This window comes from Delphinus delphis, chromosome 13 (genome assembly GCF_949987515.2).
Source record: "Delphinus delphis chromosome 13, mDelDel1.2, whole genome shotgun sequence".
Classification (NCBI taxonomy): Eukaryota; Metazoa; Chordata; class Mammalia; order Artiodactyla; family Delphinidae; genus Delphinus; species Delphinus delphis.
The window spans coordinates 68,025,037-68,977,295 of NC_082695.1; the positions used below are offsets into that span (position 1 = coordinate 68,025,037).

The window sequence follows — 952,259 nt, forward strand, 5'->3', positions numbered from 1 at the left end:
CCTTCCAGTGGGGGGGACGTGGTTCGATCCCTGGTCAGGGAACTAAGATCCCACATGCCGCAGGGCGGCTGGGCCTGCGGGCTGCAGCTACTGAGCCTGCGAGCCACAGCCAGAGAGAGGCCCGTGCACTGCAACAAAGAGCCCATGCACTGCAGCTATGACCTGATGCAGCCAAAAATAATATGAATAAATAAATATTTTTTTAAAATTTAAAAGAAATGGAACAAAATGTTATGGCTTATGTTATTCAGATCACCTATATTTTAATACTATACGGAATGCAGTATTTCACCTAAACTAATTAAAGGGTTCCAGGAACTATTTCAGTACTGCTTATTGTGAATGTCTTCTGCAAATTTTATTTCTATCACTTGATTTTCAAGCACAGTAGTAGAAACCGCTAAGTGGTCAAATCAATGTAACAGTGTCATCAAGTTCTTTGGCACTCTGAAAATTCATCATATGTATATACATATATATGTATATGTGTGTGTATATGTTTATTTCTGTATATTTATATTTATAAATGGTTGGAAAGAAAGGTAACTATCAAGTCATCCTCTAGAAAATGAGTTAAATCTCTAGCACTTCAACTATTGTTTTACATATTTTGACATATATATCCATGGCTTAATACTACAAAACTTTATTTCTTACTCATGCAGTGTCTGCTTTGAGCCCATGCATCTCTCCACGGGATCTGTCCCTCAGAGCAACTGGAATGTCCAGTGCATTCCAGACTGCTTTGATCTTACAACATCCTGTTTTCAACGTGGGCTTCCATAATCTTTATGGCAGGGGAAGAGTAGCTCTAGAGGGTTGAGCATAGGAAATTTAATGTGTGAACCCAGATTTGACCCATGGCCAAACTAAGTCAAGGCTATTTCCAGCTTCAGGAGGGTAGGAAAGCACCATCATCTGAAGATAACTGGATGTTTGTGAAGTGTCGTAATGCCTATAATAGGAACATAAATGTCTGTCCTTAGTGATTGAGATATGTGACGTTATTTGATAAATCTCTCATCCACTGATGGCAGTTTTAAAAAATGTATCTATTACTTCTCACTTGGGATTCATTAGTTTGCCATGGAGTCCAGACGCATTCACATTGGATGTGGAACATGAATGTTATTTCCTCTTATATCACCACTTGAAATCTGACAGTCATTTCCAAGTGATGCATAAATTATCTGATCTTAGATGTGAATAACAATGGAATCTCTTCTATAGGAATTGATATAAACAGGTAAAACTAAACAGTAGTTGATAAGTGAACCATATTAAGGTATATTTTTTTACCATGTGAAGTTGTGTTTTTTTGTTTTTTTTAATTTTGTGAGGGGGTTGAGGAAGCTTTCAAACTTTGGAAACTTGGAATATATGAAATTAGCTAAATTATTTGAATTTCTAGATAGCTTGTTTCTAAGACGTTAAAGCATTTCTTTTCATCAGTAAATCAATGTATTTTTAATGATGCAACATTTAAAATATCTGGATGTATATGGTGGAAAGGCATGTAAGGGCTTACAGATCAAAGTTGTAATCCTAGCTTATATTACTGAGTATAGGCTAAATGTTATAGCAAAAAAAGACCCCAAATGTTAGTGACAACACAACAGAAGTACATGTCTTGACTGTGTAAACTCCACTTGGCAGTGGATAAGGTGGGAGTCTCTTCCGTGTAGTCACTGAGTGCATTTAGCAGTGTCTCCACACTCAGAAACACTGCCACTTCAACACAGAACTTTCAGGAAAACCAAACTTTTCAAGTTGTCACTATCCAGTGGAAAGACAGAGGAAAAAAAGAGTATTGTGTGGAAAGGTTTGATGACCTAAATCTGCAAGTAACCCATGATATATTTATCTAGAACTTGGAGAAATTGCCACTTATATCTTCAAGGAAGGCTGGAAAACGTAGTCCAGCCGTGTGCCCCAGAGGAAGAGCAAATGCATTTTGGTGAACACAAAGCAATTGCTACCACATAGTTCTACCATTTACTCCCCACGTAGCGTGGAATAAATTGTTTACACTCTCAGATCCAGTTGTCTAGTCCATAAAAAAATAAAGCATAATACTTGCCCTGTTGGATTATGTAAGGATGAAAGAATGATACATTTAAAGACCAAATACAGTGTCTGGCACAAAGTTGGCAATCTGAAACAATAGCTATTATTTAGTACTCTATGAGGAAAAAGAATACACATGTGTATTTATTATCTTCAGTGATTTGATGATCTAGTTAAGGAGAAGCACGTTATAAGATGGCAAGATACAGGTGGGTACATTTGATGGATGCCAAAATATTTCACAGCAGATAAAGATCACTGTTAACTAGGATTCAATTAAGGAGAGATTCATAGAAAAGTTAAGATTTGAGTTTGCCCTGATGGAAAGTAAGATTCATATGGAGAACTGAGATATTTTGTATCTGATACAGATTTTTAAGAGGGAATATATAGTTTGTCTCTTTGTATTGGAATCTGTTTGCCCTACCATGAGAGTTTTGGAACACATTATTGGTAGTAGGGTATGGGGAACAGCAAATTAAGTAAGCATACTGAATTAACTGAGGTCAGTGGAAATGTTTGAAAGCATTTCAAGTTGTGGCCAGGCTGTGATAAAACAATTGTTTGTGATTTCCTTCTTTTCCAACCCCTTTTGAAATTTCTGGGAATTGGGGTAATGAAGGAGGGACTAGACCTTTGAAGGAGTCTATAAATTTTCAAGCTTTTTGAAATACTAGAAAGCAATTTTTGCCAGAATGAGGTTATACCACAGCAACAAACACCAAAATCTTAGTAGATTAACACAACAAAGACAGTACGTCTGATCTGAATGAGCAGGAACATTGCTCCAAGTACTTACTCACAGATTCGTGCTGAAAGAGGCTCTAGGACCTCGTGATGCTGCCAGCTCAACACAGGAACTTCATGGCCTCTGTGCCAGGGAAAGAGATGACCACTTTGAATTGGAAGTGGCATCCATCATCTCTGCTCAGAGCCCACTGGTCAGAACTTGTAACTTGGCCCCTACCTGAAAAGGTGAGGATGCCCAGGATACCACAAGGGAGCCAGGTAAAATGAACACATCGAGTCTCTACAACAGCTGGGTACCACTTAAAGACTGGATCTCCAAGATCTAATTAGGCAAAGCAGGGAGGTAATGAGCAGTCTTTAAGTATACAGCTTTATTCTTTGGTAATAAAATCTTTACTGCCTTTTCAGCCAGTGGTTTGTTAGCTCAAATCTGAATCAGACAAATCTTTAGGGCAAGGAGATGTTCCCTTCAAAGTCTTCTCTGAAGCAAGTCACTCACATCTTATCTTCCTTAGGTTTCTTTTTTTTTTTACTTTTTACTTCTTTGATTTTAATGAAATCAGTTACACATATCCCGTGTTTTGCCTTGCATTACAGAAAATACAAAGAGAGTATGAAAATACCCTTCTTTTTCCTTAAGTTTATAATGTTAATAGCTGAGAGAGTACTTGCACACTCAAATAACTGGATATCAATTCAGTGTGAAATAATATGCAAAAATTATGCAAAAAGCATTGGAAACAAACAAAAAGATTAGATATCTGGGTATCAGAGAAATGAAGGAGGGTTTTCAGGAGGAGATATAACTTAAGTCGGGCCTTGAAATTGGATGAACAGTGGGAAAGACTGATGATATTTCAGAATGAGGCAAGCAATGTGTCTTGTGGAATAAATATAGGAATAATTGTGACATGCTCCATTAAGGAGCCTATTTGGAGCTTCCAGGCCCTATTTTCAAGGATATTTTTTCCTATATTTCAGGGAGAACCTCTTTATAGAAAAGTGACTTTTCTGATACAAAATCTCATGACCAGTCCCGTCTTCTATTCCTGCCTACCCCCTCATTGCCTCTAAACTTTTTGATCTGTATCATACTGCTTACCATTCTCTTCACTAAATCAGGAGTCCTGCTTTCTAATAGTCTGCTATAAGCAGTAGGAGCTCCATCTCACAAATATTAATGAGCATCTTTTATGTGCAAAGCACAGGGATTTGGGGATAAATGCAAAATAGACCTCTTTTTGCATTTCACAGTCAGATTGGAACCTATGTATATAAACAAAATATTTCTGTTGAGCGATCAAGGCAGAGAGGGAGATGAGATCACAGAGGACTTGGCCTTTCCAATGAGAACAGAGAGGCTTCCTGGAGAGAATGATCCCTAAATTGAGTACTAAAGGAAGAAGACTTAGGCAGAGGAAACTATGTGAGTGAAGACATAAGGTATGAAAGAGATCATTAGAGGTTAACCCATCAGCAGCTGGTATTGCTAGTGGGTAGAAGTATTCAGGAACCTGTCACTGGAAGTTATCGCAAGTGAAGGAATTTGGAATTTATAAGGATGAATGATGCAGTCCCTGATGTTTCTAGAAAGCAACTGCTTTTATCCTTAAACTCTACACTCATGAACCATCATAGGTAAGCATAAATTCTTGAATTTGCCTGAGGAAGAGGCAATTTCTAAAACCTGCAGTCAGATATGTGACTCTGCTTTGTGTCACCATCTGCCTTGAAATGCATCTACAACTCACGCTACCTTATTACATCAGATCCTATCACCACACAATTGTCCTTATATTCTCTGAACATGAATTCCTGAGAGTCTAGCAAAGCCCACGGATTCCAGCGAGTGTTTGAAGCACGCATCTCAGACCAGGAGTCAATGCAGCATATTTCAATAAAATATGAATCCAGGCGTGTACACATTGAGACATACTACTTGCAAATGTAAATAAATTTAAAGACGTGTTTTTCTATCTCTGGACAGAAAGGAATATTTGATTCATGTGTTTAATATGCTTCGCCTCTTTTGCTGGGGTACAAATTCAGGCAATGCAATTCATCATACGGGAGAATTTCAGAAACAAGTTTCTTAGAAATAGAAACTACAGATCAGAAGGTGAAAGGCAAAGAAACTGAATAGTATTTATCCGAGGGGGAAATGTAACTCTATTAATAATTCTATGTGTATTTATGGGTTTGGAGGAATGTCAGACTGAGACTGGATTAGAGGCCTTGACCTTATTTCAGTGTAGCCTCTGATTTTCTGGGTGGCTTTAGCAAACCATTCTCTCCATTTATAATTAACATTGGCTAAGCATCCCCAGGTTTGGATACAGCGTTGAATTGGGACTGGGCCAGGTGGCTCCATTCGATGAAGCCTGGTATTAACAGGACCACAGTTCTTTGCTTGGTGCTCACAAGGACCAACTTTCACTGATACTATATTCTAGTTTTTTGGGCATCTAAGTTATACACGTTCCTCTCTACTGTTCCCCCTGAACCAACTTTGCTCTAGAATTTCCAATATATTATTTGCCATAGAGTTCTGATTACTTCTAACATATGGAAGGGGACCTGAAAAAAACCTTTGTCAAATTGTATGTTCTGAATTTTGGTTTGGAAAAAAAGGATAAACATGCTAGAGGATGTGGGTGACTTAAATGAACTGATATCTGTTACAAGAATGAGATTCATAACACAAGAGTCATGTTCATGGTATGCTAGTAGTATCATCGTTGTATAAAGTAAAAGTAACAGTCTTGTTGTCCAGGTTTTACAGGAATTTTTACATTAAGAAAGCAAAATAGGTAAATGTACTGTTCCTTAAAAGAAGTATTCACAGTGTTTATTTTCTTTACTGTTAAATACTGTGTGTTTTCTGTGGGGAAACTCACTATGTATTGAGTAAGACTGGTCATAGAACTGTAGGTCTGAAAGGTATTGAGATATTGAGTTCAAATTCTTTATTTTACTCAAAAGAACTAGATACCAAGCCTACTGAATCCAAAGATAGAAGTGCTTCTTCCATGGAAAAATATGCAGTAGAACAATCACAGTAGCTCATGAAATTAGCAGGGACCTTTCTGCACTAGAAATTGACAACCTTTTGCTTAAAGGGCCAGATAGTAAATATTTCAGGCTTTGTGGGCCATGCAGTCTTGGTGACAGCTACTCAACAGTGTCACTGTAGCATGAAAGTAGCCAGAGACTACACAAAGGAATAGATGTGGCTGTGTTTCAATAAAATCTTTATTTTTGAGCCCTCAAATTTAGATTTCATATAGTTTTTTACATGTTATAGAACCTTCTTTTGAGATTGTTCCAACCTTTTAAAAATGCAAAGACCATTCTTAGCTCATGGGCTGCACAGAAACAGGCGGTGGGCTAGATTTTGCCTACAGGCTGTAATTTGCTGACCTAAATTTACACTGTCCAATAGTTGGCTTTCTTCCTTATGTTCATTTGGTCTGGTTTTAGAATTGTCCCCCTTTGACAGTGATTTTAGGAATGTTTATTGCTAAAGTGATTAGAATACATATCAGTAAAATGTTGTAGGTATGGGTTTTTTTGAAGTATTTTCATGTATTTATTAAATAAAGTTGCTTTTCATTAAACATTTAAAAACCTGTTAATATTTTTGTGTCCCTTGCTTGCCCCTTACAAACAATTACACCCTAGATTAAACATACCTATAACAGGTAGGTATATTTAATCTAGGGTGTAATTGTTTGTTTTAATCCCCACTTTTATTTATTTGACTCATAAATGTCCAATGACTCCCTCTGGACAGCCACATCTAGTATCAGCCACTGTAAACTTTTGCTGGTGTCAGCTCATAGCATGCTTCTCCTAGGCATGTGCCTTTCCCCTGGCAGCTGGAACATGGTTCCCTCCCTGCCATCTTTCCCTGAATAATTCCTAGAAGGTCTTCAAGACCATATTCAGTTCTCACACCTCTTTGATATCTTGATAGCCATTCCCTAGCATACTGATAGGTACAACATATAGTTAAAGGCCTAATTACTGGGGCTTCCCTGGTGGCGCAGTGGTTGAGAGTCCACCTGCCGATGCAGGAGACACGGGTTCGTGCCCCGGTCTGCGAAGATCCCACATGCTGCGGAGTGGCTGGGCCCGTGAGCCATGGCCGCTGAGCCTGCGCGTCCGGAGCCTGTGCTCCGCAATGGGAGAGACCCCAACAGTGAGAGGACCGCGGACAGCAACAACAAAAAAAAAAGACCTAATTACTTATAGACTGTCACATATACTTCTCAGTTCTCCAAGGCAGGTTGATCCCTTAAGTAATAAGTTGGTTAATTCTTCAGTCACCCCTTGATACAAAGCATGTGTCTGAGCATACACAGGTGAGTAATATATCCCAACTGGCTGAAATCTAGAGGTTGCCCTTTTCCAAAACTTTCAAATAAACCCTCTAATTTGGGTCTTAAATTGGATGTCTTCTGTTAGCTTTTTTGAATAATTATGGAGAATAGTAGCATGGTATAGTGAAAAGATGATAAATGTTTCAGTTATTCAAACCTAGATTAGAATTCTAGTTCTGACACTTACTATGTGACTTTAGGACAGTTAAGTAAAATCTTTAAACCTCAGTTTCTCATTTGTAAAATAGAGATAGTGATTCCTACCGTGGAAATCTATAGAATAATTAAAGCTAAATTATATGACATACTGTGTGGGATATAACAGTCACTCAAACATGGTAGCCAGTATTAGCTTCTTTTACTATGTTGTGTGACAGTGTGGATATATGAAGAGTATAAATGATCATATATCTGATTTGGAGGGAAAAAAACTTCAGAGTTAAGTAGCTAGTATGTTAGAGAGTAGAAGAGAAAACAGAAATAGGAGGCTTTGGAATGTTTTTAAATCACTATATGCTTTTTCCCTCTAAAATTTTATTCTTATTTGGGGCTTTCAGCCATACTTCTGCAGGCTGATGACTCTTGAATTTCTGTGATTACTCAGACTTTCATTCCAGACTGATACATCCACATACTTATTCAGTTCTCTTCTGATATCTCAGAATTAATCTGGTAAGCTTTGCACTTATCCTCACTCTAAACCCCTTCCTGTTCTAGTGTCTTTCCCCGGGTCAGATGGTGCCGGCATCTGTGAACATCAACAGGTGTTCAGCTGTACGGTCCCAAAACCTGGGGATTGTCCTGGCTTCCTCCATCTTTTTCATCTCCCCTCCTGGGAAATACCCAATTATTTGTGAATTTCCAATCATTTTATCTCCTATTTCTCACCGTCATTTGTTGTCAGCACCTATTTCAACTCTTGCCTACTCCACAATTCACTGTCCCCGCTGTGGACAGAGTGGCTTTAATATTTAAAAAAAAAAAAAAACTTAATAAATGTCTGGGCATGTCATTCTCTGCTTGAAACCCTTCACTAAAGTGTAATGGCTTTTAGGGTGAAGGCTGAGTTCTTCAACGTGGCTTCAGAGCATCTGCATGATTGGGCCCCCGCTCTCTCCCTTACCCTCCTCTTCTTGTGTTGTGCTTTCCCTTTTGCTCGTTGATTTTAGACACACTGGTCTCATTTTATTTCTTGCATGAACCACACTTACCCTGGTTCTAGAGCCATGGCAATTATATTACTTTTGTATTGCATGCCCAGCACTTCCTTAAGGGGGTTTGATCTTGGGAATATTTTTTTCCTTTAGAAAATACACCTCCTAAGTGTACGTCATCACCTTAAACATTTTGCCTCATGCAGTCTCTTGCAAAGCACCCAGCTGCGGTGGTTAATGAGCCAATGACTAACAACTTCTGTTGATGAGAAATTAAAAATCATTCTACATATAGAATAGTATATGGTTTTGGGTGTTTCCTATCAAATTCTTTATTTTTGTCCTTCATTCTGTTGGTATCCCTGTATATACAGAGAGTAGGAAGCAGGTGGGTTCATATCTGTCAGGCATGTTGAGTGGTAAGAAGCTGTTCTTTCCTCTCTACTTCCAGTCTTACACACAAGGTGGATTCAGTGTTGGCCATAAGATCTCTAGGGAGCCTCCTCTGGGAGATGTAGTAGGAGTGCTTCTTTCAATTTTTTTTTTTTTTTGAAATTATCTTTATACAATGTATCTCTTGGGATAATCCCCACTAAATTATGATATATATGAGGGAAATGGTTAGGAAATTATTTTATTTAAAAACATGATGGCATGTGTCAGGTATCCTCAGAGTTGGTGCCTAATAGGCACCAAACCAGGAACCAAGTAGCCTGCAAGTTGGTATTACACATTTCCGCTTAGATCACTTGAACCCCTCATTCCTTCTTCTCTATTCCCCCAAAGAACGACAGATTTCTTTAATTAAATCACTGAACTATATGGTAACATCTAGGTGGAGGATAGACTAGGTGGAGTATCAGCTAAGAGCAAACTGAAAGACACACATTGGCTCCTTCGCTGGTGACTTTATATCCAACCCCGGGAAGCCGGTTTCATCTTCACGTTGCTTCCAGAGCACATGGAATCATCATCCTAATTAGCACAGAAATGTTGGAAAGAGCGTTGGTGTCTGTGCCAGGAGGTTAAGCTCAGAGCAGATGGATTCCATACTGTTCCAGAATAGATTATCCAGTACCAACACTTTCCAAATTGGTTTCCCTGGCTTCTCTGCCAGCCTTTTGCAATCAGATTGTAAAGTTTTAGCAACCCTTGCTCTTATTACTGACTGCCAGAGTTCCTGTTTGTGAAATAAATTCACTATATGCTTAAGAAATATTACTTACTCTTACTATTAAAAATAAAATAATGACTCTCAATTGGTCAGGAGGACAAACTGCTAGAAGATTATAGATCTCTTTGGAAGGTGACCTAATCATTGCATGGCCTTCAATCAGGACTCTGGGTATACCTTCCAAAACAGAGGTGTGTCATTCTCCAGAGATCTCTGAAGAAGCAGCTTGCATGATATCTACCAGCATCCCGCTATGCTGAGAGTTCAGAAAGGGACACCTAGTAACCCAGTCTTTTCAGTTGCATGTAAAAATAGTGACAAGTGACTTCTGACAACATTGACAACTACACCAGCGATTTGTCTAAGGTATGCATTTTGACATTTCCCTTGAGGATATCTCTGCATTCCATACCTTGCCTTTCTTACAGAACCTGAAGTTGTGTCTCACTTTTTTTTTTTTCTTTAAATGTATCAGGATAAAAAATCGAAAAGGAAAATTGGCAAGCGTTTTACCTGTCAATGATGAAAACAAGACCAGAAATACAGTCCCATGGTAAATAAAACTCGTGAATATAAAGCATGTTATATCTGAAAAGTCTGAAATTTCAACAGCATGATGGCCTAAGTGTCTCTGTAACGTATCCTCAGCTGAGGGTATCAGGGGAACTTAAGAGTTTGAGAAAACAGTAGCATAAAAATGAACATCAGAGAATGTCATCCATAGTGACAACTAAGAGAATGCTATCTGTAGGCAAAAAGCTCCCCCTCCCTTCTTTTGCTCCATCTCTAACTCAGCACTGAATTAAAAAGAAAGAAAGGAAAATCTTTTTTTTTTTTTTTCCCTTTTCAGCAGAAAATGTCATGGAAATGTCAGAGTTCTTTCTATGTGATCACATCCCTGTTAAAAGTTAATAGCTGCAAATCATTGAAACACTAACTATATTGGAAAACATCAATTCGTAGTGAAAGTATCATTTCCAAGAGATGTGAGCTGGCTCTGAAGCTTTGAAAAGGTGCTTCTGAATGAAGTGTAAACTGGAACCACTGAAATTCTATGAAGACTCCTTAGGCTGCAATGGATTAATGTTACTTACTGACAGATTTATGTAACACTCTCTTTCTGTCCTGCCCTCAGGTCACATCCTTTGAGGCCTCCATTCATTCTTAAGCTTTTCTGCCATTTAAACACACTTGTAATTCTCTTTTCAGGATTCAAAGTGGTGGGAGTGTTCCCTTTTGAAAATGACATTCACAAATAACACATGGAAGGAATGGGGAACTTTGAGAAGATGTTTATCTGTTCCCTGGCTTCAGGCAGAAGTGATTTCAAACCAGTATCTATCAGGCTTTAAATATCCCTGTGGCAGTATCTTGTTTTGGGGGTTTTTTGTGTTTTTTTTTTTTTTTTTGTACAACCCAGCATCATAGTAAGTTTTTTTATCAGAAAGTCTCTCTTCACTAATGATCCCTAACTGTGGTACATGTCAATTTTCTATATGTAACAGGATAGTGAATGGGTTTTTTTTTTTTAATTATCAAGGAAGTTTGAGGACAGAGGTGAGTTCCTCTAAATTCTTAAAGAGACCCTGCCAGGAGCCTGTAAATATTACTAAAAGATAGCAAAAGTGGTCAGAGCAGGAGGTGGGAATGAGGCGGGGAAAACCTTAGATTAGAAGATCCCATTATTTTAACTTAAAAAAATTATATACATATATCTCTTATGTATTATATACATATCTGTTCTATGTATATAATATGTATATAAAATTATATATATGAAATATATATATCATATAATTTTCAAAACTAAGAAACTAACATTGATGCCTTACTAATAACAAAATTCCAGACTTTATTTAGATGTCACCAGTTTTTCCTCTGTGTTTAGAATTCAAGCCGTGGTAACACATTTCCATTAGTTATCCTATCTTCCAGTCTCTACTGGTCGATGACAGTTTCTCATTCTTTCCTTGTTTGTTATGACTTTGAGGGCTCAGGCTGGGTATAAGAACTCAGTTTAATTTAGACTGGACTGTCATATTTGAATACCTGGAAATGAATCAGAGTTGCTTACCTAAATGAGATTGTTTTTATAATTGAAAGTGACCAGGAAGCCATGGATGGTAGAGGTGTTATCAAGGAGAAATTGAGGGAGATGTGACAGAGGAGGTTAGAGGGCAGAGTTTGGAGAAAAATAAAGGCTCTCTTAGGTGTCACTTCATTGGGTTTGGCCCATTTGGTAAACCAATGACTTTTGCATCAGGGAGGGAAGAAGAAATGATAGCCATCCCAAGTACCCCCAAACAAGCATTCAGTATCTATTAGAGCCAGGTACTATGGAACATTCAGGAAGCAGCACATCTCTCAAGTTTATAATCTAGTAGAGGATATAAAACACATATTCATCTAATTCAAAATACAAACAGGTAAATGCTGGGGCGATGAGGAAAAAAAAGGTGTGATTTGCCTTTGAAAGGGAGGAAAGTATCAGGAAGTTAAAGATGATGGAAAAGTACTCTAGATGGCGCTTGCTTGGTGGTGGGGATGTTGGGAGGTGGGGTATGATTCCAAGCTTGGGAGCAAGGGAACACTCGGCTTACTTTTTGAGGTGGGAAGGGTGCTGCAGAATTAGATGCGTAAAGGTGATTTGTAAGAGAGACTAGAAAAGTAAATTGATTAGAGATTAAATTAAAGGCCCTAAATAACAAGCTGGACTAATGACTTTTTCTATAGGCAGTGGGTTGGGATGAACAGAATTAGACTAGTTGGGTGTCATGGTCTGAGTTATGCCTTTAGGAAGGTGAGTCTGGCAGGAGGGTGTAGTACGGCTTCGAGAAAAGCCAAGAGACAGAGGGGAGACATTAAGAGTTACCAAAAAACAAACAAAAAAAAATGGAGAAGGGTGAATTCAAGGACACTCATGCTTAATAATTCTCATTTTCTCATTAATTGAGGAGATGGCATCTATAGAAATTGGGAGTGGGCAAGACTGAATGTTTGAATAAGATGGTACATGCTTAGAACAATGGCTGTGAGGAATGGCTCAGGAGGCTTAGTGAATCAGAGGTTAAACATAAACACTTCCCAACCACATTGAGAATCCATTTGAGGGAAAGACAAATGACATTTTAAGAGACTCAATCAGAGTAGTTTTTGACTCTCAACTGTCTTTCGAGTTTCTGATTTCTGAGGTGAACTCACTTTCCCTTCTATATTTTGGAGACCACTTTTTATAACCTCCTCTTCCCCTGATCCAGTTTGGAAGTTGGGGGAGGGAGTAGGTTGCTCATTATTTTTTCTTGTCTTTGCTTTCTAAACATGTTCTGATTTTAAAAAGAAAAAAAAAAAATTACACTGAGAAATATGAGTCATCTTTTTTTCCTAAAAAGTAAAACTAAAAAAATAACAGACATCAGTAATGCTACAGTTTGTCAGTGAAGCATGAAGGGAAGCTTATTTTACTTACTATTTGAGGCAGTTTCCCATCCTAGGATTTAATGGGCTTGGTTTTGAAAAGCTGACTGCCAGATCAAGCAACTTCTCGTTCATTTCATCAGTTTATATGTAGCCTAGGGCCTGGCTCAGAGGTATGACAAAATACCTAGTATGAGCAATTTAATTTTATGACAGTATATCCACACAGATTATTGGGTAAGGAATTATAAGAACATCATTTTAATATCTATATTAAATATAAACTTGCACAAATATTTTACACTAGAGATCCCTGCTATTCATTAAAGTAGCAGGCTTACTATTACTAGGCCTTTGTAAGCAAATATCACTGACCTAATTCCTATTAGAAGAAAATTCCCCATCACTGCTACCATTCTTTAGAAGAGAAAAAAAAAATTATTCATAGAATCACAGAAACTGCAAAGGAAGGAACTTTACAAACCATCAAGTCCAGCCTCCTGGCAAATAAACCATTTTTTTAAAAAATCATGGTCACGGCCTTCATGATTATGCATGAAGTGATGCAGAATGAACTATTTGTTTTGTATGACCCCTTCCCTTGTTGACGGCTCTAATCTATAGCAACATCTTTGTTATATTTAACCAAAAATTACCCCTCTCTGAATTTAACTCATTGATCCCAAGCCCTTGTTTGGATATGTAAAAATAAATTTAATAATCATCTCCAAAGCTCCTTATCAAATGTTATAAAAGCTTTTATTCACTTACTGGGTCATCTTCGCAGATGAAACACCACCATTTCCTTCGGCCATTTCTCAAACAATATAGCTTTCTTGTTCTCACTATCCTGGTCATCTTTTTTGGAACAGTCTTTAATCTCTCAGGTTCCAAATGAGGCTCAGTGCTCAGTAATGGCATAATTCTCCAGCTGTGTTCTTACATCTTTTATTCTCTAGGTTTTATTCATACCAGCTATTGCTTTAGCTTCTTTTCAGAAGGCCCTTTAGACTTTTAATTCAGACAGAACCTTTGGTCAGCAAATTCCCTAGATAGCTTTTACCTCAACTACTATCAAGACAGGATTCTCTTGGTTATATTTATCCAATTGATTTATATATATATATATATAGATTTTTTTTTGTAAATTTATTTATTTTATTTTTGGCTGTGTTGGGTCTTCGTTGCTGCGTGTGGGCTTTCTCTAGTTGCGGCAAGCGGGGGCTACTCTTCGTTGTGGTGCGCGGGCTTCTCATTGTGGTGGCTTCTCTTGTTGCGGAGCACGGACTCTAGGCACGCAGGCTTCAGTAGTTGTGGTAAACGGGTTCAGTAGTTGTGGCTCGTGGGCTCTAGAGCTCAGGCTCAGTAGCTGTGGCGCATGGGCTTAGTTGCTCCGCGGCATGTGGGATCTTCCCGGACCAGGGCTCGAACCCATGTCAACTGCATTGGCAGGCAGATTCTTAACCACTGTGCCACCAGGGAAGCCCTATCCAATTGATTTTTTTTTTCACTCTTTAAGTTTTTACATTTACCTCTATTATATTTCACCCTTTTTGTCCATTGTTTTAATCTAATGACAGATATTCTTGACAGTTTTGTTTCGTATAAATATGTTTGACAATTTTGTTTGGAATGGATTCCCAAAACATCCCATGGTAGAAATGATAGAGATCATGAGATCATTTAAGGTTTTTTTTTTTTTTTTCTTTGCCATTTACTAATATGACCACGTTCTTTATAAAAATATTAAACTGGAAATAAATCAAGGATAGAGCTCTGTGCTACTCCACTAGACAACTGTTTCTGGATTTTTCTTTTGTTGTTGTTGTTCCTTTTCAGCTGTAACATTTGGAGCTCATGGTGTTTGAAACATTTCCCTTTGAGTATGGACAGTCCCATTAACCAGTATTCTTCAGATGCAGTGCAATTGTTCAATTTATTATAAATCCAACTAACAGTACTTTCATTTTACCAGTATTAAGCTATAAAATAAGACATTATGAGAGACCTTTCAAAAATCAAAATGAAAAGATTTTGTGTCACATTCAGATTTCCCTGATCTATTCTTCTATAAATTCCTACCCTTACTAAGAATCATGAAAGCCAGAATGGCACATGGATCAATTTTCCCCACACAGAGTCCAGACCTGCTGTCACACACCCCTCTCACTAATAACTTTTATCTTTGAAAAGGCAACTGCCCCTCAGTGAGAACCAGCATAGGCTCCGGTCATAAGTTAACACCTAGGACTTGATTATTAAAACTCCCACCGACTGTGCTAGAACGGAAAAAAATGCCCCAAAGTAGAATACTTGGGTTAAATGGCTGCATTTCACTAGAAATGGAAAAGTAACTGAAGGGGCCAAGGAGTGCCCCTCCCCCGCCTTAATATAGATGAAGAAACACAGATCCCCGTTGGTTTTCGGATTTGCCAATCAGTTAAATAGCTAAGGTAGATGGAGAATTGTCTCCCAATTCCTCAACTAGTGCTCTTTGGGGAAGGCCCTGGATTTGGAGACTGAGTTTACTCCCAGCTCTTGTCTAATTTTGGATGGATTTCTTCACCCCTCAAGCACGCACTCTCCTTATCTGTGAAGTGAGGATGTTGGCTAGTTATGAACAAAGCTTCCAAGTACTGCCCTTTATTACTTGGCAGAGGGGAGAGGGGAGCTACAGTAAGTGGAGAGTTTGACTCCTTGAAATTCTTGGTATTGCTGCAGATGACAGCTTATAATTCGGAGCTCTGAGACGCTGGCTCAGTAACTCTCCAGTGATGGTGATGTCTTGACTGTGTTTAACCAATCTTCAAAGGGTTCAGTAATAAAAATTGCTGTTTTGCTAAATCTCTGCATAAACCTATATAAAAAATATAGTCAGCACAGTTCTTTGGTGAAGAGAATTTCCTTCCCAAAGTTTTTATTCCTGAGGTGGTTTGGCTTTCATGTTCATTTTGTTTTTGTTTATTTGAACATTTTGAATTACGCTTTAGAGTAAACTTGAGTTAAATTAGAGTCCTATTAAATTTTTTTCTGACCTCATTTTTTAGTGTTTTCCCTCTATTCTAATTAGATGATATGGGGAAAAAATAAATAGCTATCTTATGCGGCCTTAGTATGTACAAAATGAAAGCGCCATCCCATCGTTTTCTGTACTGTTGTAAGGCACTAGATGGAAAATGTTCTCATCAAGAATTATACAGTCATGAATTTACATTGGCCTCTGCATTTATACTGAAGGCCAATTACTTCTTTTAAATTTCAAAGTAAAGTTTTCTAACCAGGGTGACTTTTCCCAGAAGTACAACTTCTCTCTCTTGGTTCTTTTCATCCACCTGGTGGTCAAAACAAGGCTGTGTGAAGGGGTAGAGGACTGATCACTCTGATCAAAACCGCATTACCAGCCTTCAGGATTGCTGTCTTTGTGCGTGTTCTCCATGGAGCACGGCTGGTGGCTGCAGGAACCGCTTTCTTGCTTACAGTGTCGATATTCCCTACTGCTGCTTTTTTTTGTTTAACTTTGGTTAATACATTTTGAGATGCTGCTGGGGTCCGAATGCTGAAAATCCAGCAAACGGAATTAATCAGTTTTCCTCCAACAGGACCGTCCTGTAGAAAGGGATATTACTGTACCATACTGTGAGATACTTAATACACAAAACTGGCATGACTGCACTGGTGAGGAACTTGAGTTTAAAAGGGGATTAGACCTCTATTTCTGAAGGCTGCTGAAAGACGTACGCTATGGCAGAGTTTGGGTCTCAGGAGGGCTCATTAGATGAAAATTAAGTGAGGAAGTCCTTCCTTTCTCCCCTCCCTTCATCCCCTTACTTCCTGTGCCTCCTTCCTTTCTGCTCAAAGCTTACAACCTCTCCGTGACATGTTTTCTGAGCTTCAGGGTTTGGCCACTGGCAGAGCAGTGGCATCATTGCAAAGAGGAATGCATTTTTGCATGGAAGAAATCATATCCATCTGATATGCCTGGAGAGAAAAAGGACCTCTGCAGTTGCGCACAAACTTCTGTTTACTAGGGCGCTAGGTACTACGGGGCAATTTATTCCCATCTGGACACCATTCCAAGTGTGAACTTGAGTGTTTACAGGTCCCTTTGCTTTTGACCAGGGTTGTCTTAGAGCTGATAATTAGGATACCTGAGGCTTTCTCACACCTTTCTTTGGAAGAGAAACCCATGCCTCACGCTATGTATCCAGAATTACTTTCATCACCATAAAAATCGCTCATCCAAAACAACACCCCATTCCAAACTTGCTGAGTTTTAATTTTTTTTAAGGTTTTTATTTACTTTTTAAAATTATTCTTATTTTTTGAATTTTATTTTACTTTTTTATACAGCAGGTTCTTATTTGTTATCTATTTTATACATATTAGTGTATACATGTCAATCCCAATCTCCCAATTCATCCCACCACTACCATCCCCCCAAACTTGCTGATTTCTGACTGAGCAAAATGTACTTTATTTCATATGGATTTACTTTTCAAAGTCTATTATTCTTGGTTAACAATTGCATCCTATGAGCACACACTCATAGAAGGAAGAGATTAAAAGTAGATTAGGCAGCAAAAAGAGGTCAGAAACGAGGCACATGTGGAATAAAAAATTTATCTTCCAATGTAGAGAATACATAATCACCCTTCTGAAGAATGTTTTCCAGTTTGCTTTCTACCACCTGCTTTGAGTTATTCTTCATTTTCTCCTACTAAAACCCAAAGATTCTCCACAGGAATGCATGAGCTCCTGATCACAGTTTCCTATGTGAATGTAGATAACTTGTCAGCTGGGAGGAATGGAAGGCTCTCTAGGATAGTCGCTTATTCTAAAACTGGAGCGTGAATCAGGAGCATCCAGTGGACCTGTTAAAACACAGACTTCTGGACGCCGCCCCTGAAATTGTTCAGTAGGACTGGGTGGGTCCTGAGAATCTGCATTTCTAATAAGATCTCAGGTGATTCTCAGGCTACTGATTTAGGATCCAACTATGAGAAAGACTATTCTCAGTGAATAGATCTACTTTTATGTCTGGCGCTGGGCTTGTGGTCCATTTAGAGGATTAGAAGCCTTCTCTTTCTTTCCATCCCTGCCCCTTATTATATGCACTTCCCCCACAACCACACCTTTGATTTTAGGTGACAAAAGGTGATCAAAGCAGGAATGCTTGTTCACGATTCCTCTCACGTCCATCATGTATCCCGTATCCTTAGTGACAGATCCATGTTTTAAATCCAGGAAGGACACATACAAAAATATAAATTCAGGAATCAAATGTAGGGCCCCCAATTTCATCCAAGGTGTCCCCAATCCTTGTTTCCACTTCTCTTATCATCTAACCCAGGAGTCTGCAAATGATGGCCGACACCCGCATGTATTTATGTATTGCCTGTGGCTGCAATAGAGGAGTGGAGTAGTTGCAAGTAAAGAAAATGAAAACTTTGTAGGGTGCTCTTAGAGTTGGGGGGAGGAGGAAATACCAAAAGGAAGTAGAATATTTTCACAGGTATCTTCTTAAGGTACTGAGAGAGGGAACTCCTGCAAAGAGGGAATACTCTGCAGAACTTGTCTTTCCCTTTAAAATCACATCATTCTTTCATCACATTAAAAAGAACATTAGGAAGTGAATAATGAAAGCAGATGCATTCTCTTCTCTTGTGAAGCTGGGAGAGACTGGGGTTTGGCGTTTGCATTATCAGGAGATCTTCCTTCCTAACTGTTTTGTTTCTGAAGGGAGTTGAGGGAGAAGCAAGGGATGGTAATTGTTCATTTATTGATTTCTTTGTTTTGGTCTTCCAACAAGCAGCAGACAACCATGTTTCCTATGTGGTTTAATCTTATTACACAGTTTCTCTGTGACTAAAGCCTTAAACTAACAGTTCATAACGGGATTACATAGATAGGCTTATTTTCCACAGTTTTCTAAGCAAGGTTATTCAAGGATACTTCCTGAGGTAGTATTCTTTCCCCTTATGTTCTATTTTCTTTTTCTATATTCAGGTCTGCTTCATTCAATTTTTGCCTCATCTTCCTTTCCTTTGCCTCAAACCTTCAGTTCAAGAGAGATTTTCTGTAAGAAAAGGCAGTGCTTGCTCTTTCTCTCTCTCTAAGGTAGGATTGCTTAAAGCTTATCACAATGTCAGTGAGGATTTACGCATTAATCAGCAATGCACATGTGTGTGTTGAATACACAGGGAAAGGGGGTTATATCAAGAAAGCCAAACAAGGTTTCTTTTGAATCTGCTGCTTCCCTCAGAAATAGTAGGTTATATGATAGGATTAACATCACCTCCTCACCCATGCAATGGACTCAACGTCAAGGGCAAATAATAATTTCTTATGTAATGAAGGGAACTTCACATATACTCAGACAGTAAATCACACAGATGAGATCCCTCAGTAAAGCCTTTTTTTTAAAAGGCACTCCATTAACCAAGTGCATCCTCGTAAATTGAAACAAAATTAAATTAATCGCAGGCTTGCATCCTGTAATTAAAATTCCATATATAAATTAATTCTAATAAAAATATTCAAATATAAATGAATTCTTCTTGTTTTTTCACTCCCTTTCAGTGACAATGTGAGTAAAATGGTATCTTGTAACATAGTTTAGTATAAGAAAACTCATTACCTTTTATTAGTGGTACTGAGAAATGACTAGGGCTTCAGCTTTATACTCAAGGTTGTGGAAGTTTAGTTATGGGAAAAAGTATCTTAGGATTTAGGTTGGGAGTTTATTTTTCTCACTGAAACTGCAGTGAGGTTTGTGATTCTGTATACTCTGGGGCCCTTCTTTTTTTGCTGTAACACTCCTGTAAGTAGATTCAACGATCCAAAGCTAGTGGTTTCAGTGGGATTACAGTCATATCTGGTGACCAAAGTACATATTTACGGTTGACTGAGAATCGTAGACTATTAGAGCTAGAAGCGACATTAATATCAATAGTAATGGAGACAGGACCTTGGAAAACTGACTCCAATTAATCAATAAACTTATCTGTTGAACTTCCGCTATGCAGTGATGACTGGGTGGGGAGGCACAGGAGTATAGGTGGCCTTTACTGCCTCATCAAGGAGCCAGGGCACCAAAGGCTTAAAGACGTAACTAGACAGAGAGATGCATGGGAAGTGACAATTGGTTTATGCAGAGATTAAATATTATGTGAGCTCAGAGAACGGAGAACTATGAGGTATGGCCTCTTTTGAATGATGTAAAACTTGAAAAACATTCTAAATTACTTAGGTGGTGGAAGAGAAGCAGATATAATCATTCATTCATTTATCCACTCAAGAACCATGGAGTACCCTCCTTGTGGTCTTTCCATATTCTCTTTCCTTCTGTGACAATGGAACCTGTTCCCTGCTACTAATCAAGGTCAATTTTCAGCTTGAAAGCCTCAATCCTAAACCATCTTTCCTTCTTCAGTAACTCGACTCCTGTTAAGTCCCACTCCCCTTTCCCATTTCATTAATTTCTCTCCCTGCTCCATCAGTATACGAACATGCTTTGGTGTCTTCCGTCTTAAACAAACAAGCAGGCAACCTCTTGCTTCTACACCCCGCTTCAGACATTGCCCCAATACAGGCTCCTATCCACAACAAAGCATCTTTTGAGATGCTGTCTTCACACTCTCTCCATTTCCTCATTTCCTGTTCACTCTCAGCTCCTCCCATGAGACTTTGACCACCACCCTCCATCAAAGCAGCTCTTCTTAGGTCATCAGTGACCTCCACGTGGGAAATCCCAACGTCAGTTCTCATTCCCCCCTACTGCCTCCCATCACAGCATCTTTCAGTACAGGTGATCACACTCTCCTTGGAGAAACCTTCCTTTACTGTTTCCCTTCTGTCTCTCGTTTCGTGGGCAGCTCCTCTTCTGTGTTCTTTGCTGGGTCTTTTCTCTACACCTGACACTGCAATATTTGCTGTAAACAGAGCTTGCTCTGAGCCCTCTTTTTTCCTCAGGATGCATACTGTCTCTCTTTGATCTTAATCAGCATCACTGTATTAAATGTCATTTAGAAGCTGAGGACAACCGAGCCGTTTCTCTCCAGCCTCACTCTTTTCCTCACAGACCTGAACTTACCCAACGGTCTGCTTGACACCTCCATGTGGATGCTTTACCAACACCCCAAGCTCTGTCTGGAACATGGTTCTTCATGGCTTACGACACTGTTCATCCTCCAGGTGTCACACAGTTGGAAACACACAGTTGGCAAAAGCCAAAAACTTTGCTTCCCCCTTGACTTCTGTCTACCCCACATTCAATTCACAAGCAAACCCTCCCAGCTCCGTTTCCAAAATAAAGCTCCAATCTCTCCACTTTCTCCATTTTCGTGCCTACCTTCCTGGTCTAAGCTTTTCAGCTTTCTCCTGCAATATTGCAATAGCCATGTCAGTTGGGCTCTCTGCTTCTCTTTTCACCCCAAGCCGTGCCAGTCCCAACCTTTTCTCCATACAACTAGGGTTATCTTTATAAAAGCAAATCAGGTCATCCCCCTCTTAAATCTTTTCAGTCTCTCTCCAATGTATCTGAAACCTGAACTCTTTACCAAGACCTACAAGACCTTATAACATCTGGCCCCCACCTTGTACCTCCAAACAAATAACCATGTGCTTCTTAGCCCATCCCTCTCACACTGGCCTCTTTTCTTTTCCTTAGACAAGCCAAGTTGTCTTACAGTTCAGGGTCTTTGTCATGTTGGGACAGCGTTTCGTGTGCTTTCCTACCTGTAAGTTCCCATTTTAAATCTCACCTCTTCAGTGAGGTCTTCTCTGACTTCGTTATCTTAAGTAGAGAAGTAGAGCCCCAATATTCTTTATTGCACAAAGTCCTTCTTAGAACTTGCACAATTTGCAGTTAATTTGTGATTTCATTTGACTATTGGCCATCTCCTTCCTCCAGAATTAAAGTCCACGAGGGTGTAAAGACATCTGTTTTGGTCACTGCTGTGTTCTGAGCACCCACAAGAGTTTCTGGAGTGATGCCAGTGGTGGGTTAATATCGGGGATAAATAAGATGCCTGTGCAGTGCCAGGGGCCTGGGGATACGCCAGACATCAACGCTGCCTCCAAGTCACTGACAATCAAGGATTTACTAATTCTCCTTAGGCCTCACCTTTCTTAACATGAGCACAGTGGGATTATAATGTGTTGCATACAAAGAGGGGGAGCGATCACAGTTATTTTGTTGTGTAAAGTCAGCACTAGTCACTTGAGCTTCCCAGTTTAGCCTGCAGAGAACAACCTCCTTCTTTCTGTAAAGAAAAAACAAATTGTTCCACTAACTAATTCTTGAGGGACGAGAAGGAAAAGCAGCTCTTGCCTTGCCTGGGGCAGAGGGTGGTCTTCATACGCATTTATACTTTCCTGGCCTCGGAGCTGGAGTGTGACCATGCACCTGGCACGTGTTCAGTGTCACTCCTCCACGTAATTCACTCACTGTCTTTGGTCTCACTTTGACCAGCAATACTCAACTGTCCCTGGGTCATTCAGTCCCTGCTTTTCTCTGCACTTCAGCAGCTGATGTGCTGTATAATCTGATCGCTCTGCCTCGTGAGGTATTTGGCATGCTTATATAACTTCCCAAGGAAAAAGTATTTGCCTTTAACCTTTCCAATTCTTGGTCTTTGTCTTCACATTCCAAGTTGTATTGACTGTGGGAAAGGTTCACATCTTTCCTTTTCCTGTGACTCCTTCCTAAATTAGAACATTGCAATTAGGGTGACCTTGGAGACTTTTTTTTTTTCCCCAAAGAACAGAATCTTCAAAGATCTTTGCTTTTGCTTATAAAACATTTAACATACTTGGAAACTTTTTTTTATTATGAAATTCCAAAAGCAATTATGATCATTCTTCGGAAAATATTATGCAAACCAGTCATGTACCAGGGAACCACTACCCAATGTCTCTTATACTGTAAGCGAAGCGTTCTTTTAAATATGCCATCGCCTTGCTGGCCATATTCTGATATATAGTGTTTATTTTTCAGTAGATGGGGCAGCTGGCTGCAAAGATGTGCCTGTTATAAACTTACCTTCGTCTGTAATGTCCCCTTCATGTAGTCATTGAGAACCACAGACTTTGTTAATAATGTGGGCTTGGAGGTCAGTTACAGCTGGTGAATGTGCCTGTCTTCCACATGATCACTACTCCCTCCCAACTTCCCCTGATTTACCAAAAGGAAGCTTCAGAATCCTGGAAGAACAGAGGCCTACAGAGGAAGAGGGTGTCCTGGCAGTTTTACAGGTAGCAAAATGAGGAGGGAGACAACCCTGTTCAATTCATGGAAACTGGTCTCTCTTTGGTAGAGCTGGTCTGAGCTATAGCCTCTTTTTTGCTGGTTCTGTGAAACGGCATCACATTGTGCCCCTGAAGCTGTAGGTGTTGTTAACATTGAGGAGGGCATCAGGTGGGCATCTGTGAGGACAGGTCGCAGATGCCTCTTGTGTGCCAGTGCCAGCACATGGGCAATATGGTACCTCCCAAATATTGGGTAAGGGTTCCTTTCACTCTCTGAAGCCATTTGTTTTTAGGTGTGTCACTGAACAAATATATTTAAATTGGCGCGACCATGATGATAGTACCACGAGAAAGAAAAGATCTAGGAGAAAGTTTGTCAGGCAGATTTCAAATAATTCTGTCTTTTCAAAAACTGGAAGAAATTTGAATTAATTAGACTTTGCAAGAATGTCGTAGGAGAGCAATACATAGTCTACGGATTAGTCCATCAGTATGTTACGCTCAGTGTTTTCTTCTAGCTTTGTCCGTAGCATGGTGTTCTTTCTGTTTGTTGTAGAGTTCTTCATTAAAAATGGAAAAAACTGCCGCCCACCCACTGTTGAATCTGTGGCTGTGCCGAATAGGCATTAGACATTGCTGTTGATCTTTTAGATTATTTTGTTTGTTTGTTTAGTTGAGAAAGCTATTACTAAATCCACATGGAAATGTGGCCATTACCAGGTCTTGGCCAGTAAGAGCCCAATACCCAGATACTGGTGGGGGAGACTCACAAATGGTGAAACCACATCACAAATGAAGAGACCACATATGAAATCTATCCAATTGAACAACTAAATTGCTGTTAAACAACTTGTAATTAAAACCTGTACAGGCATACAAAAAATATGTGCTTATCCAAAGAAATTCTTAGAAACCTATTCAGTTATAATTTAACAGAGACATAGGGCAGTCCAGGGGTTAATTCTTCAAGAGGTTTATACACTGAGATAAGGAAAGGCTATGAGATCTGGGGATCTGATTCCTTAGAGTTAGAATAACATAGGTGTGACGTGTTACGGGGCAAAATCTCAGTATTTCCCCTTCGATTCCAGACTGTGTCTATGCAGTCTTAGGCAAGTGACTTTATTTTACTGAGCCTCGACGTCTTCATTCGTAAATGGGAATAACGACAGTGTTGATATGAAGTTTAATTAAGGTTGATGGTTATACAATCATGCAGTATAGTGCCTGGCACATAGTAAGGTACATAGTGAATGCCATCATGCCAGAGAATGAATGAAATCTAGGGCTGCTTAGCTGAAACAAAATAAAGCTGATGTTTAATGGCCTCTGGGTAGACCTTTATGAGGGGCAAATTTTGATATAAATCTCTCAGGACAGTTGCTACTTTCCCTGCTTAGTTAATTATTACAGTATCTCTAGAAAGAAGCAACAAGAGGTTCAGACTTGGACCAGAAGATGATGGCATTGCAGGAAGTGATGCTCAAGCATTATCCTCTGATTCATGGGAGCTGCCTACTATGTACCTGGCAAGTCTCCCATCCAAGACTTTATTTTTTTTTTCAGATTTATCCTGTACTTTATTTTATACATATTCATTAGGACAGATGACATTTTAGCAAAGCTTCAGCTAGGGATTTCAAACTGGATTTTAATGAATACAAATTGAAACAAACATGGCATCTTACAGTTAATTTTCTTTAGTAAAAAAGTCAAACTATAGAGCATTAAAGTGAGATTTCTAAAAATTAGGTTTTGTGTGTGTGTGTGTGCAGCCCTCTTTTTTTTAACATCTTTATTGGAGTATAATTGCTTTACATTGTTGTGTTACTTGCTGCTGTATAACAAAATGAATCAGCTATAAGTATACATATATCCCCATATCCCCTCCCTCTTGCGTCTCCCTCCCACCCTCCCTATCCCACCCCTCTAGGTGGTCACAAAGCACCAAGCTGATCTCCCCGTGCTATGCGGCTGCTTCCCATTAGCTAGCTGTTTTACATTTGGTAGTGTATATATATCTCTCTCACTTCATCTCAGCTTAACCCTCCCCCTTCCATGTCTTCAAGTCCATTCTCTATGTTTGCGTCTTTATTCCTGTCCTGCTGCTAGGTTCTTCAGAACCTTTTTTTTTTTTTTAGGTTCCCTATATATGTGTTAGCATACGGTATTTGTTTTTCTCTTTCTGACTTACTTCACTCCGTATGACAGACTGTAGGTCCATCCATCTCACTACAAATAACTCAATTTCGTTTCTTTTTATGACTGAGTAATATTCCATTGTCTGTATGTGCCACATCTTCTTTATCCATTCATCTGTCGATGGACACTTCGGTTGCTTCCATGTCCTGGCTATTGTAAATAGTGCTGCAATGAACATTGTGGTACATGACTCTTTTTGAATTATGGTTTTGTCAGGGTATATGCCCAGTAATGGGATTGCTGGGTCATATGGTAGTTCTAATTTTATTTTTTTAAGGAACCCCTGTACTGTCCTCCATAGTGGCTGTATCAATTTACGTTCCCACCAACAGTGCAAAAGGGTTCCCTTTTCTCCATACCCTCTCCAGCATTTCTTGTTTGTCAATTTTTTGATGATGGCCATTCTGACTGGTGTGAGATGATATCTCACTGTGGTTTTGACTTGCCTTTCTCTAATGATTAGTGATGTTGAGCATCCTTTCATGTGTTTGTTGGCAATCTGTATATCTTCTTTGGAGAAATGTCTATTTAGGTCTTCTGCCCATTTTTGATTGGGTTGTTTGTTTTTTTGATATTGAGCTGCATGAGTTGCTTGTATGTTTTGGAGATTAATCCTTTGTCAGTTGCTTTGTATGCAAATATTTTCTCCCATTCTGAGAGTTGTCTTTTCGTCTTGTTTATGGTTTCCTTTGCTGTGCAAAAGCTTTGAAGTTTCATTAGGTCCCATTTGTTTATTTTTGTTTTTATTTCCATTTCTCTAAGAGGTGGGTCAAAAAGCATCTTGCTGTGATTTATGCCATACAATGTTCTACCTATGTTTTCCTCTAAGAATTTTATAATGTCTGGCCTTACATTTAGGTCTTTAATCCATTTTGAGTTTATTTTTGTGTATGGTGTTAGGGAGTGTTCTAATTTCATTCTTTTACATGCAGCTGTCCAGTTTTCCCAGCACCACTTATTGAAGAGGCTGTCTTTTCTCCATTGTATATTCTTGCCTCCTTTATCAAAGATAAGGTGACCATATGTGCATGAGTTTATCTCTGGGCTTTCTATCCTGTTCCATTGATCTATAGTTCTGTTTTTGTGCCAGTACCATACTGTCTTGATTACTGTAGCTTTGTAGTATAGTTTGAAGTCAGAGAGCCTGATTCCTCCAGTTCCATTTTTCTTCCTCAAGATTGCTTTGGCTGTTCGGGGTCTTTTGTGTTTCCATATATATTGTGAAATTTTTTGTTCTAGTTCTGTGGAAAATGCCATTGGTAGTTTGATAGGGATTGCACTGAATCTGTAGATTGCTTTGGGTAGTATAGTCATTTTCACAATGTTGATTCTTCCAATCCAAGAACATGGTATATCTCTCCATCTGTTTGTATCATCTTTAATTTGTTTCATCAGTGTCTTATAGTTTTCTGCATACAGGTCTTTTGTCTCCTTAGGTAGGTTTATTCCTAGGTATTTTATTCTTTTTGTTGCAATGGTAAATGGGAGTGTTTCCTTAATTTCTCTTTCAGATTTTTCATCATTAGTGTAGAGGAGTGCAAGAGATTTATGTGCATTAATTTTGTATCCTGCTACTTTACCAAATTCGTTGTTTAGCTCTAGTAGTTTTCTGGTAGCATCTTTAGGATTCTCTATGTATAGTATCATGTCATCTGCAAACAGTGACAGTTTTACTTCTTCTTTTCTGATTTGGATTCCGTTTATTTCTTTTTCGTCTCTGATTGCTGTGGTTACAACTTCCAAAACTATGTTGAATAATAGTGGTGACAGTGGGCAACCTTGTCTTGTTCCTGATCTTAGTGGAAATGGTTTCAGTTTTTCATCATTGAGAACGATGTTGGCCATGGGTTTCTCATGTATGGCCTTTATTATGTTGAGGTAAGTTCCCTCCATGCCTACTTTGTGAAGAGTTTTTATCATAAATGGGTGTTGAATTTTGTCAAAAGCTTTTTCTGCATCTATTGAGATGATCATATGGTTTTTATCCTTCTATTTGTTAATAGGATGTATCACATTGATTGATTTGCATATATTGAAGAATCCTTGCATTCCTGGGATAAACCCCACTTGATCATGGTGTATGATCCTTTTAATGTGCTGTTGGATTCTGTTTGCTAGTATTTTCTTGAGGATTTTTGTATCTGTGTTCATCAGTGATATTGGCCTATAGTTGTCTTTTTTGGTAACATCTTTGTCTGGTTTAGGTATCAGGGTGATGGTGGCCTCGTGGAATAAGTTTGGGAGTTTTCCCCCTTTTGCTATATTTTGGAAGAGTTTGAGAAGCCATCCAAGACTTTAGAAAAGCCATTTGCTTAGTGTTCCAAGTGACCTGTTAGGAGGTGCCCTTTTCCTGGTGTTATAGAAACACATATCTGAAAGAAGTGCCTGAACTCTAGAAACGTTTGCATGTTTGGGTGCTGTGCCCTTAGTATGCTGTTTCTTGCTCTTCATTTTCAATTGTTCCTTCTTCATGCTACACCCTGGGGAAGAGGCCCTCATCCCAAGGCCTCCCTCTCTCAACACCTATCAAGTATCTTAAGCCATTAACCTTCAGCACCTATTTGAAAGAGTATTTTTCTACACGAACTTTGGCTTAAGGAGAGAGACAGAGGGAGGGAGGGAGGGAGAGAGAATTATATTTGTTCTAATATAATGCTTTAAAAATAAATACATTTCGGATACTGTTTTCTAACTGTCATTTACTGTTGCTAATGAGTAGTTGTTGTTTAATTGTGTGTTTATATTAAACATTCCTCATGCCAACGTGATAGCCAAAGGCTTGACTAATAGAGAAAGAAAGTAAAAATAAAAAGCTTAGGTGGAGGACACATGAATAAATAGAAATAAAATTGGTTATTTGAACACGAGGTCTCCAAAATGGATTGTTTCCGGGAAAGGCATCACCTTGCACAGCCAGTGGTTCTTTCTCGGCTCCCAGCCAGTGTACACTTGAGTAAGATATTGTTCTTTTCTTCCCCAGCCTTACGAACTGAGCGAATCTTAAATGGGAAAGAAAGAATACCAGCCTTATTGTGGGCCTAGCCCTCTTCCTAATGCTGTCTGGCCAATTTTCCCAAAATAGGAAGAGTTCTCATGCTTGCCTGTGCTGTGGCTTCCAGTTTCAGGCTGCATTTTACTAATTTTGTCACCATTTGTCTGAAAGAGAGACATGTTGGGTGACTTGTTTTTCAACTCAATGCAAATTAGTTTATGCTTTGAGATTTGCTGATCTCACCTCAATTGGGAAAATGTCTGACTATATTGATTGATCAAATGAAGGACTCGATGAAGTCAAGTGCATTTTAGACGCTTCTTAAATTGTCCTCAGTCATTCCTTCTTAGAAAGCTGAGGTTTGTGAGGATGGCATTAAGATAGAAGAAGTAACCCCTCTCAGGTCCTCTCTACTTTAAGGTAGTCATCTGCTCCAAACTAAGGCCTTTGCATATGCAGTTTTCCTTAGAGGAATCTCCTATGCCAGCTCTGCAAAGTGACTCTCATCCTTCTTTCGCCTGTTAGCATCAGCATCATTGCTTCAGAGGAGTCTTCCCCAAGTTCCCAGGCTATACTGCTGGTCTTTATCATACCTTGTCAGAGACCTGTGTTCCTCTCCGAGAACAAATTACTCAATTTCTTAAGTATATATTCCTAAGGATGATATTGTCCTAATTCATTCTTGCTTCCCTAATGACAGTGTAAACTCCAAGAAAATAGAAACCTTATCCATTTTTGCTCATTGCTCTATCTCATCAGTTAGCGCGAGAGTTTGCACATAGTAAGCAATCGACAAATGTGCTGAACGAATGAACATAAAGTTTTACAAGTGCACAGCCTCCTGGATGTTTTATTGCAAATTGACTCGCACAGGGCAAAAGAGGGAGCCAGACTGAAGCTGGACCTCAGTGGCATGAGTTTCAATACGGCAGCTGCCAGCAACATTTTTCTGTTTTGCTGCTTAGAGAGCAGCTCAACATCCACCACTTCGAAGTTGAAATTCCTTTTCCACTCAGGTAGTTTTCAGTCAATTTAAAATAAACCAAAATTGAACTCATTAGGCATTTCATTATTGTCCGCTCCCTCCTTCTGTTATCCTTCTTAACGGATACATCGCATCCTGCCTTCTCAGAGCTTACATTTCTGCATTTTGATGGCGAGCATGCCTGTGGTTTCATGCTCCCGTTTGTTCTCTTCTGCTAATGATCCTTACAGCTGTTTTCTGCTTATTTTTATAGATTGGCCAGTCTTCTTTACTAGGTTGTTTATATTTCTAAAACTGTCTGATTGATGGCAATTCTGGCATTCTTGCTAAACTTAATGGTCTCTCTTGCCCTTTTCTCTAAATTTTAACAGAGATGAATTTCAATTTCACTTTCAGAAACCATTTCTGAACTATGGAGTTTTAAGTATTTCTGACCAGGATCTTCCTCAGGGACAGTTTAAAATTTTCAAATAATTGGGAACTGTATTTCTTCCAGTAAACGTAGATAGAGAGATAGAGAGATAGAGAGATAGAAAGATATGGATACAATCATCGACTTCAGCACTTAAAGTTTCATTCAAAATTCATTCGAATTTTGTGTATCTAGATATCTATCTAAACACGTATTTGAGAGCTTACCGCATTTGGGACTCATCGGTAGCATCCAGTCATTCTGTTTATCCTCCACCAGAGAAGCTTTTCCCCTCCAGTCCTTTGAAGAAGTAGCCAGCACCAGTGGGCAGGAGGAGGCGGGCTGGTACCTCAGACGTCAAGTCTTTTTCTTTTTCTTCTTCAGTAAAGCCAGTGCCATTGATGGAAGGACTTGGGCTGGGAATTAGGAATTGTCATCTTGACTTTGCTACTAATTAGCTGTGTACCCTCGGTCGGTCAAGTCAGCTTCTCTTTCTGCACCTTCATTTGCCCATCTGTAAAATGATGGGACTAAATTAAATGAATTCCAAGACCCCACAAGTGCTAACAATCTAAGAAAACTGACGGACTTGTGATCTTTTAGCAATCGCGTGAATCTTGATTCATTTGCAACAGTAGTCAGTGGCTTCACTGTCAAATTATATTTAGTTTCTAAAGGAGAAAGAAAATTCTCTGTCTGGAAAGCTCCACCCCAGAGCCCAATACTTTTCCCACATGACTCCAGCGAATGGAATAACCCCTGACTCACTTCTCACCACCCTGTAACTCACGGTGCTAGGAATTCCATGTATGTTGGAAGGTGCAGTCACGAAGCAATAAGGCATTAGGTGATATCAAACCGGGAACAGCATGGGGAGAAGACAGTGCTTTCATGCTAGCACAGCTTCCCGCTTTCCAAAGCAAGTATCTGTGAAAAGAGAGACAGAGCACAGAAAGCACGCAGATTAGCCCTGCCCGTGACTGCTGGGTGAAGCTTTGACCCTTTGCCAGGAACGACATCCACGGAGATGAAACTGCGGTATATCGGGGGGATTCCTTTGTTTGGACGAGTCACTCTCCCCAGCATTAAACATCTCATTAAGTGTCTTCCTTAATTTTTGTGATGTCCAGAAGCTTTCAGAGAAAATCTGAGCAGTCAGTGAACTGATGTGTCTGCCAAGGCATGAATAGCAAAGATCATTCCGTGTTTGCCCTGGGTCTATCAGCAGCAATAAATTTTAATCGGTTGGGCATTTTTCAAACATGCTACTGTTTGCCAAACACTATTTTTGGCAGGCATCTGTAACAAAGCCTAATGCATTATGCATATTATTTCCACAGTATTTCATTGTATTAGCACATGTAGTATTTGTATGGAATTTTTGTAAATTCATTACCAAAGTATTATCATATTAATGACTCTGGTTAAGAAAAGTATTAGAAAAAATATTAATATTCATAGAGAGTATACATCTTATGGTGGGGAAATGGGGATAATCTATTATCATTTGAATTTCAGAAAAATATTAGCATGGGTATGGGAAAAATAACTTAAAAAGTACATAGCAAAACTGAAAAAATATTTAAAAAACAGAATTACTTTGATGTTTCCTTGAAGACTGAAGGTTTATTTTCAGAACTGTAATGACAATCATTATTATAGATTAAATTACAGTGAAGGATTAGTTTTATTTAACAGCATAATTTAGTGGTGGAGACCTGGAAAATTTATTTCATTTCTTCGTGTCTTATTCCTTTGAAATCCTGATCTGCCAAAGGATGTTTTCTCACTTCCGTTTGCATCCTTCCCTATGGAGCCGAGGGCGTTAAGCCTTTGAACCTTGTTTAACTGTTTTTCTTGCTATACCCTTAGAATGGGAACACAATACAGCCTGGTAAAATTATCCGTCTCAACTGGAAGCTACTCCAATAATTCAATTCTCCAGTGAAGTGTAGGATTTAGCTCTATTAAATGTCTCTTGGCATCACTCTTACTATTCTTATAAAATTGGGGCCATAGAAATTAGTAATACATTATTTTCTCTACCCTTTTGCAGGTTGTATTATTTCCAGTGATTCCTTGCTCCTTGATTTGTCTTGTTCCTCTAAATTTAACAAATAATGTCTAGAGCACTCTTCCCTTTAGAAACTATTTTACAACACAGTAGTTTCTCACTGTTAGAAAATGTTATAGCTATTCTTCTTTTCACAGGTTCTGATTCAGATAACACCTCTGTCCAAGAAGCTCCAAAACCTCTGCAAGTAACGCTCTCCACAGCTTCACAACAGCCCTTCGATGGAGGGCAATTTGTTCTCACTGCTATTAAAAAAATGAACAATCATCTCCCAACACAGCACTGTGCTTGGCAGCAAGTGACTGAAAAGATGCTCCATTTACTCTCTGTAAATATAAACCCAAAGGCATCGTAGTTGAATAGACGGAAAGATTCAATGTGCCCACTCTATGACATAGTATAAAATTACTATGATATTTAAATTAGAAGAAAAATTAATTTCTTTAAGTAGAGACCATACATTTATAAGGATAATTACTCTTATTTTTAATATAAATTAAGTTATCCACATTTCTGTAGACCATGAGAATTGAATGGTCCCTCCACCCCATTCACAGCTGCGTAGCCAGTGCAATGTTTTCCTCCATATTTCTACATAGATCCTACTTCCTGACTCATGTTCCATTCTGACTGCAAAACAGTCAATGAGACCTGACCTTCATACGCTTATGTTTCATGTGCTAATTCTTAACTAGGATGAAACTCCTCTGGGCAAAGCCCATTGCTGTCTTGAGCTGTTTTCACCAAAACTCAAAGTAATAGACTAGGTATAAATATGGCACTGAGCAAATATTTCTTGCTCATTTTGTTCTCAATTTTTGTACTTGAAATGAAAAAATAATCCTGAATTTTAATAAAATTCTTGAGAGAGCACTTTCCTCAAACTATGTTTCTTTGAGGAGAAAGGAGTTTAGATTATTCAGTCAGAAATTGAAAATGGCTACCTATCCAAACCCCTCAAATTAATGTGTCCTATAACCATCTGACGGAAACTTCAGTGTAAAGAGAAGAGAGGAATGTTTTATAGATGGACAGAAAGCCTCTTAAAAGGGAGAAGAAAAATCAGTGTCTCTAGACCATTTGACAGAGGCTCACTATTGGGTTGTAGTTTGAGAAGAAATGCATGGGCTGAAAACTTTCAGACAGGAAGATTTTCTACCTGCCAAATTTTCAACCTGTTGACCCAGTTACGACAGGTGCCCTGGGATACTTAATAGCTGACCTTCTCAAGGACATTTTTGTGGTTTTGAGTCAGAAAATCCCCCACTTAACATTTTCCCTATGTTTTTATTCTCAAAGAGTAAGAAAAGAAGGGTATAAGAACTTATGAAATATTAAGAGTTTGGGGTAATTCATCATCCTTAGCAACACTCATTAAAACCAACCTACATGATTTTTGTTCTAAGATCTTCCTTTTCTTCCTGAAAGTACAATCTCTAAAGTTCTAATCAACAGTTAATTGTGGTCCCCAGCCCCTAATTGTTCTATGAAGGAATGTCTGCTCCTTAGAAGCTGATGAATTGTTCTATGAAGGAATGTCTGCTCCATAGAAGCTGTTCTATGAAGGAATGTCTGCTCCTTCATCAGCTCCTTAGAAGCTGATGAAGGAGATATAGGAAAACAGGAGTAGAAGGACCAGGCCACGGCCATGGCCCCAACCCCTTTTCTCTCCTTGCAAAGCTGAAAGTGGATCAGAGCCTTTGGTGATTGTTTACCTACCCTCTCTCCCACCAAGAGGGAGGTGAAAAAAACAAAAGCCACCATGAGTGCCAGGAGCATGGGGACAAGAGGAAAAGGAGCCCTCTCTGTCAGGGTGTATATTTTTCCCTTCCATCTCTGGAAATGGCCCATGTCTCTCTTATGTTGGTCCTGACAAGGATAAGGGATCTTCCAACTTGGGGCCTTTGCTGTGCTAAAACAAGGAAAATAATGCAAAGGAAATTTATATGATAAAACATGTTGTACTTGATTTTTTTTTCTAAGAGAATATGCTTTTTTGACCATATCAAAGGAGAGGGGAGAGGACAGGAAATAAGTGACATGGCACAGTATACTGTGTGTTTTCCAGAAAGGCATTTGCTCAAGGACGTATTAGGATCACAGTTTGTGTCCATTCAGGCTTCGCTAAGGGAAAATGTCTGATACGTGAGTATCTCTCGATACTCTGAGCACTGAGCACATGAGTATCTCTGGATCCCCTTGGGCTGCATCAATATCAGTTCTCTGGGCTTGTAAGTACAGCTAAAGGCAGTGAACTGGTTAAGTGGCCATGTCCATTGAAAATTCGTATAAATAATGGTAGAATTTGGTTGAGAGAGTTGCTTGACAGACTGGTCCGAAACCATAATTTTAGCATTGACCCAATGCATGTGGAAGTTTTGCGTAGGAGGCTACATCTCTTTTGAAAACCATTTTAGCCTCTATTTAGAAAAAAACAAAAAGAGGTGCTTTGTTGTTGCTCTTGTTTATTTTTATAAAAAGATGATTTATCCATTGGTTTTGCACTTACACTGAGTTTTCTTGAGGCGCTGTGTTTCAGTTTTGCTTTCAGGTGTGTACAAATAAGACCTGGGTTGGTCAGATTTTGACTTAGATTCAGGTGGACCCTAGTGTGATAAAAGAGTGCTTTAAACCTGAGTAGCTTGCAGCCAGTAAGACTGGATAATGCAAATGGCCTAGAATTCTGTGAAAGCAATCACCACTTTTAGCCTAGAAGGGCTATGGAATATTCTAGACTCAGTAAATTGTATTCTGCCACTCATATAAACTACCCAACTAGTTGTTCTGCTTTCACACCCAACTTCTGCTTGTGCAATATTTGTATTATGCCAGAAGAGTACTGTAAAGTTTTCTAATCATCTCTCAAAAATGGCATAAGATAACGAGTTCATTATTGGATTTGAAAGCTTAAAAGAAAACAAAACACAGCACACATAAAAGCAAAAAAAGTGGGAAAGTCATGGGGTAAAATAAAAGGTTGTCCATAAGGGTTAACATTTTTACCTGGTCCCACATTTCAAAGGTGAAAAGAAAATCCCAGGTGTATCACGGGCATCATAAAGAATTTAAAAAAAAAAAACCTTATTGACATGTTTTAATTCTTGATTTCTACCCTCAGTATCCATCTACCAGGTAGTCTGTACCAGATCAGTAGCAGACAGATCCGGTGTTCAGTGAGGTCCTGACGGAGAATAAGCTCTAACAAGGAAAAGTTACCTCAATTCACCATTTTTGGACCCTTAACTGAAATAGCAACACTATTTTAAATATATGAGGCTGGACTATAATAGACCTTCCTTTTTTATCTTAATTAGTCAAGAGCTTCTACTTCCACATGAATGTTATTCCTCAAAGTATTTACCTTTGGAAGCTAGGTCCTGACACTTTCGGAATTCCTTTCAGATTTAGGTAAGCCGCGTAAGACAAAGGTAAAGCATTATGTTAGCGCCTTGTTTTTGCTTTAGTTTGCACGATGACATAGCGGAAGGGAGCAAGGGGGTTGGATTCAGAGAGTCCTGGGTTTGATTTGCCAGGTACTAGCTTGTGTGGCCTTGGCCGAGGCACTAACATTTCAGAGCCTGTTTCCTCACTGGGCACATAGTAAACCAGCAGGCATTGTTTTATCCCTATAGTGCAATCATAAATGAGCTTTGCCATCATCCTGAGGTACCTTTTGAAGTTTTCAAGAAAGTATCAGTGTAATTTCTGCATTTTACATGTACTCTGTTTTAAAAAATGCTATTCCATATATAGTCAAAGTTAGCAACTCCCAATATTTACTTTCTCTCCTGAACATGACAGACAATTGAGACTTTGTCATCCATGATAAGGCCAGACACTGTGTTCCATCTTACCTCAGTGCCTCTTGGGAATGTCAGTCCCTGGTCCTAATTCTTCCGGGTTTATAGCCTTCAGCTCACCTTTTTGGCTTTTTGCCTCTAGGCTAACATTTCATGTGTGTGTTGGGTATTCCGCCTCTTCGGCTTGCAACCTAATTACTTCTGTTCACAGCTACGGTGCTGAGGAAGGATGCTGTCCCTCATCCCCTGTGTTTGGCTTCCCAGCTGGGAGACTGGGTGCATCTCATGGCTGTTTCGGTGGTCCTGTCTTGCCATCTAGTGATAACTAAGGCTCACTGGTGTTGTTGATCTGACGTTCTGTGGCAAGTCCGGGTTTCATAGGCAGATCTGAGGCAGGAGAAGCACAGGGCACTGAAATCCTGTAGGTAGGTTGGAACCCGATGCCAACTGGGCCCCTCCCATCCCACTTCTGTTGGTAACACCTGCATCAGCCACTTTGGAAATACAATTGCTCTGGCTCAGTTCCCTCTAGTTCTAAATTTTTATCTGGCACAAATGAAATACTAAGAATATAAACACGAATTAAACACTGTCCTGTCTTTGAAGAGTTCTCAGTCCTTGGGGGAAAAATACTTCTTGATAAGACTTTGTCATGTTTTTTTCAAAGTAGTTTTAGTTACTAATTTATTCGACGCTGATCAAACCCCTCCTGTGTTCAAGGGATGTTGCTCTGTACTGTCAGAGAGCATGGAGACTAGGACGTGAGCTGGGAAGGAGGGGAAAACAGGCTCTTGACACAACTCATAAATACAGGAAAAATAAAGTAAGAGTTAACTAGAGATGTGATAACCAGAGAATTGATTCTGATGTAAATGATCTTGGAAGAGTTATGGAAGAGTTGGCGGTAAGGCTGAGTCTTGAATTACGAGTAGGAGTGAGATGTGCAGAGAAGAGAAAAGCTTCAGCTTAAGTGAAATGTGTGAGTTGAAGCTCAAAGGCAAGGACATCTGTGGTGTTACCTATAGGTAGATGGAGTAATTGGTGTACTGGAACGTTCTCCGGTCAGCTCACAGTATCTTTTCTGGTGTGGTATTCAGTGACATGCTGTTTGTAGCTTGAACACAGATTTGGTGGCGTATTTACACCACAGAAATGGGCAGACACTGCAAATCAGGGCTTCCCCCCACTAACCCAGAGAACCAGCTGTTAAATGTTTACCAGCACACCCTTGACTTGAGCTTCCTTTTCTAAAAGAAGCTCTCAAATAAGACTGCTATTTCTGCCATTTATCAGGTGAGAACACTGAGGCTCAGTTTAGGTTGAGTTGCCCAGTATCATACAGCTAAGTGTAGAGACAGGTCTAGAACCCATGTAAGTAACATTGTTCTGTAGGAATTTGATGCCAATGAGCTTTGTGATTCTGGATGTGTACCACTGTGTACAGGTGCCAGAGAAGGGGGAACACCGGGTCTTAAAATTGTAAGCGGCTGTGCTGAAGTCTGGTTGTCCCAGGTGTCTCATCATACACCTACGCTTGAGACTGAATTGGGTGGCTATTCTCTTGCTGTGCATTTTTGGCTTTTACTAGAGTTGAAGGAAAGAGGATGAGAAAGGAGAGAGGGTACACTTGGAAATTAACAACCTTAAGGACAAAAATATGGAAACTTTAAGAGAAAAAAAAAATCTGTGAAGATTAACTCCGACTCCACAATAAAATAAACGCCTTGGGATTGGGTGACTTCTGACATGTAATTTCGCTAGTCTTTCTAGGTTTCAGTATCCTAAAAAGGAGGGGCCTTTAGGTAGTTGCTCTTGAAACATTATCCTTTTCCTGAAACTCTCTGATTCTGTAGGTTTCCCAAGTGTTTCATATGCTGGGTCTGCCCTTTTAATGAAAAAACAAAACAAAACAAACAAACAAAAAAACGACAGAGAGAACAAACTAATGGATTCGGTTTTTATTTGTTTCAAACCAAGTTTTCTTTCTTTCAACATCCTTCTGTACCAGATACGGAATGTTGCCACTTCATCCCACAAAGGGCTCTCATTGTAGTAATTCTGTGAGACGTGGAGGGATTCTTGAAGACCTTGCTTCTGTTTTTCTTTTTCTTCTTTTATTTTCCTTTCCTCCCCTCTTCTCCCTCCCCCCGCCCTTTCCCTCCCCTCCCCTATTTCCTTGCTTTGCCTTACCTTTCCTTTTCTTTCTTTTTTAAAAATTCCTTTTCTTTTCTTTGTTTTATAGGATATGATGAACAAGACATTGATGATAGAGCAGAGGCCCAGGGGAGGGAGGGATGGACCAACTTACTTTTACCAATGCTTGAAGTTGCCAAAATAGAAATTTTTTCAACTGATAGATCTAAATGGTCTGGGGAACTCCATTCCATCTCCTTTAAAAATTATACTTTTACCTCTGTATTGATTTTTTTCTAGCAATGTTGGAATTTGGATCATAGCTTAGGAAACAATGGGGTGGGGTGGGGGAAATAATTCTTAATAGCGTTTCCAAAGGAATAGCATCCCCAAGATCACCAGGTTGGGTTTTGAATCCATGGTAGGAAGTCCTTACCTGGTAGCGAGATAGCTCTCTTAGGCACTTAAAAAAAGTGCACTGCTCCCCTGGGAACTACGTGTTCCATGCTGCTTCTGGAAAATAGTAGCTGGTCTGGGGTGGACAGTTCAATGCAAATGAATACCTGGTCATACATCATAAGAGGAGGGTATTGATTAATAAGTCTCCACTGCCCCTGTAAGTCTTTAGCCCTATAAATTTGGCTGTGAGAATCCAATAAAGTTGATGGAGTAAGCCATCACTGAGATGTTCCTGATGGCTAGGGAGAAGAAAGAAAAGACAAATATAACAGTTATACAGTGGCTAAGAACTGGCACTCTGGAGCACAACAGACCATGGTTTGATGCTCTTTCTGTCACTATCGATCAATCAATCTTTAGTAAAAGAGCCCTCTGAGCTTTATGGACGTGTACAATATTGGGGTATTAAACTGAAAAAAAAAAAGTTACCATATGTAAAGAATCCATCACAGTTCTTGGCTCTTAGAAAATACCTAATACATGGCAGTAGGTAGGGGTCTAGAATTATTGTTACAGCAGTAATAAACATGGTCATCATCACCACAAGCTTCCTTGCCTCTCTCAGATGTCTGTCTAGACCTATCACTCTCTCTCTCTCTCTCTCTGTTCATTTGTTCTCTTCCCTGTCCCTTTGTTTTGTCCCTTTGTGCCAGCCACCACCACCATCCTTTGACACCTTTCACCATTCCCCTTCTTCCATACCCTTTTTACTGCTTTCACTTCTCTACACAGAAAAATGCACATTCCTATCTGCACAACAAATCTGCATGTAATTTCAGGAGTGAATTAATCTACTGTTTAAAATAAGTGGAGGATCTTTGACTAAAGACTAATTTAATTCCAAGGACTATATTGATGAAATAATATCTTTAAAAGGTTGATAGATACACAGAATGGTCAGTATACTGTTTCATTTATTCAACAAGTATTTATTTTAGAGCCTACGTTGTGGCCAATGATCTAAGAGCTAAGGATGCAGAGACAAACAGAATTTCATGTAACTTACAGTCTAATCAAAGACAAACAATAAACACATACACACATATGATGATGCCAGGCTTGAGAGTATACTGAACAACAAAATGTCATGATGATGTTTTTCCTTCGTGTCCAGTTAATGAAACAAAAAATATTCCTACACATTCAAGAGGTGAAATTTATGTTTTTTTATTTTAAATTTAAAAATACAGGAGGTATAAAGAATAATCTAACAAACACCTATGTTCCTGCCATCCTGAAGTAACAAGCAAGTTGCTTTCAGTATTCTTTATTTTTTAAGTGAAAATGAAAAGATAGAGACAAAGCAAAAATCCTTGGGAAGGTTAAACCCCCCTCTGGTCTCATTACTCCCCTGACCCCAAGCAACCACTACCATACATTTTGAATATATAACATAAGTTAAGTGTTTGAGGTCTATGTATTCCTTTTATCTATTGTGTAGTATTGCATCATGTCACATAATACACTTTTTTTCTTTCTTTTTTTTTTTTTAAGAAGATGTTGGGGGGTAGGAGTTTATTAATTAATTAATTAATTTTTGCTGTGTTGGGTCTTCGTTTCTGTGTGAGGGCTTTCTCTAGTTGTGGCAAGTGGGGGCCACTCTTCATCGTGGTGTGCGGGCCTCTCACTATCGTGGCCTCTCTTGTTGCAGAGCACAGGCTCCAGAGGCGCAGGCTCAGTACTTGTGGCTCACGGGCCTAGTTGCTCCGCGGCATGTGGGATCCTCCCAGACCAGGGCTCAAACCCGTGTCCCCTGCATTAGCAGGCAGATTCTCAACCACTGCGCCACCAGGGAAGACCACATAATACATTTTGACTTAACCGTTCCCTAAATGATGAAGCAAAGCCATCCATTTATTCATTTCAACAGCATTCAACTCGTGCTTATAGAGTGCCCTGTTCCAGCCCATCGGGTGGTAGGAAATGCAAAGAGGAGGCCAACTCAGTATTTGACTTGAAGGATCCGGAATGACAAGATATATGCACACTTGCTACCACTGTCATTCAAGGTAGAAAGATGGAAAAGAGAGGAATCAGTTTGCTTAGGATTGGGAGAGCTGAAGTGGGAGGATAAGAAAAGTCTTTGTAAAGAAGGAAGCCTGGAAAATGGCTCTCTAAGGAATTGGAAGGGGAGAGTGCTTTGCGACCACAGGAAACAGAAGCTGTTTCTATCAACTCAACTGGGGAGAGTTTTGAGAGTGCAGATGAGATAAGGAGTGGAGACTGAGGACTGGAGTTCTTTCAGTCACTTCGAGGAGCCAATAGTATACTCTCTTTTAGACACGGTCACAGTAAGTCAATCAAGATTTGAGTAACTGAGGACAATGGAACAGAGATATTTGTACAGCTCTGCATGGCTCTTCACATGAGCCCTTTGAGTGCATTGCCTCATTTTGTTTCAGCTTCACTGGGTGTCCTAGTTCCAGGTGCTATATAAAAAAATACCATAGACTGGGTGGCTTAAACACCAGAAATGTATTTATCACAGTTCTGGAGGCTGGAAAATCTAAGATCAAGGCACCGGCAGTTTCAGTATCTTATGAGAAACCATTTCCTGGTTCATAGACCACCGTCTTCTGTGTCCTCACATGGGAAGGAGTAAAAGCCTTCTCTGGAGTTCCATTCACAAAGGCACTAATCCCATTCATGAGGAGGGCTCCACCCTCATGACCTAATCACCTCCCAAAGACCCCACCTCTTAATACCATTCTTTTAGGGGTTAGAATTTCAACATATGAATTTGGGGGAGACACAAGCATTGAGTCATAACACTGGGTATGGCTGTGTTATTCCTTTTTTTTTTACCAACTCATCTTAGTGAGCCACAGGGAATCAGAATGTCTTACAACAGATCAATAAGTGGTGGGTATGTGCATCTGTGTGTGCCACTATGTAGCAGCAGCAACAGCAACAGTAGTAGTAATTTGGTTAGAAGGTGGCATGAAAATTTGTGGTAAGACAATCCTTTTAAATTTGTTTCACGTTCTCCTTTCAGAAAATGGTCATTAGGCACTAATTATGAGAGGATAGGTAGAGTTCCCATGGGGACTGGGATAAATGAGTATCCAGAACTTTCCCCCTACCAGGAACTAGCCTATGTTCTGAGGACACAGAATAATAAAATAGAAAGATAATGAAAAATCAAGGGAATATCAATTATTATATTTAATTCCTTCTAAGGTACACATTCTTTTTCTTATTTTACCATCTTTGAATGTTACAGTCATTTTGCAGTAATCTGATAAATGCTATATTTGAAGTCTGTGCAAAGGACTTCTGGGTGTTTGAGAAGGTTTGCCATAGGAGAGGACATAAGATCTAGGGAGTTGAAGGATGAGTAGGAGTTTTCCAGGTAATATTTGGAACATTCTAAACAGAGATTGACATTTTACCTTTCTGATCATATACTTGTTTAATTTCTTTCCCATCTGCCAGTTGCTCCAGGTTGCTCACTTCAATATTATTGGGATGTAGCTGCTAATTTTGATTTTATGCCTCTCAGCCTAAGACTGGCAATATTTAGCCAGGTACCTTTGCCCCTGTTTATTGCACAGGAGACCATGTGGAACACCTGTTTTTTCAATTTCTTGCATCCTAATCCATCTTTTAAGTTTTAGAGCTCCCAGCATTTGCATTCTTTCTTTTGTAGGTGATAATATCTAAACTGCATTTAAACATCCTTTAAGGGATACATTGAAGCCACCACTTTTCCTAGCTTACTTATCTAGGACTTCTCCTGTTGGATGAATAATCCCTTCATTTTATCTGAGACAAAAGGAATACTTTTATTTGGAAACTTTGAAATTAGTACCAGTTTGACCCACATATTATCAGTACAACAGTACATGTTAATTGTTGCTACTGAAGCCCACGATAGACATTGTGACCTGGAGTTGTAGACAGCCTGGTTAGGGAGAAAGCATCTAATCACAAGAGCAATAATGAAAATACAGGGTGGGGAAGGGGGATGACTAATATAACTGTTATACATAGTTTAGTGGTGATTGGAGCTGATACAAAACCATCACTATGAACTAGAATAATGGTAGTGCAAGATTGAGCAGTGAAGAATCACCTTATGTCCCATCTTGGTTTGCTAGGGCCGCCATAACAAAATACCACAGACTGGATGGCTCAAACAACAGAAATGTATTTTCTCACAGTTCTGGAGGCCAGATGTCTAAGATCAAGGTGCCGGCAGGCTTGGTTTCTTGCCTTTGCAGATGGTCACCTCTTGCAGTGCCTCACATGGGCATTCCTCTGGGTACACACATCCCTGGTGTCTCTCTCTGTGTCCAAATTTCATCTCCTTATACAAACACCAGTCAGATTGAATTAGAGACAGTTCCAGCCACCCATTTTAACTTAACGCCTGTTTAAAGACTTAATCTCTAAATACAGTTACATTTTGGGAGACAGGGAGTTAATTCAGCCTATACATTGGGAGGGGACACGTTTCAGCACTTCCACACCTCCTCTTCTAAGGTCAAATTTGGAAACCCAAATTGCAAGAGACCCCAAGCTTTATATTCCAGCCATAAAAGTTTTTGTAATAACTTGAAAATGCTTCATGTTGCTTCAAGACTAAGGACCACTCTTCCATCAAAGGAGAGTCTGTTCCACTTGCTTCACTCAACTGCTTTTATTGTTAATCTGCAGCTGCTATAAATATAAACCACCCATTCTTGAATTCTCCATGCATTACTACAAAAGTAAATTTGTCCCAGCTGAGTTGTGGAACTGAAGCGTCCCAGAAGGTGGATGTGCTGTATTGGATTGTTGAATCTGCACCTTTTCACATTAACCCTTTAATCACGTTCATCTTAAACAGCCACTCTGATATTATTTACATATTCTTCTTTATTTCTTTTTAAGGGGAGAGGGGAAGAACATAGATCCAGAACCGTAAATTAAAGTTCATTCAAGCACGGTTGTTGTTGCTGGAAACACAGTTTTGCTTGGTTGCAATGAAGGGCTTGTTAAGTCTCCTTGTGATGGGCAAACATTGAGTCAGGCCGTCTTAAGAGGAGGTGAAACCTATCTTAGTTAATGCTTTGACAAATTAATAATGGATCTGTAGCGCTTCTTACCTTTATTGGGGGGATCTGAGTGGAATCTTTGAAACAAAAAGATTAAGGCTCTTTTCCCCTGACCTTAGACAAATGGACAAATAGTTTCTGCTGCTTAATTCAGTGTTTTCTCTGAGCCATAGAAGGAAGGATATTGTTTTACTTTGCCTATTATTGAAAACCTTCAAAACAGGAAGAAGCCCATTTTTTAAGCCAGTGTTAAAAATAGCCTATAAAATTTATGTTTAATAAGTAGATTAATTAAGTCATGATTTTTCAAAAAACATAGGCACTTGTATTAGAAATAAAAGCCATACATTTTTTTCTCCAATGAGAACAGGATAAAATTATCTACCTTGGAGGAAAATGAAGTAATTCTTTGAAAACAAACAAACAAAACCCAAATTTCTTCAGGAAGTTTCAGTGATGTACTTATATTTAGTTCCTTAAATCCCACTATAAACAAACTGTATTCCCAAAATTTTTTTACATAAATAGACTTTTTTAAGGTGCTAAACAGACTTTCCCTTGCCTGTCCCTTCCATTAAATACATGTATATATAAATATATGTAATATATTGATACTATATTTATATGTACTATATATATTATGTATGTCAATGTATATTATGTATTTATATATACTATATATTATATATGTCAGTATTATGTGCTATTTGTTATGTATTATATATTATACATGGACATAGTAAAATGTAATGTCTGAATTTAAAACAGGTTATTACTAAAATGCTTACATAAGGTGATAAAGTGAGTATGAAGCCACACAGTTTTTCACTATAGTCATTTGAAGTGAGGTCCCTTTCTCATACACAGGTAGCAAGAACTGATTGCGAGTGGGTGACCTGGATTCTGATCTTCAGTTGTCTTGGCCTGATAACTGTGGGTGAATTTTTTTTGTATCTAAAATTTCCCACTTGGAAAAGAGAAGAAATATGTTCTGTCTCCACCCATGTGTACAGGGATGTTATTCAGGATGTCCGCATAGAACAGTACATCAGATACCCAAGAGGTTGCAGGAGGGGTGAGGGCATGCCCTTGTGAGCAACATTATATATTCTAATATATAATTCTGTTTTCTATTTATGTATTCTGTTATTCTAACAATGCAATTTCATCTCGCAGGAGTATCCAACACGCAGCCTCCGTCCTGATAGATAGTTCTGTGCATCTAATTCCCTTTCTTTCAGGCATATCTGTGCTTTTACTTACCCATTTTCTTTGCGGAGGTGGGACTGGAAATTTCTCATTCTTCTCTCCCGTTTACTTAAATTATATTCAGACTTAAGCTCTGACTCAAGAGCCATGAGACTTTTGCAGACTATCCTAAAACAAAGTCATCTCTGCATCTGAACGTTACAGGCAATGCTGTCCCTACTGTAGGTTTGGGCATTTTACATGTTTACTAATGGAATGCAGATGTCACATGGCCACATCTACTGGGTGGGTACAAATGATGTCAGGGCAAAATTCCTTTTATCTTATCTTGTTTCATTTTCTATATCTGAGATAGTTGTGTTTCTGGGAACGCACAGCTCCCACCTGCAAAACTGAAGGATTAAGATTGATTTCTGTGGTTCCCCAAGAAGCACCGCATAGACCTTCAGAAACAATGTCCCTCATGTTCCTGTGGCCCAGCTTCCTCTTGGACATACTTAGGCCAGTGGAGGATGGCATCTCACCATTTCTTGTCGTGATGCTCACTGTGCACTTTCCTCACCTTGTAAGACTAATAATCAGAGAAGATATTGTGGCTTTCTCACTGCTATCCCCTAGTCCCCCAAAGACCTGACTGTTGAAAGTCCCTCCCCTATTTGCTACCGCTTATGTCGTCCCCAAAGAAAGCACTGCCTCTGTCTTGAGTCTTCTGCCATCCTTTGTCAGACAAATAAAACACTTCCATGCCCATGAAGAAATATGCAGAGGTGGTTTCCAGGACTACACCCTCACTGGGGCCAACAGCGAGACTTACCACAACCCTGGGCTCCAGGCTCATGCTCAATAGAATCTTTTCGATAAGAACATCATATAAATAAAGCCAAGACTTTGACTTTGATACACATATGGTCTGTTATTTTTTCTTTGTCTTTTCCGTTCTTCCTGTTCTTGGTTATAAGCACCATCATTTACCCCAAGGGTTTCACCTTTCAAGAAGATGGACATTCTAAGTCCAAACCCATCCGTGATACTTGTGAGTGAATGCTTTCCTAGTAGAAAAAAGAAATCAAAATGCACATCTCCACACGTGATGCGTCAGAAATATCCCCTTCAAATCTCTTGTGTCATTTGTGACTTTCCTCCGGGGAAATATTTGGAAACCCTTTGTTCTATGCCCATCATATTTATAGAAGGGCGAATGTGGTCACATCAGAGTTTGTTTTTTTTCGCTTACGTACTGATAGGGAAACTACAATGCAAGGAAATAAAGTGGGGGGCCCAGTATTGTACAAGATTGATCCGTGCTGAGACAAAACCCAAGCTGTTCTCTGAGCCCAGTGCCTGATTCCCTGTACCGTTCTCGCTCTGATGTCCCCTGGGTGTGCCTGAAGCAAGTGCCGGGTGCAGTTTCCCAGGCTGCACGCATCCTCCAATTGGCTGCATCCCTTCTCCTCCTGACCTCTTTTGGTCCGAGGATTGCTCTTGGAAATTATGCTGCTGGGCTTCACCATATAACAGTGGCTACGTTTCACTGTTAGCTGGAAGCCTTTCCTGAGATTCTAAACTAGAAAGAAATTTCTGAAGGCCCCCAAGCAAAGGTCAAGGTTTCCTTGGTGCCGAGGAAACCTTGGCATTTTATGTTATTTTTATCAGCAGGGCTACATTGTTTCTCATGGATACCTGCAATGTGCCGGAAGTGATGTTAAGTTTTCTTTCACTGTAGTCTGCCCGTCTTACTTCGGATAGATCTGATTCACTGAGGGCCGAGTTTCAGAGTGTTCGAGACAGCTGGGTAGATGTAAGTGCCACTGATAAACCAAGAGATGCATGTTCTAATCCCATCTTGGCTGGAGACACCGCATTGTAATTCTGTGTTTATACATTTATTTCTGCATGAGATAGTGACCACCTTCCACTTGGAGACTGTGTTTTTCCTCTTTTTCCTAGTGCCAAACATTTTTCCAGGCTCATAAATATTATGTTCAGTAAACTGGATTGTACTAGCTATAATCACTTACGTATCATTTAATCACTCTGGGTCACAGCTTTTACCGTGTAAAATGATGAAAGAGCTGGCTCATCATCACACTTCCGGTGTTAACCATCCCGTAATTGGACACTTTCGATTCTCTTTGACTGGAGGTGGTTCTGGCTTTAGTTCTTACCCCATTAAGAGATGGACATATTCTTGTCTCTTAGTTGTATTATAAGAAGCACTTACTTAACACCTGGTATTGCTCATGCTTAGGATGTAATTAGTTTCATTTTGAGTTCTCCATTACCAAGGAAAGTACAGCTGAGTATTTTTAGTGTCACAAAACAAATGTATGGGTGATGTGGGAGTATTAATTCAGTGGAGGCACCAATTATTGTTTTTCCAGCCAGCTGCACTTCCTCTCTCAAAGGTAGGGAAGGTGGAGAGGTTCCTTCTCAGAGTTTTCAATCAAGTTGCGGTTCATTCTCAAAAGGGCTCCAGTTCATGAAAAGTCATGGGCTTCTGTTTTTGAATAGATGATCAAATAACCAAACTCTTGTACAAACACCTTCCATCTTTTTTTTTTTTTTTTGGGTACACGGGCCTCTCACTGTTGTGGCCTCTCCCATTGCGGAGCACAGGCTCTGGACGCACAGGCTCAGTGGCCATGGCTCATGGGTCCAGCCGCTCTGCAGCATGTGGGATCTTCCCGGACCGGGGCACGAACCCGTGTCCCCTGCATCGGCTGGCAAACTCTCAACCACTGCGCCACCAGGGAAGCCCCCATCTTTACATAAAACATTTTATCTAAATAACCCTGAGCAGATTCTGGACCCCACCATCCCTGATTCAAAGCATAAGTGATCACACCCATAGGCTAAATACTTTCAGTTTGTGTCAGTGACCCAGAACTTAAAAGCGATCCTCTCCTCACCTTCTAGTCCTCTACACTGTCATGATTACAACATCCTGAAACCTAATTAATCTGAGAAGCATGATGAGGTTAAAAGGTCATCGCTCATCACTTAAGTAAGTAGACTCCATTCAAAGGGATGTAGCTGTAGCAGAGTTTTTCTTTGTTTTCTTAAAAAATAAATTTATATATTTTATTTGTTTATTCCTGGCTGCACTGGGTCCCCGTCACTGCCCGCGGGCCCCCTCCAGCCGCAGCAAGCGGGGGCCACTCCCCGCCACGGAGCGCTGGCCCCAGGCACGCGGGCTCAGTAGCTGCAGCTCGCGGGCTCCAGAGCGCGGGCTCAGCAGCCATGGCTCACAGGCCCAGCGGCTCCGCGGCATGGGGGATCCCCACGGACCAGGGGCTGAACCCACGTCCCCTGCACTGGCAGGCCAGCCTCCAACCACTGTACCACCAGGCAAGCCCATGTAGCAGAGTTTTGTTTTATTTTTACAAGTGTTTTTCTGTATAGTGATTAGAAATGGAAAAGGTTAAAAAAAAAAAAGTTACCTAGATCATCCATTCTGGACAAGGCTGATTATTGCTTCAGAGTATATTTCTGTTGGCATCTGACCATCCAAGTGACGTTTATAGGCTTGAAAGTGACTATTCTACAAATTGTTTTACCAGACACCTTTGATCCCTACTGAGGTTAAATCAGTAAATATTGTTATTCAGTATAATTCATTACTCATCCTTCAGAATTAGGCAACTGTCTGCTTGCACGTTGGAAGAGTACTTGATAATCTAAAAACTAAAGGAAGGTCCTCTGAAATAATGTTTTTAGTCAGTGGCAATCATCCACTCTTGGTAAATGTCCCAGCATTTTACCATTTGCCAAGACAGATTTGCCTACCTTTTTTTACCACCAGGACAAAAGAAGGTTAAAACAGGAACAAATGAAATTGAGTACAATGTTTAGACCGTAGTGAGATGCTAGATTTGTCCATGAAGTAACTACAAATGAATGAATTGATATTCAAGGTTTAGAAACAACCCTCTCACATGTAGAGTGAATAGTAATCCAAAATACCATCATATTATCCTCCAGGACTCTACATAAAGTAAAGAAATGGGGCCGAGTAAAGTCAAAATGTTATTGCCTAGAGGAAGCTGCTGATTAACTTTCCTAGATCAGGCCTACACTGCATTCCGTCCAGGGACTCTGAGCTGAATCTCTTAGCCCAGTGATGACAAAGCTCACTTGCATTCTCTAATGCACCGCTTTTTATTTGTGCTTATGCGGTGCTTTGCTGACTTAAGCTATTTAAATTTTTAATCTAAAAAGTCATCCTGATAAGAACTCATGTAGTCAGGCAGCATACAAACCAGGCCAATCAAGTGCAACTGTTGAACATGTGCAGATGCCCCAAGCTTTGGAATGCATTTAATAATTTAGCTTCCCACTTACGTTTCGCTTCTGCTTTCACTAACGCCCCACAGATGCTTCTGAACCACTGAACACAATACATTTCTCATTTTAGAATAAATTTCTTTAAGTTACATGATAGTTAAAATAAATAAAAGAGGGGTTGAAGGGGATACTCCAAGCCTTGCAAGAATGCACCCCCATCCCGACCAGCATAAGCGTGGATTATAAACACATACTACATACTAAGGGATACGGATGTACAGGTTATAAAAATCACATGGACAATTTATTGGGTATTTTGTAGTCTGTCATTCCCATTTTATAGATTAGACCACTGAAATACACAGATTAAGTGATTTGCCATTTCAGGTTAGATTAGAACTTGAAAATGAACCAGAACTTCTCGCCTTTTAAATTTTGGCTAGGCAGTCAAGGGCAGAGAAAAACTGGGACCCAGTTCTCTAGAGTTTCACCTCTGTGTTCTTTCTACTACATCACACCACACCTTTTATTCGATTAGTAGACACATTAGGAAGCCTGTGTTTAACGTAGAATTGAAGGGAGGCCTCACCAATTATTTTGTCCCGTCTCTTCCCACTATTGCTGAGTTAGTCCATATTGGCCTGGCAACAAAGGGATTCCCATAAATATATCACTTTTGTGTACATTCTTCTCTCCCACTCCCTCTTTTCCTTTTTCTGAAACAGAATGTTGTGAAAGGGAGAATCCATGAAAAGACCAAATGGTTATCCATTAAAGTTCAAATCACCAGGATAGGAAGGTAAAGCAGAAACGCCACCTAATTGCTTGCTCCCAAACTCACACTGACTCTCAAATCACCCTTGTGACTGCATCGCTCTGGTTTAGGTTCACAGTACCTTGGAATCAAACTAAAAGAGACTGAAACAAATCTGAGGGTCCTCCTTGGGGTCCAGGTGGTACAGCCATGATGGCAATCTGATTGCATATTAAAGGAGAAAATTTTTGGTATTACCTATAGGTCTTTTGTCACCATCAAATTTCAGGTTTGTGTTTGTGTAGATTGGCCTTCACTCACGATAAGAGAACAGAACTCTCTCTTTTGACCATCAGGCAAACATTATTTTCACAGACCTGTGGACACACATGAGAATCAAGTTGCTCTGGGTTCCCCTTCCCCATCAAAATGAATGTGCCTCTAGCTGGATACCGATGCCCTTCCTCCCCAGCCTGTCTCCACCATACTAGCCCTTCTAGAATAGCAATGCCTCCTGGCCATGCTTTCAGGATTACCCTCCACTGATATTCCATAGTACGACAAGGGCTTCTGGGGATATCATGAACTAAACACCCAGGTGTAACTCTACTCCCTCAGTGCTAACATGACAGAATGGAGTACAGATGGGATAATCTTGAAGGGCAGGAAAAGGGGAATAAGGAGAACAGGAGATAGGAGAGGACAAGATTTTGGAAGCTGAAAAGTGGATGGCTGAATAGTAACTGAATTTGATCTCTGGTCGGGAGCAAATAACTACAACTTAATGCTAAACAAGCCAGAGTAGGCCTCAGAACCCCAGAAAGACTCAGGAATTGTGGCAACAAATGATTGTGATGGGGAGGGGTACAGAATATGGAAAACGAGTAGAATGAGGGTGATCGTGTATGAACCTACAAGCCTTCTCTGATCCCACAGAGCTGAGCAATTAGACGTCTCTGACTCCAGCAAAAGAGAGAATGCCCACTTTCTACAGGGACTAAATCGGAGAGGATCGGGTTTTAGGAATTCCAGAAACAGATGAGTGTGGGGAGAAGAAACTGTACTGAAAATAAGGAGATTAAGTGAGAGGTCTGCAATCTGAATGCTGAGATCCCACAACCCTCCATCTTTTAGGCCTTTCTCAAGCTGGCAGGCAGAATGTTTCCCCAATACCTCCACAAGGTTTGGAGAATTCCTTTCTGAGAAACTGGTCTACCCAAAGGAGAAAGATCCATGGGGGCTACCAAACAGCTAGAGGGAAGCCTGCAATTGACAAGCCCCACTTTGCACTTGGGATTTACAGAAGTTATTTTTTTTCTTCACTTTTGAATAGATACGGACATCTAAGGATCACCAAATACTTGTAAAATCTTCTTAAATTAAGTAGAGAAAGCAAAACCAGCAAATAAAAAGGAAACCAAGAGAAACATAAACCATACAAGGAATCTTAAAACAAGTGAAATATGATTTAAGTTAATACCCTGAGAGAGAGAATAAAATATAATGCCACCATGAAACAAGAATAGACAGCTATAAAATAAGAGAGAAAAACTTTCAAGTAATAAGAAAAAGTGCTCAGAAATGAATATTTGGTATTCCTAATAGAAGGAATGAAAAACACAGTTGAAGGATTGGAGAATAACATTGAGGACAAAGGAGGAAGGAGCAGGAAAAAAAAAAATAGAGGATCAGTCTAAAACAGTGATTCTGTAACTTTACTTGCATCAGAATTACCTGGAGGGCTTGTTAAATCACAAGCTACTTGTGCGACTTGAGAATGCACATTTCCAGCAAGTTCCCAGGTGAATGCAGATGTGCCTGATCTATGAGCTAGACTTTGAGAACCACTGTGCTAGGAGATTCGACATCTGAATTATAGCAGTTACTGACAGATAAATCCAAAAAAAACCCCCCCAAAAACAAAAAAAACAGAACAAAAACAGAGAGGAAAGAAATGATGATAGAAATAATCCCAGAGGGGCATGAGTTTCCAGATTGAAAGGGCACATTGAGTGCCCAGCACAATAAATGAGAAAATATTCACCCCAAGGGACATCATGATGGCATTTCAAAACTTTAGGGATAAATACTTCAGGGAGAAACATTCCCAGAAAGAAAAAAAAGTATGTTCACATACACACAATATAAGGAATCAGAGTGGACCAACACCTCTTCAATAGCAGCACTGCTAAAACTAAGACAAGGAAGGAAGGCATTCAGTGTATTATGAGAAATAATTGTCAACGTAGAATTCCATGTGTAGCCTATTTTCAAATAAGTGCGAGGTCTTTCCTAGCATTAAGGTCTAATAAAAGGGGGAAGAACCAATAAAGAGGAAGTCTCAGGATCTAGAAAAAAGGATCCTCTGAGGGAAAGAGGCAGTTCTCGGGATGATGCTAGGATGGGAGCTTCCAGGTGACAGCTGCGTGACAGCTGCTGAGGTTGAAGCAGGAAGGTAGCAGCACCCCTGAGTGGACCCTGTGTGTTCACCTTCGTTAGAAAAAAAGGTTTTAGTTCTGTTGGGGAGTTTGGGAAGTTAATTACTGATAATTTCCTAGAAAATTAAGCAAATTAAAAGGTACATTCACTTTAGCTCAAATAACATTTGTGTAAGAAAGGCTATTTGATCATGGTACACTATATGGTACTCTACAATAAACATAGTCACATTAATGTATTAATGAACATTGGGGTTTCTTTTATACATTTTCCATAGTGGTTTATTATAGATGGTGCTACATTTATATTGAGAGAAAGTAAGAGGAGACGTAAGAGAAGTGAGAAGTAAAAGTAAGACGTTTTGGATGGTTGGGGGCCTGGTATACAAAACAACTACAACTACCATCTTACTTTCCAGACTAGAAAGTCATTACATGATACTTAAATTGGAAAAATCAAGAAATAAGAATATTATTTAGAATAAGAGAAGGATCAATAAGAGTTGAGTGTGGCCATTCCTGAAAGCTATAACTTTTATATGAGTAGGGCTGTGTCAGGGGATTGTTGCTTTATCATTATGGCCTGGAAGATTAATATGACATTTACTGTGGACATGTGATGCTTTGCTGTTAATAAAAATTCTTAAAGGAAAGCAATAAAGGAAACTTAATCTTGGGTATGGACAAGCCAGATAATTATTTTGAGAGAAAGGAGTGCGTGGAAGAGAAATGTGGATTCATTCCAAAGGTGCAATGGCCCTCAGAAGACAGTCTGGAGAGCTAGTCTAGACAGCTACAGACTTGAGCCCTCCATGTAAGAGAAAAAGCCTCTTTGCTACAATTCTTTGAATTGAACAGATCTGGGGAGAGGATATATTTTTACATCATATATCTGCTCCATAAACCAGTGCAGTGGGCCAAATGTTTTAAAGCAAAAATCCTAGCAATAAGATCTCTTTGCTATTATTGCGGCTATATGATGTGACCATTAATTTTATTGAGCTGGGGCCATAGAATGACTTCATACAGGTACAGCCCTATCTGAATACTGGGCAAATGTCTTTCCTTCATCACTGAAGGTAGAACAGCTTCTCAGATGCTACTCCTTCACCCACCATCTCCTCATCAAATTCTTGACCTAAGGAAGTGAGGCAGGTCAGTAGACAGTTTTATTGGCCCTGTTGAGACATGTAGAATGTTGAGCCTTCTCTTCATAGGCCTCTTAGTAATTGACTATGCTTGTGAAGTTATAAGAAAGCCCATCTCATGGTTGAACCTTCTTGTCCTTTTCCAACTTCCAGCAAGCGGAAGGCAAAGCCATTAACGTATAGGTTGACGTGTGGTTTTGGTATGCGAAGGCCTCTTGTTTCTTATATAATCAGAAGCTGATGGGCTAGAGTGCTTGGTTTTGTTGCCTTACAATTTGTTTACTGTAACAGGGAGACTTCTGGGTATGGCTTGCTACTGTAGGAAGAGCTGTGTTGTGCCTTGGAAAAGCTATTTGTTGATGAAACACTAATTGTAAAAATAGTTACCTCAGAGAACCCAAATGTAATTACATTAAGTTTAATTACATATCATTAATTATATAAAATATTTAAATTGTTGTGTTGAATTGTGCAGCACTCGTCACTGTGCCTTTTGCTAGTGCGTAGAACAGATGTGCTTGAGGAGTTTGGATGTCATCCAGAAGTTAGTGAATTCTTACCGTTTAGATAATCGGAGCCTGATTTATGCCATCTATTGAAAAACAATAGCTGCATATTTTCAGTGATGCAGCAGTATCAAGTGTAGGGGTGTCGTGGCTTATGCCTAGGTGATGTTTTGGTAATTATTGCTGGCTGCAAACTTTTCAGTTTAATCAACCAAATATAAGGAAGTCAAAAGCCTAATTTCTCATGTAAATCAACATCAGGCAAACAAGCATCTCTTGTTTCTATTGGGCGAGAGCCATTCCTTTCTCTACTATGAAACTGACACTTTATTTAGGATGCCTGAATTATCAAAGGAATCCAGCATTAAATCATATGCCTTGTTCCTCAGATATTCACTTACTCAAAATAATTCACCATTAGTTTAAAAATATTTATATACTTCACTTATATCCACTTCTCTCACTTGATTGAAAGCACGGTGAAGTTTCCATATAAAGAGAAGAGCAATCAGTCATAGAGACTAACAATAGATTTTGCTTTTCCAATATGTGACTAGTACTTATCAGATCTGATACTAAATGCAATGATTGATCTTAGGTTTTGTTAAACAAACAGAAGTACTGAAGTTTATTCTTTTTTTTTTTAATTTATTGATTGATTGATTTTTGGCTGCGTAGGGTCTTCATCGCTGTGCACGGGCTTTCTCTAGTTGTGGCAAGTGGGGGACTACTCTTCGTTGCGGTGTGCAGGCTTCTCATTGCGGTGGCTTCTCTTGTTGCAGAGCACGGAGAAGTTTACTCTTTTATGGCTTTCATATTTACATCCATTTGGAGAACAGCAAAGCAGAGACACAGTCATTTAAATAGAAATGCTACAGAAAGGAAAAATATGTATGAGTTGTGTTTCTGCCAATCAAACATGTAGTACAATTTAAATTTTATTCTTGTCTATACAAATACTATACGCTTGTTCATAGTAGCTTTGCTCAGTTCAACTCATTTTATTTTAACAAAATTTCACAAAATTTGGAAAAAGAAAATAACTAGTTAGTGCCTAGCCAGCCGTAAGTCATGACATGTCACTTCCACCATCTTTGGAAAGGATCTGTTCTCCAGAAGTTCGTTTTAAGGATGATCTGTGCTTATAATTTGAAGAGTTAACATGTAAAAGAAAAAAAAAATTTTAAGATAATGCCCAATCATTTTGACGGAAAAATCTTTAAAATTGTATCTCAGATACCTGTGTATTTATGCATAAGTATGTGCCATGGGTCACCTAATAAGTAATTGAATTCTATATAAATGAAGTTGACCATGCCAAAAAGTGCAATCTATGTGTCCAGATGTGGGGAGGGGCCAAAGAGAGGGACCACAGTTAGGAGGTAGAGAATGAAATAGAGTGGTTATCTGTTTTCACTGAAGATAGACCTTCTGAAGGCTTTTGTCCAGGAAGATCCAGAGAAGCCCAGTTTTAGTCACTCCAGCCTAGCAGCCTTCCCAAGACTACAGGTAACTTTGGGGGATGTAGGGATTGGTTTGCCCCAACTCTCACCCCTTGGTAGAGTTCTTGCCCCTACCCAGGGGCAAGAGAACCATTCCTTTCTCTGCTATGAAACTGACACTTTATTTAGGATGCTGCAGCATCGTCCAAGCATCCTCAGCCTAAATACTCCACGTGATTCATGACACAGCTTTATTATCGATAGATGTCATCTCGCCTAGTTTGAATTGAAACTTGCCTTCCAACCACAGTGCCAGTTCTATCTTATTTCCTAACGCTGTGTTGTAAGTTGAGTCTGTTGTAAGCGTATTCCTGGCCCAGCCCTGGCAGGAGACTTTAGGGCTTCTTTGTCTTCAAGGAGAAACAGGGGTGTCAGAGCTCATCTTAGAACCATCCTTCTTTCCTATGACAGGTTCAGGAAATAAGGACAATTTATCCCTGACAGCTTTAGAAACAGTATCTCCTAATTTATGCACTACTTCTCCTCGGGTGATTGGGATACAGACATGTTTCGCATAACAGCTCTGACTTTGGGGGGGCCCAGGCTTACCAACTGCTAACCCAGGAGGAGGACGAGCCAGAGGGTGAGCAGATTGTGCCTTTTCAAAAAAAAAAGAAAGAAAGAAAGAAGAGAAAAAAAGAAATTAGGGGTGGTAAGGAGGTTGGAAGACAAAGGAGGAAGCATTTGATAGGTCATCTGTCAGGAGGCCTTGATGGAGGCTGGTAGGAGAACAATGAAAACCCACTTCAAAGTGAACAATGCCACGCTGAGTAGGTGCCAGTTTAATGGAACAAAAAGAAAGAAGACATGTCGGCTATTAAACACATTCATTAAGGGGTGTCTTTTTAACCCTTTGGTTTTTCCCACTGTTTTTCTTTCCTGAGTGGGTAGGAAAAAAATGAATGAGTCTATCAAAGCAAGAGGGAGGTGTAAGGTTGCCAACTTTCTGGACAGTCAAGCAGAAATATTTGCATTAATTAAATATTTATTGGAATAGAGGTTGTATAGAGCGTGGAAATCAGGTACAATTGTTGACGGTTTCAAGTAATCTCACATGTTTGAAATTTCCAGCGAGTAGCCACCACCCCCCAACCTTGTTTTTATTTCCAATTATTATTCAAAATAAAGCAGGATCAAATGTTTAATCTGAAGTTGGGGAGAATTAAAAAAATGAGAAGATTTCCAATTTTAAAGCTATGATTCGTGGACAGGAGACAGAATAAAAAAGGGGCATTTTCACGTCTAGGTTTTTGTAATAACTAGAAAAGGAAAAATAGCCAAGAGAAAAGCTTAATTAAGTGCGGTTAGTTCACAAATGATCTCTCATCCTGAAAGTGTCTGATGCGCTCGTCTATGCTATGAATTTAGAGATAAAAGAATAAACATCAAAATGTAATAAGGACATCAGACTCTGAGAAGTTCCCTGTGAGTTTAGAACAGTGAGCTACTCAGCCTCAAATTCTGTCTTTGGCAGTGGAACAGAGCTTTTCCTTTTGTGAACTTCTCAAATAACGGAAGATTCGATTAAAATGAATATTTCCAATACCTGATCAATTCGCCAGAGGTTCCTACTAAAGGCTTATGTTTCTATACGTGGAGAGCAGTTTATCTTTGTGCCATGGGTTGGTTTGGTTGGAATAAGGGCTATGAAAAATCATTCTGTGTTCAACTCTAGTCTCTTCAGTTAGATATGTGTCTTGTCATGATCTGTGTCTCATCTCTCTTTTGCCATCCTCCAAAGTGGGGAATACATGGGACATATATTGGTTTGTCTGTTCATTCATTTATTTTGAAATATTTATTGAGTTCTTACTGTACTAGGCAGGTTCTTGATGTTGGACATTCATCAGAAAACCAAACATATAAATCTCTCACCTCCATGGGCTTATTATTCTAGTGGGGGATGGCAGAAAACACATAGCAGATAAACCAAGAAGATAACCTAGGTGTTGAAAGTGCTTTGAAGAAAAACAAAGTATGCTAAGGGAATAAAGAATGATGTGGCTGCTCTTCAGGTCTGGAGGTCAGGGAGAACCTCTCTGAGGAAATAACAGCTGGGGAAACAACTAAATGAGGTGACAGGACCACCTCCCGAAGTGTCTGGGGGAAAAGTGTTCTCCAGAGAGGCTCCGAGGGAATTGTGCTTGGTGTGTTATCCCAACACTGAGGAGCCAGTGTTCTGGAGTGAGAAGATCAAGGTGAGGGATACAGGCCATGGTAAAGATCTTGGATTTGTAGCTGGCAAGATGACGGAACCCCATTTGTCCGTGACCATCTTTTAAATTTTAGGAACGGGTTTGGGGCTGATTTCAAGGAAATGAATTATACTTTTCAAGTAAAAGATCTCAGCTCTCCACTCTTGCTAGTATCATTACAACCCATTCAAAGCTCCAAACTATTCCAGGGCCAGGGAGTGTAGCAAGTATGAGGATGGAGTACCAGGACGAGGTGACTGAGGGCCTCTCTGCAAATGAAAGGTGACTTAAGTGACTGAGTCCTCAATGAAATCAGAATGTATATAAATGCTGCCTCTATTATGTTCAAATTATTTAAGTATAAAGTTTAAGCAAAATCATTGTTGGAAAATCATTAATTTTCCAATGTTCAGTCTCTTTCCTGTATATATTTATAATATGTGAATAGTACACCAAACCTACATGCATATAATTCTCAAAGCTAGCAGACTACAGACTCCTGCCCTCTCTGTAAACATTACAGTAAAGTGCAACTATTATATTTTGACTCTCTATGTAAAATACTGTCACTTTGCTGAGAAATATTTTGTATTTTCTTCCAAAGCTTACCCAGCAGGGTCTTTGATATCATATGTGTGTTTTTGTTTTTTTGTTTTCTTTTTCCCTCATGTTGTCAGTGGAAACAGTGATTACATAGTATACCAGAGTTTATATTTTTATCATTAGCTTACTGACCCCTGCTGGGAGGCTTAAGATAATCATCCTTGAATTCAAAGTTGGGGTTCCAGCTAAATAGATGCTTGGACCTCAGACACAAGTGCTTCGTAATCCAGGACAATTGATTTTGCAAATCAGTCACCATTTCTATCCCTGGAAGCTGATCATTCCTTAGAAGGGAATAGACCTTGTCATATGACTGAAAGTGCGACCAGTGCCAAAAGTGACATATGTGGAATTAGCACATCCTTCCTGGTTGTCTGCCTCTGCTCGCTGTTAGTTCTGTTTTATGTTATTTGCCAAGGGGCCCTTCTTGATCTCTTTCCAATATGCTTTAAAAAAAACTCAAAAGGCCCAGATGATGTTGTTCTCCATCAGAACCTTTTCCCCCGCATTACAATAGCATTATTCAGTATCATCTGCCAACCTTTTTACCGTCACATTTGCAGAACTAAACTCTTGAAAAGAGGGTAAACACCCCACAGAGCAGAGGCCTTATATTATTATTTTCATGAATATTTAAAGAGCCAGATGCACTTTTGTCAAAGTGTAAGCTTTTATTCATGTCGACCCCTGCAAATTTGTAGATTCTCCCCATCTCCATTCCAGACTATGTTGTCATCACAAATCGGTTTAGATAAACCAGTATGAATACTGTCCACCACCCTACATTAATCTCTGTGCAAAATAAGAAAACAGTAATAGGTTAATTATGTTTATGCTTTGGGATAACAAAAGATTAGTACAGAATATTGACATTAAAAAGGTCTGTGACTTGCTAGAACCGATCTAAACATTTAATAATAACATTTAAAAACAAATATTTATTTACAATAGTACTATTAAAAGTGATGTATGCGTGTATACATTTTAATTTATAGGCTAGTCTCTATAAGATGCCAATAGGAAAACTCTCAATTAACTAGAATCTGACTCTTTAAATCTTTAAATTAACTCTACAGTAACTGGTTTTTCTTCACGTACTCCACTTTTTACTGGAAATGGGTACAGGGAGAGATATGAAACAAGAGGATATAAGCACACAATCATTTTATTTCCCTTCTTTCCCTCCCTCCCTCCCTTCCTTTCCTTTTTACTTTTATACTTTTTGCCCTAGCTTTGAAGAAGACCTTAGATTCAGTCCCACTTCATTTAGTGTATTCTGTGTCTAGATACCTAATAAAATCTTGTTTAGCATTGTGAGCAGAACTACTCCTGTCCTCTGAGTGGATTATGTCTTTTATTTTTCAATTTCATTCGTGGGTTGGAAGGATGTAATGACATTTGTTATATGATAAATGTCCCTCCCATTTTTAAACCAAACTCCACACTTCATTTGGATTTCACCAGTTTTTTCATTAATGTTCCAGTTTTCTTTCTGTTTAAGAATTGAGGGCTTCCCTGGTGGTGCAGTGGTTGAGAGTCCGCCTGCCAATGCAGGGGACGCGGGTTCGTGCCCCGGTCCGGGGAAGATCCCACGTGCCGCGGAGCGGCTGGGCCCGTGAGCCATGGCCGCTGAGCCTGCGCGTCTGGAGCCTGTGCTCCGCAACGGGAGAGGCCACAACAGTAAGAGGCCCGCATACCGCAAAAAAAAAAAAAAAAAAAAAAAAGAATTGAGTCTAGAATGCCACATCACATTTAATTATCTAGTTGTCATGTCACCTTAGTCTCCTCTGGTCAGTAATAGTGTCTAAGTCTTTTCTTTTATTTTCAAGACCTTCATAGTCTAGAATGCCACATCACATTTAATTATCTAGTTGTCATGTCACCTTAGTCTCCTCTGGTCAGTAATAGTGTCTAAGTCTTTTCTTTTATTTTCAAGACCTTCATAGTCTTGAGGAGTACTAGTCAGGGATTTTGTAGATTGCCCTATAATTTGGGATTGTCTGACATTTATCTCATGTTTAGACTGATGTTCTCATGAGGCAGATGAACCGTCATTACCTGCACTGGTGATGTTGACCTTCATCACTTGAACAAGGTAGTATTTGCTGAGTTGCTCCACCGTTACATTTCTAGTTTTCTCTTGGCATCCTCTGTTTTTTGCAATTGAGTCACTAAGTCTAGCTCATGCTCAAAGGTTGGGGGAGATAGGGCCCTTTCTGAAACATGAGATATACAACTGGATGGGGTAGAAAGGAGTGGGTAGAAAAAGGTATGCCTAGGTTTGGATCTCACTGCTAATGTTTCACTGAAGACTTGAGACATGGAAAAGGAGACATTGTCTCTTGAAAGTGTTTAGCCCACGATGGGGCAAACTCTTTTACCTTAGGCTATTAATCTTCTTCATAGCTGGATGTGCCTCCATTAGGTTCTGGGTACCACAGCTGAGGACTGAGCTCAGCTGTAATAGCAATGGCTGGGCATTTCTCACCAATGGTCTTCTATGCTCAGTGAGGTTAGGATGGGCTCTTACACACTGCCACCACAGCTGTCCCCAGTGTGCAGGCCTTGCTGTGTCCTACCTGTTGGACATTGGCCAAAGCAAATCACATGACCAAGTCTAGAGCTGATACTGGAGGCGCCATTCAAGGGAGTGAATACCCAGAGGCGTGATTCATTGGGAAACCTTCATGCAACAGTCTACACATCTGCACAGCAAATAACTAGTTAAGTTGAAAGTAAAGCCCAAATTTATCCTATTTCAGTACCAACTCCACAGTAGCATGTTGAAGCCGAGAAATACATTTTGTTCTTCTATTATGTTTGCCAAAGCAGTAAATCCAACCCATACTTTAGATTTTCAGTAACCAAGATTGACATGGAAAGAGCTTTTTATTTAACTTTTTAGATAATTAGCAAATTCTGTGAATGCTATTCTTTCCTCAGCACTTTACTATTTTAAGGTATTGAAGAAGTAAAGGAGGGCTGGCATAGGAATCAATCAGCCTGGGTGCCATGTCTAGTTTTGACGATGTAGGTGGGTGATCCTCAGCAAATGATTGACCCTTTCTTGGCCTTCCTTTAATTATCTGTAAAGTGAGCATATTCAGTGGCCTTTACAGATTAGTCAGCTTTAGAAAGTACTGTGATATACTCTTTATTTTTAATTCACATCTTTTCCTTTATCAACTCTTATTGTTTAGCAGAACAAGCTGTATACATAAGTGTAACCAGATCCAAGAATGGAATGGTCAACAGCAGGGGGCCTTCGTAGTCAGAGGCAGAAATGGGTTCAAATCCTGACTCTATCACTGAGTCTCTGAGTTTGTCTGTAAGTGGTAGTAGTTTTAGATACCTCATAGAGTTTTGAGGATAAACTGAGTCAGATGAAGTACAGAAAGACATGCATCATGTAGTAGTAAGTGCTCAATAAATGGCATCTACCACTATTTTTAGGACAACTACTATTGTTGGTAATGGCAGCTCAGACAAATCAATGCTTTATCCGATAGTATGTAAAATCATATACTCTACTAAGCAATATATACATGTAAGTGATTTGTACCTAAAATGTCTGTCTTGTATCTGACAAAGTTTTACAAGCCAGACCTTGCTCCTAGGAGATGTGTTTGTGGGAATTTTCCAGTCCACTTTACAGATGACTAAACTGAGGATGAGTCTTTCTATGACAAGTCTTGGTTCCGTGTTAGGCGCCCAGAGACCGTCAAGTTAGGTCCAGCCATGGCTCTGTCCCAAGTCTAAAGTTAGATCCAGTGGTAGGTTTTCCCTTCCTTTCCTCCTTTCTTCCATTCTTCGTTCCTTTCTTTCTCTTTCTTCCTTCCCCCCCCCCCCATTGGTTTTCTTTTAGGAGTTGTTGGGCCTTCACATAGCTTAGCATGTAGAACCTGTTTTGCTCACTCAGTGATCTTTGCTAGAGGTTGATTTCCTTGTGCCTTGAGTTGAAGACATTTTTGGGTTTTAAATGTTATCCTCCTAACTAGATTGTAGATGCCTCGAGGATAGAGAAAGCATTTTTAATATCTTTGTTTTTTTCCAAGTACTTATTACAGAAACATGAATGTAATATATCCTGTAAATTTTTTAATGTAGCCCGAAGAGATCTGAGAATCAGTGAAATTCAACAGCAAATAAATTCAGCCAATGTTCTGTGCTAGACATGACACAATGCATTTAATTTATGGGATAGGCTTTAATTCTTCTCTCTTAACACTAGTGTTTCAAATTTCTGTCTTTGAATGAATTCTATAATCATAAATATTGCCCATCCTTAGTATTACTAGAGCTAATTCATTAATGTCAAAACTATCCTTGCCCTACAATTATGGGGAAGGAAGTATGCCTACATTAAATAAGATGGAAAAGTGAAGACTTGAATACTAAAATGCCTGTTTTTCAGCCTATGCTAAGGCTCAAAGCATATGGGAAAGTCTTCATTGGCCATACAACAATAACAATTATTGTAGCGGCTGCTACATTACGTCGTTCTGCCATCCCTGGTTCTGTAATTGTCCTGTTGTTTTTGTTGTCATTATCATCATCATCATTATTATTTTGGTTCAACTTAGAAAAACATTCACCCTGCCCATTTTTGACAAACCAAAGTAATCTCTCACTGGTAAAGAAGGAGGAAATGCCTTTCTTTGGAGATAAAATCATGGGAACTTCTCTTAAGAAGTTGAGGGCAGAATGAAACATCTCTGACAGATTCTCCCCTTCTCACATTTGCTTTCTGACAAAATGGAAAAGAAAAAAAAAATGCCTTTCTCAGGAAGCTGCTTCACTCTGTTTTTTGATTTTCCACATGAAAGGATTCTATTTAAGCACAGGAGGGTCTTGGAAGGCTGGCTTCTTGTTGAGCAGGTATATTCATACTTTTTCCCCTACAACTTGTAGCCTGATCCACTGCAATTATTTCAGTAGTCAGAATATGCCGGGATTCTGAAAACAAATAAATCACATGCTTTTTAAAGTCAAGGCTAAGGCTAAATATAGAACAAACAAAAGGAAGGTATTCACTGCACACAATACCTTCCCCCGTAAGGGTGTATAAACTACATGGATGGGCATAAAAGGGTAACAGTGATGGAGACAACATGTCACACCTTGGATGGACTGTGTGTTCTTGATGATACTGATCAACATTTGCCCTTTACACTGACATCAGAAACTCCACCCTCCCTCCCGGAGCCCCCAGCCTGCCCCAGGCTGCTGGAATCTGTGTGACAGCACTGCAAGATTAACGTTAAGAAACACACAAAAGGCAGAAAACAAATAGCGCTGCAGCCGTCTTATTGGTTGGCGTCCTCCTGGGATGATCTATAATCATTTCTTCAGCTTAGAAATCAGCATCATGGTCTTCAGAGTAGTACTGAAGTTCCCAAGCCTTATGGGTCCCTTTTTGTCCCCTCTATTGTTTGTAAGCATTCATTCATTATGCCATCTATTTTAATAGAGATATTGGATTTGCTTTTCTGTTGTTTGTTTTAAATTTTGGAGAAAATAAAGCAGAACAAGGAAAAGAGATAAAACTCTGGCTCCTAAGATTTATTTTCAGGTCAACAGTGTTAAATTTCTTTCTACTCAACATGTTAGAAGCCTTAAAATAATAAATTATTGTCCTTTTAAAATAAATGTGCTCAGGCATTAGTGGGAAAGGATGTTAGGAGAGAATCATTATCATCTCTGAGTGTTTACAAAGAACACACACGAATATATACACACATAGTCAGAAAAGTAGTTCTTTAAGAATTTCATGCCACGAAAGATTTAATTAACCTTTTCACTAGGAAACCAATTCTGCTCACTGCCTTCATTATCCCTTCTTTCTGTTTCCACCCCATGGCTCTCACATGTTATTCCTTTCCTCTTCTTTTATTGCCCCTATCCTTTTGGCCCATTCTTTCTTCAGTGATTCTACTGTTAAATCTGCAAGCTGCTGTTAAAGTTACTTATTCCTCTCCATTTCCGACACTAATAACCTTGCTTCCATACTTAGCTTTTGCTGTTACCTGCTTTATTGCATCCTCTATTCCTTCTCAATTTTTAATTGAAAAAGCCATTTTGACCCAGAGTATCAGGTCAGTTGAAAAGTTTGACAAACTACAAGGCATAAAGCTTTGAAATATTATTTTTCCCACAGGGCATAGCAATTTATCTTAAATGAATATTATTTGTGAACATAAAACCAAAGGAAATCCACTACAAAGAACATTTATTGAATGGTGATATGAAGGAATTTATAATTATAGTTATCATCCTAATTTTACTATTACTGTGTTTTAGTTTTCAGTTGTAGATATTAAAATAGACTCAGGAACACAGGAAGTATGCCCTCCAGCAAACATTGAGGAAGGTATTTAAATTACATGCAAATCAGAGTTACATTTTTGATAGTATGCTCATTCTCAAGCAAACTTTTAGAAGATAGTATTTTTGTTGTTGATCATGATTTACAGATGTTTCCCCACTGTATTTCTTCCTGTCTATTGTTAAAAAGAGTAAGGGTGTATATTCATGTAGCCCCCTTGCTTGTAATGCCTAGACATGTTGGTTGCTAGGAAACAGAATACTATGAGGGAAGGAGGGCCCATAGTGTGTATCTCTGATCTAGCAGAAATGCAGAAACCTCCACAGGAGAGAAGTTCTCTGCATTTCCTTGCATTTTTGCTGAACCAAACAATTATTATTGCATGGCCAAGTACCACTTAGCCCTATGGAACTTCCTGGCAGTTTCAGTTTAATCATTGCTGTAAAGAATCCATAAGTCTTGCTTGGTTATTTCTACAAGATTGTATGTTGGGTTTACTTCCCTGAATCAAAACTTGGTTATACAGGATCCTGATCCCTTTGGCTCTTCCTAGGTTATTAAAGTCCATCTTACCAGTTACTTGAACTCTGAGGTGTTAGTTTCTGATAGCTTGCATTCTAACAGACTTTTTAAAAAATGTTTATATTTTGTGTAAACAATACAGTAGCTAGAATAGAAATCAAATAATTAGGCAAAATTGCTCAGAATTCCACTACTGTAAAAAGAAAAAAAAAAAATCTTCTCCTCAAAAACGTAACTCTTAATTAAAATAAATTGGTTATGTGTAAGTGTTAAGCATCGTCACAGGGTCAGAGAGGTGTAGATTCATCCTTGAAACATTTCCTGGGTGACCACCATGTGCCTTGGTACGGAGCCTTGCTATTACAGAAAATGAGACAGCATCCTGGCCTCATGATACATGTGACGGGAAATATACACAGATAATTACATTGTGGGAAACCTTGAAGTAGAACAGAAGGAGTGTTTTGGGAAGACAGAGGAGGAAGCAACCAATTAGGCCTGTGGGAATCAAGAAGCTTCAAGATGCTCTGTCTTGAAGGATGAGGGGTTTCCCAGGGAGAGAAGGCGAGTGACCTCTCCTCGGTTTCCCAGTTAACTCACACTTATCCAGCAGTCCAAACCACTGTTATATAGGGAAGCCTTCCTGGATGTCTCTATGCAAATGGGATTCCTTCATCATATATTCTTTCAGCTCCTTTCCTTCAAAGGGCTTATCTCGGTTTTAATTATTTACTGAACAGTATTATGCAGTACTTTAATAGATACTACTACCTTTCTTCATCATTAGACTCTTTGTTTCGTCAAGGAAGGGACATAGCAGTTGTACTCATGTTATCGCTCTGGAGCAGCACAATGCCTTGCACACAGCAAGAACTTAATAAATGTTGAATGAATGAGTGAATGGACTTGCAAATCATGTCATTCAGCTAGCCGCCTTCCCTGCTTTCATAGTATGGGTGGCCAACCTCATAGTCCATGTTGTTGATATTCCTAAAAGAAAGAAACAAATGCATTTTAGTATACTGTCCTTCCTAAATCCACCACATATACTCTATCATAAATCTAAACCTACCAGAAATATCCTATAGCTTTAGGCTTTTGCCTAGTATATATAACATGAAGAGAAACAATTTTAGATGAATTCTGTGGATAGTTAAAATACAGGAGGAAAATCACTGGTTAGTTCTTACATTGACTAGATTTCAATGTGTCAAATCCTCCCTGAGTCTATTAATAAATTGCAATGGTGGGTAGGGGTGAGGATTAACATTTACTAGACTTTTTATGTAAGATGTCATATTATCCCTTCAACTTATGCTATCACATTTAATTTCTACCACAACAAAAGATTTAGATATTATATTAGCCCCATTTTAGAAAGAGGTATACTGAGGTCTAGACAATTAAATGGCATTTCCTCAGCTCACAATTAAATGATATTTCCTCAAATATACTGAGGTCTAGACAATTAAATGGTAAGCAGGTAGCAGAAATGAATGTCCATCCCAGGTCTATTTGATCCTAAAGCCATTTTCTTTCCATTTTTCCCACTCTTCTTCCCATCAGCCTTTACCGTCTGAATCCTGATAACTTATTTCTATACATCAACTATTTCCAAAATCCAGATTTGCCAGTTAATTCCCATGCCATCAGGGAAATGGTGTGCCGGTTGCAAACACAAAAATATTTTAATATCCATCTGTTTGATTGATACTAGCGAGATTCTTTATTCTCAGTAGGCATAGCATTAGGCAAAATGTTTCAGAAGTGGACAATTTTTTTCTTTGTTTATAAGGAGGGGGGAGAAAGTGTGCTTTGTTGCTTTTTTGAGGCAGGGAGCCTTTCTGATTGGTCATCTTTGTCAGCACATATGAACTGTTGAGGAGTAGCTGCTAATTCTGACTCCGTTTGGGGACTGTCACGGATGGGTCCACAGTAAATGCACTGGGTTGAAATAAAATCAAGGTTGAATTAGAATCTTTTTTTCAATCTGCTTGTTCAGCAAGGTGAGGACAATGTGAGAAGACTGTTTGATTCACAACAGAAAGTAGGGGTAAGTGCCCCTTTTTTTGTAGCTTCTAACATGAAAATGTAACTTTCATGGTTTGTAAATAAGTGTCCTTCCTCTTGGAAGAAAATGCCGTAATTATGACACTCTAAATATTTCAAGCCTAATTTTACCTCATTTAAATCCAGAGGGTTAATAAATGTTTTTAATATGGCTTATGATAGAAGCTTTGAGAATCTGGTAATTTAATTTGCACTAAAAGCATTTAACTCTGTGAAAGCCACCCCAAACTTGCCATTACTAACTGCACAAATAGGGCAATTTGCTAATGGGGTTCCATTTGTGGCAGTTTATGGACTGCCTAACTTTATCCAACTTACTCACCAAGGCACTTCCAAATATGAACCAGTCAATGGGAATGAAACATTGACGGATTTTAACTCAATAAAAGAACACATTACCTATTTAGACATAAATAAATAGGAACGTCATATCAAAGTGACATTCACTCTATAGACCAGTTACTGGTGACACAAAAGTCAGCAGGGCAACAACAACCAAAAATCGTGCTATACTGGGAGAAACAAGCATCAATTTAAAGGAGCTGGAGGCAGATGCTTTCCAGGCTTAGGATCAAGACAGTGGGATGGGAGGAATCCTGTCACATTCAGGGAACATGAAGAAAGGTGGTGGGCCTGGAGAACCAAGAGCAAGAGGAAATGATGTGAGGGTTGAGGCTGGAAAGGTAAGCAGGAGCTGGATCACGCAGGGCATTGCTATGGCCTGAATGTTTGTGTCCGCCAAATTCATATGTCAAAACTCTAATGCTCGATATGATGCCACTAGGAGGTAAGGCCTTTGGGAGGTTCTTACGTCATAAGGGTGGAGTCCTCATGAATGGTACTAGTGCCCTTATTAAAGAGACTCCTCCTACCCGCCCCCACCCCCAGAGCTCCCTAGTCCACTTTCACCATGTGAAGACACAGAAGTCCACAGTCTGCAACTGGAAGAGGGTCCTCACCAGAACCTGACTGTGTTGGAACTCTGATTTTGTATTTCCATCTTCCAGAACTGTAAGAAATAAATTTCTGTTGTTTATAAGCCAGTGGTATTTTGTAGTATTTTGTTATAACAGCCCAAATGGACTAAGACAGCATTTCTGCATTGAGTTTATCAATAAAAGACAAGCATAGGCTATGAGGTGCTATTCCGAGGATATAGACGTGAACAAACCCGATGAATGCCTGAGAAGACAAATAATTAGCAGCTAGACCCATAAATAGAGACTGTATCAGGTGGTAAGTGTTATGAAGAGAACTAAAGCAGGTGAGGAGGATGGAGACTGACTGGGGAGAAGAGTTCCTGGTTTACAGAGTGGTTAGGAGGATAAGGTGACCTTTGAATAGAGACCTAAAGAAAGTTGGCCGTGTAAAGTGTTTTAGGCTTTCTTCCTAAGAACAAGTGCTGAGTCATTGAAGGGTTTTAATCAGAGAGATGGCATGATCAGAACACCATCCTGGCTGTAGGGTCAAAGGATCAACCTGGCTGTAGGGTACAAAAAAGATGAGAACAGGAAAGAGTAGAAGCAGGGGACCAGTAAGGGAATTACGGCAGTTACCTAGAAGGAGATGATGATGGCTCATCAGACTGTGTTGGTGTGTAGGGGCTGTGGCTGAATATGGATGGGTTTCATCATTGGAGCTGTTTCTTCATCCCACGTGGTTCTAATGCTGTTTTTGAAAAGTGTTCTGAACTGGGAGTAAAAAGAAATTATTTTAAGTTTTTATCTGTTTTACCTGAGCCACTTTTATATTTTATAGTTTTGCCATCAAAGGAAGTCATGATTCCTGGGTTTTCTACCTCTTTAGCTTTTGTAAAGAACAGATACAAAATACATATTTAAAATATGTAAAGTGCTATATCATATAAGGGGTGAGCAGTTGTTATTCTTCAGTGGATACGTTGAATGCTATAAATAGTGTTTTTCCAGACTAGAGGATATGCAGCTTTTTATTCTTCTGAGTTTCCAGAGTGAACACAGAGTTGTTACAAAGAAATCCACTATATTAAATTATTTATATTGCAATTTAGACAGTATGTGCATATGACTTAATGTTAACTGACATATTGATTGAACTCGACTAAGAAAGGGTCTATATTGCAACAATTTCTAAACCATAGCCTATGTCCAAATCTACATTTAGATATGGGGCTAAGTGTTCTGATCCAGTTTGTAACCCCTCTAAGAGCTTCCTCTGAGAGTCTCTAAAAAGCCTTAGTGAGAGGTAGGGGAGGAAGGTGCATCCCTAGATGTCAAGGCCCCTCTAGTCAAGAATTCCACTACCATTCCTTTGCAGAACCTATGGTTCGGGAATCTTTCCCTACTCTGACTCAGGGACTAGCAAGAGTCTTTCTTATGTATATTTAAAGTTGGAAAATGCACACAACCCCTGGTGAAAAAAACAACCAATGGGACTCTGTTATGTAGATTATATGAATGCATTTGAATAAAATTGGACTGTTGGCTTCCCTGGTGGCGCAGTGGTTGAGAGTCCGCCTGCCGATGCAGGGGACACGGGTTCGCGCCCCGGTCCGGGAAGATCCCACATGCCGCGGAGTGGCTAGGCCTGTGAGCCATGGCCGCTGAGCCTGCGCGTCCAGAGCCTGTGCTCCGCAACGGGAGAGGCCACAACAGTGAGAGGCTCGCGTACCGCACACAAAAAAAAAAAAAAAAAAAAAAAAAATTGGACTGTTATCTTAGATGCTAAGAATTGCTAATCTCTGACTTAATATGAAACATACATAGTTCACCTCTGTACCATGTTATCTTGCTTCCAACAGGGGTTATGCCACTGATGTGAAGGCTTTAATGGCACATACAAAAAAACAAACCGAACACCCACTTCATTTATTTGCTCTGTCAATAGGTGCTGTAAATTCCTCTGCCCATTTATTAAAATAACATTTTGGACAGGTTGGTTTACTAGCTTTGAGGTGAGATCATCTTCCGTAGCTATCTGACCTTCGTTAGTCATTGTGTGGACAAATGGAATGTAGCACATGCGTTGAAGCAGTGAATAAGATACGGGGTTAGTGAGCTTGATGGAATCACAACCCGTAATTTCAAAATGTGACTGAATTCTTCCGACAATTAAAATCTTTCATTATGCTCCTTCAAAGCTAATTTCTTTCTTGTTTTTCTGAATAGTTGCTTCCATTAATCTCACTCTAGGTAATGATGGTAATGATACAATTGTATGTAATCATTGCCTGAATTCAATATGCAACACATCAGTCCCTTTGTGCGGTGATTGTACAGCTCTCTACAGTCTTTGGATTTGGAATGTTTCCATCATGCCATGCCAAAATCAAATTCAAAAGTCTCTGACATTTTACATAACATCAGTGGAGACAAGTGTGCCAACTGTCCCTTGTAGCAACTGGGCAAATTCATCCATCTGGCTGGTGCCAGTTGAAGCTGGGGTGAAGGCATGAGGCCAGCGAAGTGGAGTTTGCTGTTTTCATTGTTTCCAAAGCACTTAGAATATTCAGGAAAATACATTAAGAACAAGAACTTTGAAAAAGGCCTTCGAGTGTGCAGGTGGCAAATTTGCTTAAACTACTAATGACACAAATCATAATCTAAATTTGTTTGTTATTTTTTTAAATTGAAGTATAGTTGATTTACAGTGCTGTGTTAATTTCAGGTGTACAGCAAAGTGATTCAGTTGTGCATACATATATATCTATTTTTTCCATATCCTTGTCCCTTATAGGTTGTTACAAAATATTGAGTATAGTTCCCTGTGCTATATTGTAGTTCCTTTTTGTTTATCTATTTTATTTATAGTAGTGTGTATCTACTAATCCCAAATTCCTAATTTATCCACCCCCCCCCCTTTGGTAACCATAAGTTTATTTTCTATGTCTGTGGGTCTATTTCTGTTTTTTATATAATTTCATTTGTATCAACTTTTTTAGATTCTGCAGATAAGCAATATCATATGATATTATGCAGCAATTTATCATGTTTTTGTGGTAAGAGCATTATTTACTTCAAAAATTGCAAATCTACTTTTCTAACATTTGCCGCTACTGTTCTATCAGTTGTCATTCAGTATTTACCTATTCCTCGAAGTACTAATAGGTAGACATATGATTACAATTCTTTTTTTTTAATAAATTATATGGAGGTAATTGTACTTATGTTCTGAAGACATAATACCTGATATTCAATTTAATTCAATTAAGACAATGCTGTCTGTATGTTTTGATACAGGATTGAACATGTCCATATCTTCTAAGAATTAAATAATGAGGTGTAGGTGGCTGTGAGGTACTAGCGTTTCTGTTATCCCATGCTTAAGTTTCTTACTTTTCCTTTCTTTTTTAAAAAAATTTATTGAAATGTTGATTTACAATGCTGTGTTTAATTTCTGCTGCACAGCAAAGTGACTCAGTTATACATATATATAAACATTCTTTTCCATTATGGCTTATCACAGGATATTGAATATAGTTCCCTATGCTATACAGTAGGACCTTGTTGTTTATCCATCCTATATATAATAGTTTGCCTCTGCTAATCCCAAACTACCAATCCTTCCCTTGCCTTTCTTTTTCTTTTTTTTTTTAAATCTCTCTCTCTACCTCTCTACTTCTCCCTTCCTACCTCCCTCTCTCTCTCACAAGGTAAATGTCAGAACTTTTTCAGGCCTGCAGTAAATATTTAGAATTCATAATTTTACTCTGACCTATTAATTTGATTTACTGATAATTTTTTACAGGACAGTGTCTACATAAGCATGTGATAATGGGTTACAGTGTGTGGGATGACAGTCACGTAGATCTCCAAATCTGAAATGAACTTTCTTCATCCCCTTTAGCCACTTTAAATAGATCTCTCTAGTTCTGAAGCAATCTTTTTGACCTATTGATCTCAGCTATGTAATTAGCATCTACTAATTTGAAAGTTACATCAAATGTAACTTAACCAAAATGGAAAACACTTGATTTTCCCTTTCAAATCTAATCTTCCTATTCTTACTCATACCTGTTAACAGACACCACTATCTACTAGTGGCTCAAATCCAAAAAAGAAAAAGAAAAAAAATAGCTTTTCTTCTTTCTTTCTTTTCCTCAATTTCCGCATCCCAACCATGGGCAAGTTCTAGAAGTTCAACATCAAAAACTGTACGTGTTCTCACCTCTAATCTCTACCACCACCTTCTCCACACCACTGTCACCTCTCTACTGCATGACTGAAATAATCCTGTAACTGGTTTCTTTGACTCCATCTTTCCCCTTGAAATCTATTCACACTAATCTTTAAAACTTAATTTATATTATACCTTTTCCTTGGAATAAAGTCCAAATGTCTTTACTGTCTTTTAAAGCCCAATATGATCTATCCCATCTTATTCCTCTAATCCACCTTGTTCTTCTCTTTCCATCCTATACTACTCAACAGCCATGTACTTTTTTGGACACTTGGAAGTTCTCGCCTTAGGGCCTTTGCACTGTCTGTTCCCTCTGTTTGGAGTGTTATTCTCCGAGATCCTCAGGGAAAGGCCTTCCCTTATACTGAGTCACCTTCTATCATAAATAATATTATTTTCCACAGAGCCTTGATATTTTTCTGGTTGGTTGGTTGGTTGGTCGGTTGATTGATTGACTGATGTGTTTTTCTTTTTCCATTAGAATGTAAGTTCCAAGAGAACAGGGACCCGGCCTCTCATGTTTATTACTTACGACCAGTGTATAGTGATGTGCCTGGCACACAGAATGAGCCCAAGAAATATTTGATGAATAAATGAATGAACAAATGAAGTACTAGGCATATAGGGGAAAAGTTAATGTTACGTATATTAGATTATGTAAGTTGAAAAAACAGCAGACTCGAGTGAAATCTCCCCTCTAAGAGAACTGTTGGCCAGCCTGAAAGAGAAGTTAGGGAATTAGTGGAATAATAGTATTTGTCTTCTTCACTCTCCACCTCCCTCTCTTCCTTTCTCTGTCCTTCATTTCTTATATATTTATTGTTCAGGTACTGTTTTCAGAACATGAACTAGTAAGGTAGAAAGAATTCAAATGTAAGTTGAAAAAGGTCCCTGCACTTACCTTTATAAAGCCCTCCTCCTTCCGGGAAAAAAAGTAAGAGGTGTACTTGGATAGCTACTAAAAGTACAAAAAAAAACCCCCTATAATATAACTAGTTATATTAGAAAGATGCTGGTATGGGAGTAGACACAATCCAAGCCTTCTCCTCAAGGGCTAAGACTGCTTGTATCAGTATCAATACTGGAGAGAATTCTGTCTTAATCTGAAGGGATACAGACGAGTCCACTGTGACCCACACCCAGGATATCTGTGCTCTCAGCACTGCCACTGTCACTTGACTTAGCTACTCATCAAACCGTAGACATTTTACTCCTGAGGCTTCCTCTGACATTCTCTTTCATTTCCTTAAGAACAGAACCCCACCAGTACTTCTTTCCTAATGGTCAGGTTGCACTCACTCCTATTAGGTTGTTCAGTCAACTGGCTACATCTCATTGTGGTTCACTGGGCTGAAACATGAAAAATAAATATTCAAGTAATTTGCAAGGATCTGTTTTCACACTGGCCTCTGTTCCAACAGAGCTCTATACAACTCCTTATAACACATCGAGTCTGAGCTTTAAAAGGATTGTACTGTTTTGCTCAATTCTCTTTTCTTACCCAAGAATTGAAGTTAAGAGCTGGCAGTGTTTCAATAGTCCAAATGAGATGTTCGGCACGGAGTTCACGTTGCCTCTACTTCTTAAGCCCACACTTCCAGAAGTGCCGGATTAATTAAGATTTCAGAGGATAACTTAATCAGAGTTCATAAGATCTAGAGCCTTGTGAGATCAGAATATTCTCACCACAGGGCAACTTCTCCTATTTCCTGTCAACCATGCAAGATTTTCTTGAGTAGAACAAACAAGCTCAGCATAATCCATGAGCAGCTTCTCACATCACTCTAAGAACGGCATGAGTCCATCTGAGGTGGACTTAAGAGGCTGGAAGAGAAATCAGTCACCCTCCAGGGCTGCTCCTTACTGACAACTCTCCGTGATCAGATTTTTGCCAATCTTTCAGTTCTTCTCTACAATTTCTCACTGAGAACGTGAGCGTTTGGACTAATCTGTAGAATCTGACTCAATGCCATTCTTGTCATACCCAGAACATGGATCATCTAGCTTCTCTGTGTACTTTTCTCCCAAGATCCTTTCCTGTGGTGGTTCTACTCATCAGCTTAACCATCTTTTTCCATATTCCTAGTCACAGACTGTAGTTAATCTAGATTGGTATCCACATCTCCTAACCCCCAGCCCAGCAACTTTTACTCTTTAAATGAGTCCACTGCTCAAACCTGTGGTAAAAATTGATTCTAAAAAAGTTTTCAATCTAGTCTGATTTGCTCAAGTGATGTGGAGACAGCTTGAATTTCTGTTAGGATGTTAGCTAAATATTTTTAAAGTATGTGGATATTTTTGCAAATACGTGTAGGGAACATATACAACTAAGAAATGTATCCTAAGACTAGTTCTCAATACTTTGGACTGTTAATAAGCAGAATAGGGCTTCCCTGGTGGCGCAGTGGTTGAGAGTCCGCCTGACGATGCAGGGGACACGGGTTCGTGCCCCGGTCCGGGAAGATCCCACATGCCGCGGAGCGACTGGGCCCGTGAGCCATGGCCGCTGAGCCTGAGCGTCCGGAGCCTGTGCTCCGCAACGCGAGAGGCCGCAACAGTGAGAGGCCCGCGTACAGCAAAAAAAAAAAAAAAAGCAGAATAAAAAACAAACAAAAAGTATTTCCAAACTTCAAAGCCAAATATTGCTGCTAAGGTGTTTCATGGGAATTAGTAGTGACACCTAAAATCTAAGTGCCTTTAGACATCAAGAGTCTACAGGCATTGTGGATGGGAGACAGAGGTCCAGTGTTGAGACATGAGATTGTTTGAGGAAAGCCTGATAATTCAGAGTAACAGTGGATTATTGCAATCAAAGAAGGACGATAAACCAAACATTCAGAGAACAGTGGTTTGTTTTTGTTTTTCTGACATGATGAAAATTTTATTTTATTTTATTTTTTTTATTGGCATATAGTTTCTTTACAGTGTTGTGCTAGTTTCTGCTGTACAGCAAAGTAAATTAGTTATACATATATCCCCTCTTTTTTTGGATTTTCTTCCCATTTAGGTCACCACAGAGCACTGAGTAGAGTTCCCTGTGCTACACAGTAGGTTCTCATTAGTTATCTGTTTTATACACAGTAGTGTATATATGTCAATCCCAATCTCCCAATTCATCTCACCACCCCCCCCTTGGTATCCATAAGTTTGTTCTCTACATCTGTGTCTCTATTTCTGCTTTGCAAATAAGTTCATCTGTACCATTTTTCTAGATTCCACATATGAGCGATATTATATGATACGTGTTTTTCTTTTACTGACTTACTTCAATCTGTATGACAGTCTCTAGGTCCATCCACGTCTCTGCAAAAGGCACAATTTCATTCCCTTTTATGGCTGAACAATATTCCATTGTATATATGTGCCACATGTTCTTTATCCATTCATCTGTTGATGGACATTTAGGTTGCTTCCATGTCCTGGCTATTGTAAATAGTGCTGCAATGAACATTGGGGTTCATGTACCTTATTGAATTATGGTTTTCTCCAGGTATATGCCCAGGAATGGGATTGCTGTAGGAGGGTTCCCTTTCGGAGAGAAGTGCTTTAATTTTATGACTCTTTGGTTTCTTTTTGACCATCCATTCTTTTTCTCAGTTTTTCTGGTTTGTAAATGTCTTTGACTCAAGTCAGTTTCACAATCCACCGAAATCTGAGGACACCAGGGGTCTAAATTGCCCACCATTTCCTGAGTACATCATCACATGTGGCCAGCTATGGGATCTTTGTTTAATAACGATGTATTTGAAAATGATCAATGATTTTTTTGTTTGTTTGTTATATTGGGTGATTAACAAATTTTCCCCTTAGGTCAATATATTGATAGTTCCAATGTTTCTTAAAGAAATATTTACTGAAAGAGTAAGAAGTAGGGTACACACAGTTAGTGCTACTGAGGCCCTGGGCCAGGTGACTCAGGCATCACTGCCATCTTCCCAACAGTTCTGCAAAGCAAAAAGTAATAACCTCATTGTATGGAGGAGAAAACAGAAGCTTAGAGTGATTGTAATTTGCCAGACAGTAATGTTAGAGTTTGACTTACCCAGGTCTGTGTGACTCTAAAGCCAAAATTCTTTCCAAGAGCTTAGGCTGTTTCAAGTGTTCTATCTAAAGAATGCTGCAAATAATAGTAGCTCTTTTTGTATAGTTATTTAAAAAATATGGAATATTTAACATTCCATTTGCTAAGCTTTCACACTAAGCAACAGGAACTTATTAATCTCTCCAATAAATCCTAAATTCAGAAAAGATTAAGGCACTGTCCATTTATTTTTATTAAAATAATTTATGTAAATTTTAATTCAAATTAGGCTCAGCCTGAAGCACCTAGAATATTAATTCAGAAACTAGTCGTATTAGTCCAGGTTCAAACGTGGGGAGATTTGGCCAAGGACATTGAAGCAAGCACTTTATCTTTATTAGCCATCAGTCGGCAAGCCTTTATCGAGTACCTTCTAAGCATTTGGGGAGGAGCTTGAACCTCAAAGAAATTGCCGTCTGTTCGGGCAATACGACTAAATCATGTGAAACAATTTGGGAAAAATAGTAAGACAGTTCATAATTAAGTGTTCATTTGCTATAGAAATTCAAAGCAGAAGGTTTTTGAAAGCACAGCAGATTTATTGCATGGGAAGCATGGAAAATTTCGTGGAAGACACTCCACTTTGGGTAGCCTTCAAAAAAATGTAGAGGAGCTTTGAGTAAATTGAGAAGCATGTAGAAGTTCATAAGCATGATGAGTATAAAAATTTGTGTTGGGAAGTATTGAAAGAAGTTGGGTATATTGATGTATTCGATTCCAGAGAATTCTTGTAGTGTGTGTGTTTGTCCTCCTATAAACTGAGTAAGCCTAGGGCCCTTGTGCCTCTTCCTTACCTTCTGTCACAAGCACAGTACATAGCATGTTGTCGGGGCTTAATAAATGTAGTGTGCGCTTCACTGTGAGAAGAAGGCAGGGAGTCCAGTTTTGACTTAGTAGGAAATGGAAAATATAAATTAGAAAATATTCTTAAAAGTAGCTGATTTCAGTTAGCATGTACTTGCTGATTTTATTAGTATCACTTTGCTAAAAAGATTCCGTTAATTTTGAGTAAAAGTCCCATCACTTATGTACATATATGTAATAGGGGAGGTGAGTTTAGAATGAACGCTGACCAGTTAATACAAAAGTCACTTTCATTTAGCTTCAGGCTTCTTTGTTGTAAATCATCTTTTCTGAATCAAATAAAGGTTAATGATTCCTTTGCATTTGCACTCCTGAGCACACTTCAACGAAAGTGAAGTCGAGTCTATGTTGACTGGAAGAAAATACAAAGCCCTGAGTGGGAAGTAAATTAAAGATAAACATGACATATTAATTCATTCAGTCATTGTGGTAGCCAGCCTCCAAGGGGGCCCCTGGTGATCCCTGCCTCCCGGTATTCACACCCTTCTATAACTCCCCCCTGTTGTGAATGAGCCGGGTTTTATAACTCAGTCTAATGGACAGAAGGAAGCAGAATGGTAGTGTGTGACTTGGAGATTAGGTCATAAAAAGCACTATGGCTTCTCACTCTTTAAGTCTCTGAAATCACTCTCTCTGGGGGACTCCAGCTGACATGTTGTGAGCTGCCCTGTGGAGAGGCCCTCAATGGCAAGGAACTGAGGCTTCCTGCCAGCAGCCATGCGAGTGAGCTTAGAAATGGATCTTCTAGCCCAGTCAAGCCTTCAGTCGAGTGTAACCCTGACTGACACCTTGACTGCAGCCTCATAAGAGACCTTGAGCCAGAAACACTGGGTTAAGCCCTGCTCAGATTCCTGACTCTAATAAACTGTGAGATAATAAGCGTTTATTACTTTAAGTCAGCCAACATATCTGAGAACACCGTGTGAAAGGCATTGAGTTCCCTGGTGATATCTTGCCCTTAAGGACTTAACGGTTGAGTGTGGAAAATAACACATGTACAAGTACCTATTGTATGAGGCAGCAGGAAGATCGAGGGAGCAATACAAGCTTCATGGCAGGGGTAACATTCAGGTTGAGTTTTGAAGGATGAGCACACTGTACACACGTGAAGATGTTGAGGATGTCTTGCATAAAGGGTTCTACTTTGTGATGAGATTGACAAAATTGCAGAAATGGAGTGGTTGGAAAATCGAGTTAATAATTATAACAGTAATACTAAAGTACATTTTTTAAAACTTGAACAGTATTTCCACATGTACTAATTTATTTGACTTCCTCACAAACCAAGTGAGATGGGTAGAACAGTCATTATTGTGCCCTTTTTTTTTTTTTTTTTTTTTTTTTGCGGTACGTGGGCCTCTCACTGTTGTGGCCTCTCCCGTTGTGCGCAGGCTCAGCGGCCATGGCTCACGGGCCCAGCCGCTCCGCGGCATGCGGGATCTTCCCGGACCGGGGCACGAACCCGTGTCCCCTGCATCAGCAGGTGGACTCTCAACCACTGTGCCACCAGGGAAGCCCATTGTGCCCATTTTATCATTAAGGAAGGTACAGCTCTGAGGTACTCAGTGTTATGTCTAAGGTCAGTCAGGTAGTAAGTGGCCAAGATGAAGCTTAGGCTCTTTGAAAACAAGGAGAAAGTATAAATCAATATGTATAATGAAATAACCTCAATCAATTAGAAAATGGTGTAGAAGGGATCACAAGGCAGTGAAATTATTTCTATAGAAGTTTTGAGGAAGAGAGATGTATGGTGTGATCAGCACATTAGTCAGGAAGGCTGGCAGTATTCTCCCAAGAGACTTCTCAGGGAGGTGAATTTACCAGCGTCGGAAAGTAGGTGTTCAGCTTTATAAGCTCTCAAACCTGATTTAGCTAGCACACAAGCAGGTCCGTCTCTCGAGGGAATATTTGTATTAGCAAAGTGCACAGGCAGATTTATTACTGTAATGAGAAGTGTCACCGCCATGCACCTCAGAGTATTCTGTTGGCGCTAGTACATTCATTGCCTGTAGACAGGCCTTCAAGGGAAGTCCCATTACAGTACAAAACTTGATAGCGTCCATGCTCTCAGGATGAAGAGAGTTGACTAGATAAACCTATGAGATGCTCCTCGGGTTGGGGTGGGGAGACTGAGGCATTTTTTTCCTCTTTAGAGATCACCCTGCCAGGAACACCGGTCCTCTGGCCAAGATTCACTCATCCCCCAAAAGAAATCTGCTTCCCTAACTCTCCGTATTAGTTTCCTAGGGCTGATCCTAACAAAATATCAAAACTGAGTGGCTTAAAATTTCCTAACAATTCTCTAAGTTAAAGATATGAATGAAAGGTGTCGGCAAGGCATGCTCCCTCTGCAATCTCTAGGGAAGAGCGTTTCTGGATTCCTTTCCATTCTGGTGGCTCCCAGCAATCTTTGGCCTTCTTTGGTTAGTGGCTGCCTCACTCCAGTCTTTGAGTCCAGAGTCACAGAACCTCCTCTGTGTGTGTGCCCCCTTCTCTTTATATAAGGGAACCAGTCATTGGATTCTGGGCCCACCTTAATCCAGTATGACCTCAGCATAACTTGATTACATCTGCAAAGACCCCATTTCCAAGTAAGTTTGCGTTCACATGTCCACAGATTAGCATTTGAACACATCCTTTGGGGAGGACACAGTTTAATCCAGTTTACCCTCTTTTCTCATGTTTTACTGTTTGGCCCACCTCACTGCCGCCCTGTCCAGGATAGATTCTTTCTGCATTCAAGTGTTATTTTGGCCTGAGAGCCTTTCTCCCTTTTTAAGGTGTCTTGACTCATAACCGACCTCACCTTTTACATCAATTACTTCAGGGATAAGAGGAGTAGAAGTGATTGGAACATTCTCCCCTAAATAGCTTGGTTTTTATTTATTTTTTATTCTAAATGCCAAATGTTTCCTCTATGGCTAAACCCACCAGTTAAAAATCCCTGCAGTCACTACTGTATCAAGAATCCACTGTTAGTCATGAGAGCTTGTGGGGATAGTTAATAGTTTGGGAAGCAATGCCAGCACCAAGGGGGAGCTTGGAAGATCGGCTCCAGCCCCTCCTTCAAGCCATCCAAACCCAAAACAATAATAATATTCTTTTACTGTAATGCTGTTTTATTTTGCAGTCTCATGTCAAATGTGAACAAAATTACCTTTACCACGTATTTTGCGTTTTCTGTACAATGTAAGCTGCTGCAAATAAAACTTCAAGGGAAGCTCCCTAGCCTCCTATTCTAACCAGACTAATGTCTCCTAAACCCCTGCCATATGGACGTTCTAGAATACCCTCTGTTTAAATAGCCGCATTCTGAGCTGGTTTGTAGCCTAGCTTTTAGAGGCCATTTTTATTCACCCCGTTTCTGAATTCACAGTGGGAAGGTACTTGTAGTTATACCGTACGCATTTTCAGGTGAAGAAATCAGATATTAGCAAGTGTAAAATAAAATAATAGCATTATAAAATCAGAGGCCAGCAATGATAAGCGTGGTTGCAGAAAAAGCAATTGTTAGATAGAACTGTACCCTTTCAGAAAGAGCTTCTCTGGCCTAGAAGCCAGAAGACTTTGGCACTCCTGTTATTGAGAACAGATAGAGCAAGAAAATATAGTGTGTGATATTTAACTATAACCTCAATTGTGTATAGAGCCCAAAGTATAAAATAAATATATACAAGTTCACATTGACATTAAACAATTGAATAAATAAATAAATAGGGGAGGAGGCACAGATCTTTCTTATAAAATTATTTCAAGTAATATAAGTGAGGGCTGGACTTACCCTCATCCAAAATATAGAGCATGGAAAGAGGAAAGTTAGTAAGAGTAGAAAACATGGCAGCCACTAGTTTAACCAAGTTATCAGAGTTTCCATCACCAGTAATAAGTAATCTTCATAGCATACACCCCCAATACGATATGATGAAGAGGGAACTTCATCTCTCTGGTTTTCTTCCCCAAACCCATAGCCCCAGTCTCATCATGAGAAAAATATCAGATAAACCCAGACTAAGGGGCATTCTACAAAATACCAGTACTGCTCAAGTTGTCAAGTCCATGAAAAAGAAGGAGTGAGAAACTATCCCAGACCAGTGGAGACTTAAGGAGTGAGGATGACGAAATGCAGTGTGGGATCCTCAGTTGTGTCCTGAGGTAGGAAAATGACATTAGTATAAAAACTGGTGAAATCCAAATACAACCTGAAGTTTAGTTTGTAGTTTAAAAAAAGGGAAGGAAACAATTGGATCAGATGGCTTAGTCCCTCCTAGCTATAGACTTCCTAATGTTCTAGAAGTGAGGTTCACAGAAGAGATGTCTTAGAGGAGAGGTTGGACTTAAGGTGTCAGAGCTATTTTTTCTAATTAAAAAAATATATGTTTTTAGATGCTTCTTTCTGTATGTTTTCTTCCCATGCTTAAGAAAATAGAGAATTGCAGAAGGCATTGCTGCAGATAGAAAACCTTAGACATCAGTTAGAATCTAAGTAGGAAAAGACAGAGCTGAGTAAAGAATTGTCCTCAGCAGTGGATCTCAGGGGGCTCATCTAGTCCTGAGTGTCCACAGGCACGTGACCTTGGACAGGTCATATTTCCATGCCTCAATTTCTTTGTCTGTAAACTGGTGAGATTAGATTAGAAAATATCTACATTTCCAATTATAACATATAATTCTACTAGCTCTGTGTACCAGTGGTAGAAGTCTGAGGTATAGAGAATGCAATTTCTGGGGTGGGTAAGGGATGCTCTTCCGCAAACCACAGTGACACCTGCTGGGGAATCAAGGGTTATCTCCCTTGGTTGGGTAGCTTGGAAACTCACAACCCCGGGTGAGAGAAAATCCTGTAGACTCAGCTTGGCCGTTATCTACAAACTTGGATAAAGGAATGACTTTTGCAGGTCTCTTTCTTGCCTCTTCTTCTTTCAGACATTACCTAGCACAGTTCTGACACCACCAAAAATTAACTATGACATCTTAAGCAAATTACTTAACCTCTCTGGGCCTCGATTTCTTCAGTTATAAAATGGGGGTTAAAAATAACTACTTCGTGTTGCTTTACGAGAATGAATTGAGCAAATCCAATTCTGGGCTGCAGTGTGCTATTTACTTCTTATTTAGGTGGGTAATATTTGGACTTTTCTGGCCTCTGATCCTTACCAAGTATTAAATAACAGTAGTGTGTTCGTGTCTGTTGGTAGAGAGGCTCAAAGAGCAGAATCCAGCTATTCAAGACTTTGAAAAAACCCTAAATGATACCAAGAGGGTAGATTTAGTTTTTACTAACATTAACTTAAAAGATTTGGGGAAATGGTTTTGCAGCAGTAGTTAGTAGCACATGATTGATGGTTGTGTTCATAAATAATCAGTGTGCAAGTGACTGATGGCTCTTCTGTGGGGGACCCAAGTGGCAGGGGAGAAGCATGGTTGTGAGGACAGCCAGTGCTTGATGGGAGCCTCAATAGAAGATTGATAACTTGGGAATATTTTCAACATATGTGGATCGCTCTTAAATAGGTTTTTGAGAAAGGTTCTTCTGCAGCCGAGGCTTTATGTTGGCACATGTTCTTTTTGGATTGTAAATTAGATTTTCAGTGATAAGCTGCTCATTCTTCCCCCTGTGCATCTGCTCTCATCTTTGTGACCATGGGAGGGGAGGGATCAGCTGCAAGTCACCCCTGGGACCTGGGCTTCTCACAGAACAACTGGTCCCAGGAAGGCTCTGGCCACATTTACACGTTAAAAAAAAAAACAAAAAAATGAAAAGGGATTCAAAATGGGATTATCATCTCCCTAGAACTCAGGAGTCAGAAAGTATTCCCTGGAAATACTTAAGTGAACATTCCTCTCCATATAATATTGGGTTTTACAGGCTCTATTTTAATATTTTGAAGCCTTTTACTTACTTTTTCTTGTGATTCTTGCCATCTGTTTGATACTCACCAGGCTTTATTATTGTGTTCTCACGTAGGACGAAACTGAGGCACAGAGAAGTTTAATTTGCGCAAGTCAGTGATAGAGATAAGAGCCCCTTAGAGTCCTTCAACCTCTAGGTGGATAACTCATCCCATACCTCCTTCTAGAGTATCATTGTCATACAGGAAATCAGTGGAAACCACTATTATCGAAATAGTCATATAACTATTTTTGCTAACATTGTAAACTTCCTGGTTACGTGTCTGTGTGTATGGGTGTATGTGTGTGTGTGTGTGCGTGTGCACACGTGCACGCACGGGTATGCACATGTTTTTGCATCTATGACCTTTTACTCAGAAGTTTTTTATCCCTAAGTTCACAGATTGGCATTTAAAGGTTCTTGATAAGGATCTTTAGAGTAATCAAGAAACTGTATTCCATCCACAGAGTAAAACCCAAACTCCTTGCACTTCCAGCACTCTTTTTGAGCTGGTACAAACTGCCCCTTTAATGTTTCTTATCTTATCCCCTATCCCCTGGGATAACCCCTGCACCTGTCTGTGCAGCCAATTCCTGGCTCCACCTCATACTACAGAATTAGAAAAATATAGAATCTAAATGTTCAACCTGCTCCCCAGGTATTTCTGATGCAGTGAGCCTATGAGTCAACATTTGTGGACCCTGCCAGTCCCATGCAGTCTGCTCTACTCTAATGTGGCCTTTATTTGCAGGCCCTCGTAACGTGATACTATCAATATGCCTGACCTTATCTCCCAAACACTCCCTTTATTTCAAAATCCAGGTCAAACACCCTGGCATTCATGAAGCTTTGACTTATTCCTTCCACTACAGCGAACTCTTCGTACTTCACCCTCTTAGAAAGTATGTGTGTGCTTCCATTTAAGCTCCGTTGTTTATCTGTATTTTCTTCCCTCCAGAAGGAGATCTAGACTCCGTCCCTAATGCCCCACCAGGCACAGAGTTCTCAGTAAGGAATTGCAGAGTGCTGAATCGAAGTCTATGGGTAACTTCCGGACATCGAGGTTCTGATGATATTTTATTCTGGAGGCAGAACGAGACCGATCGGGTCTTTCTGTTTCACCTTTGGTCTCAGAGTTTGGGATTAGCTACTATGGACTCCACTGAGCTCTGTCCCTCTGCTTCAGATGTCTGTGAAGCTTGAGCTACCACCTGACAGCCTAGTTTTTGGTTGAAGAGGAGAAGTGAAGGAAGAAGAATAGACCATATTTATTAAGAAATTCTCTGGGCAGCTGACGTGTTTAGATTAACAGATGAATAGTGGAAAAGAAAGCCTTCTGAGCCTTGCATGATCTCACTTTTTGGTCCTTTATTAGATATATGTGTATAACTGTAAGGGTGCTTCACACTTTGAAGATATACTCATTAAATTCTGACAGTTATTTTAAATCATACATGGGAACATACTTAATGTGTGCATTTATCAAGAAATAGCATTTTAAAAATGTTTTGTTTGAAGTTTTCCTCCAAAAGTACCTTCGTGCTGCCACCGATACATTCATTCAGTGCTCAGAATCAGGATTTTGAGTACAGGGTTTGAAAGTATTTAGATACAAGTGCATTGTTAAATAGAGAATTTGCAAATGCCATACTACTAAACATAAAAATTGGATATGAAATATAATTGTTGATCCAAGAGGTTCCATTGGAGAACAGCTGGTTAAGCCTTCTGGAAGACGTTTTTGGAAGTATGATGGAAAATCTATTTTGGCTGTAACAGACATCTTCTTATATTTCCCTCTATTTCTATTCATTATCATTAAAGGGTATCATCTGCTCTTGGTTTTGTGTTTAATTTGAATTCACACTCTTACAATAAGGTCATCTACCTTAGTCAGCTCTGTGAAATTGAATCTAATTTTGGAATAAAAGTGAAAATTAAGATCTAGGTACCACTCATTAAGGTTTAGAAGGCATAGGTTGAATTGGGTGTCTTGTGTTCTGCCACTTCTACTACCAAGAAACGATTCCTTTAATCCAATGAAATCCTTTAAGAAGTAATAGAGCAATTAGAAATTAAGGGCAAGGGTCAGCTCCTGAGCAGCACCAAGCCATCAAGGACTTTACTTGTAGCCCTGCTGTGTGCATGTGTTCTTCATAAAGCACAAAACAAGACAGAATCTTTACAGTGTTTTCTTAAGATAGAATTTTAGTAAAGCTCCCTTCAAATCCCAAGGCCAAATACATATTGGAAAAACACCTATTTTAGAGAATGAGTGCCTTTCTTACTCTTTAAAACCAACCAAATAATGCCAATTCCTTTTGCCTAGTTACGACAGCCAGCTTTTTTTTTTTTTTTTTTTTTTGCGGTACGTGGGCCTCTCACTGTTGTGGCCTCTCCCGTTGCGGAGCAGAGGCTCCGGACGCGCAGGCCCAGCGGCCATGGCTCACGGGCCTAGCTGCTCTGCGGCATGTGGGATCTTCCCAGACCGGGGCACGAACCCGTGTCCCCTGCCTCGGCAGGCGGACTCTCAACTACTGCGCCACCAGGGGAGCCCCAGGACCTCACTTCTAAAACCTCACAGCAGTGAGAGGCCCACGTACCGCAAAAAAAAAAACAAAAGAAAGAAAGAAAAAAAAAACAAGTCAAAGTGTCTTTAATCATTAGTTAACTTTTTTTTTTATTTGCGGTACGTGGGCCTCTCACTGCTGTGGCCTCTCCCGTTGCGGAGCACAGGCTCCGGACGCGCAGGCTCAGCGGCCGTGGCTCACCGCTGCGCGGCATGTGGGATCTTCCCGGACCAGGGCACGAACCCATGTCCCCTGCATCGGCAGGCAGACTCTCAACCACTGCGCCATCTTTTTAACATCTTTATTAGAGTATAATTGCTTTACAATGGTGTGTCAGTTTCTGCTTTATAACAAAGTGAATCAGTTATACATATATGTATGTCCCCATATCTCTTCCCTCTTGCATCTCCCTCCCTCCCACCCTCCCTATCCCACCCCTCTAGGTGGTCACAAAGCACTGAGCTGATCTCCCTGTGCTATGCGGCTGCTTCCCACTAGCTACCTGTTTTACATTTGGTAGTGTATATATGTCCATGCCACTCTCTCACTTTGTCCCAGCTTACCCTTCCCCCTCCCCGTATCCTCAAGTCCACTCTCTAGTAGGTCTGCATCTTTATTCCCATCTTGCCCCTAGGTTCTTCTGACCATTTTCTCTTTTATATTTTATATATATTTGTTAGATTCCATATATATGTGTTAGCATATGGTATTTCTTTTTCCCTTTCTGACTTACTTCACTCTATATGACAGTCTAGGTCCATCCACCTCATCACAAATAACTCAATTTCATTCCTTTTTATGGCTGAGTAATATTCCATTGTATATATGTGCCACATCTTCTTTATCCATTCATCTGTTGATGGACATTTAGGTTGCTTCCATGTCCTGGCTATTGTAAGTAGAGCTGCAATGAACATTGTGGTACCTGACTCTTTTTGAATTATGGTTTTCTCAGGGTATATGCCCAGTAGTGGGATTGCTGGGTCATATGGTAGTTCTATTTTTAGTTTTTTAAGGAACCTCCATACTGTTCTCCATAGTGGCTGTATCTTTGCAAATGAAGCAACTGACAAAGGATTAATCTCCAAAACATACAAGCAACTCATGCAGCTCAATATCAAAAAAACAAACAACCCAATCCAAAAATGGGCAGAAGACCTAAACAGACATTTCTTCAAATAAGATATACAGATGGCCAACAAACACATGAAAGGATGCTCAACATCATTAATCATTAGAGAAATGACAGCCAGCTTTTGAACAACCTGAAACTCTCTGTGTTCGAAAAGGCCCAGCACTTGTACTTGATCCAGTAACGTTGAGCTTCTTGGAAGTTGTTTGCTGGGATTCATATCTTTCATCCTTTAACTTTGGAGAAAAATAGTAGCTTATTTCTGTCTCATTAAGGAATGTATCTGCATCACAGCTGACCTATTGCGAGAAATAGTACCTAATTACAATCAGGGAGGATGAATTGGTGAGCTTTTCCTCTCTTCTTTTTTCTGATTTAATGAGGCTGACAACATTCTCTCTGAGTGCCGTGATTATCAGATTAAGGTTTACAGAGTTCGTATTTTTTCCAATGTCTTTGGCAACTCTTACTCCCTCTTGTTCTTCCATGTAACCTGTGGTTCTTGAAAATATAGATTATCAACTGTATGAAAGATGAAGGTCTTAAAAAGGGACCCTTCCAGGTTATAGGAAATATGGTGACATAACCATCCTTAGGATGGGACCAAATCGTGTGCAGTTAGTTACATGTCCTTGGATAAATGAATAAATTAATATCTGAATGGATGTATGTTCTTCCCCAAGGAAAAACTTTAAAGGGAGAACAAATCCACAGAATTACAGCATAGTTGTCAGTAAAATTTTCGATGTTTGTTTGTTTTTGCTGTACGCGGGCCTCTCACTGTTGTGGCCTGTCCCGTTGCAGAGCACAGGCTCCGGATGCACAGGCTCAGCGGCCAAGGCTCACGGGCCCAGCCGCTCTGTGGCATGTGGGATCTTCCCAGACCAAGGCACGAACCCGTGTCTGCTGCATCGGCAGGCGGACTTTCAACCACTGCGCCACCAGGGAAGCCCTCGATGTTTATATAGAATCCAGAGATGTCAGTTCCAAAATTTGATGTTGAGGGTGAGGGTGTGAAATTTACAAGCTCACTGTTCAGCTGTGAGCCTTGCAGTTCTTAGAGCACAAGCTGACTGGAAGCATCCCCTGAGACCCTACCCCTCAACCAACTGTGAGCCCATCAGTCTAGGGGTGGTTTCATGCTGGGATCCTGTTTGGAAATCCATGTGGCCATGGACATTGCCATGGGACTGAGGGCGTCTGTTCAGTAATTTTCTCTGAGCCAGCCGAGGAGACTGTATCTGACCCTGTCTGCACCCCAGGTTTGACTGGGGTAGCAGCACTGGTGGCAGCCACGTGGTGTCACTATAATTATCCAAGAACGTTTGGGAGGAAGAACTATAAAATCATTGTTACTCATCTTAAGATATTTTTGATAATTCGTGAATTTGCTAATCAGAATGTCAGGGGTTCAAGGGAAATGACAAATAAAATATAGCTGTTTTATTGGTGAATTCCCCAAACCTTGTGAGCAGACTCGATATCCATGGCAAAGGCAGTTGCATTTGGTGGTGTCTGAGGGATGAGAAAGATGGGCATCCTGAAGTTTGAGGCAGTAGAAAACTTTATGTTTTGAACTTTTGCTACCTTGTATCCCAATTCTATTAGGGTGATTAGGGGGTTACATATTACTTTCTTATTCTCTGATTTGGAAGTCAGCAGACATGGACTGTAGTCCCGTATCCCCAATTCTGTCCCTGTTCTAAGCAGCTTTATTGAGCTATAATTCATATCCCCCCATACAATTCACCCACTTAACATGTACAGTTCAGTAGGGTTTAGTATCAGTATATTCACAGAGTGGTGTTAATTCTGTCCATTGAAGTGTCTATATCACTCCAGATAAATCTGTGAGTCTTGAGTTGCCTCATGTATAAATTGAGTGGAGCAATATGTTTTTAGTCTTCTTTTGGATGATGAGTCTATAATTTCAAGACTTGGGAGCAATCTGTTTATGTAAAAAAGAAACATCATGAAATATAGTGAATGTTTTATAAGTTACCGTTTGATAGATCTCTCTCTCTCCCTCTCCCTCTCTCTCTCTCTCTCTCTCTCTCTCTCTCTCTCTCTCACACACACACACACACACACACACACACACACACACACACACACACTATTCTTCCCTCCATGATCTCCAACTCAAATATCCCATCATCCCACATCCAGTTTAAGTCTCACCTTCTTTACTCCTACCTGCAGTCCCCCCACCCCCAGGCCCCTTCTCATGAATGTCTGCTACATTTTTTCTATCACATACAGATTGTCTCATAGATATGGGCTTTCTAATACAGTTTTATAGGTATAATTTTTTCCTGAGTAAGACTATAAACTTGATTCTTTCTATCCTACACATCACTTTCCACTCATAGTCAATGAATAGTTGTTGAGTCTCTTCTATACAATTACCCAGAAATATATTTGGTATCTTCAAATGTAGATGGGTTCTTCCTGTGCCGACTACCAGGGTCAGCTTCCAAAGGCTGAACTATTCTGAGAATGGATAGCACTTTAGGAATTGCCAGGGCAGAGCATCATTTCTGTGATTGCAGTTGTGTTCCTTAAAGTACAGGCGTTATTACCAAGAGTAGCACATGATATTGATTGACCAGCATTGCAAGTGCACAATTCCATATTGCTCCATTGGGAATTAATCATTAAACCTGAACAAAGCTCTGTATAACACACATATTGTCATGGTGAATTTCACTGGCCACAGTGAGTTGTATCTATGATAGCCTCTGATCAATGACTAATATTGTTTGTGAGATTTTCTAGTTAAGCAACACTGGGTGACTTCTGGTAAGGACTTATCTAATGTAATAGATGGCGGAAATCCATTTTTCAATACAATCAGGTACGTCTATATTGTATTAAAATATCCTTCCAAGTGTTTTCACCTTGACTTTGCTAATATAGTTAGAAAGCTCTTTTCTTTCTTTCTTTCTTTTTTTTTTTTTTGTTTAACAAGGTCTAGTGCTTCTTATTGATGTCCCAGCTACAGTAGCCTTGATACTTGAAATGTTACCTATCCTGAAAGAGTGTAGCAGTAGCAACTAGGAATATGATTGTGTTCTCGTTAACTGTGCTAAAAGACCATAGCCTGGAGCTTCTTTACCTGTGAGCCCAATGGGACAACTGTCAGCATACAAAATACACACTTAGGTTGTCAGAGTTTTCTTCATAACACTCCTAGCTCCCACATCTACCGTGAGGCACAGAATTACTGCACAATCCTTATTATTTTTGTATCCTACTTTTGTACCTCTACTATTTATGTACCTCTACTACTATCTAATCCTACCTATTTTTGTATCTCTACTTTTCCATCTCAATCCATCATCCTTTCTTTGATGTTTGTTCCTGTCATGCTGTCAAATATATTCCAACCCTACTTGTAGTTGTTTACCAACTACCTCATCCCTTTCCTAAATCCACTGAGCATTTGCAGTACAGCCCACACTCATCTTTATTATCCTGACTCTTACTTTCATCATGGTCCATCCAAAAACTAGCCTAAAGATTAAGTACCTCGACCTTTGCAAGTCCAATAACTATCTTCTGTACACCCTTGAGTATGGTTCCTGTATATTCCAATTTTTCTGGGTCAATCCTATTGTGCTTGTTATCATGACATGATTATTAATAATGCCTCCTTTAATTCTCAAACATGGTATTTTGTTATGTCATATTTCTGCTATTGATTTTATTATTATTTCTAAACACTGGAGTCCTCTATTTTTTCCAAAATTTGGTATATTTCCTTTCTATCCAGATTAGACCTGGTAGGGCCCACTTCAGCCACTTCTTGCTGCTATCCTAAAATTCTTGCTCCTTTGGCCTTGTGGGAGCATTCACACTGCAAACTGTCATCTTCCAGCTAAACCAACTATCTGCTTTCTAGGGTCTATATCCTGCCTTCCAGAGGCATCCAGCTATTTAAGCTGGATTTTTGCTTCTACAAATTCATGGTTTCCATCTTTCTTGGGCTTCCATGATGCTGGACCAAGCACTTACATAACATTGATCATTTTTCATTCCCGTTCCCATAACAGCTATTACACACTTTTAAAGGAAGTTTTCTGCCAATTTTGTAGTGAAAACTGAGGTTCATATCTACCTATCTCCATACATAGACACTTCTATTTATCATCACCCACCTTCACTACCTTTTCTTCAGCATTGTAGAAAGAGCTTTTCATTTTTCTAATTCAAGGCAAATTACTCTCGCTATGTATGCCCTTCTCCTTTTTTCTGCAATGTTCCATCAATTGTTCAATTTTTTTTAATTTTTGAATTTCTAATATCTCAACCTCTACAGGATTCTTCCCCACAGACTTTATATATGTCACTCCCACTTAAAAACAAAACAAAACAAAAACCTTTCTTGGCCCCAGCCTCTCCTTTATTTACTATCTCACCTCTAGTGTCTTCTTTCCTTCTTAGAAAAGTCTACCCTTCTTCATCCTCTATAATTGGGTGCCTCTATCACTCTGCTGATTCTATTGTAGGAGATATTAATGATCTTCCAGTTGTCAACTCTGATACTCTCTTCACAGATTTCATCTTACGGACTTTCCAATGACATTTGACAACATTGACAACATTGACCATTTTTATTTCCATATGGAAATAACCCCTTTTTAACCTCTTCGTTCTCCTTGGAATTCTATACAGTTTTACCAAGGCAAAGCCAGGTTTGAGCATCAGTGAGGATCGGTAAATGATAGGGGGCCACAGGGTAGCAGACAGAAATGGGTCTGGAAGTGTGGGTTGGATTTTATGGGTTTCATCGTCTTGTTTTCATACTGCTTCCTCTCATGTCTTTTTATCATGTCAGGTCAACATGTTACCTTAAAATTATTACAAAGATTTCTTTTTGGAAAATGTGCTCAGATGACATGATTTATCTTAAAACTAAAGGGAGATGAAATCAAATGGGAAAAGTCTGGACAGATAAAAGAATAAGACAACAAATGTTTCTCCGGCTTTCTCGTGCTTAGATTGTAGACAGAGATGGAAAGTTACTATACAGGGTCCAAGAATCTGACTGGATCCAAGGGGTCTGCTATTCTTTCCCGTTTCCCACTTTTCAGTATAAACTTAGACTCAAGGAGCTACATGGGAAATGGTTGGTCTGTATTCTTACGCTGGGTCTAAGACTAAGTAGTTGTATACCATTCGTTAAGTTTCTTACCTTTTAAGGGTCCCCTTATGATACTACACCCTATGATTCTATAAAAGTAGGTATAAAGTAGTTCACAGGTATAAAAGAGCTTTATAAACGTTATGTGGTACCATTTCGAGTCTCTGTCAATGTACCCATAAAACTCTCAACCCTTTTATGTGATGAAATTCAAATGCAATAATTTATCATCTAGCACTGAAGGAAAATATTTTAGTTTTACATTACATAGTTTATTGTCTGTTCCATGCTCTTATAATGGGGTAGCCCATTTGTTTAAAAACAGGATGACACCTGGTAATTCGTTTATTTACAAATTGGGATCCTGACTTAATAAATAAATATTTGAGGCTTTCAAAAGCAGTCACAGTCATTTTCTACACACAGTCATTTTTAAAGAAAATTATATAGAGACTGTTTCCAGTTGTATTTAACATTTATGAGAGATGTTATCCTCATCTCCCGAAAGTTCAGATTTTATTAAATGAAGATGGTGATTGAAGGCTTCTATTCAAGAGCCCGAGCTCGTCGCATTATGATGCCGAATCCCACACTGCAAATGAAATAAACGGCATATACCCTCTTAGTGTACAAACAGCACAGCAGTAGCAGCCATCCAGTCCGGTGGTATTAAACAGGCTGGCCTTCGTCTTTCCTTTCTCACACTTTTAAATTCTTTCTTATTCTGTGGATTCAGAATGCCCTCAGGAACATGGCTTCTTGGTTTTACTGATGCCTTTTCAACCATTGTATCTATTGGTGTAGGAGACTTTGGGGATTTGTTTTCAATCTTTTCCCCTTAGCCTCCCTCATGTCTTTTCTTTGAGCCGGAGGATATGTTGAAGCCTGGACGTTTATATGCTTGCCCTAATTTATGACTAATCATGCCTCTGCTCCCCTTCATGCATCTTAATATGAAGCTTTGGGGCACTTGGTTCCCAGGTGCTGAAATTATCCTGGGCCTTGTGTCCACAGCTGTGTCTCTGGCATCATCTCTTACTATCCCCTTAAGGAATTATGCTATGCAAAGTGTGCCTATAAGGTAACAAGGCTGGTTTTCCTACACTGTATGTAAATGCTTGTCTCCTTATTTTCTAAGTTCATTTTATATCTACTCCTCTCTTAGGGATAGGAGTGGACAATTATCAATTGATCAGATGAAGATGGATATCCTAATATAAATTTTGATCCCTGAAAATGCCTGGTTTTCAGATTGGTTCATTAAAGTGACAGCAACCCCAAAATGGATTTCTGGGAAATTGAAGGAAGAAGACTAGAGTGGCTAGAGGAGTGTTAGGAATTCTGATGCTTCTTAAATATGGTCTTTGGGGTTTCATATTTGAAAGAAAGCTGACAGCGGTAGAAGGAAATGTATACGTGAAAACCAGGCATTAACGATAATCTTCACACAGGACGAGTGAGGTTTCTGTCGAACATTTCTCTCTTAAATAGGTAATTAGTCTGAAGGAGAAAAAAAAGGGCCTGAAGGAAGCACAGGGTTTCTCTGGAAACCCAGTGGAAAGAGCACTAGACTGGCGATCTGAAAACACAGATGTTGGTCTGACATTTATCATACTGTTGATGCTTAGATCACTCAGCTGGGTGTCCTGTTTAGACCACGGCCAGGTATATAAAAGGTACTCAAAAAAGTTTTGTTGAATAATAAATGAGTTAATAATTGATTTATTACAAATCTGTCATAGGATTTGATGTCTAGGTTTCCAAGTTTAATCTTTCCTTTCATTCTAGACTGAAAGGACTTGATGTTCAAATGTAGCATGGTAACAAAAAGCCTAGGGCAACCGAGTAACCCGTGGATGGGAAAGATGCCCCCTTAGCTGACTACTAAATCTTAGGATGGTAAAACATTACAGAGACATCTTGATTAGGCCATGAAGGAAATCTAAACCTAGCACCTGGTGTACCCGTGTCACTCAGAAACGTGTAGGGATTATAAAATGAGGTTGACATCTAAACACCTTGATAAAGCCCCAGAGTGGAAATAATTCCATCTGTTTTAAAAAATTCATCGCAATATTTTTGTTTTGTTTTTATTTTGGCTGTGCTGGGTCTTAGTTGCTGCACGTGGGATCTTCCTTGTGGCATGTGGGATCTAGTTCCCTGACCAGGGATCGAACCTGGGCTCCCTGCATTGGGACTGTGGAGTCTTACCGACTGGACCACCAGGGAAGTCTCTTACTGCAATTCTGAACTCTAGGAACAAAAGTCTGGGTCAGATAATCCAGTGGGTGCAGAGAGGCTTCCAGATCATGACTAACAGTCCTTAGAAAACAGCCCTGGGTTCCTGATCGTCCTCTAGTTTTCCTCGTAAAGAGTCCCACATACCAAGGTTTGAGAATTTTATTTATTATGAATACCTATGGCCTGATGGTAATATTTTAGAATTTTGTGAAATAGTTTGCAAGTGTAATTAGGTTTCTGTTATTCCTTGGTAGCTCTTTGGGAACATTGTTTCCCTTGACATTGTAAGTTTCTGGAAGACTATTTCTGAATTCTGTTCATTTCTCTTACTTCAAAGCAGACCATTTATTATCAAGAGCAATTCAGAACGCTGCCAGCTTCTTTCAAGCATTGCCCCCAAATGCTTTATGCTTTTGCAGTTACATCTGTTTATTTGTTTACTCACCCATTCTCCACCCACCACCAATCCAGGTCCTGTGATGCATACTGAAGAGGCAGAGATAACAAATGATCGACATTGACCTTAAGGGGCCCAGAATAATACCTTACCCACAGTAAACAAACACAAAAATCTGGTGAGCAAAGTACTATAAGAAGAGCAAGGTATCTTGAGCACACACACCGTTCTGAGCTTGGGGTGAGGAGAGCTGATCAGGGAAGGTCTTAGGGACAGATAACATCTGAGCTGAGATATAAAAGAAGCGGGCGAGTTAAACAGGAGAGAAATGATGTGGTGGGAGGGAAGGGGAGACTTGGGAAGTGAAGGACTCTCTAGGCTGCAGGAACAGCATGTACAAAGACTTGGAAGGGAAAAAGCTGCACTCTTCAGTGAACTGGGTATGGGAGTGGTGGGAATTTCTTTTACTGTGACTCAGGAGAAGAAGAAGAGAACAACACAACAACAGTTCACACACACACACAAAGGAGAAAATGAATGATGTTACAATACTTACTAACTTTTCTGTGTTTCTGACACTTAATTTTAAACTTATTATCTATGTAATTTATCATTATTACAGCATATTTGCTTAGTAGCCATTGCTTGGATAGGGAAACAGGAGCCCTGAATTTTGGTGCTAGCTTTGACGATTTCCTGGTGAGTAATTCTAAGTAAATACTAAGTTATTACTGAGTAAATATTACTAAGTTATTATTAACTTTGTAATATCTGGGCCTCTTTTTCCTCTTCTTATCTCTCTAAGTGACTTTTAAATCGGCAAAAATCTTTCTCATACATTTTTACGTGTAAAATATTGGTAGTTTCAAGATATTTGACAAACCCTAACCCTCCCCTTGGTAGACAGGATCACATCCAATAGCAGAGGCCAATATCTAAAGATGTCAAAGCTCATTTGCATAGACAACCAGCAGGGCAGTTGAAGATGTCAACAAAAAGATACTGCAGTGGGCTCCCCTGAAATGTTTGAGTCTCGGCCATAAGGAGCCCCACCCATGGCCACTGCCAGGGTTGCTGCGTCTGAGTCTGTAGGTAGTTCAACTTCAGAAGGTTAAGAATTTGTTACCTGGCTCATATGAGACCCAATCAGCAATTTTCTAAAGATAAAAAGCTAACAGGAAAGAAGATATAAGTGAGAAAGCAAATGTGATTTGGAGTTTCCAGAAAAATAGTATGTTGCAACAAAGTTACAGAAAACCCACAAAGTAATCAAAGCTCCCATTTAAGCTGGAGGAAAAGTATCCTGGGTTAAATGGGCCAGGAACCACGGCCTGGGAGCCCTTTCTGGCAGAATCAAAATCTGTGTAGCTTAGTACCAAAAACTATCCCCTTGTCTACTGTTACTTATTATACTCTTAGACATTCAAGTGCTGAAGATGCACACAAAAGTGAGATTCATTTTGTGTCCAGTCTGTTTGTGGCAACCTGCTCTATCCTATCTCTGTCCAGCCCTACCTTCCAACATCAAGGCCCGCAAGACACTTTGTTGTTAAACTCGGAGGAGGCACCCGGATTGCAAAATACCTATAGTTTTACAGGCGAGAAAACTCATCCTCAGAGAGTTTAAATAACTAGTCCAAAGTCGTATACCCCGGGACTACTAAAATATAGTCAATTACAGAAACAGTATTTGAAATCCATTCAATTCCAAAGTCATGTTCTGATGTATTCTGTTCTTCATTGCCCAGAAAGACTGATTGTCTAATTCCCAAACCACCCTCTGGTTAAAAAGTTTTTAAAAAGTAATGTTAGAAATTAGACTGGATTAGGAACACAGAGTGGTGCTAAGAAGGGAAAACAAGGGCATGTCACAGGGGTTTGGCTTTGAATCTGGAGAGCACAGACAGGCCAAGAGGCTAATGCCAGTCAGTAGTGGGATATTCTGGTACAGGAAGGAAACTGACTTGCCTGTCCCTTCACTGTGTGCCAGGGACAGTTACCTCCATTTTCTCCTTCTGTTTAATTCCAGTGGTGAAGATGGCCTGCTTTCTTTGAATCTCCCAATGCCAGATGTTTTGCAGAATGCGTGCTAGAGTAATTTTGAAATCTCATATTACTTAGTCAAATCAAATATGTTCCAAAGATTAATGCAACCATTAAGTAACTGGAAGAATCCTTATCTAGCAATATTGTTGTAAAATGAATTTTTTAAAAAGATCCAAATCTATTAGGAAAATGGGCAGATGATGTGAAATTGACTATTCACAGGAATAAAACCATACGAATGAATAAATATATAGAGAGAAGCCTTTTCAATTCAGAGAATAAACAAATTAACAAAATTTTTAATAGCAGTGAGAGAGTTTTTTACTGTTAAAAATAACAGAATTAAAGAGGAATAATGCCATCATGCCCTTGAGAATGTGGTTAAACAGGCATTCTCAGAAGATGTTGGTAAGATTGGCCACTAGCCAGGTTTCTGGAAGTCAATTTTTCTGTTTTCTCAAAGGTCTCCAAAATGTTTGGTACCCTCTTTCTTGATCAGTATTTCTCCTTGGAATCTATTTTAAGGAAATAATTAGCGATGTGGACAAGAATATATATAAAAACACTGATTGCAGCTGCATTTTTAACAACAGTGAAAAATTGGAAAGAGTCTACATTGCCATCTACATAGAAATGACTGATTAAAATACAGTATAAACATAGGACAGAATATTGTGCAGCTATTAAAGTATCTTCAAAGAATTTTATTGTATGTAAGAATATATGCTCACGATGTAATGTTAAGGAAAGAAAATGTAAGATGAAAAACAGAATGTGCAGTGTGAACTTGTGTGTGTATGTGTGTGTGTGTGAGAGAGAGAGAGAGATAGTGAGAGATTGAGAGTCACCAAAACATGCAGGGAACATACTAGAATGTTAGTTGCCATTCTCCTGGTAGATGAGATTATGATTTTAATTTTCTTTTTTATACTTTACTGTGTTTTTCAAATTTTCTACAGTAAGCAATATTATTTTTAGCATAGGTAAAAGAGAAACTGCCTTGATTTAACTAACCCTTAGATGTACCTGCATTCTATTCCCAGACGTACCTTCCCTGTTCTACCCCTGACATACACATCTATGGTAAAAGGAGGAGTGAGAGAATGTTGGTTGGGAATAAAGGCTTACAGAGGAGAGATACCGGTCTCCAGGAGACTTTATATGATTGGTTAGGAAATCATCGTTGGTACCCAAAAGAATAACTTTATTCTGCCAGTGAGCACAAAGCCAAGGTCTTGACTATGTGCCTGATAGAAAACCATCCTATCTAAAATAGACACTCCCAACCCCTGTGCCCATCACTCTGTCCTGTGACCTTATATTTATGCAGCATAGCAGTTATTGTTATGTATTTATTTCTTGTTGGCTATTTCCCCTCTTTAGACTGTAAGGAACATGAGGCCAAACGTCTGCTCTCTCTTTCAGATTCTTTTCCATTATAGGTTATTACAAGATACTGAATATAGTACCCTGTGCCATACAGTAGGTCCTTGTTGTTTATTTATTTTATCTTCCATGGATGTTAGTTGAATGACAGATGAAATAATTAGTTCACTACCAACCTGTCATGGGATTTGACCTCAGCTTTAATCTTGCTGCAGCAAGCCTGTTGGTGTACTCTCAGACTTTAAGTTGACTGCAGATGCAGATGTTGGGGAAGGAAGGCCGTGGCTCGAAGGATCACAGAACCTTCAAGTTTTCTGCCTTTATTTAGGAGACGGTGGAGGTGCCACTGGCCGACCACACTCTCACTTTGTCCTTCTGACACAGAAGACAGGTGGGGAAGAGATGCTATGTTGGGGGCCCTTGTGGCAATGGCATGGCGTGTGCTCTGCTCACTGCTCTTTTGTTGATGCCTAGTTTGGGAAATCGCTGACTTTTCTATGTGTCTGACCAGTACAAGCATATTCTACATATTTAAATTGATTGTATCAGTAAGTCTTGCACACATCTAGGAGGATAATTAAAGCCAGAAAATCAAATAAATGCTTTCCCATCTACTTAACGGATAGCCTTGTTAGGTAACATGATAAGGATATTGTTATATATGTGTAATATCATTTTACTTTTATCTTTTTCTTCTCCTTACTATCCTTAGCAACCGATTTTAAAATACTCACTATGTTGTCGGCACTATCTATATTAAATCATTTACATGCCCTGCATTACCTCCTCAGCCTTTATCATAACCTGGGGAGGTATATGTTGTTATCCCATTTTACAGATGAGAAAAGTGAGTCGATTATAATACAGGTGTGACTGATCTCAAAGAACATATTACTCTACTGCGTTCCGTGTGAGAATCCTGAAATACTAGGTATCCTAGGTATCCTACGAATACTTAGAGCTGGAACTAAGGCCAACAGTCCATGGAAAAAGATCAAGCCATCCGGAGAAGTTTGGTTTGGTTTTCTAAAACATTCTCGCTGGCACTCTTAATTTTCATAAACCCCATTCATCATTACCAGTGCTGCCTTTCATCCACGTGTTACTTGATATCCCAATTGGTCTGCTGTCAGCCTGTAGGCAAATAGCTTTGCAAAGGCAGAGGGGAGATCTGTGAAGCCAGTTTGTGTGGAGGGCTCAGAGTGATGCCGAATGCAGCCTCTGTACCCGGGCGCCAAACCGAATCTTGGAGACAGAGTTTGGGGTGAAGTAAAAATGGATAGCTTTATTGTTTTGCCAGGCAAAGGGGGCCACGGTGGGCTCATGCCCTCAAAACTGTGTGTGCCAACCTGGGGAAGGGGGGTTGTGAGGAGTCTTATAGTCCAGGGGCAGGGCTGCTGATAAGGATCAGGGTGCAAGCAGGGCCCTCATTCCTTCAGTCTAGAGGTCATCTGGCATCAGGTGGCGATAAGCTGTGACCTTCTCTCTGGAATGAAGAACGCTTCATCAAGTAGTTAACATCTTCCGTTTGTTGGGGGTTTTAGTTCTGCAGAAGAGCTCAAAGATACTATTACATGTATCACTTGCGGGGGAACCAGGACCCCGCCACAAGGCTGCACTGCTGGTTTTTTTTGACTGTTCCTCTCTGTCTCCGCATCCCCTCCCTTCCCTGATTAGCAACTGTTTGAACCTGCCCTTTGGAACTCAGGGAAGGGGACACAGGAAGGCTTTTGTTCCCAGGAGTCCCACAGGGTCCTGCTTGGTTTCAAGAGTTGCAGAGTTTATGAGAGCTCACAAAGGTGTCACTGCTTTGCCTTGTCATCCACTGAAATGTATTTCCCTTGCTGTTCTTGAGTCTGCCTGACTCTCACTCCTTACACCTGTCCTCTGAGGGAAACAGAGCTCACTCCATTCCATCTTTTTGACTTTTGACTTAATTTTCCTAATTGGTAGAGAGAGGCCATTTGGGACCTAAAAGCACTTTAGTGCCTAGCCGGGCCATTTCTGAAAGCTCTGTTGATGGAATATGCCAAGGGACTTGGGGAAGTGGATGCCCAATTCTTTGAGCTTCTCTGGCTCAGGTCATTCCTTACACACTTTGTCTTTAATTGATCATATTCAGATACCATTACAAACTAGGCCAGGGAGAAAAGGACAGTGTTAACTTCCGCTTCCATGGGCTCACAACGCTGGTCGTACCAGTCTGTGGGCTCATACCAAAAGAGTCACTGAGTTCAAGAAAACCCTGGAAACCAGCGACCTGTTCAAAAGTGAACTTCCAGTTCTACAAGGAAGAGAGAACAGAAGAGAGAGAACAAAAAGCCTAGCAAGAAGGTCAAAGCTTTAAGACACCACTTTGGTCACCTGGGTACCCCCTCAGGATCTCAGGTGCTTAATGGCCTGCTAATATTTGGAAGCAGAGTCTGCAGCATGAAGAAGACGTGAAATACTCCCGAGGGCAGCCCCCGTGCACTTGACGGATCTTTTAGTTTAGCTTCCTGCAGAGAAGTGTTTAATTGCCTCTTGGATGGAGATGATCATTTTGATTGTGTTCAGCCAGAAGCTAGGGAAAGGCAGCCCCTCCTTGGGCAAGTTTTGCATTGCAGGTTATTTGTCATCTCTTAGCCGTTATCGGTGCTGCTGTTACTGTCATCATCATTATCATCAGAATGGAAGTGTTAAGCCTGTAATCACACATGGCGCTGTGTAAGTGCAGTACAAGGAGGCACTTGGTTCTTACTGGCCAGCTGTGTATAATCAAAACATACTCTGTGCTGGGGCAGACCGGTATTACAGGTTCATGCAGAAAGGAAGACGAACACATAGCGACTGAGCAGGTCTTACGAGGATTTAATTGACGGATGTCTGTTGTAAGACTACAAACTATCATCTGGGGACTTTTAGTCTCTTTAAGGACTACCTCTAAACCTCTGCTACGTTCCCGGCACAGTCCTAAGTACTTTGTATGGGTCATGTATAATCCTTGCAATGGATTTACATGATAAATGCCAGTATTATTCCCACCCCACTTACCAGATGGCAATACTGAGGACACACTTCTAGAAAGAGGAGAGCAAAGCAAAGCTTCTGAACCAATCTGTCTGACCTCGGGGTCCACAGGAAGGTGGCATCTTAGTAGCCACGTCAGTGTTTCCTAGAAAATACACCTTCGGGACAGACTTTGGAAAGCTTTTTGTTTTGGGCTGTGCAGCACAGCCTGCGGGATCCTAGTTCCCTGACCAGGGATCGAACCAGCACCCCCTGCATCGGAAGCTCAGAGTCTTAACTACTCGACCGCCAGGGAAGTCCCTTGGGACAGACTTTTATTGAATTGCCTTATTTTTTGAAAAGTTTCTTGAGCATTATGTTTATAATTATATAAAACCCGGCTAAACAGACAAAGCAAGAAAGGGAGCAAGCAAGAATGAGAGCAGTTGCTTGTGGGTAGTAAATTTTGGGAATTAGCTCTGTAACGTTTTTTGAAGTATTACAGTTTTGTTTTTAAGGTTTAGAAATGGAAAAGCATTGGGAACTGAACTGGGAGGGCTGTGCTCTGTTAGGGAATGAGGCTATCTGGAGGGTGAGCGAGCAAGTTGAGACTGATAATTTGGATAAGCATCCCATCCATTTGAATCCTGAATATTTGTAGGTACACTCATCTCTAATTCTAATACTGCATTACTGACTACTCAGTAGGTTCTAGTTATTCCATTAAAAGGATTCAGTGGTTACATGTTAATTAAGGACTCTTTCCAAGCTGATACTGTGTACACTGATAATTCCATTTCTCTCTTGTGATTGCTTTTCTGGGGGAGGTATGTGGATTGGAGGTGGAAGCATGACAATGAATCCTTTCTTCCTTAAGCTTCAATTTTCCTTTATTAAGAATAAGAGCTATTTTTAGGATAAAATTATCTGATTTTTCACTTTGTTGGGGCATTTGAACATGCGAATGAATGTTACAAATCGTCACCGTTATAGGAAATTCCTAGTATCATGGGATAATCCTGCAGGGAGGCTCACTTTAGAGAATCACTGAAAATCTCTGCAGTTCTCTACCCCTAATTCAAACAGCCCTCCTACACTTGAGGAGCCTTAGCCCAATCTGCTGGCTGTGCTTAGGGGTCTTGCCCGTTCATTACAAGGTCTAAATGTGTAATCCTCTACCCTCATCCCACCCAGTCACCCGGTGACCTTCTGTACTGATTTGTTCTTGAAAGAGCTGTTCCGGATTTGGAGGCCATAAATACAGTAGAAGGAGCTCCAGCTTAGGCGTCAGGCAATCTGGGTTCTCCTTTTAGCCCCGGCACTAACGGGGAATGTGACCTGCAGCATGTAAGTTACCCTTCAGTGTCTTTGTTTCCTCACCTGTAAAAAGAAGGGGGTGGCACAGAGGTCTCAAAGTCCTTTCCTGCTCTGTGACTCTGTGATCCCTGCTCAGAGCTAGGGAGCAGATGCAGGGCTGGGTTCTCCAGCTGCTCTCAGTTCACTGTTTACTGATTCACCCCCTGCGGGGGCCCTTGCTAGGCCCTGGTTTGCCTGCCCCATGCCCGCAGGCTGTGCCTGCCCGCTGCAGAGCACTGAGATCCCATGGGGCCCCTCTTTTCCTTCCTCTTTTGGATACGAAACAAGCAATCTGTCATGTTGGCAGTCAGTTGCACCTATGAACCCCAGGCTTCTCCACTCTGAGGCTGTCCTCTCACTCACCTGTCGTGCTGTGATGGACAGTGAGGGGCAGGGGGGTGCTTCTGACCTCACTGGTGGACAGCTAGGAAGCCCTTGAAGCCATAATGGGATACGACGGCGGCAGCTGCTCATGGAAACCTCTGTAGTCTCACATGTGGCTTATGATTGAAGGTCAGAGTGTTGTGCTTGGCGAGGCCCTTTGTGTGATAGATGGTGAAGATAAATAAGTATGATGCCCAATTAAGAACACCGTACAATTACCCTTGTCCATCCTGGCAACATGGCTGTCGGGAAAAAGCTTCACCTGCTGGGGGATGAAGACAGGATTTTGCGGTACGCGGGCCTCTCACTGTTGTGGCCTCTCCCGCTGCGGAGCACAGGCTCCGGAGGCGCAGGCTCAGCGGCCATGGCTCACGGGCCCACCCGCTCCGCGGCAAGTGGGATCCTCCCGGACCGGGGCACGAACCCGCATCCCCTGCATCGGCAGGCGGGCTCTCAACCGCTGCGCCACCAGGGAAGCCCTGAAGACAGGATTTTGAATTGGGCTGTCGTGGAAAGAATATCACCATCTTCCCTATGATTACATAATCCTTATAAAGACTGTGTCCCAGCTCCCTATTTCCCTCCTTTACAGGTACAGATGATTTTTCTTCCCGTCAGTTTCCTCTGAGCATTCTGCTCTTGCAATCATAGGTGACCATTTTTCCGTCTCGAAACCGTTCTTAACTTTGAAGTTTTCTAATCATTCTTTAAAGAGGGCTGTAAGGTTTCAGAACCAGGGCAGAGAACGGTTTCATAGATGGGAATCTAAATGTGCTAACAAGTCACCGAGAGCCAGGGTATTATACTTCTGTCCCCCTGCAGTGTGATCTGCCTGTTCATCTGTGTAAACAAACTCTTAAGAAGTAGCCGACCACATAGATTAAGCCTCTCCCTGGTGAGAACTGACCGCAAGAGGGCCCCCGGGAACAGAAATCCATGGAGCTTCTGCAGATTGGCCAAGAGTTGTCTGGATTTTGTAAACAGGATGAGCAAGGCTATGCCACAAACTTTGGTGCAGAAGCGAATGTGATATTTTGCGGAACACGGCCCATAAAGCTAAATAAAAATGTTTTCTATGAGGTCATTATAACTATATGTCATAGAGCCTTTAAAGCAGCATACATTATAAATCAGAAGCTTGGGTTTATAAGGTAGCTTGCCTTTAATCAACATTATTATGGCATTGGAAGCTTGGGCCACCCCTTACCTCTTTCTGGTTTAAATTAAGGTCCTTTCCACATTGTGTTTGTTCCAGAGAGGAAAGGTCCATCTACTCATGGGCTTCTGTAACCTCCAGTGCTTCCTGCGGTGGCCACAGATCCTAACATTCAAATACTCAGAAACCACAAGCAGTGAAACTTCGCCCGCAGATTCCAGATGGTCAGCAGGGGAGTAACTTGAGAGGCTCAAAACTACATTTAGGTGTAGTGGACACCAGTATAATACATGTCTCCAGGGGCCTTTTAACCCATAAAACCACCCATTTTAGAGTTTCACTGGTGCCGATTTTCAGTGGATAAAATACATAAAAGACATTTATTTACTGTCTTCCAAAACATGGCATGATTTAAACAGATGCTAAACGGAAGATGCCGTACACAAGACTCCATTTATATTACGTTCAACAACAGGCAGAACTTTTAATGCCCCTGAATTGTAATACATTGTAAAATGGTTAAATGATATCTTTTCTGTTACATATATTTCACCACCAAAAAAAGACAAAAAAGGAGTAACCAGCACAGCCTAATCTTATGAGTGGAAGGTCATGAGAACGGCTGCTGGTGGGAGTGTCAGTGACTGGAGGGGGCCAGGAGGGGATCGTAGGGGGTGGTGGTAAGTTTCTGTTGCTCATCTGAGTGCGAGCTACACAGGTGGTTCACTTCATGAAGATCCACTGAGCTGTATGCTGTGAGCAGCATACTTTCCAAATCTGTGTTTCACTCCCATAAAACATTTACCCAAAGAAAGATGCTCAATAAGTCTTAGTTGACTTGATTTAATTTGACTGGGGTTTTGGTCACAAGTATGAAAATTGACTCTGTTCTTCAGTTGCTGCAGGGATTTGGGCAGAGATAATTGAATAAAATGATGTCACTGAATAATATTTCTATTACTTCTTTCTTGCAAACACTGAATTATGTTTACGGAAGCCAGGGCAAGATTTTGGCAGCATTTAAACAACAAAGTTGCCACCCTTTGAAGCTGCTTCTTCGAAGCTCTGGAGGCGCATTGAAGCTTCCAACAGTCAATTCAGCGTTAGTCTAACAGTCAGCTGTGGGTTACAGGGCACATAGACTGTTTCCCTTAAAGGTTCTGCCTCTGTGTAGCATTGTGGGAGAGTGACTTTCTTGTCATCTCTGACAAGAGGTCAGTTCTCTGGCAGAGGCCAGGGAACTATCTGGAAGGGATGCTCTGCAGAGAGTGCTGGTATCATGGGGAGGTTGAACAGAATAACTTACAATGACCTCTTTAATTCCCAAGTCCTATTTCTAGAGTTCCTGTCTATGCAGTTGTAAGTGACTACTAAGTATGAGTTCTTGTCTCTGTGTCAGTTTCTTCTTCACTAATTTTGTGAAAGGAAGTCATAGAGGTCACAGAGTAAAACCATTGCTCTTAGAACACTGTATTAATTTTCTAACGCTGCGATAACAAATTATCATGAATTGGGTGACTTAAAACAACAAAAATGTATTCTTTCGCGGTTGTAGAGTTCAGAAGTCCGAAGTCAAGATCCATTGACTTGTCCATTCTCCCTCTGAAACCTGTAGGGGAGAAGCTTTCCTTGCTTCTGCCCATTTCTGGTGGTTCTTGCAACCCTGAACGTTCTTTGTCTTGTAGCTGCATCACTCCAATCTCTATTTTCGTCTTCACATGACCTTGTTTCGTGTGTGTGTGTCTGTGTCTCCCTGTATCCTCTCTCCTTTTTATAAGGATAACAGTCATTGGATTTAGGGCCCACCCCAAAGCCAGGATGATTTCATCTGGAGATCCTTAATTACATTTGCAAAGACCTTATTTCCAAATAAAATCACAGTCACCTCAGTTCCAAGAGGTTGTAAATTTTTTTTTGCCAGGGGAGCACTATTCAACCCTCTACAGACCCCTTGGCAAAAAGAAAAAGAAAAAAAAAATCAACTTTAAAAACATACTAAGGCCTGCAATAGATAGAGAGTGTCTAAGAGAAAGTTTTGTGTTAGTTCTCAGGAATCCTAGGGGCTCAGACGGAAGATGATCCACTCATGCATTTGTGCAGCAAATTATTATTGTACCCCTGAGATGTACAAGGCAGTCTACTAGGGCTGCGTGTAGAAAGGTGAATATAAAGAAACAGAAGCCATCCTCATGGCATTTCTGCTTCAGTGGGGGAGATCAGTATTAGCCTACCAAATGCAAAAACAAATCTATTACAGCTAATTGTTAAGGAAGCTATCTATACCTCTTACACTGAGAGGGAATCACATTGGTGGCGGTGGAGGGGTTCTTCTTTTCACTTGAGGGTCTGTCAGGAAATTTTTCTCTGAGGAAATGACATTTAAGCTGAAACCAAAAGATGAATAGGAGTTAGATCACTCCTATTCATGGGCAGATCTTGGACAGATCAGTGGCGAGTTCAGAGTGCAGAAAGGAAGCCGCTGTGGTGACATGATGATAAAGGTGGGAGATGAAGAGTAGGGTGCCGGGAGCCCAGCGGTGCACACACGGTGGTTCACATTCAGGATTTGGGAGTCCCTGCAACAGGACTCCCCAGAAAGTTTTAAGGAGAGGAATGGCAAGCTCTGAATTTCATTTTTTTTTTTTTTTTTTTTTTTTTTTTTTTGCGGTACGCGGGCCTCTCACTGTTGTGGCCTCTCCCGTTGCGGAGCACAGGCTCCAGACGCGCAGGCTCAGTGGCCATGGCTCACGGGCCCAGCCGCTCCGCGGCATGTGGGATCTTCCCGGACCGGGGCAGGAACCCGTGTCCCCTGCATCGGCAGGTGGACTCTCAACCACTGCGCCACCAGGGAAGCCCTGAATTTCATTTTATGTGATCCCACTGGTTGATATGTGGAGAAGAGATAGGCACAGAAAAGTATCACCTGTGGGCTGAATATGATAAGATGATAGAAGTGGCTAGAGTAGAGAACCTTGCTACCCAGGAAACATTCCATATATTCCTGCTGCTTGCAGGTGATGGGGAGGGTCCCCAGTGGATTATTTCCCAGGCTGAAAGACAATCCTGACTGAATAGAGTTTTTTTTTTTTTTTTTTCAATAGAGATTTGTATAACTCCATCCTCTAGATAGCACTGACTTTTTAAAAAGATGAAATGAAAATCACTTTCAAATGGATCTTATTTAAAATTAATGAAAGGGGATTTTATTATATATCTCTGCTCATTTTCTACTAAAAATGTGGGAATTATATTCTGGTTTGGAATATAGGTCCAGAATCTGATTTGTGCAGATGGGCACGGCCTGCCTTGTCTCTCGTGCTTACTCATTAGATTCTGGAAGTGCTATCACACAGGATGGGAAGGCCTTCCTAGAAAAGTGTGAGTCTCTCAGACCTAGAAATAGTGGCCTGTGGTGCCTCTGAACCAGCAGGACACGCCGTATCCTACCAGAAAGCTGCACGGGACAGAAGAGAAAATTAAGATGAGATGAGATGTAAGGAAAGACGTCTTCCAACCCTGAAAATGACATGACAGTCTCGCTTGTTATTAGAAACCACGTAGGTACAACACTGTTTGAGCTATGAACATGCATGGGTCTCTCCCACAGGATTCTCTAACATACTGCTTCTTCCAGCTCCCTATATAATGGGCTGAGAGAAGGCTAGTATCTCACTGTAGCAAATGAGTTCGTTCTTCTGGCAGGCAGTCACCTTCTAGATGAGCCACATGGTCCTCGTGGCAGAAATCCTCTCATCTGAAGGATAACTAATGTTATGTACACATCTTCCATTCCAACCTGGGCTCCTCCAGCCCCCTTAAAAAGGTATATAATCCTTACAGGGTATCTGGGCACCAGAATTGGGCCGGGACAGAGATGGCCTTGGCAGAGGGCTCCGGCACCACTGGTGCATCTGCATAGTATTGTCCACATGAGTAGCCTGCCCCATCGAAATCAACAGGACCATGAGGCAATGTTCAGATCTGAAATTATTCCAAATGGGTTCCTGTGTAGTTACGACTCTGTGCTTGCAGTCTTTGTGATTTCAATTTGGAAAGTCATTCAAGTGAATAATCTAATGTTGGGCTGTTCCTTCTGTTTTCCCGTCAAGCTCACAAAATTCTTAAAAGAGCTTTATTATGAGCAAACCGACTGTGTTTAACAGGACAGTGCGGGGCTACACTTGCGTTTGTTCGAAGTCTAAAGGGTCAGGTCGGATTTGACTTTATCAGCTTGACACTAGATTTTATGAAAACAGGTCCTAGGTGTGGGAAGCCAACTTTTAACTCTTAGATGGTGTCTTACCTGGAGAGAGAAAACCTAGATTATCTGTGAACAGACAATTGGCTATTGACCTCAGATGAGGTGGGAAGACTTTGACTTCACTAAGGAAAAATATCACCATTATTAAAGTCTCAGTGATCCTCTTCATTCATGCCTCTTGACCCCTGATTCTTGTACAAGTTTGATGGTCTCCTGGCCATGGAGGTACCTCAAATCACTTTTTAGAATTAGGTAAAATGCATTTTGCATTCACTTTTATCAAAGTTGTGTAGGCACATGATTTTAAGAGCGCTAGAGTTCTGCAAAGCTTGCTGTAAAAACATCACTCCTTTGCCACTACATCTCAACTCTTCTCCCCTTCCCAGAGGTAACTGCATTGAGGGACTTGTGGTGGCACAGTGGTTAAGAATCCACCTGCCAATGCAGGGGACACAGGTTCAAGCCGTGGTCTGGGAAGATCCCATGTCCCGCGGAGCAACTAAGCCCGCGTGCCTAGAGCCAGTGCTCTGAAACAAGAGAAGCCACAGCAATGAGAAGCCCGCGCACTGCAAGGAAGAGTAGCCCCTGCTCGCTGTAGCTAGAGAAAGGCCGCAGGCAGCCACGAAGACCCAAGGCAGCTAAACATAAATAAAGTAACTAATTAAAAAAGAATGAATCCCTCTAGCTGATTTTTATGGAATTTTTCTCCGTATCTCTAAGTAATATACATACATTACTCCTTTTTAATTTTTCCATTTTGAGCATTATCTACTGACTTCCAGCTGTGACAGATACAGAGTTGATTTCCTTTCATACCCATTCACCTTTACCCTATATGTGCCCTGTTCTCATCCTCACATTCCCAATAAAGTTTTATCTTAATTTTGTTTAGATCGATATTCAGTGTTTACAGTACTGAAGCAAATTATACTGTGCATACATTTGCTTTCCAGTATAATTTTTCCCTCTGGAGTTAATCATTGTCCTTTGTATGGTTTTTGTTTTTTCGTTTTCGGGTTTTTTTAGTTTTAATGTATTCTTCTCTTCATTACAAGCCTAAATCACCTCCCAATTATTCAGACAATATCTGTAGATTGTCTCTTCCTGAGGCACTCACTCCCGTAGACTCCTGACCTGCTCCAGTCCGAAAAGATTGACTGCTACTCAGTGGGCACTGCTATGACCCAAGGTCTTCTTTCATGACCATTCTGAGAACCCCCTCCTCTTCCCTTCTGTGTGCAGCACCAGTTTCCTGAAGCTCTTGTCTTCTTTATTCTCTCCTTTTGGTGGATTATATCTCTCAGTAACTTCCTGAGAAAGGATTCATGGGGGGTGGGGGAGGGTAGAATTAAAACTTTGCACATCAGAAAATGTTTTTATTCTATGCTCTCACTTTGTTAGTAGTTAAATTGGGTATAGGATTCCTATCACAATTTGAGGGTATGGCTCTGTTGTCTTACAGCTTCCACATTTGCTTTTGAAAAAATCTGATGCATTCTGATATTTGATTCTTTTAGGTTCTCTGTCTCTTGGTCTCTTTGTCTGTCTCTTTTTGGAAATGTACAGGATGTTCCCTTTGTCTGCAGTGACCTAAAGTCTTATGATAGACATGATCCTTATGATCCTTTGTTAGGGATATCTGTTATGGTGTGGATATAGACCTGTTTAATATGGATTTGTGTGTCCTTCAATTTTGGGGAATTTTCTTGAATTAGTTCATCAATAATGTCTTTTCTTCCATTAGCTTCATAAAATGTTCCAGAAATCTTTTTTCTTTCTTTTTTTTTCAGAGATTGGAACTCTAGAACTCATCCACTAATTTTGTTTTCTCTCTTATTTTACATAATTTTGCTCTCATTTCTAGACTACATTTTTAAAAGTCAAATGGAATATTTCTATTGTCAATAAGTAATTTTTTTAAAAAATTCAAAATGCAGTCATGATGAATTAGACACAGAATTCAATACAAATCAGAAGATCTACCAGTGATTGTGTCATTATGGGTAGCATAAAATCTGTCTGTTGTTACCATAAGTGGGATAATTACTGTGGGTCAGAGAGTAGGCCAAAACTGAGGAATTGTAGAACCTCAGGGGTAGGCGAGAACATAAAGGAGAAAAGCCTAAAAAAGGGTAGGCATTGCTTTAGCAGTCCTTCAGACCAAATTACCATCCCAGGAAGGACATGAAGACCATATTTAAAGCACTCTGTCTGAGTTCTGGAGGGTGAAACTGGGCCATGGGAAGTCCCTACAACTGAGATACTTGAGGTCAGACAAATCACTTGATACTCTAACCCCAGATCACAAAGACACACAAGACAAATTCTAGAAGTGAAAAGATGAGTGGTCCTAAACCTCACCCTCAGGCACCCTAATTCCCTGATTTACGTCAACATGGCTAATTGCAGACCCACCAGCTTGTAAGCCTGAGCCCTTTAAGCTGCCTGGTCAGCATTGTCTCAGGACTGGAAATGGTGGCTTCTATGAGCTGAAAATCTTCAACGTCACAGCTGTGAAGAGTGGGCTGGGAAGAGTCGGAGAGGGATGACTGTGAGTATTTCAGACCTCCAGTGACTACCCATCACCTTCTCCACCAAATACAACTTTATTTTTCCTTTAACTGCCCCTGTTCTCTTGTTTTAATAGGTTTTCCTTCTCATGCCCTATTTTTAATCTGATCTCAATGCCTGTTTTACTTCACCTGCACGTCTTTTTTTTTTTTTCCTCTTCACAAATTTTGCCAGGTGGCCTCAGAATTCCACAGCTCTGCTCACCTTGAAATAGTAGCTTAAGTTGATCCAGAAATCTTCCCAAGATTTACCAAGAGAATAATATGATCGATACATCTTATTTACTTCCTGTCCTTTAGCAGTCATTTGTATGCTTACTAAAGCTTGTGTTCCCTTTTTTCATAGTAGCCTAAAGCCTTCTTGAAGCAGAGACTATCATATGTTAATCATCATTCAAACCTCCTACACACACAATCAGCATAGATACAGTGAGCACACCCAACTCCATCTGGCCCTCTCTACAAACTTCTTCTCCCTGGGTGGCATCTCAGCTTTCCTTCAGTCTTACCTGCTATGAGAGACTAATCTCAGAAAGGAATAGCGAAGTAGAAACTAAGAGGAGTATTTTGGTTGCCAAGGATCCTCTCCATTCTCTTTCAAAGCGTTCCCTGTAGACAGCTGCCCAGCAGGCCACATCAACAGCAGTCCCTTGTGTAGTCTGAGATTGATTAGCCAAGAGTACCTGCCCGTAGGGGGCCACACTTCCCCTGAGGCTGAAGCACCTTTTGCAGGAGGAAATAAACACTAGACTCATGGACAGAGCCCCTGACGAAGGAGGGCTCAGAAAGGCAGCCCATGCCAGGATCTGAGCAAAGCTGGGAGCCTAGGTGATCAATACACACCTCACTCCCCACTGTGCATAGCACTGCCTCTTGAAGTCTCGGCTCTGTCTTTGGATGTAGCCATGATCCATCATTAACTCCATTTCGCGCCCCTCTGCTCCTTCTGGAGAATGGGAAGTAGGGCTGAAAATTCCAAGTTTCTAATCATGGCTTGGTCTTTTCTGGTGACCAGCCCCCATCCAGGAGCCCACCAAGAGTCACTTCATTAGGATAAAAGACACTGCTTTCACCCCAGAAATTAGAAGGGTTTTAGGGGCTCTGTGTCAGGAACCAAGATCAAAGATCAAATATTAGAACTAAAGATACTCCTGATGTTCTTATCAGTTAGGAAATTACAGGGATTTCAGGAGCCCTGTGCCAGGAACCAGGGCCAGAGACCAATATATACTTTTCCTATTATCTCACAATGGGAGAGGATAGTTTTACTTCACTAGGAATTTGGACTTCATGTGTTAAATGAAGTAGATGGTTTGGACTGAGATGACATTACAGAGAGAGAAACAAGAGACTGGGTAAGGCAATAGAGATAGAAAATATAAATTGGAAATGAAACGAATACCAGGTCCTCAGCATTAATCCTTCCTTTCCTCAGAAGAGATCCGTACACACATGGCTGCTCACTCTTGTTTGGATCAGATGTTCATGGTTGAGTTTCCACTTCTAAGCAATGTTGTAATAACACTTTTATACTTTTTGAAATTGTTTTACACATATTATCTCATTTAATCGGGTGGAACAGGTTGAGCTTCCAATAGCATTCCCATTTCAAAGATAAAGTCAATGGAATGACAGAAGTAAAGTGACTTGCTTGAGGTCACGCTGATTGTGAGTCATCACATTTTGACCAATGTTGATCATGATAAATGGTCAGCTGTTGAATGCTTACTACAGGCCTTATGCTAACACTTTATTTTAAAAATTCCAAACCACTCTAGAAGATGGGTAGCGACATTTAGTCTTGCTTTATGGAAGAGAAAAGAGGATAAGTGACTTGCTAATGTCATATAACTGATAAGTGGCAGAGATTGGGTTTAAATCTAGAAATGCTTGTCTCCAGAGTCTGTGATCTTAACCACTATTTATAAATAGTTTGTCTCTGTAACCTAGCAATTCTCCTTCTCCTGATACTTAGTGATTCTTGCATAGTATGGTCACTTTTCTATTGAATCCCATCTCTCTCCACTACAGGACCTTCATTTTAGTCAATTTCACTAGTTGTAGCATCATCTCACATCTTCTCTGCTGGCCCATATATATCGCTTCTTCCATATTTCATCTTCTGTATACCTCGCTTCTCTAGCCTCCCATCACACCAAATTCTTCAGCATTATTTGTATATATGTCTCTTCTTTCTCTAGTTATTTTGGAAATATTTTAAGCCATGAACAGTTTTCGTAAGTTTTATATTATATTTTAATTTTTTGCAGTGGAATTCAGGCCTGTGAACTCCAAATGTAATCCTTTGATCAAAAGCACAGTCTCTCGATTCAGCAAGACTCAAGTTCAAGTCCTGGCTCTGCCCCTTACTGATTGAATGACAATGGTCAAATTATGTGGCCTCTCTGAACCACCAAGATGAGTCTACTCATCTATAAAATGGAGATAATGGTCACGCCAAATTATAGGTCAGATGCAAGGAGTATTCTACGTAATCTATAATAGATATTTAACATAGTGTGTAGTAGCAGATTAAAAATGATGCAACGGTGGAAGCCACTATAAATGTTATCATCATTATTAATCATAATTATGAAAAGAAAGCTATGAGCTTTGGGAAACATCCCACACCTGACATTTCTCTTGCTTAGTAAATCCCTGGTATTTCTTACGAGTCTAATAAATAGGAGTCTCTCCCATATAACTCAAGATGAAAAGTATATTCATCTATTTTGATAGAAGCCGTCTCTTAGATATGATACCGGAAGTAATAGGTGTGTTGCTGCAGGAACACCATATTCCACAGTGAGGAAAAAAACACTCAGAAATGGAAATCCACAGTGATGAGTTCTGAAAATTAAAAATTACTTTACCTTGTGATATCTTCCAGCCCTTTACTGTCATTGGATCATGAAAACAGTACCATTCTTTTGAAAATAATTGTAGCTGACCAACACTTTTTTTTTTTACATCTTTATTGGAGTATAATTGCTTTACAATGGTGTGTTAGTTTCTGCTTTATAACAAAGTGAATCAGTTACACATATACATATGTTCCCATATGTCTTCCCTCTTGCGTCTCCCTCCCTCCCACCCTCCCTATCCCACGCCTCTAGGTGGTAACAAAGCGCCGAGCTGATCTCCCTGTGCTATGCGGCTGCTTCCCACTAGCTATCTATTTTACGTTTGGTAGTGTATATATGTCCATACCACTCTCTCACTTTGTCACAGCTTACCCTTCCCCCTCCCCATATCCTCAAGTCCATTCTCTAGTAGGTCTGTGTTTTTATTCCTGTCTTACCCCTAGGTTCTTCATGACATTTTTTTTTCTTAAATTCCGTATATATGTGTTAGCATACGGTATTTGTCTTTCTCTTTCTGACTTACTTCACTCTGTATGACAGACTCTAGGTCTATCCACCTCATTACAAATAGCTCAATTTCGTTTCTTTTTATGGCCGAGTAATATTCCATTATATATATGTGCCACATCTTCTTTATCCATTCATCCGATGATGGACACTTAGGTTGTTTCCATCTCCTGGCTATTGTAAATAGAGCTGCAGTGAACATTTTGGTACATGACTCTTTTTGAATTATGGTTTTCTCAGGGTATATGCCCAGTAGTGGGATTGCTGGGTCATACGGCAGTTCTATTTTTAGTTTTTTAAGGAACCTCCGTACTGTTCTCCATAGTGGCTGTATCAATTCACATTCCCACCAGCAGTGCAAGCGTGTTCCCTTTTCTCCACACTCTCTCCAGCATTTATTGTTTCTAGATTTTTTGATGATGGCCATTCTGACTGGTGTGAGATGATATCTCATTGTAGTTTTGATTTGCATTTCTCTAATGATTAATGATGTTGAGCATTCTTTCATGTGTTTGTTGGCAGTCTGTATATCTTCTTTGGAGAAATGTCTATTTAGGTCTTCTGCCCATTTTTGGATTGGGTTTTTTAAATATGGTCAACAGGAGCATCTCTTGTTTGTCTGAAGCTGCTACGGGCTAATAAATGATTGCGATAAGGACTTAGAAACATGGCAGCCAGTTCTGACATGAAGCCAACAGTGTAATGAATAACAGAGTTTCAGGATCCTGCAACTTTGATTGCCCTTCCTCCTCCTATTTGCTTTGTTCATCTCCAAGAAGAAAATGATCCACATTTGTAATATCACCTAATCCTGCTGTTGGACATTAAACATTGATTTTAAACATTAAAACTGCTGAGCTTGCAGGTTTATGACCCTCAGATACGTTTATTTATCTATTTTTAAATTTTAATTTCTTTATGTTGAAATGGCCAAATCCACTGAAATGAAAGGAAATGAGATCTGAAAGCTGTGACTTTTCATGAAATGTATCCAAATACAGCTGGTCGGGAGAGGATGACAGGGGGATTTTGCTGCTGGTGCTGGCTGGAAGGGCAGGGCTGAACTATACACATTTGTTATTGAATGCTTTACAATTTGGTTATGTTTGGATTATGGTTTTTAAAATATCTCTGGGTTTTGAAAACCTCAAACAATGTATCTATAACCCATGGCCCATCAGTTTTATTGTGGCTTTCATTTTAGAGAGCAAGAGTGGTTTTGCATTTGCAATGAATTAGCTGTTTATTTTCCCAACTCTCCCATTTCATTATAGTGATGCAATTCATTCACCTAATGGTAAACATTTTTTTCTGATGTCTGGTCAGTGCTTGGCTCAAACTAGAAGGGTTTCATTTTTAGAGTGTCAGTGTGTCGCCATAAAACAATTCAGCTTTTGTGTTGACAAGGATGAGGTTCCTGCGATTTATAAGTGCCTTTCCTAGGGAATTATGACTGTGTGCCCTGCTTCTCCCTTCTTCTTTGTTAATGAATAAAAGTGAGAAGTATTGTGAAGAGATCATAAGCTATTTTTGAAAAAATCAGTAGTTATTACTGATACCAATTATTTGGTGCCTGTAGGTAGCCTTAGAAATAAAGTTCTTTGTCTTACCAGAAACAGCTAAAGTGCAGTGACGCTTAGATGATATCTCACCAAGTGTGCAGACTAACAGTTTCTCTGTATCGTTTTATTGCATACGTGCTCCATTTCTCAGGGCTAGGTGGTTTGCCTTTCTTGCCTCCCAAGATTGTTATACATGAAATTATAAGGATCATTGTATTTTGATGCATCTTCTGGAATGTTGAGAGGCAATGGGAGGAGACAGGTACAACCTGTGTGAAAGATGATTTCCTCAGTTGTTTGTTGAGATAAGTGCATTGTAAATGGGAACGTACTGTGGTATATTGGCAGGCAGGTCACTCGAGCCTCTGGATATAGAGAATTACAGTGTTGTGTCTGTGTCCTGTCATTTTATTTTGTACTCACATGAACAGTTGCAGGAATGCACAAGCTAACATATCAGTTACGGAAGAGCCGAAATGAGGGCCTGCAGATGGACGAGTTTCAATAGCCAATAGTTGACAGGGTCGAGGGTCCTGAAGGATGATTTCATTGACTTGTTGCATCTCTGGTGCAAACAAGGATTCAACAGCTATCAAAAGTGCAGATTGGTCTCTAGAATCTCCAGGGATCTATGTGAATAGTGTGTATTTGGAGAAATGATCACAAATAGTCATGGGCTCTGGGAATCACAAATCAGAAAGCAGGTGCTCTGAGACCTTATAGCCCATAAGATCAAATTCAGGAAAACTGGATTTTTAACAATTGTATGTATGTATGTACGTATGTACGTACACATTTATCTTCTCTAAATCTAGTTTCTACCTTGAATAAAACTACTATAATAGGAAAGAAAAACTGTTAGCGAATAGGCAGTATCTAGGGCTGGATTTAGTGGTCTGTTCTGTTGTTGTTTGCCTATTCTTTGGCTTGGTGGTCATGCCCAAGTCTTTAAGGAAGCCCTAACTAATTATTACTCCCTTGATGTTTCTGTCTCTTTGAATACCCAGAAACAGGAACTACACCCACCTTTGCTGAATTATACATTCAGATTTTAATGCATGCAATTTTTCCTTCTTTGGGGATTACAGTTTTGTAGTATGCCGAGGTCAGTGAGAAACACTGACCGCTGTCAGAGTCCCACATTGGATGTGATGTTTGGGAGGACTACGGATGGTCCCGGTTCAAGAGCTAGTCCACATGAGTCAGTTCTTTTAATGATAGACCCACAGAATGTTAGACCTGGCAGGGACTAGGAAATCACTTAGTCCAAGCTCTTCACTTGGCAAAGGAAGAAAGTGATATTAAAAAAAAAAAAAAAAAAAGAGGATTCATTGTCCAAGGCCATGCTGTATGGATGGGATCATTAGGAATAAAATTTAGGTTTCTCGGCTTTAAATGTTTTACAAATGCCCTGAAATATTGACTTTAAAGCTGAGTAAAATCCACTTATTTCAAAGATTTAATAACACAGTTTTTGCATAAGCAAATAATTTTGTGTAATCTTTACTGAACTTTTTTTTTTTTTTTTTTTAAATGAGCATTACATATGATTCTTGTACAGAAGGGTCTGGGCCAGTGGTTTTTAAATGGAGATGGTTTTGCTCTTCCTCATGGCATTGGTAAAGCCTGGAGACATTTGTGATTGTCACAACTGGAAGGGGAGAGGGAAGGGTACCAGCATGTGAAGGGAGACCAGATAGGCTGCTAAACTTTCTACAATGCACAGGTCAGCTCCCCCCAACAAAGAATTATACAGTTATCCAGCCCCAAATGCCAATAGTTCCAACATTGAGAAACCATGGTCTAAGGGGTGCCCTTTGTTTTTCTTTTTTACTTATAAATCTTCCATGGTTCTAAGCAAAAATCCAACAAGAACAGGGCTTCTATGGACCCAAATACATCTATGTTACCATAATCTATATTTACAAAAAACTCTTGACAAGGTTGTAAAATACTGAAGATGTTTGTGAGTACTGGAAGGTTCTTACCCTTGTGTAAGAATTTTTACATAATTAAAAACTGGCACAGCTCAACAATAATCACTCAGAACACATGCTGGCCATAAGCACAAAGGATGGGCCTGGTGGAATTCAGACCTTCTTAAGCAGATCAACACGTATGTGTGGGGAGAGACCAGGAAGACCAACAAAAATCTAGAAGGGTTAGGAAATGGCTGTGTGAGAAGCTTTGGAAGACACCTTCTCTTGTTCAGATGAACTCTCACAGTTTCTTGAGAGAAATCAGATAATGTAAGGACTCTTTGCACCCCAGGAGTTAGGCATCTTCAGACCTCATTGGTTTTCTAGAGCAGCTGCTTAATCTTTATCCCCTGTTGCAAACAAACCACTAGACTGCAATACCGCCCAACAAAAGAATAAAATTTGTCCATCTATCATTAAGATAACTGTTATTGATTAGTCTCCTTGTAATTTTCTGCTTTTTGTTTTCAGATGTTGGTTATAAATCACACCCAAAACAGGCACCGAGACTGCATTTGTGTCTATTATGTGGTTCTGATAAGGCTGGGCAGCGTTTTTCACCTTCCTGATGCAAGTTATTGAGATTGATTGAAGTGCTTTGCTGGTCCTATCCTAGACACTGTGTAATTAGTGTTTCATTATGTTAATACATGCAAATGTGAAAGTGTGTGTTTGATTGGGAGGTGAGAGAACAAAAAAGGATTAAAGAGTTCACTCCAAAGTACAAATTAATTTATTGCATTGCTAACTGGCCTCTGAGGAATGAGGGAGTAGGCTTCAAAACAAAACAAAACAAAATGCACAAAAAGAAAGAGCTGTGCATGTCTGTGTCATTCAGAAGTGGTACAGTTGACAATTATAAAAAGGATATTCAGTCATATGACAGAGGGCTTGTCCATGCTGTGGTTTCAGCAGTCCACATCTCCCTCTCTAGTAAAAGGCTTTAGGTTGAGGAAGTTACAGATGATTTCCTCTTTACATACACAAGCGTTTATACCTATACAGAGTGCGTTAAGATCATACTGAAACATTCATGCAGTATAAAGATCTTTCATATTCAATCAGTGGTTGACTTCATGACATTACTTTAGTTGTAGAAGGGATTTTAATCCCAAATCAATCATCCACAGATCTACCCCAATGATTTGCTTATTGTTGCATGTTTCTTCCCGGTCTTCATGGTGATAATTTTGATTATTTCCTACTATATCATTATATTTGTGTTCTGTGATTTACTTATCTATTTCCCTAATATTAAACAGTTAATATGTTTCAGTATAGCTGGATTTGCTATGATATCAAACATTGCAATGAGCTTTTCATTTTTATATATACAGTGATTTTTGTCCCATTGAATTATTTTCTTGAGGTAGCTTCTTAGGAGTGAATTTACTAAATCCTAAATTTTTATGGCTTCAGATATACATTGCTTTCTTTAGAAACATTCCCACTCCCAATATCTAGCATAGAGACTTATGGTTACTGAATTTAACTCAGCCTAGACTTTACTAAATTGTGATAACTTTAAGGTTGTCATATTAAGTTGTTTTAGCCAATCATACCTAAAGGTAGGTAAAAATGATCGAAACTTCCTCTCCACTAGATGATGCTATTTTGAATAGATTTTTAAAATGGGAAGCTGAAGAAAGAAGAGTTTAGAAAGTAAGATTCAGCCAGGAAGGGAAGGGCTAGAGGGAATTTTGAGAAGAGAACACTAATGCCAGTAGGAGAGCACTGGATACCCAGGAGGTGGAGGGCAGAAAAGGGCTTTGGAAGAGAGGGTTAGAGAATGCTACATAAACACGATTGTTTCCTATCCAGATTTATTTACTGGAGGTATTACAGGGACATCATTGTAATATATTCTAGCCTATTAGTGTGTTGCACAATTTACTTATTTATTTTTGTTTAGGTTTTTCTTTGGGTTTAGTTGTTGTTGTTGTTTTGGGGTTTTATTTGCTTTCATTTCTAGTGATTACTCGGGATCACTGCTTCCCTGCTACAGTGGTAGAGTTGAATAGTTTGCTCCACATACCAAAAATATCTACTCTCTGGCCCTTGACCGAAAAAAAAAAAAAAAAAAATGTAGAGTCCCGATATAGAGAAGCAAATCTGACAGGCAGAAATGGAGTTTGGAGTCAAAGATAATATTTCAAATTCAAACTCATCCATTGGGAAAATTATAATTTGTTATAGTTTTTTCCTCCCTAAAATCAACATAGTAATAATTTCATCAGCTGGTTGAAAATGAAATCATATAATTGGTTTAAGTATTGATCCCCTTGTTCTTCCCTCCTATAAATGAAGAACTTCAAAACTATGATTAGTGTTTAAGGTATCTAGTAGTTATTTGCGCACTCTCCTGACGTGGTCAAATGAAGATCCATTAGTACTATGTAAATTTAAAAAAAAAAGTATTCTGTATGAATTAATAAATTAATGCAACCAAAAATACCAACTTAATTTTCCCCTGCTTTTAGCTGTGGCCATGATAAACTGTTAGTTGCTGATGTCAGCACTGACTAGAAAGGTTTCCTGAACGTATTTATTTGTGTCAAAGCATTGAACCCACCACTATTAAGCAAAAGGACATAGAGTTGTGAGTCATTTAATGTGATGGAACAGGTCTCTTGCCTATGATCCCAACTCTCATACTTCATTCTGCCGTTATTCTTCATGGTCAAAGCCAGTGGAGTTAATAGTGTCTGAGTGGCCGCGGTCCTTTGTACCATGATTCATGTGTCATTTTTCACAGTCACTTTGCAAACTGACAGGGAAGTGTGATAGTTTTTGGTTCACAGTCCCCTTCACTCAGACAAATCACATCTTTAATCACTTGGTTTCAATTTCTTTGTAGCTCCAGGCCAGTATGATGAACCCACAGCCATGTCTTTCCAGTTATTACCAGGAGGTGTTCCAATAAACACTGGCCTTTTACCCCTACCCAAAGACATTTCCATTAAGGAGTAAGCAACATTGAGTGAGAATAAGGCAGTCATTCTTTAAATACAAATTTAACGAAAACTCCAGAAGCATGACAGTATATCATACATTTCAGAAATAGAAATGTATATACTATATTTCAATATAGTTCATTCTGAATGCTTCTAGCTCCTGACAAGATTTCTCACTATCTGACAAAAATAAACAGATTTCAAAAGAGAGTGCAAGTTTGAACATCTGTGTCATCTTTAAAACAGTGATAGGTCGGAGACTATGCCTCCCAGGTTGCCTCAAACAATTCTAGTTTATACGTGTTGTCCTGGCATAATTATAAATTGAGTTCTCTTTCAGTCTCAAAAGTATCAGATTTATATAAAAAATATGTGACTATCCTAGTGATCACACCAGTGATTTAGCTTGAAACTAGCCAAGAGCAAAATGTACAGTGCTGGGCTTCCCTGGTGGCGCAGTGGTTGAGAGTCCGCCTGCCGATGCAGGGGACGCGGGTTCGTGCCCCGCTCCGGGAAGATCCCACATGCCGCGGAGCGGCTGGGCCCCTGAGCCATGGCCGCTGAGCCTGCGCGTCCAGAGGCTGTGCTCCGCAACGGAAGAGGCCACAACAGTGAGAGGCCCGCGTACTGCCAAAAAAAAAAAAAAAGTACAGTGCCATAGTTAGCCTGTCCTCCTATTATACATTTTTTGTTAAATTTTACTTTTTTTTTTAACATTGGTGGTGAAGAAAAATTGACATGCTGATGTTCAACAGCAATCCCACCTAAAAGCTACTTTTAAAACCTTCACAAACTGCGTTACTGACTTTCTATCTTGGAGATGCGCAAGTGGGCATCCATGAAAGCCTTTAATCTACAGTGTCTGGTTATGAGCTTCTTTGGGTCCTGCTTGCCCATAAATGGCAGACTCCAGGTGAATCCTGCAGTGGGTAAACCAAACTTTGGACCTACTGGAAAGTAAGTACTAAAGGAAGCTCAAAATGTTCACTGTCTTTCCTTTATTCATTTTTGGTTCATTGAACATGTTAAAGATGTTCTCTTGTCCTGAGACTAACGCCACCTAACACTTTTTAAAATTATTATCTATTATGCGTTCATCAGTGCTAAACATAAATAGGGAAGGAGATTTAAACAAAATGGTAGTCATAGTTCTTGATTTTGAAAGTAGTAGATCAGATATTAATATATTTGATAGATCAATACAGATTTTCTGGGCTAATCAAAATTTGGGAGTCCTGATACTTATAAATTCTGCTGATCAAATGCCTTGTTTCTTCTACATCCAGTTATGTGGAATAAATCTGGGTTTTGTGATTGAGGGTCAGTCTCAAGGAGAAAATAAGGTAGAAAAAGGTTTTCTGCTTTGGTGTTATTCCTCCAGCCTTTTCCCCCACCATTCTGTTTGTTGATGCATAGGCGCCCGGGTCTCCTGTTTGTTGATGGAAGTGCAGGGCAACTTTATTCCAGTGGGCTCTTCCCAGACCATCCCAGACCTTGACCCATGATTTAAGGTGGTAAATAACCCCCAACCCTAACCTCCAGACCACCCCCTACACAGGATAATAAACCTGACTGTATGTAAGTGACTTTGATCATTATCAGTCCTTTTCATGTCTGTATTATTCGTTCCTGTGGCTATGCAATAGCAAAGGCGTATTTTTCAAGCTGTTTTTTCACTGGAGAGAAAAAGAATTGAAAAGGGGAGAGGGAAGATTTTATTTATTTGATTACATTAAAAGGTAGTAAGTGCTTTGGCTAATACGATTTAACACTTATACTAATTATGGTTTTTAAATTACAGTTCTGGTATATATCATACAAATCAAAATGTTATACAACCAAAAGTAACCCCCTCTTTAACTTCTGGTGACACATATTAAGTCCCTGCCTGTTCTGATCGTTAGGTAATATGAGGCTAAAAGAGCTGAAGGCATTAGGTGAGAACCTGTAAGTGGGGCAGAACAAGATAAGAAGCAGATGCATTTGTCTGGGATCGTGGGCCGTGAGGGGAGGAAGTGTCTCCAGCTGATGAATTATAAGGGAGCCCACACTTGAGATGGGGGCCTGTGGACCACACTCAATGAACTCAGCACATTTTCTGCTCTCAATTTTGCGTTTCATCTGAGAATTGTGTATACATTTACTTCTGAGTGTGTTATGGTAACACTTGGACCTCTCAGTGGAATTACAGTTTCTATCATTCAAGGGAACCTGCTGTTTATTATTTAGATAAATTTAAGGCATTTACTCTTCCTCAGTTGAGACACAGAAGATCATTTCTTTGCTTTGACCCTTACTGATTTTTTTTTTCAATTAGAGACAATGTGAAAGGAATTTGTTAAAGGTCAAATAAGATAAATACATAAAAAGCAACTGGATAGAAGTTTGTCCAGGAATGGTAAAAAGTGGCGAAGCAACCTTAATTGCAACCCACAGCTCACCATTGGTGATACTATAAGTCCCTAGCTCTTCAGGACTGAGAGTTACCCAGATGTCTTTTTTAAAAATAACTTTATTGAAGTATAATCAATATACAAAGTCTGTACATATTTAATGTATACAACTTGATGAGTTTGGAGATAAGTGTAAACCTGTGAAACTATCACCAGGATCAATGCCGTAAACATATCCATTGTCTCCAAAAGTCTCTTCCCACCCTCTTTATTTTTTTTTGTTATTAAAAACACAGCGTAAGATCCACCTTCTTAGCAGATTTTTAAATATACAACATTGTTAACTATAGGCACCATGCTGTACAGTCAGTCTCTAGGATTTATTTATCATGTATAACTGAAATTTTATAGCCTCTTTAAAGCCAGTGAAAAACTCTACTGTGCTATAGCAGAGCAGGCTAGACTGTACTGGCTTAATTGCAACAAGAAAACAAAAGAAATAGCTTTTCCCTTCACCTTGAATATTTATTCGTGTAAGATGAAAAAAGCTAACAAGACTGTTTTCCTTTTCTCTGGGGCTTTTTAGTAAATGATGATATGATAATAGCATGGGTTGCATATATCATCAGTAATTAGAAGAATACATTTTCCACGGAATCCCCAACCGCTCTGTTTGCTGAGGTATAGGTACAGCAGGCAGCAGGGACATGAGAGAGGCCAGGGAGTGTCCAGAGGCAGCGAGGAGAAGGACAGGAAGAGAGAGGATGGATGAAGCATGTGGTCTGTGGTCCTGAACTAGAGGGCTATTAGAAGGAGCAAGGTAGTGGGGGAGCTACATAGCCATTTAATAGATATTTAATGAGATGCATGAATGAATGAACAACTATAATGAACTTCACTTGTGTGCCTATAGACCAAATATTCTTATTAAAGTTTTCGTAACTGGTAAATCCATTACCGAGAGGAATGCAGCTTTGAGGGTGGCGAGTTTAGCACAAGGTGGCAGCTCCAAGCTTGCATCCCCTTCGCTGTGAATTAGCAGATGATTAGCAGAATCATCTTCTTAGAACAGGGGTCAAGACTACAGCCTGGAGGGATGGCCAGATTTGGCCCTTACCCTCTTTTTAAAATAATGGTTTGTACATTTTTTAAATGGTTAACTTTTAAATCATCCTAGAAATAACTATATAATATCCTCAGTGTTGCCTCTTGGCCCACAAAGCTGAAAAATATTTACTATCTGGCCCTTAATAGAAAAGAAAGTTGGCCAACCCTTCTTCAGACTGCTCAAGGAAATATTATCAGTATGAATATTGATAATTTTTGTTTTTATTGACAGTAATATTGAGTAATCTTTATCATTCACAACCAATCTAAGAGAATGAGATCCATTTTTTTTTTAACCTCTGTTATGATTTTCTTTCACTGATATAGGCAATTCTCCTAAATTATTCATGTTTTTGTCAGTGTAACTTTATTCAATAGATATTTATTAAATGCATCTGAGATAGTTAAGGGCTGTGTGATACAGAGAGACAAACGTGATTCATTTCTGCTCCCCAGGAGTCTGTGGTATAATAAGGAAGAAATTCTCACAAATATGTGACAGAAAGAATAGAGCCAGAGGAGACATTGAATAAAGACCTATCACTTCTAAGAGCTGGGACTGTCACTGCTATGCAGGGAGACTTTCTATCTCTGTACAGGCCTGTGGTCTAACTTTTCCATTTTGTAAAATGAGAGCTGATGAGGATTAATGTTTATTATTTAATTGGCTTAAGATTTATAACTAGTTCTAAGATATTATTGGATGTCCTGCCATATTGGAAAGCAAGTGAACTGAGAGTGCCTTTTACTATAGTGATTACAGCTCCTAGAGAAATCTTTGCCCTCTGTTTTGTTTGGTGTCTGTAGTAGGACTTGACCAGCAAAGGATTTATGAATAATTCAGTCTAGAGAACTTTCCAGATTGCATCCAATAGTGGCATTCCAGACATTCAGATATTGACTCGATCTTATACATTTGAATAATGCATTTTAAAATATATATATATGGTCGGGTCACTCATTCCTTGGCCACTGTTTGGGCACAGGGTGCCTTCAACTCTGGTCCCCTCCTGCTAGTATGCTGGGTCCAAGGTAATAACCACCGGATTCTAGGAACGACTGTAATGCGAACATTTCTAGAAACTTCTAAAGCTAACTCATGCATGCAATTAACTCTTTTTAGATGAGAAATACACATGTGTGTCTTCATTTTCAGACTTCCCATTATGGTTTTGATCCTTTAAAGAGACTTCGTCCTTGCTCTCTAAGTCATCTCCTGTAGAATCTAAATCATCATTGAATAAAACAAGTTGTTTATATGGGTCCTTTAATAAAGGCTGACCTCCTGAGTGGTTCAAAGCTCACTGGCTCTCAGTTCCAATGTTGATGTTTCTCTTATCATTGTGGGTTTTCCTTCTTGATGTCCTTCATAGACTAAGCAGGAAAAGCTCACCTTTCTGCTGTGACAAGATACAGTAAATATCCTGACAAAGAGAACTAATAAGAACCTGCTGTATAAAAAAAATAAATAAAATAAAATTCAAAAATTCAAAAAAGAAAAAAACAGAATGACTACATTTTAATAAAAAACACTGTTGGGCCTCTGTGTCGGGAAAATTGGGATCATTGTAACACAAATGTTTTACCAGTATGGGTACCCCCATCAGACTTTATACCACAATATCAACCATGAGGTTTGCTGAATTTTCAAGGCTTTCCCAGGACCTGTCAGACCTTTATGGAATTAATCCTTCACATATTCAGCAGTTTCCACAAGATGAATGCTTCATTTCTCATGAATCATAATAAAACAGCCTGTGCTTTGTTGGCAGAGTGACCTCTGCAGTCTTTTATTTTCAAGAGAAAAGATTAGACTTTCTCTCTATTTCATGGATAACGAAGGTGGGTTGTTGGTCTCTTGGCACCTTCAGTACCTGCACGTCTTTGTGCTCTCATATAAGTCTGTGATAAACTGATCACAGCATGATTATGGCAGATCTCTTCATATAACAAATTTTCTCCTAAATTTGAGGGTGATTTTTGTAAGTAGCAAAGCTAATATGTGTGAACTCATAGACTTTTATAACAAGAGAGCTGAAGACACCTAGAAGTCATGCAGTCTGACTCCTTGTTTCATTGTTGAGGACATCGGCTCCCAGGGGTGTAGCCCATACTCAGAGGGGCTAGTGAGTGACAGAGATAGGCGAAGTACTCAGGTCTCCTGACCCCTTGTGCTGAGAGCTTTGTTTTGCAAGTGTGCCTTTTTTGCATATAAATTATGTAAATTGCTCTATTGATCTACTTGGACTCATCCTGGACTCTTTTCTTTTCTCAACAATCCATATCTAATCCCTCAGCAACCCCACTGACTCTACCTTTAAAAATAGATCCTGAATCTGACCATTTCTTATCAAGTCACATCATCTCTCACTAGCCTCCCAACTGGTTTCCCTTCTTCTTCCAATGACCCCTATTCTCAAAACAGCAACCGGGATGATTCTTTTAAAAGAAGATTTCTCAACCTCAGCACAATTGACATTTTGGACTGGATAATTCTGTCCTCTGAAGGGTTGTTCTGTGCATTGTAGGATGGGTAGCAGCAACCCTGGTCGCTTCCCACTACATGCAAGTAGCACCCTTCCCAGCTGTTACAACCAAAAGTGTCTCCAGTGTCCTGGCTGGGGGATGGGAGTGTCTTTCCCTATTCAAAACTACTGTTTTTATAACATAAGTTGGACCTTTGCACTGTCTTGAAAACTCTCCACTTGGTTTCCTTCTTTGTCAGTGTTAAAGCAAAGTTATTTTGCTTGTCTACCAGGTCTTACACGTCTCCCTGTGACCTCTTGGTCTTGTTTCCCGCAGATTTCTTCCCCTAGATACCTATTCTTCGCCTGTTATGGATTGGATATTTGTGCCCCTCCCACCGCCCTTGCCCTGGCAAGTTCTTATGTTGAAGCCCTAACTCCTGGTGTATATTTAGAGATGGAACCTTTGGGTTTAGTTGGGGGCCTCATGACGGGATTAGAGTCCTTGTAAGAAGAGGAAGAGAGATCAGGATATAACCCCTCTCTCTCTCTCTGTCTGTCTCTCTCTCATATTATTACAAACATGTGGATAAAATAGCAAATTACTATGAATCAAAAACTGAATCATTTCTTACAAGGAAATGCATATAAATTTCAACAGTGGCTGTCACCAGGTGAAGCAGGATTATGAGCGAGTATTATGACATTTGGTTTTATGTTTATATGTTCTTATCTGTGTATAGTAAATATGGGCAACTTGATTAATAATAAAGTTCTGAAAGTTGATTGGTCTCTTAACAATACCTGACATTCCAATGCTTGTCCACTTTTCACTGCCATCTGGATGGAGAGATTCCTATACACTAGATACCATTACCTGGTACTTTTTCTAAATACTCTGAAAAACCTTTCTCAGTGTTCCAGTTGACAGCTGTGTATTCATAAAAAGCAGTCCGTCCCCCTACTGATGAAAAACACAAGGGAGGAGAAAGCCAGCTTACATTTTACCAAAATGAGGCAGGGGATAAAGGTTCAAACCCAGGGCAGATTAAGCAGCACATCGAAGTTTCTCTTTTAAGTGTTAATTTTGCATGAGACCTAGGGAATGATAACCTAGAAGTCAGACTGTGTTACCTGTTGAGCTGAAAAATAATCCCATTACAATTTGCCCAGTATCACACAGCAAAATCAAGCTGTGGTTTAGAGATTCAGCTCTTGAAGCAGCAAAGAGATGAGAAAGCTACTCCCCCACTCTACCTTGGCCCTTATCATTTTTCTTTTCCATTGGATTTAGCCAGCGGACACTCAGACAGTTGCCTGGGGCACACACTTCTTGCCCTATAAAAACCTCAGATCTCTCTGCAAAGCCTCCACTGCTTTGTGGAAGATGCCACGTGCTCAGAATGTGTGATGGGGAGCCTCTGTGTGGGACCATGGCTTCTTGAACTTCACATCCTGTATTTATATTTCTGAATTTTGCTCCCTGTCTTGTAAAGGGAAGAGAAAAAGAAGGATTGCTGTGTTAAGAACAAAACAGATTCAGCAACCTTTCTACCTGTATATTTGGTGGTACTGGACTAGGTCAGCAAGTGTCCTGACACTAAAATCACTTTTCCTGATTCAGTCATGGTAATTTTCCAAGAGTTCACTCTTGGTAGATACGTCAGAACTGAGAAGGGTAGTATGAATTCATATACTATTTGCTTACTTTTGCGATGGCCTCAGGGAAATAATTTCATGGGGGATAAAATTGCCAGATAAAATACAGTATGGCCAGTTAAGTTTGAAATTTGAATAAATAACAAAAAATGTCTTAGCCTAAGTATGTCCTATGCAATATTTATTTCATATCAGCATTTATTAAGCACGTATATACTAAAATGTTATTTGTTGTTTATCTGAAATTCAAGTGTAACTGATATCTTTAATTTTTATTGGCTAAATCTAGAGATGCTAATGGGGGAGAAACTGGAACTATCCTTTAAAATTTTTCATTTCATCCATTGCTTCCCTACATTTTTCGGTACGCGGGCCTCTCACTGTTGTGGCCTCTCCCGTTGCGGAGCACAGGCTCCAGACGCGCAGGCTCAGCGGCCATGGCTCACGGGCCCAGCCGCTCCGCGGCATGTGGGATCTTCCCGGAGCGGGGCACGAACCCGTGTCCCCTGCATCGGCAGGCGGACTCTCAACCACTGCGCCACCAGGGAAGCCCTGTTTCCCTACATTTTAATGATACTTAATAAATTCCCATAGTAAAATGCACTCGTGTTTCTTCCTGTTAAGTCTTTGCCTTATTGAAATTCAGTAATAAATGCCATAAAACCTCATTCATTTCTGATTTCCGTTTGTTGTAATAAAAACTTGAAGTCGAATGGCTTGAACATAGTCTCTCTGAAGGGCTGGAATGCACACCATCCTTTAAAGATATGACCACATCTTCTGACAAGTATTTTTACCATGTCTCTTATGTAGTCGAAAAAAAGCACTGATACTTCACAGAAACCACTGTGGTCATTGGTTCTGGCTTTGGTTAGATACACTTTCTCACTCTGGGCTGGCTGAAGTTAATGTTTTGCATTAATATGAAGCATATAAAGTATACCTCCAAGGCTCTAGCAGAATGAGTGCTAATATGGTTTTGCCCATCTGGAGACTAAACTGGTCTGAGGGGCAGGTCACCCAGGCAAGTGTTTAGAGTTCCAGTATTTTTAAATGCTGTAATTATACTGTGGAGCTAAAAGGTAATGAAAGAAATGTAATCTGATAAAGAATAATATATTTTCCAAAACTTCTTTTGCAAGAGGATTATAGCTATTGCAGCTGATTAAAAGAAATCTTTTGACAGCTCCTTGTGTGAACAACCAAGAATGTTCCAAAGAACATTCTAAATGTTCAATTGACTATAGAATTTTTTTTTTCCTTAATCCAGTATGGCCATTTGGTGTCCAGAGGGCTGGTAACAAAGGAAAGATGAGGTGTCGTCACCAATAGCCCTCTTTCTTAGCCTTTTCCCTACTTTTTTTTCAGCCTCTCAAAGAGAACTATACAACAAATATTAATAAAATATGTGTTGGGCTTCCCTGGTGGTGCAGTGGTTGAGAGTCCGCCTGCCAATGCAGGGGACATGGGTTCGTGCCCCGGTCCGGGAAGATCCCACAAGCCGCTGAGCGGTTGGGCCTGTGAGCCATGGCCGCAGAGCCTGCGCGTCTGGAGCCTGCAGCGGTGAGAGGCCCGCGTACCGCAAAAAAAAAAAAAAAAAAAAAAAGTGTTGAAATGGTATTCAGTTATTCGCATTCCTGGATCATCCTGGTAACTTCATCTTTCTACTTAGAATTGACCATATTGCACAAATGCACCAAATATGGAACATTATAACAAGATAGTTCAAAAAACACAAGGATCCCCAAGCTGTAGGGATCCCCAAACTTCCCCAGCTGGAAGTTTTGGAGAAGCAGTTCTCAAGCTTTAGTGAATGTGAGAATTTCCTGGAAGGCTAATTAAAGCACACATTGTGGGACTCTGCCGCATTGTTGCTGACCAATTGCATGTGTCTGGGGTGTAGACTGAGATCGTGCATTTGTAACAGGTTCCCAGGTGGTGTTGCTTTTCCAAGTCTGGGGACCTTAGTTTAAGAACCACTGTGTCAGATTTATAATCTGATATCCTAAACCAAGTAATGTTCACATTAATTAGGGGACCTGTTAATTCATGGGTTTCTGTTTTGTTTTTTAAATCCCCTCCTCCATCACATAGCCTCACAGACATTATAAGCTTTTGCGAGGGCTGATTCCAGAGTGGCAGCTGCACATGTAAGTGATGTTTGATTAATTGAAAATGGATTATATTCCGTCACCCATAGAACAGTTTTAATTTCTTTCAATGGAGTTCTCTTTCTTTATCTTAACACAAGAGAAACAGATGCAGTAGAATATATTTCTAAGAAAAGATAATAATGGCAGAACTTTCTGGGTTGATTCCATGAATTTGGGGATCCACAGACTCTCCAGGGGTCCCAAAGTAAAAGTTTTCATCATTTGAAAGAGACAAAATTATGCAGAGTAAGTTCTATGGGGATTTGTATGACATTTTCTAATCTTAAAATCTTTTAGGAGCTTCTTTTTACATTCATGCTACTTTTCATAAATTTCCTTTTTAGCTTTTATTGCTTTAAGCAGAAGCTCTAAAACATTGGACTTGGAAAGGAGTTTCTGACTTCATAGGGAATTATTTTTCACACTTAGCAATGTTTAATATTGTAGATGAAATGTCATACCTTAAAAATCCATTCTAAGTCTGCCTCTGTGACTGGTCTTTGAAATTAACAAGAATATGATAAGGAGAGCAAGCACAAAGGGACTTAATCTTATAGAAACATTTTTACTATTTGCTTGATCATTTTGGTGAGTTTCTAAAACACACTGAGGATCTTCTCTATCTCTAGGTGCTCAATTAATATAAATCTGGAATATCCCTAGGAGTGTTTCTCCTATGCTTATTTATGTTTGACAAAACTAAAGCAAATAGATGTTAATATTTCTCCTTTGGGTCACCTCTTAAGAGTAGGTCTTCCTCTATATTTTCATTGGGAAAACATTAAAGGTTTTGCTGTGTTCGTATCTACTTATGAACTACCATCTTTCAGAAGAAGAAGAAGAAAAAGAATAATGTCTAAGGAAAATATGATACTCTATTTTTCTTGGACCAACACAGATAAGAAACAATACCAGTTAGTTAAATGCATATATGGCTCTTTGCCTAAATCCTAGACAAAGAAGATTTAGGAATCTTCCCAAGACAAAATTTGGAGAGAGAGAGGGCTGAGACTCACTTATTCTTATCATGAACTCTGGTATCAGACTCACTCATACAAATTTCTTACTGGATGGGATTTTGGTATTCTCAAGTACATTTCTCTAAATATAATTACCTTATGTAATTTTATAGCAGGCCAAAAGGATTGCTTCTATGAAGCAAGACTGAGAAATGTTACTATTTGAGGGTTCAACAGAATGACCATGGGCATCTTAAAAATAAAACCAAACCAAAACAAAGGGAAAACTTCTCCTGTTGGCTTTCTTCTGGATGAAATTCTCACCATTGTTATTCTAATGTAAAATCCTCTGTAAAATTGTAAAGTAGGTAGTTTCATTTTGACTCTTCCAAAGCATTCTTCTATTGCTTTCTGATTAAATCTTTCACCCATTTCCTAGGCGACCTGTATCCTCATGGAACTCTGCCCAAATTCCAGCCACTATTTTTTGAGCCACAAGTTCCAAATGTTATTTGTACTTCTTTGCTTTCTTTCGTTTTATCATCTTTCTTTCTCTGCTCCTACATTAAATCAGTGTAGTTGATTTCACATTGAATTTTAGATGAAACAATTTGATATAATTATTTTATAAGATATGATACACTGGTAGGCCCATCCCTCCAAGGGGAACTAGTACTCTAAGAGAAGAGGGAGGAGGATAGCCTAGATTGAAGTCAGTGTAATTATCATTGAGACATTTCTTAGGCCTGTGTATACTCTCCAAGGGGGTGGAGGCAGCTTGCCCCTACCATGAGCTAAAACTTTGAAACCAGGACCATTGGAGACACACCTCTTATTTCTCAACAGATTATATTTGCTTGGGTCCATGCCCATCTTTTCTAAAAATGAAATAACTAATGCAAGTTACTTCAAGCAGCGAGACACCTTTATTCCAGAGTCACATGTTCAAAATATAATTGTGAAAAGGAGCACAAAAGCTCACATTGCCAGCAAACTGCAAGGATAGTTGTACTGAAGAAATGTTAATCTTTATTTAACTTTCCCAAATTATGTATTCACAGTGCTGAAAACTGTCATAACCTTCTTCTTTCAGATTAAGTGGATTATTTATTTGTGATAATGGGCACATATGCTCATTAACATGGTGTCATAAACAGCTGTGTGAAATATACTGTGTGTTCTGTGACATAAATAAGGTGTTCAACATGAGGTGGTTGTTTAAAATATAGGCCCCGGGAAGAACAAAAAAGCAATCAGTGCTTTTTAATATAGTTGCCTGGTCTTAAATTCTAAATTTTTTTCTGCCTTATTAATGCTACTTGTATGGAAATTGCAGGTATTACTCTAGTGAAATATCTTGACATTTAAGGACATTAGAACTTCTTTCTACTTTCTCATCCTTGGTGTATCTCTAGCTAGCTGTTCACTGTTAGCAGCTCAGTAAGCTCAGAGCAGCATTCATTTGATGGATGTCTTCAACCCATCCTAATTCTGAAAGTTCCCAAACTGGATATTGAATTTAGAGATCATCAAGTTCAACACCCTCATTTCACAGAAGGAGCTGAGCTTCTGAAGATTTAAAAGGCTTGTTTGAGTCCCAGATCTTTAAATAGTAAAGCCAGGACCAAGGGCTAATTATCCAGACTTCTGATGTGATATACTTTCCACTAGAGGGATGGGCAGTAATAATTAGGCTGGCTACACCAAAACAATCTGACGGGAGGAGGACCTTATTGGACAATGAGAGGGTGAGGCCGTATCTTTTGGGATTTTTACCATTATAATTTACAGTAGACACGATGCTCACTGTTATTTTACAATTTATAATAATTTGAGCAAACTTCCAGCTGCTTTCTTTGGGTAAATGACCTAGTTGGATGAAATGAGTGTATGACAATGAATGATGGGCAAATTTCAACAGAAACAATAAAGTAACAGACTTATTTTGAATATAAGGTTTAGAAAAATTGGGTTTGTGGGAACATGGCAGATAACACCATGGAGAAACGGTGAGAAGCTGTTCTGCTTTATCTTGAAAGTGGAGTATACAAAGCTAGAAATGAGTCTGTCCATTGGTGCCAGTACGGGTCAATCCTTTATTATAAGAGTACTGATGATAAGCAATTTAGGTGCCTGCCTTTTAAATAACAGAAAACTGGAACATTTTCACCAAGTATGACAAAAATTGTTCCCGTCACAGAAAAATTAAGGAAGCTAATGAAGTTGAGATTGTTATCCTGGAAGATTGAAGCCAAACATAACTTAGGGGAGGGAGTATTTTTAAAGAAATTAAATGTGTTCCTCTCCTCCGCACTGTTACACAGGGTGATTCAGGAGAAAAATGGGATTAAATGGAAGCAAGAAAATTCAGTTAAGACTCTAAGAATGATTCAATATTGAAAGCAAGGGATATTGTAGAATCCCTAGGCCCAGAAATCATTGAAAATGAAATTTAAAGTAATTGAGCTTGAGTGATTTAGGTATACACCTGTCTGAGCAAAGGGTGAGCCCCATGACCTCCTGAGACCTCATCAAAGTCTTTGATTCAACAACCAAATATTCTGCCAAATGCTGTGATGCCAGCCCTGAAAAGAATGTACTTAAACTAATTGTAGGTGTTTTACCTCCTCCAGATTCTTAAACAACCTTCTATTCTTTCTGTTGATTTCTTATGTTCATAGATGTTTATGAGAAAAAATCCAACTATAATATTCACCTAGACTTCCTGGCTCGTGAGCAACATTTGGATGAAAATTGAGACATATCACGGGTCTGTGACTTTAGGTGGTAGCTTTATTGACTTGCTTCTGCAAGTGGCATCTCTTACCTATTTAAAACACACCTGAGCTTTGTTCTAAATAACTTGTCCCAGCCAGTTTGGAGCTGGTTTTTTGTTATTATTGTTAATGAAATACTGTCTCTGAGTGGATTTCTTTTTAAATTTATTGGATACTAAACTCAGAATGCAGAGATAGAAATAGCACCCTAAATCTTAGCTACCCCACTACTAACCGTGGCTACTTTATTTATTTATTTAAAATATATATTTATTTATTTTTGGCTGCGTTGGGTCTTTGTTGCTGTGTGCGGGCTTTCTCTAGTTGCGGCAATTGGGAGCTACTCTTCGTTGCGGTCCATAGCCTTCTCATTGTGGTGGTTCTTTTCTTGTAGAGCACAGGCTCTAGGCGCACGGGCTTCAGCAGTTGTGGCATGTGGGCTCAGTAGTTGTGTCTCATTGGCTCTAGAGCACAGGTTCAGTAGTTGTGGCGCACAGGTTTAGTTGCTCCGTGGCATGTGGGATCTTCCCGGACCAGAGCTTGAATCCGTGTCCCCTGCATTGGCGGGTGGATTCTTAACCACTGTGCCGCCAGGGAAGTCCCACCATGGCTACTTTGGAAAATATTAGTCTATTCTGTCTAAATTTTCAAGTGTTGATTGATATGTGATGGTGGCTATGCCTAGATTTCTATAAATTCTTAATTTTTTATATTATTACTTTTGAGACCGATAGTTTCATTAATTGTGGTTACTTCAATTGGACACTTTTTCACTTCTTTAACAAAACATCCTTGATTTTAAGTTTCATTTAGCCTTGGACATTATTCAAAGCCCCCAGGTGTTTTGAAAAAGTTTTGTGAAGAAAAGGCAGGGGATTGGCTCCTGAGATCTATTTGAATAAGTGAACATATTTCCCTGTACTTTCATGTTCCAGGTTTCCAGATTAAGTCTTTCACATCACTGCGCTTCCTGTCGGAACCTTCTGATGCCGTCACGATGCGGGGAGGAAATGTCCTCCTGAACTGCTCTGCAGAGTCTGACAGAGGAGCTCCAGTTATCAAGTGGAAGAAAGATGGCATCCACCTTGCCTTGGGGATGGACGAAAGGAAGCAGCAACTTCCAAATGGCTCTCTGTTGATACAAAACATACTTCACTCCAGGCACCATAAGCCAGATGAGGGACTCTACCAATGTGAGGCATCTTTAGGAGATTCTGGGTCAATTATTAGTCGGACAGCAAAAGTTGCAGTGGCAGGTAAGTGGATTTTTCCTTCTCCTCCTCTTCCTTCTCCATCTCTTCTTCTACTCCTTTCTTTTTCTTTTTGAGATTAAAAAAAAAACCCTAATATTTGTAAAAACAATGTATATTTTTTAAGAAAAAGGAAAAAATGTAAAAACATGTATGTTTATTTCCTCACGGTCTTGATTGACTTTTTGCCTAAATTAGCTTGGAAAACAATAGAAGAATCTCAACAATTAACATAACATGATGAGATTTTCCAAAACAAAATTTGGTTCAAGTTGACCCACTACTTATGTGTAAGGAAGGAGTTTTCATTAATAGAAAAATATTAGAAAAATAATTTCCTAATTAATTCCATTTTACAGCCTCACTAATGATGAAAATTTGCAGTGTGTGTGTGTGTGTGTGTGTGTGTGTGCTTGTTTATTTGTTTGGGTTGGTTTTTTTTGCCTTTAGAGCAGTGGATTTTATTTTAATTATAATGGCTATAACATATAAATCTCTAAATGAAAAATAAAAATTTGAATAGTGCTTCCAAATATCTTTATGCTGGTAATGTATTGACTCAATAACCGAATAATAAGATGAAAAGTTTTTCTTTTTATATATATTTTGAAGTGGTGCAGACGCTGAAAGAAACAGTACTGAATGTTCTGGAATCCATGGATATTGCTCTTTTTTGCCTCACTTATTTTGGTTAGAGGGTAGCTCATGATTATTTCTTTTCAGAGGTAGACCTGTAGGAAGAAGAATTAAATTTTCCTCATTTCTGTAATGATTCAGCTAAAAGTTGGGCTTTGACTTTGTTTTTTCATCTTTTTCTGTTGTTTAATTTTGATATTGGTCACAAAACAAGGCAAATGGATCCAACCTGAAAAAAATTTAGGCCTTCAGATAGGTAAACAGGTTTGAAGGGCTCCTTTCAAACTTAATCTTCAGTTCTATTCACTTGAATGAATAGGCCGTAATGTAGTCATTTGATATGGGTTTCCTTTCCCAGGGTCCATGTAGTCTGTATACAGGAAGACTGATGAGAATGAGGACTCATTTTCAGCCATGACATTTACTAGGACAATCAGGCAGGACCACCTCCCCCCTTGTACTCTTCTAGTAAAGATGCAATAAAGTTGAAATCTGAAAAAAGGGATTTTGTCAGATTATGATATAAAAAATTAGATCTCATAGATAAGCGATCAGTCCATAAATTCAACTTCCTGCCACTCTTTTATGGCTTCTTTTCCCCACCAAGGACTCTCTCTCATATTTCAGTTAAACAAGACTATTCTAGAGCAAAGATGTCCTGGTGATACAGTGGTCAGCCATCTTGGTTTAACCTGGACTGACCTGCTTTTAGCACTTGCAAGTACTGGTCCTGAGAACCCCTCAGTCCCATGTAAAACCAGAATAGTTGGTCAACCTACCTAGTGGAACCTTCCACCTTCTCTAGCAACGCTAGACTGAAGCATGGGTGCCGAGCGTCTCCTTCACACATGAGGTGGCACCTGATCAGGAAAACCAAGGCTATCAGCCACCTGGGATCTCTGAGTGATGGATGTCTGAAATGTGATTGACGAGCGTAAAGTGTGGAGAGAACTGAAATTCTATGTTAATGATGATTGATTAAAAAAGAAAAGTGGAGCAAGTGTTGGGGGTTAAGGTAAAAACTGCTTTCCTGGAATGCTCCAAATGAAGCAGAAAGGGTACAGTCTGATTTCCCGCATTTGAGAATTTCTGGACGCTCACATCCCATCCGTCAGTTGCCCACAATACAACGTAGCTCTGCTGATTTGAGTGAATCAGGCTGGTACTTTGATGCCTGTTCCAAAAGGCACACACATATGTGTGCTGTTAATGAAAATGTCCTGGTAAGTTGTGGTTTCTGTTTCCTGTGATCTAGATTCACTTTTACATGCTCTGTTTCAATGGTAAGATGAAGAATAATCCCTTCCCTGTGAGATATCAAAATAAAGTGGCTTCTTCTTTTGACTTTCGTATTCTGTACAAGGATAGGCTGGCAGATTCAGTCACTGAGTTACAATTTAATATTAGATTGTATCATTTCAAGGCAATGAGGCTTATTCACAGCCTTTTAAACACTTACCTTGCTGTTTGGCAACACAGCATATGTCAGTGTTATGTCTGCTGAGGTTAAGATGGCCAAACCACTGGAATGCACAAGGGGCATATATCTTCCCTGTAATAAAGACCACGGGCCTGATTTAATCTCATTTTTAAAACGTTAGCAGTCAGTAAACCAGCCACTCCTAAAAGGTAACAGGCAGCTTTTCTTTGGATGAGAAAAAAAAAAAAATCTGTTCTCTACCCTCAGGTGCTGTGTAGAGCCCATTTAATAGAATGCTTCTCTTCCATTTTTGCTTTCTCAAAGTGTCTTGATAAAAAGAAATGTGGCAAATGAAATTGGTCCTTAATCAGTCAGCTTATTTCATGCAATGATCTTGCCATACACCATTCATTCTATTTTCTAAGAACTTCTCAAGTGCTCTTTAAGCCCTGAGTACATGCTTAGCTGGAGAGGGAGAGAGAGTAGGAAAGGGAAATGAGGGGCTACCAGCCCATTCAACATCTTGTTAAAAATCTCAGTGTTACGGCCTACCGACTGTCAGTATTTCTGGGAATTGTGAGTTCTATCAATAAGGAACACCTGGGTTGTTAAATCTCTATTTGAAAGCAACTTGGCCAGTACTGGCTGAAACTTGGGAATTGTATTTGTATCCAATTAGCTCTAATCTAAAATGGTACAGTATTTATCTGCATCGTGTACCTCTATTTAGCATTTCTAGATGGAGAACAGCTTGAAGAGAGGAGTACAGCCAGTCTTTGTTTATATAACTTCTCCTACCACCCTCTCCACTCAGTACCTAGAAAATCATCAGACGTGTTTAGTAGTTTTTCAGTAGATACTTGTTTTACCAATGAAGATGTGGGGCTTTCTGCCGTCTATGGAGAGTTTCTGGCCAATGTTCTCTTCTTCCTTCTCTTCCTCATCCACTTCTTCATTATTGACCTTGATGTGATTAGTTAAATTTACCTATGTGTGTCCCTACTCCTTTTTTTTTTTTTTTTTTTTGCGGTACGCGGACCTCTCACCGTTGTGGCCTCTCCCGTTGCGGAGCACAGGCTCTGGACGCGCAGGCTCAGCGGCCATGGCTCACGGGCCCAGCCGCTCCGCGGCATGTGGGATCTTCCCAGACCGGGGCACGAACCCGCGTCCCCTGCATCGGCAGGCGGACTCTCAACCACTGCGCCACCAGGGAAGCCCTGTGTCCCTACTCTTGATGGGCAGAGTTGGAATAATTTGATTTATATCTCAATAGTCTACAAATTCATTAACTATTAGAAGATGGACTGTGCTGGAATATTCATGCTACGTGAAAAAAATAAAAGGCATGTGTCAGTTCCTTATTTCTTCCTATAACATCAAGATGACTTTGCATCTGGCCAAGCACGTCTTCCCTCTGCCAGATGTCACCAGCTATCTGAGCCTGTATTCTCTTCCATAAAACAGACATAATAATAATCTACCTCCTAAGGCTGTGCTGGCTTTCAAATAACATCTAGGATGTAAAGCCATAGTGCAGAGTAGATTCTTATTCAATAGCAGCAGTAGTATAAAGAGACTTAATAATGGTTATTGTGTTATTACAATTATTACTACTAGGAAATGACAACTTTCAATATTCCCATGTGGTGGTACAAAAAATTTGGGGGGGAAGGAGGTAAATATAGGCTGCAAATCCTGAGCCATAAATATTATCGTCCTAGATCAGATATCTGCCTTTGCAATCCATAATTACAAACTGGCAAGACTGAATTGAGTTTTCAAATGGTTGAATCTCTCTGCAGTTTGTTGGCCAGCAATGCCAAAATCAGTTTAACTACAAAATTCATTTTTCAAAAGTTGATCTATTTTGTCAGTGGAGCCAATATAATTTGTACTGGGTCTAGACCAAGCAATAACTGCTGTCATTTTGGAAAAAAGATGCTGGGCAATCTTCTCAACCAAGCCTCCTTGATGCCCTTCCAACTGAAAAAGAGTCACCTAGGCTGGGTCTACAGGAGTTATTTGGTCTAGATTGGGAGTTTAAATAATGCTGATGTGTAAGAAAACCAGATCACTACAGAGCTCCTCCAAATAATCATGAAAGAGTCATCTTATTCATTTTCCCTGATTACACCACCACCACACATCCACCATCCAACACACCCACCTACCCACATGACTGCTTGCCCATCTACTTCTCCTGCAGGGCTCTTAGAAGCCCAGTTGCAACCTAAGTGCTTCCTCTGCTTGTATTCACACTCTTGGGGCTGGAAGGCGGCCAGCCTCTCCTCCCTCATGTGAAGCAACACTGACTGCAGGATACATTACAGAGCATTTGTGTCCAGGTAGATTCTCTTTGTTGTTGTTAATTTTAAGCATTTATGTCTTGAATATTAAAACCATTGACTTGCTTTTTTTATAGGCCTTTGCTCTTTGCACAGTATGTTCATACACATTATCTCATAATGCTCAAAAAAGCCCAGTGATATAGATACCCAAAATGACAGAGAACAAACTGAAAAGAGGTAGGTGGCTTTCTACAGGCAGAGACTAGAACTCAGATTGTCTAACTCTGGCACACACTTATTCCCTTATCATTTTGCTTCTCAGTCTAAGGACTAGGTTTAAGGATACTGCGAATAGTTTCTCACTTAGTCATTTATTTTTAATCATTCAAACTCTCCAAAATAGAAACTAAGGGGAAAATAATAGTAGATTTCTTTTATCCATTTATTGCCTTGAAAATATCAACTTCTTATGGGTTTAGGGGTTCAGAAGAGGCCTCCCCAAGATGTGCTACTTTGGTATGTGGATTATTTTGCGCTGAAAGCAATGGAGATCCTATGGGCTCAAGAGAAACTACTGTCTGTCCCTTAATAACCTAGAAGAATTTAAATTGGGGATTTTTCCCAGAAAAAGAGTTATTGCCAGAGATACACTTTATCTAAGTGGCCCCATCTATATGGCAGGACAAATATCTAATTACTAAATGTCTGCTCTTCTTTATATTGTCCTGTGAGTGACCCTCCTGTCCTGGGAAGCCCCGGCCTGTATCCCACTCCTTAGCTCAGAACAGCATATATACCTCGTTTTGGTTTTCTGTCTTTGAACCTCTCACATATGTGGGTTCTCTTACACTCTCATATATGTGGGATTCCTGTACGTATGAAATTAAATGTGGTATTCTGTTAATCTGTCTTATGTCAATTTAATTCTTAGACCAGTCAGAAGAACCTAGAAGGGTAAAGGATAGATTTTTCCTTCCCAACATGGGCAAACACTATGATTTGGATGTTTTCTTCTAAGATAAGATTTTGCTAACACAGCTATGCATTAAACAATGACACAAGATCAATCTCTCCTGAAATGTGGAGAACATGTGATTTTTAAAATCAGCTTATAAATAGTCTTTCTAGGGGCAAGATTTTGGTTACCTTTTATCTTTGTAAGTGGTTTTATAATTCAGGTCGAATTTGCATTTTTTTTCTTGAAAATCAAGAAAATAAAAGGCCAACTAAATTGCATTTACTTGTGTTATTTCATTCAGGGGCGTATTTTTTTTTACTTCCTTATTACAATAGATGTTTCAAGATGCAAATTGTAGCACTCTGCTTTTAAATAACACAGGCATTATAATTAAAATTCCCCTGAGTTTAAAAAAAAAAATAATTAGTGACTTGAGGAGTAGTTTCAATGAATTCCCTTCCAGGATGCCTCCAATTTAAATGAGTTATGAAATAATTAGTGAAAGCATATTATGGTGAGAGAAGCTAGAATTGCTTCAGCAGAATGGAGCAGTTTGTGAAATGATAACTTGACCTTTACGTTTTTACTTAAAAGGAAACAGAAAAAGGAGCTTGTCTTAAGAGAAGGAAGAATAAACTACATTGCCTCGGGCCACTCAAATGTTATAGAAAGGAAATAGCAAGAAAAAGTGCTCATATTCCTTTCCTCTACAAGAACAAATATAAGAATCTTGCCTAGAAGGTCAAGTTCATCCAGTGAAGCAGTTTGGAAAATGCATCCCAGTGCTCTTGAATGCTCTCAGAATTCTATTTTGGGGAAGTTTCAGTTACAGAGCAAAGTTTTACATTTTATACTGAGAGGGATATTGTTTATTTTCAGACTGGTGAGCAGTAAAATCCATTGTTCTGACTCCATAATTCTTAATGGTCTTAATTATCTTCATTTAGCTAAGTGTTCTTTTGTTTTGTGGTTAAAGCACGAGAAAGAAAGAAAATTTAAGGAAGGATTGTGGTGTTATAAGTAATTGTTGTATGTGTGCTAATCTTATAATTTTCTTTTAGTTTTATTGCCAAATAAAACTGGGATAATCACCAAAATTGCCCAGTGCCTACTTACCCACACACTCCCACACCCTCAACTTAAATAATGGCATTTTAAAGAATAGGTTTTTAGTTGCCTCCTTCCTAAGTCAATTAACTCTGCAGTAAAATTAAAATAGAAATATATTCCTGAATAAAATATGCAGAGTAGAAAGACATCGTCTGCATTATAAAAATTACAAAAGAAAACTTGACAGGGCTTTTTATAGTAGAAACATCAACAAAATAACTTTAAAAAATCTTCCAACCTTTCACTGCCTTTTCTTTGTTATGAATTCTAATTCATATGACAGTGGAAAGAGTAATTATTCATTCTAAAATTCAGTATCTTAAGAGCACTGTTCTTTCATTCAACTGTTAAGCTAGCTACAGTTTGATTTTTGCTGGTGCTGTAATAAAAACGAAGGGGTAATATCTAAAATAGTAATACTATTTAGTAATACTAATAGTAAAACAGTACAGTGGTAGTGTTTTAACCAAAAACTCTTTTGAATTCTAGAAGACCCCCTTGGAATACAAGAGATTTTTTTTTGTTTTCTGGGTTTTTTTTTTTTTTTTTTTTTTTTATCAATGTCAGGCTAACAAAGACTTAAATCAGAGGAAGTAAAGTAGATAGATCAGGTGGTATAACTGTAAATCTCTGATTAAATTATGATTGATAATAAATTTAATAGAGCATTTTACTTTTATGAACCTATCACTGGTACTGATTTTTTTCTATTGTTTTTTATGTCCATGCTAAAATTTATCATTTAAACTTAGTAAAGATCTACAACTTAAGATATTTATACTAGATACAAGTCTTTCTACAAAGTAAGGAAATATTCAAGCTTAGGAATGTTCTAGAAACTAAGAAGAAATCATGGAAAATCTCAGTGTATATAGTCCCTAAATTATCTTAAACTTTTCTTGTCAGGATCCATATTTAGAAATGAGAGTACTGAATACATCAGTGAAAACATCTCCCTTTAAGAAGGTATTGCTTTTTTTTTTTTTTTTTTTTTTTTTTTTTTTTTGCGGTACGCGGGCCTCTCACTGTTGTGGCCTCTTCGGTTGCGGAGCACAGGCTCCGGACGCGCAGGCTCAGCGACCATGGCTCACGGGCCCAGCCGGTCCGCGGCATGTGGCATCTTCCCGGACCGGGGCACGACCCCGTGTCCCCTGCCGAGGCAGGCGGACTCTCAACCACTGTGCCACCAGGGAAGGCCCAGGTATTGCTTTTTAATAATCTACTTTTATATTTATAAGCTATATATTTTATAATAAGCAGTCTAGTCTCCTATAATTGTTAAATATGTCTATTATTTGGTAGAGATGAGAATTAGAATAAGTCAGTAAGTTGATTTCTAGTGACTAGGCAGCCATTGGAATATAAGGAGCCACATATTCTTTTTTTTTTAACATCTTTAGGGCCACATATTCTTAGTGTAGCAAATAACTTGTTTTGGACCTTGAATTATGAGTTTAGCATGTAACAACAACAATAAAACAATGATAAATATTTTTGATAGCAAATAAATAATCACAGTAAATCCCCAAACCCAAATATATCTACTCATTTCACAATATACTGGGAATACACACACACACACACACACACACACACACACACACACACATATACATATGCACACACATACTAAAATAGTACAATATGATATAGTACCTTCAAAGCTGCCACTCTCAGAGCTACAGCTGAAAGTTCTTTGGAGACTTTCTATTAAAAGACAAAACCTATTGCCTTAGTCCCAGAGGTCAGAGTGTTTTAAACCGAAAGGCAGTTTGGGAAAACTTCCCAAAGCATCTGAGAAGCAGCCCTTTTTTTGTGAGAAGCAACACATAATTCAGACAGGTCCTTAACTGGGACTTGTCTCTAAATGCCACTCAGGTACAGAGGCACCTGCTCTGACTGGGCCATATAGAGCTGTGGGGCTGTGATATTGTGATTCACAAGGAGAAATTTATATTTGGTCTTTATCCCACTAATGGCACAGAGTTTCTAAAGCCTTCTGAATTTCCTAAGTGACTAGAGTGATAAAGGTGTCTTTTGTTATGTGAATGAGGTGACTTCTGAACCCCATCTAAGGATAGGGGCTCGTTGCCAGGGGAACCAACCCTGCCAGTGATGAGAAGCCTGGAACTTTCAGTCTTACCCCCATGGGCTCTGGTAGGGGAGAGGGTCTGGAGGTTGAATCGATCACTGATGTCCATGATTTAATCAATCCTGCCTATGTAATGAAGCCTCCATAAAAATCCAAAAGGAGAAGGTTCCAGGAGAATCTAGGCTGGTGAACAGGTGGAGGTGCTGGGCTAATGGTGCCTTTGGTCTCATGGGTTCCACACCCTTTCCTCATACCTTGCCATGTGCATCTCTTCCATCTGGCTGTTTCTGAGTTATGTCCTTTTATAATAAGCTGGTGATCTAGTAAGTAAAATGTTTCTCTAAGTTCTGTGAACCACGCTAGCAAATTAATTGAGCCCAGGGAGGAGGTCATCAGGAACCTCTGGTTTATAGCCAGCTGGTCAGAAGCACAGGTAACAACCTGGGCTCGTGACTGGCATCTGAAGTGGATGGACAGGGAGACAGTCTTGTAGGAATGAACCCTTAACCTGTGGAATCTGATGCTGTCTCCAGGCAGATAGATAGGTGTCAGGATCGAGTTGAATTGTAAGGACACCCACTGATGTCCAGAGAAATGCTGGTGGTGTGGGAAATCACCTTCACACACACGCATTGGAATTAGGTGCAGGAACCCAAAAGAGCTGCTCTAACTTCTAGAGGATGATGAAGTCCGACGGTTATATGCCTAACTCGGAATCTAGTGAGCTCAGGTCAGTGTGATTGTGTGTAAATAAATCAGTAGATATTGGTACAGGTAGGGGATGTGTGTGTGTAAGAGAGTCTGTGTTCTATCATCTCCCATCAGGATCTTTAAACAATTCAATTCACACTGTCTACATTCTAACCTGGGTTACCCAGAGATATTTAGACATAAATACAGAGCATGCACATACACCCTTCCATTTAGATGAATCTTCTTAGCTAAGCCTCTATGTCCTGTTAGAAAACAAAATTCAGCTGAGTAAATTTAAAGATCTAATTGGTTTTACTAAATGATTCATGAATCAAGCAACATTCCATCTAGCAGATAGGAGCTCCAAGGAGCTGAACAAAATAAGAGGCTTTATAGGCAGAAGCAGAGGAAAAAGGAAATTTCTAGCAAAGAGTGGATTGTTTCAGACAAGGTTGTCTTCCTTTGGAGGAAGTTGGGGTCTTTTAGGCAGATTATCTTACTAGTGCTGACCAAGTAATTCAGACTGACTTGTTAAATGTGTGTGGCTTAGCACAAGAGACTCCATTTTGGGCCTGTTTCTTGTTTTTTGCTGTTGTCTTCTTTAAAAATAGTTTTAAATCTCTTCATGAACAGCACAGTCATAAAATCTGTTTGATTTATAATCCCTCTAATTTACTGTTCTGTTATACACATTGCTACAAATTTTATTTTATAAAAAATATATTTATCTTTTTTATTGTAACCCAAAGCTTTACTACCCTTAAAAGGACTGTTCATGAGGTTTCATTTGCTGAGATTTTTTTACCTGGAACATTTCACCAGCTAGGAATCTATTTAAGAAAATGTTTTAAAGATTAATAAAATCTATATAGCTTCAACATTAAGTTTCAGTGCTGGTTGATTTTATTGGATTGAATTTTTGTGGTTCCTCTCGCAAAGAGAAAATTTCTCCAAAGGCTGGAACATGATGTAAAAAATAATTAGTGTTTCTTTGATCTAATCATTGTTTCCAGGGACATCCTTTGGGTCCCACAGTGCATTGGGTACTTTATGAGCGAATGTGTGGCTATTTCTTTAAGGTTATTTCCAGTTGAGTGTCAGTTCAGGAGGTGCCTTGGTTTGGAAGATGTAGTTGCAAATAAAGTAAATGTCCCCTTTAATCCTCTTCATCCCAAATGCATACATATTGTATAGATGTGGGATTTTTTTGTTTTTATTAAGAAATAGTTAACATACATAAAATTAACCCTTTGAAAGTATGTAATTCACTCATTATTAGTACATTCATCACTACTTTCTAACCCTAGAATATTTTTATCATTTCCATTCCCCTCTCCCCTCAGACCCTGGCAACCACTAACCTACTGTCTGTCTGCATTGTTTATTTATTTATTTTTTTTGCGGTATGAGGGCCTCTCACTGTTGCGGCCTCTCCCGTTGCGGAGCACAGGCTCCGGATGCGCAGGCTCAGCTGCCATGCCTCACGGGCCCAGCCGCTCCGCGGCATGCGGGATCTTCCCGGACCGGGGCATGAACCCGTGTCCCCTGCATCGGCAGGTGGACTCTCAACCGCTGCGCCACCAGGGAAGCCCTGCATTGTTTATTTTTAACATAAACAAGATTATCTGATTATCCTTTAAATAGTCGCTTGTTTTTTCACTTAATTATATAGCTTAACGCTTTTCTATATTTGTTCTTACAGATCAGCCTCATATTTTTTAATTCTCCATAGTATTTTTTGGTTTACCATTTGTATATTGATGGATATTTGGTTTGTTTCTATTTTTTTCACTTTTGTTAATAGTGCCCTTATGTATAGTCTTGTATTTAGTGGATACTCTTCTGTGCGTATTTTTGACAAGTTCTCTAGGACGTGTACCTAGCAATATAGTCTCTGAGTCAAAGAGTATCAGCATTTTAGTAGATACTGTAGATTCAAGAATATAATGTTAGCCTGGACCTAAACATCAGAGGTCAGCATGTGTTTTACTGCCACTGACTGAGCAAATAGAACTGGCTTCTCCTTAGCTTGTAAATATCACTGAAATCTATTGCTTACTCCAATGAGTAGTGGTGACTTAACACTGTTAATTAACAGTTACAAGTGTTTGCCTCACTTAAAAAAAAAAAAAATAGAGACTCTTATATACAGCATTATAGAAGAATACATCTCATCTGAGTCCTAGGATTTCCCTGTGCTGATAGGTGTCTCTCCTGCTTTGTGTGAAAGGAGTCTTCTAGTGGGTGTCATTTCATGAAAATGACTTGGGGTTGGGGCCTCTTTTAGGTCCAAAATGGCATTTGGTCATATCAGTGCACCACAGAAAAACGGGAACTCTTTCCGGGGGCCTAAAGGCCCTTCAGAGTCTGGCCCCTGAGTATGCCTTTAGCCCAGTCTATAATCCTGTCCACACTCTTCCCTTCAGTTTTTATAGCAGTTTCCTACACATGCATATTCTGGTGCTCATGGCTTTGCATATTTTATTCTGTATGTCTTCCTTTTTCATCTGTTATGCTCACTCTTGCACTTTTTGTTTTTTTTGAATGAGACTGGATTCATGCAGTCCATCTTTAGGAATCTTGACCTGGTCCCTCAGGCTAGGAGAGTCTCCGTCCTCCTTGTACTCACAGTAAACTGGGCTTCCCCCATTATGGCATGGAACATGTCACACTATGTCCTTATAAAATACACACACACACAGACATACACACAACTCCTCCACTGGTCAATGACTTCATGAAGACAGATCATGTTATATCTTCTCAACTTCTCTAGGTGGGCAAACTCTTTAGAACCTGGTTAGTTATATGGCATAGCATGGTAGTCAGATGCATGAGCTTCAGAGCCAGACAGATTTGGATCCTATCTCTATCCATTCACTAGTTCTGTAAACTTGGGCTCTCTGTGGAAATATTCTGGGCCTGCTTTCCTGTTCTTAAAGTGGGCCTGCTTGGGCTTCCCTGGTGGCGCAGTGGTTGAGAGTCCGCCTGCCGATGCAGGGGCCACGGGTTCATGCCCCGGTCCGGGAAGATCCCACGTGCCACGGAGCGACTAGGCCCGTAAGCCATGGCCGCTGAGCCTGCGCGTCCGGAGCCTGTGCTCCGCAATGGGAGAGGCCACAACAGTGAGAGGCCCGCGTACCACAAAGAAAAAAAAAAAAATGGGCCTGCCTTATAAGGTTGCTGTGAATATAATCAAGAAGTGCTTAACTTACTAAGGGCTTAATGAATGAAGTTTTTTAGAGATAGAGAATGGCAGTACTCTTGAAGATTCCTTGAATACCCTGCAGCAAATGGGAAGAGAGAAACCCCATGAAGAAGGCCTCTTTTCCTGTGTGGGATGCATGTCTGCATGCTCCGTGACTATCTGACCTTTTTCTCATCCAGTGTCTTGCTTTCCCACATCCAGATGAGCTCTGTGCAAACATGTCAGGTTTTATGTGCCTGTTTAAAGCTCTTAGTACCAATACTTTGGGGTTGATATTCCTTCCTGGAGTAAAATAATGACTACACTGGAAAGTACTTGGATAATACTCATGGTTTTGATTTTGTTCTCTGATGATATCAAAGCACAACATCTCTTAATTGTCACTTAGCAAAAATCTGAAGTAAAGTTTGTCGTGGAACCTTGAAGAGCTTTCTCTGGACCAGCAAGCTTCGGGACCCTTCTTTCTCCTTCTGGGAGGACATATGAACTGCAGACTGACTGGTTACCCTCATTGGTCTTTAACCTTTCATAAAAGTAAATGATCATTAGAGATATAAAAATATTACTTAGGTTAAGAGATTCTTGTTAATGATATGACTTGGATTCACAGTTGTGTTTTCGTATAAATCTTGATTATTTGTAACTGACTTAGAAAACTATCCCCCATTTTATGTTTGTTGTCTACTTATATTCAGAAATGCAAGCAGTCATCTTATTTTGCTGGAGGATTGGAATTTGTTTCCTCCAAATACTGAGCTATCATTTCCAAGTCTTTTTCCCTCAGAATTTGTGTACTAGACAAATGTTTCTCTTTAAAAAAGGCTTTTTGAAATGCTCGTGGAAATTATTTAAGTGATTGGCATCATTTATGTTGCCTTTGTAGCTACTTCATTTCAGCCCTTTCCCCATCAGAACTCTCACAACTTAACATGCCTTCAGAAAGTGTGAATAAGATTACGCGATAATGCTGCCCCAATATGCATTTCAGTGCTTTGGAAAGGAAGTGTGAGCGCAAAGCTGAGAATATGTGTGTTCAGCCTGGGAACAATAAAAAGGATGTTTATCAATGAAAGAGAACCACAAATGGTGCCACACTTCGGAGGAGGAAAGCAATTTGGTGAAGTGAAGGATGTTAAATGTTTTAATTTTCTTCTATGCCAGTAAAATCTTGTAAAACAAGGTGACATATTAAATTTTCTATACTATAGCGGCTCCAAGAGCCTGTCAACATTTTCATTATAAACTCTATTTTCAGAGCTTTATAGCTTGGCTTTAAGAATTCACTCTGGCCTGACATTTGGAGTGCAAGGTCTTACCTGGGGAACATGTGTTTCACATGTTTTAAAAGTTATGAGTTTATCCACTTCTCAGCTTTTAATGAGTAACCTTTTCATACTTTTGCACTTGGCCTTCTGTACCTCATAAATCAGAGGCAGAAGGCTTACATGTGGTAGGTCACCGATGGGGGAAAAATATCTACAAATGTCGTCAACACAGGTCAGGGCTGCTGATTTCCATTACTAAGACTCACTGCCGTACTAGTCACTCAGTCCATCGTATACAAAGCAGAAAGAGCTCTGTCACGTTGCCCTCACCATCTTAGACTCTGCCAGATCTCTACAGAGAAGACTCTGATTGGAGAATTCTTAGTCCCCAGTCTGTTTATTTCAATATTTGTATTAGTTTGTGGATGATGTTAACACCTTTTCTTAAAGCTTCCCAACATTCATTCTAATCTTGTTGGTTTGCTATTAAGTCTTCTTTGTGGTTGTGTGTGTGTTTTCCCTTTCTATCATATTTAGCACTCAGTAGGGTTTCAGTTAATATATATAATACAGATACCATTTTTACACTTTCGAATATCTGCAGTTAAATCTCCTAAAAAATTGCTGTTTGGAAGGTAACTCGAAAAGAGGGACTAAGGACAAGGAAGCAGTGGAAGAGAAAAAGACATGTTGTCATTTGGTATCTGGCTTTGAAATGTCTTGAGGACTGACGACTTAGTATGGCTTCCCCAAAAGAACAAACACGGGCCATCTAGAAAAATGTGGAATGCCTTCCATATAAGGCATGGTACCAAGACTTCAGTTCTATGTTGTTTCAGGAGATTTCTAGGAAATCACACTTCCCGACATATGTTAGGATTATTCCACTCACCTAATTGCAGTATATTTTCATACAGCTGTCAAATTCAGGTTAAAATGTGACAAGCACCCGGGGTATAATCCCAACACTTGTTTCCATTGTATGAGGACCAACTTTTGTGCCAGTTTCCTGAAAATATTTATATTCCTCACAACCACTCATTATGAATGTCCCTCAGCAGGAGACTAAGAGACAGATGGTCTAAATAATTTGCGCCACAACTAATGAATGTCCAAGGCTGGTTTAGAACCCAGGTCTTGCAGACCCCAGAACCATATTCTTTTCTCTAACTCATCATGCCTTTCTTTATGTGTACAAAGACATCTGTTTCTATTTGCATTTTTCTATCAGAATCATGCTATGCCTAACCCTATAAATGACTTACATTTTCCAGTGAAAAATGTTAAGATATGAAGCCTGGACCTCCAAATCTAAAAGAAAAAAAAAAAAAAATGAAGGATCAAATGACTCTTCGGTGGTCAAAGTTTAAACCAGGAATCTGCTTTGCTCTGCAATTTCTCTCTTATCTCACAGTTAACTCTGTCCTGTTCTTCTCTTTAGTCCCATTGCACTGGATGGACCTGCCTCCATCGAGTCATCTAAGATGGAAATCTGGATGATGTAATTTCTCTCTCTCTCACCTACAACATCCTTGTCCAATAACTAGTCATGTGGAGTCTCAAAGAAACATATATTTTAATTTCTTTTGAATAGACTTACTTTTAAGGGCACTTTTAAGTTTGTAGCAAAACTGAGCAGAAGGTACAGAGAGTTCCCATTACCCCCATTTCTCCTCACACACATAGCCTCCCCCGCTATTAACATCCCACATCGGAGCAGCACGTTTGTTACAATTGATGAGGCTACACTGACACATCATTATTACCCCAGACCCATAGTTTACCTTGGAGTTCACTTTTGGTATTGTACATTCTGTTGGTTTTGACAAATGTATAGTGAAATGTATAACCCCTGACAACAACTAATCTCTTATAGTCTCCTTAGTTTTGCTTTTTCCAGAATAGTATAGTTGGAATTATATAGTATGTAGCCTTTTTGGATTGGCTTCTTTCACTTAATATGCATCTAAGTTTCCTCCATGTCTTTTCATGACTTAGTAGCTGTTCCTTTTTAGCACTGAATGATACTCCATTGTCTGGATGTACCACAGGTTATTTATCCATTCACCTACTAAAGGACATCTTGGTTGCTTCCAAGTCTTAGCAATTATGAATAAAGCTGCTATAAACATCCAAGTTTTTGGGTGTACATGAATTTTCATTTTATTTGGATAAATACCAAAGAATGTGATTGCTAGACTGTGTGGTAAATGTATGTTTAGTTTTGTAAGAACCTACCAGACTGTCTTCCCAAGTGATTGTACCATTTTGCATTCCCACCAGCAATGAATGAGTTTCCTTTTGCTCCACCTCCTTGTTGACATTTGGTGTGGTCAGTTTTCTCGATTTTGGCTAGTCTAATAGGTGTGTAGTGGCATCTCATTGTTGTTTTAATTTGCAATTACCTAATGGTATATGATGCTGAACATCTTTCATGTGGCTATTTGCCATCTGTTTATCATCTTTGGTGAGGTGTCTGTTCAGATTTTTTACTCATTTTTTAACTGGGTTGTTCTTTTCCTTTTTGTTGAGTTTCCAGAGTTCTTTATGCATTTTGGATACCAGTCCTTTATCAGATTAGTGTTTTGCAAACATTTTCTCCCAGCTTGTGGTCTTCTCATTCTCTTGACAATGGCCTTCACTGAGTAGTTTTTAACTTTAATGAAGCCCAGCTTATCAGTTATTCCTTTCACGGATCATTCCTTTAGGGTTGTATCTAAAAAGTCATCACCATATTCAAGATCATTTAGGTTTTCTCCTATGTTATTATCTAGGGGTTTTATAATTTCGTGTTTGACTTTTAGGTCTATGATCTATTTTGAGTGGATTTTTGTGAAGGGTGTAAGATAGGTGTAGATTCTTTTTTTTTTTTTTTTGTAATGTAGATATGCAGTGTGTTCCAGCACCATTTGTTAAAAAGACGATGATTTCTCCATAATTTTTTTTTTTTTTTTTTTTTTTGTGGGTACGCGGGCCTCTCACTGTTGTGGCCCCTCCCGTTGCGGAGCACAGGCTCCGGACGCACAGGCTCAGCAGCCATGGCTCACGAGCCCAGCCGCTCCGCGGCATGTGGGATCTTCCCGGGCCGGGGCACGAACCCGTGTCCCCTGCATCGGCAGGCGGACTCTCAACCACTGCGCCACCAGGGAAGCCCTCTCCATAATTTTGCCTTTACACCTTTCTCAAAGATCCACTGACTCAATCTACAACTGTTTATTTTTTGTTGGGTTTCTTTCTTTCCATGCCTACTGGAACCCTCCAAACAGAAGCTTCCGTCATCTCTTGACTGCATCTCCTACAAAAGTCTATTAATTAACTTTTAACCTATTTTATACACAGAGGCCAACGTTGTCTTTAAAAGGTATTTGAAGTTGTTCAGTGTATCCCACTGTTTTTAGGACCCAATCTAAAGTTCTCAATGACCTAAAAGTCCTGCCTAATCTGACTTCTTCCTTCCATCCCTTTATCCCCTTTCCCTCTCCTTCCCTCACAGCCAACTCCATTCCCATCAGTGTCCTTGGGATGCTCCCAGACACACTAGTCATCCTCACTTCCTTGAGCAAACCATTCCCCCTCCCACATCAAGACTTGAAACATGGCATAATCTCCTTCAAACCCTTATCCCAGTTCCTTCCAGTTAGCTCGTTTCTATTCATTCTTCAGAACCTTGTTTGGATGTCACTTTTTCTGGGATATCTGTTGATTTTTTAGGTCTTAGTGCTAGCTGCTATCCCAGCACCATGCCTTAAATCTCCTTCATAACAATTGCTGATTATACTTTTTTTTTTTTTTTTTTTGCGGAACGCGGGCCTCTCACTGCTGTGGCCTCTCGCGTTGCAGAGCACAGGCTCCGGACGCGCAGGCTCAGCGGCCATGGCTCACGGGCCCAGCCGCTCCGCGGCATGTGGGATCTTCCCGGACCGGGGCACGAACCCGTATCCTCTGCATCGGCAGGCGGACTCTCAACCACTGCGCCACCAGGGAAGCCCGCTGATTATACTTTTATTATTATTTTTTAGCTCCTGCCTGTCCCACTACGATGGAAGCTTCCTGACCGAAGTGGGCACCATGTCTGTCATCTTCCCTGATGTATTCACAGTGCGCACAGAGTTACAGTGCCTTAGTGTCCTACCTGGGCTGTGGGCCGTACTGAACTGAAATCGTCAGTAATGGGCGTGAACAGACCTGCAGGGGAGGGGAGCTAAGGGTTAAGCCTCTGATTACTGGAGCCTAGGACTTTTCTGTTTATCTGGGAGTCAAGTAATCAAATCACGAGTCAAAAGACTTTAGCTACCAGTGTATAGGAACAACCCCGAGAGCAGGAATTTGGAGTCACAGGATCTTGGATTTGGAAAAGATAAAAGTCTGCATGTAGTAGTCAAGCCTTTTTATAATGATCTTAGGCCCAGAGAATTCAAGGATTCAGATTCATCTTCCTTCCACATCCTTTAAGGCCCCATAGTCCAGAGATCATTTTGGTTCCTGACATGCCAAGACGACAGGACAGTTACTGTTCTTGGCCTCTCCTCCCATTGAGCCGACACAGAGAAAAATTGTGGCTTTTATCTTTTTTATTTTTAAGTAATAACTTGGTTTCCCTTTCAGAAAGCAGTTTTCAAATGCTTCCCAGTTCACTTTCACACCTCAGTAGGCCTGATTTATTCAGTGTCATTTGAGAGGAACTGAACCCTGGGTTGGGCCAGCATCAGAGCACAGACCTCACATGCAAACCTCGAAGCAGGCGTGAGGTGGAGACCATAGTTTTTTTTGTTTGTTTGTTTGTTTCGTTTTGTTTGCGGTACGCGGGCTTCTCACTGTTGTGGCCTCTCCCGTTTTGGAGCACAGGCTCCGGACGCGCAGGCTCAGCGGCCATGGCTCACGGGCCCAGCCGCTCTGCGGCATGTGGGATCTTCCCGGACCGGGCCACGAAACTGTGTCCCCTGCATCGGCAGGTGGACTCTCAACCACTGCGTCACCAGGGAAGCCCTGAGACCATAGGTTTTTTAAAATGCAGTAAAGGAAAATTCCCATTTACATAAAATGAATTCAATATTTAAAATATATGAAGAAACTGATCATTATTTTTCAGTTCTATTCAATTTTTGAATTGTTTTATTCAAATGAAATAGGAATATGCCCAAGCCCCTTATTAGCTGGTCTCTCGAAGCACTTTCTCGCTTAGAAAGCCACTAGGCTCCTAACAGAAAAAGTGAGCACAGTCTCACTTTTCTATCCTATACTCCAGGGCTGGACGCACAAGCTGGAAACTTTTTCTGCGTAGAAACCTAGTGAGTCAGTGTGCAGAACCCAAGGACATTTTGGGGCATTACCCTCTCACTTATATGGGGATATAAATGGAGACATTGTATCAGAGAGATCTCAACAAAGTTTTCTCTGTGCTCTTTTATCTGTTTGAGGGAGGTAGGAATTTCTTCAATATCAAAAGCCTTCTGTAGTGTTGAATTATTCTCTCTTGTTACCTCTCTCATATTTTAATTAACCCCTAAGTTCAGTGCTTCTCAAATTTGCTTTGTATCAGAATCTTCTGGAGGAAACTGGTAAAAAATATCAGGCCCAGGCCTTATTCTAGTTCAGTGAGGCTGTTTTCTTTATTAGTCCCCAGGTGATTCTGATATAGAGCTAAGTTTAGTATGTATATGGGTTCAAGTTTATGCAGAATGGCACCATGCTTTGTTACTCTATGAACCCCCCCTTTATTTTAGAGTGTAGTTACTTACTCTGTGATACCTTCTTTTTGCTTACTATAGTTGAATCCTTATTAATTGTTAGAAGCTATTAACTATCGTATCCTCTCTAGTAGATGATATTGTAATGACACACACTTAGGTAGATGGTAATTTTGTCAATTCATGCTGAACACATCTTGGTTCAGGAACTTTACGTTAACAGTTATCCTTTCAAGAATATTCCACTGTACCATGATTTTAAAAAGTCAGTAAACCATGAATATCAGAAGAATAATAGCAAGAGGTTTATAAGTGTGCATCGTAGGGCACCAGCAGTTTATTGTTGAGAGAATCTGATTAAACGCCTCTCTGTGGTTTACCATGGTTTATGGCATAAGCGATGTGATGATTTGTGTTAGAGGTTTAATAAGTTTAGAGTTGAAAGTGTTTTCTACTTTTATTTCCTTCCCTCTGGCTGATAGTTAATGTCTAAGGTACTTCATCAGAGAAACTACCATGGGATGTCCTAATAAGAATACTGTAATGCAAAAGGTAAAAACACATTTCTAGGGTCAATGTCAGAGCTGGCTGTGTTCTCTGTTTATAGAGATAAGGGCTCAGATTACACAAAACCCTTCCTTCAGGGAGGTGTTAGTCCAGTAGAACATATGATCCATAATGGTGGTTTTGTTTGGGGGGGTTTTTTTGGTTTTGCTTTTGCTTCTTTGTTTTTCCTTCATGGTAAAGACTCAGTGGATACTGAAACTCCCCAAGGAGTGATTCGACATCTTATCTCTAATTTCTTGCCTCTAAAGTTTAAATCATTATAATAGAGTATACATCTATCTCTGTCTTGCTTCTCCTGGAGGTTTCCTACTTCAGTAGACAACCAAGTGTATGCAAATATTCTCATTGCCAAGAAAATAAACTTTGCAAATTGGTCAGTTGTCTGATATTCGAGGTGCTATCGGCATAACACCTCAAAGGTGGATCGATTTATCGCTATGAAGGTCATGTCACGATACCTCAAACCTTTTATGCTCTCGGGATAGCATCCCCACCACATCCTCCGGGGGGTGCTGGAAAGAATAATAGCAACTGGGAAGATTTTGGCAAAAAGAAATTATAATTTCAGTAGTAAACCTTGGATTTAAGGGCATTAGATTCCAGAAAACTATAACTTCTGTATCAAAGTTTATGCTTTCAGTTAGACATTTGAAACTAGGATCCTGGCCTTTCAGCTTCTAATATTGAAGACTTTCACCTCACCTGATGAAGATATTATACCCATTTTGTGACCTGAGCATCAGTTAAATTGGTAGCCAAAGGGAAGGGATCTTCCTTGCATTTTATATCCTTAACTATGAGTTCCATTTCAAGATGATTTATTCACCAAATATGCTTATTTATCTCCCCCACATCACTTCAGGCAGGGATAGAAAAAGTTTATAAGAATCGAAAGCCACAACCCAAATATAATGAAGAAAAAAAGGTGGGGTATGTGTGGACAACAGATTGCAACAGTTTGTAGGAAACAGAAAATCAGATGCAGGGGGAAAGAGATGAAACAAGACTGAAAAGTCTGCAGCCACATAAGGTGCCCTGACGGTCATCTCCAGGGGCTAAATGTAATCATCTGTAATCATCAAGTTGGCCGTGGGGTCTGGGAGACTGTTCTGGAATAAAAGCCCCGGGTGCTTGTAACATTTAGTCAAGTTAGGTCAGCTGTGAGTACTGGTTTTCAAAGAGGGTGGGCCCTAACGAGCTGCATAAGCGTCACCTGGGAGCTTGTTAGAACTGCATTACTGAGCCTTACCCTAGGGCCCCTGACAGAGGCTCTGGGGGCGGGGCCCAGCTATCTGTGTTTTAACAAGCCCTCCATGTGATTCTGATGCTCACTGAAGTTTAGATCCACTGGCGTCACACACGTCTAGAGAGACTGCAGCTCAGGATGGCGCTGCTCTCCCAGGCAGAGTCTTGAAGAAGTTTGAACACCAACGAAAACCCCAAGGTAGGAAAGAGGGGACAAAAAGGGTGGTGGTGGTGGAGATATTAACAAATTATCCTACCTTTTTCTCTATTTTTGCGGAATACCTAATCAATAGTCATTTCCTAGCTCGAAAAAGGAAGGCTCTTTTTTTTTTTTTTTAAAGTCATGAGTGGACTGTTTGGGAAGCTCTAGAACAGCACAGGGCTCAGAAATTATATATCTCATACCTTTCCTAGGAAGTTACTTGTAGCCAAGGAGCAAAGAAAAAGGAAAGTCAGTGACCAGCAACACAGCAACAGGCGTGGAGCTCGGGGGAGCTGCGCCATGCAAGTTCAGGCTTGGATACTCCTTTAAAGAAAAAAAAAAATGATGTTTTGTTCATCATGGATTTTTTTTTGCCTTCATTGTGATTTTTAAAAAATATTGCATTATAAAATATTATCTTCAAATTGAGTTTCCTGGTGCCCCGTTGCGTTTGTGCCCAAGGCGCCTGCCCCATTAACCTCAGCAGCCCTGGCCTTGATTTGTGTAGCAGTTTCCTGTGTTTGCTGTAACCTGGTACCATAAACTGGGGGGCTTAAACCGACAGAAATGTATTCTCTTAAGGCTTTGGAGGCCTGAAGTCTGAAATCACGGTGTCGGCAGGGTTGCATTGTCCTCTGAAGGCTCTAGGGGAGAATCTGCTTTTTTGCCTCTTCCAGCTTGTGTCGGCTCCAGACATGGCTGTATCACTCCAATCTCTGCCTTTGTGGTCACATGGTCTCTTCATTCCGGCTGTCTGCTTCTCCGTATGATGTCTATCTCAAAACACTCTCTACCTTTGTGTTATAAGGACACTTGTCATTGCATTTAGGGCCTTCCTGGATAATCGGAGGACGATCTCAAGACACTTAATTATGTCTACAAAGACCTTATCCATATTTTAAAAAAAGGCAGCATTCACAGGTTCTGGAGATTAGGACATGGCCGTATCTTTTTTGAGGGTGGACTAGGGGAGAATTAAGCCCACTACATAGCAAAGAGTGAATGCAAAGTAAGAAAAAAAAAGAAATAACAGTGAAGGAACATCCCAGATGGAAACCTGTTGCAGCTGATCTAGAGATCAGCCAGGACAGACTACAGTAGAAGAGGGTCTAGGAGGCAGATCTCCAGAGAAAAGAGACTTGGTAGATTTGATGGAAGATTTGAAGGAGAAAATGAGATTATAAATACAATTTTTTTTAAAAAAGAAGGAAGGAATGTAAATGCCTAGAAAATTAAAAGGTAGAGCAAACTAGTTTGTAAAAGGAATTGTTATACACTACTTGTCCCATCAGCAAGCTGTATTTACATAATTTTGAAAATGTAAACAGTGTTGAATTACTTTTGGCCGTTTTGAATCTGCCTATAGACAATGCACAACACACTACTGAATCTGTCCTGAAAAGGTAAACATATCTATGGCAGAAGGTAGATGATAAAATGGAAAAGAGCGCTAAAAAGCAGTGGTAAAGATAGTAATAGTCTCTTCTTTACAAACTATGAAATCAAGAAGTATTGTCTATCACTGAAAGAAGAAATAAAGAGTCATGAGTATTATGTTACTTAAAAGTTTCAGTGGTAACCAATATAGATAGTCCCAATAACAATATATGGGAGGAAGAGGTGGTGGCGTAAGTGAGCTTAAGTACTCATCCATCATTGTGAGAAGTCAATAAATAATGTCTAATGCTGATGAATCCAGGACCAACCACACTATTTAGAGCTGTGAAAGAAGTTGCAAGTAGAGGTTTTAAAAGTTCCCAGTGGGGAATAAGACTATTGATTTTAATATTAAGCCTTTTCTTTGTTGTTTTAAATATGCATTTATTACATCAAAAAATGATAAAATAACCTGTAATGTTTTCATTTATTCTGTGGTTTCAAAGTGTCTTTAATCATTAGTTAACTTTTTTTTTTATTTGCGGTACGCGGGCCTCTCACTGTTGTGGCCTCTCCCGTTGCGGAGCACAGACTCCGGACGCGCAGGCTCAGCGGCCATGGCTCACGGGCCCAGCCGCTCCACGGCATGTGGGATCTTCGACCGGGGCACGAACCCGTGTCTCCTGCGTTGGCAGGCGGACTCTCAACCACTGCGCCACCAGGGAAGCCCCATTAGTTAACTTTTAATGAATAGAATTTTTAAAAAATTATTAATTTTAATCTTAGATTGCTTATTTTACTACTTCTCAAACTGTGGATTATCAAAATTTGATAGAAATTTCTAAAAGCTTCCTCTCAGTATGTCTACTTGACATGTTGCATACTGGTAACAAAAAGTTTGCAGACTAGGAAAATGTCAAGAGGCATAATTTGAGCAATGACCTAGTTGTATCTTTTTTTGTTGTTGTTCTTTTTTCCTTTCTTTAAAAATAAAAAAGAAAGAAAACTTAGTACTGTTGCTTGTTTGCTGTCTTGCATAAGAAATTCTTCCCTACCCGCAAGGTTGTCGAGATATTGTTTTATTATCTTCTAAATGTTTCATAACTTCCACACTTAGACATCCAATACACTGGACTTGTATATGGTGGAAGATAGAGATTTGATTTAATTTCTCCTTATCAATATCCCTTTCATTTTTTCCCTTATCAGTTGTCTTTGCCTATCAGTTGATTGGATTAAACTTTTCCTACTGTTTTGCAGTGCCATATAACATATGCCCTGTCAAGTATCAGGGGTCCACTGATGTAGGTTATGATTCTGGACTCTGTATTCTGTGTCAATGTTCTGTATGTCTATTCTTGCATCAGTAACATATCAGTTTGATTACTATAGCTTCCTGTTTTGTTCTTTGTTCAAGCGTGTCTTGGCTTTTATTGTGCCTTTACATTTCCTTAAAATTTTAGTTGACTTTGAAGGTTTCCCCAAGAAAGCTGTTGGCATTTTGATCATAATTGCATTAAATTATAAATGTTTTAGAAAGGAATCATCTTTACAGTTTATATTTTTACAATTCTGGCCTTTCCAATATTTTAATATTATGTATTTCTCTTTTCATTTTGGTCTTTAAAACTCTGTTTTGAAGTCTATTTAATTATAGAAGTCTTTTGAATCTTTCTGTAGAGTTATTCCTAGTATACCATGTATTATTGCTAATATTTTAAATAGTATATTTAATTTTATTTTTTATCTGTTTTTAAATAGGACTCCCTCCCTAGGTAGATAAAATAGATTAGATAGATTAGATAGGTAGGAACAATCCAAGAACCTAGCTCAATTCTTTGTAATTCTAATAACTTAGCTTGACATTCTTTTGAACTTTAGAATTAGAAAATTAATAAAATTCATGGTCATTTGTAAAAATATTATTAAATAGATTGTTAGATAATACCTTTCAAAATATATGCTCTATAGAGAGAAATATAAGGAAAGAAGACCCAGCTGATTGAAAGGCTGGGATACACCAGACTCTGCTATCTGATCTTGATAAATGTAAGTCATTATAGAGAATTGAATTTTATAGTCGATATTTATTGAATACCTGCTGTATGTAAGTACCATAGTAACCACTGTAAGGGGATGCCTTCCTTCAAGGAACTCGCATTGTAGCAGGAGGAATGGAGGGAGTGTCTCTAACATTGTATTTATGCAGAAGCCACGAATTTTATAGTCCACCATTCATTTGTCCTCCAAGCTCCAATATTTTTTCCTCCATTATTGCCCATTTTCTCAAAATGTTATGCAAATTTTATTTCATTGGCCTGTAGTGAAGTTCAATAAACATAGGTCTTTGAGAAGAAGGCTTTGTCTCTGCTTGAAATGCAGTCTGCTCTTTTAGCTTTCAGGGCATTGAATTTTATGGATATTCATTTTTTATAAAGCCCTCATCAATTTGAGACTGTTATATCCATCTATTTATATGTGAAAATAGTACAGAATGCTTGCATTACTTTGTTCTTTAAATACTACCAGGACATAATGAAAAAGCTGGTTAGTTGAAGAGAATGCCTTCTCTTATTATTGATTGAATACACAAGGAGAAACTTCAGCAATAAGAAACAATGGATGATTTTTTAAAGAAAATAATTTCTGAAGGATGAAAAGGACCATTTTCCTTTTGCATTTCCAGAAGTAGGAAAGTAAAAGGACCTCTTCAGTTAATACATTTCCAGAACTAAACACAGGGTGCTTCCTAAACAAAAGGACCTTTATAAATGAGGGTACACACGTTAGAATCTTTTCAAGGGATCCATATGTAGTTCAACAGCCTCCTTCAGATGCAGTGCATTTTAAAGACTTGGAAAGTAATTAGACTCTAGAGACCCGGAGAGGAGGCTGTTCAGTATTATTTTGGAAGTTTTGGTAACACAGGTTAGTTCGTAGCATCTGCTTTGAAGTAACCTTCCATGATTCTGATAGTATTTAGAAATCACGAGGAGAAATTTGAGCTTCTCATTTTTGCTTCCCCCTTTCCTTTGGTTTCAAAGAATTCTCATATCAGCGCTATCCCAAGACTGCTTCTGACCCTGGATGCTCTAGTGTTCCACATCTATTCTTAACACTCTGCTTTGATCCTAACTTGTGCAACTATACCCTCACCCTTTTTCGGCCAAGTACTTTCATTAAATCCCAAATACACAGACTAAACCTGGAGGACAGAGCCCTGAAGGCATAGGTCTTTCTCTCTGTGTGTTCTCCACTGCAGCTTCCTGGCTTGCTGACCTCTGGATCTGACCTCTCGTAAATGTGAATTCCTAGACCTGGACTACTAACTCTCCTCTGCCTGGCTTTATTTGAGCCTCCTGGCTCCCCTCTAAGTTACCGTATGAGAGAAATAAGCGTTGGAAAAATTTTGATTTTTATCCCCAATACTCTGTTAAGAGAGAAGTAAATTTCAGAGAGGAGTAAATTTCAGAACAGTTTAGGGGAATTTATGCCCCATTATGCTCTCCTATAAACATTTTGATTTTAAACCCTGACACTCTACCTAGAAGAATTGCGTGACGGGATTGCCTAGGAAGGTAAATCATCACTATTTTATTACATCACATGATACTGGTGAAAGGCTTAAATGTCTTTGGACAGATGGTACCCTGTGATTTTCAAGGAAGCTAGAAACAAGACCATACTGATTCGCAGTGTTCAGATGTTTCTAAAAATATGTTGCATGTCAGAATGAAAATAGACCTACACTACAGATACTTTCATCGAATAAGCATAGCTTTAGAGTCTATTTTACATTTAAGTGAAGAATGAAAATTATGCAGGAAATTCCATTTATATAGGTTGTCAATTGACATGAGTTGGACATCCCTACTTGTTCGTCTGACAACTGTCCTAGAAAGTAGTTTTACACCTCTTTAAACTCTTTGAGTACAATAAGCATGTGTTTATCCAGAGCCCCAAATAATTTTTCACTCTGCTTCTACTTTTACAACACAAAGTACATAAAAATGCTGTTACGTCTCACAGGGCAGCTTTGTTTTAGTCTCAGTATCCTCAGACATATATGATAAAAATTATTGTTAATAATGTGACTTGAGGCCCGGCAAGATCCTATAATCCTTTCTGAATCTTTATACAAAGTAAGTTGTGTGCAGTGTAATTTGAAAGTGTATTTTATTGTATTATCAGTAAAAGGCACACTCATGTTCAAAAGATGTTCTTGATACAAACCTGACGCTCGTCAGTTAGTAAACAGTCACTTAACTATACTCCTCTAAATACAGGACTTTACTGAAATTCATTATAGATTCTACTTTTTACCTTCTAGGGTAATGCAGTTTTTTTGTTCGTTTTTTAAGTAAATTAGTATCAGGCTATGGCAAAGACTTGGCTAATTTTCCTCTCCTGGCTGGAGGAAGTAGCAGGCTAGGGTTTGGCTGGTTCACAGAGCTCTCAGAAGAACTTTGTAAGTACAGTGAACAGTGCTGTCTTTTGAAGAAATTCCAAATCCCTTCTGAATTGGAAAGAAGCTACTCTAGTTGGTCAAGGGTGTGTGTGAGTCCTTGAGCCTTTTTATGCTGGGAGAAAAAAATGAAGCAGGTGAGGAATAGCGAGGGAAGATAAAGAAAAGAGGAGGCAGTGAGGAGAAAAGGCTTTTTTAAAGTCAAAAACCACGGATATGGAGTTTTTTGTTCATGTTTGAAATAAAACAGGAACGGCTATTACAAACGCATATGAAATGACCTTGTGTGTTGTGAAGCTTAATAAATACAAATTTCTAAAGCTCTTGAAATCAGAAACCCACTGCCCCGTGCCTACTTGGTACCTAAATTAATCTGTAAACATTCAGCAGAACACAGGTCCTCAATCTTAGAATCTATATGGTAGGTTATGCTTCCCTGCATTACACTGCAACAGATAGTAGTGGTTTGATATGTGGAAAACCTTGGAGCAGTAAACTCCTCACTTTATAGAAAAAGAAAATCTGAAACTTGATTAAAGGTAAAAATAGTACTTTTTGTTTTGTGGCATGGCGTGTTTTTGTTCCTGGACGTACATGTAACAAGAAAGCGTGAAGATGAGAAGGCAAAGGAAAGGGACTTGCTCAGTCTTGCACAGCTACTAATTGGGCAAAATTAGAATTTTAACCTAGGTCAGGCTCACGTCGAGACACGTGCTTATAACCACAGTAGGCTCTATCCAGTAATTTTAACAATTTTATTCGATACCTAAAGTTAACCCCACTTTCAAAATAGTCCTGTGGATCCCAAGTGGTACCCACTGATCAATATTTGAGAAGCCATTTCAAATACCCTGATGTCCAAGTACCAGGATGACTGTTACAAGGAGCGTAGCAATATATTCATTTTTTTTTTTAACAGTGGACACCAAAAAGCCCTCCAGGTTGTTGATACAACTTAATTCCTGGTACTTTGGGGTAGTGTTCTTCATTTTGAATCATTAATGGCTACAGATTTCCAAGACATAGTAATTGTCAGTTAACATTTGTTGAATTACCTTAAATAATATTCCTGGGTTATACTTTACTTACAATATGTGCTAATAATATTCATTTTCCATTAGTGTTCAGCGAGTTAATAAAATTAGTGTTGCAGAGCTCCTGATGAGAAAAGGCATTCATGGGTCCTACTCAATATGTACCTTTAGTAATATTTATTATGAAAGCCTAAGTGTTCCCTAGCTAATACTCTCATCCTAATGCCTTCAGGCTCCCATGCAATATGACACGTGACGTTTTAATGAGTCATTAAACAAAAGTGTATGCCAATATTTTGATTTTTTTTGTGCAGTCTTTAAGGGCAATGGTGGAGTAAAAGATAGTGTTCTATTTTTTTAAGTGAAAAATACTGGGAGATGCTCTACAAAAATGGCATTCCCAGTGGTGTTTGAGCAGCATCTTATCTTTTGAATGTATCCTTTATTTCTCGACTCAAAGTATCATTCTGAAGGCGTATAGATGGATATAAAAATGATACTGTGTTGATACATAGATTGCTGTCCTTGTCAGTTGAAAATGGTGCTGATGATACGATTAGATGCATACATAGGTAAGTTTGAAAAAAAATTTTGCTTGATAGCATTTTCAACCCCAGACAGAAATGTATTTTACAGACCAGTCACTGCTAATAAATAGCAAAACATACATTTTATTAATATATCACATTGTATTCAGAAGTAGGTTTTGTTTCTGAGAGACTGCAGAGCAGACTAGAGTAAAAGCACCAGAGCTGTTTTTTGAATTTATTTATTTTTGGTTGCAATGGGTCTTCGTTGCTGCGCGCAGGCTTTCTCTAGTTGTGGCTAGCGGGGGCTACTCTTCGTTGCAGTGCACAAGCTTCTCATTGCAGTGACTTGTTGCGGAGCATGGGCTCTAGGCGTGAGAGCTTCAGTAGTTGTGGCGCACAGTCTTAGTTGCCCCGCGGCCTGTGGGATCTTCCCAGACCAGGGCTTGAACCTGTGTCCCCTGCAGTGGCAGGCGGATTCTTAACCACTGTGTCACCAGGGAAGCCCCCAGAGTTGATTTTTTTTTTTTCCTAATGTATCAGTTAGCTTTTGCTGTATAGCAAACCACCTCAGAACTGAGTGGCTTAAAACAACGACTGTTTATTTCCTGATTCATTAGACTAGCTGGGCGGTTTTCCTGGTCTGAGCCAGCTGGATTGGTCTTACTCATGTACCTGCAATCAGCTATTGTATTGGTGGGGACGACTTGTTTGTGATGGCGTTGGTTGGAAAGGTGGGGACTTCTCTCTAGGTCTCATCCTCCAGCAGGCCAGCTTGGGTTGTTCCCCTGGAGATCTCAGAGCTCTAAGAGTAAGGGTCCAAGACTACAGGGTCTGTCTTCTGAGCCATAGCCTGGAACTTACAGTGCAGCTTCTGCCACATTCTGTTGGTCAAAACTCATCACAAAATCATCCAAGATTCAAGGAGTAGAGGAATATACTCCTCACTTTGAGAGGGGAAGAGACCATGACCATTTTTACAATTTACCACAGCTAAAATTGCCATTCTCACTCCAGCCTCCTCCAGAAGTAATGTCTTTTAATCATAATCATAACCGTAACTGCTAACACCTATGGAAGATTCACTGTGTGCTTTCTGTGGATTAACTCGATTAATTTTCACAGTAACAATATAGGGTGGCTATTATTTTTCCCCACTTTAGATAAGGAAACTTCGTCTTGGAGGGCTTAACTATTTTATAAGATAAAAGTTCTCCAAAATGAGATTTCCCTTGTTAAATAAATTTTGGAAATGCAAGGTTAAACCGTGATGAAGAGTCTGTCTCTCCATCCATTCATCCTGTGGGACTTCTTAAAGTTTTGAATGTAATAATGTGCTTGTGAATCTTACAGAAAGGAAGACAGTAAGCCTCATTTTCCAAACTTGGAACCTAGGAACCCTTCTTACGTAACATCTATTAATATCTTACAGGACAGTAGCATTCTATGAAATCCAGTTTGGAAAATGATGTAATATTTATTGTACTTAGGCTTCAAACTGGAAACCAGATCACCCCGATTTTACGGCAAATGTAGCTGTCATTGAGTATATTAAGATGTATGCAAAATACCTTATTTTTTCTTCTAAGTTTGCCTGTTTGTTCAAAAACCATGGACCCTATAGACATGTGAAAATTAAGCCAGTATTACCTCTGAATCCCTTCAAGTGTTTTGAACCAAGTTTATTTGCTTTGTAATGTTCTATCCCCTCGCCCTCCTCTTCCTTTTAAACCATCGCCTTCTTTTTGTATTGACATCCCCCTGAGCGGGAAGTCAGCGTTAACTGTTACTGACAGTTGGCAAATAGTACTATAGCGCGGCAATAAGATGCTGAATGAAATTATACCCTTTTTTTAAAAGAAGATGTTGGGGGTAGGAGTTTAATTAATTTATTTATTTTTGCTGTGTTGGGTCCTCGCCTCCGTGTGAGGGCTTTCTCCAGCTGTGGCAAGCGGGGGCCACTCGTCATCGCTGTGCGCGGGCCTCTCACCATCGCCGCCTCTCCCGTTGCGGAGCACAGGCTCCGGACGCGCAGGCTCAGCGGCCATGGCTCACGGGCCCAGGCGCTGTGCGGCATGTGGGATATTCCCGGACCGGGGCATGAACCCGTGTCCCCTGCATCGGCAGGCGGACTCTCAACCACTGCGCCACCAGGGAAGTCCCCTGAAATTACACCTTTGTCAAATTGCTTCTGAATCATTTACTTCAAGATAGTCAAATGAGAAAGAATCAGCACCTCCACACACACACCACTCCAGCCATACAGACGAGGCAGGAGCTTGGGGAAAGTTATCTCTAGCTCTTCAGTGTTTAGTATCTACTACTTAATACTGCTCTTGTCAGAGAAATAGCCTTGAGGAGGGAGTTCTGGAATCAAGATTAGGTTATATATGGGTTTATATACAGGTAGGGGAGGTAAGATCTTAGCATGGAAATTTCCATCTAAAAAAATGTGCCTGGTCCTTTGTAACTGGCTTTTTTCACTAACCGTAATGTTTTCAGGGTTCATCCATGTTGCATGTGTCCATGCTTCATTCCGTTTTATGACCAAATAATATTCTGTTGTGTGAACATTAGGAAGGCCAGATTTTTATCTCCTCTTCCTTTTGGGGAAATCCTAATCGCAGCCCCATCCCAAGTGTGGAAGACCTGCCCAGGAACCTGATGAGCTGATGAACCTAGGGAAGGAAGGCTGGGTTTGCCTCTCTAAGAGCCAGACTGATGTTCTCCCCAGCAACATACTTTCATACGTTTTCCTATATTAATGTTTCCAAAATGTTCATCTTTCATACGCAGATCCAGAGCTTTATACTGTGTACTGATATCTCTGTTCTTTTGAAGCACTGGAGAAACAAGAAAAGACCTGTTTTTTTCATTTAGGTTTATTCTGTATTTCTATAAACAGTGAACACTTTTGAAGACTTAGATCATTGATTAGGAGAATATCTGAGTGTGACCCAGTTAAAGATTGATAAATGATATTATAACATCTATCTGGGAGGTCATCCGGGTTCTTCAAGAAGTACTACAGACACAAGAAACTAAACTCGATCAACTAGGGAGAGACCAGATGATTGGGACTCAGGTGTACAAAGCAGCACACATTAGGAGATAGGAGATAAGCCTTTATGAAAATCATAAATGATGATAAGACTGAAATCACTTATATTTGAATATGTTTTAAAGCTAATTAAAGTGGGGATGACACTGCTTATCTTCCTGCATTATGGAAGGGACTAAGCTTCACCTCCTAGGAGAGTGAGATGTGGGAGAGAACTCCTCCCAACCAAAACAAAGTAGCTAATTGAATTGGTGAGAGCCCAAGTTCCACAGGGCCACATGTTTACCAGGTAATAGAACCATATCAACAAAAGGTCATGTAGATGCTTCCCTGAGTCTCCATTTTGCTGGTACCTGGGTTGTGGACCGGCTCTGTAAGTCTCCACATAAATGGCCTAGTACCCCAAATCTACTTTCCAAACCAAGTTTTCATGGGGGGCAAGGGAGAAGAGGGAGAGTTTCATGGTTTAGGCTTGGGATGGGAGTTAGCACAGCTACTGAGCTCGCCAGCACCTCTCTGCCATTCCCATTTGGTGTTTTCATTAACGATTTGAAAGGACCTTGGTGAAGGCAGTGTTACCATATTGCACAACTCCAAGCGTCACGTTTCATATCTGAGACCATGTGAATGGCATGAGGGTACACCCTGCGTGGTCATACATGGCAGTCTGGGTTGAAGAGAAGGGGTGAGCAGTTGGGACCCCCAATACTTCCAAAATGTTACAATTTAACAACAATAACCATTGTTAAATTTATTCATGTCTCACCATATGTCAGAGCCTGTTAAACACTTTATATTCTTTGTGATGTTTAGGGCATACAACTTTAGAAGTTTGTACTCATTATTTCTGTTTAACGTGAAGAAATTGAGGCTTAGAGAGATGTATCACTTGAACAGGGTCACACCGTTTGTAAGTGACAGATGCATCATGATTTAAACCCAGGCCACCTGTAGCCAAAACTTGAGCTCTTCTTTGAACAAAGCTGCCTCCCACTTACAAAATGCTTTCATACACATTAACTAATCCTTACAACAACTCAGCTGGATCAGAAGGGTCAGAGCTTTATTGACAAGAAAGATGAGAATCAGAGATGTTTGGTAATTTCCCCCAAGGTCATATAACTACAGTTTCTTAGCTAGAACTTGGAATCTTTTCTTTTTTAATTAAAGTCTGGTGTTTTTTCCAGTTGTCCATGTTTCTTTGACAGTAGATGCAATACACAGACTTTTTTAAAGTCAGCATAGGACTTTCCAAATCTAGCCTCTGCTACTAAACGAATGTGTAATTTTAAGCAAATGACTTAACCTCTCTGAGCCTCTGCTTCATTTCTAAAATGAGGATAGCAATACAGCTGCCTCATAGATCTATTGCAAGATTTACCCGAAACCATAAGCATGCTTGCTAGCCAAGGGCCTGACATATTTTAGATACTAAATGTATAATCTCTTGCTTTCCTTCTGTCCCTCTGTTTCAACTCATATGGGGTAGTTTCAGGACAAAGTGCAACTTACATAAGCAAGTAAAAGATGTATAATCTTTATAGCTGGCAGCAAAATTCATCTTTGGAAGTAAACTGTTGGTCAAAATCTTCAGTATTTGTGGAAGGTATGATTCCGAGGGCATAGGTGTCTGCAGGAAACCCAGCTGTGAAAAGAGATGTGGTTAGGTTTTTCTGGATAAGAAAATTATAGGAATGTATGTTTTGCTACCAAAAAGGGAGGAGAGAAGAGACGAATGGAGAAGGTGGGAAGGAGAGAGGAGCTGGAGAACTAGGGGCAGGTAAGGACCCAGGAGCGGGGCGGCCAAGGACTAGTGTCCCATGGAAAGTCGTAGAAGGACGTTTTAAAAATGGGAAGTGTATTGCTCAATTTAAAACTGTTGATATTAATTTGGTCTAAACTCTACCAAAAAAATCAAATTTCAGTAAAATTTTCCACGCTTGTAAAGATATTTTCTGTCCCATCTGGATTACCATGAGGAAGAACAGAAATACATGGTTGAAAGTAAAAGAGATCCTAAGAATGTAAGCCACCTTGGCAGCCTCAGAAATCTGGAACCTTGAGGGCCCAAGAAAATTTGGGAGAGATTTCAAGAGATAGTCCCCGGGGGCATATGGGTTACACAGTTGAAGTCCAGTTAAAGTCAGTGAACCAAGAGATGCTTCTGATTTCAGCATGATTTTAGATACATTATCAGGGGACAAACTGAAGACATTAAGATTCAGGTTATAAAGAAATTTTAGGTATATTTGAAACATACCTCTAAACTGTCGACATTGATATAGAATGAGATAAGAAGTTTCCTCCTTTAGGTGGTTTTGGCTTGAATAGACCAGGAGTTTGCTCTGGTGGCTCATGTCTGAATCTCCTTTATTTACATATTGACTTATTTGATAGACTTCATTTTTTTAAAGCAGTTTTAGTTTCACAGCAAAACTTAGCAGAGAGTTACCAAATGCCCCCAGTCTCCCCCTACACACACCCTCCCCTACTATCAGCATTTTCCACCAAAGTGGTACATTTGTTTTAATAGATGAACCTGCATTGACGCATCATCATCCAAAGTCCATAGTGTACCTTAGTTTCACTCTTGGTGAATCTCCTTTATTTCTAATCTACAAATTTCTATCACATTACTGGGTAGTATGGAGAGATCCCGTATCTCAGCCCATGTCTGGCTAGGTTGCTGATGACCAAGTATAAAATGCAGTCATTTCCCAGCAGGTGACCCGACTCAGCTGTGATATGCATACATTCATTCATATTACACAGTTTGTGAAAGAGAAAGTCGTGTATATAAATACAAGCATATGTACTTGATTATTGTAAAATAATGACAGCAGTATTCAGAGCACAGCTGTTAGTTTAGTAACGGATCACAGGAAGAGGCTGCTGGAGGCTCTAAAGGAAGGAGAAACATGATCACAGCATTGTCCTCAGGATCTGGCCTTTCATTAAATATCAGCCTGAAATAAATCCATTCCATCGTACTCTTCTTTTTTGCCCCGGGCTGGTTTTTACAAGATCCATAATAATCTCATAACACTTGATATATTTACTGACTCTACTGCAAACAGGTATTTATCCTCCTTGCAAAATGCTGCTTTAACAGAGGTGCAGATCTGGGAGTTTAATGTGATTTTGTGTTTTCCTATTATGAGTGAGGAATATCTGATTACACACCTCCTTTCTCAATCTTCCCTGTGAATGTATGGGAAATGTTTCATTCACTGGTGGTTTAGTCCAGGCCACGGAGACGCATCCCAATCCCCTTTCATGTGTTAACTCTGATGCCCCCCACATTAAATGGTTGTGGGAGGTTGGGGGTGTGTGGCTCTGCTGTTGCTATGACAACTCATGTTTGTGTTGCTGAAACCCGCACTTGCCTTCAGTTCTGAGGCTGTCATGCAGTTATTTCCTAGCAAACTTCCCTTTATATATGGGATTTCCGAAGCTTAGATGCCTAAATGAGACGTGGTAGAAACGCACACACGCACGCACACACACACACCAGTTAAGAAGGTCTGCTTTTAGGCACTCTCCACCCAAATGTGTCACTGTGCCTAAAACGTCTCAGTCTGGATTTTTAAATCAGAATATTAGTTTGATGTTGATCTTGTCTCTTCATGGTGGCCTTTTACCAAATGGTGTGGTTTGACATTTACCTAAACCATCAGGAGGCACTTTATAGGTAATATTCTAGTGGAAAGTCTGTATTTCTGAGTGACTGACTGAATCAGTCAAGAAAACTTGGCGTTTTTTGCACTCCCCCCAAGATGACTCAAAAGCCTAGATTGAGCTATTTGTCCAGAAAAACAAAATGCAAAACAGAAAACAAGTCCATAAATTATTTCATACCATACTTTAAAATGGTACTTCATATTATTATTTTAAAAAGGAAAAAGAAAACCAGCATGGTCAGAGAAAGGTATAAACAAGAATTCCCTTTTTGGAAAGGACAAGGAAGAACACTATTCCAAAATCTATAAATCCAAAGGAATATCACCAAAGGTATATCTACTGCCACCTACTGGTGGCAGCCAAAGAGGTCACGCTGTTGTGTGGATACTTTGCTTTAATTGTACTGTGAAAATTCTTAAGATTCTGCTGATTAAATGAGGTGTACTTAAATTTGAGGTTGTTTTTACTTACCCCCTCCTTTCTTTTGATTGCTAGTTTCCTCTCTTCTTGTTGGTTTCCTCTTATTCTCTGAATTATTTTCCCAGCTGGTTTGGACCCGTGAGATTTTAGAGCTTCTCAATTGACTCACTGACCAATTAAATCCCTTCTTTAAACTGTAGGCCTTTGGCAGGATGATCTTGACTTAAAATGTTTCCACTTCTTTCAGTTTTATGTTTGCGTCTACAAAAACTTACGCCTGGATAATCCTGGTTTCTAGTGGATGCCACAAGTAGAGCAATTGGTAATTGTACTTCTGTTGGTATCATTGACGAATTGCCTCATTTCTCACTGGTTTGAATACAGCAAGATCCAGAAGGAGCTGCCAAAAATGAGGGCTAAAAATTTGATGGCATCCTTGGAACATTCAAAACGTGGCATTTCAGTAAAAATAATAATAATTATTAATAAAAATGTATAATTATCATCTTTTAATTTTGCCAGATAAGAATGATAAAATACAGTTAAACAAAATCAGAACTACTGCATATTATCATATCTCTTCATGAGAAAAAGGGCTTTTTAATAATCAAAACAAAAGGAATATATTCTCAAGAATAATATATTCTCAAGAAGGGAAGTTCACTTTAATTAAAAATAACACAAATTGGACATTACAAACTGGATTATAAAAATCACCAAATTTTCTTAAATTTTGTACAATATTAGAACCTAGTGAAAGCACCACCACGGACCCACTTTTGAAGACTAAAGGAGACATAACAGGTGCATGAGATGAAGATAGAAAGGTCTAAAGTAGGAAGGGGATCAAAACCAGTGGGCAAAAGGGAAACCTGTAGGTGAATGGGTGCTGAATCAGACAGGTGGTGTGCAGAGGCAAGCTGATTTAACATCTGAAATGGAAGGTGGATGGGCAACTAGAAAGACAAACCAGCAGGAGGCTCTAATCCCAAGTGGCACCACAGTGAGTGGTATAGAGGAAGCGACATATAAATGACTGATCAGTTTTAAAATGTGGAAGTCTTAGAATTCAGAGTGAGGTCTTCATCTGGAGGGGGAAAAAACAAAACAAAACTGTTGACCTTCTCCCCTCAAGGGATCAGTTCATACCATACAGATACACGTGGAAACTGGCAAATCGTCATCATCTGTTAGTTTTTTTGCAGGTTTTATGAATAAAAATGTTAACCTATGAATAAAGTGACACAAGATTAATTTTGCATTTTTTCTATATTTACATAATAACTTTTTTCCTTATCACTTTTGATATGGTATTGAGTATGTGATGAAAAGACCAAATTAGGTTTTATGGGTGATGTTTATAAGTGTGTTGGGTTAACTACATGGATGAGCTAAATAATTTTAAAGAAAGCAGTCATGAAGTGATTCAAGAGAAAATGCTTGTACTCAACAGCATTGGTTTAGTTAAAAGTAATAAAAATGGGTAAACAACTTTTCCTACAGAAATTAATGTTGGAAAATGAAATCATTTTATATTGGGGAGGTGCTTAACTTACTAAAATCACTAAGGAAAACTAATGTTTTCATTTAGATTGCAGATAAGTTTATTTTCATACGTTAAATTGTATAACTAGTAGATTTCTTTTTTCTTTCTACATTAGAAAAGAAGTAAGCAATCTTAGCACTGCCAGCAAAATCAGTTATTAAACATAAAAGAAAAGGAATCAATATGGTAAATTACAAGAGAACATGTTTTATAGTTTTTCATTATTTTTATCTAAGATCTGAATAGACAGATTTTCTTTTTAAAAGATGTTTTTGCTGCAATCCTAGCTCAGCTCTCTTATGTAATTTACATCAATCACACTTTCATTTATTTTTATCTTATCAACAAGAGACATTTGGTGAATCTGAGGAAAGAAAAGAAAAAAGTGAATGCCAACCAAAATTCCAAATTAATCCATTGTGAGTATTCTTTTTGAAATCTTAATTTATGTTTTGTATTTTTATAAATAAGCAAACCCAAAATTCTTTCAAACAGCAACTTTTCAGAATCTACCATTAGTAAATTGGATTAGGACTTGGGACCAACAAGGTCTATGAAAGTGGTTTGAGAAGAAAAATAATCTGATTATCATAAATAGAAGGCTTATTGAGTTAGGAGGAGATCACTCTATTTTCCAGGTTGACTGAAAATGACTGAATTCGGTTTAGAGCATTTTTCTTTTCAATATGTAGTATTATAAAATTGAGTGTTTATAGCTCACCTCAGTTACCCTTCCTGATGTTATTTTTATTATATACGTTATGTGTATTTTACTTAATGTTTTCATAAGGTATCTTTTTAAAATATTTATCCTTCCTAATGATCAATGTGTGTGCGTATACTATATATATATGTATATAATACACACACATTTCTGTAAATTACAGTTGACAAGTTAATTGTTATTTCAGGTAAGAGGGAAGACAAGTACCTCTAGAACAACTAATAGTTCACTTTATATTAATGTTTGTCTTCAAGGAGAACATAAGAATACACCAGAAAGGCGGAAATTTACATATTGTGTTCACCTAAAATCTTAAATCCCAGAGAAGCGGGTGATTGGCAGGAAAGTATCATCCAAGTGCAGTTCTTTCATCTTAAAAAAAATAATGGTTTTTTTTTTTTTTTGGTTGGATGACCAAAACCTGTGTAGAATCGGAGATCACGTTTATGGTTTTTTTTTTTTTGGTTGGATGACCAAAACCTGTGTAGAATCGGAGATCACGTTTATTTTGAAAGCCTAAGGGCATGCATTTCTAGAAAACTGAGAGGCTTAAATAGTGTTTAAAAGTTTCCATTTAATTAAAGTGAATGCAGATAATCCGGGTCTCGGGCTGCCGTCCTGCACTGTGTACTTACTTGCTGGTCTTGTGCTCCAAGGCAAAGCTCTATTAAAATTCAACAGATATTAACAACTGCTGAACACCTTTGGGCTGAGAGTGGGATGGTGTGTCAGGTCAGGAACTTAAGCCTTTGGATAAAGACAGGCCAGAATTCTGTAGGTGTTAGCAGTAACCACCAGGAATGAGCAGGCAGAAAGTCTAGTCTCCTGAAATTACACAGCATGAAAGGTCTACACTGAGCTACTCCATTAGGTCTTTCCAGAGAACAGAACCATATAATTTATGAAACCCCAGTGAAGATAATAAATAGACCTAAGATACATATGGTTAAGAAAATATTATAAGCCTACCTTGGTTCTCTATGATGAAGAGAACCTCTAAATGGCCTCTAGAGATCTTTCCCTATAAAGTGACACATGATTCCGGGATAGCTTTCCTGCCTAGCCTTAAAGTTTTCTGTACAGTTAGGCACTGATGTCTAATTTTGATGGCTGTTGCCTTTCAGCAGAGATTGAGCTGTACAGGGGAGAAAGGTGTTTTCCTTGAACCACTTAGGGTTCCTGTCTGGGTCTGAAAATCAAATTGACAAAGACAGATGAACAGGAGAAAAGCATACACATTTTATTGCATTTGTACACGTATATGGGAGACTTCACAAGAGAATGAAGACCTGAAGGAGTGACCAGAGCAGGGAGCTTTTATACATTTTAGATAAAGAAACAATAAATTTGTGAAGAATCAACAAGACAAAGGGTTTGGGCTCTGGGTAGTAAATAATGAAGAAGTGTTACCAAGTGAATTTGCCTCTGCTCCCCCACTATGCAGCAAAGCCAATTTACTGACACCAGATAGTGGTGAAAGAAAGTACAGCATTTATTGCAGGTGCTAAGAAAGGAGAATGAACAGCTCATGCTCAAAAGACCCAAACTGAACTCTCCAAAGGGTTTCAGGGAAGGCTTTTGAAAGGCAACATTTGGGATGAGGGTTGCAGCCTGTGGATGGACTTTCCTCTGACTGGGTGGTGGGGAGGTAACAGAGTGATGTTTCAGGAATCACCAGCCTCCTGGGTCCAGCCAGTCTGGGGGCTTGTAGTCATTTTGCAGAACAGTTCAAAGATGTACGTCAGATTGTTATGTATATCCCTTGAGGAGGAACTGGGACACTGTTTTATTGCTGAATTATTGTTTAAGCTATCAGTACTTTTCTTGCTGGACTGCTTTTCCTGTTTCTGAATTCCCTCACTTCCCTAATTAGTAACTGCTTGGGTCTGCTCTTTGGAACTCAGGGAAGGCCTAGGAGACAAAGACCTTTTATACAAACAAGAAACAGGGAACACGGAGGGGCTTTTGTAACTGGGAGGACCCCACAAGGTTCTATAACAGGAAGATAAGGATTAGTTTAACAAGGTTTGTTTGTACAGAGTATTTGCCCAAATTCCCTGTTGCAGGTGATAAGAGTATCTTCCCTGGTACAGGGAACACACCTTTCAGATGGGAGTTTTAGGACCTGTTTCAGGGAAGAAGGGTGAAGGGGGAGATAATAGAGTGATCTTTTTGCTTCTGCCATTTTCTCAAACTTCTCCAACTTAAGATATTTAATATGTAAGGTACTATATTTTAGGGTAGTGTCCTGAACCCCATCAACTGCTTAATCTTGAAAAACATGTAAAGCCATGTGAATATGAATGCAAACTTCTGGAAGGAATTCGGTAGCATTTGCAGATGTTGTAGGTGTAGTTACTGTCTCCTCAACAGCACAAAGCATCTAGTCCAGAGAACTCTTTTGATGAAAGAATATCAAGAAAGAATCTGTTCACTCACAGTGAGATACAAAAGGCCTCTGGACAAAGGATGTGTTTGAGAGAAAATAGGGTAGAAGCTATTGTCTGAAAATCTACTACCTTACAGCTGTGCTAGCAAGAAAAACACTTTTTTAAAGGGGTTGAAATATGAAAGTACTCAGAGCCTCTAAGCACTTCCTTTATGTAATTAAACAAGAAATCATGCTATAAGTTAATGAATTGCTAAAGGGGAATGGTAAGTAATCTTAATCCAGTTGCATTTAATTGCAGGGACTATTACTATACATATCATTTGCATGTCAAAGTTGAGGAAGCTGAGCATGGAGAGTTTGGACAAAATTGAACTTTACAAGTTGAGTATCTATAGACAGTGTTAATGATGTTCAGTGAAGATTTTTCCAGAATCTATCATATAAAAGCAGTGATTTTCTGTGAACAGCGTATTCTGGTCGCTATTTAATATCTAACACCAAACCAAAGAAGCACCACGGAAAGCCTATTTGAGACCTGGACCCAAAAAGATTTATAGCAGAGCAAGAAGAAAGATTTAATATGGATACTGAGTTGAAGATAGGAAAAGGTAATTGGCCTAGATGCTGTAAAGAATCTTAGTAATTGTGTGATAATATTTGTTGTGTATTAAGAAATAAATTAATACTGCTTTCTTTTAAAGACATATAAATCATGGAGCAGTTATTTAAAAATTCCAAAAAGAAGCAGGTCAACAACTGCTGTGAAAACATCAGTTGAAGTAAGAATGCATTAGGGTAAATAAAGGGCAGGAAGATGATAGATAGCAGGAAAGAGAGGCAATATGATGACTATGACCTCTGTGCAAGGTGAGTCCGATCTGGGTCACCAACTGTCAGGAACCAGGGATCAGAATGGATTCCACAGCATCACACAGCAGGATTAGGGGATATACTTCGTAAGGATCAGTAAGAGGAAGAGAAGACACAGTGTGATGGTTAATTTTATGCGTCAACGTGACTGGGCCACAGAGTGCCCAGCTATCTGGCCAAACATTATTCTGCATGTGTCTGTGAGGATGTTTATGGATGACATCAACATTTGACTGGGTAGACATAGTAAAGCAGATGCCCTCCCTAATGCGGGTGGGCCTCATCCAATCAACTGAAGATCTGAATAGAACAAAAGGTTGAGTAAGAGGAAACTGTGTGCTTGACTGATTTAACTGGGACCTTGGCTTTTACGGGTCTTCCAACTCAGACTGAAATATTTGCTATCCTTGGGGCTCAAGGCAGCCAGATATTGGACTGCAACTACACATCAGCTTTCCTGGGTCTCCAGCTTGCCAACTGCAGACCTTTGTACTTCTCATTCCCCATAATTACAGGAGCTAATTCTTTATAATGAATATATCTGTCTCTATCTCCCTATCTATCTATCTATACTATTGGTTCTGTTTTCCTGGATAACCCTAATATACACATGATACATGTGTTCCCCATTCCTTCATTCTCCTAGAAGTATGCCACAGTAAGGACATCGTGGGTTTGTATTTTAAAGCAGGAATCCAGCCTGTCACACCTATCCTAGCCCCATGAGGCAAGTGTGAGGACACATTTATCAGTGGAGGGACAAACAAACTCCTTGGGTGCCAGCCAGTCTGGATTAGCATAGGACCTTTATATCAAATTTTTCTGGGATGCTAGTAACCCAGCTCGTAGAGACTTGGTGGCCCCTGGGAAGTTGCCATCCATTATACTATGGGGAGGAAGCCACAGGAAGCTGAGCTTGGGTATAGCCTTCCCCCTGAAAGGAGGAAACCTCTGGCCCCAGCCACCTTATTTTCCATGCAACACAAAGTGAGCATCAGGGCCCCCTGTATACTATCTTGATCCTTGAGTCATGCATTGCTGGATTAGACTTGATGATCTTCTATTAATGACATCATGAAAAATGCAGTCTTGCTGGGGAGTTGCCTCATGCAAGAAAAAGTCAGTATAGAAAATAAAGATTAGTACATAATAGTAGGTTAAAAACATACTCTTGAGTATTTCCTCTGGACTCCTAATACCATTCCCCCCAATTTTATAATTTATGGAAGATATGTGTTGAAAAGTAGTCGGAAACATGAACTAATTAGAATTCAAAGGCTTTGAAATACCAAGGAGACTTTTGTTAACTCAATATGATGAACATATCGGGAAATGCAGACTTTTTAGCAAGTAATAAAGATAAGATTCTATTAGAAAAAGTAATTGACTCTGCATTATCCTCTGGAGGGAGGATAACACAGGCAAGAAGACTGGTTGGGATGCTGGTACAGTGACCCATCAAGTGATTAGGGCCCTGGAATGGGGTGGTGACAGGTTAATAAAAATGAAGGAGGTCCACAGTAACTTCAAAATTGTAAGACTAGGCAACTAGAAAAAAATGTGGTTTCAGTTAGGGACAACACATCTCTTGTGGGTCAAGGAAGATTAGTGACTGTGGAAAGAGGCTGATATCCAAAGAAAACTAAAGACAGGCTTAAAAATTATAATGAAACATGGGACTGGTTAGCAATTGGCTAAGATGGAGTAGAAATTTGGTCATTGCTGAGGACTGAATTGTGCCCCGCCTCCTCCAGATTCATATGTTGAAGCCCTAACCTATAAGGAAGTGATAAACTTAAATGAAGTCATAAGGGTGGGTCCCTAATCCAGTAGTGCTAGTGTCTTTATAAAAAGAGGAAGAGACACCAGAATTCTGTCTCTCTCCATGATGTGAGGACACAGTGAAAAGGCAGTCATCTGCAAGCCAGGAAGAGAGCTCTCACCAGACACTGAATCAGCTGGTGCTTGACCCTGGACTTTCAAGTCTTCAGAGCTCTGAGAACATACATTTCTGTTAAGACACTCAGTCTGTGGTATTTTATGGCAGCCTGTACTGTAATTTTCATGCTTAGAAAATTAATTATGGTTTACTTTGCCTAATTAATTATTGTACTTAAGGCACAAACAAGAAGGTAAACATCAGGAAACTAAAAGTAATGAGTGATTTATTATTAGATAATTGTATGATGCCTCCAAGAATATATGAAGATGCATAACGTAAATATCTTGGAAAAGACATTGACAACTTCAGCTAGGTTTGCCTTCAAAATGTTTAGCTTCAGAATCATATAGAACCACTTTATTAGAGTACTGATAGCAAAAAGAGGAGGGTAAACCAAACAATTGGTGAATAATAATAGTAATAATAAAATAATAATAATGGCAACTAATAGTTATTGAGCCCTTGTATTTTTTGACTTTTTAAAATTTTATTTTATTGAATATAGTTGATGTATAATATATGTTATAGGTGTACAATATAGTGATTCACAATTTTTAAAGGTTATACTCCATTTATAGTTATTATAAAATATTCACTATATTCCCTGTGTTGTACAAAATATCCTTATAGATTGAGCACTTGCATTGTGCTGAGTATTTTCTGAGCACCTCGTGTATATTCATTTGAATAGTCTTTGTACAACCTATTAGGAGTTACTATTATTAATCTCATTCTACAGAAGAGGAAGCTGAAGCAGAGTGAGAATCAGTAAGTTGTTACAGTCACAGAGCTGTAAAGGGAATGAGGAGAAATAGTGAAGGAGAAGAATCAATGGCAGTTTTCAAATCTCCAAAGTAGTCATCCTTGGGGGGAAAAAATATTGCTCAATTTGTATGAGCTTTGGTTGAAACGTTGTCCTGAACCAAGGGATCTTGGGGAAGAAAGGGGCTTGGGGTGCAACACAGCCTAATTCTCCATTGGATGACAACAGTTCTTTTCTCAGCTGCTCTGGCAGGCCACCCAGGCGCAGTGCATATTCCTAGCAAGAGAGTAGCTCTCTGCTTCCCAGAGAAGCCCTTTGCAAGGTGGCAGGGCACCCAGTGTTTCCGAATTCCTCAGTATGTTGAGCTCAGATCTCTCTCTGTACCCTATGCACTTTTGTTTTCCTTTCGTAAAGCTAGCATTCCTTGAATCCTGCTGTGTTTCCTTCTGGGTAACTGAGCATTTTACAGCATTTTCATATCCAGTCACACCAGTGGGTGTTACGACTCCCATTTTACAGATAGGGAATGTGAGGTTGAGAAAGTTGAAACAACATAACTGAGGTGGTTTATAACTCAAAGGGTATGGGTTAACCACATACTACATGGGTATTCAGTGGCCAATGCAGCACCCATTTCATCTAGTTGTCCTTCCCTAAATTCTCTAGTTAAGCTACATTGGAAATATTAGCTAAAATTGGGTAGAATATCCCAGATGTTGCACTACATTGGACCCTTATCTCACTGGATCCAAATAGTATATTTTTATAAGTATTACTTAAGTATGACATTAATTATTAAAAACAAACTTTTTATATTAAAAAATCAATATGTGCTCAGTATATAATACTGTTAGAATGTAAGAAAATAGTAATGACATACATTGTTTAGTATTTCTGATCAGGGTCAGTCATTTCAATCTGTTTTTAATATTAATGCATCTTTTTTATTTATTTATTTTTAATGAACATTGCTTTATTTTTACAATAGCTGTATCTTCACTGCATTGATGGTTATGAATCCTGCTTTTCTTCCTCAGCATTGATAACATCAACATTTTATAGATACTCATAAACTCTTTGTAAACATGATTTTAATGACTATATGATATTCCATTATTGGCCAGCTTCACTTTGCCAATCCTTTAGTTTTCATCTTTATGGAAAAATTCTAAACTACTTCTAAATAGTTTGGTGATTAGAATCTTTGTAAATATTTTATTGTTTTTCCCCCTATATTTTAAATTACTTACGAAGAAAAAAGTATTTCAAAAGTGGGATTACTGACTTGAAAAGTATTTGAAAACTATAAAAAATTTTGTCTCTCCTTTTCTCTCTCCCTCTTCCCTGCCTCCACACACACTCACACACACACATTTATGTATAGTTATTTTTAAATGTGGTAATTCTCTTACCAAAAGGATTTTGTTGTTGTTGTTTTGTTGGGTCTTCATTGTGGTGCGTGTGCTTCTCATTGTGGTGGCTTCTCTTGTTGTGGAGCACGAACTCCACATAAGTGAAGTTAAATTGTCCAAGTATGATGATGTCCATTTTTATCTTAGCTGTCATTAGGGTCAGGTGGTAAGATATTCATCTAATGCATAAAATGACCAGGTTGAATTAAAGACTAGTCTGATTAATTAGATTTTTTAAAATATTTGGATAATTTAACCATTTCCCCATCTGATCTGAGTAATCATTTACTCAGAAATATAGGCGTGAACTCCTCACAAGTGAGGAAACATGGCTTTACATTTGGGCCAGCTTTTCTTTTGCCACATAAAGCTGTGTATTAGAGTGTCTGGTACTCAATATGGTTTCTGAGTTTTCTCATTGTGAAGTAACAGATTCAAGAGTGAATCTACAGTGAGGTCACTGTACTGGTTAAGACACCTTAGTTCTAGTTGCAGTGCTGGAATAAGTTGATAATGGCCTTTAGATCAGTTATTTACTCTAAAGTGAAGGAGGGTATCATAGCCCATCACTGAAGTCTCTCTAATCTCCAACATTGTAGACATCTGTAAATTTGTGAAATGCCTCCAGGGAGACAGGATGTAAATTATTTATGCTATTGATTCATTTGGCAAGTGGAAAGGCTAAGCTCAGAAATGAAAAAGAAAATTCTCCTATTATAGATCCATAGGCTGAAGGAACCACACCACTCAGATCTCAAGAAGTGCTTGGTAGCAGTTAAAGTGACACTTCAAAAAGCACATGAGAATTTTCCTCACATGTGTATATATCTAGACATCTACACGTTCAAACATTCACTCATCAAAAAGTATCGTGCATGTCCTTTGGCCAGATACTGTTCTAGATTCTGGGCATGTGGTAGGGAATACCACAGGCAGGCTCTGCCTTTATGAGCTTACACTGAGCTTACATTTTACAACGATATAAAATGTACTGTGTGTTAAATAAGATGATGAGGTAAAGATTATATTAAAGCTATGGTATAAAGTAGCAAATTAATGTGGAGGATCTAGGGAAGATAATTTCACTAGATAATTCCACAATATTGTGTCCAATGAGCTGCCCACGGAGAAGATGACATTTGAGTGAAGATCTGCAGGAAGTAGGGTGCAAGCCATAAAGCTGTCTGAGGAGGGATGCCTCAGGCAGAGCCAGCAGCAAGTGCAAAGGCCCGGTGGTGGAAACTTGCTTCCTGAGTCTGACAAATGGTAAATAGACCAGGGTGGAGGGAGCTGAGTGAGCCAGGGAGAGAGGAAAATGAGGTCAGGATATAACTGGAAGCCAAATCTCCTAAGATTGTGTTGGCCATTTTAAGGACTTTAGCTTTTATGCAGAGTGAGCAACATGAGGTGACTTGTTATTTAATAGGATCCCTGTGGCTGCTGGACTGAGAATAGTTTGGGGGCAGGGGTGAAAGCATCAGTCCTGTTACAAAGCCGTTGGATAATATTCCACAGATATTCTCTTCCCTTACAAACTAGTTTCTATTACAGAAAATATCCTACATTATCTATAGCCTGGTGTCATACTATTGAATTTATTCACTTACTTATAGCTGTACTGTAATTGACTGGTACAAAATGTAGTAGTTGTTGCACTAGGTTAGTTATATAATTTTGGCTGTTAAAGTATATGCAACTGTAGATGCCTGTTTCCCCTACATTTATGGATCCAGGACAGTACGATGCAATTAAACAAAGGTTTATTGAGCACATACTTTGTGTTAGGTACTGTTCCAGTTACTTGGAATTCCATGGTCAACAAATGAGTCTAGGACTTCCCTAGTGGCGCAGTGGTTAAGAATCCGCCCTGCCAATGCAGGGGACACGGGTTCGAGCCCTGGTCCGGGAAGATCCCACATGCCGCGGAGCAACTAAGCCCGTGCGCCACAACTACTGAGCCTGCGCTCTAGAGCCCGTGAGCCACAACTACTGAGCCCATGCGCTGCATCTACTGAAGGCCGCGTGCCTAGAGCCCGTGCACTGTAACTAGAGAAGCCACCACAATGAGAAGCCCGCGCACCGCAACAAAGGGTAGTCCCCACTCACCACAACTAGAGAAAGCCTGCGCGCAGCAACGAAGACCCAACACAGCCAAAAATAATAAATAAATAAAAATAAATTTAAAAAGAAACAAATGAGTCTACTATCCCTGCCCTCATGGAGTTAACATTTTAAAAGAGAGCGAACAAAGAAAAGTAATACTAAAGTAGAGGACACAATAAGTAATTGATCGAGTTTATTAGAGGATTATAAGTGAAACTGAAAAAAGAAAACACAGGCCAAACTAAGGGGATAGGATAAGTCTTGGTGTTAATCAGATATTCTAGTCAGGAGTTTTAAGAAAATAAGATTTAAGCAAAACTTGAAAGAGATCAGAAAGTTAGCCATGGAGATTTCTGGGTGAAGAACGTTCCAGGCAGAGGAAACAGGAGTGGCAAACAACAGGCAGTGCCAAGCTCCAAGGCAGAAACATGGCTGTCCTGTTTCTAGACACAATCAGTGTGATAGTGCGGAGTGAGCAGTGGAGCATTAGTAGGGCGTAAGCTATGAGTCGAAGTGAGAGCCTGACCGTGAAGTCGTATGCAAGCTCTTGGAAGGACTTTGGATTTTGCTTTGTATGAAATGAAAAGTCAAGGGAGGAAGAAGCATGATCTGATTTAAGCTCTAGTCCCGGCCACTGTGCTGTACTAGGATGTAGCAGGCAGGCATGAGAGCAGGGAAGCCAGGTAAGCAGCTATGACAACAGCACAGGTTAGAGATGATGAAGGCTCAGACCAGGATGGTGACAGTAGAGGTGGTGAGAAGTGATCACATTCTGGTTATATTTTGAAGATAGATTCAGATAGAAGGTAGATTGGATATGGGTCTGAGACAAAGAGAGGGGACTATATGACAATAACATCTGGTGAGGCCTGAGACTAGAAGGATGGAATTGCTGTCACCAAAGATGGGGGAGATTCTAGCCAAAGCGAATTTAAGGCAATATCAGGGGTCTTGCTTTGGACAGGATGCATTTGGACATATAAGTGGAGTTACTATACAAGTCTGGAGTAGGAAGGATGGTGTGGATTGAAGATATAAATGGGAGTCAGCAGCTTATAGTGGTTTTTAAGACCATGAGACAGCAGGAGATCTCCAAAGGAGTGTCTGAGGACAGAACAAAGAAGGCCAAAGACTGAGCCCTGCATACTCTCATATTAGATGATTTGGGAGAGAAAAAAAGAACTCAGATAGCTCAGAGCTGGACTTGTTAACTTCTTGTCTATCAGTAAAGATCTGTTACTGAAAGTGTTTAAGCTCATTTCAGATTGAAACTACCCTTTTAACTATCTTTGTAGCATAATCCTTTTTGGATGTACTCAAAGCATAGACTTTCCAAAAAAAAAAAAAAAAAAGCGTGACTTTCCATGACAACTCCAGTCACTTGGTATTGACCACTTGGAATGCTGTGCTACAGAAGTTTTGAAGGCCAGACATGGGTTTCATGGGGGAAAGAGCCCTGCGCTGGCATAGTGAGTCCTTCCAAGGGAGCAAGATGGGCAAAGGGTAGCTTGCAGGCCATGAGTTCCTTACCTCAGGCTGTGCAAATCTCACTGGAAGTTCTTACTCTTGGGGTCAAACTCGCCTTTAAGAATTTGATAAGATTACAAAGACTACTTACCATGAAATCTGCATTCACTTGTGCACCCTCAAATAAGAAACAATTCTGTGTACCCCAAAATGTATGTACATAATTTTAGTCAGACATCTGGGGGTCATCTATGTGCTTTTTTTTTTTTTAAGATCCCTTCTCAACTAAATCCAAAACAGACTTATTAGTTGAACAAATTTTCTTTCAAAACTTTGTCAGCTACTATATTTGTTAATTTTAAGTTTGGTATACTCTGTGTACTATTTAACGTGAGTAGCAAACAGAAATGAGGTACCGTTATTCCACTATTATCATTGTTATACTCACTTCATAAAGACACTCGCCAAGAGTTAATAAACGTATTTGCAAATTCATTGCCCTTTTATTGGCCATTGACTTTGCAAACAGAAACTAGCTCTAGCCAATTGGCATGTTTCATAGAGTTTCCTATTTTTGGTGTACTTATAAAATCTTTCGTTACCAGTAGTGAGCAGGGCTAACTGAATTGGTGCCCCGAAAGACAGATGGAAATTCCAAACGTTACTAAACAGGGCTATATTTCTTTACTAAAATTTTTAATTTATACATGAATGAAACTACTCTTAGATTAGCCATATGCATAGCCTTCTGCCATAGCAAAAAGAAAATAAATAGCCTCTTGTTTAATAATTGTATAATTTTTCCATTAAGAACGAGGAGAGGTTTGAATAGAAAGAAGAGTTTGGAATCTAGGTACTGCCACAAAATCCGTCTCAGCTTTAATTTCACTAAGACAAAGCTCATTGCCATGTGGCTTTCACATGCACTTAGTTCACATTCATTACCTCCATATAGTAAGCCCACATCTCTGGATACTTGGGACACATTTTCTAAACAAATCCCTCCTGGTTATTAAACTGATAAGTGCCATGATCCTTAAACCCAAAAATCCAATAAAGGTCTAATGAGGCTCTTTTTAGAACCTTGGAGGATGATTTGTAGCCAGCTGTTTTGAAAATTCCAAACTAAAACATTTCTGCCACACTTTATAGAAGAGTTCTAAACTCATGGATCTCCTGGCTTGAGGCAATGAAATGTGCGATTGATGGGTGTTGAGCATACACCCCTCCAATGGCGTTGAATACCTTTATACCCACGAGCAGAACAGGCAGGTCAGGTCTGCCAAGCTCCATCCTAGAGCTCTCGGGGTCCATGTGCTTGAGCAGATACAAAGCAACTTCTGGAGAAAATAGGTTTCAAACCTGTAGCTTACTACTGGGTGGAGAATGCTGGGCTTCTACACAGGTAGGAACACATCAGGCTTCGCAATGTTCATGATCAGAGATTAGCCTGCATGCCCTCTTTTCGTTATAGCCTGTAGATCCACCTTCCATCAGCATCTCAGAACATGAACTCTTGAGCCCTTCTCAGAAAGTAAAGTTTTTAAATACTTTGAAGTCCAGTTCACTTGATACCCCAGTTAAAAAATGGGACATTTAAGGAAGTTTGTAGCTTTGGTTCTCAAAGTGCAGTGCCAGACCAGAAACATTGGTATTATTGGGGAACTTGATAGAAGTGCCCATGTAGGACTTACTGAATCAGACGCTGCTGGGACCTAGCAATCTGTGTTTCGCAGGCCCTCTGGGTGAGTCTAATGTTCATGAAGTTTCAGAACCACTGGTCTCAGGCATTGTTTCTCAAATTTTAGTATGCATAAGAATTTCCTTCAGAGCTTGTCTGGGGTGTGGCCAAGCATCTTTATTCATAACACTTATAACTTGTGCCCAAGCTGGTGTGTCTCTTCTACACTGACATATTTGTGAAAAATAGGTTTATGTATCTTTATTTTCTTTTATGAAATAATTTAGTTCTTTGAATCAAACCTCACCAAAACCCTTGTTGGAGAAATTAGAAAAGAAATATGTTTCTAAGTGACACCATTTTTTCCCTCTTATCCTGTAAGTATGGTTAGATACAATACTGAATCATAATTGTCCAGTGAATTCAACAGACTTCAGAGAGGCAAGAGAATAAGAGGTTTTTATTGGAGAAAAGTGACATACAATTGATTATATATATATATATGTATATATACACACATACAGTATATATATACATATATACATGTGTGTATGTGTATGTGTATGTATATATATACATATGCATACATGTCTCACACACATATAATTGGATGTTCCTTTCTGGCTTCTGCCCAGTGCTTAAACATTTCTTCCTTTGTAAATTTTATGAAGCTGAATAATTTGCATTAAGTTTCCTAAATTTCTTCATTAAAATTTTTTCATGGGCAAATAAGCCCTGTAAGCATACTTTAATTGCCAATTGATTCATTGGCATAGATGACTGAATTTAGGTCATTTAACATTCTATGGTTGTTTTATAATTAATAAAGTTGGAGTAGTGGTTTATTTAACACCATATCATGTATGGCCAAGGAAGAACTGGCTGTTTTCATAAAGCCTGAAAGAAACACAATTTATATTACAGTCCTTTTTGTTTCCAAAGCAGGCAAATAACTTAGTTTTAAAGCACCACTGAGAACACTGTGCTATTTCAAAGTGATTTACTTTCCAGTTTGTCCCTGACTTCCAAACTTGTTTTCTTTTAATTTCAAAATGTGGATTTTAAGTAGGGAAAATGTTTCTGATAGACATTTGTTTCATTCAGAGGTTAAAATAAACTGCTCCTGATTTCACTGCACTGGAAATGTATAAGGTGATTTCTTGTGTCTGAATATTTCTGGGAGGCAGATTTTGTTTTAATTTCGGTTGTGATGTCATAAGATCCTATTCCAAGCCTATAATTTTTACTCTGGAACTGAAATTATGGCTTTGCCAGTCTGTTCAGGCTACTATAACAAAGTACCACAGACTGGGAGACTCATAAACAATAGAAATTTATTTCTCACAGTTCTGGAGGCTGGGAAGTCCAAGATCAAGGCACTGGCAGATTCAGTGACTGTTAGGGGTCTTCTTCCTGGTTCATAGATGACTGTCTTTTTGATGTGTTCTCACATGGCAGAGGGACTAGAGAGCTCTCTGAGATCTCTTATAAGGGCATTAATCCCATCCACTAGCACTCTCCCATCATGACCAATCACCTACCAAAGCCCCCACCTCCAAACACAGTCATATTGGGAATTAGATTTCAAGGTCTGAATTTTAGAGAGACACAAACATTCAGTCCATAATTGGAAAGTCTTTAACAAATTGAAATGTTTTCAGAGTAAATTTATTCAAAAATTAACCATTTTTCTATCCATCTACTCCATAAAATCAAATGTATTCAAAACTGACTTTAAAAAATGGACCTTCTTCCACTGCATTGAGAAGCCCGTGCACCACAACAAAGAGTAGCCCCTGCTCGATGCAACTAGAGAAAGCCCGCGCACAGCAACGGAGACCCAATGCAGCCAAAAATAAAAATAAAATTTAAAAAAGAGTTTGCATGCCACAACTGAGACCGAGTGCAACCCAATAAATAAATAAATAAATAAATATTTTTTTTAAAAGTCACATTTAATGACTCATGTTAAACATCTTTATGATATGATTCTTATTGCTAAAAAAATCTTTCTACCTTGGTGTAATATTTAAATTTTCAAAGAGGATTCAGATAGACACCATGGGAAAGAATAAAATAAACTCTGCATTTCTTTGTTTCTGAAATTTTTGGATGAGTACTCTCTATTTGTCCTTATCTTTTTTTTTTTTTTAAGTCTTTTTCCATCCCCTCACTTTCAGTCTGTATGTGTCTGTAGGTCTGAAGTGGATCTCTTGTAGACAGCATATATATGGGTCTTGTTTTTGTATCCATTCAGCGAGCCTGTGTCTTTTGGTTGGAGCATTTAATCCATTCACATTTAAGGTAATTATTGATATGTATGTTCCTATGACCATTTTCTTAATTGTTTTGGGTTTCTGGGACCCTTATAATATGAATGTTGTTGTGTTTAATGTTGTCCCAGAGGTCTCTTAGGCTGTCTTCGTTTCTTTTCATTCTTTTTTCTTTATTCTGTTCCGCGGCAGTGAATTCCACCATTCTGTCTTCCAGGTCACTTATCCATTCTTCTGCCTCAGTTATTCTGCTATTGATTCCTTCTAGTGTATTTTTCATTTCAGTCATTATATTGTTCATCTCTGTTTGTTTGTTCTTTAATTCTTCTAGGTCTTTGTTCTTTAATTCTTCTAGGTCTTTGTTAAACATTTCTTGCATCTTCTCCATCTTTGTCTCCGTTCTTTTTCCGAGGTCCTGGATCATCTTCACTATCATTATTCTGAATTCTTTTTCTAGAAGGTTGCCTAGCTCCACTTCATTTAGTTGTTTTTCTGGGGTTTTATCTTGTTCCTTCATCTGGTACATATCCCTCTGCCTTTTCATCTTGTCTGTCTTTCTGTGGATGTGGTTTTTGTTCCACAGGCTGTGGGATTGCTTCTGCTGTCTGTCCTCTCTATTTGTCCTTATCTTTAAATTATATGAAATTTTCATTCATTTGAAGTTTTAGGGGATATTGTATTTTGATATAGAGAATTTTCTTCTGATCCAAGAGGAATATCTTTTCACTGACTTTTTTATTGAATAAATAATTTAAAAATATGATTCTACTTTTTTGTTGTAGAAAGTGAGGTTTACTAAATGCTTTGAATTCCTTTCTGGTGACTGATGGGTTTTTGGAGTTGTTTAAGATAATACTTACCTGTATTAGTAAGAAAAATAAAGTTATGACATTGTACACAATGTCAGTCATAGTGTTGGCTATGTAATTCAAGGAAAAAAAAGATGACCACTTAACTTTCATGGTAAGGCATGAATTGTTATTATTTTGCCAACAGTTTATTTTAAAGCCTCACATACACTAATTTAATAAGTGTTTATTTAATTCTTACCGTGAACCAGATGTTATTCAGAGCATAGGAATGAAGCATAAGACTTAGGCTCTAACCTAAAAGATCTTTACATTTAGAGAGTTGATCATATGTCAAGATTATGTAATAATTCAAAGTAGTGTATTTTATGAATGGCAAATGAGCCATAAAAGCAGTAAGTTATATAAGAATTCAGAAAATGGAAAGATCAACTAAAATAGTTCATCAGCACTTTGGGAGAAAGTGGGACTTGAGTTAGAATTTTAAGAAAATCTTAGAAGATAGGAGAAATGTAACGAGTGTATTAAGAGGGAAATAGCTTGAGTAAAGATGGAAGTGAACTTTATTTATTTAGCTGAAAGTGACAAGATTACCTTGGCTGGATCAAGGGACATGTGAAGGAATCTGCAGGAAAACATGTATTGGCTGTGTAGAGTTAGGCCACAGTGAGGGGTTGAATGGCAGAATGAGTTGGAAACCCCCTTAACCATATTACAGTTCCTGTAGAAAAAAGAAAACAAAAACAAACAAAACCCCCTTTTATTTAGTAGGAGAAAAAATGCAAGTAAATCCAAATATCCCTTAATAAGTAAAATGACGTTTTTGTTTGTTCATTTGTTTTTTTTTAATTTTTATTGAAATATAGTTGATTTACAATGTTGTGTTAGTTTCAGGTGTACAGCAAAGTTATTCAGTTATGCATATATATATTCTTTTTTACATTCTCTAACATTATAGGTTATTACAAGATATTGAGTATATTTCCCCGTGCTCTATAGTAGGTCCTTGTTGGTTATCTATTTTATATATAGTGGTATATATATATGTTAATCCCAATCTCCTGATTTATCCCTCTCCCCTTTGGTAACCATAAATTTGTTTTCTATGTCTGTGAGTCTGTTTCTCTTTTGTAAATAAGTTCACTTGTAACCTTTGTTTCTAATTGATGCAAAGTTTCTATCTAATTTGATGATGAAGTGCGTGTGTATGTATCCTTGTATGCTGAGGCATGTGTGTTTGCATGTGAATGTTGGAGTTGTCATTTATCACAATAAAAGGTTGCAGCTACCCAAGCAATTAGGCATGAGGAGAGCAAAGACCGGGTAAGGTGAGCTGTGTCTCACTTTGCTCCTGAGAGATCTTCATCTCCTGTACTAATCACGTTAAGTCATCGTGAGTGACAATTACAGACCTCTCATTAGAGGAAATGACTGCACAACTAGGTAGATTGATGAGCTGATTGGTGTTTCCTCAGAAACTGAGCTCCCCCCCGCAAGCCCGCTTCTGACAACATTGTGGAATATTATCAAATATGTATTTAAGGCAGTTCAGGTACAGAGTCTTCACTTGGCAAAACACATTATGATTGCTGAGAAATGTATGCTGGGAGCTGAATCTAACATACCTCTGTGAATTGTAATAATACCCATCATTCTGAAAACAGTCTGCTTTTCTGGAGTGCTTTCTACCTTCCTTTTGTGCCACAGTGTCTGTGATGTTGGGGGTCAAGTTTTAGATTTTGTGTTTACGTGGAAAATAAGATAGGTAGACAGAGTGTTTCGCTGAGGACTGTCTGCTTAATTTAAAGCAGAATGTCAGACTCTAACTTCATCCAAAACCTTACACTTCCAATTGCAGGTACTTTTAACCAAAATGTAGTTCACCTCTTCCCACCACCAATGGATCGACCCTAGCTCTGCAAAAGGGGTTCTCAAACTTCTGTGAGAGTCATCAGAATCACCTGCAGGATATGTTAAAGCACAAAGCACTGGGTCCTACACCCAGAGTTGCTCATTCAGATGGTCTGGAGTCAGCCAAATTGATTTACAGTTCTAAAAAGTCCCCAGTTAATGCTAAGTTGATACTGGTGCTACTAATCGGGAGATCAAGAGCCACTTCTTTAGAAGAAAGACTTTAAAAGAAATCCTGCCTGAAAAGGTGACTTATTGTTGGTTACGGTACGTTGACCAGATATTCGACTACTGGATGTTCCCCTGAAAGTTTTTCTGAATCCCAATCCCACATGTTTCGGAAAACCGGTTGGGCACAGTTTGCTCGTGTACCTAAATAAATGTTTTGATTGCTTTGCTCTGGCTTTCTAGCCGTGGCCTCATGGTCTGTCTCCATGAGAGCCATGCAATGCTCTAAGTAGAGAAATGCTACCATTTGCATTTTTCTAAGACTGAATTTCTGATTTGCTAATATTCAGGCACTGATGCAATCCCATTGTAGCTAAATTCTCAGTGGCACCAATATTTGTAGAACCATTCTTAATGTAACTGATCGAACTAATCAGCTCGGTCTGTCTTTATGATGGATGGTCCAGCTGTCAAAATGCAGATATATTCATTGCCCTAGAGAAACCGTCTTAGATATGAACTATGCTGATTTGACATGATCAGGTTGATTCCTGGGATCTATCTTATCCAAACTGACCATGCATGACCTCAAAAAAAAATAACTAAAATACTGAGCTACTGTCAGTAGAACAATTGAGAGCTAGGAAGTAAGATACCATCCTCATTCAATCCATGCACATCATTCATCTATGTATTCAAAAGTGTTTATTCAACTCGTACTATATGCTAAACACACTTCCAGGTGCTTGAGGCAGAGTAGTGAACTGGAAAAAGTCTGCCCACATGGAACTCATATTCTCATGGGGGAAGATATGATAACAAGGAAATTGATTTTTTAAAATAGTTAACTTCAGATAGTTGAGGTGCTTTGAATAAACTGAAGTAGGGTGCCACGAGACCGTGACTGGGGACTTGGAGCTATTTTAGGTAGACAGGTCTGTTCAGGTCTTTTTGAGGAGGAGGCAACCGGGCTGAAGCCTGAATGATATGCAGTGTTCATTCACATGTAACTTTCTGTGGGAAAGGTCATGGTGAGGTTTGGAGCGAAAGTAGAACAGAGCTTTCAGGAAGAGGAAATGGGAAATTGCAAATATATGAAAAACCTGAGGCCTTGTTGGCCACAGAAGGAAGTTTGATTTCCTTCTAAGAACACTGGAGAATCGTGGAAAGGTGATGAGATCTGCTTTACGTTTATATATATATATATATAGTCACTCTGACTGATGCATGGAGAATGCATTGTAGGAGAGTAAGACTGAGTCCAGCTGAGACCTGATTTCATCAGGCCTTTGTTTCAGACATCGACCTTGAACTTGCATTTGCAGCTTCTTTACCTGGAGGGTCGCTGTTATTTCCACCTGCGTATCCTAGATTGACTATATCAGGAAGTTGGCTCTGACCCTAGATAAAACACTGTATAAAGGAATTGCCATCTGCTGAGAAATGAGAGTGAGCTGGGTGTTATCAGTGTATATAGTGAGAAGTGGTTACACTCAGTACCTATTTGTGGAGGTGGATCTGAACAGCTTGCTGAAACATGGATCGAAGGAGTGTATCTGGACAGTGTATCTCTGTCCAGATACACTTTGGCTGGAGAGTCATCCTCTACCTTTTGGGACTGTTGGCTACCAAGTGCTTGTGTTTGTCTCTTCATGAATTACTCATTTCCTTCTGAGACTACGTTTTTGCTTTCCCTCACCCTCCAGCCACCTTTCATTCCCTTCTTTCCTTTGAGCAGTGGTTATCAAAGTATGGTCTTAGAAAAAGTAACATCAACATCACCTGGGAACATGTTAGAAGGATAACTTCTCAGATATCACTCCAGACCTACTTAATTAGAAATTCTGGAATTGGAGTCCAGGATTCTGTGCTTTTCCAAGCCTTGCAGGAGATTCTGATGCACGCTTAAGTTGAGAACCACTGAAATAAAGCTATCCCTGGTCACTCATTTGAACGAGAATCTCCTTTCATGTTGCACTGCTAAGAAATGAAACCAAAGACAGAGAATGAAGGAAAAACAAGAACTGATGGTGATTCCTAGGTTTTTGCCTTTAGTATCTAGTTGACTTATTGTTTGTTTAGCTAAGGTGGGAAAGACTTGGGGAGGAGCAAGGTTGGAGAAAGCAAGCATTCTATTTTGAACTTGGTTAAGATTGAAGTGCTTATTAGATACCCCAGTGGAGATGTCAGGTAGGTACTCAATACACAAGTCTGGAGCTCATGTGTAAAGTCAAGACTTGAGTTATAAATTTCAGAGCCTTCGCTATGTGGATAATAAGATCTTTGAAGAGATCCCAGAGAGATCAGAGAAGAGGGTAGCAAGAACCTCTAATTTTTGCATGTATTTGGAGCTATACAAAGTATGGCTCTGTGACTTCTTTCTCTAAGTTTATATAAAATATTCATATTGATTCAAAAACACCCATATATAGTATAGAACAAATAATAGCTGAACAAATAAAGAATATGATTTGCCCTGTGTCTGCACAAAGGACTCAGCAGATTTTGCCAACTGCTAATTAAAAAATTCAAGGTTGTGTTTGGCTTTAAACATGTATGAGGAAGTTTTTTCACCTTTCTTAGCTGCTAAGTAGAGAGGGCTTCTTATGGAACATGACATATATATATATACACATTTAGATGCCAGAAAAGCAGAACTTGGTGAAATGTCAACAAGGCAGGTCTGATTCCTACATCCAAAAGTGAAGCAGAAGGGTATCCTAGAAATGACAATTTTTGCACAAACATTTATAAAGATGAAACTCTTTTTTTAACACCTTTATTGGAGTATAATTGCTTTACGATGAAGTGTTAGTTTCTGCTGTATAACAAAGTGAATAAGCTATACATATACATATATCTCCGTATCTCCTCCCTCTTGCGTCTCCCTCCCACCCTCCCTATCCCACCCCTCTAGGTGGTCACAGAGCACCGCCCCGAGCTGATCTCCCTGTGCTATGCGGCTGCTTCCCACTAGCTATCTATTTTACATTTGGTAGTGTATATATGTCCATGCCACTCTCTCAATTCGTCTCAGCTTACCCTTCCCCCTCCCCATGTCCTCAAGTCCATTCTCTATGTCTACATCTTTATTCCTGTCCTGCCCCTAGGTTCGTCAAAACCTTTTTTTTTTTTTTTTTTTTTAGATTCCATATATATGTGTTAGCTTACGGTATTTGTTTTTCTGACTTACTTCACTCTGTATGACAGACTCTAGGTCCATCCACCTCACTACAAATAACTCAATTTCGTTTCTTTTTATGGCTGAGCAATATTCCATTGTATATATGTGCCACATCTTAATGATATTAAAGAATGTGCTTCACTGTAAAGAAATTTTTATAATTTTTTTACACAAATTATTAAAAGTTCAATTTTGGTGCATATAATAACTCTGTGAATGCCTTAAACATCATTGCTTTCTTTCTAATATCATTTTGAATTTTTCTTTTAGTCATAAATTCAGTAAGAGAAAGCCAGTATCACATGATTTTTTTAAAAAAAATGCATTTTATATATATATATATATATATATATATATATATATTACCCAGTGCCTATTAAAACACCACCTATATTGTATACATGCTAACCTCAGTTGTGTCAATTGCTTATGATGCAAAACTTAACCCAGTTTCCAGAAGCAGGTTGCTGGAACAGACCTTAAGTATTTTTCTACTATTTAGAGACTAACACAGGTGAGGCAGAAGAGGAAACATATAGGAACCATTTGGGGCTGACTTATTTTCCAAAAGTGATTTTTCTGTAGGCAACTTATATCCTTTTTAGAACACCATTAGCATGGTATAACATGGTGGGGCTTGCAAGCATGGCTTCTGAAGTCACATGTAATGACTTTGGTCCCACCACCTATCAACTTTGTGATTGTTCTTGTCTATAGCATTGCAGGGTTTTTGTGAGTGTTAAACAGTATAACAGAGGTAAAGCACTTAGAACATTGCTTGGAATATAGGACATCCTCAGTAACAGTCTTAACTCCATACCCACTGCCCCCAATCTCTGAGCTATTATAGGAATACCCAGTTAGGCAGATATATCATTAGATGAACATCTGTCTGTCCACAAGAAGGACAAACTTCTGTTAAGACTTGGTGTGCTGTTAAGTGGAATAATATAGTATTTGTTTTAAGTAAAGGGAAGCTTGTCATATGTGTCTTTTTTGTAACAAGCATCCAGGCTATCTATACCATTTTTCTTCACTCTTTCATGCTTAAAATAATCTTATTTCTGTTTCTACTGAAATGGTAGCAATAAGTGAGTCAAGAAGCTACATTCTTCCTAACCAGGTGATGAATAGAACTGGAAATCATCATTTACCCAAGATTCATTATATGATTCTGTTTTATAATAATTCATGTTAAGGCATAAAATGGCAAAGTAGCTTTATAGAGAGACTATGTGGTATACTGGGATGAACTGTGAATTTGTAATTAGGAAATGTGTATTCTGGGTTTCATCTACTGTACATTCATCCACCTATTTATTCAGCAAATATTTATTGAGTGCCCTAAGATATACAAGTCAGTATTATAGATGATGCAGTAGTAAACACAACACAAATATCTATCTGATGGAGCTAGTGTTCTAATTATCAGTATAGAGAAAATTAACAAATTAACAAATACAGTCTCTTATGTAGTGATTTAATGCTAAAAAATTCAAATTGGCTAAGATTTATGGGGAGTTTTTTTTAAAAATAAATAAATAATAAATGGTTATTTGACCTTACCCATGCTGTTCAATCTTCCATGATTTTAGTTTCCCCAATTATATGTTTTGGTGGAAGAAGTGGATATAAAATCTAGGAGTCTTAGGACCTTTCGGGTGTCAGTTGGGACTAACACAGGGCACCGTGTAATCACTCAGTATAGGAGTCATTCTCCATTTAAGAGAAGTCGTCTTCATCTTCCTTTGGTTAACGTATGATCCCCTCATATTTTTTCTGCACACTAATAGTAATTTGCCTCCTAACTCTAACATTTTTATGTTGTATATTCCAAAGCAGTTTGCAATCATTTCCTCACAATAACTCACCATTTTATTCATTGATTCCTTCATTTATCTAATATGTATTGAGGTTATACCGTCCATCCATGAAGCATGCTGGAAGATTTAAATTGGTATTATTATCCCTGTATCAAAAAAAAGGATAAGTGGAACAAATAAATATGAACTAGTTCAAGGACAAAGATCAGATCCATGTAGAGTTCATTCTTCTCTGAAGACATACTATGTTGCTTCTTTTATTCATGTCCAGTCCTTGTGAACTGAGAGAAAGGCAGGGCTCTTTCCTAATGTTTGTCTCCCAGTGATGTGTATAGGAGAAGATCTGATTTGGGCCATCAAAATCTCTGAACAAGAGGTTCTGAACGAATGGTTCAGTATTTGTGCTTTATGAGTAGTGTATTCCATGAAGTAGCTACAGAAAATATTCTTTGGTCAAAGAAAGAGAAGAATTTGCCATTAAAGAAAGCCCAGTTTTCTGCCTAACACAATGAAAAGACCTCTCCAAGAGGTATTCATCTGTGCTAACATCCGTCCTCTTTCTTGACAAGATGTCAGTGAAAAATGAACTCACTGAGAAGCATCCCAGTTCCCTTGGGGAAGGAAAGACAGGACACAGAATAAGCTTAAAAGCAGGCCCTAGGAGAAGTCTGAGAGCAATTTCCAACAATATTACCCCTGTGTTACCAGGAAAGGCAACTCATCGCAAAGAAGACTGAGCTACCCAATCAGCTTACATTTCTTCATTGAACCATTCCCTGTGATCTGTAGGTACTCTGTAAGACAGTTGTATATTGACATTTGTTTTTAAGTGTGAAAGACAGTAAAAGGTAATGCAATCACTATGAATGATGTCCTTGACCAAATAGAAAAAATCCATCATATACAACGCAACAATGGGCCAAATGCAGCACTGTGATAATGTTGTGATTCCAACAGCAGTCCACCCCCAATACCCAAGGAAAAAAGATCCTGCAAAACTCTGGAGTAAATGGTCAGAGGCTGCAAGCCTGGCTCCAGCATTAGGTAAGACACGACTTCCTGAAAGCACAGCGAGGTCTCAGTTAACATGTTCAAGTTCCGTGTAAAAATGCTGGCCTTCCACTATAGGGCATAGTGCATAGCCACCACAATAAACCCTTAAATAGGAGCAAGAGCGAATGGCAAAATAAACCCTTAAATATAAATTAATGACATTCATTTCAGTTGTCCTTTCCAGAGATTTGATTGATTTCCAGCATGTAATAATTGCCTTACTTCTCTAACAGGAAGCATGCATTGAAGAAAAGTACCACTAGATTTCTTCATGGACTATAGTGCTATGGAAGGGAAAGAGTTTAACGATGAGGTTCTGAGCTGCAAAGAGTTAAGCTTTAACTGTTCCCTGCTCCCCAACACACATACACTGGTAGATGTTTTTCAATCTCACATGCAAAGTTTGAGAGCTTTTAGAAGTAGTGTACCTGGTCTGAGCCTATTCTTCTAGTGTGGAGAGCTAGAAGTAGGAAAATGCTGATAGTTGAGCCTCAACTAGAATAAGCAGTGGTGGAGGGAGGCCTCCAATGAGAGATTAATAATCGTTGAGATTGAAAATATATGTGATGGGTACTCAGCAGAGATCTATGCAAAAAGTGGATGGCTGAGATTGGAGATGGACACATAGATCTGTCAGAGGGTGTAAATGTAGGGAATGTCGTCATGGCTTCTGACCTACCTGCAGTCAGAAGTCAGCCTGTTGTACCTCTTTAGCACACAAGTATCATGTTTAGAGTCCTGGCATTATAGGTAACAGGTGTGCATTTTTATATGAAATATTTTCTACTGAGATGATCTTTCATTCTCCTCATCTATCCCGTGTATGAAATCCCCTCCTATAACATGCATATAAAAATATGTTTTATGTTCTCAATTTAGACTTGGTTTGAAAATCTTGCTACCGAGCCATTCTCTCCCTGAATAGAACTCTGGGTTTTATACTTTGAACTTACATACCCAGAAATATGGTCAAAACGTTTAACATTCTGGAGCAGAAGCAAGAAGAACAGAAGCAAGAAGAACTACAGAAGCAAGAAGACAGCAGAAGCAAGAACTACAATCCCACAGCCTGTGGAACAAAAACCACATTCACAGAAAGACAGACAAGATGAAAAGGCAGAGGGATGTGTACCAGATGAAGGAACAAGATAAAACTCCAGAAAAACAACTGAATGAAGTGGAGATAGGCAACCTTCCAGAGAAAGAATTCAGAATAATGATAGAAAGATTTCGATATATTTATAAACAGTACAGTTTAGCCATAGTGGTGCATTAATGCTAGTTCTTCAGTTGCAAATTATAAATCTGTCAAACTTTGCTTCAAACTGTTAGCGAAATGTCATTCCTATGAATATACAAAGAGCCTGTCATCGTTCATCTCTGTGACCCTTCCCTCTCCCCTCAATACACATGCACCTAATTGAGGAAATTCTTCAGGCAAAACTAAAAATACAGGGTTAAAGGTAAGTTACAAGAAATAGGAACAATAGCCCAATAATGAACCTAATGATAATCTATCTATAACTTTAGAGTAATAACAAGAGAGAAGGAGAGGAAGAGGAGGAATAAGAATGCATAAATGTGAAGGCTGTTTCAGCTTGATTTGAACTTTTTAAATTGGTAGAGTAAAAATTTGACCAGCAAAAGAGACAGCAGTGCTTCTTGTCTTGTCTTCCTGCAATATTAGATGGGCAGGAGTGTAATGAATATAAAATTTTCAATAAAATAGTCAATAAACAATCCATAATAGGAAGAGAAAAGAGTTTTATATGAGCCAAACTGAGGACTAAAGCCTGGAAGATAGCCACGTCTCAGATAACTCTGAGGAACTGCTCCAGAGAAGCATGGTTTTCAGCACAGTTTTATATCTTGTCAGAACCAAGAACATCAAACAAGCCAGGGGTACATTCCTTCAAGGTTTCAAAAAAAACAGATCAGCACGTACACAGGGAGTCAATATAACCTTGGCATCAGGGAAGGGAATCATCATCAAAGTAGTACCAGCATTGGCGTCCAAGGAAGGGAGGTATTTAATCTTTATTTTTGACTTGGACATTCTTTACTTCTGGTTACTGTTCCATTTTCTTTTCTAGTTAAAGCAGATGTTCACTGTTTATTTGGTAGGCCACAAACAGGCTGTTTTATTTAACATAAGATTCAAGTTAACTTATGTGTAAGCCAGAATGACTCCCCCACTCAATACGTGATAATTTCTTTCATGAAAAGACTGGTGAAATTGAGCTAGGAAGAGTGTTAGCCCATGTATAGCTTGTGGAAAAGGCACATGGTATGTGTATGTTTGGGATATTTAAGCAATCAGTCAAAACATATTTCTTGAGGTTTTTCCTTTCTAGATGTGTAGAATTGTATACAAAGTCTTATTTCTTTTCAATTGGTTTACAAGTTATTTGAGCCAAACAAACCAAATACACATGAAACCATTTAGAGATCAATTCACTAGCAGGTATGATAAAATTATCCATTTGTGGTCCCAACTATACATGACTCAGTAGTTTACAAGAAGATCAGTGAGGACAAGTTGTTCAGGGATATCTTTACCCAGAAGACTAGATGCAAACAGTGCTCTGAACATGGCTTGTGTTGGAATAGGCATAGGGAAGGCCATTGAGCTTCCTATCCTCAAGATATGGAACTGATTTCTTTGGTACATCTGGGAGGTGTGAGGGATTGACATTGGACTTGCCGTGGTCACGTTCAGCTAGTATCCAACAAACTTACTGTGCATAGGCTTCTATTAAGAGGTAGAGTTTGGAATAAGACTCAGATCCAGGTTCCCCTACTCACTAGTGGTGACTTTGAATACCTGTCTCCATTTTCTCATGGGAATATGACAGACAGCACTTTACTGAATAGGTTGATGTATATAAAGTATATACGGGGCTCTGGTTTGTAGAAAAATCTTGAAATATGCTGTTGTTAATAATTTCCCTGGTTAAACTATTGGATCAAGGTATATTACTTTAAGTACAAACCAGTTCCCACTGCTTTGCTTTGCTAGCGTGAGGCGATCTGTAACAGCAGAAATATCCCACGTGAGTGATGTAAACATTAATTTTGTGACTTTGAGTGGGTCACTTGCCACTTTTTCTCATCTATAGAATGTGAGTAGGATGCAGTGATCTCCAAGATTCCTCCAGATTTGATATTTTAAACCTAGCTGTATGAATTGACACTAATTAGTTGCTGCTGATTACCTGACCCATAAATTAGCTGGACACGGTAAAGCAGAAGAAGTCAGCTTTTATACTGTATTTGGGAGGAGAAACAGGGAAATGTTTTCTTTTCATTTCAAAATCAACTTACATCAATAGGTAGATATTTTGGGAGGAGGGACACATATCTTGGTAGTTTAAAATAATTCATTTTGAAATTATAGAAACATTTTTGATATTTTTCAACAAAAAACTTTAAAATGTTTATAATATTTTCTTTAATGGCTTTGGAATCTTGTGTAATAGCTGGAATAGCTTTCTCCATATCAAGATTATACAAGAATTCTTGGTTTATTCTAGTAGTTGTTTTTTTTTTTTTAATTGGAGTATAGTTGATTAACACTGTGTTACTTTCAGGTATACAGCAAAGTGTTTCAGTTATACATGTATCTATTCTTTTTCAAATTCTCTTCCCATTCCAGTCATTACAGAGTACTGAGCAGAGTTCCCTATGCTATACAGTAGGTCGCTGTTGGTTATCTATTTTAAATATAGCAGTGTGTACATGCCAATCCCAAACTCCCAATCTATCCCTCACCTCCACCCATCCCCCGCCCCCCCCCCCCCCCCCCCCGGTAACCATAAGTTGGTTCTCTAAGTCTTTCAGTCTGTTTCAGTTTGGTAAATAAGTTCATTTGTATCATTTTTTTGAATCCCCCTTTTAAGTGATATCATATGATATCTCTTTTTTCTCTGACTTACTGCACTTAGTATGATAATCTCCAGGTCCATCCATATTGCTGCAAATGGCATTATTTCATTCTTTTTAATGGCTGAGTAATATTCCATGGTATATACATAGCACATCTTCTTTATCCATTCATCTGTTGATGGAAATTTAGGTTGCTTCCGTGTCTTGGCTCTTGTAAATAGTGCTGCAATGAACATCAGGGTGCATGTATCTTTTCAGATTATGTTTTTCTCCACATGTTTGCCCAGGAGTGGGATTGCAGAATCATATATTAGCTCTGTTTTTAGTTTTATGAGGAACCTCCATACTGTTCTCCTTAGTGGTTTTACCAATTTACATTCCCACCAGCAGTATAGGAGGGTTCCCTTTTCTCCACACCCTCTTTAAGCATTTATTTTTTGTAGATTTTTTGATGATGGCCATTCAGACTAGTGTGAGGTGATATCTCATTGTAGTTTTGATTTGCATTTCTCTAATAGCAATGTTGAGAATCTTTTCATGTGCCTCTATTTCTTTGGAGAAATGTCTGTTTAGGTCTTCTGCCCATTTTTGGACTGGGATGTTTGTTTTATTGATATCAAGTCACATGAAATGTTTGTAAATTTTGGAGACTGATGCCTTGTCAGTCGTATCGTTTACAAATATTTTCTCCCATTCTGTGGGTTGTCTTTTCATTTTGTCTATGGTTTCCTTTGCTTTGCAAAAGCTTTTGAGTTTAATTAGGTCCCATTTGTTTATTTTTGTTTTTATTTCTATTATTCTAGGAGATGGCTCAAAAAAGGTGTTGCTGCGATTTATGTCAAAGAGCATTCTGCCTGTGTTTTCCTCTAAGAGTTTTATAGTATCTGGTATTACATTTAGGTCTTTAATCCATTTGAGTTTATTTTTGTGTACGGTGTTAAAGAATGTTCTAATTTCATTTTTTAATATGTAGCTGTTGAGTTTCCCCACACCTTTTATTGAAGAGACTGTCTTCCCTCCATTGCATAGTCTTGCCTCCTTTGTCATAGATTAATGGAGCCTAGGTGCGTGGGTTTATTTCTGGGCTTTCTATCCTGTTCCACTGATGTATATTTCTGTTTTTGTTCCAGCACCATACTGTTTTGATGACTGTAGCTTTGTAGTATAGTTGGGAGTTAGGGAGCCTGATTCCTCTAGCTCCGTTTTTCTTTCTCAAGATTCCTTTGGCTATTTGGGGTCTTTTGTTTCTCCATACAAATTTTAAGATTTTTTGTTCTAGTTCTGTGAAAAATGCCATTGGTAGTTTGATAGGGATTGCATTGAATCTGTAGATTGCCTTTGGTAGTATAGTCATTTTGACAATATTGACTCTTCCAATCCAAGAACATGGTATATATTTTTATCTGTGTCATCTTCGATTTCTTTCATCAGCATCTTATAGTTTTCGTAGTACAGGTCTTTTGTCTCCTTAGGTAGGTTTATTCCTGGTATTTTATTCTTTCTGATGTGATAGAAAAGGGGATGTTTTAAAATTTCTCTTTCTGTTTTTTGTTGTTAGTGTATAGAAGTGCAACAGATTTCTTTGTATTAATTTTTTACCCTGCAACTTTACCAAATTCATTGATGAGCTCTAGTAGTTTTCTGGTAGCATCTTTAGGATTTTCTGTGTATAGTATCATGTCATCTGCAAACAGTGACAGTTTTACTTCTTCTTTTCCAATTTGGAAAAACAGTAGAAAAGATCAGTGAAACTAAAAGCTTATTCTAGAAGTTGTTTTATATATTTACTTACAATTGTATTTATCTCTTTTATCTATTGGAAATTATCCTGTTTCATTGGTTTTGGTCAGGCTCCAACTTTGTCAGTATTTTTCCAGGTGGCTACCCAGTTGTCCCAACAACTTTTATGTAATTATCCACCCTCCCCTCTGGTTTGAGATTAGGCATATTTCCCATATATATTAAATGAGTTTTTGGACTTTTGAGTCTGCTCCATTTTCTTTCTGTAAATTCACACTCAAATACTTTTTGTGGCAATTTACAGTGCAGTCTCAGGCATATTCCTTAGCTTGTTTTTTATTAAATTTTCTTATTTTTAAAAAGGAAATAATGATATTCTGTACCTCAAAGGTACTGCAAACATGGGATTAAATAATGCTTCAATTAATTTAGCATAATATTTGGCCCATCCTAAACTCTCAAAAAATGTTAGCAATTATCAGTAGAATCACAGCATTATTGTATTTTCTTCCTGCTGTTAAATTTCATTTATATTTTGTGATCGGTCCCAGTGTCTTTGTGTGTGTGTGTGTGTGTGTGTGTGTGTGTATTCTGTTAGGTTTCAGACAAAGTAGCTTAAACTCATACAGTTTTTGAGAAAGTTTTCTCAGTCCCTCGTGATTCTGAGGATTAGTACTGCCCAGCAAGAATCTTTGTTCTAGACAGCATGCTCCCCACTGGGCTGCTGTTGCCATCTGCCCTAGGTCATGACTGCCCCAGTTAATTATGTGTTGCTCTTCCCTCTTTAAAATGAGCATGAGTCTGTCTCTCCTGTTTCAAACAAAGACTGATTCCCCGCCGGTCCCGTTTTTGCAAACTCTGCCAACAGTGGATAGAATTGGCTAGTTTTTGTCTCTCTTTCTACAGGGAAAACCTTACTCATCATAAGGATGGGAATAGTGCCCCTAGCTAAGTAGTTGAAATTAAATCCAGTAACTGGAAACCTGGTGTAGAGCATGAAAACAATGTTGGAAAGATCAGGGCACAAAAATTCACAGGCAGCATCTTGTACCTGCTCCCAAAACAGAATCTCAAGATTTTTTTTTTTTTTAAAATAAAGCATCATCAGCAACAGAATATGCCCCCAAGCAGCAAAGCTCATAAAAAGTAGCTTTTATAACTTGATTATTTATTAGACTGTTTTTCCAATTTCTTTTTTTTTTAGGTCAGAAAATCTAGCATAGAATTTTATACCAGAGTAGCCAAAGGGATATAGATTTCTTAGGTACTAGCCAGTGAACTGAGCTTCTGATTTCAGTGTTCACATTTAGGAGGTTTAGCAAAGAAAGCACATGGACTGTTCAACTTTATTTAGTTTGGGAGGTAAACAAGAAAAATATCCAAGCCCAGGAAGGAAGTCTTATTAAATACCACAACACCCCAGGCCATGAGAGAACTCTATTGCTCTTGGGCAAAATAGAATTGAAAACAAATAGAACTAGAGATTACAGTACTAAGATAGTTGTTGGGGGTTTATTTATTTAGTTTTTTTTTGAGTTGTCAAATAAATTTTGAGAGCCCAGAAATAATTCTTTTTCACCATCTTGAAGTATAGAAGATCAGCTGCTAAGTCAGAGATTTATTTCTGAATTTCTACTTATACACTTTGAAAGCATCTCTAACATCTTGTGCCCAAGGGCAAAGCTTTAAGGAATATTTTCCATGGAAGTCGAGTCATCAGACAGTCAAAATTTGGAATCATTCCCAGTTCTTCAAAAGTAAAGTTAATTAATCTGGACGCACATCATTTGTGTCTAAGAAATTCAAGAGAAGTGTAATTAGTTCAGCAATTAGTTTTTTGTTTTTTTTTTTTGCGGTACGCGGGCCTCTCACTGTTGTGGCCTCTCCTGTTGCGGAGCACAGGCTCCAGACGCGCAGGCTCAGTGGCCATGGCTCACGGGCCTAGCCGCTCCACGGCATGTGGGATCTTCCCAGACCGGGGCACGAACCCGTGTCCCTAGCATCGGCAGGCAGACTCTCAACCACTGCGCCACCAGGGAAGCCCAGCAATTAGTTTTAACTTATCAGAAACATTTCTCAAAAATAGGCATTAAAATCTTGCCCCCTTCTCCCAGTAACCATATTTTTAACTGGTTTATTACTGCTGGTTGTTAAACATGCTGTCTCCTTGGTTGATCTTGCGGTAGAGGGAAAAATCCATTATTGACTCTTTCTGTGCAGTAAAGTTCTGCTTTATCTACATTCTCAATTGTGACTTATTGTTTGCTCTTAATGAGCATATGATGAGGATGTGCAGGGAACATTGTTTAGCATCTTGAATGGAAAAGGGATATTCTTGCTTCCTTGAAAGTTGACTTTTTAATCCATTCCTTAGAAAACACTTCCTCTTCCTGTCCTCTAACTGGAGTCTAACCCTCACCCTTATGCATTTTGCTATGATGATTTCGACAAAAGAACTTAAATAAAAGTTGTTCAGGAAATGAGACTTAAATTATCTTATGTATAAATTTTTGGAGTCCTGTTGTTTTTCCCAAGTTAGAAAATGTGGAGTAATGTCTAGGGTCAGGTTTTATTTTATGTTATCAAACACATTCTAAATCTAGATGTCTGTTTAACTTGTTTTGGTCAGATAAATTAATACCAGCCATAAATGTCTTTAATTACCCTTTTAATCTTTTCTACATTAACAAAATCATGGTGTTTTGTAGCTTCAGTATTCCCTATTTTTTTAAAACTTCATATGCTTCTAATCACAAATGAACAAGGAATTGAACAGGATTTGTATTCTTATTGTTTCAAAATTGCTAAGTAGGAAAAGTCCACAAGTAGATGATTATAACTAATGATATGTTTATAATCTGTTTAGTGTATAAACTTTTTATTCAAAGTGAAGTGACTCTCCCCACCGAAGTGTCTGTCTCAGTAGGTTAAGAATGGGATTTGAAACTTATCTAGCCCTTTTAAGATTTTGTTGCTTGATTTTTCCTATTTTATATCTTTTGTTCATAAATTATCCTTGACGTTTATGTAACTTTAATGAAATGTATTAAATACTGTATATATTTTCTTACAGTGTTTAAAAATCAGTCTAGAAATTAACATGTTTGCCAAGGCAGTAGAGTTCCCAATTTCCAAGGCAGTAGATTTCCTGAGTGGCAGTGACTCAAGCCACACCATGAACATTCCAGTCAGCCACAGTCTGCATTTCTCCCTTTTCTTTCATTATGGAGTTTGTAATCCCTAAACTACAGAAAGACACTTGGTTAAAAACCTAGTCATAAAGATTTTTATTATTGTTTTACTTTGGGTTATTCTCTTCATCATTTTCTATAAACCAGAATTCCCTAGACCCTCTTAGCCTGTTCCTCTTCTCCAAATAAATAGCAAATTGAGTTAAGAAGAAACCTGAAAAAGGCCAACGTCAAGGCTAATGCTGAAGGTCAGTTGAATCTAAATGGATACCTTAGAATAATAGTGGAAGTTCAACATTCATCCATTCAACACATACTTATTCAATACCTACTCTGTGCTAGGCCTCATTCCAGCTGCTGGATACTGAAAGAAATGGAGATAATAAACAACAGATAATAAGGGAAGTATTTAAACAACCTACTTTACTACAATTATAATCTTACAAATTTTTTTAACCAGATTCTTGTAAGTTAAGACAGATCATACTTTACTTACTGTGGATAGAATAATAGGAACATCAGATTATAGGTTTTAAAAAATACATTGAAATATAGTTGATTTACAATGTCATGTTAGTTTCAGGTGTACAGCAAAATGATTCCGTGATTTTGATATATATATATATATATATATATATATTCTTTATTAACATTATCTTCTATTATGGGTTTTTACAAGATATTGAGTATAGTTCCCTTTGCTATACAGTAGGTCCTTGTTGGTTATCTATTTTGTATAGAGTAGTGTTTATATTTTAATCCCAAACTACTAATTTACTGATTTATCCCCACTACTTCCCCTTTGGTAACCATAAATTTGTCTTCTATGTTTGTGAGTCTAAAATATGCATTCCACCCAAAACACATCCCTTTTTGGCTATTATAGTCAAAATAACTGATTAATTTTACTTTTTAAAAAATTCAATAGCAGTCATGGTACCATTGTAGCACACTTTAACTGAAAATTGATATTCTATCTCCAGAACAAAAGAGGCTAAATTATAAAAATTAATGTCAAAACTCTTCACTCTATCTTACTATGCTTACAGGCATAATGAGAAGAAAAATCAAAATCATCGTGTTTTGGATCCAGGATTGGTACTACTTACATAATCATATTGCTTCAGAGTACTCTCTAGCAATAATTATTACCTTTCCATATTAATTTTTAAAGGTAGATTTTTGACAGGTGAGATGATTGTTATTTATCCTTTATCCATCTGTTTTTTAAAGATTGCATGTGCTCAGTAAGCCAAGAGTAACAAGAATTTGAAAGCCTAAAAACAAAACAAAATCTCTGGGCATCTAGTATACTTTATGTAGGGTGATTTTCTAATGTTCTGTGAAAACAGGCAAATCAATACAAAGTAAGTATGTTTTTCTTTATTTCTAGGGATTTTGATTATATATCAAATTCAGTTGGTCCACTAAGTAGATACTTGAGGTACATATAAATTTATTTTAAACAAATAATTCAAGAGGCATCAAGCATTTATTTTTTAGGTAGTTGCAGGGCTTAGTTGGTCATTTCTGTAACATTTTGTAAGCTCTGTTCTTTTCCTGCAAGTCATATAAATCACAAGCATGTGTACATTTAGATAGCAGTTATTATGGATAACAGTTGCTGTTATTGAAAAATCAGCATTTATTGAATACTGACTCTGGAAATTGTGTATTTATTATCTCATTTGGTCCACACAGCCACCCTACATGGCAGGTATCGTTATTACTGTCTCCAGCTAATAGGTGAATGATTATAAAAATGAGTCATGGTCATAGTGATTGTTTTCCTGTAGTTAAAAATTCTACCTCTTGAACTACTCCATTTCTTTCCCAAAGTTCCTGGCTTTACATTCCTCATTTTATTATATCCTTTAGCCTGTTTCTATCCCAGTTTTTTAGTTCCTCTCCTAAGGTCATATTGGCAGGGCTAGGGTAGTCAAACACTGTGACAAGGAGTTTGGACATAGTCAGAAGTGGAGACAAACGCCCCAAGGGAGCAGACTCCAGAGTTGAGCTGGACCAGGGCCACTGCTGGTATATTTAGTAGTTTGGGAATCTTATGTTGCTTTCACAGACCAGGCAGCAGATGGTCTGGTTCAGAAGCTCAGTGCCTGGCAGAGAGCTGGGCACAGAATAGGCCTTCTCTAAGCATTTCAAATGAATAAGTGAATGAACAAAAGAAAATCAGCTAAGGCTATCAGGTCTCAAGTTAGCTGGAATTCAGGTTCAAGGAGGCAACATTAGTTTCTAGCTGCTTACTACATGCCAATTATTGTACTAGAAAACTACACGAAGTAAATTCCATTTTATAAAACAGTGCACCTTCCCAGCATGTAACCAGCTGAGAAACCAGATGTCCAGATTTCAGCAGGAAAACCAAATGCTGTTCTTAACACATAGTAGAGATGGAGTTGGGAAATTGGGAGTGATGCTGTCACTATTCCTCAGTGCTTTGTTCTTCCGTAGGAACTTGGACAGTTAACACAGGACATAATAGTAAATTGCATGATTTCCAGAGCCTAGAAGCAGAGATTCTGATGTTTCAGTATGTTAGGCTCTTACTGCTCTTGGGTCAGGGACCAAGGCCACAGATCTTCTGAGAAGACAGGGTAGGTAGAGGCCAACATGCAAAAATGATCAGAAGTGAGTATTGCAGCTTGTGAGTAAGTTGGATACACACAGATTCAGCCTCCCTGACTAATTCACGGGAAGAAGTCCCAGTCTTTAGGGGTTCTTATAAAAGAGGAGAGGCAGGACTTATAGTAAAACTCAAAGCTCTACCGGCAAGGAGTTTGATCTTATTTCCCAATGCACAAATCATGAGCCGTCCATTTTTTGGCAAATAGCCTTCCTTGACCTCAGTTTACTGGTTTTCTCTTCTGTAAAGTAGGAATGCTGAATATTAGGCTATGAGAGGGAAGGGATTTGAATGGATTTCATAAGTAGAGGTGAGGCTGTGTTATGCCTCTAATTTCACAACCCAGTGAAAAGCAGCTCACCCTCCAAATATCAGGCTGATTTGACTTACTCTGAGCCTATTTCGCATCATCAGGGCAAATTAGAAGCATTCGTTTATTCAGTGCTCATAAATCTGAACCCAGTGAACTAAGACAGTTTTTGAAATCCCTCTCTAATTCTTGGAGTGATTGGCGTAATGGTTTGGGTGGGCGTGACGGTGGGGCAGGGTGGGGAAGGTGGAGGTAGAGGAATTAACATTTCCCAGCCATATTACAATTTTTAAATCGAGACTAAACCTACCTTAATCCACCAGTGAGATGTCATGGACTTTTCTCTCTCCATGTTTTACTGTTAGTTTTTGTTTGTTTGTTTTCCCCTCTGTTTTGAAAATACGTAGGATTAGAGTCAAGTGCTACCACTTAATCATTAACTAGACATTCTGCATCTAGAACAGGTGCCTAATCTGGCCAAAGGGTCAGGAGGATGGTCACTAAAAATGATGTTAAAACCTAAATTCTTATGAAGCCTTGCTTTAATAATGAGGGAAGATGACTGTAATCATTCAACTCAGGACAACAAAAATCGTTAAATGATTTGAGCCAGTGTTACAATATCAGTTGCATGCCATAAACAGTTAATTTAAATATTATTATGTAATATATGTGTGTATGCATATATTGATATATGTGTGTGAAAAACATATATATACATATACATAATTTAATGTCTTCTGTTTATGAAGACATCTTTTTAAGATGTTTATGGAAATTAAGATAATAGAATTATTCTTTTTTTTTTTTGCTGTACGCCGGCCTCTCACTGTTGCGGCCTCTCCCCGTTGCGGAGCACAGGCTCCAGATGCGCAGGCTCAGCGGCCATGGCTCACGGGCCCAGCCGCTCCGCGGCATGTGGGATCTTCCCGGAGCAGGGCACGAACCCGTGTCCCCTGCATCGGCAGGCGGACTCTCAACCACTGCGCCACCAGGGAGGCCCAGAATTATTCTTTTGACAGCAACTAATTTTTTTAAAAAGCGACAATATCCATTATTATGAATGTAGTAAAACTTTTAAATTTGTTTTATTAGTGATAGATAACAGTATCTTTGTATTCTTGAATAGTTCTGAATGTATTTGGAAAGACACGTTTATAGCCTTGAGCAATAATTGATATGTAGAGTATTGATTCAAAATTTCCTTCCCATAATTCTAAAGCCTGCGCCACACTTACCCCAGAGTTCCTCAGTCCACAGATTAGATATAACTGCTCTACAAAAATTACATATAAATTGAACGAAATTCTGGTCTTAAGAACCAATTCTTCCTCTTCAAGCTGTTAATGTGGGTCTTGGCTTTAAGTCATGGGTTATGTTCTACATGTTTAGGCTCATTCATACTCTCTTCTTTTAATTTTCCTGTTTCATAAGTACTTTGCTGGATAACTGATCCATCACCATTATATGTGGGTTACATTTTTGTTTAGGGGAAGAAAAGGGTAAAGATAATATCATGTATATTCCTTTTTAAACAGATTGGATACTCTGGTAAAAACAAACACTAAGTCAATGCTTAATGGGGTGAATCTGAGAGGAAAGTGCTTTTAGTAAATTCAGGCTTGTAGACGTGTTAACATTTGGCTATCTTTGCTCTAAAGACGCAGGCTAATGGATGGGCTAGAGTAGCATTAATGAGCTCACTCCATTAAATCAGTTCTTTTTTCTTGTTAAATATCCAAAAGAGAAAGATGGTCCACTTAACTAGGAAAAAAAAAAGTTTTCATTTTAGTGCCGTAGAAGCATGATGCATATTTCCTTTCTAATTTAATTTCTAACCATTAAGAGTCAATTCTATAAATGACCCACTGAAGCACTTGGAGAGATTAGAGAAGTATAAACCAAATGTCGTTTGAACTTGGCTGGCTAGACACCATGATGTTATATAGCATAATTTGAATTTAACATCACATTTTTATGAAGCCACCAAGATGAAGCCCAGTGACTTTCATAAACCATTTCTAAGAAGGCCCTCAAATGGAGTATGAAAATCAATCTCGTCTCTGGTCATTGTTATTATTCAAGGTCACATGGGCCAGGCCTTTCATTCACTGTGATTTGAACTTTTGTTCAAATAGTCAATTTCGCTCTCGGAAATCAGAAAAAGGTTGTTTGTAGTCTGTGGGCTGAAGGAAAAGGATTATAGCTCTAATGAGCCAAATCTGTGCAAATGAGAAAATAATAATCTCCTCATAATTAGAACTTCCTTTGTAGAATAAATGTTGGCCATGAGTTTCCAAAGGCAGAAAAATGATTTCATTATTTCCTTAAAAGAATATATGTAAATGAATGCCAAACAGCTTACTGGAAAGGAGGAATTAAATTGACTTCGGCTTGTTTTCACAAGTATGTACATTGTTGAAATCTCACTCTGATGTTCTAGTCAAAACACTTATTGTTCTTTTCTCTGTCATTTGGATACCAAGGACTGATATGTCATCTATTCAAGTAGAATGTGATGTTTACTGCATAAAACGATTACTTTTATTCTTTTTAAAGTTTGTCCCCTAGGAAGCAGGGCTAGCACACCCATTTCACAGATGGAGAAAAAGCATATGCCTTGCTCAAGGTTTACGTGATTTTTTAAATTGGAATTAGCATTTAGGAGTGTCATCTCCCATGTCCAGTGTGTAGATCATTGTAAGCAACAATAGAAGTGGCAGCACAAATCAGGAGGAGAAAACATTGTAATAACTGTGGCAGTACCCAGTTTATAAGCATATGTTATTTGGAACTCAAAGAGAGGCATGTATACACATGGTTGTGATTGGGTGCTCAGACCGCCACATAAAGTGGCAACATATTACTTAACAGTCATACAATTCTTCCAGGGTTTCTGGGCTCCTTTTTCTGGTCTCTCCTGGCCCACTGAGGTCTGCTGAGTTCCCTATTCCTTTAAAACCTGACCTGTCTGAGGCTTGAGACCAAGAAAGTTTAGAAGTCAACTTGCAGGTTAATAGCCATTTGGAGAATCCTGCTGGAGAGGGCAGTGCCAGAGGGGAGTTCAAACTGAAAGAAAAGACAGCGAGCGTAGAGAAAGTGAGCTGTCCTGTGTGGCCCCTGTAGTAGGTTACCTCACAGCAGAGGAGGGTTCCAGCCAAAGGAGGCGTCACTGTGGGGAGGCCTCTGGAATGGGGCAGCAATGTTTGCTCACTTCTCGGGGGTTTGGGGGAACCCGAAGATCAAAAGCCAGGAACTTTCCATAATTAAAGTATCTCCCTTTCCAGTCTCAAAAGAGCATCACCCTGAATTATCTTGATTTCATGACTATGGGAAACCGGTAAGACAGTCTGTCAAATACAGTGTTATTTTCCACATTTTAGAGATGTTAAAAAAAATAGCCCATAGTGGTGATGTGGCTGCTCCCAAGATTATAAAGCTGGTTGGTGTGGGAGCTTGACTTGCTATTCCTGTTGCTTGACCCTTTGTTGAGGACTCACTAGGGATTGATCCAAATGCTTAACCACTTTGTAGGAAGGAACGGGAGGCCTTTTCCCTGTCCTTGTTGCTTTATGTGGTCTTACGGTCAATATGATTGATAAAGTTGAACATGTCCAGGAAATGTAATAAAGTAAAAACTTCCAAGGCAATGACTTCAGTCATGCGAACAGCTGTTTCTGAGGTAGAGAAACAGTATTAATGCACTGATCTGGTGATTATATATCATGGTAATAGGGGGTTACTGCTCCTGGGGAGAGAGCTTTGATCACTTTTAAGAGCTCAGTGATTATATGACACTTAAAAAAAAATCTTCACCACTCTTTATTAGGTGTTTGGCCTCCTCTGATCACTTCAAGTCCAAAATGTAGGTTATAAAAAAAAATGAACTTTCATGTTTATATAGAAGAACTGACGAAAGAAGGCCTTTGGAAATTTTCCAAATTATCCCAGATAAACTGTGTTAATCCTCCTGATAGCCTGCTTGTGATGTATTAATACCATGAAGTTCAAATCTGACAATTTGGAATGAGTGGCACACAGATTTTTTAATTCCTGAAAAAAATACCTCCATCTTCCCACAAGTCTTACCCAATGCCATCCCCCTCAAAAGCACACAATTTTGATATAAAGAGAATCAATAAGATGATTATCTTAGTCTTCAAGGGTCAAGTTTCCCTCCAAGATTTCCTCTTTCAACATTTGCCAAATGTGCCCTGCTCTCCATCTCACAGTAAAGAGTATACAGAAGGGTGAGTCAAAAGCATCTCATTCTTTCAACATAAAGCTATTGAACTCTGGTTATATGCATGGTGGTTATCTCAGTCTTGACAGTGGAGCTACAGTGTGAAATACGGACACATCAATCAGCAGATGTGTAGACCCGCATGTCACACACGCGGAGGAGTGTAGAATGGAACATTGGAGGTTATTCCTCCACTCCTGAATTCAACCTGGATTAAAGCTTTAGCATTTAAAACCCTCTGGCCCTACTGAAAATATAGCCCTGAATGGGTGAATAAACCTCATGAGCACAAGAGCTATCATCTGTTGAATGAGTTACCAAAATGAAGATACATTGTGTCTGTAGAAGCCCTTTGATTCACCAGCGGGAGAACAGACCAGTCAAGATAGCGAATAGGGCTGATTTGGCATGGATTGTTCTTTCAAAACTGCACTGCTATCTCCTGGGTATACGATGATCAAAGTTAATAACATAGCAGGTGGCATAAGTAGATGAGCATTTGCCAGATGGATGGTATTGGTGTAAGTGATGTGAATTTGGAGAAGGAGGGAAGGGAAAGTTTTCCATGAGTAGAATATGAATATTTGCTCATGAGTGACTGTCCCTCAGTTCAAAATCCTATGAAAGCAAATTGGTGAAATGAAGCCTTTTCCACCTAGGGTATTTTAGAAAGGAAGGTTCATGTAAGGATTTTATCTAAAATTACTTTTATATTTATCCTCTCTCTTACCAAGGCTTCATTCTACTTTCTCTTTGTTCCCATGATCAAAATCAATGAGTGTAGTACTTGGTATTTTCTTTCTTTGTGAGACAAAAACTCATATTTTTCATTGGTTGAGAGATGGAGATGAGGTCCTTACACATATCCCTGGGATTAAAACACATATTACGGATTTAATTAAACTAGCTACCATTTTCTCAGTGGATCAGGGTGCAGATACACTCTGGTGGAAATACAAGTAAGAGTTAGCAATATTCAACGAGATAAGCTAAATTGTATCTTCTTATAAACGAATTGCTGTTAATGACAAGAAAATAAGAACTGTTTTTATGGTTTAAAAAAATCATGAAAGCCCACTTCACTTATTTAAAGTGATATTCAGAACAGCCAAATTTTAGACTGCACGATAATTAAGCCACAGCAGAGACTTCTCATTGATCAATGTCAATATTAGTATATTATTAGGTATTTAAATACAAAATATAAAATGATTTTGAGCTCACAGTCAATTTTTGGTGTGTCATTCTTTATGCCCAACTGTCCATGCTTAGGACACGATGAATTCCTTTTGACCAAAAGTTTTCAGGTTTAATTTTTTTATTTAGTTCATGACCCTGTCTATATCATCTCTCCTTTATGCGTCCCCATAGCTGCCGCACATATCATTTAATTCTTAATGACAACAAAAATACTTTGTTTTTCTTTTGGATCTTGAAACTGTTTTTTTTTTTTTTTTTTTCCTGAAAAAAATCTACTTGCTATTCTTCCTTGCTGGAATCCATACACATTCCCCTTAAAGAATTTAAAAATTCTTTTAGCAAAGTCATTACTTCAACTTGGCCATTAACACAGCCCTGAATGTAACTTTTTTTAGTTTTTACTAAACAGATTTCGGTTTCATGACAATCTGTCCATCCTCTGATAGACAAAGATGTGAAACACAAACATTGAACATAATGTTCTCTGTGCACTCATAAAACACTAAGAGATACATGCAGAAAATATAATAGTGGAGAACCAAAGAACACTGCGGTCTCAAGTAGCGACTCAGCTATTGATAAAAACTAAACTTGCAGCCAGGATGCTATGGTCTAAGGTATTCACGTTGTGACTGGTGCTGAAAGGATCACTATTTATGTGGAATTGGTAGTAAGGCATTCATAACAGTGCTATGGCGCTCAGTCCTATAATCCCTGGGAGGCTTCTCCATTTTTCGGGTTTGCGGTTCTGTTGCCGTTGATACCAGTTTTTCAAGGAGAAACAAGCTAAGCCTTGTCAGAGCTGACAGCAGTGTCTTCTGAAGCCTTTCCTTTTAAATTTAAGGTAAAGGCAAGGAAATTAGGCTGCCACACAGAGGTTAGGTGGTGCCCAGCCCTCTTGGATAATCCCTCGTGAAAGATCCTCATTTTCTTCAGTTTGCTCTATTGGAACCCCAGTCCAGGGATGAAGAATTCATAGCCCACAATGGCTGATTTGAAATAGCCTAGACCATGTGGGTGAGAGGGTGAACAAATAAAATGAAAAGAATGTGTTTTCATCCTTCCTTACATTTCCCTTCTACTCACTGACTGTGTGTCCAGATGAACCTTGAAACGTATTTTTTTTTCTTTTTATATTTTTATGGTTTTTATTTATATTTTAAATTTTATTGAAATATAGTTGATTTACAGTGTTGTGTTAATTTCTGCTCTGCAGCAAAGTGATTCAGTTATACATATATATATATATATATAAATTCTTTTTTATATTCTTTTCCATTATTTTTTAACATCTTTATTAGAGTATAATTGCTTTACAATGGTGTGTCAGTTTCTGCTTAATAACAAAGTAAATCAGTTATACATATACATATGTCCCTACATCTCTTCCCTCTTGCGTCTCCCTCCCTCCGACCCTCCCTATCCCACCCCTCTAGGTTGTCACAAAGCAACGAGCTGATCTCCCTGTGCTATGCGGCTGCTTTCCACTATCTGTTTTACGGTTGGTAGTGGATATATGTCCATGCCACTCTCTCATTTTGTCCCAGCTTACCCTTCCCCCTCCCCATATCCTCAAGTCCATTCTCTAGTAGGTCTGCATCTTTATTCCCATCTTGCCCCTAGGTTCTTCTGACCATTTACTTTTTTTTTTTTTTTTTTTTTAGATTCCATATATATGTGTTAGCATACAGTATTTGATTTTCTCTTTCTGACTTACTTCACTCTGTATGACAGACTCTAAGTCCATCCACCTCACTACCTCACTACAAATAGGGCAATTTCATTCCTTTTTATGGCTGAATAACATTCCATTGTATATATGTGCCTCATCTTCTTTATCCATTCATCTGTTGATGGACACTCAGGTTGCTTCCATGTGCTGGCTATTGTAAGTAGAGCTGCAGTGAACATTTTGGTACACGCTCTTTTTGAATGATGGTTTTCTCAGGGTATATGCCCAGTAGTTGGATTGCTGGGTCGTATGGTAGTTCTATTTTTAGTTTTTTAAGGAGCCTTCATACTGTTTTCCATAGTGGCTGTATCAATTTACATTCCCACCAACAGTGCAAGAGGGTTCCCTTTTCTCCACACCCTCTCCAGCATTTATTGTTTCTAGATTTTTTGATGATGGCCATTCCTACTGGTGTGAGATAATATTTCATTGTAGTTTTGATTTGCATTTCTCTAATGATTGATGATGTTGAGCATTCTTTCATGTGTTTGTTGGCAATCTGTATATCTTCTTTGGAGAAATGTCTATTTAGGTCTTCTGCCCATTTTCGGATTGGGTGGTTGTTTTTTTTTTGATATTGAGCTGCATGAGTTACTTGTATGTTTTGGAAATTAATCCTTTGTCAGTTGCTTCATTTGCAAATATTTTCTCCCATTCTGAGGGTTGTCTTTTCGTCTTGTTTATGGTTTCCTTTGCTGTGCAAAAGCTTTTAAGTTTCCTTAGGTCCCATTTGTTTATTTTTGTTTTTATTTCCATTTCTCTAGGAGGTGGGTAAAAAAGAATCTTGCTGTGATTTATGTCATAGAGTGTTCTGCCTATGTTTTCCTCTAAGAGTTTGATGGTGTCTGGCCTTACATTTAGGTCTTTAATACATTTTGAGTTTATTTTTGTGTATGGTGTTATGGTGTGTTCTAATTTCATTCTTTTACATGTAGCTGTACAGTTTTTCCAGCACCACTTATTGAAGATGCTGTCTTTTCTCCATTGGATATTCTTGCCTCATTTGTCAAAGATAAGGTGACTGGGGCTTCCCTGGTGGCGCAGTGGTTGAGAGTCCACCTGCCGATGCAGTGGACACAGGTTCGTGCCACGGTCCTGGAAGATCCCACATACCATGGAGCGGCTGGGCCCGTGAGCCATGGCCACTGAGCCTGCACGTCCAGAACCTGTGCTCCGAAACGGGAGAGGCCACAACAGTGAGAGGCCCATGTACCGCCAAAAACAAAAGATAAGGTGACCATATGTGCATGGGTTTATCTCTGGGCTTTCTATCTTGTTCCACTGATATATATTTCTGTTTTTGGGCCAGTACCATACTGTCTTGATTACTGTAGCTTTGTAGTATAGTCTGAAGTCAGGGAACCTGATTCCTCCAGCTCCGTTTTTCTTTCTCAAGATTCCTTTTGCTATTCGGGGTCTTTTGTGTTTCCATACAAATTGTGAAATTTTTTTGTTCTAGTTCTGTGAAAAATGCCAGTGGTAGTTTGATAGGAATTGCATGGAATGTGTAGATTGCTTTGGGTAGTAGAGTCATTTTCATGATATTGATTCTTCCAATCCAAGAACATGGTATATCTCTCCATCTATTTGTATCATCTTTAATTTCTTTCATCAGTGTCTTATAATTTTCTGCATACAGGTCTTTTGTCTCCTTAGGTAGGTTTATTCCTAGATATTTTATTCTTTTTGTTGCAGTGGTAAATGGCAGTGTTTTCTTAATTTCACTTTCAGATTTTTCATCATTAGTGTATAAGAATGCCAGAGATTTCTGTGAATTAATTTTGTATCCTGCTACTTTACCAAATTCATTGATTAGCTCTAGCAGTTTTCTGGTAGCATCTTTAGGATTCTCTATGTATAGTATCATGTCATCTGCAAACAGTGACAGCTTTACTTCTTCTTTTCCAACTTGGACTCCTTTTATTTCCTTTTCTTCTCTGATTGCTGTGGCTAAAACTTCCAAAACTGTGTTGAATAAAAGTGGTGAGAGTGGGCAACCTTGTCTTGTTCCTGATCTTAGTGGAAATGGTTTCAGTGTTTCACCATTGAAGACAATGTTGGCTGTGGGTTTGTCATATACGGCCTTATTATGTTGAGGAAAGTTCCCTCTATGCCTACTTTCTGCAGGGTTTTAATCATAAATGGGTGTTGAATTTTGTCAAAAGCTTTCTCTGCACCTATTGAGATGATCATACGGTTTTTCTCCTTCAATTTGTTAACATGGTGTATGATGTTGATTGATTTGCATATATTGAAGAATCCTATCATTCCTGGGATAAACCCCACTTGATCATAGTGTATGATCCTTTTAATGTGCTGTTGGATTCTGTTTGCTAGTATTTTGTTGAGGATTTTTGCATCTATGTTCATCAGTGATATTGGCCTATAGTTTTCTTTCTTTGTGACATCTTTGTCTGGTTTTGGTATCAGAGTGATGGTGGCCTCATAGAATGAGTTTGGGAGTGTTCCTCCCTCTGCTATATTTTGGAAGAGTTTGAGAAGGATAGGTGTTAGCTCTTCTCTAAATGTTTGATAGAATTCGCCTGCAAAGCCATTTGGTCCTGGGTTTTTGTTTGTTGGAAGATTTTTCATCACAGTTTCATTTTCAGTGCTTGTGATTGGTCTGCTCATATTTTCTATTTCTTCCTGGTTCAGTCTTGGAAGGTTGTGCATTTCTAAGAATTTGTCCATTTCTTCCAGGTTGTCCATTTTATTGGCCTATAGTTGCTTGTAGTAATCTCTCATGATCCTTTGTATTTCTGCAGTGTCAGTTGTTACTTCTCCTTTTTCATTTTTAATTCTGTTGATTTGAGTCTTCTCCCTTTTTTTCTTGATAAGTCTAACTAATGGCTTATCAATTTTGTTTATCTTCTCAAAGAACCAGCTTTTAGTTTTATTGATCTTTGCTATCATTTCCTTCATTTCTTTTTCATTTATTTCTGATCGGATTTCTATGATTTCTTTCCTTCTGCTAACTTTGGGTGTTTTTTGTTCTTTTTTCTCTAATTGCTTTAGGTGTAAGCTTAAGTTGTTTATTTGAGGTCTTCCTTGTTTCTTAAGGTAGGCTTGTATAGCTGTAAACTTCCCTCTTAGAACTGCTTTTGCTGCATCCCATAGGTTTTGGGTCGTTGTGTTTTCATTATCCTTTGTTTCTAGGTACTTTTTGATTTCCTCTCTGATTTCTTTGGTCATCTCTTGGTTATTAAGTAGTGTGTTGTTTAGCCTCCATGTCTTTGTATTTTTTTACAGATTTTTTCCTGTAGTTGATATCTAGTCTCATAGCGTTGTTGTCGAAAAGATACTTGATACGATTTCAATTTTCTTAAATTTACCAAGATATGACCCAAGATATGATGTGACCCAAGATATGACCCAAGATATGATCTATCCTGGAGAATGTTCCATGAACACTTGAGAAGGATGTGTATTCTGTTGTTTTTGGATGGAATGTCCTATAATATCAGTTAAATCCATCTTGTTTAATGTATCATTTAAAGCTTGTGTTTCCTTATTTATTTTCATTTTGGATGATCTGTCCGTTTGTGAAAGTGGGGTGTTAAAGTCCCCTACTATGATTGTGTTACTGTCGATTTCCCCTTTTATGGTTGTTAGTATTTGCCTTAGGTATTGAGGTGCTTCTATGTTGGGTGCATAAATATTTACAATTGTTATGTCTTCTTCTTGGATGGATCCCTTCATCATTATGTAGTGTCCGTCTTTGTCTCTTGTAATAGTCTTGGTTTTAAGGTATATTTTGTCTTATATGAGAATTGCTACTCCAGCTTTCTTTTGATTTCCATTTGCATGGAATATCTTTTTCCATCCCCTCACTTTCAGTCTGTGTGTGTCCCTAGGTCTGAAGTGGATGTCTTGTAACAGCATATATATGGGTCTTGTTTTTGTATCCATTCAGCCAATCTATGTCTTTTGGCTGGAGCATTTAATCCATTTACATTTAAGATAATTATCGATATGTATGTTCCTATTACTATTTTCTTAATTGTTTTGGGTTTATTATTGTAGGTCTTTTCCTTCTTTTGTGTTTCTTGCCTAGAGAAGTTCCTTTAGCATTTGTTGTAAAGTTGGTTTGTTGGTGCTGAATTATCTTAGCTTTTGCTTGTCTGTAAAGGTTTTAATTTCTCCATCAAATCTTAATGAGATCCTTGCTGGGTAGAGTAATCTTGGTTGTAGGTGTTTCTCTTTCATCACTTTATATATGTCCTGCCACTCCCTTCTGGCTTGCAGAGTTTCTGCTGAAAGATCAGCTGTTAACCTTATGGGGATTCCCTTATGTGTTACTTGTTGTTTTTCCCTTGCTGTTTTTAATATTTGTTCTTTGTATTTAATTTTTGATAGTTTGATTAATGTCTGTCTTGGTGTGTTTCTCCTTGGATTTATCCTGTATGGGACTCTCTGTGCTTCTTGGACTTCATTAACTATTTCCTTTCCCATATCAGGGAAGTTTTCAACTATAATCTATTCAGATATTTTCTCAGTCCCTTTCTTTTTCTCTTCTTCTTCTGGGACCCCTATAATTCGAATGTTGGTGTGTTTAATGTTGTCCCAGAGGTCTCTGAGACTGTCCTCAATTCTTTTCATTGTTTTTTCTTTATTCTGCTCTGTGGTAGTTCTTTCCACTATTTTATCTTCCAGGTCACTTATCCATTCTTCTGCCTCCGTTATTCTGCTATTGATCCCTTCTAGAGAATTTTTGATTTCATTTATTGTGTTTTTCACCTCTGTTTGTTTGCTCTGTAGTTCTTCTAGGTCCTTGTTAAACGTTTCTTTTATTTTCTCCATTCTATTTCCAAGATTTTGGATCATCTTTACTATCATTATTCTGAATTCTTTTTCAGGTAGACTGCCTATTTCGTCCTCATTTGTTATGTCTGGTGGGTTTTTGCCTTGCTCCTTCATCTGCTGTATGTTTCTCTGTCTTCTCATTTTGCGTAACTTACTGTGTTTGGGATCTCCTTTTCGCAGGCTGCAGGTTCATAGTTTTTGTTGTTTTTGGTGTCTGTCTTCAGTGGCTAAGGTTGGGTCAGTGGGTTGTGTAGGCTTCATGGTGGAGGGGACTAGTGCCTGTGTTACGGTGGATGAGGCTGTATCTTGTCCTTTTGCTGGGCAGGTCCACGTCTGGTGGTGTGTTTTGGGGTGTCTGTGGCCTTATTATGATTTTAGGTAGCCTCTGTGCTAATTGATGGCGTTGTGTTCCTGTCTTGCTAGTTGTTTGGCATAGGGTGTCCAGCACTGTAGCTTGCTGGTCGTTGAGTGGAGCTGGGTCTTGGCGTTGAGATGGAGATCTCTGGGAGATTTTCGCCGTTTGATATTACGTGGAGCTGGGAGGTCTCTTGTGGACCAGTGTCCTGAACTTGGCTCTCCCACCTCAGTGGCATAGCCCTGATGCCTGGCTGGAGCATTAAGAGCCTGTCATCCACATGACTAGAATAAAAGGGAGAAAAAAAAGAAAGAAAGAAAGAAGATAAAATAAAATAAAGTTATTAAAAATAATTATTTAGAAAAAAATGTTTTTAAGTAATAAAAAAAAAACAATGGACAGACAGAACCCTGGTACAAATGGTAAAAGCAAAGCTGTACAGACAAAATCACACACATAAGCATACACATACACAGTCACAAAAAGTGAAAAAGGGGAAAAAAGATATAGTTGCTCCCAAAGTCCAGCTACTCAGTTTGGGATGATTCATTGTCTACTCATATATTCCACAGTTGCAGGGTACATCACGTTGACTGTGGAGATTTAATCTGCTGCTCCTGAGGCTGTTGGGAGAGATTTCCCTTTCTCTTCTTTGTTCCCACAGGTCCCGGGGTTCAGCTTTGGATGTGGCCCCGCCTCTGCATGTAGGTCACCTGAGGGCGTCTGTTCTTCACTCAGACAGGACGGGGTTAAAGGAGCCGCTAATTCGGGGACTCTGGCTCACTCAGGCCGGGGGGAGAGAGGGGTACGGACGCGGGGCGAGCCTGTGGCGGCAGAGGCCGGCGTGACATTGCACCAGCCTGAGGCGTGCCGTGCGTTCTCCCGGGGAAGTTGTCCCTGGGTCACAGGACCCTGGCAGTGGCAGGCTGCACAGGCTCCCGGAGGGGAGGTGTGGATAGTGACCTATGCTTGCACACAGGCTTCTGGGTGGCGGCAGCGGCAGCCTTAGCGTCTCATGCCCGTCTCTGGGGTCCGCACTTTTAGCCGCGGCTCGCGCCCGTGTCTGGAGCTCCTTTAAGCGGCGCTCTTAATCCCCTCTCCTCGCGCACCAGGAAACAAAGAGGCAAGAAAAATTCTCTTGCCTCTTTGGCAGGTCCAGACTTTTCCCCGGACTCCCTCCCGGCCAGCCGTGGCGCACTAACCCCCTGCAGGCTGTGTTCACGCCGCCAACCCCAGTCCTCTCCTGGTGCTCCGACCGAAGCAGGAGCCTCAACTCCCAGCCCGCCCGCCCCGGCGGGTGAGCAGACGAGTCTCTCGGACTGGTGAGTGCTGGTCGGCACCGATCCTCTGTGCGGGAATCTCTCCACTTTGCCCTCCGCACCCCTGTTGCTGTGCTCTCCTCCGCGGCTCTGAAGCTTCCCCCGCTCCGCCACCCGCAGTCTCCGCCGGCGAAGGGGCTTCCTAGTGTGTGGAATCCTTTCCTCCTTCAGGGCTCCCTCCCACTGGTGCAGGTCCCGTCCCTATTCTTTTGTCTCTGTTTTTTCTTTTTTCTTTTGTCCTACCGAGGTACATGGGGGAGCTTCTTGCCTTTTGGGAGCGCTGAGGTCTTCTGCCAGCATTCAGTAGGTGTTGTGTAGGAGTTGTTCCACATGTAGATGTATTTCTGATGTATTTGTGGGGAGGAAGGTGATCTCCGCGTCTCAGTCTTCCGCCATCTTGAAGCTCCTCCTCCATTGTGGTTTATCGGAGGATATTGAATATAGTTCCCTGTGCTATACAGTAGGATCTTGGTGTTTATCCAGCCTATTGTTCCTCAATCTGATATCCTTAGCAGCTTTTCTCAGATCCATTTTGGCACTGGTCTACATTCCTTTTCTCAATGTGAAATGTTATTTAGAGTTGCGTTACTAATTTACTGGGGTTTAACGTTAATAACCAGTTTTACCAAATTTAACCTATAAATACATAAATTCTTAATGAGTACATTATTCAACTATTATGGTATTAAGAAAGTCTTATATGGGATGTTAGAGTTTATAAAAAGGCAGTTAGATGTATCTCCTCAGGCTGTAGAACTGAGCTTTATGGTGGTAATTTCCATATTATAGGCCTTTAATCGCTAGGGTTAATTCTGTGTTTTAATGGCTAACGGAAGGAATAGTCTGGATCAGTGCTTCTCAAATTTTAATGTACTTATGAATCCCCTTGGGATCTTTGTAACTGGAGATTCTGAATCAGTAGTATAGGGTGAGGTCTGTGAGTCAGTTCCTAGTGATCCCCAGAACAGGGATGTAGGGAGACCTAAACACCTTAGAAATTCAGGACTTTGTGCATCCCCTTTAAAATTGCCTCTGGCGTTTGTTTTGAGCTGCCCCTAAAATACTCACCTGCCAGTTTATTATCTGTCTCAGACCCTCCATCTTCTTAGAATATCTTTGCCAGATTCAGCAAAAACAACCCAGGATGCCCAGTTAAATTTTAATATCAGATAAACAATGAATATTTTTTAGTATAATTACATCTAAAGTAGTGCGTGGGACGTGCTTATACCAAACACATATTTATTATTTATTTAAACTTGGCATTTAACTGGATGTTCTGTATTTGATCTGGCAACTTCTTCTTGAAACTAGTGCCTTGCTGTGGATTGTTCTAGATCAACCCCAGCACTACTGACTTTGGGGCCGTATAATTCTGTGCTGTGAGGGGCTGTCCTGGGCGTTGCAGGAGGTTTAGCAGCATCCTTAGCTTTAACCTACTAAATGCCTGAAGCACGTCGTTGTTACAGTGGGGAGTGAGGAGATGGGAGATGTCTGTGGACATTACCAGTGTCTCTTGGGGGAGCAAACCCATCCCCAGTTGAGATCCACCTGTCTAGAGGAAGAGACTGTGTGTGTGTCTGTGTTGTGTGTGTGTTTCTGGATGTTTAGGGGCCAAAACTTCAGGAACGATTTGGTCATCTGTCTTTTTCAGTACAATATAATATATAATGAAGTTTTCTCTAAGTTCAGTGAAAGTTATGAGATTACTGAAAAACTTAGAGGCAAATATTGTCTTCTGTTTACCTATGCACCTATTTCCTCATGCCCTATCACCTCAACACATGCACCAATTTAGCATTTAAAAGCTATGTTAATCATAATGTTAATTACACGTACAGTTTCCTGAGTATTTTACCCCATATCTACAGCTGTGGAATATTCATTTGTCCTAAGTGTCTATGGGATTAGACTCATACTGTCTTCCCCAGCATTCATGATCTTCCACTAGCTCCCTTCTACCTCCCCAACTCCTCTGCCCTTTGGTTTTCCACCATAGTCTCTAATGTTTCTCTCTTATCCACTCCATTCTGCAATGCAAACCAGACGTATACCACTCACTGATTAGTGTTGCTCAGGTGTTTTCTCTCATGTGCTTTCCTTGTGTTGCCCTCCTTCTACCCTGCCTCATAGCCATCCTTTAAAGCAGTCTGTGCAATCCAGTACTCCTCAGTCACAAAAAAAATAATGAAATTGTGCCATGTGCAACAACATGGATGGACTTGGAGGGTATTATGCTAAGTGAAATAAGCCAGAGAGAAAGACAAATACTGTATGATATCACTTATACGTGGAATCTAAAAAATACAATAAATTATAACCAAAAAGAGGAAGACTCACAGATATAGAAAACAAACTAGTGGTTACTGTTAGGGAGAGGGAAGGAAGGAGGGGTGATATAGCATTAGGGGAGTAAGAGGTACAAACTGTTATGTATACAATAAACTACAAGTATATATTGTACAATACAGGGAATATAGACAATAATTTATAACTATAAATGGAGTATAACCTTTAAAAATTGTGAATCACTATATTGCACACCTGTAACTCATATAATATTGTACATGAACTCTAACTCAATCAAGAAAAAAAAAAACCCAAAACAGATCAAAGCAAAACAAAAAAGCAGTCTGTAAAATTCAGCTCTTCAAGAAACCCTATTCTTATGTTCTGAGCCTGAAAGAATCACCCTTTCTTCTGGCACTTTATAATCTGTGTCTCTTCTTTATAGCACAGCACACTTTTTCTCCTTTGGATTAGAAACATTTATGGACTTTATCTCTCTTGCACACCTGGAAAGACCTTTAAAGTAGGTTTTGGAATTGATTCAATGTTGCATCCTCCATAGACCATCAATGTGCAGTCCCCCAGGTGCTCCCACCTTAAAGCCTTTGCATGTGTGTTTCCCTCTGCTTGGCACGTTTTGTCTAACATAACCTCATGGCCATACTCCCTCACATCATTGAGATCTTTTCTAGGTAAGGCCCTTCCTGACCTCCCTGTTTAAAACTGCCACAGATCCCAGCTCCAACACACTTAAACCCCTTTCCTGATTTATTTATTTTCATGATAGTCATCCCCTTCTCTCATGCTTTATTTTTACCAATTTATTTATTATCTGATTCCCCTTACAAGTATATAATTTTTACTCTTTCATTTATTATTATTTTCTTAATGCCTGGAGTAGTTTCTGGAACATATTAGGTGCTTGGTAAATACCTGTTGACTAAGTGAATAGATTAATGTACGAGAATACCTGAATGTACCGTCTCCAAAGGAGTTGGTCTTAAAAATTCCAATCCATGGGAATATAAGTAGAGTAATTGGCAGAAACAAAACTATTTTAAGGTAGAATTTCTTATACACCCAGACACAAGCTCATCATTTTCTAATCCTATCTTGCATTTATTTCACACAGAAAACTTAGGAAGAAAAGCTAAAAAAATCATGTTGATTGCAGTTTGGAGGGAATGGTACTGAAAAGGCTCCCTTGCTTAAACTTCTCTAATGCAAGGTTCTGGAAATTCCACCATTCCTGATATAATAAATGCTATATTACTTGTTATTAGCTAAGTAGTTGTAGAAATATGATTGGGCCAAAAAGAAAGTGGATAAAAAGCTGTTTCATAAACCCTTGCTTCGTTTTCCTTTCATCTCCTTTATTTTTCTTCATAAAAGTTGTATTTGAAGTAAGCAAGCGCCCTCTGGGGCTGTGCCTACATGGAATGTTAAGGTATTAATGGATCATTTTTGTGTGATTTGTTCACATAAATCAAATATGCCAGATGGGTAGGTTATTCTCCCAACCACATTGACCAACTGTACATGAAATTGCCTAGTTAATTTAGAACTCCTGAGTTAACATTACCATGAACAAGAAGTCAAACTTTTTTTTTTTTTCTAAAGGACCAGCTAGTAAATATTTCTGGATTTGCAGGTCACATAATCTCTGCCACAACTACTCAGCTCTTCCACTGTAGCTTTAAAGCAGCCATAGGCAATAGTTCAAGAAATGGACATGGCTATGTTCCAGTTAAACTTTGTTTTATAGATCCATATATAACACTTTATAGATCTATAAAACTTTGTTTTATAGATATTTGAGTTTCATGTAATTTTCACATCATGGATTTTTTTTTTTTGCTTTTGTTCAACCATTCTTAGTTTGTGAGCCCTACAAAAACAGATGGTGGACCAGATTTGGCCCACAGACTATATGGTTTGCTGACCTTTGCTGCAGACTTTCTGCTTCAAGATGTTGTTGTCCTTGTAGGCTATCCTAGTTCAGAAGGAGCAGGACTTCTTGGAATGGAGCAGCCATGGCAAATGTGTGAGACCATGCCTGTGTTAAATAAAAGAAAGGCAAGATTTTGAGTCAGACAGCAGTTTGCAGCCAGAATTGCAAGCCAGACTCTTGAGTTTCATCTCCAATTAAGACTTTGTAGATTACTTGTGCTTTTATCTAAATCTTGTTCTCACTCTGCAACGTTTAGGCCTAATTAATGTAGGCTCATTTTTCATGGTACTATCTCTTTTCCTAGCATTTTGGAAAAACTTCATCAGTGATTTTCTTTTAAGTTGGCATTAGTATTTATTTGTAGAAGTGGAGAGTTAAGCATGTTATTATTTTCTACCCTTTGTGTTGCTTAATGCTTTGTATTGTGTTTTCTCTGCCCGTGTGATCTTAGCTGCAAAGGGGTAGTTCCAGCAAAAGGCAGAGATGTTCAGGGTTTGGTACTATGCAGTTAAGATTTAAAGACACTAATTGTATTAACATTTATTTTTAGATCTTGTCCATAATGATCATTTTCTCTCTCATTCATTGACAGATGTTTGAATAAATTGCGTACAACTTTAATGCTTTTATAATACAACTCTTGTGGATACCAGAGTATATCTTTCCCAAGATATTTTAGTCAGTTGTCTCAACTTCCTGTTTTTTTGTTTTCCCCTCAAGAATGTCAAAAGGTACATTTTCATAGCCTCATTGTATAGTTCATCCAACTGTTACTGGTCATCATTCATGTGGTCATGATTTTTCAATCCAGTTTGTCTCATAATTAGATATTTTGCAGCCTCTGTACCAGACCAAAGCATCTGCTCTTAGAAGTGTTGGTTTTTCCAAGCAGCAGGCTTTTCTGATACTTCTCTCTGAAGATACATAGAGTACTTTCATCTTGGCAGGGGGAGTCTGGGTTTAGCCTTAGAAAAGAAATCTGTTCATATGCTGATAATTTATTTTCAATCAGTAAAATTAGTATACCACTTAATAAATGAAAAGGGTCTCTTTCTACCCACTTTATTATCACAAAGGATTAAGATCTCTTGTCCCTTGTTTTAATCAGAGATTTAAAATATGTTTCCATCTAAATGCATTAGCACTGAGCTCCCCTACCTCCTCAACTTGCACTCCATTTTGAAAAGCTGATTAAATTGTTTCATTGCTGATTGGCTGGAAGCCCATGCACCTTCCTGGCTACAAGCCATTAACACCCTGGCCACAAGTGCTGACAGGAAGATGAAGAGATTTACACCCTCTGATTTCTGTATTAACAACAAGGACAAAACAGTATGTGGTCCTGTCAGTGGATAATGCAGTTTAAAGATATATTTCCTTTTTCCACAGGTGCATTTTTCTCTGAAAATTAGCAGTTCAGCTTGGTGTGAATAATAAGGTATTTTCTCTGATAAGTCTGATTCATATTAAAAAAAATCTGTATTATGGACAAGTTCAGGATTTATAAGGCTATTAGCATTTCTCTAAATGATAAAACTGGAGTCAGCTTATTCTTGAGATCTAAGTTTTGATAACCTGAAAAACTTAGTGGAGAGAAACAAGTATGGAAAATGTTACGTTTTATAAAGGGAAAATGCATACACATGTAATAATAGTGAAAAAGAACTTTTCTTAATCATTCAGTTATTTAAGATAAAATTATTTTTTAACAACTAGAAACAATGCAGTATGATAATATGATCACTTTACCCAATTAATTCTCCAATTGTTTAATAACCAACTATATATCTTTGTAGGAATATATGTGAAGTAAATGTATGTGTTTGTATACATACATTCACTTGAAATATATGTATATATTTGACTACAGTTGCACATGTATAAGTATACATATATGCACATACTCTTATGCATCTGTATCTATATCTATACACACATATATACATAAGCACATGTATGAATATTTACTAATCATGCACATATATGTGTGCGTGGGTATATGTGTGTGTATATATATAGCACATAGAGACATACACTCCGATATATACAACCTCTAATATATAAAAATTGGAAAAAATAAATTGAAGATGGGGTAAAATATTAATTTTGTATATTTAACACATTTTTCCATAAAATGAAATGATTAGATTTGTTTCATCCCTAAGGCCTCTTTCAGCCTTAAGCGATGAACCTAATATTTGTATATCTTCATATTCACTTGAGAATTCTGGAAATGTTTGTAATGATTATTGGAGGATAGAAATACTATAGAAGGAATACAGATGAAAAATCAGGCTTTTAATAATTAATTGCCCAATAACCATTAACCACACACTACTGCAAAGGCACTGTGCTGGGCAGAAGAGACTATGAAGGAATTGAAGGCTTATTCTTACTTTCAGGTAGCTTATAGATTACTTTTGGAGAAATATGTAGACTGACATGAAAGCTGTCACTGTAAAGCAGGGATTGATAAGTGGGGTAAAAAATGCAAAACCAAGTCCTACATTTCAGTATCAGGAGAATTCACTTTAAAAAATGTAGACTGTACTGTAAATCGTGTTTGTCAATTACTTTGCTTACAAAATCTTCTCTTGATAGCTGGCTCAAAGATAGTCCAAACCTTCAGGGTCTAATTATTAGAAGTTGTAAGTTCTGAATTACAATAATGAGACTTTCCCATAAATGGAGGCCACCATTAAAATATTCTCAAACTTTAAGATGAAATAAATCAAGTGAAGCTAACTATTTTAGAGTTTTCTTAACAGATGGCCCTTTGAGTAAATGGGCAAAACAAAAGTAATTGCTCCTCAATGTGATCCAACTTAAAACAAGGGTATTATTTGATGTTTTCACTATGTGAGACACTGAGCTGTGAATATTCACAGAAACACAGAGCAATATTTCTATCCTTGAGCAAACTAAAATTTAACTGGAGAGATGCATGAAAATATGATAATGATACCAATGAATGGTTGAGGATTGCCAAGTGAGTGCCAATGAGAATATATTTGATGAGATATCAGAGAAGGAAAGGGAAAACAGATTTGACTTGGATCTCAAAGATTGAGTTGGGTTCAGATACTTGTGCATTCAGCAAATATTTATTGAGGGTCTACTAAGTCCCGGGCACCTAGGATAGAACGGTAAACAAATCCAGATAAGGGTCAGCCCTCATAAAGTATGAAAACGCAAAGGAATCAGACAGGTGGGTGCAGAGCAGAGGGGTGGCAAAGCTGAACAGGTAGATGGGAGAGTATAAAGCCATGTTCAGAAGCTCAGTGAGAAGACCAGTTATATAATAGGACATATGGTTACTAAAGGAGAATTATAGAAGAAAGAGATGGAGAGTGAATGACTTCATAAACCCAAGAAAGAAATACTCACTATATCTGATAAGAAATTTGAGAAATAATGCTGTATTCTGAGATTCCCAATAAAATCAGGTTAACCCTTAGTAAGTTTAGTAGTGAGAAATTGCTTTAAAGATGCACCTCACCATACTCATAAGGGACTTAAGATTGATGGACTCCATTGGTATCTTAATAAATGTTTCTAGATCCAAGACTAAATTCAGTAGAATATTTCCTGAAAGGATGAATAGAGATTACAATAAGCTGTCATCTGTGTCTCAAGCACCACTCTTTTTTTTTTTTTTTTTTTTTTCTGTACGCGGGCCTCTCACTGTTGTGGCCTCTCCCGTTGCGGAGCACAGGCTCCGGACGTGCAGGCTCAGCGGCCATGGCTCGCGGGCCCAGCCGCACCGTGGCATGTGGTATCTTCCCGGACCGGGACACGAACCCGTGTCCCCTGCATCGGCAGGCGGACTCTCAATCACTGCGCCACCAGGGAAGCCCATCAAGCACCACTCTCATACAGAAGTAGTATCTGTAAATCACGTTGAAGACTATCTCAAATCCTCAAATGCTGAGGCCAAGAGGAGAGCAAAATACATAAGGGTTTGCTTCAAAGAAAGCAAAATTTGGTTCAAAGTGAATACAAAGAACTTTGCAGAATTTAGGATAAATCTAGCTGTTTTAAACTTGTACTTTTGATCTTCTCTTTGTTGAGAAGCTATATGCCTTAAAAATAACAATAGTTTAGATAGCCTTTGAGAACAAGAGTTTTATCTACAGAGCCAAAGTAAATTAGACTGACTAAATTAATGAGAAAGCTCAATAAACAACAAGGTAGCTCACTTGTGACTGTAAACAAAGGAATAAGAGTTGTTCATATTAACTTGAGTCGGTCAGTTTTTGCAATACTGGGCAAACTTTACGGGCTCCTCTTTTACCATAAATCTCCAAGCTTGTTTTTAAATCCCTTTTAAGTGTCTCTGTGATAAATGTTGTCTGATGAGCACTGTATCTCTACTAGACTGGCAGCTCCATTAGGGCAGTGATGGGGAATGTTTTATTTACTTCTGTAAATCCAGTGATTCACAGTTTCTATTATATTAGTTTTGTTAAATGTTGGTGGATGACTGTAAGGTCTGGCCACATATTAAGTTGTGGAAACACAGAGTCACAGGGTTATATAATTTTACAAATGGAAAGAACTTTGACGATTACCTCTAATCCTTTCAACTTTGAGATTCAGAGCTTGAGAGCCAGTAATTTCCTTATCGCTTACTCTTGTTCTAGTTTTTTTTTTTTCATTTTAACATCTTTATTGGAGTATAATTGCTTTACAATGGTATGTTAGTTTCAGCTTCACAACAAAATGAATCAGTTATATATATATATATATGTTCCCATATCTCTTCCCGCTTGCATCTCCCTCCCTCCCACCCTCCCTATCCCACCCCTCCAGGCGGTCACAAAGCACCGAGCTGATCTCCCTGTGCTATGCGGCTGCTTCCCACTAGCTATCTACCTTACGTTTGGTAGTGTATATATGTCCATTGCCACTCTCTCGCTTTGTCAGTTTACCCTTCCCCCTCCCCATAGCCTCATGTCCATTCTCTAGTAAGTCTGTGTCTTTATTCCTGTTTCACCCCTAGGTTTTTCATGACATTTTTTTTTCTTAAATTCCATATATATGTGTTAGCATACGGTATTTGTCTCTCTCTTTCTGACTTACTTCACTCTGTATGACAGACTCTAGGTCTATCCACCTCATTACAAATAGCTCAATTTCGTTTCTTTCTATGGCTGAGTAATATTCCATTGTATATATGTGCCACATCTTCTTTATCCATTCATCCGATGATGGACACTTAGGTTGTTTCCATCTCCGGGCTATTGTAAATAGAGCTGCAATGAACATTGTGGTACATGACTCTTTTTGAATTATGGTTTTCTCAGGGTATATATGCCCAGTACTGGGATTGCTGGGTCATATGGTAGTTCTATTTGTAGTTTTTTAAGGAACCTCCATACTGTTCTCCACAGTGCTGTATCAATTTACATTCCCACCAACACTGTAAGACGGTTCCCTTTTCTCCACACCCTCTCCAGCATTTATTGTTTCTAGATTTTTTGATGATGGCCATTCTGACTGGTGTGAGATGATATCTCATTGAAGTTTTGATTTGCATTTCTCTAATGATTAGTGATGTTGAGCATTCTTTCATGTGTTTGTTGGCAATCTGTATATCTTCTTTGGAGAAATGTCTATTTAGGTCTTCTGCCCATTTTTGGATTGGGTTGTTTGTTTTTTTGTTATTAAGCTGCATGAGCTGCTTATAAATTTTGGAGATTAATCCTTTGTCAGTTGCTTCATTTGCAAATATTTTCTCCCATTCTGAGGATTGTCTTTTGGTCTTGTTTATGGTTTCCTTTGCTGTGCAAAAGCTTTTAAGTTTCCTTAGGTCCCATTTGTTTATTTTTGTTTATATTTCCATTTCTCTAGGAGGTAGATCAAAAAGGATCTTGCTGTGATTTATGTCATAGAGTGTCCTGCCTATGTTTTCCTCTAAGAGTTTGATAGTTTCTGGCCTTACATTTAGGTCTTTAATCCATTTTGAGCTTATTTTTGTGTATGGTGTTAGGGAGTGATCTAATCTCATACTTTTACATGTAGCTGTCCAGGTTTCCCAGCACCACTTATTGAAGAGGTTGTCCTTTCTCTGCTGTACATTCCTGCCTCCTTTATCAAAGATAAGGTGACCATATGTGCGTGGGTTTATCTCTGGGCTTTCTATCCTGTTCCACTGATCTATCTTTCTGTTTTTGTGCCACTACCATACTGTCTTGATTACTGTAGTTTCGTAGTATAGTCTGAAGTCAGGAAGCCTGATTCCTCCAGCTCCGTTTTTCTTTCTCAAGAGTGCTTTGGCTATTCGGAGTCTTTTGTGTTTCCATACAAATTGTGAAATTTTTTGTTCTAGTTCTGTGAAAAATGCCAGTGGTAGTTTGATAGGAATTGCATTGAATCTGTAGATTGCTTTGGTTAGTAGAGTCATCTTCACAATGTTGATTCTTCCAATCCAAGAACATGGTATATCTCTCCATCTATTTGTATCATCTTTAATTTCTTTCATCAGTATCTTATAATTTTCTGCATAAAGGTCTTTTGTCTCCTTAGGTAGGTTTATTCCTAGATATTTTATTCTTTTTGTTGCAGTGGTAAATGGGAGTGTTTTCTTGATTTCACTTTCAGATTTTTCATCATTAGTGTATAGGAATGCCAGAGATTTCTGTGCATCAATTTTGTATCCTGCTACTTTACCAAATTCATTGATTAGCTCTAGTAGTTTTCTGGTAGCATCTTTAGGATTTTCTATGTATAGTATCATGTCATCTGCAAAGAGTGACAGCTTTACTTCTTCTTTTCCAACTTGGATTCCTTTTATTTCCTTTTCTTCTCTGATTGCTGTGGCTAAAACTTCCAAAACTATGTTGAATAAGAGTGGTGAGAGTGGGCAACCTTGTCTTGTTCCTGATCTTAGTGGAAATGCTTTTAGTTTTTCACCGTTGAGGACGATGTTGGCTGTGGGTTTGTCATATGTGGCCTTTATTATGTTGAGGAAAGTTCCCTCTATGCCTACTTTCTGCCGGGTTTTTATCATAAATGGGTGTTGAATTTTGTCAAAAGCTTTCTCTGCATCTATTGAGATGATCATATGGTTTTTCTCCTTCAATTTGTTAATATGGTGTATCACATTGATTTGCGTATATTGAAGAATCCTTGCATTCCTTGAATAAACCCCACTTGATCATGGTGTATGATCCGTTTAATGTGCTGTTGGATTCTGTTTGCTAGTATTTTGTTGAGGATTTTTGCATCTATGTTCATCAGTGATACTGGCCTGTATTTTGCTTTCCTTGTGACATCCTTGTCTGGTTTTGGTATCAGGGTGATGGTGGCCTCGTAGAATGAGTTTGGGAGTATTCCTCCCTCTGCTATGTTTTGGAAGAGTTTGAGAAGGATAGGTGATAGCTCTTCTCTAAATGTTTGATAGAATTCGCTTGTGAAGCCATCTGGTCCTGGGCTTTTGCTTGTTGGAAGATTTTTAATCACAGTTTCAATTTCAGTGCTTGTGATTGGTCTGTTCATATTTTCTATTTCTTCCTGATTCAGTCTTGGCAGGTTGTTCCTTTCTAAAAATTTGTCCATTTCTTTCAGATTGTCCATTTTATTGGCTTAGAGTTGCTTGTAGTAATCTTTCATGATCTTTTGTATTTCTGCAGTGTCAGTTGTTAGTTCTTTTTCATTTCTAATTCTATTGATTTGAGTCTTCTCCCTTTTTTTCTTGATGAGTCTGGCTAATGGTTTATCAATTTTGTTTATCCTTTCAAAGAACCAGCTTTTAGTTTTATTAATCTTTGCTATCGTTTCCTTCATTTCTTTTTCATTTATTTCTGCTCTGATTTTTATGATTTCTTTCCTTCTGCTAACTTTGGGGTTTTTTTGTTCTTCTTTCTCTAATTGCTTTAGGTGCAAGGTTAGGTTGTTTATTCAAGATGTTTCCTGTTTCTTAAGGTAGGATTGTATTGGTATAAACTTCCCTCTTAGAACTGCTTTTGCTGCATCCCATAGATTTTGAGTCATCGTGTCTCCATTGTCATTTGTTTCTAGGTATGTTTTGATTTCCTCTTTGATTTCTTCAGTGATCACTTCGTTATTAAGTAGTGTATTGTTTAGCCTCCATGTGTTTGTATTTTTACAGATCTTTTCCTGTAATTGATATCTAGTCTCATAGCGTTGTGGTCAGAAAAGATACTTGATACAATTTCAATTTTCTTAAATTTACCAAGGCTTGATTTGTGACCCAGGATATGATCTATCCTGGAGAATGTTCCATGAGCACTTGAGAAAAATGTGTATTCTGTTGTTTTTGGATGGAATGTCCTATAAATATCAATTAAGTCCATCTTGTTTAATGTATCATTTAAAGCTTGTGTTTCCTTATTTATTTTCATTTTGGATGATCTGTCCATTGGTGAAAGTGGGATGTTAAAGTCCCCTACTATGAATGTGTTACTGTCGATTTCCCCTTTTATGGCTGTTAGTATTTGCCTTATGTATTGAGGTGCTCCTATGTTGGGTGCATAAATATTTACAATTGTTATATCTTCTTCTTGGATGGATCCCTTGATCATTATGTAGTGTCCTTCTTTGTCTCTTGTAATAGTCTTTATTTTAAAGTCTATTTTGTCTGATATGAGAATTGCTACTCCAGCTTTCTTTTAGTTTCCATTTGCATGAAATACCTTTTTCCATCCCCTTACTTTCAGTCTGTATGTGTCTCTAGGTCTGAAGTGGGTCTCTTGTAGACAGCAAATATATGGGTCTTGTTTTTGTATCCATTCAACCAATCTGTGTCTTTTGGTGGGAGCATTTAGTCCATTTACAATTAAGGTAATTATCGATATGTATGTTCCTATTCCCATTTTCTTAATTGTTTTGGGTTTGTTATTGTAGGTCTTTTCCTTGTGTTTGTTTCTTGCCTTGAGAAGCTACTTTAGCAGTTGTTGTAGAGCTGGTTTGGTGGTGCTGAACTCTCTCAGCTTTTGCTTGTCTGTAAAGGTTTTAATTTCTCCTTCAAATCTGAATGAGATCCTTGCTGGGTAGAGTAATCTTGGTTGCAGGTTTTTCTCCTTCAACACTTTCAATATGTCCTGCCACTCCCTTCTGGCTTGCAGAGTTTCTGCTGAAAGATCAGCTGTTAACCTTATGGGGATTCCCTTGTGTGTTATTTGTTGTTTTTCCCTTGCTGCTTTTAATATGCTTTCTTTGTATTTAATTTTTGACAGTTTGATTGATATGTGTCTTGGCGTATTTCTCCTTGGATTTATCCTGTATGGGACTCTCTGTGCTTCCTGGACTTGATTAACTATTTCCTTTCCCATATTAGGGAAGTTTTCAACTATAATCTCTTCAAATATTTTCTAAGTCTCTTTCTTTTTCTCTTCTTCTTCTGGAACCCCTATAATGCGAATGTTGGTGCGTTTAATGTTGTCCCAGAGGTCTCTGAGACTGTCCTCAGTTCTTTTCATTCTTTTTTCTTTATTCTGTTCTGCATTAGTTATTTCCACTATTTTATTTTCCAGGTCACTTATCCGTTCTTCTGCTTCAATTATTCTGCTATTGATCCCATCTAGAGTATTTTTCATTTCATTTATTGTGTTGTTCATCATTGTTTGTTTCATCTTTAGTTCTTCTAGGTCCTTGTTAACTGTTTCTTGCATTTTGTCTATTCTATTTCCAAGATTTTGGATCATCTTTACTATCATTATTCTGAATTCTTTTTCAGGTAGACTACCTATTTCCTCTTCATTTGTTAGGTCTGGTGGGTTTTTATCTTGCTCCTTCATCTGCTGTGTGTTTTTCTGTCTTTTCATTTTGCTTATCTTACTGTGTTTGGGGTCTCCTTTTTGCAGGCTGAAGGTTCGTAGTTCCTGTTGTTTTTAGTGTCTGTCCCCAGTGGCTAAGGTTGGTTCAGTGGGTTGTGTAGGCTTCCTGGTGGAGGGGACTAGTGCCTGTGTTCTGGTTGGATGAGGCTGGATCTTGTCTTTCTGGTGGGCAGGTCCACGTCTGGTGGTGTGTTTTGGGGTGTCTGTAGACTTATTATGATTTTGGGCAGCCTCTCTGCTAATGGGTGGGGTTGTATTCCTGTCTTGCTAGTTGTTTGGCATAGGATGTCCAGCACTGTAGCTTGCTGGTCGTTGAGTGAAGCTGGGTGCTGGCGTTGAGATGGATATCTCTGGGAGATTTTCACCGTTTGATATTATGTGCAGCTGGGAGGCCTCTTGTGGACCAGTGTCCTGAAGTTGGCTCTCCCACCTCAGAGGCACACCACTAACTCCTGGCTGCAGCACCAAGAGCCTTTCATCCACACGGCTCCTTAATTTGGGATGATTCGTTGTCTATTCATGTATTCCACAGATGCAGGGTATATCAAGTTGATTGTGGAGCTTTAATCCGCTGTTCCTGAGGCTGCTGGCAGAGATTTCCCTTTCTCTTCTTTGTTCTCACAGCTCCCAGGGGCTCAGCTTTGGATTTGGCCCCGCCTGTGCGTGTAGGTCGGCCGGAGGGCGTCTGTTCTTTGCTCAGACAGGACGGGGTTAAAGGAGCCGGTGATTAAGAGGCTCTGGCTCACTCAGGATGGGGGGTAGGGAGGGTCACGGAGTGCAGGGTGGACCTGCGGCGGCAGAGGCCGGCGTGACGTTGCCAGCCTGAGGCGCGCCGTGCGTTCTCCCGGGGGCGTTGTCCCTGGATCCCGGGAACCTGGCAGTGGCGGGCTGCACAGGCTCCCCTGAAGGCGGGTGTGGAGTGTGACCTGTGTTCGCACCCAGGCTTCTTGGTGGCGGCAGCAGCGGCCTTAGCGTCTCATGTCTGTCTCTGGGGTCCGCACTTTTAGCTGCGGCTCGCGCCCGTCTCTGGAGCTCCTTGAAGCGGCGCTCTTAATCCCCTCTCCTCACGCACCAGGAAATAGGGAAGAAAAAGTCTCTTGCCTCTTCGGCAGGTCCAGACTTTTCCCCGGACTCCCTCCCGGCTAGCCGCGGTGCAATAACACCCTGCAGGCTGTGTTCACACCGCCAACCCCAGTCCTCTCCTGGCGCTCCGACCCAGCCCTGCCCGCCCCGTCGGGTGAGCAGACAAGCCTCTTGGCTGGTGAGTGCTGATCGGCACGGATCCTCTGTGCGGGAATCTCTCCACTTTGCCCTCCGCACCCCTGTTGCTGTGCTCTCCTCCGCGGCCCCGAAGCTCCCCCACTCCACCACCCGCAGTCTCCGCCCGCGAAGGGGCTTCCTAGCGTGTGGACACTTTTCCTCCTTCACAGCTCCCTCCCGCTGGTGCAGGACCCGTCCCTATCCTTTTGTCTGTGTTTATTTTTTTCTTTTGCCCTAACCAGGTACATGGGGGGGTGGTTCTTGCCTTTTGGGAGGTCTGAGGTCTTCTGCCAGCATTCAGTAGATGCTCTGTAGGAGTTGTTCACGTGTAGATGTATTTCTGGTGTATCTGTGGGGAGGAAGGTGATCTCCGCGTCTTCTTGTTTTAGTTTTAATATCACATCTCTTACTCTAGTGTGTTTTCTTCTTGTTTCCTTCAAACCACCACATATACCCACTTAACCCAAAGCCAAAATCCCTTACCCCACAGCCTAAACATTTTATTTGGAAACCAGACCAGGGCTCTTTTTCTTTTTTTAATTAGTATTGTTATTTATTTAGAAAATCTCCTATAAAATGTACAAAGATAGAGACTTCAGAAGTAATAATCACATTTGTAATTGTTTATGATGAATTAACACAAGCTAAAGACCAAGTTGTGGCAGCTGTAATCAACAAATTATTGAGAATATAACACTCTTTCCAGAGTCAACATAGGTATTTCTAGTGAATCAGAGAATTGAGGCTCTTTCAGGGAAGTAATATGTAGAAGTTGAAGGAGGAGCCATAAACAGTATAATCCAGAAACAATTGAATATTTAATAATTGAAGAGTAACTACAGTCTATATAATGAGTACATAACTTGACACATTGACAGTACCTTTTCTTTTTTTTTAAACATCTTTATTGTAATATAATTGCTTTACAGTGGTGTGTTAGTTGCTGCTGTATAACAAAGTGAATCAGCTATACATATACATATATTCCCATATCTCCCTCCTACACTCCCTATCCTACCCCCCTAGATGGTCACAAAGCACGGAGCTGATCTCCCTGTGCTGTGTGGCTGCTTCCCACTAGCTATCTATTTTACATTTGGTAGTGTATATATGTCCATGCCACTCTCTCACTTCATCCCAGCTTACCCTCCCCCTTTCCTGTGTCCTTAAGTCCATTATCTACATCTGCATTTTATTCCTGTCCTGCCCCTAGGTTCTTCAGAACCATTTTTCTTTTTTTTTTTTTAGATTCAATATATATGTGTTAGCGTACAGTATTTGTTTTTCTCTTTCTGACTTACTCCACTCTGTATGACAGACTCTAGGTCCATCCACCTCACTACAAATAACTCAATTTCATTCCTTTTTATGGCCGAGTAATATTCCATTGTATATACATGCCACATATTCTTTATCCATTCATCTGTCGATGGACACTTAGGTTGCTTCCACGTCCTGGCTATTGTAAATAGAGCTTCAGTGAACATTGTGGTACACGGCTCTTTTTGAATTACCAGGGCTCATTCTTGATCCATCCCTTTCCCTCACAACCCACACTCAACCTTCAACAAGTCCTATGATTATGCCTCAGAATATATCTAGCATCTCTCTTTTTCTCTATTCTCACTGTTATCTCACTTTCTCAAGCTGCGGAACAGAGCACTGTGCACCTCTTATCAATCCCAGGGGAGGATTCCAGACACTTCTGTCCACTGTATCTTGGTATCAGAATTGCCAAGGAAAACAACACAGCCAAGCACTGGCTGGAACAATGCTTTATTCACATAGAAGAAACAGAGCAAGTTCAGCTCCAGTAGTGGGCAGTGGTCCCCCATGGTCAGTGTTCCCTGAAAAGCTGGTGCTGGGCAATCAGTCTACCTGCACCCCTCTGCACCACAGTAGAAAAAACCCAAAACCCTGCTGTGGAGTTTGAAATACTGAAGATGGGGGATGTGCCTGAGGGTCAATGACCTACACACCTAATCAGAACAAAGGAACATTCATTGAGTAAGAAATGGAAAGATATCCTCACACAAGGTGATAGGCCAGCACAGGCTATGTGAGCTTTTTATTCCTTGGTAAGGAAGTGTTCCAGGCCCAGCGGGGGGAGTCAAAAGGAGGCTAGCACGACACTGCCTTTCCCAAAACAGACCCAGTTTTCTTTCACTTCAAATACTGTTAAGTTTGTAAGATTCCTGCTTTCAGTCTTGCCTTCACCTCTGACCTACCCCCACTAACTATCCTCTACATAGCAACAAGAATGGTCTTCAAAAAATGTATATCCAGTCATGTAATTTCCGTGATCAAAATTCCTCAATAACTTCTCAGTGTAACTGAAATGAAATACAAACTTACCAAGATGGTATAAGGTGTCTGAATTATCTGTATTATATGACATATCCAGTCTAATCTTTTGCTATCCTCCCTTTTGCCCACTGCTCTTCAAAGCTCATTTTCTACTTATTGAACCATGCTTTTTAAGGAATATTTCTTTTTATATTCAAAGATCATAAGATCAGGAAAGATCATAAACAAGCTTGGAAGTAATGTTATTCGTGGTTCTATAAAAAGTGTGTAAGTACTCTCATACTTGAGACTAATGCTATCCTGAAGGAGTATTTTGTTTCCTACCACACATACCTGTACCCCATGCCTGGTCCCTTAGGAGCAGGGAAGAAAATCTCTCTCTGACTGCCCACGCATGCCCTTTTCCCACCTTATTCCCAGTCCAAGTATCAGATGATGCAACTGGGCCCATGAAAATGACTCCACAACTGAAAGATTTTCAGGAAGGATGATTTACTATTCTCTAATTTACTGACATTCTTCTACAGCCAGATGATTGCTGGGGATTAGGTATACAGAAAGATATGTTGCAATAAATAACTACTTCACATTCTTGTGGTGGATATTGATTCTGGTGAGTATGAGACAAATGCCAAAGCATGAATTTGGGCATCAGACATTTTTTTTTTTTTCATTTGAACAGTTCATTCTATCAGGGATATTTTGTTACCTGGGTCAAGCTACAAAATTTTGGTAATTCTTTAAAAAGTTTGATTTCCTCAGGGTCTTAGTAGAGAAGGTGGAAAATCATACACATTCAGCAATGAAGCAGACATATTTTGACTTTCCATTTTCATTGTACAAATGCACAGCATGCAAATGTGTTCCATTAGCTCCAATTTTCTCCCAGTAGGTACTTCCAAATCAAAGTTAAAATTATACGGATTTACCAGCAGTTTTTAATCGAAATGATTATTTCTGCTGGGGTTCCTTGATTCTTATGTTACAGATGGATTTTGTGGGGAGAAAAAATAATACTGGTGGAAAAAAAAAGAAAAAAATAGTACTGGAATTATGAGAGAAAAAATTGAATCTTTTGATGTATTTGATGTGACTCTTAGCTATTATCAATAGCTAAGCTTTAATTAATTATATACTGAAATAGAAGTATTGAGCTGAAACTACTCTCTCCGCCGCCTCCTTTTATTGAAAACTTGTTCCATTTAGGTTTCTCCTTTCTTTGGTCTATGTCTACAAGTTTTGAATATACGATTCAGTCACATATTTTTGACAGGAAAAAAATCATTCATATTGAAAGGAGGGTGATCCTATGTAACAAACTGAGAGTGAAAAATGTTGCCAGGGAACTTCGGTAGGGCCCTTTACAGCCATGTAGAGACTATATATTACACATTATGTAGTGCCTCATATGTATTCAATCAAAGCTACTGGTAATAAGAAAAATAAACATCTGGGTTAATAGATTAACAGCTAGAAGATCATTTAATCCTTTGGATAATATGCTCAATTGAAAGTTTGAAACAGTTATAACCTGATGGATTCTTGTTTCAGTGACCTTTGAAACTCATTGGATAATCTCTTGCTAAGTTTTTCTGCTTATGGGCTCCCCTTTATTGGGGCTTTGCCATGTTTCACTCAAGAAATATGATGAATATGAATCTTACACTCCTCCTCTAGGTTTCCAAAATCCAGAAAAGCCCTTTGACAGAAGCTAGCATTGATCGTTCATCATTATATTTCTCAGGCAGTTAGGATGATGCCTGCCACATATGAGGTGCCCGATAAATGTTGATTGATTGTATTAGTCTGAGTTCTCCAGAGAAACTCACGTGATTATGGAGGCTGAGAAGTCCTCCTGCATTTGGCAAGCTGGAGACCTAGTAAAGCAGATGATGTAAATTCCAGTTCGAGTCCCAGTCTGAAGGCATGAGAAACCCGATGTCCCAGCTCAAAGAAAGTCAGGCAGAGAGAATGAATCCTGTCTTACTCCACCTTTTTGTTCTCTTCAGGCCTTCGATGGATTGGATAAGCCCTACCCACATTGGGGAGGACAGTCTGCTTTGCTCAATGTACTGATTTAAATGTTAATCTCATCCAGAAACACCCTCACAGATACACCCAGAATAATGTTTAACCAAAACTCTTAGCACCCCATGGCCTACCTACATCCACAAATAAAATTAGCCACAACATTGACTGACTGAATAAATGAATGAAAGCATACTTTGGAAATTCCCGTAAGATGATATAATCAGTGCTGGTAGGGCTTTGTGGCAGGGTTATCAGGAGAACATAGATAAAGTAGGGAAGGGCTGGTGACAGTTATATGATGTAAAACAAAATATCATACAACTTTAAGAGCATGCTTTTCTGGTATTTGGGTGATTTGCCTGCCTTGAGTTAAGCACAGTTTACAAGTAGGCCTAACAGATATTAGCCACATTCATAATCAACTTTCATGAATGTTGTGACCGTTTGTTAGCCATGCGTAATGCGATTTAAGCTTGATGGAAAGCCTGAGACTGAATTCTGTAAAACTATTCATAACTATTGATTATAAAACAATCTCAGGTTTTGTAATAAGGATTTTATCTGCAGAGTAGAGAATGACAATAAAGTTATCGTCAGAACCTGTGGAGGTAAACATCTCTTCATGAAATCGATATACTCTAAATAGTTTTTTTTACAATTCACACTGAATAGAATACACTAAAAAGAGGGTTAGAATCATTAGCAAAATATCCTTTTGTATATTTTAAGATGTGCTTGTTTTAGGAAAAAAAATGAGAAAAATAACTTTCTCCCTTTAAAAAATATTTATTAACATAATTTTATATGGTCATATAATGTTAAGTACAGTGGATATACCATAATTTGCTTAAGAAATCACCAATTGTACAATTAGCCCATTTTCTATTGTTCACTATTTTCTTTTCTTTTTTATTTATTTGGGGGGGGATTTATTTACTTTTTATATTGTTCACTATTTTAAATAATGCTGTACTGAATAATTGTGTGTGTGTATATATGTGTATATATGTGTATATATAACCTTTTCCTTCATATATTTATGGAAAGATTCCTAGAAGTGGAGTGAGTTCTTGGGTTAAATTATTATGATGCACATTGACAAATCACTTTTCAAAGGTAGCGTATCAACTCATGCTTTCAGAATTACTGTTCATAATTTTTTGAAATCATTGCAACCTCAATAGGCTAAAGTGCTATATTATTTTCAGTTTTTGATTACTAATGAACATTTTTCTACATTAGAAGTTTGTCCTTCAAAGAATTCCTATAGAAAATCTTAAAGTAAAACAAGCAAACAAACAGCTCTGTTTGGTCTGCATGATGAGAATGAGTTTCCATTCGGCTTAATACATATATACAGGTAAAAGGCTAGTTTCAGTCATCAAAGAGATGGTGATACAGGTAGGAGAAAATGTAGCTGCCACTGTACAGGGGATGCCATCTAGCTCTTCCTTGAAGAAGGATTCTCTTCTAACCTTCACGTACAATCATGGCATTGATGTTCAATATAATTTGATTAGATTTTATGAAGAATCTCTCTCCAGGAAGACAATACCATGTGAGTTTGAGGAAGAGGTGGTAAAGCTCACTTCATTATTCAATCTTGTGCCGGAAAATATATGTTGTATAATAGCCCAGAAGGACGAAAAAAAAGCTTTTAACACGCTACCCAGAAAAATGCTTCCAAAATCTGCCTCTGTTTGACCCTGGCGTTAACAAAAGACATGGATGGGCCAAGCCAAATCATTCTTGACTGTTAGCAGGTAATGAAGTCAAGAGATGCCAACAGAGTTGTTAGTTACGTGGGTGTAGTTCATACCTGAAAACAGTCTCCAGGGGAAGGTTAGGTGGGGCCTGAAATCCAGCTCTGGATTTGCTAGCCAACCCCATGGGCTACCTTTTTAAACTCATCCCTTCAAAGGTGGCACCCTTTTCCAATTCTTATAAAGGTGTCACGTTGGCTACCAGAGGCCGTAAGGATGTTACTAAGAAGGATGACTTGGAGAATCCCTAATTGCTGCTCCATAGATTTGAAGGCCAAGAACCTAGCAAGGCTACTTGATGAGGTTAGGGATAGATCTGCATTCACACTGGCTCTTGATCACTCACAGCAATCCCAAAATGACCACTTGGTTCTAAGTCTTATATATAATCAAGTTTTCAGAGATCTGGGAAAATACCAGCCCTTTAGAGTATTTATATTGAACAAACCCCAAGCGTGATTCTGAAAAAGACTTCTTTGATGACATTTCTCATTGACTGTTTTTTGCCAAGGAAATGAGTTCATTATGTGCTGCTTATCTTACAGAGCTGGACAAACGACTGTGTAATTTGCCTACAGGTTTCTTTCCCTTGCACACTTCTTCTGTTACATCCTTCTGAGTTCAACTAATTGGCCACATGGATGTTTCTTATAAGATCACACACTGAAGGAGTGTGGCCGGTACCCGACAGACACGCTTCCTAGACTTGTTTTGTAATTCCACGTTCCAGCCATGGCTCTTTAGCCAACTACCTAGGAGTCTGTAATTTCACCAGTGAAAATGAAGTTGCTAAAACAAAAACAAAAACCTGGGGGAAAACGTTAGGAGGGAAATGATCACTCTCAGAGGGACATACGGAAATATGCTTGTAACATATTCTAAGAACGCTTTATTGGTCTTCTGGCTTCTGAAAAGCAACCAGATCTAGAAAACTTCTCTTTGGATTATGTCTATTCTCTTCCTCTGAGCTAATTTGAAAATTAAAAGGGGGCAAACAAGGTCTGGCTTTGAAGGGAGGTGGCTGTGAAGCTTTAATTTGGAGCGAACAAAGCATCTACTTCAGCTCTCCTCTGGCAGTTACAGGATATTACCACACTGCTGAATATTTAAAAGCAAGAGAGATTTCCAATCCCAAGGTCCGTCCCCCAATTGATAAGTCTATTTTTATTAAATGAACTTTAATGACTTAATAATTAGACCTTCCGTAGGAGGAGATGTGGACCCTGATAGTCTGCCAGAGAGGCCAGAGGGCAAATCAGAAGAGTGTACCGTTTTGAGATTAAAATTTCAAAGAAGGAATAGGCCCAATCTGAGGGTGTTGTGGGTGGAAGAGAGGCCTCCCAGGAGGAGGAGAGTCCTGGCAGAAACCTGGAATGCTTTGTTTCCACTTTTGCTTAAAAAACAAAGTAGCTTAGAATTAAATGAACAAGAGTGCATGTCTAAGCTATTCAAACTTTCTGACTATCTGGATCTGAATGAAAGATTTCTCCTAGTCTATGTGATGCGTGTGTGCATGGGTAGAAGAGTGCGGAGAGACTATTGTTCTCATTATTTTAATTCTCGGAGACTCACACTTTTGACGTCCCTGAAGATTTAGCAGCATTCATTGCCATGGTGATTTTCTACCTCATTTTTTTTAGCATCACAAAGGAAAAGCCCAAATGAGAAATGTTTGCTGCTTTGCTGTTAACATTTCTACTGCCCTGGTGACAGCCAACAGTTTGGTTGTGCCTAGCTCCTGAAACAAATCTGTATTGGCCAGAGCCTGATTGATGGCTGGAGCCATTGCCCTGCCTGTCCCAGCTGGGTGGGGGCTGGTCCTGAGACCTCTGATAACTTTGTTTCGGGGACAGTGATTTGAAGGAAGACGGGGAAATCTCATTCGAAATATCACTGTTTCACAATTTAAATACGGGCCTTAGATAAAATTTTCATGGATGCGCTAGACATCGCTTCCCCCCCCACCCCCCACAATCTTTTCAAATGAACGGCTGTATGGGTTGACTTTGTATGCTTATTAGGCTCAGCTCTTTTTCACTTTCCCTGAATAAATCCTTGTTTTCTCCCTCTCTTTACGCTCTTCTTCCTAGATTTCCCAGTGTATAAGAGCCTGGGATATTTGCCTAAACTAATTATCTGACCAATCATACATACTTTCTCATTAGACATATATATGATGGACAATTATATGCCATGCACTGTGCTGAGTGCTCAGAGTACAGAATAAAATAGAACCAGCTCTGCTTTTGTGGAATTTACAGATTAGCTGGGAAGATGGCTATTAAATGAACTCCACAGTTAATAAGTTATAATTGAAGTAAATGTTGCAAAGGGGACATACAAGAATAATTGGTTCTATCTCGATTTGGGGGAGGCCCCTCTGAGGAGGTGAGAATTCTGATACTGTGTTGGTACTATGAAATCCCAGGTAATTAAGCACCCGATAGTATAGTAAGTAAATGTTCTAGAAAAGAATTGTAGTTATGGCTGTTTATCAGGCCTTGGGTAACATTTAACAAAGTAACCTATATAAATAGACACTTAATGAATGTTTTTAGTGTAAAAATTAGTGTTAGAGAATTAGGAAGTATCCTTTACAAAAATCGAAATAAACAGGGTGAGACCCATTTCTCCTCGGTACTCTCATAGTGGCTATATATCTCTTGCTAACAACATTTAATGCTTATTATACAACTGTAATTAGGATAGTTAACATCAATAAAATTTCTGATGCTGAAGCCCAGGCACTTTTACTATTAGTAGCTTATAAAATTTAAGTTATAAGTGTCTATGTTTATCATTTCTAGGACAGGGGATAAAATGGAGTTCCCATATACGCGTGCCTGATCTTTCCATATGTAAAACAACGTGTTCTTTCCTTATTGTGGTTCCTGAACTGACCTCGCACTAATAGGTGCTGGTCTTTGTTAATGTACAGAGGTGCGAGTAATGTGTAAACTTGTCAGTTAGCTGGGATGAGACACTTCCAACAAGTCCAGCTGTCTTAGAATCCTGGGCCAGGCTAGGTGTGAAGGTAGGAACCTTGGGTATAATTCATTCTGGGAAACAGACTTTCCCCAAGGCTAATAATGAAAGGCCTCCATGGAAACAACCAGGCATAGGTTTGTGTGCTATTTTCAATTGCACAATACATCAGGCTGAAGTTTGTCTGTAAAAATTCAGTCTGGGGCAGAATATACTTACTAAACAGAGTTTTCTAGTATTGTGCTGATACTTGGGGGTTGAAGAGTCAGGAAGTACTGTTATATTAAACAAAAAACTCCTTTGGGGACATTTTCACTTAGATTGGGGAAATAGGGTATTTTAAGAAGTATCACTCAGGACAAAACCTTTTTTTAAACCATCATACATAATGTAAACATTTGAATGAGTTTCTTTCCCTTTCCAGTTCCATCTGTGAAGTGGAGACTGTAATACTTGAAGAGCTGTTGTTAGGAGTAAAGGAGTTAATTTATAAAGGAACTTAGAATAGTGTCAGTGATAAAACTCAGGTCTCCTGTGTCATTGGTCTGGATCCAGCAGCTCTCCAGGGAATCACATTGCATGGGGGTTGAATTGATGTTGTCATATGTAAAACCCTGAGACCAACCTTGAGGGTTGATTTAGGGTTTTCTGTTTGTTCTTTGGGTTTTTCATTTCATTTTGTTTTGGTACCATTTCTCTGTTTACCAACTGATATCAAATGGAGGCAAGGAGCAACAATTAAACAAACAAACAAACCCCTCCCCCCCCGTCTGTTCTTGTCCGAAAGTGGGACATTCCCAAGGAGAAGAGAAAGGTTCCACTTGGTTCCTAAAATCACCAAAAGCCCCATCCTAGAATTCAGCCCAGTTGGTTGATGCCAAGGGAAAAAGGCATCTTTTTAATGGATAGAGATGATCAGTCGCTATTTATGGTTTTATGGTGGCCTTGAACGTCTCTATTCTGTAAAAAAAAAAAAAAAAGGCCAAGGTAATCTTGCACCCAGGTGTGTTATTCACCATCCTAAACTGCCACAGAGTATGTTAGAAAGTGATACACCAACACTCAAATGCAGTTATCAAAATTTTCATGCTTGTAATAGTCTACTTAGACATGGAACCTCCGTAAACATTTGTGTTTTTTTCTTTCAGTAGATATTTGATATATTCTGTGGACTGAAAAAACACATATACAAACATATAAACACTTGTCAGCCTTTTATTTATACAGTCAACTATGTCATTCTATCTTAAGTTATAAGTTCTGTAAAAATTCAAAAGATTAAGAGATGATTTCTGGTAAGTAAGACTAAGGAAAAGAGGATTTTTTTGACTTAGTACTTTAAGAATGATGACAGATTTGATAGGGAGATGTTAGGGGAGAAGGTATACTTCTTAAGAGGAAATTTCATGAGAAATACGATCAAGAGGGAGCCAGATATAGACCTGTTCAATAAATCCAAGAATTCTTTCGTAGGAATTGTGGAAGATGAGCCTGGAAGGAACACTGTATTAGATTCTTGAGTACCAGGATTTAGGGTATGAGACAATATTAGAAAATGGAATGTTAGAGTTTCTTGAGTGAAAAAAAAACAAAAAAAACTTTGGTGATTTAGAAACGCTCCTCTTTTGACTATGTTTAGAATGGATTTAGGTAAGAAAAGAGTAGTGATAGGAATACCATTCGTGTTATGATTACAGTCTATCAAATGTGATCTAATGAGTTGAACCAGGCTTTTTCCATGAGCAGACTCTTGATGAGCGGGTAGCTGTTTTTCATGAAGATCTCGTTAAAATTATACGTGTATCTTTGTATTGCATCAGAGCCTTAAATGACTCTTATGAAAACACTGTATTTCGTTCTTATGAGTTATAGTGAGTTTAATGTTCATACGTAGGTGCTCATACTCTGCCTTGAAAATATAGTACTAAGTTGATAGCCTATAACTTCTTCTTTTAATACTGTTGCTGGTTTGTTGCACGACCACGAGATGAGAGTGATCAAAGACAGCACAATACTGGAAGCATTAATTCAAGCCGTATAGAACCTCGTAAACCTAGAATTTCTTTTTGATGCTTGGAGTTTCCTTTGTAGAGACACAAAGAAAAAGCTACAAATCATGTTTATAATTTCTCACTATATCAAATAATCAACTATTTGAAGTTTTCAAACATCGCATCATTAAATTTTAAGCGGTAATTCCAACCCCCTGTTTATTAAAATCTAAAATAACCATAGTGATTAAGCATGTGGAACAATAGCCAACTCCATTAAGCCCAATTATATTAATATATAATCTCATGCCTCATCTATGATTCTTCCAGCTAGATGAAGTTTATATAAAGGAACCAACTGTTGAGTATCAATTTGAATTACTCTTTCATTTTATGTTTTATTCTATGCTCTGGAACTCTTTAGGTGAATTTTGTGAATACCACAGACATTCAGATGTAAAATACATATTTAGAATTTTATCCAGTGTATGTAACTTGTACAGGACCATATATCTGAATATATAGAAGTATCCAGATATTTTATCAACTTATCAAAAATATTTTATTCTTACCTCCTTTGTGTAAAATGTATAACTTGTATGTGTGGGTAAATTACTCCCAACGGTGTTTCCTTAACTATAAAATAAAATGGTAGGGATGTGAAGACCAAGAAGAAAGCTATTAAGGAAACAAGTCAGAAACGTATTTGAAAAATATCTTGACATACATAACCGTCACAACATCTGGACACTACTCATTGCAGATTTGCCTTGTGTAGTATATATAAACCATTCGCTGTTCAAGTATATGCTTTAAATCCATACCAAAGCCAATCAGTAGTAGATTAATGTGGCTTCTTTTGAATACACTCAAGATTATACGCTACAGACAGCCTGGAAATTGGACTTTGAACAATGAGCTAGGGCACAAGTTAATGGATTCCTTTTGATCTTCATTCAGTGGTGGATCCAGCATAGTTATAGATTATTTCCAGTTAACTAAATGAGAAGAATAAAATTAGGCATGTGGTTTGCTCCCACTGTAGACACATCTGTACTGCTGAGACAGATAGCTCCATGGATCTGGATTCCAGATGAGTAATTTTAATACCTAAGTGTAGGATATATTTCCATTGATAAATTAACACATGCATCAAAATTCATATTTCTCTTTGGTCTAGAATCAATTGTCCTTGCTAAACCATGGTGCCACATCTCCAGATCTGTAGGTCTGTTTATGAGTGTGGCGGTAGTGAGTGGTAGACCATCTTTGGCAACTTAAATCTATTCCGTATGTGATACTGATGTAGTTTCCTTTTTCATAGATTCAGTTACCCTGTGGCTCAAAAGACTAATCTTTTAGTCTTTTGGGATATGAAATGCTACCTTAGCCTAGGATGTGAGACTTCTCCACAGCATTTCTGATTGTCTCTCATATTAAATTATGATGTTTTAACCTAGGTCATTTTGCCTTTGCCCTTTTCACTCCAGCAAAATTTTTATCAGATTATAGGGAAAGTTAGGTTTGTGAGAATTAATGGACCCCAAATAAACCTAACAGTAGTTAAAGCTGAACACATCAGAATTTGTTATTGACTAAATACTGGTAGAAAGTTTCCTGACAAAATTTAAACTGAGACCTAGGAAACTTTGACCTACTTATAATAGATCTATAAAATAAAAATCGCAGTAATGCAAATATGATCAGAAAAACTTGACATGAAACCCAAACTGATGAATGAATGAAATTTTATTGTGAAATGCACATACAGGGAAACCAATTCCAGTAAAATTAAAATATTGGAATATAACTGTGATGAATACAACACAAATCAAGAAATTAATATTAGTTAATTGGATTAACTCTAGAAAGTAAAATTGCCAGTGATCCATCAGTGGTGACATAATTCATTCAAATATGTTTGTTTGTAATCGCAAAAAATGTTTTCACGGTCAAAGAACTAGGGTCACAGATATCCATCTGTTCATAAAAGGGGGTTCAAGAGGGCAGGCTCCAGGTACCTTCTACCCTTCTCATATACCGCATCATGATGGAGGAGGCTTCTCTCTCACCATTCTTCATGCTCAGTGATAGCCAGTTTATTTATTCTTTTGTCTTTTCATTTTCCCCTACGTTTGCTTAATCATCCATATGGATGCATCTTTTTTACATGTTATTTCAAATGAACATCATAGTCGTCGTATTTGTTGAATTCGCTACTATCCCATTTTATAGCCCAAAGAAATGAAACAAGTTACCAAAGGACTCACACAGAGTAGGTGGCCCAGCCAGACTAGAAACACAAACTGGTCTAATTCCAACTTAAGCATTTTTTCATTTCACCACAGCTATAACTGGCGAATACTGATGGTCATTTACCTTAAGGAGTCAGCCCATGAAAGATTGTTCTTTTTTACTATAATTTCAAGACTCATCTTTCTTGAAACTGCGCTGGGTTATGTCATATGGCCAGTCCTTCATAAATCCCCATAACTTCATAGTCCTTTGTCCAAAGTTGGCTAACAGTAAGAGCATAGGATGAGAATTTGGAAGAACCAGGTCCCCTTGGCAGGATTACATTGTAGTAACTGTGTGAATGCATGTGGGATTTCACTTCTCTGAACCTCAGTTCCCTCATGTATAAAATTAGGATGATCTTGCCTGCTTTGTTTGTTTTATAAGGCTGTTTTATTACCCAATAAAAACAAAACAGTTAGCTTCTAGAGGTTAATGGCAACATCTTTATCATTTTTCAGTCACGGAAACTACTGTTGGGCCAGACGTAATGTGGTAAAACGTGGAGAGCAAACGAGATGTATTTTGAGAAGATGCTTTATAGAATACAATTTTCTAAAAAGAATACAGGTGTGATTTTTTATTTGGTGACTACTGTGCCTCCTCTGAAAGATTTACCCTTTGTTCTTTGTGTTTCTCCTAGGACCACTGAGGTTCCTCTCCCAGACAGAATCTGTCACTGCCTTCATGGGCGACACAGTGCTGCTCAAGTGTGAAGTCATTGGGGAGCCCATGCCAACCATACACTGGCAGAAAAACCAACAAGACCTGACTCCCATCCCGGGCGACTCCCGCGTGGTGGTCTTGCCCTCTGGAGCCTTGCAAATCAGTAGACTTCAACTGGGAGACATTGGAATCTATCGATGCTTAGCCCGGAATCCAGCCAGCTCAAGAACAGGAAATGAAGCGGAAGTGAGAATCTTATCAGGTATTGCTGATAAGATTAGCGCTCTTTATTCTCTTCAGAATTATATTTTCTAGAGTTGTTTGAGCAAGTTTTCCTTTAACACATATTTAGTAGTTGTTTTTAAGTTCTGTATTGTGTATTGCATTTAGTTTTATATATTTTTCTTCTTTTCTAAATGAACCATTAGATGAGGGTATGCCAAAAGCTTTTCTTATCTCTCCATGGTTTGTAGTTGAACTTTCTGGTACAACAGAAACAGGTATTTTCCTTATGTTTGGCTTCATTCACTCATTCATTCCATTAATAGTTAATGAGTGCTTCTTTGTGCAAAGCTCATTGCTAAACGTTTTTATGTTAGTTGATTCTCCTCTGGTAATAGTCTAAGAGGTAGTTATTGTTATCCCCATTTTCAGAGGATGAAGGTGAGGCTTAGCAAGGTTAAGAGACTTCCCCAGCTTAATATTGAACATTCATTTGCTTATCCATTCATACACTCATTTCTGTGAAGCATTGTGCTAAGTACTAGGGATACAGCAATGACTGAGACTGACACAGAGCCTGGCTTATATAGAATTCTGGGTGAACATGGACATACGAGTAATTACAATAAAGTGTGATTGACACTATGATAAGGAAAATGTTTCTTTCCATCTGTTATCTCCCTTTCTCTTCCCTGGAAAATCTCTAAGTCTCTGGCCTCATTTTTCTCTCCTAAATGATCAGAGGTTAGAATGGATATTTTCTAAGATCTCTTCCAATAACTGCTACTATCTTATATCTATGTAATATCTATCAATACTTTCTCATTTAATTTTACTTGTAGGGTTTATTTAGACTCATTTGTGAGAATCACAAAGAAGGCAACACTTGAGTAATTGTAACAGACTCGCTGTCAAAGCACTGGCGTTGGCTCGTCTCCACATTCTGTATGTAGTGGTCACAAGTCCTTCTGCTAGGTAGAGGGTAACATCCCCAAGTCATTCCAAATGCAGACTGGCAATGTGATTGAAAGTCTCCAAAGACCTCAATTTAGGACATCTCTAAAACCGCTTCTAACCCTTTTGTGTATTCTCTCCTCTGTTAGTCACAGGGATACTGACTTAAATGTGTCCACAACCATCAGTGACACTGTTGCCTTCCATCCTCTAGGCAGTGACAGATGCAAATGCAGCATTTATTCCCAACACGTACATGCATTTATTTACACATCCATTAGATACACAAAAATTTTAAATATTTATATTCACATACCCTTAATAATGCATCTGAGTCAATCAGATGCGAAGCCCAGGTAAGCCACGTAGAAAATTGGCAAGAATATGTTTGACTATGTTAATACGACCGAAAGGTGTGTTTTCCAGTGGTATTAAGGGATAAAGTTGGACTAATTAAATATTAAATATGAAATGGAAACATTTGAAAGGCACAGAGACATAATCATCAAATCACCATTTACATTCATTTCTTCACCTTGCAAAACACATTTGCATTGTAATCCATGGAGATTTATTTAAAGCCGAATTTCATATTGTTAATTTGGCTAAAATCAAGAATATGTCGTTGTACTTTGGAGGTGTGTGGGTATTATTTACCTGAATGAAAACTCGTATTTTTTTTTAAGTCACTACATCTAATGAGAATTTTTCTCAAAGTTCTATGAATTCAAGTATAAACTTCACAAAGGAGTTATGAGCTAAGGTAATAAACACACACACATTATTAGCATACTTGATTAATCCTGTATTGTGTATTGTTGACCACATAAAGGACCTTGCTGGAAGACCATGTTTGTCCCATTTATCCCAGAGTTTGCAAACTGGTATAGAGGTCAAATTCACAAATCCACAAGTACAAAATTCTTTTAGTTGCCATTTAGCGTTTCCTCATTTTTAAAATTGTGCTAATCCTTTCTGAATCAATTTCCACTTTCTATAAGTACCAGTTTGAGGAAGTCATAATTACACAGGTATATTGCCCTTTCTCTATTGTAACATGTATTTAATAGGGTAAGATAGACACAGTTAAAATAGAAATCCATCATATTATTAACATGACTTAGAAGCATTAAAGTGGTACGTATATGGTTACCACTCTTTAAAAAAAAATACATTCTTCCATGGCCATTTAAATGTCATGTTGACTGATGAACTTATCTATTTTCCCTTTAGTTTGAAACATAAATGCCAATTTGAAGTTCTGCAACTTTGTTCAACACTTGTTTTTACCGCAGCTCATAAAGAGAGTATTTTCATTTGTGTGCATATGTGTGGAGAGTTATCCATTTCTAAATAATATGTAATTTGATGCCCTTATTCAAGTTTATGTAGAATACATTTCAGGTTGCCACTTTTATGTATCAGGTGCCTAATATCACCAAGTAACAGAGATTTATTAAATTCAGATTTTAAGAATCAAATAGTTGTTTCGAAATGCTGTCTTCCAGCAAGCAGTTGCAGTTTACTCAACAAGCTTTTGAGTGACTCTTATGTACCTGTCGTCACACAGGTTACTAGGAATACAAAGTTGAAAGATAATGCCCCCGCAAACGGTTGTCTAGTGGGTGAAACAGATAAAGCAAGTAGACCGTTCTTTGAAAGAAGACATACAGAGTGTCATCCCCTTACATAAGAGAGAAAAACAATGTGCCAGTCTTGAAGAACAAGTAGTAGCTAGGCCAAGAGAAGACTACACCAGGAGGAAAGAACCGCATCAGCAAAACACAGAGAAAACAGAGATAAAAGCTTTTCAGAGGAACTGCACACATTCAGAGGAACTGCACGCATTCTGTTTAACTAGGTCATAGGGCATAGGAAGTGTTGAAGGAGGAGAACTTGGAAGCAAGGACGATAAACTGAAGGAAGAAAGATACGGTAGAATGTACAGCATTAATTCTGGAGAGAAGTGATCAAAAGCTGCTACTAAAGTGGTATCAGAAAGGATTCAGAAATGAAGATGGGTGGGGAGATAGTAAGGACAGGTCTTGGAGACATATCAGATGTGCCTCAAGAGGGAGGGAATGGAGCCCACGCTCAGATGAAGCTAGGTAGTGGCACTTTTCCTGAGATTAGGAGCAGGGTAGTGGTGTTATTGTGCTCAAATTAAATTACAAATTTTTTAAAGAGATTTTTCTCGTAACATTGTATATTTTCAAGGTTAAATGAATAATTATTGTTTCATTAAAAGGTAGGAAAATTGGTAACTAATTTGTTGATTAATGTTTGAAGACAAAATTATGGGGAATTATATATTTTTAACAGAGCAAGTTACTATTAAATTATTGTAAAGGATTTTTTTTTTGAAATATTGATAACAAAACACTAAGAGTTGAGATGGTTTAAAATGCCTCATTGTCTGTGATGGAGAATGTAGCAGGGATTGAAACAGCCATAGTGATCGTCAGGTCCACTTTATTCAGATCTCATCATGTCTGAGTGCCAAACAGTAGACTGAATTGATGAATTATAAATCTGCTTTGGGCACTAGGTTGACTAAAATAACTGGCCCATACACTGGAACTCTGATTTCAGTTTTCTTAATGGCCTAATTGATCAATTGGTAATTCAATCTGTTGTTCATTCGTTTAACTATAATTAGATGATTCTGGATCATGGATAGACTTGAACTAAATATCTATGTAATTAGAGACATTGGCTTTTAATGGAATAAGTTGGACTAAAATATATTTTGAATGATTTTTCTCTATAATATTTATTTTTTATTGGAATAAATTTTAATAGAAACCATCCCCAAAGGCATATTATTTAAAAGGAAAACTGTGTTTTTTGGTTTTAAAAGAGTTTCAGAATATGTTCATCTCTAAGAATTTATTATTAACCAATGGCTGCATTAAACTTTTTAGTTTGATTAAATATTACTTATATTTCAAAGCTAATTACACTTTCCTACCATTTATTTGTATAATTTCTACAGAATAATAATCTGTAGAGGAAAACAAAGAAGACACATTCTTTGTTTTGAAATTTACCATCGAGCCAGACAGTTAATTCAGAGCCATATGACTAATATAAGGCAGGGAATGGTAAATTTAGGTAAATATCTCTAGTTCCAAATCAACACAGACAAGGGATACATCAATTCTAGGTAGAAAATTTGCAAAGTCTTTAGAGAGATTACTTTTGTAGGTCATCAGGAGATAACCATTTGTAGAATAATAATAGCAGGTGATCAATCTGGAGTTAGAAGCTGAACCTGCCTTATGGAGAACCTTGAGTCCCACGTCTAGGAATTTAGACTTGATTCTATTCACTTTATTCGTGATCGGGGATCCTTAAAGGTTTTTGAACAGTGGATTCAATGGCATAAAACACACTCAGAAAAACAGAAACAGGGAAGTGAAGAGCAAATCATATTACTGTATTACCTGATAGTTTTGTATTCTACTTAATGTTTTTCTCTGCTTTGAAGGATTTTCCCATAGTTTGCTTTCCTTCTTTGGGCTAGTTTTGACTAAAACTATTTCCTGTGCCATGCTATAAACAGGGCACACTTGTCTTTCATAGATCCAAGTTGGATAAAATGATTTCTTCTGCTTCTCTCTTATCTATACTTAGAAAAGAATAAAGTAACAGACATATTACCATGACCAACCATGGATTTGGTTCATATTGGTCAGTTAATTAATATTTAAAATTTGCAGTTGGAACTATTATTATGATAAAAGTGTGAAAAGCACGGAGTCTGATACCAAAGTACAAATCTCAATTTCACCGCTTGCAAGTTGTGCAATTAGAGCAAATTACTTAATCTAAGTCTTAATTTATTAACCTTGCAAAATGTAGAGTGTAATTTCATACAATTTCATAGGGTGGTTATGAGGCTGCAATTTTTTGGGCCAAGTATAATGCCTAGAATTGCTAAGTCCTTAGTAACTATCATAGTTTAGCATCTTAGAAATTCCACTTTTAAAGATTTTGATTCTCATATCAAGATTATTTTTCTTTTATTAAGTTACCTGACTTTGATTCTGGATATCGAAGTATTCATTGACCTAGTGGTAGTTAATTACATGTTTTGTGCTATTTGTCCATAGTACTCTTTATTTTCTTCATTTCCTTTTCACATCTGTTAGAAGTCAGAGTATCCTGCAACTATTTCCTTTGTAGTAACTCACTGATACGTGATTTTCACCCTTACCTCTCTGTCAACATCATTTCTTTGGCTATATGATGTATCACAACAGACACTGGCTTAGAAATAAGAGTTAGCCAGTAAATAAGACTTCTTAATATCTTATCTTTGTTAGTCGTTGCCGAGTCTTTTAATCCTCTAAAATCCTTAGTTTCCTTAGCTGTTTAGAAGTTGGACTAGATCAGCCTTTCCAAATCTCACTACCAAGGATCTCTTTTATTATTTTATCCACATTCATCCACAATTCTGCCTAAGTGTAATGTTTAAGGGTAGAAGTTTGCTAGACAAATTCTAATTCTAATTTTTCAAAACCATGAGGCCATGCTAAAATACAACAATTAAAGGTCAAAAATCAATCTGATAAAATAGGAGACGTTTACATTTATATTTTTTTAAAAAAATTAAAGTCAGTTTATATTGTCATAGAAAGCAGACCAAAAGAAGATTTAATACTTTTTATTGTATAAATTGACTGCCCAGGCAGTGAACTGACCAAGTTCCATGTCATGATTTGCCCCCCTCCCCTCATATGATAACTTTATCCAGCCTTTCTGGGGAGCCTGAGCTGGGCAGAGCACAGAAACCAGTGGACAAGCATGTTATATTATATGAATTAGTTATTGTAAGTTAGGTCTTTTAGCCAATGCAAGATAACTGAGATAACCAGTGCTTCACACAGAGTTGATGAAATCCCATTTAAATGCAACAAAGTCTCATATGTTAGCAAATCTAAGCTGATTTACTGTGGATATGTAAGACAACACGTAGACAACGTCTGTTTGCTTTTTGAATTTGCTAAGAATAAATCTTCATCTCCCAGTGCTATTTTGGGGGTGATCAACAAGGTCCAGGATTCCAAGTTGAAAGTACTTGGAATACTGGGAGATCTATGACATTTTTGTTGCCAAGTCTGTCATTCTAATGTCACCAGTGGTCTCTCCTTCACCAAATCCACTAGTTTATCTATGTTCATCCTCGACCTTTAGTGAGTTTAGATATTGATTATACTATCTAATCTTAAATTTCATTCCCTCAATGAAATTTGCTATTTCACACAATATGCTTGAGATTGCCCTCCACAAGGAGGAATAAACATTTCTTGAAAAGGAGAGAGCTTGTCTTTTCCTGAGTCTACTGGGCTGACGTATGGTCAGTTCTGCATTTCCTAGGAATGTGACATTAAGCAGCCCTGGGTGGGTGACGGAAGGGTCAGGTAGTCTTCCCTGTTTCATACACAAACAAGAGGGTTTCTCCAAGGGTGTGTGGAAGCAAAACCCATAACCTATGAGTGCAAAAGTCACAAAAATTAATCAAAGAACTGGTAGAACTTTCTTCTTCGGTCCTATTGGACATCAGTTTATTCCTCGAGCATAAAAGAAGACACGTTTAGTCAAGAGTTATGGGCACAACTTCATTTATTCAACATTGGCCAAAGAGAAAATATTTTGAATACTTTTGGTTCTTTATCAAAAATGAGAGAATAACAAGTCCATTACTTTTCTGGAAAGTTATAAGTGCTGCTTTATGCATTTATATAAATTATGAAGATTTCTAGGTTCCCTAAACTAACTTTGACACAGCATAATGGCAACATTTGTTTTCTGGGATTCTACTGTCAGCTGTAAAATTTTAAAAAAAAATCATTCTGTAAAAGAAAAATCACTTCCTTCAGATCTGCTGTAAAATGAAACTGATAGACTCAAAATTTGCCTGTGAGACAGAAGGGATATAACCACATGCCAATGATAGGAATAGACACTCCCTTTCTTCTTCCAAACTCTAACTACAAATAGCAGTATGTGTGTGTACATGGAGAAGGAAAGAGGAAATATGAACAGATGTAGGAGTATTTACAGACAGGGAATGCCATTTTTAGCACTGAATTGGTGTAAACAAGGAAGGAAAGTAATAGAATCCTAGAGCTTCTGAGAAATGGCTCCCTTCTTCCTCTCTGTTCAAAGCTCCTTGGCTTTCAGCCAGTTGGAGATTTTGTTTTTCATTAAATAAATTTAGATTCCTGTGATCCGTGTGGATTAGGCTGGTTTTTAATGAAAGACACTCTAAAAGATTTAGAAGGAGTTTTGTGGAATTTTTGGCTCAGAGCACATATTAGGATACCTACTTTTGTTTGAAAATACATGGTACCTGCTGAATTTCCTAAAACAGAACTAGATTGGGGGATGGCTAAGCAGCCAGCAGGTGGACAGTAGGTTAGCTTGAAACTGAGGATACAGACAGAGGCTCTGTGAAGTTAAATTAATTTGTAACTCTTATGCCTGGGAAGAAATCAAAGAGAATATCCCATTGTAGCCTGCAGTGGCCTTTTATTTCCAATTGGAAAAGTGTTTGATATTCCACTGAGGCAGGAATTTAATAAAGAAATCAAGAGTATACAATGAGGGAAAAAGGTTTTGCATTCAGAAAGCATAAAAATTAAAAGCAAATACTAGTTATTTTGAGGAAGACAGTTGTAAAAACCAGTATTTTTTTTTTTTTCTTGCTGACACAGATGCCAATGGTCCATCATTAAATTTCTCTATGCCTCAGTTATTCTTTAGATTCTGCCACGTTAAGTTTAGTGTTGATGTTCCTAAACAATAGTTTAGGAAAATGGCCCCATTAAAAAAAAAAAAAAAAAAAGTCATTGCAGGGTAAGAATGCCTTCCAGTTTGCACAAGATAGTCCTGGTCACACTTGATGTCCTGGAATAATTATAAAGAGAGTTACCTTTCATTCTGAAACATATCCCAAGTTGCGTAATTTATATATTCAACCTGGTCATGGATCCTGAAGGAAGGCAAAATTATGTGGCCCCAAGGCGTTTGGGAAAACCTGGGAATGCAGAGCGTCAAATCTAGCTTCCAGCTGGCCTCACAGATTCAAAAAATTTGGCCAGTGTAAGGTCTAAGGAAACCTTTTTTTGACGGGTGGGGAGGTGGGGTGAGGAGGTGGGGTGAGGAAATGTCTTTAAATGGAAAATATTCTCTCCACTTTCACTAGTGCACTTTCTCCATGCTTCTTTAGTACATGGGCCCTGAGGATAGTTGAGTTCTTACTTCTGAATTGTAGGTTAAATGTGTCAGTTTATTGATCCAAGATGCTTTTTTGTGTGTGTGTGTGCGGTACGCGGGCCTCTCACTGTTCTGACTCTCCCGAGGCTCCGGACGCGCAGGCTCAGCGGCCATGGCTCATGGGCCCAGCCGCTCCGCGGCATGTGGGATCTTCCCGCACCAGGGCACGAACCCGTGTCCCCTGCATCGGCAGGCGGACTCTCAACCACTGCGCCACCAGGGAAGCCCGATCCAAGATGCTTTTTAATTTGCAATGGCCTGTTGCTGAAAGAGAATGATGGGAAATATTTAAGTTTTGCACTGCTTTCCTAACTGCAAAATAATAATGATGATTGTTGAGGAGGAGGAAAAGGAGGAGAAAAGGTATATTTAATTTATCAATTTCTACTTCTACTTGAACGATGCAAAATTATTCCCATGTTGAAAGGAAATGGGCTTCTTGAATGCCTCAGAAAACTGCTTAATTTGTTGAGACTGTGGCTATAGCAGGTCTTCAAAGTATGGTCTATGAACTCCTAGCATTTCTCGAGATGATTTCAGGGGATCTGTGAGGTCAAACCTATTTTAACAATAATCCTAATGTGTTTGGGCGGTATTTTTTCACTATGGTGACCTAAGAATGTCTTTGATGAAGCAGTAAAAATTATTAATTTTATTAAATATTGATTCTTAAATACATATCTTTTTAATATTCTGCATGTCAAAATGGGAAGTAAACATCAAGGATATCAAAGTACAGTGTTTTCTGAGGGGTAAATGCTTCCGTGATCATTTGAGTTTCAAGATGAATTAGCTGCTTTTTTTTTGGGGGGGGGACATCATTTTTACTTGAAAGGACCATCAGCAGGAAAACTGTAGCTATTCAGACTTGAGTACTAGTTAGACATTTTCTCAAAAATGAACGAAGTGAGTCAGTCAGTGCAAGGAAAATAGTATTTGCTCACAAGGATGAAGTTCATGCTTTTAAGACAAAATTAGAAATTTGAAAATCTTGTATCTGCCACGGGGATCTTGACAGCTTTGCAATATTAAAAGGCCTTTCTGATGGGATTGGTGGTGAGAGTAACAAATGAGATTTTGTGATACTGTATAATGAAATGTGTCAACATTTGGAAGATATGTCCCATTCAGTGTACCATTCCAAATGACCATTGATTGATGTGACTAAATCAAGCGTGGGCAAAAAATATTTTCAAAATGCAAGATAGACCAATGGATTTTTATATAACATAACACAAAATGTTTATTGATATGGTGTCAGATTTCACAGTACAACTAACCTTCAGGAAACTCCTTATTGAGTTTTGGTGCAGTCTTTAAAGATAAAATCTACAATTCTCTGAAAAGGCTGCTAAAAGTACACCTCCCTTTTCCAACTACATATCTATTTGAGGTCAGATTATTTTCATGCAATTCATCCAAATCAGCGTATCAGAACAAAGTAAATGCAGAAGGTGACACAATCTAGTTATTTTCCTTTAAGACACATTAAAAATGTACAGAAATAAAAGGTACTACTAATAATTTTATTTTGGAAAGTGTAGTTATTTTTTTAAATACTAATTTTGGTGAGGTGTGAATACTTAATATTTTAATCTCTGTTTTGATTTTTAATATGGTAACTATCTATAGCTATAACTGACATAAACAAAAGCTCTTTGGGTACCTCAATAATTTGTAAGAATACAAATGGTTCCTGAGACCAAACAGGTTGAGATCCACTGTTTACATTATTATTCATTTTCCTGATGATTGTAGATCAGTCCTTTCTAACTTAGATAATAGATTAAGCCAAAGTAGGCCCAATTTACTATTTAAAAAGTTAGGAAGGAAGGAGGAAGGGAGGAAAGGAGAAAAGGAGGAAGGAAAAAAGAAAGAAAAGCATAAGTAAAAGCAGCATGTTGCCATAAGGTGTTGCTAGAATTTAATGCGATCTGTGTATGTCAAAGATCTGCATCACTGGAATGACTGCTTTCTCTTTATGTATGTACCACCCTCTTCGTCTGTGCGGAGGATTAGCTCTACCTCTACTAGCATGACAATGAGATCAGATCAGAGAATCAGGCTAACATTTACCTCCCAACAGGAAAAAGCTAAACTGGGTTTTAGTCCAAGCAAATCATGACTGCTTATAATCCACTTAGGAAACATAGTTGTGACAGTGTGTGTGCATTGACTTCCGTGAGCATCATATGAAAGAGGTCTGCTTTTGAAATTTTTGATATAAAAATTTACATTAGAAGAAAAGTCATTTTTTTCTGGTTTGATTTTAAAGCTATTGCCAAATATGTTTCCTAGAATCTACCCTTGCATATCCGTCCCGTCTTTTAATTGTAAAACAGATTACACATGCATAAAAGTATATGAAACATATGTCAGTTTGAAGAATAAAAATAAAATGACCATTTGTGTACCTATCACAAATTTATGAAATAGAACATTTCAGACTGGTATTATATGCCATTTCCTTGATGAAATCATGTTTATTATTTTACTGGATTTTTTTTCATATTCGTATTAGCTGAGTAACTCCATTTGGTTCTGAATAATCAGTGGCCATGTAGCAAGAACAAAAATTCTTTTTATGAATAATTACTAATTCCATCGTAGTTCAATTAAAATCAATTTAGTCAGCAAAGGTCATGACCTAGAATCTTAAGTTCACTCCCCCCAGGGCTTTTTCATCTATATTATTATGGAGCTGGAGGGAGAATTTTCATTTGCTCTTCAATATTTGCCTTGTGTTTTAGTCATTAGCTTTTATAATTTCTTTGTTTCTTGTATAATTTCCATCCACTTTGCAACACCAGAGTTTAAAATAACTCTTTACTCTAAAAAAATATATGTTCTTATTAAAAAAATTTAGAAAACACAGAAAAATCCAAAGATGGAAATAAAAACTACCCACAATTTTATCATACAAATGTAACCTTGGCAATAGTATCTCTGTCCTCTCCATTTTAAAACTTAAATACATTTTCTTGATGTTCTTCTAAAAAAAAAACAAAACACATTTTAATGGAGAAAAATAAGGGATACATCAAGATTAATCATGTTTCTTTAAATAGCCAGAATCACCCTAATAGTGGAAAAAAAAAAAAACAAACAGAAACCAAAAGTCAAACTAAAAATAACAGCAACTAAAAAGGTTACTTGGTATTTTAAATATTTTAAATAGCTGGGATGGATTTGTTTTGTTTTCATTCATGTGTATATTTCAGTTATCTATTGCTGTACAACAAACCACTCCAAAATGTAGTGACTTAAATTTTTATCTCTTATAGTTGTGCAGTTTATCTGAGCTGTTCCTCTGCTGGTTTCAGTTTGAGTCACTCAGGCATATTTGACCGAGGTGGGAGTGTTAAGACGGCCTCACTCTCATGTCTGTCAGTTGGTGCTGGTTTTGTCTGCGAAACTCAGTCATCCTTCTCATCCTCCAGTTGCCTTCTCATCCTCCAGTTGCCTTGTCATCCTCCAGCTGGCTAGACCAACACGGTCGTTTCATAAAGACCCATGGCAGAAACTTGTATGTCTTCTTGAAGCCTTGTGCCCAGAACTCATCAGTATAATTCCCAACACATTCTATTGGTCAAAGCAAGACACGGGGCCAGGCCAGATTTAAATCATAGGAAAGTGGACCCTCAACTCTGGACTGAAGGAGCTCAAACAATTTGTGATCATATTGAATCTGTCACAATGTTGTGAAACATATGAACTATTTACTATTAAAGACCATTTCCATTAGCTTTGGGGGGGAACTTCCATAATATTAGAATTTATTAGATTGGATAATTACAGAGAAATATCTTCGGAGAAATGGAACCAGATTTCTCTGCCAAAAACTGACATTTCCATATTTATGATCAGGGTGACACATATGATCAGGTTCCAATGTCTATGGAGGAGCAAAGATAATAAACGTAACTGAAATGGACCAGGTTGAGATTGAAGTAATCTAGAATATATATGCTCTGTCTAAAAATAGCAGATGCTTCTTTCCTGGCACTGAGCCCAGTGATGCCTGAACTATTAATATTTTAAGATACAAAATCCCATCATTTTGTGTATATCAATAAGCTGATTCTAAAATTTACGTGGAAAGACAAGAGAATCAGAATAGTGAATACAATACTAAAGAAGGAAGTCAGAGGATTCACACTGTCTGACGGTAACTCATGATAAAGCTGCAATAGTCAAGATATTGTTATATTGTCAAAATAATAGGGAAATAGATCAATGGAACAATCAGAGCTCTCAGAAATAGACCCACAGAAATATAGTTAACCAATCTAGACACAGGCCTTATACCTTTCATTAAAAAAACCCCACGAAACCTCCAACTGGATGATAGACTTAAACATAAAGCACAAAACTATTAAGAAAAAACTTCTAAAATACAGGAAAAAATCTAGGTGATCTTAGGTTTGACAATGAAGTTTTAGATACATTGCCTATAAAATAATGCATGAAAGTTGGACTTTGGGAAAATTAGTACTTCTTGCTCCGTAAAAGATAATGTTATGAGAATAAGTTGGACTTTGTGAAAATTAGTACTTTCTGCTCTGTAAAAGACTATGCTAAGAGAATAACAAGCCACAGACTGAGAAAGTATTTGCAAAGTACACATTTGGATAAAGGACTTGTATCCAAAATATACGACACATGCTTGAATTTCAACAGTAAGAAAACAAACCAATTTAAAAAATTGGCAAAAGATCTTAACAGACACCTAAGCAAGATATATAGATAGAAACTAAGCATATGAAATGCGTGCAATGTCTTAGGTCATTGGAAAATTGCAAGTTAAAACAACTATAAGATTCAACTGAATATCTATTAATATGGCTAAAACCAAAAAAAAAAAAAAAATGACCATAGTAAATGCTTATGAGGATGAACAACAGGACCGCTCATGCATTGCTGATAGGAATGTAGAATTGCAGAACCACTTTGGAAGAGAGTTGGGGAGTTTCTTAGAAAGATAAACATAGTTTTACCATATAATCTAGTAATCATGCTCCAAGGTATCTACTGAATTAAGTTGTAAAGTTCTGTCTAGAAAAAAATCTGCACATGGACATTTATAGCAGATTGTTCATAGTTACCAAACCTGGAAGCAATCAGGGTGTCTTTCAATAGGTGAATGAATAAAGAAACTTTGGTACAATAGAAAAATACCCAGCAATAAAAATGAATAAGCTATCAAACTACAAAAAGACATGGAGGAACCCCAAATGCATAATTGCTAGGTGAAAGAAGTCAATCTGAAAAGTCTATATACTATATAATTCCAACTATATGAGATTCTGGAAAAGGCTCTACTATAGGAATAGTGAAACCGCCGGTGATTGCTCGTAGTTTGAGATGTAGGTGGTGGGGAAGAGATGAATAAGGGAAGCTCAGGGGATTTTCTTAGGGTGGTGGAACTATTCTGTATGCTACAGTAATATTAGATATATGATGTTATGCATTGACAAAATCCATAGAACTAGACAACACAAAGAGTGAACCTTAAGGTACACTATGGACTTGAGTTAATAATAATGTATCAATATCACTTTATTCATTGTAACAAATGTACCACACTAATGTAAGGTGTTAATAGTAGGAGAAACTCAATGCCGGGGATGGGGAAACTAGTATGTGGGAACTCTGTACTATTCATTCATCTTTTGTAAATTAAAATAAAATATAAAAATATTTTTTAAAAAATAACCATTTTGTGTTACATGATTTTCTGACAAAAGAAAATATAATTGAGTTGAAATTTTGGCTCTTCCGTGGATGAATAAGTAGTATTACACATAGGTCCCAGGCAAATTTTCTTAGGTAGAAGATAAAATTATATAGGTTTTATTTGATGTTTTCTATAATAATGTAGTGTTATACAGTATATGTAGCTGAAACATTTGATGAATAGGCCTCCATTATAAAGATAGCTATTTATTTATTTATTTATTTATTTATTTATTTATTTATTTATTTATTTATTTGCGTTCCGCGGGCCTCTCACTGTTGTGGCCTCTCCCGTTGCGGAGCACAGGCTCCGGATGCGCAGGCTCAGCGGCCATGGCTCACGGGCCCAGCCGCTCCGCGGCACGTGGCATCTTCCCGGACCGGAGTACAAACACGCGTCCCCTGCATCGGCAGGCGGACTCTCAACCACTGCGCCACCAGGGAAGCCCAACAACAGATTTTTAACACAATTCTAACGTGTTTTTCTGATCTTACTCCCCAAGCCACAGAAGCAAAACAAAGCAGAAGGAGGTGGAATAGATATTAGTGGCAGGCACACTGAAAATATCAAAAAGGTACTGATACTGTCTTGTTCTTTGATGACAATAAGTCAACAAGGCCTGTAGCCCACACGAGTGACTTGTAGTCTCAAGCTTTCTCCCTTTGCCTTATACCGTGATGTCAACAACAGATAAGACTATTCTAATATCCTAATCCTAGAAAATAGGCATGGAAAAACTTCTAGGAGTCTATTTTATAAGTTTCATTGGCATCTTTCCATGTTTCTTTCCTTCCTCTTCATCGCAGTGTCTTGTTAGAAAAAAAAAAAAAGTTCCAGATACATCATTTTTCATAAAAGATGTGTCCCTGTGCTTTTTTCCACAGACCCAGGACTGCATAGGCAACTGTATTTTCTGCAAAGACCATCAAATGTAGTAGCCATTGAAGGAAAAGATGCCATCCTGGAGTGTTGTGTTTCTGGCTATCCTCCCCCAAGTTTTACCTGGCTACGAGGAGAGGAAGTCATCCAACTCAGGTATTATAAATTTAGGACTTTTGTGAAGTATATGTTACTATTTATCTTACTCTAATTTGATGTAAATACCTAGTAATACTAGGGTTTTTGATAATAATTGAATATTCTTTCCACATTCCTTGGCATTAGACAGTATATAAAAGACACATACCCACTGGGATAAAGGAATGGGGAACAGAGTCAAAATCCATGAGATCAATTCTAAAAGGAAATTTAGAAAGTCATTGTTGCTCTTGAGATGATCCTAACCACAGAGGCTTCAGCAAAGATACTTTGGAGGATCTCATCCTGAAGAAGTGGTGTAGAGAGTGAAATACTTCTTAAGAAACCAACTTTCTGCATTCGAATGTATAGCAAGACATGATAGGGTCTGTGCAGTTTTTTTTTTTTTTAGCTCTGATTATATCTCTCACCATCCCAGCTATAACAAATATTCAAGATAAGACAGAATTTTGGCTGGCTTTAAATTACTGAACACTAATATTAAGGCATACTTAGGAAGTAAACTCTTAATAGAATGGAATACTGAGTCTGAAACATTTTGATGAGAATGAATTAGATTTCACTTAAGAAATTAATTTCATTGATTTTGAGATCTGGTGTTCTAAATAGAACATTTATATTCTATGGTAAGATAGGTTCATAGGGAATAAGCTTATCTTTAAGTTTCATCTACCCTAAGTGTTTATTTATATAACAATAATACATAGTATGGTATCACAATACTTCTGAGAATACTGAAATATGCAATAAATCCGGTTGGAGCTTCCGCATGTGAAGATGTGTTCTCTGAATATGGTCAGGCATGCACAGTGCACTATGACATGTGACTTTGTACAAAGATTACTAAATTGGATGTCAAGACGTAGGACATGGACTTCCACTGTGGGTAATTACTTCTCTGGACCGGCGGTTCTCAAATCCAAAGTGGGCCAAATTATCTTTAAGTTTCTTTTCAGTACTAACATTAGTTCCAAGTTGAATCTACTTCATTTCTTTGATCACAGCACACAGTATTCCAAAGGGAGTGGTTTACCTTGAAGGGATTTTTGAACATAAATGTAGTGTTATTAAGCTCCCATGAAATAGAGTTTTTTCTCCAGTTTTATAAATTGAGCTTTTGTGGAGTTCAATTAAACCTTTGAATACCTTGCCTGATATATGTAAATCTACTCTCTGATGTCATATGTCTTCTGTCTTACAGGTCCAGAAAGTATTCTTTATTGGGTGGAAGCAACTTGCTTATCTCCAATGTGACAGATGATGACAGTGGAACTTACACCTGTGTTGTCACCTATAAGAATGAGAATATTAGTGCCTCTGCAGAGCTCACAGTCTTGGGTAAGTTAACGGCTTGAGATGAGTTTACATTGTACCCTTCAAAATATATCACCGTGATGCTATAAATGCTTATCACCAAATTGCTTCCTATGTTTATTAGTGTGAAATTGCAAAGCCCCAATACTCCACACATATGCTTGCTCTACGTTGATTAATTGCACAGAGGTTAAATGTAGTATTTGAATACTCGCTCATTGATTAAAATCCAGATAGATCACTCTTAGTCTAATTATTCCCATTACATAACTGAAACTTAACAAAAATTATTATCTAAAAAAAGAGGTAAATAGCAAATGAGAGGCTCCAAAATATCTGGGGGAAATAAATGAAGAAGTGAATGAGAGAAATTGTGTAAAAAACTAGGTACTTGAGTAGAAAAGTTAAATGTCATTTGAGATGACAGGGTTTCTGACATTAAACTCAGATGTGTTGGTAAAATTGTTCAGTTAATATGGAAATGCTGTAGATGTTATGTTGAAAGTGAACCATTAAAATCAAATACATCTAAAGGAAACCTGCATAGCAAGAATCTAAATAAATGTAAGTTCATTAAATTGAGTTAGGTAGGGTCACTGTGTTATCACTGCAAATAAATAATTCTTATATGCGGTAGCTCCTCAGTCAAACAAAATGTTTTATTATCCACCAGGTTTCTTTTAGCCAGTTTCATTTGAATCATGTAGTTTAGAGAAAGTGCCTTAACATTTGAAAAATCAATTGATTTTTCCTGTAACAACACCAAAAACTTGTTTATCAGTCTTTGAATATTTTCCTCTGGAATAAATCTTTTTACCATTTAAAGAATCCAGGTAAAATCATAGGCTTCTTAAGAAGTTATTCAGTAAGAATGAAAAGGTGTGGTATAATGATGATACCTGCTAACCTATATCATAATATTATTATGCTATCCATTTTGCTTTAAAGTTTGCATTTTGCTTTAAAGTGTATTCAGGAAATGCTTTCATCTGCACACAGGGTAGTAACGTATACGATGAGTGAGGCAATGGAGTTGTTTGTTCTTTGATCAAACTGTAAATATTAAACTAAGAATAGGCAAAGGACTCTAATTATTTGGTTGTAGAGGTAGCATTATTCTAACTAAAATATCAGCTAACTTTAAAATGGCAACAATTTAATTTACTCATTTTATATGGAAGTTTTTTTGTGAAACAAAGAGCTTCTACATTTGTAACATCAAAGTACAGTAACAGAACAGCTACCATAGCAATAACCTTGTAGTGTGTATTACTGATTGATTGTAAGGCAGATATGGTTATGGAATGAGCTAGAATTTGTGGTGATCAGAGCTAAACCTCTAACTGCAAATGCCTGAGGTCTAATTTTATACCAAATTAATGCACATATTGAGACATGTAATGCTTCATTGATATCTAAGTCAAATGTATATAAATACTGATTTCTGAGGAGAAACTAGCCAAGAAATATGTGTATAGACATACATATACGCACATATTTTGACATTCGTGGCATCTTCCTCTGTGTGTTACTGTGCACGTATGTATGTTCTCCAGTCCATGTATGTATGTTCTCCAGGCCTTGATTGTTGAGCATTATCTTGTTTCAAAATTTTATTTTTTAAAAAAGCGAACACTAATTTATCCTTATATATTTTTGTCATTTATTTGCTTATATCCTGAGGAAGATTATCAAAGAAAAGTTTATACTCTCACCAGCAGTGCAAGAGTTTGCCCCTCACAAGGGTGCATTTTTCTATTAATTGCCTATCTAACAATTTTATAAAATTGAGTCTCTTTGTTCTAATTTACATCCCTATAAAATTCAGATTATTTTTATAGTTTTACTGGATATTTGCATTTTATATTTTGTGACTTACTATCAGTCTTTTTTGATCTTCATAAATTTATTGAAATAGTCATCTTTATCTGGTTTATTTGCAAGAACTCTTTATATAGGAGAACAGTAATAATGCGCTATATGCTCCGTGTGTGTGTGTGTATTTTGTTGTTTTGGGTTTGGTTTGGCTTGGTTTTAAGTTTCATATAGGGTACCACATCTTTCTCTTTATGGCTGCTGGATTTGTTGCCTTTAGACTTCCATTTTTATTCTAAATGCACCATTCTATTTCTAAAAATCTAGTTACAGATGTTGAATATGTAAATTAGAGGCATTGTTAAATTTTAAATATAGATAGAGCTGTGATTGTATCTTGGTTTTCCCCCTTCCTTCCTTCCTTTCTTTCTTGAATCCTCTTGGTAACTGCGTATACATTTTAAGGATTTCCCACAGACTTAATATGACTTATAACTATTGTAGAAGGCACGGTTTAATTTAGGATGTGGTTGTAACACTGTTTTAACTATTCTGCCCAGGTTTTAAAATAAGTGTCGATATAGCAAAATCTTTGATATAGTCTTTGACTATCCTGATATAAGCTTAAGTTCATCCTGCAGGACTGAGTTCATATGGAAAATAGAATTTATTACTTTTTTTAAGGAAAAAATACCTTCATTATCAGTGTTACTTAAATTTGATTTTCGTCATTTTTAAGAATTTAAGTGTAATTTAAATTCTTCATAAGAAAAAATTCCACAAGAAATCCAGGCTTGTGCTTTAATCATGGATTTTATCAAACTCTTGTTTTGCCTTTTAACTCATGGTTCTTTCTTGCGCTTAGATTGCCTTTGAGTGTGAACCGGCACGAACTAACAGACTATTCAAGTAGGATATAATTTTATATACAACAAGATAAAGAGGAGTTCTGTGGTCTTCCTCAAGAGTTTCAGAGTTAATGTCCGTTAAATATCATTTAAAGCATATATATTCTAAAATGAAAATTGAACGTTCCATAATATGTAAACCTATTGAAGAAATCTATATTAGATGAGATTAAGGACAACCTTGTCTGAAATAAATTAATGTATGGTTAATAATAACCATTTATATAATGTTTCTGACCTATAAGAATAACCATCAATACAGTATTGGTAGACCTCTTTTGAGTACATGCATTGCACTGGGTTCCAGAAAGGCTACACAAAGGTTTGAAGTCTGGCTTTATGCCCTTGCAATATAGTTACAAATTCATAGTCAGGTACCTTCATGACTTTTGAGTAAGGTTTTTTTCCATACTGCATGTAAACATGGGATCTGTGAAGCTGTGAAGAGTTGATAGTCTCTGCTTTCGTAAAAGATAGAGCCTAAACCAATGGTGACAGGAGAAATGTGGAGATGAGGATCCAGAGGGAGGCTCTTTGAATACCGTTGCGAGCTTATATTTTGTTTAAATCACTAAAGCCATGATTATTTTTTTAAACTCTAGTTTTTAACAAGGATCTAAAGAATGGTATTCTGTCAATTCTTATTTTCAAAATGTCCAGATTTCTGGCTTGAGAGCTATAATCACCGTTTCTGAACATAAATACATCCTTTTCTCCATCTACCCGTTACCCTCACGCACACCTCCCTGCACACATCAAGACAACACTTAATAAGAATTGAGGAGATTTACCACTGCCTTAGGTCTCGATTCATTGTCCAAAGCAATGCAGAAATGCATATGTTAAAAAGCTATTTGATCTTTAACCAATGAAGTGCTTGACCTTGGACAAAGCCTGTGCACCCTTGTCCATACGCTCTCAGAAGGAGATGGGTGGAAAGTTCACTCTTCAGTAAAAGCCATTAGGTCTAACATCAAAGAGAAAATGAAAGTATTTTTGAATTTTCCAGAAAAGATTCTAGAATTCCTTTTAAAGCAGTCTGTAGCAATACAAGCAATATGCTGTTAAAAGTTGACCTTTGTGTGTAGGTTTTCTCAGTTATTTGCCTTAGGTTGGCTAGAAGTGTCACAAACTGGCTTTGTAGGACACAAATAATTCTACTGGGTCAGTCTTTTACACATAATTGAAAACTTGAAGCGAAACCTAAGAGTTCATATCTTCCACCCGACAAGTGGCACATGTTACTTTATCTGGTGTTTGAGTTTATGCTTCTCCCAAGTAAACACCTTTGAAAAGAAGTCCTTTGAGACAGGTATTACCCCTTCCTGAAACTCCTCCTTAAGGTGGCTGGGATCCATGTGTCACCCTTTAGGAATGTGTTCAGAAGAGCTCTCTCTACTGACCTAAGCATATTCGCCTTACACAGATATGTTCTTTAAGCCTAATGGTGGTGGATTCAGAATATTAAATTATATTTCAAAATATATAATATTTATACATGTATATATACATATGTATATGTACATGCATACACATAATATACACATATATATACACATATTCTCTATTTCTAAGAAAATTTCTCTTCAAAATCCAGTCCCATATTCTCTCAAATGCTTATGGTTATCTCAACCATTAAATAATGTATTGATTTTGCAAATAATTAGATCATAGACAAAGCTATTCAGAAAGTTTTAGAAAACCATCTTAAACGTGACTTGAGAGCAGATTAAGATACATGGGGGAAGTTAAAGACCCCTGTTTAAAAAATATAATTCTGTAATGTCATGGGTTAGAAAATTCCACTGTGGTAGCTCACTTTCTTCTGAAAATGCTATTGGACAATAAAAGAGCTGGCTGGGTATATATATAATGAGCCAACCAATTACAGTTTCTAGTCCCAGGTAGACAACTGAGCCACAGTATTAGTAGTAAAGTAGCACCCAACTGTTGGGTGCCTCCTGTATACTCTTTCAAGTACCCTTTGGGCATAGAGAGACATATGACACAGATCCAGGCCTCAAAGATTAGTTAGGTAAACAGACAAGAAGTAGGCAATTATTAAAAAAAGTCAAAGAACAGCTGGGAGAGAGGGAGGTGTGGGACCCTGAATAAAGATTTCAACAAAGATGAAAGAATGGGAGTTGGGGCTAGGACATTGGGAGGAGAGGTGGAAGGAGAGCCTTCTGGGCAGGGGAAAGGAAGTGGGCAAAGGTTTAGAGATAAGCAAGGGATGGAGAAGGGGGAGTGATTATGGGTACAGAGGGAATCTGATGGTGGAGTGGAAAAGTGGTATAGATCCTGACTATGTTGCTAATGTGGTTAGATTTTTATCTTAAGGGTAATGGAAAGATATGGAAAGATTTTTGAGTTGTGGCTTACCAACTTTTCATCTTGTTTAGTTATCTAACTCTCTTATCCTCAGTCCCTTCTTTTGTGAAGAATGATAATTACTTCATCATAGGATTTGATGACTACTTGGGTATGAGAATTGGGAGAGAAGGGTTCCAGAATATAGCAAGGCACAGGTTTGGGTGCTCCGGGAAATAAAGAAATGTAAGATGCTCTTCCAGCCCTCATGAGAAGCCTAGAGCGTAGTTGCAAAGATTAAGCAAAAACAAACTAAAACAAAATGCCATAAATATTGAAACATCCCATGTATTCTCTTCATAACCAGTTTTCCTCATCTATAAAATGTCCATAGCAACAACTGGTCCCTGCATAATTCTCACAAATTGTGGAGGAATCATATAATGATGTCCTAACAATACACAGAGATAGTATTTTTTTAGAAATTTAGAAATCTCTCAATTTAAATCTAAATTTAGATTTAGAAATATCTAGAAACATAGACAAAAAATCAGGTTTGTGGCACAAGGATGATATCCAAATTCATGAAGCATTTTATATTTTTTACTTTCCTCTGTCCTCTATGGCCTGCTAGTCATTCTTTCTTCCCAGCTAGATTGTGAGAAACTTAAAAACTGATGCTGTGTCTTTTTTGTCTTGGCCACTCAAACCCTTGGTTTGTTCTCAGGCTCATCTGAGTTTGAAATATATGAAATACAATTGAATGTGCATTGTACATCAATTATCTGACTTTCTATCAAAATATTTCATAAGCTCTCCATCGAGACTCTTGTTTTTTTTCCTACCCCACTGTTATGTGCTGAATTGTTTCCCCCAAATTTCTAGGTTGAAGTTTTAATCCCCACTGTGACTGTATTTGGAGAGAGGACCTTTCAGTAGGTAATTAAGGTAAATGAGGTCGTAAGGGTGGGGCCCTTATCCAATAGAAATGCTGTCTTTATAAGAAGAGGAAGAGGAGATGGGGTGTGTTCAGGGTGGTATGGCAGTAGACCACCCTGTCCCTTCCAAACTCTGAACTTTCCCACACTGCCTCCCTCCTGCCACCTTTCAGATGCTTCCGGGCACCTGGTGTTTATTGAGTGCCCTCTGTGCCTGGTTCATTGCTGATTTCTGTGAGGCTTTATAAAAGAATGAGAGTGTGTCCGGCCACAGTTGTAGTCTTCTGACCCTGGTCTCCAGTCACAGCAGCCCTGGGTTTGAAGTGATTACAGGCTGCCTGTGCACTGGTCATTGGTAATGTGGGCAGTGGAAAAGTTGCAAGGGTTGCAGGTTTTACGGGATCCATACTGGTCCCTTTCCAAATAGGACAGCCTTCAGTGACTGTGGCAGTGACCAAGTATGAGACAGTGGAGGGAGTCAGGCTGTCATGCATTCACTGCCTAAGGCCTGAGTCTGCCCCCCGCCATGACCCCGACACACCCCCTGTGGATGAGCATAAGGGTTTCCTGCCAGGTGGGCTGATCACATGCTGGAAAAAATTTTTAAAAATAAAAAGAAGAGGAAGCAATGTCAGTTCACTCTCTCGGCACACACACACAGAAGAGACCATGAGAGGACACAGAGAAAAGCCATCATCTGTAAGCTACAGAAACAGGTCTCACCAGCAGCCAACCCTGCTGGCACCTTGATCTTAGACTTCCAGCCTCCAGAACTAAGAAAAAATAACTTTCTGTTGTCTAAGCCACACAGTCTGTGGTATTTTGTAATGTATACCACAGACTAATACAACTACAGAAAGGGTGGTTGTTCTATGCATTAACCTGTTAATCTTGATCAGTTTTACAGAGGCAGAAGCTACAATGGAGAAGTGTATTAGTAACGTTTCTTACATATTGTTAATATGGACAACCTTCAATTTCCAGGAGTGTTAAAAAAAAAAAAACAAACTCCCTCTTACAATAGCAATTAATCAAAACCCATTTCTTCATTTATACAATTGAATATATGTAGTTCTACTATCCTTATAAATTTAGTGTTTGCTTGTCTTATTTTTTCTTCAATATCATCATCTTTTTATTTAGTAATTTTGAAGTATAAGGTACCACTTTAGATCCTATCATATTAAATTATCTGACCAAATTTTAATAATATATATATATATATTATTAACTATGAAAAAACTGTGTTTGTTTTCTAAATCAACTCTTAGGTATGCTCTATAAATTCACTTTACTACAACAAGCATGTAAATGTTGACACACACCATCAACTCTCAGATATGTCTAGTAAGGAAAGGAAAGGAAGGACGGAAACGTGATAATTAAAAATTGATATGGCTTTATTTTTTACATATGCTTTAGTTTTATAATTTTTTGTGAAACATATGTATCATTTGCTGCTACTTTCCCAGCATGGATAGTTGGCCAAGCAGAAAATTAACCCATCCAGTTGTTTGGAGAGTAAGTGGCACATTCACCTGCCATTAAGGTATTCAGTCACCTCCTTTATAAACTTGCTGGTGGATCACCCATGTTGGGTTTTAGGCTTATGTTCTTAGCCATGAATGGAAAATAGTTATCCTAAAATATATTAATTAATATAATATTTACTCTTTTATTACAATGTATAACTGTTTGAATGGAGTTCTTCTGAATTTACTGCTTCTGCCTAAGTAGCAGTCCTTAAATTTCATGTCTACCTATAATTGGCCTTTATTAGCAGTGACAACCGCCCCCCCTCACCCATACGCATTTAATGATCATAGTCATAAAAGCTGTGCCTTAGGTAAGTTTATATTGATTATCCTTCACAGGCAATTGCCAAATGGATCATATTGAAGTTAGAGTTTTTCCATGTAGGGGTATGATCCCAAATGTAGGATGCAAGTGCATAAAGTAAGGCAGAATTAAAATTTTAAAATTCATATATTAGCTGTTTCTTCCCATCACTGTGTTGATTAGTTATCATAATTACTTTCCTCACCTGAGATCACCACTGTCATGAGCATATGCAAAAGTTCTATCCAAAATGATGTTTAGAAGATTCTGTGGAATGCATATAGGTATTAGAAGAAGAAAAGTGGTAAACTCAGGCTGTTAGTAATAAAATTATTTGATTACGACTGCAATTATACCCGGCTATGGAAATACTAGTTGGATTAGTGGTAGGATTTATTTATTTATTATACAGATATTTATGTGCAGGCCTACTATGTGAATCTCTACTCTCCTTCCCTCTTCTTTGGAGAAAACAATTTGAACAGTGTTTTGCATTTATCCTTGAGATGATTATGATCTAATTTTTTTCTTTCTCGGACAGATAAGGAAGGAAGTAGAGGCCCCAGAGGGAAAGGCAAAGGCTATGTACTAATTCAGAGCATTAAAAAAGGCAATCTAAGACTATGATTTTAATTAGCCCTAACAATCTCAGCAAGGTGAAGTGACCACCTGTGGTTTAGAAGAACTGCTGACAGTGGTAGAAAGCTGCCCAAAAGGGCATTTCATGCCAAAATTTTCCTGAAGTACCAGAAGTACACGTTATCCCAGAAGGAGTTTAACTCTGTGATAGGACTCGAACTAAATTAAACAGGAGTGTTTTAATTAAAGTTAGCAAGAGTTAGCATCAATTGCACTTGCCAATTTTTAAACACTAGGGAGGAAAGATATTTCCTTATATACTTTCTAATTTTTTTTCTGACTTATTATTTGATATATCTAGGTATACTCATTTCAGTAATTTTACATAGTTAGGTGTGGATTCATCTTTAGTATAATCCGGTATATCTGAGCAGGAAACCTCCAGAGTATGCCTAATATTCATGCACCTGAAATTCACACTATTAAGACCAAGGGTCCCACTACCACTTGGTGGCAGTGTACCTAAGGGCAAAAAGCACCAACTTGAGAACCCAAGTCTTAAAATGGTGGACTCTATTAAAGCATTTGGAGTTTCTATCTATACATTGGTTGATTCATTTATTCATTTGTTCAACAAATGTGTATTTAAAATACAGTAATTCTCTCACCTAATGCTTTAAAAAACAGCTTTATTGGGCTTCCCTGGTGGCGCAGTGGTTGAGAATCTGCCTGCTAAAGCAGGGGACACGGGTTCGAGCCCTGGTCTGGGAGGATCCCACATGGCGCGGAGCAACTGGGCCCGTGAGCCACAACTACTAAGCCTGCGCGTCTGGAGCCTGTGCTCCGCAACAAGAGAGGCCGCCATAGTGAGAGGCCCGCGCACCGCGATGAAGAGTGGCCCCTGCTTGTCACAACTAGTGAAAGCCCTCCCACAGAAACGAAGATGCAACACAGCAAAAATAAGTTAATAAACTCCTACCCGCAACATCTTCTTAAAAAAAAAAGCTGTATTGAATATCATACATTAAAATTCACATACTATACAATTTTGCATTTAAAGTGTACAATTTAATGGTTTCAGTGTAATACAGATGTGTGTGACCCATCTGACCACAGTCAATTTTAGAACACTTTCATTACCTCCTACTGTTTAGCTCTCATCCCCTTGTCCTCTTGTTCTCTCTTTCTCCCTACCTTACCCACAGCCCTAGGCAACCACCAATCTACTGCCTCTGTAGATTTCCCTATTCTGGACATTTCACATGAACAAAATCATAGACTATGTTGTGTTTTGTGACTCGTTTCTTTAACTTAGCATAATATTTTCAAGGTTCATCCTTGTGGTATATATCGGTACTGCATTACTCCATTCCTTCTATGGTCAAGTAATATTCCATTTGTATAGACATATCATGTTTTATTCATCCACTCATTAGTTGATGGACATTATCTCCACCTTTTGCCTCTTATGAATAGTTCCATATAAACATTTGTGCACAAGTTTTTGTGTGAACCTTTTTTTTTTTTTTTTTTTTTTTTTTTTTTTTTTGCGGTACGCGGGCCTCTCACTGTTGTGGCCTCTCCCGTTTCGGAGCACAGGCTCCGGACACGCAGGCTCAGCGGCCATGGCTCACAGGCCCAGCTGCTCCACGGCATGTGGGATCTTCCCGGACCGGGGCACGAACCCACGTCCCCTGCATCGGCAGGTGGACTCTCAACCACTGCGCCACCAGGGAAGCCCAAACCTATTTTTTCTAACATCTTTATTGGAGTGTAATTGCTTCACAATGTTATGTTAGTTTCTACTGTATAACAAAGTGAATCACCTATATGTATACATATATCTCCATATCCCCTCCCTCTTGCATCTCCCTCCCACCCTCCCTATCCCACCCCTCTAGGTGGTCACAAAGCACCAAGCTGATCTCCCTGTGCTATGCAGCTGCTTCCCACTAGCTATCTATTTTACAAAAAGAGTCATATACCACAGTGTTCATTACAGCACTATTTACAACAGCCAGGACATGGAAGCAACCTAAGTGTCCATTGACAGATGAATGGAAAAAGATGTGGCACATATATACAATGGAATATTAGCCATAAAAAGGAACAAAACTGAGTTATTTGTAGTGAGGTGGATGGACCTAGAGTCTGTCATACAGAGTGAAGTAAGTCAGAAAGAGAAAAACAAATACCGTGTGCTAACACGTATATACGGAATCTAAAAAAAAAAAAAGGTTCTGAAGAACCTAGGGGCAGGACAGGAATAAAGATGCAGATGTAGAGAATGGACTTGAGGACACGGGGAGGGGGAAGGGTAAACTGGGACGAAGTGAGAGAGTGGCATGGACATGAACCTATGTTTTTAATTCTCTTGGGTATATGCCTAGAAGTGGAATTGCTGAGTTGTATGGTAACTCCATGTTTAATCATTTGAGTAACTACCAGCCTGTTTTCCAAAGCTACTCTACTATTTTACATTCCCTCCAGCCATGTATGAGTGTTTCTATTTCTCTACATCCTCACCAGCACTTGTTAATAGCTGACTTTTTTATTCTAGCCAGCCTAGTGAGTATGAGGTGGTTTCTCATTGTAGGTTTGATTTCAATTTCCCTGATGACTAATGATGTTGAGTATTTTTTCATGGGATTATTGGCCATTTGTATGTATTTTCTGAAGAAATGTCTATTCAGATCCTTTGCCCATTTTTAATTGGGTTATTGGTCTTTTTATTATTGAGTTGTAGTGGCTTTTTATGGGCATATGTGTGTGGAGTGAAGTCTTCCACCTTGATAGGAACAGGCTAAATGTAACGCCACAGAGGAACTTCTAGGGGCAATATGCGGTCATCGGCTCCCTGGGTGGAAATGTTTGAGTTCATAAACACTGTCTTTTCTTGCCTTGCTTTTCTCTTTAACTGACACTCTGTCATGCATGTGCACTGCTCTTGGATCATTAGATCTGATACAACCTGCACTGATGTGACAGCCTCCATCCTTCCCTCTGTTTCTATAACTTCTTGTTAATTTAATTATTAACACTTAATGCATTGGTCAGGCAGCTTCCATGGAAGTTCGTAATGTGAGTTGTAATTACGTATGACTCAGATTGGTTCCTCAAGGGGAGGGGTTGTATCTTAGTCATTTTCATGTCCTCAGTATCTTATATACTAGTTGGCATGGACTAAGCATTAAGAAACTTGTAAGAAATGCATAGTTTTCTCTCTCAGAATTGAATTTGTATTTTCATCCTACATGTTGAATATGTGGGGAAAAAAAAAAGTGTCTCATTCATTTACTCCTTCTTGTGACAAAAGAAAACCCACAAAAACAACAAGATTGTGCACAACCCTCAAATTCCAAGTCTTCTTTCTCATTTTATCTATATTCCTGTGGTTCCGAAAAGCTATTCCGATGCGTGAAGTTTTAAGTGCACTATAATTAAGACATGACAAAGGGTTCTAAATCGCAATTGAAATATTTTAGTAATTACTCCTTGTGAAACACATTTGGGTTACAAGTTCAGTAGGAACAAAATGGACAAAGTTAAAGATGAAGCAACTGCGTCATCAAATGAGGCATCTCGTAAAGATGAAGGCTAAACATTCTTGTTCGGCAGCATCCCCCCAACCGTCTTTTCATTATTAGGTATTCTAGCAAAAATGAAAAACACAAAACAAGAAGTCCTCTGTGTTCCCTCAATTTAGGAAATGTCACATCAAGCAAAGTTAAATTGAACAAGTACACACTGCAGGTTTTCTCAGAATCTCTAACAGGAAATGGTATGTGCAATTAGCAAAGACTATAGAGTTAAAGGTCATTTTTTCCCTATGTTTGGAGGATGAAAGTGCTTTAGGTGAAGAATATCCTATTATCAGCAGTAAAGCTACACCAGTTTAACTTATATGTAATTTCAACTTACTGTATACATTTCTGTGGAAACTGCCTACCCAATTAAAAGGGGATTTTTACCATGGTTAATGGGTGTGGTCATTTTTTTATTCTTGAAGTTCAGACCCATTACACATTTGGTAGGAAACAACATGACGCCTTTTTAATCACAGCCCGGTGCTTCCCTTCTGCTAAGAAAAATAAGTGTGATATTTGTGAGTTTGCATCCATTTCTTCTTTAGGGGGCCAGCAAAGAAAATAATTAACCCCGGTGATTAAATTATACAATTCCGTTTTCCCTTGGTGTGTTCTTAGTGACATTCAAAAAAATAGTTAGTGAATCCAACTGCTGAGTTCTTGGTCATAACACTTCATCACCTATTTCCAGTGTATGAAAATAAAAGAAATTTCAAATGACTTGGGGGATTGTGTGTGGGTGTGTGTGATTCTTAAAGGATGTTTAGCCAGATAGAAGTAAGGATTGTGTATGTAGTATTGTGTTTTCCTTTAGAATGATAATTTAGGCTGTAAAATACCTTGGGAATTAAGACTCCACAGGGTCACTGTGTAGATACAGGCAGGAAGGGAGAAAGAGAGGAGGGGCATTTTCCTTCTTTGATTTTTAAAACAATAATAAAATCATAAGAAATGGCCTCAGAAGAAGATATCAGTGAGTGAGTTGTTCTCTTCCCCACCTCTGGACTTCCTTCCATGTCAACAGCAGAGCAAATTTGTTCTCATTTCCACTGTCAACTGCTTGGTGTTCTTCTTTTAAGGGACACTTCATGCTTATCAGCATCTCCCCTAAAATCAGGAGCATCTGTATGGTTGTGAATCTCATCTTTCATTTTAGCCACACCTTCTCCTTCCACCGTCTTGCTCTTCTCTCTACTCCTCCAGTCGACTCCAGTTTATATTGTACTGAGGGTGTTACTGGGTGAGCAGCTGAGAGCATGTCATTTGATCTGTGCATGGTCAGTGTGATGGACCAGTGTCACCTCATCTGCAGAGCTGGTATGAAGTTTAGACTAAGTGAAATGACACATCTCCAGGGCAGTGCCTGGAATGGAACAGATATTTGATAAGTGGCATCGTTATCGTTATTAACAACAGGTACCTGCCCATTAACATGCATGCTGCTCGATTACTCAAACTCAGAATAGGGAGTCTCATTTAGATCTTATAAGTTGGTCAGGTCTTACCATTTCCTGACATTTCAAGGAAAATCCAGGAGAAAGAAACTGTGCTAAAGAAGCATTCTAGAGGTAACTCTAAGAATAGTAGAACTTAGGGCAGTAAAATTTATCTTAAAATACAGGATCACTGAACCAAAGTTTAGAAGTAGGGATTCATGAGAGGAGATGAATGAGTTATGCTGCTTTGGGTGGGCTCTATAGTCTAGTGATTTGGACACGAACCAGGGTCTAGTACATATGAAGCATTAAATAAGTACTAGCTATTATTATTTTAAAAAATAACTTGAGCTAAAAGTATTATAGGCTTTCTTGGGGGAGCTTAAGAAGTGTACTACCATTATTTACAATTTACCAAAGACTATGAAAATGTCAGCATTGTAAATTATTAAGAAAATCCCCTAGAAAATAAATATTCACAATTAAATTAGCTTTGGATAATAAGGAATATTTATCATTCACATATATAATACATATGAAAACTTCCAAAATAAGTAAATAGAGTTTGGTTTAATGAATATATTCTCGATGTTGCAATACATTAAACCCAGTCATGAGTTTGGGGCCCTCTTTTCTTTATACCTTATTTACATTACATTATTTACATTAAATCTATACTAGTTCAACCTCCAGGGTGTATTTCAAATCTACCCACTTGTCTCCATCCTGCCTTCCCTCACCTTCAAGAAATCCAACTACTCTCACCTGTTACCTGGACCAGACCTATAACCTCCTAACTCTCTTTCAGTCTTGCCTTACTGTAACCCATTCTCTCTCAGAATGATTTCAACAGTTTAATCAGAACACAGTATGTCCCTTCTTAGCAATTAAAACTCTCAGGGTCCTTGCATTTTTTTAGACTAAACTAAAAACTCCTTACCGCATCTTACCAACTGCTGTGGGATTTAGCTTGTGTCAACTTTGCTAACTTCATCACATCCTACCTCTATTCATTGGACTCCAATACTAGCCTCCTGCCTGTTCCTTGAACAAACTCATTCCATTCGTGAAACATTTTGGGGCAGCTTCCCATGTCTGGAATTATCTTCCCTCAGCTCTTAATGGGGCTAACTCCTCACCCAGATCGTATCACAAATGCCACCCTCTTTTGGAGTTTATCCTTGTCCATTCTGACTAAATCAGCCTCTCTCAGTTACTCTGTTCCACCATCCTGTTATTTTTTCCTCTGTAGTACTTATTACAATCTGTTATTACCTATGTCCTCATTCACTGTTCCTATCTTCACCAGAGTAGAATCCTTATCTGTTTTGTTCACTGTTATGTCCGCAGAAACTAATCAATCAGTCAATCAGTCTGTTGAATTAATGATATGTTGCCATCACCATCGGCATTGATGTTCTCATAACTCACATCTATTGGGCACATGTTATGTGCCAGACATTGTGCAAAGTGCTGTGTTTTCCCATTTAATAGGCTCAAAATCTATATATTCTTATTTCCATCTTTGATCTCCACTTTAATTGAGGCTCGTCATCGTCAGCATTGTCATCACTGTCACCATCATCATCATCATTTCAGGAAGCAGAATTAGAGGTGGTGTTGTTTGCCTTTCTCAGACGGTGGTCAGAGAAAGGAATAGGGCCCTTAGAGGTAGGAAAGTCCATCAAGACAACCCAAATGAGCTGGTCAGACAGGTGGCTCATCAAGCGGGGGCTTGTGGTAAACAAAAAACAGACAGAAATCTTAGACGCTGTGTAATTCTCAAAGTGAGGTCTCCAGGCCAGCAGTATGGGCATCACTTGTGAGCCTGTTAGAAATGCAGAGTTGTTGTTCGTGCCCTTGCCTGCTGAATCAGAATCTCTAGAGATGGGGCCAAGAAACTATCTCAGTAAGGCTTCCAAGTGATTCATAACCACTGCTTTAAGAAAAGAAAGACCAATCTGGCAGATGGCAAAAGAAATGGGATATTAACAAGAGTAAGGTGAGGCATTCATATTCAAAAACCAGAACAAACAAAAGTAGCCTTGACAGGCCATGTGCAAAGACACAGACCTGTTATCAAAGTTGGAGTATAAGGGAGGGGCTTGGACATAAGGAAGAACAGTCAAGGTAGAGAACAGGGCGGGATACTGTAGGATTAGACAGTATCCACATGGACTTAATCTTCTCACTTGTAGTACTTGCTCAAGTTCTTGAAATTTCCCTCTGATACACAGGATTAGCATCAGAGCATGAGGTTGGACTAAGCCAAAAAAAAAAAAAAAAAAAAGCCTATCTACTGGAAGAGTGTGGGTCTGGGGAGGAAGATGGGCCATGATGACTGCACTGAAACAGATCTGTAAGTTTGCAGATGACTTTGAAACTGTTCCAACTTGTGAGATGGATGTTTCCTGCAAGAACACTTTGTAATGCTGTGTGAATAGGCAAAATAATAGAGGATAAATTTCAGCTATGGCAAGTGTAAGGTAATGTATCTTGGGGAAATGTAATCCAAACTATGCTGGTAAAATGAATTACTGTCTCTTCTATTACTTTTGTCTGAAAAACAATAAAAAATATCTGAATCTATGTCAACTATTCCTTGAAGATAGTCCAGTGTAGAGTGGCAGTTCAAAAGGTCAACCAAATGCCAAAGATAACCATGATAAAATTGAAAAAAACAGGATTATATAATTTTGTTAAATCTTTGAAGAGCTAATAATGTTTCTGTACGTGGTGTAGAGTCCATGGTTTTATTCAGTACATTCCATTAAAGCCATAAAACAGAAAAGCCTGAAAGGTTAACAGAAATGATCAAAGGAAAGAAACAGTAAGTCCAGATGAGAAATTTTCAGTGCAGAAAAATGATGGGTGAGAAGGGACACAATCAAATTCATGTCAATGAAGGATATTAGAAAGTGGAGCATGGTCATGTTCAACAAATTCAACAATACTATACATAGGAGAATGCTCTTGAAGCTTGAAGGTAATTTTAGGACAAAAAAAAAGAAAAGAAAAAAAGTATGAGACTTCTTTTCATACCTGGTGGTAAACTTATTGATGTCCTTCCCCACAAGTGAGTTCATAAATTAAAAAGATAATAAGGAATATAAATAATTGGAAGATGAGATTTAAAATGGTTTATAAAAGGAACACTCTAGATCATTCTGGATATTTCCTTAACATTTAAAAAAGACATTATTTGGAGATATATTCAAATTCATGCATTCTCATGAAAAACAGAGTCCAGGAATTAATGACTGATGCAGTGTAATGGTTTTTAAATATCCTTTAATATATATGTATGTATACGTGCACAAGTACACACTCCTATTCACACAAGTATGCATATACATGTTTATATTTGCTCTCCTTTAAAATAAAATTTTATGAAAGAAACATGTTCATTAACTATAAGTACATTTAAAAATACAGACTAGTATGCAAATAGTACACAACAGTACAAATACTATACAAATAGTACAAATACTATACAAATAGCATACTAGTGTACTATTAACATTTTACTATACGATTTTCTCTATATGGTTACAATTTGTACTTTCTTCTGAGTTTTAAAAGTATTTACTGCCTCTAAAATTTTGTCACTATGTAGATTGTTGATTTAAGATAGGCAGTTTTAAACATAATAACATGAAAATACTAATATTCTGTGAAATTCAGTTTACAAGAATACAGGATATTTGCTGTATATTTCAAAATGAGGTAGACTTTGGTTTTAGTATTCAAGTTTATTACACTCATGAAGTTAAGTAGTTTTATAATTTACATTATTTCTGTAAATACATTTTATTTCTAACGTCTTTTGTTTTATGTTCTAATACTGTTTTGTTTAGTTTGTAAAGACTGTCTTAAGTATGTCTTAATAGCTCATAGGTGTCTCCTTTTTTTGTTCATATCTACCCAACTTGAAATACTTTGCCTTTTCCAAGGAGGGTTTCACTTGTTCATATTTATTGTCACACACTATTTAAATTATTATCATGAGATATTTGAAAAAACAGAGTCTGAGTTTAAATATTGGTGCTGTTTACTAGCTATATTATGAAGTTGTATGAAGGTTTAAATTAGATAGTGGATTTAAAACACTTAGTATATTGTCTGGCACAGAGTAAGCATTCAGATTATTATTTTTGTTGTGATTATTTCCTCTGCCTTATTTTATACCTCTGGCTTTTATTTTAATACCATTTTGGTGTTTTCTTTGTTTATATCTTCTACTGTATAGGTTGTTTTTTTTTTAGTTTTAATTTTTAGAGTAACTAGGAAGGTAGAAACACTCTTACAGATTTTATAGACAGTTAACTAAATTGGTTAAAATAGTTACATAAATCTAAAATATGATAACTTGATGGGGAATTTAGAATGTCATTATTTTTACTGCCTCTTCCTTCTTAAATCTCATTGATATTAGTATTTTGGTGCCATATTAAGTTTATTTGTCTACAGTTTTGGGGGTATTTGTCTTTGATTTTTTTAATCCTATCTGCTATAATAATTGTCACACTTATAATTATGTCCTAATAAGCATTTTAATTGTTCACTGACAGAAGCAGAAGGTGACATGTAAAGACAATGATTGATATGGAAAGTATGACTGAAAATTCATGAATACAAATGATAACAACATTTTTGTAATCTATGTTTATATCATTATACTTTTTAGAAATTTATTTTTTTTAATTGAAGTATAGTTGATTTACAATGTTTCAGGTATACAGCAGAGTGATTGAGTTATATATATGCACAAATGTATACATAATTGTTCAGATTCTTTTCCATTGTAGGTTATTACAAGATGTTGAATGTAGTTCCCCATGCTATACAGTAGGTCCTCGTTGTTTATTTTATATATAGTAGTGTGTATCTGTTAATCCCAAATTCCTAACTTATCCCTTCCCCCCTTTCCACTCTGTTAGCCATAAGTTTGTTTTCTGTGTCTCTGAGTCTATTTCTATTTTGCATATAAGTTTATTTGTATCATTTTATTAGATTCCACATATAAGTGATATCATATGATATTTGTCTTTCTCTATCTGACATGCTTTACTTAGTATGATAACCTCTAGGGCCATCTGTGTTGCTGTAAATGGCATTAGTTCATTCTTTTTTATGGCTGAGTAATATTCCATTGTGTGTGTGTGTGTGTGTGTGTGTGTGTGTGTGTATTATATATATACACCACATCTTCTATGCTCTTTTAATTGATGTGCAAAAGCATCTTCTGTATCACTTACACAGGGTTCATATATATAGTTACAGTTAAAATTTAAATTCTCTGAGAAAAGAATGTGTGTTTCTCTTATTTTTATTTTTTAACATTCAGAAAAACTGAGGGAGATTTTCTGTGTGTTGTTACTGTAGTTTTTTAAAGGACTTGGAAGTGATGGGCAATGAGAATATTAAAGTTTGACAACAAACCTGGGTTTTAAATAGTAAGAAAAACATCATTCTGGCGAATAACATTTCTGTATCTCACTTTATACAAGGAGTGAGAAAATTGGTAGAAGCAGAGATGCTTCCATGGTAATGTAGATGATTGAAGAACCAGATTTGCCTCCTCAAGTTGAGAGTGATATTTTGGAAGCCTGGGAAGGGAATTAAGGGCGTTAGGAAGGTCTGTGGAATTATCCATCCTTCATAGGAAATGACACCTCAATGTCCCCAGTTTCTTAAGTCCAAAATTTAAAGGCAGAATCACTGAGGACCAGGAACTCCAGCCCTGGTTCTGCATAAAAACTGGCTGTGTGATTGCTGAAAATAAAATCTGAAGCCTAGAGGCACAATCTTTGTCTGAAGAAGCAAGAGGAGAAGACCCAGTTTTTTCCGCAAGAGCTTAACAAGCAAGAGCACATGGAAAACATTGATAAGTGATAGGTGAAGGAGAGATAGGTAGGAAATCGCTTAAAGAAGAAGAAGAAGGAGAAGATAAAGCAAAAGATAAAAGAAAAATCTATTCTGCTTAAAATGTGGTTTCTGGACCAGGCCAGCAGCATCACCTAGGAATATGTTAGTAATGCAAAATTGTTCTCCACCCCAAACTTACAGAAAAAGAAACACTAGAGGAAGGGGACCAACAGTCTCTGTTCCCTTGGGTGATTGTGATGCAGGAGAACCACTGGACTGTAGAATAGATCAAGGGCCATTTCATACATGGATCAACAACTCCATCTCCCACCGTAGCCACAGGTGGCATCATTATATTACAGCTTAATGTGATGTTCATGATGATAAACTTAAAGAATCCAGGGATTTAATTTAGTTGTCTGTTTATTTTCATATAGCCTGTTTAAGAAAGCAGGTAAACGATGTGATAGATAGCTTCTCATCAACTTTCTTGGGGGCATATGAATTGATAACCATTAAGCTATCAAAAATATGTGTGTTCCTAGAATACCAAATGTCTACACAATAAATATCATGTTACTGTGTTGTAGTGTATTATTTATAAATGGACATCTCTCACACAGTCCTGCTAAATTTGACATTTATGCTCCTAGTCTCCCTAAAACCTCCCATTGTTGGTGTAACTGTTTTCTTTGAAAACATGAACTTAGGTTTTGACAAAAAAATACCTTTCAAAGATTTATGTGAGTAATGCCTACGATAGATTATTTTTATACGAAGGTAAATTTGTGATATTTTTGAAAATTCATTTTCCTTTACTTCCCACTCACCTTGAAAACGTACCAGGAATATCGATACAGGTATGTGAAAAACTGGAACCAATAAAATCCAATCCAGGGCCAAAACGTGGCCCTTGCCTCGGGTGTGAAATTTAAGGGAATGCCCTAAAACTCAGTAATTCAGATAAATAATAATTTAATACTATATTTTAAGAAATCAAAATTAATGTAAAAGTTCTTGATGAACAAAATAGAAATATATTCGATAAAGATAGTCTGACCATGCTTTCGCCAGACCCATCCCATTTGCCTCACCTGAGTCCTGGTCCTGCTGGATATGATTCCCACCATTGGACCCCTCAAAAACAGTCTGCTGAGAAGCAGTTACCTGACTCGTTTTGCTTGTATCTTGACTCTGCATCAGCCTGAACATTTGTACTGAAACAAATTTGAATTCAAATCTCCAGGAGTTTTACTTCTATATAATTTAAGATATCCCCCGAAAAAGAGGATTTAGGGCAAGTAGCTTTTAACATAAAGCATCTGTAATTTGTAAAAACAAAATTATGTAAAATAACGTATTCCACAGAAACCTTTTTATGTCAGTTAAGTAGAAAGGCGTGCTTTGCTCTTAAATAATGCAAAACATCTCTGTGTTTTTACAGTTGGCTCTCTACATCTGTGGGTGTCATATCCGTGAGTTCTGCATCTGCAAATTCAACCAACCACTGATCGAAAACATTCTTTAAAATTCAGAAAGTTACAAAAAGCAAAACTTGAATATTGCAAGGCAACTCTTTGCATGGTGTTTACATTGTATTTACAACTATTTACGTATTTATATTGTATTAAGTATTATAAGTAATCTAGAGGTTATCTAAAGTATATAGGAGGATGTGTAGGTTGTATGCAGATACTTCACCATTTTATATAAGATACATGAGCATCCCTGGATTTTCATATCCACAAAGGTTGAGGATGTGGGCAGTGAGGAGTGTGTCCTGGAATGAATCCCCCTTGAATACTGAGGAATGACTGTATTAGTCAACTCCTTATACTGTATGCTGTGCACATCCTGAATTTGGTTGTCTAAGCAAGAGCACCTTGGCATCAGACTGCCGTGATATAAGTAACAGAACATTCCTTATAGTTGGAGGTAAGGAGGGTAGTAGAAGACCTAGTAGAGCAATATTTTCTGGTCCACTGAGGGATTTCTCTAGGGAGTTATCAGAGTGTAACTGATCTATCTGACTCGTGAGAGAGGCAAATGAAAAACAATCATCTTATTATATCAGTCTTCAAATGCTTTATTACTTTTCAACCTGGAAGTTGGAAACTGGGCTCAGGCCTGCTTATAAGGATAGTGTGGAATATATCTGATGGAAGGGGCCATCCTATGCATGTTGCCAGAGATGAGAGTCATGCTACATTTGACTGCCAGGGTCCCATGAAGCCCCTGGCCGGTTTGGAACAACTTTCTGGCTGAAGTTGCATGTTCAAGAATCCATAAAGGATTCCTACTGAATTTCAAACATAGAACATGCTGTGGTGATATTTGTAAGGAGATAGCTGGGACATATTTAGGAGGGACTGATGAAGGTAAGACCTGTAACATGAGTGAACAACTCCAATCTCTTACAGGTAGAAAGACCTCTGACTGTTTTATTTTAATTACTATTAAGGAGCAAGCAAAAAAGTATATCTCTGTAGATATTCTAGCTAAATAAAGTAAAATAATATTAGCAGCATGACGGTTTTTTTTTTTTTTTTTTTTTTTTTTTTTTTTGCGGTACGGGGGCCTCTCAATGTTGTGGCCTCTCCCGTCGCGGAGCACAGGCTCCGGACGCGCAGGCTCAGCGGCCATGGCTCATGGGCCCAGCCGCTCCGTGGCATGTGGGATCTTCCCGGACTGGGGCACGAACCCGTGTCCCCTGCATCGGCAGGCGGACTCTCAACCACTGCGCCACCAGGGAAGCCCCATGACAGTCTTTAAAAGAGGGAGAATAAAGTTCTAAAAGAATCTTATTATGATTAATATGATTATTATTGATTCAGGCTATATAAAATACTTTTGGTGTGCTGTTATTTTGTGTGCTATCATGACTTTTATTGTAGTGCACACTAACTTTATGACTCCCTAGAAATCACTCCTGGTCCTTCTCTTTCACCAAAACCATTATATTTAATGAAGTCTTAGGTTAGTTTCTTACCCACTGATTCTTTTGTGTGTGCCTGTGTTTTGTTCTTTGTTATTATGATTTTTTAACATCTTTATTGGAGTATAATTACTTTACAATGGTGTGTTAGTTTCTGCTGTATAACAAAGTGAATCAGCTGTACATATACATATATCCCCATATCTCTTCCCTCTTGCATCTCCCTCCCTCCCACCCTCCCTATCCCACCCTTCTAGCTGATCACGGAGCTGATCTCCCTGTGCTATGTGGCTGCTTCCCACTAGCTATCTGTTTTACGTTTGGTAGTGTATATATGTCCATGCCACTCTCTCACTTCGTCCCAGTTTACCCTTCCCCCTCCCTATGTCCTCAAGTCCATTCTCTACGTCTGCATCTTTATTCCTGTCCTCTTACCCACTAATTCTTCTATCATAGTGTGTGTGTTTGAGTGTGTGTGTGTGTGTGTGTGTGTCTGTGTAACTTATTCTGAACAATTGGGACATGGAATGGATTGGGAGAGGAACTTGGATTATGAATGATATTGAATAGTAACAGCTGTCATTTATCGAGTGCCTTCTGTACAACAGACATCATACTATGTATTTCACATAGCAATTTATGCTTCTCTTTACTACACCTCAGTGAAGTATCCATCCTATACCTGTTTTACAAATTAGAAAACTGAGATTGAGAAAAGATTACATGGCTTGCCTACATAGCTAGTAGCCATCCAAGTCTGGATTCGAATTCATGTTCTTTCCTCACTCCCCACATGGACCCCTTGGGGCAGCCCTACCTCCTACTGCTTTCAGCCTTGTTCCAGCTCCTGAGCCGCTTCCCCTCTTGTTAGCACACTCGCAAAGGCTACATTGTTGAGGGCTGAGATAGACGAGATTTTAGGCTTAACAGTAACATAGCTGATCTCCTTTGATCTTCACATGGTGTAATGTATTATCATTGTACCCCTATTTCAGGTATGGAAACTAAGACTCTGAGAGCATAAGTAAGTTGCCTTGGTCACACAGCTAGGGAATAGTTGAATCAAGATCCACCTCCAGATGTCATGCTTTTAGCCATTATACAGAACAGTCTCAAGCCATGCCATGCTTCCACTGTGATACAGTGGGGAAAGCACTGGATTAATAGTCACAGACATCAGCGTTTTATTCCAGACGTGGCTCTTGCCAAGTCCTGTCTCTTCATCTGTAAAGCGATGATTAATCAGTCCTGCCCTGGGTAAGTCATATCTTGGTTGTTAGACTTCAACCAGAAGCCGGGAAGAGACAGCTCTCACTGCAAGTTACTGCAGAAATACTGGGAGCAGCTGGAGAGGCTGCGGCTGCTGTAATGATCTGTGCTGTATCTCACACGCGCTAGAAGAGTTCTTGACTCTGAAGCTTTTCGGGACTCAGACAAAAAGCAAACAGAAGCTGTCTCGGTAAGAGAGATTTCAAGGGCATATCTTGAAAGTGGGAAAAGGCTCCTCTTTCTCCCTTTCCTCATGGCCAGAACCAGCCCAAAGTATAATTAAGAGGCTTTTTGATGAAGGACAGGTAGAATAGTCAGGAAATCATTCCTCATTAATAGGTTTCCTATTATGTGTTTCAATTGTTTTAACATTTCCCTCCCCCGAATTCATTGCTTCTTAGAGTGAATAGGAAGTAAGGGATACCAACTGCTGATAGTTTCTGGAAATAATCCTGAGACTCGCCTCTGAAATTGACATGACCTGACTACATGTGGTAATGAGTTGGCTACTTTCTCTTGCCTTCAGAGTGGATTTCAGTGAAGTCCTGGTCGGCAGGAGTCTAAGAGTCTAAGGCCTTGATAGTAATAGATTCTGTCTTCATTATTCCAAAATATTTCATTTAATGATCTGGGAAGTTGGAGAAAAAAGAAAAAAAAACAGGCATTTCTGACTTTCCTTTTTCAGACTCTTTCTCCTGTCTCCTTAGTCTCAATCTGGGTTTATTTTCATTGTAGAAACGAGAACTAGATGGCCAAATCCTCATCACTGATTGTCAGGGACATTTCCTCAATTTGACAAATATTTCTTAAGGACCTACTTACACAGACACTCTGCTAGATACTGGGGCACCATTTGCTGGCTTCTGTCCTTGAAAAGCTTACATTTTCCATCTCACTCTATATTTTTGGAGGCTAATACTGTTATCTTCACATTAATCCACATGATATTTTTCTATTTCTCTCCATTGGTATTTTTGTATTTCTCACCTCATCCATCCTATCCCATCAAGTTATCCCCTGAATATAAGCTTTAAGGGAAATTTCACAAGAATTTGAATTTCCTACTCTCTTTTTATTATTTTTTTGAATTTTATTGTCGTCAGAATACTTAGCATGAGTACCTCCTTAACAAATTTTTAAGTGCAATATGTTACTGTTGACTTTAGGTACCATGTTATATAGCAGATCTCTAGAGCTTATGCATCTTGCTTAACTGAAATTTATACCCATTGATTATTAACTCCCCATTTCCACCTCCCCCCAGCCCCTGCCAACACCTTTCCACTCTCTCATTCTATGAAGTTCACTATTTTAGATACCTCAAATAAGTGGGACCATGCAGTATTTGTCTTTCCGTGACAGGCTTATCTCTCTTAGCATCATGTCCTCAAATTTCGTTCATGTCATCCCATACTCTCTTTCAATTGAAAACAAAGTCTCTCATTTTTGGAATTACTCTATCTGGCTGTGTCTGCATAAGCTTGCAGATGGTGTGTTTGCTGTTCTCACCTGTGTCATATACCTCAGCTGACTGATCGTTCCTTCTAATAAATCAACACTTTGAAAACCATTGCTGTATCATAACCCTGCCTATCAGCTTTCTGACACCCAAATACAGTTTGGTTCAGAAGGGTCTAAACAAGCACCTTTCAGATAAGAGATATACAGCTTATATAAGTCACACCCAAAGATGTGTAAGGCAAATCATGTGGCCATGTCACTTAATGCACAAAGATTTGAAAGTTTACAATCAGTTACTTAAACACCTTGCTCTGTTTCACTTTATGGATGTTGGCATAGCAAGACCTCAAATCCACCTCCCCAGCTATGGCTGCCTCGAATTGAATAACCAGTTTTTTTCCTCTAAATCTCTAGATTTTTACTGCAAAGTATTACCTTGCTTGTTGCTTCTGCCTGCATTGCCGATGAGCTAGAAGACTCTGTACGGTATTGCTGCAGCTGAGTGTGCATGGGCTTGGAGGGGGTGGATAGTTGGTCTTCAATCACAGTGGGCAGCTGTCACCCTGAGATGCGGGCCTCTATTTTCAGAGTTCTGGCCTAGGATGTTCTATCATACTAAGCTGCCTCCACAGGGCATATTTATTTATGAAAATAAATCAATACTTTCAAAGCAGTATGTAGCCTCCTAAGGGAAAAGTATCATCTCATTTGACGGTAACTAAGAATTCTGAACATACTAATTGAAATGTTTTGTTATCCTCCAAATACGTAGCTACATCTTCAGTAGTATTATGTTCAATGTTATATCACTGTTGCTTAAATTGTAAAATGCCATTACATTTGTGTTATTATTACTAATAATGAGGCAGGTAGGCACATATGCTCGTTCCCATGAGAAAGGGAAGATACTCAAGTGTAGAAATTTTCACTGAATTGTTCAAGTATGCTCAACTAGTTCACATGATATGGGGTAGAATTTTCCGTGAGGATATGCATATTTGCCTGGACTGTAGTTATAGATGAATATTATTCGGGGGAAGTTTATTTGATCCTGCATCGAAGGTGATCCACCCTTGCAGTAGATCAAATCTATATATTATGATCAAGCTATTTTCCCATGTATCCCTGAACTTGAGATACCTGTTCATATAATATAGTCTTTTATATTCTGGGTGGGCTATACCCTTTCCCTTTCTCTATACCTTAAATTGTCTATGTCCTTAATTTCCTTATTTTATGTTTTCTTTTTCTGGATATTTTCTCTTAATTAGTTTTAATTAGAAAAGGAGTATATAATCACCAAAAACACTTCAAACAGTTCAGCAATATCTAAAATGAACTGTAAATTTATTCCCACTAATTAAGTCCTATTCCCATTTGTTAGGGACAGACATGCTTAAGTGTTTCCCACGTCTTTAACAATCTTCACCACAAACTACATGATGCGGACAAATCCCATGTTGTACCTAGAGGGAGAAGACCCAAGTTCAAGATACGATTTTCCTACCATGACAGTCATTCAGTATCTCGGGAAATTCATTTTTCAATTGTAAAATTGGTGAACAATTTTTCTCTTACTTATACCCTAAGACTGTTGTAATGACCATATAAAATAGGGTATATAAAAGTTGATGGGGAAGTTAAAAGGACATACAAATTTAAGTTACTGCATAGATTGTGTAAAAACCAAAAATCCTACTCAGCTTAAATATCCTTTTTATTCTGTATAGCTTTAGCCTTTGTTGAGCTTACTTTCATTCTCATAAACTGAACCAGTTTACTCATTTATATATTCACCGTCACGTTGAATCAACCGGAAGTAATTTCTCACTTATTTAAAATCCCACAGTATTGTACTGTACCTCTCTGGGGTTTCTTACACCATTTTCCTCTCTGCTCTTTTTATATGTGTAGGGGTCCCAAACAGATCTCTAACTCGACATCCCCTCCCAGTAGCATCCAATGTTGTTTTTCAAAGAAGTCATGCTTATCAAATATTTGTTAAGTTTTAAATGAATTAAGAACTAGACACATGGATGAGTTATGGAAGTATTTCAAAGTCCTTATGGATATTCATTCTCAGCACTTAGATAACAAGCCTTAAAGACAGGAGCTGAAGTATCCGTGCATCCCCTCATCCCTCCGCATCATTTGCTGCTCTTAGAGCAGTGCCTGGAGTGGTCCATCGGTTCACAACCTCACCTGACTGCTTCCTCTGGGCTGGCTGCCTCTTTGACCTGGCCCAAATTCTCACACATAATACGTAAAGTGCTTCCTGCTGCGTCCAACCTGTATCTGCCAGTTGCATTTGCCCATGGAGTCCTTTGGACCTTCCAGAGCACCGGTCTTTACCCACTGAGCCATTCAAACACAGCACTGAAGACAGAACCTATAGCTTATTCCTTTGTATCACTGACTTTCAAAGCTGCCTGAACAAATGGTTCTGGCTGGATTTATTTCAAAGCATTGACTAAAGCAGACAGAAAGCTTCCTGCCAGGCGGTTATATTTACCACACAAATTTGTCATCTTAACTAAACATTTCAGCAGAAATTTGAGCTGATTGATCTAAAGGGCTCAAATACTATGAAAGCAGCGAAGGTGCATCAGACTACGTAACAGCGTCTGCAGGACTCCAAAACGATCACTCAATAAATGTTGTTTTTCGGAGGAGCTATGCTGTTGCCTCCCAGCTTCCCCCACCCTCCCCCCATACTGGGTTTACAAAAGCCATCAGGAGCTTTCATGAGTGTAGGTAGGTTTCGGCTAAAATACAATGGTGGTGTTAGCAGCAATCTTGAGATGCCTCAGTTGGTTCCAATTACACCTTAAAAATGTTATTGTAAACTCTGAGCAAAATTACAAGATACAGTGATCCTGGAATTCTTATTGCAGCCTTAACATCACCTCTATCCTGTATGTGTTTGTGCTTAACTTCTCTTTCTGTAAAATGGGAATTATTTTCATCATATTACTGTCACACTGTCTTCATAATTTAACATTAGACTTGCAAGAAAAATCTTCACGACTCAAATGCCATGGGAACCTCCTATACCTTATAGTGTAAACCTGGAAAATGTAGCAAAGACTGATCATTCAAGAAGATATAACAATTGTTGATAGGCTGGAACAGTGTATCACTAGTTATCCTTTTCAGTATCTTCTGAAGATAAGATAATCAAACTGGGTGTAACTGTCATAACTGTTACTAGGTTTATATAATTTGCATTTTCATCATTTCCTACATGTGTAATTTAATTTAGCGTGATTTACACTTTCATTTTTCTTTTGGGGGAAAATTAAATAAGTAAAACAGAATTTTCAAACATTTTCAAACATTGAAAACAGCATTCAGGCAGTAAGCAACATTTATTTGGCAGATGGGTCTGGGAAACACTCACAAAGAAGTGTAGGGATGTATTTGAGGGCAGTCTGATGTTTCCCATGGATTTTGCAATCTACAAGGCAGATTAGTACCCCAATTCTTTCCAAGGGACTATTGACAAATGTTATACATCTGATCGCTCAAGAGGCAATTTTTAAAGCCACATTATTGAAATTAATTTAATAACAATATAAATGGAGCAAATGGATGTTGTTCTTCTTTTCTGTGTCCTCTACATCTATTGTAGTCTATTCATTATATACAGAGAAGAGCGGTATAAATACTTTAATTTGAATTGATTTAATTAAGCCATAACCAAAGAACATCTTAAATTAAGCCAGTATGTTTTAATTGCTTCTTTTTAAATTAATAGACTTTATGTTTTAAAGCAGTTTTAGGTTCCCAGGAAAGTTGAGCAGAAAGTACAGAGGGTTCCCATATACTTCCTGTCCCCGCAACTGTAGAAACCCCCCCACTAGGGGCATCACTCACCAGAGTGGTACATTTGTTATAACTGAGGAACCTACATTGACACATCATTATCACCCTTGGCCCGTAGTGTATATTCAGGTTCATTCTTAGTGTTGTACTTCTATGAATTTTGACAAATGTATAATGACTTGTATCCACCACTGTTGTATCATACAGAATATTTTTCGTTGTCCTATACTTCTTCTGTGTTCTGCATATTCATCATTCCCTCCTCTCTAACACCTGGTAACCACTTATCTTTTTACTGTCTCTATAGTTTTCCCTTTTCCAGAATGTCATATGGTTGGAATCATAAAGTATATAATCTTTTCATACTGGCTTCTTTCACTAGTAATGTGTATTTAAATTTCTTCCATGTCTTTTCTTGATTTGATAGCTTATTTCTTCTAAATGTTTAATAATATTCTATTATCTGAATGTACCACAGTTTATTTATCCATTCAACCTACTGAAGGACAGTAGGTTGAATGGATAAATAACTTGCTTCTAAGCTTTGGAAGTTATGAATAGAGCTACTCTAAACATCCTTGTACAGGTTTTTGTGTAGACATGTTTTTAGTACACTTGGATAAATACCAAGAAACACGGTTGCTGGATCATGTGGTAATGGTATGTTTAGTTTTGTAAGAAGCTGTCAAGTTGCCTTCCAAAGTGGCTGTACCATTTTTCATTCCCACCAGCAATGAATGAGAGTTCCTGTTGTTCTACATCCTCATGAGTGTTTGATGTTGTTAGTGTTTTGGATTTTGATCATTCAAATAGGTATGTGGTAGTATCTCATTATTTTAATTTGTAATTCCCTAATGACATATGATGTCAAGTGGCTTTTCATGTGCTTACTTGCCGTTTGTATATCTTCTTTGGTGAGGTGTCTAAGTCTTTTTCCCATTTTTGAGTTGAATTGTTCATTTTCTTATTGTTGAGTTTCTAGAGCTCTTTGTGTATTTTGGATAGCAATCTTTTATCACATGGGTCCTTTGCTATATTTTCTCTCAATCTGTGAACTGTCTTTTCATTCTCTTGATACTGTCTTTCAAAGAGCAGAAGTTTTTTAAAGTCCAGATTATCAATTCTTTCTTTCTTTTGTGGACTGTGCCTTTGGTGTTTGGTTGGCTGAATTAGATCTGATAAATGGTAGGGAAGTAAGCAGGTAGAAAATGGTTTGCTCTTCTGAGCCTCCATGGTTAAGCCATAGCCACAAAAATACCTCATGTTAAACCAATTTCACAGGAAATGGAAAGTCACTTAAACCAATGAATTCACTTGCTATGTGCTCTTGGACATGTTATTGAGCCCTCTAAGCTTAATTGTGTTTAACTTTTAAATGTGGAAAATAAAATTCTGTTTGTAATTTTTTTGCAAGTACTTGGTATATAATTAAAGAAAAATCACACTGCCTGGCATATGAGAGAGGTACACAATAAATGCTATTTATTAATAATAGTACTAATGATAAAATGAGTGCCAAGCAGAACAAGATATATTTGTTGGCTTCCCTGTGCAGCCGGTTTACAAAGGAAATCAATATACTTTAAGAAGATTCACATGGACCTCCCCGCCGTGCCCTTTCAGAAGGCTGTTGGTAATTGCTGAGTGATAAAAAATGCTTAGCTGGGATGCTTCTGGCAGTGATCTCCCATCCTGCCTGCAGCTATACACCTTCTCTGAAACTTGAGTTTTATGTGTACAGACTCTTGAGCCCTACCCAATCGCTACTGACTTTATGCTGGACAGCAAAGAAATTTCCAAAAGGCAATAACAACACAATGAAAGGGCATCATTCCTGCTATCAGGGACTTTAATCAGGAATAGGATATGCATGTAAAGTTTAATATTAGTGAGAGGACATCAGTTGTTCAAGGGAGTACTCCTGAGGGAATTTGATGATGTTCAAATAATGCATACTCTTGGAGACTAGCTGTGTTTGTCCAACCCTCTTCCACCTCTTTCTTCCCTATCTGCACTCTGAATTCAATCTCAATATCCATGTCCTTGTAAATAATATAGGTGCTTAAAATTTCCCTGGGCTGCACACTCACAGACTTCTGAATGTTTCTGGTTTTTGCATATGACACGTCCCTCAGTGTTACAGAATGACAGATTAAGGAGGGAAAACTTTTATCAAATGAATATCCCTGAAGCCTTTTCCTGTAATTAAAAAAAATTACCATTTGTAAGAAATTACATAAATCATCATACTTTCTATTGCCAGCAGAAATAGGTTTAGAGTCCTACAGCTTCCAACTTCTAGGTCTCTCCCTGATTTCTTTTAAGTTCTACTTTTTTTTTTTTTTTCCGGTACGCGGGCCTCTCTCTGTTGTGGCCTCTCCCGTTGCTGAGCACAGGCTCCGGACGCGCAGGCTCAGCGGCCATGGCTCACGGGCCCAGCCGCTCCGCGGCATGTGGGATCTTCCGGGACCGGGGCACGAACCCGTGTCCCCTGCATCGGCAGGCGGACTCTCAACCACTGCGCCACCAGGGAAGCCCTAAGTTCTACATTTTTAATGTTGCTTTAGGCCTTCTGTCTCTTCTTTACTAATTGGCATACTTTCTTTATTCTTTGTATTTTACCCATTTAAGAAGCTCATCTGTTTTTCTTCAATCATCTTTAAAAATCACTCACCATGGTTCACCACAGTTCATTATCCAGTGACTCCAAAATCAAAATGACATATTCAGTTTAAATGTTATCATGTTTCAGCCACCTTTGGAAACCATCGTAGAGGATCACAGTGGACTCAGCTTTATAATATTATCTTATACTCTCAACTGACTTTATTGACAAACTGAAATTTGTAATTCGGCTTTCTTTACCTTCCCCCGTTTATCCTTTTAACGCAGTCACTCTCACAAGACAAGTCAAATGCAATTTCTGTGAACTCTAAGGGATTGTTCAAAATCAAGAATTTATTGATTGACTGTTGTTGGAAGTAAGTGAATGATAGGCTTAAAAGTATTTTTGTCATAGAGTAATATTATTTTATAATAATATTTTTGTGGAAAGGCTGAAGTGGATCAAAATTTGAATCTTGATGGCTGTACAGAGAGGTCAGTAAAATTTCATAGATTCTTGCAATCAGGACCAATGCTACCCCTAAATACATGCTTATGTTAACTGAGGGCACATTAGCAATCTGCTAAAATAAAATCTACATTACAGCACCACCAATCTGAAGTTTTGTTATGCTGTGCGCTAAGAAGTTATTTTTTTTAAGAAAGCTCCAGTGTCAAAGATGTTTCCTAGGAGAATGACATTAAATTGACACATATCTTAGCAAGTGATAACAGGTTTCTTTAATGCTGAAAGTGGAAAGCAGGACTGTAGAGCAAATCTTTGCATATCAAGTACAATTTGATGAACAAGAGAGGGATGAAACTGCGTAAAACACACAGCAGTCTGAAGACAGACCCAGGCTATACCGGGAATGTATCCCGGAAATAATGGAACAGGATGAAGTCAATAGGGCATCTCTTCAGCAGGAGGATGTTGTGAAAGCCAGGTTGACAGGGAAGTGTGGAAATGCAAAGGGAAAGGGATACTCAGCTCTTAACCCTTTAGCGTAAGGTAAGCGCGCTTCTATTTTAAACCGTGATATGTTTGCTTTGGAGCTGTTGCTTCCGTTATCTAGTGTATGTTGTTCAATATTGACAGATATTTATGAATATCTTTAATGTTTTTTCCCAGATTCCCTGAGCACTATCCAGTATGTTATAATCTTAGTCTATGCAAAGATTAATTAATTCCCAAAACATGTATTTACTTCTCTGGCACAAGGCTTGGGAGATACAAAGGTGCATAAAAATGATCCCTAACCTTAAAAACTCATAGTTTCATCATTAGACTCTACTAGACAGAGACAGTCTTGTAAATAAGTAATTATAATACAGTATGATACGTGGAATTAGAGAGGGAGGTATATTTAGAGGTAAAGAACATAGAGGGAATAAAGAGCCATTTTCATCAATAGTAAATTCCATGTTACCCTTTTTAGAAGCCCCACGTAAGAGGACTAGGAAAGAGGCCCAAGATTACCTTCTTATCCATCCTGAATGTACTTTGATTCAGGAAGGATGCCCCAAGGAAAGAGAAATTCAGAAACGGTTTAAAATATCCTAGTTAGCCAAAAAAACATTTAATGATATTGAATCTAAAAATTAACTTCTGCCTTGCCCACTGATGTTTATTAATGGAAAAAATGGAATGATATAAAATCTAACAGAAAAGGTAAGGCATTCTTATGAATTCATGAGGGTACCAGGAAATGGTGATAGAAAAAACCCTTTGTATTCTTTTGCCTATCTGTGCGACTCTGTAATATATATATATATATATATATATATATATATATATATATTTAATCTCAGTTGTTGTTTTTTTCTCAGTATCATCGTTTAGGACTATCTCATGGGACTTATTGCCTCACAAGTCAGTAGAACTCATAGCTGAATTGGTGGCATTTGGGAGACTGTGGGTACCAACACTTCTCCACAACTTCCTATTGTAGAATATGAAATCATCAGAGATTTATTAAATAATTATTTGTTTCTCTGGTTAATGGAGTTGTTAGGTCTTACCAGAAGGCCCTATATATTTTTTAATTTTTTAAAAACTTTATTTATTTATTTTTGGCTGTGTTGGGTCTTCGTTGCTGTGAGTGGGCTTTCTCTGGTTGCAGCAAGCGGGGGCTACTCTTCGTTGCGGTGCATGGGCTTCTCATTGCAGTGGCTTCTCTTATTGCAGAGCATGGGCTCTAGGTGCATAGGCTTCAGTAGTTGTGTCACGCAGGATCAGTAGTTGTGGCTCGCGGGCTCTAAAGCGCACGCTCAGTAGTTGTGGCACACGGGCTTTGTTGCTCCGCCGCATGTGGGATCTTCCCGGACCAGGGCTCAAACCCATGTCCCCTGCGTTGGGAGGCAGATTCTTAACCACTGCACCACCAGGGAAGTCCCCAGAAGACCCTATTTAAAATATTCTTAGAATTTCTACTTTCTTCCTATTGTTGCTGAAAATGAATTACCAGAAATTTACTGGCTTAAAACAACATAATTACATTATTTTACAGTTCTGGAGACCAGAAGTCAGAAATCCATTTCACTGGGCTAAAATTAAGGTGTCCACAGGGCTGCAGCTTCTAGAAGCCACCTACATTGCTTGGCTACTGGTCCCTTCCTTCACCTTCAAAGCCAACAGTGTAGCATCTTCTCTCCTCTCTGACATCTGCTTCCATCCCTACATCTTCTCTTTCTCTTGCCCTGATCCTCCTACCTCCTTCTTACAAGGATCCTTGCTTGTGATTTCATTTAGCCCATCCAGATAACCTGGGCTAATCTCCCATCTCAAGATCCTTAACTTAATCACATCTACCAAGTTTCTTTTCCCATGTAAGGTAACATATTCACAGGCTGCAGAGATTAGGAAGTAGATATTTGCAGAGGGCCATTATTCAGTTTATCAGAAGGTAATATATATTACATATATTTACAGAATATATATTCTGTAAAATATTACAGTAGGTAATATTTTAAACTCTGCTGTGATATGTCCGTATTATCTCAGAGAGGATCTTTATAAGGAAAAAAGTTCTTGAAGAAATAGACACAATGCTGGAGTTCTAGGCTAGATTGAGAAAAAGAGGTTAGAAAGAATATACTTGAATGTTTAAAAAAAAAGAAAAGAAATGCACCACAGGAGGACAAAAGGAAGACCCCTCCCTCCCTCAAATAAGTATTCACACTACACAGTTTTATTAAGGGCAAAGTCCTAAGCAAAGACAGGGCCAAAACTTTATCCCCTTTTCTTTAGCTGATGCTCTCCCCTTGCGCCTTCTGTAGTAAATGTTTATGGTCATATAATTGCGAATCTCAAAGTCAGATTTAAAAATATGGCCAGAAAAAAAAAATGTTGCTAAAGAAAGGTAATTTTTTTTTTCTGTGTTGCTTATTCTACAAATGGGTATCTGGTTGTTTCAATGAATGGCTTTAGAATTTAGATTTTTTAAAGCTATTTTGAAAAGGACACTGGAAGTAAACTAACCGAGACTATTATAGAGAAAGTACACTGTGTCACAAAGAATGTATACTTCTTATCTGAAATCATATTACTAGTTAGTGTTAGACACAAATCTCATTTCCCAAACCCAAGTTTCCTGACTCCTAATTCAGTTCTCTTCCCCCTAAATCCATTAGCTCAGAGATTTGCATTTGAATTTGGATCTCAGTGCAATCTACAAACTACCCATGAGCCTCTTCCTTTCATAAACCAGTTAATCTGTAAGCCAGGAGCATTTTCTTAGTACATTCAGTAAAACACACTGATGTATTCAGATCTGTGGGGAATCATGAAGGAAGATCATGCTCGTCGTCCAGAAATGTTTTCTCCATTGCTAAAGAACTTCAAAATACGCAAGATAGACTGCTAAGAATTCTTTCCAAAAAAATCCATTTATTATTTCCCAGAATAAACAAGGAAGCCTTTCTAACCTTTTCCCCTTGCTATTATAAAGCTAAAATTTGCCCTAAAGCAAAAAGTTGTTTTTAACACAGAGTTGTTCCATGGCCATGAATAAAGAGACATTGCTTATACACTCTGACAGCTTCAGTGATTCACTTTCCCAAAACAAGTAGCAGAAGGAGAGCATTTATTTATTTACGCTTTAAAACACCCAAGAGAACAAAAATAGTTTTGTACTGTTTTTGAATTGCTCAAGCATTCCGTACCCTTCTGAGAACTAGCTGGCTAATATCCTGAACAATATCAGTTTCTTCTCTGTTTACCCCACCCCAAAGCCAATGTTTGTCCATCTCTGCTGTGAAATGTGTCGCAGGAGGCTGACCCCTTGGTTCTCCATCAAATAGGCACTCTTGTCATCAGTTGGCTTCTAGTGTATTTACCCAAGGAGAGGCACGAGCAGGAGAAGATAGATAGGAGGGTGGAAGGAAGGTGAGGCTGGGGCTTTTCTTTTCACTTCCAGCTGGGCTGTACCCTCCATGAGTACAGCTGTTTCACAGGGTCCCTTTGCGATGACTCTCACTGTTAAAGGAAAAAGTGTTCATTCTGGGACTTGATGCTGATGAGGAATGTAGGGGGAGAGCTACTACAATGGCATTTTGTAATAGTGGACAGAGATTGGGCTCAACTCTAAATACAGCAAGGAAAAGTGGGGCTTTATAGCCAAGGGGAAGGGTTGGAGGGTCAGTGGGTGGAAAATTACTGAGAGAAAATAGCATCGGTCAGGGGGGGGCATTCTGGCTAATATGACCTAACAGGATTCTTGTTGAAGACAGGCCAGAGAGATCAGACGTCACCTGGGGGAGAGTGGAGATGAAGAACCTGATCAGATATTGAGGGTGGTCAGATGTCAAGGGTGGGAGATTCTAGCTAAACGGACTTATTAGCAGGATTCTGGCTAAAACTGGACAATAGTGAGACTTACATGGAAGCCCCAAAGTCAGGACGGAGTTGAGAAGTGAGTTCAGAGGAGACTGAGTAAGAGTTGGTCAAGGAGAAACTCTTTATTCCTGCTCTTGATCTCAGGATGAGATCCTCTTTTCCTGCCTTTGCTCCTTCCAGATGGTCAGTGTTCATGACGTCCTTCTATTGCTGATTTCTACGTGTGTCACTTAATCCGGCCCACACATCACTAGTCTCTTTTTTTTTTTTACGTCAATCAGAATTTATTTATTTATTTATTAACATCTTTATTGGGGTATAATTGCTTTACAATGGTGTGTTAGTTTCTTCTTTATAACAAAGTGAATCAGTTATACATATACCTATGTCCCCATATCTCTTTCCTCTTGCATCTCCCTCCCTCCCACCCTGCTTATCCCACCCCTCCAGGCGGTCACAAAGCATCGAGCTGATCTCCCTGTGCTATGCGGCTGCTTCCCACTAGCTATCCACCTTCACATATATATGGAATTTAAGGAAAAAAAAAATGTCATGAAGAACCTAGGGGTAAGACAGGAATAAAGACACAGACCTACTAGAGGACAGACTTGAGGATATGGGGAGGGGGAAGGGTGAGCTGCGACAAAGCGAGAGAGAGGCATGGACATATATACACTATAGTCTCTTTATTAAGCCTTTGCATTTGAATCACCTGAACTTTTCCAATAAGCCTAAATCATTGACAAGCATTTTCCCTTCTACATAAAAGGAAACTCAACAGCCACTGGAACATCTTTATAGCATCCCTGTGCTCTGTTATCTGCTGACTCTACCCTACCCTCTGATTGGCCCAGCCTGCAGCTGAGAAAAGGTCTCAGAAGCCTGCTGCCCAAATCCCTCTGAAATTAGTTGAGTCACTGCCTTTTCCCCATCCAGTACCCTACCTTTCCATGGTTTTAAGCTCTGGTGAGTTGAATAGCCTGACAATGTGGAAACCACATAATTTATTATTTTGGCTGTTTAGACCACAATCACCAAGGTAAGAATACAGGTGGGCAGTCCCAGCCTGATTTTAACCCTTTTCACATAAAACCTTTTGTTTGCCTTCACTGCCTTATTCTTTTTCTATGGAGCAAAGCCAACCCAAATGCCTCTGCACGCCTTTCCCAAGGCGGACTTAATAATGGAATATGGTTGGCCCAGTTCTCAGTGCTATTTGTTAGACTTGCAGCTGGGTTTCTTCATGACAGTATGATTACCCAAACGTTGGGAGGGTTTGCCAAGGCGACCAAGGGTGGAATATGCACAGTGAAGTTTTGGATAGGACCCTGAATTCAATTTGGTCATTTTATTTCAGTACTCTTGGTAATCATTTTTGCAGCAGAAAGAATTCAGGTCCTTCCAAGGTTTTGCATTTTTCAAAACTTTCCTCTTTGTTTTGTGTCTTCCGTTTTGAGTCAGAGAGGTCTGGCTGTCTCTTTAAGCTCCAGTGTATCTGTACTTTCTCCTACATTTACCACCTTAATTTTTTGCTACTTTGTCCTCTTCTGATACTTTAGATTTTCCTCTAAACAATCTGTTCCATCCAGTATGCTCACCTCCTGATAACTTGAAAAACTGTCTTTGGTGTATTTAGGGAGATCTGTCCCTTAAGTAACAACAGAAAATGAAATACAGGAGACTGGATTTTTCCAGCAATATAACTGAGGCACTGTTCTATGTCACTTATGAAAGTAAAAACTGAACAGTGTAAACTGTACACAATGTATGATGCAGTGCATATCTTCATGCTTCTATAGCTCTTTAATGCATCCATAATTGGAGTTTGAATAAATCTTAAATTTTATTTTGTCCAATAAACATGAGATTCTTGAAATTGCCCTATTTGCAGTTGTTATAGCCTATATAAATAGAATAAAGGAATCCCAGGTGGGTGTGTATTATTCTTCTGTCATTTATTAACCATCTACACTGGTCCAAGAACCGGGCTAAACTTTGGGATTATGAAGTTTCATAAAGCAGAATCCTGTCCTTAAGCTGTCCCATGAGGAGTCAGGGATATTAAAATAATTACAGTACAAAGTTTAAAATATCATGTAAAGGCTGTTAGAGTGTGGATTGAAAGAGTAGTTAATAACTCTGTTGAGGATGGCCAGGCACATTTCCTACAAATGGTTTAGGTATGGAAGGATGAATTGCAGTGCATCAGGCAGGGCCAAAGGGAAAGGATTACACAGCAGAGGAACCCGAGCTTGAGAAGACATACAGACAGCACAGAGACTTGTCAGAGGACTTGGTGGTGGGTGAATAGAGATGGAGCAGTTGTGTCCCTGAGTCGGCGTCCCACCCTCTCTTATTCTAGTGGTTTTATCCTTTCCCTCTTTTACTTCCTAAAGAGGTCTTGGGTCCCACTGTAGGTATTCCCCTATCTTTCCCTCTTCCCATCATAGCAAAGATCTCAAAAGAATATTTTAAATTTCAGATTCAATTACTCACCCCTTGCTCATCCACTTATCAACCCATGACAACTAGATTTAAACAATGTAATAATATTATTGCATAAATACGGCTAACGAAGGCTTTTCTTGCCAGGGAAAATTGAATCTTTACAGTTCTCATGTAATTTGACTAGTGTTGCCAGACAAAATACAGCATACCCTGTATTTTAATTAGTGAACTTAATTAGGACATTTAAATTTCAGAGGAAAATGGAGATTTTTTAGTGTAAGCATGTTTGATGCAGTATTTGAGACATACTAAATTGCTGTTTGAGTGAAATTACACTTTAGCTTGGACACCTGTATTTTTACTTACGAAATCTGTACTCTAAATTTTCCCTCTCTGCAGGTGAGACTGAACCATTCAATCATGATTCTCCCAAGCAGTCTAATCCCCTTTCTTGGTTTTAGCTGTTCTTTCCCTATGACTCCTAAATCTCTACCTCCATCCAAGATCTATTCTTTGACTTCCAGATCAGTATATCCAGTACCTACTGAACATTTTCTTGCGGTTGTCTTACAGGTATCTGAAACCCCACATACCCAAAGTAAACATACCATCTTTCTCCCAAACCTGCTTCCTGCTTGCATCCTCCATGTCAACAAAGGGCACCACCACCCACCCAACCCAGTTACCAAAGTGGAAATCTGGGCATCGTTCTAGACTCATCCTTCCCCCTCACTTCCATTCCCCATTGCCCCACTCAGCCCAAAATGACTCATTATAGTTCTCCTTCTTAACATGGCTTAATTTGCCCCCTCTTCTACAAGTTCTCTGGAACCTTCCTTGTTTACACCTGTAGCATCTCAACCAGCATATTAGGTTAGCCTCTAGTGCATTTCCCTGTTTCATGCATGTACACGTGTGCATACACACACACACACACACACACACACACACACCCCCCCAATGTCTCTGACATCTCCAGAATTTCAAATTTGAATATATTTCTTTATTACTTAATGTTCTTCGATAACGTCTTATGTTCTGCAGGATAGGCTTGAAACTTTATATTGGCTGGATCATACACTGCAGAATCTGGCCGCTGCCAGCCTCTCTCAGGGATGAGGGCACACATATGATCTGTTTTTTTTTGTTGTCTTATGCTTTGTGTGTACCAGGCAATCAGTGATTATTTGTTGTATGAATGAGACAATGACAGAATCTTCACAGAGTGAAATCTGTCATATCGTCAGCGAAGAGAACATTCAGTGTGCACTAAGGAGAGAGTTGTTATACTTGAGGGACTTGATATGACACATGGTATTTCAGAAGTTATACAATAAAGAGCCATGACTTTGGTGGATTTATGTATGAGTGCCTATACATATAAATATTTAAATACATGTAAATGTTGACTGCTCCTGAGAAGGTGTATATTCATATAAATATTTAAGTACATTGATCTCTCTTTACTCTTTGGCACAATGAAGAAATATTGATGTTCTGATTGTTTGAATCTTCTGATTAATTAATCACCATTTTTCTAGCATTTAAAATATATTAAAATACAATCCACTCTACAGTTATGTGGGGTGTAATTAAACGTTTGTCATGTCAAAAGATAGTTCAGGGCTTCCCTGGTGGTGCAGTAGTTAAGAATCAGCCTGCCAATGCAGGGGACACGGGTTCGAGCCCTGCTCCAGGAAGATCCCACATGCCACAGAGCAACTAAGCCCATGAGCCACAACTACTGAGCCTGTGCTCTAGAGCCTACGAGCCACAGCTACTGAGCCCGCGTGCCACAGCTACTGAAGCTCACACGCCTACAGCCCGAGCTCCACAACAAGAGAAGCCACCGCAATGAGAAGCCTGCGCACCGCAATGAAGAGTAGCCTCTGCTTGCCACAACTAGAGAATGCCGCACGCAGCAACAAAGGCCCAATGCAGCCAAAAATAAATAATAAATAAGTTTATTAAAAAAGAAAAAAAAGACAGTTCAGAGGACTGTTCATTTTCTTTATGTGTGATAAGCATTTTTATTTATGAGGAAACAGGGAGACCTGTTTTTAGACTATAGGGATTCATTCAGTGTCCCCAGACTCAAATAATTAATACAACATATAATTAACTTATCTCTAAAGTACATATATCATTATTATTTGACAAATAAAGATTTTAACTAATAAAGATTTTCTCCAGTCGTAAGCTGAAATGTATAATTTAGATTATAGTGGAAATAAAACACCTCTTGTAGAGTTTCAGGACTGCTCAGAGTATTGATATCAACCAGACAAGCGTGCCACATTTAATTTAACCTTTCGGATAATGTATATAAAGGAAAAGAAATTATAGATGGAGTAAGGAGTATTACTTGCCATTAATAAAATAATTCCTTTTGGCATGCTAGAGCCAAAGTGTAGGTGGAATTCATGTTGGATAACACAACACCATTTGAAGCCTCTGTAGAATTATTTCTATTTAGTTAGTAACAAGTGGAGCTTGGGGTGTTATTAGGCAAAATTACAACAGCAGTGCACCGCTGCACAAAGAAAGATCAGGGGCATTTCCTCTAAGCAGCATCTTTAAAAGTCTGGCTGCTAAAACTAATGTTTGAAGCTTCAGTTCTTTTGAATTGAGACTCCAGGGAATAAGAAAGAGTCATAATTATCAGCTAGGAATTGATGCTAAATTTGTTTATTCACTGATTTTCCACCACTTTCTATAGTATGTAAATGAGATTCTTACTTAGAAAAAGCATTCCCACTTTGAGACAGATGACAGCTGTTCAAGCCCAGGGGAGGAAGAAACACAGCTTTCTCCTTGGCCTTTTCTTCTCCTTCAACACAGCTTCCAAAGCCTCACAGAGTTTTCCCAGAATTCCCTGAGCAGGAGCTTTCACATTCTGATTGATTAGTCATCATATCAGAGCTTACCGCTTTGTGGCTCCTTGGCTACCAACTGAACGTTATAAACTGGACCCAGAAAATCAGCTTGCTCAGCACCATTGGATCTGTGGGCTGTTTAACAATGGATGTCTAATTTCCTATGACTCTAGTTAGTAGAAATGGCATCAGAGCGATATGATTAGCACGTCTTCAGAAAGGATTCTGAACGTCTTGTCGAAGTTTATAATTCTGCCATGAGATGCAGAGAGAGGTACAGATGAGCGCGCGCGCGCACACACACACACACACACACACACACACACGAGTCTTTCAGACCTCCAGTCAGAGGAGCTTATAGACTGCACTCGGGAATGAGGGAGGTGGTGGTGGGGAACTCACGCTGGTGGGAGATGGGAGAGAGGTGATTTTCAATTTTGATTCCTCCACCTCTGTCTCCGCACCCTATTGTATTCTGCAGTATCCTTAGGAAATAACTCAGCCATCACACTCTCCATTGGATCTCACTCTTGCTGAAACCTCCCGAGGCAGAGAGAAGTCAAACTATCCTGAGAGCTGACACTCGGCAGTGATGATCCGTCATAGGTGGAACATTTGTCCCAAACTCTCCTCTTATCCCTGGAGTCTCTTTTCTGGGTAGACAGTCCCCCAGACCTGACAAACTTCAGCATCCCATTCAGCATGACTTCCTTAAGTACTCTGTGCTCCAAAAGATGCCTGCATCTACCCGACAACGTCAGAACCCAGTTGCCGTCTGTACCCTGATAGAAATGGATTCACACGAAGTTACTGATGGCTAATTTGAAGTTAATATGTGACCTCCCTCAGAATGATGTGGATTTAAAGCAGGACTGTGAGGTGAGAAAATATATGATTGTAAAGGGAAAAAAAGCATGTCTACTGGTCAAATTTAATCAGCGTGGTAGATGTCTGGAAGAGAAACAGTAGGGCAGAGGAGGTATTTCCATTTTCCTTCAAATTTTAAGCCATAGGCTGGTATTAGTAACAGTAAAATATGTACATTTAGTATATCTAATATGTACATTTACTATACGTATATAGTAAATATATTTAGTATATATATACATATATTTATAAATTGAGTTATTATTAAATTATGCCTTTACAAATCCGTTTTCTTAGAGTTGATTTATGTAACATGGCACAAATTAACAACATTGAGTAAACATAAATCGACTAAAACCCTTACTGGTCTTAAGTTGCTATTAGGATAAAATAGACTTACAGGGAGATAAGGTCTGTGATCCCCAAATCAAGAAGTGGATGTTTTATCAGCTGCTATAAACAGATTTCTATGTTAAGGGATATATACATATGTGTACTTGAAAATTTCTCCCATGTTTCTTTAAAGAAATGCTACTGTAGTTTTTATTCCATGTACATATCAAGACGGCTATGTCTATATAATAAAATGCGTATGCATACATTAACATATATGTAAACACTGGATCCCCCCAAATGGGAAACTCTAACACTAAGGAAGTAAAGTCTGCCTCATACATGTTTTCCTCTCCCTCCTGTGCTCTCTTAGCACAAATGGGCTTCTTGTTTGAGGGCACATGGTGGAGCAGCTGCCACCCCTTCTCAGTGGTACCTGCTGAAGCTATTGAAGAGAAGACACACTATTTGGTGCTCAGGGCTAAGCTTGCGTGGTATCCATTGCTTCTTTACATTACCTCAGACACATCACTGAATATAGTTTTGAATGGTTCTCTGTTGTATATCATTGTTGTGCATATGCACTGGGCCGTGCAGCGTGCAGACACTGCATTTCAAATGAACAGAGGTAATAATCCAGCCACAGTGATAGGTTCGGTTCCAGTGTAGAACAGGGCAGATTTAACATTCTTTTTTTTTTTTTAAATAAATTTATTTTATTTTTGGCTGCATTGGGTATTTGTTGCTGCACGCAGTCTTTTCTCTAGTTGTGGCGAGCGGGGGCTACTCTTCCTTGTGGTGCACGGGCTTCTCATTGCAGTGGCTTCTCTCATTGTGGAGCACAGGCTCTAGGCACGCGGGCTTCAGTAGTTGCAGCACACGAGCTCAGTAGTTGTGGCTTGCGGGCTCTAGAGTGCAAGCTCAGTAGTCGTGGCCACGGGCTTAGTTGCTCCACAGCATGTGGGATCTTCCCGGGCCAGGGCTCGAACCCATGTCCCCTGCATTGGCAGGTGGATTCTTAACCACTGTGCCACCAGGGAAGCCCAGATTTAACATTCTTAATCTGGTTGGCCACTTAGAGTTTTCCTGCTGACACAATGCGAGAACCTAGTAGATGCTCAATAAATGTTTGCTGAATGGGTAAGAGTGAAGAATAGATGCCTTATGTGTATTCAGTTATTCTAGGTAAAGGGGTCTTTACCTAGATCTTCAATGTGATGTGGTCTAAAGAAAATAAGACTATAGCAGCAGATATTTTTATTGAAAATCGTTTTTTAGTTTTAATTAACGGAGTCACAAAATCTTCAAATTAATACAAATGGTAAAGTTTTTCTTTAACTTAACACACATTAGTGTGGAGTTTTAAATCACCATTGAAGCTTATTAAGTTCGTACTAAATAATATTACCTACATTTTGTATATCTTTCAAATTGTGGCATGCAAAAATACCGATTATCCTGCTTGTCCAAACACAAGTGGTCTGGGAAAGTAGGTTTCTGCTCTTCTTCTCCCATCTTTCTCTTCTCTAAGTAAAATATTATCTCTCTGCCCCTGTAATTTTTAGAGCTCCAACTCTCTATGTCCTCATCTCCAATTAGGCTAGCGTGGGATTGCCTTTCTTCCCACATGCTTTGCGTTCCAAGAGTTTGCAGGGAGATAGCTCTAAGCATCTGAAGAGACCTTAGTGACCTTGGACAGGCTTGCTGACTATGGTCAGAAAGGTACCATTTTCACCAGTTTACAGAAGAAATCCCTAGGAGGCCTGGAGAGTAAATGCGCGGGATTCAAAAGCTGGTAGGAGGGGAGGAAGAGGAGGCTAGAACTTCAGGACTCTTTCTTTTTTTTTTTTAACAACACATGTTTATTTCAGTCCTCTTCATCTTTCATTTCTGTACGTGAGTGGCAAAACCAAGTATTTTACAACTCCATGCAGTGGTTCAAAGACTCCTGGCTGAAGAGTTGGCCCATTCATGTGCCATTATGTGTATATGTGTGTTTTAAATAACAGATGACCATTTATAATAGGCGCAGAAGATAGATGGCAATTAAACTTAGTGTGTTAATCGTTTTTATGGCAATGAAAGTATTTTTAAGTGAAAAATATCCTATATTCAGAAGTGTATGTTATGTATGTATATAACAATGTTTTTATTTCAATTCAAAGGCAGGAATTTGGGATACTGAGATGTGTTCCATTAAGGGCAAGCCTGGTACAATTTTTACTGCGGTTTGAGATTTTCTGTATACCCTTAGTGGAATCTGGCGGAATGCAGAGTAGAAATAAACAAGCGTCTCCTGGTTTTGTTCATGTAGGTAGCACGATATCCTGAAAATCAAGACACATCGGTCTTCTATCTGTTGCTGATATTAACTGGGTGAGAGATGGGGGCTGAAATCGGTCATCATTAAGGTCTATTCCAGCTTTAACAAGCTATTGATGAAATGTTGATTGTCAAACCGAAAATGTGCATTTTGTTGGTTAAAGGAGCCACGTTTGCATGAGGCAGCCCTGAACCACTCTGAATGTTAATAAGTGCCAGAGGACTTGCAGCAGATCAAACCACAAGTGCTGCTAAAACGAATTTATAGGAAAAAGAATGATTATTTTACTTGGAAAGCCACAGGGTAGCCTGTAGAATGTAATGCAGGGAGCCTTGGTGAGTATATGAGAATAAACACAGTGTTATCTAAGTGTACACTGTAAGAAGAACTCAAATGATCCAATATCTTCCCCTGTCATTTTCCACTTGCAACATAGACAGCTAATTGTTATTTTGCAGTGTTCACTTTAAAACAAAACCCAGAAGTGATGACTGCAATGGAAGACCCAAGGCCGTTGGGAGGAAACGACCATGTGGCATCTTTTCTTTACATTTAACCTTGAAAAAGTATAACTGACTTGTGGCAATTTTGCATTAAATTATGTTTTGCTGTGAGTTAGATTGTATAAAAAATACTCTAGACATTTACCGTAGATATGTGAAAACTTTGTTGAGTTTTATTTTCAGGGAGTTTCAGTTCACATATTGTGACTCCCTTTCACACTCTGTGTATCAGAACAATCTCTATTGGAAGCAGAGTAAGAGTCTTGGTACTTGTTTGAATACTCTGCTTCCTTTATGTCATCTCATTACTAAACCTAAAGAAAAAAAAAATGTCCACCTTAGTATTAGTCTGCTAGGGCTTGCTGTAACTAAATATACAGCCTGAATGGCTTAAACAACAAGCATATATTTTCTCACAGTTCTGGAGGCTGGAGTCCAAGATCAGGGTGCTGGCCGGCCTTCCTGTGTGTGTGTGTGTGTGTGTGTGTGTGAGAGAGAGAGAGAGAGAGAGAGAGAGAGAGAGAGAGAGAGAGAGAGAGAGAGTCTCTGGTGTCCTGGTGTCTCTTCTATAAGGACATCCTTCCTATTGGATTAAGGCCACCCGTATGACCTCATTTAACTTTACCTCTTTAAAGGTCCTATCTCCAAATACAATCACACTGGGAGTTAGGACTTCAGTATATGAATTTGTGGGGACACAATTCAGCTGATAACAACCTTTAAAATTATTTTCAATTATAATCCTCATTTGATTGCAAATTTTAATTCAGGGACCGATGATATTTTTACGTTTTCTTTTCCAATCTGATTCCAGTTGAAAAGTAAAACATAAGCCTAAGAGGATTTTTCTTTTTCCCTTAGAGAATTCTACTCTGGTATCCAAAATTTAAATGTAAGTCCGTCTCTTAAAGGAGAGAAATAATAGTCGCCATCTGCTTCCACTATCTTAGAAATGCAAAGGCAGAGCTTACTTCTGAATCCGTACGTAAAGGGTACACAGTTCTTCAAATGAAAGCTATAGAAAAGATACAGTGTTTCATATTATTCTTGGATATTGTTTTCAAGTTTAGTAATCCTTCACTCATTAATTCATTCATTAATAATTTTTTAATAAACATCTACTATATGTCAATCAGTATTCTAAGTATTGGAGTGACAATGGACAGCAAAGTTTCTCTCCTCAAGGAACTCAAAATGCCCAGGTCTGAATAGTAAAAAAAAAATATGCTCACTCTTTCTCACACAGTATAAACTCCTTTTCTGTGTTTGCCCTTCAGTTATTGCTCTGTGCCATCTTTATGGCTTAGCTCTCTTTTCTAACCTCAGTCATTTTCCCTGTGGGGGAAAATACTGAGAGAAAAATGAAATCAAGTGTCTTACAATGTGCTCATTTGTAAAATGATGGTTTAGACTAGATCAGTGGTTCTCAGTCCTGGTTATCCATTACAATCACCCAGGGAGCTTTAACAATATTGCCTGGACCCCAGAGATTCTGATTTACTTGATCTTTGATGGGTCGTGAATTTTGATGCATTGAAAAAGATCCCTGAATGATTCTACAGTGCAGCCAGACTTGAGAGCACCAGAACTAGATGATCACCAAGACTCCTCAATGATCTAAAATGTTACATCTCCTAGACAAAAGTTATAGATTCCTAGATTTTTCCCCCCAAATCTGAAATTATGCTCTAGAATAAGTTGGGAAAGTTATTTATGTTCCTCAGCATGTGAATGTTGTGGGAACTCTTAGTGATTCTTCTAAAAACCAATCTCTGCTCTCAGGAAGATTGAATTAAACTAAATTTCTATAAAAATAAAGTAGTTTAAATGTAGCATAATGGGAAGTACAGGGAAAGTGACATAATACTAAACTGGGCAGGTAGGGAGGACTTTTTTTTAGTATGCTTTGAGGTTTACCTTGAAGGTGATTGCTTGCCATTGAGAAAATATCAAATGGTGGAGAGAGATTAAGAGGTCGGTGGTTCAGAAACAACAGGTGGGAGAAGTGTAGAGAATGGATGGAAAGGGGGCAAAACAAAGACAATTAGAACATTAGGAGGCCTTTACAACAACCCAGAGGAGAAAAGATGAGGACCTAAACTTCAGCAGTGGGATGGAGACAGAGAGAATGGACTTGTGTCAAGAGATATTTTGGAAGAATCAAAAAGTCATGGCCAATAAAGCAATCTCTTATTTTAATTTTGGTAAATGGGTGGTTTGGTTAAGCTATTGCAAAAATGAAGAACGTAGGAAGGGCAGATTTGGGTAATGATTTTAAAACGTGTTGAGTTTGTAGGACATTCAAGGAGAGTCTTTCAGGAAATAATACCATTTACAGCAACATGGATGGACCTAGAAATTATCATACTGAGTGAAGTCAGTCAGAAAGAGAAAGACAAATACCATATGATATCGCTTATATGTCGAATCTAAAATATGACACAAATGAACTTATCTACGAAAGAGAAACAGACTTACAGACATAGAGAACAGGCTCACAGTTGCCAAGGGGGAGGGGGTTGGGGAAGGATTGGATTGGGAGTTCGGTGTTAGCAGATGCAAACTATTATATATAGAATAGATAAACAACAAGGTCCTACTATATAGCACAGAGAGCTATATTCAATATCCTGTGATAAACCATAATGGAAAAGAATATAAAAAGAAGGTGTATACACACACACACGCACGCATACATGATATCTGAATCACTTTGCTGTACAGCAGAAATTAACACAACATTGTAAATCAACTATGCTTCAATTAAAAAAAATGGAGAGAGGACTTCCCTGGTGGTCCAGTGGTTGAGACTCTGTGATTCCAGTGCAGGGGGCACAGGTTCGACCCCTGGTCAGGGAAGTTCCACATGCCACGCGGTGTGGCCAAAAAAAAAAAAAAAAAAAAGGAAAAGAAAAAGAAAAAAAAAAGGGGAGAGTTGATCAGTATAGTCAGACCCTTAAAGAAAGAGATTTGAACACCAGAAAGAAAAAATGTGATGTTGTAATTATATTGAAAACAAGGGAGATGGATGAAATTGTTTCCAGAGAATGTGTAATTTGGGAGGAAGGCATGGACGGATTCTTAATTTAAGGAAAATAGAGACAAATAAGAAATAGTGATAAAAAAACAGAAAGGTAAGCAAAATCTTGAACAAAGTGATATCCTAGAGCTTGACGGGGAAGAGAACTTCAATAAGGAGGAGGTGGTCAGCATAGAGGCTGAGTAATAGTTGCTAAATGTTTTGAGCTCCAATTTTCTAGTTGCTTTATGTGTGTTGATTCACTTCATTCTGATAATAACCCTGGAAGGTAGGGATTGTCACCTAATTGTATAGAGAGGAAACAGAAGTATAGCTAGTATTTTACCAAAGACCATGCAGTTAATTAATAGTGCTGTTAGGATGTGAATCTGGGGAGTCTGACTCCAGAAGCCATGCTTTTAATGACCCTGATGAACGGATAGTAGGGTGAGGAGTGAGAACAGTGAAGTATCCATTGGAAATCAGTCTTAGACCTTGGTGAGAGCAGAGTTCAGTAAACTGTGGATCCCAGACTGTGTGTGTGTGGGGGGCGGGCAGGGACGGGGCTGGGGGTGGTGTGCAGTGTAGAAGAGAGAATTAGATGTGTGAAGAAAGGCGCATGGTAAGATGATACCTTAAGGGTGACTTAGTACAAAAGGAGGATTATATTTAAAGATGGAAGGGGTGGAATATTCTTATATTCTGCTAAGAAATACCCAAGAGAAATGCACAGATGGAGACATAGGAGATAAGTCATTATGGTAGCTTCCCATGAAGGTGAAGGGTGAAGAAGAACCAGAAATGTTAAGGGGAAGAATCAGTACTGACAACCTCTTCCAGTGGGAGAAGAAGAAAGGAGAGGATTTGAGAAATAATAGCATAAAAGGGCAAGAAGGCTGTGAAGGACTACTTACCCAAAGACCACTTTCATTCCCCCCACCTATGGAATAAGGAAGACACAGTCTACTCAGAGCGTGTGCTCGCCTATCTACTATATACATTGCTGTACTCCAACTTTCTCAACAGGCATCAGTATCACTAACTCACCCACTCAGTATAGAGCCATCTTTCTCAGTCAGCACGTTCTTCAAGTTCTAGTTATTGAATTCAGTTAAGATTTTCTCTTCTCAGTAAGGAAGGCCAGTACCAAGCAAAAAATACCTCTTAATCAAATAATAGCAAAGGACAGCCTCTTGCATAGCTTGTGTCTGGAGTGACCCAGAAAGAGTCTGAGATTGATTTGCAGTCTGCTGCTAGCTCTCAGTGTGCTGAATTAGGAGAGTACCCCGGGTGACACATCTAGTCAGACTGGCAGTGATGGGCCTGCCTGTGGAAAGGATGTGAACTCAATTAATAACACTTCGAACTTGAGCAGAAAGAACCTTGGAGGAAAGATGTCTTCAGATGAAATCCCCAGTGCAGACTTTCTCCCCATCTCACTTAACAGGGGGAGTGGTTGCAAAGGGCAACATCAGCAACTTTCCATAGGCAGCCCAGCCACTGTCAATCCAACTCAAAAAGGAAACGGGATGTCAGCTCTCCAGGAAACACTCATCCCCCGAGACATAGGCAAGGCTTTCCTGTTCAATCACTGTATTTAATTCAATTATATGCCCCCGCCACCCCCAACTGTCCGCCTTACAAGGAAGGTTGGGAGGAGAGTGATGCTTGATGCTTCTGCAAGTCCCAAAAGAAGTACCTTCTTTTTTTTTAAAGAGTGCTTTTTTAAAAATATAGAGATTTAATTAATTAATTTATTTATTCATGGCTGTGTTGGGCTTCGTTGCTGCACGTGGGCTTTCTCTAGTTGCAGCGAGCAGGAGCTACTCTTCGTTGTGGTGCGTGGGCTTCTCATTGCGATGGCTTCTCTTGTTGCGGAGCTCGGGCTCTAGGTGTGCGGTCTTCAGTAGTTGTGGCTCACAGGCTCTAGAGGGCAGGCTCAGTAGTTGGGGCACACAGGCTTAGCTGCTCCAAGGCATGTGGGATCTTCCTGGGCCAGGGCTCGAACCTGTGTCCCCTGCTTTGGCAGGCGGGTTCTTAACCACTGTGCCACCAGGGGAGCCCCAAGATGTACGTTCTTTATTAGAGAATTCAGTAAATGATAAGCTCTTACTCACCCAGCTGCTTCCTCTGGGAAGTCGTCATGGGGCTCCAGCTGCCTGCAACAGGAGGATGACTGGATCTATGCCATAAATTGATTTTTTTTTTTAGAGTGGAGTCAGCTACTTGTCTTTTTTCCTTTTCTTTCTTTTTTTTTTTAAGGGCTTATTTCAATTACTATTAAAATTTTCATGTTTTCTTGTATGTGAAAACCACCACAGATTCATATCCTGTTCTAGGATTTTCAGCGTCCGGATATCCGGATAGTATATTTTAGGTCTAATGATTTTCCTCTCTTCCTTTCTTTGTCTTATCTGTCTTCTTGTTTGCCCATTTAAGGGACCATTAAGATTAGAATCTCTACAAGAAGTTGAGGAAAAGGAGAAAACGAATTATAGTTCACCTGTGTTAATTTCATTTTTTGCAATTATTCTAGTAAAACAATGCAGTAAACATTTTGTGAGGTTAAAATTGCAAAAGTTGTTATAAAGTAAAATACGTCTTTAAAAATGTGTAAACTCTTGTATGTTCTTAGATGAATGAATGGATACCTTTGATAATAAATAAGTCAATCAATGGTTAAACATCTCTTAGCAGTCATGTACCACAATGTTCATTGCAGCACTATTTACAAGAGTGGACATGGAAGCAACCTAAGTGTCCATCGACAGATGAATGGATAAAGAAGATGTGGCACATATATACAATGGAATATTACTGAACCATAAAAAGAAATTGAGTTATCTGTAGTGAGGTGGATGGACCCTAGAGTCTGTCATACAGAGTGAAATAAGTCAGAAAGAGAGAAACAAATACCGTATGCTAACACATATATATGGAATCTAAAAAAAAAAAAAAAGGTTCTGATGAAGCTAGGGGCAGGACAGGAATAAAGGCACAGATGTAGAGAATAGACTTGAGGACACGGGGAGGGGGAAGGTAAGCTGGGACAAAGTGAGAGAGTAGCGTTGACATATATACACTACCAAATGTAAAATAGTTAGTGGGAAGCAGCCGCATAGCATGGGAGATCATCTCAGTGCTTTGTGACCACCTAGAGGGGTGGGATAATGAGGGTGGGAGGGAGACAAAAGAGGGAGGGGATATGGGGATATGCGTATACATATTGCTGATTCACTTTGTTATACAGCAGAAACTAACACAACACTGTAAAGCAATTATACTCCAATAAAACTGTTAATAAAGAAAAAATCTCTTAACTAAAATAATCAAAACTGTTTGGTTGGAAAACAAAATTACCTCACTTACCATATATAACAAGAAACTCATGAAGTGAAGAAAACGAATAGGCCATATCAAAGACCATCAGGTAATGAAAGCAAGGCTAAGCTGACCTTTCCATCAATAAGTCAGAAACCTTCAAATTGCTTCAGAGTGCAAATGTATTGTTACTACATTTGATTACAATAAACCAGTAATGCCCGTGAAGATATAAACCAGTGTTTTCCAAATTTGAGACTATATAGAACCTCTTTAAGAAAAGAGATCTGCAGGCCCTCAGTAACAAATGCTCTCTCAATTTTGAGAAATATTGGCTAAGGATTCTAGGTCTTAGTCCATGAAAATATCTTTCAACTGCAAATAATCATAGCAAAGTATAAAATTGATCTTTCTAATGATAAAAACCATTTTAGAGTGCAAGTGCCAGTGAAAACTGAAAAACAAAGCAGCCAGAAAACATAAAACCTTGTGGACCTACACGTTTATATCTGGAGAATCAATTTGAAAAACATGACTTTTAGCCCTTTTTAACCAAAACTTGGAACGTTTCAAGGATTCTTTTTTATATATGTGTTACACTGCCAACTTTCTCTGAGCCTTACTGTTAATTCAGTCTGAATCCTGCTCCCAAGTTTTCCCCATCCTTGTGAGAACTGAACAATAAGGAAAGGGTTGGTAACAAAAATGAGTATCTTCTGAAACTCTTTCACCATTTCTCTTTCCTCCCATTCATACTGGAAAAAATTGTCTCCTTTGAAAGCTGATCTCACTAAGAGCTTCTTTAGTCACACCTTTGTCCCCATAAGTGTTATCCACAATGTATATTTATTGAATACCAGTAAATGTGAGTTGGAGTGGCACAATGTTCTAGATAATCAATGAATGATATTTCTTGAACATCTGTATGAATAATTCACTAGAAGTAAAAGTTTACTGAAGAAGGTACTTCTTAAAATGTAAATTTATATTTTTCCTTAAGTATTTATTGTCTTGATGGGAAGATTAGGATTATGTACATCAGAAGATAATGATCAGTATGTGTGAGTAATGAAGTAAGCAGATATCATGGAGGTGCAGTGGAGAGAAGAGTTTGAAGAAAGTGGACTGTAAGCAGGATCTTGGAAGAAAAATAGGATCAGGGTAGATAAAAAAGGAAGCAAGAAGGTATTCCAAGCAGGAAACATCAAAGAGTGAGAGGTAGGAAGTCTTATTTGGAGGACAGAGATTAGAACAATATGACTGAAGTTGGATGCTCGTAGAAAGAGCTTTGCGAGATAGCTTCACAAAGACTGATGTAAGCACTTTGGACTTCGTTGCTGGAGGTATTCAAGCAGGGCACTGAAATGGAGAAAGCAGTGCTTCTGGGTGATCAACTTGGCAGTGGTGGGAAGAAAGATTTAAAAAGGGAAGAAACTGGAAAATTAATTTCAGGATAATTGCTTATTTCTGTTTTCTACAGTGAAATACTTAGAGGAGGGTATAGACGTAGAGTTATCTTTAATTTGTAACCACGTCCTTGATAACAAGTAATGAGAGCAGTGCACTCATTCGATGGCAAATCGAGGACGGTTGTGAAATTAAGTATTCCTTACTGAAGGCAGGCTTGTTCACACAGAGCTACGTGGTTGATGCTGGAAATCCAAACAGTGCACATCTTCTCCGCCTTTGTTCTTTGCCCTTCTTGCCTATTCACTGTATCACTCGCTTAGGGTAGTGTTTCTCAGCATTGGCACTCTTACCATTTGGGTTGGTTATTTTTTTGTTCTGAGCAGTTGTCCAGTCCCTCTCCTCTACCCGCTAGATGCCAGTAGCACCCTCTCTTACCTTCCCAAATTTTAACACCCCAAAATATCTCCAGAAACTGCCAGATGTCCCCCAGGGGATAAAATCACCTCCTATTGAGAACCAGTGGCTTGGAGAAACACAGATTATTTTGTTAAATGTTAAGCATTTGTGTCAGGAGAAGAGAAACTCTTTCCTTCTCCAACATTTCTAAGCTCTGGGCTTTGTGAGTCCTGGAGGCATCAGACAACCAAAATGTCAGCCATACAGTTCAATATGTCTTCTCCACTGACCCATTCCAACTTCAACCCTCTTCTTCTACTAGCCAACAATTATCTGGAACTGTCCATGTAACTAGTGGATTGTTTCTATGTCCTGGTTTGCCTGGGAGTGTCCTGGTTTACACCGGTTTTCCACATTCCTATCTGGTTAGTACTCTTTTTCACACTCTAAGTGTCCTAGATCAGATGGTAAATTATGTGATCATTCTTTTTTTTTTTTTGCGGTACACGGGCCTCTCACTGTTGTGGCCTCTCCCGTTGCGGAGCACAGGCTCCGGATGCGCAGGCTCAGTGGCCATGGCTCACGGGCCTAGCCGCTCTGCGGCATGTGGGATCTTCCCGGACCGGGGTACGAACCCGGTAGGGGTAGGACTCCCAACCACTGCGCCACCAGGGAAGCCCTGTGATCATTCTTATATGTAAATTACTAGAACTGTGAGAGAACAACCAGGAAATACTAGGGATAAAGGAGGCAAAGAGGCAAATTGCCACTTTGGCTGCGCCAGGAAATGTTTCCTTGAGAGGACACTGGAATTAAGACTTGGAAGAACATTAGGAGTTAACCAGAAAAAAGAGGCAAAGAGGTTTACAAGACAGAGACAACAGGTAATTTATAGAGTGAGACACTGAAATGGATACATTGAAGAGTTGGACCAACAGGCTAATATGAAAATCCAAAAGTCATTTTTGCAAAGTTGACTTCAATTTGTATCTACCTATCAAATTGTTATCCTATGTAGCAAAATGGGCAGTGGTATTTTTAGGCTATAAATTCTAAATGTGATCGACATTTATTTTTCTCAAAAGGAAAAGGATTGATTGCTAGGAATTGTCCAAAAGGAGAGGAGGGTCAGTCCCCTAGCTGTGGGTTTGCATATGTGGTGATATTAAAATGCACTGATTACCTTCTCTTACTTTTATCTGAATGCGTGTAGCCGAGATGTAACTACAGAGGATCCAGCATACCATTACACACATAGATTTCAAAGACTTGGGAACAAATCTTATTTCAGCATCTGTAGTTGGTCTTATTAAAAGCAGTTTAAATTCCCCTGCCTAGAGCAGTTTGGAATTATAGAGATGGGCTGCAGAAATTTACATTTTAATTGAGGCAGAAGACAAAATAGGGCATGGTGCAGCATTCACACATTACAAGGAAGAATAAATAAGATATGTATCAGCTGGGAGAAAATAAATGACTGGTCGTTTCTTACTGCATTCTGCACTTAATTTTTTCAGATGGCAGTCAGCTGTGTTAGGCTTGTTCTGCAAAGACAATTTTTTCCAGTCAAAACGTTTACCATTTCAGAGTCTTGGCATTGAAATATCTTTCCTCTGTGGAGTAAATATGTAAATACTCAAATAGGCATGTGTGTGTGTGAGTAAGTGTGTATGGTGGTGTCTATAAATATAATATTTCAAATACCTATAAATATACATAACAGCTCAATAGACTACATAGGAAATTATTTTAAAGTGTGGAATATAACAGAATTATTGATATATGTAATTTATCTGTTACATGCTATACTTTGAGCTGTTGTTAATAAGTTTCATAGAAATAGAAATTTTCTGTGTGGATAAAATTTGTGTCCTGTTATCAGTGTGAAAGTCACTCTGAAGAGTGGCGAGGATCCAGGTTTGCAAACTTGAAGATTTAACTGTGTTTAACAGTCATCTTGAGAAACTATCCAGTTGTTTCTTTTTCTGTATTCATTATGCACTTCACTCATTCATAGAAAATTAGGTTGAGAATGCAACTTCAAAGGAAAAAACAATATACATAAAATTTAAAGTATAATAAAGGCTTTAAAAAAGTAAGGTATTAAAATTCAACACCCATTTATGATAAAAAACCCTCCAGAAAGTAGGCACAGAGGGAACTTACCTCAACGTAATAAAGGCCATATATGACAAACCCACAGCCAACATCATTCACAATAGTGAAAAACTGAAACCATTTCCACTAAAATCAGGAACAAGACAAGGTTGCCCACTCTCACCACTATTATTCAAAATAGTTTTGGACGTTTTAGCCACAGCAATCAGAGAACAAAAAGAAATAAAAGGAATCCAAATCAGAAAAGAAGAAATAAAGCTGTCACTGTTTGCAGATGACATGATACTATGCATAGAGAATCCTAAAGATGCTACCAGAAAACTACTAGAGCTAATCAATGAATTTGGTAAAGTAGCAGGATACAAAATTAATGTGCAGAAATCTCTTGCATTCCTATACACTAATGATGAAGGATCAGAAAGAGAAATTAAGGAAACACGTCCATTTACCATTGCAGCAAAAAGAATAAAATACCTAGGAATAAACCTACCTAAGGAGACAAAAGACCTGTATGCAGAAAACTGTAAGACACTGATGAAAGAAATTAAAGATGATATAAACAGATGGAGAGATATACCATGTTCATGGATTGGAAGAATCAACATTGTGAAAATGACTCTACTACCCAAAGCAATCTACAGATTCAGTACAGTCTCTATCAAACTACCAATGACATTTTTCACAGAACTAGAACAAAAAAATTCACAATTTGCATGGAAACACAAAAGACCCCGAATAGCCAAAGCAATCTTGAGAAAGAAAAACGGAGCTGGAGGAATCAGGCTTCCTGACTTCAGACTCTACTACAAAGCTACAGTAATCAAGACAATATGGTACTGGCACAAAAACAGAAATATAGATCAATGGAACAGGATAGAAAGCCCAGAGATAAACCCACACACATATAGTCAACTTATTTTTGATAAAGGAGGCAAGAATATCCAATGGAGAAAAGACAGTGTCTTCAATAAGTGGTGCTGGGAAAACCGGACAGCTGCATGTAAAAGAATGAAATTAGAACACTTTCTAACACCATAGACAAAAATAAACTCCAAATGCATTAAAGACCTAAATATAAGGCCAGACACTATAAAACTCTTAGAGGAAAACATAGGCAGAACACTCTATGACGTAAATCACAGCAAGATCCTTTTGGACCCCACCTCCTAGAGAAATGGAAATAAAAACAAAAATAAGCAAATGGGACCTAAGGAAACTTAAAAGCTTTTGCACAGCAAAGGAAACCATAAGCAAGACGAAAAGACAACCCTCAGAATGGGAGAAAATATTTGCAAATGAAGCAACTGACAAAGGATTAATCTCCAAAATTTACAAGCAGCTCAATATCAAAAAAACAAACAACCCAATCCAAAAATGGGCAGAAGACCTAAATAGACATTTCTTCAAAGAAGATATAAAGATTGCCAACAAACACATGAAAGGATGTTCAGCATTACTAATGTTAGAGAAACACAAATAAAATCTACAATGAGGTATCACCTCACACCAGTCAGAATGGCCATGATCAAAAAATCTACAAAGAATAAATGCTGGAGAGGGTGTGGAGGAAAGGGAACCCTCTTGCACTGTTGGTGGGAATGTAAGTTGATACCACCACTATGGAAAACAGTATGGAGATTCCTTAAAAAACTAAAAATAGAGCTATGATACGACCCAGCAATCCCACTACTGGGCATATACCCTGAGAAAACCATAATTCAAAAAGAGTCATGTACCACAATGTTCATTGCAGTTCTATTTACAATAGCCAGGACATGGAAGCAACCTAAGTGTCCACGGACAGATGGATGGATAAAGAAGATGTGGCACATACATACAATGGAATATTACTCAGCCATAAAAAGAAACAAAATTGAGTTATTTGTAGTGAGGTGGATGGACCTAGAGTCCGTCATACATAGTGAAGTAAGTCAGAAAGAGAACTACAAATACCATATACTAACACATATATATGGAATCTAAAAAAAAAAAAAAAGTTATGAACAACCTAGGGGCAGGACAGGAATAAAGACACAGAGGTAGAGGATGGACTTGAGGACTTGGGGTTGGGGAGGGATAAGCTGGGATGAAGTGACAGAGTGGCATGGACTTATGTATACCACGAAATGGAAAATAGATAGCTAGTGGGAAGCAGCCGCATAGCACAGGGAGATCAGCTTGGTGCTTTGCTACCATCTAGAGGGGTGGGGTAGGGAGGGTGGGATAGAGACGCATGAGGGAGGAGGTATGGGGATATATGTATATGTATAGCTGACTCACTGTGATATAAAGGAGAAACTAACACACCATTGTAAAGTAATCATACTCCAATAATGATGTTAAAAAAAAGTAACATATTAGTGTCAAAGATGATTTCCAGAAAATTGCTGTAATTAGGCACATTTACACTTTTGCTTCAACCTTCATCAACTTTATGGAATCATCTCTCAACTGTACATGTATTTTTTTCAGTTTTATATGCTCTTTTTAAACTGTAATTATAGATTAATTGTAAAATTGAAAACCAGTAAACAACATTTTACTATATCATGATTATCCAATTATTATTTAATGCAGAGCCACATCCTTATTAATTGGACACATAGAAAGGACATTTAATCTTTTGTCCCCAAGCATGTTCGTCTCCAGCATGAAGTTCAAAGGAATTCCCTACTTTTAGTCAGCGAAACTTACCTTCTTTTGCCCTATATTTTGACTATGAAGTACCTTTTTGCTTCTCCTGGAATTCAGAAATGACCTTTTATAGTTAAAAATATAATTAATAGAGTGTCTTTATCTTATCACTAAGAGTACTTGTTTCTTAATCATGGACTGTCTTTAAAATGAAAAGTCATTTTTCTTAACTTTTTTTTTTTGGTTACTTTGTTTTTTCTTGTGGGGGGGTTGTTTTGTTTTTGATTTTTCCCCCCTTGGAGCTATCTGGATCACTGTTCTAACTTGTATTGATTTTTTTTTTAGTTCTACCCCAAAACTGTCATCTCAGGACTTTTTTCTCCTTTCACTCCTAGTCCAGTTTTGTTTGGTTATGCTTGTTATATTTTGATATTTGTCTGCCCCCTTCTGCATGGATTTCCTTTTTGTTATATTTTTGTCTCTCTTTTATATTAATTATGATGGCAAAAAATGACATTTGATATGTACAAGTACTCAAAAAACATTTGCTTTCTTAATATTGATACTTTCTGAAACACATTTAATAAAGTCAAATGTCATTATTTTCCCATCATACATAATTATTAGCATGGCTGAAAGTAGATTTTAAAGTTTAAAATCCTTTTCCTGCAGAATTTTGAAGACATTGCTTTATTGTCTTATGACATTCAATATTGCTGATGAGGAATACAATGCCACTTTGATTCTCATTCCCTTGTAGATAGGTGCCTTTTCCTTTAGGAAGCTTTTATAATCATCTCTGAATCTTTGGAGACTTGACATTTCTTTGAGTAGGTGTGGGTCTTGGCACTTAACCACATAGCAACCACTTTTATTTTCAGACCTCTTTGAGTTTATTACATTTTGATTTATCTCCTCTAATTTTAGTAGGATTTTTGGAAAGAAATAAAAGAACATCTTAATTCTGATATTTTTGCACCAGACACAATATTTTCAAGGCAAAAACAAAATCCAAGGACTGTTCATTCCCCTTTCTTTCTGTACTAACCCTCTGGTTAAAAAGCAGTAAAAACCATCAAGGTTTCCACCATGAGCTCTATGGTTCGCAGTTCTGCTCACCTGTCCATGCTCAATGGCTACCAGGTAGAATAGGTAAGACAAAAGGGCAAAAGGTAGAGCTTCCAAGAAATTCTTTAGCTTGAAGGCACAGTATGATCAAGTTGTCTTACAACCCAAATCATCACCTTGTGACTTTATCATTTGTTGAAACTGCTGCCAAACTCCATCTCAACATCTTCCACAGTAGAACTTAGGACAAGATTTGCTTCTCAGTCCTTGATTAGTCTTCATCTATTTCCATGTAAGTTTTCTCATTGTAACACTATTAACATAAAGCAGAGTGGGGTGTATAGCTGAGGAAATGGACAGTGGGGCGCAAATGATTCCGTTTCAACGGTTCTCTGGTACAGTTGGTTGACTTCATCTGTGTATGCACTTTGCCACATTCTTGCAATCACTAGCATCTAGATACTGGGCAATCCCCATTGACATTTCTATTTTTCCCACTGTGTTTCCTGAATTCTATGATTTACCACACTGTGATTCTACTAACATAACATGAAAAATATTCCGAAACTATCTGAAAAAAATAAATGCATTTCATATAATTAATACTTACCCTAATGCATTTCTTTCTACCAATATAATAGTTTTCTCTTATCAATATTGCCCAGCAAGAAAGCTCAAGCTATTTAACCAACAAAGCTGCCAAATTTACAACGTTTCAAGTCAGTAGAGGAATTTAGGTAATTTGTATTTTAGTGTTTACTGGTTACTTAATGACTATTGTGCTCGTGATTTTACTTATTTATACTCTATCTTGGTCCAAAAATAATTTGACGTGTCTTGAACATTGCAGAATATAAATATAAAGAAATAGAATCTGAGTACTCTATGATGAAAGCAAATTTTGACCAGAATTATCTTACCAAATGGGTAAACACTAAAGGTTTATATAATGTTATGTATAGTTTAAAGTTCTCAGTTTTACTGTAAAAATTAAAAAGGAAGAAAAATCAATCATTCCTCTTACTTTATACAGTTACCAAAGAAAGATAAAACAGTTCACATACTGTAGGGCTATCTAGTTTATACTGAACTATTCAGATGATTGGCAATTTTTATTCTATTTTTGAAAGGATTCTTCCTTTGTAGGCACAACTAAAGTCATATTAAAGAGAGATGTTCTGTGAGAAAAATTCATACATATTTAAAAAATGAAAAACTTCTCAATTATGTACCTTAATCTGATTTTTATTCAGGCTTCGATTATTGTACATTCAGTTGTAAAATCTATAATAGAGTCTGTTATTTAAAAGAATCATTAAATAAAAATTGGAGATGACTCCCTCTTGCGAGAACACCGGAATCACAACTAACTGCTGAACAGTCATCGACAAGAAGATGCTGCAATTCACCAAAAAAGATACGCCACATCCAGAAACAAAGGAGAATCCACAATAGGACGATAGGAGAGGCACAACCACAATAAAATCAAATCCTATACCGCTGGGTGAGTGACTCACAAACTGAAGAACCACAGAAGTGGTTATTATACTACAAAAATCCACCCGCTGGAGTGAAGGTTCTGAGCCCCACGTCTGGCTTCCCAACCTGGGGCTCTGGCAATGGGAGGAGGAATTCCCAGAAAATCAGACCTTGAAGCCTAGCAGGATTTGATTGTAGGACTTCGACAGGACCGGGGGAAACAGATACTCCACTCTTGGAGGGACACACAAAGTAGTGTGCTCATCAAGACCCAGGGGGAAGGAGCAGTGACCCCATAGGAGACAGAACCAGACCTACCTGCTACTGTTGGAGGGTCTCCTGCAGAGGCAGGGGGGTGGCCGTGGCTCACCACGGGGACAAGGACACGGGCAACAGAAGTTCTGGGAAGTACTCCTTGGCGTGAGCCTTCCTGGAGTCTGCCATTAGCCCCACCAAAGAGCCTGGAGGTGCCAGTGCTGGGTCGCCTCAGGCCAAACAACCAACAGGGAGGTAACACAGCCCCACCCATCAGCAGACAAGCAGATTAAAGTTTTACTGAGCTCTGCCCACCAGAGCAACAACCGGCTCTACCCACCTCCAGTAGGTCCCATCAGGAAGCTTGCACAAGCCTCTCAGATAGCCTCATCCCCAAGAGGGCAGAGCAGAAGCAAGAAGAACTACAATCCTGCAGCCTGTGGAATGCAAACCACATTCACAGAAAGACAAAATGAAAAGGCAGAGGACTATGTACAAGGTGAAGGAACAAGACTAACCCCCAGAAAAACAACTGAATGAAGTGGAGATAGGCAACCTTCCAGAAAAAGAATTCAGAATAATGATAGTGAAGGTGATCCAGGAACTTGGGAAAAGAATGGAGGCAAAGATAGAGAAGATGCAAGAAACGTTTAACAAAGACCTAGAAGAATTAAAGAAGAAACACCTAGAAGAATTAAAGAACAAACAAAAAGAGATGAACAATACAATAACTGAAGTAAAAATACACTAGAAGAAATCAGTACCAGAATAACCGAGAAAGAAGAACGGATAAGTGACCTGGAAGACAGAATATTGGAAATCACTACCACGGAACAGAATAAAGAAAAAAGAATGAAAAGAAATGAAGACAGCCTAACAGACCTCTGGGACAACATTAAACACAACATCCACATTATAGGGGTCCCAGAAGGAGAAGAGAAAGAGAAAGGAACCGCGAAAATATTTGAAGAGATTATAGTCAAAAACTTCCCTAACATGGGAAAGAAAATAGCCACCCAAGTCCAAGAAGTGCACATAGTCCCAGGCAGGATAAACCTAAGGAGAAAGATGCTAAGACACATAGTAATCAAACTGACAAAAATTAAAGACAAAGAAAAATTATTGAAAGCAGCAAGGGAAAAATGACAAATAACATACAAGGGAACTCCCATAAGGTTAACAGCTGATTTCTCAGCAGAAAATCTACAAGCCAGAAGGGAGTGGCACAATGTATTTAAAGTGATGAAAGGGAAGAACCTACAATCAAGATTACTCTACTGGGCAAGGATCTCATTCATATTTGATGGAGAAATCAAAAGCTTTACAGACAAGCAAAAGCTAAGAGAATTCAAATCTGCCAAACCATCTCTACAACAAATACTAAAGGAACTTCTCTAAGTGGGAAACACAAGAGAAGAAAAGGACCTACAAAAACTAGCCCAAAACAATTAAGAAAATGGTAATAGGAACATACATATCGGTAATTACCTTAAATGTGAATGGACTAAATGCTGCAACCAGAAGACACAGGCTCACTGACTGGATACAAAAACAAGACCCATCTATATGCTGTCTACACGAGACCCACTTCAGACCTAGGGATACATACAGACTGAAAGCAAGGGGATGGAAAAAGATATTCCATGCAAATGGAAATCAAAAGAAAGCTGGAGTAGCAATACTCATATCAGATAAAACAGATGTTAAAATAAAGAGTGTTACAAGAGACAAGGAAGGACACTACATAATGATCAAGGGATCAATCCAAGAAGAAGATACAACAATTATAAATATATTTGCAATATAGGAGCCCCTCAATGCATAAGGCAAATGCTAACAGCTCTAAAGAAGGAAATAGACAGTAACACAATAATAGTGAGGACTTTAACACCTCACTTACGCCAATGTACAGATCATCCAGACAGAATATTAATAAGGAAACACAAGCTTTAAATGACACAGTAGACCAGATAGATTTAATTGATACTTATAGGACATTCTATCCAAAACCAGCAGATTACACTTTCCTCTCAAGTGTGCACGGAGCATTCTCCAGGACTGATCACATATTGGGTCACAAATGCCAAACCTCAGTAAATTTAAGAAAACTGAAATCATATCAAGCATCTTTTCTGACCACAATGCTATGAAATTAGAAATGAATTACAGGGAAAAAACGTAAAACACCACAAATGCATGGAGGCTAAATAATACGCTACTAAATAACCAAGAGATCATTGAAGAAATCAAAGAGGAAATCAAAAAATACCTAGACACAAATGACAATGAAAACGCGATGATCCAAAACCTATGGGATGCAAAAAAGCAGTTCTAAGAGGGAAGTTTATAGCAATGCAATCCTACTTCAAGAAACAAGAAAGATCTCAAAGAAACAATCTAACCTTACACTTAAAGGAACTACAGAAAGAAGAACAAACAAAACCGAAACTTAGTAGACGAAAAGAAATCATGAAGACAAGAGCAGAAATAAATGAAATAGAAACAAAGAAAACAATAGCAAAGAGCAATAAAACTAAAAGGTGGTTTGTTGAGAAGATAAACAAAATTGATGAACCTTTAGCCAGACTCATCAAGAAAAAGAGGGAGAGGACTCAAATCAATACAGTTAGAAATGAAAAAGGAGAAGTTACCACAGACACCACAGAAATACAGAGCATCCTAAGAGACTACTACAAGCAACTCTATGCCAATAAAATGGACAACCTGGAAGAAATGGACAAATTTGTAGAAAGGTATAACCTTCCAAGACTAAACCAGGAATAAATAGAAATTATGAACAGACCAATCACAAGTAATGAAATTGAAACTGATTAAAAATCTTTCAACAAACAAAAGTCCAAGACCAGATGGCTTCTCAGGTGAATTCTATCAAACATTTAGAAAAGAGCTAACACCCAACCTTCTCAAACTCTTGCAAAAAATTGCAGAGGAAGGAAAACTCCCAAACTCATTCTATGAGGCCACCATCACCATGATACTAAAACCAGACAAAGATACTACAAAAATGAAAATTACAGACCAATATCACTGATGAATATAGATACAAAAATTCTCAAGAAAATACTAGCAAACAGAATCCAACAACATATTAAAAAGATCATACGCCGTGATCAAGTGGGATTTATCGCAGGGATGCAAGGATTCTTCAACATACTCAAATCAATCAATGTGATACACCATATTAACAAATTGAAGAATAAAAACCATATGATCATCTCAATAGATATAGAAAAAGCTTCTGACAAAATTCAACACCCATTCATGATAAAAACTCTCTAGAAAGTTGGCATAGAGGGAACCTATCTCAATATAATAAAGGCCATATATGACAAACCCACAGAAAACCTCATTCTCAGTGGTGAAAAACTGAAAGCATTTCTTCTAAGATCAGGAACAAGACAAGGATGTCCACCTTCACCACTATTATTCAACAAAGTTTTGGAAGTCCTAGCCATGGCAATCAGAGAAGAAAAAGAAATAAAAAGAATACAAATTGGAAAAGAAGTTAAACTGTCACTGTTTGCCAATGACTTGATAATGTACATAGAGAATCCTAAAGATGCCACCAGAAAACTACTAGAGCTAAGCAATGAATTTGGTAAAGTTGCAGTATACAAAATTAATGCACAGAAGTCTCTTACATTTCTATACACTAACAACGAAAGATCAGGAAGAGAAAGTAAGGAAACACTCCCATTTACCATTGCAAAAAGAAGAATACAATACCTAGGAATAAACCTACCTAAGGAGCTAAAAGACCTGTACTTAGAAAACTATAAGACACTGATGAAAGAAATCAAAGATGACACAAACATATGGAGAGATATAACATGTTCTTACGTTGGAAGAATCAACATTGTGAAAATGACTATACTACCCAAAGCAATCTACAGATTCACTGCAATCCCTATCAAATTACCATTGACATTTTTTTCAGAACTAGAACAAAAAATCTTAAAATTTGTATGGAATCACAAAAGACCCCAAATAGCCAAAGGAGTCTTGAGGGAAAAAACATGGAGCTGGAGGAATCAGACTCCCTGACTTCAGACTATACTACAAAGCTATAGTAATCAAGATTGTATGGTACTGGCATGAAAACAGAAATATAGATCAATGGAACAGGATAGAAAGCCCAGAGATAAACCCACACACATATGCTCAATTAATCTATGACAAAGGAGGCAAGGATATACAATGGAGAAAAGAGAGTGTCTTCAATAAGTGGTGCTGGGAAAACTGGACAACTACATGTAAAAGAATGAAATTAGAACACTCTTTACCACCATACACAAAAATAAACTCAAAATGGTTTAAAGACCTAAATGTAAAACTGGACACTATAAAACTCTTAGACGAAAACATAGGAAGAACACTCTTTGACATAAATCACAGCAAGATCTTTTTTTTTTTTTTTTGGCGGCACACGGGCCTCTCACTGTTGTGGCCTCTCCCACTGTGGAGCACAGACTCCAGACGCGCAGGCTCAGCAGCCATGGCTCATGGGCCCAGCCGCTCCGCAGCATGTGGGATCCTCCCGGACCGGGGCACGAACCCGCGTCCCCTGCATCGCCAGGCGGACTCTCAACCACTGCGCCACCAGGGAAGCCCAGCAAGATCTTTTTTGACCCACCTCCTAGAGTAATGGAAATAAAAACAAAAATAAACAAATGGAACCTAATGAAACTTAAAAGCTTTTTTTTTTGCACAGCAAAGGAAACCATAAACAAGATGAAAATACAACACTCAGAGAAAATATTTGCCAATGAATCAACAGGCAAAGGATCAATCTCCAAAATGTATGAACAGCTCATGCAGCTCAATATTTTAAAAAATAAACAACCCAATCAAAAATTGGGCAGAAGATCTAAATAGACATTTCTCCAAAGAAGACATACAGTTGGCTGAGAGGCACGTGAAAAGCTGCTCAACATTACTATTAGAGAAATGCAAATCAAAACTACAATGAGGTATCACTTCACACCAGTTAGAATGGGCATCATCAGAAAATCTCCAAATAACATGCTGGAAAGGAGGGCTTTTCATGATGTGGTTCAAATTCTCCATAAATTAGTAAATTCGATGATAGAATAGCCCTATGGCTGCTACTATGAATGGAGTGGCAGAGAACAATTTCAGATAATCAGAGCCATGTGAGGACCAGAAATGAGGGCAAGGGTCACAGCCTCAGTGCCCAAGTGCCCACTCATCCCACAGATGGAGATAGGTCTGTAGCCAGTTGTCTTTGACCACATTGCACCTCAGAAGTAGAAAGATACTGCCTAGACTTTGGCCAATACTTAGCACTTTGGAATATTAAATCATCATTGGATCCACAATATCCTAATTTGGGGGTGGGGTCACAGACATTGAGTTCATAACACCTTCCCAAATGCATGGTTGTTTTTTGTTTTGATATTGAGTTGTATAAGTTCTTTATATATTTTGGCTGTCAACCCCTTATTGCATATATCATTTGGAAATATGTTCTCCCATTAAGTCAGTTGCCTTTTTGCTTTGTTGGTGTTTTCCTTCACTGTGCAAAAGCTTTTCAGCTTACTGTAGCCCCATTTGTTTATTTTTACTTTTATTTCCCTTTCCTGAGGAGACATAGCCAAAAAAAATTGCTAAGATCGTTGTCAAAGAGGTTATTGTCTGTGTTTTCTGCTAGAACTTTTATGATATCAGGTCTTGAATTCACTTTTGAGCTTATTTTTCTATATGGTGGAAGAAAGTGGTTCAGTTTGATTCTTCTGCATATAGCAGTCAAGTTTTCCCAATACCGTTTATTGAGAAAAACTCTCTTTTCCTCATTGTATAGTCTTGCCTCCTTTGCCATAAATTAACTATATTAAGATGGGTTTATTTCTAAACTCTATATTTTGTTACATTGATCTATGTCTCTGTTTTTATGCCAGTACTGTACTGTTTTGATTAATATAGCTTTGTAGTATAGTTTCAAGTCTGGGAGTGTGATAGCTCTACTCTGTTGTTCTTTCCAAGATTGCTTTGGTATTTGGGGTCTTTTGTGGTTGGAAATACATTTTAGAATTATTTGTTGTAGTTCTTTGAAAAATGTCATTGGTATTTTGATAGGGATTACACTGAATCTGTAGATTGCCTTTGGTAGTATGAACATTTTAAAGATATTGATTCTTTCAATACATGGACATAGTATATCTTTCCTCTTATTTGTGTCATCTTCAGTTTCTCTCATCAGTTTCTTACAGCTTTCAAAGTACAGGTCTTTAACTTCCTTGGTTAAATTTATTCCTAGGTATCTTATCTTTTGATGAAATTTTAAATGGGATATTTTATTTTTTCTTTCTGATAGTTTGTTAGTGTACAGAATTGCAACATATTTCCACATACTAATTTTGTATCCTGATACTGCATTGAATTCATTTATTCTAATATTTTTGAGTCTTTGGTGTTTTCTATATATATTATCTGCAATTAGTGACAGTTTTATTTCTTTCCTATTTGAATGTCTTTTATTTATTTTTGCTGTCTAATTGCTGTGGCTAGGACTTTCAATACTATGTTGAATAAAAGCTTGCAGCTTGTGGGTTTTTCATATATGGCCTTTATTATGTTGAAATATGTTTCCTTTATTCCCACATTGTTGAGAGTTTTATCATAAATGGATATTGAAGTTTATCAAAATCTTCTTATTCATCTGTTGAAATGATCATTTGACTTTCATCTTTTGTTAGTGTGGTGTATCACATTGATTGATCTATCCTGGAATGAATCCTGCTTGATCTTAGTGTCTGATCCTTTTAATGTGTTGTTGAATTAGGTTTGCTAATATCTTTTTGAGAATTTTTGCATCTGTGTTCATCAGGAACATCAGCCTGTAATTTTATATTTTTGTTTATGTCTTTTTGTGTGGTTTTGGCATCAGAGTAATGCGGGCCTTGTAAAATGAGTTTGGAAGTATTCCTTCATCATCAAGTTTTTGAAATAAACTGAGAAGGATAGGCACTCTTCTTTAAATGTTTGCTAGAATTCACCTGTAAAACCATCTGGACCTGAAATGTTTCTGAGTGGGGTAGTTTTTTGATTACCAATTCGATTTTGTTACTATTAATTGATCTATTCAGGTTTTATATTCATGATTTTGTCTTGGAAGATTTATGTTTCTAGGAATATATCCATTTCTTCTGGTTGTCTTATTTGTTGACATATAGTTGTTAATAGAATTCTCTTATGATCCTTTATATTTCTGTGATGTTAATAATTTATTCTTTTTTGCCTGATTTTATTTATTTGGGCTCTTTTTTTTTCTTGATGAGTCTGCTAAAAGTTTGTGAGCTTTGTCTTTTCAAAGAACCAACTCTTAGTTTCTTTGATCTTTTAAATTGTTTTTTAATCTCTTTTTTCATTTATTTCTACTCCAATTTTTATAGTTTCCTTCCTTCTTGTAACTTTGGGCTTTGTTTTTTCTTCTTCTAGCTCCTTTAAATGCACATTTAGATTGTTTACTTGAAGTTTGTTTGTTCATTTGTGTTTAGAGGTAGGCTTATATCACTATGAATTTCCCTCTTAGAATTGCTTTTGCTGTGTCCTATAGATTTGGGACAGTTGTGTTTCTACTTTCTTCTGTCTCAAGGTGTTTTTTGATTTCCCTTTTTATTTCTTCATTGACTCACTGGCTGTTTATTAGCCTGTTGTTTAGTCTCCATGTGTTTGTGTTTTTTTCCAGTTTTCTTCTTGTAGTTGTTTTCTAGTTTCATACTGTCATGGTTGGAAAAGGTGCTTAGTATGATTTTAATCTTACTAAATATATTTCTGGAGACCTGTTTTGTGGCCTAGCGTGTATTCTATCCTGGAGAATGTTCCATGTGCACTTGAAAAGAATAGATGGAGTGTTCCATATAAATCTATAGGTCAGTCTGGTCTAATATGTGGTTTAAGGCCAATGTTTCCTTACTAATTTTCTGTCTGGATGATCTATCCATTGATGTAAGTAGGTTATTAAAGTCCCCTACTATTATTTCATTGCTGTCTATTTCTCCATTTATTTCTGTTAATATCTGCTTTATATATTTAGGTGCATGTATGTTGAATGCATAAATGCTTACAAAAGTTATATCCTCTTGTTGAATTGACCCCTTTACATCATGTAATGACCTTCCTTATTTTTTGTTTCAGTATTTGTTTTAAAGTTGTTTTTGTCTAATGTGAGTTTTGCTCTCTTTTGTCTAATGTGAGTTTTATTTTCCATTTATGTCAAATAACTTTTTTCATCCCTTCATTTTCAGTCTGTGTGTGTCTTTAGATCTGAGGTGAGTCACTTGTAGGCAACATGTTAAGTGGATCGTCTTTGGTTTTGTTTTAAATCCATTCAGCTACCCTGTGACTTTTTATTGGAACATTTAGTCCATGTACATTTAAAGTAATTGTTGATAGGTAGGTACTTGTTGTTATTGCCATTTTGTTAATTGTTTTCTAATTTTTTTTTCTTTTTTTTGGTAATTCTTCTCTGTTCCTGTCTTCTTCTCTTGGTTTCTTCTCTTGCGGTTTGATGAATTCCTTTAATGTTATGCTTGTATTCCTTTCTCTTTATTTTTTTGTGTATCCATTTTAGGTTTTTGGTTTGTGGTTCATATATATATCCACCTGTTTATTCAGCTGTCTGTTTTAAGCTGAGAGTCACTTAAGTCTGAAGGCATTCTAAAAGCACTACATCTTTATTCCCCTCCCCATACCCACATTTTATGATTTTGATGTCATATTTTACATCTTTTTATTTTGTGTACCCTTTAACTACTTACATAATTGATTGTACTACATTTGTCTTTCATCCTTCATACTAGATTTTTAAGTGGTGATTCACTGCCTTTACTATATATTTACCTTTACCAGTGAAAAATATTATATATATATATATATATATATATTTGTTTATTTATTTATTTATAGCTGTGTCCTTTTCTTTTCCATTTAAAGAAGACCCTTTAACACTGATTGTAAGACCAGTTTGGTGGTGATGAACTTCTTTAGTTTTTGCTTATCTAGGAAACTCTCTCTCCTTCAATTCTGAATGATAACCTTGCCAGATAGTGTATTCTAGGTTGTCAGTTTTTTGTTTGTTTGTTTGTTTTCTTTCAGCACTTTAAGTGTACCTTGCCACTCCCCTATGGCCTGTAAAGTTTCTGCTGAAGAATGATAGTTTCAGCTGATAGTCTTATAGGGTTTCCCTTGTGTGTTATTAGCTGTTTTTCTCTTGCTGCCTTTAAGATTATCTCTTTATCTTTCACTTTTGCCATTTTAATTATAATATTGATATGTCTATGTGTGGACCTCTTTACGTTCATCTTGTTTCGAACTCTCAGTGCTTCCTGTGCCTGGGTATCTTTTTCCTTCCCGAGATTAGGGAATGTTTTTCAGCCACTATTTCTTCAAATAATTTTCCTGTCCCTTTCTATCTCTTCTCCTTATGGGACCCCATCATGTCAGTGTTAATATGCTTGATGTTGTCCCCAGAATCCCTTATACTCTCCTCATTTTAGAAAACTGTTTCTTCTTTTTACTGTTCTGATTGGGTAATTTCCACTATTCTATTTTCCAGATTTATAATTCATTCTTCTGTGTCATCTACTCTGTTGTTAACTCCCTCTAATCTATTTTTTTAAATTTGAGTTATTGTACTCAGTTCTGATTTGTTTGTTCTTTTATTCTCTGAGTCTTTGTTGAAGTTCTTACTTAGTTCTTACGTTTTTCTCTCAAGTTCAGTGACCGTCCTTGTGACCATTTCTTTGAACTTTTTTTGTCAGATAATTACTTATCTCCACTTCATTAGGGTGCCCCCTCCCACAACCACCAATGTTTTATTTTGTTCTTTTCTTTGAAACATATTCCTCTGTCTCTTCCTTTTGTTTGAACCGTTTTTTGTTTTCTATGAATTAGGCAAAACAGCTACCTCTCCTGGTCTGGAAGGAATGGCCTTGTGTGGGAGCAACTCCTTTGTAGATTGCTTGTACCTAGTGGCTTTGGCAAGCTGGCTGGGGCTGGAGTGAGCACAGGCTAAGGGTTGTCTATAGGGAATGCCATGCCTGAAGTCACCTTGACTGTGCAGCTGGGCTGGAGCAGCCTGGTCCAGGACAGTCCCTGGGGAATGCTGCACCTGAGGCTAACTTAGCAAGGTGGCTGAGGCTGGAGTGGGTGCAGGTTGGGAGGGGAGTCCCTGGGGAATGCTGGGCCTAAGACCAAGCTGGTGTGGTGACTGGAGCTTAAATGGGTGCGGGCCAAAGGGGAGTCCTGGGGGCACTCAAACAATGGTGTTAAATGGCATTTCTGGCCCCAGGGGGGGTTACAGCAGTTCCTTGCCTGTTTGGCAGAAGCTCTAGGATTAGTAAATGGATTTCCTCCCTGTATAGTCTAGTTACACAGGAGGCTCCCTACCCAAATGTTTATTTTATAAACAGAATTAAATGTAATGTGTTGAACTGAAGGCAGGTTATAGCTCACTTTAAATGAGAGTTTCCGGTTAGTCCATCTAGAAATAGAATGGATTGCCTCATTTGTAGAAGTGCTCAAGCAGGTTCTGGATGAACTCTTCTTAGGGAGATACACAGGATTTAAGCACACGGTAGGATATTTTAATTAGTGACCCCTAAGATTTTTTTCTGACTCTGTGTCTCTATGGTTAATTTCTTTATCTAGTGACTCTGCCTATATAGACTGAGATTGATTTTATCTTTTTTTTTTAAGTTGCTCAATACTGCTTTCCTAAGCCACTAATTCTCAAGAGACAAAGAATTGCTATTTAAGACAATCGTGCAAACTTATCATCAATCAATATAACTCAGGGAACACGACTCCCTTGAACACTCCCTCTGATGACTTAATTTAGGACATCTTGTGTGGAATGAGTTCATTACCATCCTTGGCATGGTTCAATATGTTGTTAGGAAATTGAACCTGGGAATCATCATCTTTTTTCCTCAGTCATTCCAGTTTCCATAAAGGTAAGTTAAATAAAGCTAAACTTAGAAAATATCTCTGACAGAAAAGGACAATTATTTTATAACATCTATTGAAACCAGTAAAACTTTGAAGAGTTGCTGTGAGGCTTGATGGGATAAAAGGCAGGAAGGAAATGAAAAGTTCTTTGATGAAAAAAAAATGGTTCTTTTCTGGTTTCATTTTATATAAGAACTTTTAAGTGGGTTCTCATTCTAATATACACGAACATTTGGCAAATGTACAGGAATATGCTTAGCACTGGAAGGAAGAATAAGAGGAACACGGTTTAATTCTAGAATATTCTAACTCCTGTATAAAACAGAATGAGGGTATTCCCTTTCTCAACAAAAATGACCACCTCTAGTGTTAATATAATGCCTCTTTACCATCAAATTTAAGTGGGAGACTAAGGTTTTATTACTGCTTCATATAGTAATGAGGTTTGAGATGAGTGACTCAATTGTCAAAAGAATTTAGGATGGGAAAGGCTATGATTTGGCGTGTTTCCAGTTGGACAGAGGTAAAAAGATGGGTTAGGTTCTTAGGGTATGTGAGAAATAATATGGATTGAGGAACATGGTGCCATTTTCCTGGGTATATATTTCTGTTGAATTAAAATTCCTATCTTGTATAAATAAGTAACTGGTAGTTCCCAGTTTTATAAATTCTGAGAATTCCTTGTGATTTTTCCTTGCTACCTGTCACTGTGATATTCCTTTCACTCTGTGTCATGTTCGAATTAGGATTAATGAGGAGTTTTCCATGAATCAAGTCAAATTTTTAAAATACCTTAGCTCATTTTTCTTTGAATGGTCGGGAATTGCAACATGAAAAATGTTTTATCACACAGATGGCCAAGTTGAGAGTTGACCACACTGATGGAACTATTCAGCTCAGTAATGTTAACAAAAAAGAAATCTCAACCTAGGTAAGAGTAGCCAGTATGTATCAGGAATAGTCATACTGTTTAAATCTCTTACAAAACGCTAAAATTAACATTGCCTATCAGATTTGCTATAAAATGTAACCATCTTGATCCTTTGAGTTTCATTGCTTTCTCTTCTTACCACTTTGATTTATTGACGGAATATTCTTTTTTAAGACCATCTTTGAGAGAAGCGAATAAAGTAGTAGATTCTTGGCAAATCATTCTCAAAATTTCCACCAATTCAGGAATGTGAGAGAAATGAGAGGAGAAAGAAGCAATTTTTATTTCCATTACTTGCTTCCCCTGAGAAAAGAATGTCCTCTTCTTTTATTTTTAAAACAAGGAAGGAACAAAAGAATTCATACATTAAGAAAATTGGAAGTATCCTAAGCAACTATGATTGCATTTTATGCTTAACTTTCTAGCGAGAATGAACTCCTGATACTCAAATTTGAATGTTTCAGTGTATTGTGTAAGCATTACCTTAGGGGCAATTAATATAAAATTGGTGGCAGATATAGCTTTTTCTTTACAGAATGGAAATTAAATTTAGTTAGAAAGATAATTCTAGTTAAATGTGTTAATTAAAAACCTTTTTGACTATTCTATAATTTAAGAACCAAAATACTTCTGGTGACTTGGATGCCACATTTATTTTAAGAAAGGTTTCAGTGGATCAGATTTCGCATTGCAAACAAATCTAACAAATCTGATTGCTCCGTGTGGTTTTATTTATTTATTTATTTTTAACATCCATACAAAATTAGTTACCTTCTATGAGAGTGCGAACATGGTTGGAAGATGTTTTGAGGGTTTTATTTTTGTCCCACAACTTGCCGTTTATTAATTAATAGTTACAACACCAGCAAATAATAATAAATTTTCTCAATGAAAGTGTTTCTTTACTGAACATGGTTCCTGATTGCATTTTAAACAAATCAATAACATTTTAAGACATTAAACTTCTCAAAGCTAGGTGCCTTTTAAGTAGCAACTAAATTAATATGAATTTAATTAGCTCTCTGTGAAACTAATATTTAAGAAGACAAACACCTCAGTTGTCAATTGTTGGGTGCTCAGCATCTAATATGAACCCAGATTACTTTAAGTGAATATATGGTCCTTGGTATGGTCCTTGGTCTGTTGTGAAACATGGTCAGCCCTTTTTGTTAACCGATGGTCAAGAGAAGAGGTTTAGAGTAAGCAGCAAGAGGTAGTAAACTTGGACCTGACTTTTGTCCCAACTCAACTTACTAATAGCTTAGTCTTGAGAAGTAATTTAACTTTGAAGCATTTCCATTTCCTCTGTCATAAAATGTTGCAAGTAATATCTACTTTGCATGATTGTTAAGAAATATTTTTTGAAGAGTCCCCAAAACAGTGCTTGTATTGTTCAGTGAATATTTTCTTTGCTATTCAACCACCCCTACCCCAACTCTCTCTCTCTGCCATCTTGTAAAGGTCAGAAGACTTGGGCAAGCAGAGCCCAGTTTCTCTGACCACGAGGTCTGAATCATTTTTCTGTGGAGACTGATCAGCTTCTGGAGAATCTGTGTCCACTACTTAAGCCATGCTACACCTCCCATGCTGCCATATTCCTTCCACTGAGAACTGCAAAAGAACACTCGGCACCTAACAAACCCATCCAAATTCCTACACTAAAAGGCATTAACAAATACTAGCATAGTTTTTTTTAACAGCTCAAGAATGAGACCCTAGGATGGCTACTCCAACCTCCTTAAGTTTCTGCCGGGAAAGCTCACAGATGCCACAAAAAAATACTGTTTGTCCCAGTTAACACCTGAAGAGAGGATCCCTGTCTCTTAGTCTCTGTGGCAAGGTAGGAGTTTAACTTTGATAAGTTCACCAACCCAAATGGCTTAGCTACATGGACCAAGTCCTCCCCTTTGCCCTTCAGTGCCTTTTCCTTCACATACCCCAGCCTTTTAAAAGTCTGTCTTTTGTTTGGGAGAAGCTGAGTTCAGTTCATGCTGGACTTTTTTTCCTGTTTCAATAGTTACTACTGCGCAGAGCCTGTCCACTTTAACTAGTGTCTGGCTTTGATTATCTTTGGCACTACCCAAAAGTGTTTCCACATCTTCCCCCATGTCAGATGGAAGCTGGGGCAAGGGAATAGTCAGAAGATTGTATTGTTAAGGGAGCACATTTTACTCCTCCGTAGGCATGGATAACAGCATAAAATCACAAAATGCATATACCACACAATATTCCATTCAAACCTCAGTGTTTTAAATCTGTACTTTAAGGCAGTATATTCTATATAATAATTGGATTGTTTCAGTCATATTGTTGTTTAAAAGAATGACTCTAACAGTAATTACCATAAATTGCATGTCTAAGGAAAAGCTCCATGAATCTTTTGGGGTTTACATTTTGATTCCAGGGATGATAACAGTTTAGGTGACTGTTTTGGGATATATTTATCAACACATCTTAACTTCATGTTCATTAAATTTTTTTTGAGAAATTGTATGTAAGCAATATTCTTAAATGATAGTTTATTTTGAATTTCATAAATTCTGAATGCTAAATATTTTTTTCTTGAGATCTTCATATAATTTCATGTTGCAGACACTAATGATTACTAAGAGAACCATATATAAATTTGGTAAATATTATCAGAGTCAAATGTTTAGGAATTAAAACAAAATCTTGCAATAATTTTCTGTTTTGAAAAGGTAAGCCCTACCTCATCGTGACCTGCCACACTCTTCACTTATTTATTTTCGCTTCTCAAACAGAATCACCTTTTTCTTGATATTCTCTGAAGTGAGAAACACACGCACTCTGTGTCTCTCTGCCCACCCTTCTGAAATAGAATTTGGCTCCTGACGTTCCAAGCTGTCAACATTTTTGTAGACAGTCATTTTTGATGAAGACACACAGAATTCAACTATTCATGGGGCTGTCAATTTGCCCATGTACACCAGTCTCTTAGGCTCTTCAGAAGATGAGCTAAGTCTCATCTTTATGCTTTTATATTCCCCAGTGCCTGGTTAAAAAATAAGCAAAAGCCAAACCAAACCAGAAACATTAGAAAAATATTTGCTGTGTTAAACTAAAACAAATACACAATGCGTTCATTGAGTGAATGAGGAAGGTACAGACCAAATCTGTGTACCTTGAAAATGTTGTCCAGGAATGTCTTAGTCTTGATGACTCACCTTGATCTTCACCTGGGACCCATCTCTGATGGCTCTCAGCAGGGCGCCATCCCTTTCCCATCCTCATTAGAATTTTGTCCTTCAACAGTGATGTAGACAGGTTTTCTTACTTCCAAGTATGTTGGGTAGAAGAGTTTGCCCAAAGAAGACTTACTCAACATTAAAAAAAAAATCTTAGAAGGCTAAATATGTTTTTATTATCTAGATAAACTGCAGTAGGCACAAAATTCTACATCTTAGTTCAGAACTCACATTTTCCAATTACTATTGGAGAGGCTTGACTTATTAGCAGTTACACTGAGAATTTATAGAATTCTTTCAATTAAATGTAAACTTAAATGGAGCCATTTTTCTGCCATGAATGCCAGTTTGAATTTCAGATGCACATTTTGAAGTATAGTATTCAAATAAGGAAAGAAACATTCTCACATTTTTTTCAACAGGCCAAGGTAAATTGTGTATAGAGTATGCCTTGAAAACTAATTTTATGAAGGTCATGAGGAAAATGGAGTTTCTACTCAGTATCTCACAGCCAGATTTTGTGTTCAAACTGGTATTTGAATTCTTTGTTCTCATTAGGTTCATTCGTGCCTGTGTGATTTTGTGAATTTTTTTCTGAAACTTCTTCTCCCCTTTGTCACCTGGCTAATTTCAGCACCAAGACCCAGCTCAGGCATCACCTCCTCAGGGTAACTCTAACTCAGCCATCACCTGGTCTCTCATTTCAGCCCTTTTCTGCTGGGCACTATCATAAACAATATGTTTATTGTTATATTTATCAATGTATAGGCCTGTCTATTCCATCAAACTTGCATTGTCCAATACTTTGCCCATTGCCATATGTGACAATTTAAATAAAATACAATTAAATAAAAATAAAAATTCAGTTTTTCAGTTTCCCTATCATTTTTCATATGTTCAATGGCTACACTTGGTTAGTGGCTACCATATTGGACAATGTGGTTATAGAATATTCTTATCATCTTAGAAATATCTATTGGCTGTAACTGCACTAGGCTGAGATCCTTAAAAGAGATTCTCTTTGCCTGATCTCTACATCCTCATCATCTGGGGTAGTACTTGGTACATGGAAGACTGCTGGTAACAAACCACTGGACACAGCTGAACTGAGAAACAGTGGGTATGCTAACATGGAAAATAGGATCAGAGTTTGTGTTGCACAAGGATAGAATTTCAGATGCATGAAGGTACCGCAGAGGCAGATTTGAGTTCAGAGTGGTAAGCAGCTTTCTCTCAATAGACCTATTGGAAAATGAAATGGGCTTCCTTGTTCTGTATTTAGCTCAGGCCCCAAACTCATTCCGTTAAAGCCATGGATCACCTTTCAGGACTCTGGTGCAACATATCCTTGCTTTGGGGTGGGAACTGCAAGCAGAAGAGAATAATTGAGGTTCAGTCATTCTCATGAACAACATTTGAGAAAGTTTTGTGAAACTTTTTACAAACCTTGACTACCTGTCACATTTCCATCCTTGACTGTCAGTGATGATCCGTGCTTCACTTTAAAATATCTCATATGTATACCTTGTCTTTTCCTAGGATAGCTTTTACTAAACTAACATAGCTCTAAAATGGTCTTTTTTTTTTTTTTTTTTTTTTTTTAAGGAAGGCTGTCTGGAGATAACAGCTGACTGGTAAATTTTCAGGATTTTTACAAGCCAGTAGTTAAACACAGCCATAATTAAAATTAAATTATATAAACTTGCACTTGAATTATATTAAAATCAAGGTAATACATACTTATAACTCATAAGTTCCTAATTATTTTTACCACATTGTGCTAGTACCTTTGTTCTTGAGGTTATTTACATCTATTGAATCTCTGTGATAGACAACCAATATAAGACGTATTACTCTACCTCTCATCCCAACTCAATGTTCCATCAAGTCAGTAACTTGAAATCAATCATAGTAGAAAATTGGGTAACCAAGGAAATTGACAGATGCTACCAGTGAGGGCTTTCACCACTCCAGCCTCCAACCAGGAGAGTTGATAATATTTATCAGCCCACCACTGGTTCACACTTGCCTGATTGTGCACTCTTTCACCCCCAGGATTTTTACAACTTTGGATATTGTATAAGAAAGTTGGACTAGAATACAAGAGAGGGCCCTTGAACAAGGTTAAATCACACCCTTTTTAATAGGAGAGTTCACAGAAGGTTTGAAAACAGTGCTTTACATCTTGATCTGACCTTTATGAATATAAAGGAGTTGTCCTCCAATTACAGATTTTTCAGGGAACAAGATGCCACCATCTTTCTTATGACTTACTTATCATGACCAAGTGTTCTCCTGAGATGGATAAGAGTAAAATAGTTCATAACCTTCTCAAGACTTTTCCCTTCTGGGTCCCAGATTTTGCATGATTGAATAACAATTTATGAGAACAATGAATCACACTTTTCATTTGAAATATAACCCTTTTCTCTTGGGTGACCTTTCTGAAAAGTTTCGATACTGTCTCTAACCTGCAAGAGACTATTTCTTGTTTGATTATGTTACAATGATAAATTTCTCTAGGTTATTTAAAATAAGTCATACACTTGTTTTTGTTATATTTTGTTTTTTATTGTCTTTTTTTTCCTTAGGCAAAAGCAATGAGGTGCAATATACCATAACTCAGACTTAATGAGTTCTAACTGGCTGAGATCTGGGGAAATTCCTCCTTTAATCTTAATTTTTCTTTAGTTATTTTTTTGGGGAATTGTCCATGAGTGTGACCACACGATGAGAAACTCATCCTGGTCACTTTATGCAGCTGTTTCAGATTTTTTTTTTCTGTAATTTTATTAACCTGTATTTTCCAACAACTGTATATCATAATCTGAGAAAATTACTATAATCATAAAAAATACATTGATAGCCTTTACCCCATGAGAAACACAATTTAAAAATATATTTTCTTTATTTTCATGGTATTACAAACCACATAGGCAGATCAGTAGATTTTTCTGAGATGCAATAATTTTATTGTCAATGTTTACTGTCTAGAGTTGGCAGAACTATCTAATGATACAGCTAATACTCTTCCTCTAGCCATGTGTAAACATCCTTTGGTTTCCCAGCTCATGCACATTTTGATACTGTTCCCATGCTTAAGCTTCCTGTATTATAGAATATAACAAAGTGTTTTCAGGGCAACATGAATAAGAGCTACCACATATAGACTAGACCAAATAATATTGTCTTCTCCGAGGGGAAGTCATCATTATCATCATCATCATGAAATATTACATTGTAAAATAAAATATTTTTGCTACACATTCATTTGACAATGGAAGTGTTATGGATTTCCTCTTTAGATTACCCACCTTGTCTTTTTTTTTTGTAGTTAAGTTGGTAGTGCTATACTGCTTTTGCTTGTCATAGGCAAAGTGACCAGGAACATCATGGATGAGCAAGTAATTGACAATAGACCAATGATTACTTTTGGCTCTTGGTGAGATTCAAAATCAACTCATTTCTGATTAAACACCACAAGTCTGCTCATTATTCCTTTAATTACACCTCTTTTTGTTTGTTTTTTTCTCAGAACTTTGATGATAAGCACATGACAGATGTTTAAAAAGCACTTGTTTTTGAAGCAGCATTAGCCTTGAAAAGACAAATGGGAGAGGTTGGGAGGACAGAAGGATAGATTTGCACCTGATATACTTACAGGCAAGACTGAATGACTCTCCAGTGAGAAGCTGCATCAGCACATAATCTTTATAAAAGCTAAGAATGGAACTGGTCAAATTTCCTTTGTGTTTATTTCTTTTTATGCCACCAACATATAAGAAGGCTGCCTGTCAAGTCCTCTTGACAAAGGAAACTCTGCCCTTAGGTCATATCTTGTGTTTTGTAGGAGCTAAGGGTACGTAGCTTTAGGGAAAAGCAAGTTGGTAGGTGCTGAAAACAAAGCTAAATAACGGGATTGTGACTAGACAGTATAAGGAATGCTGTCAAGGATGCAGGGGTAGAAGGTGACATGATATGTTTCCCACTGCATCATCCTCTCCCGTTTCCTTAGCAACTTGGCTTCTTGATGGTCAGACCTGAGATAACTAATTAAAATGCTGGAAAAATCATTATTATTTAATTAAACAATGGATTATTGAATGCAAATCATTCAATACATGATTGAAAATGCTGTTAACCTAAGAGATCTCTTCCTTTTGGATCTGTAATACACATCGAACCCAGTAATATGACCCTGGGGTCAGTGGTGAAGTTTGTGTGGATTTGAGGAGAGAGAGGTTTGGGTGGAACTACCCAGACATAACAAAATAGGTCAGATGCTACCTCTGTCTCATCTCCTGTATGCCCTCTTTATGACCGCTTGGTTGTGCCCATACGTTCTAGATGTGATTAACCAAGAAAGCTATAATGCACTTGGAGGTGACACATACTGTTCTTTGTTTTCTCAGAGAGGTGAAGAAGAGAGTGGCCTCCCCCTATGACTTTCTATCCCTATTTCTGTGCTTTTCATAGACATTGGGTCTCAGGCTCCAATTTATGGTGATGGTCCAAAACGGGGAAGATTATGAATGACAAAGTCTGTCATTTGAAATCTACTTATAAAGAATCTTTATTTGGTATGTGTTATAATTTCTTTCTGGTGGTCCACCCCAATCACCATTTGGATGTGATGGATATTAATATGCGTGTAACGTGTCATACCTTTGCTTCACTTATCATTTCTCCAAGGTCTAGCCTCATTAACAAAGCCCAGTGTACCTTCAGTATTGAAACTTATAAATGGATCGATGGAATCCCCACAGCATCTTTCTTGATAGTAGTAGTTCATTAAGAAAGAGTAGTATACTGGGCGAGGCAATGATGAAAATGGGGAAGAGCCCTCAGATAAGCTTTTATCTCTGTGGTTGTAGTTTTGGCATTTTTTTTAGTCTACGTGTATATATTCTTCAGTCATTATGTAAAAATAATAGTCATAGCAATTTTTATGCCCATTTTCTTTGTATTCTTATGTAGATATCCAAATACTTTTACTGATACAAAGAGCAACAAAAATCAAAACTGGTTGTGTATCTCATGATACACAAGTAGAGTTGTCTTCACAACTTTCCAAAGTGAGATTTGTAAATGGTATGAACCAGATTTAAAGTGTCCAATCAGGGACTTCCCTGGCGATCCAGTGATTAAGACTTCGCCTTCTGATGTTGGGGGAGTGGTTTAGATCCCTGGCCAGGGAGCTAAGATCCCACATGCATCGTGACCAAAAAACCAAAAGATAAAACAGAAGCAATGTTGTAACAAATTCAATAAAGACTTTAAAAAATGTTCCACATCAAAAAACATTTTAAAAAAAGTGTCCAATCGGGTGTCTTCTGTATAGATTGATTAATTAATTCTTAGGCATGGCAATGCTCATCTCAAATCAGTCCCTGTCTTCTGGGTTAATGCTAAGTAAAAAGCAAGAGTATATATTTTAACCATTAAAAATTCAATCTAGGAAGATGAAAAATGATGGCAAAATGGAAGAATCAGCAAAAGAGAAATGACTTTGGATATACATTTAAAAAAGCTATTTTTCTTTTTTGCCAGCTTTAAGATATAATTTACATATAACATTATGTAAATTTAAGGTAGACAGTGTAATGATTTGATATACGTATATATTGCAAGTGATCACCACAATTAGTTAACACATCCATCCACCTGACAGTTACAATCTTAATTTTTTTTTTTTTTGTGGTGAGATCGTTTAAGATTTACTTTATTAGCAACTTTCAAATATACAATACAGTATTGTTAACTATAGTCACCATGTGGTACACTATATCTCTAAATTGTATACATCTTAAAACTGGAAGTTTGTGCCCTTTGACCACCTTCACCCATTACCACTCTCCCCCTTACCCCCACCCCCATCAACCACCAGTATGCTCTCTGTATCTGAGTTTGTTTGTTTTCTTAGAATCCACAAAAATAAGATCATACAGTATATGTCTTTCTCTGTCTGGCTTATTTCATTTAGAATAATGCTCTCAACCTTCATCCATGTTGTCACAAATGACAGGGTTTCCTTCTTTTATATGGCCGAACAATATTTATATATATATATATATATATATATAACATTCATCCATCGGTGGACACTTAGGTTGTTTTTGCATCTTGGCTATTGTAAATAATGCTACAGTGCATATTGGGGTACAGGTACCTCTTCAAGATAGTGATTTCATTTTCTTTGGATATACTTCCAGAAGTAGAATTGTTGGATCATAAGGTAGTTCTGTTTTTAATTTTGTGAGGAACCTCCATACGATTTTCCATGGTGGCTGTACCAACTTGCATTCCCATCAACAGCGTACATAGGTTCCCTTTTCTTCACATCTCATCAACACTTGTTATCTTTTCTCTTTTTGATAATAGCCATTCCAGCAGGTATGGCTGTATACCTCACTGTGCTTTTGATTTGCATTCCCCTGATGGTTAGTGATGTTGAGCCCCTTTCCATAAACCTGTTGGCCATTTGAATATCTTCTCTGGAAAAATGTCTGTTCAGGTTCTTTGCCTATTTTTTAATTGGATTTTTAAATTTGCTGTTGCATTGGGCTCTGCAATCGCCTCCCATCAGGTGAGGTCACGGCTGTGTTCCCTGGCGGTATGGTGCCACTTGTTGAACTCCCTGGTTGAGCAGGGCTGTAGGCTGGGCTCCACAATTGCTCTTAGTTAGGTGGGTTTCAGGCTGTGCTCTCCAATAGGACAGTACCTCTGGCTGCATTCCATGTTCAGGTGATCCCCCAGACAGGGCTTTTTGATCTGAGGGGGCCTCAGGCTGTGCTCTGTGTTCAGGCGGGGCCATAGGCTGTGCTCAAAGTAGGCAGTGCCACAGGCTGGACATCATGATCGGGTAGGCCTCTGGCTGTGCTCTGTTACTGGGCAAGGCCACTGGCCAGGCTCTTTTCAGGAGAGGCCTTCAGCTGTAGCCTGCAGTTGGGTGGGGCCAAAGATTGTGCTCTGGGGTCAGGCAGAGATGCTGTCAGGACTCCCTTGTCAGGCAGGGCTTCAGGCTATATACTCTGTAGCTGGGAGGAGTCACTGAAAGGATTCTGTGCCTGGGCGAGGTCATGGCTATGTTCTGCAATTGGGCTGGGCTCTGATGCAGAGCTAGACTGTAGGCTGGGCTCCTAGGCTGCCCGGGGTCTCTCATCACACTTCCTGGTTACTCAGGGCCTGAGGCTATCCTAAATAGTTGGCAGGGCTGCTGGCTCGGCTCCCTGCCCAAGGCAGGTGTGGGATGGGCTCCATGGCTGCCAGTGTTCTCTGTGCGGGCTTGGTTGTGGGTTACCAGAAGCTATACTGAGCAGTTAGGAGAGGATGGAATTTGCTCTCCTGCCCAGGCATGGATGTAGAACACATCTCATTGGCTGGGAATCCAAATTAGGCAGACCTGCCAACTGAGCTCCCTGGCCAGATAAGGCTCAGCTCTGCAAATATGCATATTCACTGGCTGAGTTTCAGCTCAGATGCTTATGCAAAGCAGATGTGCAGTCTGCCAAGATCCAAGTGCTTGTTGCTTTAAGCCCCAGCCTCCTCCTGATCTCCTCCTGACACTCAGTCCTTGAGCCCTCTAGACTCCTCCAGTGATCCACTTGAGGTTAGACCCAACTAGGCTTCCCAGGAAGTGTCCTGCAATGCTAGGGAATTGGATATCCTCCTTGAGCTCTCTTCTTTCAACTGGAGAACTGGAGAAGCCATAGGCCCAGAAGGGCTCTTTGTATATGACATTGCGCCAGCCTGGGGGAGGGATGATGCAGTCAGAGTGTAGCTGCTTCTCTTACCTTCTAATATGATCCTTCTCAGTCTCTGCGGTCCACAGCGAAGAGTGGTTCAGCCTTACCACTGGGTTCTGGGAGTTTTCACAATGGTGTCTTGTCTTTGGATAGTTGCTAGTTGGTTTTCTTGTGAAGGGGACTGAAATAGGGAATGACCTGTGTCGCCATCTTGATGATATTGCTGGAGATACATTTTTATGATAAAAATATTCCAAAAGAAAGCATAACCTTAGGAGTAAATATGCATATTTACCGCCAACATAGAGATGCAGAATTCAAGAATCCCAGATGAATGCGAAACCTATGATATTGATAATAGTTTGATAAAGTATGCCACGGTACATTGTTAGTTTTGACTTTTATAGCAGTTGGTCATTTATATCATCCAGGCAGGAAGCACAAACTGATGTCAAACCGTCATGTAAGCACGGCTATTTGAATTAGTTTCATTATTACTTATAAGCTGCTCTGACCTTGTCAGCTCTAGTGTATAGAGCACTTAAGTCTTGAGTCTTGTCAATAAATATCTGGAAGCTGATCCACTTCCAACAGGGCATGACAAGGTCATGATGTTTTGCAACCTGCTTTTCCTACAAATGATAATGACCATGGATTCCAAAGAGATTGCTTTTCTACATGTGATATATCATCAGAAATGGTGCATTAACTGAAATGTAATCACCATAGGCTGATTTGAAGCAAATGATAGACGGGATTGTAGGAATGGCAAAGAGCTGTAAAAACAACAAAAACAATAAAAATATCCTTAGCTGAAGTGAAGCAACTGATTAAATGGTTTATATGTATTCCAAGCTTCTAACAGAGGACAAAATTAATTGCATCTGGCATTATGTAATTAAACTTTTTAGCCATCGTTGGAAAAGCACTGAGGTTGAATTACAACGGCTATGATAACTTAAGGACGATGTGGTTACATATAAGAAACCCAAGTTGACAATGATAAATTTTGTAATAAATTTATGGTAAGTTTGGACATGGGTATCAGGCCAATTAAGTGAGCAATCAAACTCCAAATAGAATTAGTTTCCTTTGAACTGCCAACTCTATGGAGAGCCCTATTACTTGGCAAGAAAAGGAAACTTACAGAAAAAAAGCCATCAAAATATATTGTTTGGAACTAAGGTAGCAACTGTGTTTATAAGAGAAAGAAACAGAATTTGGAATCAAGATCAACTATTAAGTTTTAACTAAAATATGCTGAGAGTCAGAGGCAATTTAGAAGCTTGAGAACAGAAACTAAACCCCCATTATCTTTTGTGAATATATAAGTATATTATAGATATGAGATCATAAATAAAATATTATAAATAAATTATATATATTTATAAATAAATGTAAAATTAAATTTTACATAATATAAATAAACATTATATATATATTAGAAATACAGTAATTATTTGTTCTCAATATAGCAAAATGTAAGCCTAGAAGTTACAAATTTAAATGTCTACAGAACCAGGAAATCAACATGAAGATTAACATAAAAGGCCCAGTGTTATATAACAGTGAATGTCAGAAACCATGACCAACTGGGGTGTTCATGACTTACTTAAAGCCATTCCCATTCAGTTTTCTGATCTAGGAGCCTTCTTTTTGCTAATTCAAATGCTGGTGATTTTGACCAGTAAGCCCCCAATTCTGGAAAATCAGGCTGAGACCATTAAATAATTACTTGAACCAATTTCAACTAAAGATATATTATGTAAAGATGAGAGTGATTTTACTATGCCAAGATTGAAAATATGAAGCAGCACCAGAATTTGTACATAATGTTATTTTAAAATGCCTCTGAATCACATATGCAGAAATGTTAAAATAGTCCTCACCTAAAAATAAAGCCATAATAAATATTAACTTTTTTGCAATATGCTTTGAATTCCCTGTTTAAGGTTATTCCGTGAATCCATCACATTCAACTGACTTAAATCACACTTTCATGTTTATTGATAGCTAGCCCTTTACTTAGCTTAGTTATTCTGCTGACTCATGAACAATTTTTACCATTGATCTTTAGTATCTATTCTGCTTAATTACACTTCTGTTGATATATCAGTAATTTCTACTTAATTTGCTTTCCGAAAAGTGGTTTGGAAACTGAAACCTTTAACCATTTCCGTTGCTCCAGGATATGCTTCTGTCTGGTAGTATTTATCTATTTTCAAAAGAGAATATATTCTATGGAGAGAATAAGTAGAAGTCTTTCCTGTTCAATCTAATGAGTACTTGCAATACACAACTTTAATTTAGTTATAAGTGAATTCTCAGGATATGAAAAATATCAGTATAACTTAAATTGGTAATAAACTTACCGCATAAGTGTAAAATATTTTAAAGCTATGTAATGTTTTTATAAGTTAACCATTTCACTAGCATTGTCCACGTTTCTGGAATATGCCATCATTACTCAATAAATATTTGTAAACGGATGAAAATAGTATACTTAACAGCTATTATTAACAAAAATTGTAGAGTATAAATTTAGAAGAAATTTCTCGATAAACATTATTAAGTACTGAAGAAACAGCACTAACTTTAATATAGGCAGAAAATAAAAGAAATACCAAATAACACTGGTGATTCTTAAATGAACAGGTTACAAATGAGTCTCTACATACATCAATAATGCCAGAAGTATCGACAGTAATAAGTGCTGTATATTAGAACAGGCACCCCACATTTATAACCCTTAAACCCTTATATTAAAGAAGGAGTTGCAACAGACCTGCAAGGATTATATCAGAACACGTAAGTTAGGATAATGGGAGTAGAATATTATAGCCCTCATTAACAATCCCCTTGCCACTCTGGGTTTCTCTCAGCTCACATTATTTGTGGGTGCTAGGAGGAATTATCTCTATCTTAACTGATCATATTTGTGAGCCCATATACCAGAGCATAATATCTTTTTTATTTATTTAGAACTCAGCCTGAAAAAATAAAAAAAAGAAACAAGAAGCTAAAGGATATTCTATAAACATATATTTTATTATTAGTCTGTGATACTTTAAACTCATTGTTTTAAATAAAAGACAGTTACGATGCAATAAAAAATCAAAGATATTCCTCAAAGTCCAGAATCCTTGGTCATTATATTAAAATGTCCCCGTTATTACTATAGAAGGCTTGGGACTGGCTATATATGCAATGCTGTCCATAAGATGTCGAAACAGTCTATCCATTATGTTGATTGTGTGGTTAGGGAAATAGTGGTTCCAGATTTAAAAAAGCAAATAAGAGAGAAAGTCAGTATAAAAAATAATAATTATTATAATAAAACAATTCTGAATTCAGACCTTACAATTAGATGACTTCTTTTTGGACCATATGTTAGATATTTATACCTATGAACATTTCTCCATTGTGTAGGTCTTGTGTGGTAGAGTAAGTCTGTTCTTCAAATTTATTAGTAAGAAGATAAAATTTCTTGGCATTTAGTTAGGTTTCGGCATTTATTTTAGTTAGGGTTAGGTTAGGTTATTTAAAGTTTCTGGTTAGATCATATATAAATTTTAAAAAGCAGTCATATGTTATATGATCTGAACTGAACACTCAGCATTAAAAGTTTTAACTTCCCAATATGCTTCACCTATAGGCTAACTCAGTTGAAATCATCTACCCTATTGGCTTTCAGAGTCAATGCCATTGTCGCTGGTCTAATCACGTCTTGAGTTTCATTGTTGAACCCCCAGTGGCTTCTCTAGATAGAGGCAATGAAGCAGCAGGAGTAACTCTGGGAAAGTACATGTGACAGATGTTTTAAAAATCAAATCCGGGCTTCCCTGGTGGCGCAGTGGTTAAGAATCACCTGCCAGTGCAGGAGACACAGGTTTGAGCCCTGGACCAAGAAGATCGCACATGCTGTGGGACAACTGAGCCTATGTGTTATAACTACTGAGCCTGTGCTCAGTCATAACTACTGAGCCTGTGCTCACTCTAGAGCCCGCAAGCCACAACTACTGAAGCCCGTGAGCCACAACTACTGAGCCCGTGTGCTGCAACTCCTGAAGCCCGCATGCCTAGAGCCTGTGCTCTGCAACAAGAGAAGCCACTGCTATGAGAAGCCCGCACACCACAACAAAGAGTAGCCCCCGCTGCAACTAGAGAAAGCCCACGCGAAGCAATGAAGACCCAACACAGCCAAAAATAAATACATAAAATAAATAAATTTATTGTAAAAAATCAAATCCATCAAATATTACTACTTTAAATTCACTCAAAAGTGATTAGACCCACTTGTGTGATCTTGCCTCATACTGGTTTTGTTTAGTTTAGTTAATGTTGCAGTTAATCTTTGCAAAAATCTAATCCATCCCCAAGCTTCTTTCATGCCATGATCTGTTTGTGTAAATCTTCTGAAACAAAATACCCTGTCTAATTTGATCTGTTGTCATGATTGAAAATAGTAAGCTGATATTGTGTTGTTTCTACAGTGATATAATTAAGATGCCCATGCTTTTCTAATTAATCTAGTCTAAAATTGCTTCGGCTATTAGATATCCTAATAGAATGTAATGCATTGTTTTTTTTCTTATCTCTGTCATTAGTCAGGAGAATTAATTTCACCAAGTTTGAAACACACCCAATGTTTATTTGCATTTTCAGTTATCAATCTAAGCCAGACTTCTTTGTCAAATATGATCCATTGCTTATTTGTTCTAGAAAAAGTGTCAAATTCAGTATTCGAAGAAAGAGAGATATATTCATGAGTAGATACATACCTAGAAGTTTTAAACTTCAAATTAAGCTTTATATTAATAAAAAACAATGGGAGTTAGGGAAGGCTTTGAAGAGCTGTGAATAATTTTCCTGGAATTTTTTTTTTTTTTTTTTTTTTTTTTTTTTTTTGCTGTACGCGGGCCTCTCACTGTTGTGGCCTCTCCCGTTGCGGAGCACAGGCTCCGGATGCGCAGGCTGAGCGGCCGTGGCTCACGGGCCCAGCCGCTCCGCGGCATGTGGGATCGTCCCGGACCGGGGCACGAACCCGCGTCCCCTGCATCGGCAGGCGGACTCTCAACCACTGCACCACCAGGGAGACCCTTCCCTGAATTTTTATCTTAGTGAAACATCATTGTGCAAATCCACATTTCTGTCTTGACATATGGCAAACATTATTTTTAGAAATGGACAATGCAGAGATTAGAATTTAAAGTATTTTTAATATGCAATTCACATTTGATTTTTTAATGAAATGATTTAGTAATGAAAATAAAAAGGGAAAATTTATTAAGCAACATTAGAATGCAGCTCTACGATCTTCAAGGAAAACTAGCCTGATTTATCACTCAGGGTATGTTTAAATCTGATATTAAATAGTTGCACTTATATTAAAAATGTAAATTTAATTAAATGACTCATAGTAATATTAAATTAATAACACATATTAAATATGTTGATAAAACAGTTCCTTTAAAAATCCTTAAACTCATTTTACTAATATTCTGATAGTATATATCAGTATGTAAATAATAGTTTATGTGTCAGTTGTTGATAGAAAAACAGTACAATAGATTGTTTTGATTGTTTGCACATAATCTAAAGAAGCCAGTATTATGATACTCAGAGATGCTTGCATCTCATGAAAACCCTTCTATTTAGAAACAATTCTGTTTTAAATTAATTTTTGAACACTTTATAATGTATTTCAGTGCTTAAAATATTCATTTTCTAAAAACATAATCCAGTTTCCATATGGTTTCAGCTTTGACTATATTTTCCTCCTCTTATAACTAAATTCAGTATTTTAAATTTATCAAAAATAAGCCTTACATAACTAAAGGCTTAAAAATCAACCCCTTAAAAAAACTTTATTAATGAAAATTTTATTGATAATAAAGTACATGAATGAAAACACTTGTAATGAGATAAAATTGCTATCTAAAACATTTTTGATGAAGGAATGCATTTCCTAATTGCCTATGTTTAGGGCAAAATTCAGATTAATTTGAATTAAAGGCATTCTGCAGCTAATGAATGCTTTAAACCCTCCCTTCCTACTCATTAAGCTCATGGACCTTACCTTAATTTTTTTCCCCAAGATATTCCAACCCTTTTTCCATATTTTTATGTTGACTTATATAACACAGATTTATTGAGTCCTTGACTGTATATTTATATATTCATTCATATATTCATATTATAATGAATATACACTTGACCCTTTAAACAATGTGTGAGTTAGTTGTGCTGACCTTCCTTGCAGTTGAAAATACATAAATAACTTATAGTTGATTCTCTTGGTTCCTTCATATCTGAGGTTTCACATCATGGATTAAACCAACTATAGGTTGTGTAGTACTGTAGTACATATTTATTGGAAAAAATTCCTTGACTGTATATTTATATATTCATTCATATATTCATATTATAATGAATATACACTTGACCCTTTAAACAATGTGTGAGTTAGTTGTGCTGACCTTCCTTGCAGTTGAAAATACATAAATAACTTATAGTTGATTCTCTTGGTTCCTTCATATCTGAGGTTTCACATCATGGATTAAACCAACTATAGGTTGTGTAGTACTGTAGTACATATTTATTGGAAAAAATTCACATATCAGTGGGTCTGCACAATTCAAACCCGTGTTCTTCAAGGATCAACTGTATGTATATATATCAATCGTATATAAATATAATTATAGTATATAATTTAATTGCATAATACATTTTTAAAAGCTTACTTAAAAAGTGAAAAATAATGTGGATCCTATTGTGCTTTGATTTAAAAATTACGGAAACTGCTCCACATAATTAGTCATGGAAATGCAAAGTAGATGGCATGCCCTTATACACCCACCAGAATGCTTAAATTGAAAAGACTGACAATACAAAGTGTTGACAAGGATGTAGAACAACTGTTCTACTCATACATTGTTGCTGGAAATGTAAACACGAAACTATCCCTTTTGGAAAGCTATTTGACAGTTTCAAAAAGATACGCCTTCCGTATGGCCCAGCAATTCCACTTCTAGGTATATATGCAAGAGACATGAGTGTGTATGTGCATAAAATTCATAGAAGAATAGCGATAAAAACGTTATGCGTAGTAGTGCAAAACTGAAAACAACTCGTGTGCCAAAATAGGAACAGAAATAAACAAATTGTATTAGTCAAACAATACAATACTGAACAGCAATAAAAAAGATGTACAAACTGTCATACACTATGATGTGAATAAATCTCAAATACATTAGTTTGAGAAAAAGAAACCAAAGAGGCATATACTATGTGAATCTATTTATACGAAGTTCTAGAAAAGGCAAACCTATTGCTCATGATAGAAGTCAGAATAGAAGTTACCTCTGGGGGGCAGATTTTAACTAAAAAGGAACACATCAGAAGTTTAGGTGAAAGGAAGTGTTTTATACCTTGATTTTGGTAGAGTGTACATATACACACACACACACACAAATATTAATTGAGCTATGCAGTTAAGCTTAGTATATTTTGCCAAATGTAAATTATACCTTAATAAATAAAAGAAACATGGTACAATTGATTATTGTTCAATAGAAAAAAAATTTAGGATGTTTTCATGAGTATTGATTCTACTATAACAAAATACATAAAAGCCTTAAAACATGAGTCTATTTCCTCTTCAACCTGACTACCCTTGCTTTCTATAAAAAATTTATCCAGGGCTTCCCTGGTGGTGCAGTGGTTGAGAGTCCGCCTGCCTATGTAGGGGACACGGGTTCGTGCCCCGGTCCGGGAAGATCCCACATGCCGTGGAGCAGCTAGGCCCATGAGCCATGGCTGCTGAGCCTGCGTGTCCAGAGCCTGTGCTCTGCAACGGGAGAGGCCACAACAGTGAGAGGCCCGCGTACTGCAAAAAAAAATTTATCCATAGCTTTCTTAAGAATTATTCTTGAGATTGGTTCAAGATGGCAGAGTAGAAGGACATGCACTCACTCCCTCTTTCGAGAACACTGGAATCACAACTAACTGCTGAACAGTCATTGACAGGAAGACACTGGAACTCACAAAAAAAGATACAATACATGCAAACACAAAGGAGAAGCCACAAGGAGATGATAGGAGGGGCACTATCACAATAAAATCAAATCCCATAACTGCTGGGTGCGTGACTCACAAACTGGAGAACACTTATACCACAGAAGTCCACCCACTGGAGTGAAGGTTCTGAGCCACACGTCAGGCTTCCCAACATGGGGGTCTGGCTACATGAGGTGGAATTCCTAGAGAATAAGACTTTGAAGGCTAGCGGGTTTTGATTGCAGACCTTCAGCAGGACTGAGGGAAACAGAGACTCCACTTATGGAGGGTACACACAAAGTGTGTGCACATCGGGACCCAGGGGAAGGAGCAGTGACCCCATAGGAGAGAGAACCAGACCTACCTGCTACTGTTGGAGGGTCTCCTGCAGAGGCGGGAGACAGCTGTGGCTCACCAAAGGACAAGGACACTGGCAGCAGAAGTTCTGGGAAGTACTACATGGTGTGAGCCCTCCTAGAGTCCGCCATTAGCCCCACCAAAGAGCCCGGGTAGGCTCCAGTGTTAGGTTGCCTCAGGCAACCCAAAGGGGAGGGAACCCAGCACCACCCATCAGCAGACAAGCGGATTAAAGTTTTACTGCGCTCTGCCCTCCAGAGCAACAGCCAGCTCTACCCACCACCAGTCCCTCCCATCAGGAAACTTGCACAAGCCTCTTAGATAGCCTCATCCACCAGAGGGCAGACAGCAGAAGCAAGAACTACAATCCTGCAGCATGTGGAACAAAAACCACATTCACAGACAGACAAGATGAAAAGGCAGAGGGCTATGTACCAGATGAAGGAGCAAGATAAAACCCCAGAAAAACAGCTAAATGAAATGGAGATAGGCAACCTTCCAGAAAAAGAATTCAGAATAATGATAGTGAAGATGATCCAGGACCTCAGAAAAAGAATGGAGGCAAAGATTGAGAAGATGAAAGAAATGTTTAACAAACATCTAGAAGAATTAAAGAACAGACAAACAGAGATGAACAATACAATAACTGAAATGAAAAATACACTAGAGGGAATCAATAGCAGAATAACTGAGGCAGTAGAACTGATAAGTGACCTGGAAGACAGAATGGTGGAATTCACTGCTGCAGAACAGAATAATGAAAAAAGAATGAAAATAAATGAACACAGCCTAACAGACCTCTGGGAAAACATTAAATGCAATAACATTCACATTATAGGGGTCCCAGAAGGAGAAGAGAGAGAGAGAGGCCCGAGAAAATATTTGTACAGATTATAGTCGAAAACGTCCCTAACATGGGGAAGGAAATAACCACCCAAGTCCAGGAAGTGCAGAGAGTCCTGGGCAGGATAAACCCAAGGAGAAAGAGGCTGAGACACATAGTAATCAAATTGACAAAAATTAAAGACAAAAATTATTGAAAGTGACAAGGGAAGAATGACAAATAACATTAAAAGGGAACTCCCATAAGGTTAACAGCTGATTTCTCAGCAGAAAATCTACAAGCCAGAAAGAAGTAATATGATATACTTAAAGTGATGAAAGGGAAGAACCTACAACCAAGATTACTCTATTCATCAAGGATCTCATTCAGATTCGATGGAGAAATCAAAAGCTTTACAGACAAGCAAAAGCTAAGAGAATTCAGCACCACCAAACCAGCTCTACAACAAATGCTAAGGAACTTCTCTAAGTGGGAAACAGAAGAGAAGAAAAAGGCCTACAAAAACAAACACAAAACAATTAAGGAAATGGTAATAGGAACATACATATCGATAATTACCTTAAACGTGAATGGATGAAATGCTCCAACCAAAAGACACAGCCTCGCTGAATGGATACAAAAACAAGACCGATATATATGGTGTCTACAAGAGACCCACCTCAGCCCTAGGGACACATCCAGACTGAAAGTGAGGGGATGGAAAAAGATATTCCATGCAAATGGAAATCAAAAGAAAGCTGGAGTAGCAATATTCATATCAGATAAAATAGAGTTTAAAATAAACAATGTTATAAGACACAAGGAAGGACACTATGTAATGATCAAGTGATCAATACAAGAAGATATAACAATTATAAATACATATGTATCCAACATAGGAGCACCTTAATACATACGGCAACTGCTAACAGCTCTAAAGAGGAAATCGACAGTAACACAATAATAGTGGAGGACTTTAACACCTCATTTACACCAATGGACAGATCATCCAAACAGGAAATTGATAGGGAAACACAAGCTTTAAATGACACAACAGACCAGCTAGATTTAATTGATATTTATAGGACATGCCATCGGAAAACAGCAGATTACACTTTCTTCTCAAGTGTGCATGGGGCATTCTCCAGGATAGATCACATCTTGGTTCACAAATCAAGCCTCAATAAATTTAAGAAAACTGAAATCATATCAAGCATCTTTTCTGACCACACTGCTGTGCGATTAGAAATCAATTACAGGGAAAAAAACGGAAAAAACACAAACACATGGAGGCTAAACAATACGCTACTAAATAACCAAGAGATCACTGAAGAAATCAAAGAGGAAATCGAAAAATACCTAGAGACAAATGACAATGAAAACAGGATGATCCAAAACCTATGGGATGCAGAAAAGCAGTTCTAAGAGTGAAGTTTATAGCTATAGAAGCCTACTTCAGGAAACAAGAAAAATCTCAAATAAACAATCTAACCTTACACCTAAAGGAACTAGAGAAAGAACAAACAAACCGCCAAGTTAGCAGAAGGAAAGAAATCATAAAGGTCAGAGCAGAAATAAATAAAATAGAAACAAAGAAAACAATAGCAAAGAGCAATAAAATAAAAGCTGGTTCTTTGAGAAGATAAACAAAATTGATAAACCATTAGCCAGAATCATCAAGAAAAAGAGGGAGAGGACTCAAATCAATACAATTAGAAATGAAAAAGGAGAAGTTACCACAGACACCACAGAAATACAAGGCATCCTAAGAGACTACTACAAGCAACTCTATGCCAATGAAATGGACAACCTGGAAGAAATGGACAAATTCTTAGAAAGGTATAAACTTCTAAGACTGAACCAGGAAGAAATAGAAAATATGAACAGACCAATCACAAGTAATGAAGTTGAAACTGTGATTAAAAATCTTCCAACAAACAAAAGCCCAGGACCAGATGGCTTCACAGGTGAATTCTATCAAACATTTAGAGAAGAACTAACACCGATCCTTCTCAAACTCTTGCAAAAATTTTCAGAGGAGGGAAAACTCCCAAACTCGTTCTATGAGACCACCATCACCCTGATACCAAAACCAGTCAAAGATACTACAAAAGAATAAAATAACAGACCAATATCACTGATGAATATAGATGCAAAAATCCTCAACAAAATACTAGCAAACAGAATCCAACAACACATTAAAAGGATCAAACACCATGAACAAGTGAGATTTATCCCAGGGATGCAAGGATTCTTCAGTATATGCAAATCAATCGATGTGATGCACCACATTAACAAATTTAAGAAGAAAAACCATATGATCATCTTAATAGATGCAGAAAAAGCTTCTGACAAAATTCAACACCCATTTATGATAAAAACTCTCCAGAAAGTGGGCATAGAGGGAACCTACCACAACATAATAAAGGCCCCATACGACAGACCCACAGCAAACATCATTCTCAATGTTGAGAAACTGAAAGCATTTCCTCTAAGATCAGGAATGAGACAAGGATGTCCACTCTCACCACTATTACTCAACATAGTTTTGGAAGTCCTAGCCACGGCAATCAGAGAAGAAAAACAAAAGGAATACAAATTGTAAAAGAAGAAGTAAAACTGTCACTGTTTGCAGATGACATGATACTATACATAGAGAATCCTAAAGATGCCACCAGAAAACTACTAGAGCTAATCAATGAATTTGCTAAAGTTGCAGGATGCAAAATTAATGCACAGAAATCTCTTGCATTCCTATACACTAATGATGAAGAATCTGAAAGAGAAATTAAGGAAACACTCCCATTTACCATTGCAACAAAAAGAATAAAATATCTAGGAATAAACCTACCTAAGGAGACAAAAGACCTGTGTGCAGAAAATTATAAGACAGTAATGAAAGAAATTAAAGGTGATCCAAAAGTTAGAGAGATATACCATGTTCTTGTATTGGAAGAATCAACATTGTGAAAATGACTCTACTACCCAAAGCAATCTACAGATTCAGTGCAATCCCTATCAAACTACCACTGTCATTTTTCACAGAACTAGAACAAAAAATTTCACAATTTGTATGGAAACACAAAAGATCCCGAATAGCCAAAGCAATCTTGAGAAAGAACAACGGAGCTGGAGGAATCAGGCTCCCTGACTTCAGCCTATACTACAAAGCTAAAATAATCAAGACAGTATGGTACTGGCATGAATACAGAAATATAGATCAATGGGAAAGGATAGAAAGCCCAGAGATAAACGCACGCACCTATGGTCAACTAATGAATGACAAAGGAGGCAAGGATATACAATGGAGAAAAGACAGTCTCTTCAATAAGTGGTGCTGGAAAAACTGGGCAGTTACTAGTAAAAGAATGAAGTTAGAACACTCCCTAATACCATACACAAAAATAAACTCAAAATGGATTAGAGACGTAAATGTAAGACCGAGCACTATAGAACTCTTAGAGGAAAGCATAGGAAGAACACTCTTTGACATACATCACAGCAAGATGTTTTTTGATCCACTTCCTAGAGTAATGGAAGTAAAAACAAAAATAAACAAATGGGACCTAATGAAACTTAAATGCTTTTGCACAGCAAAGGAAACCATAAACAAGATGAAGAGACAACTCTCAGAATAGGAGAAAATATTTGCAAATGAATCATCGGACAAAGGATTAATCTCCAAAATCTATAAACAGCTCATGCAGCTCAATATTAAAAAAACAAACAACCCAATCCAAAAATGGGCAGAAGACCTAAATAGACATTTCTCCAAAGAAGACATACAGATGGCCAAGAAGCACATGAAAAGCTGCTCAACATCACTTATTATTAGAGAAAGAGAAATCAAAACTGCAATGAGGTATCTCCTCACATCAGTTAGAATGGGCATCATCAGAAAATCTCCAGCTGGAGAGGGTGTGGAGAAAAGGGAACCCTCTTGCACTCTTGGTGGGTATGTAGATTGATACAGCCACTATGGAGGACAGTATGGAGGTTCCTTAAAGAACTAAAAATAGAATTACCATATGACCCAGCAATCCCACTACTGTGCATATACCCAGAGAAAACCATAATTCAAAAAGACACATTCGGGCTTCCCTGGTGGCGCAGTGGTTGAGAGTCCGCCTGCCGATGCAGGGGACACTGGTTCGTGCCCCAGTCTGGGAAGATCCCACATGCCGCGGAGCGGCTGGGCCCGTGAGCCATGGCCGCTGAGCCTGCGCATCCAGAGCCTGTGTTACACAACGGGAGAGGCCACAACAGTGAGAGGCCCGCGTACCACAAAAAAAAGAAAAAAAAAAAAGACACATGCACCCCAATGTTCATTGCAGCACTATTTACAATAGCCAGGTCATGGAAGCAACCTAAATGCCCATCAAGAGACGAATGGCTAAAGAAGAAGTGGTACATATATACAATGGAATATTACTCAGCCATAAAAAGGAACGAAATTGGGTCATTTTAGAAACATGGATGCATCTAGAGACTCTCATACAGAGTGAAGTAAGTCAGAAAGAGAAAAATGAATATCGTATATTAACGCATCCATGAGGAACCTAGAAAATGGTACAGATGAACCGGTTTGCAGAGCAGAAATTGAGACACAGATGCAGAGAACAAATGTATGGACACCAAGGCGGGAAAGTGGTTGGAGTGGTGGTGTGCTGAATCGGGCGATTGGGATTGACATGTATACACTGATGTGTATAAAATGCATGACTAATAAGATAAGTAAATAAACATTAAAAAAAGGATTGTTCTTGTGACACAGCATATTTTCTAGCAAAGCTTAAAAACTTTGCCTATTATTATAGAGAAATAAAAGAAACAGTTTACAAATCAGACGTTACTGGATACATTGTCTGCCTCTGTACCTGAGTTACTGTATTTGAAACATGGCAAAATGGCTTTATGACTACAATGAAAATAATCATAGATAGATACTTATATATTTCAAGACTGTGCGAAGTAATATTACATGAACTCTTCTTCATAGCAATATTAATGAAATGAATCTTATTTTATTTTAGTGAGTCCTGGAGCTGTACCTTGAACCTAGGGATTTTGTCTTCATAGACCCTGTTCTTAACAATATATTATTTTTATACTGAGTATTTCAAGTGTAATGATTATACAACTAGAACAGCTGGTCTGTTGTGAGTCACTCTACATTTGGACCATTGTATTGAATGAGAAAAATCACTTGCTTATTAACAGATTAACCATTGCAATTTCTGAAGCATATATTTGAAGTTCAAGCAGTTATTTCAAAACTATGGATAATTATTTGTGCTCTTCAAGTGTAGGTACCTTAAGTAGAATGTTTCTCTACTTTTAAATGAAGTAGATTAGCATTATGGGATGTAAACAGAAGATACAGGTAAGCATGTACAAAAGGCTAATGTCTTCTCAGATTCTGGAGGAAAGATGATTGGATTTGAGTTTGGAAATATTTAAGAAGATCTTTAAAAAGAATGGCTTAAGTTCTGCATAAGCATCTGAAGTTGAAAAGAAGAAATAATGGGTGGGCCAAAAAGTTCGTTTGGGCTTCTCTATAAGAAGTTATGGAAAACCCGAACGAACTTTTTGGCCAACCCAATACTTGAGTGATCAAAGTGAAGGTGGTCCCCAAACTATTTTCTGTTGAAGTAGGTATGATTTCATCTGTATTGGGGAGGAATTTAGTTCTCCATTTAATTAAGTTCCCTCTGGAATCAAAAGTAAATTACCCATATATCTTATTTATAAAGCTTTTTGCTTTCCCAAATAGTTAAAATTAGAATATAACTAATACTCTACTAAGGGAAGGAAAATTCAAATGTAAAATTATCATCCTTTCAATTCCCTTAGAAGTTTGATAAAAGAGAGAAGAATACCAACAATTACACTCAGATTCTAGAGTATCACTAGATTTCTTCTTTCTATAAATTTCCTGATTTCCAAGATAATGATTGATGATAAGAAGTTTAACAGTGTTAATTCACAACTGATTTTCAGTTCATTTATAAAATTAAATATAGTGAACTCCAAATATGGAAGGAGCAAGAATCTTTCTGATCTATCAGCTCATCAAAATCTTAAAACAGAGAGTTTTAGGATGAACATAAATTTTACTCATTTAGCTGAATTAAACATTTAATTTGTATGAATGTGATTAATCTTAGGCTCTCTTAGGTACAAATGCCATTTCAGAGTTTCTCCAACTGAAGTTCATTGACATTTTTCTGAAGTAGATTAACCTTCACTTGTTGTGTTTAGTTGCTGATGGCTTTAGATGCCCCTTACATCACAGTCATACTTTGACTCTGTGTATGTGTGTGAAGTGGGAAAGCTTAAAATGTTTTGTAAACTACCTTAGATAAATCTATTTCTTCCTGGCAGGTAGTGTGCAAAATTATTTAACCAGAGAGGCAAAAAATTTCTCCCTGAAAACATTGATAGAAATGCTGTACCCTTACAGAGCAAACTAGGACATGCCCTTGAAAAGGTAGATCTGATATTTTAAAAACTGCATTTGAAAATCTTTGCCCTTGCTTTGGATATAACTTTAAAATTACATTGTTTTAATAATTATGGTTGAATTTTAAGTAACAAAAATTGCAAAAGAATCTGTTTTTATGTGAATTTTCACTGTATTATCCATTAGAAATAATCAAAGTAAAATATGTTACCTCATATATTTGAAAGTCATGACCTGCCAAAATGGCACAAATTTATAGTAAAATATTTAATTCTTCTCTTTGCTTAAGTGCATAATGCAAGTCAATACTTGGTTTATTGAGACCAGAAAAACACTACAAGGGAAAATGTAAAATCAGACAGTTCTGCAACTGTGTCAAATTACAGAAGAAATAAGCAAAAAATTAGCTGTTTGTTTTCAGAAGATTTTTCACATGTCTCTCCTTGAATATTTGGAGCTTGTCAGCGACTAAAAACTTGAGTCAACTATTTGTGGTAAACTGGTTTCTACTGAAGTATGTTTGCTGATAAATAAGGATTTCCTCTATGAGATGCTAAAAAGTAGTTAGGCATCTTCAGCCAAAGGTATATCTTATGTCAGTGTGCAGTGGAGTACTTTGGAAAATGATTTATAGAAGTTCTCACTTTAGTTTTATGAAAGGCTATGTGGTATTCAATAGTGGTGACACATCTGTTTTTTAAGATGGGTGGAGAGTTTACAAATGTTCACTTTACAGATGTTCACTATACTATTATGCTTGACTTTACTATTATGCTTTACTTTACTATCATGCATATATATTTTTACTTGTGATTTTATGCATCAACAACTTTCAGTAAAATTTAAAATCAATAATAGATCATTGGCTATTCTGAAGAAACACATAATTTAAGCCTAACTCTTTATTTCAGTCTTCATTAAAGTGGAGTTTTTTCCCAGTTGTTTTTATCTCCAGTTATCTGTTATTTTAACTAAAAAGATAATTTAAAAACAGATATAGCCAAACATAGAAGTTTGTGAATTTCTTCAATATCCATACTAAATCCTAAATCTTTGGATACTGGGTAGAGTTATTAACCTTAAACTTGCACTTGCATGGATGATACTCAAGGCATGTACAGAGCAATGGTCCATAAACTCACAGGGACTGGTAAAACTAGGGCTCATCACCATCCCCACCACCCCAGGAGAGGGAAAGTGTACACATTCTGATACATACAATTTTAAAAAATTTAGTATGATAGTTACAGATCTCCTAAACCCTTCCATTTCTGGTAGATGTAACAGTACTGACACTGTTAGCAGTGCAAAAAAAAAAATGTAGTATTTCTTTTTTCTACATACTTAACTGCACGTTCCCCAGTGTTGTTCCTGATGCATACTTACAGGGTATCATGCTGCCTGAGTTACCACATGCCAGTTTTTGCATGGCAGTGGTTTCAGTCTGTTTCTATTACCTGTTCTTAATCCGTGTGTTTAGAGGATTTGGGTTACCATAAGCATTTATCCATGCAGAGGCAGAATCTATATTCCACTGATGTATGCATATTCCTTTCTTGATCTTTAATGTTACATGTGACTTTCAATGTTAATAAAATTGCTTAAGAGTATCCAAGAGATTGAAAGCTGTCACTAAATCACTAAATTATCCTACCTAATAAGCACAATGGTACCAGTACTTGGCTAAACAACACACACATAGAATAAATATTGACATTACAGTTTTCGGGTACAGCACAACATTGGCTTTACCCAAACTCTGAATATAAGGATTATCCTAGTTGTTCCCAACCTGGCTTTAACCTGGCATTCTTCACTAACTTCTTTACCTTACCCCCTTTTCTTCTTTCTTTCTTTTTTTGTCCCCCCTTCTTCCTTCCTTCCTTCCTTCCTTCCATTATCTTTATAAGAAACACTCCTCTTGCCTTAAGAGCTATAATTTTGTTTGGACTGCTTCAACTTATCCTCAATTAAACATTTCTTCTTCAGGGTCACTTACCACGAACATGTCCTTTTTCTATCATGGCATGTAATTCATTTTGTTCCCTGAAATACAAAAGAACAGAGTAGTATGATATATACAATATTGTATGTGCTCAAACAGCATTTATTGTTGCACAGTAAGTGTATGAATGAATGAATAGATGAATAAATGAATGCTATAACCTAGTGTATATTCAAAATATATTTGCTTGTTAAGTAAAGGATATCTCTCACTTTTGATCTTAGAGATGCTTCAAAACAAAAGCTGAAATGACTGAATTTGGACTTTTCTACATATAATATAGTTACATATCATCTTGTTTCAATACCTAAATCACAATTGTCTTTTATTTTTCCATTTAGTTTCTTTATTGTCATTCCCTCTTATGAGCATTTGAAGACTAGAGTTCAGGACCATGGAGAGTTCCAAGTCGTCAACAAAGCCCTGTTGCCTGAATTTTCCTGTGAGAAAACTAGTAACTTATAGTAGTAATCAGTATATTAAGCACTGTTATTCACACTGACTAGGTCCTACACTATTTAGCACAATTCTTTTTTTAAAAATCTTATTTTTCATAGATAAGATAGCTGAGAGCTGTCAGTAATCCAAAAGCTGATTCCAAAATTCAGGATCTTTTTCCACAACTCATTGCCTCTTCAACATCCATTTGAGCCTATAGTTTTCATAACTGGTGTCAAGACGAAATTTCTCTCTTTTTCCTGTATGGTCCACGAGCATTTAACAGTCAATACCTCCTAATTTTGCAGAAGACATTAGAATTAGCTTTGTAATTTTAGAATAACTTCTGAGGTAGAAAATTCTATTATCTTTAAAATCGAAGAGAAGTTAGAGTCTCTGCCATGAGCTACCTTCCCTGGGTTGGAATCTCTAGAACACTTGCATTTTATGTATCTGTACTTGCAATCTAGGTCATCTCTGTGGTTTTGGGATTGCACACTTTTAATAGTTATTCTCATCAGCCTCATCCTGGGCTCCACCACCTCCTTTATCCTTAAGCCTTCCTCTTTCCTGTTCATAAAATCTATAATGAAAATCCAAAGACATACTTTAGTATCTTGTACGGTGATATATTACAGATTCTCCGATTCCTTAAACCACGTGTTGGCAAACTACAACCTGTGAGTCAAGTTTAGCTCACCACTCATTTTTAAAAATAAAGGTTTATTGTATTACAGCCAGCTCCACTTGTTTACATTTTATCTATGACTGCTTTTTGTGGTACAACAGCAAAGCAGAGACCCTATGGCCTACAAAGCCTGAACTGGCCCTTTACCAAAAAAAAAAAAAAAAAAAAAAAAAAAGAGAGAGAGTCTTCTGACCCCTAGTTTAGACACAGGGAATTATTAAGTGTGGTTTTCAATAACATATTAAAGAGAGTAAAGTTTCCTGGATACTAGGAGTCACAAACTACACAGATTGTGGCCATATGCAGTTAAACTAAAAGTGAATCAGATGTGTAAGAAACAGGGAATGATGGAGATGTGGGAACTTGGTATATGCACGTTTTGCTTAAGAAATGCAGCTACTACCTAGCTCCAAATTGATTTGCGTAATTGGGTTGTAGAAAATATATTGCAAACCTAATTTTTTAAGAGAAGCCTGAAATTTATATTCTTATGCAAAATCTTCAAGTAAATAAAACTGACTAAATATTTAGGATTTCATGCTGCTTGAATTTGTTTTGTGCCAAAAACAGAATAAAACTTGAATTTGACCGAAGATTGTCAGTTGCAATCTCAGCTTTAAAAAATTCAGTTCTTATCCAGAAATGTAAGGTTGAACCATATTGTTACACAAAGTAGATATTAACAAATAATAAATTTGGGGGAATCACTATTTTTAAATACTCCTAATGTAATTTCCAGCACTTAAATTAGCGTATCCTTACAAATAATAGGGATCTTATTGATCAAGTCTCTTAGGGTTTTCTTCAAAATTGAACTTGTACCAAAAGTTATTTGGAACCAGCAGTAATCAAAGAGGAAAAGGTCATATACTACTCTTAATCAATGTGATGTGCTTCACACTCCTTATTAGTTCTTAACCCTAAGTGTAAATATGCAATCTAACTAGCTTTGGATGGACTCCTGCCAATTGAGGCCAAGCGAAAACTGTAACAAATACCTTAATTGTGTCTTCTTGTTTTAAAAGTCTTTTCAGGGCAACAAACTTTCTAGTTATAAGGGTATGAGATCTGTAGGATATAGATAAGTTAAGGTCCTAGCACCTTTAGCTGGGAATTGGGTAGAATTTAATAAAAGAGCTGTCTTAAAAGGAAGGGGTAACACTTAGGAAACAAGAGGGAGTAAAAAGTCCCTGGGCGTAGTTCATTGCCACCTCAAGGCCAGCAGAGGTAAGGGGAGGGCCAGGTTATGCAACCTGGAGGTAACATTTTATTGCCATCCGACAAGAGATTTTGGTAGAGAGGCATAACCAACCAGCTGTGCATTAGAAGCCAGGGAACAGGGAAAGAAAAACATGCTGACCTTATTCCCATTCTTCCACCTCCTCTTGGTTCCTCATGTTGCTGAACCCACTGGAAGCCTGAGGGAAAGGCAGTCTGTTGAGACAGTCCATAAAGGTCACCTTCCTGGGGCACAGAGCAGAGGGTGGAGAATGTAAGGATCAACTCTGAAAGGGTAAAGAGGGAGTACTCAGCCCAGTGTCTTTCTTCTCTAGTTGTGTGAAGAGTTCACTTAACCTTTGAAAATTGTTAAGTCTTCTAAAGCCAGAAACTCAGTAATGTAGGACATGAATAGGAAGGTTTTTCTGTAAAGCAATGGAAGTGAATGAGCTGTGAGTGAATACTTGTGCAGAGAGCATCAAATGTATCTGTTAATGACAATTATTATATCTTGTTCTATTATGTGTCTGGTGAGCTGCGAAGTCAAGTGAGGGTGACAGGCACAGTGGAAACTGAAATGTTATTCCCCTTATAGCATCCCCTGAGAGGAAGTACTGAGCAGACAGTTGCTATTCTAAATAAACTTGCATGTATATGCTTTGAAGGAAAGATTTCCATGGAGAAAAGGATAAAAGGTTATATACTGGAGAATTCCACAGTACTGGACTCAACTGACTAATTTTGAAGTTCAATTGATTTCTTTAATCAGACCATGTTCTTGTAGATGTTACCGTAATCGAGGGAAAGAGAGCACTTCACTATTAATTCTACTTGAAGCCTGGCCTGATAAGGAAAATAAACTTGGATGACTTGATGGATACTGCACAATTCTGGAAAACCTTAATTAGTGTTTTGGGAAAAGCAAGCAGTTGGATATTGGCTACATTTGTTTTTATCTGGACTTTACTCAAAAGCCCTGGTTTTACCTACCTACATACAACTGCATGGAATACGAGTCTTTGGGCTAAAATTTCTAAACCTGGTTTCAGCAGTTAAGTCACAATTAAAATATTGGGAAAGGTACATTTTTTCAACTATTTCCTAGTTATATTAATAGGAATAATAATCTCTTTTTTATATGTATCTTAGTACATTTCAGCATACCTTAATGCATTTTCAGTTCAAAATCTCTATTTATTGTAATGCATACCTTTGAGAATATCCTTTTACTAAAATAAACACAATTAGATGTGAAGAATTTATCATGAGTATACATTTATAGTAACAGGCTTTTAAAAAGATTAACCTTAAATTAGATATTCTTATTAAAAGATGGGTTAAGAACGTAAGTTCTAGAGTCACAATATTTGGGCTTGATCCCAGACCTGCCACTTATTAATTCTGTGAACTTGGGCAAGTTGCTATACCTCTCTGTCTCACTTTCCTTATCATTAAATTATAGGTAATAATTCTATCTACCTCCTGAGATTTTTCTAAGAACTAAGAATTAATCATTGCAAGGCACTAGAACAGTACCTAGAATATGGATGAAAATATGAGAATGTGTCACTAGAATGCAGATTGATTTTTTTCTGCACTATTGGTAGAACTATTCAGCTCTATTATGTAGAGATTTGTAAAAAATCATTTTTAAACTGAATGTTTATTGATAAGTTTTTCTTCCCTGGTGAGCTCAATTTGTGAAATTCAAATTTGATGACTTGAAAATCCTGAGGATAAAACAAATCGAACAATAATAAGTTTAGTCCTCTTTGTTTTAAATAATTAGACAAGGAAGTAAATGACTTATCCCAATATTTTACTTTAAATGGAAACAATTTATATTAATAAATGAAAGAATAAATAAGTTAATGTTAAAAAATAAATAATTTAAAATGTATATTAAGATTGTAGTTTCCTTTATCAAAATTAAGAAGAGGGTTTTAATTATAATCTACCTTTCAAACAGCCTGTCTGCAAGAACATCATTTATTCTCAAGGCTACTTAAGCATTAAAAGTTTATATCAGAAAAACATTAATAAAAAGTAGAGAAGTATCTTTTAAATACTTAGATTCATTGTTCATCTTTATACTCTAAGAAAAATCATACATTTTTCAGCCATTATGTAATTTTAAATGCAAATAATAGAAAGATTCTTGGAGTCCTATCTCATTAAATACCACATCAATGACTGCAACATCCTAGTTTCCAAAAAGTCCTGCTTTTCGTTAAAAAAAAAAAAGATTCAAGAACATGTAAATCAGTGAAACAGAGTAAAAAGGAATTTGTAACATTTTGTAAAAGCAAACATGGCTGCAATTATAAGAAAATAATGATTTTTTTCTGCTGTGAAAACACAGTCAAGTTAAAAGAATGTTTGTATTTGGTACTGATGTAATGTTTTCTTCAAAATTTACCTTTGCATTTTCATAAAGGATTCAACAATTCAAAACATTAAGTTTTATATTATCGGCTGCTCCAGCTCATGAGAGCTGACCGTGCACGTCTCTTCCCAAGTTTGTGTTAAAAAACATCACCCTGAAATTTCAAAATAGGCAGTGAGGGTTGTATTTATACCATGGAAATTGTATAAATATAAACCTGGGTCTTCTTGGAGAGCTGGTTGCAATAGATTTACCCCTATAATCTCCTCACACTTGATGGATGTAGGTAAATTCCTCTGCATTTTCATCCCTTGTTTTCTAGTTTTATAATAACGAACGTACCGTACTGAATACTACTAAAGAGTACAGAAGTTTTTACTGGTCAGGAAGAAAAGTGTTGACATAAACACAAAAAATCCTTTGAGAAAAAACGATTTCAAGATCTTTCAAAGAATATATGGTCTTACAACTAGGTTGACCTTTAATACAAGATTGTTTCTACAGAAAATTTTCATGATAAAACCCTGCTAATGCACTCCAAGTTTTGGCAGTATGTCATCAAAGTTAAAAATCTGGACCCCAGAGCTACTCAGAATTCTATTTGAAATGTGATTTGTCCATCTGAGTGACTTTCAGCAACTTATTTGTCCGTTTTGATATTTTGATCTTTACAATGGATGTTACAAGAATAATATAAAGTTTATGAGGCATTATAGCAATAATGTATCTAGAGCTTAGCACAGTGCCTGGTACTTTAAACGCCTCACTTACGAGTGAATTGATTTGGCAACTGCTATGTAATCTGAAATCCAGGGTTTTACTTGGCTGGTTTAGCCCATACTATCTTGACTACAGATGTCCCAAATTCCACTCGGTCATTTAGTTAGTGGAATTATTTTACATCTGTTAACCTGTTAACTTCATCTAAAATGCATATTCATATGTTATGGGTCAATTTTTTTTGATTATTAGATGAATAGAATCAAAAATTCCAAAACTTGATTGGGGAGAAAGTGGAGAACTGGGCAAAAATACGTTTAGAATGAAGAGGACAGACTTTCACACACACAAAAAAAATCCGAGAGCAAAATTGTTCATTTTTGCCCTGAGCACATAATATTTAACAATAGAAACAGGCTAATTTTTTTTCTTGAATGAGTTGGCTCTAAAGAGTTTTATAAATGATGCTTAAAAGAAAATCAACATAATAGGAAGAAAACTTGGGAATCAGGGGAAATGGAGCTGTTGTATTTTGGGGGTACAAGCTTGTACAGGCAACTTCACCAATCTGGACTCTTGTTTACCTCCTTTGTAGTCTCTGAAGTACATTTCTATTCTGAAATTCCAGAGTATCACCCTATGAGGATAATCTCTGAGGTTACTGTTGATGCATTACATTTGCATAGCTCTTAACAGTTTTCAAATGCTTTTCACATCCATTAGCCAAGGGAGACTGCCCATGAGCTAAAGAGCTCATCAAAGTAATAAAGAGGGAGGAAGATGAACAGAAGTGTCATCCACTGAATCACAGGGAATAAGACATAGAAATTCAACTCAGCAGAGGAGACTCAATAGTCCCTGGCAGCTAAACCAAGGACTCTTCCATCTTAACTGGTCTCTAATGGGTTTCTAGTCCTTTGATCAACTTTTGAGTATTAACGACACTCTATCAATTCAATTTTAAATTCCTAAGTCTTGTGAAATATATGTGTTAAATGTTAATTTTTTATCAGCAATGGGTAAAGGGATTGCAGTGGTTGTTTCTTAATATATACAAACTTGGCTTGTCTTTCATAGTTAATGACACTAACAATTTGCTGTAGCTTAACATATGAAAAATAAACCACTCCACACTCATACCTCCCTTCTTTTATCTTCCACCTTCACAGAAGTAAGGAAAATCTGTATTTCATTATAGATTTTCCCCTCTCTAAATATATTTTATTTATGAAAGTAATATATAAACATATCCAACTTTAGTTAAAAATTAAAATATTGCAGACAAGGTTGATTCTCAGAAATGCCTTGATTTCTCAAAAGGATGAAGAGCTTCAATCTGGAACATTTGCATTGGAGTTAGTCTGGTTAAAATGGGTGGAAAAATATAATCAAACAAAAGATGTGTGAATATTTACTGAGGGATCACTTGGAGCAGGTGAGGGTTCATGAAAAACAAGCTATTTAAAACTAATTTTCTGCCATATTTTAATGACATTACTAGAGCGGAAGATCTTGAAAATTCTTTAGAGATTAAAAAAATTTTCATGCTATTGTTTTTGCTTTTTTTTTTTTTTTTTTTTTGCGGTACGCGGGCCTCTCACTGTTGTGGCCTCTCCCGTTGCGGAGCACAGGCTTCGGACGCGCAGGCTCAGCGGCCATGGCTCACGGGCCCAGCCGCTCCGCGGCATGTGGGATCCTCCCAGACCGGGGCACGAACCCGTGTCCCCTGCATCGGCAGGCGGACTCTCAACCACTGTGCCACCAGGGGAGCCCCTCATGCTATTGTTGAGGAAAAAATTTGGGAGAGTGGGCTAATGGAATGAGTATCTAATGGTACATGAGTATTGCCCAAAAAGGAAATGTGATAAACTGATATTAATCAAAATGATTGTTTCCTTCAGGGATCTTAACTTGCCCCTTCCCTGTTCAACACATTTGTTAAAGGCTGCTGTTATGTCAGTTGGGCTGCAGCCAACTAGTACACATGAGGTTCCCAATACTCAGGAAACGCCAATCTTCATTATGGCATGACTATTCCAGAATAAGATTCTAATATTGGGCTCTGATGCCAAATTTTAGGGTGTTTTACCCCACAATATATCTAGAACTTTTTGTCTCTGATAGTGGATAGAAAGTAAAACGATGCTGTTTGAGATATAATTGAAATAACTGAGGATGTTTAGACTGGAGAACTAGAGATAAAGTAGGCAAAAACTATCTTATGATATATGTAAAGAGCTTCCATACCGGAGACTATTAAACTATAAAATATGTCTTTCTTGGAATAAATTAAGACTGAATACAGGATATAGATAACTTATTTGCTGTTTAATGTAAGAAAAAAACCCATCTTTTTAATGTTTGTAGACTTTTCTAACTAGAATAAGCTTCCTTATTTAGGAAATGACTTTCTCGTCATGTGAGATGTTCCAGCTCAGCTTAGAGGATGACTTTTCGCAGTGGTTGGTCATAAGATTCATATGGGGTTAATTGAATAATATCCAAGGATTTTGAAACTCTGATGTTTCCCCCTCCCCACCATGAACCTATAGAGGATATTCATTAAATTGCTATAAAAGGTAGGTGAAGGTATTGATATTTAATTATCTTTATTTTACTATGAGCTTATAAGCATAATTGAGAAAACTGGAGGAAAAAGGAAGATTAAAAAGTAGCTATGTGACCTTAATGCAACATTTTATTTTTTATAATATACAAAGACATTTCTTTATTCTTTCTTATATTTTATTTAGTTCCCTTTAAGAACACAGTCTTCTTTAAAAACTGTGTTATAGAGAAAGAAACATGTCACCTATTCATCTCTTTACGCGGATCAATGCTTTTTTTCTCAGTCTTACATTTTAACACTTGGCTTTGCCCTATTAAATTCCCCTTTCACTTTAGGAAATGTAGCCTGAATTGGTAACTCACACCTGGGCAATCCTCATTCCATGCTACCGCAGCCCACTCTTTTCTTTAAAGACAAAATTTGAAGAAGTCTTGTAGATATCTGCAGGGTTTTCCCAATCTCTAATGGCATCCCACCCTTGAAATAATTTTTATCTCTTCCAGTCGCCACAGCTTATCTAAAAGATTGTGATTATGCAAACCCTTTATTACTCACATTAAAAAAAATTAAACAAAAACGGTAGTTTCCTGGACAGTCCTTAAGCTGATAAGGTGCTATTTGTCTTTCTCATATATCTTATTCTTGATCATAACAGCCTGTAAAAACATACTGTCCTCCAAGATGACTAGATTCTCCCCTTTTTCTGTGGGACCACATATAGGAAGGAATCAGCAAAGTTTGATGAAATGATCCTGAAACTTACCTGGAGGAATGGAGACATCTGGTTCCTGTTTTATAGGGACACTGAAGTGAAATCTACTGTATATAATCAATGAGGACAAGACTGTCACAGTTCAGCAATGAGTAGACCTCAGAGAATCCATACTGATGAAAGTATTGTAAAGGCCCATTTCAAAAAGAACCGTAACATTAGCATCAACAAACATTGATATGGTCCATTACAGTTTATAAAAAGCTCTAAATGCATGAAGTAATGTTATTTTCAGAACCACTCTGAAATTCTGCATAATATATAAACAATTTCTGGATGGGAAACAGGATCAGAGAGTGGCAGTATTCCGCCTAAAGTCACACAGCTGCAAACTTGGGGCAGAAAACCACATCACTTAATATGAGATCACGTTTTCTCTTTTATTTTCAATGCCAAATTCCCCCCTCCACCTTCCATCTGATGCTGATTTTTCCAACACCTGGACTCCCAGACAGTGTTTGACTGGCTCCAATGATGAGGAACCTCACTACCTCCTAGGACTTCCCTGTCCTTTTATTTTCATTTTCTTTTTTTTTTCTTTACAGCTTTAACTTTTATTTTCTTTATGAATTTTATGATAGTGAGATTTTTTATGGTTGTGAGATATATATATATATATATATATGGTTTATTATTTACAGATAAGTCCCCCTCTTTCATTTGACTCTCACTGTTCATATTATTCACTGGTTTCCCTAAATCACCTTCTATGTACCAAATTGTCACCTTCTGCATAGTGCTGAAGTCCCATCTCCTGCAGTTCAGTGAAGTTTGTCAGTCAACACTGTCACTGGGAAAATGGCTCACCCTTGATAAAGCAGGAGTGTTTGCTATTTCCTTTTCAGCAACCAATCATCTTAGCTTTGGTAAATTTTATGTAGTATTGATTAGAGAGCAAACATAAACTCTCTGCAGTCTTCTTTCTTTGCCTGATTTTAATGGGACTGCTTTTAATATTCTGTCATTAAAGTTATTTTTGTTACTTGTTTAAGAAAGTTTTTTTTTAATCATGATAAAGAATTCTTTCTGTTTTTTAATTGAAGTATAGTTAATATACAATATATTAGGTTCAGGTGTACAATATAGTGATTAATATATTTATAGATTATACTCAATTTAAAGTTTGTTATTACGAAATATTAGCTATTATTATCCATTCTTTGCTAGAAATTATGTAAAATAATGCATTTTTGTGTCCTCAAATGATAATGTACTTCTTTTTTTAATGCTAAACCATCCTTTTATTTTTGGTGATAATTACTTTTTGCATCAAAGTTTATGTTATTTTTAAAATTTTTGTTATTACCTATAATATATTTTAATTTCAAGTTTATACTAGCTTCATTAGATAAGTTGACAAGCTTTCCACCTTTTTCTTACTCTAGGACAATTTAATTATCTAAATTATCTAAACAGAACAACATCTGTTTCTTGAAAATTTGAATTAGGTCACTTGTTAAGGTCGTTGGGCTAAGGCAGCATTTTTGGAGATAAATGTTTAGAGAAATTGAGAATTTTTTTCTCAGTTTCTTTCTAGGTTTTGTACTTTTTAAAGCAGTTTTGTGATTTGTACTTTTGTACCTAAATAAAAGTTTCATGGTAATAGTATTTATTATCACAGAGCTGTAAAAAGGTCTGCTAGCATTATTGATCTCTTTGCCTCTCTTTTATGTGCTTTCCATGCCTCTAATGTTGCACTTTCTCACTCTTCATTAAACTGTTGATTCTTCTATTTTCTTTCTTTTTTTGTAGTCTAGTTCATTATTTTTCTGCTACCTTCATCTTTCCTCATTGTTTCCTTCAGTCTTCTTTATTGTTATTTTTTTTAACCTTTCAATTAAATGAGATAATTCAGCATTATGGAATTTGTATATTGAGATATTCTAAATGTGAGAACAATATGAAATAGTATTATGTAAACTCAGATAATCATGGCAAGAGAAGAGAATGAGAGAGACAGATAGACAGAGACCAGTATAGCATTGCCGCTTCCTTATTGGTTACTTTTCCTCTCCTTTTCTTCTTGAATTAAAAATGGTTTCTTGTGATCAGTTAGTTACTTTGTATGCCAAGAATAGCGTGTAATTCCATGGTATTCAACCTATGTGCCTTAATAAAATTCTGGACCATATAGTGGGTGCTATTCTCACATTGCTTGTCATCTTCCCCCAATCCCCAAATACACTCATTATTCTGCAGGGTCTCTATAACAGGATTTCTTCTTATTCTGGAAAATAGAAAAATGAGGCAGTATGGCAAAGCACTTATGAGTACTAGTTCTAGAATTATGTTCACTGGCTCTGAATCCTGTTTTTCCCACTTGCTACTTACATGACCTTTGACAAGTTATTCAAATTCAGCTTCCGTATTTGTAAACTGGCAAGATTAGAGGCATCTCTTTCATAGGTTGTTGGTATGAAAATGCATCAAAAGTATCTATTGGCATCGTCAGCACATTGTCATTCTGTCATTTTTGATTCACAATTGTCTATTTATACAATTTTAAAATTGATTTGTTAAGCTTTCTGATTGCCTGACTTCTTATCTATTTGATAAGAAGTCAGGCAAATAGATAAGCTTTGATAATTTTATGGTAAAAAAAGAAATTGATTTTGTGTTTTTGAAGCCAGCATTTCCTTCCATACTTAGAAAGAAAAAAAATGCCTGAAGTTTCTATTCTGTAAAACACTCACTGGGAGAATGATCAGGCACAGTTACTCACACTCAGTTAACAAATGTTCAAAATGAATTGACACTTTTTGTGTTTCCTGTTACTATACCATCTATCACTGCTAGACCTGCAGTATTCCACCTTCCCCTCAAATCATCCTGATGACTGCAAAGAAAAAAATAAAGAGAGGGCCTGATGAGTCTGTTCTTCTAACGAAGAGAAAATGGCAATGCTCTAAACCCTGAAGACTTTGTAATTAGCCCCAAGATAGGCAAATTATGTAGCCGGATGAGTAACTATTGTCAAACAGAAAGTGAATCTATAATTACAGCACAGTAATACTCTGATAAAATACCTTACTTCTCAAGTATCTGTAAGTTTATAATTTCATTTTAACCTCATAACAACTCTGCCTGGTGGAAAGAGAAACATTTTACACACTGGTGCAAATGGATAGTGAGTTTAATGGGAACAATGGCACATCCCGGACTGGATAGTGATACACCCAGACTTTAAATCCAAGCTTCCTGGAGGAAAGAGGCAGCAGGTAAAACCACTGATTAGTAAAGGGGAGATTCATTCATTTTATCCAGTTTTTAAATATCTATGGAGTTATGATAACTGACTATAATACGTTCTGAATTGAAGAATAAGTTTTTGATTTTGTCTTTACATGTAGCTCATTGCCTTATCACATTTCTGTTGAATTTTCTTCTATATAATATACAGTATATATTTTTATCAACTCATGATAAAGCATTGTAGTAGTCTAATATAAAATTGTTTTCAGAGCCTTCAAAATATTATAAACATTAGGAGTCACCCTTCATTTTCTGCTGCAGTTATAATAGGGAAACATAGGTGTAGCTTATTTGTTGGGGTTTTTTTGGCAAGCAACAGAAAGCTTCTGTGACCACTGCATTCAGTGTTTTCCGTCATATAGAAGATGTATTAAAAGAGAAGAGATCATTCATTACCAATTATCTACTTGATTAATTAAATTACTAGGTACCTGTTGGTTACAACAGGCTAAGTTAAATATAAACATTATTACTGTTATTACTATTATTATTATTTAGCTTACAATATTTGAAATCCTTATAATTGAGGTGCCTTAATGGCTGTTTATATTTCTGGAAGATATGATAGTACATCCACCAATATAATAGGAAGCTTAAATTCTTTCTTATGCAGGCAAAATGATATACCTGAATGATCCTAATTTAAGGTGTTGCAGGTGATTTTCTGTAAGAACTCATACATTTTTTGTAGCTTTCAATTTCATCAAATGGCATTTGAGTCATTATTAATATTTTATTACCATATCACTAATCATAATTATTTAATGATGTTTACTTTTAGCTTGAATATTGGTATAGATAACTTTGTACAATAAATTTGAACCCAAAGAGTTGTACGTAGATAAATTCTTTTTTTTAAATATTGGATAATTTAAATTTACTAGACTATCATGCTGTTTAACATATTTTTTAACATCTTTATTGGAGTATAATTGCTTTACAGTGTTTTCTTTGCTTCTGCTGTATAACAGTGAACCAGCTATATGTATACATACATCCCCATATCCCCTCCCTCTTGCATCTCCCTTCCACCCTCCTTATCCCACTCCTCTAGGTGGTCACACAGCACCGAGCTGATCTCCCTGTGCGATACAGCTACTTCCCACTAGCTATCCATTTTTCATTTGGTAGTGTATATATGTCTATGCCACTCTCTTACTTTGTCCCAGATTGCCCTTCCCCCTCTGCGTGTCCTCACCATTTGCTACGTCTGTGACTTTATTCTTGTCCTGCCCTTAGGTTCATCAGAACCATTTTTTTTTTTTAGATTCCATATAGATGTGTTAGCATACGGTATTTGTTTTTCCCTTTCTGACTTACTTCACTCTGTATGACACTCTCTAGGTCTGTCCACCTCACCACAAATAACCCAATTTTGTTTCTTTTTATGGCTGAGTACTATTCCATTGTATATATGTGCCACATCTTCTTTATCCATTCATCTGTCGATGGACACTTAGGTTGCTTCCATGTCCACTATTGTAAATAGCACTGCAATGAACATTGTGGTACATGACTTTTTTTTTTAACATCTTTATTGGAGTATAATTGCTTTACAATGGTGTGTTAGTTTCTGCTTTATAACAAAGTGAATCAGTTATACATATACATATGTCCCCATATCTCTTCCCTCTTGCATCTCCTTCCCTCCCACCCTCCCTATCCCACCTCTCTAGGTGGTCACAAAGCACCGAGCTGATCTCTCTGTGCTATGCGGCTGCTTCCCACTAGCTATCTCTTTTGTGTTTGGTAGTGTATATATGTCCATGCCACTCTCTCACTTTGTCCCAGCTTACCCTTCCCCCTCCCCATGTCCTCAAGTCCATTGTCTAGTAGATCTGTGTCTTTATTCCTGTCTTGCCCCTAGGTTCTTCGTGACCTTTTTTTTTTCTTATTCTTAGATTCCATATATATATGTTAGCATACAGTGTTTGTTTTTCTTTTTCTGACTTACTTCACTCTGTATGACAGACTCTAGGTCCATCCACCTCACTACAAATAACTCAATTTCGTTTCTTTTTATGGCTGAGTAATATTCCATTGTATATATGTGCCACATTTTCTTTATCCATTCATCTGTTGATGGACACTTAGATTGCTTCCATGTCCTGGCTATTGTAAATAGAGCTTCAGTGAACATTGTGGTACATGACTCTTTTTGAAATATGGTTTTCTCTGGGTACATGCCCAGTAGTGGGATTGCTGGGTCATATGGTAGTTCTAATTTTAGTTTTTTAAGGAACCTCCATACTGTTCTCCATAGTGGTTGTATCAATTTCCATTCCTACCAACAGTGCAGGAGGGTTCCCTTTTCTCCACGGCCTCTCCAGCATTTATTGTTTGTAGATTTTTTTGATGATGGCCATTCTGAATGGCGTGAGGTATAACTCACTGTAGTTTTGATTTGCATTTCTCTAATGATTAGTGATGTTGAGCATCCTTTAATGTGTTTGTTAGCAATCTGTTTTTCTTCTTTGGAGAAATGTCTATTTAGGTCTTCTGCCCATTTTTGGATTGGGTCGTTTGTTTGTTTGATAATGATCTGCTTGTATATTTGGAGATTAATCCTTTGTCATTTACTTCATTTGCAAATATTTTCTCCCATTCTGAGGACTGTCTTTTAGTCTTGTTTATGGTTTCCTTTGCTGTGCAGAAGCTTTTAAGTTTAATTAGGTCCCCATTGGTTGATTTTTTGTTTTTCTTTCCATTTCTCTAGGAGGTGGGTTGAAAAGGATCTTGCTGTGATTTATGTCAAAGAGTGATATGCTTATGTTTTCCTCTAAGAGTTTTATAGTGTCTGGCCTTATATTTAGGTCTTTAATCCATTTTGAGTTTATTTTTGTGTATGGTGTTAGGGAGTGTTCTGATTTCCTTCTTTTTCATGTAGCTGTCCAGTTTTCCCAGCCTCACTTATTGAAGAGGCTGTCTTTTCTCTATTGTATATTCTTGCCTCCTTTATCAAAGATAAGGTGACCATATGTGCGTGGGTTTATCTCTGGGCTTTCTATCGTGTTCCATTGATCCCTATTTCTGTTTTCGTGCCATTACTATACTGTCTTGATTACTGTAGCTTTGTAGTATAGTCTGAAGTAGGGGAGCCTGATACCTCCAGCTCCATTTTTGTTTCTCAAGATTGCTTTGGCAATTCGGAGTCTTTTGTGTTTCCATACAAATTGTGCAAGTTTTTGTTCTAGTTCTGTGAAAAATGCCATTGGTAATTTGATAGGAATTGCACTGAATCTATAGATTGCTTTGGGTAGTATAGTAATTTTCACAATGTTGATTCTTCCAACCCAAGAACATGGTATATCTCTCCATCTGTTTGTATCATCTTTAATTTGTTTCATCAGTGTCTTACACTTTTCTGCATACAGGTTTTTTATCTCCTTAGGTAGGTTTATTCCTAGGTATTTTATTCTTTTTGTTGCAATGGTAAATGGGAGTGTTTCCTTAATTTCTCTTCTTGATTTTTCATCATTAGTGTATAGGAAAGCAAGAGATTTCTGTGCATTAATTTTGTATCCTGCTACTTTACCAAATTCATTGATTAGATCTAGTAGTTTTCTGGTAGCATCTTTAGGATTCTCTACGTATAGTATCATGTCACCTGCAAACAGTGACTGTTTTAATTTTCTTTTCCAATTTGGATTCCGTTTATTTCTTTTTCTTCTCTGATCACTGTAACTAAAACTTCCAAAACTGTGTTGAATAAAGTGGTGAGAGTGGGCAACATTGTCTTGTTCCTGATCTTAGTGGAAATGGCTTCAGTTTTTCACTGTTGAGAACAATTTTGGCTATAGGTTTGTCATATGTGGCCTTTATTATGTTGAGATAAGTTCCCTCTATGCCTATTTTCTGGAGAGTTTTTATCATAAATGGGTGTTGAATTTTGTCAAAAGCTTTCTCTGCACCTATTGAGATGATCATATGTTTTTTATCCTTCAGTGTGTTAGTATGATGTATCACATTGATTGATTTGCGTATATTGAAGAATCCTTGCATTCGTGGGATAAAGCCCATTTGATCATGGTGTATGATCCTTTTAATGTGCTCTTGGATTCTGTTTGCTAGTATTTTGTTGAGGATTTTTGCATCTATGTTCATCAGTGATATTGGCCTGTAGTTTTCTTTTTTGGTGACATCTTTGTCTGGTTTTGGTATCAGGGTGATGGTGGCCTCGTAGAATGAGTTTGGGAGTGTTCTTCCCTCTGCTATATTTTGGAAGAGTTTGAGAAGGGTGGGTGTTAGCTCTTCTCTAAGTGTTGGATAGAATTCGCCTGTGAAGCCATCTGGTCCTCGGCTTTTGTTTGTTGGAAGATTTTTAGTCGCAGTTTCAATTTCAGTGCTTGTGATTGGTCTGTTCATATTTTCTATTTCTTCATGTTTCAGGCTCGGAAGTTTGTGCTTTTCTAAGAATTTGTCCATTTCTTGCAGGATGTCCATTTTATTGGCATAGAGTTGCTTGTAGTAATCTCTCATGATCCTTTGTATTTCTGCAGTGTCAGTTGTTACTTCTCCTTTTTCATTTCTAATTCTGTTGATTTGAGTCTTCTCCTTTATTTTCTTGATGAGTCTGGCTAATGGTTTATCAATTTTGTTTATCTTCTCAAAGAACCAGCTTTTAGTTTTATCGACCTTTACTATCGTTTTGTCATTTCTTTTTCATTTATTTCTGATCTGATCTTTATGATTTCTTTCCTTCTGCTAACTTTGGGGGTTTTTTTTTGGTTCTTCTTTCTCTAATTGCTTTAGGTGTAAGTTTAGGTTGTTTGTTTGAGGTTTTTGTTTTTTCTTGAGGTAGGATTCTATTGCTATAAACTTCCCTCTTAGAATTGCTTTTGCTGCATCCCATAGGTTTTGGGTCATCGTGTTTTCATTGTCATTTATTTCTAGGTAGTTTTTGATTTTGTCTTTGATATCTTCAGTGATCTCTTGGTTATTTAGTAGCGTATTGTTTTGTCTCCATGTATTTGTATTTTTTTACGGTTTTCCTGTAATTGTTATATAGTCTTATAGTGTTGTGGTTGGAAATGATCCTTGGTATGATTTCAGTTTTCTTAAATTTACCAAGACTTAATTTGTGACCCAAGATATGATCTACCCTGGAGAATGTTCCATGAGCACTTGGGAAGAAAGTGTATACTGTTGTTTTTGAATGGAATGTCCTATAAATATCAATTAAGTCCATCTTGTTTAATGTATCATTTAAAGCTTGTGTTTCCTTATTTATTTTCATTTTGGATGATCTGTGCATTGGTGAAAGTGGGGTGTTAAAGTCCCCTACTATTATTGTGTTACCCTTTATTTCCCTTGTTATGGCTGTTAGTATTTGCCTTATATATTGAGGTGCTCCTATGTTGGGTGCATAAATATTTGCAATTGTTTTATCTTCTTCTTGGATTTATCCCTTGATCATTATATAGTGTCCTTCTTTGTCTCTTGTGATAGTCTTTATTTTAAAGTCTATTTTGTCTGATATGAGAATTGCTATTCCAGCTTTGTTTTGATTTCCGTTTGCATGGAATATCTCTTTCCATCACTTCACTTTCAGTGTGTATGTGTCCCTAGGTCTGAAGTGGGTCTCATAGGCAGCATATATGCAGGTCTTGGTTTTGTATCCATTCAGCCAATCTGTGTCTTTTGGTTAGAGCATTTAGTTCATTTACAATTAAGGTAATTATCAATATGTATGTTGCTATTACCGTTTTCTTAATTGTTTTGGGTTTGTTTTTGTAGTTCTTCTCCTTCTCTTGTGTTTCCTGCCTAGAGAAGTTTCTTTAGCATTTGTTGTAAAGCTGGTTTGCTGGTGCTGAATTCTTTTAGCTTTTTCTTGTCTGTAAAGGTTTTACTTTCTCTGTTGAATCTGAATGAGATCTTTGCTGGGTAGAGTAATCTTCGTTGTAGATTTTTCCCTTTCATCACTTTAAATGTGTCTTGCCACTCCCTTCTGGCTTGCAGAGTTTCTGCTGAAAGATCATCTTAACCTTATGAAGATTCCCTTGTATGTTATTTGTTGCTTTTCCCTTGCTACTTTTAATATTTTTTTCTTTGTATTTAATTTTTGATAGTTCGATTAATATGTGTCTTGGCCTGTTTCTCCTTGGATTTATCCTGTGTGGGACTCTCTGAGCTTCCTGTTCTTGATTGACTATTTCCTTTCCTATGTTAGGGAAGTTTTCAACTATAATCTCTTCAAATATCTTCTCAGACCCTTTCTTTTTCTCTTCTTCTTCTGTGACCCTTATAATTCAAATGTTGGTATGTTTAATGTTGTCCCAGAGGTCTCTAAGACTCTCCTCGATTCTTTTCACTCTTTTTTCTTTATTCTACTCTGTGGTAGTTATTTCCACTGTTTTATCTTCCAGGTTACTTATCCATTCTTCTGCCTCACATATTCTGCTTTTGATTCCTTCTAGAGAATTTTTAATTTCATTTTTTGTGTTCATCTCTGTTTGCTCTTTAGTTCTTCTAGGTCCTTGTTAAACCTTTCTTGTATTTTCTCCATTCTATTTCCAAGATTTTGGATCATCTTTACTATCATTACTCTGGATTCTTTTTCAGGTAGACTGCCTATTTCCTCCTCATTTGCTTGGTCTGGTGGGTTTTTACTTTGCTCCTTCATCTGCTGTGTATTTCTGTCTTCTCATTTTTTTTTAACTTACTGTGTTTGGGTCTCCTTTTTGCAAGCTGCAAGTTCGTAGTTCCCGTTGTTTTTGGTGTCTGCCCCCAGTGGGTGGTGTTGGTTCATTGGTTTATGTGGGTTTCCTGGTGGAAGGGACTGGTACCTGTGTTCTGGTGGGTGGGGCTGGATCTTGTCTTTCTGGTGGGCAGGACTGTGTCCAGTGGTGTGTTTTGGGGTGTCTGTGAACTTAGTATGATTTTAGACATCCTCTCTGCTAATAGGTGGCGTTGTGTTCCTGTCTTGCTAGTTTTTTGGCGTGGTAAGTCCAGCCCTGGAGCCTGCTGGCTCTTTGGTGGAGCTGGGTCTTAGCATTGAGACAGAGATCTCTGCGGGAGCTTTCCCCAATTGATATTATGTGGGGCCGGGAGGTTTCTGGTGGATCAATGTCCTGAACTTGGCTCTCCCACCTCAGAGGCTCAGGCTTGCCACCAGGCCAGAGCACCAAGACCGTGTCAGCCACACGGCCCATCTAGGTGGCGGCAGCTCCCTGGCCCCACTGGCTGTGCCACCCTGCCTGCTGCTTCCCCAGGAAGATGCAGCCACCAGGTTCGCTTCCTGTGACTCGGTCCCTCCTCCTCCCTGGCTGAGGGGGTCAGTGGGCGCCGTGGCTTCCGGGCTTGGCTGGTGAGATGGGGGCAGCAGCAGCACCACCACGTGGCCGCCTGTTTAACATATTTATGCTATGAGTCTTTCCACAAAATAAAGACACATTTTATCATTTTGGCAGACACAAGTTTTCATATGTAATATTTGCATTAAGCGAGATGTAGCTGTATATTCTCGATTGTTCCTCAGTCACCCTTATTTGGAATGCTTATTTGGACTGAGTTCTCAGGATTTTCAAAATCGATCTTCTCTTTTCCTCCATACCTTATTGTTCATGAAAACATTTAACCATTTTCCTCCATGAACCCAGAAATACCGTTGCCATAAACCTGCCAATTTTTCTAACCATAATAAGAAAACAATTATAGTTCTCATCTCACAGGTACTTAGATTCTACGTGGCATATAAATACCATACATTATGCATTTAAAATCATTATGTGTGTACTGCTTACACACATAAGCAGTGTAAAGCTTAATCACAGGTTTACAAAAATGCGCCTTTCTTTTTTGTATCTGATCTTAATTATTCTTTTGAGATTGGCTTTATTTTTCTGTGGATGGAAACCTAATCTCTATTAATCTGGTAGGAAAATAGAAAAAGCTTTATATACTGTCAGGGCCAGGAGTAGAAAGCTGGGATAGTCATCTGGGTGATAAAATCTCTGTATTCCAACATTCATGGATACCTCCTCATTTCTAGCTGGTTCTCTAGCTGTGATATCTAAAAGCAGCTGTGGCATTATCCTTCTTTGATATCTTAATGGCCTCTGCAGGTCTAGTGACCATCTCGCCTTGAACAGTGTGGACAAGGATCTAAGATAACATTGCTTGCCCTCCAATTCTGTGTTCTTCCCACCCCAGTGGAGAATCATTATCCAGTCGTTGTCATGGTGGTGGGGGGCGGGGCTGGACTCGTCATATTGGTTTTATTTTCTTTTCCTCTTTCCAAAGTCCCTTGAGTTTCTGCACTTCCCTGTCGGAACTACAAAGCCTTTTCTTTGCTTTTGTGATGAAACATTCCGTTTTTAAGGTAATGAGTGTTTCTCTCTCTAGTAGCCAAACTCAGAAATGATCAGGGGTAACGGAAAAAAAAACAGTTAATGTTTCAGAATATCATCTTTCTGCACTTGCATTATAACTCCCTGGACTTTTATGAATGTTTTGCATTGTGCTGTTGGGTAACTTCAGCTGGGATGTTTGATCTGGTGTTGTTATTTTAGAATTCAGAATTTGAGAATTTTACACGGCGTGTTCTCTGAGAAAACATTTCAAGAATATAGTTTATATTGTGTTCTCTCTTGTTTCTACCACTTAAACAGGCATACAGCATACTCAGAAACCCAAAATTTCACTGTACATTCCAGAACAACATTTAAAACTCAAATGCAATGACATATGAAATAATTCAGTCAAACCTTGCCCGATGTCACTAAAGATATTCAACTACATTTTGGGGTGGGAAGTTAGGATGATTGGGTGTGAAGAATGTGGTCTATAGGCAGGTGGTAATTTCCCTTTGAAGGTAGGAGGTCGGTAGCATGAAAGGAACAATGTCCCGTGAATGGAAGACCAATGTTGAGCAGGCCACACAAGAGATGCTCATCTCCATGGAAATGCCTGCATACCAAGACGGCCTTAGAGGAGGTGCAACTTCAGGTCCTCTAGGAGAAAAAACACAGGGGAATCAACATTTTGTAAAATTTTTTAGTATGTAGATATTTGGGGACATCTGACCATTTCCATTTTCTCTTATTTTTCTCTTTTCTTCTGTCAGCTTTTCTTCCCCTCTTGCCTCCTTTCTTTTTGTCTCCCTCAATTCCAGTCTCCAACTTTTTTACAATTCTACTTCTCCCTTTCCTGTGCACTCCTCCGCCTATAGCTTTGACCCATGGCAACAGCAGATATTATTTTTCCATTCTAATCTCCTATGGAAATCTGGCCAAGGTGACATCAAGCATTATAAAGTGAAGGATCATTGGCTTCATATGAGAGAGTAAGGCGGTCTTTGAGTTGATTGAAGGCACTTTAGCATTAGCAAATGGAAGTCAGAACAGTGATCTACTTAGGAATACTGATAAAGTCATGTGACGCTACAGTTAAAGGTAACCTCCTAATAACGGTCAGTAAGGCAAATGGACATTTGTATCACAGCCCAGGTAGCCAATCTGAACTACACTGTTTGTCCAAGTTAATATCATCATAGGTATGCAGTGCTCATGTTGCCATGCAGGTGAGTTCAGCTCAGACAAATTATGCTGTCAGTGGTCATTGGAAGTGCTATTATCAAAATCAGAATGTGCCTTAGGTACCATTAACGGCAGCACTCATGGGTTTTTTTATTATTTGTTTTCTCAACTTTAAAATTTACATTATTTTTATTAAAATTAGTTTTGCATTAAAAATATATTTAATAACCACATTTTTCTCTTAGTCATTAATAATGCCTCTGTCCCCCAACAAAGTATTTTTGGCTCTTTTCCCACTTAATTACTAAAAGTGGAAAATATCATACACAGCTTTTCCACTGCATAAAATTATGCTATGTATGCATAATATTCAGAGACCTTTGCTAGGAGCAATGTAGTTATACTATTATCAGTCATGTTAGGTAGTAGTTAAAACTCAAAATCCTTAAATGATTATTCCAATTTAGGCTGACTTAAATCTTCCGTAACTTCTTAGCCTAATAATTATTTTCTTAATCATCTGTAAATTTGATTTTCAACCATTCCTCATTTCAGTTTATTATGAAAACTCCTAACAAAGACAATAGTCTCAATATTAAACAACAGGAAATAATTCCATTGGAATTTTAATAACATCCAAATATACCTAAAGACCCACTGCACCTAAACTACTACTAGTAGCTTATGATCAAAACAATTACTACACTGCAATTAAATCCAAAAATGATTTTCATTATACAACCTTATATTCAGCCATGTAGTGTAGAATTTTGGGAACTGGAAAAAAATTACATATCCTGAAAGGAATTTCAGAGGTTTTGTTTGTTTGTTTCTTTGATTGTTTGTTTCTCTTCCACTTGGTTATAACAATTAAGTACTAGGAGGGGAAATACGTATAAGCCATAGTTTTTGTCTGTTTCAATTAATTCATAAAGCAATAAACTAAAATTCTCCCAAATGTGGATTTTTAAATAGATGTAAATAAATAGAATAAATTAACACTTGGTTGAAAAAGGAAATGCAGATATGTGGGGGGTGAAAATATCCCTCTGTAGGGTAAGAATAACTTAAAATTAGCCTCTATTGATGCTTCATCATAAAACTCATCTGTTCCTAAGATACTGAAACTTGATTTAATTTAGTACAGTGGAACAAAATAAATATGTATTATTTGTCTCTCATATGTAAATCATTTTGCTGAGACTTTCTCTGTGTGCATTTATGGTAGAAATAATCATTGAGCACAGTCTGTCATACCTCCTTCGTGAACCTAAAACAACTTGGAAATGCCTGATTTGTAGCCTTTCCCATACACTATGGAAATTATCTACTTCTATATCAATTACTGTCACTAAATTGGTGATAACTTGAAGGCTGGCACTATGTCTGTGTCTTCTTTGTGTAGCTATCTTTGTGTAGCTACATAAACTCAGAGGTACAACGAATATCACATTCCTTTATTTTTCTCAATTTAACTTCAAAACCCCCCTCTCCTGTTAAATTGAGGGGCTGTTCAATCTATGGCATTATTAGGGCTCCTCCGCTTCTCCAGGGTTTCCTCAACAGTCCCCAGGGGCTTGGTAGGGCAAGACGTTTGGAGAGAGTCCGTTTATCTGATCCATTCTGATCACTGTTGTCTTTATCTAGCTTGCCTAGACGCTTACAGGTGAGTAGCTTCCTTGATTTTATGCTAAATTTGAGTACTGGGAAATTTTCTGAAGTTGGGAACCTCGGACTCTAGAATCCAGCCTACACAGATATTTCATTCATCAATTTACTTCTCAGATTCTGCCATCTTCCCAGAACAGAGAGGGACACTTTCTGGTATTGGTGGGATCTTAAATCATTTTCCTAGATTGGCCCATGCCACCCTCTAAAACTCCCTTTTATTCCTCAATGCTATTTAAATATACAATCCACTTGTAGGTTTTAAAATAAAAGGAGGTGGTCTTCGGAAAACTTAAACTTTTGGTCAATAACTGTGCCTCATCTGCATCCCCAGTAAAGCAGGGAATACAAAGTCTTGGCTATTTTTCTAGAAGAAGAGAGACAAAAATACAGGAGGAATAAGCACATACTGGCATCTCAATATATGTTCTAACCATATTAATAAATATAGTAGAAAGAAGATTCTTCTACATGATAGATACTCATTAAAGAGTGTTGCATGGCTGAATAAATAAATGGGACTCTTTTTGATGTAAAGAACAAGGGCTCGTCTGTTTCTATTTCCATTTTACTATTGTATCTGACAGTCAAGATTAATATTATGCACATAGGAAGCATTCTACTTTGAGCTGGAAATATTATTCTCTATAATTATATCAAAATTTAGCTCTTCTTGGACCTATTGCTATGGGTCCCTCCCCTACCTTGGTAATAGCCAGAGGCTATGTTATAATCATTGCCCTCAAAATAATATATGCATATTTTTTCTAGATGAAGTTTAGTGGATGCCACACTCTAACTCAAAGGGAAGATGTTCCTGATGGGAAGTGTAGACCCTATAGTAGTAAAAGAAATATTTTGTAACAGAGCACAGTGTTACTGTTCCATTCCATCACTTCACTGTGGGCAACCAGAGCAACTCTTTTGAAACACATTCCCAGGAAACTGAAATACATTATCAGCACACTAGAAATCAGGTTGACCTGGATTGTACCTATCACCTGTTGACCAGTGGTCACACACCCACAAGTGGGGCTGTGTGACCAGTGTATTGGATCATGGGTCTCTCTTGAAATTCTTTTCTGACATGTGATCACTTAGAATATTGATAAAATTCTTTCCTGGACCAGATATACTGTGACCTTAATTTTTGTGTGTGGAAATTAGGTAATATTATCTTTCCCAATTTTTTATAATTAAAAGTAACTTTGTTCACTCTGAAATGTCATTATTTGGGAAATTAGAAGTATATTTCCCAATTATCATTATTTGGGAAATTGCTAAAAGTGCAGATCTCTGGAGTATGAAAGATGAGCTTCCAATTCTCTCATGTTATAAGACTGATAACTGGTTTGGATCATATAGACTTTGATATGTATCCATAGACTCCAAAATTTGGTTTATTCAAATTTTGACTAAATAATAAAGTTTGAGTTGAGAAAGAAAAATGAAGGTTAACAGAATAATTAAATTAAAACAGATTTTCAAGGAAAAATAAGACAAGATACATATAATGTTAGGATTTGCCAAAATTTTACCTTCTAGATATCAAACTAAAATTATTTTTAAAGAATTTGACTTTTTCAGTAGGTTAAAGTATTCTGAAGATATTTTCCTGGGAAGAGCTCCAAAAGGGTCTAATAACTTACTCTTCAGATTATGTATTTTTACTTATATTGAACCTTTTAAATCAGTATATAGGTGTGTGTGTGTGTGTGTGTGCGCGCGTGTCGGGGGGGGATGGTGTATGTGTATGCAGGTTTAACTAATTTTAATTTTCAGTTAAGCTGTTTTTCAAAAAGGACAATTCACTGTTCTTTGTGGAGCAGCTTTGAGAATATAAGAATGTGATATTCTAGTAAATGCACAATCTGTCAAACTGTTATTTTGAGAAATATGCATGTCTCGCTCTGGAGGTCCGTCTCAGACTTTCCTCTTGTTTGGATGCCACAAGAAAATGTTATCAAATAAATGATACAAAACACACTTTCATCTTTTAGAATCTTTTTTTTTTTCTATGCTACAAAGAATTAGAATCACCCAAAATTAAAAATAATAATAAAATAAAAGGAAGTCTAGTAGAACCAGAGAAAGAAACAAAGAGAATTGCATATGATTTTTCCTGTATAGATTCCTTTGCAGGAGGAGTAGAACTAAAGGAAAACATATTAGAAGTCCTTTTACTTGAAGGATAATTTCCTGGCAAATAGTTGGACCAAGCGTGTATTTTTCCCGTTTGGTTTCCCTGTCGTCAGTTCTTTGGATGTGATACAGGCACTTATTGATCTCACCGTTCTCTCATGATACATGGCGTTATTTGTGTTTTGGGTTTTTTTTTTAATTTTTCTTTATTTATTTTTGGCTGCTTTGGGTCTGCGTTGCTGCACAGGCTTTTCTCTAGTTGCGGCAAGCGGGGGCTGCTCTTCATTGCGGTGCATGGGCTTCTCACTGTGGTGGCCTCTCTTTGTTGTGGAGCACGGGCTCTAGGCGCACGGGCATCAGTAGTTGCGGCACGCGGGCTCAGTAGTTGTGGCACACAGGCTTAGTTGCTCCACGGCATGTGGGATCTTCCTGGACCACAGCTCGAGCCCGTGTCCCCTGCATTGGCAGGCGGATTCTTAACCACTGTGCCACCAAGGAAGGCCCGTTATCGTGTTTTGAGAATCATATTTTGTATGCATGGCATGAATCCATTTTGAAGAAAAGTTTAATTTATCAGTGCAACATCTTTGATAGAAAATGTTTCTAAGAGTTAGGAGTCTATGGTTCTATACATTGTTTCCGTGGGGTTACTACTTACCATCCTATTTTATATTGGAGGAATCAGGGAAATCTCAAGCTCCACATTTAATGCTTTTGCATTCATATGGAAACATAGCTCATGGTAAACCCCTGGGGATAAAGATCTAGTGTTCCATGGGCCATTATGAGAGCTTCAGGGTACAGAGTGCAAAGAACATATAGGGATTTTTTTTTTTTCTGAGCAGAATTTTGAGCATTGAAGCTCACTGCTGGGGAAAGAAGTTAATAATAAAGAGGAAAACTTGCAGTTCAAGTCAGACTTGAGGTGGAAATAACGACTTCCCCAGAAATCTCCCTCTGGCTCTAAGTCTGACTTTTCTTGGCAACCCACATAAAATCTTTAAAAAAATTTAATGACATACCCAGTTCTTCACATACGGTCTTTTAATGAGTTGAGGATTCTCTGCTTTAGTGTGCCTTTCATACCCGTTAAAAAGAGTTCAAGTCTCTATGAAAGGTAGAACTCATTCTGTGGCAAGTAACTGAAGACTCCCAAACTGACTTAACACAAAAGGGAATACAATGGCTCATAGAAATGAAAAGTTTCTGGGTGGGGAAGGCTTCAAGTACAGCATGATGAAGAAACTCAACTGGCAAACCCAATCCCAGGTAAACCTAATTTTTACCCACATTACACTTGAATTCTGAAGCCAAACATGAGTGGAGAAAAACACAGGATCTTGCTGACAGGTCTCTCAATTATAATGACTGCTAGCTTCAAGTGGTCCTTAATGTTGGTTGGTGTGATCCAGCCATGTTTCTCTACTCCATTTGATCTCCCACGAGCCTGTAAAACTATTTTACAATGTTTTCCTTTCTCCTCATCCATCCACTCCCTCTTCCCCACCTCAGTCTCCGTTGATGATGTTGTTTTCCATTTCACTGAGAAAATGGCAGGTATCAGAAGAGAACATTCATCTGTTCTGTATTTATCAGACCACTGTGTGTGCCCGACCAACTCTTGCTTTCCTTCTGTATGACCTGACCTAAAACTAGCCCCTCTATCCCTGCACTGTCTCCATCGCTTCTTGGGTACCTATGGGCATTGCTTCAGCATTTGTCCTCTCTCTTTCCTAGAGCATCTGTTTTCCTTCTCTGCTAGATCATTGCCAACCAATATACAAATATGATATAATTTTCTCTATCTTAAAGAAAATGAACTTTGTGAATGTACATTGCCTTCAGGCATGACCTCATTTGTCTGCTTTTTTTGTGTTGTTTTGTTTTTCTGTTATTTTCACTGCAAAACTTCTGTAAAATGTTGACTTATATACAGTGTGTCTCCACTTCCTCCTCTAACAGACTATCAAAACTTTCCTTCCCGAGGCCGCCTCCTTTGTGGTTATTTTTCAGGCCTTAATTTACTCAGCTTATTAATAATATTTGACATGGGTGACATACTTTCCTTCTTAAAACCCAATCTTCATTTCTCTTCTGGGACAGCTCCCTGGTTACTCCTTTTCAATCTCATTTACTGGTTTCAGCTCATCTCCCTGATGCCAAATGTTGAATTTACCCAGCTCTGAGTTTTCACTCCTCTTCTTTAACGACCTGGGTGATATCCAAGACATACTATTTATGTATTGATAGCTTTCAAATTGTGTGTTTTTTTTTTTTTCCATCCCAGAACTCTTCCCTAAGCTTTAGACTCATACAGACTCTCCTTAGATGTCTGGTATCTAACCCTAACCACGCTAACCCTAACATGTTATACTTAAAATGATAACCAAATTTCTCATCTCTTCCCACAGCTTCCCTGCCCCATCATATCTCTCTAGAAAAGTTTCCCATCTCAGTATAGAGCAGATGCACCATTCCAGTTGTACAGGCCAAAAAAGCCATGGGGTCACATGCAACATCTCCTCCCTGCTCCCCCAAAACTCACCTCTGGTCTGTCTACAAATCCTGTTGGCTCTAACTTCAAAACACAGTCAAAGATGGTTGGAATCTAAAACCCCACCGCCACTGTGCCACCCTGACGCAAGCTACAACTGTCACCTGGCTGTTGCAGGAGCCTCCTAACTGACCTACTTATTTTCATCCTTGTTCCTCTACAGTCTGTTCTTAATTCAGAAACCAGAGTCCTGATAAACCTAAGATCTGCTGGGTTACTTCTCTGCTCAAACCTCTTTAAGGCTTTCCTCAGTCCATCATAGTGGAAGCCAGAATAGTCAAGGAGACCTAAGATCTGGCCTCTGTGAGCTCATCTCTTCTTCCTCCCCTTGCTTGTGCTGCTCCAGCCTTGTAAGGCCACCTTTGCTCTTCCTTGGACCTTTCAAGCACACTCCTCCCTGCAGCTTTGCTGTTCCCTCTGCCTCAAGTATTCTTATGCCCCAAATACTCCCTTCCTACTCAACTAGCTAATTCTTCCCACACTCCCAAAGGACTCTTCCAACTCCCTTTTGTCCTTTACATACCTTTTTTTTTTTTCTTTTTTTTGGGTAACACTTACCATCACTCATTTTCAATCTTACTAAACTAGAATGCAAGCTTGCTGAGCACAGAACTTGGTTTTCTACACTAGTTTTGTTTTCTAGTGTATCTCCAGTGCCTAAAACGGTGCTAACAGCAAAGTTTTAAGACAACAATTTTAGGTCTGGTCTAAAGAATCTTGATTTCACTATCTGCAGTATTATCTGGTCAAAAAATGGATACATTTAGACTCTCTAATGTTATGTGGAAAATGGAATCAAGTTTATTTTATAATTAAAAAATAGTATAATTGTAGTTTGGGGGAATATCAAAAGCCCAATATTCATCTCTCAGGTATGTTTATACTCTTGCTTAAAGAGGAGTATTATTCCAATGTAGGGAAAACTGGAAACAACGAAAGTGAACAACAGTGGGGTCGCCTCCATTCTTTGGTACATTTGTATAATGGGGTACTAGGCAGCTTTTACAGACTGTGCTATAATGTTTAGTGGCTTCATATTCATCCATAATTGATTTAAGTAATCCAGTCATTCTAATGTATAGTTGATACTTTGTATGCAATAGTAACGGACATCCCTATACACACATTTTTTGGCATTTGCGCGATCATTCCCATGGTATTAATTCCTAGTGTTTTTGCTCAAATTAGATTCAGGTTTTTAAAAACTATATTATTAGTCAGAACTTTTTTCCTGTGATTTTTTTTGGGGGGTAGGATTTAGCAATTCTTTACTTAGAGAACTTAGTATTTTACTGTTACAAATGGTACACTGTTACAAATGGAACACTCATGTTGACAAATCATTGTCTCCAACTGTGCTTATTTCCATAGGTTACATTCGTAGATGCTGAATTACTTAATAAAAGAGAAAACACATATCTCAAGTCCTAACATGGTCACTTTATACATCTTACAAAATTGCCTTATAAGAAAAGAATTTCAATTTATCTTTCCTCAGAATTGTATAATGGTGTTTGTTTCATTTCAACTTTACAAAAAAAAATGTTATCTTTACAAAAAATGTTTTTAAGAAGGTATTATAGCTTCCAAAAATCTTTATCCAAATTGGTTAGGATATGCACCTACACAATTTCTAGTATAGTTCGTTCTGCTATAATGCTTGTTTTGAAAATGTGAACTTGTTGCAAGGTAATCAATATATTAGGGAACAATTAGAGTATAATGCACGTTTTGCATTTTCTATATGTGATTTTATCTGCAAGAAATAATAGGTGACTAGAGAAAACTGTGCCCAGCTGAGCCAAACCAGGCAGGAATCCAGAGCTCAGACATCTACTAGCTACCCTAGTTTACCACATGTGTTTATGAGCCTCACCTATCCATAGCTGATCTTACAACTTTTTGTCCGATTTCAGGTAACTTTCCCTTTACCACTTCACTATAACATGGTCATTTTTTAGGAACACGTATGTCTCATTATAGCAAAACTGTGTATGAATTCAACATACATCAAAGGTATGTCTACACAGGTGTTATTTGTGTTTGTTTGTTAATAGCCTACAGAAGTAATATTCTATTTTAGAGGCTTTCTGAATCACTGGTAAAGGCACTGGTGGATCTGTTATTAAGTATGTGTCCCTAGCCCCCCTATCTGCTCCTTAACTGTGTGTGGAGAAGGCAAACTTGAGACAGCAGAAATTGAAATGGAAAAGGAAGTGTTCAGAACATTTGGTGTAAGCAATATTGGAACTGAATATTTCTGTTTGAAAAATATGCTGTAGAGTCTGGGAGATGAGTTCTTTCAAGTATTGCTTCCCATCTTGGGTACACTTGAGTCCTTTAGCTTTTCAGAAAGAAAGTTTAGTCCAAACTTGATACGCATTTTCAAGGAGGATTTTTCAAGCAAACAGTAGAGCAGGGTCCTTATCAATCCTTCAAGACTCAGGAAACATTTGGTTATTTTTTTCATCAGTTTCAAACAGGAGAGCTGACATTCTGTTTAGACAGAGTAAATGATTTGGGGGACATTAGAAAAGACCCCTTACTCAAAGAAGCATTGCCAACTCAACCAATGATGCCTAAATTGTTCCGTGCTACAGTAAGAGATGAAACTTCAAGTGTAGCCATCCCTGGGTTTGCACTAATTTAGATTCAGTTGCAAATGGCATCAAGTACAGCTAGGACAAGTTTGAGGATAAGAGAACTGACAATGAGTAGTTGAAGAAGAAAGGTGATAAGGAATCAATTGAAAGTGAGCATAGGTACAAAAAGAAACAACACATATTTCCCATGTAACTGATATATCGCCTACTTGATATATTTTAATATATGTAAATATATATTTATGTATAATATAATATATTAATATACATTTAAGGGACTTCCCTGGCGGACCAGTGGTTAAGACTTCACCTTCCAATGCAGGGGATGTGGGTTCAATCCCTGGTCGGGTAGCTAAGATCCCACATGCCTCACGGCCAAAAAAACCAAAAAACATAAAATCAGAAGCAATATTGTAACAAATTCAATAAAGATTTTAAAAATGATCCACATCAAAAAAAATATTTTAAGTATATATATATTTAATATGTAATATACTTAATATATTGCCTACTTAACTGCCCTTTTAATAAGTCACTATATGTGAGTGTCGGGGCAGAGGGGTACCAGTAAAACAAAACAAAACTAAACTAAAATCTGACATGGTTTTGTTGTTTACAGTCATGAACAGTATTTACACAGCCTTGTTCTGTTACCATGTTACATCTTTTCCTCCTGGTCTCTTAAGAGTTTTTATCATAAATTTTGAGTAGAAGATTACAGGAAGGTGTTACTTAAGAGGCTGAACTCTTAAAACTTACCAACTCTGAAGGAATGAAACCACACTGGTATGGAAAGTACAAGGAATAGGTAACAACAAATGTAACCTCTGATAAGGTAAGAAAACCACATGGTGCTATTTGAAAGCACAGCCTTTGAAGTCAAGCAGAGCTGGCCTTTATCCTGACCCTCCACTTATGGGTTCACAATATGGAGGAGACCATTTAGCCATCATGAGTCTCGTTTGCTTCATCTGTAAAATTAGAACTGATGAGAACACTTGAAAGGATGTTTTAAAAGATTCAATGAGATAAAGTTGTGTGAAAATATTCTATATTATCTGTCACTTGGAAAGTATGGGAAATGAAGGCTAACAAAAAATAAAAAGAAACAAAGGAAAATGCCTTATGTCAGAGTTCTACTTTGGGAAACAGATCTATCTCCAGAGATGGTCAGGTTATGCAATCCCAAAGCAAAAACAAACAAACATATCTGAGATCATTGTTAACATTTAATGCTACTATCTTTTGATTCATGCACGTACTTGTCAACAAATATTTGAGTGACTCTAAGGCATGAAGCTAGGTGCCAGGGATAAAACAAAGTACAAGACCAGTCCCTGTTCTCCATGTTCTCATTTGTAAAGTTAAGAAATTGGGACAAATAATCAATTAGTTCTCTTTCAGTTTTGATATTTTAGGATTTGATTATTACTGGTATTAGTAATATGTATATATAATTGCTGTTATCTTAGCTTGGGCTGCTGTAACAAAATACCATAGACTGGGTGGCTTAAACAACAGACATTCATTTCTCATATTTTTGGAGGCTGGGAAGTTTAAGATTAAGATGCCAGCAGATTTGGTTCTTGGTGAGGGCCTCTTCTTAGCTGGCAGCTAGCCACCATCTTGCTGTGTTCTCATGTGAGCTCTTCTTTGTGCTTGTGTATGATCTCTCTGTCTTCCAGTTCTTATAAGGGCATGAATCCCATCAAGAGCATCCCATTCTCAGTGTCCCATTCTCATGACCTAATCTAAAGTTAATTACCTCCCAAAGTAATTACCTTCCAGTTCTAAATACCATCACTTTGGAGGTTAGGGCTTCGACCCGTGAATATGGGGGAAGCATAAACCTTTAGCCCATAACATCTATACAATACTGTTATTAGGACAGAAGTTTTATAGGATTCTCTCTTATCCTTAAGGTAACCTTTATTTGATAGTTATTAGTATGCTCACTTTACAGATAGACGCGGAGACTAAGAGAGGTGAAATTAATTGACCCAAAGTCCCATAATCACGGAGCGGCAAGGGCAGAATTCTAGACTAGAAGTGGACTAGATCTATATCCTTTATGGATCCCATCAGTCAGTCAATCAAATCAGCATTTATTCAGCATTCATTGTGTTTTAGGATATATAGTAAGTAATAATTAGACAGAGTTCTCTCCTCAAAGTACTCCCAGCCTACATTTCTACTCTACCTGAAGTTCAGGTTTATTTAAAAAGCAAAAACAAACAAAAAGTGGCTCCTTCTTGTCTAACTTGTGACTTGACTTGTAGCTTGGTGGATTTATTTTTCTTTCCACAATGCAGAAATCTTGTATCAGCTTTGTGCACATGAAAACAGAATGTTCAGATTGCAGGTTGCACTTTTGTTATAGGCATGTCAGTAGGTATAACAGGATACAAGGGCATGTATATGGCCATAGAATATAGATGTTTGAGGTGTATAGATACATGTCTCAAAGTAAAGACTTGTGTTGGTTTATATGACTGCTTTCGTTTGGCATATAAACAGGAATTATATGTATATACAAAACAAACATGAGATACGTATGAATGATAAGTATGAAAATCTGCCAAGTACTTTTTAGAAGCTTCTGAGAAGCACATATATATATATATATATATATATATATATACATATATATATAATTCTAATCAGAATCAGTGGATGGATTATAAGTTTTCTAAACAGTTTGCTTGTAATTGATGAGTCGTATGTTAAGCTATGCAACTACTTCTGCAAATGAGAAGGAATAGAAGGGATTCTGTAAAGTTTGAAACATTACATAAAATATTTCCTTGAGCTTTTCTTTCCAAACTTTTCCCAAAGAGCCTTGGAGTGTAAGAAGGTTTCACTATGAAATGCATGGTCAAAAATGCAAGAACTTCTGCGTTAGCCTTACATTTTGACCGTTGTATTTGGTGAGTTTTAGGAGGGGAATGAAGTGTTTCCCTGAGGTTTGAAGAGTGTTAGTCATGGGAGAGGAAGTTTAGGGTTAAACACTGTTCTATGCCAGCACTGATTGCCAGACCGCAAGTGATAAAGGTAGCAATACATCCCTTATCACACACACACATGTGCACTCACACACATACATGCACACATGCATACATATACATGTTTATGATATTCAGGATCCTCTAAAGTGCAAGGCCAGGGCAGGGTTTTAAAAGTGGAATTCTTCAAAAGTGCCAGGATAATCACTGGAATCAGAAAGAAATTCTTCTTCCTGCTGGTCTCAAACCTAGAGCCAGAAGACATTTGTTGAACAACTGCTTTCCCAGGACTGGTGATCCCCAGTTTTATATACAGCAAATGGTTTTGTTTTTATTGTTTATGTACTGATTTTTAAATATAATTCCATTTACAAAAAATAAATAAAAATAGAATTGGGATTCTTAGCAGTCAACAAAAATTCCTAGATTTCTTTTGATATAAACTTGTGTTAAACGTGTCGTAGGTTTTGCTGTTTTTAATCTAATGCATGCTTTTATCATTTTCCCTCAATACACTGCATTTTAAAATTTGATACCAATTCTTCCTAACTAAAATGAACTTTCTGAGTTCTGAATTTTTTAACCTAATTTACCACTATGAATTACACACACATTTTGTAAGCATTCCTTTTTGCTTTTAACTATCAGGCGAAATGTTTAAAAAGACCATTTTCGTTTACTGTGCAAGAAGTCATTCAGGTTTACAAATGGCTTATCTGTGTGGTGAGATTTTATAAATCCTAACACACATGCACGTGTGCGAGTGCACATGCACACACACACACACACACACCCCTTCTCCATGGTTTCTGAAATCCATGTTTGTAAAGCAGTGAAATTACCATGGAGCTTGGTCTTATCTGTAGGGAAATAGCTAAGGTCTCATGAGGCCAAAATGCAGGAATGAAAAAGGCAGATAAAATCTGAAAGTTGGAATGTAATCAATGCTGGAAGTACTCTTACACCAAGTAATCTTAAAAGCCATATGTGAGTGTTAGTATGAAAGGAATACTGTCATTTTACAGCAAGACATTGAACTAATTACCTTTGACCTGTCTTTGAGTAACTTTCTCAAGTGACTCAAAGATGCTTGAGATACTTATGTTGGTGTCTATTGTTTTAAGCAATGCATTGATTCAAATATTATTTTAATGGTTGAATAAAAAGCAAATTGACAACTTATTTTCCCTCTTCTTTTCTAAATCAACTTGATGTAAACTGTTCATGTTGAAGAGCATTGGACCAGCTAAATATACTGATGGGTTAGACTCACCAGAATTTTAAAGCGGGGGTGAAAAAAAAGGGCTTGGGGATAATTTACTTTCTTTGTTTTAGTAGCAGAGAATGTTCTCGTGAAGCTTCGAGTTAATATAGAAGCTCATTATATACAGTGGCATTGGTACCGACCAGGGTTCTTGACCTTCCCCAATCAATAGAACTTGATAAGAGACCAGACAAGAAATTCAGGCAAGGCTTTACTGGGGCCCCTATTGTAGCAGGGGGAGTGAAAACAAATAACAGGTTCCCTAGCTCGCTCCCCTAGGGGGTGTGGGATGGTTCCTTATATTTGGTGAGGGAAGGGGTGTGTCCCGCGGTCGAGCTGGAGGGGTGACTTAGGTGATCTCCCCACCCCTTTGGTGGTGTTGAGTGCAGGGGCATGTGCAGTACCCTGCTTTCACTCCCAACACCCTGTCTTTGCTCCTGGCTCTTCAGAAGTGGCAATTGGATTTTTTTTCTTTTGGTCTTTTTATATCTTCTTGTCCAGACTTTGCCCTAACTGCCCATGCACAGTTATTTTTAGTCCTTTATAGTTTCCTTGTATTCTGTTGCTCGAGGAGAGGTTTGTCCAGGTGCACGTACTGCAGCAAAGGGTCCCAGGGCCCAGGTCCCAGCCTGTCTCAGCATTACTTTCCTTGAAGGTATTAAAGCGTTGGAGAGAAACATCATCACCATCCCCTCCCCAGCAACTGGTGAAGAGATTCCAAAGAACCTGAATGATTGGATTCCAATTTAACCTTCTAAGTTTTCAAGTAAGAAACTGAAGTCAAGCAAAGTTCAGTTACTTGCTTGGTGTCCATAATCTGACCTTTAGTAGAGCCAGAATCAGGGTTGTTCCTGATTCTCCTGATTCTCCTTTTTCTCATACAGTGGTTTTCCCCAGATCATCCTGCATATAGGAAATATATAGGAAATATATTATCCTTCACCAAATTTGATATAGGAAACCTGGTGTTGCTCTTACCTCCACATGATTTCCCTTAAGGGTTTATGTACTCTTGTCACCAGCAACAAGAGTTTCTCTGAAGTTCTTCCAAGACCCAGTGAAGAGGTAGAATAAAAGGAAAAGAAAAGAAGGATAAATATGTTTACTTGCTATTTATATCATGTGTATTATTTGTACAAGCTCTTGAATTTCCAGTGGGTTCTATTATTTAAAACTATCATAGTGAGCCCTCCCAGAAGGTAAATGTTTAATTAATATCTTTTTTAATCATTGAATTTTTTTTAAAATACAGAAAAAGAAAGAAGATATATCCATACTTCCATAATCACTGTACATCTTAGAATATTTACTTCTAGAGTCTTTAAAAAATTGTTTTAGAAGAATCACTCTATAATTTTGTGAAAATAACCCATGTGATTTAAAAATCATCCCAAATCTCAGTATTCCATACATCCTTCTACGTATATAAATAGTTGGATACTTAGGTAGAAGTATGTTTATAACAATGTGATGCAGCTACAGATACTGTTTTTTAAAGTTCACGTTTTATTTAAAGGCATAATTGATTAAATTCCTGCTGTGAAAGATAGCACCTAGGGGTTAGCATGAGGGGTTAGCAGTCTCATCCATCCTCTCATTCCCCCACCTTCTGATTTTGGTAGTTATGGTATTAGTTGTATCCTTTTCACGTTTATGACAATTGACTTATCTTCAGTAAACATTATTTCCACTGTGTTTACTTTTATTTCTGTATAGAGTTATATTCAATATTCATCACCAGTCCTTTTATCACAATGCCTATCTTTTCATTTTGATGGTACTCTTCTTAATTGCCTGGATTTTGTTGTCAGACTTACTTTAGCAAGTGCTATATTTTCTGAGCACTTTCATAATTTAGACTATGGCTTTGTAAATAAACAACTGTATATAATATTCTTGGGTAATATTGCTTCATTATCTTCTAACATTGGATATTACTATATGGGAATCTGATTCCCCCTCATTCCTTGTAGATGTGTTTTGATCTGTTGAATGTTCAAATAATTATTTATCCTCCAGATTCAATATTTCAAATAAGATATGTCTTACTGTTGAGAATTATGCATTCAATTTCCCAGGAAAATGGGATAGTCTTTCAATCTAAAAATTCAGATTTATTTTTTTAGGGAAAATTTCCTATTATTTTATCTTTGAATATATCTTCTGTTCCATTTGTGAGTTTGCTACATCAGAATGCCAGTTATCTCAATATTAAATCATCTTTGCTTGGCCTCTTTCTATACAAGCTTTTCCTAATTACTTTAGTCTCTTTGCCTTTTTCATCCGCATTCACTGCATTTATCTCATTTCCAACACATCGGTAATTTGGTTTTTAGTGGTGTCTATTATGTTACTTGTACTTTCTAATTTATATATTGGCTCTCTAATGATGTTGTTTTGCCCCTTGATTTGTTTCCTTAGGTCCGCTACCTTCATTTTCATTTCATTCTGTTGTTTTTCATCTAGTCTTTGACCTCTAGTGTTGAATTTATTTTCATAATAAGTAAATCTATTGTGTGAAACAACTTAAGAAATTTATTTCTGCTTCTCCCCTTAGATTTTCTTCTGGGTTGAGTGTTTTGTTTCTCTCTCTTCCTCCCCCCACTTTTCCCTCCCTGCCCCACCCTCTCTCTCTCTCGTTATTGTTGCCGATAATATATTTCCATATTTCCCATGTGTGTCATTTATCTTGCTCATGTGTGGGTGACTCTGTCCAGACACTATTTGTGCCAATATAGCAGGAGTTACTTCTAGACTTATTTACCATGCTGCCTGAGACCCCTTGGGCTCCAGTTTGTAGTGCTGGATATTTCAGGTTTTATTAATTATTTAATAACCAGCAGGAATGGTCAGGGAGTCAGTTCAGTTGAGGCAACATTCGGCCTCTTTGAGAGCACCCAGCTTCGTTGGCTGGTTCCGTATCCTATTCCCTTCTGTAGGGGAGGGGCTGGTCCTCAGGTTGATAGCCACTGCAGCTTCTCCTCAATCAGAAAAGGAAGGAAAAACATAGGACTCTCCATAGGTTTCACATTGATTCAATTTTGGAGGTATTACTGAGAATTCTTAGGCTTTTCCCCAAAGTCCAGGGCAGTTTCTGGTGTTTAAGGACAGATAAGGACCTAAATCCTGCTCTGCCTTTCTCCTCTATTCCAGAAACATCTATTTTGATTTTTTTTTTGTTTGTTTGCAATTGACTGCTTTCTTTTCTTTGGTTGCTATGGTTGGTGTGTGTGTGTGTGTGTATGTGTGTGCACGTGCGCGTGTGTGCTGGGACTTTTGACTTCATTGGGTATTGGGGGAGAGAAATTAGTTGTGTGTTAGAATTCATCATCGTCTCAGTTAAATGTTTGTGTTGGAAGATTCCCTCATAGAATATCTACTACTAACAAAAAACTCGAAAAACAAAGTTTTCACTATAATTTACTGTAACTCTTCAATGTCCACTTAAAAATATACAGAAATTGCTCTAATGCATGACAGAAACATTTTTTCTAGCTGTTTAGAATATCCACATCTTTTACTCTCAAATAACAAGAGGGCATGCTAGAAAACATTTGACTGAGGGAAAAATAATAAGTCTTAAAAATTTCTGTCAGTATGCAGTGTTAGGAACTAGATAACTTATTCTAAATATTTATTATTTTTGTCATAACCCATGTGAGTTAATGTTTTTATCTTGTTTTTCTTAAAATGTTTTCATTTTCTTCACAGCTAAAGTTGAAAATTGGATAAGAAAGATGTTTATAAATTGTATATGTATGGATATATCATTTGCATGTCTTTGTGTATACATAACATTTTAAATATAGGTATTCGATTTTACAGTTTACATAGGATTACATAGCACAGATATGTATATAAATATATAGAAATAAATGTATTTAATATATGTGTTTATATATACATATGCATACATACACACACACAGACTTAATGGTTGGAGAGTTGCCAACATCTACTGAAGGACACTGATAGCACACAAATTAAGTTTCCAAAGACATGGTGATAACATAAGTAAGCATATAGGATTAGGGCCTTGAGATTAATCCTCCTATCATTTTTATCACTGGTTTGAGCCTTACAACATCATTCTCCCAGTTTGGTCCTAAGCTCTACAGTTAAAGAGAGAAATGGAAAACTCAGTCTGGATTTAGAGAGAAGCAATCCTGATTACAGAAGCAGTGGAAACTGAGCAAGAGTAATGGGATTATTTGTCTGGATAAAGAAAATTGTGACAAGAGGTCTAAAATAGTTTCTAAGGTCTAAATAGTTTCTATTTTAAAAAAACAAAACAAAAAAACAAAATAAAACAAAATAACCTAAACACAACTCCAAAGTAAAGGTTGAAGGTCAGATGTTCTTCATCCCCACAGCACATAGACTAGAATTTTTAGATAGGAGCACAAATTTTTTGCCATAATGGGGTAAGAGATAAAATCAAAAGGTCTCAAATTTTATTTCTCTAAGATGATTAAAATATCCTCTTTGCCAGCTATAGCAGAATAGCTTATAGTTTGATGCTTCTAATATTCTATTGTTGTCATTAGCGTTGACTTTAGAAGAAAAGTATACCTTATTCTTAAATGTTGTTCCTCATCTAGCTTTTCCATAGCTATTACCTGTTTGCAGCCAGAAAGTGGCAATGCCAAAGCATTGGCCTATGAAGACTAAACCACATCCATGCCTGTTTATCTAATAAGTATTTATTAGCACCCATCCCATGTTTAGTCTTGGGGACAGAAAGTGAAGTAAGGTAGCCCCTGTCCTTAAGAAAGTAAGAGCTTGGTGGATTTGCATCCAGATGGATGCTACAAGGGGATGAATTGTTGTTGCCTCATCAGCTTTTCTGAAATGTAGTTTTCAATAATGATATATTTACTTCTGCTTGAGAAAAAAATATATAATTAAATATACCACTTAGGCTTACACATATGTCAGGGAAAAAGGTAATGTACATTCTGGAAGTTGTTAAGAGGACCCAAACCCCCCCACCCCCGGAAATTGAAACACTTTTTTGAATAGAAAATGCTAAGAATAAAATCCGTAGCTTAATAGTCATTTTTCTAGAACAATGGGAGCCCCAGTCAATATTATTAATTAGAACAAAACTAAAATGAGATCTTATTTCCAATGTGGGATACATTCTAGTCACTTAAGGCTAGAACCCAACTAGACCCAGATTTCAAGTCACTTGTCACATAAGAAAAGGCCTGGAGAGAAGTGTTGGATTGGGCAGAAATATATCACACAGCTCCTTGTTAAATAAAGGAGAAGGAAGGTTATTCATTTAAAGATCAAGTTAGCTGAAAGAGTTACTTTGGCACCAGAAGTTGGTGCAGGAAGAATTGAAACTATGGGATCAAAGAGCTATTTCTAATCTATAAATTGAATGTCCATTAGAAACCTTATTCCATAAAAGTAGGATTTTGTTGAGGTACATTTAACATGGAAGCCTGAATTGATAAAAAAATATTTTCCCCCTGTGCTATGTTATCTCTAAACCTACATTGAACACCAGATGGCTTCCTTTGTAGTCATCTGAATGTGATTACATATCAAACTGTGGCTCCTTAAGGTGAAATTATCTGACTGTACTTGAAAGAACTCAATTTATTTTGGATATAGAGTTAACCCAGTTTGGCAGCAAACGTATTTTAGATTTTTGATCTGGTCAGAATCTTCAGGTATTTGCATTTAAGAGAAGACTAATGGGTTTATGTCCATTATTTCAACAACAAATTAACTCCAAAAGGCCTGGAGAGAGAGAAGTGTTTTGCTCAGTGACACTAGCTGGCTTTCCAGTGTTCTCAGGATAAAAATGTAGCCCATCAAGGCTCATGGTAATTTCTATTGTCTTCCTAACAAAATCTCGCTAATCTGTTTTTTTCCTTGATGTTTATCATTCACATGATGTTTATCATTCACCAGTTGTGTGTTCTGCCTAGTGTTCATTTAAACCACCTGCATTCCTTTAAAGTTTCATTCTTGCAGTTTCAAAGAGCTGTAGTAAATTTTTAGGATGTATCGAATCTTCTCAATTTCAAGGTAATACAGAGTGTTAATTATGTGTCCTAGAGCAGTATTTTAGAATTGACCCACATTTATTTGTACCTAAATAACTGGAAAAGAATAGATAAATGTTACTAAAAATACTTGTGAGGCATCTTTTATGTGAAATAAAACCTTTAATACTATTTAGATTGTTGGTGATGACTTGGTTTGGGGCTGAAATTACCGAATAAAATTTACTCTACAGAATGCAAATGATTAGTCATAGCATAGAAACTCATTTATAAAATATTTAATTTAGAGAAAACTTTTATTCAAATTTAAGGTTTAATTGTACAATTCTAATGATTGCAGTGTAGAGGGATCTCTCGTCTATTAGTCATTTCTAAATATGATAGCATTTTCTAGAACAGACGTATTTTTTCCATCTTTCTGTTGTAGTCACTATCTCTTCTTCCCTCAACCCCTAAGTTATAAAAATTCTCTATATATGTACTCTAAGTACTTAAGAAGATCCTGAGAAACCAAGATCTAATGAAAATGTGGGTAATTTATTTTTGGTCATGAATTTTATTCTATCTAAAGAAGGAAAGTATAACAAAATCAGTATCTTGCCTGAAATTGCTGTAGCATCATACGTGTATGTTAAGCAGTTCTCTGAAATGGACTAAAACTGGGTGAATGGAACGATTTGATAAGCTTGAAAATTCATGGCACTTCATTTTTATTAGTCGTTAAGGAATTGTTGAGCTGTGACAGGGCGAGAGAGCGTCATGGACATATACACACTAACAATCGTAGTAAGGTAGATAGCTAGTGGGAAGCAGCCGCATGGCACAGGGATATCAGCTCGGTGCTTTGTGACCGCCTGGAGGGGTGGGATAGGGAGGATGGGAGGGAGGGAGACGCTAGAGGCAAGACATATGGAAACATATGTATATGTATAACTGATTCACTTTGTTATAAAGCAGAAACTAACACACCATTGTAAAGCAATTATACCCCATTAAAGATGTTAAAAAAAAATTGTTGCCCCCCAAATAGTTTAAAGTAGTGAATTATTCCTTCCATGAGAGTGGAAAGGAAGGAGAACTATGTTAATATTCAAAGGGAATTAAAAGAAAAAGCATATGCTTCAGGCCCCATCTTTATAGTCTGGTTAGTAAATAATGATGTAGGTGAAAAATATCTAACAATAATAAGTGGGATAAAAATCGAGCACAGAGAGAGAGCACTGCAAGAAGCAGGAAACCCCATCATCGGCTTCATGAAAGACAACATTTCATGGAAGATGGAGTGTGTGAGTTCCCTCTTCACGATCAGAAAAATGATAAAGAAACATGTCCACAACCATTGATAAGTCATGTTCACTCATTAGTCCCAGTTTATATTTGTCTTGAGAATCTAGTACCCCAGAGCAGTGAAAGTTATACCTAGGTCCTAAATTCTGGGAAGCAATCCTAAAATAGGATGAATAAATCCTAGTCTGCTCATCACAAGAAGAGAGAGGAGTAGCATAGGAATAGGAAGGATTAAGAGTATAGAAGAGGAAAGCAGGAAGAGAAGAGAATACTAAATCTCCTTCTCTCTATATAAATATATACACACATATGTATATGTTTATGTATGATATATGTTTATGTATATTTATATTACTTATATACATATATATTTAAAGTTTAGTCTCAACCCCATAAATTAATTTCAAGATCCACTTATGGAAGTCATCTGAATTTTGAAAACTCTGATGCGGGTACAAATGATTCCAGGAAATCTGATGAACATGAACACCAGGGCTTAGCAGACTCAGACAGTTTTCATGGTACCAGGAAAGAAGGGCTTAAAGGGAGAGGCAGAATAGACAACGTGATGTTATTTTTTTTAACAGCTCTAATTGCTTAATTTCTATTATCACTGAGGCTTTGGGAATATTTTTGAGTTATCCTTCCATCAGAATTTTTCGGTGGCAAAATAATTTTCCATCGGAATTTTCCAGAGGTAGAACTATTACAAAATAGTTCAGAATGTAGGCAGTGGAGTCAGCCTGTCTGTGTGGTTTGGAGAAGTTGCTTACACACCACAGTCTCTTCATTTATAGAATGGGGGTAAAAGAGCCTGCTTCAAAGAGTTGTGGTGTGAATAATAAAGTGCTTAGGTTAATAAATCGTACAGTCAGCTCTCAATAAATACTGGCTATTGGCTGGTAAATAAATACTTGATCAAAATCTGTGATAAAATTGACAATTTTATCCAAAAGAATCCAAAAGAGACAATAAATGTATCTGCTCAGAGGCACTCAAGAAATATTTCTGATGTTGGTTCATTCTCAGTGAATTTGGTGAAAGAATAAATAAAGTCTAATATTACTATAAATTATAAATAATTACTCTTAGCCCTATATACAATGGTGACACATTCTCTGTAGGAAAGCTCTCAGACACATTTTTTCCATATCTTTAATCTGTGACTAGTAATGAATCCCAGCCAAGTCACCTAAACCAAGTTGCCCCTGTGAAAGATTCAAGAATTTAAAAGTTGTTTGGTACTAGAGGCCCAAATATTTAATTAAAAATAGGAAGATAAGACAGGGAAGGGGAGAGAGGGAGGGACAGAGAGAGAGAGAGAGAGAAAGAAAGAGGAGAGGAGAGGGGAGGGGAGGGGAGGGGAGGGGAGAGATCTGACTTCCAAGATCATTCAGTAGAAGAACTAGGACTTGAATCCTGGATGCCTTCCACTGGCTCTTCGATTTTTCTAGAAGGCAATGACCATCAAAGATTGCAAATTCACTTTGACTTCTAGGGAAAGTTTTGCCGACGGTGGTTGGAAAGAGCAAAGTATGGTGGTTACTCAAAGAAGCAAAAATGAGCACACCTTACCCACTGAACGTAACAACAGCAAAGACAAATATTATAATCTGTCTTTAAAAATGTCTACGAAAAATACATATTTATTTCCAAGGTGAAAAGGGGATCAAGGCTACTACTTCCCTGTGAATTTAACCTGGATTTCAGACAATATAAATATTCAAGTTTCACATCATTTTAAGGTTCCCAGCGGAAGAAAATGACAGTCACTTAAAAAAAATTTTTTTCTTTATTGGAGTATAGTTGATTTACAATGTTGTGTTAGTTTCTACTGTACAGCAAAGTGAGTCAGTTTTACATACACATATATCCACTCTTTTTTAGATTCCCATATAGGTCATTACAGAGTATTGAATAGAGTTCCCTGTGCTATACAGTAGGTTCTTACTAGTTATCTATTTTATATATAGTAGTGTGTGTATGTCAGTCCCAATCTCCCAGTTTATCCCTTCCAACATCACTTTTTAAAATGTTCCTTTCCTACACAGTGTTCTGAGGCACCAGGTCTGAGAGATTCACTAGCGAAGGTGTGTTATATTTGTAATTTCCTTTAAATTGCAAATTTCCATCATAGAGTAATGAGTATTATGGTAATTAAGACATTAAATTAGTGTATCATGTACCCTGCTGAGAAAATAGTAATATAGTATAGCAATGCACTAGAGTAGATAATTGCTAGGACAATAGGCATGTGTCCACAGTAAAGATGATGGTCATTTTTAGTGCCCTTATCACCACAGCCAGTTTCAATAGGAACGAGTCCGTCACATTAACTAAATCCTAATGAAACTCTAGAATTACAGAGACACTAAGCGTTCATGTCTTATACACTGGGTTGTGTCAGTCATATCAGCTCCCCTTTATTTGCTTTTTCAGCATAGTTTCCATAGCTTTATGGACTTTCCAGTGTCCTTTATGTAGGTCAATACGAACACTTATTCAGAATGTTTATTATATGCATTTTTTAAAAATTTATTTTTATTTATTTATTTTTGTTTATTATATGCAAAGGTTGTTGTTGTTTTTTACATTCTTTGTGGGAAGACACCATTAACACAACAACACACTGTTTAACTGCATTTGGCGGGGGGGGGGGGGGGGGGGGCGCGCGGGCAGGGGGGCAGAGGGAGTTTATCATGTCCTACAGTAGTTCCTATAAAGTAAACTAGGGGCTTAGGGGAATTATTTGAATTACAAACATTTTCAATATTTGTTTCTAAGTCAGAGAAGATGCTAGCATGCAAGTTCACATCCCCACCCACTCACTTTTTATTTTTCTGTCTTTACAGTTCCACCATGGTTTTTAAATCACCCTTCCAACCTCTATGCCTATGAAAGCATGGATATTGAGTTTGAATGTGCAGTCTCTGGGAAGCCTGTGCCCACTGTGAATTGGATGAAGAATGGAGATGTGGTCATTCCTAGTGATTATTTTCAGATAGTGGTAACTATCTTTTTCATATTCACTTTACAATCCCATTCATTGTCTACTCTGTTTTCAGTTGCTTTTCTTTCTTGGGAACAACGTTCCTGTTGGGAATGTTTATGATGTATGAAGAAAATTGTTCCAATAAAGCAAATCATTTTTTAGACTTGGAATTTTTGAGCTCAAAAAAAGTCATTAAACAGTCCAGCCCCCTTGTTTACAGACACGGTTTTAAACAAACAAAGAAAAAATGGGGGGCCTAAGACCAGTGGTTTCTAAATATTCTCATTGGTGGTTCTTGGAAAAACAGAGTTTAGAATCTAGTTCTAGACTGTATGAATCCAAGAATCTCTTCTTTAAATTTTGCCCATTATAATAAAGTTTCAAGTAAGATGCGCTACTTATGAATATGGTAGTCTTACTTTGGTAATTAGGATGGTCACTCTTTGCTCCTTTGCTGCTCTTCCAGATAGGCCAGCTGATCCTACATGAGCAGTAGAAAAGGACAGTGATGAGGGTGATAGTGACAATGGTGGTGGCAGTGTTGGAGAGGATTTGAAGACCCAGAGTTCACATCCTTTGCAGTTCTGAACTTTGGAAAGAATTGAAGCCAAGAACAATGGTTCTTACAGTTCCTATAAGGTTTACTGTACCTCTCTGTCCCGGCCCTGGAGAGAGATAATAGGGATAATGGTGGTATATTCACTGAGTTGTTGTCCTGGTACATAGTGAGTGATCCATACCTATCATTATTATTATTGTTTTTGCTGCTACCAGCAGAATGCTTTGCTCATTTAAAAATGCTCTGTGAAAACTCTCCTTTTGGTGTAGGTCAGCATCAGAGGTTCTGAATTCAAATGAATATCTGAGAAATATGAAAAGCACTTTTTAAATATCAAAGAACTTTGCAGCTAAAGAAGGAGGCTTTCAATCCATTTCTCTTATGTTTGAGATGCAGACATGACCCTGTCAAAGAAAAGTGGTCCTCCAAGCCAGGTCTCCCAGGAGACGGCAATTATAGTGTAAGTGCCCTATGGAATTCAGGCACAAGCTCTCTCCATGGCTTTACAGTGCCTCTTGCTGGTGGTCCCTCTTGCACGATCAGAAACTTTCAGAAACTTTCATCACCTCTTGATTCATGCATTTTGTCACATTGTAAGGGCTCTTAAGGAATACATCCGTAAAGAATATCTTTATTATGTTTATCACCTCTTACCATTTTTCATTTTTAGTTGCATTTAATTGGTTGGGAATAGAGTAAGAAAGGAAAAAAAATTAACTTTTGAATGCCACATCAATCCATTAGTTCCTTTACATGCAATGCTGTTTCCCCTATCACTGAATTAAAAATGATCTGCCATGGGGCAACTTGAAATGTGTTGTATATGCCTAAAATAGATGCTACTTGCATATAGAGGAAATTGTTGAGTGCCCTTAAGGACACAGGATAAAATGAAGCATTTCATTTTTTTCTACAGTTTGAATAATCTTTTCCCCAGAATGACTTATTATAGCCAACCTACTTAAAATGTTCCTTTTCTTAAGGTAAAAAAAAAAAAAAAAAAAAAAAAAAGTATGGTATGAGCCCTTTTCACATTAAATTGTGCTTAAAAATATTTCCCCAATAGCTCCAGATCTGTCACACATGTAACATTTAGCACAAATAGTAACTTATATGAGAATTGTTAATTGTAAGTTAGTCAACTTTATCTTAAGAATTTTACATCAGCTGAAAATTGACTACAAGACACTAAAAACAATTAAGTATTCCCCATGAGGTAATATTTATCTCTTAATGACTTCAGGGCAAGTGATTTAACTCGTCTCACTTACTGAACTAATTCTTACACTATCGAAGATAAACTGAGTTACTGTAATTAAATGCTATTTCAGATCATTTTATCATCCATCCTTGAAAACTATGGTGGCCCAATTTACATAAAACAGGAGTTAACATTGCTGTGTTTTAATTTATGGATTACTGAAGGTGAAACATTTCGGCCATATAACAAGAATGACATGGGTATAAAAGATCTACCATACCCTCCTCCAAATCCCCGAAAGGGCACACAATTTTAAAAGGATTTTCAGATATTTTTTTTCTCGGCAAATGTCCAGAAAATATCCAACCTAGATTTCTTGTCCTTTAGAAGCTGCAAAGATAAGTAATTTTTGTTTCCTTTTGCTTTTTTTTTTCCCCTCTCCAGCACCCACTGAAACTATTTCCTTCAGTACAAGGAAAAGAATGAAATTTATTTTGATACTAACCTCTCTTTCGTCCATACCTAATAAAAGAGTTTTCTGTTTACTGCTCACTTATGGAGGATGTGCATTCTTGGGAGTATACTTTTCATGGCAGAACTAAGTTAAATGGTGGCACGTGGATTCAGCAGAATCTTGGGCATCTGTGACATTTCCCAGATGACACAGGACATATCTGTAAGGCTGAGGACCCTCTTGGCCTCCCTTCTGGTTTCTTTTGGGAAGTTTGATTAAAATTTTTTTTGTGATCATTTTGTCACTTGGAGGTTTTTTTTGCTTTTTCAAATGCTTTACCTGCTTTTTCTTCTCCCTAGGGAGGAAGCAACCTACGAATCCTTGGGGTGGTGAAGTCGGATGAAGGCTTTTATCAGTGTGTGGGTGAAAATGAGGCTGGAAACGCCCAGACCAGTGCACAGCTCATTGTTCCTAAGCCTGGTAAGATGAAGTGAACCTTGCTCTGGTTCCTGTAGTTGCAGTTCTGCATGGTTCATCTGTGAAATCTGTACTGTTTTCCCTATTCTCAAAGTCAATTTGAAATTATTGAGTTATTTAGTTAATCAGGTATACATGTGTGTATTGATGGTATATTTGTGCTAGCAAATTATATCTATGACTATCGATATATATCTCCATCCAGTGAGATACAGTCAAGATGACTACCACTAAATTACTACCGTCTCCCCTCTTTTGTGGCCTACCTTTCTTCTTGGTGTTTCATATAAATATAAACTCTATATATGGAACATATATATATATGTAATATATATAAAATAGATAAGCATATACATGTATACATACATGCTTATTTATAGTCTTAAATCAATGGAAGTTGGTAGAAAAATAGCAGGAGTAATTAACTTGAAAGTAAAAACATTCTTCTCTTTTTTTAGAACAGATTTTGATAAGTTGTCCTTTTTTCTATAATTTATTAAGTTTTTTATTTTGTTCTGTAATCTTTTAGAGGTTTAATGTGGTGGTGTATTCAAAACTAGCGTAAATCTATAATAGACATGTCATGTAATATCCCCATAACAATATGATTTCCAGAAAGCAAGCAAACAGACAAAAACAAACACACAAAAAAACCAGCTGGTCAGCTACTCTGAAATGTGGTTACACTAAAGAAGGTCAAAAACGTCCCTTCTCTCTTTTTATTCTTTTTTTTTTTTAAAAGCAGGGACTGAACAGTTGTTTCTATAGATCAAAATACCTTAAAATATTAATACCTCCTCATGAAAAGTTTTCATACCACCTATTGATTATGTTAATTTCAACTTTTTCAGGCCAGTTTCCTTCCTCTTGACTCAACCTTGTCTTAATCTTTCCCTGCTTTAATTTTAATAGAAAACAAATTTTCTGTTTAGAAACAGTAATTTTAATAGAAAACAGAAATTTCTATATAGCTACTGAAATATATGAGACATAGTCTTTCTTTGGCTTCTGTCATTTACAGTGTGCCTATTGAGGCCTTATATTTTGTGCATCTCTAACCAATTATCTGAAGATGCTCAGACTCTCATAATAATGCTCACAGCGATGACTTTCTCTGCTTTTCTTGATTAAAACAAAAAAGCAACCATAGAACCACAGTCCCAGATGAGTAAAGGAATGAAAGGAACTATTTAGGAATTTGAAGGTACCATTAACTCTTGTTCAAGATCACCAGTTTCTCTGATGGACTGTTTGTTTTCCCTCCATTTAATGTGCCTTACATGTGAATGTGACCTCATTTGTGCGACTAAATACATTCTCTTCGGCCGAAACAGTAATGGATAAGGAGGGGAAAAGGAACCTCTAAAACCAAGGTCTCTAATATGAGCCATGGTTTAAAAACTCTGTGCTGTCTCATTAGCAACGACAATATGGCAACATTTACACTAATACTGATTGCTACACAAGTCACAGAATAAGAGAATTCTAGTTAACGTTGATTTCCATGTAAGGCCATAAAGCTGAGGAAAATGCAAGATAAGTAGCCCCGTATTTCTGAAGAGAAGTATGAGGTACATTCTGCCATCATCCCCTTTAACTGCCATTAGGGATGGAGGATTCTTTGAAGTGTTGAAATTCATAGGATTAGACAGACATCATCATGGTGTTTTCTTTCCCCCACAAGTCAAGTTGTGGAGATACCAAGAAAACCCCTTGAACAGAATGTGTGTGTGTGTGTGTGTGTGTGTGTGTGTGTTTTACTGTTTTGCAAAAATGGAAAATGGGCAACTTACCCTGACTAAAAGCTGTCTGGAGCTGCCCACAACTGCAGGAGGAGAAAGGGGAAGGCAACAGTGGGGAGAAGCTCAATTTCCACCTTTGGGAAGAATGAGGGTGTGAGTTGCACTTGAAGAAAGCAGGGCGGAAGACATCTTGAAAGGCCTTGCCCACGAGGTCCTGGCTGCTAAGGCTACAGCCACCAAAAGACGCTAGAGGGACACTGGCTGGGACGGAGCTGAGCTGGGAGCTGGTGCAGAAGACTAGCCAGATCCTGCCGTGCCTGCTGCAGGAGGGGGTCCAGGGCGGGGCTTCCTAGGTTGGGGGGGCCTCTGAAGAACACAGAGCTGCTCCCCAAAAAGAGGCAAGTTGATGCCTTCCACGACTGTGGACTCTCAAGAGCACAGGCTAAGAAAAGCAGCCTTTGTCTCTTCACTCCAAATCCATCCTCTCTTTCTACCCTGGAGAAGCCCTAAGCAGAGGGGGAAAGCATAGACCCAAGAGAATTAAAAAAAGTGGTGACAGACAGCCCCATTGCCTCTTCCCCATTTTTGGTCTCAGGCCTACTCTGGGAGGCGGGGAGAAACTTTAAATTGAACATTAAGTTAATGTCTTGATTTAGATCTCAGTGTGTGTGTGTGTGTGTGTGTGTGTGTGTGTGTGTGTGTGTGTGTGTGTGTGTGTGTGTGTGTGTGTGTGTGTGTGTGTGTGTGTGTGTGTGTGTGTGTGTGTGTGTGTGTGTGTGTGTGTGTGTGTGTGTGTGTGTGTGTGTTGTTGTTGTCATTATTGTTTTTAATATCTGCAAATAAGGCCTTTAAAATATTTTAAGGTGCCCTTAGGACCTGAGGGTTGACCCAACTTGTTATCTGGGGTAGGAAATATATCCGATAGGGTGTGTTTGAAAGTGGATGAGAGGAGAGAATAAAACTGTTTCCCCTTGATATTCCAATAGTTCAGCTCGTTCAATAAACCAATTATAGGCATTCAACTTCATTTACACCAGGCAGCTCTGAATTCAACAGGTAGCTCTTTATTAACAGTATCTTGCCTTCCACTCAGGCCCTGATTCATTTGCGTCTCTGTGACCACAAAAGAGCAAGGCGCCCCTCGGCATAAATGTCAGTTACCTCCTGGCTAGGGCAAACCTTGGAGAATCTTGATAATTCATTCTTCTCCCATCTAGATGGTAAAATGTTGTCAGTGGATTCTACATTCTTGGTCGGTGTTTATTGTATCTGGCATCGGATTAGAATGAAGACCAAAATCTGAAAGCGTGACAGAACACCATTGTGACTGTCTTACATCCCCTCCTTGTAAATGATGGATTGCTTTTTCCTGGCCATTTAATCAGGTCTTAAAATAATGCCTCTCCACCTCCGCAGAGGTGCAGTGTAGGCCATGTGCACAGATGGTGGAGAGGCCAGCCATAAATATAAACTCAGCAATGAGGCTGACCTTGGCAGGAAGAACAGAGCCCTCTCTGTTTAAGTTCCAACAATAAACGGTCACCATATATTTTGAGGCACATCGTGAGTCTGCACTGACCAGCTGTTCAGCTTTGGTCTGTCCACATGCTTGCGGCTAAGAGTTTCTCTTGACAACCATAACAATCTGCTTCTAACTGAAGTGCACACAATGGCCTGTTAGAGCCAGTGCCCATTGTTGGTGGATATTTACATAAGCCTAATGAAGTTTCAACCTAGTCTTTTCTATATAGTTAGTTATTCCCTCTTTAGCAATTAGTGACTTAGGAAAGAAACATCATCTACTAAATTAAATTGAGTTAATGACTTGTTTCTCTTTCCAGAAGATAAATTTTGGGAAAATACTGAAATGTGTGCACTGTAACATGTGAAATATATACATGATTTCCTCTAGATAAAGATCAATGACACTTAAAAACATCATTATACTAGAGGAGGTGCTATCAGTAATGGTTTCTATCTGATACTCTAACACCACACACACAGTTCCAGACTGCTGACCCTCTCTCTGTATACCTAGCACAAACATGAACGCACACACACACTCGTGCACCCACAGACAATGGTCTGCACACTTAAGAAGACTTTGCGTATGCATCAAAAATACTTTAGCCATATTATGTAAGTGGTGGTGAATGCGAGTTAAGATATTTTATCTGATATATATCACTTGTATTGCCTATTCATCTCTTCTAAGAGCTAAGGAAATGTTTTCTTGTTATTCGTTTTAGTTTTATTTATTATTTGGCGAGGGACATTGGTTAAGAAGTCCTCTTTCCAAAAGGAGATTGACTGTAGCCCTCCAACTCTACTGTTCAGTGAACAGCCCAGACAAAATGTGCCAAGAATCAATGTGTTAGGCATCATAAGAATAAGATGTTTCAGTAGCCAGATTTGCAAACAGGTAACCAGTACCTTAGGATCTGGTTGACATAGCAGATGCTGATGAGTTAGTTACCCTTGAGTCTCATCCAGTGAACTGGAGTGTGGGTAAGTAGTAATTAAATTAAGACTATCGGGTAGCTAGAAGGAAAAGTGAGCATACTTTCCAGTGCTGGTGGGGCAGCGTGGGAGCATAGAGAGCAAGGCAGGAACAAAGGTAAGATAGATATAAGATATCAGTTATCTCTGAGTTAGTGATTCTGGTTCTAGTTGCTAGGTAGCATTATGTTTCCAGGCCAGTGGTCTTCAGTGAAGGTAATTGGAAATACCTAACTGCTGGGCAGAGAAGAAGAGAGGGCCAGGGAACTGGGAATGCAGCTGTAATCAGGGCATATGTAGTCTGGAATATTTTAAATTTAATGGCAGAAATGGGTGAAGATAGAATAAAGTCGCCATGGGAAGAAATAATGTATTCTTCATATTCTACTATGCACAGAAAGGTTATGTGTTCACAAATGAATAAATGCTATTCTAAATATTTCCTAAATGTAGATCTGCTTGGGCAAGTTACCAAATCATGCCTTCCACTGAAGAAATATATATGGGATATGTGTCTCATGTTAACACTGAATATTTTTTTAATGCTGGTTTTGTGTTTTTCCTCCAATATTGATGGCAAAATAGAGTTTCCCACTGTAGGAGGGGAATATATTGGTTATGCCTTTAGTAAAATAGTGAGCTACTATCAATTCCTTGTTCTCCCCTGGGAAAGGTTACTGATTACAAATGCTGTAGAATTTTAAACATTGTATTAAGGCAGTGTATTCTATATTAGCAGAAGTGTTAGGTCCAATCATAAACATCAAGGCATAACATCAAAAGTCCTTTTGATGCCAAAAACTTGGCCTCTGTGTCCCAGTGCTGAATCAAATCTCAGAGACAGAGTTTTGGGTGAAATAGGAAAGAATAGCTTTATTGTTTTGCCAGGCAAAGGAGGGCACAGCAGGCTCCTGCCCTGGAAAACTTTGTGTCCCCATCTGGGAGGATTTGGTGAGTTGCTGATAAGATTAGGAGGTGTGCAGGGCCTGCACTCCTTTATTCTGGTGTCAGGTAATCTTTTGATGAGCTTCTCTGGTTCCTTTAATCTGGCCTCCTCAGGGTGGTCTTCTCTCATATGAAGAATGCTGACATCTTCCATTTGTTGGGTCTTAGTTCTATAAAGGGCTTAAAGGCAGTGTTCTGTGTATCGCTTGAGGCAGCACCAGGACCCTGCCCCAAGGCTGCACTATTGTCTCTTGACTGTTCCTCCCTTGTCTCTGCATCCCCTCCCTTCCCTGATTAGCAACTGTTCGAATCTGCCCTTTGGAACTCAGGGAAGGTCATGGAGGCTGGAGTCTGTTCCTTACAAGAAATGGGGGACATGAAAAGGCTTCCGTGCCCAGGAGCCCCACAGGGTCCTGCTAGGTTTCACTTTGGATCTGTTTTTGTGACTTGTTCCCTATCAGTACAAGAGGAATACCTTGAAATCCAAATAGGCAAGAGGAATATGTGGGTGCGTACTCATACAGTGTATATTAACTGCAGCTAGTTAAAGTGTTTCTTACTAAATGTGGACTCTTGTGTAGTAACTTCAGTGAGATTGTGTGAAACAATGAAAATTGTACAATTAGTTGTAACACTTCAAGATCTGTTAGAATTTAATTTGTCAGTGTAATAGCACTGTGTAAGAGAGATTGTTACTAACTCTCAAGTGGTGTACTTTTAAATCTGATATTAGTCACTGGAGGTCAATTAAGTTGAATTTTTGTCTCTTATTATGAGAAGAGTTACTATGATTTAAGCGCTCAGTATTATTTTGTGTGGGATCAAATTATTCCTGGAGTTCTGTAAATAATTTAGAAGAGCCAGTTCCATGTATTGGACTAATATATTGGTGGACCCAAACTAGAAAATGAGTCATTAGACAGTTTCCCTCACACAAACTGAGACGCTCATTAAAACTACAAACATTCTCTTTAGAGTTCCATCATTGAGTTTACGTGAATGAAAGTGCAACTTAATATTTTTGAAACTTGTTTCCAGTGATGATTATAGTGATTATAGCTCATAAGCTTTCCACAAACATTTTCCCTTATAAGCCTTAGTAATTAACTGTAGCTATTAAGATACAGAACCGATTTTTTTCAAGGAAGTGATTAATGTCCGTATATGTATGTGGCTGTGAATTTGTTCAGTGTACTGAAAAATTATTTCGCTAGCTAAGGTAAAGATAAAAATAAGAGGAAGGTAATGTCTGCTCTTTTATTTTCTACCTCGAAGTCTCCTTTCCCTTAGAGAAATCTTGACGCTCAAACTAGCACTTTCCCTGAGGGGTTCAACGATAGCCGAAGTTTCACATTTGATTTTTTACCATGTGATATTCACGTAGTCTATGAGATGTGGACACATTTCATGTCCACATCCTTCTCTAGTTTATCTATAGAGATTTAAACTATACTGGAATATAGAATATAATGAACAGAATCTTAAACAATATTGCCTAACCTTTCCAGGTCTCCATTTCCTCAGCTTTAAAATACAATAGATAATTGTCTCAAAGATTTAGTGCAATAAATGTATGTCAGAGGGGTTTGTAGGCTGTAAATTGCTACACAAATGTTAGCTATTATAAAGTCTTCCACTGGTTTATTTAGTCTCAAGAAAAACAGGAGACATTTCTTGGGATGCATACAATGATAGCTATCTTCTAGCATATTTTTCCATCCTCCAAGAAAAGAATTAATAAACAAATATTTCAGGGACAGTGGCAATTTGAAGTTTAGGTATTTAGCCCAGTGGACAAGGTGAAGGTAAAAGGTTTATTTCAGAATGCCTGCAGTGGAGAGGTTTGTTGTAGGGTTTACAGTATCCCTTTAATGACTTGCTCATTCCAGTTTTATGTTGGCAGAGGTTTCTCAGCAAATAAAAACTTGTCACTCACCTTGTCCTTCATTCAGCATGTGCTTCAAGTAGGAAGCTAGCTCAGTGCTAATCAAGAGGATATGGCAGACTTCGAAATTAGAGATGAATTCTACAGTAATATGAAGTATCCTGAGACCAGTGATAACTATAAATCCATACAATATGAAAGACTTGATAGATTCATAAATACTGATCACATCAGACTTTGGTGGTAAACACACCAAAGATTGTTACTCCATAGCTTTTTAAAATCCCCATTGTGGGGAAGTAGAAAAGAAGAATCCTGATTTTTCCACTGAACCCAAAGGATCTTGTTCTTGTATTTCTGCCTTTTATTTATAAATCATCGTTTGATAATAGATGTGCCTGGACACACACACTACACACACATACAGATATTCCTTCTGATATATTAGTATAAGAGAATTTTAAAATATCAAGGTGATCATTAGTAGGAGGTATATATAATTTAATAGCTAAAATTATATAGATGTAATTTTAACTGATTATCAAAGTGATAATAATCAACATTGATAGGACTACAATGAAAATAGTACTCATATACACAGTTTGAAGGAATGAATTACAATGTAGTCAACAACATAGGCCTCAGATGATTCCACAGGAAGCTTTGAAGCTGGGTTAGCTTCTCAGGATACTCTACCCCCAGAGATGGGTATGACCTTGAGTGAGGTAGCTCTCTTTAGCTGAAGGCAGTTACTGGAGATGGATTCTGTAGGGAGCCATCAGCCACCATCACTGTCTCCAGCTGGAGGAGTAAGTGCCACAGTCCACGAAAGGGAGATCCAGACGGTACACCACCCTATTCACTACAGTCTCCCGCTGTGCCACTCCAACCTATTTGCTTCATGTAACCAATTCTAGAAATAACTATTCCAGGATACAGGTTGGTCTTATTCCCTGGGGGAAAAGGAAGGTTAATGGGATGAACTACAGCCCTCACCAGTACAACTACAGCTGGTCTCAGGGCTGCAATTCGTGCTCATCACTTCCTTCCTCTCACCCTCAGCCAACATCTCTGCTCATCTGTATGGCTTAGCGGATGGAATGACTCAAACTCCTATTCCTTCGCAAGTCATAGAACTTGTAGTAGTCTATTTACCGTCAAAATTGGGGAAGAGAGTACCAAGAGACACTCCAGTAGATCACCTGGGTGCTAACCACAGTCCTCCCTGTTTCCTGCTTCCCCCTGATGATCTGATAATTATTCTCTCCTTGCCTGCTGCTATTTTGGCACAAGAAGCCTGAAATGACCAGGAAGCAGTGATAGCTCAAAGGTTAATGATTAAAGTATTCCTCCTCTGGGAACTAGGACTTCTAAGTCCTAGAGTTTCAGGGATGAGAAACACAGATTCCCAAATGGGTCACTGGGAGTGATGGTAAGCAGGGTTGCACCTACTTCAAACTCTTTTATCCATTTACTCTACCTTTGGGGACATGGCACCGTATACTGATCATTCATTTTGTGTATGTACCTTACTCTAGAGGAAGGCTCTTCATTTTTTTAGGATATCGTCTTCAGTCTTAACCCATTGCTCCTCCAAAAGACTGTACTTAGGCTGTATCAAGTTAGCGGCTTCTCAGAGGTTGGTATGTGATAGGATGAGGGGCTCCCATGGTCGTGTATTCATGCCCACACCCCTTTTGCTGTTAAGTGTGTTATTTGATCTTCTGTAATATTATGCATGATCCCATGTCTGTGGCTCAGAAACTTTGGGAGCTCTCAGTACTGCAGCCTGAAGCCTTGAGAATAAGAAAGGTGGAATATATGTATAGTCCAATCAAGATGAATTTCTGCCCTTTCCAGAGTAGAAGGAGTTCAGTATAAACAACTTGCTACCAAAAAGTTAGTCGGCCTCCTCAAGGAACATTGTTTTATTGGGTGCTCTGCATCGGGCTCTTTACTGGTAGATTGAATGTATGGCAGCTCCAGTAGCTGCCGGTGAGCCCGTGTTGTTGGGCAATGCACAGGTCCAATCCCTGCCACAATAGCCTCTAAATTTATGCACCTTTGATGTCACCACTGGAGCCTGGCTGATATCACCTGGCCAGATTGTTCCATCTAATTGATTGTCTCTCTTTCATGGAGGATACAATCTGGTGTTTAGATGTTTTCAATTAACAATAATCATGCCTGGGATAAACTTCATTGACTACAGTACTTCATTGACTACATTGCACAAAGCTTGAGGTTTAGATGTGATTCAAAGATCTTTATAATACTTGATATCCACTCCCAGAGGCCCATCCAAATCTTTTCCAAATCTCCATGTCCCTGATCTTTCAATCACTATCCCTCCAGACCCCTGGTCAATCAGCCAGGCCATTTGACTTTGCTCATAATCTACATATATATATTCTTACTCTGGGCCATTTCTCTCTTCACGTAAGGTAGATGGCCTGGTATACCAAACATTCTGCCTATTGAGAAAAGCTCCGGACTGCTCTCTTTCAGGGCTTTCCCTAAGAGGGGCAGCCATCTATTCTGAGTGCAACCACATACCCACGTACCAAGCCGACAAAGCTTGGCCTTTTTCCTCCTCAGTCACTTGGTCATAAGTGTGAGTCAAGGGGGAAGTTCCTTGGACAGCAGTGATTGAAAATATGGTGGTCAGGGCCACCTGCCATTATGCCCTCTGGTCATGCTTGAGCCTGATACCAAATATAACACTTTCATCTGATGATGGTGCTGCATGAACCTTTGACTCAGTGCATCTCAGGGAACTCAGCTCAAGATGAACAGTTCTCGCCAGTTGATTATCCAATAGTTGGGCATTCTTACTCCAATAGGGTCCAGTATTTTGTCAGAATCCATTGTATAAATGGTGTGTAATTCTCTACTGCAGGTGGCCTGATTTTACAACAGAACCGTCAGGGTTTATGTTGTGATTCTTCTATCAGGGTCTGCTGTCATCTCTCCATAGAACATTTTTTCTACCACCAATGCCTCTAATACTACGGAGTCTGCTAGGTTGTATAGCCTAAGTGGCAGAGCCACTTGCATCATGGCCTGGACCTGCTATAATGTCGGTTTTTACTCTGGAAACCGTACTCAAAGACAACACCCTTTCACATTACTGAGTAAATAGGTCAGAACAGAATGTGCTGCCTGCACAACCCAAATGCTTAAGAGGCATTGTGATTCTTTCTTAGTGTTTGCAGGTATCAGATATAATAACGTGTCCTTACCTATAGGACATGTCTTGCCATGCATGCCGCAAATCACAGTGCCTCTAAAATCTTTACTAACGTTATAGGCCACTGTATCTCCATAGGGTTTGTCTCTCACTACTGGAATGTATATTTTTTTACCAAAGCCTTCCATGTATTTGCCATTTCTTGCTCAACTTGTCCGGTGAACATGCTGTCATTAAGATAATGGACAAGTGGATTATGCTGCAAAATATCTGGATGGTCCAGGTCCCTTTGGACTATATTAAGACAGACATGGGAGAGTTAGCATAGCTCTGGGACTGAAATGAATGATGATTTTTCATTCCTAGTGAATGAGAAAATGTTTTGGTTATCCTTTCTTATAGGGATAGAGAAGAACACATCACTATGGCTAAATGTGACTGGCGGTCATTTGCATTTCATGCAAAGATATAGCATCTGGTATAGCAGATGCAATGGGAACCACCACTTAGTTAAGTTTGTGGTTGTCCCCTGTCATCTTCTAGGTGTGATCTGATTTTTGTAAGGGACCAGATAGGGGAATTAACTTAGAATGTGATAGGAATTACCATTCTTTAGGACTTTAAGAGTGGCAGTCTCCTCTGCCCTTCCCCCAAGATGTGATATGATGCAGTGATAAATGGAATATAAATAGTGAAATATAAATATATAGTGGAATAAATATAATATGTATATAAATAGTGGAAACAAATATAAGAAGTAGAATATAATTTTTGCACGCAATATGGGTCCCAACTTTTAAAACAAACAAATCTAAATCTATTTCTATATTTGTAATAAAACTATTATTTTTATTTTAGAAATCAAAATACATGGATGCAAACAGTATCAAACAGCAAGCAATACACACTAAAGCATTGCAAGCGTTTTAGAAATGTGAGTGTGATTTTGCCTTTAACTTCAGGCCCCAGAGAAGCTACTGGGAGTATTCTCTACCCCTTGGGACACTTAGGAGGCCTTAGGAATAAGACTTTTGTATTTTAGTATTTTCAAGCTCGTAAGAAACTTAGAAACATAAGAAAATAAACACTATTTTAACTTATGGAAAATAACATGCCAACAGAGCTATCATCAGTCCTATTTAGAGTAAGATTTAAATAAATACAGACCCAAAGGAAAACACAGAGAGAATAACATATTCTAGAACATTCTTGTTTTGGGTACTGTGTGCTAAGCATTTTATATGCATCATTCCTTTCACTTCTACAATAATCCAGTCTAGAATATATTTCTGTTCTCATTTCGAATGTTAGAAGGTTGTGCCCCGGAGAGGACCATGCAATATAAAATAGCTACAAAGTGGTAGAGCTGGATTTGAAAACACTGTTGAATCTTTGTTAGTGGGTAGTAGCATGCTGAGTTCGGGCTTTACAATCACATATTAATTGATTCCTCTCAAGAGTCCTATGGAGGAGATAGAATTGTTTTCCCCTTACTTTGTGGGTGAGGAAACTGTGGCTCAGGGAAGGTAATTAACTTACCAAGGCCACACAGCCAGTCATCCCTCTGACTTTTGCACTTAACTTTCTCATCCACTCTGCCATGATGTGACTGACCACCCATATTCTGTCCACCACATGGAGCTTTGTCAGGTGAATGGGTGATATTTCAGATTTATTTGAATCTAGTCAGACTGGTTTGGGAATTATCGATAGAGGAGAAAAGCTTGGAATTAATTAAAATTTCTAACATTCTGCCACTCAAATGATCTCTGTCCAGATTCCCACTGTGCTAGAGGTCATTACTAAGTGTGGGTCAGTTATAATATTGTCTTAAGAGTCTTAAAGGTAAGCATCACATCATCTCTGCTATTCAGGAATCCATACTTTAACCAAAAATACACTTGATGCAACTAATCTTACTTATCAAATACAGTTAAGACAGAGTGACTTGTAGGGGTGGGGGAACAGTGCATGGAGAAAGAATCCATAAGGATCAACAGTCCCATTAAATGTAAATAGTCTAAACACTCTAGTTAAAAGATAGAGATTGTCTGGTTGGATAGAAAGACCCAACTATATGCTGCCTACAACAAGTCCATTTCACATATGAAAACACAAATATGTTAGAAATAAAAAGATGAAACAAGATGTATCATGGTAACACTACAAATAAATAGATAAGAAAAAAATTTAACCTGGAGTTTCTTTACTAATGTCAGGCAAAATAGATTTCATGGCAAGGAATATTATCAGCGATAAAAGGTTTATTTCATAATGATAAAGGTTCATTAATCAAGAGAACATAATCCTCAATGTGAATGCAACTAATAATAGATCTTCAAAATACATGGAACAAAACTGACAGAACTGCAAGAAGAAATAATCTACAATTATAATTGGAGAGTTCAACACTCCTTTGTCAATAACTATCAAACAAATTGACATAAAATCATTAAGGATATAGAAAATTTAAACAACTGTATCAACCAGATTGACCTAATTGATATTTCTAGAACACTCCACTGAACAAGAGCAGAATGAATACTCATTCTTCTCACGTGCACACAACATTTTCCCAGTTAGAGCATATCCTGGATGTACAAAAGAAGTCTCAAATGGACCTGGAGGGTATTATCCTTAGTGAAGTAAATCAGACAGAGGAAGACCAAAAAAAAAAAAAAACCAGACAGAGTGACTTGTCATGGTGTTTTAATTGTTCAACATTTATTAAGCACGCTGAAAATGTATGAAGACTCACATAACAAATACAAATTAGAGATAGTAGATGCCATTCAAAGAAAGTTCAATTCTTTATATTTATACTCCTTAAATTCTAATACAGCTAGTGCTTGGTGTATTTTTGTTTGTTGTTGTTCTAACCCTATTTTTAGTACCCCTTGTCACACAGAATGACAAGGCTCCTATTGTTTTGAAAAGTTCTTTCACTTATTGTTTTATTTTGTTCCCAGCTTTAGGTGAGAAGCTCCAGGTTAAAAAATAGGTTTAAAACATTTTTTTTTTCAGATCGTCTACTCATGGGTCTTTAACCTATAGTGTCGTTCCATCAAAAAAACAATAGTTAGTGAATAAGCCTAAATGACTAGTGCATGCTGTGCACAGCTGTCTTTGTTATTTTGTGTTGACAAATATCCACCAAGGATCTATAGATGACCTTAACTTTCTCTGACAATATTGACAAAATATATATACCTATTTAGTTGATATCTGAGTTTGATATATTGTGGAACATAAGAAAATTCAGTTGAAATGAAAAATAACCCGTCCTCAAAATAAAACACGCATCATTATAAAGCAAGAAAAATCAAATAGAGAAGTGAGTTTTCCATATTTTCTGTTATTTTTCAGTGCCAGTTCTTATTTAAATAAAGATCTCCCTGATAACCAGACAAAATATTCTTTAGTTCTGAAAGATGTGGGCTGAGTGTATGTATATAAAAACATACAAAAGCAGAATAGACTATCTTGAATAGAGAAGAATGATTCTTTCTCTAAATGATTTTCTCCTAATAATATGACACTTATTTGGGAGAAAAAAGAAATAAAAATACTATGTAGCATATTTTATATCCTTCTCTTGCCTTGTCTTCTTGATCTCATAAATAGAAAGAGACATGAGATAACAAAATTGGTGGCCCAGACATAAGTCTTTGGATCTCATGAATTTCATATCCAATTTCTGACATACAGACTACCTGCTTTCTTTTCATATGTCTGCCTTACTTCTCATTATTTAATATGAGCCTTTGAGCCCAATTCTGATCAGCTATTTTAGGTCTTTAACACGCTTGCCTAGAAAGGATATTGTGACCCTTGGGGAAATTCAACTGAATGAAGTGGTAAATGCCTTTTGCTTTTTATATCAGGAACAATAACAACAATGATAAAACCTCATACCAAGTAGATACTTTCTTGCATATAAAACGTTATCCTAGAATAAGTTATTCCTATTTTCTGAATGCAGATGCTAAGTGGTTGCTCAAGCTTCTAGTCTAATAGGGAACTTTGAAGTAGAACAAATCATTACCATGAGTTCCAAGAGTATATTCATACAAGAGGTAGGGCTAGCACAATGAAGAGCTTAAGCAACTCTTCTGTGGAACAGAGGAACTCATCTCTGAGGATGTGACATCTAAGCTAAGATGGACGTTGAAGAAGGAAGATGATTTTTGCCAACCTGTCCAGAAGGGCAGAGAAATGGCTGGTAGAAGACATGTTATACCCAAAGCCTAGAGAAATAACACAGAAGCAGAAGTATATATTCAGAGAAGTATGTGTGGTTCAGTAAGATGGGAGAGATATTCAGGGGCTGAATCACAGTCTGTCTTTCAGAATAGGGCAAAGAAAATTGGACTTTTTGTCTAGGCTGTGTGTGGGATGTTGGGGGCTAGGATGTAAAAGATAGGCATGCTCCTACTGGTGTTTTTAAGAGAGAACTCTGGAAGCAGTGTGGATGATAGCTGGGTTAACAGTGGCAGGAGGCAACACTAGAGATAGAAAAACTAATCGGGAAGGTATATCGTCCATTGGTTAGGCAAGAGAGAATAAGGCCATCTAAGACAACAGTACAAAAAGCGTGAGTAGATATATTAGAAGGTCTTCAAAATGTGGAGATTACTATGAGTATGTGTGGATGCATTAGGGATCTGGGATGATTCCTAGATTCTTGATTTAACTGTGTAGATGGTAAAACCAGTACTTACAAAGGGCAGAAGACTAAGAAGAGTGATTTAGTGCATTTAGACAGAAAGAACCTGGCTAGTGAGTTCCTTGAGGGTGCCTGTCTTTGCATTTCAAGCACCTGGTAAAAGGCCTAACAAGGGCAGGCTCTCAATTACTCACTGGAAGGCCTGAAGGCAAATTCTGTTTTCCTGCTTAAGTGACAATACCAGTGATTTAGTAAAAGATGAAGCAAAGGAGGTAAACGTTTAAAAAGGTCTCAAAGCATATAATTGAAAAATTTATAATCAAAATAGGCAAAATTAATAGTCTGACTGAAAAGGAATGTTCTGCTGTGTGTATTTGAGAGATTGGAGCAGAAGGAAAGATGAATGCAAAATGTTTTGTAGTATCCCCAGAGGGAAATAATTATGGTCTGAACTGGGTGGCAACTCAGCTCATGGAGAGAAAGATAAATCCAAAGAATACTATGAAAGAGGAAATGCTTAGCAGTTTGCATTTGAACTGAAAAAGAGATTTTAATGCTGACTGGGAATCCTGTAAGTTATTGGCATTGCTGCTGGTGATGAAAAGCTTAAGGGAGAGTATGACGGAGCCTTATCGTGCACCCTAAGTTCCTTGATAGGCTATAAGTGAGTCATTCTCCTACTGATGAGAGGATTCCTCCTTGCTGGACATTTTTTTTTTACCCAGCTCTGAGGAAGGGACTCATTGTACTGCCATCTTGGAAGGAATTAAAGGGCTATGCATTAACATAAGATAACCATTGAGAACATGCTGTCACCGCCAGGACCAGAATATATTGATTTGATTATCCCTTAACTATCAGAAGGATATAACTGATCACTTCTTTTTCTTCTCTCTCCTCTTTGTCTCTCCTTTCTGTGACAGACAGATTAGAACTGAGAAATAGATTAGAAGTGGAAGGACTAACTTTGGTTCTTCGCCACCTGAAAATATTCCATGTAATTTACCCTGACTATCCTTGTTAGAGTGTTAAATATCGACTAAACAGTTTAATATGGATTTATGTAATGAGTTCACAAATTGATTTTGCAGAGTACGCTTGCTTTAGGAAATAAGCATCTATTCACGTGGCTTGGATGCCATACCTGTATGTTTTGAAATGATGAATGGATTTTTTTTTAAATGATAAGGATTCTAATTTATGATCATTTTATCATCTCAATATTTAAAAAGCTCAGAGTCCAAAACAAAACAAAACAATGATTTAGAAGCTCCAGCTATCTCGTAGGGGAAGCAGTCTCTATAGGGTAGCAGTGCTAATATCTCTGAGTAACAGTATTAAACAAAAAAGACTTTCACCCGATGTCTGCGAAACCTCCACTTTCTCTTTTCCCTGTGCAAGAAAGTCATATGTACCTTATTTAAACATTAATTATTTAGCCTGAATTGTCTGCAGCTCATTTGTAAAATAAAATTCCTTGCAAGTTTGAAGATGAATCCAAGAGAGATGCCTCTCTCATGTGGGTCCCCTCCTTCCCTATCTCGGGTGGCCAAATTTGATGTAATTGTAATTGGTGATGGGGTGGCGATGACAGTGTCAGCCAATCATTCTAGGCATGACTGCTAAGATTTGTAATTATAATGTCCTTTATTCCCATTTAAATTCAGCAGTATCTTCACATTACTATTCTTTCTCTTGAAACATGGAAATTTGGATATGGAGGTTGGGGATGGTTAAGAGAAAGGGTTTTGCCTTCTTGAAATCTATACTTTTTCACAGTCTATCCCATTTCTCTAAGGCACCAGAGACAGGGGAGGCCAGCTATCAAGAATGGTAATTTACAATCTAAGAGTGCTTAATCTAAAATCTGTCCTTGTCGAAGGAGAGCATGTTGGTCCCCATGCAGCAGTAAAGGGAATTTTATTTCAGCATAAGCTTCAAATTGTATTTCAAATTGTATTCTTTAAACTACCCTGTCCTTATCAGTTTATGCAATGTACAAGTCTTGTGGGCCTTCAACCTCGTTCTACTTTTAAAATAGAAATCACTAAATGTAAACTCTGAAAATGTAAACTAACCTCATAAACTGATTACAAACATAATCGTTATATAGTTTTGATGGGATCTAGCTTTATTAGTAATCATTTCTCCTGGTGATTAAAATTTAACTCTCCAAAGAGACCTTTTTCCCTAACAGACTTGTCTCTCTTTCACTGTAACCATGTTATATTCTAAAATTACTTCCCTTAATTTTCACTTTCATATACAATAGAGATTTGCTTACCATGGCTGTTAAAAAAAAATCATAGTTGAGGAATATATTATTTTAGAGTAAAAACTGGATCGAGTAGACAAGAATGAAAATACATACATAAGATCTTTATAACTATTTTTGTTCACTTACAAATCACTAGGCAGCATGCTAAATAAAGGCAGTATCAAAGACATAGTAATAATGGGTATTTTGTTTTAACTCTATTTATAAGCCCTGTTTGCTGGAAACCTTTAAAGATGTCTTACCCTCATAGATTCCAGGTGATGTGTATAAAATATTTTGCTTCAGAAAACACATATCCTAACTTTATTTTCCCTTGTTTTCTGGTCTGGGACTAAGTTAAGTACCAATATCTGGCTTCCGCATACTGCCTCACTGAATCTCTACTCTGTTATCCCAAGTTTATCCTATTTACATCTGCTCTAGTGGATCCCTAAATGCTACACCTCACTGAGTTCTGCATCCACCCACCCCTGTAACACTGGTCCATTTTTTTCCTTCATAGCAGATTCTACTAGGGACCAAGTCTTAAGATTTTTTTTTCACCTTTACTTTTTCTTCCAACAACCTTCCCAAGGCATTATTGATTAAAAAAAAAAAAAATCCAACAGGTATCATCATCCCCTCTTCCTCATCAAAACATTCATTTTTCTCTGCTGTGTTTTAACACAATATTTTGTCCTCAAACCTCAGTTCCTTTATGTTTTCCAGTTATCTCATATGAGAGTGACAATTCGAGTGCTAGAGATGGCAGATTGATGACTGTGTATGTGGTATATATGTAAAATTATATATATTATTACTTCAAGAAACGTCAGATATCCAAATTGACTTGGAAAAGACCTGATTTCTAATATGTGAAACTCTTGACACCTGAAGCGTGGCACAGTTATGGTTTGGATGCTTGGTGATGTGAAGGCAAACTGACAGTGTTCAAAGTTTGCACTGTGTGTTGGGTCAGTTTCTCCTAAAGCATATAATGCTGTCAAGAATACTAGGACGGGGCTTCCCTGGTGGTGCAGTGGTTGAGAGTCCGCCTGCCGATGCAGGGGATGCGGCTTCGTGTCCCGATCTGGGAAGATCCCACATGCCGCGGAGCGGCTGGGCCCGTGAGCCATGGCCCACAGAGCCTGCACGTCCGGAGCCTGTGCTCCGCGACGGGAGAGGCCACAACAGTGAGAGGCCCGCGTACAGCAAAAAAAAAAAAAAAAAAAATACTAGGACCTAAGGACTTTTTTTTTGAATTTTATTTAATTTATTTTTTTCTATAGCAGGTTCTTATTAGTTATCCATTTTATACATATTAGTGTATACATGTCAATCTCAAAGGACCTAAGGAATTTTTAAGACCACTTTTTGTTGACTATTTCTTAGATTCATCCAGGGAACACTTTGCATTATGAAAATATGACCAACTAAAATGTCATATCCATAACTAGCAAGATTCCTTACCCAGTTTTTAGAATGACTATATTTTACCTTTCTGCTATTCAAAATAAATTTCAAGACATAAAGGTACCAAGAGTTTATGATAAGATGCTGCTATTTAGAGAGAATCTGTGGAAATCTCTTCGTTCACATATGTATAGATACATGGTCAAAATTTTGGAATAGTCTTGTCAACAATCAAATTCCCCTACTCTGTTTCCAGATATTGGAGTCTTTGGGGAGAAAATGAATGGCTATAGTGATGGCAGCAGAAACCGTTGTTTACAGTGTTTTTCAACGGCTGAGGCACCTGAATATCAGAGTGAACATGGATGTGATGGATTTTTACTGTGGCACTTCATTCACGCTGGAACATTTCTCTAGGTTGCCTCCCCCGCATGGTTCTACGTTAGCGTGGGCCAAAAGAGAAATTTTATATGAGATTTGGCAAATAGATACAAAAGAGGAGCGAGGAGCCATACTTCTTTGTGTTTTGAGGTTGTTGCAGGCGCAAGGTACTGCTCATCTGCTGACAAACCTGTTGGCACAAGGTAGCATCCTGGCCAGCGGCAACTCTAGGTCCTGCCATATCTTCTGCTTCAGCTTCTCCACCTCCTGAGCTAGGTGTGTGTTTAGGTCTGTGCTGGAGATGGTGAGAGACTGACATGGATTCCAGTCTGTCCTCATGGGTTCCATCTAAGCTTTGTAGATTTCATCTTGTCCTTGCTTTCTCCAGTCCACAGCCATCTTCCCCTCCCAACTCGCTGCCTGATGACTTCAGTCTCAATGACCAGATTCAGGAACAACAGCCTTACAAACACTGTATAACCAGCCCTGACACCTGTGTAATATTAAATCCTGTAATAAGTTCTGCTCCCTGCACAAACCCCCCACCCTGACTCTCATGCTCTGATCAAACCCTGATTGATACAATGGAGAAATGGCAGCAGTAACAAAAGTGGCCAAGAATTTGGGGAAATGGGTGAAGGATTACTGAAGAGAGAGACCCTTAAATGATTTGGCCAGTTTCTGAGACACATCATGTCAATATTTACTTTATTTTTTAAATTAAAAACTCTTAAAATTCTCTTCATCTACTAAAGTTGTAACCTCTAAAATGTGAGTCTGAATATACAAGGGTCCCCGAAGGAAATGTGAAACATGCTTAATTCAAGGAAGGCTTAATAAAGAAACTGTTAACAAAGGTGTTGGCTAAGGTACAAGAAAATACAAAAGGTAGTGCAGTACTGAGAGGCTATTAACAGTGGAGCCGTCATCGTCCCTTGGCTCAAAGGGGGAACTTGGTAAAGCAGTTACTAGAATTGGAAGAACAGAGGGCCTTACAAAGAGGGATACTTTGAAAAAAGTTGTAACTTGCATTGGAGGGGAACAGCTGGCTTAAAGACAAATCTGCACGGAGACAGGTAGGAATAAAAACCTCAGATTCACACTCATTCCTCATTCAGATTCCTGTCAGTGCTCAACAGTGGGTGTACTCAAAAAAAGCCCAAGGTCAGACAGAGACAGACAAATATCATATGATATCACTCATATGTGGAATCTAATTTTTAAAAAATGATATAAATGAACTTACTTACAAAGACTAACAGATTCCAAAAACAAACTTACGGTTATCAAAGGGGAAGCATGGTGGGGAAGAATAAATCAGGAGCTTGGGATTAACATACAGACACTACTATATATAAGGTAGATAACCAACAAGGACCTACTGCACAGCATAGGGAACTCTACTCAATATTCTGTAATAACCTATATGGGAAAAGGATCTGAAAAAGAATGGATACATGTATAACTGAATCACTTTGCTGTACACCTGAAACTAAGACAACATTGTACATCAACTATACTCTGATAAGATAAAACAAAAAAACCCAAACAAAACAAAATGCCAAAGGTCAAGGAAGCCTTCTGATATACCAGAGATGTTTGAGAGGTCAGCCGCTCAGAGATGGGCTGGAGAGTGTACAGAGTGCGTCTGTGTGAAAACAAAACACATCCAGCCCAGGATCTTGATCATTTGTTCACAAGTTTGTTCTTTTTATTCAAGAAGATTTGAGAAAGGAAGAGTGGGCAAGAAGTCACAGATGGGGACTTCCCTGACGGTCCAGTGGTTAAGACTTCACCTTCCAATGCAGGGGGTGCGGGTTCGATCCCCGGTCAGGGAGGTAAGATCCCACATGCCTCATGGCCAAAAAACCAAAATGTAAAACAGAAGCAATATTGTAACAAATTCAGTAAAGGCTTTAAAAATGGTCCACATCAAAAGAGCCTTAAAAAAAAAAAACTCAATTATTTAAAAAAAAAAAGTCACAGATGCACAGGGTAAATACTCACTCTATACACAGAATAGTGTCCCCCCAAAGATGTCCACATCCTAATCCTTAGATCATTTGAAATACTGTTTGCTTGCAAAGGAGAATTAATGTAACAGATGAAATTAAGGTTGATAATCAGTTGATCTTAACATACGGAGATTATTCTGGATTATCCAGGTGAGCCCAGTGTAATCACAGGAGTCCTGAAAAGTGGAAGAGGGAGACAAAGGAAGAGGGCAGAGCAATGTAATGTGAGAAGGGTATGACTTGTAATGCCTGGCTTTGAAGATGAAAGGAAGTCCCACAAGCCAAGGAATGTGGGCGAACAGCCTCTGCAAACTAGATTCCTTCTTAGAGCTTTCAGAAAGGAACACAGCCCTGCCAACACCTTGATTTTAACGCAGTGAGAACCTTGCCAGCTTTCTCACCTCCAGAACTATAAAATAACAAATACGTGTTGTTTTATGTCGCCAAGTTTGTGGTAATTTGCTACAGCAACAACAGGACACGAATACATTTGCATGCAGATTTCCTCAGTTTTGACTCTACGTTCTGATCACCTCGGTTAATTCTTATAGAAGTTGTGCACCATTGAGCAAAGAGTGATTTTATATTAATGTTTAGGATTACCACTGCCAAGGAATTCTGTCTTAATATTTCACAAGAAGAGTTATGGAATTATGATCCCTTTGTGGTTCTTAATCTAAACAGGAAGAGTGTTTCTGCCAACCCATTTAAAACCTCCTCCATCATCCAGGTACTCAAAGGAAATCCAGTCTTCACAACAGGAGGAGGGGAAACAAATCAGGAAGCCAAAGGGTATTACTCTCAGGGTAGGAGGCCTGAGATTTTGTGTTCAGTAGCTTTTCCTGGAATTAATAAGTGAAGGCCAAGGATTATAACAAAGATATGAAGCAAGAATTTAATACCAACTAGGTGACATAGAAGAAGAAAAATGTGTACAAGAAAACCACTCCAAATTAAACCTAGGCAGAGGTTTGTTTGTTTTCCCCAAAATAATTGAGTCCTCATAAATTCCTTAGAAAAGAGTCATATTAGAACCGAATCCTGGTTCTTAGGTTTCTAAGTATAAGAAATTGGAGTAAACAATGCCACAGTCTTATTGTGATTTGTAGGTTAAATAAACTCCCCAAATCATCTAGCCATCTTAAATTTCAACCTTAAAGATACTACAGGGTGTTGTTATAATGGGTTTCCTGGATTGTTTAAACCCTACCCAATCAACATTATCGAATTCTGGTGTCAGGAGTAGAGATACCATTAAAAAGTACCTCTTAGAACATTCTGTGTCATGTCACCAGGCTATGTTCTCCTTGATTGTGCTTTTATTCCTATTAAATAAAATAGAAATATCAAGCTAACTTTTCAGATGGAAAGGTGAATGAATCCCCACAGCTCCCTCTAAAACCACACCGCTCTGTTGCTTGTTCTTAAGTTTAGACAGTACGAAGTAATCCATTTCTTTTTCAAACAAATTCATGTTTGTCATAACTGTACTTCTTTAAAAAGTAACCTCTCTTGTGGACTTAATGATGATGAAACGACAGACCATCAGTCAGTCAAGCAGGATAAAGTGAGCACTTTAATTTTTTATACAAATTCCATATCCCTGGGCTTCCCTGGTGGCGCAGTGGTTGAGAGTCCGCCTGCCGATGCAGGGGACGCGGGTTCGTGCCCCGGTCCAGGAAGATCCCACATGCCGTGGAGCGGCTGGGGCCGTGAGCCATGGCCGCTGAGCCTGCGCGTCCGGAGCCTGTGCTCCGCAACGGGAGAGGCCGCAGCGGTGAGAGGCCCGCGTACCGCAAAAAAAAAAAAAAAAAAAAAAAAAAAAATTCTATATCCCTGCCACCCTAATTTCTGGTGGCATGTTTTCTGATATCATTGCTACCCAGCATTTCTTAACAATGATGCCATTATAAGTTCCAGCAGTGATTTCCTGTTATTTTGCATTATATTTAAATTGGTTTCTTATGAACACTGTTAATGATCATAAAGCTCTCATTTTGAATATTGAGAAAGATTAGCCAGCAATGAACATTAATTCAACACTGGATAAGTTTGGAATGCGTGATAATATGAATATGCTCTAATAAGGAACTCTATCCAGTTGTGTATTATTTATAAGAAATGTGACCAGACATTCCTCAAAATAATGTGACTTAGTCATTAGTTTTATAAAGCAATGCCATGCTTGTATTCATGTATTTTTAAATATTTCTTTCTTCACATCTCTGTCTTCTTCTCTGTCTTATTTTCCTTGGAAAAGGGGAGAGAAAAATCTGAGATGTGATAGGACAGGAGAACATCAAAAATGTCATTTTTGGTACCTTCCCCCATCTATAGTGAGCTAAGGCCTGTTTACACCCCAATCTGTACGTGGCTTTCACGGCTCAGAGGCACTTGTCTTTTAGGTCCCTTCCTCCATTAAAAAAAAAATTAAGAATTTTATTTTATAATTACATGGGTATGAAGACTAATATAATCCAGGTTGGATTGCATTCATTTCTTTCCTGCTGATTCAAAAACAAAAATGAAAACCTATTCCTGGACTCCTAACAGTGCTGGGGGCCCTCGGCACTATGCTCCGTGTGTCCCGTGGATGGCAGCCCCGTGACAGCCAGTGGTTACACTTTCAGTAAACTTAGCCTAACTTTCTAAGTGCTTTGCAGTCTCTTGATGCGTAAGACAGCTAATCAATTGTTTTTTCCTATTGTTTAATAAATCATTTTTACTTTAAAATCACTTTTATGTCATAGGTATATTCTGTAAGGTTGTGTCAGTTAATTTTTTAATCAATGAAACAATCCCTTTTCATTAACTTTTGTTATTACCACAAAGGAATTGAATCTTATTTCATATCAATTTCCAATTCAAATAGCAACTCACGTTTAAGCTTTGAGAATCTTTGACTTCTAATTTCTTACTGCTCCCCTTCTGTTTGCACACTCTTCTGTCCTAGAGCTCATGTTTTGACACACATACTTATGTTTAGGAAAGGTGTTAAAAATGTAGGGAGATCTTTTGTTCTGCCAAAAGAGATTATCTGTAACCTACCTGTGATGTCACTTGGAATACTAACATGTCTGTTTTATTTTTTCTAAAAGCAAGGGATATAAGAAAATATTCTTAATAGCAAACATATATCTTTAGAGGCAAATAGCCTATATTCCTTAAGTAACAAATAGAACTGTAAATACCAGTTCATGAGGCTAGTGCATGCTCTTACTTTCTGATAGTTAAAAATATCCTTGCAGATTGCTAGAGTTTGCCTCAATACTCTGTGCTATGCAGAAAAGTATACTAGAACTGGTGTTTTGAAGGGTGCTTTAAGGAATGTGTAGTGTTTCCTGATCCTAAGACTGTCCAAACCAGTTCAACCAAGTTACTAAATAAGCTTAATAATTTTTCATAGTTCATCTAGAATCTCTTAGGGTTTAGGCAAATTTTAGAATAAACTAAAATTTATTAGTTTAGATTATTAACTGTGCTCCACAGTTAATGTACAGCCTTGCCTTATAGACCACAGGTGTCCTGGGGTCATCATGTTTACAGCGCTTAGGGCAGCTGCGTCCTAATGGAATGTCAGGAGTCAGTGCAGAATTGCAACATCAGCTCCACATCCTGAAGTGGTACTTCATTCCTCCAGGGAGTCATTCTCAGCAGGAGTTGAGCCCCAACTATCTACAACGTGTGAATATAAGAGAGATGGGCTCTCTTAGCGGCAACATTTTAAGTTGGAAAATGTAAATGAAAGACTTCCAATAAATTTGATGTTCAATGTGCTTAGAACTCATATAGCCAGTGTAGATCCAAGAAGCTGCAGCTAGCTTTTCATCTTTCCAAAATAATGAGAGAATGATGATATCCAAGAGAATGACATTAAAAAGAATTACTTTGGGGGCTTCCCTGGTGGCGCAGTGGTTGAGAGTCTGCCTGCCGATGCAGGGGACACGGGTTCGTGCCCCCGACCGGGAGGATCCCACATGCCGCGGAGCTGCTAGGCCCGTGAGCCATGGCCGCTGAGCCTGCGCATCCGGAGCCTGTGCTTGGCAACGGGAGAGGTCACAACAGTGAGAGGCCTGCGTACCGAAAAAAAAAAAGAATTACTTTGGTCTTTCTACAACAACAACAAAAATCTTCTTTATCCTTTGATAGGAAGGTAGATAGGTAGGTAGGTAGATAGATGAGAGTGAGAGAGAGAGAGAGAAAAAGAGAGAGAGCCTTTAAAATTTGGTGAATTCTAAATACCACTAATAAAAATCTATGGGAGGGATTTCCCTGGTGATGCAGTGATTAAGAATCTGCCTGCCAACGTAGGGGACACGGGTCCGATCCCTGGTCCAGGAAGATCCCACATGGTGCGGAGCAACTAAGCCCGTGCACCACAACTGCTAAGCCTGCGCTCTAGAGCCCATGAGCCACAACGACGGAGTTCACGTGCCACAATTACTGAAGCCTGTGCCCTAGAGCCCGTGCTCCTCAACAAGAGAAACCATCGCAGTGAGAAGCCCGTGCACCACAACGAGGAGTAGTCCAGTTCCCCGCAACTAGAGAAAGCACTCGTGCAGCAATGAAGACCCAACGCAGCCAAAAATAAAATAAATAAATAAATTTATAAAAACAAAAAGCTCCATAGGGCTGAAATATTTGCTGATTTCTCAGTTTAGAATTTGAGGTCATAAAGAACTTTGGGAACTATCTTTAATTACTATGAAAAATTTTTTAAATTCTAGACTTACTGCAATGGTAGCTTGCTATAAAATAACATGTTCATTATTCATAGACTCATTCTTTTGATCAAAGTGACTTCTTAAACTTCAAAATTTAGAGATATTAGTGTTAGTCTTAACAACTAGAATACACTTATAAAGGTTTTAAAACATTATTTATCATCAGAATACCCGGTGGGTTTATGAAAACCTTAATATGCCCAGGAAGCTATATTTTTAACAAGCCATGCAAGTAATTCTTAAATTCAGGTAATTTTTGGGACCAATGCCTTAAGCAAGTGAACTATTTAAATATTGAATTTCTCTTCTTAATTTTCTTCTCCCCCACTCAGAGATGCAAATGCATAATAAATTATTAGAGGAATTAGTGATGAGTCCATGATTAGAAAATGGACATTATAAACCAAACACAACATCATACACTTACTATATGATTCAATGAAATTTTCTTTTTTTTTTTTTTTTTTTGTGGTATGCAGACCTCTCACTGTTGTGGCCTCTCCCGTTGCCAAGCACAGGCTCCGGACCCGCAGCCTCAGTGGCCATGGCTCACGGGCCCAGCCGCACCGCGGCACGTGGGATCTTCCCAGACAGGGGCACGAACCCATGTCCCCTGCATCGGCAGGCGGACTCTCAACCACTGCGCCACCAGGGAAGCCCCAACGACATTTTCTTATAACTTATAAACCTTGTATAATGTAGACTTTTTTACTTTATTGCAACAATCCATTTTAGGAATGATAATCTCCTACATAGATAGTTTGACAGAGTAAGGAAGAAACTGAGTCTGTAATTGCTCTATGAATGTGTGAAACTCAGGATGACCTAACTTCCAGAAAACGCTTTTAGGTGTGGCATTAACTGAAATTATTTGGATGGGTTATATTTCAAATATTTATTTTACTTATGATTAGTCTACTTCTCTGTCTCTCTTTGAGGTAAGGGGGCTTTATTTTTCTTTGATGTATCCACTCCGGTACCCATCACAGAATCTGATATATCATAGATCCTGGAACACTTGTTGAGGAAATGAAGTACTACTCAGTTGTGTCTAAATACAGACACACACAATCGAGGGAATTTTAATGCTGGTGACTGAATCACACGAGTAGATTCAAAGATGCATTCTATCTCCAATATGAACAATTCCATTAGTATTAAATGTATATACTTGAACACTACTATAGTACTATATTATATATTACTATGGTATATTACTATTATTGTTATAAACAGTAACATTAAAGCATTCTTACATCAATATTGATGACAAAACATTTTAAAGAGCCTCTTAACCATCGCATCGCACATCGCTCTAAATAAAACCTCGGTACATAGTATTTGCCAGCAAATATCCAAAGATTGTCAGCCCTGCACATAATCATAGGAGGAAAAGACTCAGGTTCTTCTGAGAAGACTCAGCTCAAGTACATTTGAGCTCATGACAAATTTTGAACTCTGACCTCGCAGAAGGATGCTTTTAACAGGATAGATCAGCCAAATCCCATGTGTCTGATCTGATTAGCATACCCTCCGGATTTAGGTTCTGACCTTCCGTAATTATTGACAACTATTTAATTTACCTTTTCATCCATAGCTGCTATGGCACATGTAAATACATCACTGTCGCCAGCACAGGCTGATGGGTATTCATGCTTGACCGTCTTTTTTATTTTCTCCTTGGCTGCTGGGAGTAGCCTGAGCAGCACAGAAACTAAAGAGCTTCATCTATCAGGCGTGACAGATTTGTATGCAGTGGTAAACGCCTGACATCCATTTGTATGCAGTGGTAAACGCCTGACATCCTCAACACCCTCATCCATTCCCATCATCCTCTCGCCGGGATGAAAGAGTCTGCCTAACTCCTGCTTCCTGGCTGTTTCCTTACCAACAATAACTGAGTCAGTCCGAGAGAATCACTAATAGGAGAATACCTTGGTAATGGGATTAAGTGCTAAAATTAAGAAAATAATAGTAAAAGATTTTTAAAAATCACTCATAGAATTATAAACAAGGAATGCTTAAAATTGAGATTAAAAAAAAATGCTCATCAGTGACATGCTTTCCTTATTAACCCCTTTGACTTTGTAGTAATACTTAGATTTTCCCATGGTATTCTAGCCTGAGAAGAGAGTATTTAAGCTTTTAGTATCCATTTGAGTTATAGGATGAAAACTGGTTGGTGTTGTAATAAGACATATTATTTTAGATGTTGAATGAGTGGGTGGAAGAGGATGTGTACAGACACGGTCTTAACTGGCAGGAAGAACTTTGTAGTGCAATATGTACTATTTATTTTTCTCCTTTCTCTTCTGAAGGTGATCTGGCTTTTTAAGGCACTAGACCTGGAAGATCATAGACCTGCAGCTTTCATTTTCCTCTAGGAATCTGTCACTTTTAGCCCCAATTCTTATGATCTGAAAGCTTCATCAGCATTCTTGCTTTGTATTATTTTTTGACAACACATCACAGGGTTGTCAAAAGTCTCAGAATCCCTGTGGAATTCTGAAATTTGCAGTGAAATTTATAGCATCAGCTGAAACTAAACTCATAAACTGTTCAGTGAAACTTTGATGGAATTTTACAGAATAATTTCAGATAACTCTATGCCTCAGTAAGAATGCATGCAGCTAAGAGATCCAGGGTAAAGGGATTCAGCAGAGGGATTGTAGGATATTTGGATAAATATCTATTCCGGACATCTCCAATGGTTCCATCATTCTTTATTAGTTTTACCTTGAACACAGGGAAATTTTAAATAAGTTCTAAAAATCTAATTGTTCTGTTCTAATCATAGTTTTCTACTCATATCTAACATTTACTGAGGCTATTTAACATATGGGTATACTCAACCGGGTTTAATAAATAATATAGGAAAGTAATAATATAATGACACTAATTTAGATAATCTCCTACTCTAGAACTCTGTATTAGATGAAAGCTTAGCATTACTTATATTATGATTATTTATTGCTATTACTGCAAATTCTGAGTGCAGTTAACTTCTATTATAAGGATCTTAATTAGAGTTGGCAACAGAATTTAACAAAGCTTATTTATCTGTTTTCCAATTAAAATAAAAGACACTTCTACTCATGTTTAATGCCCCTGATTAAAATGGACATTTTGCTTTGCAATCTTTCATAAAGGTTAAATATAAACATATTTCAGTTGTCATTGCTGGTGCTCTTTTCATGAGATGTTATTAACCATAAAATAAGGTCTGAAGGAAATGAGCACCCTCTGTGTCATGTCAAAATGTAGAGATAACTGCCCACCCATTTTCTGGAAGACACCAGGTTGGATGGTCTGTTTATCTCCCCGTGGGTGTCCTTTGTTCATCTCAGAGGAAGTAGCTGCCTTTGCTGATAGAACTGGTAAGGGAAAGGCTTTCAGCTAGGGTTTTTAAGTTGTCCTAAGAAAATGGAATAAAACTCTATTAGTTTCCTACGGCTGCTATAACACATTACCACAGACTAAGGGACTTAAGCTGGCACAAATGTATTATCTTACAGTTCTGAAGTTTAAAATCATTCTACCGGGCTAAAGTCAAGGTGTTGGCAGGGATGGTTCCTAATGGAACATCTGAGGGAGAATCAGTTTTCTTGCCTTTATTAGTGTGTAGAGGCTGCCTGCATTCCCTGGCCCATGGCCCCATCCTCTCATCACTTCCAACTCTTTCTTCTGTCGTCAGTTCTACTATTGACGCTGACCCCTGCCTCCTCTCATAAGGATCCTTGTGATTGCACAGTGTTCACCCAGATAATCCAGGCTAATCTCCCCATCTCAAGATTCTTAATTTATTCACATCCACAAAGTCCAATTTACCATGTAAAGTAGCATATTTTTACTATCCAGGGATTAGGATGTGGATACCTTTATTTGGGGGACAGGGAGCGTTATTCAGCCTACCTCGAATGCAGACAATTTAGTCTTCTAAAATATGTGCAGAGTAGACAGTCAACCAGTGCTTCTCAAATGAATACATGAGAAGGAACGCACAGAAATGTACAAGAAATCATGTCATGAAAATGCACAAGAGTTGTGGTTGTATCAAAAGGAAAAGGGCAGCTTTCAAGTGAGTCATACAGGAGTAACCTCATAATCGCATGGTCAGATCCCCAGTTGAGCATAACAGGGGCTGGAAAGTTGAGTTTCAGTTTGCAATTGTTTGGTATCTAAATTTTTTTTAATGTTATTATTTTTCGATCTTTAATATTTATATTGTTTTCATGGGAAACCCAAAATTAAAGGGTAGAGAAGATATAGGCTATAAAATATGACAAAATATGACAATATATGTCAAAAATTTAGACAAAAATATGACAATATATGTCAAAAGAAATATAATGAAATGGCTATACTTTTTATTGGCGTTTATAGTCTTATGGTGGATTCTAGATCCTTTTTTTTTTTTTTTTTGCGGTATGCGGGCCTCTCACTGTTGTGGCCTCTCCCGTCGCGGAGCACAGGCTCCCGGACGCACAGGCTCAGCGGCCATGGCTCACGGGCCCAGCCGCTCCGCGGCATGTGGGATCTTCTCGGACCGGTGCACGAACCCGTGTCCCCTGCATCGGCAGGCGGACTCTCAACCACTGCGCCACCAGGGAAGCCCCTAAAGGCGTTTATTTAAAGAAAAATTGAGTGTCTGTCTACTACATACATGGCATGATGTCATATTAAAAAAAAAATGTACTTGCACGGAGCATAGACTTAATTGAGAGAGATAGACAAATATACCAATAAATTAGACCAGATTTAATTAAATGCATTAATTTTCACGTGTCATTTTAAGGCTCCCAATACATCTAGTGTTTATTACAATGCTATATTAGTCTGCTTGGTCTGCCATAATAAAATATTACAGACTGGGTACCTTATAAACAACACAGATTTATTTCTAATAAACCTGGAGGTTGGAAGTCCAAGATCAGGGTGCTAGCGTGGTCGAGGAGGGCCCTCTTCTGGGTTGCAGACTTCTGGTGGTTCCTTCATATAGGGAAGGGGTGAGGGATCTCTCCGGGGAGTCTCTTATAAGGGCTCTACTCCCATTTAAGAGGTCTCAGCTCTCATGACCTAATCACTTCCCAAAGGTCCCACCTCCTCATGTCATCACACTGGGCATTAGGTTTTCAACATACGAATTTTAGGGGGATACAAACATTCAGACCATAACATATTGACATTCAACGTGTCCCATATTTGGCCAGTAGCCGTCCTTCCAGCTACTTACTGTGTCCTTTTGACAGGTTCCAATTACATTATAATCTGGATCATTTTAAAAATACTTCAACACAAAACCCCAAATAATGCAATGAAAAACTCACAAAGTCACATAGAATTGAGTTTAAATGCTGGCATTGCTAGGTCCTAGCTGTGCTGCCTTAGCAAGCAAAACCTGAGTCTTCGTCTTCTAATCTGTAAAATGAGAATGAGGATTACTGAGAAAGCCTATGCAAGGCAACTAGCCCAGGGCTTCCAACAATAAGAGTAATAATAGCTAATACCTGTTGGGCACTATATATGTAATATGTAGGTGTCCTTTATTTCTCTAAAATAGATAGGAATTCAGTAACCTGTCCTTGGACATACAACTAGTAAGTTCCTGAAGAAGATTTTAAGTCCAGGAAAAGTGGCTTTAGAGCCATAGCAAGGAGGTAATAAATGTGAATTCTCTTATTATTAAATGTTAATTTTATTGTAATGAAAGTGGAAGTAAATGAGTTATCTTTACGAAATAGTAGAGGGTCTACCTAATTTCAGTTAGAGGATATAGGAATATGAGTTACACTAGCATAGGAGTCTTCATCCCCCACTCCCCCAAGTGCCCTTAAGCGTCAGATTAGAAGAGAGTAAGAGAGGTGTTTGGGATTTAGCTGAGTATCAGAATATGCATATTAATTTACATGTTCTAAAATCTCATTTCTAACTAAATAAGAATATTTAGCAAAACCTTAGTTCCAAATGCCCTACTGGTCACAGGAAAGAAAAAGGAAGGATAGAAAATATTTTAGCTGCCACAGTAGAGGCAGAGAAGAGAAAATGAGAGGGAAACAGAGGCAAGAGAGAAGAAGGAAGAAAGGATGGGGTGTGAGAGGGCGGGGGAGAGAGAATGACAAGCAGTCTGTTCAGAGGAGAACATAGTATCTCAGGGGTCAGATGCCTCCTGGTACCCGTGCCATCTCTTGACAAGTCCTGAGTACTCAGATCAATTAGATTAAATAATCTAATTCCAATACCAGCTTCCAAGAAGAGGTTGCAAACAATGGCAGGGGAAATGGGGAGTGCCTATTTTAAAATAGGGAGATGGCTACCATCCTTTTATCTCTGGCATCGTGAAATGTCCACGCAGAGAATGTTCTCGGGATTCACTTTTGACGTAGTGGATGTCAGTACTATGCTGGTGGTGGAGGAGATGTATCCATTTATCCCATAGCCCTGTTCTCCGTAATCCTCTTCTACACGATTAACAATTGCTTGCGTGGCTGCCTTCTTCACTTCCCTGACAGCAGTGTAATTTTGCTTTACAGGTAAGACGTAGCAGAAACAAATTAAAGTGGGAACAGTTATAATCTTGAAATTATCTCAAAGAGGCATCTCCTTCCAGCTAGTCAAAACATCGGAGCCCAAGGTCAATTCTGAACACTAAGGATGGATGACATATCTGTCCTCTCCTTGGAGGAGTATTGGAGGACCCACACACTTGTACGTGCACTTGGCAGTGTGCTCATTCATGATGCCAAAGGAAGCTGTGGTGTCACAAAATCAAGGAGATAAATAGGGACTGACTCAAAGAGCCAGTTACATTAACTCTTGGGACTGAGCCATGAAATACTGCATGGAGCAAAATGAGAGGCATTAGATAGCTGCAAAATCCGTAGACCTTGGGGCCCTTTAACAGTGATGCTAACTCAAAATCTTACTAGGTCTGAAAAAATGGGCAAGGTGATCTTTGCATAAAGAATTCTCTGGAGTGCTAGTCGCACACCAGCATACTGGGAACAATAAGTACACAGAGGTATTTGTTCAAAATAGTTGACTTCCCATATGGCTTCTTAACCAAGAAAACATAGAAGACAACTCACAGTTTACTGAAATTTTGTTTTTTTTTGTTTGTTGTCCTTTGTTCTACAGCCATCCTCCCAGGATGGGGATAAAATACGGAGTTTTGATGCTAAGACACTGTTTTTACTAGAAATGCTGTCAGGGTCCTGGTGATTCCCTAGGACAAGAGGAAGTGCCTCTTGACATGACCACTGTGCTGTTTACTTTAGTGCTGACATTGATTTTTCTCCCCTTGGCATGTAGAAGTCCCAGGTGCCCCACTGACCCACTACCTGAGGCTGTAATTACTCCAGGAGTAGGGAATGAAAAGGGCATATCTCCTCTGCTTTCAGGGAATGACAGACTCAGGGATTTAGGCAGGTCCTGCATTAAGGTGGATCTCTCAGGAGAGTTTAAAGACTCCCACACCTTGATTTGTACATTTTTGCATTAATAGAGGCCGTGCTCATTATCACCGAAGGCTGCGCAAATTGTGGAATTGGCCTATGACTCTGAAACTGTTTCATCGTAAAGTCAGATCCTAATGCTCTTATTGGAAACCCAGACAAAAAATAGAATGATTGTAACTAGGCAGCTTCCTTTTTTCAGAGTAATTCTATTTAGTGAGTTCTTTTCTACTTCATTAAAATATATATCTATATAAAGTTTATGATATCTTTTAAAGTGAGCTGGTTGTTATAAGCCATTTTTAGGGACACATTGCTATTTTCAAAAGCATTTTTAAGCGATATGAGTGATCATCCCATGTATTTTTATTCCTTAGAGAGTCTGAGATTTGGTAATTTTGTGAAATCCATTTTCAAACTCTACAGAGCTCTCTGTACATCATATTAAAAGACCTCTGCCTAATTTTTAAAAGTGTGTGTGCTTCTAGCTTAATATTCAAGCTGTATCCTTGTGAGTGAGTAAGCTTTCCTCCCTTAGACAGTCTGCTTAGCTGATTTTTAAAGTTAATTATGGTGCAATGAAATCTAAAGGTCAGACCGTGTCTATTTTCCTGGCTTATTCAATGCGATGGGCATATGGGCACCAGATTAATCCATTCACTGCTGACCCAAATAATAATTTTCATGTACACTTTAACCTGTTTCCTGTTCCAGGTTCTTAGACTCTTTAGTCTGCTTTAGGGTCTTCAGAATGGAGTATTACAGTACACAACACCCAAGGATTCCATGAAGATCCCCTTAGGATTTCAAATCATAAACTGTAAGGCTGCCTTTCTGTAATATTTTCCCAAGTTATCTACATATTTCCTAAATTGCCTGGATTATTTTGTTTTATCCTTACTACTCAAGGAGCAAATTAAATTTTGGAGAGAGTTTTGAAAAGCGTGTAATGCTTAGGGTTAGTTACTTAGGGATGGTTTGCTCACAGTTTTGTAAACTATCTTCTTATTTATTCATTCATTCACTCATGTATTCATTCATTCATTCATCGATTTCTTAACTGAGAAATAATCCGGGCTCATCACCATGCTGAATACAAGAACACAAGAGACATAGAGCCTGAAATAAGTATGTGATCGTAACCTGAACTAGAAACGCAGACCAGGATTCTACCAGTGAGAGATGGAACCAAGCTACACACCCTCTGCAGTCCATGATAGCAGAACCTTGAGGGCATTCGAAAAGATTCAGGAAAGAAGAGGGACCATGAGGGAGTGGAAACTGAGGTGTGATCTAAAGCAGTATATTTGGTGTCTGTTTAGGGTGAATATCTGTTCCTTGAAATAAACCAAAATAGTCACACATAATTAAAATAATATGCCATGACTCTCTATGCAAATCTGAAGCCAATAGTTGTGGTAAAGTTGTATTCTCATAACTAATCATAAATCAGCTGTCCCCAAAATCACTTCTGGTGTGCTTTCATAGAATGAAAGGATTATCCGTCTTCTACGTTAGAGAAGTTATATCCCCTACTACTCCTTGAACAGTATTAAAAGACAGTAGGTTCTGACCAAATGCTTATTAAATAGCCCATTTCCTCTGCCACAGTTTGAACCCAAATATCCTCAAATAGGGGAATGTTAAACGTGTGAGGGTGCTGATTTATTTGCCTGTGTATCAACTGGACCAATGCATGTGGGCTTAGAGGAATGATCTAGGAACAGGGCTGGAACTAGGATGAGGAAGGTAAGGCTCTAGCCTGGGCTCCAAAGCACTTAGTAATCCAGGCAGTATTTTAATACAATAATTTTACATCAAAATTAATGCAATAAAACCCATGACAAACAAGATATCACAATTTTAAATAAAGTCAATTGGTTTTACCAATTTTTTTCTCTGGCTTCAGGCTCCAGTGTGGCTCAGCACGGTACCAATCTAGAAGAGCTGCAGATACAGAATAGGCACTTATGTCCTGTAAAAGCCATAGAACTTTGACTCTGGGTTACATTATTTCTCAGATTTTTTTTTTTTTAGGCATGCCTACTTGATTTTCTGGTGATCCTGTAAAGAGAACATGCATCACTGGAGCAATGTTTCTACCAGTCTACATAGTAGTTGAGTATGTGAGAAGTAGAAGTATCCTTGAAGGTCACATAGCAGTCCAGAGTTAGGAACTAATTAACAAGTGAGTGAGATGCAGTTTGTTCTAGAACCTTCTCTTTTGTCTCGCAGTCCACTGCTTTTAAGTCATCATGCTACCTGGGGCCTGAGTGTTTCATAGGGAGAAGTAGGTTATTTATCATTTAGAGCTCCTGTTTGTGAAACCTCCTAGGGATGTTCTATGAAAATTCAATTTAACCTTCTCACACAAAATGAATACACCACATGGGAGTAGACAAAGGACAGATAAATTAATTCCCATCTATGATTATGTAAATGCATTCTGGTTTTCATGCATGCATTTAATGGGTTAGCAATCATAATTTTAAATACTGTGCTAAGAAATGGTATCATTTGGAGACTGTAAATTAAATGTGTTCATGTATTAACTGGCATTCTTAGAATTCCAGATCTTAGAGAAATAGAGTGAGAAGAAGCTGTAACTGAAATGTTTTGTGTATGAGGGAAATGGGTCCCCTCTGATGCCATTTCCTGCCACAGAAGAAGTTCCATAACAAGCAGTTTGAACTTCCTTAGTAAAGAAAGCCAGGTACATTCCTGGGGTGCTTGGATTTGATTCCAGGAGCTGGAAGCTACTGTTATTGGCAACTGAAAATGTACAAGTTCTCATGCTACTCCAAGGGCCACTTGTTTTCTGAGTTTATCTGTGTCTAAAGATCCTATCCCCAGGGGCTTCTCCGGTGGCGCAGTGGTTAAGAATCCGCCTGCCAATGCAGGGGACACAGGTTTGAGCCCTGGTCTGGGAAGATCCCACATGCCGCAGAGCAGCTAAGCCCATGCACCTGCGCGCCACAACTACTGCAGCCCGTGCACCTAGAGCTCGTGCTCCTCAGTAAGAGAAGCCACAGCAATGAGAAGCCCGCACGCTGCAACGAAGAGTAAGCCCCACTCGCCGCAGCTAGAGAAAGCCCACATGCAGCAACGAAAACCCAACTCAGCCAAAAATAAATAAATAAATTTATTAAAAAAAAAAAAAAAGATTCTATTCCTAGAATATCCAGCTCAGAATCTACAAATTTTGCTTCTGTCTTATGTCCCTGGCTTTGTCATGGGCCCTAGTACCAGGAAAGGATATGTGTGTTTATTTATTCGTGTGTAGTTAAATAATCAGATTTTAGGCTACACAGTTAAGGTCCAGCTTAAAAGAGATAAATACTCATATTTGTGATAAGTGGATTATTTTAGGGTTGTGAAATTATTTATACTCTAACTTCATCAAAACCATGACAAGCTATGCATCTTATAAAGTAAGTTACCTGATTTCATCCACCTTTTCTGCTCCCCTTCCTCCTGTACATCCCATTTTTATAAGGTGTTTCCAGGGCCTGGGAAATAAACTGCATTTTTTGCAGGTAATAGGTTGTTTTCTTATCAGGTTCTGACAATTTGTGCTCTCACAACCTCGCTTTCTGCCATCATGACTGCCTGAAAGAATCATTCTAGTGTGACCAACTTTTTTTTCTTTTTTTTTTTTTAACATCTTTATTGGAGTATAATTGCTTTACAATGGTGTGTTAGTTTCTGCTTTATAACAAAGTGAATCAGTTATACATATACATATGTTCCCATATCTCTTTCCTCTTGCGTCTCCCTCCCTCCCACCCTCTCTATCCCACCCCCTAGGTGGTCACAAAGCACCGAGCTGATCTCCCTGTGCTATGCGGCTGCTTCCCACTAGCTATCTGTTTTACGTTTGGTAGTGTATATATGTCCATGCCTCTCTCTCACCTTGTCACAGCTTACTGTTTCCCCTCCCCATATCTTCAAGTCCATTCTCTAGTAGGTCTGTGTCTTTATTCCCATCTTACCCCTAGGTTCTTCATGACCTTTTTTTTTGGCACATATATACAATGGAATATTACTCAGCCATAAAAAGAAACAAAATTGAGATATTTGTAGTGAGGTGGATGGACCTAGAGTCTGTCATACAGAGTGAAGTAAGTCAGAAAGAGAAAAACAAATACCGTATGCTAACACATATATAAGGAATCTAAGGGAAAAAAAAAAAAAAAGGTCATGAAGTGACCAACTTTTGAATGTCCTCTTTAGTCCCTCTTTATTTGCGAGGGCTGCCTGAGGCATTTTGTCTGCTTGCCTTCTTTCACACCTCCCTATGACCTGAGATGAGAGGGGAATCTTAGAAGCAGAGGCAGAATGGCTGTTTGAAACTCTAGCCTGGCTTTCCTCAATTGTCAATTTTATTTTATTTGACTGTGGTGGTTTCATGGGTATATCAGAGCCCTCAGATATCGCTTAAGGGAAGCTAATAAAATCCCTGACAGATTAGATTATTTTCTGTTTCTCTCTATTGAACTTTTTGGCAGTTGGGCTTGATGGGTTAAAACTCAAAGGAAGTGTCTAATTTTCCATTGCGGCCTAAGCTAGATTCTTAGATCAGGACATAGAGCTTCTTAGCACATTTTGCCATCTGCAAAATACAGAGTGAAATGTCCCGCTCCTAACGTCCGCCATGTGCCGGCTTCTTGCCTGCTCGCTGGACACATTTGCTTGCCTGGTACTGGCATCTCACTGTTAGCTGGGACTCTGGACACATCATTGTCTCCAAGGCTGGGATGTACTTTCATTTATTTTAAGAATCTGTTCAGTGGGTGTTGACTTGAATGTAAGTCTTATACGGGTTGGCCACCTGGTAGTCAAGAGGAAGTAATTATTCTAGAACGTCTAGTGAAGACCTACTTCAGGCGTTGCTCTGAATGTAAAAGAAAAAGTCTCCAACCTTGAAAAAAGATAAAAGGTTGTGCCAAGAACAGAAGGAGATACTAAGGCATGTTGAAGAACAACCACAGAGAGCCATTTACCTGCTAAACGTCTTGTATGATAGAAGACTCTTTCAGCTCACTTCTACCATCTTGTGTGCTCTTAAAATGGCCCCATTGTCCTGGCCTGTCTAAAAAGACCTTTTGTTCAACACTGAACTCTAGTCTGGAAAAGTTTAAATGACTATCCTAGAGAGAGCAGAATTGGATTTGATACCCTCTTACCCTTATAATCTTTGCTTCACACTGTAATCCAAGATGGAAACCTGGAGGACAAAAGGGAAGACATGATTCCTAACCTCAAAGAGCTTATACTAAAGTTTGTCTTTTCCTTCTCAATCAGAACTTCCTTAGTAGGTGTTGCTAGTTGACTAGCTAATATGATAAAGAAATTAAAGAGTTTATAGGTGAGTGTGTGTTACTTCCCAAAGATGAATATTCATGATTTAAGAGAGACTTTCTGGCTCATGATGCCATAAAGTTTTAGATGGTGGCTCATGCTCAGGTAGGTAGACTTGGAAGAAAATAATCTAGGTAGGAGTGAGGGTTATGATTTTCCTATTATTTATTTATGCCTAACGTGTGTTTAACCTGTTGTTTTATTTAATCTTTTATTTCTGGGTTTGATATTTTTTATTTTTGTTTCGGGTTGCTTATTTATATTAATCATACTATCCCCTGTCACTTCTTATCTGTTTTTTTTTCCCCTTACTATCCTCAAGTAGATAATCATTAAAGGAGTAATGCATCAAAGCAAAAGAAATTAACTTTAAGTGTAAAACTCAAAGTAATTTTCAGAGATTTAGAAACTTTATAGCCATGGCGTTTTGCTTATCTGCTTTATTTTATATCTTTTCTATAGTGAAATAAAGATTCGCACAGAACCGTGCTCACGTACACGTGCACACGTACACACCCCGAGCAGCTCAATGTATTTGCATTTGACTCCTTCAGTTCAAGGAATAGATCACCAGCTGCCCAAGGAGCCCCATCATGACTTTCCTAGTTGCTTACCTCTGTGTCCCACCAAAGGAAGACACTATCTTGAATTGTACTGAAACCACTTCCTTACTTTTCATTAGAGTTTTACTTCCTAAGCAAGCGTCTCCAAATGTTATAGTTTAGTTCTTGTTTTTGAGCTATATATAAATGGAATCACACAGTATGTATCCTCTTGTGTGTAGCCTTTTCTCTGGGTGTTATGTTTAGAAGAGTCATCCATGTTTTTGCATAGCTGTAGTTTGCTCATTTTATTCATATTTAGTGTTCCATGGTATCAAGATACCATAATTTACTTATCCATTCTAGCGATGACAAATATTTGGATTATTTCCTGTTTCTGGCTCTTATGTTCTTGGACAAACTTGGACATGTCTGTTTCGATTCACAAGCACATGCTTACCTGTTGGGTATATATCTAGATGTGGAATTGTACATTTTCAGCCTCAGTAGATAAAGTCAGCCTGTTTGCCAAAGTGGTTTTATCAATTTATACTCTCACCCAGTGTTTATGAGAGTTGCTATTACTCTGCATTCTAGTAAACACTTTCAGTCATTTTAATTTTAGCTTTTCTTATGGGTAGGTACTGGTTTTATTTCATTCGAGTTTCAATATGCATTTCCTTGGTAACTAATGAGGGCAGCCACCGTTTTATATATTTATTGACCATTTGGTATCTTTCTTGATATGACTATTTAGACCCTTTCTCCATTTTTACATTCATTGGTTGTCTTTGTGTATTGAATCTATTGATCAATTTGAGGAGACATGATATTTTAGTGTAGAGTATTTCAGTACTTTACAGTACTCAATTTTCAAATATTCCAGTACTTGATACAATATTTAGTAAGCTGATTTTCACAATGTAGAGCACTTAAGTGTTCTAAGACTTTAATATTTACTAGCTCTTCTTTACATTTTCTAAATATTTTATAGTTTTCTGTGTAGAAGTCTTGCCCATCTTGCATTAAATTTATTCTGGAGTTTTCAAGCTCGTGCGCTTGCACACTCTCTCTCTCTCTCTCCCTCTCTCTCCCCTCTTCCCCTATCCCTCCCCCTCTCTCCCCTTCTTCCCTTATTTCCTTTCCTTTTCCTTCCTTCCCTCCTTCCTTCCTTCCTTCCTCTCTCCCTCCCTCCCTCCTTCCCTCCTTCCTGACTTTCTTTTTCTCTCTCTTTCTTTGTCTCATTCTCTCTTTTTGCCTTATTTTACCAGCTGGACCTTCCCGTAGAGCACTAGTTCTCAACTCAGGGCAGTTTAGCCCCCTAGAAGAGATTTGACAATGTGTAGACATTTTTGATTTTCACGACTGAAAGATCCTACCAGCATCAAGGGATAGAAGCTAGGTATGTTGCTAAATATCTGCAATGCAGAGGACAACCCTCCACAACAAAGACTGCCAGACCTCTAATGCCAATAACGCCAAAGTCTAGTAACTGTGCAGAATAGCATTGTATAGGAAGGACAGTACAGGACCTCTTGCCTTGTTTCAGTGGCAAGGTAAAAGCTTTTAACATTTAACTAATCAGTGTAATGCATCTTGCAGCCTTTTAGTAAATAACTTTTATTAAATAAATGTCAGCTTCTTCTCACCATACTTTGCTGAATGCTCTTATGGTGAACTGGACATCATATCTGCAAAAATGTTTAAGAAAGCACATTGAGACCTAGGAAGATGTTATCTTTCTCCAAAGAGAATTCACATTGCTTCTGCTGTAAGAGCCCTTTCAGCAGAGATTGAGATAACTAAACACTGAACTTCAATACATACTTTTGCATACTTCTGGTTTACCCTTGCTCATTGACTATAGCATCTATATCTATACATATATATCTATATATCTATATCTATTTGTCTGTAATCCCAAAGTAGCAGGTTTACCAGGGTTCCCCCAACAGTCTGTTCACTGGTCTTAGACACACATCCTTGTAGCCTTTGTCCATCAAGGCTGTCCACTGCAGGATCACCCTCAGGGGCTCTCAGTCTCTTCACGTTGAAAAGAACCAGTCCCATGGAGTAAAATGGGCCCTAAATTCTAGGATCATCACTTCCCTTTGCCTAATTTTTTCCTATTTCCTAGGAATTCTTCATTCTTTTTTTTACCTTTTCATTGCCTTCAGGCAGAGTTGTTTTTAAGTTGTATTCTTTTTTTGATAGAGATTCTCAGTCGGAAGATTGTTCTGAATTATCTAGTCCACCACTACAGGAAGCAGAATTCTTGTTTTATTGGTATATGCATTTGTTAATTTATTTCTAGATAGAACTTTAAGGAAATCAGCATTGTAAACTATTGAAAATGTTGAGATATGCTCATACTTGGCAAGTAAAAGTCATTCTTATATGAATGAAAAGTTTGAACCATTTTTCCTTTAATTATTATAATCACAATTTACATACTTAAACAGAAGAGATGTCCACCTACGCTCACCATTCCTGAATTAGGAAAAGCATAATTAAATGATTAAAAAGTAATTCTGGAATAGAAGTGACTTGTAGCTCCCTAATTTTTCAGCTGAATTGGCACAGCTTCTTTAATTGTCATGTCAATACCATCAGTGGTTAGATATGTAGACAGATGCGTGAAGTCCACAGCTGGCATTTTCTCTCTTCTCTGTATTATGCAGATGCATTTAAAGACCATTCTTTAGCACAGAAGTGGATTGGAGGTTAAGTGAAATCAGATAATTTAGCAGTCAGCAAGTTTTAAACCTTTGAGGATTTCCAAGCCTGACCAGGGAAACACAACAGGATTTTTGCCACTTTGGTCCAGGTTTTAGAAAAAAGTATAAATCTAAAGAGGCTACCAATTGTGGGTTTGATTTCTCTATCCTTCAAGTTACATACGGCACCTCAGAAAAATGTCCACTCTGATATCTCTGCTTTTCTCATAAACGAGGATTTCACAGTCTGGGCTTATTAGTCTGCCTTTTGACAGTACAAAATCTTTTGTAAATTGCTTTTAAAAGACGAAGAAGAAAATTCCTCTCATGCTGTTTAGATCCTCAGTCTTAATTCCAAGCATTTATATTGACAGAATGAATGTATGCTCATTTTCTAAATATTCTCTGCGAACCTCTAACCCTATTGGAATTAACTGAATAACTATATATATATATATAGTAGAACCTCTAAGGATAACAAATCTGAAAAGAAATGAGAAAAAGGGAAATTCAGCCAAGTAACAACCACTTTAGACATTTTAGTTGTTTTGCAATTATAGTTTCAATTGCTGAAAATTTTCTTGAGTGCTTCATTGTCTCACTGATCTACCAGGAAATGAGAGCTGTGTTAAGAGGAGGAAAAAGAAGAAAGCACCTATTTCATCCTAGCCTGAATATTGGTCTGATCGGACACAGGATATGGTTTTCACTGTTGCTTTTGACCTGCACAGAGTGACTCTAAACATGCATTTAGAAGCCACTACAGAAAACAATTTCCCCCAAATAAATAAAACCTTGGCTTATATCTAGGTGATGTTATACCAAAAATGTATTTGAAATATTTTTAGAACATTAAGATGCTGCTAACTTTGGAGAAAGGAAAATAATGTTGGTTTTACGCTAACAGCTCATTTTCCTATAGCAGTCAACTCCTTGGCATAATGTGAAAAATGTCAATAAAAAGGAACACTTAGTGAATGCTCTCTCTGCTAAGTACTTTTGGTTCATTTTTTTCTTCCACCATTCAATCCTCACAACATCACCATGAGAAGAGGTTCTGTTGTATAGTTGAAGAAAATGCAGTTTAAAGTGATGAAATAACTTGCCAGTCATCCATTTAGTAAATGGCAGCATCTGAATTTAGAACCAGGTCTGGCTTTATTCTCAACCCCAGTGTTGCTGCATCATGTATTGGGGGGAGGGGCGGGGAGGGGAATGGTTCACAGTGATTGCATCATAGGTATCTGAACAATGTAATGGATAGATGAGAATAATCTATAAACTCTACGATTCAGCTACCCTCAGATAAAGACAAGGAGTTTGAGACACATTTATTAGAATTTAGAATTCAGCTATCCTCAGATAAAGACAAGGAGTTTGAGACACATTTATTGGAATTTAGTCGGGCACCCTTGAAAGTATGAGAAGAAGTCTGTTTTACTTCTCTTTTTGTTGTTCTGAGCACCCAATTTCCAACATGTGGTGGAGGGCTTCCCCCACACCAACAAGCAGTTCTCATACATCAGCAAGAGTGTCTGAGAATTCAGCGCAGTTCTTCCACTGTCCTCCCGAAGGTAGCATCAGATTCCATAGGTTAACGGTTTAGTCCTACAAGTCTGTGCTCCCCGCCTTCAGATGCCAGTCATGAGCCCAGATTGTTACCTGTGCTTCTAACGGATTGGCTATAAATTAGAGGTTCCCAAGACTCTCTCCTCAGCTTCGACTAATCTACTAGAACGGCTCAGAGAACTCAGAGAAACATGTTACTTACTTGTTATCACTGGTTTATTATAAAAGGATATAACTGAGGAATAGCCAGATGGAAGAGATGCACAGGGCAAGGTATGGGGAAAGGGTGCAGAGCTTCCATGTTCTCTCCGGGCATGTCACTCACCCCAGATCTCCACATGCTCATCAACCCAAAACCCTGTCCTTTCAGGTTTTTGTGGAAGCTTCCTTACGTAAGCATGACTGATAAAATCATAGACCATTGGTGAGTGAACTCAATCTCCAGCCCCTCTTCCCTCCCCAGAGGTCACGGATGGGACTGAAGGTTCCAACCGTCTGATCACATGGTTGATGTTCTTGGCAACCAGCCCTCATTCTTAAGTGCTTCCAAAAGAAGTCACGTCATTCACCTAACCAAAGACGCCTTTATCACTCTCATCACTTAGGAAATTCCAAGGATTTTGGGAGTCGTGAGCCACGACCTATGGACAAAGACCAAATATATATGAGAAATATATATCTGAATGATCAAATATATATTTCTTATAAATCACAGTATCACCACTTCCCATTATAGGCACATTCAAAAAGATCACTGGGCAGTGAAAACAGAATAAAGCAACAGAATGTAATGACTTACTCTTTTTGTACTACCTTGAAAACTATTTTAGCTTTTAGCATCCAATTGTATAACTACTGTGCATAACACTTGTCATTATTTACAGGACTTGTCGCTTATTTTCAAAATTGAAATTAGTGATTTATTTCAAAAATCCCCTAAAAAGGTATCCCCTTTCATTCTTGCTCATGACTGATTCATAAAATCAATAATATGCAGGTCCAGTATTCGAGAGATTTTCTTTTAAATGAGTCTCCAGGGCTCCAGTGACTCAAAAAAAGCCCATTAAAATATATTTTAAAAATTAAACTGAACCCACCAAATAACACATCCCTGAATGCTTATGTGAAAATAATGTAAAAGAGAAGGTTAAATAAGTTGATGTATATTTTATTGTATTTAAAATATTTATATGGTATGAAAATTTAGTGAGTTGGAATCTTTTATTCAGAGGCTGCTCCGTTAATAAACTACAGATACGTAACATTCATCTTTACATAGTAAGATGTAAGATTCATTTTTACATAGTCAGATATAATTTATTAATTCCATTTATTTAATTCCATTCAATACCAATGAGAGGCTTCGAGTAGTTGAATGATTAACATGATAATTTATAAAACGTGTAATTTCCCTCATACAGTTCCCTTTTGGAAATCTCATAGGCTTACCTTCACATATTGATTTTCATTAGCCCTGATTTATTTTTCCTAGAAAAACAGACCCTGTTCTTCTTCTTTCCCCCTGTTTATTTATTTGTTTTTAGCAACAATTTTACTGAGATCTAATTCACATACCATAGATCCTATTATTCTTTAATTACATGGAAGTAAAAGTTTACCTTATGTCAGAATGACACATGTTGTAATAGGAAAAATTTGGAATGTAGGTTATTTTTAGAATTATCAAAGCAAAAGCCTTTATTTTTATCAAAATCCGTATCTTATTTAGAAATAGATGAATTTCTTGTCCTAATAACAAACTAATAGTAAATCTGAGGTATTAAGCTGACTTAATCTAATCAAACAACCTTCTTTTCTTTCTTAATTTTTGAAGACTTAATGATTTTAGAGCAGTTTTAAGTTCACAGCAAAACTGAGAGGAAGGTAGAGAGAGTTCCCATATACTCCCGGCCTCCATATATGCACAGCCTCCCCCATTATTAGCATCCCCCACCAGAGTTGCACATTTGTTGGAATTGGTGAACCTATATTTGCCATCATAATTGCCCAAAGTCCATAGTTTATATGAGGGTTCATTCTTGGTGCTGTACATTCTGTGGGTTTGGTCAAATGTATAATGACATATAGTCATCATTATAGTATCATACAAAGTATTTTCATTGTCCTAAACGTCCTCTATGCTCTGCCTGTTTATCCCTGCAGCACCCCAGCCCCCAGCCCCCGGCAACCATTGGTCTTTTTACTGTCTCCCTAGTTTTGCCTTTGCTGTTTCTAGAATGTCATGTAGTTGGGGTTATACTGTATGTAGCCTTTTCAGACTGGCTTCCTTCACTTGATAATATGTATACAAGTTTTCTCCATGATAGCTCATTTATTTTTAGCACTGAATAATATTCCATTGTCTGGACATACCGCAGTTTATTTATCTATTCATCTATTGAAGGACATCTTGTTTGCTTCCAAGTTTTGGCAATTCTGAATAAAGCTGCTGTAAACGTGATGTGCAGGTTTTTGTATGGACGTAAGTTTTCAGCTCCTTTGAGTAAATACCAAGGGGTGAGATTACTGGATTGGTAAGAGTGTGTTTAGTTTTGTAAGAACAAAGTGGCCATACCATTTTGCATTCCTCCCCCCGCCACCGCCGCCCCTGCCAGCAATGAATGAGAGTTCCTGTCATTTCACATTTGGTGCTGTCAGCGTTTTGGATTTTGACCGTTCTGTTAGGTGTGTAATGGTGTCTCATCCTTGTTTTAATTTGTATTTCTCTGATGATATATGACATGGAACATCTTTTTGCTTATTTAACAACTGTATATCTTCTTCGGTGAGATGTCTGTTAAGGTATCTGGCCCATTTTAAAATTAGGTTGTTTTACTTTCCTAGTATTGAGTTTTAAGAGTCTTTTATCATATGTGTTTTGCAAGTATTTTCATCTAGTCAGTGACTTGTCTTCTCATTCTCTTGACATTTCCTTTCACAAAGAAGAAGTTTTTAATTTTAATGACGTCTAGCTTATCAGTTATTTCTTTCATGTATCATGCTGTTAGTGTTGTAGCTAAAAGCTGTCGCCATGCCTAAGGTCACCTAGGTTTTCTCCTACATTATCCTCTAGGGGTCTTATGTTCTGCATTTTGTATTTAGGTCTGTGATCCATTTTGAGTTACTTTTTGTGAATGGTGTAAGCCCTGCATGTAGATTTATTGTTTTGCATGTGAATGTCCAGTTGAGTTGTTCCAGCATCATTTGTTGAAAAGACTTTGCTCCATTGTATTACCTTTGTTCCTTTTCAAACGAAGATCAGTTGACATATATTTATGTGGATCTATGTCTGGGCTCTCTGTTCCATTCCAGTGATCTGTTTGTCTGTTCTTTTACCCATACCACACTGTCTTGACTACTGTAGCTTTACAGTAAGTCTTGAAGCCAGGTAGCATCAGTTGTTCAATGTTGTTCTTCAATACTGTGTTGGCAGTGCTGGGTCTTTTGCCGTCTTTTATTTTTAACTGATGAATTTTTGAGCCATGCTGCTTCATTTCTGTCAGTTTATTCTGTGATCTTAACTAAATCTTGCCAGTGATGTTTTGATCGTGCCTTTACTATATTAAAGTCACATTCTCTCTTATTGTTCTACATTTCTGAATTTTCTGAAGCTTTCTTGGTTTCTCGAGCTTGCAAATGGAATTTTACAATGTGTTTTCTTCTTCTTTTGAAGATGAAAATTGTGAACCTAAAGATAGATTCAAAATTGTTTATTATGGAAAGAAAGACAAGTAGATAGCACTCTGGAAAGTGGTATCCTATGGCCCTTTATAATTATAACTATATATTTATGTCTATGTAAATGATGTCCTACCAAAGAGTTATCTGTAGTACCAGTTGGTAGCATTTGTACTGAATCTTGGTGACGCTTTATTTCTAAATTTTAGTAATTTTTAAGTGAAAACCCCCTTTTTTCCTTAATGCCTTTAAAAGATGATGTCGAGTGCAAATTAATTTTAAATAGTTGAGTTTTGTTTCTGTGTGAGATAGTTAACATCTAAAAGAAAAGTGTCAGCCTGCCAACTGCATAATGCACTCTCCCGAGAATTAGACCTCGCACATGCCCACAGAATGTAGAAAAGGAATTCTGTCTACAGAATAAACTCAAAAGATATTTCACCTCCGCCTTAGCTTCAGCATATTTTAAAATCGGGTGTGCCATTGAGAAATGGGTTTGGATGTTCTTATTCCTTTTTTTAAATGGAAGCTACAGTTTTTCAGAAGTCAAGCGTGTTGTGTCAGTGTACACACTGAGCCAACGGGCCTGCCAAAGGAGCAACAGAACTTACTCTCTTTGCAAGCTGGAGTGGCTGGGTTATTTACATGCAGATCACCCATCACGCTGGGCTGAATTGCCCCCACCTACAGGAGCTCAGGACTTCATATCACTTTGAAAACACTAGGCCAGGGCTAGAGATTTCCGTGGGCCCTCGTTCCTTGATTACATTTATGGTTGGATTCACAAATTTATAAAAATAAGCCAGTTCAGTTATTTGGGGCCAAATGGAATATAGATGAAGAAATTTTTATACACTTGATGAAAGGAATGGGTCCAAAAGCAATTATTATTTTGAACTTTGAAAGCAGGGCCCGCTGCCGTTAAGGCCAAAGCATGAACTGTTGCATTCTCTGCCTGGCAAGCTAAGCTCTGGTTTGAAATGAACTCTTAAGGTTCTCCCTTACTTCAGGCAGGCATTAAAATGTTCAAGTCTTTCTTCTTTAAAACAATTCTTAATATTTACTATCTAACCAGTGATTTGGAAAAACTAGACTTTCCTAGAGAGAGGGGAAAAACACGCTCACAGATTATCAGTGTTATCATCAAATGAGTAATTTATTGGAGGGCCTGGTGCAGCAAACTAATTTTCTGGTTGTAAAACAAATGGTGCTTTTCTGAAGTATGTGAAATGAATTGAAAACTTTCCATCTTAAAAAAAAAAGAGGATTAACAGTAAGAAATATACATTAAATAACATTAAAAGACAACATTTTCACAGTGATATCTAACATAGGTCCTCCTAGACTTGAATATCTATGAAGTCTTCTACATATTAGTTTTCCATGTTTTATCCAGTATATTAAACTTGGCGTGTGTGCGTGCATGTGTGTGTGTGTGTTTAGTTTCGGGAGGGGGGATGGAAAGTGATCCTGGCCTCATTAAATAAAAAGTCTAGAGGTCATCTTTCTAAATTCTATTTAGAAACTGGGCCATTGAATCTCTTTCTTAGATTTGATTCACCTGTCTGATTACTATAATTGGACCAGTAATTGTGAAAAAACAGCACTGCAGTGGTTGTATTTTTATAACCAAGATAACATTTGACTTACAAATTTACATAACTCTTCTGCACATAAAAACGATAGACATTTTCTTTGATGATAAAATCTATACTGGGACTCTCATTCATTTAATGTATACATTTAGATTTTTAGCATTAAAACTAATGTCAACCTAAAATTGAAACAAATTATTGTGTATTTGCTGGAACATCATTATGGGATATCTTAATGGGAGGATTAACATTTTTCTTTGAATTTTTTTTTCTGTTTCTTATTCTGTGGTGACAGGTGACAGTTTTTATTATAATTTTTTACTGGTAATCTCAGGAATATGTATTGTGAGTCTGGAGGAAATGTAGAAAGAATGGACCAGGAGCAAACTCTTACTCCTGGCAAGAGTAAGGAAAAACAAGGCAGAGATGATAAGATAATAGGTCCGTTGAATCCTCATCATGGGCTGAAGGAGAATATCAAACAGTACTATATTCTTATGACCTGTTACTGGTGAAATTCCAGATGGAGTCAGATTTGCAATGATTGGAATGTTTTGAGCTTAGTTACACAGTTTTGTTTGCCCTGTTTTGCAAAATTAATTCCCTCTTAACTAGGATACATTCATTTTTTGGTGTGTTATGCACAATTCCAGCTATTCGTTATTGAATTTTTTCAAATAATCATGAAAGTATTCCTGGATTTCAGATCAAAAATGATTAAAAATGATTTGCAACAAAGGAAGTTGCTTTATGTCCTGCTCAATATCACATACTTTTGCTGCCTTTTTTTTAGCAAAAATTAATCTTTCTAAGGTTCTACTTCAATTACAGTTCAAGATTTCTCACCTTTTCTTGATTTATAATACATATAGATAACCTTTTAAAAACAGCCTACATTTATCTCACCTACTTCCCTAATTTCTACCTCTAGACCTAAAGAGCAGATCCCCTATATTTAGTTTTGAAAAAATAAAATAAATATCTTTCCTTTTGTGACCAAAATTGTTTATCTTTTTTTAACCAGCCTATCAAGTGAACTTTTAAATAATCAAATTCACATTGAACTATTTGTGAGATAGAAAATTCAGTAAAATGCATATATAAACCCTTCAAATGTCAAAAGAAAGTATCTCATCTGCGCTGTGGAATACAAAACATTTTTAAACATTTTCTAACTAGAGTACCTAACTTTCATTAAATTTTCCTTATATCAGATAATTTACTCTATTTCTAAATCAGTAGTTATTTTGGCTGGATTGCATTAGTCAGAATTTGCTTTTGCTGTTTTATCCCCAAAGTTTACTTGCACTGTATGAAATTGCCAGTGTTTGATGGGTTTTGACCTACAAAAACAGCAATTCCATTAGGTTCAGTCTAAAAGTGCCCACCCTAAGGTCCTTGAAGAGTGACAACGCAGGAGGATGGGACAGAAAGAAGCTTCAGGATCAAGATCTATTTTTGCTACTTGTTCTCTAACCCTTCTTGTGTTCCCACCTTATTTGTAGCCAGTCTCCTTGTTGCTGGCTGTTTGGAGCTCTTTGGGTGTCTAATTTATATTGCTGTTTCAAAGTCCATGGTTTCTCATCTGCTGTTTATATGACGACAGCTATCAGAGAGTAGGAGAACCTTTAGGTTAGAAGGAACCTTAAGACTGAACTAGGGGTATTTGACTTCAATCAGTTTTCAGTTAAAGTGATCCCTATAGCAGGAGTCAGCAAACGTTTTCTGAAAAGAGCTGACTGAAACTACTTTAGGCTTTGTAGGCCATATGATCTCTGTTTCAGTTACTTACCTGCCATTGTTGGGCAAAGGCAACCATATAAACGCTTGTGTTCCAATAAAACGTTATTTATCGACATTGAAATTTGAATTTCATATAGCTGTCACGTCATGAATATTATTATTATTTTGATTTTTCTCCAACTAGTTAAATATGTAAAGATCCCTCTGATCTCCTGGGCTGCACAGACAGGCAACTAGATCGATTTGGTTCACAGGCCATCCTCTACAGCATCTTTGACATGGGTCATCTGACATCATCATAAACACCCTCATTTGATAGGGAGATGATACAGGTCAGCACATCCCAAATGCTTCATTTGCACTTATAAATGCAGTATAACCATATTATAAAGCCTATTTTGAATCAAGCAAAAGAAAAAGAAGGTGCACATTAATATCATCACAGTAGCATAATTATCATTAATGTCGGGCAATATTTTCTTCCAAATCATTTTCAATGTATATTTTTCGATTCCTACAATAATAATGCATATATTTTGAATGCTATTTTTGTAGTATAACACTGCATCCTAAGTATTTTCCATATAATACATAATTTTGTAAGTATAATTTTAGGTGTCTTGGCTAAATACAGCTCACTTGGGCAACTATTCCATGCAGTACTTGGCTTTTACCAATTTGGGGCACTTAGGTTGCTTTCAGTTGTTTCACTAAGATGATTACCTTTATGCATTTTGTTACATTTTCAATGTTTTGATTGAATTCATTGGGAAGATTTCCAGAGAAGGGATTACTGAGTCTGAGTGTATGATCATTATATTAAATAATTGTTGAATTTACTAAATGGTTATGGTGCTTGTATTAATGGGGATGGTATATTAAGTCTTTTATATGTGGCAGGCAATGTGCTAAGCACTTTGTATTATGTCACTGAATCCTCACTATAGCTCTATGAAATAAATGTTATTGTCCCCAAGTATAGAAAAGTATTGGGTTAGCCAAAAGTTTCGTTCGTTTTTTTTCCGTGAGATGGTTTTAGTAGCACTTAGTTGTCTTTAACTTAATTTGAAACATTTTTGTTAGATCGTATTGTGACAGCTGTCATATCAGCGTACATTTTAAAAAAGACATCAAAATTGGTGAATTTTTGTGTAGCGATTTTAATACTGAAGATGGAAGAAGAAAAGCAACATTTTTGGCATATTGTGCTTTATTATTCCAAGAAAGGTAAAAATGCAACTGAAAGACAAAAAAAGATTTGTGCCGTGTATGGAGAAGGTGCTGTGACTGATTGAACGTGTCAAAAGTGGTTTGTGAATTTTCATGCTGGAGATTTCTCGCTGAATGATGCTCCACAGTCAGGTAGACCAGTTGAAGTTGATGGCAATCAAATTGAGACATTAATTGAGAACAATCAACATTAACCACGAGGGAGATAGCTGACATACTTAAAATATCCAGATCAAGCGCTGAAAATCATTTGCACCAGCTTGGTTATGTGAATTGCTTTGACGTTTGGGTTCCACATAAGTTAAGCAAAAAAAGTCTTCTTGACCATATTTCCGCAGGCGATTCTCTACTTAAACCTAATGAAAACATTCCGTTTTTAAAACAAATTGTGATGGGCGATGAAAGTGGATACTGTACAATAATGTGGATGGAAGAGATCGTAGGGCAAGCGAAATGAACCACCACCAACCACACCAAAGGCCGGCCTTCATCCAAAGAAGGTGATGTTGTGTATTTGGTGGGACTGGAAGGGAGTTCCCTATTATGAGATCCTTCCAGAAAACCAAACGATTAATTCCAACAAGTACTGCTCCCAGTTAGACCAACTGAAAGCAGCACTCGATGAAAAGTGTCCAGAATTAGTCAACAGAAAATGCATAATCTTCCATCAGGATAACGCAAGACTGCATGTTTCTTTGATGACTAGGCAAAAACTGTTCCAGCTTGGCTGGGAAGTTCTGATTCATCCTCCATATTCACCAGACTTTGTAGCTTTGGATTTCCATTTATTTCCATCTTTACAAAATTCTCTTAATGGAAAAAATTTCAATTCCCTGGAAGACTGTAAAAGGTACCTGGAAGGGTTCTTTGCTCAAAAAGATAAAACATTTTGGGAAGATGGGATTATGAAGTTGCCTGAAAATGGCAGAAGGTAGTGGAATAAAAGGGTGAATACGTTGTCGAATAAAGTTCTTAGTGAAAATGAAAAATGTGTCTTTTATTTTTACTTAAAAACTGAAGGTACTTTTTGGCCAACCCATTAGAACTATCACTATTATTAACAGAGTCCAAATTAGGATTTTGGTGTCTGACACCAAACCCTATATTGAGGCATTTTGTTGCATCTAACCATAACTTATAAATTTACAGTGCCAGCATGCCCACATGATAGAATGTTATTTTAATTCCTTTCTCTCTTGCAAGTGAAATCCTACATACCCTTTGAAATTTATTTTAATGTTAAATCTTTTCATGAATCTTTCTCCAAAACCCATGTGGCAGAGTTTGTCATTCCTCTCACACTTCCGAAGGCTTATCACAGTGCATTATTTTTAGTATCTCGAGGAAGGCACTGTGGTCTGTTTATGCTGTATCCCTTCAGTTAACCCAAGCTTTGTACAAAGTCAGGGATCAAAAATGCCTATGAATATAACTATAATGGGTCATGATCTGCTTTTGGACGCTTCTTCCCATTGACACAAATCCTTTTTCTCCGCTGCTGAAGAATGTAGTAAACCAAATGCTTTGGTCTTATCCTTGCTTTATTTTCTTTGCCCTCTTTTCAGGTCCTTATCCAATCTCTCACCCCTGTACTTCCCTGGCAATCTTATTTCTGCGTGCTAAGCTTTCCTTGGGATGCATCCTGACCCAACTTCTTTACCAGCAGGTGTCATGTGGCTTCATCTTCAGTAGTAGGGCTTCATCTTCAGTCTTAGAAAGACTAGAATGACATCAGGGCTACAGCTGGAGAAATCAAAAACCCTCAGCAGACCAAAAAACAGTTCAGATTTGAACTTACAGGTTGTTTCTTATTTAAATATCCTCAAATACTAACAGTTGTAATTTGAGTCAGAATTGATCTGGAAAGGTATCTGATAGATATATCTCAGTGTTTGAGTTCTGATTCTATCAGTTTGCCCTATGAAGAGTTTCATATAGCCATCATCATTGCGCTTGACCTGCTCCACTGTCACTGTCTCCTCCTCCTCCTCCTCCTCCTCATCATCATCATCATGTTACTGTAAAGTTTATCATAACCTCCTAGGCAATTGAACAGGTGGGTCGCATCACATTGTGAGGGCTGCTTAGATAGGAATTTTATCTCTTCACCTATTGTATTGTTTTCTTAATTAACCCTCTCTAACCTCTATATCCTATACTTCTTGGATAGGATGAGATTAAGAAAAGGAAGATCCAAATTACACCCAGATAATATGGTAATTGAACAATCTAATGGTAAATGAGAACTATTATTAATGAAATTTCATTCTAGAAAAATTGGTTTGGAAAGTCCATCCCAAGCAACTTCACCACCTTGAAATTCTTGATAAATTGAATTTTATCAGAAATTTAAACAGGATACAATCATGTAGCTATATTTCAAAAATAACTATGTTCTTCAAATTGTAGAAATATCTAAACATAAACTTCAACAAATTAATTTTACATAAGAATTTCAGTAGTTTCTATAAATTCTGAAATGAGAATATATTGTATCTGAAATCTTTTCATATTCTGTTTTATGGTCACATATGTGGGAAAAAATCTGTATAAAGTACTATTCATCTCTTTCAGTTAGCCTGGTATAAAAATAAGCATTTATAGAATTAAAATACACTTTAAATTTAGAGTTTAATCTTAAAAGGAGAACGTTATTTTTAATTGATGTAGGTTTTTCTTAAAAGAAATGCATCAGGCAAATTATAATTGGATAAGACATTCTTCAGTTGAATAAAATGTTATAGCTTCATTCTTTAACACATGTAAGAATCAACTTTTCTGTACGCTAATGAGAAGGTTACATAACACAATTCAACTCTATGTTCTGCTTACCTTTATGCTCAAAAAAACTTTGAATTTACAAGGAAGACAGGGGAAAAAATCATTCTGCCTGTAAGCACGGTAATGATTATGAATAATGAATTTTGGAATGCTATTATAGAATAAAGCCACAAGCCATGATGTATCTTACTGCTCAATTATTTAAAATGCTGCCTGATAATTTTAGACTTGTTTTAAGTCTACATCTGTACATGTTAAAGCTGGAATCACTTTCTAATCAGTACCATTTTTTCCTTCTTGGTTGGGTGGGAGGAGGATGTTTGTGATAGAAAATATGTTATACAGTTAGAATGTTGAAAGAGGAGCTATATTTAAATTAATAGATGTTTGTTTGGGGCAAGTGTTACTCCAGGGCAGGGATTACTGAAATTTTAGAAATACATTGCAATAAGACTATTGTAATTAGTGGAATTGCGACTCACTGTGTTCTATGGAAAGTATTAAGGAAGGAAATACATTTTGTCATTAAGGAAACAAAATATGAATTGCATATTTAACACTTCATTAAATATGTAGATTGCTGTGAAATCTGGTGAGAAAGTTAAGGATAGTGAGATGCCATAAAGCCATCTTCCCACACACATTTGTTTCATATATGATAAAGTTAGAAAATTTTAAGAAGAACCAAAGAAAAGCCAGAGTTGATTAGACATAAAAAATAAGAGATTGGAAGCAAAAGGACATTATGAAGGATATATCTTTTCAGAGGTAAATTAAGGACCATTTTAACACCTTTTAATAACAAAATATTATTTCAGCATAGTGCATGTGAAATAATGTGGGCTGCATTTAAGAGTGAACGTTACATTACATGTTATAGCACATGCCAAATGAAGTCATGGGGTCACTACTCATTTCTCGCATTTTTTTTTTTGCGGTACATGGGCCTCTTACCACTGTGGCCTCCTCTGTTGCAGAGCACAGGCTCCAGACGCGCAGGCTCAGCTGCCATGGCTCACGGGCCCAGCCGCTCCGCGGCATGTGGGATCCTCCCGGAGCGGGGCACAAGTCCGTGTCCCCTGCATCGGCAGGCGGACTCTCAACCACTGCGCCACCAGGGAAGCCCCATTTCTTGCATTTTTTAACTCAAGTTTACATTTCTTCTTGCTCTCCATTCAGATTCATGAGCGTTCACACAGCCTGTATCTCAGGTGCATTATGGAAACTTACAATTATGTGTATGTATTTGGTGATTTTGATTTGAATTCTTGCCTCCTTTATCTCTGTTCCTTGGGAGTATTTTGCCTGCTAAAATCATATTTGTAAATCTATTTATAGTTTTTCTGGAAAGTCACAACTAAATTTTTAATTTACACTTGTTTACCCTTTTTTTCAAACATAATGCAATATAAATAGTATTAACTGAGCATCTATTATGAGCTCAACACTGGTTACATGTAACACAGTTTTGCATGTAATATCTCATATCTCTGTTATTGTTGAAGTATAGTCGATTTGCAATGTTGTGTTAGTTTCTGGTGTACAACAAAGTGATTCAGTTATACGTGTATATACGTATTCTTTTACGTATTCTTTCCATTATGGTTTATTGAAGGATATTGAATATAGTTCCCTGTGCTATACAGTAGGACTTTGTTGTTTATCTTTATCTCTTATATCTTAATAGCAATTCTTTAATTTGTATAAACTTCACAGATAGAAAAAATTATGAACAAGAGATGCTAAGTAACTTCCCTTGAGAAAGTTATGCCTAATGCTGGTTGTCCTATAAGTCTCACTCTGTGCCTAATTCATTTAATGAAAAGCCATTACATTTTTATAAAATGGTTTATTGGATGCTTTGAGGCTCTACTCAGCGCTGCACATTTTGAGGATCTATGCAAAACCTATTTTGAGAAAGAGAACACAATTCAAATATTCCCTGCTAAATTCCTCACAGCAGCCTTATGTTTGGAAAGTAATAAGTGAACTTATTCAGTTGTTCCTTCTCTAATTGTTTTCATCCAATTGCTCCATGACTTTTGACCAGTTGAGTGAATTATTTCAAACTTTTCGGTTTTCAAGCTGACTTACATGCAAATTAAATCCCAGAAATTGTTTGTGAAACTGGTGACTGGTGGTCTGAAATGCCTTTAATTGGTCACAGTTACGACACTGAGCACTGATTTTACAGTAATAGATATAGGAATAGAATTAAAAGTAGCTTTAGCCATTAAATTCTAAAGAAAGTTTTCTTTTTCACTCCAGATTTGTGGTGTCTGATAACAATGTAAACAAATACATTACGATCTCTCGAAAAATGAACCATAATTAGTGTAGGCTTATAGATAGCAACCCCATGGTCACTATTTATCTCACAATTGCGTCTCTTGTCTGTGACACTCATTTGAATGAGGAGCACTGAGTGTCATTAAGATATAGATTTAAGGGCTTCCCAGGTGGCGCAGTGGTTGAGAGTCCGCCTGCCGATGCAGGGGACACGGGTTCGTGCCCTGGTCCGGGAGGATCCCACATGCCGTGGAGCGGCTGGGCCCGTGAGCCATGGCCGCTGAGCCTGCGCGTCTGGAGTCTGTGCTCCGCAACGGGAGAGGCCACGACAGTGAGAGGCCCGCGTATCGCAAAAAAAAAAAAAAAAAAAAGATATAGATTTGTTCTGTTGGTTCTCCCTTATTTCTGTAAAATTCAACAGTCTAGAAAAACTTTATCTTGGAAAATATGTAGTAAACATGATTGACCATATTATCTTTGCTCTACCACTAGGCCATTAGACCAGACCCTTTAGCTGTCAAAGTCAATTCAGGATTTGATTAAATTGCCCTATGGTCAGACCTTAAAGAGAGAATGTCACAAGACTTCTCAGGTATTAACATGATGGGTTTTTTTGAAGCAGGTAGAAGTAAAGGAAAATGGTGTAAATTAGTTACTTTTAAAAAATATTTTACTGAAGTATAGTTGATTTACAATGTTAGGTTTAATTTCTGCTGTACAGCAAAGTGACTCAGTTATACATATACATATTCTTTTTCATATTCTTTTCCTAAACCAGTTACTTTTCAAGCTCTGATTGGAATATTTCCCATGTTTTGCAGACCTCAGCTATTTCTGACTTCTCGCCTTCCTGTCATTACCCTAACAGTTTTACCTCCCTTTTGTGTGCACATCCTTGTCAAATGCCCCTTCTTCTGTCTCTGGTGTTCAGTCATTTTCTTGTAATTTCAACAATAAAAAATCCTTATTGCATGTGTAATATATCCTACGGCCCGTTCTGGACACTGGGCCTCTCTTGCTGAGCCAAATGGACAATGCATCTGTCCTCATGAAACTTACAGTCTAGCGCGGGTTCAAATAATAAACAAACCCCTCACGTATAACAAGGTGTTATAATTACTATAAAATATATCTATAATAGATAAATATATTGAAGAATGTTGGAAGATTATATAATAATGTATAATATAGTAATGCAGAAATAAATTGGAGAGTATTGGGAGAATATTTGTAACGGGATCAGATACAGGGTTTCCTGGGAAATTCTCCTTTGCGCTGAGATCTGAAAGAGGCACAGAAGGTAGTCGAGTGAAGTCAGGGTAGTGACGGGTGAAGTGCTGGTGATCCAGGACTGGGGAACAATTTGGACAAAGACCTAAGAAGGCAAGAAGCAGGACCTTCAAGTACTGAAGGACGGTGAGGGAGACTAGTGATGTGTGGGGGGCACGAAGGGAGATGGAAAGATGAGCAGTAGCATTTCTCAGAGGTCCTTGAAGACTTTGGAATACATTCTCTTTAAATCTGAGCTCACTAGAAAATTCTATGTGCAACCAGCCCTATTAGGTTCTTTCCATACCTTCCTAGTTTATTCTTCTTGCAATAATTTAAGGGTACCTAGTTACGGTTGGCTTATTTTCTTTTCCAGCAGAACTGCCCTTTCTTGTGAAGTCATTCTCCCTTTAAATTTTCTGACAATGATGTCATATCTACTTTTTGTCAGTTTTCTTCATTTTATTCTTTCTATTGCTTTCTTCCATCTTTCCTGCTTTTAAAAATCGTTTTCATGTCCAGTCAAGGTCTTCATCCCTCCCATCCGTGATGACAGCACTCCAGTAGGATATGGCCCCTTGCTCCAAGTTTTCTTCTTGAATCTATCTCATCTTCCTATCCTTTCTCCTTGGCTGGAATTAAGTCCCAAGCTGCCATTTTGCTCATCACTTCCTTTACTTTCTGGATGATGAAATTGTCAGTGAGGCACATCAGGAACATATCCTATGATCAGCTCTCAAATGAATTTCGCTCCCAGCAGATGCACGGGTAATTGAAGCTTCCTGTAGCCAGATTGCCTTCCCAGGATGCTGTTTTTAATAATTTTACAGAGAAAATTGGCCCACAGTTTTCATCCACGCTTTGGGTATTTACTGCGTTGCTGTGCTAACACTTTTATTTTTCTTTCCTCTGTTCTCAACCAATTGCTTTCTATTGTGTTTTCTCCTTTTCAAAGTTGGTAGATTTTCTTTTAAATGCTGCATATTTTTGTGTACATTCAGGGCTTGGCTATGCTCTGAGGCTTAATGACACATTAAATGCTAGGATTTGGAAAGATAGGAGAAAACCAAGAGTAGGCTGTACAAGGACCAGGGAACATTAACCCTGCGAAGACAGCAAATCATCTCCATCAGCGTGCTCGGTGAGATGAGCATTTGAGTCATTTTCCAGGGTCTTAGGGTGAGAGTTAATGGGTAACTAATCAATACAGTGTATGATTGAGAAAGGTGGTGATAAGATAACGATGAAAATGATGTGCTGTTACAGATGCCGAATCATTTCCATTTTCTTTAACTTTTAGGTTTAACTATTTTTTATACATGGTCAATCTCTAGAATGCTGTAGTTAATTGTTCCAACTTAATGGAACAATTAAAAACAAGCTTAACAAGTGAAAATCATAATTTGTAGATGTTTAATATTTTCTGAAAGGCATGTCTAAGTTAAGGATGAAAAAGATGTACATAATATGTATATAGTCAAATACCAGTTAGTTTCATATTCTGTCAGGTTATAGTCGGCGATGACAGTTATTTGGGGTTTTTCAAAATCTTTTATTCAATTTATAAATTTGTTTTCTGTGGCAAGGGGAAGGAATGGAAATCCCACCTACTTTTTGAACTCTGTCCTTTCTCATGCCACGCTTGGAGAAACTTGCTGTACTGGTTCTTTAAGATTATCAATTACTTGTTTGGGGGAATCCATCAGAGTCTCTGTAGGAGCCTCTGAAGAGAGTGGAAGAGGAGGTCACTGCTCAGACATTTATTCTGGGACTCTTGCAGCTCCCTGAGTAATATGGTGTTCTCATCAGAATCATTTCCATTTTAAATAATCCTTCCAAAAGTATAAAACATCCTGAAGATTTTAACTAATTTTCATCAATTATACATCTTTAGAAAAAAATATATATATGTTTGTGTATACATATGTATAATTTGGAAGTTTAAACCAACAGTAAGCCAACTCTATTTTAAGCAGTAATCTACAGTTATCCAGGGAAATAATTTTTATCAGCCATCTGGTACATAATAATTTGCTGATCTGCCAAAGATTTATGGATTTTACTGCAACAATACTTACTGTGATGTTAAGAGCTTTATTTCATTTGCCTGTTTGCAAAATTGCACCTTTCTTTCTTTGTGGAGCGTGTCTTCTCTCATTAACATTGTGGCAGTTAACTCAGTTCATGATGACTGTCTGTCACGGAGCTCTTTAAGCCCTAAGGATGCTTGGAAGCATCACCTTGGCTTTTACTCTGCCAAATACAACTTGTGCTTCTTTTCACTTGAATAGTTTTGCATTGGGCTCCCTCACCACATTTTCCCATGTCCTGAGATTGCATGTTCTCATTATTATTCTCCTAGCGATTTTCTTTACCGGTCTCACTCTTATAGGTCCTTCCAGCATTTGCTGGGTTTAATGTTTGGCTCAAAATGGTCACCAAACAACTTATCACCAGGGATTTTCCAGGCCAGAGTATTACGTCAAGCAAACGGTTCAGTAGAATAAGTTCTCATGGTACTATAGGTGCCTTCATTCCCAAGTCTCTGGTTCTTGTAGCACCCAGCAGCACTACTACAACCAGGGCAACCCAACACAATTTAGACCACAGCCCTAACATGCACACGCAGACACAGTGATCCTTTTACACTATTATTATGTAACTTGACACATGAGTTCCAAGAGGAGAACACATCATATATAACAGGGAACGGATGGATCTACTGTCAGAGAGCTTGTGCTATAGTAAGAAGAGGCACATTGAACAAGTAAGAGCAAGTTGTTGAGTGTCCAAAAGGAAATGCCTGATGATGTATGAACGTAAAGAAAGGGAACTCACCTCAAGGGAGAGGTATTTTAGAGAGACTTTAGAAGGAAATGTCCTTCAGTCAGGTAGAAGGTCTGGGGGTGGGTAGGGGAGAGAATGGGGGAGTAGATTAGAGGTGGAAGCAATAGTATGGGTAAATCCAAAAAGACCATGGAGTGTTCAAAAAGCATTCTATGAGGATTTTTAATTCATAATTCTTGACTCATCTGCCTTTTAAGATCAAGACATCTTGTTGAAGATCATTTCCTTGGTTTTAACCTTTGGGATATTATTTGTGCCTAGAATTTTTGAGAAAGCAAGAAAGCATTCCTACAGTGTCCCAACTCTTCCTTAGCTAATACATTGACTAACTAGAGTAACACAGCATAGTTGATGATGCAACTTCATCATATAAGCTTAGAAGTGCTTTGCTTTTATTTTATTATTGAAATTAGGTTATTCACTGTGACGGGTATTTGAGGCATTGTGTTGAGCTGTTGCTAGGAACAGTACGTATTATCTTCTTAGGCTTTAAAACACAGGGGAAATGCAGATATTTTGGAACAGCCCACATATTCTGGGCTGCCCGTTGTTTTTCCTATTGATTTTATTTGCCCAACTATTTGTTCTAGATAAATACAAAATATATGGAGAATAAAAAGGAACACTAATATCCATCACTGAGAACTGTTCATTCTGAAGTTCATGTTTTTTGTTGTCACTGTTTTCTTGCAACACTGGCATCATCCAGATGCTTGGGTCAAATGAGAGCATAAGTAAGAAAGAAATTGCTATGACATTTGTGTTGACAGGCACAATTCTGACACGTAGAAATAACTGGGAAGAAAACCAAAAAAAAGGAAATTCACAAATAAGAGCTTAAAATGAGGATTATGCTGTCTGCTTCAGAATTATTGTATTGTATGCCCAATTTTTTTTTGTCAAATATGCCTGACGTTAAGGAATTTAGGACCCAAAGATAAAAGATAAATACTTAGAAGTCTCCCAGGGACCAAAGGCTGGCAGGTGGTGGCTCATCTCTTTCACATGCAACATGTGTTCAGTGGAAATCAGTCTTAACAATGATGCTTTTGGAAAGATTTAGTTGGATAAGAGATGCTCCCCAAAAGATTGGACAGGCTTCTTTCTAGTTGTTAATGATCATGATCATGAGCATCATTCAGATAGAGCTTGTTCATGCTCTTCCTCATGCCTTCCTAGAATTGGCTAAACTTACATTTCCTACCGCCTGCCAAGAGCTCTCCATCCAACTGGGTTCTAAATCTTACCAATGTTCTTTCAGTCTATAGGAACCCTGGAAATCCACATTCAGTGGTTTTGAACCTAACAAATGCTACCTATAGGAGCGCCACTCTAACCCCTAACGTTACCAGTCCCAGTTAAGGATTTAAAAAAAAGTTTTTTTGCATCATTTGGATCTATTGCATGCTGGCAGACATAAAAAGTATGACCTTGAACTAGTGAGAACTTTGCCACCAAAAACATTGATTAACTTCAGTGTCTACAGGAATGTTTTTCTTCCAAGTCGTTACTTTGGAAAATTACTTTGAACTTTTTGGAACTCTGCCTTTAAAAGTAGATCCAGATTCAGTTCACAAGCACAGAATAAACACAGTGTCATTGGTTTACAGCCTTATTTAAGGTATAAACCTTATCTTTCTTCATAAATCCAAAAAGTGGGCCATTCAACCAGAACAGCAAACTGTTCAAAATATACGACACCACATTTTTTTTCTTAAAATCAAATATTCTCAAGCACCAAAATCTCTCATAACTTAAATATTTATATACAAAAGACTCTAAAGACAATTTCCAAAGAAACATCCTCCAAATTATTTTAGTAACCTCAGGTTCTTGGAATATTTACGTAACATGCCATGGTGGTCCCTTGAAAAAGACAATACTCATTTGAGTGTTAAGCTATGATACTTTTGTTAAACACATGAATAAAATAAACATAAGGTCACATTAACAATGTCCTAATGGTAATGGACTCAACCTCTTTTCTTATTTACCGTAGCGAGGAAGATAGCTTATATTTTTTAGTCCGTTCTATAGAACGGATTAAAAAACATAAGCTATCTTAAAAATCAAATTTATGATTTCACATAAACACATTTTTTTTTTTTTTTTTTTTTGCGGTACGCGGGCCTCTCACTGTTGGGGCCTCTCCCGTTGCGGAGCACAGGCTCCGGACGCGCAGGCTCAGCGGCCATGGCTCACGGGCCCAGCCGCTCCGCGGCATGTAGGATCTTCCCGGACCGGGGCACGAACTCATGTCCCCTGCATCGGCAGGCGAACTCTCAACCACTGCTCCACCAGGGAAGCCCCACATAAACACATTTATTTGCCCTTAATTTTTTTATTCATAGTTCTTTTGCTAAAAATAATATAGCCAATCTTGAAGAGGGGTATTATATAGAAAATGAATGCACAAACTGAGCTCAACTTGGCTTAAAAATGCATCTTTCCTTCCAATATCTGATGGTAACATTGAGATAGTTTGCATCTCTCTCTTTCCATCCTTACATCTGTCGTATCCTAATGACAATAGTGACATCTGAAGATACATTGTTATCAGCTTGCAGCATTTGCAAACCATTTCTTGTGAAACTCTATTAATACTCAGTGTTCTCAATGCACCAGAATGTTCATTTTCCCTTTTAAATTTTGTCTTTTTGTTTTGCTCTCTTAGTTGCATTAATTTTTTGAAAAATTACTTTCATTGTTATTAAGGAAATTATTTAAAAAAACATATATTTAAGTCTGTTAAACTCAGAAGAAAGGGAAGAGAAAGAGAAGCAGGAAGGGAACGTGGGAAAATCATGGTTTCTTTCAACATAGATGACTTGCCTCTTTAAGACAATCATTTTCAAATGTTTAGCTGTTTCTTCTTATATATACCTCTGTATTTCTAAATAATATTTATGTATAGCTATCTCTTTTAGATATTACACATCGATTTCTACTATGGCAGATCAGTGCTTTAATTACACTACACCTCACACTTTCCCTCCTCCATTACTTTTTTGTTTGTTTGTTTTAAATTGGGGCATAATTAATATAACAAAATGCACAGATCTTAAATGTTTAGTTCATTGAATTTTGACGGCTGTATACAGTTGTGTAACCACTACCCAAAACAAGATACAGAAGATTTTTATCCCTCTGGGGTGTTCTCTCACGGTTTTATCCACTAAGTTTCTCCCCCTCCCCTTCATACATACATGTGCCATTATCTGACTTCTAACGTCATAAAACAGTTTTTCCCGTATTTAGATTTCATGTAAGTGGGCTCAAACAATATTGCCTCTATTAATCAGGCTTCTTTCTCTTAGCCTAGTTTTTGAGGGTGGTCCATGTTGTTATGTGTACCAATAATCAATTATTATTTTATTACTAAATAGTATACCATTGGTCACAATTTAATTATCTGTTTTTTATTGATAGTTATCTGGATTATTTTCCAGTTTTTGACTATTATCAATAAAGTTGCTGTGGACGTTTACAAATAGGTTTTTGTTAGCATATTTATTTTCACTTAAGAATAGAGTTGCTAGGTCATATGGAACTCCAAAATAGCTCTCCAAAGTAGTTAAAATCAAATATCCTTTTATAATCCCTCCAGCAGTGTATGAAATTTCTATGCATATTATTCAATTTTTGCCATTTGATGTTAGACATTATTTCTGATCTCTTTACACGTTATCTGTGTTTCCTCCAAGTTCCCTTTTACGTTTTGTATATGTCTTTCATGTCAGAGATGTTCCTCAAATTCTAGGAATCCAGGCTACGAATTCATACCTAAAAGTGAAGCACTAAACATTTTATCAAAAACATTATGTTTGTAGGCAGGAAGATGAAATTATAGGCTTCCTTTTAGGACAATCACATGGCCGTCTTGTCTTTTTGGGAGTGGTCTTCAAAATAATAGTTCCTTTCAGTCTTTACTCTGTGAGGAGTCAGATTCCCCGGAGAAAAATTCTCTTACCTTTTACTTTAGATTTGTAAGTCTGGTTCCCAGGTTTTGGCATCAAGTGGGTCAAGAGGTGTGGGACTCCTCCTGTGCAGCATGCAGATTTTATTTAATCTTTCTGTTTCCCATCTCACCCTTTCCTCTTCCTCTTCTCTGTACTTGGAGCTTTTCTGGTTTAATTTCTGCACAGACTATGCCTCTTTACTCCTACCTAGGTTGGCTGAGGACAAGTAAGTTGACTGTGCTAGGGGAGGGAACAGAGGGAACTTGGTGTGCTTAACACAAAGTTTCGAACAGTTCTCCTGATTTCAAGCCCTACCTCACCGTGATCTTTCATAGTACTAGGTTATCCTGGGATCTGTGGGGCGAACCATTTGCTTCCTATTAATGTCTCAAGTACACTTCAGTTTATTGTTCCTCTGCTCTGCTAAATCCTGAGCTATCCAACATCCATCTTTTCTTCATCTTTGGTTATACTTTCCTGAAGATAGAGTTCGTGTTTGTACCTTGATTACTACTTTCCTGAAGATAGAGTTCGTGTTTGTACCTTGATTTCTATGTTTGGAGGGCTTAATGTGTTGTTAATTTTTAAACTACATGGTTTCACACAAGGCATTCAAATTACACCATACCTGAGGCTTAAGGGAGATTGAGTTAGAGGAAAAGTACAGTATTTGCTGATGAAGAGCAAATTTAGTGTTTCTGAAGAGCTAAATCTAATGGGGCCTCTCAGTTCATTTTCAAGAATGCTTAAAAGACTGCCTGAGAAAATGACACAGGAATTTCAGAACTTCAGAACATGGGGTGGTACCCAATCTCTTTTCATCACCAGGAGGGTTTTGAGGGTACAATTTCAAACAAAGGGTATAGTCACCTTTTAAAATGTAAATGAACTGCAACATCAGCATAATGTTCTTGTCCTATCTTTGAAAAAAATGAAAATAAGTACATTCACAGTATTTCTTTATTCTCTCAAGAAGGGTGTTGAAAACCCATGATTATAGAATTTATTAAGGAAAAATAACTAATAAATACCGTTAGAGGAGAATACTCAAAAGTTGAAGGATTGCTAGGCAAATTGTCTTATTTCTTAGACTGTATCTTGGAAGGATGTTGAAGTTGTTATTCACTGACAAAGATAAAAACAAGTTATAAATTAAGCATATTGGAAACAGCAGGGAGGATCCGAGCTGACAAATTATTGATGTTGCAGAGGAACCAAGGAACAGTGTGCTAAAATGACACTTGGATGATCCGACTGCATGTGTGATTATTGATGTGTTTGATCAGAGGGAAAATTTCCCCAAGTATCAATCAACATATATAATCAAGAACCTCTGACATGCTAGTCACGGTGTAGGCTATCAAGAAATACGAGCACACCCATGATTTCAAGAGAGATTAGTTTGGTTGTAGAGGCATATTCAAACAAAGAGATGTCATCAAGGAATTGACCTGAGTGTCAATTAAGTGATACAGTAAGAACTACCTTAGTTCCAAAGAGACAAAGTCATAGGTAGATGGAGAGTGGGATCTGCACAGGAGAAGCAGAATTTCCCATTACTCTTAAAAATAAATCAGCATAAGTAAAATTGGATGTTCTAAATCTTGTAGTCTATAAAGGAACTTGGAAACATGGTATCATTGTCTCTGAGTTGTTTTTTTTTAAAGCTACATTGTATTTTGGCTAAGATAAAGAAGCATGCAGTTCGTCATTGCCTAGTAGGTAGCAAGTTTTTTTAGATGAAAGTGTGTCTTCTTGCTCTATTTATGGATGTATATGATCTTCTTTGGCAGCATGACCACAAACTGACACATTTGAGGACTTTGGAAAATGGAAACAATATCATATTCAATTTTTGTCTTTTTTTTTTTTTTTTAATAAGCACATTTCCCAGGGAGAATTCAAAGTCAGGGAGGAGTCTAACCAGTGATGTGAATATATTCACCATGGCCAGTTTCAGGCTACCAACTTGAGGTTACTGAATCCTGACTTGGGGACAGTTGAGCACCACTGGCTGTCCTGAGCTGGTGGTACAAGCTCACTCCAGCACGCTGTTGAAGCCATCAAGTTTTCAGATTCCATGCAGAGAAATGTGGGCAGGGATGATAGCAACCTTTCAGTCTTTCTTTTTCCAGTCTAATCTTCACTTAGTCTTCTATCATTCTTCCTTCTCAGGTAGATAGCTCTGGTTATAACATTATAAAAGTCAAAGATACTTTATTCCAATATGTATCTTGTTCATTTAGGCTGTCAAATGCAATTTAGTTTGTTATTGATAGCAGCAGTGCCTTGTTGCTTGAGTAGGCACGTGACAGAGGAGGTGACAGGACTTGAAGTCAGCACAGGTGTGGTGCAGCTGTTTATTATGAACTCACTTCTGATAAAAGCCTGTCATTTTAGGGTTCCTCTTTTGAAAATAGGGACAGTAATTCCAAAGTCCTCCACTGATTGGTGAGGAAGAACCCATAATTACATAACTCTGCGGGCCATGCCAAGGTCGAATTCTTTATATGGTACTTCCTTTCCTTTAGTGGGTCTGGGGCAAACCTTGTAGAGATGTTCACAAGCCCTGAGTGCCTGCATCACAGGGGGACATCCCAGTACTAGGCCTGGACAGATCAGGTATTTACCCATAAATGTGTGAAGCAGAATAATCAAACAGTGAGTAATAACTTGGTTAGAGCCTGTTTTGCCAAAGACCAAACCAGGTCCAGTACTGAGCAACTATTAAGAAAGTATTGACTTCCTTCCTCTAAATTTCCACATGTCTGTGGACCTCTAATAGTCCTCTTAGCTACCGCATGACATTTACCATTTCCCTGCTCTCTCATTGGTTGCTGCCGCTACGCTGTCAGCCACCACATCTGACAGAGACTAGACCAAAGTGCCCCTGCCCCCACTGGTCTTGTTGATGCCCAGGAAGTTCTTAGGAAGACGAAGATTGGGCCTCCAAGCCATCGCAGATATAAAATCATCCACACTAGTACAACTGAACTTAGTGCCAGTGCTGTAAATTCACAGTATCCCTGAGATTTTAGTGGAAAATCCAAGTACTGTTTAGCACAATTAGTTGTGTTCCCTTTCTTTTACGATGAGCCCTTTCAGGGTTGGACTGAGTCCTCTGGATAACAGACTCTTCACCCCTTCTGTTCCTGGAATTGTATATATGTTTGTCTCACTCCTTCTCTGGGGATATTTTTCCTTCTTCAAGATTCTCTTTGTTGAGAATCCACCACTCAGTAAGATCACACCCCCCACCGTAGGTCACACAGATTTTATAAATATTGCAGAAGAGATGAGAGAGAAATCAGTTCCTGGTGCATTAACTACAGCTCCACTCCATTTTCTTTCTTCCCTCTGATGACAGGGAAGAGAAGGACACATTGGTTTGAGAGCCTCTGCCCTAAAAGATTTGTCTACGAGTCTCCAAAGATCCTCCAGTAGGAAACCACTCATTCAAGACAAATCTAGATAAAGCCAATGGTCAGAGCCAGGGATGCAGCCATAATGCCAGTGATGAAGAGCCAGGGGAGAGGAATAAAATTCAGAGTTCAGATGCTGGAGTCAGGAATGAATGTGACTTGGGATGGAAAGAATGGTGAAGAGGAATGGTCATGAATACTGTCAGAGAGCAAGAGACCATTTTCGTGGAATACCAGCTAGGTTAATGGAGTCAGGCAGGGTGGGATGTGTGAACTGTATGAAAATATTTATTATCAGCCATCACACTCATAACTGTGCAAAGGGACAAGTTGAGGCTAGCTCTCTCTTCAGAGTGTCTGCATTGAAAGCTGCATCTACAGTGAATGATGTTTTGCTGTGCTGTGGGTTTGTTAAAACATTAGCATATGTGTTGACAAGGCAAAGGTGTGTTAAATATCTTTATGGATAGTCAATCCTGATAAAGCAGGACATAAACTTAATTACAGTCATTTAATGGTGGCTTTTCTACTTTAATTATAGTTTTATATAATCTAAGCTTGATTTAGCTGAATAATAATGAAGTAGCATTTATATGCTGAGTATGAAGAAGGTTTTGGACCCTGTATGCTTGTGAATTCGACTCTCAGTCTGAATGTATAAACATATAAATAATATGCATGCTTTTCAGAGTGTCACATTACTAGAGCTTCACACTTCTTAAATATGGACAAGATATGTTTGCAGGTCATTGGAGATACAGAGATCCACAGAGCTACCTTGAGTGACCCACTTTTTATACACAAATCTGGATTTCACCTAGGTAGATCAAAACCTAAGGGCCCAATGAACGGCTTATCTCTTAGTTCAGAATTTGACTCTAGGGTGAGAAGACTGTAGTTAAAATAAATTATTTTTATTTTTTTGACATTTGTCAGAGTGTTATTTTCTTATAGTGAGTTCCTTTGTGCATGTACTTGTACCTAGAGATTTCAAAGGCAAGACATACTGAACCCAGTTTCTGGCTCTGTGGCTAGAAGTGGGGCTTGCAGGAACAAGTGTGACATTCCCTCTCAGCAATGTAGGTGACGTTTGCAAACAGCAGAGGCGAAACTGGAAATTCTGTTTTCCTGTTTCCTGGCAGCTTATACTTCTTCATGTCAATGTTGCCCCTGTTGTCACTCCTCAGGGCCCTTCTTCAGCATTAGTACTAGGTTGTTAGTGGTTTAGTGGTTAGGCAGCATGTCTGACAAGGAAAACATCAGGAACCCATAACTGCTGGCAACTCTCATGCATCTGTTTTTGCTTTTTGAGGACACATTTGTGCAATGGATTCTCCAAGTCTCTCTGTTCACCAGGCATATTCCCTGAACCTCTGCTTCTCAGCATAGTGGATTGAAGCAAAAACTGTGCTAGTCTCTGATTTTCTAGGGCTGAATCTCAGTGTTAGTGGGGCCTATGGCAGAGGGGCCAGGTAAGAAAAAAGCCTCCTTCCAAAGATGATGTAACCTAACAGTGCTAAGCTCATGACATGGGAGTAGGAGGAAAGATGAAATAAGAATTTGGGAAGTCAGAATCTCCAAAATATACAAACAGCTCATACAACTCAATGACAAAAAACAAACGACCCAATCAAAAAATGGGCAGAAGACCTTAATAGACATTTTTCCAAAGAAGACATACAGATGGCTCAACATCACTAATAATTAGAGAAACACAAATCAAAACTACAGTGAGGCACCACCTCACACTGGTCAGAATGACCATCATTAAAAAATCTACAAATAACAAATGCTGGAAAGGGTGTGGAGAAAAGGGAAACCTCCTACACTGTTAGTGGGAATGTAAGTTGGTGCAGCCACTATGGAAAACAGTATGGAGGTTCTTCAGAAAACTAAAAAGAGAATTACCATATGATCCAGCAGTCTTACTCCTGGGCATATACCCGGACAAAACTACAATGCAAAAAGATACGTGCACCCCCTATGTTCATAGCAGCACAATTCACAATAGCCAAAACATGGAAACAACCTAAATGTCCATCAACAGATGAATGGATAAAGAAGATGTGGTACATATATACAGTGGAATACTACTCAGCCATAAAAAAGAACAAAATAATGTCATTTGCAGCAACATGGATGCAACTAGAGATTATCTTACTAAGTGAAGTAAGTCAGAAAGGGAATATCACTTACATGTGGAATCTAAAATATGGCACAAATGAACCTATCTACAAAACAGAAACAGACTCACAGACATAGAGAACAGACTTGTGGTTGCCAAGGGGGAAGGGGGGATGGAGAGGGATGGACTGGGAATTTGGGGTTGGTAGATGCAAACTATTACATTTAGAATGGATAAGCAACAAGGTCCAACTGTATAGCACAGGGAACTATATCCAATCTCCTGGGATAAACCATAATGGACAAGAATATTTAACAAAGAATGTGTATGTATGTAAAACCGAGTCACTTTGCTGTACAGCAGAGATTGGCACAGCATTGTAAATCAACTATACTTCAATTAAAAAAAAAGAATTTGGGAAATCAGGATTCATCATACAAAATACATTTTCATTAAGGTTTGTGAATTAAAGATCATATGGAAAGAATGCCAGATAAAAAGTCATGTTTATTCTGTGAAGAGGAGACAATGAAATATGACATTTTGGTTTTGACATCCCTCATGTCAAGTCTGCATAAAATTCTCTAGGGTTGTAGGAATCATTTTTGTGAGTGTCTGGTAATTCTTAATCTGTTCTTCTTTTGATGTGGTTACAGGTAGGAGTACTGCCATGTAGGACTGAGAGCTGCTTTCAGCTGGGCAAAGTTTCATGTATTTCTTTTCTCCCCCAAATAGCCCCAAATCTCTTGCATTTATTTATATTTGTTAGTTTGCATGAATGGGGGAAAATAGTATTCAGCAATTCAAAGATGGCTGAATGGAATAACAGATTTTTATTTCCTAAGGGAACATTTGACTATTTGACTAGGAGTCCAAATTGCTCAGAGGAAGTGCAGTCAACTTAGGTCGTGTGGGTCACCTTAGGGTAATATCCACCATAGTTGTTTTACAGAGGGCTCTTGAAATTAATAATTCCTTAATAATATATTTAAATAAATAAATAGTACATCTTTAAATTTATAAACATATATTTCAGAACAATTTAAGCAGAGTGTGATTTGATTTTAAATAACAGGGTTATTAGTACATTTAAAACTTGATTTAATTTATGTCAGTTTGATGTTTATACAAAATCCTAGGACCATAACTATAGTTCAGAATCAGACACATCCCTACAGGGTGCATCAGGCCATGAAGGAGTTAATATGTTTCTCAAACATTGTCAATTTCCTTCCTCCTCATCCCTAAAATAAGACCTATAATTTGCAAAACGAATCTGCATTCTTGAACACTGACTGAATGAAAAACCTGAGTATTTTAATAATTAGCTATTCAATTATCTACGGTTGCCTACTTTTCATAAAATCAAAAACATAATATAAAATAATGTAAATCATAATATTAGTTACAGATGTCAGCTTCCTCCTTTTTTTCCTGAAGAAAAGGTGTTAATGAATTACTCTAGACTGATTTCTGACATAATTGCCAGGATTGTACGATATATCATTCTACATTTATGCCAGCAAATTGGCATCTGTGATTCATACAGTGGTAGCTTTCTTAATTTTATAATGTATGAAATATACGTTGCTTAGGTTCTCAAAATAACAGGTGACTCTATACCTTCTAGACTGAAAAGAATTTACAGTTCTGTCATTGAATTAGTGAATATTTCAAAGATGACACTAACGATATACCTGTGGGTTTACAGCAAAATAAGGCTGAAACTCTGACAAGCTACTAAATAGTGCAAATGCATCAATAATTTCAACCTGAGAAATATGACTTTTAATAATTTTAGCTCCTTTTTCTTCTCTGATATATTTTTTTCATGACAAGTACACAACACACAGAACTTAATATTCATTTCCAAATACCAGGAAGGCAGCTACAGATGGTGTCAGTAGAAGTTGTTTGTAATATTCTCTGTGCTTGTACATACTATATGGTATCAATTGCAGCCAAGAGTTGGGGTTTGCCGACACTCTCTGCCACTTTATCAGTGACCTTGGGTGCATTCCTGAACTACCCAAAGCCTCCCATGATGCAAAATTACAGTAGAACCCACTTAATGCACCCACTCATTTGCCCAGTGCCTGACATATAGTGATCATTCAAAAAACAGTGATGATACAATTTCTTATCACAATAGACCATTGCTGGCCATTGTTTATACCGTTTTCCAACCTAAACTGCCCCCCCTGGGGCTGGCAACTTGTGGGGCAAAAAGCAGCAGTGTGAGGGAATTCCTTGGCAGTCCAGTGGTTAGGACTCCTTGCTTTCATTGCCAAGGGTGGAGGTTCGATTCCTGGTTGGGAAACTAAGATCCCACAAGCCACGCAGGGTGGCCAAAAGAAAAGAAAAAAAAAGCAGCAGTGTGTTATTTCTAATTATGCAACTTTCTTCAGGGTTCAGGAAGTCATTTGGACTCATTCTATTTAAATGAAAGAGGCAGTGGGAGTTTATGTTATTATATTTGCCTTTAAAATAAAGAAATAGAGGGTTTCCCTGGTGGCGCAGTGGTTGAGAGTCCGCCTGCCGATTCAGGGGACACGGTTCGTGCCCCAGTCTGGGAAGATCCCACATGCCGCGGAGCAGCTGGGCCCGTGAGCCATGGCCGCTGAGCCTGCGCGTCCGGAGCCTGTGCTCCACAACGGGAGAGGCCACAACAGTGAGAGGCCCACACACCACAAAAAAAAAATAAAGAAAGAAAGAAATAGAAGCAAAAGGAAGATTAAAGTGTCTGGCCAATGGAGTGCACTGGTGAAGTTGGCTTTAGTGGGCACCGTCTCATGATCTAATTCCTGGTTATTTTTTCCTCTCGGGCATCTCCTTTATTTAACAGTAGCTTATAGATGCTTCCTATGAGTCAGGCATTACTGTGTGTGTTTTACAGGTTTTCACTCACTTGACTTTCAAGGCAGTCTTAGGGGTTAGGTACTGTTATTATCACCCACTCTGTATAGGTGAGGAAACTGAGGCTCAGAGAGGTGAAGTAACTTGTGTGACAACATATATCTATTATGTGGCAGAAGGGATTTGGCTCTGGAATCTATATTTAACCACTATCCTGTGCTGCCTTTCATTCTCAGATATGACTTTTTTCCCTCTGGGTCAAAAACACATCAAATAATGCCTAATCTCCCCACCCTGTGATCACAGAGCTTCTACTCTGCTTAACATACTGAGTCAGTCACCAAGGAGGGTACAAGAATGTGTGCTCCCAGAGAGAAGGGAGTTATCTTGTCTACTACATTTCCATCACCTAGAACAGAGACTGATACATGGAAGGTGATCAGCAAAAATATTTTGAATGAACAAACAATCCGATGGATAGATGAATGAATGGATACATGTATGAATTAGGTATGTACCTTGTTTTAAGGGAGCTTTTAGTTTAAGGAGACAAACCATAATTCAGATGAATAAAAGGTTTTATTTTTTTTTATTCCTTTCAGATTGTTCAGAAAAACGTTCTATATATAAAACTATTCCAGTCTGAGTGAAACAGATTTGCTCGGTTTTAAAATACATATTAGAAAAACATATGCTATAATCCAAATTAAACAAGCTTTTATCTGCATGGCTCAGTCTCAACCCAGATTAATTTCGTAGAGGTGAAAATGAATTCTTTCACAGGAATTATCTTGCTATATTTTAGCATGACATTTTCCTTATGGGTGGCATTTTTATGAGAGGAAACTGAGAAGTAGAAGTAAGAATGGGGTGGGGGGATATTGTTGAAGGTATCTTCATCTTAAATATACCCCCAATATATCAGAATCTAAAGAGATCAGTAACATGCTGAGGTTAATAGTAAGGATTTAGAAGACGAGTTTTTATTTTCTTATCATCATAAAAAATAATGGCATGTTTATATTTTTAAAACTGTGGGCCATTCAATTTGCTCAAAAAAGGAGACAGAAGTAGATATATTCAAGAAGGGAAGCTAAAATAATCGAGAGGAGAATGGATTTGCAGATAAAGACTAATCTAGCTAAGGGGAGAGGAGGAAGGAAATGTCATTGTGTGGTGATGTAGGCAGTCGGGTTATCGTTTTAAGATTGGAAAGACAAGGTCTGAGAGTGGAATTTCATCAACGTGTATAAAACCAAGAAGGATATCAAACGTGACCATTGATTTATTTTACAAATCCCAGTATCTTACCCTCAAGGATCTACTCAAAATTTAGAAGTGGTTGTTTTAGCATGAGTTATAAATATATTTCATAGCAGATAATAAATTCAGAGTGAAAATGGCACAGGAAGCTCCCTAATAAGTCATTACTATAACTTATGAAATTTTAAATACACATCTCTAAATTTTACCGTTGATATCATGAGGGTTAGTCAAATGCTTATATAGCATGCTCCCTGGTGAAATACCCGCCAGAGAAAAACCTGCCAGACTCCTTACCTAGTTGATAAGTATAACTTCCCTTAGATGGGGTTATTATGGAGACAAATTATGATGCAAGTGCCTAGTGACTTATATTTCCTACTTAAAAAAAAATTATTTATTTATGGCTGCGTTGGGTCTTCGTTGCTGCGCGTGGGCTTTCTCTAGTTGAGGTGAGCGGGGGGTACTCTCTGTTGCGTGTGCGGGCTTCTCAATGCAGTGGCTTCTCTTGTTGTGGAGCACGGGCTCTAAGCACATGGACTTCAGTAGCTGCGGCACGTGAGTTCAGTAGTTGTGCCTCACTGAGCACAGGCTCAGTAGTTGTGGCACACGGGCTTAGTTGCTCCACGGCATGTGGGATCTTCCCGGACCAGGGCTCGAACCCGTGTCCCCTGCATTGGCAAGCGGATTCTTAACCACTGCACCACCAGGGAAGTCCCATATTTTCTACATTTTAATGGGCTAAAATTGTGAAATGATCTGAATACAAGGAATAGGAAAGCAAAAGAATAGAGTATGCATGGGTGGGTATCCTCCAAAACAATAACAAAAAAATCTGGACCATGTTTCTGACCTGATATGCATCAAGCAGAGGATAGACGTGAGTAAGTGTGTGAAGTGAAATTCAAAATTATTTGTCATAACTGCTGATAGTGATGGGAAAAAGTCTTGGAGGAGAAAGAATTTGAAGTTTCTCACCAAAAATGGGTTTTACCTAAATGCTGGAGTCAAACTGCCATCTTCAGAGGGCACATTATTTATGTGGAAGTTCATCCTGGATTTTAGTGATCCGTGACATTCTTACCCTGGATCAGCATCGTCTGTGATTTTTGAGTTTTTAGAAACATAACTTTAACTACCTGGATTTCAGGGATTCCTCTGGTTATTCAGTCGTTTCATCTGAGTGATTAGTATGTAAATATTCTCTTCAGTAAATTTTACTGGGTGTTTTCTTGACTTCCCTCAGCAAATTGCTATACTCAACACTTTGCCCCTTCCTCCTCTGCATAGTTACATAGTTACAAAAAGTAAATCTTCCCACCCACGGTTTTTAATTTTTTGCCCTGATTATTATTACTTATTTTCTTACCATCCTCGATGGCATTTCCACTCGTTCCCAAGGAAGCACACAGAACTCAAAGTTACCCAGGGTGTGATCACAGGCTGTAAAACCAACTGTGATGCATGTGTCCACCTCCTTACCTGAGACTCTACCCATAGGATGAGCAACCTTGGTGATGATCCAGGTACATGCTACCTGGGAATTCATCATGCCACCTTGAGAAAAACTGTTTTTCCATTCTGTCGCCATTAATTTTACTAGCTATTAGACTTCACAATTTGAAAAATAGAATGAACCAAGGGTCTACTTTGGAATCCAGTACATTACTCCCTATGATGAAATAGAAAGTGGACATACAGTAAGACTGGTGCCAAGTGATACAGACACATCAGCACGAATCATGAGTGCTCTGGGTGGGATGACAGTTCCTGGGTCCATGTTTGCCATCTGAATGCTTTATCTCTCAGGTCTGTGTTTGGAAGTCTGGGTGGTGCACATCCCTTTCAACCTTCCAGGATTCATCTTTCCACAGTGGCTGATAAATGTTCACTATGACCACACTAAGAATCCTAAAACCTAACACTGCTCTTGTTCCTTTTCCTTTTTAATTTTTTTATTCTTCACTCAGAATGAAATGGTGCACTCCTAAAAGATAAGCATCTTTTTATCATGTGTCTTCGGGGAGCCTACTCTCAGCTTTTTAAAAACCACCAGAGCTAAGAGCATTAGGGTTGACTCAGCAACTGTAATTAAAAAAACAGCTCTTTCCCCCTTTTCCAAAGAAACTGTTTTTATATACTGTGGAATTTTTTTTTTTTAGATTTACAGAAAATTTGTAAAGATACTGCAGAGTTCCTGTATACCCTTTACCCAGTTACCCCCACTATTGACAACTGCCATTACCATGGTGTATTTTTCAAAACTAAGAAACTGACATTAGTATCCTACTATGAAATAGACTCTAGAGTTTATGTGGATTTTCTGGGGGGTTTTGTTTTCTTTTAATTTTTTTTACATATTTAGGATTCTATATAGATGTTGTCTTTTAGATTTCCCTTGGTATCCTCAATTCTTCTCCCAAGCCAGGTTTCTGCTGCCCCTTTAGGCTCTGTGGGGTAAAGAGGAGAGCTCAGACAATAATAATACTTCAGATGATTTTATAGTAATTATAATGTATCTCATTTCATTTCCAAGGCTATGTTCTTTTTTTTGAATTTTATTTACTTTTTATACAGCAGGTTCTTATTGGTTATCCATTTTATACATATTAGTGTATACATGTCAATTCCAATCTCCCAACTCATCACACCACCATCAGCACCCCCCGCCGCTTCCCCTCCTTGGTGTCCATACATTTGTTCTCTACATCTGTGTCTCCATTTCTGCCCTGCAACCCGGTTCATCTGTACCATTTTTATAGGTTCCACATATATGTGTTAATATATGATATTTGTTTTTCTCCTTCTGACTTACTTAACTGTGTATGACAGTCTCTAGATCCATCCAATTCTCTACAAATGACTCAATTTCATTCCTTTTTATGGTTGAGTAATATTTCAGTAATATTAATGACTATTCCAGTAATAGTAATGTCTATTTGGGTTTTCTGCCCAATTTTGCATTAGGTTCTTTGTTCTTTTAATATTGAGCTGCATGAGCTGTTTATATATTTTGGAGATTAATCCTTTGTCCGTTGACTCATTTGCAAATATTTTCTCCCATTCTGAGGGTGGTCTTTTCATCTTGTTTGTAGTTTCCTTTGCTGTGCAAAAGCTTTTAAGTTTCATGAGGTCCCATTTGTTTATTTTTGTTTTTATTTCCATTACTTTAGGAGGTGGATCAAAAAGATCTTTCTGTGATTGATGTCAAAGAGTGTTCTTCCTATGTTTTCCTCTACTAGTATCCAGTCTTACATTTAGGTTTTCAATCCATTTTGAGTTTATTTTTGTGTATGGTGTTAGGGAGTGTTCTAATTTCATTCTTTTATGTGTAGCTGTCCAGTTTTCCCAGCACCACTTATTGAACAGACTGTCTTTTCTCCATTGTATACCATAGTCTCCTTTCTCATAGATTAGTTGACCATAGGTGCATGGGTCTATGTCTGGACTTTCTATCCTGTTCCATTGATCTATATTTCTGTTTTTGAGCCAATACCATATTGTCTTGATTACTGTAGCTTTGTAGTATAGTCTGAAGTCAGGAAGTCTGATTCCTCCAACTCCATTTTTTTCCTTCAAAACTGCTTTGGCTATTCAGGGTCTTTTGTGTCTCCATACGAATTTTAAGATTTTTTGCTCTAGTTCTGTAAAAAATGCCATTGGTAATTTGATAGGGATTGCATTGAATCTGTAGATTGCTTTGGGTAGTATAGTCATTTTCACAATATTGATTCTTCCAATTCAAGAACATGTTATATCTCTCTATCTGTGGGTATCATATTTAATTTCTTTCATCAGTGTCATAGTTTTCTGCATACAGATCTTCTGTCTCCCTAGGTAGGTTTATTCCTAGGTATTTTATTCTTCTTGTTGCAATGGTAAATGGGAGTGTTTCCTTAATTTCTCTTTCAGATTTTTCATCATTACTGTGTAGGAATGCAAGAGATTTCTGTACATTAATTTTGTATCCTGCAACTTTACCAAATTCATTGCTTAGCTCTAGTAGTTTTCTGGTGGCATCTTTAGGATTCTTTATTTATAGTATCATGTTATCTGTGAAGAGTCTCTTATTGCTATGGCTAGGACTTCCAAAACTATGTTCAGTTTTTCACCATTGAGAATGATGTTTGCTCTGGGTTTGTTGTATATGGCTTTTATTATGTTGAGGTAGGTTTTCTCTATGCCCACATTCTGGAGAGTTTTTATAATAAATAGGTGTCAAATTTTGTGAAAAGCTTTTTCTGCATCTATTGAGATGATCATATAGTTTTTCTCCTTCAGTTTGTTAATATGGTGTATCACATTGATTGATTTGCATATATTGAAGAATCCTGGCATCCCTGGGATAAATCCTACTTGATCATGGTGTATGATCCCTTTAATGTGCTCTTGGATTTTGTTTGCTAGTATTTTTGCATCTATATTCATCAGTGATACTGGTCTGTAATTTTCTTTTTTTGTAGTATCTTTGTCTGGTTTTGGTATGAGGGGGATGGTGGCCTCATAGAATAAGTTTGGGAGTGTCCCTTCGAAGTTTTTTGGAAGAGTTTGGGAAGGGTGGGTGTTAGCTCTTCCCTAACTGTTTGATAGAATTCACCTGTGAAGCCATGTGGTCCTGGACTTTTGTTTGTTGGAAGATTTTTAATCAGAGTTTCAATTTCATTACTTGTGATTGGTCTGTTCATATTTTCTATTTCTTCCTGGTTCAGTCCTGGAAGGTTATACCTTTCTAAGAATTTGTCCATTTCTTCCAGGTTGTCCATTTTATTGGCATAGAATTGCTTGTAGTAGTCTCTTAGGATGCTTTGTACTTCTGTGTTGTCTGTTGTAATTTCTCCGTTTTCATTTTTAATTTTATTGATTTGAGTCCTCTCCTTCTTTTTCTTGATGAGTCTGGCTAATGGTTTATCAAGTATTGTTTATCTTCTCAAAGAACCAGCTTTTAGTTTTTTTGATCTTTGCTCTTATTTTCTTTGTTTCTATTTCATTTATTTCTGCTCTCATCTTTATGATTTCTTTCCTTCTGCTAACTTTGTGTTTTGTTTTTTTTCTATCTCTAGTTCCTTTAGGTGTAAGCTTAGATTGTTCATTTGAAATTTTTCTTGTTTCTTGAGGTAGGCTTGTATAGCCATAAACTTCCCTCTTAGAACTGCTTTTGCTGCATCCCAAAGGTTTTGGATCATCATGTTTCATTGTCATTAGTCTCTAGGTATTTTTTTATTTCCCCTTTGATTGCTTAAGTGATCTCTTGGTTATTTAGTAACAAATTATTTAGCCTCCATGTGTTTGTATTTTTTTACGTTTTTTCCCCTGTAATTGATTTCTAATCTCATAGCAGTGTGGTCAGAAAAGATGCTTGATATAATTTCAATTTTCTTAAATTTACAGAAGCTTGATTTGTAACCCAAGATGTGATCTATCCTGGAGAATGTTCTGTGCACACTTGAGAAGCAATTGTAGTCTGCTGGTTTTGGATGGAATGTTCTATAAATATCAGTTAAATCTATCTGGTCTATTTTGTCATTTAAAGCCTGTGTTTCCTTATTTTCATTTTGGATGATATGTCCATTGGTGTAAGTGAGGTGTTAAAGTCCCCCACTATTATTGTGTTACTGTCGATTTCCTCTTTTATAGCTGTTAGCCGTTGTCTTATGTATAGAGGTGCTCCTACGTTTGGTGCATATATATTTATAATTGTTATATCTTCTTCTTGGATTGGTCACTTGATCATTATGTAGTGTCTGTACTTGTCTCTTGTAACATTCGTTATTTTAAAGTTTATTTTATCTTGTATGAATATTGCTACTCCAGCTTTCTTTTGATTTCCATTTGCATGGAATATCTTTTTCCATCCCCCTCACTTTCAGTCTGTATGTGTCCCTAGGTCTGAAGTGGGTCTCTTGTAGACAGCATATATATGGATCTTGTTTTTGTATCCATTGTGCAAGACTGTGTCTTTTGGTGGAAGCAGTTAATCCATTCATGTTTAAGGTATTTATCGATATGTATGTTCCTATGACCATTTTCTTAATTGTTTTGGGTTTGTTTTTGTAGGTCCTTTTCTTCTCTTGTGTTTCCCACTTAGAGAAGTTCCTTTAGCATTTGTTGTAGAGCTGCTTTGGTGGTGCTCAGTTCTCTTAGTTTTTGCTTATCTGTAAAGCTTTTGATTTCTCCCTCGAATCTGGATGAGATCCTTGCTGGGTAAAGTAATCTTGGTTGTAGGTTCTTCCCTTTCATCACTTTAAGTATATCACGCCACTCCCTTCTGGCTTGTACAGTTTCTGTTGAGAAGTCAGCTGTTAACCTTATGGGAGTTCCCTTGTATGTTATTTGTCATTCTTCCCTTGCTGCTTTCAATAATTTTTATCTGTCTTTAATTTTTGCCAATTTGATTGCTATGTGTCTCAGTGTGTTTCTCCTTGGGTTTATCCTGTATGGGACTCTCTGTGCTTTCTGGACTTGGGTGGCTATTTCCTTTCCCATGTTAGGGAAGTTTTCGACTATAATCTCTTCAAATATTTTCTCTGGTCCTTTCTCTCTCTCTTCTCCTTCTGGGACCCCTATAATGCGAATGTTGTGTTTAATGTTGTCCTAGATGTCTCTTAGGCTGTCTTCATTTCTTTTCTTTTTTTTTTTTTACTCTGTTCTCAGCAGTAAATTCCACCATTCTGTCTTCCAGGTTACTTATCCGTTCTTCTGCCTCAGTTAGTCTGCTATTGATTACTTGTAGTGTATTTTTCAGTTCAGTTATTGTATTGTTCATCTCTGTTTGTTCTTTAATTCTTCCAGGTCTTTGTTAAATATTTCTTGCATCTTCTTGATCTTTGCCTCCATTCTTTTTCCGAGGTCCTGTATCATCTTCACTATCATTATTCTGAATTCTTTTTCTGGAATGTTGCCTATATTCACTTCACTTAGTTGTTTTTCTGGGGTTTTATCTTGTCCCTTCATCTGGTACCTAGCCTTCTGCCTTTTCATCTTGTCTATCTTTCTGTGAATGTGATTTTTGTTCCACAGGCTGCAGGATTGTAGTTTTTGTTGCTTCTGCTGTCTGCCCTCTGGTGGATGAGGCTGTCTAAGAGGCTTGTGCCTAGAGTTTATGTGGATTTTGTTAGCTTTTCCATTAATGTTATTTTTCTGTCTCAATAGCCAGTCTAGTATACCATGTACATTTAGTTGTCATGTTTCCCCAGTCTCCTTTTTCTATAATGGTTTCCTTTTTTGCTGCTGTTTACCTTGACTGTCTTGAATGATACTAGCCAGTTATCCTGTACACTATCTCCAGATCTTGGTTTGTTTGAAGCTTTCCTCATGATTTAGATTGGGGTTATGGGTTTTGAAAGAATACCATAGAAGTGAAATACCCTTTTATCACATAATATCAGGTCTATGGGACAGCTACATGACATCACTGGGTGTGATAACTTACGTAGTAAGTCAGTTTGCCAGGGTTTTACCATGAAGTTTGCATTTTTCCTTTGCATACTCTTTTCTTTGGAAGTAAGTTACTAAATCTAGCTCATTTTTGCCTCTTTGCCTCTCTTTTTAATGTTTACCATCACCTCTGTGACTCCAATCTGGCAAAATTATATCACATTCTCTGTTAAATCTCTAACACCTAGAGAATTAGTGTAGAAGGCAGTGTAGCCTTGTGCTTTTATCTGGGGAGGGGTAGCTCCTCTTCTGAGAACACAAAATGATTGCTCAGAGAGAATTCAGTAATAAAACATTTACAGTCCCCAAATTTCCCATTTCTTATCTTTACCCAAGAGAATTAGACCCCAGAAGAGAGAATTTACATATTTGAATTATGACATAGCAGTGTTGCAGGGAGGAAAGAAGACATCTTCCCCTCTACTTCATCTTGGTTTTGGTTTGTTTTATTTTCTGGTCATACTTAAGTGGATTTAATCTCTGTCCTGACACAACTATAGTATGGAGGGAACTTTCATAACCACTTCTTCATTCTTATTACAAAATAGCTACAGAGTTCCAAACTACATATTTGTAATTTAGAAATGTCTCAGTAACTGTGGCATGGAGCTCTAAACTCTATACAACTAAGTTTTTTCCCCTGTCAAAATATTTACTTGTGAATATAATATATCGTTTACTCTTAGCTTTAAATAACCAAAAGTGTGAGATTGATGGTTTCCTTCTCATTTGAAGCTTAATGAGTTTTTGCATTCTTGAAGGTTAAGGCCAGAGTACTTTGTATTTTCATGATGACATCCATCATATCGAAATAATTATTTCTGGTGGAATTAATAATTGCTAGGAGTAAAATAAACAACAAGGGCTTACTGTATAGCACAGGGAACTATATTCGATATCTTGTAATAACCTATAATGAAAAAGAATACACACACACACACACACACACATATATATATATATATATATATATAACTGAATCACTTCACTGTACACCTGAAAGTAAAACAGCATTGTAAATCAACTATACTTCAGTAAAAATTAAAAAAATAGAAACAAAATAGTTGCTCTGTGGAGGAGATAATGGGAATTTTCTTTTTCTTTCTTTTTTTTTTTAACTTCTTTATTGGAGTATAATTGCTTTACAATGGTGTGTTAGTTTCTGCTCTAAAACAAAGTGAATCAGGTATACGTATGCATATATCCCCATATCTCCTCCCTCTTGCGTCTCCCTACCCCCCTCCCTATCCCACCCTTGTAGGTGGACACAAAGCACCGAGCTGATCTCCCTGTGCTGTGAAGCTCCTTCCCACTCGCTATCTATTTTACATTTGGTAGTGTATATATGTCCATGCCACTCTCTCACTTCATCCCAGCTTACCCTTCCACCTCCTGGTGTCCTCAAGTCCATTCTCTACGTCTGTGTCTTTATCCTGTCCTGCTCCTAGGTTCTTCAGAACCTTTTTTTCTTTTTAGATTCCATATATATGTGTTAACATATATTTTTTTTTTTCTTTGTGACTTACTTCATTCTGTATGACAGACTCTGGGTCCATCCACCTCACTACAAATAGCTCAATTTCATTTCTTTTTATGGCTGAGTAGTATTCCATTGTATATATGTGCCACATCTTCTTTATCCATTCATCTGCTGATGGACACTGAGGTTGCTTCCATGTCCTGGCTATTGTAAATAGAGCTTCAGTGAACATTGGGGTACATGACTCTTTTTGAAATATGGTTTTCTTTGGGTATATGCCCAGTAGTGGGATTGCTGGGTCATATGGTAGTTCTATTTTTAGTTTTTTAAGGAACCTCCATACTGTTCTCCATAGTGGCCGTATCAATTTACATTCCCACCAGCAGTGCAAGAGGGTTCCCTTTTCTCCACACCCTTTCCAGCATTTGTTGTTTGTAGATTTTCTGATGATGCCCATTCTAACTGGTGTGAGGTGATACCTCATTGTAGTTTTGATTTGCATTTCTCTAATGATTGGTGATGTTGAGCATCCTTTCATGTGTTTGTTGGAAATCTGTATAGCTTCTTTGGAGAAATGTCTATTTAGGTCTTCTGCCCATTTTTGGATTGGGTTATTTGTTTTTTTGATATTGAGATGCCTGAGCTGCTTGTATATTTTGGAGATTAATCCTTTGTCAGTTGCTTCGTTTGCAAATATTTTCTCCCATTCTGAGAGTTGTCTTTTCGTCTTGTTTCCTTTGCTGTGCTACAGCTTTGAAGTTTAATTAGGTCCCATTTGTTTATATATTTTTTTATTTCCATTTCTCTAGAAGCTGGGTCAAAAAGGATCTTGCTGTGATTTATGTCATAGAGTGTTCTGCCTATGTTTTCCTCTAAGAGTTTTATAGTGCCTGGCTCACATTTAGGTCTTTAATCCATTTTGAGTTTATTTTTGTGTATGGTATTAGGGAGTGTTGTAAAAATTTCATTCTTTTACTTGTAGCTGTCCAGTTTTCCCAGCATCACTTCCTGAAGAGACTATCTTTTCTCCATTGTATAGTCTTACCTCCTTTATCAAAGATAAGGTGATCATATGTGCATGGGTTGTCTCTGAGCTTTCTTTCCTGTTCCTTTGATCTATATTTCTGTTTTTGTGCCAGTACCATACTGTCTTGATTACTGTAGCTTTTTAGTATAGTCTGAAGTCAGGGAGCCTGATTTCTCCAGCTCCATATTTCTTTCTTAAGATTGCTTTGGCTATTTGGGGTCTTGGAATTTTAAAATATATTGAAATAAAAGTTATATACTGATACTACTTGCCCATCTTTTCTAACTCTCTTACTTATTGGCTTCTTGGTTAGTTCAATTGATTTGTGACACTGTTTGCATATTAGGCAAGTCAATACTTTTCAATATTATTAAAAATATTGTCCCAGTTTCTGATTCATATTTCAATGTCATTTATTATGCTTTACCATACAAAAGTTTTGGTTTCAATACAGTCATATTTATCAAGATTTTTCTTCATGGGTTCTATTTTTGTCATATTCTGAGAACTGCCTCCCCACTTGAATAGCAGAATGTATTCCCCTCTGTTTTTTCTTGAGCAGCTTTCCGATGTTTTTTTTTTTTTTTACATTTATTTCTGGACACTCTATTCTGGTATTCTGGCTTATTCTTCTTTCTGACTGTCTTTGCAGTAGTGCACAGAAACTTTTAGCATCTCATCCAGTATCACACAGAAAGTAAGTCAATGTGCCCTGTTTGACTCCAGTAAGCCCTTAGACTCTCACTCTCAGATCTGCCTCTTGAGGTACAGATTTATAGATCCTTCTAGTGTAAATTTCATTCCTAAGATTATTGAGCCTTCCTCTGCAGAACAGTCTATGTTTTAGCTTAATGTGGAAAATGCTCATGTTTATTAAGGTGGTAAATAGTCACAGCAGGGGCTGGTGCCATTTGTTTTCCTCTTTGTTTTTAGGCTGTCTTTAACTGAACTCAAAGTACTTTATGTGCATCATCTGCTATATTTTGTGTCTTCATGGTTGTATTGAAGAAGAGGGATGTTCATGCAACATTTTGACACTGGGAAAAATTCAGAGACAGAAGGCGGTATAATGAGGTCATGTAATCAGTAGTGACCCTGGCACAGAATTCCACTGTTTTGAGCCTCCCATAATCAATAGTGACTCTAATTCTAACCTTTTTCCATATCATGTTTTCTTTAAACCCAGCTCTCACCCCTGAACTAGATAGTTAGGCTGCCATTGGGTTCCAAATTCTGTCTCAGGTTTGGATGAGTCACTTTCAAAAGAAAGAAGGGAAAAAAAGAGAGAAATAAAAAAATAGAAAAAAGAACAGAAAAAAGAGACAGAGATGGAAGTTATTGTTGCTTCCTAACATGATAGAACCTTAGTAGTAGCAACCTTAAGGATTAACCCATCTGCACCCTAGAAACTAATTGCCCAGCTACTAACTCATGGAGAATATAGGCTGTCTCCTAACTGCAATCCCAGGATTCTTACTTTACTTCAGAAAAAAAAATGTCATCCATCATACCTCTTACTTGATGCTGATGAACGTGTGAACACAGGCCAAGCACATATTTTGCTTTAGCTAGAGTAGCAGCCAGGAGTCAAACTTAAAATAGATACCTCTGTTATGGTGGATGAACACCTGTATCTTATATTTCAGAATTTCACATGCCTTATGTTATATTTTGAATTATTGGATAATTTTACCTGCCATAATTCAAATTGACATGGGTCTTTAGGCAAATCAACATATTGAATGATTAAAAAAAAATCTACCAAGACTTTTTAAAAGATCCATCTTTTCTGTAGGAATTAATACTGTTCTATTTAGAGTGACCAAGGAGAATACTGGCATTTGACGCACATCCACAATTTAAGATTATCTAATGTGTTTTTATTACTTAATCAATCATCTCTGGTAGTTATTCCTTTTGTTCGCCTACTTAATAGATTTGAAGAATGAATGCTAGGTTCAGGCCAATAAGCCTCTTTTATGGTTTACAGTTTTACTATCATTTCCCTCACCGCGGTATATTAAAAAAGAGACAGGATGAGCTTACATGAGTAAGCACTCAGCTGTGGTTGCAAATTCTCCATGCTCACCATCTTACTTCCCAGAGAGGGGACTGTAATAGAATTGGTCTGTCTGTCTCTCTCAGCTGTATATAGGCTTAGAAGGACACATTCAAAAAGAAACAGGGATCTAAGGAAACATCATTCATACACATTCTCTGCCCCCTGTTGTTTTGTGGTGGCTTTATAGCAGTGATAAAATGTTCTTCTTGTTTAAACTTAATCGAAATAAGTAATAATTTATCTTTGCTTTATATCCTCCTTTATTCATTTTATTTTTATTTCCCTTTAATTTGTTTTGGTAGCTATAAAATTTAAGGGTGAATAGCTAGGGGTTAGAGTCAAGTGTACAGCACACAGATTCTCAGTAAACCTCCACATCTTGCCAGTGCCCCCAGCCTTCAGTCTCCTCACACTCATTCTCATCCTGTCCGTAGATGACATGGCATTTGGTGAACCTGTCAGTCTGAAATTATGACTCTCAAAGACACTTCAGAACATTGAAAGCCGCCCATCCTGGCAATGAGCATTTCCACGGCTATACTTACACAGTACCCTTAAATAAATAATATAGAAATCTATTTTAAATCCCATGGACTGGGGCTTCCCTGGTGGCTCAGTGGTTAAGAATCTGCCTGCCAATGCAGGGGACATGGGTTTGAGCCCTGGTCCGGGAAGATCCCACATGCCACGGGGCAACTAAGCCCATGCGCCACAACTACTGAAGCCCGCGCACCTAGAGCCTGTGCTCCACAATGAAAAGCCACCACAATGAGAAGCCTGTGCACCGCAACAAAGAGTAGCCCCTGCTCACTGCAACTAGAGAAAGCCCATGCGCAGCTACAAAGACCCAACGCAGCCAAAAATAAATAAATAAAATAAATAAATTTTAAATCCCATGGACCAAGTTGGAAGTTTGCCATTAGTAGAACTCACTGAACCGTCAAATTGGAGGTTTGTTTTTCTTTTGTCACTTGTTATTCTGAAATAGTCAAAGCAGTTGTTAAAAGTACCTACGCTACTAAAGAGAGTAGCTTAAACCTTTAGTTCTTCTTACGTAATCTGCATTATCTTCAACTTACTTTTTCTTGAATTTCTTACTGGAAGAATTCAGTTACTTAACAACAACAACAACAAAAAAAAAATTAAAATGCTCTAGCACTGAATCAATTCTTTTGTTTCCCTTAACGACACAGACTGTCAGCTATTTTACATTGGTAGTGTCTTATTACCAAAGGAAATTGCATGGAAAAGCACCGCTTCTTAAAGCCTGCCATGTTGATTTGTAGCTTTAGAGGTTTGTGTTCTTTAGATGTTCTCCATGGTTGGAGAAGAGGATTTCATGGCAGTCGGGACAAAGCACCATATGGTTGGGTTGAGGTGAATGATCATAAAAGCACATGAGAGATGGGAGGAGAGGTGTCACTTGTCAGTCCTTATCCCTAGAGGAAGCTCTGGTGACAGGGGAATGATTGAAACGGCACTTTTGGGGTCGCTGGGCATGGAGAAGGGATAAACAATGACTAGGAATTCAGTGATGTAAACTCAAGGGAAAGGATGGAAGCAAAGGGAGCTGGGGATTGGGTAGAAGTGTAGCTCTCCTGCAGTTGGTGAAAGATGCCAGGGAGAGACATTGATGGGAGAGATGATTAAAGATGGCCTCGTAAAGCCCTGGAATAGTGACAGATGGAAGGGCTACAGTGATTAGTAAGAAAATACAGAGAAGGAAAGAAGACTTGAAATGAAGTAAACTCTTGTAGGAGGAGGCATGTGCGATGATAAAAAGGGAAAACAAAGGATGAATTTTTCTCTGCTACCTGTTAAGGGAAATAGGCACAGAGATGGAGGGGACCAAGTCCTGTCCTTGGATATAGGAAGCACTCTTTTCCCCAACTCACTTGACCTATCAGAGCCCAAATCCTTCTTAAAGCCTTTCCAGTAGGGTGTCTGGATTTCCAGCCTGACAACTTGACATTGGGCCAGCAAAAACAGACTTTCTGCTCCCTGGATCTAAAGATAGAGAAATAAAAAATACCATTTACTGAGTACAAATCATACACTAGGGAGTGTGAGCAGCCCTTGAAGTCCATCTCTCGTCATCACTCAACACTGCATGTTAAAGATTTTGGATCAGTTTTAAACATGGAAAATAGGGCTTCCCTGGTGGTGCAGTGGTTGAGAGTCCACCTGCCGATGCAGGGGACGCGGGTTCGTGCCCCGGTCCAGGAAGATCCTACATGCCGCGGAGCGGCTGGACCCGTGAGCCATGGCCGCTGAGCCTGCGCGTCCGGAGCCTGTGCTCCGCAACGGGAGAGGCTACAACAGTGAGAGGCCCGCGTACCGCAAAAAAAAATAAATAAATAAACATGGAAAATAATCTTCAAAGAAGCTAAATAACTTCTCAAGTCACATAGTCACAGAGTATCAGAGCAGGGATCCAACATCATGTCTATTTAATTGCAGTTTTCTAGTCAGAACCATTTGTTTACGTAACTGATAGATTAACCACCTCCACAAACTGCTTGTGACTCTTGCTCCATTTTGGATAAACTCTTTAAAAGGTATTTCCCTAAATGAAGTGAAAATAAAGAAAGCATTAAAAGCATACAACATATGCGTTTACATATATACAATGTACAGATTGTAAACACATTCATTCACACATGTGATGGTTGACCAGTTCTCCAGATATTATTTTTTTCTTCTCATTTTGTCTTTTGAAAAGACTTTAAACTCTGAGAGATGTAGTTATCTCTGCTAAAATGATAATACTTTCCAGAATTTGTTTTTCTTCTTATCTCTTTGTGTGGCCACAGGTAATTTTTCATAGCTTACTGCCTTAGCCTTGCAGTTCTCTTTGATGTGTGGTCCTGGGATAAGCATCGGACTTCTTATAACAGATCCCCAGGTCAGGGCTGCACAGGTCAGGCCAAAGCAGTTTTCCAGGCTTCTTTTCTGCTCCTCAATAAAATGTTATTGCTCTTAGAAACAGTCCTATATGAATGCATGTTTTACATTGTTTGGTACATAGTTGGATTTCGGAAACATTTTCCCCTATTTGATCCAAAATGAAATATTCTTACCACTAGCCTACATTCCCTGGAAACCTCCCTCTGAGTTCAGTTTTTCACTCCACTTTGTAATTTATTAGCAGAGTAATAATGATTAGCATAACCAGCTTGCAGTGATAACTCAGTCCCCTTCCAGTACCTAATCTCAAATACCCATTTTTCATGGTGGCAAAATGAAATTTTCTAATCAAAGTCTAAACATCATAATTTCACAAGTTTGCAAAGCCTTTCTTTTAGCTAACAACTGCAAGAATGCATTGGATGCCTAGGATGTGACTAAATGCAGTGTACTAGATTTGGGGAGTAAACTGTGGTGAACGGTTTAGACTTGGTACCTACTCTTACCAAGCATATCCTTTGGGATAGGATACAAAAAAGTGACTAGACCACAGCAGTGCAGTGTAGGATGTGTCCTGAGGGGATGCTTATTCTTCTTGTGTGAAAGCTCAGCAGAGGCACCTAAGCCAGGATGGGGATCAGTGAGGTGACTCCTAGGCTGAACTCAAGAAGCCCAGGTCAGAGCACCAAAGCAGTTGGAGGGAGGAATTCCATCCAGCTCAGGTTCAGCACATGGAAGTAGCAGAGGTAAAAGCATGAGGTTCTCATGGAACCCAGCAAGTTCAGCTTGGAGAGCTGAGAGGTAGCAAGGAACCAGGCCTGCAACTGAAGCCTTTCGAAACTCCTCAAGACTAGCTTCTCAACCCCAGAGACCTTCAACTGGATCCTTTATCAGGTTTAACACTGCCCAAGACAACTGAGACGGTAGACTGGGATGAGAGGAGCCATGCTGGAGGTGGGAGGAGATAGATCCTTGAAGGTGAAGCAGGGGCAGGGAGAATTCCCGAGCTGGCCTTCCTCCCTGGAATTGGGAAATGGATTAAAACAGGCCTTCACACCTTGCCTTTCATGTCCTCATCCATCCATGAATATTGAATGGATTAATTATTGGTTACATGCATTGATTTACCAAAGAAAATTCATACATGTATGATCCAACTCCAGAGCACTCTTACTATGGATAGTTTATAAAATGATGAATTAAATAGGTTTCTGGGAACAGAATAGAAATGGTTTAGTGAGAAAGTGTGTTCTGATTTCTAAACAACCATCCTGCCAAAACACTTAGAACGGGACACATTTGTAAGTAAGAGACTGTCTCAAACTTTGTAATTGTCTTACATGCATATACCTTATGTCTTCAAATTAGTTCCAGGCTCTCCCAAGAAAAAATTCATGGTTTTAAAATAATTAATTCTTCACTTCAAGAATAACCATAGGAGGTTATAGACATTCAATAAATAATGGTTACTTGTTTTTAGATACTAATCCAGTAAGTTATTTCATGTAAATATTTAGGTTTAATGAGATATTGTATAGTTCATTCATTGCTATCTCATGCTAACCAAAATAGAAAAATGGTTTCAAATCACTATGTTTTTTAGTCCACATTTCTTAGATTTATTAAAATTCATAATACACTAGCTCAAACGCCATGATTCTTTGAATTTTGAAAATAATGTGGAACTTTAGAAAAAAATGTTAGTCTTTGTCATTTTCAACCATATACAGCCAAGCTTTTTTCAGTAAGCTTGTGAAATTACTTTGTGAACTCTAAAAACTCCAAACTACAATTTAAATGTTATCTACTTCTCCATTTAGACAATTAAAAGCTAGAGTTTGGTGTCAAAGGAATAAAAACAAGAAAAAAGTCCAAAAGGAAAAGACATAGATGTTTGGCCTTAGCACAGTTAGAAGATCCTATCATTTCACTAATGTTCTCTGTTTATATTTTATTTTTATCAAATCTGCCAGCTAATGAAAAGATGCAATAAATAAATCATCTGGCTGATCTGCTGGCTACGTTTATAGTATTTTAGTTCTATAAAATAAAAATAGACATGGGGAGTAACAGGGTTGGTTGTATGATGTTTAATGCAAATTAAATATTTTTGTGTTTTTATGAATATGTCTTATCATCTTTCATATGTCTCACAGGGATTGGAGGTCAGGCATTGTTAATAAGCTCAGAGAAAAATGAATGTCCGTAAACACTGTATATTAAAAATCCAACAGAAAGAAAGCGTCTCTGGTATCTAGAGGGAATGTAGCTCTACAGAAAACTTAACCCAATATTGTAATTGTTATCAATGATTTTGCGATGACATCACAAAAATGTTATTATTATTGGTTTTGAGTTTCAAAACTATCTATTCTTTGGATTTACATTATCTTAAGAAATCACCTCCTTTTCCGGATGTTGCTATCATAAAATATATTTAAAAGAAAAACCAAAAGACTATGTTATACTGTGGCAAATTCTCCTCTTCTTCTCCATGACAATAGATAAAGAAGCTGTAACCATGACAACAGTAATGGGCCCGGGAGATTAGGGCCAGACTGGAGATTAGGGCTCCAAGAGCAAAGAAAAGAAGTCCTGATTGGTTCTTTATTGAGACCTTATGTGATGACAAGTTACCGTTGAGAGAAAGCATGAAGGATTAGTAAGAACAAAATGATTTCTCTTGTATAAAGTAAGAAGCCATTCCTTTGTTAAAAATGTGCCCCTTCCTTTTTATATAACGACTGTTGAAATTGAGGTAAGGAGTCCATGATTAATTGTCTCCTGAGCTTTGTCTGATAAATCGAGTCTAGACTAGCTCTGTGAGAAGACACTTCGGAAGCCTGGAGCAAAAAGCATCTGTGTGGAGCCCCATCACCCTCCTTGTTGGGAGCCCCTGAATGGGTGGAGAAACCAACTCGTTTTTGATGTGGTGCCGTCTATAAGCAGAGCGCTCTTGGCGGAAGAGGATTTGAGAGTTTCTTTCCTGTTCTTTGAAAACTTACCTTTCTAACTTCTTGAAAATTCTCAAAAGATTTTTCCAAGCCATCATTGTTCACATTTTGTTTTTAAAAAATCTTTTGTTTAAAAAAAAAAAAATTGAAAGGATCCCATTTTCTTTAAAGTGGTGAGATGTATAGGTATTACATTTTGAGAAAACATGCTATCTGTGATTTTAACATGGATTCATTGATAAAGGGGGTATTTGCTATTTTTGCAGTGATAAATTTACAGGCCTGAGAATGTTTGGTCAAATGGTATGAATATTTTTCATTTTAAAGTATTTTGCCAAACTGACTTCTAAAAAAGATTGTACTCTTACAAACTTCAGCTGATAGCATGAAGGTGCTATACCCTAGCCAACGTTTTATATCAATGTCTTCAGATTCGTACTACTCTGACAGATTTTTTTTAAAAGCTTTTTTTAAAAAAATATATTTATTTATTTATGGCTGTGTTGGGTCTTCATTGCTGCACACGGGCTTTCTCTCGTTGTGGTGAGCGGGGGTTACTCTTCGTTGCGGTGCACGGGCTTCTCATTGCGGTGGCTTCTTGTTGCGGAGCACGAGCTCTAGGAATGTGGGCTTCAGTAGTTGTGGCTCGTGGGCTCTAGAGCACAGGCTCAGTAGTTGTGGCACACGGGTTTAGTTGCTCTGCGGTATGCGGGATCTTCCTGGACCAGAGATCAAACCTGTGTCCCCTGCATTGGCAGGCAGATTCTTATCCACTACGCCACCAGGGAAGTCCCCATTTTTTTTTTTTAATTGAAGTGTAGTTGGTTTACAATGTTGTGTTAGTTTCAGATGTACAGCAAACTGATTCAGATATATATAGATATAGATATAGATATAGATATAGATATTCTTTTTCAGATTCTTTTCTCATATAGGTTATTACAAAATATTGAGTATAGTTCTCCATGCTATACAGTAGGTCCTTGTTGGTTATCTATTTTATATATAGTAGGGGTGGAGGAGGGATAAATTAGGAGTTTGGGATTAACATATACACTCTTAATACCTTTGATTCCACTTACTGTTTCTTTTCTTCCTCTTTTGTTCCTTCCTTTAGAATCTATGGGAAGGTACCATTCTATGTTTGCTAACGGGTCTTCTTTGCCTTCCTATGCATTTCTTACCCATGTCCCAACACTTCTGACAGCCTCCTCTCCTTCCTCCTTAGCTATCCCGAGCTCCAGCATCCTCCCTTCTGCTCCCAGAGACGTGGTCCCTGTCCTGGTTTCCAGTCGGTTTGTCCGTCTCAGCTGGCGCCCGCCCGCAGAAGCAAAAGGGAACATTCAAGCCTTCACGGTTTTTTACTCCAGAGAAGGAGACAACAGGTAGGTACTACCAATGAAATTCAGCCTAATCCACCAGGTCTTTAAATGTAGACTGTGGCGTGATGGCAGCGGGAGGTCTTGAGCAGGAACTTTGGAGACTGTGGGAAATCTCTCCTCTGTGCCCTTCACTCATTACTCAGTGGAGATAACATGTCTCTGTTGCCTGTGTGGGGTTTTTTTAAGGCAGGATTGTGTACAGAATCAAATTCAATCATTTATAGAAAACTTCCTTGAAAAACAGAAAAGCATGTAAATATATGATATCAGGGTTTTTTGTTTGTTTTTTTAATTTCCTTGAGTTTCAAAGCGGTAAGCAGAGAACAGAATTGGGCTGTGTATTGATAGAACCAAGTGTGGGAGAACCAGTGTGGCAGGGTGCAAACTCAGCTCTGTCACTGACATCATGTGATCTCAAGAAAATGACATAACTTCTCTAAACCTTACTTCACTCTTTAATAAAGAGGAAATAATAGTACTTACCTTGAAGGTTTTTGTTAGGATTAAATTAGCTTGCATTTACAAAGGTCATTTAAGAGTATCTAGTATTTGCTAAAAGTTCTTAATATCATTATTGTCTAGGTAAAAGTGAGCTGTATGCGTCTCGTTTCAAGATTACAATCTACTGTTGTTTTTTGTTTTTTTGGGTTTTTTCTCATCATTTTTTCTTTAAGATGTTTCACTGTTTTAAGGCTTTGAAGTTTGATTTGTAAGTCTATGATAGTTATTGGTTAGTTCTAATCTATAAGAATAAACTGTATGACACCCATTTAATTAAATATATTACACTTACTTTATATTCTCTATTTGATCACTCTCATATCTGCAGTCTTTGTGTTTCTGCTGACTCTTCCTCATGGGGGATTACTTCTTCCCATGTTTGAGTGATTCTTGATTGTTAAATCTAGTCCTTAGAAATTTATCTGAGGGAATTTTTGAGGCCAAGGTTTAAAGTACATTCTCAGGGGAGGATTTGCTTTACCAAAACGAGACCACATTAAACCAAATTTTCACTAAGGTATATTTGGTCCATACAGGTCTCGTACTGATATTTTATTAGTTATCAGAAAATCCATTGTGTGATACATTTGTTTTTCTGCCATTTTTAACATATCAACTTAAATAAATAAATGCAGACTTGTGGTAAGCAATTTTTAGAGACGTTTTTGTTGTTCCAACTGAGCTAAGACTGAGACTGGCATGTATTCACCAATTCTCTTATGAGGCTAATTTCACTTTCTAGTTCATCCACTGAAGTTTGGTCTTTCAGGATCCTGGCTGTATGCAAGGTTCTCCAGTCAGACCTTGTACCCAACTTCACCTGCAGATTTGTTTCTTGTTCTCTTCTCCTGTTAGTTTCTAAAGCTACTAGCTCCAGACTTCTCTTGAAAGGCAAATACTCTCAGTTAAACACCGGCCCCGCAAGTCAGCTTTCCCACTGTGATAATTCTCTTACTTTGCTGCCAGCAAGTTCCTGGATAATTTTTTTGTTAATAAAAGAGATTTTGAACAATTTTGGCAGCATTTTAGGCCTGCTGTAACAGAAGGGTTTTTCACATACTATCTAGTTTGCCATACTGCTTGAAATGGAATTTTGTAATATTTATCAAATGCCCATGTGATTGGTAAGATTAAAGCATAAAGCCACTCTGTAAACGTCTCACTTAGAAGGAATCAGAAAGCTATAGGAAGCTTTCTTAATGGACCTTTCCATTCTGTTTTTTAAGCATTTTGTAAGTTTCTCTCCTCATCAACTTTTGGGGTTTTTTTATGTTGCCAATTAAAGGTGATAAAAGAGATCAGCGTGTGAAAGCTGAATTTGCTTTAGAGAAACAATATATTGCTAAATCCCAAGATTCTGTAGAGAAGAACACCTATTTTCAAATGTACTCAGCAGACCTACCTGTGCCTCTCACACGGGGAGGGAACAGCATCATTATGTCCTTCAGTAGATGAGGGTTTTGATAAGGTAACTAGGATCTTTACAAAGTAGCCATCTGTTGACTTGGCTGAGTTCCAAGTTTCACATCTTTTCTTCCATTTTAAACCTCCTCTTATATACAACCAGTCTAAAGTGGACATCCAGTGGTACACAGGGGTTCCTGGGATGTGGCAGCTTCTTCTTTCATCCTTTCTTTATTTTAATATTATTTATTTTATTTTATTATTTATTTTTGGCTGTGTTGGGTCTTTGTTGCTGCGTGTGGGTTTTCTCTAGTTGCGGCGAGCAGGGGCTACTCTTTGTTGCGGTGCGAAGGGTTCTCATTGTGGTGGCTTCTCTTGTTGTGGAGCATTGGCTCTAGGCGTGCGGGCTTTGGTAGTTGCAGCAGTCGGGCTCAGTAGTTATGGCTCACAGGCTCTAGAGCACAGGTTCAGTAGTTGTGGCACATGGGCTTAGTTGCTCTGCAGCATGTGGGACCTTCCCAGACCATGGCTTGAACCCGTGTCTCTTCCATTGGCAAGCAGATTCTTAACCACTGCGCCACCAGGAAAGTCCCCTTCTTTCATTCTTGAATGAGGGCAGCATTCGTTTTCTGTAAAGTTTTTCCAGCCAAAAGAAATATGACCTGTTTTATGCATCTCCATATATAGAATATTTGGTGGGGGTGATAATGGTGGCATAGGGGAAGTAGAGAGGGAGAAGGAGAAAGAAAGAGAGAGAGTGAAGGAGAGAGAGAGACACAGAGAGAGGATGAATCTGGTGGGACCTAGTTGTTGACAAGGCTGAGCTCACACTGATCCTGACTATCACTCTTTGTTCTTCTGGAGAAGAAGAGACTAGATGTGATGGCTGTCACAAGCCTTCCAGTGCCTGTTGAGAACAATGGGGACGGGGAGGGGGGCAGAGCCAGGATTCAAGCGTGAGGCTTCTAGTCTCTCAAACCTGTGAGTGCTTTAAACACGTAATGACCTGGAGGAACCCTTCAGGATTTGAAAGGCACAGGACAGTTTGGGCTGGCTGGAGTGTATTCAGCTCAAAATGCCGCAGTGTGATGATCGGATGGCACACTGCAGCTTCTCTCGTGCTGCGTCTCAAAATGCTTTTCTTCCAGTTCACAGCAGCAAAGTATATCTTTAAGTTTCTGTTTTCTTTTACAATTTGACCTGACTTTAAAAGGAAAGGAAAGAAATATACATATGTTCCCTAAGATCGTTCATTACCTGAGGAAGCAGGCATTTGTTTTAGTGGAATCTCTACCACTGTTTAACTCTGTGTCCTTATGAGAAGTCTCGTAAGTTCTTTGCGTGCAGCTGTGAAAACAGGTAAGGATTCTTGCCCCCTTGTCTTCATGTATCCACATGGACTTCCTGGAGGCACCTTAAATTCACCCTGCCCAAAACCATACTCACTGTCTCCTCCTTAAATATCTTTTTCTTTACATTTCTTGGTTTATGTTAGTACCTTCCATCCTGTTGACCAAGTAGCAAACCCCAGGTCATATTTTATTCCTCCCTGAATGTTAGCACTGCCATTAGTCATCAGGTCCTGGCAGATCTACCTTGGCCACGGCTCAGCCATGGCCCCTGTATTCTGTCATCTCCACCATCACTTACCTGATCTCTGACAATAGCTTCTCACCCTCTAATCCATCCTCCTCACTGTCTCGAGCTATCTTTTTTTTTTTTAAAGTCTCCTTTTTTTAAAAAAAATTATTATTTATTTATTTAATTTATTTTTGTCTGTGTCGGGTCTTAGTTGCAGCACGCGGACTCTCTAGTTGAGGCGCGTGAGCTGAGTAGTTGTGGTGCGTGGGCTTAGTTGCCCTGCAGCATGTGGAATCCTAGTTCCCTGACCAGGGATCGAACCCACGTCCCCTGCATTGGAAGGCGGATTCTTTACCACTGGACCACTAGGGAAGTTCCTCGAGCTATCTTTTTGAAATACAGTTTGGATCACTGACTTCACTGCTTAAAAATGTGAAAGTGTTTCAAATTTAAATATGATAAAATTTCTATGTAAAGACATGCACACAATAACTACCAAACTCCCTTGAATGGAAGTCTATCTCCAATCTATATATAGGTAGAGTGTGATTCCTATAACCTATGAAGATTAAAAATATACCACTTGGGCTTCCCTGGTGGCGCAGTGGTTGAGAGTCTGCCTGCCGATGCAGGGGACACGGGTTCGTGCCCCGGTCCAGGAAGATCCCACATGCCACGGAGCTGCTGGGCCCGTGAGCCATGGCCGCTGAGCCTGCGCGTCCGGAGCCTGTGCTCCGCAACGGGAGAGGCCACAACAGTGAGAGGCCCGCCTACCAAAAAAAGAAAAAAAGAAAAAAAAAAATATATATATATATCACTTAAGTCCAAATGGCTGGGTTTGGAAATGGTACTACTATTTTATCAGACATGTGAGTTTTGTGTATTTAATTATGTAAAAACCAGGAAGAACATCTCTCTGCTGTAGTGGACAAAGGGAAGATGAATGCTACCTGTCGGAATTGCTGTGAGGACTAATTGAAAGAATTCAAGTAAAGCATCCAAGGCAGTCACTGCACAAAGGCAGAGGGTCTCAGAATAGTGTGAGTTCAAAGACAGTATGGAAGAGAGGCTGAAAATAAGGCCCAAAGGTAATGGTGGTAATAGTAATAATTAACAACAATGGGTTTCCATTTTTTTTATATGAACCATTTATTTTCAAAGCGGCTCACTGTTTCCTGCTAATAAAACCATTTTATCCTTTACTCATCTCTTGATATCTTCCTTACCTTTCAAGCCCATGCATCCTTCCCCCATACCCTCTTGGACAGTTATTCCTGTGGTCATACCATGGTCCTTGTCAACACCAATCTCTGCAGCCTCTCCATGATCTTGATTTCAAACCTCATACTTTCATCTCAGTCTCTCATTTTCCTACCTTCCGTTTAAGACTCTGATTCCATGGGGACCTACAATTCATTGATTCTATGGCATTTCCATTGTCCCTCATCCTTCATGTTTTCCTTCATTTGTTAAACAGCTAAAACCCCATGGCCAATTATTATAAAGACTGACATACAGCAATGTTTTGCTTGTTACTGTCTCATTTAATATTAACTTCTTGGCCAAAATCAACTCAAGTAACTGTAATTTTCTACCTACCTTTTCTTGCACTCTTGTAGCTGAATATACGTGGAAGAAAATATGTAGCTTTGCTGACTAGTCTTGAAATTCATAACTACTTATCTGAAGTTGCCTCTTCATGGTGTTGGGGGTTGCATCGCACGTAGCAGTCAGCCTCTCTCACACACGATCCTAATGATATTTCCTACCTTTTCCTCTCTTCTCAAATCTCCAACACCTTCCCTCTTTCCCTTACTCTTAATTGACCTTGCTTCTAATCTCCTGGAAAATAGTAGCAATCACAATAAAAGTTGTACCAGCTTCCATGTCTGATTTACCTAAGTGGGTCTTTAAGCATCTAATCTGTCTTTCCTCAAAGTGCTATAAAAGAACTGCCCATGCTCTTAACAGGGCCAAACATTCACTTATGCACTAGATCCCATCCTTTTTTTTTTGCGGTATGCAGACCTCTCACTGTTGTGGCCTCTCCCGTTGCGGAGCACAGGCTCCAGACGCGCAAGTTCAGCGGCCATGGCTCACGGGCCCAGCCGCTCCGCGCCATGTGGGATCTTCCCAGACCGGGGCACGAACCCGCGTCCCCTGCATCGGCAGGTGGACTCCCAACCACTGCGCCACCAGGGAAGCCCTCCCACCCTTTCTTGAAAACGAAAGAACAAAGCTTCAGCCCAGTGTTTCTCCTCCTCATCAACGTTTCCCACCTTGGGGTATCATGCCCATCAGCATACAAGCATGTATTTGTATTTTCCATCTCAACAAATCATCCCTCTCAATCCCATTTCTCTCTTCCTATCACTTCATTCTATTCCCTTTTATAGCAACATACCTTGAGCTGTCTAACTTCACTCCAGTACCTACCTCATATTCCAGTCATGATTCTGTCCCTAGTATTTCACTGAAACTGTTCTTATCGAGGTTTACCAGGTGACATCCATGTTGCTAAACCCAGTAGCCAATTCCTGGTCCTCTCATTACTTGGATAGTTAGCAAACTTTGTCACATTCGATCACTTTCCCTTTCATGAAACATACTCTTCCCTTGGATTCTATTACATACATTCTCCTGGTTCTATTCCAGTCCCTCTGGCCACTCAGTTTTAGGCTCTTTTACTCCTAATCTCCCTGACCTGTACTGAATTGCCCTAGGACTCAGGCTTTGGAAATCTTGCTTCATCCAGTTTGTGACTTTATATTCTGTCACTATGTTGACGTCTTCCAGATTTGTGTATCTGGCCCTGACGTTTTACCTGCAATTCTGAATCATATATCCAAATTCCTGCTTGGTTTCTCAACTTTGATTTATCATGAGCATCTAAAACTTAAAAACAAAACTAAATACCCATTTTCCTTCAGCCTCAAACGCTTTCCAAAACTTTATCATTCCAGAGGTTCCTGCATCTCAATGTCATCTGCATATTTCTCATTACTCAGGCCAAAGTCCTTGGAGTCATCGTTAGGTCCTCTTTTTTTCTCACACTCTATATCAAATCCACCATCAGATCTTGGCAGTACTGTCAAAATATTTCCTGAATCCTTGATACAATAGGATACCTGATATTTGCTACAAAATAATACTAAAAGACTGGCTTTTGTGATTTATTTGAGCTGAGTGATGGGAATAAAGTGGTTCATCCTATCATTCTGTCTAATTTTGTATTCCTCAAAATTTTCCATAATAAAAAAGAAGTCGAATAAATAAATGAAAATAAAACATAGATGGAATCCTACCACTTCTTACCTCTTTTTTACTACGATCAGGTCTCATGTGAACTATTGCTATAACCTCTCAAGTCTATTCTTACCATACCAGATGGAGTTAACCTGGAGTTAACACAAGTTAGATTGTGTCAATTCTCATCTTCAAAACCCTCCAATGACTTCCTGTCTCATTCAGAGAATAATCAGAAATCCTTCCTGATCTGACCCCTTTTCACCTTCCCAACTTCATCACTTACTGTGTTTACTGTTTTCTTATTTGCTCACTCCTCTCCAGTCTCACTGGCTTCTCTGTATTTCCTATATATACCAAGAATCCTTTTCCCTCAAGACCTTTGTACTCGTTCCTCAGTCTGCCTAGAATGTTCCTTCCCTCAGACATCCACATGGATCATTCTCTAACTTTCATTAAGTCTTTGCAGAAATGGTACTTTCTCTTGGAGGTTTTACCTGACTGCTAGCATTCCCAGCGTCCTTTTTTATTCTTATTTTTCACCACTGCGTTATTACGTTTTAGTTATTGTTTCCTGAATCCCCTTTCTCGCCACCAGAATATAAGCATCATGTGGGCAAGGATATTTTTATCACTTTTATTCATTGAGCTATTCTCAGCACCTAGAGCAATACATAACCCAGAGTAAACACTCACAGAATAGTTGTTGAATTGAAGCTCCAACTGAAATGTCAATCACCATGTGAAACTCTACATGGTCCTCCAGGTCAGAAGTCATCAATTTCTCCTTTATCCTCTCCTTTCACTTTGATTACATCCCTATTGTAGCATGTGGCACCTTGTATCTGGTTTTGTGTTAGTTTGAGTACATGTGTGTTTCTCTCCCAATGATTGAGACTAGATCTTATTTATAATTCCGTATCCAAGTGTCTAGTCTCCTGACTTCTATAGACGTTTACTGATTGGAACTGATATGATAAAAGTGGCAGAGAGACAAATGTGATATTCTTAATAGATTTTTCCTCAACCAGTAAAGCAAATTGTGTTACTGAGGAAGATGAAAAGCTGACTGCAATTCAGTAAAAACTTCTAAGTTGAGAAACAAAAAGTTGATTTTGCAATTTGACTCCAATATCTTTGTTCATTTTCTGTTTTCTGGCTCTCAGCTAGAACGAATATATGCCATATGTCTCTGAGCGATTAGCTGTGATGCTTGTTTGCTCATATAGGTTTATTTAGCCCCTTAACACAATAGCTTTCTGAAAGGTAGTGGATTTAACATTTGCCTCAGATTTGCAATGGCTTTGTCAGGCAAATTACTCTAGCTCAGATTATCATTAATCTGTCTGACTGGTTAATGGTGTCAATAATGCAAGTGCCTCAGTTAACATTTTTTAATCAACCCCTCAGGAGCTTTCATTTCATAAGTCAGAGGACAGCATAAATTCTAGAACCTGAAAGCCAGAATTCACAGAGATGCGATTGCTTCGCAGATATCCAGCTGTCTCCTACTAGTACCTAAAAATCGTTAGAATGGAAAGTGATCTTCGGAATCCTAGCCCAACTTCCTGCTACTTACACATCTAGAGATTGATGCCAAGGGAGGGGGTCATTTGCATCCCTAAGGCCACAGAGTAAGCTTCCAGAATGAGAGCAAGCGTTCATTGAGTACTCGCTGTGCCAGATAACAGGCTAAGCATCTTATATAAATTATCTTATTTCATCCTTACAGCAAAACATTATCCAGATGAGGCTTAAAGAGGTTTACACCTCTGTTATATAGCTAGCAAGAGGTAGAACCAGGATTGAATGCAGGCCTGACTCCAAAACAGGTGTTCTCAATCCCTGTACTTGCTTGTTTCCCGCAGTGAGTGGATTAATCTAGAAGAGAACCAAGCTTTCTTGATAGCTTCAGACTTATGACATGGATTTCTTCTGTAGGCTTCTTTCTGATAATTTTCTGATTCAGTGGCAAAGTTTATTTGCATCATTTATCTACTGTATATAAGACACAGTAGCAAACTTTTTATGTGTGCATAGAACGTTATACCTTCCATTCAATATTCTAAAATTACGTGTGGAGTGTGACTCCATGTATTCACAAGGTTAAGACTTTGGGGCTGTGAAATTGAATGGCCTGGGTTGCAGTCCTGGCTCAGAATTTTACTAGCTGTGTGGCCTTGGGGCAATTATCGGTGCCTTCATTTCCACTCGTGGAATACTGATAGTACCTGACATGTAATGTTGTGATGAATATTAAACAAAGTTAAGAAAATGTGCCTAAAACACTTGCTCATTGCCTGGTACACTGAAAGCACTCAACTTTTTGTTATTTAGTACCAGGTGCTAACTGTGGTGTGGGTTGGAAGTGAACAATCAGTGAAATACAGGTATTTCCCAATTCATATTTAGAAAGAACTTTATCAGTTTCACAAACATTAGCCCATTTGATCCTCAGATAAGGCAGGGACGATAATCTCTATTTTACAAATGAGCTTGTGTGACTCAATTGAGAATGTCTACAAAGCATTGCCTAAGAAGCTACACAACTAGGAAATATTAGAAGCAGGATTTAAATGCAGGTTTCTAGTCCAGCGATCTCTTTACTATACCACACAAAGTAAAAGATATTTCCTAAAAGACGTACATATAAAGTACTGCGGGAGTTCAGATGAGAGAATTAAAACGCTTTCATAGGCATCATTCAGTATAATCCTCACAATAACCCTGTGAGTTAGGCAGATAAGGGACTGGTATCTTCTTTTTGCAAATGAAGCAGGGAAGGCTGCAGGATAGCCCCTGACTCGCTCAAGGTCACACGCCTATTTTGTGGCAGAACAAAGACTGGACAGAGCCTTCCAACGTGCAGCACTGTATGCTTTACCTGGTTTTATGCCACCACAGGAAACCCCTGCTCACTGCTTGGGATTAGAGACCAGCTTTTCATGATTGCCATGGAGGATTCATTTTAGAATTCATTGTGCGTTACATTTTCAACACGGTGTTTACATATTCTTTCCCTGCTCCTCGGTTGAGGACCGGGCAGCAGATGAAGCTTGTTATGAAGGGAGTGTGTTGTGATGGAAAGAGAACGAGACTCAGAATCCAACCACTTTCTGGCTCTGGCTTAAAGCAGGGCAGAGTCAGCCCTCCTCTCACTCTGCTTCTCTGCAAAATGTAAAACCCTGTCCTCTTTACCTCAAAATGAGTGGTTTAATTTTTCCCATGGCCCTGATGCGTATTGCAATATAAAACCTGTCATCGACAGTTTCCACATGTAAATGAGCAACCCATTATTCACTTGTGAGTTGACAATGTGTCCAGAACTGTGTGGGAAACGATCGAGAAGGGAACAGTCTTCTTGGAAACAGTTTAGTCGTGTTTAGTAGGTGGGCAAGACTAAGGGTATCAGTGGAGCTGGAGCAGTGACACATCTAGAAATATTTAGGAAGCAAAATGGACAGAACAAGGTACAAGACTGGTCATTAATGGTGAGACAGAGGGGGTTTTCAAGCATTGTTTAGAGGTTTCAGCTTATTTAGATGGACAGATGGTGGGGCAATTTGCTGAAATTAGGATGCTGGAAAAGATCCAGGTTTGAGAATGAAGGTCGGAAATTCAGTTTCGGACAGGCTGTGTTTGACATACCTTTACAACTTTCAAGTTAGAATGTCTGTCAGGCAGAGCCTTGAAAATAGGAACCTGGAGCCCAGAGGAGAAGTTTGGGTTGGAGATAACATATCAGGAATTTGTCAGCATGTAGATGATAACAGCAGCTAGGGAAGGAGAAGATGGGCCATCCCCATAAAACAAAACGAGAAGAGGGCCCAGGACTGACTCGTATTTATTAGGGGAGCATTGGCTGGAACTAAACAAAATAAATAACTTGAATCCAAAACTTTTCTTTTTCTGTGAAAAGGTAGCTTTTTTATTTGTTGTTGCAGTAGTCTTTTGGATGTGTCCTAGGTGCGGCAACAGAGATTATGTTAAGGCAAAAATTTTTAAAGCCTGTTCCTCAGACCGTGTGTGTGTGTGTGTGTGTTTTAAACAATTCAAGTAAAAACAATTTTTAACCAGACTTTAGTGGAAATGCCTCTGACCAAGAAGATGATCTCTGTTTCCCCATCATGCTTTGTCTTGGGGTAGATCACCTCTGAACCTACTTTCCCTTCAAGATAACACTGATTCCAAAGTCTGTGGTTCTGGGGTAAGAAAGGGTGTGGCATTTGGGTGGTTGTTGCCGCTGTCACTTTGGGCCCTATTTCAGTGACCAGCATATTTCCGCTTTGGAATCCTCTCATCACTGCACCCTTCTTGCTCTCACTGAGGAAAGAAAAATGAAAGTGGAGTGGATCAAAAGATGTTAAAAAATCTTTCCATCAAAAATACCGTAGGTCCTTCCTTACAAAGGAACATTAATAGAACTCTTCCTTCTTGAAGCAACTAATTAGGCATTTGGTACATCAAGACAGGGTTTGTTGCTCAGCTCACAGCTGTGACTGAATGTTAATGCCCCGCTATACTTAGCCCTTAGGAGGATATGTGTTTTCTTAATATGTATGCTGGAGACAGGTTACAAATGATCCACTAAGAAACAGAACCATCGTAATCTGTAAACTGTGTTTACTTCTGAAATGTAAATACAGAAGGGCTGAATTCAGCTAATACACACACACACACACACACACACACAATTTTCTATTCCCAATGAAGAATATTAGATTAAAAAAAAACCAAAAAAAAACTTCTTTTAGTAGATCTCACTCTTCACATCATGAAAATGAGACCCAGGAATGTGGAGTGGCATCTGAAGGCCACCTGAGTGAGCTGAGATGGAACACAGAACAGAACCCAGCTCTCTAAGCATTTCTGAGATCACACTATGTGAAGATGTTATCCAATTAGTCTATTAAAATTTTTACATTTATTTATGCATTCATTTTCTTTTTAAATGTGCGCACCAGCAGCATAGGCATTCTTTACCTGCAGTGGATATATAGACTGAGTGTCAATAAAATATGAATGGAATATTACTTCTCTTCTAAAATAGTTCACAATTGAGTCGAAGAGACAGACCTGTCTGTCAACACAACGTGATATGGGCTGCAGAAGATGTGTAAAGCAAGAGCAACAAAAGCACAAAGGAGATAATATTTTATGCTGCTTGAATCAGAGGACATGATGGTAGGAGAGCTCCAGCCAGGAGATTTCATTTGAATTGGATTTGAAGGATGAATGGGCTTCAAATGGGCCAAACTGAGAAGGAACTGAGTCAGGAGAAAGTAACTCCAAGATAATCAAAATAAAGCAAAACAAAATTGATGAAAGTCAGAATGACAAAGGTAGGGATGGATAGGGTGTTGTGGAGCTGAGTGACCCATTGCAGATGAGTGCATAAAGGTTTGGGCCACATCTTGAAAGTCTTTGAATCTTGTCCCAAGGAATGGAGATTGTATTAATGATAGAATGGCAGCCAGCATGATGTTTTGGGCACGGAGTTGACAGACGATGTATGTTAGAAGAGTATCTCTGTCAACAGAAGACAGAAGTGGGAGGACCAATGACAAAAAACTAGGAAAAGCTATTATAATGTAATACATTGTAAGTAGGAACCAGAGCAGGGGCCAGATCCGGGCACGGGAGAGTATAGCCTAACCAGAGTTAGGTTCCAATGCATACTGCTTAAGGCTGCATTCCATGCCACCATGTTTGACTCCCTGAATCAAAATGTATCAGCATCTACAAAGACTTTAAACAAAATGCCTCATCTCAGCAAAGCAGCAGAAGTATTGTTACTGGGTCAGAATGTATGCTTTTAGAACACAGGAGTTATTTTCCAAGAAACCTCAACCAGGTAACCCAAAGCAACCAAGAACCAGAATTTACAAGAAGGAGATGCTTCTTCCTAACACACTCTTCTTGGTCTCCATGTAAAGGTCGAAGAAAGCAAGCTGCCTACATCTTTTTCAGCCAGCAGAAGGAGACAGACTTTATAATTTATTCTCTATGTGGATGTTCAGTGAATGAATTTGCAGTGAATGGATTCTAGAAAGCCCAGGTGATTTACTTCCTTTACTTCAGTCAACTTTATCTTGAACTTGCCTGAACCCCACACTGCCAACCAACTCAGAGTCAAGGAGAAAAGAAATGGAGTAATGAAGCTCTGTCTGACAGTACATCGACCAACTCAGACCATGACGCTAAGCTCTGAGGATTTGAGGGGTAAATTATGTCTTCAGAGTTATAGGAGAGAACTTCATGGAGAAGCAGCCTGGGCCCCTGCTGCTTTCCCAGGAGTGGTTGGTGTGGTGACAGTCACGACACCTGAACACAGTAACTGGGCAAAGTCCTGACGTCTACTGTCCTTCAGAACCTAGTGTGGTATCTGCCCACTTACAGAGGATCATGGGCTACAGGGGGCTAATTACTAACTGTCTAAACACAGAGATTTTGGAGAGTTTACTTTACATGGCTGGCATTGCCCTATTGTGGAACCAGAGAAACAGGAGTAACAAACTGCCCTTCCAAATTTAGATTCTGCTTACTTGTTGGGAAATGATTTGCGCTGGTTTGTTTTCAGCTATTAAAGAACAAATGGGGTGATCAAAAGCCACCTGCGAATCTTTGAAGAAATCTGTGAAGGGTGACATGGCAGTAAATGCCATTGTCTTAGAATGCATTGGTATCACGTTTGATGTTGCCCCAGTAGGACCCAAGAAAGCATCAGAGCTTGCACCTGAGAAACCTGAGGCTCAGATAAGTTGAGGAAGCCAAGACAACCACCCCAGGCTTTAAACTCTTGAATCCACTCCATAGCCTACATAGCATTTTGATGTGACCTCAGTTTGATAGGATAAGCAGATTTCTGAAAATTGGCACATAAAATGGAAATGTTTAGGTTAAATTGTTGTTTAAAACCGTTAAGAGCCCACATTGAAGAAACTAGTGGTAAATCTAGGGCAGTGCTAGCGTCTGGTTGGAGGAAGGGCTGAGATCACTACCATGGAAGTGTTTTCTAAAGATGCTTTGTTCATACTCTTAACGCTGAGGAAGTATCAGTTGTCCATATCAATGAATATAATTTTTTTTCATGACCATTAGTAATCTGGGATATTTTTGGAGGCTGCTGGAGATTATAAGAACCTAAAACTCCCTTCCTTGTAATAAAATCCAGCATCCCCTTTTATATGTGAGTAATGTTTCTATTATATGATCTTAGACATTCTTACCTGGACATGCCCAGATGTTCTTGCCTCTTTTTCCTTTGAAGAATGCCTTTTCAAGGGGTTATGCCAGCATGTCCTAGAACACAGCTATTTCATCTAAATTATTCAGTAGTTATAAGAATAAAGTCAGTTGTGAAAGCTGTCCTTCCTTATAGATACTCAAGGAGTTTGGTATGCAGATCTGACCTTCAGTGACAAATATGTTGCTTGAAGGTTTAGAAAATACATCCTGAAATGACTCATAACAGATGATAATTACACTCATTCTCCCAGTGGTTTCTGAATGCCCAAGTGTCTCTTCTTTCCCTTTAGGAGCTCATGTCTTCTACGCAAAGTACCCATGATCCAAATAGGCCCCTTGTTTTCCCCTATTGTTGAATGATACCAATACTGGCTCTAGAGGATGAAATCCCAAATTTCATTCTTAATGGTAATATTCATTAACTGTGAGTCCTTTAAAAAAATGTTGTTTCTTTAAATCTCACTTTTACATCTATAAAATAATGATAATAAAACCATCCTATTTATATAAAAAGAGAGGCAATGCATATAAAAATTCTGCTGAAAGAAAATAATATGCAAAACTGTCTACATCCACAAGGCGTACAATCTGATTATGAGGGTTTTCTTTTAAAAAGCAATCTATTGGCCTGGATCATCTTAGTTTGGTAGAATAGATCCGTGTGATGTGTGACACATGGGAGCCCTATCTGATGTTTCTTACTCCTACTTACAGATAGGTCACTATTGAATCCCACCCACATCCCTCCCTCACTGTAAGTCACAATTCAGCCTTGCAGCAAATTAACACAGTACTTGTAGAGGGATACCTAAACCTTGGGCTATATCCAGATTCATACAGGGTGTTTTTTTGTTTGTTTATCGTGGTAAAATATACAAAACGTAGCATTTACAGTTTTAACCATTTTTAAGTGTAGAGTTCTGTGGCGTGAATTGCATTCACCTTGCGGCACAACTTTCACTGCCCTCTATCTCCAGAGTTTGTTCATCTTCCCCAACTGAACTCTGTATTCATTAAATACTAGCATCCCATCCCTCCCTCCACCTTGCCCCTGGTAGCCACCCAGTGTGCATATTTTAATTATGAGCGGTAATGGATAAATGAATGCTAACCGCTATAACAAGCCCTCAAATTTATAATGGCTCTAATCTGTTTGACTCTGTAAAGTATTATAGGAAAAGGATGTTCCCGATTGACAGGCAGTTCTTCTCCCAGGTCTTCTCCAGAATTCTTGCAAAAATTTGACTTCTCCATCATCTGTGTATGGTTTCCAAGGTCTGCCTGCCACATATGTGGTTTTTCAAGGCCAGGCCTGGAATCAGCACGCGTTGTGTACACTCAAGCTCATTGATTAGACCCAGTCACATGGCCTCATCTTGGCTTCAGGGGAGCCAGGACATACAGTCTAGTACATGAAGAAGGAGAAATAGGTTTGAGGAGGATCCAGCCAGTCTCTGTCATATCAGTCAAATTAAGAGTGTATATATGCCCGGCAATCACTATTCATGCCCGTAGAACTTTGTTTTCACTTTTCTCTTTGGAAGCTTACTTTACCCTGGCAGCAAAATAGGTTTTATTTTAAATATCTCCCCAAACAAAATAAAACTGAATGGTAAAATTAAAATGAATATATAATTCCACTGAGATGTAAGAGATATCATCTAGACGTAGAAACCTTAAGAAACAGTTAAGTGGCTAGAAGGAACTCTTTCTTCACATTCGATTGTGCGAGACCAATGAGGATATAAATGTCTAGAATCATGTGGGTCCTTAAAGCGTACTTCAGGAGTTCCGGTTCTTATATGTCAGCATCCATATTCGTATGATTTGTCTTCTCTTAATGTGAACTATAAATCTCACCATGATCAGCAGGTTAATTCGTTTGTTTGGAGCCCTCTGAGGAAGTTTTTAATTGGAAAATAAATTGGACACATGTAGATGTGGCTTGAAGAAAAGGCAAGTAGACACGTGTTCCACTTTCTCCTCACGAGGAAGGGCATCTACTTCTTTCACTAAATTGCACTTAACGTAACCACAGGACCTCAAGCTCTGTACACATCAACACTTGGCATCTGCCTTTTCCTTTCCTACAATGAAGGAAAATGCATAAATGCATTTGTTGACAGTACTGACAAAGACTGGCTTGTGGAGTAATCAAAACCCTGATTTCTGTCATTAGCTGAATGTTTACAAAACGCATCTTCCTGCCTACGTTCCAGACGCTTCTTCTTATTTTACTAGCTCTTTGTTATGAGTTTTGAGACTAAATTGTAAAGTGTCAAGGGAAAAGACTTTCGTATGCAAGATTCATGGGAATGGCATAAACTTGAACTCCCCAGAAACCCTGCAACATTTATTTATAGGCTCTTCCAGTCAGTTTACATCCCATAGTAAGCCTTCGAGGTCTTGCCTTACATGCAGAGTCAACAGGAAATGAGTGAGCAACCTTTTGGTCTACCTTACTGCTGTTGCTCATTATTATTATTTTTAATTAATTAATTTATTTATTTTTGGCTGCGTTGAGTCTTCGTTGCTGTGCGCGGGCTTTCTCTAGCTGCGGAGAACGGGGACTACTCTTCCTTGCGGTGCGCGGGCTTCTCATTGTGGTGCGATGGCTTCTCATTGCGGTGGCTTCTCTCATTGCAGAGCACAGACTCTAGGCACATGGCCTTCAGTAGTTGTGGCTCACGGGCTCTAGAGCTCAGGCTCAGTAGTTGTGGCGCAAGGGCTTAGTTGTTCCGCGGCATGTGGGATCTTCCTGGACCAGGGATCGAAACTGTGTCCCCTGCATTGGCAGGCGGATTCTTAACCACTGCGCCACCAGGGAAGCCCCTCTCTTGCTCATCAAGTAAAGGCTGTGGCTAAAAGTATTCATGTGGGAATAATCTTTCCCTGCAACTTTTATTTCCTAGGGAACGAGCAGTGAATACATCCCAGCCTGGGTCCCTTCAGTTTACTGTGGGAAACCTGAAGCCAGAAGCCATGTACACCTTCCGAGTCGTGGCCTACAACGAGTGGGGACCAGGGGAGAGCTCTCAGCCCATCAAGGTGGCCACTCAGCCTGAGTGTGAGTATGAGACAGGAAGGGCAAATTTAGAAAGCATTTGTTTTCGTTGGCGATATCTTTGAATCCTTTCATAATAATTTATTGAGGTGACGGAATGGAAGGAATATTTCTGAAGCAACATGTTTAACCCGAGGGTTTTTAAAGGTAAGATAACTTTAACAAAATGGCCTTCCCACTTTGGCCATATCTCCATAATGACAAATTAACAACTATCAAGGCCTGGTCCATCCACACAGTCTACATGTTCACTCCCGAGTAAGTGACTGACTCTACCCGCCAGTACTTCATCATCAACATTGGGTTTCAGCCTCCTGCATTGATTTTTTCAGATTTTTCTAAGTTTGTCTATAAAAAGTGTAACATCAAAGGAGAAGAAAAATGGCATAGGACTTCCCAACACAGGGATTATTCAAGAACTTACTCATGCACTGAATGCCCTTAAGAAGCTTCCAAAAGTGAATCTAGATTTAAGAAACGTAAAGAGAAAATCTCTATTGGGCAATCTCATTGTCCTTTAACATAAATCACTATATTAAGCTCCATGATCACAAAGTAATGCAGCTGAATGTTATTGGACCAAGTTATAATTTAGCGATTTGTACTTTTATAAAGGAACAGCCCCCAAACTGTACATTTGAAAAATATTTCTGTATTGTACAAAATTTTGATTTTTCTACTAAACGTCTAATTTATTTGGAAAGATTATTACTGATGAGTAGTCTGCTAGCTTTATTTGGTTCAGAGTTTTAAAAAATTGTGATCTAACAGCTAAATGACATGAAGGACTACTTGTAACAAAGTACATTATTTAGAGATTTAGACACCTACTTTCATCTACTCCTGTTCTTTGTTTTTGTTTTTTTGAATGATGCTATTTTATCTGTATTCCCAACCATTTTATTTAAAACTATATTTAACTTCAAAATCACCTCACATGCTTTTGGAAGAAGGTGAAGTAGAAATCAGAAAGATTTTCATTGGTACATATGAGAAAATAATCTTTGGACTAGGTCAGTTCTTAAGGATTTGAAATCAATATGTTGAAGAAGAGCAACAGAGACGTAGTCTGGCAGCTGGTATCATGCTCTGCACACTGGGCAGAATCTCCGTTCCTTCTTCCACTCAGCCAACGCTACAAAGACCAGATGAGGACAAATTGCAATAAAGTATTTGTTGGGGGTGGGGTTATGACTAAGCTGGACAAGTCTTAGAGATATTTGCCTCATAGAAATAAAACCTCACATAGCATCTTTAAGGGCATAGTAATGTACAGGTTTCAGATCACATAAAAAGAAATTAAATTGAGTTATTTGTAGTGAGGTGGATGGACCTAGAATCTGTCATACAGAGTGAAGTAAGTCACAAAGAGAAAAACAAATACTGTATGCTAACACATATATATGAAATCTAAAAAAACAAAACAAAAAAAGTGGTTCTGAAGAACCTAGGGGCAAGACGGGAATAAAGACGCAGATGTACTAGAGAATGGACTTGAGGACACAGGGAGGGGAAAGGGTAAGCTGGGACAAAGTGAGAGAGTGGCAGTGTATATATGGACATATATACACTACCAAATGTAAAATAGCTAGCTAGTGGGAAGCAGCCTCATAGCACAGGGAGATCAGCTCCGTGTTTTGTGACCACCTAGAGGGGTGGGATAGGGAGGGTGGGAGGGAGGGAGGCACAAGAGGGAAGACATATGGGGATATATGTATATGTATAACTGATTGACTTTGTTATAAAGCAGAAACTAACATACCATTGTACAGCAATTATGGTCCAATAAAGATGTTAAAAAAATGCAGCCTCCCAGGCAGGACAGGCTAAATAATTTGCAGGACCCAGAAGCTACAGTAGAGCGTTAAGCCGTGCTCCACGGGGGACCCTCCTAAGCGTGGGATCTTGTGCAGCTTCGTTAGTCGTATGCCCACAAAGCTGGTCCGACTTCCAGGTTTCTCTTCTTAAGAATGTTTTGTTGCTGTTTGGATTGAAATCATGAGATAATGCTGATTTCCACTTTGCAGTGACTATGTTCACATGTAATTTGAGTCATCAATTTCTTCATTGACTTTTTTTTTAATTAATTAATTTATTTATTTTGGGCTGTGTTAGATCTTCATTTCTGTGCAAGGGCTTTCTCTGGTGGCAGCAAGCGGGGGCCTCTCTTCATCACGGTGCGCAGGCCTCTCACTATCGTGGCCTCTCTTGTTGCGGAGCACAGGCTCCAGACGCCCAGGCTCAGTAGTTGTGGCTCACGGGCCTAGTTGCTCTGCGGCATGTGGGATCTTCCCAGACCAGGGCCCAAACCCATGTTCCCTGCATTGGCAGGCAGATTCTCAACCACTGCGCCACCAGGGAAGCCCCTCTTCAATGACTTTTCACAGATTGTATATATACAGAATCAATAACTTTTAAGAATATTTGGTATTTTAATCAATAAACTTGAATAAAAACAAATTAAGTCAAAATATATATTTTTGAAAATGGTATATGCCATGTTGTATACAGACTGATAGTTGAAAAACCCATAAAAATTCTGTAAAACAATCTTGTTCAATTTTCTCATGGCAGAACTTAAACTTTAAAAGAATGTTCATTTTCAGAAGATCCAATTTCTATGAATCGTCTGAATTCTTCACTTCCTAATCCAACTATTATCCCTGGAATTGTTTTAGTGTACTTTTCAAGGCTGACTGGCTATGATTACATTACATTTCTGATGAAAATTCTACATAGTCAGTTTCACTTCTAGGACTGAGCAACATTATTTTTCTTCTACCATTATTTTTAAGTATCCAGTTTGAAAATCAATATCCAGCTTTTTTTTTTTTTTTTTTTTTTTTTTGCGGTACGCGGGCCTCTCACTGTTGTGGCCTCTCCCGTTGCGGAGCACAGGCTCTGGACGCGCAGGCTCAGCGGCCATGGCTCACGGGCCCAGCCGCTCCGCGGCATGTGGGATCTTCCCAGACCGGGGCACGAACCCCGTGTCCCCTGCATCGGCAGGCGGACTCTCAACCACTGCGCCACCAGGGAAGCCCCCAGCATTTTTTTAATTCACATTTTTAAAAACAAAGGGACATTTCCTAGCCAAGGGAAGGAAAGTCTTTTTCATTTGTATACTGACTAGTAATAACGCCTCATTTCATTAAAAACATTACTCATGATACATTTTTAGTATAATTAATCAAAAAAATAAGTGTGATTATTTGTATTACACATATGGCCTTAACCTTTATAAAGTAAAAACAATAGCATAATTCAACTTACAAGTGTGTTTAATGAACACCCACTGTGTTCCTAATACTGTTCTACACTGTCTGACAGGTTAAGAAAGCACATGTGTGTAATGAAGTAACAGCACTTAGGGCTCTCAGAAGCTTCCTGAGGAAGCAAATATTTTAAATATGTAACAGCAACAAAACAAGTAAGGAAACCTGTAAGAATTTGTTAAATGAAATATTAAAAGTCTGAATCACAGATTGGTTTATGAGCCCATTACTTGTGACGGCCGAGGCATATGATGCCAAGAGCTCAGCCTCTGTGTACCGGTGCCAGATCGAATCTCGGAGACAGAGTTTTGGGCAAAGTAGAAAAGAATAGCTTTATTGCTTTGCCAGGCAAAGGGGAACACAGCAGGCTCCTGCCCTCGAAAACTAAGTGTACCAACCAGGGAGGATTTGCTGAGGAATTTTATGGCAGTGGTTCAAGGGTGGGGTTGCTGATAAGATTAGGGTGTGTACAGGGTTTAGGCTCTTTAATCTTGTTTCAGGTAATCTTCTTGATGAACTTTCTAGTCCCTTTAGTCTGGCCTCAGATGGTCTCCTCTGGCATAAAGAATGCTAACATCTTCATTTGCTGGGTTTTAATTCTATAAAGGACTTAAAGGCAGTGTTATGTGTATCCCTTGAGGCAGCAGCGGGACCCTGCCCCAAGGCTGCACTATTGTTCCTTGACTGTTCCTCCCTTGTCTCTACATCCCCTCCCTTCCCAGATTAGCAACTGTTCAAATCTGCCCTTTGGATCTCAGGGAAGGTCATGGAGGCTGGAGTGTGTTCCCTACAAGAAACGAGGGACATGAAAATGCTTCCATGCCCAGGAGCCCCGTAGGGTCCTGCTCGGTCTCACATATTGTCTAGGTAATTTTTTATGCCTTAATCATATTGTGCTTACCTCCTCAAATAAGTGCTTTATTACAAAGACAGCTGCTTTGGTCCTTTGTATATACCTTCCATTGTTCCTCATTCAGAAAGCAGTCTGAGAATTTATGTAGAATAACTCACTGGGTGCTGGTTTCTGTAAGCATTTACTTTGCTTAAAAATTAGCATAAATGATGATAAGGCATAAAATAAAAACTAAACACCTAACTGAATAAAAGGTTACTTGTTGGTATTGTTGTCTCATATAAGTTATCTTTCTCCAGAAGATGAAAGTAGAAAATCATTCTGGGTTTGAAACATTGAAAGTATCTTGAAGTTTTTTCATTAAGGGCAGTGATAGTGGTCTTACAATGCTAACTGTATTTTGGCCTTTAATAACACCTTTGTTTTATTAAATCACCTCTCTTCTTACCACTGTATGGAGTAAGGATTACTTCCTTTGCAGGCCATTGTTTACTTGCAGGGTGACCTGATTGTGTTTCATTAAGAATTGGATAATTGTCCTTGGATAATTAATCTCTTGCTGTGTAGATAGGTAGATAGGAACAGTTCAGCCTAGATAAACAGTACTTTAGAATATCTTTTACATGTGCAAAACAGTAAACTCCTTCAATTCATTTAGATTAAGAGTATTGTGTAGCTTACTCGCTGTCTTTATTACAGACATTAGGATAAATAAATTATGTTATCAGGACTAATAGGTACGGCATGTGTATTTCATCTTCTGTTGTTAACACAAAATGCCATTTTAGCAATTTAAAAATATTTCTAGGATAAGGAACACTTCATCTTCTCCAAACCTGCTCAATAATACACCAATTCCTGAGTAAGATGGAACACCTTAGAGATCCTGTGCTTCATTTCCTCCTCTCCCCACTCCCCCCCACCTCCCGTCCCACCCCCTCCCCTCCCTCCCCTTTCTTTTCCCTACTCTTTCTTCTCTCTCGACTTCTTATAAGCTCGTCCTTCTGTGTTTTTAGAGGAAGTTCAGAGGCTGATTTTATTACTTGGTTAGAATTGCAGAATTTAGAGGCAAAGGTGGGGGGACGTTTTCATTGTTCTCTCACTGACAAAATGATCTTATCTGTTGAAAATGGGTCTCGTCTGGTTAACATTTGCTTGCTCGTTTTATCACTGTTTTTCCAAATGTGATGTAGTAATTGTACACTAAAATGACATAGCTTTTATACAAATTGAATTTCAAGGTTTCCATATTATTTGAAAATAGCAACTCTGTTATGAAAACCATATTCTCAAGGAATAAACACTGATGGAAAACATGTCTGAAATATAAATCAGCCAGCAACTGTTTCTGAAAAGTGCACACGTACTGCAGTAATCATTTAAAGAGATCAGCAGCCCAAGATCCAGTTTATGAAATAATCACCCAGAATACAAAGGCTTGATTTATAGGAAGGTCTGTGTCTCCTGATTATATCTTCCTTTGGCTAAACCCTTGCTCTTCCCTCTGCCTTTATGGTGTATAATTTCTTTGCTGTATTATCAGCCAGATTTAAGTCCCTGTGTGCTTAAGACTTGTCTAATCTTTTCATACCACATGTGGAGAATTTTTGAATTATTATTTGGGCTCCTTTAAGATGCTATTAAGGCAGTTTAATCATGAAGGATGTTAAAATGGACCACATACTGGCTGGAGGCTTGAGTTAGAACGGGGAGCCTATTTGCTAGACCACAACCCAATTATCCACAAAACCCTTTTATAGTTAAGTGTTGTAAGTAATATTCTTAGTCCATTATATTCTTTACACTGAAAAGATGAGTGAAAGCAACCCCCAAATCGACTTTAGAATATATTATACAGAGGAAATAGGACTTCCCTGGTGGTCCAGTGGTTAAGACTCTGTGCTTCCACTGCAGGGGACACGGGTTCGATCCCTGGTCAGGGAACTACGATCCCACATGCTTCGCTGTGCAGGCTAAAAATAAAAACAAAAACCAAAAATACTTTACGGGGCTTCCCTGGTGGCACAGTGGTTAAGAATCTGCTTGCCAATGCAGGGGACATGGGTTCGAGCCCTGGTCTGGGAAGGTCCCACATGCCGCAGAGGAACTAAGCCCTTGCGCCACAACTACTGAGCCTGTGCTCTAGAGCCCGCGAGCCACAACTCCTGAGCCCACATTGCCACAACTCCTGAAGCCTGCGTGCCTAGAGCCTGTGCTGCACAGCAAAGAGAAGCCACCGCAATGAGAAGCCTGCACGCCTCAACAAAGAGTAGCCCCTACTTGGTGCAACTAGAGAAAGCCCACACGCAGCAACGAAGACCCAAGGCAGCCAAAATAAAATAAATAAATTTTAAAAAAGATAATTAACTGTTTAAAAAAAGAATATATTATACAGAGGAAATAGACATATTTGCCTTTTTCATCTGTCCCTGGATTTTTTTTTTTAATTCTAATAAAGCTCTACTTCTATGGTTGTTATGGGGGGTACTGGAAAGTCTCTGAACATTATGTCTCCAAACATTACTATCCATATCCTAGGACAAGTTCCTTAATCCTTGAAACCTCATTGTCCTTGATTATAAATTGGAGATATGAATGATTTACCCCTCCTCCTCCTGATGCCAAAAGCGCAGCCTCTCTGTGCACCGGTGCTGAATCGAATCTCGGAGACAGAAGTTTTGGGTGAGGCAGAAAAGGATAGCTTTATCATTTTTCCAGGCAAAGGGGGACACAGCAGACTCCTGCCTCAAAACACTATGTATCCCAACCTAGGAGGATTTGATGAGGAGTTTTAGAGCAATAGTTCAAGGGTGGGGTTGCTGACAGGATTAGGGTGTGTGCAGGGTCTCAGGTGGTCTGACTCTTAATCTTGATGAGCTTCTCTGGTCCATTTAATTTTGCCTCAGGTGGTTTCGTGGCTGGGCCTCCCTTGACCACCAACTGTTTGCATCTGCCCTTTGGAACTCAGGGAAGGTCATCGAGGCAGGAGTCTTGCCTACAAGAAACAGGGTCCAAAAAGGCTTCCGTGCCCAGGAGCCCCACAGGGTCCTTCTCAGTTTCATTCCCAGGTTGTAAAGATGAAATGTGATAACATATGGGAAGCCCCTGAGTCTTACCTGGCATCTAGTAGGCACTCAATAGAGAGAAGTTCCCTGCCCCTAATGGGATCAAATGGAAACATAATTCCAACTGCCCTGCACTGACAACCAAAGTGGGACACTCTAGAGTAATCACTAAGGTAATAAGGCTTGATTACTATGCAATCAGCCATTTACGTATATTATTACTTTCCCCCTAATCATCCCCTCCCTCTTACTTAGCACGCTATTGTAGACTGGTTTGTTGTCTAATTTGCCTCTTGTACATCTTTGCAACCCTAACTAAAATTTGAAGCTTTATGAGCAGAAAACACTCTATTATCCCATAACATGTGTCACAGCATTGCCATTTTGCGAATAGCTAGCTGGTTAACATTTGCTGGTAGAATCTGATTTGTACTTAATTGGTGGTGGAGGTGATACGTATCAGCAGTGTTTATTCATCATGATTCTATAAATTAAGCAAGCCAAGTAAATTACAGTTCTGGCTAGCTAATTTCTTGTATCACTTAAACTGGTTTCCAATTACTGACTGCACTGCATGGTAATTTGAGTGAATATTTGGGATGACTGTGGAGGAGAAGTTGACCGTGAGCCAATCAGCTGGTCCAGTTTTGTGGTCGTGTACGTGGCTATAGACTAATAGTAGAAAGAAAGAAATATAAGCACTGATGTTTCATCTTTTTAGGTAACACACAAATGCTGGTATAATTTAAATATTCTCTCATTGCAAAACATGTTTTCAGGTATTACAAGTATAAGATGAGAGACATTAAAGGCTTATGGTATGGTATCCCCGGCAACGAAGGCTTAAGGAATCCATTTGGATTTTTTTTTTTTTTTTTTTTTGCGGTACACGGGCCTCTCACTGTTGTGGCCTCTCCCGTTGTGGAGCACAGGCTCCGGACGCGCAGGCTCAGCGGCCATGGCTCACGGGCCCAGCTGCTCCGCGGCATGTGGGATCTTCCCAGACCGGGGCACGAACCCGTGTCCCCTGCATCGGCAGGCGGACTCCCAACCACTGCGCCACCAGGGAAGCCCCCATTTGGATTTAATGGTCAATTAGCGAGGTATTATATCTTCTACAATGATGTATATTACTGGAAGAATTAGAGGTAGGCTTGTGAGTGTGGGTTGTTTAATCACGTTAGAAAAATTGAAAGCAAAAGGTGAGTCATTCTGTACTTATTCATTCAGGTAGTCAGTCATTCAAAATGATTCTTTTGTGCTATGTCCTAGACTTCATGGTCCCATACCATCACCATTACTACATGTGCCTATTTACATTTCAATGTACTGATGTAATATAAACTCTAAAAGGCAGGCACACTAACCACATCTGTCAAGGTAACACTTAAAATTTAAATAAAATTGAAAACTAAAAATTCAGCACCTCATTAGCCACATTTCAAGAGTTCGTATATGACTGCTGGCTACTGTATAGGACAGCACAGAGAACATGACCATTATTGCAGAAAGTTCTATTGGGCACCCCTGATCTAGATGCTCTGCTAGTACATGAGGGTACAAAAGCAAGTCAGAAAATGTCCTGACTCCCAAGGAACTATTAGTCTAGTGTAAACTATTTTAATTAAGCAGAACTCATTAAAAAGGTATTTAATAGATTAGTCCCCTTTGAAAGTTGAAAAAGTTCATTATGTGTTGAATTAATGTGAAAGATTAAGTTTTAAAAGACCAGAGAATCTAGATCTGAACATATTTTCTGATTAGTTTCTCAAAGCTCCCTAAATATTTTCTCAGATAAAAAAATATATATACATATTATATATATTTATATATATAATATGTGTGTATATATATATATATATATATATATATATATATATCTTTCAGTGCAAAATTAAGGATGAAGGACAAAGATGACTTGTTGTTTGGGTTAATCAGTGGTACAGCATAATTCAATTCCCCTAAAAAGCCTCTACTGGTTCCTTGTTACTCTCTCTGAGCACAAAGCATAATTCAAGCTTCTTCCACTGGTATAACCAAACATCTAAAGAAGCTATCTACTTGGTGAGAAAGTATAGAGAAAAAAGCTACAGATTTCTGACTTCTATTAGGGAGTGTGAAGAAAGATGACAAGAGAGTGTCATAATAATGAGAAGTTCCTGGAGAGTATGGGTATCTAGCCTGGGATAATGAGCTTCCAAAAAGGTAGATTTGTTTTGGGTTTAATTGCCTCGTTTGGTTATGTAGCTACTGAAAACGAAAGTAGGTTGCTTGGTAAACTGAATTAGAGCAAAATAGAGCTTGAGCATCATCAGGGATATTGTCGTCATGCTGCAGCATCCAAATAAAACTCTACTTCAGAGATAAAACAGCTGAGCTGAGCTCTTTTAATGGGACTCCTTCAGTCATATTGGATTCTGTGGAAAGCTGGTGTTCATGAAGTGAAGAAGAGTAAAGACACACAGAGAATATAGCATTTTTACTCATATGTATTTATATATTCTCTCATCTTGACAGCCCTTTTATCTGAATGGTCCATAAGCAATTATTGAGCACCTACTATGTGTCAAGCCTTTTATAAGGTGCTGGAGAGATAGAAGGTAAAATAAGATGGGCAGAATAGTATCCAAAAGTTTAGAGATGAAATTTTTGAAGAAAATATAGTCAGATAAATTGTTCTAAATCATACTGTGGGATCAAATTTATTTCCTCTTTTTTTTAACCTAAAGTTAGGATTATAAGATATTAGCATATAAATAATATATAATTTAATACATATATACATACATCTATATACACACATATACATTTTGTGTTTTAGTATGAAACATGATAGTACTTTTTAGAAAGTAGCACCTGAAGAAATTTATAGTTGACTATCCTCATGTGATACCCAACCCATAAAGAGTGAAACTCATTTTTTTTTTAACACCTTTATTGGAGTATAATTGCTTTACAACGTGTGTTAGTTTCGCTTTATAACGAAGTGAATCAGCTATACATATACATGTATCCCCATATCTCCTCCCTCTTGTGTCTCCCTCCCACCCTCCGTATCCCACCCCTCTAGGTGGTCACAAAGCACCGAGCTGATCTCCCTGTGCTATGTGGCTGCTTCCCACTAGCTATCTATTTTACATTTGGTAGTGTATATATGTCCATGCCACTCTCTCACTTCGTCCCAGCTTACCCTTCCCCCTCCCCGTGTCCTCAAGTCCATTCTGTACATCTGCAACTTTATTCCTGTCCTGCCCCTAGGTTCTTCAGAACCTTGTCTTTTCTTTTTTAGGTTCCATATATATGTGTTAGCATACGGTATTTGTTTTTCTCTTTCTGACTTACTTCACTCTGTATGACAGACTCTAGGTCCATCCACCTCACTACAAATAACTCAATTTCGTTTCTTTTTATGGCTAATATTCCATTGTATATATGTGCCACATCTTCTTTATCCATTCATCTGTCGATGGACACTTAGGTTGCTTCCATGTCCTGGCTATTGTAAATAGAGCTGCAATGAACATTGTGGTACATGACTCTTTTTGAATTATGGTTTTCTCAGGGTATATGCCCAGTAGTGGGATTGCTGGGTCATATGGTAGTTCTCCTTTTAGTGAAACTCATTTTTAAATCACTATTTTAGGGACTCTTTTAACTGCAGGTTATAGTCTGCCTACTCTGAAGTATCTTATGTGCTACACAAAAGGATAATAATTTGACTTTAACTCTTATTCTCTGATTCCAGTGTTCCTGCATTGTTATATTGTTTTAATAAAGATATTATTTCTACTTTGTAGGAACACAGCTGAGGGGAATAATACCTACAACTATTCCCTGTTCTGTGAAAACTCTTTTGGGTCTCAGCCCAATCTTCCCACCTTGGGAAGCCCCATATCACATCCAATATTGAGTTTAAACTGGGCCAGAATTTCTGACCACAGGATGTTTGACAGATACAGGGGATTTCCATGGGTTGAAATTGAAAGATTTTTAAGATGAGGCCACACAATTACTGCTTTCAATGTCCGATGTTAAAATTGGAGTCAAGATGGTGCCACCAGTGTCCAAGAGGAAATGATCATGGCCTTTTATTAACTGGAAGTCGAATAGTGGAACCTGAGCCCGTGATTAATGCAGGTAGCCTGTTCATTACCACCTTATTTGAATCTGTAATTAGTGTTCCGGGTCTTTAGAATGGAGGAGAGAGAAAGGTAGTTGAGAACAAGCATTCAGAAATCAGATTGGATTAGAATTCTGTCATTTTTACTTACTAGCTGACTAGGGTGAGCTGGTTTTGCTAAACCACAGCTTCCTCATATGTAAAATAGGGAGATCTTGCAGGGATGTTGTAAAACTTAAAAGAAAAATCCGTAAAATGGGACAAAACAGTACATCCTCAAATGATTATCCTGAGAATTCAATGAGGTGTTTAGCATAAAATACTTAGCCTGCTCTCTGGCACTTTTTCAGTCCGCAATTAATGCTATTATAATCTTGCATTCCATCACTGCTGTATTCTGATTATTCTCATGAAGTCGTGTTCCTTAACAATGCACATAATTTGTTCATTTCTATCTGTGGGCTGCTGACATGTGTTTGAAATGTTCTCTTTCTTCTTTAGGCTATTTCATAAGTCTCTTGTATTTCGATTTTACGATTTTATTTAAGATTTTAAAAGCAGAAAGCCTACTCTGGCTAATTCACCCCATGAATCCATCTGTTAGTCTGCATAAGCTCATTTTTCCCCCTCCAAATTTGTTCACGTCTTTCATTCATTCATTTTTTTCTTTCAACAAATAGTTATTGTGTGACCCTAGTGGGCTACCCTGTATTTCTCAGCACTGGGAGTTTAGCAGTAAAAAAAAAAAAAAAGACAGACAAATGTTTATCTTTATGAGGTTTCTATTCTAGCAATAGAAAGGGACAATAAACAAATAAAACTAAAGCATGCAGAAGAATAAACTAGTTTAAGGAGATAGAGAATGAAAAGGATAGAGGTGATTCTAGAAAGGAAAGTCAGGAGAGCCTTTCTGAAGAAGAGGCGTTTAAGGGGACCTGGGAATGAATTCGGAGGGATGCCAGCAAAGACCTCGGGCAGCCATATTTTAGGCAGAGCCAACAGCAAGTGTCAAGTCCCTGGAGAGGAAGAGGAAGAGTACCACTGTGTGGCAGCAGAACAAAGAAGAGGGAGAGTGAAGAGAGGAGTCCACAGGTAGCAGGACCCAGACATGAGAAACCTTGAAGCCACAGTAAGGAAGGTGGATTAGTTCTCAGTGCAGAGGCATCTGCGCAGGAGGGGGTGACATGATGTAATTTTCATTTTAGAAGTGGGAGCTAGAGAGGAGGCTAATATGTAGTACAGTCAAGAGATGTTGGGGGGAAACTGTAGAGGTATGAAGGACTGGTAGGATTCAGGATGCCTTTGGAAAAGATGAGACTTGCTGCTGGGTGTGGGATAGGAGAAAGGACAGCAGTCAAATTTACTCTTTGATGTTAAGCCTCAGAAACTAGGTGAATTGTGGGACCATTTTGGGTTCTGAAACTTGATAAAGAGCCAGCTTGGAGGGTGTGTGGGGAGGGGAGAGACATGAGGGACAAATCAAGACTTTTTAAAAAAATATGTTAGGTTTGGGCTTCCCTGGTGGCGCAGTGGTTGAGAGTCCGCCTGCCGATGCAGGGGACAAGGGTTCGTGCCCCTGTCTGGGAGGATCCCACATGCCGTGGAGCGGCTGGGCCCGTGAGCCGTGGCTGCTGAGCCTGCACGTCCGGAGCCTGTGCTCCGCAATGGGAGAGGCCACAACAGTGAGAGGCCCGCGTACCGCAAAAAAATAAATAAATAAATAAAAAGTTAGGTTTGACTGTTAAATGGATTCAGGTTTTATTTATTTAATTAGACTGTAAGTTCAAAGAAGGTGCCCAATATTTTGAATAGAAGAATAAAAGAAAACGCCACATACTGCTAGCCAACGACCAAGGTCATGCAGTATTTAGCTTCTTATAGTGGCAAAACTGAACAGTTGTTGGAGTAACAGGGGCAAATTCTCCATGTTGTCAACTATAAAATATCTGTGCCCTACATGTCCCTGATTCATGTGTTACAGGGATATGCACAGTGCCATGCTCAGAAGACACTCAAATATTTGTCAATCACAGAGAAGCATCCTTCTTAGAAAGCATCCTGGCAGGCCAGTGAAGTGTAATTTGATTGGCTGATCCCAGAGAGGGAGAATTGACTAAAAGGATGCCTCAGATGCACAGCTCAGTCTTCTTGCTGCCAAGATTTTCCAAGAAACCAATCCAAAGGGGGCTAGTTAGTGCCAAAATAAGTGTTAGCCCAGAACCAGCTTGTTTTCTGATATGTCCTTTGCCTGTGTTCATTAAACAGGAGATTGAATTCTAATAGGATGTCTATTCAGAAATGACCCAGCTGTTGAGTCACCTTATTCTCTGAGATGGCATCAGGATTTTATCAGTGGAAGCCTGGTTTATAGGTCCAAGTAAAGACTACAGAATTCACAAGGAGTTTGCCTTTCGGTTTGTAATATCCCTTTTCTTTACCCTTTTCCCTGTCTTGGGAAATCTTATACACCCCGTTAACTCAGGGTACCCAGAATCCAAAACATTCACCCAGTGATCTGAAGCATAAAGTCAAGTTCATAAAGTCTATTTGAGATAGCTAATTTCAATCATTGAGTTATACAAAGAATAAATTTGGGGATCAGGGAGCTTAAGGCCAGTCGTAGGATGGGTCAGTACACAGCGGGTATCACCAGGCCTATATCTATGTCTAGATTGCTCATCCAGGGTTATTTATGTTAGATAACTCTGCTTACAAAAAATCTGTTTCCTCATTTTGAAAATGGATGTAACACTAAACCAATATACGAAATACCTGGGTTCTAAACTGAAACATTCTCTGTATATTGCTGTTACGTGTTTGAGAAGGTCACTTACCTTTTCTGATTTTCAATTTTCTCTCCTAAAATAGGGATTATCCTGCCTGTGTTAGTTCCCTGGGGCTGCTGTGACAAAGTGCCACATGTTGCCTGGTTTAAAACAACAAAAATGTATTCTCTGACAGTTCCGGAGACTAGAAATCTGAAATCAAGGTGTCAGCAGACGCATGCTCCCTCTGAAGGCTTTAGAGAAAAATCTTCCCTTGTTGCTTCCCGGCTTCTGGTGGTTTTGGCAATCCTTTGGCACTTTTTGGTTTATAGGTGTATCACCGAGTCTCTGCTTCCATCTTCACATGACCTTCTCCCCTCTGTGGCCATGTCCCTTTGTGTCTTCTTGTTTTTTATAAGGATGCCAGTCGTATTGGATCTAGAGCCCACCCTAATCTAGTATGACTTCACCTTAATTTAGGTAATTATATTTGCAAAGGCCTTTCTGGGTACGCGTGAATTAGGCAGGGGGTGGTGGATGGGGGAAACTATTCAACCCAATACATAAACTTCCCTAAAAATCATATAGATTGTTAGTAAGTTTCCAAGTAATGTGGGTGAGGACTGAGAAAACTATTATATGCATATATATATGCACACACACACAAACACACACACACACACACACATATACATATATGCATACATATACAGACATATTTTTTTTCATTTTTATTGGAGTATAGTTGATTCACAATGTTGTGTTAGTTTCAGGTGCATAGCAAAGTGAATCAGTTATACATATACATTTATTCACTCTTTTTTAAGATTCTTTTCCCATATAGACCATTACAGAGTATTGAGTAGATTTCCCTGTGCTATATACAGTAGGTCCTTATTGGTTACCTATTTTATATACAGTAGAGGGTATATGTCAATCCCGATCTCCCAATTTATCCCCCCCACCTTACTCCCTGGTAACCATAAGTTTGTTTTCTACATTGACTCTGCTTCTGTTTTGTAAATAAGTTCATTTGTACCCTTTTTTTAGAGAAGAGTTAACATCTATCCTTCTCAAACTATTCCAGAAAATTGCAGAGGAAGGAATACTCCCAAGCTCATTCTATGAGGCCAGCATCACCCTGATACCAAAACCAGGCAAAGATATCATAAAAAAGAAAATTACAGGCCCATATCACTGTTGAACATAGATGCAAAAATCCTCAACAATATACACATTTTTTAAAAATTAAGAAGCTACCTTTTTCATTTAAAAAATAATTTCAGTTATTGCCTCTCAAGCAGAGAAATATTAAAAGTACCCTTAGTTCCTTAAAATCATATTTGATATGATTTGTTCCTACCTTCTTCCGCTCTCCAGAATTCTAACCCTGCCTTGTAGGCTGTAGGACACAGTACTTTCTGAATATTAAGGACTGCGAACTGCTTAGGTGGCCCGAAGCGAACTAGCAAGTGAAAGAAATCAGCTGAGTAACAGTTTGCAGAAGCTGCCAGCATGAGCTGTGACAGGCACTGGCCACACCCTCAGATTTCCACTGTTTGACCTTCAGTTGATGAAAACGCCGTGATCTTTTACTCGCGAACATTGATGGCAGCACCTTGACTTTGGTTTTAACAGCTACGACCCAAAGCATTAATTGCATGTCATCACCTTGAAATCTTTCAACTTCAGCCCATAGCAATCCCCTGTACCTGTGAAACATCCTGTGAAAAAGAATTTTGGTCCAACCTAACTCCTCCATTAGCTGTGACGAAATTAAATGCGACAAAACTAACACTGTCAGAGTTGTGATTAGAACATGGCATGACATTCCTACCACAGTGCTAACGCAGGTCTGTGTGTCAAGATTAGCCATGATAATTTCAGGGAAATGGAAAAACAGTTACCTGAAAGCTAACTGCATTTGAACAATTCTGTAATGAGTTAAAATTCTTATTATTCAAGAAAACATTGCCATAACAGTATAATATTTAAAAAATCCCAGCATTATCGAGCTTATGCCAGTCTGAGTGAGTTATGCTAACCCCCACGCTGAAGAACATGCTAGGGACATCATTTCTCCTCCCTATTGTAAATCACTTGAGCTTAACCTTCAGTCTGCTGTCTGCTGAAGACTTGATTCAAAGTCTTCTCCTACTACCTTGCAGTGAAATAAAAAAATTATTATTATCACTTCCATTCTTCAGAGGGACTGACTTGTAGTTCAATCTAACCAAATGCTTAGGATCCCCAGAAATGACTTGATGCCCCTTCTGGGTTATGTTTCATCATTTAATATAATTTTAAACCACAAATAACAGTGTAATAATAGATTGAACGTATCACTCACATCTTAGATTATGCCAACAGCTTGACTAATTTTATCACTTGGAGTATGATTTGTTCTCTGTCCTTTTGATAATTTAATGTTCTTACAGTAATTTTGCCACTCTCTTTGGAAATACTAAATTTTCTAGAGTTTTTTTTTTTTTTTTTTTTTTTGCGGTACGCGGGCCTCTCACTGTTGTGGCCTCTCCCGTTGCGGAGCACAGGCTCCGGACGCGCAGGCTCAGCGGCCATGGCGCACGGGCCCAGCCGCTCCGCGACATGTGAGATCTTCCCGGACCGGGGCACGAACCCCTGTCGCCTGCATCGGCAGGCAGACTCTCAACCACTGTGCCACCAGGGAAGCCCCTAAAGTTCTTGAGTTATTATAGTGGCATTTCTTACTTCTGTAGTGTTGGGTATGGTAACCACTAGCCACAAGTGTCTGTGGAGCACTTGAAATGTGGCTTTTGCCCGAATTGAGGTGTCCTGAGAGAGTAAAATCCACACTGGCTATTAAAGACTTACTAGAAGCAGCGTAAACTATCACATTAACACATTTCATATTGATTATGATTTGAAGTGACTGTATTTTAGATATATTAGGTTATATATATATTTTTTTAAATTAATTTCAATTATTTCATTTTTACCTTTTTAATGTGGCTACTAGAAAATTCAAATTACATATGAGTATTCATGCCTCACATTATACTGGACAGGGACGACTTTGATATATTCCCTATGTCTTATACCCAGCCACAAGGAAGTCAAAAAGATTGCCAATCTGATATTAAAATGAGTTTTGGAGTTATTGAAATACAATGGTTAAACAAATCCATCTTCTTAAGTATTTCTGAATATTATCTAAATAGCGTCATGTTTAACCCCTATTTTCCTTATTTTACTCCAGATTTACTGAACATTATAATCAATGGCCTTTGAATGTTTGAGTCAAAGACATTTCTTTCCTATTGGTCTGAAACTTTATGGCACAAATGAAAATTTAAGCCAAGGAGGTGGGGTTGGGGAAATAAAAGGAATCTTTGGATACAGAATAGTACATCCGTGTCCCTGTGTTCAGTTTTACTTAAAGTCATTGTCTAACTTCTGTGAGATGATTTACTGCTGAAGACTATTTGTCTTCCTGCTGCTATCTCTGAACAAGCCCAAATCTTCCATGTGGTTAATAAACTTCTTATCTTTTGAATACTGAACATAAAATAAAATAAAATAAACTTAATCCTCAGGGTGGTTCAGTCAGCAGACGGGGAGCCTTTTAGATGCTTCTTAGAGATAGAGGACAACTAGGTTTTCTGCCCTGTGCAATGATCAATCTTCCCTTTGCACGCGTGTATGTGTAAGGGCATTAAAGGTGCTTCTCAGTGATAAATGTCAGTGGAATCGCAAAGTGAATATTAATTTCAGTATTGTCAAGGTCACATGTGTACCCAGGTTCATTGTTATTGGGATTTTTATTGTTGCCACTGTAAGGAAAGATATTTTTTTCTTGAGCTCTTTTTTTCAAGTATCGGGAGCGGAATGGAGCAAAATTCCTCAACACGTATATACGTTGCTTGGAAAAAAGTGCCTTAGCAGAGTCTGATCTGTTAATTGGGGTAATTATTTTGAGTGCCTTAAAAAAGAGCAAAGTGTGGGTTTAGAGGAGCTCAGTTAGGTGGGAATAGAACAAACAGATGATCACAAAATCTGGAGACTAGCTAATGTTCCTAAAAAGCGGCTGACTATATATGGAAAAAGAAAGGAAAAAATTGCAGGAGAAATAAAGAAAGAAGAAAAAAAGTCTGTGATGAGGCCATTCACAGAACTAGGGTGTGAAATCGTCTAGCCCCGAGCCCACAAAATTAAGAGAGAAGTAAAGATGAAGAAAAATAATAGGTTATGACTATCCATCTGAGGATAAATACCCAGCCAGATATCTCTGTATATAGTGAAGAACCTCGACCCCAGTGTGGGTACCAATACTGTGATATTCACCTGCCCACACACCACACCCACACACCTGCCCAGTCTCGCTTTAATCCAGTGTTTGCTATCTCAGTGAACAGCATGAGGAACAACCAGCTATGCAAGTCAGAAATACAGGAGTCATTCTTGATGCGTCTCTCCTCTCACTGCCCAACCTCCAATCCATCAAATGCTGTTGTTTTTACCTTCCCTGTAGCTCTTGAATCCCTCTTTTCCTCTTCATGTCCATCACCATCATTCTAAATCAAGCTGTTAACCTTTCTCATCTGTGCTATAGAATACTCTCCCAACTGGTCTCCCAACACCTACATTTGCCCCCTTCAATTCACAATTTGTATAGTGGACAGAGTACAAAGTCTCTGATTAAGTCTGTCAGTACCTTGACGAGTCTTAAAACTCAACATCTTCCTAACGCCTTTAAGGCCCAGTATGGTCTCCCCCTTGATGATCTCTCCCACCTCATCTGGACCTCTCCTAGCTCCTTGTGGCCCCATCACCTTAGACTAAATTTTAAGGAAGGTTTCGTTGTTTCCACTGCTGATTCTCATGATGTCCGGCACACTGTGAAAATTGGTAGTTATTTATTGAGCATTTCCTTGGTACTAGATGCCATTCATAAATGATTTATTGTTAATCTCCACAACAAAGCCATGAGATAGGTGTTGGTATTAACCCCATTTTTTGTTGTTGTTGTTTTGTTTTGTTTTTTGTGGTACGTGGGTCTCTCACTGCTGTGGCCTCTCCCGTTGCGGAGCACAGGCTGTGGATGCGCAGGCTCAGCGGCCATGGCTCACGGGCCCAGCCGCTCCGCAGCATGTGGGATCTTCCCGGACCGGGGCACGAACCCGTGTCCCCTGCATCGGCAGGCAGACTCTCAACCACTGTGCCACCAGGGAAGCCCCAACCCCATTTTTAAGGTAAAAAAAATTAAACTCAAGAACATTAAGTAGATTGACCCTGGCTGTATAGCCTGAGCAAGGGTACTGGATTTGAACCCAGGGTCTCCTATTCTGGAGGCCACACTCTTTACTGTTAGTCTCTCTCACCAAAGTTTTATTAGATGGGATGTAGCCCAGATCGGTAACTTCTGTGAAACCTATGTGTTAGGAGAATAGAGTTCTAAATTTCTTCTCTAACTATGGTCCCTCCACAAAGAGTCAGTTTACCCAAGGCAGTTACTTATCTTTTAAAGCCTAGAGATAGATAAACAATACATTTCTTCCCCTATCTTTTAAGGTAGGATCTTTTTGCTGTTATGTAGAAAAACCTAGTCGCTTGACTGCTGGAGGAAAGATTGCTGCTTCCTTCTCCTCTAATACACAGCAGCAGGGCTCTTTTATAAAAGCAATCCATACATGTCATTTATTGACTCTATTAAAACTACAGACATCAAATATTGATTCTTCCCATACCGACCATAAATACAAGCCAAATTTGAGAAAGGTTGCTGAGATTTAGTTACATCATCACCATGGGGAACACTCTGGGTTGCACTTAAGCTGAAAACACCTGATTCTCTGGTGCGTATCTATAATATTTATAGAGAACTGACTTTTTTGTGTGCAGAAGTACGATCCTGAAGTATATACGAGTCTCAAATAAGTGTGAAACAAGCAAGAGGCCTACACCTGTGCCCTTCCTAGGGATTTCTGCTTGGGACTCTTCTATAAGAATTAAACGTACATGTATGGTCTGTATAATAACAAAATAACTGTGTGGAGTATTTATGAGAAGGTTGAAAGGTTTAACTTATGTTTACAGACATAATCCTGGCCAGGACTCATGCTACACGCTATGCAGGTATGGACTGCAATGCTTACTGTTTCCTTTTCACATACAGCTTCTCCTTGTGTTCTTCTTACAATCTTGAGAATTAAGAGGAGCAAATACTTATTCCTCCAATTGTCTGATGAGGGAACCAAAATTTGGAAATCTTTAAGGGACTTGATTTCAGGTAACAATAATATTAATTACTGTATTATTTTGAAGACTTGCTTTTCTATAATAGCATCATTTACAGTACAGTTTCTACAATAGCCCTGTTATATAGAAATTATGAACCCATAAGAAAATAATATGCAGAGTGTTAAGGTAGTCTGGTCTAAAGATAAAGTATTTTTAAATAGTGAACAGGGGTTTTTGATCCAGGGTTCAAAATTAAGGTGTTTCATTCCCATTTGGGGTATTTTCTTTTTTTTTTTTTACCATGTATCACAGTGATAGTTTTCACCTTTCCACTATCTCTGGAATTTCTCAGAAGTTCTTGACAATTTCTTAGAAAACTCATTTGAATTTTTTTTTTTTCTTTTGTGAACATTTGTTCCCAAACTGAAGTTCTAGAGGCAAACATCTTGCAAAAAATGGATGAGTTTTTTAACTTTCTTCAAGCATCTTGAGACACACATTTTCTTAGAAATCAGTAGAACACTATTTGATTTGTTGATAATGCTAATAAAATAGATAAGCAATTTAATCATTGATAATTTCATGTTTGTGGGTTGTTTCCTGATTAACTGTGCCATCATTAATTAGTTCACTTTGGAATTATTCTCATTATTTTTACTTAAAGACTTCCTCATCTAAAGCCTTCCCCAAACTATTCTCTAGTGTTTTTCTTTCTGTTGACCAACTTGTAAATTCTATTCCAGAAAGGCAATTATCAAGGCCATTACTCATTAAACTCATTCACACCCGTTGACCCTGACTCACTAGATTCCTCCTTCACATCTGAATTTCCTGTCCTTCCTTTTTCCATCAGTGCAATTTTCAACTGCTGTTCAAGAAACACTCTTGACCAAACTTCCCATAACTGTCCTCAATTACTATATACTTCATCAGTAGGTCTATTTCTAGCGTTCTTATATACTTCATCATCTGTCCAGTCCAGAGAGGTGTTTTTTTGTTTGTTTTTGTTTTCTTTGTCAAAATAAGTTCCTTAAAAGTTTCTACATGATAAAATATTTCACAGTACTAGAGAAAGCATTGTATTATAAACACATAAAGAGTGTGATTAGACTTTAAAATGAGCTGTTACTTTTATCTAGAAACTTCAATCACAATGGAAAGTAAGGAGACCCAAGCTATTCTGGGAAAAAATTTTTTTAAGTCATTATGATTAGGTTTACATGACAATAAGCCTTCAGTAATATGGAAATTTAAGCACATTTGGCTGAAACTTTAAGTTTTTCACTTCAGTATTATATTTTTGGCAATTTTGCTGTATCATTAAAAACAGTTGCCTTTGACATTACTTAAAAATCTCCAGTTTAGGGCTTCCCTGGTGGCGCAGTGGTTGAGAGTCTGCCTGCGGATGCAGGGGACATGGGTTCGTGCCCCGGTCCGGGAAGATCCCACGTCCCGCGGAGCGACTGGGCCCGTGACCATGTCCACTGAGCCTGTGCGTCCGGAGCCTGTGCTCCGCAACGGGAGAGGAAATCTCCAGTTTAAATGGTTTGAAATCTCATTTGGTCAGGAATCTACATTACCCACTACATTTTACTTTTCTAGGCATTGTTTGTGTTCTAAAGTGAAATTCAGCATAAGCTATGTACTTCACCAAGGTTATTATTGCTTGGTGGTGTTAGTGAAAAATCTGTTACTCCACTGAAAAGACCTTACATTGAGGCTATCCCTGTAATCACTTTTATTATAAAACTACTTCCGGTTCTAGGACGAATCACAAGAAGACTACTTTTAAGATTTTTTTTCTTCAGAGAGAATCATTAAAGTTTTTCCTCTTATGCTGTCAAAAAATATCCATTATTTAGTATATCAGCATTTATACATGTTTATATATATAAGTAATATGTAAGTTATAAATCACACATATTTTATATGTGTATATATATATATAGATACATCAATATATGTATGTCTACAGACACACAGATGCAGACACATATACGCACACATAATGACACAGTTGAGTATATTGTGAGTTAGCAGATAGCACCTATTCAAACCAAAAATATTCAATAAAATGTTCAGGTAATAACTGCTTCCTCCAACCAAATCTTGTCAGACTCCTGTGGTTTTGTAATAGAAACCTACCCCACAGTTTGTGCTTCTTCCTTGCCAAACTACTGTCATATCTCCTAACTGTGCATAGTTCAGTCAAGAAGGGTTTTATTATGTTAATAATTGCATTGCCTGCAGGCTTTTTGATGTTGCATTCCCCCTGCAGAATAGAAACAGATTTCATAGAAATATCATTAAAGCTGTTAACTACAGGAGAAAAAAAATCAAAGAGGCAATCAAAGCATGCACTTTATTATCAATAAATGCAAATAGTTTCAGAAATGGTTTGCATTTGAAACACATTCAGTGAGGATATCATTGGAAATGGAAGCTGCTGCTTAAATAAGAGAGCTTTGTGGCCTAAATCCATTTGGATCACCACAGATAATTATTTAGATCCCTTGCTATCCATTTTTAAAAATGGACTTAAGAGTCATTTTTGTATTAGCACATGAATAAGAAGGTAGACTCACCCTCAGAATTCTGGCCTGAATTGAAGACATGTGAATTATAGGTCATTATTTGAATGACAACACATGTGATTTTTTTTTTTAATGCAGTTACTTTAGTTCTTAAAAAAAAAGTATTTGGTGGCTGTTAAATTAATGATTTAGGAACACTGTACTAAGCAATCATTTTGAAAAGACTTTAAATATTCAAACGTTCAACTAGGTATTCTCTGACACTAACATTTGTCTTCATTTCGGACTACGAGCTGCGAAACATCAGTATAATGGTGAAAAGATATCAGCCTCATTCAGTATTGTGATGACAGAGACATGTCTTGATCCTTCTAAAGTTTTTTCTATGAAGACCTTATATTCACATTCTTATTTGGAAGACGTTATTTAAACTCCCATTTTTAGAAGCATATATTTGATAAATCATAATTTGGAATTTAGCGTGCTCAATACAAATATCAAATTACAGTACAGAGAAGTCAGGAAGGTAGACAAATAGATATTAGAATAGACACAGAGCAAGAGAAAGGAAAGGAAAATAAAATAGGGTATTAATTTGTATATGCTGTTTGATTTTTTGATCATCAGAAGCCCTAACATTTGGAAAATCTAAAATATTTGATGAATTAAACCAGATGAATTCAAATGCATTTGATTTACCCATGATTTGCAAAATGACATAGAACCATCTATTTCACAAATGTTTCAGCTTATGAAACAGTATAGCATTTTATTAAAAGTTGAAGATATCTATTTTAAAGTGAAATTATTGCCATATTTCCCATTATAAAGTAATTAATAAGCACTACAAATGATTTGATGATAGAGTCACTGATTTTCAGAGTCAAAAGAAATCAGAGATATTATCTAATCCACTGGGAGCTACCACTTAGGAAATTGTAGACCTTAATGATGGAAACTTTGTACCCTACAATTCAAATAATGTACATATTACATTTTTGAAAGTATGCAGACAATTTCAGGGGGTCCGTGGACACCTTGGTCTTTGATGCCAATGACTGGTCTCTATCATGAGTAGGGACAAGAAATCATACCTTCTGACTCTTTTCTTAATTAATCAAGTAGCTCATTAAACTGTAATATTCTTCCCCCCACCCCACTTACCTACTCATACATATATAGAACACAGACATACATCCTGTCATCAGTATGATTATATGTGATAAATCATGCCTTATTAAAGATTCAGCCAACTTTATATGCCATCTTTAGGTTAATATGCAATAAGAACTCATTATAAAGTACCCTGTTACACTATAAACTTACATATAGTCAGAAATTCCTGTTCCTAGTACAAATAGTGACATGTAATACAGCTCATTTACTCTAGCATAGGTATTTAATTTGTTCTTAGGTACAGGTGTTATAATGAATTTCTACTGTAATGCAATATTGAAATTTAAAAAGGTAGTTGGTTAGGTTGACATTGATTGATGAGTTACTTGCATAGATTATGCATCTATTCTGAAATCTTTCCATTCTTTGAAGAAAGAGGTAACTGGAATAGAGATGGAGAGAAATTAGATGCAGTTTGCCACAAAATTATTGTCCAACTGTGGGGATCAGTGGGGATTATTAAAGACATCTTGGAAATGATGAGTGGTTAAACCCATTAAGGCTCTTGACTGACATGCTAAAATGTAATGAAGTGGAAGGCTGAAGCTGTTAACTGTATTGATTTCACATCTGATTCCTATTGTTGAACATCTTTGAGTCTTCCGTTTTCCTCTTTTTCTTTCTCTCTAATATGCATATAATGAATCACTTATTGAAAAGTGTGTAAGTTATGTATAAATATAGTTTATAGACATAGGTCTGAATAAATACACAAGTACATATATATATTAATATATGTATATGTACTTGTGTGTGTATATACAGATATACACACACACAAGCACATATGCATATTTCCACAATCAACATAAAACACAATATATTATCCACAGGCCGATGTTAGAGCTATAATTCAAAAGGAAAATATTAGGGAATTCAGGAATTTGAATTTATAGTACTGTTGTGCAGAAGAGTAAACATGTAATAGCTTATGTTGTTACCTAACCAAACTTGCCTCTGTTCTCACCTGCACGGTAAAGCCAATCTGTTGACACTGGGTTATAGTGAAGGAAAGTACAGCATTTATTGCAGGGCACCAAGCAAGGAGAATGGGCAGCTCATGTTCAAAAGTCCCAAACTCCTCAGTGGCTTTCAGGGAAGAGGTTTTAAAGGCAAAGTGAGGGAGGGGGCCCCAGGGTGTCTGATCAGCTCATGCAGAATTCTCGAATTGGTTGGCTTCAAGGTGAAGTTTTGCATCATCAAACTTCTTCTTTTCAACCGGTCCAGGGTCTGCGTGCTTGCGGTCAGCAGTTTTCATGTGGTGGGGGTGTGCTTCCTGTAAAAACAACTTAGGAATGTGTGTCAGGCCTTCATCTGTATCTTTCAGGGAACTGGGAGTTGGGTGATTCTGCTCTGTGGCAGATTCATAGTCTAAATTGTTACCAGTTTCCTGGCCCAGCAGCTATTCTTTGTTTCTACGTCTTCACATTTCCTAATCATTAACTCTTTTTATTATTATTAATTAATTTATTTATTTTATTTTATTTATTTTTGGCTGCTAATCATTAACTCTTGAACCAGCCTTTTAAGACTCAAGGGAGGCTTGGGAGACTAAAGCAGAAGCCTTTTACTTCAAAGGACAAGGACACAGGGGCTTGTATATGGTTTCAATCCCCCTTTTCTTTGATAGTGCTCAGTCTTGAGGGGAACAGGTTTAGGAAAAGAAAGGGAGTAAAGTTTTGGATAGAGGAGTTAATCATAAACTTGGCAGAGGAACTCAGTTTTAGGGGAACTCAGTTTCAAAGTGAAACACAGAGTCTTGGCACTATCCAGGAATGCTGTGAAAAAGAATGTCCCACGTGCAGGTGGTATTTTGGTCTGGATGATTAACTCTTTCTCTCTATCTCTCTATCTCTCTATCTATATACAGGCAGACCTCATTTTATTGTGCTTTGCTTTATTGCACTTTGCAGACACTACATTTTTTACAAATTGAAGATCTGTGGCAACCCTGTCTTGAACAAGTGTCTTGGCACCAGTTTTCCAATGGCATTTGCTCACTTCCCTGTCTCTATGTCACATTTTGGTAATTCTTGCAATATTTCAGAATTTTTCATGATTATTCTGTTTGTCATGGTGATCTGTGATCAGTAATCTTTGATGTTGCTCTTGTAAGTCTTTTGGAGTTCCAAACTGCACCCATATAAAGAAGGTGAACTTAACTGATAAATGTTGGATGTGTTCTGACTGCTCCACTGACAGGCCACTCCCCTCTCCCTCTCTCCTCAGGCCTCCTTATTCCTTCAGGCACAGCAATAGTGAAATTAGGTCAATTAATAACCTTAGAATGACCTCTGAGTGTTCAAGTGAAAGGAAGAGTCAATCCATGTGGCAAACTGCATTGTTGTCTTATTTTAAGAAAATGCCACAGCTGCCCCAGGCTTCAGCACCACCACCCTGATCAGTCAGCCACCACCAACATCAAGGCAAGACCCTTCCCCTGCAAAAAGATTATGGCTCACTGAGGTTTCAGATGATAGTTAACATTTTTTAGCAATGAAGTATTTTTAAATTATGTACATGTTTTTTAGACATAAGGCACACTTAACAGAATACAATACAGTGTAAACATGACTTTTTATAGGCACTGGGAAACGAAAAATGTTGGTTTCCTTTATTGTGATAATTGCTTTATTGGGGTGGTCTGGAACCTAATATACAGTATCTCCAAGGTATGCCCATATGTCTGTACAGTTGTCCCTCAGTATCTTCATTGGCATTGATTTCAGGGCTCCCCCATTGATACCAAAATCTGAAGATGCTTAAGTATCCTACATAAAATGAGGTAGTATTTGTATTTGCATATAACCTACACATATCCTCCCGTATATTTAATCTTGATTAATTATTAATATCTCTAGACTACTTATAACACCTAATACAATCTAAATGCTATGGGAATAGTTGTAAGTAAAATGTAAATGTATGTAAATAGTTGACACAGTACAGCAAATTCAAGTTTTGGTTTTTGGAACATTCTGGAATTTTTTGTTTTTTTTGTATTTTTGAACTGAACTGAGGTTGGTTGAATCCAGACATGCAGAACCTGCAGGTATGTATATCTATACATATACTGTATATACCTATATCTATCTCTCTCTGTATATATCTGTGTGTGTGTGTGTATATATATATATATATATATATATGACTGTATATCTATATCTGTATTTATGTATATAAATATATATGTATATATGAAATGGAAATAAAAATAAATAAATGGGACCTAATAAAACTTAAAAGCTTTTGCACAGCAAAGGAAACCATAAACAAGATGAAAAGACAACCCTCAGAATGAGAGAAAATATTTGCAAATGAAGCAACTGACAAAGGATTAATCTCCAAAATATAAAAGCAACTCATGCAGCTCAATATCAAAAAAACAAATAACCCAATCCAAAAACGGGCAGAAGACCTAAATAGACATTTCTCCAAAGAAGATATACAGATTGCCAACAAACACATGAAAGGGTGCTCAACATCACTAATCATTAGAGAAATGCAAATCAAAAGTACAGTGCAATATCATCTCACACCTGTCAGGATGGCCATCATGAAAAAAATCTAGAAAAAATAAATGCTGCAGAGGGTGTGGAGAAAAGGGAACCCTCACACACTGTTGGTGGGAATGTAAATTGATACAGCCACTATGGAGAACAGTATGGAGGTTCCTTAAAAAACTAAAAATAGAATTACCATATGACCCAGCGATCCCACTACTGGGCATATACCCAGAGAAAACCATAATTCAAAAAGACACATGAATCCCAATGTTCATTGCAGCATTATTTACAATTGCCAGCTCATGGAAGAAACCTAAATGCCCATCGACAGATGAATGGATAAAGAAGATGTGGTATATATATACAATGGAATATTACTCAGCAATAAAAAGGAATGAAATTGGGTCATTTGTAGAGACGTGGATTGATCTACAGACCGTCATACAGAGTGAAGTAAGTCAGAAAGAGAGAAACAAATATCGTATATTAACACATATATATGGAACCTAGAAAAATGGTACAGATGAACAGGTTTGCAGCATAGAAATTAAGATACAGATGTAGAGAACAAGTGAATGGACACCAAGGGCGGAAAGTGGTGGGGGGTGGGGTGGTGTTTTGATGAATTGGGAGCTTGGGATTGACATGTATACACTGATGTGTATAAAATAGATAACTATTAAGAACCTGCTGTATAAAAAAATAAAAATAAAAAAATAAAAATGAATGCTCATATATCACTTAACTGACATTTCTCTGTAAAATTTATTAAATTATTCCATTTCTAAAGAGTCTTTGGTTTATGTGGAAGAATAATTCATTTTTACTTAGGTTTAGACAGTTTACAATTCTAATCAATACTTTATATATAATAAAAAAATAAAAAGGTAGTTGGTTAGGCTGGCATTGATTGATGAGTTGCTTACATTTGAATAGATTAGATTATATTGGATTGGATTAGATTAGATTAATTTCATGTAGTTCATGATAACATAGGATTATAGTATTTTTATCTTCATATATGAGGATATTAAAGAAACTCTACCGATTCAATCAGATCATGAAATAAATTATGTTTTAAAACATAAAGTAGGAAATTATCTTATTCTAAAATACAATCCTTTTTCAGAAAAAGACAATTGGAAACTTTACACTAACAAGTCAAATGTAATCTATGAAAACACATACTGTTGTCTGTGAATGCTTAAACTAAATGCTCTGAATGTTCCTTTTTACTTCCGGTATCTATTATCTCTGTTTGAAATTGTTCTGGATTCCCAAGTACACTTTTTTTCCCTGATGGTGTCCAGTGACCATTAGGAAGGGAGAATAATTCAGCTGGTGAACAGATGATTGGGATTGACACTACCAGTATGTCCTGAATCCAGATTATGGTACTTACTGCCTGATGTTGTCCCACATGTACATTTAAAGAAATGTACATAACTACGCCACATGTACATTTAAAGAAATTATACTATGGGCAAAGTGTACACAGACTCTCATGCCTACAAGGAACACGGACATATATAGCAACTTTAGTTCTCATCAGGTGTGTTAGGAAAATACAGTTTTCTGATCACTCATAGTGACAATGCTGAATCAACAAAACCAGATGAGTTAGACTATGTATTTTAGGCTTGTGATTTACCATAACATTTGGTAACTGCATATAAAGCCCTTCACTTGACACACATTTATTGATTACTTTCTCTATACCTAGCCTTGTGCATATCTCTGGAGAAGACAGCTGTTCTTACTGTTTGGGAAACTCAGTGAAGGGTTTGGACCATTCTCCTAACAGCCAGGACACGAAGCAGCCGTGGCTGGAATCATCAGGGGAGGAGTATGGTCTAATGTTTGTTATTGTTGGGGTGTTGCCTTGAGCTGCAGCATCCCTGTAGTTTCTTCTCCACAATGCCTGATGGAAGTGATTGATCCCCACGCACTCAAAAAGTCATAGACAGGCTTTGCATCCTCCCGCCTCCCCCTGCCCGCCATGTGCCCCTACCATGCTAAGTGGCCCTTTCAGCTTGTCCTTCCAGATTCTCAGGTGGCTCACTCTGGGTGCATGGGTCATTTCTAGATTCTCTCCCAGCCACACCCGGAGCCTCAGGAAACTCTTGAGTGACATGGGCACTCTTCACACCCCTGCCTCCTTAGCAAAGTTGCCACTGACTCTGCATGTGGTGGTTCAGGTGAAGTGCAAACTCATTTTCTTCTTTGTTCCTCAAATATTGAAAACATTTTAAATTGTTTCACATCACCCCATTGTGCTCCAGTAGAACAGATAAGCAGAAACTCCCCAAGCATTGCCTCCCCTTCCTTTCTCCCAGACATGTCCTGGAAACCTTTCTTGAATGTGTTACATCTCACAGTGGGAGTGATGGCTTTGGAGTTTGGCCATTTTAAAATCTGAATCTTTTCTCTCAGAATAAGCCCTGTTCTTAGTAAGCAATGCCCCTTCACTTTAGCCATGGGAGAGCTAGAAAGGACACATTCAGTCACATTCAGTTAATACTTTACACATGAATGGACTGCACAAATATGCTCTATGTGAACTTTCAAAATCCTGGTTACCTCACATTCAACATATATCTTAAGCGGTTCACTCAATCTCGCTGCTGTTTCTGCTCCTTTCTCTATCTCCCTTCCATAGAAGAACAGTAGATTCTGAATCAGAAATGTCCCTTCTTGAAATGTTTGCATTGTCTTTGTGAGTATATAAGTAATCAAAGAAGTATGCAAGTCATCAGTGTTTTTACTAATGTTATTTAAAATATTGTACTTAGAAAATCTCATTGAGGAGTTATCAGCAGGCAAATTTTGAGTTTGCTTTTTTTCCCCATGGAAGAAAACGTCTGCTTCATTATAATACAATTCTAACTGCATCACTATAAACTTTGACACAGGCAAGACTTGCCACTGTTCAGCAATGTCTACTAAAGTCTCCTTTGTATGTGAAATAAGGGATTTTCCATAGAAAAATTACTGCTTCATGGAAGAGTACTGACGTGGGAATACTCTCATGAAATGTCTATCAAAATACAAGTGTTTGGGACTCAGAGTTCTCCCTTTGGAAGAAAGGACATGTAAAAGAAGAATGAGGAAGGCAAGAATGACCCCATCCATGGACTGGAATGGGAGGAATCTCTATAGAGTCATGAAAAATAGCATATGGATCTGTGTATTTGAGTATATGTATCCACCTAAACGTTCTTCTGTGTACCTGTGTATACACATTCATGTGTTTCTTGTTCACCTGAAGAACCTAGAGGCATTGATAAAAAGCATACTCCCAATGTAGTATCTCCACACAGGTTGTTTATTAGTTGTAAGCAATGGAGCAGAGGGCTGGGGTCTGGGGGGATGCAGGGGACCACTTAACTCTACAGTGGAGAAATCTGATAGTACCTTGACCTGCTATTCAAAATTACCATGAATGATGGTACAGAGATCTTATGCCTCTGGATGTGATGCCTTGAGAAGGACTGACATCGCTTGCATTTTGTTTCAGCCTGGAATGTATAACCTCAATTCAGTATGAAGAAACAAAGACAAACCCAAAATGAAGAACATTCTAGTAATTAAAATAGAACCCAGCAATCCCACTCCTGGACATATACCCAGAGAAAACCATAATTCAAAAAGATACATGCACCGCAGTGTTCATTGCAGCACTATTTACAATAGCCGGGACATGGAAGCAACCTAAATGTCCACCAGCAGAGGAATGGATTGAGAAGATGTGGTACATATATACAATGGAATATTACTCAGCAATAAAAAAGAAAATAATGCCATTTGCAGCTACATGGATGGACCTAGAGATTGTCATACTGAGTGAAATAAGTCAGACACAGAAAGACGAATATCACATGATATCACTTATATGTGGAATCTAAAAATAAAGGGTACAAGTGAATTTATTTACAAAACAGAAATAGAGTCACGGATGTAGAAAACAAACTTATAGTTACCAGGGTATTGGGGAGAAGGGAGGATAAATTGGGAGATTGGGACTGACATATACACACTACTATATATAAAATAGTTGACTAATAAGAACCCACTGTATAGCACAGGGAACTCTACTCAGTACTCTGTAATGGCCTATATGGGAAAAGAATCTTAAAAAATAAAGGAGTGGATATATGTATATGTATAACTGATTCACTTTGCTGTACACCTGAAACTAACACAACATTGTAAATCAACTATACTCCAATAAAAATTTTAAAAAATATATATATGTATGTATATATAAATGTCCTAAAAAATAAAGAAAGTCTTTTGAACTGTTTCAGTATAAAGCAGACTAAAGAGATATGGTAAAGAAATTCAAACTTAACCATAAACTGGATCCTCAATTAGAGATGAAAATGCTACATAAATGACACTATTGAGTCAGTTGACACAGATGACGATTAGTGATATTGTGTTACTATGAAATGCATTGAAGTTGACAACTATATTATTCGTGCACACGTTAATTCTTAGGAAATATGCATTAAAGAATTTAGGGGTAGAGAGCCCGATTGGTGCAACTAAATCTCAATAGATAGATAGATAGATAGATAGATAGATAGATAGATAGATAGATAATTGAGAGAGAGAATGATAAAGTTTATAGAACAAAGTGTTAATAATGGGTAAATCTTGATAAAGGGAACAAGGGTGTTCTATGTACTCTTCTCATTCTTAACGTTTTCTATAGGTATAAAATGTCTTCCAAATAAGTTTTTAAGAAATTATTAATAATCAGTTGTTAAGGTGAAAAGAATGCAATTGTCAATAATAACGATTCTCCAGATTTGGGGACTGGTGGGAAAATATGTGAAGGTGACATTGATACCGACCAGGGTTCTTGGCCTTCCCCAATCAAGCAAGGCTTTATTGGGGCCCATGCTGCAGCAGGGAGGAGCAAAAACAAGTAACAGGTTCCCTTGCTCGCTCCCTGAGGAAGGGCGAACTGGTTCCTTCTATGGTGTGAGGTAAGGGGTGTGTCCAAGGATTCGGCCAGAGGGGTGTCTTAGGTGGTCTCCCCACCCATTTGGTGGTGTTGAGTGCAGGGGGCATGCGCAGTACCCTACTTTTGCTCCCAACACCCTGTCTTTGCTCCCAGCTCTTCAGAAGTGGCAGTTGGGAATTTTTTTGGTCTTTTTGTATATCCTTGTCTATAATTTGCCCCAACTGCACATGCACAGTTATTTTTAGTCCCTTATAGTTTCTTTGTATTCTGTTGCTTGGGGAGAGGTTTGTCCAGGTGCACTGCAGCAATGGGTCCCGGCCCAGGTCCCAGCCTGTCTCAACATAAAATATGTTTCTGACGTGAGTATTTTTTTCCCCAAAAAATGTGTGAGCGGTAATGCCTTAAGGAGCTGGGTTCCGTGGAACAAATTCTGAAAATGATCCAGAGACACAGGTTCCATTCCGATCTAAGAAGTATATCATCAGATGTCATGTCATCTGAGTTTTCATATTTCGCTATGGAAGTTCAAACTCACAAGAGTTGAATTAGAGGCCAAAAATGTATATCTATCTGTCCAAAGCTAGGTGGTATCTAAGGCTGGGGGAAGTACACAGCATGTTTAAGTTAAAGTTGTTGTTATGCTTGCAATGATGAGACTATTTATTTATTTCAGATTATAGTAACTAATGTGATTATCGAATTTACCATTTACAAACCATATATTTAATTTCAGGTCCATAGGCACAAATAAAGAATTCTGCACATATTCAGAATTTGCAAATCTAAAATCAGAAGGATTTTCTTAACTCATTTCACACCCTAAACTGACTTGACCTTATGTTAGGCTATATATAGTCTTTAATAATCCTGTTTGGTGTGAATGTCATATATTTGCTGCAAATATATGGTTTAATAACAGGGTGCTACCACAGACCCCACTCGGGGTGTTACATAAAACACTGTGTATGCACCATGTTACGTTTCTAAAACCTGAAAATTTTTGGATATAGAAACACATCTGGACATAACTGTTTTGGTTAAGTGATTGCAGACCTGTGTTTATCTAATTTCTTTAATGAACAAGCTTCTTATCCTTGAAGTGAAGTAATAGTTATGAGAGAAGATAGAATACTAGAAAGTAAAATTGAAGATTAAATCCTGAAATTAATTTAAAGGACCCAGATTTGGGCAAGATTTTAAAATGAAGACTTAAATAAGGACAATGTGGTAAATTAACCGTAACTGTGCTGCCTATTTGAATTATAAGTAGGATCATGATGTACAAGTATTCTAATTGCATTTTCTCTTTTCCTTCTGCAGTTAGCAATACACAGGCAAAGGCCTACTTGCAAAGTGGAAAATTCTCTGTACTAAGAATTTAGATTAAGAATCCCACTCTTATTCAGCCATTACCCTAGTCACTTATACTCCTTGACCAGTTTCCTCAACTGTAAAATGAAATAAGTAATTTAGATTAATATAAGTCCTCTTCTGAATTTTAAAATGAAATGATTCTAAAATTGCATAACTTTCTATTTATATCCTATATTTTTATATTCTTATTCCATATGGTTCTAAAAATAGTACATGGTGCTATAATTTCCTTGAACTGTAAAAGATGAAATGCTGTTTGTTTTGAGAAAGAGGACCTTCTTGTACTAATCAATTTCTCTTGTAAACAGTGCAAGTTCCAGGGCCAGTAGAAAATCTGCAAGCCGTATCTACCTCACCTACCTCAGTTCTTATTACCTGGGAACCCCCTGCCTATGCAAATGGTCCAGTACAAGGTTACAGATTGTTCTGCACTGAAGTGTCCACGGGGAAGGAACAGGTAGGCAAGAGAATGGGCCCCACTCCTGTCGCCTATCGGAGAAATTGCAGGAGATCTGCAGGCTCTTGATATAAACCAGTATCCAGCACATTAATTGGATAGCTGATCAGTTTTAAAGTAACTGTTCTTGAAAATGTTAAGCAATTTAATTGAATTTGGGTGGTAAGAGAGGCAAATGGGCAATGAGATGAAGTTAATACAAAGGATGCAGATTTTTTGTTTGAGTATATTGTGGTCTGGGCCAGTGTAACCACATTTGAACGAGCCCATGTGGTTCCAGAAAAGTATTTGCATTTTCAGTCCTTATCCTAAGGGATGATCAATCTTATTTTCAGCAACTTCCGTCAAATTGCTTTTTTCATTCTTTTTTCATTCATATGTTTGATGTTATTTCTGTCTTCTCCCCACCATGGGACCGTCACCTATCACTTCTCGTTGTTTTCCGAATTACTTTACTCCTGAAGACTACCTTCTATTTTGCTTCTAATCTGTGGTTAGCACAGACATTGGAAAATAAACAAATTAGATTTTCATGTAAAGTAAGAGTAAATGAGTCTTAAGGGAGACACATGAAACTCAACTATTCTATTTTGTGACATATATATGACTACTGAGATGTTTACTTCCAGATTCTCAAGTTCATGTGGGAAAAGATACATAGACAAGTGGGTAGTTAAATAGGAAAGACCAGAAATGACCTTGGGATATTGAAGTTCTTATGATGTGTTGTGAAATTTGCCCATTATAGTGTGGTCTTCATGCTTCCACATATACTGCGTGATAGATATTTTTCATTAAAATAAAATGTTTGCATTAGTTCTATTCAGAACAGTTCCAAGTTCCAAGTTATAGCATAAGAATTATTGAGATCCTCCTAAGTAATCATTCATTCCATTTTTTTTTTGTTTACGGCTCCCATGCTATTTAGCTCTTATTTTCACCTTTCTATTCTACCCTTTTCCTACACATTTTAGTTCTTCAATAATGCATTCTACCAATTCATTTAAATAAATTAAAAAATAGTGTCACCCAAGATAGAGTGTGAGGATCATTGGGAAGAGCTGTATAATGGATCTTCTGGAGTGAACTGGCTCTGATTTGCTCAGTGACCTTCACCTCCATTACCTCATTTCTACATTCCAACTTAACCTCACAGCATTTTGAGAGATAATAATTGTAGCAAAGTATCCATAACAATTGTAGCAAAGTATCTGTCAGTTTCCAGAATCTCAGGTATATTTCAGCACAAGAAGGAAGAATTCTATTGTTTCTTGGTAAATTATTCCATTTTGGGTACAGGAGCAACTCTCCCTTCCTGTGGATTTACAAACTGCCTTCTGCCTGTCAGGATTTTGGTGTGGGTGTTAATAGTGCACACCATTCAATGTATTGGGTGGTGTTAAACAAATTGGAACTTAATGACTCTAAAGATAGCATGGTGCTGTTTTAACTAGGGTCTTCAGTGGGGGAGTGTGTGTCACAATTTAGGTTTTATAACAACTCATAGTAAGGCTAAAGTGTAGTTTTGTGAGTAAGAGTCTAACATCCAATTCACTGATTGCACAGAATGGCTGCCATTTCAGCTTTTACGTGTCTCCTGCATGACAGTTTTGGTGTTTTATGTCTCCAGAATATAGAGGTTGATGGACTATCTTATAAGCTGGAAGGCCTGAAAAAATTCACGGAATATAGTCTTCGATTCCTAGCTTACAATCGCTACGGACCAGGAGTATCTACTGATGACATAACTGTGGTTACGCTTTCTGATGGTAAGTTATAGACAGTGAAATTTGATTCACATAGTTGTTATAATAATGAAATAATATTGGATATATGTCATAGATTCCATGTTCAAGGTTTCCTAACTAAAACTTCATGGAGTATACTAGCATACATTAGAAATTTGGCTAATTCACTCAAACTATATTACAGTCAAATTTAAACTTTGAAAAGGTATACACTCTGAATCAGGATATCCTAATTAGTCATCTTCAAAGTGTGACTGCTGCCCGAGAGCTCAGAGTCATTTCTTTGTGTGTGTTTCCCTTTATTCCTATAAATACAAACACATTTGTACATGTGTGTGGGCTAATTTACATCAGCATCTTTCTTTTGTTTCTCCTTCTAAACAGTGGTAGATGATTAAAAGCGTAAATGATGGACAGTCCTCCTACATATACGTATTGAAAGTATTAAAACTGAATATGAAAATTTATATTTTAGTTTTACCTTGCCTAACAAATGAAAGATGAGACATATTTTTTAATGCCATAAAAAAGAGAAAGAAATCTTAATGAAGTAGAAGAATTTGACACAGCAGTAGCAGAGGAAACTAGGGATCTAAAAATGGATGATAATGAAAGGTTGGAAGTTTAATGAAAAGTGAAAATAAAGCACAGCAGAGCATATGATATGGGGCCAGTGACAATTCAGGCAGGTGCAGAAATGCAGAGATGTGACCTCCATGAATACTAAAAAGGCATCAAGCTATTTCTTTTCAGCAACGGTTTCCATGTTGGTATGTGTAATTCTATAAATCATTGATCTTTCGAATTTCAAAAAAATGACTTTAGTTTGTGATTCTTTGACTGATCCAACCTTGCTTCAATCTAGGAAAGCATCTGGGTGGATATTTCATACAATATCAGTGAAATGAAGAAGGGCATGCATGTTATTAAGGATAGTGTAAAGAAGACACAGGAGTAATGTTCATTTGCAATTTCAATGTAAAATAATACTTTATATCTGACACCGCTTTGGTATAATTTTTAATGTAATTCTTAAGCCCATCCATCTGATTCTGTTATTGAAGACAGAACAGAATATTTATTGGCAGAATAAATTACTTCACAACTTATAATTATAAAAATAAAAGGAAAACAAATGAAAATGAATATTTTACATAATTTATGTAGATTCCATTCACACACTGAACTGTAATGCTGGGGCCTTATTCTCGACTTTGGTTTTAAATGTCATAAGTGAGAAAGATAGATTATTACTCATTAATCCAAGAATTATTATCTAGAAGTATTGCAACATTTAGGATTTAGAAAATGCCTGTCCTTAAATAAAAGGATTTCATGACTCTAATCCAACAAGCATCACTCTGCAAGGGACCCCAGCTTCCCTCTATCAGATGCACTTGAGAGAGAACACATGAACTTCAGGGGCCCCTAGGGGTGGGTACTTCAACCTCGTCTGCTTTCATCTTTACAATAAACTCATCTCTTGTACTTCAATCTGATGTCCTCTTCTCTCTACTGAACCTATGCATGCCGAGGTCACATACAGATGAATTTAATTACAATTAACAGTCACCTGCTTCCCAGCTGTAAGTCACAAAGCCCTGTTCTCCTTGACTTTCTGGATGTTATACAAGGGAGATGTTGTGAAAATCAAATGTTTAATCCACATAAGCACCTAAAACATGGGCATGGCATATATTTAAATGTTTAATAAATGTTATCTATGCCAATGTCTCTTTTTCTCATTATTCTAAGTGTTCCTTAATATGAGGGATGATGTTATATTCATCTCTGTATCCCTCCTAACTCAGTAAATATTTATTGAATTAATCAGTTCAGCCACACCTGTACAGATGTTTGTAAGTATAGACTCATGTTTAGGACTTCCTCTTTGTGTGACTAACTTAACATATGATCATGTGTAAATATATATGTGTTATAGAGAGCATTAGATTTCCTATAAGGCCAGAGAAATTCTTACCATAAAAAATTTATATTGGGACTATAGAAAAATGGAATAAAAGCAAAAATAAAATGCAAATAACTTTTTTTCTTAATTAATTATCCCCAAAGTATCCATGTTATGCTAAGATGCTTGCAAAGATTTTATTCTGAGGAGCTGTCATCTCTAAGTTAGCTCTGTTTTAATTGTTTTTCTGGGAAGAAACACTTTTTTGTTCAGATTCCTCCACCTAGTATATCATTAGTTTACAGCGTTCCACTTCTTCAAACCATTGGGATTGTAGAGCATCAATCCAGACAGCCTAATATTTAGTGTAGACTGTAAGTAGTTTTGCCAGTTTGTTCTTAAGCACTGTCCCTGGAACCAGTTGACATGAATAGGTTACTAACAGATTTTATGAATTAATCAACATTTATTGGTGCCCATGCCAACTTGCCCTGTGTTCAAAAGCAGAGGGACCAAATTTTATAGGCAAGCTTAGCTATAGGAATGTGCTTCTTACTGTTATCGCTAATATTTATTGAGTAGTTATTAGTGCAAGGCCCTGCTCCACACACTTCACAACACTGTATTTTTCCCTACTTTACAGATGTCAAAACTAAGGTAGAGGTCACAAAAGCTAGTAAGCAGCAGAGCCAGGTCATATAAGCAAGTAAAGAAGGGGGATTCAGTGTGGAAATATATTGTTTCTCTTATTCTATAATAAATGTCTCATATTAGGTCCTTCAAGAAAAAAGCTCAGGGCTACATATAAATTCTTTCAATCCACAAATTATGTGTACAGGACAGCACACACTTGCTAAGGGGAGGAATTCAAGTGACTATATGTACGATTCATTTACAAGTTTGAGAACTTAATCTACTCTACAGAATGCTTCATCACCATGTGCTTAAACCAGCATGCTCCACCACATTGAGAGGAGTTTCCAGACCAAATGCCTCTGATTGGCTTTAATGAACCTATTGTAATTGATAAATTACTTGACATTTCGAAGAGAAAAGCAATGAACTATGTCCTTCCCCTCTGCCTCATGAAACAATGAAGCGTTGTCAAATAAGACAAATAAAGAAAGTCCCAATAGATAAACGTGGATTCCACTCACTTCCACCAAGCATCTAATCCTATCTATTGTATCTATTTATTTGTAAATAGTACGGAAATTGATAGTAAGAAGAAGAGAATAATAACTAAAAATACTGTAGAAAAACACTGTCCACTTTTTTTCCTGACTGTGTAAGGCAAGAATAGCCAGTGTGCCATCTGTGAAAAGTAGGAGAAATTTATATTGTAAAAAACTAGGCAAAATTCATTAACACCGTTGTTACAGTCCACCTTTGGGACTTGATGGCTTTAAATTCCTAATATGGAAAATTATCAAATTGTGGTAGTTTATTATTGTTCTTATATATTCTTGGCTTTCTGAAATGAGGAGTTAAATGCCATTTATAAACTTTCATTAAAGTGAGATTTAAGGGTTACATATCAACGAGCACAGTACCTAGAACAAAATGTATGATAAATTTAAATACCTTCTCTTTCCTCCAATATTCTGTGTTTTCATATTATTTAATTGGTCAAAAGTGTGTGTAATATGATTAGTAAAGTATAATATGATATAAATGTTAGAATATCATATGAAACCCAAACTAGAAATATTTTTCATCAGTAAGAAGTGATTTATTATCACCTAATATTAAGACATTATTCCCAATCTTCGCTTTTAAAGAATATATTTTTCAGAAGCTGTGCAATTATATGATTTAGAACATAGCATTTTTTTTTCAGTTTGTACCTGTTTTAATTTTTACTGCTTTACAGAGTGATTTGAATGTGGGTCATATTAAATTCTTCCTCATTGTGAGAACATCAGTTTTTTTTTAGTTCTTCTGATCACACAAATTATTTTTATTTCCAGCCTATCTTTAATCTTTTCTTGGTACAGTCACTTTAGAAAACTTTGTATCTATTAAAACTTAACATATGTTTAACCTTCATAGGGGGTCCCCCACCACCAGTATTTCCACTCCTAGGTATAAATGAATGAAGGAAATGAGTGCAATTGTCCAGCAGAAGACACAAACTAAAATTTTCATAGCAGCTTTATTCTCATAACTCCAAACTAGAAATTGATCCAAATGCCATTCATCAGTAGAGCAGATAAATATAAATTAGAATAATTGTACATTGTAATACTGTGGAGCAACAAAACAAAACAAAAAACTATTGCTACATGCAACAATATGAATGGATCTCAAGAAGTAAGCGAAAGAAGCCAGCCTCTGGGAAAGAGAACACACAACTATGGTTTTGCTTTTAGTAAGCTCAAAATAAACTAATCTGTGGAGTTAGAGGTGGTAATAAGTAGTGGTTACTATCAGAAAGATACTGACTAAGAAGGGACACAGTGAGCTTTCCAGGTTATTGAAAATGTTCTATATCTTGATCTAGGTGGTGTTTAAATGGGGATGTACACACACACACACACACACACACACACACCACTTTATCCAGTCATACATTCAAGGTTTATGCACTTTCCTATATGTTATACCTTAATTTAAAAAATAAAATTGCAAAATTATAAACTTTTTTTTTGTGACCAAATTTGTTGACAAAAACTCTAAATATGAAAAATATTTTATTGTAATCTTATAATCTTTCTATTAATTGATTCATTCAATATATATTTGCTGAGTGTGCCCCATGTGCTTAACACACATCAATATTGGGGATGAAGCATCAAAAGGACAAAAATCCTGGTTCCTGTGAAGGTTATATTCTGTATTTGATAAGAAAACCATAGCAGAATTAAATGAAATTAAAAAATAAAGTCTATCTCCTAAATAATGAAATATTTTTTGAAAGAATGTTTGTTGACCTAATTCATGAAAAACAAGCTCTGATAAACATTTTACCACACGTTACATTGCTAATAACCTTTATCAAGTACTAACAAAATAAGTGACTATAATTCCTATCATGTTTATCACTTATTCATCAAAGTCAAACAAAATGAGTGATTATAATTCCTATCATGTCCGGAAAGGTCCAGGAGCTAATATTTAAGTAAGTATCCATTTGTTCATTTAATTATTGAGTCAGTAAATATTAATTGAATGTCAGTTTGGAGGATTTAAAGATTAATCAGGCATATATCATGCCCTCATAGTGATTACTTTTGAGAAGGCAAAATCAGAGTAGGAGTTAAATAAATTCAGGGTAAATATAAGCACCCCAGGAAAACAGATTATTGTCCAAGTTCAAATTAAAGAAGAGGGACATAACAAAAATGGCCCTTAAATTTTTGAAGATGCTGAAAGCCTTTCTCCTCTATTAAATTTGTAAATTTGTCATGAAAAAAGATAAGGAATACTCTGATTTATATATATTAAGCATTTACTGAATGCTACTTATATGACTGTTGTGGGGCAGAATTATTTATTTATTTATTTATTTATTTATTTATTTATTTATTTATTTATATGATTCATCCAAGACATCTAGAATAGTACTTGAGATATTACAGTTATTCAGTGAATGGCTATCATTGAATTACTAACTTGATAGAATATTCACTTTTTGATATAGTAAATATCCATTAGAAGTATTATAAAGAAAGCTGTATATGTTCTTCCTCCTTCCATGAAGGATTGGAACAATCAAAATGCAAGTAAGAGAAGCAAAATACCTAGAAAACCCACGAAGAAAAATAAATTGCTCCTTTGTTAATAGAATTGGCTCACCAAATGCTCTCTGGTAACCTGCTTGCATCTATGACACAGAGATTTAATTACAAAGTGTGAGAAAAAGAAAAGGGATGTATTTCTTCTTTTCACTTTTTAAGGGATAATAAAGTTTGCATTTAAAAAGATTAAGCAACAAGAGTGACCGTTAGAGTGACATATTTCATCATAAAACTGTGGAGGTCCTGAAATGCACAATATCTTAAGCCCTTAATCCACTCTAGGAAATCTCCCGTGTGTTTTTATTGGTTCCTCTGGGAAGGTTATCACTGGAAAGCTGTAATTAAATGGCAGTATTTAGTATCATGGCAGGTGCTTTTTGCCTAAGAGTTTTGGGGGCTCCCTAGATGGATAACTGGGCCACTAAGTGAGAAAAACAAATGCAGTCATTTTTCATCTCTCCAGGAAAATTTTGAAGTGCCTGGAATTACCTACCTGATTATCCTTATGAACAGTGAAAAAGACATGCTTTCTCTTTTCACAGAGGGTTGGAGTTTCTCTTTCGTGACTTTGGCAATAATGATCTCACCTTGTTTTATTTCTTCTAGTGCCAAGTGCCCCGCCTCAGAATGTCTCCCTGGAAATAGTTAATTCAAGGGTGAGTTGTGGAAATGTTTACTACTTCATTACCAATACATGTGTAACTTTCAATCACCCATCCACTGCTTGGGGTGGATGGTGGCTTCCATGTGAGGAAATGTTCCAGAACAACACAGTGAGTGGCATTAATCCCACATCTTCCACCACACTTGAATGAATTAAATGAAGGAGTTGTTTGCTTCTAGTACACTTGATTTTATAAATGTTATCATGATTAAAGGCTATTCCATCAGGTAACAAAGTTGTCTATTTACCTATACTTATCAGTACAGTAAGTCCCCCACTTAACGAACCTTCAAGTTGCGAACTTTCAAAGATGCGAACATGCCTCTGTGTGCCAGCTGTTGTACTGTACTACTGTACTTTTCAGGGTACTGTACTGTAAGATTAAAAATGTGTTCTTTATTTTTTGTGTTTGTTTTTTTATGTATTATTTGTGTGAAAAGTATTACAAACCTATTACAGTATAGTACTATGTAGCCGATTGTGTTCGTTGGGTACCTAGGCTAACTTTGTTGGACTTATGAACAAATTGGACTTTTGAATGCACTCTCAGAATGGAACTCATTTGTATGTGGGGGACTTACTGTATAGGACATAATGTGCTAGATGGAACAATTGAATGTAGGAATGAAAAAAGTAATTACAAGAGTTGGGATAAAGAGAGACTTTGTTTCCTGGTAGATTTAATTTGAATTGAATATTTCATCCTCATTCCTCTTCTTCTCTTATAAATATAGACATGGAAGGCTGTTCTTGAGGTCTGATAAGGTTATCTGTATGAAGCAGTATTAATCAGTGATTAATGTTTTACTGGCCTGAAAAGTTGATACAACTTTCAAAAGGGTTTAAATTAGGCTGGGTGTAGCTGAAGATAAGGAGTTAATGCCAGAATCAGTTTTCTAGAAATATCTCCTTTTTCAAGTGTGTCTCATTCAGCATTGGAAAGAAGCGAAAACCACACAGTAGAGGAAAGCAAAAGTAAGATTGGCCTGGCTTGCCTCTGTCATCATCTGGTTGTGTGTGCTTAGCGAAATAATTTCACTCTCCCTGGGTCTCAGTGAGGAGACTAGCCTAACCGGTCTCCAAGCTCTAGAAGATGACAGGAAAATCATATGTGTCTCAGAGAAAGTCATACTCTGATTTTTAATCCTAGCTTCCTCTTCTAGTAACTGTATACGATGTCAGAAAAGTTTCGAACCTCAGTAAACTTCAGTTTCTCTATATTCATACAGTGTGCATGTTAATCCCTCCCTTATTGATTTGTCATGAGGAAGTAGTAATATAGCATATGCAAAGGATCTAACTTAGCATCAGTAGCTATTACTTCACTCAATGTACAATTTCTTGCCATATTTTGCAAAAGTCTCTGACGAAGCCATATTTTGTGATTTTGATCAGATTTACCTCTGTCAAATGAGTTTACCTTTTGGAGCTAGTGAAATGTCTCTAAAATGGTTATCCTCTTATAATTTTAGGCACTAATTGGATAAGAATGAATGAAACAAATTTAAACTTAGAAGGGAGAAAAATAAATGAACTAAGGGAAGAAAAATGAGCTAAAGGAAAATAACGAGAAATAGACATCACCCTAAAAATGACATTATTATTTACAACATTAAATATTTTACAGATGTTTACAGCTATTCTAGTTAACAGGTTGCCAAATCAAAGTCAAGTAGATTTTTATAATTATTGCAGGTTGCTAATGAATGAAACTGGGAGACCATATTGTAGTTTCTCTTGTTTTAATGACTCATTTTTACTAGAGTTTCACCCGATTTACATCTTTCCTTCAGGACAGAACATAGAAATTGATATAAGCTATTTTGTGTGTGTATGCTCGTATCCCATAAAAAGTCTACTTTAGCAAAGGATGCATGTTTTCTTCTGGAATGTGAATAAGGCATTATTGAATGACCCTGGTTGCTGACTGTCTTTGAATATGAATTTATTACCCTCCTGTAGGAGGGAATTCCTGGATTGCAAAATTGACTTTTTCGACTGATATATATATATATACATACACACACACACACATAAACACGCACACACACACATACACATAATCAAATATCACAGGCCATGCTCTTCTAAAATCTACAGTGTTTGCAGAAACCAAATATTAACACCCCTGCTTCTATCTTCCTGAAGTTATCTGTGTAATGTTGGACTACCAGAAAATTTAACTTGTTCATTAGCTTTTCAGAATGAATACAGCAGGCCCAGGCACTAGAAAGCTTTTTGCTCTCCTCTCCCTCCCTCTGTTATCTTCTTTCCTAGCTTTTCAGGCATTATAAATTATTTTTCTTGGATTCTTACCAAGAGGAAAGGAACTGGATGATCAAAGCACTGTTTTATCATTCCCAATACGTTGATGCAGAGAAAAACAATAATATGATATTTTTATATTTGTCTCTTGTTTGAAACAAAAGAAAAGCTCTCAAATATACTAATATTTGCCCCAGATGATTACCACTTTAAGGAAGAAATTTGTAAAGAAAGAAACATTGTAGTTGAATAGTGTTGTATTCTTTTAGACTAATAGAATTATGACTTTAATGTTATTCATTTACTTGGAATTTTTATTTAATATAGAAGGAACAGTCATATTTTAAGTTTTATTCTATATCATATCTGTAATTATGGAATATAATTGACCATTTTATTGACGGTCAATGAGAAAATTTCTTGGTATTTCCACACAGATGGCTAGGATTTCTGTACAAAGAACCGAGAAGTGAATACAAGGTATAAAATTATCATTTATATATATATATATATATATATATATATATATATATATATATATATTTTTTTTTTTTTTTTTTTGGTACGTGGGCCTCTGAAAAAGGCCCTGAAAAAAAAAAAAGGATTTTTTTTTCAGTTAAGCTTTGACGGTTAAAGAAATAATTTATTTCTTTTTTTAATTAATTTTTTATTGGAGTATAGTTGATTTACAATGTTGTGTTAGTTTCTGCTGTACAGCAAAGTGAATCAGTTATACATATACATACATATACAGGAAGGATTTTGACTGAGGTCTGTGTCTTCTGTCATTGGGCTAGTGATAATTCTCTTATCAACAGAAGTGACAGGGCTTCCCTGGTGGCACAGTGGTTGAGAGTCCGCCTGCCGATGCAGGGGACACGGGTTCGTGCCCCGGTCCGGGAAGATCCCACATGCCGCGGAGCGGCTGGGCCCGTGAGCCATGGCCGCTGAGCCTGTGCGTCCGGAGCCTGTGCTCCGCAATGGGAGAGGCCACAACAGTGAGAGGCCCACGTACCGCAAAAAAAAAAAAAAAAAAAAAGTGACAGCCAAGCAGATAGCTGAGTGAGGCTTTTGCATTTGGTTCCCACCTGGGATATTCACTTGGTAGCCACTGTGAGCAAAATAGTCAACATAAGGAGAAGAGGAGAAACTGGAAGAAGTAAAAACAAAGAGCCAGTTGAATTATGATGTTAATGTGCAGGTCTTCTGTTTTTCTGGCGGGGGCATGCCTTGTTTTTTTTTTATTCTGTAATTGGGGTTGTCTTCTCTTGGCTGTGCAGAGAGCACTTACATTAACAGTTTCCTGCTGTCTGGCAACCTCACCTCTCTGAAACTGCACAGTTCGTGTAGGTGTTCTGGAACCACTTCTACTGTCACACCATGATGCTTATAAATGTTAATCTTCCTCTTTTGTGTTGTATAAAGGCCTTAGATAGCTCATGAAAAATATTTTTTGTTTGTTTGTTTCTCTCTGAATCATCCTAAATCCTTCGTAAAATACACTTTGGCCACTGAGTTACTTGGAACTGGAGCTCTGAGTCCTCCGCTTACAAATGTGGTAGATTTCTCAAATTTAATGTAGAGAAGGAGGAGACATAGGAGAACTTAGATGATTGATTCCGTGTAAAGATAAATTAGAAGCTGGCATTTACAATAATATTTACACTCGCAAACTTCACACTGTTATTTGTATTCAGTCATAATATACAGAACATTTTTTTTAACATTATTATTGGAGTATAATTTCTTTACAGTGGTGTTAGTTTCTGCTTTATAACAAAGTGAATCAGTTATACATATATCCCCATATCTCTTCCCTCTTGCATCTCCCTCCCTCCCACCCTCTCTATCCCACCTCTCTAGCTGGTCACAAAGCACCAAGCTGATCTCCCTATGCTATGTGACTGCTTCCCACTAGCTATCTATTTTACATTTGGTAGTGTATATATGTCCATGCCACTCTCTCACTTCATCCCAGCTTACCCTTCCTCCTTCCACTGTCCTCAAGTCCATTCTCTAGTAGGTCTGCATCTTTATTACCATCTTGCCCTAGGTTCTTCATGACCATTTTTTTTTTTGAGATTCCATATATGTTAGCATACGGTATTTGTTTTTCTCTTTCTGACTTACTTCACTCTCTATGACAGATTCTAGTCCATCCACCTCACTACAAATAACTCAGTTCTGTTTCTTTTTATGGCTGAGTAATATTCCATTGTATATATGTGCCACATCTTCTTTATCCATCCGTCGACGGACACTTAGGTTGCTTCCATGTCCTGGCTATTGTGAATAGAGCTGCAATGCACATTGTGGTACATGACTCTTTTTGAATTATGGCTTTCTCAAGGTATATGCCCAGTAGTGGGATTGCTGGGTCGTATGATAGTTCTATTTTTAGTTTTTTAAGGAACCTCCATACTGTTCTCCATAGTGGCTGTATCAATTTACATTCCCACCAACAGTGTATGAGGGTTTCCTTTTCTCCACACCCTCTGCAGCATTTATTTTTTCTAGATTTTTTCATGATGGCCATCCTGACAGGTGTGAGATGATATTGCACTGTACTTTTGATTTGCATTTTCCTAATGATTAGTGATGTTGAGCATCCTTTCATGTGTTTGTTGGCAATCTGTATATCTTCTTTGGAGTAATGTCTATTTAGTTCTTCTGTCCATTTTTGGATTGGGTTTTTTGTTTTCTTGATATTGAGCTGCATGAGCTGCTTGTATATTTTGGAGATTAATCCTTTGTCAGTTGCTTCATTTGCAAATATTTTCTCCCATTCTGAGGGTTGTCTTTTCGTCTTCTTTATGGTTTCCTTTGCTGTGCAAAAGCTTTGAAGTTTCATTAGGTCCCATTTGTTTATTTTTGTTTTTATTTCCATTTCTCTAGGAGGTTGGTCAAAAAGGATCTTGCTGTGATTTATGTCATAGAGTGTTCTGCCTATGTTTTCCTCTAAGAGTTTGATAGTTTCTGGCCTTACATTTAGGTTTTCAATCCATTTTGAGTTTATTTTTGTGTATGGTGTTAGGGAGTGTTCTAATTTCATTCTTTTACATGTAGCTGTCCAGTTTTCCCAGCACCACTTATTGAAGAGGATGTCTTTTCTCCATTGTATATTCTTGCCTCATTTATAACAAATAAGGTTACCATATGTACATGGGTTTATCTCTGGGCTTTCTTTCCTATTCCATTGATCTATATTTCTGTTTTCATGCCAGTACCATACTGTCTTGATTACTGTAGCTTTGTAGTATAGGCTGAAGTCCGGGAGCCTGATTCCTCCAGCTCCGTTTTTCTTTCTCAGGATTGCTTTGGGTATTCGGGGTCTTTTGTGTTTGCATACAAATTGTGAATTTTTTTGTTCTAGTTCTGTGCAAAATGCCACTGGTAGTTTGATAGGGATTGCATTAAATCTGTAGATTACTTTGGGTAGTAGAGTCATTTTCACAATATTGATTCTTCCAATCCAAGAACATGATATATCTCTCCATCTATTTGTATCTTCTTTAATTATTTCATCAGAGTCTTATAATTTTCTGCATACAGGTCTTTTGTCTCCTTAGGTAGGTTTATTCCTAGGTATTTTATTCTTTTTGTTGCAATGGTAAATGGGAGTGTTTTCTTAATTTCACTTGCAGATTTTCCATAATTAGTGTATAGGAAAGCAAGAGATTTCTGTGCGCTAATGTTGTATCCTGCAACTTTACCAAATTCATTTATTAGCTCTAGTAGTTTTCTGGTAGCATCTTTAGGATTCTCTGTGTAGAGTATCATGTCATCTGAAAACAGTGACAGCTTTACTTCTTCTTTTCCAATTTGGATTCCTTTTATTTCTTTCTCTTCTATGATTGCTGTGGCTACAACTTCCAAAGCTATGTTGAATAAGAATGGTGAGAGTGGGCAGCCTTGTCTTATTCCTGATCTTAGTGGAAATGGTTTCAGTTTTTCACCATTGAGGACGATGTTGGCTGTGCGTTTGTCATATATGGCCTTTATTATTTTGCGGTAAGTTCCCTCTATGCCTAGTTTCTGGAGGGTGTTTTTTCATAAATGGTGTTGAATTTTGTCGAAAGTTTTCTCTGCATCTAGTGAGATGATCATGTGCTTTTTCTCCTTCATTTTGTTAATATGGTGTATCACATTGATTGATTTGCGTATACTGAAGAATCCTTGCATTCCTGGGATAAACCCCACTGGATCATGGTGTATGATCCTTTTAATGTGCTGTTGGATTCTGTTTGCTAGTATTTTGTTGAGGAATTTTGCATCTGTGTTCATCAGTGATATTGGTCTGTACTTGTCTTTTTTTGTGACATGTTTGTCTGGTTTTGGTATCAGGGTGATGGTGGCCTCCTAGAAAGAGTTTGAGTGTTCCTTCCTCTGCTATATTTTGGAAGAGTTTGTGAAGGATAGGTGTTAGCTCTTCTCTAAATGTTTGATACAATTTGCCTGTGAAGCCATCTAGTCCTGGGCTTTTCTTTGTTGGAAGATTTTAATCGCAGTTTCAATTTCAGCGCTTGTGATTGGTCTGTATTGGTCTGTTCACATTTTCTATTTCTTCCTGGTTCAGTCTCAGAAAGTTGTGCATTTCTAAGAATTTGTCCATTTCTTCCAGGTTGTCCATTTTATTGGCATTTAGTTGCTTGTAGTAATCTCTCATGATCCTTTGTATTTCTGCAGTGTCAGTTGTTACTTTTCCTTTTTCATTCCTAATTCTGTTGATTTGAGTCTTCTCCCATTTTTTCTTGGTGAGTCTGGCTAATGTTTTATCAATTTTGTTTGTCTTCTCAAAGAACCAGCTTTTACTTTTATTGATCTTTGCTGTCATTTCCTTCATTTCTTTTTCATTTATTTCTGATCTGACCTTTATGACTTCTTTCCTGCTGCTAACTTTGGGTTTTTTTTGTTCTTCTTTCATTAATTGCTTTAGGTGTAAGGTTAGGTTGTTTATTTGAGATGTTTCTTGTTTCTTAATGTAGGATTGTATTCCTATAAACTTCCCTGTTAGAACTGCTTTTGCTGCATCCCATAAGTTTTGGGTCATTGTGTTTTCATTTTCATTTGTTTCTAGGTTTTTTTTTATATCTTCTTTGATTTCTTCAGTGATCTCTTGGTTATTAAGTAGTGTATTGTTTAGCTAACTCCATGTGTTTGCATTTTTTACGGATATTTTCCTGTAATTGTTATCTATTCTCATAGCATTGTGGTCCAAAAAGATACTTGATACAATTTCAGTTTTCTAAAATTTACCAAGGCTTGATTTGTGACCCAAGATATGATCTGTCCTGGAGAATGTTCCATGAGTACTTGAGAACAAAGTGTATTCTGTTGTTTTTGGATGGAATGTCCTATAAATATCTATTAAGTCCATCTTGTTTAATGTATCATTTAAAGCTTGTGTTTCCTTATTTATTTTCATTTTGGATGATCTGTCCATTGGTGAAAGTGGGGTGTTAAAGTCCCCTACTATGATTGTGTTACTGTTGATTTCCCCTTTTATGGCTGTTAGTATTTGCCTTATGTATTGAGGTGCTCCTATGTTGGGTGCATAAATATTTACAATTGTTATATCTTCTTCTTGGATCAATCCCTTGATCATTATGTAGTGTCCTTCTTTGTCTCTTGTAATAGTCTTTATTTTAAAGTCTATTTTGTCTGATATGAGAATTGCTACTCCAGCTTTCTTTTGATTTCCATTTGCATGGAATATCTTTTTCCATCCCCTCACTTTCAGTCTGTATGCGTCCCTAGGTCTGAATTTGGTCTTTTGTGGACAGCATATATATGGGTCTTGTTTTTGTATCCATTCAGCCAGTCTATGTCTTTTGGTTGGAGCATTTAATCCATTTACATTTAAGGTGATTATCAGTATGTATGTTCCTATTCCCATTTTCTTAATTGTTTTGGGTTTGTTGTTGTAGGTCTTTTCCTTCTCTTGTGTTTCCTGCCTAGAGAAGTTCCTTTAGCATTTGTTGTAAAGCTGGTTTGGTTGTGCTGAATTCTCTTAGGTTTTGCTTGTCTGTAAAGGTTCTAATTTCTCCATCAAATCTGAATGAGATCCTTGCTGGGTAGAGTAATCTTGGTTGTAGGTTTTTCACTTTCATCACTTTAAATATGTCCTGCCACTCCCTTCTGGGTTGCAGAGTTGCTGCTGAAAGATCAGCTGTTAACCTTATGGGGATTCCATTGTATGTTAGTTGTTGTTTTTTCCTTGCTGCTTTTAATATTTTTTCTTTGTATTTAATTTTTGATAGTTTGATTATTATGTGTCTTCATGTGCTTCTCCTTGGATTTATCCTGTATGGGATTCCCTGTGCTCCCTTGACTTGATTAACTATTTCCTTTCCCGTATTAGGGAAGTTTTCAACTATAATCTCTTCAACTATTTTTTCAGTCCCTTTCTTTTCCTCTTCTTCTTCTGGGACCCCTATAATTCTAATGTTGGTGTGTTTAATGTCCCAGAGGTCTCTGAGACTGTCCTCAGTTCTTTTCATTCTTTTTTCTTTATTTTGCTCTGCAGTAGTTATGTCCACTGTTTTATCTTCCAGGTCACTTATCCATTCTTCTGCCTCAGTTATTCTGCTATTGATCCCTTCTAGAGAATTTCTGATTTCATTTATTGTGTTGTTCATCACTGTTTGTTTGATCTTTAGTTCTTCTAGGTCCTTGTTAAGCATTTCTTGTATTTTCTCCATTGTATTTCCAAGATTTTGGATCATCTTTACTGTCAATATTCTGAATTCTTTTTCAAGTAGACTGCCTATTTCCTGTTCATTTGTTAGGTCTGGTGGGTTTTTACCTTGCTCCTTCATCTGCTGTGTGTTTCTTTGTCTTCTCATTTTGCTTAACTTACTGTGTTTGGGGTATCCTTTTCGCAGGCTGCAGGTTCATAGTTCCCGTTGTTTTTGGTGTCTGCCCCCAGTGGCTAAGGTTGGTTCAGTTGGTTGTGTAGGCTTTGTGGTGGAGAGGAGTAGTGTCTCTGTTCTGCTGGATGAGGCTGGATCTTGTCTTTCTGGTGGGCAGGTTCACATCTGCTGGTGTGTTTTTGGGTGTCTGTGACCTTATTATGATTTTAGGCATCCTCTCTGCTAGTGGGTGGGGTTGTGTTCCTGTCTAGTTGTTTGGCACAGAATGTCCAGCACTGTAGCTTGTGGGTCATTGAGTGGAGCTGGGTCTTGGCATTGAGATGGAGATCCCTGGGAGATTTTCTCCATTTGATACTACATGGATCTGGGAGGTCTTTGGAGGACCAGTGTCCTGAACTTGGCTCTCCCACCTCAAAGGCATAGCCCTGATGCTTGGCTGGCGCACCAAGAGCCTTTTGGGAGGTCTGAGGTCTTCTGCCTGCATTCAGTAGGTTTTCTGTATGAGTTGTTCCACATGTAGATGTATTTCTGATGTGTTTATGGGAAGGAAGGTGATCTCCACGTCTTACTCTTCTGCCATCTTGAAGCTCCTCCTCTGTACTCACTCTGGCACAAGATGGCCATCCCTGGTTTCACATGAACATGATCTCAGGCACAAAGCTCCTTGTTTTTCCATTTTGTCTTTAAGTTAGTTGTTGAAACAATTGGCCTGCCGTCCCAAGGACTGTTGCGGCTTTGGCTGGTGGGACCCCTCCAGAGCTGGCAGCCTCAGTGAGGCCGCCCTCCCCTCGGGCTCCAGGGCAGTTCCCTGATGGCGGAGGGAAGAGACCCTGAGCTAGCTAATACACAGAAAATTTCTGCTCGAATATAGTGTCTTGAATTCAATTCAAGTAGGTACAGATCTCTTGTATTGTTTTTTTTTTTTTAAGTTACTGATTCTGTGATTGATTCATTATATAACTGTTCTCTGAGCATAGATAATGTCCAGGGAACAGGAATGAAAGTGTTTGGGAAGGGTGAGAGCATAATTATAAGGAAAGGAATGTCTCCTGATAATTCTTATAGTCTAATCTTTCTTTTTTTTGTCTAGAATTTGTAGGCTAGACTAGATATGTTTTTAAATTATATTAAAATAAGACAACATGTAATAATTCATGAGACTCCCTCAAAAATAAAACTGTGTCTGTAATTTGGATAGAACCCATCTTCAGATAGCTGCTATCCTACTTACTTCTTTTAAAAATACATTTTTTTAATTGGGGTAAAACATACATAAAATTTACCATTTTAACCATTTTTAAATGTACAGTTTATAGGCATAGGTACATTCACATTGTTGTCCAACCATCACCATTCATTTTCAGAACTCTTTTCATCTTCTCATCTTCATTGTACCCATTGTATAATAATACTCCATTCCTCCCCTTCCTCCAGGCCCTGGCAATGATCATTATACTTTCTGTTTCCTGACTTATTTTATAAAAGAGTGAGGACACCAATTCACAGAAAAATTTATTATTGCCTTTTCAATTTATCTTAATAGAGAAATAAAACACTTTTAAAACATTAGGTCTTCCCTTTCACAGGGAAATGAAGGATTTAATGAACTGTAGTGGTTAAGAATATAGGAAGATGCTTTAACTGGCTGGGAAGAAACTCCTCCCTTCCCATTATTGATACTGCTTTCAGAATACTTCTGTTCCAAAGTCCCACACTGATGTACTTTTTTTTTTTAATCTACTGGTAAAGCCATCTGTCGTAGTTAACAATAAAGAACCAGAAATATATGCATGAGATTATTCTGGAGTAACTTTGGGAAACATAATTTTGGTCACCAGCATGAGTTTTATATCCCATTATAATTTAGATCAGAGCTCCTAGCCAGTAGTTAAATTGATCGTTTGATTTATTTTTGAAGTTCCAGTAAGTCAGCAGTTTTCATCTTTTTTACTGAAAACACAATAAATGGATAAACTCTGAATGGGAAGGATATTAAGACAGTAAAAAAATTTGGATAACCAATTTTTAAATAATATAAATGTATCATGCCATTTAAATACATTCTGCAAATAAGTTGAAGAGAATACTCTGGAAATTCTAAGCATATCTTTATATCATACTATCACTCATTTTCTTAGATACTTATCTCATGGTACTTTTCCAAGCAATGATATTTTTTTAAAGTGTGAGAAAAATAAATCCCCTATTGAAGATACAAAAGCCTGTAAAAAGTATTTGTCTAATTCTGCTTTTCGCAAATGATTTCTTTCTACAAAAGCATTTTGTAGTAAATACTATCTTTAAAACTTTTTCAGTCTCTTACCTTAGCATCACAATATACATTCCAAACCAGAACAACGTACTCCATAAATTGAGTAACCGCATCCCCTACATTGTTACCTGAATTAATTTGAAGTAAAAATATAAATTGAGTTAGTGAAAGAAGAAAAATTTATGAAGAGCTAGAAGTAAATCTAGGAACAGTCTTTATAAAGTGCCTATGTACGTAACTAAAGAATAGGGATTAAGAACCAGCGAAGGTGTCTATTACATGATTCGAATAAGTTAGAGACATGATTAAATCTCCATGTCTATATGAAATTTTATAATGTAAACAGGATAGAAAAACATTTTCTAGAAGTTCTCATCTTCATACTTCAAATACTTAAATACATCATTTTTTGCTATTGTGTGTTTTGAGGTTATTATATTTTGCTCTTTCCAAATGTATTCTAGTCACTGCCACTTAGTATACCTGCACAAAGGCTATGACAAAGAGTCTAAATTAGATAGACTACCATTCTCTCTGGAGTTCTAGTCCTACTTTAATATCACCTTGTAATATGTACTTCATCACACAGATTTCCGATGGATCCAATTCTGATTGGCTCTGAAGGAAAAGCTCAAGCCATACATTTTTGAAAAGTGGTAGGTTTATTAATGGGCTTAAATTAAATGAACCTAGGTCTAGTGATAAGGTCTCTGATTTTAATTTAGTTCGTGGAAGTTGCCCTTATAGTTGGAATGGTTGATTAGTTAGAGGACATGAATAGATTCAGTCCTACCAGTAGGTAAAAGCAGTTGCTAACTATGTGATTTGATTTAAGAGATGTTGAAATATTCATTTAATTCACTAGTTTAGCTTAAAATGTTATTTATCTTACAAAATAACTGTTGAAAAACAAATCTTTTGTCTGAAAGATGCAAGATATTAGCATGAGTTATTGTCATTAACATTCTTGACACATATTTAAGGAGCACCTAATTATAACTATAACAACAATAATAATGACAGTAACTTTTTCAGCAGGTGTTTTGTGGCTGGCAGTGTGCTAAGTAATGAAAGCCCTATTTACTCCTTATAACAACACTGTAAGTATTATTTGTTAAACCAGTGATTACTGAGCTTATTGCTGGAAAAGCTACAATGAAGGCAGTCAAATGTCCTTCTAAGTTAAGCACAGGGATATGATACAGAGGGAGCTAATTTAAATTAGATTGTCAGGGCAGGGCCTTTTAAGAAGATGACATGAGCTGAGACAAGAATATGAAAAAGGGCCAGTTTTGTCACACTTAAATCATTCCAAGTAAAGCTAACAACTAGTGCAGAAACCTTGAGGAGAGACCCATGTGTGCATGATTGTGAACTTGAAATAATAGCGGTATGAGTGGATTATAGATCCCTGGGTCAGAGCTAGATCATAGGGGCATTATAGGGCATGGTAAACACTGGGATTCATTCTGTGGACAATGAAAAGGGTTTTGAAAGGGGAATAATCTCATTCAACTTTTTAAAAGATCAAATTGGCTGCTATGAGGAAAATTATTGGGGATAGGGCAGAGTGGACGCCAGGAGACCAGTGAGGATACAGTTGAGTGATCTCTATAAGATGATTGTAGTTGACACCTGCGAGTCATTAGAGCAGATGAAGGGAGAAGTAGAAAAAAATCATATGTGTTGTATCTGGAGCCAAGAAGGTTGGCTAGTGGATTGGATTAAACACACACACACACACACACACACACACACACACACACACACACACACAGGGGAAAGAGAAGAATCAAGGACAGAGACTAGATTTTTGCTACAGAAAAATGAGTGAATTGTGGAGTTGTTTAATGAGATAAGGATGATTGGAGAAAAAAATTAGAACGATCAATTAGTTTTTGGACGTGTTGAATTTGAGATAACTATTAGACATATGATTAGGGATGTCAGTCATGTAGACAAGTTGATATATAAGACTAGAGGTCTGATGACTGGCCAAGAGGTAGATATTTAGGAGTCACTGTCATGTTGATGACATGAAGGGAGAGATTATAGTTGGAACAAATATAGATCTTGGGAACACCACACATTTAGAGTTTGGAGAGATGAGAAGGCACAAGAGTGGTAGGAAAAACAGAGGCTTAGTGTTATAGAGGTCAGGGGGTAGAGTGGATGCTGTTAACTATGTCAGGTGCTGATGAAAGATATAGTAGAATAACAGCAGCAAAGTGACCGCCATGGGAGGGAGCGTGATGATGGAGGGGAAGTTGGGGGATTGCGTAGACTGAATGTAGATGATGTTTTTGAGAAATTTTGCTCTGAATTGGAGCAAAGAAATGGATAGTGAAACTTTAGGAGGTGGTAGACTGTTTGTTCATTGTTTGTTTTTGAACATGAGTGATACTGCAACTTTTAGGAATAATGCAGTACAAAGGGGGTGATTCATGATGCAGAAGAGAGAACAGAAACTTGCAATAGTGCAAGCCTTTGAGTAGGCGAAAGAGCAGAGGATACTTCAATCTTGGTAAGATGAGCAAAGATGGAGGGAGTTGGTGTGGATGCAGATGTGTCAGTCACTTTGGAGCTGGGAAGGTGAGAAGTGTGAGAAAAGATCATCACCAGAGTGTAATGGCTTGGAGGATGAAGTATTGAGGGTTTGAAAAGAGGGGGATAGATGAACAATAGTTATTTCAGATTATAGAAAGAGATCATAATGTATGTCAGCGGTGTGGAGTGACCATTTGAGATTTGATGTCATGAATTTAAAGTGAAACTGGCCAACACAATTGTGTTTGTTTTTCTTCCCATGGCTGGTTGCTTGGTTGCTGGCCTGGGGTAGGGAGAAGGTTTTCTCTTATTCTGTTCAGAGTTTGCCAAAGGAGAAGGGGTGGAGTTATCAGGTTTGACAAGGGAGTGATTAAAAAGAAGACCCAGGGAATCTAAACTAATGAAAAAAAGGAGGGTGTGGTTGGGGTGGGGGCACGTTGCATAATGAAAAAGTGATAAGGTCATTTGTATAATTATCCTCATTTTACCAAGGAGACCACTGATGCTTAGAGAGACCAGGTAATGGGCCCCACTGCCCCACAGAGAAGAAGTGGCAGCACTGGGATTCGAACCTAGGTTAGGGTTGTTGGTCATTTGGACACACTGTCTCCAAATTATAGGGTCTTATGAGGTAAAGGGTACAAAGCAGAATTCAAAATAAGCTTTGTCTTCAAGTGTTTCAAGTTCTCAGTGGAAATAGTTCCCAGGCAGAAGGTAAGTTCTAGATCAGCAGCTAGGAGATGGATTCAACCATCCAATGGAACTCTGTGGAAAGCATAGGAAGAGATTGGGTGTAAATGCTGAGAAAGGAGAGCTAAGAAGGGGATTTTAAAAAGAAAAACACATTTCCTTGACTTCCCAGTTTTTCCTGGAGGGAATCTACAATTAAGCTTCTGTATCTCACAACGATGTATTTCTCTCTGATGAGCCTAAAAAACACTTCAGAGGAGCTGCAGTTTGTTAAGTGAACAAAGCTGACACCTCAACGAATTTTATTAAGCAATCTTAAAAACTTCTGGCATTTCCGGATGTAATTCTGGTTTTTCCTCAATTCCAAGTTCTAGAATATTTTCTTATTGAATGTTTGAAAGGGAAAAATTGAGATCACAGAGAAGAGCTTTACCTTAGCCCTCAAGGTTTGTTGGCAGTAAAATAAAACCTCTAATTGATCAGCAGCTGTGGTCTGGAACAATTCGGAAATGTGTGTTAGATTTAGAGAAAATGCAGATCAGAGCACTGGGCATACATTTCATTAGCAAACATTGTAAATTTAAATAATAAACAAAACTAAATCAAATGGGCATAACTTAGATAAATATAGAGCAAATGTTGCCAGGTAATAGTGCAACTGTCTAAATAAGAGTACTATTTTAAGGTATAGCTGCTTTAGCAACCAACATAAACCTAATGTATCTTTCCCCTGAGGTCATTTTAGTTTAATCTCATTAAAAAACCCTCTAACATTATGCAATTGGAATATATACTCCCAGTAACATTCAACATTGAAATCTACTTATTTCATTTATTATGTTGCTCTTTCACATAGAAAATGGTAGCCTTCCTTAGTTTTCTAAAGTTGTCAAAAACATCACTCAGTCCACTGGAAAACTATGTGAAATTGATAGTTTCTAAGAGCATCATCTTCATGATTCCTGAACACTTTATAGAAAGTACGCTACATATTGAATACAAATGAATGTTTCAAATACATTGAAAAGTATGTAATGGTAGGTTAAAAAGTATTGAAGAACAATTTTGTATTTTCAGAAAATTAACTTGAGATCATATGACATATCTACTCTTAATGGAACTGGGAGAAATTACTTGTGTCTTCTACAAATAACTCTGTTCCGAGATAAACGATAAGAAATTTTTGGGGTTTTTTTTGGTGTAGTAACTCAAGTTCCTCCTACTTAAACATTTCTCATCTTTCAGAGAAATCTATTTTGACAGACTGTTTTGTGTTTTAGCTGAGAGGCAGTAGCTATTAACTAGATCATTGTCTATTTTTACATGGGTAATGTTGAAGACACTCAAAAAGGATTTATATGTGAAGAAATGTTTCGTACTGACTTTAAACAATATGCATCCTTTACAAATATGAAGCTGACCATAGATTTTTATCTTTTATGCAGAGATGAGTCTAAATGTTGCAAAGAATATATATATGTATATGTCCATGGCAGTAGTATCAACATCTATTTCTCCAGGGATATATATATTTCAATATTTCCAAGTTGAGTTTTCTTTTTTGTACTTCAAAGAAAAAAGCATATTTGTGTATCATCTGAGTGCTAATCAAATCAAATTGAAATCAAATATCATGGTACTTAAAGGAAACATTGTCAGTTTAAAAAAATCTCCAAATGGTCTCTTAATTTGGAAGTTTTATTACAGAAAAGGTAATGAAGAATTTCAAGATTATTTCCATCAAAATCTTGGGTAAATTCTTTCATGTGCTTATTCATTCATACCTTCATTTATTCATTTGTTTAATAATAAATATTCTTTGAGTATATACCACGTGACAGACGCTAGCTAAACACTTCAGCTCTGCTAGTTTAACAAGAGGCCTCTTTGCTTATCAGTCAGGAATCTCAACACCTCTATGAATGAGATCAAACAGATTTTCTGTTCTTATGGAAGAAATTAACTTCTCTACCAATGATAAAGGGAGCAGGTGCTTGCCCCTTGCATATTGGTTAGTGATTGTTGGGGCATTTTCTGATTATCCTTAGCTTTGACGTAGTCAAAGAGATGTTCTGGCGTATGAGATGCCAGGTCTAGAAAGCTGAACCTCAGCTACAGGTGGGACTGAATCTGCTCACTGTCCTACTGTCCTGGAACTGAAGCTGGATGTGTCTGAGTCAGGAGGTGGAGGTTATCAGCTTGGAGAAAGGAGAAGTTGAAGGCCAGAGTTGAAATGCTCAGACTTTACGGAGCATTGAAATCCCTTAAGGCAGGTACTTGTTTAAAATGCAGAAACCCTTCCCCTCACCCTCCAACACACACACTTCTGATTCAGTAGATCTCCTGTCTAGGAAACTTGTGTTTTCTGATAGCAGCCCAAATTATATAAATGAGGCTGATCTACAAATTCCACTATAATGAAGTCTAAATAGATTAGAGGTCTCAAACTTTTTAATACAATCCATTTCCAAGATCCATTTTTAAAAACAAAATTTTGCGTGGCATCTTGGTATAGTATGCAAAGGCAAAGATATGCAAAAGGAAAGATGCTGTCGCTGGTCTTTCGGGGACGAGGGCAGGGGAGTGCTGGAGCCTGCTTATGCTGGTTCCTAAAATGAACTGTTAAGTTTTTAAGGAATTTTATGAGCCCATTGTTAAACACAGTCATTGTTAAAATTAAATTATATAAACTTATGATTAAATAATTTCTGGTGAAAAAGGTAAAATTTGAAACCTATCACTTCCTCATTACTTTACTACATCTTACTCTTATCTATGCTTTGGGGTTATTTGCGTCCAGTTTGCACGATGGAAGTAATGTACAGTGGTGTGCTTTGTACATCTCTTTCCAACTCTGCTATCAGTGACGTCACACTGATAGCTTGAAATTGCCCTTGTTGGGTGTATTTACATCATAGAAGTCAGCCAATGCTAAAAATGAAGTCTTTTTCTCCCAGAGAGCTAGTTTTTAAATATTTATTAGTATCCCATGAGACAAGGATGAGTGCCGGGAGGGCCAGTTTTTTAGCCTCACCCTCTCTTCCTTTAGTGGACTTTGAGGCACCTCAGGAAAACAAAATAAAGAAGAAAAGCTGGACTAATTATATTGCAGCTATGAACATGAAGAGGTAAAAAAAAATCAAGAAGGAATCGAGGAAAATCAAGTCTTTTACCATGAAGACATGCATTTTACAAATCTGGTCATGAGACTGACACTATATTCATAATCCCAGGGGAAGCAGCCCAAAGGTAGATCCAAATAACCCTTCTGCTACTGCTTCTCTTTTGTTTTCTAATCTCCTTTACATGATAAAGATGGAGAGAGGCTATATACATACATATATATGTATATATGTGTGTGTGTGTATGTCTCTCTCTCTCTTTATATATATACATATATCCACAAATTACACGATCATTGTTTAATCCAGAAAGTGGTCCATCCATCTTCAGTGGTTATGATGCATGATAGACATCTCTGTGCCTTCTTTGAAATGAAAGTGACCATCTTTCATAATAAACCCACACTTAGAATTTACTTCAGCAAATTATAGGTTTTCTTCTTCTATAATGTACAGTTTTGTCTTTAACATAAAATTCAGTATGCCACCAGTATAGAAAAATTACACATTGCCTTTAATAATATCTTTATAATGAATATAAATTATTTCATTAGTTATGAGTTATTCTAGCCTTTCAAAAATGATCCAAATTTTTTGTGTTATTTAGAAAACACAGTTGTTTTTTCTTAAGGGGTTTCAGTATCTAATTTTTCATAAACATGTGTAGCCTTGTGTCTGTCACTTGGCCATTTGACCTGAAATTCAGGTCATTGAGGTAAACCATTTGAATTGCAGTATGATAAGCTAAATAGACCAGTGTGACTTTTTTTTTTCTTATTTTGAAATATCTATAAAGGGAGCAAATGCTTGCCTTACAAATCTTCACTTAAAATTACAAGATATTTCAAAATTCTGTATACAGAAATTCAGTTTAGAACAGTTGATTTCAATCAAATATTGTGCGATTTGTCTCTATAATTGCTAGTAAATACCTAGACTTTTAGAAATGTCTGCACAAGTGAATTCATGTAGCTTGAGGTCTGCTTTTCTTTGAGGCGCATGAAAACTTTCTATTCTATTCTTAAACGGGTGTGCCATTTTCTAAGAGTATTTTCTAGACTCCTAGTTTTGGTTTTAGAATTGATTTTTTTCCCCCCATGCTGAGGAGGACATGAATGTCAGGAACTTGACTATGGGATACAGTTTGACAGAGTGACACACACAGGAGTCAGATGTTTTCAAGAAGAAAGCATACTTATTCTCTGACATGTAGATCTTGTGAGAAACCGACATTGATGGGAAGTGATGCTCTTTAGCTAAAAGGAGGGTATCTATCATGCTGTCAAATCAGATTTAATTCAAACTACGTGAACACTTTTGTTATGATACTGTTCTTGGGAAATATACTTCTGAACATGCTCTTGGCTTTTTGGATAAGTCATAAATGGCCATAAAGTATATATAAAACAGTACCTGTCATAATAACCACATGATAAAAGAAATTTTTGCTTGTGGTAACTATCAATATCTGTATCTATGAAATGGACTATAAAGTCAGTAAGTACTTCAACAGTGCAGCACATCCTATTCTTACCTAATTCCAACAATCAGCAGTCCTTTGCCTGACTTGCAGAGAATTGTGACTAGTGATATAACTGGTTTGAAGAGGCTCTTTTCTTTAATGAACTTGAGACTTATTTCAGCTCTGAATTTTATATTTGAAGACTGATTTAACACGTGAGTATTAATTGACTTGAAACTTTTCAAAATGCGAGCCTTACACAAATTCTGTTTAATCCTCATGATGCTAGATGGATCCTCCAGTATTAAAAAAAAGGAAGGCTGATCCACTCCACTTTCCCTCATCTATAGTCTTCTCTATCACATGCACAACAGCAACAGCAAGACAGAATCACCAAGAATTTATCATGAAACTGTAATTTTAATTTTATTGATTTAAAAAATAAGTGGCTGGTTCTGTAATTATCTATCTGATATTTGGGTCTCCTTTATAAAGCATTCTTCTAGCTGATTCATGCCTGAACTCTTCTGGGGACAGTGAAATTTTTTCTCTCTAAGCAGCCATTTTTTGTCATTTGTAGGTCTAACTTCAGAAATTTATATTCACTTGTCATCATTATTTCCCCTGGGACTGTAGGGAACAAATCTAGTGAGTCTAGTGGCTTTCTCTTATGGCACTACTCTGAATATTTGAAGATGTCTGTCAAGTCCCCCTTTCCTCCACAGATTTTTTTCTCCATGTTAAGTATCCTTAGTTTCTACAAATATTTCTCATTTGCTTGTCAGCTCCTGACTTGATATGTCATCTTCCTCTGCATAGTTTGTAGATGTCATTTGATTATTAATCATCCCTTTAGGGTACCTTCCTCATGTTAAATATTACATTATTATTCGTATAATATGCAATCACATTGATGGTGTAGGTGGTCACATCTTGTGGATTCATTATAGAGGTGATTCTCCACTAAAAAACCTTCAGGTATTTCATGAATTGTGCTTACAAACCGCATCTCCTTTACTCTGTTCATGCCAGCCTTTGTCTGATTTACATGCAGGATTTCTTTATTTATCTTCATTACATTTTGTCTCAGACGAAATCCATTACAACCTTTCAAGGTCCCGTGGAATCGTTATGCACTTACTCAACATCAGTGAACAAAGATTGGTTGTATAGTTGGTACATGTCAGGCAATGTGTAAGATGCTAATTCTGTGGTCCAGTTATTTCATACATCACCCAACTTCAATTGGCTTCCTTATTCCCAGCAATTTTCTCTCACACTTTAATTTGTCCATCACCCCAGACCATGTTATGTTTCTCCCCCTTGAAGAAAATTTCATTAAAAACCTTAAATTCTAAAATCATCCTAAAAGCAACCTAAGTGTCCATCAACAGATGAATGGATAAAGAAGATGTGGCACGTATATACAATGGAATATTACTCAGCCGTAAAAGGAAATGAAATTGAGTTATTTGTAGTGAAGTGGATGGACCTAGAGACTGTCATACAGAGTGAAGTAAGTCAGAAAGAGAAAAACAAGTACCATATGCTAACACATATATATATGGAATCTAAAAAACAAACAAAAAAAACTGGTTCTGAAGAACCTAGGGGCAGGACAGGAGTAAAGACTCAGACGTAGAGAATGGACTTGAGGACACAGGGAGGGGGAGGGGTAAGCTGGGACGAAGTGAGAGAGTGGCATGGACATTTATACACTATCAAATGTAAAACAGATAGCTAGTGGGAAGCAGCCACATAGCACAGGGATATCAACTCGGTGCTTTGTGTCCACCTAGAGGGGTGGGATAGGGAGGGTGAGAGGGAGACACAAGAGGGAGGAGGTATGGGAATACATGTTTATGTATAGCTGATTCACTTTGTTATACAGCAGAAACTAAGACACCATTGTAAGGCAATTATACTCCAATAAAGATGTCTAAAAAAAAAAGAAATGACAACTATAGTAACATAAAATAAATAGGTAAATAAATAAAACCATCCTAAGTGGTGATTCTTCTTTCCTTGCAGACCTGTACTGTGTTCACTCGCAGTGAACTGATTAACCTCATTAATACTTTCCCTTCATTTCTTTGGTTCCATTTATCATTTTCCCCTTTATCTTGCTCTTACTTTCAAACTGGACCTTGTGTTTGATCATGTGACTAATCATATTCACCACCCTGAAGATTATTTATATTTTGTTTTGTTTTGCTTTAACACTACACCATTTGTCTCTTATCAATCTCTGAACTCTCTTGCCTATTCCTAAGTCCCGCCAGTGAGTTTTATGGGAGAAAATTCTACAATGACTGAAATACCTAGATCTGAAGGACCCTAAACAAGCCACTGTTGCTCTTGTTGACAATTTCCAGTTCTTTCCATCATATCAGTTATTAATCTAATACTTCTTTAGTTTTCCCTGGAGTTGAGTTGAGTTTAGTTTTCCCTGGAGTTCTCTATGTCATGCACAAAAGTGATTCAGAAATTTGTTCTGCTTCACACCAAAATCCACATTTTTGCCCATATCCAAAAGGTCAGTTAGTATGCAGGGCTCCATTAACCTAGCCCTGTTTCATCAAAGCTAAAATTATATCAGGAAACAGTTTTTCTATACATTTTTTAAAAAGTAATTGAAGCGGATTCATTTGGGTAATTATTATAGGTCCCCATTTCATCTCATTTCTTGTAGTTTCAGGGTCAATGCATTTGTCATATTCTCATTCAGAGCCACACGAAAGGAGTTGATAAAAAGGAAAATTGATCTCCTGTTTGGCTTCCTGGTTTTCCTACTGAACTGTGTCTGATTTTACTTAAAACTCTCCTGAATTAGTATTGGCACCAAACATGTGGACCATTGCCTATAACCTCATGATTGGTATAATACTCTTTTACGTGGAATAATACAAAGGTCAACACAAAAGCAATATACAAAAATGAAGTAAATTTTTTTTTACATTCTTTCTAGTCTCAAAATGTATTGGCCAATCGTGGATTTTGTTTAGTTTTTGTTTTTGTTTGTTTGCTTCCCAAAGTCACACAAAGCCTGGCCAAATGTACCACCAAAAAATCATACGTACAACCTACAGAAAGCCATCCTTCTTTTAATCAGGGACTTAATGACCTATTTGGAATATGTCAAGTATTTGGAAGATGTCAAGTATTCAGAATATGTCAAATATTTACTTTCAAGATAAAATCATCCGAGCCCCCGGTTTTAACTATATAAAATACACACATGTCTAAATTCCTCAGCAAGTTAGTCCTGGAACCCAAACCTCAGTTGTCAGTGTCTACCTAAACTAGTACTTACTCTGTTCTATATGGAAAGAAATTCTCAAAGAACTGATAGTGCCTTTTAATACCTAAATCTCTTGAAAAAAATAACAATTCGTTTCATTATGATTTGTTTAAAGTTGAAGCTTTTGGTGATCGTATGGTCTGTTCCTCTCTTCTTCCTTATAAATATATTCATCTTATTAATTAGACAAGACAAATATGTGTGACAAAGGGAGAGTCACATAATTTTTGTTTGACAAACCTCACAAGTGTGTGGAAGGATGCCCTATAGATAGCCAATTTCCATTCTTTTCATTCTAATGTTAATGATGTTATTTAAAGTTATTGGATGCACAGCATCAAATGACATTCTTTCAAGTGACTTCATGACACAGAGGGTACATTGTGTAAGGAATATCAAGTAGAGGTTCTCAGGTGTTTTTGCATTTAAAATGCAAAGGACGAAATGCAATTACTATTTATTATTTAGTTACCTAATGCCTGCCCATCATGTCTTTTTGAATTTGGCCCAGTAACTTATAATTAAAGGAATTATCCCTGCTGGATGTGGGCACAGATTCATATTATTTCTGTGAAAGCCTGTCTGCTGTCTCACTTTAATGAAAATTTAAACCTCTTAGAATGGCATGTAGTACCTAGAATTATTTTTCTTTTGTCTGAACAGAGTTGCAAGGGAAAGAACTGCTAGAAAAGCGAGTCCCTATTCCTTTCCATAAAGTCTTCTCTTTCAAGCATGCATTTTCTTTTTTTGAAAGGATTGATGAGAAAAGTATGAAAATATTTATACAATACTGTAAGACCATAGATCAGTAAAACAGAAACAAAACAACCAGTCTCCTCCCAATTATTTGGCTTTTTAAAAATTGTGGTAAACTATAATAACACAAAATTGACCATTTTAACCATTCTTCACTGTACACTTCATTGGTATTAAGTACATTCATGTTATTTTGCAGCCATCACCAATATCTATCTCCTGAACTTTTTCATCATCCCAAACAAAACTCTATATTCATTAAACAATAACTCCCCCTTCCCTTCTCCCTTCAAACTCTGGTAACCACTGTTCTACTTTGTCTCCATGAATTTGCTTATTCCTGGTACCTCATGTAAGTATAATCATACAATATTTGCCCTTTTGTATCTGGCTTATTTCACTTAGCATAATGTTTTTGAGATTCAAGCATATTGTTGTGTTGTCACAGTAACGTGTTCCTTTTTATTGCTAAGTATAATTTCACTACATAGAGGTACTGAATATGTTTATTCATCCTCCTATTGGTGGATTTGGATCATTTCCAGGCTAGGGCTATTATAAATAAAACAGCTACAACATTCTTAAATAAGTATTACATTGACCTAAACTTTCTCTTGGATGAGTATCTAGAAGTAGAACTACTGGTTCAGAATTCAGATATGTGTCTTACTTGATTAGAAACACTTTTCCAAAATAGTTTTGCCAATTTGAATTCCCACCAGCAGTGTGTGGAAGTTCCAGTTGTCCAGTCTTAACCAACACATGTATTGTGAGACTTGTTAATTTTAGCAGTCTAATGGATGTATAGTCATGTCTCATTGTGGCTTGAATTTGCATTTCTCTGATAACTAAAGATGCCGAACGTCTTTTGATGTTCGTTGGCCATTTGAGCATTTTTCCCATTTATTAAAGCTGGGTTGTTAATCTGTTATTGATTTGTTGAACTTCTTTAACATTTTGGAAACAAGTCCTGGTCAGATTTTTGGATTGGGAATATTTTCTCCACATCTGAGGCTTGCCTTTTCAGTTTCTTATTGTTGTCTTTTGATGAGCAGATGTTTCTAATTTTGATGAAGCTCATCCCTGTATTTTTCTTTCAGTTTTAATACCTTGTTTGACCTGTCTAAAAGACCTTTGTTTACCTCAATGTATGAAGATATTCTTTTATGTTTTACTACCGTTTGCATTAAGGTCTATGATCCACTTGAATTAATTTTTATGTGTAGATTGAGGAAGAGGCCAACCTTCTTTTCTTTTTCTTTATATAGATAGCCAGTTTTATTAGCACCGTTTGTTAAAACACTCCCCTTTTCTCATTGAATTATTTAGTGCCTTTGTTGAAAAACAATCGGCATATATGTTTATGTCTACTTCTGGACCCTATTCTGTTTCACAGATCTATTTGTTTTTCCTTTTGCCAATACCGTGTTGTCTTAGTCACTGTACCCTTAGAGCTTGATTTGTTGTACTTCTTCAAGATAGATCATTTTTCCTTATATTCCTTTTTAGACTATTATTCTCCACAAAGAACATGTGATCTTAGTAGAGAAATGATCTCGATTCAGTTGGCAATCTCTACTAGATTATCCTTCGTAATTAAATAAGGCAAGGCCCATGAAGTAACTTTTTGCCAAATATGTGTATAAGTGGGTGAATGAGATAAAGCAAGATGAGGGCTAATGTTTTGAGGTGCTTTTATGCCTTTTCTTTCCAGATCTTGTTATATTTAAATGTAATTTTCACGACAAACTCTATGAGATAGTTTTTACTATCTCCATTAGTAGATGTATAAAGTGATGGTCAGAGAAGTAATCTGTTCACCTGATTTAGCTGGATTTTCTTTCATTCTTGATGATCAAGGCCAGTCAGCAGTCATCCTGAGTGATCATGTGGGGTTGACAACTACACTTTTAGCTAGAGACAGGTCTTCCTAGCCACCAGTTGTTACACTGAATATATATATATATATAAAATCCAGAGAACAGTTTTAATAACTCTATGACCGTTCAGTGGGCCTTCCATAAAAATTATATCCAGAAGTACTTTATAAGTGATTGGTTATGAGAGAAGTCAAATTCTCATTGTTTTTAAAAAGCTATACTATTAAGTATAAAAGTCAAATATACATAGCATTTTTTATGCCAAAAAATGTGTGACAAAATTTTCTGACAGCATTAAATGTTAATAGTTGGAAAATTATACATTAGTTACACATCAGTTTAAATAAACAGCCAGATGATTATCTTCTTGCCGCCACTGAGAAGGAAAACCTTAGCACACAATTGGGTTTAACCTTTAAATCTGTTACTTATTGAGAGGTCCTAAGAAGACAAGTTGTCCATCTAAAATGTTTAAATCAATTATTTTCCAAAAGGCCCTCATGGTTCTGCTTGACCTTCACACGGGAAACTTGGAGATGTCAGTTGTTAAAAGTAACTAAGTTTCTTGTATTCTTTGAATTTATCTAGTATGTATTGCTGATGATTTTCTTCATGACAGCTACTTTCTTTAATGTTCTAGAGAAATGCACCATATCTAGGGAAAGTGTATTTAATTTTTATTCTAATGGATCTTCTAATTTATCAGTAATTACGGGATATATTATGCTGGGTTTTAGGTATTCAAGGTGAATCTAGGTGAATCATGGCTCCTAGAATTATGCAATGTGAATGCTTTGTTGAAGTTAAATGGTACATTTATGCACTGCGGTGTGTTACATAAGATTATAACTCTCTTGGAAATTCCTTTATCAGTATGATAACCCATGAAACAGTAATCTTATCATTATGCATTTTAATCCTTACAAAAACTCCATGACATAGAATCGAAACGTAACTGTTTCCATCGAAGATGAGGAAATAGAGAATCAGAGATATTGATGATTTGTCCAAGCTCACACAAACTGTAGGGTACCCCTGTGTTCCTCATGAGCCTTAGAATAGTAGTAGACACCAAAAAGTGATATATAAGAGTATCACTGCAGCTAAGGAACTCACAGCCTAGAGGAGGAGTGAGAAAAGCAGCCAAACATGTAAAACTGAATTTGGAAAATGCTATGATAGAGGTATGTTAAGAGGACAGGAAACCTTAACCTACAGAATGGGGGCCATTAACCTATGGAAGGTGAACTCTGAGAAGTTAGACAGCTAATAGTTATTGAAAGGACCTTCAATGTCTGTTATGTGCCATGTGCCTTCCATATACAATACCCAATCTGACTTAACCGTCACAAAAATCCAGCAAAGTCCATCACTGTTCTCCATTCTCTAGTTGCAGAAATTGGAGGAAAGAAAAGCCCAAAGAACAGAAGAGATGAAATGACCCTTCCATGTTTCTCCCAGGTGTATTGTTTTGTCGTTCTTCAAACCCCAAATAACCTTGAATTACAGAAGCTTTCTTCATTGTTTTCAGTTATTAATGTTCTCTGCTGTGAGCTCTTTAGTGGTAGCTTATGTTGAAAGAGGCCAAGGAGTAGAGATGACGGTTGTTTTGATAAGTGAGTGAATTCACAAGCAGGGCAGGTAGTGAGGGGGAAATACTCTTACAGAAAGGCCCAGGGTGCATCCCTACACCGTTGAGCCCTTTGATTGGTGTTATTGGCATGAATAACAAGAAGAATGCTTGAGAAAGTCAAGAAACCTTAAAGATTTTCTACTTTGAGTAGAGGAACTCAAATGTTTTTGAACACTAATATTCCACCCCAGGAATCAGGGGGCTTTGGGGAAAGACCTCTGATTTTCCTTGGTTTCTCTTCAAGGGGGGTGGACATGATAATATAATTTGCAGAATTTCAGATGGCCTGTTAGAAGAATTCTTTTGTTTTGAATACTCGAGGGCTGATATAATACTATAATCTTAGCGTGTGAAAGTGCTGCATAAGCAAAATGGTGACATAATACACATTTTAATCAAAAGTAGGACAGGGCAATAAAGACTATGCTTATAATTTTATTCTTGTTGGAGAAGAATCGTAAGAAAAGAAGTAACGATATTTAGACTTCCAAAATTTTAGTTCTAGAATCAGAAAAACACTGTTTTCTCACAAATGTGTAATGTATAATCAGAAACAGTTATGCCTCTACTCTTTTCCAAAAGAATAAATAGCAGAGAGTTTAAATTGTTTTTATATTAGACAGTTTTTTTTTCTGGGGATTTTTTTTAAAGGGAAGAGATGTCAGATAAAATTACAGATGAATGTAAATGCTAATATTTTTTAAAAAAAGCCTCAAGAACAACTGCATTGAAAGCTTTCATGTTTGATTGTTCCTTAAATACTGCATATTTTCCCATTTCTAAGATGGCCTCAGCACACCCTAAGCCATATCAAAATCTGCTATAACCACTGTGGGATCAACAGTCGTCTCTGTGATTGCCATAGTTATAGTCAATTTTATATATGAAAAGCAGAGAGGGCTTCCCTGGTGGCGTAGTGGTTGAGAGTCTGCCTGCCGATGCAGGGGACACGGGTTTGTGCCCCGGTCCGGGAAGATCCCACATGCCGCGGAGCGGCTGGGCCCGTGAGCCATGGCCGCTGACCCTGCGCGTCCGGAGCCTGTGCTCCGCAACAGGAGAGGCCACAACAGTGAGAGGCCCGCATACCACACACACACACACAAAAGCAGAGAAATAAAAGGTACCATTCCTGGTTCTACTGCTGAAAGACTCAGAAATAGAGCTGTTCAAATGTATCCAGGGAGGAATATTTGTAGAAAATATGTTAGACAATGATCTTCAAGGCATAAAAGGCTTTGGTATCAAACAGACCCAACATTAAGACACTCTTTTCAGCTGTGTGACCTTTTTGTAGTTAATTAACAATCTTCCTGTAAAATGAGACTAATATTAGGTCTTTACTCTGCTAAGATTGTTATTAGGATTCAAATAATACTTCTAAATGCACCGTACCTAGTGAAGGTTATTATTTTTAATATTTCCATTTTTCTCTGAGGCTATGTCTACACTTACAAACCGGTTTCTCAAAGTCATTTTTAAAAGCTTACATTTAGTCAACCCAGTTTTCAGATGTTTGTAATAAGGGCATATATGTTCACTTTTATAGTCTTATATTATTGTGTACATATTGCTTACACGCACAGAAGAAATATCTTAGCCTGTGCTACTGTGGCAGAAGAACCCCCGAAAATGTTGGGGAGTCAGCAAGACCTTGGAAATGTTCCTTACCTCTTTGGGAGCAGAGATCTCTGGGCTTCTAAGCAAACCTTAGTTTCTACCCGTTATTTGGCCCAGAGGCTGTGAAGGAGGACACTTCAGTAGGACGAATCAAGGTGATCCAGGGCAGGGGGAGGGTGAGGTGTGGTAACGTCTAAAGCTGGCTCTCAAAAAGGTTGCTGGTACCTTAAATGTATGAGTGTCAAGGGCTCAGCTGAGCTGGGAAGAGCTGAGCTGCTGGGGTCGGAAAAGAGGCCAAATGAAAGTAATAGTCAAGCTTTTGATCACTTTGTTGCAATAATACAAGCAAGAGGCAAACCAGAGAAAGCACTGACTCTCCTGTGTTCCATTGCTCCCATGGAACAGCACAGACACTGGGCTTGTCTCACTGCCCAGGGAGCCCTGAGCAGAAGGTTCTGCAGTTTTGTGGACCCTGGGCCGGGGGTGGACGGCAGAGAAGGCTAAGAGTGGGAAAGGTCTGAGCGCTGAGTCAGAGTGGAGAAAAGTGTCTTCCTGGTCCCCGCTCCTTTCCCCAGAATGAGCCCTGGGCACAGAAGCCTGAGGTAGAAGTCTCTGCTTTTCTTTTTCTCTCCCAGAAAAAGACACCTGTGAATGAGCTGCATGGGATGGGATTGCAGACAGGCTTGGAACATGGCCACTGCCAGGAGGGCAGGGCTGAGGCCTTGACTGCAACTGCCTTCAGAGACTGCAGAGCCTTGGATGTGCACCAGGTCTGCTGTGGGGAGGGCAGCTTCCAGGGCACCTGCCAGGTGAAGTCTTTGTAATCACCCATGGTCAGGCCTGGAAAAAAAATCACACCGGGTTTTCAGCAGAAGCCAGACTCTTCTATAGGAAGCAGTCCTGCAGACGTCCAGGACTAGCAAGGATAGGAACTTCTTGAAACTGGCCAGCCTTTTTGTTTTCCTTCTTTACTCGCAGTAAAATTCATAAAGCAGAAGAGGGGTGGTGGGTTTGTACTGAAGATGAACGTGAAGAAGAGAAACTAGGACGACTGAGGCCCAGGCCAGAGCCAGTAATAAGGAGGAAACTGTGGTAGCTGCTCATTTCAAAGCAAGAGAAATGTGTTAAACGTTTGAGTTAGAAAGTAAAAGAGTGAATCAGCTAACTTGGAGCTTTCACAAAAATCTTCAAGCTTAATAATATGTTTCCGTGGAGAAGCCAGGAAGCTATGATTTCTTTGTTCTAAATCGCATTTAGGATTCAATGAATTGACATACAGAAAGCACCTAGTGCATTTTCTGAAACATAGTGTTTTCTCAATCAATGTCTGTTCCATTTTCTCAGGGAAGTGGAAGGGGGTGGATGTAAAAATTAGTTAATCACCAAATATGTATTAGATACCTAGTGTGCCAGCTTTTTGTGATAAAATTAACCAACCAAACAAATACTATGAGACAAGGCCCGTGCCTGTAGAGAATATTTAGTCTCGTTGGGGAGATGGAAAATGAAATTTAACGCCTCGTAGTTATGGAACCAAATGAACTCAAGAAAGTAGTGTGGTACCCTGTCAATGGCAACACATTGTTAGGATCAAGAGTTTAAATGACTCTACAAAATTTGCTGAATAGGCCCTACTATAGACCACTGGTCAGTTTTTTATTTTTTTGAAAACTAGGCTGGTATCATGTTCTCCAGTCTCTCAATAAAACGCATACCATTTTCAGTCACTGAGTAAAATCCTCTGATCCCTCAAGATGTCCAGACCTATCCTTCAGTGTAGAAGAAAATGATGAGGTGTGTGTATGTCTCTGACATCCTGACATATGGCCAGGAACTTTCAAGGTTCAAACACTTACTTTGTATCCCTGGTTTTGAGATAGGACAGTACTGTCAGTGGTAAAGGAAGGACCCCGAAGCTGTAAAAGCCATCTGACTGTGATTTAAGAAGGAACATTTTCAACATGTTGAACTGATGTGGGTATTTCTGGATTTAAAAGAGAAGCCGAACGATGAGGAAAGCAGCCCTACTTCAGTAAATGGCACGAAGGCTGGCACTGGATGAAGTAGCGCTGAGCTGTCAGGGACTTGGGTCCTCATTAAGAGTGTGAAGACAACTTCTGACTGTATTGTAGATTTTCTGGCAAAAAAAAAAAAAGCTGTCTCTTAAAGAAGAATCATCATGTAATACGGCTTGGGGAAGACACTTCAGCAGTGACCACAGGGAAACAAATCAGTGTGAAACCTGAGAGTTCACGAAGGCATTGGTACTTGGCTGCTATCTTTAGCAATCACATCTTAAGGTTCTTGTGCCCGTCACTGCAGGTCTTTCAGATGCCTACCAAAGAAGCAGCTGTGATTCTCTGAGCAGCCAGAGGATAACAAATGGAGTAAGGCAGGGGCCAGTTGTCCCTTTGTTTCTGAACTATTCATAGTACCTTCTATGTCCATGTAATCAAAAGATGGGGATTTGGCAGTTTGTTGAATGCTACTTCAGAGTGTTCTCTGCAAGGAGATAGAATAATTTACTGGCAGATCATGTGGTATAAGGATCTTCGAGGAAACTGGAGACTCTTGGAAGTTTGGACGCTACTGGAAAGCAGGATTCAGGCCCTACCTTTAAATGAGATTTTCATGGTGTGTTAGCCATATAACGTTCACATACCCAACATGGTCATTCAGTTGAAGGGACAGGATGGGAATAACTGTTCTCACTCTACAGATTCAGCTGGTTTTTCTGTAGAAATCTAGTCTTAAAAATCTTCCCTTTCTTTTTATTATATTTACAGTAGATTCAATGCTCAGGTAAGCTTGTTAGGAAAAATAGCAAGATAGGAGTTGTTCTCTGGGGGTAATTTGTCAAGAGCAATGCCCTAACGTTCTCAGCAAAGCTTCACAAGACACAAGGTAGGCTTCCAATGATTATGAAAAACATGAGTGGGCTTCTGCATGTTATACTCGGTTTTGTTTCAAGGAAGTCAGGTTATTTTGCTGCTGCAGATGTAACCAGATGTAAGCTTCTTGCAATCCACTTCGTGCTATCACACTGAGCATTATTCTTTCTACCGCAGGAAACTGAAGATTCTTCATGGAGAGTTTGATACTTTATTACTTCAGTTTCATTTTGTGCACTTGAAAAATATTTGCCTTAAAAAAAAAATGAACCACCTACAGAAAAGTTGATATTCCAATTCTAGTTCTGCTATTACACGGATTCAGACCTAAAACCTGTGGTGAGGTGCCTATGACCAATTATCCCCACGTGGCCCTCAGAAAAATGTTACAGGACTTGAACCAAATGTTCTAGCGCAGGTATGTTTGCGTTGCGCATTGTGGAACAAGCCACCCCAAAACTTAGTGGCTTGAGATAATAACTATTTCATTATCTCTTGTGATCCTGTGGGTTTACTGGGTTCAGTTATGAAGTTCCTCTGCTCCATGTGATGTGAGCAGAGTTTGCATCTGGGGGCTTGGCTTGACAGGGACATCCACAGGGGCTTCCTTGCCTTGTCGGCTGTTGATGTTGGCTTTGCTGAGAATTCGGCTGGGATGGTTGACCGCATGACTCTGTTCTTTTACACGGCGGCCGCCTGTGAAGCTTGGGCTTTGCACAACATGGCAGCTGGATTTCAGGAAGAAGTGCGCCAAGTGGAAGGCTGTGGTTCATACGGCTCATTGGGTCCATTTTTAGAGACCAGCAAGCGTAAGCCATTGGGTCTGGCTTACATACATACACCCAACTCATATGTCTCCCGGAATCACAGTAGGTAATAATGTCCACAGGATAATAAAATTGAGACTCCCCACACTGTATCAAGTAAATCACCCTGCCTTTGGGGACTAAAAGCAAGATATCCTATTACTTTAAATGATTCATTGAACATTTTAGCATTTTAGCGTTTTAGAGTTGTGTCTTGGGACGTTAGAAATACCATCTAGCTGTAGTCTATGCTACAAGGAATCTTAGAACTCATCTAATTCACCTCCAGCATTTTGCAGAAAAAAATGCTGAGACCTGTGAGGTTATAACTTGTTCAAATCCCCCTCCCCGGCTTCAGTCAGGGTTACTTCTCTGTCATTCACTTTACGGAGTGTGGCTCAGGTATCATTTTATTGGGAATCCAGTTCCAATAAATTAAAGTTTGAGAAAGAGGCATCCTAGCTAATGGTTAAGAGCACAGGCTCTGGAGCCAGGCTACCTTGGACTATGATATAAACTCTCTGTGCCTCAGTTTCTACATTTATTATGTGAAGAGAATAACAGTACCTGCCTTACAGAGTTTTTATGGGGATTATACGAGTTCATATTGGTAAAATGCTTGCAGTTGCACCTGACATATGAATAGCATTATGTAAAAGGGAAATGCAGAGGAACATCAGACCTGATGGTACTGTGGGTGAAGGCATGAAGCCAGTCTCCTGAAGCAAGACTAATCTTAGCGATTAGCATTAATAGTAAAATATTTCACAGCAAGCCTTGGACATCAGTTAGGATACCTTAGACTGTAAGTAACTGAAAACTCTCCTCAGTCGCCTCAAACAATAAGGGATGTCTTGTCTGCAGTCCCTGTGCAAGCCCCGAAGTCATAGTCATGCCTTGACTTCCAATTGTCAGGCTTCCAAAGGTCACTTGATATTCACTCCATTCCAATTCCCCAGCTCCTTCGGGTCCTCAAGCCTCTCACAGCAACTCCAGGAGCTGTGCGAGATTTAGAATTCCCTCACAGGTCCATCTAGGTGTGGACTCTGCCAGGCTTTCTCAGGTCCTTACCAACCACTACTTCTGTTACACAAACAGCGTAATGAGGGTGGTTGAGGAGTTCTCCATGAAGCTTGCTGTCACCATGGCCTTCACCAAGGGATAAAAGCATAAATCCCCTCATCTCTCAGAGTTCCCCTGAACCTCTCTGATTTTGGTTATTTGCCACCAGTGCTCTCAGACTCAGCTCAGGGCCCAGGCCCCAGGCCCCTTCTCTGGGAGTCATCCAAACCTACCCTCATTCTTCCTCAGCCTAGGCAAATCGTTATTGTCTGGCAAAAGTGGTCTGAGTATTCATTTAATTTCTTTGCAATTTAATTTTTACAGCCCTAGCCGTGAACTGGTTTCCTTTAGGACTTTGTCTTTTGCATATCAAAACACTCACTTTCTGTCTGTGTATATGGGGATGGGGAGTGAGAATATGGTTATTTGGATGTGGTCAAGGGTCAGGGAATGAGGAAATGCAATGATAAATATCTCAGCTAATATTTTCTAATTTTATCTGGACTAACTAATGCAGTCATTTGTAGTAGAAAAGAAAATAAGTAAATTAAAAATAAGAGTTAAATAGATCAGGACAACAAAATAGAAGGAACCTCAAAGCCAGTTACGATGAACTCGGAGTCGTGCAGACAATTGCTCCAAGAAGTCAGAATTTACTTCAGGGCTGAGTTGGTCAAGGAAAGCTCTACGGAAAGAGTGTTTTTTTTTTTTTAAATCTGGGTCAAAATTGATGACTAGGAGTTGAATGGAAATGGATGATCTCATGGTATATTTTCAGCGGAGGAATAACAACAGTAATTGCATAAAGTCTGGATATTGTAAGTATGTGTGGATGGTAACAAATTGAACAGTTGCCTGGAGTTGCAAATTCATGAAGATCAAAGCTGGGATTCTGTAGATCGTTAAAAAAGAGGATGAGATTAAATATAGCCTATGAAAGATGAGTGACTTTTATAAGGTGACTGAGCCAGGGAACTTACATGTTCTAAGTAAAGAAACATCAGGGATAGAAGCACAGAAATGATACCAGTTTGCCAAGGCTCAGAGAATAGAGAATGTTCCACTTTTACCAGAATAAAGACGGCTTGATGAGCTTTATGGAACATGAAGCTGTAAAGTTAGATTGGGCCTGGATCTGGAAAACATTAGATTCCTTGAAAACCATATTGTGGCACAGGCTATTTTTAGGAACCAAACCTGGATGTAGCTATCTCTTCCTCCCACATCCCACAGACTAAAATACAGTCAAATGGCCCTCAATCTAACTGCAAGGGAAGATGGGAAGTGCGATCTTTCTGGATGCCCAGGAAAAAGACAGTGTGATAAGTCATCTAGTTTGGACTTCCCATGAACTTGTTGTGTCTCAAATGATGATCTGTGAGAAGAGAACAAGGAGATATTTCAAAGAAAAGTACTTTTTGGTGCAAATGTGTCTACTTACAGAAAAATTATATGTGTTTATAAATAGTGAAGATTATTTATACAAACTGACATTAAATTCATCTACTTACATACTTTGGTCTCACAAACGTGAGAGAGCATGGGAGGCTGTCTTGCACAATATAGACACATAATTAAAGGGAAAAAGTAATAACGTGGACACTAGCACTTCTTTTGGTTGTTTGCTTTGAGTCTGGGTGGGGGTGGGTACGTAAAAGACATGGAGATTAATGTTGATTTGATGTAGCCCTTAAGTTAAATCATTTTATAAGCTGTTGATTTTTTAAAAACTCATACTGTTTGAAGCTATTTGCCCATTTAATGGGGACTCGCCCTTGAGACTGCTCTTACTTAGGAATTAGGCATATTTGGTTTGCTTATGCTTCACAGGGCTTCCTTAAAGTCTATTGAACTTCAAAAAGTACTTCTTTTATTTTTAACACAATCACAGAGTTATTTTTCTACCTTTTAGCCCTCAACCTGAGTGCTTTAATACCCATGAGGACATCCTACTCTATACTCTAGTTTCATAATTTCTGAACTTTCTCAAATCTGGTGGCCTTTCAGCCACATACGTCACCCCATTAACTGTTCTTCTGCTGATCTCTTTGTATCCCTTGACTTAGCAGAGTGCCAGGAACACAGTACATGCTCAAGTAACTGGGTGAAAAAAAATGAATTAGTGTCAGGTGTTCCATAAATACAGCATTAATACCTATGAATTGTTGTTTAGTGGCCAGTATCTAGTCCACTTTTTGTCTTCCTAATAGCACTTGGCTTTTGATTGCATATCCATCCCTCTCCAACAATTTCCATGTAGTTTAGGAGATGCTCACCCCAACAGAGGTTTCAAAGATGGGTCCAGATTAGTCTATGACAGTTTTGGTAGTCCTATACCCTTGTCAATGATTACCTCCAGAATGGTCCTGTGAACAAATTCTGGCCAATGAGATTTGAGAGAAGCATTCCTAGGGGATCTTAAGGTAGTTTTTCCTTGTTCTTAGAAGAAAGCGATGAGAAACCACTTTCACGCTTTCCCACTGGAAGTGATTAAGAACACATATTGTCCTGGTTGCTGGCTGGTGACAGCTAATTCATGACCATGAAGGAAGCCAGACTGAGGACAATCTATCCATGGAAGACAGTCAATCCTGGAATATAGCCAAGAAACAAAGCCAGAGCTGGGCTACCGTTACGTGTGAAGTTCCCCCATCCTACTGTGGCGCTTCGAGTTCTGTGAGCCAATTAAACCCCTTACTGTTCATACCAGTTTGAGTAAGGTCGCTGATACTCAGTATCAAAAGCACCATCCCGATACAAAACCCCTAGCCAGTTGGAAAAATTAGATGCTGACCTTAAGAAGAAGACAAAGCTCACCCTCTTCGCCATGCTGTAAAAATTGTGATTATCCTTATCTATGTATAACTATGATACAAAAAAATACAAATATCTGAATAATTTGATAAAATTGACAACTAAGCATGTGCTTTAGGGGAAGGTACTTTTTGGCAGTTCAGAACAAATAATACTTTGCCTGAAAGTTTCTATCATTCTGAGAGAAGTCTCATACTAAATGTTAATAGGAGATTCCATCAAGTCACTTGTTTTTGACGTTTTCATGATTAGCTTTCTTATGACAAATCAAGGGCTATGTATATAAGTTTGGGATATTTGGAGTCTACTTCATGAAGCAAATAAGGATACAAATATATGTACAGATTAATGAAGATAAAGAGTAGATGCTTATCCTGGAAATGTAGGGTAAATTACTCACTTATTTTACCAAATTTGACTCTGAGCTTCTTGCTTTCCAGGGCAAAAAGTGAACAGAATGAATTATATATTTTCCTTATGTATACTGTCATAGGAAACATGATGGCTGAAAGAAAAGTTTTTCCCAGGTACCAAATTTTAAAAAGAATTGATTATACGAATAGATTCTTTCTGGGTAGATTTTCCCAAAAATACAGCCATGTGGTTATGTCAGCACTTATATCAATCTTCAATAAGAGTTAAGAGCATCATGATTAATTATAAATCTCTGATGACATTGATAAGGGAGCTAAAATAATACCTTCTAGGTATGTTTCTGTCTATGATCAGATTTTTATAGGCACTAAATCAAGTTACATTTTCCATCATACAATACTGTATTCAAAGTTTAATTGGGTTTTTGATAGGAGCTAGAGACAGATAATTTGAAAATAAACCCTTCACAGGGATCTGAAGTATGCATATTCTATGGTGTTGAAAAGCCATTAAAATATCTTAAATATCAGACCCATGATGGAATTCTGTCTTTAAGAGAGGATTATTCCATGTATGAAAAAAATTGGGGTAGAGTCGAACTTCCCTCAGGAAGTAGTTTTTGATACATTTTGATTACCAGATTAAGCGCTGCTATCAGTGGTTAAAAATTCACCATATAGAATATTTGCATTCTGCATTTGACAAAGCAAATAATAAGGTTTTACTGTAAAAACTTCCATTTTGGATTAAACATGAATTATTAAATAAACAAATTAAGAGTAAATAATGATTCCAGAATACTGTGAGATAAATGACTCCATCCGGAGAGTCGGTGGTTGGAGTTGCACCTCCACTGATTAGTAGTTACGCTTTGGGACAAATGACTTGCCAGTTGGCCATTTCTAACTGATCCAACTCTTCTTACTCGCCTTCAGATCCCTACTATCCTTCAGATCTCTCTGTATTATTTCACTCTGACCTAGCCTGGTGTCTGCCCAGCTCGCAGACCTACTGGTTGGGTAACATCATCTCCATTCTCTCCTTTCTTCCTCAAATTTCTGGAAGATCCATCCTTTCTAGTGTCCATCCTTCTCCCTGGGTCCCATGTCCTCCAGATTCCTCCAGGGTCTCACCCTGATGATCCTCTCTATTATATATTTTCAGCCTCTCCCTCAATGACCTCCTCATCTGCCTTTAACTATAATCATCTCTCTACCATATTAACAAAAAAGGTGTCTAACCTCTTGCTCTCTGCCCTTTCCTTCATAGCAATGCCTTTTAAAGTGTTAGAGGCTCGGTGTCTCTAATTCTCTTACCTCTCCTGACTCCTCAAATCCTGTCGTCTGGCTTCTGCTACATTATTTTCCTAAACCTGTTCTCATCGAGGTCATCCAAGACCCTTCTGTTGTTCTTTCTTAATTAATGAGCCTCATTATATTTGGTTTATCATTCCCTTTTTTGCATCTCTTTCTTCTGTTTCTTGTTCTGTCTATCCTCTTGTGTCTTCTCTATGGCCTCCCTTTTCTTTATCTATCCATTAAGTGGGGACATCTTGGTCTCTTGTATAGTCATCTTTGGTCCCATCCGCTGATCTTTTTATTAGGCTCTGTCCCTCCTCCTCCTCTATGATTATATCAGTTTACTGTTCGAAAATTCTTTGTGGATTTTCCCTGTTATGTAAAACAGCCTTAGATGACAAAGTAAGACTTGCCACAATCAGCTTTTATTCCACCAAATAAAACCTCTGTCTTTTATTTTTAGGATGCCTTCTTTCCTATCTCACATTGAATTTCCCTCATTTTTGCATTTCAGTATCTTTGAACTAGGAATCATTCATTTAAATGGAAATGGGCATTGTGCTATGTCCTGTAGATATAACTAACAGTAACACAAATATGATTCCTGAATTCATGTACTAAATAATCAAGGACTTTTCCTATAATCATACCTATAACTCAAAGTCCAGCTCAAATGGAATCTTCCTACACTTTACTTAATCCTAATCTTCTCATCTAGAATAAACACGGATTCTCTCTGAAACCAATGCATTATTTTCTTTTAAAAAATTCTGAAGGTTAGGGGGCTTCCCTGGTGGCGCTGTGGTTGAGAGTCCGCCTGCCGATGCAGGGGACACGGGTTCGTGCCCCGGTCTGGGAGGATCCCACATGCCGCGGAGCGGCTAGGCCCGTGAGCCATGGCCGCTGAGCCTGCGCGTCGGGAGCCTGTGCTCCGCAACGAGAGAGGCCACAACAGCGAGAGGCCCGCGTACCGCAAAAAAAAAAAAAAAAAAAATTTTGAAGGTTACATACAGTAGTATCCACTTGTGCGTATGTGTGTGTACAAATAGACACTTCACCAAGTAGATATAGGAATGGCAATGACAAGAAGGGATGTTTAACATCATCCGTCTCTAGGGAAATGGGTGCATTGATGAAGCACCACATCCCTCCATCATCCATGATTTATCGCCTCCAGTACATTAAAGTGGGTGATAAATGCATCTTTCCCAGCTATTACTTCCATATCCTCCCTCCACCCCTGGGTATCCCACAATACTGTCTGTCTCTAGGGTGTCACTACATACCTCTTCCTGCTGAATTTTCTTTATCTCAGCCCACCGGGCTGAATTTAGAACAGTTCCTGGAAGATGTTATCTGGCGTGGCCACGTTCTCCGTAAGAAACATGTGTGCTTGTCCCGCCAAAGAGGGAGTGCAGTTCTCTATTCTAATACCACAGGTGAAACAAAGAAAACCATAAAATTCTTTAAAAAATCTTTCATCTTGTTAAAAAAATTGAGCACAGAAAGAAGGTAGAATCCTATAGGAAGATGAGCTCCATACTAGGAGCTGATGGTCATAGTTGCAGAATGTGTGTATATTAATTATCTTTATAGAAGATAAAGTATATGTAATTATCTTTATAGAATTCCAATGTTCTATTTAAGAATATATTTTCCAACAAAAGCACTCAAAATAGGAGCCACGAAATATTTGTCAGATTTAAACCAAATGATTTCACCTAATAAAAAACATGCTGCTTCAGACCGTTCTTCACTATATTTGACCTATGCTTGTTGCAAGAAATCTCTTTAGATGCTACATGACTTGTGTATTTGTATATTTTTGCAGGCGCTTACATGCTGCATAGGATTTGAGATGGTCTACAGTAGACAAAAAAGAAAAAGAAAATATTACAACATGATGAAAGTAAAGAGTTAATACAAGAGAAAGAATGACACCAAGGAAAGACTGAGACTTATTTATTCTAGGGGTTTCAGATGGTTGGTGTGCTAGTGTGTTTACAGATAGAAAAACAATTGCTGTAAAACCAGATTCCCCAAAAATATATTAAATGTGAAATTCATTTCCAAAACAGTACCTATTTTTCAGACCCCAAGGAGGCAATTTAAAAGTCAACAAATCAGTACAGTCTCAAAGGATTCAAAACTTCTATGAGAAAGAATAAAATATTGCTAGATCCAGTAATGATGAGGTATGCTCCATCAGCAGATGTGTCTCCGGGTACCTTCTCTGTATCCAGAACTAGGAGAAGGGGTGTGCAAGTTTGGAGGAGAAGTGGAAAGCATGGACACTGAACTCAGCACGGTGACTTATCCATTTATTTGGGGAAAGAGGCACACAGAAGTCTTGATTTTCGATCAGGACAGAACAGACTAAAACCTTAAATTGGTTTAAATGAGCAGTTTAATCTTATAGGCTAAAACCTCAGTTTATGGTGATAGTTTACATTTGTAGAATATTTTTTGCTCCATCCAGAGCTCTCATTTCGCTTTCATAAAATGAGGTGAGGGAACTAAGGAATAGAGTCACATAGCTAATGATAATAAAAGATTAACGCTCATGTTTCCTAATCACTAATCGATTGCATGGTCCACCATTGATTTTATTCAGGTTTAATTTTTCTCTGTTAGTTAATTGAAATATTACTGTATGCCCGAATAATATATAGAGAGGTAAATAGATGCAACAAATTAAGTTTAATTCAACCACAGCTAAAATGACCAGAACCCAGACAGTCAGGTAAATGTTTCGATAATCTACCACAGCTGTTTCTTTTTTTGGGGAGGGGGGAATGTATACATTAACTTTATCTTATTTATTTATTTACATCTTTATTGGAGTATAATTGATTTAAAATGGTGTGTTAGTTTCTGCTTTATAACAAAGTGAATCAGCTATACATATATATATATATATATATATATATATATATATATATATATCCCCATATCTCTTCCCTCTTGCGTCTCCCTCCCTCCGACCCCTCTAGGTGATCACAAAGCACCTAGCTGATCTCCCTGTGCCTAGCTGTTTCTTACTTGTATCTTTTGAAGTTGTTAAGGTTCCCATCCATCCCCTCTTCCTAAGCTAATGGCCAGTATTTATTGAAAGCTTATTTTATTTCAAGCATGACTGAAAGCACTTTATATGTATTATTTCATATTTTCATTCTCAAAAAGCCTGTGAGTTAGCAATTGTTATTATCTTCATTTTGCAGACAAGGAAACAGCAAGAGTAAAAAAAACTTGTCCAAGGCTACTTGGATATCAGAATCAGGGTTTAAATTAAAAGTGATTCTGAATGTCACCTTCAGTTGCGGATGTCAGATTCCAGACCTGGTGCTATATTGCCTCAAATAAGGTTTAGACCAGTTTGGTGCCATTCTAACAATTCTCTGTATTAATGTTACCCTTCCCTACGGAGCTGACAAGTGCTCTGAAGAAATTAGCTAATTAACCATCATGTCATTTATATTGTATTACTGGTCTTTTAATGGGAAGGGATCATGAGCTTGCTCAAAGCCGGCTTAGTGGGAGTGTCAGAAAGAAAATGTGGATTAAATTTCTCAGACTAAGAAACCTCTCATACAGATTTAAGGACTTCGATTGAAGCTAATTATAAATCCATGACATTTTATTTACCATGGCATAAGAAATCATCCATTTCCTTCCTCCCCAACCCAATGCTATTCTACACAACTAATGAATTAATTTAAGAACCAATGCTTCATCTGAGACAAGGTGATGAAGGATATATAGGAATCAGTTAGGTGGCAGGTGTCTAAACAATGCCTGATTAGATGAAATGTGTTTTCCTTCAAATATATTAGCATAAAGTGTCATATAGCCTCAGAAGTCAAAAACATCCGGGCAGTTATAAGAGCTAATGAGTGACAGGATTTTTCCAGGGTCCCTTCATTATAAGCATGAATGATTACTTAGTGTGGGGTGAACAATCAGATTTATTTCTTTTATCAAGCAAATATCCTCACCCTGAACATGAAAAAACAATCAGTGAATTATGAGCAAAAGGGTTTAGCCAAGGCTGGTGTGGGTGTGTGCTCTGAAATAACATTTCCTTTTGGAGGTAGAGAACCATGTCAGCAAACTTGAGAGAGGAAAATGGGTTCAGGTCATGAATGTGGTAATGAACGCCTGGGTCTGAGTGGGAGAGACTGAATGTTTGTGTCCCCCCCACCCCCCCAAAAAAATTCACATGTCGAAATCCTATCTTTAGATGTGATAGTATTTGAGCATGGGGACTTAGGGAGCAAGGTAATTAGGGTTCCATGAGAGTGGAGCCCTCATGAATGGGATTGCTGCCCTTATAAAAGTCATGAGAGAGCTTGTCTCTCCTCTCTGCTTTCTGCCCGATACAAGAAGTTAGCAGTCTGCAACCCGGAAGAGGGCTCTCACCAGAACCCAACCATATTGGCACCCCTATCTCACTTCTTCAGGCTTCAGATCTGTGAGAAATAAACGTTTATTGTTTAAGCCCCCCAGTCTATGGTCCTTGTTTGTAGCAGCCCAAGCTAAGCTAATGAGGTCTGCATCTGCGATGGCATTGTCCCCAGTCGTACTGGACTTTCTCGGCTCGCATCCCCGAGAGAGATTCAGGAGCCACCAGCCTCCAGGTCATCCATTAACATGTAAATTCAGTGCCTACCGCAGTCCAAGTGAATCACTCTTTCCAAATGGAAACATGCGGTCTGCATTTCTTCCTATGCCTGTGCTCCTTCTGTCTCCTCAAGAGGCTCTTAATCAGTGGTGTGATGCTCTTGAAAACTACACGTGCCCAGCCCACCACACCCACTTTTGTTCCAATGCAGGAACCTATCTTATACTCATTTTTTTCTTCTTTACAAGAACTTAAAATTAAATAAAGCAAACAACTGTGTATCTAGACCTACGGACCAGACCCTCTTCTCTGCAAATTCTGATATTCAGCAGTCCATCCTGTGGTGGCGTGTGACACCCTGACATCATTTCTATCTTTCAACATTATATGTAGACACAGTGAGTTTCATATAATTCATCTGTCCCTGGCTAGACATTTAAAGCTAATATCCCATCTGATTCTAAACATCTTATAATACTTCGAGAAGAGATGATTTGTGATAAATCTTCACGCACACATTTAAATGTCTATTGAGCATGGTTCCCCCGGGAGATACCACAGTTCACGGGGTTATATAATTTAATAGATATTCTCTTTCTATAATGAAAAACACTGATAAGTTCTAAAAGATAAATAAAAGCACTTTGCTGCATAGACATTCTTCCTTAGTCCTCGATCAGAAGTTTACTGGTTGTTGTTCTGAATTTTGAGGAAGGGTTCAGAATACCAAAAAAATCACAAATATCTTCAAAAATCAATATATTCATATCTCTGAAATATTGAACTCCACTTCTGCCCGGAATAAATTTCATGCTATTTCCATAAAATGAGGAGAGTTGTTCATTTGTCACAAAAGATTACAAATATTAGATGGTGATTTTTTTAAAGTTTTTAAGAATACAGTGTGCATATCTGTGCATTTCCTGTTTTTTGCTTTTTTGTTTTGTTTTGTTTTTTTGATAAGTGTTGGTAATGAAAATTTCCATCGAGAACTGGGTAGGTGTGTGAGGAAATCAGCTTACAGCCATTTTGACAAAATTAACATGAATATTTATCTGAACATTAAAGAAAATTCATCTCTTTGAATGAGTTCAATATTATAAAGAATACACAATTTTAAAATGTATTTCTATGCAATAGTTTAACCTTTTGTACATGATTTTTGGAAAATTGAAAGATTAAGTCATGTTTAATAAAAGATTTGAATTACATTTGCTTTAGGAACAAAAGTAGCTAACAGGATGGAAAAGATTATGACCACTGTTAACAATGAGTTTTAAATAATAATGATGGAGCACCCAGTGTATAGTCTAAACATTTTTATGCATAAAGGACAAAGAACTTATGTACTATATATGTGCTATATAGGTATTTTTAAAATTTATTTTCTTTCATTCTTATTGAAGTATAGTTGCTTTACAATGTTGTGTTAGTTTCAGGTATACAGCAAAGTGATTCAGTTACATATATATATTATATGCATGTTATTTTTCAGATTATTTTCCCTTATAGGTTATTACAAAATATTGAGTATAGTTCCCTGTGTTATATAGTAGGTCCTTGTTGGTTATTTATTTTATATATAGTGATGTATATATGTTAATCCCAAACACCTAATTTATCCCTCCCCCACTTTTCCCATTTGGTAACCATAAGTTCGTTTTCTATGTCTGTGGGTCTTTTTCTGTTTTGTAAATAAGGTCATTTGTATCATTTTTTTTTAAGACTCCACATATAAGAGAGATCATATATTTATCTTTCTCTGTCTGGCTTACTCCACTTAGTGTGATAGTCTCTAGGTCCGTCCATGTGGCTGCAAATGGCTGAATAATAGCTGAGTAATATAGTTTTGATTTGGTTTTATAACCTTTAAAATACAGGCCAATCAAGTATTTACTGGATTAGATACCCTGTTAGTAGCTTTAAATGTTACTTTGAATACTTTTTAATAATTTTATGATATTTATAATATCTTAATAATTTCATAATAAGCTCTAGCCCTGCTGATACTTTATCCTTCTCAATTTGCAACTGTTCCTTTTAGGAACTTTTGAAGTATTCATTTAAAAAAAAAAAAAAGGTACTCAAGAGTTGACAATGATTTAAGCTTTTTTTTTTTTTTTTAATTGAGGTATAGTTGCTTTACACTGCTGTGTCAGTTTGTGCGGTACAAAAAAGTGCATCGGCCGTATGTATACATATATCCCTTCTTTTTTGGGTTTCCTTCCCATTTAGGTCACACAGAGCACCAAGTAGAGTTCCCTGTGCTACACAGTAGGTTCTCATTAGCTATCTATTTTATACATAGTAGTGTATATATGTCAATCCCAGTCTTCCAATTCATCCCACCTCCCTCTTTCACCCTTGGTATCCATAGGTTTGTTCTCTACGTCTGTGTCTCTATTTGTGCTTTGCAAATAAGATCATCTATACCATTTTTCTAGATTCCATATATGTGCCTTAATATATGATGTTTGTTTTTCTCTTTCTGACTTAATTCACTCTGTATGATAGTCTCTAGGTTAAGCTTTCTTATAAGGCACATTCTCTGATTTTTAGTGAAATATAATGATTCATAAAGTGCATTCTCATATAAGGGCTAAATGTATTTGGGAAAGCCCATTGCCTATATGTTGCGCTTAAAATTCACAGATCCCGTCAACATAGGGAATATTCATAGGAGTCTCTTTAACTTTGTCCAAATATTTCATAAAGCCCTTTACCGTGAAACCCTTTTACATAGAATGTTGGGAGGTGGTATTAAGAAAAACACTTCTCAGTAGCATCTACTAGGCAATCCCCATCGAGCACCCTTGACTTAGAGTTTAACTATAATTAATGGTCCTCTTCCATTATCTCATAAGTGGAGTCAATGGCACATCTGATTCTCTTCTAAATTTGGAAAGGCTGATATCAGTCTTTCAAGTTCAACAGAAGTAAGACCTGCTACTCAGCACTTAGCTCATTATAAAGTAGTTGTCTGATAGCTCTCCCTTTAGCTCAGTAATTCTCATCATTTTTCACTGAACAGAATAAGGCTAAAAAAATCAGCATGGACAGAGCAATATGCCATAAAGTCAAGTAATGTGATAGGACCATCTTTCAAATCCTGAAAAAGAAATGATAGCTACTCGCAGAGAAGATTCTTGAGGACTATTGTGTAATATTTAGAGCAAAAAAGAATCTTACTTACAACTTTTGTTTCAGGATTTTTTTTATTTAAACAGGATATCTTCATTCAGCACAGGTTGTTGAGTGTTTTCTATTCACATAATGTCTAGTATGTGCCCAGAAGTGAACCTTGAAAGCAAGCCTATACTTTCGCTAGTAGGAAGGCAGATCTGTCCTAAGCTGAACACATGCCATGTCAGAAGCAACTGAATGGCATTAGGGATTCAGTCTATGGAAAACAGTGTGTTTTTCTTTTCTTCCCAAATGCTAACTAATGAGAACCTAGGTCCTTAGCCTCATTAATACTAAGTTTTCTCAGCTACAAGCTGGCTCAACATTACTAATGGAAGTGACAGCCTATGAGAAATTAGAGGAGGAAAGGTGAATTTTTACATGTCATAAATAATTTCTGGGTGATGGATTTCAGTCCTAAAAGTGTGCTGTGCATTGAAGAAATACTCTGGGTATTAGGGAAACCTAGAAAATGGTTGACTGATTATTATCAGGTTCTAAATAGATGTGGTGATTGACAGCAAAAGAAGCTTCTCCTGCTGGAGAGAAGAATGTGTCAGGAATTCGGACATCATTTTCCTTTTCCCTCTCCCTAAATGACCACAGCCTCTTATTTTTCTGAATCTTAATCTATTCAAGGATCATTTTTATACTTCCTTGACCTTCCAATATTAATGGGAAGTGAGAAAGAAAACACACTTACATGTTATACAGTTCCAGAAATAAATTTATCACTAAAAAATGGCCAAGGTTTCATAGGCTGATGAGTCTTAATAGACATCCTCAGCTCTAACCTCTTACGTGGCACTTTCAGAGGCTTACAGGTCTCCATGCCATCACAGCAAACTCAGAACTCATGATCTCCCCCAACAAAATTGGCTCCTATTCCCAAAAATCCATTTTCTGATGGTGATACCTCTGTCCTTCCAGGTTCCTCTGTTAAATATACTGGACTCGACTTTCAAAAACTTCTGTGGTTCATCCCACCTTTCTGTTCCTGTTATTCCCCATGATTCTCTCACTGGAGTGCTACGTTAGCCCCTGTCTCATGGATATACAATGCAAGTTTCTGCCTGTGGGCTTGCTTCTGATTTTTTCCTAATCTGGGACATCTTCCCCACTTCCTTCCCCCCATTGAAATCCTAACCAAGCAGCAGATCAGTGACCTCAGATCCACATCAGTCAATTTCCATGAAGTTCTACTTCTTTTATAATCGTCACCGTACATTTTAGTACCTGATCTCACATTATCTTGTTTCTCTTCTGTGTGCCTCTACAAAGCGTCTTTGTTAATCTTGGTGTCCTATCTTGCAGACATTTTTATTGCATTCCTCACCTATCGCATGGGCCATATAATAGGTACTCTGTGAATATTTAGAAAGGTAGAGCTTGGAGCAACTAGAGGAGATCATCTCATCCAGTACGTCTTTTTTTCATTGTTTGTTTTTTTGATTTTAGTTTTAGTTTTTTTCAATGTCAAGGATAAGATGAGACTCAGAGGCTAAGAGACTTATTTCAGAACATGCAAAGCTGAGACCCAACCCAAAGTTCCTGATCCCTTTCCTGTGCTCTTTCTTTTTCTTCTTTTTAAAATAGTTTTATTGAGATATAATTCATACAAGATAAAATTTACCCTTTCAAAGTGCTCAATTCAGTGGTTTTTAGTATGCTTGCAGAGTTATGTAACCATCACCACAGTCTGATTTTAGAAGATTTTTATCATGTACCCATTAGCAATCAGTCACCATCCTCTCTACCCCCAGCCCCAGGCGACCACAAATCTACTTTCTGTCTGTGGATTTGCCTAATCTGAACATTTCATATAAGTAGAATCAAACAATTTTTTTGTCTGTTGTGATTGACTTATTTTACTTACTAAAATGTTTTCAAGGTTCATCCATTTATAGCCTGTGTCAGTTCTTCATTCCTTTTGGCTTCTGAAGAATATTCTATTATATGGTTATACCACATTTTATTTATTCATTCTTCAGATGATGGACATTTGGGTTGTTTTCACGTTGGGACTATAATGAATAATGCTACTGTGAATATCCATACATGATTTTTTGTGTCAACCTATGTTTTGTTTCTCCTGGGTACATACCCAAGAGTCATAAGGGTCATATTGTAATTCTGTACTTAACCTTCTGAGGAACTGGCAGAGTGTTTTCCAAAGCTACTGCACCATTTAAACTCCACCAGTAATGTAAGAGAGTTCCAATTTCTCTACATCCTTGCCAACACTTATTATCTGTCTTTTTGATTACACCCATCCCAGTGGATGTGAAGTAGCATCTGTCTCACTGTGGCTTTGATTTGCATTTCAAAATCAAATGATGAGTACCTTTTGTGCCCTTTCTTTTAAAACTAGATTTTCCCTTACTTGACTGATTATGTATTTTCTTTTTAATATCCTAAAATGAGTATATCCGCAAGGAGAGCCACATGTGTATCTTGGACTCCTTTGGAAAGGAATATTATAAAACAACTTCCTTTATTTACCTTTATTGCAATACTGATCAGTTAGAGAGTATAACTGATTACTTTGGCTAGAGTAAAAACCTTAACCAGGATTAAAAAAAAAAAATTGTCTGAAACTCACCACCCAAACTGCAAAGCACCCGAACTCATCTATATTATTGCCAAATACGACTACATAGTTTCCTCATACACTGGGTTTAGACTAGATAAATTTCCTGGTCATTTTTTCTTATTTTACATCTGACACTTGCCTGAAATTTGTCATTTACTTTATTCAGAGCTATGAGTGAGTGTTGGGCTCTTTTATTTTCAAATGCTTGAAAGTACACCTGCAATATTGTTAATGAGGAATGGGTGACACTTCATGTTTTGAATTTGTCAGGTTGAGTGGACATAACTCAGACACATTTAGTTCTGTGAGTAGCAGATTTCCAAAGTAAAATACTTAATAAAATCCCACCCTGGCACAGATGGGTTACACCTGAAGAAGATTCATTTATATTATAACCGCAGATATAGTTATTTTGCAGGCACATAAAAAGGAAACACTTCAAAGCATTCAAAGGTTCCCCTGTGAGAGCACCATATTGCAGACTTATTACTTTAGGGGTAGCCGAGAGCTTTCATTGTATCTATAATATTTGATTTCCACTTGAACACAGGCAGCAAAAATGAGTTTATAGCAGGTCTCTGAGGTAAATTTAGTCAGAAACAAGATTAGTATTAAGTGTGGCCTCTGGCTTTCTTTCAAAGGATCTTTTTCTCAGTGGTAGGGGGGTCATTTCTTCTGTACCCTGAAGCATCTTGATTTTTTACAGATTTATAAAAAAAAAAAAATTAGCAATTCAAATTGGAATTAATAAGATTTACACATACGTATGTAAATTGAACATGTGGTAAATATGTTGAGTTTAAAGTAGTCTCACATAGATTTGGGGAGGAAGGAAAACATGTCCTTCCAAATGAATACAATTTAAAATCAAAAGAATTATTACTTTATGAGGCACATTGGATTAAAATGAAGAAATAGCTTTTTCTTTCACCCGGGAAAATGTTAAGATATAAAATGCCTTCTTACATATCCAATAAGCTCTTCTCAAGAATGTGTCTAATCAGGATTTCTCAGCCTTCAATTTGCTCATTTGCAATGCCATTCTCATCCTTCCTTTCTTCTTCCCTTTGTTATTTGGCTTAAAAAAAAACAAAAGACAAGATCCGTATCTCTGTCCAACTGCTGAACTCTCACAAGTTTAAAACGGCAGTGTTTTTATAGGGGAATCGTGACGCTGTCACATTGATTTCAGGAAGCCTTGTTTCCATTCTGTTTCCTCTGTCGTTAAGATGACAGCTTGAACGGATGTCTGGCCACAGGTCCTGCCACTGTGTGTCAGCCGGAGAACAGAGGACCGGGCTTGGTCCGAGGAGAGGAGCTGTAGGGCATGAGGATGGAGGAGTGGAGGGAGAAGTAACACTACAAAGACCACCTTGGGAGAGAGGGCAATTGTTCTTTATAGACTGTAGTCTCCAGGTCATTTACCCTAGAAATGTGCTTTTAGAGGAAAGAATATTTGTCCACTAGTGAACAGTGGGTTTCAGTAGGAAAGGCTTCACAGGAGCAAGTTGTACTCACGTATAGAGTTCACACCAAAAATATCCCACTTCTTACTATGGTGATGGAGGTCTGTGTATGTATACATATGTGTGCATGTGTATATATGTGCACTTGTGAACAGGCATGTGGGATTAATGTGTTAACTCGTTTGACCAGTTTGATGAGATCATGAGTGTGTTTTTCATGTATTTGTTTCAAATGACAAAATAGGATTTTAAGGAAAATGTAAGTTGATAATTTCTCTATTGCACTTTCACAATACACATACATTCATCATTCCTGCATTTGCCAAATCAAAAGAGGTTTCGTACTGATGTCCGGCATTTACCGGCAGTGTTCTATTTTACATCAGAACCTAGTCATCTTTAGGCACAAAGTTCCATCCAAGGTGGTGGTTGAAATAGTGCTGTCCCCTCCCTTCATTACCAACCCACATCCTAGGAGGAAAAGCAGGGGAGAAAATTATTCTCCTGCACGCAGAAAATAGGAGAAGAGAAAGGCATAGCATGTTAACAATAGTAGCAGTGGTGATACTAATGGTCATAATATTAGTAGCTAATATTTTTGGAATACCTGCTTTGTGTCAGGAACAATGCTGAGTGGTATATGCATGTTACGTTTTTGGTTCTCATAATAGCTCCACCTGGTGGGTACTATCATTAACCCCGTTTTACAGGTGAGGAAGTCAAGGCAAAGAAATGTTAAGAAACAGTCCCAAAGTGCCCATCTGGATTCTGCCAATCTAGAAATCATACACGGATAACCTGACTCTAGCATACATCTTTACTATGAGATGAGTGTTTTCTAGAGAGGGACATCCTTGAGTTTGGCCTGGAGAATGGTTGGCCTTAGGATAGATTGAGGCTTATAATGTTGAAGGGGAAGGAAGCTTCTAGAAGAGAAGAATAGTATTGTTCCCCCCCCCCCAGCTTTATTGAGGTATAATTGACATATAACAAGAATAACGTTCTTTAAAGGAGGGGATAGGGATAAGTGTGTTGCATTCATGAGATAATGGAGAATCCAGCTTATCAAGCAGGCTGTTCGTGCTGGGTAGGGACAAGTAGCAGTGCAATTTGGAATAGATGACCTCATTGCAGCCAGGTAGAAGGGCAAGAGAGATGGGAACAAAATCCCTCTACTTCTTATTTTCCTCCTGTTTCTTAAGACAGACACAAAATGTCTATCGTTTACCCACTTGCCTCCAAAGAGTACTGAACATAAATAAACTCTTGGCTCTAAGGATGCATTTGTTTAAACGTAGTGGGGGATTTGAGAAATCTTTTTAAGCTATTGCAAGTTGCTTTGAAAATGTTGGTCTGAATATTTCAACTATAATAAAGGCTGCCCAGTGGGATATTTTTGTGATTCTTTTTTCTTTTTTCTTTTCTTTTTTTTTTTTTTGCGGTACGCGGGCCTCTCACTGTTGTGGCCTCTCCCGTTGCGGAGCACAGGCTCCGGACGCGCAGGCTCAGCGGCCATGGCTCACGGGCCCAGCCGCTCCACGGCATGTGGGATCTTCCCGGACCGGAGCACGAACCCGTGTTCCCTGCATCGGCAGGCGGACTCTCAACCACTGCGCCACCAGGGAAGCCCTCTTTTTGCTTTTTTATTTGGGGAGCAGGCCAAGTGCTGATGATTTTTATATAAGAAAAGCAGGAGATTCACAATCACCTTAAAATCCTAATTATATGTGATTAATTATATGGTCTCAATCCTTAACTTTAGACGGACTGTATAATTAAAATGCTGTTTTGAAGACTTGTTGAAAGAGATAAATGTCAACCTGCTTCCTGGCATTCATATACTGGGAAACGTTACCCTAAAACATTCAGAACAGAGCATTTTGAAATAAAAGACTATGTCTTACAGTTTTACCTTATACCTCATGGGGCAGAAAATTCACTCCAAAACACCATATGGCGCATTGGTACCAATTGTTAGTCTTAAAAGAATTATGTTTTATTACCCTAACCCCTGCAGATTTGAACTCCAGAGATTTATCCAGAGAAGCTCTGCCTCTTATTATGAGCATGTTTCTAAGGTTTTACTCTTACCGTATCCATTGAAAATTAAAAGTCTTCAGGATTTCTTTTCCAATATAAGCGAGTAACACCTACAAGTGCTTACTACATACCAGGCACTATTACAAGTACATTAAATTTGTTTAACTTATTTAAATCTCACAGTACCCTGTGAGTTGGGTACTATTACCCGTTTTTCTGATGGGAGAGAGCTGAGGTAAAAAAAGTTAATAACTAGTACAGTGGAGTGTAGCTATGATGTATCAGAGCTCAGTGTTGAATCCAGGCAATTTGGCCTTGGGGATTTTGCTGCTCACCACTCTGTTATCCTCTAAGGATCAGATTAAACCTGCATGTCAGCCATATATAATACCAAAGTAATTTGTTTAGTACTTATAAGGACTTGCTTTTCTGTAGTCTAGAATGGCACTGTTGAATGCAGATTTCCTAAGCAGCCTACTGCCATAGACACAGATGAAATATCTGAAGGTGATTTTTAATTATATCACTACTTAAGGAGTGAAGTAAGCTTAATGTGTAATAATTATCTATCAGTGATATAAGAGTGATATAAGAGTGATATATAAGGAGTGAAGGTGATATATAAGGAGTGAAGATATATAAGTGATATAAGTGATATATAAGTGATATAAGTAATATAAGAGTGATATATAAGTGATATAAGAGTGATATAAGTGATATATAAGTGATATAAGTGATATAAGAGTGATATATATATATAAGATATAAGAGTGATATAAGGAGTGAAGGAAGCTTAATGTGTAATAGTTATCTATCAGTGCATAACAAATTATCCCAAAACTTAGTGCCTTAAAGCAGCAAGCATGTATTATTTCCCAGTTTCTGTGAGTCAGGAATCCAGGCGCAGCTCAGCTGAATGTCTCTAACGCAAGGTCTCTCACAAGGCTGTCATCAAGTATGACTCGAGCTGTGGTCTCATCTCCAAGCTTGACTAGGGAGGATCTGCTTCAAACCTCATATGCATGGCAATTGGCAGTGCCCAGGTACTGCTGGTGTTGGCCAGAGACATCAGGTCCTTGCCCCATGGACCTCTCCATAGGGCAGGTCACAACATGGCAGCTGACTTCCCATAGAGCAAGCCAGCGAGAGAAGGCAACTCAAGACAGAAGCCAGAGTATTTTTATAAGCATCACTTTGACTATATTCCATTTGTTGGAAGCAAGTCAGTAGGTCCAGCCCAGACCCTCGGGGAGGGGCTTACACAGGGCATAAATATCAAGAAGTAGGAGTCATCCGGCTCCATTTTTTAGGTTGCCTGCCAAAGTGTCTCCCCTTGTCTGCCTAAGTTAAGTTAGAATCGCTGTGGAATAATAAAAGATCAGTGACTCTTTTGTCTTCTTGCCTGTTTTTATAGTTAATGGACATGGCAACTTATTTTCATTTATAACTTCTTTTTAGGAAAAGACCATTTGTGTACCCTCCATTAACTTCACACCAGTGTTGCCCAGTTTGCTGTGTTGTGGTAAAATGTTTTAATTATATCTTCCCTGCTTCAGACAGACTGGTCCTTCATTACAGCAATAGCAGACTTAGTATTTTGGCAGAATTGACTGGTTAATTTGTATAAACAAGTAGTTAATTCAGGTAAGCAACCAGTCTGACCAACCTGAATCCATTTAGTACATGCCTATTTAGCTGAGTTAATCAGATACTGTGTTCATGTAGCTTTAGGTCGAAAAAGTCCAGGAAGTAGAGTGGGTTTTCCCTAGCCTATTTTTCAGATCCACAATAAGGGAAAATATAGGATTCATTAATGAAATTTTTCAAGACTACAGCAAATCATAAATTGTATTTTTCCATGTAAAATTATGTTTGATGAATAATTATTCCCATCAGAGAGTGATATCAGGTTTGAGTTTTGAAACACATCCTTTCTGAAGGAAATATCCATTGTAATTCTTTGCCAAAACGTCCTTTCAAAGATATATGCTTTTTATCTCCTAGTTATCATTACAAAACGATCCTGACATGTAGGATACATTGGTAATGGATCAGCGTAGGTCACATTTGTTCATATATCAGATCATTTTTATTTCCTCATAGAATTAATTTATTAATTTAGTTGTTCGGTCATTTATTCCATTCAGCAATTGTTTATAGGGTGTTTGCTCTGGGCCAGACACAATTCTAAACACTGCAGTGTAACTCTAGCCTTTGCATAATTTTCAAAATATCTTTGTCAGTGTAAGAGTATTTAGTGCCTCGTGCTGGATTGAGGTAGCAATATTTACTTCTTAATATTTTCATTAGAAAACAAGATTCAAATAATTATGCCATCTTTTGATTGTTTCAGCAAAGCTGTTCTCTTAAAGAGTATTTAAATGTCACCAAAAATGTATATATGATTTTCTAGGAATGATGATTCATATGGAGATAAAGAAAAGGCTTAACACAGATAGAGAAATATAAATTAACCTGGAGAGGAAAGAACACAATTATTGATTGGATCCAAACCTTGATTATGAGTCAGTAGCAAATAGTAAAAGAGGGATAATGATCCATTACTAAATGGAAATAATTTAGCTTGATTATTCCTGCATTTTCAAGAGCAGCAAGAGCAGCCACATGCAGACAAGTGGTACTGAGATGTAAATTAAATATAGAGATGCTGCGATTATATTTAAGATATCGTAATCGCACTTAGTCCCATAGAGCTGAAAGCATGAGCTCTTATGAATAGTAATTCACCTTACGATTTTTTTTTTTTTTTTGTAATAAGAAATTACACAAGAGCCTCTGAATTCTTGTTAGGTTGGTGAGAATTGTCCTTTTTGTGCTCTTACCATCGGTGGTTGATGCAGTTTCCTAAACCAGGGTACTCGATATCTGACCTGATTCACCATATATTAATAGTGATTAAATGACTGCATTGAATGATTTCAGTCAAATGAAACGTGATGGGTAGGATTAGCAAATTATGACCTGGTTAGGTTTGAAAGAGCAAAGGTCATTAAAATCCTTTATAAAAAACCCCTCAAATTATTCAATGAATAATTGTGTCAAGAAAAATCATGTGGTACTGATTTCCACTTTAAAAAATTAAATATTAAGTTTCATACGTGTTGCCTGAGAGCTATCTATTTGCAAATAAATTCTGGGTTTGTTTTACTGGGTTTCCTTGCCATTGAAAATATTGTTCTACACATTACATCTTTTTTCCCACATAATTTATCTCTTCGCGTCGTATCTATTTCTGCTATTTTTTTTTTTTTTTTACCTCAGTTACTTCAATAAGAAAGTTCTTTTCAACTCAGCAATACTTTAGGGGCTCACTCCTCTTGTCCTAGTGAGTTATTGCAATTGAGGCCACACATCCCACATGTGGCCCTGGCACCTCTGTGAGGCACCAGCACATATGCTCCACAGCCATAGGGAAGCAGATCCTTGCCACTGATAATACTGTGCAGGAGAGAGAAATCAATAGGGCCCCGGGCAAGCCTGAGGAAAAGAGTTAATTAAGGGATGTGGAAAAGAGAGGCACCATTGACAAGCTGCAAGATAAATTTAAAAGGAATTTTTCCAAATGTATTTAAAATGAAAAAGGAGGTGGAGGATGGGGCAAAACAGGAGAAAACTATGCTCTAACTTTTCAAAGACACCATCATGTATTTCCTTAAATTTTAAATAAATCATAGCTATATAAATTTATATTACTTAATTTAAAATCCCCACATAATTCAGTGAGCATGATGAGAGGGCCATTTAGCCCCCTTCTTTTTTTAAATAAATTAATTTTATTTATTTTTGGCTGCGTTGGGTCTTTGTTGCTGCGCATAGGCTTTCTCTAGTTGCGGCGAGCGGGAGCTACTCTTCGTTGTGGTGTGCGGGCTTCTCATTGCAGTGGCTTCTCTTGTTGCGGAGCACGGGCTCTAGGCACGCTGGCTTCAGTAGTTGCGGCACACGGGCTCAGTAGTTGTGGCTCGCGGGCTCTAGAACGCAGGCTCGGTAATTGTGGCACATGACATGCTCCACTGAATGTGGGATCTTCCCGGACCAGGGATCGAACCCATGTCCCCTGCATTGGCAGGCGGATTCTTAACCACTGCGCTACCAGGGAAGTCCCATCACTTCTATGGAAGAATAATAACATGTTACATCAATCATGGGTGTGTAGAGGCTAAATTAAAGGCATCCCAATGTTCTGAATCATCCAGAATCCCATAATCAAACTACAGTTCTACCTCCTCAAGTTCACTTTTCATCCTGTTTGGAGCAAACTTGCTGTAGTAGGCAATGCTATTTTTGTAAAGGTTGTCAATGGCATAGATTGCCATATGCTGTCATTACATGTGACTTTTTTTTCAAAATGCAAGTTTATTGAAGAACGCTGAGAAGAGCAGTAAAAAGACCAAATATGAGTCCACGTAAATTAAAAAAAAAAAATTCACATGTTTACAAAGTTGAGTAATTTTCACGTTTCACATCCACAGGGAAAAGTTGGGAGTAGTGTTTGGATGTCTTGAAATGCTGAAAGCAATGAACAGACACACAAACACATTAAGTGTTAGCTGTAGGTCAATTCACAAATGTATGCAGTTCCCCACATGGTCACCCATTCTAGTTCTGATTCCTCCTTTCAGGCACAAGCAAATGGCCACATTCTTTGTAATGGTTCACAGTGACCATCAATGTTGTTGAACCACAGTTGCAAGTTTAAATATCCCTTCAAGTAAGTGTATGGGGCACTGAGGATGTCACACAGTTTACATCTCTGTTTTGAATCATGTGTCATAATCCCATTGGGACTGGGGATTACATTTGGTACCAGCAGAAACTGTAGCCTTCAAAAGGTGCTGCTGATGTTGACATACCTGGAATCTCTGACTGCAGGAGACTGAAACACTGAGCTGGATCTGTAGTAGAGGAAAATATATCCCATGGAATGCTGTCTTCAACACTGAGTGCATATCAGTGAGTTGTCAGTGTAGACTAGATTTTATTTTTATTTTTTGCATTCCAGACCAGACCCGTTAAAGATCTTGGGTGGGAAACCCAAAGTGTACTTAAGTATTTGACCTTCTTTGTCACAGATTCTCTTTAGTGGTGGAGAGGGGCAGGTGGAAAGAATCTCAGAGGCTTTTTGTTTTTCATTTTTATTTTATATTGGAGTATAGTTAATTTACAAAGTTGTGTTAATTTCAGGTGTACAGCAAAGTGATTTAGTTATACATATACATATATCTATTCTTTTTCAGATTCTTTTCCCATATAAGTTATTACAGAATACTGAGTAGAGTTCCCTGTGCTATACAGTAGGTCCTTATTGATTATCTAGTTTATATATAGTATTGTGTGTATGTTAATCCCAACCTCCTAATTTATCCCTCCCCCCACCTTTCCCATTTGGTAACCTAAGTGTTTTTCTAAGTCTGTGAGTCTGTTTCTGCTTTGTAAATAAGTCCATTTGTATCATTTTTTAGATATCACATATAAGTGATATCCTATGATATTTGTCTTTCTCTGACTTACTTCACTTAGTATGATAATCTCTAGGTCCATCCACGTTGCTGCAAATGGCATTATTTCATTCTTTTTTATGGCTGAGCAATTCTCAGGCCATTTTTGGGAGCATTTATGACTCTTCTTTTTTCTAATACTTTCTGTTTGGTCTTGGACTCTTGTTGCTAGCAGGGATAGCATCACTTCTTTCTGGTTTTGCTCTGTTTCTCCCTTTCTGTTTGCCCCTCATCTGCCTCCTATATTTCCTTCAGCATCTGACATGTCAGTAATCAAATATGCCTTCTTTAGACCTGAGGATCTTTGCACTTGCTGCTCCTCCAGCACGGGACAGCTTTCCTCCAGGTCTTCAGACTTGCACCCGCATCTCATCCAGGTCTCAGAAGACATGAATACCGCTTCCTCAGAAAGACATAAGCCAACCTCCAAGCTCATCCCCCCTCTCCCACCATTGCTCTCAGTCTTTTTACCCTAATCTTTCTTCTTCACAGAACATATATATAATTGAAATTGTCTTTTGTATCTATACGTTTGTTTCCTCATAGCAGAATGTAAGTTCCTTGAGGCAAGGATGCTGTCTTTGGTAACCTCTATGGTGCACAGATGTCAGAACTGAACCAATTGAATAAATTCATGCCTATCTGTCTCCAGAGACTATGATTTTAACGACAGTATTATTTGCTTCAATATAATTGTGTATATAGCCCAAATTCTGTAGGAGCACAGGAGGAGGAGTAATTACCTCTAAGTGGAAATTTAGGGGAAGAAGAAGATTAAGGGAAACTTTAAGGAGGATGTAACATTTGAACCAATATTAAAGAAGGAAAAGGCATGGTGGAGAAGTAGAAGAAATACTTTCCAGGTGGGGGGAATTGTTCACTAAAACCGTACAAGAATAAGGAACAGCAAATAAATATGTGTAGCAGGTGTATAAGGGCATCTGATGAGTGGAGAAGGGAGAGATATGATTGGATAGTAGTTTAAGTAAAGTTTATAAAGGGCCTTGGATGCCAAGCTAAGAAGATGTGTTTTCTTTATGGGCAAAGATGTCAGTACAAGTTGTAAAGGAGATTAGACAGATCTTCTCGTAATGTGAGTTTGGATTTTCAAAATCATATTATTTTCAGTGAAATAAGGAAGGTTTAGTTTGAAACGCTCAGTTGAACTCCTACCCATTACAGATGGCTGTGCTTCCTGATTTTATTCAGGAACTGGAAGCATAAAATGGATTGTCATTTGCTTTTAGAACAAACTCTCTAAGCCTTTGTTGGTCAAAGTGTGGTCTCTTGGCAGCAGCGTGAACATCGGCAACACCTAGGATCTTGTTAGAAAGATAGTCTCAAACTTCAGATTCGTCCACCTGAATCCAAATCTGAATTTACCAAGATTCTCCTCGTGATTGTTTTGCATGCTACAGTGTGCAAAGCATTGAGTCCCAGGCAATTGCATCTTGGGTACGGTATATTCTAAAAGGCAGAAGAGAACTCTTTCTGCTGCAAGGCTGCAACTCCCAAATCTTGTTCTCTAGCTGGAAAACCCAACTGCACTAAAAATTTCAAATTGCTAATCAAAGCAAATAAAGATAATTAGTGTTTGATGCCTCTAGTGCATTCTCAAGACAGTGAGGGATGCATAGAAAGTACAAGAAAGATCTCAACTTTGCAGAACTGTGAAATTAGTTGAGACTGTGATTGCCTTCTCATTGTAGGAGATAAAACATACATTCCAAAAACTCATAGAGAACAATTATTTAGTCAATGGTGGGAGTCTGAACTTAAGGCTATCACTGCTATGCAAGTCATAAGAAAGTAAAGATTATTGTACAGTAGAGCAGAGAAGTGTTCATGGTTTTTTTTCCCTCTCAGTCATCACTACAATTACTACGAAATTATACTGACCTGTGGAAGATTCACTCAACTGTATGATCTCCCCTGGCCCTAAATTCTACAGTGTGACTAAACATGTCACAGAGAAAAAGTGTTCTCTTTAATTGGTTTTCAATTGGTAGCCCTTTCATTCAACCCTTTTGCGGGCTTCCTTTAAGTTCATTGTATTGCAGTGTAGCACAGAAAAGCTGGAGCAAAAAGCTTTTGCCAAAGACTTCGCCATTTTAGTCAAGTAAAAAACTGCTATTTTGAAAAATTGGTCACGACAGTGCAGTGAACAGCAACGCACTAAAAAATCAAGCGGCACTAGTGAAGGGCTCTTCTGTTTAATTTCCTGTCGGTTTTGCTTTTCAGGTAGGTCTGGTGTCTCTAGAGAAAGTGTGATGGTAGATACAAATCACTAGTAATGTGTATGACCAGATTTTATTGACTTTAATTTTTTAAAATCAAACTATAATAGTTTTTCTCCCTTTCTATTATATCAGCAATGCAAATAAAGACCCTCTTCATGAGTTAAGGCAAGTTTTCTTAAGAATCGGTTATTTTAAGCCACTGATAAAGCATAACTTTCAAAAAATTAAAAATATGAGTCCCATATAAATATAAAATGAACTTATCAAACATTTTATTCATCTCATTACTTAATGACAGAACTAGGAAGATGGCAAGGCTGGTATTTATGGGCACTTTAATAAAGGAATGTTAGAATAAAATTGCTAGGAGAGTTATGAAATTGGTTAATGTCCACTGGGGTAATAAAGTATAAATTTTGACATTTTCTTCCCTTCTGGACAGAAATTATATGTATTTCTACTGGACAGAAAATCTACAAGTTAACCTATAACTTCACTAAGCCAGGGTCCTTTGATCAATAGTAAATAGTAAGTTTAATGAAGTGCGTTCCCCTGGATAATGATCTTTGTATTGACCTGTTAAATCCCCATGAAAAAAGTCACCTGTCTTTTTTTTTCTTATTTCCAAGTTTTAAATATTTTCTAATATCACAATCTGTCTTTAGACAGATCAGAAATGAATTCCAGTTTACCTTCCATTCCCCTTATTTTGTTTTGATTGGAGTCAATAAATAATAATTCAGTTCTTCTGAATTCCTTGGAAAGTAAGAACAATACCAAATTACTCTAAATGTCCTCCCTCCCTCAGTGACCTTTCTACGCTAGGACATGCCTAAGGGCCATGTGATCCCATAAAGTTATGGACCAGCTGGAGTTTATTGATTTGGCTCAAATGAGAGATGATTAGAGCTAAACCAGGGTGATGATCATGCAAATGGAAAGGAAGGATGAGTCTGAGATATACCCAAGAAATAAAACCAATAGGACTTCATGCCTGCTTGGGTATAAAGAAGTTTGGGAGAGGAAAGAGCCAGAAATGATGGTGGGATTACACTAGGAATAAATACGATCTTTGACATCTGTGTTTAATGTACTATGAAACCTTGAGGTTAAGATGTTGATAAAGCAGTTAGAAATTTTATTCTGGGACTTGGGTCAGTATTGGAGTCAGGGCTGTACCTTTGCTAGGTACCTACTGATGGTGATAGTTGAAGGCATGGAAACTGATTTAAAAACAGTCACCTACAGAGGATGTGGAATGATAGAAATAAAGGACCTAAGATCAAACCTAACATAATCAGTACTAGGTGCTAGAAAAAGAAGAGGCAATGAAGAAAAGGGCAGTCAGATAATAAGAGAATTAGAATGCGGCCATCTAAATGCATGCAAACTACTTTGAAAATATAAACAAAGAAATAAAGTACCTTCAGCACACATCTAGAAATTAATTTTAACTTCCCAGATATTAATATTTCATGCTTCTTTCTAAATTACTACAAACAACACATTTTTTAAGGTACTTTTATCATCTCTTGTAGGTCTGTGAGATCACCGTTAGAGTAGAAATGAGGTAGACAGATCCATGCTTTTCCTTTAAAACAAGAGCCAATCGAGACTTATCTGTCTGAGGGATTTAGGAAACAAAATCAAAAAATGGAATTTGAGGGATACAGGTGGCCAAAGAGTCAAACACCAGTCTTTTTGGAGATTTGGGCTGACTCTGTATTGGATGCACTTAGAGTAGATTTGGTTAAACTCTGTATGTTCTTCGAATTGGCTATTGGGAGACGTGGAAACTCTGGATGGATCATTATTTTACCAGGTACATTTCATTACAGACAACAGCCCAAGCCACTGAAAGACTCACCGTGCACCTTAAATGTCTGCAGTAAACATGAGCCAGGGATAGAATTGTTAGCCTGCTTTGCCATTGGACCACTGGATTCAGCTCAGCCTGCATCTTCTCCAGAGTGGGACTCCCAGCCGGTCACCTCCCTCAGCAGTCTCATAGAGTCTCATTTACTTTATCTCCGGGTTGAATGAGGATGATCCCGTGTTGCTTATTATTCTGTTCACTCACCACATTTGCTTGCCAAATGCAATCACAACCTGAGTTTTCATCCAGCACCGTCAATTTTACTACTGCTTCAACATTCTAATAGTTGACTTGACAGCAGATATGATTTTGACAAAATTAGAAAATCCTGTAGAATGGGTTTGCCTCATTCCATTTCTGACAGAGATGTTAAAGAATTGTTCCCCTGCCCTGCGCTCTCCTCTCGTTGCCATCTTTGTAATACAGTTGAGCAGCAAATTGGTGAGCTCGTCTCCCAGTGAAATCTTCCATTTTTCAGTGGACTCTGCCCAAGTGCTTCTTTGATCATTTGGAGAAATAAAGCCCTTACTCTACAGAAAACCTCAGCTCCACAGGGCTCAGCTCAGAGAACTGGCGTATTTATGGCCAGTGGGGCTCTGGGCTGCTCGACACGTTTGTAAAGCCACCAAATATGGTGATGGTCCATGTGACAGCAATTTTCTGCTGCTGAAAATTTCCCACACAAGCATCCAGAAAGAAAGAGAATGGCATGTTCCAGGATCTTGCCTGTAATATTTCTGCTTTTTTGAGAAATAATAATGACTATGAGTTTTGTTTCATAGTTAGATATTCTGTACTTACATAAATAATTGGAATTGCAACAGGTATTTTGTTCTTCTTTTCCTTTGAAAGAAGAACAGAGACAAGTATGGCTTTCTCTTAAGTATTGATGGATGTTTTTTACTAAATAACAACAATCTAAAAATATTCACAGTCATATGACTAGACAAATAGTGTATATATGACACCATCTGGATACAAATACAGGCATGCAGATATTTGGCATTATGTATAATAAAACATCTGAATAGTTAACCTCATGGCTTTTTCATTCACATACTTGGGAATTATATGGGACTAGGATGTGGGAGCATGTGTGGATCTCATTTTCAAGAAAAGACTAGATTCTCCTTTACATGGAGAGAAAAATGTTCTTTCAGATTGGAACTAATACTTACTTTGCAGAGTCATATTGCCATAGCAAGGTGTTCTGCCTGATTCTTAGATGGGTGCAATGTGAATTTAAGGCACCATACCGTCTACATCTATTCTGCGCAATAACGAGCCTTATTATAGAGGGTTATGTTGACACCTTTAGTTGACCCACGAGTAATATTTACTGTTTCTGCATTAATGTGGTAGAGCTAAGGCAGCTTCTTTTTCTTGCGCTTCCTTTTCTCGTCTGCCCCCCCTCCTCTTCTGCTGGTCGTTTTCAAAAGTCCTTCTAAAGTAAAGGAAAAAATTCCCCAGTGACGTGACTCTATCATTTCTCCTTAACATAATTAATATCAATCCCTTTCTGTTGAGAACTCACGTTTTGACTCGGCATTTAGCCTGGCCCAGCCATCTGGAATAGTGCCCTTATCAGGGCTTTACATCTGTTGCCTCGTTTGGTGTTGTTATTCCCATTGTGTAGATGGGGGAAGTGAGGGACAGAGGAGGTAAGTGACTTGTACCCAAGAACTCAGAGCTGGTAAGTGTTCAAACTGATATTCAAACCTAGGCTGTTTTAGAAGCCTGTGGATTCATCTTTTCATGACACTGCCTCTTGCTTATTGAATAAATGACTATAAAGCATAAAAGTTGGATCGCAGGAGATACCATCTTATCATATGCAAACTCCTATTTTTATATTCTACAGGCATTTAGATTCAATATTTATTTTCTTTCCCAATATTGGATTTATTCAATAGCCTAGACTCTCATTACTGTTTACATTTTAGAGATTTTTCTGGGTTTCATCGTTGTTGTTGTTTGGAACAGTATATTGAGAACACAAAATGTTCAGGAAGTTGCTGAAGAGGGTTGTCCCACATTATAATACCAAATCTGGTTTCTATTTTCAAACCTTTAAATGTCCATCTGACTTAAATTCCTTTGTGAAGATTTTTGCGTAGGATGAAAGAGCACACTCTGAACTTATGGGGAATTCTGCTTTTTCCTATGAACTTCCTTTGTTTTATTTATACAGCTGCCAAGTTTCTAGCCCTGGCGTGTTCCTCTTTGAAAATTGTCCTCTGGTATGAAACATGTTTTTCTGTCTCAAAGCTAATGTTATTTAACATGTTTGAAAAATTGAGCAAACCTTATTTTTGGTTCATAATACTGCCACTATGAAAACTTTCCGACGCATCTCAGTTAAAACATCCAAAATGTCCTTGAGGCTTCTGTTTCCTTAAAGCCTGAAAAGGTTGGACTAGGTAAGGAGTAAAAACCATTTTATTCATCTGAACTGTATGAAATTACCATTTTTGGAGGTCAAAAACAATTGATGATTGGCCATTTCATACAGCTTAACCTAAAAGGTCAACTACTTATCATTTGATATTCCATATTTATATGCATCTATAGAGAGAAAAAGTAGCAACGTGCAGTCCTTTCTTTTTTCAGGACTTCTCCTCAAAAAAGCCTGAGACATAGCCAGATGTTCTCTTGGAATAAGTTGGGTTGCTTGGGGGATCCTCAGAATCTTGAACTTCTGCAATTTCATAAGAAACCAGCTTTTTTTGTTTTTGTTTTTGTTTTGCGGTACGCGGGCCTCTCACTGTTGTGGCCTCTCCCGCTGCGGAGCACAGGCTCCGGACGCGCAGGGTCAGCGGCCATGGCTCACGGGCCCAGCCGCTCCGCGGCATGTGGGATCTTCCCGGACCGAGGCACGAACCCGTGTCCCCTGCATCAGCAGGCGGACTCTCAACCACTGCGCCACCAGGGAAGCCCAGAAACCAGCTTTTTAAACGTTTGCACCATGATGCAGTATGTGGCCATCACTGTGTAATTAAAAGCAACATAGAAATTCTTAAATATAGCTACAAAGCATATACTGTTTGCTATAGACTTTCAATTTTTTGATATATTTTCAAGATCTTAGTAGTTTTGCAGTTACCAGTGAGCTAGGGCTAGGCTTAAGTTATAATTTAATGATTTCATTCTAAATTTAATGTCATGTCATTTTTTCTGATATTTAATAGAAATTCAGATTAACTCTATCAGACCAACACAGACAAAAATCTATTATGCGGCCATCTGAGTTTCGGCCTTTCCATCTATAAATATTTCTTGATTCCTAAGTAGTGCAGGAGATTAAAACTTTGAATCAGACAAAGGCCTTCCCCCAAGGATTTTGCAGTCAATTTTAATGTACTCCATGCAAATTTGTCCCATTCTATCTTCTGGACTTGAGGCTTTTTGTTGGCAAACTGGCTTCATATTCCTTTTTGGTATGTGTTGGAGATGGTTGGGACAGACTCACTAGAACCAATTGTTAAATATTCAGGAATTTTGCAGTGTGGTTATTAAATCATCGGTGGCTTGAAATTGACCATGGTGGAAGTATTGACTCACCAAAATTGGCAAATACTACCTGTGGGTTTTTTTCTGTCAGAGATCCAATTTACCAGTATGCCACCAGAATTCACAAGACTGGCCATTACAGTAGAATTCTCAGGAAACTTTACTTCAGATTATTACACATAGAGAGTTAATTAAAAAAAGCCCCAAATAGGACTCTGAAATCTTCTACACGTCCAGCTGGGGTAGAATAAAGAGAAGTGGGAGAACTATAACTTGGGTAAAATACTTTCAAAGTGGAAACACACACTCATTTTAGAGAATTATTTCAGTTTCTCCTCAGCCTTTACAGGAACACTGATAACTGTGCAGGGGGAAGAAATGGCTTTATTTGCCACTTACAGCATGCCTCACTTTATAAATAGTATCCTATGTTAATTCTCTCGAGCTTCCTTTGAGGTTACTATTTTCTGGTAGTTTTATCTTATGTGTGTTTATTTGTTTTAAAATTCCCACTTATAAAGCAATTAAAAGCATGGTGTGTCACATGGCTAAATGGCAGTAAATGGGATTTAAACCCAGGCCTGCCCACTTCAAGGCTGTCTTCTCTAGACAGGAACATCTGATGAATAGGACCAGTAGCTTGAGTGTCATCTCTTCTCTTATCCCTTAACACATCTTCCCCCAGATAAGCTAACACATTCTTGTAGAATGTTTCTGAAATAGAGATTTAGAAAATTAACAACTTGTATAATCCATACCCAAAAACCAAGAGTAACTTTGCCTCTGTGTCCTCATTTGCAGGATACGGAAATCAAATAGAAAAGTTATTTAATATCTTTGGAGTTTATTACACTAAAGAGTTATATAAATGTGGAACATTAGAATTTAATCATTTCTGCACGTTAGCATGTCTCCATACCCTTCCTACTATCCCCTACTTTCAGACCCATGTTTAAAATATTTGTGTGCTTTGAGGTGAGAAACAACAAAGTGAAATAAGGATTCTGTTTTCCTCTCTAAGATATAAGACGCACAGGCGATAGTACTTAGCCTCATGTTATCAAATATGTGCAAATAGCAAGAAAGACTTCTAATTAAATAAATGCCACTGGGTACAAAATTTAAATGATTGCACTGAATGGCACTATTCATTAATCCCAAAAAAAGAAAATCAGTGTGTGTCGAATGTTGTCTGGTGACTTCTGATCATTTGCCTTTCCCAGTAATATTCAGTGGCTGTATCACCTGATCTTTACCAAACTCACTAATGAACAAAAAAATAAAAGGAGACGTAAAAGAAGGAATCAGTAAGTCAGCACTGATCTGATTATTGCAAAGTGAATGTTTTTACAACTGACCTGCAGGCAACTTGGTAGTGAGGAAGTATTTTTATTCAGGCACTTCAATATTTCATATGAATCATAAACCTTAAAGCAAAAAGAAAAGAGTTCAGCCAGAATTCATGAATAAGATAAATGTTGAGTTTAAAGAGTAGAAATGTTTACCAATAGGGTGGCTATAACATGATAAACTTGGATAGAGAAGACAAAGGTTGCCATCTGCTTGGCTACTGACAAGTGCATTCTGATTTATTCCAGGGAAGAAAGAACTAATTTCTCTTTGTTTTATTCTTTCAAACTTCAGACTCAGTGTCTTCAATTAAGACATTGCTTTAGGGAAATAAAATAAAATCTAAAAATAACTAAAAAAAAAATTAGGCATTGCTTTAGGAAGGAAGTGTTTACTGATTTGACCCATATTATTTTAAAGATGTTTTCATAATATTTCAATCTAATTTTGAAAGCAAAGACAATAGATAATAAGGGCAGATAGTAAATTTAAAGTATAATATCAAAAGATAGCCTTTCGGTTATGCTTCCTCCATAGTTCTTCTCCTAGACTACTTCCTTCGTACCAAAAAGAAACTGAGAAGGAAAATTAAAGCATGGGCTAGTATTATAATTGTATATAATCAAGATCTGTAAGAATATATATATATAATTTATTAATTATATTCATATAGGTATATACTACTTATATATTTATATTAATAACATTCATATAAACCTGTACTACTTATATATTTACATTATGTTTATATATATATGTATGTATGTATGTGTGTGTATATATATATTTCCAATCTATAATTCTACTCCAAAATATATATGTGTGCCATGATTATTACTTGCTTGGTATTTACTTAAATTCATTTTTCATTAACTATAGCATGAATTTGCCAGTACTATAGGCCCACCTTGTGTCATTAAGCATCCATCTTGACAACGTGCAACCGTATGACCTGCCCACCATGCCCCACCCTCCTCCTGAGTACCATGGACTCCACACTTCCCTTCATCCCTTCAACACTCTTCCTCCCAACATGTCCCCATTCTTACTCCAGGGAGCTGAGGGCATCACCTGATGGAAGTTATAGAGAACCATAATTAAAATTGTTCTTTTCCCAATAAAATTTATTTCATTTGAGTTTAAGTAATCATTCTCTTTCTCACAAGTATACTTTTTAGCCCCTTCCATTTTTTCTTCAGACTTCTGTCAAAATCCTCAAGAGCTATCACCTCTTCTTTCATTCTTTTGTTTCTTTATTCATTGCATGTGTGAGCCAAAATCAGGCCCATAATATGTTTTCTAAGTGCAATAGCAATGCTTTTGGTATTTTCGTAACAAAGAAAAGGAAAGTACTATGATGTGAAGATGGATTTGATTAAATAAAGAACCAATTTCATTAAAATGCTTATTAATTTGTTCAACAACTACTTATTTATATAGTTGACATACAAGATTATGTTAGTTTCAGATGTCCTATATAGTGATTTAACATTTACATTCATCTTGAAATGATCACCCACAAAATCTAGTAAATATGTGTCTCTATACAAAGTTATTATAACATTATTGACCATATTCCATATTCTATATATTACATCCCTGTGACTTATTTATTATATAACTGGAGGTTTGTACCTTTTAATCTCTTTCACGTATTTTTCCCAAACTGACACCCCCTCCCCTCTGGCAACCACCCATCTGTTCTCTGCATCTGTAAAGTTTGTTTTTATTTTGATTGGTTGGTTGGTTTTTTAAATTCCACACATAAGTGATATCATAAGATGTTCTGTCTTTATCTAACTTAATTTTACTTAGCATGATATTTTCTAGATCCATCTATGTTGCTGTTAATGGAAAGATTTCAATTTTTATTACTGAGTAATTCCATTATCTATATATACGACATCATCTTTATCTATTCATCTATTGATGGACACTTAGGTTGCTTCCATATCTTGGCTGTTGTAAATAATGCTGTGATGAACACTAGAGTGCATGTATCTTTTCGAATTAATGTTTTTGTTTTATTCTGGTAAATACCCAGAAATAAAATTGCTGGATCACATGGTAGTTCTATTTTTAATTTTTTGAGAAACCTCCATATATTTTCCGTAGTGGTTGCACCAATTCACAATCCCACCAACAGTGCACAAAGTTTCCCTTTTCTCCACATCCTTGCCAGCACTTGTTATTTGTTATCTTTTTGATGATAGCCATTCTAAAAGGTGTGAGGTGGTATCTCATTGTGGTTTCAATTTGCATTTCCCGATGGTAAGTGTTGTTGAGCATCTTTTCCTGTGTCCGTTGGCCATCTGAATGTCTTCTTTGGAAAAATGTGTATTTAGGTCTTCTGTCCATTTTTTAATCAAGTTGTTTGTATATTTTGATGTTGAATTATATGAGTTCTTTCTATAGTTTTGATTTTAACCACTTGTCAGGTGTACTGTTTGCAAATATCTTCTCCCATTCAGTAGTCTGCCTTTTCATTTTGATGATGGTTTCCTTCACTCTACAAAAGCTTTTTAGCTTGAGGTAGTCCCATTTGTTTATTTTTGCTTTTGTTTCCCTTGCCTGAGGTGACAGATCAAAAAAAAAAAAAATTGCTAAGATCAATGTCAAAGAGCATACTACCTAACTTTTCTTCTCAGAGTTGTATGGTTTCAGCATTTACATTTAAGTCTTTAATTCATTTTTAGTTTATTTTTGTATATGATGTGAGACAGTAGTCCAGTTTCATTCTTATACATGTAGCTGTCCAGTTTTCCCAACACTATTTATTTAAGAGATTGACTTTTACCCATTGTATATTCTTGCCTCCTTTGTTGTAGATTAATTGTTCATATAAGCATCAGTTTATTTGGGGGTTCTCTATTCTGTTCCATTGGTCTTTTTGTCTGTTTTTGTGCCAATACCATATTGTTTTAATTACTGTATCTTTGTAGTAGATACAGTAGTAGTGTATCTTTGTAGTGCAGTAAGAGAGGGTGATACCCACAGCTTTTTTATTTTCTTTCTCAAGATTGTTTTGGCTATCTGGGATCCTTCATGTTTCCATACACATTTTAGAATTATTTGTTCTAGTTCTATGAAAAATAACCTTGGTATTTTGACAGGGATTTCATTGAATCTGTAGATTGTCTTGAGTAGTATGATTATTTTAACAATATTAATTCTTTCAGTCCATGAGTGCAGTATATTTTTCTATTTAGTCACATCATTTTCTTTTATCAGTGTCCTATAGTTTTATGATTGCAAATCTTTTACCTCCTTGGTTAGATTTATTGTTAGATATTCTTTTTAATGTAATTGCAAATGGAACTGATTTCTTCATTTCTCTTTCTGTTGTTAATATATAGAAATGCAACATGTTTCTTAGTATTTACTTTGTATCCTGCTTTACTGAATTCATTAGTTTTTTGGTGGTGTCTTTAGGGTTTCCTATAGTATAGTATCATACTACCTGCAAACAGTGACAGTTTTACTTCTTCCTTTATCAATTTGGATTCCTTTTTTTCTTTTCCTTATCCAGTTTCTGTGGTTAAGACTTCCAGTACTATGTTTAATAAAAGTGGTGAGAGTGGGCATCCTTCTTTTTTTCCTGATATTAGAGGAAATGCTTTCAACTTTTCATCATTAACTGTGATGTTGGCTGTGAGTTTGACATGTATGGCCTCCATTGTGTTGAGGCATATTCTCTCTAAACCCACTCTGTAGAGTTTTTATCATAAATGGGTATTGAATTTTGTCAGAAGTTTTTTCTGCATCTATTGAGATGACCGTATGAGTTTTATTCTTCAGTTTGTCAATGTGGTATATAACATTGATTGACTTTTCAGATATTGAACCATCCTTACATCTCTGTGATAAATCCCACTTGATCATAGTATATAATCCTGTTAATGTATTGTTGAATTTGGCTTGGTAATACTTTGTTGAAGATTTTTGCATCTATGTTCATCAGTGATATTGCCCTGTAATTTTCTTTTTTGTGTATGGTATCTTTGGTTTTGGTATCAGGGTGATGCTGGACTCATAGAAGGAGTTGAGAAGCATTCCTTCCTCTTATATTTTTTTTGATTGGCTCAAGAAGGATAGATGTTGCCTTTTCTCTAAATGTTTGATAGAATTAACTGGTAAAGCCATCTAGTCTTAGATTTTTGTTTGTTGAGAGTTTTTAAAACTACTGAATCAGTTTCATTACTGGTCATTGGTCTGTTCATACTTTTTTTATTTCTTCCTGATTTAGTCTTGGGAGATTGTACATTTCTAGGAATTAATCTCTTTCTTCTAGGTTGACCAATTTATTGGTATATAATTGTTCATAATAATCTCTCATGATCTTTTGTACTTTTGTGGGTGTCAGATAAAGTTTTCTTCTTTTCCTCTTTCATTTCTGATTTATTTATTAGGGCCCACTCTCTTTCCTTGATGAGTCTGGCTAAAGGTCTATCAATTTTGTTTAGTTTTTTAAAGACCCAGCTCTTAGTTTTATTGATCTACTGTTTTGTTTTGTTTTTAGTTTCTATTTCATGTCAACAACTATTTATTGAATATATTATAAGTTTTAGACGTTGTTGGCACTGGGGACCCTGTGGTAAGAAACAGCGGGAGAGTTTATGAGCTTAAGTTCTTAGGAGCTCAAAAGACATTAATCAAATAATCAGAAAAATGAATGGAAACTTAGAACTATGGTAAACACAATTAGAAAAAGAATATAACCCGTGAAAACCTTACATATATTCTCATTTTATTTTCTTGGGCTTAAGCAAATAAATAAGCCTAGAAGATATTTTTTCTGAGACCTTTTGTAAACTTCACACGATTCATTTGTATATAGTAGTTCACTAACCTTTACTCTATATCCCTCTTTCCTGACCCCCACCCCTTCCCCCAAAAAATTCTATGTAGCCTGGAACCACATTTCACCTTCTAGTTCTGTTATACAAAAATTTTAAAAAGCAGTTAGAATGGAGCATCCCCGAATTTTCTCACAGACTTGATTAGAGCTCCTGTTTGTAACTGAGCTCTTTGGAGATGCTTTGGCCCCTAATTGTACCTTACCTTCTAAATATCCTCACAGGAAGAACCTGAAGCAGTGGAGTGGCACTGAACTGCTCCACTGTTTCCTTTCCTTCTGTGATCTGCAAACATTCTCGAGTACCATATGGACAGGACACTGTGCCAGCAATGGAGGATAAAAATAGATTGTATTCAGGTCCCTGCAGAATGTACTTCCCACTTATAGCAAGAGCCACATATGCAGGTGTATTTCTCCACTTTACAGACATATATAGAATTTCTTTAAATAAAATCCCAGACGGTTTAGTGTATGTGTGTGTGTGTATGTATATATATATATATATATAAAATGAGTGGAAATGAACTGAAAATTTGAAGTCAGGCGATGGGCACGTGGGGGTTCATTACCCTATTCTAATTTTTTTTTTTTGTGGTGCAGTTGTTCTTTTTGTAATATCTTTATTGAGATATAATTCACATACCACACAACTCACCCATTTAAAGTTGAAGCCAGCCACCAAAATCACAACTAGCTGCTGGACAGTCATCAACAGGAAGACCCTGGAACTCACCAAAAAAGATAACCCACATCCAAAGACAAAGGAGAAGCCACAATGAGATGGTAGGAGGGGCACAATCACAGTAAAATCAAATCCCATAACGGCTGGGTGGGTGACTCAGAGACTGGAGAACACTTATACCAAAGAAGTCCACCCACTGGAGTGAAGGTTCTGAGCCCCACATCACACTTCTCAATCTTCGAGTCCAGCAACGAGAAGAGGAATTCCTAGAGCATCAGACTTTGAAGCCTAGTGGGATTTGATTGCAGGACTTCGACAGGACTGGGGGAAACAGAGACTCCACTCTTGGAGGGCACACACAAAGTAGTGTGCACATCGGGACCCAAGGGAAGGAGCAGTGACCCCAGGGGAGAATGAACCAGACCTACCTGCTAGTGTTGGAGGGTCTCCTGCAGAGGCGGAGGGTGGCTGTGGCTCACAATGGGGACAAGGGCACTGGCAGCAGAAGTTCTGGGAAGTACTCCTTGGTGTGAGACTTCCCAGAGTCTGTCATTAGCCCCACAAAAGAGCCCAGGTATGCCCCAGTGTTGGGTTGCCTCAGGCCAAACAACCAACAGGGAGGGAACCCAGCCCCACCCAACATCAGTCAAGCAGATTAAAGTTTTACTGAGCTCAGCCCACCAGAGCAACAGCCAGCTCTACCCACCACCCGTCCCTCCCATCGGGAAACTTGCACAAGCCTCTTAGATAGCCTCATCCTCCAGAGGGCAGACAGCAGAAGCAAGAACTACAATCCTGCAGTCTGTGGAACAAAAAGCACATTCACAGAAAGATAGACAAGATGAAAAGGCAGAGAGCTATGTACCAGATGAAGGAACAAGATAAAACCCCAGGAAAACCTCTAAATGAAGTGGAAATAGGCAACCTTCCAGAAAAAGAATTCAGAATAATGATAGTGAAGATGATCCAGGACCTCGGTAAAAGAATGGAGGCAAAAATGGAGAAGATGCAAGAAATGTTTAACAAAGACCTGGAAGAATTAAAGAACAAACAGAGATGAACAATACAATAACTGAAATGAAAACTACACTAGAAGGAATCAATAGCAGAATAACTGAGGCAGAAGAACGGATAAGTGCCCTGGAAGACAGAACGGTGGAATTCACTGCTGCAGAACAGAATAAAGAAAAAAGAATGAAAAGAAACGAAGACACCCTAAGAGACCTCTAGGACAACACTAAGCACAACAGCATTCGCATTATAAGGGTCCCAGAAGGAGAAGAGAGAGAGAAAGGACCGGAGAAAATATTTGAAGAGATTATAGTAGAAACCTTACCTAACATAGGAAAGGACATATCCACCCAAGTCCAGAAAGTGCAGCAAGTCCCATACAAGATAAACCCAAGGAGAAACACGCTGAGACACATAGTAATCAAATTGGCAAAAATTAAAGACAAAGAAAAAATATTGAAAGCAGCAAGGGAAAAATGACAAATAACATACAAGGAAACGCCCATAAGGTTAACAGCTTATTTCTCAGCAGAAACTCTCAAAGCCAGAAGGGAGTGGCATGATATACATAAGGTGATGAAAGGGAAGAACCTACAACCAAGAATACTCTACCTGGCAAGGATCTCCTTCAGATTCGATGGAGAAATCAAAAGCTTTACAGACAAGCAAAAGCTAAGAGAATTCAGCACCACCAAACCAGCTCTACAACAAATGCTAAAGGAACTTCTCTAAGTGGGAAACACAAGAGAAGAAAAGGACCTACAGAAACAAACCCAAAACAATTAAGAAAATGGTCATAGTAACATACATATCAATAATTACCTTAGGGCTTCCCTGGTGGTGCAGTGGATGAGAGTCTGCCTGCCAATGCAGGGGACACGGGTTCGTGCCCCGGTCCGGGAACATACCACATGCCGCGGAGCAGCTGGGAGCATGAGCCACGGCTGCTAAGCCTGCGCGTCTGGAGCCTGTGCTCCGCAATGGGAGAGGCCACAACAGTGAGAGGCCCATATACTGCAAAAAAAAAAAAAAAAAAAAAAAATTACCTTAAACATGAATGGATTAAATGCTCCTACCAAAAGACACAGGCTTGCTTAATGGATACAAAAACAAGACCCATATATATGCTGTCTACAAGAGACCCACTTCAGACCTAGGGACACATACAGACTGAAAGTGAGGGGATGGAAAAAGATATTCCATGAAAATAGAAATCAAAAGAAAGCTGGAGTAGCAATACTCATATCAGATAAACTAGACTTTAAAATAAAGAATGTTAAAAGGGACAAGGAAGGGCACTACATAATAATCAAGGGATCAATCTAAGAAGAAGATATAACAATAATAAACATATATATGCACCCAACATAGGAGCCCCTCAATAAATAAGGTAACTGCTAACAGCTATAAAAGAGGAAATTGACAGTAACACAAAATAGTGGGGGACTTTAACACCTCACTTGCACATATGGACAGATCATCCAAAATGAAAATAAAGAAACAGAAGCTTCAAATGACACAATAGACCAGATAGACTTAATTGATATTTGTAGGACATTCCATCCAAAAACAGCAGATTACACTTTCTTCTCATGTGCTCAGGGAACATTCTCCAGGATAGATCACATCTTGGGTCACAAAACAAGCCTCAGTAAATTTAAGAAAATTGAAATCATATCAAGCATCTTTTCTGACGACAACGCTATGAGATTAGAAATGAATTACAGGGAAGAAAACGTAAAAAGCACAAACACATGGAGGCTAAACAATACGTTCCTAAATAACCAAGAGACCACTAAAAGAAATCAAAGAGGAAATCAGAAAATACCTAGAGACAAATGAGAATGAAAACACGACAATCCAAAAACCTATGGGATGCAACTAAACAGTTCTAAGAGGGAAGTTTATAGCTATACATGCCTACCTCAAGAAACAAGAAATATGTCAAATAAACAATCTAACCTTACACCTAAAGGAACTAGAGAAAAAAGAACAAACAAAACCCCAAGTTAGCAGAAGGAAAGAAATCATAAAAATCAGAGCACAAATAAATGAATAGAAACAAATAAAACAATAGCAAAGATCAATAAAACTAAAAGCTGGTTCTTTGAGAAGATAATCAAAATTGATAAACCATTAGCCAGACTCCTCAAGAAAAAGAGGGAGAGGACACAAATCAATAAAATTAGAAATGAAAAAGGAGAAGTTACAACAGACACCGCAGAAATACAGTGCATCCTAAGAGACTGCTAGAAGCAACTCTATGCCAATAAAATGGACAACCTGGAAGAAATGGACAAATTCTTAGAAAGGTGTAACCTTCCAAGCCTGAACCAGGAAGAAACAGAAAGTATAAACAGACCAATCACAAGTAATGAAATTGAAACTGTGATTAAAAATCTTCCAACAAACAAAAGTCCAGTACCAGATGGCTTCACAGGTGAATTCTTTCAAACATTCAGAGAAGAGCTAACACCCATCCTTCTCAAACTCTTCCAAAAAATTACAGAGGAAGGAACACTCCCAAACTCATTCTATGAGGCCACCATCACCCTGATACCAAAACCAAACAAAGATACTACAAAAAACGAAAATTACAGACCAATATCACTGATGAATATAAATGCAAAAATCCTCAACAAAATACTAGCAAACAGAATCCAAGAGCACATTAAAAGGATCATACACCATGATGGAGTGGGATTTATCCCAGGGATGCAAGGATTCTTCAATATATGCAAATCAATCAATGTGATACACCATATTAACAGATTGAAGGATGAAAACCATATGATCATCTCAATAGATGCAGAAAAAGGTTTTGACAAAATTCAACACCCATTTATGATAAAAACTCTCCAGAAAGTGGAAATAGAGGGACCTACCTCAACATAATAAAGGCCATATATGACAAACCCACGGCAAACATCATTCTCAATGGTGGAAAACTGAAACCATTTCCTCTAAGATCAGGAACAAGACAAGGAAGTCCACTCTCACCACTATTATTCAATATAGTTTTGGAAGTCCTAGCCACAGCAATCAGAGAAGAAAAAGAAATAAAAGGAGCAAAAATTGGAAAAGAAGAAGTAAAACTATCACTCTTTGCAGATGACATGATACTATACAAAGAGAATCCTAAAAATGCCACCAGAAAACTACTAGAGCTAATCAATGAATTTGGTAACGTTTGGTAAAGTTTGGTAAAGTTTGGCTTCCCTGGTGGCGCAGTGGTTGCGAGTCCGCCTGCCGACGCAGGGGACATGGGTTCGTGCCCTGGTCTGGGAAGATCCCACATGCCGCGGAGTGGCTGGGCCCGTGAGCCATGGCCGCTGAGCCTGCACGTCTGGAGCCTGTGCTCCACAGTGGGAGAGGCCACAACAGTGAGAGGCCCATGTATCGCAAAAAAAAAAAAAAAGAATCAATATTGTGAAAATGACTATACTACCCAAAGCAATCTACAGATTCAGTGCAATCCCTATCAAATTACGAATGGCTTTTTTTACGGAACTAGAACAAAAACTCTTCAAATGTGTATGGAGACACAAAAGACCCCGAATAGCCAAAGCAGTCTTGAGGAAAAAAAACGGAGCTGGAGGAATCAGACTCCCTGACTTCAGACTATACTACAAAGCTGCAGTAATCAAGACAATATGGTACTGGCACAAAAACAGAAACATAGATCAATGGAACAGTATAGAAAGCCCAGAGATAAACCCACACACCTGTGGTCAACTAATCTATGACAAAGGAGGCAAGGATATACAATGTAGAAAAGACAGTCTCTTCAATAAGTGGTGCTGGGAAAACTGGACAGCTAGATGTAAAAAAATGAAATTAGAACACTCCTTAGCACCATACACAAAAATAAACTCAAAATGGATTTGACACCTAAATGTAAGACCGGACACTGTAAAACTCTTAGAGGAAAACATAGGAAGAACACTCTTTGATATAAATCTCAGCAATATCTTTTTTGATCCACCTCCTAGAGTAATGGAAATAAAAATAAACTAATGGGACCTAATGAAACTTCAAAGCTTTTGCACAGCAAAGTAAACCATAAACAAGATGAAAAGACAACCCTCAGAATGGGAGAAAATATTTGCAAATGAATCAACAGACAAAGGATTAATCTCCAAAATATATAGACAGCTCATGCAGTTCAATATTAAAGAAACAAACAACCCAATCCAAAAATGGGCAGAAGACATAAATAGACATTTATGCAAAGAAGACATACAGGTGGCCAAGAAGCACATGAAAAGCTGCTCAACATCACTAATTATTAGAGAAATGCAAATCAAAACTACAATGAGGTATCAGCTCACACCAGTTAGAATGGGCATCTTCAGAAAATCTACAAGCAGCAAATGCTGGAGAGGGTGTGGAGAAAAGGGAACCCTCTTGCACTGTTGGTGGGTATGTAAATTGATACAGTCACTATGGAGAACAGTATGGAGGTTCCTTAAAACACTAAAAATAGAGTTACCATTTGATCCAGCAATCCCACTTCTGGGCATATACCTAGAGAAAACCTTAGTTCAAAAAGATACATGCACCCCAATGTTCATTGCAGCACTCTTTACAATAGCCAGGTCATGGAAGCCATCTAAATGCCCATCGACAGACAAATGAATAAAGAAGATGTGGTTCATATATACAATGGAATATTACTCAGCCATAAAAAGGAACGAAATTGGGTCATTTGTTGAGATGTGGATGGATCTAGAGACTGTCATACAGAGTGAAGTAAGTCAGAAAGAGAAAAACAAATATCGTATATTAACGCATGTATGTGGAACCTAAAAAAATGGTTCAGATGAACCGGTTTGCAGGGCAGAAGTTGAGACACAGCTGTAGAGAACAAACATATGGACACCAAGGGGGAAAGCCGCGGTGGGGTGGGGAGGGTGGTGTGATGAATTGGGCGATTGGGATTGACAGGTATACACTGTTGTGTATAAAATTGATGACTAATAAGAACGTGCTGTATAAAAAAATTAATAAAATTAAATTTAAAAATTAAAAAAAAAATAAAGTTGAAGCCATCACCACAATTAATTGTATTATTTTATCTCCCCTAAAAAAAAATCTGTATACTTTAGCCGTTACCCCTCATTTTCCTCTTACATTGTCCCTCCATCAGCCAAAAAGAATCTCTAGTCTGCTTTCTGTCTCTACAGTTTCCCTGTTCTGCATATTTTGCATAAATGGAGCGATACACTGTGTCATCTTTCAATTGTGACTTCTTTCAATTAGCATAATATTTTCAATATTCATCCATGGTATGGCATGTATCAGTACTTCATTTCTTTTCATGGTCAAATAATATTCCATTGTATGGACATGCCACATTTTATTTATCCATTCGTCAGATGGTGGGCATTTGAGTTGTTTCCACTGTCTTTCACTATTATGAATAATGCTGTTATGAACATTTGTATATAAGTTTTTGTGTGAATGTATGTGTTCGGTTCTCTTTGAGAATGCCTAGGAAGAAATCGCTGGGTCATATTTAATTCTATTTTTAGTCTTTTGAGGCATTGATAGATTATTTTTCAAAGCAGCTGCACCAGTTTACGTTCTTCCCAGCAGTGTATGAAGGTTCTAATTCCTCCACATCCTTACAGTGTTGTTATTGTCTTTTTTTTGTTTTGTTCTTTTGTGGTTTTTTTTGCGGTATGCGGGCCTCTCACTGTTGTGGCCTCTCCCATTGCGGAGCCCAGGCTCCGGACGTGCAGACTCAGCGGCCATGGCTCACGGGCCTAGCCGCTCCATGGCATGTGGGATCTTCCCGGACCGGGGCACAAACCCGTGTCCCCTGCATTGGCAGGCAGACTCTCAACCACTGCGCCACCAGGGAAGCCCTGTTGTTATTGTCTTTTGATCATAGCTATCCTGGTGATTGTGAAGTGGTGTCTTATACTATTCTATATATGTATTTGTTTGAATATTTTTATAATGAAGAGTTTCAAACAGAAGTAAATATCAGTCATTTGTATAATATTTCATTTATACCAAAAATCATTGTAAAAAAGTTACTTTATCTCATGCCTCAATCAATTGTGTGAGGTCCTAAATCCTCAAAAAAATTTGTTATAATATATGAAACTGTGCAGAATATATATTTTTTAATTTGGAAGAATTATTGGTTCTAATACTAGTACCTAATTTACTACAAACTTCTCGGAATACCAAAATTAAAACACATAGTAGTTTGCACACCAGAATGTTTTGCTACTATGGCCTAGTTTTAAGGTATTGTAGTTAAAGACTAATTTTCTCTCTTTTACAAAACTGTGTGTGAAACCATTTTTCAGGTTCACATTGTGCCTAAAAAAGAGAGCTTAATATCTCTTATGAGAATGTCTATTTACTAGCCTGACATATTTGTAATAAAAGATCAAAAAACCTTTCCATTTCTAAAACATGCATATTTATAAAGCAGATTAGAAATGGGGCTGTATTGTTACCTAGGATCTCCTTTCTCATGCCTATTGTTCTGATGGACAATGGCTTATTCTGAACTACTTCCTCATCTTCCAGGAAAATGGTAGATTACTTACATTGAAATGATCATTGGTCAGCTTCTCTCCATGTTGTGTAGGTTAAGGAAAATCCATTAACATTGTTTAAAGTAAAAAATTTTTAGAAATATTTTATTGAATTTGTCTTAATCCCAATTCTAATAGACTAATTATTCTGGAATTGTTTTATCATTTTCTTTATAATCCAGTAGTACTCATGCAGACATCATTTTAACTAATCAGCCATAATGTAATGAGTAATTAAAATTATAGCCAGCTACAGGTGCTGTTAATTGTTAATCAATTATACACATAATGATTGCATATCTAATTGAAATACTGATTGAAGTATTGACAGTTACCCATAATTTTTTTCAAAAGTAAACTACCTCTTACTGGTCTTAAATTGGAATGAGTTATTGAGACTATGTTCTCAACAACTCTCTGAGTAGCTTCTCTGAACTTTAGTGGAAAATGGACCTGCTCTTTCTGCATGTATAAATAAAATTGGTGCAGTAGATCAGAATAGACCTGACTGGCTGTAGAATGAGTCAGTGCATTTTAATTGGTTTATTTGCATATTAACAGGAAACATTCTGCAGATGGTTCTGTGGGTCCTGAGTATCCGATTTGGCAAATTTGGGGACCCTTATATAGGAATGTAGCAGTCATTAAACACTGATAGAATCCCTGTTTTGTCAGGAGGCTGTGGTCAATAGCACTGTCAACCTGCTGATCAGCCTTCACAGTAATTAATTAGCTCACATATTTATAGCAATTTGGTGGTTAGAATATCTACATGACAAAAAAGAGTTGACATTTATTCCTTTGGAAAAATGATTGTTGAAATTCTCAAAACAATCTAAAGCATAGAAAGGAGAATTCTGTCTGTACCGTCATAACAAAACATTATCTCGTAGTTTCCAATCATTGAATCACGTGAATGGGAGGCAGCTTAGCCAGAGTAAGCGAAGTCTGGGTAAGATGATGTCATGATCCATCAGATAATGACCATTCTAATTTTAAGGCATAAACTCTAAATATAAAGCCAGAATTTATTTTCTGAAAGAGAGACCATAGTATGGTATGTTTGTTTAGCTTAGTAGATTTAGTAAGGCCAATCCATCAACATCATCATAGAATCTATCTCTGGAAAGAACCATGCTCTTCAAGGAAAATGTTTTAGGCGCATATGCCCTTGTGCACCAGGCCTGGAACACAGCAGCCAATCAGGATGTTTAATGAATAAATTGATATAATAATGTATGTAAATAATAGTAAGATTTACTTTAGGCATTAATCCAAAGAGAATAGATCATTAACAATCCAAAAATATTTTTAATTTTAATTTTTTAAATCAGCGCTCCTCATTATTCATGTATCAGTGATGTTTCAGATGTAACAAGCACAGAAACCTCTTTTTTCTGCTGCCATAATTCACCGGTTAGGCTACCTAAGAATTTTCAAGTACAGAATGAGATAAGGAAAAGAAACTTGGAAAAAACACAACTTGGAAATTTTAACTCAAAGAGTTCTCTTTTTTAAAAAGTGAGAATGGTGTAGGCTATGTATTTGAGAAGAAGGGATCTGAAAATCCAAGCAAATGCTATTATTTATTGAAAGTAACAGAAGTGAAAAACATAAGGACTGCTATTATTCTATCTAGTGGTGTGGTGTGTCATTTATGAAAACATTGTGTATTTCATTGTTTTTAGTCTGGCAACTCTATTGACACCTGGACATTAATGGTTTGGGTGTAAACTGTAAATAGCAAATTATATTATTGACCTGTCTTCTGGTATTACCTGAAGACTGCAATTGAGAACAGTTCCACTTACTTCAACTGTTCATCAGAACAGTTCCACTTACTTCAGGAATATTTCTCAAACCTTCATTCCCAATAAGAAAGCACCACAGAACACCTGTGATTCTGGAGACAACCAGCTGTTAATGCAAGTTACGTGAATCTGACCTATAATCTCACCTGACATGTGGAACTCAAATATTTTCCCTTATTTCTCCAACACAATTAAAATATTTAGTCTCACTTCATTTTATAAGACATAAATAGCTATGTAAGTACTCTGTAATTACTGTACATTGTAACAAATGACCTCATAAGTACATTGTAATGTCCCATGTAATTACATGGTAAGTCATGTCTTTGAGATGACTGCTCTGAGATTGAAAGCCTGCTGGTTTCAGAGATTAATTACTTAGGGCCTAATTTGACAGTGTGCTTGAAGATATGCCTCTGTTAAATAGCTGCATCTGCATTTTTAAAAAAATGTTTCATACTAAGGTTTTATTCCCTTATTTAATATAGACTCAGCTGTTTACCCCTAAATATTGGACATGTCTAAACTTTGATATGTGTAAAAGCAAAAAAGGCTTGTTCTATACAGGGTGAGACTGATTTGCAATCATATTTCTTCCATCGTACATTAGATGGAAATTGTTTTTGTGACAAGAATTTTAAAGGTTCTGGTTTTATTACTCTAAAAATCATGGTGTTGTAAAAATTATGGTTTTTATTCTTTTATTGAGCAATGTATAACATTTAAACTAAGTTTCATTATTTCCAGACCAAGTTAGTATATCCTGATCATTTTAGCATGAGTGCATTATTGCAATACCCTGAATTCCTACTGGTGATTCTTGATAAATGCACTTTATCTCATACGTGAAAGAATTTTCATAAGGCTCAAATCAATACTTAAATTCTTATCTCTTTGCCTCAGGGTGCTTAAATATCTGGTGAAATCAATTATCCTGAAGTTACCTCATTCAACTTACTGCTCAAATAGTATCCTGGTTTCTATATTCTAAAACAAAAAAGGAATGGGAAATAAGTGAGCACTGTATTTTCTGCCTTAAGTTATATATTGGTCTATTTTCTTGTGCCTTTCAAGGGTATACTTTTGCAGATAACTCCCCTGATGTATTTGTGTTCTGGCTTTCAGAACTCTAGTTCCTGCATCAAGGCTATCTTATTGCTTTTAGTAGCTCTATTGAGTAGACATGAATAGTGTGAGAAAGGATTTAGCGATATGAAAGAGTTAATGAGCCTCCCTAAACATCCAGCTCACTTCCAGGGAATGACTTAGGACTGGAGAATAAAGACTATTGATACTGACAAATTTTGAAATGTATTACTTGTAAGATCGCTTTATCATGAACTCTAGGGAACAATCAAATTGCTTTTTTGTAATGGAATTTTGTTGAAATGTGAATACTGCCTAGAAATTACATTCCCAGTTTCTAGGACCTAAGAGAATAGGCCTGGCTACTAGGGTATACATAGCAAATTATCACATGAAAAAAATGCTATTTTAAATTCAGGAGTTCACAAAAAGAAGATGCTAGATACACAGCAATTCTACCTCTTTTTTTTTTTCTCTTCTTTTTCTTTAGGCTGGACTCTATCTTACATTTGTGGGTGATTTGTTGGTTGGTTTAGGAGTATTTGGTTAATTTTATTCAGTTGGCCAAGAAAGCCTTGACCTACAGGAACGATTGATTTTTTCTTTATTTTGCTTTCAGAAATTGAGACCATACATAGTTACATACCTGAGAATCAACTCCAACAAGGGTTTGGTAATCAATGGAGAAAGCACTTTTTCTCTGGGCCACTCATCAGAATATGGTAAAATCAACATAAAGCAATCACCTTTTCACCACTGAATGGTTTTTGAGTGGCTAAGAAAGTTGTTTCCCAGGGAAATGTAATCTAGTTGCTGTGATCAGTTGAAGTGCTTTTGGAGATAACTCAGACTCATTGAGAACCATTCATTCATTTATTTGTTTTTATGTCTTCAATACCTAATCATGTTTGTCCAAAGTGACCTGATGAGTCAATTCTTTAAAAAATTGCTCAGTTTTCAATGCCCTTTTGTGTAATCCAAAACAGGTGTACATTCTACCACTACTATTGCTAGTAATAAGTATAATTATAAACTTAAAAATTTTAAATAAGAGTAAAACTTTGAATTTTGCAGTGTTTTCAAGTTTCTAAACCCTTTCTCATCGATCACCTCTCAACAACTAGGTGGTAGATGGGGAAGGTCCTCTGATATCAATTGGTGCAGTGAGGTAACAGCTCCTAATGTCACTTAGCTAATTAGTGAAAAGCTGAGGGTGGAACAGGATACTTCCTATCATCCAGCTTGTAATATTTCTTGAATATCTTTTATTTGAAGAACACTATTCTCTCTCTAAACAGCAATTCAAAACTACATGCTAGACAGAACATCAAATAAGATTTTCTAAGCACTAGCTATGAGTTAAGGAGATCCCAGTATAGTTAGTTCCATGTACCTGTGCCTGATATTTGAGCTTTATTTAACATTTGGAGTCAAGTCTTAAAGAGAGGACCAGTGTTTATTGTACAGAATGGGCATGCAAGTTTGGGACCAGTGTTGAACTAGACACACCTCTCAAAAAAACTCTCCAGGCCACTGTAAGCTATTGTCCACTCTTCTAATAGAACTCTAAGCCTCCTATTTAAATAACCGAAGAAATATTTTTTAAAAGCTACTTTGCAAGTATGAAAAATACTAGCCTACCAGACTGCTACATTGTCAGTATACATGGGCTACCCTTTGTCTCCTTAGACAGTGATGGATTGGGGATCTCACAGTGAAGATTTGGAAACATATTTGACCTTAATTTACTGGTTCAAGGCCCCTGTGCTTCTAAAATGAAGTAGGTTAAGTAAGTCATAAGCGTCCCCTTTTTTGCTTGGGCTTGTGAAAGTTGAGCTCTCAGAATTTGATGAAAGGAGTAAAGTGGTGGCATGTCAGTTTCCCGGCGTCAATTTAAATATAGCCCAGTTTACCTTAGCTAAGAAATATAAAAATGGAACTTATACGAAATGGAGCATTTTCCAGATGACCTTTCTCATAGTTTGTGAATGTGCCCATTATATACCCCTGAAGAAGACAGGTCTGTGGGATGAATGGGTATGGCATTAAGGGCCAGTGTCAGGAGGGTTGTGTCCCTAAACAGGAGTAAGTAAGGTCATTAGGGATGTTCCTTCAGGAAGACTGGTCACAGTATCCAGAGAAACAGAAAGGTAGATGACAGTTGTCCCTGATGGGTGGTGTCAGAAATGGCTGATGACGCATTTCACGTGGTGAATCACAAGGCCAGTGGGTTTGGGCAGTTGACAGTATGAAAGCAGATAACATGCCCAGATTCAGAGAGGCAAGTAAACATTGTCAGGAAAGTCCGCCAACCTCTGACAGATTCACAAAGGAGACACTCTCCGCTGGAGGACTCAGTCTAGGATGCCTTGGAGGTCTTGGATGAACCAAGCAGATTAACAAGGCAAAGGAACATTCACAAAAAAGCATGGCAACATCCCCACCAGAGAAACCTGGTTACTAAAACTGGGACCCAAGTCCAAGTGAATTTGCAGTATTTTATTTGAAGTTGAGCAACCTGAGAAACGTGTCCCAGTGTGGCTTAGCATATTACATAATCAGGGACAGGAACTTTCCAAAGTAGTTCACGTAGAGCTTAATTTCAAGATAGCAGTCCCACTGGCCCTAGCTGTGAGGAGTAGAAGCCACCAGGGCAGAGATAAAGGGTAGACTATTTTACAACTAAATAAACCTATTGATGGAAAAGTGTTTGTATTATTTCAGCATCATTATATAAGATCACAACAGGTTAGCTTTCCCTTTTCAATAAAACAAAGCAATGTTCTTGCCTGAATTTAAGACATGTTCATAAAATTTTACTTAAAATCAAGTAGTACTCAATTTGTATATAACCATACTTTTATTATTGCACAGATATTAAACTTAAACTTTATGTGGTACTGGCAGACTTCACTCTGGAAATGTGTCACACAAAGTATTTTCTTACATGGCTTTAGGTCATTTTGGTTAACAGTTGCCTACATGAACTCAAGAATGTCAATTATAGTATGCTACCCAAATTTCTAACTTTGCTTATCACAAGAGACGGAGTTTTTATGATAGTAAAGTAAAAACATGTCAGGTCTGCAAGAATAGTATATAACTGCAGGAAAAAAAATTTATGCACCTTTATAATACCTTGTTGACATTTTATCAAATCCATACTTGGTTAGAGCCATCAAGTATATAGGTTTACAAAAAAAAAGCAAAACTTTTTGTGGGAATTGTTCACACAATTATGTACATAATAGAGCTTAAAATACTGTTTTATTAATTAATTTCTATTCCAGTTTGAAACTCAATTAGACATTTTCAGCATTGATTGAAATATTCACCAAGTATTTGGGTACATATCAAAGGTTAAATATTAAATGTTATTATATAATTTTGATATTACTAAGATATGATTTACTCTAAACAATAAAATTAGAAAAATGCCTTTTGCAATATTATCTAGAATATTATCAACATGGATAGCCTTTGTTTCTGCATCCTCAGTGAATTGTCATTATTGATGGGACCAGCAGGTCCAGTGAACTCTTTTTGAAAGTAGATTATTTTTCAGACAACTTTATCACAGTAAATGCATTATCATCTACCAAGTTGCTTATGCCAGAAACCTAGGAGTCATTCTTGATGACTTTTCCTCCTTTACACTTGACAGTCAATAAATCACCAAGTGCTGTCAAGTCTACCTCCAAAAATAGATATTGCTTCTCTTCACTTTTCTGCCTTCCTTTAGTCTCCACCCTTTTCCAAGGTCTCTACCGCCCACACCTAAAGGTTCTATTGGCTACCACAAGAAATTTGACTAATATTTTACAGAGTAAATTTCTCAATAAATATTCATGGAAGGAAAGGAGTTTAAAAAGTGTTGCTAGGTAATTTATCACTCTCAGTGCCCCTTTTGATTTCCAGAAGAAAAATTGGTGAATCAGCAGACAAATAAGTAGTCCACATTCTAAACATTGTTACTGTACATGGTATTTCTTGATTCTCCTTCCTACCCTTGTTTCCTTTTGCCTTTCTTTATTCTCTAAATCTCTTGCTCTCTTGCCCTCTCTTTTTCTTTTCCTCTTTCCTCCCTTAAAGTATTGATATTTACAATTTACTGCATGATTATTGTGCACCAGCAGTCTGATGGAACTTCTAAGCGTGTTCACACTGACTTTCGTAATCTGTACCACGAGCCTTTGAGGTTGGCCCTGTTATTAGTTCATAATGCGTATGAGAAAACTTGGGCTCAGAGAGCTTTAGTGGCTCATTCACTGATAAGGAAGGTGACTGACATGGGTGTGAGCAGTGTGACACTGGAGGCATGAGGATCAATTACTTAGCTATGGCTGTATTCTGGGCGATGGTAAATTATGTTCTGAATTAGGGCAGTGGCAGAGGGAATGTAAATAAGGAGATGCGTGGGGGACACAATGAAAACAGGTTTTTTAGAAGTGCTGATGGGCTCTTTTTATTTATTTATTTATTTATTTATTTTTTGCGGTACACGGGCCTCTCACTGTTGTGGCCTCTCCCGTTGCAGAGCACGGGCTCCGGACGCGCAGGCTCAGCGGCCATGGCTCACGGGCCCAGCCGCTCCGCGGCATGTGGGATCCTCCCAGACCGGGGCACGAACCCGTGTCCCCTGCATCGGCAGGCGGACTCTCAACCACTGCGCCACCAGGGGAGCCCCTGATGGGCTCTTTTTAATAAAATCTGTAGAGCCTCATGAGTACTGAAAGCATATTTCATTCTTCAAGGAAGTTCACATGAGATTCACCAAGTTCCCATAAATACAGAAGAGAAATAAGGGGCAGAGTCTAAAACTGACTTTCAGTTAAGTGTCAGGATCCTTAGATTTCTGCTGTGTTTCAACCAAGGTGTTCTTATTTGCTGCAAGGATCTTCTTTCAAATGGTGCCCTCCAATTCCCTTCTATGGGAATGCTATCCAGATAAAACCGCTGGGGAAAAGGAAAAGGCTTTCTCCCAGGGCATTAAATCTATTAAAAAGGTAGACGGTAGACTGCCAGGAGATTCTGAGACCACAGCTTTGCTGAAGGCACTCCAATATAATGCTCAAAAGCTCTGGGTTTGGATTTAATATAGAAGGGAGTTCAAATCCTGGCTTTGTCATGCTTTAGTTATAAGACCTTAGGCAGGCTTCTTAATCTCTTATGTAAAACAAGAGTAATGGTACTTTACTCTCAAAAATAATAATGCATTATCAGCTGCTTAGTGATTGTATGGTGTCAAAATATATGTCCTCAATCAATATGACTCCTCTTCTCAAAACTCTAAAAGATATTCATTATCAGCTCAAATCTAGACTGTATCCTGGTGATTAAGGCCTTATTCCAAACTTGTCACTTAGACCTTTCAAAGCCTCAGCAGAAATTCTTGCTTTGTGGCCTTTTTATCATCCTTGGTGTATCACACGCATTTCCAAGAAATAGAGCTCTTGATCCGTCTCTGCTCTTAGCCAGGCCCACCTTGAAGCCAGACTCCTTGTCCAACCTTCATCAGACTGGGATCCTCAAGAATTGTCAATTTGTCGTATCCATCACTGTATACCCACCCCTGTACAGTGTCCTTCATGAAATAGGCATTTGATGACTGAAATCTTGTATAAACTTTGGTTTACAATGTATCTTTTTGTTGTTCACCCACTAAGCAGATCCTCAATAAATAATTACTCAATTGGGGGAAAAAAAATTTAAAAAAGACTCTCTACTACGGTTACTGAATGTTTTAAGAGGGGCTGGTCTTCCCCTGCAATTCACCCTAGAGAGAATAAGGCAAGATGTAAGTGTGCAATGTGATATGTGTAACTGAAAACAGAAGTTTATGAAACGTGGCTTCTGAAAATAAAAGTGAGGGTGGGGTAGTGAGCTTATTAATGTTTTTTTCGGTTTTCTTAGTTACTATTTATGCACATCTAGAGTGAAGGAAGAATTAAGGAGTGGATTAATGTAGCCCATGAGAAGGATGATACCACATCACCAAATTGGATAGGGTTATCTCAGACAGTTAGGAAATAATGGCCAATGAGATCCTTTCTCAATAAACCTAACTGCTCTCCACCATGCTTATTTTTAAACATTTTTGTGGTAACCAAAGAGGGGATGGAGGGATTTGGAGAAGTTAAGTTTTGCAGTTCTTGTTTTCTGCCAAATCTGAAAAAAAAATGAAATTAATCCTTGATTCAAGATAAAACACTGCAACACTGGAAAAGGATTACTTTCTCGCTCTCAAGTAATGAAAGGGCCAAAAGTCAAGTCACAGCTACTAGAATTGATTTTTCAAAAGTCAAGGACACGTGTTAAGTACTTTTAATAAAAATCATTACCAGGCTTGCCCATGAAGACTAGGTTGTGACAGCTTTAGGTGGCTTGGTGAGGGGATGGGCAATAGAATCTGAACCACTGAGCACTGACAATATAAGTTACATAGAGAAAATAAGATACATTATACCACTGAATAAGAAAAAGTTACTGAACACTTTCATTTAATTTCAAAGTACAATATAATTTGGGACATCCCGCCATATCATCTGCAGAAGAACCTGCACAGAACCTATTTGATCTTTGCAATCTGCTTCTGATTGCTTGAAATCAATGAGAAAGCATAAAAGATGCTAATAAATTTAGCTGCTACCCACATACGAAGATGAATAAAAATGATGAAATTACTTCCAAAGATGAATAATAACCATTGAGGGGTTTACCTCCAGTCATGCAGAGCATATACCTGATTCTATTCATTTATTGCTGCCAGGCATTGGTATTAAGGTATTGGTCATGTGGGAATAATTGATGCAATCACTGGAAGTCCTCATATATGATAAAGAAAAATTATTAGCTGTCAAAAACTAAGTATTCGTGTAATCATTAACACATTTAAAATCTCCAGGCTTATCAAGTGATTTACAATCATTTGGTAGAAATACTAAGCACAATTATTCTCCCATTTTCAATATGTGCATTGAGATTGAGGCCATTTATAAGACATGAGAGGTCACTCAGCAAAGTTACAGCAAAGCACTAACTCATAAGGTTTTGCCTCTTGGTCTAAGACCTTCATTTTTCTTAAAATTTTCTGTTTAAATTTAAATTTGTCTTCAAAAAAACAAGATTGTAGTCCTTAGAAAATGACCCTTCTTGATTTGTCAAGGGCTACTAGAGGGAAGGCCTATTGGATGTATTAAAAACTAATTACTTGGGCTTCCCTGGTGGCGCAGTGGTTGAGAGTCCGCCTGCTGATGCAGGGGACATGGGTTCGTGCTCCGGTCTGGGAAGATCCCACATGCCGCGGAGCGGTTGGGCCCGTGAGCCATGGCCGCTGAGCCTGCGCGTCCAGAGCCTGTGCGTCTGGAGCCTGTGCTCCACAACGGGAGAGGCCACAACAGTGAGAGGCCCGCGTAGCGCAAAAAAAAAAACAACCAATTACTTAAATTCAGTTCAAAGAATATATATATATATTTTTTTTTTTTCCGCGGTACGCGGGCCTCTCACTGTTGTGGCCTCTCCCGTTGCGGAGCACAGGCTCCGGAGGCGCAGGCTCAGCGGCCATGGCTCACGGGCCCAGCCGCTCCGCGGCATGTGGGATCCTCCCGGACCGGGGCGCGAACCGGCGTCCCCTGCATCGGCAGGCGGACTCTCAACCACTGTGCCACCAGGGAAGCCCCTAAAGAATATTTTGATAGGAGAATTTAGGTGAACAGAATTTCCAAGTAGTTGCTCTATGATTATTTATTTTCGTATGAAATAATAAAAAGGACATCAGACTCAGCAGTCTGATAATCGCCCTGTGATGATACAAGGTGACTTCTGCCTGTTCATTTAACTCTGTGCCTCAGTTACCTCCTTTATAAAATTGTAAAATGGTGAAAATATCAGCCATGACTATCTTGAAGCATTGAAAACTAAAAATAAGATGTGTAGGGGAGTATAAATATAAGGTAGTCGTTCAATCTGGTTTTCTTTACTAGTGTCTAAGCACTTAAGAGCAAAGAACACATCCACGCATGTGCATGTATGTGCACGTGTGGAGGGGGGAGATGACGTGTATGTATGTGTGCGTGCATGTGGGTGCATGCATATTTAAGGCTGTGCGTTCTTTGGGTGCCGAGTACAGTGTATTGTTATTTTATTCATTAGTTTGTCTCTCTTAAATGAGCACATTGATCTAACCATGTGTTTCCTTAGCATGGCCTAAAAATACTGATTTTTTTTTCCATCTGCCTTTTCATTACGTTGTCCTATGTGTCCCATTTACTGTAGCCACTGCGCAATTACTTGACCTTTACTTAAAGAGGCTCCACACTGTCATGACACCTTGAACTTGCTCTTGATATTTACTCTGTCTTAAATATCTTATTTATCCCCTCCTTGAAGTCCTATTCACACTTGAAGGATGGTCTCCTTGTCAAATCTTTTTTGACCACATGACACAGAATTAATCTCTCCCTCTATTATATTTCCACTGTATCTTCTGGGATTATCTATTCTAGCATTTAGCAGTTTGTTTTCATTATGAGTTTACATCTCTGTTTCCTCAGCCAGAATGAATGTACTATCATGATTCATTTGAGTGTTTCCATAGTCCCAAAGACAGTGCTTGCAACACAGCAGAGATATAGTTAATATATTTTGAATGAATAATAACTGAATGAATTAGACTCTCAGCCTTTGGAACTCCCATGAGAAGCAACATTAAGTAGGAAAGAACGCCAGCTTCAAACTGGAATTATCTCAGTTCATGTCCTGCCTCTATCACTTACTGCCACATGGTTTCAAGTTACTTAACCATTCTATGTCCCCATTGACATGATTGTACAAAGGGCATAAAGACAGACTTAACTCACTGCGTCACTGTGAGGGTAAAATCATAGCTCACATAGATATGTGCGGTGCCTAGACCATTTCCAGGTCTAGAGTCAATGCAAAAAAAAGCGTTAACAAGTATTAATAAGAGTGGTACTTAGCTTCTCACACTTAAAGGACAATGGGGGTGAAGTAAATGATCCCAGTAGTGCCATACTCTTTCAAGTATATTCTAACAACTTAAATAATCAGATTAATTTTATTTAGCTAAGTTCCTCTGAAATTATTAAACTATGTTTATTATATAATTATATTTGATCCTTATTATTTGTAGAGTCTATATGTGCAAATTCACCTACCTGCTAAAATTTATTTGTGTCCCAAAATCAATACCCACAGTATCCTTACAGTCATTTGCAGACTTGTGCACATGTGGAACAGTGAAAACTTTGAGTCTCCAGGAGCACATGTTTGCAGCTGAGGCTGAACAAGGAGATGCTCTGTTTTCTTGTTTCAGTTCTCATATTGTAACTAAGTGTCCCTTTTGTGGTCAAATAAATGCCCAAATAAAATACCACATTTTTTGCCCTCCCCCCCTTTTTTTTTTGCTTTCTGTTGGCAATTTTGCTGTTTAAAATGGTTCCCAAGTGTAGAGCTCAAGTGTTGTCTCGTGTTCCTAAGTGCAAAAAAACTGTGATGTACCTTAAGGAGAAATACATATATTAAATAAAGTCCATTCAGACATGCATTATAGTACGGTTGGCCATGAGTTCAATGTTAATGAATCCACAATGATATTAAGTAAGGTGCCTTTAAACAGGAACATGTATGAAACAAGGTGATGTATTGATCAGTTTACAAAAATGTTGTGACCAAAGTCTCACAAGAACCTAAACCTGTATTTTCCCTGGGAACAATATTACAATACTCCCAAATTCAGTGTTTGCAGTGCCTTTACAGAAAATAACTACTGCAAATTATGAGAATTGACTAGAGTTGGCATGTCCTTTGAAATGTTTTAAAATGCTGAGCAAATAACTGTGCCTTTAGATGATTTCTTAAATCCTTTTACAGAAATTTAATCATTTGTAGAGCTAGCTAATTTGTAGCAGATCTGGAAGAAGGGTTTCAAAACCCGGTCTCCCTGGAGAACATTGCTCTGCCTCTGCTATACCCACATAATTGAAACAATGTCAAAGTGGCCTTGGGTTGTGGGCTAAGAGCTCAGAAGTCCATTCCTTGACATTGTGTTCAGCCTCTTTCTGACAGTCATTTATTTCTCAACTGTTCTCAAAAGAACAACTCTGTGTGTTTATTTTTAAAAAATGAATGTAAAATTTCATCAAAGTATTAGTATTCATATATATATATATATATAATATATATATATATATTTTTTTTTTTTTTTTTTTTTTTTTTTTTTTTTTTTTGCTGTACGCGGGCCTCTCACTGCTGTGGCCTCTCCCGTTGCAGAGCACAGGCTCCGGACGCGCAGGCTCAGCGGCCATGGCTCACGGGCCCAGCCGCGCCGCGGCATTCGGGATCCTCCCGGACCGGCGCACGAACCCGTGTCCCCTGCATCAGCAGGCGGACCCTCAACCACTGCGCCACCAGGGAAGCCCTCATTGCCTATTTTAAAGCCCTCAATCACATTCTGAAGTACTGGGGATTAGGATATCAATATATGAATTTGGGGTTTTGGAGGGCAGGGGGCAAAATTCAGCCCATAGCAATGTGTCTTGACAATTGTATCCACCCATGTGACAGACATGAACTAAGATGCAGTTTTATTACCCAAAAAGTCTCTTTGTACCCATATCCAATCAATCCTCCAGTGAAGTTGCCATAGGCAACTACTTTTCTGATTTGTATTACTGTAGATTAGTTGTATCTATTCTTGAATTTCTCATATCAATGGAATTATGCAGTATGTACTTTTTTGAGTCTGGTGTCTTGTCAAATCCAATCTTACATCTTATTGCTATTTTCCTCACTATCTTCCGAGAATTCCGTATTTCTCTTTCTGATTTGGATCTCTGTTGGATTTCAAATCTTTTTCTTCCTTAGTTTGCACTCTCATTTTCCTTGCGCATACCGTCATTAACCTCCTGATAAAGGGTACACAGATGGATATCTTTGAGGCCACTCGTATCTGAAATATCCCTATACTGATACTTATGCAAGTGTATGTTCTCATGCTTGTGTTATAGTTTCCTCATACATCATAATTTATTTGGCTTGACATGGAATTCTAGGTTTAAATGTTTTCAAACATTAAATGTTTTTGAGAAATCTGATGTTATTCTTATTCCCGATTATGTTTTATGTACCCCTTTTCTTCTTTTTTTTTTTTCTTCATTCTGGAAGCTTTTGGATCGTCCCTCCCCCATGAGGCTCTAGTGTTTCACATAATATGCTTTAATGTGGTTCTTTTCATTTATTATGTTAGATATTCCATCATCCCTTTCAGAATGGGCTCTCAAGTCTTCCAGTTCTGCAAAGTTTTTATTGGGGAGGAGGATTTTTTTGTTTTTTGTTTTGATTTGTTTTGTTTTTTCTAATTTACTGTGTTTTATTTTTCCTGTTCCTTCATTCTCTCATCTTACTATTTGGGTGTCAAAAATTATGGACTAAACCTCTGATTTCTTATCTTTTCTCTCCAATTTCCTTTGATTACCTTTTTTCCCCCAATGAATTTTGGAAGGTGTCTATTAATTTATCTTCGAATCTATCTATTGAATATTTAATTTGTGCAACCAAATTATACATGTCATAAGCTTTTTCAAAATCTTTTGTTTTTCTTGTATTTTATACTATTTATGGATGCAGTAGCTTCTCTTTGATTATTAGGGTATTAATGACAGTTCTTTGGATCCTTTATCCTTACACTAATGCTGTTTCCTTCAAGTGCCATTATGCTCTTATGTGTTTTTCTCTCTGTATGTTATGGCGAAGGCTTTGTTTTCAATGTCTGATAGTCTTAAATTACCAGTTTACATAAAAATGCAGTACTAAAAAGGTGATTATGAAGTGCAAACTCTAGTGCATGAGTGGAGGTTATAAAGTGGTCTCCTCACGGTTGGGGAATTGATCAGGAACCTATCTGTTCTTTTCTCTTATTCTTTTAAATTTTGTCTAGAGAACAATTATCTGATATTCTGGCTGGGAAGTGTACACCTGGTTGCCATTGCTCTGGGTATCAGATGAAGGAAGAAGACTTGAGTGTCTTATGTCATTGACTTAACAACCCTTGCCCTCATCTCTATTCTCTCCTGTGCCTGGTGTCCCTGAATCTGTGGCTTCTGTTTCAATATCCCTGGAGAATGAAGCTTCCAGCTACTCCAAGATCAGGGAGTGTTAGCAGACTGGTTTTGCAGAATGTGATAGGACTTTCAATCCATCTTCTGTCTCAGAAACATAACTGTCCTGCTTTGTAAGGTATTTAGGAAGTAACAGTTTCTAGTCTTCCCTGAATTTGGTCCTGCCAATCACCTTGTTTTCATTAATATCTCTTAAGGAGGTACTTAGGTTTCATCTCTCTCCTTTGGCTCAGTCACACTTTTCCTCATTTGCACCTTCAAAAAATTTGTTAACCTCTCTCATTCACTAGAGTCCTATTAATCTATTCCTTATAGGTTTATACCATTTAGAATATTTTACTGTCATTTTAGTGACATTTACAAAGGAGAGATGATAATGCATGTAATCAACCAAATGAATTGTGTAAATTTGTCAAAATCAGACATATAGTTGTAAGAATGGATTTAATTTGGTTCTAAGGGGTAATCCCTAACACTTCTTGCATCTCTGCCTTATTTGCACTTATGTTTGTGTCAATTCTTTTTTTTTTTTTTTACATCTTTATTGGAGTATAATTGCTTTACAATGGTGTGTTAGTTTCTGCTTTATAACAAAGTGAATCAGTTATACGTATACATATGTTCCCATATCTCTTCCCTCTTGCGCCCACCCTCCCTATCCCACCCCTCTAGGTGGTCACAATTCTTTGACCCTATCCTGTTGTCCTTCCTTTCTCCAATCTTTTAATTTACGTCTGTTATTTTACAGAGTATCAAAGTAAGCTGGCTGCCTCCTCCACCAGGAACACAAAATGGATTTATTACTGGCTATAAAATTCGACACAGAAAGACAACCCGCAGGGGTGAGGTGGAGACACTGGAGCCAAACAACCTCTGGTACCTGTTCACAGGTCAGTGTTCACGTGGTGGGGTCTTGGAAGGTTTTGATGAATTAAATGCCTCAGCATCAAAATATTTTTTGCTGGTAAACAACTTAACCATTTTTTTCCTGTTAAATGGCATGTGCTGGTCTGAACGAGAATAACCTTTACATTTTTAACTTGATATTCCCTGTAATGCTTTCACTACGTATTTTACTTCTGGATCATCATCTTAATAAACATATCATTGAATTTTTATCCATATTAGTTTCTTAGTATTATTGGTTCAACAACTTCTGTTATCAAATAATTTTTAACTGTTTAATAACTTTTTTTTTTTTTTTTTGGGTGGTACACGGGCCTCTCACTGTTGTGGCCTCTCCCGATGCGGAGCACAGGCTCCAGACGCGCAGGCTCAGCGGCCACGGCTCACGGGCCCAGCCGCTCTGCGGCATGTGGGATCTTCCCAGAGCGGGGCGTGAACTCGCGTCCCCTGCATTGGCAGGCGGACTCTCAACCACTGCGCCACCAGGGAAGCCCTGTTTAATAACATTTAAAAGTCGTGTAATCAAATGGTTCCAAGTTTAAGTCATTTTGAGCCTTGTTCCCTCAAACTCCAGGAGTGAGAATGAAGTTAGAAAATGGAGAGAGGGGTAGTTTGGGTAATAAAGAGAACAAGTCTACTTTCCATAAATAAAAAAGTAAATTCACTTACATAGCAATGTTGGTGGAACTCATAGTGGGTCAAAATTCTCTCTGAAAACTGGACCCAGTTTCCATGTAGTACTTAGATATATTTTTTTTATTTTATAAGATTAATAATCATATATTTCCTTTAACTATTGGAACCATTAATACATGTCAGTCCAGTTCCTGGAAAACAGAGACTGAGTCAGGCTTTCAAGTTAATGCATTTGGGGTGCAAGCCCAGGAAAGCAAGAGTGAGGGAACAAGGAAAATGAGCCAGGGAGGAAAATAAATCAAATAATGATGACGTATTATTGAGCTGGCCCCAAGTTTAGAACAAACCCACAGCTTGCTTGGCCTTGGTAGGGTATCACTAGAGAAGCTAATTTAACTGCTGTGGCCCACAGAGGATGGCTGGATAGGAAATGTGAGCAGTTCCTCTCTTGTCTATCATTGGTCAAAGTAAGCCCACCGATAGGTTGTTAACTGTTTTGTACCTCCTGCCGGCCCCCTGGGAAGCCGGCACTTCTGGTAAATGTACAAACATGGAATTCTCTCCTTTTCCTCAGCACTTTATGTGGTGATGGCTTGGTCTAGGGTGGAAGCAGCACTTGGGGCTGTGTAGTACCAAAGAGAGCATGAACTAAGGGTTTGGAAAGCAAAGCATATAGCCGTGGCTCATGGCAAAAACTGGCGGGTCAAGTTGAACGTATGTGTCACGGCACATAAACTGGCTGCATGACAACATGCAAATTAAAAATCATAACTTACAGAAAATGGATAACTATCATCGCAGATGAGAATAAAGGAAAGTAACTCCTTATTTATTCCTTCCTCTGTATGAGGTACTCAGTAAATTTCCATCTGAAATCATAAAACACACACAATTTAAGCTACTTGCTCAGCCTACAATATGAGACTTGATAGAAAGCTGGTTTTTCCCTTTAGGTTTTGCCTCTTATGCCTATAAAATGTTAATGTGATTGTGAGAGTGCTTCCAAAATAGATTACCAAAAAATTACATTACTTGTTTTATATCTGGACAGAATCTCCTAGGAAGGTATTATTAAGTCTAAGCGGAACTTATGGCACTCTACCATTCCATTTAAAAAGCTTAAGGAAAGCCAAGATCCTGTCTTTTTCCTGGATAAAATGATGAGAAGAAGGTAAAAATATTGAAGTGAGGCATGTTTGCTCACTGGAATATTTGGTACAACATGTACATAGTTTACTTTAAAATAAATCACCAAAATTGAAAAATCCTGCTTTAAAAATTTTAGTATAATTCCTAAGAGTTAATATTTGAATAGAAGAAGAGGCTCTAAGAATAATTTAATCCAAACCTTGTATTTTAATAGATATTGGCATTTGAAGCCCTGAAACTTTTTTTAATCATTGCTTTTCCTTCTCAAATGAAAAATATTAAAAATATAAAATAAACTTCTTTTTTATAAAATAATTAAAATATGAGCATTCCAATAGAAAAACTAAGGACTGGATATTCAATTTACAGAACTATAAATAGCCAACAAGTGTAATAAAATGTTCAATCTCATTAGCAGAGAAATGCAAATTAAAACAAAATTGAGTTAGCATTTTCCTTTGATTAAAGTAATAAAGATAAAAATGAATGATGATACACTGTTTTGGAAAGTGTACAAAAGAAACATGAACTCTCATATACTACTTGTGGGACAGAAAGCTTCTAGAATCTTTCTGGAAAGCAATGTGGAGATTTCTGTTATATACAGATGTATGTGTGTGTATGTGTGTGTATTCATAAATGTATAAGTCAAGTTTCCAACTTCTAGGAGTTTGTTCCAATTCGGCAGACATATTTTTTTGCAAAGTTTTGAACTAAAAACATGTTCATTGCACCGTTACTTTAATAGCAAATAACAAGAAAAAAAATGACCCTAAGTATCTAACTGTAGGCAGTTAACTAGAAAATTCAGACACAATCATATCAAGGAATACTGTATATCTATTGAGAATACTGTAACGTAAACATGTTAAATTACATGTTAAATATTTAAAGCATGTTAAGTGAATAACTCAGTTTTAAATCAGTATTAAGCATGAGTCCATATTTATAAACCAAAAAATCCGTAAGAAAATATTTAGAATAATATGTTCTAAATATCAAAATATTAATAGTGATTATTGCTTACTTTTGTAACAATAAAATATGCATTTAACTGCATATGTACAGTGAAAAACAAATAAAATGTCAAGACTCTGATGTTTTTGATTTTTTTGACTTTTGATTACCAAAATTGAAGATTTCCTACCACTGACTTTAACTGTGTGCCCATTGAACAACTAAGAAGGGACTGGTCAAGAAAATAAATGAAGAATGACCTTACTGATATGAATTGTTTAGTATTTATGGGTTTTTTGCCAAATGGAATTTAACACATTCAGCTTAATATAATCAAGCCAAAATTTTGACGCTCTAAATATACAAATTTTAGGATTTACTTTCGACGAAAAGCAAAATTGTTTAAAAAGATAACTATATAGAGCAGCAAGTTTTAGCCTTTTTACTATCAAAGATGCTATATTAGTCCTAGGGGGGTTGTAACAAATTACCACAAATGTGGTGGCTTAAAAGAACAGATTTTTTTTTCAGTTCAGGAGAAACCAGAAATCTGAAATTAAGGTGTCTGCAGGATTGGTTTCTTCTGGAGACTCTGAGAGAAAATGTCCTATGTTTGTCTTCTAACCTCTGATGGTTGCTGGCAGTCCTTGACATTCCTTAGCTTATAGATGCATCTCTCAGATCTCTGCCTCCATCTCTGCATCACTTCCTCTGTGTGTCTCTACGTCTCTCTTCTTATAAAGACACCATTCGTTGGATATAGACTGTAGTAATCCAGGATGATTCCATCGCAAGGTCCTAAAGTAATTATATCTGTTAAGACCATATTTCCAGGAAAGGCTATATTTGGATGTTCCAAGTATACTGTATTCTACTCACTAGACACCTTTCATTACTTTTCCTCTCAAGGACAATCATTTTGAATTATACCCTCTAATGAAACTTTAGTTATCCAAAAATAAACAATTCAGCCCTATATCTTTATTCCTCTAAGATATATGCGGCAATTAACCCTTCTAATCAGCATAGGATAACCCATCTTCACTCTGGTTTAATATCATTCCAGTCAAAAGCAAAGAAATAGGATGAATTAATTAACTTGTTATTGAAATGATGCACAAATGCCCCTTTCCATCTTTATAGATTTGTAGGAATCTGGACTCCAAACTTGAAACCTTTATTCAGAATGTTCCTTCTTCATTTCAATTGTTATAAAATGAATTTGAGAGTGCAAACATAATCTGAGCAGTTATACTTGTAACTGTACTTGATATGTATTGCAAAAAAGTCACACAGCCTCATTTTTAATTTGAAATAGAGAATTACAAAAACCCAGAGGATAGCCTCATACTCTTAAAACATTAAAAACAAGCTTTGCAAAGCCTCTGCCTTCCTCTCCCCAGTTCTGTGTCCTGGCTTTAGTAATGCACGTTGCATTCCTAGATGTAGTGGGAATGTCTTTCAGGCTACAAAGCATTGAGGAATCAGGAAGTACCACACACTGGTTGATTGGCTGTGGTTTTGACTTGTCCCCAGGATATATTTAGTAACTTACCCACTTTGTAGTAAGCGGAAGTAATTGATTTTCTATATGAATCTTCAGCACTTTAAAATGTACAGGATTTGCCCCCATGTTTTCAATACCTGTAAAGCACATGGATATGTTGATTTGGCTGTTAGAAAATTGAAAATGCCAGAATGCTTCCTTTGGATGGTATAAATATTCAGATGTAGAGACTCAAATATTGTTTTTTACAGTCTTCTATTTGTTAGGCAGTTGTTTTTTGTTGTGTGTGTTTTTTTTACTGGGATAATGAGACATCTGCAATAACAAAGTAATTCAGAGTTATAACAAGGAGTTTAAATCACTGCTATCAATTTTATTGTGGGAACCCAAGTCAACTAAATTTTAAAGTGCTGTTTTTAATTTTTGAGTGCTCTTCAGAGAAGGTTGTTTGGAACTGAATTGAAGAGTTTTCTCATGCTTCACGACCAATATAGAAATAAATATAGTGGTAAACATGCATTGGTGTTTTATGGACTGAAAAATTGAAATAATGGCACAGCAATTTTATAACAAGGTTAGCGTTAGGGGAATAAAGGGAAGTTATATTGTTTGAATAATACATCATCTGTTGACCATAAGTTTTAAGAAACTAGAAAAGAACTGAAGAATTACAGAGTTTGAAGGCACTTATTACTGGGGATAGAAACAGGCAGAAGACAATCTGCTTTTAACAATAGAATTTTTTTACAGCTAAGAAAAGTATTGCTACCTATACCTTACTTCTTTTAGAATAAAGTTGTACTTAGAAGCAGCTAGGCACACACACATGCGCGCGCACACACACACACACACACACATACACATGCACATTGAGATTGAACTATACGCCCCTGACAAACAGAACAGGAAACACACAATTCATCACATCCAAAGCCCTTTTTTTTTATAGAAGAGGTAACTGAAGTCAGAAGAATGACATTTCTAGGATGTACCATTAGTTAATGGTATAGATTCCAACTAGATCACAGACGTTCTGATTCCTAGTTATGTGCTCCTTGTACTATACAGTGTTGTCATCTTTAGCTCACTTTATTGTGAGTGACTCTGGCCGTTGTGTCAATCTGTAAAAAAGCATTGATATAAACAATTTTAACATTTATAACAATAATAACAGCAATAGCAACTTTGACAACAGCTCTATGCTGGAAACAGTACGGAGGTTCCTCAAAAAGTTAAAAATAGAACTGCCAATGAACCACCAATCCCACTTCTGGGTACATATCCAAAAGAATTGAAATCAAGATCTCAAAGAGATAGCTGCATTCCCACATTCATTGCAACGTTATTCGCAAGAGCCAAGGTAGAGAAACAACCCAAATTTCCATCTACAGACGAATGGATGAAGAAACTGTGTTATATACATACAACGGAATATTATTCAGCTTTAAAATAGAAAACAAAACCTTGCCATTTGCTGCAACATGGGTGGACTGGGAGATATTATGCTAAGTGAAATGTCAGTCCCAGAAGGGCAGATACATGATTCCGCATATATGAGGTATCTAAAATAGTCAAACTTTTGGAAACCGAGAATAGAATGGTGGTTGCCAGGGGAGAGGGAGAGGGGGAAATGGGCAGTTGTTCAACGGGTATAAGATGACAGTTATACAAGATGAATAAGTTCTAGAGATCTGCTGTACAACAAGTACCTATAATTAACAGTACTGTATCGTGCACCTAAAAACCTGTTTAGAAGTCATCTCATGCCAAGAATTCTTAACATTAAAAAAAAATAATAAAAGCAAGAGGACAAAAGAGTCTTTTGAAGGTGATAGATAGGTTTATTACCTTGATTGTGGTGATGGTATCATAATGTATACATATGTCCAAACTCATTAAAATATATACATTAAAAATGCAATTTGGGGCATATTAAGTATACCTTGATATAGCTGAAAAAATATCCATGATAAGAAAATAGAACTGTATCTATTTTAAAATTTAATCTTTATAATAATTTTTTATTCATATGCACATTTTATTGTTGATAAATCTTAGGCAAAGAAAGAGGGCTAGTAAGTTTTTCAAGGTCATGCAGCTAATAAGTGGTGCAGCAAAAACTTAAGTCTAATTCTGCCTGAATTGAAAACCTATACTCTTAACTCTTAAACTATAGGTAATATGATGTTGACCATAAGCAATGACTATGTGGTTGTGTGAGTATGTAAAGGGATAGTGAAATAATGCAGGGATGGAAAGAGATATCTATTGAATAGTAAAAATTGAGGATTAACTTTGTAACTAGAGGAACTGAGTAACTTTAGAAGAGATTAAGTCAAAACTTGCCTACCAATTTATTTTTGAAATACTGTTTAATATTTCCAGTAGCCCAACTCAGGAAACACATCTCAGATAACAGCTTTGAGAAATACATACACAAAACAGCTTTTGATTACATGCTGGTTTCCTTCTATCCCATCTCCAATGAATGAATGAATGAATGCATGCATGCATCCATCCATCCATCCATCAATGGAATGTTTCAAGTGAGAAAATAATCTGCAAATGTTAGTTATCTTTATGTCTATTAAATGCCTAATTTAATAAATTATTTTTGAAAGCAGTTTGTCATTTGATTCTCAAAAGAATACTCTAAGGTAGAAATGCAGGTATTATTACCTAATAACTGTATATGAGAAACTGAGATTAAAAGAGCTCTCAGAACATCTAAAACTTGTCTGGCCAACTACCCCTCACTGCAAAAAAGCAGGAACATTTGAAAGCTAGAATTCAGGGTAATGTACTGACTGACTCTGAAAAGCCAAAATTTCTGGTTTTGCTTATCACTGCATCCTCCACTTATCTAGACTAGAAGAGGGTCACAGGTTTAATTCTGTTGCTAAAAGTCTGGTACAGAAAGCACTGAATTTAGAATCAGAAGGCTTGGGTAAAGATATCTTGAAAGTGGAATTTAATTTTTTTTTAATCCCACTGTGTAAAACTCAGATTTATCTGTAGGTAATACTATAGTAAAGCAGATTCAATGCAATCTAAAGAAGAACTTTTATTAACAAGCAAAACTGTTGGAGTGGATTCCATCCCTTGGTGAATTTCTTATTCCAAAAGTATCCCTGCTTTATTTACAGGACCACTTAGTTGGATGTACAGTGTTAGATGGGCCGTTTGACTAGACATTATGATCTCTTTTAATATTGGGATGTTATAAAATCTTTAAATATTTTCTTATACTTAATCTAGAATTTCTGGGTGTTATTAGTGAGATTCCACAGCAACACTCTAGAATAAATTCCAAAAGTTTTAAAATTTAAGCTAAAATATAATATTTCAAAAGTTAACAGGATTTTCAGGTTGACCTAGGTACTACTCTGTATAGAGTATTAAAGCTTCACTACTGATATCATAGAGAGAAAGATATGAAAAGCTACGCTACTGTATATGGTTAGAAGGGATATTCTGATAAGTAGCTTGGGGGGGGTGCCAGGTGAGACCTCATAGGGGAAGCACGTAGTGGTTGGTCTTTTAACTGCCTTCTAATTGTTACTTCAAGTTATTATTCAAGATATTAGTAGGCTTTTGTTTTACTCAAAACTGAATTAATGATACTGACAGAGCCTAAACTCAACATATGTAAATTGAAATTTGGCAAAATTATAAGAAGAAATTTGCATATCTACTTTATAGTGAGATATTTTAATTAACTTATGTTAAAAATTGATAGATTCTGCATGAGAAACACCACTCGATTTAAAGTCAAATGAATGGAACAGACTATACGGCATTCAGAAAGATTTCTGTTTATAGTCAAAATATTGCATGTAAGAGAATGGTATGTCAGTCAAGGTTTGACCAGAGAAACAGAATCAGTGGAGATATATACTAAGAGATTTATTGCAAGCAGTTGACTTAATTGACTATGATGGCTGGCTGGGCAATTCCGAAATCCACAGGGCAGGCCATCAGGAAAGATAGCTGCAGGTGAAATTTCTTCTTCAGGGAAGCCTCAGTCTGCACTTCAGTCCCTTCACCTGACTGAATCCGGCCCACCCAGATTATCTAGGATAATATCCCTTATGTAAAAGCAACTGAATATGGACTTTAGTCGTATCTACAAAATACCTTCCCAGCAACACTGAGTGTTTGATTGAATAACTGGGGACTTTACCTTAGCTAAGTTGACACATAAAACTGACCATCACACAAAGTATTTCAAATCAGTCACTGGAGGTGATACTGAATAATTGTCCATCCATTTCAAAGAAAAATGAAGTTAAATTTCCCCTTACTGTAAAAGAGTATATTCTTGATGGACTTAAACTATTTGAGGTGAGACCACTATGAAAGTCATGAGCTGTAATGATTGCAATAATTCGGTAAACATTTCTTCCTAGAGTTCTCTCCCTGTGAGATTTTGTTTTTTGGTTTTCTTTAAAGATTTAATTTTATTTATTTTTGGCTGTGTTGGGTCTTCATTGCTGCACGCGGGCTTTCTCTAGCTGTGGTGAGCGGGGGCTGCTCTTTGTTGCATTGTGCAGGCTTCTTCTTGAGGTGGCTTCTCTTGTTGCAGAGCATGGGCTCTAGGCAGACAGGCTTCAGTAGTTGTGGCACATGGGCCCAGTAGTTGTCTCTCACGGGCTGTAGAGCGCAGGCTCAGTAGTTGTGGCGCACAGGCTTAGCTGCTCCGTGGCATGTGGGATCTTCCCGGACCAGGGCTCAAACCTGTGTCTGCTGTATTGGCAGGCGGATTCTTAACCACTGCGCCACCAGGGAAGTCCCTCCCTCTGAGTTTTTAATTTCCCAGAAGAGCCTCTGTAATCCCTCTGCCTCAGGAATCAAGAACAGCACCTATGAAGGGTGAAAAATGTTAACAAGTATCAGATCAATGCCATGTTAACTAAGGGACGAGTCAAAGTGAGCACAAGCCTACTTAAGGCACCACAAAGCGTTTATGTTCAAAAGCATCCGTTCACCACCTTGCTGATGGTGTTGGATATTGTATTGTAGTCTAATATTTCCTTTGTGCTAAGACTTGCGTTAGTGGATCTTTCAACAGTTGTTTTGTGTTTGTGCCTTCCCTGTGTCAGGCACTGTAGTGGCTCTATGGATACACAATTAAAACACTGATGATAACAAGACAACAGCACCAAAACTATTCTCAGTCCATGCCTTCCAGTCTATTTTAGAAAATTAGAAGCCTCTTAAGAGGACAGCATTTTGTGTGGGTGAGTTTATCAAACTGTCTTCTCTAACAGTACTAGTGTTTCGCCAAAAGCCTACTTTCGTTTTTAAGGTTCATCGGATTCCCTGGCAAAATAACCACTCATCTCACACAAATAAACAGCTTCCATCAATCTTTAATAGAAGGTGATTTAATTTAATTTCAATATACAATCATTAGAAGGGATTATATCAATTTCAATCTACAATTATTGGAAGGAAAGGAATAAGAATATTAACAAAGTATATAATAGAGCATACCTCACCGAATTGGGCCGACACCTACTTCCAGATCCAAGCAGCAGCAGCTGGGAAGTCCTGAGTAACAGCAATCTGGATCCCCAATGGGGGAAGGGTCCCAGGCAGTGCGGCCACCCCATGGGTGAGACTTCAAGTTGCAGTTCTGGGGATCCCACTTATAATCCCAGGCCACAAACTCATATCATCAGTTTGCATGCAGAAATGCAGGTCTGGATTCACTTTAACAGTGCTGTTGTTTTCACCATGGGGGCGGCGGTCACAGGATTTTTCAGACCCCGGGGGACAGGCCAGGTCCCCAGGGCTCAAGAAATTCCAAGACCCATTCCCTCTCTTATCGTAAACGCCATTTGATTTGCTAGCAGCAATTGTTAGGTAAGTAGGCAGGCGCGCAGTCCAGGTAGGGTCACAGGTTGGTCAGAGGCCAACTTCTGTCTCTGAAGCCTGAACAAGACTATTTTACTAGCTTCCCCAACAACTGGTTATTGAAGACAACTGCCCTTCGACATTAACAAGTCCATTCTAACCATCATGTAAAACACCATCTCCTATTAATAGTAAGTTAGAATTCTTCTCAGTACCAAGATTTACTCATCTTCCTATGCAAAAATATACAAGTACATAACTTTGTACTTGATAGAAGCATCATTTCTCTAATAGCTTTATTTATGACTTTTCCTTGGCTCCAAATGTTCATGGCATTTCAAATTAATGGAAAAAACAGAGAGGTGTTATTTTTTATCAGTGTTGTTCAACTCATTGAGGCTTAAGAACTTGTCAGTTTAAACTGAGTCCTCAATGTCTCAAAAAAATCATATGGTCTTTTGACAAGCATCATGTGTTTTACAATAATTTTTCATGTTAATGAGCAACATTGAGATTCAGTTAAAAGGAAAAGTGTTTACATTAAAAATTTACACGTATCACACTCATGATACACAGGGCCTCTCTTGTCTACCTATACTCTCTGTGTACTGGAAAATCAGCTCTAAGGTCATCACTGTGTCCTATAATGTATGTCCAAATTATCATAGAGTTAGACTTTCTTCATGCTCTAGTATGGAAGCTAATGCAAAACGAACTATGTCTTGTGATGTTTTTGAGAGACAAAGGCCTAGTTTTTCTGCTGAAGTACAGTGGCTTTGGAGTTTTCTTTCTTGGCCCAAAGGGAACATAATCACTGACCTTGAATGAATGATGGAGCATAAATTTTTAGACTGACTCTTCTTGATTTATAGGCAGGCCTCTTCTGAACTGTGAGGAAAAATGATCCTTGCTATTTTTGATTATTTCTTCATCGTTCATATTTTATATTCTGCCTCTGCCCTGAGGCTATTTTCAGGGTTACGTTTTTGTAAACTGGAAAAATAAATGAAGATATATGAAAAATAATTTGATTTCTTGCTGTAATCTTCCAACCCTTTTGGCTAAAATAATAATTACCACAACAATCACAAACAATGTAAAGCATGTCTACTATTGTTAAAATTTTGCTAAAACGTGTAAAACCCACCAGAAATAATTGTTTTCAGTAAGTTTTTTCTTCTGGGGAAAATTCTTTCACAGGACTGGAGAAAGGAAGTCAGTACAGTTTTCAAGTGTCAGCCATGACAGTCAATGGCACTGGACCACCTTCCAACTGGTACACAGCAGAGACTCCAGAGAATGATCTCGATGGTAAGACCTTTCCCCAATCACTGTCACTCTGATTTCTGTCTTCTTCGTTACTTCAGCTTCAAAGGATACCTTAAAAAAATTGATAAACTTCAACATTGGGGATATTTATTCTTCTTAAATTTTTAGATGCAAAACAAAAACAAAACAAAGCGAAAATGCTGAATGAATACAGAGTCTTCAGCAATGCCATGTAAATATAAATCAATAATAGTCTTCATAACAAATTACTTTTTTTTCAAAATAATTTGAAATGATCTTTTTACTATTTATTTTACTTTGAATAATTGACCTTAACCATTTTCTTCACAGGAATGGCTGCAATTTCTGATAATAATCATAAAACATAATTACTTTATATAGCTTCTCTGGCTCTTTTATGGTACTTCTGCAAAACAGCAAATATGTATTTTTGACACGCTTATGATATGGTCATTAATATTTGACACATTTTTTTGTATAAAGGACAATCTGCCTTATTTGCTTAATTGATAGTTGTCTGAAATACTTGTGGATGAGATATTGAGATTCATATAAAAGTCACATGTCACTACATTAAATATAACAACATCTTCAAAATGATCAGTTGAGAAATACTTCTTGAAATAAAAAGCATCATGACTAAATACAAAAATACAATTCAAGAGAAAGGGTTAATGGAAGCAACAAAAAAAAGTGAATAATAAAAATAAACAGAAATATAAATAATATAAATAACAAAGCAAAAATATACTCTAGAGAATTAGAGTTACAAATGAGCAAAGTAGAAATTAATAAAAATGAAAGATACTTGAAAAGACGTAAGTTATGATCAGTAAACTTAAAGCTAGGTGATTCAAACTGGGGCAAAGAAAACAGTAGCTGCAAGAATAAACACATGTGTATTGAAAATGTGGTGACTCAAGATGGCCGCCTATATAACCGGCAATGGAATTCACTTCTTCTTCACTAATAGACCTGAAAATATTCAAGTTAGTGGAAGGTGAAAATGCTGTATCTCTTTCTTTTCCTCTCCTTTTTCTCTCTCCCTCTCTTCTCTCCATCACCATTCCTCAAATCCATCCTCCCTTTCTCTTCCTTAAACTCCTTCTTTTAATTTTCTTCCTTTTTGATCTTTCCCTTCTTCCCTTTCTAAAGAACTCACTGCCATACATGATTTTAATATAGTCACAGATTTGGGTTTACAACATGATTATGGTGGCAGTGAAACAATCAACATACACTATTTCCACAGTAATGATAATCACTGCCATGTGATAGCACATTAATTCAAAGAAAAGTTATAGAAAATTTGCTAAACATCAGGCATTGTGCTTAGCTCTGAGGATATAATAATAAATAAGAAAGACATGATTTTTTTTCCTTGTGGAGCTTAGAAAGACAAACATTCTAAGTGAAGTCATAGGAAATTACCATTGTTATAATACATACCTGGTTGAATATTGGCCATATCCTATTGTTCAACATAGGATGGATGGCTAAATAGAAAGATAGGAAGATAGATAGATAGGCAAAGAGACAGACGTAGAGAAGATTTACATCTGAATGAAACCTGAAGGATGAACAAGAATTAGCTATGCAAAAACATATATTAGAAATTGAGGAGGAGAAGTAGAGGGTAAGGTAAATGCATGTTTGAAGTCAAGATAGGTCATGGTGCTGCTAGGGACCCAAAATAAAGACCATCAAGGCTGAAACACAGAGATGGCATGCAGTTACTTTTGCAAGACAGGCATGTTCTAAATCTGGCATGACCAAATTAAGGATTTTGAACTTTGTCCTAAGAATCTCATTAAAGCCATAACCCGCTTTATCCTAAGCAAGTCATGAAATAATTTTTTAAAATACTGACAATTATGTTTGCATTTTGAAGAGACTAGTCTGGCTAAAGCACAAAAAATGTTTTAGAAGTAGACAGACATGGGCCAACTCAGTTAGGACAACCCTAAAGTAAACCCTAAAATAAAGTAACTTGGGGCTTAGAAAATGTTATTTAACTTGTCTTAGATAAGGTAAATCGAGAAGTGGAGCTACACAAATTCACACTTTGCAAAACATACACCCTTCATTAATAGGTTAGGGAACTTGAATTCATGTAATCATTTATTCAACATGTAATTTTTCTTGAAAAATTTTATATACCAGGCATTATTTTAGGTACTAGGGGCAAAGCAATAAACAAAGTCCCTACTCTCAAAGAGTATAAATTTTATTGAGGTAGAGATAGATAGTGGTAAATTATCAGAAGAAAATAAAGTGTGGTAGAAGGAATAACAAATGATTCGGGAGTACTCTTTTATATAGGGGATTGAGAAGATTTCTCATATTAGGAAAATATAGCACAGACTTTGAGAAAGTGAGGGAGACAGCCATGCAAATAGGTCAGACAAGAGCCCTTGGTTCAGAAGGAATAGCAAGAAGAGACCATCCAGAAATTGAAGCCCAGTTGGTGGTTGAAGTATGACAAGGAAGCCAGGATAGCTGGGCCTAAAGTCATGAGGACATGATCTGTCTTATTTAAACAATAAAAGGATGGTTAGGATATGCTGTAGGAATACTTCATTTTTCTATTTTACTTGAGAAATAACTTTTAAAGTTTATATACTTGTGTTTTATACTCTCATCTATACATGTGGGGTATATATTGTTATCCTTACTTTTAAAGAACAGTAACTTAAGCTAAGAAAATTAAACCAACTTGATTCAGTCACTCTGCTGGTAACTGTGGAGCTGACACTTAAGACCGGGTTGGGTGAGTCAATGCCCAGTACAGGTTATCAAAGCAAAGTCCCCATGAATCCTTTAGAACTGACCCAATGACAATAAAAACACAGTGATTCAAGGCAAAAGATTCTAAGAAATGAAGTCATATCATTTACCCAAACTTAAGGGACTCTATCTCTTACCGGAAGGAGTGAAAATAAATGGAGTGGAGGTGCTGAAGTTCCTATAAAATATGCAGGATGAATGGGACGCTCCACTTGACTTATGTGTTCTTTCTCCTCACTCTGAAAGACTCACATTGTACGTAGAACCAAAATGTAAAATCACAGCTCCTGGGATGGCACAAAGCTTCCACTTAACTGCATTCTTTTCATATCTATGTGATCTAAGTAGAATCCATTTCATACATCTATTCTAATCAAGAACCTCTATGCCGAGCTCATGAATAGTGTCTTAATAAATGCTGTTTCACTGGATGTTTGAACTATACCATGTTTTTAGCTTAATAATATCTCTCTTCTGCATGCAGCATCCCTCCTGACTTTTTTCCTTATTTGAGTATTGATTAAGCAGTTATGATGTGCCAAGTAAACAGGGAGTACAAATGTGAAAAATGAACAGCTCTCTTGAGGCACTAACAGATACTGGCTGCAATGATTGAACAGGCATCATGAAAACAAATAGTACTTAAACTAGAAACTTCAGGGAAAGGGGACTGATGGCTAGGATTACAGGGAAGGGTGTGTAGGACAGCATAGTAGACATTTTTCAAAGTGAATACCTTAAGAAAAATCATTTCTACCACTATTTGTTCAGAATTCATCCTCCCTCATCCAAATGGTACTCCTTTAGCAGCTGGTTAACACATTTCAGTACATTTCAAATACTGCCTCTTCTCTCATTCTTGCACTTCTTCATTTGGATTATAATTGTTTACACAGTTCTTGTCCTTGATCATAAGATGTGCATCAGTAATCTGACAAAAGGTAAATGAAAAAGTAATAGAAGAAACCTAGTACAGTTCATACTTCTTGCACATAATGCTGTTATAGTTTATGATTTAAGATAGTATACATTTAAAACGTAATGGAAACTAATAGCCATTTCAGGGTATTTAACTATAGGAGCGTGGGACAGATGTGTTCCACTTGCTTTGTAAAGCACTGATTTTACTCACTGTACTAAATTAATAGGACCAGATATATTTGGTCCTAAGGCTTTCTCAATTTCTGGACCCCGTGATCTCTTTTCACTGAGCAACTCCCTGAAACTGATTTCAATTCCTCTTCCTTCCTCCTGTTTTTTTTTTCTTTTGACTACATCATTCAAATAGTAGAAAGTATAACCCTTGATACGAATTAATATTCGGATGAATGGACAAGCTCAGAAGTGGTCACTAGTAGCGCCAAGAGAATACTCAGCCTGATGACTTGCTCTCTTTCTATATGGAAATATAGAAATAATATAGAATATAGAATCTATAGGATAAATATATACATATATTTAAGCTATGGAAGTTTTCTTTAAATATTCATCTCATTTTAACTTATTCAAGTAAATGTTTAAATTATAAAATGAGACTTAGATGACTTCTACCAGAGTTTTCATAGCTAAGCATTCCGAAGTCAGATTTCCATATAGAATGGCTTTGATTTCCTTTACGTTTTTGGATAAGGAGGAAGCAATCCTTTTGAAAACCACTTGAAATGGGAGGCATTCTTTGCTGTAGCCAGAGAAATCTACATTGGATGGGAAACCCAGTGTTGGCCCTTCTAGGTGCATAGTGTTGCATAACTTTCTCCCTTTGCCTTTAAGTCACCTTGTGAACTCAGAAGGTGTGATCTACTCATTAGGGTGGTAACTCTGAGCCTTGCAAGTCAGCTAAACAGAAGCAGCGGTTTGTACAGATAGCTGAAAGCAATGAAAGTAATTTCCTCTCCTTCCGTGACTTCTGTAGTTTCTCTTGCCTTCTCTGTTTGATTTAAGCAGTGTGAAGATCTACAGTAACTTGGAGAAATACTCCAGTTCCTTATGGATTACCCTTTTAATTAGGATGTTTTGTTAAAGTAATTACAGAGCCAAACCTCACTGTTTGTTCAGGGTTCCCTGAAAGCATGTTCGCTATTACTAACAGCTGGGAAGTTTTAAAATATTTATTTTGTGCCTCAAAATTTCAGCTTAAAAAAACAAAATCATTAGAATTCCCCAAAGTTCTTATGTAAATGTCTTGCATAAAGATATGAAGGAATTTATGAGGAAGTTCGGAAAGGCATCCTCCAGGAAATTGAGGTCGGACATCCATTTGTGCTGCTTTAAAAAAAAAAAATTAAAGTGAACAGGTAGAAATTGTTATACAAATCAATAATGATATAATTTAAAATTAAACCTCTACCCTAAAATGGAGGAGCTTGGATAGCAAAAATCAGCAATGCAGAGACTCCTGAAAATACAAGAGTGATATAAGCAAAAACTGTGAATCTAAGAAGAGGTTCTAATTTCCTGACCCCAGGAAATAGATAATTAACCCTATTAGCCTGTTCGGTAATGGTAAAGTGGAATTACTGCAAATTCATTTCATTTAAGAAGTGAACCATGAAAAAACTTCTGCCTTTTGGAATCTGCATGATATGTGATACTCCCTGGGCATATGGCTTTGAGAAGGAACACATTAAAGTTTATTTTAAGAATAATGGTAAAATCTAAGATGATGACTCCACCCAGAAAGAGGAAACATTGCATATTAAAAATGTCATATTCATTCAAAAAATAGACTCTGACAAGTGGGAAATCTCTAGGCAGAAGAAGGAGAAATGAGAAAAGTAAGTTTTTGACTCACTGAAATAAATTGAAGAATAGAAAAAAGAAAGGAAGAAGGAGAGAAAGAAGGAAGGAAGGAAGGAGAAAATAATACATGGAAGAGTTGTGGTAGGCTGAATAATGGCCCCCCAAAATGTCCACATCCTAATCCCTGGGGTCTGTGAGTGAGGGGCTTTGCAGATGTGATTAAATTAAGGTTTGTGAGATAGGCGATTATCCTGGATTATCTGGGTGGACCCAATGTGTTCAAAAGTGTTCTTGGAAGAGGGAGGTAGGAAGCTCAGAATGACAGGAGGTGTGACAGCAGAATCAGGTTGGAGTGACGTGGGGCGTGAGCCAAGGAAGTTCGAAAAAAGCAAGAAAACACATGGTCCCTTAGAGCCTCAAGAAAGAGTTATTAGGCCCTGCTGATACCTTGATTTTAGCTCACTGAAACAGATATTGGAGTTCTGACCTCCAGAAATGTAACATAATAAATGTATGCTGTTTTAAGCCACTAAGCTTGTGGTAATTTAATACACCAAGTACAGTAGCAATAGGAAACTAATACAACTGCCAGAAGAAAAAAAAATTTTTTTTGTTTGTGTCATTTCAATCATTGACAAAGATTAAGTATAATTATACCAAAATAAAATTTGTATAAAATAAGATAAACCAGTTTGTGTTTTCTTTTGGTTTCATGTTAACATCATTTGAGGCCAAAAGGTATGAAAAAAAATGAGCAGTAAACTTGAAATAGAAAGTAGGACAAGAAAAGGGAAAAATAATATTATTTTTATTGGGGGGACGGTAAATTGATACACCCACTATGGAGAACAGTATGGAGGTTCCTTAAAAAACTAAAAATAGAATTACCATGTGGTCCAACAATCTCACTATTGGACATATACCCAGAGAAAACCATAATTCAAAAAGACACACGCAGGCTTCCCTGGTGGCACAGTGGTTGAGGGTCTGCTTGCCGATGCAGGGGACGCGGGTTTGTGCCCCGGTCCGGGAAGATCCCACATGCCGCAGAGCAGCTGGGCCCGTAAGCCATGGCCGCTGAGCCTGCGCATCCGGAGCACCTCCGGAGCCTGTGCTCCACAACGGGAGAGGCCACAACAGTGAGAGGCCCATGTACCGCCAAAAAAAAAAAAAAAAAATAGACACATGCACCCCAATGTTCATTGCAGCACTATTTACAATAGACAGGTCATGGAAGCAACCTAAATTCCCATCAACACACAAATGGATAAAGAAGATGTGGCACATATATACAATGGAATATTACTCAGCCATAAAAAGGAACGAAATTGGGTCATTTGTTGAGACGTGGATGGATCTAGAGACTGTCATACAGAGTGAAGTAAGTCAGAAAGAGAAAAACAAATATCATATATTAAAGCATGTATGTGGAACCTAAAAAATGGTACAGATGAACCAGTTTACAGGGCAGAAGTTGAGACACAGATGTAGAGAAGAAACATATGGACACCAAGGGCAAAAAGCTGTGGGGGGGGTGGGAATGGTGGTTGATGATTTGGGTGATTGGGATTCACATGTATACACTGATGTGCATAAAATTGATGACTAATAAGAACCTGCTGTATAAAAAAAATAAAAATTAAAAAAAAAAGAACTGCCCTACTCCCATCATAACCAGTTAGAAAAAAAAGGAAAAAGGAAGGAATATAGAAGATTTACTTGGACATAACTGAAATATTCACACAATTAGAAAATCATATTTTTTTTCCCTAAGCATCCAAAGAACATTTAGTGTTTGCCTATAAAGAAATGGATTTAAAGTTCTTGGATCATACTAAACACATTCATTGATCACCATGTAATTAAACTAATAGTTAATAATAATATAATACCCAATATATATTTGCAAATATAAAACATATTTCTAAATAATTCTTTGGTCCGAAAGAAATTATGTTACATCTCGAATGTAACTTTTAACACCTAAAATCTAGGCAACATGGTTTACTTGTATACCCTTTAGATTAAAAATATTAGGTACAGTTTTATAAAATTGATTTTAAAATTTTAACAAATACAGAAATTATTTTCATTTGACTATTTCTTTTGATAAAAACATGTTTTTAAAATGCATCTAAGTAGATGTACCAATTTGAGGATAAAGAGTGGGGGGGTTTATACCATTGATCTTGCAAATGTGATCATCTGGAGATATAAAGATGTTAGTATGAGATTTTATGCACAGTGGAATGTAGGTGGCATGTTGTGAAAAAGGATTTCTTTCACATGGGCTTTTGATAGGAAATCCATGATATTTTGCATTGCTGATTGACAAATAGGCTCATGGGATAAGGTTAGGCCAGTGGTACAGCAGCCAAGTCATCATGAAGTTGAAGAATACAGCCCCTTACTCTCATTCAAGTGGAATTCACCTTACATATAAGAAATGTTGCCATCAAAGCCAAAACTGGTTTTTGAAAGGAATTTAAAATCTGCTTTAGTTCTTCAGCGAGTGGTTGTTCAAAATCTCAGAGCTCCACTATACAAAGCATGGTACAGATTATTTAGACTTCAATAAATGTTCAAGGAAATTCCAAATCCTTTCCTTGGCTGTAGCAAACTTTTTTTTAATGCTCTCATGAAATGTTTGATTCCCTATGACTTGATTGACTTTTTCTAAGTGTAATGTAATGGATAAAACTGTGGACTCTGAAGTCTTAGTAACTAGGTTTGAATCCTGCTCCACTCACTATACAATCTTGGGCAAGGAGCTAAACTTCCCTGAGTTTTCTCATCTACAAGTAGAGTAACAACAATACCAACACATTTTTGTGAAAATTAACTATGATAATGGTAGTAAAATACTCAGCAGCATGTCTGATATATATCAAACACTCAACAAATGCTTATTGATATTGTTTGTTTTGATAAATTAGATCTCAAACCTTGACAGCAATATGAAATACTAATATCATTGTCTTATGAAGCTTCTTCTTGTTCATGATCATAAAGCCTTGTCTGCATTAAGAGATTAGATGTGTTCCCTTCTGATACAAAAGCAGGACATACATTCAACACATCTTAAAAGCCACCATCTAATTAAGGAATAATTTAAAGGGGTGTTGTCATATAATTTTATCAATAGATGCAGGAGGGTGTTTTGTAAATTTAGACGGTTATTACCAATCTTTTAAAAACTCATGTTAACATAGGAATATAAAGAAACTTTCAAAATATTATTGTAAAAAGCATTATTGGGGCTTCCCTGGTGGCGCAGTGGTTGAGAGTCCGTCTGCCGATTCAGGGGACACGGGTTCGTGCCCCGGTCCGGGAAGATCCCACATGCCACGGAGCATCTGGACCCGTGAGCCATGGCCGCTGAGCCTGCGCATCCGGAGCCTGTGCTCCACAACGGGAGAGGCCACAACAGTGAGAGGGCCACGTCCCGCAAAAAAAAAAAAAAAAAAAAATTATTGTAAAAATGTAAGCATTATGCTACATGGTAAAATACTAACTCCTTTGGCTTTAAGATCCAAACAAGCTAAGGAAGCTTCCTATTTCTACTATTTCTGTTATTCAACAGAGTGTAGAGGTTTTGGTAAAAACAGAAACAAAAACAAAAAAACTTAAAAAGCCGTAACATTTTATTACAGAGGGAAAGAATTGATTTTTATAAATGGTGTGACTGCATATTTGGAAATTTTAAGAAACTACACTGAAAACCTATTAGAACCAATAAGAAAATGTAATGTAGTAGGTTTCGATATATATATATATATATATATATATACACACACACACACACAAACATGCATACACAAAAGTAGCTTTTTATTACACTATCAATAATTAGTTTAAATATTAAAAAGAAAAGAAATGCACTCATACAGCAACCTAAAGTAAATCTAAGACTAAATTTAACAAGATGTAAACAAATGTATATGAAGAAAACAATAGCATTTTATTAAAATATAAAAAATAAAACATGAGTAAATAGAAAGGTATGTATATTCTTTGATGCAAACTTGCCATTACATAACTCAGTTTTTCCCAAATTAATGGTTAATGTAATATTATTCCAATCAGAGTAAACTTTATATGGAAGAATAAATATAAAAGAATTCGAAAACATTTTGAAAAAGTAGAACAAACATTTTTAGTATAAAACCTGATTTAAAACCAATATAGTACTGTCTGGCATAGAAATAGACAAGTATGTAGATCAGTGTAACAAAACATAGAGAGCAGAAACATTTGCTATCATTTGAGAAATAAATAAAATAATAAAGTTGATATTTCCATCAGCAGATTATTCAATAAATAGTGTTGAGGCTATCGCCAGTACTTTTGGTAGAACATAAAGTTTTCCTTCTCTTACATCAAGCTAGTTGACAGTGATTCTAATGATGGAATTGAAGCAAAAGAGGGTGAAGTTATCACTTATATAATTCCAAGACAGATTGGCCATGGGTGGTTTTAAAGATTTTGTTGTTTTTTTCTTTTGGTATTTTCAAGTATAACAAAGATGGAGAGCTCAAAAACACATCCTTTTAAACAACTGGAGGTTGTGAGCTGATCTGCAAGGCATCATTTCTGTTATGACTCAATGTGTTATTCACATTGGGACAGTACCGGCATCCACCAGTCACCCAGGCCAGCAGGCTTCCTGAGATTGGGGGAGGGAATGATTGCAAAGCGAAGCAGCATGAGGAAATTTTGAGGTGGGGGTGGTACTTTCCTGTACCATGGCGGGAATGCTGGATACATGAACTGAGTACCACTGAGTGAATTTGCTGCGTGTAAATTTTAAAACTATATTAAAAAGTTAAGTCTGAGAAAATAGTAGGAGTAGAACTGCAAAAAATAAAACAGAATAACACAGTCGAATTAAATGATGAATAGAAGTGATTGTCCCCTGCAATAAACAAACAACATTCCAAGTTTACAGAGGTGTAGTGGCTTAAGGAAGATGATGTCCTTTGCTGAGAACAGGCCCTGCCAGTAGAAATGAACACATTAGTATGTACCAGACCTGTCTAGAAAGACAGAGTGTGGGTATGTCAATTGCCTTCTGTAACTCTCTGTAAAGAAATATAAGCTGTTAAGGACTGGAGCAAAACTCTAACAAAAGGAAACATAAAATGCAGCATACTAAATAAAGAATAAACATGTATTTGTCAAAAGTACCAGCTGCCTGACACTACTTGGCAGTGCCGTATCCACAGCAGACGGTACACAGCCGCAATCATTTTCGTTAGCAGGAGCCAGAGGAGACCAATCTTGCTGGTGACTAGGAGAAAACGACATTAATAACTATATTTTCATCTCGTTTCAGCATCAAAGTTAAAAAATGTTATTCCATTTTTTTTCTTAAAAATGTTATGGAGAGAGTTATATAAAATTGTGGTAATTTTATATTTAATGAGTCATGCATAATGTATTGAACCTTATAGGAAATATAGGCTTTATTCCTGTATTCTTGAGCGCTTTGTGCCAGGAACTATTCTAATTACTGGAGTTATAGATAATTTATGGAGAGAGATGAGACAAAGAATAATGAAATAATCACATGAAATAGGTAGCACAATAAGTGACCATAAATTCTATGGGGAAAAACATGAGAGGAGATTATTAGGAGAGTAGTAAGAGATTAGAGATTAGGGAAAGATTGCAATTTTAAATATGGTAGCCAGAGAAGTCTGAAATTGGAAATTAAATAACTGAACCTGAAGAAGGTCAGGGAGGAAGGTATCTCTGAGGCAGAGCTTCCCAGGCAGAGGCTACAGCAAGTGCAAATACCCTGAGGCCAGAGCATGCCTGTCATGTTTGAGGAAAAGTAAGTGTCCACTGTGGATGGCTGGGATGAGGTGAGCAAGGGGGGAAGTGGTAAGAAATGAGGACAGAGCTTCCCTGGTGGCGCAGTGGTTGAGAGACCGCCTACCGATGCAGGGGACGCGGGTTCGTGCCCCGGTCCGGGAAGATCCCATATGCCGCGGAGCGGCTGGGCCTGTGAGCCACGGCCGCTGAGCCTGTGCTCCGCAACGGAAGAGGCCACAGCAGTGAGAGGCCCGCGTACCGCAAAAAAAAAAAAGTAAAGAACCTGGCCTTCCAATGTGATAATGGAAGACTTCAGGGAGTTTTGGGTGATCTTATTTGCTTGATAGCATCTTATTTGTATTTTATTTGTTTTCACACATGCTCACACTGTGTATCCATACAAATTTATTTTAAATACCTTCTGTGTGCTGGTGGCTTCCACATCTATAAACCTGTCCGTGGTCTTTCTCCAAAACCTCTATCCCTTCCTAGTTCCCTAATATCTATATATGTGACTAACAGGCATCTCAAATTGACCACGACCAAAAAATGTGTCTGTTTTTCCTCAGCTCAGTACATCATCCACCAGTTGCCCAAAAGCCAAAGGTCTGTGAGTTATCATCGATCCTCCTCTTTACCATGCCAGTGACACAGCTCTGTTGACTCTACCTCTCAAAAGTCCCAAATACGTACACTGCATCTCCACAGTGGCCGCGCAGACAAGTGCAAACATGTTTTCATGGTCTCCAAATTTTTTTAACTTTTTAAAGAATTGTTTTAAAGTACACATTACGCAAAATTTACCATTTTAACCATTTTTAAGTGTACGGTCCAGTAGCATTAAGGACAGTCACACTGTTTAGTAACCATCACTACCACCCTTCTCCAAAACTCTTTTAATTTTGCAAAACTGAAACGCTATACCCATTAAATGGTAACTCCTGACTCCTCCCTCTTCCCTCCTCCCAGCTGCCAGCAGTCATCATTCTACTTTGTCTTTATTAACTTGACTGTTTTAAATATCTCAAATGTATGGAATCATATAATTTTGTCCTACTGTGACTAACTTATTTCACTTGCATAATGTCCTAAAGGTTCTTGTAGCATGTCAGAATTTCCTTCCTTTTGAAAGATGAAAATTATTCCATTATATATATAGAACACAGTTTGTTTATCATGATGGACACTTGAGTTGCTTCTATCTTTTGAGTATCTTGAATGCTACCTTTTGAGTATCCTGAATGCTGCTATGAACACAGGTATATAAATATCTGTTTGAATACCTGCTTTCAATTGTTTCAACCATATACCCACAAGTGGAATTGCTAGATCATATGGTAATTCTTTTTTTTTTTTTTTTTTTCCGATACGTGGGCCTCTCACTGTTGTGGCCTCTACTGTTGTGGAGCACAGGCTCCGGATGCGCAGGCTCAGCGGCCATGGCTCACGGGCCCAGCCGCTCTGCGGCATGTGGGATCTTCCCGGACTGGGGCACGAACCCGCGTCCCCTGCATCGGCAGGCGGACTCTCAACCACTGTGCCACCAGGGAAGCCCTGGTAATTCTATTTTTAATTTTTTGAGGAACCACCATATTATTTTCCATAGCAGCTGCACCGTTTTACATTCCCACTGGGTGACTCCCTTTTTATCCTCTTCATTTTCCGTCTATGGTCAAGCACAGTGACCTTCTTTGGTTTCTTCAAGTACTAAGTTCCTTCTTGCTCTAGAGGTTTTGCTGTAGTTATTCCTTCTGTCTATAAAGCTTTCCACCCTGAGGGCTACTTGACTGGCTCTCTGATCATTCACCTTAGACTCTTCCAGGGATACCTTCCTTGATGTGTCACGTATGTGATTCAGTTATATCCTATATCCTAGCTTACCAAGATCTCATGATTTCCTTGTTTGTTTATTCTTAATTTTTTGGGTCTTATCTCCCTCAAAACTCTATTCCCAGTACCTAGAACTATGACTGATGCGTAGGAGATGCACAGTAATTGTTGAAATGTCACTGAGATTAGTCTGGTAACTTTCCCAGTGTGCTATATGTGAATATTACTCATTAGTGAAAGTCCGTATCATCACTCAGAGAATAATAAATATTCTTTAGAAACAAACTAAGGCAGAATTCATAATTCCATAATCTAATCAGGAATGGCAGTTAACCTGGTTATCTTGACTCTGGTAGGAATTTGCGGCCTTGTTAATTTGGATATTTCAGGCAAGATATGTTCTTTGTTTTCAAGTTATTTCAATAATTACCTTACTACTTCTCTATGCTTTATATATGCAGACATTATCCTAGAGGTACTTATAAAATCTGTCATGGACTTCTAAATAGCAAATTTGTTTTGGCCTTCAAACAAAGGGTACTTACATCATTTACCTTGCATAGCGGATTTTCTAAATGTTTTATAGTTCATTCCAGTAGTAACCACTTTCATAATCTGTAAGGTCAGCTGCATTAGACAAAACTCACGCAGGTAGCATAAAAGGAAAATTGTCGTTTCTGTCTTTATATTAAGAAGTGAGTAGGTGGGTAAAAATGGGCTATTCCAGATTATGAATAATCTCCTAACACAGTTATCTTTATGATGAGCCATATATTTTGAATGACTTAAGTCTGATACTTGACAGGCACCATTCCGTCTGGCCCAATGATCTTTTTTTTTTTTTTTTTTTAATTTATTTTTGTCTGCGTTGGGTCTTCATTGCTGGGTGCAGGCTTTCTCTAGTTGCAGCGAGCAGGGGCTACTTTTCATTGCGGTGCACAGGCTTCTCTTTTTGTGGAGCAAGGGCTCTAGGCACACAGGCTTCAGTAGTTGTGTCATGCAGGCTCAGTAGTTGTGGCTTGCAGGCTCTAGAGTGCAGACTCAGGCGTTGTGGTGCACAGGCTCTAGAGCACAGGCTCAGTAGTTGTGGCACATGGGCTTAGTTGCTCCGCAGCATGTGGGATCTTCCCGGATCAGGGCTAGAACCCACGTCGCCCGCATTAGCAGGTGGATTCTTAACCACTACACCACCACGGAAGTCCCTGGCCCAATTATCTTAACTGGGTTGTAAGAACCCATTAAATGTTTAGATGGGAGGCAGCATATACTCTTATGTATCAACACCCTTATTTTTTTATCATGTTAAAAAGTAGTTTGAGGTTTGCATCTAGGATTGAAACTCCTTTTATGTAGTGAAGAATAAAGATGAGTCTTGTGTACCGACAGCCCCTCTTCTTCAAGAATCAGTTCGTGCATTCATTACCATGGTACCCTTAAAGCTCTTATAGATGTAATTTTATGGTTATTAATTTAACTAACTTGCAGGGGGATATTCTGTGGTTTGCAGAAAAATGGAGAAATAGTTATTCTGAATTTTTTTTTCTTTTTATTCTAAAAGATGTTGAATATTGTCATTCAAATCATTAGGCTTTCATATTATTTTGAAAAAGTCATAAATGCAGAAAATCTGAATCACATTTAGTTCCTTTTCTAAAAATAAGATTAGGCAGATTATCCTATTTCAATAATTATTTCAAAAACATCAAATATGCCAGGTAGAATTCATTGGAGAGCCCATTACATTTCAAGGACACTGGAGAGCCTCCATGGCAATAGGGTTGAAAAGTATTAATCCATCCCTTTCATCTTTTTATTACTTTTACATTGGGTTTATAGTAGGAAGTTCTTTACAAACATTGTGTTCTGTTGTTAAGATTTATATATACATTTTGCGATGATTTTTTACACCTTTGCATATTATATCTCCGGCATCTTCAGGGCAAACAATAGCTTGTCCCTTTTGTTCACAAATGGGTATCTTCAAGGAGAAAAAAAGAGCATCTTTAGAAAATGTTGTTGACGTAGCACCTTTAGAATGTAGCATCTTTTGAAAAGCTGTTAGTATGGTACCTAGTTTAAAAGCTTCAATAAAAAACATGCTTCCATATACCACTTAAGCTAGAAGTGTGCGTGTTGAAGATGGATAAAGGTGGTGAAGATTACATCATCTTTTGCCATTACATCAAGGAGAAAAATAAAATTTAATATTACCTTTAGTCATCAAACTCTCCTACATAATTTGACATGTATTACCTTCAGAGATTTTCAGTATTAAAGAGATAATGAACACAAATAGGTTGAATACAGTTTAAATCACTAATATTTTTGAGTACTTATCAATTGCCAAGAACTGTGCAAAGCACGTAACCGACTATTAAAGTTTACATGGGTATATTCTTTCTTAAATTTCTTCCTAGAATACTACTTTGATTTTCAAAGAATAGGCTACATGTGCCTGTATGAAACCTATCAAAATATATATCATAGGGCTTCCCTGGTGGCGCAGTGGTTGAGAGCCCGCCTGCCGATGCAGGGCACACGGGTTCGTGCCCCTGTCCGGGAAGATCCCACATGCCGCGGAGCGGCTGGGCCCGTGAGCCATGGCCGCTGAGCCTGTGCGTCCGGAGCCAGTGCTTCGCAACAGGAGAGGCCACAACAGTGAGAGGCCTGCATACCGCAAAAAAACAAACAAACGAACAAATATATATATATATCATAGTATATTGTAACTGCCTTTTTACTTTTCTGTCTTTTCCATTAAACTATAAACAACAAGAGTACAGGTTTTAGGTCTGCCGTATTTACTCTCTCCTGTAACGTGATTGTCATGGGTACCTAGCCTTATACCTCTAACCTAGTAGGCACTCTACTAATGTTTATTAATAGAATTATGATCAGTGTCCAGAAAATACCTCATTTCTTTAGGGATAGGATCATAGGGAAGAATGGTGATGTAAAAATCAGAAGGCCAATTTATTAATTTTCAACACAGTCTCTTTAAAAAAAATTATATCAGGGTAGCGAGTGCATTTTCTTTCTGGGAGCTGCTGCCAGTTGGTGCTACTCATAACTGGAGTGTTTTGGTGCATAATTTTATTAAATCTCCTCACCACGAAATGAGACCATTACTATCCTTATCCTCATTCTGCACATGAGGAAACTGAGGCTTAGGGAGGATAAATAAGGTTTTAAAGTTTCACATCTAGTGAGAATCCAGTAAAAATTTGAATGCTTCTCTTGATTACTTCCAGAGCTCAAGCTTTGTGTCAATCAGTATTTGGAATGCCAGTTTAATTAATAGGTAAACTCATAGAAGATAAATAATTTGATGAGAACACACAACCAGTAAATGACAGAGCCTGGTATTAAAGCCAATTTTCACACTCCAAAGTCTGTGTGGCTTTAATCCGGGCCACTCTCTCCTTTCCTTTAATAATAAATACACTTTTCGCACATGCAATAAACCATGGGTCAAGTACCATCCTATTCAGGCTAAGCAAATCATGGCCCTAAATTTTTTATCCTGACAATTTCTTAAGAAAGGACTGCTACATTCATTTTCTTCTCTAGTTAAATCAGAGTAAATAATCCTTGGGCAAGACAGTTTTTGATATTGCATTTCCCTTTCTATTATTCTTATATCTGTGTTGATTTCACCCCTTATTAATGATACCTAAGAAGAAATATATGAGAAAAAAAGAATCCCAAGGAAAAAAGTCTGTTAGGAGAAAAGATGTATGATGCTACAGCGCCTCTGGAGGGAATTCAGTATCCTCTTGCGTTTAAGAAATCCTGAGAAAGTCAAATCAAACATAGAAATCATATCATAAACTAATAGAAGGAGGAACTCGGGCAATAAGTGGTGCGTCATTTGAGGGTCTCTGGAACATGATATTAAGTCTTGTTTAATGGGACCTTTTACCATGCTCTGTGTTCTATTATGAAACATGGTGTTGTCCTCCTTTTGAATTCTAGAGTCTCAAGTCCCTGACCAGCCAAGCTCTCTTCATGTGAGGCCCCAGACCAACTGCATCATCATGAGTTGGACTCCTCCCTTGAACCCAAATATTGTGGTGCGAGGTTACATCATCGGTTATGGCGTTGGGAGCCCTTATGCCGAGACAGTACGTGTGGACAGTAAACAGCGATATTATTCCATTGAGAGGTTAGGTGAGTAGCTGTGATTTTTCTTCTCTTAAAGAAAACAAATGACTTATTTGAAGTTATTTTCTTTCTTGGAAAATTGTTCTTTGGAAGTTTATTTCAATTTGTAACATATATTAATTCATAACTCTCTCACCCACCCTCCTATATACACACATACATTTTCCCTGTCTGGATGTTGAATTGGGGAATTTTATCTAGACAGATACACCATAGTGTGTGTCCTGGTATGTACCCTGCCTGCGTGTCATAAGGATAGAAAAAGTGCATTGGAACATTTTTCTTTTTCCTCTGTGAATGGAAACTTCTAATCTTAATAATTCTTACAGAAAGAAAGTCAGCAAATTTTTTCTTTCCCTAGAAAGATATTCTGTCAATTTTTCTTTAACCGTGAATTATCTAGTCACATTACCTTCCCCCCCCCTTAGTATTTATAGATAAAGCTTGATGGATATCTCATTATGACTGTAGAACAAGATTTTAAAAAAGGAATTTTCAACCAAGACAGTAACTTGGAGCAATCAAACTCCTCTCTACATATATTCCTGATCCCTCCCCATCCAACTTCTCTTACAGTATTTAACCTCCTTTTACTGAATACAATACTTCTATTGCGATGTTTCTGAATTCATTGAAACTTTGTTTATTCAGAGAGGGTTAACATGTGCAAAATTTTCATATTCATTTTACACTGGATTTTCCATAGTGCAATAAGAGATTATATCATTAGCAGAGGGAAATAAAATGAATATATGTCATATATAGCGTGCCAATAAGTTAAACAATTGTCATAATGCAAAAAGCAAGTTGATTCTACCTGTTGATTTAACACGATATTATTTGAAGTGAAGTACAGTGACCTTCTCAGTGAAAAGGCAACCTGATTGAATTGCTGCTTATTTGCAGTATCTCTCAGAAACTGAGCATTTGTGATGAGAAGCCTGATTTGAATTTGAATAGCTAAAATGCAGTAGCAAGAAAAGGTTTTGTCACTGCAAGAGGAAAATTGCACTGACCCATTCTCTCTATAATTTCTTCAAACACTAATAAGAGAAGCACCTTCTGCAAATCTCCACAATTTTAGTTAGCTTGGCATTTGGAAATAATATTCTCTCAGTCAGTCCCTGAGTTTGAATGCAGAGGCAATCACAAAATTCATATTTTATGGCTATCAAACTTATGTCAGGGGACTTTCATTTATCCATTATTCAGTATATTACACCATCTCTGACAGTTCATCTTGATACCACACACCAAAGAGAGAGATTCCCGTGGCAGTACACAGACTCTCCAGCAATGAGGTTGTGATGCAAACTCAGAATGAAGTCATGAAGGAAAACTGCATTGTTTCACCATGTGCTTTTGATAATGATGCTCTTTATTACAAAGACACTCTACCATGAGTTTCCAAGTCTAGTAAAGTTGAGGCATTTGGGAGATTAATACCGTGGCAAATCTTTCCAAATGCTTAAAAAATAAATTTCCCATCGTAAGGTATGTTTTAAAGAGCTGGGAACGCTGATAAAGGTAAAATGAGCTAGGACCCTGTCTCAGTGATAGATAATCATGAGTATGCACTTTATCTGGAAAGACACCCACCCACTCTCCCACTAAATGCACACATGTGTATGTACATAAGTATTTAAATTCTACTGAAACTCTTTTAACATAGTACCATGTCTTAACATAAAATATAAAATAGTGTTTTATTGGGCTTCCTGGTGGTGCAGTGGTTGAGAGTCCACCTGCCGATGCAGGGGACACGGGTTCGTGCCCCAGTCCAGGAAGATCCCACATGCCATGGAGCGGCTGGGCCCATGAGCCATGGCCGCTGGGCCTGCGCGTCCGGAGCCTGTGCTCTGCAATGGGAGAGGCCACAACAGTGAGAGGCCTGCGTACTGCAAAAAAAAAAAAAAAAAAATAGTGTTTTATTATTGTTCCAGTATCCTCATGGTTATGCAAATAAACCGGTATTTTTTCAACATGAATTTCCACTGATTGGCCAAATGTATGTTAAACACATCTTAAGTTCTAATTTTTATAAAGATAAAGGATTCAATCAAGTTCACATTTGAACTCTACAAAGAAAACATCAATATTTCATTTGTTCTACTGAACATTAAAATAGGTGTATCAGTTTTTATAGTATCTTTTTGAAAAGGTATTTCAAGTACAATTTTAAAGCTATTAATCTAGACTTCTATATATAATAGACAAAAGGGAATGATATAATTTAAGAACAGTATGACAGTTATAGAATTAAAAATGAATTAAGGAAAGTTGTAATACTTTTAAGCATAGGGTCAGCCATAACTTCAAGTATCACGATTGTATTTTAGACTATAAAAAGCTACGCGGTTTGTAACTGACCAGTAAACCTCCTCTTTTCTTTGGTGAGAGATGAGAAGTTCCAAATAGCATTTTGTTTGTCAGCATAGTAACTCACTATTTAGACACCAGGTACTGTGACCTGCATCAGGACTAGAAATACACCACCATTTTGAACAGTATCAAATATTGCCTGATTTAAAACAAAACAAAGCTTACCTAGTGCAGCATAGAGTTTCATTAACCAATGTTTGTACTATTAGATGTTTATAATTAATCTTTTGAAATCTTCCTCCTTTTTATTCAAAAGTCCTAATGCCAAGTTTGGTGTATACACATGGTATAGATGCACAATATCTGAATTCTAGCAATGTTTAGCAAAATTAATTTGAAATCAGGTCCCTTTTTTAAAAAAACTAATATTTACTGTCTGCCAGTCTATTGATCAATCTATCCATCAATCACTTTATCTTTTTATCTTTGTGGAGATATTTTTATAGATAATGAACTGTGCATATATAAAGTGTACAAGTTGTTGAGTTTTGAAAAGAGCTTTATTGAGTTAATTCTCAAACAATATACTGTGTATTTTTGAATTTCTTGTTTAATTTCTCTCAGCAATATTTTATAGTTTTCAATGTAAAGGTCTTGAGTTTTTGAATATTTTTGTTAGAGTAAGTCCTAAAACATATATATATGAATTATTCTTTAAATTTATTTCCCAGCTGTTTGCTGCAAACTGATTTTTTAATGTTAACCTTGGTATCCTAAGACCTGTTAAATTCAACTATTTGTTCTACTAGTATTTTTATAGATGCTCTGAGATTTTCCATTTAAATGAGCATATTATATGAAAATGGGAACAGTTTTATACTTATTTTCTGATCTTCCTGCGTTTTATTTCTTTCTCTTTCTTTCTTGCAAAGATGAAGATCTTCAGTAAAATGTTGAATAGAAATAGTGAAAGCAGGCATCTTTACTTTGTTCCTAATCTTAGGGGAAACATAAAATAGGACTCTATGGTCAGGCCACTCAAGATGGCTGTTCTCTTGCTCTCTGTCCATCCCCAGCCCCACCAGTGCCTGTTTCACCTAAACCCTAAACCCAAGACTGACCTTCCTATGCACTTGCCCCAGGCCCCAGCTGGTGATTGTTCTTATCAAAGGGGCCGTGAGAGGCGTGCCCCTCTACTGGTTTCCCTGGTAGCTAATGAGCTCACCTGAGGTCAATTCCCCTATAACTGGTAATCTCCACTTCACTCCCGGAAGCGAAGACTGCCGCTATGTCCTGCCTGCCATCTGCCCGAACATGGGTGGCTGTCACTCCAGGACCTTGCTTCAGAAGTGTAAGCTCCCTTGTTCATTGGTGTCTCTGTTGCTGACTCTGGGCTCTTTCTTCGGTCTTGGCGCTATGCAGATGCAGGGCTTGTAGGCCCGCGGGGTACAGCCCAGCAAGGACGTTAGTTAGTTGTAGGTTCTTCATAGGTGTCTGTTATCACATTGAGGTAGTTTTCTACTATTCCTAGTTTTATGGGAATGTTATCATGCTTATTTGTTGAATTTTTGTAAAATAATTTTCTGTCTCATGAAATGGTCATATATTTTCCCTCGTTTCATTTTTTTTAATATCATTAATTATATTGATTGATTTTTGAAGGGTAAATACCCATTCTTATATTGCAGGATTTAATTGGTTAATAGTTATTAAGGATTTTTTGCATATATTCATAAGTACATTTGTCGATAAATTTCTATTCATTTAGCGACTTTTTCTAGTTCTTTTTTAAAACTAAGCTTATACCAGCGTCATAAAATTATTTGAACAATTTGCTTTCTCTATAACTGAAAAAGTTTGTGTAAAATTGATATTTTTTATTTCTTGAGTATTTGATAGAATTCACTAACAAAACCATGTGTATCTGAGATTTCCATTCAGGAAGGCTTTTGAAATGAATTAAATTTCTTTAACATATACAGGTATTTTCATATTTTTAATTTTTTCTTGTATTGATTTTGGCAAGTTAATTTTTTCATGAAATCTGTCTATTTTATTTTGTCACATTTGTTGGCATAGTTCGTTCATGATATTCTCTTACTGTTTGTGGTTATCTGTGGTGATAACTGCTTTTACATTTCTGATATTAATGATTTATGTTCTCTTTCTTTTTTATAATCAGTCTAGGTAGGGGTTTATCAATTTTGTTGATCTGGTCAAAGAAAGAGCTTTTAACACTAATGATTGTTTCTACTATCTATCTTTTTTTCTTTCATATTTGCTCTTGACTATTTTCTTTCTTATACTGAAGTCATAATTTGCACTTCTATTTGTAATTTCTTAAGGTAGAACCTCATAATGTAGGCATTTTAAGCTATCGCTGTTTCCCTAAGCACCACTTCCCTTGCATTCCACAAATTTTTTTACTTTTTATTTTTTTTGCGGTACGCGGGCCTCTCACTGTTTTGGCCTCTCCCGTTGCGGAGCACAGGCTCCGGACGCGCAGGCTCAGCGGCCATGGCTCACGGGCCCAGCCGCTCCGCGGCATGTGGGATCCTCCCGGACCGGGGCACGAACCCGTGTCCCCTGCATCGGCAGGCGGACTCTCAACCACTGCGCCACCAGGGAAGCCCTCCACAAATTTTTATATGTTGGATATTCATTATCATTTAGTTTAAAATATTTTCTAATTTTTCCTTGATTTCTTTTTGCCCTATGACTTATTGTGTTGCTTAATTTTACAATTTTAGGTTTGCCTAGTTATATTATTATTGATTTTTAATATTTTTATCATGATAGAAAATACACTCTGATATCACTATTTTTTACATTTAAAATTTTTTATTTTTTAACCATTTTTTATTGAAGTATAGGCAATTTAAAATGTGTTAGTTTCAGGTATACAGCAAAGTGATTCAGTTATCCATATATATATATAGAGAGAGAGATTCTTTTTCAAATTCTTTTCCATTATAGGTTATTACTAGATATTGAATATCCCTGTGCTATACAGTAGGCCCTTGTTGTTTATTTACTTTATATATAGTAATGTGTATATGTTAATCCCAAACTCCTAATTTATCTCCCCTCGCCCTGCTATTTCCTTTGGTAACTGTAAATTTGTTTTCTATGTCTTTGAGTCTATTTCTGCTTTGTAAATAAGTTCATTTATATCATTTTTTAGATTTCACATATAAGTGTTATGATATTTGTCTAACTTACTTCAGTTATATGTTAATCGCTAGTTCCATCCATGTTGCTGCAAATGGCATTATTTCATTCTTGTTTATGGCTGAGTAATATTCCATTGTGTATATATACCACCTCTTCTTTATCCATTCATCTGTCAATGGGCACTTAGGTTGCTTCCATGTCTTGGCTATTGTAAGAAGAGCTTCTATGAACACTGCGGTGCATGTGTCTTTCCAAATTAGAGTTTTTGTCTTTTCTGGATATATGCCCAGGAGTGGGATTGCAGGATCACATGGTAATTCTATTTTTAGTTTTTTTAAGGAACCACCATACTGGTCTCCATAGTGGCTGCACCGATTTACTATTTTTAAATGTTTGAGATTTGTTTTAGGGACCAACATACTGTTAATTTTGTTGAATGTGCTATGTGAACTTGAAAATCATGAATATTCTGCAGTTAGTAGATATAGAGCTCTGTAAATGTCAGTTAGATCAAGTCTTTGATAGTGTTTTTCAGATCATCCATGCCTTTACTAAAATTTTTGATCAGTAGTTTGTGAATTGCTAAGATTGAGTATCAGAATCACCTTTTATAAACATAGGTGTCTATGTTTATGTCTCCCTTTAATTCTGTCAATTTTTTTGCTTCATTTATTTTGAAAGTCTATTATTAAGCCAGTATAGATTTATAATTGTTATGTCTTCTTGGTAAATCACCTCGTTTAGCATTATAAATGTCTCTCTTTATTTCTGATAACATTGTTTGTCTTCAAGATGATTTTATCTGTTATTAATATAGCAACTCTAGCCTTCCTTTACTTACAATTCACATGGTATATCTTTTTCAATCCATTACTTTCAATTTGTGTCTTGTATTTAACGTTTGTCTTTCTCTTGTAGGTAGTATATAGTTGGGTGTTGGTATTTTATGAACTGAAAATTTCTGCCTTTTAACTGGAGTTTTTAGACCATTAAAATTTAATGTAATTATATGAATGGTTGAATTTAGGTTGATCATTTTATTTGTCTTTTCTGTTTGTTCTCTCTTTTTTTTGTTTTTGTTTTATTTGCCTGTTTTCTCTTTCATGACTTGTCCAAGTTCTTACTTAATTTTACAGTCTGCTTACTTTTATATCACCCTCAGATATTACGTTGTTTGGGTTTTTAGGTTTTTCCCTCTCTTTTTTTTTTTTGGTATTTTGTTTAGAGTTTATAGTTGTTAGCAGTGGGATGGTTGAGCTAAAGGGTGCTCATTCCATCATAGCAGAACTGGAAACTCATAGTCCCTTTTTAAATATTTTTGGACAGGTGCTATGGTGAACACTCTTGGTACAAATAAACTCGGTTTCTAGGAAGTGTATTTATCATCTGAATTATATTTGGCAGTACTTCACTTATTTGTGTTAATAAATATAGTCTAAGAATGCTAAAAAGTAAATAAAGGTGGAATTGAATATAATTCTGAATATAGGTTCAGATGCATACTTTTGTCTCTGCCATAATGTTTAATCTTGGAAAAGTCATTTGAACTCCAGCCTTGTAGTATTTCAGTGGAAATGCAGAATAAGAGTACCTTTTATTCCCTATTATGTGGTATAAAGAGTTAACAGACATTGAAAAGAGTTAACACAGGTAGAGAAGTTGGTCTTCATAAGAGATAGAAATACTAAATTTTGCATCATGATCATTGCAAAAATATTAAAGTTTTGCCTTAATTAAAAGATTTAGTTTTTTTTAGGTAAATTCATTGTCTAAATATTATCAAAATACTTTTTTATAACGCTAACTGGAACTATTTTGCTTGGGACTGTTTAGTAATTTTTTTAATTAAGAAAATGGGTTCCATTTGTGATTAAATTTGTTTATAATCCAGTGATATCAAATCTATCAAAGGTTTAAGTTTGATCTCTAGCAATGAATTATTGGTTATATATGGCACAGTAACCTTTTTATTCTCATACCGTGGGACCCTCTAAACCTCAGTTTTCTCATCTGTATAGTAGTAAAGTATGCTACCTTACAAGCTTTTTATGAGATTCAACTGAGGTAAAAAAGTATAGCCATTTGCAAGTTTTTAAAAGTTAAAAACTTATGCACACATAAATAAGGCATTGTTCTTATTATAGTTTTGTACATCAGTAGTTTAGCAAATATAAATAATGTAGTTCCACAGGCTTTGAACTGTGTGTTTTTGTAACCTTGAAAGTTATAGTGTTCTATACCTAAAAGTAGACTATTATATCATACACAATTTTTTAAATAGTTGAAGATTCCAGGATTTTAAACTCAGATAACTCATCAGACGCATGAAATTTTATAAGACATACTCATTTACTAAAATTAATATGAAACAAAAATGTAAACGACACAGTGACATTCAATTCAGTGTGAAAGACAAAAATGTAAACTCCTGGTTTCAGCTATAATAGAATGCTGATTAGAAGATCCTGAGTGGGAGAGTTTGATTCATTCAGCATGAGCACTGGTTGCCCAGAGAGGGGTAAGGACAGAAGAGAAAAGGTCATTTTATGAGATCATTACTCTGAATGTATCAGGAAGAATGGATTTGATTTTTTTATGATTTTTTTTTTTTTTGAGGTTAGCATCTTCTAAACCTACAGGCATTCTTCAGCAGTGTTTAAGGCCAGCCTCAGGGTGATTCATTAATAATATGTACCATTCTATTTGTAACTCTTTTCTCACTTTTTACTCCCTGAAATCCAAAGCAGATACATTGTCTTATACCCAGTGCATTTTCTAAGACTATTTGGAATCTATTACAATAGATGAATAGTATTATGGAACAAGAGAAGGAAATATCTTCTCAATGGAGTAAAAATTATATATATATATATATATATATAATTACATATTATATATATTGTATATAATGTCATCTAGTGTTTACAGACAACTACTATGCATTTCTTCCAAGGACTTTACAAGTACCAGTCTATTCCTTCATCTTCTCCATTATTTTAGTGTCAAGTATCATCCCAGTTTTTTAAATGAGGAAAAACAGCAAAAGAACTAAAGTAAACAGGAAAAGTTTAAGATAATTTTTTAATGAAGTTGAGTTACGTTAACACACTCAGATAAATATTGTGATAAACAGCAAAAATCGATTGCTTTAGCTTGGAGAAAGGAGACTGGCATCAGTTTTGAGCCTGATCAAGACTTGCACTAGGAGGCATTACTTCAGGGAAGTTCCAGTTCCTATAGGGAAAAACAAGGTATTCTGGCAAAGTTAAATCTCTTCAATTCAACAGCAGAATAATATGATCTAGTGAGATAAGACACAGTCCTAAAATTTCTGATCAAACACAAGTTATAGATTCAGGTATGACTCCCAGAGTTTAATCATGGAGGTCTGAGAGTTATTACCTTGTGAGCCAGATTCAGGGCTGACTTGGGGAGAAAAGATAGAGAAACAGATGTCTGGATATATTGTATGATTAAGCATTTATACTTGTGGATTAGTATTTCTTCCTTTAGTTAAGTCATTTTCTGCCCCATTCAATTTGAAGCTCTTTTATCAGGCACACGGTTCCTTAGGATTGTTATATACTTTTGATAAATTAACCACTTTATCCTTTATGAGCTATACCTCTTTATCAGTGGTAATATTCTTTTCTCTGAAATATACTTTGTGTCTATTAATATAACAACTCCAGCCTATTTTTTGTTTGTGTGTTAGCAAGGTATATATTTTTCCATTACTATTTTACTGTCAAACTATTTGTGTCTTCAAAGTGGGTTTCTTGTTGGCAGCAACATATTGGGTTGGCCAAAAAGTTCGTTTGGGGTTTTCCATAACATCTCACAGAAAAGTCCAAATGAACTTTTTGGCCATCCCAATAGCTGGGTCTTGTTTTGCTGGTTTGCTTATCCAGTATGACAATCTCTGACATTTAATTGAGGTGTTCGGGCCATTTACATTTAACCACATTGATATGGTTGGGTTTATATCTACTGTTTTGCTATTTGTGTTTTATTTATTGCATTTGTTGTCTTTTGTCTTCTTTTTCTTGCCATTTTTGGGAATTAAGTATTTTTAATCATTTATCATATATCCTTTATGGACTCATTAGCTTTAGCTATTTCGCTTTTTTAGTGATTGCTTTAGAATTTATAGCACGGATCTTTAACTTATCTCTACTGACCTTATACCACTTCACAGTACATTGCTATTACTTTTTCTTTAAACAGTGAGGTATCCCTTAGTGGTTAAAAAAATAAGAAAAAGATGTTTTGTTTTGTTTTGTTTTTTTGCGGTGCGCCGGCCTCTCACTGCTTTGGCCTCTCCCGTTGCGGAGCACAGGCTCCGGACGCGCAGGCTCAGTGGCCATGGCTCACGGGCCTATCCACTCCGCGGCATGTGAGATCTTCCCGGACCGGGACACGAACCCATGTCCTCTGCATCGGCAGGCAGATTCTCAACCACTGTGCCACCAGGGAAGCCCCAAAAAGATGTATTTTATATCTTAATTGTGTTAATCCGGATTTTCAACTGGTAGTTTTCTTCCTGAAGCACTTCCATAATATTTCTCCTAATGGAATTATGCTGGTGATTATATTTTTTATTTTTGTACATCTAAGGAAGTTTTCAGTGTGCCTTTGCTTTTTAAATACATTTGCACTGGAAATGGAATTCTAGGTAAACAATGTTTTTCTTTCAGCATTTTTAATGATGTTACTTCACTATTCCCTGCATTGCCTTGTTTCCAATAAGACTACTGCAGTCATCCATACCTTCGTACCTCTGTACATGATTTGTCTTTTTTATGGCTGCTTTGAAGATTTTTTTCTTGGCCACCAATTTTACACAGTTTTAATATTATGTCTTTGTGTAGTTTTATTTATCTTCTGCTTGGAGTCTGTTGAGATTCTTGCATCAGTGGGTTTATCGGGTTCATTGAATTTGAAAAATATTTTGGCCACTATTTCTTCAAATAGTTTATTTTTTTCTCCCAGTCTCAATTGGTGATTCCAATTACACATACGTTGTGGTGTTTTAGGTTGTATCACATCTCATTGATTCTTTGTTCTTTTTTTTTTTCATTCTTTTTACCCTGTATGTTTCATTTTGGATAGTTTCTATAACTATATCCTTAAAGCCACTATGTTGTTTTCCTGAAATGGCTGATCTGATCTTAATCCTGTCCCATCCACTATATTTTTATTACTCATGGCAGTGTTCATCTCTAGAGGATGGTTTGAGTCTTTTAAATATTCCATATTTTAGTTAATGCGCTCAGTCTTTACCTTCTTCAACATAGAGAGTATAGGTATAATAACTCTTTAATCATGTTTTCATCTACTACTTCAGTCTGTTTCTAGTCACTAATTTTCCTCCTCAGTATGGAATGTATTTTCCCAGTTTCTGCATGTTTGGTAATTTTTGTGTGCTTTTTGCACATTGCATTTATCTTGTGGGAAGCTGGAGATTTTTATATTTTTAAAAATGTTCTTGGGCTTCCCTGGTGGCACAGTGGTTGAGAGTCCGCCTGCCAATGCAGGGGATGCGGGTTCGTGCCCCAGTCCGGGAAAATCCCACATGCCGCGGAGCGGCTGGGCCGTTGAGCCTGCGCGTCCGGAGCCTGTGCTCCGCAACAGGAGAGGCCACGACAGTGAGAGGCCCGCATACCGCAAAAAAAAAAAAAAAGAAAAAGAAATATAAGGCACGTTCTCTGACATATTCTAGGCTCCCAGAATCTTATTTGATAAATATAAAAATATTTCTTGAAAAGAATAAAGGAGGTCAAAAAAATAAAGGAGGTCAATTACTTAAGAACAGTAATTGCATTGGTAGATTGGAAGGTTACTTAGACATGAGGTTGCTAAAAGAATTTTGGTAGAAATTTTTGTTTGAGAATTTTGATATAAGGATAGATAGGATTCATTCTCCTGGGAGGAGACAAGATACAGTAAGTACAAGACTCAAAGTCAAGGGAGAGCAAGGGAGGTGTGAGGTCTAGTGAATAGGGCAATTTAACCATGAATGCAAGTTCTTCTAAGGCAGTAGCAGGCGTAATGAATAGAGATAACTTGAGTGTAAATTTGAAGTGGAATAAGATTGAAACTCTTAACATTCTTGGATTCACCTATTCCCAAATATTTCTAAGGGTTTATGCTGTATATTTAACGGTCATTTTGTTGAGGTACTAAATGAATCTCAGATGCTGAGAACTTGTGTGCAAATCATTTATCTCATCAACACGCCTTCACCACCACCAGGCCTTTCTTTTCATTCTCACATGTCCATTATTATGAGAAAATAATATTGTGTATTCAAAAAAGTCCCGGGAGAACTGAGATACTGGGTTAAAAAAGTAGCTGAAACTACATTGTGGTGGTCTTTGAATCCCAGACTTGGCCTTTTTATTATGCAATTTAGTCATGGGAGACAGTCACTATTTCATATCTGTGTAACATAATTATTGGTAAGTGTTCTTTTCCTCCCTGTCACATCTTTTCTAAAAACTGAGCCGTGAAAAAGAAAAGCGATTAACCGTTATTATTTAATTAATTCTAGCCAGCACTGGGCAGTTGTGCCCTACACCTTGCTTGTTCTGTTTAAATACTTTGTTCAATATCTAGAATTTCTCAAGGTGAAGCTCCTGATATTCTGATAAAGACAGTCAGAGCCTAACTTCTGATACCCTTAGTTACTTGGAAGAGTCCTGACTCAATACATATTTGAGTGACTCCTGACCCATCCTGACATCTAGACTTTGTATCCTGTCTTCCTCCCTGTATCCAAGTGACTGGTGATGATATAAATCTTGCTCTTTCTTTGGACTGTGCCTGGGCATTTAATTGTTCTGAGAGTGGTGGTAGGGGAGAGAGATGTGTGTGGGACAGGTAAGATTCAGATAAAATTTATTAGTCAAGAATTTTAAAAAATTCACCTTTAAAATGTGGCAAATCATTTCATTAGATGGTACATCTCAGCACATTTCTGTTTTTCAGGTGTTCTCCATGTGTGGGTGGGGGCAGGGTGGGTGTATGTTTTAATGATCACTATTCCATTGCACAAATGTGGAGAATAAGACCTATACTAGTCATGAGGCAAGTACAGATAAATTAGCAAATTAAAGACAGTAGTCGAATACAGTTTATTATGTCTAGCACTGTCTACCCTGAAGCATATCAATCAAGTAATCAGGTAGAATATCCAATATGTAAATTACTTACATATTTTATTTAATTAACACAGTCATTTGGGAGGGACCATTGGTTATACACAGCCCAAATCTTAGAAAAACGTTGTTTTCCATGAAATAATTTTTTTAAAATTTAATTTTATTTATTTTTTTATACAGCAGGTTCTTATTAGTTATCCATTTTATACATATTAGTATATATATGTCAGTCCCAATCTCCCAATTCAGCACACCACCCCACCACCCCCCGCCGCTTTTCCCCCTTGGTGTCCATGCATTTGTTCTCTACATCTGTGTCTCAATTAGAAAAACGTTTTAACCATACTTGGAAATATCATGTTATCTCAGTTTCTACTCACTCAATAGGAATGGCTTTTCTCTAAACTAAGCATTTTACTGTCTCATTAGAATAGAAAAAAATGTCCATGTAGTTCAGAAATAACAGATTGTGTTGTAAATCATTAAAAGAAAATATAGCGAGTTGGGTTGCATTTCTATACTGCTCCACTGTATGTTAATTTATATAAATACGAAGTATAGCAGACCTACAGTAAGGTAGACTTTCACCCCCTTACACGTCGTCTGTGAGCCATTTCTCTCATTAGTACAAATTAAATATCTGTGCTGGTAGCCTCTAGTATTTCTGAGAAGCCATAGTGTTATGAGCCAAGGGATCATTTTTTTCTACAAGCACCTAAGTGTCTGTCAACATAGCCTTCTTAACAATTAGCAGAGAAGTGACATTTTAGAAATTACTGATTTCTTCCATATGCCACTTTCTAAGGTGTAGTAGTTAGAATGGGGACACCCAAAAGATGTGTTCACCTCCTAATCTCCAGAACCTGTGAATGTGACTAATTTGGGGAAAGGGGTTTTGCGGATATAATTAAGAATCTCTAGATATTTTCGCAGATTGTTAGATGGGCTCTGAATCCAAGGAGTTGTCCTTATAAAAGACACACAGAGGAAAAACAGAGAGGGGTCGAAGGTCATGGAAGACAGAGGCAGAGATTAGAGTGATGCAGCCAGGAGGAATGCTGGCAGCCACCAGGAGCTACAGAAGGCAAGGAAAGATTCTACCTTAGAGCCTCGGGGGAGTGTGGCCCAGCTGACACCGTGTTTTCAGACGTCTGGTGTTCAGAATTGTGAGAGAATAGATTTCTTAAACTTCAGACACCAAATTTGTGTACAGGCATACCTCGTTTCATTGTGCTTCATTTTTTGTGCTTCGTAGACATTGCACTTTTTACAAGTTGAAGTTTTGCGGCAACCCTGCATCGAGCAGGACTATCGTTGCCATTTTTCCAACAGGATTTATTCACTTTGTGTCTCTATGTCAGGTTTTGGTAATGCTCACAACATTTCAAAATTTTTCGTGATTTTTTTTTTTTTTTTTTTTTTTTGTGGTACGCGGACCTCTCACTGTTGTGGCCTCTCCCGTTGTGGAGCACAGGCTCCGGACGCACAGGCTCAGCGGCCGTGGCTCACGGGCCCAGTCGCTCCACGGCATGTGGGATCTTCCCGGACCGGGGCACGAACCCGCGTCCCCTGCATCGGCAGGCGGACTCTCAACCACTGTGCCACCAGGGAAGCCCTTTCATGATTATTATATATGTTATGGTGATCAGTGATCTTTGATGTTACTAGTGTCATTGTTTTGGGGGGCCACAAACTGTGCTCGTATAAGACAGCAAACTTAATGAATGAATATTTTGTGTGTTCTGACTGCTCTGCTGACTGGCTGTTCCCTGTTTCCCTCTCCTTGGACCTCCCTGTTCCCCACAACACAACAGCGTTGAAATTAGGCCAGTTAATAACCCTCCAATGGCCTCTAAGTGTTCAAGTGAAAGGAAGAGTCACACGTCTCTTATTTTAAATCAAAAGCTAGAAATGATGAAGCTTAGTGAGGAAGGCAATGTCAAAAGTCCAGATAGGCTAAAAGCTAGGCCTCTTGAGCTGAACAGTCAGCCAAGTTGTGAGTGCAAAGGAAAAGTTATTGAAGAAAATTTAAATTGCCTCTCCAGTGATCAAATGATAGATAAAGAAGCAAAATAACCTTATTGCCGATAGGGAGAAAGTTGTAGTGGCCTAGATAGAAGATGAACCAGCCACAACATTCCCTTAAGCCAAAGCCTGATTCAGAGATCTTCAATTCTATGAAGGCTGAGAGAGGTGAGGAAGCTACAGAAGAAAAGTTAGAGGCTAGCAGAGATTGGTTCATGAGGTTTAAGGAAAGAAGCCATCTCTGTAACATCAAAGTGCAAGGGGAAGCAGCAAGTGCTGATGTAGAAGCTGCAGCAAGTTATCTAGAAGATCTAGCTCAGATCATTAATGAGGGCGGTTACACTAAACAACAGATTTTCGATGAGATGCCATCTAGAGTTTTCATAGCTACAGAGGAGAAGTTAATGCCTGGCTTCAAAGCTTTGAGGACAGGCTGACTGTCTTGTTAGGGGCTAATGCAGTGGTGACTTGAAGTTGAAGCCAATGTTTATTTACCATTCTGAAAATCCTAGAGACTTAAGAATTATACTAAATCTCTTCTACTTGTGCTACGTAAATGAAACAACAAAGCCTGGATGACAGCAAATCTATGTACAATATGCTTTACTGAATTTTTTTTTTTTTTTTTTGCGTTACACGGGCCTCTCCCGTTGCAGAGCACAGGCTCCGGACGCGCAGGCTCAGCGGCCATGGCTCACGGGCCCAGCCGCTCCGCGGCATGTGGGATCTTCCCAGACCGGGGCACAAACCTGTGTCCCCTGCATCGGCAGGTGGAATCTCAACCACTGCGCCACCAGGGAAGCCCTTTACTGAATATTTTAACGCTACTTTTGAGACCTGCTGCTCACAGAAAAAAAAAAAAAAAGGATTTCTTTTAAAATATTACTGCTCATTGTCAATGCACCTGGTCACTCAAGAGCTCTGATGGAGATGTACAATGAGATTAATGTTGTTTTCATGCCTGCTAACACAATATCCATTCTGCATCCCATGGATCAAAGAGTAATTTCAACTTTCAAGTCTTATTATTTAAGAAATATATTTCATAAAGCTATAGCTGCCATAAATGGTGATTCCTCTGATGGATTTGGGCAAAGTAAATTGAAAACCTTCTCGAAAGTATTCACCATTCTTTTTATTTAATTTATTTTTGCCTGCGTTGGGTCTTCATTGCTGTGCACGGGCTTTCTCTAGTTGCATTGAGCAAGGGCTACCCCTCATTGTGGTGCACGGGCTTCTCATTGTGGTGGCTTCTCTTGTTGTGGAGCACAGGCTCCAGGCGTGCACCCTTCAGTAGTTGTAGCACATGGGCTCAGTAGTTGTGGCTCATGGGCTCTAGAGCGCAGGCTCAGTGGGTGTGGCGCATGGGCTTAGTTGCTCTGCGGCATGTGGGATATTCCTGGACCAGGGATTGAACCCATGTCCCCTGTATTGGCAGGCGGATTCTTAACCGCTGCACCACCAGGGAAGTCCCAGTATTCACCATTCTTGATGCCATTAAGAACATTTGTGATTCATGGGAAGAGGTCAAAATATCAACACTAACAGGATTTTGGAAGAAGTTGATTTGCACCCTCATGGATGACTTTGAGGGGTTCAAGATTTTAGTGGAGGAAGTAACTGCAGATGTGGTGGAAATAGCAAGATAACTAGAATTAAAAGTGGAGCCTGAAGTAGTGACCGCATTGCTGCAACCTCATGATAAAACTTTAACAGATGAGGAGTTGTTCTTTATGGATGAGCAAAGAAAGTGGTTTCTTGAGATAGCATCTACTCCTGATGAAGATGCTGTGCAGGTTGTTGAAATGACAACAAAAGATTTAGAATATCACATAAACTTAGCTGACAAAACGGCGGCAGGTTTTGAGAAAACTGACTCCAATTTTGAAATAAGTTCTACTGTGGGTAAAATGCTATCAAACAGCATTACATGCTACAGAGAAATTGTTCATGAACGGAAGAGTCAATCGATGTGGCAAATTGCGTTGTTGTCTTATCCTAAGAAATTGCTGCCCCAGCCTTCAGCATCCACCACCCTGATCAGTCAGCAGCCACCAACACCAAGGCAAGGCCCTCCACCAGCAAAAAGATTGCAGCTCACTGACTGCTCAGAGGATGGTTAGTATTTTATAGCATGAAAGTATTTTTAATTGTTATGTATGTTGTTTCTATAGACATAATGCTATTGCACACTTTGATAGAGTGGAAATATAACTTTTATGTGCACTGGGAAACCAAAACCTTGTGTGACTTGCTTTATTGCAATATTCACTTTACTGCGGAGGCCTGGAACCCAACTCGTAATATTTCCAAACCATGCCTGTAAATTGCTGCAACAGACATAGGAAAGCAATAAAAAAGGTAATCTCAATCTTAATTGCTTTTCCTCAGTCTCCTTCTAAATTTTTTTAAAAAATTTTCTGAACCAGGTACCATCTACTTTCTAAAGCAGCATGACCAATATTAAGATAATAAAAAATGAAAAGAAAGAACTTAACACAAAAAGCAGTGTTCTTGGCCAAAGAAATTCTTAGAGTGATTTGGAATGACCATGTGAGAAGATTCTTGGTAGTGAGATTAGATGAATAAGATGGTTCTAACTTTGTAGTCAAAGGGATTATTATACCTCAGTTATCCAAAGGAACTGTGTTGTTCTGGCTCGTCAACCACACCTCTTATGTTAATGTTCAGAAGCCAATTAGAAACTGAATACCAGTCTTGCCTTCATTCCTCTCTACCTTTTCTCTAATGGGGCAGGGCCTTTGCTTTTCAGCAAGAGACAGAGAATAAATTTGGATGAAGTAAAATGAATACTGCACAGAGGCCTTTTTTTTTTTTTTTTCTGGCTAAGAGCAAAGCACATTAACAGCAAAAAAAATCAAAATGTTTCTTAAAAAAGAAAGCAGACTCAGAAATTATACCCACAAAAATAAACATAAATAATGTATCTTTATGGTAATCTAATTCACAAGGTTTATACATCAATTAATAATTTCTGAGCAGAAATCAGGGAGTAGTATAAAATTACTGGACAAAACTGTACTTAGGGAGTTGTTGCAGGATTGGAGAAGAAAGGTGATGATTTTCTTTTTATACTTGACCCTATTCCCATCAATGTCCTTTATTAGTATGTTATCTCACGATCATGAGTAAAAATTCAATGCTCAATTGTTATTTTTTCCCCCAACTCTCTTGTATTATTTCCACAGAATCTTTTATCATTAGAACCTGCAGTAAAACTTTAGAGGCTGTTGTTTTGACTTTAACTGTGGGGTGTATGTTTGATGATATACAGAAAGCAAAAGCGTGGACAGAAATATTTTCCAATGGAATATATGTAAAGAATTTTTATAAGAAAGATTAAGAGCTTCCATCTCTTGACAATGACAGGGTGAAAGCATCTATTTTCTTTCTTGCTGCTTTACTTGTCTGAATGGCAGGGAGAAGCAATTTGAAGTTTCAAAATGCTCAGCATGCCTTGCAAGTGATTTTTCTGTTGTTGGTCAAGTTACTTAGACTAGGTGTCCTGGTTCCCCCAATCTGTCAAATGAGCATAACAAGCACTCCTGACCTTCACAAGAACAAGTGCGGCAGGAGAAGACAGATCCTGCCAGTTTGATGGAGGATGAAGTTATTTTTGAAACAAGTATTATGTATCTTCAGGGAACAAAATCTGGTTTAAGATTATTTTTCCTCTTTTCTGAATAGGTTATTACTATAAACATAGAAAACTATTTTTAATGTGAGGATTATATATACTTTTATTTTATGAGAAGTATATTTTATTATTAGAATTTGAGGAGAAAACAAGGGGAAAAGCTATACTAATAGTGTTCAACAAAACAAGCAGATAATATTGCTTACACTGCAATATAATAAACATCTAGGGAACTCACTGAATATACTACTATATTCAAATAGTAGGGCACTACAAATAGTAGAAAGCTTGCACAGCCCATAACAGCAAAAAATACCATTTACTGAAGCACTTACTATGTACCGAGCTCTATGTGTTTTATAGTCACTGTCTCCCTTGATTCTCACAGTAATCCTAAGAGAGAGGTACTCTGATTGATGCCAACTTACAGGTGGGTTAACACCAATTAGATAAAGTTAAATTGAGGCATCACCCTGATACCAAAACCAGACAAAGATGTCACAAAAAAAGAAAACTACAGACCAATATCACTGATGAACATAGATGCAAAAATTCTCAACAAAATACTAGCAAACAGAATCCAACAGCACATTAAAAGGTTCATACACTATGATCAAGTGTGGTTCATCCTAGGAATGCAAGGATTCTTCAGTATAGGCAAATCAAACAATGTGATACACCGTATTAACAAATTCAGGGAGAAAAACCATATAGTCATCTCTATAGATACAGAGAAAGCTTTTGACAAAATTCAACACCAATTTATGATAAAGACTCTCCAGGTAGTGGGCATAGAGGGAACCTACCTCAACATAATAAAGGCCAAATATGACAAACCCACAGCAAACATCATTGTCAATGGTGAAAAACTGAAAGCATTTCCTCTAAGATCAGGAACAAGACAAGGATGTCCACCCTCACCACTCTTATTCAACATAGTTTTGGAAGTCCTAGCCATGGCAATCAGATAAGAAAAAGAAGTAAAAGGAATATAAATTGGAAAAGAAGAAGTAAAACTGTCACTGTTTGCAGATGACATGATACTATACACAGAGAATCCTAAAGATGTCACCAGAAAACTACTAGAGCTAATCAATGAATTTGGTAAAGTTGCAGGATACAAAATTAGTGCACAGAAATCTCTTGCATTCCTATACACTAATGATGAAAAAGCTGAAAAAGAAATTATGGAAATACTCCCATTTACCACTACAACAAAAAGAATAAAATACCTAGGAATAAACCTACCTAAGGAGATAAAAGACCTGTATGCAGAAAACTATAAGACACTGATGAAAGAAATTAAAGATGATACAAACAGGTGGAGAGATATACCATGTTCTTGGATTAGAAGAATCAACATTGTGAAAATGACTATACTGCCCAAAGCAATCTACTGATTCAGTGCAGTCCCTATCAAACTACCAATGGTATTTTTCACAGAACTAGAACAAAAAGTTTCACAATTTGTATGGAAACACATAAGACCCTGAATAGCCAAAGCAATCTTGAGAAAGAAAAGCAGAGCTGGAGGAATCAGGCTCCCTGACTTCAGACTATACTACAAAGCTACAGTAATCAAGACAGTATGGTACTGGCACAAAAACAGAAATATAGATCAATGGAACAGGATAGAAAGCCCAGACATAAACCCATGCACATATGGTCACCTTATCTTTGATAAAGGAGGCAAGAATATACAATGGAGAAAAAACATCCTCTTCAATAAGTGGTGCTGGGAAAACTGGACAGCTACATGTAAAAGAATGAAATTAGAACACTCCCTAACACCATACACAAAAAGAAACTCAAAAATGGATTAAAGACCTAAATGTAAGGCCAGACACTATAAAACTCTTAGAGGAAAACATAAGCAGAACACTCTATGACATAAATCAAAGCAAGATCCTTTTTGACCCACCTCCTAGAGAAATTGAAATTAAAAACAAAAATAAACAAATGGGACCTAATGAAACTCAAAAGCTTTTGCACAGCAAAGGAAACCATAAACAAAATTAAAAGACAGCCCACAGAATGGGAGAAAATATTTGCAAATGATGTGACTGATAAGGGATTAGTCTCCAGAATTTACAAACAGCTCATGTGGCTTAATATCATCAAAACAAACAACACAATCCAAAAACGGGCAGAAGATCTAAATAGACATTTCTCCAAAAAAGACATACAGATGTCCAAGCGGCACATGAAAATATGTTCAACTTTGCTAATTATTAGAGAAATGCAAATCAAAACTACATGGAGATATCTCCTCATACCAGTCAGAATGGCTATTATCAAAATTTCACAAACAATAAATGCTGGAGAGGGTGTAGAGAGAAGGGAACCTTCCTACACTGTTGGTGGGAATATAAATTGATACAGCTACTATGGAGAACAGTATGGAGGTTCCTTGAAAAACTAAAAATAGAGCTACTGTATGATTCTGCAATCCCACTCCTGGGCATATATCCAGAGAAAAACATGGTCCAAAAGGATACATGCACCCCAGTGTTCATTGCAGTACTGTTTACAATAGCCAAGGCATGGAAGCAACCTAAATGTCCATATATACAATGGAATATTACTCAGCCATTAAAAATATGAAATAATGTCATTTGCGGCAACATGGATGGAGATTGTCAAACTGAGTGAAGTAAGTCAGACATAGAAAGTGAAATATCGTATGATACCACTTATATGCAGAATCCAAAAAAATATGATACAAATGAACTTATTTATAAAACAGAAATAGACCCACAGACTTAGATAATGAACTATGTTTACCAGGGGGAAGGGTCGGGGAAGGGATAGTTAGGGAGTTTGGGATTGACATGTACACACTGCTATATTTAAAACTGGGGACTTCCCTGATGGTGCAGTGGTTAAGTATCCACCTGCCAATGTGAGGGACACGAGTTTGATCCCTGGTCCAGAAGGATTCCACATGCCATGGAGCAACTAAGTCCATGCACCGCAATTACTAAGCCTGTGCTCTAGAGCCTGCGAGTCACAACTACTGAAGCCCGCACACTCTAGGACCTGTGGGCCGCAACTACTGAGCCCATGTGCTGCAACTACTGAAGCCCGCATGCCTAGAGTCCGTGATCCACCACAAGAGAAGCCACTGCAATGAGAGGCCTGTGCACAGCAACGAAGAGTAGCCCCTGCTCACAGCAGCTAGAGAAAGCCCACATACAGCAACGGAGACCCAACACAGCCAAAATAAATTATGAAAAAAAAAACAGGTTTTAGTGGATAACCAACAGGGACCTAACTGTATAGCACAGGGAACTCTGCTCAATATTATGTAACAACCTAAATGGGAAAAGAATTTGAAAAAGAATAGATACATGTATCTGTATAACTGAATCACTTTGCTGTACACCTGAAACTAACACAACATTGTCAACCAATTGTAATCTAATATAAAATAAAAAGTTAAAAAAATGTATTTCTTAACCACAACATCAGGCTAAGCATCTTCCACAAGATGTACTTGTGGAAGTCAAATACATCTTTGAAAAATATCTAGCAAATGGAGCCAGTCCATCTGAAACTCTACAATAATTTTCTGCAGTCTGAGTCATTTCTCCACAGGCATTTAATACCTGAAAAATTCTTCAGGGATTTTTTTTTTCACTACAAATGTATAGGTTTGAAAGCACTTTTTTCTAACTATGTTTCTCTCTCTCTCTGTCTCTCACACACATTTACACACACATTGTCTCTTTATGTTTCCTTGTCTATGTGTGTTTTTCCTTCTTTTCAACTCAAGACCCCCACCTGAGCCATCCAGATTTGCCCATAATATAGAAAGAGTATATATGCTTTTTTTTAAGAAATATATTGAATTCAATAAGAAATTAAGAAATATTTAAGAAATGTATTGAATTCAATAATAATGACTTGTACAATAATTTGTAAGCAGAACAATTTGTTTTCTGTAAATATGAGTTGCTTCATATCTAAGTTCAGGCCTCCAGTGACTTGCCTAGTTTCCTAGAAAGTCAGTGAGCAGACTAGGTTTCATTATTATTATCAATGAGATACTTTTTAGAGGTTCAAAAATCATAATAAATTGTTCAAGATCATTAATATTATAATAACAGAATAATAGCATTACTTGGATAAGTCTATTCAGCTAATTAGATAGAGTTACTGGAGCATAAATGTGCTTGGAATTGAATGCTGTAAATCAACGTTATCAAGTGCCAAAGAGAAACAATATTGCAAGTTATGGCTGAGTAGAAAGAACACTAGACTTAGAATCAAAGACTTCACTTAGAATCTGGCCCTTCTTTTTATTATCTGGGAGACCATTGTCAAATAATAGTTCCTCTAAGTATCAATTTTGACATTTTCAAATTAGAGATAAAAATACAGGTTTCTTGAGGTTATTAGAAAGAGTAAAGAGATGAAGTATATAAAACCACTTAACATATTTTTATAAAGGTTTTTCCTTCTGTCATAAACGAGGATAAATCATCTTTTTCTCACAAAAACATAGCTGCAAGATTGGCTGGGAAATGTATAATATTTATTTTGCCAAGACATTGACCGAACAAATGTTCTTGAATTTTCTTATTAGGGAAGAAGTGGACAGTTGGCAGAGGGAGAACACTGTATTAGTCAGGATTTTCCAGAGAAACAGAACCTATAAGATGGATGGATGGATAGATGATAGATGGATGGATGGATAGATAGATGATTGATAGATAGATGATAGATAGATAGATAGTTAGATAGATATAGAGATATGTATTTCTGCAAGCTGGAGATCCAGGAAAGCTGGTGGTATAATTCAGCCCCAGTCCAAGGGACTGAGAATCCATGGAACTGATGGTATAAATCCCAGTCTGAGGGTAGGAGAAGATGAGATGAAATGTCCCAGCCCAAGCATCAAGGTGGGGGAAAAAATGGGTGAATCCCTCTTCCTTTCAACTTTTGTTTTATTGAGGCCTTCAGTGGATTAGTTGATGACCACCCATCCTGGAGAGGGTAATCTGTTTTACTCAACCCATGGATTCAAATGCTAATCTTATCCAGAATCACCCTCAGAGATACACCCACAAGCTTTGTTTTGTTTTTTTTTAACATCTTTATTGGAGTATAATTGCTTTACAATGTGTGTTAGTTGCTGCTATATAACACAGTGAATCAGCTATATGTATACATATATCCCCATATCTCCTCCCTCTTGCGTCTCCCTCTCATCCTCTCTATTGCACCCCTCTAGGTGGACACAAAGCACCAAGCTGATCTCCCTGTGCTATGCGGCTGCTTCCCACTAGCTATCTATTTTACATTTGGTAGTGTATATGTGTCCATGCTGCTCTCTCACTTCGTCCCAGCTTACACTTCCCCCTCCCTATGTCCTCAAGTCCATTCTCTATGTCTGCGTCTTCATTCCTGTCCTGCCCGTAGGTCCTTCAGGACCATTTTTTTTCTTTTTTTTTAGATTCCATATATATGTGTTAGCATACGTGTCTGGCCTTACATTTAGGTCTTTAATCCATTTTGAGTTTCTTTTTGTGTATGGTGTTAGAGAGTGTTCTAATTTCATTCTTTTACATGTAGCTGTCCAGTTTTCCCAGCACCACTTAGTGAAGAGGCTGTTTTTTCTCCCTTGTATATTCTTGCCTCCTTTATCAAAAGGTGACCATATGTGCATTGGTTTATCTCTGGGCTTTCTATCCTGTTCAATTTATCTATATTTCTGTTTTTGTGCCAGTACCATACTGTCTTGATTACTGTAGCTTTGTAGTATAGTCTGAAGACCTGTATACAGAAAACCATAAGACACTGATGAAAGAAATTAAAGGTGATACAAACAGATGGAGAGATATACCATGTTCTTGGATTGGAAGAATCAACATTGTGAAAATGACTATACTACCCAAAGCAATCTACAGATTCAGTGTAATCCCTATCAAACTACCAATGGCATTTTTCACAGAACTAGAATAAAAAACTTCACAATTTATATGGAAAAACAGAAGCTATGTTTAATGGGTCCCCTCTAGCCAGTGAAGTTGACATGTAGCGTTAAACATTACAAACACTTAGGGTTTCTTCTAATTCATCCACCATATTACCAAAGGCAATGTGACGTAGAGAATTCAAAAATCCCAACCTTCACTGAATATTTCCATATAAATAAGGTACAAATAAATGGAGGTGGTGATTTTGGGGTAGGTAATTTGATATGTGTTTCAATTGTCTCCTCACTGTTTTTCACATATGTGTAAATAATGTCATAACTTCTATATTTTCCCAGGTGTCATTTACCAGCTTGGTTTCCCACACACATTATTTCATAACTTTAAAATTTACAAATGTTAGATATAGTCTTTGAACTCTTATGCAGCTCCCTCCACACGATTCCATACATGCACGCACACACATCCTCATTGTGATATTTCTCACGTTGATGGAAATTTCATCCTGTGTTAAATATTCAGCAGACTGTCTCTGAATTCTACTTTCGAGGATAAAAAAAGTCAGCAGACTTTTCCTTCCCTGAGTGAGCATTAATAGTTAAACCTATGGTATGGATGGGAGCCCAGTTAGTCCATTACCAGGTTTAATTGTTTTTGAAGGGATCTGTTCAGAAATCATTATAGCTTATGGGGAAAGGACGGGACAGGAATATGTGACTGTTGTAGCATTGAGTATTTGTTAAAACGTCCATTAATCAGGGGTTAACTTTCCTATTTATAATCATAAGCCACAATGCAGCTCATTGGAAATGAGCCTTCTTGCTAAGATTATTCATTTGAGAATCCATCAACCACATTCTTCTCTGACACCAAAAAGGCTGAGAAAACAGTGGGTGATTGCTCAGGAAATTTATGAGACCAACATAAGTATCTTTCACATTCCACACAAGAAATACAACAAATCCTTTGCTGACAAAGCTGTAGTCATTACAGATTTTATATTCCAGTTTACGGAGGAAGAGCTTCTCTCAGGCAGATGGCTTGTTTTATCACAGGAATTTTCTTGCAGGAGAATCACTTAGGAAAAAAACTTCAAATAGATCTGGGTAGAATCCTGTCTCTACCAGCTAGAAGCTGTTTGACCTCGGCAAAGATAATTTTTTTGAATATCAATTTTGTTTACCTTTTAATTCCTTCATTTAACCAGTCATTTTTGTCATTCAACAAATAGTTTTTAAGTGCTTACTGCCTATCAGGAACTGTGGTAGGCATTGGGGGTATAAAAAATAAAGAAAAATGGTCCCTGCCTTCAGAGTGAATAAGGAGATTCCTCTCTCACAGGTGGTGTGTGCATTAAAGGAGAGAGAGCATGTATAAATAATCACCACTGTTCTGAAACAGCCTGATAATTATCTCATTTTCTTTTGCAAAGAACTTTCCATGATTATCTCTTCTGATTTCCTCAGGCAGTGACTTTTAATAATAGACCCACCTACCTGATTTTAGCAAGATACAGGCCCCCCCAGCTAAAGACAGTTTTTGTGCATGGCCTTCTTTACAGTCGTGGATGGCAGTGACTAAGCTCTGGCCAATGCAGATAAGTAAGTGTGACATTTCCATCCACAGGCCTTGCCCCCTCACAGAATGCATGAGCGCATGTGACACTCAGGTCTTTTCTCCTTCTCCCTGGCTAGGAGATGACAAGGAATTAGACTTACGAGGTAGAAGTCACAGAGGATGGCAAAGCCACGTGAGCCACACTGGACTGCTCACTTTTAAACTTCTCCTTTAAGCTGCTGTATTTTGTGTTTCTTTATTATAGCAGCTTGGTCTGTACCTTAACTAATATGATATGTATGACAAATACAGTTCATACCATATTCATTGTCTTGAATCCTAGAAAGGACATCACTTGTTAACCTTCATAACTGAAAAATATTGTTTTATTTATATCTGAAACTACTACAGTATTATTTAAGTATCTCTCTAATTGTACTTCCCTACTTTATTATTTTGAGTTTGAGTTGAAGTATAATAATTACAGTGCAAGAAAAATTACTTAAACTCACAAAGGAAGAAAATCTTAGTTTTTTTGATAGCCCTATTTCAAGTAATGTCCAATAAAAATAAAATTCTTAAACAACAAAAGAATTAGAGCACTCTCTTTGGGATTTGGATTTACACCTTTATTATGTTTTACAATATTTCAAAATCCCTTTAATCTTCAAAGCACCCGGGTAGTTTTGATACTTGACAAAGTCTAGAAATGGTATTTGGATAAGTCCTACTTATATTTTTGAATTTATTTTTCAGACTTAATCTTTGCCTTTTCTGCAACACATAAGGAATTTCTAAAAATAATGGGTTGAAGTAAATATAACTCATACAAAAGAGAATATGTCTTTCAGCAGTGTATGTATATAGGAGTAGATGTAGAGCCTGATACGGTGCTTAGCTAATAGAACAAAATGTATAGAAACAAGTGAGTTCTGCTGCATCCTAGTTGTTTCCTTAAGATGTTAATCACCTATTCCAGTGATATTTCTGTTTACAGTGTCTTTTGGAAATCTTTGTTGAGAAAGACTTTTAGAAAGTACCACATACTCTTTTGAATTCCTTCATTGACAAGAATTTTTTTATTGACGGGTTTGATGTAATATTACAACCAACAATGATTAAAGGACAAATATTATAAATAAGATGAGCAACAAATTATAAACCAACATTTCAGATTTTCAAAAACGTCTTAACATGGCAAGATTATCTTTCTCTTTGCAGCTTGTCTAAAGTTTTGTTTCTCCCTTCAATGATACATTCAGAATAACTAGGAGTAATTATCAGAGACATCTCTTGCCTTATAAATTATTCCAGGGCCAGGTCACCTCCGGAAGAATCTCAATCCCCGTTCATAGTTTTCAAAGGGAGTGGGACTGGTGAGTGTCAGAAGGAAAAGGAGTGACTAATTGGAAACACGATTGTATTTCCTTTTGTAATCTACAAAGAATGACCATTGTCAGTGTTATTCCAAGGGCAGAGGGGTGGTGAAGTAAAATTTTAGCTTTTGGTTACACGAAGGTAATGGTTCTTACAACCTTCTGAGAGACAAAGTAGGCGTTGAAGGTAAAGTTAGGACCCTAAAAAAAAGAAAGTAAACAAAACTTTAAATGCCATAAAAGGTGGCATTCAAAACAGATCATAATAATAAAACAAATACCATTATTGAATGTTGAATGTTGACCCAGTATCTAGTTATTTTAAAGTATCATATCAACATAGTTTGTCTGACCACAAGGCATGTATAGTTTTTCTTTTAAACTAAGGCAAGATTGACACATAGTAAAATGGCCAGATATTAAAGATACAATTGCATGTATATTGACAGATGTATTCACCTATACAAACAAGGACCTAATCAGGGTACACTTCATTTCCATCACCACACACAGTTTCTGCACACCTCCGTCCAGTAAACCTCCAATCCCTCACAGGCAACCACTGTCCTGATTTTGAGTAACATAGATTAGATTGGCCTGTCGTAGAACTTCCTAAAGATGTGCCCTTATAATCTGTATTCTTTTGAGTCTGGTATCTTTTGCTTTCACTTAGTGTGGTGTTCTCAAGATTCATCAGTATATTTTTATGTATCAACAGCCCATGTTTTTTCATGACTCAGATGGTGTTCCATTGTGAGAATGTCATTATTGATGGGTTTTGTTTTTGAACATTTGAGTTTGTTTCTGTTTGGCTATCATTAATAATGTTGCTCTAAACATTCTGTAAAAGACTTTTTGTGGACATATGTTTTTATTTCCCTTGGGTAAATATCCAGGAGGGAGTTGCCAGATTGTATGATAAGAATCTGTTTAACTTTAAAGGAAATGGCTAAATAGTTTTCCAAGGTGGTTGTAGCATTTTACCTTTCAGCTAGAAACACTGCATTCTTCTAGTTGCTCCAAACCGTCACATTTGGTGCTGTAAGTGAACTGGCATCTCATTGTGTTGTGGTTTTAATTTACATTTCCCTTTTCATGCGCTTGTTAGCCGTTTCTATATCTTCTTTTGTGAAGCGTCCATTCAAGCCTTATTTACACCTTTTTTTTTAAAAGTAAAGTTGATTTACAACGTTGTGTTCATTTCAAGTGTATAGCAAAGTTATTCGATATAAATATATATATTCTTCTCCAGATTCTTTTCCATTATAGGTTATTACAAGATATTGAATATAGTTCCCGTGCTATACAGTAGGTCCTTGTTGTTTATTTATTTTATATATGTGTATATGTTAATCCTAACCTCCTAATTTAACGCTCTCTTCTCTTCCTTTCCCCTTTGGTAACCATAAGTTTGTTTTCTCAGTCTGTGAGTCTATTTCTGTTTTGTAAATAAGTTCACTTGTATCAATTTTTTTTTAGATTCCACGTCTAAATGATAGCATATGATATTCCTCTGACTTACTTAGTATGATAATCTCTAGGTCCTTTCATGTTGCTGCAAATGGCCTTATTTCATTCTTTTTTATAGCTGAGTAATATTCCATTGTATTTGTGTGTGTGTGTGTGTGTGTGTGTGTGTGTGTATATATATATATATATATATATATATATATATATATACACACACACACACACACATAGAACATCTTCCTTATCCATTCATCTGTTCATGGACAACTTAGGTTGTTTCCATGTCTTGGCTACTGTAAATAGTGCTGCTATGAACACTGGGGTGCATGTATCTTTCAAATTAGAGTTTTCGTCTTTTCTGGATATATGCCCAGGAGTGGGATTGCTGGATCATATGGTAGCTCTATTTTTAGTTTTGTAAGGAACCTTCATGTTATTCTCCATAGTGGCTGCACCAATTTCAGCATATATCTTAAATGAAGGTAGTACCATTCACATTTCCAGATTTAAAAAAGACAAAGATAGAACTGAGAGAAGTCAAGAAAATTGCTTAAGAATATATATATCTTTTAAGTAGTGAAATTCATTTCTAACTCAGGTCTGTTTAATCCCAGTGCCACGGCCTTTCTACTCTCTCTGCATTTGTACCTTTTGGGGTGACATCTGTCTGGAAGGAAGAACTCTTGCCTTCTGAGCCTTGACCCTGAATGCTCAGCCATTCTCCCTGAAAGCGAGGCCCCTGGGAATTCACTAAGGTCACCCTGCCGCAGGGTTCAGGTTTATTCAGTTTACATCTCTAAATGTTCTCCTCTAGCTACTTACCTTCTTCCCAGTTCTTACTAAACAAGGTGCTGAAGAAGGCCCAGCCTCACCACATGTATCTCCCCACAACTGGATGGGTTGCTGTTTATCATTTCCCTTTGTTCACAGTCTTTCAGCAGAATTTTCCAGACATACAACTGTATTACAATCTAAGTCAATGTAAAGCAATCATGTACAAACTTGTCTGTTAAAATCCAAATCTATACCAGTAATGCTATAATTCAGTATATCTTGCTGAGATCAACAACTGTAATTTGCTTATTTCACTGGCTTCCTGATAATGACAGCGTGTTTTACTTTTCCCATACATCTACTGTTACTATTAATGCAGACTTTTGCTTGACCTTGGCTCAGGTCATTGTAAGTCCATTTGGTTTTGTCTATTTTTTTTTTTCTCTTCCTCTTCTACCCCTGAGCCCAAGGCAATCTGAGTGGGTAATTAAAATACCAGTTGATTTGCTTGAGAACTTAAGTCCAAAACTATATTTGTTTATGATCAATGGCCTAATGCTATATTCCTTGTGCCATTTTTCATTGGTAGTTATTATTTTTACCAGGTCTTTATTCTAGCCTAACTATTTTGACTTCATTTCTTCATGGTTTATTAAAGCATGAGGTTAAAAATGAGTTCAAGTTTACAGCCACCTTAGACTTGTCATTAATTTAATGTCCCTTTCCATTATTAACAAAGTTATTTTCCATCTGGACATACTTTCCTGAATCGAGTACATATTCAGATGAGCAACACATCCAAATTTTAGAGCACGGAATTGAAAAATTTGAGTACTCAAAAGTTTCATCAGTTGAGGTAGCTTACTTGCCATGAGGATAGAAATCATTTAAGATATATACAAGAAATTGAATCAGATACAAGGCAAATGCTTAAATTTTTTACCTTCAGGTGTGGTATATGTGTGCAGCCTATAAAATTAAACTTTAACCCAGACTATAAAATCATAGTTTGTACACTTAGTGAGTTATTCCACATTTGAAGAGAAAAGTAGCAGCAAGAACCCTCACCCCGAATCTTCTCCAGTTGCCCTTGGCATTGTCCACAAGACCTTAGTAACTATGGCAATACCATGGGAGAGAAAGATAAACAGCGCTTCTGTACAGGTGTGCTGTCCACCATGGAGGCCACTAGCCACACGTGGCTCTTTAAACTTAAACTAATTAAAGTTTAATAAAATGAAAAGAAATTAGTTCCTAGTCATGCTACTTACATTTTAAATGCTCAACGGTCAAATGTGGCTAGTGACTACCGTACCATATAGTGTAGTTATTCAACATTTACATCATCACGGAAAGTGCTATAGGACAACGCTGTTTTTACAATACTTAGTGGGTTACTGTAAATGGAGCTTAATCTGAAGATAATGAAGAAAGCAGAAGCAAGAGTACATAGAGAAATAACCACTGTAATTATAAATAAATATACACATAAATGTGTGCAGGCTGAATGCCACTTAAGTGTTTGAGTATTATCTATTTGGCATCCTGGGTAATGAAAGGTTAGCAATAAAATAACAAGGCACATTACCCAAATGAAGGCAGGAACCTGAGTGAATGTAGAAGCTGACAGATTGAGCAGGCTACTTTGATACTCGCATGCGTGCATTCACACGCACATACACACACACACACACACACACACCTCAGACGCTAAAAGGTAAAAAATTCCACTTGGGCTCTGCTTAACCTGAACCATGGTAAAGTTCCCAAATTATTTCTGTCTTGTGTCTTTCTTTCTACTTTTCCGCTTCAAAAAAGAATGTAAAGCAATTGGGGCCTTTTGCCTCTGATGTCTCGCTTAATCTTTATCCTGCAGTGATAGGAAAGTGGGTAGATGCAAAAGTAGGACAGACCTGGCTTTGAATCTGAGCGCTGCTAATTAACAAGCTCTTTGACCATCCCTAAGACTCCATTCTCTCATCTTTGGAGTGGGGACAATCATTGTACCCACCTCTGGGTTAGGTAAGCCCGATAAAGCCTGGCCACGTTGGCATCTGGTACAGCGAGTGCTGAGAAAAGCGCTCCTCGTTATACTGACGTCTGCCCTTTTTCCTCAGCACCTCTGTATTCATATGCTTATTATTCTTTCTCTTTGTATTTCTCTTCTACTGCCTAGTTCCCATCCTGTCTCCCAGAAACCTAGAAGAATTAGGAGAGTAACGAAGAGAAGAACCCCAGAAGCATAGAAAAAGGAGACAAAAAATTAATGAGAGAAGAAAGGATAGCAAATGTTTGTAAAAGGGAAAGATATGCTTCCTCTTTCAGTTCCTAACCAAAACACATTTTATTTTATTATTTTCTTCTTCTATTTTTCCTTTATGCTAGGAGGTCAGTCTGATTGGCTTTCAAGCCAAAGTAATGATTTGTTTGCTGTGAACAGTATTTGTGTTTTTTATTAGTTGAGTCCTTAGATGGTCCTACAATATATTCACCTTGTCTTTTATTTAATTCAATATTTCCTTGAGAGATATGAATGAAAAGAGGAAAACCTCTATGTTTGGTTATATTGTCTCTGGTAATTTCCTCATGTGAAGCTTTGCTGAGAAATCATTTCATGAAGTGCTCCATCTGTAAGCTGTTTGTGGTGCTTTGTAATCTAAGGATTTAATTGTTTCTCTGACTCTGAGGGCAGGCTGCCAAAAAGCACACCTCACCAACCAAAGCAGGTGACGAATGTTTATTCTGCTCTAATTGGTAACTAAAGTCTGCTCTGCATTATGGTCCAGAGAAAACCTCAGACCTTCTCATCCTGTTGCTATAGAGAAGCAAGTCTGGGCACATGGAAGACAGTCAGTACTTCCTGTGTCTTCTCTGGCTGAGATGATGACAACTGGACCTCGGTCTCTCCATTACTGAAATGGGAATGACCATCCCTGCCCTAACTTCTTTGTAACATCATTGAGATAACTGATGAAAAATTGTTTTTAAAGTCAGAGCACAGTACACATGAAAGTCTGCTTTTCTTAAATGTGATGGAAAATACCACATACATTTGGTAGCACTCATCAGGAAAGAGCCAACAACTCTAAGCAGATTATCTCTAAATAACCCCAAGACAGCTAGTTAATTCAGTGGGGAAAAGAAAAAATTAGGAATACAATTACTTGGAAGAGTATCTGGAGGGATGCACTGCTTCCTCGAGGCTTAAAGAAAGTATCCTCCATACTACAGATTATTTATGTACAATTCTTACACCATGACCAGAGCCCAGAGCAGCCCGTCTGTTTTATCTGTGATGCCCCTTCCTCTCTATACCGAATGCGACAGAAGCAGGAATCTTTCTCTCCCTTCTTGATTTCCTAGTCCCAACAATACTTTCAGCTCACTATGAGACTCAGAATGTAGAACTCATTCTAGATTTTTCCCCTCCTCATTGTTCCTCCAAATATACCTACAAACTGTGTCACTCACATGCATCTTTTGCTCTTCATTTGTGTTCTGCCACCTGAAGGCAGGCCTTTGCGATCTTTGCCGGGATAATTACAACAGTGTCTGACGTAGACCTGCTTTAAACATCTTTTCCTGGACTACATAGTTCTGGGGAATCAGTATCTCTAAAAGCACAGTTTGAGGGCTTCCCTGGCGGCGCAGTGATTGAGAGTCTGCCTGCCAATGCAGGGGACACGGGTTTGAGCCCCGGACCGGGAGGATCCCACATGCCGCGGAGCAACAAAGCCCGTGAGCCACAACTGCTGAGCCTGCGCGTCTGGAGCCTGTGCTCCGCAACAGGAGAGGCCGCAACAGTGAGGGGCCCGCGCGCCGCGATGAAGAGTGGCCCCCGCTCGCCACAACTGGAGAAAGCCCTCGCACAGAGGCGAAGAACCAACACAGCCAAAAATAAATTAATTAATTAATTTTAAAAAAACTAAAAGCGCAGTTTGAAACTTATTCAAAATGTTATTCAACTCACCATCCATTATTCAGTGAAAAGCAAGGATAAGGGGCTGAGCTTTGGAATTAGAAATTCTCCCACTTACCTACAAAAAGGGGGTAATCGTTTATCCATTCAACAGATATTTGTTAAGTATTTACTGCATGCCAGAGACTGGATTAAGGGAAGGATTAAATAAAATAAAGGATGTGAGATAGTTAACAAAGGGCCTAATTAGACATCCAACAAATGTTACTACTTGGAGGGGGATGGAGGAGGGAGAAAAGGGAGAGGGAGGAGAAATTGTCAGTCTTCAAGTTTTGATCCTAATGTGCATGATTGTACAACCACCATGTGGTGTTTACTTGTATTTGCTTATTCCACTCTCTCTCCTCAACCTTTCTTCATCAGAAGATTCAGCAAAACTGCCACCTTCTCGACAAAGCCTCTCTGATTCCAGAACACTTTGCTCTGATTTTTTTTTTTAAAACTTCCAACATGGCTTCTCTATTAGAAGATTCATCAAGGTGAATAAGGGCTTGTTTGTTTAAATCCTTACATACCCTAGAAAACTTATAACCATGTCTTACACACAGAAGGTGCTCAATGAGAATTGATGAGCAAATGAACAAATGAATAGAGGAAGAATAACTGAATGTGAATATGCAAGTGAGAGGTTTCGTTGCACAATCTCTTTGGATTCATAAACCTACAGGTATCAGAACGTGTAGTTTGAGATCAAGAAATTTGAGTTCTTTGTTCAGATTGATTGGGGGCTGCCATTTCACCTTCACTAAATAATATAGCCCTTCTGTGTCTCACATGTTCATCAATTCAACAAATATTTGTTAAATACTTCCTATATGCCAAGCAGTGAAACTTTCCCTATAAAGTTTATTTTTATCTGATTTCCCTCCTGGTGATAAACCTTGGTAGATTAAAGAAAATTTATGTTGATTCTCCTTTAAACTCAAATACTTCCTTACACAGACTAGCTGAGTATGTGGTACCTGCAAGACTGGTTAATGAACAAGTTATGTTATAATCTGACCGTTCTTTGAATAGTGTTCATAGAATAAGAAGGAAGGAAAGAAGGAAGGGAGGGAGAGAGGAAGAAAAGGGGGAGGGAGGGAGGGAAGGAAGGAAAGAAGGAGGGAGGGATGGAAGGAAGGAAGGAAACCTTCAAAGGGTACTAATTAGATTAGCTATTAATTCAATTTGCAAACAAGTATATGTAATGAAGTAGAATTGAATATTGAAAGTACTGTATAAATTGCATCTTTCTTGAATATGAATTGCTCATGCTTTCAAGAGATCAATGCAATTGTCTGTGTTTGCTGTCCACCCATTACACTTAATTAAACAGTTCAGGTCCAGTGGGGTCAGAGGTATCCAGTAACATTTACCAGCTGACAGGGATCCAGTGGTCTGTACTCTGTGCCTGGGGTAGCCTTGCTTCTCTGCAGTGAGCAGGCATCTGCATTAGGAAAACAGCTACCACTCTAATTTTCTCTAATTGACTTGTTGGCAGTGCTAACAGAGGGCAAAAGATGTAGAGACATGAAGACTGGGCCCCGGCAAGCGCTGGGCATTGATGGGGCCACTGAGTGAAGTAACTAATCTGTAATGAATAAAGGACTATGGGCTGTCAATCTAGCACACGCCAGTGGCATTTAATTCACAGAAAATAGTAATTAAAAACGATGATGTTCTTCTCACTGGCTTTTGTTACCAAGTACAGCATCTTGGTCCAGCCCCTGAGGATCTGTCTGCAGGTTGTTTGATTCATTCCCTTAGCCCCAGAGAGCCACATGCATCTCACTACCTTCAGGCAAGCCTCAACAAAAGCTCTTACGATAATGGGTCTCTCACCTACCAAGTCTCTGTGGAAGGAGAACCAGAAATTCTCCCCACTGCCCATTCCTTGTCTTTATAACCCCTATAATCAATAAATGTGCATTTATTTCCCCTTTTTCCTAGCCACAAAGAAGATACTGGCCAGAAGCTATCTGTTTTGGATGCTCAAAGAGTTATTAAGTATTTCTTTATCCTCCTTTGTCCCATTGTGATGTATTCCATAGGAAAGGTTGGCCAAACGATGATGAAAATCTGATCAAGAGTTTGAAATCTTTGGAATCACTCCGAATATCCATAATTAAAAATAATCGCCATGTGAACATCCACCAAAATTCAAGTTATCTCAGTAGGATTCAGTCACAGTGAATTCAAATGAGAAAATACCTCTCTACGTTGTTTTTCAGAGGCAGTTGATACATTTTTCAAGCCTGTATATCTGTATCATTTCAGCAAATCGAAAAAATAAATTTACTATCATAATTGTCATTAAATGTATTCCTGAACAATGGGGTCTGACCATAATTAATGATTAATTCATTTTGAATTCATTATGATAATATTAAATGTGTTTAACTCATTTGCTGCTTCTAAAGAGGGAACAATTCTAGGCAATTCTTTTGTGATTTACTGGTTTTAAAGTTTAAGAGCTCTGAGCATGTGCAGGAAAATAGCTCCACATTGCCCTCTAGTGGTGAGCTAGTAAATGACACCCTTCTTTTGTACAGGGAGAAAACACAAACCCTTGTTCTCCTTTGCTCCCATACACTCTCACAGCCATCTTTCCACCTCAGTACACACTTAAACGAGATGCCTCCATCACAGTATAAAAGGGGATCAAAGCAATAGAGTCCTATGTCCACTATTAACCAATAACCAAATAATATTTTTATTGTTGTTGTTCAGGCTGATTCACTATTGGATCAAGTTTGACGGGGGTGTAAAAAGATTCTGTTGTTTCCTTAGTAGATCCAGATGCAATTTGACAAAAGCACTATATGGAGGCCAGAGAAAGCCCAAAAGATGTTGAGTAGCAGGTAGAGTATGAAGAGCATAAAGAAGCTTCTTGAAAAAGGTAGACAGAAGGGGATGTGAAGTTGTCTTAGGTCTTTTATTTCCTAGGTAGCTCTGTGTTACTTTACAAATGTCAGTGGACTTACCGGATCCTCAAATTACTGACAACAGCAGAATACCAGATCAAAAAGTCTTGAAGACCCCTGGCTCTAGCAATATTCTTGTATCAGTAACAACTCCATTGTTGTTATGGCAACTCCGAAGGCAAATCTGTTTACCTTTCCTGAGAATAAGCCATTACCACTTTCTATTTAAATTGAAGCTTGGCCACTGTCAAGGTGTACCCAGGGTAGTTAGGATTTGTGGAATTTAGCAGTTAGTGTAATTCATTCATCCAACAGCTGGTAAATTATAAAACTCCGTGCTCTTTGCTAGCATACCTTATACCATGGCTAGACATCGAACGGAAAAAGCTGCCGTTACCCAGATGAGTAGAGACTTGATGGGTATTGATATTAGCAAGAGTCAGTATTGAAACGACAATGACTTCGCCTTTACTGTGGGGGGAGATTAAGAAATGGTGACTACGGCTTAGGATCCAGATAGCAGCTAGATGAGGTTAATTCAGATTGAGACAAAAATTCAAACCAGTAAAATGAGAATGAACCAGTTGAGTTACTTTTAATTTTTTTTTAATGAGAATAAATGCATACTCCAACACTGAAAACCAATAGTGCAGTGATGCTGCAGAGACTTTTACAGAGTCAGTTGTCTGAGGAGGTAGAAATTGGGCAGCTGGGAGGTGGGGACAGAGTGGTGAAGGGATGAATTCAATGTAACGTGGACCAGGCTGGGAGTTTCAGCATCAACCCTGAGCAGGAAGTTCAGAACTCAAGTCAGACATTCTTCCCTCTGAATTCCAGTCTAAATTGGAGAGGTCCACATAAAACAAGCATGCTCAATAACCTTGCATAAAGGAGACCTGCTTTCTTATTTTATATTTACCCTCTTTACCACATCATATAGTTTCTTCGTGGTTGCTGTTGATCTTATGGTTGACATCTTGACTGAGGAAGCCCAGACTTTATGACCTTCTTCCATGAATACATATATATTTGCATAATACATATATGTTCCTACATATAGTTGTATATGTAGGGATCTGAGGTTAGAGACTAGTGGCCATGGACCTGGATTCAGTTCAGAGATACATTTTGTTTTGCCAGCACAGGTTTGTTTTCTTTATTTGCCAACATTTGAGAATGTGATGATTTCCCATAAAAATCTGGATTTCCAGAAAATTTGACACCAGGACTGCTCTCCATATGCTAATAACACCTGGAAGCTGAGTGGTGACCCCGCTCCTTACATGAATTACTTAGATGAATTCCTGTCCAGCATCCTCTCTCCCCTATTGTCTCTCATACACTGTAGCCAAATATCTTTATCTGTCTGTCTCTCCCTCCCTCTCTCAGGTTTAAAAACAAAGACAAAAACAAAAATAAAATTCTGACTTCTAAGCATGTGAGTTTGGCATTCCTGATCTCTCTCTCACTTCCTTAATAAAGAAATACATAGACAGATGAAAATATATAGTATATGTATATTAGGTGAAACTAAATGCAGTTTCACGCAAAAGAAGTAATTTTTTATGGTTCTAACCTCATATAAATGTTTACATTGTAGTTGTATATATGTTTGAAATCAGACTTTGACTTCACTCCAATAACTATAAAGTATATTCGTCCTAGTAGAAAAGTATTTTGGTGATCTTCCTCACTGTATTTTCAATCTGTCCCATCTTTTTCCTGAGATGTTTCTTTTCTTCTACCATCCTTCTACCTCTAAATCCTACCCATGCCCTTCAGTCCTAGTTCTAAGTCCAAGAAGTCTTTGATGACCCAATCCCTCACTAATTTTTTAGGCCTCTAAACTCATATAGCATTCATAAGTTGTATCACATACTTTACTGCTTAATTTTATGTAGTCTTTCATTGTTTTCTCTGCCCGGAATTATGATTGTAACCTGACAACAGGGGTCCATCTTTTCCAAATATTCTTGGAATTTCTCCAAGCATTTAACAGCATTTAACACTTGTTGACTGATTACTTTCTTTTCGGTAAACTAAGTTGACAACATAAATCTAAAAAAGTAAATATCCCCTCTTGCAGGCGAAGCAATTCACTGAATAGAAGCCCTTCGACTGCATTGAATGCAATCTTATTTTATTCTTCTTGTTGTATTGTGGTTCTTGTGTCACTGTGGTTTGGAATGTCAAATCTTTACCGCTAATATTTAGGGCACATAAAAATTTCACAAAGGAAAAGCCATCTAATCAATTTTCAAAGAATATTGTCAAAGATAAATTCATTCATTTTAAAAGCTTTTTTTTTTTGTAAAATAAAACACAGACACAGAAAACCACATGTGACAAATGTATCACTTCATGAGTTATTTTAAGTTAGAGTTCAACCTGTTTCTTTGCTCTGTTTCCTGCAAACTGGCAGTTGGATCAAGAAGCTTGATCAGACTAAGCAGGTTCGATCCTTTTGGCAAGACTCTAGAGGGTACTGTGTTCTTTCATTAGGAGATATGTAATGTCTGGATTCTCTGTTTTATCTTAGCAATCATGAATGCTTAATGCATAGTTTCATTTGTTCACTGGGGCTGATAAATAGCAATATTTGAATTTTATCATTTGTTTCTTATTAGTAGGAATAGTACGGTAAGAGGATACTCCCCTCACATGCTCTTTGGTTACACAGTGGTAGAGTTTATTCAAGAAAGACATGATAAATATTTGACTCTTTACCCAGACTTGAAGATAGTAATTTGGTTCCCTGTCAATCTCAGAAGTGACCAACTCTTATTATTCTTTAAAAAATCTTTATGAATTCACCCATCCATATGTATTTGTTAAGTTTCATTTCATTGCAACTTTCATCTTTATTGACGCTCAGACTGTCCTCACCTTTGGTCAGTGGAAAACTCTTCCAAGTTGATTTCCAAATCCATTTGACACAATCCTGTTAGTCTTTGAATGTTTCCTTTCTGTTTGATATGTGAGGATGCCTCAGGCTCAATTGCTGTGTTTCCTGCCTCAGACTAGGAATCAACCAGCTCTCCAAGAAGTCTTTGTTTCTTGCAGTGCAAAATATTTTTTTCAAAATCTCAGTTTGGGTGCTAGGGATACCTGTTGTTATTAAGTCAGTGTTTCTAGACATTTTCAGTGGACAGAATTAGAGATAAAATACCTTTTGAGTTTAAACTGATTTTTCAATTAAATTGTGGGAACACAATACTGAATCTTTTGTTCACACCAGGAATCCAGTTCTCAAGGACACAGGGTATGATAGAATTAGAATTTCTCCTGATAACCCATTTGCTCTATCTCATATTACATTGGTTTCAGAATAACAATAATAATAGTGTCACCATCAATAATAATTATGGAAACATTTTTGCATATACTATTCATATTCATATTCTCCCTTAAGTTTATCTTATGATTATAATATAGGTACAATTTTGTAGCCTTGCAAAATAAAACCTCTTCCTTTTAACCCTTAGTTAGTCTTAGTTCATTAAATTTATTGTTCACCAGTTAGTTATTAGGTCAGTATCTCCCCTGGTCATTTAGAATGTCTAAAGCTCATTTTCTAGTGGATCTCAGGATCAGGGGAACAATATTCCCTGATTATTTGCAAGTTGATAACAGTTTGGGTGAGCCCCTTATATTTAAAGCTAACTCTTGTTGCCTGGAAAATCCTTGAATCACATTGTCTTACCTTGAGTGTCTCAAAAAAATCACGTAAATTTCTTCAGGCACAACATGGTGCTGTCAAAAAGTCTGATAATAAATTAATTTTCCCTCTTATAAGTCGTGTATTCTTTTGTGTGCCTAAAAGATTTTTTTAAGTCAGCAAAAATTTCTTGAATAACATTTTTTCATCTATATTTGTTCTGTTCCCTTTCTTTGGTTTTTTCCCTCAAGGACAACTATTACTCCAATGTTAGCTTCCTTCTAGAATATTTGTCACTTTTTCCTGCATTCTTTTCTACTCTTTCTTCATTTACTTTTGTTTTTGTTTTCGTTTTTCTCCTTGTTGCATTTATTTGTTCATCTCATTACACTTTATTTCTCAAATTTCTTTTTCACTTAGTGGAATTCTTTCTTGAGCTAGGCCACCCCATTCAGAGTCCTTTGTCCCTTATGTGGAATTCTTTCTTGAGCTGGGCTGCCCCATTCAGATTTCTTTGTCACTTACATAGAATTCTTTCTTGAGCCAGGCTGCCTCATTTCTGAATTCTTCGAATTCTGATTTATGTAACTCTTGCATATCTGGCATTTTATTTTCTTAATGTTGTTTAGCTCACTTTGAAACAGTAAATTGCAGGTTTGATCTGTTTTTCTCGTGTATTTTTGATCCTTTCCTTGTGTACTTGTCTATAAGAATGATGTTCTCCTCATTTTGTTTTGTAAGGAATTTAACCTCAACGGATTTTCCTTGCTCGCTTTTATGTGATTTGTTTCCCTGCATTCCCAGAAGTTCAAATAGCTCTTCTAAATACACAGAGTTCCCTATCCTGTCATTTTCCTTAGACCTGCGCTCAGGGCTCAGCAAACTGTAGCCTGTGGGTCAAATCTGGCCTAGGTCCTATTTTTGTTTGGGCCCCACTGAACTAAGAATGGTTTTTATATTTTTGAAGAGTTGCAAACAAACAAAACAAACAGACGAATGTGTGGCAGAGACAAAGTGGTCTGCACAGCTATATTGACTGTCTTGGCCTTTTACAGAAAAGTTGGCTGAGCCCTGTCACACACTAAAAACAATGGCAGTTTGCTTTCCAAGTTTTCATGACTGTTCCTCTCTCCTACATTGATCTGGACTTTCTCGTCCTTTCATGTCTATTGCTTCTGTCCTACTCATAAATTTTAAATATATTCTTAGTAGTTTGTCCCCGGTGTGAACACTGTCCTGGAAAGGAGACTTAGTAGGTTAGTTTCAAGTATTTACATTTACTGATCTTAAACTGGTCCATTGCACTTTCTAGCATTACTTGATAGTTATTTTAGAATGACTGTTTTCAGGTTTGTTGCTTCCCTCTGATTTCTCTTACACAGATACTGATAACATGCAGGTTCATGATAACATATTGGTGGTTTGTCCACATCCACTTGTATCTTAGGGTGTGAGCATATAGACCTCATCACCTCGTTTTGTCATAAATGTCTAAATGCCTTTGGTTTTCTATCTAGTTCTTCTGTCTCTTTTTATATGAAGATTCAGGAAGATCGAAAAACTATATTGCCACCACTGCCACCTTCTTCCCAGAATTAAACTCACTCATTTTTTAACAACTGTTTGCTTAATTGATTATATTCAATTTGATTTCAGGAAAATGTTTATCCTGAGTATTTCAATACATTAAATAAATCAACACGTTCATATTTTTTCTGTTTTTCTCCAGAGTCAAGTTCCCATTATGTAATCTCCCTAAAAGCTTTTAACAATGCAGGAGAAGGAGTTCCTCTTTATGAAAGTGCTACCACCAGATCTATAACCGGTAAGCTAACGTAGTTAATCCTCTCGTGACAAGATATTTGAATTATGGTGAAGAAAACAAACTAAAGTGAAACAAAACAAAATACAAAGAAAAAAATGTATGTAATCATGTCCTGAGCCTTATGTGTATATGTATACACACCATTTATTATTTTTTTGGTTATCAAATTTGAGAGGGATTCAGTCTATAAGTTAGTATATGGAATTAGAGAACATAGATCTCTTATTCTGTCTTCTCCCGGTAGCTTCACGTTTTGGCATCCTGATACCACTCTTCATTCCTCTGGGCAGCTTGTTTCAAATCAATGCAATGTAGACAAGAGGGTCTCTGCAAAAAAGGCCACCAAGCGCCTGAATGGACACCTGCTTCTTTGCAGAGGGTCCTTCAAGCTGATGTGAGGAGGATGAACTGACCTCATGGGGCTGGCTTGGATTTGGCTGTGTCACCCAGTGGGTTCTTTCTGAGCTGGGCCAATAGGTCACCCCAACAGTGTCCAGGGCCTCTGCACGTTAAAAGGATTGGCTGCTGCAAGGACTTCTCACCTCTAGGAATTGCTACGTGAGGTGGACTTGAAAGGTGGCACAGGAGAGAAACAGGGCTCAAGGAGATGAGAAAGGGATGGGTAAGAAAGTGAGACCCAATGAGAAAGGGATGGGTAAGTGAGACCCAAGCCATTTACGGAGCCTGTTTGTGAACAGGCTGGACCTACTCAGAAGTAGAGTAAGTACCACCTCTGTGAGTCTTGTTCATGACCCATCACATGACCGAAAGTCACATGACCACCCCCAAAAGCCTTATTTCTGTAATGTGAAAGTAAAACCCAAGAGTTCCATCCTTTTAATGAATACTTTGATACTGCCCCCTTTCAAAACCCACAACCCTCAGACCTCATTCAACTTCTCAGCTATTTTCACCTGAATGAGAACAAAGGATCTGAGAGCAGGATTTCATAGCGAGCCCCAGAGGACATGCAACATGACTGGGGTGCCTGAGTATGAGTCCTGGAAGGTAGGAATAAATGAACATAAAATAAATAATGGAGTCCTGTGTCTTCTGCTACCAGCTAAATTTATGTGAACTTTGTACAGTTTGTTTTCCAAATCCAGAAGCTTCGTTCATAAACTTATCTTGAGAATTACAGTTGTAAACAAAATTCACAGTTGTTATGTGATGGTTTTCGGAGCGCATCATCCCTTTATTGCTTCCAACCAGATTTCCTTGTAAGGCAAGGATATTATTCCAGAGTCTCCTTGACTCTCTGGCTGCTGGTTTCAATGTCTATGGTCTGTCTGAAGTGGTATGCAAAAGCTTGGGTGCATGTCAGTATATTAATTTATCTGTGGAGACAGTATATATCTTACATTGTGTTATCAAAGGGCCCATGGCTCCCCAAAAAGGGTAAATAAGAACTATTACCCTAGAGAATATTTACTGTCAAGCGTGTTATTTCTAAATATAGAGAGATGAGGCAATTAGAGGGCAGGGATGGAAACTACAAGATAACGTGGTGGAGGGTGGCTGGGATTTCCTCTTCCCCTTATTCTCTTACTCTGCCAAAGTTTCTTTGAGAGATGGCAGCCACCTTGGCTGTGCCTGTCCTTCCTGTAATGTTTATTCAGTAAGCCAGCTCTTTCTTGCCTAGGTTACAAGATGGTAAAGAGTCACGGATGTGGCTTGTGGTCAGACCACACAAAATTGTACCATGGTCAGTCTTTTAGAACTCTTATTTTCTTACCAAAACTAAAGCCCACAAAGAAGAAACACTAAGATGACCTGCCAAAAGTCGATTTTTGAGCAGAAACTAATAGTAATAGCAATAGTAGAGTTCAGATATGCTGAAGATAGGTTGCTCAGAAAGAACTATTTGAGGTGTTATTAACTTTTTTCCCCTGAGCATTTGTTGTCATTCTTTAATTATTAGCATATGGCATTCCCAGAGTGGTTTCTATAATACCAGTGATCCATAAGACAATTTTTTCCTGCTATGACTAATCCAAATGGATCTGAGAAATAAAATAATACTGAAAGTTGGAAAACGTGTGAGGAATTTTCTTACTGAAGAAAAGTCAATAAGGGGTTGGAGAGGATGAATAAAACCAGCCCTTTCCACATCCCTGCCTAGATGTGGCAGACTTATTTTACTCTGTTTCCACACATCATGGAGAACAAAGGACAAATAAACAGAATCAGAGGTTTAGATTTGGTGAGAAACTTTCAATAAATGTGTCCAAGGGCTACATAGAAGATATTTTCGGTCTCTGAGCTTCTGCAAAGTATTCCCATGAGCAGTCTTGGAAGAGGCCAACATAAAGTAATAAAAAAAAAAAAAATCAAAGGCAGTAAATGCATCAGGCTGGAGTAAGTATCAGGCTACGGTGCTTTCCAGATGGATGTGCTCCTAGATGCTGGTCTACTCTGGACCTCGTCTCATTCGGAACATATCAGTGCTAGAGCCAAGGAAAATTTCACTAGGTCAAATGGGCAGGTTGTTTCAGTTTTTTGCGCATTTTTTGCAATTTTATTCCATATTGTTGTAAAAATAAGACATTTTGAGCCTGGAGAAGGGAAGAGAGCAGGGGAATAATGAGGTGTGTTGTTTGAATTTGTTTATTCTCATTTGTTTTATAAATGTCTCTATGAAGTACAATTGTGTCATGTTTTGTAAAAGCTTGTTTTGAACTTCAGTATGTTGACCATACGCTTATATGTTCTTACCAAAACAACTATTAGGAATTGAGTAGGTTTCTCTTTTTAGCAAAAGGTTTAAAGCTATGTTTTGTGTTTTTGTCTTTTTTTTCACTCTTTTGTATATTACCACTGAAAATCAGTGGTATAGGAGGCACTCAGGAATACGAGGGGAAAATAACTGAAAAAAAAAGTTGTTTATCAGCAGAATGACTGCTAAACAGTTAGTGTTTAGCACTAACTGTTTAGGTACCTGGTGGTACCTAAGAAACTACCTAAACTACCTGGTGGCACAGTGGTTAAGAATCCACCTGCCAGTGCAAAGAACATGGGTTCGAGCCCTGGTCTGGGAAGATCCCACATGCTGCGGAGCAGCTAAGCCCATGCGCCACAACTACTGAGCCTGTGCTCTAGAGCCCATGAGTCACAGCTACTGAGCCCGCGTGCCACAACTACTGAAGCCTGAGTGCATACAGCCCGTGCTCCACAACAATAGAAGTCACCACAATGAGAAGCCTGTGCACCGCAACGAAGAGTAGCCCCCGCTCGCCACAACTATAGAAAGCCTGTGTGCAGTAACAAAGACCCAACGCAGCCAAAATAAATAAATTAATTAAATAATTTTAAAAAATGTTTAGGTACTTGGTTTAGGTAGTTTTTAATTCAACTACCCCGTTTCTGACCTGAGAGGGGAAGATAATTAGCAGTACATGTGGCATATATTTAGAGCAGTGCTTGCCACCTGCTACTAAGTTCTGCTTTGCTGGAAATACCATAGTGTCTGTACTATCCAGTACGGCAGGCACGAGGCTCATTTGGCTGTCAAACGTCTGAAATTGACTAGTGCAACACAATAAATGAATTTTAAATTTTATTTAATTTTAATTAATTTAAAGTTAAACTGTCCACTTAACTAATGGCTATTGTATTAGCCCAGCTCTGGAGGAAGTGGCAAATAGAATGACAAGCCATGAGTGGGGGAGGGAAAAAAAAAAAAAACAACTCCTCTAAAATAAGCAAGAAAAACTTGTCCAGGTTAGAAATTTTTGAATTACATAAGTTCGTAGATATATACCAACAAACAGCATTACTTGAAATTTAGGGATGCATTCTGGAACTGAGACTCCAAGAAACTCAACAAGAAGTCATGAAAAACATACTTTTCTAAAATCCAGAAATAACAGGATTGAGTATTATCGTTTCTTAAAGTAGAATCACGACGTTTCAAAATCTTATATAGAGGACCTGTGAAAGACTGTAAAGTTAGTATAGGTGTATCCACAAAACTAGATGAAGCAAAGAAACAACAGATAGGGTAACATGAATATGAGTTGATCTGAAAGGAGTTTGTGTTTGAGAGTAGTCCTCCCTTGTGTATAACATTCTTCCTGGTAAGTCAGCTGTGAATAGAAACAAGTCAAGTGAGGCAGCACCTGCTCTCGTTTCGCCAAAAGGTTCCACCCATGTGCCAGCCTGATGACAGATTGCGATCCTCCTAGAGGCTGCAGTGTCTTCAGCTGCCCCTTCATCATTTCATAAATCCATTTGGGTTTAAAGGAGCCCTTAATGAGAAGACACGTCAAAGGACATACAAAAAGCCTGGGCTCTGTCATTAAATTTTAAACACATATTTTTCTTTCTCTCTCTTTCTATTGTTGTTTTGGGGTTTTTTTTCTTGGTCTTCCTTTTGTTCTGTTTTTGTTTTCAGATTTTATATTTTGCTCCAAAGACCACAGCCCAGTAAACGACTAAATAATTCATTGGAAAACAGCGATGAGTAGGGGGTAGACATTTAAAATTCAGTGGACAAAGTGTAATCATGAGAATCAGCCCTTAGTCTCTGTGCTGTATTTAAAAAGATAAGCTCTGTATGTTTACTGCTTCAGATACTCTACATTTTAGTACGTTTCATCTCCCCAAATGCCATCAAATGCCCAGCCTACGAGCTCATCTTGTTTTTTGTTAGTGAGGATACATGTTATATGATTTCAAGGAAAATTTTAACAGATTTAAATGTCTTAGGTAATAAATAAAAGACTCAAAATTGGACTCTAACTACAGCCACAAAATAGGCTCCCCTGATTCTGACATCCCCAGCATAAAAACAAATATAAGATTTTTCTAGAGAATCTTATGAAACCACACACATCATTATGCAGATTCTGTTTGTGTTATGGATGTGTGTATCTCAGCATGTGTGTATCTCAGCACAAATCTCATCAGGTTGTAGGTAGTTCATTCTGTCTCCCCACCCAGTAATACGAAGTCTTTCCATGGAACTTAAAATTTTCAAACAAGGCATGTAGATACAGAAATGCCATAAAAAACTTAATTACTCTGTGAGAATGTGGGTAAAATGGACACTTCTACACTTTCTCTAAGAATTTCAATCTAACCAAACCATGTGCTATGTAAACCCAATTATCACATCATTGAACCATGAGGACCACAGACTTGGTCTGGCTTTGTGCAGTCATGGCCACAGACAGATTGCTGTAGACCTCAGGGCCCTTTGGTCTTTTATCCTTTGTTTGTTTCTTACCTAAACAATATTTATGCAGGTAGGATCTAAGCAATAATAAATGCATTAGAGAAAGCAAATCAAGTTAGAGAAGGAGGAGAAAAACAAATAACAAAGCAGATATTAGGTAGGCATTTATTTCCTTTGCAGGAGGAAATAAACCAGACACTCCTTAGTATTTTGTTATTTTAAGTTATCTGCATAGTTATAAAACTGATGAATTCTATACTGGATCTTTTAAGAAACAGGGTACAACATTCCAAGAAAAAAATGGACTTTTAAAATATATAACTAGACGTGACAGCCAAATTGATAAAACCACTCTAAGGAAATGAGTGAATTATGGAAAACAGTCAGTTACTTTTGTAATCTAGCAATACTGTTTCTAATGAGTTTTCCGATTGAATTAATTGTATTTTTTTCTGTTCTTCTCATGTTCCCTTTCATCATTACTGCCATGCATTTAACTCATTGTGATGTGTTGCCACTGATGTTTATTTTTTTAACTCTTTTATTTATGTATTTATTTGTTTGTTTCATTTGGCGGGTTTTTAAACCCAGATCCCACTGACCCAGTTGATTATTATCCTTTGCTTGATGATTTCCCCACCTCGGTCCCAGATGTCTCCACCCCCATGCTCCCACCAGTAGGTGTACAGGCTGTGGCTCTTACCCACGATGCTGTGAGGGTCAGCTGGGCAGACAACTCTGTCCCTAAGAACCAAAAATCGTCCGAAGTGCGACTTTACACTGTCCGGTGGAGGATCAGCTTTTCTGCGAATGCGAAATACAAGGTGAAGTTCGAATTGATAGTATGAAATTCCACGTGAACTGTCATTTGTTTAATACATTGTTTTAAATGCATCCTGAACTGGCATGAGTCATTTTGCTGCAGTGACATGAAATGGAAAACCAAGCCTTTTAAGAACTCAGTATCTAAAATTGGCTTGGGAATTATTGTGTCTTAGGAAACAATTCTAAGGCAAGGAAGAAAAATGTCAAGAGCTGCAAAATGTTATTTGAATTCCACCAGATGTTGGGTTTGTATAAATAATGTGATTTTGTACAAGGGAGCGCCATTTTCTTTTGAAAATAGCAGAGCTCTGCATTCATTTTTTGGACAGATTTTGCTGTGTTTCTTTTCATTTGGAATCTAGATTTATGCCAGAGGCACCCCTATAAATGTTACAGAGACCCATCTTATAGTGAATATGAAAAGGAATACATGATGATTGTTTTATACCATCCTTAGATGGTGAACACACTCTAAGCCATTAACATCTACTTCCTCATTTAGCCTTGAAACACCCTCAGGTGGTAAAGAAAATCCACAATGCACACTCCCCTTTAATTAATATGAATTAGACCACCTCCCTTATTGTTGTCCTGTCACCGAGTCATCTCACAACCCCCCTAAGAGCTCCTTAGAGATACATATTTGAGGCACTGTCATGACTACCTTCAAATCTCTCTCAGCGAGCCTCAGCAGCTCCAACAAACGGTTATTTATATACTGGAACGATTTTGTTACCTCCTAAGCCTACCACATGCTAGTAGTGTATATAAACAATACACAAATGTAGAATAAAATGAGATCAACGAGTAATTATTAACCACCTACCATTTACTTAGAACTATGCCGGATCATAGAGGCAGTTTAACATGCTTTAGCTGTTCTTTCACATACTTAACATCGTTACTTATAATTTTGGAATGCATAATACATTCAGCTCCATAGGTTTACTTCAAAGAATTCGTAAGTTATTCAAGTGAGGTACTATAATAAAACACATTTAAAATATTCACAGGATGATTATTTGGGGTGGAGAATGTAGCTTTGGAAATAAGAGCCTAAAGCGGGGGCGGGGAGAGGGCGAATTGGATGAAGGCAGTCGAAAGGTACAAACTTCCGGTTATAAGAATAAGTAAGTACTAGGGATGTAATGTACAACATGATAAATGTAATTAACACTGATGTAGGTTACATATGAAAGTTGTTAAGAGGATAAATCCTAAGAGTTCTAATCACAAGGAAAAGAATTTTTTCTGTTTATTTAATTTTGTATCTATATGAAATGATGGGCATTCACTAAACTTTAGTGGTAATCATTTTATGATGTATGTAAGTCAAATCATGATGTTGTGCACCTTAAACTTACACAGTTCTGTATGTCGATTATATCTCAATAAAACTGGAAGAAGAAAAAGAGCATAAATGTTACCCAACAACAAAGGAACCAGTAGTTCAACCCGGGCACTCCACAGTCTTCATACTCCCCTTATATCCCTTCTCTTTACCACTCTACTGGGGTGACTTTCAGGGAGAATCTGGATCTCCCAATACTTTATCCAATGTCCTTTCCACTAAACTGCTGTCTTGCTTAATCCAGACTCAAGCCAGTGGTGATTTGGGGGGATGAAAATATCCTTTGGAAATTTCTAACTCTCAAAACCCCAGATTAAAGGAAAATCCAATAGTAGGAAAGGAAAATCCAATAATTAAAGGAAAATCCAATAATTCTGTAAGTCTGCCTCTTTTCTCCTGTAGCCATGCTGGATCTGCTTCTAGTTTCATTCAGCCTTTAAGTGGCGTAAAATTCACATTTCATAGTAAATCAGTTTTTAGTTGAAACCATTTAAAAAACAGTTTTCTTTGGTTCTGCCTCTCTGCTAGGTCAGGTACTAGGAGAAACTCTCCAGGCACGTCCAAATAGTATCATTGATATAAAATATGCTCTATCTCCTTACAGTATCAGATTTAAAACTCAGCAGAACTATAAATAAGGGTAACATTATCAGATAAGACAACTGATGAAACACATGAGAGCAGTTTTTTAAAAACTCTCGTTATATACAGATTACCCAATTCTAAGTTTACTTTTAAAAGACTACTTTAAAAGTGTTATGCTCATGGTTGCTGTACTTTGTGGATACATTCATTTCACAGAGTGGCTCTGGGTACGTTGCCAGTACGTAAAATGTTCTGAAGGACAGTGATTGTTCTCTGCAGAATGATTTGAGTTTCAGAATTTCTGGAGGCATTTTTTTTTTTCAGTTGAAGAGTCAATAGAACAGACACAGGATTATTGAGTCTCATAAAGAATGCCTACAGTGTGAGACCCAACCAAAAGCTATCCTCTGTAAGGAGAGGCTGTTTTCTCTTCTGGATTGAAGTATGAGAATTGAAAGAAATATGTTAACTGTTTCTCTCCCCATCATCTTCCCTGACCTAATAAGGCTTTCCATTACTAACGTTCGATCCCTCTCACACATACACACTCTACACCCACACTCTGAGAAGCAGGGTTAGAGGAAAGAGTTAGGTAAGCTGGATAGCAAGGAAAAATGTAGAGCATATCTGGTCTACTAGAAAGACATACATTAAATTTAAATTTTACAAATAATAGTAATAGACTACTTTGGTTTTGCATTTTGAACTTTTCAAACCACTGTCATATCTATTACTTCGTCTCATTCCCCACTAAGCTTTATATAAGCTAGGCAGAGCAACACAAGGTAATGGGGGAAAAATACATACATGAGTCAAATGGGCTCTAGAGTTGGCTTTCCTGTGTCCTGTCATGTGACTTAACTTGTTTAATCTTTTTTTTATCTATGTGATTGGGATATTGATATACTATCAATATAAAAAGAATAAGTAAGATTCTGCATAGCTAAGTAGGCATGTAGAGATCTTTATGAAGACTTGGGTAGGTTGTATAACTTGACAAAATCCCCCATGAAACTAGAGCTGGAACTCAGATAAGCTGATGGCTTTATCCAGGCCTCTCCCCCCAGGAGTACCCTTCTACTTCAGTCCCACGTCAAGCCATAATCCAGACATTCATATTTTGATTGTCCAAAACTGTATATTGACCTTCCTTATCAAATGGAGAAATTTTCTGTAATTTATTTTCTACTAAAGTGATTCATCATTTGATGTTTTATATGACTTCCCATTCAAAATGCATTCATTGACTATTGACTAGTGCTTACCAGATACTAGCATGGATATTACAGGAGATAGAAAGTTGTGCAAGACTCAGTCTCAGCCCTCAAGATGTTTACAGTTCAATGGAGAATTTATCAAAATGCTGTAAATATATGTGTGTGTGTGTGTGTGTGTATACACCACACACATAGAGTGCCCATATCTCACACTAGACAATGAATAAAATATTGTAGCTAACATTTATTTAGTACTTACTCTGGGCCATGTACTATGCTTTACTTGACTTATTTCACACTTTAAATAGCACTGTAAGGTCAGTGCTACAGTTATTTCCGTTTTATAGATGAGGAAGCTGAGGCTCAGAGAGGTAGTACCTAGGTATTCTGCCCCACCCCTCACACACACATACAGCCAGGATTTTCCAAAGTATCAATACTTCCAGGCTAATGATTTATGTTGAATAGTAACTTTTCATAAAGTTCCTGAGAAAACTCAGTGAATTAATGGCATTTATAGAATGCAAGTGTATCATTCAAGAATACAAACAAGGCATATAAGAATTTAAGAAATACAAAGGACAGTATTGCTTAGTTGCCTCCCAAATGCCAGTTGTGTCTATGCTCAAAGAGACTAGTTTTATCGAAGTGTGGTCTTCCCTCCTAGCTGAAATATTTCTCATTACCCAGTTTCTCCCCTTATTTCCATTTCTAAGACTTAGAGGTATTCATGACAGGGAAGGAGGGAAAGATTAGAAGTCATATCAGCCTATCAGATACGAGCTGCCCGTTTCATGTTTTATTTGATGGGGTTCCATCTTAGTCTACAAAATAGTTTTACATTTATTTAGGGCATACATTTTTACAGCTATTTTTAAGAGCTTCTGATAAATGTTTATGAGGTCATCACTTAAATAGGATGGATGGGCACATCATCGAAATGTTATTAGAACAGTTAAATATTTATTTGATTTTATAATGAAATGTAGGATTTCCATAGCTATAATCTAAGAAGGATTCATAGTAGAATAAAAAAGATATACCACACTAGAATAGCTAAGGGAGGAGATAGGTATGACATAGGTGGAGACAAAAAGTTTTCCTTGATTTTCCTAGACATGGATATATAACAAATGTAATAAATTTAAAAGTAAAAGTAAATATTTAACCTTGGAAGATGATCAAGATCTAAATAACAAGCATAAATTGATATTTATAATAGGCATAAATAGTTTTAAATTTGCCTGATGATGTGGAAAATAAACATTAACCTGGGAGATTAACCATTTTCTTCATTACAATTTTGATCTTTTGAGTAAGCAATAAAGACAGACAATTTACTTTCTGCTAAAATATCCTTAACCTGTTGTTTAAAAGACAAAGAATGTATTCAGAAGACCAAAAATATTAACACTAATGTAATCATTTAATATTTATCCAATTTATTCTCTTCCTGATCAACTGCACCAATGACCATACTTCAATGTATATTTAACGTGACCTGTGCACAAAGAAAGAAAGTCACACGACACAATATTGCTTTTGTCCATTTTCTTTATAACAGCTATATAGATTCTGGAATCACTAAAAGTTTGTATCATGAAGAGTTTTTTTAAAAATCATAAGCAGTAGAGCTCTAAAAATTCATTTTATTACCAGTGGGCAAATAATCATAACAATCTATGTAAAATATATAAAACATTAAAGCCTCTGAAAAAAAGACTTCAATTATGAGAAATAAATTGAAGTTAAAGTCAGTGCAGATAACCTTAAAAACGGAACTGACAGAGGAAGTGGAATTGGTCCTGTCTCTGTGGTTATTGCCTCACTTGGGAAAATTTATCATCTGTCTGCCCCTTTTAACAACATAACATCTGATTTTATTGATTAGGTTTTAGATGTACAATCAGCCAGTGGAAACTGACACAGAAAGGAAATAAAGTCAGTGCTGTGTCCTAGGTCTTCCGTTGTTTGGAAATAAATTCCTTATTTGTTGGCCTTTGATAGTCTTCTTATGTGTCTTGATTTACCAAGTTGATAGAGTTCATTTCTTTTTCTCTTTTCTTATTTCCCACTTGTTTAGTCAGAAGACACAACTTCTCTGAGTTACACAGCAACAGGCCTCAAACCAAACACAATGTATGAGTTCTCGGTCATGGTAACAAAAAACAGAAGGTCCAGCACATGGAGCATGACTGCACATGCCACCACATATGAAGCAGGTATGTGAAGAAAGGCTGGCTTTGAAATTTCTACTCTTGATATTTGGTAGTGTTGTTTTCCAGGTACCAAGGAAGTTGGAACCCGTGTCCACCATGATGTCTAAATTATACCTTATTTTATATAAAATCATTCGTAGCATTTTTATATCTAATATTATCCTCCCCACTCTAGATAAGAAGAAAATGAGTCCCCAGTGTATTAAGTGATCTGGTTTTAATCTGTACGTTAATTTAGGAGACCTGAATATAAATCTTCTTTTCAGTACATTTAAGCAAAGGCATTTTACTCTGTCCAAAGCATGCGTGTCTTTGATCAAAAGACACCGTAGGTATTTACTTTTTTGGAAAGAAATTAGATATAAAATGAAACATTGGATTACAACTGTAGTCTCATGGATGCTTACCCTAAATAACTTCAGGTGACTGTGGGAAGAAGTTTCTGGGGGGTCATGTTCACTGTTTGGAAAGAAGACAACACAATGGAAAACTTTCATGCATTTTGCAGTTGTTCAAGTTGAGAGTAAATGCAATTCACTGTAAATTTTACCAGTCACGTTTACTATGGGTCATAAATGTTGAGTTTATAACCTTAGCAGACATGCAGTGCACTTGGCATTTATAGTTCACAGAAATACAACATCTGAAGAAAAAAGGGTTTAACATACTTTTTGATTGCTTTCATGGCGTTACATCATATGTGGGGATAAACTGTACCACACATTTCCAAATTTAAAAAAATATGCCAGTAAAACTTTTATCTGGGTAAGTTGAATTTCTTTTTCCATTAGAATTTGCCCAATGGCATGGCAGTTCTAATTTTTATTTCAGGCTACTACCTTAACTCTAAGTTCATTGTGAATATTTTTACAATTTGAGGGTACTTCTTTCTATAAGAAGTTTTTTTTCTAGTTGTTTAATTTCAATACCTTCTTCTTCTATTTTACATGTTTATATATATTAAATCATTCTCCTAGAATTCTGCCCTGGATGTCAATGTTCTTAGCTTCTTAGGAAGAATAAGACAAGCTGAATGAGTTATGAACTATGGGGAGAATAAAGGCTCTGCTCTTTCTTTTTAACTTAAAAGGAGATGAAAAGAGTTAAATGAAAACCAGTAAGGCATTTGGTCTTCCCTGAGTGAAATAGAAGGAGTAGTAATTTCCTCATTCATTTTTCTCTGTCATAAACATAAATGCACACCAACATCTGACTTGATAAATGCACCCTATTGATTTCTCCTCAACTGCCTAGCCTTGTACGGATGTCAGGGGTGAGACCCATTGCTGACAAAAAGATATTAACTTTTAGAAATGTGGCTAGGAGGAAGGGTGACTGTCAAAACAGATAATGACCTGGACAGAGGTGTAAATAGCATGTGGATAAGATCCCTGGGTGACGATGAGACGCAAGAAGTAATTCACAGGTGTCTGCAGGTTTTATAACTGGGAGAAGGAAATGAAGTGAAATAACTCTAGCGTTCGCTTCTAATTCCATAATAACACAAAGACTATATGGGGCTGTGTTGTTATGCACTTGTGCTGAAATTACTAATAATAAAGGTAATGGCAGCTGACAGATTCTTGAAATGAAACACTTCATTCTGTCCAGGTGATGAATCCCTAATTTTACTCTAGTTAATTTAAATACAATAAAAATAATTGGAAGGACAGCTGAAATAATGACGTCTTGGAGAGGGGACAAGAAGCAGCAGTATTCCCAGGCTTTAGAGATGAGGAACTATAGGACTCTCCCTTCAAGGTGTTACACTCACAGTGGTTTGACTCCAATGTGTTTTCCTTTCTTGTATCAACATTCAGTTTCCCAGAAGAGAGAATCACACAGCTAAAGAGAGTGAGATGGAGGCCATGAAATTTCTATTTGATGTTGCTAGTCAGCTCATGTGACACAGAGGAGAACTTGTTCCCAAAGGAAAAATCCAAGTGTTCTCTCTAAATGAAGGAGGGAATGGGGTGTTGAGCAGTCTAAAAACAAATGCCCAATACGATTTCCAGGGCTGGAAATCTTCTAAATCTTGAATGTTACCATCCACTCATACACTTAACAAAGAAATTTAAGCATGGGAAAAGTCCTTTGAGAGACAAACCAGAGGGCAGTGCGTGTCCAGTTGTCTGAGATATTGATTACGGGTTTCCAATAAGGTTCATTTTAATTGTCAGGTCCTGAGATAGATACTTGGTATAAAAGGTAAAGAGAATACAGCCTTTATCTTGGAGAGAATTATAATCTAATACATAAGAAAAATATTTTGAAAATACAACCTTGAAGTAACATGAAAAATACAATCATAGAATTTTGGCCAAGTTGGAGTCAGAGCACACAGATCCAAGTATAAATTCTGTCTGGAGAAGTCAGGGAAGATTTCACAAATGAAATAATGATGGAGCTGTGGCCTGGGTGGATTGCCAGGTATCCATTCCAGGGCCTTCCAAAGGAAGAAAGCAGCATGCACAAAAATACACAAGCAAGTATCAGAAAGATGTCTTAAAGAGACGCTTACGAACGGATCAGAGCGACGGGAGCGTAGTTTTCATGGACAGCATGGGGACACGAGAGTGTATAAGAAAATAAAGTATACATCCTGCAGGGCCTGGTATTTATTGTTATTAATATCATTTAATTGAATGAAGACAGGTAAGAAGTTATAAAAGATTATTACAGGAGAACCCACGAGATTGAAGCAGAGCAGACCAAAGACCTCCTTCTGCTTGACTTAGGGGTCACTGCACCTGTTAGGGCCACTATAAATAGCCAACATTTTTTTTTAAATAAAAAAATAAATAAATATGAGGGAATAGTATACATTTCATATGATAATCCTAAACAACTAAGACATTGATTCCAATACCAGAATCTCTGTTTACCAACAGTCACATGGCTTGAGGAAAAAGAAAAATTTGCTCAGCACCTGAAATAGATTAGTCATTAGGTTGTTTTCGGGTTTTTTGTTTTGTTTTGTTTTTTTGTTTTCGAAAAGTAACCAGCTCTTCAATGTCTTATTTTGCTAAAGCTGGAGTCATTGTATATCTTTTGAATATCAACATAGAGTCAGTGAAGCAATCTAATCATCATCATTTGTTTGCTAAATAAGCATCCATTTTAATTTTAACACAGTTAAGAAAAAACAGACTATTCTGACTAGTTAGAAAGACAGATCTTTAATTACTTCCAAAATTGGAAAATTTCTTATTATGTTTGGTATAATATTCTAATTTCTGGCTATATATTACCTTCCTATCTGTGGCTTAGAAAATATCTTGAATGAGCTCTTTATAAAACTAACCCTTCTTTAAAGTAGCAGCCTCTCTGGTATTTGGCTTTTACAAATCTTTTTTGCATAATGTCCTTTCTTTCTTTTCATTAAAATATATATTAAAGTATGTTTAATATACAGTCTCCTTACTCAAGGATCTACTACACTAGACCTTTTCTTCTCCTCATCCTTCTCTTCCTTCTGCTTTTCCTTCTTCCTTCTCCTCCTCCCTCTTAAAAAAAAAAGTTAAGTATATTAAGTACTTTGTCAGGATATTACAATTTGGTGCAACTTTGGTTAACCTGGTATCCTAGTGGCTTGGAGAATCCGGGCATTGGAAATCAAATGGTATGATAGATGGGAGTGTTTGATGTCCCTCTATTTGGAATTCTCTTAGGAAGAGAAGCTGGAAATAGAGTGTTGATAATACTCAGATTCTGCACTGTTACAGTCAACAGAAGAGCCGAAGCAAATTATAAGAGTGAAGAGGAATTCAGAATTAGGACCAAGTTTTACCTATTTGTAATATGCAAATACTCCTGTGCAGAGATCAGGAAATCCCTCCAGAACCCAAGCTTGGAACTTAAAGACATTCTGACTCTGCCTATGTCAAATTGGGGGTAATTGAAAAAGACTATGGATAGTAGACTTGGGCATTGTGAGCTGCCTAGAAGGAAAACTGACTGCATTTCAAAGCATATTTCATTTCAAAGAGTGAGAAAGCAGGTCAAAGGAAGCCTGAAAGATACTGGACAAGCTTGGCCAGTTTGCTGCCGCCTTTGAAGTATATTTAAATTTTTGTTGAGCACAATTTAGGGGAAGAAAAATCCTTTTATCCTTCCAGGTTCTTGGTTGAGGCGCCCTGTAATAAGAAACAGGTTAACAGGAGAAAAACAAACAGAAGATTGACAATAAGTATACCTCTTGTATATATGAGAGATACCCAGGAAAACAGTAATTCCCTAAAATGGCCACCACTTTCAATACCATCTCCAGCTAAAGACAAAAGGTGTTGGAGGGTGGGAAGCCAGTAATGGGAAGTTTTCTGGCAAATCACAGTAAACAAGGGCATGGTTGTTACGTACATTTAAGTCTCTGCCTCCTTATCATCCTCCTCTTCCTGGCGCAAAGACGGAGATACCCTTATAAACGTATAAATTTTCCTTTTACGAAGGAGTAACTTCTACTCGGTTTTCAGAACTTTTCCTCTCTGTGTTGTTTCTTAAAAATAATCAGCTTAATTCTTATGCCAGAGAGGCATATTTGGGGGTGACAAATTCTGTTTCCATCAAACAACATGTGGGAAAAGTAGCTCTAAGCAAGACAGCATTTCTTGCCATCTTTACTTCCTACCAGGTTGATACTAAGACCCTCATAGATTCTATTTCCTCTGTTTTCAAATACTTCTTTGCCTTCTTGTTGGGAGATACCTAGTATGTTACCTAAGCAAGATATTGTGACCTGCATGTAAATTCTTTACTTTTTACTTTTTTGTCTTTTAAGGAAAAATAAAATTAGGTAAATTTTCATTTATATATAAATCCTACAGTTGTAACAGAATTTTGTCTCTTGGAGACATGTAGCCATCAATCTCACTAAGTTATGTGTCCATTTTTTTTTGTTCTTATAATGGTTCTTACATTTTTAGTGTATCGCTCACTTGAAAATACCAGTTATGCTTTTCTCTACATTCACACATATTCTGTTCTCCTCTCTATATTCACACCTTTGAAAGTCAGTTAACTTCCATGGAAAAACATTAATTTCTGTATCTTTGTTTGCTTGTTTAATTCAAATACCTAAAATAAACTGTGCGCGGTAAAATAAGCATGATATACTGTGTGATAGATTCTGAGTGTCAACATCATGATTAGAAGTCCCATAAATGTCTGTTTTCTTTCACATCCAATGACAAGGCCATGTTTCTGTTTCATCTCACAGCCCCGACCTCTGCTCCCAAGGATTTGACAGTCATTACTCGAGAAGGGAAGCCTCGCACTGTCATTGTGAGCTGGCAGCCTCCCTTGGAAGCCAATGGAAAAATTACCGGTAGGCACCTCAGCTTTATTTCCTGTGCTGCTCTGCTTGTCCTGTGATTGCTTACCTCCTGTGCACTGCTCATGACTTTTATGTATTAGTTTTCTGTCCCAGTATCTCAGTTGACTCCTGACCCTTTCTGATTGTCTCTTCTTGCCCCCTCTGACCTTGGAATTCTTCTAATGGAGCCTACAAATGCACACACAAACACATTTCATTTGTGTTGCTTCCTGAAAGATGTGCATTCCATTAGTATAGACCTTTTGCTTTAGATTCTGTGCAGCGTTAGGATAACCTTGTAGTGGAATGCCTCTGAGCCTAAATGACTAAAAAGAAGCCAGTTGTTTGGCAGTTATAAAATACAAAAGACACTTAATGACTATGTATTTTCATAGGCAACATAGGAAGGAGGTTTGTCTGAGGATTTTTAGTTTCTCACTTAGCTTTTAGCTTCTTACTTAAATCATAAGGCTCGGAAAACACTTGATATTGACTGACGGAAATTGAACTTAATATTTCACAGTGAAAGATTTTATTTTGCCAAATATTTCTGATAACATCGATGCCTAATTAAAGCATCCATTAGAAGGCTGTAATGTTAATTTAGTATGAAAAATATAATGGAGTTCTATCAGAGATTTTGCATTTAAATGGTCACTTTAGGCTTTTAATACATGTCTCCATAGCATATAATTATTATGAAGAATATTGTATAACTAAAAATGTGCACATTGTAGTCCAATTAACTAGAACCATTGGGTTAGGCGCATGTAAGAGTCACTCCTGTTTCTTCTTTTTTTCGCATACCAGCAGTGGATAGCATTATTATAAATTAACAAAGCAATTCAGTCATTCTGTGATACAGAGATAAGCTTGGAAATAACAGTTCAGATGGCACACTTACTTTATGTGAGTTACTTTTTGAATTTTACAAAATGAAAAGATAATGTGAAAATTCCAAATGTGGTTTAAATTTAAGTTGAAGACTAGTTTTCTCTAATAAATTGCTCTTACTGCAATAACAAACAGAATTTCCATTTGAGCTGGCATATATGGAAAAAGAATAGAGACATAAAATCTCCCCCAAGTCTTATATACTCAGTTGTCACTCTGCCACGCTCTTTGAAACTGAGGGTGGCTCATTCTAATTTTTTCTTCCCCTTACTGTTATGATCTATTTTCATTGGTTCTGTTTCAGTACTTTTGTAGATTTTGATTTGTTTACATGATGACTTTTATTATGTTATAAACAGATATTTATAAGCATATGGTAAATCAATAGGTAATAAGTTTAAGAAGAAAAAAAACAAAATAGAAATTGTCTAAATAAAAACAAGTTCTGATAGAAAAAAATATATATTGGGGTAAAGGATAAATAAGTCATATTAAAAAAAAAAAAAAGAAGTCATATACTACCCAATTTTCCAATTTATTTAAATAAATGTCATCACACAGTCTATGTGAACAATACAATGCTTTTGTTTTTTTTTAAGTTTTTACTTTATTTTTTTATACAGCATGTCCTTATAAGTCATCAGTTTTATACACAGCAGTGTATACATGTCAATCCCAATAGCCCAATTCATCACACCCGCACCCCACCCCCCACGATTTCCCCCCCTTGGTGTCCATACATTTGTTCTCTACATCTGTGTCTCAATTTCGGCCCTGCAAACCAGATCATTGGTACTATTTTCCAGTTTCCACATATATGCGTTAGTATACAATATTTGTTTTTCTCTTTCTGACTTACTTCACTCTGTATGACAGTCTCTAGATGCATCCACGTCTCAACAAATGACCCAATTTCATTCCTTTTTATGGCTGAGTAATATTCCATTGTATATACGTACCACACTTATTTATCCATTCATCTGTGATGGGAATTTAGGTTGCTTCCATGACCTGGCTATTGTAAATAGTGCTACAATGAATATTGGGGTGCATGTGTCTTTTTGAATTATGGTTTTCTCTGGGTATATGCCCAGTAGTGGGATTGCTGCATCATATGGTAATTCTATTTCTAGATTTTTAAGGAACCTCCATACTGTTCTCCATAGTGGGTGTATCAATTTACATTCCCACCAACAGTGCAAGATGGTTCCCTTTTCTCCACACCCTCTCCAGCATTTGTTGTTTGTAGGTTTTCTGATGATGCCCTTTCTAACTGGTATGAGGTGATACCTCATTGTAGTTTTGATTTGCATTTCTCTAATAATTAGTGATGTTGAGCGCTTTTCATGTGCTTCTTGGCCATCTATCTGTATGTCTTCTTTGGAGAAATGTCTGTTTAGGTCTTCTGCCCATTTTTGGATTAGGTTGTTTGTTTTTTTGATATTGAGCTACGTAGCTGCTTGTAAGTTTTGGAGATTAATCCTTTTTCAGTTGCTTCATTTGCAAATATTTTCTCCCATTCTGAGGGTTATCTTTTTGTCTTGTTTATGGTTTCCTTTGCTGTGCAAAAGCTTTGAAGTTTCATTAGGTCCCACTTGTTTATTTTTGTTTTTATTTCCATTACTCTAGGAGGTAGATCAAAAAAGATCTTGCTGTGATTTATGTCAAAGAGTGTTCTTCCTATGTTTTCCTCTAAGAGTTTTATACTGTCCAGCCTTACATTTAGGTCTCTAATCCATTTTTAGTTTATTTTTGTGTACAGTATTAGGTAGTGTTCTATTTTCATTCTTTTACTTGTAGCTGTCCAGTTTTCCCAGCACCACTTATTGAAGAGACTGTCTTTTCTCCATTGTATATCCTTGCCTCCTTTATCATAGATTAGTTGACCATAGGTGCGTGGCTTTATCTCTGGACTTTCTATCTTGTTCCATTGATCTGTGTTTCTGTTTTTCTGTCAGTACCATACTGTCTTGATTACTGTAGCTTTGTTATAGTCTAAAGTCAGGGAGTCTGATTACTCCAGCTCCGTTTTTTTCCCCTCAAGACTGCTTTGGCTATTCGGGGTCTTTTGAGTCTCCATACAAATTTTAAGAGTTTTTCTTCTAGTTCCGTAAAAAATGCCATTGGTAATTTGATAGGGATTGCATTGAATCTATAGATTGCTTTGGGTAGTATAGTCATTTTCACAATATTGATTCTTCCAATCCAAGAACATGGTAAATCTCTCCATCTGTTGATACCATCTTTAATTTCTTTCATCAGTGTCTTATAGTTTTCTTCATACAGGTCTTTTGTCTCCCTAGGTAGGTTTATTCCTAGGTATTTTATTCTTTTTGTTGCAATGGTAAATGGGAGAGTTTCCTTAATTTCTCTTTCAGAGTTTTCATCATTAGTGTATAGAAATGCAAGAGATTTCTGTGCATTAATTTTGTATCCTGCAGCTTTACCAAATTCATTAATTAGCTCTAGTAGTTTTCTGTTGGCATCTTTAGGATTCTCTATATATAGTATCATGTCATCTGCAAACAGTGACAGTTTTACTTCTTCTTTTCCAATTTGTATTCCTTTTATTTCTTTTTCTTCTCTGACTGCCATCGCTAGGACTTCCAAAACTATGTTGAATAAGAGTGGTGAGGGTGGACATCCTTGTCTTGTTCCTGATCTTAGAGGAAATGCTTTCAGTTTTTCACCATTGACAATGATGTTTGCTGTGGGTTTGTCATATTTGGCCTTTATTATGTTGAGGTAGGTTCCCTCTATGTCCACTACCTGGAGAGTTTTTATCATAAATCGGTGTTGAATTTTGTCAAAAGCTTTCTCTGCATCTATTGAGATGACTATATGGTTTTTCTCCTTCAATTTGTTAATACGGTGTATCACATTGTTTGATTTGCATATATTGAAGAATCTGTGCATCCCTGGGTAAATCCCACTTGATCATGTTGTATGATCCTCTTAATGAGTTGTTAGATTCTGTTTGCCAGTATTTTGTTGAGGATTTTTGCTTCTATATCCATCAATGATGTTGGTCTGTAATTTTCCTTTTTTGTAGTATCTTTGTCTGGTTTTGGTATCAGGGTGATGGTGGCCTCATATATTGAGTTGGGGAGTGTTCCTTCCTATGCAATTTTTTGCAAGAGTTTGAGAAGAATGGTGTTAGCTCTTCTCTAAATGTTTGATAGAATTCACCTGTGAAGCCATTCGGTCCTGGACTTTTGTTTGTTGGAAGATTTTTAATCCCAGTTTCAATTTCATTCCTTGTGATTGGTCTGTTCATATTTTCCATTTCTTCCTGGTTCAGTCTTAGAAGGTTGTACCTTTCTAAGAATTTGTCCATTTCTTCCGGGTTGTCCATTTTATTGGCATAGAGTTGCTTGTAGTAGTCTCTTAGGATGCTTTGTATTTCTGCGGTGTCTGTTGTAACTTCTCCTTTTTCATTTCTAATTTTATTGATTTGAGTCCTCTCCCTCTTTTTCTTGATGAGTCCGCCTAATGTTTTATCAATTTTGTTTGTCCTCTCGAAGAGCCAACTTTTAGTTTTATTGATCTTTGCTATTGTTTTCTTTGTTTCTATTCATTTATTTCTGCTCTGATCTTTATGATTTCTTTTCTTCTGCTAACTTTGGGTTTTGTTCGTTCTTCTTTCTCTAGTTCCTTTAGGTGTAAGGTTAGATTGTTTATTTGAGATTTTTCTTGTTCCTTGAGGTAGGTTTATATAGCTATAAACTTCCCTCTTAGAACTGCTTTTGCTGCCTCCCATAGGTTTTGGACCATCGTGTTTTCATAGACATTTGTCTCTTGGTATTTTTTGATTTCCTCTCTGATTTCTTCAGTGATCTCTTGGTTATTTAGGAACGTATTGTTTAGCCTCCATGTGTTTTGTGTTTTTTACGTTTTTTTCCCTGTAATTCATTTCTAATCTCATAGCGTTGTGGTCAGAAAAGATGCTTGATATGATTTCAATTTTCTTAAATTTACTGAGGCTTGATTTGTGACCCAAGATGTGATCTATCCTGGAGAATGTTCCATGCACACTTGAGAAGAAAGTGTAATCTGCTGTTTTTGGATGGAATGTCCTGTAAATATCAATTAAATCTATCTGGTCTATTGTGTCATTTAAAGCTTCGGTTTCCTTATTTATTTTCATTTTGGATGATCTTTCCACTGGTGTAAGTGAGGTGTTAACATCCCCCACTATTATTGTGTTATTGTCGATTTTGTCTTTTATAGCTGTTAGCAGTTGCCTTATGTATTGAGGTACTCCTATGTTGGGTGCATATATATTTATAAGTGTTATATCTTCTTCTTGGATTGATCCCTTGATCATCATGTAGTGTCCTTCCTTGTCTCTTGTAACATTCTTTATTTAAAAGTCTATTTTATCTGATATGAGTATTGCTACTCCAGTTTTCTTTTGATTTCCATTTGCACGGAATATCTTTTTCCATCCACTCACTTTCGGTCTTTATGTGTCCCTAGGTCTGAAGTGGGTCTCTTGTAGACAGTATATATATGGGTCTTGTTTTTGTATCCATTCAGCAAGCCTGTTTCTTCTGGTCGGAACATTTAATCCATTCACGTTTAAGGTAATTATCGATATGTATGTTCCTATGACTATTTTCTTAATTGTTTTGGGTTTGTTTTTGTAGGTTCTTTTCTTCTCTTGTGTTTCCCACTTAGAGAAGTTCCTTTAGCATTTGTTGTAGAGCTGGTTTGGTGGTGCTGAATTCTCTTAGCTTTTGCTTGTCTGTAAATCTTTTGATTTCTCCATTGAATCTGAATGAGATCCTTGCTGGGTAGAGTAATCTTGGTTGTAGGTTCTTCCCTTTCATCACTTTAAGTATATCATGCCACTCCCTTCTGGCTTGTAGAGTTTCTGTTGAGAAATCAGCTGTTAACCTTATGGGAGTTCCCTTGTATATTATTTGTCATTTTTCCCTTGCTGCTTTCAGTAATTTTTCTTTGTCTTTAATTTTTGCCAGTTTGATTACTATGTGTCTCGGCGTGTTTCTCCTTGGGTTTATCCTGTATGGGACTCGCTGCACTTCCTGGACTTGGATGGCTATTTCCTTTCCCTTGTTAGGGAAGTTTTTGACTATAATGTCTTCATATGTTTTCTCTGGTCCTTTCTCTCTCTCTTCTCCTTCCGGGACCCCTATAATATGAATATTGTTGTGTTTAATGTTGTCCCAGATGTCTCTTAGGCTGTCTTCATTTCTTTTCATTCTTTTTTCTTTATTCTGTTCCGCAGCAGTGAATTCCACCATTCTGTCTTCCAGGTCACTTATCCGTTCTTCTGCCTCAGTTATTCTGCTATTGATTCCTTCTAGTGTAGTTTTCATTTCAGTTATTGTATTGTTCATCTCTGTTTGTTTGTTATTTAATTCTTCTAGGCCTTTGTTAAGCATTTCTTGCATCTTCTCGATCTTTGCCTCCATTCTTTTTCCGAGGTCCTGGATCATCTTCACTATCATTATTCTGAATTCTTTTTCTGGAAGGTTACCTATCTCCACTTCATTTAGTTGTTTTTCTGGGGTTTTATCTTGTTCCTTCATTTTGTACATAGCCCTCTGCCTTTTCATCTTGTCTGTCTTTCAGTGAATGTGGTTTTTGTTCCACAGGATGCAGGATTGTACTTCTTCTTGCTTCTGCTGTGTGCCCTCTGGTGGATGGGGCTGTCTAAGTGGCTTGTGCAAGTTTCCTGATGAGAGGGACTGGTGCTGGGTAGAGCTGACTCTTGCTCTGGTGGGCAGAGCTCAGTAAAACTTTAATCTGCTTCACTGTTGATGGGTGGGGCTGGGTTCCCTCCCTGTTGGTTGTTTGGCCTGAGGCAATCCAACACTGGAGCCTACCTGGGCTCTTCAGTGGGGCTAATGACAGACTCTGTGAGGGTTCACACTAAGGTGTACTTCCCAGAACTTCTGCTGCCAGTGTCCTTGTCCCCACGGTGAGCCGTAGCCAGCCCCCTGCTCTGTAGGAGACCCTGCAACACTGAACCAGGTCTGCCTCAGTTTCCCCTTGGGTCACTGCTCCTTCCCCTGGGTCCCGATGCGCACACTACTTTGTGTGTGCCCTCCAAGAGTGGAGTCTCTGTTTCCCCCAGTCCTGTCGAAGTCCTGCAATCAAATCCCACTAGGCTTCAAAGTCTGATGCTCTAGGAATTCCTCCTGCTGTTACCGGATCCCCAGGTTGGGAAGCGTGACGTTGGGCTCAGAACCTTCACTCCAGTGGGTGGACTTCTGTGGTATAAGTGTTCTCCAGGCTGTGATTCACCCACCCAGCAGTTATGGGATTTGATTTTACTGTGATTGCGCCCCTCCTACCATCTCATTGTGGCTTCTCCTTTGTCTTTGGATGTAGGGTATCTTTGTTGTGAGTTCAAGTGTCTTCCTGTCGATGATTGTCCAGCAGCTAGTTGTGATTCTGGTGTTCTCGCAAGAGGGAGTGAGAGCACATCCTTCTGCTCCGCCATCTTGGTTCAGGGCCCCAGAATGTGTTTTCAACTCTGAAAAAAAAGCTTAATTTTCCTTTTCAGTTGGAAAAAGTGGAAGTCTGTCCCATATTAGGAAATGCCAATTAATCTGAGCAATAAAATTCTGTCTGCCAATGTCACAGTGCATGTATAAGAAATTGTGTCCACATATTTTATTTAGAGGTGTACGTTCCATAGTTCTCAATACTAAAAATCCATTCTTGTACAATGGCGTAGTAAAAGTATGGGATGAAATACTTTTCACCTTTAAAGACTGCTTCATTTATTAAAACCAAGTTGTGATTATCAAGTTGAGATATTTTGACTCAATTCAACAGGGAGCAAACACTAAAAACCGTTGAAACAACTTTAAACAACACTTAAAACAACTTCTGTTCTATGTATATTTTGATTCTTTCATTCAAATCACTTCAAAAAGTAGGATGATAAAATGTTCAAAATATCAGACCGATAGGCTGAGAGCCCAGATTTTCCACACTCAGTTTCTTGTGAAAGGACAACGGAAGATGTGAGTTGTTTTCCAGTGTGTCAGAGCACACGTGTGCCTGTGTGGAGGGATATACTCCCATCTTACTTTTGTATTTCTTTGTTTTCCTAAATCCCTGTATGTGCACAGCAGGAGAACAGGGTGGTTACGAACCCAAGCTTCTGACGGAGATATCTGAGCAAGTTATTTAACCTCCCTGAGTCTTACTTTAGAACTTCTTTTGTAGAATTGTTATAATAAAGGACTGAGAAAAGTCCCTGATACCCGGTGAGCCCTGAAATAATTTAGATTATTATTCCCAGTTGAAATTCATTCTAGGACAAGGGTTCACTATTGTACTCTGAACAGAACCAGATCATCAATTTATAAATATATATATTTATAAATGTATATATATAAATATATATGTGTGTGTATATATATATATATTTCCAGAAGATTAAACAAAAAAGAGGATGAAAAAGGAGATCCAGGTAATTCCAGTGCCTAAATTCCTTGATTATAAACTGGCATCTTAGGAATTTAGACTGACATTTTCAGAAGAAAATGGTTCAAAATGAATTAAGCATTTACTACATGCTTGGCATTCTGCTAAGCATTTTTGTCTTATAAGCGATCATATATTCCTACTATTTCATTTTGAAATAAAGAGTTGAGGGCCTTCCAGTGTAAATAACTTTCCCAAAGTCAAATAACGAAGAAGTAGCAGAGCTGGGATGTAAAACTCAGGCTCCTAGTCTTAACTATTGCACTGCGTTTTTCTCTTCTTATCAGTATTCTACTGGTCCAAATCAATGATGCTCAACTGATTTATGATTTAATTTATCTGAGGAGGGATTGAGAGTGGTACTTCGTAAAAGCTCCCCAAGTGATTTTAACGTACAGTTAGATTTGTGAAACACTGATCTAAATAAATGCAACATCTAACATTATTTGAGATCAAGGACCTGTGCAGATAAAAGAGTTAGAGCCTCAAAGATTGTTTCCTTATCAATACCATCTAATGACTAAGGTTGTACCCTCTTTTTCCGTGTCATTCGATACTCTAGTCCAATTCCTCTTCCTTGAAATTCTCCTCTCTCTTGACTTTTGTAAAATCATCTAACCACTTTTCTTCCCACTTCCAGGCTGTAACTTCTCAGTCTCCTAAGCATACTTTTCTTCCACCTGTTCCATAAGTGTTACTTCCCAGAATGCAGATCTTTTCATTCCCTTCATTACTTTCTCTGAAAAAGTATCTGCACTATAGCCAGGACTTCAGTGAACATGATCTCATGTCTCTGGAATCTATGTCTCCCTCCAAGGAATTCTAAATACACACATCCCTCATATTGTACATTTCCACTTGTCTGTCTTAGTGTCACCTCGTTCTATTCCCCAATCCCCCTCTCTCCCATTCTTCCATTCTTTGCTCTATCACCTACCACAAATGGCCAAACAATGCACTATTATATTCTGGAATAGGTTGTTAGCCCATTGGGATTGTGAACCCAGCTGGGCACTCACACTGGAGTCATGTGTCTAAACATTCTTACTCTCATCTTTTTAGAAGCCTCCACAGTTCACCCAGCAGCAAAAGTTGGAAACTTAGTCATCTTGACTTCTTCCTGTCCATCCCCTTTCCATATTATCATAAGAGAAAATCTAAATGCTTATAGTACAAGGCTGAAAGCAGCAGGAGAGCAGGGTTCAGATTTTGTTCAATGCTTTCTCCCCAGTAACAATATCTTTGACACTTAATAGATAATTAATAAACACTTGTTGAGCAGAATAATCATTAAATTGATATTAAATATATTGTTTGACTTGAAAATGTAGTTCTAGCTTCTAAACAAGATATTTCTTAAGCTTTATTAATATAAATAAATCAAAGCCTTAGCATTTACTAGGTAGTTACTACATAAAAGATAATGTAATAGAAATACACTCATATATTAAGTTTTTAAAATGCATTATCTCACAGCAACTTGTTTTAAGTTAAGAAAATTAAGACATACTTGGATTATTCAAGTCGCTCAGGGTTGCAAAGCTAGTAAATGATAGCACTATGATTTGAGGTCAGGCCTCCCTGAATCCATAACCTATAATTTTTGACCACAAAAAAAGGAGAAAACAGGTCCTCCTTTTTTATATATCGACCTATATATATGATTATCAGAATCAGTTCTTTAAAGATGAGAAGCCCTCACTGGGCTGAGCTCCTTGCTGAGAGGGGCCACATCATGTATCTCAGTCTTCCCAGTACTTATCCACCTACCTGATCCGCGGAAGGGAATCACCGATGAGTGGGAGGAAGTATGGAAAAGGACAGAAGAGAGACGAGAGGTGGAGGTGACTACTTTCTGACACTTTGCTTCTGGAATTACAACTACCTATTTGTATAAGTAGCGTCAAAATGAAAGATGTATATGATGCTACGTTTTTTAAGTATTTACACAAATGATATTTCAATGTAGGAATGCCCAGGTAAATTAATAATCCCCAAAGGTCTTACAACCTATGACAGAATATAATACTGATACTTTATTATTGCCCAGGATAGTGGGTAAGAGATAAAAATAAAGTGGAAAAAATGTAAGATGAAAGGATGGAGAATGACAGGGAATTGGACACAAAGGAATGAACATATAGATACAGAACGATAGTGAGAAACCTATAAATGTGTCCCAATCTATGTGGTTAAATGGAAATCTATAAGGTGAGACTTCAACAATGGATTTAATAGCCTCAAAACATGCCAAACTCACAGATCCAAATGAAGTTGTATGGTTTTTCTAAAGCTAGATTTTAGAGTTTTGAGTGATGTACTCTTGTTTCTATTCTCCAACTCAGTTTTCAAATTTACAACCAATGACAGGCATTTTAAAATAAATTTCAGGAAATTGCTCAAATACAATTTGGAGTCAGAACCTGCACTTTCAGCTTTACTTACCTGATGCCAGAACTGTCACTTTTAAATGCTTCAGTGACTACTCTTCACATAGAAAAAAATTACATGAAGGCAAATACTATATTCTCATTTGGTAAATGGAGAAAATCAGGAGTAGGTGTAGCTGACTTGAGATGGGAGCACAATTATCCAAACTTTCAAGTTCATCATGTACTTACAACAGCCCATGAAAACTTCAACCATTTCCTTAAATGTCATGAATTCAAAACTTATATACTTACAGGCTAGGGGATTTTATTCAATAAGTGAGTTTCAATACCTATTGTGTGAAGACTATTTTATTAGTTTTCTTTGAAGAATAAGAAGTAATATAAGATATAGCTCCTGAACTAAAGGAATATTTTTATTCTTTTGAAGAGATAAGACATGCACATAATAAAAGCTAGAACAATATTACTAGTGCCAGGGTCTTCTTTTCAGTAGATATGGTTCTTTGGGTACAAGAATGGAGACTTTTCTGGCTCACAGAATATTAGGAGGTTGTACTGATGTTGATCTCAGGGGCTGAGTTATCAAAGAATGGACATCTATGAGTCAGAAACAACTCCTTTATCCAATGATATTTTATAATCCCTTTTGAATTATAGTCTTCCAATTTTAATATCAGCCAGAGGGAGGAGCCATATAGCCTTTATAAATTTTGTAGACTTCTTTATCTTGATTAGTCTTTTATTTTCCCCTGAGCTCTCCACATCTTACATATTCATATCTGCAGCATCAACATCTCAACAAATATACCACAAAATATGCAGAATTCACATCATCAACTAGAGCAGTGATTCCTGACTTTACTGGAACACAGAAATCAACTGGGGTGCAGTTTACTGGGGTTACCATTAACCTGTTAGCTACTGCTGTGTAACAATATCACCACAAATTTAGCAGCTTAAAATAACACCCATTTGCTATCTCACTGTTTCTGTCAGTCAGGAATCCAAGAACAACTTAGCTGGGTAATCTGCCTTAGGGTCTCTTACAAGCTGGCAATGAAGGTGTTAGCTTCGGCTGATATCTCATTTGAGGCTTACCTGGGAAAATATTTGCTTCTAAGTTTATGTAGTTGTTGGCAGGACTCAGTTCCTTACTGGCTGTTGATCAGAGCCCAGCCTTAGTTCCTTGCCACATGGTCTTCTCCATCTGGCAACTTATTTCATCAAAGCGAACAAAGGAGAGAGTCTATAGAGTCTGCTAGCAAGACAGAAGTTATAACTTATGTAACATAATCATGGAGGTGACAGTCCATCACATTTGCCATATTCTGTTGGTTAAAAGCAAGACTTAGGTCCCATGTACACTCAGAGAGAAAAGACTACACAAAGCTGTAACTGCCAGGAGGCAGGGATAATTGAGGGGCTATCCAAGACTTGTCTGCCATGCCTATTGAATCAAAATGCCCTTTCTTGGGCTCTATGTTTTGTAACCTATACCTAGTCCCCAGGTAATTCTTATGATTAGGCAGATTTGGAAAACAATGAAGTTGGGAAAAGGTGAAAGCCAAAGCAAAATCGATGCAAGTTTTCAGCATTGATCTGAATTTAAGACAAATGGCCTTCTGGGTGTTGGAGGTTGTGGCATTGCTTAATCCTACAGAATCACAGGGGAAAACTATCCAGTTCACTGTGTATAATGCATCCTCCAAACCCAGGCATAATTCTGTAAATCACTATGGGATTAAGTGAAAATGATACAAAATTGTACAAGTACTCTTATACTTTATGGAAGTGGGTTACAAAGTGTACAGAAAGGAGAGCTCACTATAGAGGAATGTTTCATATGTTAGATGTAGCTTAAACTAGACCTGGATGGCCAGGTAGGAGTTGGATGGAGAAAGTAAGGAAAGGTGTGAGGAGTAAGAGGGAAGTAGGAATAAGGATAGTATGGAAATCAGTCCTCGTGGAACTAAGAGTTGTGCTGAGATGTAGGTAATACGCATGGTTATTTTGGAAGGCAAGTGAATCTGAGTCAAAGAACCTGTGACATGACCACTGAAATATCTATGCGTGAAGGTCCCCAGTCCGGATGGGACAAGCGGGACTCAAAAGGAAGGACTAGGGGAATCAAAGGAAGACAATTCTTTTTAAAAAGTATTATTTACAAAGAATGTATTCAATGCGTAAGAATAGACCTAGGGACATTTGCGGCCTATCTGATGCGGATACCATTGCAGAAATTTGATAGAAGTAGAGGCTGACACCACATTCATGTAGCAAAGACGCCTGCAATGAGTTATTTTACAGTTTATATTACACTATCGTCTGATATAATATGTAGTGTAATATAAAGTGATGAATTAATGCTTTTAGATAAAAGCTAGCTTAAATATTAGCTAAATATAATGTTAGAATATGAATATTTTACAGGGATACCTGGATCTGTTTGGGTGCATATTAGACTATCACCACTGAATACACTACAATTATTCATCCCCTAACACAGAGGATGAATGATACTATCAAATGATGGATTTTTTAATATTTGAGATACTAACTAGATAACCTACAGTTATCCAGAAATACTTTTTCTTTCTTTGTTTATTTTTGCCTAGTTGGGATGGACGGGGGGAAATGGTGTTGGATGTTTGGTATGGTAGCAGAAGATGTTATCCTAGCCCTTTTATCACTGAGCTTGGGTCATGCTCAACTTCATCATCTATGAAAAGACAGCAACAGTACCCCTGCCAACGTCACAGAGTTATTACAGTAACCAAATAAGATCATTTATTTTTATAACACTTTAAAAATATAGGGCATTTTATACTTTTCAATCTATTTTTATTATTTAAACACTAGCCAAAATAAACATTACTTATCTTGATTATTGGATACAGTGAAAATGATACAGACTGGTTATCTGTCTTCTATGTTTTTCCTCATGCCTATATATTAGCGCAAACCAATAATCAGGATTTATAGGCAGCAGAAACCTCACATTTTAAAAATATGGCAGATATTTTTATTTCTAATGGCTTATTCCACTTTTGGATTTTGTACATTGAAGCAATTCATTTTCTAAGCTTTGCAATACAAAGCAACATCATTACTTGCCAAACTGAATACTGTGCTTATAGATTGTGGATATATGATAATCCTTGAAAATTATACTTGGGACACATGGATGTTTGGAAGCAGAAGTGTAACATGTAGTCAGTACAGTAATCAACGTTGTGTTCATTTATTCATGCAGCTTACATCTTGTTTTATACCTTGGACAAGAACATTCCAATTGATGACTGGGTTATGGAAACAATCAGTGGTGATCGGCTTACACATCAAATCATGGATCTCAACCTTGACACTATGTATTACTTTCGAATTCAAGCACGGAATGTGAAAGGAGTGGGGCCCCTCTCTGATCCCATCCTTTTCAGGACTCTGAAAGGTTTGAATCATTTCCTGTCATTTCGGGGTTTTTTCCTATGGAGTTGTTATAAAATAGTGTTGGAGTCTGTGTTAGGAATTGCCTTCAACCATCTCTGTTGGCACGTGACTACAGTGGGCATTCAAAAGAAATTAAAATGCAAATTAAAACCAGAATGAGGTATCACCTCAAGCCTGTTAGAGTGGACCTCATCCAAAAGACAAGAGACAACAAATGCTGGCTTGGCTGTGGAGAAAAGGGAACCCTCGTGCACCGTTTGGGGAATGTAAGTTGGTGCAGCCACTATGGAAAACAGTATGGAGGTTCCTCAAAAAATTAAAAATAGAAATATCATATGATCTAGCAATTCCACTTCTGGGAATAGATCCAAAGGAAACAAAAACACTAACCCTATAAGATATCTGCATCCCAATGTTCAGAGCAGTATTATGTGCAACAGCCAGGACATGGAAAGAGTGTAAATGTCCACAGATGGGTAAAGAAGTTGTGATATATGTATTCCATTATATATATATAATAAAGTTATATATAATTATATGTACATAATGGAATATTATTCAGCCATAAAAAAACAGGGAAATCCTGGGCTTCCCTGGTGGCGCAGTGGTTGGGAGTCCGCTTGCCGATGCAGGGGACACGGGTTCGTGCCCCAGTCTAGGAAGGTCCCACATGCCGCGGAGCGGCTGGGACCGTGAGCCATGGCCGCTGACCCTGCGCGTCCCGAGCCTGTGCTCTGCAACGGGAGAGGCCACAACAGTGAGAGGCCCGCGTACCACAAAAAAAAAACCAAACAGGGAAATCCTACCGTTTGTGACAATATGGATGGACCTTGAAGGTGTTATGCTAAGTGAAATAAGTCAGAGAGAGAAAGACAAATACTATGTGATCTCACTTATATATGGGACCTAAACAAACAGATAAACACCAAACTTATAGAAAAAGATCAGATATATGGTTACCAAAGGTAGGAGGTGATGAGAGGAGGAATTCGAGGAAGGTAATCAAAAGATACAAACGTTCAAGATATTTGATATTTCAAGATATTTATAAAAGGGTAGATCCCAAGAGTTATGATGAAGACAATTTTTTCCTTTCTTTTTACTGTACCTATATGAGATGAAGATGTTAACTAAAGCTGTTGTCATCATTTCCCAATATGTGTAAATCAAATCATCATGTTGTGTATCTTAAACTTGTACAGTGATGTACGTCCATTATTTCTTAAATAATTGGAAATAAATTGGAAACAAAAAAAAAAAGATAAAATTAATTAATTAATTAAAATTTATCTTTTTATGCTGAAAGCCAACATGTCAAAGAAAGATACATTATTACATTTTCTGCCATCAGCACAAAGTGGACATATTTAACTTGACTTTTTTTCATTTACAACTCTTTTGGAATTTTGTACGGATTTCATGTATATGGGCTCTACTCAAAATATAATGAAACACTTTAGCCTTTTTATGTAAGGGAATAAAAATTAAAAAGCATTGTATTATGTGGATAGCTTACTATTGCCAACTTTAAATATTTCCTTTCAGGAACTATTGTCCTTATATATTAAAAGAAATTCTGATATGGCAAGAAAGAAAATCTCAAACAAAATTAATTTTTTTTTTTAAGCACACAGGGTAGCAACATGAAAAAAATACCTTGTGGTATGATTACTAGAAAAACTTTACATGCTTGCAAGTATAAAAATTACTGCTCAATTTAAGGACAATTATATGTTTATACAGAAAAATACTAAGACCCAAGAATGGTAACTACCTCATAATGATCTGCATATAAGTCCTTTCCATTTTACAGCACAGTATTATTTTTCTGGAGGATGAATGATTTCAAGAGCCTCTATTATTTAGCCATTGAAAGTAATTCAGATGTTCTATAGCTGATATTTAAAGATGTATATTTAACATCTGATGTGTGTTATTTTAAAGGATACTTGACTCTTAAATATGTTACCACATTATGCCCATATATCTGGCCAAAAACTTAATAAAACATGATGGCAAACAGCCGAAAAATTAGAAACAGGTATCTGATTGACATTTTTACCCATTTGTTTGGACATACTAAAGAAGAGGCTTAGAATAACTAGATAGTCTATTTCTCAATTCTCCTAGGAAAAGTATGCTAATAAATAGTAGACTTTTGAATTCTGGTGACTGAGCTATTCAAAAGCTAGATTTGGTAACAGCTAATCCGAAAGTTTGCCAAGAATGCACAAAAAAAAGCATTCAGCCTCAACCTGCATGACAGCCCTTAATGACAGAGTAGAAGCGGGCGGGGTGGGGGTGGGGGGGAGGCAGGAGAAAAGTGAGCCAGTCTTCATCTATCCAGGTTTTTAGGACTTCTTGTCTAAATCAGGATTCACTCCAAATGAGCAATTGAAAGGAAACTGGTTATTCATTTTGTGAGAGCAAGAAATGTAACTAGGTAACGTTTCACAAATGCTTCATCTTTATCTAGACAAGTTGTGAACAATTCAAGACTTTTCTTCACAAGGTTTAAAATCAAAGAATTTAGATTAAACTTTACGATATTTTATTATTTTACCCTATTCATGTGAGAATTGGTAAACTTTTCTTGTTGAAAAATTTAAAATGAATACAAGAAAATAGCTTCCTTAACTTGTTTAAAATATACGGGTGATAATTACTTGGTAATGACATGCACTTTCTTTTACTGTAAATTGTATCATTAATTAAACTTGCATGATGATCATTTTGAGTTTATGTTTAGAGGAATGTTACAAATAACACTTTTAGAACACATTTATACAGCAAAACAATTATTTTCCATTTCTTTCTATGACTAATTTAATCCAAATAATCACATTAACCAAATTCCTTATCAATTTGTTTTCAATAGGGCATTGGCCTTGATATGAGAACTCGCTAACAAAACTGTTGATTTGAAATGTCAGCTTTCTTGATGGAAACTACCAAACTCTAATAATATTTCTCTTTCCCCACAGTGGAACACCCTGACAAAATGGCTAATGACCAAGGTATGGTGGTTTAATCTGTCATTTTTCCCTCCCTGAATCAATCTTATCCGTTAGAAATGTCAGTCATTATTTTCTATTCCTCTTTTCACCTGGGCCATACACCTGATGAAGCAGACACCAGTGTGATAATTAATCTTATTAATGAAGTTCTGCCTGGCTGAGGTTTCAGTTCTGATAGGGAGGATGTAAATTTTCTTGAGAGGAAATTGTTTTGTCTCCATTCTGAAGGACCAATTAAAATGTCAAGCTTCTTTGTATGAAATAAATTTTTAGTCTCTGTCTGCACTTCTGAATAATTCACATTAAGTATAATTAAGCTCAGCATAATTTTCAAGCTGCTCTTGCACCCTTTCATGAACTCTGGATTAAAGTTCTATAGCTCGACAGAGAAAACTCATAAATCATGTGTGCTTTTCCTCTACAATGAGCTGCTTTTAATACATAAAAACAAAGTTAGGTCAACTTTTCTTTAGGGCATTACTTTTGTTGATTTTGAAGCCAGAAAGCTTTCATTTCATGAATCAGGTACCAGTTTGACTTGCAGTATTTTATCCTCCTTCCATTCATTTGCTAAAAGCCGATTTGTGTCGAGAAACAGGGATGGTTTTACACAAAGGAAAATGGAGGTAAATCAGAGTTATCCGTCAACTCTCAGGTAGATAGGAATTTATTACCATGATTTGTAGACTGATCTATTAGGATTCCATTCTTTTACCACTAAGGTTAATTAGTAGAATGCTAAAGGAGAAAAAGAATAGTTTATGAGTTTTATTTTTTCAGGATGTCATATTCTTCAAAGAAGGGAGTGTTTGGAAATGCTGGTTATAGTCAGTGTCATGAGTATTGGTTCAGAGTCCACAGCTTGTATAGTTGTCTCCTGCTTTGGGCACCTGTCAACAGAACCTCCTTGTCAGCATCATGTCTCTTAAGGCCTCCTGTTGTAGATTTCAGGAAAACATGCTTTTCAACAAGAATACTTTCCAACTATTGACAGATACTAAGCATCTGAATGTTGAGTTTCACTAACAGTAGCAGGTTGTCTACATGAGTAGTATTATCTTTAATGATCCTGTGTTCAAGTTTATTTCTGGGTCCATATACCATCCCTCTGCTTAAGAGAACATGGCTAGAGCGTCACACAGGGAGTAATAGAAATGATACAATACACAGAAATGTCCACCCAGGGTTCATGTTTCCATTAATCACCTAGCTGTTCCTGCTTGCTTATACTTAAAATATTTTCATAAGGCCAATATCTACTGAACAGTGATATTTGTAAAACTACTAATGATAAATAATTGGCAGTTAGTGTGTATTCACTTAGGTAAATTAAATATTAGTGCTAGACAAATTCAAGCTGGAATAGTTAATTAGCAGAATGTATTATTTCAGTTCAAAAATAATTAAAACAGCATCACATTGTTTCCTTAACTGAAGTGAATTTGGAATTTCCACAGGCAGGTAACTCCCAATTTTTGAAATTATATTTAGAAAAAGTATGCATAGAGAGAAAGAAAACTCACAAACATTTTTTTTAAGTAACTGAACCAGATGAAAAGTTACATTATTAGCCGTTTGGGTGACAACATGCCCAAGCTTCTCAATAAGTGAGTTTCCAGTTGTTTCTGGATTCCTTTTAACTGTTTTTTGCTATTACTTTTTAAGTTAACTGTTTTGCTTAATAATATTTTCAGCTACCAAGAAATATATTTTGTACAGTCTCTCCAGTCACACACTCTCCATGGATTTTACTCAGATTTTCATATTGATGGTGAAATCAGATCAATTACTGGCAACAAAAGGAATTCCCAAGAATTATTGCCAGTGCCTGAGTGTGTTAATATATTTGGGAAATTGTTCTTTTCCTTCATCTAACATTACTTAAAAGGATTCTGTCACACATTATACTAGTTGGTCCCATATTCAATCACCGCTGGTATAGAGTTGGTTAAATTGATAGGTTCTAAATTTTACATCAAACTCAAATTACTTGTAAAATTAAGAGGGAGTGACAACATGTAATTTAGTGATTATAGGTAAGATCTTTACATTTTTACAAGAACGCGTATAAAATTTGTTGGCAGTTAAAAACTCTTTGTAAACAAAATCATTCATCTGAGTTGATGACCAAGTGCACAAAAAATAACCCAGTTTAAAGATCTCTCTAAGAATGGTGAAAATAGTAGGAAAAAGCTGCTCTGAATGTTCCCACTCTCAGCACATAGCAAATCAGTGGAATATGCATTATTGTGCTCTCTGTTAGACCAATATACCCCCTTCCCATGCAGAATGGTCCCACTGTTACATTTATGGCAAACACTGAATTTCTGTTGAGAGAAAATTTGCTCAGAGAGAAAATTTAGCACCCTGGGTTAGAGTTAACCTTGCAAAGATGAATCCTAAATAGAAAAGCAGGAGATGGAGTTTGACTTATATGAGAGGAAGTGAGAAAAGTTTTGATTGTTTTTGAAAAGTATCTCTGTGGTCTCTTGTCACAATTACTTTTCGTTGGAATCTAATACCTGCCCTGAAGAACATAAATGTGAAAAGAAAAAGTCAATTATATTTGAATCACGTGTGATTTGGGGAAAATATTTTCTTCTGAGTAATAGTAGTACTAGTATGAAAATTATTAATAGATGATTTATATAGGACTCCTTTTCCCCTTTACGTAAGTGTAAATTGGTTATATCTAGCATTTGCTTATCTCTTGTTCCACATCTTAATTATTTTTCTAGTCTCTTGTAGGCACAAGTGGCCAATAAGTTTTAAAGTAGTCATGGGATTTTAGAGATTAACCACAGATTTACTCTTTTGGAGGTTCAGGCAAGGTAGGGAAATTGTATGGGTTATGTGAAGTGAGTGGAAAAGATAGAGAAATCCTCTGCTTTAGACACTTTTCCTTTTTTATTTTCCATATTTTGGTAAAAACCCTGTCAATTTGTCTGTGTCTGGGTGGGCGTGTGTAATGGTAGAATTAATCCTTATGGAGCTCTCACCATCAGTCGCTGTTCTAAGAACTTAACTTGTGTTAACTCATTTAATCCTCATAACAATACTGTGAAAGAGTTGCTATTATTGTCTCTGTTTTAGTGATACAGAAGCTGAAACTCAGAGAGTTTAAGTGATTTGCCTGTAGACACACAGCTAGGAAGTAGCAAGGCCATGATTCAAACCCAGACAAGCATCTTGCAAAACCTATTTTGAACCACCAAGTGTCTCCATCACTATATGCTACGTATATACATACACAGCCACACACACACACTTTTGACATATATCTATAAAGTTTCTGTATCTAAAGTGGGTGTATATTTTCCCAATATCAAGCTTTCTTTCCTCAACTCTGTGAATATTCTAGAGAACAAAGCAAACAGCTCTCAATCCGGGGTCATGTTATAAGTGGGAAGCCACAGCACTGAATATATGATACTGACAGTTCTTTATCTCAGGAAACATGGGGATGGTGCTAACTCCACTGTCTTGGTCAGCTCGGGCTGCCAAGACAGAACACCATAGATTGGGTGCATTAAGTAACACACTTATTTTCTCATAGTTCTGGAGGCTGGAAGTCTCAGATCAAAGTCTGGCAGGGTTGGTTTCTGGTGAGGGCTCTCTTCCTGGCTTGCAGACAGCTGCCTTCTTGCTGTGTCCTCACATGGTGGAGAGAGTATGAGCTCACTCATGTCTCTTCTTATAAGGACACTAATCCTATCGGATCAGGGCCCCACCCTTATGACCTCATTTAACCTCAGTTACTTCTATAAAGGCCCATATCTCCAAATACAGTCACACTGGGTTTTAGGAATTCAACATATGAATTTGGGGGTGGGAGAGGACATAATTCAGTTTACAGCATCCACTTTCAAGACTCAAGCTGTTCTTTCACTCTTTTACAGATTATCTTTCTAGATTTTCAAATGAGGAAGCAGAAGGTAATGTTTTACAAAAGGTCACTCAAATATAGTGGCAGGCAGAGTTGGAATTCAAACATCTTTATCTCTGACTCTAGTCTTTCCTTTGTAGACTGTTTCTATACTTACAAAATAATTGGCTTTTTGTTTTTCAACAATCAGCTTAAACCTTTTAGAGTTTCTCACAGAAGCATTTATAAAAGCTTCTTGTTTTGGGGTTGCAGTGGAGGTTAGCAGTAACTATAAACTATGACCAATTCTCGAAAGTGATGATTAGATCAAAATTTTAATCTTAAAGGATTGTCTTTGCATCCTTAGATTCCATTTAACCCCAAAATGTTGTTCTCCACTTTGAGGTGTCTATAATGTAAAAACTGGTAATTCTTAGCATGAACACAAATGTTTTCAATTTCATGTGTGTTTCCATGCCTGCCCAATGGGGCAATAGAGTGGGTGCTGTGACCATGACATAGTACCATAAAGAGGGCAGGAATCTTCATGAAATGATCTGTATCATCGATGATATGAATCATGAAGAAAATGCTTGCTTCAAGCACTATCAAGTATCTTTAATTCTCCATGGCTGCAGAGGGGTGACCTAAAACAGGAGGCCTGAAAAAGAGGCATAAATTCACAGACCAGTTTTTAGATCCAGATGAAGGCGGCCTGCTGAGAACGGCCCTCCCACCATGGAGAGAGAATTTCTCTCCTCTGAATCATGGTAATGGCTGGTAATGCTCTGGGCTTTCCCGTCAGCATCATTCAGTGTGTGCTGGAAGAGAACCGGAATGGAATCAGATGCCCAATATTCTAGCACCATGCTGTCACTCTGAGCACCTGTGTGGCTTTGGGCATGTGACTGAACTCTTCTCAGCATCCTCACCTGTAAAATGATGACTTTTGCCCAAATTACCTTGGATTTCTTTTAAGTTTTCAGATGATCAAATTTTAGGATTGGTGTTAAAATTTAAAAAAACCTAAGCACGGCGCAGCGTCTTCGTGTAGGGTAGCGCTTCACATTTCAGCACTCCCACTGTGCACCCATCACTCTTCTGTGCACTGTGCATGTTCTATCATATTTAGTTCTGACAACATCCTTACAGATGCAGAAAATAAAACGCCAAGAGGTTAAATCTTGCCCAAACGCTCACAGTATGTGTAAGTGGTTAGGCTGAGATATATACCCAGGCTAACTAACTTGAGAATCTCTGCTCATACCAATGTATAATTTCTGGAAATGCACTGAGTTAATCGACTCCTACTTTGTTATCAAGATAATGAAACTTATACATCCTTCCCATAAATTCACCCAGTTTAAAGGTCTTTGTCTTCCCTCAATAGGGTATGCAGGCCAAGTGCCTAACACTACACCTGCCATTTTACACCTCAGCTGATTCAATCTCATGAATAAACAGAATGTTAATTGTTTCCAATTTCAGGGAAATAAGGTTTTCAAGGCAGTCTAGTCAAGCTTGGAATTTAGTTCATGCAATCCAGATTTTGCAGGGTTTGGATGACAGCAACCAGGCTGCTGTTTGAAAAATTGAAACCTTTAGCACCATTTGATGGGAGTCATTTAATTGAAAATGAAACCTCTTTTTAGCCTATTATGGTGTGTAATTTCAACTCACTTTATTATTCAGCTGCTTGCTACAGGCCCTTGAAAAAGCTATTCTCACATGTTTTTCTCAGCTCCAGAATTTTGCAATTCTGGAAATTAGGACTATGGTGAGAAAGTAGAAGCAAAAAAAACAAGTAATGTGCTTTTGATAAAATGTGAAGATGCTTATCCTGGCCCCAGCAAGCAGTTCAAGAAACTGCCTAGTCAACCTCTCAGGAGTTTTTATGTTTTAATAGGTGACTTTGAAAGAAAAAAAAAAAAGGACTCAGTGCTTGCAGAAGTTGACATGATTCATGGTATAATTTTAATCTTCTCAGACCTGAAAGATAGACATTTTCATGAATACAAAAAGATATCTTTCTCTCTCTTTTTTTTTTTTTTTTTTTGGCCGCACGGCATGTGGGATCTTAGTTCCCCGACCAAAGATCATACCCATGCCCCAGCACTGGAATCGCGGAGTCTTAACCACTGGACCACCAGGGGAGTCCCAAATGGTTCCTTAGACAAGTTCTTATTGTAAGGCCCACCATGTTGCTGAATGTCCTCCTTTGCTGTAGACATCAGCCAAATATCAAGTTCCTAGCTTTATTTTCTGCCCACTTCTATCAGTCCTGGATTCTGCCTCCTCAGTTTTCTTTCTGAAACATAGGTTCACTGTTTCTCATGGAATGAAGTCAGTTCTTTGACCTCAAGGTCCTGGCTGTCTGACCCCAAATTCCCCCTTCTAGCCTCACGGCCAGTTTATCCCTCCACATATGTCACAGTCTATTAGCAAAGATCCACAAATCACTCTTGGAAAAGTGTATTTTTAGAACTCCACGCTCTAACTGGTACTGTTCTCTTAGTCTTAGCAGTACATTCTCCCTTTCTTTACTGAGAGAGGTCCTCATCTTTTAAGACTCCTTCTCAATTGTCTTTTGTCCAAGAAGCCTTACTTACCTTTCTGGTCTTTTATTCTTCTGTGTGTCCATAACACCCCATTTAGTCCTTGCTATGTTGTCTCTTTCTTATAGTTTACCATTTTGATTCCCAACCTCTTGGCCAGGTTGTAAATTCTTTGATGGCAAAGGGCCAGTCTCATTGACATTGTCGTCCCTGCCTCCAAGCACCCCCCAATCTCTAATTGTGAATCTCTCATATTATAGTTGCCAGATAAGTATTTGTTGAATTGAATTATGGTACAAATCTTCGGGAAACAGAGAGTAATCTGGAAAGACAGACTTTACCATCTAATCCAGAGTAGAGTTTGGAGAACCCCAAAGTAATAGTGCTCATGGCTGTGGATACTGTACAGTCAGTCCTCCCTATCTGCCTGTTCCAAACCTGCAGATTCAACCAGTGTTGGATCCTGTACTATGTCTGTGATCTATGAGATTTGAGCATCTGCAGATGCAGATTTTGGCATCCGAGGCAAGTCCTGGACCCAATCCCTGCAGGTACTGAGGGATGACTGTATATGTGATTGATCTTGGGGGAGATGAAAAAGATGCAAAAATGTTTTTTCCAATAGGGAAAATGTATCTTACTATTCATCTATTAAATTAAAGCTAAATAGAAAGACACCAAGTTCTCTGTGATTCAGGAAATGGTGGTCACATTTGCAGATGATTCTGACCCGCTGTGCCCTTTTCTTTACCACCACCCTTCCTGCCATTTCTTGTTAGCAGGAAATTTTTACACTTGCCTTTCACCAGCTGCTTGTAATTCTGAGTATGTAAAGGAGAGAATCCAAACTAATGGGTGCAGATGAGTTTTTGAAATTCCAAATGGGCAGTATGACAAGAGTTGGACTCATTTTTGACCACTCCTTTATAACTATTTACCTAGCACTGTGTTGGATGTGGTGAAACATAAGAAAGAAGTCCAGTTCCATGGGTTCATTTTCAAGGACATGCAGTATAGTTAGGATATAAAGACTCCCAGCCCAATGTGAAAAGTATGAAATGCTAAAGCGGGTGGTACCATCTGAGTATGTATGTTATAGGGTTTTAGATGGGAATCACTGTGAGTAGCAGCAGAAAAGACTTCTTAAAACACAAGACTGGACTTTAAATATGTGAGTAGGACTTGAGTGAGCACAAATAACTACAGAGGGAAAGATTACTTGAAGTTTTATTTAGAAAAATCCTCCAATGGGAAGATCAAGAAGCCAAGAAGCTGCTCAATTAGTGAGGATTGCAGGATGTCTTCAGGGCATAATTAGGACACCACTGTGCAGAGAAGTACACTACGGTTAAGATATAAATTGATAACCGGGTTTTGCTTTTTCTCTCTGCTCCAACACTGTAGTTCGTAGGCTTTTTTACTTTTCGGTACATTGAGTACCTACAGTTACACTGGCTATGAAGACCAGCAGTGCTCCCCTGGATCCAGAGCCCTGCAAACCACATTCGCTTTTGGCTGCCAATGCTGATCGCGTCTTGCTTGCCAGGAGGAGGAGTCGTGAGAGTGTGGGTCAGGGAGAGGCAAGAAAAATCTGGAATAGGAATAGGGCTTCAATATCCATCATCTTCAAAGGGTTTTCCTAGCTTTATTTGTCGACTTCTGTTATGCCTCTTCTGAAGGGTCACCTTCATTTGTCCCAGTGCTCTGAATGGTGACAAACAGAACTATGTTGTTTCTTTTCCAAAGTCTGTTGTGTTCTGTGTGCCCTGTTGAGAGTGGGGCCATCACCTCAAGTCACACCCACACCACTAAACCCTCACACTACCATAAACTCTAGGAGGTGCTCTAATTTCTGTCCAACTCACTCCGCATTCATCTTTCATTTATTAATCTGCCCGCTAAGGATAAAATCATCAGTCAGGCAGATTCAGCCACTTAAAAAGAGTATATTAGTTAGTCTTTCTGAGCCACAGTTTACTCTTCTATAAAATGGAGCTAATAATGTCTACGCCATGGATTCATAATTAATATTATTCTCACCCTATTTATTACAATGGTCTCTCCTAATTAATTTTTTCTTCACACTCAGCTAGAATAATATTCCTAAATGCATATTTAATTGGGTCACTTTTCTGCTTAAAATACCTTCAGTGCATCTCTGTCCCCAATAAGAAAAATTCCAGACACTTTGATAGAGCATATAAGCAGTTTTATTATTTCATCTCTGCCTATTTTTCTGAGCTTATCCAGTTCATTCTTTTCTACCTGATACCTTTCCACTCATCCTTTAATTCTCAACTCAGATATCACCTTCCATCATTTTTCTAGGAAGAAATAGTCAATCGTTCTGTTTTTCCATTGTGTCACCGACTTACAATTTTTTAACTTTTGGATATTCCAGTCTATTATTATTAGTCACTTAACATCTTCCCCTCACTAAATTATGAGCCTCTGCAATAGTCACTTTATATCCCTAATTCTTAGAACAGTGAGTGGTCCACTCAACACATTTGTCGACTAGATGGATGGAGCATGGACAGATATATGAATGAAGAAATTTTCTGCTCCAACAGTGTTATTATTTACACATACTAGCAGTGCAGCCATCAGGATGCTCACATTCTAGTGTTTTCGTACTATAGTTGCAACTTCCCAACATGCAGTCACTTGGAGAAGAAAAGAACATTCATGCTGTTCTGTTACTTCTCCGTGTACTACCTGGCAACTTCACTGAAACACAAACATACCTCACACTGCTTTTGGGATAAGCTTGTGGACCATCCAGGTGGGGCAGGCTTTCATGGATCATCAGTAGCCTTTGAGAACAGTTCTCCTTTGTAACGCACACAAGACTGCCTCATCCTCCATATTGCATCTGGTAAATGAACTGGCTCTTGGGAAGACCTAGTCATCCAGGAAAGTGTCCACGTTTAGAGAAACAGGATGCTTTCTAGATTTTCATAAAGACTGCGCTGCATCTAAAAGTGATTTCTTAGACCCATATGCTGGCCGTTATTCCAGATACACTACAAGAAAGAATGCATTCAAGGAGATTCTTGTGAGCGGAGACAGTTCAGAGACCATCCTGCTTCAAGATATCAGTAATATTATTAAGTCATCTTTGTTTTTTATTCTCTTAACAATTCAATTTTAACAGAAGTTTCACTCTAAACTTATGTGAATAGTAATTGCAATAACTAATAAACTAATTTAGCTTTTCATATGTGGAAGCTTATGACGTGTGTGATCAGAAGCAGTTGACAAGTTTTCATTTGCAACCTGATAAATAGACACAGGCTAATTGTAGTTAAAGTCCTATAGATAAGAATGTATGGGCTCCCCTTACCTGAAATCTTTAACGAGGCCAACTTCTTTCCTGTGAGCAGAAGATCTTGTTGATCTGGACAGGTACTTTGGTCTCCTGGTGTTTGCCTTTTGAGTCCATTGTCCCTTGCAAGATGTTGAAAATGAGTGGTAGTAGAATTCATAAGAGTAACCAGTGTGCTTCTGAAATATTTCATAATACATATACAAGTGTATATATGTATTTCATATATATATATAATTATATATATATATATATATTTTTTTTTTTTTCTTCTCTTTTCTTTGGCTGACCTCTGCCATCATGTTCAGAAATCCAGATACCAGTTGGTCTGGCCTAGTGCTGCCTTTATTCTGGCCTAGTGCTGCTTTTATTTTGGTGCTTGCAATAGAAGAAGAGGGAAACGTTTGTAAACTTTTTTTCTACTTTAGAACATCACTCAGGCAACTTTCTTTACCCATCATTTGCCACATTCTGCAAAAGATTACACATATGCCTCAGGACATCAGGACCCAGAATCAAACTGTGATGTCAACCAAGAGCCAGGAATTAAGGGTTTATTTGTTAAATTGTTCATGTCTAGGATAAATATAATTTCCATGTTGTCCACGAATGTCCTAATTGATACCTGGTTCCAGGCAAAATTGATAATAGCACCTTCTATCACTCTTAAAATGCCTTGATTTTCATAATAGCTACACAGTCACTGTTCATAACATTCGTATGTGAAATTGTAATCTTATATTTTAGATTGCTTTCTGACGATTCTTAGAAAATGAATTTACTTCTCCTCATAGTCTACTCTATTTATATTTTATGGCAGAAAGGCAGAAATTGGAACTCCCAAAGAACTGCCTCTCATGGTCAAGGAGAAGATGGACAATGGGGTATTTGGTTCTCTTGCACTGTGTGTGACTCAGAGTAGGTCACCAAATGCATTCCCAAAAATTATTGCTCATAGACTTGACACAGTATTTGTTGAGCACCAGGCCTCAATGTATGGCAGGCATGTCAGCTGCCCTTACATATGAAGTAGTAACATTGTACTTTCTTTTAATCAATGAACTTTCATTCATGTTAACTTGAAAACAATGTGTTGAACCTGAGGAGAGGGTGAGAAGAGCTCATGAGTTTTTCCTATTAATATATGTTCAAAATATCGTAGGCATAGGTTATGATTTTGCTTTCTGGTTTTTAGATGCCCTGATGCCTTTGTTCAAAGTCAGCAGTATTAACTGTATGGTAAATCGCTCCCTTAGCCACATTTTTCAGCCTCTGAAGAATCATCTGCTTTAAATATGTCTCAATATGATCTGTGTATTGGACAGTAAAACCGTATCCATGTGGCATGAGTGCATTATCTTTACCCACTGGTATACAAGACATAAAATCAATGCACTTTCCTTCATTATCACCAGAATTATTTTCAGGGAACCAATTCTAAGATCAAGAAGATATCTCAGTGCTCTGCATCCTTGGGAGGATATATATTGAATGTTTGTTAGACAACCAATCTGTCTGTTTGATTTAGATTATGGTCCATATCTTGGGGTTGATTGTGTGTGTGCCATTCTGAAGGATGCTCTGTTAGCCCCATTCAGGGAGGATGGATTAAAAATAGATTAGAACTACCACATTCAGCTTTCTCCATGTCCTCTGCATATTAATTTTCCATTCACTCCTCCCTGAACTTATAAACATCCACTCAGAAAAACCACTCTAGAACTGAAATTCCAATTGAATTCATCTTTTCTAGGTGCTAAAAATTTTTTATCATGGGGAATATTCTTCATCTGCCTATGTGTGCTATAAGGAAGAGTTTAATGTAAACATACTGTTTAATTTTACACACACACACACACACCCCCCACAATAAAAAAATACAGAAGCAATATTTTAAGTGATAGTGTAAGAACAAGAACATAGAGATTAATGTGTATAATAGTAGTAACTTCAAATGTGTTTACATTGTTAACACATTACGAAGTATTCTAATTCAGTTTAGTCACTTATCAAGTATTGAGAACAGAGTGTAAATGTCACTTTAGGAAGCAGCAAGAAATATAATAATCACACTTCCTAAAGGAATTCATATTACCTCTGCCCATTTTCCCCTCAATCCAGAGAGTAACTGTCAGGGAAATCATGGAGACTTTAGCTTTTGCTTAAGGGAGTATATGTTTCTTGCCAAAATAGGATGATCTATCCCTTAAATAAAATATAAAAAATAACTCTTTAAATGACTCTTTCATTTATAATATTTTAGGAGTGCAAACCAAGGGGAGGAGCATGAATTCTTTGGTTTGGACCTTTCTTAGAGGTACCTAAATAAAATAAATTTAAAACTATTTAAACTATTTTGAATAACTCAAAAAGATGCAGTCTTCCTCTTTTTAAAGTCAGACATGGGATCATTTTCTTTGTTTTATTTTTCTTCCTGAAACCACCATTCTTTGGTTTCAAAACATTTTGAAAAGTAGAAAACATTTGCTTTAGTTATCAAAGCTTTCTGGAAGGAGTGATTTTTTGATGAAATTATCTGAATGAAATCCATGGGTGGTTAAGTGATACATAAATTCATTACTCTTTATCATCTTAATTCTTTTCCTCACCCTCATTTCTATTATTAAGGAAATATGGGTACATAGTAACAAAAGAGTTCTTCTTTATATTCTGCAGAATATATTAGTATATTCATATAGTACATTTTGATTCCTGAGTTCATGTAAAATCATATTACTAATGCCATAATAAAAAAAAAGAAACTACCCATTCCCAGTTTTTGGAACTACATTGAACTCTATTTGAATAATTAAAAATAAAATGCATATACATTGAACTGTATTATATTACTTCCACAAATGTCATATTTAGATATCCATGTATTCATTTACTTATTTGGAATTTTTAATTTTGAAAAATTTTTTTTTAACATCTTTATTGGGGTATAATTGCTTTACAATGGTGTGTTAGTTTCTGCTTTATAACAAAGTGAATCAGTTATACATATACGTATTAGAGATTTAATATAATAAGCAAAAAAGGAAATTCAGGGATTTTAAGATAAATTTAATTGTGCAACATGTAATGTAAGACTAAAAATAATGCATTATCTTTTATTTGCATGTAGTTCTTTTACTACTAGATAAATGAAAAACATTTTCAATTCAATCTAATAGTGATTTCCTAGTAATAGTAAATCAATGCAGTGATAGTGATTTTATAGTAAGAATTAACTTATTCTTAAATCTTTGAAGTCAGAATAAGTTAAAAACTATCTGCAGTTAGCTGATATTAGCCATAAATAGGCCTGTATAGGATTTGGATACAGTGAGCCAACTCTATCTGTCATGGCAGGTTCCATATCTGATAAATCTTTTTATACTACCCTTTCCCTGAGGATCCAGGACTGTACCTTGCATATAGTAGGCACTTAATACATTTTGAATGAATTATTATCAGTTTTATGCTCCATTAAAAATTTAAGACCTCTGGGATCCAATAGTAGTTTATATCTTTGCATTAACTGACTTTTCGTCTTCCAGAGCCTAATTAGTTCTCTATTTCCCTTAATCAGTGCTTATGAAATTTACCAAGTTAACTAAACACCTCTAATATTCCCAACAGGAATCATTTATTGCTTTAGCGGCCTAAGTGATGGGGCTGTTAGCATCTCTTTGGCTGACTGCTTTGCAATCTAGTTGCTTTCAGATGTGAGAAAAGTAATCTTAATATTCATACAGAACTTCTGTCTCCCTTCATTTCTTCCAATGTTGATCTGGCAATGTCCCGTGGCCCAAGCTTATCCTCCACTTATTGAAACCCCAGATGTGTCAGAGTCACACAAGCAAGGTATTTGGGAAAAGGGTTAGGCTCATCAGTCAACCCCCCAAAATGTTCACAACTGCTGCTTATTTCAGTTGCCCCTCCCCAATCACCCCCCCCCCCACACACACATTGGGGCCTCCATCCTAATTCCCACTTCTTTATATACCCAGAGTCACTGGCCAGCAGATTTTAAATGTACCAGTTTACCCTGAAAACAGAATATGATGTGATTGAATTAATTTATCATTGCTTGTTGGAAGCTTAACCCTCTTAGTTCAGCTCTGACTTAATATTGAAAGAATGTTTTTTAAATTGTGAATGCGTGGTCTGGTAACAAGATTTAAGTTGTTTCTTCACAGCTCTTTTGCAAATAAAATCATGAGCTCTTGGAAAAGCTTTATTAAGAAGAGTGTTTGGTATGCAAAGGAATGTCACAAGAGCAGGACTTGGAAGTCTTAAAAAAGAAAAAGAAAATCTATACATGTGAGAAAAACAACCAGTGTTATCGTAGCTGGCTGCCCCAGCTGGCTTCCTCGACATCACCCAGTGATTATAACTGCCTTCACAAATAACACTCTGAAGTGTATAAAGAATTAGCTGTAGTCCTGTACGTGTTTGAGTACAGATTCAACTCCCAAATGTTTTTTCGAATAGGTATTCTAGAACTCAAAATCTTAACCAAATAATCACAGTTCTACAAATGTACCAATAGAAAAGGGGATTACCTGTAGTGAAAAACTATTAATTAAAATATGGATGATAGTATAATTATTTCTGGTTAATTTCTGGCTCATTTCTCCTAAAGACTACGTTTACAACTGTTGAACACCTAATAGAAGGCAGTGGTTCCAAATGTGTGCTACTAGAGAAACCTTCCTTCTTGGCATGTTTATAAGAAATATTCAGACCATGTGGGCTGTGTCATGCTCCCTACTCTTTATTCCATACCCAATAGCTCATTCCCAGGTACCTATTTGGCACATAACACAAAGACTACTCAAAGCCCAGTTATAAGGCAAAAAGTACTGTCCCCTGGTACAGTAATAATGATACTTCGCCACAAAGTCATGTCCAATGGCAACAGTGTAGACTGGACCTCTTATAACATGAAGGAGGTGGGCTCTGTCACGCTAGGAGCCAACACCACCACTCCTTCTGTTCTGAGATGTTCAAGACAGCAACACTAACACTGGTGCTGTACCTTTTGGTGACACGTTAACAAGAGTATTGGAGAAAAAAAGGGGGGTGGGTCAGCTTTTCTGTGAGGAATTGAATTTAGCTTGTTTAAAAGAGTATTTTTGTGACAGATTTTTCTCACGCACAGAAAATAACATTTTCTTGCAAAGTATAATGGTATCATTCTTTTCAGGCTTTCTTTGAAGTGGACAAAATAGTCTTACTCAGTTGTTTGTGTATTTTTAAATATTTGTTAGTTTTTGTCTATTTTGTTTCATTTGTGCTTTCATGTTGCAGGTCCACTAACTTTCTGGTATATTTTCCGGATAAACAGGTCGCCATGGAGATGGAGGTTATTGGCCAGTTGATACTAATTTGATTGATAGAAGCACTCTCAACGGTAAGTATATAAATTAGGTTCTATTGGATTCGTTATATTAATTAAAATTGTTAATTCTAGAGTGTCTGAGGCAAATTTTCTATTGACTGCAAGTGCCAAGACCCCCAGACTTAGGGTTTTAGTGGGAATAATAGGAACGTGAAGTTATTAACAAACCTGGAGCATATTCCACCAGGAGACAGTGCCGATGAGGGTTGACACGTACGCAAAACAGTCAGAAAAGTCCAAGCATAGAGAATTTTACAAATGATGCTTGGCTGTTAACTATCTAGGTTTAAAAGTACTATATATATTTGAAATATTTCTACAATTTTATTGTAGAGAGGTGACTGAAACCCACTCACTTTCATAAACTGAAGTTAGTGGGACTTTTTCAAGAGTCAGAGTGCCAGGAGATTAAAAGGCAATCGGAATATGGACAATTGAGAAAGAATAATTATTTCCTCACAGTTTCCATCCACTACCGAGCAGTGGTTATATATGTACAGGTGAAGCAAATGTAAGCCAAAGACACAGAACAGTATAGTCTCTTAAATTGTGTGTCCTAAAGAACACTAATCTTGGATAGAACTGCCAAATGGAACAACTGAAAATACAGGAGGCCCAGTAAAATTTGAATCCTTTCTAATTGCCTATGAATCTGAGATAAAGAAAAATATCGCAAGGGGTTACTATCTCGACGTACACAGGCACTTCAGTGTACATATCCGTAGGCAACTAGAAATAATGCAAATTTAACTGAACCTCCTTTATTTTTACTTATTAAATCTGGCAATCCTAATTTTGGATCAAGTTTAGAAGTTTGCTATGGACTATTTTAACTTGCCCTTCAAAAGAAAATGAATTCTCTGATTGAAAAGAAACCTCAGCCCAAATTTGATGTTAACAGATAAGGATTTTTCTTTTCACAGGAGTCAAACTTCAGATGAAGAGCATGACAGTAATTGAGAGAAATGCATGTCACTTTATTTTTTTACTATTTAAGATTCCTAGTGAGAAACGTAATTGTAATTAAATTTGATCTGATTACATTATCTCACAGGAGGAAGTCATGAAGATAAAATAGATGAATGGCATCCAGTGACTGTGAGCCAGTTTAGATAGATTGTTGGCATGGCCCCTTCTCAATTTTCTGCTACACTTAATGATGGTTTAGGCCTTTCCTGTTAAATGAATGGGGTGAACAAAGTACCTGAAACATTTCTAGAATCCCTACTGGAATAACTAATTATTACAGGCTACATGATTAATTAAGCTGACTTGATAACCTCAGAGAGGCACGGATGGTAGCGGGCATACTTAATCTATTTCCTATTCTATTTCGCTATCCAGTAAATGATAGTAAATATGTAATTTGCCTTTAGCTTGGGCTTTTACAAGCCAATCAGCAAAGGCATCTGAAAACTCTACCTTCATAATTAAAATTCTACTAACGTCTTATACCTTAAGAAGGGGGTATATTTTCAAATTATATATATAAGTGAAAAATTGGCTGATAAAACTCTAACCCCACCACACCTTTGCTAAGTAGGCTGCATAAATAAGAGCAAAAAATCTTGAAATTTCTTGAGTTTTTGAACCTCATATACAATGAAAATTTCATACATCTCCTCATGTAGTGACAGAATTAGAGAGGTTTCCTATCTCTCCTTATACTTCTTGATTCACCCTTCAAAGAATTGTAATAGAATAATGGTTTATTGTCAGGATACTCAAGCCACTTGCAAATAAATTTAGACCTCGCTAATCATTTACTTTCTCTTACAACGTGTCACTGTTTTAAAAAAGCACTCTTGGAATTCAGATAAAGAAAAACAAAGCTATAGTTCATGTTTACTCTTGAAGTTGGAAGCCCTTAATTAAATTGGGGAAACTGAAGAGCCTTCCTAAATTATTTTCCGATGGCAGGTAGAATCAAAGCTAATATGTGCTGATATGGTAGTATTTTACTTGTATGATGCATTCAATCTTGTGGTCCACATTCTTAAAGCAGGAAAGTCTTCAACTTCTGAAAATGTGATTTTGTAGTTTATATTTGTATGAAGGATAACACCAGCGAAAATTACTTCACTTCAATCCTTTTTTCATTGGGGAAGATAAATCACCAACTTCGTTTTGTTGGTAGCTTTTCCTAAAATTTTCAAAATTAGTAATTTTGGTAAAGAGATCTACAAACCCTGCAGAAGCGTTGTTATATTGACTTCAACCTTTGAACACTTAAGTTTGATAGGTGTTGATACTTTGGTGAAGCATTATTTAAAAATTAATGTTATTAATTATTTTTTGTATATTTAGAATTGTATTAGGTATTCTGTAAAACATGACTTAAACTCTGTGTTTAGGAGAAAAAGCTGTGATTTTCCCTCTAGTTTTGATTTCCCTTAAGTAAAGATAATTAGAGTGTCCCAGGGCTCTCAAGCTCTAGTCTACGAGAGGCTCTGCCCACCTACTATCTAAACATTATCTATCTGAAATGATGTTAAGGCCCTCAGACTAATCCCAAACCCCAGGTTCTCGAACTGACTTTGCCATGGATTAGAAATGTGTGAATCAAGTCACTTAAACTCTCTGGATCTCAGTTTTTCATCTGAACATAGAAAGTGTTAACCTAGATCAGGGTTTCTTAACTACAAAACTATTGCCATTTGGAACTGGATAATTTTTGGGGGACTGGATAATTTTTTTGTCGTTGGGTTCATCCTGTGCATTGTAGGATGTTTAGCAACATCCCTGGCCTTCATCCACTAGATGCCAGTAGTATTTCCTCTCTACCATGTTGTAACAACCAAAACTGTCTCTAGACATTGCCAAATTTCCCCTTGGGGGGCAAAATCTCCCCAGTTAACAACCACTAAGCTTGGTTAGCATTCCCGAAAGGTTGGTCCAGGGTACATGGGTCCCATGAGAATCTCTGAGAAAAAAGTGTCCCATTGTCAAGTAATCATTGGGAAATTCGTTTGGTACTCACTTCCTTTTGCCAGGTCCTTGCCTTCCACCTGAATACTAGAGGATTTGTCTTGAGAGAGCATCTCTGCTCACTCTATACCCTTGAGTTTGGTGATCTCACCTACTCCCAGGCTTCAAATTCCATCTGTATGCCAGCTCCCACATTTATATATCTAACACAGACCTTCTAGCTGCCTCTTTACAATTCATCATAAGATCTCAACCCTGACATATTCAAGACTGAACTTTTGTTCTTGCCCCATTGAGCCTACCTGCCCTTTCGCCCTCTCCCTCATCCTAGACATAAGGATATTGCTGAGGCCTGAATCTGACTCCTCCTTTCTTTCCTGCCCCAATTGCAATCTGCTTTATTCACTTACTTTCAAACTATATTGTGTACGTGTCCTCCTTGCTTGACTGAAGTTGCCACCATCTCAGTTTAAGCTATCATCAACTCTCACCTGGAGAATTCCATATCCTCTTAGCTGGTCTCTATTTTTCCACCACCAACCCCTCTCCACGCAGAGGGAAGAGATGTCTCCTTGGAGCAAATCAAGCCTGTCACGTTGCTGAAAACTCTTAAACCATCTGTGATTTTACCGAGGATAACTGAATGTGATCTACAGAGCTCATGGGAACAAGGTCCTGTTTCTCTTTTCAGCCTCATTTTGTGCCATTTCCTTTTTGCTCCCAATGTTCCAGACACACGCACAGTCTGCTCTCAGTTCCCTTGTAAAGGAACAAGAACTAACTCCTAGCAACACTTCATAATTTAGCTTAAATGTCGCTTCTATAATGAGGCCTTTCGTGACCTCCCTCCTCTGTCCATGACCTCGTATCACATCCTCATGTTATATCTTTCTACATGAACTCTACTTTTCTTTAAAACACCAACTATAGTGGTAATGTTATATTTATTTGCTTCATGATTTGTTTGATATAAATCTTGTCCAGTGAATTGTAAGCTCCATGAGATCAACAATTATGCCCCCCTCTTTTTTTGGTAGGGAGCAATCAATATGCTAATTTGGAAATTATTCTCAGACTACACAATATACAAGAAGACCATGACATACACATTATTAGGAAATGATGTATATGTGGCCCCATAAATACATTCTAATGGTTTCATAGCCTGGCTGTTCTTCCTTCTCCACCCTTCCAGAAAAATAGCTCACAAATGGAGCTTTCACAACTCCCTTCTATTGGCTATGCCTTGATCTCAGGCGAGAAGTAACCTGACATTCTGTTCATGTCACAGTGACCCAGATGGGGTCCATGTTTCAGGAATGGAAGACAGAACATTTAATATATAGGAATTGTTTTTCTTCTCTGGTCCAACGAGTTGGGCAAGCCTCTGACTATCTCACACCTGTGTATGTGTCTTATCTCATATTGTCTCTTTTTGCCTACTTGAATCCTCTCATGGCTTTTCCCCCTGCCTCCAGCTTTATTGGAAAATAATTGACTATAACATTGTGTAAGTTTAAGGTGTACAATGAGCTGATTTCATCCACTTAAATAATCCAGAATGGTGACAACCATAGTTAACACCTCCATCATATCATATAATTACCACTTACCCATAGTTTGATCACAACATCATATCCACAGCACCCAATTGGATCTTATTTATGGAATAATTGAATACATTCTCTGCCATTTCTGTGCTACCGCTCCTGGCAATGCATAGTTCACATTAGCATGTTCAAAATTCTGATATTTGAGGGAAAAAATATGTTTTCCACCTTAATTGACCAAGGAACCTTTTTCCCCCATAATGGTGATTAATATTTCATTTTAGGGAACACTGGGCTAGATTATCTGTGAGATCTCTTCCAGCTGATTGACTATATAGTACCTTATTTCAGGGTGAAATGCTTTGAAATATTCAATACCATATGAATGTCTGTTCAAATTCAAAGGCCTGTGAAATTATGAAGACTTACGTTGAGCTGAAAGTGTTCTAATAACAAAACCGTTATCCGAGAACACTGCAATCATGGGAGGGAGGTTAATTTCCCAACTAGAAGCTTTCATTGGATCTGTTTGTCTCCCCAGAACTGAACTTGTCAATCTTATGTTCACATTGTTTGCCTTCCTATTGTTATTGTGTAGCTATTAGGGCTCAGCCATTGTGGCAATGAGACCAGGTTCTCAACATGGGAGCCAGGACTCCTGGATTCGATACATGGCTTTGTGTTCTATGTGATGCTTAAGCACTCAGAGTACCTGTCTATCCATGAGCCTACTGCAGAATTTTTGAGGGCAAATATGATAAGACACATAAAATATTTTTGAAAGCCTACCAAGTATCATAAAAATTAAAGACCTTATTAGTAGTTACACTAAACCAATTTTCTAATCATTACTAAGACTTTAGACCCAACAGATTATGAAATCTATGTTTGCTTTTATTGAATTTAGTATAAAAAGGATGAAATCATTTGCGGTGATCAGATATCATGAAAATTAAGTTGGATGGAATGCTCATGTGATATTTAAAAAATGTGACTCCCTTCTCCCTGATTTTAATGAAACATATCTAGGTCTTGATGACTCTGACATTGGATACCCACACTCTTAGGCTAACACCAGGAACAGATGAATTAGGATACTGTATTTTTCTTTAATTTGGAAAAATCACATAGAATGAACTGTATTGGACCGCATCATATCTGTTGAGCACCAACTCTGTGCCAGGGTGTGTGGTCAGGGTGATGCATCCGTTATCTCATGAAATAATCACAGTGCCCTGGAGGAGCTTTGTAAGCCTTTGAATTACACCGTTCAGCTTCCGAAAGGGGGCAAAAGTCACCTTGCCCCTTTTGGAATCAGGCTATCTCCCAGAACTCTTACCTACACAATCTAGATTTGTGAGTTCTAAATTTTTTCCTAATTTAGAGCACTCTTTTAATATATTTAGATATCTGCTTGATCATCATTATTTGCAGGTTCTCTATTCATGAATTTACCTACTCTCTAAAATTTTATTTGTAACCCCCAAAACCAGTAATTATGGTGCTTTTATGATAATCCTTGGACATGTGCAGAGCAGCCAGAAATTTGAGCAGCCCAGTGCTCACAAACTCAGCTGAGCTGGAACAAGGTGGTGTTCTGCCTTGATGGTTCAGCTCTCATACCATGGATGTGTCCTTTCGGCACTACATTTAGTACCAATTTTTCACATTTTTGTGGGGTTTTGTTGGTGGTTTCACTGTTTAAAGCTGTCCCTAAATGTGGCGATGAAGTGCTTTCTAGTGTTCCTAAACACTAAAGGCTGATGTGTCTGATGGAGAAACTATGTGTGTTAATTAAGCTTCACTCAGGCCTGAATTTATAGCGCTGTTGGCTATGAGTTCAATTTAATGAATCAACATTACATATCAAATAAGGCACCTTTAAACAGAAACCCCCATGAAACAAGGTTGTGCTTTGATTGGTTGATAAAAAGGTAGGCTCCCAGGAACATGACACTGTGTTTCCTCTAGAAGCAATACTTCGTATTCCCTAATTTAGTATTTGTGATGTCTTTATAGAACACAACTACTGCAAATAACAAGGATCGACTCCATCTAAAGACACCATTGCACTTGACTTTATTTACTGCCTGTTCAGTGTCAGATATTCTGATTAGTCAGCCTTTGAATGGAGATTGGGAAATTAATGAAAGATCTTGAAAACCAAGTTTTAAACTGATGGAACTTTTATGAAGAAGTCATAAAGGCCTGGAATCAAAGATTTATAATGGGAGCCCTCATGAACCCAACTCTGTGAGGCAAATGACATCAATATCTCACTTAATCTAAAGCTCATGGGCTTCCCTCGTGGCGCAGTGGTTGAGAGTCCGCCTGCCGATGCAGGGGACACGGGTTCGTGCCCCGTCCGCGACGATCCCACATGCCGCGGAGCGGCTGGGCCCATGAGCCATGGCCGCTGAGCCTGCGCGTCCGGAGCCTGTGCTCCGCAACCGGAGAGGCCACAACAGTGAGAGGCCCGCTTGCCGGAAAAAAAAAAAAAAAAAAAAAATTAAAGCTCAGCAGAATCCAGAGTCATTATTTTCTAATTTGGAGCATGACATCTTCCTAGGTGGAAAGAAAGAAGGAAGAGCAAAAATTTGAAAAATTCCAATTTACATGGTTTTAAAAAATATTCATACAGTGTTACTGCCGGGTACGACTCCAACTAAGTTTGTCAGAAATGGTGAACTGTTAAATTTAAGTTAAGCTAATAAAATCCATGAGATCCCCAACGGCCTCCATTGTACACTTTCACATAAAAGGTTAATTTATTCCAATCGATTAATTTATTAAGAACAGAAAGGGCATATTGAGATACTACTGTAACATGACTTTTTAAATTGTAAGTAAAACTACGACACAGAAAGTTCTAACCTTTCATTACTTGCCTCATTCCTTTGTAATAAATGAAAAAATTACTTCAAGGAAACCTTATTTCTTTCATTTATAATCAGAATCTTTTAACAGAAAGTGCTGTGTAAAAACTTGATGGTTACCCGCCCCTGAGATTCAAGTTATATCGGTAGCACTTAATTTTTTTCCCCAACAATATTGAATCAGCAATAATTTGTTTAAATTTAGGTGACTATCTTTTCAAAAAAAAAAAAAACCCAATGATTCTTAGGTAACTTGTCAAAAGATAGTGTTTCAATTTTGAGGCAAGTGCTGGGTTATTATATTCACTTATGCAAACAAGTTAATTTATCTTTCACATTGAATATTATGTCTAAAAAGTTTGTATCAATAGTTTGGAAGTCCACACCAAAAATATCCCAAATGATATGGTAGATTATTAATTTAGGCAACATTTTATTTTATGTTTCAGTGGGATAATGATATTATAAGCAATTACACTGTGTCAGATAGTTGCTGAGATAGTTGCTTTGTCTGTATTTTTTCTAATTCTGACAGTAACTACATATGATAAATATTATTATTTCCATTTTATAGGTAGAGGCACTGAGGTACAAAAGGCCTAAAGATTTTGCTCAAGGGGTATAGAAAGCTAATATGGGTTGTTGAAGAAACTCATTCAAATTTAGATCTAGGAAAACATCCAAATTCATTGCTTTCTGCTACTTTTTAAATTATTTATAAATAAAGCTATATGCTAATATATACTTTTTAGAATTTGGTAGCTTGTAATAGTAAATATGACATAAATCAGAATATTTCTAATTGATTAATCACTGAGGGTTTAAAGAAAGCTATTTAAAGGGTCATTAGTCATTCTTGCTTACATAAGCAGATTATCATTCTATTTTCACCTGAATATTGTCTACCATGTGGTACAGTTGCAGCACAGGAAAAATTTATCTTAGGACTTTATGACACTCTTTCCAACCCTGTGGCTGCTTTTAAATGGGATTCATACACCCTTGACAGGTTGAAAATTAAATGTGCTTTATGGATAGCTTCTTAAAAGGAACGGAAAGTATGAGTGATTGGTGTCAAATAGTTTGTCTTTCACAGCATCAAATAAATAGTATTTTCTCAGCCTTCTCTGACTCTTGTCATACTGGAATTCTTATCGTTCAAAGCGGCATGCTTCCTGCCTTCCCCACTTTCTACTCAATACCATAGCTTAATTATATTTTTCCATTGAGATATAATTCCCATACCATGAATTTACCCTTTCAAAGTGCACAATTCAGTGGTTTTTAGCATATTCACAAGGTTGTGCCACCATCGCCACTATCTAGCTTTAGAATATTTTCATCACCCCAAAGGGAAACCCTCTGCCCATTAGCAGTCTTTCCCCATTCACTTCTCCCCACATCCACTGGCAAACACTAATCTACTTTCTGTCTCAGTAGATTTGCCTATTCTGGATATGTCATAGAAGTAGAATTGTACAATACGTGGCCTTTTGTGTCTGGCTCCTTTCACTTAGTATATCATTTTCAAGGTACATGAATTTTGTAGCCTGTATCAATACTTCATTCCTTTTTATGACTGGGTGGTATTCTATTGCATGTATATATCACACTTGTTTATCCATTCATCAGTTGATGGCTTTGGGGGTTTCCCACTTTTGGTGATTCTGAATAACGTTGCTGTGAATATTCCTATGTAAGTTTCCATGGGAACATTGGTTTCATTTATCTTGGGTAGATAATTCGATCTTTCCTCTCCTTTTTCATTGCTTTTTGCCCAGCTTCAGGAATGCCCAGAACAATAGGAACTCTTTGAATTCTTAACCGAGCTTGATAAGCCATGGCTGTCACATCTCCCTAAACCTGATCTTCATTTGCCTGTCTTTTCCCAGAGCCACCCATTGGCCAGATGCACCCCCCACATGGCAGCGTCACTCCTCAGAAGAACAGCAACCTGCTTGTGATTATTGTGGTCACCGTTGGCGTCATCACAGTGCTGGTGGTGGTGATCGTGGCCGTGATTTGCACCCGGCGTTCTTCAGCCCAGCAGAGAAAGTAGGTACAGCTAGTTCCCAAGAGATGAGAAGTCACTGCTTGACCTGACGACCATCTTTTTGAGTTAGATTTTTGACGGCTCTCTTCCTGTGTGCTTCCAGAATTCACTACATGTTCCTTATCTCCTCTCCAGAGCTGGGCAAAATCTTGCCTTTGTCCATTCCAGGCCCATAACTTAAGAGGGTGAGGGCTAGGCTTGCAGAATTAATAGTAGAATCCACCTGAACACTCACTCTGCATTTCTGTTTGATTTTACTTCTTGAGACCAGATTCTTCCTTTCAAATGAGAGCAGGTATTCCTTAAGTAACACTTAGAGAGTGGACTTCACCATGTCCCTACTTATGGCCCTCTCTCTGCAATTATGTATAAAACATTGGAGATGTGTATTCCTCTAAAAATATTTACGTGTCATGGGCTTCCCTGGTGGCGCAGTGGTTGAGAGTCCTCCTGCCGATGCAGGGGACGTGGGGTCGTGCCCTGGTTCGGGAGGATCCCACATGCCGCAGAGCGGCTGGGCCCGTGAGCCATGGCCGCTGAGCCTGCGCATCCGGGGCCTGTGCTCCGCAACGGGAGAGGCCACAGCAGTGAGAGGCCCGCGTACCGCAAAAAAAAAAAAAGTATTTACGTATCCCTTTTGCCAAGAAGGCCTGAAGGCAGTTAATCAATGCTTGCTGCATGAATGACAGTATAGACTACCAAACTCAACGTAATTATAATACTATGGAATGTTTAGTTTAGAGGGAGTAGTTAGGATAGACGAGAGATTCCAGAAATTCAAAATGGTTCATATTTCCTGGCTGCGGTGGATTTTCAGAAATTAAAAATTTTGAGGGGTTTAAAAATATTTTCATATCGTGCAGCTCTAGGTTATAGCACATGCAGAGAAAGATATATCAAAGTACAAAGTTTGGAATGGAAAAGGGGTTTTAACTGAGCTTATCCCCTCCCAACGATACCCCATAAACAGCATATTAACCTTGTATCAGCCAGTTGTGGGAATCAGCAATAACCTTCTGGTTATTTTCTGCCTCTCTAACACTTTTCAAATCCAACATGATATGTCTTTTTCAGCTGTGCTCTTCTCACTGGATTGGCTTTTTCCTTAATTTTTGTTTGTTTTTGGCCTGAGGCATGGTGTTCTGCAAGTCTGAGGCATGGGCCCATAGGTGGCTGGTTTGACAACTGTATACCATACACATTGCTGGAGAAAGATTCTCTAGCAAATAATTTTCCCTCTTCCCCTGGCAATACCTCAGCCTTTCTCTCTTTTTAAAAATGCTGTGATCCTATTTGTTGATTTCTAGTGTATCTTCCAGCATTTTGAAGTAAGGTATTTAGTAACAGGATACAGGAAGATGTACATACTGAAGAAAGTAACATAGGTATAGATGTAGTCTTTGCATTTCATTTATTTAGATGACAGGTCAAATTTTATATCCAGCTGCATTCATTTGACTGGACTGTCTTGAAGCTGATGATAGCTGGTGTGCTGGTCCATTGTTTCCGAACAGGGAACCAGACAGAATGAGATTAACAAGGTGGGTCTCCTGTGTAAGCATCTGGAAAGTCATAATTGCCCACTGAACTTCTAGAGTGCTGGGCACTTGGTAAGACTCTGGGGGAAAATCACTGTGATTAAGTCGTTGAACAATCTCTTGGTCCAGCAATCCCAGGAAAGGGCCCTTGTAAACAAAGAATGGTGAAAAATCAAAGCTGCAGGTCTCTGAGGCAGAGCTGAGAAAGATTCACAGAAATGGAAGCACGGAGGACAGCAGTTTCTGGTCTTATTTCATGACAGTTTTAAAAACATGGATGCGTTCACAAAACGAATTGAAATAACTAAACCATCTGTAGTGAGGTGTTTTGTTTTGTTTTGATCATTTTCCTCATTGTTAGAAGAATGTTTGAGGGTTATATTGACTTGATGAACTGAGCTCCTGGACCTGTGTTGTTTCTCCACAGAGAAAATGCTAGTCTTCTCCATGTACAAAAGTGGGATGTGGTGCTGTTTTGGGAAACTCTCAAATTGTCCTAAATCCCACCCTAAGTACTTTGTTAGAAGCTTGAAGGTTTTATATAGAAAGAGTAGAAGCTGAACCCTGGGTGTCACTTGTTTTTAAAATTAGGGAATGGGGCTTCCCTGGTGGTGCAGTGGTTGGGAGTCCGCCTGCCGATGCGGGGGACACGGATTCGTGCCCCGGTCCGGGAGGATCCCACATGCCGCGGAACGGCTGGGCCCGTGAGCCATGGCCACTGAGCCTGCGCTTCTGGAGCCTGTGCTCCACAACGGGAGAGGCCACAACAGTGAGAGGCCCGCGTACCACAAAAAAAATAAATAAATAAAATAAAATTAGGGAATGATTGAAAGAATAAATCACTCCATGAATGACTGAAAACCCAAAGAAAGTGAATCTATAGCTCATACGCTACTGCCGCTTGGGTTTTTCCTCACCCCACTCCCAAAGTCTCTTAATATTTACTTGGCATATTTTCACAGTTTAGCTTCACATATTTTTCTTCAGTAACAGGCCCAATGGCATTCATCCTGATCTCTTTGTTTGTATATGTTAACAGAGAAAAAGGAAAAAAGAAAATCTCTCCTTTAAGATATTTCTGAGTTTTAGTTTAGCTTTTCTTGATTTCATTGAGAGGTCCTCCTTCCCCCACAGCACCACCACTGCACTTGTAGAACAAACTAAATAATGCAGATGAAAGCAAAATCAGTTCTAATTTGAAACAGAAATAATGTCCATTACAGGGCTCTCAGAAATGGGAGTTTAATGTAATTAATAAGGTGAAGTAGGAGATATCCGTGTGCTTCTTCAATATCTCTTTATTTAAGGACGGCTGGAGAGTGTAAATTGTCTATGTGTTTTACTGGGGGACTTGAATTACATCCACATGGATTTGAAACATTTTTGTGTACTATCAGTAATACTTCGTTCAAGTTAGTGTCTATGCGTTTTATTCTGTGATTTATGTAATGAGGTAATGAGCTAGCTTATCTGATTGACTCACATTCTAGTTGGTAAGATTTTGTTATAAAATAACTAACAGAAGTTAGAACCCAAGTTCTAGTTCTGATTCTACCACTTCTTTAATTAAATTAATAGTATTTAATTACACCTAAGGGAAGACCTAGTCTCCGAATACCTGTTTCCTCAAATAAGAAATGGGACTAAATGCTTTTCTGTCAACCCTCTACCACTAAAATTCTCCATGGACTACTGCTAAATTACAAAATCACATGGTAGCATTTAGCTTCAAATTCACATGAAATAAAAATAACTGCATTTCTTTTTAGCTATTAATTAAAACATTTTGAAGAGACTTCCCTTACACATTCTGAATTAGTGAGATTATAGTAGAATATCATAATATTGAAAATTTGTGTTTTAATAAAGCTTAAATTGATGGGGGATTTTGGTGCTTTTTAACAGAGGAATAATATTTTCCTGGCCAAAATGTAGAATGTGTATTTTGATAAGTTAGAAGGTATCTACAGATACTAAAGAAAAAAATATTTGACATTGAGACTATCCTGGAAATTCTGGACACATGGTTATCACATGAACATGTGGGTAGATGGTCAACAACTTGTCCGAATACATTAAATTTAAATGTGTAAGTGAAATTCAAGGTTTACATGGTAAAATCACCAGTTAACTAAGCCTCCTCTTTGATTTGACGTGGACACAGCAAGTTTTAAATATCCACACGCATTCAAATCTTAACAAAAATAATCATCTTCAGTACTGAGTGAGGATCAAACGTTTCAACGCAAATGAAATCTATTGTACTTTACTATAGGTCACTGTCACTATTTTCAAAATTTTAACATTCCATTGGTTTTCAGTATTCACCACACAAGGATTTTAACTGACAACCACTTAAGACATCAATATATCTTAGTTCCATCTCGGAAAAGGCAGGTTCATTTGAGTATCTAGGACATATTTTCTCTGGCTTTCCAATACAAGTTTTTTGTTTCATTTTTAGTAGCAGTCAGTAGAGTAAAAATAATCAGTATAGATAATTAGGAGGCTGGAAAGCTTTGGGAAAGATTTGGATGGAGGAAAATTAAAAAAAAATAATGACACGTTTTTATCATTCAATTCAAGTGATTTCTATGCGCTTGGTGTGTGATCTACAAAGTAACAAATCTGATGAATGTTAACTCTTGAGCTAAAAACCTTTCTGCAGTTTCCCACTGACTTACTGATAGTTTAAATGTATCTGTTATGATTTGGTCCCCTCTACTTTTTCAGCTTTCCTCCCTGCCATGCCCCAGTGCGTGCTCCCTGCTCCAACAATGCAGAAGCCATGCCTTTTTTCATTTGTTTATTAAACTCCCACTGTCTCACTGATCTTTGCATTTCTAGTCCTTAGCATACTTCTTGACACATTTACTATTCCATAAATGTTCACTGAATAAACAAGTGGATACATGTTGTAAAACAATGGGTGATGTTACAGAAAGGAAGTAAAGAGAGTTTGCACCAGTATCGCTGGGGGAAACCAGCGCACACACAGGGAGCATCTGGCCAGCCCAATAAAACAAACAGTGATCAATGCAAGGTGAGTGGTATAGAGAGAGACCAGGGAAATGGTTTAGCTATTCTAAGATTACACAGACCTAAAGTGGTCAGGAAGGTTTCCTAAAGAAAACAGGCTTGAAAGGAATCTTAAAGGGTAAGTAGTTTGTAAGTAAAGAGTACTGTGAAGGCGTTGTGGGCAGAAGCAAGATCAGATAGGTGGATGGATGGATAGATAGATGGATAGATAGATAGATACAGAGATACAGAGATAGATAGATAGATAGATAGATAAAACTAACGAACAAAACCCACCAGAATTTGATTATACTCTGGAGCTTTGCCATAGTATGAGAAAGAGCAAAGAGAGCCGTGGAAGATTCCTTGCTTTGCCTTTATTCAAGAATACATGGGTGGGAAGAGACACTTCTATCCTGCAGCTATTTTTGGAAGCCAAAAGATTACTGGTACCTGTAAGAAAAGGTGTGTGGGGGGGAGGGATAAACGTGACATATTCTACATCGAATAGAAGAAACTAGCTTTATAATAAAAACAAAACCAAATCATTCACTTAAGACAGTGCTTCTCAAAATTTCTGTGCATCAGATTCCTCTCAAGGGCTGTTAAAACACAGATTGCTGGGCCTCATGACCCCCTTCCCCAGTTTCTGATGGGGTGGGGCCTGAGAACGCGCATTTCTAACAGGTTCCCAGGTAATGCCGATGCTACCAGTCCAAGGACCATACTTTAGGGAACATTGCACGGGGTTCACCTACATACAAATTTTGAAGATTCCAAATGGTGAGATAGAGGAACTGCGGACCAAAACGGACAGCAGTGATTATGTCAAGGAACCAGCAGATGGGCAAAAGGTTGGGGTAACAGCTGTTCCTACAGGTTTTAGGACAAATTTCACACAATTTAGTTATGAGCAAATGTCAGTGTTATTACAACCCTGCTATATGGACCACTGGGCTACTACCAGCAGGGGAAGGAGGCCTCTCCAAGGCCAAAGCTTTTTCTCTTGATAAGAGACATTATACAAAGCAGAAGTGGTTAGATGGTCTTTCATAGAATATATACAGAAAGGAAATAAAGTCTGCTAGAGATCTTTAGATTTTTTTTTTATTTGTATTGGGGTATAGTTGATTTACAATGTTGTGTTAGTATCTGCTGTACAGCAAGGTGAATCAGTTCTACATATATCCAGTCTGTTTTAGATTCTCTTCCCATATAGGTCATTACAGAGTATTGAATTGAGTGTTTGCAAAGCAGAAATACTGTCACAGATGTAAAAAACAAACTTATGGTTACAAAGGGGGGGATAAATTGGGATTGACATATACACACTACTATATATAAAATAGACAACTAATAAGGACCTACTGTATAGCACAGAGAACTCTACTCAATACTCTGTAATGACCTATATGGGAAAAGAATCGAAAAAAATGGGGATATTTAGATTCTTGATGACTGTCAGCTAGGTAGATAAGCAGCTTCTCAGAAGAGGTCTTGATCTGATTAAAATCCATCAGAAAAATGCCTATGAATTTCATCAGGAATAATAATTTCTTTCCAGATGGAAGTTGTAAATCATAACATACTAAAAAGGTTCTGCCTCAATCAGGTTTAGAACTTTTTTTTTAATACAATACACCTGGGGATGCTTGTTACTGAGGTCATGGGGACTGGTGAATGAATGAATGAATAAGGCATGAATGTAAGCAAGGGAAACCAGAATTCATCATTTCCTTCTAGTTTCACAAATTATTTGACAAACTTCTTTACCATAAGCTGTTTAAATATTGAGTTCTCATGGACGTTCTGACGATCTTGTCCTGGATTTGGGAACTGCTGTGTCTCTGTATGCAGTCATATAGGCACCAGGGTTTAAGTTATTTAGCATTTTGATCTGTTAGAAAGAAAGATAATGGCGTGAAATCTCCAAGTTTGAAGATGACATTAAGTTCTTCTAAGTGACCAGAGATGGATTACATAAAGAGCGACAGACTCATTTCCTGTGGGCAGGTGAAGTGTAAGGAAATGAATTCAGGGAATAAATGGTTAGCAAGAGAGTTATTATCTTAAACACAAGAAAATGATCTAGGGGTTAATGATCTAGGGGTTATTACCATTGTCTAGAGTCAGTGTGAGCCTGCTGCCAGGAATTCAGCGAAGTGCAGGTACTTGTTGAGAAAATAGTAGAGCAGAAAACCCGGCATTATTTCTCCACTAAACTACTAAACAGATATGAAGTCTGAGGTTCTTTGTTTCTCTCCTCATCAGTATGCTTCAGGAAAGACAAGAAAAAAAGAATGTTAAGAAAAATTCAACAAATCACACTACTGAACATTTATTAATTGCCTAATATGTACAAAGCATCTTATCCGGTAATGGGGACACCAAAGCCATTCTCAGTGGCCTTGCACAGGTTACAGAGTCTCCACTGAGAGTAGTTTATTTGAACCATTTAGCTAACATGAAAGCAGTTATCCTCATAAAGCATTCATTGCAAGTGAGGAAAGTGAGAAAGAGGTACTTCTCTGGGCTTCTACCAAAGGTTAGATTTTAACTGTCTAAATTCTGCCTTATGAAGACACATTATTGTTTTAAAAGAAGCAGAAGCTGCAAGTGGAGATGTTAAAAATTATAAAACTGTAGAGCAGAGGTTGAAAACCATTTCTGAAAAGGGCCCAATAGTAAGTATTTTCGGCTTTGTGGGCCAGGTGGTCTTTGTTGCAACTCCTCAACAATGCAACGTGAAAACGAATGAGCTTGGCAAGATTCCAGTAAAACTTTCTTTACAGAAATTGGCATTGGAGGCCCCAGCCCCATGGAGCTGCCTGAGCAGAGCGGCTGTAGGCAGTGCTGTGTGGGCAGAACCTGGTGTTGACGGGAACCATTTTCATCGTCTTGCTGGTGACCGTAGTCCTTAGGCATTTTTTTTTTTTTTTTTTGGAGCAAATGGATCACTATTTCTCACAAGCACTTTACATTAACTTGGATCCTTTCTAAATTTTTATCCAAAACAGTGTAACAAAATAGTAGGTAAGAGTTCATACCAAAAAACCCCTTCCATCCCACCTTTTACAAACTGCAATCCCTTATGGCATTTTGTGTCTACAAGCCCATTCGGCACCAGTGACAGCAGAGCAAGCAAGTCCTCCACGAGCATTTGGGAACAGAATAAGTTCTGTTACACATGGGTTAGTGGAGAAGTTGGAATCAGAACTTTAGTGCTTGGAAATCATCTTTGGTCCGGACAGTTGGTAAATGCTGAATGATTTAGGAAAAAAACATCTAGCCATTATCTTATCCTAACCCTGTAATGCAAGTATTTGGCCACGGAGTCTGCTTCTCAGTGTTTCTTTTTATATTTGTATTTGTGGCTGTACTTGTTAAAAGTAAGACCTGAAGCTCCAAGGTTCAGTGTAAAGATGGAGTGCTCATGAGAAAGAAAGCATAACTTGGTGAGTGGTGTAAAAACCACACTGGAAAGGACTAATCATTAATGGTTCAAAATATTAAGACGAGGCAGACCTGACATGTAGACATTCGCTACTTTGTAATTGATCACAATGGGTTAAGAATCACAAGTGTTTTTAATTATCCCAAGTCGGCCTAGATACTCCATTTGCAAAGCAGCGTCAGCTGTGGGGGACGTAGGCCGCCATTCCTTGCGCTGCTCAGAGCTCTGTGCTCAGATGCCCGCAGTGAAGTCGGGGTCACACCAGGTAGGCCTTTGGCCATGGGCACCCTCGGGCTGGGAGGCTCTGGGGGGAGCTGGGAGGCTCTGGGGGTGACTGGAAGTGTTAGCAGTTGGCCTGGCTGAAAAAGAACTCGTCCCGCTCAAACACGTTGATCTCCTTGTCCTGCGCTTAAGTCTTCCCAGGCCGTGGCCTAGACGTCAGGGCAGCTTTTCCCATCTGGAATCTTTTCAGCCCTGGGTAGGGAGGGTGCAATAGAATTGCATGTTCACCATATAAGGCCGAGTGGCGGGTGGGTGTGTCATTTAATTTCAGCTTTGAAAATGCTGCTTTTCCTTTGCACTGTTAGTGAACTGGATTTTCCCCCCATGGAAAGGATACTTTTGTGCTTACTTTTTGTGTTTATTTTATTTTAAAGGTGCTAGGCTTAACTTTGTTATTAAATTAAAATGCTTGTCTCGTTTGTGCTCCATTCAAGCAAAGCACTGATATATATATGTGTAGTTTTTTTTTGCGGTACGTGGGCCTCTCACTGTTGTGGCCTCTCCCATTGCGGAGCACAGGCTCCGGACGCGCAGGCTCAGCGGCCATGGCTCACGGACCCAGCCACTCCACGGCATGTGGGATCTTCCCAGACCGGGGCAGGAACCCGTGTCCCCTGCATAGGCAGGCGGACTTTCAGCCACTGCGCCACCAGGGAAGCCTCTGTATACATTTTTTTTAACAACCCACACTTAATGTGAAATAACTGATGTGGGTTACTGTAACTGTTTGACCTAAGGATTTTGCTTGTAACCCTAGCATTGCGGCACTGAAACGTTCACTGTTCTGTGCTTTTGAGCAAAATATCAATTAAAACAAAAGTAAAATCTTAAAAAAGAAAACAACAGCAACAACAACCAAAAAAACACACACAAATAAGCAGTGGAGGATTTGGCCTTCAGGCCATAGTTAGCTGACCCCTGCTGTAGAGAACGGCCAACAGGAACATCGTGCTTTTGACTCAGCATGCAGGGAACATTGGAACCTCACTAGCCCCAAGAGGATACTGCTGCTGAAAAATAACTTAACGATTGCTAAATTCTTATCGAGGAAAATAAGAGACATTTGAAGCACACTTCCAACATGACTTCTCTTTTCAAAGGATGGATCTTACTGTGTTTGAATCCAGACACTTAGTGACTCCAAGACGACAGTATTTTATTCTCCTAAGAATGCACTCATGCAGCTTTTTGTCTTCAAACAGCCAGCTTCCCAATTGCACATGAAATTGGACAGCTGAGCTCTAGACTCTCTTCTAAGCCCCAATCTTGGCGGTTGGCACAAATCCTGGCCTTTTTATTTCTATTTGCCCTTTTGAAGCAACTCTGTCATTTATCTCCTAAACAGATGTTGCAGTCGGGTACCTTATGCCTAGCTCCAAAGATTGGCATACGGTTCCATCTAACCCATTGTCACCTTGTGCTCAAATCTACAGCAGGAGAAGCTGGAGTAAGGTGCTCTCTGGCAGGCAGCCGGGGCCCTGGGGATCCAGCACCACATCTCCCGTAACGTGGTGAAGCTCCAGGGGAGACGAGGAAAGGCAGCCAAGACAAGTCTGCCAATTCCTGGATTTCACAAGTTTTCTCCTGGGAGTGCTTTTGTTTCCTTCCCTGCTTCTAACTTGAATTGACTGAGAAAAAAAGAGGAAGGGCCATTGAATAAAGGCACTCACATTTGCCTTCTAATTTTGTTCTGTAGGAAACGGGCCACCCACAGTGTTGGCAAAAGGAAGGGCAGCCAGAAAGACCTCCGGCCCCCTGATCTTTGGATCCATCATGAAGAAATGGAGATGAAAAATATTGAGAAGCCATCAGGCACTGACCCTGCAGGAAGGGACTCCCCCATCCAGAGTTGCCAAGACCTCACGCCAGTCAGTCACAGCCAGTCAGAGACCCATCTGGGGAGCAAAAGCACGTCTCATTCAGGTAACTTTCGTCTCTCTGGCATCAGGAAAAACATCCCACTCGGAGCCCCACAGAGGAGCTCTTGACTCCCTCTTTTGCGGATATACCCTTTCCACTAATTTGCACATCATTTACCAACAGTTAAAATAATCTGATGTAAATTTGGTTGATTAACTAGGTTTACTTTCTATTCCATCATCGCGTTGACTGCCTTTTATAACTGTAATGCTTCTTGAAACTTCTAAGAAGTAAGAGGTGATGCCGTTGGGACATACTGAAATGTGAAGGCTAAATGAACTGATTGCTTTTTGTTACAGCTTGAACAAAAGTTTTGTCAAGGCAAACTTTGAAGCTATTTTAGTTCTCTGTGTCTGTGAAAAGTTGATTTTAAATTTGCTGTCAATTCCTTGCTTTAAAAAAATCACTTCAGGGACACCTGAAGTCTGAAAACATCAACTATTCTGTTACTTTGCCCTGATTACGGTGGAGATGAACTGTCATCCCCATGCAATCACATTATATGATCACTAGCCTAGTCTAATGGAGTCTCTGAAGGCTCTGTTGGTGTACAAAGTGATCTGATGGAAAAAAGCCTGCTGTTTAATGATTTAATGCAGAACAATCCATGTCTAGGAATAACTGAGAAATCCAGAAAGTGGTTGTAAGATATTTCAGTTTATGTGGGTCCTTAGAGTTTCAAAATGCTTATGGGGAGTTGAATAATCAACCCAATACTCTCATCAAAAAATCTCTTGGTCTACTCATGATGTTTGTTTATAGAATGAGTAGCTGTTTTAAACCAAATTAAATATTTTAATTGTTTGAATGTGTAACTGGTTGATTAGACTTTCTTGCAGAGTTGTTTAAACAAGGACTTTACCAATTTTCGATCATGAGTTGCGTATTCCTTTTCTAGACCTTAAATAATATCTCAAGCAGTGTCCCTAACTTTTTTCACTTTCAATTATTAAACTATAATCCAGTTCCATTAAAAATTATAATATGAGATTTAAATTAAAGATTCTTTTCCCCTTATGGCCAGTCAGGCTTCTGGTTCTGAGCACTGGGGGTCACAATTTGTTTTTTTCAAATCCTCCAGCACCTTGGAGGAAAATGGAGTGGTAGGGTGGGACAGCAGGAGGGAGGAGCATATTCTGTTTCAGAAACACCTTTACCCATTCTTCCTACCTATCTGCTGTTTCTGGTTTTGTGTGGGGACGGAGAGGGAAAGTAAAGGAAAAATGGGAGGAGAAAGGCAAGGTGGAAGGGAGGAAAGCACAGTTTGAAGTTCTTCACTCACTTTCTGGGCACATGGGCTGTCCTCATGTGGCATCCAAATTCTCAGTGTCTTATGAAATACAAGTATGAAGTCTTTATGAGACCCTGTGGGATGCCTTCTCTGGCCAATTCCATAACCTGAGATATCAAGTCAGGACTTAACCCTCTCCCACCAGGAGCAGCTCTACCTGTCAGCCTCACTGGTCCTCCTGTGGGTCATCTGCACTTACGTGAATTCCAACAAGAGGGCTCAAGCCTGGTCAACTTTCCAAGTACCCACTTGACCCAGAGGAAGCTCCTGTATCTTTGACAGGTCAAATGATGAGAGAGCTTGTAATCCACAGTGTTCCTCTCTCAGCCTTGCTTTCTTCAATTACCTCTTCCTCTGTTCAAATAGACACAGTGTAGACCAGCAAGCCTGCTGCCTGAATAAGCTTCTACCCAGAGAATGAATGAAAGCTTTTGCAGGAACCTCAACAGTCTATAGGTGTTCATTCTTGTAGCTTTGTTCCATACTGGACATCAGGAGGTGAGAAGCACCTCTGCCTCTCACTGGAGGAAATAAAATTGTCTCTCAGCCCTCAGAAGCTTTTGCTAATCATTTCTAGGATTCCTCCTCATTGATTTTTCCCCTTATCATTTATATGCTCAGATGACATTTGGGGTCAGCAAGACAAGTTTTGTTGTCTCTTACTAAGTCTTGAGAAAAGTTTAACTCCAGATAATGGCTGTTTTCTTCAGAATGAGAGGATACTTGTGCCTATTTGTCTTTAATTTGAGGACCTACTTGCCAACTCTATAATAACAGGGAAAGTAGCACTCAAAATCCTGTTTGTTAAACTTGACAATACATGAAGTATTCTCTGTGCTGTTGTGGTTAAAAGGACAAAACTCTGATTGGAAGAATTCATATTGTTAAAATGGCCATACTACCCAACACAATCTACAAATTTAATGCAATCCCTATCAAAATATCCATGCCATCTTTCACAGAACTAGAACAAATAATCCTAAAATTTATATGGAACCACAAAAGACCCTGAATTGTCAAAACGATCTTGAGAAAAAGGAACAAAGCTGAAGATATCAGGCTCCCTGACTTCAGACTATACTACAAAGCTACAGCAATCAAAACAGCATGGTACTGGCACAAAAACAGACACATAGGTCAATGCAACAGAATAAAGAGCCCAGAAATAAACCCACACACCTATGGTCAATTAATCTACAACAAAAGAGGCAAGAATATACAATGGAGAAGGGACAGTCTCTTCAATAAATGGTCCTGGGAAAACTTTACAGCTACATGTAAAATAATGAAATTACATTTCCTCGCACCGTGTACAAGAATAAATGCAAAATGGATTAAAGACCTAAATGTAAGACCTGAAACCATAAAACTCCTGGAAGAGAACATAGGCAGAGCACTCTTTTACATAGATGGTAGCAGTATTTTTTTGGACCTGTCTCCTAAGACAAAAGAAATAAAAGCAAAAATCAACAAATGGGACCTAAATAAATTTAAGAGCTTTTGCAGAGAAAAAAAAAATGAACAAACAAATTGACAAAATGAAATGACAACCTACCAAATGAAAGAATATATTTGCAAATAATATTACCAAACAAGGGGTTAATATCCAAAATATATAAACAGCTCATACAGTTCAATATCAAAAAGACAAACAAACAAAAAAGCAACCCAATCAAAAAATGGGCAGAAGACCTGAATAGACATTTTTCCAAAGAAGACATACAAGTAGCCAATAGGCACACAAAAAGATGCTCAGCGTTGCTAATTACTAGAGAAATGCAAATCAAAACCACAATGAGATGTCACCTCACACTTTTCAGAATGGCTATCATCAAAAATTTACAAATAACAAATATTGACAAGAATGTGAAGAAAAGGGAACTCTTGCACACTGTAGGTGGGAATGTAAGTTGATGCAGCCACTGTGGAAAACAGCATGGAGGTTCCTCAGAAAACTAAAAATAGAACTGCCATGTGATCCAGCAGTTCTACTCCTGGCTATTTATTCAGAAAAAACAAAAACACTGATTTGTAAAGATACATGCACCCAATGTTCATAGCAGCACTATTTACAATAGCCAAGGTATGGAAGCAACCCACATGTCCATCAACAGATGAATGGATACAGATGTGGTATACATATACAATGGAATGTTATTCAGTCATAAAAAAGAACGGAATTCTGCCATTTGCAGCAATGTGGATGGACCTAGAGAATATTATGCTTAGTGAAATGAGTCAGACAGAGAAAGACAAATAGTGTATGATATCACTCATTTGTGGAATCAAAAAAATAAAACAAATGAATGTATATAGCAAAACAGAAACAGACTCACAGATATAGAAAACAAACTAGTGGTTATCAGTGGGAAGAGGGAAGGGCGGAGGGGCAAAATAGGGGAATGGGATTAAGAGATACAAACTACTATGTATAGAATAGATAAGCAACAAGGATAAATTGTATAGCACAGTGTACTATAGCCATTATTTTGAATAATTTTTAATGTAGTATAATCTATAAAAATACTGAATTACTGTGCTGTACACCTGACACTAATATAATATTGTAAATCAGCTATACTTCATTTAAGGAAAAAAAAGACCAAACTTCATGTTAATGAATCATATGCTCTTTAGTGATATATAGTGTTCAGAATTTCAGTTTTATTTTTCAACAGATTTTTATTAAATTTTTAAATATGCATGTATCACTCTTTCTTATTATTTTTTATGACTCTTTAATATGACATTTTGTAGAATTATAATAAATTTGTATAGAGACACCTGGCTGTACTTTTGAAGAATGTAGTTTATTTCCTTTGTTTTTATAATAAGATTTAATGTCTTTGGGGCTTAAGTACAAGTTGCAAAGATTGTGGTAAATTCATACAATTGAATATTATGGAGCTGTTAAAAATTATATTACTGAAAAAACAAAAATTATATTACTGGGGCCTTCCCTGGTGGCACAGTGGTTGAGAGTCCGCCTGCCGACGCGGGGGACACGGGTTCGTGCCCCGGGCCGGGAGGATCCCACATGCCACGGAGCGGCTGGGCCCGTGGGCCATGGCCGCTGGGCCTGCGCATCCGGAGCCTGTGCTCCGCAGCGGGAGAGGCCACAGCAGTGAGAGGCCCGCGTACCGAAAAAAAAAAAATTATATTACTGACTTATTTATTGACAGAGAAAGGTTTTTATGTTATTTTATAAAGAAGGCTACAAAACGGTATGTATAGTATAATGCCGTTTTTGAAATAAATATATTAATAGATACTCTCTTGCTTTCACATATACATACATATGCAAAAATTATAAATAAAACAATAATGGTTCTTTCTGGGTAATGAGGTTATGGTAAATTTTATTAATGTTTGTACAATGAGAACATATTGATTGGGTAACAAAAAAACCTAGATATTATTATTTAAAACATCAATGAAATGAAAAAGGCATTGGCGTTCCTGGCTAGAAATGAAGTGTTGCATCATTAATACTCAAGAGTATTGTTGTTCTTTTAGGTCAAGACACAGAAGAAGCAGGGAGCTCCATGTCTACCCTGGAGAGGTCATTGGCTGCACGCCGAGCCACCCGGGCCAAGCTCATGATTCCTATGGATGCCCAGTCCAGCAATCCTGGTGAGTAACAATTGGTACCACAATGGAGCAGTCAGGTGCTTTCTGTTTGTATCTTTTCTCTATCAATTATCAAAGCCTAATTAAGTTTTCCCTGAACTTTCTGGGCAAATGGACATAATGAAGAAGTAGTAAAATTATATCATTTATATTTGGAAGTTAGAACTTTCACTCTGTTATTGTTGTATTTGTTGTATGCGATCAGATGATCTGTCTATTGGCAATCACTTGATACATATTTAAGAAAGTATAAGAAATATGAATTGATATAAAAAGAGTTGGAATTTTTGTCATTATTCATCTTATTCTAATGACCACCTTCATGGATTTTCAGACTTAAATAACCTAGTACCCTTGAAACAAATATTGAGATAGTCACTTACTACCTCCTTCTTGTTAAAGTTTTCTGTCATACTCCCACATTCACTGAAGATATTAGTATCTGGGAATCACTTTCTTTCCAATTACCTCTATGATCAATCTTGGTAATTACAATATCCATGCAGAAAATCCATCTGATGTTAGTTCCTTTATATTCCCTGCAATATGAGCTCTCTCCCACCTCAGTCCATCAATTCCATGTCACACACTAAACCAATAATTGCATCTGCTGCAGAATGTCAGTTTCTATCATCCCTTTCTCTAGCACTGTATTACTTTCTGCCACTTATTTTATTGCCCCCTGGCCAAAAATTTTTCAATCCCACTTGGACCTCCAATCCATTAACTCCACAACCTTCTCATTGTCCCTCATCTTCCTCATGTCTTTACTTCCATCCAAACTCAACTCCCATCCATCATCAGTTATTACCTCCAGTTCCTTGCAAACACCCTCATCTCCCTTGGTTCTTCTTCCCTATCATACTCACCTAAAAAAACTCAACCCTGATTAAGTCAGCTCCTCTACCAACATTGACCATGTACCCTAACAGCTGAATTTATCTGGAGAAAAACACATAACCTGTTTACTGGGTATTTATGACCACACATCCAAGGTGAGCTGTCATCTATTTGGAAATGCCACTCATTTCTCTTAATCATTCATTGTCTCACTTTAAAAGATGAATGTCTTATATCTATTCTTACTTTTCTGACTCCCGATACCTCTCTCCTTTCCCCACTCCCAGCTAATAAGCATGCTTCTTATATCACCAAGAAAAGAGAAGGATTCAAAATGGCATCCTTATCTACCCATCAAACCGAGTTGATCTGTTTCTCCTCCTATGTAAGGCCAGCTCTTTCCCTTGAGGACATCCATTCGTCCCCACTTAGGGACTCTTCTTTAATTATCCCTTCCCTTTTTTGCATCATCAGTTTTCCTTCCTGATAACTGATAACTCCAATAAGCATATAAACATTATCTCATAATTCCTGTGTTAAAGCATCTTCCCTGGAACCACTTGCCCTTGCATCTGAAGCCCATTCCTCCCCTTTCCTGAAAATTTCTTTTAAAAGTTGTCTATACTTACTTTTTCCTCTTTTAGTTTTCCTTATTAGGTTTAATGAATTTCCACAGTCCCTCTCTACTGAAACCATGGTTGCCAAGATTATCAATAATCTCCACATTTTCTTACCAAATGGTCAATTCTCCAATGCTCAGCAAAATTTGACATAGCTTCTCACTATTTTTTCCTGGAATGTGTTCTTCACTTGAAAAGTCAGAGAGTACCCTAGGGCTCAGACTTCAAGCTGCTGTCTTCTATCTACACTAGCTTCTTAGATGTTGTCATCTAATACCAATGTGCCACTTAAATGCTCACAAATCCCAGATTTTATCCCTAGTTTACTCTCTTCCTGAAATCCACATCAATTTCCGTATAGAATATTGACTCACCTTCTCCAAATGGCTCTCTAATAGGCAAGCCATGTATGCTCCAAATGGAAATCTTGCCCTTCCATAATTCCCTCTCCCCAACCCCAAACTTGATCCTCCTATTATTTTTCCCATTCAATACATCCATTTTCTGTTCATCCATTTACTCTTGTTAAAAAACTCTAGTTTCATACTTCTTTATTCTGATTTCCTCACATCCCAAATTCAATCTTTCACCAAAATCCTATAGTTCTTGCTTTCAAAACCTGTCCCAAATCTGACCACTCCTTTCCATCTCCACTGTTCTGACCTTATCCAAGCCACTACCATCTCTTATAGATTATAGACTATAGCTGTAAACTTGTAGCTGTTCTCTTTTCTTTAGCTCTTGACCCTCCAGTAAGTTATCTACACAGCAGCTTTTCAATATATGAATTAGATCATGTTATTCCTCTTGACTTCCCATCACATGTAGAGCAAAATCCAGTGATTTCACCATGTGCTATAAAGCACCAAGTGATCCAGCCTCTGGCATATCCCTCACATCGTCTCCTGCTACTCTTCTCTATAATCTGTTTCAGCCACGTAGCTCTCCTCTTTGTTCCTTGGACAATAACATACATTCCAACTCAGGGACTTTTCAGTTACTGTCCTATTTGCCTGGAATCTCTTTTCGTAGATGTTTACTTGGCTTTTCCCTCATTTTATTCAGGTCTGTATTTAACTGCCACCACCATGAAAGAACGTAGACCTTCCCTGGCCATTGCCTAATATCATCCTTGGTCGCTCTCAACCCTTTTTATTCTGCTTCAGTTTTCTTAATTAATGTGTATAACTATCCTACTTGCTTTATTGTGTTTGTTTGTTTATTATTTGTTCTCTGTATTTTAGCGAGCTCTATGAGAGCAGAGATTTTGCCTGCTTTCATCACTTCATATCCTCAACACCCAGAACAAAGGTTGGCGCGTGGTAGGCACTCACTCGATACAATTTAGACAAATGAACGAACTAATGGTTCTTTCTTTCTACCTACTGGATGTCATGTTTCCTCTGTGTTTCAATACAGCTCTCAATTTTACTATAATAAATGTAAAACCTTACATGGAATTTATAATAAATGCCAACTGTTCAACTCATGGGGTAGATACTATCCTTATGCCTGTTTTACTAATAAGAGAACGGAGGCTTGGGAGTTTAAGTACCTAGCTTGCAGTCGCACAGCAAGTAAGTGGCAGAGCCAGAATTTGGACTCAGAAGGACTGGACTGGCTTCAGAGTTCTGCTCTCTTAATCATTATGCTCCCAGCTGCAGTCCTCTGTGAAGCTATTGTCCTTTTTCTTTCATTCCTTTCACCACATAGAGAGACACTGTACACTTAGCTGCCTCTATTTTTTTTTTTTCCTTCCAGTCACTTTCCTCTTGTAACTAAGTTCTATCTGTGCCAATTTTCTGTAGCTTTCTTCTTAAAGATCATTGTGTTTCAGAATCCTTGTGGGCCTTTCTCTCCCATATATAACTTCCTTATCTAATAAGTTCCCACATCCCACTGATTATTTTTTTCTTCCACAACATCTTTTGAATCCCTGGCTCTATTCCCATTCCCAAGAGTCCTATTTTTATTCTCCTCTTTATGTCCTCACACCTGAACTGTCAAAACAGTTTTAAAATTAATCTTCCTCTCTGTTGTGTCTTCTAGACTTCTTTGTATCCTGCTTGCCAAATTTCTTCCTAAAACAACTTAAATATGGTATTTCACTCCATACATTTTCCCAATGGCTCCTCACTGCCTTCTAAGAAAAAACGACAAACCCCTCAGCATACCAGATTTAAGTCTACATTTCTAGTTTCCTATTGCTGTGTTAGACACTTGCCAAGCCAGACTGATCACCAGTCCACAAACTTGCATTGCCCTTTATTTGACTTTCCTTCTGAATACCTTTTTTCCTTTAGGAATGACTCGGTAGCTATCTCTAACAAAGTGCTATGCATCTTTCAAAGACCAGAGAGATATTGATGCTTTCATAAATTCTTTCCTCTCTGATTATTCCATCCAGAAATGAGGGCTTCCTTTCTCGTGTTTGAATGGCCTTTCTTTTTAACACTTGTGAGGCATTAATTCCACATAGTACTGCCTCATATGCTTAGGTATTCAAGTCCAAATTTTCTCTCCTCTAACAGGTCGTGTATCATGTGATAGGGAAGGAATGTATCTAATTAATCTTCACAGACACACACTGTATAACTCAATACCTAGCACAAAATTGGTACTTGCTAAATATCTGTCAGGACTTCACTGGTGGTCCACTGGCTAAGACTCCACACTCCCAATGCAGGGAGCCCGTGTTCGATCCAGGGAACTAGATCCTGAATGCTGCAGCTAAGACCTGGCACAGCCAAATACATAAATAAATAGTGTAAAAAAAAAATAAATAAATAAATAAATATCTGTCAAATGAATGACTGGATGAATAAATAAATGTATTATAAGAATGCCTTGTGTATACAAATCAATTTTCCCCGCAAAGTAAAGGAGCTGTTGCAGTGGAGGATTACTGGACTGAATATCAATATTATGACATAGTATGAGGGTGTTTCGTGTTTGGTAATTGCAATCATTGTTGCTTTTGTTGTGGTCATCCATTTACAAGGCTTGGTGTCAGTCTATTTATCTCTTGTAAAAATAAAATACAGTGTGTGTGTGTGAAAAAAAAAAAAAGAATGCCTTGTGTTATAACACTCCAGTGTTTTAGGGCTCTTTTTTTAGCAGTAATAGATAGAATAAAATAAAATTTCTGGTATACTAAGGGCAGTTAAAGTTGTTTTCATTAGACAAGAAAGGAAATAATGTGATTAGAAAGAAAGAGGAATGAAATGAAATCTAACAAGCATTGAGAACTTCTAAATATTATTCACTTGCTAAGTACCTTGCTAATTATCATTTCATTTAATCCTCACAATATTCTTACGTGGTGAGATTATCCTGATTTTACAGATAGGAAACAGAGACTCAAGCAGTTTAAGAAACTTACTCCAGGACACAACTGGGCAGCCTATGAGCCTCTATGGTATACTGCTTTTCTAAAGATAAAGATGCCTTATATTATTTATATTCATTTTTTTAACATCTTTATTGGAGTATAATTGCTTTACAATGATGTGTTAGTTTCTGCTTTATAACACAGTGAATCAGTTATACATAGACATATGTCCCCATATCTCCTCCCTCTTGCGTCTCCCTCCCTCCCACCCTCCCTATCCCACCCCTCTAGGTGGTCACAAAACACCAAACTGATCTCCCTGTGCTATGCAGCTGCTTCCCACTAGCTATATCTATAGCACCATGTTCTATAAAATGGTAATTACCAGATAAAATATAAACTACCTGAAGTGTTTTTTAGCTCTTAAAACCCACAGGAAATGGTATTTAATTTCATTGAAGTACAAAATCTGTTTATTTGTCTAAGAATATACTTCATGGTTGAAAACATTATGTGGCATATGCTACTTCTTACCCCTGAGCACACTTCACAGCTAGGTAAGCTGATGCCCATGAGAAGCATACCAGCTGATAGTATAGGCAGGAAAAGACCCCGGATGTTCTGATTTCCCCAGTCGAGTGTTGTTTCCTACAAAATGGTAGCAAAAAGTGAGTATTGTTACGATGGCCAAAGAATTATTTGAAATGTTTTTCTTACTAAAAACGAAGTTAATTACAAGAAATCGGAAGCTTCAGGTATAACTTTCCTTAAGTTTTTAAGGATAAGTAAGAGTTATATGCTGGGTTTCCAGGAATCAGGCTGAATAGAGATTGGAAAACAGGAGCTGTATTAGCAAGTGCCTCAGGAATAACACCTGTGAGGGTAAAGGACGCAGGGTTGCTGGGAGGGAGATATTGAACTGATGATGCAGTTTGATGGAGGCCTCAGCTGACCCTGTAGGTTGCTGTGGTACTGGAATTGTCCTCTGTGTTGTCTCAGATGAGGTGGGAGGGAGGGGCTGTTCTGTAGTCTTTGATGCAGGCTCCTCCTAGGAAGAGACGTAGATTTTCTTACCGTTTCAGTATTTTATTACTCGATGGAGCCTAACTATTTGTTTGGCCTTGGAAAGAATCCCTTTCCATTTTCAACCTGTGTTTTCTTCTTCTGTAAAATGCAGGAGAGGTGAGGAATCAGAACTAGGAAATATGTAGACAGAAGCGGATACCCTGTAAGATCACATCAGTTGTACAGTTTTAATAATTTACTGTATGAGAGTTTTGCTGGGTAAAAGCCTCTTGAATTCCATTTTTTTTTCAGTTTTTTCTTTCCTAGTAAATATTTGAGGGAAAACTGTAAAATTCGCCTTTAAAAACAAGAAATCTCAAAAAGTTAAACTAGAGGCTATTAAAAAGACTGAGGCAAAGAAAAGCATACAGTTTTGCTTTGGGGATAGCTTGGAGGCTGCTATGGCTACTGGTTTGGGGGCTTTCTAGAACATTCACTATGGGCGTCAACTCTTTTTTTTCCCCATTCCCACTATCTGCTTTAATCACTTGACTGCAGAACTCAAACTGAAACAAAGAAGCTATTGAAAAGTAAAATAAAGCCGCATGAGAAAAAGCAAGATTTTAAAAACTGGAATTCTCTTAGCTTGAGGTGCTGTATTACCAGAGGTTCTCTTGTGCACAGATGGACACTGGGAGAGACTGGCCTATGAAAGTCCAGTTTCCTAACCTCTGAAATATTTGATTTCAAATCAGAATCTTTGTCTGACCGTTACATACGTGGTGTGAGAAGCCAGTGTCTTAAGACTGGTCCCAGCTCCATGGGCTTCTGGAACATTTATTCCTTCACCTTGTGGATTCCCGCATCTGACTAAGAATGCTTCCTTAAGAGTAATAAGTGCAAACAATTCTTTTAGTACCATAAACACAAGTGCATACAAATTTTCAGCTCTTCAGAACTGTGGGAGCAGTGGCAAGGTGCAGAAAGTTCAGAGCTCATTTAAATTTGCATTAGAAATGATATCATTACCTAGTATATGTTTCCAACCAATATTTGATAACTTTATTAAGATCAGTTTTTATTCTTTGAGTCTTGAACATTATATTTCATTCCTTCTGTTACTATGAATTTCTGCAGAAGGACTATTTTTTCTGTATCCCTATAATTCCCACAGTGCTGTGTAAATGACTTTGTATAACAGTTGTTACTAAATATGGGTTGAAAGCACAGAGGTTGTTTCTTGATAGTTCTACAAGCAAATGATTTTTATATAAAGTTTGTTGATTAGTAATTCCACTGGATTACACTGGATTACTGGATTAATTCCACTGGATATCCAAATCAGCAGGTCAGTAAGATTGTGCAGACACGGTCAAAACGTGGCCTTTAAGTTCAAGATGGTACATATGAGGAATACAGAATTGTGTTTGTAGGGAGGATTTTACAAGGCAAAAAATAGCTTGATTATCAGAGATATAGGAATAATCCAGAAGGGACCTGACAAAGAGTTGGTGGAAGAATTTTGAATGATGGAGTACAAAAGGTACTCCAGCTTTTAGAAAGGTTTCCTAGAGCAATATGAAAAATAAAAAATCTGTTGCTTTTTTTTAAAAGTATAGTTGATTTACAATAGTGTGTTAGTTTCAAGCATATAGCAAAGTGATTCAGTTTTTTTTTAGATTATTTTCCATTACAGGTTATTACAAGATATTGAATATGACTCTCTGTGTTATACAGTAAATCCTTGTTGCTTACATACTTTATGTATAGTAGTTTGTATCTGCTAATCCTACACTCCTAATCTGTCCCTCCCTCCCTCTCCCCTTCGGTAACTATAAGTTTGTTTCCTATGTCTATGAGTCTGTTTCTGTCCTGTATATAGATTTATTTGTATTATTTTGAGATTCCACATATAAGTGATATCTTGTAGTATTTGTCTTTTTCTGTCTGACTTACTTCACTAAGTATAATGTTCTCTAGGTCAGCCATAAAAAAATGAAATATTGCCATTTGTAGCGACATGGATGGACTAGAAGATTCCTCACTTTTTCAGATTTATGTCACCCAGTTCTTCCTTAATTCCTAACCTCTTAGAGGTTTCTACAGCAAAATGCACTATCTTTTCTTCCAGGATCTTTCTCATCTGAGTCAAGTCTTTTGGGCGGTCTGGGGTAACTTGTAAAAGATTAAAGCAGATGGGCTTACAGTGTCCTGGGAAAGTCACTGGTCTGCAGAGAAGGAAGCTGTGTGATGCCTCAAGCTCGTCTCAAAGGAGTCCTCTAGCCCCAGATCAGAGTCTACTTTTCCTGCAGTCTCATCTGTCTGATGTCCTTGGTGTCAAAGTGTACTCTCAGATGTTCACAACTATTTCAGATTTCTGGACTTCATAGCCATATCTCATTTGAGAAGTGAGTGAAGGCTGCAGGAGGCTGTAAGGGTCTTAAGGTTCCCTGCTCACATTTGCTCTTAGAACGTTTTCATAGCTGCCCTGTGGCAGTCACTAGTCCAGTCACCTCCACATCGTAGCTCATCTTGTAAAGTGTGTGAAAACCACATGAAAAGTGGGCTGGCTGGATAGATTTAGATAAACTAAGAGCCTTCCCTTAGCTCCTAAATGACAGAACGAGAATTTGAACCAGGTTGATTTTATAATCATAATTCCAGTTATTTTCTTCCTCCAGAGAAAGAACTTTTCTTTCTAATCTCATAAATCTTACAGTGTCATACTTCCCTCAGGTTCAAACTTGAGTTAAAAAAACACTATTTAGTTTCCTCTAACTTAATGTACTCCTCTTTCAAATGTAAGATGGTATTTTTTTTTTTTTTTTTTTTTTTTTTTTTTGCGGTATGTGGGCCTCTCACCGTTGCAGCCTCTCTCGCCGCAGAGCACAGGCTCCGGACGCGCAGGCTCAGCGGCCATGGCCCACGGGCCCAGCCGCTCCGCGGCACGTGGGATCCTCCCACACAGGGGCACAAACCCGCGTCCCCTGCACCGGCAGGCAGACTCCCAACCACTGCGCCACCAGGGAAGCCCCAAGATGGTATTTTTTAATAGAACTAATTAGCATTTTAATAGAACTATAATGGCAATAATTGTCAGTATCTTTGGAAAAGTTTGGCTTATATTTTAAGTGGTCATATTTTTTAAACTTTTACTTACTTTTAAACAATTTTATTGAGATATAACTTATACATATATATATATAACTGTACGTATTTAATTTATACAAATCTACTAAGTTTAGATATATGCATACACCCATGAAACCATCACCATAATCAAAGTCATAGACATATAAGAAGGTTGTTTTAACAATACTTCCTATTGAATGGTATTCAGCTCAGTCTTGGGGAAGATCTATAGGAACCCAGCAGATTAATATCAATAACCCATATTTCCACAGTGCTGACTCCTGACCCCTCACCCTGCTGCACTTCCATGTGGATAATCTCTTTAATCCTCAGAACCACACCATAAAGTTGGTACCATGATCAGCTCCACTTTACAGATGAGAAAACCAAGAAACAGAGAGCATATATACCCTCTCAAGCGAATGTATAGTTATCCACTACTGCATAACAAATTACCCCCAAAATGTAACAACATAAAACAGCCATTTATTTTTTTCAACAGCTTCTGAGGGTCAGGAATACAGGAGTGATTTAGCCAGGCAGTTCTGCCTCAAGACATGACTCCTGGCTTCCTCCAGAGTGAATTATCAGAGAGAGAGAGAGAGAGAGAGAAATCTCATTTAACCTAATTTTGGAAGTGACATACCATCACTTCCGTTGCATTCTTTGGTCACCAGACCAACCCTGGTGAAATGTGTCAGGAAACTCCAATAGGGATGTGAAGACATGAGGAGGGAATCAGTGGGAGGTATCTTAGATACTGGCTGTGACATTTATTCACTACCAAGTGGCAGAACTGGATAGTGAACCCAGGCAGTTTGACCTCAGTTTGGGCTCTTTACCACTATGAGCAGATACTGACACACCATTGTAAAGCAATTATACTCTAATAAAGATGTTAAAAAATTAAAAATTAATAACTGCAGAACACGTCATTGTGAATGTTTGCTATTTTCCTAAAGGTGGAGGTTGTGGATACTTGTGGCGGCCATCCAGTGACAATTGCTTGTTAAAGGGCACCTGAAAATGTGAAGGAAATTAGAGTATTTATCAAGGGCTATAGACACTACATTTCCAAATAGTCCAGAGTATATATAGGCCATTGCCGATATAAAGAGATGCTAAAGAGAAGCAGAATGAGAAATCATTTGACTTAAACTCTTTGCTCTTCAAAATATTATCTTTACTCTTCTGTTTGTCCACCTCTCCTCCTCAACAAATCTCTCAAATCTGTCAAGTATCATGGTGAGAAATCTCTACAGAGAGCTTTATTTCTTAAAATTGTAGCTTTAAAAATAAAATCTCTACTTTAGATTTCCTATCAGTCACGTTTAGTGCTAACATTTTTTAAAATGTTGTCAAAGTTTTTGAATATCAACATGCCCTGTTCAGGGCACTAACTAATTTGGTGAGGGAATTTCCACTTGAAAAATCTTTGTGTGTCAGTATGACATATAAATTCAATTGTCAGCAAGCTGTGTCGGAACAGATTTCTAGTCATAGTCAGCCACAAAGCAGAGATTTATTGAAAATGCTTGATGATATCGCTCTCTGAGCTGTTTTACATAAACAGAGCCGTGCAGTGAATGCCTTGAATTGTAGTGTGAGGGTGTATGTATGTGTGTGTGTTTCTGGCTCTCAAAACTGACATGTAGAGGGAAAATACCAAAATGCACTTCAATACACAGTGTTGGATCCAACTTATTTCCGAATGATTAGTTTCACAACAACAGTTTTATAAGTAAGGGTACGTGTCTGTGCCGTTTTAGAAATGAATCATGCATCAAAATACTTCAAAACCAAAGCTTTGGAATACTGACTATTCTATTTCATGTCAGGGTATAGAAGAATGAGAATTTCTGAGGTGCAGAGACATACAACCGATTTATTATTTTTTAAAGAACTTCTATTATTTGCAAACCTTTTGTACCCAGGTCAGTAGTCAAAATGCAAAACTCATGAAAAGTAAAATTTCTTTTCTTCAGTAATGAAAGACTTGGAGCTGGAATATAAATTTAGTCTCTTGGGTTCTCTCAGCTTTCTAACTTATACAGAATCTGTGGCTTGCCAAATTATTTTATGTTTCTCTATTCAAATTTATTCAGCTCGAAACAGGAGATATTTATGACTTTTTTTTCTAAGTGTATTCTAAAAGATTGGTTAAATTCACATAACAATATTGATTAGAAAGGTGCGCAATTTGTCAAGTGGGTGCCTTCCACCTCTAAAGGAGACTATCATTGTCACATTTATTTATGAGTAAAAATTGTCAACACAGGAAAGGCTTTGCAATTTGGCAGTCAACCTTAATGACTATGCAGTGATCTCATTTTGATCAGTAAGATGTGTGAATTCATTAAATTAACTGCTTCAGAGACTGAGATTTTGAGTTATATGAATACGGACTTTACGTTATTATATGACTCTTATTTACAAATGTATTCAAATCTATTATTATTATCATTATTATTACTATAGTAACATAGTAACTATACACATCAGGATACTAAATAATACATCAAACCATGTGAAAAACCTCCAATGGGTTAAAATGACAGATTTCTAAATATTACTTCTAGAAAATCTTTCTTATTAACTCACTTGAAAAATACGAAGTATCTCCCGCACCATACTTTGACAGACACAAAGACCATAAAATTATAACCTTTTCCTTTGGGGAATTTGTAATTATTTTGGCTAGTATCTGATTTGAATTTCTGATTCTTTTTAAAAGTTTCCTTGTCATTTTATTTCTTTTCCCTTTTCTAAAGTCTGTTCATATGTTTGTATAGCCACAATTTACTCTTTATAAAATATTTTATAGATTATAAAGGATCTTCATTTATGATGCTATATATCATTTAATAATCTCAGTTTTTCATTCGAGTCCTCCCAAAAATAATTTAGAAAAGCTTTGTATCACCACACAGTTTTAACTTAACATTTACAATATTATAAGTTAAGTATCTGTGAAATATGTAATTTTTCTGGTATTCCACTCTTTCACATAAAGCCAAAAGTATAAAAATACCATAGCAATATGATACCCACATCATCCATTTACAAAATACATGAGGAAGCTCCCTTTTACAGAGAAAAGTTGTATCACTCATTTTTTCCTTGAACTAGTACCTACAATTCACTTTCCCCACAGAATATACAGTTGTCATCTGTTTTTATGACTATCTTTGATCGATCATCTATCTTATTTCTTTGAAACATAATATTTTTATAAACTGAGATGTTAGATTTATATTATAAACTTATGTGACCACAAGTTTTTAACTGCTAATTATTTTTCTTCTCGGTGTGTTAACATTACAATTAGTATTTCTGCACAATTGTATATAAAATAAGATTGTGTTAGAATTCTATCACTTAATGACATGAAAGATGCTTCTTTTGTGCAACTAATGCATGTATTCATGGATGAACATTACTTACTGCATAAATTCTATTCCGATGTTTTCTCTTTTTGATCTAAACATTGAGAAACCTTGTTTGCATTAAGTATGAGCAAATGCAATAACAATGAGATTTTTATAGCAATCATTCAAAGATTCAAACTCCTTCCAAATTACATGCCAGAATTATTCTGTGAACTCTCATACAAAGTTACTTTTAATAGTATTTCAGTAAACGACTAGATAATGTCTTCCTTCAATTTTTCTGGAAGTAAAAGTTTTAGAAACTAAATTTCAAAGGTATTTATTACTCATTCAAGTTACTTACTTTCTAATTTTCTAGGAGATACAACAGTAAAAAGCTTTACTAAGACTTAGAAAGTAATTATAAAATACATATGCAGATTTTTTTCACTTAGAGGTACTTTGTGTAATACAATATACTAAGACAGGATTGGAACCATTGAAATATCACTTATATCTTTACTAACATAATTTTTTGAAAAAATGTTTTATCCCATTAAATAATTAATATGTATTTTTATTCGATTCAGATAAAACAACCATTACTTAACCAACTGAAAAAAGAGTTAGTCTTCATTGTCAAACCGGTCAGTCAAAACTTTTTATCTGAAAAAAACCCAACTTCGTTTTTCAATTAAACATGTTAATAGGCACTTTAAGAAGTGTTATAAATAAACTGAAAAATAAATTCTCGAATGTAGTTTTAAGAGCTAGTTTACTAGAAGCAGTCTTTTTATTTTAAAGTGTTATGTATTTAATGTAATTAATCTGCATTTTTAAGTTAAAATGTTTTTAAAATCTGTTTCTAACAATAGTGCAAGATAATCTGTATCTTGATGATGAAATTACTTTCGTAAGAGGGATGTGATTAAAAAAAAAAGATTTTCCTTTGGTAAATGTACACTGCTGTGCATGCTGAACTCCAGCAATTGACATTAGGGTATAATTAAATAAAAAATCAAGTATATAACAGAAATAACTTCATTAATTTTTTACACAGAAATATACTGTTGAAATTGATCACACCTGTAGCTAGCTTAATTTTTATTTTTAGTTAATGAGAGGTAGGGAATACTAAACATTTTATAAGATGGAGATTGACTACAATTAGAGTAAATATTTCATAATAAGATATAATTGAACAGATATTTGAATAATGGAATGGAACAATGCTCACTAAACCTAGAAAATATTGTGTAAGATATCATCTGTGGGTTTAAGTCAATATAACTTAAAACATGTTTGGTATTCACAGAAAACATTCAGTTGCATTTAAATTAATGTGTCACTAAGTTGTACTACTATTTTGGCTGTTTGAAAGTATTTTCTTTCTATTTAAATATAAATCCTTTGTGTGATTATTTAGACTGTAACTTGCTATTCTCTCTCCAGACTATAGATCTGCAAAGCATTACACTCTTTCACGGAATTAATAGAAAATTCCCATTTTCTTAGCCCACTCTATATAATATATTCCATTTCTGAACAACACAGTATTTCTAATGTCATCATTCTTGCCTAGGAGAAAGACTAAAACAAAAACTAAACTAAACTAAATAAAAGCCAGGAAGCCTTAAGATGGCTTTATGATGGCTGATGAATCATTTCCTTGTTTGAAACCATGAAAAGTTTTAAACCTCAGGGTAATGCTCCCTGGTAAGATTCTTAAAGAGTGAGTTATCTCTTCTGAGCTAAGAAAGGGACTTTCTGGAAAGAGAGGTAAGTAAAGGAACCTACATGGTACTGTGAAGACGTGCATGGATTTGAAGATGTGAAAATGTAGCCGTTTCCTTTTTGCTTGTTAGGTGCATGCGTAGAATTATACATACTAACGATAACATCTTTGTTTTGCAGCTGTCGTGAGTGCCATCCCTGTGCCAACCCTAGAAAGTGCCCAGTACCCAGGAATCCTTCCATCGCCCACGTGTGCATACCCCCACCCGCAGTTCACCCTCCGGCCTGTGCCGTTCCCTACACTGTCAGTGGACCGAGGTTTCGGAGCCGGAAAAAGTTAGTGTATTGCATTTTCCTTTCTTTTTACTGAGAACAAATGAATAATACCAAGGATGTCTTGTCAAGTGTGTAGCATTTTGGTGTTCTTATCCTTTGGAAAAATTGATATACTTATGACCTGTGTACTAGAATTTTCTTTTCCAGCATCATCTGTTTTTTTTTGACCCTATGTACATGCTTTTGGACTGATTTTCTAGGAGTCTTTCCATAGTCCATTGCACTGACAGTATGGGGAGTCATGGGGAAACAAAGATTAACTGCTTCAGTAAAACAGTGATGTGATGGGTGCTTGAAATTAATTTGTTCTGTTAACTGGGAAGTTAATAAGCAAGTGACTGTCCTCCAACATTTGTTGTTTTTTTTTTTTTGCGGTACGCGGGCCTCTCACTGCTGTGGCCTCTCCCATCGCGGAGCACAGGCTCCGGACGCGCAGGCTCAGCGGCCATGGCTCACGGGCCCAGCCGCTCCACGGCATGTGGGATCTTCCCAGACCAGGGCACGAACCCATGTCCCCCGCATTGGCAGGCGGACTCTCAACCACTGCGCCACCAGGGAAGCCCCAACATTCTTATTTAAGTGTCTGTTGGTTATAACTAAAGATGTCTCATTGATTTTCCTTATAACCAATAACTGTATGAAAGCTCTCATTATTAAATCAGTTCAGCGATACATTTTCATCTTTAAGAAATAGTTGCTGGAAATGAAAAATTCCCAGAGTGGTATTTCATCTGTTTTTATGTATGTATATTTCCAGTTTTAATGAGATATAATTGACATTTAACATTGTATAAATTTAAGGTGTACAAAATGTTGAGTTGATACACTTATGTGTTGCAAAATGATTACCACCATAACCTTAGCCAACATCCCCATCATGTCACATAATAAGCATTTCTTTTTTGTAATAAAAATATTTAAGAGCTACTCTCTTAGCAACTTTCATGTGTAGAATACAGTATCATTAACTATAATCACTATGCTGTATATTAGATCCCCAGAACTTATTCATCTTATAAGTGGAAGTTTGTACTCTGACCAATATCTCCCTTCTTCTCTCAACCCCCAGCCCCTGGTGAACATAATTCTAGTTTCTATTTCTACGAGTTTGGCTTTTTTAGATTCCACATATAAGTGATGCTATATAATGTGTGTCTTTCTCTGTCTGACTTATCTCATTCAGCATGATGTCCTCAAGGTCTGTCTATGTTGTTGCAAATGGCTGGATGTCCTTCTTTCTCATGGCTGAATAATATAGATAGATAGATAGATAGATAGATAGATAGATAGAGATGTAGATGTAGATATAGATACAGATATAAATATAAATATAGATAGATACATATCTCACATCTTCTTTACCCATTCATCCTGGACAAAAACTTAGCTTTTTCATTGTTTTGGCTGTTGTGAATAATGCTGCAAAAAGCACAGGAGTGCAGGTATCTCTTTGATATCCTGATTGCCTTTGGCTACACCCAGAAGTGGGATGACTGGATCATATGATTGTTCAATCTTTAATTTCCTAAGGAACTTCCATACTGTTTTCTATAGCGGCTGTTATATTCCTACTAACAGTGCAAAAGTGTTTTCCTTTCTGCACATCCTTGCCAAGACTTTTTATCTCTTGTTTTTTTTATTTTAGCCATTCTAATAGATGTGAGGTGGTATCTCATTGTGGTTTTGATTTGCATTTCCCTAATGATTAGTGACGTTGAGCACCTTTTCATCTATCCGTTGGTCTTTTATATTCCCTTTTCGGAATAATACCCATTCAGTTCCTCTGCCCATTTTTTAATTACATTGTCTTTTTCCTGTTGAGTTGTATGTGTTCTTTATATATTTTGTATATTAACCACTTATCAGATGTTTGATTTGTAAGAATTTTCTCCCCTTACCTTTTCATTTTATTTCTGTGAAGAAGCTGTTTAATTTGATGAAGTTCCACTTGCTTATTTTTGCTCTTGTTAGCTTTGCTTTTGGTGTCCAATCAAAAAAATGTCTAAGTTTTCTTTCAGGACTTTTACAGTTCCAGGTCTCATGTTCAAGCCTTTAATCCATTTTGAGTTTATTTTTGCAGATGGTACCACATAGGGGTTCAGTTTTATTCTTTCACATGTGACTATCCAGTTTTCCCACCACCATTTATTGAAGAGACTCTTCTTTCCCCATGATATATTATTGGATTCCTTGTTAAATATTAGTTGATTTTTATATGTGGAGATTTATTTGGGCTCTCAGTTCTGTTCCATTGGTCTGTGTCTGTTTTATGCTAATACTATACTGTTTTAATTGCTATAGTTTTGTGGGATAGCTTGAAATCAGGAACTATGATGCCTCCAGCTTTGTCCTTAGGATTGCTTTCAGCTATTCAGAATTTCATACAAATTTTAGGATTTTTTTCTCTATTTCTGTAAAAATGACATTGGAATTACAGTAGGGATTGCATTGAATATATAGATGGCTTTGGGTAGCAATTTTAACAATATTAATTCTTCCAATCCACGAACACAGTCTATCTTTCCATCTTTTGTAGCTTGTTCAATTTCTTTCATCAAAGTCTTTCATCAAAGTCTTCTTTCATCAATTCATCAAATATTAATTCTTCCAATCCATAAACAGAGTCTATCTTTACATCTTTTGTAGCTTATTCAGTTTCTTTCATCAAAGTCTTGTAGTGTTCAGTGTAGAGCTCTTTTGCCTCCTTGGTTAAATTTATTCCTAAGTATTTTGTTCTTTTTCATGCTATTGTAAATGAGATTGTTTTCTTAATTTCTCTTTCTGATAGTTTGCTGTTAGCATATAAAAATGGAACTGATTTTTGTATATTGATTTTGTATCCTGAGAGTAGTATTTCATTTGTTTCATGGAATGTAGGAATGGAGAAAGAATCTCAAGCTATTATATATACCCTGGTGATTTTTCCTGTGCCATTTGGCTTTTTTTTTTTTTCTTCAAGCACAGCATTTTAAAATCTATTTTATGGCATTCTTCTCCTTGCTACGAACGGGTGACTCAGCAGCTCCTGTGAGATGGGATATTTCGTAATAGATGAGATGGTAACAGCAATAAAATATATTTGTGGGGTAGCTATATTTTTTCCAACTCAACAGGGACAGCTCTAAGAAATCATAAATCATCTAGATGTAACAAGGTTAGAATTAAAAGGCATTAGGAATCTACCAACAGATAATTATATTTATTTTTCTTTTTCTCACTGCACATCATGTCTAGAGAATAGAGTTGTGTGCAAAAACTCGAAGAAAAAAGCCCCCCAAACCATACTGAAGGAATTTAAATATGAAAGGTGTGAGAAGTCCAACAACCCAAAATTTCCGAATCCCCAGACAACTAGGGCAATGATTCCAGTCAAAGAATTCAGAACCCACAAGTCCCTTCTTCAACTTCTGAAATGAACTGTCCCCAACAGAAAAGAGAGGTTTATAGTTTTAGTTTGGTTTTCTCCTCATTGGTTTGTTGTTTACTGCTTTCTTTTGATTTCATTTATATTCTCTAACTTTAAAACAAAGTGTAAGAATGGCTTTTATTGGTTCATTCCAGCAAGACTGTGACAGCCAAAGTTCACTACTTTGTTTAAAACTAGCAATTAGCTATTTTATTCATGGGTGTTCCTGTAGATTCTTTTCCATTTTTAAAAGCATCATCTCCTTCGGAAAATCCAGCATCCCATTTACTCTTTGATTCCAAAAGTTAAATTTCAGTGAAAAAAATAAAAACAATAAATGAGCTAGTATAAAATTTGTTTTCATCTGTGGTTAAGGACCACAGATTTGTTTATATCTGTGATTAGTCTCATGGATGACTCTGGTGCAAAATTTTGATTGTGGGGAGGCTGTGCACATCTGGGGTCAGAGGGTAAATCTCTGTATATTCCACTCAATTTTGCTAGGAACCTAAAAACTGCTCTAAAAATTAAGGTCTATTAGAAAGAAAGAAAGAAAAAAAAGAGAGAGGGAGAAGGAAGGGAGGGAGGGAAGAAGGAAGGGAGAAAAATTTAGTCTCCTTAGTAGATTTTTTATTTTGTTAATTTATTTAAAAGTAAGGATTATTAAATTAATTATGTAACTATTACATAATATATAATACAAACATTCAATAGATAATGTAACTATTATAGAAAGTTATGCAAATAAAAGATTCTTAACAAGATTCTTAGTTTAATAATTCTTGACTCTCATCTAAAATTAACAGGCATAGGCATTCTACTTCTGGCCAAGATTTCACATGTTTTTAAAATATATACTCAGTCATTCTTCAAGTACTTTTTGACCAAAGCTATGTGAAATGCAAAAGGTATAGGAACTAATATGTGTTTCTAAGTGCTTGCTTAGAAAAGAAAAAAACAACGCATCCTCTTTTCTAGGAAACTAAATATTCTCTAAATCATTGTCAGAAACAGTTAACTTCCAGTCATTCAGTATCAGTTTCTAAATGCCTTGGAGAACACTAAACATCCCTGTTCTCTCTCAAGCAGAAAACATTTCATGCCTCTGGCTGGAGATGTCTTATTAGTCACCTTGAAAAACAGTGAAAGGCACACACAGGAAACGAAGCATTTGACTGTGTGAAATGGGGCAACTCTCCTTCCTCAAAAGTTATCAGAAAGACCTTTGACTTTGAGAGATGAATCACTAAAACTGTGCCCCCGAAGACTGCTGCTTTCTGAAGACACAAATAAAGCTGAATTTCTCCCCTCCCATAAGGAAAGGAAAGATATAGGTTGAAGTACATTTGCATAACACATATTTGGTGATCCATGGATAAAGCTTTATACAGTCATGATGGACAAATCTTTCCTCTTCCTACTAATGCGCTACAGTTCTGCTCTTAGCCTCAGTAGGCAAAGTAACTGGCCTTTGGGGAACAAGGAAAAGTGCTATATTTTGAAAACTTCAAATAATCATCTTGAGGTCTCATTTCTACAAATCAGTATAAAATCAGTGCCCCCATTTCCTCATCTTTGAAACGGGTACTAGAGAAGAGTAGATGATTTCCACTATTGTTTTCAGTGTCGGCATGGTCTTGGTGAGAAAGCTGGTCAACTTTATCCATGTTATTTTTCTGCCCCGCCTCTCTGCCAAATTGGAAATCAGTTAACAAATGGAAGTTGACCTAAATAAGATCAGCACAGTAGAGTTCATGAATTTTTCTCTCAGGTCTTTTAAAAAAAATCTGAACTGTGAGGAATTGGGGTTACTTAGGATTATTGCATGATCTTGTTCTTCTGAGATTAATGAGTGAATTTGGTTCCTAAAAATGTTCGAGTCTTGAAGTGTCTTTGCTCAGAGTTATGAGTGCTGTATTTCTTTCAAATATTGCAATTTTAGATGGAAGAAAAAATCCTCATTTCCATTTTTGCAATATTTTTGCCAGTTAGTCCATAGCAATTATTTATGTGTTGACATTAATTATTATAAAGTGCCTTGAGATTTGACTCTGCTGTGTAATTGTATGCTATTTGTACAATGAATTCCTACTATTTCATCATTTGAAAAGGAGTGCCTTGCCAGTACATATTTGATTCTCACTTTAGTGTCTGAATTGCAGGGAAGCTGCACTTCGTGGGTGAAAGGAGATTTTCTTTGCTTTTAGAGCTCTTAGTACAGCTAAATGTCATGTCAGAGAGCAAATCTGTTTCACATAGGTGTCCTGAAGCTGGCACCTGAACTGGCCAAACGGGCTCATCTGAAATGAGAGCTTTTCCAGTGGAGCAGTTGCTATTGTATTTGTCTGAGAATTTTTTCACTGCCTTAGATGTCAGCCATTTCTAAAAGGCATTTTTTTTTTTTTTTGCTCTATGTAAAATATAAGCATTATGAATTGTCTATGGAAAACCTGTACTTTGTCCATTGTATTAGGTATTAAGCAAAATTAACGTTTTGAACAAAACAAAAACAGTCCCTTATGCATTACTGATACATTCAGTGTTGAGGCTGGACCCTCCCATTCCACCTAGCACATTGCATTAGGCACGTTCCTTTTCACTATGTGGTACTAAGTACTGATTTTGCTAAAGAGCTGGTCCATTGATATCAAGCCACCATTACTTCTCTCAAAGTCAAGAACCACATTGTGATGTTCCCAGTGGGAATCATGGTGGCCAACTGAAAACTTGGGAATGGAGGACTAGGCATGTACAGCATTTTTATTTTCAAATATGCTGAAGAGAAGAAAAATGGGGAGTTCCCCCCTAAAATTCACTGAAGTCAACAGAATTCATGTGAAGCCTGAGGTTTTAAAGTAACTAAATTTTAGAAGACTAAAAAAATTGCATGTAAGTTTTATTAAACCTATGATCACAATAATATTTTAACTTAGATCTATTTGATTTCAAAAATGTAGAAGAATAGAAGAAAATATGAAGGAAGGAATGAAGAAAAGAAAGACATCACAAAACGTTATTATTTCTGTAATAACTAAAGCAGTTTTCAAAATATGATATGGATTTACTGCAGTCCATCTTCAATAGAGAGAAGTACAGCAGATTTCTGAGGAAAATTGTGAACTTTCTTTTCTTGGAGAGGCATTTATAATATGATGATATGGGCCATTTAATAAAAACCAGCCCTTTGGTAATAAAGAAGGACCTTGTTGTAGGTTCCTGCAGCTGCTTCTCTCTGATCTAGATTTGAGAGATACTGTATTTTTATTTGGACAACTGACCGTTGGTCATTTGTTCCTTTAGACTAAATATGAGTCTAGAGTAAAACCTTCATAATTTTCTTTGTTTCTAAAACTATACTCTCAACCACCTAATTACACCATCTTGATTGAACACACATGTTCCTCTTTCCCTTTACATTCTTAAAAGCAGTTTAGCTCCTTATACCACCTACCTGAAGCCCCCATTCCCTTTTGCCTTAGAGAACCAACATCACCAAAGATTTGCCTTAATGTTTTCCTTGCAGCCCCATACTTGAACCTTGAGATTGTACCTGCATGTGTTTCTCCTCTCCATCTTTGATAGGACTTCCTAGCCTAGAGATAAGGTACTTCTCTTCAAACTGCTCTTGCCCTCAGAGTTCTGTCCAGTTTGCTGGATTACACTTTCCATATTTGAAGAAATCTTTAATCAAGTCTTTGCCCATTTTCTGGTTCCATTTGCTAAGTGACTGCATCTGTCCTGGGCCAACCCTGTATCTCCTCATCTCCATCTTTGAATGGGGTAAGCCTGAAGCCCGCTCAGTGACCCAGAGGACCTCTAACCCTTTGTGAATATAGACAAGTGAGTTTTAATATCAAATACCCTCTGCGGGCACATTTTGCTTTTGCATATCTTTAATATGATACCTTGATCTTTTGTATCTTTAATCTCCACCCCCTCCAGCATTAACAGGTTTTCTATCTCCTCTGCCCTTTGCTGACCTCACTGAGCCTCCCAGAGAGGTGTCTCAAAATTGTCTCACAAACTAATTATCTTGAAATATTTCCCGCATAGAAATTCTCTTTCAAAAGTGAGACATTATCTTCTATCACTGTATTTTTTCCACTTTACCCAGTAGCACTTTTTAAAGAAATAAGTCATCGGAAATACTCTTCTTTCATCCACACTTATACCTGCTATGCAGCTCTGTTCATTTTCAATTTAACTGGGATCTGTTGACTCTGAATATGAATGAATAAAGTCAAATCACAGCATCCTTAGCATGATAAACAGTATTTTAGTCAAACTAAACTGTGTTCTCTGGAGAAAAGGTGTGTTTCCACATGCAGAACTGTCCAGATAGCCAAAGGCTTGTCACAAACGGCTGTGTGAAACCTCTCTAACCATAGTAATCTGACTGAAAATTACAATGTTTGCTACCAAAGAGGAAAAATTGCAATTCTGCATTCAGGCAACTTGTTTCAGCAGATTGATCTCTCCTATAACTTCTTAGCTGGATGTGCTTCTATTTTGTTATGGAAGATAATGATAATGGTTATTATTCGTATCATTTTATTAGCAATGCCTTGAGCACCCGGTAACTCTGATTTGTCTGACAGTTGACATGGCTTGTTTAAAAAAATTGGCATATCGGCTGGTAGATAATAATGCAGCCGTAGCCGGGTTTGGTACATTGAATGTCACTGACATCGCTACTTATGAAAGGAGAAATAACCCTTTTTTTCTCGCTTTTTCACTTACGATTGCAAGGCCCAGACAATTCAGGCAACACAGTCAGTGCCGTGTATATTTTACTACTCTCCCCGGAAGATAGAGCCCTGTCCTACTGGGTCTATTTCTACTGTTTAAAGGGGCAGTGTTATCCTATCCCTTAAATATATGAGGGTAGAGGGATGGAATGTTCTCAACGTGAAGAATGGATTAGTCAGATCCTGGCATAACTCTCTGAACTGCTCCAGGGCCCCTTCGGGTGACTTAGGGAAAGCCCACTTTGTCACGGATTATGAATGGCTTTTTTTGTCTCCCTTGCAGCAGTGAGCGAAGGACCAGCCACCCAACAGCCGCCCATGTTGCCCCCAGCACAGCCTGAGCATCCCAGCGGTGAGGAGGCGCCCAGCAGAACCATCCCCACAGCCTGTGTTCGACCAACTCATCCACTCCGCAGCTTCGCCAACCCTTTGCTACCTCCACCGATGAGTGCAATAGAACCGAAAATCCCTTATACACCGCTTTTGTCTCAGTCAGGTAAGTGCCCATTCGTTTACACTTAAAAGCTTTGTTATCCCTCGTGGCTCCACGTAAGTACATGAGGGTTCCGAGAAGGCCTGGACATAATGTATCTTTTTGACATTGATTATGTGCCCAGTGTGCTCGTGTCTTTCACTGATGTTTGTGGTGCAGCTTTTAAGTATTTGCCTTATAAGCAACTGGCTGGTTGTAGGCGCCTTTCATTCCTTTGGAAAGTTGTTCATTGATCCTGAATGTCAGTCTAGTACTTTTAATGTGTGCTCTAGGTATGCCCACTAGAGAACACTGGAAAAGTTCTTCTGCCTGCCACATGAGTTGTAGGATTTAAAGCTAGACTCCAAGACTAGAGTAAAAGGTATAGAAGTCTGCAAAATCACTTTTTAGAGAAATGCCTGTAAATCTCATAATTCTGCTTTGTTCTTTTCATTAGTCATCTTGCAGGGGTTCTTATTTTAGAGTTCCAAGGCCAGAAAGGCATATCAGACCAGTGTAGCGTCTAACTTCCTAATTTTAGAAATAGAGAAACCACAACTTAGATAGATAGGAAGTAACATCTCTATGTTTCCTTTCTAAGAAAGTCAAATGGCAGAGAGGAGAACCAGAGTCCCTAATTCCCAGTGCAGTGTTCATTTTATTACCTTAGCTGGTATCCAGTGAGGCTGAACCAGAGCTCCTTTTCGTTTCTGTTAGGGGTTAGGGAGATGAAAGGGGCGCAGAGAGGGACAAAGGAAGACGAAGAAGGAGGAGAAGGAGGAGGAAGAGGGGGAGGAGAGGAGGAACAAACAGATAGGATGAAATATAGGTCAGTAGCTAGTTAAGTAGGTACATAAAGAACTACATAGTGCTCAGAATTATTTGGAATATTGGCATCATTCTTAGGTTAAAGTGCAGCGTTGCAAGGAAAACATGAAGGCAAATCTTTGGTGATATTGGTTCTCTAAAGCAAAAGGGAATGGGGGCTTCAGGTAGATGGTATAAGGAGTTCTCTGCCACATTTCACCAGGGTTGGTCTGGTGACCAAAGAATGCAATGGAAGTGATGGTATGTTACTTCCAAAATTAGGAATAAGCTAGTAATGTTCAATGGTTCCAAGTACATAGAGATGCCCCCTTAATAGACACAGGCAGCTGGATGGACCCGTCGGCCACTGTACAAATACATTTTAGTTAGTTTCTGTTACTCAGATCCATGCCCACAGCGATTTTAGTCACTGCATTAGTACGTAAACCTCACAGTGACTGCTTAAACTAGGAAAAATAAGACTGCAATTATGAATCTTACATTTATATTAACATTAAGACTATATCTTGTTCCTGGCATCATGTTAATAGATTTGTGTGAATCATCTCTGGTGTTCTCACCATTCGTGTAGTGTCTCATATGGATGTCGGCTACAGGAGGGATGTGGGACTCCATCCCTTGAGACGCACGCTGCATGTTGCGCCTGGGCAGGATGGGGTCTTCTCTGACACATGACTGCAGGTCATGACTTCATTTCACAGGAGACGGATCTTCTAGCCCAAAAGAAGCCCACACTAGCATTTAAAGCAAGTCTATATTGTCCAAGCCCTTCTCCCACTCCCCACGTATATATCCCACATACACATCATGAAGAGAATCTGCTACTTGGTATTGCCCCAAAGCTATGAGGTCTTTACTAGTTGAAACAGGGACAATTTGAGGCAAGAAAATGTATTTCATGAAATTCCTGTGTCAAGAGCATGCTGCCTGGTGATTTCTGGCTACACTCAGTTTCCCGCTGAAATACCAACCAAAGGAAATGATCTTGGAGGAGACATATTCAGGATAGACGGCAGGTTAATTGCAACTACTACTAATAACTAACCTTTACTGAACATGTGCTATGTGACCTGCATGCTTCTGAAGACTTGTGGTATGGCATATGATCCTCAAAACTTGGTGAGGTTGCTACTTTCTTAACCCCATTTCATGGATAAGGAAATTGTGACACAGAGCATCTAAGTAGCAAATTGAAGTCTACACAGCTAGGGAGTGGTGCATCTTTTCCCACCTTTCTTTAACTGCAGAAAGCGTGGGTTCTGAACTTTTAGGAACTCATTTGTAACTCTTAGTTTATGTCTAACTCATTTAATGACAAAAACAAAGATAATCTTTTAAAGCCTATTAAATTAACTCATTCTAAAAATGATAAAAAGAAAAAAGTGTGAAACATCTGAAATAATTCTGAGTTGGGGAATACCATTTTCTCACAAGGCTTCTTCCCTCACATTTTAATAAGGAGAGATGAGAATTTTGTCAAAAGCTTTTTCTGCACCCATTGAGATGATTGTATGGTTTTTATTCTCCAGTTTGTTACTGTGGTGTATCACACTGATTGATTTGTGGATATGAAAAATCCTTGCGTCCCTGGGATAAATCCTACTTGATCGTGGTGTGTGATCCTTTTAATGTGTTGTTGGATTCAATTTGCTAGTATTTTGTTGAGGATTTTTGCATCTATATTCATCAGTGATACTGGCCTGTAATTTTCTTTTGTGTGTGTTATCTTTGTCTGATTTTGGTATCAGGGTGACGCTGGCCTCATAGAGTGAGTTCGGAAGTGTTCCTTCCTCTGCAATTTTTTTGGAATAGTTTCAGAAGGATAAGTATTAACTCTTCTCTAAATGTTTGGTAGAGTTCACTTGTGAAGCCATCTGGTCCTGGACTTTTGCTTGTTGCGAGTTTTTAAATTACTGGTTCAATTTCAGTACTTGTAATTGGTCTGTTCATATTTTCTATTTCTTCCTGGTTCAGTCTTGGGAGATTGTACCTTTCTGAGAATTTGTCCATTTCTTCTAGAGATGTTTAACTATTTTATACTGACAATACCAATTTTATAACACCAAGAAACTAAAGTGCTATAGTACTTTATACTGTTGACTATTCTCTTTATTTGGAAGTAAAGGTCTTATTTTTGAGGAACTATGTAATACAGAGAAAAAAGATGGAAATTATATTCAAAAGTCCATTTTAAATGAAAATTTTGCTGTGGCAGTAATATTTGGTTTGGAACACAAGGTTTGGATATCAACCCATGCTCCAAGTGATCTATAATAACAAAAAATGACCCCCAAATGACCCAATGATCCTAATTTTAGAAAGAACATCTGATAATAGGCAGAACAAAGCACTTAACCTTTATTATTTACTAGTTATTGTTTTCTTCTAGTTACAGTAAAACCGAAGCTGCCTTAAACAAAATCTGGCACAATGTAGCATAAATGAGTGTATTATATCTTTAAAAGATGGAAAGGAGAGTTTGTTCTTCTCTCTCTACACCTATTCTCTCAAATAATAAGCATATTTGAAGAACCGTTCTCTGTTCTAACGTCATGTGGACAAGATCTCATTTTCTTTTATTTCCATTGCACGTTTATAAGTCTTCTTTTGTTTTAATGTTGTTTTTGTTTTTAGTGGAACTATTTCTTACAAACTATCTTTTCTTTCAGATTTTCCAGTATCTCTGGCTTGCATTTTGGGGGTTGATTTTATTTTTTTCATAGTAAATACCATCCTCCCCCACTCACCTGAAGCACACCCCACCATCACTTGTGAATTATTAAATGCCTTTCCCTTTTTTGTTTCTCTTATTGTCTCCCTGTGGTTCCTGTTCATTTCATAACGCCCTACCTCATGATTTTCAAATAAGTTCTCCCTGCATTGCTCCTGACACATGGTAAATAGTATGCTTTTAAGAAAGGGCTGATGTTTACCTATTCTAATAGAAAAAGAAAATTAGCAGACTGACAAATGTATTAGCTGTGACATTAACTACTTGCTTCTTAGTCTAAAAGATGAAATATTTAGAGCTTTCGACAAATTTTAATTCTAAGAAAATCATTACTCTAGTCAAACTGATTGAAGAAGTAAAGTCATTCTCTTGTTGGCTTAAAAAACTACCTCAAATAATTTTTCTCTGGGTTTCACAATAAAGGACTGTGTTATTACTAATGAGTTTATCTTTACTTACCACAAGTAATCACTTTAGACTATGGTGACGTGAGGCATCGCTGTAATTTTTAAAGATCACGCCCAACGAGAAGTTCCTTCTGGTTTGAAACCATTTAAATTAGGATCAGTGAAGAAGTTCTTTCCCTCCTCAAATTCCTGTGTGTGGTTTTTCTTGGGCAACATTATCGATCTGTGCCTCAGTTTGCCTTCCAAAAAGGCATGCGAAGCTATGTTTGCAGCAGTTTTTTATGAGGTACAGGGCACCACATAATACGCAGTAATGACTTCCATGGAGTTGCAGAGAATTTTGCAGTATTTCTCTAGTAAATGGTAATTAGAAAATCATCTTGTTGTCATAACGAGTGACATTGTACCTACCTGAAAACACAGGTTCATTCCTTTATTTTTTCCTTCCACAGTTAGAAATTTAGCTTACTAGACTCTAGGGTGTTTTATGGTATTTCTTACAATTTCATCGTCACCTCGTGATAAAGTGGTTCCATTTCTTAATGCTTCATCTCTGTGTGGTCTTTACACGTATCAGGGAGGCTACACATACTGCACTTTGCAAATCACAGATGTGAACATATAAGTGATTTGGCTCAGTCCCCTTTCAGATTAAATAGAAAATGTTTGATAAGAGTGTTGGGTTTATGGCATTATAGATCTGACATAAATTCTACAAAGGGCCAAGATAGGCTGTTTTTTCGTTTTTCTTCTCTAGTTAAAATTCCTTTTAGCTGTGAACTGATCAGCTGCACTTTAAATGAACCTGGATTAGGAGACCATTTGTCTTCTGAGGCTGTAATTCTAAAGGGAAAGAAAATGTGACCTCTTAAATAGTGACTTTTATATCGTAGCGCTGTTTTACAACACTAGCCCCCCTGGGGTTCTTGCATCTTTGTAAAGCTGCATATGTGCTGTATTGCCCTCCGTTTACACATTGCATTTCTACATGTTTTTATTTATAAAAGCGAAAACCTAGAACATCCTGATCTTTTCAATCTTCTAGGGATCGATATGTCAGTGGACATGACAAGACCAAAACTCACTTCATTGTACTGCGAAATTGAGTTTGATTTTCCTTCTACAAATTGTGGCATGTGCTTCAATTTGTCTGAGAACTGAGGACAAGGAGTGGGTGGAGGTGGCTGACAGTGGACAGAAAAGGCATTTGATTTATATTTTATGGCTGGTTGGAAAATCATGTGTTCCTGCTATAACCTGATCTTTTTGGCAGGCCTCATTCAGTAAATATACTATCACACAAAACTGCCAATAAATTACTATGATACATTAATACAATCCCTTTCCCTGCGTCACCTGTAGTCTACCGTTGGGGCTGTTCATCAGGATTCCACCTGAGTATTCCATTCTGCTGAAATGAGTCACAGGCAGAGGTCAGACATCCTTTAGCAGGTGGAACCAGAGGTCACAAATAAATCACTGGCACAGTTAAGTGGGAAAGATGTGTTGATTTGATGTTTTGGAGCCAGTACCACCCATCAATTTCAGAGTGGAAAATTACATCGCCTCCTTCACATTTGATCTCATGTGTAGGCTCATCTCTGTGTGTGTTTGTGGTTTTTTTGTTGTGGTTTTTTTTGGTAGGTACCCCCTTGAAATTGTCTTGTCCTCATTCCCGACAGATCATTTTTTTAATAGATGAAATTTGATTTGGTCTAGTCATTCTAAATGATTACTTGGTAAATGTAATTAAGTCAAGTTTGCTTTATACATCACCAATATTTGTGACTCTGGAACCTACTTGGTGTTTTAATAAAATACTATTTCCTTTAGTATGGTGTTCCAGTATTTAAATAGGAAAAAATCTCTGCTAACTGCCTCAAAGAGAGGGAAACCATTTCTAGAGGACACTTTATGAGTAAGCCACATGACTGGTACCTCACTTATAAATGACAAAACTGAAGCCTAAAAAGGTTAAGCAGCTTGCCCAAGGTCAACAGTTGAGCTAATGGCCTAGTTGAAAGAATTCAGAGAAATAGAATGCTGAAGAAAAATAAAGGATTTTAGTTGGCTTTTTGTGCTGCGAGTAGTTATTCTCAGATTGACTTCTCCCCTACAAGCAGGCCTCTAGGATGATTCTAGTTATTAAATATCACTCAGAAAGAATTGTTTTCTAGCAGGGAGGTTGAGTTATTTAGCTTAGTGTCTGAGTAAATGTTTTCTTCCTTTATGTAGGCTAGACAGAGGAAAGGAGTTATAGCAAGATAGGAACTAGACAGGAGCTCTGGAATAACTCCTATCAAACTCACCTGTCCAACCTGCCAGATCCCTCTACAGGAGGGCAAGGAGCCAGGGAACTGACATCTGTTGCTTTCAGCACCATGGATGGCCAGGGCTTTGGAGTCCAATAATAAAATTCAGATGAGCAGAAGCAAGTGTAAAACAAAGATAAAAGTTAACACACATGAGAATATGACTCAGATTGTGGCTTAGAACATGTGAAGGTCAACAAGAGTGAGAAAGGAATGGCTGATACTTTTTAGAATTGCAAAAAGCTATTGGGAAGAGGGGGTGAATGAGCACCATTGAGTCAAAATTTGAGTCCTTTTGATCAGATTTTTATGCAATTAAAAAAACAAGAGAGGGCTTGCCTGGTGGCGCAGTGGACACAGGTTCGTGCCCCGGTCCGGGAAGATCCCACATGCCGCGGAGCGGCTGGGCCTGTGAGCCATGGCCGCTGAGCCTGCGCGTCCGGAGCCTGTGCTCCGCAACGGGAGAGGCCACAACAGTGAGAGGCCCGCGTACCGCAAAAAAAAAAAAAAAAAAAAAAAAAACGAGAAAATATTGTACCAAGAATTGCTAGATCATAAGTAAAAATTGAGGCTAATTATCAAATTTAAACAATTAGACACTCTAGGGTTAAAGTATTGCATTGCTATCTAGATAATCATAGAGAAAATGAAAACAAACCTATTTTCAGAACCTTGTTACCTAGTAGACGATATAATTTGAAACATATAATCTAAGAAGAATGTCCTTGAATTACACTGGGGAGTGGTGGCCTTGTGGGTGACAGAGAATGATGAGTGAAAGGGTGAGGAATAGGTTTTTTGCAAGGCAGCGATTATTCCTTTCACATATCCTATGAACCTGCTAGGTCACATGGTTCATTACTTCTATATAGATGTTGTTACTTGTGAAATATCTTGAGGATCATAGTACATTGGAGGAGAATAGCATCCCCTTTATTCCTAAAAAGAGGGAGTGAGGCCCAGTGCAAATAGAGTCCTGAGGACTACTCCCTCCATTATGCCAGTTATGGAATTCTGCTCCCCTGAATCCTACTAATTCTAATCTGTGGAATTAGATAAACTTTCCTCTTCAAAGAGGAATAAAATGTGAAATTCTAGCAATATTAATTACTGCATAAATAAGGGTGGATGTTCTCTCTGTATTTCTTCTTTGCTTTGTGAAAGAGTATAAGTAAGAGAAAGGTTTTCCTTTGAGTACAGATTCTGAGCTGCACACTGTGCATCTTAAGTCTTCTAAGCATTTGACAGACCTCCTTATGGTTCATCAATGTGTGTCAGATTCCAGTTGCTTTCTTTGGGAACGGGGGAAATTTTGAAACAGACAAAAGGTGTTCACATAAACCTCTTTGTTAATGGATTTGTTGAAAATGCGTTGTGAAAGATCTAACACACTGAAACAATCTCTGTGATTAAAAGCGAGAATTTAACCATCAGTGAACTATTTCTGAAGATATGACCTGCAGTATCTAAGAGAATGCGTAAAAACCACTTAAAGATCCTACTTCTTCTGAATGTTTATAACTTTTATCTTATTGGCAGGGACTTAATGGGAAATTCAAGTACCATGTTAAACATCTTCCTAGAGTAGACTTTCATCTTAGGCTTGCAGAGGGTTGGTGTTCTTATTGCCAGAATCTCTTTATTTACCATAATATCAAAGCTCTCAGAGGAGAATGCCTTTATCTTTTGTGGTAAAAGGGATTCCAACAAATTGTTTTTTAATTTGGTGCAAAACAACCATCACTGTTTTGCCCATTTGATTTGATGGTATTTATAGCAACTGCTCTTTTCACATCTACTCCAAATTGCCCTTCTTAAATATTCTTCTTTCACATTTTCCATCCTCTTACCCAGTTGTTTGTATCTTTCTACTCCTGTGGTCACCTGAGTCATGATTTTTTATAGAAACAGCGTATTTCAGACTACAGTAATGTGTTTACCTAGTGTACCTTTAAAGTCTGAGATTATTGGTTTAATCTTTAGGTTTGATAGGTGCTGCATTTAAAATTATAGTTATTCGTTTTCTTCTTGGCTCCTCCCTGGAGTGGTACCACAGTTAGTTAATAGAAACAGAATGTTTTGGGCACACAGGTCTGAGCTGATGCCTGCCATGGTGCAGGACTAAAGGCAGGAAGGCACCATGTAATGAGAATTTGGCCAGTCTTCCTGTTCTCTTTGGCAGGAGCAAAGTGTGACTGAAAGAGGACTTACAGGAGGAAAATAATAAAACTCCACTAGGACTCAGCTCCCCTATTCATTGGGTAGGTTGGCCTTGAGTAAGTCATTTAACCTCTGTGCTTCCATTTTCCACAACTATAAATGGGGAGAATAAAATCTAGCCTGGAAAGAGTTTCATTTTCCTAAGGGAGTCAAAGCATGTAAACATGAATGATGCTAGTTAAAGATGTTAGCCCTGAATCCAGGAGCTTCTGATTTGATATAATCTGGAGACCACATTGCCTTATAAATTGGGCCCAGTGAAGTTTCCAGTGCCCTATAATAAGAAACAGTGGCATCATGTGGAAGGGGGTTTAAAAGTACATTTTAATGGTTCAATGGCTGGTGAAACAAGATCTAACTCCTGAAGGCTGTATTGCACCACGAGTATGTGCACCAGAGAAGGGGCAGCCAATGAAATGGGCCCTTGCTTGGAAGACAGAATGGTCTTGAGCAGAGAATTTCAGAACATCTGCTCAGAGCTGTCTGAATATCATTTCTTAAGTCTAGAGAGAAGCATAGCCTCTTTCAGTTAAACAGGTCTTGCCCTTAAATCATAAATCCATCCAGCAGCCGGGAGGCTATTTCCCACCAGCCCCTTTAAATAACCAAACTGCTTTAGATAGCATTCCCCCTCCAATTTCTTAATCTGTCTCTCCACCCATTGTTAGGAATGTCTGTTCCTCAAGCCACTAAGGATTTATGTCCAGTAGATGTATAGATTTGGTGGTATGGTGCTTGACTTCCTCTCACTTATAAAGGATGCATCTCCTGAATAGCTTCTCATGATGAACCAATATAAGGTGACTTAAGCCTTTGGAATTTCCAAGGTTCCAGCTCTCAGTTCCAGCTTAGCCTGCAGAGGGAAGAGCAGGGCAAAGCAGAGTAAGAAGTGAGGACCCAGAAGTGAGCTGCTGAGAGTGGGAAAAAGGATATGTCTCATCAAACACATGTAAAATATTACTGACACCTTCATCTTCTCATTTACAAATAAATATATGTTCTTTTTTAAGTTTTTTTTAATTGAGATATAGTTGATTTACAATGTTGTGTTTATTTCTGCTGCACAGCAAAGTGATTCAGTTACACATATATATACATTCTTTGTTATATTCTTTTCCATTATGGTTTATCTCAGGATATTTATCCTATACAGTAGGACCTTGTTGTTTATCCATTTACAAATAGTATATATGTTCTATGAAGAATATTATAGTATGGCTCATTTCCAAATGTGATTTGAGATATAAATTTTTAATTCTAAACTCTCCATTAACATGACTATGTAAGCAGAGCTTCTTAAATCTTAGATGCCTAGGAATCACCTGCAGAGCTTACTAAAATGCGGGTTCTGATTCAGTGGACCCAAAAGAGGGCCTAAGATTCTGCGTTTCCTAGAAGATATCCAGCTGATGCTGATTTTGCCCTTCTGTAGATCACATTTTGAGTAGTGAGATTCTTAAACAGATCATGTGTTCCTCACCTGGAGTTCAGGGAAGAACTTGTGGGTTTAGGAACTCTTTTGAAATTAAATTCACATTTGTATGTGTCTGTGTGTGTGTGTGTGTGTGTGTGTGTGTGTGTGTGTTTTCTATTTAGTGGGTTCATAGCTTTCATTAGAATTTCAAATGGTTCATTATTTGTAAATAAGTTAAGGACCACTTAAGCTGCCTTTTTGTCATTCACCCTGCATTTAGGCTCTGCTATGGAACATAAACACCAAAATTTTTTCTCTTTTGCCTTGGTTTTGTTTGTTTGTTTTGCAAGACCAATTCCAAAATATCTTTTGCAGAGGTAACCTTCCAGAATCTAAGGCCAAGAGCGGAACACTCTTGTCCTGCTCAGTGAAAAAATTAACCTATTCATTTTCTCGTAGAAACACCAAGGCCTTTGTGCACATTTTTCAATGCTTGAGGAGGGAATCAGTTAGATTAGTATTTATAAATGTCTTAAAAGTGGTCCCACTTCAGAAACTTTTATTTTTGTTGCCTAAATGAAAACTGGTAGAGAAGGTCTACAACTCTCTAGGATAAATTTTCTCCAGAAGATGAGCTCCTGCGGGAAATGGAGATGTGTTGTCGCTTGAAGGGAGTCATCATAACCTATCCTTGGCACCTGTGTTCTGGTGTGCAGTGGAGAGCACTTCCAGCAGAAACTGAATGATTATGTACACATTTCCCCAAACAATGACTCATCATTCGATGTAAATTTCAGATTCAGCCAGTGTCACACTGACATCTGAAATCTGTAAAACATATTTTTAAAAACGTTGCTCATGGTCATGAGGGTAGGCGAACCTCTAAATAGCAGTAGTATAAATCACAGAGATAATTTTTAATGGGAAGTAATGGAATGTTTATTTGAAGAGTGAAGAAGTTAAGTTATATAATATCCTGAAAGATATCATCATAAATCATTTATTGGGTATAAACTAATTCTAAGGAGTAAATACGTGTCTGAGGAGGTTCGGTTGTGGTAAAGAAGGGGTAGGAGAGAGGAAGGTTTTTAAAGAAAAAGAACCTGTTTCTCCAATCAATATTGGAGAAATTAAAATCTCTCTCCCTGTCTCCCTCCATCCTACTGTGTCTGTCTCTTTTTGTTTTTTGTTTGTTTTCTGGGTCAGAGCTCCTGAATTTAAATGGAAACAGGTGCTCCGTAAGCACTTACCAGTACATGAGTACTTGAATTTGAGAAATCCCAGACCAGAGACAGGAACAATGATAGAACATTGGAAAATACCTTGGAGAAAAGTGTATTGAAAGGAATTTTCCTGGGTCTCTTGATGTTTCGAATGTTTGAGTTTTCAGCTCAGAGGCCTCATCTTGATCTCTTTCCTTGAGTTTGTGGGTTAGACAGATGGTGCAGGATCCGGTTCCTGGAAGGTGACCTGGAGCCCCCACCTGCCAGGGGGAGGCCATCCAACCACGAAGGCGCCACCTTCTCTTCCTCCAACTTCCTTGTCTCCCAGATGCCACACGATCAGTACTTTCTCTAATTCTTTCCTGGGTTAAAGCTCATAAAAGCTCATAAAGCTCAAACAGTTTCTCTATGTGTTCTGTATGTAGTATGACTCTAATTAAATAGTTCACACTTACATGACTTATCTTCTTACACCAACATGTAATATCATGATAGACTCTCATTTTCAATATTCTTTAATGTAACAGTACAGCTTAATACGTGCTGAGTCCCAGTAGATCCTCAGGAAAAAGTGAACTGATCTAACCATGACGATGATGTTTGCAAACTTCATTAATGATAATTACCAATAGTAAACACTTATCTATCACTTTACTGTCTCATTTAATCTTGACAAAAACACCGACAGTAATGTATTATTTCTCCCAGTTTACACATGAGAAATTTTGGAATCAGAAAGGATAAAATAATTCATTCAATGCCACATTGTATTTAAATGGCAGGACAAGGGTTTGAATCTAGGACTTTCTGAAACCAAACCCTACTTTTCTGAACAACTGTATTATAATGCATATATGTAAAGTGGCAATGATTAGTGAATAGTAATATCACAAATAATAAACATTCAACCTATATTTTGGCGTCTCCCTTTACCTGTAAATTTACAAACTGCAATCCAGAGGTTTTCTGGTATTCTTCAATGATATTTATACCTGACACAATATGCTAGCTTATACTTTCACAAAGGAAAAGAAAACATAGACTTTATTTCTGTGTTCTCTATATATTGTTTACTTTTCCATTGGTTTTCTTTTTAATTTTTATTTATTTTTTTATACAGCAGGTTTTTATTAGTCATCAATTTTATACACATCAGTGTATACATGTCAATCCCAATCTCCGAGTTCATCACACCACCATGCCCACCCCCCCCCCCACGGCTTTCCCCCCTTGGTGGCCATACGTTTGTTCTCTACATCTGTGTCTCAACTTCTGCCCTGCAAACCGGTTCATCTGTACCATTTTTCTAGGTTCCACATACATGCGTTAATATACGATATTTGTTTTTCTCTTTCTGAATTACTTCACTCTGTAAGACAGTCTCTAGACCCATCCACGTCTCAACAAATCACTCAATTTTGTTCCTTGTTAAGGCGGAGTAATATTCTATTGTATATATGTACCACATCTTTTTATCCATTCGTCTGTCGACAGGCATTTAGGTTGCTTCCATGACCTGGCTATTGTAAATAGTGCTGCAATGAACATTAGGGTGCATGTGTCTTTTTGAATTATGGTTTTCTCTGGGTATATGCCCAGTAGTGGGATTGCCGCATCATATGGTAATTCTATTTCTAGTTTTTTTAACGAACCTCCATACTGTTCTCTATAGTGGCTGTATCAATTTACATTCCCACCAACAAGGCAAGAGGGTTCCCTTTTCTCCACACCCTCTCTAGCATTTCTTGTTTGTAGATTTTCTAATGATGCCCATTCTAACTGGTGTGAGATGATGCCTCATTGTAGTTTTGATTTGCATTTCTCTAATAATTAGCGATGTTGAGTAGATTTTCATGTGCTTCTTGGCCATCTGTATGTCTTCTTTGCAGAAATGTCTATTTAGGTCTTCTGCCCATTTTTGGATTGGGTTGTTTGTTTCTTTAATATTCAGCTGCATGAGCTGTTTATAAAATTTGGAGATTAATCCTATGTCCGTCGATTCGTTTGCAAATATTTTCTCCCATTCTGAGGGTCGTCTTTTTGCCTTGTTTATGGTTTCCTTTGCTGTGCAAAAGCTTTGAAGTTTCATTAGGTCCCATTTGTTTATTTTTGTTTTTATTTCCATTACTCTAGGAGGTGGATCAGAAAAGATCTTGCTGTGATTTATGTCAAAGAGTGTTCTTCCTATGTTTTCCTCTAAGGGTTTTATAGTATCCAGAATTACGTTTAGGTCTCTAATCCATGTTGAGTTTATTTTTATATATGGTGTTAGGGAGTGTTTTAATTTCATTCTTTTACATGTAGCTGTCCATTTTTCCCAGCACTACTTATTGAAGAGGCTGTCTTTTCTCCATTGTATATCCTTGCCTCCTTTGTCATAGATTAGTTGACCATAGGTGCTTGGGTTTATCTCTGGGCTTTCTATCTTGTTCCATTGATCTGTGTTTCTGTTTTTGTGCCAGTACTATATTGTCTTGATTACTGTAGCCTTGTAGTATAGTCTGAAGTCAGGAGGCTGATTCCTCTAGCTCCGTTTCTTTCCCCTCAGACTACTTTAGCTATTTGGGGTCTCTTGTGTCTCCATACAAATTTTAAGATTTTTTCTTCTAGTTCAGTAAAAAATGCCATTGGTAATTTGATAGGGATTGCATTGAATTTTTAGATTGCTTTGGGTAGTACAGTCATTTTCACAATATTGATTCTTCCAATCCAAGAACATGGTATATCTCTCCATCTGTTGGCATCATCTTTAATTTCTTTCATCAGTGTCTTATAGTTTTCTGCATGCAGTTGTTTTGTCTCCCTAGGTAGGTTTATTCATAGGTATTTTATTCTTTTTGTTGCAATGGTAAATGGGAATGTTTCCTCAATTTCTTTTTCAGCTTTTTCATCATTAGTGTATAGGAATGCAAGAGATTTCTGTGCATTAATTTTGTATCCTGCAACTTTACCAAATTCATTGATTAGCTCTAGTAGTTTTCTGGTGGCATTTTTAGGATTCTCTATGTATAGTATCATGTCATCTGCAAACACTGACAGTTTTACTTCTTTTCCAATTTGTATTTCTTTTTCTTCTCTGATTGCCATGGCTAGGACTTCCAAAACTATGTTGAATAATAGAGGTGAGAGTGGACATCCTTGTCTTGTTCCTGATCTTCGAGGAAAGGCTTTCAGTTTTTCACCATTGACAATGATGTTTGCTGTGGGTTTCACATATATGGCCTTTATTACGTTGAGGTAGGTTCCCTCTATGCCCACTTTCTGGAGAGTGTTTATCATAAATGGGTGTTGAATTTTGTCAAAACCTTTTTCTGCATCTATTGAGATGATCGTATGGTTTTTATTCTTCAATTTCTTAATATGGTTTATCACATTGATTGATTTGCATATATTGAAGAATCCTTGCATTCCTGGAATAAACCCCACTTGATCATGGTGTATGATCCTTTTAATGTGTTGTTGGATTCTGTTTGCTAGTATTTTGTTGAGGATTTTTGCATCTATATTCATCAGTGATATTGGTCTGTAATTTTCTTTTTTTGTAGTATCTTTATCTGCTTTTCATATCACGGTGATGGTGGCCTCATAGCATGAGTTTGGGAGTTTTCCTCCCTCTGAATTTTTTTGCAAGAGTTTGAGAAGGATGGGTGTTAGCTCTTCTCTAAATGTTTAATAGAATTCACTTGTGAAGCCATTTGGTCCTGGACTTTTGTTTGTTGGCAGATTCTGAATCACAGTTTCAATTTCATTACTTGTGATTGGTCTGTTCATATTTTCTATTTTTTCCTGGTTCACTCTTGGAAGGTTGTCCCTTTCTAAGAATTTGTCCATTTCTTCCAGGTCCATTTTATTGGCATAGAGTTGCTTATAGTAGTCTCTTAGGATGCTTTGTATTTCTGCCGTGTCTGTTGTAACTTCTCCTTTTTCATTTCTAATTTTATTGATGTGAGTCCTCTCCCTCTTTTTCTTGATTAGTCTGACTAATGGTTTATCAATTTTGTTTATCTTCTCAAAGAACAAGCTTTTAGTTTTATTGATCTTTGCTATTGTTTTCTTTGTTTCTATTTCATTTATTTCTGCTCTGATCTTTATGATTTCTTTCCTTCTGCTAACTTTGGGTTTTGTTTGTTCTTCTTTCTCTAGTTTCTTTAGGTGTAAGGTTAGATTGTTTATTTGAGATTTTTCTTGTTTCTTGAGGTAGGCTTGTATAGCTATAAACTTCCCTCTTAGAACTGCTTTTACTGCATCCCATAGGTTTTGGATCGTCATGTTTTCATTGTCATTTGTCTCTAGGTATTTTTGATTTCCTCTTTGATTTCTTCAGTGATTTCTTGGTTATTTAGTGACGTATTGTTTAGCCTCCATGTGTTTGTGTTTTTTACTTTTTTTTTCATGTAATTCATTTCTAATCTCATAGCGTTATAGTCAGAAAAGATGCTTGATATGATTTCAGTTTTCTTAAATTTACTGAGACTTGATGTGTGACCCAAGATATGATCTATCCTGGAGAATGTTCTGTGCACACTTGAGAAGAAAGTGTAATCTGCTGTTTTTGGATGCAATGTCATATAAATATCAACTAAATCTATCTGGTCTATTGTGTCATTTAAAGCTTCTGTTTCCTTATTTATTTTCATTTTGGGTGATCTGTCCATTGGTGTAAGTGAGGTGTTAATGTCCCCCACTATTTTTGTGTTACTGTCGATTTCCTCTTTTATAGCTGTTAGCAGTTGCCTTATGTATTGAGGTGCTCCTATGTTGGGTGCATATATATTTATATTTGTTATATGTTCTTCTTGGATTGATCCCTTGATCATTATGTAGTGTCCTTCCTTGTCTCTTGTAATAGACTTCTTTATTTTGAAGTCTATTTTATCTGATATGAGTATTGCTACTCCAGCTTTCTTTTGATTTCCATTTGCATGGAATACCTTTTTCCATCCCCTCACTTTCAGTCTGTATGTGTCCCTTGGTCTGAAGTGTGTCTCCTGTGGACAGCATATATATGGGTCTTGTTTTTGTATCCATTCAGCAAGCCTGTGTCTTTTCATTGAAGCATTTAATCCATTCATGTTTAAGGTAATTATTGATAGGTATGTTCCTATGGCCATTTTCTTAATTGTTTTGGGTTTGTTTCTGTAGGTCCTTTTCTTCTCTTGTGTTTCCCACTTAGAGAAGTTCCTTTAGCATTTGTTGTAGAGCTGGTTTGGTGATGCTGAATTCTCTTAGCTTTTGCTTGTCTGTAAACCTTTTGATTTCTCCATGGAATCTGAATGAGATCCTTGCCGGGTACAGTAATCTTGGTTGTAGGTTCTTTCCTTTCATCACTTTAAGTATATCATGCCACTCCCTTCTGGCTTGTAGAGTTTCTGCTGAGAAATCAGCTGTTAACCTTATGGGAGTTCCCTTGTATGTTATTTGTCATTTTTCCCTTGCTGCTTTCAATAATTTTTGATTTTGTCTTTAATTTTTGCCAACTTGAATACTATGCTTCTCGGCATGTTTCTCCTTGGGTTTATCCTGTATGGGACTCACTGTGCTTCCTGGACTAAGGTGGCTATTTCCTTTCCCATGTTAGGGAAGTTTTTGACTATAATCTCTTCAAATATTTTCTCTGGTCCTTTCTCTCTCTCTTCTCCTTCTGGGACCACTATAATGAGAATATTGTTGCATTTAATGTTGTCCTAGAGGTCTCTTAGGCTGCCTTCATTTCTTTTCATTCTTTTTTCTTTATTCTGTTCCGCAGCAGTGAATTCCACCATTCTGTCTTCCAGGTCACTTATCCATTCTTCTGCCTCAGTTATTCTGCTATTGATTCCTTCTAGTATAGTTTTCCTTTCAGTTATTGTATTGTTCATCTCCGTGTGTTTGTTCTTTAATTCTTCTAGGTCATTGTTAATCATTTCTTGCATCTTCTCGATCTTTGCCTCCATTGTTTTTCCGAGGTCCTGGATCATCTTCACTATCATTATTCTGAATTCTTTTTCTGGAAGGTTGCCTATCTCCATTTCATTTGGTTGTTTTTCTTGGGTTTTATATTGTTCCTTCATCTGGTACATAGCCCTCTGCCTTTTCATCTTGTCTGTCTTTCAGTGAATGTGGTTTTTGTTCTACAGGATGCAGGATTATAGTTCTTCTTGCTTCTGCTGTCTGCCCTCTGGTGGATGAGGCTATCTAAGAGGCTTGTGCAAGTTTCCTGATGGGAGGGACTGGTAGTGGGTAGAGCCTACTCTTGCTCTGGTGGGCAGAGCTCAGTTAAACGTTAATCTGTTTGACGATCGATGGGTGGGGCTGGGTTCCCTCCCTGTTGGTTGTTTGGCCTGAGGCAGCCCAACACTGGAGCCTACGTGGGCTCTTTGGTGGGGTTAATGACAGACTCTGGGAGGGCTCAGGCCAAGGAGTACTTCCCAGAAGTTCTGCTACCAGTGTCCTTGTCCCCACTGTGAGCCACAGCCACCCTCTGTCTCTGCAGGAGACCCTCCAACACTAGCACATTGGTCTGGTTCAGTCTCCCCTGGGGGTCACAGCTCCTTCCCCTGGGTCCCGATGTGCGCACTACTTTGTGTGTGCCATCCAAGAGTGGAGTCTCTGTTTCCCCCAGTCCTGTCGAATCCCTGCAATCAAATCCCACTAGGCTTCAAATCTGATTCTCTAGGAATTTGTCCTCCTGTTGCCGGACCCCCAGGTTGGGAAGCCTGATGGGGGGCTCAGAACCTTCACTCCAGTGGGTGGACTTCTGTGGTATAAGTGTTCTCCAGTCTGTGAGTCACCCACCCAGCAATTATGGGATTTGATTTTACTGTGATTGTGCCCCTCCTACCATCTCATTGTGGCTTCTCCTTTGTCTTTGTATGTGGGTTATCTTTTTTTGTGAGTTCCAGTGTCTTCCTGTTGATGATTGTCCAGCAGCTAGTTGTGATTCTGGTGTTCTCACAAGAGGGAGTGAGAGCACATCCTTCTTCTCTGCCATCTTGGTTTCTCTCCTCCATCGGTTTTTATTTTGTCACACTTTTTCAGTCTTCTTGACAAATATGTACTGATTACATTTTTTCCTACTTGAACTGTCCCAGCACATCCAACTGGAAAAAGTTTCATTTTTCATTGGAAGACTAAAAAAACTACCTATGTAGTTGTCAAAAACCCGAAGATAATATGGGCTTATTTCTAAGCCCAGTACAAAATATCCTGCAACCTATTGTTCAGAAGTAGCTTCCAGATGTTTTATAGATATGAAATATTCAGAAACTTCTTGCTGCAGAATATGTTGAATATTGAATAATTTATGAAACATTGCATAGAAACATATTTTCCTCATAAAAACTTTCCCATATATGGGCTTGAAGAGAACTTCTTTTTGGCCCAGCATGACAAGGACTAGTCAGAATTTTTCATTGACATTTAGTTCCACTGCAAATAAAGAAGAATAAAATCTCAGTTAACTAGTATATTTGGGGAATGGACTGTTCTCAGGAAATTGCATTTCTGGATAGCTCAGGGTAAAATAGAAATCATTTTATAACAGATAAATGTTTATCAGTTGCCAATTCTTATGTTAGCTGTAAACTTATGACTGAGGAGAATGCCATTTTGCACATGCTTTGTCCTTAAATCCCACACCACTTCTCTAAAGTACACCATGTCAATTTATATGGGATGAACCCAGAGTACAGAATAATTGAATAACATCTCCAAGGTCACAGTTAATACAGGGCAAGGATAGGATATAAGTTTGTTTCTGTGTGACTGTAATATTTATTTTCTTTCCCCAATTGCAAAAGTGTACTAGGAAGAAAGACCAGAGTAAGGAAAGGCCCAGAGTTGGACAAGTACAAGATATTTTCAGAGTCTGTAGGTAAAGCTATCTTGCTAGAGGATGATTCCTAGTGCAGTTATGAGATAATAACATGGAAAAGGGCAGGGTACAGTGAGCAAAAACAGAACAGTGCTTTGGGAGGATCAAATGGTAAACCAAGATGGAGACAGAAAGTGTGTGATGTAGGCTGACAGCAGTGAGAATAGATGGAACAAACAGTTGTAAGAGTTATCATCCCAAGGAATAAGCAGCTGATGAAGGAAAAGATGAGGTCCAAGATGACTCTGTTGTTTTAATTCTTTGTCTTTGGTAACGTGGTTAGAAACAAACAGAAGGAAGTGAGCTGAGAGGTTCCTCCTTGAAAGGAGTGGAAGAGTAGGAAAGAGTGAAGTATGTTCAGAGTTTGGCGTTAGCAGGTGCAAACTATTATATATAGGATGGATAAACAACAAGGTCCTACTGTATAGTACAGGGAACTATCTTCAACATCCTGTGATAAACCATAATGGAAAAAAATATAAAAGAGCGTGTTCATATGGGTGACTGAATTACTTTGCTGTATAGCAGAAAAGGGCTAAGAATTCAAGAGGAAAGTCACATTGAGGAGTAGGCTGGGTAATCATTCTCTGAGAGGTAAGAGTTTTAGCATATAGTAGATAGACTCAGATGACAACTCCCAGGGAATGAATTTGAAGGAAAGAAAAATTTGAAAGCTGTACCTTAAGGTAAATCTATATTTTATAAGGGAATGAAGGAAAGGTCCTAGAGATAGGAAAACAATGATAGAATAATTTTTCAGAAGCCAGGAAGGGAGTGTATCTCAAGGAAAATGCAGTTTTAAATACAATACTTCTTTGATTCAAAGTTGCCATAGAGTTATTTTTCCTCTATATTTTATTATAAAAATATCAAATGCCCAGGAAAACTGTGAACTCCCATCTATCCACCACCTAGATTCTACAGTTAACTTTTTTTGTATTTTCTTTGCCACATATTTCTCTATCCCTCCACCTTAATTTTTCTTGCATTTCAAAGGAACTCACAGACATTAGTTCACTTAACCCCTCAACACTTCAACAAGTATTTAAGAGGCCGTTGCCTATGGAGTGTACCACTGATTTAGTTGTATAATTTTAGGGGGGAAAATAAAAACTATAATTGTACAGAACTACTTGGAAGAAGCATTCTTATTTCAGGGAAATTGCTGTGAATCTTAGAACTGAGGAAATGTAATACTAACAAATCCTATGGAAAGGTTTACAGCGCACATACTCATTAGGCTGAAACATTATGAGAGTATTTATGACCTTTATAGCTGACACTTCTCTAATTTGGTGAGGGCAAAAGTCAGGTGAGCAGAGAGCTGTGGGGAATAAATAAACAGATGATGTGCAAGTGTAGACCAGCCCTATAAGTATGGCAGCAAAACACAGGAAAGAACTTGTTCTGTGGAGAAAATGGCCGTATTCACTTAGGGTGTTGTCCTCAATGGCAGACATGGTCTCTGGGGTGGATATGCTGTCTAACTCTTACACTTGAAAATATTTTAAAAATATGTGGCCATACTCCATTGACTAAGTACTTTTCTTTGAGCTTTTAAAATGTTCTGTGCCTTGAAAATACTAATCACGTTGTGTTCTGGTCAGTCGGAGAGGCACACATGTAAAAGCTGGAAAATACTGGGTTACACTGGTTGTGCACTAACCTCAGAATGTAATCTGGAAGTTATATTTCTGGCCATAATTATGATATCCATTTGTGTGTATGTGTGTTTGAGTATGTGTGTGCCTGTGTGTGTGTGCATGCGCACACATGCATATAATCTGATGACTTCTATTAAAGATGAAACCAGATTGAAAAAATCAATTATTTCAGGATATTAAGAAATCTGGTTTGGAGTAGTAAGTTTTTACTCTTAAAAACAGAATCCTCTGCGGCAATCAAATTGTCTTCATAAAGGAAAATATTTTCAATATTTACAAAATAAATTGATTTTTGAAAGGTGAAAATTATTATACTTATATATCGTATGAAATATTTACCAGAAATGTAATCTGTTGCATACTAATGTGGATGAATTTGGGTTGTGATGACATTCTACATAGAGTACATAATTTCAAAAGTTGTGCAAGACTGATTCTGGATTTCTGCATTGTTTCTACATTTTTCTGATGTTTTCATGAAATACTATGGAAACTTTATGCAGTGTCATTTGTTTCCTTATGAACTGAGAGTGTGGTTTCTGTGAAGAAGTTTGATCACTAGGATATCATCAAAAATGGGATAATAAAGGAGGGATTTTTAAGTCTATTTTTCATGAAGAATAGAATTGACAGTTTTCTTCCCAGGGGTGCAAAACAGCTGAATTGCAGTAATTATAGAGAGCTCAAACTTGTTGCTTCTTGTGGCTAATTGGGTAGAAAAAGTTAGAAAATTAAAGTACAGATTTGGGCAGAAGATACAAAGTTCTAAACTATCTAGAAATGATATGGAATATCCATGAAATTAACTGAGAAGCCTTTTAAATTTGACATGGTAAGCAAAAGGACACAGGAAGTCAAAGTAGGCCTCTTAACGTAATGGAAGCAATGTAGAATCAATGTTTTTACCTTGAATTATGGGAGCCTGCCAACAAACAACACAGAGGTTCAGTTTTAAGTGTGTAGTTTTTTATTTTGTTTTGGTGTTTTGCTAATTTATGGCCTAGGAACCTCAGAGAAGCATCAAGAGAAAAGGGGAGAGATATAACTATTCTGGTAAATTCATTTCTCACAATCGTTGATGACTTTCCTGGCGCTTTTTTTATTCTATAGGGTTTCTAAATCAAGAAGCAGGAACAAGTAGAACCATAAGTGCAGTGTCTTTGCATCCTCATCTGCTTATTGTTGCTTTGGTCCACCTCAGTCTTGTTTCCAGGAATGAATTCCACAAAGTATGATGTCAGCTCTATTCTGTAGGAATTAGGCACTGATGTAAGTCCTAAAGACAAAAAGACATATCAGACAAGTTTTTTTGTCCTTAAGGGCTTCTTAGCCATCCTTTGCTTAGTCATTATTTCTCAATATAAACTTTATAGAATGACTCATTATCAGTTCCAGCTCCTTTTAAATCCTCTGTTAAGGCTCTCCCTTATCAATTATAAAAACAAACACTCTCCTGTATTAAAAATTTTTATGGATTCAAAGCCATCTGGGACAATATTTAACTCGTCTTTCTAACACAGTTGGTCACTTTCTCCCTCCTTTGCTATTTTCTTCAATTACAGTTGGGTAGGTTCTGATGTGCCCAGTGAATTTAGGACTTAGATTCCAATTTGCAAAGGTATGAAGGTACAACAAACCACAAATGTATAGAATTAAGAAAGGGTATATCTTTATAATTGGAGCAACTAGACCTTGGTGTTTCCTCAAGGGAGGAAATTAATTTTGGATTATTATTTAGTTGTTCAAGCCAGTAAGGTGGATGCCTTGTAGCCTAGAGAAAGAAGAAGATGGAAAAAATATCAACATCAGTTTTGAGAGGTGTCCCAGGAAGCACAAACATCTCCCCTACTCAGGTGCAATGGTGACAGAAGACTCATTAGTAGAAAAGAATCCCTTATATGGTCCTTTCTATCATTTATCTTTAAAATGTAAACAAACCAAAGACAAGGGAAAGATGATAATCTGTTAACATTTGTCACTGGTTAAATTATTGGATCGTTTTCTATCATGTGGAAGGATGTAGGGCTGTATGATGGCTCCTGGTATCTCATATTGGATGTTCACAGAAAGAAGAGTATGGGGGAGAAGTATCCCAAAAAGTAAGAGTACAAAAGAGGAAAGATATTTGAAGACAATTTTCACACTATGCATTGCTCAAACAGAGGCAAACTGCAAAACCATGTACTATATTTTTTCCTTTATTTTATTAATGATAGAGTTGATTTAAAATGTTGTGTTAGTTTCAGGTATAGAGTGATTATATTTTATATATTTATATATATTACGTATGTGTATATATATAAATATATACATAAAATATAAAATTCTATTTCAGACCTTTTACCTTATATGTTGTTACAAAATATTGAGTATAGCTCTCTGTGCTATACAGTAGGTCCTTGTTGGTTATCTCTTTTACTTTTTATATATAGTGGTGTGTATATGTTAATCCCAAACTTCTATTTTATCCCTCTGCCCTACCTTTCCCCTTCAGTAAGTTTGTCTTCTGTGTCTTTGGGTATATTTCTGTTTTGTATATAAGTTCATTTGTATCATTTTTTTTTTTTTTAGTTTCCACATATAAGTGATATATTTGTCTTTTTCTGTCTGACTTACTTCACTTAGTATGAGAATCTCTAGATCCATCCATGTTGCTGAAATGGCATTATTTCATTCTTTTTATGGCTAATACTCCATTGTATATATGTACCAGATCTTTATCCATTCATCTGTCAATGGACATTTAGGTTGCTTCCATGTCTTGGCTATTGTAAATAGTGTTGCTATGAATATTGGGGTACATGTATCTTTTTGAATTATGGTTTTCCCCAGATATATGCCCAGAAGGGGGATTGCTGGATAATACGGTAGCTCTATTTTTAGCTTTTTAAGCAAACTCCGTACTGTTCTCCATACTGGCTGTACCAATTTACATTCCTGCCAACAGTGTAGGAGGGTTCCTTTATCTCCATACTGTCTCCAGCATTTATTATTTGTAGACTTTTTGATGAGGACCATTCTAACTGGGGTGAGGTGGTACCTCATTGTAGTTTTGATTTGCATTTCTCTAATAATTAGCAATGTTGAGCTTCTTTTCATGTGCCTTATGGCCATCTGTATGTCTTCTTTAGAGAAATTTCTATTTAAATCTTCTGCTCATTTTTTTGGATTGGTTTGTTTTTTTCATATTGAGCTGTACGAGCTGTTTGTATATTTTGGAGATTAATTCCTTGATGGTCACATCGTTTGCAAAAATTTTCTCCAATTCTGTGGGTTGTCATTTTGTTTGGTGTATGGTTACCTTTGCTGTGCAAAGTTTTTAAGTTTAATTAGGTCCCATTTGTTTATTTTTGCTTTTATTTCCATTACTCTAGGAGACGGATCCAAAAAGACATTGCTGTGATTTATGTCAAAGAGTGTTCTGCCTATGTTATCCTCTAGGAGTTTTATGGTATATGGTCTTACATTTAGGTATTTAATCCATTTTGAGTTTATTTTTGTATACGCTGTTAGAGGATGTTCTAATTTCATTCTTTTACATATAGCTGTCCTGTTTTCCCAGCACCACTTATTGAAGAGACTGTCTTTTCTCTGTTTTATAATCTTGCCTCCTTTGAGTAGATTAATTGACCATAAGGGTGTGGATTTATTTCTTGGCTCTCTAAACTGTTCCATTTACCTCTGTGTCAGCATCATACTGCTTTGATGACTGTAGCTTTCTAGTATAGTCTGAAGTCAGGGAGTGTGATTTCTCCAGTACTATTTTTCTTTCTCAAGATTGTTTTGGCTATTCAGGGTCTTTTGTATTTCCATACAAATTTTAAAATTATTTGTTCTAGTTCTGTGAAAAATGCCATAAATAATTTGATAGGGGTTGCATTGAATCTATAGATTGCCTTGGGTTGTATGGTCATTTTAACAAAATTGATTCTTGTAATCCAAGAATATGGTATATCTTTCCATTTGATTGTGTCATCTTTAATTTCTTTCATCAGTGTCTCATAGTTTTCTGAGTATAGGTCTTTTGCCTCCTCAGGTAGGTTTATTGCTAGGTATTTTTTTCTTTTCAATGCAATGGTAAATGGGATTGTTTCCTTAATTTCTCTTTCTGATCTCTCGTTCTTAGTGTATAGAAATGCAACAGATTTCTGTGTATTAATTTCATATCCTGCAAGTTTACTGATTTCATTGACGAGCTCTAGTAGTTTTCTGGTAGCATCTTTAGGATTTTTTATGTATAGTAATCTCATCTGCAAATAGTGAAACAGTGACAGTTTTACTTTTTCTTTTCCAATATGGATTCATTTTCTTTTTCTTCTCTGATTGCTGTGTCTAGGACTTCCAAAAGAATAAAGGTGGCAAGAGTTGCATCTTAATCTTGTTCCTGATCTTAGAGGAAATGCTTTCAGCTTTTCACCATTGAGTATGATGTTAGCTGTGGGATTGTTGTATATGGCCTTTATTATGTTGAGTTAGTTTCCCTCTATGCCCAATTTCTGGAGAGTTTTTTATCATAAACAGATGTTGAATATTAAAAGTTTTTTCTGCATTTATTGAGATGATCATATGGTTTTTATTCTTCAGTTTGTTAATGTGGTGTATCACACTGATTGATTTGCCAATATTGAAAAATCCTTGCATCCTTGGGATAAATGACAATTGATTATAGTGTGTGATCCTTTTAATGTGCTATTGGATTCTGTTTGCTAATATTTTGTTGAGGATTTTTGTGTCTGTGTTCGTCAGTGATATTGGGCTATAATTTTCTTTTTTTGTGACATCTTTGTCTGGTTTTGGTATCAGGGTGATGGTGGCCTCCTAAAATGAGCTGGGGAGTGTTCCTTCCTCTGCAATTTTTTGGAACAGTTTCAGAATGGTAGGTGTTAACTTTTGTCTAAACATTTGATAGAATTCGCCTGTGAAGCCATCTGGTCCTGGACTTTGTTTACTGGGAGTTTTTTAATCACAGATTCAGTTTCAGTACTTCAGCTTGTTCATATTTTCTGTTTCTTCCTGCTTCAGTCTTGGAAATTGTACCTTTCTAAGAATTTGTCCATTTATTCTACTCTGTGGTTTTGGTTGCAACTTCTCCTTTTTCATTTCTAATTTTCTTGATTTGGGCCCTCTCCCTTTTCTTCTTGATGAGTCTGGCTAAAGGTTTATCAATTTTATCATTCCCATGAACCAGATTTTAGTGTCATCGATTTCTTTTCTATTGTTTTCTTAGTGTCTATTTCATTATTTCAGCTATGATCTTTATGGTTTTTTCCTTCTGCTAACTTTGGGTTTTGTTTGTTCTTCTTTCTCTAGTTGCTTTAGGTGTATGGTTAGGTTGTTTATTTGAGGTTTCTTGTTTCCTGAGGTAAGCTTGTATCACTATAAATGTTCCTCTTAGAACTGCTTTTACTGCATCCCATAGGTTTTGTCTCATCATATTTTCATTTTCATTTGTCTCTAGGTGGTTTTTTTTTCCTCTTTGATTCCGTCAGTGATCCATTGGTCGTTTAGTAGCATATTGCTTAGCCTCCACGTGTTTGTGGGGTTTTTTTTGTAGTTAATTTCTAATCTCATAGTGTTGTGGTCAGAAAAGATGCTTGATATGATTTCTATATTTTAAAATTTACCAAGGCTTTTGTGTCCCAGCATGTGACCTATTCTAGAGAATATTCCATGTGCACTTGAAAAGAATGTGTATTCTGCTGCTTTCAGATGGAATGCTCTATAAATATCAATAAAGTCAATCTGATCTAATGTATCATTTAAGGCCTGTGTTTCCTTACTGATTTTCTGTCTGGATGATCTGTCCATTGATGTTAGTGGAGTGTTAAAGTCCCCCACTATTATTGTGTTACTGTCAATTTCTCCTGTTATGGCTGTTAGCATTTGCCTTATATAGTGAGGTGCTCCTCTGTTGGGTGCATATATATGTACAATTGTTATATCTTCTTTTTGGATTGATTCCTTGATCATTATATAGGGTCTGTCTTTGTCTCTTGTAGGAGTCTTTATTTTAAAGTCTATTTTGTCTGATATGAGTATTGCTACTCCAGCTTTCTTTTGATTTCCATTTGCATGGAATACCTTTTTCCATTTCCTCACTTTTAGTCTGTATGTGTCTCTAGATCTGAAGTGGGTCTCTTGTAGACAGCATATATACAGGTCTTGTTTTTGTATCCATTCAGCCAGTCTATGTCTTTTGGTTGGAGCATTTAATCCATTAACATTTAAGGTAATTTTCAACATGTATATTCTTACTGCCATTTTGTTACTTGTTTTGGTTTTTTGTTTGTTTGTTTGTTTGTTGCGGTATGCGGGCCTCTCACTGTTGTGGTCTCTCCCATTGCGGAGCACAGGCTCCGGACGCTTAGGCTCAGCGGCCATGGCTCATGGGCCCAGCCGCTCTGCGGCATGTGGGATCTTCCCAGACCAGGGCACGAACCTGTGTCCCCTGCATCGGCAGGCAGACTCTCAACCACTGCACCACCAGGGAAGCCCTTGGGTTTGTTTTTGTAGGTCATTTTCTTCCTTTCCTCTTTTGTTCTCTTCTCTTATGATTTGATAACTATCTTTAGTGTTGTGTTTGGATTCCTTTTTCTTTTTTGTGTGTATATCTGTAATAGATCTTTGGTTTGCAGTTACCATGAGGTTTTGATGTAGCAGTCTGTGTGTGTGTGTGTGTGTGTGTGTGTATATATATATATATAAACACACACACACACACACACATATATATATATACACACACACACACATTATTGTTTTAAGTTGCTGTCTCTTAATTTCAAAAGCATTTCAAATATCCTGAATTTGTACTTTACTCCTCTCACGACTACCAGTTTAGATATTATATTCGTGTGTGGATGATTTCCTACTTTTACTGTATGTTTCCCTTTACCAGTGAGCTTTCCCATTTCGTTATTTTCTTGTTTCTAGTTGTAGCCTTTTCTTTTCCACCTAGAGAAGTTCCTTAAGCATTTGCTGTAAAGCTGGTTTGGTGGTGCTGAATTCTTTTAGCTTTAGCTTGACTGTAAAGCTTTTGATTTCTCTGTCAAATCTGAACAAGACCCTTTCTGAGTAAAGTATTCTTGGTTGTACTTTTTTCCCCTTTCTTCATATAAAATATATAATGCCAATCCCTTCTGGCCTGCACAAATTCTACTGAAAAATCAGCTGATAACTTTATGGGATTCCCCTGTATGTTATTTGTTGCCTTTTCCTTATTGCTTTTAATATTTTCTCTTTAACTTTAATTTTGGTCAGTTTGATTAATACATCTCTCAGCATGTTCCTCTTTGGGCCTTTCCATGTCAGGGAAGCTTTCAGCTATTATCTCTTCAAATATTTTCTCAAGCCCTTTCTCTCTCTCTTCTCCTTCTGAGACCCCTATAATACAAACGTTACTGTCTTTGATGTTGTTCCAGAGGTCTCTTAAACTGTCCTCATTCTTTTCATTCTTTTCTTCTGTTTCACGGCAGTTATTTCCACCACTCTGTCCTCCAACTCACTGATCCACTTTTTCATTTCAGTTATTGTATTCTTTTTTATTATTTTTTTTAATGTTGGGGGTAGGATTTTATTAATTAATTTATTTTTGCTGTGTTGGGTCTTCGTTTCTGTGCGAGGGCTTTCTCTAGTTGTGGCAAGCAGGGGCCACTCTTCATCGCTGTGCGCGGGCCTCTGACTATTGTGGCCTCTCCTGTTGCGGAGCACAGGCTCCAGACGCGCAGGCTCAGTAGTTGTGGCTCACGGGCCCAGTTGCTCCGTGGCATGTGGGATCCTCCCAGACCAGGGCTTGAACCCATGTCCCCTGCATTAGCAGGCAGATTCTCAACCACTGCGCCACCAGGGAAGCCCCAGTTATTGTATTCTTTAACTGTGTTAGGTTGTTCTTTATATTTTCTAACTCTTTATTAACTTTTTGTAACTTCTCATCCTGTGCATCCATTCTTTTCCCGAGTTTTTGGATCATCTTTACAATCATTACTCTGAATTCTTTCTCAGGTAGATTGCCTATCTCCACATCACTTAGTTTTTCTTCTGGAGTTTTATCTTCTTCATTCATCTGGAACATATTTCTCTGCCGTCTCATTTTATCTAAATGTCTACTTGTATTTTTTTGTATGTGGAGGTTAGTTATCTTACTCAACCTTGGAGAAGTAGCCCTCTGTAGGGGATGTCCTGTGTCCCAGCAGCACAGTCCCCTCTCGTCACCCAAGGGCCAGGGACCAGTTTGTCCCGGGGTAGGTTCTGACCTGCATTTGCAGACTCAGTTTTATCAGCTTCCAGATTGTAGATTTCTTGCTTCTGGTGTCTGCCCCCTGGTGGGTGAAGCTGGTCTAGAAGGGAGGGGCCTGTGCCTGCCCACTGGTGGGTGGAGCTCGTTCTTGTCCCTCTGGTAGAGCTAAAAATGTCTTGTTTTCCCTCAAAGCCTACTTCGCAGAATTTTACTTTTATTTGTTTTTGTTTAAGATAGAACACATACTTTAAAAAACAATAGTCAGGCCCCACTTACCAGCTAAATAGCTTTGAGAAAATCCCTTATCTTCTTTGAACTTTGATTTTCTATCTTCAAGACATGAGCAGTAAGATGTCTTAAAAGGTTTATTTTAAAGAGCATATAAGACATATAAGATGTTTTATTGTAATTTGTGTGTTTATGGGAGAGAGAGAGAGAGAATACCTAGGTTTTATCCTTTTTCTCTCTGGGTTCCAGTTCATGGAAAAAATAATAGAGAAAAAAATGCTGATAGCCAAACGGGAATCAAGGATACTGGAGAATCATGACCCTCTGGAATAACTGGGTGGGAGTAGCTGGGAAGCCTCTTCCTCCTTCACTATAGGACTATTGGGATCACCAGTGGTGAGCTAGAGCGGATGGAGATCTGCCTGCCCTGCTAGAGTCAGACTGTGCCTTGTTTGCTTAACAAATGCAGCCTTTGGAAAATTCAGGGACAGAGAGTTTGGGGTCCTCTGTCACACAGCACAGGCAGGTTTAAGAACTTGAATAGTGACCATTAGTTCATTAATTCTACCCTCCCACCTTTCACAGAGCTGTGGCCCAATGAAAATCCCCTTGTCACTCAGAGCAGTTCCTCCTTATACCTTAATGGGAAGTAGAGAAGGGTAGACAGGTGGGCAGAAGCCCCTCATTAACACAGCCTCAATGTGTTCTTTATCTTAGAGGAAAAACAGGAAGGTTAGAAGAACACAAAGCTTCTATTCCCAGAAGTGGCATTTAAATGTGTATTACCCTTCGAGTGTAATACAGTAGACCAAATGCTTTAAGATTAATGCCAAAACTTGTACGTTTGAAATTTTATCACTTATGAAGTATGCCTGATGCTATTGCATCTATGTAAATACAGCTACTCTCTTTTTGATCAATATTTTGTGAACATGAAAAGACAGAGTATTACACAGTTTTCCATGTACATATTTCTTATTTCTTCTAAAGTCTCAAAAGCTCCTTGCATGTGAGAAGGGTACACGTCTATATGACACTTCTATAGTCCCCCAAACAATCTGAGCACAGAGTAGTTACTTATTAATAAATACACATTATAATAATATTACGGTTCACATGGAAACTAGACCAAGAGACGCTTTTTTCTGTGTCTAGCATCACAGAATAAGTCAAAGTGGAGATGAGAACCCAGGCCTCTTCAAAGGTACCCATTTGAATTTTACTCGTAAGGGTGAAGGAGTGGAAAATGAGATAGGAAAGAGAAGAAAGTAGACAAGGATATAAAAATTAATTGTGAAATCAAAATCATGCTACACACTGGCCTCTGCTTCAACCCAGCTGAATCTGTATACTTCATTCCTGCTACAGCTTAATGTAACATCTCTCACCAAGAACTATTTTACTTGGGAGAACCCTCTGCAGGGAGATGCTAGCAGGAGTCTGCACCTGGCAGTCGTACATTATGTACCTGATGAGCAAATGAAATGTTTAATTACTGTACTGTGAAAATACAACTTAAAACAGTAAATTCCTGCTGAGGCGGCTCATCTGCACCTGAGGTGCACGGCTGGCCCATCTCAAAGCTCCAGCATCATTTGTATTTTCTCCCCTTAGTGGGTCCTGCTGGGGAGAGTAGCATTAAAACCAAAGCCATGCTCACTTAATTAGTTGTATATCGGTGTAAACCCATTTATTTAGCATATCAACATCATGTGTTTCACCTAAAGGTCGCCTGAAACACTTCTCCAACATGCACCCTGGGTAGGGGGAAATCTATAGCAATTTCAGACTGAGCATGTGTAAGTTTAAATTTTTCAATTAATCATGGATCACTTAAACTCACAGTAATTTAATACTGCTTATTTTAGGCCAAACTGTCTGATGTTAGTCTGAAATAACAAAGCAAAACAACCATAATTGTTACAGTTTTTCATTAATAATTTTAAGAGAAAATGATAGAACTTTTTTTTTAATAGGAAGAACCAATTTAAAATCCAATTATCATACCTTATGAGTTAAAGATTCATTTGCTGGAGATTTCTTTAGGTTCATTTTTACCAGTGGATTAACTACGCTTCCTAAATCTTAAGGAGAGCCCAAAAAATCCAGAAAAATGAAGTATAGGTAGAATACTTATAATTCCTAGTAAAGTTAAGTATAGGTAGAATAGCTATATTCTTTTTCCTTGTATAATTTTTATAGCTAATAGCTTAAAGATAAAATTGGTTAACCTTTATAGATATAAAAAAAACCCAAGACCAAAGAAATTAGGCTATGGGGCCAAAGTCACAAAATGAAGAAAAGACTGGATCTCCTAAGTCTCAGGTTAGGATTCTTCCTCGTATTTGGATGTACTTGAGCAATCATTCTGCGGTTGGAATTCCTTGTGTAGTTAACACACATTTTACTACCGTGGGGGGAAGAAAAGTAAATACAAGAAATCAGAAACCTTTTGTTCTGTTCTGGTCTTCGGGACTGGGAATCCCTCATCACTCAAGCCTGCCCACAAAGAAAAGGGAAGCTTTCCAGTGTCTCAGAATCCCAGTGCTGGCCTTCCTCTCATTGCTGCCACACTCAGCTTTGCTCCAGCTCTGAAAGGGACGTGGGCTTTCTTTACCACATTCTCAAAATCATTCTTCATTTGGGGGAGTGGTCACAGAGGATCATGACTGCCAGGCTAAGATTAGAAATTAGCAGCTGGGAGCCATGAAAAGGATTCTTTTAATTTTTCTTTCTTTTTCTCTTAAAAAATTTTTTTAAAAAAAATTTTATACAATATTTAAATGTTACTTTCCATTTGCAGTTTTAATAGAATATTGGCAATATTCCCTATGTTGTAGAATACATCCTTGAGCCCAACTTATACCCAGTAGTTTGTATCTCCCATACCTCTACCCCTATATTGCCCCTCCCCACCTCTCCCCACTGGTAACCACTACTTTGTTCTCTATATCTGTGAGTCTGCTTCTTTTTTGTTGTATTCACTAGTTTGGTGGAATTTTTATATTCCACATATAAGTGATATCAAACAGTATTTATCTTTCTTTGTCTGACTTATTTCACTTAGCATAATATTAGCCCTCCAAGTCCATCCATGTTGCTGTAAATTTTCATTCTTTTTTATGGCTGAGTAGTGTGTATCTATATCTATCTATCTATCTTCATCCATTCATCTGTTGACGAACACTTAGGTTGCTTCCATTCCTTGGCAATTGTAAATAATGCTGCTATGAACATTGGGGTGTATGTATCTTTCAGAATTAGTGTTTTTGGTTTTTTCTGATATATACCCAGGAATGGAATGGAATTGCTGTGTCACATGGTGGTTCTATTTTTAGTTTTTTGAGGAACTTCTCATACCGTTTTCCACAGTGACTGCACCACCCTACATACCCACCAACAATGTACAAGAATTCTCTTTTCTCCATGTTCTTACAAGAGTTCCCTTTTCTCCATGTTCTTGCCACCATTTGTTATTTGTATTATTTTTGATGATAGCCGTTCTGACAGGTTTGAGGTGATATTTTACTGTGGTTTTGATTTGCATTTCCCTGATGATTAGCAGTATTGAGCATCTTTGCACGTGTCTGTTGCCCATCTGCATATCCTTTTTGGAAAAATGTCTATTCAGTTCTTCTGCCCATTTTTTAATCAGGCTGTTTTTGTGATATTGAGTTGTATGAGCTGTTCATATATATTAATCCCTTTCTGGTCATATCATTTACAAATATTTTCTTCCATTCAATACACTGACTTTTCATTTTGTGGATGGTTTCCTTCACTGTGCAAAAGCTTTTAAGTTTATTTAGGTCCCATTTGTTTATTTTTGCTTTTATTTCCTTTGATTTAGGAGATGGATCAAAAACATATTGCTGTAATTTATGTCAAAGAGTGTTCTGCCTATGTTTTCCTCTAGGAGTTTTATGGTGTGCATTCTTACATTTTAGGTATTTAATCCATTTTGAGTTTATTTTTGTATATGGTGTTAGAGAATGTCCTAATTTCATTCTTTTACATGTAGCTGTCCTGTTTTCCCAGCACCACTTATTGAAGAGACTGTCTTTTCTCCATTATATATTCTTGCCTATTTTGTTGTAGTTTAACTGACCATAAGTGAGTGGGTTTATTTCTGGGCTCTCTGTCCTGTTCCATCGATGTATGTCTGTTTTTGTGCCAGTACCATACTGTTTTGATGACTGTGGCTTTTTAATATAGTCTGAAGTCAGGGAGTCTGACTCTTCCAGCACTATTCTTCTTTTTCAAAATTGTTCTGGCTATTTGGAGTCTTTTGTGTTTCCATACAAATTTTAAAATTATTTGTTCTGGCTTTGTGAAAAATGCTATTGGCAATTTGACAGGGATTGCACTGAATCTGTAGACTGCTTTGGGAAGTATAGTCATTTTAACAAGATGGATTCTTCTAATCCAAGAAAATGGTTTATCTTCCCATCTGATTATGTTGTTTTCAATTTCTTTCATCAGTGTCTTATAGTTTTCTGCATACAGGTCTTTTGTTTCCTTAGGTAGGTTTATTCCTAGGTATTTTATTCTTTTGGATGCAATGGTAAGTGGGATTGTTTCTTTTATTTCTATTTCTGATACTTCATTGTTAGTGTATAGAAATGCAACAGATCTTTGTATACTAATTTTGTATCCTGCCAGTTTACTGAATTCATTGATGAGCTCTAGTAGTTTTCTGTTGGTGTCTAGGATTTTCTATGTATAATATCATGTCATCTGCAAACAGTGATAGTTTTACTTCTTCCTTTGCAATTTGGATTCCTTTTACTTCTTTTTATTTTCTGATTGCTGTGCTTGGACTTCCAAAACTATGTTAAGTAAGAGTGGTGAGAGTGGACATCCTTGTCTTGTTCCTGATCTTAGAGGAAATGCATTCAGCTTTTCACCATTAAGATGATTTTAGCTGTACGTTTGCCATATATAACCTTTATTATGTTGAGGTATGTTCCCTCTATGCCCTCTTTCTGGAGAGTTTATCATAAATGGATGCTGAACTTTTTCAAAAACTTTTTCTGCATCTGTTGAGATGATCATATGATTTTTATTCTTCAGTTTGTTAATGCAGTGTATCACACTGATTTACGGATATTGAAAATCCTTGCATTCCTGGGATAAATCCCACCTGAGCATGGTGTATGATCCTTTTAATATATTGTTGGATTCAATTTGCTAATATTTTGTTGAGGATTTTTGCATCTATGTTCATCAGTGATATTGGCCTGTAACTTCCTTTTCTGTGATATATTTCCTAGTTTTGGTATCAGGGTGATGCTGGCTTCACAGAATAAGTTTGGAAGTGTTGCTTTCTCTGCAATTTTTTGAAATAGTTTCAGAAGGATTGGTGATAACTCTTCTCTAACTTTTTGGTAGAATTCACCTGTGAAGCCATCTGGTCCTGGACTTTTGTGTGTTGGGAGTTTTTAAATTACTGATTCAATTTTAGTACTTGTAGTTGGTCTGTTCATATTTCCTATTTCTTCCTGGTTCAGTCTTGTGAGATTGTACCTTTTTAAGAATTTGTCCATTTCTTCTGGGTTGTCCATTTTATTGGCGTATAGTTGTTTGTACTAGTCTCAAGATCCTTTGTATTTCTGTGGTGTCACTTGCAGCTTCTCCTTTTTCATTTCTAATTTTATTGATTTGGGCCATCTCCCTTTTTACTTTTTTTTATTTTGACATTTGATTGCCAGTTAACTTTATTTATTTATTGGGAATATACATATCAAGTATATAAAATGGAGTTTAACAAGCAATTACAAAGGAAGTACTTTGTACAACTACCACCCAAATCAATAACCCCCAAATATGCACACCCCCTTTACAACTTCACTGTCATCTTTGTCTGTAGGCAGCATCTAGTTGGGTTTTGCCTTTTTATCTAAACTTACAGTCTCTTTTTAATTGGTATGTTTCGATTATTCACATTTAATGTGATTATTGATTGGATTAAAATCTACCACTTTGCCAGCTCTTTTCTTTTTGGTCCAAATTTTTCTTTTTTCCTCTTTTTCTTGCACTAATAGGGATTTTTTTAATGATTCCATTTTATTTCCACTATTGATTTATTACTTATACCTCTAAAAATTTTTTTAGTGTTGTTCTAGGGTTTAAAATCATCTTTAATTAGTCTATCTTCAAATAATATTATACTACTTTCTCCAAAGAAGATATACAGACTGACAACAAGCACATGAAAGAATGCTCAACATCATTAATCATTAGAGAAATGCAAATCAAAACTACAATGAGATATCATCTCACACCAGTCAGAATGGCCATGATCAAAAAATCTAGAAACAATAAATGCTGGAGAGGGTGTGGAGAAAAGGGAACACTCTTGCACTGCTGGTGGGAATGTGAATTGGTACAGCCACTATGGAGGCTAGTGGGAAGCAGCCACATAGCATAGGGAGATCAGCTCGGTGCTTTGTGACCACCTAGAGGGGTGGGATGGGGGGGGAGGGAGGAAGACGCAAGTGGGAGGAGATATGGGAACATATGTATAACTGATTCACTTTGTTATAAAGCAGAAACTAACACACCATTGTAAAGTAATTATACTCCAATAAAGATGTAAAAATAATAATAATATTATTATACTACTTCACGTGTAGTGTGAGGATCTTACAACAAATTTCCAGTTCTTCCCTCCCACCCTTTGCTACTGTTGTCATACATTTTTTCTTGATGAGTCTAGCTAAAGGTTTATTGATTTTGTTTATTCTTTCAAAGAACCAACTTTTAGTTTCATTGATCTTTTCTATTGTGTTTTAAGTCTCCACTTATTTCTGCTCTGATCTTTATGACTTCTTCTTTTCTGCTAACTTTGGGTTTTGTTTGTTCTTCTTTCCCTAGTTCCTTTAGGTGTAAGGTTAGCTTGTTTATTTGAGACTGTTCTTGTTTCCTGAGGTATTCTTGTATCAGTATAAACTTCCCTCTTAGAACTTTTGTTGCTTTTGCTGTGTTCCATAGGTTTTGAATTGTTGTGTTTTCATTTTCATTTGTCCCTAGCTGTTTTTCATTTCTTCAATTTCTTCAGTGATCCACTGGTTGTTTAGTAGCGTATTAGTTACCCTCCACGTGTTTGTGTTTTTGGCAGTTTTTCCTTGAAGTTGATTTCTAGTCTCATAGCATTGTGGTTGGAAAAGATGCTTGATATGATTTCCATTTTCTTAAATTTACTGAGACTTGTTTTGTGTTCTAGCATGTGATCTATCCTGCAGATGTTCTACTTGCAGTTGAAAAGAATGTGTATTCTACTGTTTTGGGATGGAATACTCTATAAATATCAATTAAGTCCGTTGGGTCTAATGTGTTATTTAAGGCCGGTGTTTCCTTGTTGATTTTCTGTGTGGATGATCTGTCCATTGATGTAAGTGGGATGTCCTACTATTATTGTAATGGTCAATTAATCCCCTACTATTATTGTAACAATCCTTTTATGTCTGTCTATTAATATTTGCCTTAGGTATTTTGATGCTCCTGTTTTGGGTGTGTATGTATTTTCAATTGTTACATCATCACCTTGGATTGATTCCTTGATTATTATGTAGTGTGTTTTTTCTCTCTTTAACAGTCTTTATCTTAAAATCTATTTTGTCTGATATGAATTGTTGCTACTCTTTGATCTCCATTTATGTGGAATACCGTTTTCCATCCCCTCAGTGTGTATATGTCCCTAGATCTGAAGTGAGTGTCTTGTAAGCAGCATATATATGGGGTCTTGTTTTCATATCCATTCAGACCATTTACGGTAATTATCAATATGTATGTTCTTATTGCCATTTTGTTGTTTTGGATTTGTTTTTGTAGGTCTTTTTTATTCTCTTTCTTCTCTTATGATTTGATAACAGATTATCTTTAGTGTTGTGTTTGGTGGATTCCTTTTTGTGTGTATGTATATCTATTATAAATCTTTGGTTTGGGGATACCATGAGATTTTTGTATAGTGTATATCTATATCTATATAGATAATTGTTTTAAGTTGCTTGATCTCTTAATTTCAAAATGCATTTTAGAAACCCTGCTTATGTGTAATCTCCTCCCGCCCTCATGATTAGTGTTTTTTATATCATATTTTAAATCAAATTGTTTTAACTGCTTGTTGTGGATCTAGATGATTTTTCTACTTTACTTAACCTCCCCAGTAGCTTTGTGTGTGGATGATTTCCTACCTTTACTAGTGAGCTTTTTCATTTCAGAATGTTCTTATTTCTAGTGGTGGCCTTTTCATTTTTCACCTAGAGAAGTTCCTTTAAAATTTGTCATAAAGCTAGTTTACTGGTGCTGAACTCCTGGTTGTAGGTTTTTCTCTTAAATAGATTGTGCTATACCCTTCTCACCCACAGAGTTCTGCTGAAAAATCAGCTGATAGCCTTATGGGAGTTCCCATGTATGTTATTTATTGTTGCTTTTCATTTGCTGCTTTTAATATTCTCTCTTTAGTTTTTGTCATTTTAAGTAGTGTGTCTGTCTGTCTTGGTGTGTTCCTCTTTGAGTGAGTTAATCCTATATGGGACTTTCTGTGCTTCCTGGACTTGGGTGACTGTTCCTTTCTCAAGTTAGGGAATTTTTCAGCTAGCATTGGCCTGCTAGTGGACAGGGCCTAGCTGGTCCCAGGATAAGGTCTGGCCTGCTGTGGGTGGGCTGGATCCTCAGGCTGCAGGATGGTACTTTTCTTACTTTGTCTGGTGGATGGGGCATGTCTAGAAGCTTGTGCAGGCTTTCTGGAGGGAAGGTGTGGTGCCTGCCCACTGAGGGTGGAGCTGGGTCTTGGCCCGCTGTTGGGCAGGGCTGTGTCAAGAGGTGGCTGTGGGCTCAGGAAGGTTTTAGGCATCCTGTCTGTCTGCTGATGGGTGGGACTGTGTTCCCACCCAGTTAGTTAGTTAGTTGTTTGGCTTGAGATGTCTCAGCACTGGCATCTACAGGCTTTTGGGTGGGGCTGATGAGCCAAGATGCCAGGAGCAGGGTTCACATGGTAGAATTTTCCCAAATATGGCTGTCACCAGTATCTACATACTGAGGGTGAGTGACAGCCACACCTCACGTCTCCAGGAGACTCTCCAAGCAGTAGGTAGGTCTGGCCCAGGCACCTATCAAATCACTTCTTTTGCCCTGGGTCCTGGCATGCATCAGATTTTGTGTGCATCCTTTAAGAGTGAAGTCTGTATTTCCGTCCTGTGGGGCTCCTGAAATGAAGCCTTGCTGGCCTTCAAAGTCAAATACTCTGGGGGCTTGTCTTCTCCGTACAGGACTTCCAGGCTGGGGAGCCCAACAAGGGGCTCAGAATTCTCACTACTGTGGGAGAACCTCTGCAACATAATTCTCCAATTTGTGGGTTGCCTGCCTGAGGGTATAGGATTTGATAATATCATAAGTTACCCCTCCTACCTGTCTCGTTGTGGCCCCTTCTTTATGCAGAGTTGTAAAAAATTTTTCTTGTAGGTTCTTATCTTTTATATCCATGGTTGTTCTGCAGATAATTGTGATTTTGGTGTGCTCATGAGAGGAGGTGAGCTCAGGGTCTTCCTACTCCACCATCTGGCCGCTCTCCCATTTTCTTTTCCTTTGCTATATTACTCTGATAAAACTCAGAAATGTCACTGAAATTAAGAGAAGTTTTATTAAGAGTAAGTTTTATTAAAATTATTTATGTTAAACCAATTATCAGCATAGTGCAGTTCTCCAAAATGAAGAAATAAATATGAAGCAAAGTCTTCTCTAGAGGCTGCTCCCTAGATCTATAAAAATAGGAAAAGCTGTCAAAAATTCCATCATTTCTTGACATTGAAGAATAGGAGTGTAATACCCTGAAGCAAATGCTTTTTCTAATTGCTACTGATTTCACTAGTTCTTTGGGAGGGTAGGATTATGGCTGTCTTTCAGGCTGTCAGAACACCATCAGGCAAGGCAAAGGTTATCATGCCTTCAAATAACCCATCATGGAGAAGGAGCACACAAGAATGGGGGATTAAAGTTGGCTTTTAAACTGGCATATGAGGGCAGTGTAGAAAAAGCTAGACAGCAACAAAGGAAGGGTGACAAAGCCCATTTGCAACTGCAATCCAGGAAGGTTTAAATGACTATGTTGAGTACCTGAAATGGCTACAGCATTGTAAATCAACTATATTTCAATTTTTAAAAATACAGAAGAAAATGATGAATGGACTCAGGATAAATCACCTGCCAAAAGTAGCAATCCATCAGCAGGTGAGAGGCAGCAAGATGGTTCCTAGAGTGAGTCCTCTGCAGATTGGACTGAGCTCTTAGACATCACTTACTAATCCAGATGCCAGGTGACTACACTACTTGCTCACTTGAACATAGTCTATGCCGTTAGACTGGCTATTTTTTAGGAAGATGTTTGCTTGGTTTGAATGATGTAGAGAAAATAGATTCAGAATGTAGCCTTTTGGAAGAGCCACTAGTAAGGTCTCAGACATGAAGTAAAGGCATGTCTTGTAGTTCTTCAGGAGAATAAAAGATGCAGACTTAGAAAATCAAAACAGGAGCCAGTAATACATAGTGAACTGCAAGTACATAAGTGAAGAAAAAACTGGTGACCTTGTAAGGACCAACCCAGGCTTTACCAGTTTCAAGACCAAAGTTGTCTTATTGGCTGTGATAAATCTCTCCTGGAAAATTTCCCTTAAATTCCCCATTCAGGAAGATGAAAAAAAAATGTAACACCCTGCTAATACTGAACTCTAAGAGACTCTTCAAAATTCTCCTCCTGTATGGGAATGTTATTGAAATTTTCTACCTTGATTTCTTGATCTTCAGGGACCTCAGTATTGTCTCCAGCAAAATAAAGGGAGGGTCACTAGATGAACTTCAAGGGCCGTCAGGGTTCCAGCATTCTAAATTGATTTGAATCTGTGAATATTACTTGAGAGAAGGCAGTAACATGAGGTTTAAACAAACACTGCATGGTCTTTGAGCTGAGGCAATGGCTTTAATTCCTTTTGTAAAATGCACAGCATCTTGCATGTATTCAACACTCAGTAGGTTCTAACTGTTGCCCAGACAATCAATTATCTTCTTTCTAATGGGTTTGAGCTATGGTACTCTTCAGGCATATGTGCATCTTATTGTAATAATACAAGTATTTCAGATGCAGTATAATACACTGTGGATCTGCCCAAGTCATTAGGATCTGAGGCAGCAAATATTCCATTAGAATGTATTTTAATAGAACTATAATTTCTCTCTACAAAACTAGAAGTCTGATAAGTTATAAAAGAATCTTTATTCTTAACATGTTTCCAAGTATACAACAGGCCTGTTTTAATTTCCTGCATAGTAGGCTAAGCCCATACCATTTACTTTTTCTTGTGTTACTCTTTGTATTGCTATATATATATATATATATATATGTATGCTAAATTGTGTTAATTTGTGAATATGTGTTAGACATATTTGCCTGTGTTTAAAGGTTAAAATGTAAATTTTTCAGAAATAGATTATCTAAAAATTTAAAAACTAAAATTTAGGCAGAGATGGGAGACTAGAAGGATGTGGAAGCTCACCTCTTCCTACAAATACATCAAAAATACCTCTACGTGTGGAACAATTCTCACAGAAAACTTACTAAAACTTACTGAATGCTGTCAGAAGATCTCATACAACCAAAGCTGCAAGAAAGATCACCACATAACTGGGTAGGATGAAAGAGGGGGAAAAAAGGAATTGAGATGGGACCTGCATGTCTGGCAGGGAGTTATGAAACAGGAAATGTTCCCTCACCTGGGGAACCTCCTTCTCTGGCTGGGAGGTCAGCAGGGACAGATAGGGAGTCTCAGAGGACAGTGCAGCAACTGGCTTGCAGCAGGAAGCACAGACAGTCCTTGCCACCTCACTGCACTTTCCAGCCTGAGACGCATGTCTGCTGCCACGCACAGTGCCTGGGTTCTGAAACTCAAACTTGAGCAGACAGACCTAGAAAGAGGACTTGGTTTAGCTGCACAGAGACGGCCTGAAGGCCCTGGAGTGTGGTCGAGGCCACAACTGGGAATGTGCACAGGATGGAGGCTGGGTTTGCCATAGGAGGCCCACTGTCAACATGTGCCCAAAGGGAGGTTGTGGACCCACCATAGCAGTCTCATCTCAGTGTGCTCACAGTGGGCACTGCTACGAGCTCTGGGAATGCACAGGCGGGTTGCCAACACGTGGATGTGGGGCATAAATCTGAGCCAATTCCTTGTGGTCCCACAGTGGGTGCTGGTATGTGACTTCAGCAAGTTCACACCAGCAGCTTTGTGAGTGCTTGGGGGACATTCGAGCTGAACACTGGCATTCCCACAACAGAGACTGATCCAAGGGCAGAGCCTACAACAGTGTACTTTGTGGGTGCCCACCATAGGTGGCAGGCAACGTCACAGAGTGCATGTCCTGGTGGACAGCTCCTGGGGAGGAATATGCAGCAACTCCTTCCCAGTGGGAGGGCTCTAGTGCCACCTACTCACACCACAGCTTAAAACTGGATCTAGGGGCTTCCACTCCAACAACTGGGGAGCAGACCCTGCCGCTTTGTGACAACTATGGGACAAAGAGGAGGCCTCACCCCACATCACATCCACTGAAGGCTCTGGTCACACCACCACCAAACACACCCTTTATCAGGACAAGGGCCAGCACAACCTGAGGAAAGAGGTGGCAAGCATCCATACCAAAAAATGGCCCTCTTGCACCAAAAATATTGGCCTCACACAGGGTCACTCCCACATAAAAACAGCCCTTCAAAGCCACAGTAGATAACCGTTTCTAAGTAAAATGAAAAAGCAGAGGAACCACTCCCAATTAAAAAAATGAGAAATCCCCTGTTTGTTTTAAACAAACAATGAAATACACCTCTCCAGTCTACCAGACTCTGAGTTCAAAAAGGAGGTAATAAAAATACTGAAGGAGTTAAGGAAGACTATCAATGGAAATGCAGATCACTGTAACAAGAAACTATAGAGGAGAGATCCAAAATTCCAAAATTAGACAACTCAATTGTCAAGATGAAAACCAAGTAACAGGCAATAAAATAGCAAACTAATGGAGAAGAATGATGATCTCGAAGACAGAATAACAGAAATTACACAACCAGACAGAAAGACAAATGAAAAACAAAGTAACACATGAGATCTATGGGATAATATAAAGTGTGCCGATTTATGCATAATAGAGATCCCAGAAGGAAAAAGATATCCAGGTACAGTAAGAACAGAGGGTCCCAAACAAGACGAACCTGACCAGACCCACAATAAGACATAATTGAAATGGCAAAAGTTAAATGAGTATTCTAAAGGCAGCAAGAGAAAAACAAATAGTTACAAGTGAACCCCCCCATAAGGATATCATCTGATTTATCCACAGAAACTTTATAGGCCAGAAAGGAGTGGCAAGATATATTCAAAGTTCTGAATGGGAAAAACCTGCAACCTAGGATACTCTAGCCAGCAAAATTAGCATTTAGAATGGAAGGAGAGAGAAAGAATTTCTCAGACAAGCAAAACCCAAAAGAATACATCAGTACTGAACCTGCTCTGAAAGAAATATTGAAAGGTGTTCTCTAAACAGAAAAGAAGCAAGAATCTATAAGAAAGGGAAAAATCACAATAGGAGAGGCAAATACATAAAAGCATTGTAGATCACTTAAATAAGCCAGTACATATATTTTTTAAAAATCAAAAAAAAATTTTGTGAAAGTGATTTTTAACTACACAGTGAACGGCAAAAGGATAAACACAGTGAACAGCAAAAGGATAAACATGAAGATGTAAAATAGGAAATCAAAATTACAAAGTGTCAGGGAGGGGAGTAAGAAAATATAATTTTTTTAGACTGTGTTTGAGCTTATTTGACTACCAGTCTCAAGCAAGTAGATATAGTAATGGGTTAACATACTTGCAATCCAGGGTAACCACAAATCAAAAACATATAATGGAGTCACAAAACTGAAAAGAACTCAAGTACAATACAAAAGAAAACCATCAAACCACAAAAGGAAAAACCAAAAGATAAAGGACAAAGAAGAAATACAAAATCAACTGGTAAACAAGATTTAAAGTGTCAATAAATACATACCTATAAATAATTACCTTAAATGTCAATAGACTAAATGCTCTGATCACAGGACAGAGTGGCATTTGGACAATAAAACAAGAACCTACAATATGCTGCCTACAAGAGACCCACTTTAGAGTGGAGGACACACCTATATTGAAAGTGAGGGGAGCAAAAAAGATATTTCATTCAAATAGAAATGACAAGAAACCAGGGGTAGCAATACTCATATCAGACAAAATAGACTTTAAAACAAAGTCCATAAAAAAAGATAAAGGACACTATATACTGATAAAAGGATCAACGCAAGAAGACAATATCACACTCAACACATATGCACCCAATATAGGAGCACCTAAATACATAAAACAAATACTAACAGACATAAATGGAGAAACTAATGGGAATACAATAATAGTAGGAGACTTTAACACCCCACTGACATCAGTGGACATAGTCCAGAAAGAAAATCAATAGGGCAACAGATATCCTAAATGACACACTAGAACAGTTATACATAATTGTTATCTTCAGAACATTAAATCTGGAAGAAACAGAATACACATTCTTCCCAAGCACACATGGAATGTTCTCAAGGATAGACCAAGACTAGGACACAGAACAAGTCTCAACAAATTAAAGAGGATAGAAATTATTTCAAGCATCTTCTCTGACCACAATGGCATGAAATTAGAAATCAGCCACAGAAAGAGAAATGAGAAAAAAACAATTATATGGAGACTAAACAACATGCTACTAAGAAACCAATGGGTCAAGAATGAAATCAAAGAGGAAATTTTAAAAATCCCTCAAGACAAATGACAATAAAAACACAACCATACAAAATCTATGGAATGTAGCAAATGCAGTCCTAAGGGGAAAGTTTATAGCATACAGGCCTTCCTCAAAAAACAAGAAAAACCACCTGACCTACCACCTAAAAGAATTAGAAAAAAGAACAAACAAAACCTAAAGTCGGCAGAAGGAAGGAAATAATAAATATCAGAGAGGAAATAAATAAAATAGAGATTTAAAGACAGAAAAAATTAATAAAACCAAAAGCTGGTTTTGTTGACAGAATAAACAGAATCAACAAACCTTTGGCCAGGCTCACCAAGAAGAAAAGAGAGAAGACCCAAATAAACAAAATAAGAAATGAAAGAGGAGAAATAACAACTGATACCACAGGAAAAAAAAAATCATTAGAGATTACTATGAACAATTATGTGCCAACAAATTGGACAACCTAGACGAAATAGACAGTTTCTAGAAACGTACAGCCCACTAAAATGGAATTAAGAAGACGTAGATAATTTGAACAGACTATAATTTTAAAACTCCATGCAAACAAAAGTCCAGGACTGGATGGCTTCATTAGGGAATTCTACCAAACATTTAAAGAACTTATACCGATCCTTCTCAAACTCTTCTAAAAGTTTGAAGAAAAGGGAACACTCCCAAAATCATTCTATGAAGCCACCATCACCCTGACACCAAAACCAGACAAAGAAACTACCAAAACATAAAATTACAGGCCAATATCTTTGATGAATATAGATGCAAAAAATCCTCAATAAAATATTAGCAAACCAAATCCAACAACACATAAAGTGGATCATACACCATGGTCAAGCTGGATTCATGCCAGGGTCACAAGCATAGTTAAACATATGCAAATCAATCAACGTGATACATCAGTCACATCAACAAAAGACAAAAAACACATGATCATCTCAACAGATGCAGAAAAAAACATTTGATAAAATGCAGCATCCATTCATATTAAAAACACTCACCAAAGTGGAAATAGAGGGACTGTATCTCAACATAATGAAAGCTATTTATGACAAACCCACAGTCAACATAATTCTCAATGGTGAAAAGCTGAAAGCCTTCTTGCTAAAATCTGGAACAAGACAGGAACGCGTACTCTCACCACTTCTATTCAACATAGTATTTGAAGTCCTAGCCACAGAAATCAGATAAGAATAAGAATTAAATGTATCCAAATTGGAAGGGAAGAAATAAAATTGTCATTATATTTAGATGACAAGACACTATGTGTTGAAAACCCTAAAGTCTCCACACAAAAAATACTAGAACTGATAAACAAATATAGCAAGGTAGCAGGATACAAGATTAACATACATAAATCAGTTGCATTTTTTACACTAACAATGAAATATCAGAAAGGGAAAGTTAAAAATAAAATCCCTTTTAAAATTTCCTCAAAAAAATAAAATACTTAGGAATAAACCTGACCAAGGAGGTGAAAGACTTACATGCTGAGAACTATAAAACATTGATAAAGGAAATTGAAGACTATTTAAAGAAATGTTAAAATATATTCCATGCTCTTGGGTTGGAAAAATTAATATTATTAAAATGGCCATACTAACCAAAGCAATCTACAGGTTTAATGTCATCCCTATCAAATTACCCATGACTTTTTACACAGAACTAGAACATATAATCCTATATGGAACCATAAAAGACCCAGAATTGCCAAAACAATCCTAAGGAAAAAGAATAAAGCAGGAGGCAAAATCCGCACAGACTTCAGACAGTACTACAAATCTACAGTAATCAAAACAGCATGGCACTGGCACAAAAACAGACATGGATCACTGGAACAGAACAGAGATCCCATAAAGAAACCCATACACCTATGGTCAATTAATCTTTAACAGAGGAGCCAAGATTATACAATGGGGAAAAGATAATTTCTTCAGCAAGTGGTGTTGGTAGAGTTGGACAGCTGCATGTAAATCAATGAAGTTAGAACAAACCCTCACACCATACACACAAAAAAGCTCAAAATGGCTTAAAGACTTAAATATAAGACATGACACCTTAAAACTCCTAGAAGAGAACATAGGCAAAACATTCTCTTATATAAATTGTAACAATACTTTCTTACGTCAGTACTTTCTTAGTCTCCCAAGGCAATAGAAATAAAAGCAAATATAAACAAATGGGACCTAATCAAACATAAGTTTTTGCACAACAAGGAAAACCATAAATAAAATGAAAAGACAACTTACAGAATACAAGAAAATACTTGCAAATGCTGCGACAGAGGAGATCCATCTCCAAAATATACAAGCAGCTCGTACAGCTCAATATTCAAAAAAAATAAACCACCTGATCAAAAAATGGGCAGGAGACCTAAATAGACCTTTCTCCAAAAAGACATACACAGAGGGCCAATAGGCACATGAAAAGATGCTCAACATTGCTAATTATTCGAGAAATGCAAATCAAAACTACAGTGAGGTAGCACCTCACACCAGTCAGAATGGCCGTCATCAAAAAAATCTACAAACAATAAATGCTGGAGAGGGTGTGGAGAAAAGGAAACCCTCCTGCACTGTCGGTGTGAATGTAAATTGGTACAGCCACTATGGAGAACAGTATGGAGATTCCTTAAAGAAGTAAAAATAGGGCTTCCCTGGTGGTGCTGTGGTTGAGAGTCCACCTGCTGATGCAGGGGACACGGGTTCGTGCCCCAGTCCGGGAAGATCCCACATGCCGCGGAGCGGCTAGGCCCGTGAGCCATGGCCACTGAGCCTGCACGTCCAGAGCCTGTGCTCCGCAACAGGAGAGGCCACAACAGTGAGAGGCCCGCGTACTGCAAAAAAAAAAAAACAAAGTAAAAATATAGTTACCATATGATCCAGCGATTCCCACTCCTGGGCATATATCTGGAGAAAACTCTAATTTGAAAAGATACATGCACCCCAATGTTCACTATTTACAATAGCCAAGACATGGAAGCAACCTAAGTGTCCATCAACAGAGGAATAAAGAAGATGTGAGATATATATATAGATACATATATATATATATATACACACACACACACACATATATATACACACAAAATATTACTCAGCCATAAAAAAGAATGAAATAATGACATTTGCAGCAACATGGATGGACTTAGAGATTATCATACTAAGTGAAGTCAGACCAAGACAAATATCACATGATATCACTTACATGTGAAATCTAAAAAATGATACACATGAACATATTTACAAACCAGAAACAGACACACAGACATAGAAAACAAACTTATGGTTACCAGAGTGGAAAAGGATGGAGGGGAGGGATAAATTAGGAGTTTGGGATTAGCAGATACAAACTACTATGTATAAAATAACCAACAAGCACCTACCATATAGCAGCACAGGGAACTATATTCAGTATCTTGTAATAACCTATAGTGGAGAAGAATCTGAAAAAGAATATATATATCTGAATCACTTTGCTGTACACCTGAAACTAACACAGCATTGTACATCAACTACGCTTCAATTTTTAAAAAAACCTAAAATTTAAAATTCAGTAACAGTTAGATTTCACCATACACCATCAAGAAAATCAAAGTCAAAATTGTAACAAAACATATAAAAGATATATACATAAAGTGTTAATTGTTGAAATGCCGCTACTCTGTTCTACCAAATGTAGGGAAGGAAGAGGTGACTCACAGAATGTGACCTATAGGAGGAACAACTTTCCATGGCAATAAAGCTACGTTCGGCTTTCATCAGAATATTGTGAACATTCTCGAAGGGATTATAAACAGAATTCAGAAAATGAAATTCAAAGTGGGAGTTCAACAGATACATTCTCAACGTTCACCAGTACTGTATGAAAATTCCTCGTTAAACTTTGTGCTTTCCCTTAGGTGATCATCTATAAGATTAATGTGAATTACACAAGGTGGACTATGTAGAGGGCCATTTTATAGCATCGTTCTGCCAGGGTTTTTAAATGCCTGCCTTTGTATTTGGGGTTACAACTAAGTTGGCTCTAGGAACACTGTGTTCATAGTCAGAGGCAGACTTACTATATAAATGATTTCTTCAGATCTAACGAAAACCAGCTGGCATTACATTCTCTGGAAGAATGAAGGTTTGCCTATTGTTCAAAGAGAAAAAAACTGAGAGTGAAAATTGATCATGTAAGACAAACCCAAAATCACTTGTGGCGCAGCAGTGAGTACCAAACGTATGTGTATAGGACTTTGCTATTTAATTTTAAACATGTTTTGGCTTTACAGCATAGTATTAGAATTACAAGTTTGTAAAGGTTATGCCAAGTTTTATGTTTGTATAAATTTAAACAACATTGTAATAGAAGTAGCTTAAATTAATGCTAAGTTCATTGTTTCCCCTTTAAATTCAAACATAATTTAACTACAAGAAACTGTAATACAATAAATAGTTTCTACCCTCAGGTTACTTATAGTCTTGAACTAGATTTCATATTCTTTTACATTGCTTCTTCGAAAACCTCATTTAAATTGGATGGACTAGATCAAAATATCAATGATAAAAGCTTAATTTGCTCAGTTGCAAATCCTTGCTCTGTCTGCCCTTTTGCAATGTATGAACTTAAGCAAGTTACTCCATTTCTCTTCATTTTAGCATCCTCATATATGAACTGGAGATAGAAGGCTTGTTTTGGCAATTAAATATTAATAATAGCTAGCTCTCTTTGAACAAGTTACAGGAAAGCAGCCACTTTAATCTTATCAATCCTCAAATTATTATTTCTATTTTATAGATGAAGAAACAGGCAAGAGAAATTAGTTGAACAAGGAATTACATATGTAGTACGTAGTTAGGCTTTATAGGATCTGAATTCAGATTGGGTTGGTAAGTAGCAAATTCTTCTGCACTATGTTATTTTGCCTAAAATAAACTAAAATGCTTAGCATAAGTCTAGAGCTTAGGAGGAACTCCATAAATATTCCTTCCTTAAGAAAATTATTCTTGTTTCTCCTGTCTCTATATCTCTTCTCATATGAGTTACCAAAAACCTCAGATCACCCTCTAGTGATAAATGATTCTAACTGCAGACTTTGAGCCTTGGTTTAAGAAAAAGAGTGAAAGAATATAAATATGAAGGAATTAAATGCTAGGCCACGGTATGAAAAAATGTGCTTTTGTTGGGATTTAGCATTTAGCAAATTGCTAGCCTCCTAGATTGTTTGCATTCTTTCTTTCCCAGTAAGCAAATACCCCTTATTTCTCTGATAGTAGAATAACTTTTGAGTTTTATTAACTAGAATTATGTTTTTGAAAGTATGGTCAAAATAACTTTTTTCCCCAAAAATATATAGTACACCATTGGGATCATTAGAACTTAAATATCATCACTGATGATAGAAGAGAACTGAGGCAAACTTCTTTTGATGACTTCAGTACCTTCTATGCTGAGGTCTTGGTTATAGTACTAAGAATGACAAAAGTCCTTAGGCATGTAAGGTATACTAGCTGATTCGATATGCCTTTATAAACTTTTTGTTTTAGACTATAGGGACAAAGTTATATTACTGCTATAATCTAAGCAGAATTTACAAGGCAAATTTTAGACCCAAAAAGAAAAGGTAGCCATTGTTTATAGCAGACTAAAGTATCATTTGGGAGAAACTCAGCAGTTACTCAAATGATTTTCATGAGGATTAGAATGTATTTCATTGAGAGACACTAATACTCATCAGGACAGAATCATATCTTTTTTCTTTTCCGAAAGAAAATCAATGATGATATTCAATCAGGTTAGCCATAAAGGACCGTTTTGTACCGTAACATCTAACACTCATTTCCAGATCAGAGCAACCATCTCTTTTAACTGCACAAATATTCCTTGGCACTCACAGTTTATGGCTTATATAGGTGGTTTAGCCCGGGGCTTTCTGGCTCAAAGCTGAGGCTGGCCCAAAATGAGCTGGGCTGACACTTTAGAAGATGTGATGAACAGTCTGCAACTCCCAGGCAACCTTTCACAGGGAGATTTGAAATCCACTTGAAATTACGTATGACTGGTGGAGCTTCACCTGGAGAGGCCTAATCGGGATTGTTTTCGATTCAGTAGAAATAAAATAAGCCTGTTCATTGTGTCAGAATCCATCTCTAGACTATAGAATGAACAATAACCTAAAATCAATGCCAACCCACTGGATTCGGCTTACGTGCTTGAGAGTTTGTTCCAGGGTGTTTTATACGGTACTTTCATCACTCTGTGTTTTCCTTTTAGGGCCTACTCTTCCCAAGACTCATGTCAAAACAGCCTCTCTTGGGTTGGCTGGAAAGGCAAGATCTCCTTTGCTTCCTGTATCTGTGCCAACAGCCCCTGAAGTGTCTGAGGAGAGCCACAAACCAACAGAGGATCCAGCCAATGTAAGACCATCCTTGAACTTCATGCCCCATTAAGGGAAGCACTGCTGTGCAATGCAGTCTAAGCCAACCAGCATTCTCCATTAACCCCAAGCCCTTGCTGTTCTTATTGTTTGTTTAGTTCTGTTTTCCTGCACTTACATATGAAGAGAAGAAACTTTAGGGAAAAACATTATATCAGGGATTTAGTTATATTAAAAAAATCGTTGGTACTTAAAGCCAACCTTATAAATACAAGCAGATAGCAACAGAATGAGTGACTTTACATACATATATGTATATATACACACGTGTATATATATGAATATACACGTGTGTGTGTATATATACATAGATAGATATACACTATCATCACTATCCTATAATATGAACCACATGTGTAATTTAAGTTTCAAAGAGTCACATTAAAAGATGTAAAAAAAAAATTATGCACACACACATTTTCATCAATGAGATGAAACACCTTGGCATACCTGGAAATATAACTATATAATTATTCTTTAAAATAGAAAAATAGTAATAAAGCTATACTCTGAGGAACCTTCTGAAGTTATACATGTCACTTATAAAATCATAAAATAGCCTAGAAATACAGAATTGAGAAGAGGAAAACACAAAATGAAGAAATGAAGGAAGGAATTTAGGAAGAAAAAAAAAAAGAAGGAACTGATATATTTAGAGGGGAAAGTTTAGTTATTTAATGAGAGAAAAGTTTGCCAACTAAGGGAGGCAGCTAAAAAGTGATCAAATTAGAAAACTCTGAAAAAACTCCATGGGGACCAAAAAAAATCGAAATTTTGAGAAAGCAAACAATTCCCCCAACAATGCATTTTGAGGGAGATTTAAAAAGACGTTGCCTGAAGGCAGCAATTTAGAAAACTCTGGAGTCTTTCTGAATATAATTCAAGAGAAAACATTTAAAAGAAGGCTAAGGTACTAACACATATGATACCTTGAAAAATTAGAGGACTGGAGGGGAAAAAAAGATGCAAAAAAACCCAGATTAGAATCATCTCATTTGAATTAACATAAATTTTTTCTCGATTTTATTGTTTTCAGTACTACAAATAATAAAATATTTTAACATTTGGAGATCAGACAATCTGGATATGTGTATGTGTGTGAATGTTTGCAGAAGTATGTTATATAATTAACATACTTTCATACTTAAAAGATTCAAATTTACAAGAATCTAATGCACTGCTCTGTCCGGATATAGCTGTTTACATATTGCAATAGTTTAGTGTCACCGTTGTTAGCCATATCTTAATTCAGATCAAATTCCTAAATTTATATATCTCATCTCATAAGGAATCATGTCAGGTGGCCCAGTTTTTGCACTTAAGATTGACTCTAAGGGACTTCCCTGGTGGTGCAGTGGTAAAGAATCCGCCTTACAATGTGGGGAATGCGGGTTCGATCCCTGGTCAGGGAACTAAGATCCTACATGCCATGGGGCAACTAAGCCTGCACGCCACAACTACTGAGCACACGTGCCTCAACCAGAAAGCCTGTGTGCTGCAAACTACAGAGCCCATGCACTCTGGAACCTGTGCACCACAACTAGAGAAGAGAAAACCTGGACTCCACAACTAGAGAGAAGCCTGTGCACTGCAACCCCGCGTACTGCAAATAAGACCCGATGCAGCCAAAAAAATAAAAATAAAAAAATAAACTGTTTTAAAAGGTTGATTAAAAAAATATAGTGACTCCAAGGAGTGACAGCCCAAAGTATAATACGAACAGCAATAAGATTATATAATATGTTAAAGGAAATATAGAAATGGGACAAATAATCTAGATCATCACTATTCTATAAAAATATAATGTGAATCACATGTGTAGTTTAACACTTTCTAGGAGCCACATGAAAAGATGTAAAAATAAACAGGTGAGATTACTTTTAATGATATATTTCATCTAACCCAATACTTCCAAAATATTATCATTTCAACATGCAATAAATATAAACATTTATTAAGGTATTTTACTTTGTTTGTATTAAGTGCTCATAATGTGATGTGTATTTCATGTGTACGATGCATCTATTCAGGCTACCCATATTTTGAAAATCCAGTAGCTACGTGTGGTGTGATGTTGCTGGATTGGACAAGATCTAAATAATTTGAGAAAACTACACAGATAACTATGACATCATTTTGGGAAAGGAGTTATCAAATTCATCAGTTCACTTCAGCATCCCTCCTCATACATAGGTCAGTCTTTTGGGCCAAATTGGCTACATCTTTCAATCCCTGTTAAACTCAAAAGATTACACATTACATGACCAAATCATTCACTGGCAGGCTGAGATTCCCACGAGAAGGTACCATTTCCAGACTGTTTAATACCACAAGTTGTTTCTTCTCCACCAGTGTTCTCATGGCATCCAGGGTGTTTGTTTGGCAGGACTTAATATACATTCTGACCATAGTACTGAGTAATGCTTCCTGGCCTCCACAGAGCAAAACATCATGCCTCAGGCCTCAATCTGGTTCAATAATTTCAATAAGTTCATCAAATGAATGAGCTCACCAAGCATAACCAGGCAGAGTCGGTATGTATACGTCAAAACAAAGGGTATTTTGAGAAAGGAAAAGAAAAAAGATACTAACATTTATTGAGCACTTAGCACTCGCCAGACTGACCTGGTGAATCCTCCCAGCCACCCAGTGAGGTAAGCTTGCTATTCCCGGTTTGACAAATAAGGAGACCGACTCAAAAGGTCAAGTCTATAGAAGAACTGGGATTCAAAGCAACACCACAGCCTTGTTCTCCCCACTGGCTGACCATCAGAATTAGCTGGGAAGCTTTATAAAAGGAAGAGATTCTAACCTGTCCTTGACCTACTGAATCCAAATCCCCGAGGCTAGTGACCAGGGGGTCTGTGCTCACTAATAGCGAGGTATTATTAATGACACGATTCTAGTGGCTCACGGTAAGGGAGAGAGTTACAGACAGTATGGTCACTAAGATTCTGCCGTTCAGGCTTTCCATGTTATCCACCAATCAAACCGTGTCATAAGGTCACCTCTACAACCACGAACAGAGGCAGTTCTGGTTTGGGGTGAGAATTCTGTTTTCATACACAAACTAAGGTCATAATCCTCAGACTTTTCACTGTTCAGGTCAAGTTCCCACACATAAAAAAGTGCCTATGTGGTGTTACAAAGAAAGGAGACCTGGTGATGTAAATTCTGTTCATATCCTAATGGAAAGGAAAAGGAACATGTTGACTATGTACCGTACCATGTGCTGAACACTGATAAGCACTAAACATGTCACAGGATGCTGAGAATAGCCTATGAAATAGTTAGCATCATCATCATTTTACATCTGAGAACTACACATCAGAGAGGTTTACTAACTTGTCCAAGATCACACAGTTTGGTAGAACTTGATTTGAAACAAGATTTTTTCTGACACTAAAGCCTTTGCCTCCTCACAAGGATGAACACAGTGAAATAGCAGACAGTCATTCATCACTGCCTCTTTTATTACCAGCATCTTCCTTCAATGATGATATGCTGAGTCCACAGCCCCTGGCTATGGGCCACCGTGCCATGCATGAGAATACGGTGAATCAATGAGACATGGCCCTGCCTTAACCAAAGGAGTGCACCGATATCCACCTGTACTGATTCTTTGCTCTCATTCTCTCTGTAGGTGTATGAACAGGATGATTTGAGCGAACAAATGGCAAGTTTGGAAGGGCTAATGAAGCAGCTTAACGCTATCACAGGCTCAGCCTTTTAACACACATTGCCGAATTGATGAGTTGAATCTTCCGGGACCTTTGCAGCATTACCAATTACCCATAAACAGCACACCTGTGTCCAAGAACTCTATCCAGTGTACAGGTTAACCGTCAGGACCACTGAGTTCTGGAAGATCCTGAAGCAGTTCAGAAGGAATAAGCATCCCTTCTTTCATAGGCATCAGGAGTTTCAAAATGATGACTCTGGGGTCCCTTAACAAAAGCAAAGATACATCTTCACTGCAATGTCAAAGCCGAAGCTGCTAGAATAGTCCTGGGCCTTTGCCACTGCAGTGACCACAGTGTCATGACAGATGCTTACGTTTTCCCTCATCAAGGCCTGTCATTTTCTTCTATGTGTAGGTCTAGTCTTACAAAATGCAAGTGCATTATTGAAGCCTGTACCCTGCCATGGCAAATCAGCGCAAGCTCACTATTTTATTTTCAGATTTAAGGTACAAAGCACCCATGGGAATTTTCTCACCACATAGCACCAAAGGATTGGATGTTTTTCTGACAGCACAAAAAAGTAAACAAAAGGCAGCAAATGCTTACGTTTTGTAGCTCAAGTCATTCTTGCACAGGTGGTGGAATTCAGCAAGTGGCTATAAAATTCACCCATTTTAGCAAGTATTGGTAAATCCACTCTTGGTTAACATTGATGTCTGGAGAACAGGAACATTTAGAAATCTGCAACTAGTGGCATCCTGCCAGCAACCAGTCCATTTCCTAAAAGAGGATACAATATGCAATCTTTTCAGACACATGATAATGACGTGCTTAAGCTCGTAATAGGAAACTTTAATTTGGGTGGCTTTCATGCCATACCACACTGTGATGATATTTCAAAGCTTCACCAAGTCCATCTCCCTCAGGAGTCTGGCTAGACTCCACCCCATCCCTCCCTGAGTTCCCCTTGGCAACCAGCCCTGGCCAGGTGGCTGTCTCCACACATCCCTTGGCCTCCTGACCCACCTTTCTGAAACCCTCCGTGGAAGTGGCAGAGCCATCATGAGGGAGGGAAGGAAAATGGAAGGCAGTTTCAAACAGTACCTTCTCTTGAGTGATGTCACTTCCACCAGCAGAGTCCTCACTGACTTAGAGCAGGCCGTGTTGGTAGGTGACAACCACCGAGCTCTGTTGTCAAGGAAACCTTCTGCACCATGCCTGCCCAGAGTCAGAGAGCAGCAGAGGGAAGGCATCACTTGACACTTGGGACACATCCTAAACCCAGTGGATACTCTTTAAAACTGCATCTTCATTGTGACATAGAATCTTCAACTCCCACTGCCGTGTTTATCTACAGCTTGCAACTAGGTGAAATTAAAAAGATTTTGTGTGCACCCTTTTAGTTTTTGAATTTGAAGCTGCATTTGGAGTTAATCCATTTATGCAGCTGAATCGCCAAAAGGGAGCCAGTTTGCATATTTATCAGTTAGGCAACTTGAAAACCCAGTAAGAGAGTTTCAGCTGAATTATTCCTTTCAGCTCTGCCTTTGATTTCAAGCTTGAGTAGGTCCTAATTTTAAAAGAGCATGGAAGGGATAGGATCTTTACAGCCTAATAGCTCCTTTTATTAGGTGGGTAATTATATATGAATCCCTGAATGAAATATTTTGAGTAAAATGGCACTGTAACGGAAGTAATAATTCAGATTATTTTTTTACAGTTTTATGTCGGGAAGGAAATCTTATGTCAAAGAGAGGGCTTGTTCAAATGGTTCATTAGAAAGTCCGGTCCATTTGTGAAATTGTTCCTTCAACAAAGAGTGCTTGATCGATTGACTTATATTTTCATGAAGTCCTTCTGAAGAGCTATGTGGTGTTACCCTATGGGGCAGATAACTCTTATTCAACATCTAGGGTGCTTCGGCAAACAACCGTCCACTGACGTGGAACAAGGCATTTCATAACATCATATTGAGTCTTACAGAAATAATCCATTAGCTCAGAAAAGAAAATGTTCATTAGACCAGCCTTATCTTCTCGAGGTCCTAGGATGGCTTTCCCTTTCTAATCCTCACAAATACGGAACAGACTCTGAAGGCATTTGACATCCGAGGAAGGTCATCCTGAGTGTCCAGTTTGGAATGAGCTACAAATCTCAGATTCAGGGATCAGTCACATCTTCAATCTGTAGACTGTATCTGCACAATCAAGAGCACTAGCATTTTCACAACACACTAGACTCCTCTGAAGTCAATGACCCTAGGAAATACATTTTTTAAAATATAGGAAAATATACATTATTTGATTTCAGTGGATGCTCTTGAAACTTTCTTCATTAAACAAATCCAATGGTTTATTTCAGTAATCGGCAATGCTAATAAATCTTAGCTCCATGCACTGTATATAGAGTAGAATCCATTTAAATTCTCACAAGAGACTCTTGGGAGATGTACCCAATGGTTTGAATATGAAACAACTTGACTGCAACTCTGTACAACTCTGCTCCCCATTCTCTCAGATAGTTCACACGTGTGTACAGCTGCTTGCCCAGGCTTATAGGTAACTCTTTAACTTCCCAGTCTCCTGATCTCCTGACAAGAAGAAATCTGTCTCTGAGTCTGGTTCATGACATACAGGGCCCTTTAAGCTCATAAATCTCTTTGACTCCCATAGCGATGCTTGACAGCCAACCAGCAGCTCTGCCACCAGGAGTCATTTCTCCCCGAAAAAGAAGAAAATAAAACATGGCGGGGCATCCTCAGGCCTTCCCTGCACTCTGCTGAACTGTCTGGCAAGAGCCTTCTCTTGAAAAAGTTTGGTATTTTTCATTTCATACTGATAAGAAAGCTATTTTCTTTCCTCTAGAAAGTTCTGCATCTGTTAAACTCACAAAAATGCAGATAGCTCAAAATGCATAAAACATATTTGGAGGATGCTCTAGCCAAAATTTAAATATTTCTTAGTGACTCACATTCAGTAAGAAACTAGTCATAGCTACCTCTTTGTAGAGCAGAGCTATAAGCTTCTAGGGTATTTAAATAATGGAACTTGATATTTGGGCATTATAAAATGCACACACAATTGAACAAGCTGGAAAAAAAGGAAATATATCAAGCCAGGGATATAAGAGGTGAACTTATTAAGGCTTCCTGGGAGGAGTTGGATATAACATTATTCTCTTCAAAATAAGAGTGATTCACAATGACATGTATGTTTTCGTCCCCTGCATTGGTAAGAGCTACAGAAGGAGAGCTGTCCAACATTAGTGTGTCATTCCAGACAACATCTGGAAACTGTAATGTTTGGCACTTGTTGGCTTTTCTGATAAAGAATCTAAGTACAAGTCTTTCTGGAAGCCTTTGTAGTCTGTGCTTGAAGATGGTTGCTCGCTCCTAACCACCCTTGTGATACATCTGTCTGTTGACTTTGTTTAAAGAATCGTCTTCAGGTCTCCTCCAAATGTAATAGAGTGTCTCATACATGACTGCTGGACTGGAATTCTAACCAAAAAAAAAAAAAAAAAACCCACCTCTAAAGAGATCACCTTACCTTTTAGATAAAATTGTGTCCCAGACTCAGACTCCTTGTAGTTTCAGAATGTCCATTTCTAGTTCATGAGAGAGAGAAAAAATAGAAAAATTCCTTACTTTTAGCTGTGTTAATAAAAAACAAAACCGTCAGAACTTTAAAATAGATGAGGAACAAGGTTGCTTTCCCTTCCTGGACCAGTTTACTTCATCCAAATGCAGACCATTCCTAAAGACAGAGGTTAGTATCCTAGCCTGTTTATAACCCATATACACAATAGAGAACCCCCAACATTCTAGAGCAGCAGAGCAGTCATACACTCAAATCTACCATCTCTTTTTAAAATTACTTTCAAAGCAACATTTTACTCATAATAATAATAATAATTTGTATTTCTCTGGTAACTTTCAGAAATCACTTTGTGTACAGAAAAGCTTTTCACCTGATTCCAGCATTTCAAATTAAATCAGACTTTGGAAAAATCATAGATAGATGTTTTGTATGGTTTTCCATTGCATTTGAAATATGTGCTCCCATGCCTCAGTGTAACTTGCTATCCAAATACCTGCTTCCGAAATGTCCTGATTCTGAAAAGAAATGCCTGAGTAGTTCCTCGTCAGTGATATTATACAGGAGAGCACACACGAAGCCTGTTGTCTGGGCTCTCTGTTCCCGCTATTGCATAATGTTCACTTGGTGGAATTCTAGTTGCACTCTCTGAAGGATTTCTCCTGCTCTCAGTAGAGAGCCTTTGTACATTGTCATCCTATGATTTTTTCGTTGGTTGGAGAGCAACAGCAAAACTCTACGAGATGTCGCAAACACAGATGCATGGGCCAAGGTATCTCAGTGTGTTCTCAGATGCAAGAAAGGAAGGTTGGGGAGGAGGAAAAATGCTGTTTTTTATTATCGAAGGGTAAACCTGACAATTCTGAACTTTGTGAATTGTCAGCTGGTTTGGGGGCTGGGTGGGTGGGTCTGGGGTGTACTTTTTATAAGTAATATTTAATTTATTATTTAGAGTGGCTTCTTTTTGGATAATTTATGATACAAAGGGAGATCTGGTTGGGAATCTAGATACGGCTGTTAAAGCTGCAGTGTTCCATATCTCAGAGGGACCACTTTGGAAAAGAATCGTCCACTGCTGAGTATGAGGATACGCCCAGGCAAAGCCTCCACTGAATCGCTGTCATCACCGCCTTCTCCCTCTCCAGGGTCGTTCAAACACAATACCACCAAACCTACAATATTCTGATAGCATTTTACAGATCAATGCTACTCATTCTTTCAAAGGGCTTTGCGATTCAAACAAATTGTTAGTGTGCTAGTGGTAGGTTTATTTGGTAGAAATGGGTATACTACAGCTTTAACTAGCCTTAGTGGAAAAAGAAATTTTTTGTTGCTACAAAATGCCTTTTTTAAAAAAAAGGTATTTTGAGCCTACAAAGAGTTTCTTTAAATTGTCAGACTCTAGCATTGTTAACCAAATTAGACTAGTGATTGCAATATTTAAGTGTAAATCTTGTTCTATGAGAAAGGAAACTTGCTTACAGTTTAAAACGATGACTGTTTCTACACATGATCTTGTATACTACTACACGAGGAAAAAGGGGTTTTGTAATCACTGTAGAACAGTCTCATATTCATTTTTTATAGAAATGTTATTCCAATGGTGCATTTTTTGTTTAATAAATAAAGTTTTGATACAAAGTTCTTTCTTCATGTTATTTCTATTAAATGGCTGATACGACATGCACATGACCCTAACCCCTGCCTGTCTATTCTCATCCTCAGGATACATGCTGCCTTTTTGACATGTGTATCAGAGACTGTCAGTCCCTTTGGATCCTTTTCATCCACACGCTCAGTATGTTTTCTATCCCAACAGCCAATAAATACCCATGTGTGTGTCGGAGGGCTGCCTCGGGCTGCCAGAACTTGGAGAGTTGGAAATTCCAGATCAGATCTCACCAATAGCTGGTAAATACTCCAGCCCCCATGCCCTCATTGAGACAATTCTGCAGTGTAAGCCAGCTCATTTCCAGAGTCCCCCTGAAGGACTGAGCCAGAGTAACTCTCTGTGGGGAGAGAATGCTCCACAATATTGCACCCTAGATATAGCAACCATGTTTGGCTTGCCTCCTTTCTCTTTCCCTCTCCCCCTCTCCCCCTAGTGATTTCTCCTGGGAGCACTTCATAATAAATCACTTTTACACAAATCTTCATGTCAAGGGCTGTTTTTAGGGATTTAACCCAAGGCAAAGACCCTACTATTTTTGTTCCCATTTCAACATGCGAACACCAAGTAAATATAATACTCTCTCCATCCTCAAGATATTTCATTCTTATCGTGTCAACAGCAGAACATGGGGACACATACGCACTGAATAATATATGGCTATGAGTACTGAAGGATGAAGTTGGGCGTGTAATCTATTCTTTAAGAGAAAATCACACATTAATAAAAGTTTTACTAATTCTTTTGGGTAAGCAGAGAACTATTCAGAGAGTTTGCTTGAAGCCAATGCATCACCAGTGCCAGGACAGGTGGGGTTTTAAAGGCCACCTAGCTCTTCCCATCTTCTTCAATGCATAATCATTCCACCTAGAGAGAAAAAAATTGTGGTTAAGATCACCAAGAACCTGGAGAAATTGGAACCCTTGTGCATTGCTAGTGGGAACTAGTAAACTAGTACACTAGTGCAGCCGTAAACCACCAGTATGGTGGTTCCTCAAAAAATTAAACATAGAATTACCATATGATAGAATTACCATATGATCCAGCAATTCCACTTCTGGGCATATATCCAAAAGAATTAGAAGTAGGGACTTAAGAGATACTTGGACACCCATGTTCGTAGCACTGTTATTCATTATAGCCAAAAGGTGAAAACAACCCAAGAGCTCATCAACAAATGAATACATAAACAAAATATGTGTGTGTGTGCGCGCACGCATGAGTGTGTGTGTGTGTGTGTGTATAATGGAATATTACTCAGCCTTAAAAAGGAAGGACACTCTGACACATGCTACAACATGGATGAAGCTTGAGGACATTATGTGAAATGAAATAAGCTCATCACAAAAGAATAAATAGTGTATGATTCCACTTATATGAGGTACCTAGGGTAATCACGTTCCGAGAGACAGAACAGTAGTTACCAGGGGCTGGGAAGATAGGGGAATGAGGAGTAATTGCTTAATAGGTACAGAGTTGCAGTTTTGGGAGATGAAAAAAGTTCTGGAGATGGATGGTGGCAATGGTAGCCCAACATTGTGAACATACTTAATGCTACTGAACTGTACTATACACTTAAAAATATTAAAATTTTATATTTTATGTTAGGTATACTTTACCACGATTTAAAAAATTCCAAATAAGGATATTCCAGAGCCATTTTCTATAAATGCTGATGTTTATTCTATGACTCCTGAAATATATGTTAACACCAAAATGTTAAACTGATATGCAAGCCCTAGAAGTAACATATTTACAACAGTCTATTTTATCTCACATATTCAGTTTATGTAATCGTCTCTTACAGAAGGATGCCACGCTTTCACAGAAGCTATCAGAGATAGTATCTCCACGGAAAACCAGTTATTTGAAGAAAAATAAAATGGATTACTGCTGTTTGACCCTGACAGGAGAAGGTTAAGGGATAAACTAGCTACTCTCTCCACTGCAAATATCTTTATCAGAAGGATTTTGGAGTAGTCAAAAAATGATATACTCTCTATCTTAAATACCCTAAAATGCTATAATGAAGATAGATAGCAGATTGCATTAATATGCAGGTAGGAGAATTTAATAGATCTGAATGAAACTGGAAAATCAGAGAGGTTTTTGGAAAACCTCTCTGGAATTTTCTGGAAAATCCCAGAGCTGGAATTCAGAAAGGTTGACACTGCTCTCTTTCATGGAAATTTCCTTCAATTCATTAATTACTCGTTTCCATTTATTTTGATGTGTTTTAAAGGTGCATCTGTAACTCTTAACAAATATTTCCTGACTTCCATCCCATTATTAAACTTCCCATTATTTTTCACGCATTACTCTTTTCTCTAAACATCCTTTGCATATTTTCAGGTTGGTCATTCACATCACAACTTTTGCTTTTTGTAAATCTTTGCCTCCAATAATGGTTTTAATTGTGTGCTTGGATTTTAAATTTTATTGCAGTTCTTCCTTTATTTACCCATTGCCTCCTTCATTTCATCATGCTGTCTTTTTATCCTATCCTGTTCTTTCTTCATTATATTCCAATTCTCTTTCAGAGAGTTGATTTTTTTAATAAATTTTTTAATAAATAAACCTGAAAACATCAGTTTTCTATGAAAGAACCTTCTACTGGTTTTCTAAAGGATTATCCTATCAGCTTCTTACGTCTCATTACTTTAACCCATTCTTATCTTTATTTTAGATTTAAGTATTTTTAATCTATTTACTCTGAAATAAAGGAAGATCTATTTAGATCAATGTGTGTCAACCCCCTGGTCGTTTGAATTGCTCCTGACTCCATTTGATTTCCCCTTGTGTTCGATAGACTTTTTCCTGATTGCCAAGTGGAGTATATGAAAAAGCAAAGCTCAAGAATAAACAGATGCCCTATCTCTTCTGTTTTCTACCTCTACCTGGACTACTGTAAAGAGAAATGTGCCCAGGCACATTAGTTCCTCTCTTACCCTTTCTGCCCAGTTCTGTTCTGACAGTTTAGTAAACAAATGAACGTAGTGGAGAAGAGAGAGATTAGAGGAAGGAATAAGGAACTTCTGGGTGCCTGATGCTTTTTGAGGCAGCTGGAGTGATACTTGCCTGGATTTTTGGTTGATATAAACTTTTCACTTGTGATCTGAAGATCATTTTGTATAAGATTACTGGCAATATGGTAAGAATGGCCTATATACTATGCTTCCTTGAAGTTTTATTGGCCTTATAGCTAGGGAAAAAAGAAAAAAAAAATTTTCTGATTTGGTGGAGAGGTCCTGTTTTTCAGTAATAATGTCTTCTTCTCCCCCTTCTCCCCTTCCTCTTCCTCCTTCTATTATATTTTTTTCTGAGTCCATTGATATGATAATGGGAAATTGGGGTTCACTGTTAGGGGCAACTCTCCAGACACCATTGTAATTGTTGAATACTAGGTATTTTTTAAGCACCTAGGTTTTGTCCTACGTTCTATTTACCTAAGTATAATCTTCACCTATTTTTTATTTACCAATTTCTTATTTCCATATTACTATATTCCTTTTCTCTCATTTGTGACTAATCTTTCTCTTTCACCTTAACTTTGGAAACTCATAATTTGATACAATAAATACTAAGGCAATTATTCCTGAGATAATCCAAATGTCCTCATTAGCAATTCAAAAGATTTCTTGAAATAAATAACAGAAGTAATTTTTCCCAGATTCCTTTCAGGTTTTAATTAACATTCTTCTTTATAAATTAATGACAGTCCCTTAATTTCCCTGTCTTTGCTAATATCTTTTCTGACTCTATATGTAAGTTTGACAAAATACCTCTTAGTAGAATAATTTTTCACCTTCTTAATATTTCTTAAGGATTTAATTCTTGTGCTATTCTTTGACTCTGGTTGTTTCCCTCAGCTACTTTTCTTTTTATTCAAGCAAAAAACTGGTCTTTGGTGTGGAACTCTCTTAACAGTGGCAGTATTTTAATTTTGTAGCTATGGCTCCTTATTTGTCATTAATTGTTCCTATTTCTTCCTGAAATAAGATGTTTCAAAAAATTGACTATAACGTTTACTTTAAGATGTATATTGTGGGCTTAAATTTAAATTAGACAATGTATGTAAAGCTCCTACTACAATTTTCAGTACTTGGCAAAAGCCTACTGAATGCTGCTTCTGAAAGTCTCTGCACTCAGTCTTTCCCCTTGACATTTGTGATCCTTTTTATGCATTTAAAATACATAAATAGGAATTTAACAAATTAGTCATTTGGGTGTGGTTCTAATGTTATAGGTATAATCTGTAGTAACCATGTAGATGTAGAAAAAAGTTTTCAAATGGATGACATTATAAAATATTTTTTCCTTTTCTTAATATAAATAACCAATATTTATTTAGTGCCTTTTATTCACTTGTAAGGCATAGTGCTAAGGGTACCAGCAAACCAAAGGATAAATCTATGTATCTTTCACTAACAGGAAAAAAAAAAGTGTGTATCTATATATGTATATATGTGACTAGAGTTCAAGTAAGAAATTTAGATCCCTTTAGACAGATAAAGACAAAATTCCAACAGAATACAGAGTATCAAACTAAGGTTCATAGAAGCCTCATAGGGAATATGGTATGTGGAAAGAGCTTTAAATAATAAGATCAAAATCTTTAGAGATGGAAAAGGGCTATTCAGATAAAAGAAGTTATTATATGAACAAAAAGGTAAGAATTTATAAGACAGAAATGGAACTAATATTTCAGGGTGGGTTTTCTTTTGGAGTTTATGGTTTATGGGAAAAAAGTAGGAAGTACATTTAGAAAATCAATTGAAGTTATGTAATAGTGATTAAGATATTTAATTGTTACTAATACGGAACTGCTGAATGTAAAGTTTTATTCTTTCATTCACAAATGTCTGTTGAATACTAACCATGTACCAATGACTGAACTAGTACCGGAAAAACAACAGTGATCAATATGAATGTGATCTCCATCTTCAAGGAGTTTATAATTTGCTTGTGGAGACAAAGATTGGTGCAATAATTATAATCGTAATGAGTGCTATAAACTAAGACTGTGACATAGACATATCTTTATAGATTAGTCAAAATATTGATGGGGAATGGAGACAGCTTAGATAGGGAAAGACGTCTTCATGGAGGTGACATTTAAGCTGAAACCACTGGATACAAAGGAGGAATCCAAGTGAATATTGGGAACATAGAACATTCCAGATGGAGGGAAAAACTGAGCAAGCCCCAGGCTGGGAGAGAGTAATGGATAATTAGTGCAGTTGCATGTCACTGAGCAAATGGAAAGAATAGAATGAAGAAGTTAGGGAGTGAGGTTGGGCCAGATCATGTGCCATGCACGCTACCAAGCATAGATTCCAAAGGAAATAGGAACCGTTTGGGGACATAAAAAAGAAGAGAGCTAAGATCTAATTTAAGTGTACCAAGATTTTTAAAAGCTGTACACGCTACCTCAGACGTGCAAAGTCACATAGCACTGTTTACTGTCTATGATTACTCTTATTTTTCTCTTCATTCCCAATTCTTGCTGAGTAAAGACACAAATCTCAATCTTGTCAATGAAAGGAGTCTTTTATTTTTTTCATTTAAAGCCGCCTCCTTCAGTTTAGCTAAGTTTTTCTCAGATAGTCATGAAATTCAAAGTTTTAACTCCCTGTCACATCTACATTTCTCTTCACAAAAGCCCTACCTTTGCCAATTTCAAGATGGCTTCCAGGGAAGCCATTTTCAAGATGGCTTCCAGGGAGGCATGTATGTTCTCTTGGTGTGCTGGACTAAATGTGGATCCTCACCACTTCCAAGTCAGCCTTTATTCCCCCTCATTGCTGGGAACTCTGTTGGCCTTGACTGACAAGATTTGCATCTGAAGACATTGTGAAGTTTTCTCTCAGCACAATAGGATCCCATAATTCCCCTCCCTGAATTGGCCCAATCTAAACTCTTTCTGTCACTATTACATCTGAGTCTCAGCTTTGTCTTCCATCTGGACCTCAAGTAGGCTGTCCACTGCACAACTTCTATTTGAGAGTTACATTTCCCCTGGCTATGATAATTGTATGGCAGACTCAGTGACTCTCAACTCAGATTTCTCCCAAATGCCCCACTGACAGTATGCTGGAATAACTGATTCTTTATATTATATGCAGATTTTGCCACCAGTATTCTCTCTGCCTAGCATTATCAAGCCACCATTTCCCTCCATAGCAACACCCAGCCTTCTGAGATATTCCTTTCCAAGAATTCTACAGGCCACAATGGACAAGAGTCTAAGAGTCTTCTGGTTTTGGCTTCCCTCCCTCCCTGCCTAGGGCTTCTATCAACTCTTGCCTCCTTGTCCTAGGGTTTTACCCTATAGAGGTGTGTCATGGAAATTAGAGATGACCTGTAAATATTTTCATTTCTCCTTGCATATCCCTGTCCACTGAGGTACCATGTCTTGTCCAATACAAACTTTATGCTTCCTTTTCAGTTCTGATTAAAATCCTCATGTCATATCTTAGAACTTTTCACTATGTCCATATTTATTAGTATCTTCATTTCCCTTTAGGCACTGAAACCACTGAGTCAATTCTTATGAAGCCACAGGGCAGCAAGAATTAAAGTGAAGAGAAATTTTGTTAATTTAATATTTACAAAAATAGTATATCAGTTATGCATGTGTGTGTCTATTAACATATCAATCTGGCTACTGTGTAGAGAATGAATTCCAAGTAGCAAAAGTGAAAAAGAGCTGCAGGAAAAGTGTGATTCAGTGGTGGTAAAGAAATGAAAATAAAGTAGGTACACTTGAAATGAGTTTTTGAGGTAAAAAGAAGCATAATTGCAGATGCACTGGATGGGGTGAGTTTCTGAGTTGAACAGCCTTTAAGCTGGTAGCAACATTTTCTGTGATACAGCAGACTGAGAGAGAAACAGTTTTGGGTATGGGTGTATATAGGAAAAATGAGAATGCTTTTTAAAGAGCCTGTGTGATGTCCCAGAGGAGACAACAAAATGTAGCTGAATATTTGAATCTGGAACACAGAAGAAAAGTCTGGTCTGGAGACATAAATTTAGAATTGCCAGCAAACGGATGACACCTAAAGTCACAGGAGACTCGGTGGAAAGAGATGGGGCTAAACTGAGCCTCAAGAGAGTCCAAGATACAGATACTGGGTAGAGAAGGAGCAAGTAGGTGAGCAGGCATAAAAAGAGTGGCCAACAACAGGAAAAAGCAGGAGTTTCCCGTTAGAGAAAAGTAACAGGAAACCAACACAAAACAAAAAAAAAACCCATTGGTATGGGAGAAGAAAAGAGAAAAAACACTGGAAAAGGAGGGAAAATTAGCTGTGTTTAAAAGCTGGTAAGATGCTGGTAAGACAAAGATAAAATAGTGAATATTGAATTTTTCAAGGTTACCATTGACAGGATAACCATGCCCTCTACTTTTCTGGGGACGGTCCCGCTTTATACATCATGCCCTCATGTAGTTAGTATCTAGAGTAGTAGTTAGCTTAGTGTAGAATCTACTTTCACTTTCAAAATAACCTCATTTGGATGATAGTTTATATGGTCATACCAGTTATTAGTGACCAAAGCAAGGGCAGTTTCAGTGAAGGAGTGGGGCTGGAAACCAGATTATTACAGGTCAAAGATGGAATAGGAAAGGGCTTCCCTGGTGGCGCAGTGGTTGAGAGTCCGCCTGCCGATGCAGGGGACGCGGGTTCGTGCCCTGGTCCGGGAGGATCCCACGTGCCACGGAGCGGCTGGGCCCGTGAGCCATGGCCGCTGAGCCTGCACATCCGGAGCCTGTTCTCCGTAATGGGAGAGGCCACAACAGTGAGAGCCCTGCGTGCCGCAAAAAATAAAAAAATAAAAAAAGATGGAATAGGAAGTTATGAAATTAATATAGTACATATGCAATAACTCTTTGAAGAATATACTATGAAAAAGAGCAGAAGAATGGGGAAGTGATTGGAAGTGTACCTGGATCGTACATGTTTAAAAAGGAAACTCTCAAATTACTCACAATGATTCTACTAAGAAACCTGGGTGATTTCCAAGTCAAATTCACCTGTGCAATAAATGTTCAGAGTAAAGAGCAGTGTGGTTAAAGGAAAAGACCTGTAGGTTAGGAACAGTAATCAAACACTCCAGAGAGTGCTGCATAAGGGTGAGGGTTGCCCTGGTTTGGAGCAGGAAATGGGACTCTCCAGGACTAAAAGCAGGAGGACATGCAGTATCTTCATTCAAGAGGACAGGGTATAATAGGCTGAATAGTAGTGCCCAAAGATTTCAGGTCCTAACCTGGAACCTGCACATTTTACCTTATTTGGAACAGAAAAAGGATCTTTGCTGATGTGATTAAGTTAAGGATTTTGAGATTGGGAGATTATCTTGAATTATTTGGATGGGCTCTAAATGCAATCACAAATGTCCTTACAAAAAGTGGGGCAGAGGGCCAAGACTGAGTAAAACTCCACCAAGACCATGAAGTCTAAAATACAATGAAAAAGGAGATAAAAGCCAAATCCAAAGAGATTGGAGGAGATATCTTGGTGGAGATAAGGAGATGGAGTCAAAAGTTTCAATGTGGGCTTTCCTGGTGGCGCAGTGGTTGAGAATCTTCCTGCTAATGCAGGGGACACGGGTTCGAGCCCTGGTCTGGGAGGATCCCACATGCCACAGAGCAACTAGGCCCGTGAGCCACGGCTACTGAGCCTGCGCGTCTGGAGCCTGTGCTCTGCAACAAGAGAGGCCGCAATAGTCAGAGGCCCGTGCACCGCGATGAAGAGTGGCCCCTGCTTGCTGCAACTAGAGAAAGCCCTTGCACAGAAACGAAGACCCAACACAGCAAAAATAAATAAATTAATAAACTCCTACCCCCAACATCTTAAAAAAAAAAAGTTTCAACGTTACTGCAGAGACAAGTTGGGTTCAAGTGTATAAAGGTATGACTGGTAGATAAGAGTCCTTGCCTATTGTCTAGCAGATCAGATCACAATTGTGGTGGGTTTTTCTTATGGACCCTCAAGGTTTGGCATCTGGGAGAATGAACCTGGAATGATCCAGCTCCTAGTCAAAAGAATTAATCTTTAAATTGAAAACAGGGTCTTGAAAACATATTTGTACACCCATGCTCATAGCAGCATTATTCACAACAGCTAAAATGTGGAAGCAACCCACATGTCCATTGACAGATGAATGGATAAGCAAAATTTGGTATTACACACAATGGAATATTACTCAGCCTTAAAAAGGAAGAAAATTCTGACATATCCTACAGTGCAGATGAACCTTGAAGATATTCTGCTAAATGAAACAAACCAGCCACAAAAAGACAGACACTGTATGATTCCACCTATATGAGTTATTTAGAGTAGCCAAAATTACAGAGACAGAAAGGGGCTGGGGGGAGAGAAGTATGGGGAGTTATTGTTTCATGGTTATAGAGTTTCAGTTTTACAAGATGAAAAGAGTTATGGAGATAGAAGGTGGTGATGGCTGCAAAACAAAGTGAAAGTATTTAATACCCCTGAATTATACCCTTAAAATGGTTAAGATGGTAAATTTTATGTTATGTTTATTTCATTTAACACAATAAAAAAAGAAAAAAAACAAAATAGTCTTTAGAGTTACCAGCCACTGGAGCTTGAACATATGCCTAACTTCTTTGAGTTTGAGTTTATTTTTTTTCAATTTATTTTCATCTGTAACACAAGGGTAATAATATCTAGCTTGCCCACCTCACAGATTTCTTAGGTGGATTGAATCAGATACCATATACAGACACACTTTATAAGTTATAAAGTGCTACTTCATAGCTTACAAAGCTATAGTGGTGTGAATTATCAATATCTGTGCCCAGAAAACTGTGACCTACCCATCCTTTAAGACCTAAAATATAAGCAAGGGGAGGTTCTGTAGGGGATTTTACTGGAAATTCCACACCTGATTAGGATCCAAGGCCCTTCCTAAGATTTCTGTGAACTTCCAGATGGGTGGAGCTGGAAATATTGCCTCAAGTTCTAGTTTGTGAGCAGTCAGATTCTGTTGGCTATCTCCTTGACTCAACCATTTTCTCATTAAAAACAAATAAAAAATATAAGTGGTAGACATCACTTGAGACTGAATTGAAGACAGGAAGGAGAGAGAAGGCCTAAATGGGTTTAACATTAATTGTAGCGATGTGAATGTTCCAATTTAAAAATGTTCTGTAGCCATTTTATCAGAAGGAAAGACCCACTGACTCTGAAACCATGTCCTTACACTATCTCGCAGACTCCCCTACCTTTCCCTTCCCCTCCTTGTCTCTATCCTGTTCTACTACTTACTTCCAGGTGCAAAAGTACAAATCTGTCTCATCTTTTCCCTCAGGGAAGCATCATCAACTCTTTAGTTGTTCAGCTTATTGCTGATGGAGCTCTAGGCTCTTACCTCTAACCCAAGCAGTTAATTAAGTCTCTTTCTCCCTAAAGACCATTCCCTCTACAGAAAGAATTCTGTGCCCAGCTGTTATAATATAGTGCTTACCCTGCTATATGGTAATGTTAAATCACACTTTATCCTGGGATTCTCTTCACACATTTATCCAGCTAAGTGACAGGGAAGACCTCCTAGGTCAGACTTTACAGCAAGTAACAAGATTTCTTCTTCCTCTGGATTCTCTTGGGTCAAATCGGGACCCTCCTTGGAACCAGTGCAATGACAGGTGATTCCTTTCAGACTAAATTTTTAGCCTTTTCACATGTGCTTTATAGACCAATGCCTTTAGATATGACTCTGCACATGGAGGTCAAACTGACTGACTGACTGAACAAATGAATGAACGAATTTATTAAATAAATGAATAAATTTAAATAATTTTTACGTTGCATCAACTATGAAAAATAAAGTACCATATGAAGTCAAGAGTCAAATATTTGCTAAAAATTAATATATTTATCAATGTTGGGTATAGCCCATTGTTCAGTTCTAACTGATTCACTTTCAATAGTGAAACTCAAGTTTTCCAAATTTGAGCTGTTTTCCCAGTGTTTCACAAGAGTTTGCCTTACTCTGATAATGAATTCAATAATACAATAAACACTAATGAAATTAAACACTCATGATGTATTAACATGCATCATGTATAACATTCGTGCTGTGTTAAGAACCTCGGATACATTATCTCATTTACTACTTAAAACAACACTCTCATGTGTGAAACACTATTACTGCTATTTATTGATGAGAAATTTGAAACTAGGGTAAGGATATACTTTGCCATAAGTCACATGGTTAATCAGTGCATAGCTGCACCTCGAACTCACTCTGTCAGCTCTAAAATATGTGCTTTTTATCACCAAACTGAATAACATTCAACTACTAGTCCTAAGGAATTCCTTGAGTGTTCCTCAAACTTTAGCCATTATAAAATCCACTTGGAACTCTTGTTAAAATACCAAACCCTAGGCTCCAATTCTAGAGATATTGATTCAATTGGTCTGGGATGGGATCTGAAAACCTGTGATTTTACCAAGCTCCCCAGTTGATTTCTATTCTCATGATGTAATCGAGCAGGACCCTATGAGGCCTTCCCGGGACAGACACCCTGGCCCCTAGCCATGTCTTCCACCTGCCGCTTAGTTGTAAAAAAAAAAAAAAAAAAAATTTAGCCTCTTAGGCTTTTGCTGAGTTCCAAAGAATAAATTTAATCAGAGAAGTAAGAAAATGCAGAAGCAAAGAAAAACAGTCAAGCAAGACAAAATAATAATAGTTTAGCCATTAAACAAAGTCAAGAACATTTAGTTCCTCCTCAAAGGCTACAGAAAATATTCTGAGCCATATCCTTTGAGCTCTTTTGCAGATACTGAAACCCCCACCAGGTGGAAAAAATTAACTCTATGCTGCCCAAAAGCACATAGACCACAGATGGGCTGAAAGCAGAAGGTTAATGTTGTTGACTCCCAATTACCTCATCATCAGCACATCAGAAGAATGTTCAGGAGCTGATCACGCACCCCACAATCCCATTCCCTCACCCTGTCTTTAAAAACCTTTCCCTGAGAGCCATCAAGGAGCTTGGGTCTTTTAAGCACTAGCTGCCTGGACTCCTTACTTGGCGCCCTGCAAAAAAACACTACACTTTGCTTCACCACGACTTGGTGTCAGTAGACTGGCTTTACTGTGCATGGATGAGGAGACCCAAGTTTGGTTTGGTAGCAGTAAAATGTATCAATAAGAGCTCTGTCTGCTGTACTCAATAGAAAATCCAGTTCAAACTCCTAAACTGAATTAAAAAAAACAACACTACATTGGCTCAGGTACCTAATCAACTTAGGGTAGACTAATTTCATGCACATCTTTATTCTCAGTTCATACCCGGAGGATACAATGAGAGAAAACTGCTTCCTGGAGACCACAAACAATAGTTCTAGAATTGACTTTCCATGGCCCTGGTTGGCTGGAATGTGGATCAAGTGTCCATCCCTGAACCAATCACTGTAATCAAGTCGTTGGCATTTGCTATTTTCTTAGTCTTGTTCACTCACTCCTCCCTTAAAGCCCAGAGGTGATGTCAGTTGTCTTGAAGCCCATGGGATGAGAATAGGGGAGGGGAGGTTACTATGGGTCATTATCAGAAGGAAGGAGAAGTGGATGCAGGGTGTCAAAAATAACTAGAGTTTTCTAGGTAAAATGAAAAGTTCCTAAGAATAAACTATGTCAGCTGCTTTAAGAAACTATCAAAATCATATGACTGGAAAGTTTTCCTTATCATGGCAAAGATATTTTGATTGCTAAGCTACTGCCTTCCTGACCTATGTATTCAGACAGATTATTCCACAAAACCATCAGTATTATTCATATTATCTGTATGTCTCAAGTAGATACATTTTCTTATATTCTTGGACACATACTCTTATCCAATGCAAGGGGAGGGGAAATGGACCAAAATAGGTCTTCTCATTTTGCAAAATTCTCGTTTATTTTAGATTTTTTTAAAAAGTCTTATATTTTTTGTAAAGTTTACTGCATTCATGTTAAATTGTAAAGTGAGCTTTTGGAAATTTATATCTTGGAGTTTTTACTTCAGTTTCAAGAAGGAAAATGTATACTAAATTAAGATGAAATAGTTTTACTGCTATTTGCAACTCTCATTTAAAATTGGATATGTTTTATCACTGAATATTTCCTAAAATAAAACTTTATAACTATCTGGATTTAGCTCTTTCTTGCTGATATTTCTTGTAGATAAATGGTTTCTTAATGACTCTTTCGATGCCAGAGGATATATTAGACTCCAAAATTATATGTTTAGATAACCCAAAAAGGGCCAATTTTATTTCTGCATCTTCTGACCTATAATTACATTTCAAAATTTTAAGTATATCAGAGTATTTTTCTAGGAAGTTCTGAGTCCTGAGAAAAGGCATAGTCAATATTATTGTTCTTTCATTTCAAAAAGAATAGAAAAATAATATATTGTATATATAATAATATATATTATTTTTCTATTCTTCTTTCTGAAATGGCTGTTGTCCAATTTGCTCTTCAACTCTGTTCTGCTTCTCTGGAGGTACATCAAACACTGAGGGAATATTAATTTTCACATATTGAGTAAAACTATCAAGTAATGCTTTTCTTCAAGTCATAATGAAATCAGGTCTAGAATAGAGACAGAAGGTTCTGGAAATCACCTGAAGATTTCTCACACAGGAGAACATCTGATGTTAATCCTGTTTATATAAACATTTAATTAGATGTAGATAAATGTTATTTAAAGAATAGTAGCTAAGACTATGCTACAAATATAAACATATGCATCTATGGATACTGTAAAATACCACAGTTACATAATTTTCCTCCCTCTCTAGCTTATATTTTAATGTTAATACCAGATAAAAAAGTGAATTAGAGAGTCTATTTCAGGTAATTACTTCGAACACAGACGAACTTCAGAGTTTAAGCCACTAAAAATAGAGCCCCCGAACATCAGTTTTTTCATGTATGAAAGTTGGAAAATGACTCCTATTTGCCAACTATTTCTAAGCTCTGGATCTTCAAAAGTGCTCAGGGACCAGAATACTCATTCCACACATTTTAAACATCTCTCAGATTTGTTCCTTTTGCTATTGATGAATACCGCATTTCATTGTAGAATTACACAAAATAATTTTATCATCCAAAATCTGAAGGTAAGAAAATAGAAAAGTAAATCCTAATCCTCAAAATGGCATAAGTATTAAAAGGCACTAAAATGGAATAAATTGGCAGTGACCCTGAGCTCTTCTACACTAACCTTCAAGCATGTCCAAAGAAATTTGATTTGAACTCGAAGGCTTCTAACAGTCTAATGGCGTCTCCAGTCTCTAGGGATCAAAACCGAACTTGAGCAATAATGGAAAATTTATTGGTTCACATGGTCAAATGTCAAGAACATTGGACAGTACATATGTAACCCAGGGACACTGGTACAAAAGTGCTCCCTCAGATTAGCTGTTCCAACAAGACTAGAATACGTCTGCAGCTAGTGCTATACTGGAACCTCATCACCTTGCACCGGCTCTAGTTAATGCAATTCCTGGGATGACCTCTTTGACCTGCTCTAGGAAATGTGCCCTTACGTGCACCAAGCACTGCAGGTATGTGGAGGGAATAAGATGATTGGCCCGTCTGGACCAAGAGACCGCCCTTGTGCCCAGGGAGACACTGGTGCTTGACAGCTACAACCAAACAACGTAGCTGGGGTAGGTGAAGTATGAGGAAGGGAGGAAGCAGGAGTGTGGATGAAAGGAAGTGTACTACAAGATGCTCTTTCTGGAAAAAAAAAAAAAGCTCTTTCTATAAGAAGTATTCTGGAGTAGAAAAAAACAACACTGTCTACTTCAGCATTCTAGGTATCAAAGTCTGATTATATTACAAAACTACCGAAATAAATTGTGAAAATAAATAAGAAGAAAAAAATTTTAATATATATTTCAATGTGGGGAAACACACATGTAATATTAAAGCTATGTGGAAAATGTTTCTATTTAGAAATTTTTTTCTGCGTCATCAGTGTGACTGAAGGTCTTACACATCCAGAGAAATTTGTCCTGAAGATTTTTGTTTTCTGGTAAGTTTCACTGTTTTAGGCTTTGGCTATTCCCTAGACTGCTAATAACTTCCAAATCTCATTAGCATCATTTATCTTGAAAAATATAAACATATAAGTAAAATATAATAATATAAATATAATATAATATAAAAATGTATGGATGTTTTGTGTTCGTGAATTTTTCTTCAGTATTTGAATGGTTAAGTGCCAGTAGAGGGACAGTTTCATTTCAGAACTTTCCAATCATGGCCAGTAGCCTCCTGCCAAAAGTGCTGTGTTCACTATTCTAATCCCATGAGCAGTTTGACATAGTAGCATCCTCTGGGGAATTCATCCCTGATTATTCACTGTGTGCTCTAGAGATGCCTGATCACCTGAAACAGACACTGTCCTGAATGCAGCTTCTGTTTGCTGCGTTTGGGCCCAGACTTTACAGAGTCAGGAGAGCTTTGCAGAGAGTGTTATATGTAAGCTGAGAACTACAAGATGAGTTCTGTATTCGACATAGCGTTCTCTCACACAGGAGAGGAAACAAACACTGAAACAGGTCAGTATTTGCCAACTTGGGATCTTTTCAGAGCCGTGCTTAGACTTGGCTTAAGAGGAGAGCATGACAACACGTATGGGACAGTTTTGTTTATTTACATTACCTGGAATATTTTCAATTTTTTAAAAAAGATGGTACTTGAGAAATGCCTATTCATATAACAAGCTTTTGCTAAACTTCTACCATGAGGCTTATCCAAATGCCACTTATGAATAAAGCTTGGTTTATTTCATCAGGGTTTCCTGTATCAGAATGCTGTGTTATTAAAGAGGGAAATAAAATATTTTGAACATGGCTGATGATTCAGTTATTCACTTAAATATTTCTTGAACAGCTCCTTTGTGTGAAGCACCATACCGGGCAGTAGGAATATTAACACAGTCTTACCAAAAACAGTTATGGAAACAATAGGCATGGTAGAAGCATTCCATTTGAGTCCCACATGTTTCATTCACTAGCTTGGGCAAGTCCCTTAACTCACCTCCTTTCTCCACAAAATGTGGCCAATAAGCCCTGCTCCCCACCTGGGTTTATACAAGAATCTCTTTAGAAAAATATAAGACAATTTCTAAGCTATAAAATGCTATGTATACGGTTTGTTATTATTATTATCAATGTACCATTTTGTACTTATTTTTATACTTATATTTATACTTATATTTTGTTTTTTCTTCTATTCTTCTATATGGGGCTTGTCCATAGAAGTTCAATCTTCTGACCCTTAGTTAAGCAAATGGAAATCCTTAAAGCTATTTCAACCATTCTCCTAGCAGTAGCTGACTCATCCTGATCTGCCAGATTTATGGGCCCCCTCCTAGCCCTTCACACAAGTAGTCTACATTGTGGGATCTGGATGACTGTGCTCTGGCCTCTAGGCTTCTGTTAGGTGGACATACGCCAAATTACTTAGGCAGAACTTCTCTATGGAGTCACATATACAGTGTGGAAAGGGAGAGGGCTCAGCCAGTGCTAGGAAGCAGAGCAAGAAAGCACAGGGCTCTATTAAGTTCCCCGTTAACTCTGTAGATATAGCTCGACTTGACCTTTCCTTGGCTGTGTCTCTCTGCTGCTCCCTCAGCTGAGGAAAAGGCTGCTAGGTCTCCCAATGTCGCTGACCACAGTTGCACTCTGGGTTGGGATGTGATCTGGAGGTCTGCTGGCTACTAATCAGAGTGGTCATTCACAAGCACTTAATAAGGCGCATTTGAACCCAAAGAACTATTGGGCTTTCAGCAATCCTGGAGCTGTTATTACACATGACTTTTGTTAGAAACTGAATTCAAGTTATTGCTCTTAATGGGCCAGTGTAGTTAGCAATTCAAGAATCCAAATATGATTCTTCCTGTGAGAATTGACAATTATGCCTTAAGGGAAAGTATTGCCTCCTTATGGAAGTTGGTACATGCACATGGTGGTGTCTAGAATTCTGGAGTGATAGATTTTGAAAATGTATTGACTTGTCCAAGAGTACAAAAAATTTCTAGAAGATAAGGTATCTTTTTTTCCTATTTATTTTAATCAACTTTGATGAGGTATGTGGCTGTACTAGGTTGAATAATGTCTCAAAAATATTGTCCCCCCAAATCTATGTCTACCCAGAAACTCGGTAGATGACCTTATCTGGAATTGGGTCTTTACAGGAATAATCAAGTTGAAATGAGGTGGGCCATAATCCAATGGCTGGTGTTCTTTTAAGAAGAGGGAAATTTGGATACAGAGAGGAAAAGGCCAGGTCAAGACAGAGGCAGACTGGAGTTATGTTGTCACAAGCCAAGGAACACCAAGGATTTCCTGCAAACACGAGAAGCCAGGAAGAGCCAAGGAAGAATCCCTAGAGCCTTCAAAGGGAGCACAGTCCTGCCGACACCTTGATTTGGGACTTCCAGCCTCCAGAGCTGGGATATAACATATTTCTGTTGTGTTAAGCCACCCAGTGGCAGCACTACGAAACTTATACAATTGGATAAAATAAAACACACCAATTTAAAATGTACAATCCAATGAGTATTGACAAATATGTATACCATGTAACCACCACCACAATCAAGATATAGGATATTTCTGTGAGCCTATAGAGTTCCCCTTTACCCCTTCCTAGTCTATCCCCTCCTCTCACACATACACCCAGCCTCAGAAAACTTCTGGCTAATTTCTGTAATTAGGTCTATTCTAGAATATCATATAAATGCAATCACATAATATGTACTTTTGTATGTCAAGCTTCTTTCATTTAGCACAACAATTCTGAGGTCCATCCATGTTGTTATATGTATCGGTAGTTTGTTCCTTTTTATTTCTGAGTGTTCCATCTAACGGAAATACTATAATTTGCTTATCTATTCATCTGTTGATGGACATTTGGATTCTTTATAGTCTGGGCTATCATGAATAAAGCTGCTATAAATAAACATTTGAACAAAAGTTTTTGTGTGGGCATGTTTTCATTTCTCTTAGGAATTACCTAGGAACGTAAGATTGTATGGGTTCTATGGTTCTTATATGTTTACCTTTGTAACAAACTACCAATCTGTTTTCCAAAATGGTCGTGCTATTTTATATTCCCACTAGCAATGTATGAGAGTTCTGGTTGTTCCACATCCTTGCCAACACTTGATATCGTCAGTCTCTTTAATTTTAGCCTTTCTATCAGGTGCATAATGGTATTTCACTGTGGTTTTGGTTTTTTTTTGTTTTTTTTTTGCGGTACGCGGGCCTCTCACTGTTGTGGCCTCTCCCATTGTGGAGCACAGGCTCCAGACATGCAGGCTCAGTGGCCACAGGTCACGGGCCTAGCCGCTCCGCGGCATGTGGGATCTTCCTGGACCGGGGCACGAACTCATGTCCCCTGCATTGGCAGGTGGACTCTCAACCACTGTGCCACCAGGGAAGCCCCTGGTTTTGGTTTTAGTTATCATTTTTTGATGGTTAAGTATCTTTTATGTGCCATTTGCATTATCTTCCTTCATGAAACTTCTGTTTAACTTTTACTCATTTATTTAATTAGACTGTTTATCTCTGATACAAATACTTTATCAGATATATTGTATTGGGATAATTTCTCCCAGTCTGTGGCTTTCACTTTTGTTTCTTAATTGTGTATTTCAAAAAGGAAAAGTTTTTAATTTTGATAAGGCTAATTCATCAGTGCATTTCATTTATTGTTTGTTCACTTTTTGTCCTGTGAGATAATAGAAGAAAATATATATGGGTCTCTGTCCCCAGTTCCTGGCACAGAGCTCCTGAAACCCTTCAAATTTCCTAAGTGGCAAGAGCACTAGGATCATCTTTTGTTCTGATAGTTGGGTCTTTGACTCCAGTTCCTGACACAGGGCTCCAAACACCCTTATAATTTCCTGGGTGATATACTAGGTATATATACTTTGGATATATATTGGATAGATATATTTTCCTTGTTAAATAATCTTGGTACCTTTGTTAAAAATCAATCAACCACATGTGGGTGGGCCTATTTCTGGACTCTCCACGTGTTTCAGGGGTCAGAATATCTTTTTTTTTTTTAAACGTAATTGGTCTTGACATTGCACATGTAAAAATGACTCTTATTTTTATGCAAATCAATTCTACAAATATTTAAGAACCAACTTATGTTCAAGGCATTATACCAGACTCTGTGAGGAATGCAAAACTGATTAAGATGAGATCCCAGGTCTCAAAAATGCTATACTTTTAACACAGGATCCAGAATCCATGTATTGAGACAGTTATATATGCATGGGGTAGGTGGGTTTGTGATCCCCTGAAATTTAATTCATAATCTGGTATATATGTGCCCTTGTGCCTTTTTTTTAATATAAATTCTCAAAAGAGTAGGGGGACCTACACCTAAAAGAATAACTGCTTCTGTAGATATACCTAATTGCAAAAGAAAGAAAAAAATGTTGCTGTCACCTCTCTCAAAATGCATAATAGCCGAATTAGTAATAGTGGAATTATGAATAGCAGAAAACCAGTTAATTGATGAAATTTTTTCTAAAATAAGAAAATCCAGTACACTAAGGTTTTTTTTTTTTTTGCTGTTTTATGGACTTTAAACAAAATGGTTTTCACTTATAAACAGGTAACCGGATTTCATTTTTTTAGACAATTCTATAGCTGAGAAGTGTCTAGTTAATGTACACATTCATCTGTCTTCCCTATGGCTCATGACAGGTATTTTCCCTGAGCTAATCTTCCCTTGACACATTTCTGAAACATAAAAGCAAACCAACCTTAACTCTCAAGTCAAAACAAATGCACAATATGGATACTTAATAGACGCTGAGAAAAAATTAGCAGTAACAAGTTCAATGTTGTTTACTTAGGAAATGAAGTTGAAACACTCAATGACAATAGCAGTTATCAAAAAGCATAGAAGCTACAGTGCAAGATAGCAGTTTCTCTTCCATCTCATTGTAGTGCAGTTCAAACCAGGATATTATTACAAACTAAATGCCCTATAGAACACAAATGAGTATAATGAATACTTAGGTACTTCTGGAAATATCTACATAAAAGTACTAGTTTGGGAGGGAATCAAAAGTTTATTCTATTAAAAAAAATAAAGTGGAATTATGTAGCTATTCTGACCTCTGTTCCTACATAGCATTAAATATCCTATAGTTAAAATTTCTTTCCATGCTCTTCTGACGAGGCAGTTTCAGCTCCCTGACAACTTACATTAAGCAGTATGATAAACCCTGTGTTTTCCTACTTGTTAAATGGGGTCACTGCCCTGCTCTATTGTCTTAAAATGATTTTCATCTTTCTACATGTTAATATATAGAATCTATATAATTTTGGAGTGCATGGGCATGAGAAAAGTCCCAAACCATGCCCCTGTAATTGAGCTATAATTCCTTGACCGTGGAAGGATTCTCAAAGATTATAAAGAGAATAAAATGTGTCTTCTGGGAACAAATATTACCTGATTTATGGGGATGTTTTCTTACTACTCTTCCCTCTATAACAATTCTCTTTCTGCCTCTGCCTCTTCTGATACTATGTAATGAAATGTATACCTATTTAAAAATGGCAAGATAGGATTTGAAAACAGATTATGTAAAAATTGAGCTGAAAGTAAGAGGGTTCTTATGTGCCAATTAAGGTTTTTTAAAATGTTAATCCAGACTTTTGAGATGCGTGTAAGCCACCACACTATGATCCTCCCAGATGACTCAAGGCTTTTGGTTTCATGAGGGTAATGACAATACCCCAAAATAATAACCATTGATTGGATTAATATTTCTTTAAGTAGCCCTGTGTCCCCAGGGACCATTGCAACCATAAATCCTTAGGTCACTAAGTAATTAGTCAAAATATCTGTCCACTGGTCATTTTCAAATGCAGTCCAACCCTTTAGTTCCACCTAGATATCTAATAAGATTTTTTTGAGGAGGAAAAAGAAAAAAACATTCCACTGCATATGACCTAAGCATATTCTATACACAGAGAAAACCTCACTGATTAGAACCACTTACAGGAAAAAATCATGATGAGTATGAAACCAAAGCAGTTATAGAATATTTTCAAAAAGCTCAGGTTAATGACTTTTAAGTAAATATAGTAACTTGAAGGTTAACAAATTGTTTTTAAGCAGAACTCTTTGATGATCAGTTTAATGAATGGATAATAAGCAGACCACTTTCAAAGGAGCACAGCAATTACTTGTATGTTAATGGTACTTCTAAAGTGCTTAAAATCAGCCAGTCCTACAAAATAGGCTAAACATTTGCCCTACAATCTTAATTGTACAATTAATTTGCTTAGATATCATTTGATTTTAAAGGTATTCTTAGCATAAAAGTGAATTTTACCTGATTTAAATGAAATCCTCCATACCAATACCCAATATTTCCAAATTTCAAAATATCGAGTCAGAATTAAAGAGGCTTGTGGTAATTCTGACTGTTCTTGACATTCTGCATAAGTTGTATAAAAACAGTTTCTAGAGGTAGTTGTCTATCTGGAAAAGATGACTTAAAGTTCCATGCTTTGGGAATCACCATTCCCTTGGATTATGCATTTTACATATTGTCAAATAACAGATGAAACTGACAGATGGGATTGTAGAGAAAAATAGGGGTTTGGAAACAGGCAGACACCAGCTGAAATACCAACCCCAACGCCAGAAAGCTGTGTGATCTTAAGCCAGGTATTTTAGCTTCCCTAAGCCTAGTTTCCTCATCTCTAAAGTAGAAATCACTATATAGAAATGTTTGTAAAGGATGGGAAGAGATGATTTTAGAGCTCCTAGCATGATGAGTAGCAAATAATAGGTATTCAATAAATGGTGGCTAATATTCCTCTCAAATTGTTGGTTTTGTGGTGATATTACGGAATAAGAAGAATGAGAAGAAAACAAAAACAAAGAAAAAGGGAAATCTGACGTCCATTCCATACGTGCAGAGGCTCTAAACATTTCTAACATGCAATTCTAATATTAGCTCTAAACTAGGAAAGAAATTATGTGGCGTGTACAAATTTGCCAAGCCATCCACATGAATAAAAGTGAAAATTTTATGCTTTCAAGTCATTAGAAAAATAATACATGAAATGGCTGAGAAACTCCAATACGGCAGTCAGTCAGATTTCAGAAAATAGCAACAAGGACTAGCTTGCTGTCATCTTTATCTGCTGACCTGATTTACTAAAATAATTCACATCATTTCGCTACACGTGTGACTGAAATGAATAAAATTTATTAGCACCAGAGAGAAACAACATCTTTTTGTATATATAGTATACTATCCCCTCTTGGCCAATAAAACACTCACACACGATAAATTTATTAGAAAACCACCATCTTAAATTCAGACTAAAGCCTTAGCACGTGCTATTCATCATGAGTTAGTTTATTCTCCCATCATAACTCTGTGTTTAAATGTGAAATAATAGAAAATGCTTTCATTAATCCCCTCTGACATACTCCAGTAAAATTTCCAAGGTCTCTAAAACTGAGAGAGAAAAGTGGTAGTTAGAACGCATTCTTGGGTCTATCCCTAGATCATCATTTAGAGATAATGTCAGTGAAATAGAACATTTGTGCAGGATAATGGTCACCTGCTGTTAGATGAATGCTAAGATTAAAAAAAGCTTTTTTTGAATCAAAAAAGACAAAGCAGGGATTTTTTTTTTTTTGGAAGAGGAGATCAAGTTTCTCTGAGAATGTTCTCTCTACCACCTACACTTCATTTCTCTTTTTACAAATTCCATAAAGAGCTGAATAAAAAACGTCTCTCAACTTGATCTCTTAGAATTGCCAAGTGTTCGATTCATGAAGGAGTCAAATTTGGTACATCACTGAAGATTACACCTGAGATTCACTTTATGGGTTGGGTCAGGCTAAGATGGCAGAGTAGAAAGACCCTCAGCTCACCTCCTCTCATGAGTCCACCAAAACCACAGCTACCTGAAGAACAATCGTCCATGAAAAGACAGAAACCTACCAGAAAAGATCTTCTACAACTAAAGACATAAAGAAGGAACCACAATGAGACAGGTGCAAGAGGTGGACTCTTGATATAATCAAGTCCCATACCCCTAGGTGGGCGCCCACAAACAGGAGAATAATTATAGTGCAGAGGTTCTCCCACAGCAGTAAGAGTTCTGAGCCCCACGTAGGGCTCCCCAGCCCAGGGGTCCAGCACTGGGAAGATGAGCCCTGAAAGCATTTGGCTTTGAAGTCCAGCTGGGCTTCATTTCAGGAGCTCCACAGGACTGGGGGAAATAGATAAAGAGCACACACAAAATCTCATGTGTGTTGGAACTGAAGGCAAAAGCAGTAATTCGATAGGAGCCTGGGCCAGACCTACCTGCTGGTCTTGGAGAGTCTCCCAGAGAGGTGGTGGGGGAGGGTAAGGGGGCTGCTGTGGCTCACCCTGGGGATGTAGACACTGCTGGCAGCCATATTTGGGAGCTCATTCTACTTTGTAGAAGCCTCAAGCCGGTGCTGGAGCTGCCACTAGCTCATTAGCACCAAGACTTGCCCCTGCCCAACAACATGTAGGCACCAGCACTGGGACACCTCAGGCCAAACAAGTAACTGGGTGAGGACACAGCCCCACCCATCAGCAGACAGGATGCCTAAAGACTTCTGGAGTCCACAGCCACCTCTAGACACACCTCTACACCCAGCCCAGCCCACCAGAGGGCCAAGAGCCAGCTCTGCCCACCAATGCGCAGGCAATGGCCCCACCCTCCAGGGAGCCTGCTCTAGCCTCCAGACCAGCCACGCCCACCAGGGGGCAGACACCAGAACGAAGCAAACCACAATCCTGCAGCTTACAACAGGCCAGACCCTGCCCCGGGACCAGCTGAGTGCTGGCCCCGCCCAAGAGCAGGCCAATGCAAGCTTTGGGACTCCTAGGACCCCATACCCAACTGTGTCAGGAAACTCACCCTCCCCAGACCCTGAACGATATGACAGCAGCTCGGGGATCCCTAAGCCCTGCAGCCAGGCTCCAGGACCCAGCTCTGTCTGCCAGGAGTCTGGCACTAATCCCAGGACCTGGCTTCACCCACCAGTGTGGGAGCAACAGCTCCAGTGTCTTCCAGACCCAAACTCTTCTCACCAGTGAGCCAGCACTAGCCCTGTGGCCCCCTGGGGTTCTGCAGTCAGCCACCTGCTGACAAGGCTCCATTAACCAGCAGCCAGCAGCATCCACGCAAGGCAGGGCCTGGCAACCAACTGGACCAGGGGCCAACCCAGCCTACCAGACCACACACATAGTCAGCCCATCGTAACAGAAGGACCCACGCAGCCCCTGTCGGGGGAATCCAGCTTGGGTGATGAGAGGGCAGTGCGCTGCAGGGATGCACAGGTCTCCTGCAGAAAGCCACCTCTTCAGGGTAGAGGAACATAACCAGCCTACCGCATGCATAAAAATACCAGCAACAACTTAGTAAAAAGGAGGTGGCAGAGGAACATGTTTCAGACATGTTCTTAAGTAACAAGATAAAACCTCAGAAGAAGAATTAAGTGAAGTGGAGAAAAGCAATTTACCTGAGGAAGAGTTCAGAGTAATGACGATAAAGATGATCAAAGAACTCGGGAGGAGAATGGATGAACAGAGCAAGAAGTTAGTCGTTTTCAACAGAGTCAGAAAATGTAAAAAACCACCAGAGATGAAGAATAAAATAACTGAAATGAAAAATACACTAGAAGGAATCAAGAGTAGACTAAATGATACAGAGGAATGGATCCGTAAGCTGGAAGATAGAGTAGTGGAAGTCACTGCCGCTGAACAGAAGAAAAGAGAGATTCACCTTATGGATTGGTCCACTATCTAGAAATCTGTGGTGGTCTTTTTGATGTGCAACCTGGTTAGGCTACAGGCCCCAGTCATTCAATCAAGCATGAATCTAGGTATCCTGTGAAGGTATTCTGTAGTTGGGATCATACTCTATAATCAGTTAACTTTAAGTAAGGGTTGGCCTGATTCAGTCAACTGAAAGACCTTAAAAGCTGAGCCAAGCCTTCCCTGAAGAAGAAGAAATTCTGCCTGTGGGCAGCAGCTTAGGTCTGTGCCTGAGAATTCTAGCCTGTTCCTCCTGATGGCTTAACTTACAGATTGTGAATCTGCCCAGCCAGCTCCACAATCATGTAAGCTAATTCCTTGCAATAAATCTCCTAATATACATCTCTTAATAACTCTGTTTCTCTGATTGAACCCTGATGGATCCAATAACACCATACACAAAGATAAACTCAAAATGGCTTAAAGACCTAAATGTAAGGCTAGACACTATAAAACTCTTAGAGGAAAACATAGGCAGAACACTCTTTGACATAAACCACAGCAAGATCTTTTTTGACGCACCAACTAGAGTAACGGAAATAAAACCAAAAATAAACAAATGGGACCTGATGAAACTTCAAAGCTTTTGCACAGCAAAGGAAATCATACACAAGATAAAAAGACAACCCTCAGAATGGGAGAAAACTATTTGCAAACAAAGCCACTGACAAGGGATTAACCTCCAAAATATACAAACAGATCATGCAGCTCAATATCAAAAAAACAACCCAATCTAAAAACGGGCAGAAGACCTAAATAGACTTTTCTCCAAAGAAGACATACAGATGGCCAAGAGGCACATGAAAAGATTCTCAACATCACTAATTATTAGAGAAATGCAAATCAAAACTACAGGGAGGTACAATGAGGTACCTCACACAAGTCAGAATGGCCATCATCAAAAAATCTACAGACAACAAATGCTGGAGAGGGTGTGGAGAAAAGGGAATCCTCTTACACTGTTGATGGGAATGTAAATGGATACAGCCACTATGGAGAACAGTATGGAGTTTCCTTAAAAAACTAAAAATAGAACTACCATATGACCCAGCAATCCCACTCCTGGGCATATACCCGGAGAAAACCATAATTCCAAAAGATACGTGCACCTTAATGTTCATTGCAGAACTATTTACAATAGCCAGGACATGGAAGCAACCTAAATGTCCATCAGCAAAGGAATGCATAAAGAAGATGTGGCACATATATACAGTGGAATATTACTCAGCCATAAAAAGGAACAAAATTGTGCCATTTGTAGAGACATGGATGGACCTAGGGACTGTCATACAGAGTGAAGTAAGTCAGAAAGAAAAATATATATTAATGCATATATGTGGAATTTAGAAAAATGGTACAGATGAACCTATTTGCAAAGCAGAAATAGAGACAAGACGTAGAGAACAAACGTATGGACACCAAGGGGGAAGGGGGGTGGGATGGACTGAGAGATTGGGATTGACATATGTACACAAGTATGTATGAAGTAGATGGCTGGTAAGTGTCTACTGTATAGTACAGGGGGAAAATATTAAAAAAGAAGGTTCAGTCTGTTTGCACGATATATATTAAGTTAACCTTAAAAATGCATTCCAATATACATTAGGTGCAGACAAATACTGTTTGATTCCACTTATACGAGGTACCTAGAATAGTCAAATTCATAGAGTCAGAAAGTACATCGGTAGATGCCAGGGGCTGGGGGGTGGGGAAGGGGAATGAGGTTAGTGTTTAAAGGGGACAGAGTTTCAGTTTGGGAAGGTGAAAAATTCGGGAGGTAGATGATGGTGAGAATTGCACAACAATGTGAATGTACTTAGTGCCACTGAACTGTACAGTTAAATATGGCTAAAATAGTATGTTTTATATTATGTGATTTTTACCACAATAAAAAAATATTAAAAAAAAAAATTCCAGGGGACATTCTGCCCTCTGAAAGTCCTTCAGGACACAAGACTTCCATGTTGGGTATAAAGTCAGGAGAATCACTGTAGTTGTGACTTGGTGGGAGAAAATGAAGACACCACCACTTCCTGAAAAAATTTGTTGTCTCTTTTGTAAACCACCAAATTCTTAGAAATGCACAACCTTCCAAGACTGAACCAGGAAGAAATAGAAAATATAAACAGACCAATCACAAGCACTGAAATTGAAACTGTGATGAAAAATCTTCCAACAAACAAAAGCCCAGGACCAGATGGCTACACAGGCAAATTCTATCAAACTTTTAGAGAAGAGGTAACACCGATCCTTCTCAAACTCTTCCAAAATATAGCAGAGAGGGGATGCTCAAAAACTCATTCTACAAGGCCACCATCTCCCTGATAACAAAACCAGACAACGATGTCACAAAAAAAGAAATCTACAGGCCAATATCACTGATGAACATAGATGCAAAAATCCTCAACAAAATACTAGCAAACAGAATCCTACAGCACATTAAAAGGATCATACACCATGATCAAGTGGGGATTATCCCAGGAATGCAAGGATTCTTCAATGTACGTAAATCAATCAACGTGATACACCATAATAACAAACTGAAGAATAAAGAAAACCATATGATCATCTCAATAGAGGCAGAAAAATCTTTTGACAAAATTCAACACCCATTTATGATAAAAACCCTCCAGAAAATAGGCACAGAGAGAACCTACCTCAACATAATAAAGGCCATATGTGACATACTGACAGCCAACGTCATCCTCAATGGAGAAAAACTGAAAACATTTCCACGAAGATCAGGAACAAGACAAGGTTGCCCACCCTTAACCTATTATTCAACATAATTTTGGAAGTTTTAGCCACAGCAATCAGAATAGAAAAAGAAATAAAAGGAATCCAAAACGGAAAAGAAGTAAAGCTGTCACTGTTTTCAGATGACATGACAGTATACATAGAGAATCCTAAAGATGCTACCAGAAAACTGCTAGAGCTAATCAATAACTTTGGTAAAGTAGCAGGATACAAAATTAATGCACAGAAATCTCTTGCATTCCTATACACTAATGATAATAAATCTGAAAGTGAAATTAAGGAAACACACCCATTTACCACTGCAATAAAAAGAATAAAATACCTAGAAATAAACCTACCTAAGGAAACAAAAGATCTGTATGCAGAAAACTATAAGACATTGATGAAGGAAATTAAAGATGACACAAACAGATGGAGAGATATACAATGTTCTTGGATTGGAAGAATCAACATTGTGAAAATGACTATACAACCCAAAGCAATCTACAGATTCAACTCAATCCCTACCAAACTACCACTGGCATTTTCCACAGAACTAGAACAAAAGTTTTCACAATTTGTATGGAAACACAAAAGACCCTGAATAGCCATAGCAATCTTGAGAAAGAAAAATGGAGCTGGAGGAATCAGGCTCCCTCACTTCAGACTATACTACAAAGCTACAGTATCAAGACAGTATGGTACTGGCACAAAAACAGAAATATACATCAATGGAACAGGATAGAAAGCCCAGAGATAAGCCCACACACATATGGTCACCTTATCTTTGATAAAGGAGGCACGAATATACAGTGGAGAAATGACAACCTCTTCAATAAGTGGTGCTGGGAAAACTGGACAGCTACATGTAAAAGAATGAAATTAGAACACTCCCTAACACCATACACAAAAATAAACTCAAAATGGATTAGAGACTTAAATGTAAGGCCAGACACTATCAAACTTGTAGAGGAAAACATAGGCAGAATATTCTATCACATAAATAACTGCAAGATCCTTTTTGACCCACCTCCTAGAGTAATGGAAATAAAAACCAAATTAAACAAATGGGACCTAATGAAACTTAAAAGCTTATGCACAGTAAAGGAAACCACAAACAAGACAAAAAGACAACTCTCTGAATGGGAGAAAATATTTGCAAATGACGCAATTGACAAAGGATTAATCTCCACAATTTCCAAGCAGCTCATGCAGCTCAATATCAAAAAAACAAACAACCCAATCCAAAAATGGGCAGAAGACCTAAATAGACATTTCTCCAAAGAAGATATACAGATTGCCAACAAACATATGAAAGAATGCTCAACATCATTAATGATTAGAGAAATGCAAATCCAAACTACAATGAGGTATCACCTCATGCCAGTCAGAATGGCCATTATCAAAAAATCTACAAACAATAAATGCTGGAAAGGGTTTGATGACAAGGAAACCCTGCTACACTGTTGGTGGGAATGTAAATTGATACAACCAATATTGAAAACAGTATGGAGTTTCCTTAAAAAACTAAAAATAGAACTACCATACGACCTAGCAATCCCACTACTGGGCATATACCCTGAAAAAACCATAATTCAAAAAGAGACATGTACCACAATATTCACTGCAGCACTATTTACAATAGCCACGACCTGGAACCAACCTAAAGGTCTATCAACAGATGAATGGATAAAGAAGATGTGGCACATGTATACAATGGAATATTACTCAGCCATAAAAAGAAATGAAATTGAGTTATTTGTAGTGAGGTGGATGGACCTAGAGACTGTCATACAGAGTAAAGTAAGTCAGAAAGAGAAAAACAAATACCATATGCTAATGCATATATATGGAATCTAAAAAAAAAAAATGGTACCGATGAACCTAGTTGCAGGGCAGGCATAAAGAGGCAGACATAGAAAATGGACTTGAGGACACGGGGTGGGAGGGGGAAGCTGGAGTGGAGTGAGAGTAGCATCGATATACATACACTACCGAATGTAAATTAGTTGGCTGGTGGGAAGCAGCCGCATAGCACAGGGAGTTGGCTTGGTGCTTTGCGATGACCTAGAAGGGTGGGATAGGGAGGATGGGAGAGAGGCTCAAGAGGGAGGGGATATGGGGACCTGTGTATGTATATGGCTGATTTGCTTTGTTGTGCAACAGAAACTAACACAGTATTGTGAAGCAACTGTATTCCAATAAAGATCTATTATAAAAATAAAAAAGAAATAAGAAAAATAAACCTCCCACTAGGTGGAAGAAGTTAACTGAACGATGACCAGACTATAGCCATGACATAACCTGTTCCATCTTACACAGTTCCAAGCACTGGCCTCAAGGGAATGGGAACAAAGCAACCCTGGAATGAAAGATTAACTGTACTTAAAACCAACAAGATGATGCTGATCAGACCACCACACAACCAATTTCAAGATGACTGTCAGAGCTAACTGTTCTATTCTGCACATAGCCCCCTCCCTCCTCCTGTGCACCCCTGAAACTCCCATTTGAAAGCTCTTGCCCCCTGATCAGCATCTGGGAGTTGGTTTTTGGACATGGGTCTATGTTCTCCCCAGGTTGCTGGCCTCTTGAATAAAGCTAGTTTTCCTTTCCTACCAGCACTCATCTCTTGAGTATTGGCTTTTGAGCAGTGGGCAGCCAAACCTGCGTTTGATAACAGTTTCGGGGACAAAATGGACTCCAACTATCAGAATAATTGGGAAAGAAATCTCACTGTAAAGAATCTGTTGACATCAAGGTCCACTGTCCTTTCTAAGCCTGGGGCTCCCTGCAGAGGCTCTCAGAAGAAGCAGTCAAGCAGCTGGTGAGAAACATGAGCTTGGGGCAACCTTTGGTGAGTGGAGAAAGTACATGTGAATGCACTTGTTTCACCTGATACATTTGTTTCTACAATGGTTTCTATAATGAGACATTCTTATAAATTCCTAGAAATAGTCAATTCCCTCATTGCACAGGACTCTCAGGACTCCTTTCTTGCATTTTTCCTAATTAAAGAATATACTTTGCCACTAAGTGAACTGTTTATATTGAGAAGGTCAACTATCCTTTTTATCTAATGCAGTCTTTCCTTGGGAAGGTATTGAGTTGTCATCAGTAACAATGAAATCACAGTATTTAGTTGTAAATGTTGAAGCGAGTAACTGGGGCTTAATTTGCTTTTAATACAAATAAATAAAAAACTTGCACAGCTTCACTGTGAATCTACATTTTGATTCCACCATAGATGTCAAATAAGAATTATTCTGGATCCCCCTGAGCTGGGTGGCATTTCTGTCAGATGAGAAGCCAAATCCTAGTAAGGCTTATGCTTAAACCTACTGAGCAAATACAAATAAACTTTCAATAATTAAAGGTACTGAATACACACAATCATTCTGAGAAACAAGCTGCATTCTTAAGTAGGTTTAGGCAAGAGATCCTGCAGGGACACTAGGACTGATTATCATAGCACAGTTAGGCTTTGGGAAGTCCAAAGGAAACTAGTCCTGTCCAATGTCCTCAAAGCTGGTTTTAAGTAGCCACTTCCTTTCTGCTTTGCCTGTACTCTCATGCCAACTTTCTTATGTCTTCTTTAGCCTTCTTGGGAGAAAGCAAGAAGATTGTACACCTATGGTCAAAAGCCATAGACGTTCAGAGACTTTTGTGCAATGTATGTGTGTAGAAAACTGCTGGAGTAGAGACACACCATACTTGGGGAGAACTCTATGTGTCAGTTGGGACTCTCAGCTCCAGGTGACATCAACCCAAATTGTTACACAGAAGAAAAAATATATCTGAAGACTATAGATGAAATATATTGGAGGTATATTTTGTAACAGCAGGCAAGTAAGTTACTTCAAGATCCACTGAAATCCTGAAAAATTTTCATCTCTGCTTTTTTGAGAGATCAACCACACATTGTCCGGCTGCAAACTGATTTCCTTCATGTGCTAGAGAATACAGTGGTTGATAGTTCCCAAGCGTGACTTCCCACAGAGGCCATCACCAAAGAGGGACTGATTTACATTCTCTCCAGCTTCCCAAGCTCAAACATTCCAGGGATCAGCTATGATTGGTCCTATTGGGCCAGGTGCTTATCTTTGCACCATCAACTACAGCCTCATATGAAGGCTGTAAGAACACGGGGGCCGCCATTTTGCTCACTGTGGTTGGCTGAGAGGTAGAGGATAAGAAAGAGGAGTATTTTCTCAAAATATGCTCTATTGGACCCACTTCCTCCTGATTGCTGGCTCCCTAGTCTGGGACACTCCTGGCACCCTTTGCACCATCCCACGGAGCAGCCACCCTCCCTCTCCTCTCCCCAACCCCTCCATGGGTGCCCACCCTCACCTGGAACCGCCAGTTCGTTCTGCCGTCCAGGCCACATCTCGAGCCTGCCCTTCCCTCCTCCCCCTGGAGCCAGGCTCGTTTCGGAAATGCCCTTAGATCAGCAGCAGTGTGGCTGACAGTGTTTTGGTGCTCCGGGTGCATGTGAGGCCTGTGCCTCTGAGGAGGGAGAGCCGAGCTCAGGATGCTGGTCCACCAGAGACCTCCTGGCTTCACGTAATATCAAATGGTGAAACCTGTCCCAGAGATCTCCATCTCAACACTAAGACCCAGCTCCACTCAATGACCAGCAAGCTACAGTGCTGCACACCCTATGCCAAACAACTAGCAAGACAAGAACACAACCACATCCATTAGCACAGAGGCTGCCTAAAATCATAATAAGGTCACAGACACCCCAAAACACACCACCAGATGTGCACCACCAGAAAGACAAGATCCAGCCTCATCCATCAGAACACAGGCACCAGTCCCCTCCACCAGGAAGCCAACACAACCCACTGAACCAACCTTAGCCACTGGGGGCAGACAACAAAAACAATGGAAACTATGAACCTGCAGACTGCGAAAAGGAGAGCCCAAACACCGTAAGTAAAGCAAAATGAGAAGACAGAGAAACACACAGCAGATGAAGGAGCAAGGTAAAAACCCATTGGACCAAAAAATTAAGAGGAAATAGGCAGCCTACCTGAAAAAGAATTCAGAATAATGATAGTAAAGATGATGCAAAATCTTGGAAATAGAATCGAGAAAATACAAGAAACGTTTAACAAGGACCTAGAAGAACTAAAGAGCAAACAAACAATGATGAACAACAAAATAAATGAAATTAAAAATTTTCTAGACGGAAACAATAGCAGAATAACTGAGGCAGAAGAACAGATAAATGACCTGGAAGATAAAATAATGGAAATAAGTACCACAGAGCAGAATAAAGAAAAAAAAATTAAAAGAATTGAAGACAATCTCAGAGCCCTCTGGGACAATACTAAATGCACCAACATTGAAATTATAAGGGTCCCAGAAGAAGAAGAGAAAAGGAAAGGGTCTGAGAAAATATTTGAAGAGATTATAATTGAGAACTTCCATAATATGGGAAAGGAAATAGCCAGTCAAGTACAGGACACACAGAGAGTCCCATACAGGATAAATCCAATGAGAAACACACCAAGACACATATTAATCAAACTATCAAAAATTAAATACAAAGAAAAAATATTAAAAGCATCAAGGGAAAAACAACAAATAAAATACAAGGGAATCCACATAAGGTTAACAACTGATCTTTCGCAGAAACTCTGCAAGCCAGATTGGAATCGCATGACATATTTAAAGTGATGAAAGGGAAAAACCTACAACCAAGATTACTCTAACCAGCAAGGATCTCACTCAGAGTCGACGGAGAAATTAAAACCTCCATAGACAAACATAAGCTAAGAGAATTCAGCACCACCAAACCAGCTTTAAAACAAATGCTAAAGGAACTTCTCTGGGCAGGAAACACAAAAGAAGGAAAAGACTTACAATAACAAACCCAAAACAATTAAGAAAATGGTAAAAGGAACTTACATATCAATAATTACCTTAAATGTAAATGGATTAAATGCTCCCACCGAAAGACACAGATTGGCTGAATGGATACAAAAACAAGACCCATATATATGCTGTCTACAAGAGACCCACTTCAGACCTAGGGACATATGCAGAATGAAAATGAGAGGATGGAAAAAGATATTCCATGCAAATGGAAATCAAAAGAAACCTGGAGTAGCAATTCTCATATCAGAAAAAACAGACTTTAAAATAAAGACTATTATAAGAGACAAAGAAGGATACTACATAATGATCAAGGGATCAATACAAGAAGATATAACAATTGTAAATATTTATGCACCCAACATACGGGAACCTCAATACATAAGGCAAATGCTAACAGCCATAAAAGGGGAAACTGACAGTAATACAATCAAAGTAGGGAACTTTAATAACACCCCACTTTCACCAATGGACATATTATGAAAAATGAAAATAAAATAAGGAAACAAAAGCTTTAAATGTTACATTAAAAAAGATGGACTTAATTGATGTTTATAAGACATTCCATCCAAAAACAACAGAATACATTTTCTTCTTCATTCCATCCAAAAACAACAGAATACATGCTCATGGAACATTCTCCAGTGTAGATCATATCTTGGGTCACAAATGAAGCCTTAGTAAATTTAAGAAAATTGAAATCACATCAAGTATCTTCTCCAACCACAACAGTATGAGACTAGGCATCAATTACAGGAAAGAAAAATGTACAAAATACAAACACATTGACCCTAAAGAATACACTACTAAATAACCAAGAGATCACTGAAGAAATCAAAGAGGAAATCAAAAAATACCTAGAAGGCTTCCCTGGTGGCACAGTGGTTGAGAGTCCGCCTGCCGATGCAGGGGATATGGGTTAACACCCCGGTCGGAGAAGATCCCACATGCTGCGGAGCGGCTAGGCCCATGAACCATGGCCGCTGAGCCAGCGCTCCACAATGGGAGAGGCCACAACAGTGAGAAGCCCGTGTACTGGAAAAACAAAAAACAAAAAAAAACAACCTAGAAACAAATGACAATGAAAACATGATGCCCCAAAACCTATGGGATGCAGCAAAAGCAGTTCTAAGAGGAAAGTTTATGGCAATACAATCCTACCTCAAGAAACAACAAATATTTCAAATAAAAAACCTAACCTTACACGAAAAGCAATTAGAGAAAGAACAAAAAAACCCCCAAAGTTAGCAGAAGGACAGAAATCATAAAGATCAGACCAGAAATAAATAAAAAGAAATAAAGGAAACAATAGCAAAGATCAATAAAACTAAAAGCTGGTTCTTGGAGAAGATAAACAAAATTGATAAACCATTAGCCAGACTCATCAAGAAAAAAAGGGAGACGACGCAAATCAATAGAATTAGAAATGAAAAAGGGGAAGTAACAACTAACACTGCAGAAATACAAAGAATCATGAGATATTACTACAAGCATCTGTATGCCAAAAAAATGGACAACCTGGAAGAAATGGACAAATTCTTAGAAATGCACAACCTTCCGAGACTGAACCAGGAAGAAACGGAAAACATAAACAGACCAATCACAAGCACTGACATTGAAATTCTGATGAAAAATCTTCCAACAAACAAAAGCCCAGGACCAGATAGCTTCACAGGTGAATTCTATTAAACACTGAGAGAAGAGCTAACACCTATCCTTCTCAAACTCTTCCAAGAAACAGCAGAGGGAGGAACACTCCCAAACTCATTCTATGAGGCCACCATCACTCTGATACCAAAACCAGACAAAGGTGCCACAAAGAAGGAAAACTACATACAGGCCAATATCACTGATGAACATAGATGCAAAAATCCTCAACAAAATACTAGCAAACAAAATCCAACAGCACATTAAAAGGGTCGTACACCATGATGAACTGGGATTTATCCCAGATATGCAAGGATTCTTCAATATATGCAAATCAATCAATGTCATAAGCCATATTAACAAATTGAAGGAGAAAAAAAAATATGATCATCTCAACAGATGCAGAAAGAGCTTTTGACAAAATTCAACACCCATTGGGCTTCCCTGGTGGCGCAGTGGTTGAGAGTCTGTCTGCCAATGCAGGGGACACGGGTTTGTGCCCCGGTCTGGGAGGATCCCACATGCTGCGGAGCGGCTGGGCCCGTGAGCCATGGCCGCTGAGCCTGTGCGTCCAGAGCCTGTGCTCCGCAAGGGAGAGGCCACAACAGTGAGAGGCCTGAGTACCGCAAAAAAAAAAAAAAAAAAAAAAAAAAAAATTCAACACCCATTTATGACAAATACCCTCCAGAAAGTAGGCATAGAGGGAACTTACCTCAACATAATAAAGGGTATATATGACAAACCTACAGCCAATATCATTCTCAATGGTGAAAAACTAAAACAATTTCCTCTAAGATCAGGAACAAGACAAGGTTGTCCACTCTCACCAATATTATTCAACACAGTTTTGGAAGTTTTAGCCACAGCAATCAGAGAAGAAAAAGAAAAAGAATCCAAATCGGAAAACAAGAAGTAAAGCTGTCACTTTTTGAAGATGATATGGTACTATACATAGAGAATCCTAAAGATGCTACCAGAAAACTACTAGAGCTAATCAATGAATTTGGTAAAGTAGCAAGATACAAGATTAATGCACAGAAATCTCTGGCATTCTTATACTCTAATGATGAAATATCTGTATGGAAAATTAAGGAAACAGTCCCATTTACCACTGCAACAAAAAGAATAAAATACCTAGGAATAAACCCACCTAAGGAGACAAAAGATCTTTATGCAGAAAACTAGAAGACACTGAAGAAAGAAATTAAACATGATACAAACAGATGCAGAGATATACCATGTTCTTGGATTGGAAGAATCAACATTGTGAAAATGACTATACTACCCTAAGCTATCTACATATTCAATGCAATCCCTATCAAAGTACCAATGGCATTTTTCACAGAACTAGAACAAAAAATTTCATGCTTTGTATGGAAACATAAAAGACCCTGAATATCCCAAGCAATCATGAGAAAGAAACATGGACCTGGAGGACTCAGGCTCCCGGACTTCAGACTATACTACAAAGCTACAGTAATCAAGACAGTGTGGTACTGGCACAAAAACAGAAAAACAGATCAATGGAACAGGATAGAAAGCCCAGAGATAAACCCACGCACATATGGTCACCTTATTTTTCATAAAGGAGACAAGAATATACAATGGCGAAAAGACAGCCTCTTCAATAAGTGGTGCTGGGAAAACTGGACAGCTACATATAAAAGTATGAAATTAGAACACTCTGTAACACCATACACAAAAATAAACTCCAAATGGATTAAAGACCTAAATGTAAGGCCAGACACTATCAAACTCTTAGAGGAAAACATAGGCAGAACACTCTATGACATAAATCACAGCAAGATCCTTTTTGACCCACCTCCTAGAGTAATGGAAATAAAAACAAAAATAAACAAATGGGACCTAATGAAACTTAACAGCTTTTGCACAGCAAAGGAGAACATAAACCAGATGAAAAGACAACCCTCAGAATGGGGGAAAATATTTGCAAATGAAGCAACTGACAAAGGATTAATCTCCAAAATTTACAAGCAGCTCATGCAGCTCAATATCAAAGAAACAAACCACCCAATCTAAAAATGGGCAGAAGACCTAAATAGACATTTCTCTAAAGAAGATATACAGATTGCCAACAAACACATGAAAGGATGCTCAACATCACTAATCATTAGAGAAATGCAAATCAAAACTACAGTGAGGTATCACCTCACACCAGTCACAATGGCCATTATCCAAAAATCTACAAACAATAAATGCTGGAGAGGGTGTGGAGGAAAGCAACCCTCTTGCACTGTTGGTGGGAATGTGAATTGGTACAGCCACTATGGAGCAATCCCACTACTGGGCATATACCCTGAGAAAACCATAATTCAAATGGAGTCATGTACCACAATGTTGATTGCAGTTCTATTTACAATAGCCAGGACATGGAGGCAACCTAAGTGTCCATCAACAGATCAATGGATAAAGAAGTTGTGGCACATATATACAATGGAATATTACTCAGCCATAAAAAGAAAAGAAACTGAGTTATTTATAGTGAGATGATGGACCTAGAGTCTGTCATACAAAGTGAAGTAAGTCAGAAAGAGAAAAACAAATACTGTATGCTAACATATATATATGGAATCTAAAAAAGAAAAAAATGTTTCTGAAGAACCTAAGGGCAGGACAGGAATAAAGACGCAGACGTAGAGAATGAGGACACAGGGAGGGGGAATGGTAAGCTGGGACGAAGTGAGAGAGTGGCATGGACATATATACACTACCAAACGTAAAATAGCTAACTACTGGGAAGCAGCCGCATAGCACAGGGAGATCAGCTTGGTGCTTTGTGACCACCTATAGGGGTGGGATAGGGAGGGTGGGAGGGAGACGCAAGAGGGAGGACATATGGGGATATATGTATATGTATAGCTGATTCATTTTGTTATACAGCAGAAACTAACACACCATTGTAAAGCAATTATCCTCCAATAAAGATGTTAAAAAAAAAATACTCTCTTTGTCTCAGAAGGTGGCAGGTGCTCTGAGCAGACAAAACTATACAGGGTCCCATTTCCCAGAAAAATAAAGATTAATTTTCAGATACAAGCCGAAGTTGGACAATAAACGTAATTCCAGAGCAAAACATATGATAGAAACTGATGCATTCAATCACTAGCACATTCATCCCTGTGGGCCACAAGTACTGGCCTGGAAAATGAAGAGTCAAGTGTCTCTGGAGACAGCAGGACTGAATAATGCATTAATTCAGAGGCAATGTCAAAGACAGACACTTTGGGCACCACCCAAAAATCATGCACATTTGTCAATTCTTCCTCTTAAAATCATTCTCTTCAACAAATGAAAACACATATTTCTTGGAACAAAACATTAACAACAAGAAATGTAATTCAGGCATAAATTATTTTTCAGATGTAAAAACCAATATTAGCCTATGTAGGTAGCAATATTTGAGCATGCAAATGGGAAGTACCACCCATGATCTCATGCTCATGGGGCACTTCACCATCATAACTATTCATTTGCAAGTTAAAGAACAAATTAGCAAGTTTATCTTTAATGTTTCTCCCTTCCCTCCCTGCTTCTAAGGCACACATATACCCAGGCACACATTACATCCTCCCAGACAAACTAAATGTTTTAAACTGAAAATGGTGGAATTTTAGGTACTGCAGGTGGTGTTGAAGGATGGCCCCTTTAATGAGGGATTCTTCACAGGTTAAAAGGAATCATTTTGAAGAAGCCCAGAGGAATTCCAGGCTTCAAAGCTACATTTTTCACTCTGTATATAGTCATTAAGCCCCATGAACAGAGCCTTAAAATTATAAGACACCAGGAGATCATGGGGATTTCTAATTTACTGTATTCAAACGGCCTAGACTATTTCTATGACATTACACCTCAGTTAATAAGGGGAAACAAAAGATTCCTTTTAATCCATGAATTTCTAAGGCATAGGCCCAGGTTAGCTAAGCTTCCTTTTTAACCATAACTTAGGCTTTTCAGGAGCCCCTGCTGAGAAACAGATAATGTCTGTGTCTTACTAAATATGTCAGAGTCGTAACTCAGGTAGCAGGGATTTTGACATGAATATTCATTTTTGGAACCATAAGGGGATATTCTTGGTTATGCTCATTATTCAATTTGCCCCAGAACACTTTCTCAAGCTAGGTTTTCTTGATGCAAAAATATCCATTGCACACATGTGCGTGCACACACACACACACACAATCAGACATCAATGCCTACATAACATCTAGTTATATAGTAACATCTGTCTGCTTCAGTTTTTTAAGATTTCCTTTAGGACTCTTGGAATCATAAATATGTGCTGTCAACATTAATTAGGATTCTCCTTAGATGTTCTTCAGTTTCTTATATAGGAAAGCAGGTAGATACAGCAGGGGGAGACAACTACGTATGTCTGCTTCCGTTTCATCAAAATCACAAGACTTCCTCTTTCAAAGTCTATGGTGAAATTGTCTGTAGCTCTGTCCACTAGTAAATGTGTCTAATGGTTGCAATTACAGTGTAAATCCACCAGATGGCAAAATGGCAAAATTACATGAATCTAGACAACAAAAGGGTCTTCCCTCTTCTGAGGGCTTCTTTTTAAAAACAAAACAAAACCAAAAAACCATGGCCTGGGATTGCCTGGGTAGGAGAGACCCTAAGACGTTGGCTGGTCATACGACTGTCAGACTTTGGTCTTAAACCATTCCAAGAATATGTTTCAAAAGTTCTCAAGCAATGTCGTCTGCCAGTAACAGAAACCAGAGTTTTGAACCATTTCTTTGCATAAAAAGATGGGAGAGGATATGGTGATGGCATCCAGAATATTAGCGAATGAGTTGGGTTAGTATTGGGAGGACTCAAAAGGGTGGGTTAGAGAGTGAGGAACAGAATAAAGAAATCGCCAGCCTCTGGAACAGCATTATTTAAATCAGAAAAGATAGTTCCTCAAAAACCCCACTTCTGTGTTAAATCATTCTCTCATCTAGGCATTTATCTTCATAACTAATTTAAATCTCCCTGTTTGCAGTTTAAGCCTCTATCCTTTCCCCCCCAGTTCCCAGAAGCTTTGAGAAAGAAATCTCTTTAAAAATTATTCACGAGGATCCTGATAGAATACCTAACATACAACTTCACATACCAGATGCATTAACTTACTCATATTTTATGTATATCATTTTATTATCTATTAGGGACCAGAGAAAAAATGATTCTAGGGATCTATGTGAATCACATATAATTTAAATCATGACCTAAATAACATCACTATTATTCAAGATTCTTATTGAATATGTTTAATTTCAGCTTTACAAGTGCATTGTATTTGGTGCAAGTGGAGTAATAAAAAAGAGAGGAACTATTCTGATATAACTCTATTAATTATAAATAAAAACACAGATTTTAAGATTTCCTTACTTCAGCAGGTGACTTTCAAGCAATTTTGTGAATGCTGTATACTACTTTGCCTCCTAACGTACTGATGGAGTTTTGTTGCAATTTTCTTCTGTTCACTGCATTGTCTTTGTTTGCTCTAAGCTCCTTTTATTGTATCGATGTGTTTTGATCTAAGTCTTCTATATTAGAAGCTCTGCTCTAATGTCTGATAATCACTGCTTTCTGTTAGTATGTTTACCACTGTTTTATTTTTAAAATATTTTATTGCAGTATATCATCAGAGAGAAAGTGCACACATCATAAGCAGGTAACAATGATTACAATAGAACACCTATGTGTAACTTGCTTCTTCAAAGCCAGTGAAGGGAGATTGATCTAGTGGGTCTTTTAGCAAGATAGAGTCTTAAATAATGTAACCATCATGGGAAAGACATGCCATCATCTTTGATATTGTACTCTCACAAAGGAGAGGATTATACAAGCGCATGAATATCAGGAAGTGAAGATTGTGGGGCCCATCTTAAAGTCTGTCCTCACACCAAGATTATAGTAATCATAATAATGATGGATTACTACTATATTGTTCTTATAATGCTTTATGCTTTTAAAGCGTCTTCACATACACGTTTGCTTCTATGAATACATATATCAGAGGAGCCAACTCAAGTGTAAGCTGTGTTTAGTCCAGGACTCAGGCATTTTTCTGTGTATGCTCAGAGAACTAGTGAGATACCACCCCCAAGGAGACAGTTATATTAAGGATGAAAGGGCCTCTGGTAAATAAGAGCTTGGTTCAAGGACGACTGGGCAGCACTGATGAGATGGCATGATTTTTTTTTTTAAATAGCACAGAAATATCAATCAAACTATCCCATGGCTTCAGAACCTAAAAAAAAAGGTTTTGGGAAGTTCAATAAAATAGTTTAGAGCAATGGTTCTCAAACTTCAGATTGCATCAGGATCACTGGAGTAGGTCTGGGGTGGGTCCCCAAAATGTGCACTTCTAACGTGATCCCCGGTGATGCTGGTGCTGTGGCTGCCACCTACATTTAACTCTATTCACTATTTTATTCATCTTTCCTTGGGATAAATAAAAGCTTTAGAAAATGAGATTCAAGAGTTTCTGGTTTCAATATAAGCATTCTATCTGAGAAAGAAGCAAAGGCATTTATGAGTCTTATATGCGTATAGATTAACTCATCAGATTACCTGCTTGTTATCTTGGAAAGCACATCATGAACTATTTCCTTGGAAGATGTACAGGATAGGTGGCATTTAGCGAGAAGGAAGCCTCCTAACTAAAAACCCCAAGAAAAATGGGATGCATGGAAATAAACAGAGACCACCCAAATGAAAACAAACAGAATCACCATAACTTGTATTTGACAGAAACTCAAAGGCAGGCAAAGCAGTGGGAACGCATTATAGTGGAAGAAAGAGAAGCTTTTAGATATACTGTGATTGAAGTCATTGGCACGGCAGTGCTGGAGTTGTTGGAAGCAGGTTAACTAGAAGTGGGGCATCTTATGTGATTGGTTTGGGGAACATATTTAGCTTTCTCTGGTTGGTTTGGAATTGGAAACAAGGGTAAAAAAAATAGGGAAGCTGACAGTCATTGACCAAGTCTTGACCATTCCAGACCAATTGCTGAAGAGGCTGTGACTGGCTTCCTGTGAGGGTTGCTGCAGAGACTGTGAGTCAGAGTTCTACTTATTATATACGCACTGACCACTGCCTATTTCTAACTCAGTTTTTCAAGAGCTTTTCAAGGCTGTCAGCCAGAGCAGGCAGGCAGACCCTGGCTGCAGGGCCAACTTGCCTACTAAGCACTGTAGACCCAGTGTCAAGGGCTCATGATACTCTTGGGAGCCTACAAAACTCTAAAATTTCTTTTCATAGGAGAAAAATATATACTGGTTATAAAATTTTTAATGTGTAATATCAATACATTTGTCTTTGTGCCAACTCAGTGTTCTAAGAATATAAATGTTGACTAAAGACCGACAGCATGGCCACAGGAGGAAATGAGAATGGGGCTTGGGAAAAGTTGATTATAGTCACAGGTCCCAGAGAGGGGTCACCGTGTACCATGCAGGATCACAGTATAAAGCATCAGTGTTGGACAGGAAGCAGAAAGGAGCAAGGTGAAAGCCTAGGCCACAGCCTTTATTGGGGTTTCTATGGGAAAGGCAAGTCAGGGCAGAGTGAACAGTTTAGGATTGGCTTGTCTGAATAATTCCTGAAGGCTTTGGGCCATAAGAGTGGTCTCTGGTTGCCTGACACCTGGCCCTGGGATGATTTAGGACAAGGAAAATATGGTCTTGGTGTATGAGAGATAAGGAGGTGGTTGGGTGTAGAGACTCAGAATTGGTTGGCTTGCATTTGAAAGGCATGCTCTCTGGGCAAGTTGTTACTTTTAGGAATCAGCCAGCCCTGGGAGGTGCAGTCTCTCCCTCGGTCTGTAAGGCTTCCAAATGCCAGAGCATCAATAATACAGAAAATAAGAAAATACAGTTAATATAATATAGACTCTGTGATGAATGGATGCCAAATAGGTGAACACAGAATCCATTCAAACACAGTTAGAACATGCATTCATGAAATATAATTTTTAATTTTTTTTTATGGAAGAAGAGGTTCATGAAAGTCACAACGCACACCTTCCTGGTGACACAATCTGGTCAGGACTTCAGCTGGTTGGAGGGTTTGAATGAGCAGTGGGAGAAAACCATCCAAGTAGGAAGGGCTGGATAAACTGACATCACAACTTCTAACCACTGCCCCACTGGCCCCATAAAACAAGCGTCCTTGTGTGTTTCGTTGATCTCCTCCTAGTACGTATTCCAGAAAATCAGCTTTAGCATGTAGACACTGATTTTCTGGCCTCGATTTAGTTCTCTTGGTTCTCAAACTTCTTTCATAGAGCCAACCCTGACATTTGTCTTGACATCACTGTGGCTTGATCACAAAGGTATTCTGCTAGCCACAGGATACTAAGAATAAAAAGTATTTGTATTGGTTTTGCCTTTTTTTTTTAACAGAACCTAAACCTTTCTGAACTTCTATTTTAAATTACCTGAGCTACTTAGCAAATAATATTTATTATTCTTAAAGAGAATACTGAATTAAGTCAGTTTTGATTGTGTGCATTATTATTTTTATTAACTATCATAGTTTTATACAGTTAGGAACATATTATATAATACTACAAACAAGCATAATGGTATTTTTAAAGAAATGTTATGTATTCTTCCATTTAATTTGATTCTTACTGCCTTCGTATTATAATTTACCTGGTCTTTCTCTTTCATATATACATCAAAAATTAGTTCTAAATTATTAAAGTCCTCTATAAAAATCTTCAATTTAGATGCTATACTTTACTGTAGTCACAAGGCCTTTGTTGTTGACTTGGGCCTTGAAAAGTCATTTTCTCTCTCTTTGTCTCACAGCAGATAAATGTTAATTTATACTTCTTTACTCAGCAAATCTCAGAGAATATTTGTTTTCAGACATGTATCCTGGAGGTTACCCTTTAGATATTCAAATGAACCCAACACCATTTTCAACCTTTCAATTCTTTACTCAGAAATTTTCAGTAGGAACCGAGAAAACCAAAATGAACAAATATCAAAACAGAAATAGATCCACAGGTATAGAGAACAAACCAGAGGTTACCAGAGGGGAGGGAGCTGCAGGGGGATGGGGGGGATGGGTGAAATAGATGAAGGGGTTTACAAGGTACAAACTACCAATTATAAAATAAATGTCACAGGGATGTAATGTATGGCACAGGGAATATAGTCAATGATATTATAACTTCGTATGATGTGTAATCTATAAAAATATCAAACCACTATGTTGTATACCTGAAACTAATATAATATTTTAAATCAACTACACTTTGAAAAAAGGAAATTTGCAGTAGCTCAACAGAAGAGTGTTACTAGTTTTTGGAGAAGGCACATGAATATTTTAAATGTTCTTAACATTTTGAGATCACCAGGGCCATTGTGTAGAAAGAATCATTGATTCGCTGAATGGAGTGTTGTAGTTTGCAGTCAATTCCAATGCGGGTAGTGACAGGAGCAGTAAAGAAGGGGGAAAGACAGTGATGACTTCTTCTTGATGAATTATTGGAATGGGTTTAAGAACTACCAGTACCAGAGGAGCTTCAAGATGGGGGAAGAGTTAGACGCAGAGATCACCTTCCTCCCCACAAATACATCAGAAATACATCTACACATGGAACAACTCCTACAGAACACCTACAAAATGCTGGCAGAAGAATTCAGAACCCCCAAAAGGCAAGAAACTCTCCACGTACCTGGGTAGGGTAAAAGAAAAAAGAAAAAATAGAGACAAAGAATAGGGATGGTACCTGCACCAGTGGGAGGGAGCTGTGAAGGAGGAAAGGTTTCCACACACTAGAAGCCCCTTCGAGGGCGGAGACTGCGGGTGGCGGAGGGGGGAAGTTTCGGAGCCATGGAGGAGAGCACAGCAACAGGGGTGCGGAGGGCAAAGCGGAGAGATTCCCGCACAGAGGATCGGTACCGACCAGCACTCATCAGCCCTAGAGGCTCGTCTGCTCACCCATGGGGGCGGGTGGGGGCTGGGAGCTGAGGCTCTGGCTTTGGAGGTCGGACCACAGGGAGAGGACTGCGGTTGGCAGTGTGAACACAGCCTGAAGGTGTCTAGTGCACCACAGCTAGCCGGGAGGGAGTCCGAGAAAAAGTCTGGAACTGCTGAAGAGACAAGAGACTATTTCTTGCCTCTGTTTCCTGGTGCGCGAGGAGAGGGGATTAAGAGCGCTGCTTAAAGGAGCTCCAGAGACGGGCATAAGATGCTAAGGCTGCTGCTGTGTGCAAGAAGCCTGTGTGCGAGCACAGGTCACTATCCACACCTCCCCTCCTGGGAGCCTGTGCAGCCCGCCACTGCCAGGGTCCCATGATCCAGGGACAAGTTCCCCAGGAGAATGAATGCACAGTGCACCTCAGGCTGGTGCAATGTCATGGCGGCCTCTGCTGCCGCATGCTCGCCCCGGACTCCATACCCCTCCCTCGCACCGACCTGAGTGAGCCAGATCCCCCGAATCAGCGGCTCCTTTAACCCTGCCCTGTCTGGGTGGGGAACAGATGCCCTCAGGTGACCTACACGCAGAGGTGGGGCCAAATCCAAAGCTGAACCCCGGGAGCTGTGCGAACAAAGAAGAGAAAGGGAAATTTTCCCACCAGCCTCAGGAGCAGCGGATTAAATCTCCACAATCAACTTGATGTACCCTGCATCTATGGAATACCTTAAAAGACAACAGATCATCCCAAATTGAGAAGGTGGACTTTGGCAGCAATGATATGTATTTTTTTTTTCACTTTTTCTCTTTTTGTGGTGTGTATGTGTATGCCTCTTCATGTGAATTTGTCTCTATAGCTTTGCTTTTACCATTTGCCCTAGGGTTCTATCTGTCCATTTTTTTGCTTTTCTTTTTTTTTTTTAGTACAGTTTTTAGCAGTTGTTTTGGTGAAATTGTTTTTTGGTTTGGTTGCTTTTTTCCTCATTTCTTACTTTTTCTTTTTTTTATCACTTAAAAATATTTTTTTACTAATTATTTTTTATTTTTATAACTTATTTTATTTTCTTTCTTTTTCTTCTCCCTTTTATTCTGAGCCATGTGGATAACAGGCTCTTGGTGCTCCAGCCAGATGTCAGGGCTGTGCCTTTGAGGTGGGGGTGCCAAGTTCAGGACACTGGACCACAAGAGACCTCCCAGCTCCATGTAATATCAAATGGTGAAAATCTCCCAGAGACCTGCATCTCAATGTCAAGAGCAAGTTCCACTCAAGGACCAGCAAGCTACAGTGCTGGAAACCCTATGCCAAACAACTAGCAAGACAGGAACACAACCCCATCCATTAGGACAGAGGCTGTCTAAAATCATAATAAGGTCACAGACACCCCAAAACACACCACCAGACATGTACCTGCTCACCAGAAAGACAAGATACAGCCTCATCCACCAGAACACAAGCACTAGTCCCCTCCACCAGGAAGCCTACACAATCCACTGAACCAACCATAGCCACTGGGGACAGACACCAAAAACAATGGGAACTACAAACCTGCAGCCTATGAAAAGGAGACCCCAAACACAGTAAGTTAAGCATAATGAGAAGAGAAAAATATAGTAGATAAAGGAGCAAGGCAAAACCCCACGAGACCTAACAAATGAAGGGGAAATAGGCAGTCTACCTGAAAAAGAATTCAGAATAACGAGAGTAAAGATGATCCAAAATCTTGGAAATAGAATAGAGAAAATACAATAAACATTTAACAAGGACCTAGAATAACTAAAGAGCAAAAAACAGTGATGAACAAAAAAATAAATGAAATTAAAAATTCTCTACAAGGGATCAATAGCAGAATAACTGAGGCTGAAGAACAGATAAGTGACCTGAAGATAAAATAGTGGAAATAACTACTGCAGAGCAGAATAAAGAAAAAAGAATGAAAAGAATAGTGGACAGTCTCAGAGATCTCTGGGACAACATTAAATGCACCAATATTTGAATTATAGGGGTCCAGAAGAGGAAGAGAAAAAGAAAGGGAGTGAGAAAGTATTTCAAGAGATTATAGTTGAAAACTTCACTAATATGGGAAAGGAAATAGTTAATCAAGTACAGGAAGCACAGAGCGTCCCAAACAGGATAAATCCAAGGGGAAACATGCCAAGACACATATTAATCAAACTATCAAAAATTAAATACAAAGAAAACATATTAAAAGCAGCAAGGGAAAAACAACAAATAACATAAAAGGGAATCTCCATAAGGTTAACAGCTGATCTTTCAGCAGAAACTCTGCAAGCCAGAAGGGAGTGTGAGGATATATTTAAAGTGATGAAGGAGAAAAACCTACAACCAAGATTACTCTACCCAGCAAGGATACGATTTAGATTAGACGGAGAAATTAAAACCTTTACAGACAAGCAAAAGCTAAGAGAATTCAATACCACCAAACCAGCTTTACAACAAATGCTAAAGGAACTTCTCTAGGCAGAAAACACAAAAGAAGGAAAAGACCTACAATAAAAAATCCAAAACAATTAAGAAAATGGTAATAGGAACATACATATCAATAATTACCTTAAATGTAAATGGATTAAAAGCTCCAACCAAAAGACACAAACTGGCTGAATGGATACAAAAGCAAGACCCATATATATGCTGTCTACAAGAGACCCACATCAGACCTAGAGACACATACAGACTGAAAGTGAGAGGACGGAAAAAGATATTCCATGCATATGGAAATAAAGAGAAAGCTGGAGTAGCAATTCTCGTATCAGACAAAACAGACTTTAAAACAAAGACTATTACAAGAGACAAAGAAGGACACTACGTAATGATCAAGGGATCAATCTAAGAAGATATAACAATTGTAAATATTTACACATCCAACATAGGAGCACGTCAATACATAAGGCAAATACTAGCAGCCATTAAAGGGGAAATTGACAGTTACACAATTATAGTAGGGACTTTAACACCCCACTTTCACCAATGGACAGATCATGCAAAATGAAAATAAATAAGGAAACACAAGCTTTAAATGATAGATTAAAAAAGATGCATTTAATTGATATTAATAGGACATTCCATCCAAAAACAACAGAATACACATTCTTCCAAAGTGCTTATGGAACATTCTCCAGTATAGATCATATCCTGGGTCACAAATCAATGCTCGGTAAATTTAAGAAAACTGAAAACGTATCAAGTATCTTTTCTGACCACAACACTAGGAGACTACATATCAATTACAGGAAAAAATCTGTAAAAAATACAAACACATGGAGGCTAAACAATACACTACCTACTAACCAAGAGATCACTGAAGAGATCAAAAAGGAAACCAAAAAATACCTAGGGATTCCCTGGTGGCGCAGTGGTTGAGAGTCCACCTGCCGATGCAGGGGACACGGGTTTGTGCCCCAGTCCCAGAAGGTCCCACGTGCCACAGAGCGGCTAGGCCCATGAGCCATGGCCGCCGAGCCTGTGCGTCTGGAGCCTGTGCTCTGCAACGGGAGAGGCCACAACAGTGAGAGGCAGGCATACAGCAAAAAAAAACCTAGAAACAAATGACAATGAAAACACGATGACCCAAAACCTATGGGATGCAGCAAAAGCAGTTCTAAGAGGGAAGTTTATAGCAATACAATCCTACCTTAAGAAATAAGAAACATCTCAAATAAACAACCTAACCTTACACCTAAAGGAATTAGCAAAAGAAGAACAAAAAACCCCCAAAGTTAGCAGAAGGAAAGAAATCATAAAAATCAAATCAGAAATAAAGAGGAAAAAAAGAAGGAAACGATAGCAAAGATCAATAAAACTAAAAGCTGGTTCTTTGAGAAGATACACAAAATTGATAAACCATTAGCCAGGCTCATCAAGAATAAAAGGGAGAAGACTCAAACCAATAGAATTAGAAATAAAAAAGGAGAAGTAACAACTGACACTGCAGAAATACAAAGGATCATGAGAGATTACTACAAGCACCTGTATGTCAATAAAATGGACAACCTGGAAGAAATGGACAAATTCTTAGAAATGCACAACCTTCCGAGACTGAACTGGGAAGAAATAGAAAATATGAACAGACTAATCACAAGCACTGAAATTGAAACTGTAATGAAATATCTTCCAAGAAACAAAAGCCCAGGACCAGATGGCTTCACAGGCAAATTTTACCAAACATTTAGAGAAGAGCTAACACCAATCCTTCTCAAACTCTTCCAAAATATAGCAGAGGGAGGAACACTCCAAAACACATTCTACGAGGCCACCATCACCCTGATACCAAAACCAGACAAAGATTTCACAAAGAAAGAAAACTACAGGCCAAAATTGCTGATGAGCATAGTTACAAAAATCCTCAATAATAGCAAAGAGAATCCAATAGCACATGAAAAGAATCATACACCATGATCAAGTGGGGTTTATCCCAGGAATGCAAGAATTCTTCAATATATGCAAATCAATCTATCTGTTACACTATATTAACATATTGGAGGATAAAAACCGTATGATCACCTCAATAGATGCAGAGAAAGCTTTTGACAAATTTCAACACCCATTTATGATAAAAACCCTCCAGAAAGTAGGCATAGAAGGAACTTTCCTCAACAAAATAAAGGCCATATATGACAAGCCCACAGCCAACATTGTCCTCAATAGTGAAAAACTGAAACCATTTACACTAAGTTCAAGAACAAGACAAGGTTGCCCATTCTCACCAATATTATTCAACATAGTTTTGGAAGTTTTAGCTACAGCAATCAGAGAAGAAAAGGAAATAAAAGGAATCCAAATCAGAAAAGAAAAAGTAAAGCAGTCACTGTTTGTAAATGACGTGATACTATACATAGAGAATCCTAAAGATGCTACCAGAAAACTGCTAGAGCTAATCAATAACTTTGGTAAATTAACAGGATACAAAAGTAATGCACAGAAATCTCTTGCATTCCTAACACTAACGATGAAAAATCTGAAAGTGAAATTAAGAAAACACTCCCATTTACCATTGCAACAAAAAAGAATAAAATATCTAGGAATAAACCTACCTAAGGAGACAAAAGACCTGTATGCAGAAAATTATGAGACACTGCTGAAAGAAATTAAAGGTGATACAAACAGATGGAGAGATATACCATGTTCTTGGATTGGAAGAATCAACACTGTGAAAATGACCATACTACCCAAAGCAATCTACAGATTCAATGCAATCCCTATCAAACTACCACTGGCATTTTTCACACAACTAGAACAAAAAATCTCACAATTTGTATGGAAACACAAAAGACCCCGAATAGCCAAAGCAATCTTGAGAAAGAAAAACGGAGCTGGAGGAATCAGGCTCCCTGACTTCAGACTATACTACAAAGCTACAGTAATCAAGACAGTATGGTACTGGCACAAAAACAGAAATATACATCAATGGAACAGGATAGAAAGCCCAGAGATAAACCCATGCACGTATGGTCACCTTATTTTTCATAAAGGAGGCAAGAATATACAGTGGTGAAAAGACAGCCTCTTCAGTAAGTGGTGCTGGGAAAACTGGACAGCTACATATAAAAGCATGAAATTAGAACAATCCCTAACACCATACACAAAAAGAAACTCAAAATGTATTAAAGACCTAAATTTAAGGGCAGACACTATCAAACTCATAGAGGGAAACATAGGCAGAACACTGTATGACATAAATCACAGCAAGTTCCTATTTGATCCACCTCCTAGAGTAATGGAAATAAAAACAAAAATAAACAAGTGAGACCTAATGAAACTTAAAAGCTTTTGCACAGCAAAGGAAACCATAAACAAGATGAAAAGACAACCCTCAGAATGGGAGAAAACATTTGCAAATGAAGCAACTGACAAAGGATTAATGTCCAAAATTTACAAGCAGCTCCTGCAGCTCAATATCAAAAAACAAAACAACCCAATCCAAAAATGGGCAGAAGACCTAAATAGACATTTCTCCAAAGAAGATATACAGATTGCCAACAAACACATGAAAGGATGCTCAACATCATTAATCATTAGAGAAATGCAAATCAAAACTACAATGAAATATCATCTTACACCGGTCAGAATGGCCATCATCCAAAAATCTACAAAGAGTAAATGCTGGAGAGGGTGTTTAGAAAAGGGAACTCTCTTACACTGCTGGTGGGAATGTAAATTGATATAGCCACTATGAAGAACAGTATAGAGGTTCCTGAGAAAGCTAAAACTAGAACTACCATATGACCCAGTAATCCCAGTACTGGGCATATGTCCTGAGCAAACCTTAATTCAAAAAGAGTCATGTACCAAAATGTTCATTGCAGCTCTATTTACAATAGCCAGGACATGGAAGCAACCTCAGTGTCCATCAGCAGACGAATGGATAAAGAAGATGTGGCACATATATACAATGGAATATTACTCAGCCATAAAAAGAAACGAAATTGAGTTATTTGTAGTGAGGTGGATGGACCTAGAGTCTGTCATACAGAGTGAAGTAAGTAAGAAAGAGAAAAACAAATACCGTATGCTAACACATATATATATGGAATCTAAAAAGAAAAAAAAATGGTCATGAAGATCCTAGGGGCAAGACGGGAATAAAGACCCAGACCTAGTAGAGAATGGACTTGAGGATATGGGGAGGGGGAAGGGTAAGCTGGGACAAAGTGAGAGAGTGGCATGGACATATATACACTACCAAACGTAAAATAGATAGCTAGTGGGAAGCAGCTGCATAGCATAGGGAGATCAGCTCAGTGCTTTCTGACTACCTAGAGGGGTGGGATAGGGAGGGTGGGAGGGAGGGAGACACAAAAGGGAAGAGATATGGGGACATATGTGTATGTATAACTGATTCACTTTGATATAAAGCAGAAACTAACAAACCATTGTAAAGCAATTATACTCCAATAAAGATGTTAAAAAAAAAAGAACCACCAGTAGCCAAAAATTGATAGTAAATGAAATAGACAATTTTATATTCATCAAAAATCCCTTCCATGGATTGTATGAAATCACAAAAGAAAAAGAGGAGGGTGAATGGAGAGTAGATACTGTCAGTACTATTAATTGGCTCTCTTCAGTAAGCGGTTTTGGGAAAACTGGACTGCCACAGGCAAAAGAATAAAAGTGGATCCCTATCTTACATTATACACAAACAACAACTCAAAATGGAATAAGGGCTCAATATTAAGGTCTGAAAATTTAAAACTTCTAGAAGAAAATACAGGCAGCAGGCTCCTTGATATGGGTTTGGCAACAATGTTTTGGTTTTGACATCAAAAACAAAGGCAACAAAAACAAATAGCTTTTTAAAACTAAACATCTGTTCAGCTAAGGAAAGCATCAACAAAACGAAAAGGCAGCCTGTGGAATGGGAGCAAATATTTGCAAAGCCACAATTCAGAAAACGAGTTAATATCCAAAACACACAAAGAATTTATATAACTCAATAGCAAAAAGAAAACCAAACACAAATAATCCAATTAAATAATGGGCAAGGAACCCAAATATATACTTTTCCAAAAAAGACATGTAATAGCCAAGATGTACATGTAAAGGTGTTCAACATTACTAATCATCTGGGAAATGCAAATTAAAACCACAATGATATACTATCTCACACCTGTTAGGATGGCTATTGTCAGGAGAGAGAACAAATGCTGGTGAGGATGTAGAGAAAAGGGAACTCTAATACACTTGTTGGAGGGAAGGTAAACTGGTATAACCACTATGGGAAACAGTATGAAGATTCCTTAATAAATTAAAAATAGAATTACCATATGATCCAGCAATCTCACTTTTGGGTATAAAACCAAAGGGTATATATCATAGAGATACCTGCACTCCCATGTTCACTGCAGCACTATAACAGTAGCCAAGGTATAGAAACAACCTATGTGTCCGTCAACTGATGAATTGATCAAGAAAATGTGAGGTAGGTAATAGGTAGGTAGGTAGGTACATGGACAGACAGACAGACATGAGGCCCATGAGGACATGGCTGCCCTTGAGAAGGATTATGAGGACGTTGGAGCAGAGAGGGCTGAGAGAGGATGAAGGTGAAGAATATTACACTGCAATTTTTACCCTCTCATCTTGGGACTGTTTTATTTGTATTCTGTGACTCTGTCCATTGTGGCCTTATCTTAATAAAATTGATGTTTCTAGTTTCAAAAACTAGAAACTAATATATGATATATATATGATATATATAACTACATATATATTATATATATAGTTTCAAAAACTATATATAATAATATATGAAAGCATGTATAATTATATATATAATATATATTACATATAATATATAATCTATATTATAAATATATGTAATATATATTTTTATATTTATATTTGATTTATATATATCATGGTATTATTATTCAGGCTTAAAAAGAAGGTAATCCTGCCTTTTGCCACAACATGTTTGAACCTTGAGGGCACTATGCTAAGTGAAATAAGCCAGACCAAGTCAAATACCACAAGTTATCATTTGGTACAAGCTTTTCAGTTAGATGAATAAGGTCTGAGGATCTAAGGTATAACATGGTGACTACAGTTGATAATACTGTATTGTGGAACTGAAATTTTCTGAGAGTAAAACTTAAATATTCTCACCAAAAGAAGGAGGAGGAAGAGAAGGAGAAGAAAAGTATGTGAGATGATGGATGTATTAATTAACTAGATGTGGGGGGAATTCTTTCATAATATATATGTATATCAAATTATCACATTGTACACTTTAAATAACTTACAAATTTATTTGTCAATCGTACCTTAATAAAGCTGGAAAAAAAAACTATTTTCAAGCCCTTCCAAGTCAGGATTTTTTTTTGACTGGTATCCAAATGTTATGTCTAATTAATACTCTATAGCCAGGCCCCCATCTCAATTCAATCAAATCAGCCCCACATTGGGCTTCTGAATAAGATTTTGTGTAAGAAAGTTTCACAGCTCAAAAATTTTTGAAAACTCCACATAGAGTAATATTGAATGTACTTCCAAATTTGCTTATCCGTGACTCAGTGATTTGATAAAGTCACCTAAGAAAATTAATGAAAAGCCCTGAATACATTTTGTGACTGTGGACCTGAGGAAGAGTGATTTTAGGCAGTGGGTGAGGTCATATTATAAAGGGTTGAAGAGTGCAAGGATGCTGAGGAAGTGGAGACAAATGTTGAATCTATTTCTTCAAGAAGTTTGGGGGTGAAGAGAAAGAGAAAATGGATTGAGGATTACGTTATGTTGAAAATACAGAAGACTGGGTTTCTAGGTTGAGGAGAAAGTGCAGTGAATGTAAAGAAAGCACAGCTCCAGAGGGAGAAAACAGTCAATGCAGCAAGGTTCAGCTTCAGTGAATTCCAGAGATTCTAGCCCTTGAAGGCACAGCCTTGAAGACACTGAAATATTTCTATTTAGAAACTGAAATATACCAAATTAAAATGGAAATTTGTGTGTATAGAGACTGAGTATGTAGAGATATTACATTTTTTAAATAAGTTCTTTTCTTTTCCTTTTTTTTTTTTAATTGTTTGGCCACAGCATGCGGGATCTTCATTCCCCAACCAGGGATCGAACCTGAGCCCCCTGCTGTGGAAGAGCAGAGTTTTAACCACTGGACCACCAGGGAAGTCCAATTTTACATATTTTTTGACACCACAAAATCCAGACATACAACTTTGGAACATTTTCATAAAGTATTCAAGAAAAAGAGATAATAAAGTTTTTTTAATCCAAAACCATGATTTCATATAGGAATATCTTCTATTAATAATAATGAATCTAACAATATGTTTCTAATATCATCTTTTAGAAGTTTTTGGATTTCCTTTCTACTAGGAAACTTCTAACTTCGAAACAGCAAGTAGTATTTTTCTCCCTGAAATGTCTGCAGTGTTTGCAATGCATTGACGTTTGATTAAAAGAACAGGTAATGCAAACATAAATCCCTTAAAATATTCAGAGCACACAAGTCTCAACCCATTTTGTATTTATAAGACAACATTTTTAAATGACTCTGTCTTAAGAAAGGAGGCTATTAGATTGAGCGATGCCTTCTCTTCCCAATAGAGTATTAGACAAGCCGAATATATAAATCTGCTTAATGTTACTGTATCATTGGTTGATGTTCAATGGACTTTTGGTATTAGGACTATAAATATCTGACAAAGGAATAAACACTGTGTGGAAGAAAATTGACTGTAACTGAAGAAGGTGCTGTGAATAGGCCTCCATGAAATTATCTGCTCAGTCTTTGAGACTTTTGTTTTAGCTTTGTGACTTTCAAAGGTGCAATGATTTTTCTTATGCAGGGGTGGTTTGAAAGGACTTCAGGGGTGAGGGCTGTGCCTTCATTGTACACACGGATAGTTATCAAGTCTCTTGTTAAAGCTCACATGTGATGTCCACCCAGAAATCTATTTTAAAATGTTAAACCATCAACGGTAAAGCTGTGATTTTTAACCTTGCCATTTCCCCAATAAAATTGTACCACATGTCTCGTTGTTGTTGTTATGGAGGTTACAGGTAATAACTGATCATGATAGACAAGCTCACTCTTCTTTCTTCCCCTCCTTTCTTTTCTCCATCCCTCTCTCTGCACTTGACTTCTCATTCCAGAGTAAGGAAGGAAATATTGACAACCACCGCCCAGGGGTGACATTTAGGAAACCTGAGGCTGGAATTAAAATCCTCAACAGTGGTTCTCACGGTGAATGGCTATTGTGGTGAGGATTTCTCACCATTTTTTTTCATCCCTTCCAAACCAGGAGCAGTATTTTTTAATCTATGTGTAAAGACATGGAAAAGATTAAACAATCAGTGAAGATACAAGTGATCATGTGTTACACCAAGAAGCTCTAATGAGAGCTGTTGGGGAGAGGACGATAGAAGAGTACAGTCAAGGAGAAGCTTTGTGAAGGAGACAGACCCTGAGCATGAACTTGAAGAATGAGTGGGTAGGTAGATTGCAGAGGACAGAAAATCAAATACATTAAGACTCTTTCTTTTCTTTACACTGCTGGCCCTGGCTGTTTGAAACTGCCATCACTGTCATGATTAAAGGATGGAGGATATCTTCATAAAGTGGCTTGCTTTTAGACAGGCAGCATTGTTTAAAGCAGGAGATCTAAACAGGGGACCATGTGCTGGGCTGAAAGAGGTCTGTGAACTCCCTAAAACGTTATGCAAAATTTTATAAAAATAACCTTTTTTTTTCCCCCTGAGGAAAGATATGCCTGGCAGAATACTACTTAGGAAAGTCTGATCTAATTCCATTCTACACCGACATCTCTCCTTTATAAAGTTTAGCAAACTAAGGCCCAAATGAGTGAAATCATTTGCCTACTGTCACAGTAACTGCTCCCGGATTACTCCCAGGTCCCTGTTGTTTAACTGGTGCCCTAGCATTCTCAGAGCCACAGCTTTCTTTCGTGGAATATCTGCTATTTGTCATTATATTTATCTCTTCAAACTGCTATAACGAAGTTCCACATGCTGGGTCACTTAAAACAACAGAAATTATTCTCTAACGATTCTGGGGGCCATTAGTCTGAAATCAAGGTGTTGGCAGGGCCATGCTCCCTCAGAGACTCTGGGTAGAATCCTTCCTCGCCACATCCTAGCTTCTGGTAGTGGCCAGCAACCCTTGACTATCCCCAGCTTACAGCTTCATCAGTCCAATCTCTCCCTCTGTCACCACAAATGGCGTTCTCCCTGTGTGTCTCTGTCTTCACGTGGCATTTTCCTCTTCTTATAAGCACAACAGTCATATTAGATTAGGGCTCACTCTAATGACCTTATCTTAACTGGATTGTATCTGCAAAAGTTATATCCAAATAAGGTCACATTCATAGCTACTGGGGTTTAGGACTTCAGCTTATCTTTTTGGGTAACAATTCAACTCATGAGAGTAATCCAGATTCCTCTCCATTTTCCTCCCTAAAATAACTGCTTCCCTCCAGCTTTGAAAAGTTATTATTCCAAAATTAATTGAATTCATTCTACTCAACCTTCATCAATTGAGTTCCAGTCAATCATTTGCTAAGTCATCAGCAAATCATCCTGAATTCTAAGGGAGTATGAGGTGCCATTGTTCTATACATTTTGAGCCTTAGCCACACTTAGAAAACTGAGTTTCTCAATGGGCTCTGGTGTGTTGACTCTGAATCATTGATAAATAGTCTTCTGGACCTCCAAACATCTGACATCTGACATAAATAATCAACAATGTATTTTTCTGTTTATGCACATATCTTGGAGAGCGAAGTAAAGCCTTCCTGAAGGAAAGATATATTACGCCCACTGCTTTTTCCATCCACAAAACTGGTCACTCCATCACAAAAGAAAATTAGAGTGGTTTGACATTATTTCTTTTTCTTATGTCTCAGTTGACTATTATCCAATCCTCTTTGCTAGTTTGGGAATCCAAAGAGTAAAAACACACAAATACAACATTTTGCTCAAAATATAAGGCTGCACAAATTTTATGCACTACTTCCTTCATATTTAGCTCTTTTGACCCTCTTATATAAATGGTTATTCTGGGCCTCTCTGGCCTTGATAAGAAACTTCACAATTCTCAGGGGAAATTATAAATTTCAGACCATCCTGACCCACAGAAAGGATCTATCACTTTAGCCTATTATTTCCTTAAATTCCCCTGAAACTCTCTTGAGACCATTTGTTGAAATGTACAACAGAAACTAATATAAAGATGGGACATTAAAATTTAGAAGACAGAACAAGTACTCTACACTGAATAAGTGAATTGCTTAACTGCTTTGTAACACCATTTATCCACTTTAATGTTATAACCTAAAAGTTGAGTGTTGATATATTAACTATCTTTAATATGGGAAGGAATCTCACTCTTAGGTTGAATGAGATTATGCCACTTTTCATCCACAGTTGGTTTTGACCTTACAGTGATACTCTTAGTGAATTCAGGAAAAATAAAATTCTATTCACTAAGTGTCACTACCTATAAATTACCTGAAACCTTTTGGTTCTCTAGAAGGACATTAGTAGCTTGTCACCATGTGACATTTGCCTATGCACATGGCAGAGTGTGAAGGGGTCCTGCTAAATTTGCTTTTAAAGGCAGTCTAAACTATTTAATTTCACTTTGGCAAACCCCTTCTAGGACCAGAATCCTTTTGAGAGCAAATTTCACTGTCTTGACTTGAAATTAAAGGTTGTCTGTTGATCTTCTCTTCTCACCTTCCTTTTCTACAAAAGAAATGTGGCAATAATGTCTACATTTGCCTCTTCTCATGACTTTACTCTCTGTCATATCATCTTCTCCAACCCACTTGATGGCATCTCAAGTGACTCCATTCAACACATTTCTGGCAAAGACTTCCTGTGGTACCATAAATGGTCATTAAGTTACTGGACATTCAACTTTGTGTGTTCCAATAACAGCTACTAACAGATGGTGGAGAACTGGACTGTGTGGAATTTTTAAACTCTGCTTCATTTTCAAACTCCATTATGGATGTCTCCTGTATCACTACCATTTAGTTCTTGGCTCTTTATTATTTTAGATTTGCAATGATCTGAAACAGCAGAGGACTACATTCTCAGCAATCTGAACAATAAGTTTGACTTTTGCAGATATTCAGAATTATCTCTGCATGTGCATCAAAACCTGAACTAAAGATTAGCATTTGAGTGAAACAACCAGATACCTCAATAAAAATAGATATGCATATCAAGGATAATAAAATAAATCACCACTGATCAGATAGGAAAAGTTCTTCAAAATGAGAAACATGGTGGACCCAATTTCAGTGAGGAAAAAATCTCAGACTGATTGTTGTACACTGAATGGATAAAACAAACACTTGTTGCTTTGAAGTTTTTATTGCTTTTCTTTTTGCTCTTAGGATAAAGTCCAAACTCCTCAAAAAGTCCCTCTAGAACTAGAACAATTAATCCTAAAATTTATATGGAACCACAAAGGACCCAGAATTTCCAAGGCAATTCTCAGGAAAAAGAAAAAAGCTGGAGACATGGCCCTCCCAGACTTCAGAAAATACTACAAAGCTACAGTAATCAAAACAACATGGTACTGGCACAAAAACAGACATACAAATCAACAGAACAGAATAGAGAGCCCAGAAATAAACCCACACACCTATGGTCATTTAATCTTTAATAAAGGAGGCAGGAACATACAATGGAGAAAAGACAGTCTCTTCAGCAAGCGCTGCTGGGAAAGCTGGACAGCTGCATATAAATCAATGAAGTTAGAATACTTCCTTACACCATACACAAAAATAAACTCAAAATGATTTAAAGACTTAAGTATAAGACATTACATCATATAACTCCTAGAAAAGAACATAGGCAAATCATTCTGTGACATAAATCATTGCAATGTTTTCTTAAGTGAGTCTCTCAAAGCAATAAAAATAAAAGCACATATAAACAAATGGGACCTAATCA

The 952,259-nt window shown here is 37.8% G+C and overlaps 1 protein-coding gene and 1 long non-coding RNA gene across 2 annotated transcripts; one reads left to right on the plus strand and one right to left on the minus strand.

Annotated features, from left to right (window-relative positions):
• Positions 1-121,152: 121,152 nt before the first annotated feature.
• Positions 121,153-887,494, plus strand: DCC (DCC netrin 1 receptor). The gene is made up of 29 exons (XM_060027782.1): positions 121,153-121,261; positions 134,781-135,101; positions 251,887-252,171; positions 266,991-267,141; positions 268,346-268,482; positions 415,214-415,368; positions 417,927-418,047; positions 511,551-511,707; positions 528,597-528,751; positions 562,913-563,061; positions 564,692-564,830; positions 571,065-571,114; positions 666,071-666,212; positions 677,537-677,647; positions 694,775-694,969; positions 736,694-736,789; positions 742,557-742,789; positions 748,027-748,165; positions 753,378-753,485; positions 767,481-767,675; positions 770,659-770,691; positions 785,775-785,840; positions 795,075-795,237; positions 805,224-805,450; positions 810,255-810,371; positions 824,579-824,734; positions 833,172-833,384; positions 883,599-883,741; positions 887,405-887,494. The coding sequence occupies exons 1-29, from the start codon at positions 121,153-121,155 to the stop codon at positions 887,492-887,494; spliced, it is 4,356 nt and encodes a 1,451-aa protein (XP_059883765.1).
• Positions 855,000-873,718, minus strand: LOC132436637 (uncharacterized). Its single transcript, XR_009521823.1, has 3 exons — positions 873,259-873,718; positions 871,887-872,098; positions 855,000-855,287 (listed from the first exon to the last, which is right to left on the minus strand). It is a non-coding gene; the product is annotated as an uncharacterized lncRNA (long non-coding RNA).
• Positions 887,495-952,259: the final 64,765 nt, after the last annotated feature.

Bases quoted from the DNA above. Each gene is read 5' to 3' on its own strand.
- DCC (XM_060027782.1), top strand. From the start codon at position 121,153: ATGCGCAAGTGGGCATCCATGAAAGCCTTTAATCTACAGTGTCTGGTT. The intron at 252,172-266,990 runs GTATTGCTGATA...TTTTTTCCACAG, and splicing joins GGAAGTGAGAATCTTATCAG to ACCCAGGACTGCATAGGCAA. The intron at 795,238-805,223 runs GTAGGTACAGCT...TTTGTTCTGTAG, and splicing joins TCTTCAGCCCAGCAGAGAAA to GAAACGGGCCACCCACAGTG.